Here is an 899,858-nt window from a genome sequence, read left to right on the forward strand (position 1 = left end):
CCGTTTTTGTTTGTTTTCTTTCTGCCAACATTCGGCATTTAGTGGGAATTCAGACAGAAAACAGCTCAGCGGGGACTGTGTTGTTGGGCTTGTGTTTTGAGGTACCAGCGAAACAATGAAATACAACCCAAGGAAGGAAGTCCAGTTTGAGTAAAATCACTGAATCTGACACCAGAACACACAACAGCTTAAACTGCAGTTAATCCAGACAAACATTGCAGGAGTAAATGTGTACTTTTGTAAAAGAAACATCTTTAACCTTTATTGTTGTAAATGCATTTTAGATTGTGAAACATGCCCTGCAGCTACTGAGATGCTACCAAATGTAGAGCGATGTACTTGATAAAACACCCACCCCCCATCCCATCCCCACCCCCCGCTGATTTTCTGACCTGCTGCCCCTTGTGCAAATCCGGCTCACTGCCTGTGCCTTGCTTGGAAACTACAAGATCTTTGTTCAGATCTCACCGACTGCCACTGGCGATAACTACTGATCACACCAACTTCTGGCAAGTGCTCTGTTACTTCAACCTCAAGCCGTACTTCCACCCAACCAACAAAAGCAGGATTTTCTTTTTCGTGGCTTATTGGAGAAAATGTCCCAAAACTCAAAATTGCACCGTTGCTGCTATTATTCTCCGCTTTTGAACATTTCAAATTGATTCTTTTTTTCACTTTCAGCACTGAGTTTGTTCGAGACACAGGATGAATTTCCATGACCACAATGTGTCTGATACACTCGGTGCTGATAATGTGCTGGAATTCAACTTTCTCTTTCACACAATTTTCCCCTCTCCTATCTGCCAGCTGTGCAGGCAGATCAAAGGTTCGTTTAATTGTCATTTTACAACACAACGTTGTGCAACGAAATATAAGTTGTAAGACCCTTTCTGCTACACAAGAAAACAACTATTTTTTTTATGAGGGAATGTGGAGGAGGAGTTCAGGAGTCTCACAGCCTGAGGTGGTTCTTTGTAGTATTGTAGTACAAGAGTGGATACTGCTGTATCTTTTCCCAGAAGGATGAATGCGGGCTGAGCACACTGTGGCTAGAGGGAGTGTTATCCTTTAGAATCCTTATGATACTCTAGGCTCTGTGCAGACACTGTATCGGTAGCTGTGTTTCCATGGTAGACGAGTAGGATCTGGTGTTTGCATGCAACACCAGATTGAATCAGAACAACTGTGACATGCGCGAGAGTGATGCAATGTCACGCCTTCCTCGTCAGCGTTTGTGTTAAAAAAAAAAATTGAAATTGTTGTTCGTTTTGTGCTGTTTATTCCGATTGTGGTGTTAAATGCAGAATTTTTATTCTGTTTGGGCTTTTAAACCAATTATAACCACAAGGTTAGGCTCCATGTAAACGCAGCTACTGATGCTCGGTTGATGGGTACAAATGAAAATAGCCGTCACTGGATGCAGACCTCTGGCTGATGCTAACTAAGCGCTGTATGATTTGAGCCAATTTCTGATTTCTTAGTCCAACATTCTTCGTCAGGTGCAATTTGCAGGCTGCCTTTGGACATTCAGATTCATTTCTGGCATGTCAGAAAATGTGGTCAACCTTCATCAGGCTCTCGCACAGTTGAAGCAGAGCCAGGTGTTGACTACCCAAGGTCAGTGCGCTTTTTACACACTGAACCTGCCTGAAGTGGCACAAAAGAGCGAAGAAAAAAAGATGCTGCCCAGTCACCAGGATATAATGTGAGCAGTTAAAGTATCTGCAAACCACAGATAAGTCCAAGGTTGACATTTGTACCAAATGTGGAATACTGTGTGACAGTATATATGTGAATGGTGGTGACATCATTACAAGTCACAAGACTGCAGAGTGGGCGACCACAGTTCGGCAGTTTTCCCGCTGTTTCGTATTGCACCCAAGACAGGAATGCTATTTTAAGCCAAACCATCATGATTTCCTAACCCTAACTTTTTTCATTTGTAAACCTAACCAGAGCATAAGCACAGCATCAAACTCAACCTAAACAAATGTAGAGTAGCAACATAGGGGAACTTTTTTTACTTGAAAGTTCTGTCTAGGATTTCGTAGCAATGTTCCTTGCTCACATTTATTCTGGGGATTGGGTTTGTTCATTTTCTCACTGCACCAGCCTGAAGTGACTAAAAAAAATTGATGATTCAGGTGTTCGAGACACACCTCGTCACCGCCACAGCCGATGCAATTAAACAGGTGCTGCCGTCATCGCCCTCATCTTCAGCAGCACTTGTGTGTGTTAGAAAAAGCAGGCAGCAGCTATTTCCCCCTGTTATTGCAGCCACTGACCCACGCTGCTGGCCTGGCTACACTGTAGACTAACATCTGCCTGCTCCAACACACATGGAGCCGCCATCTGTTTGTTTTCACCTCAAGGCAAAGACTTCCACCGGGAGAAAACAATGAGAAATCCTGGAGGAGTCACTGCTGCTGCAGCAGCAGCGTGCATGTGATCCCTCACTGGAAGTGCTGCCAAATGTGTTGAGTGGTATGGCACCTGGCCTGGCTCGTGCTCTGGCGGAAGAGTGTCCAGAAATAATAACCAAGGTGGCGGCACTTGACTGCACTGTGCCCCTTCAGTTGAAAACTTCAAAAAGAAAGGAAGGACTTTTTAAATTGCCTCCCTCAAGTCTAAGTGTGTGCATGCACTTCGGCGCTCTCGAGTTTGGAGATCTGCCCGCGCTCATATGTGTGTTGAGATTGTTGATTTGCCCCCCATCACCTTTCCTGTCTCGCAGTCCTGCCTGCCAGTCAGACGGGGTGTTGGGCGATGCTATAAAGTCTCCATGGCTGCGCTCAAAGGAACCACTGACCTTGTTCTGAGAGCTGAGCCGAGTCTTGTCAGGGGCGTGCTTCCTGTTTTTGCCTAACACAAACAGTCCACTGCCACCACTTCGTGTCAAGACTCATCTCATGACATGGCCTTTTTCACCTCCACATCAGATACAGCAGCACTGCCTCACTTTCCACACTTTAAAAGAAAAATCCAATTCTGCAGAGGACCAACTGAGATGACTCTCATCTGAGGAGATCATTGTAGAGGTCGTTTCAAAAGACAAGTCCATTTTTAGAGATTGCATAACGCAGAATGGAATTCAAACATGTGTAAGTAAAAAATCCTAATGTAGAAATATAGATAATGTACTGTGCATGGAAGACAATCACGTAATGGACTCACAGTGCTTGTAAAACCAAAATCTCCATCAGTTTTTCACACAGCACATTATCACAGGAGCAGGGTCTTTGTAATTATACAATTCTGCCATACAAGACTCGCATGAATAGTCTGTATAATTAGCTCGTGTGGGCAGTGTGAGGCAATCTGCTGTAAAATAACTTCTATTCTCCCTGCGGGGGGATCGCTGACCGTCTGTCCAGACTGCCTCTGCAGCCTTATTATCCATTCATTGGGCCATCATACCTTAAGCTGCACGCAGGGCTTTCGCTTTCATGTCCTAAGGGAAGCTCTTTGCCTTTCTTGCCCCTGAAACTTTCTGTTTTGATGTCACTGACTTGCATGTTTCCACATTTAGTACTCAGCATAAGAATTAGCCTCTCAGCTTTACTTGACAGTATGCATAACATGCAAACATGATGTACACAATAAGGTCAAATAAAACCTTTTATGTGATGTCTCACCCTTTTTTGGGTAATGAGCTTTTTTTAAGGTCCATCTGCTCTCTACAGGGGCTTCTATAGACAACCTAATAATTCACTCCTTCAAATGAATGAATCGCAGATGGGGAACTTTAATTAGGAAACATAAATTGACTCAACTACAGCTCCTAAAAGGAAATAGTCGGATAGTTTGAGTTGGGTTTTAGGTGCACGCTATAGTTTCAGGGAAGATTTTAGACAAGAAAGATCTTCATTGACTGTTTTTTATGCCTAAACAAACAAAGTAAGCAAACTTGAACACGAATTTGCTTTCATGGCTTAATGAACTGAATAAACAAACTGACATTAAAGGTCAATTTCATCTGTTTCATACTGTTTTACTTTGTTTATATGTGGTGGACCCTGCCATCTTTCTAGCTTCAAACAGTGTCCTGGGGAATTAACAATTATTATTTTCCTCTGAGAACAGTTTTTATTCAGCTATAGAAATTATAAATATGATGTAATAATTTTTATTATGAAAAACTCAATATTATTGTAAATACAGTGGTCCTTAAATTGCTTTCTTTCCTGAGAGTGAGATACAAAAATGATACCACTCACACATTTGAAAAGCTGGTATGAAGCTACGGCATTTAGCTAACTTAGCTTAGCACAAAGCCTGAAAATGCTGTCTACCAACAACTCTCAACCACACTAAATAACACGTTTTATCCAGTTTGTTTTTTGCATAGATTAGAATTTAGAAAGGATTAAATGCAAAAACACACATTTATTGTGGTTGTTTTTACTCCACCTTGTGGTCAGGTAATTTGCCCTTCAGGTACATCATTATGTGACATTTTAGGTAATTTTCAGCGACAGCAGATTAAATAAGCGAAATGAGTTTCACAACAAACAAAAAAGCTCCAAAAAGATCCAGAATTCAGGCTGTTCAGGCTGAAATAATTCAACATGCATTACTTTTACCAAACACACTATCTGTTCTAATGGAAGGTTGAGAGGGTAAACAAACTGAGAGCAGGCAGCCTATATTTACACAGACTGTAATCATCTGCTACTTCTTAGCCTGAGCCATTTTCATTAAAATGTGTTATGCTGTTGTAATAAGATATTGGTCATTTTTGTTCATGCTGCACTTCAACCAGATCTTATGATACTGTGACCAGACACACACACACACACACAGACAGACTGAGTGAGGACGATAAAGAAAGAAGCCGCATTAAAAACGAGACCTGCAGCCATGCTAACAGATGTTCGCTAAAAGCTAATATGAGCATGCAAACAGGCTTACAATCATAATGCTAACAGGCTGATGTTGAGGAAATATGCTTACTTAACCCTGTTAGCACGATCCTAGCGTGCAGCGTAGCACCATTACTGTAACTTAGACTTTATAATGCTCAATGAAATCAGGTGAACAAATTCATTATGTTTTGGCCTCAACTTTTTCAGAATATTATGGCTATCCATCCAATCTGATTAGGGAAATTTGAATAGAGTGTTGGATGGGGTGGCCAATAAGCTTCAGAAACTTTAGAGGCCGTCCGCATGAAAATGCTCCTTTGCGTTGCGCCTGAAAACGCACTTTTTTGAAAAAGGGTCTCAGGGTGGAAAAATCCAAAAAACGCAGCCCCCTTGCTCTCGTGTGGACGGCGAATCCGCATACTTTCCGAAACGATGACGCCATCGCCCCACCCCTCCACCTCTAGCCTCCAACCTCTGAACCCCGCAACGTCTCATAACAACAACAACAACAATGGTGGACTACTGCTTGTGTTCGTGTTTCTTGCAACTTACTCGCTTTGTAGTCGAGTGTGAGTCGCAGCAGCAGTTCGACCTCATTAACAGTCCACACAAATGCTTCTGGTTTCCTTGCACTAGCCATTTTCGTCTTCTTCTTCTTGTTTTCAAATTCTCCTTTTACTGTTCGTAAACAGCGTGCAAGCTTAATGCGCATGCTCCGTCTCTTCTTCTCAGTTTTTGGTGAATTTCAAGCGCCACCTAGAGGCCTGAAATGTGAACTACAGCATTTTGAGTAGTTTTCAGTGGATCCATGTGGACACAGGTATTCTTGAAACAATGCCGAGAAAGATGTGGGAAAAAAAGATTGACCTTACCCAAACGTGTGGATAAGGTCTTAGTCTGGACTAACTATCAGGGCCATCCATTGAGCCACATTCAACTTCTCCAGTTAAGCTCTGTGAGGCTGTATAGATACATGCTAACATCCTCACAATAAATGCAAATATAATGGAATGTATGGTCAGCCCAGCATGCAGTTGGAGCCGATGGGAGAGTCATTAATTTTGCAGGTAACCTACTGCCTTCAACAAAGGTGAAGAGAAAACTGCACGTCACCCCCGGCATTATAATAAGAAACAATGTGGCTCAAAAAACGTTGAATTTTTAATGAATGAGCAGAAGGGGCCTCTGTTGTGAGAGTACGGGTGTTACACAATGTTATTTCATGTTGCTAAAGCTGCATAAGTGCTTTACTGTTAAATTATGTATTCTTCAACTCATTATTAGACTATTTTGTGCTCCAAAACTATCCAAACTTTAAAAACAATTTGAAAAAGAATCTGACAAAAGTGTTTTTCTCAAATGTGTTATCCAAGTGTGGGAGATTGCCCTCTTCTACTGAGGCAAATACATTTGACTTTTGCATAATGTTTCCATTTAAAAACAGCTTCTTGGCCCAGACAGAAAGTCAATCTTACAAAAAATATTGTATATTGGGAGGAAAGTGAAGAGAACAGTAGTGTAGACATTGTAATATAGATGGCTGAATGACATAGCAGATATACACACTCTCTGTATATTACATATAGCTGATGAGGGTAAGTAATGTCAATGAATACAATCGAATGGCCTGACAATTAATGAGCAGCTACTTGTACGTTTTTCTTTGTGAAAAAGTGAGGATTTGTGCTTTACTTTTTCTTGGATTATACTACAGTGACCATCTCTGTTATCTCTGTTATGACACATGGAGACAAATGACAAATGATGATGATCAGATGAACAGAGGTGCCTTGATGCATCCAATGTTTCATTTATTTTACTTTTTCTTTTTATTGCCATTTATGTAATCTTAAGAGGAAGTTATAGCACCTTTTTATAGGTATGAGGTCTGAGGTTAATCTGCTTATGTGGATAGTGTCTGCTCTGACTACCTGTCTTCCCTTGGCTCTTAAGAAAGAGATAACAGGGGTTAGAACAAAGGAAACTAAGGTGACGTCTATACTCCTGAAAATAGCAGCATGCGTCTACATGCAGGTTGAGGAAGGCAAACAAGTTCTTAATAAATATCATGTCTACTGATGGATTCACCTCTCGTCCATAATGAGCTCAGGGTCCTTAATTAGTGTTAATGCTATCTACATTACAGCGAACGCTGCAACCCGCTGCAGCTTGATTAAGACAAGTATATATGAGTGCAATCACACATGAATAAGTATCAGTGTGTGTGATACAAACGATATATCAAACAATGAATCACATACAGTCTGAGCTAAAGTTACAATAGAAACCTTAAGAGTCCCACAGTCCACAGTTAACTTTTAACATAAACTGCGAGCACTTCGGAGTCTTGTGAACTCTGTGGGCTCCTGGTGTAACCATGACAATAGTCTAAAGTGAGAAACTTGGTACTTTTTCTCCCCATGGAGTTATTTCACACATGTGTTTGGCATATTGGAGGTTTTTTGCTGATCTGTAAAGGTACTCTGTCAGGTTACTATGAGGTGTCATCACCCTGGGGACGTGTTCCTACCAGTTTTTTGAATTGACTGATTTTGTCCCCATCACTTTAAAAAAAACACATTAGTGGAATGTTATTGAGTCACTCCAGACGACTCAAGTCGAAGATTTCCTGACTTACAACCTGACTCAACAGAAAATAAATGACTTGAGACATGATGACTTGAATGACTTGTCTTGTGTTCATTTCATGTTTTCAGTCCAGTTTTTTGCTGTACAGCTGTTCATATATTTTACTCTTTAAAAATCCTCATCTGTTCCCACCACTTTTCCACACAAAGTGACGCACAAAGCAAGGCAGGTTTATGTATATGGCACCACTCAGACACACAAGGGAATTCAAAGTGCTTCACAGGGACATAGAAATGCAATAAAATGAGGCCTTAACACATTAAGAAAATGTTTAAAAAAAAAAAAAAAAGACGTTTAAAAGACAAAAAAGGCACTTGAGCACATAAGAAAAAATTAAAAGGAAGTTATAAATATAGTTATTTGAAAGCCGCATTGAACAGCCCTGATTTAAATGAGCTAACAGTTTAAGCAGACCTCAGGCGTTCATGAGGTGGTTCAGCTGCTTCAGCTTGCTTGGATCAGATGCTGGGAAACACTGAGTAAACCTGTCCCAGGTGGCCTGAGGGGTCTGGATGCTTCGTAACGAACAAGTAAATCAGACACGTATCTGGGCCTGAGAGCTTTTAGTGCTTTATAGACAAGTAGAAATATTTTTAAATCTATCCATCGATCCACTAATGCAGATGTTCCAGATGTTTTTCTTGGAGATAGGAGATGGTTTTTGACTGAATGTAAACAGGAACCTCGCAGGAGGAAACTATGTGAAACTATTGCCTCAGCAGTATGTATGATCGCATTTACTGTACATGCTAGCAGGGACCAAGACTAGCATGCCCTCAGTCTGTTAGCATGGTGACTGGAAAAGGCTGTGACTTGAACTGCAGGACCTCAGTATGAGTCACTAAGGCCACCACATTCATTTGATTTATTACTGGTACATTGAAGTGTATGAAAAAGACTGTCTGTTCAAATTCAATTGTACTTTTAGCCAACATCATTGCTGATATTTTATTCTTGTGGCATATGCCGAACAACAAAGACAGCAAAGGAAACAAAGCGCTCTGGTGGGTCGGTACTGCAGGGGCCCGCTGGTGCTTCTCCTTCTTACATCATACAGCCATCAGTGACCTGTGCATGGCTTGTAATGGGATTAATTAGGATGAGATAATGACTTTGTTGTGAAGCCAAAACAATGCCCTCACAGCTCAATAGGGTCAATTAGCAACGACCTATGATTAGCTCAACAGATACCGCTTTTGATAACGGGAGGTCTCCTGCTTCTGTGGGACCGTTATTGTTATTTTGGCCGCCGTGTGCAGCTCTGCTCATTGTTTGGGTTCTTCTTGTGCCGACTCTGTTGTCCTCCAGGTCAGGCGAATAACAACACCGAGCTAAATCCATCCGTGATAATATCCTCATTAAATCATTTATGCCACATGTGTTTTTTCCAGGCAACATCAGAGTAAGAGGTTCTCCGGTCAAGCTGCGCACAGCGGCATACACCTTACGCCACGTGTAGGTCAAGTGAATGTGGCACATCCATTCTTCTTCCCTCACATTGCCTGAAAACAAATTAATATTCATTATGAGGCTCAATGTATGTGAAGCTCTCCTACCTGAGCAGGGCAGCATTAGCTGTGTGATAAACAACTTCTCACTATTTGATAAATAATCCAAGAGAAACGCAGCATCCCAACAGAGCTATGAAAGTTTTATGCCCTGTGCCGCCGCGGCTCTTTCTCTCGCCGAATAGCAGACATAACTCGGGGAGCCGGCAGAATCCCAATATTTCTCTATCTCTTCCCATCTATTTTCTCCCCTCGCTATTTCTGTCTCTTCAAATACGCCCAAAATGCCTACGTCTCACTGGCTAGCTTTCTACGGTGAATGTTTGTGTTCAGAGATGGTGTTTTTTTTGTTTTTTCGCTTGTGGAGAAATGTTCTCTTCTCGCCAACAGGTTGTTATGCACCCACACTGTTTAAGCCTTGATATGCTCCTTCCCCTGCAGCCGGCCAGTTAATGAAGACACTATTTCTAAAGCATGTGTCTCAAGTGCAGCGGAAGCATTAGAGTTAACCGTCCAAACAGAAAAAAAAAAAACACACACACACACTCTGTTTTGGAAGATATCTAATAAGCATGTGATCCAGACTGTTGCCTATTTGGGGATTTTTTTTAAGAGTGGCAGCTTGTGTGACCATCTGGTTAAACGAAAAGCAGCAGACCTCAGAGAGCCATCACTTTGCTGTCTTAATATTAATCATACACATTCTTCCATGAACTTAGTGAACCGGAACAATTTACAAATCTTTTTCTGCTGCAGTTGTCATGTTGAAAATAAGAATTGAACCCATCTGGATGAAGAGAAAACATTTACAACCTCTGTAATGTTAATCAATACACGGATTTGCATATTGTGTAGTGATAGCAGTTATGGAAATACTGTGCAATCTTGCTCCCTGTGATTTGAAACTGGAGGGACTGAGTTGTTAACACTTGATTATTGAGGCATTATTTCGAGCCACACTGGTGACATGGCTGTGCGTCAGTCTGTCAGGTCTCTCGGCATGTTGTTCAACCACTTTGGTCCAGAATGAAATATTCTGACAACTGTTTGATGGATTGCAATGAAATTGCCATGACATTACTGGTTTCCAGACGATGAATCATGATGACATGACGTGAACTGAATATTTCCTCGAGGACCACTGTAAGGTTCACATTTGTGGGTTTGAGGAAACTGTCTCACCAAATATTTGATCCTTATTTATTCTAAACACTTTTTGTCTATTATGCTTTTCTTCCCCATTTCTTTCAGTGGTTTATATGGTTCCTGGGCATGTGAAAGATCTTAAAGTTGAAAAGTTCAAAGTCCGCACCAACAGAAACTCCTCCCTCCCACAGAAAACACTGTTCCTGAAACGTCTCGTCGGTGGCCCCTCCTCCAACTACGTGAATTCATGACATCACTCTGCGTCTCCAATGTCACACATTTGCCTACTTTTACCGCTATTTCATAGTTGTTAGCAGTGCTGGGTCAGGTGTGTGTGAGCTGACCAATCAGAGCAGACTGGTATGACAGGAGGGTGAATAAAATGCTGCAACACTGGACAGTATGAAAAAAAGATGTGTTTTTTAGCATTAAAGCATGTAAACCTATTCCAGTAGTAACCCAGAATAAAATCTGACTGATGGACATTACATGAGATGGTATAAACTGGTGTAGCTAAACAGATTAACGCTGGTAAACACTTTTAACCCTTCAGTGGACAAACAATAGTGAATATGTTCAACTTTCTGAAGAATGTTATACAAGGGTTTCATTGTGGCAAAATCATACCTGTGGATAAAAATGTTAGCATTTACTTTTCAGGTCTATTTTTATACAGCTCCGCCAGACAGAATGGAATGTTAGGGGACGCAAGAATCAGTTTTTTCTCTGTGTTCTTTCTTTTTGTCTTTCTTTCTTTCTTTCTTTCTTTCTTTCTTTCTTTCTTTCTTTCTTTCTTTCTTTCTTTGTCTCCCTACACTCCATTATCTCCGAGATCCTCCATTTCTGCTGTAATGACTATCAATACTCAATTTATAAGTTGAATTATTGCAGATGGATTTAATTCTTTTTAACTGTTTAATCAGAGAGATGCAAATGTGAATAGTTGCAAATTTTACATTTCAGACAAGCACCGAGTCAGTATGTACAAAAACAAAAGGTGACATGAACCTACTATTTTGGATTTGCAGTTTTTAATCCATCTACTGCTTTGAGTAATGATTAATGTCAGCAGTAGTAGCAGCAGGTGAGAAAATGTTTCTGAGATTGTTAGATTCCGTTGAAATGACGGACTGTTAAACACCAGGAACAGGTTTAAACGTTTGTATTCTGTTGTGAGATGAGTGGAAATACACTGTGGATAGTTGCCAACAACTCAGAGAGTTCATAAAATGTAATCCACAGGCCAAAAAAGAAAATGGGTGCAACCTTTGATCGAGACAGCAGGAAGTGTGGAAACGTGTTTATACCAGTTTAAACACTAGCAGCATGGCTCTGTTGATGCCAACGTCTCTGACTCCATTTGTTTGTCAGTCAGCCTCTCTCAGCTTCCAGACTGAAATATTCCAACAACTACTGAATGGATTGTACAGACATTCATGGTGCCCTAATGCCATACCTTTGGCTTTTCATCCAGTGCCAACAGCAGGTGGTTTTCACTTAGCTAGTGAAATATTCACCACCCACAAGATGGAGTGACACAAAGGTTAACAGCTGAGGTACTGAACGAAATCGCTTCATAACTTTTAGATAGATTGTAAGAATTTCGATTGCTAAATTTCAGAAGTATGAGTTGAAAAACTTGACTGACCTTTTTACCTTTTCATTTAATCACATTTTGTTCACATATTCGAACAGTCATCCAAGTCGAAATTCAAAAGTCGAAGTCCAAAACTCGGGCAAGATCCAAAATGCTCAGTTCAATTCAGCTGATTTTTGTTTGATAGAAGTCTTTATGTGGTAGGAGACGACTCCTCCTGTCTTTCATCAAGTCCTCTAATCTGTCAAATCAGCCGCAGCTCCTTGAAGTTCACAGACCTGCCACACAAACATCCATCTGCTGTGGGCGTCCATGTTTTGCCAGACAAATGCACTGGGACGCATTTCAATTGAAAGTTGGAAAAACACAGACTCGGAAATCTCAACTTCTGACTTGCACTGAAATTAGGATAAGTGCCAAAATGTTAGAAATTAAAGAAGCGAGTGCTCAGCTGAAGCCAATATCTGATGCAAGAAAATTTGCTTTTTACAAGTACAAGTATCATCTGAGTAAAAGTTTGCACTGAGAGCCCCGCTGTGGCTGAGTTCAGTCTTGTTAAGATACAGTGTTCCTTGTGAAATTGACATGTTAATAAGTTTGGAGCGACATTCATTTCATTACAGCTGCCGCTTTTAAAATTCTCGCATTAACATTTTTCTGCTTGATAAGATAATTAAAAGCAGGGTGTCCTTGAGTCTGTCTCACCTCCGGCAGATATTAGATGCTCAAATTGAAATACCTCTACCTCGTGCTGAATGGATTAAAGTTTACAGATTGGTGTAGAAAATAAAGCATTGCTTTACTCTATTTGTAATATGTCAGGCTTTATAATGAGGTTTTTTTTCAGGAACTAACTGTTTATTATTTAATTATGTGGAGGAATATTTACTTGTTAATTTGACTGAAACAATAACCAAATTGCCTACCACCCCATTACCTTAACCATTATAATTTATTTAATTTATTTAAGCTAATATATGAGGATATTTATGTGACTTCTGAATCTCTCACATTATTCTGATGTCGCCCCAGTAAAAGCTGATACAGTCGCCAGACCTGGAGACAGAAATGTTCATCTCCACTCCCACTCATTTGCAGTTTTGTCATGAGGACAGATACAAATTTGCAAACATTCGGCTGCTGTAAGGCCAAATCTCTGATTATAATTTACTCCAACAGAACAGAAGTGTGTCAATATTAACCCCTTGTCACTTTAACTACATTTAAACTTAGCGTGTTTACTTTTTGTGAAATTCATGAAGCAGCTGGTAGTGCTGATGCCAGTTTGTTCCATTTTACTGTTTAATCCAGAAACATCTGATGGTCGCAGTACATCCCATACAAAGTTTAGACTTCCTGCTGTACTTCAGAAAATACATTCCAATGCAAATCACTGAGATGTCATCTGGAAACTTCTGGTGACTTTTTTTGAGGAGCAATTATCTTCCCCGCAGAACAGAGTTGGCGTTTCCACTTATAAACCTGTTGAAACAAAGTGAAACTGAGGCTGCTTGTTATCTCACTTGTTTCATTTCTCTCTGAAAAAGAAACAGGAACGCATTTTGCATTTTTCATGTAACACAAGCTACCGAATGGCAAAGGTTATGTTCCAACCTTGAGGGCGTTCGCAGAGATTTTGGCGCAAGATTAGAATGTCACGCACCCTCCAGCAAACCGGAGGAGAGAATTGCAAAATATTTCAGTTTCATGCTCAATCCACTTGGCTCTCAAAGTATTCTACATATTTGTTTCTGTTTTGCATTGCTTCCCCAGCTCTGTCAGAACTTCTGAGCGTGGACAGCAGTCCCTTGGCCTCGTGCAGGTTTATGAAGTAACCGGCGTTAACTGAGAGGCAGCCAACACACTGGGCACAGAGTTAACAGCCTCAGACATCCACAGCACTGAGGAGAAAGAGATGAAACCGCCAACTTTAAAGCACCAGTGAGCATGATACACTGGTCAAAGTCATTTCCAGTCTGGCTTTCTTTCCCCTACGCGTCTGACTGTTGGGTTAGAAATAAATACAAATTACTGCTCTTTGTTCAAAATAATGACCCTGATTCTGAACCATCTCAGCACAATTAAATTCGTATTAGAAAAATCCCCCACAGGCTGAGTTTTATTTATTTTGAGAAGAAAACCTAGACCAAATGTTGGTTGGTGTCAAATTTTTGATTTCTTCTTCTTCTTCTTTTTCTTTTTTCTTTTTTTTTTTTTTTTTTTTGCTGAGTGATTCACACAAAGATTACAGTGATTGATGTCCTTGTCTGTTCAGGAGTGAAGCTGAACGTATGAGATGACATTTGCCAAACTATGAGTCATCTTGCATCAGCTAATGCTTTTGTCGTGATATTCACAACCCTTGAATCTGCCGCGTTTCCGCTTGTTTTACACAACAGTAACAACTGTGTGCTTGTTATCAATACTCATTACCGCGAGAACATTTTGATGGATTTCCATGTCAGTAATCATGTTATTGTCAACTGTCTGCACTAAGGTGATTTTGTAAATGTCATGCACATAAGAACCGGTTTTAGGAAAAGGATCTAGAGAATCCTTCCTCACACAGCTACTTCTCAGCCAGATTTACAGCTAGAGTTCACGTTCATGGCCGACACTGGGATAGGCAGCGCAACAGGATGTGAGTTAAACGCAAAGTTCAGGCTGAGTTCAGACAGACAGCAGCCCTGTGTGAGACAAAGCAGCCCGTCATTCATTCCAGTGAGGACAGTCTGTTAACACAGCGGGGGAGCAACGATAGCAGGCCCAGAAGAAATGCCTGTTGTCTGGCAAAAACATAAAAAACATTGAACCTCCCTAAATTTCTGCTGCAACACAAGGAAACATCATCCTGCAGACCAGAATGTTACAGTCAGACTGCAGGCCAATGTGTCCTGAATGTCCACAGCTTTTTCCATGCGTTCTGCCCTTTCGTTCACCAAAAACAGCATTTTACTAAAAATGTAGCTTTTGGAAAACTCCTTCCTCTGTGTCAGAAACTGAGATTTTCCAGAAAATCAAGTTGTGATCATTCAATCCTGATTTGGGCAACTTTGATGCTCCTCAGTCACAAGTTGGAATTTTTTGCAATGAACAGTCATTTCAGAAATGATGCACCTTTCACATCACAACATAATGTCACAATGTTGCCATTTTGGATGAAATATGGTCCCCTGTGATGCGTAAAAAGCACCACAGGGGACCATAATTCATCCAACCAAATCCCAGCACTCCTGGCTTCGACTCTGCAGCCATTCGCACTCTGTACAGAAGTAGTAGCCATTGATCCGCAGACAGCCATAATTAAAAATTGGTTATCTTTCTCCTTATCTTCCTCCTACCAGAACCCGATCAGTCCTGTGCATCAGCATCTCTCACCATGGATGAGAAGGAAGCGAGACGGCTCGCCTAGCAGTTCCATCATCAGCTCAGGAAAGGAACTTTGGTTTTTTTTGTGGAACCAGATCTAGAAGTAGCTACACGTGGCATTTTATTTGCCCCCGGGCAATCAGGCAATCCTTTTTCTTGAAACTAAAGCGTATAAGATTCATAAGGGAAGAATTTATCTGTCAGTTGTATCTAATAAAAACAGTCCCAGTTTTCCCCCGCTAACCTGGAGTCTGGCGAGCTTGTTAACAGAGTCAAGTGTTTGTCCATCAAGGGAAGCTGTTTCACCACAAAACCCGCTCTCTTCCATTTCTCAGCACCAATCTTTTTGATTATCTCCTCAATTTACATCTTCATCCGAGGGCGATGCGAGAATCCAAGAGGCCCATCTTCCGTTTTTGGGCTCATGTTTTTCTTCAAGAGTCCTCGCAAAAGACAACCCGATACACTAGTCTCTCTAAGCATTGGGCCAAGTGGGTCCAATTCAAAATATTTATTACATGAAGTCAGAAGCAATATTTGTCTGTTAGAGACTGCATCCCGTCTGATGAATTGTGTTTGGGAAATAATTGGTACACTGTGGGTAGCGCCGTTGGGCCTCTCGCCGAAAAAACTGCGGTACGTAGACGGCGGATGAATAATGGTGTTGAGCAGACGGCCGGGAAGCTTGAATATTAATCTCACAAGTGTGACAGATGTGGTCACTCCATTAGAAAGAACGGAGGAGAAATGTATTTGCGGAGTGAGTAATATGACAAAACACAGAAATATGGACACACCCTCCTGCTGCATAAACAGGCAAAGACGTGGAGTCACACACACACACACACGTAAAATACACACTGCAACTTTCACATGAAGTCCTTCACTGCTGCTGTCCCAAGTGCAAGTTGAACACATTCAAAGTTCATGCCGACAGTTTGGGTGAGTCAGCCTGTCCTCGATGAAGCGGATACGAGCTGAGCCTGTGTGTGTGTGTGTGTGTGTGTGTGTGTGGATGTGCGTACATATTGTTGCTGCTGAAGTGGGTGGAGGGGGGGCGTGTGGGGTGCCGTGCCTCAATTCCAAGCGCCTTCAGCTCCGTCGCGGCACGCAAGTTGTGTCAGCAGGGCAGAACTAAACTGCTGCGAGCTTCAGCTGCTCTGCTGATTGAATTAAAAGTGGACTTAAGGTGAATTATGAGTGTCGAACTGGGATTATCATCGCAGAGTTGGTTTGATTATTTAAATGTCTGCTCAATTATTAAAAACCCAGGTCTGCTTTTCACAAGTCTGACACGAGATCCTGCTAAAAGTCTCCTCTGTTTGAAACACACTGAGGTGCCAAAAATGATCAAATAAACTGCATTCAGTCGACTATAACATGTATACGGTTCATTGTTTGTTGATAAATTTTATCATCCTCATCCATTTCCATTGTTTGCATGACGAAGAAGAACAAATGCAGCAGGATGTTTTGTTGTTCATTCAAGGATATTTCACGTAAAGAAACTGCTCTTGGAGGTGAGAGCTCCGTGTGTGATCACCCAGAGCCAAGAACACATTTGCATTTAATCTATAAAAAGAATATTCCAGACATCCTTGTCTGAAGAACATATTTCTATAAGAATATTTTTATTCTTAACGCTCCTGTCCGGTGGCATTTCCATGCAAACAAACAGCGCGACATTCAGTGACTCTCAGCCGAACACACTGGGAATGTGAATTGGACGAGCTGAATGTGAATGTGACGTTTCTTTTTATGCATACAACATTAATAAAATATTTGAAACCAGGGTTGTTAAGGTCCGAGTCTGCAGCTCGGAGAAAACATTTTGCTGGTGAGTCTGGGAGCTTGCTGCTACCAGGTGTTGATCATCAGCAGGAATGTGTTTTGTGCCGGGCTGTGCCGCGCAATCTAACAATTATATTTGGCCTGGACAGACTGTTTCGTCTGCAGACATCTGGAGGCGTGAGCAGACTCGGGTTCCTTTTGTGGAAAAAGTCCTCAACACTGCTTTGCCTCATCCTGAGAAGCAAACACATGAAGCACATTGCAATAATTATACGTAATGCAAAGCAACATGTTTACCAGGAAATAACGATTTTACTCCAGTCACAAGGAACCATTTGATGATTATATGACTATTTGAAGATTCGCTTTTGCATGGACTGTAGCGGCACAGGTTTAAACTGACCTGAAAATACTGTTCGACACACATTTATCTGGAGCCTGGTAATAATAGCGCGTTTCTATGTAATTATGTGATTCAAGGTGTCATTTCCAGGCAGGAGGAAACAAAAGGAAAAAAAGAACTTTTCCAGCGAAAACCAAAGTTGCCATTAGATTTGTTTTTCTTATCTAATGACCAAAAATTTTCAAATATCCTAGTAATAATTTAATCAATGACGTCGATTATGTTGACACAGCCGTAGTATTGCGTCACCTTGATCTAAATCAATACATCTGCAACCTTAGTGATTACAAAGGAAGAAATCCAAAGACAGAAACATTTGTTTGGAATATCTGAATTGATTTATCGGGGGGAAGACCGGCAGAATAATTGATTATGAGCAGTGGTCGCAGCCCTGCGACTCATCTGTGTTCACCTGCAACCAGAGAACAACCTCCAGCAGCTGCTTCACTGCTGCTCAGAAACTCCACAGCGACCATTTAATTAAATATTTATGAATTGGAACATAATGTACAGGCAGGAGTTTGTTAAGTACCCAAAAAATATGGCTCCCATTAACTTCGCTGAGTGCTGTGATTTATCTTTGCCTCCATGGTGTTTGACCACAGTCCTTAAAAATGTCACCATAACTCCTTCTGTAAAAAAAAAATAAACCAAACAGTTCATCATCGTGGACTCTCTGGGACTGTGGTGGGCATTGTTCACTGTTGTGACTTTTTTTTAAGCCCGAACAAATCAAATAAATATAAATGAAATCATCAGTTGCAGCCCTGATGAAGATCTTTTGACCGGATTTTCGACCAGATGTTGTGTGAGCTCTTCCACTATTTCAAGTTGCGCTTAAATCCAAGATATGTGAATGTGACTGTTGACTCCTGACAGCCCGGCGTTTTAAAGGATCTCCTCAGAATTTTGATTTGGCATGGTATTGTGCTACACTCAGTGAATTCACCAATTAAGTAATTGCACACAGTTCATAAAAAAAGCCTGCAGAGAGTTCTGTCACAGCACACTGAAGAGGGTGACCTGCCAAACGCCTGTGCCTCGTCCTCCCTTCGTGCTATTTATAAATGTGTTGAAACGCTTTTGAACGCCTCAGCATCTTTGGACCTCCTTCTCACATTCTGCTTCCTCCAGCAGAGGCAGAGAAACACAAGATGTCAGGTGAGAACAGTGTAGGCCTGTGTCATCCTTACATTCTCACACACACATACAGTCACACACACACACACACACACACACACACACACACACACGTTACCACACACCTACTGACCGGTTTGCTCACTGTGCGGCTGCTGTCACAGTGCCCACGGCGGGGCAGATGTCCCTTCATATGGACAAAGCCGGAGAGAGGAGACAGCTTAGATCTCATTAGCAAATTACTACATCAGTTCATCAGCATCCACACCACAGAGCAGCCTCGGGCTCTTCCTCCCACTCCCCATCAACAGCTTTCATCCTCGTTCAGGAACCTTTGTCCTAATGCTGCTTCGAGAAGAAAGAAAAAAAAAAAAAACCGTGACTGAATCACACTGACAGGACCTTTCTGCTTTCCCACTGAAAAGTTCCTCTCCTATTATGACAGGTGTCTTTATTTTTTCCCTGCGTTCCCGTTGGCTCCTTCTCTTTGCATTTCTGTTAAAACTGGCTCCATACAGCGTTTCACTTACAAGGCACGTGATGCTCCTCACGAACATCAAACATATTTATCCATTCATTCTTGATACTGCACTAAATACAACAACCTGTAGAACGTAAGTCCAGAGCAATTACTGACTGTGGCTGCATACATGCATGTGAATGTGCACGTTAAGGGGCACTATGTGGTTTGGGAGAAGAAATTCAGACTATTTGAGTCTTTTCAGCATTATTGAGGTGATAATACAAACTCAGAAATATTATTTTTTTTTCCCTAACTGACCAAACAAGCTGTTTACAGAGGAAAATAAAATCCCCAGAACACTGTTTGGAGCTAGAAAGTTGGCAGGGTCCGCCAAATATAAACGAAGTGGCAACTGTATGAAATTCTTTTTTGTCCTTTCAGGTCTGTTAGTTTATTCAGCTTAATCAGTCATGGAAGCAAAGAGAGTTTGTGTATTTAGTTTGTTCAGGCATTAAAATCAAATAATACAAAAATAATTAAATGATGATTATTCTCTTCTGATTAACATTTCTATATATTGCACCTGTAACAAGGCATTTATTGAGTATTTGTTAACAGCGCTGGTGTGCCTTACGCAGTGTAGACTGTCCTGGGTGTAAACACACTGGTTGTGATGCAGCATCTCCAATTTAATGCATGTCTGCTTATGCCGTTGTTTCACATAAACAAGACTAATGAACTCGTGACAACACTGGCAATAGCCCCGGCCTCCCTAAAAAGACACTCGACATCTGTTATTCAAACAAAATGTCCCAGTGCTGCACCTTCACATTAAAAGCATTCAACTGATCAAAACACAGGTTGACTTTTATTCTGAGGCAAGTTACAGGAAATGCAATGTATTCTGTGAGGTAAGCGCCATTATCGTACATCAAAAATGCCTCTACGGAGCAAAACAACAACTGTAAATATCTAAGTATGTATATTTGGAACAGCTGCAATACATATTTTGAGCAGAAGGCCTTTTTCAGTCCCAATTTCTCAGTCTGTTTTCCCTCAATCTAGTCACAGAGGTAGAAACAAATGTTTCCAAAAATAAGGGTGAGATTTATGTTGATGTTTTTTTTTGTTTGTTTGTTTTTTTTTCAATGTGGGCCCTCAACACATTTTTTTCCCCCCTTAGTGATGAATATCAGTATTTTTCATTCTCCTCTTAAAATCAGATTTTCGGTGAGCTCTGAGAAAATGTTCAGTTTAAGCAGATTAGTGTGAAAACAGCCTTCAAGAGTCAACTGCAGGAGCAAGAAGCAGGGGAGGGTGAAAACTTCAAGGAATTATGGGTCGATGTCTGTGAGTATATGTCTTATTACTTGTTAACTAACGTTTATTACACAGACTTAAATACAAAGCACTGCCACACTCGCCAAGTAACATGACTTGTTCATGAAGGTTTAGAAAAATAAAAGTAAATGAAAACCCAAATTAAAAACAAATTACACTCAGTGTGACCTGTTCCACATCTAACTGTGAAATTATTAACTGCAGACTGAGATGTTTGCTATTGTCACTGAAGGATTAAGAAAAACAGCGGGTGTTGCGTTTTCTGATTAGACTGACATTTTGCTCGGAATTGCTTACAAGAGGTTGTTTTTACCCCATTATCTCAGTGCAGTTTTTTTTCCAATCTGGAATAATGAGCAGAAGAAATGACAAAATTCTCAAATAAAGCCCCTTAAGCTTCGCACGAATAAACTCACTGTCAGAAAACATGACAACAAGCTTAAAAATGATTAAATTTTTTTTTTTGCTTAAATGCCAAATATAAAGTGGCCTTGTAATGTTGTTTGTGCTCATTTTGGTGCAGCAGAGAGTAAACAGTAAGTAAAAAGAAAAAACACTTAAGTGAACAATGTTTTCAGTTTTCTGCAAAAAACTTCCAAGAAAGCATCTTCGATGGTAACAACAGCCTAGACAGGAAGCTTTTGTGCATGAGCTCACTCTATCATGCATGTTTACCTCCACACTGTGGGCCTATGATATAGCACTTAGAATGTACACCGTGAGCCAATCTACAAGGTAATTAATAGCTTTCTATACATGTCATCAGCCACTTAGAATCTCTGCAGCGTGTAACTCTGTTGGTCCACCAACAAGATATTAAACATGAACACGAGGCAGGGTACCGGTACATGAAATCTGATTACAATATGATTAACTTGTTTCTCAGGTTTATATTCTGTTTCCAGGAATTGTCTTTCTGCTCATGAATCGACGACCGGCGAGGCGCCGCAGAGCCGTGGAAGTTGTTCCCATAGAAACCACTCTCAACACGCCGTTTTTCAATGTCACAGAGTCAAGACACCAACAATGAGTGGAAGTCTAGGCGCTGACCGAATGAAAAGGAAAGAAATGCTGCTGAGACATATAGGAGCCACTCGTGCCTGAATAAAAGCTTTGTATTATGTCGGACTTCTCTGAGCAAGTTGGATGGCTGCATCCACCTGTAACCCTTGACCGTAAGGACCAAGCTGAACGTCTCTCACTGTTTTGTATAGATTTGAAAAAGCACAGGCCTGTTTCTTTTAAAATAGAGCTGAAGGGAGGTTTTCTGAGCGAAGAAAGCCGACATTCCCTCCCTGCAGATTTCTAAGTGACTCCTGATCCTTGTGAGATGTTTATCTTCAGTGTCCAATCAAAGCTGAACATAAATGCCTTCTCCCCCCGTCAATGAAGCTGTGGCAGCTCCTATCGTCCTTTTCCCTTAACCAATCTGCCAGCAAAATCCTACCTTGTCTCATTCTGTCAAAGGAAGAGACTCAGTTCTCATCTGTGACGGAGACATCTGCGGCGGCTTTTTCTCTTCATCATTCAGCAGTACAGCCCAAAAACCCCAAAAGATTTCTTTTTTTGAAGAAAATATACTCTGAAGGAGATTGTTATTGTCAGGAGCCAGCAGCTGGAGGGCCACCAAAAAAAAGGATAAATTCAGACGCCCAGTAAGATCCTCAAAAAGTATGAGAGGTGGTGAGTAACGTGAGCAAAGCTACGACTTGTTTTGCATTTATTTCTGTGACATTTTGCGAGTAAACGCATGTCAAGAGATGCTGATGGTTGAAAATGTATTGCTTGCCGGTTGAAAGCAATGGGCTCGAAAATTGATGGATCAGAACCAAAGAGATCGTGTTCTTCCCTTTTTACTCCTCTTCACTGTTGAAACCTGGTGCCACCTCGCAACAACCTCTGGAGCTGAAAAATTAAAGCTAATGATGATGACAGATCAGAGCAGAGGGGCAACCTCTGGAGCTGGTGTTGGTGCTGGTGTTTAGGCAAAATGAGCTGTCGAGCTCTGGAGGAGACAGCCATGGGCAGAGCTGGAAGCTGCAGGAGGAATAAATGCACCAACTACAGCTTCACTCTCGCTTCTCAATCTGTCTCTGGCAACAAGCTGTGGAGGTGCTGAAATAACAGAAATGGCAGAATAAATGTCAGCTAAGTACACAGTGAAGGTTCGTAGTCATCAATGTCATGGTAATAGTAAGTGCTGTATCACAGGCAACCAGACTTTTCACTTCTCATCTGAAAGGCTTGTTCAGTGCTAACTAGCTGGAGGGGAGTATGCAGACTCTGTGTAAGGACACTCCCACACAGAGTTTAAAGGCCTGCAAATGCCCCTCCAGCTAGTTAGAACTGAAGAAGCCTCTTGGATGAGAGGGAGAGGAGCAACGTCTTCAAGAAACTGAACCAAGTCAGGTTGCGTACGAAGCAGCACTTACAGTTACCTACGTATGTTTCTGTAATACCACGGATAAGCTCAAAAGTAATGTTTCTTCATGCTGCAACTTTATGTTTGTTAAGGTTAGAGGTTATAATATATTTCAAAATAGCAGGTTTTGAGGCCAGAAAAAAAGATGTCTTTTTGGGGTGATAAATAGTCAAACTCATGCAAATAACATGGGGTTAGAGTTAGGGTAAGGGCTTCTCTCTATATGTGAACAAAGATCACTTGTTGGTCTTAGTTAGCTTGTTAGCTTCCAGGTAGGCGGGCTCATTTAACATACATACTTTTTAGGCAGTCAGTCAGGCAATGCCAAGATGGCAGCGGCCAGTGCCACCAGTGTGAGCATGGCCATGGCTCTGTCTAATAGTTTTAATGTCAACGAATGCAAATGAACTCTGTATACATGGGTTGGAGATTCAGGTGTTTGCCAGCTGTGGCAAATGCAGCCGCGATCATCAAGCAGAGAAGAAGACTCTTGAAATCTTCAAACCCAACTTGCGCTGCCCACAGTGGTGACGGCTGAAGCTGATCTTTTCACAGCTCCCTCTGCAGCCACAAAACATTTTATAAAACCTTTTTTTCAAATATGCAGTTGTGCTCCACAATACCTGTAAACACTTTGATGTGTAAATTCCCCTTTCAGTATTTTGTTTGCTGTCTGACAAAATCCAATCCTTCCTGTGACAACAGATTCACACCAACAACCAGAAATACAAAATACAGCGGGCCACTGTCCAAAGAACAGAAAGCCATCAGCAGGTTTATTTAAAAAAAAAAAAAAAAAAGACCGGCAGAAAAGAAGAAATGGCAAAGCTATTTCACAATGAATTGTCAATTGCTTCACCAAAGTGCAAGTTGAAAAAGAGAAATAAGACAAACAACATTTGTCATCACAGATAAATGGGTAACAGCTTATGTGCTGTCCAGTGGGCGCCGACAGGAAAACTTTCTTTTAAAGAACATAATGCAGAAAAAGATGCGTGGGGCCAGTTCAAATCATTAATGCATATGCATAACATATGTGTTTGTTGATCAAATTTGAGGGACCACTGATGTTTAGGTACATATTCTGTGTATGTTATTGGTCGGTATGTCGATATTTTAATGATTTACTCCCCAATATAGGTATGGGCCCCAAAATTCTAGTATAAGTTGAGCTTTGATTGACAATGCATGAACCTAACTAAAAACTAAATATTATTCTGACATTATTAGAACCAGGATTAGTAATAACAGCAACACTGGTGTGCAGTATATAGCACTTTTCAAGTCTGTTTACCACTCGGAGTGCCTTGCCACACATTCACACACACACATTTATACACTGCTGGCAGAGGCTTTCAACTTGATCCTGAGCAGGGATGCAGCTTTTTCTTATCCAATGTTCCTGACAATAATTCTGCGATAACCCATTCACACACTCTCCATCAGGAAGGACGCCCCAACATGCAGACTGGAGGGTTGGAGGATCAAACTGTCGACCCACTGATCCGAGCCGCTCTACCTCCTGAGCCACAGCTGCCATGTTTTCTAAAATGCATAGAATAAATAATTTAAAAAAAAATCTATAATTAAAATTGTCAGCAAGATAAAACGAAACCATTTTCTCATTACACAAAATATAATCAAAAAATAATTACTTCAGGATTCAGTATTTTCATTGAGAGTGCACTTGCTCTAATGTTAAAGAAATCGTCAGCTCAAGGCTTCCATCAGTTTTGACAAATTTCTTTAATTAGCTGAATGCAATTGAATCAACCGTGTATATTAGGTGCTGTTCAAATAGCTGGTCTCACATTATAGGCTCAACATTTGTCTGACAAGCCACTGAGAACAAACACAAAACCTTAAAATGACCCTACTTTAGGTGAGCACACACAGGGTTAAAGCAACAGAAATGATAAAAGAGAATAATAACAGAGAAAACATATTCTTTAAAACCTGTGCAAATGTAAGCACCCTGTGATCCCCTAATCCATTTATTTTCCCTGCATAACCAATTTCACAGTAACCAAGTGATGCCCTGTACCCTTTTTGTTTTCATTGGATTTTGAGAAATAAATCTTAGTCATGCTGAGCAACTTCTTCGAGGGACACTCCGAGCAGGGAAAAGGTCAGTGAATTTCTGCAATTTTGATTCACAGCTGATCTCCCAGCACCTGCTGACAGGTTCATTTCTAATTGTTCAGAAAAACAGGAAATGTGTCTCCAAGCCAAAAACCTATTTATATTGTTGTCCACTGATATAAGTCACTGGAGTTCTTCTTCATTTTGAGACTGTGAGTAATATACTGAGCATAATGTGCTGACACAAAAGATGACACAGCTGCAAACATTATGCAACAACGTCTTTGCACCAAAAGCCAAATGCCAAAAAGTGACTGCTGGTCATCGCGATGCAAAACTTCTCCTGTTTTAAAATCATGTGCTTTTGTGTTGGTTTTTCGTGCCATGTCTGTCATCTCATAAATTTTAACAAAACAATTCATTCATTGATGTACATGCGCAACAGTTTGGAGGAATCGAGGGGCCAAATTGGCAACAGGAAAATACAAATCCTTCTCCTTTATTTCAATGAGATTACTGCATTAGCACCGCAGGGGTCCTATCACAGAGGACTCCAGCCAGAAGACAAAAAAGCAGAGTCATCCAGCAGCAAAATGCCTATCTTATAATATTGCAAACCGCTATGTAGTATTTTAGTGTGTGACAATCTTACAAATTCAACATTTATTATTCAAGCATCCTGGATTATATTCCACAGACTTGCTGTAATTATGGCAACACGTAGCCTTGTGGGTTTTTTTTTTTTTGTGTTTTCTGGAGCTAAGCAACAGACCCGAGTAGACAATCTGCTTCCTTTACAACAGCACGCACAAGCCCAGTGTATGGGAATGGGCATGGGATATACGTTTTCAGGCGTCTTGTATGTAAGAGGATTTTTTCTGATAGAATGCAAAAACATTTGTTTTTCAAAAACATCCCTGTGTGTGTGGACCAGGCCTTTGAATTTATCACCTTGTACTGCAGTTTGTGTCCCAACAGCCCTCTTGTGCCAAACTGACACTGTTTATATTGCGGTCTTAAAATACATAATATTCTTTCCCCTGTTTCGGTCTATTATGGCATCTTAGATGATATTCTACCACTCAACTCAAACAAAAAAGTGCCACAATGATCCATTTAAACAATCACGTTAACTGTTCAAAAGAGTCCTTATTCAGAGAGTCGAGATTAGTTGTTTTATTTCACTGAGAAGTCGTCTGTGCCACATCTTTCTCAGCTTGTGCAACGCTTCACACAAACTTGCGTGCCTCACTCGCTGTACTTTGAAATCTTGCATTCAAGCTGTGTTCAGACGCTGTATTCTCCACTGAATAGATTAAGGTAGCTGATAAAATATTGAGTCCTGAGATCACATCCAGCTAGATTGCTGATTAATAAGGTCTGTATAAGGTCGCTGTCATCAGCGTACCATGGGACAATACACAATCTGTACTTGTTAGTGTCTCCGTAGGAATCTCTGAGTAGCTCCTGCAGTCGGCGATCACATTTTCAGAAACGTCTCTCAAGCTTAAAAAAATATTCCATGGAGTAAAAGAGATTTTAACAAGCTGTAGATGAGTGGCTTATTTGAGTGTGTTAGCAATACGGCAGCTGGGGGAGAATCATCCGTCTTCTGACAAACAGACATTTGCAGTTTTGTGGATATAAATACATTCACAGACACTCAAAAATATGCCAAACATTTGCAGATGAATTGAAGACCAATAAGAGGGAGAACAGAAATGTTTCCACGCTGTATTGTACTGGTGAAACACAGAAGATACAGGAGTAGTGCCACGCTGAGGGTAACACCATAATACCCTACAGTCAATATGTCAGTGTTGACCGAGGCTTCACTATCAAACTGTGGCTCCGGAGCTAAAGCGGTCGTCCACCAATCGAAAGGTCATTGTTGGGTGAGAAACTGAACTCCAAATTGCTCGCTGTGGCTCCTCCATTGGTGTGAGTGTGTATAAATGAGGACACCGATGAATTTTGAGCAGAAAACAAAGGTTTAAATACACAAGGGCTAAAAAAAAAAAAAAAAAAAAAGAACAGACAAAGACAGGAAGTAAAAAAAAAAGAAACTGTAAAAAAAAACCCAAAACATGAGAGAAACAGCTTTTCTGTATTTTGAATCTGACAGCTACAGTGACTCATTTGGTTCCCTTTTACGGTGCTGAATGTGCCGAAATATTAATGTTATTGTTAGCGATTTTTTTTTCTTGGTGTGGGACCTGTGCTGGGACCCTGTTTCTAATGTTGCTGACGTCAGGTGCTGTTCTGAGCATTATTTGTGGCTTTTTGATGGCGATTTATACTTGGACCCATTTACTGCAGTGTATTGTTGTTGTGCGGTCATTTCTGAGGATGCTAAAACTACGTAAGCTAGCGGTCCGCAAACTCTATCTCTCGAGGGGGGTTCGTACTCGGTGTCAAGGTGTGTTAGAACATGGATTAAACTTACACCGGAATATCCCTTTAAGAAGATACAAGCTGTCTAAAAACACACACTAGCATTGGCCCTAGAAGAGTCCTGTTGATTCTGACTGGAACAGGAAGAGAAGGCGCAGCATGATCTCATACTGCGATGTGGTAAAGTAACTGTCCTCCTTGTGAGCACCTTTAACTTCAAACAGAAAACTGGTGGGAAGTGTTAATGTGCTTCAGACATTTATTTAGACAGACTTTAAGGTAGGTGAGTCTCATCAGGTAGGATTCTTGCTGTTGGATTCGTCTGCCACAGCGTTTGGAGTCCGTGGATGATTCCTCTCTCGGTGTGGGTGTTGCAAACTTTGATGGAAATGTTTTTTGGCAGTTACAGAAGCAAACTGAGTCACATTTGCACTCGGGCCAACATCATGAACTCACAGGCTCATTTGTTTGATTAAAGGTACGACATTTCATCAAAGATATAGTGTATGCTCAAGACAACTGGGTCCAGTCTCTGAGTGATGTCATTCAGGGTTGGAGATAAGAATGCTGTTTAATTTACACTGATAAAATTCCTTTGCTAAAAGGAAAAAAAACTCCTGATTAGGACCACAAACCTGCAATGACGCACCGTGACATAACCACCCCTGTTGCAAAGCAAAGCGCTGAATTGAATCAAAGAATTAAAATACACTGCCATAAAAAAAAATGCAGTTTGACCCACAAGTTCACCTCATCCTAAAATTAAACATTTTTCAAAACATCATTTTCGCTGACATAAATGAAGGTTAATGATATATAAAACAAATATCATCTAGACTCTATACTATGGTTCGGAAACAGATGGGTATAAAACTTTTACTTATTCTTGGATCTGGCAGCTTGATTTGATTTAATAGTTCTCGTACGGCTGCTTGTCATTATTTTTATCACAATACCAGCTGCAGTCTATAATATTGAAGAGTTGACTTCACACAAGAGACGAACTCAAGTTTCCGAAGTTAAATTCCTGTGTTTAACTATTCATCCACAACAATCTCTTCTCTACTTTGACAGCACAGTCAGGCAGGAGGCAGAACTTTCCTGAAAAGAAATGGGTTATCATGGAATAAAAAAGTTCCGACACCTCACCAAAATCTTAGTCGGGCATCTTGCCTCACATGCCATACTTGTGCACAAGTCACTACTTAGACGCCACTAAACAAATTCCTAAAAAGTCTTGAAATGCACTTAGAAGGATTCAAAACATGCATTTCATGATTTAGTGTATTCAAATAAACAACTCTCCACAAAAATACTTAGCATTTTATTGTAAAAAGAAGGTTCACAAATGTATTTCTGACACACAAACAAATGTTTATTGCTTTGGATAAAAGTGATGGTCATCCACAAATATGCACGCATTTACATGGATTTGCTATTTTTCATCAGGAACATATTTGGAGGTTACATAAAGACTGTTGAACCTGAATTTACAAACCAGTTGTCGTGTGAATTTGCATTTGTATGTGGGTTTTCAGAGACATTTTCGAAATATATAAATATTAATATTAATATTAAAACTGAGACCCATCTGACTCCATACTCCATTTGTTACTGGCTACTCACCACTCTGAAAAAAATAAGAGTGAGTTTAAATGAAGAAGACAATGCTCCAAACTGAATATGGTGTGACATCACCCCACTCACTCCTGATATGTGAGGGACTTTAATGTAACATGTTGCGACTGTTCCCCAAAAGCATGTTGCAGGTCAGCACTCTTTATCATAGCTGTAAATTGAAGGAAATGTGATTAAGGATGTTGCGGGTTACTTTTAAACTTCCTCCTATCCAAATCAAATTCAAAACAGTATGTCAGTAAGTTAATGTGAAAGAATGCATAAGTGTGAATTATATTACTGACGCTAAAAACGTGAAATCAGTATATCATTACTTTACACATGGAATTAGTTATCAAGTGGAGGATTTACTGGTAAAGATGGCGTTATTATTCCTATCCATCTGTATCCAATATTCAAATAATTGTTTTCTTACACTTTAGAATACTTTCCAGTGTTTTGAAAATGCTTAAGGTCATTAAACTGTAGATGTTTTATATGTTTTAACACTTCAAGAAATCAGTGATATCTGTAACACCGTTGTTGTCACCAGTTTTATGAGCCAGTGGGAAAATGCAGCTGCAGGTTGTTCCAACTCTCTCTCTATCACCGGGTCTCCTCTCAGCTGAACAAGTAAACCCTTCCTACAGCTGACTGGATGAACAGCCACTTGCGGAGCTGTTGTTCAGTTTCGCTTATTTTTTTTATTTTTTTTTCCATGTGTCCTCGAGGAGAATAACACCATCAGTCATCTCAGCGAGGGCTCTTCAATGACATGTGTCTACCTTCAAGCGACGGAGTCCTCTGAGAGCAATCCACACAGGAAAAGACATCCGGGTGAAGGACGGGTCGACTGGAGATCACTTCACAGCCTTAACTAAGTGTTTATGACTGTAACCATGATGCACGTTTTTCTTGATGTGATCCAACTGCAAGATGGTCTCTACTTTTTTGACAGCAGCACCTCTGGGAATACTGTCACTTTACCTATGCATTGCTTGGTTAAAAAAGTTGTTGCTTAGAAGTTGAGAGGCACTGAGTCAGTGTGAAATACAGAGCTGCTTACTGTTGTCATCCAGACTACTCCTAATCAGTCTAGCTTTCAGCTGCTTGGCTCAATGGAGCATCAGTGAATATCTCTCAGACTGATGTATTGAACTGAAAAACTGCACTTGCAAGATTAAGGCTCCCTTTGTGACACCACTGACTGATGTACTGAATATGTGAAACTCCGACACTTTCAGCTAATCCGTGTACATCATCAATCCAATCCAAGCTGCAACTCCATTAAACTCACGGATTCCCTTTACGATCGTCATGGCCTTCATATAATGTGTTAATAATCAATCGTGCCTGAGGCCTGAGCTTCCCGCCCCATGAGTTTGGCTGACAGATAAATGCGGGCATACTTGTAGCTCTCGAGGGCCATGTGTTCCTCTCCTGTATTTGAGAGTCCAGATTTTTAACTGTTTCTTGTCCAGATGGATGCCTCCAGCACTGGCAACATTGAGGCACTGAGTGAAGGAGACCAATTAAATGTAGTCCAGGGAGTCTGCAGAATGGGCAGGCATGTTTGAGGTGCAAACCTGACAGGATACAGAGAGAATCAAGCCCTGTCTCGGCTGCACACAATGTAAGATCACAACTCCAGAGCAGCACTTTTTCAGATTTGGTATTCTGAGCAGAAGCCGTTGAAGATCTGTGCCACAAGGTTAGGGGAAGCCATGTGTCACAGCTGAAGATTTCCATTACCAAACATGGTTGCCTCGGGAGAACGGGGAGGTAATGTGATGGAGGAACAATCTTCAATCACAAAGCAACACAGGGGAGGGTACGCTGGCACTTGGTCACATTGGCGCACATTCAACATTCACAGACATCACATTTCAGAAAAGGCCTTCTTGTTACAAGCAGAGTCAGGTCTATAAAGAAATGGTTTTCTGCGTTTGGTGTGGAAGAACTCTAATCCGCCTGCACAGAGCCCCGACGTCAGCTCCATCAACAACCTTTTAGTCGAACTGGAACATTGACTGTGAGCGAGGACTTAATCCCCAACATCAGTGCCTGACCTCAGGCCAACACCCTGAATGCAACATTTAGCCCTGTGCATACCGGAGCTGGCTTTAAAGAATACATTTCCCCAATTCAAAACTGAATCGTGAGAAGGATCTCACAATATATGCAGAAGTTCTCTAAATGATCTCTAAAGCCCATCTGCCACACTGATGGAGAAATGCTTGTACTGAAACGGTCATGATTAAAAACTATTACGAGAGTCTTGCCCACGTTTTTGGTCACTTCTGTCCTCTCCTGACTGTCTGTGCTGGAGTTACACAACACAATATCAGGGACTTCATGATGCATTCAAGTGCACTCGAATATAAACTCAGAAGGGCCACAAAGGTTGTTTAAAATGGGAACTTTTTTTTTTTCATCTTATTTCCATTTGTTGAAATACATATGCCTCCATCTGTCTTTACTTACTTCTTCTTTCACTGCCGCATTTTCAAAAATTAGATGCTAAAAACGATTTCTCCATAGAAACCTCAAATCTCCAACACCAAGTACGACATTATATTTTTTGATTATGCACCTGGGGAGAGGGTTCGCTGTAATTGGGTCTGAATGTGGAACCTGACCACAAGAAGAGGGAGCAAGCGGCGATGGAGAGGATCAGAGTGTGCAGGACAGGGCAAGAGGTCAAGGCGAGGGTATCCAGTTGCCAAGTAATGAGAAGTGTATTTATGTGATTTAACTTCACTTTTCATTTTGCTAAGGGCTATGAATTGTGCCTGCACTTGAGGTTGATAGAAAATAACAACGCAGAGGCTCCACTGTCTGAACCAGCGCTGTCAACTTTTTATTCCACTCACGTATCAGCTGTAGTCCTCTCGCAATGAGAGTCCCAGATATACCAGCAGACGCATGCACTTATACTCAAGTTGAACTTCTTTCTACTAGATCAGAAACTAATAAAAACCTGCAAACTTATTAATACAGAAGAGTGTTTAACGGCGCATTTTCTTGGAACTGATATTGGGCTTTGCAGTCGAACATTGCTTTGGACAGTAGTCAGCCTGCTAACGGTCGTCATGTTGTTAATGTTGTCTATCACAGGAAAAAAAATAGCTAACCTTCATCTTCACCTTTTCTAAACAACACACAAAAACTATACTATGAATGAAAACAACAGCTTAACTATCGCAGTTTGTAAAATGGTGAGAAACCAAGCAAAAAACATCATGGCAGGCAGGCTAAGACACAAAAAGTAAGCTTTGATAATGGTGGCTTAAGTCCAAAACTCTGAAAAAAAAGAAAAAGAAAAAAATGCAGGCAATAAAAAAGGACAGGCAATAACAATGAGTAATGAGTAATGACCAATGATTAAAGAGAAAGACAAAAACAAAACTAAAGTACACACCGGGATAAAGCTCGGGGAGCACAGGCTGTATGAAAAAAAAATTAAAAAACATCTGAGCTGACAAAGAGAGGGAAAGACACAGACTTAAATACACAGGGAGGTAAGACTATTAGGAGATCTCCAGAGAAGGAGAAACCTCGAAACTAAAGAGTGTGAAGCATAGCTTTAGATAAAGCAGTCCTTCAGCTGTCAGAAGGCGAGCACAAACACAACTCACAGTCACTGTGTGTATCAAATGTGATTATATTTACCATTTCAAATTAAATATATCACAACATATCACTGGGTTTTCAATATGAAGGCTATGATGACTTGATGTCCCACCTTAACTTTGGATTAGCTTTCGCCCTTAATGTCTCCATGTCTGCTGTTAATTAGGTAATGGTTTGCTACACACAACACTTAGAACGGGTTCTGCTTCTTCCTGCCAATGTTCTCAGCTCAGAGATATGAAGACACGTTTGACATTAACTGTGTGATGCTCTAAAAGTCCAAAGTCCACAAAAACTGCTACACGGTTTTCAGTGAAACTTGGTAGGAGGATGGGTCTCGACTCAGAAACAGACCCCATAATATTACTGTGCAGATCTGGATAAAGGAGCAGTTTCTGACATTTTTTCTTTTCTTTTACATTGCAAGCTTTGCTTTTTAGAATGCATTTTTCAACATTTTCATTAATTTCCTAAGCAGCAATGAATGGATGTTGATAAAAAGAAAAACTAAAACAAAACAAAAAATCAGGCATATTCAGAAGGTTGCCATCAATGAGTGATTCAAATAAAACTCTTGTCTAGCACTTTCTGAAATATTTTAATTGATATTCAGCAGGACTGAATTAAAGGTGAATATTGGGCCTTGGAGGGTTTATACTGTAGGTAGAACAAGACTCTAATGTCGAATGAAATAAAGGCCCATCAGAGAAATATTAAACTGTATTAAAAAGTCCTCTGACAGATAAAATCTGTAAATCTAATCTGTAAAGCCGATCTGTCAATCATCGCAGCACAAATTGTGAATTATGCTGCTTGTTATTTTTCTGTGGAGAGCTACAACTAACAATTACTTTCAGTGTTTTTTGATTAATGGTTTGGTCAATCAATAACCAGGTTTTAAAAAAAATAAAAAATGCCCATAACTATTTCTCTGAAGCCAAGATGACAACTTTAAATCGCTTGTTTTGTGAGACTCTCTTCCCCAAAAAATCAATTTGAAACCCACAAATTACAAAAATATTTGAGAAGCTGAAATGGGAGACCTGAAAATGATTGATTTCAAAGGTAGATGCTGATTATTTCTCTTTGAAAGATGAAATCAATTAATCTACTAACTGCTTCAGCTCTATTACTGTTGATAAATTACTCAGCCAGTCATTTTAGCACTTCCCCTTGTATAGTATACAAAAAAAATAAAAAAAATCTGTAGATGTGACTGTTTGTAGCACAATAACTGTCACCCTGGGCACTGCAATAAAGCACAATGCCAGAACTGATTTAGACCTGCACGGAAATATGTAATTTCATTTTGATGTTTTCCCACATGCAGACGGACCTTTAAAGACTTGTCCCTTGTTTGACAGACACACGCGAGCATGAGGACCGTAGCATTAATGATTAAAATCAATGAAAAATGGAATGGAATGGAACAGAGTGGAGGGCTAATCAGGGGAATGGATAGGCTGTCTGTAGCGGTCTGCTCTGCTACCCACCGGTCAACTCAATCAGCTTTCAAAAGGACGAGGAAGAGGTGGATGAGGAGGAGGAGGAGGAGGAGGAGGAGGAAGGGAGCAGCACACACAAGCTCTCTATTAACTGCTGAGCATCACCATGGCAGCACTCCATCTTCCCCAGTCGTCCTTTCCCGCTTTTCTTTATCCATGTTTCAACAAAACTTTTTTTTTTTACCTTCACTTTCATTAACACGGTTTTGTAATTATTTTTTTTTCTTTTTTACCCAGTACGGACCATTTTAATTGCAGCTTCAAATAAGGTCTTTTTTCCACTGTTTTCAACTTGTTTTGTTGCTCAGCGCTTTGATTTGTTTTGGTTCCCTCAAAAATACCTACAGTGGCTCTGCCAGCCACTGCAGTAGAAGTGCGACTGAGTGGACTTAAGCCCATAGATGTATACAGTTTAAAATGACAGATGAAGGGAATCTGATGGGATGCATCGCTGCAACAGACAGGCTTTCGTTCATTAAGGATTTAGGACCGGTTCAGTACATATGCTTTATGTGTATGATACAACGGTGCTCTGCAGGATCGAATAGACTTGAATATATAAATAGAGCAAAATTTTACTACACTGACAGAAGCATTTGCCAAAATAAATGTTAGTTAAGTTTGTATCTGCAAAACCACAGATAACTAGGTTCAGGCACAAAAAACACCTGGTGAGGGTTAGTAAAACATTGATAGTTTGGTGTTAAATACCTGTCTGGTCGCCACTAAAATGCCTGGAGTTGGTCCGACTTCCTGTAAATACAAGTCAACGTTGGACAAATCTGTGGTAAATGTTAACGGCTTCTCTCAGTGAAAGATAAAAGATAAAATACAATAATGAAAACAGAGTAGGTGCAGAGATGGCAGGCTGCTTTTGAGAAAGTACAATCAATCCCCCGTAGAGTCCGCTAAGTAGTAAAGAAAGAGTTCTAACAGTTTTTGATAATTTAAGGGTTTGTGTTGGTAAGATTTTTCCAATATGGTAAACTGATGAATGCGGGAAGGCAGATCTAAAACAAATGAGACAAAACATTCCTCAGAGATTAGACGGAAACAAAGAAAAAGTCCAGACGACTGACTGAGCGAGAGAGCTATGTCCCCCTAAATTCTCATTATCACTTAATAGGTAGCATTTACTCAAGAATTGGGCTTCATTTGTCTGTATAATGAACCAGTCCCAATACTGCTGAACAAACACATACATTCTATTGATTAGCAGTGAACACAAGTCCTCAAGACAAAACCGAGTATCCTGCACTGCATTTGTTGCAGCATCAAAAGGATCTCAGCTGTTTTTTATGTTTTCACAGGCCATTTTGCTGATTTAAACCTTCTCCCGATTCCCAAAAGTCTTGTGCACAGCTCTCTGATAAAAACCGGTATAGGGAGGCAAGACGTTACCTCTTGAATTTTGAGATTATTGCAGCAAGTTTCACACTTCAAGCCAGGGACCATCGATTTCTGCTTGAAGCTTTAACAGCTGTAGCTAGCTGGCTAGCGAAAGGTTTTTGAGGGTTCAGACCAAAAACGAGCGCGAAGTGGCGAGAATTCAAAAGTAACTTCTTTAAAGGGCAGCTTAACCAGCTGCCGTCTATACCCTTTACTGTAGCGACTAGCCACAGTGAAAAATAGCTCAGTTATCCCTGGAGCTAAGTGGTCCTGTTAGCAGACAAGAGTCTGCCCATACAGCAACCTCAGTTGATATGGGGGTCACTGCAGGTAAGGGGTCTCAGTTCAACTGGCTCAGTTGGTTGCTGGTCAGCTGGTTGGAATTAATTAATTTGCATAAAGACTTACACTGCCAGTCAAAAGTTTAGACACACCTTCTCATTTGAAGGTTTTTCTTTATTTTCATGACTAGTTACATTGTGGATTCTCAATGAATGCATCAAAACTATGAATGAACACATATGAAATCATGTAGTAAACAAAAAAGTGTGAGTGTGTAGAAAGACATATAAAGAAAAAAAGTAGATATCAAGACATAATACTATAGCTTCTAATGCTCACAGAATAACCTTTAGAAGTTGTCTTGGCAATTACTTTATCTTTCCTGTTGACCACCACAAGGTAAACAGTCGGACACCAGTGTTAACAGCGTTGTTCTGGAAAATGCCACGTTGCTTTGCAGAAAAAGCTGAGCTTGGTTAACCTTTTTTTAACCCTGCAACTGTGAGTGTTTTGTTGGAGCCCAGCTGTAATCAGTCTAAATACAGTCTGACCTCCATGAGCTGGGTGAAAACACAGTGTCCAGTCGACTAATTGTTTCCTGCTGAATTCATTTACAACAAAAACCTTGTAGCCTTAAATAAATATGCACTCAAAAGGCTACATGCTGTACATGATTATAGTGCTAAGGTTGCAAGTCCCTGGTAAAAAGTCTGCACCCACGATCCACGTAGAAACCACATTGTTCTTGTGTTGCAGCGTAAAGCTGCTCAGCTCTAATATGGGATCAGACTCTTATTTCACCCAAAATAAAAGTGAATTATTTAGTCATATTTGTGCCAATGGAAAGTTGGGTGAAGTTTCAGGAACTTTGCAGCAAAACAGCGTAACAATATTCTCCTTAACCACTGAAGCAGATAGGGACAAAAACATAATGGCTCCACACAGCTCGTCTGGTTTAATCCAAGTCTACTGAAGCCCAGAGATCCCAAACTGATTTTAAAAGATGTTAATTACACCCTATGTCATCCTGAAATCTTAGCTGCTAAGCTAAAAGCATTAGCACACACACCACATAATACCGCTGTTTAACTATTGCCTCAAAAACCTTGTTAGAAACTGGATACAACAATGAGATCCCTTATGTAGAGATAAACAAAACGATCATTTTGGACCCTACAATCATAATTATGACTTTTGAAAAACATTTATTCTGCACATTTATACAAGCTCTGTAGACGTATTATTAAAATAAAAATAAACTGTCTGCATAAAAATGTTATCAACGAGACCCTTAAGAATTGCATGGAAACCCCAGTGACTGACACGCGTTGGACTGTCATTAAACACCAGCTGAAAATTGCTTTTTGGAAAACTGTCCATCTAAAAGGCTTTGATCGGCTGTGATGGCTGATGAAAGATCTGGTGGGGCAGATGCCAGCACCACTGTCCATCAGTACACAGTAATTTCCCTTGGAAAACATGCACAGGGTCCTCTGCCTGCTGTTTAGGCGAAACCCGCTTGCACTGGCCAACAAAATGGCAGAAGATTACTAAAGAACATGGTCTGTCTGACAAGCCTGACAGCTTACACTCTCCACCTCAGATGTGCCTCCCGATTCCCAATCACCTGAGAATATATGCAGTATCTGTGCTGTTAAGCCAATGTTTTATATGCAGTGCAGTCGTGCAGCAATTCGCATTTAGAGAGGTGTCAGGCAGCGAGCACCCATGGGGTCTGCCTTCTATTTGCGGCAGATTCAATTAGATCAGCCCATACTGTATTCTCTTTATACTGACGGGCTAGATTGCACAGAACACTGTCGGTGAGATTACGGATTGGTTTTTGTACATGTTTAGGATTTCTGATCATCACAGGTCACCCAGAGGGAAATGGATATAGTCTCTTACACTGACGGAAACCAAAACGCCCCCTGCCCCCCCACTCTGTGCATGCAGGTGCGCAGATGTATGAAGATAAATGTATTTTGTCTGGCATACAGTGGGAATGGAGATGTTAAGTGGTGGCAGACAAAAGACAGGAAATTATGGGCTTTACTGATGCTCATCTGTCAAACGCTGATGCCAAGAGCACCAGTCTCAGGGGCGTGACAGTAGTTATCTTTTGTCTTTTATGATGTAACAGAAGCGGTTATTACTTACATTACTTCTGTTTTCAGATGGACCACAAAGGTTTTAAAGAAAGGTTTTTGAATGATTTATGTGCCTGGATTGATCGTAGTGGAACTGCATTTGTCAGCTCAAAAGAATTATCTAAATGTTTGATAGAAACAATGACAAGTTAAATGTCAACTTTCTGACATCATTTTGAAATTTAATTCAGTTTCATGTAACAAAAAAAAAAAAAACATTCCATCACAGCGCTTTTAGGTCTGCCCTGTCACCAGTGATGGCGGATAAATCAAACACTAAACGGCAAGAGTGAAAATTATTCCATCTGAAGCAGGAGGAAAAACATTCATGCGGAGGTCAAAATCATTTCAATTCGCTCATTCAAAGAGGAAGCTTTAAGTAAGTGCAACCCGAGGCAAAAAAAAAGGACAGTAAGGACATTATTTGCATGGACATCAGATATTACTTATGCATGGAACCACTGGCATCAATCAGCTCTGGTTTGACCTCTGGCATGACAATTAAGATATGAAACATGGCAGAATACAAAGCGATGATGTGTGTTCGCATCGGCTCTGTCACAACTACACCCCGACTCCTGTTCCGATGCGGTCGCCCCGTGAATAGCGGGGTGTGAAACTGTTTGACGTGGTTTTGAACAGGTGCTCTGACTGCTGCCTTGCTGCACGATTTACAGTGCAGCTTGCAAAAGACTAGCAGAAAGGACGAGGCAAATGCCATCTTCAGAGCAGGACGGCAAAAATGATAACCACCGGAAACTGTCTTTTCATGCCTTGAAGAAATGCTGGAAATGGTGAACAGGAATCTGTGTGAGGCTGTGGATTAGAATTGAATTCTGATTTGTTCACTCCTGCTGCAAGTAATTTAAAAATAATGATATTTGTGACTGAAGTGTACACATCTTGAGTGTTTTCTACTCTTGTGGAAACAACCAGAGGTCCAAAACACAAATGCTAGCGCAGTAACGATTATGCCAATTAATCACAGCATGGGTCTCCATCTTCCCCATTATTACCTTAAGCCCCTGAGGACTTGGCTGCAGAGGTTTTTCTTTAAAACACAGGGTATTCATGAGTAAGGCTGCATTCACACAAAATCAGGCATTGTGGCAATATTCCAGTGCTTCTATCCATTTGAATGTGGGTAGTGAATTTATGCTGTGCTGTTGACGCCAAAATAAAAATGCAGCACCCCAGCAGAGAGAATAAACGTTTGGAGAACCAGACGTCGTGATGCGATGGCCAATCACGTAAGCCGATGGTCAGAGTGGAAAACCCACATGGGATGAAGAACTTTGTTAAGGACACATAAGGAAAAATCTACAATAATCTCCTGATTGCCTCCATTCTATGTGGGCGAAAGGACAAAAACAATTATTTGCACCTGGTTGCAAAAGAAAATACCCATCCTGGCTTAGCGAAGAGTTCAACTTTGGTGAACCTTATATTTGGTTGACTCCACTGTCTAATTCACATCCTGCACTGCCCACATTTTTCTGTTCGGCTGCACTCACATTTGTGTGACAGCTGGAGTGTCTCTGGGATAGTGGTGGGGACAGGTCGGATGTTTGCAGCGCCTGTCTTCTCTCCCCAGCCCAGAGACACAGCTGCGAGCCCAGTGGGTCGGCGTGTTTAAAGTGGGAAAGCACAGCTGGTAACGGCTCAACACCACCAGCAACACAGACACACTATGAGTCCACGTGTGTAAAAGCTCATTACAACATTGGCCACTTGCACAGGTTACAGCGTCGGCCCTGTGTAAAGCCCACGTGTAACCGAGAATCAGCATTAATGGCCACAATTGGTTTTGGTGAGGTCACAGTAACCTTTGACCACCCAGTTCTTATCAGTTCATCCTTGAGTTCAAGTGGATGTCTGTGCCTTCAATGATTTTCTCAGATAATGCATTCACAAGAATGAGACCGACAGACAACCCGAATAATGTCGGCCACGGCTATTGCAGGCAGAGAGGCATACAGACAAAGCTTATCCACTCCATCAGGACAGTGTATCTGTATTTGATTGACAAAACCCTGATACTCAAATATATTATATATTACATAACCTCATGCCTACTTAGTCCACGGTGAAGGACAGTGAAGAACAGAGAAAATAAGTTTTCAGGGCCTGCAACTGCATAAAAAGGAAAGTCTGTCATCTGTGCTGATGATATTCGAATGGAAAATATGTGAATTTACTTGCAAAGAAAAAAGGGTCCAGGGATGGAACATGACCTTGTCCGTGAACATCTGCTGGTATTCATTTTTCAAAAGTGTTTCATTAGCTTGAGAATAAACCCCCAAACAGAGCTCTTTAAGGGGCTCTTAGCCGAAAACACATAAAAGAAGTGAGAGGGTGTGAAAGGCACCACTCAAACACTAATGACCCACCTAGTTTATAATTCACATCCTGCTTGCAATGTTTGTACCACTCCAACGTTATATTTACGGTATTTAAAAATTGGGGTGGTATTAGCAGTGTGCAATAGATGATTAAAACAAACAAACAAAAAAAAATACCTCCAGAAATTCAAGAACATCTTAGTCTCCAAGTCAAAACCATTTTTACGCAGCACAATGACTTTCATTTTAGGCTTGTTATGTGGTTCTACCTTCCTTGTGGGGATTATGTTTTCTCACAATACATTTTCTTTCACATGAAATCATTCTGAGCCATCCACTAGATGTGTTTTTCAGATAGTTGTTCAAATAGTAGCTGTTCAAAGTAGATATCTGACTTCTTCTACTGGGCAGTATATATTGTTTTTTGTTTTTTTTTCCTTGCAGTTCAGTGGGACTCGTCAGAAGAGAATATAAAATAGACAAACATACATCTAAAGCACTTTGTGTCTCAGCCACAGGGGAAAATCCATCCATCACCATTAATACAACTCTTCTCTCCCTTCATGCACCTTTGAATATGAAACAAACAGCCCATGGGAGACTGTGACAACAAAATACCCTGTCACAACTCCAGATAAATACAGAATAACTGCAGACATGGGAATCAGAATAAAGTAGATACAGTAGAGGTCACTGCGGATGTCCTTGGAATACTTTTTTTCTAAATGGAAACCATGCTTTTTTTGTGTTTTCAGTATCTTTCTTTGGTTGATCTTGTGACAGAGAAGTCACTTAAATAAAAACATCACATGTTTTACTCACAGTCAGTTAATCGAGGAATACAAAGGCATATTGAACCAGATAGAAACAATAGTTGTAGTCCTAGTTTGACTGTTTCCCAGCAGGAAAGCAAACAGACGAATTTCCCAAAATGTCAAATACTTTCTCCCTAACTTCCAGGTCATCCTACATCTAATTGTTAAAATGTCAGTATAACCTTTTCTGATACTGAAAACAAAAGTGCAAAAATGGTTTTTGCCTCTGTTAAATGTGACAGCCGAGCAGAAAATACTGCAAATAATGTGTTTCACTGGCTGAGAACTTTTTTTGAATCGATTAGTGTGATTTCAACACTGATAGAGCAGCTGTTATTCAAAGTTGCACCATGGCAACTAAGATCGTTCCTGCTTCTCTCAGGCAACACATTTTCTCGTGGTTAAATGGAGGTATTTTCAGAAATGCCCTTTCACTAAAAGCCATCATCTGGAACTGCTGCAAACAGCTCAGATTTCACTTTTGTTTTACTTTAAGTCAGCGGTGAGGTTTCCTCTCATCTGAGTCATCTGACCTAACCATCTGCTGAAATCTTTGTACCAAGCTGTAAACACTCACACCAATGTTCATTTAGTTATAATCCAAAGACATCTTGCTGCTGATTTGCTGGCCCCACCTCTCGTATCATGTCTTCTTCCTTCATGTGAATTGTATCCCTGATCTTGCCTATGGTATGTATGTGCAGCTGATCATCTCTCTCGGTCTTTGTGCTACATTTATGGTTTGTGGTCAAGGCCCCAGCAGTGCTGGCAGCAGGGGCGATTTAATCCTGTCATACGCCGCTGGGCTTGGCTAAGCCTGTTTGCCCTTTTGCTCCCTGTGATACCACTAAGTCAAGTCTCACCACAACAAATGCACTGCACATGAGTTTGCTTTTTTATACTTCACAATTAGACTTTAAAATGATCAAAAAGAATAATTCCTTCTCAGTCTTGGCTGAGGACAATGTGACAAAATGTCACAGTGACAAAATCATGTTTTTCAGCAGCCAAATTTGCAATTCTGTCATTGGCCAAGTTCTTCTCACCCAGTGATTGACAGACATTTGCACACTATGATGGATTAACTGTATCATCATGTGAAATTCACTGGTGCCAGAAACTCAATCATTGCACATAATGAATCCTCCGGATTGTAATGAAATGATGCCAGGCATTCTGGCCAAAAGCAGTCCGATATTTGGCTTCCATTTCTGAAACATTACAGAAACAAACAGGTTATAGGGTGAATCTGAGCCACAGCCAGTTCACCTAGAAGGAGGCCAATGTAAAGAGACTTGCAGACGACATAAAAGCTGCTGTAAGGATGTTCAGAAACTCATCCAAATTCACAGAGAAACTGCAGGAAGTGTGTGGTTTCTCCTCAGCAACTGTCCAACCAGATGGTCGAACAACGTCAACATGGATACCCGCTTCCGTGGGGTCAAAGAAACACTCTGTGAGTTGGCTAACCAAGAGGACTAACGCTCTCTACTTGCCAGCAAGTGCCAAAAAGCTAGAAGCTCTCAAAGAGCTCCTACTGCCTTTCGCAGAACATACAAAATGCAGAGAGACACAGGATGTCCCTGTCCTCATGAGGCCCTGCTTTGATTCAACTCAGCAGCCACCTGTTAGATTTATGTAGGAGAACAAGAGACTGTATGGGGACTTAGTAGAAATGAAAACAGCTATGTGCCAGAGACTGTCACTTCCTTCCCACTCACAGCAGCAGCGTATTTCCTTGATCCTACAGTGGCAATGAAAACACTTGTTGAAAATTAAGAATTGAACGGATCAACACGGTCAGTGTTTCATGACAGCTGAAACTGCAGTCCTAGTTAAATGTACCCTGAGAAATCTGTTTATGTCGATCCAGGACCATCATCCCTGTGGTGACCCTGGGTATTTTTTTTTTTTTTTGTATCTGTTTATTCAGGACCAACATTGCCATGTTCACCCTGGATATGTTTGCTTTTGGCAATTCTGGACCAGCATTGTCATGTTGACCATGGAAAATTTGAACATATTGATCCGTTTCATAATTTCACATCCCAAGCCTGTCCGTTACCATAGCGACGATGGTCCTGCATCAAACATGAAAAAAATAAATAAATAAACGCAACTGATATTCTTGTCAAGTTTTGAAACAATGCATCAAATCAAAAAACAGATTTCTCATTTCTACCTGGTGACCGGCAACTCTGGCAGATTTTATCAGCTACAGCTAGTTCGCTAATTAAGCTAAAGCGTCCTACACATGGCTGATCAGGCTGAAGCTGAATGTCTTTGTCGAAAGTTACCATCCTCATCCGAATTGTCGCCTTAGATCAGCACTTCATTCCAACACTTTGCCTACCAAAGAATTTAGAAGAGGCAACACTAGGCTGTGAATTATTTTTTGGGGGGGATGATGACTTACCAATGTTTGGGAAATGTGACAACATGGATGCATCTAAATATCTGGACTTCACTTGCAGCCCTTTGCATTTTGCGGGCACGTTCCAGGGAAGTCTGCGAGTGCTGAAGGCTGTCCAACCCATAATTCATTTGGTTCACAAACGCCCTCAAGCAGCCTCTCGGCAAACATCCAGAGGGTCCGCTTAGGGTGCAGACTTCACCAGGACTCTTTGATCTAATTCACCGAAAGATATTGCAATACAGAGTTTTGGTGTGGTTTTTCCAGTTGCTTAATTAAAAACAAAAAACTTCATTTGACTGTATAAGATAACTGTTTTACTAGAACAGAAGTCTGTAGTATGTGTTTGTAAGTATAAGCCAGACAGTTTAGCAAAATTAATTCCATTATTGTTGTCTTTTGGCCTTTCTATCGACACATTATATCACAGTAGGAACACACGACTGAAGTCTGCAAAGGCTCAGTCTGCAAGTTCAGAGGGCGAACAATGGGACTCAGCCCCTCTCAGAGCGCCCAAGATGGGGCTGCTGAATTTTAAACTTCCTAAATAGCATGGCATCAAAGACCAGCTTCACACTATGGGAAAATATTACACAGAAGTTGTGAGGCAGGGATTTTCACGTAACATTAAACCTCACAAACTAATGTCATTTGGTTATCCAATAGTGTGATTTGAGCCTGTTTCTTAGCAGTAAAATCCTGTTGGTAGCATAGTCAGCCGGTTAGCCAGACATGCTCAACAGATGTTTCATCAGTTCCACCACCCCCTGAACTCTTCACTGTAAATGCAGAGTATCATTCCTCTGCCTACTGTTTGTCTTATTATTCTTCAGTCCCACACTTTCGGCTTCATTGTGAAAGTTGAAAGTGACAGCAGCTAAACTATAACTGGAAGTAATAGTCGAGGAGGCGTTTAGCAAACAGTCAATTACAAAACCGTGCATGAGCGTATTTGCCCAAATTAAATTTTGGCATTGGGTAACAAATCAAACAAATGTTCTGCACACAAGTTATGAATTAAGAATTTACGCATTGCTGAAACACAACACGGTCTCACAACAACAGAGAGAAAAAACAATCCTTTGCCGCACCCATCCTCACAGCCTGCACAACAAATGAATTTGGGGATTTAAAGTCCATAAAAGCTAACTCTTGTTAAGTTACCTCTTACAATCATTTGAAGATTGCAATGCGTGAAGCTCTCTGCTGATGAAGCTAGCTATGTGCCTCTCACACACTTCACTTGATTCTAACAGCCACGTTCTGACAGCCAAAGCTCTGTTCTCTACAACTCTCTCATTACCTCACTGGTAATTTAAAAGCAATAGTTTGGTTATAATTACCCCAGGACTGTTGCAATGCACATTATCGGAGCTGGTATTAGATGCCTGGCGACATGTTGAATTCCCTTGGTTGAGCGATGTTGCACCAACAGCACATTAAATCCTAAGTCTGCAGCAAAATAGTCTCTTCTGGGTATCAATAATTTGTCAGGGAGCTGTGTTCTGTGTTACAGTGACTCCCAAATCATTCCTTTGAAGTGGATTGCAAAGCTGTTGCTTTCCGTGTCCCCTGACAATTCCCTCCGTCTCTTATTGCCTCTGTTTCTCGGCCGCCCTCTTCTTCAGATCATTATGTTAGAATTATTGCCCAGGAGCGCTCTGCTTCACATCTGTCCCTCCGCTCAAATTCGGGTGGCCAACGACAGCCGTGTTTGCGGCCCCTTCGGGTGGTGCTGAGCTGGGGCGAAGTGGCTTTCGGCTCACTGGACCCACCCACCCCTCCTCCAGCCTCTCTCACCAGAACAAAAGGGAAAAACAGAAGTCGAGCTGTGCTCACTGGCAAAGCATTAAATTATCAATGAGACGCGTAAAAAAAAAAAAAAAAAAAATTGGAATTAACTGATTTCCTCAGAGTGGTAATTAAAGCAGGAGGCCGCCATTTGAAGTTTACTATTTCATTAAGCAGCAGTCGCAGCGGCTGAGGAAACGAGAGGGCAGCTGGCTGGACCTCCGCTCACACACGGGCCACAGGCGGCTACATCTGAGGGCCTCAGTGCGTGTGTGAGTGTGTGTGTGTGTGTGTGTGTGTGTGTGTGTGTGTGTGTGTGTGTGTGTGTGTGTGTGTGTGTGTGTGTGTGTGTGTGTGTGTGTGTGAGCCGCTCTAATTAATGTACGCCAGTGATTCCTCGCCACTGATTGATTCAAAAATAATAATTAATAACCTACATACTCTATCTCGTTTGACCCAGTTTGTTTGCTCATTGCACATTAATTCATCTGCTGCTTTCACAACTCTCCGAGCCACGCTTTCTCATGACACAGCTGCATGCTTTTCATTAATTCACATTTGTCAAGATAGTTACAGCTACAGCGTAAACCGCATTCATGTGCCGAACAGTCAGCGCCATGCCAACTCCAACTCATCCACATGAAAAGATGGCTTTGCAAACAAACAGGTTCCTCACTCCCAACTCCTGCTCCTCGGATGGTGACATTGCCGGAGTTGGGAAGTCATTCTCGTGTGGCGTGTCGGAAAGTGGGAGCAACGTGGCGGCCAGATGATGCCATTGTGCATTTTTATCTCTCAGGGCGTTCAATCAATAGCATTTGAGTGACAAGGAAGCTAAAAAGAGACAATACATTGACTATATGGGTGGCTGTAGCTCAGCGGGTAGAGCAGGTCGACTAGTGATCGGAAGGTCACTGGTTCAAATCCCAGCTCTGGGCAGGGCTGAGCTGCATGTCGAAGTGTCCTTGAGCAAGATACTGAACCCCACATTGTTCACTAGTGAGAGCCCAGTCTCCAGCTTCCCGGGTTGTTCCCACTTGAGAGGGCATTCACGTAAAAATGTTTTACTGATAACTGTGGCAGCACATCAACGCACAGTTAGACTTAGGTATTAGATCAATGCCTAATATAACTGGTAGTTTCCTGCCTTTTTTTTGATTGGCTTAAGTTTCCTAGTTCAAGTTGCTCCTCTCGTTTGACACGCACTTTTGATAAACAACAACAACATAAACAACTGCACAAGAACAATGCACAACCCCAATGCATAAAACAAATTAATAAATTATAAGAGCCAGCCGCTCCATAATAAAAACATGTCTTACCGTCATGCAGTTATCCATGTCTACCTCTTCATCCTCCTCTGGCTCATCTTCCTCCTTGGTGTGCTGGCTCAGCTGTGTTGCTAACATTAGTGCTAGCAGTATTAGCGCTAGTGCTAGCTCAAGCTGCACTTGATTTTAAAAACAACTCAGACGGTTTGCAGCATTTTTTCACGGCCAGCCAACAGTGCTCTCTTAGACTTCTCTCTTTTTCTCTGCTCGCCCCTTGTGTCACTTGATGCCTGGATTCATATTTTTGCCAGGTTAATCTCAGTCAACTTCCAACTTCCACTCTCCAACTTTCATCAAGCACACAGATGGTCTACTGAATTTAGTCTTCAAATTCCCAGAAGGCATTGCTTCATTTTAACTTATGCAAACAAATACTCAAATAAAAAAAATGCTGGTAGATTTGTTTTATTTCGAACTATGCAGGTTTTTGAACAGCTGAATAACACATTTAGCTACAAAACAATGCAGACTGATATAAAAATGTGTGACTGTAGAGGGTAACCATGACTGTGATGTAGAGATTCATACTGCTGTGTAAATGCTGATCAGACTGCCCTCACTAAGTAGACTGAAGAAACTGCAGGAATCTGGTTGTCTGTCAATATAAGGTCTTTATTGATGCTTGAAAATAAAAGTGAAGGAAAGGGGGCTGAGAGAAGTTACCTTGGGGCTGCTTTGTGATTGGCTGACTGGTCCAAATAACCCACCTCTGATATTTTCCCAAATTTCAGATTACCAGTCATCACTGGAGAAATGTCTTCAGATTTTGGCAGACTTTGTCAATACATATACAATGAACTCTTTAGGAAATTTAGGATGATTTTTCTTCGGTGATCTGATCGGAAAATAACTGTGAATCACCTCTTCAAGGCAACTCCTCGTCTCACGTTTTCAGAGACACAGTGTAGAGGTGTGAGATTAAGGTTAATGCAGAGCCAGGCCCTTCACAACCTTTTTACTTCAAATGACTCAGACCATTTGCTCACATTGCCTGTGAGCTGTTTGTCTCCGGAAGTAGAGATGAGCTGATACACTCTTTTCACTGTACGTTTAAGCCTCTCTGCGGTGCACTTTCTCTGTCGAGACGAATCATCAAAAAGAAAAAAAAAGAAAAAAACTTCCAAGACAGCGCAGAATTGCTGGATCGGAAGACATCATTTAAAGCATATGTGGCCGCTACATCGCCCCCTTGCCCTTTGTGGGAGAGGACGAGTGTGAAAGTAAAGAAGATGTCGTTCCCGGGCCCTGTGCTGATAAATATTGCACAGAGAAAAACTTTGCCTCGTCTCTCTGCATCAGCTCACTGTGCCCCTGTTCCTCTAACACACTTGCACTTACAGTACAGACACAAACAGGCACACATGCTCTTGAGGACAAGCTGTATTGAAAAGCTGCAGTCGACAGGTAACCTTTTTCTGCTGCCCGCCGCTGTTAGACCGGTTGCAGCGACTTCACGCTGCCGCTCCCGAGACGGAGTTACAGTCAGAGCCGGAGGGAAGAAGTCACACTGGGCGCGGGGGAAAGTGGACAAGCAATGTATTCACCCGATGTGGAATGAAGAGACAACGTGCGAGTGAGTAATTGAACAAGAAGAGGAAAGCTTGTGGCTCCTCGAAGCAACTTCCATCGGCACAGCTGACAACTTTCTTTGGTGTGTAAAAGATAGGAACAGAAAGTAGCCATTAAAAGCTGAAAAGGTTGCTTAAGCTGCCCTTAAATCATTTGTTCACACTTTATTTGTCAACTGCATCAATTTTCGTCTACAAAATGTAAAAAAAAAAAAAAAAGTACAATCCTTACATTTTAGACATTGCAGAGGAGGTCTGGCATGTTACTATGAAAACCGCATCAAAAATGACTCTGTGGTCGTAAAATCGAGAGCAAACTTCTTACAGAGCAGGTCCAAGCTAGTAGTCTAAAGCCCCATTCATACAGGACTAGTATAACCAGGGGACCTCATGTCTTTTAGAAATTACCACTACAATTTTGTGTTTCTCATGGAACATTTTTACAGGAAAGTCAATGTGTTGCACTCATGTCAAGGCTTCCCGTAATACCAACATTCAGAGATGAATCGTCTCTTCTTCTGCAAAGCTTGCTTTGTGGCCGGATTTTATTTTGACAACTTCTGGCTGCTCTGTACCTTCTCTAGAATATCATCATCCGATATCAGTCCTGTGGAGGATATGAATGTCTGTACCAGTAGATGTGGAAGTCTTACTAAAAACCCAAGAAGTCAAGCTGATGATGGCATTAGAGGAGAAAATACTGGGGCTGGTCAGTAGGATTGATCTTCTGGGGACCATGCTGTACATGGGCGAGTCCAACTTCACGGCAATCCATCAAATTGTTGTTGAGATAATTCAGAACCAAAGTATCGACCGCCTGAGACAAGCATGGCTACAAGCCTGTGATGAAATCTCTAAAACAAATACCGACACTCATGCAAATAGAATTAGGGCTTAATTGATCTGACAACACAACACACAACAGTCTCAAACAAAGACATTCAGTCAAAGCAGCACATGCTCACATCAACAGAAGGAGCCGACAGTGTTTGACATTTCTGCTCAGAAAATAACTTCAGCCATCAGTCGGTTATCAAAATGGCCTCAGATTAACAACTGAATTGACGCTTGAGCGTTTCCAACCCAGCGCGAGACCAAAGGTGACATTTAGTTCATGTCGAGCTCTTCCGGCTGCCGGCAAACTCACTCACAAATGTGACAATATCATCAGTGCATTACGAGGCTCGAGGTCAAGATCACTTCGCAGTGTGAAAAAGAGGGAATGACAGACACAGAAAGGCAGCGAAGAAGGAAAGAGACTGAAATGGAGAGACACAGGTGCTGAGTCATTTTGACCCATATGGCTGAGGTCATATCAGCGAGTCACACGCAGAGTCACTCCTCTGTCACTTGACATGTAGACGAGGAAGATGTTGAGATCTTCTAAGCAGACTTGATAGGGATTTCCTCCGCTGCCTGATGGAGCTGACACTTTTCTACCTCTGTGCCATTTCTGTGAGGGCACTTTACGCCAAGCGTCAGTCTACATCAGCGGATCCCGCTTTTGCCAAAAAGGCCCCACCTCAACCTTCTCCAATGTGTCCCAGACCATTGCTGGGTAATTGACAAAAATGTGAGAGGCCAAGGCCAATGTGACAGCTGAGAAAGTCTGCCTCGAACCCTAAACAGGCTATCTGAGGTGAAACGGCAACCTAATATCAGAAATTACAGCTATTTCCCCTGGAACTAATTTCAGCTTTTTTGCAGCCTGAGTTGAATTCTAAATTTGGCATTCATTGAAAAGCTAGGAACATGCCAACACTCTGATATTCATGGACTGTTACCGAAGATGTGCATTCAGCTGACAAGCGACGACATTTACCGCGGTGTTTGGGATGTCTGGCTGACAGAGCAGAGAGCGTCCAGCTGTCCTCTGAAGCTTGGCCTTCAAGCCACAGGCTTTTCTGAGTTCAGACATAGTGATATCTGATCTGTGATGTCCAACTTTTCTTGCGCAAGGAGAAATAATTCTTCTACTGAAGGTTTAAAAATGAGAAACATACAGCCCTTTTCTGCCTTGGACCGCAGTGACGGCCTGGGGGATTTTGTCATTCATGTCTCGTAGCTCAGCAGAACCTTTCTTTTTCTTTTTGTTGTTCGTGCCGCCTTCAGTTGAGACTTGGCGTCAGAAAACCTTTCATACAATGTCGCCGTCTGTCTGGTCTGAACGACTCTCAAAAATGCAACTCACAATCTTCAAAAACAGCTAAATCCATTGATTTTGTCACAGGATATTAACACATCTCCTCAGCATTGTCAAAGCTTCGATGGCACCACTGCTCGGTTCACTGCCACAATATCACCCAACTGCCAGGAACACAGATGAGCAGCAGGAGCTCAGTGGACAAAGGTCTCACTCTCTTTATAAGACAGTTTCACTTTCTGCATGCTTGAAGAAATTGATTCATACAAAGTCTTTGCTCAAGAATGTCCCAACTCTTGGAATCTCTGTGTTCCACTTATTCAGGCCACTGAAGGGAGAGCTATTTTCTTTTACTGGCCCATGCGGGGAGTCATTCCATCCCTTTACATCTCGCCGTGTTACGTGTTGGCCTCCAGGGAGCCGGCGTTTCATTACAGCCAAAACCCAGTTCAGCATGTGAGGAGTGGCTCACATCGATCTGTTTGGCCCTGGCAGACCACTGTCAGATCCTTCGCTTTAGATATTTGCACCTGCTAGGTAATGAGGTTAGTTTTGATGAATATTAACCTTGTCCCTTTTCAGGACCGGTCTTTTTAAAAAAATTCTTTGATGTCAACAACCTATTGATTCTCGCCTGTTGATGCTCATCTGTTTGTATACCTCTTTTCAGTATCTCCTCTTCCATGTCGGCAACACATGAGATATAGGGGTTTTTAGAGAATGCGTTGAATTTGAAGATATAATATGTGGGAACTAAGCATTAAAAAAATGTCTAAAAAAGACTAGACGTGTTATTTATTTTGTGGAGCTGTGTACTTGCATTATACTAAATGTGTCCAACAAGATTCAGTCTAGAGAAATCCCAGAGTTTACTCAAGGTAACTATAGGTGGGATTCATAAGGTCGTTAAGTGTATAAAACTTTAAACTCTCTGTAATATCGATCATGAAGTAAAGCATGTTTCCCCTCCAGCTGTCAGCAGTTACCATCACAGAGCAGAAACACCTGAGAGCAGGGGTCAGCTCCGCGGATCGCTGCTGCAGTCAGGTTGATGAACAGGAAATAGTTTAAAAGTGATTTTGAAGCAGCTGAGTAGTGGCAGCCATGGAGAGAGGCCAAGCCACATCGAACATTCAGGCCCTTGAGGCTAACATCAGCGGGCGTCCTGGTGTTAAAAGAAACTTAAAATCTCACCTCCGGTTTTCACTGAAGAAAAAAGAAAAACGTGTTGACCACTTTTCCACTGTCGTCCACTTTGGCTTTTGCTTTTTCTCACTGCAACGCGTTACTTGCTCCTCGCTAATCTCCATTTTGTTTAGGTCTGCTTCCCCATGAAGCCACGAGAGAAGGATCGCGGGAGGTGGTGATTTTAAAAAAGGCGACCTGGGGTGTTTTTCCTTCTTGATGTGAACCCAGAGCACTGAAGTCAGGCTAATTTACTGATGATAACAGAATTGCATTTCCAAACTGCAACAATTTCAACACTGCATTTCTGTGGTTCAGTAGCAGCAAACCTGCCAAGATCCGATAAATTGTTCTCAAGATATGCGAAGGACATACAGACGGACAGACAAACAGTAGATTAATTGCCTTATAGTTCGGTGTTAAAGGATGCAGTTACAGATAGTAGATGGGTGAATGGAAACAGTAACTGCAACCCATGAATAGAAAATTAGTCATCTATACACATGACCTTCAAATAATAAGGTTCAGTGCATTCAAGGCATCAACGTTTTGCCAATAAGACTAAAAGACAATAAACTCTCCCGGCAAAGCTATTCTTCAACCAATACCCTGAGAGTCTGTATCACATCTCCTGTCAAACAGCATGCTGATGCGCGGGAAAAATGGAACGGCACTTGACAGATGTGTACCGGCACGAAAACACTCTGTGATTGTGTCTGTCCATCACACAACACCTTGTTTCCTGGTCTCACTCAGGAGAATATGGGAAAGCTATAGAGCCGGCGTCGGAGTGTGTTAGTGTGTGCCTGGGCTGACACGACTTTGTCTCTGAATATTGGACCGGTCTATTATGTGATCTGAGACAGAGGAGGATTGTGCGATGACACCCAGAGCTCAGCCAACGGGGAGCAAGGGTGTGGATCACACCATTTCTGTGCATAATATATAAAAAGGTCTCCATTTTCTAAGCATTTCTTTTTTTGTTTGTTTCAAGTGTGCCACCTTTTTCGAGCAGATGTGCCTCTGTGAGCCTCGAAGCTGGAGATAAAGCGCTGACACTTAATCTAAGCTATGGGCCAAGCCTCCGCAGAGCTTTAACTATGGTTCTCCACCTAGTCCCCAGTTGTTAGAGGGTCTCTCAGGCAACAGATGCATTTCCAGACCCCACTTAGCCAGACACAGGGAGCTGATCCATGCAGGGGAGGAAAGGCACCACGTAAGGTGATGGAGATACCTGCCACCGCAGCGGCGCTGGCTGATCCGTTACTGACAAATACTCTCACTGGGACATGAATCTCCTCCCGATCCCTCCAACCGAGCCAGGGCGGGCGAAGTGAGAAAGACAGAGGGGGAACGTCCAAAAAGGACATAACATGCAGAAAAAGCAGAGTGTTTGAAGACGTGTCCTGCATTATCCAAAGTTTCAAGGTTGGATTTTTCTATGTAATGTGGACAAAATAATCCAGGGCCAGTTAATCTCTGATAAACAGCTTTTCTCCTTTGAAAGAAACATTAAAATGGAATAACATGGACAAAACTGAAGAAGCACAATATGAATGAGCAGCCATGAACCAATTTCCTTTGGCTCCTTGTGGTTCGCCCCTGCCTCTCCTATTTAGAATCACAAGGTGTATCCAAGGACGTTTGAAAAGGAGCAGCAACGTAATCTTAAAAATTCTGTCTCTTTGTGATGTGGCATTTACAGGTTGGATGTTTGTGTTTCCATCCGGCTGCCTGGCTGTCATTTCATGTGGAAATTGTTTCTTCTTCTTTGACTGCTTATCATCATGTTGCCTCCACATAAGAGGATGGCGAACATTTCTGTTTTATAAAACTGATTTAACCACTGAATTGATCTATACTTGATGCAATCAGAGTCGCATTATGAGACGAAAGAACAGATAAAGTAATAACCACAAGACCAAACAAGTTGCTGGCCCAACAAAATCCAACCCTAATTAAGGCTGCATTGCTAAAATGTCATATTTATATTAAAATGTCTATATTTTTTCATTATAAATAGCTTAATGGTTATGTGCTGCTAACCCTCAGTTAATTGGTGGGACTAGCATTATGCTGTACCAGATTAAGACGAGCACCCAGCTGCCATGTCCGCAGAAGCTCGAGCTCTCTCATCCTCTTAGAAAATAACTGATAAGTGTCTGTATTTTTTCCAGGTTTTTCCATCAGACTCTCCACATGTGCTACCATGGCCCACGTTGCTTTCTGGTCTTGTTTTTTTTTTTTTTTTTTCCTTTCTCCAGTCTCAGTGGTAGCCCAGGCTTCCTGTGATTGGTCGCTGAAAAAACTGAAGAAGTCTTTTCGCACCAGAAGAAGCACCAGGTGTACAGGCCTCACACCTGTAATTTTTGTTCGGCTCAAACTGAAGTAGTCCAAAAGTTCAGACCAACCGAGGTTGACGTGAAAGGGCCCTTAGTCATCGTTGGGTGATGTCATGGAGCTGATGAGCCACTGCCCGGCTCTTTGTTGTTTTTTTTCAAGGATTATCCGGTGACATTTCTCTCTCTCGGCGGCTGTTTCCTGTGACTAATCAGACGGTGCAGGACTATACTTTAAATTAGAACAAAAAGGAAAAAGGGCTGCTGTGAAAAGGGAATGTTTCTTTGTGATAAAGCTGATGGATCTAGTCCGTGTGCACAGTGTACAAACCAACTTCTCAGTAAGGAGGATCATGTTGACGTATTATATTTAAGGTGCCAACTGACACGACAAACATACACTCTACACCTTTGACAGTGACACCTAATCTCGGTCAGTAAAACCATCTGCTGACATCCACGTGTCAAGGCCAATAGTCTATCGAGAGAAAAAAAAATCAATGAATGGAAACTTACCAACCGTTTTCCTCTCACATAGGGCCGGTGATGTTCATCGTAATACAGGAAATTACATTTTGCTGTTTCTTTTATTGAAATGTATTAATATCCAGTGCCAGTGAAAAAAATCCCTGAGGCCATTTTTATTGATAGAAAGTGGCAACAAATGATTCAAGTGTCTCACTTTTTAATAGGGAAACACTTCGATTTGACCCATCAAATCACTCACCAATCCATCTCTCTCATATTCGTGCTGGAACGAGTCATTTAATCAATTAGTCAGTTGGGAGCCAAGACAGACAGTCATTGAAGTCACTTTTCAGGGAAGAGGCCTGAATATTCATGGCTTCCAGCTGCTCAACTAAACAAGTTTCAACAAGTCCTCCCAATTTAACAACAATTTGTGTATGTTGCTGATAGTTCTCTCTAGAAAAACACTTGTTCTGATTGCATTTTCTGATCTGGTGCCTCGATCTGAAGTGCAACACCATGTCTGTCACTTCCAAAATTGTTACAAATTGCTGCTACGGAAAGTCAAATACATAAAAGACAGGGTCGGGGTTTGGATTACTGCTTTGCTAAAGGAGACATGTGCTTATTTTTAGGTTCAGAACTGTATTTAAGGTTACTAACTGAAACGCTTCGTTTTAGCTCCTGTCTCTTTAAGCCCCACTTCGTGAATACCCAGTCTGTCTGATTGGTCAGCTCACACACACCTGAGCCAGCACTGCCAACATCAACAGAGAAGCTTTGCCAAATCAACTCTTACATGCCAAACTAGTCGCTGGGCATAATTATGCAAATGTGCGACATGGTGACATAGTCTGATGTGACAAAGTCGCCAAATTAAAGGTGGATTCTCTGTGGGAGGGAGGATCTGAGGAGGACTTTGACCTTTTTAACTTTCAATGTCTTTTAAATGAACAAGAACCTGAATAAAAACAGTAAAGCAAAATATGAAAAAACCCAACAGCTTGATCCAAAAATCAAATCAAACCTGCTAGAACTGGATTTCTATTTGGATCCACATCAGCATGTGCTCACATAGATACCAGCCACCAAAATACAAAGATCCTCACACCATTACCTCAGCAAGTAACTAAAATGTCTAAAACTCAAGCATTTTTTGACAAAAAGTTCCTAGATCTGTTCCGTTATTTGGATCCACACCAAAAGTTAATGGGGTCTGTTTATGTCCCAGATAACAAGAGATAGATTAAAACATTTCACTCAAAACCAGAAATGTCAACCTCCAAGTGGCACTAAAGGGAGAAGTGAGGGGTACTACATCGAGCTGTTAGGGATTCATCATCTGGGAACCATGAACAAACCTTAATAGTGACACATCCTCCAGTTGTTGAGCTCAGAGACACAACAGAATGAGAAGAAGGAGGTCAAGGTCTGGGCACAGACGTGCAAATTCAGTCACAATACCGACCATCAGTCTCATCATTGATCATAAGAAAGAAACAAAGTGCAGAGACATTATCTCCACAGCACGTAGGACACTAATGCTGCCCACTCCTCCCACAGCCAGAATAGATTTCCTTTCACCGCCATCAAAAGACTGAAGTGAATATTCCATCTTTATTATGTTTAGTCTTACATCCTCGTCTCAAAACAGATAATATACTAAACTGGCCACACAGAGACTGACAGCACCTTGATAAAAAACTTATTTTCATGTCACTAAACGTCAACAGGTCTGACAGGACGTTAAGGGAGAGCTTCCCCCGCACAATACCGGAAAAAAACAGCCCACGAAGAAAAGCTGTGAAGCCATTCTTTAAAGAGCACCGGCACTCATCTCTTCTTAAACTAATTATTCAAGGCTTCGGGCACTTAACACTAAAAAGCCGGCCGACCACACTCTGCATTCAAATTGAACTGAAAATCTATGATATGAGGAGCATTTTCAATCTCCCCAAAATGAATTCATGTCATCCGGGCAAACAATGTTATGCTGTATTAAAGTATGCAATGGATTGATGACTCATTTAATTACTTTTTTTTTTTTTTTTTTTTTTGCTGCTGCTACCACTGCTGCATATGCTTTAGACTGCTAAGTGGTATAATCACAGCCGCCCGTCCTTTGGCATGATTCTGTGAACCATGCTTTTTTCAGACGCGCTCATATACTGTATGTCTTCTTGTGTTTGTCCTCCTCATGTTGTTCCTGTCGGCTTGTCTGTAATCGGAGCCTTTCGATGCCTGTGGGCGGCTGTGTGGGTGAGTATAGTCCTCGAAATAGAGGAGACGGGTTGAGGTTCATAAATGCAGGTTTCAAGCTACAGATTGATACATGCAAGACACCACAGGCCGACAATTTACAGCTCTGTGCAATACAATTACCGGCCTGACACCTCACCTTCCACTCTGATCCGGTTTTTCATACCGTACAGAAAATGGTAGATGTGATGTAAAAGATTTGAGATGTAAGATCGATGGTCACTTCCCGTACCAGCTCACTGACAAAGGGAAACGATGATTAGTCAGTAATCGATGAGTCGATTAACAGTTTTTCAGGTTACAATGCCGAACATTCCCTTGTTTCCGATTTCTTAAACATGAGATCTTTGCTTTTCTATGTAGTAGTTTTTTACAGCTGATCTTCAAAATAACCACATAACTTCATAGCATGAAGCCTTTTGTGTGTCACTGGATAAGCAAGGCGATGCTTCTTCTGCAGCAAAAGAAGCTAAAAGCACCACAGACTTGTGTGGTGATCTGTGCTGCCTGCAGCCTGTTTGTGTCTGCTCATCTCTGAGGAATAAAAAAACACAATCACGAGCAGTGACACTATTTGCTATAGATCATCAGTGTGCTCTCTTGCCAGATTCGCTCGCGGCAGGAGGAGAAAGTCTAACAGATGCTGAAGTGATCACTGCAGATCATTGCCGTGAGACTGGGCTGGAGCGGCCCAATCGGTGAACACAGGCACCAAAAACAGAAAGCGAGCGGCGCCTCTGCCTCCTGTGTGCAGCCTCATGGAAGTAACTGAATACATGTAACAGGATCACATAGTTATGGTACAAATAAAAGATGCCTCGAGATTAGATTTTAGTTTGCAACCGCGCACATGTTCACACATGACGGCACTTTAAAAGTGTCACACAACATCACTCTGCTCTCGAGCCAAACACTTCTTGTAAAGGTGAAATAAAAGTAACGGATCAAAACGTTTTCCTGTTTTTTCTTGCACTTGTTTGGTCTTGAGGTAATCCAAAAGTAATACATACATTTCTTTAATATTGTGATACTCGGATTACGTTGCTGACCACATTTTTGAACAAGTGATTGTATCAGCATACAGATTTAAAATGACCCTCCCAACCCTGCCTTGGGCGTGATAAGAGCTGCGAGAAGTGCCGATACGCAGGAAAAGGGTGAGAACACCAAAGAGTGCAACGTTATTGTGCCGGTACTGTGAATCAGTCAGTAACAACCAGCTTGAAGCACTTGCTACAATGCCGTTTTGCTCTGAAGCTCCAAAAATGTTTCTTAGAATTTGAAACTTCACCTGACTTTCCATCAGCAGGAGGGCGAGGAGATAATGACTGGGTGAACTTATCCTTTAAAATCACTTTTAGTTGGCTTTATAGACCACAACAGAAAGTGTACTTTGACCCAGTCCACTGTTTGTCCTGTGTTTGCTGTAAATACAATTATGGATACAATTATTTAACATGAAAAAAATCCCCAATCATCAAACTAATGGGACAAGAAGGACATGGATGGTGCGGGGCAGATAGCAGCCATCCCTCGTGCATTTACTGCGTTCATCAAAGCGACTGTATGCTGAACATGTTCGGGCATTAAGTCGTGCGTGCACGCTTCGAAATCCGACCAGCGGGTGAGTGATGAATATCGATTAGTGTCAGTGCTGATAAATAAGCAGTTACACATCAGAAAAGACAATCACACTGGCTGAACAGCGCTATCTGCAGAGGAAGGGGGCGGGGGCGCTTTTATTGTGAGGGCAAAGTACCTCCAAGCCCTGGAAAACGTACGGGGAATGTGGCCTCTTTGACAGGTGTTGATATAACCCTGAATGTCAACACTCATCTCAGATGCACTCAAACCCACAATGGATTTGTTTAATCTTTTCTAGCTTCCTGACACGTTCTTTGCAACTGAAGGCCAACGGAGCAGTGTTTGGGTTATGATTCAGCACTCAAGGTTTTCCGCCCGCTTGCTCTCTTCGCCTGTTGTCAGTCTTCGCACCAGCCCTTTTTTTTAAATTCAATTTAATGAACGAGGCCTCGATTCAAAAGCTTTAGCCTTTACTGACTTTCAGAAAGAAGCGACTGAGCTTTTCTTTTGGCACAAAAATGATGAGCGTGATGAGGACGATCAGATTTTAAAGGTGCATTATGTAGTTATTTGGGAGGAAACTCAATAAATGAACTTTTTTTTTTCCATGACTGGATAATAATAATAAAAGGCCAACACAATTTCATATCGTTTGTTTCACTCGCTTTGTTTAGGCGGACACTGCCACCATTCTTGTATTCCTGAGATTGTAGTTTTACCTTATTAATATTCTAAATGCCAAAAACTGATTGTGAATTTCTTCTCTAAAACTTCATAGCGCCCCTTTAAAGCAAGGTAACCAACTGCGAGGAGGATGTAATCTAAACTTTTCCTGCATTGTTTAACAAAGTTGAGCCAATATTGGTTTACTTCACCTTGAGCTGCGGCGCTACAGTGCAAAGATGTGTTGAAATTTCTATTGCTTCTTGTTAAACTGAGCAAACTCTGTGCCCTTTAAAAACTTTGTTTGGACAAGTTCAGGTGGACTTTATGAATATGATAAACCAGGCCGAGTCTTTGGCAGCGGCCCGGGCTCGACTCCGAAAACATTTAATTTTTTGCCGTTCTCGCTCACTCCAGCCTCCTTCTTTTGTCAATCTTCAACGATCCAATAACAGCAAATGGGCAAAGACATGATAAATAAAGAGAGTTCCATTCCAGTGCTCGCCATACATTGATTTATTTGTGGCGGCCTGCCACAGTATCTACATTTACCACCACATATTGATCATCTTCTTCTTTTTCCACAATCTGAAATGGGTAAAATCTTGTGAAATTTTGGAGCAGCACAAAACTCATTGATTAGCTTAGCCCTGCCATGCCCTGCTCTGTCTCCCTCATGCCAATGACTCTACATATACTGATCCATATATATACTGAAAAACCTCTGTTTCTGAGTGTGTCTGCGGAGGAGTGGACCGGGTCTATGAAGCTAAAGTAAGAGAGCTGCCTCTGCCCGTCGATCAGACATCCCGCCCTTCATTTGGATTACCTTTCCCTTGTTTCTTCGTCGTCTTTGCCCTTCTTCTCAAGTCACAGCAGTGTCGATGATTCCTCATGCATATTTTCACACTGTACGAAATTGTCTAGTTAATGTGTGTCGCACCGCGTAGTCATGGCGACGGTGATCATGCTTTTATCGGGATGTGATAGATCCCACGTCTCACTGATAAAAGCTCCTCCTAGTTGAAGCATTCATGGAGAGAAATTCTAGGTGGCAGTGGCTAAACTTAAATGATGATTTTGAAATCAAATACATTCAATACATATTGCAGTCACTTTATATTATGGGGTAATTTGCATTTCATTTCCAAATATTGAGACTTTATTTTAAGATTAAACATATTAAATCAATGAGTAGTAGCTTTTCATTAAAAGTGACATTGTATTTCATCTAAAAATGTATATATTTAACAAATCACTACTCAGTTCTACTGAATTTGAATTCATAACATCCGCCCATCATAACCTCCAGGAGTGGAGTTGCAGACAGGTCCCTGACTGTTTTCATCTGGCTTCATTTGGTGCACACAGTCACTGAGTCTGTGTTTAATCCCCTCCACGTCATTCCGGGAAAGAAAAGTCTAATGTACTCAAAGAATATTAGGTACAAGAAAAAGGCTACAAAGGAAGCTTATTTTTATGTACCCATTTCAGAACACCGGGTACCAGCTTCCTCTTCTTTCAGACAAACCTTTAACACAGACGTTATTATGATTTACCAGTTTACAAAGTCTGATATAAGACAGAAATTCCTAAAAAAGAAAGACTGCGAGTGTCATTTCCTCTCTGTGTCTCTGCAGTGGTGGACTGTCTGAGTTTTGAAGGCTCGAGTTAAAAACAGGTGAGCTCAGAGGTTCACACCTGTTTGCTTATATGTTGCATGTAAAGAGAAAAGCTGTGTACCTGGATGTGAGTCGTTTCCTTTTTCTTGACATCTGTCAAATATTGGAGCAGGGGAAAAGAGGACAATACAGTGGGTGGGCAAAAAAAAAAAACTGTTGACGCAGCCTCTCTCATCTCTGCTGTTTTTTGGCAACAAAAGCTCTAAAAACCCGGCAGCAAACGGCAGACGGAAAGAGTAAAGGCCCGGCATGAAGGCGATGGTGGTAAAGAGCCGGTTATTTCTCTGAGGAGCTGTCGGAGGCCAAAATGGAGCTTAAAGGAGAATGAACATTGAACTAACATTTATGAGGTGGCCAGAAAAAAAGACCTGTTCTTCTCCGTCTACTTGATATGTTAGCAGGGCGACCTGCCAACATGCCCGGGGCGTTTCCACAGCTTTACATCGCTGCCCATAAGTGTACATTTCTGTAACAAGATCGCAGGTTAGCCTACAGTGCTAACAGTCGTAATACGCTACACATTTCACTATGTGATACAGTAACATATTACTTGAAGCAGTGATTTAGTAATATTGTGGATTTTGGTAACATTATTACATTCACCATGTCCAGTGATGCATTACAAACAATCGTGTTGGCAAATTGCCAAAATGCTGCAGCGTCGGACTCGAGGCTTCAAAATGGGAACACCACGAGTAACAGCAGCACTGTTTCTTCTCAGTTTAACCTCTGACTCAAGTCAGCACTCAGCAGACACCCGGGACTTTCCATTATCCTCCAGTTCCTTTTCTTTTCCCACCTCCTCTCTGTCTTTCATTGAATACATTTCCCCTCCATTCAGCGGTCACATAAGAGATACTTATATACTGCAGTTAATTAAAGGGGATTCCAGCACGTCTGTGGCTCGTTGCTGCAGACAGGTTGAGAAGTGAGACTGAAAATAAATCACATTTTTAATCTCAAAAGTTAAAAAGAAAATCAACTCTGTGCTCCGCCTTTATAAACACCCAGTGTTTATTCCCCCAGCAGCTCCGGGCTCTGCCCACAGCTATTTATTACTTGTCTGTTAGTACTAATTCACCCCACAGTGAGCTTTATTATCTGTCCAATATTTGCAACACCAGAAAACACAGTCAACAGGCGAAGATCTGGGAGTGAAACCTCGCCGACAGCTTGAGGAGCAGGATGTCACTCAAAGTGGCCGCGGCCATAATTATGTCTTGGTTTAAACCTCCACCACTGGATTGTAATTAACTGCAATAAATGAAACAGAAACAACCTGCGAAAAAAAGAAAATCCCTTACAAGTCTGATAGTAAGCATATGGAGATGGCTTAGCTGAGTGCAGCAGGTTTGCAAGCAGAAACTACGGTAAAACTTAAAAGTGCTTCTTTCGTCGTAATTATGCTTTTACACGAAGGTTTGACTCATATACATTCACAAATTAAGCCTCGGTTGCTTTTTGGTGAGAGTTTCACCTTAAAATGACAATTAATGTGACGGACCTTTGCAGTGACTTCAGAGTTTGTTTATTTTGGCATTAAAATACTATAAACTATACAACTATACATTCCTGTATGACTAAAAGAAATATTTAATTATCGCACGTTGTCCCTGGATGTCTCTTTTCTTACAGCTCTTCTATCTAACACATTACGTGCCCCCAATTTTAAAACGTGTTACTCAGGGTCTTAAACGTTTCTGTCCTCTGTTTTAAACTTCAGACCCACTTACAGAACTAGGATGATAACATGTCAGTCAGGTGCACCACCTCGCCTTCTCGCACAGGCGTAAATATCGCACCACCAACCAGCACTGCCAACAAAAAGAAAAAACCCTGACAGCAGGCACTCTGAAATGGTCGACGGGCGATCTGTAGGTCATTAAAGGTGATCACCACTGTGTAGTTCAAACTGATCAGGACAGCCATGCATAGCAATGAGCGTCTGTGTGTGAACTAAAGCGTCAGAGTGAGAGGGTCCTGTCCTCGAGGAGGTAGAAGTCAAACAGCTGTCAGGGGATCCAATTATGGTCATATTCCTGTGCCGTCCCACAGTGCACGCTCCAGTGTTGTGTATTCTCCCCCGAACCTTCCGTCTGCACTCAACTCAAGCCGTCTTGCCCGCAGCGTTTGTGAATATTTGAAAGTACTGCCGCAGGAAGTGAACGAGGCTGGCATTTCTCCTTCAAGAGGAGCGTCCGGGTACCCTGGTGGCACAAAGTCTCCACCTGAAAACACAAGTCAAATACCGGTACACAAAGGCCCCTTAGTGCCTTTGTCACCGCTTAGGAAACTCTCCTGCAAGTTGCCGCTTCAGCTTCAGGATTTTCGGTAACAGTGACAGAAAAGGTGGACGAGGAGAATGACCTCGAGAAACAAACAAATTCTTAATTAAAAGATCAGCTGGCTCAAACATCTGGTCGTTTTCTCTCCGTCGTCCGGGGACAAAGGACATGAATCGGCAGCGACGGCTCAGTGGAGTAGATGTGACGGCTCACGACTCCAACATGATGTTTTGTTCATTATGTGAGTTCCACAAAGTTTGCTGGTCTGAAAAACAATCAATCAAACATAAAAACAAAAGCTAGAAAAAAAAAAAGAAGAAAAAAAACTCAACCACCTGTGAAATCACCTCACTTGGAATTGCAGTGAAGTTAACGTCAATCTAAAGCTGCCTCCCACACGCAGCAAACCGCAGAAAAGAAGGATCTGCACCTGATGAGGAGAGTTAATGAGGATCACAGGAGCCTGTGACATAAACACACAACGTGCTCTATCACTGCGCTAACTTTGTTAACAAAAAGTGAGATGCAGAGTACCAGCTGTCAGCTTTGGCCTCGGCAAAGACGTTGTGCAAAATAATCAATTAAACTGTGAACCTACTCACTCAGCAAAGACGAGCGCCCACATTAACCCTGCTACAACACGCCAGGGATCAAAACCACACACTGTACAATCATCGTTAACAATGTCCCGTTTACCTTTTATGCACCACTCACCGCTTGGCGCACGCTGCACCGTCACAGCAGACGACGGCGCCGAACCTTTAAAAAGCACCCACCTCAGGGTGAAGTGCACCCGCAGCCACATTTATCAGCCCACTCAACATGACGGTCAGGTTTTCATGAGTTCTGTATGAGCCACCTGCGAGTGGAGCCACCTCATCTGACACCAAGACATTTGAGGTAAAACACTGACCTTTAGAGAGAGAGAGAGCACGGCTGCTGTTTCACACTGACAGCGTCATAAACATCAGTTACCTGCAGGGCTGTCCCACATTAAGTTTTTCCGTAAAAAGGTCCCGACCGATACTCGAAATTTGGGGGCTGGCACCAATATAGGGAGTTAAAAAAATCACAATATCAGTCTGTCAGCTGGTTTACACACATTTCTTTGCAATGAGCCTTCAAAAGTTATCAAATGAGGGAACTTATTTTGCAAAGTACGATTTTTTTGGACAACATACACACTGATACTGATATAAACTGATAGTATAGACTAGACAGGCTTTTGAGTGAGTTTTTTTTGACTGAGCTTTAATTTTGCGGGCTTTGATCCTTTGACAGGTTTTGGGGGGGGACAAGCTATGGAACTTGTGGTAATTATCGACATACATTCCTTCCTGTTACTGTGATTATGAGCCTAATGAGAGACGAGCACAGACGGGCAGACATTTGGCTCCGTCAACCCGAAACGCACAAAGTCACCTTGACGAGTGAGAGAGTGCTGAGCAGATTCTTGTCACAGTCACGGCTGGGGACCATCACATTTGAACAAATAGTGCTCACTGTGAAGCTTTTTTTTTTTTTTTCTGGGACTAAGACATTTCACCTGACTTCAGTCCTGTCTGCATTGGCTAGCATATACTACATTCCTCTGCTCATGTCTGGGCGTTCCGTCATTAGGATGGACAAGTTTCTGCCTCAGCATGTTGGTGTGTTTGAAGCACACCGGGATCTGATGTTAGTTAGTTGAAGATCCTCCTGAGTTTTTTCAGATATTCCGGCGACACCAGATCTTCTATGTGTCTACTTCAGTCCACTTACATCTGAAGGAGAAAAATCCTCAGACAGATGGTTTGAAAGAGGAGTAAAAGAATCCATCAGCGCATGACATCTTTGAACAGAGGACGCGGCCAACGACATTACTTATCACCCACCTACAATGTAGCACTGAGTTCCCTCCCCAGACATCTTAACAACCATTCACACCTGGGCTCACCTAGATCTGGCAACCCACATGAAGCCCGCTTGGGTCAACAACCCAGAAGTGGCCCTGACGACTCTGAAACTCCGAGCTCACAAGTGTCCTTGACGACTCTGTAAGGACACTCCCACACAGAGCTTAAAAGCCTGTAACTCCCCTCCAGTTAGCTGGAACTGAAGAAGCCTCTTGAGTGAGAGGTGAGACGTCTTCAAGAAACTGAAACACATCCGGTTGCCTACGATACAGCCCTCGAAGAAGACATTTTTATTTTTGGGTGAACTTTTCTGTTAACCCTAGATGCTTTAACTGATGTGATGCCATCAAGTGACGTACAGATCTGTCAGATAACTCACACTGAAAGATGGTTTCAGAGACTGACAGCAGCCACTGCATTATCTGTTATCTGCCACGTGTTGGTAAATTCCAGCCAGCATCTTGTCAGGCCACTTCAAACTGCAGGGAGAAGAAAAGAAAATGTGTTATATACCATATAAGACAGGTACTGTAGGCTGTGCAGCAAATTATTACACACTTAAGCTTACTAAACACAGAAACATTGAAGGATTTGAGCAGAAACGACACCTTAGGAGCGCAGCGGCGGTAAACAGTAAGCAGCAACTCGGCGCTCAATGAGGAACGCCAGAGTTAGCTGTGACATTAAACCACCAGATCTCAGCAGAAATCGTGTGTGTAGACACAAAAACGAATGTGACCGAGTATCTTGTGCGCGACAAAAGCCACGCTGACTGTGCCATGAGGCCAGCATGAGAGGGAAATAAGCATGTCATTGAGCTGTTGTGCTGCTCGACAACAACTGTGTTTTCATTTGTAAAAGCCAATTTGCATAATTCTCTTTTATCAAGTTTTGCAGTGAGCAGTGGAAAATCCCCCCCTCCCCCAACAACAACAACAATCCAATCAGGGGGTGAATATGCCTCGCAACCAATCCAGTCCACAACACTTACGCAATACTAAAATAATGAGCACTCATATTACAATACATTAACAACATGAAAGGATATAAATGCGCATGACAAACAGCAACCCTAAAGAAAAACTCAGCCAATAAGTTAATTGAATACACTGCACATGAATCCAGCAGCGTCACGGCGTCAACGAGTAACAAGAGCAGAACACCAACTGACAAAAAACAATTCGCAGGCGAGCTCGAACAGCAGGAGCCTACCTGGCTGAGGCGAAGTGGAGGGAAGCAGTGGTTTCGTCGGACTCAAACAAAAAAAACTCTCAAAACACTGGTTTGCTCCAAGCTAACGAAATGTTTTGAGGATAACGACACTTCACCTGACTTTTCATCAGTATTGTATTTTCGGATAAGAAAAAGGCCAAAGATGTCTGCAGCCTTTCCTTCCATCTGTCTGGTTGCTTGATTAGGTTGCTTCTCACATCCATTATATATATTTTCAGAAAATCTGGGTCAAGAGTTGGTGTGTTTTATTGCTGTTGATGATTTTATTTAATGTTTTATCTTTAGTTGAGCAAGCAGCCCTTTCATGCATGGTGTCTACTACAGTGGACAGATATTAAGAATCCCCTTTTAGCCATTGAAAATGACAATGCCATGTCACAAACAGTAGATCCCTAAAGCCTTGTCCACAATTCTCTTTCAATAGTGTCTTTGTACGAGAGACGGCATCATAAATACAAAATGGCGGAGGAGATGTGGCACACACATCTCTTTGTGATTTATTAAGTAATGCATGAAAGGGCTGCATGTAAATAATCTCAAACTGATTTTGATCATTTTCACAGCTGGGACACAAAGTGTTTACAGGTCTTGAGGAGGAATCAGGTTTTAGTATTCAAAGCCTCGTGTGGCTCCGGAGAGACCTGTGTGATGTCTGGTAAATTGCCTCCAGTGATGTTTCCTGACTCGGAGTCAGTCGGGGCTGAAGACTACAAGTTTGAGAAATGAAAAAAAAAAAAAATCTGAGGGTTAGAAAGAAGTGACACATCAGACTTTTCTGGCTCCTCACCTCTGCCCCAGGCTAGCAGCTCGAGGCTACATTAGCTGCTCCGAGCGTATTGCCCCGTTCACATCAACCTTTGACTCGGAATTTGGTGAGTTAGAGAAGCCGATAATTTCTGACAAACGTCTCCCATGTGAAGTACAGATGTGTCAACAAACTGTTGAAGGGCTGTGAACGCACCACTTACAGTCGATTCAGTTATATTTATAGGCGCTGTTAAATGTTTGTTTAAATCATGTCATATCACATTCTCACCACATGTTTATGAGCTGACTTTCACATCAGGAGGTGGAGGGGATGGTTGAGTCAAGAGTGAAATCATCAGATATTTTAAGGAGACCTCGGGACAATTTTCAGCTGTTTTTGTGGCAACAGAAAACAGATATTTTTGATGGGAAGTTCCAGTCATGTCTGTCCAATGAAAAACGTACATTTTTGATCGGAGGTTAGGACAGAACCAGGTGTTTTCAAGGAAACCCTGTTACATCTCCAGCCATGTTTTTGGTGACCAAAGCAGGTATTTTTTTCTGCCAAAATATGATCTTTTCCTGACCCAAACTTAGATGTTTTTGTGCCTTAACCTAACCAGACCACAAGCACAGTGTTGTCTCAATATAAAATAGATAAAAATTAATCTAAAGATATGTAAAGTTGCAACACAAAGCAACTTCAAGTTTCAATTCATCTTCCTGGTCTTCCTATTAGGCTGACAATGGACGAATGCAGCCTAACACCTGATATTCCATACGGGTTATCAGCTATTGAGTTGCATCTATCTATCTATCTATCTATCTATCTATCTATCTATCTAGATAGATAGATAGATAGATAGATAGATAGATAGATAGATAGATAGATAGATAGATAGATAGATAGATAGATAGATAGATAGATAGATAGATAGATAGAAAAGGTGATGTGTGGTTCTGCTGCATCAATGTTTACCTTGACTGTCTATCATGAGTTTTAAATGCAATTTCATCTTGGATCAGTCTTTATTCAAACCTGTGCTTTTTATAATAATTATGGGGCTTTTTTATGCCTTAAATGGAGCCCACACATGGAATAAAGGGGCCCTGCTGGAATCAGAAGTTAATGTTAGACCAAGTGTGAACCGAGCTGCAGTGAGGAGCTGTAACAATCCAATACTGAATCTAAATGTCAAGCTGTCCTACAGTGTGGTAAAATATTTTCAACTTTTAAGCTGCTTAAAACAAAAAGTGCCTGTTAGGATTTGTACCACCCTGCTGTTAGAGTTCTGAGTACAAATCTGCATAATTGAATAGTATCTATTGTACGATTTTAGATTTTTTTTTCTATGCCACACATGAATGAGCACTTTCCGTTATATTGGCATCAAATTACTTCACTAAATCACCATTCTATGAGTAGAAACCTGCCGTGCTCGAGCATTAACATCTCTGACAGTCTATGATAAAAGAGCCCAGCTTCCTTTCAAGAGAAAACCTTTTGCACTCCATCTCCCACGTTTCCAAGTTAATGACAGTGTCACGTTACACCTTTTCACTTGGCAGGCCGTCATCTCTGAGGCGCGTAACCTCATTAGGAAGTGGACTGTAAGCAAGGTGTGCAGGGGCAGCATGGTTTGTATTGAACAGAGATAAATAATGACGCTTGGTTAAATTTATTCAACAGGAACAGAAAAGCCTCAGCTTTGAGACATTTACTGTCCAGGACAACTACAAGTGTCATCTCAGTACATCTTGGCGACTTGAAGTCCTCAAAGCAGCATTTTTAGGGGCCTCAACACTGTTAACATTTTGCTGAAACTGCCCCCGGTGAGGTAGCATTAAGAGTGGCTTTCTTAAAATCATAAAAACATCAGACAAAACCATCTCTATTTCACAATCATACTTTATTTCCACAGAAATACAACCAGTAGACAGTGAAAATATGGAAAACAAACCAAGAATGAGGTTCCATCTTTCATCTCGAACTCGAGATCAGCAGCACACCGTTCGTGTGAGAGGGTCTACAATCCAGATCAATGAAAAGCACTGACTTTGAAAGTCGTACTTCCCGCTGTAGGATCACTGAGGCCTCTCACTGATGGCACGGCACCGTCCTCGCTCTGATAGCGTTTCACCTTCGACCTACAGTTATTCACTTGAGATTATTCTAACATGCGAGCAACTCTGGCGGAAACAAGTTATTAAAGAAAACAGGTTACAAAGCTCCAACAGATGACCAGCCAAACACAACTTTCTCTCACTTTTGCTTCCACCTTTTGTTGCTGCCTCACATCTTAGAAAAATATGACTTTGCAAACACACACATCCAAAAAAAGAGAGTCAAGATATCAGTCATAACTGATTGTGAGTGTAAAACCAGATGGATTCTTTGTGGCTTCTAAATCCAGTTTAATGTTCATTCAGCATCAACAACTAACATCATTTAAAGTGCTTCAGGTTAGAATTTAAAAAAAAAAAGCTTAATTTGCTCTTTTCATTTGCATAAAGGTCGCTAGAAGTATAGTATAGCGAGTCCTCATCTTTTTTTGCTTCAAACAATATTGCACAGTGTACTGGAGACAGTGCTGAACGAGTGAAAGCAGCTGATATTGGACATTACTTAGTGATCAACACGGTGACCTTGCATATTTTTAGTATGAGAATATGAACAAGCTACGATGCGGTGCTTTATCCGACAACACTTTAAAACGTCTAGGTGGAAATTCGGTTCTGATGAAAATAACAACCGAAACCTTTCAGTGGTGGATTTGAGTACATCAGTGGACTGTACCATGTCTGCTGCTGCCAGCATAACAGAGACACTTAAACGCAGGTCAAGTGTGAGAGCAGAGGTATATTTGCAGTTTCAAGCTCTGCAGTTTACTTTAAATCTATCGACAGTAGCACACATTGTAGAGATGCACAATTGATCAAAATAAACTTAAAATTGGGAGGCAGAAATTAGCTTTCCCACTCATCTTGAATGACATCACAGTCATCAAAAGTCTAAGAATGACTGCAATCTTTTTTAACCATATTGTGAATCCGTACAAAAGAGACTGCTCAGAAACAAATGCTCCTGATGATGGTTTAAAACCTGCGTTAAGTGATTTTTGGAGACTTTGGAGCAACAGAAATAAGCTGTAAAACACACACACCATCACCTTGGCAGCAGGTTGCAGTATACACTCATTCAGCAGGTAGCAGCATAATAACTCAATCGGAGTCATGTTTGCGTTGACCTGAACAATACAAGCCAAACATTTCATCTCCTTTTAGCTGTTTTTGGTCTCCACCAACTTCAAAGAGATATTCTGCTGCCTCTTTGGCTGCTAAATGTTTCACCATGCTCACCAGCAAGTCACCACCTTTATCTGTGTCTGCTGGGTTTATCATATTTGCATCTAGAAACAATGTTGATGTTTGTGGATGTTGTGGCCTGAAGAACCAAAACAATGAGCTAAAAGGTGCTCAAGGTAGGTGATGAGTATCCAGCCCTGTCGCCAGCATAAAATGTTGCCACTTAACATTTCTGCAATCCACTGATGTGTTTAGCGTATTGACATTTCTACAATATGTGTCACATCATGTACACACATGCATGTTTGTGACCTGACTGTCAAATCAGGAGGTGGAGTCAAGTGACAAGGCTGATTTTAACATTTGTAACAGTGAAACCATTTTTGATGAGGGTCCACGGCATTTCCACATTGCAAGCATGACACAGGAGAGAGAATTTCTACTCCTGTTTGTGCTGACAAAAAAACAAATTCTCTGATCTCCACATATCTGTAGTTTGCAGAAATGTACGTTGCCAACGTTTATTCTAGCATCGGGTTGGATGATCTGTGGGTTTGTCACAACAAGTAACTCCCTTTACATATATGCACATAGTGATTTTGATCCGTTACTACGATGCGGATTACAGATTCTTTCAAGTAAAAATGAAAGCTTGAAACAGCAAGCATACCTTTGCAGTAACTCTACTTTATCTTGTAGATATCAGTGGATTACCTTGTCACAAGTCAAGTAATGTGTCTCAGGTGATGTGCTTCTACATCATATTGCAAAAAAAAACATCATATATAGATCATGTGTCCCCTCTGCCGAAAAGTGCAGTCCGCTCAGAGTGTTGTCAAACATCCCGGCCCCTGTGGAAGCATTTTTTTTTTTCCTCTTGTCCAATGCAGCTTAATAATTTGTGTTCTCTCAAACTTAAGTGAGTCAACACCACCTTGCATTGGAATTGATCGAAGATGCTGCAGAGAGTTTTCGGGCCAGTTGTGGTTTCGTTATAGCGCGGCTAGCAAGAGTGATCGGCTCGACTGCTAAACTGAGCCGGGACATTGATTTGGAGACGGGGAATACAGCAGGGGAGAGAAGGATGGCGCTGCCCTGCTTTCCCTGGCATGCGTTTGCCTTTGGCCTGTGGGCAGACACATCTCTTTTTCTTTCTCTCTCTCCCACTGCACACACACGCACACACACACACACACACACACACACACACACACACACACACACACACACTTCCAAGAGAGACACACTGGCAGCCAGAGGTGTCTGGAGACGCACATACACACATACAAAAACACACACAGCGGGCAACATTGATTTCCTGTTTGGCATTACTAAGCAGTGAGTGACACAGCTGAGGGGATGGGGCTATTCTCTGGACCACAGTGCAAACAAACAAACATGCTATGTATTCTGACCCACTCTCATCTCTTATACACACCCGTAACAACATTGTATAGAGAAAAACTCGTGAGCAGAAAAGTCTGCCAGAAAACAGCTCATCCTGATCAAAGCGCCTTCACCATTTCAGCTCGACATCTCGAATTCGTCGCTCTCTCCTCCCGCCCCGTCTCATTGTCTCTCTGTGTGAACCTCTCTCATCCTCCATGTGTTGCTTCCTGTCTCGGGTTTCCGTTTTCATTAAAAGAAATGGGTTTTTCTTGGCTTCACACGGCAGCGGTGTTGACTGCTTGGCGAGTTCGGCACCATGTCGAAGCGTCCAACGGGTTCACATGTTTTTAGCAGCCACATGGATCCACGCAAGACTCTGCCCATTTTCCAAGGTAATCTAGACCCGGCCTTCTTCCTTTGGCCACGGCAGACAGATGAATCAGTGTGTACTCGGAGAACACATTTTGTCTGAGCTAGCAAAACAACACAAACACACCTTTATGCACTTTGTTAGAGAATTCAGTGTGTGTGCCCATGTAGGTCCTCTTGTGTGGCTTCACCGGGAAGTGAGAACTGATGTATGCGTTCCCTCCGAGTTTCGTGTCTCTCTGAGTTTCGTCAGAGTTCCTGTGCATGTGTGTCCATGTAGCTTGTGTGTCCGTCCGGATGTGTATGTGCGTGTGAGAGTGTCTCTCTCGCTCTCTCTGTCTCACTCTGTCTATGTAGGGTGCATTATTGGACGCAGTAGACCGGACAGTGCCAGAGGCGTACACCAAGCGGTCACGCGGCGTGACAGAGAAGAGAGCAGAGTCGCTGTCAGAAGGCCTTTTTAACACACTGCTGCTCTCCGTTCGGGGACATTTCGGGAGCGTTTGACTGCAAAAAGGGCTCCGCAAAGGAGAGATAAACACAATTCTCCAAAACTCCCACAGAAACACCACTAAAGCCCCGAAGGCTCCCTACCTGAAAATACCGCGCTAATACCTTTGATGTTCCCGAAGAGATGTGCAAGAGAGCGAGAGAGCGAGAGGAGGGGAGGGGGTGTGGGGGCGACAGCCAGACACTCAAAGACACACACACACACACACACACACACACACACACACACACGCACACACACACACAAGGCAGCAGCTTCACACGTCTAATGACTCCCTGTTCGTTGATGTTTCAACGAATATGTCTGTGGGTTATTGAGGGGGAAGGATCAAAATAGTCAGTGTAGACTGTATACATGTCCCTCTTGCTTTTTAATTGATTCCCCAAACTCTTATTTCTAAAATCGTTTCTTTTCTCAACCTGATTTAACTTGTTACTTTTCTTAAATCATGTTATGATGTTGCCAAATGAGGCAGATCGCCCATTTTACTTTTTTTTTCACAGAGAAGGCGAAAAAACATCACTTTAACTAAGTTGATTGCACTGGAAATATGTGACATTTAACCATATTACAAGATATGTGGACTTGTGTTGTGTTTCCACCTGTATCCATTTGTTTGTTGGTTGGTTTGTCAGGATTACCCAAAATCTAGACAACAGATTTCCACAAAGTTTGGATGAAGAATGAATCTTGGCCAATATTTAGACCCCATTAACTTTTGGTAGGGATCCCTATAAAGAGATGGATCCAAGAGTTCTTTCTGAGTCTCTTTAACATTTCAGCTTGCTTGTACTGATAGAAGTGTCTGGGTTAATTTTTTTGTTTTTGGTTGAGCCTTTCTTTATCTTGCTGTCAGTATTTCACTGTTTAAAAGTCACAGAGAGGGAATAACTGTTTTGATTGACAAGAAATGAAGAAATAAATGTGTTTTTTTTTAAAGTTATTTGTTTTTGTTTGTGTTAATTTCACTGAATATCAATAATTACAACACAATTTCAAGTCAATTAATTGCCATACATGTTAAATAGGTTAGATAAATTCTCAAAAATATCATTATTAGATGGGTTGTTTTCTCCTTATAAAGGATACTGGGATATTTGACACTCCACTTGCTTTAACCGAGGACTCCACTTGACTCAATACAACTTGTGACCTGACTTGACTTGCCCAAGACAAAATGACTTGGTTATTGCTTGAGACTTGGAAAAAAATCTATCCGAAATTAGATTAATCACATGCAGCCTCCTCTCTCTCATCATACTTCCTTTTACTGTACATTGTTTTACAAAAATGTACTTAGTAACCGGAGTTCTTTGTGTGTATTTGCACCTGGATGAGTGAGCCTACACTGTACCTGAGCACACTTCAGTGCAGAGATTTTCCACTACATTATGATAGATAATTCCTCTCTTGTGTAATGTTTCTCCTAATTATATCTGTAGCACCAGCATGGTATTCTTTTTTTAAAAGCTTGTATTTACATCTCAGCTGCCTTTACCCAGGAGGTCTGCGACCCCTTTTGCTAATATGTGCAGGGGTCAGAAGTCCATTCAGGAGTGTGGCAATAGGAACTAGAAACATATACACCTCCAGTGTGGAGCTGCTTTCCACTTTGTCCCTCACCTCCATGTCTCTCATCTCTCACATTCACACACACTCACATTTACACAAACACGTATTTCCATTTTCGCCGTGACAGCTCCAGAGCACTTTGACGAATTTGCTTTCCAGTCTCTAGCCTCCATTCCATTTCTACTGCTATTTTTTTTTCCTTTCCACCCCACTTCTTGTTTTCGCCTCCATCTTCCCCGGAGCCTTCTATTACACTGCAAAGGTCGCATTCGTATCACCTCCACGTTTAAAACCAAAAGCACCTGTGTGTCAGAGGGCACAGCTGTGTGACGACAAGTGAACTTTAACTTGAAAATGTGATAACAGCCAGCGGGTATTACAAAAGACGCTGACTTCTCTGAATGGTAACTTTTTTTTCTTGCATTAGCAGCATTCACATGCATGTGCAAGGGTAGTAAACTTGACATTTCTAAGTTTCTTCTTCCTAAATTCCCTCTTAATTGGAAAACTGTCATATAAGTTCCTAAGTCAGTCGATCAAACAGTCAGGCGGGAGTTGAAGATGCTAATTTAGAAACAATACAGCCGTCACAATACCAAAGTCAATGACACAGGCAGTCCCTGAATGGTCTGTGTAGGTTAATGAGCTTAGTGTGTGCTCCTTTGACACTCAAACACTAAAACAATCGCACTGTTATTTTGGCTGGGGAGAGAAGAGGATGAATATAAATGTCAGAGTGATTTCAGTTTTAAGTTTTGATGGCTGGGTTTCAGCTCCTCAGGGAATCTTTGGCTTGGGGAGGCATGAGCGACTCAAAGGGATCAGGATCTTGGCTGACCCAGGGTCTCTGAGCGTCCCCTGGTTGGGTTCGTCCAGGCTGGACTTGGTGCCCTGTTGATCCCTGCAAGGCTCTGATGCTCTGTGAGGCTGAAGCAGCGAAGTGCGACAAAGACTTCGAGGCTGCACCTGGGGTCCAGCATTAAAGCAGGGAAGGCCTCGAGACGGAGGTGGCAGCTGCTTGGTCCGACTCGCCAGCAGCCCTAAAGAGCACCTCGGTTTGAGAGAGGCAAAGCCACTGGTTCCGCCTGGTTTGAGTGCAGGGAGAGACACGCGCTTGTGAAGACGAGGAGGCTGCAGCATACGAGGGCAAGTCGAACCATCGGTTCTAGGAGTGACAGAGTTCTGCAGTGTTGCAGTGGGGGCTCTCCACTCATGCTGTGCTGCAGACTGAGCTGCTGATGCTGGACTGTCTCTGGCATTTACCACCTGTGGAGTCCTAAAGCCTAGGCGGTGCAGGTGGGTGCAGAGGAGATGACTCTGCTTGTCGGGGTCTGCAGGCCCGGTCATAAGGTCTTCAAGAGTGCAATCAGCATCTGTATTGGTTCCTTCCTCTGGTTTGGTTCTTGTGAGGTCACTGTGGCCCTCTGTGGGGGGAGTTTTTACTAGTTTTCCCTGGTGGAGGTGCTCGCTGGGGCAGGGGATGAAAGGCTGTAGTATTTGAGGCTGCAGAGAAGAAGAAAGATAAGCTATATTAGTACGAATTTAAAATGGAAGCGTTTTAGAAATGTGTCCTTTTCTGGTATCTTTGATCCATGTGGAATATTTTGCAGCCGCAAGGGAAAGCCTGTATCAAGAAGCCAACTGAAAAATTCTGCCTTACTTTGACTTGTTTATTTACTATTTAACATCAGACCCCGTTTCCATCGCCAACCACTGAGCCATCCCTAGAAATGGGAAAGGCAAAGTCACAGAGGAAGCCCTGATTCAGCATAGAAGAACAAGCAGAATAGAAAACCTTGCCATTTGAGAACCTGGAATCTGCTGAAGAAACCTGAGTCATTTTGTGATCTCTGCTGTAGAGCAGCTTCAAAACATTCAAACTGAGAGCGACGATGCCTGCTGCCAGTGTAAGAACGTGCTGAGCTGTAAACCACATGGGATTTAGACCAACCACGGTGGTGTCCTCCATCAGGGGACATTTAAAGGGTGTGAACACAAAATTGTGAACACCTGTACAATGTAATGCAACCCTACATCATCCCAGAAACAATTACTGTTTTAGTGAAGCTCATTATGTTCAATATTTGTTGAGTTAGGAGCCGGTAATTACCCGGTGTGATAAAACAAAGCAGGGCTTCAAAAGAGTTGAATGAATACCTCTCTGGCACTGACTCAACAAAATCTCATTAACAGAGTTAGCATTTGTTTCTACATTAACGTCCACTCTCTGTGCAGGCTTTATTTGTTTAAGACTAGAGAATCCACAGATTTTATGTGCTGTCTGCATCTTAGCTTCAATAAAAATAAATGTATATAATTGAGCTTCTACAAGGGGTAACACTGTACACCCGAATGTTAAAATAACTTTGTTATAGAATTTTGCTGGACCATGTTTCTCCAGATAAGCAGCAAATAGAAGGCCAGCAGTAGTTATTAGACCATACAACCTCCAGCAACAGAGAGCTGCTTGGATCAGAACAAAAAACTCAATACTGAGCTTCATATGAATATCTTATGCAGTCTATGATTTTTCTTAACAGCATATGCCCTGAACATCTTTAAAGATCCTTTATATAATTTCTTATGTTAGCCTTCTTAGTTGAAATCTGAGTCTGTGAGACATAATGATGGTGAAGCTGCCAGTTTTTACCATCAAAAATCAGACGACTGGCATTTTCCATGACTGTCTTTGGGCAAAAGAAAGAGTCAAATCCACCTGGACACATGTGGAACCACGATAAAGCATGAACACAGTCTTAGCAAGAACAGACCCGCTGTGAGCTGCAAGTAAAATGATCTCAGAGGATGTGAATTTATAGCTGTGCAGGTCAAGCTGCTCTGAGCCGCTTCTGCCGTCAGTCATGTGTGTTGTGAGTGGGAGTAAATGTCCGAGGACACAGCTCCATCTCCTGGTCCCCTGCCACAATGCCTCCACGAGCCAATTACAAAACTCTTGTCCACCTCTCAGTTTGATGTCAAGCTCAAAAATGCTGTTCGTAGATATAAAGTTTGGGATTTAAAAAAATAGTTATGAGCAGTGTTGTTGTTTCTGAAGGGAATTCTGATTAGTCTGTCTCTCAAATCAGGAGCATGTTATTAAATTGCTTTTAAGCTTTGACATAAAGTATGAAGACTCCCCACTGACTGCCACTGTTCATAACTAAATTAAGGACTATATTCCAATCCACATTTAAAGTAAATCAACTACATCAATCCTTAGAAACATTGTTTTTTTCATTTTAAATTCATCATGGGTCACAGTAAGTAACTACTGGCACCTACAGCTGCTGCCTGCTACACTGCTAATAATTAACAGCAATCATTTTGAGCTCCTCACAGCACTGCCAGGAAGTAAATATCTCAGCTCACTAATGACAGCTATCACGTCAACAGAAAATCATCAGTCTAACCAAGAAACGCACCAATTTGAGGCACCTGGAAGACGCCAGGGCAAACTGTTACAAACCTCATCTCCAGTCCGTCTAACTGTGAAAAAAGGCCGTGATGAGAAAAGCAACTTCTAGGAACTGAAGAAAGGATCTAAATAATACTCGTTATGTATCTCAGAAGACGATTTGTTTGATGCACATAAGCAGATGAGAGCGGCAACCCATTTCAAAGCTATATTCTATTTCATGGTATCATTTATTATAGGAGGTTGTAGAAATGGAGATTTGGATTGTGTTTGAATGTAAGCTGTGGGAATAATGAGCAGAGGACTTTTGATTACATAGATTTGTCTCTTGCTCGCTGTGTGGGCAACAGAAATGTTCCACTGATGCCTACATTGGTATTTGTGCATGTTGTGCCCTTATTTCTGAGATTATCTTAAAATGCTTCTTATCCCTTAAGTCTGTACAATCTTCCACTAATGGCTATGCAAGTCAACAAACCATCATATCCGATGATATTATTGAAACTTTTCCATTAAAATCACCCTGTTTGTCTACTCCTCTGGTGTCACTTTACTGCATCACATGTTACCTAAGTAATGAGGCCATCACGAATGTACAACACAATGACATGAAAAACAGAAGCCTTAGCTTTCTGCTGCTAAAATATTTAATTCTCTAGCTATTGTGGGTTTTTTTTCATAATATCATTGTTTTTAGGGAATTACGAATAAAGGTGATTGCTCAGGACAATTATATGCATTCATGACCAGAGCCACAGGGGAATTTTAAATGTTACTCCTTTAAAAGCACTCCTTCAAGGTGGACATCTCGAATAATAAAGCACTTGTTTAATGAATAAAATATAGAAAAACAAATCCACACAGAGATGTATCAATGCATGCATAATGGTTCTATATGAAATATGAGAGGATGTAACCAAATAAAAAGACACCACTGCAAATACGAGAAAAAACAAGCAAAACTACCTTCAAATATCCAAAAAAGACAGGAAATGAAAGGTGAAAATAACTAAACTAAAACAGTATTACCGTGACCTCCATTAAGAAAATGTCCACAAAAGACCACAAAACAACGCAAAATCCAACAAAAACATGCGCACACAGACTTGGTAGGGCATGCTACTCTGTCACATGATGCCAAACCCCCAGCCCAGCGTGCAGGAGTTGGGGTTAGCATGTTGACTGCATGTTAAAGAAAGGGTTACTGTACCACGCTGTGTCATAGAAGTACTGCACTAGGTGCTCCACTCCTTGTCATAGGCATTATGCACGGAGAGGCAAAGGTAGAAGAGAACATTGGAGGTTCAGTTTCAGGTTGTTGACCGAGTACAGCAATGAGGAGAAGAAGGGGTTAAAGTACAGCAAGAGAGGGAGGTGCAGGAGAAAGCGAAAGAGAGAAATGTAGTAAGGGGCACAGACATGTAAGACAGGCACTTGTTTGTGTCAAGACATTTTAAATGCATAATTAGGATCCAGTCCATGCTTTCAAGAAAAGTTCACACATGAGCTCAACAAACAAACCAATTCGCTGCAAAATAATTACAGCGTCATCCATCCAGCAAAACACGTGAAGATTTCTATTTTAAAGACCTTTCTAACAAGAAGCTTGTTGGTTTACAGCCAGAGCTCCCAGTGGGGGTTAGATCGTTACTCTCTGTCTTACATGAAAATATGACTGCATACCAGTTATATCTTGGTATGTTTCAATGTCATTACTCCTTCCTCCCACTGTTCTTCTGTTCTTCTCCCACTATACAGACAGTACAATCTACTGGTAGGAGAAAATGTCCTTTTGGTGACAGCTGGGCTGTACAAACCTACTTGTCAAAATGAGTATGTAAACACAGGGTGCACTTGATATTGAAATAACCCGAGATAAACTCAAATAATACACCTGTGTCATATATTTTCACCTCCTCTTCTGATATAAAGCTGAGCCCGGCAGGGATAGATCAAAGGAACAAAGAGTCTATATTTGCTTCTTTATCTTTTTTTATGCTCTTCAGTCTCTCACATAGGTACATTTTCTGAAGTCTATTTACCTGTTGTCATTCTCTTTACCTGCCTGCTCTGCTCGCTACCTTATCAGCACAGCATAATACTCACTGAGATTCACTGAGATAGGAAAGATTGTGCTGCTCTGTCACTGTTGCTGCAGAGCTGTCTCTCTCAATGAAAACATTATGCTGACACTACTCCTACTGGAAATTATGGATTTATTAAATATAATTTTTTCAAAAACAATGTCAGTACTTGTTCTCTCAATATAAACACAAATACTAGCTATGCTCTCTTGCTTTCTCTTCTCTCCGACACGTTTTTTTTTTTTTTCAGTTTATTGCAAGACAAATGGCCCGCCAGACCCAAGAATTGTGATGTTTTTGTTTTTGTATTTTTTTTAAACTAAAAAAGTTACACAAGTAAAACACTTCTGTCAGGAATAATTCTCAGTAGGGGTTGTTTGTATATTAGTAAAAAGTGTGCAGTCAAGAGAGAGAGAGAAAAATAGAGCGCGTTTGTGACAATGAGTATGAAGTTGACACTAACATTCTAGCCATGAACTTAGCAGCGCTGTGTTTGTACAATTAAGGCATCTATGAATAAATGCTCATCAAGACCTGAACCAAGCCATGAAGGGGAATAGGTACAGAGTTATGGTACGTGTCTTTGCACAACTAACCCCCACCCTAACCCTTACCCAACTGCACCAATGTGGCATCTCATTTGGAAACTTTAACTTACATTACAAATATAGCTCAGCAAAATGTGTCTTCTAAAGACAATTTAGGCGAGAAATAAGCCATGCAGTTTCCAGAAGTGGCTCGTCACACCCAACGCCACTCATTTGCATAAAGCCCTGTCTCTCAAAAGTTAACTGCCCGCTGACAGAATACATTGCAAAGCTTCAAACATAGACAATGAATTGGAAGTGTGAAAAACAACAGATCTTGTGAGCATGTACCATTAGCAATAACCTTGGGTCTCACTTCTCGAGGTGGGCTGACCTCTAAGTTCTCAACAGAGAAGTGTTCTTCAGTCCTGGTCTTGAGGGCCTCCTGCCCTGCATGTTTTAGATGTTTCCCTGCCCCAACACACTTGATTCTAATCATCAAGCTCTGCTAAAGCCTGATAAGGAAACATTCATTTGAATCAGATGTGGTGGGGCTTGGAAATATCTAAAGCCTGAGGGGAAGAGGCCCCAAGGACCAGGATTGAAGAACACTGCCTCAGAGAGAAAAATCCTTCCTCTGACCACCCTCCACTGGTATCAAATATTGATATTATTCAAGTTATTCTATTGAAGATGGATGTTCCAGTACTGTGACAACACTGGGATAATTCATTTTTGAATGAATGTCTATAAACAGGAGGGGAGTACATTCAGGATTAGAAGCACAGGTTTCTGCCGGCTTTAGAAAGTCAGCAAATTTGCCTTGTTCTTACTAAACAGAGCTAAAAGAGGGAAGGCAAGGCTATAAATGGGCAACACTGGAAAGGGATAGCAGATAATTAATTGCTAAGGGACAAGAAGTCAGACTGTGTTCAGTAAAACCAACAAGAAAAACTATTTTGCATGTAACTAATCTTGTTGCAAATTTATCCTAAAGTAGACATCCAGCACAAGTAGTCCTGTAATTGCACAGTAAAAAAAAGTTTAAAAAAATGCTATTTCAGTAGTTTTAATTAGATACAAAGTTAAACTTTTTAAGGCTATTTACAGATGCCTTGGATGTGTTGTGTTATGAAACGATGGAGAAGAGAGCTTGCAAAGGATGTTAGTGACTCACTCTGTCTGCGCTGGGGCATGCTGGTACGGGTCAAGACCTGGTGCTGTGCCTGCCACGGGGACAGCAGCGGGGTGGGCAGCACACCCTACGCAGAGAAAAACACAAAGGACAAAAGGCATGACGTAACAGAACACACGCACGTACACACACACACACACAAGCATGCTAACATAGAAAACACACACATGCATAAACACATTGTTAATGAGTATGGATAGCCCAATTAAGACACACACAGGCAGACATGCACACACATACTGACACACAGCGACGGATACACCATCCATCCATCCATCCATATTAATCCATGCTAATGAGACAAAATTAAGCTTTTAACATGAAGTCCCCCTTTCATACATTTTCTTAAGCTGCTTTTTGGTTGGAAAAAATACTCATATCCCGCACTGTCTGAGAATATCCCTATCGGCGTGTTCCAACTATTAATTAAAGCTACAAACATAATCTTTATTACACTGAGTGGAATATTCAGCCTCTGTTAAATGTTTTTTTTTATTATAACAGCACTATTAAATGCAAATAATCTGGATGTAGGTCTGGGCAGTATATCAACATCATCTCATTATCCTGATATAAGCCTATATAGATGTTGTCTTAGATTTTGGATAACATGATATTGTGCTATTGTGTTTCCTTATTTTAAAGGCTAGAATATAATGTAGTGATGTCATTTTCTGAACTGACCAAACTATTCTACTTGTTCTAATTCTTGCCTTTACCAACTTAGTCATTATAATCACATTAGGTTTGGGTGATGTCTAGTGATGCTGATGTCCACAGTTGTGTGGGATGTGAGTTACTATGCGTTTCTGAATTTGAGGTAGTGTGTCCCATCAGAGTTGCTGAGTGCTCAGTAGCTCACTACTTTTACTGCCGGTGTTGCTCACTGTTATTCTGACGGCAACTTCCAAATGTCTCACCCAGTCAAAAAAACATCCTGTCACCACTGACATACACCAGGTTTAAAAGGAGAGGGTCTTTGTCTCCACCACATGTCCATAACATAGGTCTGTTCAGTCTCAGAAGCTTGAAATATAAATAGGTGGCTAGCTATACTGAGGAGGCTAAGAAATCTTAAATAAGACAGCAAGATTGAGAGAAAGACACCAACAGCAGCTCACTGCAGTCAGTGTAAGACACAGCTGCTACCAGAGCTAATATTAAAATATTAAACGAGACATGGAAATGTAACCTTAGTGCACTGAGCAGAAGAAGACCTCTTTCTAATTTCTTCAACAGTTTATGCCTTACAGCAAATCTGGAACACACTACTTTTGTGCTATCTGGTGGGACTTGTTTTAAATCACAATGTTACAACGGTACAGGGCTCAGAAGTCGAGCACTGTCAGCTATCAGTGATAGATGAAAGCATCTATCAGCCCAACCCTAATCTACATAACTGATGCTCATTCATCAAAACTTCCACTGTATTACTATTTTGTGAAAGTACCAATAGTCATCTTAGCATTAGTGTTGCAAAATCAATATAAGGCAAAATGGCATCCCCGTGTCCATATACATAAGCGGACAGGTTCAGTTTAAATGAATGTATGCTTTCAAATCAGTGTGCAGGCATGAACCTTTCCATCAATCCTGATATCCATCAGCCTTAAACGTACATGTGATGTGCTTATGTCACAGCTCCTCTTAACAATGTCTGGCTGAACATCTTGAGTTTTTGATAACTGTCACTGGCAGTTCGGAGGGATTTAAGACGGTTTACTTCTGAGTTCCCAACCTCATCAAAATAATAAGTTATTGCTGATAAGATGTCGTTAAACATCGAAACCCAAATCAAAACATTGGTTTCCACACCTTCGCCCAATTCCAATGTGTTTATTTGCCAATTCAGAATTTCTAAAACCCAGATTAATTTTTCTCACACTGTTTGACACAATTAATTATTCATTAAAACATCCACCACCTGGTGACTTACAATGCTGCCTCTCCGTGGCCAACAAACATGATTTTTTTTCTACTTTGTAATTGTTTTTATACAAATAAAGACTCATGTCCCTGGCGTCAAGAGTGCAAAAACGTGGTGCCACACAAAAAGTTAACAGTTTTCACAGGTGAACCAAACAATCTCTAAAACTTTTTTCACCCATCACTTTGAAAGTTCACAGTTTCATGAGCTGGAGGGTGGAGTGGGAGGATTTTTTCATAAAGCTATTATGTCCTGAGTAGCTGTGAATTTGATTCATGTCCTCCAATATGCTGATAAGATGTATTTCTGTTTTACTTCAGGACATCAGTCTTAGCTTACACAGTAAGTTAATTTCTATAAGAAGAATGTAGCACTTGGTGTATAATAAGTCACAAAAAGAAGAAAATCCATAGGTGTTTAAAATCAGCATCTCACTAAAGCGCAATATGACAGCTGGAGTCTTACTACATCTGCTTCACTATCTCATTTTATTACACTATGCATTCTGTCATATGTACATTTTGTTTGAACAGCATCTGTCTGTGGACTCAAACCTTATCAAATGTTACTCTTTTCCTCAGCTGTGGCGAGGGCCACTGCTCAAATAGAGAGAAGTACCAAATCTGTCAGAGGCGATAGAAAACAGAGAGAGAGAGACAGAATACGAAAAAGGGGGAGGGAAACTTCCCAGCAGGTCCAGCCCAAGCTATTTCACTGCCCTCCTAGTGAGGCTGCTGGAGGAGGGAGGAATGAGTTTCCCTGATCTGCTCTCATCCATGTCCTTCCTTGAACACCAACAACTGTTTCAGCGGGAGGTCTCAGCAGAAGACACCCGTCGAGGCTTCATTTTCTGAGAGTAAAAACCTTAGGCGATGAGAACAAGAGGGTATGTTGGAGGGCTCTCGAACGATTCTGACAGTGCCTGGCAGCTTTATTAGACCTCCGCAGCAGCTTAGGCTGTCAATTCTTTTTTCTTTTTACAGTTTTCCATCGCTGTAAAGGCTCTTCAATGAAGGGCTGACAAAACTTCACACGGGCAGAGAGGCAGAAATTGGGAAAATAGAGAAGTTTTTCATTTTCCATCAACTTCATTGAAAACTTATTTTATTTCACGCCCACTAACACTGGGTTATGTGAATAGTATTTCGGCTTGGTTCTTTCAAATGAACACAACTGTTCCATGGGTTGCTCTCATGACCCCTTCTGGATGTTCATGTCTGCACATTGGTAGGGAACTACTGTGTTGTCCTGGTGCCAGGGGGGATGTCCTAAACAAGTCATTCACAAGCAGGGATACTTGTACATTAGACTTATTACAAGTGGGGCGAGGAAGATATTGTAGTGTATAAATGGGGAGACTCACAGAAAAAGTTTGGGAACCACTGCAGTATTATTCCAAATTTAGTGTGTGAAAACTAGTTAGCGAGCATGCAGAGGAAACTTAATAGTAATAGAATAATGGCTGAAGAAGTGAATTACTTAAGCTACAAGTAATACATAATTGCTTTAACACACATTCTGGATTTGTTAAGATACTTCGGCTGGGTCCCAAAAGCAGATGTTTAAACTTGTCGAAGTAGCAGAGTGGAATTTAGAAGTCTAGTGGAAGTTGTTCTCCGTGATCCTACAACCTTTTCACCGAATAACAACAGCGTTTACAAGAAACCATAATGCTGTGCCCCTAAAACGGCCTCTCTCTGCTTGAATCCCCTAATCCACTACACAGAGCTACTCATGGTTATGGCTGCAGCTAATACCCTCAGGTCGTGCCACAACGTCTTATTTCACTGACTTTGGCAATTAAATCCTCACCTGTCCAAGATGACTCTTCCATACATTGCGTATTAATGAGTGCGCATGCTTAAGTGTGTGTCTGTGTATTTGCAGTGTCTCGTCTGTGATGCAAGGGGGCAGACAGAGGGGATGTGGGTGGAGAGATAACATCAGGAGCCGAGAAGGGGAAACTTGTTCTTTCAACCTACAGCTTAGCACTGATCACTAACCTTATTCCGCCCTCCCGTCTCTCCCTACCCTATCCTCTCTCTCTCTCTCTCTCTCTCCCCCTCCCCCTCTCCCTCATCCTCTCCTCGTGACAGCAAATTGATCTAATTACATGTTAGGTAAAGAAGCAGACAGGCCACGTTGAAAAAAAAAGACTGACAGAGACAAAAATACAGGGAGAGAAAGAAATCACTGAAGTGAGAAAGAAAGAAAGAAAATAACAGAGGGAGAAAACAGGAGTGATAAAAAGGCATGAAGAAGGGAGGTGTGAGGATGTTTAAAAGGCAGAGAGGGAGTAGGAGGGTAGCTGTAATTATCTTCTCTGTCTGCCACTGATGAAACACTGCCTATTGTGTTGCCATTGTTTCACTGCTGTTGCTCATCTGCGTGTTTGTTTATCTGGGTTATTAACATGGTCGGCTCCCCGGTCCTCAGTCTGCTGAACTCATTGTTGAGTCACACTGAGTGTGCCCTGCACTTGAGTATAAGAGATACATGTGGCATACCCTCCCCAACACAAACACACACACAAATAAAGCATATGCAGACAATCAGGGTCTCATACACATACAGGAAAACACACGTCTGTGTAGTTTTTTTTATTGTGCAACACTTGAAATTACTAAAATCACACCACTCATGTTTTATTTGTTGCAAAAGGCAGAGGAGGCACAGAAAGAATCATGTCTGCTGCTGTGATTGCTCTGGGGAGCCATTCAAGAAGCTTATTTTTTTTTACAAGTGACATTTAAGTGGTTTCTAATGTCACACTACTTGTGCGTCTCACTGCAACAAGTGTGTACAGACATTTATTCATACCATATTGTGAGACATTTTTGTTTTTTACTGAGCATGCTTTTGGACTCTAAATTGGATTGTAAGCAGATTAAAATGGGAAGCTGCAGGAGCTGGTGCCCAAAGCAGTTGGTTAGGATATGTTGCCAAAGCCTTCCTACACACTGTGAAGTTTAGAGATGAGCACATCCCCGCTCTCAACAAGAGCAGGAATTGATTAAAGCAGCCTACAGAGCAATAGAACAAATATTTTGAGAAGCAGTGATGGGAATGAATAGCTCGCTTGAGGAGAAAACAATAACTCCTTGAAGAAGCTGCATGAATGATGAACTGAAAACTGGAAAGTAAATGCCCTTAAATAGCCAGGTCCGAGGGTCACTGGTCATGATCTTACTCTTTGGTTATACTTAATCTGAGTTTAAGGCACAGTGAGATTTCCCTGAAGTCCATGTTCAAGTTGCTGGCATGAGTCACATCCTAGTAACCCTTTAGGCTGCTGATAGGGCAACTAGATATCAGCATTAACGCTATAAAAAGATTATAACTACTGACCTCTGACATGAAATTATTCTTGGCTGATCCTTTGAGCTTAGCACTAAAAAATACTATCAGAGGGCAAGAGCCACTCCAGAACTCTGGTACAGTGGCATTTTAAATGTCGGAGGTGAAAAAAAATCAACAAAAAAGGGCAGTTTGTGGAAAAAAACAATAGATGATATCTGAACATTACAAATTTGTGTGTGTTGTGTATGTGTGTGTTGAGGAAGTCATACAAAGTGAAACAGAAAAAAATAATAATAATATTTTATGAAAAATGTCAACCTAGAGAGACAGACTTAAAAAAGAAGAATGCCACACCGAACGATGTTGTGAAAACCCACAAGAGGTAAAGCAAAGAACTGCATGAGGAACACTGTGAACCCAAACCTGCTGAAGGTGCTAAACCTGTCAGTGCGACACCGAGAGCTCTGATAACATCTAAAAGTATAAAAAGCAGGGAAACATCCTTTTCTCTCTGGTAACTGTTTACTCCGTGCTCTCTTTTCTTGGTACATTGTCGAAAAAACTGCAACCAGAAGCTCAAAGCTTATATTTAAGAGCAATTTCAAGCACTGACAAGTAAAATGTCACTGCCATAATGTGATTTGCCCACAACACTATGAAACATAGTGCAGGAAATAGTCTCCACTCTGGTTATGACACACTAATATAGATTAAAGGAAGAGAAGAGAAAGGTCTATAAACAGAAGTGAGCAGAACACAGAGAAAAGAATAAATACAGTCTCACTGTGTTTTAGTGTGTTATTATACAGCAGGTACTACAGGTCACACAGAGATGTTCCCACCATGGAGATGATTCCCATTGAGCACAGCCAGCCCAGCTTTGATTGTTGCCATAGCAACAGTTAAACCATATGCTCCTGTGGTTAGCAGGGACCAATTGTACCAACTGTTACTGATTTGTACTTCACTAAATATATGTTTAATCACCGTTTATCTTCTGGGCCTCATTTCTTTTATTTATTGTCATAATTATATTAGTAACACAGCTAATCTCTTTGGCATATTTAAGTTATATTCTTTCCTCTTTGTTATCTCGGTATTCTTCTGATGTGTGCCTCTGTGTGTGACTGTCACCTTTAAGCTGAGAGCAGGTCAATTAGGGAAGTGTTTTACCAGGCACCCTGCCTGTGGCGCTCCTGCTAGTCAATCAATACTTGGCTGCCACACAGCATGCTATTATGGCATGATACTGAACACACTGAACACATATCTATCAGTCTTCCTTCTCTCTGTGTCTCTCTGTCTATTTCCTCCCTCACATGAAACTCTCTTTTCCTCCTATGGTACATGTTCTTTTTATCTGTCACTCAAACATTAACACCTGCCTCTGTTCAGTGTGAAATGTGAGTATTAAGAGTGTGGCACAGCGTGACAAGCCCACTCACAGTCTTATAAACCTTATTCCACAGAGAGGTGTTGTCATCTAACAATTCAGACAAGGCGGGCCAGAGCCATAGGTAGTAGATTATTGGGAAACTGGCTGACTGATTTAAACTGAGTAATTCAGGAACATACTGCACAGTGTATACCAATGTAAAACTGAGATGAGCACTACTGCACCAGGCACATGATAACATCTCATATCTTGATAACTGCTGAAATATCAAATTTTAAACATCCTGTTTTGCAACATAAAGTTTCAAAGAGAGCAGATTTATGGGTGCCGTGAATATTTGAACTCACAGCATGGCTCGGCAGTCTGCAGTACGTCTGGGTGGCCTTGTCATAGTGATGCTGCATCCGTTTGTCCATCGGTCTGTCGCCCTGTCGTACTGAAGAGGGAGCCCTCTGGTGGTGGCACTGACACCTGAACTGTCGGCCTTGAGCAGGCTGAGGAGAAAAGAATATATGGATCAATGATAAAAAGTTCACGGCACATTAACTTAATGCTCTTTTATTATCGTCTCATTAACCTAAGCCACATCTTTCCTACTTCTACATCTATTTTGGTTAAAAGCTTGCCATTCTGTAAAGAAGTTGAATTAAATCAATCAGGACACAGAAAAAGGCAAAAGTACAGTACCCAATTCAATTTTTAAATCCTAAATGGCTTGAAACTCTGAAAACTACTGATAAAAAAATACTCAGAAGAGCATGATGAAGAAATGAAACAAATAAAAACTCAAATTGGTTATTCAAAGTGGGATGTGTGATATTTTCTTTTCTTAATGTTTTGTTGTTAATCACTCTTATTTGGCAACACTAGTTGCCTAAGTCTACAATCTGGACAGCTACCAGAGCAGAGGAACCCTCCACAACATTGTCACACAAATACAAATTTGAAATAATAAGGGAAAGTCAAGCCCAAGCTGTAAATCACCCTCACTGAACGATCCTGCAGTAAATTATACTGCCTGACATTTACTTTGAGCACATGTTCAGCCAATATTACCTTCTTTTTCATGTGTTAAAAACCTTTACTGACAAACCTCTTTGACTGACTACCTGTTTGATCTATTAACCTTTTAAACTCAACTCATATCTGAATTAAGTAGGAAAGGAACATCAGAGCAACCACTGATGTGCCTTACATAATTTTATATGAATTTCATAAAGAATTTAGCACAAAATCTCTTGTACTTGCATTAATAGCAGAACAACTTGTACTTGGCTGCAAAGACGATGGCACAATCTGACAGAAATCGTACGCTTTTGCCAGCCTTCCTGAAAAACTTCAACGCAGCTCAAACAAGAGGAGCACATAATCATGAGCAGTCTGTCTGAGCAGCGGTGGAAGCAGCATCCAAAACTACATTCTGTCAAGTAAGACTGAGAAATCCCTTTTCTATCTTTGATAGCTCCACTTTCCTCTCTCCCATTATTTCATGTTCTCTTCCATTCTTCACTCTCTGCCCAATACTCTCTCTCTCTCTCTCTCTCTCTCTCTCTCACACACACACACACACACACACACACACACACACACACACACACACACACACACACACACACACACACACACACACACACACACACACACACACACACAGAGGCAGTGTATAGTGTGGTAGTCTTTATCCTCAGCACACATAGCTCCTCTATTGTTTCCTCATTACTCCATTATGTTCAATTCAGTCAAGGGTTCCCCCTACTTTCTATCAGCAGTGTCTCTGCAACACTTCACCAACCTCTGTTTACCTGACTCTTTACCAACTGCAATATCATCCCTCAACCAATTTCAAGAACAAACTGCAGGTCAAGCTGCGTCTGACTCTCCACATTCTGGTTTTTATATGAACCAGATGACAGGCAGACTCTGAACCAGAGTTGTTTTCATCAGGGTTCATCAGCAAACTGATCCATGCCCTGAGTGTTTGGTTTTTTGCCTTCATTGTTGTTCAGTCCTGTACTGCAGGGACATTCCTCTACCCTAACATTCGGATGTCCTCCCAGGGCTTCAACAAAGATTCGGCAGGGTAAACACCTCTGTCTGTTTCACTTTTACTCTCTTTCTACTTCCCCAAATATCTTCACGCTTTCAGCCTCTACACTCATTAATGTCAGGCACAGATCGGAAAATATGTCCTCGCATTTTCTTACTTTGGTTGTCTAGGGCCAGGGTGCAGCAATATTGTGCAGGGCTGAAGAATTTGCAGTGGGTGGGTGCTATTTCTAATTGGAGAAATTGCATGCGGCTGGCGTACAGGCCTCACTTTGACATTTTGGTATTTCTCAATGCAGTGTAGATTTGAATAATGTCAGCCAAGCATAAGGTTGTTTGGTTAACAAGGGAGCTTGGTCAAGACACTAATGAATGTTAGAGTGCCAGCTAAAAGCGAACAGAACGAAGGTTACTGGTAACCATGTGAGTACATTCAGTAGAGTGCATGTAGGAGCCCAGCAGCATGCCGAGCAGAGACTGAACTCCCACCTACAATGAAGGGTACTACAGTCTGTCTTCACTGTGTTTTTTATAAATCCCTCTCCATATATAACATGCCTGTTTCTGTTCACCTTATTCCTTCCTTTCATGTGTTCTCTTTGTAAGATCTGACTAATATGAAACTGGAATAAACAAGATAGTTGTGCTCACACATGCTTGGTTATCTCAGATCTGTGTAGAGGTAAACTATCAGAAGAGAAGCTACAGGATATGCCTGCAGCACATGAAAACAACACGAAAGCAAAGAGGAAACATTACATTGGAGCCATTATAGCCCGTTTGCAAGCACTTAAGGAACACACAAATCTACATCTTTTATTACTAAACTGACACCTATATTAATATAATAGTTGCTGCACTGACATTTGCAGTGTACAACCCAATCACAAAAAAGTTGAAACCTTGTGTAAATAAAACAAAATTGTGATGACTTACAATTGAAAACATCACAAAGACAAAATGTTTTGTTATTATACACTTAATCCTGAATTTGATGCAAGCAAAACGTAAAATTTGTAAAACCATTTTTGGTAGATTAATTTGCAAATGATTGAATTAGTTTTATTGTAATGGTTAGAGTCTTTGTCAGTCTTTAGCATCACCATAGTTTAGACCATTCTGAGACACTTTTGAAGATACATCATGCTGAATGTTTGTCAAAATGTATGTTTACTATATATCCAGCCTCTGTATCTTTTTACAGAGGATGCTGCTTATTTTCCTTATACTTGAGCTGTTTGATAACTCTCCTTCATAACAGCACATACATATCCTTTCAAGGTAACATGGGAGTCCAAAACCATTCTTCATACATGTTTCCACTAAATTCATCTAATGTAGTCATTTGTGCTTAATATTGTAATTTCACGGTTGTTGTTTCCTGAATATACATCATGAATAATATGTCCTCTTTTCCTAATCCAAGTCAACCATATAATGATAGTGTCATTTGTTTCCCTTTGAGATAACTATATGATTTGTGCAAGCTGCCAATCCTCTCAGCGATGATTTGCCTGTGACTAATTTCACTAATTACTCATTATCAAAGAACAACACTTAAAACATCAAAACAACAGACATCAACAACAGAAGTAACTCTCATGCTGTACGCCCAAAAAAACGATCAACTGTCTAAAGCAATTTCTTACAGAGTCAGACAAAAGATCTGCACACTGTACAGATCGCTCCCAGCAAATTTAATTTAACAAAGCAACGTTTTGATCGAACAGAGATGTTTGCCAGGCATTGTCAAACCTATTTGACAAGTCAAATTTGCTGGAAGCTATCAGTACAGTGTGTGGATCTTTTGTCTAAGTTTTGTTCCAGCGTCTGTAGAAGTTTTTTCGATGTGCTACCCTACACATTTAATAAGGCGAGTCTCAAACACAAGTCAGCGGGACAATGTCCCCCTTGAATGTAACTGTTAAACTATACCTGTATCTCTGTCCACACAATATATAGCACTCTTTTCACTTGTCTTGTAACAACCTGTTCACACCAACTCACCATTTGTTCCCGCTGATGTTGTTGTAGCTGTTGACACTGCAATGTTAACTGAGCAATGGTCTTGTCTCGACTCCTCAGCTCTTCTCTGAGCACCTGCACTTCCTTAATCAGCTCCTCCACCTGACAACACACAAAGACACATGGTATACTAGAGGTTGCAGCAGACTGCGTCAGGTGTAACATGGAATAATACACATTTAAACAGTGTTTACAATCAATCATCGCTGTAAACCTAAGGTAAAGTTTCTTACCTGCGATGCAGTGGTATTGTCTTCAGTCTCCTCAGGGACATCTGCTGGAGAGTCTGTATCCTCAAGCTAGACACCAACAAACACACACATGCACACAGTGTGAGTACACAGTGAGCTGAATCAATGACAATGCCTTAGGCATGCCTCAAGAACAAAATTTCTCTAGGATAGAATAAGTTTGCTCTTTAGCACATATACTCTGCCGACCCCGAACTGTCAGCCACCGATATTAGCCACCCCAGGAAGAGATGCTAAGTATGTTTTTGAACATTCATTATGTTCTGAAAGATTCCCTCATTTCAGAGGTGGCTTAAACTGTCACTATTATTTTGTCTGTAGAAGGGTCAAGATTTCCTATTTAGTATACGGAATGTTCAGTACATTCTTTAATTTTATCAATCAGTGTTTGATGAAGTGTGGCTTGAAGTAACAGATTTCAGTGTTACAAAAATATATTCAATTTATCTCAAATACCTGAACTGATGTAAAAATAGAAAGTGAATCCTCCAGTTTAAGATGCTGCAACAAGCAAATATTTGTAAATATGCATTGCATATAACTTCTTCATCGTTTTGTTGAAAATGAAAGACTTGTTGATGATGAATCTTGAGTCAACTTGAAACAGAATTCAAATTCAACACTAAAGTCTACTTGCTCCTCATTTAGGTCAGGGAGATTCATTTAGTCAGAAGCAGCATGTGTGAACAGTAGTGGCGTTGGATGTCTGACTGTTAGCACAATGTGGTAAAGATCAATTAGGATTCACCAAGGCTGAAGGCTTATTTCACAGTCACTGCCTTGAGCTCAACATAATACTAAAAAAAAAAACATAATTAAGAACAGAGTTACTAATGGGCGACCAAGATATTTCTCCTCTTGAGGCTATATAGCCAAAGCGTTTGACTAATTGCAGTGAGCACAATGAACACGTCTGAGGGAGACATTTGATTTAAATGCAAACGCAAGTATCAGTTTTATGCCACAGAAAGAAGTGAGTTGAGGCATTGAAGATGATTTCATTTTATGGAGCGTGAAGTGCTTGTGCCTCTTTGCATTTCCTAGATAGGGTTGTGGGCTTTTGGAGGAGTGAGAGTTTTTTGTGTGTGTTGTATGTAAGTGTAAATTTCTATAGCTGACATCTTTTATCTTGCTCCTTGTTACCCTCTCGTCTTCACAGTAAATGGATTTCTCAGAATGACAGACTGACAGAGAAGGTTCTAAATAATCAGTTTCATGCAAGTGTAGATATATTCTGCACATGCAAGAACAAATGCACATTACAAAACACATACTGTGCATTTAAAGAGGAGGAGGATGCCCAGAAAATGTATTATCTAATATAAAACTTCTATGAGGCTGTCACAGCACATTAACCCAGATGTCCCTCTCCGTTTACCTATCAAATTCTGATTCCTTAACATCTTTCTTTGTTCATATAAAGTATGTATGTAACTCAGTGTGATGACAGGGTTTACTAAAACAATATAATTAAACATTTAAAAATGGTTAAATATTCAAAGTAGAACCACATTAACAATTAAAACTGGCTTAGTTCAGTTTTGTCAGAAAATACTTTTCTTGTTGCTCATGCTGAGCACCTGAGGACAGTGATGCAGCATACTCCTGGCAAGCTTCTGAAGATTAGTCAAACTAACCCTCTGGCAAACTAATATAAAGCTGTATTTAACAGACAAAACAGCAGTTGGAATAAACCCAGACTACTGACAGTTCACAGTATGTGGCCTCATTATAACAGGAAACAAAAATCTCTGGGTTGGTGACATTATCTGCATGTTATTTATGTTTGACATATTCAAAGGGTGATGCAACATATGTGTCAAATAAATCTGTCACTTGAAAATTCATACTAAACACACGTGTATTTGTGCATGTATCAAATCTAACACATCTATGTGTTGCTGCATATGTGTAATTATGTGCAAATGTGGGTCGAACCTGTAGTAACGTTTTGAGCCTGAGCAGCTGGTTCTTGAGCGAGCTGCAGTCCTGCGTCATGTGTTCAAGTGTGAGCTCATCCAGCATCGCAATGTAGCCACGCTGCCTACCCTCTGAGGGGACGGGCCTTGAAGAGAACTTTGAAGCCTTGAGACCATCATAGTGCTGGAACACATGGGCCCTGAAACAGAAGAAAAACCATCAGGCAAACAGAAGAACAGAGTAATGTTGGCTTTACTGTATTTCTATTTCTTTTCTGGCAACATGTTTTTAAATCTTTCAAGACTAACCAACCTATTATCATTGTGAAAGTTATCTGGACCACTCCAGCGGTGGTGTTTACGCCGCTGACCCTGCCGACCAGCCCTCTCAGAGCGCTCGAAGTGGGACATCCTGTCAGGGTCTACGCAGGCAGAATTTAGAGCACAGTGGGAAAAGGAATGTAAGTGCACTTCTGAAACAGAGAGGATAAAAGAAAATATACACAGTGCTATTTAAGCTGAAATATATAAAGCCAGTGCTTGTGGTATCCTGTTGTTGCAAAGAATACATGATCAAGAAACTCATTGTTGTTTCTGCTGTTATTTGTTGAGTGAAACCTGCTTGTGGCTGAAGATGGCTTTATATTTGTAAAGGTTAGAAATTGTTTTTCTCTTTTTCTCTGTCTGTTTATGTCTTCTGCTACCACACTAAGGTACACAAGCATGAAAAATGCAAGATTTTCACTCAATCTTTCATACCTTGTGGTCATGAATACTCCTGTGTATATTTCAAATACTCTATTCTAGAATATCTGCATATAAATCATGATTTGAACCATCTCATTCTCTATTTCTCTCAACCCATCAAATGCAAACACGCTCACACACACAGCGACAGGCCATTTCATTTTCAACGAGGTAAAAGGACACAGTATTTGGCAACACTCAATAGCATATAGCTGTGAAATGAACCATGACTGCAACAAAATTGACAACTAACAGAGCGCAACCCCCAGGAAATCAAAAGGACCCTTGACTTTTTATATGCCAGATAAGAAAGGGAGCAAAGAGAGAATGAGAGAAAGAAAAGGTGAGATAAATAAATATTGGCAGATTGAAAGACCCAGTCCAAGGAATGCAGCAGTGGTGGTTAAAATACCTTACCCTGAGTGTCACCACAAAGCACAGGAGCAGCCAGCCTGATTCATTCTGAACTGGAAACTTGAGCGCTCCCAATAACCTTTCCTTTTCAGCTCAGAAAAAGTCCTCCAAAAGTAATACAACCGGAATATATTCCAACTTGGGAAAGGCAGAGAAACTCAGACAGAGAGTGGAGAGAAGTGACTCCTTGTCCTGTCAGCTGGTGAGCAGTTAAAGGGCCAGAGAGAGAACCTAGCTCCCACCCTACCGGGTTCTGTCTTTGTTGACAGCCTTGTTTTTCTGGGAACTCCCTAGGAACTGGATCTGGGAAGAGATGACTGTGGTGTTGGTGAGAGAGCAGCTGAGGAGGCTGGTCTGGGTCCAAGCTAGGAAGTCACCAGCTGAAGCAGGCGAAGGAGAAAAGCTGGGGCCTCTCTTCTGTCACGAGACCCGACAACTGGATGAAATTACAGGCCCTTCCTACCGTTCCCCTCTTCCTGATCTGTGGCAGAGTCAGGGTCTCTTTAGGAGAAAGGAAACACCCTTCCCGATCCCACGTCTTAGGGCCTGCCTTGTGGGCTGGGTCTAACTGGACACTTCAGCCTGTCTTGCTTTCACTCTGCCTATGTGACACTAGCTAGAGCCATGACATAGAGCGCTATAAATATGGCTGCTTCCTGAAAAGGAGTAGGAAGGGACGACACACGCATTCACATTCCTACGGAGTTAACATTCCTCTCCCTCTCTCTCTGTCTGTCTTCTGTCTCTCAATAACAAGGAGATCACTGTTTACAGACTAATGAATGATTTCAGGGTGCCTCAGTAATGTAAACCCAGTTGAAAGTTAGGTATACCTAGCTAAAACAAAGGAAGTCTAATACAACACACCTGAAAAAAATGTCCCTTCTGTTGGAGCTGTTGTAGAGAGGTGTGTCTACAGGTATGATTTTCTGCATGACTGCCGCATTAGACAGTGGCAATTAAACAGTTGTGCCCTTTGTTTGTTGCATTTCGTGGCACTTGTACATACCAAGCTTGTCAGTCTCACTAGTGCGTCAAACACATTATCCAAGAACGGCACTTTGATTGGAATGCCTTTCATGACAGACAAAGGAAAATTCACTTTCTAGAAACCGTTACATTTCATGACAGATGACGTTAAGAGTTCTCAACCCTTCTTTCCCTTACCCTTCCTCCTCTCTGCAACACAAACTGTCTGATCTTTAATAACGTCGTCACCACTGCTATTATGTGCTAATAATGTGACCTGATTACCTTTAACACCTGCAAAGAAGCCATTTCACTGATTGGTAATTGATTTACAAGTAAAAATGGGTTACTGCGAAAACCACAACAGATAGGATATCAAGATAAGTACGGTTGGTTTGTTTTTGAATAGTAAGCTATTAAACTAATCATGCTAACAACATATTGTTGCTGTCGAAATGTTAACTCGGCTCCCACTAATCCTGAATATGCACTGCAGTTGTGCTGGTACCATATGTGTGTGTGCATCTGTTCTTATAAACAGAAACAGACAGCTGGCTGAGTATTTGACAGCTGCCTAGCTGTCATTCAAGGCCAGTTGTGAGGCAGTGGTGAAGTTGTAATTTAATAACTCTTCAGCAACTAAATATTAAAAGGGTAACAACACATTACAGACAACAAGGTGTCCATTAAAAGATTTTAATGGATGTTGCAGAGGCAAATCTTCACCCAAGGCAAGGAAGGATTCAATTTATTCCAGCCATTATATGCCATAAAAGGATATAGCCGAAAATAGAATGCTCAGACCTTGGTAATGCATTAATTTACAATTATGATCAGAATAATTTTGCTGGAGGTGTTTGCTTATACACAAATAATATGCAACCTCCAGCCAATGAAACTGAAGAACTTGTCATGGCCATAGAATAACCTGACAAATTAAAATTCTGTGTAGGATAACTGCCATTACATTACAGTGTTGTGTGTCTTTGTGTGTCTTTGTGTGTGCTGACCGTGCAAGCCATCCTCTGGGAGGTCCACATCCAGCATGAGGTCATCATCGTCCAGTTCTCCAGTTCCCGGAGGGTCCAGGTTGTTCAGGATATCCTGAGAACCATATGAAAATCACAGGTAACTCTCGATTCATTTTAAAGCATTAGGTAACATTACAGGCACATTATGAGTGCATTAGAGTCATTATATCATTTTGCCTCTGGACAAATCTGTTTTCTGCTCTGTAAGACCCACTGCTGAGAGAGAAATCTCTAGACATCAGGGGACAGATACGTGTTACTCTGCTAGAGATGGAGACAGGAACAAAACAAAAAACATACACAAAGGCACAAACACAGCTGCAGTTGTTGCCTGCCAAAGCATATTTTTGTGTGAGACATAATTTGGAAATTGTGTGCATCTCTACAAGCCCTAATCCCACTCCTCCAATTAGCCAGAAATGGATGTTCACATAGCCCTGTTAACTCTTGTTTTGACATATATCAGGATTCCTTCTGTCTTTGCTCAGCATTGGCAATGTCCCCAACAGGGCTAAATCAGCTTTTTGTTGCAACCCACCAGCAAACATTTTGACATATAAAACCCTTCATTTCTAAGCACATAAAGTTTTGTTTTTTATGCTGAAATATTTAGCTTTTTCATTCTTTACTGTGCATTCAAAGGAATACATAAATGTACAGGAACTGGACACAAGTGCAGAAACACTCAGGCCTCAACAATAAGGACTGGCCCACTGCCCAGGGAGAGTAATGTCTTTTTTTTCCCCACAGCTGCCGTTGTGATGTTGAGCTGGTTACATATACATATGGCTGCCAGCATGACAGAGAGCATATCAGGAATAATAAGTGAGTAAGTATGTGTGCAAATAAGTAAGTACATATGTTAAGTACGTAAATAACTACATAAGTAAGTACATGAGTAAATAAGAATGTAAGTCAGTCAGTCAGTCTATGACACACTGTGTTCTTATTCTGACTAATTTACAATTATCAGTTCAAAAGATTAAACCTGAAAATTAACTTAAGCAGTCAATGATACAACAGCTACTGGGCATAAAGATGTCTGAAAAACAATGAACCTCAACATCTCTATAATGTGACACAACATAATCAAAAGCCATAAATATTGCCCTTGTGAAACTTTATTTTATTGTCTTCTGAGAAATTACAGAGACTAAAAATGTTATGCTGTATAACTGCAATTAAAATGGATGATGTCTTCAATTTGCATTATGGCATGTGTTCTCTAATTTCTTATGTTGTACTTTTTTATTGTTCATTCCATGTCACTGATAAATGTTTTCATTAACAATGGCAATTCATGAAACACCAATAATGACTTTTTTCTATAATGTTTCTATGTGTTTCATGACTGTCTCATTCCAGCAGCAGCTAAATCCATATATCCACACACAGATAAAAGAGCAGGCTTACGGAAAATTATCTCTCAATTATGAATGATGATACAGAACAGTTTGAAAAGCCAACAAAAACACTTTTCATAACAGCCTCCGAATATGCAGTTATTCTGACTGCTGTGCTGCTGTCTACCGAATAATTCAAAGCATACCCAAAAGCAAAGGCATGAATCAATAGTTCAAAGCTTTATTTTTCAAGGCAATTTTGTGCTTCACGAAACTAAATTGACAGGGCTTTGACTAGAAGACACAAGCATAAAATTACTCATTATAGGAAATCTCATGTGTTTCACGATAACTGACTGGTGCTCAGTGTTTCAGGTTTAATGAAGAACAAATAATGGAGGAAATAGAATAAACATAGCATACTCCTGCACTCCTCCACATCGACCAAGTTGTGGGTGGAATCTTTGATGCTCGAGTAGTCCATGTAACCATCAACCTGTCTCATCTGTTGTATTTCCTCTCCATACGACTGTCTTCAAGTTTCTGTCTCTCTTTCCCCCTGCTCCCTTTTGCTTTCTTTTCTCTAATCTTATAACCTCCACCTTTTGATTTTAATACAAGACAAATATTTAATAAATAATATGACGAGTTCACTAAGATGGATGCTCTCTTTTTCATTAGCACCTTGCTCTACACTCAAACAGTGAAATCAGCCATATACTTGCATCAAAATTGCAATACTATCATACAGTACTGAGGTAAGAATAAATTATTCCTTGGCTCCAGACAGTCTAGAACTTTTCAGCTGTCTGACAGTATACAGTACACCAGACACACAACAAAAGCATCAAAACAGCAGCAGCTGCAAGTCCTCCATCAGTGTCTGCACTGTATTCATTCAGCCAGAGTTTGACAAATCTCACAGCTAAGTACTAAATCACACACTTAGGTGTCCATGTGAAAAAATAAAATCCTGATGCTCTCTATCGTTCAAACTCCTGCATGTGAAATGTGAGCAGGAAGTAAATGAAAGGGGCTCTGCCTTAAACACTGTCCAGGACTTTAACATCCTCAATAGACGGCATCTCAAATTCCTTCCTTATTTACGTGACACCATGGCGGAATTAGATTGATTTTACGTTTTGACCAAAGCAGAGCATAGTAAATAAAAACCTGTGTCTACTGCAGAGTCAACTGGGTGTAAGTGTTGAGTTTACAACATTCCCACTGAACCCAAAAGCCGATCTGAGTGGGCCTAAATGGGATTTTTGACCAGTGAAAAGAGTAATAGATGGATTATTTTACTCCTCCCTCAAACCATCTGTCTTCTTGGTCTCGGTCTGTCTCTTGTTGCATTTAAGATTTGCCCCTATTTTTTAATGTTACATTCTTCTCACACATGTCCAAAGCAACTTAGATTTTTTTTCCCAAGGATACAGTACTCACATCAGGAGTAAATTGGGGCTGTCTTGCTCAAGGACGCTCCAGTATGTGGAGAGGAGCTAGGGATGGCACAACAAACACCACAGCCACACTATATCCTCCCTTGCAGTTCCGCACTGTACCCTGTAGTATCTCAATTCTGTACAATTAGCATCATAACGCTCATCGTTTTTTGGTTAATTTTTTTCCTTCCAGCAACATTCATAAGTTCGACTCAATCTGCCCGTCACTGACTGTCTCTGTTACAGTGTGTCGCTCCAGAGGAAATTACATTTCACACTGGCAGCACACAACAGCTTAGAGTACTGAAAATCAGGATAATCTCTCAGAAGAGGAGTGAGAGTGAGTGATTTTATGCGTGTGCGCATGTGTATGTGTCTGCAGGTGTTTGTGTGCACCCACATTTCTGCTACCTAATTTAGGACCTTTGCAGGTATAAACATCGACCTTGGACCGGTATCATGGGAGCGAAAGACCAGTCCTAATGAGGCAAAATGGAATTTCTGAGGTGCTTGTTATGGTTAGGGATGAGGCATGAATTGTGGTTTGGTTAAGGTTAGGGTTGGGCTGTCCACAATGAATGTCAATGCAATGTCCTAAGAAGAAAAGCCAGACAGATATGTGTATGTCTACTAGGGTAACAAGTTTTCACACAGTACAAGTCATTTTTCAGCGAGTGCCACACTCTGGAACTGGCCTGGATTTAGGTTAATTACTGAAGTTACATAGCGACAAATGACCCTACACTCCGACCTCTTACATGTAAGTTGAGGGAAAAAATATTCTACTACACAACCATTGTATCAAAATATTGTTATTAAGTCGAGTATTAGAGCTATTGGAATTTTATCATGAATAGTTTCAAAACTATTTTGTTTAATAATGACTCCTATGGACTGCATGAGTTCTGGACCTTCCATTTCCACAGTGAAGTCAAAAGGTGTTACGAACTGTTCACTCAGTACCAATACGCATCTTAACAGCAGCTTTGAGCCAATTAAACTGTAGCTGTTGTACTTTTTCAATGGCAATATGGGAAACTTTTAGCTGTATATGAATGTGACCTATGACATGTAAAAATGTTCTTCTATCTTAGATATGCGTAGGTGCCACATCAATCCTGAGCATGAGCAGCATTCAGATTCATAAAAGCCAACAGAGGTCATCCAATGTACTCTCTGCTCTCATCAAAACATCAGTTGATTTTTCCAGCAAACACAGCTGGATCAAACATTGATTAAAACCTTCAAAATCACTGGGAAAGGCTGGAGGCTGAACTTTTCACACTTTGACAGGTTGACCGTGAAATGGCTAGGGTGGCTGCACACGCACCCAACTAGCAAACCAAAATAAAAACTCAGTATGGAAACCTCTCTTAGAGAAATTTTTTTAATCTCTACTAGAAACTGGATTTTCAAGGGTTGAATGTAAATCAGCATGACACACAATCAGCCAAAAAGGGCAAAATACGGCGGCTCATTTTTGGTTCAGTTTTACAACTTCAAACCTCCTCCACCAAACAAACTTAGCGTAAAGTAAGACTTTAAAGTTCCAAGGAGAAGTTTTGTTCTCCTCAGACATTTCTGTCTTTCTCTTCTCTTTTGTCTCACATGATGTAAGCCACTTTTTTCAACCCAAGACATTCCTATTAGTTTATAATGAAACACAGTCGAATTACACTATCAGAGAGGACAGCTAAAAATCAACATAAATCATATCTTTTCCCAGGATCATCGGTTTTCTGAAGGTCAAATCTTTGTAAAATAACATCCCAGAAAAACTAAAAAATATGAAATAGCTAATGCAGTTCCTGTACATGAAAATGAACTGGGTTTGGGGATGAGGCGCTCAGTTGCTGCTGCAGTGTGTTTGTCAGTGAACAGAGGACGCAGATCTTGTGTAACATTAGCACCCCTACTTAACAGTATAATCCTTTATACGCTATATCTTGGGACTCGCTGGTGGTTTTGATGGAGGATATGTCCTCTAACCTAATCATTTACTGACATCATTGTAATCCACTCACCCAACTCATTTTCAGCTCTTGAACAAAGACTGTTTTTCAACAAAAAGTCAATTTTCAATCCCTGTCTTACTGAATGTAACCACTGCACACAGTGTGAAATGTAGGATGATCATAATCTAGTACACCCACTACAAAAGCCTTACTGTCTTAGTGGCTTTTACAGGGATAATTAGGTGTCCGCTATGAGCTCTGAGTGATTGAGAAGTGCTTGAGTTGTGGGAGTCCAAACATCTAAAAAGGACACCAAATTATGGCTTCATAAGAAAAATACCAGAAAAACAGAGGACAATAACTCACACTGTAAATTCATCAAATTGTGTACTTCAACAACATTAATTCCCTCAGTACAACAACATGGTCGTTCTTTATTCATCATGCTGGAGTTTCTCTAAACAACACGAAAGCTTCTGTGAATCACTGGTTGATTACAATTTATTTTTTCCAGTGTTACAGTCAGTTACTGATAGTGAAGCTCAGCACGTCCACAAGCCTAGCAGGAATATGTACAGTATGTCAGGCAGCTTTTATGGTGAAACACATGGCAAAATGCTTGAGTTTAGTTTAGTTACTAAACTATAAAAATGTTCTTCCAGCAGCAGAAATTAGAAATAAGAGCTAATGCAAATAAAAAAATATATCATAAACCTCAGCTTATAAAAACCTGTCTCTTGAGAAGTCCAGGCTGTATAATTTATGGTAATAGTAAGGTAAAGGGTCTTAATTTCACTACTTCTGCATTCGTTCTCTCAGTGACCCCAAGGACACTTGTTGCTGCCAATATTTTAGATTTTGTTAATGCAATAATCAATGTCTGATTAATTCCTCCTTCACATTTGGATAGGATAAATCAACAAATGGCAATATCCTTTTCAGGTGCCTTTTTTTTCCCCAATTGAGTTATGCTAACATTCAGAGAAAGACACAGAGGCAGTGTGTGCAGAGTAATCTAATCTAAAGTAATCCAAGTGAAATTGTTTGTTGAGTGACGGCAGCTGCAGAGGACAGCAAAACAGAGTTAGAGAACCCTAAAATCAGCAGCAAGGTTTTACCAGATTCATCTTTTTCCCCATCTCAGCTGCTAAAGGAGACTAAAAAATCATCAATGCGCTGTCTCTACCATATTGTCCTGACCCAATCTGTATATACAGCTGCGTGTGAACTGACAAAACTAAGAAACTGACCTTAAGAGATAAAAACAGACTGTGTCAACACAGAGGTCCCATAGCACTCAATACCAAACAAGCAGACAAGCCAGGTTTCTGTGCTGTGTACAAGTTGCACTGTTTTAAAAGCTGGTCTCAGTTTGAAAAGGCTTTTTTCTAAAGTTTAGCATGTGGCAAGGTGTATATGTAGTTACTATTATTGACAATGTAAGTAGTTTGAGTTTGTTGTTCTATACTGTTGCATACAATTATAATTCTGCTCAACTTGAACATAAAGATTACTGTCTTTTGAGGAAGTGAGGTACCAGCATCTTTATGCTTCAAAAACACAACACACAAAGAAACACAAAAAAGCCAAATTAAGCCATTAAAAAACAAAATCACTGTAGATTTAACACATTTTGTGTGATAATAAAAAAAGTTAAAATCTCATTTAAAAAAAAAAGAAATTACACTAAACAATAGCTCTCCCTCTCTCCGGCCAAACATTTTCATTCCATCTGTGTATTTGGTTGTTTACCGAATGAAACGCCCATTTGAGAAACTCGAGCTGGCTTTCCTTTGACACAAGCCGTAAAAAAAGTAGGTAGAACTGGTGCCATAATGAGGGAGAAAAGACCAACGAAAGAAAGATGAAAAATCTGGTGCTGAATAATATCAGCATACGTTAAAATATCATATAGAGCAAGAAATGTAAATGAGTACAATAAAAGCTGAATTGAACATGTCAAGAAGATGAAGATTCAACTGATTAAATCTAAAAGTGCTTCACATGGTAGCGCTGACTACAGCAAGCAATAGATCAATCTACTGAATAAAATAGAGTCTCCTGAAAACTCAGTTTTATGTCAATAGGCTAGAAATGAAATGTAATGTAATGAAATAATAACATTTGCTTGGAAATTCAATACACAGGGCACTCCACAAATAATAGGACACTGACATATTATCTATGGTCCAGTTTTTGAGAATACCGTCTGGTGTTAATTTTCAAATCAAGTTACATTGTTGCTTCTTTTTTCTCTAAAACATTAAATCAACAATAAACATGGACAACAACAAGACTAGTGAAATATAAGCAATAAACTGATTAAACTTAATCAAACAAATCTCACCAATGAAAGGTGTTTTGCTTTTATCCTTCCAGTAATCTAATGTTATTGCCTTTATCTGTCACAGAAGATGCCTAAACAGCATCCATTTAAAGAAAACAATCCTTGAGGGTCAGCTGAGAGACACAGTAGTTAAAAAAGGCAGTATGGTAATAATCATCAGAAAAATAACAGGACAGGACTGTGGTTGGAAACTAAAGGGAGTCATGATTGATGCTGATGGAAATATAGGCTGTAATTTTGGGAATGACTCACACGGCAGTTGTCACAGGCTAAAACGTGTATCTTTTATTTGTGTGATAGTCTCAAATTGAAAGAACAGAATGCACCAAAAGAGGTGCACATAAAACATTGTTTACCTTAAAGGGCTGCTGCTGTCAAATGTAAACAAACAAAACCAGTTGAGCTATAAGCCTCATTAATGCAACAGCATAGTCGGTTCACAGGCAGCATGTTCCATAAATGGCTGAGCACTCTGCAGACAAAAGGCTTAAGCACCTCACTCATTTAAAGACTAATGAATTGACCTGTCTCAACCTGGCCCCACAAAAGCCTAAAATTAGAGGCAAAATAAATAAATCAGGGATAAGAGGCAGTGGTAACTCTGCAGTTTCGAGTAAGCAAAGCGAAAAACCAAAGGATTACAGAGCCCCCAGGAGTTTGGCAGAAAAACAGAGAGAGAAAAAAGGAGCGGGGTGAAAGAAGGCAAAATGGATGAACCATCAACAGAAAGAACAAAAGAAAACTGATTTCAAAATGAACAAAAGACAGCCTGCAATCCAAGAAAAGAAGGGATAAGAACTAAAATAACTATCAGACGCTAAAGGTTCATTCAGGTGTTTTTCATGCAAGGCTTCATGTTGTGAGGAGGGACACTGAGCTGTAATTTCAATATATATATCTCCTCTAACGGGAGAGAAATTCAGACACGTGGCTAATGAAATCAACAGAGGAGTTCTTAAGGAAACCAGTCCAATGCATAACTTGCCATACAACTTTATTTTGAACTTACTTAGGTACTTCTTCATTCATGTGTGTGACCATTACAGGTTAGACCAATCATCGGCCTGGATCAATATCGGGGCTGCATTTTTGAAGATTTGCAGATCAAATCTGTAGTTTTTGAATCTCACTGCATATAAAATTAACTAATAAAAACCTCAAGCCCTGATATAGCATCCTTTCTGTCATTACATCCTTCTGTGGAGGACCCAAAGTTGCAAATATCTGTTATCAGTCTCCATGATAACGATCTATCGATTATATAAGTATCAGCCCTGAAAAGAACACTGTCAACACCTACTGATCATCAACTTTAACTTTTCAACTATCAACTTTTTATGTTATGTCATGTTAATGTGGCACATGACGATCAAAGTAACTAAAACATTTGTATTTCCTGGAGAATAATTTTAGACAGTTAATGATTTAATAAAAAGAAGAATCAGGTAAAGATCATTGGTCAATGGTCATTTTGAATTGGTAGTTATGTTTTATTCAATTCTATTATATCTTAGGTGGATCTAATATTTGGTATCTCCTTATACTGAGATACAAAAATAGAGAACAAAATATAAGCTATATTTATGAATATAATGCAGTACAAGAGGCTGACAAAAACTAGGCTAAAGCCAAATTATTCCACCATATTCTGTCTGACAGTTTCAACAAAACACAACATTTTAAGATGCATATAGGTTATTCATAATACAGATATATTGTTACCCTGTACAGGTGTTTCTATCATTGTGTCCATCATTGGGATGTACAAAAAAATAGACATGATGGACACTCATAGAAAGCATCTATCATTATGTAAATTCTCAGTGTTTCAACTTCTTACTTTTATTCTAAGCATTCACGAATGCTTGTGAGTTTCCTAACATGATAAAATAGGTAACATAATCCGAAACCATTTCAATATAAATTACGCCCTGTTGCATTGCATAATAAATTGCACTGAGGCCGCAAAAAATTAGCAGTCACTGCGAGAGACGGACCTCCATTTCACGATGCCCATTTTGTAAAGCTGATAGTGTACTGGGCTGCATGGTGCATCAGGGGAATGTTATTATCAGCTCAGGTAGCCCACTCCTTGATTTTGCACAGAGGCATAAGAATGCAGATAGAGCCATATATAGCCGGAAAAATACTGGGACACACAAAACCAGGATCACTAGCAGGTGCATGCACATTATTGTGTTTTCTTAAGGATGCACAGTGCCTCCATGTGGACTGAGCATGGCACTGCAGTAAGGCAAATTAAATCCCGTCAGGAGCAGAATAACTCTTCCATTCTCTCATACAAATAAGAAACATGGAGAGATTTTGATTGCATACATGCTACAAACATCAGTTGCATTCTTTTTTTATGCTCAGAGCCAATATCATTAATATTGAGTGTAATTAGGATGCAATCACTTTTCTGCAGCATCGTTTTCAGAGCAAAGGCTTTTCACATGCTTTACTTTCTGAGACAAGACCAAGAAAGGAGCTTTAACTAGCACACTGTGATACACATTGTTTGATGCCTCAACTTTGTCACAGCAGAACACATAAGATCATGCAAAATGAATCCAAATAAGAATTACTTATCATTTTGGACACAGACACTGCTTTGTGACAGGATTATATTAGTGGTTTTCTTCTGCTCATTATGAAAAAAGATTTACTCAGTGAACAAGGAAAGAATGAGTATGAGAAAGATGCAAACAGATGGCAAGGAAAAAGCAGAGAATGGGGTGGGATAGAGAGAGATCGGTGCATCCAATTACAGTAAGTGGGCTCATTTCCTCTAATCAAATAGCTCAGTTAAATATCTCAAAGGCAGATTCCCCATAGAGCTGATCTTCACACATGAGCAATCAGTCTCTCTCTTTCTCTTTCTGGTTTACCCATTTCCTCTCTACACATTTTTCCCCTATCAAGCTCCCGGTTGCTCGACAGCCATCAACGGACCTCCTCTTTCTGATAGCAGGGGACTACCATTACTCCCATCTTCTCTGACTGCAGATTTGTACCTCACTAAGATATACTACTGCCCACACTGCAGAAAGAGTAGAGCTATAACTGTGAGCTATGATGAGACTGTACCAACTTATCTAGCATAAGATAATTTAAATGTTGCGTGAGAATGTTGCACAATAGCTCTGCAAACATGCATTCATTTATTTTTCCACTGATTTCTAGTGGTGCTGGTAGCTCTAGTGGATTGGCAGAGGGCAGGAATGATGGCTGCCACTGATGCAACAGCAGCCTCCAGTAACACTCACAAGGAACACACATCCCCTCCTTGCACACATGCTCATAGCCCTATGGCTATTTCATTCTGGTAGAATAGAAGAACACTGGAGTTTGGCTTTGCATATCTCCTTTGCCAGTACTATTTCAATTGCAAAATAACAAGATGTTATCTTGTACAATAATAAAAGCCTTATCTTCTGTATAACTGCAGTCTGTTAATGTGAAATGCATCTTGTACTTCTGAACTGCTTGTGATTTTGTGTAGCACAATCTGTATGCTGTTGAATAAAGGGAAGAACATTTTTTGCAGAATATCATGCTGTCACAGTACAGTTGACCTTTGACTCTTTGGACATAAATTGTTATAACTATAATTTTAGCCTTTTTAGCCCTCATGGTGCTCTTGAGTTATAGTTTTCACAAGACAGCAACTGCTATTCCGCAAGGCCACCAAAACCTTACATTTTCAAAGCATTAAAAAGGTCTCCTATATGATGAAATTTCAACTAATCTAGTAAACAAACACGGAAAACACACAAACACACGCATACCACTTAAGACATGCTGAATAACTCTTAATCAGATACACATGGCTATGGCACGAGGGCTTGTGCTGACAGGAGCAGTGAACATGTTCGATGCTCGTGTTAACATCACATGGTAAAAGCAGTAAACACATAAATCTTATTATATCATTTCTAATCCAGCTCATTTAAAGCTCTTTTCACATTCTTGAGATCAGGTGCCTTGGTGCAGGAGAACCAAAGCAAAGCGAGTGAGCAATTAACACACAGTTGGTGGCCAGGTCAGCATTCCTCTCAGGGAGAGAGCAGCCTTGGCACGAAAATGCTGGTGAGACCTGGCAGAAAACTCTAGTTTTCTCCAGACAGTTTTGTTCTCCTTTTTTCTGCCTTTGTTCTGCTTGTTTAAGAGCTAATTATGTAAGGAAGGAAGAATTATCTAATGGACTTAGGCAAGTACAGTGGTGTGCTTGATAAAAGTATATTAGCTGAATAACATCAGCCCCAAAGGGAAAATTAACTTAATGACAAAACAAATATTAATGCATTAATATTATCAAGTCTTATCTATTTAATGTAAATGTAAGTATGGTGTCATTAACAGTGATATTTTCATTTACACACTGACAGTCACATCATACGCTCTAATGGAATAACTCTACCACCTCACCTTTTCTGTGCATCTGCGCACCAGTCAAGCTGCTATTCCTGAGCTTTAATAATGGCAAGAACATTTTTATATTTCATTTATATTTATACATTATGACAAAAAAGGATTTCATAGGCGTACAGTCAGTGGTAGAGAAATTCAGAAGACTTTTGAGCTGATTGTTTGATGCTCAAACTCAGAAGAGCAGAAACTTAGAAGAGGTCAATCTGTGTAATGTTTATCACACCAAACTCGAGGTGCCATAACCATAACACCCTTTCGCTTACAAAACAACTTCAATTGAAAAAAAAAAACAAAAAAACATTTTCAGTCACTCAAGCTTATTCTTTGCCAACTATCCATCAGTTAAAGCTGAAACTGCTCTAACTGCTCTCCAAAGTTTTTATCGTTAGTAACCGTATCGTTGCTAAAACATTTTGGCTGCTCTTCACCCCTTTCCCTTTCTGTAATACGCTACAGAGCAGTCTGCCAGTTGGCATGAAGTAAGGAGTGGAGAGCATGAGTGCTTGCTGGCAGACAATACAACAAACTTACTTACTTCCTTATCTATTTAATACAAACAACTGGGAAATTATACTTAAAAACAATCAACAGAAACATCGTCATTATTAGCAGTGTACATTTTTTGGAGGGGACATTTCCATGCACTCCAAATTGAATAACTTAGCATCTCATATTAAGTTCATATCATGTTCAGTGTATCAGTTTATCACGTATAAACTGCCATATCGTTGATACAAGTGACCCACTTGTCACTTGTCGTTTGGGGTCGGAAACCCTAAAAGCAGTGGCAAGAAGTGGAACCACTGGCAAAATAATCTCAAGAAAGGCCAGATTTTAGGACTGACAAATAAAGAAAAACACATTTTGGTCAAAAGTCACCAAAGCGGTTAACTGGGACTCACCATGCTGTTGAGCTCAGAGTCATCATAGCTTTCACATGGATGTGCCCCAGGGCCCCCAAGGGGCTCAAGACCATCCTCATCCCACATGTAGGTTCCACCTGAGCTGTTGGAGGGTGACAGCTCCACAGATGAGGCCTGAAGGATATCACTCCGCTCTGAAGACAACACCAGTGGCCCCTGGGAGTCTTGCATAGGGCTTTCGTCTTTAGGTCCTGCAGCAGAATTAAAAACATGGGCTGAACTAATGGCACAAATGTAACACAAAAATGTAGTTGAATCTCCTTTCATTTCATTTTTTTTTTACCTTCAAGATCCATATTGTCCCAGTCAAGCGTCTCATTTAGAAAGCTGTGTAGGCGGGTTCGAGTATCATTGCCAGTTTTCCTGTTGTCAGGCAGGTCCCCATCGCTGAGCACATCTCCCACACTGTAAAAGTCATCTAAAAACTCCTCACTAGTATCGCCTCTGTCTATAGACGAGGCAGAAGATAAGGACATGTCTTCCAGAGGCTCGCCTGCTGTCTGGCAAGAATTCTGCCTAGGTACACCACTTCCTCCTTCTACTCCTCCATCTCCAGAGCTCCCATCACTGTCACTGTGTAAATCTGCTTTGTCAGCCTCATCAGTCCGCTCACTGTCTATTGCAATCCCTAACAGCCCCCTGCATTCAGGGGCAGTTGATGATCTGATATCCCCCTTGACCCTACCTGGAAATAGTGGCTTCTGCTGTTTGGTCTGCCCGGATCGAGGCAGCCTGTAGCCCAAAGGACTCCCAGAGCTGCCCAATGATTTGGTCAGCACACAACTGGGTAACAGAGGCTTCCTCAGAGCACTGGGGGTACTAGGTCCTGGCGGGATCGAGAGGGTGGGCAGAGAGGTGGCAACTGATGGTGTCTTATTGTACTGAAGTCCTCCAAGTCCTCCAGCTTGACCTCCTGAACCTCCAAGGCTACCATTCAGGCCTCCGAGTCCCAAACCCACTCTTCCATTGCTCAGTTGAGGGGGTTTGAGAAAACTGCTCCGAGGAGGCCGGAGCTGTGTGTTTGCCAGAGGCTTGGCTAGCTCTACAGCCCGGTTAAAAGAGAAGGAGCGTGTCATAGGCTGGCTGGTGGGTGAGGGAATCTGCTTGAAGTGAGTGAAGCTGTTAGAACGCACCATGCTGTCCAGTGCCATCGTCTTCAGGCTGTCACTGGACTGGGAGAGGCTGTCTTGAGAGCTGCTTCTGGGAGAGCTGGAGCCCAGTCTTGGTCTCACAAGGCGAGACTCTGACCCTGTTCGACCAGGAACGCTGCAAGCATTATGGCCCATTTTTGGACCTCCATTCAGTGGACTCTGTCCAAGCTTGATCCCTACTTTGGGACTCATCTTCAAGGATTGCCTGGGGATTGCCTTGGGACTGGACACAGCCACCATCAAAGAACCTGACCTCTTCATCTTGGGTGTCGCTGGAGACCCATTCTTTACGTCCTTTGCCAACGAGGGAAGGTGCAGTGGAGCCTTGTCTTCACCTCCATCTCCAGGGCTTGTGGGAGTGGTGGGGCTGGAGGGGGTTGTCCCCTCATCTCTCTTCCATTTCAGGGAAAAAGGAGAGGCACGGATCATGCCATTTGGGCGTGTTCCTGGGGGAGTGGTCTTACCATCCTGGGAATGCGTGGTAGGCTGTGTGGAACCATTGGACAAGGGGCTAGCACCGCCAGTCGAGGAGCGTCCACCGAACTTAGGCAGTCTGGATACCATGGCAGACCTGATGGGTGCTTTTTCTTCCATTAGATGCCAACAAAGGCATGGAGGAACACTAAATCACACACAACTGGGGAAAAAACAGACAGAAATACAAAATACGTCAGGATTAGATTCAAGTGTTCATGACTTGACATGGGACACTGACAAGCAGCTTTATAGGCCAATTCAGTCCTTAAAACTCATTAATGCCAACAGCTGCCACATTGTGCTGCAAATAATATAAATATAAATCAAATAATATAAATTAATCAAACCAATACTTTGCCTTACCATTGTCATACTTGCTGTAGAACAGTGATCTTAGCCTTTACTTTAGGTTTAAATAACAAGTAATGCACAGTAAGATTTCTGAATCACTACACTATAATACACTTTTACACACATTATATGTGTATAATTTTTCATCTTGTATTCATCACCTTGCTTTTGATTTAACCCTATTTGGCTCTTAACAATTTTGTTTAAAAGTTCCATTACAGGTTGCTTGAAAAAAGTCAAATATAGTTAAGAAACACACATCGGCAAATGCAGTCACAAACACTTATCTGTATTGGTATTCTGCAATGATAAAATGTAATGACACAAAGGGTAATCTTGTCCACCTGCTGCAGTGGTTGCATGTCTGACTCCTTTTCAAAGACCACTGACTGTGAGGAGTATTAGGGATTAATCTGGCAAGATTACAGGCTGAGTTGAGATTTTGTCATGGCAAGGCTTCCTTGATGCATTCAGAAGGTCATCTGAGAGACATAAAGACTACATGAGTCTGTCTTTATGCAGGTAATAATAATAATTAATATCCACAAATTTCAATCACACGTGGTGAATCTGATGTGTCTTCCTGAAACTTAATTGTACGTATTTTTGACTTTCTTTATAGCAGACAGCAAAAAACCTGTGAAACTGAATTTGGTTCATCCAACACAAATGTGTGCTTGGTATGATCCAATTGTTACATTCAATCTCCCAAAATTAAAGAGGAAATACATGCAAAAAACTGATCAGTCTTAATGAGAAGTTAACAGAAAAAAATGATAGTTTTCAAAGAGTTTCACACATGACATAACCTGTGGCTGGCACTGGCTTTGGAGGATAAGGCGCCAGAATGCCTTGCCAACAAAAAGATGGGCAAACGGATAGACACCGCCTGGGGGACAAGGGGAAACCAGTGCTGGGCAGGTGGCCAGCATACTGTGAATAGTGAATGGAGGATATACTGCATATAAAAACCAATGGAGGGAGAACACAGGGCCTTTTCCTTTCACTCATTGTTAGGTTAATTCAATTCCAATCAGCCATGTGACAAGTGTACATGTGTTTGTGGTGCACCTGCATGTTACATCCATCTGGTTAGTGCAGGAAGATTATTAATAGAAAAGTTAGTGAGATCCAGATGGCGGGTGCGGTTGGCAGAAAGTGACCCATCTGCACGAGAAGTCTGCAGACTTGATCCCGATGGATTTTAACCCAGTGTTGCCTGAACAATTTACTTTTTAAGAAATGCCTGCTGTATTGTTGCACCTAGATCAAGCAGCTTCTCCCATGTGGGTGCATCCCTTGACAAACTGGCACAGAGACACAAAGGCAGATACTGGAGCAAGCATCCACTCAACTTTTGTAAGTGGTGGGGGAGGGGTGTTGTGCTACAATGTCGGTCTCTTATTCTAAAAAGAAAAAAACTCCACTCCTACTCCTGCCAAACTGCCCCACATTCCCATGCACACACACACGTGTTTACAATCAGAGAGACACACTCACTACTGGCACAGTAGTGTCTGGCTATGCCATCATTCTAATCTGCTCTATAAACACACATGAGCACAAACACAAAAACACACAGTTACACACACACAAAATCAGGTCAGCATGTGCAAGCAGGGCACCAAAGCCTCTTTGCCCCGGGGAGCGGGTGGTGACTGTGTGTGTGTCTATGTGTGTTTAATGGAGAGCAATTAGATGTGGGGGGTTTTCGCCACTGTCAATGGCCTCAGATCCTCTCAAGTTTCATTCATATCCAGAGTGTCTGATCGCTGTTTCAATGTAGTGAATACACACACACACACACACACACACACACGCAGCCATTTACATTGTTCATCATCTGGGTCATCTCACTCATCACAGAGCCACTGGAAGATGTGTGTCTGTAGTGCTGATGTTTTTATTTAATATGTTGTTTTTTTACTTAAGTTACCAGCATTTACATTTATAAATGTTCCTAAGAGGGTTCTACAGCAAACCATGGTGACTTGGTTAACTGGTTGAGAGCTACTGTATTCACCTCTAATATTTCCTGTTACAGTAGTAGCTCATTCATGTCACATCACCACAGCCCCAGTCTAAAGTTGGGTAATGCCTATATTGACTTTTCATCACTGGTGCCCAATCTATACACAAGTCTTGGTGGCAATGCCAAACTATATGCTGTTCAAATTACCCCTGATAATTACACAGCACAGTTTTAACAAACGTCTCTCCAAAAATGGATTTTTAACTTTAGAAACTTGCCATGTGCATCAAGATAATTGTTCTTAAATTATTAGTTCTTGTTCAGAAACAATCACACATGCAATTTGCCCAAACAAACATATTTTCACAAAATTACTTGAAGCTTGTCAAAGAATCAGACAATAACACAAACAATCTGACCTAATACTCTAATACTAATCATATGAAATGGTTCCGTTACTCAGTGTTGCAGACACAACATGGTTGATACCCATCCCAGCACTCATTAAAAAAAAAGAAAGAAAGAAAACACACAGGTCAGCTCAAGAGGACCACAAATAAACAACAAGAGCCTAACTGACTGACACACATTCAGAGGTAGGGCAGTAAACCATGTTAGCCATCTGTCAAACTCTCAGATCTGAGAGCATGCCCATCCCCCCAGAGTATAACTCTAAATAAATATCCCAGCGCTTCACTTACATAAAGCACAAGGCCTTCACTAAACCCCACGTAAACCATGGCAAGGTACCTTCTGTGGCTCTGTACTGCATAATAGAAAGAAAGAAAATCTTTATAGTATGATGGGATGAATAATGTAAAGAAAACATTCCAACTTAATCCAAGGATATAATCATGCTGCCGTACAAAGAAAATATAAAGCATATTATGCAAACTGCACTCACTCATTTTAATCCAGCTCAACATCGCTGATCAAGAGCTACCATTTTGTACATTTTGTCCATGTTATGGAAAGGTCAGCAGCCAAGATTAAAATCAAATATCATATGTGGTTTCTCCTTGGTTTCAACGAAGATAATGGAAAAAGACAATGAATGAAAGGATAGCAAGTGGAAGAGGGGATCTGAAAAGCACAAGAGAAAGAGAGAGACATACTGTTAGAGAGTTTGAATAGGACAGACAAGACTTCAGGCACAGAGGGACCTTCTGCTAGACCCACAACTTGGCATCTCAGCAGTGATCCCTGTGTGTGAAATGAGCAGGAAAGTGAGATGATCTTTTCTTACTCTCTGTCATCCAGGGGACAGGGAATTTCTGTCTGTCTGCCAGTGAGTCTGTTTGGCCTTACTTTATTTCCGATTCAGAGGACAGCCAGACAGAAAGCACCTGGCAAAGATACAGGAAGGCTGAAAAATTGGATCTGCGAGAGTGCAGTTGTTCGTTGCTCTTCTGGCAAAGCTTTCACTTTTCAACTGCACACGCACTGCAGAGATGCATTCTTCAGGAGTAACAGGATGGATGCAGATAGGATGCGACAGCTCCAGGACTGTGATCTATTGGGTCATTGGGGCTACGCATGAATGGAGGTGCTCTACTACACACAGTAAATCCCCTATCCTGCTGTTTATCCCCACAGCCAGTCCGTCCCCATCTCCAAACTCTCGTAGCTCCCCATCAGTACAAAGCCTCAGCACCATCTCTCAATGCAGCAGCAAGTCAGGGTACATTCATTCCTGCTCTCTCAGCTTTCCTTCATTCGATTTTGAAAGGGCTATAATGGGGAGAATTTTATTTGACTTTATTCATACTGTGGGATCCCCTGAGAAAGATGTAGAGTAAGGAATGCCTGAGCAAAAATATCTCCTTTTCTATAATAACAGTATGAAAAAAAATAGTATACGATACTATTTATTTTCAATAATAACAGTAATAATAATAATTAATTAATTAATTTTTCTTCTTTCCTGTAAGTCGTTTATCTAAATTAATTATGTTTGTAGTACAAAAATCTATTTTGGGAGAAATTATCCCTTAGTTACTTTGTGTCAGCTATCTTTGTACTGATAATAAGTAAAAACAGAAAAGCTCTATTTCACACAGCATCTGCTAAACAGAAATGTGGCTGTGGCTATATTTTCATTATGTCATCTACAAACAATTTCCTGGCATTGATATTCTTTACACTGATTTGCGAAGGATATCACTGTTATGCAATAAACATAACTGAATGTTTCTTTGCCAACAAAAGGACCACTTTGACCATCTCTTTTTTCCAAAGACATTGTCAGTTTTGTTGGTACTTGCTGAGGTCACTTTATTTAAAGTTAACTATTTCCTGCGTAGTTTATTATTCCTAAACCCAAAAGCAGTGTTTGTAACTGCAGAGATTAAAAATGCAAAACAGAAAGTAGCTTCTGCAAGATATCTCAGCAATTCAGGTCCACATGGACTGTGGTCAAGCTAAGAAAATGAAAAGAACTCACGATAGAAGGTACAGTGGGGTAAAACACAGGAAGGATTGGATAGAGTGAGCTAGAAAAAGAAAATGTGGAAGGCAGCTGCAACTTGCCCTATGTCCAGCTTGGTAAGTGCTGAAACCAATTAAATGGATCAATGGTTACGCAACACCTATCATCCAGCTGCCGCTACTCTGAGACAAGATATTTGTTTTCAAGGAAACGGACCTCCCCAGGCACACACATACATAACCACAATCTTAGACTAGCTAACCTCTTGTCTCAGTCAGAGGGCTCATGTTAACCTCCTCTGCTTCTGCATCTGAACCAAAGCGCAGCTTCATTTGTACACTGGCAGAGTCCAGTGTCTCAGCGGAGTAATAAACGGGCCAGTCATCTGGGCAGGGGCAATAGTGGGCCACTGCTCGTTCCCTGAAGAGATTAACAGAGTGCCATTAAGGCCAGCTAATAGAATGAGACAGGGATGAAAGCAACACTGACGCTAGGCTAATGTGTATTGAGTGAAAGCAATACTGGCCTGAGTTGCAATGATGCTTAGAGATGCTAATCCAATAAGACAGCACAGAGGATTTGGTAATGCTGTATACTAACTCTGGTAGATCAAATGACAGAGGGCAGCAGACGAAGTGGAGAGAGGTAGAGAAAGTTAAGGTGTGACAACATCCACCAGACTACCACAGATGCATTCAGACACATCACATCACATAAATACATCTTGCATTTATTCTCCCATAATGTAGCACAGAAAAGTTAGAAAATATTACCTTAATTCAGTGAACCTATGTTGACAAGTCCAATCATTTCCATCCAATTAAAATAGGTGCTACGACCTGCCAAGTGACTCTGCACTTTGTTTCCTCCATCATCTGAACTGAAAGTAAGGCAGCGCCCAGAAGAGAAACAGGAAGACACTCATCAAAGGTTGATCTGCCTGCTGCCTCTCCTTGCATGTGTGCCTGTGTGTCATGTGACGTGTGTGTGCGTGTGTGTGTGAGTGTGTGCATGGATGGGTGTGTGGGTGGAGACTGAGCCTTCATGGGTGTGTTTAATATTTGATGGGGCATCTTTTAGCAGCCCCACTCAGTGTGCTTCAAGAGGAGAGGAGAGCTTTTGGGAGAATACACCAAGAGAAGAAAAGAAAAACACTACAAAGGCTAATTTCTAGTTCAAAATAAATTATTTGTAGCATCACCACAATATGGTACAAAGTCTAAAGACTAAAGCCAAGTAATGCTCCCAACATGAGAAAATGTATCTACAAGCTAAAGTGGCAATTTACAATGTGCACACTGCAGCCCTATAATGTCATGAGATCACCAGAGGGGATAATAAAAGAAAGCAGATCCTACCGAGCTCTCAGCTGCACATGAAAGGTGACTCCAGTAAAGAGGAATTTGTTGCTGTTCTCTTAAAGAGTCAGCGTGAATTCAATTTCCCACACTCATTTCATGGCTGACAGCACACTGGTTCCACTCAGTCAACCGTTTTCTGTTAAGTGCCGGCAGTAAAGCCATACAAGCATTGCCATTTCCTCAATATCTCCTGTTTGTAAGTGTCAAATGCCGAGATAAATCTCAGCAGGGAGTCTGATCCAACCCACACCAGCTACCAAAAAGGATTTCTATGGGCTACTTAAGCTTTTATATCAAGCCTCAATCAAATTCAGCTGTTCTAGACATACATGGTTATATTGGTGTTCTTCAAAAACATTTTTGTGGTGCTACGTTAATCTAAGATATTTAAACACAAACAGGATAGGGACAAATAAAGTCTGAACCAAAATGAGTCACCCTAATGACTAGTCACGACAAAAAAACACCCTCAAAAAGCCGCCCTGACTCATCCTTCAGAATGATTCTGCTGCACTCTTTCCGAGGCCCGATGCTGAGCAGCAGAAGTCTTGGTGGGACTTATATAAATCTTATTATCGTCACAGCCGCCCAGATGCTCACACTCCATAACACAATCACACCACTCCTCTCACAGCGTTACCATTTACAGTTTTAAGTGTATGTGTATGGCATGCACGGACAGACACACGAGAATCTGTTCCTTCTCATGTATGTGACCTTTACTTGAACCACACTCTGAGAAGACTGCAGTGAATTTTGGCAGCACAATTTAATTCTCACCTTCTGATTGGCCACAAGGGCTGAGAAAAGCTGATGAAGCGTCACCAGGCAACAGCGCAGGTGTCAATCACTGTCAGCAAGGTCATTAGAGCCGTTTATGTAGATGGAAGCAGCAGGCATGGAGGACAGCAGCCCGAGGCTTGCTTTTCTTTTTGAAGTCTAATCAAACTCCACTGACACCACGGAACATCATATAATTGACTGATCACACAGGTGGGATATCACACTACTGCTGCCAACATTGTATTCACTTAGTTGGAAGATAAAACTCAAATCTGAGCAAAAATGCAGCTCAGCTAAACTGACTCCATGCTGGAACGGCTGAGAATTACTAAGATAAAACAGATTCTCAAGGAAAAGTGATGTGAATGTAAATATGCTGGTTCAGTAGTTAAATCATATAATGAGGTAAGTAATGTACTACTGGGTTTTAATCAGTTCATGGAGCAACGGCCAAGCGTTAGTTTAATTTGGAGCTAAATCCAAATCCCTGCCCAATGAGCAGAGAGGTTTTGATATGCTGTTGAGTTAATTTTCCCTTTGTAAGTAGGGGCAAAGTCCTTTTACGCATGTCTTGCCACTCGGCAGCCATCTTGGCAACACCACCAGGCAGTAATTTCGGGCAAACAAGCCTGGCCGCTATCTAAATTAATAGGAGCCATAACTTCACTTTCAAAGGTCACATGGACATAAAAAAAAAAAAACTACGTATATAGAATCACTGTTCATGATAAAAAAAAAAACCTTGAAAAGTTTGGTGAGATCGCATAAAAATAAGTTTAAATTTTCCCAGGTTGACTGTGATAAAGAATACCATTTGCTTTGGATGGGGGAAATGTCTGATGCAACTGCAATCTCTGACGTTACAGACCTTTCAAATCAAAACGCTTTGAGTGCTCTGTCTCCGGTTAGAGAGCAGAAAGTTGAGCCCAACAAGCCTTATAACTGACATGTTAACAAACTGAAGAAGCATCCTGCAGAAGAGAGACACCATCGACTTCCCGTTTAAGTTCTTTATCTGATTTCCTTCAGCCTTATCTGCAAACTTCTTAGACAACTTTCCTATGTGTCTTTTTGACATTTTACATGTTCTGCCTTCATTTCCTCCTTAAATTTTCAGCTATTTCATGCAGGACAGGATAGAAGCTCAGGTTATGAGTTAGCTATGTTTAATGTCTCAGCCAAGTATGAAAGTAAGTCTTCAGTTGCTGAGAGTTGCATAGACCTTCAAAGTGTTCTCAGAGGGATCAACAGTGTAAGTATTATTGGTAATCATTCAATGTAACGTGCATAAAATATAAAAAATGTACAATATAAAAAAAAATAAAAACATTACCAGCTTCACTCGTAAAGCCATTACAACAAAGGTCATAAAAGACAGTTTCATGTAACTTTTATCAGCAGCACGCAGAAAGTGAGTTATACTGAGAGCATATTTCATGATCTGTTATTGAGATTGCACAGTTACCTTCTCTGAATGACATGAAAACATTTTGTATGACATGATGATGAGAGCATGAACTCTAACTGAACAATGACAGCCCAACAATATTTTCACAAGTGTCATGTTTTCAACTATATAACAATAGAGGCATGTGTACATGTGTAGGATAAGGCAATGCTACTAAAGCCCCTTAAGAGAGAGATAAATCACATGTTATGTTGACTCATGACCACCTTCACACACAGCCATTAACAGAGAAACTGCACTAGAGTCACATGCAGACTTCCTGGTCGACTGCATAGCTTTACCCCTTCCCATGTTTTCCCTCTCTTTTCTTTTAACCAAACAATGACTTCTCTCTCGCTCTCTCCTATATCGACAGCTATCAGACTGACATGCAAGTTAAATTAACACATCTACATCGTATCTATCCAGTGTGCTGTTGATTGGGTATTTGTTTTGATGTAAGCTATACTGCTAAGCTAATTTTTTATTGCCTGAGAAGAGAGAGATGTGGCTTTAAGAGAATGAACATAAATTATTCCATGACAAGGAGTCTGGGTTAAAGCCCAAAATATGAACCACAGTCTAAGCTTTTAATAGATCATGTCTCTTGTGGATTATCATCTGTGAATGGACAATACACTGCTATTAGGTCAACTTCCCCTATGTTCAACTTCCATCTTTTCCTGTGCCTCCTTCCTGTCGATTCATCATATCAAGCCGTCGCTCTCAACAAATGCTTACCCCAATCTCTCCTACTTCCTAAGGGAGCATATTTTTGTACAGTAACCGGCAAACAGTCTCGTACTGTATGAAGAGAGAACAAGGCCCCCTAACTTCAAATAAGGCCACAGTTGGTGGTTAACATCCATCAAGTGCCATGGCTTTGTGCCCGATTTTTCACAGGGTTGAGCGCTATTAGGTCAACTGATACAACTAGATGGGAACCTATCCAGAGAGCTGTCTGATACAATGGAGTAACCTTTATATTCGCCACAGGAGCCTTCTGGGATAAACTGATTGATTCTGCCATTAAATTGCTTTGAACACAAAAGAGACCCTAACACACAAACCACACACCCACAACAAGTGTTATAGTGTTTTAAGCTACTGCAGTTGAATTCTAGTTAAGAAGAGTAAATTCTTGTACATGCTCACCCTGCACAGATAGAAAATGATACATTGATACATCTAACAATAAAATGGTGAAATGTGTGGGAGAATTTATATTTTTTCTCTGGAATTACATCTTTGGGGAGGATTTGATTCCCTGCAGCACAAAAGAGATAAAGCGAGTGGTGTGTGTTTTCTTTGACTCACAAATACTTTAGCTGAGCCTGCCATGCAAAATCAGCATGTGACTATCAACTCCTTGTCTGTGCAGGTGAATGCATAGGCTGACATTTGTCCTTGCCTTTGAACAGGATGTGAAAAATGAGTCAAATGTCATTACAGTCAACACCTTAGCCATTATAAGCGTGTCACAGGAAATGTCACATGTTAGCCAGGGTGAAATGGAAGTTTAGTAGTGACAAAGACATGGCAGTGCTGAGTGACCAAAAAGAGGCAAATGAAACTGGTACAGTAAGATGAGAACACAGACACTCAGACGTTTTATTAAGTGGGCAGCGCTGTGGAAACGAGCCATTATGTCTGAGAAAAACGCCATTTAGAACAGATTCATATGGTGATTAAGAGTGACTCAGAAGTGTTTGTTCAGAGCAAACTTTCACCCTCCAGCACAGCTCAGTCTACAGCTCGTTCCGTGCCCTTTATGGCTGATCCTAAGGACAAAAAGACTCTATAATATCACATGACTCAGAGCTCTACTAAATGGATTAGTGCATGAGATGTAGAGGTTTTAAGGAGAGTGACCCTGTCACGTGGTACGGTGCATGCTCAATGCAGTTAATGAGAAGCAGAGGAGCACATACTATATACAGAAACTGATATGAGCCACAATGACAGCTGACATGATGGCAAGTGCCGACACCTGATGAGGCATATACTGAATATTACATGCTTCTGCTCTCAATATAGGAATAGCATGCAGTTCAAGTAACATATACAGTGCAGCCAATGGAAATTTAATGACTTCAAGTGTTTTCACAGATAATCAGGCCTCAGCTCAGGTACATATTGGGTGAAGCTGGAAGTTGGAAGATGTCAATCAAGCACACCCTTTGTATATGCCCACACAGCCATGAAAATAAGTCTAATTAGGCATTGTGAGAACACCTGTGAGGCTTTACATTATGCACATCATTATTCTTCAACACAGATGATGACTGCCAGCATCAATCTATATTTGGGAGGATGTAAAATACATAGGACATTCTTCCAGTCTATTCAAAGTGATTCAAAATCCCCCCAAAATGTAAATTAATCGATTATCTATTCATTTCCTTGTGGACGGAAAGTCGGGTGAAGTGTCATTTGTCGAGCTGCATAACAATGTTGCAGAATTCTTCCAACATATTAAGCAGATGGAGACTTTAGTATTCTAATTGTATCCACAAGTCACCGGATGGCCCTATATCATAAATTGATTTGAAAACACATTTTTAAGCACAAATCTTGACTGTAGCTGCTAAGCTAAAAGTGTTAGTGCACACTCTGTCTGGATCGGTTGCTGCGCTGGACTTTGCATCAAGGGTATAAATAATGTCCTTATAAATGAATTTGCAATCTTGGGTTTCCGGAGACTCAGATTACACAGGCTGAGCTGTTAGGAGCCATTTAATGTTTTTTCCGGATGTCTCCTTTTTTCTTAAGTCTCCTTCTACTTTGCTGTTTCACTGTGAAGCTTCAGAAATGTTTTGTTGACTACTCACCCGCCTTTCCAGTGGCATTGCAGTGAGCTGATAATGACTTAATTTTCTTTTCTGGGTAATCATAACCTACTATAGTTGAGCTGAATAGCTGAATTCCATTTAGCTGTTTTAGTTTCAAGGTGCTGGTTCACTGACATGGCTGACTGACCGAGACCCTTAACAGAGCAGAGCTATCGTTAATGTTATTAGTAACACATTTGCCTTTTCTACAATGACAAGTCAAAATGTGAGAAAATTATTTCTTGCATTTCAACAACTGCTGATCATATTTGACAGTAAACTGTTATCCTCAAGCCAATACACGCACCTGCTCCTACCACCCTGCATTGTGTTCATAATGACACCTGTGCAAACAAAAAAACAGAGGGACTCGCAGACAAAAACACTCCGCAGCATTCATAGCCCAATACATGTTTTCTTTTTAAACAGAAAAAAAGCAAAAGAGGTTTATACAACCTATGAAGTCATATAATAAGGAAGTTAACAAATCATGACATATCCACAACGCAAATGGGGCCTTATCTGTCCTCAACTGTGACATCTTTCATTTTTCTTTATTCAACATAGAAAATATTAACTGCATTTGAAATAAATACTACCTCAGGTTACATCTTCAGTTGTTTTCAGACAATCATCCCACAGGCACATGAAAATCACTCTTAAAGAGCACTCTCTTGTCTGCCGTTTTCTTTATTCAAAGGGCATTTCCTGATCATTAAAGGGATATTTTGCCGCAAGTTACTGTCAATATCTGACCCCGTGTCTGAGCATCTGAGACCCTGTGTCTATATTGCTGTACGCCTAGCTATTCCAAGCCCTGAAACATCTGTGGTCTTACCAAGGCAAAGGCAGAACTGATAAGCATGGCTAAGTATAGCTCTAATGATAGGCCACATACAGAGAGAGAAGAGGGCAAGGAGGATCAGAGAAAAGTCAATGTCAAATCAAGTCAGTGCTGGCTCTGAAAGCAACACCAACATACCCATGTAAACAAGCACAATGAACTATCCTGAATGACCTCATCTCTGGTCACTCTGCAATTAGATCCCTTGTTGATTCTGAACTGTAGTTTGTAGGGTGGTGGGTGTGCAAACAAAAGAGTTAGAGAAAATAGTGGGAGAACTAGAATGGGAAAGAGAAATGCCATGATCAGAGAGAAATTACAATATAACACATGATGACTGAAGACAGCTTGTGCCTGTCGGTCTGAGGAGCTGTTTAATACTAATCTTGCCCCTTCAGTCAGTGACTTCTGGTGTTGTCATACAAATCACTCACGCTGGTCTGTGCTGTTTTAGCAACATACAACCAAGCACACTTTAAAATGTTATCTGATGGCCTCCAGGTCGCTCTTAAGAGGCATGACAATGTCTTGGAATGACTACTGTATGCACAGTAATGTGTATAATGTGTATACACAAACAGTAATGACAGTGATGGTTAGGGCACACATGAGACAGTGGAAGGACCCCTCCAAACTGAACTGCAGTTTGGGGGGTCTTCAGCCACACAGTGGAGACTTTCAGCTGTTGTTGGGGGGAATCGGATTGTAAAGAGACCCTCAGCCAAGGTGGCGCTCGAGGACCTATGCCAACAGGTGCCTGAGGAACACACACATGGATTTGAATGTGCGTGTGTTTAAAAGCAACCCCACCCAAATACTGGAACACCAGTGAGTGTCCATCTCACTTACACTAAGGGCAATCAGTCACGCCTTATCCTAACGTGTACTGGCGCGTAGATGCCAGGGAGCTTTACACTGTCTGGGCTGTAACAGATCACAGCCTAAAATGGTACACACAGACACACAGTTATGAGACTGACCGACAGCAACTCCAGTTTGGTATCAAAATCTGAATATGTGAGGCTGCACTGCGTGGTATAAAAACCCGGGTTAAATTTGAGCTCCTGTCTGAGTGAGAGCATGAAGGCATGTGAGTCATCTTTAGTTACCCTTTAATCCTGACATGTGCATGAGGAAGACACACAAGTGGTGAATCGCAAAACGAGACTGTGTGGCATGGTGAGACACATGTCAAGCAGCAAGACTTCTTCCAATTAGTTTACATTGTGTGTGCACAATTTCTGGTAATAATCTGTTACATAATAAGCTACTTTTTATATGCATATTACATAAAGGCCTGGCCATCCTCATTCATGGTACAGTGACCATTTCCAGGGCATGTTATGACTGTGGGGGCTGATGCTGCTACGTTAGAAAACATGGCCTGCTCTGCTTCACTAGGCAGGAACACTACCATCCTCATCAGGAGCTGTTTTAGTTATGTGTTTGTGTTATGTACAGACTAGATATGTAACAAGATGTATTGCTATATAAAAAAGGTACCAAATGCAAGAGTAACTTTCATTGTTTCCTCATCATTTCCCAATCATAACAGGGCTTATGTAACCCAATACACGTATAATGAGATTGCACTTACCTGAATTACAACGTTTTAATCATATCTACAGCATCAACGATGGGTCAGCAGACGGTCCACTTGTTCGTACATGTTGGAAAGTACAGGCAGTCTTTCACTTTCTGGTTGAAACAGACTTTTCACGTTAAGAGTCATTCATGAAGTGATAGCTAGCCCATAGCCAAGAGTCCTTCTGTTACACGAGTTCAATGAAGAGCACTGCGCTTGATTAACCGTGATACAAAAGTCTGTTCCGTACCAAACGAGTCAGCAATGTTGAGTCGTGGACAGTTAAGACGAGCAGACCGGGAAATAAACACAGGAATTGTTGGGAATTTCCTCGCAATTCCATGAAGTAGTTCCACTTTGCCGTTAAAAACAGCCCGGAGCTACTGTTGTCACTGAGCCGTTAGTTGAAGTGTCACCCGACCAACTGATGATACCGAGCAGCACCGCCGTCTGGAACAGGCAGCGAATGAGCGTAAATAAAAGACGAAATCCTCACAAATAAAGCAAATAAACCGAATAAACTGACCGCAGCATGCGACCCACAACACGGTGACGGCTCAGCCTGACTCCAGCTTATCATTCCGACACCGTCCTCCGGCTTCCAGCGGGGCGGAGCGTCGACATGTCACCTGGGTCTCAAAGGGTGACACCGTGCCGCTAACCTCCGGGTGCCTGTTCGGCCTGCATCTGTGTTCCGTTTCTGGATCTTATCGTTCACTAAGTTTTGTTTTGTTTTTTCGGAGTGTTTCAGCTTCTTTAACTCAAATCACAGCTCCGTTCACAGAAAACAAAAATAGCTTGGAAACTACAGCCTTCCCGCTCGCCGTTGTGGTGACGTCAGAACGTAATGAGTTGTTGTGGCGTGTGGCTCTGTGCACGCGACTTCTGGGACAGCACAGTGACAGGCGCGGGGACTGCCAGAGCCGGTCCAAGGCTTTAAGGGGCCCTGGGCAGAATTTGATTTAGGGCCCCCAGCTTAATGCACCACCCACCTCAGCACCACCAGTATCAGCTGTATCATTTGTCCGTTGTACAGCTAACACACCCATTATCATGGCTTTCTGGTGAGCTGGACAGTAACAAAATGAACCAGCAGACATTGCTACAAAATACTGTAAACAAGTTAGCATGTCTGAGCAGATATTTACTCAAACCCAGTGACACTTAATTAAACATCTGAATTAGTAAATGAAGTGTTCCCTATATTATGATACCATAATTATTCAAATGTACCTTGTAGTCGCCGATATACGCTCTGAAAATAGGCTAGTTCTTAACAGATTAACTATTTTAATATGAAATGTGCAAAGATTCAGAACAGTCAACTACAAATAAATAGTTTCTAACTTGAAAATGATAAATGTTCATTGTGTAAAATAATGTAAAAGAGATAAATGTAATAATTGCATATAGACTTAATAACATAACACATCATACACACAAAATATATATTGATCAACCTGTCATGTGTGACATTATAAGAGGGGTCCTTGGGCCCCTCTTCTGGTATGGGGTTGCAAACGCGGCAATACTAAGCAAGGGCGTAGTTCACTTATGTGACCATACTTTCTAACTCATTCAGTTATCCTGAAGCATGCTTTATTTATGTTTTATATATTACTGTCCTTGCTTTTAAGTGTTTTATGTGTTTTTGTAACCCTAACCCTTCTGTTGTATTTAGAAGTAGCCTACCTTATATGTTTGCTGTAATTACACCTGCCCAGGGACTGCAGTTGAAAATTATCCAGGGTGGGTTAACCGGCACATTTACACAAATGTTATCAAAGTGCAATTTCTAAATTTTATTAATTAAAAATGACACCTGGATGAAATGTCCCCTAACATAAAGGATGAATCATTGCAGGGCTTCTTGTATTTTGATTTGGTGTATTCCCAAAGACTCAAATTTGAATTTCATTTCATTTCATTTCAATGAAATCAGTGCAACAAATCTGATAAGTTTTGTAAAAAAATAAATAAATAAATGGCAAAGAGTCATAATTGCCTAAAAGTAAACATGCTGTGTGAAAATACTTGATCAAATTATTTAATTATTTGAATTAGTGGGGTTTTTCTTATTCGATTGCAAATGGGACAGAAAATGGAAAAAGGAAAGTGTACTTACTTAAATCCCTGCATCTGATATACACTTTAAGGCTTCCAGGGCCCTTGTGGAACTAGGCCCCTTGGGCATCTGCTTGCTTTGCACAAGTTACCCTGAATCACAACAAAGAGAACACTAACACGGTACATAACTGAGAGGATATACCCAGTTTTTTTCAATGGCATTCTGTTTCATTTTATTTTACAAGTTCATGTATTTTTCATTGTGTTGTCTCCTCCATTTAATATTCAGTTATTCAGTGTTCCTTCCGCACAACAAGAGGAGCTTAGTCAGGAAAAATGTTTAAAGCGTGGTCCGAATAAATATTTTAATGGGGAACTGAGTCAAAGAGCCAACTTTAAAACCAAAAGTATTCTCAAAATCATGCCCTTCCTTCAAGAAGAAAGACAGACTAACAGAAAACTTACCTGATTTAAAACATATTGTGTAATTTTACAGTTCAGCTCAGTCAAACTGTTATTGGCAAAGATAACCACTAGAGAGCAGCCTTATCCCTGTTATTGCCTCTGACAGTTCATGTTTTCGGAGGTGTTGTTCCTCCACACACTGTAGTTTACCTTTGGGTGTGTGTTAGCCTGCTTATGTGTGTCTGATATAAAAAGAGTTTGGATGTGAGAAAGCCAGAGAGAGGGAGAGCTATGGGTGTCAAAGCGACAAGAAGTGTGACCATATGTTTTCCCTGGCTTGTAAGTCTTCCTGTGGACCAGAGCCAGCCTGAATTAAAAACCACTCATCTTCTTTCTATCTTTTACTCTCGCTCTCCTGCGCTTCCCAATATTCCATCCCAGCAAACCTTTAACAACACAGTGTCTTCTAGCAGCACTGAATTCAGATACCTGTGCACTCAGCTGCAATCAACAAGGAGCCAATGTCAGGCAGACAGGGGTAGAGCAGAGAGGAGGGGTTAGATAAGGCAAGAATGTGGAAAAAAAGGATGGATCAAATGAAAAGAAAAAAGTAAAGACTGCTGAGGAGGGGTGTAAAAAGAATACAGCCCCAGAGGAGCCGGTGAGACGGAGAGAAAAAGCTGGCAACAAGGAGAAGCAGGAGAACACTAACAAAGGAATAACAACAGAAGAAAGGAGTGACAGAGGTAAGGTGGTGTTTTTGTGTTCAAGCAGCCAAGGGGATAGAAGATGACTTGTTAGACTGTAATAACTTCCTCAGCTCAAAGCTGGATGTCCCCTCTGTGTAATCCAACCCTCTGTTTCCTACGTGATGGAAAATGATTGTTTTCTCGAGACTCAATGAGCTGCATTGTTTCCCGCTACATTACCGGAATGGCTGGGAATAGAGTAATTGTCGGTAAGTGACACCACAGGAGAAAGACGGAAAAATGCATCTATAAACGAGGCACGATGTGGGTAATCTGAGAGTCCTTCAGCGACAGATTCCAACTAAAATGTAGTTGATATCATGAATATCTAAATGTAGAGGGATGATGGTTTCTTAAGCATACCCAAAAATGTATTATTTTCTACTTTTCAGTCATGTTTTATGTTACACTGAGAGCACAACAGCAACTATATTTGCTAGATCAGAGAGAATTAGTCCCATGTTTTGTGAAAGTCACTTCTCACAGGCCACTTGCTGTTTCAGCCATGAACCTGAGTGTGACCTTTGCCCTGTTTCTGCTGCTGCTGAATCTTCACACTTTTACAGCCATGGTGAGTAAAGCAACCAGTGACTTAAGTTATCAAATACATGTGGTGGAGTACAATATTTGCCTCCAAAATGCAGTGGAGTAGAAGTATAACACAGCAGAAAACACTGTTTGAGTAAATGTACTGAGAAGATGCTTAGTGCATGTATTATTAGCTTTATCATTATATAGCATGTCCATCATGTTGCTTGTTTGTTCAGCCAGTCATCACGATCGTTTTCCAGAAGTGTTAAAACAGCGATTCCAGAGTTATGGAGGTGCAGCTCCAGTATCTTTGGGTCGGCGTTGCACCTGTTTCCCATTTGATCTTGGAGGCTTCTGGTTGCAGATGTGGACTTGGCGTCAACTACAAAGTTTTTTATAAAATAAAAGTTTGGAATTTGGAGGCATATGACAGAAGATGGATGAGCTGTAGAATGCTTACAATGTTTAATGTGGTTTCATGCATTCTTTAAAAAAAATAATTTATAGTGACTGATTTTAATAAGTCGGCATGTATTGTTACTTATATCAAAGGTTCATAATAAGTCTTTCATCTCTAATGTATCACACTGATTAGAACAGACATTTCTACCATGTGGGGACCCATCATCATCCAAAGTTATAACCATATGTTTACAGTGACAGACAAGTTTATACTTGAGTGCATGCCTCCAGAATGACAAGAAGGAAACACATGATCTTTATATCCTTTCAGCTCTGCCTCCAATATAATAGAAAACTGTATCTGTGTGTGTGTGTGTGTGTGCGTGTGTGTGCATGTGTGTGTGTGTGTGTGTGTGTGTGCGTCAGGGAGGCAGAGCCCAGCGCAAACAGAGACAAGCTGAGGAGAGCCTGAGACCGTATATTGGCAGAGTCGAGCCAGGTAAGATTTAACTGTTACAGAAGAGGAAAAGCATTTTCTGACTGTGTGTCTGTTACACATTAGATCTTTTATAGACAGAGTATGTTCTGTTCAAAAGAAGATTTGATCCATTTCCAAAGTGCAACATGCAAAAAAAAAAAAAAAGCATTATGGGATGCAGCAAATACATTTTTACTGATATAAAAAAGGCCTTGTAATAAATGTGAGTTAATAGTTTATAAGGTCCTCTTAAGATGATAACATATGATAAGACTTTATTTTGCAATTCACTTTTTATTGCCTTTTGAATTGAACATTTACAACATCAACACAACATCATGATAAGACTTGATGAAATAATTTATAATAGCATCATAAAAACATTTATTGTTACACTTTAATTTCTTAAAACTCATACAAGCAAGGTGGTAACAGTTTTAGAAACTTGATAAAGGTAATAAAAGCCTCATGAGTCTCTTGTAATTTAACGAACTTGCCAAATAAACATTTTAGTTAGTTTTTGTTGTTGTTGTTGCTGTTGTTGTTGTTGTTGTTGTTGCTGTTGTTGCCTTTTTAAAATTACTACATATTTCCAGTTGCATTTATTAGCAGTTAACTATGCTTTTTGCAACTATTGGATCTAAAGCGAAAAAATGCCCAATTATAGTGAATAAATCCTTTATTATGTGCTTCTCAACATTTGTTTAAGATTACAAAATATGCAGCACTGGCTCCAGGCTGGAATCAAACCATCAATGTTCATTATTCTAACCATAACACTTATGTAGTTGTATTAATGTTAACGAGCAACATATAGGTCCTTTACCTGGAGTCTAATGCTTATCACGAGGACCTTAATGTAAAGCGGTCCCACATACGAACATGTATCTCTATTTCGGGTCACATATATGAACAACAGAGCATCTGGACCGATGATTAAAAGGTGGCTGTCACATCCTTCATTTGCTTTATTGTGGCATTTCATTATCATAATCAGACCCTTATGAGACATTTCATATCGTGCTGTCATCCAAAGTAACTTTAATCAGTCCTGAGCCAAATAACTGGTCATCTGAAAACACACACACACGTCAAACTAGGAAACTAAATTAAACACAGGGTAGTTTTGTTTTCATGTTTCAGAAAAGCTTTGTGAGCTGCTGAAATGTCACAGTCCGGTGGGATCCTGGTGCCAGGTAGTTCGGGAAAATGAGGTCCTCATCCCCAAGTGCGTCTGTCCTCGGTCCTGTCCACGGTAAACACTCCATGGCATTCAAACCAAGTCATAGTCTGTTTGGGATTTTGATAAATTCATGTTTTCGATCAAGCAAAACTGTTTTCATCTGCATGTAAAGTTGATTCATCACTGCCTTTGGATTTGTTGAAAATACCTGCATGAAACTAAAACAAGATAAGGTTTTGGGATGAAATCATGGAGAGCAGCCATTTATTTAGCTGTGCACACTGTACGATCCATTCACACATGTAGTTTTGCATATGGGCACTGGCTCATGCAATCAGGCAGAGGGCACCAGTGTGCAGTGTTCTGGGGCGGACCTATGGGAATGAGTGTTTGCTGCATAAAGAAGCCTGCAGAAAGAGACGCCGCACCGGCCTGGCTCACACAGGACCCTGTCTGGGTAAACACACCGAGCATGAGATACTACACACAATTTCCACTGTGCACTGCTGCCTGCCAAATGAGCTCTGTTGTCCCTTTTGATCAGTCCCCAAGGCTAAATGCACCGAGGAGGAGCTGAGCCAGTTTCCATATCGTCTCCTGGACTGGTTTCTGCTCCTGAGTCGTATGGGAAAGTCCTACTCACCTGCCGCCCCGCCCCAGAGCTGCCTCAGCCATGCCCAGAGGATGCAACTTGCTCAGGTAGCTGAAGCTTCACGCTTGAAGTGAGCCTAAAAGCAGCAGACACCAGCAGTCTGCATCCAAGTGGAGAGGATGTAAACATGATTTATGGTCTACCATGACCTCAGCTAATGATGATGCAAATAAAAATCAATACCCACAACAAGATGCAACTCTAAAGAAACCGTAGCCGGAAGAAAAATTTACCAAGGGACTTTAATTTTCACTCCCACTGTAACCTTACACTCTACAGAAAGTTGTTTCAGACACCAGACACCACCGTCAAGCTAGTTAGACGAACTCTGCTTCATGGATAGTCTGGCGAGAAATCGATGTTAACAACATACTTTAAGGGGAAAGTAGGCTGTGTTGCTTACGGTGTGGTCACCCACAGAATGAGACCAAGGCTCTTAAGAACACAATGTATAAATAGGATTTGGTCAATAATCACTAAATTATTCAGTAAGATGGTGAATGGAGGGAATAACTTGACCTTGACCTCCTGGCCTCAGATGAAGTAAAAGGAGACTAATGCATTATATTTACATGAAAAATGATTCATGTACACGCACAGTGTTCTGGATTAGTATTTTGAGGTAACTGTATGCATCTTCTGTGACGAAAGATTTGGCATTTATTACTGTTAATTCAATAATGAATAAAAGTCCAATTTTTAGTCCAATTTTTTTTGAGTCTGCAGCCATGCTAGCAGCTCTGTGAGGCTGTACTACAGCAAGTATTTGGACATAAATAAATTCAAATTTTGACCTAATGGCAGTGCCGGATGAAAAGCTAGAGGATAATCAAATTGATTGGGCTTCATCCTCTGAAGACCTTGAATGTGCTTATCAAATTTCCTGGCAGATCATGGAGTCGTTCTGGACCAAAGCGGCGGAACAACTGACAGACCCGTGCCCCGAGCACAGCGAACAATGCGTGTTTGTTCCACAGCGCAAACAATGATAAGTTGAACAATCTGCTTCCTTTTCCACCATCGCTCTTACCTCTCTTCCTCTCTTCCTCTCTTCCTCTCTCTCTCTTTAGCAAAGATTTGCCGTCCTTGACAAGAACAAAGATGGCAAGTTGAGCCGCAGGGACCTGAGGAAGCTGCGCTACAAGAGGATGCCACTGGAGCACTGTGCTACAGCTTTCCTTCAGTCAGTCCCACCTACAGCAGCTCACACTGCAAGGCTGCTCCCAAGAGTTTATCAATCAGATAACAGGAGCAAATACGCCTGTAGTAAAAATATACAGATAGGATGATTCATACGTTGGCTCAGATGGATGAATGCATTATTGGCATCTTTAACTTCCGAAGACTCATAAGCACTTACCATAACAGCATGTCATTAACTAATGACCCCTGATTCATTTTGAGTGTTTAGCCAGTAGCATGGAGGAAAAAATATGATTACATGGCCTATTTGATAAGCAGGAAAAATCTACAGACCATACGGTGACTTAGTGGGCAATAAGAAAGGGACAGTGTCGCCCACTAAGTTCATATCACCAGTACCTTATGTCACACGAGGCTTCATAACGTGAACCTTCTGTCTCGTGCAATATGTCATTTTTTTTTCAGCTAATTACTGAAACACCAAGGGTTAAAAATGTCACACCGCGATGCGTTTCGCCCCCGCTCTGTGACCAAGTTGCACCTCCCACCATGCTGTTCTCTCTGCACGCCATCCATCCATTCATCCTCCATGCCAGTACCCTCTTCCTGTGTTCTCCTCCCCTTCGATCTCATGACCACACCACCACAGCTCTCCATCATCTTCCTCCTCCTTCATGTTGAAGCGCTTCCTGTTCGCCTTCTGTGCTCCCTACTTTCCTTTCATCTCTCCCACAAATAGACTCATCCTCAGCACCCTCGTCTTCTTCGTTTCTCCGCCCTCGTCTCATCCGTTCATCCGTCCATCTTTTCCCCCTATTCTATATCATCCTTTCTCCCACCCAACCCCCCCTTTTCCTCTGACAGTCTGCACTGACAGGTTTTGTGGGAGTCGAGCTGGCTGTGTCAATGTCAAGCCATTCCCAGCAATGATAATGTTTATTACCCGCTGTGTCTCCCGCTGCCCATGGATTAACACAAATTGAAGGAGTACCCTTCAGAGATAACGCTCCAGGGTGAACTGAAAGACAATGGCTGTTGAAGAGCCCCAGCGCAGTTGTTCCATACCTATAGATATGTCTTTATACAATATATATGCGTGCATCTAGACTAATCTGTCATTTTCTGCATGGGCTCATCGGAGTGTGACTGAATGCATCTGTTTCTGTAATTGCTCTGTTGCCTGCTAGTGCCATGTGATGAGGTCACCATGTGTGTACGCTGTGCTGTGTTTGCAGGTCATGTGACCGTAACAGGAACAGGAAGGTGACCCTGCAAGAATGGACAGCCTGCCTGGTGGATCGCTCCGAGGCCTGGTTCTACCAGTTCATGTGTTAGTCACAACTTTTGCCAAATGTTGCCGGCAGGTTATATTTTACAGTAATCAGAAGTTTAAAAGGCATCTAATGTGTTTGATGCAACTGAAGAAACACAAGGACTCTTCTTCTTCTTCCAGCTTAACAGGATAATTTATGACACCCGTTCCTCCGTAATCATTCCAATCCGTTTTGCTTCAAGCTAACTCCAAAATTTGGTATGAAACATAACTCTTCTCCCTGGGAAAATCATTTCCTGGATGATGATTAAACTAATTCATTAAATGGGAAATTCAGTATTGCACGTAGTCAGTGTTGGTGAACATAAAGGTTTAGTTCACCCTAAAAGGAAAACTGATTATCCACTCACTCCCATGCAGATGGAAAGTCAGGTGACATTTTACATTCCACAAAACATTTCTGGAGCTTTACAGGAAAACAGGGTTGGAGCATTCAAACAACTAAAAAAATGTTTTCTTTCACAGATTCTTTGACATGATAATGACACGTTTTTAAATCCAAACTGAGTTTACTGAATTTTGATTAGAATTTTGAACACTTGCAATAATTATTTTTTAAACTGCACAACTTGTTTTGACTGTTATTGTCAGCATAAACTCAGATATCAGATATTTCTGTTATATTTCACAGTCAGGTGTTCAGTTTCATGTGAGATTAAAATATTTATGGCTATTATTTGCTTCCACTGAGTTCCCCTTAAATATTTATGACATTTTTAAGACATTAACCATATGTTAGACCATTAACAACAATAAATATTTAACTTATTTTTCTCTTTTTCTAAGTCCATAAAGCCAGTTGCTTACAGTACAATTATTATTTATTTGTTTTTCCATTTGTATTGTGGGCCATTTCAAACAAAAAACAATTTCTTCTTTGGTTTTATCCACAGCAATGAGAATGGGTTCCCGCAAGCTGTGTCGCACAATCAAAGAGGACAACCTTTGACATGAGAACAGCCATGATGCCTGCAAGTCCTCTGTACTGTGAAGAACTCCCTGAAGACAACATACGCCACGGTGACTGGACTTTTAAAGCTACAGGACGGCGTCATCACACACTGCTCACTCATCTGTTTGACTTTGCATCGCGGCTTGTAATTTAGTGATTTATCATGTCATCAAATGTGAGGGGTCTGCTGGCTGCCGGTGCATTCATGTGTGTGCCCGAAAGAGACAGATGTCTAGACGGACGTACCGCTCGCACTGTTAATTACATTAGCTGACATTTGTAAATTTGAGTTGTAAAAGAGCTGGGGCGGCGTTAAGTACCAAAGTACATGACATGCTTTGAATAATCAATTAGAAAGGAAGGATGACATCAGCGCAAACAGGCAGCAGGGATGTATACAGAATGACAAACTAGATGGGAAGTAATGATAAGGGGGAAAAGAAACGCGTGAGATTAGCATGAGATGACGTGACCGGAGAAAAGACAAAGAGATAATAAAAAAGGGGGAGCGAATGAGAGACGTAGAGGAAAGTGTTATAACGCACTGGAGGAGAGCGAGGGAGGGAAGAAGGGAGGGAGGGATGCAAAGTGACTGAAGGAAGGAGAGGGAAGTATAAAGTGTGTTTGTGAAAGATGGGAGGAGGTAATGCACTGTAAATGGGAGTTGAGAGTAATGGAGTAATGCATAAAAAATGGATCAGAAATGAGGGATAGACTGAGAAGGGAGAGCGAGGGGGGAGGGGATGGCTGAGAGAGCGGGAGGAACTGAGGAGAAGAGGGGGAAAAAACGCAAGGAAAAGAGGTTTCGATGCTGCAAAAAACATTTTTCGACTCTGCAAATAGCATCTGCGAGCATGATGCAGGACATCTGCAACACTTGACCTCTGTCAAGGTAAAAAAACTTGCATAATGCAAGCTCGCAGACTTTTCGTATGTATGCACCATCTATAATACATGCCGCTCTAAAAACTCTTGTTGCATCTTATTTGTTTGCCTCTGTTTCGCGTGTGATTTTTTTTTTATTTATTTATTTTTTTTTTTCTGAGCGTGGCATCGCCTGTGTTGGCGCTACAAGATCAATAAGAGGATGTGAGAGTGGCCCGGGGTGGGTTCTTTGGTATGACTGGTTTCTCTGGACTAATTAGCCTTCAAATTTGAAGCCTGAAGGATGAGAGGGGGGAGAGAGAGAGAAAGAAAAACAGTGGAAGAAGAAGAAGAAGAAGATGATGATGATGAAGAAAGTGGGGGGAGAGACTTCAGTTGAGATGCAGATGCGAGGCACAACAAGGGCCGAGGACTGCTTGTTCCACATGCTGTGCATCACCAGAAAAGATGTTTGCATTCCATCAGATTTCCACCGAAAAAACTTTTGATAAAGTGGACCACTCGAGGGCTGCAGCTCGTCTACGGAGTGAAAAACAAGTTTAAACTGGGAGGAAGAAAAATATGGGGGTGGGAATGAAAGCAAGAGAGATTAACTGTACTGAACTGTATTTGCTAATGATGAGTGACCTGCGGAACGGCCGGCTGTCGGTCCCGCCCCTCCTCTTCCTTCACCGACAATCTCTCCTCAATCGCTCCTTTCTTCCCCTGGGACGAGACTCTTTATCCTAAAAAATGAATACATAAAATGAGCTATTGGGGCCACCCCTGGAGGTCCAGCATATCCTACACACCTCCTCCTTCTCCTCCTCGCTGCTGCTTTTCTTTATGTGTCTTCATCCCCCTTCCTCCTCCTCCTTACTCTCACTGCCTCTGGACCTCCACCTCCTTCCATCCCCCCATCCAAACACAGAGTTGTAGATCGATCCACCTAATCCTACTTCCCTTTCACACACACACACACCTCCACTCCCACTGTCCTCCCCTGTCACACCCCATTTGGATATTACCGTGCCACCCACCTCTCTAACCTTGTTCTCCCCTCCTCTTTCTCCTCCTCCGGGTGCTGATCAGTGCTCTGATCTGTGATGGCTTGCTTGCATCTCTCTTTCTGTCTCTCTCGCACATTAACACACACACACACACACACACACACACACACACACACACACTCTCCCATGGGACTCAGCACAGGAGCAGATGGGCGGCTGGTGATGACATGCTGTTAAAAATAAAGATTCCTGTTAACCCGTTGTCAGCTGTAGCACACCCTCCCTCCTTCACGTCCCCCCGTTTCATCTCATCTCTGTCAATCACTCTCTATCGCTTTGCCTCCCTGTCAATGCCTCCTTCTCTCGTTGCTTTACACAACACTGCCCATGCAGGCTTTTACCAACTCGCCGTGGCAGTGAAAGCATGCAGACCCCCCCCGACCCGTAGAACATGATATTTAATACATGGTTGTCATAAAGACGGCCCCCTGCATAATGCATGGCTTGTAAGCAGACATCAATAATAGATGAAAAGGCCAGTTTTGCAGTTTCTTTTCATGCAATTATGGAAAAAAAATGAAATTTTTACCCACACTTTTCTGTCACTTTCTGTGCGGATGGGAGTTTGTCCGGTGACTGAATGTTGATAAATTATTAAACGGCAACACAAGAGGAGAGGAGCTGTGGGATCAAAAGAAAATATTCAGGCCAGTCACGATGGCAGTGAAACAGAGAGAGAGAGAGTGTGTGTGTGTGTGTGTGTGTGTGTGTGCGTGTGTGCGTCCCAAGCCTGTGCATCAATTCCACGTCTGACAGATGTCCAAAGTCTTAGGGAAAACAGACTACGACGTGATTCTCAGATCAAGACTCTCCCCCTTACAGGGAAACACGGCATAGAAAAAGTTGTGAAAACGGCAGCTCATACACAAAGTTGCATGTGCGCAGTAATCTCCTCTAAGGTTAATCACCATCCAATCTTCAAAAGCAGCCGGCGTATCGTTCTCTGCCAGATTGCCGACTTTTAGAACTTCTTAGGGACTGTAAAGTGGGCCAGCCAATGGAGAGGGATACAGAGAGGAAGGCTGCGGGCTTTGAAAGAGAGTCCAGCCGCAGTAAAGGGTCCTCGCTCCCCCCACCCCCCCAAAAAAAGACCAGTTGTGGCCGCAGAAGTGATACATTTATTAATAGCGCTCATGTGCCACATTTTTTTTTTTTTAATTCTTCTTTGAAGTGATTTTGCAGCTAGAAAGAGAGAGAGGGAGAGACAGAGAGAGAGAGAGAGAGAGAAAGAGGGAAAGAGAGGGGAAGTCTCTCAGATTTTAGCCCGCGGTCAGACAATATTCCCTCTGGGTGGAGTGGGTCCCATTCACAGCGACCTCAATAGCCCTACACTGAAGTACCCGGTGAGTGAGTGAGAAAAGGCCCCATCACGGAACTGACGGGGGGGGGAGGGAGGTGAGTTAGTGCACAATGTGATGGGCCTCTTTTTCTATTTTCCTGATGATATTGATTAAAGAGCTCAGGAGAGAGAGCACGGTACATGGGGCCCGCCATTGTGTGGAGATGAGAGGGCTGGGAGGGGCTGGAGAGCCACTGATATGAATGTCCCCCCCACCACCACCACCCTCCTCCAGTTGTCTGAGATCTACACTTGACCTACAGGTGGAGAACATAAAGCTGCTCAACATGGCCGTCCTGTATAGAGACCTGCATATGGTCTCTGTCCGGTCTCTGCTCATGTTCATTACATTATGTCCTCACTATGATATGCAGGGGTACAAGTTTTTTCATTTCCATTCCAGGAGAGGGGGATTCATTCCGAAAGCCGAGCCCCAGGCAGCAAATGCGAGACTGAAGCAGGTATAGCCAGGTTAACATGCACAGAGAGTAATAGACCACTAAGAAAAAGAGCAAAAGAAGTCTGTAAGGTGAGTAAACGTGAAGCTACAGCAGGTTAGCTTAGCTCAGCACAGAGACTGGAAATGGAGGGAAACATCTAGCCTGGCTCTGTCACTTCCTGCCAAAAAAATTGTAAAAAAAAAAAAAAAAAACGCAAGTTGATATTTTCAGACCGTACAGTTTAAACAAAAGAGAGATAATATGTAAATGAGTGAACATTAGAAGTGCTTATAGGTGGGTTTTGTTACCTTTGGATGTAGCCAGGCTATCTGTTTGCACCTGTTTCTGGTTTTTGTGCTAAGCTAAGCTAACTGTGTCATGGCTGCAGCTTCATATCTACTGTAGTCTGATTCACCAGATAGACAATTGGTATAAAACCTGTCACCGGGCGTCCTGTTCATGCCGTTTCTCCTTTCTTTCTACCACTAGCTGCGCGCTAACCTTTTCAAAATCCCCATCCTTACGTGAAACAACAACAAGAAGCTCCAAGTTACTCCAGCACTGACCTGGTTGCTAATGCTACAAACCTAAAATTGCCCGCAGCTGTTCCTGGGTTTAGCGCCGCTCAAGATGAATGTGATACAAACAGGCCAGAGTTTATTTTTTTCCCCTACTGTACTCAAAGAACGGCCCTGAGCATCGTATTGATATTCAATTTAGGAAAGAAAGTGAATATCATATTTCTTAAGAAAAGAAGATCCTACACTCTCTGCTGCTCACCGTCACAATTTATTCATACTACTAAGTAGACTGGCTCTGTAAATGTAACAGCATGAACACACTGTGATGCCGAGTGAGAGCAGTGTGTGGGATCTTCTTTCCTCAAGGCTGAATGGACACTCTTCAACACACCTGTATCTGAGTTGTCTTGTCTTCTTTGATAAATGTCGTATTTTTCTGAACTTCAAACTATCCCTTTAGAGAACATAAGCAAATATGACTCGATAGTTACATAATGAAACTGTTTCTGAATTTTGCACAAGCGTTTGACAATCTTAGCCCATTTTATTTTTATTGCTATCTTTACTGCAAGAGGAAGAGCATAGAAACATATGAGCTATTTGTGTTCTAGTATCAAGAAATAGCGACGTAATTTTGCTGCAGTCCAGTCCAGCTGTCCAGGAACTGAAAAGATAAATATAGGTAAAATATATGTATTTACTTATTTAGCATATTACATATTTAGATGTTTCTCTTGAATTGAAACTTGATCTGTATCCACATTTGACAGAAGAAATAGCAGAAATACAATTTTTTTTTAAACCAAAAGACTGTAGCTAAACCTCTACGTGAGCGCTGAGTATCATGATACAGAGTAAAAAGTTAATGTAGTATATGGAAATATAAATTAGTCAATGATACAACTAATTGAGGATGATGCGAGGGGCATACTGTGCCTCTTTGTTTATCTTCAAAAATTAACATCCTATAAATTTGACTATACAAATTGTGCAAATGTTTTCCTAAGCATCGTTGAAACAGGTCAAAAGTCTTTTATTTAAAATGCTACGTTTTTTTTAAATTTGCTTTAAAGGCTGCAGGTTCGGCAAACATTTGCATAAATCCATTAGGCGAGTGATAGGCCGCTCTTCCTTTTAAACATGTTCATCTGGAGGCAGACTAAGCGCCTGATGGAACGAGCGATAAGGGCACAAAGACGGTGTAACCTCTAACATGCAGCCGGCAGCTCAGCCCCGTTACAGATGTTATCACACCAGCCACAGAATGGTTAATGTATTTAACTTTTGCATCGCCTCCCCTTTCCCTAACACCGCTCTTGACAACACGCACACACACACACACACACACTCTCGCTCTCACTCTTCATCACCACCCCCATTCGGCGACCTCACCGCCAGCCCCCTCACACTCACCCACTCGCTCCCTCACTCTCAGATTGCACATACAGATACACACACACACACACACACACACACACACACACACATAATCACACATGAGCCCATTTGAATTGCAAGTGAGCTCTGTTCACTACCAGCGGAGGTAAACAGAGGGGAACAAGTGAGAAGAACAGGAGGGAGGGAAAACAAGAGGGGAAGAGAGCAAACAGGCTCCACTGACCGGATGACATTCACACAGTGTTTAGCAGGACAAGACTCCACGTGTGAAAAGACCGGGAGGGAGACAGAGAGAAGGAGTGAGGAGGAGGGCGTCTGGGGAGCCCTGCACCATAACAGGGGCGCGCAGGAGGTGGGACAGCCCTGGGGGGACACCTGAGCCCTGAGGAGACACCTCCTGAAGTAGGGAGCGAGCAGCGCCCCGTGGGAGACGGAGTCAGAGGAACACCCGACAACAACCTGCTGTCGCTCCTCCTCTCCTCGCGACCGGCTCTCATCCCCTTCTCCTCCTCCTCCTCCTCCTCCTCTTCTCTTCCATCCTCGCTCCCTCTCTCATTTGATCCCATCCCTCACTCGGAGAGGGAGAGCGTGCACTGAGAGAAGGTAAGGGGGGATGCATGCATGCATGTTGGTGTCCTTGCTGAGCATGTGTGTGTGTGAGTGAGTGTGTGAGTGAGTGTGCCAGCGTCTCATATTTCAACTGGATATGTAAGTCAGCAACTTGTGTCTTTGGATCAGTTCTTTGAGTGTGTGTGTGTGTGTGTTTGCGTGCGTGTGTGTGAGTGTGAGTGTGTGTGCATGTGTGTGCGTGGTCTCTAGAGGGTTTTTCAAAAAGCTGAGACAGACGCAGGGGCACTTTTCATTCGTTGCAGTGTCGTTTTCATCTTGACAGCATCACACTTTTGCATGTTTCGAGGGCCTTTTATTGCGTATTTTATCTCTCTTTTCTCTGTGATCACCACTTATTCTCTTGCTATTTGGAGAGAAAAGTATGACAGAGCAGACGTGAAGTAGGAAAAGGCGCAGCACTGTGTGAAAGTGTGCGAGATGGAGATACACAAGGAAAAGGGAGAGTGAAACAGGCACAAAGGGACAGTGAAAGTGAGGAAGACAGGAGAGGGGTTAATGTATTCCAATGTACACGCAGCGAGGTAGAAAATCAACCGTAAAATCCTATCAAGTTCCATGGTCACTGCGTGTTACCCCTTTAGCCATCATCCCATCAACCCCCACCAAGAACCACAGGCCAGTTTTCTTCGCCCACAGTAGTTTTTCTTTGGGGGGGGGGGGTGGACAACGGATCCTGCAGGGACCACCCCATGCCATTTAATCTGTCCCTGCCCACAGATAACAGAAGGCAGATGGTCCTGCCTGAGAGCAGGGAGATAGAGGATAGCTAATACAATGTGCGGAACAGATAGCGCACAGCACTCAACCTGTCCCCCTCTGAAACTGAGCCTGCATCAACTTCTAAATAAGGGGGAGACGAATGAAAAGCAGACAGAGAGAGAGAGCGAGAGACAGTGAGAGAGAGAGAGCGAGAGACAGTGAGAGAGAGTGAGAGAGGGAGAGAGAGAAGGGAACAGAGCAGGGTTGAAGTATCTTTAATTAAAACCCAAGCAGCATCCAGAATAAATGCAGTCAGTTGACAGTCTGGGATAAACATAATGGAAAGAGAAAACCCGTCTGAGTGAGCGGGACCATCAAAGTCCTGAGCTCCTGTGTTTAGAGGGGGAGTGTGTATTTATTTATAGAGGGCGGTAGTTAATTTCACCGGGCTCCCTCTCTCTCTCTCCCTCTCTCTCTCTCTCTCTCTCTCTAAGACCCAGCCTTTTTTCGCCCTTATGAAAATTCAATTGGCCATAATTTGCTGAGGAGCCGTATGCATATTTTATCAGCCGGGTCCGCGTTTTTGAAGAAACAAGCCCGCCAAGCGTTTTTTTTGTGTGTGTGTGTGTGTGTGTGTCTTCATCTCTATCAAGACTGAATGAGGGTGAGAGTGCGAGAAGGGGCTGCGAGGTTGTGTGCCACCGTCTGCTAATGTGTGACACACCAGAACCCTTTCGACACGGGGGGCTAAAGTAAACACCAATCAGCTGCATGTGTCAGGCTAAAACGCCGAGGCAAATTCATCGCAACCTCGTTGCGTGGCAATAATGTTGTTTTTCTTCCCCCAGCCTTTGCTCTCTTTCCTCCAGTTGCACTTTCTCCTCTTCTTCCTCTCTCCCGTCTCCTTTCCCTCTAATTACTCCAGCATCCAACATCCTCCTCTTCTTGCTCTCCATTTCCTCAGCCTCCCCTTCCTCTCCCTTCCTCCCTCCCTTCCTCCCATTTCAATCTGCTTCTCTCCCACTGCATGTCTCTCAGTTAAAGCTTTATGGGTCGTTCACTCCCCTCGTTCTGTGCAAGGATAATGAGCAGCCGCCTCTGTGTGACTTTGTAGCTGTGCGACGGCTTGTGAGTTTGGATCTCGGAGCGTCCCGGGGCCCGAAAAGACTCAGATGTGCCTTCTGTAGCCACCTTCATGGTTCCACCGTGATTGTCATCTGATCTATAGGGCACAGCACTGACATAATCCACCTTGTTAGAGGGGAGGCGGGGAGTGTGTTTGTGAAGACTGTGTGACTTTGAACAAATGTGTTCTCTCTGGGGAGAAAGAGGAACACTGAGACCTGTAATCATCCCATCCGCCATCACTAAACCCCAACCACACACACACATTCACACAACCCATATATATATATATATATATATATATATATATATATATATATATATATATATATATATATATACACAAGGAGACAGAAAAACACTAATAGAGTGTGAAAGAAATGCAATATAAGGCAGAAAGAAAGAGAGACACAAGTCCCTCTTGTTAGGCGATGCATTTATGTATGCTGATTGGATCTGACTGCATCAGAGGCACCTCCAGGTGTTGTTTGTGTACCTCTCACCACATCGCCGCGCCGTCACTCGCTCCCGATAAAATGGCCGCTAATACCCGTGATGAAAGATATTTGGAGAGCAGACCCATTTGAACTCCCCCGACTAAAAATAGAAATGTAGATGTAAAGACTTCAGAGTGATAATAACAACCCACTTCACACTTTGAAAAGTAGTGCGACGGGTGATTTTTTTTTTTTTTTTTTTTTTACAGTGTCAAGCTGTGCTACACACACACACACACACACACACTCACATCCCTGAGTAATATAGCATGGCAATTTCTTTCCCCCCCTGCATGAATAATTCTGTCTGAATAGGATAGGGATGTTTCTTCGTATCAATGAATCATCAGCCGCTACAGCTCTTTACCGTCTGTGTGAATGGTACTGTAGAGATATAACTAAGTGTGTGTGCGTGTGTGTGTGTGTGTGTGTGTGTGCACGGGCCCTGATTGATGGTCTTGACCTTTCCACCGTGTGTTTTCCAGATCTTGGGTGATATCCAAGTTGTGGTGACTGAAGGGAAGTGAAGGAGTGAGAGAGACAGCGATGGCGGTCCCGTCCCTGTCCTGGTGTATCGGCGCAGCTCTGGCGCTGTTCTGTGGCTCTTCGTGGCCCCAGGCGCACTCTGCCCTGGCGCCTGAGAACGAGGTGCCACTTCGCCCGACTACATGGCTGCCGGAGGGAAAGATCACCTCCGTAACTCTCCCCAAAGGACGAACTCGCAGGTAGGGAGACAGATGGGGTGGGGGAAAGGTGCGCAGCAATCCACACTCACGTGGTCTGGTTGCCATGCCTGCCGCAACTCATGACAGTTTGTCTACGAATGATTCTGGATATGACAAATTCTGCTACAATAACCGGGTTTCTGCAGTGCATGTCCTCAGATATTTGTGTTCAGGCCAACGCAACCGCCAAAATAAATGTTGGCAAAGTAAGTTTCTGCAAAACCAGAGATAAGTTGAAAACTATTAGTTTTTATAAACATCAATTTAGATTTTGCTCATGTCACGACACTGTGCTTATGCTTCTAGGTTAAGGCACAAAAAAAAACACTTGGTCAGGGTTAGAAAATTAATCATGGTTTGGATTAAAATACCTGTGTTGGTCACCGCAAAGCTGGCTGGAAGTGGACCAACATCCTTTCAAAAAAACAATGAGTTGATTGCATTATCAATAGCAGGCGTTCGGTCCAAAACCAAATCTTCAGTCCAAGCAACTCCTGCTCTGTTCTGCTCAGCGGCAAAGTTTTGTATTTTTTTCAGAATTTTCATTGGCCTGTCTGAGATCGGATCGTCTTATTGGCTACAAAAATGCAGATGAAAGGTTTAGATATTAATTCAATCAGTAATCAATTATGGATTTAACAGTACCTAAGTAAGCTAGATTACATGCTGCAATGCATTCTTACATGCACTGTAAGTACAAGTAAAAATCACAGACTTGGAAAAAACAGTAAAAAGTATCCGAAATGATGATGATGGTGATTTAATCACAATACTTTGAGTAGTTGTATTTAGCTACTTCCATCGTTGGTTGCCCATAACTCTTTTTTTTTTTTTTTTTTTTGTACTTTGCTTACAGAGTAAAAGTACAAAAGTATTAGCAACAAAATACAAAAAAGTGAAAGTAGTGATCATAACTTAAAGGTGGGTCTAATCTGCACGTGAGTTATCTTAATATTTCAAAATGTATTTGTTGATTATATTTTGTATCATTGAGCTGAATGCCTGAGAAGTGAAAAATGTTAACAAACAAATGCAGATACTGGCTGCGATAGTGCATGAAAAGTACCCGAACATGGGCAGTGTGACTGTATTCTGTAAGTAAACTTAATAATGTAACATTATAAATAATTTACGTACATAATAAACAATGTTAAATAACATCCAGATTAAATCCACTCAAACGAACACATCAGGAACATGATGTCCTTGAGTAATTGTGCTCTGATGGGCCCGTGGGAGTATATGACAATACAACAAAATAGGCCGTAAACCACTCCAGTGTATATAAAATTATGAATAATGCCAACAACAATTCACCCGAGCCCCTGGTCTCCAATTGACTTGTTTAGTTCAACCACCAGCCGCAAACACTCACCGACTGTCTATAAAACAGGGGGGTAACACAGCAAATGTTTGTTTTATGAATGATTAAGTCCAAATCAAATGTGATCACTGTCAAATGAAACAACAGAACTTTTACAAATAAAAGTTAAGTTTTAAAGATAAATTCACTTCTAAACAATAGTTCTGTCGCGTAAAGATGCTTGAAATGAAGCTGAAGCATCAGACTCAACCCAGCAAATCTTTTCTTGAAATGCTCGGTCTTGGAACAAGTTTGTGAAAGTTAATTTGACTCCTTCATGTTACAAAAAGTGAAGATTTCTCCTCATCTGCAGGTCATTGAAGACTCATGAATAAATCTTCAGGCCTGCTCATCAGATTCACCCTTGTTTCCACTTCACTAACGAGTCACCAGCCATCACCCCCCACCACCGCCACCGCCACCTTTCTAGACAGTGGCTGATTCCAGCACCACTGGAGAGCGAGCGAGAGGAAGTGGAGCCCATTTGGCGTGAACCTTACACACCAGTGCCAGTGCTCGCTTTCTAAAAGTGGGAGCTGAAAATTGCGAAACGCATCTCCCTGTGTGCTGCAGTCTGTCCACCGGTGCAGTCATGCAGAACCGCACGGCAAATAATGGAGAGAAAACACTGATTCGGAAATTAATCACTCTATTAAATAAGCCGCAAAGCGCCCTTGAGAATGACAGTGTCGCACATCTGCTTGGAAACAACCACCATCTGCACAGAAACATGAATAATGATGATTGTAAGGAAGGAGAGCAAATATTTATCAACAAATGCGCGCGCAGTTGCTTAATTTTCATGATGGGCAACTAGCTGTGAAGACACGACGTGTAACAGGACAGGTTGGGTCCCGATCAAGTTAAAATTAGACCTGACCACCGCAGTGTGAATGCTAAATGTCCTTTACCTGCCTCTGAACTGCCATCTAACATGCAAATCTGCAAAACATCGCATCACAATAAGTTTCCATGCAAAGCACGATCCAGCAAACAGGCAGATATCCATCTGAAACTGTCACTGCAGCCCCATCATGCGATTCCCAGGTCACCTCTCCCGGACGCGCTATCGAACGTCCGATCAGCATGTCGGCAAATGGAAACACAGAGATCGGCAGATGTTTGAAACAGCTGCAGTGTTGAAATTTCTCAAGCTTTAGCGGAGAAAATTACAATCGGCCCACCGCATCGGCAAATCGGCCAAACGCGATGAAAGAGCGCTGCAGTGTGGGCAGGAAGATATCTTGTCTTCTCATCCATCACCTTGCAGCTGAATTGAAACAGGATGTTATCTTTTTGACATTCCCCGTGATGAATCAGACAACTTTTATCTCCTGTGTTTTCCTCCACAGGCTGTACTTCACGCTGAAGAAGAAGGCACCAGCGATGTCGGTGACCGTCAGCCCCTGTGACCTCCCGATCGAATGGAGCTTGGCTGCCCGCACCCTGAAGGACAAACCCCTCAAGAGCCTGCAGTGTGAGTGAACAGTAAGACTGAAGATCATCACGACATCTGGCTAAGCCGAAAGACGATCAATCAGATATTATCATCACCGAACAACAAATAGGGATTTAGTGGAGGGCAATGACTTTAATCTTACTTAACTTTGTACAGCGTAACATGCAGAATCTGTAGAAAGGACGCCAAACTTTACAAACACAGTTCAGCAAATAGGCCTCAATTGGAAGAAAGATTATCCTGATTCTATTCATGCAAAAAACACATCAGCAGGAGACAATCAACAAACAGACAAGCTAATAAACTAGCATGTATACAGTTTTGCCAGCTCAGTGTCCAACAAAAACGGTCGTCTCCTATTTCCAAATGTTCCGAAGATGCATTTCAGTAACATATTTCGTCCAAAATACAGTATTCCACACATAAATGGTAACAAAATGGCAAACAAAACCACTGCTGTGCTTCTAGGCCCAGCCTAGAGCCTACAACAACCAGCATGTGATAGTATAGGTGAGTGACCCACTCTCTCTTCTTCCTCCTCTCTCCTCCTGAGACACTAGCATGCCAGCCTCTGGATGACTGATGCATCATGTGGCCTTTGAGAATTTGAAATCCAGTTATATATATAGTTCATTACAGTTTAAATCCCTAAATTTGGAAATGATGCAAGTTTATGTAGTTCTTAACATTCTGCTCTTTGCATAGGCTGTTTTTCCACCTAAGCACTTGTTTTTGCCTCTTTAAAATGCACAAAGCAGGTGTAAATCAGGAAATAAAGGACTGTAATGAGTTTTGGCCCGTTTCTCACATACAGGGGTATTTGAGGTCACAAAATGCCAGGCGCCTGCTTATTTCCTTAGAAAAACCCTCGTTAAGTGTTCATGATGTTATCTCATTTGAACTTGGACCATATAATACCATACAATGTGGACTCATTGTGTTTTCCAGCTAATAGGGGCAGTTATAGGTCATCTGCAGGCATATTTTTCATAAAAAAGAAAACTCAGGCGAGAAAAATGAATTAATAATTCAGTGTGTTTTTAACCTACAGAGCTTCTGACAGCTTGGGGAAAAAAACCTGCTTATAACCTTATAAGCCCAAAACCATGCCTGTATTTAATGGTTCAACAACAGCTTTGAATTAACTTTGGGCTAGACTGGGATGGAGGTTTTAGGATAATTTTACATAAATTTGCAGGAGTAAGAACAGGTTATTAATGTTTGCAGCCTGGAGGTCATAGTTTTAATTCAACACTGCTGTTAGATCACAAACATGCCTATGTTTTTCTCCAGTTTTTTTCTCTCTAGATGAAAAGAAGATCAGCACATTGAACCTGTTCTTTTTTGTGCAAAGCATGGAAAAATGCTATTTCTTTTTTTTTTTAAACACCACCCATTATCTCTGACAAGGACAGAGACAGTCAGCGTGATCATATCTGGTTGTCACTTTGTCAGACATTTGCTCGTAAAGCTTTAAATTTGGATTTAAAATCTTATAAAACACACTCACATCAACCACTGCCGACTCTTGCTTCAGACACTGAAGTAAAATAAAACTCTGCTCTTTCAGTCTGCAAGATCTTGTGCTTCAAAAACTGAAGCGTTCAAAAAAGACTTCAAGGCAGCAAAATTTGAAAAAAGTCAGAGCAAGTGCTGAACGCAAACCAACCAATCAAATTTCCGACCAAAAAAAAGGTGCAGAATTCCAGAAAAGAATATAAACTCTGGAGTGCTCCATGAGTAGCTCTCCAGGTTAACTAAACAAGCCCCTCTACGTGGTAAAATAACATGATGAAGTTATAAAATGACACATGAATCTTTCAGACCCTGAGCTCATGGGTCCCCATCGCCAGCCTGAATTATTCACTTTGATTCTGAAACATTTGGTCTCGTTTGAGGAGCGATTTCTCATCTCGGGGGGAGCTGAGCAGCGAAGACGAGCGTTGGCGGAGGTTTTTTTGGCGTTTAATTGCCAGTTGCGTCATTCAAGTGGAGAGTGTGTGTGTGTGCACTTTACAATGACAACACTTTAGGTATGAATGGAGACACTGGGAACCAAGTTTTGAAGTGGCAGTTGACATTTTATTTGTTTATTTGTTCATTTATTAGGTGGTTAGGATTTTTATCTATATCAGCCAGGTTCTGTTGTTCATTGTTATGTGAAATTTGCAGTGTGTATGTGTTCTGAAAACCCTAAAATGCTCTCAGCTTTAATTTCTGTAGTTATGGTTTTGCTACGTCTGTCCGATTACACTTTTTCTAGATGCTGAATAAATCGCAATGCTTACTTTTAAACTAAAGAATGGGGTGTTGCAATATTCACGATAATTGGGATACAAAAAAATGTAAATATTGTCTTTGTGTTTATAATATGAAGCAAACATGTTTGGCCTTATGCATCTATTGTTTATGATCATCTGGTTAGTCTAGTAACTGTTCTTTCAAAAGTGGCGGTGACTCTTTCCTGTTGCGCTTTTTGCCGAAAAAAAGAGACAAAACACACAGGGAACGAAGTTAAAGATGGATTTGATTACTAGTATTTATTTATTTGTTATTTATTCTTACAGAAGTCGCAGTATTATCGTGATAATCAATTTGTTTGGCCACAATAATCGTGTTGAGAAATTCAAGCGTCTCGTGATATTGTGAAAGGTTTAATGTTATAACCAGATGTTTTCACATGATAACAAGCTATTTTTATGTTATTATGAAATGCAAACTTATTATGATATGAAGATAAACTTTTGTTGTTGTAACAAGAGGCGAGTTGCCTTGTTCTTCTTCTAGAAACATAAATATAGCTCCCCATGCTCCTCAGGACTCAAAGGAAAGACTGTCCAAAGGATCTGAAAGGAATATTTTGACATTTGTTTGAGATGGACTCCACTTTGATTCCCTTGTGCTAAATCTGGAGCTGCAGCCAGGAGGCAATTAGCTTACCTTAGCATGAAGCCTGGAGGCAGGGGACCACAGCTAGCCTGGCTTGATCCAGACTTCAAAAATAGCTCAAATAAAAAAGCCCTTGTTCTCTGTTTTTTGTTTTGTTTTGTTTTTTCGTTTTTAAAAAAATCTCTTTGCAAACAGACATGTGAAAACTTGTGGTTTAATGGGAGATTCAGCACTGTAACAGGCCGGCTGTCTGGAGTGATGATGAAAACTTATAATGGAGCGGAGAAACTTTCCCCGTCACCACATGAATATGAAAACTCCCCTTCTGGTGTCAAACTCTGCACATCTTTCTGCACAGCGAAGCTCTCACATCCAAGTGATGTAACATTAAGCAAACACATTTCAGAGTTTGTAACCATTTTTCCTTGTGTGTCTCACAGGGAGCACCAAAAAGAGCATGCCGGAGGTTTGGTGGCGAGGTCCTGGGACTGAGGAGAAACTGCACAGTTTCGCAGGCAACTCAGTGGACACCTACAGGGGTCCTCCCTACCCGCATGCTTCCATCTACATCGTGAGGCTGCGCTCCAAACAGCAGAACACTCGAGCCACGGTGTACCTCCACGAAGGCCCGGGGCCCTCCGGCGCCTTCCCTCTGCTCCCGGCCGACCCTCGAGTTCACACATTAGGCGTCGGCATGACCAGCGTCACCCTCAGCTGGGCGCCCAGTGCCTCCATAACCAGCCTCCCACACACGCAGAAGGGTTATGAATACTGCGTCCTCGCCAACGCTCAGCAGAACTACCCCAGCCTCTGCGCCGCGCGACAGAGCATGAGCAAAGACAAAGACCAGAAACAAGAGAAGAAGGAGAGGAGGAGGAGAGTGACGGCGTGGCCCATTTTGAAGGAGTGGTGGTGGCAGCAGTGGGACTCGTACCCTGAACCCAGGAGTCCACCATCAGCCGCCACCGACGAATACGCTGACCTCCAGTGTGCGTGTCAGGGGATGGAGAACGTGTGCACCGTCTCCGAGCTCCGGCCCGAAACTCAGTATTACTTTGACGTCTTCCTGATCGACAGGCTGAACGGGACCAGCGTGGCGTACAAGGGGGCCTTCGCTCGAACGCACGAGGAGGCTCGAGCGGCGATCACCACGCTGAGAGAAGGGGAGCTGAGGTGGGTGACCTTCAACGACAGAAGCTCCAAGTCAGAGCAGTTCTTCACCTTCCGTCCTCGGGGCTTGCAGCAGAGCGGGCTCCTCACCTTGCAGAGCTGCGGGTCGGGTGAGAAGGTGAAGGTCACCGTGTCGAGTAAAGGGCAGGTGTTGACCTCGCAGGCTGTTGGGGGAGACTTAGCGCACATTTGGCTCCAGGGAAGTCCTTCTTATCTCATCCACTTGGAGAGGGAAGGAAGCAGCCACACATCGGCTGCGACAGACCCAGCTCTGCCCGGAGGTCTGACGGCTTCTGTCAAAATGCAGACCTCCTCGGCGTACCACCGCAGAGGGGTCCCGTCTCTGCCCTCCACCTTGCAGATAAAATCTTTCAACCGGTTGCGTGGCTGCAACAGCGTCACCCTGGCCTGGATGGGCACGGAGGAAAGAAGCCTTTACTGTGTGTATCGCAGAAAGCTGGGGACCGGTGAGACAGAGGCTACAACTGCTCCCTGTCTGGGGCCGGAGTCCCGCTCTGACACCGAGAGGGTTCTCTGCAAGTATTTCCAGGAGCTGAATCCTCGGCGGGCCGTCACTACAGCTGTCATCGGGGGCCTGGAGCCAGGGATGGCCTATGTGTTTGATGTCTATCTAATGAGACGCTGGGGGATCCCTATCAAGTACAGCAGCAAGATGGTGAAGACCAGAAAGGACTGCTGAGCTGCCGCCCCCTACAGGAGGTTTCAGGACTGTCCCGGTTGAGGGGAAAATGCAACGGTCATGGACACACTGTAAAGACTGACCATGAGAACGAAGCCATTTGACTGTTGTGGAGGGACTGTTAACCACAACACGAGAATATTCCCTCTGAAGGAGCAATGGTTTTCGTTCAGACTCCACTTGCACTCTCCCTGCAAGCGGATGGAAAAGCAAATGGGAAGGATCCGCACACCAGCAAAAGTTCATAACATTTACAGAAAACGACCCTCGTGCTTTTTTCGTCATTTTGTTTCTCATTGTTGATCATGATAATGACGTGCCAGTTGTCCAAGTGCTTATTTTGTCTGCGGGTGCGAAAGGACAGATGAGGTGTGTGATGACGGAAAGTCGATACAAAAACAACAACAGAGACTGTGCCAAATATGCAACAGAAACAGATGGGGCAATAATTGGATAACATCTGAGACGAGGGGGCTTCGCAGTGTATATCTCCAGTGCTGCATATTGTACAGGCTTATAAACACAGATGGGCGCAATCTACAGATGCTTACTTCAAAGTCAGTGTGTATCTTTGTGTTCTGCTTTCGCATGAAGCAGTGAAAAATACTTAGTGACTTGCCTCATTGTCTTTGATGTATTCTTGTGCTGCTTCAAACGCACCAATAAATACTAGGGTATCTGTACGTTCTTGACTGAGTGATGCATGTGTGGAAACTGGAGTGTTAAACTTGTTTTCAGATAGCATCTAGTTTTACTTGTCACAGCTCAGTGCCGTCCAGTTTCGTGACATTTTATTGTAGGAAGATTAAATGGGTTTAATTTTAAGATTAGACCACGCTGCACAGGAAATATTACAGAGAAACTTATATATAGTTTCAGAAATGACTGTGGTTTGAAGCAGCCCTGCAGAGTTATTTCTGTTCATTGGCTGTCAACGAATTACTTTTTTTACGTTTACCAAAAAAAAGCTGCATGAGAGAGATAAAATGACAGAGCTGCAGTCAGTCTAAAAATGTCACACATGCCTGAAAAATGACTCCCAAAGCCCAAGATAACGACCTCAGAGGTGTTTTGTTATGGCCACGACCCAAATATATTGCATTTAATGTCAGAGAGGAGTAAAGAGTTTAAGAGTTTGGAAAACTTTATAATCAGTGTTTTAATTGATTATTTGGTTAAAAGTTAGTGTTTAATTCAAATGTCGACAACTATTTATTAATTATTGCAGCCTTATAAGATATTAAAACATTAATTCAGACATTTTTGATATCATTTGATAACTTAATTCAAAGTACTGTTAAAATATGTAAATTTAAGCCAAGGTTTTGGAAGTTAATGTAAATTTAAAACCAGGATTATGTAAAAAAAAAAAAAAAAAAAAAAAGTCAACAAATGATAAAACTGAGGTCATTGAACTTTTTGACACGTGACAGGTGTCAATGGACTTTGGTACTCACATCTAGTGAACACACAATAAGACCATTAAAGGTGCACTATGTAGTTTTGGGGAAGAGATTTTAATCAGAAGACAGAGATCTTCATTGACTGAGTTGTATCCCTAAATAAATACCGTTTTAAAAACTGAATAAACAAACTCACCTTAAAGGACAATTTCATTCTGTTTTGTGGCGGACCCCACCACCTTTTTCTAGCTTCACACAGTGTTCTGGGGACCTTACTTCCCTCTGAGAAACAGCTTCTTTTCTTCTGAGTTTGTATTATTTCCTCATTGTGAATTTCTTCTTCAAAACTACATAGTGTCCCAATATACAGTACAACAATTGGAAGAACAGATATTTATGTATTATATATTTATATGCACATAGATAATATTGAAGAAGGTAGGTCAATAAATATAAACATAAAAAATTTAAATAAACTTTTACATGTTTGACAGTCATGTTTTGAAGACTTTCTAAGTAACAACTGACATAATAAAATCCTCATTACATAGTCTGACGAACTGGATCATGAGAACCAATCACAGAGCTTTTCGGTTTGTTACGTAAGCACGTCGCTCCACGTACGGATGTATCCAACAAGCCAGCGCGCCAAATTGATGTTGCCAACAAAAGGAGAGGCAGAAAACTGGGACTTAATCGACTCCTGCGTGATTAACAACAACACGCAGCCTGAGAAGCGTTGAATAGTCGTGAGAGAAAACACTTGACGGGTCAAAACTCGCACTGACGGACTCTGTCAGGATGGGTTTGCTCGAGCGGTGCGAGGAGCTCTTCAAGACCTCAAACCTGTACGATTTGCTGGGCATCAACAAAGAGGCAGCCGAGGCAGATATCCGGAGGAGCTACTACAAAGTGTCGCTCAAAGTGCACCCGGACCGGGCTCCTGAAGACCCGCAGGCCACAGAGAAGTTTCAGGTAACCGCTCCTCGGTGTTTACTGTCAGACGGCGCACATAAACACAAGCTAACCTTACAAGCTAGCTAACACTGCAAGCTACCATGACTAGCTAGCTGCAGCGAGTAAGCTGCTGCTTAACTCTGTCTGATCACCTTGTCATGAAAGTGGCAGTGGAAGCAGAGTTGTTTTGGACATTGATTTGTTAGCGACACGTTGGCCAAAGCCCTCGAAAGCCCTGATATAAGTGTAGCTAATCCTACGTGTAAAAATAACCCTGCTAGCTATGGCCAATGCATTTGTTTTGAAAGATGTAGCTCATCATATTGTTGCCTTGTTTTTACTAGTTGCATTATGTACACACCAGAAACACAATTATTTGAATCTGTTATCAACCAATTATTGGCAATGAAACAATACAGATTAGAGGAGGGAGATATGGACGCAATCCTTTATGTTTGAGCTAATTTAATTGTACTCCACATTTTGCTTCATTATACTGTATTTTGTAGTTTAATACCGTGCATACATCAAATGACCAGATGGAAGTGTGTGTGTCTATTTGGTGCAATTTAACTATAATTAAAATTCCTGATAGATTACAATTGTTTAATTGCACTAATGCAAAACTGTTGTTAATTAAATCTACTTGACAGGTGTAGAGATACAGTATATTTTTAAATGTGCACATTCTGGGCAGATAATTAAAACAACATGGATACTGGTTCGCCTAACATTCATACAATTAAAGTCTCATCTGATCTGCATGTCATATCAACAAAAATGTTAATTTCAGGCTGATGTTCATATCGCATTTCAAAGCCATTATCAGCCATTACTGATGATGTGCTGACATTTGGGGATCAATATGGCATTTTCAGGACCAATACCCATTACTATAAATCAAGGAGAATGAAAACTGAAACCTGGGATTGATATTAATTTGCAGTTCAAATGAAACTCTTTGTGCCAAAAAACTCAAACATCCAGAGACTGAAGTCAAGTACTGTTCTTAATAATTATTTTCAGTCACTTTACCTGAGTTTTTCCATTTTCTGCTACGTTATACTCACTCCCACTACATTATTTGATGGTTACTTTGCAGATTCAGATTATTCAGTGTTTATAGGCTATTAATTGAGACGTGTTACTAATCACATAGTATTGAGAGAGGATGCTGCATCAGAACCAAAGCAGCAAATCAGTTTATTATCGCCAGTCAGAAGGAAAAATCACAGATACTGATAATCGCAAAAATATCGGCCCAACAATTGGTCCACCCCTGGCCGATATATCTGGCATCCCTGCCTCGCTGACTAGATTATTGCCCATTATGTGCTCATAAAACCAGAGATAACAAAGGAAATAGCTTATTTGTTTAAAAAGTACCTACAATTTTTTTTCTCATTCTCTGAAGTGTTTATCATCATATTGCCTGAACCTAATATAGAAATGTTTTTTTGAATTGAATGTATTTATTTCTTTTTCTGGTTCCTCTTCAGGTGTTGGGGAAGGTGTATGCGGTGCTGAGCGATAAGGAGCAGAGAGCCGTGTATGACGAGCAGGGGGTGGTGGATGAAGAGTCTGACGTCCTGAGTCAAGACCGCTGCTGGGAAGACTACTGGAGGCTGCTCTTCCCCAAGGTATATGAGCACAGCAGGTGTTCTCTGGCTCAACAGTGAGTCACACAATGTGTGACACACATTGTGTTTTTGTTATACATGCGATGTTGTAATGCTCTGGGGTGAGTCACTTGTATTCAAGGAACTTTATGGTGGATCATATTCAGTGATAGTGAGCACGTTTATTGGGTCTTAAAGCCTAGAAAATAAAACACACCTAGGATAACATTCTAGCCTCAACCAGCATCTGTTGCTGTCTTGACAACCTCCTGTCTCTCTGTCCATCTTTTAGATTACAGTGCAGGACATCCTTGAATTTGAGAAGAAATATAAGGGCTCTGATGAGGAGCGGCAGGACGTGATCCATCTGTACGTGCAGCACGAGGGAAACATGGATGCCATCGTCGCGTCAGTCATGTGCTGCTCCCAGGAAGATGAGCCCAGGCTGTGCAGCCTCATCCAGGCGGCAATCGACAGCGGAGACGTTGAAGCATTCCCAGCGTTTACTAAGGAGAGTGTAAAGAAGAAGAGGGCTCGTAGGAAGAGGGTGAGAAACGTGTTAAAGCCATATATCTACACTAAGAGGGGCCTAGTCTCGAGTATCTCATACTTTGTCTCAGCTCACCACTGTGATTGCATTTGACCGTCTAGGCTGATAGAGAGCGACAAGAAGCAGAAGAAATGCAGAAAGAGATGGGGCTTGGTGATCAAGATGACAGTCTTGTGATGATGCTTCAGGTAAGAGACGTATGCGCACATGTATGAAATCATTTTTTTTTTTGTCTTGTCTGGTTTTCTTATGGTTTCTTACGTTAACCATCCTCTTTTATCTTTTTCCAGCAAAGACAGAAGAGCAGGGAGCAGAATTATAACAGTTTCCTGTCTGACCTGGAAGCCAAATACTCCAAAAAAAGTGGCAAATCCAAAAGAGGGAAGAAGTGACAGCATGCAGGCCATGGTTGAAGAAGAAAAAGATGTACACGTGTTGTAGCTGATGTGCTCATTTGTTTAAAAAAATCCCACTGTTTTAGATTATATAAGAGACTTAAAGTACATTTTGAAGTTGCTGCCTCCATTCTGTGTTCCTCCCCTTTCATCTGGCCTCAGTAACTTTGTGTCACACTTCATCAAAATGTAAATGCACCTTTTTATTTGTCCATAAACCCTAATAAATTCATATTTATATACATTTGTGTACAGTTTTTTTATTATTTTGTATAAAATACAATCACAGAAAATGCCTTATGAAGAAAAGCTTTTGATTTTCAAGCTTTGTCACCTTTTTGTAGCATGGCTGTCTGATATATTGTTTTAATAACTATAGAAAGGAAAACTACCCTGTGTGCAGTAACCCTGATGTTATCCCCACATGGCTTAACTTGTATAATAAGGAAAAAGAAATTACCACAAATACAGCATTTTGTACAGACGCTATGAATTAATCCTGTAAAGTTATCTACATGTTTTTTTTCGAAATGCCTCCTGTGTTCCTACATTATTCCAGTGATGTAGTAAAAGCATGTGAGCTGCAGAGTCGTTCCATCAGTGCTTATACGTCCACATCCTCTCAGTGTATGATGTTAACAGAGAGAAAGGCAACTCAAAAACTTGCAAGGTGGCATCTCTAGTTCTCGTTCCAGTGTGCAATGAGACGCTCCGGGTCGATTTCTTTTTTTATACATAGGGCAGCTGACACTTGTGTCCTTTATAAAAGATACAGTACCAAACTCTCTGATGTAGCATCAGAGAGGGGAAAAGTGCTTTTTATCCTCTCTATCCCTGTCCTGGATGGATGTGTTATTCCCTGCATAGTCATTTACCAGCACAACAACACACCGCAGAGGATAATATACAGTACATTCACATATAAATAGGTATATTTACACATTCAGGTCATACATACATGGTTAAAAATGTCCACACATACAGCTCATACTGTACATGGAGATGGAGTTACTGTTGATTTGTGTTTGGCAGCCACATAAGCTGATTTTTGTAATACAAAAATAGGCTTCTAAACAAAAAATTCACTAAAGCAGCATTATATGAAAAAATCCTGCTACTTTTGTAAAATAAAATAAAAAGTTTAGTGGGCACAGATGCTGCAGAGCGGCGCACTTTGCTGTGTAGAAAGTTGAATGGCTGAATTGCTGAAGACGGGTCTACAAGCCAGGTCTGCTGGCTCTGGATGAGATGCCGCCTCGGGTGTAAGACCGAGATGGGACTGACACAGGCACCACTGGAGCTACAGGAGGGATAAGAGGGATGATAAAAAAACATCTCAAGTTAATGAACACACTGAATCATAAACTTAAAAACATCCTACTAGTTGGTGGGGATTCATAGTTTATCTTCCAATCTGGAAGAGTTTCATCAGCAGCTTTAATCTACTGACCTGGGACAGGGGCTTGTGGGTCTGGCTCCTCTTCGTCTTTGATGGGCGAGTGCCCCAAGGGGTGGTGGGAAAACGAGTCCAAGAAGGATGAGCTGCTGATGCCAAGACTAATGCCAGTCACACCAATCCCAAGAGAGTCTGTTGGAATGAATGAATAAATTGATGCATACGTGATTAACTGAAAGTAAAGTAAGGGGGAAATACTTTAGTATTTAGCAAATAACATTGGATGAATACTTTAAAAGGATGGCTAAAATGACTGGATGAAATGATAACAACAACAACGACAACGACAACAACGGTTGAAACAACTGGCAAAAAACCATGGAGTGGTGTTCAGTGCAGATTAACTAAACATACTAATCATTGACAGTTTAACTGAAAAATGAATTAGACAAATAATATTACAGCCACAATTAAACCCAGGTTTAGGGTTGGGTATCTCAGCCCTTTTCCAGCAACCTTTTGAACCATTCAAGTTGAATTTCTGACCTGTGCCAACAGAGGCTCTGCCTGGCCGCCCCTGCCCGATGTTGTCCAATACTGTGAAGGAACGACGATATGGAGTGTCCGACTGGGGAAAAAAAAAAGAAAAAAGAAACAGGTCACACAGACTGTCTGTGACACTCAAACCACATACCATGGCTTATGTTTATGCTTAAACATATCTTACCCTGTATGTGTGAGTGGTGTTTGGGCGAGAGAACACATCCAGCATGTGGTGGCGATCCCTTGGTATTGAACTGCCAGCCTCGTCATTTATAGCACTGTGAGCGCGGCTGGACGGGCCTTTCTGACGCTGGTCGCATGCAATAAATACGCGGTTAGTTTACTGCATTTGAAAAGTGAATAAATGCAACAGCAATGTCATTTCTATCCTGTATACTTTCATGTGCCTGGTAGATTTCTCAAGACGATAATCTTTTTTTATAGAGCTTTCATTTAACCTGTGTTTCTGTTGAGGTGCTGTTCCTAGTTTGTCATTATCGGTGCAGTTATGTTTCAGTGGCGTTAAAGTGTACCTGAGTGGGTTTGGACTGTTGCCCTGAGTGAGATGACTCTGGGTCTCCAGTGCCGATGGGGGGGAGGAGTGTGTTCCTACTCAGAGGCAACAGCGGAGACGTCAGGCGATCGCTGGCTGTTGGTCTGTGGATGAAGACACACACACACGTCAAATAAATATAGTATAAATAGATAGATTGCTCCATGCTGCATCTATGGCACTAACATACATTTATCTCTTAAATAACAATGGAGGCTGTGAAAAAAGCATGAATGCTAAATCTAAGCATGAATGCTTTTTTAAAGTAAAGACCCAAAGTGATCTGTAGATAGTGTTTGATTTAAAGTTCTGGAATGAATTTCTTCGCCACCGTGCAATAAGATGTTCAAAGTTATCTCTTCATGGACAGAATTTGACCGTGACAGTGACTAAAATATCAAAGTGATTAAAGGAATAGTTTGGCATTTTGGGAAAGGTGATAATTCGATTTCTTTTGCTGAAAGTAAGACGAGAAGTTCAATACCACTCCACTCCACTCAAATCTATTTCTATTTTTTGGCCAGACATAGACCTAAAGTTGGGTCTCACAATGATGACAGTAAAGTAAAAGTAAAATCCAAAAAGGTTTTTACACCTCAGTTTTCAATTGTCTCATCTAACTCAGAGACTTACATTTCCTAAAATACTGAACTATTCCTTTATTCCTAATAGGAAACAGTAGTTGCTGAATTTTGCAGAGGGACTGACATTCCACTTGACAGAAAACTAAGTGGCTCACTTGACAGTATTACTCTTTCACCTACGGTTCATGACAAGTTCATCTGTGAAGTTGGTTCCTCAAATGAATTATTCTGCTGCTCACAGCCATAAGGCATGACTTGAAAGGGAGACTGTTTTCAAAGTAATCTCACTCTGCCTCTGCACAACCTCAGAGACCGTAGCGGAGAATCACGGGAGAGCAAAAAGCTAGATAGGAGTTTGGGTGGGGTTGGCGAGGAAGCGAAAACTCACAGACGTGTCCCGCGGATGACCTCATCCATGGATCCGGCCGCGCTGGACTGACTCAGGCTGGGAACCAGTGGCAGGAGAGTTCGGGGAGGAGGGTTCCTGCGCCTGGCAGACTGTGCTGGACGGGACAGCGATGAAGAGCTCTGCTCCAGGGTTCGTCGTGGCCGAGGTTTACTGGAAGGGACGACGCTAGAGCCTGGTCTATGACACGGACGCTCCTCTGGCTCCCTGTATGGGAAGGTGCACAATCGATGAATGATGCATTTTCACCTGCTGCCAGCTGGCTGGACTCTCTGCCAGACAATGTGTAAAGACCAGGGACAGAAACATGGCACGGGGCGATGTCCCTCGTTTGGCAGAAAGTGTTTACCTCTAAATGGAGAACAAGAACTACAAGACATTTATTCATTCCCATTCAAAGAGCAAAATCAGGTTTGGAATATACAAGTGTGTGATGTGTCACTGATTTCCATTTTATTTATCAATCTGGCACCAAAGCTCATTGGTTGGAAGAGTAAAATGTGTCCCTACTGGTTTCTTTCCAGCACACCCAGGTTCCTCTGCTGAAGGGGGATGCTGTGGATCACGATGAGGTCGTTCAGGTTGTGCTGTGTTGCTGCTGCTCCTACTGGGACCCTTCCAGCCTGGGGAACAGTGTGTGGTGAAGGGGAGAAAGCAGGAGACAGAGGGAAGGTGGGGGAAGAAATGGTTAAGAGAGCAGGGACAGAGAGAGATAAGAGAAATAATAAAACAGGAAAGGCAGGTTAGATACACATAATGCATTCTATGAAGGCTAGTAGCCACATGGTCAGTTGATTCCTTATTTACGATACAGAGTGTTATCAAAGAAATGTATCAATCATGCACTGATGTCAGGGGACCCATTTTCAGCTATGCCACCAACCAAACGTAACATTCACAACACTTAAAACGCAACAAAAGCAATAACTAGCAAAACGAAAGCATTCCAACATTCTCGTTGTGACAGAAAGGAAACATCTAAAGAAAAATCAGAGTAGTGCGTGTTGAGGTTGCAGTTAATTAAAAAGATGGCTGGTGAAGATTCGTGTTAATCAACAGACACAAGCACATATAGTCTAGAAATAAAAGACAATGAGCCGCCATGGACGGTGTGCGCACAACACGCCACCACTTTGGCTCTAAGTGAGGGAGTTACATACACTGGGAGGCCTTTTCTGCTTTTTGGATTTCCGTCTGGATTTGTGCTTTGAGCCCCTTGACTTTGTGTTCTTTGAGGGGAAAATAGGCATGACCAAGGGTGGAGGTGGTGGATACAGAAAGGAAGGAAGAGGGGTAAAGGACACAGAGGTAAATAATAACATGGAAAAAGACAGAAAAGGGGAGATAAGGAAAAAATGGACAAAAAAAAACATATTTGCAAGGTGAAGGGCAGAGAGTAAAAGTGGGAAAGAAAGAAAACAGTGACACGAGTTAATGAACTGGAAGCACTGAAAGGCTGAAAGAGCAACAGTGTGTGAAAAAAAAGGTGACGATCAAGTGTGGATTGTGGAACAGAGACATGAGACTAAAGTCAGCAAAGAGCTTGTAGATATGAATGCTAAACAAATGTTATCTACTCTTCTCAATATTACTTGTATTCTGCTACAGTTTTAAGGGTCACCCCACACTGGTAATGTATTTATTAACACTTGTCATCATAAAACTTGTATTTTCATGTCACATATTGCATTCATTTTCAACTTAAAGAATACTAAACGTGAATTATAAGTGTTTCTTGTATTGGGCTCCTGTCAATGTCTGAAAAAAAAACAACAGACAGATTCTGAATGGACCTCCTGACCGGCTGCAGGGATGAAAAGTGCAGTGAGGCTCGCAGACTACCACTGACCTGAAACTGCAGGCCAGCTGTGAGAGGGGGCACCCTGCTCTGGCCAAGTTTGGGCAGCATGGTGGGCAGCATGGAGAGCAGCATGAAGGGATTCTGGGAGTCTTGCTGCACGGGGCTCAAGTTCCCAGAAATCTTTTCATCATCTGCCAATCGCACAATCCAAAGGCAGAGCATAAGAAAGGGCATTTCTTAATAAAAATCAGGTCAAATGCATGCTAAATAGTTATATTCAGCCCTACTTGAGGTGCAGCACTCCCAGTGCCGTTGAACCAGCTCTTTCATCCAGCCAACCAGCTGCCGCCACACGTCATCAAACAGCAGGTCGAGAACGGCTTGGCGGCGACACCGGTACGGCGAGACAGGGGGCAGACAGTGATGCCTCCGACCTGTCTCTGAACAATCCTGCTCCCACACCTCCTCCCTGTTTAAAAAATGGTAAATCAATCAATAAATAAATAAATAAAAACAGCAGCTGAGGTTTACATTAATCTCTGGGATAAGCAGCATGAGGAAAGTGATTAACTCACAAGTACCTGCTATCAAAAGCCAAGTATTCCTCCATCAGACCCTCCACTTCAATCACTCTCGGCTTGTCATGACTGCTGGAGCCACAGGAGGTGCCAGGAAGCCCGTCCAACTCGGCTGAGGAGGACTTAATCAGCGCTGCTCTCCTGCCCTGCACATTCAACCTTCCCGAAACACAAGGGCACACGTAGATAAGCACTTTAAAACGTACACCTGAAATGGTATACTCACAAACACAAGAACATGCATGCATTCAGCAGACAACTCAAGCCTGACAATCAGAAGGAAAATCCTGATATAAGCATAAACAATCGCACACTACTCATTATGTCAACTCCGTTTTGGCACTTTCTTGGTACAGCCATTAAAAGTGTTGGTCCCAGAAACTATTAATCACAGCCAACTAACTTGACTCTGACCCACAAACCCGACTGACAGGCCAGTGCATCTAGGTCACAGAACCACAGAAAAAGGCAACATTCATCTATAATTGATGCACCAGTCATGTGGACAGCCAGCCAGCTACAGCAAAAATACAGAAGTTCTTAAAGACCATGGATTTCACAGTTTCAGGTATAAACCCTATCATATGGTCAATTTTCCTGATTTTTGGAAGCCAAATAAACATGTGCCAAACTGTTTCTGGGCGATGCAAATACCAATTACTAATAAATATATGTTCAAATCAGTATATGGAACAATCACAAAATACAGTTTGTGTTTACTTGTTCAAAATTCAGTCCAAAAATGTCAATTAATCAGGTAGTGTTATATATCAATAATTAAAAATGTGCCTTACATCAGCAAATGTATCCAACAGGTGCATTTGACCTCCTGTGTCCTTGTCTTGTCAGACAGTCAACTAGTGAGGCACTACAGTGAAGACTTACTCTGTGCCACCTTTATCTTTCTCCTGCGACTTCACACCGCTCTCTTTGCTTCCTGTTGGGCTGCTGGTGGAGCTGCCTCTCCCTGAAGTAGCATACCATTGGAATCCCTCATCACTGGGACACACTACCTGAGTCCCCTGAATCCTGAGGGACACAAACACACAGTGACAAAAAAAAGGAAAATAATTATGTTTTCAAGAAAGAATTCAACTGTTTTGTTTTTTTCAGGTTTGTCTCAACAGTCAGCAGCAGTCTTTGATACCACCGCCGCCCTGTTTAACTCAGAAGGATAATGTCAGAAGGTTGATAGCAAACTGCGGAAAAACACAATACCGAAGATGTGGGAATCGTGTGACCCACTGCTGACATTCATCCTGCAGCCCCTGGAGTATCCCTCCCCCGCTGCCTCTCCCCTCGTACAGCTCTTTGTCGATCTCCTCAAACATTTGCTGCACCTGCCGCGACGCTGCCTTGTCGAACTCCTGTGGGACAGAAAAACAGAAAGAGACAGAAACACAGGCAGGAGAGTTAGTCATGCCTCTGTTATGATACCGCAGCTCTGTGACTGAAAGCTGCTGATTTGTCTGTTTATCGGACACTGGAAACACGTGGACACATAAACATATTCAAATCTCACGGCAAGCTTCAACATAGATTATAATCAGCTTCAGTGTGTGTTTATGGTCAAGCTAGTTCATATGCTATAACAAAGAAACAAGAGAGAGACGAAGACAGAGAAGTGAGTTTGGAGAGTTATTTTGCGTTACTGTGAATTTTTTACTTCTCAGAAGCAGCTTGAGGATAACAAACTAAATAAATCATTGAGTCCTGGAAAAGTTTTGTAGGACCAAGTAAGGCTAGAAGAAAGCACACCAATACCCAGCGGAGTCAGGCCGTGCTTACACAAAGAAGCAGCAGACAAACAAGGAGGGTGTCTACCACACGATGCAGTGATTGATTGTATGCTGTTCTATGGTTTTCCACAGGTTTGCAATAAGGTGACTTGGGGGAAATGTGAATAAGTAAACTGACATCTGGCACGCATGAAAATACGTTTGTGGAGTTTTTATTTTTTGGTTTAAATCTATGCAAAAGTATAACAGAGAGGATGGAAAAATGTTAGAGGAAGAACATCTGCATGACAGACAGAGCAGGGCTGGCAACGTTGCTTCACACAAAGATTGTTTTTTTTTTTTATTCCGCAGGAGTAGACTTACATCGTAGCCCCAGGAGAAAACAGAGCTCCTCTCTGTAGAGATGCCGGTGCCTGTGGAACTGTGGATACCTGACCAGGACTGGTTGGAGTCTACCGAGATGACGGTGGGGCAGTCAGAGTGTCCTGAGGCAGCAGACGTCTCTGAGCTAAGAGAAAAGGAGAAGGGAGTTATTATGTTTATGTGCGGTTTGAGAAGTACCTGTAGGGGATATCGAACACTCTTCCCACAGCAACACATTGACAGTGAATTTAACAAAGATCTTGACTATAAACCAAGTCTCAAAGTGGAAAATACAGGGCAAATGTCAAAGTCATTGAATATTCCAACAGCCTCCCTCATTAATTATTCTTTTAACTGCACATCTGAAGGAGGCAATGTGATATTTATTAATCCACTGCTTCTGGGTGTCCTGTTTCACATAGCGAGAGCCTTGAGACTCAGTTGTCCACTCAACAGGGTGTTACATTACAAACAAACAGGCAGGAGTGTGTTTGTGTACTGCTTGGAAGTGGTTTGATCTTTGCCTCATTGCAGAACAAGCCAGAGCTGCCCATTTTGTACAACACCCAGGACTGGGTTACCTGTTGTGGGCAGAGACAGCTTCCTGGAGGTCATGGAGGTAGCGCTGAGGGGTGTGGTTGTCGTCTGCTTCCTCTGGGAGAGGGTGGTGGTCAAGGCTGCTTCGGGACAACCCACGACTGTATAAAGGACAGATTGAGAACACTGATTTAAAAGCCCTGATTATATACCCAAAAAAAGCCCTGTTGTAAGATTACATTTTGGAGTGAATAGTCTGATGCTTCTTATTGCTTTAACATTCTAGTGCTTTTGCATGTCTTAGCCCTTTAAATACAAATATAGTTCACTCAACTGTCGACCATTTTCAGAAGCATTACATCATGATAACAAGGACAAGTTGTTCCTCCAAATAGTAGGATGGCCTGAAATGGGGTTTTCAGTTGAAAGGCTGGACATCATTATGGACTGTTACTATGTCTGCCTAAACCATGCGACAGATGGACTCTATGAATCAATAAAAATATTATTTTACACTGTTATTTGATAATGGTGGAGAAGTCAATCAACTGCCTTTCCCCCAGAGTAGAATAACGTCATTCAATCTCCGAGAACTGGACAAACCTTGTTTACAGAGTCCAGCTGCTACAGTAGCATAATGCAGAGCTGTCACTTGTATATTTGGTACTCACATCTCAAGTTTGTGCGATACAGGTCTTCTGTTGTAACGTGAAATCATTCTCTTCCTCTCCGTTTTAGAGGCTCAAGCCTTCGTCTGTCATTCTAGCCTCCACACCTCGCAGGGAGCACTGAAGTAGAAAGACTGTCATTTCCTCTGGACCGCGGGTGAACACCTTTTAGTGCAAAAAGATGGACAGGGCTTTGGTTACTGATGCTAACGTTAGGAGGAGGCTACGTCCAAAATTATGCTAGCTAGTGTTTCATGGACGGACGGGTATAACATCGAAAAGGCACGGACGGCATTGTATAATTCCCCAAAAGACATATTCTGTTAAATTAGCCTTGCTACATTAAATTAGCCTCTTCTGTGGCCCAGAAGTAGCCCATGAAATAGGTTTAAGCTAGCTACATCTTAAAATACATGAGTGTGTAACGTTAGCGGAGCTAGCTGTCGCCACCTCGGAGGGTTTACTTTGCTAACGTTAGCACCACCAACAACAATAACACGGCTGTCATGGATACGCAGCTTCGTATCCCCGTGGTCTCATGGGAAATTGATTTCGGACTGCCACAAAGTAGCCGTTACGCTCCTGGCGTATGCACTACAACTCCCAGCATCCAATGCGAGAACGTGAATGCGTTGCTGAAATGCATCCGCTTTTCGACGGTGGATTGTAGTTTGTACTAAATGTTAAAAATGCGCATTATCTGTTAAATATTAAATATTAGATTTTTATTAAATTGGGTAAAAATATGTTTTATTTGAAATGTAGATTTGGTAGAATATGGGTTGGTTTTTTTTTTTATCTAGAATAGCGAAAATTAGTTCATAAAAAACGTAGGAACTATTATTTGTTACACTCTTAGGGGGTAGTCGAGTTAAATTCACAGTAGGACCTAAACAGTGAGAGATGGCGTGATAGAAACGTATGATGTGAAAAGTGTAAATCGCTCCGGACTGTTTTGATATCACGTCTCACGTTTAAAACAAGAACAGGTAAGTTTGACTGACATTCTCAAGAGATACTCTTAAATATCAACAGTAATAATTATGGTAAATGATTTGCGGTTAGCTGTTAAAACAGTTGACTAATGTGAATACTTCACTCTCTCTTTCACGATTGCTTAGACTTTTACCTGCTGTCCTTTTATCAGGTAATATTTGTAAAAACTGCTACAATGGACGCCCTGCAGAGGAGAGTGATTCTGGAGGACATGGTTCAGTACAAGCTCTTCTTGGTCCAGTCAAATTCACAGCAGACTGAGGAACATCTCCCACAGTTAGTAGATGAGATTCTGGCAAAGGTTGCGCCTTTCTTGGTTCAGTACATCTGGCAGCATCAGCCATTTAACCTCAAGTATCACCCTGAGAAAGGTATAATCTTCAGAGGTGAATTGATTTTAAAAATTGGTACTTGTTTTTTTCTTGGCCATGTAAGGACTGATGGTTGTTGTGTTCACTGACAGGAGATGTCCCTGCTCACATTGGAGGTCAGACTCAGTTTGGGGACAATGTGGAGGACGAGTGGTTTATTGTTTACCTCCTGCAGCAGATCACAGAGGCATTCCCACAACTCGCTGCCAGGTGAAACAGCATGTTTTGAGTTTATGCCTAACATGGACCAGTTTCATCTGTTTGTAAATTGCCTTCAACTTCTCTATTATGTTTGTGTGTGAAGAGTCGAGGACAATGATGGGGAGTTTCTTCTCATTGAAGCAGCAGATTATCTTCCCAAATGGCTAAATCCAGACACCAGTGAAAACAGGGTGAAAATAAAAACCATATTTTACTCTGAGAATCTTGTTTATTCAGTTATGGAAAAAAAACATTTTTCTGAGTTTGAATTTCTTCCCGATAATTACATAGCGCCCCCTTAAATATAGCTCTTCTGTCATCATCTGTATTTACTATAAGCCTTAAGTCATTCCCTCACTCTCTTCTGCAGGTCTTTTTCTATCAGGGAGAGTTGCACATTCTGCCCTGTCCCTCTAAATCCAGTCCGGTGGGGATCTCGAAAGATGTGGTACCAAGGGTGGCACAAGCTTTAGCGCTGCTCTCCGCCCACACAGCGGCCTGTCGGGCAAGCCCAAAGATTTCTTTCGCCGTGATGAAGCGACTATCAGGGTGAGAGGATGTCTTCACTTGTTATAAGTCAGCTTTTGATACACAAATTTGTCTGCAAATTGAGCTTTTTTTTTTGTTAAAAATACAAATCAGGCAGATTCTGAAAACGTACAAAACATGTAAAATCTTATAATTCTGTACTTTCAACAGGTACCCAGAGAAGATCAAAACTAACCTCCATCGTGCCCACTGTTTCATACCAGCTGGTATTGCCACAGTGTTGGCACAACGACCAGACCTGGTCGCTCCTGCAGTGTCGGCGTTCTACCTGCGAGATCCAGTAGATCTGCAGGCGTGTCGAAGCTTCAAGAGTTTTCCTCCTGATACGCTCGTCCTTACCTCGGTAAACACACTTGAAGATTCATGATTGTAGCTGTCTTGGCAAAAAGAAGCGGTTGACCTCCTTTATACAAACCATAACCTTGTTCTTGTAATTATATATATAAATATATAGGTGACATTCACGCGTTGCCTGTACGCCCAGCTGCAGCAGCAACAGTTCATCCCAGACAGGAGGAGCGGCTTCACCCTGCCACCTCGCTCTCATCCACAGTTCAAAGCCCACGAGCTTGGCATGAAGCTGGTGAGCCATCATCCATGTTTCCTCTACATTCTGATCCCGTTGTTTAGTTTGTATCTGATTATTTGTCTGTCCCTGTGTGTGTGTGTCTGTGTGTGTGTGTGTGTCCTGTTCTCAGGCCCATGGCTTCGAGATCCTGTGCTCTAAGTGCAGGCTGCCGTCATCAGAGCCTGATGCTCCTGTCAGTTGTAACCCTCAGTGGAAAGACTTCATGGACAGTCTGAAAAGAAACGGCTACTTCCGGGTCAGTCTCACGTTTTCTGAATGCCGAGGCACTTAGCTATTTAGCGACACTTGGAATGTTAGGCTAGATGTAAAAGCACACATTGTACAAGATGCAGTTTACACAGTATGTATCTACAGCAGAGTGTTTAAGTTTTTGACTGTATTGCTGTACAATGCAGGGAGAACTGGAAGGCTCAGCGGGTTACAAAGAACTGACAAGATCTGCAGAACACTTCTTTAAACAGTCGGTCGCCCCCAAATCAAGGTGAGAACTGTGAATGTTCATGCATGTGTGCAAGACGAGAGCTGCAGCAATTAGTTGATGAACTGTCCGCTATTAAATTAATCCACAACTATTTTGATATAAGATTAATTGAAAAACAAGAGTCAAAGTTTACAGAGTCCAGCTTCTTAAATGTGAATAATTTCTGGCTTCTGACTGAAGATTTTTTGGGCTCTGGCAAAACAAAACATTTGACACCATCTTGGGCTTCTGGAAACATTGATCGACAGTTTGCTACCATTGTTTGACATTGTACAGACCAAACAACCTTGAAAATAACAGTTAGTTGCAGCCTCATACATGACTTATTACTGTGAGTACGCCTGCATGTGACATCTTTGTGCATGTGCATCTGTCTCAATGTGCCTGTTTTGTCTCAGTTCTTCATCCCCGGGTGAGGACGTTCTCCAGCTGCTGCACAGCTGCAATCCACTCAACTTGGAGGAGCTGAAGAGACAAGAGGCAGAGCTCCCCCAAGAGGACAGTGAGTGAAAAATCTATCTTTGGGTCAAATGGTGGCTAAGAAATCATTCTCGCACGACAATTTATGGGTTTGTCTGTACATTGTTAGTATTTCCTGTGCAAAGAAGAGGTTCAGATTAGAGACATCACACCTCTCTCTAGTGTTACTTAATCAGTTGAACATTAATCTTTGTTACTTTTTAGTATTTCAATCACTGTCTATAGAGTTAGGCTGCTGTGACCTCGCTAGAAAGTAAACATTTGTCCGTCTCTGCCGCCTGGGATTTTCCGTTTCCTGCCAATTCCTTTCAGCTTCTGTCCTTTTGGTATGCCTCCTCCATTCTCTTCACCGTCACTCTTTCATCCATTCCCCATAATTAGTTTGTTTTTGTGTGTCTATCTCCAGGTGACAGCTGGCTGGATATCACAGCTCAGGATTTGGAGCGCATGTTGCAGGAGAGGAGCGGGGGGAGAGCCAGTGTTGGCAGCCAAAAGTCCGGTTCAACCAAACAGACACAGCACGTCGAGGGCGCAGAGGAGAGGGGAAAGGAGGCGCAGGGCGACAAGGAGGAAGAGGAGGGCGGTTACAGCCTGGTGGCGGTCAGCCGGGGGATGAAGGACTTCCTCAGTGCCATGTCATCACATGAGGGTGCTGAACTGCCTTGGTGAGGCAGACTGACTGACATATGGGTCTATGAGTAAAAATGATATGGGATCATTTGTTTATATTTTCTGCATGATTGCAAAAAGTTCAAGCATTGTCCAACATACATGAACAGTGTTTTAGTTCTGGGTTGACCTACTTTTTCTTTATATTCCAGGAGCAGTTCGGCTCAGCCTTTTAGTTTTGACCCTGATTCCATGGCCAGTGCACTGGACAGACTTCTAGGTACGTAGAAGTTATGAAGTAAAAAAAAAATCTAATAGAAACTTTCAGCATCTCCCTCTCTTCACTGATTCTGTCTCTGTTTTTATAGGAAGCAAAGAGGAAGAGCTAGATTCAGATGATTTAGAGGATGATGATGATGATGATGATGATGATGGTGAGGAGGAGGAGGAAGGGGAGGAGGAGCAGGAAGAGGAGAACGGATTGTCTGGTCAAGCAGAGATGAATGAGACAGAAACTTTGGACGGTCTCAGAAAATACATGGACCAAATGGATCAGGAGCTGATGAGCACTAATATTGGACAAAGCTTCAGTCTGACGGTAAATTCAGGTTTTACACACAAATCATCTTGAACCTCGTCAGGAAACAGTTTGTTTCACTATATTTTTCCTTTCTGCAGAGTTGCAACAAGGCCGGACTGGTCAATGGCTCCCCTCCAGCCTCCACCACCGACGGCCTCCCGACAGAAGAGACGGAGGAGGAGATCCAGCCCCTTGACATCGACCTCAATCTGGTCACAAACCTGCTGGAGTCTCTCAGCTCTCAGGCCGGTCTGGCTGGACCGGCATCTAACCTGCTGCAGAGTCTGGGTATACACCTGCCACCCAACTCTGATCCCGCATAAAGGACAAGAAATGGACTTAGGTAATAATCGAGGTGATATTTGGCGGGAACCAACACACAGAAAAGCTCGTCTTCAGGCTCCATTGCACTGACGATACTTCTGTTGGCCAGCACTTACAAACAAACAAGGCTATGTTTACATTCAGTGATTCTCATCCAAATGTATTATGTGCACTGTGAACACATTTGGTGCCTGGAATGTTTTAAACCTGCCTTGTTTGTAAAATACACACAGGAATACATCCATCACATTGTGCTGTTGCTTGACGAGTCTGTTCAATTTTTTCAGTCAAGAAAATCAATAAATGGAGATTTTTCTCTCCTAATTGAACTTTCTTCCCCAAAATTACAAAGTACTTTTTTATCATGTATTCTTATGAATCTTTGTTTTTCCATCTTCCTAAATCCCGCAGACGGTGCTTGAAAGCAGGACTCTACCACTGAATACAAGACAGAAAAAGCGGTCTCATTGAGCTCAAGTCAAGACATACCATTGTGATCAGATTTATAGGATTTTTAATACATGCTGCTTTGTGTGATGTTTGTGGTTCGTGACGGCACTTGCATTTCATTGTTAAAAAACAGAATAAATATTTTTGGAAGGAAAGCCTTGTTGTTTCTCTGTGGTGCACCAGGTAGAGATCAGGTAGATCAACATTCTTTTCACATTATTTGTTTAAACAAAATAGTACAACATTTACTTTCTGTCTTTAAATGTAACATTTAAATAATGAAAGCATATTCTTAAATTCAGACACAATTTAGCATCTTAGAATAACTTAAAAATAGATTCAAAGAAAATGATTTCAGCACCATTGAACTCTTCTCATCACCGTCCCTTCTCATCTGACAAATGTCAGCAGTCAGACTCATTCAAGGGCAACTCCAACAATCTGTGGTTAAAAATTAATTCAGCCGAGGTGAGCCTGAGTTTAAATATTTTTAACTCTGTTAATGTGGTGAAGTCAGTTCAACAGTCTTGTGTCCGGCACGAAACGACCTTCATCGTTATCCTTCTCATCTGAAAAATGTGTCAGAGTCATTCGAGGACAACTTCCACAAAACTTTGCTCGAGAATTCATCCAGTGAAATGTGAGAGTTTAAACCTCTGGAATACTGTTCTGTACATTAAGTTGCTCATGAAAACATCTGTGTCCACTATCAGGAACTTTCACTGTCTACCAGGCAATAGTTTAAAAGAAATTATCACATTTTCATGAATATACATAAGGGAAAAATGCTTGTTATTCCTGTTTCACCTTCAGCTCTGAAATAAAACTCTGAACTGTGCTGCTGATTTGTGCTTCTGTCATTCTCTCTCCCGTTGAAACGACGGTCTGTCTGTCTTTGTTGTTAAAAAGAAGTACCTGCTGCTCTTTACCCAGTGTGAACAGGGCAATCTTTGTTTAGATGCTTTGACCTTCAGATGTTCAGATCTGTCCTGTACAGATGCTCACGTTCAGGTGCCTCACTCTTCTGATACTGTTACATCGTGTCATATGTTCTATAAGAAAGTCATCGGTAACACTTTGTTTTAAGTTGGCACAATGATTCCCTCAAAATGTATTGAAAGTAACCCCAGTATTATTTCATTATAATGTTCTGCTTTTGTCCAACAAGGAGTTGATAGATAGCTGATTGCTTTAATACACTGACAGCAAACCTCCAACTGGTTTCTGCTTAACTTTAGCTGATCACACCATTTTAATTTACAACCACCTTCCCGTCAGCAGGCCACTGAAGTGAGTTTTTACAGGTTCGTTTCCAACTCCTGCCCGACTTCTGTTGAAAAACTTGGGAAGTTAGTCACTAAATAGGAAGGGATTCACTTCTTGTTTTTTGATCATGAAGTTTTGTTTGTTGATAATTAACAATTTATGGTGCCTAACTTAAAAAAAACAAACAAAAAATATAGGAAAAATGTTCCAAAGTTTGACCGATCTGCTTAAATTATAGAAATTTTAAAATTGTCCTTATATTAACTGGTCTGCAGAAGTTAGGAGAAACTAGCTTGTATTTAAGCAGCAAAAAGTCATTTTCATATATCTGCCTGCTGAGGTTGAAGTTAGTCAGAAACTGGTGGGTAAATAAACTGGCATGTAGAGCAGATTTTAGGCAGAAACCAGGTGGAAGATTTCTAGAAATGCTTTAACATTATTACCAGCTATTTATCAACTGGTTAAAGCACAATATTATTATTAGATCACGCTGGGGTTATTATTGAGGCAACTGTGGGATCTTTTCCAGTCACTTAAAATATTTTGCTGGTTAATTTCCACCTAAAGTCCTCAAAGTTCAGCAGAAGTGACAAAGTTGCAGAACATAAATATGTTATCAGTCATCAGTAAAGGATGGTAGCTGACTCGTCCTACAATCGCAAAGCATCGGTTTTTGACGAGTTGGACTGAGACTCAGAAATCAACTTTTCTTACAAATGGCACCTTTTAAGGTGGGCCTGTCAACGGAGTACTTGCTCACAAAAGGGAGATAAAAGCTGGTCCACATGGAGACTTTTGGACCCAGCAGTAAATCATTAGCTTTTTATGGCTTTGCGATATGCTATCGTGGTTATGATCACTTGATGCATGTTGCTTTTCTGCTGATATGTTGTATTTCATCTCAGCTGATGCTCACATTGCCGTGATCAAAAGTATGAAGGTCAGCTTGTAATGAAGGTATCATGCTGATACATTAGAAAAACAGTCACTCATTCCCTCAAGAAACTACAAAAGGTGGATGAACGGCTGCACCACCTGCCTCGCCGAGTGCAGCACCGCAGCAGCCAGCGGCGAGACACAGAGAGCCGATACGCCGACCAGGAAGTTCAATACCATCCCCAGAAGGAGGATGGCGAGCAGGTATCCGTGGAAGAGCAGGGTGCGCCAGCTGCTGTGACCCAACACCTGCCAGGGACTGTCCGGGTGCAGCAGCCACAGGAGGCCCAGCACCCAGCTCTGGTTGACCAGCTGGGTGTAGTAGATGTCAAAAACGGAGGCTTGGGCGTCAGCGGGCTGGCGGCGCTCGGCCTCAGACACTTTAGCCAGCCATGTTAGAGAAATACTGTGTAGGAGTAGAGCCAGAGGTGCATATATGTACTCCAGAGTGTCAACGCCTGCCAGACCCTGAGCGACTGCAGAGAGAAGAGAGAACAGAGGTTGACTGGAGGTGAATTTGTAACCATCATTTTCAATCCTCAAGCGGTTTTTACCTGTGATGACAAACGACGTCAAACTCAGGATGGAAAAGCCAACAGAGATGTGGACAGAAGGGGGGGAGGCCAGCTTCAGGCACACACTGAAGCCCACAGTTACTAGGGGCAGCAGAGGGAGGGTGAGGGGGTAGAGGCCGGCGGAGGAGCTGCTCGCTTTGGCCCACATGGCCAGCACGCCATGGATGCCGCTGCAGACGGCGGGCACCAGCAGCCGCTCACCCAGGGGCCTGGAGTAAGGCTTCAGAGGCGCAAGATCCAGGAGGTGAAGGAGGTTTAAGAATAAGATGGAGACCAGAACCTGGAAAAGACAATATCATAATAAAAAAATCTTCAAATTAAGTAAAAACATCAAACACTTCATTTAATTTCATTCATATTGAACGAAGTTCTATGTGATGGCAACCAGCGATACATTCAAACGTTATGCCATGCTGTGGTCTTAATTTGACCAGTGTGAGTTTATCTGGAACATGGTCAACAATTATGCTCATTATTCTGTCCGGGCTTTAGGTTATTTAAAGGTGCACTATGTAGTTTTGTGGAAGACATTTTAATCAGAAGAGAAAGATCTTCAAACAACAACAGCTAATTGCTGTCTTCACGACTGGATTAACTGAATAAACAAACTGACCTTAAAGAACAACACGATTTCATACTGTTTTACTTTGCTCATATTTGGCGGACCCCGCCACCTCGCTAGCTTCAAACAGTGTTCTCAAGAACAGCTTGTTTAGTCACTTGCGGAAATAAACATTTCTGAGTTGGTATAACTACCTCATGAACACTTAATAATCCCATTTTGAGTTTGACTTTCTTTCTTTTCGCCTTTCCTTGACTCCTTCACAGCAGACACACCACTACTTGCATTCTGAAAGGCAGGGCTCCTGGTGGTGTTGGTGTAGGAGGTGGCGTGGAGCAACATGGACAGGCTCGGTGTTGATAAACACCAGCGTGATAAGATGTTTAACCAAATGGCTCACCAAACCGCTGACTAACAAACTCTGTCCAAAGGTCGAAACTGGCTAAGGCTGGCTGAGCTCTGTGAATGAGAGGTATGTACATGTACCGGTTGAGCTGGCCTGATGGTTAATCAGATGTAGATGACATGTATATAGTCATACAAAATAAGGCAATGATAAGTGCTTCATGGTGACTGTTAAAGAAACAACATGCGGCCTATATGAAGGCTAATGAGCAGCTGGTCGATGGTTAATATGCTTACCGTCTTTGACAGTTATTAAAAACATGTTTAATGGTTTTACAGGATAGTTGTTATTACACTGGAGCAGGTAATTTCATACCTGGACAATAAAGTGCCAGCTGCTGGCTTTTGTAATTGTGTGTATGTGTGTGTGGGTGGGTGGGTGGAAGTGTGTGCATGTGTGCACATGTATGAAGGGCAGGGCTTAAGGTAGTTGTGGTGTAGTAGGAGGTGAAGTGACACAGATGGGCTCAGCCTTAGATAAAGACTAGTGCATGATGGATGTTTAACCAAACCGCTGACTACTAACTGTGACGCCGTCCAAAGGTTAAAATCCAGCTAACGGCTGAGCTGAGCTTTGTGTACGAGAGTCACATCCCTTGACTGCCAACAGGCGTTTGTTGTGGTTCTAACAGAAAGTGCAATGAAAATGTGAGATTTCTGACATAGTTTTTTACTGTTAGAAACATGTCCAGGTGTTTTTCCTCAACACGGCGACACACACCTTGGATTTACAACTCCTGATGTAGACACTGTGGGAGGAGTGTTAAAGAATGAATGACTTCATGCTACAACGCTGACTTTATTTCAGAGGTTAAAGTTGCATTTATACGCACTCACTCACTCGCAACATACCCTTTGCTTGTGTCGCTGGAGTTCTGAGTCTTCACATCCCGACTTTGTCCTCCATGTATGTCAAATCATGAATTATTAATTATGATCCTAAACAGTAGAAGATTACGTTTGTGACCTGTATCATTTTCTGCAGGTTGAGGTTTTCTCATTCACTCAGTTTATGTTCTACTAACTGTAGAATATGCAGAATAAGTTATTACTAAGTGCTTCATAATGACTGATGAAGAGTGACTAATACGCACGCTAATAAGCAACTCGTTGGTGGTTAATGTGTGTTCCCTGATATAAAGTGTTGTAGTTTTTACGTACATAAGATACTTAAACATGGGTTTTCAGTGCGAGCACACTAGTTGCCGTGTGACTTTTCCCCATGTGGCTGCAGAGATACTGTGAAGGCAAATGTAATTGCGGCATAAGCAAATACCCTGCTGTCAAGACACGCAGCGCTCTGTGTAAACAGCAGCTCAGTCATAGAAGACAGGGTTGTTTTTGCACAGGTGCCGATGGCGGGCAAACACTGCTCCGCTTTTGATTGATTCATTCAGATTGAAGCGTGAACTGAAACGAGCCGGGCAGCAGGGCACCAACCTGGCCGAAGCAGAGAGCCACAGCGTACGGGTAGTGGTACTGGGGGATGAAGATGCCCGAGACAAAGTTTCGGAGTCTGTCAGCCAGGCCATATATCACCACGACCGAGAGGCAGAGGGCGGGAACCAGCGGCTTCAGCACCTGACTGGATGAAAGAGTCTTTGTCGCCAAGGCACACCATCCCCTCAACCGCCTCCCTGAACTGTACACAGGAACAGATGGGAATCACACATTAACAATGACATTTACTGCGTGTTTGTGCAGCTTTCCCAACTGCGCTGCTGTGAACATACAGCGATGCATTTTTTTGTTTAAGCTGGAAAAAAAATAAATAAAAAACTGCCAGGAAACCAAATTGAGATGTGAAATTCAAACCCAGCTAATGTTTCACCCATGTTTCCCCAAGCTTAATTTTTTATAATGCTTCCCAACTGCACACATTGGCTTTCCACTCAGGAATTACTTGGTTTGCATATCTGCTGTAATAAAACCAACACCACTAGTCTGTCTTTGAATGCAAATACACTTTTTTTTTCTCTCTACATACAGCTGCATCTGTGTAACTCCCTGGTTCCTAACGATTTTGAAAATGATTTTAAAGGATTACCTTTTACCCATAAGACATGGTGTCATTCTGTGCATATGTGGCCGGGAGCATGGATCTGATGTCTGGAGACAAGAAGTTCAAGATGAGTACAACACTGTAATCCAGTATCACAATCTGTATGGCATTCAAAGAACAAAAGACAGGAACACCCAGTTTAGAGGTAAGATCGGGCCTAAAAAATCCAGCCCGACCCGACCCAGGCCCGCAGGCATTAAAGCCCGACCCAGCCCGAGCCCGACCAATTAACTTGATTTGCAGGCCCGAGCCCGAAGCAAACCCGAAATTTCAAGATTACGTTCACGAAATGTGAGCCGTGCGCAAAGCGTGCTCTTGCTCTGCGCCTCCTGTTTAGTAGTAGTTATATAGCAATTACCTTACAGCGCCGCCTTCTCTCTTTTATCCAAATTATTTATTTACAACAAGTATTCCTTAGTTTAGTGTCCACACATCGTTTTAGTATACATTTTTATAAACATATATTTATTTTTAAAAAAGTCAGCGAGAGAGAAGCCCGAGCCCGACCCGACCCGAACGTAATGATTGACATTTTTGGCCCGACCCGACCCGAATTTCGGGCCGGGTCGGGCTCGGGCTCGGGCTCGGGCTAAAGTTCTTACCTCTAACCCAGTTTAAGCACCAACCATCAAAACATCCTCACTTGTTATCTCTTTGCTACATGCTCAGTTTAGTTCCTGTTGTTATTTGGTTGAACGTTGTTTATTATTTTGTTTCGTTAGCCACCCACAATGCACAGCACAATTCTTCCCAATTGTCAGTGTAATATTTGTTCTTAATGATACATATGTACAGGCACAAGGGAACAAGATGTGAGGTCAATGGTGTATCCGTTATCAACACATGGGGGGTTGTCTGTAATGGTGCGCGTCCATGGAGGTGCTGTTGAGGCATAAGCCATGCAGTTGCTGACAGTTCTTGTTTTTCAGGATTTTCCTAGAAAGGCCACTGATTTGCATGAAGTAGCCAGAACCCGGGACGTGGGTTTGTGTCCCGTGTGGAGCTCGACTTCTTATATTGAGTTTTTTTTGGTCAGGTGAAGGCAAAGTAAGAGATAATAATGTGGTACAAAATGAGTACCTTCTTCCAACGACCCTAATGAGCAACAACTTGGGAGGAATTTAATAAAAAGCTTAAGTACTTGGCGCTCATGGTGCTCATTCCAATACAAGCATGTTCATCCCAATCACAATCGCGCAAAGTGAGATGCAGTTCAGCTTTTTTTAATCAACACTATAAAGCTAACCCTAACAACATCACCTTCAATATGTTTGGCACTAGGCCGACTCGATGTTTGTCTGGAGTTAGTTTCCCTGTAGCAGAAACTTAGTGAATTTGAAAGTCAATGGCTCACAAGCTCATAATTTCCTCGTTTAAATTGTGCAGTGACCCATTTGCCATGAGTGCTGTTAATGACTTACAGTTACCCTGTGACAGGACCAGCAATTAATCATCTACAGCCACCTGATCATAAAAGCAAGACTTTCCACTTGCTGGCCTCCACATCTAACATCTAACAATGACAATAACATGCCGTTCATAACAGAGATAAACCACATGAACCTGAACCAGCTCAGGCCGCTTAGGTCCCCTTGAAATCCACTGTCACACCCCACACTGTGAGTCAGCTTACTTTAAAACACATATAGCAACATATTTCATACATATGCATCTGGTATGTTCCTGTCAGCACTGTTTACACTGTACATCTGTAAACCTGTTCTCCTTTTGCCATCCTCTGCAGACCTACCCTTACACTCGTGGGAAGTAGTTGACATGGCAGATTCATAAACTCATTACCCCTTAAACTTCCCCTTTTATTGCTCTGTCAGAATAACAGAACAAGTAACGTTTCAACTTCACATCTTGTTCCCTTGTGCCTGTACGACTAGACCATGTATTGGTTCACACTGTCGTTGTACATCTTTAGTAGAAACTGAATTGAACAGATTTATGCCGTATGTGGGACTGGACTGATGATTAAGGCGTTAAGTCACAAGTTTATCAGGTGAATGTGATAATTATTTGTTTATTATTTTTGTACAATTTGGTTGATTGTAGTTTATTTTGCTTTGTGTTGTTTATTTACCTGTCTATTCATTAATAAATTGAAGTTGAAGACAAAAATCATAAGAAAAATGTAATATATTGAACATTTATTTCGTAATTTTGACTTTCTATCCCATAATTTACAACTTTTTCCTTCATAATCTGTATTTGTATGTCCATAACTGTAGACACACTATAACACATTATAAGCATGTTTATAATCTGTGATGACGGATTATATTCATTAGCTTCACAGATATTTCATTGATAGTGATGCCAAAATTTAATGTGAGGGCAAAAATCATAAGCAAAATTGGATATATTTGACATGAATGCCATAATTTCGAAAAGCTTCCTAGAGAGATTGGCCTCGACCAGAATCATAAGCACAACGACACATTCTCAAAAGTTACACAGTTACTCATTTCATTTGAAAGGCTCCACATACAGCCTGCTAATAAAGCCAAGAAATACACTACTGAGCATCAAAACAACACAAAGACAAACAGTTTGGGGTTGAAGCTGCGTGACAGGAACGACTTACCATCTGGAATTCCTCATAAAATCATACTTGATCTTGAGAGCAACCATTCCCTTCGTGATGCCATTGACAGTGTGTTAGTAATAATGAGAGTGTTGGTGTGAGGAGACGCGTCTCTGTCACCACGCTGCTGCTGCTGCTGCTGCTGCTGCGGCTCTCTGCGGCTCTCTGCTCGGACATTCACCCCATCTGCTTCCTCACCGCGTCCAGGTGGACTTCGGTCCATGCTCGTGTTTGTCTTCCTATAATTAACGACGCAATCTAGTTTGGACAGTTAACTGAAGGTCCGCATCTCCGAAGATAAACGGGGAACGACACACACACAACAGAACCCGTGAAACCATTAACGAGCCTGACGCATTTTACTACACGTGACCTGGAAAAGCGAGAACCAACCGGCGGTGAGAGGAATGTGACCTTCTGCTGCGTGTCGCCGTGTTATCTCACTCAGAAGTGGATTCTGGATTCCTAACATTATTGCTCCACGCCTTCTGCGGGTGCGAGTGAGAGTTAAAAACTCTGTTCTCCCCCCCAGTTGACACCTGTTTGTGACATTCCTGACACTTCTCCCCTCCTGCTGCGTGGTCGCTGGTCACTGTGGCCGGAGTCCTCATGCGCCACACGGCAGCATGAAGGAGGGTCTGCTGGAGCAAACAGAGCCACCACACTGACCGGGAGCACGGCTGTGCGCTCTGACGAGGCCAAGCAGGATGAAACCAAGCATGTTGAGACAAAACTGTCTCATGTAGTTATGAGGAAAAAGTCATAATTATTCAATTAAATGTCATAATTGTGACATAAAGAGTCATAATTGGATAAAAAGTGACATGGGATTGAAAAAAGCACTATGTGATACACAGTCAAATTTATGAGATAAAAAGTTATAATTATAAAATGAAAACTATAGTTTGAGAGTTAGATGTCAGAATGAGATAAAAAGTCACAATTCAGGGATTGACACTCACATTTAAATGATAAAAAAAGTTTAAATGATGAGATAAAAGGTAATAATTATTGGATAAAGAGTCATATTAACGAGATAAAAACATGCTACCAGAAAGATAAAGATACAAAGATAAGAAAACATAAGTTAAATATAATCTCATAATTGTGAGATAAGTCATTATCATTAAATTGAAGTCAGAATTATGAGACATAAAAGTTTAAAATATCAGATAAAAAACACATTTAACTCATAATTTTTCACAATCATGATTAACCACGGGATTTTTTTAATTTTATTTTTATGTATTTCTTTTTTTTAACAACAAGCTGGTCACCTTTACTCTCTTTTAATGCACAGTTATCAATGTGTTTTACTTGAACCGATGTCACCTGGCTCTGTTGCCTCATGTCTATCATCATTTCCTTTAGTTGTCTTACAATGTACTATAATATATGTGATGTTTTCAGGGCGTTAATCAAAAAAGGAAGCCTGCTCTCTATGTCTGTCCCTGTATAAATACAGGTAATGTTGATGATGATGATGATGATGATGATGATGATGATGATGATGATGACGACACAGGGGGCCTCTGAATGATCCTGATCACTAGAGTGTCGAGCTGGTGAGATGCAGAGACTTTTTCTGCTCACTGTGTCATTTAGGCTGCATGAGCATTTAACACCAACATACTTGTGTGCACTCACATGAGTGGTGTGTGTGTTCCTCAATGACCAGCATGCACCAGGTTCAGTATTAAAGTCACCCAGGCGGACACCAGGGGGCAGTCATACTCTGTTTCTGATGATGGACACAAATCTTATTATACATTTGGAGGTGCTGTAAAATAAAAAGGCAGCAGGTATTTAGGAAATAATATAGGATGTTTTTTTTGTTATTTTGGCCCTTTTTATGGCTTCATGACTGACCACGATAAGAGAGAGAGAGAGAGGGAATGAGCGATAACTAAAAACCAAACACAACACCACACAATGGATATATTTTTAAGATGACAACAATGTACATGACAGAGTCTGTTTATTCTGATGGCATTAGCAGAGGCCATATGACACACCAGACGGGTCGCAGCTTAATTAAGTTTGTGTGGTTGATCCATGACCATACATACAACCTGTTGACTCAGATGCTCGAGTCAAGAACCTATACTACATCCCAAAAGAGGTCGAACCAGTTCTACAGTGACCGGGTTCAGTGGTGTTTAATGGAAGGTCATGATCATAAGGAGGGTGGCGGTGGATTGGGTGGAGGGAAAGAGATGAAAAGGCTGCGACTAAAGGCTGAGAGGACATGGCAGAGTGTGACAGCTGAGGAGAATTGCAAGATATAAAGTTATATTCAAACGTTTTTTTTTCCAGCTTGTTCTTGGACAACCTTGTATTTATATGATTTATGTGATACTGTAACTTTGTTTACTTGGGTTTTCAAGAACATGCAATTGTGGCATCAGAGCATTTATAAAAAGTAGAAAAGAAATTATAAAAGACCAAAACAGCTGAGACTGAGATAACAAAGACACATCCATAAGCAGAAAAACAATAAATAATAATAATCTCAATAAGCAAAAAACAAAGAAAAACATATATCAGTGAGTCAACACATGTGTTATAGACACTGAAGTTGCTTCAAGAATGGACTGAATATTTCCCACATTTGTGGAAGGAACCATTTCACAAAAGGCTGATTTCTTTCCAATCAAAGAAAGAAAAGAATGCCTCTTATCCAGTGGGTATGAGAGGGAAATACAATTGATTTCCAGTTTGTAAATATTAATCTTCTAGCCAGTGGGATGATCAGGGCTAAGACCTCTTGTTTGGTTGTACACTCTCTATGGCGAGGAAAGCCAATGAGGGGGAAGACACCAAACCAAACACTGACGGCATCTGATAAGAGTATCAAAAATCTCTGTTGATATCATGGATGACTGTATCGCAAGTTTGTAGACAACATTTTATTGGATGAATGTTACTTTGGGCATATTCCCTACTAAGATAAAGTTTTTTGTTTTTTTTTGATCAAGCAGACATTGATGATGGTTTTATGAAACAGTAAATAGTACCACACTTGTTTTTTTCGAAGACTGCTCTAATCTTTGTATTGTTTGGAACCTGAGAAAATGTCCACGCACGCTGCAACTATTATGAGTTATTTTTAGGTGAAGTGCGACTCCTACCCAGGTCTCTCCTCCGTCACCTGTCACAGTCAGCTACCATGTGCTCCTCTAGAGCACTCGACCGTTGCCCTGTTTCCAAGACCACCAGCTAAATTAGGTGAAAGGCTGAGGCAGTGTTTAGAAAGAATCACCGCTACAACATATAGTGCATGGTGGGTTTTTCAAATCTTTATACTTTGTTACTTCTTATAGTGTGTGTGTTGTGTGTGTTTTTCTATTTTTTTTTGGGGGGGGGGGAAGAATTATTTTTTCAACATCATCTCTTGGTTTCCTGGTGTAGCATGTTCTTCTAATGAAGGGCTGGTGGAGACAGCTGATGCATCTGTCAAATGACTTAAACGAGATGGGCGTAGTTCTGACCAGGTAAGGAGTTCTGCTGTTTTTGTTTTTGTTTTCTAAAAAACCTAAATCAGTGGATTGGATTGTCCATCATAAACTGGTGTTGTGTTTAGTTTTTTGCTGTGTCACTGTGCTCATTTTGCACGTCTCTGTGTGTTTGTCCCCGTGTTCATGTCAGAGTGAATAACAGTTGCAAAGCGGCCTCTAGAGAGCCTGTCAACACATCCCAGACAGCGGGCAGCATCTGTGACAGAGACGTCAATAGCACAGGCAGTGACCATTCCTCCATCGTACCTATTGGGAGCAAAGGTAAAGGGGATATTTTTACCTTTAACTCTCTCACAAAAAAAAACCCCGCATGCACACATAACTACACACAAGCAGACACACCGCAACGCTCTGTGCTTCTCCCGCCTGCAAACAGTGTGCGAGCCAGAGGAGGTGCTGGTTCCTGCTCTTCCAGAGACAGCTTGTGTTGAGCGAGGCTACATCACCCCGCAGCAGGCGTACAACCTGCTGAATGCAGAGGAAGGCCACCCGGCCTTGCATGATCCGTATTATATTCTCATCCTGGACTGTCGCAACGCAAAGAGGTGAGTGCTATGGATGCAGAGGCTCTGTCATATAAACCAAGCTACAGTGAAATCAATCGTTACCAGCTCAGAATAAACACATGTATCTCACCACGCACTGATCATTAGCTGCTTTACAAATACAGCATTTATTTATATTAACTAGTACACTGCATCACTTTGTGTCAGTGTTGCTTTTGTTGTTTAGGTGAACCTGGGAAGTTTTTCCACTCAGCCATAAAGGGATCTAAAAATAATAAGGGATCTAGTTAACCAAAACAGAGCAGAACACATGAAAACCAACAATTAACATATCCTACCTAAAAAATTAAATTCCCAGCTCTTTCAGGAAACGATTTCATCCTTTTCAAATAAATGAAACACACGTCTGACAACATGATATAGATCTTTAGGGGCAGGCTTGGGAAGTAAGAAAGTAAAGGGGGATTAACTCATTGATGATTTTGGTCATTTCAATAAAAGAACATATAGAATATCACCTCCATCCGCCTCTAAGAAATTTGCCACAGAAGAACAAGTAAAGTGGATGTTGCAGTTATGATACATAATCTATGTGTGTGCATAATATGAATGTTCATGTATGTGTGTTAGGTACAAGGAGAGCCACTTGGTGACAGCGCGCGCTGCTGTGACAGTGATCCACCCTCAGCTGGGCTGTCTGATCAGCTCTATAGAGCTGCAGAAGTATTCAATAATACTGCTGTACGCAGAGGAGGGATGCAGCCCAGGTCAGCAATCCACACTCAGCCTGTGTACTATCACAAGTAAACACAGAACATATATGGACATGATGTTATGCTTGCATCGTTACTACTGAATGGGCTCTCATACTAGCTGTTTCCCTAGCTTTTACATTGCTCAGGGAATTAACTCTGGATATCTGCACCTTATTTTCTTTTGCCTTTGTTTGTGAAGAATTTTAGTCAGCTCGTGTTGATTTAGATGTGCTGCAGAAATAAATAGTCTGGACTTGCCTTGGCTTGACTCGCGACTTGGCTCTATGGATAGCAATCTCAGTCTGTCCACTGGTCCAGACTGAAATATCTTAACAACTATCCAGTGGATTGCCCTGAAATTTTCTGCAAACATTCGTGGTCCCCAGAGTATTATACTGTCATCACATGAATTTCAATGTTGCACCATCAGCCTCTCTTCTTTCATTATAAAACTAAAGAGCATTCCCATCAGCCTTAGCTGTGCTTTGATGAGTAAATGTCAACATGCTAACATGCTAATCTAAGATGCTGGACATGGTAAACATATCTGCTTGATGCAGGTTGACATTATCCTTTTGCTCAAGCACCACTGTGACTACAGCATCACAGAACCTCTAGCATGGCTGTAAACTCCTTGAAATCTACTTGTATGATTGTACTGATGTTTTTCTTCCTGTGTTTGTTCAGTCTCTGGGATTGTTTCTGTGTGTCTCTCTGCTTATTTCAGTGGGCAGTGTAAAAGCCAGGGCGGACTCCCCAGATCTCCAGCGCTGTTTCTTCCAGCTCAATGCCTTGGGGATGGACCCTGTCATCCTGCTGGGGGGATTCTCAGCCTTCAATGCCCTCTACCCTTTTCTCTGCTCGTCACAAATGGTCCTGCTGGAACCAGAGCGACACACCCTCACCATCTACCCCTCAGAGATCCTGGAAGGAGCTCTCTACCAGGGCTCTGTCTCCCAGGCTTCTGACTATGGCATCATCAAGAATCTTCACATCACACATGTGGTCAATGCCACTGCCAAGTGCCCCGATGCTTTCCCCAACATGCTCTGCTACCTAAGGCTGCATCTGAGTGATGACTCCGAGCAGAACCTGGTGGAGGCACTGCCGCTGGCATCCAGGTTCATCAATGCAGCTCTGAAGTCAGAGCCTGCCGGCCGGGTCCTGGTCCACTGTAGTATGGGCAGAAGTCGCAGCTCAGCACTAACGCTGGCCTTCCTCATGGAGCATCGGAGCTGGTCGCTGCTTCATGCCCTGCGCTGGCTGAAGGAGAGGAGGGCATGCACGGCACCCAATGTGAACTTCCTGCGTCAGCTGCTGACCTATGAGGAGCAGCTGTTTGGGAGCAGACTCACCTCCCTGGATGACATTCGCCGATGACTGGAAGAGGAGGATACACTGGATATTTTTTCCTACAGTTGGCATTGAGAGAAAGTTTATGATATTTGTTTTCTCCAGTTATCAATTTATGTCAAACTGAGCATGTACAAGCAGAGGTGGATTTTGTACTCTAAGAGAGACTTTCAGTGACTGGATAGGAGTAGACTTATTTCCCCAAGTCCCAAACTGTCCTATTCTCACCACCACGCTGATGGAAAGTCAGGTGAAGTTCTGTCCACAAAACATTTCTGGAGCTTCATGGCAAAGCCACAATGCAGCACTCTCCTTATCACCTAGTGATTGGTTTAAAAACATGAACATGCACCTCATCCAGCATGATGCACCTACTTTAGACGGGGAGCACACTATCGCTTCTAGCTGAGAAGGTACAGTGAAGATTTTCGACTTTAAAAAAGGGTGTAAATAATGTCTTTTCAAACAAATTCTGGTTCTCGGGGCATCTGGACACTTGGATTATGCCAGACGAGCTGTGTGGAGCCAGTTTTCATTTATTTTCAGTCTTACTTACATTTCAAAACCCCATCTGCTTGGAGAATGCTGCAACGCTGCTTTGCTGTGAAGCTCCAGAAATGTTTCGAGGATCGGCATTGCTGTGAGTAGATAATGACAGAATTTTTCATTTTTTGGGGGGTGAAGTTATCCTTTAATCCTACCTGTGCTATGCTTCCATAACAGTAATCATACAGATATTTACATTTGCGACCTCTGTGTGAGTCAGTACAACATAACTCCTGTCATGACATTTTTACTCGGGTGATATTTGATAGAAGATATAGATTAATAAAGTGCATTTATAGCATTTCACACGAGAACGGTTACTTTTACTCTACGTTATTCCACGAGGTGATGATATTCTGATACTGAGTGTACGGCTGCCTGTTCATGTGGGAAAGTATTCAAAGGCTGACTGGGTGTAGGCTTGAAAATAGGCAGTGCTTGTAACAGAGACACGTTCATACGTACAGTCGGCAGTGTTTACGTAGAGCATTTGCAAGTGCTAGATTTGTTGCATCTGGCGTAGGAGAAATATTGCAAGAAGTGTATACTCCTCACACACACACACACACACACACACACACACACACACACACACACACACACACACACACTTAGCTCCACCCTGTTGAACTCAGTAGCAGGCAGCAGGAATTCCCTCCCTCCAGTCACACATTTGGTTGGGAGGAAGGAATTTTCTGGAATGTGGCAGGAATAGAGGAGGAGACAGCAGGTTAAAATTGTTTTAAAATGTTTTAGTGTGCGTTTGTGTGTGTGTGTGTGTATGGGGGGGTTTGGCCAAGTTGAACATTGCAAAAACTGCATAAAACACCACTTTGCATGGAGATACTGAACCTAAAGGCACACACGCCTTGTCGTCAAAACCCTTATGCCAATAAAGGAGACATTCTAGCACGGGCCAGAGAAAAAACAGAGAGCAAATATGAGCTTTTGCAGCACAATTCAACACGTGGCAGCGGGAGGGTGACGTTATAGACGCAATTTTAAACCCCCCAAAATACTCATCTGTGACTGTCTTCAGCGCGGCGGGTCAAACCCCCAGCTAGACACCTCCCCATAGCAATTTTACAAACGACAACCCCTAAACTCCCGAGCAAGAGAGAGGAGGCTGTATGAATGTGAGAATCTGCACGTAGCATCCAGACTCGGGCTCTCACAAAAGCCAGCCCCTGACCAGCAGATGGCCAAAAGTGCACCGAAACATCACGGATAGGGGACGAGGAGGCACCACCGACCGGGGCTGTTCATCTTATCACCGTTGACTGCACCGAGAGCAGAGGATCAGATACGGGGTCAGTTCTCTACGACAGGATGCTCTCGTTAAGGTAAATATCGCTTTAAAATCAAAGAAGATGGCAAAAGCAGCCTTCTTTTAATGTCAGCTGTCATGTCAATTCGCATTTAATGGCCGTCTTTTTGTCTTTCTATTCTTCTTCCTCTTTTTTTTTTTATACCTCCCGTGACGACCGTTAAACACTCGGACCGTCGCTTAGTTACGTTATTCCACCACTAAAGTTGTTAGCCGGCTAAAGCTAGCTGAAAACTAGCGAAACCTGGATGAAACTTCTTTTTGTTTTTACAAATGTAATGATTCTCGGCGTTAGCGGAGATGAAAGCGAGGCTGAACCGATTAACGGGGAGGTGAAGTAGCCATAACCCATTTATTCCGAGCTGAAAAGAGCGAGAAAAGTAAACGAAGCCTGAGTTTTGCCAGTGAAATTAGCATCAATGGCATTCCTGTGCAATGCAGCGTGGGATGCTGCTGCCTTCACTCTGCCCCACATACAGTAACGTTACACTGAATAACAGCTCCAAACACACAGGTTTTATTTGTTATTTAAGACATTTTGTACATTAGCAATCACAGTGTCTGCCACAGTATACACTGCAATGAACCACAGTATGAATATAAAAGCTAATATATTAACTTGAAACTTGTGATGTTTCGTTTTTTCCTACGTTTTTTAACGAGATATAGCTGTTGCTTTGCTAATTATCTACAGCCCTTTGGGACTAAATAAAGGTATTTAAAAGCTGCCCCCTCCTGCTGTCAGTCAGCTTGCAGGGGTTACAGACGGGTTATTGCAGGTAAGTACAGACTGACTCCATTGGGCAGTGTTCAGTCTTCACATGAGTTTCCCCGGCGGGGAGGGGCGAAGACGTGGCAGTCCTCTTCCATCCACATCCTGTGATATCTGACTCCACAGCCTCTCTCCCCAGTAAAAACTTGGAGGAGATAGTTGTGATGGGGGCCAGATTTGTCAGTGAAGAAGCCTCTAGAATGAAATGCATTCAGAGAGCAGTAGTCTAGCATTTGTTCCGACCTGTAGTGAGTATTGAGGCTGGGGGAATGAACTGAATAGTTAGTATTTAACAGTGATACTCTCGAGATTTTAACTCTGTGAATGGTAGTTTGTTAACCTTTCGTGGATTTACATAATTATTGTGATGTGCTGATGTAAGATATTGTAATTTTATGGAAATAATACATGTTATTTTATTAATTGTTCTTTCTAATTTCCCATGTGGATAATGTGGATAAATGTTTATGACATGATAACAGCTGGGTTGTCTTTCTTCGCTTCTTTGGTTAAATGACATTATCTCTTCACCTCCATGCCACTGGAAATTGGTGGATTTTGTACCATAAGAAAGACCTTAGTGACTGGATAGTAGTACGCCCAGAGTTCACCCAAAAATGAAAAATCTTGTCATATTCTCACTCCCATGCTGATGGAAAATGGGGTGAACAAAACATTTCATGGAGCTTCACAGCAGATCTGTGTTGCAGCATTCTCTTATTTGTTAAAAAACAAAACAACTGACACAACATAAACTGGCTCCATACAACTCATCTGACATGAACTAAGATCCCCATTTAATTTGAAAACTCGATGTGCAGTAACGCTTTAGTGAGGATTACGGCAGTAAAAAGGGTGCAGATGACGTCTTTTCAAATCAATTTGGGATCCCAGGGCTTCTGGAGATTTGGATTGTGCCGGGTGAGCTGTATAGAGCCATTTCTTTTCCAGTTGTTGTTTTTCCTTTATAAAACATCTACTTCAGTTGTTTAGGAGAATGCTGCAACACTGTTTTTCTGTGAAGCTCCAGAAGCGTTATAAGGAATACAAATAATTTTCCTCAAAGGGGGAAAACACTCCACTCGATGCGGCTTTTGGTATTTGTCTCGCCCACATTTAGATTGCACACGTAACTGGTCATCTCTGGTCTGAGGGTTTTGTTGAAAGTCATTCTAGGCAAAGTAGGAAATTGGAGAAGCAACAGGAAAACAGTCAGTAAATTAATAAGTCCTGCAATGCAGCGAACATCACAACTCATTATCTTAACAGTGAATCAGCCCTTTGCTAATCTCAACTGTGATCTTTTTGGTCCACAATTTAAGCATGAGGCTCCTAATAAACATGTCTGAACAGAACACAGCACAATTCACACATAGTTTGAGAGGCTGGACGAGAAAAATATTCAGGCAAATGTCATCCAAAATAGCTGTTTCACAAATTACCCCACAGTGTCCGTGACAGGTACATGGGCCATAGGCAAATGTTTTGGAGTCCTCACATGTGCTGTGCACACAAACACTCTCACTACCACTCACTCTCACGTGTGGCATAACACATAGCGCTGGATGATAGCTGTTATACTTTCAGCTTTAATCTCGACATTACACTGCTACAACATTATAACAACAGATGCACATAAGATGTCAGTCTGTCATTACAGTAATTATATTCTACTGAGTCTTTTTCCTGGAAAGCCAAGTGGCACAGGCATGGTTATAATGTTTAGGACTGTGTGGCACCACAGATTTTGGAAATATGGTAGCACAAGTTCGGAATAATGGTTTGGCCTCACAGTTTTTACTTCAATATACTAAATAGATTTGAATGTAAAATAATTTTATTTAGCTTTTTAATTGAATACACAGAGCAGATTCATTTTCCTTTCTGTCTGCTGCCTGCAGCTTGACCTAAATTAAAATGTCATCTGAAGCAATTCTTTTATTTTCACCGAAGAATTCTGGCAAAGTCAGAACCTGCCTGAGCCTGTCGTCCGCTTCCAGTAAAAAGGCGTTGCAAATCTGCATGGATGCACGTTTCATGCATGACCTTTACTTAGCTACCAGGTGTTTGTGAGCGTTTGCAGGGGCTCCTGTGTGTGCAGTATGTATGTCATGGATATTTACAGTGCTGTTGGTATAAATGTACTTACTGTGTTTATAAATTATTCAAAATAAGCTTTAAAACAAACGTTTTTTTGTTTTGTTTGAGAAGATATTTTGGTTAGGCCTCAATTAAAAATATTGTTATTATCGATTCATCTGTCCAATGTTTTCTTTATTGTTTAGTCTAATTTGGTGTTTTCATTCTATAAAATACCAGAAACAGTAAGAAAGGGCTTTAAAATGTCTATTTCTGGATTCTCTCAATGTTTGATAGTTCACAGCAAATTTAACTTTACATCATTGTGGTCTTTACAGTACAAACCAGTTTACACATTATTATTCTCTGTACACTTGCTCTGACTTTTAGTTAAGTCTCAAAGTCAAAGACATCAGAGTAGTGTGAGAATCTGTCTGTTAATTACATTATATGAGGACCTTTTGTCTTTGTTATGTCTGACCTAAGGAGGCTCAGTTCACAAACAACACGGTACTGTCTCTACCAAGGCTTTTTTAAGTAGCAGGAGAGGAGCCTAGCTGTTCAGTTTGTTATCTTACGTGTGTTGTATATAAACTACATAATCCACTAAAGACACCCAAAGGTCATAGTTTCCTCATCTCTGCTGTCTTGGTAACAAAACAGGCATTCCCATTTGGTTACAATCCCTCAAAGACAGAAGAGAAACTGGCATGCATATACACAGCAGTTTCAAACTTGTGTTGGAATAATAAACACTTGTCCACGTCGCCTTCCTTTGTTGGTTGACTTGGAAGATTTTTTATGACAATGTGCTGCCCAGAAGTTCAGGAATGTTCAACTTTGGATATACTTTCAGTTCAGTTTTGTTATTTGTTAACATGATATCTCATGTCTATCTAATGTGCTAACAGACTTGAAAATTTAACACTTGAGGAAAGTTAAGCCATTGGCCGAAGAATGATTAATTTTTGGTGCAGATCAGGATGCAGGTGCGTGGATAGAGGAAATTAAAAAGAGAACTAAAAAAGTCTCAGACAAGTATTGCATGATGTCTATTATGTGGTTTTGATGTAGATCCAAATCCAATTGCAGATTTCTGTAATTGCACATCACTCTTGTACCACAACAACAAACATGTCGTCCTCACAGGATTTCTCTGCCACTGTCCAGTTTCATCTAAAGTATACGAAAATGGGGGAATACTCTTAAGATACACCTGACCAAATGCCTGCATATTTTTTTTGGGCAGTTTGCCTTCATTCTCTTCTCATTCTCTGTCTGTATAGGTAAAGTAATCACAGTGCCGCTCCTCACAGGCGAGAAGCCCAGTGGTAGTCATGGCCGTGCCAGCCTCAAAGCCAAACCGGACACAGTGGCAGCAACCACAGATTTATATTTGGCTTAGTGTGGTGGTGGTTGTTACACTGCTGCTGTTTTCTAGGTCAAGACTTATCCTGAAGACTTGTTGCTTTACCTTTTGTTGCATTTGAATATCTATGTTTATTTGCACGTCTGTATTTTCGAAATGGTCAGTTCACCTTAATCACATTCAAAAACTCTCATGGAGATAGTTTTGACATAACTGCTGTTTAGACTGCTTGCTCCACAGCAACACGCCTCTTCAGAAATAAAACTAAAATGCGCACAGTAGGTCTGTGGATTATCTGGTCATAAATGGTGCAAACAGCCAGGTTTTTATTTCAGTTGGAAGGAGCAGAGCTGGAGAGAGTAAATGAGGGCAATGATTTTATAAATCAGCGTAGGTTAAGCACAACAGGGGAAGTAGTAATCTGGAGGAGTTGTAAGGTCTGGAATGTTTGATGTGGCTCACTGGAAGTGAGCTCAAGAAACCCAGGTGGTACATGACTAAAAGTGGAAAAAGGAGCTCCTACATCCTGCACTATTAAGTTTTGGCTATTATATGGTTCTGACATGACAGTAAGCTCGCAAGCATCACAAAGAGCCTTGACAGGAGTCACCATGGTTTGTAAGTAGTGAAGGGGAGGTTATCCCAAGGGCAGCACAATTTTGGCAGTAATAAATTCAGGAGACATGACATCCAGCTGGAACTGGAAGATTTTTTTAAATTGCATGATTCAGTTTTCAAGTTATTTTAACACAACTGACTAAATCTCTCCCTCTTGCTTCAGGATGGAGCTGCCATGTTGGTGCTTATTGTTGCTGAGCTGCCTGAAGTCTGTCTCAGCCGCCAATGACTTCTACACATCTATAGGTAAAACTATGAGGCAACACTCGCCACTCATATAGTAAATAATTGCTCCCTCTGCTGACTTGACTGGTTCTTTTTGAATAATGTTCAGGTTTAGCTATATGGAAGCAAAAAGGCCACAACATTGTGGGACCCTTTAATGGTCTGATGACATTAGTGAAGTCCTGTGCAGTTTATCATTGCAGCATTAAAGTTCACCATGTCTGATTTGTGTCCTTCAGGCCAGATGACTGACCTGTTATACACAGAAAAAGACCTTGTCACCTCACTAAAGGACTACATCAGAGCAGAGGAGAACAAGCTGGAGCGTGTCAAACAGTGAGTCTGTGGACCCAAAAAGATATTAATAGCACACACACACTGTAGGTGCCCTCAAACAGACACGTGCACAGGTATCTGTACTGCACACAGTTATTAATCTATGTTAAATGATTTTATATTGCTTGTGAATCATGTGTAAGCAATTGACCTCACTCTGGACTACCATCTTTGTGTTAGGTGGGCTGATAAGTTGGATTCATTGTCAGCCACAGCCACACAGGACCCCGAGGGCTTCCTGGGGCACCCTGTCAATGCCTTCAAACTGATGAAGAGGCTGAACACAGAGTGGAGGGACCTGGAGAGCCTTGTACTCAGTGACACCACTGATGGTAAGGAAAAAGAAGAATTTTAAAATACTATGTGGCAGGGCTGCTAATACTGATTATTTTAATTGTCGTTTAACCCAAACCAAATCTGTGATCTCTCTCCCCCCCAAAAAAACCTGGCGATTAATTTCAGTAGTTGGCCACTAACCTGATTAATCATTGCATGGCTCCCTCACCTGATCTGGGAACTGCCTTATTAATGCAGTTGTGTGTTGCCAAAGTGTTTTTTCGTTTGTTTGCCAAAAAAAGTAAAGAATTTTTAAAAGACACATATTAGTCCAGGGAAAGCTTTGTGTCCGCTTGTTGACATCAATACTGTGCTGCTCATTCATACCTGATATCTTTTAGTAGCAAATCAAGACCAGCATACGTAATCGTCCATCTCTGTCATTCTCTGTCCTTTCCTGTCTGTGTCTTTCAGGATTTATTTCCAACCTGACCATCCAGAGGCAGTACTTTCCCACAGATGAGGACCAGACGGGGGCTGCTAAAGCTCTCCTCAGGTTACAAGACACTTACAAACTGGATGCCCACACCATCTCTACAGGAGACCTACCAGGTAAATGCCTACTTGACACAATGTTTTTATCTCCAAAGCCCTTTTGTTTTCCAGGACACATTAAAATTAACAGACATGGACAGTAGATAGCAGACCATGCTGTCCTTTACACAGAGATATTCATCTTAGTAAGATGTAAGACTAAGAAAAGCAGCATATTCTCACTTTTGAGAAACTGTTTTGCATTTTTCTTGCTAAGAATAAAAACCATGAAACAAAGCCAGGATTTTACTTGGTTTCCTTGTTGTAAAGGAGATGGCTTTTATTGTATACATATGTTCCCCTTTTGTATCCTCTGCACACTAGGGGTGAAACACAAGAGTCCAATGACAGTGGAGGACTGTTACGAGCTGGCGAAAATTGCCTACACTGATGTTGATTACTACCACACTGAGCTGTGGATGGCCCAGGCCCTGAAACAGCTTGAAGAGGGAGAGGAGTCCACTTTAGATAAGGTGACAGTGCTCGACTACCTCAGCTACTCCATATACCAACAGGGGGATATAGAGCGAGCCCTGAAGTACACCAAGGACCTCCTATTACTGGGTGAGTCCCTGCATGCCTTCTGTTTACTTAGATAAGGTTATAATGATGCGGAAATTGCTGTAATTTTGCCAGACACGCAGAGACCCTTGAAAGAAAGGAAAGCATGCCAAGATTGACTATCTAAATCGTTGGAATTAAGTCAGTAAGTAAGTTGGATAAATCAGGCAGCAATGAGACATTTCCTTTGGTTTTAACTGAATGATATGCAGAGTCCAACATTTCCAAGCCACACAGACCGACCAAAACATTCTAGACCATTATCATTGTAATGCAAAAACATCCAGGCCATTACAAGTCTGGGAAGTTTTTTTCCACAAACATTCTGTTGTTGAACTATCACAGTTAGATACTGATGTACAATCTTTCTTGGTTGTTTTGTTTTGTGTGTTTGGCATTATACAAAACAGCCATGGGCCATTCAGAGATGCAGAAAGAACTTCTTCTTCGATCTGTTCTCCTTTTGCTGACAAACTGACAAAGCATTTCAGAATTGTATTATAAAATGAATATGATAAGGCTTGTGTACTGTGTGTGAAGCACAATAGCATCTAAGTTAATTTACTTTTGAATGAGGTGAGACTATGTAGAATTCAAAGGGGTACATGTGTGAACTTGGTGTCAATTCAGTGTTTTTCTGGTAAGGATACTGTTTTTAAACACCATTCTACCAGCTTCAATTTGGCACTAGTTTGTTGCATATTCTCTTGATGAATGCTGTAAATGATAATATATGCTGCAATACATTTCATTTGATTGTCCTGATAGATTAATTTGAAACAATGTTCTGATGAAGCAGTTACCTGATACCACATTTTCCTCTAAATCAGCCCTTGAATTAATCTGTCCTGTTTATGCATCTTGTTTCTGAGAATTTTATAAGGTTGGACAGAATAAATAGCATATAATCATGTCAGGTTGGAAGCTCCGTTATTCTGATTACAGGAGGTTTGATATTCCGAGGTGTTATTACTGTTGTTGTCACTATTTGAAATCAGCACTATTATTTCAGTTTCAGTATTTCTGGTCCCTCATTTTCCTAGACCCAGAGCACCAGCGCGCCAAGGGCAACCTGAAGTACTTTGAGTTCCAGTTGGAGAAGCAGAAAAAGGCTGCAGCGGATGAACCTCCAAAAAAGGAGGAGCGAGAGAAAAGAGATGTTACTGAGAAGAAGAAAAAGCCCAAAAAGAAGCCCACCTTTCAGCTGATCCCTGAGAGGAAGAAGTATGAGATGCTTTGCCGAGGGGAGGGCATCAGAATGGTGAGGGAGAGAAAGAGATACACAAATACACAATTTCTAATTTACAAAAACACACCATGGTTTCAGCTTATTTGATTTCTACTTTTCTTTTCCCTCAATAAGACCCCCCGCAGGGAGAGCCGGCTGTTCTGTCGTTACTATGACAACCACCGCAACCCGCAATTTGTGCTGTCACCCGCCAAACAGCAGGATGAGTGGGACCGCCCGTACATTGTCCGCTACCTTGACGTCATCTCTGACAAAGAAATCGAGAAGGTCAAGCAACTGGCAAAGCCACGGGTAAGAGATTCTAAGTAGTTTCACATATAGCTCACACAATGCATGTGTAAAACTATATTGGTCACTTACTGTAATAACTAACTGTGATTTAGTAGGAACATACTTTCGTCTTTTTAGTTTCTGTTGTGTACTTTAGTTTGTTGAGGGGTGGGAGCTCAAAGCTGTGAGGTTGGTTGATGTGATGCTGCTAATTAGGCAAGCACGCATGCACACACATCTTTGCATGTGTGTGTGTGTCTGTGTATGGGTAAATCATGTCCCTGGCTTCACAGCTACGCAGGGCCACCATCTCCAACCCCATCACAGGAGTGCTGGAGACAGCTCCATACCGGATCAGCAAAAGGTAAGGTACAGCCAGGAGACGCCAAGAACATGAGATACATGAGGGATCTTAGAGGGAGATAGTGGGATTTTTCCCCCTTCTTCTTCCCTCAGTAGCTCATATCATTTCTCCTCTGTATTCCCGTCCGTCCGTATAAATCAGCTTCACCACCCTGTCAAAGCATAAAGGCTCCTGAGCTGAAGCACAGGATCCAGCTGAGAAAGTTCAAAGCTTTACACTTTTGTACACTATTACTAGTTTATGGATCAACAATAGTTTGAAATTTGCTGTCACTTTGGATCTGTTGTGGATACATTTCTGCTCAGGAGTCTGCTACAGAAAGGTAACACAAGAAGATAGGGGATGGGGAAAATGTGTTACTTTTTCTACAGGTGTTATTAACATAGCTGCCTTTGTGAGCCAAGAGGTGTATCAGAGGCATTCAATTACAGGTTTTCAGAAACTCGCTTTGTTAGCATCGCCTTTTGAAACACACTCTTGGGCCTTCTTAAGAAAAACTTTGACACCCAGTGACCGGTTCTGCCTGTCTTCTCTCTCCCTCTTTCCTCCTCTCACTTTCCACTCGTCCTCTTGTGTGTATCATATTCCATTGTCTTTTTTCCTTCCTTTTTGTATCCTCTTTTCCTCAAACTCTGTGTCCTTCCGCTGGGGAATCTACCATAGTTAAGGCGAGCCACGGTGCATGACCCTGAAACTGGGAAACTTACCACGGCCCATTACAGAGTCTCCAAGAGGTAAGGGGTCACAGGTTACTACAGTGCGCTCCCCTCCCCCTCCATCCGCCTCTGTGTCTTCATTTCTGTGCGCTAGTTGAAACGCTCATTCAGCACTGCTCCTAGCAAACCCCATGGAAAAAAATAAAAGAAGGAGCAACACCTGGAAAAGTAATAATAGAGGAGGTTTTAATTTGGTTTAAGTGAAAACTTCAATGATTTCCAACACCAAATTTAACTAAAATATAGTTTAAACCAAGCAAAACTATCCTCTGTTGTTGCTTTTTTGGTTTAGCAAAAATATTCTGTCTTCCTGCAGTTCACCCAGTGATTTAGGGATTTTTCATGGAAAATGCCCAGTAACAGTAACAACCTGTTTTCTTTCCCTCTGCCATCCCTCGCAGGTTATTTGAGATCCAAAGCTGAATCTCAGTTCCCCCATTGCGCTTTCCAAGGAATGAATCTTTGTCACGTTCTCGTATGAGCTCATTACAGCTGCTGCGGTTCTACTTTCTCCTCTTCAACTTCCATATCAGCTTTAGAGTTTAAGAAACAGAGTCTGGATGCACAGATAAATGTATGCTGCAAGTGTGCGGAGCGAGAGTTATTTTCCTGCTGTTACTTTGTACTTTTGTACTACTTGATTTTTTCACTTTGATAGTTAAATTGTTAGTTAGTTAGGGTTAAACTTGCATCCCACCCTAAAAATATCAGGCTTAGCAAGCCACCAAAACCCCCATGTTTCTTTGGTTTTACTGTTCTTGGTAATTAATGTTAGGCTGCGTGGGTGTGGTGCCCCTTTGATGTGTTTGTATGCGTACGTGTTAGTCAGCATGTATTTCCATTTCAGCAAACATCAAGTGATAGAGAGAACAGACAGAGACAGACAGATGCACTCAGAAGAGTTTGACTGCTTTCTGAACTGGCTAGGAGAACACAGGCTAATAAATCTCAGCTCACACTTGGTCCAGCTTTCCTTCAAACTATTACTTATATCAACAGAAAAGTGAATGACTCATCACACATCATACATTCTCCGGAAGAGTTCAATGAGACACTGGAGGGTCGGATTCATCTTGTACACTCTGTGAGGGCTGAAAAAAGGGAGCAATCCATCCTATCTTTGCTTGTGTTGGTATTGCACTTTCACTTCTATTTTAAAATTATATGTGATTTTATTGTGCATACTGTGGCCTTTTAATGTGTTAGGCCAGACGGAATGCCAATTTGAATTTTACAATGTGGTCTGCAGAACAGAAGTTTTGTCATACTTTAATAATTCACGAGAAAGACTTCAGTGCCATGCTCAGTCCAGAGCTCATTTCATCAGAAGCCTTCTGACTGGGGTGTAACAGTGAGAATGAAAGGAGGGTAGTGTCAGCAGTTAAATCCATGAAAATATTTTGCCGTAGCCCTCAACCAGACTCTTGTTAGGAATGTCCACATTTTTAACTGCACGCATAGTTTGAAATCAGTACAACCCTGTACCCTGAGCTGATTGGAGATTCTGAATCTTGGGCCGGTTTCCTATTTTTCATTTTCTTCATACCTCCACTTCCTCTTTTCCTGTCATCTTGTAATGCCAACTCCACTTTCGTCCAGAGCTTTTCTCAGCATGTGTTCAGCATGACATTTGCCTGTTTAAGAAGAAATCTTTGCTACCCTCTAGTGGACAAATATGTGCCTCACTTACGTGCTGTGTAGCATTTTTCCCTTCTTTCTCAATTGTTGTGCTTTCCCTCCTGCGTCACAGCGCTTGGCTCACTGGCTATGAGGATCCAATGATTGATACGATCAACCAGAGAATTGAAGATCTCACAGGGCTGGAAATGGACACTGCAGAAGAGCTGCAGGTAAAGAGTTACTAATCAGTAGAAAGTGTGGAGGTTCAACAGTTTTTTTCTTTCTCTTTCTTTTGATTTTGATTCTAGATTTCTTTTATGAATGCAAAAATGTATCCTTACAATCTGTTTCCCCTGTGATAGTCTGCTGTAAACCCGATTTGTACAATTGTGAGTCTTAAATCATATTTTTATTGATTTCTGTAGGTTGCAAATTATGGCGTCGGAGGTCAATATGAACCTCACTTTGACTTTGGAAGGGTAAGACTTATGATTAACATAAGTTAACTTACATGTATATAAATGTATAGTAGTGTCAATATAGCAAAAACAATCTGATGTTGACTTTCTTCACAGAAAGATGAGCCAGATGCCTTTAAAGAGCTGGGAACTGGAAACCGCATAGCAACATGGCTCTTCTATGTGAGTAAACGCTTAAAAATTCACTAAAAAATGTTTTAAAATGATGTAAAGATTGGGGTCCATGGTCAGAACTGCTGGATCATTTCAATATAACTTGTTTGTCCTTATTTTGATTAAAGACAAAGCTTTGTTGACTTTTACTACAGTTATAGCCTGTCCTTGTACTGTATTCAATTTGAACACTTATCAGTCAATAACAATAACAACCTAACATAACATAACAATAATTATGTACATTATGAATGTACATTATAAACCATTTAAAATAGTGTATACCATATATACTGTAGCAGATATTAAAAGAATATGTTGCTATTATTACTTTCAAAGCAACCAATAACAGCTAAAGAGCAGATAGCTATTTGAAGATCCTGAAGGAATCTCATGAGGTTTATTCAAAATTGAGATGTTAACAAGGCAGGGTATTGGACTCCCTCCCACCACATGGTGCAGTGTAAAATGTAGTCCCTGTGGTTTAAAAAGCTGTGTATAAACTGAGCCAATGCAATGGGTGAATGAAGCTCACCATAAATTTTCACCTTTGGTTTTGGTCAGGGAGACACCCTGGTATTACAAGAGGGACTGTCGGTCATGTTTGCTATGCTGATGCAATAAGGAGGATGTTATATTTACGTGAATGAGGAAAGATGGGATAAAAATAGAACCAGCGATGCATTCTGTAAACAGTGCCACAAAATATTGTCCAATTATTAAATGGTTCATTACTTTGCAAAGAGAATTCAACGTGTGTTTTACAACCTGTAATCAGTCTTACACCTACTATTGCAATGGTATCACCATTGAGCTTTCATAATAGGTTAGTAGAATGACAGAATTATTGACAAGATGGATAAAGTTTGACTTCTCTCTGCCTTTTTGTCTCTGTTCCAGATGAGTGATGTCGCAGCTGGTGGAGCCACAGTATTCCCAGACGTCGGTGCAGCAGTTTGGCCCCAAAAGGTAAACCCTCATGTTCCAACATGTATCATATCATATAGCTTAATGAATGTCATGTGAATCAATATGTATTAAGTAACTGCCCATTTGTTCATTCCTGTCACAGAAAGAATGTTTTTTTGTTTTTTTTTTAAACACTTTTCAGAATCTTACTTTGGGAATTCATTTAAAAGACATGACATTCTCTCATGACATTAACCAGCCGTTCCTGGAGCACCACTGCTAACTTCTGCTGCCTGTTGTTTGTGTTTACACCAGGGTACTGCAGTGTTCTGGTACAATCTGTTTGCCAGCGGGGAGGGAGACTACAGCACCCGACACGCAGCTTGTCCAGTGTTGGTCGGCAACAAGTGGGGTGAGCTCCTCTTTGTCCGGTTCCCAGTAAAACCATCCTTCACTACCTGAGTGGACATCTCCTGCTGGAGACAATTTAAATGCATTTTCATCTAGTGTCAGTGTGAGACCTGATTTTTGAATTTATACATTTAAGTTTATAATTTCTTTCTCTTTAGTATCAAACAAATGGATCCATGAACGAGGCCAGGAGTGGCGGCGACCATGTGGCCTAAATGAAACTGAATGATGGAAAAAGGAAAATCTCTCTGCACTCACCCCTCCTTCCTTGTGAACCACCAGGACCAAAGAACACTGCTGCAGATGATACATGGATGATACAACACCCCCCTTTTTTCCCCTCCCAGCTGTTCTGCTCTGAGCACAGAAATTGTTTGGGTTAATGTCAAGCCTCTTTGGACAGTATTAATGTCGCTGGGACAGAAAACATGTTCTTCAGGTTGTCGGATCATTTGGAGAAACACTCCCATGTGTCCTTCATTGAACTCTGTGTGAACTCTGCTCTGTGGTGAGGTTATCTTTCAGGAGGAACCAACTTCCTCTCAGTCTCTTTGGACCTTCAAGTCACAGTTCACCTTTTTAATTAATCATATTGCTTTCACTTCTTTGACAGAGCACTTCAGACTGTGGTTTTTGAGAATTTACTTTCCTTAACATTTTAAACAACAGGGTTGCAAAATGGCTTATTATTCATTGTGACTTTTTCATATGAGGCACATAAAATTTCTCTATTTGCTTAATTTACATATGGTAGGAATGACTCAGCACATAAAAATGGCCTGAGCTTTCCCCCCAAAAAAGGAAAATCAGACCACAGTCCAGGGTAGTGATTTTGGGTGAAAAATAACACACTTTATTCCCTGTAAGTTGTGCAACTCATCAGAACTGATGCTTGGCTAAGGTCTAGATAGATGCCGCACATTTTCTACATATCACAGTGCCTCAAAGTGTCTTTTTTAAACTCATTCAAAAGGTCACACTATGTTTTTGTTGTACTTGAGCATTAGATGTGACTCCTGGACACAGTTCTATGCAACCTGACTCTACATAAAATTTACTGTTACTCATGTTTAACTCATTCATAACAGTGTTGTGAAGGACTGAAATGACCACGAGCTGACAGAACAACAGAGGAGCAAAAGAATATGAACATTTGGAAATGGAAGCGTGGATAACACTACATTGTGCCATGACAGGTTTAAATGCCCAGTGTTTTTTTGTTTTGTTTTGTTTTTTGTTTTTCGAGTGAATGAATGTGGTGGGTTTGTAACATTGTCAGTGGTAACCTGTGCTTTTCAGAGTAAGAATAAATAGGTTTTCCAAGGAAGAAATATTTTATTTATATGTCCCAAGCCAGTTTTGTGTTGTTTTATTTTGTCTCAAATAAAAGTCTGAGCTTGTTTTTTTTTTTCTACAATAAAGACTATTTTCTTGATCTCAAGTTAATAAACTGTCCTGCTGCAGTTTGTGTGGGCGTGTGTGTGTGTGTGTGTGTGTGTGATGGGGAATTTGGGGGAAGGTATGAAGGCGTCACGTGGCTCTCCAGTACTAATGATACCGTCGCTTGTTCATCTGTGGCAACCAGGGCCAGACGTCTGTCAGGTCGGGAGAACAAGGGCAAGCGTGAGAGAGAAGCAGCAGCAGCAGCAGTTCGGAAAAAGAGAAAGTCATAGAACTATCCTTAGCTTTACAGTCGATCCAGCTGTCCGACAACACACAGTTGAGTAAACTATCGACACAATGATGATGACCCAGGTGGAGACCACGGTGCACTATGACAACGGCTATGAGGAAGAGTACATGTTACAGGAGGATGAGTGGGACAGGGACATGCTGCTGGACCCTGCCTGGGAACAACAGCAGAGGAAAGTAAGTCCAAATAACACCTTTCAAAATAATGGAATCCTAGATGTAACTTTGTAACCACGTTTCTCATCAAAAGTTATAAAAAAATTAAATTAAATAAAAAATCCTTTGTACTCAGTGAATTGACGAGTCTCAGACAGCTCTGTCAACGTCAAGTCGACTTTGATAGAGAGCGGAACATCCGGTTAAGTGTTTCACAATAAAATCAATGACGCCTATGTTTTCTGGAACGTTAGGCGCTTAAACGTGGCGAGGGTTAATGAAGTCAGTCTCACTGTCTTTTAAGCATTTACTTTTTATAATTATTAATAGTGCGTGTATGTGTAGGGGAAGCGCAAAATCTATTCAGACACACCTTTAATAACCACGAATTATTCGCTTTTTATTCAGACTGGTGAAGTCATGACCTACCGTACTCTGCCTATGATTGGCTAGTACTTGTTGCCTGTATTGGCTGGGATTGATCAGGTTCAGGCATAAACAGTGCGATTGGTGAGAGTTATGGTAAAAATATTAAAGTAAGCCAATCAGAGGCAGGGTAGGGCGGGTCATACATATGCACCTTCTGTTATTGATTGCTGTCACCAAAACTTTTTTATCGATTAACTAAAAATCAAAAACACAAAAAATTCTCACATTACTTCAGACTATATAAAGTTCGAGCTAACTCTCTGGAATCATATCATCTAGCTGGCTACCAATAACATTAACTAGTGTTGCTCAATGTCAGCGAGCTAATGTTAGCTGATAGCAGCTAGGTACACTGCACCTTTATGTTTCTCTATAATGGAGTTAATTATCACAAAGTGAAGATACCAGGATTTAACATACACGTGGATAAATTAATGGTCATTTTTTTCTTTCTTTTTTTGTTGTGACCATTTGGAGGGTTCGCCTGTAGTTTTAATTTGAAGGACAGCACCGCTCTTTTCCCCGGCGTGGTTCGGTTCCGCGGCTGCTCTCTTGACGCGGTCGGGCTCCGGGTGTGGGAGGCTTGACGGACGGATGCGGTGGGTACCAGCTAACAATAGCTCTGCCCGCCAGCGGCTCTCCAGACTGCTGCCTCTTCACTGATACGCGCGGAATGCGAGCTGTCAACAGATGCTCCTAACACATGATGACGCTCTTGGGATTAGAATGGACGCTGCGTCTAATTTTAACCTCGGGACCAAAAGGCATTATAGTAGGGTTAATCCAGTGTCCTTGGTGCGGAATTCTTTTGTTTATAGAAACCATGCAGAAATAGTTTCCCGGCAAACCAGCTCAACTTTATATAGCCTCGGCCTCCCACACTCACAGTTGGTTTTAGGGTTTTAAACTGCAGGTCTGTTGTGCATCAGGTCCAATGTCTAACACCCCCCTCCACCACCACCTCACACACACAGGGATGACAAAACTGTGTATTTTTGGTAACACAAGACAGCAACACAGACAGTCGGCTATGTTTCTAGTGTTTATCTTTTCACTTATTATAATTTGGAGTTGACAAGCGCTCACCGGAGAGTGGTCTGGGTCTGGTAGCAGCTGTTCAAAGTGATCCGAATTGATAAATGAAGGTTGCAGGCAGTAACACATGTAAAGTGTTTCCTTTCGTTGCTCCAGCTTGTTTCCACCTTCCACCCCTGTTTACATTCACAGTGAACACTTGTGTTGCCACACAGCTTTTGTTCGCTCCATTAGGCGCTGCTTTTTTCCGAATAATTTCCTAAATCTCTCATCCAGCTCGAGCCACGGGGCAGAGGGCTTATTTCAAATCCTACTCACAGCTGTGGTAGCCTTCCTTCAGCAGATAATGTTAACGGGATGGCACTTGTGTTGGCCTTATTTTAATCTATTACCTGACTCAGACAGGTTTATCAAGGGGATTGAAAAAAGCCCTCAGTGCCCAGTCATGCTACAGACTTGAGCCAAATCTGTTAATGTTAATGTAAGTTAAATAGGAGACACAATGTCAAAAGTCTCTCTTTAAATATTCCTTTCTCATTTATTTTGCATCACAGCCTGCCGGTCTCTGACCTAGTGAGGCCCCAAAGGCATCGACCAGCTCAGTGACTCAGTTCTGGGAATATTTTTAGCTTCAGTCGTCACTGGTCAGTGGTGCTGGAGAGGAAGGCGGGCCGGGTTGGGCTGGGCCGGGCGGGGTGGAGTGTGGGGGGGCTTGGAAAGTGGGCAGCAGGGTTCTCCGACTGTGGCTGGGTCAAATTTGGAGGACCAGCGGGCCATGTTTTTGAACAAGGAGGGCAGCAGTTCAATGTCACATACACCCTGAGGACTCACTCAGTGTGAAATCTCATGGCCCATGTTCTAAACCTTGTAATATTATAATAATAGGTTTATTCAACAAGTATGTTGGGACTTTAAAATGTAAACAGACAAAAAAAGTCTCCAGAAGCCACTAAAATCCATAATTCACACTCAGCCACTTCAGGTGGGGAGCACACTAATGCTTTTAGCTTGGTAGTTACAGTGATAATTTCGTCTTGGTTGTAAATTATGTCTTTTCAAATCAGTTTGGGATCTTGGGGCGCACAAAGCTCCAGAAGTCTTTTGTGGATCACAAAATTTAACTCAAGAGACAAGACAAGCCCTCTATATGCAGAAAGTTAGCTTGCCAGTGCAGGATATTTTTGGATTCCATATCATTAAGGTGAATTTTTTTGGCCATGATAATCGTGACAGCCCAGCTTCCACTGTTTCCTGGTTACTTTTAACTGCTAGTAACTGTTCTAAGGTTTTTGGCCCGTTTTTTTTCCCCCCCTATTTCTTTCCTTTTTAATTCTGAAGGATCCTTTTATCATCCTCTCGGCATATCTTTATAAATGTTTAAAATTATGTATTTGTAACTGTGCTCCCATACCTCTTCATACCTACACATAGCAATGAGCTCGACCTGGAGGAGCAGCTTACATGCACTGTGAGAAAGCCATCAGCACGCAGCTGTAACTAACCACATCATAAGTGGCGAAATGGTGACAGAAAGTGACGTGAGGGGAAAACTTTCCCTGTATCCACGTGACATTTTCGCTCATGTTTGACACGGTGAGACGTTTCGACGGTTTTTCCTCCTGGTCCCTTATCGTGAGCCACAGCAGGGCGGTCTAAATTTAACACCTTATATCGGTCGGAATGTGCTCTGTGGTCGGCTCCCAGCTTTCATCCGAGCGGCGATGAGCCCCTGTGAACTCTGCTGCTGGCTATTGAGAGACTTTATAAAAATAGGAGGAGAAAGACAATGATCCTATCTTAGCTTGATTTACAGTATTTCATTGCCCTGCACGGAGACTGTTTGTTCTGATGGTTGTTATCTGTGGAGCTATAGGAGAAGAAATTGGACACTAATGGGCCACTGAGGGTTAATGTGAAAATGTAGCAGCGGTCAAAGAGGTTAACATCGATTACATAGTCTGAACTTGTTAAGCTGTTAGCTGCCTGAGTTTGTTTAGGTCTTCTCTGCAGGGAAATATCATGTTTAGACTGTGACACATATAATGTAAAGGAGATTTAGAGTTAAGTTAAAGTCCAGTTTGCTTCAACGTGAATGTGCCATAAGCATTCTTATAGATTAGAGGAAGTGCAGAAATAACAAATTCATGCACTGAAAACTATTTATTTGTACTGTGACAGCTCTGCTCTTCTGACACCATACATGCCCGGTCACAACCTGAGGTCCTCAGCTTTGCTAGCTCTTCCACAATCTAAGCTGAAGGCCAAGGGTCAGCCTCTGCAAGAACATCTTAACAAGTGCATCTGTCTAATTTCTAGCCAAAATATGTCATTATACCCAATATAAGACACAATCACAAACTTGTTTTTAGTCAATGCTAAATTTAAACCTTATTTCAAGAAATCTTAAGCTTGTTGTCACTTGTTTCAGTGGTAGATTTTTAACTCACTGTCATTCTTTGATAACTGTAAATCCTTCTTAAAATAAATCATTTATTCATGTGCTTGTACAGGGTTTGTGGTCTGAATTCACTTTTACCTCTTAAAGCCTTTTGCTTCATGTTGTATAATGTTTTATCATTCTCTGTCAACAATTTTCATTTTGCCTTCAAAAGCACTCTAACATTGTTTAGAAAAGGGCCTTGTAAATTAAATGTTTTATTGTTACTATGAAATCAGATCCTGTTTTTATTGAGTCATATGTCCTCACCTGTTAGACCTTCACAGCCTGGTGTAACTCCCACCTGAGGAAAGCTGGGACTCAAATTGAAAATATTGAAGAGGACTTCAGGAATGGACTGAAACTCATGCTGCTTCTGGAGGTCATCTCAGGTTAGATCAATAAAGGATGTCATCTCTTTTACAGCCTCTTGATTTCTTAGTTCCTTTCAGCAATGAAATTCACGTTTTGTTCACTGTTAGCAGCATTTTCATCATAGTAGGATTCATTTTGTGGTTCATTTAGCTTTTCATGTGATGTAATTGTATCATTAATAGTACACATGTAAAGTAACATACATATCTGACACATAATGTTTCCAGGAGAGAGGTTACCCAAGCCAGACAGAGGGAAGATGCGGTTTCACAAGATTGCCAACGTCAACAAAGCTTTGGACTTCATCACGAGCAAAGGAGTGAAACTGGTCTCCATTGGAGCTGAAGGTACGGAAGCCTCCCTCCATATTTGTCATGACTAAAAACCATCAGTAGTCCAATTTGAACTCACATACATGGGTGATTTTAATATTTGCTCTTATGAGAACTGATTGTCGCACATCATTTGTCTTTCAGAGATTGTGGACGGGAATGTAAAGATGACTCTTGGAATGATCTGGACTATTATCCTCCGCTTCGCCATTCAGGACATTTCTGTGGAAGGTGAGATCGCAGAACCCAAAGAAACCAAATCTAGTTAATTTTATATTTTGACCTTGTGTCCACTGAATGTAGACATAGAACTACTACAAAAGGTGAAGGACAACATGTAATGAAATAAAATGTAATTTTGGTTTTAGAAGGCAAAGTAATCTGTAACATGCCCAGCATTAGAGGATTACTGTCTGTGATCTCACTTTTCCTCAGAAACATCTGCCAAGGAGGGTCTCCTCCTGTGGTGCCAGAGAAAGACTGCCCCCTACAGGAATGTCAACGTTCAAAACTTCCATGTCAGGCAAGTGTTAAGGATTTGGACATACAAGACAATGTATTATAGCAACACATATCACAGTAATGTAGGGTCTGTATAGTGAATTAGTTAATCTGATAGCATTATGTCAGTTTAAACAAGACAAAACCTCCATTGGTCTCCAACAATGTCATCTCTGAGTTAGGTTAGCATGTTTGAACTGACATGTTGGTTCTCTCTGCTCATTGGCTGGTGAAGCTGGAAGGATGGCCTGGCCTTCTGCGCCCTGATTCATAGACACAGACCCGACCTCCTCGACTACTCTAAGCTCAACAAGGTGTCGTGTGGTTTCACCTGTAACCAGGATGCTGTGTTTCAGCCCCCCACCCCAACACTAACAGACTGAATTCCACCAAATTAACACTCCTGTCAAACCATGACTGATGAAGACTGTTACATGTTTAGCGTAGAATAAGAGTCCTCTGGGCCTCTTTTTGTGACATGTTGATTGCGTTAGTATCTAGGGCTGCAGGTGTAGCCTATGTTTTTGAGAGTTTTAAGAGTTACTGAGAGCTCATCTGGTTTCCTATAGGGTAGAGTTTGATCCCGAAATGACGTATTGAAGTTTGCGATAGAGGTCATTTGTTGGGACTGTTGGTGCTTTTTATGGCATACACCAGAAATATGTGGCATTTCATAGGACCATAACAGCTAAATGGTTTGAGTTGAATCAAGGTAAATGTGTGTGTTAATTGGCTAATGGATGTAATGCTGCTTTAATCGGTGGATGTGTTTCTTCTCCACTTCTTGAATATTTCTTTTTTATTGGAAGTGCATGCAATTAGTTTCACCTCATTCTTCATTATTCATAACAAAAGCAGCTTACTAGGTGCATAATTTCAGCATAATTAGCATAAAAGAGAGGGTTGCTTCAGTTTTTAAGTCTGTTTGTGCGCCCCCACTGTGCCCATTACAACAGTGGATTTAATAGTGGAGATATGTGGCCTCTATTGTATGACACAAACCTGAGGTGATACATATGACCAATGAATACTGAGTTCCTCATCCAGCTTTTTCTTTGTGTGCATGCTACTCGAGATTAGGTGTTTTTCAGGTCAAACAGAAAACCCAAAGCTTATTTAAATGTACTGGGTATTTACTGTCAGTGTTAGTGTATAACCAGGTGAGGGCCTCAGTGAGCTGCACTGTGTATTTTGAGAGCACAGCTCACAGCCCTCCTGTGTCTACTAAGACAATAATACACAAGTAAGGCACCTTTTTCTCTATTGGAAGAAGGTGCTCTCTTATCCAAATGAGAAAGCTGTGGCTGCTGTGCTGAGTCTGTTTCTGAGTGAAAACCAACAGAGATTTTATCCATAAAGATTTATGGTAATTTTATCCAATGACTTCATGAAGCAAATATTGGAAACAAATTGTCTATTGCCAAAAAATTCAGACAGTGTATCCGAGAGGACACCAGATTGCTGAGCTCAAATATAAAATTTGACACTACCCAGGCCACATTTGGCCTAACACTAGGCATGGATAGTAGGGGAACACCATGGCTGGTTACGAAGAGTGACATTTCCATTTGTTTTGGAAACAGAAGCGCTCACTTCTCAGCACACAACTCAGTGGCCTGACTTGGCGATGACCCTGAATAGCCAGAGAAACATGAGCTTAGTCCCTGCTGAGCTCAGGCTTAGCTTTACCTTTGGTATTGTCCATACTGTGACGTAGTGTTCCTCAGTTAGGCTGCTGGTCATCATGAAAAGCCGGCAAGATGTCTGATGAAATGATTATTGTGATATTAAGTTGTCAACACTTCAAGATTATTGCAAGACTGGTGCTGACTTTCATAATTAGGAGGCTACCAAATCTATTTCTCAGTCTGTTTGTCATAGATGTTGACACATTTAGCCACTCTTCAGTTCTGCTCATGCTGCCAGGAGACAGTTGCATCGTATGCCAGGCAGCTGTTGAGACTGGCTCCAGGTGAGCGTGTTGGTTAAGCCTGCAGTTTTATAGCCGGCTGAGACAGCTCTGGTCAGGGGCGTGCACACAGAGGCCTTGGGGGTATCCTGCTATCCATCCGTCTATTGCTCCATCCCGTCATCAATTTACCACCGTATCCATCCATCTATCTGTCCTGCACTGGATCTGTGAGCAGCTGGCCCTGTCATGTAGTGTGCCGGCCCCCAGCCCCCCCACCGTTATAGAACAGTGGTACAGAGATAGGGACAATAGCAGCAGCATGATAGCATGATCCGTTTACCCCACTGTACTCACTCACCTCACTGACTGCCCCATTAGCAGGGAAGGGTTCACTGTCAGCTGTTAGCCTAATGCACCACTCCCACACTCGGTTTCTCCCCTCAGAGTCATTTGTGTGATAAAAGCTAATTTCATTGATTATATCTGTCATTTTCAAGAGATACATGATGTGTATTGTAGGGGTAAATTGCTTTTCTTGTGTAATCTATTAGTCGATTCATTTACTATCTGATTAATTTATGACAGTTTATCATAATAGTATAGTATATGTCAGTTATTTTTGTGGATTCATTAATGTGAAGAATTGCTTCCCTTTCTCGTCATCGCTCTTTTAAAATACATCACTTTTGACTAACAGATCCATTGCTTGATTAAAAAAAAAAAATCAATAGTTGTAATCATTTAATGTAATCTGTAGTTAAAAGCTATACAAAAAGTAAGCAATGTAAATGGATTTGAGAGTGAGACTGTTTCAAGTTGCAGTCCTAAACATGGGAAGCTGCTAATATATAATAATTAAGAATATAAACCTAAAAGGAGTGCCAGTAGAGTAGGCCAACAGGGAGTATGATGTGTCCACCATAGCAGGGAGGTCAGCACAGTGGCATTTTAAGTCCAGCATTGCTGTTCAGTGATGTAGAATTGTGTTTCTTTATTTAGGATGATCCGATGGGGAACCTGAACCTGGCGTTCGACATAGCGGAGAAACACCTGGACATTCCCAAAATGCTGGATGCAGAAGGTAATGTTTGATGAAGCAGATGTACGCCATTTGAGTTAAATGAAACCGTTCTTAGAAATATGTGTTTGCGATATGACGTTCACTGTGCTTCCTTCATTCTTCAGAGTTATTTTTCACTTTTTTCATCCTTTTCGCCACCTTGACTTTTCCTCCATCTCGATGCCACAGATATCATCAACACCCCTAAGCCAGATGAAAGAGCTATCATGACCTATGTGTCCTGCTTTTACCACGCTTTTGCTGGAGCCGAGCAGGTAAAGTGGTTTAACTTCATCCCTTACAAATGAATATTTAAAGAAAAGTCTGATTTTCTGAGCAACAAATCTATCATGAGGATGACGTTTTTAGAGGTATTGGAAGGAACGATGGGAGCATGGCCCACTGTGTTACTTTGCTCTTGTAATTACAATATTCTCGTGCCCTGTGCTCTCAGGCAGAGACGGCTGCCAACAGGATCTGTAAGGTGCTTGGTGTAAACCAAGAGAATGAGAAAATGATGGAAGAGTATGAGAGACTGGCAAGTGAGGTAAAGTATTTTTTTTACATTTCCTTAAAATATTAATGGATAATGGATATAAATTACATTAATCTTTTTTCTCTGCTTGTTATATTAAATAAGTTCAAAGTAAAAGTCCAGACGAAAAATATCTGATGAAGAAAAATCAGCCTTCCCAACACACTGCTATCTTCACATGGAGCTCTCTTGCCTCTTTCCCCTCACTCCCATCTTGTCTTTTCTGAATCCCAGCTGCTGGAGTGGACCCACCGTACCACTCCCTGGCTCGAGAACCGGACCCCTGAGAAGACCATGGTGGAGATGCAGCGGAAACTGGAGGACTTCAGGGACTACAGACGCCAGCACAAGCCCCCGAAGGTGCAGGAGAAGTGCCAGCTGGAAATTAACTTCAACACCCTGCAGACCAAGTTGCGTATCAGCAATCGCCCTGCCTTCATGCCCTCTGAAGGGAAGATGGTGTCTGTAAGTCAGTGTTCATGATTGTGTGACCTCTGATTATATCAATTCTCATGGCACATGCTTTAGAGGTTAGGATTCTACCAATAAGGGTGATTTGTTGACACTTCTTTCCACCTTCAAATAACTTCAAATAAATAAGGTATTGATTAAAAATGTATGGATTTGCCCAGGTGGAATCAATACACCTTCAGTAAGTAAGGTCAAACTGTGATTTTTCATTCAGGACATAGCAAGTGCATGGCAGGGCCTGGAGCAGGCAGAGAAAGGCTACGAGGAGTGGCTCCTTACAGAGATCCGTAGGCTGGAGAGGCTGGACCACCTGGCTGAAAAGTTTCGCCAGAAAGCAACCAATCATGAGAGCTGGGCCAGCGGTCAGTTTTGGTTTGGCTTTTTAACTGTTTTCCATGCAACTCACACTGCAACAGTATGTTCATAGATATGGCTGTTTATCTGTCTATCTTGACATCTGAGCCTATTTATAGGCATCTGTATTCCTGCTTCTCTTCCAGCTGTTCAGTATTCAAGTGTTTCCTTTAACTGCAGGGATTTGATCGAAGTTTAATAGTCTGTCCAATGTAATCAGCCTGTAGTGGACTGTAACAGGTTGTTTTGTATATCAGCAATGACCAAATAAGGCCAGTGTTTAGATCGAACCTGCCAATCATATTTTTGTACCTCATTCCTCTCTCTCTGTGTTTGTATGTGTTATACAGGTAAAGAACTGATCCTCTCCCAGAAGGACTATGAAACAGCCACCCTGACAGAAATCAGAGCATTGCTTCGAAAACACGAGGCCTTCGAGAGCGACTTGGCAGCTCACCAGGACAGAGTGGAGCAGATTGCCGCCATTGCTCAGGAACTTAAGTACGCATTCCCCTTAGCAGACGTTTGCAGTCATGTGTCATGGAGGCCCTGGAGTATTTTGTCTCCTCCTGCCAAACACAACATCACGAGTGGGTGGTGGTGGTGGACTAATAGGAAAACCAACTGATTGAATCGTGTTTCCTGTTTTTGTTATGTATTATTTTAATAGCTTTTTGGCTTTGCCCACTGTATAAATGGCAGCTGCAATTATAGAAAGCACATCTGCACAACACAACTAGATTCTGCATTAGTTAAATAGTATCAAAAACTCTGATCTCTTAGTTCACAATTGAAAGTGGAAGAAGGAAAAATAAATTGTCTGCATCCAAATCTCCACCAGCTTTACTTGCAGACTGAGCCCTTGCGGACTTCAGTTGTACGTTCTGTGGTGTGTTCACTGCCAACACTTCAAGTCTGCGAGACCGCAAGGCTGATATGTGCCACTGGCAGACAGGCCTATGTTAATGTAAAGTGCATACGGCCTTTTATTAGAATAAATGATACATTTATTGTATTTTTTTACCTCTACAGTCCATACTTTTAAATAATTCTGTGTCACAATGTGGTTGAATATTATTTCTAGACTTGGGGGTAATTAAATCAGTGCAGTCTGTTGAACTCTGCACTCCAAGTGGAGTCTGCAAAAAGTCCTTTTGAGGGCCTTTGTGGACTGAATAATTTGTGGGTTTTGGACAGCCTTCAACTCGCGGACTCCCTACGCACGCCCCTGCAAGTTTGCAAGTCAACAAGACCAGTGAAGTCTGGATATTTGGATACAACCACCCTCTTCTCAGTTACAGATTAGCAGGATGGAGGGTGTGGCTTACAGGCATGCTGACATTTTCAATCAGGAGTCAGTGATGAACACCTGTCCATCGTTAGCTTCTGGGATTGGCCACAGAGGAAGTAGTTCCTGTTTCATATTTAACTAGTGCTCAGCACAGTGAGGAAGATATCATTTCAGCTGACATGCAAAATGGCCATGTGGTTTCCTACAAGGTATGTGCTTTTAAATTATTATTTTGGCCTGTTCATTTTCCATTAATGGTTTAATTTTTATGCAAGTATTTGACCATGCTGTTTTCTCTTACAGTCAGCTGCTTCTCTTTGCACTGATAAGCTGGAATGTCCATTGCTATCCTATTAAAAATGGTAAAACTATCACTTCACTGCAACTATAAATATACTTTATCACATGCTTTCTTAGCTTATTCAACTCACCACAAGTTGTCTCTCCTAGGCTGGAGCCAGCATGATTCTAATGAAGGCAGTTACACTAGCATGGAGGCATCTCCTGGATTTGATTATGGTTCATCCCAAAGTTTTCCTGCTCAGCCTTCCGATATGAATGACCCTGCTGTCTCCTTCCTGTATGAGCCAGAGAAGGCACAAGTGTATACTAGACCTGAATCCTATCCAGCAAGCCCTACTCCAGGTGTGTCCAGCATGGCTTCATGGAACACTGCTCCTGTGGCAGCATCAACAACTGCCTATGCCACGTCCAAAACATCTCAACCCATGTCTGACATTGGCCTTCCTCCCCCTCCATCCTCCTATCAGGCAGGTGAGCTTGAAAGGTATACAAGCATCTTGGGGCAAGGTAGTTCAGAAATGGAAACTGAAGAGCCAAATTTTGTGCCCCCATCGCCACCACCTGGTCCATATCCAGGACCGACCTACCTGGCTGGTGAGTTGCATAACTATGTATTCATCTCTGAGAATGGAAATGAAGAGAGGGAAATGGAAGAACAAGGTTTTCTGCCCCTGCCTCCCTATGCTGCTTCTCCACTGGGAGCTAAGGAGCTGTCTGCTTTGTCCACGTCTGAAGGCCCCAGGCAGCCAGTTTCCGAGGAACTGGAACCAGTGGGACAAAACTACTTCTACCATCACTTCTTGACTGGTCAGCTTCCTACTGGCACACTGTCGCGCTTCCAGTCAGACTACGAGAGAGGCGGTGACGACTATGGTGAAGTCCAATATGAGAGATACTACTATCCTGTAGCTCAACAGTCAACCGTCCCTACTCGGACCCAGGAGCTTCCCAGTGACGAAGTCTATCAACAGCCTCAGTACTATACCAAAGCTTAACAGGACACCAAGTCTTCAACTTGAAGCAGATGAAGGCAGCTGTACTCCCTGCAGTTTACTAAAATGTACTGATGTCTGTGTTCAAGTTGCGTGTTCTGAAATTTTAATAAAAAAACACGGTCCCTCCTGTGTGTAAATGTTTTCACCATCGCTGTGGCAAACAACCTCTGAGCCAGTTAATTGCTCTGTAAAAGTTGGCAAATTACCCTAATCTGGTGGGGATGCAGACACCCTGTTGCTGGATTTTGATGTTTGACTGGTTTAAAGGAATATAAACACCCAGGTTGGGGAGGGATTTGACAAGTCATAACAGTCATTTTCAGGCCTCTTTTGCATCTGATTTCCTAAACATTCAGTACAATTGCACGTTTCATTTCACAATGTTTCATCGGCAATTAATTTAAAGTTTCTTTCTTGTCTTTGACCTTTATGTAGTTAAACCACTCATTGCTATGCCAGTGTCAGACTTGCTTAATTGATATCAGTAGCTTTACATTTTTTAATAACATCGTGATGCTTGGGGAACACTTCAGAGCTCTTTTCGACAACTGAGATTAACTGCAGGACATGCTTTTTTGTTTTTGTTTTTGTTTTTTTCAGTGAGCTGGATTACCACGATGTAGCTGCTGTGAACCAGCGCTGCCAAAGCATCTGTGACCTGTGGGACAAGTTGGGAACCCTGACTCAGAAGAGAAGAGAGTCACTGGAGGTGAGGGCAACATTCAAATTAAATTGACTGTGAATTTATGACTTAAAGCATTAAAATCCCTGTTTTTTCTCACATGCTTTAAATGTTTCTTCATCATAGGGATAGGGTTGTAAGGGTGCGCTAACACTTGAAGGATCATTTTGTTTGTACATGACAGGATGTGGCAGTTCCCCACAAGAGTGTGCTAATGTTCCACATGAGCTCCAATAGAATGACGTTGCATCCAAGACCAACTTAATCAAAATGTCAGTGTAAGCAAATTTAGCTGCCTGTCAAAGACATTTGAAACAGTGAAGACAAAACTGATTGATGAGGAGAGATAATTGGATCCCCTCTAAATTCCCTGACCCAGATAGAATGGTAAAATAGGAGGGTAGAGGGGGATAAAGGAGAAATAGATGTAAGAGTCCTGTCCATGAAGGGACTGGCTGAAAGCCCACTAGCCACTTCCTCTGATCCATGCTGGCCATTCCAGACCTGCAAATGTGTGAGGGCCCGGGAAAAGGGCCAAGGATTAAGTCTGAATGACAGTGACAGGGGTCTGTTTTCTGTCCATCTTCCACTCGCCGCCATTCCTTGCTACGAGGAGGGACACTATCAGGAACAACTGAGCCAGAGCTGGGGGTTAATAAGGCCATACCATCCACCCTGGGATCATAGCTAGATTATGAGACAACAGCCCCTGGGCACAGACATGGAAGTGGCCCCTCACCCCTCCTTTTTATAGTAGCGCACCAGTTGAGGGAAGCAAGTCTCTTTTTGGTGGTTTTGTGTCTCTTTGTTTTACCCTTCTTTTGTGTCTTTGTAGCTGTTTCTATCTTTTTGTAGTGGTTTAGTGTCTCTATGATATCTGTGTGTCTGTGATATGTTTGTGTCTCATCGTGGTATCTTTGTTTCTTTGCTGTCTCTTTGTTGTCACTTTGGGGATATTCTCTGCTGTCTTTTTGTGTCTTTGTGGTATTTCAGTGTCTTTTTGGGCTACTTTTATGTCTCTATAGTCTTTTCTGTCTCTGTGGTAGTTTTGTATCTTGTGTTAGCTTTGTTTCTTATTGTGGTATGTCATTGTCTCTTCATGGTGCCTTTGAGTCTCTGTAGTCTTTTTGTGTCTCAACTTGGTCCCTCTGTGTCTCATGGTTGTACTTAAGTGTGTCTTTGTGGTCATTTTGTGTATCTTTTGTTGTCATATGTTTGACTGTGCAGAGAAATGTTAAAACTCCCGAAATAGAAAGCTCTGACTCCTTGGGTCCCATGGCCTGTCCTATTAGGCCTGTTGAGTGATCCATTCATGCCTGATGTTAGTCATGAAAAGAGAGAGGGGATGTTTGTTTTGGGATAATTTGTGAGATATGAAAACGATGAGTCTTAAGTCCAGGATGGAGCCTTATCATGAGCTACATGTTGGATGCTATGTTTTTTTTTTCAGGATTTTAATACAACAGATATGTGATATCTTGTAATCCTCTCAGCGGACAGATAAACTGCTGGAGACTATTGATCAGCTGTTCTTGGAGTTTGCCAAAAGATCAGCTCCTTTCAACAACTGGATGGAAGGAGCCATGGAGGATCTGCAGGACATGTTCATAGTGCATACTACTGAGGAGGTCCAGGTCGGTTACTAACAGCACTGCAGACTCACTCAGCTACTGCTAATACTATTTCACAGGGTTGCTGCTGTTCAGATTAATCTGCACATAATTTTCCAAGATTATGAATCCTGTCTGTAAATTTATGTTACATGGTGAGTAATGTTGGTAGATCTGTCCCATCAATAAAGAAAACCACAATGCTATCATTCTTGACAAAACTGAAAGTGTAATAACATTTAAGGACTTCCCATTTCATGTTCCAGAGTCTAATCTCAGCTCATGAGCAGTTCAAAGCTACCCTTCCTGAGGCAGATGCAGAGAGACAGGCCATCATGGGAATCCACAATGAGGTGCAGAAAATTTCCCAGAGCTATGGGATCAAGGCCAACATCATCAATCCCTACAGCACCATCACAATCGAGGAGCTTCTCAACAAGTGGGATAAGGTAGCTACAGCTTAAACACTACAGCTTAAAGTCATTATTCCTACAATGGCTGTCATAGGAAAGCATTAATTATGAAACGGGAACAAGGAGTGCTACTCTATTGTTTTACAACTGAGTTGAAGCACCCAGTTAGCATCACGAGCTTATAATAGTGGCATCATTCTGTTTTAATGTAATGGCTCTTTTCATGAGCAGCCATCCTAACACGCTTACAAATAAGCCCTTTTGTGTGTGCATGTGTCGGTGTGTTTTCTAGGTGAAGAAGCTGGTTCCTCAGAGAGACGGTGCCCTACAGGAGGAGATGGCACGCCAGCACGCCCACGAAAGGCTGAGACGACAGTTTGCTGCCCAGGCTAATCTCATTGGACCCTGGATACAGGCCAGGATGGAGGTTAGACATACAGGCTTCAGAAGCAGTTCGACAGTTATCTCCATCTAATTAAATCACGACCTAGAATGGAAGATGATTATATTCAAATGCATTAAACATATGGGGGGGGGCAATGATGGTGTCTTTCCTGATAATTATGATGATTGGATAACGCACATCATTATTATTATCATGCACATCATCTAATTCTATACGTCCGGACAGAATTTACTCTTAGCCACAGGTAAATGACTCCCTGAAAAACATCTGATCTTAAGACCACCAAGGCTCCTATCACCTAAATTACTCCAAAAATGAAGTTGACCTTACGTGTTATCCTTACAGGAAATTGGGCGCTGCTCCCTGGAGATAGGAGGCACCCTGGAGGACCAGATGACCCAACTGAAGCAATTTGAGCACGTCATCGTTGCATACAAGCCAAACATTGACAAGTTGGAGGGAGACCACCAGCTGATCCAAGAGTCGCTGGTGTTCGATAACAAACACACAAACTACACTATGGAGGTACAGAGCAATGGCAAACAGTGTCATAAGAATATGCAGAGTACCCAGTGCATGCGTGTACACCATTTGCAAACACTAAGCTACTCATTGAATTTGAGTGGATATTGAAATTCACATAAAGGAAGGATATAAAAGGACATTCATGTGTCAGAGTTGCTAAAATTACAGTAACATACTGTAATGTAAACAACATTCAATATTCAATACTGCTCAAGTTCAGGTTTCCCTGTGTCAGTGCGTCTGCTTTGTCCCCACATCGACAGCACATCCGTGTGGGGTGGGAGCTGCTCCTCACAACCATTGCTCGAACCATCAATGAGATTGAAACCCAGATCTTGACCCGAGATGCCAAAGGAATCAGCCAGCAGCAGATGAATGAGTTCAGATCCTCTTTCAACCACTTCGACAGGGTACAGCTCTCTACCAATTTCACTTTACTTTTTTTTGTCCATTTGAGTGACTGATCTAAAGCAGTCAGAGCAAAAGCAGAACGGATGGAGGAGGTAGCCTTGCATTTAGAGAAAGTTCTATAACTGAATTGCACTTTGACCAAAAAGTCCTGCACAAAGAGTTCTTAATGTGGAAGATGCTGAATTCTTACCAGAGTCAGGGACAGCATTCATCAACTGACCCTACATCTGACCGAAGTGATTCCTGGCGGCAATGGTGGATGGAAATTCTACGCATGCTATCACAGATTCCCACAAATAATGCAGAAGCTGCTATTGAACACTGAAATTTTAGGCTGTATTTAGCTTAATTTTATGACTCGTGAGAATCTTTTAATGAAAGTACAAAAATGGATGACTTAACCAAGTATGCTGTTTCAATTTATTCAAGCTATATCTGTAGGAATTTCACAGATGGACTGTGCTTAACAATGCTGAGTAACAGTCTGACAAATACAGACTTCAAAGTGGCAAAATATTGCTGTGTACTTAAATACCAGATAAGACTTTTTTTTGTGTATAAAATTCAATGTGTACCGTCTCTGCATGCAAGTAGATGTGCAGCATTATAATTGCTTTTTTCTTGAGCTTTTAAACTCTCAAACCACGTTTATCATGAAATCTTCAGCATCTTTAATGTCTTATCAGAAAAGCCAGCCAGTGCTTAAAGTTGAAAGCATTCATACTCCATTTATTTTATCATTTTGAAAAACATCTATTCGTCAGTTTCAGATAAAGTCTTTTTAGAATTTGGTCTTGTAGTATTGTGTATGTATGTTTAACTCTGTTGACAAGCATGTTATTTATATGACACATTTAATGTGCCTCTGTAATTTCTATCTCTACTTTTCTTCTTGATTCTTGTATGGTGAACCTGAAATTTGGATACCAACTGTAGAAGAAGAATGGAGCAATGGAGACAGATGACTTCAGAGCCTGTCTCATCTCTATGGGTTATGACTTGGTATGGTAATTAAAATTAGAGCATGCATATCTGACCTGAACCCAGTTATATTAGAGATATTAAATATATTTAAATATCTGTTAGAGTAATGTAGAACAATGCATGTTCATGGTAATCTGCTGTGTACTGTACAAGTCTATAGTGCTAAACTGAAAACTTCACTGCTTTTCCTCTGCTCCACTCACATTCACAGCCACTTGCTGCCACTGGCTCTCTCTCACTTACACTCAGCCACACACTTCATAGGCACACACTTTTTATTTTCACCTTTTCATCAATACTAGAAATGTAGCAAGAAACTCACTTTTTTATTCGATAATTCATAATTTAAGGATTCAAATTATATTCAGCCATGAAAAAGCTCTGAGACAGCAGAGAGGTACAGAGGGTAGTTGGAATTGAGATGTTACACCATCTGGTCAACTTGTCTGATGTAAACTGGCTGGATTTTAGACCGGCACATTGCAAGTAGTTGCATGTTTTCAGTTTGTCGTGTCTGAACAGTGGCTTGAACTAAATCAGGCTGGAGTTTGGTTTGGACGTTAAAAAACAAAATGCCTGTCGAGTTCAGGTTGGGCTCAGTAACAGCTCTGTTATGCTTGATCAAGGACAGAAAAATGTGGCCTGAGCTGCACACTGTAGAAGCTCTCATTCTCCATCTATGCCCTTCTCAGGGAGAGGTGGAGTTTGCCCGTATCATGATGCTGGTAGACCCCAACGCGACCGGAATCGTCTCTTTCCAATCTTTCATTGACTTCATGACCAGAGAGACCGCTGACACAGACACTGCCGAGCAAGTTGTGGCATCCTTCCGGATCCTGGCAACTGACAAGGTATTTGTGTGTGTTGGTGTGACTTACTGGCATATGGGCAGATATTCTTAGCCAGCACTAATCTTCTGTGTTCCAGTCATTATTTCCAAGTATTTGCCATGACATCTTGATTTATGATCTACAATTTGTACATGAGCTTTAAAAAAAAAAAAAAAAAAAGATTACTCTCTGAACTGTATTTTCTTTCCATCACCACAGCCCTACATACTTGTGGATGAGCTGAGGAGAGAACTCCCCCCTGAACAAGCAGAGTATTGCATCATGAGGATGCCACCATACGCCGGTCCTGGAGCACCACCAGGGGCATTGGACTACACTGCCTTCTCCACTGCCCTCTATGGAGAGAGCGACCTTTAACCCACTAGAAACCTTTTCATCTACTGACCGTTTACCTAACTCCCCGCAACCTCCAACCTGACATGTTTTGATGAATTTATGGAATCTATAAGCAAGTTGGATCAAATATGATGAATGAAATGTGTTTGTGACCATACCAGGTTTTTTTTGTTGAGTAGTTTTCTGAAGCATTAGACTGTCTACAATCATGCTGCGCATTGTGTCTACTACTTTGTCCTCTTGGATTAAAGATGCCCCCTAAACAAATTCAAAGTGCCATGTTCAGATTATATGGAAACAAAGCATTGTACACTTTATTGTATGTGTTAAGGTTTTGGTGCAGAAAGTTAGGGTTCTGTGATGAAGGCAAAGCTAGAAGAGAAATCTACTTTTTGAAAATACAGATTACATAATAGGATCCTTCTGTTTCGTGCTCATCTATTGAAGAAATCAGACATGAAAGAAGTCTTTCTTTTAGCAATGCCATGTATTGTTTTCATACTTCCCCACAGGGCCTTTGTATTGGGAATACAGTCTTCTGATAAGGCATTTTGAGATTTTTAAAGTAAATTTCAGTTTGTAAAAGCAATTTTAGACTCACTGCCATTCAACAATAAACAGTGTAGAAAATGGGTTCCAAAAAGGACAAAAATATACAGTACCAACAGAGAGAAAGTGGGGAAGCCACATGAGTGCAAAAGTAAATGTTTACAATTGTATAGTTGTTTCAAGGCAGAGAACACGGAAGACTGAGTGTGCAGTATTCATGAGAAATAATAAAACATTTTCTCAGGCAGCAACACTTTTAAAGTGCGCTGACAGTACAATAAACTCCTAAAATAAATACACTTATAATAAACTAAGGCTCAAATGAAACACTAAAGATCAAATCCTCATTGATCGGTGCTAGTAAAAACAGGACTAGATTAAAAATAAAGCCTTATGAGGTAATCTGCAAGAGATGCAAAGGAGCTTGTTGACCATACTGCTTTATTAAACATGAAATGTATTTGATATATGTCTAGCATCTTTATGTAGATATTTTTCTTTTGGCTGCCAAATTTATTTTGCAGACAGTCTTCTTCATTTGTCCTTTCCCAGCTGTTTCTAGAGATGAGTATTCATGATTGTGCTTGTTCTTGCTGAGTTCGAAGCACATCACTTATGTAACTCTATATTTAGGCATTTGTTGTACCACTTTAATGTCTTCACTGACTCAAAATATTAACTTATTAATCGAGTTATTTCCCTGTTCTCCTTTGTTGGTACTGTTTATTTTAGCCTTTTTATACGGTCTTTTCTATACTATTTGAACATAAAATGAAGAAACAGATACAAATAATTTCCATAATGTCATAAATTGAGTATTTTAGGTATATATTAGTGGTAATGATTTAACCAAACTCTGCTAGTGTTGTATGCTAATAACACCTGATTCTGTCTCAAATTATTTTATTTTAAAACAACCTTCATGTAATCTTAATGAAAAAGAATGAAAAATCAGACATTTTGTGATCTTGATTTCACAGCCACTGGCAATTTTGAAACATGCCAGAAAACACAGTGGAAGTTGTTAAAGTAACGGGATTTTCTGTTTGGAAGATCTTCGGCCACTTCACATAAACCGAAGGCAAGGCACTGGAGTGTGTTGTTAATTTAATACTCTATTTAAATGCAAGCAGTCCACCTTAGACATCACGCTATAGGTGCCAGAGATGTTCTCATTTTTAGTGAAGGGTTTGATTTGTTGATTTTAGTAGGGAAATAAAGATACTCAGGCAGTACTGACACCTTGAAGAAATTTGCTGGCTCAGCAATCAAGTCAATTAGTTAAACTTTGTACTTGAGGTTATATGGATTAATTAAATAAACTGTTTGGGACTAATTCAAACGCGTATTTCAACCTGATAAATCCTTGTTTGTACTATGTGTGTCTTTGCAATTTGTCAGTCGATTGAAATTTATTTTAAGCCTTAATCCACATGTAAACAAAAGCCCCATTACTGTGGGTTGTAAAAATATCAGGACAACAAACTTATCTTTTCATTAATGACCGAGTTTCTATGCGCAAAATTCTGAAAATTATTGAGGGGTTGATCATGTAACAATTCAATAATACAGTACAGACTGGAACATAATACTGATGAGATGGGTTGTGTGAGTTCTATTGGCAGTAAAAGGAGAATTACACTTTCAGTTTTACAAGATAAGAAGTACTTCAATATGCTTGGCCAGAGAGAAAAGTTAACCTAATGAAAAATATATAACTTGGTAAAGTAGTTCAGACTTTGTAGAAAAAAGTGACGTCTGCAATGTCATCTTCAGAGGCTGCAATTATTCCTTCGCCATATTAAATTAAATTGTGGAACTGGGTGGAAGGAACAATGTGTTAATGATTTAGTTTTTATAGACCACTGCAACTCAGGGCTAAAAATATAGGAAATCTCCAGTGGATTGGATTACAAAACAGGTCAATGAATCACAAAATTCAAACCACTTCTCTCTCTGTAGAGACTGTGGTCAGCAAATGTCACTGCAATCAACCTGTTACAGTGTGCAACATCTTCTGTGGAAATTTGGTACATGTGTGGTAAAGGTCATGTAACAAAAATGGACAGGGATCCCATGGAGATAATGAAGCTTTGCATGTGTACAAGTGGAACTTACAGTATGTTGTGGTGGTGTGCCTTGAGAAATGTCAGATGGTTGCTAGAAGCATTAGTTTGGAATCCATCCACATGCACCAGGAGTATCCAAAACAATCCATCTGTTAGTTTTCCAGAAGAAAGGGTCAAGTAAAACATTTTAACAGGATAAACTGATGAAAACTTTAGCAGGGGTTATTAAAATCAAGCAGAAATACCCACACTTTTCATAGCAAATTTGCTTTTTATTTTATTGATAATTTTACCATTAACATCAAGATGTTTCCTGCAAAAAAAAAGTGCAATTTCATATAAATTATGGGGAAAACTGAGACTGTGTTGAGTTGGTTAACTTCCCGTCAATTAAATTTTGGACCATTGCATCTGAAATTCTGCTAGAGAGCGTTCTATCTGGTATCTACTGAAATGTACTACTCAACACATTTAAGTGGGCTTGAACGAAGCAGTTCAATACAATAAAGCATTAAAGTACAGCACTGTGTGGTCAACTGGAGCAAAAATGGAAGTATGATTAAATTATTTGGAGCATTCTGAAATTACACTCAATTACCAAGCAGTAAAATATACATTTTAATAATTAAATACACATATTTTATTAGTGCTGCCCTGTTTAGGTCTTACAAAGAGAAAGGATGTGTCAGTTAGCATCCCTATCATCTTGCATGGTCAGATGCTAATGTTAGCTAATAAACAGTGACAACATTGTAGAAATGTACCTTCGACTGCAGGCCCAGACCTTTATCCTTCTCAGATAAAGAGAGAGTACTCATATAGCATTACCTGGTATATAAGTGAATAGCTATGGGTTGACATAGATACTAGCACCAAAACTCGTTATGTGCTTTACATTAAAACTCCCGCCAAAATAGCTGCTGTGATTTAAAAAACAAAATGAACGCCCTTATCTTAACTCCGCCCACACGTTAACGTCTGCTTACCTTCTTCTCCTGCTCCTGCAGTCTGCCACTGTCTCCCACTGTGGCACCAATATTGCCCACGTCTGTGCTAATGCAGCTTATTTGGTTCAAATAATGACTGATGCTGGAGAGAGCGATGACGAATTTCAGTTTCTACGAATGGTGAGTCATGAACTTTCGAAACTAATATTTGGTCAGTGCTTGGCAAGATAAGCTAACGTAGCTAGCTCCAAGGGTATCAACAATTAGCCAGTTTAAGGTTAGTTAACGTTCTGACATTGCTCTTCTGAAGGCAGCCAGTCAACCTCTCATAACATATATTTCTTGAGCAACTGATGTTAAAAATGTGTTTTCATTCAGCTTTTGTCTTGTAGCTAACAAGTCTGCTAACTAAATCTGAATAAGGGTAACTTACTTTGTTAAATATGTTGCATAAGTGTAAATTAGCTTAAGGTTATCATCCATTATTATTCTGTAACCTCAGTTTTAATACTGGCAACTTTGTAGTGACATACTGCAGTAAATTAACATTATCACAGCTAGTTTAATATTAAGCTGGTCTATCATAAATCATGTAAGGGCCATGCATCACCCAAGGTTGTTAATTAAAATGAGCTCATTTCATTATGCTATATTTCTTTTTATAAAGATGGTAGATTATTATCAAAAAATATTTCAAGTATAACTAACATAAAATGCATTAAATAATAACATTTACAACTGATTTAAGTAATACGTAACGTGCTTGTTTACCGCATAGCTTCCAGCAGCATTCTTGTTATATCACGGTCACTTTGTTTAGTTTTAGTCACTGATGGTATAGGAAGACAAATGGCTTTTTTTCATCCTCACTGCAAGATGCTATCATTGCTCCCGGGTTGTAAGTTGTCTCACAGCTTGTTATCTTTGACCCTTGATAAGGGCATGTCACAGTGAAAGTGTCTGGTGTGGATATGAGACAAATACACATGGTCACACACAGGCAGTAATGGAGAAGGTTACTGAACCCAGTGCTCACATTCGTAAATTGATCCACAGTATGAAAGTACACTGTCGATATCTGTGTCACACATTATTACATTAAATGCAGGGTTTCCCCCAGGAAATTGTTCAGCTGAGGTTGGAAGCCACCCAGATCCTAATGAATCTTGTTTCATGGTCAGTTTAGTTAGCAAATGACTTGACGGGTCGTTGCTTTTTGTCATAAAAGTGTATTCACTTGCCATAGTGTTAGCTTTGGCCATCGCTGTTAGAGGAAAGGTTGTCCACCTCCGCACAATAAAACACTGTGGGAAACACTGAGGTGTATAATATTAGACTACACAGATCACCGTAACTATTAAATCTGAATGAATGAACATGTATTTAAAATTGCCAGGGCTTTTAGGACATTTGGATGACGTTTTGTGGCTTATTTCATATTTACTTGCCATATTTACCCCAAAGAGGAGCCGAGTCCTCTAGCCATCTGAATTCCACACTGTGCCTCAGACTTGGACAGTGTGTTTGACTGAGTGCAGAGTACTGCTGATATGAGAAGTGGACAGCAGGGTGAATCAGGGGTCACATTGTGCAGTATCTTCCCAATATGGAGGTATGCAGCCCGGGTACGAAGAGGTGTTGGTAGTCCTGGCTGTACTTTGGAGACCTGTCGTCTGTTGTCCTTCTCTGCAGTTCCTTAAATAGACGTGAAAAGCCTAATTCCTTTGACGTGGTCCATTTGGCATTTGACTTAAGATAAGATACATTTTAGGTGACACAGATTTACTGTAAATGCATCTACAGTAGGACTAGACCATGGGTTTATACTTACATTTATTGTGCCCTGAAGCTGATAATGTAAGGGCACAAGAATTAATTTGAGAGACATTAGTGCGGAAGATGCTATCTCTTATGGAGCATTTCAATTATGCTTATTCAATCCGTATCCATTCAAATCCCTGAGTGAATCCATTTAGGATAGGTATTCAACTTTTGAATAAACTGCCAAAGATGTTTGGTCTAATGTGTCTCCTGAGATTAACATGACATTATCAGCTAGAATGTTTGACAAGAGAAGACATATAACTCTGTGCAGTAAAACCTTCAGTGACACATTTTCTTCCCATTTCATGTAATTTGCTCAGTGTTTCTGTCACTTATTTCTAAATTTTTTGTGGGCTGTTTGATGAAGGCTGAATTCATGCTAGCAATGAATGGGTCACCAAAGACCCAAAGACACTGCTGTCTTCCCTAAAAGGATTCTATTAATAGGATATTAAATAGAGGGTTTTTGTCTCTTGGCCTAAACACATTTCAGAGGGTGCACAAAATGCTCAGATAATTTTTTGTTATGATAAAGATTTATTATTGATTTGTCCCTCACAAACAAATAAGTTGAATCTTAATTTGCACTCACACGATGAATATATTATTGTTTTCAGGGAGATGATGTGGTTTTGCAGAGTATCTTCACCTCCCAGGAGGAACATGTGAAGCTGTGCCTTGCTGCGGAGGGATTTGGCAGCAGACTCTGCAGGCTTGAGTCCACCTCAAACTGCAAAGTAAAGAGCTCCATTTTAAAGATTTCCCAGTATTTTCTCACTGCCAGAGCAGTCCATTTGTCAGTTATCCTTGCACTTCATCAAAATCAAAGCAATGAAGAGGGATGTGTAAAATGAGCAAATAATTCATGAAAAAAGTGTGTGAATGTTTAACCTGTAAGGAAAGACTTCTGTATGTTTACATCAAGATATAGTGATCAAGTTTTGTATATTTTGATATTGTTTCCTCCCTCTAAGTGACCTCTGAAGTAATAACCTAACACATGTATTATTGTATATTATGTCTCATTTATTTATCGTCCCTTTTCTCAGCACCTCTTTATTTTATAATTAATTCATTTTCTTATTTTGTTATTTTCCCTTTTTTCACAAATAATGCTGTGGTCCTCATCTCTGCTAGTTGCTTTGTTACCTGGAGGAAGTAGACAGATATGCAGCTACGTCACAGACACCTGCTCTGTTGTCTCTTTATTTTCTGACAGAATGTTCCACCAGACCTGTCTGTATGTGGCTTTGTCTTGGCCCAGTGCCTCTCTGTTAGAGCCCTGCAGGAGATGCTGACCCACAGCAAGCACCTTGCTGCAGAGGTGCGAGTCTTCTCTTCTTGTCTCCCAGTGCATCTCAACACTTTATGAACAGATGTTATTTGCTATAAATCAATGTCATTGTTACATTCATATTTTAATTTAAATTTGATCAAGATATACAAACTTGAGAGTCAAATATACGTTGACTACACTAAAGATAGTGATTTAATCTGACACTATATTGAGGGGGATTTGGACTGTATTCATTCATCTGGAGCAACAGGGTTAACATTATCTTATAATGCTTATAAGCCTTCATAAAATTGGAACAGCTGGTGTTGACATAATCTCAAGCAAACAATATGAAGCAAATGTTTTAAGATTGTTTGTTCCCAATATTCTGCTCAATTTCTTGCCATTGTTTGAACTGATGTTGTTCCTATTTATTTCTTTTTGAACCGATTAACTTGTCACACTACTGCTATTTGGATTCCTCACACTACGAGTTCTATAATACAATCTGATTCACAGGTGGAAGGTGGAGGAAGCCATCGCACCCTTCTTTATGGCCAGGCAGTGTTGTTTCTACACTCGTACAGTGGCATGGTGAGTTATCTTGATATAATGCAGAGATAAATCAAATGGTATCAGTCTTATTTTTACCACCAACATATGGCAAATAGTTTCATCAACTTTAAAAGGAACCTTTTGCTCATGTTTCAACTGTTCATTTAACTCCTAGTATCTCAGCTGCTTGTCTTCATCTCAGTCTTCCACTGACAAACTGGCTTTTGATGTTGGTCTGCAAGAGGATAAAGCAGGTATTTTACTGTTGGCCCTCCTCTAAACATTTTTTGTTGTTGAGTTGATTGATTGGTTTTCTATAGTTGTAATATAATTTGGTTTATAATTTTTTTTTTTGTTTTGTGGTTCAGGTGAGGCATGTTGGTGGACCGTCCACCCAGCATCCAGACAGAGGTCAGAGGGTGAGAAAGTGCGTGTTGGCGATGACCTGATATTGGTTAATGTGTCCTCAGAGAGATATCTGGTAAGTCAGTAAAGACTTTTTGATGCCTTGATGACAAAAAATCTGCTTCACATATTTCAGACTATTTTAAATGGCACCCTTACCATGTTATTCATTTAAAGAACAGACGTCAGACTAATAATTAAACATTTGAAGTTGCTGAATTGAATGCGTGTTCTTTTCTACTGCATTTCTCCTCCATCTTTTGTCTGATCTTTGAATGAGAAACTACCCTTTCTATGTCATTGATTTAATTTCTTTTTACGTTCTTCAGTTGTCTACAATCTATGTTCTCTTTGCCTCTGATGAGTTGTTTAGCATAATTGTTTGGGATAATAACTCCTGTAGTAGTAAAAATCAGGAGCTGTATTCATTGTTGATGAGCCCATTTTTGCTATTACCATTTTGTTTCTTCCCAGCACCTGTCCTTTGGCTCTGTATTTGACAACAAAAGCTTGAGTGACAGCCTGATTGTTAATGCAGCCTTCCAGCAGACTCTCTGGAGTGTTGCTCCCATCTGCTCTGGAGGTGGAGTAGCTCAAGGCAAGTTTGACAACTGATTGTTCTGTCAGAAAACTGAGAATGGTCAAAGAGGTATTTCAGCAACATGTGATGCCCCTTTTTGGCTACTGATGTTAGAGAGAAAATCAGATTGCAAATGTTAAAAATGCAGACTTGTAATTATGCTAATTAGCACTTGTGTTAAGGCATTAACACACTGGGGACCTGGCAAATAAACATGGGAATAATTTAGTCCATTCTTTCAATTTCTATATTTTCTGTCTTTTTCTGTCAGCTCATCCTCGTCTATGTGTATCTGACTCAAATTACAAGGCCTCACGCCACACAAAGATTTTATTGTCTGAGTAGCATCACATGAGTGATCAACAATGCTTCCAATTGGTCTGTGAGTTTCATGGGCCGCTTGAGCTGTAAAGGCTAGAAGTGCTGTGCTGTTTAAAATAGAAACACAATTCTTTGTAATGTATTACTTATAGGTCTGAGTCCATATAGGACCCTCACATCTCAGGGGGGATGAGGAGGGATGACAGGTTAATAACTGGGATGCTATTTTGTCATTTTGCTGAACAGAGAAATGGAGTCCCCCCACCGCTACCCAGAATTTGCACACTGGGTATATGATCACTTTAAAATGATATGTACAACAACCTAAGCAGCACCAGCAGAAAAACAAAGATCCGAGAAGGCCCTGTGGGCAGCACTGACAGGCTTGCTGACAGGTTGATAGGTTGAATATATCGGACTGTTCTCAACTGTCTGCCCAGGGGCTCTAGTCCGGTCTGGTCTATCAAGATGTACTAATACGTTAACACCAAAGTTACAAATAAACTAACCCATTGAGGCAGCATAGACCAGCAACTGACATGTTCTGCGAGGTAAATTTACAGTTTTTAATCAAGTAGTCTGGTGGATTTGAAGAGAGGACAGATGGATATAACAGCTTCAGTCCCTTGTAGGTAAATCACATTTATATATCTGTCTGTGTGAGGTGCAGTCAAGGTTAATCAGTTCAGGTCACCTTTGTCACATTGTTTTTATAAATTTGTGTCCTTTCTCAGATTGATGACAAACGTAAACAAGAAGCAGGTCCACTGTTGCCATGTAAACAAAGCAACCTCATTCCAAAAAAAAAAAACAATGCGCTTTTCCATCCACTGAGTAAAAGTCTCAAGAGCTGTGCCTGTCATTACTATGAAGCATATCATCTGTGCTATTATGATTACCCATGTTCTGATACCAGTTATAGCCAACAAATGGCCTGTTTCGATGATGCAGTAAAATGTCACTAGAGACTGTCTGATGTCTGTTGTGCTAATTCTAGGATACCTGAAGGGGGGCGACACATTGCGGCTGCTCCACAGCCATAGTGACGCATGTCTGACTATTCCATCTGCAGAGCACGGAGAGGAGCTGCAAAGGTCAGTTGAGAAAAACTGTCTCCTCTCATGCCAACAAGACAAACCTTCCTTTACTTATTTGGTAATGTGTTTTGTTTTTTTTTTTTTTAAATTAACATAGGATAATGCATTATGAGATGGGATCCGTCTCCAGCCATGCCCGCTCACTGTGGAGGCTCGAGATTCTGCGTGTTGTGTAAGTATACATGTGATATGATGGTCCACAGTTTTACACGTATTATTGAAAAAGTCCCAAAAAATTCATAGTCTCATTTGCAAGAACATTTGCAGAAAAAAATAAAATGATGCTGACAAACACACAGTAGTTGGTTGTCGTTCAGACCATACAGGGAGTCGGTATCATTTTGCACACAATGCCTCTTTCTGTTTCTGTTGAATTTCTGTTTCTGATGGGTTTTTTTTACTCCCACAAGGGCTCTACAGTGTTGCTGGATCACATTTAATATCACTGACCTAAAATGGATTAAAGTTGTTTGTCCTCTGTTTGCTCTCCTGCCTTTCCAACCATAAAGTGGAAAAACTGAATCTTGTGAACTGTTAAATTTCCTTCAGAGGAAAGCAGAAGCAATAAAACAACAATGCTCTTGATATTCCTTAGTTGGAGTGGTAGACATACATGCTGGGGTCAGCCTTTCCGACTGTGCCATATGACCACTGGGAGGTACCTGGGTCTTACAGAGGAGAAAGGCCTGCATCTGGTTGATCGAGACACGGCTGACATCAACACAACTTCCTTCTGCTTTAGATCATCAAAGGTCAGGAGCCAAAAGAGATTGATCTAAGATACACTTATTTTTTTTTTTTTTAAGGGCTGCTGTCATCAGTCCATAAAACAAAAGTTTCTGATACATGTAACAAAAGCTTTTTGTCTGTAGGAGAAGCTCGACACTGGCTCAAAGACTAATTTTGATGGCATGGGAACTCCAGAGATCAAGTATGGAGACTCCATATGTTTTGTTCAGCATGTAGACTCTGGGCTCTGGCTCACTTATCAAACGGTTGATGCCAAATCTACACGTATGGGAGTAGCTCAGCGAAAGGTAAAGCCTTACATTCAAATTACTGTTGTAAGAGAATCACAAGGGATGAGCCAAAGCTCATTTTATGTCAACTTTCTTGAAAGAAAATTGAATTTGAAAATGTACTGAATCCAAGATTGAATAGGAAGCAATTTGCAAATTAAATGTTTCCAGGCAATTTTGCACAGAGAGGGTCACATGGACGATGGGCTGACGCTGTCTCGCTGCCAGAAAGAAGAATCTCACACAGCAAGACTCATCCGGAGTGCTACACTCCTCTTCACTCGCTTTATCAGGTACTGGATGCTAATAATAACTCTCATTCTGATACAGACATGACTACACTGATATAGAGAAGGTTGTTTCCAGCTGCAGTGTTCTCTACCTCAGTAGAAATTGAGGCTAAGCTTTTAAATATTGGGTACGCTGTAAATGCCTCAAAATCAGTTACCTGTCAGGTTTAAGTCCTTCTTATATACTGGGTGTAATTTATGTAGTACCTATAGTCTGAATGAGATGTGCCATGGCATTGTACTTTATTGTGTATTGTGCCCACATACAGAAAGATTCACAGACATAATACCCAGAAACAGCACCACAAACTTTTTAAAAATACCAGAATATTTTCAAGATCCCATGGGAATACTACCATGTATCTAAAAAAAGAAAAATGAAGAAATGCGAAAATAGGTCTCTTCTACACACAAAATACACAAAATTTAAACAATGGAATAACTTGCGGGGCTCAGGTTTGGGCTGCAAAAAAATGATCGTCATTGATGATTAATCTGTGAGGTAATGACAAATGTCTTGTTTTATCCACAACCCAAAGATTTTCAGTTTACTGTCAAAAAGGAGTAACGATTTTAATTATACCCTCCTGACCTTTCTTTAGGAAACTGGATGGTTTTAGTCAACAAGGAAACCTCACATCTGTCAGCCTGCCAATGGAGATGGTAACATGTAGTCTGCAGGACCTAATAAACTATTTCCAGCCTCCACCAGAGGGGCTAGACCATGAAGCAAAACAGAACAACATGACGGCACTAAAGAATCGGCAGCACATGTTTCAAGAAGAGGTAAATAAATCTTTATGTGTGAATTACTAAATCTGTCTTTCATGTGATATGTTTGTCACTCTTCCATAAATTACACCATGTCTTTTCAGGGTGTGATAGATTTAGTCTTAGATTGTATCGACCGTCTACACCAATTTACTAGTGCGTCTCATTTTGCTGAGGCTGTTCAAAGTGACACAGGAGAAGAGTGGGAGACCATCCTCAACCGTTTCTATGAGCTACTAGGTGAGAATTAACATGTTTTTTCAATAGAAATGGGTCAATTCTACTTTTTCGTTTTCAGTAATCTCAGTAAAACCACAGCATTCATTATCCACTGACGCAGATAGCAAATAGATACATATTTTCTTTCTTTGACATCTACTAAGCTGTTAATAAGCCATTTGAATGCAGTTATCGTAAAAATGACACATGAAGACTTCTTCCTCATGTGTTTCATTCTTTTTACCCTTTCAGCTGCTCTGCTCCGGGAAAACCGTGTAAACTGTGCACATTTCTCAGGTTCTTTAGACTGGCTGATTAGCAGGCTGGACAGGCTGGAGGCTTCATCTGGTTGGTTGGACTTGTGCACACTTCATTAACAATTAAATCTTATAGAGCCTGACTGATTTATTTGTTTTCTGTTTTGTAGCATAGATGGGCTACACTAAATTTCTTTTTACAACCCCATTATTAAATATCAGCTATATCTCCTACTGTCATGAACAGGAGTCTTGGAGGTTCTGCAGTGTGTTCTTGTGGAAAGTCCTGAAGCACTGAATGCCATTAAAGAAGGACACATTCATTCAATCCTCTCTTTTCTTGACAAGCATGGATGCAACCACAAGGTAGTGTTTACAAGGCATTTGTCTGTTTGAAATAAAGATCATGACAATTCATGTGCATTCTTTATCAATAATGGATGCAAAATGACCATTTGTTGCCTATGTTGTCATGTTATATCTGTGTTTACTGGCTGGAATACAGGAGCTTATCTACATTTTAGATTTTTTGGGGGAACAACTCATCCATTATTATCTCGTAAATGTCATCTCAAAATCTGCCTGTTATTTATGCAGCATGGTTCGGAAAATAAGCTGTCAGTGTTGCACTCATGCAAAAACAAGTGTGGTGTCAGTAATAGCAGTTTTAGATCTGTTCCCTAATGTAGGATAATTTCCATGTGTTTAATGGAGCTGTTGTTGGATGAAGTGCTGACAGGTTGTGTTCCAGGTGCTGGAGGTGCTGTGCTCTCTGTGTGTGTGCCATGGTGTGGCGGTGCGGTCCAATCAGAACCTCATCTGTGACAGCCTGCTGCCAGACAGAGACTTGCTGCTCCAAACACGTCTGGCTAATCGGGTCACAAGGTACAATTTTCCAGTGTCTTCTCCAAATAGGATGACTTGGTTTTGTCAGAGTCATTCTTTTATCCTCCATATCTCCATCTGTGTCTTTCTAATTTTGTTTTTTCATGATACACGAGTCAGATTTTGACAAGTTACACAAAGAATGTCAAAATCATAGACAGGATTTGCAAAAGCAGATTTAAATTGTGTCTGTGTTGCATGAAGTGCATCTTCCCGTATCCTGTCCATTAATTTATTCTTGGTGCCACCACTGAATGAGGGCCTCTTCTCATGCTTGCTCATGCATTTGTTAAGCTGAGTGCGGTTTGTCAACTGTAGAGATGATACTGCTGCTGCCTGCAGTATCCTTTTATTAGTTTTTAATCTGTAATGATGTCCATGTCCTTGGTACATGAGACACTTCAGTTTATCCACAGTGCAGCACTCATTTTTTCTGGTTTAGAGTTGAGTTCACAGAAAAAATTACTTGTCTCCTTCAGTGTCCCCTCTTCATTTGCTGCACTAATTCTTTTTGTCTGATAGATCAGACCAGGATCTATTCTATTTCCTCGCAGTTAGCAATTTTTTTTCCCTATAAAGTTTCCCTCTGTCTGAGATGGTATAGCTCAACAGAGTTCATGTTTGGACACTTCATAGAAAGTTTCATCATATTTCATGATGACTGTGCCAGTCTGATCTTGTGGGCAGTTTCCATTTCATTTTTCTTTGAGCGTGTTTTTTTTTTTTTTTTCTTTTTACCTCACCTGCTCAGCAGCGGCCTTCTTTTATCATGCTTTCCTCTATCAGCAGCCCATTTTGCTCCTCAGGCCTTACAGCTTATTTTGTTTCATATTCTTCACACCTGCTCGGTCCGTTTCCCAGCCCTCTCTTTCTCCTCAAGTCATTTCTCATTCTATCACTTTTACTTCTTGTTCCACTAAATGCTTTATTAGTACATCTGCTTTCATTTTCATTTCCTGTATCTCATCCTGCGTTTTTTTCTTTTCCATCTTCTCTTGCCTGCCACATTTTGTCAGTTCTTCCAGATGCTCCTTTTCCTATTCTTTTTTCTTTATCCATTTTTCTTTTCCATTTGTATCCAATCTCGTCTATCATCTAAACCAAATCATATTTTCTCTGTTTCCTTTTGTGCACTGTCATGAGATCTCTGTCTAGGGCAAGGTTAGTGTCATTATATGAACTGGCATTTATTCTCTAGACACTGTGTTGGCCAGACTTGATTCCATCAACATATTGGTAATCCTCTCTGCCACAAACCTCTCCACCATATTGTTTCTCATACGCTGCTTCTGGTATTATTTCTGATCATTTAGTTTCAGCATTGATATTGGGAGGTCAAAATGAAAACCTCTACAAGAGCCTGGGTCAGTATTTGTTCTTTCATATATGTATTTATATTTATAACATTGCATTGGCTGATACCATGAGAGTTATGTTCTTTGTGGGCTGCACAGTGTACCAATTGCCCTGAATAAGGGAAATGCAGTGTGGGATCCAACATGGTGTAGTTATGGTAAAAATCGAAGAAGCGTACCTAAGACTGTCTACTGAGATATTCAATTCAGTGAATCTCTGTAATACAAGAAAAAAGTCAGTTATTTACACACTCCAATATAACATAACCCACAATCTATCTTTCACAGATGAGATGAAAGAAAGGCACCACTATCCATCACTGTCTTTTATTTGCCATTTTTACTGACTTTGGTTCGCTCTCCACATTCTTCCACCTCAGCATGAGGCCAAACATTTTCTTGGCTATGAGGGAAGATTCAGCCCAGCATCGCAGGTGGTACTACGAGCTGGTTGTGGATCACATCGACTCCTTCCTCACATCTGAGCCCACACACCTGCGTGTAGGCTGGGCTTGCACTGAGGGCTACCAGCCGAGGCCCACAGGAGGTGAAGGCTGGGGGAGCAACGGAGTGGGAGACGACCTCTGCTCCTACAGCTTTGATGGGCTTCACCTCTGGTCAGGTGAGGATGAGATCAAACCAGAGTTTACAGTATAAGTCTGATAGGGGGAGTAGCTCACTGACAGCTTTTTGGTTTTTGTTTAGTTTTCTCAGTCTTTGTTTTGACTCTGAGAGTATAATTTTTATAGATTAAAGAGTTCAAGATATAGACATAAAGATTTATTTACCTCTTCATATACAAATATACAGTAGACCAGCATCATCAAAACAATCTGAACATACTGTGTGTTAATACATGCACGCACGCACGCACACACACAGGCACTCACACATATACATGTATTTTGCAGAATTAAATATAGGATGTGATGGCACGTGTACAAGAAAGATTTATGACCCAGCATACAGTGTTTATTTGTTCTGTGTAATCTTGAATTCCTTCTCAAACTCAGGCGAAGAGACTGCATAGTTGACTTCAGGGACGTTTTAAGATTATTGGACAATAGAGTATATTGCACCACATACAAATATTGGCACCGAGAGATCGTAGAAGTTTAGATGAAAAAAATCTTAGTGCATTTAATTAAGTGCCATTAAAGGAGTGTGGTTTATGTACCATGTCTAATTAAAAGAAACAATAAAGAAATTCAATAAACTACATTTCCTTTGCCTTTTTGGAAATCCTGAAATCTCAGCAGCTATTGGAATAAAAGCAATAACTGCCACTGTTCAGCCAGTCATCTATTACTGCGTGTTACTTAAAGCCTACACAGAGAGATATGGGGAGAGATTGCTATTAAACCAGCAGCAACCACAGTGATGCTTGTTTCTCATCATGATAAATCCAGAAACTGTCCGGTCTTAGGTATTGCAAGAACAACAACAGTGTGAGATGAAAATTCTTTCTAGGAATTACGAATTGATCCGATAATAAATTACAATTTTCTATTGCTTTATATCATATCAATGATAGAAGCATGACACAAAACAATGTCGCTAGTTGAGGAGAAACTACTAACAAACAGCAAAATAAAATAAATCTGTACATGATTTTGAGGACTGTCTCTCCTGAATCTCAGGTGGTGTGGGCCGTAGAGTGAGCTCTCCCTTCCCTCACCTGCTGAAAGATGATGATGTGGTCAGCTGCTGCCTCGACCTCAGTGCTCTCTGCATCTCCTTCAGGGTGAATGGTCTGCCTGTGCAGGGCATGTTGGAGAACTTCAGAGCTGAGGGTCTTCTTTATCCTGTGGTCAGCTTTTCTGCTGGAGTCAAGTCAGTAGTTAAGATTTGCTTTTTCCTTAACTGGCTTAATTCTTGACTTGATATACTGTCCTTACTAAAACTTTTCATTTGTATTGAGTAGGCTGTCCCTTTCCTATAGTGAAGTGTAATAGTAAATGTTAAAGATAAATCAAATGTTTACTGAGCAATTGTATGTATTTTTGTCTCAGTTCACACTTAAATGCCAATAAATGCATTCCTTTTCCTTTTTCTGTCAATCAGGGTTCGTTTTCTGTTTGGAGGGCGGCATGGAGAGTTTCGCTTCTTGCCTCCTCCTGGTTTTGCTCCATGCTCTGACGCTCTGCTCCCACGAGTCAAGCTGAAGGTAGAGCCATGTCAGAAATACATTTTGGATCATGGAGAAGGGAAGCAATCTCTCATTGGCCCCTTAGTACCTACCACTCCAGTAACCTTTACTCCCACACCAGTGGACATCAGCAAGGTAAAAATCTACATTTTCAAACAGATTTTATTTATAAAATCTTTTTAATTTAGAAAAAGCATTATATTTAGCCAATTCAATATATCATTTTTAAAAATCAATCTTTTATCCTGAAATATATCATACCAATGTATTTAAAGTAAGTTTACCCTACTTGTATTACCATCTTAGGTAGTATTGCCCCCACAACTTGAGGATATCCGAGAAAAAGTGGCTGAGAATATCCATGAAGTCTGGGCAGTGGACAGGATTGATCTTGGGTGGACGTATGGACCTGTAAGAAAAAGAGAAACAGCATTAACAATTTAATCACATATAATAAATAATAGTTGTTATAACCCCTTGTCACATAGTATGTAGGAGAAAAGTATCATCTAAAGCTTGACTTGAAACTTGTTCCAGCTCGCCTCAATTTTACTTGCAGCATAAAAAATATCGGCTTATGTCAAACAGGCGAGAGATGAAGTGAAGAAGCATGATCCCTGTCTGGTTGAGTTCTCCAAGCTGTCAGAGCAGGAGAGGAACCAGAACCTTCAGATGGCTCAAGACACCCTTCGGTGAGCAGTTGTACAGTAGACAGACAGAATAATATACTTGATTATTTGTATTGTGCTCAACAAATTAATAACAAATAAACACCATGTTATTAATATTATCAAATGTTTTTCCACTCGAGAACGCTCCTTGCCCTTGGTTTCCACATTGGTTTGACTGATGACCGCGCTGAGGAGAGAGTCAAATACATGAGACTTGCCACTAAGTATGTACATGGTGATTAATATGTTTACTCCATTTATTTGCATGTTTGGAGCCCCGGCACTCAATATTCCTTATGCCCTTTTTATTTTCTTTCTCAGGTATGAGCAGCCCAGTGGTTACAGACCTGCCCCAGTAGATCTGAGCCACATTTTTCTAACCCCCGCCCACCAGGAAGTGGTGAACTTGCTAGCAGAACATGATCACAATGTTTGGGCCAGAGAGCGGATCAAGCAGGGATGGACCTATGGATGCCAACAGGTTTATGCTCTGTCCTGGATAAGTGCACTGATCAGGTGTTACTGAGGAGGAAGTGCCTGTGAACTAGGGATGCAAGTTTGGCATGACATGTCAGAAATTGGTGAAAACTGTTGATCATTGTTTCCCAAAGGCCAAGATGACAGTTTCAAATGCCTTGTTTTGTCCACAACCCAAAGATATTCACTTAACTGTTATAGAGGACTGATCAAGAACAGAAACAAGAACAACAAAAAAGACTGAAAACAATTAATCAATTATCAAAATAGTTGGGTGTTCATTTAATAGCTAATCTATCACCTGTTCATTGCAGCTCTTATTTAATCAAATAATCTATATTGATAGAGTATATGAAAAGGTATTTTCAATACATTGTGTTTCAGTCATGACATGAAATGCACTTAGGTAACAACATGCTCTGGTAGCACTAGCATTGATATTGCTGTGTTACAAATAAAATTCCCCATTTTTGCTCTTTGCATCTGTATTTTTAGGATGTGAAAGCAAAGCGGAGCCCGTATCTCGTGCCCTACGGCCTTCTTGATGAAAGGACTAGGAGAGTGGGCAAGGAAAGTGTCAGGGAGGCTGTCTGCACCCTGCTGGCTTACGGTTATAGCCTGGAGCCCCTCAGCCTGGATCGGAGTATGTCTCAAATTGTATAGCTCAGTTTTTTTTTTACACTTTTATTTATTGTAACCAGCCTGATGTAAATTCAATTAAGATATGGCCCTGATCTATATTAATTGGATCATGTTATGGAATATTTACAATATTTCAAAATTTGTCATTGTTATATTGCAAAGATGCACCCATGCACATTTGAATGCAAATCATATTTCAGCACACTAAAACATTTTTCATGTTTCCTCTGTGTACAGCCACATTATCATATCCATGTCTCTTCTCTGCTGAGAAGTGCAGAGTATTCAGACCAGATCGGTCATATGCTGTAACCCAGGGGAAGTGGTACTTTGAATTTGAAGTAGTAACAGTGGGGAGTATGAGAGTGGGCTGGGCCCGTCCAGGCTGTACCCCTGATAAAGATCTTGGCGCAGATGACCAGGCATATGTCTTCGATGGATTTGAGGTGAGATATCCAACTTTGAGAAGTCTTAATGAGACGTTAATGTATCATTTTCATAAAACCGCAATAAGCCTCAATGTGTGAATTTGTGGAAGTTGTGATGTGTTTTTTTTTTCTTTTTGATAATAAAACCCATCCTTGTTGTAAGGGGGCTTTATGTTTCTGTAGCTCTTAGACATTTTTGATATGCCCTTACAGTGTTCAGAATTATAATGTAACTCCATGAATAACAAATCGGTAAGTTTTCGGCTGTGTGATCATTAGTGATGCTGGAGGATGTTTTTTAGATCACACAGAGAAATAACTGTGGCTTTATACATCTGTAGAATAACAAATCTTATGAGAGGAATCAAATTTAAGCATTTCAAAACTCAACAGAATATGTAAGTCACGTATCAAGGCAATACCATCTGAATTCAGCTTGGTGCTTAACCAACAACAGGGCTGTTCACAATCACAGCAAAGCTGTAATTAACATGTGTCACACAGATAAACAATGGGTGCAATCAAACACAGTAAAGCATTGTTATACTTGCAACTATGTAAAGAACATAGACAATGAGCAATGAGTCTAATGATGCTGTTAGCTGTGTTGGTTCCTAACTTTATTCCCTGTTATTATGTGAGGCTTCACACTTTTTTCTTTTTCTGTCTAACTCCTCTTCTTCTCCCTGTTGTTTTCAGGCTCAGTGGTACCATCAGGGCATCGAGCCCCTGGGACGTCCGTGGCAGAGAGGTGATGTGGTGGGTTGCTTGGTGGACATGGCTGAACGCACCATGATGGTCACGCTCAATGGAGAGGTGCTGTTTAATGACCGAGGATCGGAGCTGGCTGCCAAGGACTTTGATATCAAAGACGGTACTTCAATACATAGAAATGATTTTGAGTACTTAACTGAACAATAATATATCGATACATTGGAATTTAATTTGCCATTACAATCCCTTAATTTAAAAAAAACAAAAAAAAAAAACAACCTATATACTATCCAACTTTTCCCTATATTTCTCAGGCCTGTTGCCTGTTGTCAGTGTTGGGATGAACCAGGTGGGGAGGCTAAACTTGGGCTGCCAAGTAGACACTCTTCGGTACTTCACTGTGTGTGGCCTGCAGGAGGGCTATCAGCCATTTGCTGTAAACATGGCCAGAGACCCAGCCCTGTGGATGAGTTGGAGACAGCCTCAGTTTACCTCCATAATGCCAGATGATCACAAATTACAGGTTAGTTTAGCCATCTGTAGGCTTTAATTTACCTGGTAACTTTGACATGATATGATATTTGCATTTCCAAGCATGTATTATGGAGCAGTATTTTGCACTGATTTTGTTACAGGCCTCTGTGCGACCCAGGGTTGCTTGTAGCGGCGGGTTAATTGACAACAATAATCCCGAAAACCTTGTTCAAATGTTATTCAAGGTCACAAGAGTCTGTGGCTCAACGGATTCAATATCCAGCCTGAGGGTATCTCAGCGGTTGTTGGCACACCATGTTGGAGGCAGCGACATGTGCTTTTTCCGGCTCAGCATGCCCATCCAATGTGCTGCCATCCTCAGTAGCCCTGTGGGGGGTGTGTTGCCAGTGGCCTCCAACTCTCTTTCTCCAGGTTCGGATGATACTACATCATATCATTTCATACACAGTACGTATGTTAGCAACATAGAGCTCAAGATGACTAACAAAGTACCACAATGAGGGCTGAAAAAATGACTGAGCTGTCACAAGATGAATATTGAGTGAAATAATAAATATGTGAGATCTTTGCAGTTACCCACTATCCAGATTACTTATATTCTACCATTGCGACCTTGTTGATTTGTTCTGCTTAAGCTCTCCAGGGCCCTGCTATAATTAATACCCATCGTCCTTTTAGGAAGGAAGGAGCAGGAGGCGATGGACTTTGACTTTGAAGTGCTGAGGAAGTCAGCCCACAACTTTGCTGGCTCAAGAGATGAGCTCAACCATAAGGATCATAGTTCAGATAAAACGTCAAGACTGAAACAACGGTAGGTATCAGAAAATAAAAAAGGGATAAATGTCATGAAATGCATATCATTTGGAATCTGAAAATGTAAACACAAAATTGTGAACATTCTGATTATCAGTGACTACTAAATTTGGGATAATAATGCACTAGTTATTTAGAAACTGTACTTTCTCAATACTTGTCTGTCAATATAAGGCTAAAATGACAAGAGCATGAAGCATGAAGATACTGAAAATTAAATGACTGAAAACAGAGGAAATAAAGATGGAAGAAAACCAGCTTGCTGTCTTACCACAGTCACAATCAATTTGATGAGTTGTATTTCTATTCTTAAAGGTTCATGATGAAGCGGACTAAACCGGGTCTTACTAGCAGCAACTCATCTGCAAGACTTCTAGAAGATGTCGTAGTTGACAAGGATAACCACCTAATCCAGGGCTCCAGAGTAAGGCTCTCATTTTCTCATCATTTCATTAATGATAACCACAGAACAGAATAAAAAACAACACTAATAAGAAAACCAAATATTTTTTACTGTTATGTCTACATATGTTATAATAATAACAGAAAAGACATAATGTATTTGGACACTATGCTGCCTTAGTGTGAACTGAACAAATTGCACTGCAGGGTTGATGCACATGCCTATTGCCTCAGCCCTTTGCTGGTAGATACAATTATCAGTCATAATTAAGAAAATGTGGAAATGCAAATACCAGACACCATCTGACCTCTGTGTTTCAGTATCATTACTCAGTGAGGGTTCTTCCAGGCCAGGAGCCATTCAATGTGTGGGTAGGCTGGGTGACCTCTGACTTTCATCAACATGACATGACTTTTGACACAGAGAACGTTCACACTGTGACTGTCACCCTCGGAGATGAAAGTGGTAAAGTTCAAGAAAGGTCAGTATACACCAAGACAGTTAAAATGTTTGTATGCATGACCTTAAAAGGATTTAAATACTAAATGCAGTTATATATTTTGTTGATTCTGGTGATGATTATTTATCTGACACCATAATTGCAGACTCTATTTACTGCACTCATAAACTATATTAGCTCTTGTGAAAATGATTCTATTGTCTCTTAAAATCACTCGCGCATCTTTCAGTCCTCATGACAAATTATCTGACTTTTTTCACAGTGTGAAGCGGTGCAACTGTTACATGGTGTGTGCTGGAGAGGCAACAGGTTTGTCTCAGAGCCGGAGAAGTTCAGGGCTAGAAATTGGCTGCTTAATTGACATAGCCACTGGGCTGCTCACCTTCACGTCCAGTGGAGTGGAGATGGCCAACTACTACCAAGTAAGTCACACAGGAATGGATTCATGATTTGTTCATGCTAATCTGTTTTTGTTCAAAGTAATGCATTTATATGACTTTTAATTAAATATACTATACATTGAGGCTCATATTGAGTTATGTATGCTATGCTTGCATTCCATTTATCAGGTCGAAGCCAGTACAAAGCTGTTTCCTGCTGTTTTTGTGAAGCCTACAACCAGCAACATGTTTCAGTTTGAAGTGGGAAGCATTAAGGTAGAGTAACTTATAATTAATCCCGTCAAAGACATTAAAAGAAACTTTGGTTTTTCATACTCATCTGCTTGTCGGCTTAATATAATTACGAAGTTTGGAAAATGTGTTTTTGACGAATTGGATCAGTAATTAATTATGTTGCAGCTTGAAAAGTTAGCGAACCATTCAGTGTTGAGAAGTTTCTGCTGGATGAGAAAATATTAGTCTTTATAAATCTGTGATGTTGTTGGCTGCATATGTTTTCCTCTCCTTCCAGAATGTGATGCCACTGTCAGCAGGCTTGCTTCGCAGCCAAAGAAGGAATGCCACTCCTCAGTGTCCTCCAAGGTTTCAAGTCCAGTATCTCAGTGAGTTTTCGTGGACCAGAGTACCAGACTGTGCATTAAAGGTGACAGCGGATCGGCCAGATGAGCGCCATGGATGGAGAGTCCAGTGCTCTGAGCCCTTGCTAGTCATGACCCTTCAGATCCCTGATGAAAACAGGTTAATGAGCTTGAATAAATATGTGTTTTTGGACATGGGCTTGCAGATTTAAGTGCACAGGAATTGATGCATGTGTTGTGTTGCTTTCTACCACATTTCTTGCTCCTCTGTGATCTGCAAGTACAAGGCATCGCACATTGTTTTGTGTATAATAGCATTCTGAACTTCTTTAATTTGATCGTGACCAAGCAACAGCGCTGAGATTGTCTTTTCTTTTTGATTACACACGACTAGGTGTGTTGACATTTTGGAGCTGTCGGAACTTGATGACCTCATGACTTTTCATCACCGCACTCTCCTCCTCTACTGCTCTTTATGCGCCCTTGGAAACACCAGAGTTTGCCATGCCCTTTGCAGTCACGTAGACCAGTCCCAGCTCCTTCATGCCATTCAGAATCCCCACCTCCCTGGCCCACTCCGCTCTGCATTTTACCAGCTGCTTATTCAGGTGATTGCATGTTTGAGTTCATGGTTTTTTAAGGTTACATTAATCAACACCAGGATGTGGAAACATTGGTCTTTGAGGACTAAGAAAATGTATATTCTTTTTTTTTTAGGTTCACCTCAGCAGCCTTGCCACTGCATTTCTCATGATGAACCACGAATATATTGTGCCTATGACTGATCAGACCAGAGAAATCACCCTGTTTCCCAGCCCTTCTAATGATGTAAATGGGGGCAATGGTATTCCCAGCACTAGCCTTAGCACATCCCTTAAACCACGGATGTATTTCTCATCTCCTTGTTTTGTCAGGAGTGATGGGATAGAAGGAGACTCTGCAGTTGAAACAGCCAGCACTGACAGCCCAGAAATCCCTCTGGACATATTGAAGAACCTGACTGTGGAGATGCTGACAACTGGAGTAAGGGCTGTGAGTCAGGGTGTGAGAGATCCTGTAGGAGGCAGCATTGAGTTGCTGCTGGTTCCTCTAATTAGGCTGTTCTACAACCTGCTGGTTATGGGGGTATTTAGGGATGAAGACCTCGGAAAAGTTCTGAGCCTGATAGAGCCGGGAGTCTTCGCTACAGATCCCGAAACCCCAGAAGAAGAGGCTAGTGATGATGAAAAAGAATGGAAAGGAGGAAAAAAAGTAGATGACACCCCGAAACAGGGACTTCTTCAAATTAAGCTTCCAGAAGCAGTCAAACTTGAGGTAAACAAACCATCAGATTTCTTTGATGTTTGTAAAATTCTTTAAAATTGATCACTAAATAACATTTTACGACATTTCTCTCTCCAGCTCTGCCATCTGCTGTCCTACCTGTGTGATTGTCAGATGCGCCACAGGGTCGAAGCTGTGGCAGCCTTCTCTGACAACTTTGTGCATCAGCTGCAGGAGAACCAACGCTTCCGCTACAACCAAGTCATGCAAGCACTCAACATGTCAGCCGCTCTTACTGCCCGCAAAACGAAGGAGTTCCGCTCACCTCCACAGGAGCAGGTTGAATGGGCTGAGATTAAATTATGGTGTCATATTCTTATGAGCAGTTGCTAATGTGTTTCCCACACATAAACTTTTCTTGGGCGGGCTGCCCAGGTGCAGGACCTGAAGAATTTTTTTACCTTACTTATTTTTTTTATCCCTCTGAGAGACTTTCTCCATCTGATATCTCCTAACCGGTTGACACTCCACGTCCGTCCTGTAATCGCACCGATTGTGAGGCAACCTCATATGTGGGCCTACCTATGCTGTTAATTTGTACCAAATTGTAAGTGCACCCGATTGTGGCACTATCATACGGTACCACCTTGGTTTCAGTATGCTACATAATTAGCAATTAGCATGCGATGCAGCTGATGTTGGGAAAAGGAAATCAGGGGTTAAAAATATCCCAAATGTGAGTTGTGTTTTTTGGGCGACTTTATAAAACATACTGCTGACAAAGAAAGACAGTGGAGCAGACACAAATTGGGAGAGAGAAACAGAAAGGTGAGGCTAACCACAGGGTGTACCGTAAGGTGGACAATTAAGGCAAAACTTTGTGGGCAAGCTTTTAAAGCAATCCTGAAAAAGATAGCCGTTTTTTGTGGGTCATTCCCATCGCTTTGACCCCCACAGCCACAGGTAGACAACTCTTCTGGTGGGAAACACTGGAGGCTCAGAAGATTAAGTGATGCAGTTTCTGCTATATTCCTGCTGTGCACTTTAAAATACATAATACATGCTGGGCTTTTCTTAGAAATGTGTCTGTACTATTTTGTGATCTCTGACCTCTCTGTAGATCAACATGCTGCTGAACTTCAAAGAGGATGACCTGAACTGTCCATGTCCAATAGAAATCCAACAGCTTCTTCAAGACTTCCATCATCTCATCAGCAAACACTGTGGTTGGTGGCTTGTTTATCTTTGAATGATTCTTTACTAATCCTCACTGAGCCAGGAAACCTTAAAAAAGCTTTAAAGAGGCACTAACCATAATTGCCACTTTGGAAAAACTTTTTGGGTGTTGTGCAGGAATTGAATTGGACAGTGACACAGAGGATGAAGAGGATGCTGAGATGTCTGTAAAAGGTCGACTTCTCAGTCTTGTGGTGAGAGTCATCGGACTGAAGAAGAAACCAACAGAAGAGGAGGTGGGCCGACCTCAGAGTGCCAGTAAGTGCGTCTTAAGCGCTTCTCTCAACATTTATGATACTATACTCTCCAAAGTGACTGCATTTTATCACTTTTTCATGCGCTATTAACTTACATGTGTATAGTATCATAAATCATTTTTTGGTTCAGGATTAACACCAAATGAAACATCACCTTGTTACTATAAGAGAGGAGTTAGAAGAATAAGCAACAGCAGAACAGCAAGTAACTTGTAGTTCATGTTTCACCAGAGTCCCTCAAACAGCTGATCTCTGAGACGATGGTACACTGGGCTCAAGAGACTGAAATAAAGGACCCTGAACTGGTCCGAGCCATCTTCTCATTGCTGCACCGCCAGTATCAGGGCCTTGGGGGCCAAATGGCTGGAGCTCTCTGCCGAGCCTATACAATCAGCCAGGCTTCAGTAGAGGACACCATGGCTCTCCTGTCCTCCCTGAGCCAAATCCGGTCCCTCCTTAGTGTACACATGGGGAAAGAAGAGGAGAGGCTGATGATCCGAAAACTAGGGTAGGATGAGATTTGCTGGTTTTGACAGCTGATTATTGTGATCTTGTTTAATCATTTGTATTGGCTCATTTCTAACACATGCATCAATATATCATCTGTGGTATGGAAAGTCATCTTAGATTCACTTTTTTAATTTGCACTGTTTAATGTACAGAGACATCATGAATAACAAGGTTTTCTACCAGCACCCCAACCTAATGAGGGCACTGGGGATGCATGAGACCGTGATGGAGGTGATGGTCAATGTTCTAGGAGAAGGGGAATCAAAGGTGATGGATGAATTAAAATTCATAGTGATATTATGGACAAAATGTGTGTAATCAATGATGCAGGTCTTTTCATAAATGTGTTAAATGAAGTATTCCCTAAGGGTAACGGTTATGAAATGCCTAAGGTAAAATAATGTGTTCTAGCTGATGCGCATCATTAATAAGGCCATACACAGTCAGTTTATTTTGCACTATACACCTCCTCACATATTATTGTATCCATGATTTAATTTTCTTTTGTTAGGAGATTTCCTTTCCCAAGATGGTGGCCAGCTGCTGTCGATTCCTGTGTTATTTTTGCCGCATCAGCCGTCACAATCAGGGAGCCCTGTTTGACCACCTCAGCTACCTGCTGGAAAACAGCAGTGTTGGGCTGGGTAAATCATATTCTCTCACTTTTATTATATGCAGTGTAGTCCAAAGTAACCGAAGCTCCTGTCCAATGTACTGTAATGCATCACATACATAAATACAATACAAAAACCCTTCATCACATTACAGAGCTTGATTTGTGAAGCCTTTTTGAGACCATAGCTTACAGCGCTGTCTCAAGGATGGCATTCAATTTGAAACATTTCTCACTGAAAGTAGTTTCCAAAGTAAAGTACAGTCTACTGCAGGGCTGTTTTATTGAATGACACTGATATATGTTCACTTTGTCTGATCCGTTTACTTTTATTATACTGCACAAAGAAAATGGAGAAAATACTTCTCTTTTGACTTGCTCTTGGTTTGAATTCAAAACCCCTGAAGGTGAAGGTTATAGAATCTTGTCCCCATGATAGGAAACAATATCCTATTATTATCGGCATCAACGTAGATGTGTTCAAATTGTTTTATGGCTTTGTCCCTTAGCCTCACCGTCCATGCGTGGGGCCACTCCTCTGGATGTGGCAGCAGCCTCAGTCATGGATAATAACGAGCTGGCCCTAGCGCTGAGGGAACCTGACCTGGAAAAGGTGAGGTCATGCTGCGCTCTTCTCTGCAGTACTGTGGTTAATAGTATCCATTATGTCATGTATACATAGATATGTGCTCTACTCTGTAATCAACATACTTAGCCATCACTAATTATTTTGCATTGGCACTCCTCTGTTATTTGTGCTCAGGTGTTTGGTGGCACTTAGTTTTCTATGTATGTCTATAATTTTCTCTCTGTTTACTCTCCACCACCCTCCTCCCATGCAGCGTGCAAATGCACTAATGCTATGCATTAAAGTAATCAACCATACATCTTAGAGAAAGCAATCTGTTCTCATTTAAATAGCTTTATTTGTGTCAATAACGCTATATATTAGACAAATATTAGTCAGGATGTAGATGACATGCAGCAGCAGCGGTATTGTCCACGATGCTTACAGTTAATCGAGCAACACATTACATAATTAATATAACTACTTGCCTGACTCCAACTATTTACCTGTAATCAAAAGAGTTGTTCAGTATTGCAAAAGAGGATGCAAATGCAAAACACCAAGACAGACCGGGGAAACAAAGAGCACATTTTAATAATGTACACTGGTGTCAAAAAACACAGGCTTAAATAACAGGGGTTAATTAACAAATGAATCGCATAGGAAAAAATGTGTGAAAAAGACAGAGATGGGAAGGGTAAAGCAAAACATGCCAGATCAAGAACAGAACCTACAAAATAATACAGAAAAAAAGTGAATTAAATCACACAACCCAACATTTCGGCCTGATTTATTGTTTAACAAAGAAGACAACCCACACGTTTTTCATTGTTTTGATTAAGGCACCCCTAGTGGCAGAGATTGCACACTGTGTGCAATGTTATAAAAAAGATGAACAGTATCTACAGTAGTCCATTATGTGTTAAACTAATATATCTGCAATTCAGGTGGTGCAGTATCTTGCTGGCTGTGGTCTTCAGAGCTGTGCTATGCTGGTGGCTAAAGGATACCCTGACATTGGTTGGAACCCCGTGGAGGGCGAGCGTTACCTGGATTTTCTACGTTTTGCTGTCTTCTGTAATGGTAACCTTTAAGTTCTACTAATAAAGGGATTCACCCTCAGAGGACATCATGTGGTAACTTAAATGGCAAAATATCAAAACACTAGTCTGCAAAAGTTCTATAGACCTGTGTTGTTCTGATATCTCAGTTAGTTTATATAATTTAAAATGTACTTAGTTACATAAGCTTAATTATCTTCTCACAGAAATGTTATTTGCTTAATTAATTGACAATTTGTCTTGGAGTAAGACTTTGTATTTTGGCAGCCTTAATTTTTAAGTTGAAACTATTTGACCAAATCTATCATGCATTTCTTTTTGTACACTTTAAACCTGTTCATGGCATTTATCACATCTCAGATATTTGCGACAGTGTTAGAACAGTAAGCAAACAAACTTCAATAGGCACAAGAGGCTGCATTGTTTTATTCTCTCAATTAAGTAAGCTATTTCCAATAGAGGTAATTACAGCTCAGTTTTTTCCACTATTGATTTTTTTCTCACTCTGTAGCAGTACCCAGAAGGCATCAGATCAAATTGCCCTTGAGCGTGTTGACAGTTTAGCCAAATGACGTTCCCTGTTTTCTGTACAATTCATGAGCTGTATTAACCTGGGTATCGTTAATGCTATTGATCACCTTGGTGTGTTATTCAGATTATCAATTTCCTGTCCTGTAAATTCAATGAGAGTCTCTGCGTGAAACAAAGAGACGCCCTCCAATGCACACAATCTATCATTTCATCCAGCCCACTGTTGGTTTGTCTTAATGTTCTGTACATTCCTGGACTGCAGGTGAGAGTGTAGAGGAGAATGCTTATGTGGTGTTGAGACTGCTGATTCGTCGGCCCGAGTGCTTTGGCCCTGCCCTGCGTGGTGATGGAGGAAATGGTCTCCTCTCAGCCATGGAGGAAGCAATCAGGATTTCAGATGACCCATCAATGGATGGACCTTGTATCAAATACCAGTCCAACAGAACACTGTCAGTATTAGATTCTTTATTTTTGTCTCTTTACATCTTAGGGTTAGGGTTAATTTCTGAATGAAATGAAGTAATTTTCCCTCAGGCTTTCTTAGCAGCGTCCTTAGTTATTAATTAAAGTCATGATGAACTTTGTACTATTATGATTGTTTCCCGTAACAGAGATGTTGTCCAGGACAATGATGATGACCTCATTCACATGGGGCACGCCATCATGACCTTCTACTCAGCCCTTATCGACCTGCTGGGCCGCTGTGCTCCAGAGATGCATGTAAGTGATTCCCCAGCCTTTAGCAACCATTTTGCATCAATATCCACTGATTCCTCAAACAGTAAGGCTTAATGTTGAAAGTCTGCATACTGCTTTGTAAAGAATGGGAGTGGTCCAGTAGATTGCCCCAGCAGGCATCCATAACACAGGCTACGATGGCTGCAATGTTATCCTTGTGGGCAACTCTCTCAACATCTCTCAATGTCTGACAGAAGGTCATGTCGACTAAAGGTGCTTGTTTTTGCCACATGACATGCTGAGATTGTTGTTCTAAGTGTCTGACAACATTAAGGAAAGTATTCCAACTGAGACAGACTTTTATGTTAAACCAGAAACATCTGCTATGTCGCTCTTGCCAATTCAACCAGACTCCATTTACAGAAACAGTGTTTCATCACTTTAAAACATTTCATTCAGACTTGACAAAAACTAAATAAAACTCACCTTTCAACTGTTGGAACAATCACCAACTCTGATTGGATTGTGTTAGAGAAGCAGAAGGGAGAAAATGGCGTGTAGAGCTAGAATACTTTCACATCTAACATTTGCCCTTACTCTCATGCCTTTGTCAATATTTTATCATAAATGAGGTGAATTAGATGCTTAGAATTAGACACTTATGCTGAGCGACTCTCAGCATAAGCAACGGATCAAATTTGGCTGTAAAAATTATGCCATTTCTTGTCCTTTTGACAATGGCTTTGAAGTGCAAAGTCAAACGAGGCAAGATACTGTTTTGTGTTGCATCTTTCAAACACAAAGTAATTTAAAATTTGGTTGACAGGAATCATCAAAATGCACTGAAATCATTGAAATATGATGACAAAGTAAATGAGACATTAAAAAGAACACAAGATTAAAAAAAACTGTTAACAGAACCACAACATTTGCAGGAAACAAACAGAAACAGAAAATGAATCATCAAAACAATTTCTCAATTTCTGCAACTCTGTATGATATTTTAAATCATCATCATTTTAATCAGTGTACTTGTGAGAAATAATGTATAGTACATTATGTTTACAACTGTATGTCTTTGTCAGTTGTATTTGTTACTGTATAAGCTGTCTAAGTTTTAAATGACTGACCAGTAATAGTGTTTTGTTTAAATGTCTATCCAGTTGATTCTAGGAGGCAAAGGAGAAGCTATCCGCATCAGAGCCATTCTGAGGTCACTCATCCCCATTCAGGATCTTGAAGGAGTCATCAGCATCTCTTTTCAAATCCCCTCAGTGTCTGAAGGTGAAATGATCTTACATTACTACAATAAATCCAAGTTGCAATAAGCCATTATCTTCTATTGAAATGATGTGACACTGGTTTGATGAGAGGGATGGACACAGAGGGGCGGTTATTTTACTGAATGTATTTTTCATTTGTTTGTCCAGATGGTCTGCTGGTCGAGCCCGACCTATGCACAGTGTTCTGCCCTGACCACAAGGCAGCTATGGTTCTTTTCTTGGACAGGGTTTATGGCATCGAGAGCCAGAGCTTTCTTCTCCACCTGCTGGAAGTGGGCTTTCTACCTGACCTTCAGGCAGCTGTCTCTCTCGACACTGTGAGCAGAGATAATTGAATTTATTTGCCCCGTTAACCTGCTTGACAAATCCAGTGTAACACTGTAGGAGTGACCTGTGACTTCGTATTAGTTCAAGCTGCACCTTATCACCAATGAAAAATATCCCTCTCTTTCTCCCCCAACTCTAGAATTGACCGTACTATATCCTAACATTACTGTGATGTTATTGTATGCATCACTCCTAATGAAACTAGATTCATTAGTTTTTAGTATTCATTTGTAATAGGCTTGCTGTGATCTGCAGCTGAATGTAAAAATTAATTAAACTATCATTTGTTTTGATCCCTCTTCTATCTGAGGAAACATTTCTTCTTGCTGGTCTCTTATTTTCTGTGTAGTTCCACTAAGTTATTTGGACTCCGTGTAAGTGCACTGCCCTTCTCTTTTTCATTACAGGCCGACTTAGGATCCACTGATATGGCCCTCGCCCTCAACAGATACTTGTGTACAACTGTGCTTCCCCTCCTCACCAAATGTTCAGCTCTCTTCTGTGCTTTGGAAGATCATGCGTCGCTGGTGGATTCTCTCATCCAGGCAGTCTACAGCCTCTCAAGAGCTCTAAGCTTAACAAAAGCTCAGAGAGACACTATTGAAGATTGCTTGTTGGCTGTATGCAGGTACGGTTTTGGCTGGTATGATGAAGCAGAGTTATTGTTCTGTCTCCACTCGGTTATTATTGGCAAGAGTTGTTGCTGACTTCTGCGGATGGGATATTGATTTTCAGGAAGTTGCTGATGGATAATAAATGTTTTGGTTCAGTGTTATTTTGGTACCTCCCTCTCCCTTTTGCTATTTTTAATTTATGAATTGTTGCACCATTGACTGTCAATATCCACTAAGCTCACTGTCTCTTCGCTGTTTGACCCAATCACATGTAATGTGGAGAAATGAGAAACAATAGTTGACAAAGGCAGACAGATCAGAGCAATCCTAATTCTACTCATTATATTTAATGATTCACTTTAAAGCCTGTTTTTGCCCAATTGAGATATTATATGCCAAATTCAGTTAAATGTTAAATTAATCAACATCTTCCCTTTGGCCTCTCAATTTCATGTGTCATTCTTCAGGGAGACATGATAATCAGTTATTGCATCACTTACTGTGTGAGTGTGTGTTTATGCTGTGTGTCTGCTAATGTGACTAATTCTTCACTCATCGCTGTCCTCAGTAAACTCCAACCGTCTATGATGCAGCCTCTTCTTCGACGTCTTGTCTTCGATGTTCCCTATCTCACGGAGAACAGCAAGATGCCACTAAAGGTGGAAAAACAACTTGAAGTTTTTACTGTACATATGAAAAATATATTAATACACCAAATGAAATTACTAATATTATTGACCTCTGGTCAATATTTCATCTACCAGCTCTTGACCAGTCACTATGAGGAGAGGTGGAAGTACTACTCATTAACTGGAGGGCAGGGTGACCAGGGTTCGGCCTCTGAAGAGGAGCTCCACCTGTCTAGAAAGTTGTTCTGGGGTGTGTTTAATGCCTTGGCAACAAAGGTAAACTATTTTGAATACCTGTGTCAATCTTAAAATTGTATTGAATTTATGTAAAATTAAAATGATATTTTCCTTGAAGAGCTAAAAAAGTTGATTATGTTTTGGTAGTGTAATTCAGTGTATTTATTGCCTCTTTTTTATCTATCTTCTTTCAGGAGTAGCACTTGTTTGATTTTCTCCATTAGTGAACTTGTAGAAGAAAAAAAACAGTGCAGGGAGGTATAACACACTTGAGATTAAGACTTAAATTTTTCATATCCTAGTATGAAACCTCCCACTCCTTCACAGAGTTGTTTGGAATGTGAGACATAAAGCAATAAGTGAATCTTTTCTCAGTGCACCATAAACAGGCACCAGCATATTTCAAACAGACACTTACCTGACTGATTCAGAACATGAACTCATCAAATAACTAAGTTGATGAGGTTTTTCAGTCCCACTTGTGGCTCACACCAAACAGCCTCAAAACTGTTTCAGAAGTCATTGCACGTTGTACAGTGTGTAAATGTATTGCACAGTAACTCTCTGTGAATGTGCTGTAGTTTAGGCACACAGTGTTTCAGTTGTCACATTTATTATGCTGTGTTTATTTTAAATTGTTTTCAACTGAAAAATAACTGAAGGTGGAGAATAGAATTGTATAGGAAGGCAAACTTAATTTTTACACCAGTTTTTGCAGGGCCCAGTACAGCACACCATTTTGTTACCAGTTTAATTATATACTCTGTATCCAGTTACAGTAAGTAAGTGGGTTTGTGTTGGCTGTGTTGTGCTGGTTAACCAGATTCAGTATGTAAACAAAAACAATTTATTTTGTTGTGGGAAGGGATCCTCAGCTGGATTTTTATTTTGATAAATTGGATTTCTTGACTACTTAAGTAGGTTTTATAACAGGGTTTTTAAATGGCCGCATGTGTGCACAAGAGAGAATTTGTTCTTTGAAAATATTTCTCCAACAGGGATATGTCTTTGTATCTAATTAAAATTTGAATGGTTGCGTCTTGTGTTCAGACACATGCAGATGGTAAACATAATAATAATAATAGTAAGAAGAAAAAGTACTTTATAAATCCCCCTTTTTTTGTTTGTTTGTTTTGGAAACGACTAGTGCTTTACTGGTGCCTTGTGCCCAGAGAATATTTTAGATCTATAAGAGATTACTGTACACATAAATATGTGACGACTACCTTGTATTGCTATGTATTTTTGTGTTGACTATTCTTTGAATGCCTTTTTGTTGTAGTAACAAGGATATCTTTGGTGTCTGTTATATTCCAATTTATAATCATTACTTGTATCTATTTTCTGACAACACAGCTTAGGGAAGTGCTCTTTTGTTGATTTGCGCAATGACCGTAAAGACTTCAATCTTGAATCTGGTATTATTTGTTTGTTTTATTGCCCAGCTTCCCCTGACCCTGTCTTATCATTTCCCATGCTTTTCTACCTCCCACACTATGTTTAAACTCTACAGTCTTATGAGCCTCAGTTATTTAAGCTCCCAGTCCAGTGCCTGGCTGCAGTGGCCAAGGCCCTGCCTCCTGACCACATAGACTCAAGCTGCCTGTCCAATGTGGACAAAAAAGCCTCCATGGACACAGAAGGACACTTTGACCCACAGCCTGTCGACACCTTGAAGTAAGACACCGAGCAAGCATGTTTACTTTATAGATTTTGGACAAAAAAATAGAAAATGTTGAATCTGGATATCCTGAAGATGACTTTTTCTCCTCATGAGAGGTGTAAGCTTTAATTTGGTTGGCAGAATTTAGTTATATTTAAACAGTCGATATGAGCATTTCTTTTTGTGCTTTCTCCATTAATACAAATGTGCTGTTGTTTACCAGAGCTAAATTATGTATTATTTTTTTCCCTCCACTAGTGTATCAGTGCCAGAGAGACTGGAGTTTGTTGTAAACAAGTATGCAGAGCATACTCATGAGAAGTGGTCACTGGACAAGGTAATATCATTTTAATTATTCCTCAAATCTGAATTGGTGTTTTAAGTCTGACAAAGTTAGGCTGTTATATGATATCCTGGTCAGGACTGAATCCACTTAAGAATACATTCCTAAGTTAATTTTTGACGGTGTCAGAACATCCTTCGGTTATGTGGTTGAACTACTATGTTTTCTGCATATTTTTACTTCAGTGTGATTTTTCATGGATCTGTGTGTTCTATTTGATAGTTTGCCAATGGCTGGGTTCATGGGGAACAGCTCTGTGAGAACACCAAGGTTCACCCTCGCCTCAAGCCTTACAGGGCCCTGGCTGAGAAGGTAGACTGAGTAGTCGTTTTTGTGGTGTGTGTCTGCGAATGTACTTCAGTAAGGAAAGCAGTGAACTGACAAATCCCAGGGGCACTTGCATACCAAATGTAGTGTGTGTAATATTAAAGATTAAAATACCTCAGTTCACGGTCTTTTGTGTATTGAGTGGACAATACGCTTCTCTTGAAGTTTTTGAAATAATTTGAGTGTTTTTCTCTTCTGCTGTCCTCTGATGACTTGCTAATTTGAATGTTACGTGAGGGGTTACCTTTATATCTGAGTTTATAGGAGAAGGAGGCATACCGCTGGGCCATTAAAGAGACAATTAAGAGTATGCTGGCCTTTGGATGGACCATAGAGAGGACTAAAGAAGGAGACGCATCTGGCACACATACCTGTACACGCAGAGTCTCTCAGTCTGGACAGGTATGTATAGGGCACATTCAGTTCACCGAAAGAGTTTCTTAACGCAAACGTAATCTCACTCACACTACTCGATTTTCCACATTTTAAAAAAGATTAGTAATCTGCCGTTTATTGTCTCTTTTAGCTGTCTTTTGAAGGAGCATCAACGTTCAGCCCCAAACCTATGGATATGAGCAGCATCACCTTATCATGGGACCAATGTGTGAGTGAGAAGTACATTTTTCTTCTTCTTACACTGTTAAGGTACTTTAGAACTATCCCATCATCTGCAGTTGTGGTAGCGCTTGTCCATTGTTTTGTATATATGAAAAAGTGTTTTTCAGTTTATACATTTGCACATCTTAATCATCCAAATGATATTTTCTTCCATGTGAACAGGATTGTTATTTAAGGTCAAATTGTTCAATCATGTAGCAGGCTTTTTAAAATTTCTTTTAGGGCATGGCTGAACAGTTGGCTGAAAACTACCATAACGCCTGGGCTAAGAAGAAGAAATTAGAACTTCAGAGTAAAGGTAACATACCATGTTGTCAGCAACTTCTCTGTTTCTTCAAACCCTCTCCCCTCCTCTCAGGGAGCACAGAACAGCTAACAAAATTGCAATGTGTCCAACCTGTTTCTGTTCACAGGAGGGGGTGGCCATTCAGTTCTTGTACCCTATGATACTCTGACTGCGAAGGAGAAGACCAAATTCAGAGAGAGGGCCCAAGATATACTTAAGTTTCTTCAGCTCAATGGCTACACTGTGTGGAGGTGAGTACAGAATGAGCTTGTGATTGCAAAAGGGCAATCTGATACAGTTTGTACGAGGTGGGAACCAAATGAGCTGTTCCATTTCCATGTCACAGCAGTATTGCTCTCTTAACTTGCTTTAGCAGGCATGACAGCAATCAGACCCCTGCCTTTACAGAACAGCCGGTGAATAAAACAATTGCATCGCCTCTTTATCTTCCCACTCCCTACTTATTCTTGCAATCAAATTATGAAAGTAAAAACACCTAGTCTAGATTATATAGTATTTAAGGTCAGAACTCCGTCTTTTTGAGCAGCACTGTTTTATTAGCCTTGTTTGATTTCACTCCCTGCACAGGGATCGGAAGACAGTTGAGATGGACTTTCCAGCCGTGGCAAACAGCTTTGGATACACTTTCCTTCAGCGGCTGCTGTCTCACACTGAGGATGCCCAAGAGCACATGCTGGAGCTGGGTAACATTAAAGTGTTCAAGAATGAAAACAAAGAATAAATCCTGGGGACGAAATGAAACACAAAAAAATAATTTGACATTGTGCTGTACATCTCAAAAATACTATAGTATACTATGTACCTGATGTTGTAAAGTTTTGAACATCGCTGGGCCTTGAGTGTTCATTTTATAAATAATAAAATGAACACTTATTAATAAAATGAATGTAGACCCTCCTTTGACTCTACATTCAGCAGGGCTATGTCAGGTTAGTTTTAATTTGAATCCTCACAGAACAGTTCACACAAGGTCTGAGGGATATGAAACTGTCCTTTCTTGAGAGTTATAAAAGAAAAAAGTTAATTCTTTATAATTTGATTGTTTTTGTCTGTTTCAAGTGTCATCGTAATTTAGACTTTGATTGCAAAGGATTCAGTATTTTATTGCAGTTTTCTTTCCAGAGGTGATGCAAGCCAGAGGACAGATGTCTAAAGGAGAGAGAGCTCCACACCAGCAACTGCTACATTTTTTCCCCAAGGTTAGTCTGTGATCAATGCAAAAATCTAATTACAGTTGAAATCTACTGTCTGATATGGAATCTATCATTGATTTCACCTCCTTCCAATTACATTTTTTTCCAATGCCATTTTCTTTCCTCTCCCGTTTTATTTTTTTCTTATTTCATTTACGTCATCTAATTAGTTTTGTTAGATGGTTGCCAAGGGCAACCCCTCTAAGTAAAACCCTTTGTGGCTTTATAATTTATTTAACCATTTTGAATATCCATGTGGGTGTGTCGATTGCCATCAGGATTGATTAAAGCTTCCCACACAGTTCTGCCTCTGAGGAGACAGCGAATGAAAAGGGTTTATTTTTCGTTGATGGGAACCCGAGTCAGAACCAGTCAGCCAAGACCATGAACAGTCAAGCCTCAGATCTCTGAAGCCCACACATCTCGCTCTACCACTTACTCACACAACCACGCAAGTCTCTGTGCGGCTGTCCATTTGTCTGTTTGTTAATTGCAGTTCTTTCTTAGGAAGAGCCAATCAAGTGCAAAATGTTTAACCTCTTTCCCCCGTGGGTCACTGTTGGCTCCATCATTACAAACGCACATTAAACAGGAAGGCACTGTTCAGACCCCGATAACTTCTTCAAAATTCTGGTGGTGGTCTCAAGACATTTGAATCGACTGATTTAAGAGAAAATGTGTTGAACTAAAAAGTGATAAATAAGACTTCTAGAGTTAGCTATTTGATGTAATGATGCAGCGAAAAACAAAATATGTCTTTGAATTAAATATTTTTCTCAGTGAGTCTCGCTTCAGTGAAGCTTCGGGAGAAGCGAGCACAGAAGTTATGGGACGTTGTCAAACAAGTCTAAGATGACTGAGAACCTTCATCAACATCAAACAGGATAAAAATATATACTTTTTTAGTTCATGACACTTTGAAGCTGGTCAGAAGAAATTCAAAGGGAATGTATTCATTACCTTGGTATACTGGTGCAGAACAATAAACAGTCAAAAATATTAATATATATAAAGATGAAAGCAAGTTGTACAAGTCAAGACTCATAAATAGAAAACCGAAAACTGACAATAACACATGAAAAACAAGTAACCTCTCCTCTGTTCATCAGGTTATCCTTCCTCTTTTGGAACAATATCTGAAGAGCCACCGGCTGTATTTCCTGTCTGCTTCACTCAGCTCAGGTGGTAATAGAAGCCATGCCTCAAAAAAGGAAAAGGAGATGATTGCAAGGTATGTGCCACCCCCTGCCAAACTTTAAGTGTTCTTCTGCTCTCGCACATTGTATTGTTATGTGACAATTTCTTCAGACATGTTTTGCATAATAACAGTTTTCTTGCTTTTAAGTTTTTTTTTAACAGAAAAATCCTCTTTCTTCTTTGCTGCCATTCTTCTGATTTCGTGTCCCATAATTACTTTTTCCACTCCCCTCTCATTACTTCACTTGTCTTTTCTCCTCACATTCAGCCTCTTTTGTAAGCTTGCAGCTCTTGTAAGACACAGGACCTCACTGTTTGGTAAGGATGGAGGAAATAAATCTTATTCATACTTTAATTTGCACCACTTGTTCTCTTGTTTGTCACTTCCTTGGTTTGCTCTTTGCTTGGCCATGATTGTGTCTGTAATGTTCAGTGTTCATTTTGTTTCTGCACACGCTAAGATGTAATTGCCAAACATTTATCTTCTTCCTTGTGTGTTTCGGCATGTTTTGTTGCCGCATATTGTTTTGTCATTGTACATATGTGCTGACATTTTGGATTTAATGTGCGTGTGTTGGTGTTTTTTCCCAAGGAAATGACGCCTCCTTAGTTGCGAGCTGCCTCCATGTTTTGGCTCAGGCTCTGGATGCAAGGTAGCTAGATGGCACTACTATCTCATTCTGCCTGAATCAATCCCCTCGCTCTGCCTGCGGTCATATTAGTGTCACTCCACCATGTCTGAGGATGAGATGATTGGTGTAATTGAGCCACTGATACACTGATGCTATCTAATTGTGGTTGATATCACTTTTACTCCCAGAGGACAATGCCTCTGATGCATGAAGCTAGAAGTAGAATCTTGGCTCTGCAGTGATTGATGTAATTTGGGCTTGTCTGGTGGATAGATTAGCAACTGATTTAGAAAACTTAACTGCTTTTATTATAGCTAACCAAAATTGTACTGCACCAACAATTTAATTTTGTGATCTTTTCAAATAACATTCCTTTTACATTTTGCAAAAATCAAATCGATTATAACTTTAATCACGCAACTTATAATTATTTTCTTCATCAAATATTGCCAAATTTAAACATTAAGTCTATGAAGTGTTGAAAAATAGTGAAAAATACTCATTACGATTTTGCAGAGCCCAGAGTGATGACTTCTTTTGCCAGCCAACAATCCATATCGAAAGATGTTCCATTTACTATCCAAAATGACAAAGATGAACAGCAAAAAGTCACATTTAAGAAGCTGAAACCAGCAAATGTTTGACGTTTTTGCGTGAAAATGACTGAAATGTTCAAGCAACTAATCTTTTCAGCTCTAACATACTGTACATACAGGAATCTTTGCTTTTCACAAACCCCTTTTTCACCTCTTGGCCTTAGGACCTTGATGAAGTCAGCCCCAGAGTCTATCCAAGCATCCCTGCATTCGTTCTTTGAGGCAGCTGCAGCTGATCTGGAGATGACTGTGGAGAACCTGTCTGTGACCTTGGTTTGTCTACCTCAGAGTAGAAGTCAACAGGCCAGAGGAGTGGCCAAAGTTCTCAGCTACACAACCTCCATTCTTCTTCCCACTCTTACATTCCTCTTCCAGCATGTTGGCATGCAAAACTATGGAGTGGACCTCCTGGGTAAGGGCTACCTAAATAAAAATACAGAGATACAATTAAAGACTATTAATGTATCATGTCACTATAGTAAAGTGAAAGCTATCGCCACATGTTATCATTAGTCTCATTCATTTCCCTCCATATGCTGTAGAGCTGGATGAACAGCTGGTTTCCACACCCGTGAAATCACTCAGGGACACCCTCCCCTCCACTTCACCTTCCTCATCTTTGAAACCAGCTCTCATTAAGTGTCTCAGTCATGACCACAGAGCAGCAGGAGCATATTGTCTCCCTCACTAATATCCTGATCTCCAGGAATCATTCATTACCTGAATCAGCAGCCATCCTGCCAGTCTATCTCTGTGATTGTATGCTATCAACTTTCTTACTCGCTGTCCTTGGTTGTTTCTGAATGAAACACTGCAAGGATCTCAGCTTTAACCATCAACCTGTTTTTTCAGTGGGGAGTATCCAGGTCTCCTGTTATAGGATCCTCAACAGCCTCTACTCTCTTGGCACCAGCAGCAGCATCTACATGGATGGGTACTGACTTCATTGTTTGTGCTAATGACAATAATGATTTTCTTTTTTTTTTTTTTTGGTATGGTACTTGGTCATGGAGATAAGTGTGGATTTGGGTTACAGAGTATATATTAAAGCTATTAATATATGTATGAAGGCCAAACGAAAGCAGCTGGCAACTTAAGACAGCAATCCCACCCAAAAGATAAGCTTTTGATATTAGTCAGCTGCATACTTTTGTCCTAATATAGCATATTCATACAGACAGAGGCCAGCAGCAGGCGCTTGTCTGGCAGCCTTGACTGGGACATTTCCTGTATGTTTCCTGGAGCCGGCCCTAAACCAAAACAACCCATACTCCATCTACAACACAATGACTGCCTCTGAGAGGGAAGGTAATAAACAAACTGATATTCATCAGTTTTTCTCTGTTTAATCTTGGGCCACTGAAATAGCTCTTACCACCCACATCTTGAACCATCTGTTTTCTCTGCCTCATTTTCTGTATCTGTCTCATTTAGACCTGGGGCTGCCAGACCAGGTGGAGGACATGTGTCCCCTCCTGCCTTCTCTGGAACAGGCTCTAGGGGAAGTGGAGGAGTTGGCTGGTGCTGGCGCTGGAGCTCGCCAGACCCACTACGTCCATGTGACAGAGGTCACCTTGCCCGTGCTGTGCAGCTACATCTCCCTTTGGTGGTGCTGGGGCCCTGAGGGCCATCCGGAGAACCCAATCTGCACTTCTGTCATTCCTCAGCATGCAAGTGACCTACTTGGCCACATCCTCCGGATCATCCACAACCATGTGGGCACAAGCCAGAGTGACTGGATGAAGCAGATGGCAGGTATTGTGATCATGTCCAACACAGGTGTGGATTTCTTTATTCCACACCAGGTGTGCCTTTCATCCCCCATTCTCACATTATTAATAGTTGCCATGTCTTTCAGTTTTTTCTCAGCCAATCATATGTAAAGCTTGCTCTGAGCTGTTAAAGAGCCACTACCTGCCACTGATGGAGAAGTTGAGAAAGAGGGCAGAATGTGTGCTGCTTGAGGAGGAGCAGATGAAAGCGGAAGTATGTGATACCTCCGAAGCAGAGTTGCAGATACAGGAGAAGTTCACTGTGCTTGTGCGAGACATCTATGCCTTCTATCCCCTCCTCATCCCATTTGTGGATTCTAATCGGTAAGTTGTGCATCCTAGGAGCTTAAATGTGGGAAAGCAAGCCTATTTGATGAGGCCAAAAGTCTAGGAGCAATTTGAAGTATTCATTGCCTCAAAAGAGAGTGAAACCCATTTTTACTGTATTTTGTATTGACATTACCCACCCATTCATTATCATCTGGACATCTAAAGTTATTCTGAAAAACCTTGTGGCCACCAAATTTACCATGATTGTTTGTTTTAAATTGATAAGAATTGTTCACAAGATTATGGATTTGAATGCACCACACAAGACTATGCAGTAAAAATCGGAATGTCCTTTAATTCACGGAAGGGTTTGGTAAACAGCTATTGTAGTCAGAGCAGGCAAATAATCCAAAAGGGGTTAGACAAAAGGCTATGTAAAAAGTATGTGAAAAGATCAACAAAAACAGGAACACTACACCATAAATAAAGGCTGGAACGATTGACATAAGGGATGAAGAAGAACTGGCACGGGGAACAGGGAGCACAAACAACTTCTGGGGACTGGTAACAAGTTATTATACTAGTTATAAGATACAAAAATGGGAAGATGCATGACACTGAGTAGTGATTCTGCTAATTCAGGCATAGGTTTAGTTTTATAAGAACAGTTTTTGATAACAATGTGATGTGTTTTGGTGTGTTTCTTCTCAGAGCCAGCTGGCTGAAAGAGTTGAACCATGATGCCGAGCAGCTGTTCAGCATGGTGGCAGAGGTCTTTATTTTCTGGGCCAAATCTCATGTGAGAATGACTGTTTCTTTTGTCTCATGTCAATGCTATCCAAGTGAATATTGTACACAATAATGCCTGTCATTTCACGTCACCTGTGCCTGCTGCATTAGAATTTCAAATGGGAGGAACAGAACTACGTAGTCCAAAATGAAATCAACACCTTGGCATTCATGGTCAACGATGACAAAATGTCCAAGGTAGGCTGTATATCTATATTATTAATACTATGCACACTGATGTGTAAAAAATGCATCTCTTTACATCATAAACACTATTAGAATTTTGATGGTAATCACAAAAAAGTTAACAACTGTCAGGTTAAGTCTTAGAGAAGTTATTTTATATTCATGGCTGTGCTATTCTCAGTTCCACCATGAGAAGAGGAGGATGAAGAGGAAGGGGGATCGTTATTCCACACATACCTCTCTCATTGTGGCCTCCATGAAGAGACTGCTCCCTGTGGGCCTCAGGGTTTGTCTTCCAAGTGACCAGGGCCTTATCACAATGGCAAAGAATGGCTTCACTCAGGTTGGTTGGAAATGTGGACAATATCAGCGTTGATTTCAATATAATGAGGGTAATTCTTTGATAATCTGCAGCGTAGTGTGATAATAGTGAAGACGGGTGTCTTAATATATCTCTGTGGTGTACAAATAATTGATGTTGGGCATTTGCTTTTCACAGAAGAAAACTGAAGATGAAATTCGAGAGCATGTTTTCAGTTGCCTTTTCCATCTTCAGAGTCAGGTAAAGGCTGTCACTGCATTTTCATTCTTGAGTTCCTACTTGTACTTTTGTTAAGTAAGAGGATCAGTTGTAATTTTTGCCATTTCATTTTAATAGTTAGACAAGATTCCTACAATCCAAAGTCAAAGAAACATATTGAAGACTGTTTGACTGACATCGACTGCAATGCATACACAAACAAATCTTGTATCTTTTCTTCATTCAGCAGACATTCTGCATATTTGTTGACATGCTGAAGAAGTGTGTGATAAATTATCCGGAAGAAGCTCTTGTAGCCTGTAAAATACAAAGCTGTTTTTTTTTTTTTTTAATAACCTGAAGTCAGTGACTCATTGTTCACCAGAGACACAGTGTGCATGCAATATTTGTGTATGAGTCATGGATGAATATGTTTATTCATAAGTCAGTGATGAAAAAAAATCATAAATTCTGCTTGTCATTAGCATATCAAACTTATAAACAGAACTATGACCATATTTGTCACAGCTCCTGATCCATCCCTTGTTGGTTATATGAAAAATTGTTATTGTGTGCAGTGAAATAGCAGTCAGTCTAGTTTATCTTTTTATCATATGCTAATTCAGGCAAAGAAGTTAAAGGGAATAAGGAAAGCAAGATTCATGACAGTCATGACAAGATTCTTCAATAATGTTTATTATCCTATCCTTTTCACAGATTTTGTCTCATTAAAGGTGCTAGCTCTAACCTGCTAATTCCTCAGATTCAGAATCTGTCCACCAACCATTCTAAAAATACATGTAATTGAATGGTGGAAATACCAAACAAAAGGAATAACTTTGCCATTTGTTTTCCTCTTTACAGGCGTCAAACTGCTCAAGGCAGGAGACATTTTATTCAGAACATCTGAGCCAACAAGGGGCCATCACTGATGCCCAAAGGACTGTAGACAGGATTTTGGAAATAGCTCGAGTCCAGTATTACCTAGATCAGGTGAGCTTTTAAAATAATATAAAATCATTATCAGTAATATATTTCAGTAGTAATTTTATCATAATATACTGGTACTACTTCAACAGTCAGGAACATTTTTGTAATCACTGTTTCATGCTTATGTGAGTTTTATTTGGAAATGTCTTCATCAGAAAATTATATATAATATATTTAGAATGTTTTAGAGCCATCTGTATGTCTTGTCTTCACTGGGCTATTAAGTAAGTTTCCCCCAGTTTGTGGTGTCTGGATAGGTTATACCTCTTGTTTGTCAATATAGTCAAGTGACTCTTAGTATGACCCCCCTTGGTCATCATTGCCGTAACTGTACTGTAGAGCTGCTGAATTACGTTTTTTGTCTGATTTAAAGTCATCATTAGACAGTCGTTGAAGCCCCATGTTCATTGCATGCTGGCTGAACTACAGTGCTGCACTTTTGATTCATTTCTAAGAGCTGCTGTTCACACAACTGCTGTGTGATATCAAAAGGCCGGGGATAAGAAAAAATGGTGTGTTCATATCCCAAACATAGATTTGGTTTGAATATATTACCTGTTGTATTGCCTGCAGTACTAACGCATGATAAACACAGGCCAATAACATGAAGGAACCCCACTGGAACCCCTTAGGTCATTAGGGGTATTAGGTGCTCTACCTTGTTACATTATCTATGTTTGGCTTCTGATTTAGGTGGAACACCCGCAGAGAAGTAAAAAACCTGCGTGGCACAAGGTCTTATCCAAACAGAGAAAACGAGCAGTGGTTGCCTGCCTAAGGATGGCTCCCCTCTACAACTTACCCAGGTAACAGATGCTGTTTAAATGAATGCGTTGCACCCACAAAAGTGCTGTTAGTGCTCTGGTGAATTCTTATTGAATGCAGAATGAGTCTTATCAGAAGGAGATAGACATCTAATGACATGCCATGTAGATTTAATTTGGTGTTTTGTGGACCCTCTGAGATATGTGTCAAATGTTTAAGATTCAAAATAGAGCGAGAAAAATGGTATTGACACTGTTATAAAATGAAAGACATTTTACAGGGGTCGTTCGTTCATTGAGCGCTTTATTTTGATCACACACTATAGCACAAAACAATCAGCTGATGGCACAAAATGAGGTTATTCAACAGTTCAATCACATTTTGTTGAATTTCTTTCTTTGCATCAGAAAAATACTTTTGTTCACACTGACAAAAGGTGAATATGCTGTAGGAACTTATGTGGTAGAATAGGACCACTACATAGCTGTGACTAGAATATAAAACTAAGTGGCTGAGAATAGTTAGTGATGTAGGTATTGTATGTTGGTGTTTGTGGCTTGTGAATTATACTGTAGCTGTGCTTCAGCATTCTTTACTCGCCCGTGGATGTAACAATCATTCCCTTGGACTGGTAGAAGAGGCCTTGATTAACGAGTAATAATGGGTCTAATCAGAGCCCTATTAGAGTTTAATAGTTTCCTTCCGTGCTGTCTTTTTTCAGTCCATTATTTGCATTTGTCTATAGCAAATAAGTCATCCAAATCTCCTCTTGTCTTTTCACCCTTTACTCTTCCTCCCCAGACACAGGGCTGTCAACCTGTTCCTCCAAGGCTACAATAAATCCTGGATATCAGCTGAAGACCACAGCTTTGAGGAGAAGCTTGTGGAGGATTTAGCTGTGAGTGGAAAAGCAAGTCATGTTGACTTAAATGATTTAAAATGATTCTCTCACAAGAGTTAAACAGGCCTATATATTGAATTATGATCCGTTGAGAAAAAAAGTAACCTTACATTTCTCTTGATTAATTGTCTGGTACACCTTTAACTTTTTGTAGTTCCTTATTCAGATAACTGAACATTACATTACCTTAACTCTGGTCAAGACAGGAGTGATGTTGTCCTGCATTAATTCCTTATTATTTTATAAGCAGTCAAATAATTTAAAATGTATTTTGAAAGGTCTTTTGAGTACATGTACAAACAAACAAACAACAACAAACTAGTACAAACAAATTTCCCCGTCTGTGGAACATTAAAGGATTTCTGATTCTGATTCTGATGTTTATGTAGCAGAAAATGTTTTGTCTTCATTATGCATACTGCATTGTGTGTGTTTGCATGGGAGAAAACCTGCAGTGTGTAAACCCTGGCCACCCACCAGCGATTGTGAATGGTCAGAATGTGACATTATTTAAGAGGACACATCAGTGTCTTTATTCTCTCCCTCTCTGGACTGCAGAAGGGAGGAGTGATGAAGCTTTGTGAAGGCGACAGAGAGGAAGAAAAGGAGGTGAAAGACGGTGCCAAGCCAATCGATCCCCTCCTACAACTCATTACACTCTTCAGTCGAAGCGCCCTGACAGAAAGGAGGTGTGTGTGTGTGTGTGTGTGTGTGTGTGTGTGCGTGTGTGTGTGTGTGTGCGTGTGCGTGTGCGTGTGTGTGTGTGCGTGCGTGGGTGTGTGTGTGTGTGTGTGTGTGTGTGTGTGTTCATTAAATGATCACATGCAGTTAAAGCCCCAGTCTACTTTTATTACAGGTCAAACCCATCACTGGGAAAGTCAATATTTAATTGGTCAGAGGCGTGATTTTTTTTGGTTCTAAAACCTGTGGCCACTGTTTTCTGAAAGCTTGATTTATATTCTGAATCTTGGTTGGTTCACGCGGCAGACATGTTTACTGGTACAAGTAACACATTTTTCTCTTAGATGCCTTTTAAATAGAAGTTTTGGTCGATACTACGACTGTCGTGTCGTGTTCCAGTACTGTTACCAGGTTATCCATGGACACCCCTGAACTTGTTTGTCTAACAAATTTGTGTTCCTATAGAATTCCTGCAGAGACTGAGAGCACTACGTTAAAAAGCTGTGTCTCTCCACATCAGTGTAGACATTAGAGGATGGAGGGCACTCTCAATAGTACAGCCACTGCAGGGATGTGATCCAGCCAGCCAGATTCCAAGTGTATTCCTGTACTGCTGGGGATTTGTCAATAAGAATTTTAAGTGCCACTGGGCAGGCACAGACTATAGATCCATACAGTGCTTCAGGGTGTTTGTAGGTGCTGCTGCATCAACTATGTAAGTAAGGGGATCACATTTAAATTATGTGAATGGATCCTGTGAGGTTCAGTTACATTGCCAGCCATTTTGAGAACTCCACATCTGTTCATGCTCTGACATGTACTGAAACTATATTGTCTCTTCTCTGTTCACAGTAAGCTTATAAATGATGGTCTCTATCAGTCCTACGCTGCTATTATGGCCAAGGTAAAAGAATATTGAAGAATTATTCAGATTTGTAATATCTAATGTTTTTTAATGTGTTACGATAATATACTATGTCATGCATTATTGCAAAAGGAAATGACAGTATTGTATTTGATCATTCCTGGCTCAGGAGGCCGTAGTATTTGTCCGTAGTATACAGATTTTGCAGACGCTACAAAGTTAGTTTATTTTGGGTTGAAAGCAACATTAAAGAAACATAAACAGCACCGATATAATGGGAGTTTTTAAGTTTTGTATCTTTTCTACATTTAAATATTTTCCCCGAATGTTTTGCTACCAAACTGTGTTCTACGTTTGCTCTCTCAGAGCTGCCACAGAGAGGCTGACGATGATAAAGAACAGGAGGTGGAAAGTTTTGAAGTGAGTGAATGAGCTCTTACTTTTAAAATACAATTTAAGTGTTTTAAAATGTTGTTGTTATTATTATTATTATAGTCATATGAGATTACATTATAATTAATAGTTAATTGATGTTTAAGTTACATTCATGGAGCAGAATGTATTGACAAATTACATTTTATTAAATGTTTTGGTTTTGCTTCTGTGGTGCAGGAGAAGGAAATGGAAAAGCAGAAGCTGCTGTACCAGCAGGCCAGGCTGCATTGTCGTGGAGCTTCTGAGATGGTGCTGCAAACCATCAGTGCCAGCAAAGGTAGGAAAAGCATAAACACTGAAGTACATGGCTCATATTAAGGTTACTCTATTACTTGTCGCTGAGAATAAATTGTCTTTGTGTAGTATTATTCTTCATAGTCAGCACTGTACATTCTCTGATTGTGGTAAATTTACATCCCGTCAGGGGACATAAGCACCATGATTGCTCCTACATTGAAGCTGGGTATCGCTGTTCTCAGTGGAGGGAATGCAGCTGTTCAACAGGTACAATACTTACAATATACTGCACACAATAACATTCAAGTTATATTACCTGTTTTTCTTGGTATCCCAATAAGTGGTCTGCAATTCACATGTCTTATACATTGGCCATTTCTCCCTTTCAGGCAGGGATTAGAGATATTTAATATTATGAAACCAAAGATTATTATGATTGACACAGATAAGAGAAGGAAGAGGTAAATTAGATTAGGTGACACTAAGAAATAAGGTTACTGCAGCAGCTAGATACGATTGCTAGATTAATTGCATTCATGATTAATATGTATGCAATGTATATTATGTATGTTAAAAATAAATAAATTATATATACATATATTATATCAGTGATGATACTAAAATAGAGCACAAGTATTACAACTAGAGCTGTAATACACGGTCTACAGTAAACCGTTGTGGACTGTGGAAGATTTGATGATAAACTGAATGAAATGTCGTGACACATTATCTGGCAACTCACTGTAGAGCTGTACACTTAGACTATTAACCCAGTCATATTTTTATTCAAATTGAAATCTCTTTCTTCATCACGTTGCATTTTTACCTTTGTGAAATTCTCTGTCTTCTTATGAAGACGGTGCCTTGACCCAGAGACACTGTAGTCAAGCTTTCAGTGAGAAAACCCTTTTTTAAGGTAATCATGTCTGCTTCAGGTGAGATCCTGCTGCATTTGTCTGACTCATCTTTGATGCTTTTGTTTGATAGAAAATGCTGGATTATTTGAGAGAGAAGCGGGATGTTGGCTTTTTTCAGAGCATGGCGGGAATCATGCTGTCTTGTAGGTGAGTGTCGATGAGAAAATTGTATGACGAAACCTGTCAAATGTCACAAAGGCTTCACATAGAGATTGACAAAAATGGTTAGAATGCTAAATCTTCTTTTATCCTATTGTATCTGTGTGTGTGTGTGTGTGTGTGTGTGTGTGTGTGTTTCTTTATGCTATCCAGTGTTCTAGATCTGAATGCATTTGAGAGGCAGAACAAAGCAGAAGGATTAGGCATGGCCATGGACGAGAGCTCAGGTACTGTATTCATATGGAAATATAAAAGAAAAATCAATTTCTCTGAAACCATGTCATATCATGCAGCCAGCCGTGAGATCCCTGGCCTTTAACACACTCTAAATTCCCTCTCCAAATTCCCATTTCTTTCTCTGTGTTTCTCAGTCTTGAATAGTATCTACAGCTGTCTCCTCTCACTTCATTGTGGCCTGATGTTTCCGTTGTCTTACCACTCTAAATTCTTCATACATTCTCTCACTCATTCTGTCATACCGCTGCTCCAGTACGTTCTATTCTTTGCCCTTCATCCTTGTATTCCTTGCCCTTTCCTGCCTATCTTTCTCTCAGGAGAGAAGGTGATGCCTGACAAAGATATAACCTGTGACCTGTTCCGATTTCTACAGCTGCTCTGTGAAGGACACAACTCAGGTTTCTTGCCCTCACCACTTACACACTGTCACAAAGTTCCTATAGATTATATTGATTACAATAAAGGACCACATAAGGCCTGCACAATATTGGAAAAACACTAACATTGGGGTATTTTTGTCTTCTGCTATGTACTCATTATCAACAGATATTGGCACAATAGAGGCTTTTGAGTGGCAACATTGTTGAATTTCATCAAGTGCTGCAATTTCAATGTTCCGCTTGAGTGCAAAAACAAAAAAAAACATGACTAAAATGTGAAAGACCTAGAGCTGATTTGGCTTACTTGACATTGGCTTACTTGACATTGAATGTCAAGTAAGCCAATGAAATATTGTGCATTTTCAAAGTGTGAGGATGATCCTTTAGCACTATACTGCGCAGCTCTTCACCACTATAATACATACTTAAGTGAAAAAAAGAAAAGAAAACAAGCATTGTTCCTCAATGTTACTTTTAATTGAGTGTACATACAACAAACACATTCGAATTGCGGTCCATTGTCCGATTATATGGACATATTATATATATCTATACATGAGGTCATTCATTGCGATTCACCTTTTCACATTGTGTTCATTCTTTGTGTGTTAAGTGTTCCAGAATTACTTGAGAACACAGACAGGCAACAACACCACTGTCAACATCATAATATCCACTGTGGATTATTTACTGAGAGTACAGGTAAGCAGACTTACCTTTGTGATGCTGGAATACATATTTCATTGTAGGACCGCAATGATTTGAAGATGAAACAACCTTTCTTTGGCTACTGTATGAATGTAGGTTCCTTGAGATCCTTTATTTTTACTCATGAACCACAAATATTTGTCTGTGCCATGCTGTAGGAGTCCATCAGTGACTTCTACTGGTACTACTCAGGGAAGAATGTGATTGATGCACACGGCCAACAAAACTTCTCTAAGGCCATAGAAGTGGCCAAACAGGTCTTCAACACGCTCACTGAGTACATACAGGTGAGTCGGTTCCTAGTAAATGTCATAGTGTCACAGTGCGTGAGCTCCTAGGCATACTGATATCAGCCTTCTGTCTCTTTCCCCCTCGTATTTGTCTGAAACTTGACTTTGTAGGAGTTAAGAGTGATGCAGCTCACGTTGTCAATATGTTCATCCAGGGACCGTGTACTGGAAACCAGCAGAGTCTGGCTCACAGTCGTCTGTGGGACGCCGTTGTTGGATTCCTCCATGTCTTTGCCCACATGCAGATGAAGCTCTCTCAGGTATAGTACAATGATCCACCGAAGTTTAATAAGTTTATATCCCTGATAAAACATGCAATTACAGTGTGCCTTAGGGTCTCTACCCCATCAGGACTTATTTCAGTCTGCTGGCATTGTTATTATAAAACATTTACTGTGAATCTGTTGTTGCAACCATTCTTACTGCTTCTGGTAATGTGTCTTGTAAATGCGTAAAACGAAGGATACAAAATTAAGTAGAATTTTCAAAAAATAACTGCAACTATGTTTCTTATGGACAGGATTCAAGGCAAATTGAGCTTCTGAAAGAGCTCATGGACTTACAAAAGGACATGGTTGTTTTCTTGCTTTCCATGTTAGAAGGCAAGATTTCCACTTCTGTTGTTTTCACAATTTATAATCTTGAATAGATTACAAGTGATCATTAAACCACAATTATGTTCCCTCTGCTCATCTCTCTGTCCTGCAGGTAATGTTGTTAATGGAACTATTGGGAAGCAGATGGTGGATATGTTGGTGGAATCATCAGGAAATGTGGAGATGATGCTCAAGTTTTTTGACATGTTCCTCAAACTCAAAGACCTCACCTCCTCGGATACCTTTAGAGAGTACGACCCTGATCAGAAGGGCTGCATCTTGAGGAAGGACTTCCAGAAAGCTATGGAGAATTGCAAGTGCTTCTCCCAAGCTGAAACTCACTTCCTCCTTTCCTGCGCAGAGACTGACGATAGTGAAATTGTGGATTATGAGGCGTTTGTGGATCGCTTCCATGAGCCAGCCAAAGATATCGGCTTCAGCATTGCTGTTCTCCTGACCAATTTGTCAGAACACATGCCCAACGATTCAAGACTGAAGACATTCTTGGAGCTGGCAGATTGTGTCTTGACTTACTTCAAGCCCCATTTAGGACGTATTGAGATCCTTGGCAGCGGGAAGCGCATTGAACGTGTCTACTTTGAGATCAGTGAGTCCAGCCGCACACAATGGGAAAAGCCTCAGGTCAAAGAATCCAAGAGGCAGTTTGTTTTTGACGTGGTCAACGAGGGTGGAGAGAAAGAGAAAATGGAGATGTTTGTTAATTTCTGCGAGGACACCATCTTTGAGATGCAGCTTGCGGCCCAGATATCTGGCTCTGACACCGGAGAGAGGCATGCTGAAAAAGGAGAAGGGGAAAAGAGTGAAGAAGAGCTGGACAAAAAAGAGATGTTTTTCTTATATAATTGGCTGATAATGCTGACATCTCTGCTTTCTCTCAAAAACTTGAAGACACTGATGAAGATGACCCTGAAGGATATCCTCATGTCAGCTGTTTTCCTTCTCAGATTGATTTTTATGGCTCAGGTTCGATTTATTTCTGCTGTAATTCGCAGCATCTTATACGTTCTGTACATAGCCTTTGTGAACGGTGGGCTTATTGAGGGAGCCAAACGGACGAGGATATCTGACTTGCTGGGTGGGATCCTCGAGCCAACTCTTGATGAGGTCATGGGGGTGCCAAGTGGTGTGGATCGGCTGAGGAAGTACTCTGCCAGTTTGTCTTCCCAGAGAGAATTGAGGGAGATTGGGCAGGTGGCAGCTACGACCTCCCCCAAGGAGGTGGATGTATTGTCGGACATCTTTGGCCTGAAAGTGAGGAAGGATGGAAGTCAATACAGACTTATGACCCAGGACCTCACTGCCAGCCTGTCTGACCTGTTCCACACAACTTCGAGAAGAATTTCTACAGCTAGTTTTTCTGAGACGGTACAGACATATTTTCATCTTTAGCTTAGTTTATTTAATTTCTCTTGAATTTTGGGAAGCATGATTTTCCTGATTTTGTCCTGCTTTGATACTGTAATGATTCATGTTAATTTTTGATTTCCTTATGAATGTTACTGACAGCAACTTAAGGCCCACACAGCAACAGAGGAAAAAACAGAGAAAACGTCTGATGTAAAGTGAGTATCTTACTACCTCATGAAATCCTCGAAGAGGCTGATTCAGTTTCCTCACATTGTAACATCCTAAGTAATGGATACAAATAAAGTTAATGGTGGATATGGTAGTGATGATAGTCATGGTGCATCTAGATCAGACTAAGCACACTGATGTCACACTTCATTAAAGAAAAACTTGAAGTTATATAGAAGTGAAAAGTTTGTTTTCATAATTTTCAATATTATTCCCATGTCAAAATAAATCTCTTTGACCTTCTCTCTGATTGTGCTTGGGCTGTTCACAGAGGGACTGAATCTGAGTGGAAATATGAGAAAGAGAGATCAGAGCCAGAATGGAAAGCCAAGAGACGCTCTAATAAGTCAGAGGAACCAGAGAGCCAACAGTCAGCCCTCTGGGAGATGATAAGCACTTATAACAAGAGTCTCCTGGTAATAAACAAATACACCAACACATGCTTGTGCACTTATGGAAACAAATTCAAAATATACACACTTACAGGCACTTCAATTTGAATACAGAGGCAGAAATCACCTGAATTTTTTTTTCTTTTTTTTTTTTTTCATTTTTCCCCCCAGAATTTCTTTGCAAGGAATTTTTATAATATGCGTTTGCTGGCTCTGTTTGTTGCCTTCGCAATCAACTTCATCCTGCTCTTCTACAAGGTGAGTGTTCTCTTGAGAAGAAGTTAATTACATCAGATTTGCAAGTAATTAAGTGCAACTACTCTCTACTACACTACACTTCGAAGAAGAAATATTTTACTATACTTCAAATGCTTTTAAACTGTACGTATCTGAATGATTATTCTGACTCACTTACAAAAATGGGATTATGACATGACAGCCAATTTATTGTCCTTCAGTTACTTACATTGTGCGCCTGTCAATATAACCTGCTGATCTCAAGCAAAAAAACATGAAGGGACCAAGGGAAATCTTCTTTATTTAAAAGCCTTGATTAAGTAATTGGCAGACTCGTAAACATGCCGCTTGGATTCACCAGCTCCTGTATAATTAAAAGTAATGGTTTAACTAGAGAGAACTCCTAGATAACATCAAAAGACTGTGTCAGTGAACTCTTGCAATTTGTTGCTGTAGATTCATGTTGCATAACACAGAGTGATTTTAATGTTTAATTAAATAGGTATACTTTGTCTTTGGTAAGGTCAGTCTTTCATTTGGTCTCTTCCTGTCTTCACAGGTATCTTCTTCACCTGCATCACAAGAAGAGGAAGGAGTGATCTCGTCTCTTCACAGAGAGGAGCTGGACTCTGCTGCCGAGGATGACAACGAGGGCACAGTTTATTTTGTGCTGGAGGAGAGCAGTGGATACATGGAGCCAGCACTTCATTTCCTGGCTGTAGCTCACACAATCATCTCCTTCTTTTGTATTATTGGTTATTACTGCCTCAAGGTAAACTGGCTTGGGTGTGTGCTTTTGCAGGTTTATCATGAACATGTTTTACTTTTACAGTTTCTTATAATCTTGTAAATTTGGAGTATATTTAAGTTATTAATTAATTGGGCACATTGCTAACAAAAATGCTCTTAGCAAGCATTATTTAACGAATCAAGTGATCACTGCAGGCATGTGATTGGCAGGTACCACTGGTGATCTTCAAACGTGAGAAGGAAGTGGCACGACGGCTCGAGTTTGATGGGCTTTATGTGACAGAGCAGCCCCCTGAGGAGGACATCAAAGGGCAATGGGACCGACTGGTCATTAACACACCGTATGTTCACAGCCACAAAATCAGCTGGGCTGATGTCACATTAACATCAAGTAAAAACATGTTTTGCACTTTAAGTTTGAGGAGCTTGCTGTCTGCATCTGTTTATAGTCATGGTGTAGGTTGTACAGTGATGAAATGTTTCATTTTCTTGGTAAATATGTTTTATATCTTTAATTACTATCTTTCCAGATCTTTTCCAAGTAATTACTGGGATAAATTTGTGAAGAGGAAGGTAAGATCTTCAGAGGACTGTGACATTGACTATTATGCACAGAACAAATATACATTTAATCTACAGTAAATGTGCTTATCCATGTATGCAATTGTGTGTGCATATTTCACTCAGTGACACTGCATTAAGAAACCAAATGAAATTTAATGAGCCATTTAATGTCAGGTTTCCACACTGGATTGTATTGTCTCCAGAGACCACATGACACATTTAGCTTCTTCATTCTTATTCCCTCTTATGGTTATAAAGGCAGATTAAATTATTCTTTGATTCAAGACAATCCTGATTTGTCTTTTTGCCTTTTTTCTGAACATTTTAGTTAGGTGTTATACTGTTAGTAACGAAAAATCTAACCCTAGAGTTTTTTGCTCGTGTTTACTAATTCACAGATTATTTGATTCGGGAGAACCAGTCATCAAAATCCCAAATGTCTTCAAAGAAACACATTCCTTGTCGAATCCAAAGATGGCATCAGAGCAGCTTCATATCAGTGATACCCTCATTTGAGTGCTAGGGCTGGAATGAACATTAGCCATATTGATTGTACTTCTTAGGTCCGTTTAAGTGTTTTCCTGAAATTACATCTTTAAACAAAGAGCACAGTAACAACAGGAAAATGGCCTGAGTGGGCTTTAAGCAGGATGATGGACACTAAAACAAAGGAAGGGGCGTTATGTCACTGGATCTTGCTTTGGTGCCAGACTGTGGTGGCGGCTGTGTTAACGCATATGGGAGATTCATGGAGAAACACATTAAAACCCAAAATCATCATCCTTTCCTGACCCTTCCTTCATTTTAACGTTCCTTTATTGGGACAAGGAAGCAACCACACAAAGCTGAATGTAATTTGTTGGGACTAATTTCAATCAAGCAAACACACTCTAAAATAAACCTCTCTGTAAAGCAAAAAAGTATTTGAATTAAATGTGTTTTATGTTACCTCGAATTAGAAGAAATACAATTAGCTGTTTAGCCCTTTGTGATATTGAATTTTATTCCACAATTTCTGATTTTGAAAGGATGTCCACAGAGCTACAGATTTTCTGGGAGCCAGAATCTACCCACCACTAGTGTCACTGACTTTAAAGCACCTCAGTTTGGGCCTCAGCTTTTTGTCATGCAGGTGGCCACTTGCCCTTTATGAATTACATAAAGCACTGCCACATTGCATCTAATGGTCTGTATTGCATCAGTTTAAGAGCCAGCAGTAAAAACAGATGGTACAATACCTTCAAGTGCATCTGGTAATCCACTCCTCCAGTTTGGAGCGTTGCAGATATTGCTCACCAAATGTTGAGGAGCTTATGTTTGTAATAACAAAATGGCTCTGTAATAAAACTAGACTGTAGTTGGCATTTGTTTCCAGTTAATAAATCGTGTGGCTTAGGTTTAAGTTACTTTTATCCACAGCAGCACTATAATCAGAAACTCTGCATCTGTCATGTGATTGAATTTAGAATTTGTTCACTGTACATTATTCAGAATATGAGCCCAGATCGATACAAATGATTTGTGTGCTGTTAACCGTCAGTCCTTTACACAGCCACCATGCTACTATTGGGAGGTGCAACCACTATGCCTCCTAAAAAATACTGTATTGTCAGCACAGGTATCAGAAAATTGTTTTGTTTTGTTCAGTAGCTATCATAAGCATTCCCACTGGTTGTCAGAAAAACTAAGCTGCCATCTCATTAAGGCACAGACTGTGCAGAGGGATTCAGCCAGGTACCTCTTGCCATCTCTTGTCAATCTTTATTCATGTGGAGAGACGCTGAAGGGACTATTGTTTTAATCACTACGTAAATCCGTCCTCCTCCCCTGTCAGGTGATGGATAAGTACGGTGACTTTTACGGCTGTGAGAAGATCAGTGAACTCCTGGGTCTGGACCAAGCTGCTTTAGACTTCAGCTCTGAGAGAACAGAAAGGAAGAGGCTCAAGAGAGACGGTGCCTGGAGTGCTTTGTGAGTCTTAAACAGGAAACTGCAGCCATCTAGTCTGTCATGTATTTCGCCTTATATGCATTTTTCAACCAAAATATAGTGGATTACAGTTTAAATATTTTTTTATTTTTGTATATGTGTGTCATACAGTGAGGCATCAAAGAAAAATAGCATCCAATTATCAATTGATTAATATATAAATCTGGTGTTTAATAGGTAATAGAGTATGCAGTTGAGCAGGTGGCTGTACGTAAAGAGGCTTGCATTGATGATAGCGATGTGGCCATCTAGGATGAAATCACTTAAATCACTTAAACTCTTTGTATATTGCACTTCACTTTAGAGGTGAATAGAAATCCTAAATGAGCTCTATTGATGAACTTTAACGCCACAAGCTTATTTACTGTTCTGTCCAGCTCTTGTGTTGGCCAGAGGTGGAAAAAAGTAAGCACAGATTTTACTCAAGTAGAAGTTCAAGTTATAACTCTGGTAAAAGTAGCTGAGTACAGGCCCTGAAATGTACTCAGAGTATACAAGTACAAGGCATCCTTCTGAGGATAATTGATATACTTCAAAGACTATCAGACTTAAAGGTAGAATCTGTAGGATTTGTCTGAGCTGTTCCTAAAAGCACCAGAAAGATAGTGTCAAATATTGATATTTTCTGTTGGTACCTCGCAGCAAAAAATTGAGAAAAATAAAACAATTTGCACAGAGGGCTGCAGGGTCTCTGCAGATACAAGATACTAACATGCCTTTTCTCTGCTTCAGACTCTCCCTCTCTGTCTGTTTACATATTGTTCTGTATCAGAGCAAGATGAACTGTCTTTCACTCGATGCGCACTGATAGTTGAAATCAGTCTTGAGATGTTGGGAAAGGTGCAAAATAAAAACAATCTAGAAATCCCCTCAACTGCATAAAGTAACAAGCCTGTTCTGAAAATGTAATATAGATGTGTTAAAATGCAAATACCTGAAGAATCTACTTAAGTACAGTACCAATCACCTTGATACCAACATTTCAGCTGGTTGATCATTAGTAGCCAATATGCTACTAATTATAGCTATTGTGTTTCTTTTGTGTATGTGTTTGGGAGGTTGTGTGTTTGTGTGGGTTACCTAACTAGGGGTTGGCCAGACAAAAGAAGGTCTTAGAACATGACGCTGTACTTGAAGAAGAACAGGACATTCTGAGCCCCTTATCAAACTGGCTCTTTAGAGCTGACACTGGAGCAACAATGGTCTGATTTTAGCCACGGACATGTAATGTGATAATGATATTTATTTCAGATTCAACTCCATTGACATGAAGTACCAGGTCTGGAAACTAGGAGTTGTATTCACTGACAATGTAAGTTGGCTTGTGTCTTATATTAAATTACTTTTGCTTGATTTGTTTTTGTGTGCACTCTTGTTCCTACAAAGACAAAGATAAAGGTGTCACGTCCTGCAATTTATGGTAACAGATAACGTAATATGACCGAGCAGTGTGTCGAACATATCAGATTTTTTACGACTTATTCTTAATTTGTGTAATCTCTTGTTCTACTGTGCTACCATTTTGGTTGATTCGATTGCTGCAGGAGTGACGGTGGTAATATCCTGTAATTCTGCCTTATCTAAAACACACATTTGTCTCTCTATCTGTCCTGGTAATCTATGCCTGTTTTATGTGTGTGTGTGCACTCACAGTCCTTCTTGTACTTGGCGTGGTATATGGCCATGTCAGTCCTGGGTCATTATAACAACTTTTTCTTCGCTGCCCACCTTTTGGACATCGCCATGGGCTTTAAGACACTTCGCACCATCCTTTCCTCTGTCACACACAACGGGAAACAGGTGTGTGAATGTGTGTGTCATTCCTCTCCATCCATCTATCTTACTGTGTGTTCATAGCTGCAGTATGCATGCATGTGATGTTTGCTTTCAAGCTGCAGGGTTATATTGGGGCTTTTCTAAGATGAAGAAGCGTATCAAAGCCCATCTGCCTCTGTCTGTCCTTTTGTAATTATGTGTGTCTGTCAGTTGGCCCTGACTGTAGGCCTGTTGGCGGTTGTTGTGTATCTCTACACTGTCGTGGCCTTCAACTTCTTCAGGAAGTTCTACAACAAGAGTGACGACAAGGACACCCAAGACATGAAGTGCAATGACATGCTTACTGTGAGTTGAATTAGCATACTGACACATTGCCTCTCCACATTTATCTGTTTCCTTCTATCCTCTCTATCTGTCGATGTTGATCTTTCACAGTACAAACACAGCCACACACTCATTTTCTCCCCCTTCAGATCGAGAGGGGTAGAGGAGGATTCTGACGGTGATCCCCATTCTTGGAATAAGAACAACCTCTTGTCTTAGCTCCTGCGCTACCTTTCATTAAAATGAAGGACGCATAGATTCAAAACAACTCCTCGAGCCTCAGTATGGCTTTTTGTTTTGCCATTCACAACATTAACACCCCACTGCCTGCTTTATTGTAATGTGGATTCCACTGTCACTCAAACAAGCAGGCGGCTGGCCAGCGATAGCATTTGAATAAAACCCTACTATTATAGCTGGCAGGGGATATTACAGTAACTCCTCGGTCACACTCAATGTGATATTGTTTGTGGTTGACTTTGAACAGCACTTGCCAAAGTGCTTGACGGGGAAAAATGGGAAAAATCTAAAGATCAGCAGCAGACATCTCACCCTCTACTGTTTGGTCTTGTTAACTTATCTGAAAAAAAGCACCAGTTTGTAATTTTCAATGCTCCTTGAAAGTTTCACAAACTACTTTTTTTTGTTGTGTGTTGTGGAAAATATCATCAAAGCACAGTACTGTAACTTAAACGTTTGTTCTTCTTGCCTTATAATGAAACTCCTTGTGGGGAAATGCTGTCTGAAGAATATTGATTTTAAAAAGTCCCACCATTGTGTGAAATTGTTTTAAAATGCTGCTTGTTTGAATCTGTGGAGACAGGCATGAAAATGCAGTAAATACATTCTCAAGTTGTTTTGCTGTTGAATTTTTTTAACATACTGTGTTATTTTAAAGAACCCAAACTATAGTTTCTCTTAGATACTTTACATGTTCACTCTTGTTAAAGACAGCCTGTCTGGAATGAAGAGTTTAAAGTTCAAGTGTCCACAGGTGGAATGCACCCTACTGTATACAATAAATTAAAATGTCTCTTCTTTCAGTGCTACATGTTCCACATGTATGTAGGAGTGCGTGCAGGCGGGGGCATTGGTGACGAGATTGAGGACCCTGCTGGAGATGAGTTTGAGGTGGAACGCATTTTCTTTGACATCACGTTTTTCTTCTTTGTCATCGTCATCCTCCTCGCCATTATTCAGGGTGAGTCTCAAAGGCTGAATCTGTTCTATACCATATGTTTTTACCAAGAGACACTCAAACGCATTTTATTCACCTTGTTTGACAAGAATACATTTCATGAATTTTTCATGTGGAAGTGGAGGAAGAACAAAGTATCTGTTTATTCCGCTGAATCCTCAAGTTTCACTGACATCTGCCAATCACATGAATCCCTGTGAACAAACAGATACACAGACGCACACAGTAGTGATCCTTTTTTTGCAGGCTTGATAATTGATGCCTTTGGGGAGCTGCGTGACCAGCAGGAGCAGGTGAAAGAGGATATGGAGGTGAGATTTGAAACTCGCACACACTAAATCTTTCTTGCACTACTGAAAAAATACCATTCAAACAATTTGAATACATTTTGTGTGGTATTAAGGTTGAGCAGTCTGCAGTGCTGTGTCAGATTTCGACAAAGACTAGTGAAGATAAATACTTGAGTCACTTGTTATTCAAATGTGTGTGAAGAGATGACTGGGATTCAGTGATGCGGGAGCCGAAACATTCATACCATTGGCCTTAATGAAGAGGAATAGCACTTCTAATTAATAATCAGTGGGTGATAATTACAGAAACAGTCTGAGGTAATTCAATCTGGTCATTTAAAATTAAATTAAATTAAGTTGAATTAAAAGTGTACATGACACACATGGAAAATAGATTTTGGATAAGACAAAAATCACTTTTTGTCTTTTCAACTGTTTCAAGCTTTGTTTCTCTTTTATGTCCCAGGTTCACATTTGCATACTGACACTCTGTAAGAGAATTTAACTATATTCAGAGTGTAATAAGTGACTATAATAAGAAGACAGACTAGATGCAGTAGAATACAAATGAATCATGCATATCTTCATTATGATTCCACAAATGTGATGCTTGTTTTCTTGGAGGCTTATGGAGTTGCTTTAATTATAAGGTAGCGACAGTGAACGCACCCCTCAGTTTGCAACAGGTGTGAACAGAACCCTGCCAGCGCAGAGCCTGCAGGCAGAACAAGAAAGGTTGAAAAAGGCTGCGTTATGTGGTCACACAGACTGTCAATGAGCAACAGGTACAGCATTTAATCAGAACAGGCAAAGTCCAAAGGTGCTGGAGAGGCAGGCAGGTAATCAAAAGCTTGACTGCTGAGGCAACAGGACAGCACGGAGGATCTGACAACAGTAGTGAGCTACCTTCTAAATATAAAAGGTGCACATGCTGTGTCCCTGGATACGATATTCAGCAGTCACCATCTCTCACTCTAATTCACATGGGAAAAAAAACACATTAAAAATAGGATTGTGCAGTTGACTAAAGACAATCCAAGATGAATTATTTACTGATTACCAAAGATTCAAGAGAACAGAAGGAGACTGAAAAGATCATAAGTATTCTATATTAGTTTATAGCAGAAGTGGTAGTGGTTAACAAAATATTTTCTACAATGATGTAAGATCTGAAGGCTGTCTGTCATTTTGACAGTTCAGGAAACTGAGGGTGAACTAATGTAGCGTTAGTAGTTTACACACAACATTGTTAATCACCACATGAAGACCACATGGAGTAAACCTGCCCCGCTATCAGGGTGCTGATCTATGAGTAAAACAAGTCACAGAAAGATGCCAGGAGAACATGCAACAAGATTTTCTACCACTGAGGCAAGTGCTTGTAGGATCGTCTTCAAAACTCAGCTCAGTGGTGCTGTGTGGCAGTGGAGCCCGAGATTCATAACTAAATTAAAACAGCCATGAAAAGTCTTCTGTCTGGGGCAAAGAACGGCCTCTACTGCAATTTTCCTTGATGTGTTTGATTACGATCAAGCAAGCTCCCAGTTTAAGCCCTTAAGCCTGGTGACAGATCACATCAGTTGAGTTCAGTTTAATTTCTTGTAAATGTTGAGTTCATATTTTAATTGTAAGTAATTTTGTGTAATTGTATCATTCACATTTACATGGTAAGGCACATTGGGTGCAGCATTTTCGTGCCCTCCGCTGTCAATGCAGGAAAAAAAAAAAGAAATCATCCATCTGCTTTGTTAAAAATGATGGGTAATAATCAATTTTGACAGAATTTTTAACCACCCGGTCCACCAAAAAATACCCCCCCAGTTTAGTATTGTCATTTTTTTTCTGACATCAGTTTTTCATTTGTGCTTTCATGCAGTCTCTATATAGTATCTGTCCCACTGTGTGTGCCTCAAACAAATAAAACAGTGCCAGGAAGTTTACAGCCTTTTTTTCCCACACAGTAAAGTTGAGATGCAATTTGCTCGGCTGCTGTCAGCGGTGATAAATCTGCCTCAGCTGCCATTTCCATCCTCCCATAACGTGAAGCCCCAAATAGGAATGCCCTAAAATACATATTGCATTAACCTTAAGCACAAATTAAATGTTCATTTTACCAAGACAAAACCTTTGTACAGCTACAGTATTTATGGACAAATATGGTAATTTGACTGCTTAGTGCCCACATAAATGATCTTCAGCAAGTATATCCCCCTGCGTCTTATGAAAGCCTTGGCAGTGAGTAATCCTTTAAGTATTAAGTTGCTGTTATTTACAGCCTTTTGCCCTTTCGTGGGCCTACTTTGAGTGTCTTTGCAAAAACAACTTAAAAGGGGCCATATTATGGTAGCACACTGAGTTTGAGTCACAGACAACTAAAACAGAAGGTCTTACTATTTCTCTAATATACTCTAGGGAACGTCATGTGTCAAGCCTGTTTCACAAATCATTAAATGTCTTACATCTCTTCTTCTGCAGACCAAATGTTTCATATGTGGAATAGGAAGTGAGTATTTCGATAAAGTCCCTCATGGGTTTGAGACTCACACGCTGCAGGAGCACAACCTGGCCAACTATCTGTGAGTTGACTCGTGTCTCGGGTTGCCGATGTCCTAACCTAATACTGAAATGTAGAACTTGATATGCGGTCACTTAAAAAGCATGGACTTATCACGCTACCTTAAACAGATGTAGTTTAGCATTAATGCTTGGCATGCTCCACTTTTACTAAACCTTTATCGGGAACAACATATTAAAAACCACAATAACACCTCCGGTAGTGAACTTACGGGTTAATCCTTATATCAGTATAGCCATGAAAACTGTTCCTGACAAACTTTGATTGTGTGTTCTGTTGTTTTCCTTTAGGCCTGTTCTTGGTTTAAAATATTAAAGGTGTTATGCTTATTTTCCCAACAGCCAACTCAGCATCTATAATTCATATTCAAACCTTTGTATTGTTTCATATTTATCAACATTTTTCTAACAGCATGCTTAAAATGTCAAGAAACTCCTCTACCACATCGATATAAAGACATGAGCAGGTGAGAGTTAGAGCCAAGCCAATACTGGATTTGTGGGGCCGATGCTCATATTAGGGAGTAAAAATAAGAAAGAATCTTCTTTTGGTGCCAGACGCCAGATGCAGTCTCATCAGTTATATTTTGTCAGGCCTGTCCTGTTTTGTCACAATATTATCAGCCCTTTCAATCATTTGAAGAGAAAAAAATTCTGCTAACGTCCTCTCTGAAGTGTGGTGTTTCATTTTCTGGAGACATTTTCTTCTCCAAAAGTCATAAACACGTATATATATTGGGTTTTAGTATGCAGCATCTCCCATAGACCTCAATACAGCTGTCACCACTGTCTGGTACCAAAGGAAGAGTCGCTGACCCTTTTGGGTTCTTTGACTGAAATGGATGTAAATGTAATTTAGTAATTATAGATCACGCCAAGCATCTTTTTCAGCAACAAAATGAGCACATATTGGAAAACATAGTGACCAATACCCACATATTGATGATTAGCAAATTTATAGCTATAATAACAGCCACTGGATATATCCTCCAGGCTCCAGTAAGAATCTGCCAATCACAAGATACTTGCAACACATCTTACAAAAATATGACAAAAAAACAGGGTGCAAACACGATCATGTCTGATAAAATCATCACATACGGATGAAAAGCTTATAAAAGTGAGAAACTACAGCTTAAGGCATTAATAGTATAAAATAACTATCCAAATGAATCATCTTAAAATTGATTAAAGAACAATTTTTTTATTTATTTACTTATTTTTTTTACTTTTCAATGGTAGTGCACATATAACACAAACGGTGTTCATCACCTATGTGGGTGCACAGTTAATTACTGAGTTAATGAAAACTTTTCCACTCTGCGGATGGTTAAAACCGGCTATTTGGAAGGTGTTGATGCATTGTGGACCGTTGCCACATCAATAATTGCAATTGGCAAGAGCTTATTGAGCCTAATTAGAATGGATTCTGCGAGATGTGTGTGCTTCCTCTGACTGATGGACTCTTCCCTGCTCGTGTCTTCGGTGGTTCCTCATTTGACATTTTAAGATGACCTGGTAAAGGTCTTCAAACTGGAACCTTATTAATAATAATTTAATAAAGTGAGGGATCACTACTTTTTATTATTCATTAATTCTTGTCAATCATCATATATCTGCCAGCATTAATTGTCAGAATACAGTTGCTATTTTTAGCTGTATTTCTACTTGAAATGCCTGACAACTGTTTCCATAATCACTACAATCCTAGGACTTGTGCACAGAATTTAATGATCCAACTTTCTCCCTGACTGTTTATCCTTCTGTATCATATCCAAATATGTGTGGGAGGTTTGTGACATGAATCCCTCTTCTCTGTCCTTACAGATTCTTTCTGATGTACCTGATTAACAAGGATGAAACAGAACACACAGGGCAGGTATAACGATTATCTCTTCTGATCCAATCAAAGTTACATTATGTTGTGCACGTCTAAAGCTCCCCTTAACAATTCAACTGTCACTGCCAAATCTCACATTCTGTAATATGTCCCTTTACAATGGTTCCTCTATTTCCCTGTGACCTTTTAATTCCAGCATTTGCCACTCCACTGACAAAGCTGTAGAGCAACCTTTTCAGCTAAGACAGAATCTGTATTCACATTGTCTTTCAAAAGCTCTATCAGTCCCAACACGCACAGTTTATGATAATATACATGCCAGACATACCCCTTGATTACAGTTTGTCTTTTCACTCATGAACCATTGCGAGTAGGAGGTTTCAAAACTGAAGCTGGCAAGGGTTCAATTCACTTCTCCTCTTGTCTTTTCACGTTAACATATTTTAAATGATCCGTCGTGTAGAGGAGAACTTTGTAATGAGCAGACGCATCGTCAATTTCAAAAGAGCTGCGTCTTTCTTCCTCTTTGTCCCTCTTGTCTCTTACACTTGGTATACACATCACAATAAATAATAGGGAGGGGCACTATGTGATGTTTACTGCGAACTATTCAAATGTTCTTCGACCCCTTCCCACTTGAAGAGAGAGTAAGAGATATGCTAGCTTTACCTGTCTTACTGTGGGTTGGGCTGCTGGCACTGCTTTTTCTTTTCGCACCGTGTACCACCTTCCAAAAGTATTAGGATTTCCAAGTCCCATTATGACAAATGTCGAGTCACACTGGCTTATACCATTTGCTGCTAGTGTTAGCAGGAGGTGTGAATGCTTTAGTCGTCGGCATGAGTGCTCAGTTCACTGCCCTCAGCTTCCTCCCTCTATGCACTTCTCCTTCATGCATGAATGTGACTACATGGTTAGCTAACAGGCTGAAACAAAAGTGTAACTGGCAGACAAAACTTAAGTAACTAAGTATTCTTCAATATTCTGTAGTATTTTGATGGCACCCAAAAGTTTTTAAATGAACTTATTTAATTTTCAAAATATACTTCTGGTGGACATTCTCATAATTTCCTGGTGAGAGAATAAACGTGCTCAAGTTGACCAAGCTTTGAATTTTTTAATATAAGGAAATCATAGTAAGTGACATTACAAATTATACAAGTAGCAATAGATAAGGTCGGTAAACAAAATCAGCAAAGTCACATCAACCATTCAGCTGAATGGGGACAGAGTTCTTTCCCCTGAGTGGGTTAGAGAAGTCTGACAAGTTCACATAAGTTGAAGGTCAGGGGCCATGCAGTTAGCTTGTCTCTTGTTTGCTTGGAGTCGGACCTTGTACCTCCTGGTCTGATAGCACAAGTTTTAATGTTTGTTAACAATTCATGTGGGGTCATCTTCCTCTCCTAGACAGAAAGCAAATTTAATAAGCAGACATTAGTATTAGTATAGATTTCCCTTAGACCACTAAAGGCAGCTTGTGTACCACTAGTGATACAAGTCCCACAGATGGAGAAGAGCAGCTCAGGGCTAATTTTGCTGCCTTGTAGCTGGTCCAGATTTAAAGATGGCCACCATAACATGCAGGTATTCATAACTCACAGTTTTAAAACAAGGGAAAATACATATTTTAAGGCAAGTAGACAGTTGCATAACTGCCATAATTCGATTTCCTGTTTTTGAAAATTATGAACCATCTTAAATTTTATTTTGAATGATTTGAATAAATTTCCTATTTTTATAGCACAGAAGGCATTTAAAATGTGATGCTGCAGAATTGATGAAGGAAAATTTCTTGTAAGGCTGAATTGTTTGTGAACAATTTGATGCTCTTTCCAAAATGAGCGGGGCCCTGGGACTGTTTATATTATTTCAAAAAGTCTTCTCCATCAAGCCAAACAAATATTGGAAGAGCTCCAGATACTTTCTGAGGACACTGTTTAGATTGTTGTTTTAGCGATGTGTCCTAAAGATATATTACCACTCTGTTTTCTTTGCTAGGAATCTTATGTGTGGAAAATGTACCAGGAGCGCTCCTGGGAATTCTTTCCTGTCGGAGACTGTTTCCGTAAGCAATACGAGGATCAACTAGGATGAAAGGAAATCTGAGCGATCTAAAGCCTCCCAAGATTATGTCATCACACAGAAGCCATCATGATTGATGCCCGTGGACTCACTTTATTACTTTGAATTTTTGTTGATTGTTGATTTTGGAGTGATTTTCCCTCTGAATACACATATATTGATGAGTATTTCCAAATTGTGACAATTAAATTATTTGGAAACTAAAGACTGAGCACCACTTGTTTATGTTGAGATCCAAATTTAATGAACTGTTTGTTTTGTGAGTCCTGTGGGCAGGAAGTTGCTCATTTCAGTGGTTTCTTGAGTCTTCAACAAAAGTATTGTGACACTTTACTGTTATACATCATTATCTCAAGCAGTCAAAGCTGGGAATACAGATACAGTTCCTCAGCTGGATGTGTCTCTGCAGAGCTCATGTTTTGTGAATGAAGTGATTTGTCCTTCTAATCACAGCCTCCCATCCCTTTCCCCCTGTGTGGCATCCAGATAAACACTCTCCCTCTGGCATTTGTTCTTTTTACCCTCCTCTTCCCGTTTCTTTCAGCTCTCACATCTTGTCTGCTGTGCTCAACTCTTCAGGATCCTTCTCCTCCTCCTGCCCTTGCTTCTTGTTCTCTTCTTTTCCCCCTTCCCTCGGCTGCCGTGTCCCTCATCTTCTGCTCGTTTTCCTTTCTCATTACCAGCCTCTAGGCAGTTTGCCAGCAGGTGTTTCAGTGCTTAGGTCAAAAATATTGCAGCGGAAGTGTATTGGTGAGCTTAACGATGCGATTGACCGCTGTCACCGATGGTTGTGGGGAATCCTCGGGTGTAACTCGGCGACTAAACGTGCGTGTCGAGTTTTGTTGAACTGGCCCCGAGTGTGCATGTGTGCACAGAGCTTAACAGCGGGGTGACAGGTGTGGGAGGGCCACCTACGGAAATTGTCCTCATTATGCAAAGGTCAAACACTGGGCTTACACAAGTCTGCTGCTCATATGTATTCATATTGCTTTTGAGTTATGACTTGTAAGCATATAGTGATAACTCACTGAAGAGTGGAGGGAAGAAGTCTAAGTAAAAGAGAAACGGAAAGTTTTGGATTATGTTCTTTGCATAAACAGAAATCTTGGTCAGAAATTTGGCCAATTAAAATCAAGCTTCATAGATATGTCTGATTGCTTCTGTCACTGACGGGCTGATGTCAGAAATCATTTAAAGGGCCTGAAAACTCATCAGCTTCTTTTTATGACCAGTGCGGTTGTGTGTGAATGCATAATTGTCTGCCACAGTTGAGTGTTTGGGATTTGGGTGATTTATAAACTAAATTTTATCAGGACGTGGACTGAATTTCAAAACCAATCCTCGGGTTTTCTGAGCAAATCATCAGTTTAGGCCATTTCAGCGTGGCGTTTGATTATTGTCACAGTCACAGGCCTGTTTTCGCTGTGCTCTAATGGAATCTGAGATGAGTGTGACTGAACTGTGTTCGTGTTAGCTCCAAATATTTTCGGCTCGTTTTCTGAGATATTTCATCCTTACAAGATGCAAATCAAAACATGTATAACATTCCTTTGACACATGCAGCATATTTTGGAAATTTAAAGGGCCAGTGTCCTTCAAAATCAAAAATACACCTTTTTCCTCTTGCCCTTAGATAGTTATGTTGGCGATATCAGCTGCACACGTCTGCCTTCTCTGCAGTATAATGGAACTAGATGGCACTTGGTTTGTAGAGCTAAACGCAGAAGGAAGTGTCCATTAGAGCGCAGCTCAAACAGAGAGAGTAGTGACCCGAACTCGACAGTCCAACCTGACTCGAGCCCTATGCAGTTAATGTACGCTGTGTTCTATGCGCATAGATATTGAATAAAAAAATGAATATAAGTTCTACATCTATGAATAGAGCCAGAGTTACATTTGGGTAGAAAACTTGAAAGAACCATGTCAGTTGACATTACCCAACTTGAACCCAACCAGAACCCAGACATTATTTCAAAACCCATGGGTGGAGAAATGGTTTGGGTCATACTCTAGTTTGCCTGTATGCAAGAGGCTGGCTAACTAAGCTGACAAAGCGAGTAAATGCACATTTCCTGGTGATGCAAGTAGTTTGGCAGTAGTTTGACAGAATGACCAAGTTTCCAACATGAAATTAGTCTCAACAAGGTCTGTGGATTACTTGAATAACCATGTCATGACTTACGGAGAGAGACATTGATGTGAAGTTCTCAACATCAACGATAAAGTATACATCAGCAAAATTGGTTACACATGATTGAGGTTTAAATCCCTGTAAACCTTCATTTTCAAGACTATTCTGACCATATCCTCAAATCTTTTAGGGTTGACTATTGTGCCTGCTAAATGGAGGGGAAACAAGGTATCAATGATACAAAATTCAAATAAAGATGGTTGTTGAGAAGACCATGTCCCTGCAGAAGATTCAGGATCTTAGCTGCCAACTCCGGACTACACGAGACTGAAAACTAGTCGATGAATTGCCATAAATACCTCAGTCCAAAGGTCAAGGAACGGGTAAAAACCTCTCATCAAAAGCCCATTTAATACGGAATTTTATCCCATTCCAGTGTGTATAAAAATCAATCATACCGTAATAACATCAAACCCACAGACATCCAACCCTCTCTGCAGGTCTTTCACACCACAGATCTGCAAGAGAAACAGGGCAGGATTTCAGGAGTGTGGCCTTCCACCGGTAGATTTACCAGAACAGCGTGTATTTGAAGCAGGGCACCTAACTCAACCCAAATTAAACACACTGACTCTGTGGATAATTCCCACAACCGCTCCATCAAAAGGTACTGTGGATAAGATGGATGTTCTTCTGTAGCCGCCAGGCTTCTCCCCTCTAGTCTTCCTGATGTTTCCATCCTGTGGTTGAGCAATTCAGAGGCCAGAAGGTCTGGATGTAGTTTAGGTTTTTTACACTGTTCCAAGAATGATCAGTAGCCATACAGACCAACAGCACTACATGACAGATCAGATCCGTGATGTTGAAAAAGGAAATATTGCACATGAACTTTGTCTTTCCTTTGAAAAGCGCTGGCTAATCGAACTGAGCAGGACAATGCCGCAACCTCATGATCACACTGGCTCTTCACTTTTGGTCCCCTCAGTCACAACCTTATGTCACCAACTTCAAGCAAAATATTGATCTTAACACTTTTTATGAGATTTATTTCATGTCCAAGGGAAATTAATTTCCTTTCCACGACAGTGTTTGCTGACCTGAAAGTGCAAATGAAGAAAAAGGACTATCCAGGCTCAGCGAGTAGACGTCGCTTTTGTACCATTTCAACAGAATATGAACATGTATGAACTCAGGCACATGAATAAATGTGGCAATGTTTATTTCTGCAAACCTGTGATATGTTTATATTTAATTTTAAAATCTCACGATTATCGGCAATCTTTTTACACTGTGACCCACTGTGAGCCCTGTGTTGGTTGCCAGAAACGTGGCTGGAGATCTCCTGACTTTCTGTCAAAATCAAGTCAGTCAACAATTTTTGTCGCAACACACACGGATAGACATTGTCCCGAGGTCTCTTTCCAAATACCAGCTGTTGTCAAGCTCACCAATGTTAGAATACTGTTGTCACCTAATATATATCCATTGGTTTCACACTTACGTATCTTGAAACCGCAATCACAAACTGCGGTCACTGGCTTTGCAGTCTTCTAGCCTGTAACTCCACCACCAACCGCCCGCCTCCTGATTCGTACAACGCCAACACTTTACCCTGGCCACAGGGTTTATTGTGCACCACCTTTATCTGAAAACAATACTTTCCAAGGTCGCTGCTGCTACTCTAGTCAACATTGGTGTCCATCTCTGCAGCAGCTTTTTGCCTTTTATTTGTACAAAATATGTGTGAATATCAATCACCGAGGCTCTTTTGTGTCATTCCTCAAGATCACCGGTGTGATACAGCCCACTACAAAAAGGCTTTCAGTGACAGAGATAATAGAGTCGTCTTTGACCTGGTGACACATATGCAAAATGTGTGCTGTGACTAATGGACACAGCCTGATTTCTCATACCCCTCAATGGGAAATCAATGAGATATAGATCTGTCATGCTTTGCCTTCTGTTTTTTACATTATTTAGAGGCATTGGGGTAATGTACAGCATGAGTAACCAACAATAAGGAGTTGAGAATTATGCATGGGCAGATGGCTTCAGATTGGCAAACAGCAGCAGCATGGGTTTGCATAGAGGGCACGGTTATTATGAATAAGGGGACATATGGGTGCCTCATTCTGAACGTCGCCTCAGATACTTGCGGTTGTGTGGGAGCTAATGCCTCCGCACCCAAACACGTCCTGGCAATGTAATCTGAGCTGTAAATCAATAAAATATCTCTGGAGGTGAGAAAAGTTTTTGGGGGGGGGAGAGTGGAGTTTTGAATTTACTCACACCTGAGGCAAAACGCCCTGAATTAAACATGACTCCTTTTTGTTGGTGACTGGTTCAGTTCTGGAGCTCTGGGCTGTTTGAGCTGCACTTTCTCGCTTGCTTGGGTTATTTTTTTTTTTTTTTTTTTTGCAATCTCATAAAAATTGTATTAATTTTGTTTTGGTACCGGGACCAAATGTGCTACTTGTGTCTGAGAATGAGGGGGACATATTTGTGTGATTTGAACAAATTATCGCTCCCCTGTGTGTGTGCTCATGGGCAATCGGCCGTTTGAGATTGAACTTCAGTTATGTATTCTATTATTTTTCATCCATGCTGTCATCCCCAGACAGTCTTTCCCAAGTCATTTTCTTTTGTGCAGTCTCTTTCTTTCTCGGTTTTCACTGACCTGTCAGGGATTCACTTGATGCCTGCCCGCTGCTGTGTAGAGTATGAGGGCATGTTAGGCAGTGACACAGTCTGAGTCTTGGTCTAGAATCGAGAATAAGCAAGTTCTTCAACTTCAATTCAGAGTTTTTTTTGTTCTTTTTTTAAGGGAGACATCACAAAATAAGGAAAGCAAATAACTTTTAGCTTTTCCTCCTTACATTTTTTTCCCCTCGTGCCAGAAACTAGCCTGCGCGGACCTCACTGTGCGATTGTGTCGAGTATCTATCATTCACAACATCTTGAGTCTCTTAGAAAAGCTTCCCCTTCAGTTGATTAAATCCGTGCAGCCATTTGAAGTCATCAGGACGGCCTTGAGAAGTGCCGCACTAAATCGCCATGATGCATGTTGATTCACTATGGTTGCACTGATTAAGTAATGGGCAACCGACAGCCAGCTGCTAACCACATAAAACAAGCCCATTGCCCATTCAGTGAAGTTATTATTTTTTCTCTTCAGTGTGTTTTACGGGTTCTTTTAAATGTAACAGCCTTGACAATTAAATAGCCCAAAGTCCAAAGCAACAGAAGCTCCTCTCCCCCAAAGAAAACACTGCTCCTGAACGCCTCATCAGTAATCCCACCTTTAGTGACTTCTTGACATCACACTCACACTGTGATTTCAGAACACATCAGAGGTGACTGGAGTCATGTTGAACGGTGCTGGCTCAGGCGTGTGTGAGCTGACCAATCAGAGCAGATGGGAGGCGAGAGCTTAAAGAGTCGGGGGCTAAAACACAGCATCTCAGACAGAGTGCTTCTGCACTGGACAGTATGAGAAAACTAATCTTTGCAAACCTAGTCAAGTATAAACCCAAAACAAACTTTTGAGCCTTAAAATGAGTGGAATATGTCTCGTTTAAATTGAATCTATCCACCTGGAACGTTATTTGAACTTTAAACTGGATGATCATTGGGGATTTGCCAGTTTAAGCAACCATGGTGTGCATCTTTATTAATTCACACAGTTTTGTGCGCCAGTGGCGTTATTGTCCCATTTACTGTAGTTGAATGCGACCTCATTAATCCTTTAAGTAAGAGCAACTTAAAGCAATAAGCTAGCAGTCTTCTTACAGGAAGGGCGGTAATGAAATTCTGTTGTGAATCCGGTAGATTAAGTACCTGCAACAACCATTTTGCGTGTGATGAATATATTTCCTCTAATGCAGCCCTCTTTATTCTTTTCCAGACTTTGGGGATTCCTTAAACTGCTATTCACTGATTGTTAAATTGACCAGAGAACCAAACCAAAGGCCCAGAAGGTGTAGCAAAGAATAACATCCCGAAGTAAAGATTAAAAGATAGCGTGAAATGCTCGGACCTTGCAAGGTCAGAAAACGAGATATAGAGCAGAGGATGTGACAAAAGACTACATTTCCAGGTGCCTGTGCTTTTGACAACAGTATGTTAATATCAACATGACAAATGAAATGTAGACATGTTATTTATTTCCTCACCAGAGAGGACGTCTGACATACATCCGTCGGCGAGGATTACTGATTACTGAATCCCAAAAAATCTGCAGAGAGATCGTCTTGTTCCCTGTTTCTGGTTCACCCAACACATTGATTTATCGTCTTTCTTCACTCCATTAGCGCCGTTTAATTTTAAAGTGGTTGGCTCTTATTCTAGTGTCTCTTTGGGAAAAGGAAGGGAAGCATCTCGGACAGGTCACATCCATCAAAGCTAATACAGCAAATAGAAATTTACAGCCGCGGACTCCAGCACACCTGCCTTGCATGTGTTTTGAATGTAGGATGAAAACACAGCATCTTGGGAAAACAGATAAACATGAAGCGAATACAAATGCTTGAAAAAGTCTATATAAAGAAATACAAGACAGTATTTTAATTCGGACTCTCTTTCCTTTTCCCAGGCTCACAACAGCCACGCCTCAGGCAATGTGTAGTTTATCACATGAAGTGCTGTAGAGCAGATTCTCGGTTTTGACATGTATCGTCGGCTGACAGTCAGACAGACCCCTGCCTTCTCATTACAACTCTAATTTTCGTATAGAGTAACTGTCTTCCAGTAAACAAGCATTACCACCAGTGACTAGACGGGGGTGGGTGGTGGTGGTGGGGGGGGGCTTCCAAATTACCATTTAGATTGGACAACTCCATGCCAAGAGAAAGCCAATTACTCAATGACGAGAAAGGGATCGAGGAAAGGCCGGAGAGTGAGTAGAAATCCCAGCAGATGAGGTGTGTTTGCATCGCTCCGCTTTGAATCCTGTGTCATCACACCCAACATCTTCTTCTCATTTCGATGGCTGTTACTTTAAAAATCTACAGACAGAGTGGATTTTGGTCTCTGCCGGGGCCGCTCGCACAGCGATCTGAGCCACTAAAATCTGAAAGGAGACAGGTGCTGGCTTTAATAATTGAAACTGGTAAATTGGCTCACTCGAAGGTAAGCTGCAGCAGTTGTGGGGGGGAAATGACCCATTTTTTTCTCCAAGCAGAATTAAGTTGAGTTTCAAAGGATCTAGTTGGAGGAGCACTTGTTTACTGGCGGGAATTATTAGGCGTTATCCGTCAATTTGTTTTTTTTATCGTTGCACGGAAATCGGGAGACTAACCTGAAGCCAACAGAGATGAATATCGATATTATTCTTAATCATCATTGTGTTCAGCTTCTAAAGACTCTAATCGCCTGGCTTGGTTTGAAAGACAGAGCTGCAGAAAAACAGTTTTTGTATCAGCAGCTGTCTGGACATCTGCCTTCACAGCTGTTATCTTTAGCTTGTGTGTGTGCGTGTTTGCACGTGTGTGTTGATGAAGGTATCTAATAAATCAGTAATGTGAAATTTTACTTCATTTTAAACTTTAAACTTTAATCTTAAATGAAATGCAGGAAATCGTGGAATGTGTTATTATCGGAGAGACACATGCTACTGAACAGATTCAGATAAGTTGCTCAATTACCAATTAATAACTGTCATGACCTCCGCCAAGGAGTTTGTTTTCACTCATATCCGTTAACTAATGAGCCCCTGAACAGATTTTTCCACTGAACTTGGACGGAAGATGGGTCTCTGCCCGGAATGAACCCCATTAACTTTTGGTGTGGATCCAGACAGAGGGACGGAGCTTCAGCTGCAGTATATCTCTGTGAAACTGGATCATATTTGAATAAGAAAATATTTGCTGATATCCTGCTGCAGCTCTGCCTCAACTTTCTGTGGAGTGCCTGACGGACAGATAGCTTGTTGCTACTTCAGCTGCTGTTAGCTATTGAACCCGCCTGACATTACAGCTGACAGTATTGTTGCATGATTTTGGGATTTGTAGTTACGACAGTGGTGCTGCACTAATCAGGCGTATTCAGTTGTCTGGTATCTATGAGTGAGTTCAGTTTGATTTGAATCCAGCGGATGATTTTATACAGGATAGTGTTTTTTCCCCCTGCTGTTATACGTAACAGAAGCGAATATAAACCCTCGACTGAAGTGAACTGGTTGGATAAAATGATACTGTGGGGCCTTGGTGGAGGTATAACTCTACTATTTTCACAAGAAGTGTGAAAAACAGAAGTCTGTAAAAAAAAAAAAAAAAAAAAAAGTTTCTTTTCCACCCTTCCAGTTCATATCTATATATAAAATGTTGAATACCCTGTGCCTTAGGTTTAAAGATGCATGCGAGACTCATTACGGAGACACATTGGGCGGCTGAAAAATAAATCTAAGTGATTTTTATATAATGTCTGCCGAGGAAGGCATGAGATTAGATTCACACTTTTTGTCTCGCAGCATGCACAGTCGCTCTCTGTGTGCGCGTGTCACAGTTTTCCTCTTTGATCATCTTTTGTTCAGTCTCTACTGTATATCCATTTGTTCCTCTCCGCTGGTTTTAATTTACTTTTTGAGAACAAAGTCACCCAGGCCCAACTTCCTACCAAAGCTCTTCTTGTACTGTAGCATTATTTTTTTACAAAGGTAACATAGCACTATTTTAGTAAGTATTTTCAGATTCTGGGGGAAAATATAGTGTCCCAGCTAATAAGTGGGGTAGTGTTATGTTTTTTATGTATATACATGTGTGTATATGTATTTTTAGAAACAGTAAACATCACCACAATAAGATCCAGATACGACAACTAACCATGCCTTTTCATTCTCAATCAACCTTGGTTATTTTTAAGATTACAGGATAAATTGTTTGTCCAACATTATAAAAAAGAAAAAAAAAGGGGCAATTTCATGTATTTTTCTTATTATAGGCTTTATGAATACTGTGGAAGTATCTAAACATCCAGTCAACACAGCAGTACACACAGCCGGTATTAAGAAAATGCCTTTAATTGAGCCATCAGGACTTCCCTAATTGATAGTAGGTCGCCACTTAGTCATGCCTCCAATTTTGCCCGGTGGCCACTTGTGGTATCACTGCATAAAAACTCCATTGTAGCCCAAGATGCATTTTTGTAAATGGCCAGGCCCTGACCACTGAGTTCTTATCTACCTACCTCGGTCCTGCCTCCTGGACCATATTCTGATTGCACATACAGTGATAATCTGGCCAATAAAGTAAAGCTTCAGAGAATCGCCCCCCCTTTCACTCAGAAAATCTCTTTGATTGATAGCAATCAAAGATGTGGCAAAGTGATTCAGATCTCCGAGGATCAAGGTTCAATCCATCAGGTTTGATAGTAGGACATATCTTAACCTGGATAATCCAAGTTCATCAGTGTTTTTTCAAGTGGAAATAAGAAGATAGTGAGAGGGGGGGAGAGAAACGCTGGCCAATGTGCTGTTAAAAGTGTTTTTAAATGCAAGACAGGAGCTCCGGTCCAATAACTCACATGGATGCAGAAGTAATCCTGTTCATTATGTCCTGAGGTTCAGTTTTGCATAAAAATGTGACAAACGCTCCTTCACGAACAGAAAAAGAATATGATTTTTTGCCAGACTGCCATTTAAAATAAAGGAAAAGAAAAATATATTTGGCGCGTTACAGCAAAGCAGGTTGAATAAATGAACATTTTAAAACAGAAGCCGCCTCGCGGTCTGGGAATAAATGATAAGCCCTGCGCTGATTCTGCACTACCTGCGCAGGCTCGGTGCAGGGTGGCAGATGGCTTTGGCTGGCTGCGATGGCAACACAGTTGAATGAGGGCAAAATGTGATGTGTGAATGGCCTCACTGCTGGCAAATAGGCCTGTTTCTTGTCTCCTAAAATGACCCAGATATTGCCAAGGGGAGCCCACATGTGCAGGGAGTCATAATTAAGCTTAGCGTTACAACTGACTTCACACACTGAGTGGGCCAATTAAACACTGCCAAGCGTAGAATCATGTCGCTCTGACAACGTCTGTGTCTTCAAAACAGCTCAAAACGACCCAAAGCGAAGGCAAACTTTGTGTAACTCTGAGTAAATCTTTAAAAATTCACTAAATGAAAACGCCTGCGTAGTTTCTCACCGTGTGTTTCTTCCACTGTGGCGGTGTGTCAACTCTGTCCACTTGATTGCTGTAAATCAGAAAGGCAACAATCTTGCACGCCGTCGCAGAAGACGGTTAGAGGAACACAATTCCTCTGCCCCTCTGTCAAGGTCACGGAGAGACCGACAGAAACGCCCGGCCGGAGGTTATCGTGGAGATGTTCTCACACAGCGCGGACAGACTCGACTCGCTCACTGACTGACGCTAATCTCCAACGATTTCCTCGGGGGTCAGAGTTCAGGACGGTCGCCTTGAGATGTTAAAGCACGCTTGATTAGTGGCTGCCATTTATAATCCCAGCATCCAGAGTTCACAATGATCTACATGCTTTTCCTCATCTTTATTCTATATGATCGACATATATCTGTATATCAGTTTTTAACATAATCAATGTGTTTCGTATCAGGTATCTAATTACACTCGTATTTGCTTGCGTTTCATTTATTTGCACGTTTTTTTTTCTCTGACCTCAGTGGCGGCAGATTAACTGGGAGGCATCGGACTGAGCTCCAGAAGAGAAAGCGACTGATGCTTCATCATTCTCTCCAAACATTTGTGTCTACTTGTGTAACTACAGAACAAAAGTCTCATCACATCACTTCAACGCACTGACACAATCACACACAATCATCGTCACGGTCGATCTGAGCCCGATACCCTTCGCGCAGCAGACGTCCATCTCTCATTTGTCCTGCAATCAGAATCTGCCTCTTGATTAAGCTCTCTGAGAGTGTGTGTGTGTGTGTGTGTGTGTGTGTGTGTGTGTGTGTGTGTGTGTGTGTGTGTGTGTGTGTGTGCGCGTCTGGCCTGTGGAGGTTTCTGAATATAAATACGGTCTCATTGTTTTGCCTTGTGATTTCGGATGGATGACTGCTGCCAGCCATCCCTTCCTGCCTATCTCTGTCATTATGCTCAGATCATTTTAGCTAGCTTCTTCTGAGACGCCACCGAGCTGATTGATATCAGTTTTCAGGCACAGCTTTGTTTTTGATGTGTTGATGAGGTGGAGGTAGTCCGCAAAATGTATTTTAATTGAATTGCTTTGAGTTCGCCTGTCTCTCACTCACTCGCTGGCTAATTCTTAGTGACTCTGACGATGTGCCGATCAAAAAGTGCACCCTGGTGATAATCCAGATCCATTGTGCTACGTGTCAGAGTTGTCAGTGGTCTGTCAGAGGGAAATCTTAACATTTCACTCACTCACTTGCGAACGCTGAGGGTAGAAGAATCACTGGAGGGGAAAGCCAAGCTCGCTCGTGACATCAAGAGCAAATGATCACTGTCGGGGCAGATGGTGAGGAGATGATTAGAGTCAATACAATCCATGTTAAATCAAAGACGATGCTCATTTACTGGAGTGCTGCTCGGCAGAGCTGCAAGGTGTGCCACGTGACAAGCTGGTAGCGATCTCTGCTGCATCCATATATTGAGAGCTGGTGAGGTGTATTAGAAAGACGCTGCCTTTAAAATTAGCTTATTTGAAACAAAGAGGAATCCAAAGAGTCAAAAAATGAAATAATTAAGAATAGTGATAAAATACATTAATTGAGTCAAAAAATGAAATAATTAAGAATAGTGATAAAATACATTAATTGAAGATAAAGTCTAAAAAAAAGTCAACTTATCATTCTGAAGTAATTACCACTTGTACATTGTAATGGCTGATGAATAATGACACAATCCACAATCCACTGTTCTCTCTGAACCTCACTTCACTGTTATCTACAGCCACCAGGCTAAAACGTTGCAACCAAAAACAGGAAGAGGCATCGTCCTCTGCGGACACTGTCTGCAGGTAACAGCTGAACGACCGGAATAACATAAGAAGGACCCTGCTGATGGAGGAGGTAGTAGGAGAGTCACAGAAACAGATAAAACGACAGTGAACGGACGAGCGCTCACTCGAGGGAGAGCGCCGGTGTTGTGTTGCGTTTTACCCTGTTGATATGTGTTTCCACTCACCAGTGGGACCTGAGTGGGTTCACAACCGGCATTCTTTCAATTAGATGGGGAACAAAAAAAAACCTGCCCGCCTATTAATACAACCGTTTGTGTTTTATGCTGCCTTTTCATAACACCGAGATTGTGGTTTCTAGGTCAAATTGTGCTTTTTAAAGTTGTTTTGTTCTGCTCTGGACAGGTTGGTAGCTGTAGTCAGCAGACAAAACAAAGGATGAGCCATCAAGGCTTCAGTGTTTAATCAACAGAATGAAATCACCACGGGGCATTTTTGGGTTTAATGGAGCCACAACTCTCAGTCGACCTCTACTCAGACAATGTTTTCATTTATTATTCCTGCTCCCTCTCCTACGGTACGTTAAAAAAAAAAAAAAAATGCTATAATTTGTTTTCTAAATGAATTCAATACAGCCATCTTTTCGACACATTCAAATTTCAGTGCAGCAGAGATAAATTTATTATTTCTATTTTCTCATCACAACCTTCCATTATCCAGGTCATTTCCCAGACAAAAACTGACCTTTGCAAATTGCATGAACCTTGATGAATCCCCCCCAAATTTCCCATAAACCACATTAATATCTCCCTTTTAAGAAAACCATTTAATTTCAATGATTGCATGCAAAACATGCAAATCACCTCTCAGCGGCCGTCCATTACTGATGAATAATCAACACGTATTTAGATATGAAGATCTGGAATGAGATGCAGAATTACTTACATAAAGTACATAAAGATTAGCAACTACACAGCTGCCTGTAAGATCCACACGGCCTCTTTCTCTTATACCACCCTGCTCCAGATATTGTAAAAGGCCCTGTCACGAGTTACCGTGATGAAATCTGTGTTTTAGAGTTTCTACCAAGCAGCCACTCAGACGTTTCTGTTTTGAACCCAAATGCCCAGAGCAGTTCCTTTTTCAATATTTGTACATCTTCAGGGATTTATCGTTATGAAGAGTAAGACTCTGCAATATATTTTGGAAGGAGGAAAGCAAGAGTTTCAATATTTTTGTCCATGGATCCCTTTCAGGGACGCTATGTGATGTACGACTTGAGGAACATTGTGTGGCTATGATAAGAATGTGTTGCCATCGCTGAACTCAGTGTTCCCAGACAAACTGTAGCTACTAGCTTAGTCTGTCTGTCCATCTGTCTGTCCGTCCATCAACCCCACTCCTCTACACACTGATGTATGAGGCCTTGCCCACAGTCAGACAGATAGAGAGAGAGACTGTCTCAGAGTGTAGCAGTCAGTGAATATGTCAGGTTAAAAATGCTGGGACATTGCTCCCCTGTAATCCGTTTGGCTCCGTAGATTAGGACAGACATGGTGTAGTGCCAAGTGCCACATTTGTATTCTGTTCGTCTCCTGTTCTTTCAGCGAGAGGCGACTTTTGGACATATTTAGTCCAGGAAGAAATATGCAAATGTTCCCCTTTGGTTTCAAAAGGAAAATCAAGCCCAAGAGCATTAAGTTGCACGATCAGCAGGGAGTGCCTATAGCACTGAATTTACTTGACCTCCAGAAAATACAGTTTCAGCTTGTTTCACTTCACAGACACCTGAGTGTGCTGTAACTTATTCATTCATCAGCGTCAGAGTGAGAAAAAGAGAGGAAATAGTCAAAGGAAGGGTCTCAAAGCCACAACATTTAGGACAGTGATGATAATTTAGGTGGAAGATGCGGTTTCACAGGAGTGTCAGTAAACAAGCATTTGCAGCCATGCTGGCGTCTCCGTGAGGCTGCACAGTGCTGCTTCCAGCTAAAAGTCCATTTCACAAACTGCTGAGAGACTGGGTTGTCCTGATGGATGGTATTTTTAGAAGTAGAGATTAAATGAAAAATGCCATTTCAACCCTTTCAGATCACATCCCCAGTTTACCAATATACACAAGTTACATCTGCCTTTTGCATTTTCCCAGCTGACCAGCATTAGAAAAGAAACAAGGTCAACTATTAATCTTTGTTATTAACTTTTGATCAACAGAGGTTTTGTATTTGTAAAGCTTTCCTTGACCCCAGAAACTCGATAACCAGTAATATTTGAAGCTAATGTGCACCAGGTGGGCAATTCTCACTGGACAGAATAGGCGCCATTTTTTCCTTCAATATGTACCCGTTGGAACACAGGCAGGAGCACACAGGGTGAACATAAGGAGCAAAACAGATAAAATGACAACTGAAAGACAGAAACATGCTGATTAAACACACAGGGATTGATAATCAAGGACAGGTGAAACAAAGGAGGGAATGAGACAAAGACAGGAAACAAAGCCTAAAGCCTAAACCTTCAAAATAAAACAGAACTAAAACTGGACACGTTGATCACCAAACATGCATCGTCTGGGACCATGAAAGTCATTAGTAAATGTTTCCGCAATCCATTAATTAGATATCGAGGAATTTTACTTGATAAGTGAAAACTTTGACTGGCGACTGATGGTCGAAGACATTTATACAGTGTGCTTGCTCGAATGCACACGTAGACGAGTTGGTTTTTTTTGGACCTTGAAGAGCGATAGTTGGTCTGGTTAGCTGTCCTGTTCTTACAGATAATGACGCTGTGATCTAATATTCCACACGACCATTTGGACTTTCATTGATTGCTCCTATTATCAGTCCTGAACACTTGGCTTCTTCAATTGTCATTTTTCCACCCTGGTAGGATTGCCTCTATCACTCACACTCTCTCTCTCTCTCTCTCTCTCACACACACACACACACACACACACACACACACACACACACACACACACACACACACACACTTGTCTCTTATCTAGATCCTTTGTATTTTGTAAATAAGCTCCAGAGTGGACACACAGACATTTATTTTGCTATTGGAACTGTTCACTTATCTTTACCTGTGGCTGCTCATATCCAATGCAACCACTCTGGATCCAATTGTGAGTCTCTCAACTGTGTCTCCCTCTCTATTGCTCCTCTTTGCTCCTCAGTCTGTGTAAGAGGATAGGCCATGGACTCATATCACAGGTTATGGTTTAATCATTTGATTCCTCCTCTCAGAAAAAGTGGAGAAAAAAAAGTATACATATTGTCACTGAAGCCCCGAGGAAGGAAAGGGGGGTGGGGGGTGATGGGGGGCAAGCCTAGTTTCTGATTTTAGTTACTTTAATTGTCTCCGTAAATTGGACTTAATTTGTCATCTGAAATTGCATTATGATGATTGGCACAGGAGGGGATGAGAATTCTAACTGTTCTACGCAGCACTAATTGGTTCCTCACCCGGCCCAATTTAGAGCGAGCAGCCAGCACGTCACGACCCTTCGTCTGTCTAATAAGGAACACAAACATTTCACCCTGCCTGTTTATGGCATTTTGTTTTTTTAAGGCACACACACACACACACGCACACACACACAGAACATTGGTTGTTGAGCTTTATAATTTGATGGTTTCAAAAACTTGGCTCAGCGTTGTTTACAGTGGTGGTGGGGGAGTTGGTTTTAGACTCATTCATGTTTTGTTTGTTTAAGAGCGAGAGAAAAATGGTTTTGATTCTATCAGAGTTCAACATTAAAAACAACACCAGCTGAAGTTTGTGTGTAAAGATAATGATTCGAATGCAAATTATCTGGGTGGATGCAATAACACAAACACGTATTCATGTATTCACTACAAAGATGGTTGATCAACATCATTAAGAACATCATCAGTGGGGGTATTTTTAATTGTTTTTGCCTAGAATAAAAAATCTCTCCACTTATAACCCCTAATCTAAATGCATTATATATATATATATATATATATATATATATATATATATATATATATATATATATATATATATATATATATATATATTGCTATTTAAATAATGATAGCATGAGGTGCTCCAACACACCTTAGCAAAAGCTCAGATGAAGAGGATTGGAGCTGTCAGTGGATCACCACCTGAGAGTGAGTGGGTGGAGAAACCTGTCAGACAGACCAGGAGAAACCAAGCAGCAACCTCCAGGGCTGAACAATGAACGACCAGCGAGTGCCGATAACTGCAGCTCCTAAATTGGCCCCAAAAGTGAGTCAATCACAGACCTCCACATTAGTGTGCCTAACTTTAAAGCAAAAATAAGTGTGGTTACAGAGAACTGTGTAGCTCTCAATAGCTAACTTTCCAACCCATGACTCACTCACTCGTTTAAATTATATAAAGGCTTAAAGTTCTTCATAATTAAGGGCAAGGCAACTTTGTGTGATAGCTAGTCTCTAGCTGTCTATTTAGCTATCAGTAACCGGACACCAATCATTTTTCCCAAACTCCACCCACGCTTCATTCTTGGATCAGCCTGGAGTTCAGCTTGATTCATGCTTCTCCGCTGACTCTATGCTGTAGCCTGCACTGTAGCCCGACGTGCACCTGCCCAGAAACGTGACTGCACATCGCAGCAGCACAGACCACAACGACTGTGGTTGGTCCGCTTAGTAGCATCATATTTTCTACTTCTCCTCTGTATCTTAGTGGCGGTGCTACTACAGGAGGTTACGACTTGTAGTTTCCCCAGTAAACACACCAACCCATTCAACTATTGCAGTCCCTCCTGACCATCTGGTTGTTTCTTTTCTTGGATTACTTCCTCCTCTGGGGCCGCTCTGTGCTGCAGGACTGTCAGGACAGGCAGCTACCCAGGAATTCACTGTTGACCACATTTACTGATTGATATCTGCTCAGACATCTTCATGACAACTATGCAGCTGCATCAGCTTCAAAGATGCAGTTAAAAGCTCCATAAAGATCAGCTGCATCATGTTACATCTCACCAGACTTTCTCTCAAACTTGCAACAAACTGCACAATACATCATTGTCATTTCGCCCACGTTCTTTAACACCACACAAGTAACTCCCATTTCCAGAATAGCTGAAATGTTCGCTTGTGGTTCACTTCATAAACTTCTCTATCTGGCACCGTTTCCTCAGGACTGCCCGATCGGTACTGTCCATTTGCAGCTCTCTGCAGAGATGAGAGGGAAGCAACAAAGCTTCTAGCAACAGCTCTGGGGAGAACAATGAGACACATTCTCATTTTCCACTGTATCTAACAAACGTGTGTGTCAGAGTCTATTCCTGTCTTTCCTTGTGTCTAGCCTCTTGTCCCTGCCTGTCCTCCTCCTCTCCCTCCAGATGCTGTTTGCAACTGTGCCACATGCTGTGATCGTGAACACATATGGATCCTAGCATAGTGGCAAAGTGGTGCTAATCCACGGGATCAAGACTTTGGTCCTCGCAAATGTTTTGTTCCCCACGCCACGGTCCCCACCACGTGAAAAAAACAAACACAAACACACCAACATAGAATTAACTGTCCTTCAGGAGAGTTACCTTAGAGATGTGGGAATGTTCAGTACCCTGTTAAACTCACTTTGTTTACAATATATCAATTATTGAGATAGATTTGGTGTTGTATTCATTTGCTTACATACTGTACTTCCGGATTTGCTTATTACTGCCTTCACAGGAATGAGGAAGTTTGCTTTGTGAGCAAAGGGAACTTCCTTGTCCCTTTTTTGTTTGCTTTCCTGATTGCCATTTTTTCTTTGAGCAATCATATCGTGTTTGAAGAAGCAGAGGGTGGGATTTTGTTGCGTTACCTTAAAACTATTTCATTTGCTGTGTTTGGATATTGCTCATCTTTGAAGAAGACCGGGCTTCTGTGCAAACTTTGTTTTTGTAAGAAAATTATCTCAGACTGTCTATTTCAGTGGATGCAATGCCAGCAGGAGATTACGTGGATACTCTGGACTTTGCGACAGGATGCAGGTCCTACTGCTAAGTGGGTTAAAAGAAGCATGTTTTTTAGAGCTCGCTTTGGCCTTTGAGGGCCTTTCGAGAGCAACTCTCAGCTAATTTGCGCTGCACTGTATGTTGATAGTGTCATTTTGAAAACAGCTGTCACAAGGAGAAAAAACCCAGGCTTGGAAATGCTGAAAATAACAAAATAACCAGGATAATGTTTTATCAAGGGACCTGCTGCCAATTTAAAGTTAGTTTGAGGCTACTTCTAATATTCAATGATGGATGTACAGTACAAATGATTCTGATACAGGCAATAACACGTGTCTTCTGGTTCTGAGGTTGGATCTAATTTGGAGCATTTGTTGTGTGTTAGTCTTTTTGCTCCAGTCATTCCTACCAGTTTTAATAATGTATATAAGGGCCCGATTTAAATAAAAAAAAACAAAAACAAAAACAAATGAATCCTATATTTTAGGCTCAAAGTAATTTGGCCACAGATAAATCTACTTCCTTTCCATCAGAGGCTCGAGCTTTTTAATCTCTTTTTAATCAAATCCTTAAATCTTTGCGAATGGACGAGTGCTGTTAGGGGAATAAGAAAGAGCCACACAGTCTCATTTTCCTCTGTAGCTACAAAACTTATTTAGACATAATGAGGAAAAGAAACATCGCCTTTCCATTGAACAGCGAAGTTGAGTTTCTTCATTTGTTTAATTAGTGTTATCCCCGAATTGGTGGTGAAATGAATTGAAAGTGCCATCTGCACTGAAAAATAGTGTCTTCATCTAACGTCTGTTGTAGAAGTGAAAGAAAGAGGGGCTGAAAATATTGTGGAGTGAAAATAACTATCATCCTCTGTTGTTTTTCCACCCTTGCCTTGCTCTGTTTATCACCCAGAGGGATATGATAAATAGTCTGTCAGTTTTAATAACCTGAATCATGTGTATGTTTATTGTGTTATGTTGCCCGCCATGGGTGACTGGAATAGACCTCTGAGCTCAGCTATGAGACCTGTGTCTGTCATGTTTACCGGGATTCTCTACATACATGATACATACATTTTGCATTCTGAAAACACGAGTGCTCAGTATTGAATTATTTATCAATGAACTGTCGACTTGGACGCTGCTAGGTGTCACCGGGTCTCGTACAGACAATGAGTCTTGCTGAATATTTATGACAGGGTATGCGGTGCTTTTAATGCCCTGTATACACACTGTTTTTATCCTTGAGAAATGTAGACCTCCACGGAAAACATTTGAATTCTGCGTTCTGCTAATGAAGAGTCAAGAGATGGAAATACAGGTGGATTTGTCCAAAATGGTTCTATTATGTATAACAATATATAATATAACTGTTGGATTATGATGGAATTTGCTGTAATTTGCACAGGATTAGGGCTCCTGTTGGTAAGGTAGTAATACTGATGCTTTGGATTTACCAACTCGTCAAATACTGACCCTTTGGGATTGTAGCGCCGGTCAGCCGCCATATGAGAGCATCAGCGTATTTTATTGAGTTGGATTAAGTTGGACATTGTAAGCATTACTTGCTAGAAGATCATCAAGTTTTGATGATCTACTGGCAAGTAGTCAAGAGGATAACACAAAAACTACTTCACGTATTTCCACAAAGGTGAGATGCACCTCATACCCTCACAGACGATCGTTGAAATGACACAAATCTCCCATTGTTTTTGTGTTCAACGCCGGCCAAATGGATCTATAATGACTCGTCAATGCTCGATGAGCTTTCTGGTTTCACTGTAGACAGATTTCACACGCCTGCTGCAGTAGCCAGGGTAGTAAAATCAATATATCAATAAATAAAGAAAACGCTGATTTCTTCATGTTCCCGCCTCATGGGACTCGACTCGAGAACTGTTTTAATGCAGTACATTCCTGCTGCGTGTCAGCTGGGTGAAGACCTTTTTGATAATATAGTCTCTGTCACTGTGTGGCTTCATGTACACTCGCGTATTTGTGTGACATCTAACCTCATGTGGATTTTTGGTTTGCGTCAGAGCTCGGAGTGTCTGCGGCTGTCTCCTCGTGAGGTAATGAGACGTGATGAACTGTTAGCAGAGCTCTGTCTCTCAGTCCATCAGAACAGTATGATCCCGAAATTATCCCATAAGCCTGCCTGGGATGGCTCTGATTAGTCCTGCACGAGGACCTAATATGAGTCTAACAACCAAGACCAGATGTGGTCTTTTCTTCAGAGGGCTGAGGAAGAAGAGGGTATTTATTACCACTTAACCTGATTGTATAAGTGCAAAGAGATCAGCGGAGTTAGTTAGGGTGCTTGAAGGTAGACATGCAGGCCGACTTGTGCTGCATGTGTGGGCAGGCGCAGCACGCACACTAATTCCTTATCACAGCACATCCCTTTTATTTGCCTTTTTTTTTTTTATTTTTTTTACCTTGATGATTTCTCTTATCCCTCAAATCTCCTTGGGATTTTTCAACATCTGGCCATCTGGATGTTCAGAACTCAGAATAAGCACACCGAGCCAAGAATCTGCTCCGGAGACAAAAAGAATGAGCACCTTCATTTTGGCCTTTGAGGTTCAGCGTCTATCCGGTACATATAAGGGTTCAAAACACTCTAACCATCCATCCCTCCACTTCTTGTTTTTCTATCGCTTGTTTTCTCACTGTCACATCCTCAATCCCTTATCACAGGCTCGCACACACGCCCCGCGAGTGCTGGCGTTTTAAAACTGTACCCAGTAAAACCCCTGTTGGGCGTCTTTCTCTCACGAATGCTGGGAGATCAGTATTTGGCTAACCAGGTGCGCGGTCGTACATCATTAGGAGAGGAGTGGAGCTGGGACTCAGGGAGGGGAGACAAAGCAGCATATGGTGAGCAAGTGGTCGGTCCGTGGCATACTGCTACGAATAAGTGATTCATGCATTTTGGCTTTGTGTTGTTGCATGTGGGGAAAGCCCTGTTTTTTTTCTTGGCTCGAGGAGGAATTAGTCCAACTGGGTCTGTCAAAGCTGTGAGCCGTCGCTGGTAAGTTATCTCGAGCATGGAAAAGCTTCAGTCTATCCCCCGTGTGTTTGCAGGACAAAGGCTGCCAGGGAAAAAGCGTTTTTTTTTTTTTTAATTCACAGAATTTCTGTGGCGAAATTTTGCAGAATGTTAATGTTTGACTTTCAAGTTCATGCGTGTCATGAGTCGACTGTGTACACTCACCGAAGAGCTTACCGAGGGGGGAGAGAGAGAGAGAGAGAGAGAGAGAGGTCAAAAGATAATTAGATTCTGTTTCTTTTATCTAAAGGGATGTTCCGTACCACTGATAGTGATAATTAATTAGCTTATGCCTTCAGCGTAATTAAAAGTCTCCATAATCTGACTTTTGTTCTGACTAAATAGCTGCTGACTAGTGACAGATGGGGAAACAGGGCGAAACAGGAGAGACTTGGGGTGACTGATTGTGTTTGTCAACTCGCGGGGGCTGTTTTTATGTGATGGGGTTTCTCCTCAGTTCACTTCAGAAATCTTTTTAATTTTATCTGATTGCATGGAGAGGAATATGTCAGATCCAGTGAAGGACACCGCACGTCACAAACATGTCAGCTTCCTCACCTTGAGTCTGACAATTAAAGCACCCAGTTTTAAAAGTGACCTAATTTATCTCTCAGCTGTGAATCAGAGTGATGTCGTGTTGTCGCACTGATTGAAGGAAGTAGAAATTCAACAAACAGTCTCAGGCTTGCGCAGCACGCCCATTTTTACACCACCCAGCCTGTGAAAACAATTACGTAGGTCCGTATCTCCAGTGACTTGGGATTTGAAGTGACCCTGACCCTGATGATGCCGTTTGAATGTCGTTCACAGTTATTCTAATTTCCCCTGAGATTACAGGCCTGTGTTACAAGCGAGCTGTGTAGTACACCTTTGATAAAAGGGGATGTGTATGTTATTGCAGGGTGCATTTTTAATACAGATTGATGTTAGCATGCAACAGCAGCTGATCCTACAGTTCCCTATCACATTTATCTATTCATTTTCATATATGTACACACACATATATACAAATATATACATATACACACATACTGTATAGTATACTTACTTATAATATACTTTTAGACACAGCCTCCTCACTAGGTCTGGCTAACTGTATGTTGTAACACATGCCCTTTAAGCCTGCAAATCTGACAGTTGCCCGCTAGATGAGAAACTACTTATGTCTGAAATCAAGGATCGATTGTTTCAGAAATTCCAGACATTCTTTTTGTGGTATATCTGCAGCAATTATCAGTAAGTTTGTGTCATTTCCGATTCATTTGTTACCATCATTTACATTTTAGGTCATTTTGCAGACACCTTTGTCCAAAGCGACTTACAGTAATTCATACATTGATGGCGGTGGCTGCCATGCAAGGTGTCGACCAGCACACCAGGAGCAACCACACATTTTTGAATCCAACTGAGATTTTGCTTAGTTACCTAAACTGACCTGAATGCAAGTGGAAAGTGGAAAGCTGTCTCCATCCACTGTTATTACTACAAGCCAAAATGTGTTAATCTAACAATCTAACATATAGGTCTCCCAGCCTAAGATCTATGTGCTGAACATGGTAAGTTACCTTGACCCTTACCTGGTTGCTAATGGTTTAAACTTAAATAAACTAGCAGCTCTTACCTTTTCGTTTTGCGGGGATTATGCTGTATATTAATGCCAGCGGTGGCTTCCCCCTGATAATATCCTTCAGGAGCACCACTGCAGTGTTGCTGGAGTTTTCACCTTCTCTGAATCCAGCCATGAGTCAGCATGCGTCGCCTCCTCTCCAGTCTGATAAAAGCACTTCCGTTACAGGTAACTCTGTTTGATTGTGATTACTCTTCTTCACAACATGGCGCCAAGTTCACCATGGGCTGTTGACCTCTGAGCAATTACCGCCTGATTGCCCTCCCCACGGTCGCCCCGTAAATGACACAACAGGACTCAAACTAAAGCTGGGCTTGGAACAATTTGAGAAAGTGCGATTGCTAGTTGTGTTTCCAGGGATTTCTCTTTGTCTCGAGTTTGTGTGAAGAGTTTCAGAGCTTATATGGCGCGGCAAAAAAAAAAAAGATATATGCAGCCAGATATTTTGTGGAGCGATTGTCACTTTGAAGAGTTTTTATAGCGGAGGACTGAGGGATCCTGTCGACAGGCCGGATGGCAAATAAGGTCTGCGGGGAGACAGCGAGAGCCCGGCTCTGCTTGTATATTCTACTAACAACTTGCTAAAGGACAGGGGATGACAGCGGAGATGACAAGTCAGGCTGTGATCAAGGTCAGTGCTAAAATGTCTACGAAGATGCACAATTCTTTGGACACAGTGCGAGGAGGATTAGGTTTCTTTTTTTTTTATTCATGTGAAGAGAGGGAAGAAGGGGATGGCTATAAAAGGGAAAATACTGACATTGTGCATGCTCGAGGTATAAAAACTGTTTGAATGAAAGTTGGAGGAGCGAGAGAAGATGACAAAGCGACGTGGAGCTGGGAGTGCTTGATAATTCAGCACTTCATTGGTATTCAGATGCTTGAACATCTCAAGGAAGGACACAGACACATACACATACACACAGGAACCCCCCGCATACGCACCACCCTCAGGGTGATCGCTTCCAATTATTTAAAAAAAAAAAAAAACATGCTCCTTAAATTGAAAAGCCCTCCGGAAATTGAAAGATTGGTGGTATTCAACATGTCACCACCACCAGCAGCGCCCAACCAGTGAGGATACATTGTCTTTCTTGCATGTTAAAAGGAAGGTTATGTAAAAAAGATCATTTGTTCATAGTGGTGCTCATTTATGAATTAGCTCAGATGTGTTTTTCCAGGAATATTTGTCAACATTATGTTATTTATTTATTTTTTTTTAAAAAAAGCTTTATGATCTGAGCTGTAATCATCGGTTGAAATTACCCACGCTGTGAAATCAGACATCACGCGGGCGATGTTTTTACTCCGACTGCGGGTCCGATAAAACATTTCAGTGCTTCTGAAGCGCTGAAATGTTGTATAATGATCTAATGCTGTGGTGTTATTTTCCTGTAATTACCAAATCGAAGATAGTTTTTAAAAAAAATGGAATGGAGCCCGTCCGTTGCATTTCATCTCGACTTACATCTTCTTGTATCGTCTCCATCAAACCCTTCTTCACAGCAGGATGTTGCATCTGTGAAACTTTTCTGGTGTCATTCACATTGATTTTTCATGTCATACTGTATTGATCAGCGAGCGTTTTTCTGTATTAACTTAGAAACATTTCTTAGTTTCTAACCTGTTCACAGAGATTCAACACGTAGTAAATTGATTTTTATGAACATCTGAATCCATATTTATCTACAAACATTCATACAAATGTTAAAATGCATGCACGCAGGGCTGCGTCTAATGGTTATTTCTTATCACAGACGTCAGTCAGAGGTGATTATTCATGAGTTTATTCCCTCTTGTCCATCGCAAGACTACCATAAACCGGTTATCTGTGGTTTCAAAACGCTGCTGCCAAGCTTATGACCAAGTATGACAAAAGATCCCATGTCACAGGGATCCTCAGGTCTTTTCACAGGCTGCCCAGATCCCTGTAATCATGTTCAGAGCCCCGCATGGTCGGGCACCTTTCTGTATGATTGAGCTACTGCTGCCATGTAATAAAAGTAGGACTCTGAGGTCCTCAGATCAGAGTTTATTACCTGCTCCTCGCTCCAGGCGGGAGGGAAAAGGAGAGTGTAGTTTTCTAGGTACCAGCTCCAGCGCTTTGGAGCTCGCCAACATCTTAAAGACGCATTTGTTCAGATTTGCTTTTGATTAACTTGTTTTTTTTTTTTTTTTTGTTATGCCTCGTGTTTTTTATCTGGTTGTCTGCTTTTAGCTTTTTTGTTCTCTCTATTACCTTCACCAAGTAGGTTGTATTTTCACTGGTGTTTGTTTTGCTGGTCCCTTGGTTTGTCAGCAGAATTACACAAAAACTACTGAACAGATTTCAACCGAACTTGGATGGAGGATGGGTCTCGGTCCAAAATACACCTAGTTTACCTTTGGTGTAGATCCAGACAAAGGGATGCATCCAGGAAGTTTTTACATTTTGGTTTCTTTCTCAGGAAATAATGCATCTGGATCAAGCAGAGATTAAACATATAATGGAAAGGATTAAAGGGGACTGTTGGGTGTTGGTAGTTTTGGTTTATCAATTAATAGAGTAGGACCTGCAGTGAGACTTTTATTTCACAAAAAAAATACACCGCAAGTCTTTCTGGGGACCTTTGGGATTGTGGAACATATCTTTTTATAGGGCTCAGAGTACGGTAACTGCCAGAAACATTTCTCTGACTGCCTGTTCATCTGGCAGTGTTCAGCACTGTTAGCCCCGCGGTACACCTCGTGGGCAAACAAACTTTTTCTGTATCTCACTGAATTTTTACATCCTGCAGATGGAAATCGATGCAGGAAAAACCACAAACTTTTAACTCTCTGATTGTCTACAAAGCCTTGAACATTTCAGCAGAAAGCCATCATTTGTCAAGGCTTTAAGAATAATTTCAATGTTTCCACATTATTTTGCTCTAATTGGGTGTTTTTTGCGCACGCAGCTGACGGCGAGAGCTGGACGGACGAGGCCATTATGAAGTGCAAACTGTCTCTGTAAACCGGTTGGCCACAGTGACTCGGTTATCAGTGTGTCCATGCAGTTCTTGTGGAGTCAGACGGTGTGAAATTGCAGGAAGGTGAATGTCGAGGCTCGGCTTAGAGTGTGTGTGTGTTTACCGAAGCCCGTAGTATAGCAGGTGTGCTGGCCTTGAGCCGCCGACCGTGGTTCTCTTCACCGTTTTATTATTTATGATGTGAAAAATAAATCCTATGTATCTCACTTGGAGGTGTCTTGGACACTTTATTTTATTACATATTCTTCTTTCAACAAACTGCGACACTGTGTGTGAAAACGATTGTTGCTGTGTTTCATACCTCAGAGTCCCCGATGTCATTTGCCGTGTTTGCTCCATCAGCCTGGTCGTAGTCAACAGTGAAATAAAACAAATAGGCTTTAACGTCCATATTTGCATTCTTTCTACCTTGATTCGTTTCTCTCTCGCTACGTCTCCCCGGAGACTCCCTTAATAACCCCAGATTAACAAATATCCGCGAGGGTATAGGAGAGTACACAGAACACCAGAGCATGAACTAACCTGATCAAGCCGATCCCGCTCATCTACGTACAACAGACGCCATATTATGTAAGCCTACACATGTATACGCCGGCATCCAGATGGAAGTTCCACTCTCACAGGATGCGAACGAGCAGCTGTTGGGAGAGCACACACAGACACGGCGTCGAATGACCCACGAGGCATCAGGATGATGAGAGCGCTCTGAACGTCGGGAGGAAGTCGGCGCGATATCCTATCCGCGTCTCCGACCCGTTCCGTATTTTCATAGAAACGCTGCACCGCGAACAGGAAATGTGGTCCGAGGGTCTGCGAGCGAGTCTGAGCAGGAAGCTGCGAGGGCCCCAGTTCCACAGGTCCCCGCAGCCAGCCGCTAATTGGCTCACACTTTCCTCTCAGGATTACTGCTCGCTTGTTATTTGTGTTCAAGAAAAAAAATTATTACAACATTTGCTTTGGCTTCCATGAATTACTGTGTACGCTCAGGCAACTGTCAGAAAACTAACCCTAACCCTTTCCAGAGGTGGGAGTAACAGAGCACAAATACTTTCCCAACATTTTAACGCAAATATCTGTAATTTATGCTCTTTACATTTGCAATACAGTCTTGTTACTTTAGTTTTAATGCATTTTTAAGAGAATTATTGGTTATTTTTCTTCAATTTCGCCATTGCTTGGCATCTTCCCAACATCACAAAACTGAGCGGGAGACTCCAAGATGTTGGTGTCTCGTATCGTCAGAGACCCTGCAAACCTCTGCCTGGATTTTCTTAATTTTTCAGTTCATTGTGATGCACGGGACACTTTACCGAACCCAAAATGTCGGTATTTGACATCCGTGGAATGACACTCAGCATCTGCTATCTTCGTGGTGTGTTTAGGAACAGCTCGGCCAAATCCTGCTGATTCTCCCTTTAAGTTTAAGTTTTTGAATGACATTAAAACAACGTATCAGCAGTTAGCTTTGCACAGACGTGGTTGTTAGACTTGTTCTTCAGCGGGATACATTTTACTTTTATACTTTGATATATTTCAGAGCCGTACTTCAGTTTATTTGAGGAAAGAAGTTTAATCAATACTTGTACTTTCACACTTGTATTTGTTCTTCTGCTTGAGTAAAGGATGTGTTTGCTTATTGCTTCTGGAAACATCTGTTTGTTTCCCTCTTTGGGGCGAAACAGTCAAATGAAACGATTCTTTTCAGCTTCCTAATTTTTCTGTAATTTATTTATGTGCAAGTGTCTGCACTCATCCCCAGACTCACTCAGACGACTGCTCTTTTAATTCTTTCTCCTTCTTCCTTTGTTTGCCTGTTGTGAGAGCTCCTTAGCCCCATCAGTAGGTTAAAAACTGTTTTAATAGGGAATATATAAAAAAAAACAATCATTGAGACCAATTTTGGCTCCTTCATATGAGAAATAGCTGATTTTCTTGCAGGCACAGAAGCACTCCTTTGTGTCAGAGAGCTGCTGCAGCAGAGTCATCTGGAAACAGACTGCAATTACAAAACAGGGACATTGCTGGTGCCAAATGAAATGGCTCAGTATTTTGTGCCAAATTAAACAGCTTGAAGCTCTGGTTGATGTCACTGTCCCATTATTAAAACGGAAAAAATAGCGTAGACTCAGCGTGCGGAGAGGCAACGATGAAGGCAAGACCCTGACATTTCTGAACGAGTCCCACAGGGTGTGTTTGTTGGTTTTATGTGCCAGTGTGTGTGTGTGTGTGTGTGTGTGTGTGTGTGTGTGTGTCAAGCTCCTATAGTTTCCCACAGCTATTATCAATGAATGAATCTGGACTTTTCTCTCTTTTTTTTTTCCTTCTTCTTCTTCTTTTTTTTTTTCTTCGCCGGGTGTGCCACCTGCCGGTGCGTCACGGCCGCTCTGACCAATCCCGAAGCGCTGCTTGGTTCGTGCGCCCTTGGAGATCCCGCGGTGCACCGCGCATCGCCGTCCAATGCACGGCTCGCTGACGGGAGAGGGTGGCGAGCCTCGCTGTTCTGTTAGCGCCTCAGATCTGAGTAGACTGGACTGCCGTACTGCCGCTGTGCCAAACATGGAGCCGAGACAACTTTGACTGGATTGCCATTTTCCCCGTCTGCTTGTGCCGCTCCTGACCCGCGCACTTAAATGTTGTGAGGTAGGTGAACGTGACACATGGAAGTGGAAAGTTTTGGTTATTTTACGCACAGAAAAGTCGCCTTCTGTAAGAAAGAGGTGATTCCCCGCCGCTGTTAACGCCGCGCAACGCTGCGTTTTTTGAAGTTAGACAACACGGCATATGAATGGTTACTTGTGTCTGTTTCCAAAGCAGCTCGGGATTTCACAGCTGTTACGTGTTAAATGTGCTATTGTTTGATTGCAACTTTGGCGAACAAGTGCTGCTGCTGCTGCTGCTGTTGTGCCCCGCTGCTGGCCGGCTGAGCATCCCTGCCCAGCCCTCTCTGCGCTCTGCACTCTCCTCCAAAAAAAAAAAGAGAAAAAGAAGAAAAAAGAAAAGAAAAAGGGGCGACGTGGCTTCTGAGGAAAATATGCTCATGTAAAGTTAATCAAAACACGGTGGAAACCTTGTTCTTATCTCCTGAGTGAAAGTTAATCAAACAGAAGAAAAGCGCTGACTGTGTTTCATGCGCGCTCTCCTTCCTTGTGGCACATTGGTTATTATTTTTGGTGATCTGATATTTGTTGCTGTGGACAGACAGAGGGAAATTAATCGTGTCCTTACATGGCAAGTGGAGGGCTTTCATGAATTGGGGTGCCTGTTTATTTATGCTGCCCATAGATGGCCATGTGAAGGAATGTTCCCTCTCAGTGACCTGGGGGTACTTTGACATTGTGCTGCTGGATAATGAGTAAGAGCAGAGGGAACAGCATCTGTGCCATGGCGCAAATATTTTCCTTTTAGTCCACGCCTGCAGCCATTCATCACAGGAGCCACAGTGTGAGTTTGACAGTGCGGACGCCCTGTACGTGATCCACGATTTATCCCCCCCCCACACCTCTCCAGTTTAACATTTTGATGTGTTGCATATATCAACACAATCCGAGTGTTTTTATATCAATACATCAACACGGCTCATTGTCAGGGAACAGTGCAGTCAAGTTCTTGTGTCACGCACGGTGAGATGCACGGCCTGTGAAAGGTGGAGCTGGAATTTGTTTGGATGATTGTGACTTTCCACTGCCTGCCGTGAGGGAGAGACATTCAGAAAAAAAACAAAACAAAAAAAAACCAGAGAGACACATGCAGGAGGAGACGGGAGACAAAAAGGTGAAACAGCAATAGAGCCTTCACAGTTTGATGTATTGTTTGAGCCCCGGTCAATATTGGTTGAGTAATACTTTCTCAGTCTTTGCCCTCCTTGACAAATGGTTTTGTTGTGCACAATGCTACTGCCTTATTGATCACCGTTATGACTTTCCCAAATGGGCTGTGGGTGGAGGATGGTACATTGATGGTTGAGATGTAGCCGGCTCCAAGTAGGATGAAAATGTCTCTGCTTTTTTTTTTTTTTAATCTTCTGCTGTACCTGTAGTTCTGTGTGGGTGCAGGCGTGAGGACACACGCTGAGGCTTTTGGCTCATTAGAACCCAAGATGGTGAAAATGTTCAGATGCTGTTGAAAAATTGAGGAGAAGAACAAGAGGGGATGATGGATTGGGTGCTTTTTTATGTCTAGCGTTTCCCCCCTTCTTCTTAAAATTCAGTGTAATCATTCAAGGAACAGATTGGGGCTTCTGGAAAATTTTTTGGTCTGAGTCAGATGAATAAAATGTGGACATATCTCCCATGCCTCAAAACTGAAGCCAATATTGAAGTGCCTTAAACCTGCATTCATTCTAATCACCAGCAGGGGGCAACTGTTGGTTTAAAAAACAAGTCAGATTCTTTGTAAGCTTATGAAAAAAATGACTTCTCAGTTGATTTATAACCTCAGTGTCTATTTAGTTTATGGTCTCAATCTCTACTTTCCAGGCTTCTTTGATACAGCATGATGTTCAATTTATAAATTATTTTTACACCGCTCAACCTCCAAATATGGGCATGACTGTGGTCATTATGCCAAACTCAAGGCCTGGAAAACAAGTAGTCCATGGGTGATGTCACAGCTGATTGACACTTGATGAAAAACAGCATGTCTGTACAATAAACATGATGCTACAGTTTGCTGCTGGTGAGCTCAGCTCAGCATCTAGAGTGAAAGTGGGATAAAGAGCTAGCCTGGATCCCTTCAAAGGTGAAATAAAACCAAACAAAAAAAAACAATATGACCACTGCCTCCTGCCAAGAGTCCTCGTAAAAAAAAACTTGAATACACAACTTGTATATTTTACACTTGGATGTTTGTAAGGAGTAAACAAAGGGGATGCATGAAGTTTAATGAGCCAGTCAAGCTGTTAAGCACTCATGTGCACCATCGCACACTAAGCTGTAGTTCAGTGAAAGATACTTTTCCAAGGACGTATATGATTCATGCATATGATGGAAAATATGGTTTTTAATTGAGTTTCCCCTCAGTAAAAGTCATTTTTGGGCTTACATCAGCAGGTTGAGTGCTTTTTTTTTTTGCAGCTTTTCATCGATGAAGCTGTATTTCAGTGAAATCAATTGAAGTTCTTAAGCTGTTTCTAATGTTTATGCTCAGCTACGCCAACTAGCATGCAGATATGATGTGATCACATCTGACTCTCAACAAATAAACGTATTTCCTAAAACGTCAAACTTCTTATCACCAAATAATCTCTCGGTTTTTAATGTGACATGTTTTAGACTGTCACGTACGGAAGCAGAGAATGACCATTTTCTTCTTTTTTTATGCACTGTTATCTCGTGATAACGACTTCTTATCCCGTTATCTCAATATAACAAAGATTTTCTCATGATAACAAATTAATTTATTTCGTTATCTCGATATAACAAAGATTGTTTTCTCATGATAACAACTTGATTTATTTCGTTATCTTGATATAACAAAGATTGTTATCTTGTGATAACAACTTATCTTATCTCGGTATAACAAAGATGGTATCTTGTGATAACAACTTATTATCTCATTATCTCGATATAACAAAGATTTGTTTTCTCGTGATAACAAATTAATTTATCTCATTATCTCCATATAACAAAGATTGTTTTCTCGTGATTATGAATTAATTAATGACATTTTGTTGTTGTTTACTTGACTGGGTTTGTTTAGGGGCTACCAGTTAGCAGATGAGTGGCTGACAAACTCCCATCTATCCAGCTGCTTCAGGTAAGGTAATGTAAATGTAGACTTAGCATTAACTTAGCAATGTAATATGAAACGTAATTAAACGTTTATTAATTCATTTAATATTACGGAAGCTGTAATTCGTAATTCGTTGCAGCTCTTGTCAGTTGAAATCAAGATGAACACATTATTTATTAATTCGTTATCACGAGAAAATAATCTTTGTCATATCGAGATAACGAAATGAATTAATTTGCTATCATGAGAATACAGTCTTTGTTATATCGAGATAACGAGATAATAAGTCATTATCACGAAGAAACAAACTTTGTTATATCGAGATGACGAAATAAATTAATTTGCTATCATGAGAAAACAATCTTTGTCATATCAAGATAACAAAATAAATGTATTTGCTATCATGAGAAAACAATCTATGTTATATCGAGTTAATGAGATAATAAGTTGTTATCATGAGATAACAGTGCATTAAAAAAGAAGCAAAATCCATGGCGGTTCTTGGCTTCCGTAGGCGCGGACACGAGAATATGAAATAAGCATGCATGATGGGGAGAACCAGACAGAGAGTTTCAGCTGCTGTATGATCCAGACAATATAATCAAACAGTATGACCCAGAGGCACTGACTGGCACCACCAGGCTACTTTTAGAGCAGGCAACAGGAGACAGTGATGGGTATTTTACAGGAGTCAGCTGGCCAAACAGACGGACTAACTCTCCCATTGGGTTTCATTAGAGCTCGTCTTGATGTTAAAGCCCATCTAATCCACTTTCACAGCCACGCAGACCACAGCAGAGCAAAGCGCAGTGTCTATCTTTAGAGGGTTGCATGGGCAGAAACTTTTCCATCTCGGTTCAATTATTAAAACAATAACACACATTCCCCCGCGCAATGTGTCATTTGATGAGTTCTTCTGCGCAGACTTTGAGTGCTGATGGAAGAGGGTGATTTTCAGGATTAGGTAGAAAGGTTGTCAATCAGTGTCTGCTTGTCCATAAACAGCTGTGTTTATGCAGCGCTGCACTTCCTCTCACGTCCTTCTGTTGTTTCTCCAGTGAGTAGACGTGCTGTCTGACGGCGCAGTTACAGTAAAGCCTTGTGGGGTGTGTGCTCGGCCTCTCCGTCTTTGTCTCCACGCTCTGGGCAGCTACTGTTGTTGTCCCATGTTCACGGGATCTGCTTAGCTTCAGCGACACGGTGCTTGCGAAGACACTGGCTATGCTTTCACAGACTCTTGTATTTCACTCATATTATGAATAATCACCCAATCAGAATGCCTCGTGTAAACACATACATTGGAAGAGACGGGCCTGATCCGACCTGATCAGAGGGAGTCTTCTACAGGACAGTGAGTGGTTATGTAAACCTTTGATAATCTGTCCAATTAGAAGTAAGGAACACACTTAGCATGATTGTTTCTCTCAGACTGGAATAACATGTATATGTGGTGCTTGTCCAAACAGCACACTAAAAGATATTTTTGATTTAAATCCTGCTGTGTAGTTTATCAGCACTGCCTAGTTTTGACAGTTTGATCGAAGTTTGGTGAAGCTGCCCTCACTCGATGGAAGACAGAGTGACCGAGGGGTGGCTTTTGATGTGACTACGCCCTCGTGGATCACTGGTGTCAAAATGACGAGGAAGTTTACCATTCACTTGTTCATTTGTCTGCTCTGCCAACATTGTGGGGATACAAAGATGGATGAGGCAAAATTCCTGTTGAAGGTTTGGTGTCAACTCCATAGAAGTGTCACTTACAACTAGAATATAATAATTTACCAATTCATCATTTTCGTCATTATTTGTATGTTATTTTGTTTATTATCTTGATGTAGCCTGCAAACAATTCTCCAATGGGAAAACATCCAACACTTTTCATACATTATTAATGAGTAAAGGATAATCGATTGTCAGGGCCGCCGATTATCGATAAGAGATACTGATTAAAATTTCCATCTTTACAACAATTCAATGTCATCTTTTCTAAATTGCTCGAGCTGTTAAACCACCTGTAGAATTGTACATAAAATTGTGTCAATAAGATATGGAGCGAATTTAGAATTAAAATGCGTTTGAATTGAATTCTGTCATGTTTTATGCAGATTAGCGTCCATGTCAACATTTAAGATTTTTTCAGACGTTTTGACGACGATCGTTCTCACAGATATTTTATGCAGCCTTGAGTTTAGACACAGTACCTTTGCAGGGTTTCAATCAAAATTATACTGGCGCCTCATGCAAATATCACGTTATTGACGTTGCAGTTTATTTTGTTGTATCAGGGTTATATTACTTCCAATAAAGGTGCCCCGAGGATGCGATTGCGGTCTTTTACGGCCAACACCACGTTTGTTAAGGTGACACTCGCTGACCTTTACTAGTTGTCAAAAGCTCAGTTGGAGATGCCCCTTATTGGCGGCAAAAAGGCGCTCACTTCAGGGCTGTTAAAGATGCTGCACTATGTTTACTTTAGGATATTGTGTATGTTCAGCATACAGCAAGTAGAGATAAAAGTGAGTAACAGTTCAGAGGTCAGGTATTGGCCAGGAGAAGGGGAGGGTGATTTATTGAGGGAGGGTTGGAGTCATGTAGGTGTTTAAGGTTTATAAACCTCCTGGTGGAAGCACATTTTAATCTGTCAGCCGTAACTGTGAATGTTGTGCGTGAAGAAACATCCCGCAGTGCCGCCGTCCACACCGGTATTTCCATACAGTTTGGAGCCGTCTAGCAGGCCCTGTCTTCTTCTGCTGCTGCTGATGCACTTACAATCTTTGTTGTTTCTTCTCTTTTTTAACACTCTCCATGCTCCGTTCTTTATCATTCACCCACATCCTCTGCCACGTGTCACCGCCTCTCTCCGGGAAGCTGTCTCGCTGTCTTTACTCCGGCTCTCCTGGCGATGTAAACCTCATCTTTGGGTGGAGGAGGAGGGAGGGGGGATTCAGATTCATGTCTAATATATGACGGCTCTTTTATGTCCTCTCTGTCTTTGTTCCCGGCAAATAAAATCAATAACAACTTGCTACACATCATTCAGTGGAGGTCCGGAGGGAAGGATAAAGAAGAGAGCTGTGCTGATCATGCGTGGAAGAGGTGGGGTGGGGGGAGGGACAGCGAAAAAGACAACAAAGACTAAGAGAGTGAAGTATGTGCACTGTAAATAAAAAAAACAAACTTCCAACAGCGTTTCTGCATCAACTCAAGTGTAACCCGTAGGAAGGACATTAGGAGGATGATGGATGTTTGACTTGGACCGGCCCCAATCTCTCAATATTCAGCGTTACATTTATTTGCTCCGATTAATGTTTGCCGTCACTGATGGCTTGTTTATTATTCCGAGGTAATGTAGTTTTCACACAGCATCGATCGCGTTAAAGATTGCTCCGTGAATTAAACTCTGGTGCACGCAGCTCAGTTCTGTTCTGCGAGCATCTACCCGCAGTGGCTGATGGTGAAAGATCCGGAGTTGAAGTAAAACTAACAGATTTCGAACAAGAACAAGCTCTCGTAAACAATTGGAGGGAAATGTGAGCCGAACGTCCTCTTGAAAAAATCTGTGGATCGCCCACGTCTTTCTTTTTTTTTTTTTGTGGGGTCTGGTCATCGCAAGTTTAAAGTGTTAATAAGATAGCAATTACCCTCTGTTGACACATTCATATTGGCTTCCGTTTCATAATCCTGAGAAAAAGCTTAGAGCAGTGACCAGACGACTCTAAATATGAGCGAGCTGCAGCCGAGGGATGACGGGAAGCTGAACAAAAAGAACTAGGGAAAGGAAAGTCTTACTCTAAAGTATTACAAAAATCAATCTAAAACACAATAATGCTGTTGCACAATGCCTCTTTTCCATTTCCTTCAAGTTTTCTTTGAACGTTATTGATTCTTGTTTCCACTTTGCTGAATTCTCCAAAGAGTACGTCCGCTCTCTGCTTCCCTCCATCAATGCAGCGTTTTATATTCCAGTGAAAAGATGTATCCATTTACGTACGATGGGATAATTGCTCACAATAAACTAAAAATGCTTTCCATCATCATGCATGTGGAGTGACACGCTCGAGGAAGCCATCTCCTGACATCAAGGCAACACTATGGACTGAGCAGTTTGCGTTTATGGCTCGTGATTGCAAAGTGATGATGGCGTTCTGTCAGCGGGATGTTTGATTGAATTTTCAGGCTGGAGGAATCTAAAGAATACCACATGCCGTGACATGCCGCCTTCATTGTGCGGTAAAAGCAGATGCTATTATACTTTGGAGATGAGTGGAAGGATTTCTGTCGCAGCTGCTGTTCGATAAAATCAGCGTTTAAGTTAATAATTCACGACTGGCATTCCTCCTGACAGATGTTGCTGTAGACAAACAAACATCTGTTGGTCGTTAGATTTAAAAAAAAAAAAAAAAAAAAAAAAAAAGGCACCATTAACTCTTGGATGCTCGATTCAGTGAGCATACAGATCTGATTTCATATCATTTGGACATGTAATGCTCAATTCCAGGTTCATGATTTTATTTTGGGTTACTACTAGAATAGGTTTACATGCTCCTGTCTCTTTAAGGCCCCCCGCCTGTGACCCAGTCTGCTGTGATTGGTCAGCTCACACATGCCTGAGCTAGCTAATTCTTACGGGCCAAACTAGCTGCTTGGCATAAATTATGCAAATATATGACATGGTGATGTAGTGTGATGTCACAAAGTCACAGCATTAAAGAGGACTACTGATGAGGCGTTTCAGGAGCAGGGTTTTCTGTGGGAAAGGGGAGCTCCCGTTGGATTTTTTAACTTTCAAGACCTCTGACACGCAACAGAACCTATAAAGGAGAGGAAAAACATAAAAAAAAGAACATGACATGTCTCCTTTAATGTGTTCAGACAAAAATATTTCTGATTAGTGAGGATACCTTTTCATTACCGCTCTGAGATGATGAGCTCATGAATCATATTTCACTAATGTCACAACAAGAGCCTCCTTATTTAAAACTTAATTAAAGTGTTTAAAGTCCAATCACTCCATCGTAAAGTTAGACTAGATGCTGCTGCGTGATAAGCTTCCCGTCAAAATAAATGTGTCAGAGTTTTTTTTTCAGCTCTATTTAGGATTCTGCTGTGGAGCGTTGAGCGCGTTACAAGTGAAAACGGTGCCTGCTGTGCCCTTTTTTGGTTTTCTCCAGTTGTTTGTTTCTGCTTGACTCCCTCTCGCTTTTGTAATCCAGCTCATTAGCTACATATCAAGTGAGTCGAATTGTGTATCAAGCGCTCGGCTCTGGTACACATCCTGAATTAATCACACTTTCTGGCTTTGTAGAGCTCCATCTGCAGATCGCGTCAGAGGCTGGAGCGAGGTGGAGAACGTAACCAACATAAACGGTTTATCATTGATCCTTTCTGCCTTTTTCATTTCACATGATTTTTGTCCGTAGTGTTGTGACTTAAAATATGTTTAAAGAACTAAAATCGCTTCAGTCTCGTGTTTTTTTCGTGAATAATCTCACACTTTCCTCGTGTCATCAGTGTGTCTGCACGTCCTTCCCTATCTATGTTAATGGCCCTCAGTAATTCACATCGAAGTGTAGGGCTGTCTCGGCTTCTCTTTTATTCAACACCTGTCACACAATTAAAACAGCGCGAGTGATCTTTTTTCCACATCAGCACCGATCAAAAAGTACTTGTGAAGCAGCATATGGTACAAGAGAGGCTGAATGGGTGCTGGCCATTATGTCTGCAGAGAGGATCTTAGTGCTGGATGCAGATAAAGGGACACTGTTGTCAAGCTCATGGGACTCAGATTTAAAAAAAAGGTGAGCGAGTGTGTTTTATTTGTGTTGAGTGTGTATTTTTCAAGTGGAATTGGAGGTGCTGATTGGCTGCTGTGCCAACCTGTCAGAGCTAATATCTATGCTGAGTTGCTCCCAACTGGGGTTTTTGATAATATATGTGGGGAGCTGCTGTGCAAAACAGCAGCATTTCTACTGTATTAGCTAACTACACTGTGTGTGTGGGCGTGTGTGCGTGTGTGTGTGTGTGTGTGAGCTGCTGTTCAAAGTCCTACAGCTATGTTCAGCATGGGGTCTGATGTCAGGTGTTGATTTGATTTTGTGGCTGTGTTGTTTCATAGATTGAGAGTATCGTAGACTATTACATCCGGAACATCCAAAGAATCTGCCTTTTTGCTGATATATGTGCACGTTTGAATGACATAAGCTACGTTTCCACCGTAGGAACTTCGTCCTCACTGCACGGACCAGGGACTACGTATATTTCTGATTGTACAACATTTTTTTTTTCAGCAATCATATTTGAAAATTTACAGCTGCAGACCATTTTGTTTCTGTCCATTGTGGTTGGACACATCAGCATGGAATGATAACCATACTTTTATAGACATCAGCGCTCTAACATGACACATTTCCGTGTCCATAGACCGTGGTGGAACCACACCTCAAAAGTAGTTCCTGGGACACTCAAGTGTTTTCAGACGTGTACTTCCGTTCACGTGGTCCGGACCAAGTGAACAAAACTACGCACTGTTGCGTTTTAGTTCTGGTCTGATGATGATAATCTCATTGGTGCATCATCATGACCCATGCCAGGAAGTCAGATGTCACAGCAATTTACGCAGCACTGCATCTGTTGTGTGTTTATGAGACTCAACAATCAGCTTTTCTTACAAATAGTCACTGTGTTCACCTGCACATGCAGCAGAATACAGTCATAACAGTTTTGTCAACTTTTGACCCATTAATGATATTAAGATTGTTTCCTGTTTGGTTTCCTGTTGATGATTAGTATCTTATTTTAGTGATATGCGTATTTTGTGACAGGTGTGACATCACGCAGAACAGCAGTTTTTAGGTCACCCATTTTGATGCCCTACTCTGAAATTGAAAAGTGCATTTAACACAAGTGCAGGACTCCAAACTCCACTTGGAAGCAATCCAAGACCTTTGGTCCGGTTGTTTGGTCCGCGCCAGGGTTTGAGTGACAGTTTTCACACCAGCCGAAATGAACCACACCAACCTGGAAAATGCACCCGGGTCCATTTCCACCACAGGTCAGGTATAAAAACACCCTTAAAGTGTAAATGTGCTCTTATATGTATGTCTTGAGGCGGAGGGCACGTTCTTGATTGTGCTTTAATCATATTTTGATCGTTTTGGTGCTGCCTCTGAAGCCGTTAAGACAAACATCTGTCTTTTTTTTTCCCCGAGTAGCACTGTGGAGACTTTAAGCAGATGGTGCAGTCATGCTTTAAGGATCAATTATTGATCTTTACTTTAATGTCACCCTCATGATTGGATAATTGTTTACCCAGCTGTTTTTTTTTCTTTAATGGATTCACCTGATTTACCTCTTTTACCAAACTTTGTTTGTTCTACCTGCACATGAAGCGGTGCTTGAAGGTTGCCTTCTTGTGTAGCAGTTTGCTGGTCTTTGTTTTATCACCTCCCTTCACACCAAATGTCAAAGTCAGACGACACAAAGTAAAGTAAAAATGACCTCTCTGTGAAATTTTGATTTCTTAGTTTTCCCCCTGAAGCAGATGTGAGAGTGACATTTTTTGCCAATTCTTCAGAAGAGTTCAAACCAGAGCTTTTGTTTCAGTCTTTCCTTCCGCAGGTTGATTGACGTTTCAGAAAGAAACAGGGGGTTTGTAGAACTTGTACCGGGCTCAGGTGAGCTGTGGAGCGAGCCCTCTGGCTAAACTCTGTAGAGGAAAATTAATCCGAGCCAGCAAGACCCACAGCCCTCGAGCCAGCCGGTCGAATCCTCAGCTGACATTTACATGAGTCTGAAGCAACAAAAAAAACAAAAAATTCAACTCCAATTTACTGTCTTGTCAGTGTGTGCCTGAGGAAGCGTTTGGTTCAATACTTTATTGTCACTGATTTACTGCACAGCGGGGGGGAACTCTTTTGGACAGGTCGGAGAACTGAGACAGAATTAGGCACGAGGGACGCAGATGTTTAACGCTCCTACTGGGATTTGAAGTGTTGCATAAGAGTAACAAGCAGACAACAGCCTGATTACAAGGAAGAGGAAGTGAAACAGTCTTAGTCCATCAACTAGATTGAACATGTGGCTTTTAAGATGCACCCTTTACAATTATGTCTCCGCTCTTTTTATGTACACGACAGGCCTGTTAACAATATGCACAAAGCCATCTTCATCAGAGTGAAATCAAATGAAATGCTCTCTACAAGCTCTGCTGACATACTAATTTCTTGGTCCTTTCACTCATTTTTGTTCAAGAGGTAATGTATATATACATCTATTTAAATTAAAACCAGAGGCCAAACATCTCTCTTGTGAAACAGATGAAAACCCCACAACAAATCTACAGCCTCAAGCAGCGTCGTAAGGAATATTGATGCTGACTGTCGAGTCTGGATTCACCTGAGATTCTTCACCCAGCCGTGCACCTCGGCCTCGAGACGGCCTCATACGCATGAAAGCAAAATCAACTGGAGATGCATCATATGGATTTTTTTCCTCAGCCTATACAGACAGGCGACGATTCTCTGCTCCTCATGGTTGATAATGATAGAAGTTCTCAGCCTTATCTTTTATAAGATTTGTTGCGTTGAAACTCCTTCTTCTGTTTTGTATCATTGGCTCCATTTATCAGCTGCAATCTCGTTACTGTCCGATAACGGATAGAATAAAGTTTTCCCGCGTTCAGTAACAAAATACTGTGTAATCCTTACAGCAGCGATCCCCTGTCATGATCGGTGAATGCCTGCTTTTCCCTCGCCGGTGTTTTCACTCCTCCGTGTTTTGTGGATGGAGCAGTGAAAACCTCTAACACCTCCCCGGGGAATACTTCCATTTAGCGGAGTGATAATAATCTCGAGCTCATCGGCGGAATGTGTGTAACTTGGCATGGCATCAAAGCTTTGTGGAAGAGGCGCAGCGACATGAATCACTGCAGTAGGTGTTCAGGGTTGGTCATCTGCTTTTTTTTTGTTCGTCCTTATCAGCGGTGCAAAAAAAAAAAAAACCCAACAAACATAACGTGCAGGCCTTATTGAACAGCTTTGACAAGGAAAAGCTGGGGAAGTATTTGTTTTTTTCCAAGCCTTCAATCTCATTTCAAGTCATCAGATTCTGAGGCATTACAGAAACAGGGCGATGTGGTCGGAGGACCAGACAGCCAGAGTACATTAACTTTAGTGGTGTCTTTGAGATGAAGAGCAGGCCAGAGGCATGAGAGGATGGATGGAATTAACTGGCACATCTCCATACAAAAGTTTTTGGCAGGGTTATGTTGGTAGAAAAAAAACAAAAGAAAAAGTGTTTATTGGCTTAGTACCCTCTGTGTTTCTTTGAAATGTAATCATAACCCAAGCGGGGCATATTTATTGCATATACAGGCAACGTGCTGGATTTGTGGGAGCTCATTATTTATCAATATTTAGTCAGCCAAATATATGATGTAAACATGAAAATACAATGGTTAAATCAGCTTGATTTATAAAGTCTGGATTCTTGGCATTGAGTTCAGTTTAAATCTCCTCAAATGTAAGTGGAAAACAAGGAAGACAAAAAGGACGCGATGGGGCTCTTATGCTCCATCGGCGGCGAGGCTGTCGGAGGCAACAAAGCAAGACACCATCTTAGTTTAAGTTTGTGCATCTTTCTGCTCCAAACAAAACCCCCGCTCGCGCTGAGGAGAGGGAATTAGCACGGCTGATACTGTGCTCAAATAGATGAGGAGGCGAGATGCAGATTTGTGAGCCGTTTTGGCATGAAATTGCGTCTCTCTCTCTCTCTCTCCACTCAGACCACCTCTTATCAGAAAATATGCCCAGTGGGTGATGTTTGTGTTTGCTGTGCTTAGATATGAACATTTAATTCAGAACACAGAGGAATTCACAGCCGTAACACAACACTTTTTAGATTACTGCAGAAGAATGTATTGTTGATCTCATAATATTTATTATATTCTATTTAGAGAGACTTTACCTACAGTGGCCAAAACCCTGAGTCCCCTTTAATTCATCAAGCCTGATCCAATAGGTGCATGGAGCTAAACGCTAATATTATCATGCTAAGATAGCGCAGTAACATTTTAATGTGTAGCGGGTATCGTTTTTAAAATGTGCACTATCTTTGTTTTGATTTTTTGCATGCTGATATTTGCCACTTTGCACTGAACACAGGTCATTAATTTTTCAGGTGTCTAGTAATAAATAGACTTGAAATTTTGACCAGATTATCATCCTGGTGTGGACATGAATATCTGAAGCAAATCTCACTTTCCACTCGCATTCTTTGTCTGTTTTCATACCTCGTCTCGTCATTGTCAGCTGGTTCATACTTCTTTAGAAATTGACCCGTTGTAGATACGCAGAGGCAGCCAGGTAACAGAACAACAGAACAGAAAAAGTAACAGAAAAAACAAACCTTAATACAAATAAAATTGAAAACCCTAAAAAAAAAGGCAGGTATAAAGGCTGGCATCAAAACAGTAATAATTATTAAGCACAAACCAAAAACAAAGTTAAAAAAAAACACAGTACAACACAGGCAGCAAACCAGGTAAAACCTGACGGGGAGGCGGGACCAGGACATGGATGACAAACACAGGTGTGCAGAGACAGGGGTTAAAAACAGACAAAGACAGGAAGCAGAAAGTGACTTGAGGAGATAAAACAGGAGGTGATCCAAACAGTGACAGTCAAGATATTTTACTCAAAACCAAAAAAATGTCAACTTTTAGTTGTCACTGGTGGAACGAGTCATAGGATTATCTGAGCCAATAGGAATCATCCTCCAGAAACAAACTTTCATGACAGTCAGTGAAGATGTTGTTGGGACATTTTAGTCTGGGTCATCACCTTTAACAGGTGGCTAGACATCCCGACTTTATGCCCCCTAGTGTAAAAGAAGAAAGAAAAGAATTGCCGTATGTTTCCTCTGAACTTAGACTGTAAGATTTGTCAACAAACACAAACTTCTGCCGTCACAACAATTAAACAGATGCTATAATTACCTAATAATTCTGCTTGTAGCCGTTTAAATGATTAAAACACCCAGTGCGCCACTGTGTACCAGCAGATGCAATAAATACTGTAAAATACTGGGGGTGTGATCCCGGAGGGCTTCGAGCTGGTACGTTAAACTGCTGCGGCACTTTTTTTTCAGCTCGCACATTCGTTTTCCGTGATGATATTTCATTAAAGATGCTACATGTTGCCGGTGACCCCGAGTAAACTCCTCCAGTTTTCTCTCGCGCCGTGCCACCTCTTCCTCTCTGCTGTTCATGTTTATTTAACCGCTCGTTTCTGTCTTTCTTTTTTTTCCACAGATTAGTCTCCCTAAAGCTCTTTAAATTAATCTCATTAAATCTCTTTTCTCAGCAAAGACATGGAGGGGCAGTTAGAGTTTGTAGTCATCTGCTTCATTTTCTCTTAAGCTGCTATCGTTACATCAGTCACATCATGCTTAATCCTCAGCTGCTGAAAAACCTCCAGGGGAGCCGGGGTAACCTTGTGACCTCCCCGCCGCCGCTGTGTTTATTATTTATACGTTACATATCAGGACCCGAGGAGATATGATAGCTTAACAGTGGTCGACGGTTCCTCGGAGAGCGTATGAAAGAGAGTCTGAGTCATGTCCCCGGTTTGGTAATGACCTCTTTCATTGTATCTCAGCTTTGGCAGCAAGTTCAAGAAAAGCACTTTGGTGTCTATATATCATAATCAGGATGTGACAGAGGTTATTTACATTGCTCACAATCCAGTGTTGGGTTCCCCTCTTAATTCCATGCTTAGTTTCCAAGCACCAGCCTCTGCTAAGGTGAACAGAGTTAATCATATCACTGCCACATGTGTGTGTTTTAATTGGGATTGAGGCCACTTGGCTCCTGAAGGGAAATGCTTTGTCGCTGAACTGCAGCATCCAGGCGAGAATACTGAGGAACTCTAGAGACTCCAGACAGTCTGAAAAAACTCCACGACTCATATGTTTTTGACTGTTTTCAGTCTTTGCAGTGCCAGGTGTCTAAAGCGAAATTTATTCGTCTCCCTGCCGAATATTTCTAAGAGCTGTTGAAGGGTGAAATGAGAAATTTGTCAGAAACGCATAAAAGAAAAATAAGTTTTGTTTCTAATCAGGTTATTTGATCCAGACAAATTGTTTGGTCAAAACGCTTCAGCTGCAGCTGTTAACTGAATAATTCATTAAAGGGGAAAGTACGAAAATCTATAGTTTGTCTGTGTAATTGTTCGAGCTGTAGAGATGTTTGCCTTCCCTGGAATACAGAGGAACTAGATGGTTCTCAGCTTGTGGTGTCTAAAGTGCAAAAAAAATATTAAAAATTAAAACTCAACAACAGTGTCCCATTCCAGAAAGCATGACCTGGTAACTAAAGATAATCCACAAACGGCTGGATTCCTGTCTGAACTTTTTTTTCCAACAAGGCATGGACCTATTATCTGCACGGCCAGTTATCATTAACTGGGTTTTTTGTCTCGCTCGAAGATTAACAGAACTTATATCTGCAACTACAAGGTGATGTGATTAATCAAATTATCATAATAAAGGGAACACTTGACATATTTGATGTGTAAGTATAAGTATATATGTCGCTGTGTCCAAGTAAATTAAGTTGGCACACGGTATAAATTGCAGTACAATTTTAGGATGAATATCACTGAAGAATGAGGCAGCTGCAGCTCCGAATCTCTAGTGACCCATAGCCAGACATCTGAACATTACCCCTGCCAACTTTTATGCTAATAAAGTTAATCAGAACAAAATTAGAGAGGTTTTAGTGCAGAGCACTCCGCTCCACTCCATTACAATGGGTGCTCAAAGGCTCAGGCTTAACAGGTTAATTTATGCTACTTTGTCACTGATGCAGCATTCTTCCTCTGTCGTCTCACTCAATGTCCCAAACACAACAAGGGGCGTTTTCTTGTCCAGTGTGAATGGGGTAAAGACTTAGTTACTGGTTATGAGCTCCTTGACTAAATAAAATGTCAGTCTGTCCCTATTTCCTGCCAAACTACACCCACTAACTGTATCACCATGCAGAAGGAACATTACTGTTTTATTTATTTATTTATTTTTGCCACCTTGAGTGTCATCTAATATCTCCAAAAATTGCCAACACACACCAAACCAATTAAGATGATATGACAGCACCACAGGTCAGGGGAAAAAAAGGGCTATTTTTATTTTTTATTTTTGGGTAAACTGTCCCTTTCAAATCAGTCTGACATGCATCCCTGCAGCTCTGACATGATATGCTGATTTGAGCAGCGTTATACTTTAAGTCCTCTTGTCAAACAGGCTCTGCAGCATGCTTGTCTGTCAGCTTGCAACTTTCCTGCACAACTGGATCTCATATCCATATTGTGGAAATACTTAGAGGTGTGCAGCGCAAATAGAGTTAAATGGTGCATGTGTGCGGACAACAATACAGGTACCTGCTTCCAAAGACGCCCCGACCATACATGTTCACGAAATCTCATTTTGGCTGGGTGAGAGACGGAGAGCCTGAATAAGAATTCATTTGTCTTTCATGTAAAATTGTTCAAAGAGCCATGAAAAAATGAAATGACGAGTCGTTTTGCAGATGGCTGCATTCGAGGCAGACATTTTTTTGGAGCCGCAGCCACTTGTCTTTTTCTCCGTTTTACAGAACAAATCTGAAAACATCACGACTGCCAAAGCATAAACATGTTCAGTTTAGTTATGTAACATTGTTACCGTTACATCCCCGCCACATGAGCTGCAACAATAATAATGCTGATAAAATAATCACTTTATTTATATCGATGCAAGGATTTTGTTTTAGTTTTCATCCTTGCCGTGGTCTGAACAATATGCCACACAGTATCCAGCATGTAGGAACAGAAGTTTACTCATGTGAAATTGTTATTGAAACAGCTCTGAAAGTGTGTCCCTATTAGGAGAATTTTTTCGGCCGAGTTTTGAATAAATCCCTCACCCCCTTATTTGATCTACTTCTGTTTTAGCTTCTGCGGTCTTTGGGTGTCTGAGAGAGAAAATCAATTCTTTCATACTAACATATTTTGGAGGACTGCAGGGGAATGAAACCAGAAATCCCTCATCTCCTGTGCACTGAATGTATTTACTGTGATGCCGGGGCTTCGTTTCTTTAGCGTTTTTGAATTTAGTCTAGTCCACGGACTCACAGCATTTTACTCCCTACTTTTTCCTTGTAGGAGCACGCTTCACACTGATTAGTTCTAACACCCCCCACCTGCCTCCGGAACAGACAAAATCCCTCACTGCCATTATCGGAGCATTGTCGCTGTGATTGTACGGGTGTGTTCGTGTTCAGTGCAACCATCCGTCAGTGGAAGTGACAGGATGGGTCCCAACCTAAGGCTTGTCTGAACAGCGAGGCCATTCGATCTCTGCTCCAGCCTCATCCATCAGAGTGACATATGCAGATGGTTCGCTGTACATCCAGGCGACCTGGAGACATCGGGGTCTCCACATTTAACCTGCTCATGAGACCATCTATATTTTATTTCTTGAAGCTGTTGCCACTGATATTAAGATTGTAGGTACGTCAACTCCAAGCTCTTATGGCAAAGAAGCTCTGGTTAGTTTTAGGCACTAAAACAACTTCATGGTTTGCTTTAAAATACCTATTTTAGTCAGGACAAACATGGCTGGAAATGTCCCATGGTCTCTTTAAAAACACCTGGTTGTGAGGCCACAAATGTGGCTGGAGATGGTCTGACTTCTGTGAAGAACACCCAGTTTTAGTTGCCAAAAACACATCATAATGTCCTGATTTCTTATGGAAAATATCCAGTCGAGGTTGCCACAAGCATAGCTGGAAAAGTCCTCAGGTTTTGTTAAAATCACCTGGTTTTGTCGCCACACACACATCTGGAAATGTCCCCAGAATACCCAGTGGTATCAGGCTTATAAATGTTGAAACACAGTTGCCCCGTGATAAAAATAGTAGTTTCACACGTTCAAACATAGCGATAGAGACACAAACTGCATTCACCTGTGTAGCAGCTTCATCTTGTAACTCCGCCACCATTCACTCCTGATTTGAAAGTCGAATAATAAACATGCAATCTGACCGTGATGTGGCAGGTTTTATACGAATGTCAAAGTTGCACATCACTGATGACTTGTACAAACTAGAATGTTTCTGTGTTTTGCAGAAGCGTAAACTACCAAAATTACATCCTTGCAACACTATACTGTCCCTTAAATAGGAACTGGAGAAGCAAGACTCTGATCTGTGATGCTTAGCTGAATGTACAGCCCAGAGGTGATCCGTGGACACAGGAGATTAAGAGGTTTGTAGACTCAGTGTGTGAACCTTAATAGAGCGTTCGTATTATAGCTACACCAGGAGTTCTGAACCAGAAAAACAGTCTGATGTGTTTGACACAAAGTGTCCTAAAGCACATCATCAGTAAAACCGGCGTTGTGCCTCTTAATGGAATATGCATGTAGTACACATTCTGCAATTGTGCAGTTTTCTCTGCATTAATAATCCCAAACCAAGAAGGAGTATTTTTGACATAACTATCAAATTTTTATGATGTCCTCTGCGGCATCAAACACCCTGCAGACTTAACAGGGTCTGACTGTTTTCATAGTGCCTCTGAACATATGGTGAGGCTAAGATGTTGAGACTCAAGTGACTGACCTGAATGAAAAGAAAATGGAAAATTCATTTAGAAGAAAGCCTCTGGCTGAGCAAGCAATATATCACATTCATAATGAATGATTATGAATGTCAAAGTTTTCGGGTTTCAGATTTCGGAAGAAGCAGTTTAAAAAAAAAAAAAAAAAATGTGGATCTGAGCTGCATGTGTCTTTTTCATCCTGTGGTTTAAGAAAAAAAAAAAACAGTGCTGCTTTGAGTTCTACGTGCATATCCGAATATTTCTCAAAAGCTGCAAAGATGTCATGGTTGGCGCTGGATGTGCGTAAATCCATTTTCCTCCATCGCCGGCTCACTATTTGCTTACACTGGGCATAATGAATCATTAATTCACTGCTGTCACTTGCAGCCCACAGTCACTCTGAGCAGAATTAACTCCTGATCCAGCAGAGCAGAGAAAGGAACAAAGGAGTGCAGGAGCATGAGCCTCCATATTTGTTTCACTCCAAATGGCAAACTATGGATCCGTTTATGTGTTGACAGGATGGGTGTTTTCTAATAAGGCTGTTAAGCCGCACTCTCACTGATGCATGTGGTTTTGATTGTGTTTTGCATTTTTCATAATATTAGGTCTCTTATTATTCCCCGACCTCCTGTGCATCTGTACTGCAGGTATTTTCAGGCTTCGAACACATGATTTCCTGTATTACAGTGGGTGACAGAGCATGCTGATGCTAATTTGTGTTTTGTTATTTGTCTTAATTAAAATACCCTCTCAAGCCCTGAATAGGCTATAGTATGCTATATAGTTCCCACTTGTAGTACTTGGACCTCAGGGGGTCCATCTGCAGTTGACAGTTCAGTTGTATGAAAAATGTAAATAACACTGTCAACCTTTTATAAAGATCCAAATTAAAATGGGTACAAATGGACACATTTTGGACATGAATGTGTGCATCAATAGAGAGCTCATCTGACAGAATGGTGCAGAGCCACTGTGATAGAAATGCATGCCAATCAAATGGATGTGACAAACCAAGAACTTAAACCAACATTATGTAACTATTTTACCTAAGATAAATGATACTGGTGACGCTGTCATCACTAACTCTGCTTGGATAACTTGGATCAGCTGGAACATCTACTCGGAGAACGACATCACGCTGTACGGCTCTATTTCACACACTGGATCATATTGGAGAAAAAATTCTTGTTTTCCTTCTGACGTCCTCCAGGTTCCCTTCGTCAACTCTCTGTGATTAAGCCGTTTTCTGATGGACAAAAAAAGCTTTAAGTAACTGCTATCTGACGGTAGCGGTACCTGCTCAATTAGCTCAGTTAGCCATGCAGCTAGCTGACCCTGCAAAGTCTGTGAGCTCAGAAAACTTTGTTGGTGTTTGCAGCTTTGGCCCGCCCAGAGGAGGAGGTTCTCAGGCCCGGAGCAGGAAATGCTGGCAGGGAGCGATGCCAGGTTGTTCTTCAGAACTGGAGCCAAGCTAGCGGGCAACTGGAACAGAACTGGACCGAGGCAAAAAGACCAAAGAGGACATTGAAGGAGGAAGCTAAAGAGGCAGTGAGCAAGCAAAAGGCCAGAGACATGAGTCAGTCAGCTTTGCGAAGTAGAGGTCTCCAAAAAAGATACCAAGGTAGTCTTCTAACTGTAGCTGCCACTAGCTAGTTAGCTCAGTTAGCTAGTAGCAGCTAGCTGACTGAGTAAGTGATATTATATGGCCTTCTAAGCTCCTGTGTTGTTGCACTTGCTTCATGTTTGGCCGTTTGCGAAGCTGTCGACTCATTCCAAATGCACGTGTACAGCTGTTCATATTTAAGCGGTGGCATATGAGTGAATCTGAAACTGTTGGGGTGCCAAATTACGTGTTGCTTTAAGTGTAAGAATCTCTCTCTAAATGTGTTGAGTTTGTTTTAATTCGTATGGAATTCGGTTCCAAACCTCTCATCAAACCAAGTTGAAATAGAAGTGTGGTTATTGTGGAGACATCAGTATATTTCTCAGCTTCATAATCTCCTCACTGGATAACAAATTGCCCTACAGATAAGGTCGCTGGCATCCCACTGGACAACGAGTCGGCTGCAAAATGAAATAAATCGTGCTCAGTAAGACACACTTTGTAATTTTGTGCAAGCCCCAAAACATTCCCTCAAACGACCTGAGCTTCCCTCCAGCTCACTGCTGATTTTCATCTGTGAGCTCCATGGAGTGTAACTTTAAAGCTAATGTTGTTTATGTTGTGGGCACATGTTTTTCAGAAAGGGAAAAGCTTGCTGCTCCATTTAGCACAAGTCAGCAGTTAGTCTGGGTATCCATAAATGTATTCCTTGGTTTTTATTTTTCATCAGCTCCTGGGCTTAGTTTCCAAATCTTCCTTCTTCGGTCCTGGGGAGAGAATTTTTACAACATTTTCTCTTGTCTTCGTCACCTCCTGTGGCAGGCTCAGCTGTTCCCTCACTCCCCTCAGTCACACAGGCAAAGAGACACAGCTGGCCTGATTGGTAATAACCCTTCAGCTGTAACAACTGTGGCTTACCGCAGCTTTTCCGGGCAAAGTAAAAGATACCTGTTTTATCACCGTTCGAGTGAACATACAGCCTTTCAACTGTTGATGGTATGAAAGTGTTGTAGTATCTGAGTTTTCAGAAACACTGTCAAGTTTTTTTTTTTGTATTACAACATATATTTTAACAGGTTTCTGTGTTTGCACAATTCTAAGATTAATTTCTGCCAAAAGAAAGTTTGATGATGTCAGTAATTATGCTGATGTCATGTGTCCTTTATTGTTAATGAGTCACGATTGCTAATGAAAGTTATTTATTAATGTCTTATTCCAACACATCTTCGTACCTGAACGACTGAGTAGGTTAATTGTCAGCGTCTCCAAAACAACATGAACGTTACAGTTTGAAAGTGACAGACATACTGGTACACATCGTACAGTTGCAGTTTGGTTAGGTTTTGGGTTGCAATCACTGCATTACATCTGTAAATGTCCGTTATGAAAGTACCTACATTACCAAACATTACATAAGGGATTTATGTTGAAAACATCTGGGATCATGCATTATACAACTCAACAAAATATAAAACAAAGGTCTAGTTGTTTTTCGGCATCTTAATGCAGGAGTGTTGAGTAATAGCCACGTCTTTGAATTGCAGCTCCTCTGTAGAAATGCTGCGCTTTAGTAGCTCTGATCTCATTTTCAGTATGTTCCCTCAGTGAAGATCCTGCCTGACCCCCACTGTTTATGACTTGCTGTTTGTGCAGCATTAAAAGGTCGAAGTGGACAAATAACTTGTGAAAAAGACAAACAAATGGCCAGAGATGTTATTCCCATGATTTTGAAAGGCAAGTTTTCACAACACTGGTAAACATATAATTCACTCTGAAGCCGTCTCTTAAAAACACAAACACTTCTCAGTCTTATACACGTCGAATTACAGTGAAGCCACAGTATATTAAAAATCACCCGGGGTGTCTCTGCGATGTCTGAGAAAAGCCTTTTCCTTTGTCTGTAAGTTTGTTTTTGTTACATACTGTACAGAAAGCTTGATTTTATAATAACTTTGTTCTCGTTCTTCTTTGACCTTTTACCTAGATGTTTTTTCCACTTCTTTCAGGACTACATCATCCACAGGAAGTGTTTCATGATTATTAGTCATCTTGCGAGATGAAAGTTTGAGGTGGCTTTTGCCTGCTGGAGGACCATTTATATATGGAAACCTAGAATATTCTTTTGTTGGTGCTGGCTGCGGGACTTTGCAGTTAAATTTGTGAATAATGCTTTTGGTCCTTTTCGGGACATTGTAATATAACCTCCTTTATATTTCTCATTCTTTCACGCCTCAGCCGGTCCTGAGCTGAAAGGAATTGGAACGTGTTTGGGGGTCGGCGTTCTCCCATTTCTGATGACCGATGGCAGGAGGGAGATGAAAGGCCCGATGTAAAAAGCTGTGCCGATGCTTCTATCCCCCCCATCACTTCCCCTCCTCTCCCCTTTCCTCCCTCCTCACCTGAGCTGCGGCGCCTCTTTTCACAGTCACAAAATAATATTGAGGGGGTCTGCCAGACACATCTTCCTCCTCTGCTTCCTGTCATCCCTTCAAGCCTCCTACTTTTTCCCATCCCCGCCTTTTCTTTACACCTTGTCTCGAAGGTGCAATATGCTTCTCGGGGGCAGGAAAAACAACCCACACAGGTTTCGGCTGAGCGAGCTCGCTAAGAGCTTTGAGCTTTTGGGATTCTGAATGCTTTTATGCTACTTGGTGGTGTTTGCGCCGATGATGCCCTGGATGATGGCTTGCTAAATGGGCTGAGGAATTTCACTCCGTGCGGCGAGGATACACATCATTTGTCAAGCAGGCTGCCTTCAGTTGTCCATGAAACACAATGCTAACCATTAACATGAACTTCAATGAAAAGATTATTTGTTCACCAGCTGGAAATCGGAACAGGCAGAGAGAATCATAAACAGGAATTTGGTTGTTCTTGGTCATCTTGCTACCAGGCGCAGCGCTGGTGTGATTGCCGCTGTTTTTTCCGTCCCCCTGCGGTTAAAGAGAGGAGACTTTGTCTTAAAAACCTTCTCTTTTTGTTTGTGTGACTCAGTTTGCAGTCCCATTCGTCCTAATGGTTGCATTTATTGCCCCCCCCGTGCCGATCACACCTCACGCCTCCTCTCTCATGCTTTCGGCTCACAGTCAGAGTGGCTCTAATTGAGTTTTTTGGACAGGCGGCCCGGTCTCAAACGCTTCGCCAGAGATAAAAGAAATTTAGCATTACAGCATCAAAGGGGCGCCCCCGCAGACCTCACCCTCCCCGTTCCACTTCCACACCCCCCCACAACACGATCAGATCAAATGAACTTGTAGGGTCAGTTTAGCTGCGAAGGGTTAATGATGTGGAGACCGCGCTCGGATTTTTAATTCACACTCTGGGCAAATAACTACCCTCAACCCATTCAAGTCTCGTCCCTCCACTGATGACTCATGCACTTTGCACTTTTTTTTTTGCAAACATCCTGTTTATTTAAAGCACTTTATGTGAATTTATTTGACTGTAATTTGATGTGGCTTGGCTTGGATCTGTCATTATCTGACAGTGTTTGCTTCATCAGGATCAATTGGCTCCTGATGGCAGCAGACACGGGGTCAAAGATGCGGCTAAATTCAGAGATGAAGTGTCCTTTAGCACCGGGGCTTACTTGAAGTGGCACATTCTTGAGATCCTTTTGCAGAGGTTCAAACTCTGTTTTCTCCTGCTTTTCACTTCTGTTATGGCTCTCTTGTTTCTCTAAGAGTATATAATAACAGCCATGCCTCTCACTTGGACAGAGTAAATGGGGCGACTATATTAAACCCTGACATCCTCTACATTTCTACTTCTCTACTGTGGAATTGTAGTGCTTGTTGCTGTACAGCTCTAGCAGTACAGAGATTTATATGAAGCTTTCATATCCGGCCCTACAAGACGGATAGTAATCCGCTGACCTCGGCTGAGTGAAGTCAGCTAGATAAACGCCGGGAAGTGTGTGCCTGTGTTTGCCCACCCCGATCCAACACAGGAGAGTCATTAATATGGCCATGAGTCATTTGCTCTGATGACAGTTTTTTCATTCACTCACAGTAGATGTTGCATCAAGCTGGCAGGTATTCCAGCGCAGTCCAAGAGCCATATACTGCGCACGCCAGCAGCCATTGTTTCAGTGTTTGTATCTCTTGCACCACAGGGTCGTTGCTGCAAAGCCATAACCATCAGATGTGACTTTGCTGAAAGACCTGGTCCAGATGCAGAAGGGACAGAGAATATTTAAGGTGCCCTGTGGAGTTTTCTTGGCAACAAAACAAGATTATGTTTCTGTTCAGCTCTACTCACCAAAACATGTTTAAGGGTTCAAGGCCTTACCCTCTTCTCATTTCTCACTTTCTCCTTCTCCTTGCGTAAGATGATTTAAAGAAATATCAGTAAAATATAAGGTTAGATCTCTGTCACATGAGAATGACACGAGTAATATTAAGGTGTAATGTCATTAAACGTGGTTAGAACAGTGCGATGAAGGACAGAAAGTTTCATTACACATTTTGTCATGATGATTAAACAACTAGTACAACCTCTGAATGCCAATGAGCGTTTGTCGAGCTGTGCTCTCACCATGGTTTGTCTACTCCAGCTGTGTGTCACACCTCTTTCAGTCGCAGGTGCAGAAAAGACCTTTGCAAAGGCTACAATTGTGAGTCGTTGCTAATAGCCCCCCTGCCAAGCCTCTCCCTCCTTGATCCTCTCTACTTACAGATGCATTTTAGAAGTTTTACAGAGACATACTTCAAGATGGCACACTGGGTTTGATTGCCGAGGTTACATGCAGCACGAGAGGAACCTTCTTTTAAACATCCCTGTTTTCTTGTCGGATTTAGTGGCAGCTAGATGGGTGGTTGCAATATCTCTTGTCTCACCCTAGACAGTGGACTCTGTAGTAGAGGAGCTGCTGCCTCTTTTGATAGATATTGATAGTTTTGGATACAACAATTAAAACGTAATTTTGAATATCATACTCCATTACTGACAGATCCCTCTTCATCCTACACACTGGGTCTTTAAAGCTGAAATACACAACTTTTCAACTGTACCCCCATCTAGCATTTCCCTCCGCTATTCTTATTGGCGCGCCGTGTTAGCAACAAGGCTACCACAAGGAGCCGTGTTACTGTCCAAAGTAAAACCAACGGTAAGAAACCTGGCTGGATCTAGAAATCCCAGTCTCAGTGTGGTGAAAAAGCAGAATTAAACCCCTGGTGATATTGTAAGAGGTCTCCATTGGAGCGAATGCCCATCTGTTAACTCCTGTTGTTCCTTGGTTTCTGTCACTCTCCCTCTTCACCTTCTTTTTCTCCTCAGTCATTGTTGAAAATAAATGTAGGTTTTGTCTTAATAATGATGGCCTACAGCTGAGAAAAACATCATGAAAACTTCATAACTTCCAAACTTCATTCTTGTTGCAGTCTGGAGTTAGTATATATATAAAGATCTGCCAAATTTAAAAGAGGTAGCTGGTTCCTTTTGAATCTCCATGATAGGTGACCCTTGTGTTTATATTTGGATCAGGCTTTGTGGCTTTGAAGAGCTGCAGCTTTATTTGTGAGGTCGATAAGACCCGTGCTGCTGTTGGCACTGATTTATCCAAATACAAAGACTGAGTGAATCCTGAATTTGTCTTAAAATTGGCTGTGACGGTTCACATTTTGTCCGTGTGCGGAACTCATTAGAGGGACGACTTTCAAGAAATGTGAAAGGGTGAGAATGTTGTGCTGTCTGGCAAGTTTTCAAGGTCTCTATGTCTCACTTTTTCTCTTGTGTCTTGTTTCTTGGAAAGATTACACAATGATACACAGCAAAGAACAGTGTTACAGATCGCTTAAGATGTTTTTCAACTCCTTGATTCAGATGAGTTCACTGACAGATCCGAATGCGACTGCTTGGAGTTGACCTTCCTGCCCTCAAAGTGACAGATAGGAAGACAAATGCAGATCTCAATTTTAGGTTAATTGATTTTAGGGAGGAAATTGCTTTATTCTTTGATGTGCTTTCAAATTAATGCTCCATTGTTCATTTTATCTTGCCTTTATTTCGAGTTTTCCGCTCTCGTTCCCTCTTACCATGGGCTTTCTAGTGTGCTGATTCTCTTCCATCTGTTTCTCAGTCAATTTTGCCCTATTTCCTGCCAATTGGTCAAATCCCTCCATGGGTTTCAGGCTCATTTAAGGAAGCGTCGCATGTTGAGATCATCAGCTGCAGTTATGGCAATCAGTCTTTGAACCTCTCGGTGTCGCAGAAGCTCGGCATAATTTTGGATATCCATTTGAAGTTTTGTATATCACTCTTTAGAGGAGCACTCAGGGTGGAGGGTGTGTGTGTGTGTGTGTGTGTGTGTGTGTGTGTGTGTGTGTGTGTGTGAGGAAACGGCAGTATTTTTTTAGCAGATGGCTCACGAATTTATCAGTGTGAAAGTTTAATGAAGCAAAAAGTTCCTGTGGTCAGATTGCTGTCAAGGTTCAGTAGGTAATTGATTGCCTGGACGCATATGTACACAATTTATTTGAGTCATATCCAGACAGCTGACTGTCATCAGCATACAAAGCAATGTTAGCTCATTTAATTGCAGGATTCTATCTAACTATCTGCAAAAAACCATCCTCCCAGTACAGCAAACATGACTCTTCATTCCTTTATTGCCACGTACTTAGACACTGTTTAGGACTGGCACCAACACGCTGCCATAAACAGTAATGTCTCAACCATACAGTATTTATCAGCACCCATGTTTTTTTCTTCTGTCCCTAACCGATCCCGAGCTTTGAATTCCTGTGGTCCGACGAAACAGACGGCTTACAGGAAAATCCAAACTGAAATGCGTCCTCACCCGTACAGCAGAAAGATTTTTTTTCCCCTCATACATTTTTCAGAAAGCTCGCAGAGTGGTGACTGAGTGTTGATCAGGAGAGAGTCCTGCAGTCCTGCTTGGCCGACAATGTGCTCTTACACCTATTAAACCCCCCCCCGTTTTACATGAGCTTCAGAAGACACCGAGGGAAAATATGTGGACTTTTGGCAGCCGGGTAAAGGTCTCATTTGGGTTAAGCTGTTTCAGTCCTCTTTGATATCCTGCAATTGAGTTTCCCCGGCTGACATGCATAAACCAATTAAATAGAATATCCCTGTCCACCTTTGTGGCTGGAAAGGTTCTTCAACGAAAACACCCTCCACTGAGCAGTAGGTGTGACTGCGATGTGCTTCCTCTGCTTTACTGTTTCTGCCTCAGTCGGTCGTTTCATATTGAAAGGTGCACCGTGCTGTTTATTTGGTATCTGGAGTCTGAAAATGCACGTTAACGTGAATCCAAAGACGAATTAGTGGAAAAAGAGTTTACACAACATTGTTGATCCCATTTGACACGCAGTCAAGCTTGTGCACCCACTTCAGTTGAGGTGTGTGCTAATGCTTTTAACTGAGCAGTTACAGCGAAGTCTTTTGCTTTAAAAAGGGGGTAAATAAAGTCGTGACTTTAGACTTTTAGGTTACATTGGAAGAGCTGTATGGAGCCATGTTATGTTTATTAAAACAATCCCCATCCTCTTCAGAGTATGCTGCAATGCTGTTTAACTATGAATCTCCAGCAATCTTTTGTGGGCTATTAAAATTCACCCACATTTCAGTCTGCATCAGGGTGAGTAGGTAATGAATGAATTCTCACATTTCACTGAAGTTATATTGGAATAATCTACTGTCTATCTCTGGAGTCGCTCGCCACACCTTTTAATGGTGCATTTTCAAACAGAAACAGACGAATCCTGCAAAACTTCCCTTTGACAAATCCTCATGCAAATGGCGCTTGTCATTTACTCGTTTCGATTTAGTGCAGCACGACATCAAACTACACATTAAAGCACTTGTCTGAATTTTCTTTAACTGCGTGCGGGAGAAAACTGTCTCCTTTTATTGTGATCCAAGAAAATCTTAATGTGGTTTCAATCACACCATATCCACACAATGCAGAGCCGTGGTGTCTGTGCGCTGCACATGAAGTAGCCACTCTTATCAGTGGGAGCAGATGGAGAGCGTCCAAGTGAGAGGCTCAGTCTGGCTCCATGTATGTCATAAGTAAGAGAATGACCTTGGCGGGATCTCAATTGCGCTTCGACCATAAGAAACACACACTCTTCTGTCCTCGTCCGTCCTTCTTTCTGTACGTCCCTCCGTCTTCTCAGCTCCCTCTGTCTCTCACGCACACGCTCCTACACATTCCTGTGTGCGGCTTTGCAGCTGGAGACGATATGCACTCCTCCACACTATCACTTCATCAAAAGAAAAAGCCATTTGTAAGACACTCAGAGAGGCACCGAGGCTCTTTGCAATGCCCTTACATGCAGGTGATTACATACTTAGTCATTTGCAGCTTTCACCACAGCAGGTAGAAGTATTTGCTGCGAGGTTAAGATGCTGCTTGATAGTTAATACCTGATGCAGCGTAGGTAAACATTCTTACTCATGTTTGCCTTAGCAAGTTCCTTTTTTTTTTTTTTTTATCATGCCTCAACAGAAAACCCGCAGCCCCTAAATCAACCCGACTCTGGGTATTTGACTCGTGTAACATAAATCCCCAAAGACATTAATCAAGGGCCATATTTTAGGCTCTGTGTAGTTGTTCTCGCCTTGCTGAGCTAACAGGGAAGGATAAACACTCGCTGAAAGGTGATATCAATGTATTTTCGGCCAATAAATTTGAAGAGCTTTGCTGGGAGATTTATATTGGACCATAGCTGCTTGAGATAAGGGGCTCCATTTGGGAGGAGGAGAGGAGTGGAGCTGTGAGTGAGAGTGTCATGAGATTTGCAGGGGTTTAATCTCACACAACCCAACCCCATCATGTTGTAGTCGCGTACCACAGTGGCTGTGTGCTGCAGTGGTCAATCCCCTGTGTTGGCCCGAGGCGGCTGCACGCTCCCACAGTATGTGCCTCCTTTAATACACTTGAAGGCAGCAGGTGGTTCTTCTCACCAACAAGTTTAACTGTTGCATAACGCGTGCAGAGGTTTACTTAGCCTAGTCATAGCGGAAGTGCTTCCTAAGAGGATGATTTATGCATTGCTATATTGAAACGTTCATCACGGTCGTTGTTACGTCGAGTTAAGTTTCCTTTAAATATTTACAGTGAGCAACCGGCAGGTGTAACTGTTACATAACTAACGGAGCCACGTAACAAAGGAACGCTAGGTTGCTGATTTATTATCTATTTAGACTAAAGAGTGAAAGAGTTGAATTGGACTGTGGTCAACACACCTGACCTCCCAGTGAGCACCAACCGGGATTTCGATGTTGAATTTTCTAGTTGAAATCTCGGCGATAAGACGTCTTTCTCCGTTCAACCGACTAAAATGTGGCTACAACATTAATGTCACAAAGCAAACATTTATGTAATCACGTTTTCTATAATTTGTTCATTTTGCACTGGAAGGGAAACTTCAACACAATGTTTCATACAGATATAGATAGATAGATAGATAGATAGATAGATAGATAGATAGATACTTTATTGATCCCGGAGGAAATTCAAGGTAGAACTATATAACAGTATAGCAACTTCTGGGGCATGCCTGCTGTGAGCTGACACTGTAATGGGATCAGTTTTAATGTAAAATAAGCGATATATATGCTGCAAAACACATACGCATACACTAAAAGCATTACAGCTTTGACTACTCAGCACCAGGACTTCTGGAGCAAGTGTATATGCTTAAAATCATACGATGCTTTATGTTGCTAAGATGTGTGCGGCTGTTGAGGCAGGTTGATCTTTTGATTGCAGGTGAAAAACTGTTATTGCCAGATTTATCACAAACCCATCTTGTATCCTCTGCAATGTGCAAATAACAGCCTAACGCCATGTTAATTAAAATGTGCTCACCTTAAAGTTAATATTGTCTAAATGTAAATATTTCATCAACATCTTAGTAGTAGTCAGTGAAAAAGATATCTGTACCAGTTTCGAACTTCTTTTTAACTGAAAAATGCTGCCTAGTTTTTATTTCTATGAATTAAACTGGAATTACATACATTTTTTACTTGGAATATTTACACCATCGGCCAAGATTGGTTCCCGGCTCCTGGCAAAATGACGGTTTGATTTGTAGCCTTCATGACTCAATTAAGACTAAGTTATTAAATAAACTTACACTGGATCTCCTCATTTTTCTTCTCCTCCCCCTTCAACCCCAACTCCAACCCCTGCGGTAGTTACTTGTTTGCATGGAGCACTACTCAAACTGTTATTACTCCATGTGAAATTATAACCGTATCACTCGTCAGTTAGATGCTTACTTCTTCTCTCTTGTTTCCACACTAGTGGTGATGATCGTTTCCTCATTAGGAAACAAATGCTATATGCCTCGCTGAGGTGGTTGCTAGGCTCTAAGGAAAACAGAAAGCGATTGTGTTAATACTTTGAAACACTAAATGGGAAAAAGTTGAAAAGTTGTCTGTTTCCACTCTATAAACTTATTTGACTAGTTATGTTAGCATAATCAGATATTTCCCATTTATTCTATGTGTGTATATACAGTGCTGTATCACACTGACAGCATCATTTAAGTATTCAGAACCAAATATTGACATATAGCTTACGGCATCTGAAACTGTCTTTTGATTGGATGGTGCTGCAGATGTTGCATAATACCTGTTATACAAGAATTTAGGAGTGACTTTACGTGCAATTCTAATTGGTTAACATGTACATGTAACGTGTATCTGGTGTAAAACAATTGAAATCACAACCTTCTTACAAATTTGAACATACATCCTGTTGTAGGAGACACAAATGCAGCAGATTTTTGTGCTCAATGCAGAGAATGCTTTGTTTTGTGACTTGATCCGTCGCCCCGCAGGCGTCCGATGTATGGATGGAATTAAACGCGGGTTTCTTTTCACATCCTTCACAGTTGCATTTTGACAATGAGCCCTTCAAGATCTTCCTCCTCAGTATAATTCTCTGTGAGAACTAAAGCTCATATAATGACTTGACCTTTTATCTATTACTTTAAAGGACCGGCCCTCACATGTGCCGGCTGACACATTTCTGTTTCAGATTGGTAATGAGCCATTGTACATTCACATTCACACTCTATCTGGATAATTACCATTTCATATTATTGAGAGAAAAGCCCCCCCCCCCCTTATTCATAGGGGTATTTTTCCTGCAAATTGAGACTCAGATCAAGTCCTGTTATGGATTTAAAGTGGCAACTTGAAAATGTTAATTGTCTAATTCGGTCCTCTTTATGGCTCGCTTGAGAACACCCCTGCAGACTCAGCCAAAACCAGGAGCAGAAAAGGCCAAGCGAGGTTGTCAGCGTTAGGATGAAGCGCAACATCTTGCTGGGAAACTGTCGTGGAATTTTGTATTTAAATTGGTGTTTTTTAGTTTGAACCCCATGCAGCCGATGTAAATGTCAGTGTTATTAACAAACGATCTCAAAGAGGAAGAGAATTGTTCTCACCCATAAATGTCGCCCAGAGGAGAAATGTTTCCTCAATTGACCTTTGAGGTATAATTTGTAAATGTGATACATAAAGGCAGAAGTGTGCTCATTTGTTTCACAATAATGGAGGTGTTTGAATATGTGTATCGCGCCCCTGCATCGACCGTCCTCCACTCTGTCACCCTCTTTCATTTACCCACCCGAGCCAGCTCTGACTTCCGTATTTAATAAATTCCTTTTCCAGCCTGGGAACTGCTCCATTACTTTTGATTATTTTTAATGGCAAGCTCAAATTTTTTTGTAGTACATTCATATTTGTCTCTTAAGACTTGAAGACTGTTTTAATGAGCTCTCATAAGGTCTGCTTCCTTAGCCCCTGGCTAGATCCAGCTATGTGCAGCAGGCAACTCTACTAGACCAAGACTATATAAGGCATGAACACTTCCCTAGACATGAAGACATGCCATTCTTCCCTTTGACAGATATTATCCAGCGGGGAATGGTAGCTACACTACTCAAGTAGATCCTTGATTAAAACATATTGGACAAATAAAGCATAGGGAGAGATTTTTTCTCAGAGCAATGTGAGCTATTTGGCAATGACATACATGAAAGATATACACATTAGTTTCAAACTGAAGACCTTTGGCTCTAATTTGAGAGGTGTAATGTATATTTTCTAGATGGAAAGAGGAGTCATGATTGCTCAAACTCTGGTGACATAGTGTTGCAGTCTTTTCCAGCCGTTGAAGCTTGTCCTTCATTTCAAATGCAACAAAAAAAGAGCGCTATAGGTGTTCTTCTTCCTAATTTGGACAAATAATCTTTAACATATTCTCTCCTGTCCTCTCCTTCACCCTCTGCCCCCTTGCTCCCTTGTCTGCCTCCCAGACGCCATGATCCAGAATGAGGAGGATAATCGTGCACCCGCAGTAGACAGCATGGACACCAAAAGGCACGCTGCTGAAAGGTGACCTCCAGACACTTCACCTCCCCAAAACATTTGGTGAGTAACCGGATTCCTTGTGTTCATAAATGATCTCCAAACCCCCCTGTCAGTGTTTGGCAGGATGAGCAGCTCCGAGCCATTTACTAACACGATGTTAGACACTTTAAATGAAGTCTTATTAAAGAAAGCACATCATCAGATGACTTTTTCTCGGCCATTGAAAGAAAACGTTCAATGTGGATTTTCCTGAATGACCTCTGAAGCGTCGATTGGTTCAGCCGTGCTTAATAATTGCTATTTTCCCCTTTGGCCTGAGTGCTGCTAAGCTTTCAAGCAGAAAAAAAAATCTTTATTTCTTAATTAAGGCTATGTTTTTTTTCCTAATGACCAAAGTATATTGGTATTTTATCTGAAATGGCCTTCAATAAGATCTATAAACCTTTGCACCTGTGTGTGTAAAAGATATATTGATGCATCATAAACAGTCATTAAAGACTCAACCAATTTCTTCCTACTGAAGACTTGAGTGTTAAAATTAAATAAAGAAATATGTATAAGAATTTTAATTTTATTGTTTATAAAGGCTCAGTAATCTTCTTAATTAGTTTGGCACATATATGTACATACACACATATAACATTACTGGCACCAGGAGCGACTCTACTCATTTCTAAAATAAGTCCAGATGTATGTAAGCTGATGAGTAAATGACCCTACTTCTCGCTTGTTTTATAACCCCAATAAACAGTTTTCTAAAGAGTTTATGGCCTCAATAGTTAGTTTGAATTTATCAGTGCAGCATGATGTCGTTGGGTTCTTAGTAATGACGATGTCCACCCTCCTGTTCAAACATGGTCACTTCTGGTGCCAAAAAATATCTAGATGGGTGACGTCATGGAGGGTTTACGCTTAAGAACATGTCCGCCGGTGCAGCAATATGGCTTGGGCAAAATTTGACAGTGATTATTGGTTGAAAAGATAAAGAATATCACCAAACTTTTCTTTAAATGTATTAATTAAAATCTGAAAACAGAACAAAACAAAACAAGTCTCAATCACGAAACTAGCTCAGGCCAAGTACCCATGTGAAAATAACGTTCAGTCATGTTAATTTGGATGTACATTCCAGGCAGTTTATTAGCATAAACTAAAGCCCATATACGGCAGCAATCCTCAGTGGTGGGTGAAAACCATCTGTAAGTTATTACCTGTGGAAAACTAAATATCAGCACACGCAAGGCCGGATAAATAAACAAACCTTAGGATGATAGCCTGATAACAACAACCACAAAACGCCATGACACACCAAGAAAACAACACGACTGCTACTTGTACAAATACTACTACTACTAATAATAATAAATGTAATGTTTCGTTATGTGCAGTGTCTTCAGGGGCCCAGAGAAATAGAGAATGTGGGGTATTGTGTGCTTTGTGTTTATAACAAACATATAGTGTTAAACAAAATTGCCTACAAGAAACAAACTTAAAAGCCTCTTCAGAAAACAGAGGATCTTGGATGGACAAAATGACAGTCAAGGTCAGAATGAATACACATAGACAGCATATGTGTGCTTATATTTGAAATAAGAGCCCAAGCAATAACATATTAAAGGACAGGTACTGGCGAGGCTGAACTGTTTTAAGATCCAGAATTGAAGATTTTAGGACCTGAATTATCACTTGTGACTATTCCGTGAGTCACTTTTTTAAAGGTCTTCTTTTATAGAGAGTGAGATGTCAATGTTTTATATAACGAAGTAGCTCGAAGTGTTATATAAATACTGCTCAAGGATCCAAACGCTGAATCCGCTGAGATATGCATAAAGCCAGTAGCCAGAACTTCAGTAGGATGGTGATGTCACAGCAGTCACACTCAGCCACGCCCCCTAGCACAACCGTGGCTGCAGAAACACCAACAGAGCTGATGTAACAACATGGTGCTCAGGCTTGTGAGAGCTGACCAATCAGAGAAGACTCGGCTTAAAGGGGGGGCCATAAAGCAACAGGCACTGAAACGGAGCATTCACACAGAGGGTGAATAGAGATGCTGCAGCCGTGGACCGTATGAGAAAAATAATGTGTTTTTTTTAACACTAAATCATGTAAACATTTTCCATTTACCAAAATAAAAGCATGAACCTGAGATTGAGCATAATATGGGACCTTTAATGGTTATAAAAGCTAATTTCAACTGGAGTTAAAACATGAAGACAAAAATCTAAATCTAGTTGAATTTCTAATATTTTTGGTGGCCTAAAGCCTTGTTTGAAAGTAATCAAATTCATCCCCTGAGCATAGCAGACATATATTTTCAGACAGGTTTTGTGTGATAGTGTCTAAATGCTGCTTAGCTTGTTCTGTGTTGAAATATTACCTTCAAGTCCTCTGCAAAGTTAGTATTAGATGAAGTAGCCTTCGGCGAGAGTGCCTCATTATGGAAATCAGGTTTTTGCTCTGAAGCGATGATTGATAGCAGAGCAGAGTACCTCAGGCTATAATCAATGCAATCTCTGTAAGTGAAACCTACACAAATTAACATTAAAATCAAGCAAACATAGAGAAAATAATCATTTTAATTAACTGGCAAAAGGCAAGGTTCATTTGTCATGGAGGAAATGGTGCATATGTGCAGTTTACATGCTGTTACCCCATACAGAGTTCAGTCGGTTTGCAGTTTGTCACCCAGCGTCTCTGTGAGCACGAGTAGGAACAGCAGGAATGGTGAAAAAGCACTCGGGCATTGGATAGTATTCAGTCAGCATGCATTTAATTTCGGGTTCACAATAGCAGGCGGCAGAGACCTGGTTATACAAGAGCTATGGACAAGCACATTTGGGTGTGCGAGCGTAGGAAGGAACAGATAAACTGTTTCTGTCACCTCATTTCTTTGAATATGATTACCTGTCTGAAGTAATATGATTGTCCTTCCCTTGTTCTATCTTATCTATTCCTGCTGTTGGTTACATTGTTAGATTTTATTGAACAGTCAGGATGCTTAGTGGCAGATTGTGGTCATTGATTTAAGGTTTAAATGAGATTCTCCAAAGCACTGGAGGAAAAACTTTCGGACATTATGTTTAGTCTAATTTGACATATTTTGACGTATATTTCTGGGAGAAATCTTTAGTAATTATGTGGCAATTTGTCATCATTAAATCTACTTTTTGCTCACCAGCTTGATAGAAGATACCGAAGTCCTACATGGATGCAAAATGCATAATTCAGGACAGAAATCTCTCTTATCTGATGCAATAATTACAGTATGAATAACTTGTCTAATTACATGAATTTGTCCTGCACTGTATGAGAGGAAGCAAGAGAGTACACTGTTTTTTTTTTGTTTTTGTTTTTTTTTTTTTGCTTTACTCAAGTTTTTAATTCTATCAGTCTCTGTCATGAACTGTCATGTTGTTTCTTGCTCAATATCTCGACCATGTCTGTCAAAATCCAACTGACGGAGTGTTTGTGAGAACAAAAGGTGAGTTTTTAGCAGGGAAAACTGGTCCAGTGGGACTTCATTAGGAAGTCGGCTTGTGTGATATTATACTTGAAAAATTATAAAACTATTTGGTATTCAGCCGCAGTTCTCAGGGGCTCATACTTGCAATTACAGAATAATCCTTGACTAAGTTAGGAAATCTCTGATCAGGACCATGAATACACACATGGATGCACACACATACACACACAAGCAAAGTAAGCTTAAAGTTAAGCTTACTTTGCTGACTTCTTTATTGTCCCCAATGTTTTGATAAAACTGCAGCGAGACTTGTGAGTTTTAAACACGCCAGTGTTTGTTTTCAGTCTCTTTAAACACTCTTCAACTTTGCCAAATGGAAATCTCACTTTTCATTAATATTCATTTATGATTTCAACATGGCCTTGTCAATGATGTGTGTTTTCTAGTAATGCACAAATCGTGTTTCTTGGCCATTAATATTGATGTATCTGTCGGTTTGACTGTTGCAGTCTTATATTTTTAGATTAACTTAAAGCAGCAGAATACTAAATTACTTCTCTTCCCCCATATATGCAACACTTGTTCACTGTGCTCTTGAATAAGAATTATCTATCAGATGTTTTTTATGGTGCCTAATGTTTTTTGTACTGCTATGCGTGATGTTTTTAAATGCAGAGTGTCTGTTTGGGTCCTCTGCGACAGCATTTGGACAGCCGCTGTCCACAGCACCGAGGTTCAGAAACAGTTGCAGCACTTGAGAAGGATGCTGCTTTTGCCAAATGTCACTGAAAAAGATGCCAAGTGACTCTTTTTGTAAAGCTCTGCTCTCTCTGCTGTCAGTGTTTATATACTGTATGTCTTCAGTGGAACAGTTAGCTGTCGTGCATTTTTTTTTTCTTTTCTGCAACTCAAATCAAAGTGTGTTTTTGCAGCAGTCCCACTGTTTTAATGAAGCACAATGGGACATTTTCGACAGCTGTTGTAGCTGCAGCACAATGAACTACGATGAATAAAGGATGTGATTTGGATCAGTCCTCATACAGCTGTTGGTCATCTAAAAAAAAAAAAAACAACAACTTGCACAGGCTATTTAATGATCCTGCTGATTGACTTCAGACATTTCCTCCTTGTGAAGAATAATGTGTGAATAGCACACTTCATAAAACATCTCTTAGATTTCCAGCTGGGATCATTACAATAGTGACCAGAATGACACTCTGTAGATCTCATACCCTCGCCAAGTCCCAACAGTTCCAATGAATTCAATCAAGCCTAATCCAACATCAAACAAAACATAAAAAAAGTCAGCTAGATCCGGATTTTTATTTGGATCCACATCAAATTGCACTCACTAATACCTCACCAGCCAGCTAATAGGTCTGATTTTTCATCAGGATCCTCCATTCCCTGAGAAATGACCCAAAATGTAGAAAAATGCGTGATATTAAAAAAAACTGCGGAAGAAATCCTGAATTCCTCCTTCCTTTATTTGGATTTACATCAAGAGTTGGTAGAGTCTATTCTGGGCTGAGATCATCCTCCAATCCAAGTTTAGCTGAAATCAGTTACTTAGTTTTTGTGTAATCCTGTGAAAACATCACCTCCTTGGTGGAGGTAATTATATTTCAGGAGTTTAAGTCTTTCTGTATCTGCAGATTTTTATTTTCAAATGAGTCCTAATAGGAAGAGGACCTGTGATCACACAGATGGTACAGAAAAAAGTCTGATAATTAGTTTTATGTAATGTAAATTAACTATACTTATATGTTATTTTTGACTTCTTTTTGGGACACAGTACAAAGAGTTCTGAATCAACCTGGAACATATTGTTACATGCCTGCCAACCCTCCCTATTTTTGCTGGAGTCTCTCTTTTTATAACCCCTTTCTCCCGCTGTGCTACAGTTTATCCTGTTAATCACCTGATTTAACGGTGATACAAATCAAACGGGAGTTTCTCCGTTTCTTTTGGGATGTGTGTGTAGTGGTACCTGGCAACCAAACTGAGAGGCAGAGGTGATCAAAGGACCCTGCAGTCAGTCGCCCCTGCGCTCGCACAACAAGTTCTTCTGCTTTGCTTGGTTTGCAGCTGGAGAGAGATGACACGGGTCACATGAAGAAGACAAACGCACTTCCAAATTTCAGTGAAGTAGCTGCTAGACTTTCCTCTTTATTGACATTTGCCCCGTCTCACTGGCTTGTCTTCTTGCCTTCACTCTGCAGACTGTAGGGTGGTTCGTCACAAAATCACTACTGTGAGCTGTGAATTCAATTTTAAGCTTTGTGCTTCATCTGTGGTTGAGGGTTACATGGCCGGGGATATCTCCCTCTTCTTCACAGATGTCGGCGGGTATGTGCGTATTGCCTGTCTGTTCCAGTTGTTTCCTCACTGTGTAGAGCTGTTTATGCATTAGTCATATGTATGAGTTGCTTTAGGGGACAATTGTGTGAACTACACACAGACAAGGGCTGCTGAGATGGAACTGCACTGCGGGCATGAGGTAGAGCCTCCGGGTACAGAAACGAAGAAGTCGTGGATGTTCAGGAAAGGAAGCCACAGCTGCAGCGCTGCAGACCCACAGCTGGGACACTGTTTCTTTTAATGCTGGAGTCGAGAGCCTAGAGATGCTGCCATGTCGAGACTGAAGGCTCTGTCACCCCCTCTGAAGCCTCCTATAGATCCACTATATGGTAAACATTTGTAATAAGCTGTGATTTTATAATGGTAACACAAGTCAGGAGAGAGCGGGGTTGTTGTAAAAGAAAGTAAAGGAGATATATGCTGCTTCACTTTTGTTATCATCTTGGCACAAAGCATAAGCAGTGGATCAAGCCGTTTGCATTATTAAACAATTTATAAAGCTTTCAAATACCCTTTTGAATGGCTCATATTTAGCCATAACTGTTGCTATTCTCTGGCATTCTCCCGTCTTTCCTCCCTCTGAGGTTTGAGAGGATGATGCCACATATTATGTAGCACTTAATGAGTCTAATTTGGTTTCCGCCATATTGCACAACCCTGTAGCCAAGTCCCCTTCCTGCACTTCACCAGCTCTCATCCTCCGGCTCCTTTATCCAAAGTCAGTTCTGGTTCAAAACCGCTGCCTCTCTCTGTCAATATGTCTGCTCCACAGCAATCTGTCTTTTTCTGTGATCGAGTTTTCCGGCCGCCAAAAGCTCACATAATGCTCGCCGCTGATCTTCAATTCCTTTGGTGTCCTATAATGTCGGGGGAACTTATTATGCCTCTCGGGTTTTTCTTTTAAAGTCGTTTATCACCTCTATACTCTTACCCTCATACCTGTGCACCCTGTGGTTTGATACAGGCAGTTTGAAAGTGTTTTCTTTTACAAAGCTATGCCACCTCGGGACGCATTTCATAACCTTTGTCGTATCTCTAACTTTGATATTTTTATCTCTCGTGCAGGCCTAAGACTGCATTAGTCAAGGAAAACATGCCAACTTTATCACCACAGCTTTATCTTTGGAGATTAAGTATATAAACTCTGCGTCCTCAGTAGCCTTTGCCTACTTCTGCTTTATCTCCTGAATATAATCTTTTTCATTTACTGCTTCATAAAACCTTTCTAAGCTTTTTTTTCCCTAAGCTCTAATGACTTTGGAGACCCTGTTTTTATACTTTGCGGAATACATTAACAATATTTATCACCAGGATAAACATTGGAAATGTATATTTTAGATGGTTTTAACTTTACATTTCTTAAGGATTCATTTTCAAATGTTATGTGGTGACAATTCTGTACTTATGATCTGGTGAGGTTTCAACTTGGGTGGAGTTACGGAGATTCTTTGCTTAGAATACCTGTTTTTGTCGCCACAAACATGGTTAAAAATGTCCTCATAAGGTCTTCCTAAACATTGCAAATGTCTAAATACAGTATGGAACCGTGATCACTGGCTTGGCAAGCTTCTCACCAAGCTTATCTCCATACTTCCCAATATTAAAGTCAGGTCGTAAACATGTAAAGTGAATGTAAAAATGACGTATGGATGTGAACGTATCAGTGGTTTGCTGAAAAGATAATTGCCGGCGTTTTCGACTGGGCTGTTGCACGCGTTTCCAGCTTCCATCTGCAGGTTAATTTGATCAATTTGTGCATGCAAACATTTTAATTCATAGGACTGAGGCACAGCTGTCCTAACAGCCCACCTTTTATGTCCGATCATTATGCCTGTTTCATTATATTATGCACTTATTAAACACTACAGGGAAAATGATGCACTTTGCCAAGCTGAAGAAATCTTGTTGTAAAAAACAGCTACACATGAGCTGGAGAACTTTTTACATGTTTCCCCCCCTCTCTTGTTTTCCCCCTCCATCCCTCCACAAAATTCCCATGTTTTATTATCCCAGATACTTCAGCTGCCAGAACACACAGTCCCATACCTGCTGGAGACAGTGTCCAGATGTATCTCTAAAACTTTTTTCTCCTGTGGCATAAATATATTTTCATGTGGTGGCTCTCGATCCACGCAGCTCCTCAGTCAACCGGGTGGACATGTTATTCTGTAGACGTGGAATGCGCTGGTGGAAAAGTGCCGTAGTCTGTAACCTCTGTACATGCAATATTTAATACATCCGTTGCGCTATCGCTTCTTACCAGACACTCTAGGAATTTTAATGGATACCTGCTAGGCCTGCCGTCTGCTATCAGGGCTTAAAGTAAGTAATGTTGTTTTTCCAAAGTGTATTCACACAACATGAAACAGAACCACCTGTATTATAGAGCCTTTTACATAACATAATTAGATTTATAAGTAAATTAAATTTTTCAAAAGCTTTCACACATTATGTAATGTACAAGCAGAACACATTTTCTGGCCACAGCACTCAGATCAACACGGGAAACATGTTTTAAAGCAGCCTTTAAAGGCAAGCCCAGAACACTTAATTACATTTTATTAGCTCAGAATGGCTTCATCACACTAAAAGTGTTGTTCAGCACTAAAAGTTATTGACTGCAGCAAAGCAGCTTTAAATTTGAAGGAGGGAAACAGGAGGGGTTTTTTTTCCCGCTTGAATTAATTTCTCAATCAATCCAGACATTTCTTTAGCCTGGTCTGTAGTCTGTTCACTCTTTCTCCTGCTTCTGTTGCTCAGTGTGTGTGTTATAAAGTGTGTGGCTCGAACCTAACATTAGTGTGATAGCTGTGTAAGTTTCCTCTGGGCTGTGACAATACTGCTGATCAATAAAACTGTGAGGGGAAATAAAAGTTGGCAAAACAAGACACTGAATTTTAGCTACACTGGCAGCAAAGCTCTGGGGGTGACCAGGTGGTGGGTTGGTCCAACACTCTGATTCAGACATGTGTCTCTCCAGAGGATGAATCCTGATGACTTTGACCATCCTCTGACTTTTTCTGACTATTTCCCACTCAGGATGACTCAAACACATTCTCATACCTCAACAAATGAATGAAAATGACAGGCGTAACTTAGTCTTATGCTGGCTGTTGGGTTTAGGCCCAAAAACAATCAATAAGGTTTAGGCATGAAAACTACTTGATTAGGTCAAGGAAAACATCATGGTTTGGGTTGAAATAACTGTGTAAAATAACTAAAGGTCACCACCTTATAAGAAATGTTGATATAGTTTGTAATAAGATGTTTTCACAGTCGACCTTTACGTTCAGTTTTCTGATGAGGACAGGTGGGCACTTGTTTTTGACTAGGTACATTTTATTATTATTATTTTACTTTACCAACTAATAACATGCCCATGACCTCAGTTGTACTGTGTGTTTAGTACTAATTACAAATGTTGGTATGCTAACACTTTACATTAACACCATTTTTACACCGAACGATTGGAATTTGTTTCTGAAGGCTAGTGCTAGTGTTTTTATATATTAATATTCTGTTTATTAGAATTTGGGATGAACACAGAGAATGCAATTGATGTAGTGCAAAGAGAGTTTATGGCCACTGCTAATTTACAATTCTTGTCCCTAGTTGGTCTATTTAAAGGTTAACAGCGGTTATTTTTATGTACCGGTAGCTTTTACTTCCGTCTCTTGGAGCCAGAGCCAATAAATACCTGTGACTGCTACACAGATATTATTTAGCCTGAGCCTGAGTGCCCGTTGTATCGTTTTACCACCGAGGACGAAAGCCAGATGGTGATTGTCTGGATTGATTATGAGATGCTGAGCATGGTAACCATTGCTTGTTAAATATCACCATGTTAGCATTGCCATTTCGAGCATGTAAGCAATGCTAACATTAGCCTTTAGCTCGAATCAGCACGTAAGAACGGTGTCGTAGAGCCGCTTGTGTGGTTGTAGAATCTTAGCCTTGTTAACAGAGATGTCACAATATTATCCTGAGGCAGTTTACAGTTTACAGGTGCAAAACCAAACTGTGTATGCCACGGATACACAAATGAAATAGAGCCTGCGATTATTATATGACGTATTTAGGTTTGTACCTCCATTATAATCTGCACTTCATCAATTCAGTGGCTAAAGACCAGATAAGAAAAGGGCAATAAGTGTCTCTCAGGCCGCAGTATGTATTCATTTCTTCAAGCTACTCAATTTACTGAACAAACCAGCAGTAAACCTCGAGACACAACCTTGGATAACAGCAAGCGCACTTTCTTCCTTTCGTCTTTTGACCTTACGTCATCCCACTTTAGTTATTATGTTTACACAACCCCTTAGGAATCTTTCCTTTTCCGAGTTAGTGATCTAGGCATGCGTCATAACGGCGCAGTGATGGATCTGTCGACTGTATCCTCTGAGCACTATCTCAGGTCTGCATCATTACGATGAGAAATTATTACATCTCCTGCCTTTACTGAGTCGCAGATGGACAGTAAAGGATTGAGACTCGTGAGCGGAGCATCCTGAAAGCTATTTTCTCGTTGGGCCGTTCTGACAAACAGACGCTCTCGCAGGAGTTTTATTCACTAACTGTTTTAAAGAGCAAACCAAAACAAACACGGGGAACGTCGTCTGTTTGACGAATTAAGTCTGAGAGTCAAAGCCAGTGCGACATCTTCATTATTGGAGCTTTGGCCTCATCTTTCCCAGTCATTGCTGTAGTATTCCCATGTGTGGGAAATCCTGCAGTGTTTTTTGCTGAGCTGAGGTTTGAAACACAATGTGTGTTTCCTTTATCTTAAAACGCAGTTCTCTGGTCATTTGTTCTTCTGTCACGCTGCACCTTCCCCACTCTCTCCGTGGTAACTGTCTCGACTCCTCTACTTTTTTTTTTCCCATCCTTTAGGCAGGATGTCATTGAGAAAGCTCGTCCTGGTGTGATGTATTATGTGAGATGTAATTCATAAATATGGCTTCTGTGTGATCAAGATAGAACAAGTCGATGTCCGTCCTGCCGACCTGTGCGGGTCTGAACCTAAACGAACCATGTGTACTACAAGGATTTACAAAATGGAGGTCCAGCATCCGGCTTGAGTGATGTGAGAACGGTTTTATTCTCTTTTTCCCCTTAAAAGGTCTGAAAATGAGGTTGCTTGTATGGTATGTAATGTGCACATTTAGCCATATTTAACCTACAGAATTTGAAGTGTTGTTCGTCTTTACAAGCATCTCATGTTTCTTGCCGCCTCCATTCATCTACTCACCCTCTGAAGCTAACGTTTGATTCGTTTCCAACTTTAGCTCTGCTCGGAGCCAAACCTCTCTTCCATTTTTAGGGTTCAAGGTGTCCGATGGATCTGAATTGATGATTCTGGCTTTAATTAGTATAGCCTGTTTTAGTGATGTCAGCAATTCTTTACAGGCTATGCTAATCTGTGCCAGAATCAGCAATGCAATTGGGATGGATGCGTTTTCTCCATGACGTACGTTAAGGCTGTTTGTTGCACTTAACATTCCCCGAATATCTCTTTTTTTATTTATTGCCGCTTCCGAGTCCAATGCTTTGAATTATAACAGAGGAAGTTGAAGTTGATAAAGGTTCTGTCAAGGTGCAGGTCTGCAGACAAGATATAATTGGTGATGAAAAAATACCAGCGTATGTCTTAAGTCCTGCTATCAAATGGCCTTTTCTGAGACGTCCTCGTGGAATCGACAGGATGTGTGTAAATGTCAAAGATTGTGTCACTGTCCTCCCTTGGTGTTGTTGTTTTTTTCTTCATTTCACCTTTTAATGTTAGATAAGGTGAATCATCAGTGTGAAAAGTATACTTGTTCCTTTGATGTGTTTTCCATTAACCTGCCATGTTAGAGGTGTCTCACCTGCAGATTCTTAAAGTAATAGCATGCTGTTCCTTTAACAAAGAAAACAACGCCATTATCTCTGCAGAGGTCTGTCTTGCTCTTAACGCAGATATAGAAAACATATCCTATATAAAACTGTAAACCTTTAGATTTTAGTCTATTTTATTTTGTGTATGGCTGGTATTTATTCCAGTATAGTTATTAAAGGTATTTACAGATATAAAGTAGCTTGCATAGCCAGTTGCTAAATTCAAATGGCATACACATGCACAAGAGATTCACAGGAGGGGATGTATGCATGGAGTTTACAAAAGCTGGATGTCAGGCAATGATGTAGTCTGTACGAGAATAAAATGTGGTCCCAGTTTAAGGAATGGTTCCTTAAAATTGGAACATGATTTAGCACTTTTCACCTCTAGTTCCGAAGGCAGTGGGTTTTCTGAACGGCTAGATGAAAAACCTGGCTATATGAGGCTACGCAGGTTGTCTGGGACGGCAAACACAGAAATTCATCTACTAATTAGTCCACCTTTACAAATGGACTGCAAACTATTCTAACTCAATCTTCCCAAATTGTAGGTTCATCAGTTTGTAACAAAGTTTGTTTCCTATAGAGTAATAGGTATCTTAGTAGTGGTAATGCTGAAGTCATGCACCCTTGGTGTAGTTCTTTTTTCTTTTTACTTTTTTGTCCTTAAAATGTGAGTCCATTTGTGGAAATTATTTTTGCTGAACAAAAGGTTTAAGTATCATAAACTCCTGTTTGCCACAGAGCTTACTTTGATGCGTTAATCCTAAGGTTTTTTTTGGCACAGGTACCAGGGTTGGCCTACAAAAGTATGTCATCCCTGCAGCACTAAATCTGCATCAGTAGCTGCAGCTGCACACATTTTTAAAAGGGGACATAAAGTTTTTCATCATGGCTGAACATAATAGCTGCTCATGATGCGCCCTCAGCTCACAGTAATTCATTTAAGTGTTATTTTGAGCCAGCGATCACTGAGCTAAAATGTTACGGATTAAACCAATTTAAGGGTTTTAAACCTGGCAGTTGTTCATACGAATGTGATTACACATAATTATTTTCTAAACACAACTCACCTAACTGAGAATATTTCCTTCCTCTCGCTCACAACTGATGAAAAGGGAAAATCTTACGTTTTTGTGACTTTGCTGCTCCAGGGGGTAGAGCACAGTGTGAATCTGAGTAATACTGACATACAGGTAAGCTGCCTGTAAACCGGGGCTCTGAGGGACTGGCATTCTGCTGTGGCCTTTGATTGGCAGGGGAGCAAATGGCAGCAGCATCTGGAGGCACTCGGATCAGACCCTGATAAAAAAAGTCAGACACGCCGCAACGCAGATCGACGGTTGGACGCATGCGAGCACACACACTTATGCACACACGCGCTGGCTACGACTGGCCTCGCACTAACCCTGCAGCCCCTCTGAGCTTTGTCTGGCTCCGAGGAGGAATATCAATCCACCTGTGCAGGCTTCGCTCTGAAGCAGCCGCAGGAGGAAATGCGCTCTCATTAACATAATCACCCAGAGAGATTTTCCCTCATGTACGACCTTTAAAAGCTTAATGTTTTAAGTCACTTGCCATTAATCATTATTTCGCGCCAGTGATTCAATCCCGCGCTCTCTCTCAGCTGCTCAATCGCAACATACTTGATACTCGCCGTTTGATTTCGGTATTTGGTATATTAGTCCACTGCCCACCACGTCATGTTATCTACATACATGTTGAGGAATCGTCTGTCTTCATGGCGAACAACGATTAACTTGCATCTTTAAGATTCCATTCATCTTGTCCAGCTGTTTTAAAACCCCTAATTTGGCCGTTTAAATCAGACCCTCAGAGCATTGGACTTTACAGAAAGCCACTGATTGCATTACCCTCCCCTCTCCTTACATCAAGTTGGACCCAATGAAGTTAATGTACTCCATTATCTACTCCCCCGGTCTGGCTTTTATCCCCGTCTGCCTTGTATCTCCTCAATCATCCCATCAATGGAAATAATGTTTTCATATTTCTTTGCCTGACTTAGTGCAGCTTTTATCCCACAGCTCTCATATGTCTTAATATCAAGCAAATCATTTTTTTTCCTTGTGGATATACCTTCAATCAGTCGTGACATTCTTTGGACTAACACTTTCCTCCTCAGCCTATTACCTATCCTCCACCGGTCAGTGATCCTGTTTAACCGTGCTGATAACATCCCATCTGAATCCTGCCCATCAGCAGAGAGACAGAGCAGTGAGTGAAGTGCAAGGCCTCCTGAGGTCACCTCTGCACAGTGTTATAGTCCAGAGCACCAGGCTCCCTCCATTTAGCAAAGTAATTCAACTCATTACCTTCCCTCCTCTCCAAACTGTACGCATGGAAAGTGTTATGCCTGAGCAGCTATAGGCTCTTAAGCTGCCTTACTTAATGACGTACGCGTTCTGTGTGTGGGTGCATGAGCGGTCACACACGCTGAGTATCTCTCCCTCCGTCTCCAAACATTGATAAGACGCTCAGACGGAGAGTTTCTCCCTCGTTTGCATCATGGCCATCAGCAAAAGCATAAACTATCACACACGTTCAGTTTTCACTTTTCATTTGCAGTAAATCAACACAGAACATATGATGAGTGATGGGAATCCGACTTACTTGCGGGGGAAATGAGTTATTGAAGATGGAGGCTCGGTACGCAACTTATTTTACCTTCTGCTGTGTCGGCAGCTAGTTCTTTATGTACATGTGTTTATATTTTAATTTGTAAAGCTTAATTTGCAACACAATCTGTTTTGCTGATAGTGATTTATTTTACTGTTTTAACTGGCATCCATGTCATTAATATCTTTAAAGTCCATTTGTATGAAAGGTTTTTCATTTCTGAGTCTCATTCCCAGCTCATCAAACACTGATGCTTTGGGGATTGTAGCTTCAAAAATCAACTTTCTTACAAATCGGACCATTAAGACAAAAAGCTGTGAGAATTTGCTGCTTTTTATATGTGACAGTAAACTGAACATATTTTATATGTCAGACAAAACTATTTAAAGACAAGTCTTTGTGCTTTTGGACATTAATGTGTGCATTTTTTCTTTTTCTTAAAAAAAGCAAGCGCTGTCCATTGTATAGACTGTACAGTCTGCTGACTTTGCATCAACACAAGGGCTGATTTGCTTTACTCAGTGTGACAGCTGTGATTTACTGCGGCCATTTTTAATTGACATTTATTCATTGACTATTTATAGACCAAATGCTGTATAGATTGACTGAGACAGTGACCTGCAGATTCAATAATCAATAATGGTCATCAACTAATTATTATTCATACAAAAACATATTGATATTCAGTTTAACTTTATGTAAGGGGAAGAAAATCATTATTTGTAGCCATAAACAACAGACTTCAATGATCGTGATGAATACTGATAGTGCCATATACAATCACATAATTTGTCTTTCCTTTTCATTTATGTTGCATAACATTTTGATTCAGTACCTTCACTGTTGTTTTACAGGCAGGTTAGGCCCTCACTGTGTCTTTACGCCAGGACTTTAGAGAAAGACAGAGGGATGATATGAGGTGGCCAGTATTTTTTGGCCACATTCAGATAATGTGATTATAATGGAGCTCCCACTCCAATGTATAATTTCTAGTTCATTTTTCAGGAACAGTCAAGCCCAGCTGCCCCTTGTCTATCAGCTAAGCTGACTGCCAGTGTGATTTGTGTGGTGCAATAATGCTCACAGCCATTTCCTCTGTGAATTATTGGAGCCAAGAATACCACCCTGTCCTGCAATTAATGACACTCCATTGATTCAGTCCATTCTCTTTGGCAGGGAATAAAAAGCTCTCTGGAGGATCGTTCTTCCCCGGGGACGCTTCTGTTAGTCACAGATTTCTTAAGCTTAATGCACTTAGTGTAAATTCTTCTCTGGGGACGTAACTGACAGAGCCTCACCAGATTATTAACCTTAACAGACCCTGAATCAAGAGTCCTCTCAGCATTTGGGTCTGAAGCGGGAGCTGCCTGGTTTCTTTGCTAAAATAAATAAATAAATAAATAAAAACCTCAGTTGTTTTAAAGTGTATTTTATGCCCAGTCAAACATGTGTGCTTCTCCCAGTGAGACTGAGGTCAGTCCAAGCTGGCTGGGGTCTGAATATTCATTATCAGTTCAAAGTACTGTGGGGATTGGCTAAGTATGCAGTTTTGCTAACGGAATTTAGCTCATTTAGAAAGGCCTCATATGATCTGTTTTGAAAGACACGATGTGAATAGCAGGATGGATTATTGCTCATCCCGGTGGATTTCTGCAGTCTCGTGCTTTTTTCTCCCCATTGTTACTTAGAGGAAAGGCAGCGGGTGTAGAAAGAAACAATCATTATCCTCCACCTGTTCTTGCTCGCTGTTTCCTCCTATGTCTTCTTTCTCCTCCTGACTTTACATAGCATCCTGTATGTCATATGCAGTTAGAAATAACCTTACAGATCAGCATAGAAAGCCTTCCATCAGCATTATCAGGAAAGGTACTGTGTTCTTGGTCTGGAGCCAATTCTGAGGGACACAGATCCATGCAGGATGAGGCGCAGGCGGGGTGGCTATCAAAGGGAGAAAGATAGAGGTCTCGTATGCATTTAGAGTGAGTTTTGAGCAGCGTGCAGTTCATCTACAACGCTGCTAACTTTCCAAACTTACGGCATGAAGCATAAAAGATTTACCTCAAATGAACCCCGAATGGATTCTCTTCACCTCCATGATCTCGACGACTGGTCGATCTGTGCGCACTGACACTCTGACTTCTCGGGTTTCAAGCAGCTTTTATTTAATGTAAGGTGAAAACACTGCGTTAGTAAAAATGTCTTTTTTCTTTACTGCTCTGGAGTTGCTTCATCTTTCATATCATTTTACAGTATTATCTGAGCAGTGGTAGATCATAACACTGACTCAGGTATCTTTTATTACATTTACCACTTCCTACTACTTTATCATATTTCACAGACGAATACACTTTACTATATTTATCTTATTATTATACATAAAACCTATGACTATACATAATTGTATATCAATTAGTTAAAAATTAGTGGCATCTGTTTAAATGTAGTGTACATGTTAATGCTGCAGTAATTATCACCAGTCACTATTATATGTGATCGTATCTGGGAGCCATGCTGTTGCATAATTAGTGCTTTCACTTTTGATTCTGAAAGTGGAAACAGATGACCGTTCCAAGTGGTATTATTGTTGGCACTGCTGTTGTGAAGACAAAGATTGCTCTTCCGCTTTTTTTTTTTTTTTTTTGTCAGAGTAGCAACTACCAACAGCAACAAGACGAAGAATGAGTTTATTCATTAATTCAGTCTGTAATGGAGGGATGACAGCAGATAGAAATGGTGCCAGGCTGCCAGCCGGACTGAAACGGCAGTCGGCCCTCATTTAGCCTGGGGATTTCAAGCCGAGGGGGTTTATAAGGAACCAATCGGAATGTTAATGGGTTCATTATTCTATAGACGTTACATCGTGCATTCAACATTTCATAACACTTCATAAGTTAAAGCATAAAACTTGCCTTTTACATCTTGTGGATAAGACTTCTGCACTTTTACTTTAGTAGAAAATTGTAATATTTTATTTAAAGGACACCCATTATGCTTCTATGTTTTCCTTTCCTTCAGTGTGTTATGTAAGTCCCCACCCAACCACCGAAAACACGGCTGCTGAAGTGGCTGAAATGACTTGTCGGTAGTCCCGCCTTTAATTCCGTGACTTCTTGGTATCACACCACTTGCCACCATGTGCATGATTCATGCCTACATTCACTGTAGAAGTGAAGCCAACTGAAAGCTAAAAACATGACAGAGCTGACCAGAGACATAGCGAGCGGTGCTGGCTCAGGCGTGGGCGAGTTACCAATCAGAGCAGACTGGGTGTTGAGGAAGGGTGGGGGCCTTAAAGAGACAGGCGCTACTACAGAGTGTCTCAGACAGAGTGGGAATAAACTGCTGCTGCACTGGTCAGTCTGAGAAAACTGATGTGCATTAAAGGATCTAAACCTTTTCAAGTAGCAACCCCAAATGAATTATGAACGTGAAAGTTAGCATGATATGTCTCCTTTGAATAAGTAGTCCTGAAATCTTTCAAATACATTTTCTGAATGTCTGTCTAACATTTTTGAAGGATGAAAATCTCATTGCAGTTGAGCTGACCAATGACTCACTTGTCACAGCTGACAAACTTGCTGGGCATCCGCTCATCTGCCGAGTTTATCTGCTATCTCAGCTGTTAAGGAAATGAATGCCTCATCGATCACGTTGAGCTCTGTGTGAACAGAAGGTCAGAGTTTGCCTTCATTTCCTTCAGCTTAATTTGCCGACCTCTTGCGTATTTCATCTGCGATGATAAAAAGTGTGTTTCACCTTTTCAGGTATGAGCGAAAGTGCAAAGTTTTCCCTTGTAGCTCTTAAAAGGAACAAGCCGAGGAGTGAGAAGAGTTTTGCCTTATAAAGCAAGACACATTCACTCGCACAATGCAATCAATCCAACTTAGCATCAATGAAACAACCCGCACGACTAACCGGCTAATAGATTTCCTGTCTCACCCAGTTTCCTGGCTGTATTGGTTTGCATGTGTATTCGCCTCGCATTCACTGTGCAATGTGTCTCTGCACACAAGTCGACCCTGTAAGAGACGGAAAATCTCAGACCATGAGCAATGAATAGCTGATTCTGCAGCTGCACCTGCCGCTGATGGGCACAAAAGCAGAGACAATGAATTCTGATGTGAATCCTGATTGCCACCTCTGTGTGCAGTGACAGAATCACACCGGTGACATGGAGTTAATGCCCTCACAAGGACAACATAATGCAAAAGCCAATGCCTCTGGTCGCCGATTGAACCGCTTATGAATGTGTCCTTGTGAAGAGGAGAGGGAAACAATGAATCGATGACAAACGTTTCTCAATATTTAACACTCGGCTCGGGATGATGTACACCAATGCAGATTTGTGCCAAGCTGCTCTAATCAAAGCCAGAGATAAGAGTCGCTTTAAAGTGTTCCCTCACCGATTTGTATATTTAATTCATAATTAGAGCATGTCTGAAATCAAATGCCTCTACCTCATCATCTTCATAGGTGTGACAGCACCGTACTAAAGCTGCTACAGGCATCAGTGGATGAGAGTGGTTAAAAGCTGTGGGAGTTTCACAAAGTTTCTGAAAGAAAGGAATAAAATGAACAGGAATGTGGAGAAGCAAGGGGACAAGGGATGAAGAGAAGACTGCAGCTGAGATGAAGGTAAAAGAAAAGAGCCTTGAAAGTACGAGAACAAGACAGCGTGGGCTCATCAGGAGAGAGATAAGAGCAGGAGAGCGAGCATACAGGACTGTTTGTGGCTGACCTTTTGTGTGAGTGGCTGTTTCAGAGTCAGACTAATTGATAAGTGGGCACCGTTAATAGCATCTATAGCCATCTGCCTTAGAAATATTCCTTTGCCAAAAGCTCAGTCACATGGCGGGTGAGAGGACAAATGTCGCAGAAAACGTGACCACATTAGGTGGCTGCACATTCAGTGGAATTATTTTGACTTGACCAGTAGGAAGATTGAATAGTCATGTTAGCTGCAGCATGACATGCCTGACAGGCCTGTTTTACCGCTGACATAGTGATGTAGTAGATCAATTTGTTTGTGACTTGGAGGTCTCAGTCTCTACATCACAATCTATAAAACTGAGTGTGGAATTTGACAGTTCGCTGCCAGAACTGCAGCCCCGTTGCCAGAAAACATGTTGGCAGTTGAACCACTGATACGTTCACATTTCTGCATGTCACAGTCGACATACCATATTGGACATTTTTTACAATATGTGTCTTATCACATTCACATCTGTACACCTTTATGGCCTGACTTGCATATCTGGAAGTGAAGCAGATGGACAAGTGGAGTTAAATGAGAAGGCTGCCGAGCCAGTGACAACAGTTCAAGACTGCGTTCCAATATTCATAAACGTGACATGACTGCTGTATCAGTGGTGACAAAACTGTGTGTTTTTAAGAAGACCTCACGATATCTCCAGCCATGTTTTGAGGTGACATAAGCAAGTATTTTAAGCCAAAACATTTTGTTTTCCTAACATTAACCAAGTGGTTTTTGTGCCTAAACCTAACCAGATCATCAGCACAGTGCTGACATGAAGTTACAAAAGAAATGTAAAGCTTCCATGTGTCCATAGTTTGCGGAAACATGTCACAATTCATCAGACAAGGACTTAAATGCAGACCGGAGACATGTCAAAAAATCAAAAAAGGCAACTAACAATAATGAACAATAAATCTGCCTTTACTCAGAAAAAAGGGAGAAAACAGACAAAGACAGGAAGAGGACAGTAAAATATGACATTTGAGGATAAACTTTCAACATAAAACAAGAGATCAACTAAGCTAAACCCAACATGTAAAGTAGCTCCATGACAAAATGCACAATCCCAACATTTATTCTGGCAGTTGGGTTGAGAACTGAAAGAGATTAAAATGCCCAAACCTGACCTATGAGCTTGTTTTTTAACCTCTTGGTTTAGCTTTTATCTCTCAATGTTTGGATCTCTAATCCGTGTTTTCTACAGTGATTGCAGATATTCAGTTTGTTTTTGTTTATTTTTGCTCAGTCTCACAAGATTCCAACACAATCGCAATCTTGTCCTCTGTTTGTGTGGTCAGCATTTGGCATTTCTCAGACATCATTAAGCCAAGAAATGTTTCTGAGGTTTTCTTCAATCTGTTATCATGCTGCAAAGTCACCCCGTGTGCTAATACAATCACCAAGACGTTGTTGTCACCTGACCTAGTAGCCAAAAATAGCATGTCATTTGTTTGTTCACAAACCTAATACAGGTCGCATGTGCTGTGTAATACAACCAAATTCAATTCCCAAGTGGGTGCAGGAGAAGGCTGTAAAATATTTCCTCACTCGCACAGGCCGGAAATCTGACTTCCAAATGGCTCCGTGGATAATTTACGGTTCGCCGCAATAAATGTCTCACACGGCTGTATTTCATTACTTACGAGGCTCTCAGGTTATAAAACGCTTACTTGATTCTGTTGTCTCACCTCCCACAGTTCGAACGCTATTTCATCCCTCACATGAAACCTTATCTCTGCCTGTCTTCGACACCTTATATGCATGTTCACTTCTCACAGGTTTTTTAAAATGAATCAGCAAGAAGAGAAAAAAAAGGAAAAAAGCTTTACACCCGCAACCACCCGCCGAGGAAGTGGCTGGCTCTGGCTGTGATTGTCAGCAAGTCATAAAAGACTTTATATAAAATGTGTAGTGGTATTAGGAGGGGTTTCTCCTCAGTGCAGTGCGCGTAGTCGTCTTATTCTCTGCAGCTCCGCCTGCGAGTGACTGATGTGTCCTCAGAGGAAGAGCCCGGCTCCCTTAATGGATTTTCACTTTCATGAAAGTAGCTTTCAAACCAGTGCCGTGGAAGGCTCTCAATCTGAATTTGAAGTGATGCCACATTGTGTGGACTGCTCACTTTTAGGGGAAGTCCTCCCGCGTTCTCCTAGAGTGACTGGGATTGAAATGTGGCGTCAAGTGTTGCGGCGTTCAGTGCCAGGGCGCCGCTCTCAGTAAGACATACCCGTTTGTTTCGACTCTTGAAGACAGCGAAAAAGTTTCCTGTGACGGAGGTTGCTGTAGGTGGAGCGGTGTAGCCCTCAGCTGCCTCCTTATTGAAGGGCTGGTGACTTGAGGAGGATGTTGTTGAATTTATTGGCATGTGCCTCCTCTGACGGACAGCTGTGCCCGCGTCTGTACAGTTGGAAGGCTTCATGCTTGTCATTCTTCATTTACGTCCTCTGCCTGTTGCACTGTACTTTCAGAGCGCTACAAAGAATCGATGTATTTCATGCAGTAAATGATAACTGACAAAGTTATTTAGATGGATTATTAAGTGCGCCGCACACACGCCGTGCTTGTCTTGTTGAATTAGTGCTGTAACTTCATTCTAAAGGGCTGTCGAGGCTTTAATCGGTACACTCAGCGATAATTGTCAGGATTTGTTATGAGTTGATTATTATTTTGAAGAGCGCTTGCCAAAGCCTCAGTAATATCAAGCAAAAGCTCACCGTGCATTTTGATGGAGGCCATTTGTTATTCAGCCGCGGTGGCTGTGGTTTCATAGACTCAAATGATTCTCTTCTCTTGCTAATGAGACCACAAAAGACAGGTCAATTCTGAGTAACATCCCCTGTTGTGCAATTAGGCTTAAAGTCTGAAAATAATAAGCTATTGTAATGGCTAATTATTTTCTGCAGTGTTTTGGAGGTGTAAATGTGTGCCAGCGTTTCTCTCCTGCTGTCTGACTGACTCTGTGTTTGCTCCATTCAGCCTCTCTGAATATGTTTCCATACTGAGCACTGACACCTGAAGACGGCACGGTGGATTCATTGTTCCGTCTCTTCAAAGACACCACCATCGCACACCAATCTTAATTTACCCAGGACAACATTTTCTCTCTTCTAATGATGAATTTTCTTTCAAAAGTCATTTTGAATTATTCTGAATGACAGCTTTAAAATGAGTTTCAGGGGGTAATAATAACAGAAAGGGAGGAGCAGTTGAAAGCAAGAAGCTGTTGCTTGATGAAGTGAATCTCACGGTTCTATTATTCAGGTCTCCGTCATTATTTGGAAAGAAGAAGTGAAGAGCGTTCCTCTCATTAGACAGCGTCTTAGCAGCAGTTCTGTTAGATCTCGTGAAATTTTAAAGGCAGCCAGCTGAACAGTCAGCACTCAGTTGCCTCTGCCACACACAAGCTCCGAGATAACGATTCTCAGTAAAAAGAACTGATCAGATAAAGCGATGGCCACCGGACGGCTGGGGAATCGCCGGCTCGTTCAACCCTGCTGCTACACGTGTCTCACTTTCTGTTCTCACAAAGCACATATGTGGTTTGGAATGATAATGATGGCAGATTTAACAGTCCGAATGATTTTTTTACTGGCTCTCACTAGCAACCTCTTTGGGCCCATGTTAGCTCTGCTGTTTTTACTTTATTAAAGCATCTACAGCTGACTTTTTCATGTACCCAGCTGACATGTTTTGAAGCTTTTTCAAGGTGATAGGAATATGAGTGCCTCAGGCAAAATATCAGCATTTGATGATCTACATTATACATGTGGAAGAGCAGTCAGTTTATTCCAACACAACGATTTTTGACTGCTTTTTTCCCCCCACATTCTTGGAAAAGCAAGAAGAAAAAATGTGGACTGTGCTGTGCAAAAAGAGAAAAAGGCTTTTTAGGATGAGGAGTAGCATGTCTGATTGGCAGACTTGGCACTTGGTCTTGGACAACAACTTCAGCAGGAGTTGCTGGAGTGTAAACTTCCCAGAATTGAACAACTACCAGGATGAGCTGCTGCTGTAACCAACAGAGGAGAAATACTAAACAGTAAATATGCCATCAACCTGTAAACCCAGAAAAAAACATTTATCTATCAATCTCATGCTCCGTAAGACAGAAGTTAAGTTAAGTTTGTGGTTTCACAGGTGACGTTGAGAGAAACGTTCTCCTGGGCATTTGTTTGCCCCGTCCATCCACGCCAGCACCCTCTGCGTGTGAACTTCCTCTCTCTTCATACAAAGTCAGCTGATATCATTTTCTATGTGACATTCACGCCTGTAATGACAATGTGAAAAGCTCAACCCAGACTGCGAAGAGCGCTGCAGAATGACTTAAGACAGTGCCGTGTTATTCATACACCATTTGGTGAGATCGGGCTCGAGAAGCTCCATTGCACACCCCTTTATCATGTGGAGGGACTGCTTGACAGACCTGCTGAGCTATGATCGGGCAATCGCTGTTCAGGAGAGTTGACTTTTTTTTTTTCTTCTACCGTAATTATTTAATTTTATAAAACCATGTTTCTTAGAGAATATGTGTTTTGTTGGAGACAGCTGAGTGTGAGTCCAGGATGTATTGAGAAATCAAAGCAACTTACTGATGCAGCATTCCAGCAGCCATTTTTCCCGTCTTTAACTCGCGGTCCCTCACTCTCAGTGCGGTTGTACGTTACTGCCACTGTGCACTGAGGAGGACAGAGCAGTGTAGCCAGGTGGAACCAGCTGTAATTAGACCGTGGAGAGAAATGATGGACACGCAAAGTAGTCACAGGCAGTTTACCCCCGAGGAGAAGAAACATTCCCTTGCCCTTTCCGGCCCAACACCCCCTTCCTGCACCGCGGCCCCACACAGCTCCAGAAGCCCGGTCGGATGCTGCGACTGCGTAATCACCTCACTCCATTATAGGTCATAACTATATTTCATGTAGTTCATATATTTCTCCTCTTAGCTTGACCTGCCTTTCCTCGCCTCTCACATCCTAGTGTCATACCTCGTTAGCTACTTGTGTTTTCCCTGGCATCCCTCTCTAGAAATACTTCTGTCTTCGGCTGCAGCAGCCTGTTTGCACTCTTTCCTTCGCTTTTTCTCATTCGTCTTTCCTCTTGGCGTTCACTTAAATGGATTGTGTTTATCCACAGTTTGCCTTTTATGTGTTCATGTCACAAACGACATGCTCTCCAACACATCTTCAGTGCCGTCTTCCCTGATGGCACTATCATCGTCATCACCCTGAGCAACATGGTTTTAAATCACCTTTCCACCTAAAGATTATTTTTCATGATAATGGGTAGTTTCATATTGGCAAAATGCCTCTTGGCATAAGCTGCAGTGCTGTATTGTCTCCATCCAAACAGCGCATTTTCACATTTTAACAGCTCGGCTATCCATCACACATGCCGTGTTTGTCTGTCTCCAGGGTAGAGGTGATTTATTATCTCACTGGAAATTACTGTGCTGATGCTGCCACTTGGTTAGAAAGAAAAAAAAAAAAAAAAAACTCTGACATTCCGGGAAGAAAAATACAGACTAAGCTGCATTTTTTTTTGTTATTGATTGTCTGTGTAAATCATGGCAGCTATTTAACAAGGCCCACTTAGGTGAGGTCTGTTTTTTGAATGTGTGACAGACTCTCAAACAAAGTGATTTTCCTCCTTGCCCTAATCCTTCTTACCAAGTCATTTGCTAAAACTTTTTTATTATGAATTGTATCCAAATTGCATCATCTTGACATTGCATCATCAACTTTGCCAAAGGCACATTTTAATTCCACTTCCACGTTCTGCATTAGCATTGACATTTATTTGCCAGCGAATGTTGAAAAAGGCAAAGGGCTCGCTGCTAATCTGCTGCCTCAATTATGGGATACCCAAAGTTTTCAAGGGAGTTTTAAATGTTTTTATGTGGCCCTTGGTAGCCCGGCAATAGAGCTAGAGGAGAAATAAAAGTGCAATTACAGGTGGAGTGAAAATCAAATATTTCGTATTCCTTCCCAGCAATAAGAAAACAAGCCCTGCAATTGGCCAAAGGAAGCAGACAGCCGTCTCGGATTGTGTTTTCAGAGTGGAGAAAAAGTCAATACAGGGTTTGACTGTAAATGATGTCCTCTAGTATTGATAGATCCTTCTTCCCTAGATCCTTAATGATGCAAACTTAATGACAAACCTATTACAATCATACTATAAATGCGTTAAATGTGTCCGTATCTAGGAACGATGGGATTTTTTTCCACTTTGTGCCGTCGCTGTGCCCTCAACTGAACATAACATGACGTTCAGTTTGACAAATTCCAGGAAAAATATCTGGCCTAAACTGTTTCTTCTACACACTAAGACACAATTAGTGGGAAAGGTATCACTTCATCATTTAAAACTGGATTACCCATTATTTCAGCCGTGTCATTGTTTACAAATAAAGAACCCAAATGCAAGACTCAAGGCAGGCTGAAAAACAGAAAGTGAGCTTTAATCAAATAAAGCCGGAATCTAGAGAGAGAGAAAAAAAAGGGCAGGTAATAAAAAGCATGAAGTCCAAGGGCAAAACTAAACAGAGAACCAAACCACATGAGGTGCAGAAACAACAAGTACTGATGAGAACTGAGGAACGAAACTGGACCGAGGACCAGATGTGAGAAGAGGGAAAACACTGACGTAAATACACAGGGGCAAATTAAGACATGAAACACAAGTGAACAGGGAATAGGGCAGGAAAGAGACAAAGACAGGACGTGTAAATCAAAACATGACACATGAGGACAGTTGCTCAACATTAAACAGGTAAAAATTATGACAATACCTCTCTTTTTTTCCAAGGTCACCTTACAACATAATAATGTACAGTCAAACAACAAAGCATCATTAATGAAACATCGGTCCAGTTGAGATCAGTGTTATAGCATAAGACATCTGGTTCAGTCAAGGTAGCGGGATGTGGTTTTATTCAGCAGGGTGGTTTAAAAAAGATGGGTGAATAATCAGTAAATAACTCAACTGAGACCCATGATATGACCCAACTAAGTTGTTCCACATTCACATTGTGAAGTTTCTGAGAGTTTGTGGAAATCATTTGGTGATGGTTGAGAGCTGGGATGGTCACATGGATGTCAGGTTAGGGATTTGGTTCTGCCTTTTTTATGTCAGTAACTATTTGATGCGACACCATGGTATTTTGTAGAAACAGTCATGGTCTAAATAAGATGATGAAACTAGAAAACATTACACTTGTTGAACAACAGCATGTTAGCGTGCTGATATTAGCATTCAGCTTTGAAAGTCTAATTTAAAAACCCTTTGACATCAGGGATTTGTGAAAGGTTGTGCACCCACAGGTAAACAGTTTTAACAAGCAAAACAATACCAAAGAAACTGATTTTTTTGAGTTTTACTTGCTTTTGCAAACTACATCGGAATTGGATTTTGGCATTTTCTGTTGATGTTTCATCCAACTACGTTTTGTGGCAAGCTTGAGGCCTGTCTGCAGGAAGGAGACAAGCACAGAGACAGAGAGAGGTTTTTTTGAGAAATCTTGGCAGCCAGGTGTGTTTTCAGCTTGGCAGCCGGCATTCAGCTGTTTCAAATATTTCAGAAGTACAGTTTAAAAAAAACAAAACAAAACTGTTCACTTCAGCACAGAGTGCACCAAAGTCTTCGGACTGATAGATTACTCTGCTTCACTGATTAATAAAAGTGAGCATTACAAACCATGTTGTGAAAAGAACCCAAAAAAATACTTATATAGAAGTTAGGACATTGTGTTAAAATATGACGTTTATTAAAAGTTAAAGAAACCGATAGGAATAGTACCTGAGTGAGTGTCTCATAGTACCAAAAGTAGTTTTCTGGAAAAGAACGTATCAAAATGACACTGAAAGTAAATTATACAAAAATGTACATGAGCAGGAGTCAACCAATTATCTGCCTGGCCAATTAGTGAATACTATATTCAGCATCTCTCTCATGATCAGAATTTGTGGGGTGTTTTTGGTCTGATTGCCAGAAAAATCCAAGAAACTATCAAAAAAAAAAAAAAGATCATATTAAAATGCACTTCTTTGAGTGTGACGCAGAAACTTGTTAGACAATATTTCTGAAAAGATGTAGTAAGAGTAAAAAGCACAATATTACTTGAAAGAATTGAGTCTCCAGTATATGTGTGTTATTTCAAGAAAGCCAACTTCCAGAGATCATTCACCTTCTTTTCTTTGGACAGATTGAGTGAGCAGCATTTAAGACAGACCATTCAGGCTTTCCCCCCCGAAAGATAAAGAGAGGACAAAAGATGCCTGAGATTGGATTTAGGGATGAGATCTTTTTGCTTGGGGTGTCCAGGGGAGAGCTGCTGGGGTCCATCGACTTCTCCCTCAGCCATCTGTTGATGACGAGGAGGTCAATTGGAAGGGACTCTATCATCCGTGACAAAATCTTTGACAAGAGAACACTGAAACCTCGGTTTGGTAGAGCAGACGATGATGAGCGTGAATGCACACTGGGCCAACCTTGGAACTGCGCGTCACTGAGCATTTGTCTTATTTTGCCTTCCTCATTTAATTTCCCTGTCGGGTCAGCAGAAGTTAATTAATTTCCCTTCATATGTTTTTTATCACTGTCACAAAGACACCTTAAGGGGTGGGGGGGTTTGCAGATAGTACTTTTAAAACCTCTAGTGCTATTTAACTAAACAGCAATGCAATGCATACTAAAGTAGCATCAACAGTAGAAATACCCTCTTGTGAAGGAATACTCCTTCATGGCCAAAAGGATATTCTAAAATACATCTGAAACTTTGCCTTTTGCTTAACTAAACCATAATGAGACTGTTTTGAGGCTTATCTGACCTTATGTGTGCTTTATGTTCACTGGGATAAAGAGCCATCAATCATCCCCAGGACTGGAATTATTATTTATACCAACCAAACAAACAAGAAGGCTGACAGTGGGACACTGAGGTCATCCTTCAAATTCTCAAAACAACCACATAAATACTCTGTAACTCCCCCCCCCAAAAAAAAATGATTCTGGCAATGCTGTGCTATGTTTACTGCACACTCAAATGACGTTTAAGATCACTCTTGGCCGACTGTGTCCCAACTTGTGACTCAAAACAAACACTGTGCAGACGGCCTGTGATAGCGTAGGAGGTGCGGGAGAGCTGTGGGGGAAACGCTTTTAAAAAATGATTTGAATGTGATACGCGGTGTGAAACGGGCTGATACCACCCAAAGACGAAGCATAGACCCCGATCAAAGCAATCCACTACAGGCGCTCGCGTCCGATCAATGAAATATCCAACCTCGTCCCTCCTCTGTCTAACCCCGCTGCAAGAGCAATGAGATGACTGCACAAATCCCTCAACAGAGCGTCTGAGTCAAGAGCAAAGAGAAAGGGGAAGAGTCTGATTGAGCGATGGCGAGACAGAAAAGCGACCAAAGGACTGAATAAATAGTTTCGTGTCACCTGTTTGAGAAAAGTTTGACCATTTTAATTAGCGACTATCTATAATTACAGGGGCGTGTTAATATTTCAAGTTTAACTTCCTTCCTTTCATTTTCATAAGATGCGGAAAAGGAGATAGAGTAAAGAGGATGAGAACAAATTAAGAAAAGATGGTAAGATGATAAGATGCACAATGACATGAGAAAAAGAAATCGGCGGATTATTTTTGTGGTGTTACAGCTCTCTTCCAGAACTGAGGCGCTATACTGTTGGTAACAGGTTGAAGCTCAGGTATTAGCAAGTGTCTGCTCTTTTGATTCAGACACTGCCGTTGGAGATATGAGTCATTTTTAAAGGTCAGATAAAGTGAGATTTCGAAGTCTGTTTGATTATGGAGCACGCTGTGGTGCTATATGAATACTGTGATAGTACAGTATAGTACAGAGAAATGCACAGAGTCTGTTTTCAGCAAATGTCCCTGTAAACGAGCCGCCAGTTCTTCTGTAAGGCTGTGATGTCACCGCTATACAGTCACCAGCCACATCACCGTCACAGCTGTGGCTGCAAAACAGCTGGCAGGGCTGATGTAGAAACATGGTGGGCGGTGCCTGCTCAGGCCTGTGAGAGCTGACCAATGACAGCAGACCAGTGGGTCCATAAGGCTGAATAGAGGTGTTGCAGCGATGAACCCAACTTGAGCATGAAGACAAGTAAAATGTTATTTATTAAGATGGAAAATTATCATGACATGGGACCTAAAAAATAAAGACCTTAAGTTCTCTATCTATATACATGGTAGATTTAGTATATCTTGCTTTAAAACCAAAAACAACAGACATGTTGTAAACATGAAAGTATTACAGTTACTGACACAACACTTCCTTTACACTTTTACGCTCCAGTCACGGCTTACTGCGTAAATATAAATGTTTTAACTGGGATGTTTGACTTCATGTGAAGTGTAGCTGCTGTGTGTTGGCATGAAGGCAAACAAACACTGGTAGAACAACTTCAGCACAGTGTCAGAGAAATCCTGTTTCACAAATTACTACTGATGCATACTGCAGATGGAAACCAAGAATGTATGAATGAGGAGAATACCCTGAGCTGATAAATACAGATAAATACAGCATATTTCCTCAACTATATGTAAAGAAATATATATTTTATTTAACTTAATAATAATAATAATAATAATCATCATTTTCCACACATTTTCTTGTTGCCTGAAACGATGGATGGTAGATTATTAACAAATCAAAAGTTTTCTGAATTCTCTGCTTTAACAGGGAAACAGGACAGAAATGTCATACCTACCACCACAGACCTCTCATAATAGATAATGAAGTGACTGGTCCCAGAGCACAGATGCCTAAAAGGCTTTACCCCCCCCACCTAACAGCCCCCTTTCCCCAGAGTCAGAGGGCCCTTACTGCAGGGTGTCAGTGGAGACCCTTCAAGTCCTTCAGGAAACCTCGGGGGACAAACACTTCCCGTGAAGCTGTCCTGATGGCCTCCTCAGAGTGATATCTTCAAAATGAATATGAAGCCTGTTCCTTCATAGGACTATTATTTTTAAGGTAATGAGCTCACTGACTCCTGAACAAAAAGTCCCTTCGAACAAAGTCTCTGACATAATAGATGTTCTCATTACATTTGCGAGACGTTGTTGCCTACATTTGCATGCTAATAAGGGGAAAACTGATTTTGTTGATATTAAAACAACTCCATAAGGCTAAGCAAGTAATAAATTAGATATAATAAATATTAATATAGCGTGGCATTTGGAGACGGGTGTGTTCTCAAAGCAATATTTGCTATTCAATCATTTAATTTGTTTATGTAATGTAATATTTATTATGTTTAATACATCCTAATGACAACATCTGGTTATTAGGCAGCCGAAATGCTACATGTTAAGTGATTCAGATGTAATTTTGTGGCGTACCTTTTTATTTAGTGCTGTAATTACTAAATTCTCCCCGCCACAAACAGTAAACACACAAGTCGTTGCCAAAGTTGTATCCACCAGGCGAGAAAATGAGATTAAAAACATGAAGTAGGAATATTCAAGACGCCTACTTGCCCTCAAATCTTTCCTAATTTGCTCTCCCTCAAGGAGTAAACAACTAACCAGATGAAATCACCCCGTCAAAATTCCACTGGCACGGGAAACAGAGTCATCCTCACATGAGCCGAACACGAGCAGCTAATCTTAATTGAAGTTAACGGGCATCAAGTTCAAGTCGTGCTCCGCAAAACATAAAAGATAAATTAGATTCCGCTCATGAATTTCTACTGGTTTTTATCTCATCAGTGGGCCTTTGAGGAATCCACCTAAAGGCTAAAGTGGTTGTGTTGGTTGACCCTCTAATCGCATCGCATCCTGTAAGTCTGCTCGGATCCATCAACCCCCATGAGTGCGTTCATATGTCAGTGCCTGCAGGCTAATTGAATACCAGTTTGATGGACGAGTCTTCATCCTCTGAAGACTGAAGATTCTTTTGCAGCAGTTTAGTGTTGTTCTATGAACAATCCACAAAAAGCTAAGCTAAAGTCTGCCTGATCTCTACGTTTCAGTCCTCACAAAAAATAATCCGTAAATTAAAAAGCAGCATCGTAAACGCATCTGTCTTCAGCATGAAAAAATTTATCGTAATGAGTTAATGTCCAACGCGTCAAAAGAGCAGCGATGCGTCTTCTGACACTCCCAACGTCAACAGATCTTCAAAGTTTGGGGACGTTGAAACCCAACTTCTCAAAGCATTAATACGTTAGACTGCGAATGTATTCTGATTTATGATCCATGTAAAAATGAATAGGGCATATTCTTGACAGTTTTGTTATTCTTCTGACGGCAAAATGTATTCATCCAGCATAAACATGGCACTTCTTGTTAGTTGAGAGGCAATTATTAGCTCGTATTTTCTCAAACTCAGGAGCAGTTTCTTTTGAATGTTTGCAAGGAAAGTAAACTGTTAACTGTAATTGTCTGTGAGGTCTGTCCTTGACAGTCAGAGGAGGCCGTGTGCAGAGGTGACAGCCTCCCACTTAACACAGAGAAACACCACCTGCAGAGTAACAAAGTGGTGAATTATCTCCTGGTTTCTTATGCTGTAGTAAAGCGTTTGCCTCTCTGAGGGCAGCTCCGAAGCGTGAGCTGTTCTGTTTGTATTTTAAAAGCCACGGGGAAATGCAGCGACTTCAGTCAGGAAAATATTTTTGTGTCTGCTTTTTCTGGCTTTTCCGCGACAAGCTCACACTAAGTTAGGTCTTGTTGTTCTTTCGGCACACTCGGCACCATCTGTGCCCAAGTAAGGTCACAAAATAAACTGCCCACTGCGATGATAATTACATAGTCCGTTTCAGATGTCGCCCGTCAAAACCTCCTGACAAATGTAAAAAGCCGCGACACATATATTTAGTCTAATGACGATAATAATAATAATAATGTGCATGTTCAGGGGATGGAGAGAAGTGAGAAAGTGTAAATAACAGCATTATTGTCATTTCACACCACGCCTCCGTCTCTCTTGTTGTCCACCAAGGCAGCCTGTCACCAGTCCCCTCTTTATTCCACGCAGTCAACACAAGCTGCCTTAATGTCAGACAGCTGAATTAAGACAATGGCAGAGACGTTTCAAATATCAAGGCTGGAGAAAGCAGATTTTGTTGTACAAATACTCGCCTCAAGCCAACATTGAAATCTTGCAGTTTTGCCCTCTCACTCAAATAGCCCCAAGATACAGCTTCTATTTATTGTGCAGTCTCATAGAATCGGGATACTATTCAGCGTGCTTTGACGGTGTGAAGGGTCTCACTGAAAACATGGGCCTTGCACAAGACTTTGTACCACATTTTAAGGAAATCCCACTGTCTGAAAGCATCTGGTGGTCTTAACATACTGTGTACATGTGGTCGGCAAATCAAAAGCTTAAAGTTCCCATATTATGCCATTATTTTAGCTTCATTGCTCTTCTTTTGAGTGACTTCTAGAGGACGTTTTCATGCTTTAATTTTTAAACAACTGGTGATTTTTCTGAAACAATCCACTGCTGCAATGCCTCTATCTATACCCTCTCTACCTGAATGCTCTGTTTTAGCTCTTCTCTCTTCTGATTGGTCAGCTCTCACAGGCCTGAGCAGGCCCATTTTTTTTTTGGATCAGCTCTGCCAGTGTTATTGCAACCAAAGCCGTGCTGGGGGCATGTCTGACTGCGGTGACTGTATTTATCTGTGACATTACAACCTTACAGAGGTCTGGACTGCTCGTTCGAAGTAACAGGCGCTGTGACTTTCTGCATAGCATGAGCACTAGGATACTGTCACAGTATTTATATAGCACCTACAGCTGCTTTATAATGGAGAAATCATGAAAACCTCACTTTACAGATGGAGCCATTAATTTCGATGTGGGTCTGGGGTGTGTCAGCAACACCAACAAGCACTGCTTTTTTAAAATATCCTCATTCTGTCCACCCCCAGTGGGAGAGCTTGTTAAAAAGTACTCATTACAGCACTGACAGACATTGGACGCCTAATATGGTATTTCTGGTAAGTCTACATTACCAGTCTCTAAATTTAACACCACCATGACACTTGAAAATGTTCATTTCACTGAATTGGAGGCATAACTCACTCCGTGGCCGTCTTACATATTTATAGAAACCACAAACTAAAAGTTGAATTTCTTGGTAAGACTAGAAACATGGATATGGAAGTCATGAGTCCTCCTCAACCAAAATAACAACCAAAAAACCCATCCAAACACCTCTCTGACACGTTCATAAATGTATTCAGTACAGCATTTGTTGTGTGAAGCCAGAAAACTTTGTTGATTTTTGCAACCAAAGTGTCTGTTTGTTTCCTTTTCCACCAAAGACAAAAGTTTCTCAAAGGATATAAAAGCTGAGAGATACAACACAGAATAAATGATGCGTCTCGGTGAAAGAACACACGCTTGAGAAAATGCATGTTTTAAAAGCAGCGATTTAAAAGGTGGCCTGGACCGTTTGTTTTCCTGGCTGTGGAAAGTTCAGCTTTTAGGTTAAAGAATGGATTCAGCAACAGATCTGGTTCTTGATCATAGGGGGTCATAAGGTCAGTAATTTAATTTAAGGCTAGACCTCATTGAACTTCACACAAACTTACTGTAAGATCTTAAAATCCGTTGTGAAATAAAGTAGAAGCTGCTGCAGGAAGGCGGGTGTTATTCTCTCCTGCTCTGCCTCTGCGGGCTCGTGCTCAGACGGGGAGAACAGGGAGCTGCAGGAATTCAAGCGTGATGAAATAAAAGCATGGATTACTTTTTTTTTTCCCCCAGATCAAGAGAGGAGAGTTGGGGAAGAACAAAAAGAACAGTTTACTATGCAATAATTCAGTGCGATGGGGAAAGGGGAATCTTGTTTGTATGATTGATTTTAGCTTTGTTTTTATTTATTTATTTAACTAGGATGTCCCTTAAGATTACAATCTTTTCCAAAGGAGACTTGCCCAGATGGAACATCAATGATACCAAGTTTCACTCTTTGGTTACGCGTTTCCTTTTTTTCTCCTAGGGAGAAAGAAATCGTTAAGCTGGCAGTGTGTCCTCGGGGTTATTTCATGTCCAGGGTGCAGATTAGGAGAATGCGGCTCCACCAAGTTCCGATAAATCCTGGTTAAGCCATGTAGTGGAGAGGAATTTATAAAAGTTGTTGCGCTGGATAAAAGGACAAAATTAATACAACTGAGAAGCAAAAGAAGAGGTCATATCTTTTCGAAGCCAGTTATGAATGTGAGGCCGGTGGTGGGAAATGAGAAGGCCACTGTTCGTTAGGATAAAGTGCTAACTCGTTTGTCTGACTTAGCCACCCACTGGATCAGCTACTGCCTTTGCTGGACATTAGCTTTTTTTCTGCTGCCAGCTAACTAACTAGAAGATCAGTCTTCTTCTTTAGTTGGTAATTCTGAGTAAAGTTATCAGCCGAGAAACCTAATTTCAAGCTGAGTCACTAGCTGATCTAGTAGTTTGATGGGTTAAACACAGGATAAAAAAAACTCTGTTGGCTTCTCAGTAGTATTAACTGTCATCCACTTAAACGCTCAATGACTTGAAAGATGATAGTTCCTCAATTGACTGATAGTGTGGCTTTCATCTCATGAGGCATGAAAGGCCCTCGATCAGTAAGACAAACAAATGAGTGGGCAGATATGCATCAAGCATTGATATGACAGATCCCGGATGCGGATTGGTTTGAAATTCCTTGTTCAAACTCAAACACTGTGAAAATCCAGCGATGCAGAGTGCCGTGTTTGCATAATCATTAACAGCTTAACCTTGTATTGATCTACTGTAATTCAGTCACCTAACAACAGAGAGAAACAATCTAATGCTTATTAATTTGTTTGGAAACTGAGTTCGAAGTTTCTGCAGGAGCCTGAAAAGTGTGAGTTGCACATCCTCCCTTTTGTTTTTTTACCTCCTCTGACCTGATTTTTTTCCCGCTCTCAGCCAGATGAGCAATTCTCCAAAAACGGCACTTTGTGTGAAACAGATCAAAGTATTTGACATCAGGGCTGTTTGGGATTTGTGTTTGCACATGAGGGGAGTACAGCATAGCAGTTCAGTGTGACTGAGTTGTAAAGTGGATGCTTCAGGCCATTTTCGGGGCTTGGATGAAGAATAGATAAAATAAGTTAATGAAGCATCGCGTTAGTTCATGCAGGACGTGACCTGTAAGTCATGTGCAAACTGGCAGCTGATCATCAGCTGATCCAACGAACATCGGTCACGTTCAGTCATTCAAACAAGGCGATCGTCCGGTCAGGCTGTTAGTTCCTCATCCAGCCCTCCAATACAGATCTTCTTCAAAAACAGAAAACACAGTTTATTCAAACTGGAAGTAAACAAGGTTTTCACAAAGAGGTAAATGACTGACTGGCATTTATTAAAAAGACCAACAAGTCATTTTGGAAAATGAGTGTTATCCTATTAGATATAAAAAATAAGTGTCTAACAATGAAGATACATTTGTCTTTAATGATACGTAAAGGAGTTTTTAACTGGTTAATGGTTAATATTGATGCCTTGGCATTACCTACATCAGCAAATAAGACCATCAGAGAAAAGATTAGATATTCTGTTCAGTTTTTCTTAACGTCTGCCACTGGTTCCACATGCAGACTGGAAGAGCCTTTTCACGGTTTACTTTTTCTCAGGCAAATGTACAGTGAGCAGTATGTTAGCTAGTGTTAAAGAAGCAGGAGGAGATCTTTCTTTAGATGATTTTATTTTTGACATTATATTTTGTGGTTTCGACAGTAAACAAACTACCTCTTTTGCCCTCGGGCCACCAAAATCAACAATATTTCAGAGGTAATTGAAGTAGCTGTAAGACATTTTTCTTTCTTCACCAAAGGGCAAATTTGTGGTGCAGAATACTGAAAATCTTAATCATTCACAAGGCAAAGTTGAGACATTTTCTCAAAGATAAGAGTTTACACTAAATAGATGCACTTTTTATTATTCTTGCTCAAATACATTTTTCATTTTTCTGCTTATTTTCTGAGACTTTTGAATGAGAGCAGCTGTAACACAAGGACACAAGCAATATCCCCTCATGGATCAGTAAAATATTTCTGATTCTGATTCTGATTCACCTTTTGCAAAATTATTGAACACACAGTTGCTGATGTTGATTTCTGCATCACGTATCCAAGAGATTAGGACTCGAGTCGGACCTTTTGATTCAGATGTCAGGTGAATGGCAGCACCATGCGCTCTGTGCGTCATCGAGGTGATCTTTTATACGTAGGCGTTTGCTCAATATTTACCGAGCTCAGTGACCTGCATTTTTTCAGTGAGGTAATCCTTTCCCATCACAGCTGGGTGCTTTAAAACTTAATGCTCATACAATACAGGTGTGACGACCAGTCAAAAATGTATTCATCATGCACTCCATGTGTCCACATGAAGGAAGGCCACATCTGCGAGACAATGGAATCAGAACACTGGAGGTGCTTCTGTGTATTCAGCAGCTTCCTATACCTCGTTTACAGATGACAACCCAGTGCACTGTAATTCCCACATAGAATAGGTTAAGGTCACCCTGGGAATGAATAGAAGGAGAGATAATGGAATAATATCAAGTCAAATTCAGGCCACGGGGGGATCTTCCTTCCTCCCGTGTCTTTCTAAGCTTTCTGCTCTCTTTTGTCTGACTGCTTCTCTTTATGCCTCTTCCTCTCCCTTGAAACACTCCTGAGTCCATTTAAATGCGGGAGATAAAGCCATTAGCTTTGGGAAGAGAATTTTTGTGCAGGGGAAGAAGATAAAAAAAAAAAAAGAAATTGGTATGATAATATATGAATGTTTTAAGGCTACAGGACGTCTCTGGATCACAGCCCTCAGGAATGACTGAGACACTTGAACGGTTATGGTGTTTATCTTCATCCACTAACTTCAACATTGAGTAATACACTCGCTCTCAGCGCTGTTTAAATAAGTTTAAGGGCCTCAGAGCCTCCTCGTTTGCTGTTGACATCTGAAAAGAGAGACACAAGTGAGGCCGCGGGGTGAGAAAAATGGTCCGCTTGATTAAGAGGGAGGTAGTTCAAAGCAGGAAAAAAAAAAAAAAAGCCCGGAAAACTTCATTCTTTGGTATTGAAGGAAGAGAGCAGGGATAGATTATTATTTTTTTGGCAGGAGAAATAATGTGCCTAATTCAATGGAAATGTAAAACCTTTCCTGCTCTGTACTTCATTTTCGCAGAAAAACCAGCACAGTTAGTGATGCTTTGCTGCTTTTTCTAGGACATATTATGACAAGAGTCCAGCGGTGAAGTATCGATAAACACTGTGATTTACGCAGCCAGCTGGTTGGCACGCTTGGAATCGCAGGTGTAATGCGATTATGATGAACAGATGTGCTCAAGTTGTGGCTAATTTTTGACAACTAGCAGTAGGGATTACCGATAGGCGTTAGAATGATGTGTTATTGGAGTTTTATAACATGCTGAGCCTGTTTTTACCCGTTGTAGCACGACTGGTTTGATACATGTCGTGTTCTGTAAGCCTTGAGAAGGGAAGGATTTGAAAAATGATACTGAAAATCCCCCCAAGGAGGAAAATCATGACCAGGTATTCATACAGTCATTACAGCCAAAATGTAATTCGGTTGTATGATTCCTTTATAGCCCGAGAATGATTTTTATGGCTGAACCACCCACGTAATATTCTGGGAGCCTGTTCTGGTCTGCGTTGTCTCTTGCACTGAGTGCTCCCACTCATATTAGCCATGTTGTAAGTGCAATAGGAGTCAAAGAGAGTCTTTTTCCACTCAGCATGGCTCCATACAGTATCGGAGGCTTATGAAGAGCTCATCACTCTCCATCCTCATAATGTTCCTGTCAGTGTGCCGGATGGGAACTATTGCACGCCACAGATCATCATTCACTAGATGCAGGCTCCTCCCCCCACCATAAATGCTGGCAGTTTTATTATGCAAGATATTAGTCCGTTTGTGTATTAGCTCAGCGGTTTGCCTCGTTATGCTAATTTCAGAATGTGTATCGTGTGCTTTGTGGTTGCCTCTAAAGATGGCAGAAGACAAGACGCACTTGTCAGAGGGATTACCCTCCTCCAATATTCAGATTTATTCGCCAATATGTCAGTTTTCTATCTTTTGCATCTCCTCAGATCAGCTCTGTTGTTATCCTGCCCATGTAAAGCCTTCAGCTCTGAATGGACTCTCCCCCCCGGGCTTGATGTCTTGTGACGGACCAATAACAACAAGCCTCGGCAGCAAAAAGCCAGTTGTCAGTGCGGCTGATCCATCACTCGTCAGTCGCCATTAGCATTCAAGCTTCATTAACCAGTAAGCACCCAATATAAAATATAATTATTGGCCATAAATTCTTACGATGCTCAACCACTGGCACCCACTGAATGTGTTTTTCGAAATGAGAATCTTCAGGTGCCTCCATACTCAATATGTGGACTCCAGGTTTATCATTTCATAATTGGCTAAAACCTGACATGTTTTTTTTGGTTTTGTTTTGTTTTAGCTTCTGAATCTGGCACATTTTATTCATTTGTATGGTCCCTGACAGATACATGAAAAAAGTAACTCACTAAATGTGTTCTTATTCCTATAAATGTATGTAAAATAATCTTAAAACACCTTTCCCCATCTAACCCAAAGTCATTTCAAAGCTGTTGTTGACATTGATTGTTGACAGGCAGGCTGTCATTTGGAGGACATGCACAGGCATGTCTTTGGGCTCTTTTGAAAGCTGCCATCTTATAAGCTGAATGTGCTTCTGGCATTGATCAAGTGTTGATCGAGCACTGTCTGAATTATTCTTTTTTTTTCTCACCTACATTCTTGATGCACAAATAAAGCTGCAGGTGTCTGTAACAGCTCCTGTTAGCTGGAAAATATAAGGAGTCCACATCTTATAGTCTTTCATGGCCCAAGTTCAAATGTAATGATAATATCACTGATAATAAACACTTAACACTTGGAATTTTTCAGGCATAAAATGCCATTTTGTTACCTTAGAATACCTCAGGAGAAGAACACATTTCTTTATTTCCTCATTGCACCAACTTATACATAGAAAACAAACAGACGTGTTCATTTGAACCTTTTCATTTTTAAGGTTCAATTCTTTTTAGCTCTATTTTGTGACACCGCTGTGCTTGTCGTCTGTTAAGGTCAACTGTGTTAGGGTTAGCTAAAGATCATGTTTCGGCTCACCGTACCTGCTTTGGTCACATCAAAGATGGTTGGTGATGTCTGACTTCTAGTCAAGAGGATCAGCCAGTCTGCTGCTGCAGCACACGAAAGTCAGGTCAAAAACATGTCATACAAACATATTACATTTTATTGAATTATGGATATGGTATGTATGCTGTGACAGTGTGTGTGCAAATGTGAATGTATCAGTGGTTTGCAGAAACTCACCTACCAACATTTTATTTTGCCTGGAGGGAATTTGCATCTGATTATATCCACACACATCTTAAGACTGACTTTATATGGGCCTAAAATATGCTTTGCCTTTCATATATTCCAATTAAGGCAACTGCGTCTGTCTTCATCTCCACTGCATCGTCACCATCGTCATCATTTTTATCAAGTGAGCAGCTTCAAAATCTTTGCATAATCAACTTTAAAACCACACTGTGCCGACCCTGACCTCCGTGCGAAGAGTGTCATCATTCCATCTAATCACCACCCCATCCAATTTAGTTTTGAACGCCATGAATTAAATATGACACAATTATACTCTGCGGTTAGAGGAGCGGCTGCTAATGATAACAGGGAGGTATACACAGATCAAGTCAACCAGCGGGACAAACAGTTCATAGGCCTTATGAGGCGCACAGTTGGCACGGGCATTAAATATTGATAGAGGGGGAAGAGTGAGATGCAATCAATTCAGGTAAGCTCCGTCCAGCTCCGCAAGAACACAACAACTTTCTTCAAAGAAGTCAACAATATGGTGAATCCGTATTGAGTGATGTGAGGAAACAAAACACTCAAATAATTTATATGATTTGAGTGATTCAGCAAGTAGGGATGAAAATATGCTCATCTGCATGTTCTGCTCAAGTGAAAGCTTTATATGTGCATGTAATATATCTATGTATATATATAATATGTTCAAGCCCATCCACTGACGCTCATGTGTGAGCAGGTGGGTGATTTAGTTTTTTAAAAAAAAAATTTTAATCAGACCCTTCTGTCCAGATCGACATGTCTGGGTCTGGTTCATCTGAAGCTAGTTAACAGAGCCCAGGCTTTTGATACGGAGAAAGACAGATGAGACCAGTATGACTTCCCCAGAGAATTTAGGGAATCAAATTTAAAAGCTATTTTAGGCCCCAGTGCCAGGTACAGTCACGTCACCTGGGCTGATATTATTGGATGAAATAGGATCCACCCTCTGCCAAGACAGTGTCTGTGTGTCTGTGTGTGTGCGTGTGTGCGTGTGTGCGTGTGTGCGTGTGTGCGTGTGTGCGTGAAGCAGCCAGAGAGAGAGCAGGAAGGGATGGGTCAGCGATGTTTGAGTGAATGAGACAGAGGGGCAGCCAGAGACGTGAGATTGTGTGTGTGTGTGTGTGTGCGTGTGTGTGTGTGTGTGTGTTTAGGCGTGTGTGCACTTCCGTGTCCCCGCGAGTGTTCATGTTTGTAATACAGTTAGCGTTTTGTTGACTGTCTATGTAAGCCTGTCTACATCCGCCAGGAGAACTGTTTGGACTGCATTATAACCGGCTCTGTCAGTGCCACCCTCTCTTTGTGGCGATATGGCACTTGGATCATTTTCAAGACTTTCCCTGCAATCACCTTGTTGACTCACTGCCCTCTCAAGTGTTTGAGCTTTGGCACCCGACGGCGTGTGTGTTTGCATGCCTGTGAGTGTGTGTGTGTGTGTGCGCAGCCTTATGTAAGCATAACTGCACAGAGGAGTGCACATGCTTCTGTGTTTTTGTGGCGCGGGAGTACAGTACAGCAGTGTACATGGTCTCCGTCACCTGACAACCTTCTGTCCCGAGATGAGAAAGTCTGTTTTGTTACTCCACTGCTGGATAATTTACACTTTCTGAGCAGGAGGTGTGACTACTCACGTGTCCTCTCACATTCTTAGCCCCCCCCCGACTGTATCCTTTCACCTCCCTCCCTCACTCTCCTAAGCCCCCCAGCACAACCCGACATCCCTGCCTCCGGCATTTAAAGACCCCTCTCATCCTGTAGACGCATGTTTACATAGGAGTGAGTGTGTGTCTTCTCTCCCTCTCCGTCTCTTTTTCGAATGCCTGTTCTGTTCAATAGACAGATGGTTGCACTTCCTTTTAAGGGTTGATCGCAATAGCCTATCACTTACACGTGTATAGCATCTGTGTAGGGTTCGTACCGAAAGTGCAGGCGTTAGGAGCGAGGCAGAGGGGGTCAGGCCTGGAATCAGCCTCGCACAAAAAAAAAGCAACGTTGTTTCCCTGAGCGTGGTATTTCATAGTTTGGATTGCGGGAATTGTTAGGAATGAGCTGTCACCGTTCTGAATTTAATGCACGAGCCTGTGTTTTTTTTTGTTTCACTCCGACATCCACCACAGAGCCCCGCCTCATTTCGGTGACAGTAACTTAGCTTTTGTTTTAAAACACAGGCGAGGTATGCGTTGGACCTCATCCAGGTTTAGATTTACTGTGAGAATGAAAGACGGACTCTCGGTGCTCTCCATGCAGGCATCCTCAAGTGGCTGCAGCCTTTTGGTTTGACATATTCCCGAGCCTGCTTCTTCTTCCACTGTCCTCTGTGTTGCCTCTCTAGTTTTCCTTGCCTTCCCATACACAGCCATACTACACAGGCATGTCTCTAAGTGTCTGAGAGTGCCATGTCTAAAGAGTTCCAGCAGCTTGTTACTGAGGCTGTCAAAAAGCCCGAAGACCCACCGCAGAGGTGAGGATGTGTGTGAAATCCCATGAGCCTCTCGCGCTGGTCTGAAGCATAACAGCACCCCACTTCACTTTCCACGTGGAGATTTTTCTCCTCACACCTTCCTACTATAATACAACAGCTGAAGGCTATAGCAAGAAGAATTACATTCACACCCAGAGCCTGCTCCGACTCAAAAAAACCCCCCACAAAATATTTACTTTTTTCACAGGAAGTTTTAGATTTAAATGAGAAAAAGTGCTGTTTGTAATTGCCCTCAGACACATCTGATGCAAATATTGCAAAGGAGGTAATGAAATTTAATTTTTGAAAAAATAAATGCTTTTATTCTTTTAGGAAAATAAAAAGACTTTTGGTAATAAAAAGACTTGGCTGAACCAGAAAACGTCATAGTTTTGCAGCTTGTTAATAGTTCATGTTATGAATTCCACCTGTGCCTTTCCTGCCTTCCCTGTGAAGATAAAGGTTTTATTCTATGTAGTGGCCAGCTAATGTAATTACAGTAAATAATTAATTATGTAAAACAGTGGATACACTTTTTTTTAGAGTTACAAATTGTTCAGAATTTGAGCCATTCAGTCCAGTAACAGTTTTGAAAGTCTAGAGGAGCTGTACGATTCAAAAATATTCCCATTTAAGTTGGTGGAGGGAACGCTGAAAGACTGGAAGTTAATGTCTAGCGTGCATTCTCTCCGAGCTGCACAATGTCGAGGCGATGCGGGAGATCCGGTCGTTTTCATAAGCAGGAAGTGGACCTGTCTTGGTTTTATGTGCCATTGAGCAGGAACTAATGGAAGTAACCTTTACAGTTATCTTTATGGATGTCTTAAACATATTTTTATACTGAACATAAAGGAAGCTAGTTCAATATGTTTCAACCAACAAGCACTCTAAAGCACGATTCAGGTATTTATCGCTATGTTTCGGCAGCTAAAAAGCCGTTAAAGTCTCGGAACAGACCTGGGGATTTGAACCCTGGTCTGCATCAAAGTCAAGTACAACCATTTATATACCTCAGCCTCTCCTGTGTGCTTTTGCAGCACTTTAATAATGTTAACCTACTTCCTGTATTGGAACTTAACGTTCCAGTCAATGTTCTGTACATCATCAGAGAGACAAGGCGTAACTGGTTTTATAAAAGAAAAAAAAAAACAAATGAGACAAACCTTTTGAACGGACATAGCTTACATTTTGCACCTTGTAAATAGTTGTGCTGTCCTTCATCATGCTCTCGATACAACAGAGTTCTTTCCAAGTATCTGGTTTTGGCCGGATCCCATGCCAGCAAGCCATCGCTGGCACCCTGCGTAACCTCTCACACTGATTATTATTTCACTTCCTTCGCATTGTTATTTTATCAGACTAAGCTACCGTCAAGCAGCCGTCTGTTTATGGCTGGTGGTGCCAGTGTAAGCAGGACTCAGACACTGTGCTGCAGTAATCTGGATTGCAGCAAAAAAAAGACACCTCAATAAAAGCAGATCTCCTGGCTGCCCACGGTCATAAAGGAGAATAAACAAGGTTAGGCAGAATAATTACGCTGAGCTGCTTCCTGGTATTAAGGGACTTACTAGACTTCTTCCATTGTGCAGACACAAGTCCTGTTTGTGCCGGCTCCCCGGGCAGACGAGTTTTTCACTTGGTCAGATGTGTATTTTCCAAACCCGAAAAGCAAGATTCACACTTCTGCGACTAAAACCAAACACACTGTCATTGAATTAAAGCATGCATGGCTCCATCCTGCACGATTCCTCCTCTCATTTACAGCAAAAAATATAAACACACATGTATCTTGACCACGATATTAAGTGGAAGTGTGAAAATGTAGTGTTAGATAACACACAACATATACATAAATGATTCTACTTTTTCTCGGTGCTGGCTTGGAAACTAAAGTGTGAACATGCTTATCAAATAAATAAATAAGCAGACTTTTTTCAGCTAGGACTGGCACCAGGACTCTGATGTCTTTTATTTTTTAACACGTGCACTAGCGGTGTGGTTTGTTGGTCTGTCGGTCCACTACTTTAATTCAGACTGAGATATATCCACAGCTGTTAGGTGGATTGGGATGATTTTTAAGATTTTCATATAAATATACACATATATGCCTGTCTCATTTGTTAGTTGCTTGAAAATACTACAATACAAAAACACATCGATAGCAGTCATCACCAAGCTGTTGCACTGCAGAGGAAATCATTGTTTAATGATCAGTACATTGTACATTTTGACAGGGTTCTTAATTTGTATGTGTCAGCCCATCTTTGACCTGAGCGCCCTCATCTCATTTGAGACCCACCACCATTAGAAAACTGAGTTTGTGTGGTGCATATGATGGAGCAGTCGAACTCTGGAAGGAGTCAGACCATGTGCTCTCATCATCAGCAGTAACAAACAAAGTAATTAGCGGATATTCATTTCCAAGTGCTCGGAGACGAGAAGCGAGAGGCCAGTGTGATGGCTGGTCGCTCGCCGAGGAGGAATTTGTGTTTGGTGTTGTTATGCAAATAAAGAGTGGCACAGTATCAGAACTGAAGGATCAATTCAATGTTTCAGTCTGCCACATTCACCCTAAATGTTTTCCCCCACGGAGAGTTTCCTGTCATCCAGTGCAACAAACTCGCCATTATTTTCTGACTTTTTAATTTACCTTATCTCCTCAGCGCATCCTCTAATGTTTGCTACTTGCTGAGAAACCTCTCCCGCGCTGTTTGTGATAAGGGATGAATGGCTGGCTGCTTTTGAGAGAGACATTTCTCATGCGCTGGACTCACTGTCGGAGAAAACAGGCCTTTCAACATTTGCAGAGACATTTGTAAAGTTGAACGTGTCCCTAACTGACTCTGTGTGACGTTCTTGGTAAATAGCACCAATACTAAAATTAATACCACATGTGTTGTATTTACACCAAAACCCAAATTTGGACGGGAACACTTCAGAGACAGCTGGAAGGATCAACGTGTCTGAAATTCAAGCACGATGTCAGCAGATGGGGATGTTCCCCAGTTTGAATGTCATGTTAGCTTTGGAAGCAGAGCAGATATGTGAAGACAAACATTTCTGCCGCATAATTATTCAGCATTATCAGACATATGATGCCTGTAATCGAGGAGACTTGGTCATGCTTCACAGGCTTTAGTCATTTAACTCAGAAGAAGTTGTTTAATTTCTTTTGTTCACCAGACAGTCTGTCACACAATCCACAAAACATGTACAGGCAAACGACAGAGATGCCATCCATGCTTGCCCCCATCAGGAAGTTATTCATTATTTTGATAGTGATGCTTTATTTATTTTAATTTGGTAACACCCAACAGTAGTTACAATGGAAACAACAGAACTGTTTTGATCGGATCTCATTTCTCTGTTCTTCATGCAAATAAACATGCGGGCCTCACAATTTCCATCATAGCATTTGACGAATTTACAAGAAAGCCCAGATAATGAGGAATTTGTCGTAGCGAGTTTTTTCCACAAAGTTTCTCGCAACTCAACACCCACAAAATTGCATGATACATTAAGGGAGTCTGGGGACGTTCTCGAGGACCAACAGAAAAAGGAGTGGCTTACTGTGTACGCTGTTACGGCTGCTACTCTAAATGTTGGCAGCTAAAACACGCTGCACACGTCGAGGGTTTCATTCGGTGATGTCGAGGGCATCCGACACAGTGCTTCATACAGGCCCCCTTAAATGTGGCGCAGGCTCTGTCAGGTGAGCTGCCAGAGTGCCACGGCTCGTTGAGTGCTTTTAATGTTGAGCAGCGACAGTAGGAAATGGTTTGCATTAGCAGTGACTTAATAGAGCTCGTATACAGCTGTAGGAAAGTGAACGGTAAACAGCGGGGCTCAGTTACTCTGGTTCATTAGCTCCTATGAACCCCTCTCGCATGTGAAGGCAATTTGACTCCAGGGACGGAATGGCGGAATGCAAATACATTTCACGGACATTGAAGACAGCAGATCATAAATAATATCAAAAATTGGGTTTGATCAGGCTACAAGCAGCATCGCTCAAGTTTAAACAGAAAAGTTTCTTCAGTAAAGTGGCTGACAGAGGAGCTGTTTTTAGAGTTACCTCCTGAAATCCTGTCAGAGGTTGAACTGGTCACAGCGATGGCCCGATCGAAATGGCTTTAAAAAGACAAGTTGAATAGCCTCTAACTATCTGTACCTCTTGGCAGGTAGAGCTGAAGCAGCTGGCTCTGCCGCCTCCTCCACAGCTTCTCCTCTAAATGCCTTTTGAAGTTTTTGGATGGTGGCCACCCTCAACCATCAGACACCGCCATCGTTTTGACGGCATAATCCTTGTTACCTTCATGTCTTGAAGCTTTTGTCTTGCCCAGCGTGTCATCTTTTCCTTCGTCATATTTCTCACTGAGACAGACTATTGGTGGGGGGGACATCCTTTGTGAGCTGTGTCACCATCGACAGGTTTCACAGCCTTTTGTTCGGAGGAGGTGCTGTGAAGGCTTCACATAATAACACGCTCACTTAAGATTTGCCTGACTGAGAATCTGTGAAGTTTAAGAGTCGCCTTAGAGCGTCCCGCATGGACTCCGGCGACTCCGTCTCCTGCCAAGTAGGCACTAAATGCTTGTTCTTGTCAGCAGTGAGTACCTGACAGATGGCCTTGAGCTGTTTCACAACCCTTGCCACCATCTTCTGGCAGCAGCCCCATCATCACCAACCAGCTTGTGATAGATTTAGCTCATCCTGTGCAACCGCAAAGTCCCTTTATCTTGTATGAAGGACAAGCACTCAAAGACCAGTGACTTTCATTATGTATCAACCCCAATAAAACTAGGAAAAAACATTCAGTTTCATTTAAAATGTAGTTGGTATTGATATTCAGACATTTAGTATTGTAGACAGCAGTATTAACCATCCAGTGTAGTCTTTTAGGACTGTCAGTATTAAATTAAGGTTTTCAAATCAGGTTTTGGCTCAACACTTTTCAACAAACGCTGTAATTATATAGTCCCTCTCTGTCTTGTCGCGTCTTTTACATCTTTGTTTTGTCTCGCTGATGTGCACTGACATCGATATCAGTCTTATGGTTTTGGGAAGGCGGTGTACGGTGACGGCAAATAAAAATAATCTATAAATCCCCTCAAATGCATTCAAGCTAAAGTAACGAGTCTGGTTTTGAAAATGGAAGGAGGAGAAAGTGCGGATATCTGTGTTAAAATGTCAGGAGGAAAAATATATACTCTTAGTAAAGTACAGATAGAAAAATCTACTGAAGTAACAAAGAATTTTGTACTTCATTTCTTCCAGCCTCTGAGTTGTTTGCTACAAAGATCCCTGTGTTGAATTATAATAACAGAAACTCTTTTAATACTTATCTCTGTTCCAGAGAAAAGACTTTTTCAATATGGTTGTGGGAAGAATTGAATGTTTGAAGACATTTATGAGTCTACAGATTGGTGTTGTCAGAGTGTTTCTGATGTTTCACCGGACGACATGTCAGAAGTGGTTGGGTAAGAACAACTGATTGCTTCCTGTGCTCCGTGTCCAGCTGGAGGATGATTTATGAAGAAGGCTTTCAGACACAGAGCTTACATAATAGTTTAGTGAATAAACTCAAAAGTCACGTGGATTCTCTTTTGGGATATCACAAGTTACACCATTCTTTGTGGTCCATATGACACATTCTGTACGTGCTGCACCGGAATATCTCTAAAAATGTTCTCATTAATCTAAATGAACCGACCCACTACATGTTATCTTTTTTGAATCTGTAATCCCAATATTGGTCAGTATAATTAGCAGGTGTCAGTGTCATTTTGCCCTGCTAGTCACTGTTTGTTTAAGAGAGATTTGGTCTTTACTTTGGGTCAAATTGTGCAACGATATGGATTTTAAACCTCCCAACTTATTAGCAGTTGTGGCATCACCTCCTATACTCCACAGGGCAGATCACACAGTGTTTGATTGTCTATTTTTAGCCTCTGCAGTCGTAGCTCACTTCATGTGTTGGTGTAGTATTTGCAAATGTAAGATAAAACTTCTAGGTCAGAGTTGCTCCACTCTGGGTTTTGCGTATCAGCAAAGCTGCTTCGCTCAATAGACGGAAATCGATAACTGCACACTGCAGTGTGTGTGGTGACATTGTTTTCTAGATCACATTTCACCCTGAAAATAAACACCCTCAGCTCATTTTATCACTCTATATGACCTGGATTAGGCAATATGTTTCTTCGAGTGCCATCCCTTATTGTGTGACACCCCATCATTCATGTTTGAGGGATAGCGGAGGCTTTGAGATGGTCTGGTACAGTAGATTGTTTATTAAATTACAATAACATTCAGGGCAGATACTTTTGTCTAAAGCGACTTACAGTAATACATACATACACTGATGGTGGTTTTTGGGGTTCAGTATCTTGACCAAGGACAATTTCACATGCAGACCAGGGGAACTGAACCAGTGACCTTCCAATAAGATGCTGGCTCCACCCCTTAGCCACAAATTGTCCTAAAGATATTATATGTAAGAATTCTGCATTTAAATGTTTAAAAACAACAAGACCTTTGTTGTATATTTTGTTGCATTGTGTATTTATATTATCCCAAAATTTTAAGTGTGTTTACCAAATGTAAAGCAAGTTTGATCATTTGAACAGCCAGATTACTTTACTGTACACAGTGTTAGCAAGCAACAGTGTGCGTGTCCATGTGTTTAAATTTAGGTAAACACTCAGTGAATTCAGCACTCATCAGAGACTCTGGTTCTCATTCCACTTTTCCCATTTCTTCTCTCTAATGTCTTTATTAGGTAAAGTACATTTTTTTCTCCAGCGTTAGTCGACTCGACATAGAGGTCACCACCGCGGATCACTGCTGGTCGATAAACAAGAGTAAAGCAGAGCAGCAGTCATGCCTCCCAGAACACTCAACCCATGGAGGCAGAACTTATATAGTGGCACATTTAAATCAAAGGCATTGTTGCTTTTGAAACATGGTCAGTGATCATTAGTTAAAGTCCTGACTCTCTTCTACATTTGCCGTCTGTCGTATTGCCGCAAGGCAGCAATATGCATACTATTTAACAGTGGAGTGAGGCCCAGCCAGTGATGGTTATCATAAAGCTGTTGCTTGCATCTGCTGGGTTAATTAACAATATGTCTGCATTCATTCTGAACTTAACGCTCTTGGAATTGCCAATACCGGACTGTCGTTTTGTCAGTCCAATATCCCTGCAACTGTTGATTTGTTTTCATTAGCCTGTCCAGCAAATAAATTCATAGAGAGAGTATATTTAGTACAGAGTTCATGGTCGGTCTTATTATGCCTTGTTTGGCAGTCTATTTTTTTGCGTTAAAGCTGCTTATGCCTTTTGTTTTTTACAATAATGCCTTATTACAGTAAACTGCTGAAACCCCTGTCAAACTCCAGATGTATATTTGCACTTGGCTCAAACACAAAAGTGCACATTACAGACCTGAGCATTAGGAAATTAAATTATGAAATTTTAGACGAGGCAGCAAGAAAAACAGCATGTTTACAAAATTCTCCATTTTCCTGTAAAACATGGAATCTCTTGATTGAACCTCCTTGGCTGTTTGCCTTTGTAAATACCTGGAAAAATAAAATTTGAGGAAGGGCATCCCTTTTAACTGAAGGTATGTTTTGGCACTCAAGGAGAAAGCCAAAGTGGCCAAGATTCAGATGATAGCAGCTTCAACCTTTATTAAATGCACTTGATACATGACTCATCCTTGCTGGACATCATCTCCCTCGTATCGCTGCTTGGCTGGATTAGTTGCTGAAAATAGAAGCCTGAAATGGCCGTGTGTTACTCACCCAATCATTTAGATGGATCCTTGGACCCAACTTGGATTGCACTGCTCAACCCTGCTGGGACAAATATCTCAAAATGTCAGGGAACACGTTGTGTTGTAACACAGCAAATGAGTATCGATCTCTCTGTGTACCTGAAATCACCCCACCTACGTGCCTGGGAGTCGAACTTAAGATACAGGGCTTGACGTGGGCTTGGAGAGAGAGAGGGAGGGAGGGGGAGGTGCTGTAATGGCTCGACTGGTTGTCAAAAGTGTAGCTAGCCTACCAATCCCTGGAAAGGGATGTTGTCATTTCCCTCACATGGGCTTGATCAGTTCAATTTTAAGGGGAAAGCAAGCAGAGCAAATATCTGTCTGTTGCACAGCCAGTTTCTGCTCCCAGGGGACTGCAGATGCAAATTTTTTGCTTGTCACGCGTTGCAATTTGAGGCAACAGCAAGGCTTAATTGTTCTGTGTTTAAATATTGGTTCAATGTTCTGCATAAATAACAGAATAAACATGACACATGCACAGTATAAACTGTATATTTAACAGCATTATATTCTCCAGCCAGTGTTTTGCTGCGCTGCACTCTGTAAATCTTTGCAGCTGAGTGGCATCTTGACTCACCTGTGCCTATTTCCTGTGACTTTAAAAGCTGCAGGGAGTTCAGCATTTGGCCTATCCCCATATGATTTCATCTTTTTTACCCCTGTTGTGCATGCCTCCTATGCTTCCACTCCCCACACAGGACACCTGACTGTGCTGTAATTTGTCTGACTTTTGAGGCGGTCATTATTTGCTTTTATGATTTTATTTCTTTGTTAACAACAAATCCAGGTAGCAGATTAAAGACTGTGAGAGCCCCTTATCTTCACACAGGCACATTTTGCCCTCGTAAGCCAATTAAAATATATTTAACACTTATTAGCAGCACATTGCAGTCTCACACGCTCAGTAGAGTTGGCTGTGTCAGAAACATAAATGTAGCCTGTTTTCTGAAGAGGCTTTTAAGTTTGTTCCTTGTAGGCAATTTTGTTTAATACTACATATTTGTTATATACACCTAGCTGATTAAAGTGTCTACATCTGGTTTTGTTCTTCACATACTGGGCTTACATAAACAGTAGATGCATGAAATGTGAGCGCATACTCGCCCCATATGTGCATGGGCCCAGAGATACATGTCCACAGTGGGAATAGCGGGGAGCCTCCAGATAACGGTCAGAGCGCGGTGTGCGCTCAGTGTCACAAATGGCTGTCAGTCGCTTTTGGCTACTGCGGTTCTTTAACTGCTCTGCAGGAAGTCTGAGATTCTGTCAAGGCGTGTGTGTGTGTTATTGTGCGTTTACAAGTGTTTGCCAGCACATGTGTTTGTCGGTTTATTAGTGTAAATGGCGCGTATGTGTGTGTTTTTGAAGCGTTTGATGATATAACTCGTCCGCCATGGAAACAGGTTGTTGTTTGTTCTCTTCACACAGGCCGCTGTCGGTTAGTGGCAGGTTTGAAATGAATTGTTGTCAATATTGTCAGCGGAAGAACACCATGTTCATGGCTTTCACAATGAAAAGCAAGCATGTGGAGAAAGCATTTAAATGAATCCAATGTATAGTATTGACTGTACCAGTTGTCAAAAAGTAGCAATTGAAGTGCTATTAACCGTTACCACGGATACTGTACACGATGAAATTCATCCTATAGGGAGCTTAAGAAAGTGGTTCATCCCCATAAACACATTTTTATTCATGGTATGTCTCAACCTTAGCTATATCAATGCCCACATGAAGCAACATTATGTAGAAATTGGCATTTTGTGAGATTTGGCGCCCCCCACAGTTTCTGAGTGCAACATCGCAGGCATAAATACAAACCCCAGGTGTGTAACAACTTGTCAGACATAATGTAAGTGCTGACTACAAACAAAACCCGTCGTCATAACAACGTTATGTGTTAAAAAACTTGTATGTTGAGTCAACATGTATGTAACGCGGTGATCCTACCCTCTCACTGAAGGTACACAGTGCAGAAATGATGAGGGACGGAGTGGCTGAGACAGAGACACCATTCACCCTGTTACAAGAGACTGAACCATCAAAATTATTTTGAGGCTGTCATTTTAAGGTAAAAAAGAAAAAAGTGACAGAATGTTTTCTTAGATAGATGATATTGGTAATATTCCAAAGAACAATACTGAATGAGATTTGTCAGTTTTATACCAACCAGCCCTTATTTATACATGATAATAACAGTAGGGACATTTACATTTACTTAAAAAGCACTTTCCATGTTCCTCTCTTCACCATGTTTGTTGTTAAGCATCTCTTCTTTTATGCACATGCACTAATCTGAATGCAAAGCACCATGGTAATAACAAATGATTGCACAGCAAAACTTGAAAATACAACAGTGCGTGCTGCTTTATAAAATGGCAGTTCCTCACATTATTATCCAATTACCAAGAACCACTTTGACAGAAACAGCAGTATCTTATGTTTATTGTTTGTGTTTCTGATCCTGAAGTGATCTCCAATCAGACAACAAACAGCACTTTCTACTCTCCAGGATCATGCTGCTCATGCAGTGATAATTGTCTCTCAATTTCACCATTATGATTTTTTTTTTCTCCCTGCGTAACTTTCTCTGCCAAAATATGTCTTTAACTTTATTTTTCTTAAAGGATCAAATGTGGTGGCGAATGAACCAGCACTGGGGTATCATTTGCATCATTTAATTGACACCAAAAATGTCTGTATTCAGACAGGAAGAAATGCCAGAATACCTCCCAGGAGTGCTTCCTCAACTAATTTGTCTTCTCTTTGTCCCCTATTCTTTGTGCTTCTGTGAGCACATACTCAAAATGATGTCTGTATAATGTTACAGCCGAGCTGGAGCCAGCAACATGGCCCTGTTAGTATTTCAGTCTTCGGCTTGATACAGAGAGCTGTGCCGTGTTCATATTTTAGAAAAATCCATCCATGCAGTTTGAATGGTGTAACTACACTCTGTGTTTGACTGGCACACTGACAAACAGAGTGACATCAGAGCTGCCACCAGACACCAGAGCTAAATTTTGGATAAAGATCACCAGCGTGCACCTCCACACCTGATCCGACAGGAGGAAACCACCCCTGTCAGACGCACTAATCAAATGCAAGGTGCAATCCCAATTTCTTACCTGTGTGTAGGTGATATTTCTTTGCAATTTTCTTGGCTGTTCTAAGATACAGGTGTTGATTGCAGTCAAAAGTGCTGGCTGTCTAGCCTCGTTGATTCAAATGTCAAGTTGTAATCTAATATATGGCTTGCAATGAATTTATAGTGTGCATACAGATAGTCTACACATTAAATTATGAGTGATTATTTAACAGGCTAGACCAGCTAGAGCTGAACATATGTGCCTTTTTCAGACACTTAATTTGGTAGAATGGGTTTCTAGCCTCACCTACTGGATATGAATAGGAATGTCACCTACCTACTCATGTGTCCTTTCTCTGTTTCATTCTCTTTGTCACTCTATCCTTTTCCCCTCTTTCTCCTTCTCCCTCTTGTGCCAAGTCCTTCTTCCCTCCCCTCTCTGTCTCTTCCTACCTCCCTTTTCTGTGCTTCTGTCTCTCTTTAGAATATGCCAGGACATAACAATGAGCTCAAACAGCACAGACCCTGGTCTCTTCCTGACTGCCAACACCTCGACCCCAGCAGCCGGAGCCTTCCCTCAATCCAATGCCCTCCACCAAGGAGGAACTGGAGGACCCTCCTGGCCAGCTTTTCATGTGAATACCCTGGATGATAATTCATCCTCCACCAGCAAACTCTTAAACCTTACTTCAGAATCCAAGAATGGGACTGCAATCCTTGATCCCTTGGGTGGTCACCCTATGTGGCAGGTTGTCCTCATTGTTTTGCTGACAGGCATGCTGTCACTGATCACCATCATCGGAAACATCCTGGTAGTGGTGTCCTTCAAGGTGAATCGCCAGCTAAAGACGGTCAATAACTACTTCCTGCTGAGTTTGGCTGTCGCTGACCTCATCATTGGGGTCATCTCCATGAACCTCTACACGGCTTATCTCGTGATGGGCTACTGGGCCATGGGCACCTGGGCCTGTGACTTGTGGCTGGCCATAGACTATGTGGCCAGCAATGCATCAGTTATGAATCTACTGGTCATCAGCTTTGACCGCTACTTTTCAGTCACCAGGCCTTTGACCTACAGGGCCAAACGGACGACAAGGCGAGCTGGGATCATGATCGGCCTGGCCTGGTTCGTTTCTCTTGTGTTGTGGGCCCCAGCTATCCTACTCTGGCAGTATTTTGAGGGTGAACGGACAGTTCCCTCAGATCAGTGCTACATTCAGTTCCTCACACGGCCCACAATAACCTTCTGCACAGCGGTGGCAGCTTTCTATCTGCCTGTGACAATAATGAGTGTTCTTTACTGGCGCATTTACAAGGAAACGCAGAACCGTTCGAAAGAGTTGGCTGGGTTGCAGGGTTCAGGAGGACGTGGTGCGATAGGAGGAAGAAGTGGGAATGGTGCTGGTGAGAGAGCTCGTTTTGTCCATCAAACAGGAAGTTCCAGAAGTTGCAGCAGCTACGAGTTGACCAGGTTGTCTAAGAGGAAGAGCACGTGTCGGGAGCTGGTTGGGCGCTTCCACTGCTGGCCTGGGGTTCGTTCTTGGAGACCTGGTAGTCTCAGGCAGAGGGATCGTGATCCAGACCAGAGCAGCAGCGACAGCTGGAACAACAATGATGCTGCAGCCTCATTGGACCAGTCTGGGTCGTCAGAGGATGAGGACTGTGGGGGTCGAGAGATGATTTCCCAGAGTCATGCTATTTTCTCCATTGTTCTCAGCCTGCCTGGTATAAAGGCTGCTGTCAACTCCCAACTCACCTCATGTGAGGATCTGGATGCGGCCTCAGAGGAAGATCCCCTCAGGGGAGCAGAGTATAGCCGAGACAGCCTCTCAACACTCACAACCAACACCACTGCCACCAATGCTCCCGATGGAGCAAACAGTTCAGAAAATAGCTACCACCAACGCTTCTGTTCACGCAAGATTCAGTCAATGCCTGCCATCCAGGCTTCCTCTAACCAAGGCAATCTGGATGATCCCACAACAGCTACACCGACTGCCACCGACAGTACTACCACCAGCACCACTACTAAATCCCCATCTGTCCCAATGTCTTTCAAAGAGGCAGCTCTGGCGAAACGTTTTGCAGCTCGAGCTCGGACTCAGATCACCAAGAGGAAGCGCATGTCCTTAGTGAAGGAGAAGAAGGCAGCTCAAACACTCAGTGCCATCCTCTTTGCTTTCATCATCACATGGACACCATACAATATTATGGTGTTGATCAATGCCTTCTGTAAAGGTTGCATCCCGGAGACCCTGTGGGCAGTCGGGTACTGGCTGTGCTACGTCAACAGCACAGTCAACCCCATGTGCTACGCCTTGTGCAACAAGACTTTCCGTACAACTTTTAAGATGATACTGCTCTGCCGCTGGGACCAGAAAAAAAGGAGGAAGCAGCAGTTCCAACAAAGGCAGTCTGCTCAGTCAGTGGTCTTCCACAGGAGAATTCCCAGGGAGTCCACATAAAAGACAGAAGGCTTTGGATAGTTGAAACAGAGAATAAAAAGAGTTAACACAGGACAAGGAAAAGAAACATCCATGTTGTTGTTTCTGTGGCGTTCCTTTGCTTAGAGATCCTAAATGTGTTTCTCTGCTGATATTTCAAGCACAGCAGTCCTATGTGGTGGTCTGAGGTACGTGTTTGTGTCGGTGCATCCGTATAGCAAAGCTGTGTGTATGAAGAAAGGTTGTTTAAGGTGGGGTCCAGAGATGAAAGCCTTCCCTCTGTCCTCGAAGAACTGTTTACCATTTCACCTTAGTACATGTGAGGACGGCTGAGAGGAAATGAACTGAGTGGAAAATATTAGAAAAGGGCTTTAAAATGCATTGCAGGTGAATTATTGAAGTGCAATTGACACAAGGGGAAGGATCTCTTTGTCACAGGGTTGGGGATTCACATTTATTATCATTTCTCTCTGTGGGTAGCTAGATCTGTAATGTGCAGAGTGGTTTTGCATTTCAAATAAAATTTTGTATCTGTAAGTCTTCACTGAGAGCCAGGACAAAACTGTTTTGTGTTCACAGGCTTCTGCATTGTGCTGATTTGACCTGCCGTCCTCTTGATTGGCATGTGTTTTTATCAGAACCTCTGTACATTTGCCTTTCTAAATGGATATAGCTTTCCTGTGTGTCTGATGGAATATAAAGACTCCTTTTGTGTCCTTATTTTTAGTCAACAGAGATCTGTTTTTTTTTTGTTCTGTTTTGTTTTTTGTGATATTCATCTTTGGTTTTCTAGATATTCCTGAGATTTTGAGCCAGTCTGAAAAATGATTCTTCTGATGAACTGAGTTGTGAATATTCTGTGTGGCACCACAGTCAGTGAACTGCTGTTGTGTTCAATGTGATTGTTGTGGTTTTTATGGTGGAGACAATTAAAAGTACATTGGTTGTGTTTTTATGTACTTGCGGTTCTCTGTCATGAGTAATGATTATACAATAATGATATTCTGTTTGTGAACATTTGGATATTTCTGACTTTATACACAATGATTGATTGCAAAAACACAAAGATGTCCATTTATAAAGATGTGTGTTTTGGTTTTACACTATCTTTTAAATTTCTACAAAAGTGATGATTCTGAGGAATTCTTTGTAAAAGGCCGCTCATCTTTGATGTAGTGGAGCAATGGCAGCCTCTAGTGGTTTAAGAAAGACATGTTGTCCAGGCTGTATCATTGTCAGTGCAGTATTTAAAATCCCATTGTGCTAATATGAAGACAAAAAAACACTGAAGGTACAATATTTTAACTTCTTTTCTGTCATAACCAGTTTTTTTGTGTTTAATTTCATATTATTTATGGGTGAAGTTTTTTCTTCTTTAAACTTATGAATTAAATTGACTTACGGCGATTGATTTGTAAATGCGATCAACAGCTGTTTTTGGTCTAACGTGCATCAGGTTTTTACTACATAAGTCTGCTTAAAGATGTAAAGCAAGGCAAGAATTTATTTCAGTTTTTATTGTATTGCACATTATATTATTCTTATCTTAAGTTGTTGGTTTTTACATTGTCGCCACACCCAAATCTTGAATATATGTGCAGCAGGTATTAAAGGATAAACTGTGTTAGGACAGCTGTTATAGTGGAGGGCGAGTGGATGTTAGATGCCATGGTCACACATATTGGTGGGACTTGTGCTCTGTATGCAGAAGAGATTTTTAGAAATGATCCCATGCCTGTCATTAGTGGAGATTTTGTCTGCTTTCAACACAATGTGCTCCAGTGTCATGATAGATTCTTCGTCAAAATATGAGAATTTTGTACTTAAATATTGGGAATGTAAACTACCAAAATGGTAAAACACAAACATTTTGTTACATTTCAAGTATGCTGATCATACTCATATTTTAAGTCAATAAACAAACAAAAAACTTTTTGACAGAAACTTGTGATTTTTTATTTTTATTTTGCATGTGTGTCACAATTAATGATTGTGTTATTTTCATTTGTATCTTGATTAGGGCTGGGCAATATACCAATATTACATTGTTACTGTCACGATATATCATCTGCTATCATTGTATTATGATATGACATAAATCTTGTCTTTTCCTGTCTGTCGTTGTCTTGACATACTTAGTCATTATATACACATTACTTATTGTCATTTATCAGAAATCTAATTGTGTTATCATTTGTGAATGTCATCTAATTCAAACATTAATGTATTGCTTTTGATTAGATCTCAAAATACTGAAATGTATATTGTCAATCATGGTATAGCCTAAGAATATCACAATATTATTTCAAGGCCATGTGCCCAGCCCTCACTTTGATTTATTTTAACCTTAATTTTCTAAGAATGGGCTCAAATAAATGAGTATCAGTATTGCCCAGACACTTGTGCACACTTTTGTGACCACAGCAGCCCACTAAAGCAGGTGGGTGCCTTGTCAAAGAGCCATTATTAATGGAGGCTGGGTGAGTCTCTGCATGTTTTATTCCATTTTTGCAAATTTGGTATATTATCCAGTATAAGCATGTTGCCACCGGTAATAATAATAATTTAAAAAAAGTTAGTATTGTTGCTGGTTATATGTGTGATATCAGCAGTAGATATGTGACAGGGATGTTAATACTTACTTTTTACGGTCTCATCATGTAAAAAGCCAGAAGCCAGGGACTTTCCTCTCCCATACAGTGCATGTTATTCTAGCTTTATAGCCGGCAAAAGATACCACAAACCTCTACACCAACAACGTAGGACTGTAAGATGTAGCTGAATATGTTAACTGTTTGCTTTTATTATTCAATAGTTTCTTTTTTCTTTTTTTTTTTGAGGGATTTATTTCAAAAAATGTTTATCTGCTGCTTGCAAGAAAACCACCAAATTTGAATTGTTGCTTTTTGTGATTTAATGATCATATATCCACCCTCGTCAGAAACCTTCAGCTGTTTGAATTAAACATTAGGCCTTCTGACATGTCTGGTAACTGCTTATGTTGGGAGGACACGGCTGAAACTTGTTTCTTGATTAGAGAGAAGGACTTAAAAGTGGCACCAGGGAGCAACAAACTAAAGGTAGAAAATACTAGTTGACTAAATGTTAGGAGGCGGAGGCGGAGGAGGTGGTGGTGGAGCCGACTTTGTTCCAATTTTGCATTAAATGTGAGCATTGCATTACTGTCTGTCAGCACCACAGCATTAACACTGTGCGTCTAATATTAACCAGAAACTGAATAAACAAAAGGGTGGTCTTTGACTGTTACACAGTTCTGTATATTCCCATGATGAATCCTGATGAAGTTAGTGGGGGCGTCTCAGACAGTGCTAATGGAAGATGTCCAGGGACACCAGGCATGTGATGAGGAAAATACCAACTTCATGTGACCCATGGCTAAGGAGCGGCTCACAGGCAGAGACAAACACCCATTTGTGTTGTTTTCTTCAGTCGGTGCTGATCCACGGAGGAGAATCCACCCGTCATGCAAGTACACTGTCATTGCTAATTTAAAAATCTTTAACGAAGAGGTTTATATACTATTTTTTTTACCATTTTATGTGCTTGATCACCAATTTGACTTTAAATGTTACAAATTTGACTTGTGCTGCAATGTTATGACTTAATATTTGTTGTTTCTTACTGAAAACAGACCAAGATGTTCTCAAGCACTCAAGAAAAGGGAAACTCTTATCAGTTATTGTGTTTGTACGAACACAAACTTTAATGAGTGTATGTGCTTCTACTTTCTGGTAAATCATTTTCTTTTAATTAGGACCCTAATTTCAAGAATGTGTCATTCATGTATTTGTTTATTTTGTTGTTGCTTCTGTGTAATTAGTTTCACTTACATTATTTGAATTGTAACTTCAAACCACTAACTGTGTAACTTTGTCTCTACTTTGTCTGTACCACACCCAGAGGAAATAATCAGCTCCCAGGCTTGCACTGATGTACTTTATTAGCTCTTAAATATATAAACTGAATATTTCACAGTAATATGTTGTATTACAGATTAGTCTGCCGATTATTTTCCCAGTTAATTGATAAATGATTTAATCTATAAAATGCTTGAGATGGTAAAAATGTCCATCACAAGTTCCTAGAGCCCAACAGCTGACAGCAGACATTTAGTTTAATATCATAAAAGAAGAAGAAAGACGGCAAATATTCACTGATGAGAAAATTGAAATCACAACAACTTTATAAAAAATTTAAAGGCTATGAATAAAATGTTGAAAGTTAATTTCCGCAAGAAGTTTACAGTTTTGAGGAACAAACAGTCGAAACAGGAGTAAAGAGTTTATGATCACTGTGTACAATACATGTACTGCACAGCAACATGAGACATAGGCTTGCTTATGTCAGCTCGCCCTTATGTTGAACCTTTACCCCATGACTCCACTGACAACAGGCTGCCTCTCTTCTGCTGTGGTGAAGCTGAGCTTGAAAATAAAATCAATTAATGTGATTTTTTATTTCCTCTTCTTTTCCCTCCACGTCAGTCTAGAGTGCCTCTCCTCCGGATGAAGCCTCACCAATCAGCATGCAGACAATAAAGACAGTGGAGACCCAAGTGCCCTTTCTGAAAGAGAGTTTCTTCACTACCACTTTCAAAGGCAGGAGGAAGAGCAGTGTTACCAGCCTCCTCCGGAAACAACAGCACTCGGTCCTTGATCAACAACACCAGCAACAGCAGTGCATTTTAGAGCAGCAGCAGCAGCAGCATCCAAAGCAACTTCTTCCCCAGTCAGTCGAAAATGGACAAGGGCAGCGCACTCCGGAGCATCAGCGCGTTGCTCGCTCGAACAGCAGCCTGTTATGCAAGACAGCTGAGCGTGCAGGAGCAGATGGGGATGGAGAGGAGGGGCAAAAAGAGAGGAAGGATCAGGGAGTCAGAGAGGCTGTGCAGGGGAGGGAGGGGGAGCGAGGAGTGAGTGGTAACGAGCCCGCGGCTGTCAGTGCCAGTCTCCTCCTCCTTTCATCATCAGCAGCATCAGCGGCGCTGGGGGAGGCAGCATCATTCTCACAGCTGCCTTTAACTGTGGTGGGCAGACAGCAGGGATTAAGCAGCTCTGAAAGGGCTCAGACCAACAGAGGAAGAGCATCAGTAGCAGCCCAGGAGGACGCCCAGCATGCCCAGTCTCGACCCCAGCAGCATGGCCTGTTAGCCAAGGGTGTCCGCCTGCTCAGGAACATGGGGAACCAGGAAGCAAAGCAGAAGAAAGGAGGAGGAAGTGGTGGAGGAGCAGCAGCAGCAGGGGATGTCTGTGATGGTGATGCTGATGAGAGGGACGTGGACAAAAAATCTAAAAAGTCCCACAGCAATGGGAAGAAGAAATCTAAGTCGGAGGTGAAGGGCTCTGTGTTTTCGGGGATGAAGATCAGGAAGAGTTTATCCAAGGCGAAAGGGTTGTCTAAGGATGACACGGTGGAGGATGGGAGGTCAGCACAGGTTGGCAGAGCAGGACTCAAGACTTCTGCGGAGGCGAGCCTGTCGGCGGACGAGATGGGCATGTTATCAGATGTCACGGGGGATCTAAGCCGCTTGATCGCAGACAGTCACCAATCTCTGGTGGATGAGACCAGCCGGAAAACAAGCTCGGGGTCGGATGCTGACCTTTATAGTTTTCACTCGGCAACAGCAGAAAATGAAGACCTGCTGTCTGACATCCAGCAGACCATTAGAGACCAGTGTGTGGCCGATGACATGGTGCTGGAAATGGCGGCCGAGGGGAGAAAAGCCCCTGAGAAGGTAACATCTCGCCAGCTATTAAATCTGGATATAGGAGTTTTCTCTCCCACTCTTGGTAGCGAATGTGTACCTGAAGAAGTAAGTGGAGACTGTAAGAAATTAGAGAACGAAAGTCATGAAATACCCATATCAAGAAATTCATCTGGTCCAGGGTCCCTGAGTGAGAGTGGTCCACCATCTTCAGCCGCAGACACAGAGCGAAGCAGTGGCAGCCTCTTCCCAAAGACCAACAGCACATACAGCTTCCCTGACACTACAAATACCACCAACTCATATGAGAGTGCAGAGGAACCCCAGGATGACCTGGAGAGCCCACTTGTGCACCCACAGCTGAGCAGAAACATATGCGTTCCGTGCGTCCGCTTGGATCCCGTGGTGGCAGATGCAGCACCGATGGGGCCTCAGAAGAGCGTGAGCAGCATGGACCTGTCCATGGAGAGGGAGGGCGAAGAGGAACTTATGAGGCGGGACTTCCTGTCTCTGAAAAGGAGGAAGAGTAGTTTATCTTTTGGCCAGCTAACACCAGACGCCCATGTTTCTCAGCCAAGACGGACGTCCTCCGGCTCCCCTTCCACCGTCAAACTCTACCCTCCAGTCCACCCCTCCTATGTTAAGACCACCACCAGGCAGCTCACCTCTCCAATCGGCTCCCCTCTTACCAGCCCTAATGTTCCCAGGAAAATAGACGCCACTGCTGCTGAGGTTGAATCCAACGGGGCCAAGGGGTTCAAGAGGCACAAGCAGAGGTCCTGCTCCATCACTGGGCCCATTGGTGTGTCTTCAGACTGGTCAACAGATGATGAGCTAAGAGGACAGCAGGTTGGTGGGGCCAAATTCCCCGAGCAGGACACACCAGAGAGGAGTTACACCAGCGGGACTTACTGGACACTGGGCTCCAGGAGAGCACATCACGTACGGAAGAGCTCCAGTAACACTGTACCTTACCTGGATGTCTTCTCAGGTGAGTCATGAGAACTTCAGGTACCTGTTGCCACACACAAAGCCCCATTAGACAGGTATGAAGCACCGTTAATAGACCTCATACAAAACCTTTAAATGAGTATATCCACCCAAGATATATTTTGGCATGTCATAATGTGAATGGATAGTCACCAGTTGGTCCATCTCTGGGGAAATATTGGATGAAGCGCCAGAGAGGACAGAGATTACGAATTAAAAATGTCTTCCTAACTGAAGACATCTGGCAGGTTTACGTCACGGCCCAACAGTATTGAACAATATCTGCCAGAACCTATATTATACTTCAGCATTTGCATGAATTTACATACAGATCCGACATGAACAACAAGGCTAGCAACAGTTATATATTTTTCTCATTATCTGCAAATCCTATAAAAAAAACAAAAAAACAAAACAAAACCAGTTCATTCCTCTCTCAACACTTTTCGACTTTATCTCTTACCATTCCTGAATATTTATGTAAAATTATCGTGCCCCACGTGCCTCAGGCCTGTCGGATGTAGATTCATAGTTGTCGTTGAACCACTGGACTGTGCGCCAAATGAAAACAGTAAACTTTCCTCTATAATTTCTTATGGCATTGATATAGGACACTGAAATATGTATTACTTCGCGTCTGGCAACAACTCTAAATTATAGCTTTTTATTTCCTTACTACACTCATTGTACATATAAAAAAGTTAAAACCAGTGTTTAGCAAAGAGCAAAACACAGAAAACTTCACTTGCATAATTTCCAAGCTTAAAACACCCAAAACACTCCTAAAACAGCTGAGAACTGTAGCTTTCAGCAAGTGTTACTCAAACAGGAGCAAATTGTTCATTCGATGCAGACTGTTTTCAGCCACTGTTCGAGTATGTGAGAAAATGAATAAAAATAAAACAGTTCGCACAAGGAACATGTCACCCAGTCCCACTGTGTGATATCAGTTTTTTTTTTTTTTTACAGCAATTGAGGTCTTTTGCACAGAGACATTGTCTTCATCGGGCTTTTATTAATTGTTTGTTTTGGCCTTTTTGTGTGTGACAGAGAAAAATATGGATTATCATCATTCAACCTTTTTATTACGTAGTAGAAAATAGTCATTCTTTGAGTCGACTCCTCTGCTCTCACATGAGCAACACTTTCCTCACCACATAACATATCAGAGGAAACCAAAGAATCCTTCCTTGAAAATATTTTTGTTTGTTCATATTACTATTGTTGCTGGGGATCCCCAGCGGGTCGGATGTGGCTCCTACTTGTTTGGCGCCGAGCCCTCGTCCCCATCTGAGATTAAAGTATTACGCAACGGTACGTACTGTGAAGTGATTATGATAATTGCCAAGTGATTTACATTCTAATGACTCACAAATGATCACATTCTAGGAATTATTACAGCGCAGATTATAAAGTTTGAGTATAAAGGAACAATAGCTCACGATGAAACAGTGGGGGGTTCTTTTATTGAGAAGTTTCTTCAGAACAAATGACTCTCTGATGAAACAATGCCACTCTGTCCTCCTTTCTTGCTGTGGTGCCTTTCAAGAGCTCAGCTGCTCTCAACTGTCTGGGCCTGTGCTCATAAATCAGACGACCGAATGACAACACAGACCCGAGGCGATGCCGTCCTCTGATTCCAGACAAAAAAAAAAGCACACACAGGCACAGGGCACACTTGTGGATGCTAAACCCAAGTGACAGTTATGGTGCATGACAAAAATAAGGCATGATATGAGATCCATTCGCATTTCGTCAGGTGAAATTACTGCAGCCAAACGTCAACATTTGGTCCATCTGGCCTTTAATGACTGTGGAACAAAATTCTGTATTCACAGAGACTCCAGTTATTTCTTCATTTACTCATTCATTCAGCACTGCATGTGACATCCATCAGTTCAGCCAGTTTTCCAGGTCATATCCAACCATAAGGATTGAGTGGGACGTAGGAGAACGGCTGATTTCACAGCTGACAGCATGATCCCTGAGACAAACAACATAAATTCCCTGAGAATTATGGCTTCACTTTGTGAAACACAGTCAAGTTACAAGAATTAGCCTCTTTTTGTGTTTGTCAAACTAAAATCAGTGACCACAGGACCATGAGTCACAGGACTTCTTAATCCATTTGCTGTCCTCTGAATCACATGCTTAACAAATATATCGAGCTAGTCTGACATCATTAACAACTGACTGCATGGTGTGTCATGGTTGGACTTTCTGAAGTAATGGAGCTGCTTTCTTTGACACTATGCATCCTGTGGATGACACATTGTCAATACTTTTTCCGACCATTAATGATTACTTCTGCCTCCGTGGTCAACAGCTTATCTGGGATCGTGACCCGCTTGCAAGTTTTGAGATTATGACAGATCTGTTAAAACTAAACACATACTGGATGTAATGAAGGACCATCATAACATCTGTCCTATCCATTGGCTAGTTTTTCCGCAACAGTCCAATCCATTTTTTGGTGCAATGCAATCTGATGTCTCTAAATGTATCAGTGTATGAATTGATGTAAGTTGCTTTGGACAAAAGTGTCTGCTAAATGCCCTAAAATGTAAATCTGCATGTTACACAAGTTGACAGGACCGCCTCTTTATGGAGTCCTCTGTCCTGATTGGATAAAATTGAGCAGCGATACTAGAAAATGTCAGAGACACGAGTTACTAACCAAACACACTCAAACAGTGATTACTGCTTAATTTAATAATAAAAAATAACCCTTACAGTAGCTTTAACCGCATTAGTTGTTTGGATTCGATTAGCTCATAGACTAAATATGGACGTTAGCGTAGATGCTTTCAGACAGAGATGATCTAATGTGTTTTTTCAGTGTGTTGTATTCAAAATTTAGAATTAACAAGCTCTATATCTACACTGTGTGTTTTCTCACTTTTGTACACATATTCTTTGGTCATATTTAATCAATCCATCTCCCCTTAGAGAAGTATTCTTAGATGTACTGGCAACTTGTGCCTTAAATATCATTTGTTAATTTCTTTCTGCACTGCACAATTAACACTATCTCTCTCGTCACCCACTTTTAGAATGGTGTGAATAAAGTTTGCACGTGTAGGTGTTTAATTATCGCATCTGAAAACTGAGACATCTCTTTTTGACTCTTTAGTCAGAATAACACAGCGTGTCTATTTTGAACACTCAAGAAAAACAATAACTAAAATACAGTCCAGACTCATGGTTTATTTATGTGAACATCCTTCTCCAGAGCAGAAAATGGAGCTCTGTATTCTCCAGGCCGTGTTTCATGTTTTTTTTCACTTCTGTCCTCAGGTCGCACTCTGTTGGACAGGCTGTGTATCCATCCTGGTGATGGCTCGACAGAAGAGGAGGCGAAAGAACTGTGTCACCGAATGCTGGCCCAGGGACTGTTGCACCCCTTCAGCGACAGCAGCGCAGAGCTCCACGGTGACAGCACTGCCTCAGCAGGCTTTAGTGTAAGACTGTTGTCTTTACTGTCACGCCTATTCTACAAAAATGATGACATGAGCTACCACACATAGGAGGTCTAGCTTTGAGGAGGTTTTTCTTCACCATGCAGTTACATTATAGGAGAGGACATGTGGCATTTCTTAGAAACAGCATTGATTTTTAACTCGAGGGGATATGTTTTAATATTTCATACTTTAAGAGGCAGTAGCTGCAGCAGCATAGCACCAATTTTCTTTAAAAGCTGTAAAGCATCTTGTTAGTGATCGTCCCGAGGGCTGGAGCAGAGAGTTATTTGCATTTCTCACATACCCGAAGATAGTATAACATCAGGGCTGGTATGCTAAAGAGAGCATGTGCTTATCAGATGTGCTGCTCGAAGAATATAGCTCAAAAGATTTGCAGTCACCAGTTAATGTAGAGAGGCTTAACCAATCCATGTCTCTATATATTTAGTGCTGGGTTGCTGTGATTCATCTCCAGAGACATTTCATTATGTGAGGAGCAGGGGAGCATACAGACGGGGTGACCATGTGAAAGTTGATTTCATGAATCTTTAATTCTCCCTCCCAGTAATCTCACGTGCGTCACATTCTGCCGCACGGTTCAACACGGCGGGCTGTCGGAGCTTTTTCGATCAAGTTCCTCTATCAGTCGGTTCTATCTACTGAGCCTCATGTTGGTATGCTGTAGGTCAGTCAAGGAACTTTGGAAAGTTTATATACAAATTAGATTGCTGTGTATTTTTTGGTAGTACTTCAATATGTATAATATAAAAAATATCTTAACTATTGGATCAACTTTGGTAATATTTTCTAGAGTAACGCATTTTAATGTGAGACTGGGTTGCACAAATCTGATTCATGTGTAAACATTACCTACAAAAGTCGTCACTGTCACCATGTCAAGTTGCTGGAGCTCGTATTTATCTCTCTGCTGTCCCCTGAGTGCAGCCTCACAGGGCGGCCGGCATGACTGCAGACCCTTGACCTTGTTGTTTCTCTGTTGAATATCAAAGAATGTGAACAGATTAGTGTTGATCTCTGGCTGCCCAGTGCACTTCCTCCCCCCGCAGATTGCCATGCATGGACACACTGTACGCCATGCTCATGTGCACACAAACGGCCAGTATGTACACCTAAACACAAACAACTGATACGCAATCTTGTTCACATAAATAGAAAATCTCTCCCGTGTATTCACATCTTATTCTGCTCGCCATAGTGTGCGCTCACAGTAGGCCAAACAAGCAGAGCCCTTTCTTTTTATGAATAACTCCATTCCATTTGTGGTCGTACACACAAAAGGAGACACCCATACATGTTCAGGCATTCCCTCGCATGGCTGGATTAATAGCAGTCCCTGTGACACCCCTCTCAGTCACACACACACACACACAAACACACACACATCTGTGCTTGCGTAGACCATCTGCTGACCATGTTATGTAACAGCTCCACGTGCCTTGGGCTCAGGCTGCTCTTCCCCAGCAAAGAGCACTCTCCATGTCAGGATTGGATGGGATTGGACTCCTGCTCTCCCGTGGTCTTTGTTTCTTTTTTGTCCCCCCGCTCTCTTCCTACTTCAGGCCTCGAGCCCTGCATTATTCATCTTGACCAAGGAAAACCTCTTCCCCGTTGCCACTGAGAGTGCAGATCTCATTGTTATTGCTTTTTCTATCTCACAGCTAATCTCTCCTTTAAAATAAATCATCACAGGCTGTCCCCGCAACCTTTTAATATCTCACTTTTATATCTTTTTTCCGTTCACCGTGAAATTCCACCACTCACTGCATCACCACTGTCTTGTCTTTCTCCATCTCTTCACCCCCCTGTTTGTCCTGCACTTTGGTACCTATATATGGCATTGTATCCAGTTGCACGACCATATTTTGCTGCAGTGAACAAATATATGAGTAGTTTGTTTCTTGTTCTGCACACCGCCTGAAATTAAATACTCCACCGGCTTCATTCAGTCCAAAAATGGGGCTCGGGGAGGATTGTTATAGAGCAACTCTTAATAAATCAATCGTCATCCCTTTTCACACTTGGCAAAACATTGCTGAGTGGATAAATGCTTGTGAGGGCATCAGTTTGGCATGCTTTGTACCATGTGTGCGTTTTTTGTTTGTAGGTCAGGTTACCATGATTCAGCTAATGGAAAAACTCTCTCTGGACAAACGGATGAGGCATCTATGCTCACACGTGATTCATGCACAGTCTTTAGATTCATGTGGTCTGTGTGCATTCACGACTGCGCACAACAACCACAGGAATTTACAGAGACATTTTCAAAATGTATGTTACGAAGTGCTTCACAAAGGCAGCGAATATAAGAAAAGGAAACAGAATACATTCAAACTAAACCAGACTATAATAGTGTTTTATGAAGGGAGTTAAAAGAGATCACTGACTCAGCCAACCTGATTTCCTCTAACAGATCGTTTGTAAGCTTAGCAGCTTAACATAGTCACCTGCATAGAGAAAAATAAAAAGCAGTGAGCATTTAGGAAAAGGAACAAATGTTCTACACATATTTTGGGTCCTCTGAATTAGCCTTTACAGTCTTTTTGCGTGTACTGTGAATTGATATGATACAGATACAAATGCACATATTCTCAGATTATAATTAGCTGCTTGTTTGAAGTGATTAAAAAGGCGCTATTTTAGCGACATGGCTACCGTACACTGTAACAAACATAATAAATCAGTAATATTCTGCCAGCAGAGGTGCGAGTGAAAACAGTTATATAACCATCTCATAGAAAAAGATACAAATACAGTTTTTAACATAAATTTTGCATGAGATCTTGTTTTTTGGCCTTTTAATGTTTAATTGAGGCTATTTAGACTCAGAAAAACAGCCAGACTATCTTTAAAGTTGGTCGAGCATTGTTATAATTCAAATAATGAGGCTTGAAATTGCAGGAGAGTGCTGCTATAAGTTGGATTTCATGACATAATTTCAATCAACAAACAAATCAATGCACTGTAACTACACAATGATTTTAAATGTAACTACAGAACCTATATTTGTTTGACATTTTCAATTATATAGTCATAGATTTTCACGTTAGTTTGCATAAGTCATGTGAATTCATTATGGATGAATTCACACGATTTTACATGTATTTCAGAAGTACACTGACATTCTAATCTAAAATGTAAGATTTTTGTGTTCATTGAAAAGATTCAGCTGCACCTTTTTGATACTTAAGGGGTAAATTAAGAAACTTGCTGCTAAAGAAGCTCTTTGTTTGCATCTTTCGAAATCTAAATGCCAGTTTTGGAAAGGTGGACCATTTAAAGAAAGAGGGAGCGGAAGAAGAAATGCAGCAATAAGTGTTTCAATGTGTTCTGAGGCTTGGTTGTCTCTTACCAGCCATTGAGGCATAACTGTACCCTCAAATGATTCAACTTCAGGTGGAGACATCATGTTTCATGACGGAACAGGAACGTTTTTGTTGGGAAAAAACAAACAAAGGCAGGATGGTTTACTTTGAAAGTCAAATATCCAGTTCAGTATCGCTCAAAGTGTCTGTCATCATCCATTATTGGACCCTTTGTCTTGTGTAAATGATACGGTGCTTTGAGATGATTGAACTGAATTCTACGTCGCTGATGTAAAAGTGAAAACAAACTCTGTGGTTCTGCTCCCGCTTATTATCCTCAGGCATTCCCGTGCTGGAAGCTCACAGATCTAGACAGACATATCTCTCATGCCATACAATAATCAGCAGTCCTTGGTGGGAACAAGTAGCTTCAAGCACAAACATCCCTGATCATGTTTACAGTGTGTGCCCTTGCTTGTTCTCAACCGTGTGCAGGAGGAGCAGCTGTACACCTGGGCGTCTGTAGGCCTGCCAGTGTCCTCTCACCTGTGGGAACTGTACGGGGGGCGAACCACAGGCAGGGAGCACAGCTTAAGATCCTCTTTGCGTCAGTCATCAGCCAAGACACCAGGAGCTCTACACTCTCAGGTTGGTTACATCCTCTCTTCATCTTATATTATACAGTTTGTTCTCCCTGTCAACACTCCGCATGTAACGGTTGTTCTGATTTATCGCCAGTATAAATGTCAGCAATGTACATTTCTGCAAACATATATTTCATTTTGGTGCAACTCTTTCTTTAGGTTCGTTTTCAATTTTAGCTTCTGACAGTGCTGAGCTTATGTTCTGCTTAGGCTTAGGCACGAAAAACTACTTGGTTAAGGTTAGGAAAAGGCCATTGTACCTCTTTTTGGTTGCCACAAACATGGCTGGAAATGTCCCAAGGTCTCGTTAAATACACCAGATTAGGTTGGAGGGTCCCGACTTCCAGTCAAAAACATCTGACTTTTTGTTGTCACAGACAGGGCTGGAAATTGTCTTACCGCCTCCTCAAAAGTATAAAATGATATCATGCTTACAAATGATGTAATGCAGTCGCCTGTAACTCCACCACCATCCCCTCCACTTCTAGGTGTGGAAGTCATGTCATATAAAACACGTAGCGTAAATGTCTTATGACACATTTTGTAGAAATTCTAGTATGGTGTGTAGTCTGTGACAGCGTGACAGAACATCAACTGTCATCATTTTTAATCCTGTTGTGTGGGCTGCTTTTGTTTCACTACTAACCTGATATATTAATTGCATGCAGAGCTGCTATAAATGATTTCTGTATCAGAAAACTGCCACTTTATTTAGCCTTAAGTCAACACAATGTAACTCACTTGGCAAAGATGGTCGATTGTTGATTCTCACCCCCAGACTGTCAGACAATGACGCTTTTGTCTGGCAACTGGGGTCGGATGCCAACCCAAAGCATCAGTACCTGACGTCAGAATATGTTGAGAGACTAAATAGTCACCCTTAAGGGAGTTATATTTAGTTGCTTTAAAATGTGTATTTAATAGAGTTTTGTTTATTTACAAGTGTAATGCTAAATATACAGATGTGAAATTACTGAAAAATATAATGTGATGGGCTTTGGATGGAGAGCGAGAAAGAAGGACATTCATATATGCTTTTTTAAAAATACGGTGTGTGCACAATCAGCCACTGAAAGATGTTATTTGATGCATACGTGATCTTGATGTGAAATCTGATACAACATGACCTGTGTGAACTGTCAAAGTGTCGTGGAATAAAGTAAACCTCGGCCTCTTCACCCAGTATTTGCTCTGGATAAACTGCAGCAGCTAAATGCCTCGGCTGTAAACCCTTCTTTGTCCACCAGAGGTCAGGCTTGTCTTGACAGACTTGTTGGATTATCAGAGTGAACCTCCCCGATTCCCGGAGGAGTTAATAAATAAGAAAAGGCCATACTGACTGAACATTCTCCTTAAGATTCAGCATTGTGACCACAACTGGGGAATGTGTACTAGCAGACACAGACCCTCCCCATGTGAGGCCCAACGAGACTCACTGTCTCTGGGGTCAAATCTCTCGGTATCCCCTCATCCCTGCTCTAACCAGTCTGGAGCCAGAGGTCTGATGGAGTCTAGACATAATGGACTTTTCTGACCCTTCTCAAACTCACAACTCTGTCACCAAACTCCCCCAGTTGTGGGTGTTTTGCTGTTTATAAAGCAATGAAAGTGTTTCCGAGATTGTAACAGCATATTTTCTTCTTCTTTAATATTGAGTATGAGCTTCAAGACTTTTTCTCTCCAAAAGCACAAATTCATGGGTTTTAGTTTCTACAGTTTCCAGTGTGGGAGCCCTGATGTGGTTGCATGTTGAGTGAAATCTTTTTCGCTATGTGTTTGTTCTGTTCGCCGACAGACAGAATCCAGCAGGTTGAAGTCGGGTCAGTCGTCCTCGGAGGATGAAAGCTGTCTCATCCCCCAGCTGGAGAGGACCATCGATGACCTGCGGATTAAGATTGCTGTGTTGCAGGGCCAGCAGGCCTCCTTGGTGAAGGGCAGCAGGGATAATATGGGAGCTCTGGGTGCTGCCTATGACAAGGCCTCGCAGATGAGAGGAGGAAAAGTGGGGAGGATGAGCCAGGAGGTGTCCATCCAGACATCGCCTGTGGAGGAGGGGCTTAAGTTTGACGTGCCTTTCAACCGAGGATCAGGCAGCGTGTCGTCCTCCGTTTCATCGTCCATCCCCAAATCTGCAGAGAGTTTTGTCTGCTGCACGTGCCAGCAGAAGCAACAGAGCAGCTCAGCTCCTCCACCTCCAATCTCTGGACCCCCACCTCCACCCCCACCGCCACCGCCACCACCACCTTTACCAGGAAGCATAGCTCCTCCGCCACCACCACCTCCCCCACCCTTACCCGGACATGGACCTTGTCCCCCACCACCGCCACCTCCTCCTCCACCACCAGGTTTTGGGCCACCACCCCCTCCTCCCCCGCCCGGCTGCGGTCCTCCGCCCCCACCTCCTCCACCGCCGGGCATGGGCCCTCCTCCGCCACCCCCTCCGCCTGGAATGGGCCCCCCTCCTCCGCCCCCAGCCCCGGGCTTTGGGCCTCCACCACCACCAGGTCCCATGCCCTCCATGATGGTCCAGGAAGCTGCCCCTGCCAAGGCTGTGATAGAGCCCCCCAAGCCAATGAAGCCCCTCTACTGGACACGCATCCAGCTGCATGCTAAAAAGTAAGGATATGCTGCATAAAGTGAAGATAGATATGGATCATTTGCACAAAGGTATTCTCTGAACAGTAGAGAATTGAGAGGAAGCCTGTCCACTTAAGATTAGGATCAACCGAGTGCTGTGATGGCAATAAAGATGCTAACCTTGTGGAAAATGAAAGTGATGCAGTCCAGGCATTGTGGTCAGCAGTGAATTGACTTGAACCAGGTTTCTTTTCCTTAATAAGGCCTGGAAAATTCCAATCTAGTACACGTCCTAGAAATAGACTACTTGATTTACATGCAAGCTAGGAGCTTGATAAGGAATTCTAAATGTAATTTCTCGGCTGACGGATTTGACAAGTGTAGAACATTTTAGCCTGCGAAAGATGACAAATGAGTACTCATAAAACAGCAGAAGACAATCTAGAAATGGCTTTTGTGGTGCGGCTACGGCATGAATTATACTGCAAACGTGGACTAAGGGGTACTCTTTTTTTTTCAAACATTGCATGGCAGATTAAAGCCTGCCTACTGGCAATGTAAATGATTACTCTTTCCTCCTATCTTTAGACCCAATGACTCACTGGTGTGGGAGAAAATCGAGGAACCAAGTGTGGACTTTGAAGAATTTGTCGAACTGTTCTCCAAAAGTGCTGTGAGGGAGAAGAAAAAGCCCATTTCAGACACGATCAGCAAGTCCAAAGCCAAGCAGGTAAAGCATGCTCCTCACTGTGAATGTGCTGCTTTCAGTTTGTCAGTGTACATCAAATATACTACATCTGGGGTCCTCTCCTCAGAAGAACTTTAGAAATTCTAATGTTACAAACTGTGAAGGAACCACCTCTTTTCAGGGGCCAGATTTCACTGTGTTGCAAATTCAACAAATACTTGATTTTTGGATGGGCATCAGCTTCCTTTGTTTTTGTCCTGGCTATCTTCTATTTACGACTGAGTTAACTTCCTTTTAAACCTAAGGGTTGCAGCATAAAATAAGTCTGTAACAACACAAGTAAACCGGTAACGATAGCACGAATTGTCAGGCCTCTAATATTACTGTGAAGCTATACAGCTAGCTCGCTTAGTACGTCTAGATACAGAGGCTAGCATAACTAGACTGCTTTTTTTCAAACATTAAACAGTGATATACTTAATACGAACATGGCCCAAATAAGAATAAACTTAACATGAATGTCTGTGGTGCTTGTGCCCTTCTCTCACCTGCAACAATACACAGTTTCTGGGTGAACGTTTGCTTCCTTTGGTGCTACCCTGACTGCAAACTTCCTTCGTAACCTCAGGGTATCAGTGTCAGTCACTAATTTACTTGTGCTGCATTCAGGTGCATCTGGTTTGGTCCCATTTCTCAGGCCGGAAAATGGTTCTCCCGACTTCGGTGTGTTCATGTACATCCTGTCAGAATGTGGGAGCAACATGAACGACAAAAATAAGTTGTTGTGCAGTTTATTGCTCAGAGCGTTTAAACAACACGTTGACAGCTGTTTGAGTGATGAGGAAGTTCAAAGGAAACAATACATGACTGTGGTGAAAGTTTCTTAACCCAATTACTTTCATCCGCCATGTTTCTTCCAACTTGAGCCTTTCCGATAATGCTGACAGTGCATGAACGCACCATCAGGCCAATACTGATACCTGCAGGTGAAAATGAATATCAACGTCTCAAGCCGCTTTAGGTGAAGCCAGAGAATTTACAGCGTCAACAGTGTTTTTTAAACCAAGAAACTAATCTCAGCCATTAAAATGTCCAGTAGGCCGCACTAGGATGCGACAAAATCAAACATCACAACAATATATTATATTGTAGATTGTAATATTGATATGGTAGAGGTGACTTTTGGATGACTAAGGGCACTATGGGAACAAGAGTCTGGTAGGTTCACTTTACTGTAAGGCAGGAAAAGACAACACATATGAGCAAGCAAAATGCATACAATACACAGTCTCATATCATGATAAGGATGTAATATCAATACTTTGGCCAGCCCTGTGCTGTGCTGATTTGTTTATATATTCAAATATGTGTGTGCATGGCCCAAATGTGACACTCTTCAGGGCTTTTCCCATCTCCACTCTCACTGCTCTGATGCCCCGTTCCTTTCCATTTCTCTGCTCTGAGTGGCTCTGAGTGACAGGAGGAACTGCTACAGCCAGACAGTTATTATGTGGTGTGAGCTCTGGCTCCCACCCGACTCCCCCGTGACCATCCAGTGGCACCGAGCCAATGTCTCGCGTGCGGTGAGGAAACCTCACGACGGTGATGACTGCTGAAAGAGAAGGAGGGGGGGGTGAAGGGAAAAGGGAGGGAGGGAGAAGCCTGGGAGCTGTATATCGTGATGTGGTTCCTCCCATTGTGCTTTCTGTGTGACTTAGTTTAATGGTCAGACTGTTTGCCTCCCCAATGCCCTTAATGTCACTCCATCAATCCTGAAGTCAAATATTTGATCCACAATTTAATGCTGCTCTAGACAAGATTTGTATGTTAATAGCCTGTTTGCCCAATTCATGTCTAAAAATCGCAAATAATGTTGCACCGGGGAAGAACGTCTCACCCCTCTAATTGAGACCCAGTAGACAGTTTGTGCCGAGATGAAATGTTGGTCTCATCGGTGGGAAGTCCTCTCATTTTTACTGGAAGTGATGAATTGAAACGCGAAAGCATAACTTTCTCCAAAAGCTGTTCCAGTTGAATGAAAGTTTGGCTCAACAGCGGTCGAGCTCCTCTGCCCTTAACCTAATTAAAAGAAAATACAAATAGTAATAGTGTAGGTCTGAAGTCTGTGGTTTCTGAAGCCACGTTACATAAATTATTTCCAAGTTAGTGTTGTACTCACCCGTGCCACATGGTTTAGCAGTTGATAATACCTTTTGACATGGTTTAATGTCCACTGGGCCCATTTTGGCATGTCGTTGCCATCACTTTTGACTCTTTCGGCTTGAAATTAAGAGATTTCTGTGTGTTGGCACAAACAGTTTTTTACAATTTTCTTATACCGGTTATGTACTGTTTTCTTTTTCAGATACAAACTTAATAAATCCATTAAACCTGCCTAAAAAATGCTCATTTTCAAAGGTAAACTGCTTAATTGGTCATAATGTGATCGTGAAGGTATGAAGAGCCTTAAGAGTCCTGCAATAGGAAATACTCTGCACACCTTTGTACTAGTTTGTGAAATACACTGCTAGAAAGCAAAAACAAATGTATTCAAAATTGACACTGAATTAAGACCCACTTTATAGACAGTACTCTCAGCTACCAATACAAAGCAGCTGTGAGGCTGTTTTGGTGGCACGTTTTGCTCCAGCATCCTGTTCAGACACCCTATATGTAGGAATTTCCCTTGAATTTGTCACCCGTCTGTAAAGCAAAGCCCCTATGTGTGTTGGACTGGAGAGAAGAAAAGAAAAGAACTCACCTTGCAGCTTTGATCCAGTACAGCACAAAAGTCAACAGCCATCGGAAACAGCAGATAAGCTAAGGGGGCATGCCCTTCACAAGAAAATCACACTTTCACACAGGAATTCCTTTTTCAAACACACTTGAGAAATAGCCGTCATCAAGCACACTCCAGGAGCTGTCAGCTGGTTTTCTTTGACACCAGAGAGACACAATGGAGGGAATTCACTTCTGCACAGGGCGGCACTACGCCTGCAAGCAGAGGTACGAGAGATGACACAGGGCAGACTTTTCTTTGTGTGCTGCTCTGATTGATGGACCTGTGAAAACATCAGCTACAACACCAGCTGACATTGTGGTTCACTTTACTTTAATTGCGTGGTACAACAGACAAATTGAGGTGGGTTCTAAATTCCCGTTGTCGTCGCTGCATCAGTGACATTGCTGTGATTCCTCCAAGACAACAATGCTGCTGGAGATATTGAAGTCAATAACAGAACAATCAAATATACAGGTCAGTACAATACAACTGTGAATGACCCCAATTTGGAGCCAAACTGTGACATTTCCAGCTCATGAGCATCGGCCCCTGCAGGCCCCGAGACGATCAATTCCATCTTCTACTACCAGCAGCTCTTCCCATTCCCCCATGTGTCGTGAGTTCAGCTGTCTCGCTGATGAGAGGGGACAAGCATCTTGTCCAGAGCTACCTCTGGAGAGCAGCTCTGACGTCAGTACTCGGGCGGTTTAAAGGCCTTGGCTGACATCAGTATTGGATGAGAGGAAATACTACCACTGACACCAAGTGTCATGTGCTGACCCTGCTGTCTCTCTGCAGAGAGGTTTTAAAGAGGGGCTGTCTCACAGTACATGCTGCTGTCCTTTTCATACGGAGGTGGAGCGTGGTTAAGGGTTGTCCTGCTGAATGATATGATCTGCATCCATTCAAGATTTTTAGCTTTTGTTTCTTGGCACTCAGGGTCAATCCTGCAGTACTTTGTATATTACTGGTCTGGTGATTTTTGAAAAGCAAAGTGTGTTTTCACTTCTGGTCAAATAAAATGCTGATATGCAGCATAGGTCCTAAGCTCTTCTGGACCTTTCCATCCTGCAATGATCTGGTGATTACTTTCTCAACTAAGCAATTAATTGTCTGTTTTTTTAGAAAATAGAGAAACAAGCTCTTTTGTTGTGGGGGCAGCAGTCCAAAGCCCAAAAAAATATTCAATTTTCAATCACAAAAGACAAAGACAAGCAGCAAATTCCGTACAGTTAAGAGGCTGAAACTTGGTTTGGCATTTGTGCATAAAAGAATACTCAGTACTCAGTAGAGCGCCAAGGCCCAAACAGTCCCCTTTAATTTAGTCAAGCCTAATCAGTATCAATATTGGGTTTGTTCTGACTGGGGGCCCATCCTGCATCCAATCTTTGTGTAAATCTTTTCAGTAGTTTTTATGTGTCATCCTGCAGACAAACCAACCAGCCAAGAAAATTAAGACTGCAACCAACTACCCCGACTTCTTCTTATATCTGTCAGTCTTATTACTGCTACTATTTTCAGGGATTGTCTTCTTATAAGAGTCGGAACTACAATTCCCACAATGTTTTCGTCAATTTAAACAGGAAGTATAATGTTTCCACGGAATCACTGGGAAGCAGTGGGCTTCAACATAAACCTCATTTTTTTGTCTATACATTAACATTTCGCTGTCTGCTGCCTACACATGGATGTGCAAACTGCTATTAATGGATTTCTTAGTTCCAAAATGTGATGACTCTTAGGCAGGCCAAAAGTCACATCAAACTTTTTCCCCATAGTTTCAAAGCAGATGTGTGGATCTTTATTCGTGATGGATATTGGAGATAATGAGATCCTCGGTAAGGTGGAAGTCGGTGCAAATCTAGAAATATGTGAATCATGGCTTTGTGTTCAGATTTGACTGAGTTATGACTCAGGCAAGAAGGGTTTTTTTTCGTACACATTGCAGCAATTGGACAAATGAGTGGATGTACCTTGCCTGCCTCCATGAGCTGACACGTCATCTTCTGCGATCACCGATTGTGCTGTTTCAAGGAGCTAAATCATCTGCCAGACTGAAATAATTAATGTCCCTTTTGTTTTTAGCTGCATCAGCATGCACCTGTGTCTTTATACCCAACACAGTGTCGTTGCTGAATCGTGCTGTAAATATGACTTTTTATCGATCAGTATGTGGACTCTGCAGAAACTTAAACACCGCTGCTGCTCACTTCAGACTGTCAGTTGTTCAGATGAGCGGTACTTTCTCACAAAACATCAGGATGACTCTAAGCAATACTTTTTGGTTGAGCTCTGTGCTTGATCCCAATTTCGAAATGACAAATTAACTTACACATTGATTTATTTTGAGAGGACAAGTTGTTCCTCACATGTGCTTCAGAGCTACATTGGATTGACAAAAAGTCCACACTGGCCCACCGCTGAAATGCTAAACGGATCAAATCATCAGCGTATGATTGATGTGACTTAAAGGATTGCTTCGAAACCCAAAAACTTTGACACATGGATCTCATAAGAGTGTTGGAAGACGCTGCATTTAGATGAAATCGGGTTGTTTGTTGTCCTGAAAATGTTTGTCATGAAAATAATCGTATTGGTTTGCGGATCCAGCTGTGTTTTATTAAGATACAATACTGCTGATAAGTTTCATTTTCGATGTATGTAAACAGAAGTAAAGTCAAATCTCATCTAGGTCGGCTTGGTAGTGAACTACTTCACTTGGTTTTATGTAAACCTGAGTTGCGGTTGGCTTATAAAACATGACTAACGACTTTTTTTCACTGCCATTAAGCTGCTACCCTACGCTCGTACTATCACAGGCTCACGGTGGAAGCCATTCGCCGCCATATCTCGAAACGGCCTGTCCCCTGAAACTGTGGTCGAGCTGGGAAAAACAGAGACAGTTGGGGCCTGGTGATATAACTTCCTGTGTGTTTGAGGGGCCTGTGGTCTGTCTGATCTGGTTTACATGGAAGCGTTCTGTCTGGATCACAGTAGGCTACAGGTTTCCTGTCCTAGCCGTTCACCACTTTGCTCCGCGGCGCACACTTCTGCTTACTCAGGCGAGCTGTGGTTCATAACGGCCCCCTTGGATGCAGTTATTCATTCCTAACAACAACACCAGTTTGATATTCTACTCCTGGCTGTTTGACAAGTGGGAGCTATTATTACTCAGCTTACATTTGTTAATATCGCTGCTTTTGGAGCACTTAGATCTTTCAACTTGAAGCCGTATACCTGCATTGTGCAATTCCATAAAACCTAATGTACTTCTCTTAAGCAGTTGCAGGACTCGTATTTGGTGTTCATACTCCAAATGTGCCTCATCTTGGCTGAAAGGACTTTGTTTGCACGACTGAAAGATGATGGATGTGGAAAATTGGAGGGAAGGGATAAATTAATCATGATAATTCGGCTCGACAGCATTGTAATTTTCCTTATGTTTGCGGGCAAATAGTCTTGAGCTTTCCTCCCACAGATGTAAACAGACAAAAGAGAGTGATGTGCCTGCCTTTTGTTTCCAGTCAATTATTAAATGTCTTGTCTGCATGTGTGTGTGCATGTCGTGGTATTTGGAGTATTAACATCCCTGTTCTCTCTGGCCTTGTGTAACCCCGCTTGCTCACACATCTCTTGGTTCTCTCAGGTGGTGAAGCTGTTGAACAACAAGCGTTCGCAGGCTGTCGGTATACTGATGTCGAGCATTCATCTGGATATGAAGGACATCCATAATGGTACGTGTCGTCATGTGGTCATGTATTTTATCTTCCTGAAGCTCTTTTGGAAGATTTAATAATACAATGTGTCTGCACACTGAAAGAAAAATGTGGTTGTTATTGCCGACTTGTTGCTACAGTATACAGGTGGCACTGAAGGCACCACTGTAATGGTCAGTGTTGGGTACACGGGAAGGAGATCTTTAAGTACTGTACATTAATAAGTAGGTTGTGTTTTTTTCCCCAGTCTTTTCCAAAACATACGTACAATACTGTTCTGATACTAAGTGTACCTGTGTCTTATACAGCATAAAGCCACTCCTATGTTGAGTACCAGAGGAGACATTTATATCCTTTTTCCAGGTTATGATTTTCATTTAGTGTGTTATATTGGTTCTCGTGAATGTAAAATATCAAAGGTCAAAGTTGGCACCAACAGAAGCTCCTCTCTCCCACAGATATCACTGCTCCTGAAACGCCTCGTCAGTACACCTAGGCTAGTTTGATACATATTTGATATGGTTTAACACAGCTCCTCTGTCGTTGTCAGCGGTGCTGGCTCAGGTGCTTTTGAGCTGTCCAATCAGAGCAGACTGGGTAGGAGGGGCCTTAAAGAGACAAGAAAACTGATTGAGAAGACAGTTTTTTTCAGCATTAAAACACATCAACTTACTGCAGTGGTAATGCAAAACGATATTATGATCCTGAAAATGAGCATGATATGTCTCCTTTAATATCAAACTTAATAGATGTCATTAGTGGGTTTCACAGTATGGCTCTAAGGATGTCAGTGCCGTTTGGTCAGCCTGCCCACAGCTTTGGACCAGACTGAAATATCTCAGCTACTTGGTGATAGATTGCGCTGAAATCTGGTAGAATTTGATACCTTTGGTGCCGAGACGATGAATCCTAATGACTCTGGTGATCCCCTGATGATTCCTCTGGCGCGACTATTAGGTTGACATCTGTGGTTTTGAGTGAGATGTCTCAACAACTGCTAGATGAATTGCCCTGAAATCTGTCACAGACTATCATGTTCCCCTCAGGAAGAACTATAATAACTTTGGTGATCCCTTAAATTTGGATCTAACACCACCCTTAGCCAAACTCTTTATTCATCCAGAACGTCGGTTTATGACCAGCTACATAATTGACTTTCCCATCAGCCTCAGCTGTGTTGAATGCTACTGAACAAACGTTAACATGCTAACACAATAAGCTAAGATGGTCCGTGTGGTTAAAATTATACCTGCTTAACTTCAGCCTGTTTCCATTGTCAGTTTGCAAATGTTAGCTCAAAAACACTATGGTGTTTAATCCAGCCACTCACAGCTGCTACACGACTGCAGACTCTGTCTTGTTTTCTAGAGTGTCACATTTTATATCAAACACAAGACAGATGCGCTTCCTTCGAGCGAGTTGTGTGACACCAGCCCATGAAACCAGAGAGTGGGACTCAAAAAACCACATTCAAAAAAAGAGAAACTCAATAACTTGTTTCCCATTTTACAGCCCGTCCTCAGAGCAGCATAAGGGCGTTATCTTCCTCTTTTAATAACAGATAAGCAGCCATCCCGAGGTGTGAAGGAGCAGCGCAGACTTTCAATAAACAGCAGACACTTTCGTCAGAGGCATTCTGTACAAACACCAGTTGGACCTTGAATTAAAAAAATAGCAATTTGTACTGAGATGTTTGTTTTCTGGAGCGCTACAGTCCCAGGTCATGAAACGCACGTTTGTTCTCCATCTGCTGAGAAGTGAGTGAGATGAGGTCATCGCCAAACGCTTAGACCTCCCCCTCTGTAGTAGTTAACTTTATCACAAGCGATAATGTTACAAAGCATCTGAAATGTTTTTCCTTTGTCACTCTCCGCCTCTCGTTTAAGATAATCTCCCCTCCATCTCTCGCAGCCACGTCGTGTTCCTGCGCGGCTCTCTGTCTTCCTCTGATGAGTTGTCACCGTCTTGTCTAAACGACTTTTGTTCAAGTGAAGTCATTCAGGAGATGTTGATGGGAACGGACTGTTTTCCTGTTTTAGTTACTCTCTGATTGCTCTCCAGTCTTCGCTCATCCATGTGTCTAAACACTCTTCCTCACGTCCCCAACCCTCCTACGGTGAGGCCCTTTATTACAGCTTCAAATCTGTATCTCAACGCGCGTGGCAGCTGCGTAGATTACATTAATATAAACGTGCGCAGTAGCGACCGCGGCTGTATCATATGGTGCACTAACATATTTCATTATTTTATGTTTCTGGCCTGTTTTTTGGCTCATCCATCTCAGGTCAGAGTCGGAGGGCAGGCAAGGGCCACTCTCATCATGCGTGTCGTCCATCTCCTATGTTAAGACAGTCCTTCCATAGTACATAATGAGCGCTGATTGGAAACGTCAGTATATCACGGAGGGTAAGATCAGAGAGAAGATATCTCATTGGCTGGTGGAGCACTAAATGATTGAGATGACTACCGCTTTGCATCAATGACAAAAAATCCAAGAAAGCATGTTATTTTATTTAGTCATGCGTTTTAATTGAATGATTATCAGGTCTGAATAATTACAGCCTTAAATTACTCATTATTTCACATAAATAACAAGCTCCCGAAAGACGATACATTGGGAATGTCACTGTTTTCTCATTCCTCCAGTGAGCTCATGTTCCCTCGTGCCATCAGAGGTTTGAGATAATTAAAGAATCGAAGGACAATTTTATGACCAAAGAAAAAGATTCATCAGTCAAAACTTCGCAATCATCCCTTCCGGTGTTATGAATCATCGTTTGATTTCCTATTGATTCCGTGATGAGGACGGTGACTAGCAGAGCCCTCATCGCTTGGATACCTCCAACGTGAGGAAAAACAACCCCTGAATCATTGATTCAGATCGTGTCTGTTTATGACGGCTGCATTGCTCAGCGGGAAAGTCAACACATTTTTCTTTCCCTCACAGCTGTTGTTGTTTGTTGTCAGACTTGGCCGACACTCGGCATGTTTCATTCACTTCCGTGCGGTGTCTGCTTCCTGTGAGGCTTTTCGGAGCGCCAGTCACAGTATTAGATGGCGGTTGTCGGCGCCATGCTGGGGTTGAGTGTGGTAGTCGGGGTAGACCCAGGCAGATGGGTCTGGCTTTTTTTTGGTCATGAGAGCTCTGTGTCGCAGCGATGATACGGATTTCTCCCATGTCTTTTACGAACCCGTCTCCAGTCACACCAGCCAGCCAGCCAGCCCTCTGGTTTAGATGGTAATGAAAACCAAATGGTTACAAGAGAAAAGTGCGAGAAACAGAAAGGGGAGAGTTAAAGAGGAGGAAGTTGTTTCTGTGGTGGCTCTGGGAGAGAGGAGAGGGTGTGAAGAAGTGACAGTGAGGAACTCGGAAGACGGAGCACATTTGGCCTTGTGGCACAAGAGTGAAGGGATTAAAAGGGCTACAGGATTACATAACGAGAGATAAAACTATATCAAAGTATTAAACATGAGCCACAACTGACTGCAGCGGTACAAGAGTTGCTCGAGGCTTTTTCCAAACTTCTTTCTCTCATTTACTTTTTTCCACTGAACTTCTCTATTCTCGTTTCGTAGAGCAACTTCAAGAAACTTTTTCACGATGATTCTGGCGTCCTCTGTGGAAGTGTTTCATGAAGATTATCAACTGCAGTTGTTTTGGAAGAAAGGCTTGACTTATTTTTAATGCCGTTCTAATATTTTAACCTCTTGGCCGGTTGCATAGTGTTGATGTAATGTATCTATTTGTGGCTGTCAAGGATTAAGAACCAGGTCAAACAAAGTCGACTTTGTTTTAGTGCCGTTACCTTAGGTTACATGTAAGCTGGCAACTAGCAGATTTGGTTGCTCTGTAATATTGATTTTGTTTAGAAAGACACAATTGTCAAAGTTCAAAGTATTAATTTGTCTCAGAGGAGGGAGAGCAATTCAAATTATAAATTCCTTCAAATCCTGCTGTTCCGTCTGTTGAATGGCCGACCAAGGTCGGCTCGTGTTTTATCCTGTGCTCACTCTCCCATTTTCTTGGTCAGTTCTTTTATTTGTCTTGTTGTTGATTTTTGCCCAAGTATCCTCCTATTACCACAAAATATAACATCAAAAAAAGGAAAATCTGCCTTTGCTTACATCTGACGGGCATAAACATATATAAAAATAGTCACTTCACTTGTTGGTGTTCTTGATTTCTCATTTAGTTTTGAAATCCACAAGACATTGCTACTTCTATGCAGCAAAACAGCATTGCAGCTCTAAACAACTATATGTGGACTTCTCTTATATATGTATATTTTTAAATGACCCAAAAAAAACATAAAATTGCTAAATACAGCTTGTCTGGCACTCCAGACGTCACAAGATCTCAAATTGTTGAGAAAAGATGTCATTTACACCCTTGACAAACCCTTCTATTTTAAAACAGGTACCATATACTTCAGCTGTTTAGAAGAACGCCGTTTTGCTCTGAAGCTCTAGAAATGTTTTGTGGACCATAAAAATTCACCTGACTTTCCAGTATGAAGGAAGGAGGGTAGATAATGACATCGTTTGCATTTTTAGGTGAGCTCCTTTTTAAGTTTGTGTTGGTGAAAAGCTTTGTAAGAAGTCCAGTGACCAAGCATAAGATGTGATGCAAAGTGAACAGTGAATGTTCATTGACTCCATTGCTCCCAGTCCCTTTATCCCCTCTGACACTCGCTTCTCCCTCCCCCTCCCCTGCGCCTCACCAGCAAATCAGCAGATCAAAACAATGTGAGTAATTTGGACACCCACATCATGGTGAAATACATATATAGGTGTCGAGTGCTTCACTGGGCGATTGTGCATACAGAGCAACACCTCAGCCTCAACACCGCAGACCCCCGGGCTCTGTTTGTCTTTAAACATTTACTTTCAAAGGATTAATGCTCGCGGGCGCCAGGTCCTCGCGCCGAGACAAAAAGGCGACACCAGGAATTCAAACACAGGAGTTCAAACACAGATCTTTGTACCTTTGACAGATTTCTAAGACCTCTGTATTTATGTTTTAGTTTGTGGCCCCTTCTGTGCTATCATGATGAGAGCTGATATCTGGGTAACTCACAGCATACGGCTCGTGACGCCTTATGAGGGCTGTGAGGGGATAATTGTGCCCTTGTTTCATGCCGCATTAAGGTCCAGCTGAAAAGAAAAAAAGGTGAAAAGGTCTTCTGCCAAAGTTGATCATTGTTGTAACCCCAGAGAAAAAGTTTAAACGTCTGGAGATTGTGAATGTGGAAGCCCTGTTTGTGCTGATTTGATTTCTGACTTGTTAATGAGAAAATGTCATGACACGCTCTGGTGTTAACGCTCACATTAACCATGTCGTCCTCGCTTTCCGCCCCATCAGCCGTCCTAAATATGGACAACGCCGTTGTTGACCTGGAGACTCTGCACGCCCTGTATGAGAATGTGAGTATAACAACGCCGTAGCGCTACTTGGAAACGGGGAGCTGTGTCTTCACGGTCACGACATTAACAAACATTTTTTTCAACTTTGCCAATTTTTTTGACTTTGAAGGGAGGATTATCGAGGCTCATGTGGACAGCGGTTGCAGTAAAGTCAATAGAGCAGCGAAAAAGACAATATCCCAAACTGGAATACATTTCCTGCCAACGCAGAATCACATAAATACACAGTGTTGAGCAACAAACCCAGAATAATTATACAAAGTAACACCACTGACAGCTCAGGCTGATCTCGACTGCGGTGTTTCACTCTGGGAAAACCTTACAGCCCTTTTTCTTTTTTTTGTTTCGTCTTTTCCTCTGTGGTTTTCAGCAAAAGTATTACTTTGGAACGGTTTGCTTGTGACAAATGGAATGATTTATGGTCACTCATTTCATGCCATATATGAATAACAGGCAATCATTTTATTATAGAATGTAACCTAAGAAGGATCAGCAAGCTCGGTTATCAACAAAATGGTGAAATAAAATCATTCATCAGCTGTTAGCATTGTTTTGTTTGGCGCCTCCCGGAGGGTAAGCCACAAAACACCAATTGCTATCCATCAAAAGATACCTTACGAGGATTATCGGAAGCCGACGCTTTATTTTTACAGCGTCAGCGGGAAAAAATCCACTTTTTAATTGATCTGGTCAGTCTGTTACATAAAGCAATCAGAGATGTCACATCGCTGTGAACATGTTACGCTATGTGGAGTCCTTTTTCCATGTTGAAGGGTGAACTAAAGGAAGTGTGCATTAGATACCAAAACAAACAGGCGAGCCACAAACCCTGCTGGTATGTGTGCTGTTTGGCGACACAGTCAGTCTTGTGTGGGTCTGTCTGCAGGCCTGGACGGGGGAACCGGCGCTGCTACGTGGTAAACATGTTTCCTTCACGCTGGGTCTGATTGAAGCCCCCGTGCAAAAGCGAAATGATCGTTGAGAGACTCCGGCGTTTGTGTCACATAGCTCCATCTTGAAAAGTGTGGTTTCAGAAAAGAGAGAAAGGGGGAGCCTTGCCAAGTGAAATGACCACATTATGTTGTATACTATTAGCATACAGAGAATTACAGAGCTGTCATCACTGCTTTACGATACGTCTCCATTCTGGCGATGAAGGGGCTCCTTGTGTACAGTAAATAAATATTCATCAACCTTCGCTGATAGCAGCGGTTCAGGACCCAGTCAGGTCAGTAAATAATGGAACATGAAAACCGGCATGTTTTCCACATTTCAGCTGCAATACGGTTTTAAGATGCTGTGAAATTCCTGTGAATTGCTTTCTGGCACAACTACACAGGGGAGGCCTGGACCTTTGGCTGCCAGAGGCATATTAATAATGTTGATCATGGGAATGGGACTGAGGCTTGAGACAAGCTGTAGTTATGAACCAATGTGTCATAACTGAGGATCAAAAGTCCTCTAACCTCTCCACTCACCCCGAGACTTCAAGCCCTCTCCCTCTCTCCCTCCATCTCCTTCTCCCCCTTATGGCCCGAGGCTGTGTTATTGAGTCGAGGAGCCAAATTGTTTCTCTTTTGTATTGCGAGACTCCATCCTGTCTGTGGGTCTCCAGCCCCCTAAACCACAGTTGGCAGCACAGTCAGCCTGTCTTGAGGAATGCGAGGGGCTTCTAATGGTTACACCCTCACTCACTGTGCTTAGGAGCGAGATCACACGCTGCTCGGCTCGGCGCTCACTCTACTCCTCGCTCGCAAACAAACATGTTGACCCACGCAAACGTGCACGTACGCACGCGCGTGGTCGGAAAACGCACACACTCAAGGCAGCGACAGAGTCGCTCGGTCTGCGAGCCGCGGATTGTATCCACGCCTGGGCTTTGAACAGTAAGCCACCGCCATTGAAGGGGTCGCAGTGATAGTGGGACACCGCTCCCTCCCCTCCAGTATCACAGGCCATAATCTGGGCCCAGACGTGATCGTTTGAACTTCAGGCTCCTTTCAGCTGACAGTAGCTAAATGTCACGGAGGTCAGTCGGAGCCCACAGTCCCTCCTACGAACTTTCACACTACAAATAATCACCTCGAACTGTTGATTTTCTTTCTTTCTTTCTTTCTTTGTTTTTTTTTTTTTTTTCGCGGCGAGAGCCTTGTGATGTGTAAATATTCCTGACATGTTTATTACACAGCGCAATTTGTCATTTGGACACCATTCTTTGGCAGCTCGTATGTACAAATAATCTCATAAATGTTGTTCCATTTGAAAATTGAGTGACATAAATAGTGATTAAGCCCCTGCCTGGCTCTGTTTAGCCTCGCGTACAAGAAACCTGGCTAATGAATACCACTTGGCCACCGCTCGAAATTCTGGCATCACGAATATCATCCTACTTTCCTTTGCATCTGATATTCCACGTGGGACTGTATTTCTCATGCTAACAACCTCTGCAACATGCCCTAGCAATTCAAAGATCACACGCTAATGCCTACTTGTCCCCAATTACACCAAACACTGCTGGGCTCCGCTGCTGCCCTTTGAAAAGGATCTGCTTTGTATTAAATATATTTACACTTGAAAACATCTCGAGAGAAGGCGAAGGAGAGCTTGCCCTCGTCGACAGAAGGCAGCGGTGTGTAGAATACTAATCGGGCTCTCAGTGCGTTTGATGCCTGCGTTTGATGTTTTCTAAGGATCCATGCCGGGGCCAAACCCCAGAGAAAGAGATGGAGGGAAACGGAGGGAGAGAGCAGACGGCTGAGACTCTTTAGGGGTTCTTCGGGCTCCGAGAGAGAGTTTACATTCCCTCGCTGGGGATGGTTTTATTGTTTTGCCCAACTCCGTCAGACACATTAACATCTATTGTCTTTGCCTCTTGTGAAACGAACGGGCATTTCTGGCCTGTTTTTTCTTCATACCACCTTGTATAAAGCTGTGGTCCAGGGCCTGACAGCAGGATAATAGCCAGGAATGTAGCCTGCTGAAGGCAACTCTTCAAGATTTATGAAACGTAAGCTGTATAAACTGGCACGCTGTTGAGTTTGAGTCAAAATTGTCACAATTTTAGAATTCTTCTACACTTGAGCAACAGTTTGTCTACAGGCTGAAATTGAGAACCAAACTGACTAAGCAGACCCACTTCAAGTTCAGTTTCTTAGCTGCTCCGGAGCTTTTGATCACACTTCTTGATCTCCGTCTGCCATGTTCAGATGCTCCAGTTTTTATAAGCGCTTTCAGGACTCCTAAGTTTACTCTCGAACATGAAAACAGCAACTGACAAAACATCATCATCTCAAGGTCCATTTGGGAAGTGTAGAAAATTAAGGTTTGCAGTATCTCCAACCTGAATTCCAAAAATAGTTGGTGCGCTGAGGAAAACATAAAATCAGAGCAAAGCTCATAAAAATAAACTAAGGCTAGAATTATTCTTGGGCGATGTTAATGTCACTGTGGACCTACACAGAAAAAAGGTATTGGATGGTTAACCGTCGCAGAGGAGCCGATGTCCTCACCTCCCAAATGTCAAGTTTACAACTGCAAGTCAAGAAAGCCGATTTGCTGATCTGACATCCTGTCCAGAAGCTCTCTCTGTTTTTTGTGGGGTGCATACTCTAGGTAAATAAACTACATAATAAAACTGGCAACTACCAAGACTCTCAATCACTGACGGAACACAGATACCACGTGTTAACAATGCTGTCATCCTATTGGCTGGCAAACCTCGGTAGAAGCTGGAACAAACTGTATGCATGAGATAAGCTATCATTTTGGACCCGGCAAACTTTTTAAAATTTTAAATTCCCAATCCCAGTCCCAAAGGAAAAGAGACATTTTTATTCCACACCTTCCACAAGCTCTGAAAATTTACCTACTTTACAGTACCTGTAAAAAAAAAACTTTCTTGTCCCTTTTTCTAAATTTTTCACATTGTGGTTTGCTAGACATGACAATGTTATGTGGTGGACACATATGTTACTTTCAGTACATAAAAAAATACACTAAAACATACATGTGAATCAAGCGACGGCCATGTTTGTTTGCCTGCGAGCAGCCCGGAGAAGCAGGACTCTGGTTTAATACCAACGTGTTTGATCAGGGAAACATCAGGAACTGGTCACTGATCAGAGCCCTCGATGCCAAACTATGCACATACTGTACTTTGGTCAGCTTGTTCTACATTTTTGGTTTATGTTTTGCTTTTGAGTTTAAAAAAAAAAAAAAAAAAAAAAAAAAACTTTGTAAACATGAGACTTTGTTATTTATGACATTATTCATATGTATAGTTATACATCACTGTATCCTGTGCCTTTGTTGTATTTGTATGATATTCCCTACCTACAACAGATTTCATCTTAATCTGAATTTTCATTCAACAGAGAGCTCAAGCTGATGAGATGGACGGCATTAAGAAGCACATCAAATCATCCAAAGATAAGGAGGATGCCAAGCCGCTCGACAAGCCTGAGCAGTAAGAGTCGAACCTGCTGCTACTTTCTGAATTGAATTTAGTACATGAGTGCTGTGTCCTTCAACAGATGTGTCATGGTGACTGATTTTGTGCCCTCGTCAGGTTTCTATTCCAGTTATCCCAAATCCCCAACTTCTCTGAACGAGTGTTCTGCATCCTGTTTCAGTCGACTTTCCACGAATGCATCACCTCGATCCTCCGCAAAGTAGAAATCCTTCAGAGGGTGTGCAAGGTGAGTCGCCGGCCTTCTTCTCATTTAATTTTCTTTTCTGTCACTCAGTTCAACCTTCACATCTCCATCCCATTTGTGTGTGTGGGTGTTTGTGTGTGTGTGTGTGTGTGTGTGTGTGTGTGTGTGTGTGTGTGTGTGTGCGCACCAGTCTCTGCAGAGTGCCGAGTGTGTATTGCAGGTGCTCGGCCTGGTGCTGGCTTTTGGCAACTACATGAACGGAGGTAATCGGTCTCGAGGGCAGGCCGACGGCTTCACCTTGGACATTCTGCCAAAACTGAAGGACGTTAAGAGCAGTGTGAGTCTGTGTGTTACTGGAATAAAAGCAAACATCACTCACTCTGCAAAAGCTCAATTAGGTGTTATTCACAAGCAAACCGGAGACTGGAAGTGTACGTATAAATTTGTGTAAAATAAGCAAAGGAGACAAGTTTATGTAATTTATGTTCAGCCACGGAAACAGTTTTTATTCTGTGATTCACATTGTGCTGGAAAATAAGGGGATGTGGGAAAATGGTGGCTCTCAGTGTTGATTTAGTTTTACAATTGTCCCATCTACGGCAGAGTCCAGGAGTTGAAAGGGACCTTCACTGCTGCCAAACATGAGGACCGTAGCTGTGCAGATTTAGAGGAGAGGCCACTCTGTTTGCTGTTCTTATTCAATATCACAACGGGCTCAGTGTGCCCTTGGCACAGCCATATAAGGACACAGTGGTTTGTGTTTTTGTGGTGGTAGACCGAGTAAGGTATCCATAAAGAACATCAAACTTTCCACCAACTCTGAGTTATGACAGCCAGCCCAGCACTGTTGTGTTTTTTTGCATGGCTCTTCCAATGTCGTGATTTATCCCCAACTTCTATAACCACTGTCTCTGTTCTTGTTTGCCTTGTGCAAATTAAAACGTCCTGCTCCAAAATGATTAAATTAATAAATAAAAGGAATTTGGTTTATTTATTTGGATCTTTTCATTTTCTTTCTTTCAGGATAACTCCCAGAGTCTTTTGTCCTACATCGTTGCTTACTATCTAAGGCACTTTGATGAGGTATGTTTTGGTTCCTGTTTATTTGAATCACTTTTCTGTTTTAGTCTGATTTGCTTAGAAATCCTTCCAGAGCTCTCTTTTCATCTCCTCTCTTGCCAGAGGATACCATGGCTTATCCTTTATCAAATTATTTATTTTCTCTTTCCTCATTTACAGCAGAAACAAATCTCTCTCCTCCTCTGGCTCCCTCTTCTAATTCTCTCTCTGTCTTTCACTCTTCATCTCTTGCTCCGCTTTGGTCTGGGTTCATTCAAACCTGCAGTCTGTTCGTTGGCACAGCATCCAAAGGAGCGCTAGTGTAAATAATTAGGTTCTCCAGATGAGATGAACTCAGTAGAGTGCTGCTTGCCAAAGTCAACCTGCATGACACGGCTGTAGTGCTCATAATGGCTTGTAGTAACTCTGATGGAGAGAATTGCAGCTTGTGCTCTGAGCTTAATGGTCATTATCCGCTGCAGTTTCAGTCATATCTTCTCTGAGATGTTTGGACTGTTGATAAGTGCATGTAGGTCTCCAAAGACATTTATTCCAATCTTGCCTGGTGTGTACAGTATATACTAGAGAGGCCCTCTGCCTGTTTGAGGAAGATTGACTTTGACATTGGTGTGCGTATGTGTGTTGTGCTTTACCAGGATGCTGGCAGAGAGACGTGTGTCTACCCTCTGCCTGAGCCCCAGGACCTTTTCCAGGCCTCCCAGATGAAGTTTGACGATTTTCAAAGAGATCTGCGCAAGCTGAGGAAAGACCTCAATGGTACGGTCGTCATCTTGCACGCTCCAAAGCCTTCAAACTGCATATTTACAACAAGCTTACCTGGTAGTAAACTTGGCCATGCCACATCCAGCAGATTATGGCAGGTGTCATATCATGTTTAAAATACTATCACGTGGAAATTTATGAAGCAGTAAATTATGTGGTAATCCATGCAAGCATCTCCTAGCACCATGGAAAAAAATATTTTCCGAACGTGACCAGCTATGGTCATGTGTGGAATCGCAGAGGCGGGTCAACAGAGAGATAGCATCTGTTTGTCATACAGACGAGCTAACCAGAAGCAGATGTGACTTGTCAGATGTAGACTCCTGTTGGACCTGCTGTGCCTTTACTGTCCTCATGAAATAGATCAAAATATGGAGGGGGCAAGGTCAGGGAACTTCCACTACCTGCGTGCACTATCAAAGGTTCATCAGCTCTTTACTGAAGTGGAAGACAGACGACGGCGAGACTGTGATGACGAGGATTTCCGACTATACCTGCGCGTCTCTTTGCATGTTGTGTCACTAGATATGATTTATGCATGGGCTGATTTAAAACTTAAAAGTACAAAAAAGTAAAAACTAATGATTCAGTAATTAATAACTAATGAGTCATTACTGGTTCGTGCCAATCAGCGGGTGTCTGGTAGTCAGTTGGGAGCGACTCATGAAGAAATTGGTTAGTATGTTGATTCATAGACAATTTGAACTAATCATTACCTAATGATTCAATAATGTAGTACCTCATCATTATCTACTATAAAGTACTTGAATCAAAGTTATTTAGGAATTACTCATTACCAATTCATTTATCTAGTATAAAGTCCTTCCTGATTCATTCCTCTGTAACAACTCACATTTTTGTGTACCTTGTTGTAAATTCTTACCAAGAAAATATAATATAGAGACTTCATATGTTGCATTGTTGAACATATAGCAAACACAGACATTATATAAAGGTAAATGTATAAAAAAGAAAAAACTAGAACACAAGCATGAATGTGTTCTGTTATTGCATATCAAGACCTCAGCAAAACACTGTGGAAATTGGATTATGCCTGACATGCCAAACTGATTTGTTGAGTGCAAAGAGTCCTAATGAACAAGGCAGTCGGGAAATACTCCCTTTCATGACTCTGTCTCAAGTCACTCACCACTCAGAACACTTTCCAAGGACTCAAGTGCCTACAGGTGGTAAAAAAAAAAAACGACTGTGTATTTTTGTGCAAACATATGTGCACACACACACACACACGTGTGAGTATGTACATGTGAGTCTGTTCGCTTCGCAGCCTCGATCGACAATTCCCTGAACCTGGTCTGTTCTCTATCATGTTTTATGTATCTTTGCTGCAAAACCAATCAGGTGTCTGATCCGTGTTGCCAAATATTGTTTTTCCTCTGCTGTAATGATTCTTTAGGCTGTTCATTATTTGCAATTCATAAAGATGAAGTTGCTCGCGGGGGAAATGGACCCGAGTCTGTTTTGACCCCGGTGGCGGTGGCACATGCTTGGCCGTACATAAATACATCATCACATGCTATACCTGCAGACCTCTTCATTACCTCGCAGAGCCAGCTGAGCGCTCTACCAGACGCGGGCTTCGATGACAGTTCCCAGAGGGGGGTTCCGATAGGTAGGCGGCGCCGAAATGGCCTTGGCTGGCCCGAAGGACATCAGCAAGAAACACAGTGGAAGGAGCATGCTGTGTACCTTTTTGGTTGAGGCACCATATGGTCTATGAATTACCACTTGCCCAGTCCCGACCTCCCTGTTCCCTGAAGCGTCTCGTGGCCTCTGCACCTCGCAACTCCTGAGCTGAGTTTGTGTATTCGTTATGGTTGCCGATAGAGCGTGACGATAAGGTTCTCTCGGGATCACAGCACAGACCCTCCAGGCTCCTTGGGGTGCCTTATTAGTCATTATGGCTCATTATGTATTTGCTGACACTTATTCAGCAGCAATTCAGCAGAGATTCAGCGAGCTCAAACGGGGTGAAGTGCACTGTAGAGTCTGTAATTGCAGCTCAAATGTTGGTTAAGATGGTGAAAAAAAAAAGACTGTTCCACTTCTCATCATGATCATCTGTTGTTGTTTCAGCATGCTCAGCTGAGACAGAGAAAGTTTGCAAGATGTCCTCTGAAGAGAACCTGCAACCCTTCAAGGACAAGATGGATGCATTTCTTAGCCAAGGTGAGACTGTTTTCCAAATCAATTGAGCCTGATGATTGATAAGGCGTTTATCTGTCTTGTCTGGAGATATTCTGTCAACAAAGCCCATGAAAATGCCGAAACCATCCACTGATCCCGCTAACAAGTTTTGTCTGTGTGGCTAAAGCCTGTTGTTTTTATGTGCCACTGGCTTCCATTGTTGTCCAAAAACTGTTGAAAGCACATCAGTGAGCCACTCTGTCGCACTCGCTGACGTCTTCCGTCATTACTCTGAACTCAGCGAAGTGTATTGTAATTAAAGTGTTTAATATAAATACTCGTAATTTCACTAAATCCACTGCTGAGAATCAGTGACTTCCACTATTTACTCATGTTTGAATAATGTTTGCTACAAGCTAGAGTTTCCAGTTTAGAGAGAAAATATTTTTGAATGTAATCAGGAGGAACATAATGAGCTGGAGGCTGAGCATCTCAGGCAGGATATAGAAAATATTGATGACCAGACTAATGCATGTTTATTCTGAGTCTTTTCATGATATTTGTTGACAAGAGGAGCAATATAGAACATCCCCAGCTTTATTCTTTAAGACCATAGTATGTATTTTGTGCCACTGGGGGTCTCTCAATCAAAACAAACAAAAGGAGTAAGCAGCGTGGGATCATTCACATTGTTGTCTTCATTGTTAAAGGGTAACTTCACCAATTTTACACATTGAAGTGTGTTTACTACTGCATATGTTAAATAAAGTAGAATACATGTACAACCTTGATTGTGCAAAGAAGAAACTGCTTGTAATCTCAAATAGCCTCCAGTGATGTCCCTCAGTGCTCAGTGACTAAATTGCATTGTGGGTAATGAAGTCACCAGGTCTTGAAGAGCAGTCCACACATTGTTGAACTTGTTGTGGACACTGAATTGTAACGACAGAACTGTAGATACCACCGTTTTTATTCTGTGCATGATTCTTGCCTTTCAAAACTTGGTGCCTACATTACCCACAATGCAACTTCATTGGAGGCTATTTGTCAGATTACATGCAGCACCCTCTGCAGCCGCATCGGGTTTCATACAACTTTTCTAAAGACCTGTAATCACACTTCAGTGTTTACAATTGGTGGTATTACCCTTTAAACAACTAGAAGATGATTTTACCTTCGTGTTTGCTTCCTTCCTCACTCTTTGACTCTCCTTCAGACGTTATAAGCACTGTTACCTTGAATAAAATTAGGTATTTCACGGGGTTGGATGATTGTCGGATGCATTTTGGATCATTTTAATTGCACAACTAAATGATATGATGTCAGTTTTATACATTTGAATGCAGAAATTTTACATATTATATCTTTAAATACGATGAAACAGGTGATGCTCAGCCTGTTCGAACATGTGGTTTGCTCATGTGTTACCGTCAGACAAAGGGTTAAAACAAAGTGGGCAAATAATTTATCCCTCCTGGTTCAAGAGGTGCTCCGCGCCGGTGCTGCCTTGGCATATCTAAGATGAAAATGCATCTGTGGTGTGAGAACATGTGAAGCAGCTCATCAATCAGAATGATTTCTACATCTGCAGACACACTTCCAAATCTGTTCCATGCAGATTTCTGGCTGATATACAGTACACACACGAGGGTTCACTCCGTGTCGTTTCCATAGGGACGCCTGTTTACTCCATGGTGTGTTGAATAACTCACAGCTATTGTTATAAGTATGCCTATCTGCCTTTGACAGATTACGACTTTGCTTGGTAGCTGGGTCTTTTATCTTGGATCACTACTTCATAAAAGTTTGTCTTTCTCTGGCTCGCAGGAAGATTCAGGATGGTGGAAGGTGAACCTGTTAAATTGACTGTGGAGGCCAAAAGTGGATGCCACAGATGCAGGAGTAAAACTGACATGTTTGGAACCTGATCCTTTGTTTTTGACATCATAATTTGTATTTGTTTTATATTCATCCTTCCTCCTGGTGTTGAAGATTTCTCCTCGGTTCCCTGTCTTCCTTTATTTTTCCACTCTGTCTCTAATAACAAGGCTCTTTCTTTTTTCCGTCAGAGGAGCAGACAGAGGGATTAGAAGCACCCCTCTGACCTCCTCTGTCTTTCTATCACTCCGTCACTCCTATTAGGAAATCAAATAAACTTCCACAGTGAGATGTTTACTAAGAGGGCTGTTAAAACAATGATGATGAATTGATTGTGTATGATGATCCCCGTCTCTTCCATCACCCTCTTATTCCAACAAGACTGAGAGTCTGCAGCCATGCTAGCAACTTTGTCAGGCTACGTAGCAGTGTTTTGAGCTGAATGCTAATGTGAACATGGTAACATATTCACATTGATAAAGCTAACATGCTGAACATTTATCAGATATAACGTTTACGAAGTTCACCATCTTACTTTAGAGTGTTGGGTCACCTATCAAATTCATACTCAAAACAAAAGTGGGCACGTATCACCAGAGTTGCCATTAGCTTGTTAGCTCGGTTAGCTGTGCAGCTAGAGATTTAGACTGGGAGCCCGGGAGAAGGAGAGTGTTAGTGTGCACATGGCTAGCACAGCGCTAGTCCCAGACTGGTTAACATCGGTAGAAAGACATCATAATGTCAAAACTTTAATTTATTTACAATTCTGTTGATAATTTTACTGCTGGGGAGGCTCGATGAAAAATCAAAGTATCACCAAAGTAATCAAGATTCATCCTGATATGTACCAAATTTTAAAGCCACCCAGTAGTTGCTGAAATATTTCAGTCTGGACTAAAGCGGTGAACCAACAGGACCGACAGACTGATGATGCCATCCGTCATTGGAATCTCCTGTAGACACCACAAGACCTAACTGAAGACAGATACTTCAGTTATGAAGTAAGCTAACAGCTACCGCTACATTTGTGTTCCAGATATTGTTACAGCAAAATCCCCTGAAAATGCTGTTGTGTTTGTCCGTCACCAGACGTCATCCCGTCGTGCTTTCTTGTCCATAATTGGACATCCATGGTGGAATAATATTGGGATATTGTGGTCCACTTCAAAGGTGTAAGACTCAGTTTGTTATGCCTGCTTTAAAAATAACAAGCCAAATGTCGTTCTCTACGTAGCGTCGGCTTTGACCCTTGCTACATTCAGTTGACTGTGACCAATCTTTCTGAAGGACCCGGCTCACAGGCCTCTCCCGACTGCTTTTGTATTCAGATGAGAGTTTAATATATAGCATATGTTCTTCCGTGGTAATGCTCACTGTCCATTTTAAAGGAAGTCTGCAGATAAAAGCATCTCTCCCATTTCCACCTCTCCCCCTCTCCTTTTCCTTTCTCTCTCTGTGTGTTTGAGAGAAATATGGGAGCTCTGTCTTTGATGCAAATGACGAGGTTTTTCCCTCTGAGAGCAGAATGTAAGCACCGTAACATGGACATGTGACTCAGAAGGCTCCAGACGAGATTCTTGGGGTTCCTCCACTGCGGTGGTGAAAAAAAGAAAAAAAAAAAAAAGAACAACAGCCAAATGTCTTATTTTTGTTATTTCTGTAATTTCTAAAAAGCCCGGGGTTAAACTGTTTCTGGCTCCACAGTTTAAACCGCTTTTGTTTATTTTCTGACCATGAAACTAACCACAGAATAACAGTGGGAGCGGACTTGTTGGAGCTTGGCTGTTTGGTCTAGCTCGATTTTCCCCGCTCGCTTCACAAATTCTCATGCATGCAAACCTTTGATGGAGTCACTGTGACTAGCGAGAGAGCACCGGCCATGTGATAATCTGTTTCTGATGGACATGAAGATTAGTAACACTGATGTCAAACTCTCCCCCCTCACCCTTCGCTTTTTTCTATCAGATACAACTCCGCTGTTCATGCTTATGTGTACCGACTTATGTGAAAAATCAAAGGGAATATCAACATGTTGATCTTCACTATGTTGACCCACATGATGCGATATCAGGATAGACATCTTTAAATAATACATCTCTGTTTATTTGCTTGTATTTACCAGTTTTATTAGCTTATTATTGGGCTCCAAAATGCCAAAATGTCCCCATATTTCAGCATTAAAGTCAATTTTAAGGGATAGTTCACACAAAATCTGTACTCAGCTGTGGTGCTCCTCATCTGTCTTGATTGTTGTTGTGCGACTTGCCAAGTTTTCCGAAATATTGGCCGCAGAGAGAGAGTAGCTCTCAAAAACAATGGAACTACGTGACATTCAGCTTGTTGTGTTCACAAAAAAACACATTTGAAAAACTCAACAGCGACGTCTATTTTCAGAAATCATGACCCGGGTTATTCAAGACAACCACCAGATCCACAGCTAACTAAGGTACCTAACGTTAGGCTAGAAAACACGGTCCATGCAAGTACACAATTTAAAAATGACAACATCTGCTCCGGCTGGTACAAACATTCATCTTCAGTGCAGGTGGAGGTAACAAAAGTGCATCTCCTACAGAAGCAATATAGAGGTAATCTGAGCTTCTCCATGAATGCAGCTTGTGGTTGTGTTGCGCTTCAAATATCCAGTGATGCATGCTACATTCACATGGATGCTCCCATGTCTCGAGTTGGGTAGTCGTTCTTCAGGTGTGTTCATGTGCATTGTGGCAATTTGCACCAAAACAATCCAGATGGGTAAACAACACTACAGGTATTTTTGTTTTTTTGGGGTGAACTATGCTCTTTAATTATTCGCCACTCTGAATTGTTGAGCTTCAGGGAAATGTCAGAATTGATACATTTTAATTGATATTCACTGACTCGTCCATGTCAGTGATGTAGTAATTGGTCTGCGACAGCTTTGATTACTGATGAAAAATGCTTCTCGCAAGCCCTGTTTGCATTTTTATCAATTTGTCATCATTTATAGATGAGCCTTCAGCACGGGGAGACATGATTGTGGCCCGCAGATGGATTTAACACAGCGGAATGGTGAAGCTGGTCTCAACGGGTTCGTCTGAGATTTTTGAGATGTGGCTCTGGCTTCAATTACATGTTAGCAACCAGATATTCCCGGGATGAGAGCAGGACACAGAACTGTGCCAGGAAAGATTCTCTGTCCCATCTACTGTCATGTCTGTCTTGGAAAAGCCACGCGGAGAGTTCGGGTCGTTTCTGACAGTTAAAAGCAGCAGCAGCTTGCAGATAATTGGCCTTGAGTGGACAGAGAAGCTGTCTGAGGGAGAATTTATAGTCTAACCTTTTGTCACACAGCAGCACAGTGAAGACAGAGACAGAGTTAAAAAAAAACAAAAAAAACAGCTGGATCGACTCTACTGCTACTCCCTTATATTTGAAAATGGATCTGAAACGTGATAAGTAGTAACCTGCGGCATTCTTCCTGAATGAGGCTGTCACATTTCACTGCTGCTCTCTTATATCATCATTCATAACACAGTCAAAATGATCCTGATGGCCCGCTGAGATAAGTGCTGTGGCCTGCGCTGGAAATATCTCCTAATGTGCACCATGATGTTCAACTCTCACACTGTAAAAAGTCACTCAGGAACTACTAATCTGCTTTCATTAACTTATACAGAAGTTTTGAGTATAACAGAACAGGTGCAAGTCTTCTGACTAAAATTATGAGTTGTATGAATAAACATTACAATCAGCTAATTGAAATAAGTTTTCATTACAAATTTTCGAATTCGTTGCACTCATTGTTTGGTAGTCGAAACTCCCTCTTTTTCATTATTTGACTTGCAATGTAATGTAAACCTGCTGTGATCTAAGCTGTTTGTTCTCACAATAATGAAACCACTGCTAACCATGATGACGCTTGGTAATGAATTCAGTCAATTTCTAACTCAGACTTTAACACTTTGAAAGAAAACATCTGAGAGCAGTTGTTCCTTCTCTAACCCTAACCCTGAGGGAATGCAAAAGGAAATCAAAGTGTTGTCAACATTGTCGGTTAACAGTACAGAAGGCCACTATTGAGAAAGACAGTTGATTTCTGAGTCTCACTGCCTCAGGTCATCAACTACCCAAACATTGAATCACCTTTCTTACCTTTACCTTTTTTGGTTTCACAAGAAGACCCAAAAAAGACTTTGAACTACTGTAATTATTCAACCTAAGTTAACATGGACATACACAACTTTTCCCCCTTGTCATGTTTCCTTTTAGTATTATGTCACTGAAGACGGCAACTGCCTGCAGCCTGGCTACTGTCCAAAGCAAAAGACAACCATGAGAATCCCGATTTGACCTCTTAACATCGATCTCACTTCTGTTAAAAAGGAGGTTGTATAAAAAAGTAGGCAGGTTTTGCTACAACTGATCTAGTAGAAAGAATGGTCGTCTCAAGTCCTCGAGGGAAAACGCACATCGACTGGTGAACAGAAACAACATCCGCGCTCTCCAACGAGTGAATAACCGTCCTTCTACCTCATCTTCTGTCACATCACTCTCCTCTTCGCCTTCTTTGTCTACTCCATCATCATCATCATCACAGTGTCGAGTGTAAACAGGGGGAAACAATGCCTCTTCTTGTCACACAATGGCAGAAGCGCTTTGACCTTCATCTTCGCGTGAAAAAAAATCGAGCCTTGTGTGCAGACAAGACCAGCGCAGTGAAAGAGGCTTACAAGGAACCAGTCTATACGTGGCGGTGTCATTTTTCTACATGCCTGTTGCCGCTTTGCCGTAACTCAGATCTATAAGGCAGCGGATGGAACAGCCCACAGTTATTTAGAGTGCAGTTTTCTTACCATCCCTGCACCTCTATCACTCTCTCACACCTCTCTCGCACACACACAAAGTCATCCGTCTCCATCTGAGGTAACTCGGCACAATGAGGCACTTGTCCCGCCATCTGTAGCGCTCATTTGTCAGTTGTGCAACAGCGGAGAATCCGACACTCAATAACCCGTCGGTACGGCGCTGACCTTGGGGATGGCTGTTGATTTTAAGTAATGGTGACATGTGCGATCCCGCTCAATTGCATCGTAGGTACAAAAAAAAATGTATTTTTGGATGTTACAGGAAATCCTGTGTTCCTCTTAACCCTGATCTTAATCCTGTATTTATTTATGCTTTTTCTCTTACAGCCAAAACCGAACTGGAAACACAAGAGAAGCAGCTGGCAGACACTCAGAAGATGTAAGAGAATCTTTACACATTTTTCCGAGAGCCTCTTCGCCGGTAAAATAAACACTTTTTTTTTCATCGCTTTTTTTTTTTTGCTCCTTTTCCCGGCGCGTCGAAGCAGCGATCAAAAAGTTATGAATTTGAAAGTAAAGGCATCGCAGGGGAAGAAAAAAAAAAAAAAAAACACAATCCAATACAGTTTGAAGTGCTACACTCTCTCGCCGTGGCGGGGGAAACACAATCTCGCTGCTTTGTCAATATTTAGGACTCCTGGTTGCTTCAGTTACATGGAAGGTGCAGGCCATCACGCCAGGCCCTCAGCAGACGGGAGGCCCCCTGTGCGGTGTCTGCGTTGTTTATCTAAGCGGAGCGAGAGTAGACAGCCTTGGCTCCAGGCTTCTGTTACTGCTGGCTAGGAATGTGTTCCTATAGCACACTCCAAACAAAGAGACCCCAACCTGTCCGCTGTATTGATCCACTGCGGACGGCCACCACATTTAACACTTCAACGTGTCATCCGCTGCCACATGCGTCCTTTTTTTTTTCTCTACATGTCGGACATCTTTTTTTCCTTCCCCTCTTTCCTCACCGGTGCTTACATACAGCTTCCATAGAGGCTTATGCACATTAGAGAGAGGAGTGACAAAGCTAAACACTGTATGAGGTGTGTAAGAGTTTTATTTATCCCGGGAAGTTAATCTGTCGGGGTCAGAATATGACTACACTGCTTCCCTGGCGGTAAATCCGTCCTCTGAACTGCATAGTCATCATTGGTTTGTGTTTTTTTTTTTTTTTTTCCCGCGTTACTCTGCCATTAAATCTGTGAAAAAAGGCATATTATTTCAAGATTAACTTTCATATTTTGCATATTTGCTCAGCACGGCTGGGTTTCACAACAGTCGGTGTGGGTTTCTCTAATCTCATGGTGTAATAGTTTGGTCTTGGGTAAAGTAATGTTTTTGTTCTCTGTCCTCAGCTTCTTGGAGTTGAGCGTGTCCTTCTCGGTCAAACCCAAGGCGGGCGAGAAAGAAGTCTCTCCCAACACTTTCTTCTCCATTTGGCACGAGTTTTCCACCGATTTCAAAGAGCAGTGGAAGAAGCAGAATAAGCTGATGTTACAGGAACGGTGAGAATATGATATTATACTTGAAACTGAGGCCTTCTGCTGACAGGACACTTGAACCCATTGTCCTGAAATCCAACCTGGCCAAGATATTGGGGTCTCTTGTTTTTTTTCATTTTTTTGTCTTTGGGAAGAGTACGCCATGATCTGACCTTTTAAATGTCATTACAGATACACCAGTGTTCCTATGTTAAGAATTCTCCCCAAGCGCAAGTTTCCGAACCATTAATAACTTGCAGTACATCTCGTGTTCACTGAAGATCCTATCAGATTCATTCAAATTCATGAAGGGAAAAGAGGTTAAATGACCCAAATCTTCGTCCTCACCCCAGTAATGAAAAGAACACATGCAGCATCCAGTTAGCTTCCAGTGGTTTGATGAATATAAAGATACTGTTGAGTATGTCAACAAAAAGCAAATTGGTCCATTATGCCAAATGAAGATTGAATTGTGATATGTATTTGCAAGAGAAGCAAAATGTCACAAGCTTTGCTTGTTCAGTAGGAAAGAATGAAAATAAATTTGAAAGCATTAACTCTTTGCCCTTTGCCATCGGCAAACACCCCAGTTCTCTCTCCGCTGGTTTCCTCTGAGACTCAGGTGGGTCGACAGATATTAATCCTCACCTATATGGACATGCAAACATTCAGCACTGGCACACACAGTGCCATCGTACTGAGGAGAGGCCATCTGTGCCTGCTGGAATAAAATGTTCAAATCAAATGTCTTTGTAAAAGTCCAGTGTGTAGGATGTGGAGGCTCTGTGGGCAGAGGTGGGATAGCATTTTCACAATTATGTTTTCATTAGTGTATGATTACCTCAAACTTTAAACCACTGCATTTGTGTTACAATAGAATGAGCCGTATATCTACAGAGGAAGTCCTCTTCCACGCAGTCCGCCATGTTGCACCGCCATATTTCTACAGAAGCCTGGAACATGCGAGCTAAACACTGGATCTTAATATTTACTTCAACAATACAATCAAAAATATAATGAATAAATCCCTTGAAATATCTTTTACATATATTACCAGAATACATATTTCACATAGTGAGAAAAAATGGCAATTATTGGTATATTTCTCAATATATTGGGGAAATCATCTGATATATAGGCATGTGTTTATTAATACACTGTGTTAAGGAAAGATCAGAGATTCCCCAAAGTCCTGATACCAACAGGGACTTCTCAAGGTCCAGGTCACAGGTAATCAGAAGCTATCGGGTGCACCTGTGGTGTTCTCCCTCAGCTGGCTGCAATCAGGGCTGGAAGTCTATATAAGGGGGCTGCAGTTCCTTTGCTCAGGTGGTTAGTGACTCCAAATTCACCTTTAGTTTTTGGGCCCAGTGTTTTTTTGTTTGTCTCTCATTTTGATAGAATCAGTAGGTGACTGTGGGTTTTATTTCTACGGCCACCTTTTTAGAACCCAAAGGACCAGGTTGCTTCAACCCTTTTGGGATTTGTGCAGCGCTTTGTTAGTTTCCCAACCTGTGACCCCTGTCCTTCAGGTTTAGTTTTTTGGGGAAATGTAACAATATACAGTATATATCAACATGTATCAACAAAAACAGACTCTGGTAAAAGTAGAAGTACTGATTCTGAAATGTAGGAAGTGTCCCTCTTGAAGGACATTTCTTTCGACCTTGTACCTGAGCCTTTGTCACTAGATGCCCTTTCTCCCCATTTGAGTTTCCTTCTCTGTCTGTTTCCATCTTGTCACGTCTTTCACATCATGCCGTCCTACTAAGTCTGCAGTGAGATGCAGCGATGGGTTGAAATCAGTCTTGTGATGTTGGGAGGGCAGCGTGCTAAAATGATGCCAAAGTAAGAATGATCGATGTTTTTCCCTCAAATGCATTAAAGATAAAGTAACAGGCCGTTCTCAAAACTGGACCTTCACAGCACAAATGAGCAGCGACTCTGCTGGCTCTCGTCATGCAGTAGTAAACTAGACTGAGTCATTTCAAACTATGAGGACTGGCCGTTTGACAAACCGAGATCATTGTGTCCAAATACCTCATGACCATAGTCTGGATGTTCCAAGCTGGAATTTTGATTTTGTGATGGGTTTTTTTTGATGGTGAAATAGTGAATTTCAACAGTGTGAATGAGCGTGTTTCGAAAGGAAAACTGATAATTTATACCAGCTTTTTTTTTTTTTTTTTTTTTGTCCCAGGGTCAAAATGGCCGAAGAGTGCTTCAAACAGGCCGCCAGGGAGAAGGCGTCCTACAATGTGAAACCCAAACATGCGACTGGAATAGTACGTCTTCACACTTATCTGTGCTTTTTTTTTTTTTTTTTTTTATGTGTTCTGGCTCTGTTTCTTACCAACACTTTGCAGGGTGTTGAAGCAACAACACTCCTGGCTCCTGCAGTAACATACCCGAGATGAATGCCAGTGCTGCCAGCTGTAAATAACTCAGACCCATTTTTTTTTCTTTCTTTATCCCACAGAAAGCAAAGCTTGGTCAGAAGATCTGAAGCAGAGAATGGAAAAATTATCATCGCCAAGCCTGTTGCACAACCTCTGTTTGTACAATCTGACAATGACTCATCAGTCACTTTTACAACATTTATTTGCTTCCAGTGTTTGTTTTCAATTGATTTTAGACCTGTTTGTTTATTGTGAGTTGGTTCAAAGTGGATGTTATATTGCTTCAAAAGCAGGATGAAATATTACGTTCTCAGCTTCCCTTTGATAGCACTTTTGCATAATTGAGTGAAATATTGCTACGAAAAAACGAACATGAGCTGAGGTGATTGAATGCAGTTGAGTCATTTGCCAGGAAATGCCCGCCAGAGTCTGACATGTGTAGCAACACTTCAGTACATCCGAACCTTGTCAGTATTCAAAAAGCCATATGTAGCCTATTTTGTTGTTTTTACCCAGGTTGAGTTTACCAGGAAGGCATGAACACGTTTCCTTCTTTATATCTTCCTCAACAGTGACAAGCACAGACTTTTATAACGTTTCTATACCTGAACAGCAAAGTGCCTTATAGCACAGTGGAGAGGTCTGTAGTGCTGTAGAACAGAGCGCACATCAGAGACATATCATGTGTAATTAAATGTTGCATTAAAGAAGAAAAATACATTTTACATGCGCTAAAACACGACAAATTTAATTTTCTTATTGGTTTCACTGAGTGTCTCAGAGGCTAGTCACAGTTAAATGTGTGTTTTACATACAGAACCTCTTCTTGTGTTTTCTTCATCAAAAACATCATGCATACCCGAGAGGTGTGATCCGATATGGACCTGCTATTGTTTAATTGAGCCATATTGTCAACTTGCTTTATGTTATAAAGGGTAACTCTGCCAATTTTACAAATTTGAAGTGTGCTTGCAAGTCTTGGAGAATACTATTGCGTAAAAATAATAGTATGAAGTATTTTGTGGCTCCAGAGACGGCTGCATCTAATCTGATAAACTGCCTCCAGTGGTGTCACTTACAGTGGCTGGTTGCATTGTGGGTATTGTAGGCTCCAGGTTTTGAAAAGAAAGACAGAATGTGCGCAATTAAAAAGGCAATATCTCCGGTTCATCAGATTTTGATCATTTGTTTTTAAACCGTCCATTATGCAGATTGCTTATCAGTAACTGGCGCCTAAATTACCAACAATGCAACTTGTGGTGACATCACTTTAGGCACTTTATCAGATTAAATGCAGCTTCCTCTGGAGCCATGACAGTTTATGCTGCTGTGAACAGATGCAGTAAAACTCGAGAAGGCTTCAAAATACACTCGAATGTGTTAAATTGGTGGAGTTTCCCTTTAAGCAGAATTCTATGCAGTTAGTTTTCCTACTTTACATGAGTGTGTGAACTCCCGTAGGTCAATGGAGCAATAGGATCATGTGATGTGATGTTCATGTGCAATATTGAATTCCCCTTGACCATGAAAAAAATATATTTATTCAATAAAAAGAAATGACATAAATTTGTAATAAAAATTCTGCTGTTGCTGATTTTCTGTTTTATTTGTTCAACCATGATATGAAGCCAGACAGCACTACACTGTAAACACCACTGTTGTTTTATATGAAATAGATTTAATATACCTTTCACATACATACATAAAATACTTATACTGTATATATTGCATTGCACCTCCATTACACATGCTGCAGTATGTTATTACTTTTTTTTTTTTTCCTACTGGCTAGTATATTTATGGCAGATGTACAGAATACAGCCGGGCTTGTGTCCGAGCAGGCGGGTGTCACTGGTGGTAGCTGTGTTATTTCATGTTTCTTGAAACCTTTTCCCCAACATCATCATCGACGTTACGGAAAACATAACCAACACAATAATTATAAAACACTGTCAGCATCTTCACCAGGTGAAAACATTGCTAGCAAACCACTGTAGATCCAACTGCAGAAGAACGCGTCATATTACAGAACCTTTGTTAAAGGTGTCACACCATTTCTACAGTTGTCTCTAATATTTGTGGTTCTCACACTCTGAGGCACTTTAACTCCTTTATCACAAAAGAAGCCATTAGCAACAGTACAAACAGCCAGGTAGATAAGAGCTTTTTGAAATAACAGGGAGGGAAATCTTGTTCAATGTTGATAATTGGCTGCTTCATCACGAGTGTCTCTTGCAGCTTCTTAAATCGTTCTTTCAACAGCTTGTCAACATGGCTGCCAGTCTCTCATTAAATTGATGCAGAGCCTTTTTTTAATAATACCAGTTCCATGTTTTATGCCAGTTTATTGGACAAGCCATTATTTTACAGCACGAGGCAGAGTAGTTCAACTTGAAGCCAGTCCTTGACAAATTCTACCTTTAACAATATTCATATGATGTAATTTCTAAGTCTTCTTCACAGTTTCCCGTGGCTGCCCACCTCCACGGACATACAGCGACACTGTTTGACCCTCTGCACCTTACGGTGTCTGAAAGGGGGCTGCAGGTCTGGGCAGTCCAGCTGCACTGTGAGCTGTGTGATACGGTGTGGCTTGCAGAAGGAGCAGGACTGGAACGGCTCCTGGACCTTGTTGTGGCTCTTCCTTCCAGAGCCTGAGGCTTGGCCTCGACTCTGGCCCTGACCCGAGCTGGGGCCCATATGGCGTGGGATGTAGAAGGAGTTACACTGGCCGTAGCAAAAGCGATTGACCACAGTGCGGCTGCGGCAGCCCTCCTCGCTGATCGTCTGGCGGAGAGGTTGCGTCTTGCACCAGTCTCTGCGGAGGTAGCGGCGCTCTGTGACCACCAAGGCCTCCCGGCTGGAGGAGAGCACCTCTGGTTTCTGCTGCAGTAACCGGTGGTGACGCTCTGAGGACAGGTTCCCTTTGGTCTTGTGAGGGGACGGGATGGATCCCTGGGGTCGAGGCTTTTTGGTCTCTGCGGTGATGCAGAGCACCCCAGCCAGTATGACTGGGATAGTTATTCTCCACAGCATTCTGGAAACAGAAAGAGATAGATCTTATTATGCATTTAATGTCTACACAGGGTTGTCACATGAACACAGTCATCAAACAGTCTGACGCTGGTGGGGCACCATGTCAGGAAGTCTGTGATGATGCACGACTGTCTTACATCTGATAACATGATATTGATATTGCCAATCATGTCTACAATTGTTTAAATGTGCGTTCATGGTGAACCACCTTTGCAGTCGAGCCTCCCAGGCATGATCGAGGAAATGAATCCATCAGCAGGGCCCCCATTTGTCAGCGTCCCTGTGTCATTACTTGTATTTGCTTTCCTCTCGGCTACGCAACTCTTCCAAAAATAAACAAAGCCCTGCCATCAAAGGATACATTTAAACACCCATAACGAGAAGGGGAAGTTGATTTTATTGGTCCCGTCGCCGGGTAAAATAATTAGGGCTTTGCTTACTTTAGTCATGAACTATGCCGCAGATATGTAAACAGGCATTAAGGAGGCCCATCTGCATGTTATTAGGGGAAGAGTTGGGGAACTCGACAGCGCCCTTTGGGAGTCCAGTCTTCTACTCTTTGGTGATATACTATGGAGCAAACTGAACTGAGAATGACCCACAGTGTCCATAATAACCATAGTGTCTACTTTATCATGCCAGCACCAGAGAGAGCTTCAGACATAATTCCTCCTCTATTCAGGATGGAGTATCCGTCCGTGTGCATGCTGTCAGAATTTGCGCCAGCACATTTTTGACCATCACTCAAGCATCTTTTCAGCAGATGTTGCTCTTGACAAGCATTGCATGACATCAAGTCAGAAATCCTGACAGAGAACCAAACTGCCTCAAGGCCATTGGCCGCTCTTATTCAAAGACTCTTCTTTGCTGTGCAAATTTGTATGTTCCCTTTCTTCCTTTCCTGGACCCGCAACTCACTCTGACATGGAACAAATTACTTTATCATAATCCACTCTGGTTTTTTGCCTCCTCTTTTCTGCCCTTGACCCCGAGGTCATGGCAGCCATGTCCGAGTCTGTATATCATCGTCACAGCAGCACTTGCCATAAGCTACACAGCAGCTGTTTGTCCATCTAGACGAGATGTTGTACGAATCCTTACGGAGCTTTTTCTGTCCCAGATGAAGAGACCTGTTGGAGTTGGACAGAAAATATGCTTTTTGTGCAAATCCAATCCCTTGAATCTGCTTTTGATTTTTGTTTTCTTCATCAAAAGAGATCAAACCTGTAGAGGAAGGAAGCATTTTTGGATTTTTGTACTCTCCGCCAAAAAAACAGATTCCGACGCTCCAGACTTGAATGTTTGATATTTGGTATTTTTCACCTGCGGATGTCCAGAAGACACATTTATTTATTTGGCCAAGCGTCACTCCTCAAATATCTTCATCAGGGTTGGAACTTCTCAGATATGTGCTTCTTCTGCATATGCAAGCACACACACTCACACACACACCCATCATAAGGTTAGAATAACTAAACCAAACACTCCCGCTGGGTCCTTCCACCACCTACTGCATCAGGGAGTCATGACCTCTCTCCATCTTCCACTGATCTACCTTCCATGTCTCATTTGTCTTCGGCTGCTCTGTCTCAATCATGCTGACTGTGTATTGAAATGCATGAACCCCTGGTCAGAGGCTCTGCTTCTGTGTGCAGCCTCTTGTTCTACACTCGAAGAGGCATGCTGAGACTCCGTTGATCTACAGTCTGCGAAGCCTCTGGGACTTATGAGGGATGACCTGACCGACTGTGTACACAGGACATGACGGATGGCCCATACAGTCAGCAGCCGCGCTTCACTCTCCACTCCGAAAACTCGCCTATGTATGATAGTGTCGGCACTGTTGAGCTATCCTCATCAATCTCTGCTGCAGGACAAATTGCGGTTTTGGGGTAGAGGTTCAGGGGCTTCGGGGGGGAAGCGCTGAGGTGCACAGATGGGTGGTTAGCGGTTGGGGTTTGGAGATACAAGGAAAACGGACAGATGACCTACTGGGAACCAAAACCAACACCACTCGGGCTTCGTGCGCGGCATATACCCTCCTCCACAAGAAGTCGTGCCTTCTTTTCCCCATCTGTACCTCTCTGTCACTCTATCTGTCTGTCTCTCCTCAACGCTAATCATCCCCGAGTCCCGGAGACGGAAGGAGACTGTGGTTTTCTGTGTGTTAACGCCGAGACAGAACTGAACCGGACCCCTCCGTCTGCTAAACACTAATATTGTCCACAAACACGGCTTTATGTTTTACAAGAACCGCAAATACTTGGGGGATACGCTTCGCTGAACTGTGGCAGACCTTGGTTCCAAAATTCAGACCTCTAATGAAATTACAAATACCAGAGAGACTGCTGAGCTAGACACAGGCCCGTTTTCTGAAAACAACTATTATCATCAGTGGGAAACTTGTTATGTTTTGTTTTTCAGAATGGCATGATAATACCATGGTAATGTTTTCTGTCTGGATAACAATGGCTCCCTTTTTTTTTTTTTTTTTTTTTTTTTTCCTCAAAGTGAAATGAAAAACATAATAGGGCATGAAGAATCCAGTCGAGCTGCTAAATATTTTGATATTTCAGACATTAAGTTGTTTAATAATTGGATGAAAACTGGCAAGGAATCCTTTCCAAGGCTTCTCAAATTTGTACACACAGATGTACGCCCGCTAAACCATGTGAAACATCTTCCCAGCGTGTCTTCAAAGGCAGGTTAAAACAAACAAAACCTGATGCCTCAATTATCGGTGCGTCAGAAAGTCTCACACACAGACTGGTAAGTGCAGTTAATTACAGTCGAACTGCATTTAATTCACCGTGCAGCTCAAACCTCACTCACACACGCACACACACCCATACGTGACCACACACACACACACACACACACACGCAGACACACACACACACAGGATATAAAGAGAGAGGGAAAGAGAGGTAAATGAAATGTTTTCACTCGGAGCCAATTACACAAAGAGGAACCATGTCATTATCTGCATTTGCGGATTCTATTTTCCCAAACTACGCCGGGCTGTTGGCTCATTAACAGTTGGGGTTGGGGGGGCATGAGGAGGAGGAGGAGGAGGAGGAGGAGGAGGAGGAGGGTGGTAGTGGTGGTGGTGGTGGGGGGGCAGGTCCTTTCGGGGGCTTTTCTGTGTAAATGTGTCTAATGCCAACATTGCCAGGAGGCTGCTTTAGGCAGTTTGGGCAGCCATTTGTCACCACAATCCATCTTGATAATGACTAGCAGCCCGTATATAATGCTTTCCGAGCTAAGTAGTGGCAAGAATGTGAGGCAAGTCCTTCGCCTCAGCTGCATTAAGTGCTTTAGTGGAGGATGAGGGGCAATTAGAGATGCTATGATAGTGCGGCGTTTCTCGTTTCACATCAGGATGGCTCTACTTAGCTGCAGTGATTAACACCACCTTCCATTTGCACTTACAGTGTGGGATTTGTTTGTTTAATCCCTTAACATACACTTTTCCCCTTTGAGGATCTAAAATGGCCTTCTGTCACCCCGTCTGACACATTCGCGTTTACATTCTGTACCAGGATGCTCAAGATCTTTATTGGAGCTATATACTTTTTCGAGTGAGTTCTTTTTTTCCCAAGTCTTCAAAAAGAAATGAAACGATGTCTTGGGCATTATTTGAGATTTATTTGGCGTCTTTGGAAACTGAAGGATCTCCACTTAAGATTTGAAATAAAGTTCTGTGGGTTCTTCAACAATGCTTGGCTGCGGAGCATGAGTTTGGCTGGGGCACCAGCAGGCCTCTGCACGTTAAGGGGGTTTAAAAATAGTTCTTTTAAAGGATGAGTCCAGCCAAAAATGAAAAATTCTGTCATTTTCAAGCAACTGAAACAGATTGGAGGCTCCTGAAACAGGCTCCTGTTTGTTTGGCCTAGTCCAAGTGTTAAGAAATCCTTAAATTTTATATTTAATTTTTAAAAAAAGATATTTAATTCATTCGTAGCTGATAAGCTGAAAGCATTAGCAATAGCTCCACCGCGCGTTCAGGGTGTAAATAATGCCCTCTCAAATCGATTTGGGGTCTTCGGGAGTCTTGGATTACGCCAGCCGAGCTGTATGAAACCATTAGATGTTTTTTTTTCTTTCCAGTTGTTTTCCACTGTTTTAACACAATTCTCAATCGACGTGAGTTGTTCATGACAATTTCGCAATGCTGTTCAGCTCCAGAAATGTTTTGTGGACTGGGAAACTTCACCAGGCTTTCCATCCGCATGGGGGTGAGTAGATAATGACGGAATTTTCATTTCTACCAAATGCAGCGTGCAAGTAAGGCAAACATTATTTTTGTTTGTTTTATAAAAATGTCAATTTAAACAGAAATATTCACCACAAGCAAGCCAAAAACGCAACATTCCTCGGCCCATTTAATCCTCTTTACTCCGTGTTTTCTTAGTACCTGTTCATGTGTAAACTTCACGTGTTAAGTATGTTGTTAAGGCTTCTATCAAACACCAGTTCCACTATCTTTAGAGGCTTATGATGAAGTATTTTCTGTTGCTAAAGAAACTGTAATGTGTCTGTGTGCTAAATCCTCTTTGACATCAGAGCGGCCTGTACAAGGTGGTGCAGTCACCGGAGCTGTAAGAAGGATCAGAAGGCAAACTCCCCACCGCTCACTGCACGCATACTGTGGGAGCGCACGCACACACACACACACACACACACACACACACACACACACACACACACACACACACACACACACACACACACACACACACACACACACACATTCCCACACCACACCAGTCCACACATGACTACACACAAATGCATTAATGACATGAAAAGTGAACAGACAAGGATTTACACACGCACACGTGAACAGAGAGGATGAGAATGGAGGGTTTTGTACACATGGAGTACAGGTTGATTATGCACATTAACACCATTATCTGTCATTCTTTCTTTTTTTCATTTTTCTCTGGCAAAACTGACTCTTAATCTCACTCAGAGGCACCACTACAACATCATCATCACGCACTAATTCTCCCCCCCACAACACTAATTCCCTGAAACCTGCAGCCGCTAATTATAGTCATTTACTCGCCACTTTTATCCAGAACACCTTACGGTACCTTGAAGGTGTATATTTTTTTTTACTATGGGTGGCCCCAGTGGGAATCAAACCCCTCACTGCTGGCTAGATACTGCCAAATAGCAGTGCAGCTACCTCTGGTCGGATTACATGGTTCCGCGCTTAGTCATTCAGAGACTCACTGAGTCACTCGGTCTCACTATCTCGGTCTCTCGCTGCCCACTTTTCCAGAGCGTTCACGTGGGATTTGTCGAGCCAGCATTTACTTATCTACACTTTCTGTTTTTTTTCCTTCTGTTAAATCCAATCGGTACATGAGGTACTTTCACACTCATAATCAGTTTCCTCACATACACTTAAACTCTCAAACTCAGTCCATTTGTGTTGACATCCTTTAGAGCAAAATTACAGCCAATTAAGTGTTCTCATGTGTATGTCCACGTATATTATCTTATTATCATATTATCTATCATCAAAGACTCTCTTGAATTAATAACTTGCATTAATTTCAAATTAAAGCATACTATCTGCTGTGGTAGATGACATTTTTTGAACATCCTGACGTAGCACAACTATTTGAAAGTGTTAAATAGGTGTTGCAGCAGTGAAGTGTAAAGTCTGGTTCATGTACCTCTCACCACAGTGCGCAGGGGGACAGTAATGTGTCGAGGATGCAGTCACGGGAGGTCGTCCACCTTCAGTGGTCCTTTCGTCCGCTTCCAGGTTTCGGTTTCCATGGCAACATAATCTGTAGTATCCTCAGGCTTGTCCTCGCTCCTCTTTTCTTCCTCACAACTAAAAGCTTCTTGGGCACAACTCAGTTTTCATCCCACCTGAACGAGTTGTATGTCTTTCTTTGGTTTCTCTCTCAGTCTAAATTTTTCTCTTCTCTTTGTAAAGTCTTTTTGATCTTAGGTTTAAGAGAGGAGCTCCAGGTCACAGTGAGCCTGTATGTTAGTGCTGCGGAGACTGTCTGTAGTCTGTCTTTGCGAGTGTTTGACTCACTGTAAAGCCTGCCTTAGTTTGAATTCCCACCACCCCCTTTCCCTCCTCAAGACTGGGAGGGTTTATCCTATTGGCCCTGGTCATTGTGTGAATCAAACCAAGCTTCACTCCTCTCACTTTCCAGTCTGCCTCTCTCTGCCGATTGATATTTCTCTTTGATTTCTAGTCATTCTTCTTTTTTTGATTGCCCTCTCACCCATAATACATCAAACCTATCAAAATAAGAGCTTTTCCTTTGTCTTTTTTTTCTTTTCTCCCTCCTCTCCTGTGACATTTTGCATTTTAAAATTTTAGTAAGTGAATGACATTTTGGCACGGTGGACAACAAAGGACAAAGATCTCTTACAAGTAACCCTAAATTACCCCTCTCTCATTGGTACTCCGACCACATCACATTACAACTCATAACCTCCCATCCATAAATCACTGTCTGCTCCGCATCCAGGCACGCTAACAGGATGCTTTGAATTCACATTCCTCGATGCAACTGAGACAATAATGTTTGTCTGTTTTGTGGCTCTTGCTAAGCTGACCACCAGGGCACAGAGATTTAAAAACACTGCCTGTCCCTTCTGCCAACAAAGAGTTGAAACATCAACAGACCCTGCTAACCTCAGACCGGTTCAGTCTGAACAATAACCCCCCTGGCAGACGAGCGACTGATGACACTTTTGCATGACAAAACTTCATTTGTCTGCAGAGCAATGTGGTGCATTTTGCTGATCTGTGTTCAGGGAGGAGCTGGAAGGATCCCTGCTGTAGGAAACAATTTAACACCATCTAGTGGTAGAAAGCAGAAATGCACTGCTGGAGCACTGCTAGTGGATCATTACGACCCTGCAGAGGGAATGATACAGTATGCTGAGTGGCACACTGTGTGTTTGGAAAGCTAAGAACAAAGAATCCATCCCAGGACATAGTAACAGATAGAGGGCCAACTTTAATAGTACAAGTAAGTAAAAGTGTCTTTAAATATGGTATAAAAATAAATGCAGGAGAGAATAACAAAGAATTATGTTCTACATTAGACAGGAGACAGCATTTTCGTATTTCTTGAATGTGACTTTACAAGTGCAATGAAACCCATATGCGCTAGTTATTGTAGTGAGATAAAATAATGCAAAGCAAAATAAATGCACAATAAATAATTATAATCATAATAATCATAATATATATGTATATATATTGTATATTCATTCTGCACAACACACTTCCCATAGCGTGACAAGTATCTGTGACCTCAGATCATGTAAAGCGATGACACTGGTTAGATTTATCAGTTTACGTTGTCATTTTATATATTTTTTTTCTATGTGTTTTTTCTCTTTTTTTCTTTTTTTTCTCTCTGACATCATTTGTTTCAGCTGGAAGTGAGAGAGGGGGGCTCCAATCCAGCAGTAACGATGGAAAGGACCGGAGCACCGGGTTTGACATTTTTCATCTCGCCAGTCTGTCAGTGTCCTCACAAGTCCAGCCGTGCCTCCGTTTTTTTGTTTTTTTTTTGAGAATACTGGAAATATATCAGGTACTGTAAGAGGAGAGGGACGAAGGAACATCCTCTCCATGGACATGCAACATCCGGTGGACAACAGACGAACAGACGGGCCCAGGCTCATCGCCCAGCTGAGCCAAGAGCGGATGGACAGACAATGATGACGAAGAGATGAAGAGATGTTCCCCCCTCTTCATGTCCGAGAGAGCGAGAGAGAGAGATGGCATTGATTTTAGCATGATGGCACACGACTGGTCAGCCTCTTGGATGCGAGTGTTTCCCACTGCGCTGGGGGAAGAGAAAGGGAGGCAGAGCAGGTGGAAAAGAGAATGAGGTAATTAAGTAAGCAGGAGTGAGGGAGAGAAAATACATTTATATTCTGGTTTAACACAAGAGCAGCCGTGAACCTGCTGCTGGCATTTTGTATCACATCCTGTGCAGATTTAAAGAGCCAGTGTGTAGGATTTAGAGGGATTTGGGGCAGAATGAAATATAATATTCATAATTACATATAATCAAAGGGAGCAATTGAAAAGTTCACTGTTTGTTTTTGTGAATGGCGTGACAATTTAAATGAAGTATTTGTGTGATTAAATAGTCTCTCCTCTCACAAAGGATGGTTGAGTGTACACTACGCAACAGGAGATGAAGGAAGCATCTCAGCATTTATACATTCAAACAGCTGAGAGAGAAAAAGTCTCCACAAGATATGGATAAGATTCAGTAACTTACAGTACCACAGACAAGACAACAAACAAATGACACAGTACAGTTTGTATTGGACATTACCTGGAAGCAAGAGCCTTCAGAACAAGTTCTTACTTTTCTGTGGGATAAAAAAAAAAAAAAAGACACATTAACGTCAGCAGGTGGAGACTTCAGGGTACCTTACATAAATGTCAAGAATTGGAACAGTTTGGAAGCCATAAAGACAAAAGCTGTACTTGATGGAATTGAAAGAGTTGTTTGCCATCATTGGTCATTTCCAGTGTACTGCATTCAAATGATATTTTATCTAAAAACCCGCTAGAATACTAAATTTTCTTTGGCGAGCAGAGAATGTGTAGGCAGCCTGAGACGAGGCGGGTTTTAAGCTCATACATACACCTGTAAAATAATTCATCATGTTTTGACAGCCCCTGGTCTCTGCTATTCATAATGGTTTCTACAAACCCGACAGGAGTCCTGATCAGCTACTCCATCATTCACACCTATATCAGGCTCCATTAATACGTCCCATTCACTCTCTCTGCCCCTCATTGGTATTGCTGGCACGTGGGTGCCATTTTGTTTGACATGTTCTTTGGTTTGACCTGGTTTCTACCCTGAAGCAGCTCTGCACACTCTGCTGTATTTGGTATTATTTTTATTATCCATTTCAGGTACATTGTGCTTTTGTGGGAGACATATAGTTGAACCTGCATTACACAATTGTTTTTGTGATAACTCAAATAGCCGCAGGTACTTTCAGGTCGTTTGCAGTGCCAAATCCAACGGAGGGGGACAAATTATGCAGTAACTCACAAAAAGGTCCACAGCTCAAGAGAGACCGAGCTGACCGAACCACAACAAAAAAGGAACAGAAACACAACCCCACTGAGATGTCCTTGTTGCTCTAAAACTAATTTCTGCCCCTTAGTGGTCTTAAATATCTAAGAATAACAACGCCAACCCTGCCCCCTGCAGAGCATTTGTCCCTACAGTTGAGTGTGACAGCGACTAAATTGTTTTCGTACGTGAACAGATTACTGGGAATGAGCTTAAAGATGTAATTTGTTAGAAATGGCCAGAATTCAAAGGCATGTAGGAGTTTAATTTAATTTCTGCTGAAGTTAAATTAAGTGTGTGTTATGATGAGTAAGTGAAGCAATTAAACTCATCATGATTCGGTAAAAAAAGAGACGATCTTGGATTCGGATGGTGTAAGGTTGCGTGTCTCTGTCTCGTAAAAGGAAAATAGATATGTCAATGTTTGACGTCGTGAGTTTATTTTGTTCATTTATAAGACTAAGTTGTAAAACTCTGCTGGCATATCTCCCAGCTGATTCTACAGGGGGTATCAGACTTTCATCTGTTGTGGTTGGTATAATGTGAGAGGATGAGCCGGTGTAGCTGGTTAGGATGCTAAATCCTGGCCATATCTTACACATTGCCCCTTTTTAAAGTGTGATCTAACAGCCGCTTTCAAATGCTGTGAGTCAGTGTTATGATTTACTGTCATCTTCATGTACCTCTCCACATCTCATCCGGTTTTCAAAGCACTATGTTTATCCATTGTTTTGTGTGAGGCTTTGTGTTTTGTACCTTCTTCTTGGCCTGTAATAACTCCTGGTAGGCACTGGAACGGATGAATCGGCTGTATGAATCACTCTTCATCAACTTGTAGATGTGTTCCTGTTTGTAGAAGCACACGGTGTGAAAGTACAGTGATTATAAAGAAATTATCAAACTCAATAACCCATTGACCGCCAGAATAGAGCCGTGACTCATAAGCTGAAGATGTTGCTGTTGTATAAGTCGCACTACACTGTTTCAGATCACAAGCAATGTTCCAGTCAAAAGTTGAGCTCATCTGTTCTTTTGTGCAGTGTTAAATAAAACATAGTGACAATATGTGATTTAATGCATCTGTATCATTTGTACCTGTGCATCCTCAAAGGCGTAGCGGCCGGGATCTTTGACATTCTGGGTGGTTTTGTCGTAGCTCTTGGAGTCCACGTTGATGGCACTGGGCGCTCCGGGGGCCAGAAACTCCTGCCAGATCTCCTGAACCCGAGTGGGAACTTCTCTGATGGGACGCTTCTTTAGTTCCTGGACTGCTAGCCAGAACCTACAGACCACAAATCACGAATGGCACAGCAAAGTGTCAACTATGCAAAACATTTGAGGGCGTGACAGTTAGGAACGATACATCATGCAAAACATTTCATCGGATAAACAGCCCTTTTTTAAATTGTTTTCTGGCTTGAGAAGTAGGAGAATTTTCCCAGCCATTCAAGGAACACTTAATCATTAACCGCAGATCTGGAGATAAATTGTTTTCTCTGAAATATAGCAATGTAGATGTATTAAGGTTAATAAATAACTCAAAGTACAATTACCTCCAGTTCTTGAGTAAATGGAATTGCTTGGGAAAATAATATCCAATAATAAATAGATAATCAATTTTAAGAACACCCCTTTACATTTTGTGTTACGATATTTATTCCAGATATTCATATATTGATGCCAAAAAGGAGAAAAAATACATTACATTATGAGATGTTTAGCAGTATTATGTTATGCCTTACTTACTAAATTAGATCATAAATTGTAGAAAGTTTCAGCATTTTGCCGCAAGTTTAATTACAGATTGAGTTAAGTGAGAAAATTATGCTTATGGGATATTATGCTGAAAATTATAATTAAATCAAACTGACCACATGATCAGCTTTGGGCAGTTAATGAGGAGCTAATCCTGCACTGCGGTTACTCTCTCAGCCTTTAGCATGCACCTTTGATACTCGGCAGTGTTCCTGTTACCATGAATAAAACTAATTAACACAACATCTTCTCACTCGCTTGTGTTATTCTAGCCATAGCTACAGTTTTAAAAACCCTGACATGTAAACGTATTAGCCATTATGTGAGTATTTGTATAGTAAAGAAAACATTCAAGTGAGATATTATTGATCGTGTCTCTCAGCAGAATCCAGAAAACTCAGTTATTCTGATGCACCCATATGGGCATAAACAGTGGGAGTCCTGCAGTGAGCAAACTGTACATTTCTGTGGATGTTTCATATAAAGAGCATTTCATTTAAGTGTGTGTGTGTGTGTGTGTGTGTGTGTGTGTGTGTGTGTGTGTGTGTGTGTGTGTGTGTGTGTGGAGGGGGGAAGCAAGTGTGAGTTAAGTCCTCCACAGTCTCTCACGTGTGCATTTGTGCGTTTGTGCTTGCATTAATCACGTTGTGGTGACAAATATCTCTTCACACAGTCACATTGCAGGGACCCATGTGGGAGCTAAAAACCACGTCCCACGGAAAGTTAACCATTTATTTTTAGGCTAAAGACTCAGTTTGTACTTACAATTTGTAACAAAGTGTTGGATTAAGACACAATCTAAATTAAGACAGATAACTGGATCCTACTGACTGACAGGCAGTGGTAGAAATTAACTAAGTACATAAACTCAAGTACTGTGCTCAAATATAATTTTAAGAAGGATGACATTTCGGTGACAAATGTGCTTTTTACAACATTAATTTGACAGCTGTAGTTGCTGGTTGCTTTGCAGATTAAGATGTAACATGTCAAACACATGATGTCTTATATAATGTAATATTGCTATAGATCAAACCACCTAACACATGTTCACAACGTAGTTTAAAAAAGAGGAAACAGGAGGAAAAAAAAGCAGAAAAGATTGTTTTGGAAAATGAGTGAATTATCTCTTTAACATGAGGACTGAAAAGTTACAAATTAAGGATAATGTAACATGTTTATCTAAATCACTGTAGAGTAAATATGGCAGTAAATCAATCAAAAATTTCTAATCGTAATCAGCTGGGAAACAAAATGCTCTTTTATCTGGGCTGACTGTGAATATTCTTCATATGTGGTCAGGTCAAGCCTCAAAGGAATGAATTCCAGGCAATATGATGTTTTCATAAGTAAGAAAAAAAATGTTATAGTGTGTGTGTGTGTGTGTGTGTGTGTGTGTGTGTGTGTGTGTGTGTGTGCGTGCGTGTGCGCACGTGTGTGTGTGTGTGCGTGTGTCTGCAGGTTGGTGTGTATAAAGTGTATTTCCTTGTATACCTGAGATTCTCGGAGCTGAACTCTGACTCCAGGAACTTGAGGAACTGCTCTCTCCCCACGGGATCTTTGAAGACCTCGTTGATGCCAAAGGCCCACCTCTTTACCCTCTGCTGGCCTGGCTCCTTACTGGAGAAGGACACACACACACAACATATCCTTCAGTATAAACTCTAAGAAAAACAATACATCAATCATTGTATGTTTCCATCTACGCATATTGCGCTTCTCATGCACCCACCTAGCTTCGAGCTCCCAGAGTGTGGCGTCATCTGAGATCCAGGGGTTGGATGGATCTGGAGCCGTGAGGAAGGGGTCGTATTCAACGTACTGCTCTGTGTAAGCCAGCAAACTGTTTTATGAGAGGAAACGACAGAGATTGTGACATCAGTTTCTGTCACTGCTGGAAATGTGACGTATGTTATCATCTAGTCATGTTTCATCCCTGTTAAAGTTAAAGTTATGCTCCCTTTCTTTCTGCGAGTGATCGTGAATGAGTTGTTCGTGAGATTAAATCTACAGAAGGAGAAGTGAAATCCCTCCGAGAGCCAAGACTGCAAATTGAATTAAAGGTAGAGTCTGATGAGAGGGACCGTCCCTGTGCCTGGACACAAGGGTAGACAACTCGTCTCTGAATGCACCTCTCTTTTCACTGGGGGAAATGACAAATCGACACCTTTGTGCGCGACCCAGTCTCTGGTATCATCAGCGCTGATGCTCGTCTGAAGGCATTGTCCGAGCCCGATTGCTCCTCAAGGTCATCTTAGCCCTTAATTCCACAGCGCGTTAGGCTGTTTAAAGGCTCAATAAACAGATCGATAGCTAAACTGAATAAAGACACAAACAACATCGCTCACCTCTCCGCCACTTTGGACATTTTCAGTCGATGCCTGTCTAATTGCAATTGCCAAAAGGTGATCTGAAACCATAGCAGGGAACAATCAGCATACATCAGTCTGCAGGAATTCACCAGAGAGTGTTTGGTTTGCAAGTATATGTGCATAACAGCTGCAAGACATTTTTTATTATTTCACTTGAAGCACTTTTAGACTGTTTGGTCTGATATCACTGTGTTGGTGTTGTTTCCACAGCATCGTATTTAATGTTGCTCCAGGACTGCAAAGTCCACATATGGAGCCAGTTGTGGTGGACGAATGGGTCGAGCATCAGACGTCCACCCATGAGACCCATGAGGTGTTTGGTTATATTTAGGCAACACAACTACATGGTTAGTTTTAGGAAATATATCTCTAAGATATATTGTAATTGAGAAGGTCTCATCATCATCATCACCATCCTCATTGTATTCTTTTTCTTATAAAGCACTAAATGGTAAACTTCCTCTGTGCTTGAATAACTTTCAAACTAAAGCTAAGCCTTCTTCTCTGGTGTCATCTTGTGTTTTTAAAGAGCTAGAGGCTGAATTTGTTGAGGAAAATACTTGTAATCGTTTTTTGTATTATGGGCTTGTATATTGTGAATAAATGTGTATGTAAATGTGTATAGCTGTGCTTAAATGTATCGATTTTCTTGTTCATATTTGGTTGTTGTAGGGTCCCCTCGAAAAGACAGTTTGGCATCAGTGAGTCATCCCTGCTAAAATAAATTATGAATTCAATTAAAAAGGATAGAAAGGATAACTTCTCCCATGTGCTTATTTTCCCGGTTTTCTCCCTGAGTCACATCAGCCGTGATATTACAAAATGTGATCGTGAGTTACAGTAATAGTCCTGGAGCAACAATAATTACGATGATGGACAAAAAACAGCAAAACGGTGGTATCAGATCAACTCTGTCCTACTTGCTCATGTCCATAGAGTCGACAAATAAGAACTACAACTACAATTCAAGCGTTAGCATTGACTTAAATTAATCAAATATTCTTTAATATCAAAGCACCACTCGCAGGTCTAACCTGTTCTTGCAGTTCTTCTTCTGTGGGCTGCTTGGCCTCTGGGGCGGGGGTGTGGGTTGGGCTGTGAGTACGGATATCATTCTGCAGCCCATACACAGACTAAGAAAAAATAAACAGAGTAGACTTACAACTGCTGACAATCACACCGGAACAATAAGCATGTTTGTTCACGTCTGTGTGTCATTGTTATCAGAAGTGACCTCAGAGGAAAAGGAAGTAGTACTCCTACTACCTTTCTGGTTTTGTGGGGGTTTTTCATTCTGGAGGACTTCTTTATGTCGACTTCTGTTGTATTCACACATCCAGGCTGTGAGAGGAGAGAGCAGAACATCAGAAAATCACAAGTTAATTCAACTTGAATTACATTTTTTACAACCATAGCTGTTTATGCCTTGGCCTCTGGGGTGAAGGTGCAACATTTTTGCCACCACTATCTGAGACTGAGTTAATCAAATCCAATATTCTTCATGTGAAGTGATTCCGAGAAGTCTCCAGGACAATGCATCAGATGCCGGTTAATTAAACATGGAATGTGCCAATTCTAGCAAAACAACTAAACCAGCGGGAAATCAGAGTGTTGGTGTGCAAATTCTGACTGATTGAACAAGTGGTCTAATCTAGGTCTCTTCCACAAGAACAAAGCTAAGTAGCTTGACGGCGTCACTGTGAAATCTGAATTAATATTGATTATGTTGCTCCAAGGACGCATAAATTGGACTTATTTTCCAATTAAGCATGGAGCAATGGCTTTCAGAGAAATACGGCAGAGGAGACCCTGTAACCTCCGGGGGAGACTAAATGCTAATGCTACAGGAGTGTGTGTATGAACAAGGTGAAGAGCAGCAGTGAGGCTGATGTGTTGTGACAGTTATTGATGTGGCATTTTATGTGTGTGGCAGCGGAAAACACGACGGGGAATTCAGTGTGCTCACCTCTTTACACTATTCATATTTTCACAGGAATCAGGAATGTAAAGCCGGTGTATAAATGACACAACCTTTGAAGAGTTTCTAACTTTCTGTCAAAAAGCTTGATGCATCCCTGCCACCAGTGAACTAAATCCAGGGAGCATAAACGATTTACCATGTCTGCAGTGTGTAATTATGCTTTGAATGCTGCGCGTGTGGTCACCGTGAAATCTTTTTTTTTTTTAAATGTTCAAACTTTTCCCAAGGCCAATTAAGATGATCATGATAGCATCAGTAAACAATCTCGATAACGGCAAAGGTGACGATGAAGACAACATCAGTAATTTCACTCACCACTGGTCTGTGCACGTCCCAGAATGCTCTTTCCTGACTGTCGAGAATTTTCCTCTCAATTTTGTCTCTTTTCTTGTCCACCCTGAAGGGAAAAAAGGAGCTTGTAGTGTATTCCAACACGTGTATGATCTGCAAACTCCATCACATGTTGCAGCTCATGGCAAATAGCTCGGATTCACCCATTTTTCCTCCAACGTCAAACTCAGGGCGGGAAACCTGAATGCTTGGGTCATGTAATGCCGCTGAGTTGCTGGTTGCATGTCCTATACATGTAGGTAATCTGACAAATTGTTGCCATTTTACAGCTTCCTATCTGATCACCAACTGAAAAGATGATGCAAAGTGAAAATCTGGGGGGTAACATTATCGTTTCATTACATCCTGTGTGTTTCACCTCTAGGTTTAGAAAAATGTCTCAAACATGTGTCAATATTTCTTAATTAATTGACACATTTCCTAATCGGATCTAATAAAGACAGGATAGCATCAAAGAGTAACGTTACCTACAATGTTAGCTGTTGTCTAATGGAAGCTAATCAAACGTGTGATTTTACCTTCAAATATGATTCATTCATCTTAGGGCATTTAGCAGACGCTTTTGTCTAAAGCATCTGAATACAGTCTATTGCAGGGAAACTGTAATAATCATGTCTTAATGAGGGTGTAAGAAGTCTCACTTGTAATGCCACAATGCATGTGTGGCTCTTACAGAAACTTACTTCGCTTGTGCTTCTGCTTGCATAAAAATGAACTCCCACTTCCTGGCGAAAGCTCTCTGTAGCCTCGCTAAACTCTCCTGCAAGCAAAACAAAGAACAAAAAGAAAAAAGGTGGGGGATAAAAAGGCTTTTGAGGGATCTGATTATGTTTACCGAACGTGATGTGCACAGTACGCGGCTGGATAGCGTCTTTAATGATCCCCGCTCACATTTAAAAAGAAAAACAAAACAGCATATCACTAACCCAGTGATTCATTTAATCGCTTTTTGGTGAAGGGAAAAGTTACAAATTATGCAGTGACACACAGAGAAAAACAAATGTTCTCAGTTTCAGCATGAACAAAAAAAAAAACAAGGCAAAGAGATAAAGCCCTGAGAGCGCTGCCAAAACAGAAGCAGAACAGATACGTGAAGAGGGGAGCGCTGACACTGAAAGACCTCTTTCACTTACCGCTTCATAGTCTGCGAGCTCCAGACGCGCTTTATTTTGCATTGTTCTTTTGCAGAGGTAAACAGCTGAGAGAGAGGGAGAGAGAGGGGAAGAGAGACAGATTGGTAATAGAGGGAGAACTGGGATCTCAGCTTGGTTTTAACAGCCTTAAGTGGCCCTGCGTTTACTCATTTAATCCTCTCAACTGCGCATTTAAACTGGCCTGCAAATCACAAAGGTCATTGACTGTGCATGGTGTCTGAGCCTCTGTTACAGTGTGTACTCGTGTGTGTGTGTGTGTGTGCCTGACTTTTGATGTCTTCCCGTACCATCATCATCCCCACATCCCTTTGTTAACTGACCATTATGCAGAGGCTTCATTATGCCATTAGACTGTTTTCATTACGGGGGCATCATTCACGTGAATCAGCCGCAGCATCTGAGACACAATAACTTCCAGGATTATTCCCACAGCGAGTGTTAACCCCCTCCCCCTTTTTTGTTTTTTCCATCTCCTACAATTCAAAACAACAAATGAAAGACCTGCAAAGCTGCGGCTATTTGCCAGGACCGTTTTTGGCATTATGAAATGTTTATCTCCTCTCCGCTCTGCTGTAAACAATGAAATGCTCATCCCTGTATCGCCATAAAAAGGCGCTGCAGCCAAATGTGCACAACAGGTGTGTGCACAAACACAACCTGGGTTTTTTTTTTTGTTGCTGTATCACACTGCATCAGTCAGAGAGTCAGAAGAAATTGACTGGAGTCAGAATGCATTATTGAAAATATAGATGTATAAAATAGGACAGGGAAAACACAGTTATTACATTCCCTCCATGCTACAAAAGATTCTAACTATTGGCCAAGCATCTAAAAAAAAAAAAAAAAAGAGGGAATTTTATGTTTTCTATCGACCATCCAGATCCCTCAGTTGCATCATTTGTGTTTCATCTTTTGAACTTTTACCAACATCTGCAGTAATAACACAAATCGACTGGACACATATATTTTATGTGCTGCACAAACAGTCAGCATCATTAGCCTGTTTGATGCGCAGCGCATAAAGTAGGAGTTAGACTGTGATGCAGTTCCCTCACCATAGTCTGTGTTTTCTGGTTCCCAGCAGTTCGATGGCCAAAAGTAGGGAGTCTGAGGGGGGAGAGCAGGTCATTAGGGAGGCAAAACTAAAAGGAAACCTTATTGTTGACAGTGCACGGCCAACCACATGGTGTTTTACATCAAAGTCTGCGCTGTCATTTAAGGCGGGCACGCAGTCGCGGCCCTGCATCTGTCACAATAAAACATTTTGTTGTATAATGGACTCAGCAGAACGCCCTAAAGCACATAAGCTCCTTTCAGCGAAGCCTGAGAGCAGACACCAGCATGAATCTTGACCCTGTACGGACTAGTTACAGATGAACACCGAACACACGGGGAAAAAAAAAAAGCAAAGTGGAGCCTGCTACTAACAGAAACAGCCTCAGGCATTGATTTATTTTGGGTTAGTTGTGCAGCACACTTGGGGGAGCTTACTTAAGAATCAATACAACTGTCAATCACAGTATTGACATTCAAAGCAAAGTGTTTTTTAATTTTTTTTCTTTCTTCACGAGCCTGTTATAACTATGGGGGCACACATGCTTCACAATTGCTTAATAAATGGTTTATAATCTACCTTTTATTAATGGCTGTTATTATAAAGCGTTACCAGCGCTGTATATAGAAAATGACAATGAAGTATATTTCAGCCCCAATGTATTTTTCATCTGTGCTATTCAACACATGGCTGCTTATAAAATGATGGCAGAATCCCATGTGAACAGCCTGAATACAGCTTAAACAGAGTTATCTTATAAAACATATGCCTCCCATCAAAACGATGACGGAACACAGTCTACAAATAAAAATTTAAAATGTATTGAACTCTATAAAGGTTTTTTAACGTAACTTCCAGGTCTGAACATTACCTTAGGTATCAAGACACTTAGAAAGGTTTCATGAGATAAATAACAATCACAGCATTACTATTTTTTGATCACATCTTACCTGAAACCTATAGAAAGTGCCATCGTCTTTGAGAGTGAGGACGTGGTCTGAGATGGGGAAGAAGTAACCGTGAGCAGCCATCAGAGTTCCTAGGTGAAGAGCCTCCACTGGGAGAAAACAATGGGAGAATAGTCAATTGTCTGCAACACATACAACTTTACTTTAATGCATATAAAACATTAACACATCTACTAGCATGTTTCGAGAGTGTACGTGTTAAAAAAAAAAAAAAAAAAAAAATGGTTGTGGGCAGGAAACTTTTGTTCCCAACTGCAGAGCAAGTTTTGATTCAACAATATAATGAAATGTCTTGCACACTGACTGTAATGTGGCTGTTATTGTTTGCGCTTTCACAGATGTGTTAAAATATTCCAAAAGACTGAGATGAAGTGGGAACTGAGAAATTTAAGCTGTATTTTGTATGTAAGTCTTCTAGGAAATATGATACATGTTCACAGCTACTATCTTTGATAGGCTTTATTTTGTCTAAATAAATCTCTATAAATTACTGGGCATTTTAAGATTTATAGACTAAATACAGTACATTTGTTACATGGCAGAGTAGGCTAGGTTTAGTTTAACGATACCACTCTTATAAATGACTGTTAGATATACCTATAGCCAGGTTAGCTAAGCGTAGCACAAAGAGAACAGAACAAAATAGCTAGCACAGGGAAGGCAGCTAGCTGTAATATAATGCTACAGCCAACAGCCAGGTAAGTATCCCACAAAAAGAGCAGGAGAAGACAGATGGCAAGGGGAAACAGCTAACCGTGATAAAAAGCTAGAGTTAACAGCCAGTTAGCTTAGTTTAGCATGAAGAAAACAGAAGAAAATAGCTAGCCACTTAGCCTAACAGAGAACAGCTAGCCAGGCTCGGTCAAACGGTTACAAAATCAACCTACTGGCAAGTTTAAAGCTTTTAACAAAAACAATTTAACGTTTATGTTTCATAAGTTTTCTTGGCTGCAAGTGGGGCAGATTTTGTAAACCTTCTTAAAATGCTGGACTAGCTGATTCCCCTTGTGTCCAGCCTTTGCGCTAATTCAAGCTAAGCTAACCACATACTGTGGTACTGCGCCTTATGATTAACAGACAAATATGAGAGTGTTAGGCTATTAGTGTCTTCATGAAATGATAATATGATAACGCCCTCCTTTAATATAAATTCCAATTCATCCTCTTTATAAACACTCCTTATTCATGATATACTGATGCGCTGAAAGATAATCCTGTTTTGGAGTCTCACTTTTTCATTAAAGGAAGATTTTGTGATTATCCTGCAATCAATAGTTCCTCATTTCAGATCCTGAGACAGCATGCTGAGGGTCTATTTATTTATTTATTTATTTTGTCCCACCAGCTAATTAACTTTGTTCAACCTTTTTATCCCCCGGTATAAATTCACCCCTGACAAAATGTTCAGAATGAACAAAGCGACCCCAAATTAGGAGCCGCTGTACCAACAGACTCCGGCGCTGCTTTGACAGGAGGGGGATAGGCAGGTCTTCGCTCCGACCAAACAGCGCAGCAGGAGGCCTCGCTGATTAGCCCACCTTCAGCCCCGGAGAGGCGGAACTCATCAGTCAAATCACCTGGTGTTGTGCTTGGCTGGAGAGAAAAACCTGCCTCCCCCTGGCGCTCCACAGCACACGGTTGGCTGTCCCTGATTTAAAACCATCAGATAATGAAAACATGTAATCATCATCAACAGTGTGTCTCGTCAACCGCCAGTTATTCCCCGCTGTTCTCTTCCTGTAACCCCTTCATTGGTGTCAATATCTATTATTCATGTTTAGTATAATGTGTTGACAATCCCCTGGCGCCACATCTTCTCTCGTTGCGAGCCGTGCAGGAAACGGTTAGTTCATACGTTTCATACGTCAAACGACCTTGTCAATTCTTGACATCACATTATCGATCGAGTGTGTAAAGCCCAGGAGGGGGAGGACTGGCACTACACTGGGATCTTAAAAACAATAACAAGCCAGCAGATGCAAAAGGTTGCATCTGTTGACGTGGCTCTAAATGAGCAGAGCTATGAAACGCTATGCCAGAAAAATGTCCGGTACGCGTGCACTGAATATGCACAAATCTGCCCTCTCGCTTTCCGACACACAATCACAAGCGCAGGATGTATGCACGTACGAGATAAATATAGATCAGCTCTTCCTTCGCCACCGAGGTGACAGTCACAGCTTTGAGAGGTCAGGATGCTTATGTGTCTGCAGTGCGTGTGCGCCTATGCGTGGCTGGGTGCTCCGTTTATTAATAAATCATGAGTCATAAGTTATTTATGCCTGTTTACTTATAAACACTTCCTCCTTATCCACTGTACTATTTCTCGCGGCGCGCATTGTCCCACGTGAATATGTATAATTCACTCCGCGTTATATTTCGGTGTGTTATGAAGTCGGAGGCAGACTGTCAGAGAGCTTCGTTGAGCGTCATCTGCACCTGTCCACTAAACACAGAGGGAGGGAATTCAAGAAGACAAGACATTTTACGAGCAAGAATCTGTTGTCATATTTTTTTTTAGATTATTATCTCAAAGTAGATCAGCTGGGTATGAAAAATGACATCTAGGACAGCGCTGTTGGAGCATGCTGTCACCTATTCTTAAAGCGCTGGGCCGAGTGTCTGCCCATGTGATGGCTTGCTCACTATTTCTACTTTCACTGAAGAGAAGCAGGGTGGGTTTTTTTTTGGGGGGGGGGGGGTTTAAGAAGCTGTTTTAAGGACGAATGTTAAAAATACCCAGGCACCACAACTGATTCGCACCCGGACAAAGATAATTTGATAAAGCTGAGCAGAAAGTGCTCGTGTAGTATCCAATATGGCAGAACTCCTCAGTCCTGGATGTTGGGGACCCCCTGCCCTGCGTGTTTTTAGATTCCTCCCTGTCTAAACACACCTGATTAAAACGATCAGCCCGTCATCAAGCTCTGCTGAAGTCTGATAATCACCCACCGATTTGAATCAGGTTGTCAGGGCATGAAAACATCCAAATCATGCAGGGCAGGAGTTAATTCAAATGATCGAATATCACGATACACATGCAGAATTTCTCACAATATCAAATATCGAACAGCTGTTAACGGCATCTTCTTCGGTGCACGCAGCACACACTCCCGTCGAACGTACAGATCATTTCAGAGCATTTCATTAAATACGAATTCAGGGAAAAATTACAACCCTCTACATGTTCACTGATTTCTCCCATCACGACCCACACAACTGCCAACACCGCTGCACCGTCTGAGCCAAAAACACTACAGGCTTTCAATCTAAACTTGATTATATCACTGGGGTGAAAGTATTCTATATTCATTATAGTATTTCAGCAAATAGTCGCCTCAAGCAAAGTACACAGCTTATAACTTTGCGAGCTTGCTGTTACCTTGTGGGTGTAACTTGATTGAACATGCTGAGGAGGACTGAGGGGTTTTAATAGATTTCTTTCCATTTATTGTTTAGTTCGTGTTCAGCTCGACTAAATTCTTGTCGTCAGCTATGCCTGTTTTTGATTTGGTTTGTTTGATCTGTTTTGGATATATCTCCATGTGCTATGGTGAATACAGCCTGAGAAAATAACCCTTCTACTTCCATTTTGTCCACGTTATTTCCCATTTTTTCCCACACATTCCTGTAAGTTTCCTTGGTGAGTTTCCGTGTTGAATATTCCCAAAGATAAATCAAGAGCAAAGACTTCATTTCTGTAACTGTGTAGCCAGTATATAGGTACAAAAGAATACATTTGAAAATATTCAATAAGGCTATAGTGATGGAGGTGGGGTTTTTGTCTCGGGGCTGAATAAAATATTTACCAAGCTTTTGTTGTTGCTTTTTCTAGTAAGAGTCCTCTAAAGATCCATTCCTGGTAGCAGGGGAGCTTCTGGCTTCCACTTAACATATCTCAGGCTCTCTATAAGCTTTATAGCTGACTAAACCTTGGACTGGAATTAGTCAAGTTGTCAAGAAAGGCCAGCCTCGGAGTCCGGGGGGAAAACACCCTCTGATTTCATCATATTACTAGCTCCGTGCCAGAAAACCCGGCAGATTGGAGCGCTGCCAAGTGGAGTGTGGAAGTGTTCTTCCAGCTGAGCTTTATCTAAAGACAAGTGGAGAGATTCTGCACTGTTGTCATCGTTATTATCAATATTTGCACCGTGCATTTTGTTTGGAGATGTTGAGGCGATGAAGAATATTTGTTTTAATCAGTCATGGAGAATAAGTAGATTTATTCTTTACTGTGCTGTCAGGTTCCTCCATTATCTGTTGCTTTATGTGTCTTCTCAGCTGCATTTCACAGGAATGTACAGATGTTTTTGTTGCTTGTGGCTGTGCAGACTCAGATTTACATGAAAAAAAATACAATATCATTATTGTATTTAAAGTCAAGCATGTAACATACATACTTTATCCTAAACAATGACCTTTTCCTCAACATAACCAAGTCGTTTTAGTGCCTAAACCTAAATGGTTCCCTTTCCTAAACTGGTTCAATCGACTACAGTAAGGAGGAGAAGATACTGAGGGGAAGGGGTGAGAGAACACTGACACAGTTTCATAAATCCACGCTTTGCTTTTCACGGAAGACACTGAGCTTTATCACATCTGTATGCATCAGCAAGCAGTGTGCAGAGAGGTGATCTCAGGAGATTGCGACAGGATCATCTGAAGTGCTCCACCGCAAGAGCATCTCTCGAGTCTGATGAGGAGGAGGTTTAAAGAAGGTTGAGAACCAGGAGCATTATACAGAACAGTGTGCACCCACTCCATGCTGCTCTGATGAGCCACGTGTCCTCCCTCAGAGATCACTCGACCATTCCCTGGTGGTTCCACTGATCGGATGAGGCGCTCCGTTAAATGCAATTCACACCCTTTAAGAGCACACAAGCACAGACGGCTTGAGCGACAGTCCAACTGGCTAACAGATTTTTGTCGGTGTCCTGATGGTGGTGGGGGGGTGAATTTGATTTTCTGTGTTTATCTGGCATTTTATTAGTCATTCCTCACACCAAATTATTATGTCCTTAACTATCATTGTTTTTGTATTTATGTGTATTTGGGGCATCGCTATCATGTTTTTTCCACAATTGTGAAGACATTTACTATATCAGAATAGGAATGTTGCATGTTTTTTGATTTTTTTTTTAAAGCTACGATGATCTCATTCTGTCATTTCTGTCATTTCTGCTCTCTCTCACACAGGTACACAATACACACACACACACTCAGACACACATGCAGAGACAATGACTCGGAGTCTTTGCCCCCAAAATGTCGGTCAAACAAAAAAAAACTGCAGGAAGTAAAATGTTATCTTCTAATATGTGCAGTCCAGCTCAGTTGGTTCAGTTTTCTCTCACACTTCCTTAGGTGGACCTGATGTATACGTCACAGCTTTACAGTGTCAGAGAATTTATTTCAGCAATAACACATCAACTACATTATTAATAATCCTGTGGCGATGTATTTTGAGGTCAGAGGTCACGTGTTGATTGGGCTGTTCCAATCCTCCCGGACTCATCAAAATGGTAATACAGCAAATTTAATTCATACAGTAAGTGACTGCGTGAAGCAATCTGTAGTCCATTAACCCCGTCTGAACTGAAGGCTGTTTTCATACGGGATGAATACATTTTCTCACCGGGGTTCCCATCATGCTTTGCATGATATACATAAACAGAAAGTGCAAAGTCGGCATGTCATTGTTTAAGCCTTATATGAACATTTTGGTAAATCTGCACCACGCTGAATTAGCTGCTAAGTCCCTTCAGGAGTTGTCTGGCTTGCGTTGTGGACTATAAATTGAAGTCCGGGCCACCTTACATATGGTTAGCAGTTAAGCCTAATAGCGACCACGCTGGATGAATCAATAGGCTTCGTGTTGTCTGTAATGGTCTGAATTGTAACGGCAGTATTGTGACAAGAAGTTAAACATGCAAAACTTTCTGCTTGACATCATTTCTGGGAGGAAGGTTAGAGGCAGGAGTTTTGCGTCGGCTAATCAAATGCAATACTGAATGAAAATAGGATTGGGGACAACAGAGATTGCCAAATAGGATGACAATGAGTTTATCTGAAGTGGGTCAGTATGATATCTGTGGCGTTCATTTCGCCAAAATAGGACAGAAAAACTCTCCAATCCCCAGTCAACTTTGATATAAGCCTTTACATAATAAACATGCTGCTATCGTGCTGTAAGCCAAATTAATTGCATTTCACTTTGCTGTGTTTGTCAGGCCCTCCAGGAGTTGCTCTGTGCAGAAGTCACACTCTGTTCACCACCGCAGGGCAACTGACAGCACGTTTTGTGTCCGTTTGCAAAAAACAAAGTGCACTGACAAAAAAAAAAAAAAGGAAAAGAAAAATGTCTTAAAGGACGAGGAACATCTGTCTGCTGGCACATTGTCAGACTTTTTAACTGTTATAAAATGCAGTTTTTGACGATTTTGATCACAAGCGCTGCTACGGAGGAACATTTTCAATATTGCAGGTTACACAAGAAGGAAATGTGCTCGAGGGAACGACATGTGTTATTGCCAGATTTCAGAAACAGATCAGCGAAAACAAGAATTTTAGGCCCATTTTAGCACATTAAGCAGAAGCAAGTCCACAGGCTCTCTGCTGTTGATTGTTTATCTCTCTCTCTCTCTCTCTCTCTCTCTTTTTTTAATATTAAAGATGCTGTGATACATTATTAATGACGGTGCTGTCTGAGGCATGAGGAACAGCGTGATCTCTCAAAACTGAAATGTCTGAATCTGTGCGTGAATGAAAGAAACCAAGGAAACCTCAAGCTCTGTCCACTCTGGAAGGTTCAACTGATCTCAAACATTGCGGAGGTGTTTTTTACCGCGATCTGAATGCCTTCTAGTGGCCTCGAAAAATCACACACGTACGCAGAAATATTCACCGTACAAAGTCTGCAACACCCCCTCACACACACTGTAAAAAAAAAAAAAAAAAAACTAATGATATAAAAACGCATGACTGAAAAACCCAGGAACAGGGCAGGCAGATCCTCGCATGCACACGGCACACAAAGGGACTGTGTGTTGATGAGTCAGCTAAGTACTACAACTATGAACTGGCAGCACAATACCAAGGCACGCACTAGAGCAGACTGGAATGCACACCCACACACACAACTGCCAAACATCCCAAAAGAAAAAAAAAACACACACACACACACACACACACAACTACAACAGGACACACAAAAACCTAAGAGTTTTCTCTCCGCGTTGTTTTTCCGTACGTCAGTGTCACTACATCTCAAAGCGAGCGAGCGAGTGAGCAACCGGTTTGAACGTTTCACATTCATCATGGCCGAACGTGTCCACTTTTTGAGGGCTCAACTAATGATCTGGCAACTCCCTCCAGACACTTGAGTTCTACTTTATTTCACTGGAATAAAATAAGAATAATGAGAAAAAAAAACGGATGAAAAAGAACAGGAATTGCAGCATCTGCTTGTAGCTCGGGGACACGAAGAGACAGATCAAAGTCAAAAGTGGAAACTGTGGACTTTTCACACAGTAAACTTACAGTTCACATATGAAGGTTCCACAAAACCACCTCTTTTTTTTTAGTGCAGTGTTGGGCAAGTTACCTCCAAAATGTAACGTCTTACCTATTACTATAATCTGGAAGTAATAAGTTACAGTTCAATATATCTGTCTGTGTAGAGTATGCATGACTGTTTATACTACTTTCGCGTTACTTTCACCAAAACGACGATGAGGCTTAATAAAATAAGCGGGTAATGATGCTTCACAAGCATCGTCTCACATTAACCTGACCTGAAACAGCTTGGATACCACGCAACCCAGAGCCCTTAAGTAGACAGAGTCCCATGGGCCTTATCTCTTATTAAGCAATGGCAGATCGTGGAGCATCTCAGTAGTTCCAAGAAGCTAGAAATCACTAGCAGCCCAGTGCAGTAAATCAATCATGTATCAACTACAAACTGCCAAACATCGTACCTCTGTTTCTCTGTATTCATGCATTTAAACTGCCTGCTTAGAGCTTCCTGAAACCATCTGAAGTCTCTGTGAGTCACGTGACGATCGGCTTCTACTCAAGGGCTCCGATGTAATCCAACTGGCCACCATACACCACTGGAAAGGGAAAAAGGATTCGCTACAATTGCGGGTGATTGCTTTATTGATAGCCAATAACAGCTCTTTCCATCATAAGCAAAAGAGATAGACGAAAGACCCGATTGGCCCTCTGAACAGAACAACTCGGGGATACTCCCACGTTGTAGTCAGCAACGTAACAAAAACAAACATACCAGGTCTTCTGGTTTCCGTTAATTGAACTTAACAACTGAACTATGGAGAATCTGATCGATCTAATCATGCATGGATTTCCCATGACATTTTTGCTAATTGTTAGGAGCCAATTTGAACGCACTTGAGGGGGTCACTGGCGACTCAGTAAATATTATTAACAACTGGAGCGATAATATGCTACAGCTTCATCTTTGTATCAGTTTTGCTTATGGAGAGAGTCTATACCTACCTTTACATCACTATTTTAGTAGATCAGGGGTCTCAAAAGCCGGACCCCATCAGTAAGTTACCTGTGGGTTACAATTTTGTATTTGTTTATATTTGTTTACATTTTCTTGAGATAACAACAATAACAGGATGTGGAATTAGCTGCTAACAGCTCCCGTTTGAATTGCATCCATAGATGCACCGTTTTTCTTTGAAACCCCAAAAACTTTGTAGTAGAAGGAGCCTCTTTTTTGTCTGTGATTTATGGACATTTATTCACAACAAAAACCTTCTGAGATTGTAAGTAACGGTGAACGCGTGTTCAGATTTGGCTGAGTTATGACCCGAGCAGGTTTTTTGACGCAAACTGTGTCAATCGTGCACTTCGCTAAGTGTTAAAAAGTGGCGTAATTGCCTCAACGAGCCGTGTGTCACATCCGCTGCTGCTGCTGCCACAGCTGACCGTGTTGTTAGAAGCCCAAATCAAACTACAGCAATTAACCTCCCGTTGCTTTTTTAGAACAGCAGCATCCACCTGTCTCTTTCATGTGTCTCCCTATTGAAAACCTCAGACCCGGATCAATATCAATCAGCTCTTTTACCTTGATCTTCAATGTCCAGATTCTTGATCATCCACTGTACAATTTCAGAACCTGAAATGAAACAAAGCACACAAATATGAATCACTGACACATCTAATATATTCACAGTGCGCTGAAACACCTTTTCGCATATAGATGCAAATGAAAGGGAAAACAATGACACCCTGAACCCTCCCCACCTCCCTTCATCATCGCAGTGCATACCAATTCCTCTCGCCTTGCACCATGTGGGTGGGTAATAGGCCATCCATTACCAAATTTTCTTTTCTGACACCCTCTCTAAGCTGTAGTCCATTAATATAAATGACCAGAGAGGTACAATGGCATAATGAAGCGCCCATTGTGTACAGTCACAACACAATTTGTCTGACTCAGTCGCAGCACAGACGTCACAATTGGAATAGTTTAATTTAATAATTCAGTGCATCACATCGAACATTTCCAGCTGTCACAAACACACACACATTAAAAAAACAAAAAAAACAAAGACGTAAATAGGCCGGGATCCAGTGAAGAGAGGAGGAATCAGTGTGAAACAAACGGAGCAGGAGACAAAGCGAATGCTCTATATGTGTCATCAGAAAACAGAAGATGCAATCTTCAAAAACTGTTCGAGTGGAGCTGCAGAGATGACTTTGTACATCACCTCTCCTTAAATGGACATAATACTTTTTTTTTTTTTTTTTTTTTTTTTTTTTAACAGGCTGGATGCCATTTTGCAATTCATCCTCCATCTGAGAATGCAACCAAATCATTTTCACTCTTCAGAAAATCATAACAGTATCCTCCATGACCCCCCCTCCCCCCGGGCATTTTCACACCGCACCACAACATGTGACTTCGCCACTTTGGCTAAATATATATTTTCCAACCTATTATTACTGCCTGTCATGCTGACAGGTGAAGGTGTGCTGAGGAGATGAGAGCCACGGGAGGCAGAAAGAAGGTGTGAAAAAGAGACATGAGGGAATTCATGCAGGGAGAAAGTCAGTCCCTGTGGCAGTCTCTCTGTCCATCAAGCTATCATTCTGTCTGTACTTCTCTTTTCACCGCACCCCCCTTCGCTTTTTCGCCGCCCACCGCAACCAGATGAGATTTTTCATGGATTAACGTCATTAATACATTAATACAACCCCATTTTCACACTATCGAAGTTGACCCACTTTCTGGCGAGACGGCTTAAATGAGATGTGTAAGGTAATCCTCTAACAAGGCTGTTCTTTGAATTGATTAACATCACGGCCATAGATTGGGTTTAGTGTGTGTGTGGGCACAGCCATTTGCGTGCATTAGAATGTGACATTAATATAAATGGGTAGATAAGCGATAACATCCATAATTTATAATCCCGATGATAGCTATAAATACTGGATAATTGCTGCTGCAAATAGTAACAAGACACAGTAAAGGACAGCTGAGAATGAATACTCCAATACATTAAAGCTGCTGTAAGCATTGTCGTCATTTTAGCTAACTTCCTGTCTGTTTTGCAGTTGGCAACACCCTCCCTCCTCTCTACGTCACCACATGAACGGACAACAGTAATGGCCAGACTCTCAACATGTTCACACGAGCTACTGACCAAACACGTAGCGTGTAACAGTGATTACTGCAGGAATATAGAGCTATTCAACCCAAAAATATATCACTTACAGCTGCTTTAAGTAGAAATAATGTATGAAAAAGTATGACATGAATGCAATCAACTTGAATATACAAAAGATTTTAAAAATTGTGGACGATTGACAGTTGTAGACAAAGCGAAAATCATGAGAATTGGTGAAGTGTATAAGTACGCTGTAAATGGTACGCGCAAAAGCTGTAAAAAAAAAAAGTGAGAATGTGAACGTTGGCTGACATCTGCTTTGTGTTACATTTGTATGAGAATGAATAGAAAACAAACTCGGAGAGCGGCTGAGTTTTCTCTCTAAGGAAGGAACACACAAGGACACCTAACACAAAAACGCACAATAACTACACACTTGCGTGGGAAACAAACACATTCATTTTGTATGTTAACACACTGGCATACCAACGAGGCTGACACTACACGTTTATGTTATGTAAGTGTATGTGTGGCTTACAAATACAAGGACTTACAGTTTGAGCACCTGGTGATTCAACACTTTATAAACTTTATAACATATTATTCTAGATGCAAAAGTTCAGGTGAAGAAGAGTTCAGTTGAGGGTCTGAGCTGTGCAGAGGAGAAACACACAGCAGCAACCTGGGTTGTGTTGTGCTTACAGCTTGGCCAGGCGCTCCAGTGAACACAAGTGGCAGTGTTCACAGAGGGGAGGCTACAGAGGGACTGTGTCCTGGCCGCAGACACTGCCGGGGGGAAATGTGTTTTTGGAGGGGCTAGCATGACGCTGAGTGTTACACTCTTGGAGGAAAAGTCAAAAAGCTTTGCACACTGACGCCGATTTTGCTCTGAAAGGCTATCTTGACGGAAATATAGTTATCAAGTTTCTGATTATGATGAAGAAGGTGAAAAGGAAAGCTACAACTACAAGCCATCTGTTGCAGTTTTGATGTTTTCCCAGTGTGGCTGTTTGCTTGTTATATGCAGTAAAGAAAGTGAGAACCCAAATGCAAGACACTCTGGAGGCCGGCAGGGTAAGGAACAAAAAGTGAGCTTTGATAAAAAATAAAGCTGTAAAGCCCAACAGATCCAAAATAAAAAGTTCAAGCACAAAAAAAAAAATGGCAACAAAAGGCAACAAAAATGGAAGGAGCAGGCAGGGCAAACCTGAGAATAAAGACCAGTAAACCTATAAAAGACCAAACCAAGTAAGCGCTGGGATAAAAGGTAGGAACACGAAGAGCACGAGGAACACAGGAGACTCAGAGCTGACAAACTGAGCAAGAGTAACAACAGAGGCTTAAATAGAGAGGGACGAACTTACAACTGAAACACAGGTGGAGGGGAAAAAAGGAGGGAAACCACAACAGGAGGAAATGAAAAGCAAAACATGACACATGAGGAGAGAATTACAAAATAAAACAGGAAATAACAAAACTAAAAACTCGAGCCATGACACTGCATAATATCTGAGTGAGTTACTTTCAATATCATGTTCAATTTCACTCTTTTAGTGTTCAGTAGCATTTAGAATAATACTTTTTATAATATCAGGTGCCATAATACTTTTTCACTGTTCTTTTCTCATATAGTGTGCAATATTACCTTTTATTGGTATTATTGTATATTAATCTTCTATATATTTATTCTGTAAGGCAGTTACAGTCAGAATTTACTCCTTTTACATGTTATTTGTTAGAAAATATATCGTGTTTTGTTTTATATTGTGATTTTTTTCTTTCTGATGTTAACACAAGATTTCCTTCAGGATTAATGAAATCTTATCTCATCTTATCTGCTCTAATCTCATCCTGACATAGATGGATCAGATGCGATGTTACTGATCTGGTGTAAAATTATTCATCAATATACTGTCCCACTGTTTTTAAACACACACACACACACACACACACACACACACACACACACACACACACACACACACACACACACACACACACATACAGCCTGCAGTTGATTTGATTTGAAAAGAGCTGTGAAAAAAAAAAGAGCCGTGCATCAGCTGCAATTTATGCGCCCAAAGCATCCATCATTGTTTTTGCTAACGTCACTGCGGCTAAATGTTGCTATTTAAATGTATCTGTGTCTGCCGTTCATGTTTTGGTGCTCACGGGACATGTCGAGCGTCATCCTCTGTTTGCAGGGATGGTGGCCAGTGGTGGTTCTGGCTGGTTGTTGGGTGGACCGAGGGGAAAACAAAATATATGGTCTGTGCACAATTTTCAGCAACAAGTCCAAAAGTGACTCCATTTAAAAAATGGAGGAAACTCATTACCATAAATGAGCAGAATAGTCTATTTTTTTTAAGCAAAGTTAACTTTTAAAATTGACTGTGTACTTACAGGAAAAAAAACAATTACAGTGATCTATCTAATTGTAATTAGCTGCTATGGGCTAAGATACTGGAATTCTTCAAGTAATATTATATGTATATGTTACCAAACAGTAACTCCCCCAGTTTTACACATTAAAGTGTGTCTACAGCTCTTGGGGAGTGCTACTGCATATGTGAAAGAAGGAGTATAAAGCCTTTTGTGGCTCCAGAGGATGCTGCATCTAATCTGATAACTTACCTCGAGTGATGCCACTCGGTGGCTGAGTTGCATTGTGGGTAATGTAAACGCCAGGTTTTCAAAAGGAAGGAGAACTTTGTGCAATAAAAGAAGTGATACCCCTCGTTCTGCTGTATCAGTTTTAATTTGTTGTTTGTGAATAATCAATTATGAGTGTCACAGGAAGGCAATGCCTGCTGTGTACATTACCCACAATGCAACTCAGCCACTCAGTGACATCACTGGAGGCAATTTTAGTGATTACATGCAGCTTCCTCTGGAGCCACAAAAGGCTTTTTTACCACTTTTTTTGACTGTATGCAGTTGCACCCAAGACCTGTAGCCACACTTTAAGGTGTTAAATTGGTGTAGTGTTACACTGGATTAATCTCTGTGTACATTAAAAATCATAGCAATGATGGCTTTACTATCTTAGCTGAATTTACTATAAAATTAAAATAATCTCTCACAAAGTATCACACCAGCAGCATGAATTCTTATCTATTGCACAGCTCAAGGATCCAACATGATCCTCTTGACATTCTGGCACCGCTGGCGTGAAAATGCAAGGCAGACAAACTCTCTAAATACTCTCTCTGTATTTAGTTTGGACGGAGCAGAGCAGTAGTTGGGGTACTTGGTGGGTGGGAGCCAAGTGGAGGAAGAGAGTAGCTTAGAAGAATAGAGCAGAGATATTTAAGAGCCTTACCTGAAAAAACACTGGGGATCTTGGTTAGAAAACTTTTCACTGTTCGGATGGGGATGCCATTTTTCTCGTCCTGCATGCGTGCTATTACTTCCTCCATCTGGACAAACACAGGGACAGCGGAGAGAGGAGGAGGGACGTGGGGGAGAAAGAGGAAAAGAGAGAGCGAGTGAATACTTTTTTTGTAAGCCAAACAAAAAGAGGTAATTAGATAGAAAACAGGCTCCTGTGTGGTTCAGCCAGTGTCTCCAGGGGACAGAGTATGAAGTGAGGCTGTTAGTGACTAACAATCACCGCTGTCAGATTTCTGCCACTCCTTTGACAAAGCTCTCTGATTTGCGTCATTTGTCACATGAAAACTGCCAGTAAGCTGTTCTTATTGAATTCTACAACAGCTATTGAATTTTGAATTTCTGGCAGGCGAAGTTTTCTTGTCGTTATCCATCGCAGTGTATTTGTATCCAAAAGCAGCCACACACCCGTCACTCAAGAAAAAGACATAGCAGACACAGGCCCCCCCAAACGAGTTTACAAATCTGATCCAAGAGCTGCGCTGAGGGGCGGACAAACACAGGCGCGCACACAGGATGCAAACACACAAACATTTCGCGCACGTCACAAAATGAACTGGGACCGTCTCGATGGCCTGGCAGGGCAACACAAGGCGGCCTGTGTTTCCAAGAACACACAGACGGGAGCAAAAGCGAAGAGTGGAGCGTGGCCCCGATATGTCAGCTGGATCAGATGCCAAGAGATCTCCCCAAACTCCTCCCTGAGTGCATAAATACACGCTCAGAAAACATGTACACAGAGCTCAACGGGCTGGCAACATGCTAATGTTGCTAATGCTAATGTAATAAAAACAGGCCCACAGCAACAAACACAAAAATGTGTTGCTTTATATCCCTCCACCTGAAGAGGATCTTCTGTAATTTTCACTTCGAATGGTCTTTCCAGCTGTAGAGTTTCTGTCAAGGTTGATTCATTCTAACCACAGCCGGTTTATGATAGCATTATTACTGAGAGATTACTCTGAAAAGAGGCAGTCATGTGCATCAGGTTTAATTAATTAAAGGGTGTGTGGGGGGGTTTTTTTTGGTCACAGCGTCTGAACGGTTGGGCAACGGTCTCATTATCCTCATTAAAGCTCCTATATGCAGACAGCTGAGCATGCTGCGTCCTTACCTGGGGGTGATTGAGCCTGCAACTCCTCAAATCAATCAGGTGTTTTCTTCAAAGAACCCTTAAAATCAATTCTAAACCTCACAGTGAGGAGAAGCAGTAATAGGTGGAAATGGGTTTTCTGACACTGACTGTGAGTTGCCGATCACCTGGTCCAAGTCATAAACTTTCAATCACTGAACATCCAATACACATGCTGTTTCCACTTGTGGTGATCGATTTGGATTTTAAATCTGAACCTGATCAAAAGGAGCCTTTAATTTCGACACTCAAACGCAGTATTGACGACTTCGGCGAGGAGATATCGTAAGACTCTCCGCCACACTGACGATTTGAACAGAAAGTCATTCGATAAAATCCCCTGCCGAGCATCTCTGTTGTGTTTTGGTGTTGATTTATCAGTGCTTCTCTCCTTTGATTTTCTGTCTGTGCCGGAGTTTGGACCACACTCACGGGGGCCTTCATGGTGCATTCAGGTACTTCAACTCTGAAATCTAACGTGTCTTTGTGGAGGACATGTGCGCTGGCTGGGACGTCAAGTGCACCTCATAAAATATGTAAATGACCGTTATCAGAGCATAAAAGTTTAAGCCTAACAATAGCATACAGTCAGCGCTGAAAATAAACTTTTAATAAAATCTTTAGCATGACATTCAGGTTATTTTTTTATATCTATCTCTCTAGCTTGTCTTTCAACCTTGAACTCTCGAGCTACACAGGCATATGTTGAGCACTGTTTGTTGTGTATTGGTGTTTAAAATGGTCTTTTGGGTTTAAAATGTTTCTTTCATATCTGCTCACACCTGACAATTCAGTGAGAAGTGAACTGTGGCTACTGCTGTTCTTCTCACAGTTCGGACTTAATCATCCCCCTATATTTTCTTTCCTCTCCTTCTTCGTAGGACAAATTTACAATTTCTCAGCTCAATTCATCCGGGTAAAGGAAGCGCAGCCAATTCTATTTCATACGAATTCAGATTTTGTGTGAGTGAAACTATTCAATTCTGTGGCCACACTGACGAGAGCGAACAATTGGGATTATTTTTCATAAAAAGCTATGTTTGATACGTAAATGTGACTACTTGGGTTGAGCAGTACTGTAGCCTCGTGTTCGAATGAAAGCTTGTGGCTCGTAAAAAAACCCCCAGAGCTAAAATCATCCCAGTCAGCGATCGGAGCGTAATTGACAATGATGGAGCACAGGCAAATATTGTAGCTGCTGGGGGACAGTGGAAGCGCCAGCAAGATGGAGAGAGGGAAAAAAAATGAAAAAAGACCTCGAATTTTCTAACAAAAATACTCATTTTCAGATAATATACCAGTCTGTCCTTTTAATCTCTGTCTCCCACATGCATGGCACAGGTCGACAGAACTGCCTCTACAAATTGTTACCTTGGCCGTTCACCCATGCTCACCCACTATACAATTAGAGTTGTGAAAAAAGTGTCAATTTCTCACACAAGTGTCGAGACCTTACTGGAAAACGGCTTCTGGCTGTCCATTATTTCTACTTTTCTGCTTCAATGTTGTTGTTTTATTGGTGTTCCTTTTATTTTTTAATCTACACATGACTGATGTCTGGATTGTGTCAGCCTCGACCGATGTCAAATGTTACATAACTCCTACACATTATATCTTTAATGGCTTCAGCTTTTTTGCCTTAACTGTTTGCATGAAAAACATGAGCGGGCATCCAGTCACGCTGTCATTGTAATTCTGTAATAGCAAGCTATTACAATAATTGCTAGACTGATGGACGTAGCGACACACACACTACATGAGCTTGCTGATGTGGGTAGATCTGTAGGCACAAAGTCATTTAAAAGATAGGTGTTTTGTGAAGTGACACATTTACATTTATTGGATTTCGTTGGTTATGACTCACATATGATAATTTCCCTTAAAATATGATTATTTTAAGCCTCCAGTGCAATAGTTTAACATTTCCCATCTGGCAACGATAAATGACATACCAAGGTCTGTTCAAAGGGGCACTTTTACTACTTTGTTAATAGCCATTCTGGGACATGTTGGCCGTCACTGACTGAATTAATCAGGGACAACTCTGGTTGAGGGACAGCGGGTGCATCTCAAAGAGAGACTGACGATATCTGATCAGCATAATAGAAGCTGTTGGACCTCAGAAAATGTTGACATCTAACGGTTTAAGCATCAGAGGATGTGATTTTTCCTTTGGTGTCCCTCTCGAGTTAAAGTTAGAAGAGATGGTGGGATTCTAAAGATGAAGATGTGTAATTTTGTGCTAGAGTCAAACCAAAAAACATACTGTATTAATATACATGCATATAATTCACCCAAGTCATCCAAAGCTGGAACACATGAACACATAAATTGCACGTTTTCACACTTTTGTGATTCTTAAACATGTCTCTCTAAACGAATCTTAACTCACAGGCGTTAAATGAGTGTGCCTTGTAACGCCAACCTCCTCCTTGTCTCCATGTCTCAGTGTTTTTCTCTGCGAGTTAGCTGGCACCGTGAGACACAGAGCAAACAAGGACAACAGCAACAGTGATCAATACTTCACACACTCTCTCCTATCTCTGCAAGCCCTCACCGCCTACACATGGTAAAATGCCACCAGCGTGAATATTTGAATATTCAGGATCCAAAGCTCTTGAAGTCGGGATGCTCACTGGCTTCACGTTGCGAAGGAAGAGAGGAAAGTCATTTCCCACAAGAGAGCGAGAGTCTCTCTCCTTCTCTCTCTCTCTCCTTCTCTTTCCCCCACCCATCCACCCACCCAGAGCTGTCTGACTGCGTCTCTGCAGCCTCTTAACAGATAACAGTGAGTGTTTTGGCTGCACACTGTGAATCATTGAATAATGATGGCACAGGACTCTGTACATATGAAGTGACTAACAAAAGCTCCGGATATAAGCACACACTGAGCTTCAGCACACAGCTCCGAGCACTTCAAAGACTATAGGGCACTTAGGGTGCAATCAGAATGTTCTGAAGCACCATTTGGAGCAAAAAATATTTTCAAACTGGGTTTGTAAATCAATGCCGGCCTCTTAAGATTTCCTTTTTAGCCATTGTTAAGAGCACCACGAGTCCTTTATCTGATGTGCTGTTTCTAAGAAAAGAGAGGTGAGGAAAGCATCGTTTATAATGGAGGTTCGATGCTGAACAAATCAGGAGGGTGGGATGTTTTTAGAAGGAAATTTAGGAGCAATTCGATTGCGAGCCCTAAAATAGCTCATTTTGGAGGTGACCTCAACTAGAAACCTCGGAGAGAAAGAGAGGAGACAACAAAAAAGAAGCTCTTGTTAATTCCATGGGCAGGATGTACAGGGATCTTTTCTCAGCCTGTTTCTCACAGCTGTCAACTATGTAAAACAGGGAAAAGATTATTCGGCCTAGATATCGCAGAGAACTGTTTTGGGGAGTTTTTATTTATTCATAGTTTGAATTGTGTGACAAAAGGCATCTTAGTGTCCTTACTGAGGTAGGCGACACGGCTCAGAATTGCTGTTAACTACTGTGACCTTGACATTTAAAGTGAGCTATGACATGCATGCCAATAAGCGTTCATTTATTGATTTTGCTGCTTAACCAACAGGTAGCATGAAATAGCTTCCTGTCTTGACAACAATGCAGAAATCTATAGAGCTGACCTAGATTTGACTGACAGAAGAAAAACAGCAGTACTTGATGAGCGAGTGGATCATCACTGCCTTCTAAAAACAACTTCTAAAAGAAACTAGGATTGGGCTGATTTTAAAATTTTTAACCCAGTTTAGCCCATGAATGAGAGTTGAGCAGCACTACAGTCCATCAGGGCAACTGCAACACATTGTGTTTACACTTAACTTGGCGTCTTGTAAAGTTTAACATCAAAATGAGAATAAGTGAACCTGGAGAAAAGATGACACAGGGACTATTTAATGTTTAACAATAAAAGCCCTGTCAAAAAATGAAGGTTTTCTGTCCACTGAAATGCTAGAGGGCTTTTATGTTGAAATGGACACAGTAAGCATTATATTTATCGTTAGCCTTCAGCGCTAATAACCTGCAGCATAACCTGCACCAACTGGTAACTGACAAGTTTCCTCTCCACTTCAGTCTGAGAAGTAAAAGACATTAGCACTGCACCACGTACGGGCCTGAGTTAATCTGCTATCCCCCGGCTCCTGCACAAAATCTAACCAGCAGAAGCTCGTATAGCAGAGCGAACCGGCAAAACCAGAAACCCAACCCTACAAGAAACCTACTTTTTTTTTTCGTTCTCAGTACACTTCATCAAATGCAGCCTGTCCCGTCATTCAATTGAAAACTCATCTAGAATTCATTCCAGTTTCTTTCTGTCTGTGCAGACGTATAAAACGTCACTGACTGCTGCTGAGGAAATTAAAAGCTCTCCTTTTCCTCTTCCCCTCCTCCCTCCTGTATATAGGTCTTATTGCCTGCACTGTGACGGGTTAGTGTTGCTGCATTGGATGCACGGGGAGATTGAAATTACCCTGACAGTGTTATCTGAGGACAAGTGTGTCTACATGAAGAGAACAGATACACCTCCCAACGAATACGCACTCATGCTTCACAGAGGAAAACTTGCATCCACACACAAGGCAAGACACTAAAGATATTCCCATTTTTGCATGACAAACAGAACAGGCAGTGGTTATCAGTCACTTTGCAAGCAGAGCATATGCACAGACAGAGTTCACACACACGCACACACACACACACACACACACACAAAGAGGATGATATTGCGAAAGCTTATGAACCCAGAAGGTGGGGCATTATTATATTCTAAAAGGCACAACGTCAAAATAGGTGACTCGCAGCTCAAGTCTGGCTGCCTAAGGCGCCGCGAGAGCAGCCCGAATAGAACCTGCGGCTATACAGCATGACAGCTCGACTAGATAAAACAGTCTTTGCAGTTGCTTGATCTCATTTCCTCCTGAACTGCAGTCCTCGGCTCCTCGAATGAGGCAGAACCATGCTATATCTGTGGTGAGATATACTGTTTCACATTTTGTTGCCCTCAAAAACCAGCAGCAGTTTGCGAAACGATTACAAGCGTACACATCAGATTCAAGGTCAGTAACTTAAAAAAAGGATCAATATTATGACAAAACCACTTAGACGTCTACACTGCAGCTGCATTACAGCATAGTGAAGAGCTTTTGTTAACACAAATGAATCACACATCTCTCCGAGACAGGCTGCTGTATTTGCATATGGACCACATCCAAAAACAGAATGTTCTTCATGCCTTCATACTTTGGGGAATATTGTAGGACAATACAGAGAAAGCATACTGTTAATAATTTCTCCAACAATTTCACTTCCAGCCTGATGGTTATATAATATGAGCGATGAGCTATGAGCCACCGCTGGCTGTATAATCCTTCGCTGTCCCACCTCAAAGTCATCATCAACCCACTCTTGCGACCCCTTCAGGTTGCCTACAGAGTCTACAGGTCTGTAGAAGCAGTAAACACGGCCCTCCACTCCATAAAACCAGCAATTGGACTCCTGGGAAGCCCATGCCAGGTTTTATAGGCCAGTGCTCTGTTTTTAATTCCATTATCCCAACTCAACTACGGAACAAGTTCTCCCAGGACGGCTGGGTAGGTTTCAAATTCTGCCTGTCCTGTCTGGTGTACGAGCTTCAATTTGATTCACCAGTTTGATTTTTGTGTAAACCGTTACAACTAGCAGCGAGTGGCTGGTTAGCAGGAGTCCCAGGATAGCCCATTAGCTCAGCTCCACAGGCGCTTCAGTGCTTATGTCTTGTTATCTTGTACAAGCTCAGATTTATATTGTGAAATATAATGTGAATTCTCATCACTCATCTCATCTCTCATGCAAATCACGCTACTTGAACTGCTCCTTCTGTGATCTTTTCTCCAATTTCACTCAGCTGAAGTCGTCTTTTTTTTTCTTCATTATTTTGATATATAAGATGAGTCACAGTTGACATGATGGACTGTAGTGCTGCTGTCTGTCATGGGCTCTGATCGTGTTCGTCTTTGGAGAGGCTGAGTCACCTGCAACAGCTTATGGTGAAATTCAATCCAAATGGTCTGATCAGACTCATAGAAAACCTGTTTGAAAATAATAATAAAATAATAATAATAAAATAATTTAAATAGGTCCAACCCAATCTCCCAGTGACTGTCCCTGATTCCTCCTCCTCCACAGGTTTCATATCAGACTGAAAAAACTGGGGAAACATGTCTCTGACTGCCAGACCATCAGTAATGTATCCCTCCCTAAGGCTACAGCCTCTGCCTTCTGATCCTTTCCCTCTACACCAACAGCTGCACTTCCCATCATAAGTCTGTGTCTTATGGTTTGCAGATTGGGCTCATCTCTGGTGGAGATGACGCCACCTAGTCTGAAGATGGTTGTGGACTTCAGGAATGCCCGTGACTCCCTGTCTGCTTCAGGACACCATCGTCACCCAAGACTTTTAAGTGGGAGCTGAACAGCAGCCCTCACTAAAAAAGCACAACTGAAAATGTACTTCCTGTGGCAGCTGAGGAAGTTCAACTTGCCAAAGACTATGATGGTGCACTTCTACACCGCCATAACTGAGTCCATCCTCACCTCCTCCATCACCATCTGGTACGATGCCGCCACTGCCAAGGACAAGGGCAGACTGCAGCGTATCTTTCGCTGATCGGCTGTGATCTGTCATCCCTCCGGGACCTGTACTCCTCCAGGAGCCTGAGGCGTGCAGGAAAGATTGTGGCCAAGCTCGGACACAAAGTTTTTTTGAGAGGCTGCAGTCCATCAGGACCACAGATTCAAACCACACCTTACCATCTGCTGCTGGCCTCGCCAATAACACTGACTCACATACCCCCTCCACCCTCTGGACGTTAAATTAAAGTCCACACTATGGTGTGTGTTACACACCTTTTGGACACTTTTTTCCATCCTGTAAATATTCTTTTTATTGATAACATGAATATTTCCACATTCCTGCATGAAACTGTACAACTCTTTCATAAAATAGCAGTCGTACTGAACATGTTTTCCAACATACAGTCTTCTTGACTCACAGTACTTGCTCTCATCTTTCTTTATTTTCTCAGACTGTGTTTATTGTGCTGATAAAATACCAAGGCTGATTTTTTTTTTTTTGTACGTGGTATCGGTCTCCTGAATAGACAAGGCTCCCTGCCTGTCTCACCCTTACCTTCTGTATACAATGGTGACTTATTCAAGCGACGCTGTTCCTCTCCAGTGGTGACCTAGATTTAGGCGATGAGGAGAAAGTCTCAGCACTTGATGAACTCAAACACCTTTTTCAAACAGCCTTAATTAGATTATCACTTCTTATATAAGCTCTAACTCTCTGAGGACAGACCAGTGTTTATCTCCAACTGCAGGATTTTCTTTTTCTGCTCATCAAGAGACATCAAACAAACACAAACAAGTGAATGGTAAACGCACACTTTCCCTAGCCCCCACACTCAGGAATGTAGAGATCCACTGCATCGTCATTTTCTACACAAACGCATGGGAGTAATGCTGACCTGAGGCATTTATAGTGTAATGGCCTTTGTAAGACAAGAGCACTTTGCACAGTGTGAGCATAATGGAGCTTTTATATTCACCACCAACCCTTTGTTTAATCAATCAATTAAAGTACAACAGTAGCAGGAACTTGTCTTGCAATGCAAATCCTTCAAACAATTGAACACAAAGCGAAAACCTTCACATCCATCTCAATTATAAACGTGAAATGAGTCTAAATGTATTCAGAGAAAGTAGAGGACTAATTAATATCATTACAGTGTTGTAGATATGATGAATGCCTCGCCTGCACATATAAGTATTGCTGCAGGCAGGGTGTCAGACAAATCAATCAGTAATATCACTGGAGTAGAACATTTTAATAACTCCATAATTTTACTTCACTACAAAATGATATTGAGTTCTTTACACAAGTGAGAACAAATCTATACGATAACTGAGTAGCAAAATGCACAGACTGAAGTGTCTTACGACCCTTTATTTAGAGCAGCTGTTATGAATTGTCCCTTTTTGTCGATTCTGGCGCCCCCTGTGGACAAGAGGGGTGTGAGCACCGACGCCTGCTGTGGTAAAGACTTAACGGCAAGAAACACTGAGGACAACAACACCAGAGAGAGACAATGAGTGTTGATGGGGAGGAAATTGTGAATACACTGTTGTGTTAACGTAGTTATAACCTGTGTTCCTTGATGAAGTGGTTGAAATAAAGAGGCTTGATTGACCTTTTTTGACCTGGCCTTTAAAAACTAGAAATAATTATCGATATCAGTTGATTTGAAATTTGACCAATGTGATTATTTTAAACATATCGCCCAGGCTTAGCATAGTGATGATGTGATTTATTTATTATAAGTGTAACTAATGATGGTGACAAAAGAAAATGTTGTTAGGATTCAGACAACTAGGTTACACGTAATCCTACAGTTAATAGATCCAGTCACAGCAATTCTGTTTAGCTTAAGCTACATATATTAACATTAATGTTACTGTATTTTTGAATGATAATAATCCAACTGTCAAATAGCATTCAGAGACTTGTGTCATAGCCATTTAAAAGTTCCTTGTCATATGTTTAAATATTGACGGCAGATCATGATAACATCCAACTACAACCAACCAGTTAGATATAAGTGCAAAGAAGTTTTATGTTAGACGCTCACTTCACAGTTACAGAGTCTGTACTGTACAAGAGATAACTGAAAAAATGGGGTCAAACTTATTGAACAAATGTATCAGCTCGACTGTCTACTGCTCATCGACACGAACACTGTTGCTGGCTAAAACAAAACGAAGTTAGCGAGACACTCCATCCTGCGCCTGTGCAGCGCTGCACCACTCAGGCATTCAAAATGAAATTACCCTGCAGATAGGTAGGGGGAAGTTATTGAGCTCATGCTGACAAGGTTGTTGAATAGATGCCATGAATCTTAAGTCTCCTGAGTTACCACAGCAACACAGCCTGTGACCACTATCACAAGGACATCTTTGGCAGCTCGCCCATCGCTCATTCATAAGAGTGAAAGAAAGAGCGTGGCTGTGGGGGTAGCACGGGGGCGAGGGCTGAGGGTGTGAAGGATACACAGAAAGATACTGTCGTGAGGAAACGCATTTCTGTTTCCGGTTCCGTTCACTCTTGTTTCCGGTTACGGATAATTTTAACTGTTTACTTGTGAGTAACTAAGCTGCGCATAACAGTTATACCTTGCTTGGTTTAATTTTTCATAATATTATTTTGTTCTGCAGCAAAGTCAAGCTTAATTATTATTATGTTAAGTCTTGATAAAATGAAGCTCACAGTCAGAGTGCTTGGCCTTCGAATGGCACCTTTTCTCAAGCTAATTTTTGTCAAGCTTTTTGTTCCTTTTTGTCCCTCCTGGCCGGTCTGATATTAGATTTTATTCCTCCGGTTCTCTGTCATTTAACTTTTTAAATATGTGCCTTATATTCTAACTACAAGAAAATGTAAAGGCTCACCGGATGTGGATATTCATTACCTTTGTTTGTTTACTGTAACCACTGGTCTGAGTAAAATGAAAATGCTGAGCACCCCTCCAAGGCAAATCTTATTGTTTCCAGCCATTAGACAAAGTTTGTCGTGCCGGATTCGTTCTTAAATAAAATCATCTTCTTCTAAGATAAACTGTGACCAGGCTTCACTTTATTCTCCTTATTGATTAATCTGACACTTATTTTCTCCATTTCTTAACCTTATTTGAAAGACCAAAACTTTACGCGCCTGTTCTACTTGAAATGGTTCAATAACAGCTTGGGATTTACTTTGGGATCGACTGGGACAGATGTGTGTTGGATGATGTTTGCATAAGCTTCCCAGAATAACAACAGGTTCATTTCTGATCGTGTACTTGGTCACTGACAGAGAAAGCAGCAAATCCTGACAAACATGAAACATTTGAAATGAATTGAACTGTTTAACAATTAACCGAACTGTGGGCAATAATTTTCTTGTCGGCGGACGAATCAGCAGCTTGTTTCATATAAACCCAGAGGGACTGGGGTGTGTTAAACATAAAGCATCGAGGCTCCTGCAGAAGGAAAGACTCTAATATGTAATGAAAGAAGAGCTAAGAGCCCTCTCTCTCTCTCTCTCTCTCTCTCTCTCTCTCTCTCGCCCTGGGCAACAGATGGTCATGCTCTGTTTGCTTTGCTCACCTTTAATCTTACATGACCTGCTCTGATTTATAATCCATCCGGTCTTAAATGAACTCCTCTTCTCCTCCACAGAGCCGCTTCCTTTAGACTTCCTTAAATCTTAGCAACTGTGTATTTTCATTGTCTCTCCCTCGCTTGCATGTATTCATCCGACCCTTCACTCCTCATATGCCGAGGCTCTCCGGTGGAGAACGGACAGCAGTCTGTCTCACAGCAGGCAAAGGATTATGGAACACGAGGAACAGATGCCCAGGTGACGACACTGCCTGGAGAGGAGGCAATTACTCCATCCGAAACTGAGGCTTTATTTTCTATATGCTGCGAGGCGCATTCTGCAAAACCAGTGATTAGCTGTTTAAAAACATCTGCAGTTTGGCGCTTGGTAAGCTTTGCTTTCTGTGGCATTCATCAATACACTTCTGTCACTGTGCACACAATCAAGCTCCATTGAGCCATCAGTCAAATGAGGCATCTGTTTCTTGGGGTGTCACTTCGCTGTTTCACACATCAGGATGTTCCCTCGCTCGCTCGGCACATTTGTTCCCCCACCATCGTACTTATTCGTATTACATGTCATTAGTAATAAAACTAATAAAATTAGTAATCACATTCATGTAGGTACAGTATAGAAACACCTGAGGAGGCAAAACGCTTCTGCCATTTGCAGCACGTGTCTTTGTCCTCCCAGCAAACTGCAAAGTTCTATGAATATTTTAGATGATAATTATTCCTCCTCAATGCCTCCTCTCGCTTCTCACACCTAATATCATTAATGTGTTTTATAATGTACCAGTTGGTGCTGCTTTGTCCATTATTTCCATAATGGAGGACTGTTATAAGAAAAACCTGATGCCACTGTGAAACACCCCTCCTCGCGGCTGCAGCAGCGGTGTATTTGTGAGCAATCTCTCACGCATGGTGAAGGACAGATGGCTTTCTTACTACAGACTTTGGTTTATTTGGATGATTACAAATGGATGTTGTCAACCATGATGTCTCCTCAGCTTTGAAAATGCTCCTCGAGGTGTGACTGAGAGCCTTTTCATGGCTTGATCTGATTTGCTAATGGATGAAAGTGAGAATGATGTTCGCAGGCAAACAAGAAGATCTTTGATTTCCTGCGTGGTGTTACTGATTTAAGGTTACCTGGGTGGCATGTTGTCGCGTTGTTTTCCTGCGTGCTTAAATATAACATCTTCTTTCTTTGTAATGTGGATAAAACATACTCGCTGCAAGCTGGATCGTGGATTGTTGCATGAGTGGACTTTTCTTATAAACGATAATGTTTGGTTTATACTCACTAAAAAGCACATGACTAACACATTTTCTTCCACACAAAACTTAAAGACATTTCTTAAGCATATGTTTTATATGTTGTTGGTAAATTGACTATTCTTATACTAGCTTTCCTTCATTCTACTGATACTGATTTAGTGGCACTTGCACAATGCTGTAATTCCTCCTGATTACCAGATAAACAACAGTATTTTGACTTGAAAACCTAAATCAAATGTTTTATGAGTGGTATGTTATTTTCCTACATTAGATCTTGACTGAAAGGTCATTTTATTGCACTATGAATTATAAAAGCTGACTTTACTTTAAAAAAGGCAGGAAACGATTCCCTCAGGATTACTTGTCTAAAATAGACAATTACATTTCAGTTGTACAAGCTAATAAGATTTAACAACTTTAAATGATCAGACAAATTCTCAATTTTTCTCAGTAAGATCTACTAAAGAACTAAGGCAAAACAACTGCATTTAACTGTGTGTTTCTGTTATTTTAGCTGCTAAAATATTACCTTTTTGTTTTTAATATTTTGGTGTTGCAGTCTTTATTTCTGTGCCTTTTGTTGCTGCATTGCAACGTATCTGCATTTTACTGCCCTGCGTCAATCGGTAACGAGTGTCAAACCAGATTCAGGAAGTGTGTGCTTAAACGAAATACACAAACCAGCCTCTGCTCAGGAAGAAAGATGGCTCCATCAGCCTACTAGAGGTCATAAACTCCACTGGGAATCTAAAACATAGCAACATAACGGCTTACGGACTTGTTGTGTGGTTGTCCACTTTCTCTGTGTTTTCTCTCAGTGACTGAATACAGCCTAAAGTGAGGAGTTTTTTTATCCTTAATATAAAAGTGACGTTGAGACCAAATGAATTTAAATGGATAGATTCAGTCTATTCAGTCTAGGTTGCATAAGATCTGGCTGATAAATAGGTGCCGCAAATGAGCATCAGATTTGTAAAGGTGTAAGTACGCTTCAGTCGAAGTGCTCCTTCCTCTTCCCCCACACGGTTCAGACGCCAAAATCGGTAGGGGGGTTGCGTCCGACGGGTTCCGTAACTTTTCTAATCCCCAAAAAGCACGCCCACGTCACACAGCGAATTTCCAGGTGTGCAGAGGTGAGGAGGTGGGCAGCGTTTGATCTTCTCTTTCAAGCCCTCGTCTTTCATTTCTCACACAATTGCCTCTGTCACTTTTTCCGAGTGCGACCGGAGCACAGCACCATCAATGCGTCCGAGGGAAGAACAGCTTGAAAACGCCTCGTGGTTATTCCAATTCGTAGGTTGTGTCGCGTCTTGGCCCCTTTGTGCGCCCTTGCCTGGCGGGTCTGGACGTTTGAACAAAGCTGTAAACGCCTGAGCACGCTGACAACTTCGGTCTCAAACCCATCACACTGTAACTCACTCAACCCACACTGTAATCCTGCAGCAGCAATTTTTTACATCTACATCTACATCTAGTAAGCTCAATTTTCTGCAAGACTTCACCAAAGACAGATATCTTCTAGAAATACCAGCCGTTATTTATGATCAGGTGTGTCGGGTGAAAAACTACAGCACAAACAAATATTCAAAACGTGGCACTGAAGACACAAAGTGAGCTCGAAGCTGCAGCTGCACGATGTTCTCCTCACCTCTAATTTATTCAGAAACTAATTTCAGTGGATAGCTGGTATATTTCCAGGTTGAAAATCAGAAGCAAAGACCAATTATAGTGCAGTGAATGGCGCTTTTGTCTAATCAGGTGTAGGAAATGTTCACATTTATTGCTGAGTGAAAGGGAGAACTGTCTGCGCAGCCCTTTTTTATGATGTCTGTCTCGAGCTAATTCATCGGAGCAAAGTGGGAATCTGAGTGATTTTGGCAGGCTAATCAGTCTTTTCACTTTCACGAAAAAAGTTATCATTCCAGGAAAACAGGAAATAATCCCTTTGATTTTTTTTTTAACATTTTTTGGCATAATCATCCGTCTCCCCTTCACACCTCCAACATCATTAAAATCCCTTTCATGATATACTGCTTTGTTGGTGGTGCATCAGCATCTCCATCAATTTCCCCCAGCTGGGACGTGTAATAATCAGAAGAAGTCGCCGGTTCCCGTGCATGACAGCAGAAGCAGCAGTGGCAGCATTGTCATCTGCTTCTGATGGACAGATGGTATTATCACTATTTCATTTAGAATGCTCTCCAGATGGTTGCCAGCACATACTTGCATCCGCGGCACCCTTCCTCCCTGGCACTTCCATCGACATCTACATCTTTTTTGGAACACGCGGCCCCTTCCTGCTCGCGTCCCCGGAGAGTCATCGTCCCTGGTGTGTGGCTGCAGAAGGATGTTCAATATCCCCCCCCACCCCCCGCCCCCGAGGGACAGCCCGCTACTAGAGAAAAAGAGACAAGCATTGAATCATGGATGAGAGGTAGTCATCCAGCAATGCCCGCTCCGTGGAAAGAAAAAAACACTGGCATTTATCCTCGTTTGACTTTGCTGCGGTTAATGCAGTTCCCCGTTCCAAATTTGCCAGCCGCTACGTTTTCCGCCGCCTCATGCTTTATGCATTCACCGCACATTTTAAAGTATTGCACGAACCCCCCCGGAGGAACTCTAACACAGTTGTACGCTCCGATGCAAATGAAGGTTTTATGTGATGACTTTTAAGTTTTTAATTTCTACCATCATTGTCGCCGACTCTTACAGATGTAACAAACCTTTTAAGCGGAACATCGGACCCTCAAGAAATTCTGTGGCGTACCGGAACTGTAGCTCTGAACAGGAGTTCTTGCTTTTTTTTACTTAAGAGAAATGTTAAAATCATGTGCCTGTTTCTCAATCCACTATGATCTTCAAGCACCAGGACTGTTCAATTTGTCATCAGAGTTGAAACCGACTGAAGTCCAGAAACATTTGAGCAAGCGTGGTACCTGGATGAACCTCAGTCAGCTTTCCTGGTTTTTCAAACCATCACCAAAGACATCTTTGTTTTTCAAATGCAATATTCATCATATAGGTACCACAGTCTTCACAGACAGATCCCAGTGTCACAACATAGGTTAGCAAATTTTAGCAGCACCATGTCAGCGCCGTGGTCAGTAGCCAGGAATAAATACAAAGGTTACTTTATTGATCCCCAGGAAGAGGTAACAGGGACGTACCTCGCAGTGTAGGAGCGATGCTGACTGATAATCTCTTCATCCACAGCCACTACTGATAAACAGGTCCAATGTCGCCATGTTTGTTAGTGTCAAGAGTGTCTGACCTAGTAACAGTAACCAGCCCAGGTGTGAATCTTTGGCAACCTCTGCGCCATTTACGTTATGTTGACAATTATGTATCGATTCTGAATTGTAGGAGACAGGAATCGAGACCCTTATAGATAAAAACTGAAAAGAGAGGGAGTATTGGATTTACATTCATAAGGTGGACAGACACATGAAAAAATAAAAGGTAATGTAGCTCTGTACCTACTGAATGTGTAAACTGATGTTGTGTTTACATGTTACAGTAGTTGTGCTGCCTCCAGGTGGCACAATAATCTATGAAAACCCCAAAAAACTATATTAATATATTAGTTTGTACATTTTATCGCCCCTATCCTCCGGTCATTCTCCTGTACATAATCACATGTATCTTGTTTTGTTATTGGTTTGTTTTTCTTAGTGTTGCCACAGTATGAGCAGCAGATGATTTAAAATGAGTGACGACTGTATGAGCAGCTGCAGTAAAAGAACTGAGAGTAATAGTAAAAAGTAGTAGCAGCACAAGCAGCTGCTAGACTAGTAATGGTGATTCTTTTTGCAGCCGCAGTCAGCAGTAACCACGGGGACAGTAAGTGGTGAAAACTGCTTGTAGTCTTGTTTGCCGACAAGTGACAAACGTAATAACTCTTTCCTTCTGATCCAGGTTGACCCACGGCAGCAAATCACACACCAATTTGTCCTGCATTTCTTCTGTTGTCAGTTTTGTCTTTATTGTTTGTTTGAATCTCACCGCTATTACGTATCAGTCTGCGGTTCATGTCGGAGCAGCACACCTGGGGCCTCGACCTCCGCTCTCCTGTCTCTACCTTCAGCTGACTCTGTTTTCTAGACACCGATTCTGTCTATTTCTGAACCTACTATGATCCCAGCTGGTGGGGGGATAGTGTTCCCAGGGCAAGGCCTCTCTCTCTCTCTCCCCCTCTCTTTCTCTCTCTGGCTCTCTCTCTCTCGCTCACTCTCATCTTCTTGGTGGGCGGGCAGTGGGCGCGATGACTAAGCCAAGGTTGGCCATGTGCTAGAACATAATCCACTGAAAGCCAATATCCCTCCTGCCCACCTACCGTGATTTCATCACTCAAACAGCACGCTATCATAAATTAGTAGATAAAGGAGGAAGAAAAGCTTCTTTACAATCTGGTGAACTGTGCAAAAGTTTTGTTCTTTTTAAATAAACACACATTATCTTGTCGCTAATGGTTGTGTATACAATCCTCATCTATAATTCAATAAATGCATAATAAGAGACGGTGATTGCAACACTTGTCCGGGATTTGCAACCTAATGGGAGTTGCACTTTGAGCATTTAATAACCAATGCTTTTATTTTTTTCTGTGGTTTTTGAAAAGTGCAGCCTGGCCGTGGGAATACGGTAATGTTAAATGAAATCACCTCCGCAGTTAATCCTTCATCAAGGCGAGCCTGTTAGCATCCAAACTGTCTGGCATTACACTTGAGGAGTCTTATCGCCGGGCACCAGAGAGCATATTTACTTAAACCAAACAGAGAGACAAGGAGGGAGAGGACAAGGATGAGAGGAAAACAGAGAGGGAGATCCAGGGGAGGGACGCCGGCTATGGAAACAGAGCTGCACTGGGAATAGAAAAGAAGGGAGGATGCTGTCTATTTTTAGGTCCACATAACATGAGACGGAGGGGGGCCTCGCTCCTCTCCTCCTCCTCCTGGCACGTGCAACAGACGCTCAGGACGGCTCCGTGTGCCCCGAATGCCAATAAGAGGGAAGCAGCTGGATACTGGCAGGCTGACATTCTTCTGCCTTCTTCTGTCTGCACAACAGAGACGAGACGAGGACCAGGTATCTGACAGGACACGCACACACGCACACTTCAGAGGACACAACAGTCAGGATAGACAGTAAGCCGATAAGGGCAGGCTGTTTAACGCGAGTGACACTTGAACTACGGCACGGTGAAGATGATGGATGATAGGCTTTGTTGAGCGTCTCAGATGTGACGGTCCCTTGTGGGAGGACTCAGACCGTCATCAGGTAGAAACCATTAACGCGTAGATGGAAAGCTACGGTGCCTCGCCAGATTAACAACAGGTAGTAAGACTTTATCGCTGGAACAGTAAAAGGAAAGACTCGTAAAGCTGTCAACTTATCATATTTGGAGAGTTTAGAGGTCGGCCACTGGTATAAAGAAATTGCTTCTATTCATACATTTATGCAGGGAAAGCTTCATTAATAGCAAATCTTGTCAAGCATCCGTCTTCACCCTGACATATCCTCCCTCTCGCTCACTCCAATACCAGCTCCTCCGTCTACAAACAGGCCTCTGCTGACATTACAGGCAAGGAAGCTAATATCAAACAAATCAAATCAGCCCGGTGCAAGGAATATGAGAGACCCTTCCCACCGCGTCCTAATGTATTGTTAAACCTGACCTTGTCTTTTCTCCCACTCTGCTCAAGCATAGATAACATGTTTTATCTCATGTCCAGCACAGGAAGGCAGGCGGGAGAGAAGAGGCAACGCTGCCAATGTACATGTCCACGAGATCTATGGAGGGGGCTTTATTGGGAGATGGGAAACAGTGTTAACGCTGTCTAGTCTCTCGCAGAGAGGAGATGGAGAGTCTGATATACAGTATGTTCTAATTATCAGCAGTGGAGAAAGTAATCTGATCCTTTAAAAAAACTGCATGAACCATTTTATAAAGGAGTAAAAACACGTCTTAAGGAAAGGCACATTAGTATTAGCAGGAAAATGTGTTCAGAGAGTAATTCAACACGGGCTAAAAATCTTATTGCTGCTCATCTTTTGTGGTTTTTGAAGGTGGAGTGATTGTTGAGACTCATTGCAAGGTCTTAGGTATTTTGAACATTTGTGAATTAACTTAACAGTCAGCTACTTTTTGTGCAGAATCTCTCACCCTAACTTTAATTGTCACCTCTGCTCACCCCCCTCTGTGAGGCATCACTCAGACCAAATCAGGTGCCGCGAGGAAAACGCCGGTCCTCTCATTTATTTGAACGAACACGAAAGAGTCACTGTTGTCCTCCATAGTAGAAACAGGAGACATATACAGATCTCAAGCCCATGGAAAAGCAAAACCAGTTCTCAAACACGGGCTTAAGAGGTCCTTCTTATGGAAGCAGTGCTATGTATTGCACAACAAAAAAATAAGTGTTATGGAACCGCTGAAGAACCACTGTTTTTCTTTATGTAGGGAACTGAAATGTGAAGTCATAGCATCAAGCAGCTTTTGAAAGTGGAAGCAGTCAGGTAAAGTATAAATTATGATTCAGTACAGCTCTTGAATAAATTTGCCGTGTTTAAACCCTTTCGCAGAGATATAAGTGAAAGGTGTTGGTGCACTGCAGGCTCCCGTGGACTGAGCAGCCCTCACAAAGCGTGTGAATGTTTGCTCACTCATACGCATGGACTAGCACAGACATACTGGAGCGCACACACACACACACACACACACACACACACACACACACACACACACACACACACACACTCATGTTCTGTCAGCTTGCTAGCTAAGGGTGTGCTGGACACATTGTTGAAGTGTTTGAGATAATAGCGTTTGACAGACTGCTGGTGTGGTTGTCATGGGGATGCCAACAGAACAGCCACCAGCCACCACAGCAGAAACATAAACGGACGGCAGGAGAAAGCACAAACGCAGCAGACAGTATTGTCCGCAGGAATGTCACCACTCAATTAGCAAACAGACAGTGTGACTACGGGTCTGTAACTGAGAACCAACATTGCAGATTAAAATAATGGTGAACCAAGATAAGCAGCCGTAATAAAACCAGTGGGATATCTGTTTTATTTTAGAATTGGTCATATAAGGCTACAGGTGAAAAAAAAACATGTATTGAATTATTATGAAGTAAACTGTAAAGGAGCATTATATATGTATGAATGTTATTTAAATTCAAATTATCAACCTAAAGTGAAGAAATCATAGTTTTGACATTGTGCAAGAGTTTTATGCGATGTGTTACAGAGATACGTACTGAAGTTAGCATGCTAACCAGCTAGCTCCGGCCCATCCTATCTCCAAATAGCACTTTTGTACGTAAAAACAACAGGAGGCGTAAACAACTGTTAATGCCAGCGTATGACATTTAGCAATATGCTAACAAAGGTAACATTAGCTCATTATATTTTGTTGCTGACATGTGTCTGCTAAGCTAACAGTTTGTTGACAGACAGAAAGAACTATGGGAATAAATGTTCATTTCCTTGTTTCTGGTGATTTGCTACCTTCAGTTTGTTGAATCCTACAGGTGGTTAATTTTTACATATAGCACCTATTTACCATCTGGAGAACTACATTTACTGTCATGCTAGCAGCTTTGTGGTGTGGCTTTGAGGTAAGCTAGTCAGGTAAGCTAGTAGGTATAATATTTTCTTGCTTAGTTTAGTTTTTTATCATGCTATTATTCACTAATTAACACAAAGCACAGCTGAGGCTCATATTATTGTCATTAGTTCTGCAGTTATTTGGTCATAAACCAAAATATTGAGGATATAAATTTTGACCCGCAGTTCATTCCCACAGGAACATGAGCATCCGTACAAATGTCATGGCAATCCATCCAAAAGTTCTTCAGATATTTTGGTCTGAATCAACATGGAGGTTTGGACTGACAATCAGAATCAGAATCAGAATACTTTATTAATCCCCGGGGAGAAATAGTTTTTGTTCCAGATCCTCCATGCAAAGTAAGAGAGAAATACAGCACGAGTGGAAAGAAGAGCTAAATATAAAGATATAAATAAAACTGACAATCAGAATAATAATCAGTAAAATAGACAATAAAATGAAATAAAACATACAATAAAATAATAGTTACTATGGCTAAAAACAGCCCTCGTAATAACATATATTTTAAAGAAAATTGTATATTAGTATGCATTTCCATTGCCAACTGTGTTAGAATAGCCGCAATTAATCATCTTGTTTACATGCCTGTCTGGACAAGAAAGACAGACTTTGAATGCATTTAATGAGGCCAACTTTCCTCCTCGCGGATCCTCATTAACCTCCTCGTATTTTAAAGCTGTCGTAATTCCTTCGAGTGCACATCTGAATACAAAAATGAACGGAAATAATACAGAAGAATTTAAGGGTGTGATTTAAAGTGCTTCAACATTATTAGGGTAGGTTGTTGAAACAGTTGTGTTTGCCGTGAGGACAACTACGCATAATAGTCGAGCTATTAAAGAAATTCACAGCGCACCTGCGCGTATTTCGTTTACGGCTGGAAATCATTATTTTGCCACATTTCAGGAGTGAAAGGCACAGAAGAGAGCAGCAGCAGGTTGAGTCAAGATGGCGCCTGAGGTTTATAGACTAGGCTGCACTGTGGATGGCTGTGCTTGCTAAGCTGAACTAATGGTGTGAAGCTGTGAGCCTCAGTAGGCTGCAGGTGGAAGCTGCTCAGCACAGTGCAACCTGCAAGCTGGGAGTGTGTCTCCGCCTGCGTGTCTTTCTGCCTCAATACGGAGTTGAGATGCGCCTGATTCCGAGACAAAGGTGTGTCTCCGTCTGTTTGGCAAATGGGAATGTATGTCTCAAACATATGAAAATGTACCCTTTGGAACAATTGCTGTTTGACTTTTATTATTTCGCTGGTATTGGATTTGTGCAGTTATGGCAGGCTAATCACTGAGACATGATTGCTTCTGGGAGACCGACTCCTCATTGTTGAAGTGGCACCGAGCTGCGGGGGGACAATCAGGCCAGCACTCTCAGTTACAGTTCCAGTCAATTTGGATGGAAAATGCCACATCCACTGGTTGTTTGTTTAGAGAGAGAGAGAGCGAGAGATCCCAATAAAGCTATGAGTCACGAGTGAATCATTTCACACAGGAGGAGAGCTGACTGCGCTCCGGCAGGGTCTAAATACATTCCTCTCCTTTTCTTTTTTTTTTTTTTTTTCCCTCCGTGCGAGGATAAAAGCTGACTGGAGTGGCATGAGCTCTGACTAGGGCTCTGATGACTTCAAAGAGAGGCGAGGGATGTGAGAGGAGGGGGACAGAGAGACAAGGGTTGGATGGATGCTTTCGCTGGTAAGGGAAGGGAGGGGTACAAAGAGAGCCGAGTGCACATGTGCGCCGGGGCGACGGAGACAAAGGGAGAAAGTTAGTGTGATATTGCGAGTGTATGAGAAACATCAAAGCGCTGAAACTGAACAAAAAGAGGGCAGAGAGCGGGAGGGCAGCACGAGGAGGCGGCGGGGAGTGGGAGAGGGCAGAGAGTGAACACGAGAGCGAGAGGGAAACTGGGATGAAAAAGTCACTGGACTGAGATATATGTTTTCATAAGTCTAGACAGGGACAGCGAGACAGAGAAGAGTAAAGGGATTTTTTTTTTTTTTTCCCCGCAGACGGACTACGTTCTTGCTTCGTGCTGCCACTGCAAAGCAGGGAGGTAATGCATGAAGTGCTCAGATACTCGGTGGAGAAGATGAAAAAGGCTCCTCATTTCTGTTTACTTTCGAAGGCTCTTGACGTGCAAATATGATTGTGGCTTAGGCGATGATTAGAGGCTGCTACGACATATACAGTGCTTGTTTTGGAGAACGGCGCCCCTCCGATCATTTTATTTATCTTCGGCAGAAGGCTTCAGTGGTTGTAATCACAGACTTGAGGAGCACCGACATAATCTAAAAAAGGTTCTTTCTTTTTTTGCAACTAGGAGAAATGAGGTGTCGTCAAAGTTCATGTTTCACACGATGGATCAGATTTCCATTCAGCAAAAATTAATCTTCACAACCAAAAACATGTTTCCTCAGTAGATTCTCAAAAAAAGGCCAACACAGATACATGTTCACAGTGTTTACAGATCTTGTAGGATTTCGGAGGATTTAAGGGGCTTTATTGTCAGATATGGAATATAATACACAAAAATGTGTTTTCTTTGGTGTATAATAAATGATCATTGTGTTTGTGCTCTTTATTCTGTATCTTCAGAGTCAGCAGGTCCTCTTGGATCAGCCATTTTGCACCACAGAGCAGACAGACCAAACACTGGCTATAAAGAGGGTTTTTTTTGTTTTTTTCAGTTTGTCTCAGTCTTAGCAGCCACTGTAGAGGAAAGTGAGCTGAGTATTTAGTTAGTTGCACTCTGCAACCACATTAAATCCTCAGCCCCCATGCCAGAATAAAATGTTGACAGTTAAAGTTTATGCAAACCACAGATACAATTTTTCACGTGTCTTTCCATAGCACCATTTCTACAAAACGTCATATCCTGTTCACTTAGATCAGCAATAGCTATACTGTAAAATCTGGCAAAGACTGAAATCGAAGAAAACCCATTACCTAAAAATCACCCAGTAGACTTATAATTCTAAGTTGTTCAAAGTTTAAAACTTTTTTAAAAGCAAAGTTAACTTTTAAAGTTTACAGTGTCAGAGAGACGGCTGCCAAGCCGGTGACCCCAGTTCAAGACTCAGTGGTCTTAAACTATGATGCTCTTCCTATCACTTCTCTACTGTCTCTACATATGTAATATGCTAAATCTGGTTACACTTTCAGAATGGCTTGCTGACAAAATAGCTCACATATAATGACTTTTGGACTGTTATTAATGTCAAATGGTCATGATTTGGTTGGCAAAAAAACACCTTGGTTAGGTTCATCAGATGGCCTGAATCAGATGTTAATCGTTCCTTATACAACCAGAGGGTCACTTAGAAATATTGCTAGAGCAATCAAACAGCATCAAACTTTGTTTTCAACATTTGCCAGCCTGACACCATATATAAGCAGACCTCAGGACAATTTCAAGCTGTGTCTTGTTGCAGCAAAGAACAGATCATTTTGAGAATACGTCAAGAAAAGCAGGTATTTTAAAACAAGATCTTTTCCTCTCCCTAGCCACCTGTTTTTTGTGCCTAAATCAATCTAGATCATGGGCACAGCATTGTCACGACATAAAATTGAAAACTGAATTATAACAAATGTAATGTTGCAACATAAAGAAATGCAACAGTTTTGAACATATCTGTGGTTTGCAGAGACATACGCTGCCAACATTTGTTCTGAGTTGAAATCCAACATACTGGACATTTAAATACATCACAGCTGTTATCTTAAGCCGCAGCAGGAAGAAAAAGCCGTCGACCCGTCTTAAAGTGTATGACAAACAAAACATGAGGCAAACAGAATGCAGAGTTTCTACAATAAACATAACAAAATACACAACGTCCACCTCATCAAGACGTAAAGACAAGCAGGCAAACAGAAACGTATACTTCATAGACGGAGTGTGGGAAGGAGCAGGCCATCACCAGAAACAACAGGGGAGGGCATTAGAAGTGCAGACTGCATGGACACAGTTGTGATGCAGATGGTGTATGCGGAGATGGGGGGTCAGGAGAGGAAGGGCAGAGATATAAACAACAAGAGAACAAGGACACGGAATGTTTTGGACAGATGCGCAGAAACACAATCCAGTGTGTGCTGAATACAGAAGAAGAAATTCAGATGAGTCCTGCGTCTCTACATCCTCTCGTTTTTCTCCTTCTCTCCTCCGTTCTCACTGAGCATCTCTGTCCACATTAAGGCCATCACGCTGGAGATGGCTGGGGATTCATTGACAACTCTGGCCGGGGTTCTCCTGTAATCTAGTGCTAAATGTTGAGCTGGAATTAAATGACCAGACAGACGCGAGGCCTGAGTCAGCCTCTCTATCTTAATGCCCAGGCTTCCTCAGACCCTTATATAACCCTAACAGACAGCACTAAAGACTCCAGCTGTGGCAGACATACACAGAGGGAAGAGCTTAGAGCAAGACAGGCCTAAATATCTTTTCACTGTCACCCAGTGAGGTCCACTATTACATCTTTTTGTCCGTGGCAGCCGGTGAACCGTGCACCAAACCAGTTTTCGCCACGCAACCTTATCTCCTCCAGCCGCGTCCATATGCAACTAATGCTCATGATTAAACCTCAGTGGAAGCATTCAGTGAAACCGCAGGAAGCACACTGCCATTTTGAGTTCAGTGGCCAAATAAAAGTGTTTGAGTTTGAGATTGGAGATCCCCGTCTGCTATGAGTAAATGTCAAGTTTAACCGTGATCAGAACCATCATCATTCAGCCTAATATCACTTCACAGGAATAGTTCATACCATTTCAGAAATATCTCCTTTGCTCTCTTGCAGAGATTTAGATTTAAAAAAAAATAAAGATACATACCCCTCTAATATATCTGTTCATTAAATATGAAGCTAAAGAGAGCAGCTGGTTAGCCTAGCATTAGCATAAGGACCAGATACTGGGGGGGAAATGAAATCTGCCTACCCGCATCTCTGAAGCTCACTAATTAATTCATTATATCTCATTTGTTCAATCCGCAAAAACATGTATGACGTGTTAATTAGCAGGCTTTAGAGGTGCTGATAGGCAGAGCAGACACATACGAGTCTGGTGTTTCTCCTCTTATCTAACAACTGACAACACAATGAACAAACATATTTCTTACAGGGATAACATAAAAACCTTGTCATGTGTTTGACGTGTTTGACGCTGCCACAGGAGGAGGTTTTTCATAAAATGGTTCAAATGTTTTTTATGATGCTTTTCTTCTTCTCTTCCCAAACAGTCCATTTTAGAATTGGTCTGAAGATTTAACAGATCACCTTTAAAGCACTTCCCAGTTCAGCTCTGAGCTATAATGCTGGGTTCCTGCTCCCCTGAGCACAGCCTCCTCAGGTAGGGCTCTGCTGGCTTTACTGAGTCCCAGCTTAAGACCAGAGGTGACCAGCTTTTCCAATCAAGGCACTCGGCTTTAAAACTCCCGGCGCGTGGATCAGAGTTGTGATGATTCACTACCATCTTTTAAATCACTTTTCAAAAAGTATATTTTTAAAGAAACACCTTTATCAAGATCAATTCTAGCAGACTGTTTGACTGCAGACGTGTGTTACTGTGTGTAATAATCACTGTCATTTTGCTTTGCTATGGCAATGGGAGCACATGCAGATGCTGTAGCTTTCAGCTTTATCGTTGAAACACACATTGCCTATGTTGGAAAAACATTCGTCAGCAGTGGAGAAGAAATGGTTTTCAATTAGGAGCATCAGACTTTCACTGACGATGGCATCTTTCAACCATCTAACCTGACCCAAGGGATCAGAGGGAAGAGATCCGAGATGCTCCTGGCTAATGTCTGATCAGGAAAATGCAAGTCAAGCAACCGGAATTCAGAGCCTGTTGTTCCAACATCTCTGTTGAGACGAAAGGCTCTACCACATCAAGGATCGTGCTGTTGCACTATAAGAGTTGACCATGTCGAGAGCCGACAGAGCGCAGGACTCCATCCGGACTAGAAAAGGTGGACTCTGTGTTTACGTCATTGATGCTTGGTGCTCAAACACAGTCAGAGTGGATAGACAGTGTCGCACTTTTGTAACGACAAATAAATCACAGGGAGCTTTGATTTATTCCATTCTATTTCTGTGTGATTTTAATTGCAGTATATTATTTTTCCTCAGTCCTGGTTCAACCACGCCAAGCACTTTGTAACTTTGTTTCGAAAAAATCTCTATGATTAAATTGTATTATTGTGATGTGTTCTCTGTGTCTCTCAAAAAAAACACAAAAGGGGGGAATGGAGAATGAACTAGTTACATAAACTATGCATTGTACAAAATTGCTTTTATTGAGAAAGCCTGTAGACACTCATGGTATTTGTGGAATGCATCAGCAAAGTGTTGCATTGTGACAATATGCAGCATAGCCTGGATTATCTTAGCCCCCAGTAGTATGATGACATGTACCAGAACTGCACCACCATCGACTGTAGCATGTGTCACTAAAGCCGGCCCCTCTAATTGGCGTTTAGGTACTGATGTCAGCAAATACAAGCAAAATGGATTAGTTTGAAACGCACAAAGCCATAAATGCCAATTTTCCATCCGACAGTGTCTGCCAAACACCCACACTTTCCCCCTCAACAGTGTGTGCGAAAAAGGAACATGCATGTTTCCATACACAGGAAGAGAAATCGCCTGGCTGGCAAGCTGACATACAAAGAGCCCCACTTCACACACAAAGATTTCTCTCTGATCTGGCAATTATAGATCGTCCCACCTCACCCTCCTCTCTCCCTCTTCCTCCCCGTTCTTCCTGATCTTCTGATTGCAGATTGAGGGAGACAGGCAGTACAAGAACCCTTCAATCTGGCTCTTAACCGAGAAAAAGCTGAAAATGTATTCAGGTCCCTCTGCTTTATGACTCATGAACAATGTAGGATGGTTGGGAAATTGCATTGATAGCAGGGCAGGCTGATATAGGGTAGGTTTAACAAATGGAGATTAGGCCTAGATTGAAAAATGCTTTCAAATGAGAAGGTCTCTGCTGAATGTGTCACATCCTAAACCGAAGGCAGTTTATTAACAATGGCTGCAGTTCTGCATCATCTAACAATACTGTATTACTGCTGTGTTGTAGTGATACAGAGGAGAGGGACAGTCCTGTTCCTGCAAAATGATCTCTCGTACACAACCACTTAATCAATTGACAAATCAATAGCACGCACTAATACCTTTGCCCTGTTTGTTATTTCTGTTTGTTCATTACTTCATTACTGAGACGCACCAGGAGGAAGCGGTTCAGATCTCGCAGTGCTTTATCAACACCTTTTCGAAAGTGTGAAGGACAGAGTTCCCTGCAGCTGAAAACACAGACAGAATGCTAACATTGTAAGAAGGGAAGCTGGTGAAGAACTGTTAATAATCGTTATGACTTCACCGTTGTTATTATTCTCAGGTGGTATTTTCCTCCTTACCCAGTCCAGTCACCAGGGTAAAATGTCACCAGCTAAGGTTTCTGCAAACCACTGATCACATTTTTGCACGTCACAGGCTAAGTACCATATCGACCTTTCTACAAACTGTATCATATCAAGTACACATAACCTGTCTGTGACCTGACTTTCATATCGGGAGGTGGAGGGGGTGGCAGCGGGGTTCCCAGGGGAAAAGGTTGCCACCCTGCCAGACCGGACACCAGTGGGGAGTAGGATATACTTGTGGAGGACGGGACATTTCCAAGTGTAAAAATGTCGTAAAAATGAAATGCATAATGGCGTCTGTGTCCTCACATAGCGAAATAGGGGTCCCACCCTCTGTTTGGTTTAGATATGCGAGGCGGCTGCACTGCTCAGGGTTCACACAGTGACACCTATTTCTTATGATCAGTCAAGTTTTTCGGTTCACATTAGGCTTTGTGCTCCAGTAACACTTGGAGGTCTGAAGTTGGGAACTGCCACAGTGGCTTTAACACAGCATTAATGTATGCTGGGATGTATTATTTGGTCATATGATGTGAAACTAATTACAGATTAGACTATGTTTAATAGTGATAATCTGAAGCATATAAAAACATCTGTATTCCACGCTGGTTATCAGGGTGATTTTCTGACATTGCTTGGCCATAACACCCACAGTTTGTTTGTTTTGAAATGTGCAGGAACAGTAAGAACCACGGACTCCTACTTTCTTTGTATCACTGACTGTCATCACCAGAAAAGAACTAAGTTTCACCGGGGACCAATTACTTCAAAGACACACAGTATTGACATTTATATAAGCACCAGAATGTAAAACTCTCTGCTCCCCGGTATCGACTGAAAATAACAACGTGGAGGGAAAAAAAAGGTTGCATGTGTTCAGTAGGAAGCAGAACATAAAATAAACATACAGTATAGGATTAATGGCCATTCACAGAGACAGAAGCCAAACTGGCTGCTGGAAGAACAATTACTGGATGCCCGTCGGCAGTTCAGATCTAAATAAGAGTGGGCCGGTTCTTCAGCTGTCAGATACTTTACCACAGAGGAAGCTCAGACTCCAGTAGTTACAGTATACTGTCAAGAATGTAATCATAACAACTTATTTCATCTCGTCTGGAGTCCCTTAAAATGACATTTCCCCAGAAACCACAGAAGAAATCTGCCATTAAAATCTTCTGTTGTCAAGTGACGTTAGCTGTCAACTGCAAAAAAAAAAAAAAAATTCTCTGAGATGTTGAGCTGCATGTGGAATTTTGTCATTATTCGAAATTATTCCATTCAAGCCAGATAACTGTTGGTGATGAATCTTTTTTCGGTTGCCCGGATTGAAAAGCTGTGTCTATTTTATGTGTTCAGAGAAGCTATTTCTCCATCAAGGAAACATCTCACTTCGTTGTTTGTGCAACAGAAAAATTGTTACAGAAAAAAAAAAATGCTAAAAAAGCTGTGTGGGGAAATGTGTCAAATAAATGAGAACAGGTGAAAGGTAGGTGTCGGGTGTATGATGAAATTGTAGCTGGGAGATGGAATGTGATCAACGTGGAGAAAACGCTGATATTTTACAGTATTTTTCCATCATTTTAATATATGTTACTGTGTGTTTTCCTTCTTCTGTATTACTGCTAATATCATTATATATGCTCACACATACAGACGCATAAATACAAGAACAAACACACACACACACACACAGAGCGCTGGCTGGTGAGAGAAGATGTTCCCTCCTCATGCTGAGTGGCTATGAACTTCGCCAGAGCTGTTTTAGGCTCGCATAAAATATTCAGGACTCTCTCTTAGCAGCGTTCGCCCTACATACAGCACACACACATGCTCACACATGCATCACGGCATTATTCATGGTGCACACATGTGAGCAGGAGCGAAAAGAAGAAAAAAACACACACACACACATATACAGCACAATCTGGTACGTTTGATGATATAAGCTCGACATGGTTAACGTTAGAGCAGTGTAACATCACGGAGGCTTTTACATGGTAAATAGTGATGTAGACCCTCGGACACGTGGCACATTTCAACTGAATTGCTCTGCTGAACAATTTATTGGCATTTCCTGATAAACCAGATGAGCTGCGACACATTACGCATGAGCATCTTCCTTGGATTCAGAAAGCGAGTAATTCGATTTTTAGGGGTCACCAGAAACGGCTGTCAATAAATCCGTCAATCGTCTGTTTGAGGTGCCGCGCGCGTGTATTTTCGATACATCTATATGATGCATTCAAGTCAAGTGAGGCACTTGTTGTGCGCGCATTTTCTTGAGGACACCTTGGAGCGCCTCTCAGCGGCGAGCGGGTCAACACCTCGGCTCGCCCATCCATTTTCATTAGCCGTTAACGACAGGAGTGGAGGGGTCGGACGGCCCACGGAGGAAGAATGATTGAGCGGGTGGATATATAGATATCATTGTTCTCCCAGCGGAAAGACTATCAAACCACTTTCTGCTGTCCTCAACCATAAAACTCCCTCCGCTCACGTTACATAATCCTTCCGCTACGATACACTACGAGCAGATTGTCGACCATGGAGTAGATGGGCCCCGTTGCTTAATAACAACTTTTGCGTTTCCACTACGTTGTTACAATATTGATGTACAAGAGGTCTGAGCAGCAAAACAGGACATAAAAGCATGTTTCCCACTTGAGAATTCACCTCATCCAAGTGTGGCTCGCTCAGTGTGGGTTGCAACACCTCTGCCAAGTCATCTCCATCTGAAAAGTGTTTGGGGCACCCGCTCAGCCCGGCCGTGCTAACATGTCTACACACAGCGCTCTTCCATTTGCAGTTTAAGTTAAACCCACTCCAGAAACACAATGTCATCTCCGCTGCCTTCACCGCGTTCTTTCATTCTGCAGTGTATCTAGGTCAGTCGGTACACAGAGCCGAGCCGCGGCCACGTGTGGTCAAGTGGCGAGAAGGGAAGCATTGCATGATGTATGAAAGCTTCATGACTACAGCCGCGTCTGGACCGCGAGCGGCACATTGCCAACGCAATGACGCGACCGGAGTGTTCGCGCAACACTGACGCAACCGTCTCGCCTGCGAATTTCAAAGCATCGAGCGGCCAAACTTTCTGTCTTCTGTGTAGTTTCCCTTCGATGTGTGTGAGTATCTGCTAAAGCGTACCCAATGAATCTGACAACCGAGGGATGATATTTCTGTGGAATCACTTTTTGCACCTTATTTCTGTTCAGATGTTTCTGAAGCTTGCATCTCAGCTGCGTCTAAGGCAGGAACGTTTATTTATACTTCAACTACAATGTTCACATGAAACATGAGGTTGATGCCCAATTTGAAGGCCCTGAATATAATATTATTCTGCATCTTGCAATATTAGCTACATTTACAAAGTATTTGAGGGGTGTATTTATGATTCTAATAATCAAACCTTTATGATACTGTTGTTTTCTTCTTGCTAAAACAGCAATTTCAGAGCCCAACTGGATTTTGGGGGCTGATTCTGATTCTGGCAGGATATTTCACAGTTTAACAATAAACTTTATCATAAGAAATCGAATCAGAGCTCTGAAACAGCAACATTAACTGAAAATGTAATGATCATAACCTACCCCAAGTATCTTTTCTGCATTATGCATATAGGAACACATTGGATAATAGATACTGGTAATGATATATTTGCAATAGGTATTGGCAAATAATATTGGCTGGCCGATATATATTATTTGGGAGCCAGAAAATACTGTAAAAAGACCAAGGACACGGTCACATTATTGTTTTTATGTTTGACTGACATAAATGTAATGTAATAGCCTACTTCGCCATCAGGTTTGATGTAAAACTGACATATACCGAAGCGTCACTCATCCGTCACGCACTAATCACACATACGAAACAAAAACTGCGCACTGCTCCTTTACAGCTTAACACACAGATAAAACAGACCCCGATCAGACAGTCGCTCCAGCGTCGCACGAGCGCTGGCGTCACGCAAGTGTGACGCAGACTCGACACTCGCAGTCTAGCACGCGGTGAGATATTAAACCGACCAAACGCTGGAAAACAAGCGGCTCATTACATCTGCCTCACCTCTTAATTTTAAAGGAGAAAAAGACGGCAGTAAAGTGTGGCTCATGAAGGTAAAATCAACAAAGATGAACACACGGCCTCGGCTGCTTATTTGCTTACTTGGCTGTGCAGATCCTTCATTGCATGATCGAAGATGTAAGACTCGGGGATCAATAGCAGGATAAAGGAAGAGACATCACATGTAATTGAATAGCTGGAGAGACCTAAAGTCAATATTTAATGCCCTTTTACAGGATGCAACTAGTTTTCATGCCTCAGCATATTTAGATACTGTTAAGTAATATTTAATAAGAGACACAACTTCTTCCACTGTCTCCAAAACTTACAAGGAATGGCTAAAAAAACTGTCACATTCATCCATCTCCATTATCCTCAATATCCAGCCGACTTTATGATCCATCTAGTTTACGAGCCTGACGTCTTGCTCCGGGGAGATCCTGAAAATTGTGACTTAGAGTATAGAAATCGCTCCTTTTTCTGCTACAAGCATAGCGACACTTCCAGCAAATCTCTATCCCATACCGGCAGTAATATTGCCTAACATGCTGTGAGTGCTATAAAATACCGTCAATCTTTGATATCATGCTAAGCACATCCCTCGTCCTGGTGTGCCGAAGCTGTCGCAGATGGAGCGGGAGCACTCGCTGAAGGGTGAAGAGAAGAAATGAAATGGGAGAAATTCACTCAACGCTTGAGTCATCCGCAAGTAAGATGAGAAAATGATCACTTCATCGGTGCGTCTGAGAATGAAGTAAAACATTACATTCCCCATCGGGCAATGTTGTGCTCAAGCATGTACAGCTGTTGTTGCACTGGTGAGACGGGACAGATGTTTCATACATTTACATCTTATGATTATGTTGGATACGTGAATCAGGCGTCTGATGTTATGCTCTCGTGTCATGCACATTGAGTGACAAAGAAATATAACACATGGATTATACAAAAGAAATTCAGTGAGTTTTAGACAATAGCAGATACCCCCCACGGGGAAGAGGAGCCTCATCTGAAGGAAAGCTATTTTTGAAAACGGCTTACTTGTAGATTCAGCTTAATTTTGTCTGTTTCTGTGCAAGGAGAAGTCACAGAAGTCCCTGCACATCGTCTCGTATCCACATTTCACACTAGGGCTGTTAAAGTTTCTATAATAAGAAGAAACTATAATTGGACCTTGAGCCTCAAAGACAACAAATGCTATCTCCCCTGCAGATTATTATTTCGCTAATCTGCTTGATGTTCGGAGCAGCGCTGAGTTAAGGTGTCTCAGCGGTGACACCTTTCACTCCCCTCCCTCTCTCCACTCTATAATAACAAATTTAAGCATTAAGAAATACACCAGTAGCCGCGTAATGAGCACCGGTTGAAGAGCCTTTGGCTTCCTTTCGGTTTCATTAATGTCAGTCACTTAAAAATCCATCCTCCAACATGTTAGCACTAAAAGCTGACGGTTTAAGTGGGGAAATGAGCGCATGCTTGACAGGGAGTCTCACCGTGTGTGTGGTTGTCCATGTGGGTAAGTTCGAACTACCAGTGAGTTAGCCTGAAAGACACATTCATGTATCTTTCTTTGTTGGAGGTTGTGGTGGTCGAGCCGTCGAAGGAGACCTTGCATACTGCTCATGTTATCGTCTCTCTGCCATCACTGACATTAGAATCATAGAATCCAAATTCTGTTATTTTGGCACTAGCCCCCTTCATGATAGCTGCCAGCATCCTTGTAGGCTGCGAGATCTGGACTAGATATTACCCGAGCCTGTCTCAAAACCAGCTCATTATCTCTAATTTTTTTAAAAAGATACATTACGGATGCTGGTACCTGGAATTAGGTGCCGATACCCAACGCTACCTTTTTTATGGTACTTTACTCTCTATGTAATTACAAAAATATAATATCAGGTGTAAAAACTGAGTCACCAGATCAGGTGTAACAGCTGCAGGATCTGTTCTTTGTTGGTGTGACCTGTTACATTGTCCCTGTCACTAGAGAGTGCTCAGATACTGTAGTATTTGTCCCTAAATACATATTGTTTTAAGTGTTTTGGCTAACATGCGTAAAAATGCTAAGATAACCAAGACTGAGAAAAAGCAAAGGTATCTCCAACAACAACTGATACAACTGGCTAGTTAATTACCTGACGATGTTGATTAAGTGTCGATGCCTCACTTTAGGTTTTAACTTTCGACTAACGACTGCCAAGGCTGCAGGCATGCTAACATTAGCTGTGTGGGCCAGCGTTGCATTTGGCGTGACAAACTTTGTCTCTGACTCACTGTAACTTGTTGCAGGGGGGAAGTCTCTCTCTCTCTCTCTCTCTCTCTCTCTCTCTCTCTCTCTCTCTCTCTCTCTCTCTTCCTTTCTGCAATTGTTACACTTAAAAGTACTGAGTTTTGTAACCAACCTAAAGTCTGCATGAGGTCACAAGTCTTGATAGTCGAGTCAAAGTCAGGTCGAGCGTCAGTCAGCCATGTCCCAAGTCCTCCAATTTGGGAACCGAGTCTGACTGCTGTCATGTCGTGCGACCACCCCACCTCTGTGGCTAAGCCTGCTCTCATGTCACGCGTGTTGCATGTCGAAACATTGCACGTTCTCGTCTTCTCCTCATCAAGCTGATGTAGCATCACAACCCTGAATCAACCGTGGCACGAGAACACCGTCCTGCCATTAGTATCATCAATTTCCACCGCACCGCTCATCGTCAAGTTAATTGATGCCAGGGAGTCACACACGCTCACAAGCACACACACACACACACATACACACACGTGCCGACTAAAAATAGCAGCTGCCTTACCTTTCTGTACACTATCATGTTGGGGGACTCATCCGCTACCCCGTTGGTCCCCTGCCCACCGCTGTTGGTCTGTGCCATGATCCAGTAGGTAAATCAGCCACAGGAAATGTCAGGTGCCCCTGTTGTGGACAGAAGAGATATTTCGGTCCGTCAGAGGGAACAAAGGAGCCTGAACGTGACTTGCCCTTACCTTGACGGGAAGAGAACAATTTACATAACTTGTACGCCAGGCTCACGTCTCCACAAATTTGACATTTCACAAGGTCTCGACAAGGACATTATTTTTTGGGGGGGGGTGGCACAATGAGTGAACATGGGAGGGGGTCAAACGTTGAACTTGGAACAGCAAATGTTGGGCACCATGTAGAGACGACTATCACTCTATCCTCAGATGGATTCACCGTGCAAGAAGAAAATCAATGTGTGCAACAGTGAGAACATCTGACTGTTTGTTTCCTCGCGTCCTACACAGGGCACCCACCACATCCATCCTAAGATTTTGGGGGAAAATGGCAACACAGGGTGAGGTGAAGTCCTGGACCCTGACAATGGTTACATGCAGTAAAACACAACAAAACACACACACACACACACACACAAAAAAAAAAAAAATACACACCGTCCCCCCTGGAGGAGGTGGGCTACTCCACAATGCAGCTTAGAGGCAATGATTCGGGCAGAGCAGCCATAGTGAGAACGTGCATATCGAGATATCGCATGCACGTTACAGCTCCATCAGTCTTACGACACCCACACGACATCTTTGGGAGGTGTTTCTTTTTCTTTTTTTTTTTATTAGTCTGCAGCACTAAATAGCCTATAGCATGCAAACACAAGCTGCTGTCTTTTTTTCCCCCCTCACCACTGTCCGTTTCAGCACCTTGGCCAGCAGCTACCGCAACAACAACAACAACAGAACACACACACACGCACAGAAAAAACGCCCGTTCTCGTCTTCTTAATCACGAACAGCGCGTAAATACACAGAGAAACACAGCGACGTCGGTCACCGGAGGAGGGGGGGAGCTACGGAGAGAGGCAGAAGGTGGTGGTGGTGGTGGTGGTGCTGCGGGAGGAGGCTCACCTGATAAAACGTGCAGCCCCGCTGTAGGACTCCTGAATCCTCGCAGAGGTGGAAGCCTGGTCCTTCGCGTTGAGTGTGTCAACTGGCAGACATAGGAATGCGAGGATTGCTCATCGGCAGCGTGAAGAGGCAGACATTCGGCGGACTCTCGGTGTGGCACAGCTCTCTCTCTCTCTCTCTCCCTGTCTCTCTATCTATCTCTCTCTCTCTCACTCTGTCTCCCTCCCTCCCTCTCTCTCTCTCTCTCTCTCTCTCTCTCCCCCCGCTCCTCTTCTCCCAAACGATGCTCACAAGCACGGGCGCGCCACCTCCGAGCGCCGTGAGCGCGCATCGATCCATGACCAATCGCGTGTGAAGAATAAATTACAACCCGCTTTTGGAGACATGCAGCTTCTTCTCTTTCTTTCTTTCTTTCTTTCTTTCTTTCTTTCTTTCTTTCTTTCTTTCTTCTATATGCACCACCGTGACATGCAGGTTCTGAAATGTAGGTTGAGATCAAATAGACTGGATTTATATTTTAACAATTTTCGTTCTGAGTCCAACATGGGAAAAAATATGCATTTTATTTCTATATTATTATTATTATTTTCATGTATACCACATAGCTCATATAGTCTACAGTTTAAAGGTGCAACATGTAAGAGCTTTAGTTGGAAAAATGTTAAAAAAAAAAAAAAAAAATGAATTCAAACTCAACTGACGTCATGATATTTGGCGTGGCTGTGATATTTGCATGCTAACCAGCTAGCCCCAGCTTTCCTGGTGCGCCCATTCAAACCCATGAGAACTGCTCACCTAGCCTATACCAAGTATGCTTTATGATATCTGGACACAGCCTTGGAGACGGAGTTCAACTCATTCTGCTCAGTGGCATTTAGAAACCAGGTAAGTGTTGTGGGGCCCACAGGACATTCACTTTAGACACTTATATTGACCGACCAGGTAAACCTCCAGTTTAGCGCCTGGCTAATTTGAGTTAAGATATGATAACATAATCGTACAGCTCTTACAGACTTTCCAATGTTTTTGGGAAGGTGTATTACGGTGCATCACATTTAATTACATGGTTTGGCCACTACCCCCTGGTGGCTTGGTGCATACAGCAAAAAAGTTTTCCGCTTCCATGTTTACTTCCTGGTTATGCAGTCCATTGAATATGTGCAGTAGAGTTTACCCCACTGGCCACGCCCACAAGTTCCTGCTTGGCCCATAGACTATTGTGCTGAAGACACAGATTTTTAAATTACGTGAGGTAAGTTTCACAAATATAAAGATAGATGTCCTGTCAACAGTTTGATAGACATCTCTTCTCTAATGGTCTGTGGCAGAGTCCTGCACGGGTCTTATTTTGCAAACCCGCATCCGCTCGTACCCGCCATACTTAAAACTGCATTTGACCCGTTTTCCAACAGTAGCACAAATTACAATCTGCACATGAGCCAATTGATACAATAGATACCGACGCCCGACCCATACACAAAGGAAAATTAGACACATTATATAGCCTACATGCAATTTAAAAAAGAGGGTAAGCTAGTGTGGGGAGTGGGAGCTCTGGGAGGGAGCGAGCACACATGAATCGGCTCATATGAAATGTAAATGCTTACCATTATGAAATGCATGCCACCACGCCAGATTGTAAGTGAGGTTGAGCGGCATCCTCTGGGGCCTGGTCCGGTCCAAAGCCCTTGTGATGGCGATATAGACAGCCAAAGTCACACCCATATCCAGTCAACCTTATGGGTCCTAATTTCGGGGAAAAAAAATGTTGTTTACACTTTTTTTTGAAGTCGAAATGTTCACAGTAGCTGCTGAGCTAAAAGCTGTCTGGAGTCAGTGCACAAGCTCAAGCATGAGTGAAGGGTGTCAATACTGCAGAAACACTCCAAGGAACTTTTTGGAGCAAATTTTATTTTGATTTATATGTCTACTTATATATATATATATATATAACTACACTGAACAAATAAAATAGGCCTACAATATAGTTATACAGTGAAAAACAGCTGTTCATTGGTGGAGTTCGCTCTGCAGCCTGTTACAACATTAAAGTGCTACTTACATTTGAACGCATCATCCAATTATATAATAACGCAACACTGAAGGAGGTCATTTTGCCTGCATAATGATGCTTTTATATTTATACTTTACATCCATTTCACTGTAAATATTTCAAGTGAAAATTCAAACATGGGACTTTTAGACTTAATGGAGTGTTCTTGACATTGTAGTATTTCTAGTCTTGTTAATACTGATACAAGCTGAATCTGAGTATTTGCTCCACTAACCTTCTTAATGCAGGATTCATTAATGTGATGTCCACTCCCGGATCCTCTCTGAGTCAAAACTCGTCTGACGTGTATTAATGGACTCATCCCTGACAGTCAATGAAAGTGTCGACCTTCTTAGGCAGTAGTGGTTACACCTTGAAGGGACTATTAATCTATGAGCATACATCTATTTGAGAAACTGCACATCACCACTGTAGTTGCTGTATAGGGTCACGCTCATCAGGGCAGTCCTGACAGTTTTTCTGAATGACTTGGTCATTTTTGTCGTTAGTTGAACTAAGAAAGGTTTCAGTTTTAGCTATAAAAGTAATCAGAAAATAGGAATTAACATATGTAATGCACAGTTCTTGTGCCTAATACTCGTATCATTGGGTTTTTATTATATCACAATATCAGTTAAGTTTGCAACAGTTGAAATAAATCCCAACCCCCCAGCACACACACACAGTCCCTTCAGTTGAATACAAGTCACAACAAAATAGGAACAACAACGTAATGAAATATACAAATGCATTGGAAAATGAAATGTGGTTCTAATTACTGTACTTAATTACAAAGCCACAGACAAATAAGCAACTTTTTTGGTTTTGTGTGGAACCCTCACCTTTCTATTCATCCAGACTTCCCAGTTTGAAAATGATTTCATTGCTTTGTGACCATCAACACATTTGCACTTGTATTTTACACCGTGGTCCACGAAACTGTGTCAGACACTGACTGCAAATGTGAGTAAATATTAAAGATCAGCTATGAGTTTCTATGATTCATTGCATCCAGTGCTGCATAACTGAATAAATGAAAATTATAGAAAATCCCCTAATTTGCTGCAATCTGTGGCTTTGAGGTATGCAGCTGCTCAAGTGTGAAATATGACAGATGTGCCCCTTCTACCTATGTCCTGTATGTGTCTGTATGGTTATCTTTTTTTCTGTATTGTTCTTCCCCTTTGCTCTCTCAGGACTGGAGCTCTTTGCAATGTGGATGTGAACATTCAGTCCAGCATAATTCGTACCATGTATATCCATCATGTGATTATAACCACTATACGAAGATAATAGGCTGCTAAGCCAAACAGCAATAGACGTAACAGCCTTAGGGAAAGTACTGTGTCGGCTGATGTCCATATTTAATCCAATCGTTGCATTATTTTCCTTGTTTCCTAAGCATCTGTCTCGATAATCATCTGTTTGTGTGCTATAGCTTCTTTTAAAACCGGATCATTTCGGGAAGTTCTTCAAGCAACTTAGTGTCTTCTTAAACATATAAAACCTAAATTATTCCAAATCCAATAAAACTTATTCTGAATTTATTCTGAAAGTATTGAAACATTTCATTTTATTCAGTCAACAACAGTGTTATAAATATAAAATGAGGTTTTCTTTTTTTTGCATTTTTCATTCTGGCTCAGCTCATCTAATCAGCGATTCATGAAAAATATCAGGCTGTGCTTCAGGAAACTAGTGGAGCCTTTGAGACCATTGGCCATAAGCTACTTCAAGATAAACTCTAAACCAAGGTGTGGCAGACGGCTTCAGTTGGTCGTATGTAAGATATAAGGCTGACTATGACATGACATGAATATACATACGAAGTTCAGTTCTTGGGTCTCTGTTACTCAACCCCTCACGGCCACATTTAGGTAAAATCCTGTAAGGCAAGAAGAGTTTTATTCATGAAGCACCATTCAGGCTCAATTCAATTCAATTCAATGGGCTTTACAGGGGCATTGAAATGCATTAAACATGAAACGTTTAGGAAGATTTAAAAATACACTTTAAAGACAATAAGCGACAAAACAAAAATACAGATTGAAAAAAAGAAAGACTAAACAGAATAAAAACTCCAAAGTCACTGGTGCTACTTGATTACAAAAGTCTATACACTCAGAATGTTGGTGCTGATTTGCACTTAAGCAACAACATCAGGGCAGTAATTACATCAACCATTTATCACGTACAAATAGCAAATATAAGAAGATTCAGGGTTGCCTTCCCTCAAAAACAGTCCCTTGTTTGCTTTTCTCAGCAGACCACCCGGCAAACATTGCTACAAGAACCATTCTTACCTTTTACAGCAGCTCCCAGTTGGTTATAAAACAGACATTAAAATGTGCTACGGTTAGTTCATGAATCACTTAATGGCTTTGGGCACAAAATACAGCTGTGATATGCTTGACAATTTTTAAACCCACTAGGCCGCTCAGATGTTTGGGAAGCAGTCAGAAAGAAGTGCTCTGACTCAAAACCAAACACTGTGTTGGATTAAGCCATTAATGTTTGCTGCACACAGAATGAATCAGCTTCCCAATCATCCTAAATGCACCCCAGCTTCAGCCACTTTTAAATCAAAATTAAAACACTCTCTTATTACCCTGTGCCTTTAATTGATTATATTCACTGCTGCACTGTCATTTCCCTTATTACATTTGGAGACATTTATGGCTGTTCCTTACTACTACTCTCTTTTATATTAAAATATGTTGGATTTTTGGGTTAATTTCATTCTCTTTCAATACAGTTTAGCATCCATTTCATTATATTTCAAAAGGGTTTATTTAGACTCTGTGTTGAAAGGTTGTGTGATTAATGCATCAGTGTTGAAAAGCTGATGCTAAACTACATGATTGGCTTTTAAGTTAACCAAAAGCCCATAATGTATGAAATAAGTGGATCACTGGGTTTGGTAATTAGGTAATGCTGGACACCAGGTAGAGTGGTACAAATACTGCATGTACTGTAATGATGTAATGTATTCAAAATAAATTGCCAATCACCAAAACTGATCTTGAAGTGTGGCTGGAACACTTGGGTGTGGTCTGTCTTCACAGGAAATCTACACACTGCAAACAAATGATAACCTTTTTTTCTGCTTTTTTTTTTATATATATACTTTATTATCAACAATGGCAAATACAAAGAAAACACAAAGATGTGCAAAAAAAAAAAAACCAAAACATTCCACGTTCACAGACATAAACTACATTCATAATTCCATCTCACAAATACAAGGCTGTCAATTTAAATTAAATTAAGTAATAACCTGTACAGCTGGGTCCCTATAACAAATTTATTTAACCAAAATGTAGTTTTCTTTTGTTTGTATTTATCTAAATAAAAAAAGTTTATTTTCATCCTGTACAGGTACAGTGGGGCACATTTTGTGCTATATTTATGCTATTATACTATTATAGAATAGTTAGAAGAGAGGGAATAAGTTGAAAAATGCTAAATGAAGCACAAGCGAAAGGCTCACTTGTTCAATGGTTGGAAGCTAAACTGCATTCATTGAATAATAGCTGGGGGCTAAACTACATTTCTGGCTTAACTGTGCATGAAGAAAAAGCTGAATACGTATGAATAAAGGCTGGGTGGAAAACTCCACTGCTTGGAAAATGGCTGGGAGCTAAACTGCATTCCTTAAATAATAGCTTCGAGCTTAATTACACTGATGGCTTGAGAGAGCAGTCTGACGAGGGGAACCGAGCCCCTCTTCTGTAGGTGAGCGGCCCCTTTAAGTGGCCTGAGCGAGAACTCACCTTCCCACAATGCACCGGTCGAATCTTCGTCGTCGAACAAAAACGCGGAAACAAAAGAAATAATCAGTTTGACAAAACAAATATCAGCGAGTCGGCAGAAAGTGAGCGTAGTTGGAGCTGACAGCTGTCAGCTAACACCGTAGCTTCACTAACTCCACCTGAAAGAAGTACCATGGCTTTAAAAAGAATAAAAAAGGTAAGAATATTCGTCTTTTTCTTATTTTTCACACACAGAATACGTTGGGGCGATATGGAAGCATCGCTTTAACGTTAACGCTAGCTAGTCCGTCATCTGATAGCATTTGTTTGCTAACCTTGCGTGCTTGATAGTTGTACTCAAGCTTCGTCAATGTGTCAACGCCAGATTATCAATACAAAAGACATCTTATATTCAGTTTGTCAAGACGGGTGCGGCGACATGACACAGAAGCCAGTTAGCTTGGCGAAGCATTTAAACTTAAGTGTGCTAACTTCGCCGCCAGCAGCTAAAATTGGCCTAACGTTAGCTATCGAGCAGTGTGTGAACACCTCATCGTGTGTTCCTGGATACCTCTCAGTATATTTTAATAACCCGATGTTTACGTTCGTCTTTCGCTGACGTTGGTCTACGAGTTGCTCCACTGTAAACTAAACTGTTTGTTTGCGAAGTGAAGTGTTACAGGCACAATGCAGCAGAAGCTATCGGTCGCTTAAAATGTTGCTTGTTCATTGATGCAGGAGTTAGACGACTTTTCGAAGGATCCTCCAGCTTCCTGTTCAGCTGGACCCGTAGGAGACGACAGTAAGTGTGAGAATACCTGATGACATGTACCACCCTGGTCCCAAGAAAGCTGGGACACTGTGTAAAACACGAATAAGAAGGCATGCAATGGTTTGGTAACCGTTTGATGAGGTGGAAATGGTATATAAGGCGATATACTTTATGTGTTGCCTCATTATCTTCTTAGGTTTTTGTAATAGTCAGAATTTTATGTCAGCAACATTTTCCTAAACAAGTTGGGACAGGAGCAACAAAAGACTGGGAAAGTTGGTGAATGCTCTAAAACACCTGTCTGGAACATTCCGCAGGTAAACAGGTTTGTTAACAGGTGATAGTATCATGATTTGTGTGTGACGGGGGAATCCTCGACATGCTCAAGCAAAGATGGGGTGAGGCTGGCCATTTTGTAAAAGGCACGACTGTTTAAAACTACATTAGCTACCACCTTAGCTCAGGAATGTCAAACCACTGCCGGTTAACACAATGCTCTCTGAAAATATTGCATTCTAAGCAGTGTCCCACATATTTTTGAATCTGGGTTGTACATAAATGTGTGATTCTTATGTGATTTCTTACTTTTTAACTCTGTAATTTCCCACTGTCATTCTTGTTGTCCCCAAAAGGGCAACATTGTTGTCCTTTGGGGTCTCTGTTGCATTGTTTCTGATTTGTGGCTTTCAAGCCATGATACTGAATATTGTTCTCACAGATTGTTTGTTTCATCTTTCCTTCCTTTAGTGTTTCACTGGCAAGCTAGCATCATGGGACCGGTAAGCTTTTTCTGGATTTCTTTTTTTTTTTTTTTTTTTAACACAAGGTGTTTCTGGATTTCTAGACAATAGTGTTTTATGTTGACTTTACATTTGACCTTTCTATTCTGTGTGGAGAACACTGACTGGCAAAGTCTAGCCTTGTGTTATTCACTGAGGTCTATGGCATTAGTGAGATAATGGGAAAAGGGAGAATACCATGATGTCTTAATTTAAGCAACGAAAACCTTAATTAAAGAACACAGAATAATCTAAGTGATTAGTTGCTCTCTCACTTTAGGGGGTCTCACAGTTCTCCAAATTCCTGTTTGTTTTGGCCTCTGGATTCAAACTTTTTTCTTCAGTGCTGATGGCTATGTCTTTGTTGGACTGTGAAGTCTTGATTTGTAAAGATAAACAAATGCAAATTTATTTCCGCCATGTGGAAGTTGAATTTGTTCAGCAAATAAGAATGATAAAATGAAAAGCATGTCATAAAGTATATCATATTAACAAGCATTGACATGCGTGAAATGAGTTGGAAGAAGTGTACACTTATTTATCCTACCCCTCAACAGACTATTGTTTATTTATTAGCAATTACTTAATTCAGACAAATTGTTAAATGCAAAAAACGGCAGGAGGGTGCTTAGAAACAACAGCTCGAGTTTCCTCACGCAGTGAGTGTGTAGCAGAACTCGTGTGTAACACAGCCTACAAGATGTCGATTGCCATTGACATAACTTACATGGAAGGCAAAATGTTGCCACACCGGTTCTGTATCTGCATCGTCTCCACCTCCAGCAGTGGTGTTGAAAAAGCGCAGCTGCAGGCTATGGTCATAGGCAAATAGGCGTGGGTGGAGAGAAGAAACACCAGCAATACAGCCGATGTTGCCTGTGATTTAGATTATTGAAATTAAACGCTCATTTTGGTCGATTTAAACAACAACAAAAAAACATTATTGTGACACCCCTATTGCAAATATTTCATCCCATACAGAGCTGTGCATGGCTTAACAATCTTTTCCCCCTATTTCAGGTTGACAGCCCATATCAGGGAGGAGTATTCTTCCTTTCTGTCCATTTTCCCACTGACTATCCCTTTAAACCACCGAAGGTAAGATTATCTGCCTCAGAGATTGATCAGAAGTACATCACTTTGTTATAACAGGCATGTTTCACTATTTTTCCACATTTATTGATAATGAATGACAAAATGCAGCCCTGCTCAGAAAAATGAATGGCAGTTATTGTGTGACCTTTGACAGACACCTTATTCACATTCAGAATCCACTTTGAAAAACAGGTTATATTACTCACTGCTGCTTTTTTCTTTTGTTATTTTCATAGGTTGCCTTCACAACAAAAATCTTTCACCCGAACATAAACAGCAATGGTAGCATCTGCCTCGACATCTTGAGACAACAGTGGTCCCCTGCCCTCACAATATCAAAAGGTAACTTAACATCTGCATCAACCTGAAGAACACTGAAGATTTGAAGTCCTTGAAGTCACATGAGGAAAGTGTTCCGTTTGATGTAATTTGGCATTTTCAAAGTTAGATATGGATTCTGGAGCTAAACATAGCATGGAGGGAGGAGGGGTGCCCAGGATGGTAGTTTGCAGTATATCAAACATAGCAAGTCAGTGACGCCACTTGGTTGGAAATCATCCACACACAGTGCTGTCACCAAATCTGGATACTTTCAAGTTAATGATTTCCAGCCCTGTGAACACAGGTAACAGGATTTTCAATGCTGATTATCCAAAAATGAACCTCTGCACCTTGTGTACTTTTGCCACTTTGAAAATTGTGACATTGCATGGTTTGTTCTGGAAAATTGGCGGAGCAAACAGAGGGGATGTTCAAAAATCTGAGATGAAACTAGCGTCTAAAAATAGTTTTTTTTTTCTCCCAGCACCTGAACTAATGAGATTTTTATATGAAGGTGCATGAAATCAAAACTTATCCATGTGTGTTTATGTTGGAATATGGAGGAGCTAAGAAGTTGACACAGTTTTTTATATAATTGAAACCTGTGCCTCATACCGACTTTTTTTTCTTTCCTCCACAGTTTTATTATCCATATGCTCCTTGCTATGTGACCCAAATCCAGATGATCCACTAGTCCCAGATATTGCACAAACCTACAAAACAAACAGAGCGCAGTGAGTACAAAAATCAATACATTCAGCATACGTAGAAACTTAAACCAATCGACGATTCTTTGGGAACCTCATCTGATTCTGTTTCTCTATGTAGGTACAACAAAAGTGCTAAAGAGTGGACTCAGAAGTATGCAACTTGAGGACAATGATTCATCCCTGAACACCTCAAATATGACAGTACTGTTTCAACTCCTCATCCACACTGGTTCTAGTTAAGGTGTTTTATTCGCTTGGGGCACTTTTTTCCTCGGACTTTACTTGACTTAACTGTTTTTACTGTTTATTTTATTTTCTCTTTAAATTAGCATTATTATTATTATTATTATTATTATTATTATTATTATTATTATTATTATTATAAGCTGTGGTGGGATGGCCTGATTGTATTTTTCTTTTAATAGATTGTTCAAGACTATACTGAGTTTATTTTTCATCATTTTTCATTAAAACATTAATCAAAATGTGAATTGTACATTATTTTCTCGGCTATACACACACGTAAACTGGAGGTCTGAGCTGTTGCCGTATTATATAAAATGTTTCACTCTCTATACAGTATGTTTGTATGACTTTATCCCTTGTTTTAATATTCACATGGCCACTAGGTGGTAGCCTTTACTTTTTACCACCAGAGCCTTTTACATAAGGCTGTTGCTTTCCTGGGGGAGTAAATATCAGGGACTTTTTAATTCAGCCCCATGCTGACAGTGGCTATTATAGTGTTTTGCTGTAACAGTGAGATGAGAAGAAATGTTCAGACCACCAATTATCACCACCTCTGATGGTCGGTACACTATTGAAGCTACACATTGATTTAAGCCGTTCACATGTATTTAATCTCTGCAGTGATGTGCTGAAGTGACAGAACCTGGCCTCTGGGTTTGGTGAGGACTAGTAGTAAACACATGGCAGTCCTTAGGATTTTCACCTCTTGACTTGCTGAAAGAGAAATATAATGGAACACATTCAATAATTGCGTTGGGAAGAGACTTGATGTTTTTCCTCTTCATTAAAATGAAATTGTACATCAAGGTAGATGGAAATAGCCACCTTTTAATCCCAGGTGATGGAAGATTTTATGCCAAGTGAGCAAGAAGTGGCCTGAGAGAGAGTGCTATGTTACAGCAGCACCATTGGTAATTTGTTTTGTGATGAAAGCTGTCAGATAAAAGGGCAGCTCCACCAATTTTACACATTAAAGTGTGTTTACAGGTCTCGGGGAGTACTACTGCTTATGTAAAAAGGAAAGATGTATAAAGCCTTTTGTGTTTTTAGAGGAGGCTGTGTGTAATGGGATGAATAAATTACCTCCCAGTAATGTCTCTTGGTGGCAAGTTGCATTGTGGGTAATATAGGTACCAGGTTTTGAAATCACTGCACTCACTGTTGAATTCATTCTGGAGAGTTTAGAACCGAATGATCGACATCGATACGGCTGAAACAGAGATATCACCTTTCTCACTCCACGTGTTTCCGTGCAGATTTCTCTTTTTATTTTAAAGATGTTTTTTAGATGTGTTTGATTGTAAAAGGGTAAATGAAGGTAAATACTTTAAAATAAATCTGTAATTTGTACTTTGTGGATAGAAAGACTCTGGAAAACATTCAGGGACCTGTAAAGCTCTTTGCACTGTGCCATTTCACAAAACACCTCAAAAGACTGATTTTGAAACTTTTTAAACTAAAGTTGGTTCTATAACTTCTAATGAGAAGCCTTGTTGGACTTCCCTGTCCCCAATTTGACCTGAATTATTAATGTTGTTTGTGTTTGTATGTTTTTGCAGCTTCATCTGGAGCCGCAAAAGGCTTTAAACTTTTGCACATACGCAGTTGTACTCTCCAAGACCTTTAAACACACTGGGCGCTGACGTGGGGCCATGTGAAGTGGCTACCAAGTGAAACCTACATGAGTTAATTTAAATGTCAAGAATACAGTTGATGGTAGCACGTCACGAGGTGCTGTTGTGGAGGAGACATCATAAAAAGTGGAGAATAGTAAACAGAAATATGCTGAAACACTAAAAATGTAAATTCAACTCAAAGGCCATATATCACCGGGAAACAGCTATTAATCATTGCCTGGCCACAGGCAGAGAATAACCCTGGAACTATATTTTCATAGGGACTTTAGAACTTTTTGTTCTGCATAACTGAGGTCGGTGACCCTCTCCACACCTCCTGACTGTGTTACTTTATTCAGCACACATATGGCATCTTTGTTCTATGCGGACCATGCTGGAGTCTGTTTCACTTTGCTTGCACCACATTTGTTTTGGTTTCCCTTTTTCCTGTATTGCTTCCCTTTACCCGCTCTCTCAGGATGTGTAATGTTTCCTCTACAAACCAATAAATTGGTTGCATGCGGTGTTATTATAAACTGCCAGCCTGACTGGAAAGGAAAAAAGGGCAAAAAATCCTCCAGTGAACCTGCCTTTGTGCTTTAATAGCAGCTTTGTTTTCATATCTGGTGCTGTTAAATTGTCTGTGTGATATAGTTTTCAGCTCATAATAACTAGGATTTCATTTAATTTTTTATTTTTATTTTTTGCTATCATTGGCTTTAAATGAGACGATAAATGTTGCTCTCAAAATTGAATCCAGTGAGTCTTTTCTAACAAAATGCTCCTGCTGACGTTTGGGGAACGTTCTCAGGAGCCCAGGGGGAGGTAGATGCTCGAAAAAAGTCTTTCTGGGAGGAGTCTCGCCTTTTTTTTCTTTCTTATCCCTCCTCTCTCTCCCTCTTTTCCCATTTTTTTTTTTTTTTTTTGGATGACACGTGAAACTTTCCCGAGGACTTGGTTGGTGTGTGTGTTTCTTCGCTGCGTGTTGTTGCCGTGCGGCGCTGCTCCGTGAACTCGGCAGACAACCTGGCCTCTGGTGAAGTTGCTGCGCAGCGCAATGGCTGCCCAGTGCGACACTTTAAGCGGATACTTGCAGCAGCAGCAGTCGGACCATGGCTCCAACAGCGAGCGCAGCACCGACTCCCCTCTCCCGGGATCAGAGGAGGACCTGAGCGGACCCCATCCGCTGCCCGACCCGGAGTGGACTGAGGAGAGGTTTCGGGTGGACCGCAAGAAGTTGGAAATCATGTTGTTGGGTAAAAAGAAAAACTAACTTGTTCGACTGAGTTGGAAGTTTGGTGCTATTTTTAGGTGTCACGTTTTCCATCGTGTCCACGTTTTTCTTCTCATTTAATTGCAGCCTTGGTTTTTTTTTGTTTTTTTTTTAAGTTTTTTTAAAAGTTTTTTTCTAAGACGCTGCACACTGCTGCTGTAGCCCTTTGTTTACTGTAAGACGCAGAAAATAACACTTCCTCTACGTAATTACCACTTTGAGCAACTTCAAAATGTAATGAGTCGTGCTTTTTTTTTTTTTTCCCAAGTATATGGTTTGGAAACCCGTGCGTGTCATGCGCGTGATCTGGAACCGATCAATTAAAGGCCAATTAATTCGAGCCAATTAGCTGCAGGGGCCACCGACAGGAAGTGAAACGTTGACCACTGGGAACAAAGCTGATGCGTTCACGGTCACGCATGCGTGTGTGCTGGCTGAAGTTAAGCGTCTGTAGAGGAGGTGGAGAGGTCAGAGATGTGACGACCCTCCATGGTGTCGTGCTGTGCTGCTCACACAGGCAGTAACACACCCTGACCACTGGCCGTCGCTCACACCAGCTCCCATGGGTGTGCATGTTTTCATCAGACTAAACTGAAATTGACCTGAACTTGCAGATTTTGAAACAGTCTGCAAAAAGAAAAAAAAACAAAAACACAACAGCTGACTGGGACAGGAAAAAAAGGTGGTCTCAGAAAGTTGCTGCAGTAAACGATGGCGTTAATGACATTTTGGCGACTGTCGCCGTAACGCCAGACTCTGCATTAAAAAAAAACAAAAAAACAACAAAAATAAATTTCTAATGAGGTGCAAGCGACAGTGAACAGTTAAACGGGCGATGACAGACTCGTAAAGTCAGGGCAGGCCGGTCTCTGTTGAGAGGCTGAGGTCATCTATCACATATTTCAAAACACAAGAGTGTGTTAGGTAAGCGGGCTGGATTCTCTATCAGTTCTTCCAAGGAGTCGGAGCTGAGAGGAAGCCAAGCACGACTCCTAATCACACTGCAGTTAAGAAAACAAAACAAAAGCACAGTATTGAAGTGTGCCCACGTCCCTGTTTGTGTGTAATGTTTTATTAATTTGGAGGAGGAATATCCTCAGCAAGCAGCCGGTCTCGGCGTAAGTTTATCCCACACACACTGAGACATATGCACGCACGTAGTTCCCCTTGAGAATGTCCTGGTTGCTGCCTTTCGCTGCTCGGTACATTCCTCAAAGCTCCATGTCATCCCCAACTCTTCCAGGAAAACAACTTAACCAGAGGCCGGCCCTAAATCCGAGTGTCCCCCGGACATACCATGCGCCACGTCTCTCGCGCCGTGTCTGTTTGTGCGTCTTGCATGCCGCGCGTATAATCTATCCAGTCCGCCGGGACCTCACAGTTTGTTAGTTTGGTCTCGTATCTCTGCCAGCATCTTGTTTCCCCACCAGTTGCTGCTTCGTGACATCATGGCTGACAGTGCTCATGTTGACGTCGCAGCTGGGTTGTAAGAACAGAAAACCGCTCTGATTGCTCTGTTGAAGGTTCGGGGGGTTAAATGTCGGCGCTGTCTCTGCTGTGAAACGGCTTTGACCTTTGACCTTTGACCTCTGACCTTCAGGAAGAAACCAGGACATCTGGTTGCATCATATGTAGCTTGGTTATTTCTAAGAAGACATTGCACAGGCCGAGCATGTGTTAAGATTCGTACATGGTCAATAATGGATACAAAAAGCTTGTCACGGCTTATTTTTGTTACTGGATGTCATTTTTCCTCTGCAGTGATAGATTTGAATTCAAGTCCTAATAAATCGCTCATCCAGTTGGGTCGGAGCTCTGTAACATCTGGCTGTGTTTTGATTGGACAAGCTGTCGGCTCCGGCGTGGTACATCATGTTCTGAAGGCCAGATTTTGGACTATAATGAAATAATTTTTATGGGAACTCCAGTATATTTTTACTCAGTGTTTTATTGTCTGTGACGGTATCTCTGGCTTCTCCTTTCCTGGAAAATTAAGTGTGCTGGACTTTCGGCAAAGAGCCACGGGGGTCGAATCACCCTGTGGTCGCTTCCCAAACACCAATGGCTCAACATCTGAACGTTTTTAGCCAGATCTAGGTTATATGTCTGAGCGAGTTTGGATTTCTCACAGCTGCAGTGATGATCCTGTTCGGAAATGATAAATATCATAGAGAGAAACCTACTTTTCATAAACTGTTTTTTGAAAACTCTTAACAAAACATCACCACCTCTCTCAGGAATGATGTCAGCAGCTATTTTTTAAGTAAACTGCATGTGCTTGTCTACAGTATGGCTAAACATTAGTGCAATGACTTGTATATAGGTAACACATTACTGCAGTACATATACATGAGAGTGTGTGTGTGTGTGTGTGTGTGTGTGTGTGTGTGTCAAACTGATAAATCCATACATATAAGTAAGGTAAATTGTCAGAACTGTCAGATTTACAGTACAGATGCAACTTCTCAATGCGTTAAAGCTCCGGAAATAGTGAAAAATGCTCAGTAGAATTTCCCACAGTGCGAGATGACATCTTGAAATATCTAATTTTGTCCACCAAGCAGTTAAAATCCCAAAGATACTCAGTTTTTTCTAACCTGAAACAGAATTTTACAGAATATCTGGCATTTTCTTCTTGGATAAAGGAAGAAACTCACTGCAGCCTGAAGATGTTTAGAACTAAACACATTTGGTTATTGATGAACAGATTAAAGTCAACCGCTGCAGTTCAATTTTGTTCCCATCCTATAAATGATTATCAGGCTGTAGTGATCAAATCGCTCCACGTGGTGTGGATTGAACCCAGCTCGTGATTGGTTGAATACTCGGATAAATGGACTTTGCCTCGCTATTGAACACTGTTTAGATAAGGCGCTGGATAATTGGTACGAATGGGGAATATATTGTCATTAGCTGCAGTGTGATGAGCCTGTCGTGTGTCTGTGTGCTCTCTCGTGGACTTCTTGTCTGAAGGTTTGGTTGGTTCAAGTGATGGAGCTGTGAAATCTCTCTGCTCCAGTTTTCTCCCTCTTGGCAGGAAGATGCAGTCTTTCAAAAGGTTTCAGGGAGTTGACACATCGTCACCAAAGGAAATGAGTCCTAAATACATCAAAACCAGTGACTTTGACACTGATATGCATCTGAGGTCTCAGGTTAGAGGACGTTCAAGGGGAATTCACCCTATATTTACATATTTTGGTGTGTAAATGACTTGTATTATACAGCAGTGGCTGCAATGTGATCCTTTGGGGCAACTGTCTACATAAAAGTTCCCACAGTGTTGTCAGACATGTGATGGGCTAAAAACTATGACTACGACAGTCATAGTTGCCCCAAAGGATGACATCGCAGCTGTGTTGTGGCTGTGGGCTGAGGCGATCCACAGGACCGATTCCAAAACTTTTGGTAAAGTATGAATCATATACAGACCAGAACATGTGATCATTGGGCCCAGTTTTAAATGTACCGGCATTCCCCTTTTATGAATACAGCCATATTTCCGATTCCTCTGAAAAGCAGATCGTGCGCGATCAGTCGATCTTGATCTAAAAACTGTCTGAACATTTTGGTTTCCTGTAAGATCGTTTATCTCCGCGTATCCAAAGTCTAGACCCACAATGGTAATTATTATTAGCGCTCAAACAGGATATTGAAAATGTTTCCTCTATGATAAACCTTGCTGTACTTAAAGAGATACAGGAAAGGGGTCAGAGTGGGACATCAGACTGGCGTACAGCCGTGTTGTCAGGGGATTGCATCAATCCTGGAGAATAAAATTTGACCCTGAAGCACTCAGTGCCCATTAAAATATGTGCTAGTGACTCACAGGCACGTCTGCACACTGGAGCAAAATCCCAGTGTAGACACTTAAACTACCCTTTTACTTGGACCGGGCCGTATTTCACTCCCCTGTTCTGGCTCGGTTTGCATCAGGAGAAAATGGAAATTGTTAACTGCTCGGCAATTACGAATTTACTGTCTCCAGCGCTGGCAGGGACGCAGGTTCCCGGAGCTTAGATCAGTAAATAGAGTGTAAAGTGACAACAAAATCTCACCCCGGCAGCCATCTGGGTTTAACGGTTGTACTGTTGGCACCCGGGAATAGAACTCCCAAGTTAATGGCTGGGAGACCTCGATGCAGGCATGAAAGCTTGAAGGATAGTTTAATGTTTAGAGGGGAACCATGTTTGTGTCTTTTCTTACCTTCATCATGAAGTTAAAGACCAGGAGGAGGTGTGGGAAAGAAGTAACATTTTCTCCAATCCGAATAAGTCTCTGCATGGGCTGAAAGGTTTTTTTTTTTTAAGCGTACATCCCTGACGTATCCTTCTGTGTACGGGTCAGGGTCAGAAGAGCTCTGGCTGTGGGTTTCCCCACCGTCTCTTGGTGTTTGTGACTGAGCACAGCCTCCTGGTGGGCCTCTGTGTGTGTGTGTGTATGTGTGTGTGCACATCGTAACAGCATGTTTGCTGAGTAACTACAACAACAACCTGCAATTAGGCTAAGTGAATCATTTTCTTCATTGAACTAATTTGTTTTCCTGCTCCTAAACCGCAGACTGTTATTGGGTCGCTTTGTCTTTCGACGGAAAAAACTGTTGCGTACGGCGAGGAGAAGCTACACGGTATTCACAGGTTCTTTCGTGAAGTACAGTCGGTATCATATGTTGCAGCTGGGTACTGCTTCTTCGCCTGTTATCTTCTGTGTGGTGGATGCTAATGCTAAGAGTTTTTCTAAGTGTGTTTCTCACACACGGCTTCATTTGTAGGCGTTTTATTTTGGAGATCGGTGGAAAGCAAAATGGCCCTCTTGTGAAAATGGGATTGTTCTATTTTCTTTCTCCGTTCAGCAAATGATTTTTCTCTGGCTTCTATATCCACATAATGAGGGAAGTGTGTGTGTGAGGGCCTCATCCTCCTCTTCCTCCCGGGTGCTGAGTAAGACTAACAGACAGGAAGTGAGTGTCTTCTGGGGAATGTGCTGGAGGCTTTCTCTTCTCTCGCTCTCTCGTTCTCCCCCTCCGTTGCTCCCTGTCGAGCGTTCAAACACTGCTCTGTTGTTCCAGCTTCCATCGGATCCACGGTGGAGATGTTGGACTTTCCCTGGTCGTTAACCTTAAACTGCGACACAAATCTTCTCTCTGGCCCTCTTACCTGACCGAATCCAACGCAGAGATGTTACCGAAAAAACACAAGCGGACTTCTCGTAGGACTCGGTTTAGTGGATAGAAAGTTGATGTTAGATTATCTCGATGAATTGAAGTTATTTTGAGGTTCAGGTATTGTACTGCATGCCGTGTCTCCTCAATTCAAAGATGGAGAATCTGGGAACTTGGAGAGAAACCTTACACACACCACCACCCTGTTGGAAAAAATGCAGCGAAGAGTGGAAAACATAAGATGTAGCCAGCAGCAGCAGAGAGGAAAATCCCTCTCTCATGTCGCGATGTGAAAGCTGAATCTTCCCCTCAGATGAGATTGTCATCTGTCATCTGGAGCTGTTGCTGATGTTTAAACCAGATTCGGACTGGATCTTCTGTGCATGGTGCCAGAACAGAAACCAAGCTTATTTTGGAGTTGTGGACCACAGAGAGAGAAGCTGCCACTGTTGGGACAAAAACAAATCTCCAGTTCAGATGCTCTCGCTTCTGTTGGAAGAGGTTCTGCCTCATTTGCCTCGCAGAGTCCAGTCTGGTTGAACTTTGACCCGCGTAACAGCGAAACTCTCAGGCTGCCAGGCAGAGAAAACGTGCAGGATTGACTAGTTGTTCAGGAATATTGACTATATGTATTCTTGAGAAAGAGAGGCGCTGCATGGCTTAATCATTAGGATGGGAGTGTGGGGAAGCATTCGGTTAAAGATATCTAAAATTTTAGACTAGAGGATTTTTAGACTTAGCTTGCTAGCACCAGACGTCTAGGCTTGAAAACCCTTCCCACATTATTTCCAGTCCCCTGTGTCTGAGGAGGACAAGATCATGATTGGATTTTTACTGTGATGTAAATATAGTTGTTGAAATAAAGTCCAACAAATACGATTTACCCCCAAAATGTCATCTTTGCATGAACAGGAAAAACAACCCTGGTAATGTATTTAATCCTTCAGGTTGTCAAGGATCTCTAAAAGCATCATATATGGAGATTTGTAGTGTTTCTCCCTGGACAGCAGGAACACAATATAGCAAATAACACAGAATAAGCAACATTTACAGTAAAAGCTCAGTAACAGTTTAATTAAAACACATATACCTTATGATGAAGAGCCATTTATTGGCATTGAACCCTGCAACATAGAATAACAATTCTATTTTTTACTTTTAGACTCATTAAAGAGATTTTACATAAATAATAATTTAAAACAACATTATGCATGTTTTTATTCAAGTCTTTTACATTTTGATGGTAAAGTGTGTAATAGGGTGAACGGGTGTCTCTGTCGCAACTCCCCACATAACATTGTTATGATGTAACGAGCTTTTTAGTTCCTACACCAAATCACACAGAATGCCAGTTTCTACATAATTGCTTAAAGTGTACAAAAAATATTACCTGACTTTTGCTCGATTTTCTTTGTGTCAAGTAGTAGAAATCAAATATTGACATTTTTTGCAGTAAAATGAGGTTATCTGGTGTATGATAATCTATTCTGTCATCTAAATTGACATCAGTGCACTGAAACTGCAAACTATCGACACGACATATACACCCAATATGATGTATCTCTGATGGGCCAGTATCGGCCAACCAGTGTATCGGTCGGGCTCGAATTCAAACTGATCACAGTCGGGTCAAATAATCACGATCGGGCGTTTATGTAATAATTGTGCCAGGCCCGGCGGCGTGCAGCTCGAAGTGTTGACAACACAAAGCACACACGCCTACACTGTCACAATCTCTCCTCCTCTAGCTGTGTGGCACATTTACACAACACTTTCATAATTGATCCAAGCTATACGGAAATCAAACGCACACCAGAACATTCAGCTTCAGATCGTATTAACTGCTGCATATTGCTCGGTTGCCTCTTCGCCACCTTCCCCCTCTCTCTCTCTCTCTCTTTCTTGCGAATTGCGAATTTCTACTGAAACATGCTGATACAATTAGACAATTCTATTCGACTCTGCTTACGCGTTGAATTCCTTCATCCCTGGGCATGATGAAGCTTTCAGGAGCTGTAATATAATTGAGCTTCGGCCGGTGGAAAAACCTGTAATTCATTACTCGAGAAAATAAAACCAGGAGTCCTATTTCAACAGTCCGAGTGGAGCTGGAGTGCTGTGACCCATTTCTGCGCTCCTGGAACTGTAAATGGGCTGAAATGAATACCTGTTTTTCTACGTCCCTCAAAGCTCTTTTTTCTTCAACCCTTTTCAAAGTGCAGATTTACATTCTGTCTGGTTTGCGGCTGCTATTTTAGAAATGTTTCTTGGTAGGGGGAGGGGAGGAGAGGAGGGAGGAGGGAGGAGGGGAGGGTAACCCTGACTTATCCTGCACGCGTGCGCACTCACACACGCATGCATGCACGCCACCCAGCCCTCTAACCACTCCCCCCCCCAGAGAGCTTTCAGTGTTTATCTTTGGAGAACCTTGGTTTTGGTTTGTTGTTCTCTCTCCTCATTCAACATCCAGTACAATCTGCCTTTTCTCCACTCGCCTTGATTGGAGCAAAGACATTTTTTCATTTATTTTTTTTATCATAAGAGCACCTTTTTCATCGAGGTCTTGGCCAGTTTTCAAGAATATTTCTCCGCTCGAACAAAAGAGAGAAGGGTGTGTTGAAATAAAGAAGAAAAGGGAAAACTCATTTCAGTCCAAGGGCAGGAGTTTTATTTTAATAACACTAACTGGATTATGTTCATTTCCTAAGAGCGTCTCTGTTATTGCCTTAACTATTCAGATTTGACGTATCAGTGGAGATAACTCAGAGGTTGAGTAATCAAACAGACCGGTCGTTTGGTTGAAATGATGACGGATGTGAAATGTCAATGATTTCCCAATAGTACATTGTTAACAGTGCAACTCTCGGTCTGTTAAGTGAGACTGACTCCCTGTGCTCCGTGGGGGATCTAACTCTAGATACCAGGCACCAGGAATGCACAGCGTTGTGTAATTACTTGGCAGCGTTCACACACGGGGAGATAATGAAGGATACGCTAACCCAAACATGTTAGCAGCAACAGCTTGATGCTTGACGTCTTGTTTCCTGGACTGGGCGATCCCACCGCCAAGATGCCTTCGTGTAAACAAAACATTTTACTGTGAGGTCACACACTTGAAGTCGTTGTGACGCTCGATGGCATGAACTGTTTTTCCACTATTTCTGATTATTTATAGGCCGTCTCAGATGCGCGACCTCTGGGTCAGCGAGTCTAGTATCTCCAGCGCGCTCTCGTCTCTGGCTGCTGGAGAAGCAAACACGTGGCACTTGCTGCATTTATTTGATAGCACAGTTGCTTGGCAACCGCGCCTCGGATGAGAGGAGCCGTTTTTGGGTACAGACGGTGACTTCTGCTCACCACAGAAATCTGATGACAGGTGTTCAAACTTTGAGGGTATTAACGTCGTTTACCAAAGCTGGAGACGTGGCGGTGCTTTCAGAGCAGCTTCTTTTCCTTAAGATTTCAGTTGTGGTTTGTTTGAGGATGCGGACCTTCAAATGTGCTTTAGAAATATACTTTTCTAGCTCACATAATACCTGTAGCTACTGCTAATGAAATGGCAAACACATGTTGAACAGTTGCTTTGTCTGAAATACAACACATGAGTCCGAAGTTGAAGCAGATGCATAGTAACAGGTGGTGTAAACAGACTGGGGGATTACATTAAGAATCCTAACACAGACTAACAACCTGCAGCATTTACTGTGATTCTCCTCCTGCACAGGCACTAACCACAAAAATATAGAGAAGGAATTATGGGATGTACATGCATTGAATGGCTATAGCTTTAAAGATGGAACATATTTATTGTTTATTTTTCCTAGACAGTCAAATATAAGTAGTAAGGAAAGGGGTTAAAATATAAGGATTTGGTGCTTTTCTTACCATAAGAAATTGGGACTGTTAGTTGTACAGAAGAAGCAGTTTGCAGACTTGTCATGTCACAACTCAGAAAATTATTGATGATAAAAGATAATCATTAGTTGCAGCCCTCACATCCGCACATATTCACAGACTACTTTCCAAGTGGATCTTTAGAAACTATTAGAGGTTAACAGTGATCTCACATGATGATAAATGGCGGTGTTATCACAAAAGCATGGTTAGGAGTAGGAGGCATATTTGTCTGTCACAAATTATTAATAACCTCTGAGTTTTCTTTTACCAAAGATAAAGAAGTCAGTGTTGAAAGCTCAGGATGCTTCTCTGGCAGTGTTGATATGAAATATCACATAAAACAGACTCGTGTGCACTTCCCCAATCCTTACTTGGTGATTAGATACCAGCGTTGTCTTGGAGAAGCAGTTAAAGTGTTTCTCAGGCACTGGAGTCTTTTTGTTTGGATGCCATCCTGCGTAATGTAAGCCAGAGCAGCTCAAGGGGAAGCTAAAGTGTTGGCTTTTGTCTTATTTTCACTCACACGTCAGTCTGATTACTGCCAACTACTTGTCAGCCGCAAGCGATACTCTTGTAGAAACATCCCGTCTTTGAAGTGAGGCGTTTAGGCGCTTGATTGATGAGAAGAGCCCCCCCTTCACCGCACAACAGCACGACTCAATGCTGTTGACACTGTTTGCTTCAGAGTCTAAACTATTCTTTGCCTTTTAAACAGCCTTTTTGTATTTAAATTACTCTGTGTGTGAGTGAGAGGAGTGATTACAAAGATAATTTCTAATGTAATGTCTCTAGACATTATATATATAAATCTGATTTTGCTTTATACAGACATAACCAATCCTTTTATATGTACACATCTCCGGCTGTATCATACTTTAAGCAGTTGCTCTGATTTTATGGCCTGAGATTTAATACTTACCTTTAAAGGTGACTGTCTGCTTGGCCACCAGGCATCAGCTTCTGCTTACTGAAACTGAAAATATGGTTGTCATTGTCAAGTAAGTGAAGGTGCAATATGTAAGAATCGGTCCGTCTTTAATTACCAACAAAGAGGGTAAAATGTCACCAGAGTACCTGCTGTCTTTGACTGTAGCTACTCTTAGCTTGTTAGCTCAGGTAGACATGCAGCTAGCGGGACAGCTAGGGGGGAGTCGGTGTTTAAACTGCTAGCACAGGAGCTTCAGACCGCCGCGAGAAAGAGAATTTAAGTTGATTTAGTTTTTTTGTTTGTTTGCCGAATTTATTACGTATTGCATCTTTTAAGATTCTATGCAGTTTTAAGTCAGCTTAATATTGAAAATGTGACATTAAAGACTGTCTACAAGTTTCATCAAAGCAACCAAAATAAATTCTCCATAGCTCGTCCAGCCTCACGACTGTGACTATGAGGATAAACCACCTTGAACAATAAGTGACATTTATCGTTTTTAAATGCTTCTCTGTATAATTTTCTGTCCAACTCAAAGATTTCGGGACACTTCGCCTCCCACGACTTAACAAATTTTCCTTTTTTCTTTTTCATTCAGGTGCTGTCTTGTTAGTTGAATCAGTTTACACATTAATTTGGGATGTTGACTGTCAAAACTGATGCCTACACAAATCACGTACATTGGCAAGTAGAAGCATTGTCAACCATACTTAAACACAACACAATGTCGTTGCATCTGGTTCTAGCTCTGACTAACAGCAATGTTCAGTAGTTGCCAGTGACGAATTTGCCAAATTGTAAATGTTTGCCAACATGGCAACCGTTAGTGTAAAGTCCTTTTTAAGGCAATACTGCATTTACAACATTGTTGCAATGTGAAAAAGTACATTGGTGTATCATCAATTAATTTAAACTAACTCAAATCTTTCCACCTCGCGGTTTAATCCAAACTTCCAGGAAATACACCTCATCATGTTTTATGTCCATATAAGTTTTATCTATTACTCCCACCCTGAATGAGTTATACAACTATGGATGTTGTTTCAGCTGTTGATGGGTCATACTATCTGTTTTACTTTTACATTAGATATTATCACGAGACGTTCTGACTGTGACATGTTTTGCAAAGAGGAAAAAAAATCTGATCCCAGATTAATAAACCTTTCAATCTCTTTAAAAAATGGCCCTTACGTAGAAGGAAGCTCTCAAGTTAAAACATGAAAGGATCTTTTTTGCAGACAATTTAGTCTGACCTCTGTATAACGTGCTTGGTGTGCGTGTTCGTGTATTTGTATGCGTGCGTGATGGGTTTGTCACATTGCGTGTGTCCTGGTGTTGTGCTACAGCTCCCTGAGGGCCTCTCATTAGCTCCATGTTGAATCAGCTGAGAGCTGCTGCTCTCGCCAAAGGGAGGGAGTCCTGAGAGCTGGTGTGAGGGGGGGGAAACATCATGCCTTCCCGCTCTTTTCCTGAAATATGGGAAATGTAGTTCTGTCCTAGCGGTGGTTGTGCTCACAGTCAGCAAGGCTCCGTAAGCCTGGCTTTAATATTTCACTTTAGCGAAGGCGTGCGGGCAGACAGTGCGCTCAGATGTCAAACTTTAGAACCGGGATCAGACTTGACACGTCTTATGAAACCCTACCCAGGGGAAGTCAAACTTGTATAACCTTTCCTCGTTTTAATGCTTGCATCGACTGTTTTTGTGAATGTCCCAAGTTTCACCTTAAGCCCTCTTGTGATTACTGCCAGCGCGGAGGATTTTGTCTAAGAAGCTCTGCAGTTTTGGAGATTTAGCCGGTGCCTTTAGGGCCTCCATTTTTGCTTTTTGTAATCTACAAAGCTCCCCGTCTTCGTAGAAATCCTTTGACACGAGGGATCTCGCTCGATAACTCTGGTGCGGCAGAAACATCGGGGTAAGCAGGTGTATAAACTCCCGCTTTTATTATTGAGTGACTGACGAAAGAAGCAGTTGGAAATAAATGGATGTTGGCTCCCATCTGCACTGTGAGGCTCTCTCGTTATTTGGAGCGATTGCGGATTTGTCAGCTCTAATTTGGCTCTTTCTTTTTTTACTCTCTACCTTTTTTCCATTAAGCCCTGAGTGCCGTGGATGAGCTAGCGGTGAAAATATTCATGTCAGAATGTCTCGATCTGGTCTATTAAAGTTTGTGTGTCTGTTGTCGTATGGATTGCTGTGTGTGGATCGAAGCCATGACTGTCCGAATTAACACTGTTTACATTCCTTCAGTGTCAAAACAGCCAAATCTCCCAGAAAGTTAGCTCCCTCCACAGAAATAATGGAGAGCAGACCTCGTTCCATCTGCCAGCGTCGAGTCCTTGCGAGACAGGTCCCGCCTCCTCGCATGCACTGACAGTTATTACATACATCACATCATTATAAGGCGAGAATTAGTGGTTGTGGGTCTGATTAGCTGTAACCACTGTGTTTACTCTGTCAAATTAATAGACAGGGGAGATGACTGCTTTAGATTAGTGATGCATTTTTCACCCCCCAAAAAAAAAAAACACCAGAAGACAGAATCGACATGTGATGTGCGCTCTGGGGTCTCGTGTCGGTTTGATGCTTTTACAATCTGCCATGCTGGAATGGAGGAGACTGCATTGTCCTCACGTAACCTGGGCCAACCAAAGACTGCTAGCCCATTGTAGCGCTCGAGAGACAACTCAAAATCTCTTTTGATATAGACGAGAGTGAGTCAGTGCCAGAAAATGTAGGTTAAAGAAGTAGGGATGTGCTCTTGAAGTGTTGTCCAACCCTTCAGTCAATTTTTGTCTTAAAGAAGGCCTGTAATTTAAATTGGGTTTCTTTCTCAGCTGGCAGTCAAAATAATGGGTTTCTTGGTAATCGAAGTAATGATGCATGAGCTGCGCATTTCTGTGGTGAAATGCCTGTCAAATGTTTGGGAAAATGGGCAAAAAGAAAAGAAAAAAAGAAAAGATCATTGCCTCTTCCCTTCTCATCTCATGTTGCTGCCAAATCAAATCTACAAGACGAAAAAGCAAACACGAATGTGAATTCAAACCACCGAATTTGAATTTTGGTGGTTTTATGAAGTTTTGGCAAGCTGGCAGCTGACTTTTCAAATCTCAGATGTTGGTGCGCCCTTGAATATAACTTTTCTAAATGACCAGCCTTGATCAAAAAAATAAGAGCTGACTTGTCTTCTTGTTTTCACAAAATTACTCGGTCACTTTATATTCATGTCGGAGGTTATTCTGCTCTAACCAGTACGTGACTGACTTATTCTGCATCACTGTCACTCGACGTGGATGCTGCAGTGGAAAGTGGTTGTCGGGAGCAGCTAACTCAAGACTACTGCGCCGATATGGCGTCGCACAACATCGGCAGAGATATAATCATTTTTTTATTTGAGGTATTTTTTTTGACTTGTCAAAACCTGCATATTAAAACCAGCATTTTAATATAAACCGCAACGTGTTATGCTAAATGCGGCTAACGTAGCCTCGACCTGCTAGAGGAGCCGGCTGCAGAGGTCCATAAGCTGCTTTTTAAAACAGTTTTATGCTGTTTGTGCTTTGCTCTGTCTGCACATGCATGGGTATTTCTTTAAACGAAGCTTTATCCGTGCATTTTGGCCTTTTGTTTGACACCTATGTGGCATTTTAGGTCACATAAAACAGTAAAAAAAAAAAACGCCCTGTGAAACAGAACAGAACTTCAGTTTGTACACCGAACAGGCATTGACAAAACAGTGATGACAAAGGCACAAAAACAGCTGCTGAAAATATTTTAATAATGAGACCTCGCCATTCCTAATCCCACCTACAAAATTCTCATTTACTTGGTTTTCAGAGGCCTTAAACCAGCAGTGTTTCGGGTAATGAACCTACAGGCAGTAGCTATAAAATGCTTCAAGTAGCTCTCCTCTTTTAGAACAGAATTCTCTGTAAAGCTGTTGTTCCTCTTACACTGTGCAGATTCAGAATAAGCGGTGCGTAGGATGAGCCTCCCTGTGGAGACTCTCGGTCCCAGAAGTCGCTGGCCGCCCTGCTGCATCCCTCCTGTCTCTGCTCCGGGTTTCTCCCACGGCCAGTTTACATGCTACACATGTGCCAACAGGAGGTTTTGCTCTCCACACACGGCTCCGTGTTTTCACTCGTGTTTCCATATCGGACTGTTCTTAGCTCTGCGCACTCACATTCCACGAATGCTCTTGCGTCGTTGTTTGTTTATGAGGTTAAAAGCCAGACTTGTCTTATGTATTCATTATTTTATTAGGCCATGTTGTCTGACCTTATCGCTCGACTCAGAGTTTTGACTTGGAGTTAGAAGCCAAAAGGTGCCAAATGTGCACGAGCGGCGAGTAGCACCGGCAGGACACACGGCATCGTACCTCCACTGCAAAACTGTTAATGTGTGTGGCATAATGCAGTGCACGGCAGGTACTGCTGCGTCTGTGCGTAAGAATACAGACGTACAGTTGAGAGAATGTAGTACCAAAAGAAAGGGCTAAACTTTGCTGCTGGTACAGTTTCCAAGCAGTCAAAGAGCTGACGGTCTTCTACTACAGGTAATGCAGAACCCCGTATCAAAAGACCCGAACTGTAACTTTTAAATTAAATTCATAAAGGTGTGCAAGACTCAGTGTGTAAAGCATCTTTGTACGTGCATGTGTGCCTAGAATAGATTATCTGACATTGTTTGCAGTGTGAGCTGCCAAGCTGTTTCTTATTTGATTTAATTCAGCAGGAATGTGAATTTATTGGCATTTAAATGTAGTTTTCATGCCAAAACTGCTTGCATGCGCCCGCGCAGTCGTCTGTGTTTGTCCTGCGATGACCGGACTGTCGCTCTTTCTGACGGAGCATCACACATTCAGACTCCTGCAGTCACATCCGTCACTTTGCCTGACAGCATCCCCACATCTCAGGCGGACGTACAGCAGGGGTTTTCTTGTTCCTTCTCAGTAAAATGCTTCTTCTGTGACTAATGAGACCTCTGCTACACATTCAGTGAGTTTACGAATCGTTGACAGTCCCGGTGAAACGTGTAATAAGAACAAGAGAATCCATTTCAAGATCATTACTGAGAAGGATTATCGTCCTCATGCAAGTAACATGTTTGCAAGTGGCATTTTAATTGGCTTACTATGTACTCTGTTTTAAATTGGTCTCATTAATTCACCTCTGACAGAGACTTTAACTCTTTTGTTTAGACAATAAAACATTACTGAGGCCACAGAGAGAAAAGAGCGACTGGGCTTCTCTGTTACAGTTACAGACAAGTAGGAAAATCACCAGACTGTTGGATGGTGCTGCTCCTTTTTTTTTGTTTGTCTTAGCTCTTACAGGAAACGCTTGCAGTAACGGGGTCTTTCATAATCTCGGATAACTTCAGGCCACCTAAGAACTGAGTGCTTCAGTCAGGGCTGTTCCCGTCATTCCGCTTCAAAGCTGGATGTTATCTTAACTAAATATTACAGTAAACTCTACTTGCGCTCATCAAGATGAACTAAACGTATTTGCTTTCCTTGATTTTGTCATGTAAATGTCAAAGATAAGTGCCTGTCCGCTCTGGAGCTCAAATTCCCGAGGCAGCTGATCAACTCTAATGTTTTGGGATGAATTTTCTCTTCTTTTTTTAAGTCTCCTTAATAGAAAGTGCAAAGTGTCCCCCAGCTTAACTGTAGTACCTCCCGCAACATACCCTTTTCTATTATTCTTAACAAATTTGCTCAAACACAGCTCAGGTTTGCTAATGCTGCGCTCAAGTGCTCCTCCAATGGTCCCGTTTGCTGAGTTGGGAAGTCTTTCTTCTCTGACTCTGGTGTGTTTATGTCAGAATGTGGGAGCAACATGGACGCCAAAAAGAAATTGTTTTGCATTTTTGTCGCTCCGAGTGTTTAAACAACACGTCGACAGCTGTTTCTAGTATTTGAATGACAAGTAAAGAGCAAAGAAAACAACACAATGACTATACAATACATGACTGTGATGAAAGCTTCTTACCATCAAGCCAGTGTTTACTTTTTTCGGCGTTGTTTTACATCAACCCAGCAAGTCGCATACCCAAATTTTCTCTGACTTTTTCCGAGTCGTTGAGGGTGTCTGCTTGAATTTCCTCAATCAGAAAAATGTTTCCCAGTTAAACAAAATGAGACTGAACTTTGAAGGTGGGCTCACATCCGAGGGAACCTATGGGCCGACTGCACATGGTGGAAACCGATCACGTAGCGCACACCTGGAGAGGAAACAGAGTGGGGTGGGAGGAAAAACACACAACAAGCACTTTGGCCCTGCCTCGCTCGTAACATCTTGAACTGAATCTTTCCAGCTGTGGTCGTAACTCTTTACAAAAAAATGTTTTAAAATATGTGGATGGTGTAAACTTGAGTCCACGCAACTGTTTACGGCTAGCCGGAGGCCGTCGCCATTAAATTCATTATTCATGCACAGTATTTGGAGCGCATCACTGAGAGCGCCAGACGCTCAGCAAAATGAATGAAACTCCAAACAAAAAAGTCGGAGGCTCTTGAGAAACTGAAGAGGTTTTACAACTGTATTTTTCCGTCTGACACTTTGCATCTGCTAATGTTACCCTTCCATTAGTCAGAATTCCCCCAGCTGTGTTTCCAGCGCTGGCATAATGAGATGTGTTGTAGCTCCGCGGATCGGCAGACTGTTTATTTACTTGATTTTGTGGGTGAAGTGTTGAATTGGAGATTGCTTTGTTTACAGTAAAGCTGTGCAGTAGGTTGATGAGGAAAAGAATGATGGAGGGGTCATTTCTTTTTCTTCCGTGACCGCTTTTATTAGAAAACTGTGAAATGTTATTGTTTCCCTTCATTACAATCAGATTCTAATCCACATCTTTCTTAGATTTCCCTTTTTTTAATTTGTCTGTCCTGAACAACGAGCCAACAAATAGCCAGAATTCATCGGTTCAATCAGTGTAATGGGGGCGGTGAGCGCCTGATGTACACAAATTTCATGTGAAATTGACTTGCCCGTTGGGCCAGAGCAGACCAGCCTCCACGTCTTCATAAACTGTGGCCTGGCCTCGGTTAGCGGGCTGCCAGTGTGAGCACAAACACTTGTTAAATGCTCATGATGTAGGCTAACTGCATCACCAAAAGCCATTACATCAGTTCAATTGAAAATAAAACTGTGCTTGGACTTTGGTCCTAAGATGCAGTGTTGATGGAGGAAGTCACACCCCGGTTTCACACGGTGATCACATAATACTGTGTTCACTGCAGGTGGGATATACTTTTTGAGGAGAACTTATGTCACGTTAAGACATTTTACGTACAGTTTTAGCTAGACAGGCTGGTTTTAAAGGCAAACTATGCAGGATTTGTCGGTTGTAGTTTGGTGTGAGGTCAGATACGCGATTCTAGAGAAAAGTATCAATGAGTCGGTTTGATCTGGTGACCTGCCAAATCATCCCGAACACAGCAAAATGATGAGAAAATAAAGACATTGTAGGAAGACGGTAAGGTCTTTGGAGATGGGTTATTTTTGTACTATGAGTCCATATGTTGTTTTGTTGGAAACTCCTCTTTTCTTGACAGTGTGTGTTTAACTTACCGCCATGAGATGTTTTTAGTCTGGAGGAGAAAATGTTGTTATTCAGTAAAACAAAATTAACCCCCAACTGATTTGTATCTGCTCTGATATTCACAATACACAAATATCTACTTTATTCCTTGCTAATAACCTTCTCTAAGAAGGTACTGTTTCACCGATGTGTGGTTGTTGGCTGGTTGTTGGTTTGTCAGCATGATTACATAAAAACTACTGAAGCCATTTTGACAAAACTCAGATGGAGGGATGGGTCTTGGCCCAGAATAAACCCCATAAACTTTTGGTACAGATCCAGATAAAGGGTCTTGAACGCTGCCTGATAGGGCATATTTTTGATGTTTGAAAGAAACCTGCTGTGCCATTCTAGTTCAAAGAATATTTCATAAAGTATAGTGTGTAGAGCTGCCGTTAACCACTCTTTTTGTCCTCAACTTGTCTGCTAATTATTTTCTTGACTGATCATTTGGTCGAAGAAATATCAGACAGCAGGGACACGTACCCATCACAGTTCTCAAAGCCAGTGGCTTTTGGCGTCAGATCTTCCACGACGTCACACTGTCGGGAAACTCTTCATGCTCCAACCGAGTTTAGGTTGTTATTTCGGGTAGTTGGACTATGATAGCCTGGATGTGCATGGAAAAGTTTATAGGCAGTAAATAATTTGGGGTTACAGTGTTTCTTCTGGTTGTGTTTTGCCATAACAAGCAAAACAATAACATTCCGCAATCAGTCATCCAGTCCCCTTCTTCAGTACAGGACATGATCGCCAACGCTCTGTGACCATAATGCCCAGCATAGACATCACCACCTTATTACCGTAACACCTGAAAGTGGGGGGCACTGAAACATGTACAGTTGAACTACTCACAAAATACCTATATATTAGTGTGTATATATATATATAATATTAGTTACATGTCAATTAATTGATGGATTGATTGGCTAATCATTTCAATGTCCTCCATCAGTTCAGCCATGGTTCAGCAGCAGGACTTCAGTTTTCTTCTCGCCCACACACTTTTCTGAATGAACTATATAACCCGCGTCGACTGTGCTGCTGCTCCTGACCCAGATTTGCAACAGTCGGCAATGTATCCATCTGGAGAGCGCCGGCTGAAATGCATCATTAAACCTTCCCGGTATTCCCAAATGACAGAGAGAACATGAGAATTCTCCTTGGAGAGCAGATATGTATTTCGCATCAACAGGGCCGCCACGGACTTTTCGAAAGGAGTTGCAGATGTGTTGGAGCGACGACAGGCCCGACTCGCTCTCTACTGTATCAGCTGGAGGGGTTTCTTGGCTTTTTTCACCTGCTTGGAAAATTACTTCAAAACACCAGGGCTTTCCTAAGTGCTTATTTGTTTACATGTGATTTCTGGGTTGTTTATTTTGCAGCTCTTTCATACACTTAGCGCCCACAGCCTGGAAGTGAAAGACGAACTTCAAAAGCGTCAACCTGCGTTTGGTATGCAGTGCTCCATTAACGGTTACTGTAAAATGCCCAAATATTTTCAATGTATCCATCAATTTGTCAGACGGAAGCTGTGTCCAATCTCCAGGATTATGTGAAAATGACTTGGGAACGTTTTTATTCCGCTCCGGCAAATGAGCAACATCAGTCGCCGTGCCAACCACAACATCCAAAGAAATGGAGATCCACCGTAAAGTCTCTCGCTCTGAGTGCGATACATTAACCTTTCAGAGGAGGCCGAGTAATCTGCGTGTGATTTTGTTACATTGTGTATATAAAAACTGAGTGCTCTGTGTGGTTTTTGTGAATTTATTTATTTTCTCTGTCTCTCTCTGTTTCGCTCTAGCTGCCTCCGAGGGGAGAGTTAACGGCGGCGAGGATTTCTTTCAGAAGGTGAGTGTGTAGTCTGCGCTTGGATGGTGTTTTTGCTTTTTTTTTTCCTTGTTTTTGTCTTTGGGGTTGCGTTCGAGCCCACTCAGTCGGCACTTCCCTCTCGGTAAGAGGAGCAGATGTCAGGTGCTCCTCCAGGCGCTCGTGATTTGTAAATCCAAACAAACAAAAAGCGAAGGGAACAACACTGACGTTCTATAACACAGCTGACACAACACAGTGGGCCTTTTCTCACTTACATAATGTACCAGACCATTGTAGATCACCTCTCCGGTGCAGCATGAGGGGGAGAGGTTGAGTGCAGGTCCGCTCCGGCCAGCTCGCCTCATTGATTTTTTTCTCAGTCACCGATTTTAATTAATCAATGCTCCGAAGCTTCATTGCATGTAATGAAACAAGGATTTGCCTCAGCGATCTTAAATGATCTCTGCTGTGTTTATTTTAATCACAACCTGCTCACTGGAGCTTGTTGATCAGTCAAGTGTGAGACTGTCGAGTTTAAATAATTCTTGTTATATATTAATTAACTTCATTACATTTTTTTGCTACAGCGATTCGTTTTGTGTTCCACTTAAGTGTCCATGTCGCCTTCCGCCCACTCGTATTTTCAACAACTTGATTGGCTGTTTATCTAGTCAAATGCAAATTAAAGGATGAGTTGACCCAAAAATGGAAATTCCATTATTCACACCAAGTATTAATACTGTAACAATAACTTTAAACAGATTAAAATTATGAATAACCTCCAATGAATGCTTGAGTTTTAATTCTTCAACTAATCCTGACTCGGGCTGAGCTATGTGAACGATATGAAACACTGATCATGTTGGCAATGTTCCCTAATAGGACGATTATAAACTTTGATATACTGTTGATAAATGACATTGCTTTATAGTTTACTACCGATCAATCATGTCACACAAACAAATCTATTTCTAAACAGCTAAACAACATCTATTAAACATGTAAACATTTCACATTGCAACAATGTAAACAGACTGAAGGTCTTTGTTTATTCTTGTATTCGTATGAATTATCTAGTTATCTAGTTTTTTAAGATTCTGGATTCAGAGTTTATATAGATGGTGAATAAAAGTTGTGTTTCCATATCTCTGTTGGTGAGGCATCATTATGAGGGAAATCCAGCGTTAATAGTGCTTGAGACGGTGAGTCTGTTCATGAGCTGGAAACGAATGACCTCGATGTGCTCGATTTAAAAGGAACGAGAAGACTTAACGCACGGCACTGAAAAAATGAAAGCAATCACACTTTCAACAATCACTAAACCATTAACACTAATTGAGTTTTGACAGCAGTTATTATGAAGGTATCTCGTTAATGCTGCGGTTCTCCAGTGGATTCTTCCTTGTTTAACAATCCAGTTTCCTGAATATGTTCAGCTCCCTCTGTAGTATGTTAATGGGCTGTAATGAAGTAAATGATGGGACAGCGGTTTTGTTTGAGCATTCCTTTTTTGTCCATTTTTCCGTATTTGGTTTTGGAGGTTAGGATGCTGAGTTAAATGTCAAAGAAAGAGGCAATTTAACTGTCCCTGCAGCAGTTTTTTTTATTTTTTATTTTTTCAACCAGAGTAATGCAAACCAGGCGCCTTAAGATTCCCTTCCTTGGAATTTTAACGGGGGCTCTAGAAAAATACTGTAGTTTCTTCTCCACCTCTTTGGGTTCAGATGTATCACTAGATGTTCAAGATATCCAGTGTAGGTGTCTCTCTCCCTGTACGGCCAGTTTTTACAAAGTTCTCTGGCTTGAATATTGTCACAGCTCGTTCAAAGAGAGTGGTGGTTAAATCGTCAATTAGAAATTAGTGTGCAGCTGTTTGGGTTGGCGGGCCTTGCGAGTGCTAAAAGTTCTGTTTTTATTGCAGAAATTTCCATTCGGATAGCTCTGTACCGTTCCCCTCTGATAGCGTGATCACCATACGTGCCCAATTAAAGCCAGGAAAGTAAACACTGGGTGTCGACTGTGGCACGGTATTGTTGAAGGCGGATGGATGAGGTGTGCGAAATACCTGGAAGTTGGTGAAAATGGAAACTCTTAGCTGGGACTGCTTCCTGCCTGTCCAACACACCCACTTACCACACACACACACACACACACACTCAGCGAGACTAATAAATTACATGCGTAGCAGCTCTCTCCCTTGCTAACAGTCATTTTTTGACGCACAATCTTTTACTCACTCTGCTTTGGGAGGGAGATTTCGTAGCCGCCTCAGCAGCGAGACTTGAAGTCGAGTCGCTGACGAGAGCAACATGAAATGCTCTCGCCCCCGCACTTTCTCCCGAGGCAGGCTTACTGGCGGTTGTGATCAAACCCTCTTACTCACTGTCTGCAGGACTTCCTTTGAGTCCAGCGCAACATCATGTCACAGAGAGCGAACAGTGCTCCCTCTAAAAGCAAAAAGAGGGTGGCAGACATGGGGACTGCAGGAGGAGGAGGGTGCCACAGCTGGGAAGTTGGCTGTGTTCAGGTCCCTGCTGCTCACATGGGGGACTCTCGCCAGCGACATGTCCCTCGCTCGCTTCAGTCATTGTTTTGGTGTGTGCCCCGTGTTTTCCCTCCTCCTCCTCCTCCTCCTCCTCCTCCTCCTCCTCCTCCTCGTCCTCGTCCCATGTTCCTCCTCTTCCCTCCTGCTGTTTTAAAGGGACGGTACAGCCCAAAACAAAAACACATTGTGTAGTTCTGGTAATCCATCTAGATTGTTTTAGTGCGAGTTTTCAGCCGCAATTACAGTGGAACCAGACGGCACTCAGCCTGCGGTGCTCGAAATGTCAAAAAACACATTTGAAAGATTCACCAGCAGTGTCTCTTTGCAGAAATCCTGACCTGGTTACACAGAATAATCCACAGAGCTTGTTGTGAGCACTTTCAGTTAGGAGCCATTCTATGTGTTCACACCTGCAAACAAATCGATATGCAGACAGTGGCTGTTATCTGTTACTCTAGCTAGTGACATTCAGTTCAGTTTTGACCCTGTACTGGCTAGGTCTCACGTATAGAAGAGATTTAATCTCAATGCGACTTCCCAGCTAGTTAGTAGCTTGCAAACTAATCGTGTAAGCTAGCTAGTGTTATAGCTAAAACAAGGAGGACGCCATTAATGTTTATGTCTTGAGCTGTCTCAAACACCTCCCCACCATATCACTGGACAGAAGGATACATCTGGTCATGGCTAAGAGGTTTGTCTTCACAACAGCGTGTGACATAAACATTAATGGCGTCCTTCCTGGGAAGCAATAACAGGCTAACTTAGCTTAGTAAGCTAGCCTAGCCTAGTTCCTACGCGACCTTTATTCAACTAGGAGGTCAAGTTGAGATAAATTCACTCTTACAAGCTCGACCTAGCCAAGATGGGGTCAAAATGGCACAACGATTCAAATCACATGGTAGCAGTAAGTCTAAACGTACATTTCATGATACAGTTCGTAGACAAAGCAACAACATTTAGGCATGGGTGAAGCAACTGGAGCTGAAACTGCTCACATGTCTGTGAATTATCTTAAGCAACTGGGTCATGATTTCTGGAAAGAGACATCACTGTTGAGTTCTTCAGATGTATTGTTTTTGGCATATTGAGCACCACAAGCCAAGTGCCATCCATCTCCATTATATTTGATAGAAGGCAGATATCCCTGAAACAATTTATATGGATAACTAACACTAATTTAGATGGATAACTAACACTGTAGGTAAGAGGCAAAAAATGTGTTTTTTAGAATTTGGGGTGAACAGTCCCTTTCGCGCTATTAAATCTTTTCATTAAACCACAGGTGTGTTTTTGTTATCCTCGTGTAACGAGGGTGTTTTTCTGCAAATGAATTGCCTGATTGTTTAACAGAAGACGTGTCTCTGTGAGCGGTCCAGCTCACTGTTGCGCAGTGAAAGTCTTGGACTGTGAACTGCTGGAGTGTCAAATCTCTGGCACAGAGCACAAAGCTGTAGAAGTCGAGCCATGGGACAGCAAAGAGCCGAGAAGCTCGGCTGGTGGAGCCGATAACTGTGCACCACAGAAGAGCTTGGAGTGGGATTTGGGTTGAGAGATGCCTTTGAACCTCTGGCGAGTGCATCTCTGATCCCCCCGCCTCCAACTCTCCATCCCAGAAGTTGTGGCTCTGTAAATAATGCCAGGCATGATATATAAGTGCCAGCACACTCAGATCTCAGGCCAGGCGTAACTCTCTTCATTTGGTTTTTAGCACTGAAACGTCTCGTATTTCACTGCGCTGACACAGGGGAAATCAGAAAACTTAAAGCTGTCGGGATTAAATATTTTGTTGGTGTAAAATAGCGAGCTGTCGAAACAACTAGGTCAGTGCAAGTGTGTTCAAAACAGGACGTGTATGTTCATCGTGCATCTTAAATTAGCTTAAACGACATGTCGGCTTCATGCATGTCGACAGTGGAATGTTTTTCCAGCGGTGCTCTCCGTTTAATGTGTGTGACTCTTTTATAGCCACACACATGCTACTATTAGCCCAGAGGTGTAATGGGGCTTAAGCTGCAAGTTAGCACTCGGATTGTTAACATGAACTCAGTCATGACTGTTAGGTCTCGGGGGGAGGAGGTTCAGTCCATGCTGTTCCCTCAGTCAGTCTCTTAACTCTGCTCACAACCTCTTTACACCCCCGAACAGCCCTCCGTGTCCCCCTCACACACACACACACACACACACACACACACACACACATTCCAGCTGAATCAACAGCTGCACCGTTGCAGCGCGGCCCAGGAAACATGCCTCTGCCATGTTGATTGCTGCTGTTTTTATACGTACACACACGGTCACGTGCGTCGAACACATGTGCTCGCTCGCTCTCTCAGGACACGGCCTTAATGACATCCTGTTTGATTTCGTGGACACGCCAGCTGCAAACCTCTTAGAACCAATCATCGTGTCAAGGTTGTGCCATGAAACCGATCAGAAAACCGTAGTCATTTATGTATTTATTCATCTCGGAGAGGGTGGGGATGGCAGAGAAGAAAGGGTGTAGGTAACTTAATTTGCGCAAATATCGTGACCCATTTGAGAGGTATTTGCGAGCCCCCTTCATGAAAATAAACGCCATCCACCCTTTTAAAATGGTGTGTGGTCTGTCAGAAATCAGTCCCATCTGCAGAGCGCTGCCAAGAACAGCAGCGCTGGACAGGAAACGGTTCTCTCTGAACAAGGCCCTTTTAGAGAAAAAGTTGATGAGGCATGGGCCATATAGTTTGATAATTGTAGGAAAATATAATTGGAGTTAGTTCTGATATGCCGCTTTGTTATTTTTATCACGAGCTTTAACTTTAAAGGCGTTTCACGTTGACATAGTTGCTCACAAAGGACCGAATGAGACAATCGCACTGTGGATTTAGAGATTTTAAAGACATTTTTCTATGTGAGTCACAATCGCTCATTTGCTCCCACATTGCCTGTGTAATTTCAGCGACCTCCGACAGCTGGTGGCAGTGTTACGTTTCTTTAATCTGTGCTTTTAATTTGAAATCCCTGCTGACAAAATCCAGGCACATCTGTCAGTGTTGTAGCAGCATGATGTTAAAGAGGACCTATTATGATATTTTTTTTGTTTTTTTCCTTTCCCTCTTCATGTAAAAGCTCTTGAAAGTTAAAAAGGCCATGATTCGCACCAACAGAAGCTCCTCTCTCCCACAGAAAACACTGCTCCTGAAACACCTCGGCAGTAGTCCCGCCTTTAATTCAGTGGCTTGGTGACATCACATTACGTCACTGACTCCCACAGTTGTATGATGTATACGTCAAGTTTGGCACACAAGAATTTATTTAGCACAACTGCTTTGTTATTGTTGTTAGCGATGCTGGGTCAGGCGTGTGCAAGCTGACCAATCAGAGGACATGGACATTCAGACGGGCCTTAAAGAGACAGAAGCAGAAACCGGACAAACGAGGAAAACAGTGCTGCTGAGAAAACTGGTGGTGTTTTTTGAGCGCTAAAACATGTCTTTTCTATTAGTAACCCTAAATAAAGTAATGACCCTGAAAATCTGCAAAATATGTCTCAAAACCACCAAAATGCCAAGGTTGGAGGCAAAGTTAAAGGAATCTTCTTTTTCACAACTGGGAACAGAATGTCCTTTTTAATGTTGTTGTGATACTTCCAGCTGTTGTTTTGATCACATGACCTCACAGTTAATGGAAGAAAAGTTTTAGCTGCTGGGTATCCGTGATTTATTGTCCTCGCTCACGTACACCAGACACCAGCGGGAGGGCGCCATGTTGTAGATTAGAGTCGCCTGTGCCTCGGGCTGGTAGGAAGGCCAAGCACCACAGAAGAACTCCTCAGATTTTGGTTTCGGGGCTGATTGTTACTGCGTGTAAAACCATTCTGAGTGAACAGACTGATACTGTTATTGCAGCACTTGTGATAATACTGCAGAGAAGATGGATGGGAAGGTTTCCAGTAGTAGGACGTTAATGGGCGATTGTTGACGTGCTGGATGCTAAACCTGGAACTGATTTTGGCGAAAGTCACTTTGATGATACCACAGAAAAATTCCTTTCAAAAATACTTCAGTGAGCTCATCTGAAAGGAATTCTCCTTTATTTTCATTGCACAAAAAACGATACCAAATTCCTTTCGGTTGCCTGATTCATTCAGCAGAAACGGGACATAAACATGGGGGCACATGCTGGGGAGACCATGAGAGGAGTGTTTCTCTCCAATTAGATGAAGAATGATAATGCCCAAAGATACGCAGCTCGGGCCAAGAGCTTAAGAGAGTGCAGGAAGAATGTAGCAAAACATCAATAAATAAGCTTTTGTTGTACAAATGGGTTTTGCAATGATGTGATTGGCTTCCAACAAACTGTTTTACGAGGTTTTTTTCCTCAGTATTGCGAAATCCTGTTTCGTTGAACGGACAGATTTTCCTTTGAAGGAAGAGTTCTTAATTTTCTGCTGTGAATTTACAACACAGAGAGCCTAAAAAAAGATACTCACAGCTTGCTCTGATAAATTGAAGCCGTGGTGCTGTTTGTCCGGCTCGATTGATTCGGTGCGAGTTTTGGCGATATCGACGGTGGAGAGACTGTCTGTCTTCTCTCAAATATAATTGAGCTGGATGGCACTCTACTTGTGGTTTTTCCGAATTATAAGATAAAATAAAGTAAGTTCGAAAAACTCCACCGTAGTGTCTCTTTCCAGAAATCATGACTCAGTTACTCAAAATCATCCACAGGCCTTGTTGTGAGCAGTATAATGTGGGAACCACCATCTGTCTACTGAACCGAACCTTCCAACCAAATCACCGTGCATCTGCTTTCTGATGAGAGGCTAGTGCTCCTGACTGAACTGTGACATTAGTTTGCTTTTTCGCTAGCCTCTCACTCATGAGTAAATGCACACTCCATTCCATTCCATGTGCCGATACGGTAGGCGGGTATAGTTCAGTTTTAAAAAAAAAAAAAAGTATTTTACCGCTGAAAAGATGGCCCTTGCATGAAACTGGGCTGTCTATGCAGCGGAAAAATGCAGTTTTATTTTTAAATTGGTGCCACATCTCCAGAGTAAGTGGAGAAAAATGGGGCTGTGATATTCCCTTTTGCTCAGGGTAGAAAATCTACAGCAACCAGAACGCACTGCACTGTAACAAACAGTATCATATCACAGCCAGACAATATAGTAAAATGTGTTTTTGAGGACATTTTAAGCGAGAATTATATGATAAACAGGACTGTGGTTCATATTTTATCAGTACTGCCTTGTTTTACAGTCTGATCAGAGCTTTTTAGCCTCCGTTTTCATAAAATATAGGAACAATATGACTCCTGGTTCAGGATTTTTCTCCATTGCAGCTTAATGGTATGCTACAGTATTTTTCTGAAACTATTTAAGGCAAGAAATGGGCTGTGCAGAGTCTTGGTTTGTAGTTCATCAGCACTGCCTTGGTAAGACAGTTTGATTGGATTTGGTCAGACACCCCTCACTCAATCTGAGAGAAAGAGAGAGGGCAACTCTCTCTCTCTCTCTCTCTCTCTCTCTCTCTCTCTCTCTCTCTCTCTCTCTCTCTACCGATTATAGTGTCTGTGTGTCTTGAGTAACTGGGTCATGATTTCTGGAGAGAGAAGCGGTCGAGTCATTCAGATGTATTTTTTGGTGCTTTGAGCTCCAAAAGCCGAGTGTCGTCTAAACCCATTATATTCGAGAGAAAGCCAACATCTTGATGGCTGATTTCTCCAAAACCGTGCAACTCACACCAAAACAAAAATTGATAAAGATTGCTTCAACTTTAAAAGTTGCATCTTGGTCTGCAAGTTGCAGAATGATACCATTGGCACCTCATTCTGTTGATTGTCTTGGCTCAGTGTTTTTATGTGTGATGATGGGATGTTTTCGAAAAACCAGTGAGGCTTGAAGGGGCCTCCAGTCAACCATCATGGACTCTGGAGTGTACAGCTGCCGAGTACAGCACGCATCAGACCTTCCAAGGCTGTCTCTCTGTTTAACAGGTGTGTGAGACAGGCAGTGCATAAGCTGTCAGGATTCGTTGTAAAAGATGCCAAACAGACCGTGGTACTTCCAGAAGAACATATGGAGGAATTTAAGCACTTCCCTTTCTGATTTGTGCACCAGTTCCTCCACGGGAACACAGGCTGGAGTTATTATTTGGCGAAGCACAAAACAACAACAAAAAACAGATTTATTTTGAATCTGTTTGTGAAATGATGAGAGCTGCTGCAGTGCCAATAAAGCCGAACATCTAATCTTCATTTGGAGTCGCTGATGGCTCTTAATGCGCCCTCTCTCCCGTCTGAGTTACAATTGGTGGCTCATTGCTTAATGCACTCGACCTCCAAGGAGCACTAAGTGCTGCTCATGTAATGGCTCGAGGCAGTCCTCGGGTGCTCGATCACGTGGCAGGAACTTTGGGAAATTCATATCTTCTCCACCCCGAAAACACAAACCCCTGGAAAGTATTAAAACAAACAAAAGACCGCAGGATCTTTTGTGAAAACAAAGGCAGTGCAAATCGAGGACAGGGCCATTAGGAGAGAGAGAGAGCATTCTCATTTCTTTGGAAGGTTTTTTTCCTCCTTTTTTCCCTCTTTTTTTCCCCACCCACAACACCCACTCTTCATGACAAACAGTCCTCATGGGGTTTGTTTGTGGGTTTGTAGTTCGAAAGCCAAGCAAGGTGAGAGTTTCCTCATTGTTGAAAAAAGAGTAGCGTGAGGTTGGGTAATAGATTTCCCCCCTGGCCGAAACGCTGACAGCGTCTTACTGTTTTTCTGTGCCGAAAGCAGTTGGCCTTTTTCTTTTTTTTTTTTCATATCGATACACATGTTCCTGGTTTACAATGAGTAGACTTGTCAAAGGGCTCTCACGTAGATTGTTGTTGGCGTGTTTCACGTGTAGCAGAGCCAAGTGTACTCGGTGCTTTTTCTTTATTGTGTTCGTCTTTTTTGGTGGCGTTGCATCGGGAGGGCTTGGGTGTTGAGCAGAGACGTAGAAATGTCTGGAAACATCAAATAAGCTTATATCACCAGACATGTTTAAACTGGACTTGGCTCCTCCAACTTTTCTGGGATCCTTTACCTAGAAGTATGATTTATGCCTGTTTTAGACATTTTATTTCATGCAAGACTGCTGGCCGCCAAAACGTTTTTCACTCATTGTTTCTCTTAAATCAGCAAAATGTGTGTTTGTTAATTTAGGAGAAGCTGTGGGTAGTTGTCCACACTTCAAGTTGAGCCAAGGCCTCATTTGAAATACTGGCAAAAATCTACAAAGCTCCTATTTAATACTGAGCACAGCCCGATGGAGACCAGCCCTTAAAGTCTGCAATGGAAATGGCTTCACCAGTGCCTTCAGTGGTATTTTTGCTAATTGTGATGTCATTTCTCGGAGTCAGGAAACCAAAATGAATGATAAGTATTGACGTAATGTCTTGAATGGAAAAAAGTTGAAAAACAATTTTTTCTTTTCATCAAATTTCACAAAATGTTGATCCAAACTTATTTACTATGTGCCCATTTGAGTGTCTCTCGTCAGCTGTTTGTTCAGACACTCTGGAGAAAGACCGTTGGTTGTAGGTGGCTTGATCTCAGTCAGTGAAGGTATTTGGTGACATACATCTTTCTCCAGAATCACTCACCTTTAACAGGGCGATCTAACAGCACAACAAATTACATTTATATAACCACAATGACAAAATATCTTTAGGATCTCCAACACTATTTATGGTTAATTTCTGAAATATATCATATGTAACTTTTCTGCATTTAAAAAGTCTAAAAACAACTCGATCTTTGTTACATGTGTCGTTCAGTGTTCACAAATCAAGACAAATCCAATATATAAAAAAGAAGCTGTTGGGACCACATACGCCTGATTTATGTATTTATTTTCTCATCAAGGTCCATACATTATTCCCTGACCAAAATGTCAAAAAACATTTCAAAATGTTGCAGAAAGTGAAAAAGTTTTTGTGGAATCCTGCTGACAAACCAACCAAATAATCGATACGACAAAAACATAACCTCCTCGGTCGAAATGAAGAAGGAATATGACTTAACATGATTAAAACTTTCATACATTCCCTCATCTGGGAACTTTTCTGCCTCAGCAACGTGTCCAGACCTTCATCAGCAATGATGGTAGTTTTAACAGTAGAGACAACAACTCCCATGATCCCACGCTACTAACATCTTTTTATTCAGTTAGAGGATGTTGTTCGATGTTTTTTCTCTTTTGAAATGACAATGCTGCAACGACTCTCCCGGATGGTAGAATTTCAGTGAGACAGACGTGCTTTTCGACCTTTCCACTTGTACAGGCGAGTAACACCGTGTATTTATTGTACTTGTCTTTGTAATGATACTTTTCCCACTGCATTTAAACCTTCATTTAAAACAACACCTCAATAGAAGCTTAAAAATAAAAGCTATAAAAATGACATGTACAGCCCTAGACACAAAAAAGAGCATTAAGATCAACATACTATACACATACTATTCTACTTACTGACATGCTGCATACTAATGTAAGCAGAGGAGTTCAGAGTGTGATGCTAAGAAGCTGTATAACCGTGATTGCCAAGAGTCAAGATTGTATTCTGTGTTTTTGTTTCCCCCTGCCAACACAAACTCTCTGCCAGCACTGATATCTGTGATCCTTCGCTGTCTTCCAGATCATGGATGAGACCCAAACGCAGATAGCCTGGCCGTCCAAACTGAAAATCGGTGCCAAGTCCAAAAAAGGTGACTATTCTTTCATTCCTAAGCCCATATTCAGATTATTCTTACACTGGCTTCATGAACTGCCTCTGTTGCTTTTGCCTTGTGTGCCTTGAGTGTTAGAGGAGCGATGATTTGAATAAATATTTAACTTGTCACGCATCGAAGTCCGTAAGCTCGGTTTTCAGGAAATTTCTGAGATCTTTTGCGACAGAACTAACCGCTAAACTAAACTTGACGTGTGAATCTGTAACAACATAGTTGTGTTTTTTAAAGAGGGGTCAAAACATTGAACCAAAAACATGTTCTCAGGAATGTCATTGGACAGACAAGAGGGAAGAATATCAAGGCTGCGCTGAGATTAATCATTAAAAAGGTGATTGAGAAGTTTGAAAAGATGAACCCTTGCATGTTTTCGGCTCCTCATCTGCACTGAGGAATTTGTGATTTTTGCTGTGGAGGCGGGCGGAGGGGCGGGAGCCGCTTGTATCTGGGGCCCACGCATTTATTGGCCTGAGTTTGCTCAAGCACTCTGTTACCAATAAAACATTATCACGGTTATTTAAAGCTCTTCCGGGAGGGGGTTAGACGGGGGTTTTAAGCGGAACGGGGTGACGAGTAGGTGTAGCCGTGCCCACTTTTGTTGTCCCTTGGGGGATTGCCAGTGTGCGTCTTCAAGCCAGATGTGGAATCCAACAACATTATGTAACTTCCTCACTCGCTCCGTACAGAAAAATAGTTGATGGGTTACGTCAGAATCTTTGACATTTTTTTTCTCCCTGGAAAATTAATCAACTGTACATTCTGGCAAACATTCCTCCCAAGTATTAGTTCATTCACAAAACTCACGTCCAGCACCACCTGGGAATGATGTTCTGCATGCAAAGTGAGGATATTTAAACATTTGGACCCTTCATTTTGTCAGATTTTTCTTCTGTGTTGCGTAAACCGAGAGGAGCAGAGAGGAAGAATGTGGGATTCTCACTTCATCTTATGAGCGAATGTTGTGTGAGAAGAGACGAGTGGAACTGATCATGTGTTCTAACAACCTGAGCGAGTGATGAGAGGACAGAGGGATGGATGGATGAATAGAGTGTGTTGTACTTGTTAAGGAGTCGGCAGGTTTGAAGAGGTGGTTAGTAAGATATGGTCAGTTTAGAACATCCAAAGAATGAAATAACATTACCAGCAGAATGTGAAGAAACAACAGAGTTGATGTTCTGTCAAAGGCGTTCATCTGTTTGTAAGATTCAGCACCTGGTGGAAAAAAAACCCTCCATGAACTCATCAGGAAAATTACTGGAGACAATCATCCACATTCCTTTCATCACTCATCACTTTCGTTGGAAGACATGACCAACACAACACTCACCCGCGCTGTCCTAAAAATAGCTGATGATGTGATTGTTTTGTTGGTGCAGATGATTTTAATTGATCCGAATCTAACCTCGTGCTCTTTAAGCGTACGTTTTCCTTGTTTTTCATGAAACACTAGCGTCGTCTTTCATGTGCGGTCTGGAACCGGTTACTCTCGGCAGGACAGCGGCAGATGTGAGGGGGGATCTGTACGTTTGTAACCTCTCCCCCTGACGGGGGCCGCACTCCATCAAAATGCCAGCTCCTCTGTTTTCATTCGTCACCTGCATCTAGCTGTCCTTGCCACCTGCATGACTGTGATAAGGCCACTTGTTAGCCTCCGGGGCGAGCCATCATCGGTGCACTGTTCGTGATTTAGTGCAGCGAGGAGGCGTATCAGTCACACACGAGACAGCTTTGCACCTTTCAGGATGGCTAGTGTCAGATTTTGAAAGATTTTGGCATGATTTAAATCTTTAAAACTGTTTTTTATTTGATGAAATGTCTTAATACTGCCGCGACTCGCCAACTATCTGTATCAACATTTCCGCAGATGTTTTGAATGAGAAATGCAAAAGCCAAAAGGACTTAATTCCCTTCATTTGTGTGGTATTTTTGAATGTAGTCCTCAGCTGGAAAAATGCTTGGGCTCTGCCAGCGCAGAGCTCCGGGGTCAAAAGGTTTTTCTTCTTTGTCAAGTGGAACCGTGTAAAATCTGTGTGACTCTCTGCAGCTGCGGGTCTCGTGTGATGTTTGCTTTTCTAGGCGTTGTGTGTGCCAAATTAAGACTTAAGGTGTTCGTTTTTTTATTCCACAATCAATCATTGAAGGGGAAGGAAAAAAAAAAAAGAGCACATGGCACAGTCCATTTCAAAAATGCGGGGGTGTACATCACGACTGCAACGCTCGTTTAGGCCGGGCTAATGTTTGCCAGATGTGCTGTGCAGGTTATAGACACAGGAAGAGCCCTACTCCCTCTGATGGTCGCAGCGGGTACCACAAGAGGAAGTGGAGGGATTTTCTATTGTTCACATCAGCAGCTGGATGATGGGAAATTTTCCTGGAGCTGCTGCTGAGACTTTGATGGGGCTCTGACCTCTCTCTCTCTCTCTCTCTCTCTCTCTCTCTCTCTCTCTCTCTCTCTCTCTCTCTCTCTCTCTCTCTCTCTCTCTCTCTCCTCTTTTTTTCCCTTTGTTTCCCCCTGGTTTGTTTTCCTGTCTCAGACTTTAGCTCTTTTTTTTTGTTTTTGTTTAGTTCCTGCCTCCTCGAGCCTTCAAGGAGCTGTTGTTACTCTCTCATTTGATCCAGCATCTCCTGTAGTGTGTGTTGAGCCCGTCCGACCTCTGTGTCACTCTAACAACATCAGCGCTTGCTTCTTTGCTGGCATTCTGTGGGTCCCCGTAGTTTCCAGAGAGCCGAACCTCCTTCAGAAAAACTGAATTCTTCCCTCTAGCCAGCACGTGTTCTGAGTTCTTGTGACCTTCTCTTGGCTTGCAGCTCCACAGAGAGCATCTGGCACTGCAAAAATGAATCTAAATACGAGAAGTAAATGCCTGATTTGAGAAGAAACAGACTAACAGCAAGTGAATTTATCTGCTGGTGCAAGTTGACAATAAATAAGGCGTAAAACATGACGTCGGTTCAGTCTAGAAATAAGTAGGCTCTAAAAGATCCAGATCATTCGGCATAAAACCTTCTCCAGTTTCAAATATGTGTACAGTGCATGCCGATAATCCCTCTGGGTTTTTAAAGCTGCAGTTCTTGTGGGCCAGAACTCAGTCCTCAGTGGGGCTGTCAACGAATATTCTAAATTCGAATGTAGAGACAGAAAGTTCAGAGCCCGACTCGACAGCAGAGTGACTGGTTTGGACTCCAAGCGACCTAAAAAGCCCCGTTTGGAAATACTTAGGCTTTTGGTCAGTCGACGGCAAAAATGCGGAGCCTTGAGATAAAGTTGTATGCGAGCTGTGTAAGCTAAAGTTAGCTTACCATTCCACTGCTAGCAACATGAGGGCACATCTCGAAAATGTGCACCCAAATGAGCAAGCCATGATGTCTGGAACTCCAACTTAATAGCCACGTCTCGACTCATATTTTTCACCGCCCGCCACAAGCTCGTTGTCTGCAGCACAACAAGAGGCGTGCACGAAGAAACTTGCTTCGTTCATATGCAAGGACATGAGGCCGATCTGTATCGCTGATGGCACGGGAGTTGTGTCAAGAATTGGAACCGAGATACCATATCCCGAAAATACCTGTACAAGTAATTATGTCTCGTTGTATCAGTTTGTCCTCCTGTTATTGACATAATGCACAAATTCGAATGGTTTGAACCTATGTGTTTATTTTAGCGCGAATATTCAAACGCTCTAACTATGTACATCAGAACCGAGGCAGCTCACATTTCTACTGTTCACATCGGGAAGAGGACTGAGTCAACATTTGGTGAGACACAATAAGTTCTTTTCAGGCTTTTTTTGAACGTGACAAAATAAATGAACTCTTTGACTGGAAGACTAAAACGTGACCTGAGATATTTTGTCCCAGAAATGAGCCCTCAAAACAAGTCAGACTAGATTTAAAACCAAATGTAAGATTATCTCACTTAGTTTAGAAATGTAGTGCTCGAAATTACACGTTTCTGTCTCGACATACTAGTTAGTTAGCTTATAATATGTGTTCATCCTTGAGATGGATGTTTATACAGACGTGCTCATTGGAACTAGTTAAAAATATCTCAAGTGAAGACAAAGTTGATTATCAAGATGAGGCAGGTGACATTTACTCCACTACCTTATGGAAAAGTCTACACAATCCGTTTATACTTTAATCCAGTAACCAAAAGTAAAGGAATTAAGTGAGAAGATTACTTTAGTAAAAGTTAAAACGTATCTTACATTGAATCAAGTCTAAGTAAAACAATACATGGAGCTAAATTTGTCAGATTCATCCAGTTTGACAGATATCTGGTTGTCAGTGTTTTTCGTTTTTGAACACATGTAGTGGAGCAGAAGTTCAGTGCTTAACTCTAAAATGTAGTTGAGTGGAAGTACAAAGTAGCAGAACTTGTACTGAGCGAATGTGCTGATTGTAAGATTATTCCACTTGATTAGATCTTCAGTTTTGTGCAGTGTGGTTTGGTTGTTGTGAGTTGTCGTAGGTAGCTCTTATCATCAGAAACCTTCTGTAAGCGTGCGAACTCCCTTCGGGTTTTTTCACTCCCGGGCTCCTCAAAAGTCAAAACATGCACTCGAGGGGTTCTCCGAGGTCTCGGTGACGCTGTTACAGAAAGTCCTCTCTTGAAGCCGATACTGTAAATCTCAGATGCTGCAAGTATGTGTGCGTGTGTGTTTTTTGTGGGGAGGGGTATTCCTGGAAGGGGGGCTCAGTCGACTTCCTGCAGCTCGGTACAGTTAACACAGGGGCGATGGACCGTGAGTGTGTAGTACGTGTGTGTGTGTGTGTGTGTGTGTGTGTGTGTGTGTGTGTGTGCACGTTTTTGAATCGGTGTGCGTGCATTCATGTGTTTTCATGTTACCGTTCTCCGGGGGCCGGGCACGCGGCAGAGCCAGATGTAGGCTGCACAGACGTGAGCGTTAGCTTTGAACGGTTTTAGGTATGCAGTGTTTGGTTATTCTAACTGAAGTGTTTGGAGGCTGTTGAGGTCCTTGAAAGCACCGTTTGGTCTCCTTTAGGTCCTTCACTCGCATGATCTTGTGTGAACCGCTGCACAGAAATTTAAAGATGTCCTTTTTTGTTGCAGGGGTTTTTATAAAAGAGCTGAATAAGAGCTGATAAAAGAGCTGCTGGGGTTTTTTGTTTTGTTTTGTTTTTTATGTTGATTAAATGACACAATGAGGTTACAACGTAAGAAAAAAACTTCTGTCACTATCGACTCACCTCCATGCTGATGGAGAGCCAGGTGAAGTGTGGTAGTCCACCAAACATTTCTGGAGCTTCACAGCAAGTAGAGGGTGACCAAAAGAAAATTGATAAAAATGGCTCCATACCGCTCATCCAGCATAATCCAAGTCTCAGGAAGACTTTCTGAACTTTAAGAACTTAAATTGGCTCTGTACGGTGTTATCATAGTCTCCAGAAGCCCAGATATCCCAAACTGATTTAAAAATAAGTTACTTCCACCTTTTTCTAAGCTGAAATTGCCACTGTAGCAGCTAAGCTATGAGCGTTAGCGGCACCCCATCTGAGCCGGGTGCTCAAGGCTAATCGCATGTCAAGGGCGCGAATAACATCTTTCCTTCACCAGCGCTTGTCCTGTCGCTTGATTTGCAAAGATACAGACAGTGTTTTTTTTTTTAAGTTTTTAAAACATCTCCATATACTTCAGTTGTTTAGGAGAATGCTGCAGACTACAAACCTTCACCTGATTTCCCATCAGCATATGGGTGAATAGATAATGACAGCAGAACAGTTGTCTGCAGCTTGAATTGTTTCCGTGCGCCCTGCTGACTGATGGATTGACTGAATATAATTCCACAGACCTGCGAGCCTCCCCCTCCCACGCCCCCTCCCCCCTCCCGCCTCTGTGTGGTTGCTTGCTGACTTAAATGAGACCCGGCGGATATCAAAGCAGCAATTACTGTTGGGGCGCTGTTCTCTGACGCGCCGTAAATCGTTGATAAATCCAGACTGCGGTGTCATGTTTGATTAAATGGGTTTAACTTGTGTTCCCACTCTCCAATTCTATCTCTGCCCTTAATCAGTGCTGACTCATTCAATCACTCAGTCACTCACTCACACATTGAACACATGCTCTGGTGTGTCTGTCTCTTCCCCCTGCAGATCCTCACATCAAGGTGTGTGGGAAGAGGGAGAATGTGAGGGAGGCCAAAGACAGAATCATGTCAGTCCTTGACACAAAGGTACAGTGAACATCTTCATCTCATGTATTCTCTTTCTTTTTTGTTATTTGTGTCCCTTTCTCACCCTTTCCTGGCCTTTTAGGAGACTGAATCTACTTCCCCCTCTGCTCTCCCGCTGTCCAAGTGACAGATTGCGCTCAGCAGCGTGGTGCATCTTGGCTCTAATCTCACCAGATACTCGCATCCCGAGCTTTGCTTTGTGGATTGCAGTGTGTTTGCACTGCGCGCTTCATTGCCATGGCAGCACGAGAGATCAGGTACCTGGGCGGCTGCGCTGTAGCACCCCCTGGGGGTGGGCACCCATCCCTGCACTTTGCAACAGCCACAGCAGACTCAGGATTGGCTTAGATCACAGCACTTCATATGGTTTTGTCACGAAACGGTCATTTTCATCTGGCAGACGCAGTGGAGGAATTTAATAATTTGATGCTTTTTTTATTTACTGCATATTTTGTTGCTCATTTGCGTCTCTGTTCAAATAACGGCAGCATGTGAAAGTGTTTAAAAGAGGGGAAATTGTAAGGTTTTGGTCTTGTGACTATTTAGATTGAGTAAGAGGGGACAGATGTTGCGCCGGTCTTTCAGCGAAGCACCAGTTCTAATCAGAGGAGCAGGATGAGAACCAGCGCTGCAGTGATTAATTGATTATAGGGATCAGTCAAGACTATTTTTGAAAAACGATTTAGCAGCTTTGGTAAATTGTAGTGAAATTTGCTGATTCAAGCGTCTTGAATGCAAACTTTCTGTTTTTTTTTAATTGTCTATGACGGTAAACTGAATATCTTTGAGTCTTAAGAGGACGTCATCTCGGGCTTTGCCGTATCCCCCAACTGGTTAATCGAGAAAATAATTAGATAGATTAATCATAAACTGCGATCCTAATGAGAACCAGAGAGTGCATTTTTATTGTTGTTTGATTGTTTACACACTTTAAATGTCACATGGCAATAATAAGAGACACATGTGGTTTGATCAATGGTGATGGATGTATAGTGAGTTTAATGAGCTGTATGTGGCGATATTGGAGGCACCGTCATGCCTCAGGAATCAACTGCACTGTATGTACTAGATGGCTTCATTACCCACCAGTCAGTCAATTCACACACTCCCAGAAGTGACTGTGGGCCACCTCCTTGAGTCTACCTCGATCCTCCACGACTGCGTCCTCTTGATGGATTTCCTGTCAGTGCGTGCAGACTGTGGCTGATCTGTGACTTTCCCCTCTGCTAATAAGCAGCTCTGCTGGTTCTTGGCCCTCGTTCTCTGCCATAGGTCATCATGTCTGACGGTTTCCGGCCACCAGATTCTCTGGATACTTCTCAGGCATTTGTTGATAAACACCCGGGCTTTCCTTAACATGGTCTCCGTTGTACGCCATGTTTCAGTAAAGCAAGACAGTCGTGACGCTGGTGTGAAAGATTTACAGTTCAGTCAGTGTTGTGATGTCCCTGGCCTTCCATAATTTCTGTCGGATGTTAGATGCTGCTCTCGCTTTCCCTGTTTTGGCTTTGGTGTCTTCATCCGTCCCTCTGCTAGTGCTCACTGTACTTCTAATGTTACTATCCTACTAATAATCTAATTTAATCCAATCCTACATAATGGGATTGTTGTTGTTGGTGGATGATCTTGTCTTGCATTTGATTGTGGGTATGTGCGACAGTTGCAGCAATGTTATTGTTAACATTGTAACTTGCAGTGAATTCTGTGGGAACTTTCTTGTCAAAGTATTGATAATTTGATAAATATATACATGCATGTCCAGAATGGCACTCACTAGAGTGCACACCTCTGCCAAGGCCCAACAGACCCCTTCAATTCAATCGAGCCTAATCCAATATCAGACATGATTTTAAAACTCAACATTTTAAACCACCCATAACAACTTAACCATAATTTAGGGTCACCAGATCCAAGATCTGTATCCAGTTGTACTCACTCATAGATACCAGCCAACTAGACTTTTTTCATCATCATCCATGCTTTATCCTGGTAAATTTAAAAAAAAAAAAAAAGCTTGCCATGTTGAATAAGAGGGGAAAAAATCCTGGATCAGCTCCAAAACTTAATGGTTTCTGGTGTGATCCAATTCCCATCTTCCATCTAGGTTTAGTGAAAATCTGCTCTGTAGATTTTGTGTAATCCTGCTGATCAAACAACCAACACACACATGCACACAGGGTGGAAACGTAACCTCCTTGGCAGAGGTAATAACATAATAAATGCCTCTTCTTCCTAGCATGCTGCTCGTCTCGCTGAGCCACTGCCAGTGTCATCAATCACCGCTTCAGCCTGACCCTCTGTTTTCTGCTCATTAGAGTAACAGGGTAACTCTGAAGATGGACGTTTCCCACACGGAGCACTCCCACGTTATTGGCAAAGGTGGCAACAACATCAAGAGGGTGATGGAGGAGACGGGCTGCCACATCCATTTCCCAGACTCCAACAGGAACAACCAGGCAGAGAAAAGCAACCAGGTTTGTTTGACTGCTGTGCAGATTTCCGATGACACAGACAGGCGGAGCGAACTGTTTACTTCTGTCTGATCAAAGAGCTTCTCTCATCACATACTTTCCTTTTATCTCTCGAGCCACAGCACTGCGCCATGATTCAGTCCTGTGTGCACTGCGTTGTGCTGCCTTCAGTGTTTACTGCCACCACTCCTCCACGAGTCATTTTCTTCAGTAGTCGCCGTGGTTGTTTGGTTTAAGGCTCCAAACAGGTCGCAGAGAGTCGGTCCAGTCGGTTGTTTTGATTGGAGGAAACTGGTCTGTTTTGGCTGGACTCTCTGGACGAGCAGGACGATCCGGCTGTAATTATGATTAAAGTGGTTGTGCGAGGAGTTCAGGCGAGCACACTGCAGGCATCAGATGCTTATCTGTGCCAGGTGCTCTGCGACGCACCTGTGGATGAAAAGCACTGACATGTCATGTGGTTTTTAAACGTCTGCGCCACTGATTTCAACCGTATCTCAGTGGATTTTCCACAGTATGATCCTCACATTGCCAATAACTTCTCAGAAAATATCACAGCCTCACTTAGCCAGGTCTCTACAGTGCTGTGTGAATGCTAGGGGAAAACATCTGCCTGTGCCAATTATCGTTGTGGTGAAAGAGGAAGAGAACTGTGGCATGTTTGTATTTCATTAAACTGATCACACTCCAGCTGAAATATCTCCAGTCAGGTAACAGTCTCAAAATATAATGACAGAACAAATTGACTAATCAAGAAAATAATCAACAGATAAATCGACAATGAAAATATCGTCATTTCTAGTTCTGCGTTTATTAAATCTGCAACCTTACTTACAGCTCTAATGACTGCAGTGTAATGCTTTGGGGCAACTGCAACTGTCAAAGTTATGTCTGTTAAAAAGTGCTTGTCTTTGTGATTGTCTGGCAACTGTACAGAAAAAACTATTCCTTAGTTTTAGAGCTTTTATTAAATCTAAGATCCCTGTTGCAACCAGGAGCACAAGTCTCATTCTCGGGCAAGTCTCGCTCTAAAGTCTCGCGAGAGGTCAGTTGCAGTTACAGTTGCTGCCTCACGTTAGATTTGTTGTTTCTCTCTTTAGATCAACTCCAAACTCCTCTCTCTAACACTAAAGTCACTGGAGAAGTGAGTTGTGGCAGGAAGACGACGGCAGAAATGTCAGAGTGAAACTTCTCCCTGAATCAGACTTTGTGGTTACATCAAGGAATCACATGATTTAAAACAGAGGTAGCTCTCTAGAGGAATCTTCAGTCTATCAGTAAAGAAAATAAGACGATCATCTCTTGGACTTAACTTTGACACAGCTGCTCCAAAGGATTAATTTGCAGCCACGTCGACGCACTAGACCGATTGTATGAATCACTTAAACACCAAAACATGTAAATACAGGGTTTAAAAATACCAGAATTCCCCTTTAAACACGCCCGCTCGCTGTATCTCATAGACTTCCCAGCCTCCTCTCCCTTCTTACTCTGATGATGCAAGTGTAGTCTGATAAGTAGCAAGAGACTCCTTTTAAGTTCTCCCTCTTTCCTGGTTTCAGAAGCTCGCTGACTGCAGCAGCAGAGCCTTTGCGATTTGGACGAGTGCTGCAGTGTTGATAAGCAAATACAGATAGCCGTGAAAATCAGTGAATGCACTGTTTACCTTTCACTCTCACGGGAGCTGTGAGGAGTCAGGATATGAGTCAAGCACACTTAAGCAGAGTAGATGTTTGCTGACACGAGGCTTAACATTGTTTTTTTCTTTTATTTTTGAATGATTTAATTGCTGCTCGCAGTCTGTATAGGTGTGTTTTGTTTGTTTGTGCGGCGCTAACAGGGATGAACCAGACTGACCTGCTTCATGTTTTTGCTTAGTCGTTTCTTCTTTTAAAGATTTCTGCTCCCAAAAACATCAGCTCGTGGTTTTGCTCCATAGCGCTGAGCCAATAAAAGAAAGGGAAAGAGGAGAAATCTAATGAGACAATTTATCACCCTTTTCATTTCTATGGAAATGAACTTAATCTGGCCTCTCGTGTTCGTGGGTTGTCTTAATAGGACAATTACTTTAATCATGCAGGCCGTTCTTCTAATCACAATGTTAGATTCGTGGTAATGATGTGGTTCAAGAATATAAAACAATAACTGGAGGAGGGATTGGGTTTCAGTTCAGAGGAGACCTGCGGTTTTCATTTGTTCTACATTTTGCTTTCAACATTCAAATTAAGTGCAACTGTATGCAACGATCTGAGCCATTGTTTGTCTTGGACCACATCGGCGGCTGACTAACTGATTTACATGTTCCTTTTTTTTTTATTGTGAACAGGTGTCCATCGCAGGGCAGCCCGGAGGAGTGGAGGCAGCTCGAGTAAAAATAAGGGTGAGTTGGAACTCGGCCACGTTTGTCTTGAAGGAACACTCCGCCCAAACACTCGGTCTCTGTAGGCTTGTAAGTTTGTACTTTTGACCTCTGTGGTGTCGGCCTGGATTTCTGGGAGTTCGTGTTTGAGTTCAGTACTGACCGATTTTTACAAGGGGAACAAAGAATCAAAGTGTCATCGTATGTTTTTGCCAAATGTATTGCAGCTTCAGTGTTTGCCCACACGACCCTGGTGACCCTGTCGAACTTGTGAGCAGGCGATGTGTTTTGTGCATTAGCACGCCGCCGTTAATCTGTGTTGAAGAGGGCGAGACAGATCAGCTCTCCGGATGCGGAATAACCCTGCAGAGTTCAATCACATTGAACTTTGATGTGTGAAATCGCAGGGCTCGCCGCTGCTCTGCCAGCCTGACAGAGGAGGTCGGATCAGCCGCTCTATTCTCTGTCCTCACTGGAATAATACGAGCAGCAGAGAAGCAGGGATGCTGCTCGGTGCTGGGACAGTGCAGAGATTAATTACAGGATAAAACTGTGTGTAATTAACACATTTGTTAACTGCTGTTGTTGTTGCCTCTGAGCCACGCCAGCCCTTATCATCGATGTTCACGACCCTACCCACGCCATTTCCTGTTCCCCCGGCTCCTGACAACACAAATTTCGGCTGGTGAATTTCCCCCCAGCTGCAGCCTCAGAGCACCCGTTTTTTGTATCAAGGGGGCGTCCACACCAAGAATGATAACTATGACAAAGACTAAAAATCTGTTGTTTTAAAAATTGTTCTAAATCACATTTTAACTATAGAAATCCATCTGTATTTACGGGACCATCGACCATCTTGATTCTGGGGACATTTTACTGCAAAATAGCATTGTTGAACTGTTTATAATGTTGATGTCTCTTTCATGTCAAACGAATAGATGATATTTAGAAAGGACTTTTTAGAAGATCTACTCTAAGGCCCAGATCACACAGAGACTCATTGCTGCAGGAGCACAGTAGCTTCTAAAAACCCCTATGAAAATCAAAGCATGGTGCAGGAGAGGGGCGCACACAAATGTACCATCGAAAAACACTGATTAGGCCTTCAGAGTGTTTCTAGTGATGCATCTCAGTGTCATCTGCCTTTTAATAATTTAGTCTTTGTAAATTATACAGCGTCTTAAACACTTTTATAATATCAGGCAAATTACTCATTATAAAACAGTGTTTAACCCAAGATATTCTGCCAAACGATCAGCATGATAATTGATGTAGACTCATACGAAACAAATAAAGAGTGGCAGATTTTCCAGCTTCCTCTCATGTTTGGAGACTTTTGAAAACCTCTTGGAGCAGATCCGGACTCGATGGTGGCCATCGTTCATCAGTGTGGATGTTCACATCGTTCCCACAGTAGTTATCTCGATAGTGATCATTCTCAGTGTGGACGGCCCTTTAGTCAGAAATCTTGTTGTCGGTCACTTGCTGGCTTCAGGTGCATCACTCCAAACTTCCTCAGCGAACATAACATCAGACTCAAGACGGCCAAGTTCCCTACCTAATCCTAGCAGTGGAAGCGCTCCAGGGTTACAGTAGGTAATTGTGCACTCCAGGCACAGTTTCAGCGCTTCCTCAAAGCCGCAGGCACCATTCCTGACCTATTCCCAGACCACTTCCCCTAGAGCAATTGTAAAACACAAACGTGATCCTCGGCCCCTTTGGCAGGCCCATCTCCAGCTCGTTTCCTCGCCTCTCCTCTCCGTGTTCAGTTTCAGTCTGACTGGAAGCCCGACCTCCAGCCTCAGCTCTGTGGGCGGAGGAGCTCTATGATCATGAGAAGTGTTACATCCCTGAACTTTTGCTTTATTTCAACACTTCAGGAGTTTGTCTGCAGTGGACACGTTCCTCCACTGTGGACTGACCAACACTAACACAGGCTGCGTGTACAAACGAGAAGGACTGCACGATGGAGAGGAAGGAGAAGGTCATGCTGCATATTTGTGCAGTGTGTATTGGCAAGCCTCCGCTGTATGCATACCCATACCTCTCCGTGCTTAATGGTTATTTTCATAAGCAGAGAAGCCGCAACCCACTACATCTACTTCATTTTTGCTATGACTGGGATTAAAAAAAAATAAGAATAATCAAACCTAACTGCAACAGCGTTGTACGGAGGGGTTTAAGATATAAGCTGTAGAGAACCACGGGGATTGTTCCGCCCTCCAAAGAACACGCAGTCAGCGGATGACGAGGGCGGATCAAAAAGACAGGTTTCCCTCTCGGTCAGGAACCAGACTTTGATACTCACCTCATTCCTTTATGTCCACATATCCTGCATGCTGTTCCATATATCCACTGGAAACACATGACGAGACAGTCCTTCCATACACAGCTTTAATTGAATAATAATAATAAATACTACGTTTAATGAACATTTATTGTTTTTGAACCAGTTTTGCAACATTTTGGAAAATCCTTAGTAACTTATTAAGCAATAATAATAGGTATTAGAGCGGTACTTGATAAAATCCCTAACCCAGATTTTCGTTATTGAATGATTTGCCGTCACCAATCGCTCACAGGACGAGGATCGTTATATCTTGAGTCCTGAGATCGAGTTGCCAGAACTTGCGCCCCAAGGTATCATAGAGGTTTGGAATGAGGTGGATGTTTGGTTGGATTAATTTGTGTAAAATAGACGTGTAAAACAGACAAGTTGCTGTTGTAACCTGTAAAACTGCGGCTAAACCAAATTTTCTTGGCTCCAGTTCCATGTTGAGTAGATTGATCACTCCACTCGTCTAACTCTCGCCAAGATATGTTAAAAATTCCCTGCTGGGATGTATTTTATAAATCACGGTGTTGCATCCTTTTGATAAACTGCTGGTGCACGTGTCTTGGAAGGTTTTTGGATGTTGAGGTCAAATATCTGCGTTTAGTGAGCCTAAAAACAATTAACTGAGACCGCTAATCGCGTTTCTCGCCAAGCCAGAGCATCAGGAATGAGACTCGACAATCAAGTGTCTTTCCCCAGAATCACTTGCTACACCTTCAGTGCAGCTTGGTTTTAGTTTGGAATTATTTTGACAGGAGATTTTCACCAAAATGATTTAAATATGCCTGACTTCAAGACATTTTCCCAGTATAAACAATAACAAAAAAAATGTTTCCCGGATGACGGAAAACCCTAAAGCACCGCACTGGAAAATGCGAAAAGAAGGAGGATTTATTCCGTTTTCTTGACTTCCTCCCGTTGAGGTTGCCAGTGCACGACAGTGTACAACATGCTGTGTGTTTGGTCCTGGGTGGCCTTCAGACCACATCCTCCTCCTCAATCTCTCCAGAAACCAGAAGTGGCTGGGGTCGTGCCTTCTCCCCTGAGCTGCATTAGTGATGTACGTAATGTCCCTTTTAACGCTCACACGTACTACAGTGGACTTACACGCTCTACTGTTTTCGCGAGGCATTCTTGGGCGGAGATCTGTTTGAGTCTGGTTGTTGAGGTGATGGATTCTCAGGGGGATTTTTTTTTCCCCCCCGAGCTCTCAGAGGTGGAGCTGACGGGCAGGTGATGAAAGGTCTGGCCAGTTGCTTTACCTCGGAGGTATTTTCATTTTTCTTCATCTCTCACCCTCGTGTCGGGGCGAACCGAGGCTCTGTAACAGCGCGTTCAGATTGAATGCATGTGAAACTCGTGTCTGCCAGGTAGACGCTTTGAAAAAGAGCTGAGGTCAGCTCCGCCATAAAAATCAGCCTATTCTTCATTCAGCGCTCGAACTCCCGCTGCTCTGCTTGTCCTCTCCTGCGTTTCCCTCAGCGCTGACCTAAATTTTCCCGAGCCCTCCCGAGAGCGAGCGCTGAAACGTGATATAAATGTAAGGCCAGAGCGCATATGGGACTGATCAGGGTTGCATTTCTTTGGTCAGAGCAATTCATGCTGCTTGCCCTTCACTGGCAGCCAAAACCATAGTGGCGCTCTGCCCGAGAGTCACTGTTTGGATAACACTGCGTGTGTGTGTGTGTATGAGAGAGAGAGAGAGAGAGTGGGTATTCATTCTCCTCTGTGTGTGTGTGTGTGTGTGTGTGTGTGTGTGTGTGTGTGTGTGTGTGTGTGTGCGCGTGCATTCCCATCAGTTTGTCTCTGTATGGGTGTGTGCCTCTAATGCATGCATAAGTATGTGTACGCATGAAGCCTGTCTGCGTCTCTTCAGTCTGAGTGACTGCTGTGATACAAACGAGAGGCGCTGATGGTCTGTTGTTGCTCCTGTGGTTTGATTCACTGACTCGAAATTAATGTGCGAGAGTGAACCAGAAGACCCACTGACGCTTCGCAGGACTTTTTAGAAACCATAATGTTTAAATCAAAAACCTCCCGTGCGATAGCTCTGCAGCGCCGACTGTAACAAAGGGTGTCTCTCTCATTTCTGGCACTGCTGACCTCATTTTTGATTAACATCTCTGGATTTATTTGAGCGGACAGATTCCAAGTTTTGCCACCTTCTGCTCAGGGAGGGATTGTTATGTCTGCGCGTCACTTCACATACGTCTGCACTATGTAAACAAAGCACCCTTTTTTTTCACGTCTTTGTCCAAATGGTCTTAATCAGCCTGAAAGACTGGTGCAAGCCGACATGTTGCGCCCTGTTATGATTCTGTGAAGAGATCTGATCCAGCTTTATGTAACTGGGCTGTTTCAGCAGCCACCATGATGTGTCAACGACACCATGATTTTTTTCTCACTCTCCTCTCCCTCCTTCTGTTGCGCCATATTGCAGGAGCTGCTCCCCCTCGTGCTGTCGTTCGAGCTTCCCGCCATCATGCAGTCCGACCCCAGCTCCCCCACCGTGCAGCACATCTCGCAGACCTACAACCTCACAGTCTCCTTCAAGCCTCCGACCCGCCTCTACAGGGCGACGGGCGTGGTCCGCGGCTCACAGAACAACGCCAACGCCGTCAAGGTGAGGAGGGCCCTGTGATCTGGGAGTGAATAATGGATTGGAGTTAAAAGGGGAGTGCATGGAAATTGAAGATTTTGCAGAGGAATATGTAAATGTAAATACATAATTCTGTATTGTCGAGTCATTCTGAACAATACAATCAAACTGAATCATAACATTTGTTGCCCTCAAAGTGAAAACCGCCGTGAAATTAGATTTAAAGGTCACGGCCTATATTTATATAGTTCTTTAACCCAAAGGGCATCACAGTTATTCAATAAAAAAACGTCCAAATTCTCAGAATCCAGCTTGTTAAGTGTGAGTATTTTCTGACTCCTTTACTCCTCTATGAAATTAAACTAAACATCTTTGGGTTGTGGTCGAAACGAGATATTTGAGAACGTCATCTGATCCACATTTGTCATCACTTTCTGACCTTTTATGGACCAAACAGCTGTTCAAGTAAGCGACAAAAGTTGCAGCCCTAAACATAAAATAGACATGAAGCCATTAGCAGAGAGGCATCCACGTCTTTTTTGTTAAATGAATGATTTTTGTCATTTAACTCAGAAAAGACATCTTAGAGTTGGTTGTTCTGTCTGACATTTGGTCAAAAATCCCCAAACGTTCACTTTACAAACATACAAAATAAAGAAAAGCAGCAAATCTTCACATTTTAGAGGCTTGAATTCAAATCAAAACTTTCAGGGGTTTGTCAGTGGCTCCATCGTTTCAGTATTGATGCCTTTTTGCCATTTGAGAGAAAATTGTGTTGGTTTGTTTCCCGATAGTGACTGCACACTATGCAATAATAATAATAGTAATGATATAGATTCTGTTTAAGTTTGGATTTGGTAGAGGACAAAGGAGAGACTTCCAGAGACATAAAGGTCATCGGTTCAACCCTCCCAGCAGCCACTGTGTGTGTGTCCTGTGAGACGCTTGAATAACTACCTGTTCCCTGACCTGTGCGCTCGTTGTCAGTCATGCCTGTGGAACAATATTTGCACTTACACCCTCACTCTTCTCCACCCGTTTCCATGGTGAGCCGCAGACCAGGAAAAAGGTATCCAGGGCTACACGGTGTCAAAAACCACCACCAACACTGTCAGCGTTCCTCACTTTTTCTCATATAAACTGCTTCATTACCTTCAGCACCACAGGGGCTGGAGAGTGCTGAGAGAAGTTTGGGAGCTGGTGCTGGACGGCTGCTGGGTCAGCTCTAATCTAAGTGAGGGGAAACGGCCCCACTACTGTAGCTCGGCTTCACGTTTAACAAAACTGAGCTAATTTCAATTGGACTGCATTTAACTCATACATATCCCTGTCTATCCCTGCATCTATCCATTCATGCATGCTTGAATTTGTATGCTAGAGTGTATCTCTGCACATTCCTGTGTTCTGTGTCCAGTTATAGGCACACATACTCTTATGTATGCAGCAGCACGGCCTCCTGAGTGTGTGGTAGGTCTGAAGGGTCAGTCTGGATCGGGAAGCGAGCCAGATAAATGCTCGAGGATTAGAGGAATATGTGTGCTATGTAATGTGGTGGTGTGAGACCCTTGGAACACCTCCGAGGATTGCCAAAACCACTGTGGATTGTTGTGTTCTGCTGGCCGCAGCGTGTGAATTCCCATTGCACGCTGGAAATGACTTACTGTACTGGGCCAAGAGATGGCTTGAGGAGGCGTAGCAGAGACATCGAGGAATGAGAGCGTTCGACTGGCCAGCAGATACAGTGGAAAATATAACAGTTTCCCACTGGTTTTATAGAAAACTTTGGTGTTGTTTCTGGGCAGCATGGCTCGACTGCTCTCCTCGTGATCTGGCTGATGCTCTGAAAATAGATTAGTTTTAGTTTTGGTCTTTGTTCTTTCATGTGATTTCAATCATACAGTTGGATTTTTAATTTATTCATTTTTTTTAGCTCGAATGATATATCTCAGCAATCGCTGGACTGTCCTGAAGTTTTTTATTGACATTCATGATCCTAAGAGGATGTTTAATGATGACACCAGCAATCCTCAGACTTTTCCGGTAGCACATATGATATATGATATATTAAATTTGATATAGACATTAATATTTCTCTGAGGAGGAATTGTACTAACTTTAGCAATCATTACTCTAACATGGTAAACATGGTAAACACAAAACCTTCTTTACATCTGCATGTCGGCATCGTCAGTGTGTGTTACCATTTAGCTCAAAGCACCGCTGTGTCTGTACTGTTCATAGTTTCAGAGACGAATGAATGAAATGATAATAACAAATGGAATGGCACATACCTCCACCAAGGTCTTTTGGTACTCACTCATAGATACCAGTCACCTACATGCAACTGATTTTTTTTTTTTTACATCAACATTCATTATCCTCTGAGAAGTTATTAAAATTGCCAACAAAAACAAAAAAAAAGTCATATCTTGCAATTTTAAAGTGATAAAAAAGATTCTGGATCCACCCCCTCATCTAGATCTGCAGTAAAACTGAAAGTCTTTTTCTGGGCTGAGACTCAGCCTCCATCCAGGTTTCAAGGAAATCTGTTGATCTTTTGTGTAATCCTGCTGACAGACAAACCAACCAAAAAAACATACCAGCAAACAGACACCACTGGAAAAAAAATAACCTCTTCGGTGAAGGTAATGATAGACCTTTTAAAACACGGTTACAAAGGACTTTACAGTGACAACCCTAAGATACTGAAAACACAGAGAGTAAAACAATCCAAAAGTTATAAATACAAAGGGAGTTAAATTAACTCAAATGTCATAAAACAAATGAATCACAAAGAGCAATTATAAAAAGTGTTTTTAAAAAAATAACTTTATCTTCATCTCCACAGAGGGGCACAGCTCTGCTGCTGGAGCACCTGGCTGGCAGCCTGGCGAGCACCATCTCCGTCACCACCCACCTGGACATTGCGCCCCAGCACCACCTCTTCATGAAGGGACGCAACGGCAGCAACATCAAGCACATCACCCAGAGAACGGGTGCACAGATCCACTTCCCTGACCCCAACAGCCCGCAGAAGAAATCCACAGTGTACATTCAGGGCACCATCGAATCTGTCTGCCTGGCACGGCAGTACCTCATGGTGTGTAGCTTGATTGTGAGCGTGCATGAGAGTGTTTACCCCATTGGTTTAAAAGATTCATTTTAACCTTGACGCTCTGTTTATGTGGTGAAAGGATGGCATTGGCAATATATTCCTTACATATACAGATCCCCTGCGCTGTGTGGCTATAATGGCTGTCATTGTTTCGCTAACATCATCATGGTATGTGTGAATGATGCGTGGGTTTGAGATTGGGTTTAGAGACATAAACCATGATTGCCTGTCGGGGTTTTGAATAGCCTTGGGAGAGATTTGCTTGGCTCTGCTCAGTGCTGCTGAAATGTCCAGATATACGGCAATCTGTAGACGACTCAAGGTTAGCCTGCATGTCAAGAAGGACACACACACATTTGCATCAGCTTGGCATGAGCTCCTTAGGTCCTCACTGTGTACAGATTATCCCTGTTGGTGTTAATGGTACTGGTTTGGCTTGCTCACACAGTCGATTTTGATGGGTTTGAATTTCAGCCCCGTCTGTAATTCAGACGTCCGCACATAACCATTAGTTTTCAGAGTAGGAGGAAGCGCCTCGCATTTAAATTTCTGTTGGTTAAAAATGCTCTGCGGTCATTCTTGTTGTGTTGCCTGCGACCGCTGAGGCTACCCTTATCTGAATTACTAAGGAATATAATCAGACGTCTGTTTCAAAAATGTGTAGAAGTGATGGCTGTTTAATTACCGTGGGCTAAAAAGCTTCTGCTGAGCTGGTGCGTTTAAGACATCTCGGGCGTAAACAGCTCTGGCTCTCTGTGTGGAGATCCATAATGTGGGGCAATAATTCTGCCAGAGCTGCCTTCTCTTTGTCTGCGGTCTCCCATTTGGCCCCAAAGACATTTAGCAAATGCCAAAGTTGTTGCAGCGACCAAACATGACTTTCTCTCGGTTGTGGACACACAAGAAGGAGCCTCTCGCTGTCTGTCTGGAGAGAGGGAGAGTGTGAAGAAACGATTTATGAGAGAGGAAAAGCGCAGAAGGATGAGGATGAAGAGGCGTGGGGGGTGTAGAAAGCAGAAGACTGGACGTACCAGAGGGGGAGAGAGGAGTCGCTCTCCAGTAGCGTACTGTGTGATTTGGCCTCTTCCAGCCAGACTGTAGATTACAGCTCAAATCTCAGGCCCTGTCAGAGCCAGCCGGGCTCTATACTCTGCTGCTAATTACACCCACTCACAATAGGAGCGCTGTCCAGCACTCGAGCCCAAAATATAGATGTCTGTGGCGGTTGTGGTGGTGATCATGCAAAACAGATTGCTCTTGGCGGAATTTCCCCAAGCTCTGTGTGGGACGGATCCAGCAATGAATCTTGTATTTATTGGTACAGCTGAAATGTGGGTCAACAAATGGTAAAACATTAAAGGACAATTTACTACCGTTATGAGAAAAGAGTCTATAGGATACAGAAACACCGATATGTTACAGTAACTTTTTTATTTTGTGTTTGCTCCACAGGGCTGCCTGCCTCTGGTATTAATGTTTGACATTAAAGAGGACATTGAGGTGGAGCCCCAGTGTATCACGGCGCTCATGGAGCAGCTGGATGTCTTCATCAGCATCAAACCGAAGCCAAAACAGCCCAGCAAGGTATGACGGCAGGATTACGCTCGCACGGCAGGGAAGGTCTTTTAGGGGATTTCTAGTCATTCTAGGTGCAGGGTCAGACAGACCGCTCATCCACGGTGGTTTCTCCAACGGTGCACACAGAACCAATTTCATTTTCAGTGATGTTGATTATTACGTATATAGACAAAATGGATTCTGGTAAAAGTATGAAGATACGTAGCTTTAGACATTCAATGGCAATATTACATTTTAACCATTTAGTAACCTCATCATGTGTTGGATTCGTGTTAGGTGAGTTATTTTTGAAATCTGCAACCATAATTCAGATTTATGATATTATTCAAAAGTTCTTCAAGTCCTAAAACATGATGACAACAGCAAAGCTTCACTCAAAAACCTCAGCGAATGTGAAAAAAACTGTTTTGCACTTGGAACTGACACCTTTACTTGACAGTCTTTTTTTAATCAGCGATGTTTAACCATAGAATGGACAGTACTGATGGAATGAATAAACATAAACCTCCATTAAAATGCAAGTGCAGAGAGAAAACACATCCAAACTTTTCACCCTGAGAAAAAAACTAGCTGCCGTCCTACTTGTTTAAATGCTGCGTCAGGCGGACGGAGGGGGAAAAAAAAAAAAAAAAGACTACCAAGAAACAAATAAGCCTCTGTTCCATGTGAGAATTACTCTCCGTCAAATGTCTCGGCATGACATTGGAATAAATTGTAGTCCACCATGTCACTTTTCATCACTTTTTCATGGAATATGAAAAAGAAAAGCTGGAACGTTGTCCTGAAGGGACTCGTGCCATACCAACACTGAGAAGAGTTTTGGCAAACCGACATCTGCCCACAGCAGGAAATCACAGCCGGCTGCCGCGCACGTTTCACCTGATGGAAGGGAAAACTTTATTTATACCTCAGCTGTTCCAACCAAAACAGTTACTGACTTGATTTAAATGTGTCCTTAGAAGTTTAATCAGTAAATTAGAGGGTGTGCTCATTCACTTTTTTAGTAAACAGCCTGTAGTGGCCACAAAATCTCACAGCGACTGTGTTTCACACCTGTTATATTCGAAGCCAACCTCTGAAGTTAGTCATGGTCTACTTCACTGCAACGCACGTTATTACTAATCATATTTCACCGTTTGGCCCCATCCTGACTGTCTCTTCGAGGTGCCCACGTCCCGCCCAGAGCCCGGGGCTCGATGCCCAAACCTGACAGGCTCGAGGGGACTGGTGCAGAGGTGCCAGAGTAAACACCGACCCAGCCCAGATCCTCTTAAGAACCCTTCACTTAAACATTTTAACGAGGTGACAGCAGTAATCCAAAAGGCCCGTCCAAATCGCCGAGTCGTAGCCCTCCATGTTCCCAGCACTTTGGGAGAGCCTGAAGGAAAGTTTGTGTTGGGAAAGAGCAAAAAAGAAAACTGGGAAGAGCCAGGACATGATTTGTGCTCACGTTCATTTTTTATTTGATGTTTATGAGTTGCGAGGCTTCCTGGTGATGTGGAAAATGTAGAAGTCAGTGATGGAGAGCCTTTTTCCTGTTTATGATTCTCGTTGATTTATTCCTTTACAGTCAACGAATCGCTGAGAAGCATTGCCTCATATTTTCTCCACGCGTATGAGTAGCTGTGTTTAAATGGACAATATTCAATCACGCTGATTAGAGATTCCTACTTAGCGATTTACGTCAGCAATACAGATGTGTGTTTACACACCCCGAGCATTTGATCAGAATTTCACTTTTCTAACATCTGCAAAGTGGATCCATCTGCTGACAAGCATCTAATCTGCTGGAAACACAACAGAAGTTTATTTTCTAACTTTGATGAGAATATTTAGTTTATCCGTTAATTTGTCCGTCAGTGCACTTTTCACATTCATGTTTATTGAGCTTTCATTAGCTAATGTTGTGATGTAAGCGTTAACGGTCCTCTTGAGTGGGATCAGGCCACAGAAAGAATATATTTGATAGTGTTTTATTAGGTTCCATGTAAACGCAGCCATTGTGTGTGTGTGTTATGTAATTGATGGAGCAACGCTTTTTCTCATGTCTCCTCTCTCCCACACTGCCTCCATGTTTATCCTTCTAATCTACCCTTAATTCCCTCTTCCTTCCTCCCCTTTATGTGTGTCTCCCCCTCATCCTCCCTCTAACTCCCTATCTCTGGTGCCAACATTCCCTACTCTATCTCAACCCTCACTCCTTTTCCCGCCCCCCTCTCCCCATCCATTCTCAGTCTGTGATAGTCAAAAGCGTGGAGAGGAACGCCGTGAACATGTACGAAGCCCGGAAATTCCTCCTGGGCCTGGAGAGCAACGGGGTGTCGTCCTCCTCGCCCTCCGTGGCGCTGAATCCCGCCACCAACGGCCCGTCCCCGTCCCTCATCTGCCCCGTTGGCCTGGACATCCTGGCCTCAGCTGGCCTGGGGCTGAGCAATCTGGGTAATGATGATGCTGTCCAACCTATGAAGGAAGTACTACAGTACTTGTGTTGTATAAGATGGATTTGTGAAAAAAAAAGATAAGAAACGAGCCTCATTTGCATTCACGATTAAATGTCTTTGTAAAGAAATTAATGTCCTCGTACATCAAAGTCTGGACCAGTGACATCTTAAGAAGAGCCAGCCATATCTGAACCAGATCCCCTAACAGTTATCACCTGGTTCATGGCGTCACTGAATACAGTAGAATTTCAAATCAGCCTTAAATATCCTCTCAGCAACCCACATAAATCACAGCTGGTGACTCATGCCGCCGTCGTTTCTGTACAGTAGCAGTTGTTTGTCTTCGCATCTTTCCAAGAATCGAGGAATCTTCGATCACCGAACCATCAGAAAATAACCTCAATTTCAATGCGCCACTCCGAATGGATCGTGAGCTTATGAATCATGGGATGATGAACGGTTAGAATCGCGTAGGAGTTTGTTTTTCTGCAGCGCTGACCTCAACATGAAGGCAACAGAGTTCAGCCTGGAACAGATGTCAGGATTTTTTTCGTTCTCCAATGGTGACTTTTAATTGAATTTTAGTAAGAGTAGTATTATAAGATAAACGTTTAGGCCCTGTTATCTGCCTTTTTGCTTTTACAAGACATATTTTTTCGGGCTCGGGCTTTAAAAAAACATGCAAACAAGGACATGAGTAATGCATCAGTGGCAGAGGGAGAATCAGATAGTGGAGAAAGCTGACAGGAAGTAGCTCGTGGCTATAAACACTCACTGGCAGAAGATCCATCACAGTTTATCTGCAGATAGAAATACTGTTTGTGTTGTTCCGCTATATTACTAAATGTTAATCCCAGCAAATCTACATTGTATTACTTAGACAATGTATTTCCATAATTTAAAAGGGCAATTCCACCATTTTGTTACATTCAGCTGTGTTTACAGGTCTTGAGGAAGAACAACTGCATATGTGAAGAAGTAGTTTTGTAACCTTTTGTGGGTCCAGAGGAAGCTGCATGTAATCTGATAGATTTATGCCAGTAATGTCACTCAGTGGCTAAATTGCATTGTGGGTAGTGTAGGCGCCAGGTTTTGATAAAGAAGAATAATAAAGGACATTTTGGTGAACTGTTTTTGAACTGTCCATAACGAGTCCAACAGTCTCACAGGAGTGCAATGATAGACCAGTGGACTGCTTTTCAAAACCTGGTGCCTACATTACCCACAATGCCACAGAGTGACATCGCTGTACAAGATGCATCAGAAGAGAAGTAGCAGATTTATCGGCAACTAAAACTACACAAATTCTAATAATCAACCAGGTCAATCATCACTTCATCCATCTTTTACAGTATATACATGCATACAATTAATGTTTACAAGTTACTTTTTCTTGTACTTTTGATACTAAAGTATGTTTATTGACAGAAAATTACTTTTAATACTCAATAACATTAAATATCAGATTTGTTAAGACTTTTCCTCAATTACAAATCATGCAGGTGACTTTAAATTTTACCAAAGTAATATTTTAACACAGTTTTACTCAAGCGGGACTTTTGAATATGCCTACAATTAGTGAAGTTAATTAGTGAACCTTTTAAGGAATATGACAGTATTTTGATAATATTTGTGATGTGTTTGTTTTTGTTTGTTTTCTGCTTCCATGGAGTTATAAGTGTGTCGGAGATCTGAGGTAGGTGAACACTGACATTGGGTCTGTTTTCTCAAAAACATTCTGTCTGTTTTTGATGAGATACATACACATTTGTTTTCCAAATAACCTTTATTTTATGTTCTTGATTACCCACTAAATGAGACGTGATCTGAATAAATTTTACGAAATTGGTCACAAAACGCAACAACGTGCCATGAAGTCCCAGAACAGTTGAACTGGTCTCTTCCTGTCTCTTACACCCAGGGGCCCGGGGCTGAAGCTGTGGACGGCCACATCCTGGCCTTTAGTAATTGCTACATGCTTGTCTTCCTCAGATTACAGGCCAGTCTGCCAGAAGAATCCCTGGCCTTATTCCTGGAGCCAAACTAGCCCCTTGTTAAAGCCACAGACCTGCTTCTTTCTGTTTTCATACACTGTCTTTGGGTTTAGACACCAAGCACCACATTGTTGGTGCTCTTAAAAACACGGTTTTATTGGGTATGAGGACACACTATATATCTACTTTTTGCATCCACGACCTTGTAGAAAATGTAAGAAATTCTTCCTCTCATTTGCCGTCTGGTTGATGACAGTTGTGGAATTCCTGTTAAATAGCTGGAACACCGAGCTTATTTTCTGAGGGCCTCAGTGTAACATGTGATTAGTTTGAGAAATGGCTCCGCGTTTTTGACAGGACCACCGCTGGTCTGTCCGTCTCCTGTTCTCATCTTTCTTGCCTCTCTGTTCTCCTTAGGTTTCCTGGGTGCGACGGCGGCCCACTCCCTTGCCAACTCGGCTGCCCCGAACGCTGTCCTCAACAGCCTAAACTCCTCCATGAGCCCCCTCCAGACCCCGAGCCCCAGCACCCCGGCGCCCTCCCCCTCCCTCTGGCCCAGTTCACTCACCAGCACCCAAGGTCGGTATCGATTGTAGTCTCTGACCTTTACTTTCTCAGTGATCCCTTTTAATGTTTATCACTTTCTGCATCCAGAGAGTTTATACCATGCATCATAGAAAACTACTTGTTTGTAGTAGATTTAGACTACAATGTGTTCAGTTATTCCTTCTAAGAAACAACACATGGGTTTGAACCATTCCGGTATCGATTTGTGTGCATTTGGTCCAGAAGAAGGCAAACTACTAGTATGGAAATATTTATTTTAACATCAACATCTAGATGGTCTGTACATCTACACTTTACAAAATAGATGAATAACTAAATGTACTATACTGTAAAATTTCATTCAAAAACGGTACACCTCTCTATCTCTTTCTACGCCATGATTCAAACTGAGAACGTGCTGCATCTTTAAGCATGATCAAATGAAGGATTCCTATTTTATGTTCCTACATAGCCTAATTTTTTTATGCAGCGTAGCCCTCAGCGTGCTAGCTCACTGTAGCTTCCATAGCGTGCACACAACTTTATTTCAAGGCGCCACAACTTTGCCATCTTCTAACCCAAATCCTAAGTATTTCCAGCTTTTCGGGCTTTTTGGAATGTCAGGAGTGCAAAACACTCTCCCAGCGACCGAGTCGGGCTGTGAGATCTCGTCCATCATCCCCACATGCTTGTTGTTGAATTATTCGCTCAGTTCAGCTTGACCTACATTTCCTCCTCGATCGATGGAAGTAAGTTCAGTGAAGGAAGTCATTGAGTTTTCAGCTCGTCGGATGTCTGTAGATCACTCCTCATCTTTCTTCTTGTGGCTGGTGTGATGGTGCGTTCATGTGGTATCGGAATAATCTGGAAAAATGTATTTGTGACTGGGAAAATTCACACGAACACCCTTTTTTTTGTACATTTTTGTACACGAGTTGACGACATAACACTGAAACTCGGCTGACAAAAGGAAACATTTGGCTTATATGATCACTTTCCTTTGCTATTTTTTTTTTTCACTACAATACCAGAAACAGCTGTCGATGTGTTGTTTTGAACGCTCCGAGCGATACAATGCATTCATGTTGCTCCCACATTCTGACCTGACGTACATGAACACACCGATTTAGGAAGAACGACTTCCAAACTCGGGACGTGGGACTGTCTGATGAGCACATGAATGCGGCACTAGACATCCACCTTTCTGACTGAACACTTAGCGGTCATGTTGCATTGTGGGTAATCAAATTATGACTCAAACCCTGCTATTCTAATTCACTTCAGTACTCTGAGTTTGATAACATGTTACTTTGAGGATTCCTGGACTACTGACTACAGTTTCAGTTGTTTTATTCTAGTTTTTAAAAGTGTATAATGACAAACAGAAAGAAAGTTACAGATCTTTAGAATAATAATACACATGTCCCTTATGAACAACTAAAAGTTCAGAATTGTTCATGCTGAGCTCTTTTTCCGTCTTCAGGCTTCTCCTCTCAGCTGATGCTTCACCCGGCCACGCAGGCCACCCTGAGCAGCATCCTGCTGTCCGGCGTGCAGGGTTACACACAGAGCACTCCGTCTCCTCCGCCCGGCCTCGCCCCCATAGACAAGCAGCCCAACGGGGTCCCCGACTGCACCAAGGGCTCCTGCACTCTCAACGGACACGTCAAGGTCGGCTCATGTCTGTGCTGCGTTGCTCCGAGTTCACTTTGACTTTCTTGTTTAGTAAATTCAACTTGTCTTGTATGTATTTTTCTGCGCATGTGTGTGTAGCATCCTGGCTCAGTCTACGGGAGGATAGCAACTGCGTCACTTGCAGAGACTGTTTTGAGTCCAGCCCCGTGTGACTCGGTCCAGGAGGCCAGCGGACACAATCCATCAGAACCGCTGTCCAGCAAGTCCAGCCCAGATGAAGGTATAACAAGAGGCTCATAAAGAAAATCATTCGCACTATGCCAAATGTCCATCATTGCTCTTAATTTGTAGAAATAAGTCACTTCTTTTGTACTGGGTCAGAGAGAGTGAAGGACAAAGGACAGTTGTATATTACACTTCATGTGGCCACATAGCTGAGACTGTTTGCATGACATAAATCTCGTCATCTGCAAATTTTGTGAAGGCAAACATTTGACTCAATTTTGACTGTGCTGCTGTACAGACTGAAAACCAAAAACATCTCTGTGTATATAGTCATCTAATATAGTATAGAGCTGTTCCTGAACACATCTGTTTATCATATTAGGCTCTAAAGAATTTCAAAGGCCAGTTAAGGCACCTGCATTTCTTATCTTACCTGGAAATCAACCCCCCGTCTTCAAAAATAATCAAGACTGTCCTGTTCAAATTCACAAGATGTTATGAGAGCAGAGCACCTACATGCCTCTCATTAACTCAAGAATCCCTGTGTGTTTAAAAGTCAGTTCTAATTGAGGTTGATATTTCTTAATCTTCAACTATTTTCTTTGGCCTGGTATTTCTTTATGAAATCATAATCAGAGTTTTTCCGAAACATAACTTCTCCTATTAAAAGTCTGCTTATAGTTGGAGCCTTGCCCTCCACTGAGTCAGTTATTTTAAAGACACACTCAAAGTCTTGTGATTTATGTGCGATTGTAACCTTGGATAGACAACATTTTCGAGCTGTTAACATTTCTGACGCTGCCGGCGGCTCGGCCTTGCAGACGTAACATAAATGTCCAGTTCAAGCTTTTCCAGTTGAGATTTATGTAACCCTTAAACCCACTTTGAGGAAGAAATTCCTTGAATGAGCTGATTTCTCGATACAGTCTTCCCTCACTTCATGCTCCCTCTGACTGCGTTTATTGTGTTGGAACGGAGACAGATTAACTGCTGGTCTCCTAGCGGTTCAGAAAAGGCCCTTATTTCCTCTGCGACTTACACTCGCGGTTTTCCCCTCAAACTTTCACTCTCACGCGTCTCGGTTTCCCCCGCTGTTTTCCTGAGCCGGTCCTCCCCCGATGTGGTGCATCTCTGAAAAGGTTTTCCTCTCCCCTCCCTCGCCTCCCTCCTGTGTCCCAGAATGTGTTTGGACTGGCTCGCCCAGTCTGACTCGACTGGAGGGAAAAGGGGAGTGCAGGGAGATTGTTCAAACATCTAACCCCCGGGGAGCTTTGTTAGATTGACTGACATCATATTATTTTACGCCGTACAGTAAACCATGCACATCCAGATAGTCTTGATAATACACATGCGTTCGCCCTGTTACACGGAGCAGCTTCCTGTCAGGGTGAAAGTAGAGCGCGGAGAGAAAACCACATTATAATTACAGCTGCTGATTTTAATTAATCCAGGATTCAGCTGAGACTCGTCACACTTAAACACACCAAGCTACGCAGCGTCCCGTCTCCACTGACACTGACTCTTTTGTCTTCGCACTTCGCACTCGCCGGGGCCGAGTAACCAGAAAGGAATAAAACGGGATATTAAAAAAAACATCTGTGTTTATTTCCTTTTTAGGTTCTGACACATTCGTGGAAGTGGGCATGCCGAGGAGCCCCTCCCACTCCGCCAACGGGAGCGAGCTGAAACAGATGCTGGCTTCGTGTAAGACGTCATCGGGGAAACGACAGGCTGTGGAGCTCCTGCAGGGCACCAAGAACTCCCATTTACAGTATGTGTGAATGCAGAGATCATTTACAGCTTCCCGTCACGTTGAAGTCTTTAGCATCCCTTCTGAGATCGTTTACGGCTCATGCTGTTACAGTTTGGCAGGCTTGCATTCATTTCCCTTTCACACATGGACGAAGTGATAGAGTGGCAGAAACGCTCTGATGAGAGCTGCGTTCAGCGGAATCACAACCCAAGGATCCAGATTTTATTCATAAAAATTGGATTAAACTGGAGTGACAGACATCGTTGTTTTGTCTGTTGTGCTGGCTGGCATAAGGACTGGCTCACACACGCTCACCCTGGACAGCATGGTTATTGGATTAATCGACTGTTAATAATAACGAAAAAAACTGGGCCACAGTCAGATCTGATGAGCCAGGACCATTAATAGCCTCAGCCTCACCGTTATTTTGGCTGGCCAGCCAACGAGAATGCTTCATTCTCACAGCCGCACATTTTACCCTGCAGCTCCTCTGATTTGGATACAGTTGTTGTTTAGCCTCACTCACAGCTCTGTGTTTCTGTCAACAGCTCTGACTGTCTTCTCTCGGACGCTGAGTCCAGCTCGTCAGACAGTCCCGTGGCGGACAAGAGGGCACCGGGCAGCGAGCGAGCTGCTGAGAGGGCAGCGCAGCAGAACGAGAGGGAGAGAATCAGACTGGCACCACAGACCTCCTTCGCCAACATGCAGGTACACAAACACATCCATCTCACTCACACACACACACACACACAGTTTGGAGGGTACTAAGCAATAAACAAATAACACTGTCTGCTGTCCTTTCAGGCATTTGACTATGAGCAGAAAAAGCTCTTGGCCACCAAAGGTAAGTGTCACCTCAAATACCATGAAGTCATTACTAGTGCCCATAACGTGGCTAGTACATGTATCCACAGTTTGTGAGAATATTTTTGCTTCACTGTGTGTCTGTATTCACACAGCTATGTTAAAGAAGCCTGTGGTGACGGAGGTGCGGACCCCGACCAACACGTGGAGTGGACTGGGCTTCTCGAAGTCCATGCCAGCTGAGACCATCAAGGAGCTGCGGAGAGCCAATCACGTTCCCTACAAGCCCAGCATGAGCACCACTTACGAGGTCAGACACCCGCTGCCGTTCTCATCATGTCTGATGAACAAGCTCTCTGGCATTTACTGTCGTCATGTGTATATTATAGAAGATTTTATTTGTCTCGTCATTTTCTCTGTATTGAGACACAGTGTAGTCTCGCAGAACTCAGCAGGCGTTCAGAACTCTTGGTTAAATATTTAGATCGTCTTTTCTTTCTTTTCGCTCTCAGGGTTCCCCGCTGTCCTTGTCTCGATCCAGCAGCCGGGAAGGCATCGGGAATGGCAGTGACTCCGACAACTGGCGAGAGAGGAACGGCAACGGCCTGCCGAGTCACGCTGAGTTCCCCTCCACTGTCAGCAGCCCGAAGAGAAAGCAGAACAAATCTGGTCGGTAGCTTAACGCAGATTTGTTTTATCCATGCTACACTGACAAGAACCGATCATTTAAAGCATCTTCTTGGTCGAGAATGAAAGCATCAAGGTTGATGACAATTTAGCAGTGCATAACTTGTCAGAGAGCTTTTTCTCAGCAAAGAAGAACAGAATATGTCTTTTTAAATTACTGCCGCGATGGTAAAATAGATTCACAGGAGGGCCTAATAGACTGGGGAGAAGGTCACATTTTTCATGATGAAACTGAAGAGAAGAGATGATGTAAACACTTGAGAGAAAACCCTCTCAAAAGGGAACTTGGTGTGAGCACCCTCATCCCCACACTCTGAGCTTTTGTGCTTGTGCAGTCAAATCGGCTAAATGATCCTCATCAATCCAACAATCCAACTCTGTAGCAAATGAAAGCTTTGCTACATTTGTTGTTAAATTAAAAATGGTGTTAACGTCAACTTGAATTCATATTTTTTTTCATTTTTGCTGTGACAGCTGCGGAGCATTACCTCAGCAGCAGCAACTACATGGACTGCATCTCTTCGGTAACCGGCAGCAACGGCTGCAGCCTGAACTCGTCTCTGAAAGGCTCGGACCTGCCTGAGCTGTTCAGCAAGCTGGGCCTGGGGAAGTACACAGATGTCTTCCAGCAACAAGAGGTAACGTAGTATGAGAACCCACTTTTAATCTTAGCTACTGCTGACCTGAGGAAATGCTTGGACATTTTCCCAAATTTCACTTTTTTTTAGCCATTCTAGCAGGGAGACTGTAGGGATGTAGATGTCCGTCAGTCTGTCCACCTCTGTGGTCCGGACTGGCTGAATTGCTGTAACCTTTGCTTGAGACACTCCGGGACCCTGGAGGATAAATTCTAATGACTTCAACGATCTGTTCAACTTTATCTCGCACAAATCATTATCGTCGAACATCAGTATGTAAGGAGGAGGATTTTTGAGCCTCATTCTCAACATGCTGAATACTGACGCTTTGGGATGAAGACCGACCAGACCTACAATCCCAAAGCATCTGGTTGGAAATGAGACTCAGACAAAGTGGACCTTTTTATGACCAAATGCCTGCATAACTAGTGGCATTGTCATCAACCTCAGCTGTACTTTAGCATGCAAACATGCTAACTAAGATTTTGAACCTGGTACAATGTACCTGTTAAACATCAGCCTGTTAGCTCAGAGTAGCTGTGTGAGTAAACTCTGTTAAGATGTGGTGTCTTTTTAAAGTAAATCCCCACATTGTATTCTGTTTGTAACAAACTGCAGGAAATGTGAGGGGACGTGCTTGCTATAGTACATTTCATCACTGTGTTGATTTAAAAGTGTCTTTCTTGTAGGTTTTAGCCGTGTGAAATGAACTTGTTGTTGCTTCCAGATCGACCTCCAGACATTCCTGACTCTAACAGACCAGGACCTGAAGGAACTGGGCATCACCACCTTTGGAGCCCGCAGGAAAATGCTGCTCGCCATCTCAGGTACGAATGAAGAAGGAAACATGTCTGTGTTAGATTTGTTTTTTCACGTCAAACCCTTTGTTCCCGTCCGTCTCTGCCATCAGCTGTCTCCTGCTGCTCCTGTTCCCTCAAATTGGCTTGTGTGTTTCATTAAGGTTTCCTATTTTGTCTGTCGCCACAATGAGCCTGAGTGGAGCCCAGCTGTGCAGGAGGAACTCCAGCTGACATCTCCGCCGCCAGCAGCTTGATTCGAAAGCTATAGGTGGTCCTTGATATTGGCAGACTGGTGGAAAAGTTCAAGACTCTACTGTTGTAACTAATTTATCTTGTAAAGGAAAAAAAAACCTTGTTGCAGTAATTTGCAGCAGCGGGAATAAATGGGATTAAGACGCATTCTTCTCAGATGAGTGTGTTGGTGCTCCTCCAGTTGCTCCAGCTGCCTCCCCGACTGCTGCTGCAGACTCCATCCTGCTCTGTTGTTGCACTGGATCTAATGTGAATGTCGTGGTTGTCACACTTCATTACTGATGTCATATTTTGGACGTTGTAATAGCTGCAGTTGTGGCTGCGTGACTTATTCATGCCGCTGCTGGGATTGAGAGCTTCCTGCCGTGGATTTTCTGGAAAGGCCAGACCAGATCCGGGGGCTGACAGTGAGAGCAACGAGAGGAAATGGCGAGAGCCTGCGCTCCGATTATTAAGGAAGCACATACAATCCAAGGCCAGAAATTGGTTTTAGCTGCCCGACACTGCAGCCAAGTCCAGGTCAGCTTTCATCTCTGCTGATGGACTCTGAGGCTCCGAAACAGGGTTGTGCACGCCTCCGTCTGCGTCTCTTCATCTTTCTGTATTTTTACTTCTCATTATTAAGAGATAGACCGCCAGTCAAGGCGATCCAGGTTTTAACTTCCTGCCAGGCTGCCAGTATAAAGAGCTGCTAGAGCGGGCTGCCTGACTCCAGTAATCAGACCGAAGGTTTATGCTGGCAGCGGCAGAACGCGGCTATCACATGAATAACTCGTAGATTCCAGCGCGTGCGTCTGACATTTTTATGAAAGCGTTTTGTGAGCGCGGCTGTGTAAAAACCAGACGGACACAAAGAGGGCTTTTGTTGATCTGAGTGATCCCATAGTGATTCGAATCCAATTTTCTTGTCATTGTAGATCACTTGAGGGGGAAAAAGGGGAAATGTTGACATACTCCTCGGGTTGTGTTTATTTCCTTACTTTGATTTGCTTCAGCTCCCAAAGCAATACTCCGGCGAACATTAACATTAAAACCCATGTTTGTATCACCTTTCTTACCGCTGATGTTTTGCGGTGCTCGTTTCTCACACAGAACTAAACAAGAACCGGAGGAAGCTATTTGAGCCACCCATCAGGTCCTCCTTCCTGGAAGGGGGAGCGAGCGGCCGCCTCTCCCGACAGTTTCACGCAGACGTGGCCAGCATCAGCGGGCGATGGTAGACGCTGTCCAGGCCCATCCCACAACCGTCCATGATGGAGACCTGCCTCCAGCATCTTCCTGTGCCTCAGCAAACCCAGGTTTCAGTGGTCGTTTACCCTCTTTCAGCTCCAGCTGAATTAAGACTGTTAAAAATGTTGACGATGCCATATAGTATAAATACAAATGTATTAAAAGAAAAAAAGCCATAGTTTTACCTGAAGTGCCAACAAAAAAAAAAAGGGAAGGTTCAGTGTTCACTCTTCATAGAGCCGTTGAGTCTATGTGGAGCTTTTTCTATATGAAGGTCGTTCTGGTTCTGAAGAAAAGGGTACTGTCCAGTATTTCTGTCCACTTTTTGTGCAAAGGGAACAGGCAGAATGATTAGTACAATCATTTTACACATTGATACTAGCTGCATTCGCACTATGCTGTTGTATCAGTGACATGCACTTTAATAATACTAGACTTTTGCCTGTGAGAGCCTTAATTCCTTAGATTGAAATAATAACTATGCATTTTTTTTTTTATTATTGACTAAAAAAGCACAGATGCATTTTGTACCAAACCAAATGAAAAGCACTTAGATTTAGGGGCGACGCCAAAAATGAAGTGCAAACCTGTCAGCACGCCAAAGCGGTGACTTCATCAACTTTATCGCCAAAACCAAAGGGGGAGGCGTCAGGACGGCCTTTTGACCTTTTGGCTGCATTGAGTGTTTTGATTGGTGGACATCCCTCCGAGGTCAGTGTCAGTGTCCAGCCGCAGTCTGTTTGTGTGTCTGTGTGTTTTCTAAACAAAAACAAACAAAAAAAATCAACTATTTTCTACTCATTATGCATTATGATTTTATTTTTAGTTTTTATTACCATTTTTAGGGGACTGGGTGGGGATGTTTAACGGTAATCAGTTTACATATGTATTTTTTTATACATTAATGAGTTTCTATGATTTTTGTAAGTAAATTAGTATCTTTTTACTTTGTTTTTTTTTTGTTTGTTTGTTTTGTTTTCCTGCCCTTTTGATCTGTGGAGCCGTAAATATGGCAGTGCCATTTAGACAGCAGCAGAGACCGGAGGCAGTGAGGCTCAGCTTTTATAGGCCTCTCTCTGATTGTGTCAACAGGCATCTTTCTGTGGTTTTCCTTCTGTTTGTTTATAGAACATGGTCCTTTTTTTTTTTTTTTGTCTCATCTGTTATATGTCAGTGTTGGGCCTCCCTGCGGCCCCTTCCATGTGCCTTTAAAAATCTCACAAAGCACTCCTCCATGTATCCGGACCATCGGTCGCTACACTAGAACTACGTGCCTCTTATTTTTTTATTTTTTTTCGTCTTCCTCTCCACTGGCTGTTCCACTTAGAGAGCAAAGAAAGACCTCGTAACAAAGCAGGGCCGTGCCTTTGTAGCCGAAAAAGTGCCAATGTACATACCTAGTTTTTCAGCAGGGAAATATTTCGTTAAGAACACTAATATTTTCGGTCCGACCGTATCCTCCAGAGAGGAGGTGCATCACACAAAGAATCAGTGTGTTTACAGCCAAGTCGGTTCCTGCCAGGGACACAGATAAAATCCAAAGTCATCAGAAGGACTGTGAGATTTAAGATCAAAATAAACACAAATTTTGGAGTTTTCTAGTATCAGTGCAATCTAATATCCAGAAAAAACCTGGCTAAGCAGTGTTTAATGAAGTAGCAGCAGTGTTTATCCTCAGAGCTTTTGTTTTTTTGTTTTTTTTCTGGGCTCCTGTATTATGTTCGGTCATGTGTTTCTGCAAAGGGAAATGTCCTTTTCCAACAGTTCATTAACTTTCGGTTAACTCAACTGTTTTTTCCGTGTGTGATGTTCTTCAGATTTTTCCGAGGATTTAGCTCACAAGCCGGTCCGTCTTCCAAAGGTCATGAGCATTTTGCATCAAGTGCAATTAAATGCCTTTTTTTTTTCTTTTTTTTTTTTTGTAAAGTTTATTTTTCTTTCCTGGAGAAACAAATTGTTTATATTTGCAGTTTGAGAAGTATAAAAGCTGCGACTGAAGGATTTCTTATCTTGGTTTCATTGAGAGTCCAGTGTTTGAAATCTCTTCGGTATACAGAGGACGCTTCTGAGAAATTGTCACATTTCATCTCGACAGGTTTAACCATGACATGACAGAAAGTAGCAGCAGTCCTTCCATTCAGTGATTCTCTCTAAGGTGCCTTTGTTGTCATGTTTTAACCACTTTCTTCCCTCCCTCGCATCTGATTTGAGCCATTCTCAATGTGGTTGTCAAGTAAATAACACTACAGTAAGTAATATTCTGACATGGTTGCCCAACGCCAACCAGGTATTTGTCTTTTTTGTTTCGTTTTTTTTTCTTTTTTTTTTCTTCTAGAGTCTTAAGAAAAAGAGATGAAGAGGAAGAAAGCTAATATAGTAATAGGGATTCTTTATCCTGAGAGGAAACCCGGGGCCGGTTCGCCCCCACTCATCATGGTACTACATTGAAACTGTTGAGCACTGATCCCAGTGCTGTGACTCGTGTTCCTGCCTAGCAGACATTTGTTTTCATCCTTCGCCTTTGTTCGGATGTGTTTGCTCGGAGGGCAGAAGAGGTTCTTGTCTTATCAAGTGAATGTTGTTTAAAAAGAAAAAAAAAATAAAGAAGTATTGATCCATGTTATTGCAGATTTATTACGGATCATTGAAGGGACTCAAGTCAAAACGTTTACCGCCAGCGTGTCTCGTCTTTGCCCTTGATTGAATAGTTTCCCAATTATGTCTTTTGATTTGTTGTATTAGTCATATTGTTGTTCCCAAAGGGATTTGTTTGTACTGCAATCAAATGGTACATTTATAATAAATGTAAACCACTAAGGAAACAATGTAACACATAACTTTTGTACAAATCTTACATCTTATACTGCCGTTGTTTTTGTGTGAGAAAGGTACAAAGTTCCAGAGAAGAATTTGTGTATAAACATTGCCGTGTTGCCAAAGCTCTGTTCACTGTGGCGTCCGTTGTTATTCAAACTGTATTGCAGTACAGATATAAACAGGACTTTTTTGGAGAAACTGTCAAGCAGGCAAAAAAAAAAAGAAATTGTTTGTTCAAACATTCAAATGATATTATGAAGGTAATAAATGTATGCAAACAAAGTCACGGTATTTTTGTTATTTATTTTTGGTTTTGTTTTCTGCATATCACACAGAAATGTCACAATAGACAAACCACCAGTGTCCACAAACGAGGAAAATTCTGTCATTATCAGCGAAGTTTCGTTGTCCACAAAATATTTCTGGAGTTTCGCAACCAAAAGTGAACCCTGAAACGGCGTCATAGAGCTCGTCCCGCATAATCAAAGTCTCCGGAAGCCCTGAGATTGCAAATTGATTTGAAAAACGTTACTCACACCCTCGATGTGCGGTTGAGGTTGTGCTCGTTCTTCACACAAGGGTGCGCTAACAGTGAAGATTTTGCCTTAAAAGGGAGTGAATATTGTATTTCTTGATTCAAATTGGGTTCACTGATCTTCCAGAGACTTGGGTTATTCTGGACGGGCTGTACTGAGACATTCATTTTATTTAAGTTGTTTTTTTTTTTTTTTTACATTTTAAAACAAGTCCCCGTCTACTTAAGTCCCTGTGAAGCTCCAGAAACGTGTTGTGGACTACAAAACTTCACCATGACTTTACATCAGCATGGAGGTGAGTAGATAATGACTGAATTTTGTATTTTTTTGGGTGAACTTTTCCTTTAACAAGCTTCCCCATAGGACATCAGTACATTTTAAATATATGTGCTAAAATATACTGCTGACAGAGCTGGTACCCATTTAGAATGAGGCTTATAAATACAGTATATCTGCTCTGTCTTGGTTTCTGTGTTTGAAAGCCTCTCCGCTCACTGTAATCAGACACACATACACACTGTGCAGGTTAAAAACAAACCCAGTCCCGTGTCATGTGTTTATGATGCCATGCATCCCTACGAGAGGCCTAATCCGCATTGCCAGATTCTGCTTAATCCAACAGAATGAATGTGCTTCCACCGACGCCGGCTCTGGCAGACACAATATATATGCTGTGATGAAAACCAATTTAAGCTCAGTCTCAAGTCTGGAGCTCTTAAACGACGGCCCATCTGTCTTTATGGCTGCTGGACCGATTGAAAGAAGTGGAAATGACTTTGCACAATTTTTGTGTTTGGTTTCTTCCCTTTCTCTCTCTCTCCTTCTCTTTTTTTCCAGGCATCATCCAGGTCACAGAATCCAGTTCGTCTGTGATTGATTGTGGGGTGAAGAGTTGAGATGTGGAAATCATCTGTTTGAGTGAGGTCACGGTCACAAACTTGGCACAGCGTCGCCTTACATTAAGCCATGACAATATATTTTATTGAATAAGAGCAGCTCAGGCAAATTAGAAAATGCAAAAAAAAAAAAAAAAACCCTTCCACCACTTTGTTTAATGCATTGTCTTCCTGCTTTATTCTGCGCTGTGCATTGTGACAGACCTCAAAAAAGACCTCTAGGTGGCAGTGTTGCCTCTTAAACTTGCTCTCCCTCTTGTGAAACGTGGACAATGGTTACTCAGCAACAGATCACTTCATGCCCTGAAAATATTAAGTAACGTCAGAGAATAACTTGTGAACAGATGCGCCTCAAAAAGAAAACGTACCACTGAGACAAGAGAGATGCCTGTTTCTGCACATACAGCAGTTTATGTATCACTTCTCACAGCGTGCTTTATTTGCAGGTTTTTAATATCAGAATTTGCTTTATTTAAAAAAGTACAGAGTCATTAGTGTATGCATGCATGCGCAGAAAACACCAAACGAAACCCATTTTCAAACTCCCTCGAGGTAAACTGGATGATTCAATTTTCCATTTCATTTGCAGTCGTGTTTAAATGCTCCCTCCATCCCTCCCCCCTCCTCCCCCCTCCCTCCTCCATCCCTCATCCGCAGGCCTCGACATTTATGGCGGCAAATGAATGTTCAGATGGCAGACAGACAGACAGACAGAGGGAGAGACGGGTGTGCGCCTCTCTTCCATAAATGAGCCCTCCACAGAAGCAGGTGGTGCCGCTGAACTCTGTTGCGTGGCAGCTTGTGACTCACTTTTCTCCTCCTCTGTTATTATTTTTCCGCGGGAGCCTTTTTGCGACGCAAAGATCACAGAACGCCTTCGTGTTAATACCACAACCCCGAACCTGGACGTAAATACTGGTGTGTGTGTGTGTGTGTGTGTGTGTGTGTGAGCTCGGAGGGTGATGATGTGTAGGAAGGATGTTACCAAACACATCTCATTAAAGGTGTCAGCTTGCTGTCCCCCATCGCATGGTACTAAATAAATCAGTACAAATCTCAGTTGCTGTTTTTTTATAAGCTGGTTCTCAGGTTTCATCTTCCTCAGCTGAAACAGTCCCACGTGCGTCACGTTGTTCGGGATAAAGACGCAGAGTCTCCGTGTGCAGAGCGCTCACATGTGCCACAGCTGGCCGTCCCTCTCACTGCCCAGCGACACTCATTTCAATTTCATGTTCTATTGTGAGAGACGGAGAGTGAACGACGGCTAAATTGCGGAGCGAAGGAGCCATTGGCCTTTTTTTTTCTCATCTCCAACCAGCCGTGCATTTATGTTGTGCATCCTGGCGGCTCTCCCACTTTGAAGACCAGCATCACATATTGTTCTCACGGGCAGCTTGCCTCTGCGGGAAAGGTGTAAATGAGAGGAGCTGTGACTCGGTCGCTGCCTCAAAATACCTGGCCGGCATCCAGCGGACAATATGTTCATGGTGTCTGTTGAGTCCCGGCTCGCTGTGGCTGTGTTTTTTTCCCCCCTTGTCCTTGTGATAGAAATAACGAAATGACACAAATCATCATTCACTGACATGGATCACTAACATTCACTGACAAACGATACAGGAACTAAATTAAAACTAATGATGGATGACAAAAACTATGACAAAACCAGTCAACACCTTTCGTCAAAGAATAAACATGATGTTATTGAGGGAAGAGATCCAGTCAGAACTCATCTCTTGGTGTGGCGGGAGTCTTGATCATTTGTGCCGATACCAGGGAGTGAAAGATCTCCATTAGTGAGCCATCAACTGACACACTCACACTGTTTGCAGTGAAAACACAACTGTGATTACCAAACAAATAATGGAGGAGGGCTATTTTACTGTTTAGCAATAAACTTTACCATCCGAAACAACATCAGTGCACTGAAACCGTAAACTTCACTGGGACTGACACAATTATAAATTGTCTCCAAGCATCATTTTCTGCATGATGTTCTTTAAAAAAAAAATCAGATTGGCGCATATCGAAGAGCCTCTAGACCTGTGTTGACACATATATCTGTGATGGGCCAGTATATCATCTGATGATGCCAGCAGGCTGTTATAGAAATACTAAGTTCAAGTGAAGCAGACTTCAAATGTGCCTTTTTTTTTCAGCTAACATCATTTCACCAAGTAACCCGAGCCACACGGTGATGAGCCGGGGAGGACGACTCTGACATAATGACTGAAAAGCATCTGCTGCTCCGTCTCACAGGCGATCCGTCATGCATTGTAATGAAATGGGTGCCAGAGGACCCACCATACTGCATGCCGGGCAGTTGGGCGTGCGTTTTTTTTCTAATTATCTCCCCCAGACGACACCCTCTTTATCAGTGCCAGGGCGTTAGGAAAAGGAAAAATTGGGGAAACTTTTCCTTGAATGGGTTGAATTTCCCAAGCAGGAAAATCTGGTCCAGGTGCAGCGTTTCCCTTTTGAGACCTGAGCTGTGGATAAAATTCAAGCCTTTTCAACTGTTTTTTAATTAACATTTTTTGGGTGAACTTCCCCTGCTCATCGCTCCCTGCACGCTAAATAAGCAAGAGCCATCCGTGTCTGAGGAGAAGCTGCTGAAGGATTCAGTGTGAAGAGATCTACAGTTTGCTATTTGTGTAGGAAAGTTATACTCAGAATTATGCTTTAATATGTTTACCGTAATAGAATGACTTAATAACTGCTCCCCCGGCTGTCTAAGATGGCTCGATTACTGAAGAGCTTTGCACTGATATCCACAGATTAACGCAGCATCTGTTTAAATCACTCTGTTTCCATAATAAGTCTACAAATCAGCGTGAGCTCGTCAAAAAAAAAAAAATCTAGGGGGCCGTGATCAAAAACATAAACTTTGGTGCGCGAAAACACAAACGTCTCATTGTTATGTATGCCATCATGTACGCCTTGTCTCCCTCCCCCCTTCCAATTTCCCCGCTCCGCCTGCTGCGCTTATCTGGTGTATGGGAAGAGGAAGAGGAGGAGGAGGAGGAGGTGGAGGAGGACGAGGCTGACCGATTCTGGAGGGTTCCTTCTCACCCTACCTCCATCCCGTCCTCCTCTCCACCCACCCGTGTCCCCTCCAGCGAGAGTCATCACGCGTTAGTGTCAGTGTTTCCGGTGGAGCTGCAGGAGGACGGGGGGGAGAGCGACACTGCACCCCGTGTAACACACACCCATCCAAGTTCATCCCCTCCCCCCTTCTCCTCCTCTTCCTCCAGCATCCTTCCTCTTTTCCCTTCTTCCCTCACCTTATTCCTCTCCATTGCCTTGTCTCCTCTTCTCTCTGTCTTCTCCCACCTTCCCTCTGCTGTTTACCCTCACCAAGTGCATCTCACTCAGCAGTGTGTGTGTGTCGGTGTGCCCTGTAGAGGCACGTCCACTCTGATTTGCTCACTCTGCTGCGCTCAGAGGCCGAGTGAAGCACACAGTGACAGATGGAGAAATAGCAGGAGGAGAGGTGGAGTAAGAGTCGGAGAAAACGGGCCAAATAGGTTAGGTGATCCAAAAACCCAAGTATCTCTCTCATTGTATGTAGTCCTGCCTTCTTCTGTGACACACACACACACACACACACACACTTGCAAACACCCTGCAGTCACTGCACATCACTCCTCATCCAAGAGGTCAGTTATGACCCAGTACGTGGAGCCACAACATTGTACATTAGCAGGAAACAATACCAAGTGTGTGTGTGAGAGAGAGAAAGAGTGTGTGTGTGAGAGAGAGTGTGTGTGTGTGTGTGTGTGTGTGTGTGTGTGTGTGTGTGTGTGTGAGAGAGAGTGTGTGTGTGTGTGTGTGTGTGTGTGTGTGTGGGACTGCGTACCACGAGCCCATTTGTCTGAGGGGAGTCAATGAAGCGTGTCATTGATTTGCAGTGAGAGCTGCTGCCTTGGCTTTGCTGCAGTGTGATTGATAAAGGCCGCGTGTGTCTCCGGCTCTCCAGATGAAATCCTGAGATTTTCAAGAATGAAACCCCGCCGGCGTCGGTCCTGTAGTCACAACGAATAATTAAAGATGGACTGCTGGCCAACATGCAACAACAGACCCACAAGTTTTAATCACGAGATTGCTAATAAGAATCAGGGCTGCAAGAGTTATCAATGAAATGGATTTAATTAACAGAGGTGCTTAATGTAAAAAAAAAAAAGCTTAAAGGCACAGGTTGACATTTTGTGAGATATGCTTCTTGGCTTTGTTGACTCTCATGTAGCTGAGACTCATCGTGTTCTACAGCAGGTTATGTGCTGGACTGTTTGCTGAGAAGAATAACATCCTGGAGTCTCCGCCGGTTTTTCTGGCCAAGAAATATTTGAGGCATAACATCCCATAAAAACCACAATTGGTCGTCTCTACACTTTGGTTATAGCATAGATTAAACAATCAAGCCGTAAAGTGTTACTTAGTGAAGATTATAGCCGCTGGCTCGGTGGGTTTTGTTACCTTTGGACGGAGCATGGCGTGCGGTGTCCCTCTGTTTTCAGTCTTCATGCTAAGCTAAGCTAACTTTAACTATTCCTCAAACAATATGTGAGATGTATTAGGATTTCACCCAGATGTGGATGGATAAGAAGGGAAATAACAGGAGATCTCACAGGTGGACGGCGTGATGCCTGACATAACAGCTGATAGTGGCCTCTAAATAATAGGAATATTATCTTTAGAGTGACAGTCGATGTTTTAACTGTCAGTCCTCTAATCAACACAGGACGGCAGCGGTTTCTTTGGATGTGTGTGTTATCATGGCAAAATGTGTTCCTGAGGGCCCCTATTGTTGCTGGAACGACCACAGAAGCAGTTTTGAGCACTTTGGCAGGTGTGTCTGTCTGTGGACAGAAGTGTGTAGTTGAGATAAAATTGAAGACCGTGTTCCCAGATGGGTCTGGTCCAACCCACTGGTATCTGACTACTCATCCAATAACGTAGTAATGACCTAATAATCATGCACTGGAGCCTGAACATGTCACCCAGCTGGTGTGATCCTATCATAAGACGATCTCTAGCTCAGCTTGTGTTGTATTTCAAGTTCAGGGAAAACACACCTGCCCACTGCTGCTGAATTTTCTTCGCACTAATCCTCTGAAGTGTTCAAACAAATTAAAAGGCTTGATTTATTCCACAGCTCAGATTTCAAAAGGGCAACGCTGCAGCTGGCCCAGATTTCCTGCTTGAGAAATACAACTCATTCAAGGGAAAGTTTCCCCAGGAAATTAATTCTGTATCTACTCGCCTTGAGGCTGATAGAAACTCAGGTGAACTTTTTTAGTCCACAAAATATTTCTGGAGCTGGAACTGATTTGAGAAGTCGTTATTTTAGTTCCACCATGCGTTGAGTGTGTTTGTTTGGTTTCTTCCCCTCAGTGTTTTATATGTAATGCCTCGTCATGTACGCCTGGCAGCTAGTTTGGCATGTAAGAATTGGTCCAGCACAGCACTGGTTCAGGCGTGTGTGAGCTGACCAATCAGAGGAAACTGGGTATTCAGGAGGGAGTTTTTCAGACAGAGGGTGAATACAGTGCTGCAGAGAAAACTGCTGGGGGTTTTTTTTGCACTAAAGCATGTAAATCTATTCTAGTTGCCCACTTTTACTATGAAGCTGAAATATTTCACAGACAACAAAACTTGCCAACTTTCCATTGGCATGAGGGCGAGTGGGTAACGACCCGATTTAGATTTTTGGCTGAACTTCTCCTTGAATGAATTGCAATTCCCGAGAATAAATCTGATGCAGTCAGATGCCCTTGTGAAATCTGAACTGTGGAATAAATTCAGGCCTTCAGCGTTGCCCCTAATATGTTTCCCACTGAATCTAAATGCCACCGTGATTATGAGCTTACCGGGATATTAATTCGCCTGCCCGCCCTAACCCAATTTTCTAATCCTCAAATGTGCATGGAAATGCTCACCAGCTACTGCAACAGACTGAATAAAGTCAAGAAGAAAAACTCTCCTCTGGTCCGACTTCAGAGGTGATGGTGATGCCTCACTCAGAGATGAGTTAGGGTGGTTTCCCCCTTCTCTGATTTAACAGTGCAGATCCCCTCTCCCCTCCTGCCTGTGCATGACTCAGGAGTCCCATAAGCGCAGATGCAGAATTCATTGCCCGCTGAATAGATATATGAACTCTCTGTCTGTTCTCCTCAGGGCGCCTTGCATAACACTGAGAGGGACCAAAACAAATAGAAAGTGACATGGCCTCACTCTGATGAGCCCTTACGGAGGGCGAGGAGGAGACAGCACTGCTTTGGGAAATATAAGAACCAAAGTGACTGCATGATGGTGCTGTAAGAGGGGCCTTCAGTGTGTTTGTGTGTTTGTTTGTGTGTGTCAAGTCACAATTTACCCCTGCACTTGACCTTTCATGCCTTGGCACTCCTGCTCCTGGGAGCCACAGATAAAGAGGGTGTAGTCTGGGGGAGATAATTAGAAAAACGCACACCCAACAGCCCTGCGTGAAGTATGGTGGGTCCTCTGGCACCCATTTCATTACAATGCATGACGGATCGCCCATAAGATGGAACGGCAGATGCTTTTCAGTCATTATGTCAGAGTCGCCCTCCCCGGCTCATTACTGTGTGGACCACTCGCACCTGCGCTCCTGCCAGAGAGGACTACACCTCGCCATATAAGGACATGTGAGATGTGAGAGACCCTCGTTGGGGATGACGTTGACCGTGAAATAGCGCAGAGGAACCGGCAGTGTGTGAGGACGGCTTGGATTGAGACTTGAACCGCAGGAGGGGGAAGACTACCGAGCTAATCTGGTTACATAAGAGCGCATTGAATTTTCTCTGCGCTAATCCTCTGAAGTATTCATGCTCATCTGTCCCGCAGCGGAGTAACCTACAGGGCACACACACATACACACACACACATACAATAACACAGAGAGAGAGAGAGGGGGAGAAAGACGCGCGTACGCACACACACTTGTGGCTCTGGAGGGAGCAGTTTGGAATAAGATAAGCGCGCACACTAGATGTGTTTGAGGTTGTTGCATTTGAACGCATCTCCAGCTGAAGCTGCTATGCCGCGCGTTGCAAAAATCCCCAACTGGCGGCTTGTGACGATTCCGCTGACGCGCCACTAGCCGCACCACCCAGGAGAGGAGAGGAGAGGAGAGGAGAGGAGACAGAGGCGAGGAGAGCTGAGCAAGGGGACTGACCGACCGACTGACTGACTGGAAACCGGTCTTTTCTCTTTCTCTTTCTCTTTCTTTTCCCGACCGTGAAGGAAGCCTTAGCTGTCGCGCCGGGCCCCGAGGACGAGATCTATTCAGCGAAGCCACAAGACGCATCATCCAGAACGCCCTGCAGAGATGGAGGTACCCGGTTTGGCGCACAACATCACCAGCCCATTAAGTCCCTGCGAGGGGATGATCAAGGACCTGAGCCTGGACGCCATACAGTTATGCGAGCGAGATGGTAAGGAGAGATTTTTTTTTTTTCCTTCTGGCACGTTTGCGCAAAAAAATGTTCGGCGCATCGGGCCGCTGCAGCGCCGCGCCAAGCACTCCTGTTTTGTCTTTGGTCTGAGCTGCGTGCTGCTGAACCCTTATTGTGCGTTTGAAAGGGAGTAGGGGCCGCTCGCTCTGCCGGTTCCCTGCCCGGATGGATGCAGGGTTGGATGGCTGGATGGATGGTGCGCTTGTGCGTGTGTGGAATAGCTGAGTGTCCTGAGGTTGTGTCCATTCATAAGAGAGGGCTCTCTGCCTTAAATCAATGTGTATATGCACAGTGATCATGCACATGAGAGGGAATCATGTGAAGTGATGGGAGGCTTTATTTCAGCACCACAGACGTGGACAGAGACCGGCGGCCACCCCACCTCCAACCGCTGCCTCCTGTCTCATTCTGCGCGGAGCTGCCTCAGTCAGTGTGTTTGTGCACCGTGCATGACATCCTGTACATGTTTTCTTACAGTAATAACTCAGTTTTTTAAAATCTCATATCCTGTCCTAACTCGTGCCCAACTCTCCCCGTGCGTTTTAATTTTTAATTCATCAAGTCATCCACGTTGAAAAAGAAAAGTTTCCAGCCAATTTTTTTTTTCGTCAAACAAAGACTTCACACACATTCAGTCACAGATCAGATGCTTGTTTTATGACAGCACAATGGATAAGCGGGTTTTTTTCTTTCTTTCTTTTTCAGGCTTTGCTCCGATGCGAATTTAATGGTGGGGAGAGGAGGAGGAGGAGGGGGGGAGAAAAAAGCAAGTCATCATCAGGAGAGAGAATGAGAGGCTCAAACATGGCTGCACCCACGTGTGTGCACACAGGCGGCTCAGCCCTACACACACCCATCAGTGCAATTACACCAAATTGATTCCACATCTGAGGCCAGATCTCGTTTTAATCAAGGCTGCAGATTAATTCGCAGCCGTGGAAATGAAATGAGAGCTCACCTCAATTCATTTTTTTTTCCCTCCTCCTCTGCTGCAGCAGATTTTCTCTCTCTATGTTCGGATTGGCCCGTTCCAGTGCCCTCCTGGGGTCACTGGTGTGTCTCATTGAGCCCTCCTGCATCTGATCACAGTGCAGTCATTGTGCCGCCTCATTTTCTCCTCTGCCGGCCAGAACTCCTCCTCATAATGTAATACAGCAGGACACAGTTTATATCCTCTTAGTGCTTTGCTGGCCTGACTCTGAAGCTGTAATTTTAATAATGGTGTATATATATGCTTGGCCCTGGACGTCTCAGTGCCAGCTTCCTGTGCAGCAGGTTTATTGGACAGCTTCTCTTTTTTTCTTTCCTGGTTGTTGCAGGATGAGAGCTACTTCTCTGTTTAACAAGAAGATTACCCAGTGTAAACAGCGTCTGTGTGTCCTTGAGACACCCACATACTCTGTGTTTATGGAGCAATACCCTCAGAAACGTCTCCTTCTGTGGAGCTTAAATTGGTGGTTGTCAGACAGCGGCGTAGTTCGTAGAACTGTTGATTTAGATAATTCAGATATTTTACTCAAACCACAACTTTAAGTATCATCCCCTGCACAGCGCATTGCATTAACTTTTGTTACAGCGCTTAAAATGACCTCCAGTGATATCATGTAGTTCACAGTCCCCCTGCCACACCCCTCTGTACAAGGCTGCATAGCTTTTCTTGGAAATTGGCTGTTTCATTATCTGGTCAATACATAAGGTTTTTTTTTCCCGCGGAGACCGTATTCTTTACTTTACCACGTCACTGTCTAAATTTATCTCCCAAGTCCATTAATATTTAATTGCCAGCATGAGAGGCTTATGTGTCTATGCTGACCCAGCAAATGGGAGTGCATGCGGCCTCAGTGGGCCTTCTGTCTGTGGGAAAGCGCTCGCTCACACACACACACACACACACACACACACACACACACACACACACTGAGGACTGTTTGAGCATCTCAATGCACAAAGGGAAGAGTGGGATACAAGTTGTTTCTGTGTCAGAGTGGGGGGTTACAGCCTTAATGGTTCAGTTTGGTTATGAGGTTCTAACATGGCTGAAAACATGCTAAGAGTGACTCGGCTCGTGTGAACAAGACGTCTCTGTCGCCTGTGGACACGGGTAACCTCTGCAGGGCTGACGCGAACCACCATTTTGATTTTATATCCAGTGTAAATGTGTATTTATGGGGGGTAATGAAATACACACTTCATGTCCTGCGAGGCCTTTGTGCCGTGGCCGCTGACATAATTAAGTTGACATGATGGATGGCTGCCATTTATGCAACTGAGTGCCGTGTACGCACCGTCTGAAATCTCCTGGCCTGAAATACTGCAGCTCGGCCTGTGACACACTCGGCCTGCCAGCTCGCGTACGTGTGTGTGTGTGTGTGTGTGTGTTCACGGTGGACGGACAGAAAGACAGACAGGCTGATGGGGAGGAAATCAACTGTAATGTCACCAGTAACTGTGTCAACTTGAAGGAAAAGCTCCCTCGGTGTCGTGCCTGCCAATTACAAGTCCACAGTGGCATTGTTTCCTCAACTGCAAATGCAACACTTGAACAAAAGGCTTAGTTCTCAATCCCTTCAAAACCACTGTGGAGCCGGAGAAACACCACGAGGAGAAGAAGTTTTGCGTGTTGAAATAAGTCGTGGGAGAAACGATTGTGCAGGGGCTGTTTTTGTTTTGTTTTTTTGATTTGGCTGTCACAAACGTTCTGCACGTCCTCGCCAGCGATGTTGCTCTAAGTTGGAGTTGTCAGGGTGTGGCCCTCATCGTTGGCACTGGTCAGCCCATGTCGGCGGCTTTTGCGGTCAGTTGGGTTTGTTGAATGTGAGGATGGAATCGCTCCGATTGGCTGTGCTGCTGAGCCAATGAGTGCATGAGAAGAGAAACAGAAAATGAACGGGAAAGCCCCCTGAGCCAGACACTGTAGTGCCCATGATTTCACATGTTCAGTGTAGTTTCTCCTCATTTCTTCACCTCGGTCCTTCATCTGCCATTTGCGATTTTTTTATCCGACACGTTCTCGATTAGAAGTGGCTGCAGTAGCGGATTAAGATGGATTTCCATGACCTTTGTTATAGATATTGATGAGGATAAAGTCTACTGATTTTGATGATGACCTGACTTTCACAACCATCTGGCTGACATTTGTGGAGCTTTTGTGAAATGTCCACACTACAATTGAATTTTGGTACAGCCATGTTCGCCTGAGGATTAATTTTAACACCTCTGGAGATGCTTTAACTTTTAATTTCGGTCTATCATCAGGGAAATCCTTTGGTTTACATAATTACCATCAGCGTTGGCTGTCTTTTAAGCGAATGTTAAATGCTAAAATGCTAAAGCTAGACGGTGAACACATCAGCATAAAATTGAGACTGTGAGCATGTTAGCTTGCTCAGGTTAGCATTCAGCTCCAAGTACGGCTGTGTCTTTGTTGCCATGATATTGTTCTGACGGCCTGTTATTCTGATTACCTGCATCACTCTTTTCCCACCCATATTCTGCAGAGACCCGCCCCTACTCTGGAATTGATTGACTCTGACCCTGACATTTCCCTCTAACCCTAACCCATCTCATTTAGCTAACCAACCATCTGATCTTAACCCAAACACTCGCTAATCAGAGGAACATTGTGCAGGTCTGTTTTTCAGATTATTGTGTTTACAGACTAATGGAGCTGTCAGAGCAATGGTTGAAGTACAGCCGCAACTCTGTGATCACGTCCGTAGGCTCTAGTCTTGTATAGAAAGGTATTGATAACGAGCGGACAACGAATAAAGAGCTCATCCAATATGTTCCAACATGGTGCATTAGTGAGCCGGCCTTATGGCTCACAGCGTCGTCTCAGTAAGCTGGCATTTTAGTTTGGCCAATGTTCAGCGTGAGCAGTTGTGTGCCATGACTGTGCTGGCAAGAGTTCCAGGTACATAATGTTATGCAGCCACTCATCAGCTGCATTAAATATTCACATGCAATCGACTCCACTGATGTTACATGGAGCTGAGAACATTCTTTGAAACTGATTGCATCTGACCTCTCAGAGTCTGACTCATGCTAATTTTCCTGGTGTGTGCTTTTCAGCAATCCTTTCATACAGAAACATAAGAGTTGCTAAAGAAAAAAAAGTTGAAGGAGTTCACAGCAGCCTGTTGTTTGGGAATTCAAATGCGATGCAAATGAGAACTGATGACTCATTCTGGTTTTGGACAAGTTAAGAATACAACAGCTGTGCCCTCCCTAAAGGATTTCTGCATTTAATTAATTTGTAAGAATAGAGACGGGTCGATTCTGAACCCTGGAGAGTCCTCGTCACCGCTGAAGCTTGTGTTATTAAAAATTCTTTACCGGGTCTTTGTTTGCTGCTCCGGGGAGTATTGATGAGCAAAAGGTGGGACAGTGACGGACGAACGGAGCATTGTTCATGCTTTTTATCTCGGTCCAGCCTGCGCATTGAGAGGAACCAAAGGCCCGCAAACATCGATGCCATAGCGAGTGTCTGCTGCACAGCTCGCGTCTGCAGTTCAATTTTAGACCGAACGCTGAGACTTAAACAGTAGGAGGCTCGTCTGTCTGAACCGAGTGCCCACTTGTGCAGTCGCAGACAATCGCTGCTAGTATCATCTGCCAAATCTTTTTTTCCACACCTGCCAACAGCACTTGGAAAATTGATTTTTTTTTTAGGCAGCAACCTTGACAGAAAGTTGACGTGAAGCGTGGACCTTGAGACGGAGACACATTTATCACCAGCCACCACTGAGGGAGTGCGTTAGCATTATGCAGATGGCCTGAATTGAAATCAAATAAGTTTCCTCTCAATGGTAAAGCGTGCTAACAGGTCATTCCCAGTATCAAGCCAGGTGTGACTGGAACAAATCCTACCACAGAGAGCCATTAGGCTGGCCCTACGTATGCATGTTAACAAGATTTTTATTGATCCTTCGGCATCCATTGCTATTCCACTCTGTGGCATTTGACTGCATGCTGAGTAAAAGGGCAATACCCTGTAAGGTCCATTCACTCGGGTTTAGTGGATCAGCTTTCCATCCTTTGCTATAATGCAGATGTTTCTGTTCTATCCAGTGTTTTTGTACTCTGTTAAAACATAGAACTGTAAATGCTCCTGTATCATTTTGAACCTCCTGTACACGTGTTCACAGCATGAGAAATCTTTGCTCCAAGCCAGAGCTCAAAAGACCGACTTGTTTTGTCTTATCCTGATCAGAATCAGAGAGACTTTATTGATCCCTGAGGGAGATGTTAGGTACATTACAGCTTCTCCTTTTAGAATAGAAACATCAAAGTACAGAGAGATTACAAGAAGATATGCGGTAATAAGAACGTCATGCTAAATATGATTGTGTGTGCTTTTGTTCTGATTTTTGTAAACTCTGATGAAAGATGTATAAACTGAACTGAAGATGTGAGTTTTCACACTATATTCCATATCTATATTGTGTAAGTTCAGCATGACTTGTTCATCTAAGCGTTAGAGGAAGTTTGAGTCAGCTCCCACTCGTCTACATCAGTCTGTACTCCGCTTAGAGACAGAAAACCAAATGTCCAGCACAGATAACCAACTACACCATGGTGTACATTGTATATATAGGAAAATGATCCCCTGCACACAAACTGTAAGATATGTGCCTCGTACTAGACTTTATAGATTTTATTGATTTAAACCCTAATAAGTAAACATTGACAATGGTTAACTGTGTAAATAAGTGCTACATCCTGAGTCTTCAATATATCAAATATTTCTTCAAAGATTGTTATATCACATCATTTTGGAAATTCTTTTTTTATTATTATAGTCTACCCACAATTCCTCAAGGAACATATATACGTAACTCCAAAAAAGCTTCACAATGTTAGCTTACGGGAACAAGTATTTTGGGGCTGCGTTGCGTCGCGTCCCGTTGTAGTTACACAGTTTCGCCACTAGGAAAACTGGCTATAAAGCCTGATGCTCCTCGTGAGGGTTTGGTGTGATCATGTGAGCAGGCCAACCTGATATTTATGATAAATCACTGTGCGGCACCAAGTCATAAGAGCCTTTTCTCTGCTCGCCTTGGTCTCATTCCTAGGTATGACATTGCACAATATCTTTGAAGAAGAAAACGGGTTATTGTAATATTGTGATGTGAATACGTGAGTTGAAATATTACACAGAGATGATAATGTTATGAAATATTGCACAGTTAGATTACCGTTGTATTACACAGATAAAATATAGTTAGAGATGAATTATGGAATGATGAGGCAGAAATCCCCCCCCACCCTCCACCTCCACCTCCTCCTCCTGCGCAGCACACACAGGGCAATAAATAGTAAGACGAGAAATTATGACTCGACAGAATGAATATTAGCTACAGCAGCAACCTCTGTGCAAGTATTACGAAGCGGGAAAGAGAGAGCCACGGTACAGTCCGGGCATAAATTTAAGTCAGAACTGAGAGCTCAGGCCTCCCGTGTGAGATTGCAGAAGTGTTTTAGTCTCTCCCTCACCGCCTGACCTTCATCCTGCCTGGCTCCGGCTCTTCCATCTCTCATTCTGTGCTCTCAGAGTCCCCGAGGATTCGGAGCACAGCTTAAGACCGGCTTCGCACAAACACAGGAGTGTTTACCTGCAGGCAGCGCTCCCTGCTAAACGCTAGATCTGCAGTGTATTCAGATTCCTGCAGGTTGTGGTTAGTTCTATTCAATTTGCGTCACAGCCTCCATCGCCTGTTTTAATTCTTTGAGGTTTGTTAATGATGGTTCCTTACATTTCTGTCCCTCTCATGAGCATTTCCTTTGATTTCTGCCCAGTAAACTGCAGCAGCCGTCGCTGCTTGTTTTCCCTGATAACATCTCTTTTGGTTCAACTGCACAGTCTCCAGAGTTTAACTGTGTAGGCGATATCTGACTTCATTTGAAGAGCTTCTCTTTGTCAGTGTAATGCCTCCATTCGCAGGTTAATTAGGAGAGTAAACAGGAGCTAAATCAGCATTGCAGAGTCACAAGGAGCTGGGAGGGCAAAGACCCGCACGGGGGTCGGCTCCTGGAGTTTTTTTAGCGAAACATCAGTGTCGACATTAATATTTATAGAGCCAAGAACAAGGAACTTACTGCGCTTCAGGCAGCAAACAGCAACTGAGATTGCAGGTTTTTCATCTTCTGTGTTTGGTTTCAGTCAGTGTTTACAGTCATACTCCGATGGTAACCTGAGGTAGCAAGAATCTGGCGTCGAATGACCAACCTGAGAAGCTTAAGATCTTGAATCAACACAAGTAAATGTTGGCAACGCGTCTGTTTTGTGTCTGGTTTTGTCGACACAAACATGTTTGGAGATATCCTGAATTCTCATCAAAAGATAGGATTTTGTCAACAAGCACGCTGCTGGATATATCCCAACTTCTCGTCAAAAGAATACGCTTTTTCTACGAGGTTTCCATTAGAACATCCGGTGGTTTCAGACTTACAAATATGGAGACACAGAGTGGCAACCTTCTAGTTTTGGAACATCATCCTTTCTGCCTCCCGATAATGACAGTCAGGTCATAAACGTGTAATGTGAACATGATAGGATGGGTTGTAGAAGTGTCAGTATGGTACGTAGTCTATGACATATACAAATAGGAATTTTCTGGCCACTAGTCTCCCACATAGAAAGCTTCATAAGACACCTTGTCGTGGTAATAGTTCCTATAAACTATAAAACAATGTCGGGATCACTCAGAGTTTTTTATATGAAGGTTTTACTCGGACATTTTTCGAAAACTTGGAGAGGAACTGCTTGGCAATCCTTCACTTGTTTCAGGGTTTATTTAATCTTTCCCTGACGCAGATGTCAGGGAATGACAAAAGGCCTTGTCTTTGCCTTGCTGTTGGTAAAAGGTCAGCAGCATAAAGTCTCAGGTGGATCGTTACAGTGCTGACATCACTGTCTGGCCTGCGCCGACCCGAGGGAGCGTGTTCTGACAGGGGTCCGCTCCGTCATGTCCAGTGTTGACTCTCTCAGTCTGAGCCAAACTTAACTTAAGTTAACTTAAGTATAATGAGATGGGCTTTAAATGTGAGTCGATCCCCAGTGCCTCTAAAATCTAAACCAGATACAGGAAGTCCAGATTAATCCTATGTTTAAGCTAGAATGAAACTCAGCAGTCCACTTTATCTGCATAAAACTGTACTTATGTTATATATACATGTGCAATGTTAAAGAATGTGAGAGCAAAAAAGTCCTGGATCCACAACAAAAAGTTAATTCCAAGTTCCAAGTTTCACAGATCCATGTTTAGAGCCAGCAAGTCGTGGATAATTCTGTTCCATTTGGATCATTTATGGAAATCTGTTGAGTAATTTTTGTATAATCCTGCAACCAGGAATCATAAAAACAAACAAACAAACAGGAGGGCGGATGAGGACGTGACTTCCTTGGCCGAGGTAATAAACTGACTTCCTGCATTGCGATGATTTATAAGAGAAGATCTGTCTGCTCATCACTGGAAAGTCATCGTTCCACACTCTAATCACAACTATTAGATTAGTCATCAACTATTCTGATAACTGATTATTAGATCTGAGTATTTGTTAAAAGTTAAAATCCTTTGACTCCAGCTTCTTCAGTGTGATTATCTTGTGGTTTCTGTGCTCGTCCATGACAGTAAACTGAACATCTTGGGGTTACACACAAAAACGAGATATCTGAGGACATCATGTTGGGCTTTCTGAAACACTGTCAACATGTTTCACCATTACAGCCCTAGTTTCATGCATGAGCAGCCACGTGGTCCGCAGGGGGGTCTTTGTTTTTAGGTTAAAGATGATTAGTTGTGGTAATCAGCTGGTTGTGATTAGGAAGTGGTGATTAGGACATAAGTAAGTGGGGGGTCTGGTCAGGTCTGGTCCGATCTGGTGGGCAGAGAACAAACATTTGTCTCTTTCAGATGATGAGTCAAGATTGGAAAAACGAGGCACAATTTGCGAGCCTGCTTCCAGGTGTTTTCATCTCTCAAGGGCAAGATAAACAGTGGATGTAGCAATTATCATCTGCTTCCTAAAACGATTCCATCTACAAACACTCCAGTGTTGGAGAGTTGTGTGGAGGCGAGACAGGAGAGTGCACACAGCCCAATTATGAGATTGCCCTTTTTATGTCGCCCTCTCTCAGCTGATGAGCGGAGATGCTTGTTCCATGCTCCGCTGCTCCTGCCATTGTTCCCCCTCTCTATAGAGTCCGGCCGCGTTGTGCGCGTTACTCCCAAATTCGGCATTCTTGCGTTTTACTCACTCTCGTGTTTGGACCAGAGCGTGCACAGAAAACTCATTGTTGCCACGCCAAGTGGGCGTCTACCCGCGTGTGACGCGAAGTCTATATTCATCCTGATTCTACAAAGGTCTCATTCAAGCATGTTTTGACATTTTGCACTGGCCCCAGTGTTCACCTCGCCTCCACTACATGTTGTGTTGCAGGGAGCTGACCAACGCAGTCAAGGGAATGTTAGATTTATCATCTTACTCGATAGAAAATCACGTTGCAGTTGTTGTATCTCTTCATTCTAAATGTGATTGGTATGACAAGAATAATCATCCAAGTTTAGCTTGGAACTCAAACTGGTGCATTTTGACCGTTACAGTTGCAGGACCATGTGTATTTCCTGCAGTGTAGCCGAGCCGAGCTGAGTGTTTCCTTTTTTCCCTTTCTGCTGATGATAAATGGATCCATCTCTGCCGGGAATAGCGGAGATTCAATCAGCAGTGTTTGAAATATTTAACGGTCCGTATGTTCTGGAAAGCAGATAGGTGTGTGTGTGTGTGAGTGTGTGTGTACTGAAGGGCTGATGTGTTTCCATGGCAACATATATGGTAGCCGGGGACACAGGCAGTTCTTTGTGTGTGCGTGCGTGCGTGTGTGGTATGGGGAGTATACTGCTGTTCAGGCGGCTGTCAATAATTACAGAAATTTTGCAGTATTGTAGAAGCTTTATAGTCAGAGAGAAAGAAATTATTAAAAACGGTTGATATATTGTGAGGGTTGAATGAAAGAGATCGTTGCAGGATTTAAAGGTGCATTAACACATTTACTTGCTATGGTCTCATGTTTCTCAGATAATAAAAGAGAAAAGATTTTAAAAATGATGAATTTAAAAACAAGCTTTACGATGTGTGATCCCAAAGGATCCCCACAGTAAATAAGAACCAGGTAATTTTCTGTCTGATATTGATTTGATTGAAATTTGCTCGTTTTGTTTCTCAACTACACAGGAAGTAAATCCCAGGACGGCAGCATCTCTGAGATGGAGGAGCTCCCCGTTCCTCAGAACATCAAGATCAGCAACATCACCTGCGACTCCTTCAAGATCTGCTGGGACATGGAGCCACGCAGCAAGGAGCGCATCACTCACTACTTCATTGACCTGAACAAGAAGGAGAACAAGAACTCAAACAAGTTCAAACACAAGGTAAAAAAGGCTCGAATCAGCGCAGACAAACACATTTAAAGGGAGATACCACGGAGAGATGAGTCACCCAGAGGTCTCCCGTTTTGCTCTCGCTCAACAGGATTCGCTTTGTTTCATGAATAAGGAAGGAGATGTGTCGGGAATAAGAGGGTTTGTGTTTATGTGATTCATTGTGTGAGAAAATGAAAAAAAAATCACAATGTGCCTTGATAACACCAACGAGGCATCGTGCCAGCGTACACACACTTAGATAAATCCATTCATTCCTTTGTTCAACCGTCTTAAAGTCTCCTTGAGATTAAAAATCTCTTTTCAGCACTGAAATATGTTACACCAATAAATACAAACAACATAATCCAGCTTTCATTCTCAATATTTGTATAAAAACTGTGAAAACAACCAAACACAAAAACTGATGTGACCTTGGTGACAATTTTTAAGCCTTCCTGTTCCTTCCTGTTTTTTCTAACCTTAATTTATTTAAGCAGGGTTCAGTGGAGTCTCTTTCACCCCTTAATGATAATAATATTCACACAGCTACACAATCACATTCTGGAAGCAGCTCAGTACCACCACAGTCTGGTCTGTCGGCCACTGACAGCCGGGGTTAAGGGCCTTGATCAAGGGCACCTGAGTGGCTGTTAGGAGGAACGAACAAGAGCTGGCTTTCACTTCAGATTACAAGCTGGTTCCTCTCTAACCTTTAGGCCGTCACTGCCCACGTTGTTCCAAGTAGGGATGTTTATGCTAAGGCGACTTGTAGATTAAAGGTTGCTGCCCTCGCTAAAGTTGCCACCAGAAACACTGTCTGTCTGTGAGACGAATTATCAGTTATTTTACTAACATACACATTTAAAGCGCATATAAACTTAAATTGCGCTGAAATGTCTGGACTTATTATGATCCTTGATATCTGAAAGCTAAAACAGTTGATTTGAAGCTGAACCACCGTGTAGCCTCGTAACCTCTAGACAACCTTTCTCTTTTAGTGCCTGCAGGCAAAAAAAAAGCACTAACTTCAGAGTAGTTTCCTCTCTGCCGGGGAGTAATTGCACCGGCAGCAGCAGCAGCAGCAGCAGCAACAGGAGTGCTGGAGCCCCTCCAGTGGGTAGTCAGTGATCTGGTTTGGTGATCTTACAGACGTGTTTCATCAGCCTCCTTCCTCTCCTCCTGCGCTCACTTCCTGGGTGCTCTGCAGCCGAGTGTTTCTCCTCCTTCGACTCTGTTGTAACGGGCGACCTCACGCCAGTATTTTGATTTCGGTGTGCAGCAACAGTGTTGGTGGATTAATGGGCTGACTGTTGCTAGGCAGGGGCTCCTGGTCCAATCAATGAGCTGCTCGGGACCCGCCGAGGCTTGAGAGGTTGGGTGAACAGTGTACAGAATATTGTACTGTACATACATAAAAAAAAAGGCCAGCGAGAATTTTAAACTCAGGTCCACAACTTACATGAAGCGAGTACAAATACAAGTGTGCGTTTGTGAATTGCTGAACTGGATGTGACTCATTCCTTCCTGTCATCATTCACCTCCTTTTTTTCCATCCCTCTGTCCAGGATGTTCCTACCAAGCTGGTGGCCAAAGCAGTGCCCCTGCCCATGACGGTTCGGGGCCACTGGTTCCTGAGCCCACGCACGGAGTACACCGTCGCCGTCCAGACCGCGTCGAAACAGACGGACGGCGACTACGCCATCTCCGAGTGGAGCGAGATCATCGAGTTCTGCACCGCCGGTGAGTAACGTGCAGCTTACAGTGCTGCGATGACTGCGTACATTTTCACCGCCTGCACTTGACCAGCTGAGCCACTGGACCAACAGCGTTAAGGGCGTCCACAGAGAGGAATACAAGGAAGTGAAGGGATGGAGCTCAGTATGAGGGAGAATATTAGAGGCAGACTAATTTACACTGAGTGGAGGGAAAGATGGATGGTAGCAAAGGAGGAGGGGGGTGCCGGGGGGGAAAAAGAGGGATTAAAGGAAAGAGGGGAGCTGTGCTGTATATCTTCAGATGCAGAGGTCAACGGGTTCAACATTGCTGGCTAGAGGCTTAGAGTGGGGGAGGGGCGAGGAGGAGGAGGAGGAGGAGGAGATGACGGCATGGAGGCAGGAGGGTAGGTAGTTGTCAGAGGGATGTAGTTAAGAAGGTGTAGTAAGACAATTTGGTGGGAAATATTTAATCCCACATTCAAAAATACATATTTTTGTTTTGGTGTGAGTTTCAGAGATATCGGCCACGTAAGATGTGCCTAATCTCAAAATAATGCAACTCGATGACACACTTGTGGTGCTCAAAACGCCTAAAACAAACTATTTGAAAGCTCAACGACAACGTCTCTTTCCAGAAATGTTTGACCTGGTTACTCAAGACCATCCACAGACCCTGTTGTTAGAGCTACTTTCTTTCTGCCCAGCTACTCCCACCAACGGTATCACCACGCCACAGGAAGTCGGCATCTACTCATGACCGAGAGGCTCACGCTGTACTGTTAGCTAGTTTAGTTAGCTTAGCTGGCTAGCCTCTTGTCCATGAGGAGATTCTGCGAGGTGACACAGCCTGAGTAGTTCGGTAGATGTAAAACAGTTCCTACATGAAAACTACTCACAACAAGGTCTGTGGATTATCCTGTAGCTGGGTCATAATTTCTGGAAAGGGACATTTCATCTGCATTTATAGCAAATGTTGTCTTTGTTAAATATTACTCTATTTTGATTTTGGGGCGAATTGTTGCTTTTAAAATCCTCGTCTATCGCCATGCCAACCTCCTCACGGTATCCTGCCATCCTCAGATCATCAGAAGGGCGGGACGGTTGCAAAATGAATTAAAAGAAGCAGTTGAGATGGAGAAGGAAGGAAAGCAGGCAGAGTGTGTGTGTGTGTGTGTGTGTGTGTGTGTGTGTGTGTGTGTGTGTGTGTGTGCGTGCGTGTGATGAAGGTGTGGCAAGAGAAATGGATGAAGGGCTAATGATATCATTGATCCTTTAGTATCCCAAGCGGGCAAAAGATGCTCTGCCAAGACCTTCCACTCCTGTAAAAAGCTCTCAGTCTCTCAGATGAATTGTTTACCTGCCATTTAATCCATTATGTCTCGCTGTCAGCAGGTCCAACACTGCCTTAAAAACAAAAAGGCTAACGTTCTGAGAAAGGAAACAGACCGTATTGTTCCGACAGCAATGCATTTTTCTCACCTTTGCTTTCAATTTTCTTGACTCTGACAACCTGTCAAAACACACCTCACCTCTCCCTCTTTTCAATTTTGCTCTACTTTATCTTTGCATGAAAGAGCAGAAAATGAGTTTGGTCTAAATCCTGAGTCACTGCAGGCTATCAATACGAAGATGAGCACACATGGGCAGTTCCTGTTCCGTCCTAGCCGGAGCACACACAGTCCCTCATGTTCTTTATAATCAAATAATTGAGTTTTGGCTGATGACATTTGTCCATTAACTTCAGCGATGTGTGTGCGGCGTCTGTTTCCCAGATTATTCCACAGTGCATCTAAACCAGCTCCTGGAGAAGGCGGAGGTCATCGCCGGCCGGATGCTGCGTTTCTCCGTCTTCTACAGGAACCAGAACAAAGAGTACTTCGACCACGCCAGGTAGGCGGCCCGCCCTCGTTCTTATCACTGAGATGTTGTTTATAGTTCTTGGATCTTGATTTATTGCCGCCACTTTCACATCATCACAGTCTGGAAAATGGCTCCTCTGTGTATTCATCTATTTTGCTGTCTGTGTTGCTTCATTTCAGTGTTTTCTAGCCAGTTTCTACCGCTTTGTAAATGGTCTCCGGGCGTACTTTGTTTTTAGCTCATGCAGAATCACACTGGAAGCTTCAACGCTCTTACCACACTGTTTTCATGGAGGATCTGTTATTAATCCAATCTAATTCGAACTCTGTGTTTTCAGAACTGTAATTTTCTATTCACGGTATGACAGGAATAATGTTGCATTTGGCATTGAAATAACCAGAGCCAATAAAATATCACTGACTTTGTAGTTTCTGAGGTTGACTTTCTTCAATTTGTCACTTAAAGAAAAATAGACCCAAGTCTTGTTTTGCGGCTAACGGCTTAGCTTATTGTCGTTGGCTGCGGCCGTTCTTTCAACATCTGCGGTTCAAAAATGCTTGATGAAGTGAGAGTCTGGACTGTTTAACGTCTGAACCTTTTCTGGAATAACTGAGCTGATTCAACACGTCTGCCACAGCGGCTCAATCGCCTAAATACACATTTAACAGCAACAGCAAACGCTCCGTGACCATTTTTCTGACCTGTTGCACTACAGGTAACATAGCCTTTATACAAAGCTTAGCATTTAGACTTTATTGTAAATGCTATTACCTTTGTTATTCTAAAATCCAATAGTGTATATAGTGAGAATCAGCCAATTACAGCTGATTATCAGAGCCGATATTCAACATTTTTCTGATTTTTCTCTCTGCTCATTAAGCAAATTAATGAAAATGAGGTTTAAAACATTGAAAATATTAACTGACATTATCACAACAGTGTTCACATTATCTCAAAGATGTACTGTGTTACAGAGATATATGTTTAAGTTAGCATGCTAACTAGCTAGCCCTGGCCCGTCCAGTCTCGTAAGACCACTTTGTAGCCCACCGACAAGAGGCAACTTATGCCAGCTGTTAGCGTAATAAGCTAACTCACAAAATGTGCAGACATTAAAAACTCTTTTTACTTTACAGCATAATAGTTTAAGTTTTTCTCTTTCACAAAACTAACTAAATGAGCAAAACTGCCTTGCTTTCGCATTATAAGATATGCTTCATTTAAACTCCACAGGAACTAAATGAAACACACCAACACAGCCTTATTTTTCCACATCACCTGGTTGCTGGTTTGGTCAAAATAAATCATTAATTCACTGAGCAAGATGTCAAAGTATTTCTAGCCTTCGCTAGGAAAGAGTAGCAGCCATCGTCAGTTAGCCTACTCTGGTGATACGCTGCCCCCTGTGTTCTTGGAGCTACTTTCAGATTCTTACCTTACTTAAATCTACAGATTACACCTTTAGTCTATTTTTATATTTTACTAAAAGATCTTTTTCTCGAACCTCTGTCACATTGAATTCAAATCAGCTTCAGCATGTGGTGCCCTTTCTGACCTCCAAAACTTGTAACGTCACTGATGCTAATATGACCTTTAAGCTAAGGGACACTCTGCTTATAGTGCTGTGATAACAATGGCGTCATACTGATAGTATATTATTTATCATGAGATTGTATTGAATGCATCTTTCCTAGGACTCAGTGCTACATTTCTGTGTGCAGCACCTTTCCCGTCTGCACACAGGATGATGAGCCATGTAATTTTCAGGCTAATGTATTCCCCTCTAAAGAAACCTGCCTGGCAAAAAATGGAGATTCAGCTGAAGGGTGCAGCTGCACAAAGCAGGTTGATTACTGCCATAAATCCAGTACATCAAACCAGGATCATAGATTGGTTTTGCAACGTTCTCTGCACATCTGATTGCAACAACAACAAAAAAAAACCCATTTCTTCTTATACCTGGTGATTTTTCTATGCAAAGCACCAGTGCTAGCAGCACACAGTTGTTGGGGGAGAGTGTGACAGGCAGTGGAGAGAAGGAATATCTCTGGAGTGGCTTGTCTTAGATGTTTACTGAAGCATTGTGCAGTTGCTGTGTACGCTGGATTTTCTCCGGTTTGATGTGAGTGCTTTTTTTTTCTCCGTCCTCCTCGCGTTACGTCCTGTTCTCCTCACATCTCCTCTCCCTCAGAGGAAACACTGTACGCCTAAACAAAGCATGCAGTTGCTGTACTGAAGCCGCAGCTTTTGTTGGAGCTGTGCAGCATGACGTCATCCAGACAGACTTCTCTCTTTGGCTGAGTTGCATCTGCTCCAGTGGACCTGAAAGTGCTTTGTGTTAAACTGCACCATCATGTGGGGAGTAACAGTACTGACGTTAGCACTCGATAAGGCCTCTGCTCCCTGTGACCTGGGGTGTGGCGAGTAATTCCATAATGCCTACAACAAAGCATCAGTCGCGGTTATAATGACAGCCTCTGAAGTGGAAGCAGTATAATTACAACTCATAACTGGAGCTTTGGGAGCTCAGATTGACTCTGTGGGGAAGATATTCAGCTGTCATCGAAGCATCCATCGCCCTTAATGTTCATCTGTTAATTAACTCTGAGAGCGGCTTTTGTTTTTCTAGCAGTTTGTCTCAGCATAAATATTTTTGTTTTTTGTCTCACCGGGTTTGTGTGAGAGACACTGGATGATTCTAATGGCGTTACAGAAATAAGATATGTATTCAGTCTCTCATTTAATCAGCTTTCTCTCGTGTGTTTTGTCTCGAACACAGCTGAGGATGTTTTAATCAAACTTGATAAAGCGATTCCACTGCTTTCAGGCATTTTCCTAAATCAAAATCTGTTTGTTGGGTAATGACATTCTCGATGATAATGACAAATATTTTCAGTTTACAACTCACAATAGTTATTGAGCTCTCGTCGCAGGATTTTTGGCTCCCCTCCCGTACATCTGCTCGACGCAGGGAGATAAGTTAGTTGATTCCCTTCCTTTCGTTGCCATAGTCTTCTTGCACTTCTTATGTCCTTCTTATAGTTGAACATCTGATCTTTGTAACCAAACCATTTGAAGTGATTCTCTGTGTTGGAACTAAGTCCTCCACCTCTGAGGCAGTAGCGATGTTAGGCCCAATACAAGAGTCCAAACCTGTGAGCCAGTCTTGACAAGCCTAACATAAATTGATTTATTTATATTTTAAAAGGTCAGGTAAAAAGTTCCAAACCCACAAGGTAGCATGATGTGAAGCAAAGAGCTTTCCCATTTGTATAAATGGAGGTTGAGTGCAGCCTCTCACACTCAAGCACTTACCAAGTCTAAGGCCTTTGGGGCGACTTTTGGATCGGTCCTTTCAATTTTCAGCCATGCTTGTTGTTGCTATGGCGTCATTACTTCACCAAGTCAGAACATTGGCATTATCATTATATGAATGTTTACGGAAAAACCTTCTTCTCTCTTTTCCAAACTGCAGGGATGCGCAGGAGAACCGGATGCTGCCGTCAGTGAAAGACAACAGCGGCAGCCACGGCTCACCCATCAGTGGCAAGCTGGAGGGCATTTTCTTCAGCTGCAACACAGAGTTCAACACGGGCAAGCCTCCGCAGGACTCCCCTTATGGCCGCCACCGCTTTGAGGTTGGTGCTGACGTGCTCTTCAACCCCGACACCAACCTGTACTTTGGAGACTTCTACTGCATGTACACAGCCTACCACTACGTCATCCTGGTCCTGGCGCCAAAGGGCTCCAGAGGTGACGACTTCTGCAAGCAGAGGCTCCCGGCGCTCGACATCACCAACAACCGATTCCTCACTTGCAAGCAGGATGAAGACGCTGGCGGCAGTCTGGTGTTCTACCACGCCCAGGACGTCATCCTGGAGGTGATCTACACGGAGCCTCTAGACCTGGCGCTGGGCACTGTGGCCGAGATCAGTGGGCACCAGCTGATGAGTCTGTCTACAGTAAATGCCAAGAAGGACCCCAGCTGCAAGACCTGCAACATCAGTGTGGGACGCTAAGAAAAGGCCGAATGTAGGAGAGGGAGGGAAGGACTAGAGGTGACTGACCTCTACGCACACACAGGAAGTACACACGTACTGACGAAGCAGACCAACACATGCATGAAGCAGCAGATTTTAGTAGGCTCCCAGACATGCACACCAACATATCTCTGACACCGTTCTGTACTCTCTAGAGACCATCATTCCCAAAGAAGAGTGGAGAGAAAAAAAGATGACACTCCAAAACACCTGCACCGCCGTCTCCTCATCTGAACAGGGTTGTTGAAAACAAACGTGAAACTGAGCAATTGAATCCTGGGACACCAACATCACACATCCAGCCATCCACCTTGCAAGCGAACACTGGCATACTGACCAAACCCTTTAACTGTACTAACATGGGCTGCTTCTATTCAATATCCTGGTGTTTATTTTAATACGTTGTCCCATATTTTGTTAATGACCTTTGCCTTGTTATTATTGATATGCTGTTAATGAAGCGTCCACTGTCTGAGTGGACAAGCATTCTGTTGTTTCCAGTTACTTTTGACTGTTTGACGTTTTAGAAATGTTTTTCTTCTCATTCCACGATAGACAAGTTCGACTTCTTTTTACCTTCGACTAGTGGCACAGACTGGTACTACAAGTTTCTAGGGCTGCAGCATCGAGTCATCTTTCTTTATACCAAAGGTATTAAAAAAACCGCTGTGGAATCTTAACAGTACTAATGCAACAGCCTCTGAAATGTGTATTCACTAAGTCTTTTAATGACCAAGTGTGAACTACTTGTTAACTTGTTAACCTTTTAAAAAAAAGCATGATGCAGTTCTGTGCAGCATGAGTTTGACAGCTGTCGGTACCTCTACCATAGCAACCTTCTCTGCAACAGTCGCTCTTCTTTTGTTGTAGTCAGTGGAAAGAAAGAAAGTAGAACCATAAACTGTGTTTAGCAGAATAAATGTGAAAAAATATTTATTTTTATTGATACATTCATATATATATATCTATATATATATATATATATAGAAAACTATATAAACCAGAAGTGCACAAGGTCAAAAGCTCTGATCATTGTCAACAAATGCATTTAGGGGGCATTAACTTCATAAAAGCAAAATGGGGGAGGGGGGTAAACACAAATTGGACAGCAGATACAACTTGCACTACAATGTCGACGTTCACCAACGTTCACATTTTTTTCAAGGTGAAGATGTAAATTGAACGATTCAGATCAACTATGAAATTCTCGATGCATATCATAGCACAATGTAGGACTTAAAACCGACATGCACAAACACGACAGGATTGTCTCATTAATAGCATTTAAGCTTACACCTTTTTTTTGTGTGTCAAAATAGCACTTTTTGAGAAAAAAAAGAAGAAAATGCAGTTTCCACATTAACCATGGACAAAGCTGTCCAAGAATAGTATGTTGGCACCGGGGGGAAAAAAAAGCAAGTAACAAAGGTGCCATAATAATACACATACAGTAATCTTTAAAAAAAAAGACTTATATGTAACTAACATCAAGTTGTTACAGCGCTTCATCCTTCACATGAATTAGTGATACATTGAATACACTTGCTACATTGGGTTTGTAATAAGATGCGTCAGGGACGACAAGGGATGTGTTTCTGGGACTAAAAAGACTCTGCAGTTGCCCAGCATTATAATTCAGACTGTCACCAATTTCCATCAGTTTTCTTCATGTAAAGTGCATCGACATAATGAGCATGGCATGAAACAAGACCACCGGCTTCACAACCTGATTTTTTTCAGAAAACAGTCCGAGTCCTGTTAAGTTTGATCCCACTGTGAGTTCACTCAACTGCTCTTGGTTGAGTCCTGTTGTTTACTGAGCAGGGCCTCCAGTAGACGGAGCTTCGCTTTGAGGTTCTTGTACTGGCAGTACTCCTCCGCCATCGGCCCACGGTCCTCCCTCTGACAAGCCCTGTTAACAACACATGAAAAAAAAAGATGCAAACAAAAAGGCAAAAGTTTTAACAGTAGTTACAAGCAACCTGCAGCAGCTTCCATAACTGGTTGATAGTCCCTATGTTGCCTTACTCAGATAGCTTTGTACAGTGTGTATTGTAATCAGAAACTTACTGTATTTACTTTGGAGGACTAACATGTACAGTAGAAAGGATGTGTACAGTTCAGAGCAAAAAAAAAACGTCTATCTCTTCGTCTCTTTCCTGAGCTCTCTGTGCTGTATTAACGTTAAGTGGGTGTGCATTACACGGTCGTTCCATTACGATGGACTTTCTTTTGTGGATGTTTTTTTCTTTGTTTTTCACGAGGCATTGTTGAAAACCAAATGTTCCAAGTTTATTAAAAGACAAAATAAAACTCAAAAGCCAAGTAGTTTTGGTTGTGCGGTGTGTGTTGTTTGTGTTTGTGTCCTTCACCTGCCAGTCTGCCTGTAGAAATGCTCCTCGAACTCTTGGAGTGCTTGGTGGAGCCTGTGCTTCTCTGATCGTGCCACCCTGAAGTGATCTAGTAATTCTTGTCTGATGAAAGAATTTAACAAAAAGAAATGTGAAAAAATGATTTTCCTGTAATTCCTCCCAAGTGTTAAAAATTGGAAATGCCATCATAGACAAAATGTCCTCACATAACACAAATGTCCTCACACTGTTGTATAAAGCAAATATGAGTCCACACACACAAGCTGTACCTGGAGGCTTCATGAATTGTTGCCATGGTGATGGTCTGCGGCTGAAGACCCTTCACCTCGTCCAGCGGGGACACCAGAGGTGTTTCAGACATTTCTAGCGAGGGCAGGTGCAGCGACTCATCTGAAGACAGACATCTCGGGGTCGTCAGCCAGAGCGGCTGCTGCCTGGGGCTTCGCTGTTTTGGACGCTCTTCATCAGAGCCCTCCTCTTCCTCCTATTTATGTATAAACACACACACACACACACACACTGAGGTCATTGTAAACAACTGACCATACCAACTGGCCTTGAATATTAGTGAAATGTGTCATCATTATCTGCCCTATTATTTATTTTGGGTGAATTTATTGTTTCACAATATTTTGGTGTAAGTCTTATATCTGACCACTAGAGGGCAGTAGCATGACACTCTTGTATGGACCAAGGTTAGTTTTACCAACATGACAGATATACAGTGAATTTGTGTAAATCTAGAGATCCCATCTCTCTCTACAAGACAACCACCTCTCATTTAAAATTCAGCATCAGATGTTTACTCACTATGGTCGTGATGACTGTTGCAACAGCAGAGGAATGCAGCATCTGCTTGAGGAGGCGGTAGCGATCGTAGAAAGGTTTCATCAGAGTCCGCTCCTGCCTGGTGCTCTGAAGACACACACACAGAAAGGGACATACAGAAGCAACTTTGTTATTATTTATTATTTCAGTCATTTTTTCAAGCAAAAATCTCTCTTCCAGCTACATAATTTGCACCTTTTCTCTGTCATTAATGCTAGTAAATGAAAAGACGTTGGGTTTTGGACTGTTGGTTGGACAAAAGTGGTAATTAAACACAACAACAAGAATGAACACAGCCGGAGTTGCCTTACCGGTCGTCCATGCAGACTCTCATAGTAGAGCAAACACTTCTGCAGGCTGGTTTTCTCCATAGTCATCTGGAAATGGGACATCTCCTGCACATGAAAACAGATGATGAAAAGATATCCTCCCTCTCAGGGAATCAGACCACAAAACCCACATTTGAATACTGTGAGCAATTGCAGCACTGACCTTAACACTTTCAGGCAGACCCATCTCTCGTCGTCTTTCCTTCAGTCGGTTTGCTATTGTGTTGACCGTTTCCTCCACATTTGGTTTGGTGTTGCTGTTGTTGTTGAGCTGTTGCAGCTCCGTCCCTGTAAGAGCTGCCTCCTTCTGGTCCATATCGGTGCCTCCCTGCCCTCTCAGCCCCACTTCGTCTGACTGTCTCAGCTTCAGCTCTAAAAGGGGACAGAAGATAGAAAATATATTTATCTACATATAAAATAAATTATTTGTGAATAAAATCAACTGTGAGAATAAAGTTGAAATATAACTTTGTGAATGAAGTGAAAATATAATTTTGTGAATAAAGTCAAACTGTGAGAAGAAAGTCGAAATACAATTTCGACATTTCTTCTCGACATTTCAAAAAAATAAAATAAAAAAATTTCAGTATCTCCTATAAAAATAAATATTGCAGCACTGAAGCGTGGTTGGGCAGAGAGTTGTAGGATGAGGTGAGATCAGTGGTTGCGTCGTGCTCCTGAGAAAGGAATGAGTCAAAAGGTAGACTACAGCTCTTTCAGGGGTGTCTGAAGTAAAAGGAACTTCTAAAAAAAAAAAAAAGAAAACAGCAAGTCCTTCCTGAAGATTTATTTTCCCCTCTAAACCTCTCAGATGTTTTCATTTGAATAACTATTTGAGGCCCAAAGAGGTCTGTAATATTTCACAAAAAACAAACACTAGAGAATATTCCAAAAAAGGAATACAGATAAAATTAGCTCCACCTCAATCATAAAAAATTAAAAATACATTGAGCTTGCACATTGATGGATCACTATTAACAACCCTAACATTAATCTTAAACACATTTAGGGCAGGCTACCTCTTCCACCACTGCAATCATTAGCTGTTGTGTAAAGTGAGTGTGTGTGTGTGTGTGTGTGTGTGTGTGTGTGTGTGTGTGTGTGTGTGTGTGTGTGTGGTTCTGTAACTGACCTTTGAGCTGCTTGCGACTCTTGATGAGCTCCTTCATCAGTCTGGCGACCTCTGGATGTGCTGTCTTGTCGTTGTGGGCCGGCTGAGAGGAAAAAACGCAAATCACTGACTGAGCAGAGGCCAGTCTCTTTCATGAAGTACTTGGAACTTTGTTTCTCATTCTAGGTCTAGGTGGGTTCTAATTTTACCAATATTATTTAGTTCTGTCCATTCACCACCTGACCAAGGATCAATTGTGTAACAAATGTCATTTTACCAATGCACCAGCAGAGGGAGCAATTCACTGTAGCATGATGTTCAAGGTTAGCATCCACTGCATCATTATAGAGCGTAAATGTATCTCAGTCACACACATCCAGACATGCACACGAACAAAAATCAAACAAAAAAATAAAAATCCCTCTCATGGCTCTGTGAGTGCTGGTTATCAGCTTTGGAAAAAGGCAAAACGAGGTGGTGACTCCCAGTCCAATCATGAGTCAAGGGAAACCATCTGATGAGCAGCTAAGATTTCCTCCCTCACCTTGTAGTGCTTCTCCTGTTCAAACCGCTCCTCAAAGCGCCTGATCCTCTTCCTCAGGGTGTGAATGTGTCTGTTGAGCGTGGAGATGGACACAGAGCCCTCGTCTGGCTCAGTATGGACAGCGCTGCGAGCCCTGAAAACAGAAATAAACTTTTTAATGATTGCTTAAAATGGTAGAAACACTCTACTCTGCATCTGTACATTAATAGCTCTGTGATATTTTCAAAACATGTCATCTGAGGCCGAGCAGGACAGCCAGAAAATCAACTCTGAGACATCCGTGAGTCACTATGGCTAAATAAAGTTAGTGAGGAAACAGTTATCTTACATGCGTATGTGCTGTGAGCACGGTGGAGAGGGCGCTGCATCAGGGTCAAGGTTGTAGCGCAGGCTATGACTGAGGTTGGGGCAGCGTGGTGAGGGAACCGGGCAGTCAGTCGTCATAAAATGGGAGAGGAGTGGGCTGGTGTGAGGGCCCGGTGGGCTCGGCAGACTGCCGTTTCCTGAAATCCCCTCGGAAAGAACGGCATTGGAAGAGGCAAGACTGGACTTTGAAAAAAGAGGGGATGGGGTTTGTACTGGAAGAGAGAGGGAGGACAAAAGTCATTTAAAATCTATGATAATTTTTATATTGTGAATGTCATTTTCATTTGACTTAATAAAGGAGGTTAGATGTGACAAAAAGAGAGTTCAAATGAGGGAGAAAGAGGGAACAAGAAATATGGGTTAAGGAAGCTCTTTCTTTTACAAGATACTCATATGTAACATCTTCCCAGAGAAGAAAAAATGGTCTGTGACTAATACAGTAAACAAGACATCTGATTGGTTTTTCATTTTTAGCAGATATAATCTCTGTGGCTCCTTGTCAGGTTTAGCCAGATCAAAACATTACAACAAAGGAGGACAGCAAGAAAAACATGTATACATTCTGCATTACTGTGCAGATAAGAGAAATACTACATACTATAAAATATATGTACTAGTTCTTCACATCACAGGCAGTTGTGCGAGGGTGCAACAGTAACAGCATCGTACCTTATCTAGAAAAGACACACCCAGCTCATAGCTTGCTGTCAAGATTTATTGACTGTTATTAAACAAGCATCAGAGGAATTACAGCAGCTAGGAGGAGGCTCTGAATCAAAATAGATGATGAATTACAGCAGATGTTACAAATAAAGGCACTAACACTGAAGTAACATGAAGTATGGCTCTTGCGCTGACAGGGCAATGGATCTGATTCTCAATGAGACCCCCCGAGCAGGATGACTGTGAGGTGCTTTAGATAACAGAATTCCCTGAATATTCAAAAGAAGTCATTGGCAGTGTGCTTTTACAACCTCTACATCATTTTTCTCTTCCTTCCAAATAAATATTTAACACTAGAAGCTCAGAAACTTGAATATTATCATTTCAGCATATCAGAAATTCAGTGCCGTTTTCTTACCCAGCTGTGATGAGTCGACGATCTGCTGCTCCTGAGCTGGTGGTGACGGTGGCGAGTGGAGAGGCAGCCTGTGGGTCAAAAACAGGCTCTGCTTTTCAGCAGAAAGAGGCTGTTGCTGGGCAGGTGGGTTCTCCTGAGACTGGGGGTCTCCTGATGAAGGCAAAGGTCCCAAGTCAGCCTCCAGGGCTTGTAGCTTAAGGGAAGGGCTCTGGAAACAGAAGCAGAACATGGCTTCAGGGATGTAAGCATGCAGGTACAGGAGCAGCGTCTCTGAGTGATGTGTTGGTGTTCGCGTGGAGAGTCTTCAGCTGCTTGGGAAATCCTTTAAAACCATTTCAGTATGTCCTATAAAAAGAAATATGTAGCACTGAAGCGTGGTTGGGCAGAGAGTTGTAGGATGAGGTGTGATAAGTGGCTGCCTCGTTCTCCTGAGAAAGGGATGAGTCAAAAGGAAGACTACAGCTCTTTCGGGGGAGGCTGAAGTAAAAGGAACTTCTAAAAAAAAAAAACAAACAAAAGAAAACAGCAAGCCTTTCTTCAGATTTCCAGTCAGTTACAAAAGCATTGGTCATCAACATGTGAGGTGGTATGTATCTCCAGGAGGGGAAAACAGACTTCGCTGTAGCTCTTCTCTCATCTCTGTGCAGTAAGAAACTACTCAGCAAGGACGGGATTCAATCAGCAAGACCACGATCCGACTGACTTTAATCAGTCAGTGAGTCAGATTCCTAACATGCATCAGCATCCAGCGTAGGATCCCTGATGAGCAACACACAGTAATCCCATTAGTGCTGTCGCTGTGAACCCCACATCCTCTATTTGAGGGGTACTAAATCCACATGGTTTTCCCTCTGACTGGCATTCCCGGCACCTCTGCTGCTGAACTGCCTCCACATGGATTATTCATCATGATCGGAAGAATGGGGGGGCGGGAATGCCGCTCCTCTCGGTGCGTGTGGTGTGGGTGTGTGTGTGCAAGGGAGGAGAGAAGGTATATGACGAGTTGTTTCCACGGCAACGTTGTCAGACCGAGAGAAGGAGTCTATTTGATGGTGCTGTGGGGAGTCACGAAACCGTTTGCCTCTGCAGGAGTGAGTGTGTGGAGGTGTATATGCATCGAATTCTGATGGTGCCAAAAAACAAGCTGCTCCGAAGACAACTGGGTTCAGAGCATGTTTTCCTTGCTTTTTCTGTGCTCTGACATCATTCTCAGCATCATCATCAACAGCAGCGGCAGAAGCAGCCGATAGGGGCTCAGTTTGTCCTGTCTCACCCCTCGGTTCATTCATAAAAAAAAAAAAAAAAAAAAAAAAAAAAGACAGAAAAAACGCAGCTTTGTGCGTCACACAGAGGAGGTGGAGGGATAGAAGGGAGGGGACAGAGCGAGGCTGTCATTCATGAAGCAAACACCCACAGGCAAACAGGCTCACACCTAGCAATACACACACAGGTGTGCACTTAAACACACGAGTGCACAAGCACACAATCACTGGAGGTATCAGAGATCCTGTTGTCATAGATACCCTCATCCTAAAGAAAGTGTTAATTTGCGTATCTAAAAAGGCTGCAGGGACGGAGAACTTACGTCATGGCTGTTGTTCCTGCCTCTGCAATCATTGTGTCTGTCAGGAGAACCGCTACACCCTCCTCCTCCTCCTCCTCCTCCTCTGCCCTGAAGACACAGACAGCATACGCACTGATGAAGACTCATTCCCAGAGCCCATTTACTGATACGCACGAGCGCGGCCACACACGCACACATACTCACGTTCATGCAAAAATGGAAGTTGCAGTGACATAGTTAGTTTTTCAGGTAAAGCTAAAAAAGACCAAGAAAGACCAATATATGATTCATCTTAACAGATATCTAAACACTGTCCCAGGATAACAATTATACTCACTGTTATCATTATCCAACCTAGAACCCTTAAACCTAATCAAAGCACCCTGAGTTGATTTGTTGGCTACTGCTTCACAAAATCTTCTTTTAATTTGGTAACTTGGCACATACGGATTGCAAATAACTGTGATTTCCATCTCTACTGTCTCGGGGATTCAGATACTGTCAGTCTTATATCAAGTGAAATATTTCAACTTAGTAAGATTTTAGTTTTCGCAGAGTAGCAACACACAGATTAAATATGTTCCCTCGGTCCTCTGCCTGTGCAGGGAATCTATGTCATTAATAAACTTTTCAGTTCAACCGACTTAAAAGCTCCATCAGTGGTTGGCTTTCTTTATAATGTGCATTAACGCATAACATTTGGTAGCTTGTGAGCCTGAGGCTACAACTCTCAGTCCTGGCTATCACAGTGGCTTGAATTTAAATGGGAGCCTGTGGAAATAATTTCAAGATGGCAGCCATATGCTTGACAAAAGGTGAGTTTACCTTCAGCTTGGACACTTTGGTTCGGTCTTCTGCCTGGTCCTCCATGTTGCACTGCATGCTGAAAAGCAACATTCTGTCAACACCAGACAAATAATATACAATTCTGCAACCTGTTATTTAAAAAAAACCCAACAACTTCATTATATCCTGTTTACAGTCCATGTGACGTTGATACACATGCTCTGTCTGTATTCATAATCAATACTGCATTAAATGTCCTCACATGCTCCAATGCCCAGCACTGTGGGTACTTTTGATGCCAGGCAGTCATCCGGCCCTGTCGTTAAGGGTAGGGCTTATTCATGTCGGATACTAACGAGGCATAACTGAAATGACCTGTCTTGTGGCTCCGTGCAGCCAGCGCTAATACAAAAGTCAGCCTGCCACCACTCTCGGACGGCCTAATCGAGCTAGTGTGCCCCTGTGGCAAATCAGTGTTATTTGGACTGGAATCATATCAGAACCATGACTGTGAGCAGCGTGTTGCTCTGATAACCTACTTCTCAACTGACTGCAGGGCTGAAAGATGAGCTGAGCCGAGAGGGAGCAAAGGGACAAAAACAACTGTAGCAGAAGGAATCAGATAAAAATTAAATCTGAACTGCTCCAAAATTACAAACGGATGATGGCTCCTCTCTCTGGCTTACATTTGAATCTCAGTTAAACGTCAAAAAACTGATTCAAGAAAGTGCCGGTATTTTTGTGGGTGTGAACCAGTTTGATGCTTTAAAAACAAAGCAAAGCAGAAACAAAGGAGCAAAACACAAAATGTCATCTTGTGTTGTCCTCATGCTGAAATCTCTCCTCCTCACCTCTCTGTGTGCTGAGTCTGTGCTTTCTCTACGAAGCTGTCTGGAATAAATGAAGTGTTGCCTGCATCTGTGGAGGCCTGAAAAACAATTTCAGTCCAACAATGAACTACAGTATTTTCCACATTAAACACCAACAGCATAAATGTTTCTTTCTTTGTTACTTCATTTCCACACTACACAAACCACGGAAGGTATTTTGGAGCACACATAGGAGGCAGCAGCTGACTGCACCTTTTTTTAGACGTAGCACATTTTTTTTTAACATTTTACATCTTTGAAAAATTTCAAAGATCATAGAAACAGTTGTCAATGGATGAAAGCTCCAGCTAAAGATGCTGAGTGCTAACAGATGGAGACACATATAATGGGCGTAAGGAAAGGGAGAGACAGACAAATGTGAAAGTAGACACAAAACAAAGAAAAGCTTGAATAAAATCTAAGAGAAAATCAACAAAGCACACCGTTGAACAGTCCTCTACGATGGATGAAGAAGGAGTCGTTCTACTTTCCACCTCGTCTGCTTCTTCCTCCTCTTTTTCAGTTGACATAGAAGTGAATGGTAGCATCTTGTGTTGCGAAAAAATCCTGTTGATGAAGACAACACTCATTAAACTGTTGATGAGTTCCTATTTACTAAATATTTGCTGTGTGTACATTTGAGTTCTGAGAAGGACAAGAGGGGGAAGTGAAGGGGCAAAATGTTTCTTATCCTCCCCAAATGACGTGGCTGGTTACGACAAATCATTAATCATGTGGTCAACGTCATCTGTGCGTGGAAAAAAAGCTAACCAAAGCATCCCTCACCCTTTCAGGGTAAGCACCAAATCATGTGGCTCTCCCCGGTCGCTTTTGGATAGCTGGCTCTGGTGCAGGTGGTGCTCTGACCCCGAGTCAGTGGCCTCTGTACTGTCACTGCTCTCCTCCAGAGTTTCCTGGTCTGGAATCAGCTTCTGAATGTCAGTGCTGACGTCAGAGCTGGTTTCACAACCCTGCACCAGTGTGTCAGGACTGCAGAGATACAGAGAGAGAGAGAGAGTGAAATAGACAGGCTGCGCACACAGGAGGAGATGTTGTCCTTTATCAGGTTCCTGCAAGAATTCATCATATTGAATAAATTCTTAGTAAACTGATTTTGGGGGTTTTCCTAGAGATCAAATGGGCAAGCTAAAACAACAGTCCAGTGTTTCAAAGCAAATGTAATTTACCTTGTTTACTGTTTTCAGCCTGTCAGCAATCATGATGATGAAATTCACAGATGGCAGTGACCAGTGTTTATCTTTTGTGTCAAATCAATTTTGCACTGGCATATTCATGAGGTACTGGCTTCCTGACATCCCAGCTATCAGTTTGTAAGGTTATGCAAGTACAGAAAAATTGTCATTAAGTAAATAATTGTACAACCTGTTGAAAAGGCTTTTGAAGCAGCTATTAGCTGAAAAAAAGTGAAGGATTTCATTAAAGGTTGTCGCATGAATTTGTCAGATTGAATTAATTTAAGCTTTTTGAAAGAGCACAGATTCAAACAGTTCATTCTTTATAACCAAGATGTCTTTGTTTCCCTGGCACAAAAAGGGGGAATAAACAGCAACAACTAAATGTACAACAACGTTAAAAAAGAGAGAGAGAGACAGAAAGGGTGACTGGCAATGAAAAGGAAAAGGAGTTAGACTCAGAGGAGGAAGTGAGTGTGTCTAAGCTGACAAGACATAAAGATACTGACAGATAAAGAATAAATACACAACCAAATCGGTAGAATCTTGTCAATATTCTGAGAGTAGCATTAAAATGAATCTTATTTACCCATGTTATGTTAACATGCATACAGTACATGTAAAATACAAACAGTGGATTTTAAGTGCACCAATCTGCCTATGTCAACATGACATAAATCTGGAATGTCCAACAATGAATTTCTGAGAAAACGCTGTGGTCGCAGCAGGCACTTTAGAAAACAAACATGCAGCGGCTCATGAATCAGCAGTCTTTAATCTAATGCTAGACTATGACACGTCTCATGCAGCTCTAATGAGCTGCTCCCAGCAGAAAACAAGCACAACTGATTTGCAGCGACGTGAACCAAAAACAGCCCATCGGTCACGTACTTGCTCGAAGCGGTATGTGACTCGGGAGCCGTAACCTACAGCAGATGGGTCAGTGCAGCAGGAGCGAGAAACTAATGATAGCTGCTTAGGCTAGTAGTCAGAAGATGAGCCAAGCAGACAGCAGCCAGTGCTTTGGACACAAATTACTCCCCTGCTTCAAGTTTGCCTTCCTCAAACATCCTTCATATTAACAGAGCTTGCTTGGAGGTAGACAACTTTAAGTGTTATGAAGACATTGTAGAGCTCATATGCAAGATGAAAACATTACCCCTTTCTTCTCAAACCACAGATTTCTCTGTTGGTAAACAGCAGGTTATCTCCACCTGCTAAAAATCAACTACATTTCTGTCTTCAATCTAAGACTGCTTTGCTTTAACTCACTCACTTGTGGAGGACTGTGGACCCATGGTTGTTGTCAGTGATGCTGAAGCAGATGAGACAGGAAAACATCCTTAGCCAAAGCGTCTAAAGTCACAGCAGTCTGGTATTTCATGTGACAGTGAACAGCTTGCTGCTTCCGAGGGACGGAGGAAGCCAGATACATAAAGAAAAGGGAGCACAGATGCTGAGTACTTGATGGTCAGCAACACGAGTGACACCCGGAGGCAGAGAGCTGACCCAACCCCCTTCAATTACCCGTGTTCGCTCTCTCTCTTACGTATAAGCTCAAATATACGCAGACACAGATACAGCAGCACTTAGTCATAGTTGAGGTCAAGAATGCCAGTTCTAAAGCTGAAATATAGGTTTAAGTAGGTCAGACAGGCTGAGACAACAAAGGCCGCACAAACTGCACACAGCTGCATAAATTCACACTCAAACATATCAGTTTAAAGGCTGACATGCATAATCAGAATTTATTTTATATATTTTACATACTATCACCATTATATTGATGATCACGTAACGTGAGATTCCTATATCTTTTTTGATTATAAAGTAGGTCTAGGTGCTGTATGAACACTGTGGAAGTACCAAAATTCTCAGAGAAATGATGTGATATCACAACTATACAGTCATCGTCCTCTGCAATGTCCGCAGCAGCACCATCTTTGCAAAAACATCGGCGGAGCTGCAAGTGAAGGCCTGTGAAAGTTGACCAACCAGAGGAAACTTTTTCTGGAGGGGGGCCTTAAAGAGACAGGTACTAAAAGAGAGCATTCAGACAGAGGGTGAACAGAGGTGCTGCAGCAATTGTCATTATAAAACAGTAAAAAAAAATAATGTTTTTTTTTTACATTAAAGCATGTTAACTTTTCCAGTTGACACCCAAAGTAAAACTCTGAACTGGAAAATTAGCATGATAGGGACCTTTAAATATATTGGCTGACCTACATTTCTAGACTTGACCTGAAAAGTTATGAATTTCAGAGGGATTACATAACATGATGGACATGAAGGGGTCATTGGTTGTAAAGTATTACTGAAGTAAATACCTGACATGTAACCCCTCTTTCAGATATCTTAGAATCAAAACTGTGCTTTTGAAATATTATCTTGTGTAGTGGCTGTGAGACAGAAATCCGACTGAAGTTTCTGAAATCAAACCCTCTGTAGGTATAATTAGACTAAAATCAATATGGATTGTGACGTCTTAACACGGCCAGACGGAACAGCATGCAAATGTCAGACATGTTTGAGAGAACACAACATCCCCGTATCAAATCCCAGTCTGAGGTACGGAAGCAAACAGCCAATGCGTATATCTTTAAATGTCAAATACAGTCAAACATTTTCAACAAAGGAACCGTGAAAATGAGGTTACTAGTTCTGGTTCTGTGTCGCTGCTTTCATTGTGAGGGTAATATGTAAGTACAAGAACCAAACACACCCTCATTAATTGAGGAAACAGGGACCAGTGTGCCTTAGATTACAGATAATACTGTATATTAGATCGAGAGAGACAGACAGTTGGAATGACACAAAATCTTATCTGTGCCAAGAAGATGAGGCTGAGAGGGCTGTCAGATGAAAAATGATATTTGTTTTCGGTATGAGTGTTAATAAACACCTTGAAGCAGTGAGATTCTTGGCACTCATCCTCAGCAGGTGTGACAGATTTTAAATCTTAGACTCTTATATCTGTAGCGGTGTGTGTAGGAGTGTCTCCACCCACAGAGGGAGCCGAATTCCACACCCTATACAGATGAATCTCTTCTTGCTCAGCTCTACATGGCGATATTGCCTCAGTGTCTAGTTCATTAAAGTGGGATGAGGGAGAAACCTCATATGGCAGGTGGGCAGCCACTGATCCTTCTCCATGTCAGCTGGGAAAGACCACTTCTGCACATTTCTTGCCATCTGCTGGACTTGCACAACTGCATATACACGTGAGGGTCATTTGATTATAGTAGAGTCAGTCTGACATCTGGCTACAATGTTGCTGTCCATGAATATCTCTGCGACCGTCAAATTTAATCTGGAGCTCAGTCCACAAGGATCTTATTAGTAATACCTCATGCTTGTTTTGAAGTAGTCTCCCATAGCCAGACTGTGACTGTTGATCAGATTGGAACAGGTACAACTCATATTTATAATAACATTATTATTTTTTTAAACTTTTTAAGCTGACTGCAAGACACATCAATCTTTTTGTAGCTTTGTAAGAGTAAAACCTGTAATGTAATGATTGTAAAGTTTAGTATAGTTCATACATCTAGGTTACATGTAATCCTACCGGCCAACAGATTTGGTGACTCGGTCATAATCATTATGCTGAGCAAAAGCCAAAGTTATCAACATTCACACGTTATGTCTCAATTAATGAGGCATTAAGGATGACTGTAAAATATTGCCAGACTTTTTTTATGGAGATCATATAGAGACATTAGTACTAAACTCAAAATGTTTCGAAACAAGGTAAAAAATCCTTGTAGTGTGTATATGAATTCCCATGAGGACAGATCTTTTTCATCACAAGGAATACAGAACCACAATGCATGCCGTCTTAAAATAACAACAGCAAAGTGTTTTTTGGTCTATTAGCGTCAAGCAGAACTCCCATCCACACTCAAACACTAATTAAGACACCAGACACACCACTGCACTCACACAAATGGGTGACAGCTAAAAACGTAATCAGTGAGTGCACGTGAATGCTGTGTCGCATGCTGACTGGAGGCGGATGAAAATAGAAAATATATGAAATGTCATGAAGTGTCTGCACTACAACCTCAAGGTGACTGATGATTAAGATTTAAAAATAGAAAATAGCACGATGGACTCCGAGTTGTGAGTGGGAAAAGTTCCCCCCTGCAAACAGATGACCTGTCTGTATGCAAATTCTGACTGGAGGACCAGTTAGCCGTTGTTCCACACGAACTGTGATACTTTTTATTTTTACTTGCCATAAGTCTGATAGGCCACTCATCTGTACAGGCAACAGCACTTGTTTCCTGTTGACTACCGACACTTGTTGTCAGGGTTTCTGTTAGTAGATGTTGCTCTGTAGCCCGCAGCTTACTGCCACCTGCCCCATAGGATCGCTGGTGAATGGAGATCTAACATCCTTAGGTTATAAAGGAATAAATGGGCTGTAGTCTATTAGTATATAACATCTTTAACATAAAGTTGCTCTGCTTCTTTTTTTAACATCTGATTAACCCCGTCTGAACCTTGTCTGACAATAAGCAACACAGTTGAACATAATTGTGACTTTAATGAACAGAGTGCAGAGGACCTCCAGAGGTTGGCCTTAATTCCCTGCGAATGATGTCTCCGGCTTATCACCAGTGATACGACCATCAACCTGACAACTGACTAAACGATGCTGAACACAGAGTGAAATACTACAGGGAAAAAAAGGTCAGGTCCTAATTACTCCCACAGGACGGGATATATAAGGGTAGATGCTTGTGTACATTTCACGACAGTTTTGAAACTCTTGCATGAACAAAAGCAATACATGCTGTTGTATGTTTCTAGTGTGGTTACAAAGTCTCTGTTGCAAAGGTGATGACAGTACCTGTTGAGATGAGTTTTCATCAACGCATTCCTCGCTGAGACTGACCTGGTCTCTCCGCCCAGCCTCTCTTCCACACGGCTCTGCTCTGAGTGACAACTACTACTGGGTCGTCCCTACCAATGACAACAAGACTTAATAAACAGACATCACTATAGAGAAATAACAACACCTCAAATCATAGGCAAAGACTTTTAAAGACATTTTTACTACCCCACAGAATGCAATTCAATATTGTTTTCATGGATATAAGGTGTACAATGTCTCCTGAAGCCTGTAGCCATCCATGGCAGACAAGAAGAAAATATTTTCAGGTCTTTGAAATGTAAGTCAAGACCAAAAAAATAGTTTGGTTTGTTGGTAAATGCTATGATCATTTACTGCAAATGGACGTAATCAAAAAGTGTAAAAAGACCAGTGGTGGAGGAAGTTTTCAGATCATATAGTTCAGATAATTTATAAAAATTCAAATAAATGTATTAAGTGACATTTATGTTAAGATAACTGTTACTGATGTGACGAAGAATGTGAAATAAAAAATGTAAATTATAAAAGTACATACACGGCGCTGTAAAAATACTCCACTATAAGTTAAAATCATGCATGTGAAAACCTTACAGAAGGAAAATGGCTGCTGTGACTAAAATATTACTAAATATTTTAACAATAAATTATTTTTATTGTCATGTACAAATGTGAAGGTTGGTTGAGGTTGTGCCATTTTTGACTCTTTGGTATAGGATGGCAACTATTGATCACTGATTTATATCCTGATTATGTATTTTTATAATCAATCACTTCTTTGATTTGTAAAAAATCTGGTAATTGTGAGAAAGATGCATCAAAATGTAAATATTCTCTGGTTTCTTTACTTCTCTAAGTCCATAAACTAGATACTGTATCTGTCAGTTGTGGCAAAAACCAGGCATTTAAGTAGGTCGTCTTACATTTTATAGACCAAACAACTTATCAATCAATTTAATCAAAGAAATATTCTACAGCTTAATCAACAATGAAAATAATTTTAAGTTGCAGCCCTTATTTACAGCAAAGAGAATAAAACAAACATGGCTGACCTCAAAGTGGGAGAGCGCAGAAAGAGTCGGAGGAGGGGGTGAGGAGGAGGCAATTGAGGAGGCCACTGACTCCTTGGCTGGTAACGGAAAGAGAACTTGAGAATGTATGATAAGATGGAGCAACAGGGCGTTACACACACTCTGCTCCTCCAGCATCCTGGGTCCCACTGGAACGCTGCATGGTGAGGAGAGAGGAAACAACAACACAATGTCACATGTACCACAGACTGTGTATTAGAATTGTCCTCTGATCAGCGTTGTAACAGAGTGGAATGGTGCGCCATCTAGTGGAGGGACTGGAATGGAAATGAACCGGTCAGGCTCCAAAAGGTGATTCATAACCTCGGGATAGAACATTTTAATAAAAATATATATATATATCTTATTGGCATCTTGTAAATATCAGAGAAATGATCAGTGTCTGGTCCTAACACTCACAATAGTGAGCAATAACTCTGACCGGAAAGTTCTCACGTTTACCTGGAAGCAGCTATTTGTTTTCCAATATGCGGTGTTGCTGTTTGTTTTAAGGTCATATCAGATGTACACACGGTAAAGGTTAACATAGCATACATCCAGGGAAGAGAATGTGAAAAATGTGAGTATTAATAGATGTGTGTTTACATGGGATGAAGGTCTGTTTGGAATGACAGGACATAAGAAGCAAGTCGCATGGATTATGTAACAGACACATAACAGGGCAACAAGCTGTCAATAAAAAGGTTTGGATGACAAATATGCATGAGTTATAGGAGGGGAGTGCCAAAGATGCTGTCTCACATGCAGCATGGCGTGAACATGTGCTACCCTGTCTGTCATATCAACCTTAAAATCATAGCAATATTTTAAAATCTTAAAACAGACAAAGAAAAAAGTATATACTTAAACTTTAAAGACCCTATTTTAGGCTGAACAGTTGCTATGTTCAGCACTTGTTTCTCATTAGTTTCTTTCATTTTTACTTGAAAACATTACACCACTCATCTTTTCCTCAATTGTTGCTCTACAGGACATTCTCCAACTCTCTGCAGCTACCGCAACCCACACCCACACCCAACTTTTCCGAGCCTCTGTCGCCAACTCCACATGCCCCAACAGACTCTTCTTCCCCTAGCTATAATGATCTGACATTTTCCCGTCACGTGCTGAACTTCACAGTGTAACTGACTCCACATTCCACTGACGTGTCTCTAACTTTTAGAGACAACAGGGTTGACAAGGATGAGACTCAGAGATCATGTGATGGAAGATCACGTGAAAGGATGTTGACTGAATATCATCATGTTTCCAGTGTGGCAGACGCTGAGCACAAGTCGAGCTATAAGTGTCTCCCTGGAGTGTGTGTTTGTTTACAGTGACGTCTGAGTTGTGTAAACAGGACGGGAGAGATCCTGATGACATCTGCTGTATCTGTCTGTCTTTTTGCGTGCCATGCTCTACATTATCAACCACAATCCACACCCATTTCCTTGGTGACAAACCCGACTCCACCCTCAAAGTAGTAGTGCAGCTGTGGAAAAATGGAGCAGACACACAGCTGCTTAGGCTGGCGGATTGGGTCAGACAGTTAGGAGGTTGTTCTCATGACAAACAGACATAGAGTTTTATTATTTACATCTTGGTCTGACAAAAACGAGCTGGAAGAGTGACAAAACATTTGTGCTCTCGTGCGTTGAGATCTAGATTGTTGTTGATAATACTTTTAGAGAATACTCTCCAGATGTGAAGTATGAAAACCAAAATCCCAAAATGGGTGTACAGCAGAGCCATCTTTCTTAAAGTTACACAGTAACAAGTCACTAAAATGTCTGCTCAGGAGGACAGGTCTGGAGAAGATTTAAATGTGGCATTAACAACAGCAACTTACTGGAATATACAAGGCCCGAAGATGGTTGCCAGATTTTCCACAGGCATGTGATTTGATTGGCTGTGAGCCGCCACTCTGGATAGGAAGTGGATGAGGTAAGACAAAATAAAAAGGTTGTCATCAGGGAGGCGGCAAAGGTTTTCTCTCAGAGACTGGTTCATCTCTGTTTCATCTGCAAATCCTAAAAAAATCAGAAGATCAAAAGAGTTTTTATTTATGTGCACTTCAATCACTAGTCTTTGGTTTTGTGTGGATATATAATATATGACCAGCCTCAGATTTGTACATGTTGGTGTGTTTACATACTGGAATAGCACTTTTTGGTTTTGAACAAAGCCTAAAATATATAATAATAAATATAATAAATATAAATATAAACAGCCAACAGTACCAAACCCTGGTATAAATAATCACACACATAATCACACATAGTATAAAATTCCTCACTAAATGATTAATATGAAGACCTCCCATTAGATTGGCATATGTCAGTCATTGATGCATTCTACTGAGTAAATAATTAATTGGTTACTTAAAGAACAATCAACATTAAGTAATACTTTAAGCTCTAGCTGTGTCTACTGTTGATGTCTGCACAAAGAGTCATTCCCGGTTATAGAAGCAGAAGTGATGGATGGGTGGAGGCATAATAGGGCTACATGATTTACGTTTAGTAGGAACATTTAAATCACAATGACAGGACATTTTCTAATCTTTACAAAACAAACATGTTTTCTTACATCTGGAGAACAAGATGTGTAAGCCATGGCATCTCTGCACTCCAGCACTTTATTAAATGCTAATTCAACACACGTGTTGCCTTTATCAATTAATTGCACCTTCTTGCAATTTGGATATTGCACTTGGCCATTATTGGGATTTTGATAGTATTTAAATTAATTGTGCAGCCTTAAAACATACCAAGACATACTGGCACTGCTCAGAAAATTGTTTTGAGAAAGTTAACCATCCCACAAGTTCTCATACTGGCAAACAGTGATTTGATCTATAATCCTAAATTTAAGGAATGCCAATAACAGATATAATGTATTTTTGTCTCATGAAATTTGATCCTTCAATGCCATAATTCATGATTTCTTAGTACCTGTGAGGCTTAGAACCCACTGTTTGCGCTGGGGTTCAGGAACTACGGGAGTGGGCAGCTCCCGAAGGAAGAGTTTGAGTAGCGAGGCCACAGTGGGGACGTCTTGCTCATCTCGCTCCATGTCAACTCTCTCTCCACTGTCCCAGCGCTGCCTCAGCTGCCTGGTCCGCACCACTGAGCCACAAAGCCGGAACAGTCCTCTGTACTGCATTCCTGCGATAGGGAAACATGCAGGTACAGTCAGTAGACATATTTATTTATTTGTCTACTTTATCTGCACACACATAATATCAAATAAAATCAAATAATGAAAAGATAAGAGAGTTGTCAGCAGAGGTCAAGAATCCCTCAGAGGTCAAGCAGTCTTACAGAGAAAGAAACAATAATAATAACTAATAAAGCATAATTAGGAATAATTTTAAAAAGACAAGTACACACATAAAGCAGAAAAACTAACCAATCAAGAAACAATAATTAAATAAAAACAGAGATACATAAATAATTAACACGCAGAAATATAATAAAATAGGTTGAAATATTACACATCATGAATTAAATGTAATGACAATTTCCTTTTAAACATTTCTAAAGATGATAAACTCCTAACAACATGTCCTTTAGCATTCCATATCAGTATCATTTGAGGAAGTATTGCATATTCAGAGGGAAAGAAAGGAGTAAGAGAGAAGGAAGGATGAATCAATGGGATAAAAACAAACAAGATCTAAATTACCATTCTTATCCAGGAACTCCACCATGTCCCTCAGCACAAGGGGTATGCCATGGACCATCTGCCCATCCTCTCTCAGTTTTTCCAAGGCAACACCAAACACACACCTGGTGACCAGTTCAGGCTCTGAATCCAGGGTGGGAACAATGGGCTCTGGGCTGACCTTAGCACTGGGCCTCAGGATTCTCACTGAAGATGCGTCGTTCTGCATGTAAAGATGAGATGCAGCAGCAAGACTCAAATACAGAAATCAAACCGCTCCAATGTCAACTTATTATAAACACTTTTCAGGATGACCAGAGGTAGAAAAGTAGTTAGTGATAATCTTGAACCCTTATGTTATGTACTTAAATGTGACCTAGATGTGTCTACCTCATTACATTAAAGGGGCACTGGGTAGATTTGCAATTCAGAATTGTAATATTTACAAAATGAATGAGGTAATAATATAAACGCTCAATGGAAAATAAGGTCCCCCGACGACAGTTTGAAACTAGAAAGGCTGCAGCAAACAATATAAAAAAGTATGACAAATGAGCAAATGAAGATCTCTCTATTTCTTCAACCACACTTCTAAGTGTACCTTTAATTGGGGTTCCTTGATCCGACAAGACAACGTTAGTTGCTTAGCATTACACACTCAGCCAAGATACAATGGCATATGTCCTCGAGAAAAAGACTCGTTTAAGAATAAATGTGTAGTTAACTAGTTAAGCCAATAAAATGTGGCTAACGGTAAGGAAGTAATATCCCCCAAACTCCATGCCATAACAACAGTTAAATGTCTTTTTTGAGCGAAGTTGCTTGACTAAAAGAAACTATAAAAGCAAATAGAAAACATTAACAGACAAGACTACCCTACACAATGTGTACAACGATTAATATGCTCCAATAGTAAGGAGCTCCCACATCTTAACTTACACAAAGCGACAGCGAAGCGCTTGCTCCCATTTTTCAGCTCAGCGGATCGGAACTGCTCTCCATTTCTCAACCGTACACGTCTTTTTCCCTCCTCGACATGATGCTCCACTCTCAGAAACTATCGTATAATCCGACACACGAGGAGTAAATACCGCCATTGCCGCCACATCTCAGCGTTTAGCTTACATCAAGTGAAAAACACTGTTGTTCCAGTGGAACACAGTTAGCTTACTTGGAAGGTTAGCTTGCTGGAAAATTGTTTATGTTGCTAGTCACGTGACACATGTGTAACCATGGTGACCTGTAGTAGGGTTGCCAGGAGAAGGAGAAGCAGGCTCGCCCGGGATGGTATTGCTAACCGGAAGTAGTTGAATTTCCCCTTCTAAATTGGCTTATGTAGGGGAAATACCGTCAGGTCGATGTGCCTCGTGTTTTTTTGTTTTTGTTTTTGTTTTTTTTACGAAAGGCTCTGCCAATGGTGTGCCCGGTTGGCAATCTGTTTACCTTGGACAGTGAAATCAACTTATGAATACTTGGGGGAGCGCGGTGACGCAAAGAACGCTAATTGGATGAAAATTGTGACTCACCAACCTAGCGGGAGTATTAGCAAATAGTTAACAGTCAAAGAAATCAATTTACGTTTTAATTTGGATTCAAATTGTGGTTCATGCTCTATAATAAATGCACACTCACTATACTTATATTAATATCGTTTATTGGCACTTTTTAAATAAAACAAAAGAACAGAAATATAGACAAATAATATAATACTGGCATAAAAAAAAGAGTGGCTAAAAGGTGACAGCCGAACATACTGTCTCGGTCGGTACAAACTGTACCTCATCTGCAAGTTGTAAATACCCTCTACAAACACAAAACGCAAACACTAATGTCCCAGATTTACCCTAAAACTGGAACTATCAAAAAATACATTTGTAGTGGTATATTTAACAACATTCAAGTGGTTCTAAAAGCCTATTGCAATAAATTTGTTACAATTATGATCACAATAATCAACTTCAAACTGAAACAAAAATATTTTTTACTGCTCTGTGGCCAGTTTGTGCATATAAAAGTCACTAGCACATAGGACTTTACAAACTAGTGCTAATACAAAAGTTTATCAAACAATGAATGCACATACACAAACCTTTGCATGTATGCAAACATGCGTGTGCAGGCATGTACACACACACACACACACACACACACACACACACACGCAAAAACAACAAATACACACACACAGACACAACATGATGGAAAAGGACCAGCCTGGTCAAAATGAATGCCATCAGAAATCATGAAAATCATGCCACAAAGAGAATCAACATGCTGCAAGGGGTTGAAGTACAGTAGGATCTCTTAAGTGTTTTCTTACATGTTTTTGAATCAGCATAACTTATTCAAGTCTCTGTGCGATCAAGAAACAGGAGGTATGTGAAACTCAACCATTTTTTAAAAAGTATAAATTCAGTCAATGCACTTGAAAACAAACATTATCCATTAAAGCAAGGCGATTGTATTGTTCCAACAGGCATTGTGTGTTGACAGGCATTGTCTATCATTGATGCTTTGGTAAGATACATAGCGGTGTAAATAAGATACATATCAAAAAGTAAATACAAAATTAAAAAAAAAAATGTGTTGCTAAAATTACAATTATCAAAAAGCGTCTCTTTCCTTTATTTCAATCCCTGCATTCTCTGTTCTAGTAAGATTCTTGGGAGATTGTTTTGTGCATTTGTAGACTTGTTTCAAAAGTTGTGATTGTGTTGAATTAACACCCAAGAATTTTACAGATGTCGACACCATGTCTTTTTTGTCTTCTTTCAGAGCTACAGTGAAGTGAATACCAGCGTTAACATAGACACAATATGGAATCGGGGAGCTAAACCATATTGTTCAGTTGACCTCGTATAATGAGGCAATAATAATAAAAAAATCAACACAGGTATCGGAGTCAAACCTTTAAAAAGATCTGTAGTATGTTTGAACCTGAGAAACGCAGGCGAGTTACAGAGGAAAGGCCTGTATTTCAAAACCTCTGGCGTTTATTTTGGTATATTAGAACCTGGCAGCAAAAATAAGGGGGGGAACCCCTGTAAGGTCAAAGAAAAAAAAATCCCTCCTCAAGGTGGTTCAGGTACAGTTTGTCAGCGGACAGTTGCTGGGCAGTAGGGGTGAGACTCCTTATGAAAGGTGCTCATATTCAGGCTACAGAGGCAACTTTGTCACAGTTGCTGGTGTAATGGACGTCTGGTCTGTCGTTCTCCAAGCGCTTCCTGTTCCAGCAGGGAAGGGTGAGCACGAAGAGGATCAGTGATCCCGCCACCACACAGCTCCCACTCAAGTAGAATGCCAAGTCATATGACTGTGTCCAGTCGAAGAACCACCCTGGAAAGTGATAAGAAAAACAGACATTGTAAGCACAGTCAGTAGGGAATCCTGACAGACACAGCAGTCAGCTAAATAATGACAATCTGTCTCCTAACTCAAGTCAAAACATCCCTCGCCTTGCCTCACTCTGTTGCTTCCAAATGTTCATAATGAAAAGCCCTCTTACCTACAACAGGGGGTCCAAGCATGATCCCAAGTCCTCCGAAGAACATGAGGATGCCGTGGGCTTGTGTCAATCTGTCCAAGCCAACAATCTTAGTGGTAATGTAGGAAGTGAGAGACCAGTTTCCAGAGAAGAAACCTAAGACAGCAGACAGGATCTGCAGCCCCAAATAAGTCTTAGTGACAGGGATAAGAAGCAGTGAGAGACCTCCTGCAAACATGGTGAAGGCATACAGATAGATACCATTGATCCACCTGATGTCCACCAGCATACCCAGCACCAGTTTACCCACACAGGTGGCAATGGCCCCTATCGATACCAGAGGAATGACACTAACTTCTTCAATGAGTCCTTGTGTCTGCGCCACATCCTCTATAAGGAGTACAGGTGGGAATGCCCCCAGACTGAACAGGAAGACACCGATACAGAAGGCCACCATGGCTTGATCCTGCAGGATCTCATACATGGAGTTCACGTACTTTGAGTACGCCTGCTGCTTCTTCTTGATGACTTTCATGATGGCCAACCCAGACAGAAAGCTGCCTTTCTTCTTCTCCGTCTGAATGGCCAAGTCCTTGGCGTCCATCGTGATGAGCAGCTCCTTCACCATCAGTGTTTTCTCAGGAGTGGTTGCAGTGGACCCTGCTGTGATCTTCAGGTCCTCCAATGGGGGCTTCTCAAAAAGCTGCTCCTCTGTGTTGCGTTCGAGGGCGGCCTTTTGTTTCTGTTTGAGGTAGTACCCTGGCATGTTGAGGGGCCTCATGAAGCCAGCGCAGGCCATGAGATTTAGTGCTACAGCGCCGATGATAAGCAGGCAGCCATCAAGACCGTACAGCACGATCAGCTCGTTCTGAGCAGTGGCATAGATGAAGGCTCCAACGCTTGTGCCTGGGTAAACAGAGGAAGACAAAAATTTAGTCATTGCGTGAGAAAGTGACAGATATATCGATATCAAGTAGAATTTTACGTGAGTATAGCACTGTTCAAATGTGTTTTTACAGAAAATGAGACATTCTTGTTGAAAACTGGTGCAATCTAGGTGATCAATTTGCTCGTTCATCTTTGTGCTCCCAGGTAATACTTGTCCTTTTTGATACTGCCACTAGGGGGCACCAAAGAAATGTCCTAATCTTACACTGGTTTTAATAACTTGTAGAGATTAGGTTTAAAAAAAAGGATGTAAATCACCATTTTATGGCCTGTTCTAGTTGAAAGTGTCAAGATTATTTCACCTCTATCTAATGCCCATTTCTGACCAAACCCCCTAGTCTGACCAAACCTCCAAGGTTTTGTCAGAAGTGGACACCTGTTGCACCTGTAACCACACCCAATGTGATGTCACAGTATACACACATCCTGGAGCGCAACCCTATATCAGTGCAGCTCAGTTCAGCAACTGAAGGTCAGCAGAATGCCTTCAGGGGATTTAAAAAAAAAAAATTATATTTAGACAACTGATTTTAACCTTAAAAATAAACTTCTGATGCTTCGCTTCTGTCTATCATCAAACCAGTAGCACAAAAGTTTTGACTCTCATCAAAACCTGATGTAGTCCCAGCCCACGTCCCTGCCTATGAGACTACTCTGCCTCTGCTACACTACAGATGTTTACCTCAGCATCCCAAGGCTTCCAGCAGCTCATACATGAAAGAAGTGAGCATGGAGAACTGGTGTGAATCGCAGTTATCTCAGAGGGTGAGCGGCAGTACCTGTGGTGACAAGGCCGAGGGCAAGGCCGCGTCTCTTGTCAAAATATTGACAGGTGATTGTCAGCGTGGCTGCGTAGACCAGACCACAACCCAGGCCTGTAGGAGGAGAGAGGACAAGGACGATCGGATGGAGGATTAGTCAGGTGAAGGGGCAGAAGCTTTGCACTTCTAAAAATAAACAGGTTTCACAGAACATATCATGATAATGTGTAGAGCTTATATTCTTCTTGGTCATACAATTCCAAAAAAACAACACTGTGCTCTGTATTTCAGTCGATGAATCTGGCTAGCGATTACAAAGATGTATTTACAGTGTGCTTGAATCTGAGAGTTCAGAGGGTAACACAAGTAGCATAAGAGAAGCATATGATCAGGAGTAAACAAGCTGCACGTGAGTAGAGAGCCACGGCCATCATCTCTGGGCATCTCTAAAAATAAATGACGGTCTTCAAATATGCATGGCCTCCCCGTTCCACTAGTCAGCACTGCTTCATAAGTGGGCAGTGCCGAGTGTAACGGGCTTACCAGGAAAAAGAACCACTGGGCTGCCACTTAGAGCGTGATAACAGGTGGTGTTTGGCCCATGCAGGCACCCATTGGCTCTTATTTTTCCCCAATAAATACAAAGTGTGGTATTCATTAACTGGCAATATAAGCTATAGTCACCCTCTGGTTTTGCATAATATCTGGACATCACATGTGGTCCTGCTTCTTCAAAATGATTGTACAGCGTGTTACGAGAGTCTCTTGTTAGACGGATAAGAAGCTTAGTTAACTCACATGACCACGGTAACATCAAACACATTTTTTTCACCTGACACTGACCAAAGACTCTACCTGACTGTCTGTGTAACACTCAAACAAGTTAAAACTCTGGCTTGTCGGGGCACAGAAGAATAAGGCTCAAAACTACCCTGGTGCTCTGGGCTCCCGGTCAGGACCGCTAGCCGCACGGCTAACTGGGCTAACTAGCCAGCAGCAGCTATGGGTAGCAACAGTTAAACTAAAGACAGATAAGTTTCACACAGCCCCTTTCAAAATTATGTAAGTGCTTAAAAATGTCTTATAATCTTACATTAACTTGTGTTTCGATTCCATTATTAACACATAAATAGTTATATTAATATATATAAACATCTTATAAAGACTTATAAGGGCCTTATAATCTAGCAACTTTCAGGATAGAAAAAATTATTTTTGCACACAGGATGCCACCCCAAGTTTATCATCGAGATTACTTACCAACCACGATCCCGTAGGAAAAGATGAGGAACTGGACATTTGGAGCGAAGGCACTGAGCATCAGGCCACCCGCCACCATTACGCCACTGAAGATGGTTACGGGACGTGCCCCAAAGTTGTCCACACAGGCACTGCACACAGGACCTACAGGGAAAGAGGTAAGAAAGACAAACAGGGGAGAAGAGAGAGAGAGAGAGAAAAAAAAATGAGTCACAGAGGAACAAAAATATTCAGGGAACAAAGGACAGAGATAATGTTATGGTTCTTCATTTGTTGTATTCTGGACAACAAACAGGGTTTCAGGGAAAATCACACCCCGTCTCACAAGGTGCTGCCGTGTCTGATGACATCACCGCCACATCACATTAGCTTCAAACTGGCAACCTGTTAAAGGTGTTGTCACATCACTTGAGATCAACTTTTACCCTTTACCAAAACCAATAAGGTTGATGGTTGTAACTCCTCAACATCCTTCAATTTCTTCTCTGGTGAGCTTTAAATTTGGACAATCATCTTATTCCACTATGTCCGACTGTATCACATATATTTATCAGCCTTTCCCACCTCTTCACCAGAGCTACATGCTTTAAATACACTGAAAGCATGTTAGGCCCAAGAGTGTTTCTTTCACTGCTTGCTGAATACTCTCATAACCGGAGATAGCTTGACTCATTCATCATGCGACATTTACTGTTTCCTTGCCCTCTAAGCAGGGGGAAGACTGTGCTGTTGTGCAGCAGGAACCGCAGTGCTGCAGCTGTCTGACAGCTGGGACACGTGTCCAAGACTTGGCCAGGCCCGAGGCAAGATCTGTCCAGTCATGATTTTTCACCTCGCCCCTATGAGAGAGACGACAACAAGAAGCCAGACCGGGGCGGGGGATGAGCCTGAGTCTCCCTTTGACGAAAATGTCAACCAAGACCGTTATCAGTCACTGATCCTGTTTTCTCAACACAGTCATGGGAGCATACCTTCACAACTGAGAGGTTACTGAGCCTGGACGTTTTGTGTGTGTGTGAGCTCCTCTTTGTTTACCATGGTGTTAGGACTTTTCACTTTTTTAATTATTGTTTCTACTCGGGATCAAGTAAGTTTATGCAGCTCAACGAAGGCAATATTTGTTTAGTCGCTGTGTTTCTCTCCTTGTCTGTCTCTCCATCTGTCTTTCTTCCCCTCCCTTGTGGTTAGATTACAGGCTAAGTGATCCTCCTACATTCATAGCATGGATAGCTTGCACTATTCATGCTTTTCTCTATCATAGGGAGCCACAAAGTGCTCATCTTTGTCACAGCATTGTCATTTCTCCCCACCCTGGTATAACATTACAGTAAGGAGAAACCATTAACACCTGTGGCTATGGTTAACATGTGCCGTGGTGAAAATATTGTGCTATTTTTAGGCTGCCTCACAATACACAATATACATCTCAGTAATTTGAACTCTCTGTGAAAGCACTGCATACAGGGACTGGACAACAACATAAAAAAACAGGATCATTTTACTGAATACCTCAACATTGTAATTGCTAAAATGTTGTATATTGTAGAGATGACTACTTGTGTTTTCACAAAATGTAAACACATGGATATTTAATAATGAGGGGTATATATGGAGGAATGAAACTGCCTAAATCATGAATAAATAAAACTAAATCAATAACATGCCATTAACTGAATTGATAATAAATGTCAATTAATAATAAATAAATGCAGGTCTTAATAATCAATATATTAACATTTTATGAGGCGTGTGGTCGATCTATGAAGTCTGATGTCGATCATCCAGTGGTGAAACATAAAAAATACAGAAGTAAACAAGTGTGTGGAAATAAGTAAGGGTTAAAAAGCAGAAATCAATATATAAATACATAAATATATTTTTAAATGAATGCATACACATACAAAGTGGAAAGTAAATAACTACGGGGCAAATTACAGCAGATAATTAAATTTATGTCAAATGAAATTAATTGTATGAATGTATTTATTCTAATTATTTATTCCTGACTTTGGCGCTGTCAGTCCTCCACAGATTATTAGAACCAGCAGAACGGTCTGATAAGTTCAGAAAATTACCCTAACCTTTGACTGTAATGGCATCATTAAAACCCCACTTACACCATATCATGTCCAGTGTCTTAGATAATAGTCTCATGTCACGATAACAATATAATATCGGCATACTGCCCAGCATCATTTCATATTGCCCCTTTACATGGAAGCCATTGGTCAGACTTTGAACATGTATTGTGCCTTTTTTCTGTTATCAGTGGTATTATGTGGCATGATAATTGAGAAGGCAAAAGGCCTGGAGATAGGTGTAAAGGTGAGTGTCTACTGCTCTACTTTGAGCACAAAGCTGATATGTTATCTCTCCCCTGATCGCACAGATCAGCAAATACCTCGGCCATAATTACATGCAGTGCCAAAACATCAATTTTCCGCTCAGGACAGACTTATCGGATGCATGAAATAGTAATCTGGAGGGAGAATGGTGAAAAAGTCACTCTTACATGACAGGACCCTCCCTGTTCCATCTCCCTGATCTAATTCATCTGGCATTTAAATTGGCTGTTTAATCCCAATGTGGACTAATGTGGAGGATTATAAGATTTTTACATTGTGTGCTACTCACTGGCTATTAGTCCCACTCCAGCCACAAGGGAGCCCACCCAGGCTGTCATGCCCTTGCCCTCCTGGAAGGCGTGCAGCCACTCAGGGTACAGGACGCCCACCGACTGGGGTGATCCGTAGGCCAGGAGCTGGGCCATGAAGGAGGCCACCACGATCGCCCATCCCCAGCCACCGTCCAGCACTTTAGTAGAAGACTCAGCCATGGTGCCGGAGTTACTGCTGCCCTCTGGGCTCTGCTACAGCGCTGACAGAAGAAGGGTTCCTGGGGGAGGACATAACAACAAACATCACAGTTGTGGTTTGGCTGGAAAAACAATTAGTGAGGCGGGTGAGTGGAGCGCATTCAAACACACTTACTTAAAAAACCCCTTGATGTAGTGATGGCTGCTGCAGCACTGAGCCTGGCAAACAGGCAGGTCACCTGTGTGAGGTCCTGAACACTGACTGACTGCAACTTGCTCAAAGGCAACAGCTCCTTTTGTTTCTGGAACCACACCTTGGAGGAGGAGAAAGTGAGGGGAAACTGCACTACTTGGCAGTTTTCTTTATCCACCCCCCTCCTCCTCCACCTCCTCCTCTTCCTCCTGCACCTTTAACCTGCCTCTTCCATGATTCAGCTCCTTATTAGACAGATGCGAAAGCCTTTTATCCTGACGCTGACCTCAGTTTTTGAGACCCCTGTTATTAAATATTAATAGGCCAGCGCAACTTTATACATCACTGAGTCAAATTTCTTTGAGGGGGGAAAGTTGTGGCCAAGCTCATCTTGCCCATGAAGCAAGATGACATCAGCACGACAGTAAACAGGTTACTTTCCCCCCCAACTAAAATCGCAGACAATAACACATTTAAGAAAATCACTGTATGAGGCTGGTGGCTGATTTACATCTCACATTCTGCTCTCTACATTCGCGAACGTCAGTCACCTTAATTTCCCTTCAAACGTTGTTGCCACATGCAAACGCAGGCAGGCAGACAGCGCTTGTTATTTTGTTGAAAAGAAAAAAAACATTAAAAAAAACGGAGATGCGGCACTCACTCACCTCAGCATCAACAAAAACAGCAGCAGGAACCCGCAGAGCTGCGCGTTCTGCGGGGACTTCACATGTAGAATGGCTTCCCCGTTAAAATCTTGTCTTAAACGACACAAACAAGTTTTTAAAAAACAAAACAAAAACGCCTCGACTTCTGTTCAGCTGCGACCCCGGGGGCGTCCGTGTGTTTAGGAGAGCATCCTGCATCAACAATGCGCACTGAGCATCCGTTTCCAACCGCTTTGTAGCCGGCGACAAAAACCGGTTCAAAGCTGTTCTTGCTGGTCCAGCAGCAGCTCGAGCGCAGTGACTGGAGGAAGAGCGCGGCTTCCTCTCGCGCGCCTGGAGCGCACAGCACACAGAGAGGAGCTCAGTCTCTCCGCCCAGAGATGTGGCGGCTTTGGTGTTATTTATGGAGGCAAACTGCACACTTTCTGTTGCCTCTACGTTGTGTATGATTTCTTTCTTTTTTGGGGGGGGGCGGCGTGCATATTCACTCACACACACACACGCAAATGTGTTTACCTGAGAGGTTTCCGGATGTGCCACCCAAATCAGACTCTTGAAAAAAAAAAAAAAAAGCTCAAGTGAAAAAGTTTAAAAAGAAAAAAATAAGATACACATTTTGTAAATAAACTTCTGCCTGTCCGGCCTAAAGTTGGGGGCTCGTGCTCTCACGGTGGGGGTTGGGTGTATGGGTTACTTCTCTCCAGGAACAATGTGAATATTGCCATCAGTCCAGTCTGAACCGGTTGATGGATGGCAACAACAAGTCCTTGCTGCACCAGCAGGGTGCACTGCCTGGTGTGCTCTCCCCAGTGAGCACTGATTAAAGCAACACACGCGCACACACACACACACACACACACACACACACACACACACACACACACACACACACACACACACACACACACAAAACTCTTGGATAAACTCTTTAAATGACATTCCTCTCACTAGAAGATGATGTTTTAAGAACTAACCAGAGGGCTTCTTTGAAGGTCATTGAGGTGGTAGATAAAAAGCATGATATTTGTCTCCAAAACGGATTGTAAAAGTAAAATTACCTCAAATTTGTACTTCAGCACATTACTTGAGTAAATTGTACTCAGTTATATTCCATCACTGCATGTGTGTTTGTTACAGGCCAGTATTGCCTACTGTTTATTTTGAAATTGTAATCCAGTATTTCTGCAATCTAACTCCATTTGTTTTCTGTACCTTTACCAGAATATAATGACCTTTTTTCCCCTTATTGCATCCTGACAGGTATTCCATGTATGCCAGAAAGCCTGTAATGAGGAACTAGGGGGTTCAGTATCTTGGCTTGAGGAAGTGAACAGGCATTTCTGTGATGTGAGAACAGAGACAAGGGTTGCTCTTTCACTCACACAGCAGCAGCATCATAAAACTGTGTCGCCATGTGATCGCACCCATTCGCATAACCTCAGGTCAGCAGCACTGTGGAGCAAAGTCAGCCGATGAGACGAGAAAGTGTGAAGAACTCAAATAAAAGTGGGCATGAAAGAGGGGAAGATGAAAGGCCCGGAGGAGGAGAGTGCAGACAGGAGGTCAAACTGGTTTTCACAATGAATGCACCCAAAATTCTTCAGGATCTTTTATACTTTTTTCCCATAGCTGAGATCTGCTGCCAGGAAGGGTCTTACAGAACAGATTTAGTCTCAATAATCCCCCTTCTGACGGAAAAATTAAGTGAAGAAAAGAACAAGGGAGGCACAGTTAATTGTCGGCAACTCTACACTGGCATTACAGTGACATGTTGCTCCAGACCAGTTCAGACCAGATTTAGTGCATGTTGGGGACAGTCCGCAGGAGTCAGACGGAGGGTGGGGAGCGATTACAGAGCCGCTCACAGAGTTAACTATTGACTGATCATTGAATTGATCGGGGTGCTCAGTTTCACTTGCTTGCATAAGTTTTTCAATACATTTATCGACACATGTCTGGTTTTAGCATTTGGGCCACTGATTCTAGTAGCAGAGGGGATAGACGGTAGTAAAACCTGAAAAACAAAAGTTTAGGGTTCGGTATGTGGGGGGGATGTACACACAAACGTAAACCGATCCTCTGGGTTCTTTGTTTTGGTAACCGGTCCGACTGCATGCCTGTTGTCCCCCCTAGTGCCCTTTGATGCATTTATTAAGCGACTGGCAGACAGCTGCTGAACCCCAGAAGCTCTGAGAAGAGATAAAAAGCCAGTGTCGAATAAGTCACAAAATTACAACACATTTATATGGCAGACTGAGTATAGGGGCTGCTCTGTAGTCTGGTGGTACAGCAATCAATTAATGGTCAACTCTTACATATTGCACCTTTAAAAGAGCAAAACAGTTTTAGAAAAACATTGCATATGTCTGTCACTCGCTTTTGAAACAAATGCACATGTTGGCCAGAACAAGATCCTTATCACAGGAGGCGGAGGCACCCATACCTTTTTATAGCAACATCTGTGATCTGTGTGATACCATATCCATGGACAATATCAAAGCTGACAATTCAACACCTCTGAGATGACAAAGAGCACCTCCGCAAACAAAAACAATGCTGATCTGCGCCCTCTTCCTCTCAGTGATCCTGATATTACAACATCAGGTGGTTCCAGGTGGGAACACTGCTGACCTGAATAATAAGTGACCCATCTCAAAGCTGGCTAAGTCCCAGACTTATCCGCAAATTCTCCTGGAGGCCAATAATGTGTGTGAATGTGTTGAACTCCGTGAATCCATCGAAACAACTTTGGATAGGTTGCAGAATTCGGAGCTGTTCCTGCGGATGTTATGACATCAAGCCCCCGAAATGTTGATGGTGTCCCACAAGTATCCATTTTCGGGACCCTAATGTTTACTCTACACAATAATATTCAGGGTTGAGCAACACATTTATAGAGACTTGTAAGCAGTTCAGACGTTTAATTATTAGCCTTTTTGCTAAGCTCAGGACATGTTTTGCTGCAGCTTTCAGCATTTTTATGTTGGTGATCTTGCAACATCAAATTGTTAAGGTTTGGTATTTTATTTATGTGTTACATATTGCCAGACTAATGGTGAATGAGAATTCAGCAAGCAAAAAATCATCTTACCATGAGCACAGTACCATCGAAACATATTTACAACTATTGCTTGCTTCTGCTCTGGCTATTTTTCCCAGCAGTTTTGCGTCAGCTGACCTGATATTCTGACATTTTTGAGTATCTTCTCTTTCGTTTTGCCCTTGTGTGACACCTGAGAAGCAGTAACATGCTGTTCTTTTCTGTAAGAGTCTTGGCAGGTGTAAACACACAGAGCCACCCTGCAGTCTGGATAAATGTCTCTTGGTTCAGCCGTTCAGATCCATAAAGCTGCAGAGGTGAAAGGCCACTTTAGCACCCAGCGTGCCCACCCTGAGCCTCCAGTCCAGATTCCTGCTTGGATTAGTTCAGGTTGCTGGCTTCAGCAGCAAGAGGGAACACTGCAAAATGGTAGAAAAACACACGATCGGCTTTGTTTGTATGAGAGCTCAGCAAGTCTTTGGACAAAGATATACTCCTGTCTCTTATGACGGGGTATATGTTTTGTTTCGGGTCGGTTTGAACCGGCCATATGTGTGATTGAGCTACAGTTACCACTGGAGAAGCCAAATGTGTTGCATAGCTTATCATCCCAGCCCTTTTTTCCTCCCGCTGCAGGTTATTGTGCGCACTTTACAATCGTTTACACTGTTAAATGATCCTGGCATGATTGATTTATGGGAAACACTTCTCCGCTCTGTAGCCAGCTAGAACCAGTTAGGGCCAATGTAGATGAGGAAATGAAAATTAGAACCTGGCTCAGAGTCAAGAGTCAAGAGTCAATGGAGCTGCTGTGTCTAAGAGGCTTATCACATGAATGCATTTTTTCTTAATGATAAATGACATCCGAAGACAACTGATCCTATATTTCAATATTTAGGTCTACGTAAGTCTGTCTGTGGATTGACCATTCAAACACTTTGATCCAGTTTGAAATAATTCAACAAGTTACGCACTGATTTAAATAAACTCATAACAAAAGCATGACACGTAACATGTCATCATAGTTAGCATCGCTGTACCAGACGTACATAAAGGATGGTAGTGGTGCAGACATCATCTAATGATATGGGGGTCAAACATCACTAGCCAGATATTTACAACTTACAGACATACAGCAAGAAGCAGAAACTGAAATGCCATCTGTGTGGTGTCACATGTGGTGCTGGAGAAAACTTAAGAAGCATTTTTGTCCATCTGTAGACAGACTTTGTCAGCGTGACAGGATCACCAGCGTGCAACATGCAGTCAGGAAACTTTGCAGGTTCAAAAACGGTTGTGGTCCAATCAAAGGGGGCTGGAACTAGAGAGGAAGGAAGTAAAAAAGGGGATGGCATTGTGACCAGTTGTGGATCACCATATCCCAGTTCCAATCATCCTGGTCCACCCCAGCTGTTATTGTTTTAACCTCAACAGGTGTGTAACTGAGAGCAAAGCGAGGCGAACTATGTAGATGACAGCTCAATAGCGCCACAACCACGTGTGATGCAGTCATGAAACCTTCCATGTGTGCAGATGAGCTCAAAATACAGCTGAGTTCACAGGTGGCTGAGGTCATACTTGAGTTCTGACCACTAATGAAGTAGCAACTACTGAGCAGAGATGGACTGGAACAAGTGTTGTGGCTGGTGTGATCTCTTCGCAAGATGGTCACGCTTTAGTCACTGAACAAGTGAAAACTTCTCCTGCGTGAGGCCCCAAAACAAAAGTCTTGGAATCCCCCGCTAGAATTTATCCAATTAAAACGTATCCTCACAGGACTGTGAAAATCTTATGCAATATTCATGGAAATTGATTATTTCAGTCGGACATCACAAAGCCATAAAACCACAGCAGTAAGACATCAATAAAACATTACATCTCATGAGTATGTAGAGAAGCTCAAGACATCTGTTTAATATGATAAATGCTAAGTTTTCCATTATGGTGAAAGTCAGTGTCTTCAGCTGCATCTGCTCTCGTGCAACACACAGATGAACAGGGATTACTCCTTTACAATACATGAACATTTTTGCCTTCCGACATAGGTGTGAGCAATGACGGTGTGTGTTTATTCAAGGCACAAACATTTTTTAATTAACTACTGCAGGGGTCTGGTGAGAGCTTCATGATTTCCACAAGGAGACATTGCAGTGAAGCTAAATACACAACAAGATCAATTCAATTCTCAACCGTGCACCTGTTAGGATCTGTCATATTCTGCATGTGCATCATATCGCAGCCTCCTGTCAGGGAAAATAAATGATCACAGACTGATTGTTGTTTGCCGAAGTCTACAAAGCATAAGCCATCCATAAAACCGACAATTACAAATGGAAGTTGTCATCTCAAGAGCTTTAATCATACATAGAAATTTAGTTCAACAGTACCATTCATTTAGAATGTTTTAGCAGTATGTATATTTAGTGTAAAGAGCATTATGTTTTTTTTTTCCTTTTTCTGATGAGGAATATCCACAAGGATGATAGAAGCTTTCAGAAATACACCAGAGAGAGAGCGAGAGAGAGAGAGAAGAGCAGAGAAGAGACTGAGTACATGACTAAGTTGTAACACCTCAGACTACATTTTTAAACACCTCAAAAGGCGACATTTATCTGTGGTTTATGTACCAGTGTCCATCCTCCTTGATGCATTTTTTTTCCATTTCATTTTAACTGAAGAGCAGCAGAGCCTTGAATGCTTTCAGAAACTACAATATCTGTGGCGCCAGCTCTGTTTGATCAATGCCCCATATAGGAGAAACTCCTCACAGTTTTCTATGACATGTCCCGTTGAACTAAGAGTGTTGAGCTGTGGGTCAGGGTGAGCTGTTGAAACTGCTTTGGAGATGGAAGGGGGGGTGAGCAGGAGTGGAGGACATTACTGCAATCGAGTGTCATATCGTAGGCATGAAAAGAATCGACCACATCCATCTATCGAGTCATCCGTTTCTCTAGCCATACATCCATCCATTGATTCAAACATCCAACCTATCAGAAAACACCACCATGAAACATACCGTATGTGCTGTTTGTGCTATCTTAGAAGCGCCACAACAACAATTCCAACCAGCTAAAGTCCCAAGCAAAGAAAAAAAAAACATAACATGTACAAGACAGAAAATGGAACAGATAATTGGCCTACAAATCCCAGAAGCGATTTATTTTTCAGTCCATCCATTCCTTTTAAGAGTAGTTAAGTAACGCCACGTGTGGATTTGGCAGGCGGCGAGCTTCATCGAGGGTGAGCCGCTGTCTTGTTTCTTTCCCCTCTAAAACTTTTGAAGCTGCTTCTTTTGTGGAGTTGGTAAAGAGTAAGAAACTTGACTTCCAGAGCTGGTAATGATGGAAGCTGCTGTTGCGGTAGCGTCGTGGCATTCAGTGGGCGCGCTCACGCGCAAAGACAGAGACTGTGTGTTGCGTTAAGGCTGGGAGGGAGGCTGCTGTGCTGCTGCGTGCTGCGACATAGCTGCCGGGGAGGACATGGACTGGACCATGGGCTGAGCTGGTGGGGGAAGCGGAGGCTGAGCCTGCTGGGCCCCTGAGTGCGTGTTGGGAGAGGGTGGAGGCGTTGGACGTTTGAATTTGTCGGGGCTGGCGCTTCTTCTTGGGGAGGGCCTCTGTTGAGCGAAAGAGAAAATAAATGAGTAAATATCCCTTGTCGTGTTTAATGCAACTGGATGGCAGCAAACTAAACTGCAGTTTGTGGCAAAATCAGTCCACCAACATTCTCATGTGGTCATTCTTCTTTTTAAATTCTCTAATGAGTTTTATGCAGACACAGAAAGACAGTTTATCTCAATAACTGTTTAAAAACAGAGAGGTAACTGGTGCAATCGTTCTTTTTTCCTGTGTTACAAACCACAAATGGAAAATGAAATTGAGTGATGATATAACTTGGGTCACCCAAGTACCCTGGTCTGACCTGACAAGTGTACTTGCAGTTATTGGAATGGAAAAAGATTTAGAGTAAATGTAATCTGTCTGAGGTTCTGCTCTCCCAGACAGAGTTATTTCCTAGTCTTAACTGCCGGGTGGGCTGGGTGGTGATGGGTGAGATGTGGTCTGTACGTCATTAACAAGAAATGCTGCCTTGTGGTTAAATACATCCGATCACCCGTCAAGTTGCAGCTTACACTCATTTCTGTCCAAGTTCACAAATGTAGGGATGATTTTGAAGGAACTTAATGTCAAGTTATCACTGTATTGACAAAGAGAGCTTCATCACATGAGGCAACGACGACCATCTGAAGCGCCATCTCAGCAAAACCAATGAGCTTGTGCCAGACTGTCATATCTAACATATGGATGTTGCTGCAAAGAAGCTTTAAAATTTTAAACATGGACACTTCACGCTGCAGTACTGAAAATCTTTACAATCCCCACTGGTCAAGCTGGGCAGGTAAGACTAGTGATGTCAATTTAGTATTCCACCAAATGTGAAATAAGGTCACATCTGCACTTCTGTTCCAAAGACTGCAAATTAGCTGAAGCTCGATATCTTATATGCATCACATTTTCCCACTTTCTGTGACAATGTTGTATGTATTGTCCCTGTTAAATAACCATTAAAATAAAAATAAAATAAAAAGTTATGTCGTTGTTAACAGCCAGAAAAGCAGTTTTGCAGAATATTATGATGTCAGAGTGACAACAATTATAGCCAAAAGCGTGTTTTGTGACACAGTGATCATTGACCACCAAGATGTAATCAGCAAGATGTAAACCAACAGACAGCCCTTTGACTAACAGCTCTACAGTTTGTTCCCCGAGATGTTGTTTTTTCTTAATACATGGTAGAGTTTTATTTCCAAACTAGTTGACGAAAAGGTAAAGAAAATAAGGTCAACAGAACACACTTAAAGTACTCTGCGTTTGAAACAAGTAGGTACTATCCAGTGGCTTTGTTTAATATTCTAATATCCTAATATTCCAATTGTAATTGATTTACCAAGATCAACCACTTCCAAGGTGAACTGGTCTGCTGCAGAATGTTTGTTTTAAATACAAACTCTCAGAGAACATAATATAACTGATGATAGATGATAAATATCTATCTTTAGGACATATTGTCCATGTAATCATAGTGTGTGAGCTCAGCTATTCATGTATTCATGTGTACATTGGAGAAATGTTGTGAACATGGTTGGAAATTAACATAAGCTAAATGCTGGTAAAATGTGAAGGCAGCTGGTAGATTATAAACAAAATAATGATTTACTCTCGAGTAACTGGTGAAGTTCAACAATTTATCAACAACTCATTAAGCCATAATTTGAGCACAAGGACACAAACTATGGAAAAAACAACAAAACTACAATCTCATCTACTTTGATCTTTGATCCAAGCCTTTTCAACTCCTGATACCGAACTTATCATTTTGGCAGCACTTCCGCCTTGAATTATACTGCCAGTACATTCAGGGTCATTAGTTCAGATAGCGTCTGAAATAAAAATGTGCCTGGTTTTTCCATCAAACCAATTAAACATTCATTCATAAGAAATATTACTAGGAAGACAAAGTAAAATAAGAAAATGATCATAAACACACCCATACACCAACACCTGCGGACTAATTTATCCTAATTTGACACACTGTTAATGTCATAGGTGAAACTAAAAACAACACTATCAAATATAATTGGCTGGAGAAAGACTTAAATGAACCATGACTGGTATAAAACATGAATAAAAATTGATAAAAAAATAAAAGTGATGCAAATAAGGTGTGTTAAGACTGAGTTATGACTGTTATTGAAGAGATAAATGAACACCTGATTGGACCTTAGGACATTTATGGAGCTATTCTACGTTCTCCTCATATCAATGTCGGAGTGGGTGATTATGTGTGATGTAACAGCAATATGTGTCAAGATTAAGCCAGTGTTCTTTCAGATTTCAGGCTTGTACATGTACACACCCACATTGGGTGAACATTAAAAGACTTGAAGCCCTATTTACTGTTGTTACATTGAACTAAAGACTACGATATCTACAGAGGCTACAAAAATACAGCTGAATGACAGGAGTTGACCTCAGGGATTGTTTCATTTTATACCCAATATGTTGGAGTACAGAAATAAAACAGTCCCAGACTGCAGATTATAAGCAAAAAGATGGTCTTGACAAAGTCTTCTATGGGGCTCCACATTCAATAAAATAAATCAATGAATGTACTCTTCATTGTTAAACATTTAAACTGTGTGCCAAGTCTGAGGACATTCTGTCATCAAGTAATAAAAACAAACTGTGCCCATGAAGTGGGAAATCTACCACAATTTCCTTTCAATATCATTATGACCCTAAATAACCTCTCCTATGTAGTATTCCTGTACTTCCATGTCAAAATTCTATACTTTTCCAGTCCACTCTGTAGACTTTACTGACCGTACTGAGTAGAAACAAGTCAGTGGCCATTATGTAAATAACCAATTTTAACAGATTTTAATTGCTCTGAACTTACAATTTGCCATGTGTCTGCCTATGGAGGTGCAGCTCAATGTTACTTACCGCTACGGCGTGAGAGGAGCTTCCGTGGACGTGCAGGGCAGGGGTGTTGTAGTGGGAAATGGCAGCTCGGGACAGTGTTGCTGGAGGGGTGAAGCCAACTGTGTGGCTGCCATATGAGAGACCTGTGACATAGACAGGAAGACAGTCACAGAGAGGAAGTTCACAAACTATCTGTGCTTTTGTCCCTAGTCATCATCTTTAGCAATAAAGTCAATTCTGCCTCAAAGTAAGGAAAACGTTACATTGTCATTGTACTATTTTCAACCCAGTATATGTATAAAAAGGGTTAGCAAATAATCAGATTTTTAATACAGCGTTCCTCTTTTTTTAAAATCAGGGTTGAATTCTTGGCATCAAACATGATTGAGCAAATACTTGGTCACTAACATGCACATGAGGTGGCAAAAGTAAACACATTCTTTATGCAAGTAAAAGCACAGATACTTGTGTAAACACAAGACTGAGCGACAGCTGACTCATATGAATGTGTATAAGCAGGTCCTCTTTTTGTGCATGAAATGGCTGGTTGTAGGTCTACGCTTGACTGTGTCCAGAAACTTCCTCTTCCTTTCCTTTGGGGAGAGATCAGGTCTTGTGGGTAGAGTAACAAATGTGACAATAACTGAATGTATTGAAGAAGTGGATCAGATGATTGATCATGGATTGTTTTCTCTTCTGATTCTTGTTATTGCTGTGGAAGCCACTGCAAAATGTTACCAGCCGAAATGCTTCTCCTGGCACTTCACATCACATACAGTGACAAGGCTTATTTGCAAGTCACACTGGTGCTACTATGAAAGAAGTTATAAAATAAAATCTCACTGTCTCAGAAAGTGGTTGAGAAATGCGAAGAAATGGTCAAAGTATGAAGGCATGAAACTGTCGTGCTATAAACACCATGAGCACAGCTGCTCCTAGTGAATCTCTTTAAGGAAGTTTCCAATAAACAAAAAAAAAGAAATGTTTTCATATTTGTGTTGTTTTGGTTTCAGTATTACAAAGGCTGGCTCCAGTGAAAACCTGAATTGTTGTTTTGAGAGACATGCTGACATGGTTACTCCGCCCGAGTCAACCTCACTGTCCTTCACATTCGATGTGAACCGACTCTGGGTGCCTGGAGGTAGAGATAAGGCGATCCCTGGTGTGACTCAAGAGTTACAAACACATCGCCTACCACCTGGTTGTCTCTCACTGTGATGGGTGATTCTTTATGAATTATGGCACACAGTAGTAAAGATAAGCAAAGGTAAGCTTTTGTTGTGGCTGTGTGCAGGTATGCATGCTGTGCAAAAAGCTTCTGTTATGTAATAAACTCAAATCGTGAAAGAATAACTGCGGCACTGTGACATCGATAGATACAACTTTCCCAGGTTTGCACAATCACTGTCCTACATGATAGTCAGACAAATTAATGTTAGGTAACCATTTGTTATGTAAGCATATGGATTTTTTATGGTCCTCCTGAACAAAACAAGAGCTGCGGAAGCTATAAGGTTTATGGTAGAGGGGAGCAAGAAGCGGATTCTATTGGACAACGAGTTAGAGCAAATACTTTATTTCACTGCCACTGCGGATTTGTTTATGGTTCCACTAACCTTTAAGAGACTTGAATGTCAATAAATGTTTGTTCAAGATTTGACACAAGATATAATGGATAATAATGGTAAGCTTTGTTAGAAAGATAAAGCTTGTTTTGTAGCAACATGTCTTATAAATTGATATCAAAAGAACTTTTTATTGCCATTTAGCCATTCTCTCTGATGTGACATATCCAGCTAAGTGTTGTATTGCCTGTACAGCAGCCATCTTAAATGTACTTACCAGGTGATATTGGTCGGCTGGAGCTTGGGGAGGGGGTGTAGGGGATCGGGCTGGACACGGTCCTTGCTCGCAGGCCCTGTGCAGACATCTCATTGAAGTACCTGAGAAGATAAAATTAACAGTTTATGAAGAGTCAGTAGATTATTAGTCCAGACCTTCAAAGAATTATGACAAAAGGACAATTATCCAACAAATCAGGGAAGATAGTGGGTGATAAGCCTCTAAAACACAACATGTTTTTAAATGTATAAATCACAAGATGTCTCAATAAACAGAAGCACAAATTACATAAAAGCTGCACAAACAAATGACAAACATTTAAGAGAGTGCATGAGCCACTATAAAGAGATGTGGACTTGATCTTTTTAGATGACGTCATACTTTGGGAGAATGGGACTGAAAAATGGTAATGAGTGGTTGATGTTGGGCTTCTTCAGCTGTGGAATGACCTGTCTGAGGAACTACGACTGGCTACATCAGTATCCTATTTTAAATCACTTCTCTGTTTTTTAGTATCCATCGTTATTTTGCAATTTATCCTCAGTGTTTTTATGGTCTTAAACATCCCTTTCTATACATTTTACTGTATTCCTTATTCCAAGCATACAGACTGGGAGTTGTTTGCATTGTGGAGACAAGAAATCCAAAAAAGTTGTTAATTTTTTTTCAGCCATTAAAGTAACATTTAAAAATGTATAGTTAAACATAAGGGCCCAACCTATATGACTTTCCTGCTCTGCTTATTTCGTTAATTTGCAAGCATCTTCAAGCATTCAACATCACCACCAGTCGGACTGCAGATACTTTAGGGTAAAATCTTGCTGTCATTTCCTTCTTCTCTCTGTGGCTCAGCACAGATGTCAGGTCTCTAACCTAGTGCTAAGTGTTGTTATTAATTAGATATTACAGCATCAAACATTCTTGTAAAAGACTGAGGTGTAGACTTTGTAATAGCAATCCAATTATATGTAAGCTAGTGCGTGCTGCAGGGGATTTCTACATGGAAGTTATTGTAAAAAAAAACAAAAAAACATTGTGAGTTGTTCTATACAAAGAAAGTCTGTACGAAGGCTATTGGGAGAACAACAGCTGTGTGCTGAGGTGGTATGCATTTCTGCTGTCTTTTACATCTCTTGCTCTCGTTTTGTCATCTTTTCATTCTCACAGGTTCAGACTCCCTTCGTCTTACGTGCAATGTCAGCAGTTTGAATAAGCAGTGGAGTCAAGTGTCTCGAGTCCAGGATACAAGCCACACCCTTTACTAGGATGACGTCTCTCTCTCATCCACTTGACTTTGCTGACACATGTGACAGTGCACCTCTGCTTAGAGTTATTCTTAACTTTTTGCTAACATTTTGTCTCGTCATGTACCTCTCGTCATCCATCTCCAGACTGGATTCACTCTCTGACAGTTGTCTGCACAGTGCCTCCCTGCGCTCCATTTCTCTCTGAAGCTTTCTCTGCAGCCGGATGTTCTCCTCCCTCATGTGTCGCTCCTCTTCTATGTACTGGGCACGCTTCTCTGTGTCTGGGAAGGGAAACACACAGAACAGATTACATCAGCTGAGATGTTGTCAAGCTTATATCCTGGCCACTGTATATCACCAGGACCAACAAATTCAGCAATGTGTTGCACATCAAAATTGTTGCCATTGTTAAAACTCGCAATTAAAGGCCTTTTATGTCAAATAAAATAATCCTCTCCAAACAGGTTAAGCGCAACAGAGAATGTTTGTGCGACACAATGATTTCTTCTCACATTTTCTTTCAAACACTAAAGTGAAAGTGGGTCAATGCTGATCTCTGCAAACACACTGGGTTACAAGGCAAGCAGCATCAGCACTAATGTAGTTCTACTTGACTTGTTCTAAGTTGGACTGACAGCACCCTCTAGTGGCAAAAACACAGCATGTACAATTGAGTGACACTCCCAGGCATGTGTTTAGATTTATCTACATTCATTTCTCTGAGACAGATCAGCATTTATGGTTGTCTGAACAAACAAGTGTTCTTAACTTCAGCCAAATGGTGTTTACAGCTGTGCTGCTGAACTGTGAATTCGTCGTTGTTATTCTGTCCACACCCAATGTGCTTCAGCAGAACCCATAAAACACAAAAAGCTGTTTTCAATGAGCACACAAACACAATGGATAATGTGACCGAATATGGATTTCAACTTTTAGTACCACATGCCTTTCCAGCCCGCTCTGTCTTTATGCCTTACTGATTTGGGGAGACAAACTAAATCAAAGTTAAGGTGGTTGTTTATCAAAGCAGGTGGGACTAATCAGTGACATGTTCATGAGTCGGATGCTCAAAGGGGATTCTTTGGCATTATTGTGCGTGTACAAGTACATCTTGTTACAGATTTTTGAAGACCAAACCCTGCCCTACTCTTTTATGAATTTGCAAAAACAAGAGCTCATCTAAAAAACAATATCTGGTCAGAGCTGCTTGTGATATAATTTCATTGCAATGTCTCAAGCAACAATATGAAAAACATAACAGAAAGCAGTGGATTTTTTGTTACTTAAATCACTGGATCAATTTTTTTAGATGCAAGATCAAGAGTCTGGTTTCATTTTACAAAGCATGCTTGCCTGTTTATGAGTCTAACCAGTCAATTTCATTGATGCTCCCCGTAATAATAAACCAAGCAAAAATGTCAACAAAGAGCACGCGTTGTATCGCCTCACTGAACACAGCTCAATGCTCAACAGCATCTGTACTTTTAGATCAATGTAAGACATTTCTGGAAGATTTTAATAAGGTATGAAAATCTATTTTATGGTTCCTGAAACTTCTAAAAATTGGCTTTAAATCACAGACAACATTTAGTCATCTTTATTACCCAAGAATCATGAGGAAAGATGGAAGCGAAGTCCTGACAACTGTTTAGAATCTCTTCTCAAATTATATTTCAACATCTGGCACACATCTGCACATGCAGATGTCATCAAGCAGGTATTAATGTTGTTGTCTTAGGCATTCAGAAGGAAGCTCTTAAAGTCTACAATGTAAGTGCGCTCTTGAATGCACTAACACGATAACATTACACAACAGTCCTCAAAAGCGTCCTTGAATGCACCAAGGACACTTCTAAAAATGGTACCTGCTTGCAACTGCATTTCAAGCAGTATTAATGTATGTAATGTATAGTACAAAACAGGGCTGGTTTTAAGATAAAAGTGTTCCTGAATATTTCATAGTTTTAATATGTTATTGGTGCCAGAGAAACACAAATTGCATTTCTGATTTCTAGCTCACAGCTTTCTACAGATGCACGGAGGGCTAGCTTGCAATAAATGTGACAGTTGATCTCTAATGCTGCATACTAAATAGATGAGCTTTTGACAAAAAGAAAAAATAAGATGCTGAAATGCCATGGGTTCTCCCTTTCAAAAGGAAGAAAGGATGGAAAGACAATGACATTGACTTTCTTTGAGACTTGTTGTTGATAACTGTGCGATTTCACCTCTTCCTTTTTCCCAAAGGATCTTCATATGTCGTGCTGTAATGTGATCTGTGAGAGGTAAACTGTGCCAGACAAGGCCAGAAAGTATCCTGTTCTTTCTGGTCTGTGGAAAACAACCCATGGCAGGTGTAGGGTGAATTTGCCCCTAACAGCGTATCAAGAGGATCGGCTTTACCAATCACATCCTTAATCAACACTTGAGGGCATCTGCCCCTTCAGAGCCCACACTCCCTTGGATCCTGTGACAAGTCGAGAGGCCACTTACGCTGCAGCTCAGTGGTGCGCAGGCTTTTCTTAAGCCTCTCCACCTCATTCTTTAGGAAGCGGATATGCCGCATCATGTTCTCTGGTGAGTCTATCTCCATGGAAACGTCTCTTGGGGAGGGAGGAGCCGATACAGGCTGGTCCAACTTCTCCTGAAGGATTCTAGTGAAGAAAGCAAATAACACACATTGTTGTGGGAATTAATTGACAGAAATAATAGGCATGATACCAAGCTTTTCAAAATGATATTCACTGCAGACTTTACACAAAAATGAAAAACCTTTTCTTCCATCTCATGTTTTCTGCATCTGAAGATTGAAAAAGGCTCTGATTTAAATGAACACATTAAATATACAATCAGGCCCTTCAGGAGGTAATTATTCACCCTACTGTGATTTAATCCTCTAAAAACATTACCCTTCTGTTGGTCTGTTAATCGGTAATTTTACTCTGCATCATAATTGAGGCTGAGTCACTTGTTTTTTTGTGACAGTCATATTTTATGTGCGTGTGATTGTGTGCAACTGTCAGGGACATAAAAAGGGGCATGAGCTATGGGGTGTACTTGCATCTTTTCCAAACAGACGCAATGAGCAAAACTAAATTTAAAATAATCATATATAGACCCTGTCAAATATGATGTCATGGCGCATTTAAGAAGGTTAAGAATATAAGTGGTGTAAAACAGTCAACCCAAAGCTTATAGTGAGTGCTGAAATTGCTAATGATCCACTGATGAAAGCCCAAAGATGAGTCTGAAAGCTCTGGAAAATCTAACCGTTTTTAAAATTTTAACTCTCGGCAGAGAGAAAAAAGCAACTGTGAACTTAATTTCTCACTTTTGAAACAGATAATGAAAATTCAGTTGCAGCCATCTTTATCAAATTACATAATTTTAACAGCAACACTCAGTTAAAGCCTTTCTCCCTTTTGATAAAACTACTGAAGAGAGTTTGAAATGTTCAGCATGTTCAATGATTCACACGTAATGTGATGATTCCACACCTTTTCTCAGCCTCCAGTTTGTCCATCCGTTTCCACAGTCTGTTGACCAGGGCTTCTTGTTCCTGCTCTAATGTGTTCTCAAGGTCTATCTTCTCCCGCCTCAACTAGAGCATAAAAGAAGAGCGGAGAGATACATTCAGAGACACAAAAACCTTGACGTTGAAAAGCACTCACAGTACACAAGTACACCAAAGGCAAAGCCGAAATCTCAGTCTACATAATATTTTCTTTCACCAAACTAGTCTCTAAAGTCCCTGTGAGTGAGCCAGCCTGATAGAAAAATGCATTGCAGGATGGTGGTTCTGTGGCAGTGGCATTACACAAGCATTACTCTAACAAGTATATATATATATATTCATGTGTGAGCACCAACAACAAATGTATTCATGCACTTCCACAGAAAAACCCTCCCATTAAAGCATGGAAAAAAATACGCAGTGGGTCGAAACACACAGGTTTGATCCATCCGCAGACCAAAATGTTCTTTCCAGCTAACATTCAATGGGAAGAATTAAGGATGGTGAATTTTTGGCATGGTACACTGTTACCATAACTGAACACAGAAGGTCAGGGATATGTTGTTCCACACTGGATGCTGAAATGTGGTTGCTCTACCACAATAAGCGTACCTGTTCCAGGGTCAGCTGCTTTGAGATGGTCTCATTCTCCATCTTTTTGATCTTTTTCATCAGCTTGTTCACCTGGAACTCCTGCTCCTGCTCCAAGTGCTGCTCCAACTCTGCCTTCTCATGCTGGAGCTAGTTTGGACAAGGGGGAGGGTAGTGCATGGACGGAGGAAAAGAGGAGGAGGTGGATGAAATGAGAGGGATGAGAAATAAGAGAAAGGAGTAAGAACACATGATGAGATTCATGGTGACTCACATATAAACTATGTGATGACCACAGTGAACAAACACACTGGTGTCAAATCATTTAGCTTACACATCGACAGTATAGCAAAACAGGAAGTCTATGTCGCCATTCTACCGGATCAGTGGATGAATTTCCCAGAAGAATAAACAGTGTAAAATAATGATTTGGCAACCAAAGAAACCACCTTTGGCAGCTCACCAATCCAAAGAAAGGGTGCGGCTCAGCACTGATTCAAAATGGGACAGTTGTGTGAAGAGTTATATAAGCGGTTACTCATTATGGGGAAAGGGATGCAAATTCATTCATAGGAAAGTACGGTACTTGAGATGGAAAAATAACCATTTCCATTATGCTACTAACAGAAACACCTCAAAACTTAGCCTACAATGACTGCATTCATCCCGAATGCTCTGTGGTGTCCTGGCTGAAATAAAAGTCCGCCAAGCTTTGCCACACCCAGTGCAGCCTTTTTTCTTTTAATTATCACACTAACAATTTTAGGAATTGTTTTGATAATGTGTCTCGCTTTTGCCAATACAATTACCAACCACTGTATAAAAGGCCTCCACCCCGCTGTACTCTGCGGTGAGAAACAACTATGCTGAAGTCTGTGTGAAAATGTATCTGTTCATCTGAAGCCAATTGCTTACAGGCAAACTGCAGAGATACTTTATTCCACTTGGGTTCCTCTGTCCTTCAAGCAGAGGCTGGCTTTAAGCAATGTGCTTAAGTTTGCAGATATCATGCATAAAGGTAATTCTCAGAATGTTTTTCCCCACAATAAATCATGTAATAACAACAGACCAATTTTTCATCAGCTTCATCTCTAGAAAGAAGACATATATTGCCACATTAGAAGATTTCAGATAGGGGACAGACATTATATTCTGCAACAAGACGGCAGTGCATAGGTCAGTGTCAGAGTGTGCTGAGAGGAGTAGCATTAATTCACACACCCTCCGAGGCACCTGAATCATTCATCTACTCGAGCTTAGACAACTTAAATGCAAAGTCCATCAACAGTAATGGTAGGAAAAACGCAAGTCAGACCAAATTGTTTACAAAAGTGCGTCTGCACAGGAGCACTAACACATCCAGTTAGTAAATGACAAAATACATGACCACAGTCGCTCAATTCTCCTGCTGTTATCACAAGCGTATAACACATGTCGACATGCATACACAAACACACAAAGAGCCATTTGCCAGCACCAAGCCAACGGGCAGTGGCAGACACAGGTCTGTTTCATGTTAACTGAGAAGGCGAGATAACGTACACCCAAACAAGTCCATCTGTATGACCTTAAGCTGGGTCTGCTGAGGCATTTGCATGGGTCCTTTTCCAGTTCCCCACTTCTTTACACATCAACAAACCATTAGTCAGCCTACAGCTAGCCATCAAAAGTCTGACAGCGGGTACACAGTTGGGAAAATAAGATTTGGAAAACAGACTGAACCAAATAACCGACAGACGGGAGGAGAGTAATTTGAGAGTCATTTAGAGTAGCTAGCAGCCGCAGTGAAGTCATCTTGAGCCGTTCCTGGCTTCAGGCAAGTACCAATACAGTTGATGATGATGTACTAATGGCTGCACACTCATACATAGGTTGTGTACATAGATATACTCACACACAGCAGCAAGCTCAAGCTGAACACACTTCACAATACTGCATCCAGAAACTTTGAATAAATGAGCATTAAGAAAACATCCCTGCGAATAGGGTACAATTTCAACCTGATGTTATTCTTCGTTGTGTTCGGTGAAAGCAAATCCAACCAGTGAGTCAAAAATGAGCGTTTCCCCATTTTGTTCCCAACACTCACTTGCATGAGTTTCCTTGACAGTTCGTTGGTGAGAAATTCCTCCTCCTTCTCATAGTTGACGGCCAAGGTCTCCTTCTCCTTCTGCAGGGCCTGGATCTTCTTGAAAAGGGTGTTGCTGATAAATTCTTCCTCCTGCTCTGCTCTTGCTTGCTGAAGGACAAAAAAACCCACACAAATACAAATGAGAGACAGTAGCAGAGTGAGACATCAGCAAATAGTCTAATCAAACTGTGGGGTGTACACAATCATCCTAATTAAGCAGTGCACACAGGCACACCGATCAACAAAAATCTGCTGCAGTGAAGTCTGCCAGCCAAAGAGGAAGCGGACTTCTTCTCCCTAATGACTCAAGAGATATTGCAGTAATGGGTGACTTATGGTTGAGGGGAAGAGTGAAACATGGGGGTGGGGGGGTACTGAGGAAATGTGTCTGGACAGCCACAGCAGCTAGCATTACAGTGTGATGATACGCCTGTCCTTGTTGGCACCGGGCTCAAATTCTCCATCCTCATTCTTCACTGACCTCAAAGCTAAACTCTGTTTTGCAAGCTGGGGGAATTTGTCAGTTGTTCAAGAACAATGAGAGGCACAATAGAAACCAAACATCTAGTTAAGCCTCACACGTTTACAGAGAGAAAGAAAGAGCGGGGGGCTGTATTGTGGCTGACTTGCCAACATACGAGCCTGGCGTTTAGCTAGCCCGCTAAGTTTGGCCTACATACTTCCTATCTAACCAACAGATCGGTTACACATTTTATGAAGCTGAGGCTCATTAACCGAGCATGGAGACATATGACGCATCGGTCCATGCCAACGCTGCTCCTGCTGCTGGGCTATTTATTTTCTCAGCTATCGTGTCCTGGTTGGACATAACGTGGTGACAATGTCTAGCAGTGAGAAATCTGCAGACCAAAAAGCTAACGACAGTCCGGCAACTGGCATCGTGAGGTGCCCACCTCATTTTAACGCCCTTTCCACTTGACGTTAGCATCCGAGCTGGCTAACGTTAGCCAAGACTAGCAACGCAAAGCAAAACAAAGCGAGCTAGCAGGCTATCACTGCCCAGCCACCTAGCTAGCATACGCTAGCCCGCTGGCTAAATGAGCAACATACCCAACTAGCTGGCTAATGTTAGTAGAGCTAGCAAAACACCAGAGTGGTGTGTTCAGAGAAACATAACATTCACATGAAACGCAGTAAATGCGCTGCCCTCGACTGTTTAGCACCCAACAGACAACACCAGACACAGCTAACTCACTGACAAGCCCTGTGTAATAAGTGGCGTGGGTATAGCATCTAGCTAGGCAGTTAGCTAGCTAACGTTACTCACAATGGTGACGCTAGCTTTGCGGAGGTCCCGATTCTCCTCCTGCAGGGCTTTGCACTTGAGTTTGAACGTCTCAAGCTCAATTTTAAGAACTTTATTCTCTTGCTGTAGCGAGGCCAGGCGGTTCGTCAGCTCCTCCAGGCGAAACTGTGAAATGACTATGCTCGGTTTCCCCGAATTCGAGGCGGAGGACGACATCGGGGTGGCCGAGCTGCTCCCCGCTCCGTCGGTGTCGCTCTCACTTGCGCTGTCCGCCATGGCTGTGCGACAGTGTGGGGCAGGGAAGACGACGGCAGCTGCAGCGTTTGAGGAGCAGCAGACAGCAGAATGGTACACGGTGTGACCTTGCTTCACGCTGGCCGGCACAGCACCACCAGCAGGATGTCTCCAGTACCGCACGATGCAGCCTCAGACCCATCAGACTGGAGCCTCTGAGACATCTTTACCAACTCCAGAGGTACAAAGTGAGCCAGTCCAGAACCTGTAGCTGAATATTTGGAGTCTAACAGTTTTTTTTTGGTTTTGCTTTGTTTTTATCATCATCTGTCCCCTCTACATTTGTTCAAATCTGCATGTTGGATGATCTTAAAGGTGCCATGTGTAAAAAGTAAGGCCACTTGTGTAATTGGTACTCCGAACAAATATCAAATCAAATCAAAAAGATGGAAGTTGAGCAACTGCTAACTGCTGCTCGCTGTAGCCGCCGTTAGTTCAGTTAGCCACGCATGTAGCGAGCCAAATCACACCTCCTCTATTTCAGAAAGACTTTGTAGTGAACAGAGACACATTTTTTTTTTATCTGAATCGCTTCATTAATCACACACATGATGTCTGCCAATTCAAAAGATAGTTTTCCAAGTGAAGACACTCTTATAATAAAAAATAATGATATATAAGACTGTGAAAATACATAATTACAAAGATTACACAGCCAACAGATGTAACAAACAAAAAGCTCTGACACTACTTTTTCACGTGACTGCAGTTGTCAATAAACAAGAAATATTCCTCCGTTCACTCCCAGCCCTGCTTCCTCCACACAACACAAGCGAAATTTCAATAAAAACTTTTAGGAACGAAGTGGGGGTAACATTTGGGAAACAATAGAACAAATGCTCATTTCCAGATGTCTTTGGTCAGTTCATTAAATATAACTTTGTAACTTTCATTTGCAATGATTCATTTGTTCATCCCTGTTTTTTGTTCAAGTTCCTCAGAGTTAAATGGAAATATGTAAAATTATAAGGTTCAGTATTTTTTTTAATATCTTCTCATGAAATGCAAAATAAATAAGTTCATATAGTGTCATATACACAGTATACATTGATCACTGTCACATTAGGTAAAGCCGCCAAGTTCGGGCTGGGTTTTTTTTAGTCTCCTTTCGGGCTTGTTTCCATGGACTTGGTTGCTTGTTTCTCTTGTGAGATCTGGCAACACTGTCTCGGTGTTGATTACACCACTAGCACGGCAGCTTTGGACTGCCGGGAGGAGGAAGAGGAGGAGGAGGAGGAGGAGGAGGACGTTCTCTGGCCAGGGACAGGTTGACCCAGGAGGAAATCGCTGTTGGGGAGAGGTGCCAGAACATCATGTCAAAATAGTTATTTCTTCCCAATCTAGTCTGTAATTTTAGGTTTGAAACTAAAAGAATGACACATGGCACATTTAACGCTGTGATCTATGGTCATGTGAGGATGAAGTGGGAAGATTTGCTAAGTGGCAGGTTTTTTTCTGTTGTGTTCCATCTCTAGGAAGAAAAAAAAACCCTGCCACAATCAATTGGACAGTATTACTAATATCAATATTGTATTAGTACCACAGTAACGACACGTGAGTCTCATCATCATCTGCATTAAACATCCACTTAAAGCAGGCCATGTAATGTAAATAAATCATACATCTGAGAGGAGAGACTAGGTGGGTCAATTTTTCCATTTTTGTCTCTCAGTGTAGAGGCAGAGTGTGTTGTTCGCTAATCAGGGTTGGTGGTGAAATCCCCAGCTCCTCCCCTGTCCAGATGTCGAAATGTCCTTGAGCAAAACATTTTTTGAGTGTGTGTTTGTGTGAATGAGAGCACTTTGGATAATAGCGCTGTATAAATGTGGCCGCTTTGATTATGTATTCGGCAGAAATCAGCAATATCCCTCATGGGAAACTACCATCGCCACTCCCCACCCACCCTCCCACAACACGGCAGTCAAAGCAAACAAGCGAGCAGCCCCTGGAGAATTTTTTTTTGCTCAAGGACACTCTGGCAGAGGAAGAGAAACGTAACTCCGGTTGAAGGACACCGTCTCTCATGATATAACTCTCCCGGTTGCATGCTTACATAATAAAAATAAATTGTTCCAAGGACACAGACAAGAACAGACACGGTTGTATTGCGAAATCAATGCATTTTTATTTTTTTTGTAGATTTTTGGGTAGATTTTTTTTTTAAAGACGTCTGAAACATTTGTGGTGGCATCATTGCTGCTATAGCCTCTAAAAGACCTCGAATAACCAAAGTGCTAGAATAGTTACATTTTTCAATGGCTTCACTCTGTTAGTAAGAATTGTACATCAAAAAATCTGCTCAGGTGAAAACACATATCAAACAAAATTGACAAAAAATCGATAGTTTCAACCATATCAAAGGATCCTCTACCCCCTGATTGACATAGTAGTATAAGGGGATGTGGTACAGCACCCTCACCTGGCTTCCTTTAACCCCACCCGCCCCCAAAAAGTTACATAGTTTTCATGTCCACAGCATAGACATCAGCGTACTGAGCCATCGCACCAGTAGAACACCACACTTGAACTACATGGGCATCTAATGAAAACCAATACAAAGATAATGTCCTAATGTCATGTAAAGTAAAACTGTCTGCCGATGAGCTAGTGAAAACAAAATCTTCTATTTCGACACTGCATATACAGACTCTCAAGCCTAAAAAGATCACACAGTTTCAGAGTTAAAACACAATTTATTCGATGCTTAAATAATTGTTTTTTTTTTGACCATCCAGTGTTTTTGTCATACAATATGCTATTTAGAGCTACAGTCAAATAATGTCTTTAATGTGTCCTTAATGTGAGTAGGGTTTGTTTTATTTTTTTTTTTTAAATTAAGGAAACACGTCACCAAAAAAAAAGAAAACAAAAAATTCCAAAGTGAAATGCCCCCAGTTTTTCCTTAAATACCACAGCAGCCGTTAGAAAAAAAAAAAAAACTCAAATTGACACACTGCTAAAATGATTACAAACAGTCTAACAGTGTACAGAGACTCCTACACCTTATAGCCAATACGCACGATACAGTTATAATTTTACAGCGAGCCAGCCTACTAGCGTTTTACATTCAGATTAATTTCGTTCTCGTAGCAGAAGCTGCCCTCCCGGTTCCACACACACAGACGAGACATCACACCCCTCGACAAGCTATGGAGCTTTATTTTCCGTCCTCGACCCCCCCACCCCCTCCCCCGACATGATAAATGTTTCTCACGGTATCCTTTTTCAATTTAAAATATAAAATCGGCGTGACAAATGTTCGGGGCTATATGTGTACACAGATAAAGGGGTTTTTTTATTTGTCATTTGAATACAGTGTTTTGCAAACTTGTAAAAATCGTACTTAAAATAATGTGAACAGCATGCATGAAAATATGAGAACTCTGAAAGGCTGCTTTTTGTAGGATTAGATCCAAATTCCCACTTTGGGAATTTTTTTTTACTGAAATTTGATTTTTTTTCTGGAAATTTCCTCTGTTAAAATCAAACCAGCTCTCTTTTTGTTTTCATATACAAACATTATACCTGCTCTAATAATTAATTATACAAGAACCTGTGAAGTTACACTCAAATCTTTAAAAGTGGAACCGCTTCGATAAATTTTTGAAAGCACTTGAAAAGATCCCTCTCCTCCTCGGCGCGCTCTCGACCAGTAACATCGCCCGCCTTTTTAAGATTTTTACATGTTGTAATTTTTTATGTACAGAAAAAAGCTTTTCGTGTTAGTTTAAGTTTTTAAAAAGGAAGAAAAAAATCCCAAAACAATTTACATCCTGACAACAATGGGTTCAAGAAAAAACTATAAGGCGAGTGTTGAAGTTGGATCAGAAGTGTTCCATTAGGTTTCTTTTTGTGTTATTGTGTCTACTTCATTCTTTCCACCCAACATGTGGATTGAGCTCTTTGTGCCATCTTTGGTCACAGTTTGCACCTGTGTGGTCGCCAGTTAAGGGAGTCTTTTTTCCTTCGTTTTTTCACAACAAACGACGCTCCTCAAACACAGCTCTCACAAAACACACCAGTGGACCGATGGCACGTGTCGTTTCACACAAAACAGGAAGCAGAATCATTGTCCACAGGTCCACCGCAGTCAGAAAGTGAGAAACCCTCCCGGGCCCTTTGATTTGACAGGAGGTGAGTTTTTCATGCTCATGCGTACATCAGAAGGGTTCGATTCCTGTCACGTGAAAACCGTTTGTTTGAAGCAGATAGTTGCAGACTGGACCCTTTTGCCTGAAGTCCTCACACAGGAACTCTGCAGCCCTCTGAACTCTTACCCCCAGGAAACATCTAGCTTGTTTCTGCAAGACACAAAAAAGAACATTTAATGTAACGCCCAAACTTTGTCATGTCAAGGACCCCAAACATAGATCCTCAACAGACCACAGACCCTCAGTCTGAGAGAGTTTTGTCTTAAGGAATCTCATTGAGTATTTTTTACCCCCACTGAGCAGGTTTTTTTTGTCTGTTGTCTGGGTTCTGTCTGTTGTCTGTTGGTGGGTTACTGAACTGATTTCCACAAAACTCAGATGGAGGATGGGTCTCTGCCCAGAACAGACCCCATTCCAGGGATTTCTCTAACTTTCTTAACCATTGTGAGTTCTTTGACAGGTTTATTTAGATGGCTGGTATCTACTAGTGAGTACAACTTGATGCAGATCATAATAAAAAATCCAGATCTAGTGGATTCTAATATGTTAGGATACAGATATGTTTTTATTGAGGGTAGTCTATAAGGGATAGAGACCTTCAACTACCACCAATGTGCAGCTGAGATAATGGAAATCTGAAGAAGTATTACTGGTTTTTACTCATCTTTTCTTGTGTTAGAAGTAAATCCCAGTGGATGGAGAGATTTTGGTACATGTGCAGATCTGTAGGAGAAGTAAACTAGCGTTCACTCAGCAGCTGAACATGTTACAAGAGTCTTAAATCTGGGTCTGATATTGGATCAGGCTTGACTGAGTTAAAGGGAACTGTTTGGGCCTTGTTGGGGGAATCTTTCTTCTGAGTGCAATTCTAGTTATTTCTGCATTATTAGACTTCATGGTCAATCAATGTGAACTAGTAATAATATCAATTACAACCAATCAAATCGGCCAACCCTATTTATTTCCTTGTTTTTCCTTCCTTATATAATAATTCCCACACATTTTCTCGAACATTTAATATTCTATTCTTCCGTTTGCTGAGGATCCCCTCAAACCCACTCAAAGACCCCTGTTGATCTCTGAACTACTGTTATAGACTATCATTTAAATCTGAACATTTACAAATGCACATTATCTTTAAAGGGATTATTCTTACTTTCCATATTAAATTCAATTTAAAATGTGGAACCTTTCTCTCAAAAAACACAATTTTTCTTCGTGTAATGATTCACTGCGAACACAACATCAGGTTGAACAGCAGCGGGGATTAACAGTCTGGCCGGTGGGATAACAAACTCTCTTTGGATGCTACAATGCTTTTGTTAGTTGGGGATTAAATGGACAAAAACAGGCAATGGAGGGTATCAGCGGGGCATTATAGTGCTGAGGTGTGTACCGTCCATCAGCCCTGTGCCCCCCCCCACACACAAAGACACCGTCAGGGCAGAAATGTGGCCAGAGGATAACCAGGCTCAGACATCAGTCAGCCTTTTGCACTTTTGAGTCACTGACAATGTTTACATGCACCAAAAACTCCTGCTTAAGCTGTTAAAAAGGCTAATAAAAAAGGATATTCCACTACTATCCCATTACTCGGATTAACAAACACAACCTCCCTCTTTCATTCGTTCAAAAACTGTCTTGCAAAGATCTGTGCTGCCAAAAAACTTGTTGATATCCGACTTTTTAAAAAAACATTTTTTAAAGTACGTATACTGTGTTAAAAACCCCAGTTGAGATGTCTAAAGACTGCTACTACTACCTGAGTGACTTAAACCACATGTCTTCATCAACAAATGCTGCTTTTGAAATAAAGCCTAGTTCAGATTATCCAACTGGAATACTCTGTTTTCATGACCTTCATCACATTTGGAATACATGTTAATAATAATACTGGAATATTACTGTGCATGTTAACATAGTCAGTGTGACATAGCAGCTATTCGGAGAGGGGTAAATCAAAGGCATCCTAATAAAACCCTTGCTTACTTTCCTGCTGAGAGTTACACAAGGAGATCGATACCACTTCTACGGTGCGTCTTAAGTACAGATCTGGAGCCAGGAGGCCATTAGCTTAACATAAAGACTGGCAGCACAGGGAGGCAGCAAGTCTGACTCTGTGCAAAAATACAACTACCAGCACCTGTGTGGCACATTGGCATTGCATTGGTTTAACTCTTATTTACTGACACAAACTTTTGGATATGATGTCAAGGCTCCATGCGACAAATAATGTACAGCTACATGCTGCACACTGGTATATATACATGGACAACGAGGACAGCAAGTTACTGTACCTGGTGGAGCACAACCATCCCTATGAGTGAAGCTTTTTATCCCCTGACCGTCTGTCGTCCTTTCGCCTGCTGTTTCTCGAACCTTCTCCTTGCTGCAAAACACAAACACACACAGAAATACAGGTGAGAAGTGGTTTTCTTGACTTCTCCTAGGAAGAAGAGAGTTGCAACCCGACACACAAAGGATAAAGCAGAAGTCCACACACTGCTGGAAGAGAAATCTGAAACTAGAAATTGTTAGTTGCAGCTTAATTGTTAGGACTATGAGAGCCCAAACCAACCAGGCACCTGGAGGAAGAACGTGTTTTTTTTCTGGAAAGAGTTAGTAAACAAAAGAGGAATTTTGTATCTTCACAGCACACTCACAGCACTCATTAGTCATACCGTTCACTAATCCGTTAAACACTTTAAAAGACTATTAAAACCACACAGTCAGGAGCATCGTCAGCATCACCTTTGTAATGCAAACACAATAGATGCCACACAGAGTCCAAACACAAGCGCATGCACCTCAAATGGCTGCATTATGTTTGTATTTTTGTATTTTTGTCCAGAAGAGAGACAAAGAGGGGCAGCTATCCCAAACCAGTTAATCCAGAGTTAATCAAAGGTTCACCTTCACCGCTGGGGGAACACACAAACAAATTTATCTGGTCCATCTTTTGACTTAAAGCTGCACTGAAACACCGGAAAGATGTAACTCCAATTCCTGGAAATAAGCACCGACATATTGGTTGAACATAAATATCAGCCAATATTCGCCTTGCTGACTGCTACAGGCCTACTGGCAAATAGGATGACATCCACCGTTGGCAGTGGCCGATGTTTATCTGATGTGTCACATCAGTTTTGTGCTGGCACATTCATGAGCTGCTGGCTCATGACATCCCTGCCATCAGGCTATGTAAGCACTGAAAAATTATACACATTGACTAAGAGTTGTGTTGAGGGATAAAAGGCTTTTGAGGCAGGCATTTTTCAACTGAGAAAATTCTTTTTAGGTAATAAAAGGTTGTAGTAAAGGTAGAAATAACAATTCTGGAAGAGTTGATGTATTAATTGTATTCACATGCACAACAATGGCATACAGATGTAGTTCTTATGGCTACACCTCAACATAATTAGAAATATTCTGTAGATTCATAAATCATGACATATTTCTGATCTTTAGCTCTTTTTCCCAGTTTGTGATTTAGTCAAATAAAATAGGTGTTTTTTTAACATTAAGTCTTGCCCAGTGCAGCTTTAAGCCTACATGTTGCATTAGATGTTAACCTCCCACCAATGTCCTCCTAGAACACAGTTAAATGGGCTCTTCATGCCAACCTCGGACCAGTCCTCTTGCAGAATGGGACTCTGCTGAAGGTCTCGATGCCACCTGTCACCTCTTTGGTGGTCTGGCGTTGGAGTAGACACCCGCCGAATAACCTTCCTGATCACCTGCTCAAGGCAGAAGGATGACGACAGAGGAGGGAAAGATCTTTTTGTTTTCATCAAACCATCAAGCTACTCTCTCCGTGTGATGGGTTTTATTTCACAGCTGAAAGGGACATAAAATTATACGTTACTTTTCTACTGATGAGGTTACCATCTGCGTCCAAGTAGTGTTCCTCTGTCGTCGTCTCGCCGGGGATATTCTTTGCTTGTTCACCCTGCAAGTGGTTGTGGTTAGCATGTCAATAAACGCTCAGAAATGGCTGACCTATACATGATGAAACCATCACCACACGGAAGCAACACCCGAGAGAGAATCTCCATATCAGAAAGAGCGCTAAATTAGGTTAGTCTTCAAAAAACACCATGGTATGAGCTACCATGAGATACAAATTTATCTATGAACACATAAAGAGAGTTGAGACATCAGTACACCAAGCTATACCACTACAATGCACACCAGACTATACTAAACCAAACCAAACCAAACCAGCCCAGACCAGACCAAGCCTCTGCCCAGCTTCTAATCCAAGCTTTCAGGGTACCTTTAAAATGAGACGGCGTCTGAAGATTCTGGTGGTTACGGTCTGCTCTTCCTCTGAACCAGAATCTACACTAACCCGCTGCTGAGGAGGGTATTGTAAAGTCATTACACAAACACAAGGAGGGAGTCAGAATGAGAAAAACATTGGTTAATTGAGACATTTTGTTGATGTCCTTAATGTACTTGAACTTAATTGTCAGCTGTATCAGACAAGAGAAAACCTGGAATAAAAGACTGTAGTTTGTGTTTCTAACACAAATTATTTCATAGGTTTTTAGTTTTATGGTGTTCAATTCAATTAAGTGCTTTTTGTAGTTGTAGTTGCTATTACCTGGACTTTTTTCTCTGAAACCAGGGCTCCCTCTTCCTTTCTGCCGTTCGATGATTCCGATGAGGCATCCTGAGGTGAGTGCTTTGAGTTGTCGCCGTTCTGTCGGGACCTCCCTGATTCTCCCCGAGACGAGGAAGTGATGGAGTCACTAGAGTTCTCTTGGCTGTTGGGTTAGAAAACACAGAGTCAGGACTGAAGCTCTCGGATGATGTTAACAGATGAAAAACAGATGCAACAGGAGATAAGTTAGATTTCAAATTAGAGTTGATGTTCTGGGAGACATTTTTTAAGGAACTTTAGTTGTATAACACTTTTACCTTTCCCGCCTGTCGAGCCGGTCTGAGCTGACACTGCGGCCTGGCGTCGGTGGTTCTACGTTGACGCTGGAGGAATCACTGTGCCAACCTGAAAGTGAACACACGTCTTTTTCTGCCTGTTCAACCTGACCGAGAATCTCCTCATCTCTGGCTTGGGGAATCTCTTCGTCCTCCTCCTTCTCCTCTGAGCCTTGGTCTGTCTTCTCATCTTCCAACAGAGACCCTAATGCCTCTTCTTTGTCTCCATCTCCGCCTCCCTCCTCCTCTTCCTCATTGGACCCAGAATCGCTGGGCTGACGTTCCTCAAGTGCCTCAACCCAGGCCTGAGGGGAGAGCCGATCTACAGGCTGGTCCACCTCGGCCTCCTCGTCCAATTCTGATGTCCTGCAAATGTCTCCTTTTTCATCCTTAAACTGCAGCTCTCCATGTGTGTCATCCATTCTGTCACCCCCGTAGACTCTTTTCTCACTCTTCCCATCGACTTTTAGAGCCTCGGGTGTTTCGTGAATACACTCTTTGACCGTTTCTGCTTCTATTCTACCACCTTTTTCCACTTCATCGCCAATTTCAGTCAGATTATGCTGTTCTTCTGACAGATTCTGCACCTCTTTTACCTCCTCCATCTCACACGCCGCCCCCTTATTCCCATCTTCAATAAGGACGAGATGCTCAATTGTCACATCTCTCTCTTCCTCTGCAGATCCCTCCTGTTCCAACATAATACTGTTTTCCTCTGCCAACTCGGATCTGTCTTTTATTATCATCTCGCATTTTCTTTCCACATTTCTAATCAAGTCCTGCTCTACCCACTTCTCCACTAATCCATTTCCCTCTGCTAACTCTGCTGCAACCATCTCAACAACCTTCTGTATTTCTTCTGTCACTTCCCTTTCGCTTCCTTTCAAGCTTACATCCTCCTGTACCCCATTGGGGGCTATCATCTGCGATCCTCCATCACCCACGTGCGCTCTGTCAGGCGATGAAGGGGTTATGGATGATACTGATGAGAGCGTAGGGGAAGACGTGGAGTAAGCCATGTCAATGTCTAACTCGCACATCGCAGCGGGGACGGAGTGAGACTTGTGTCTGCGGCTCAGCTCCAGCTCTTGAAAAGGCCTGTCCTCCTCCTCGCTCAGAAGCAGCTCGTCGTTCAGAGCGATGTGGGGCTTTGTGACCTTGGGGGTAACAGGATCGGGGATTTCAAACACTGGAACGGACAGGGCGAGCTCACAGGGTCTGGGGGGGCTCCTAGGGGGGCTGTCTGGCTCCGCGCTACCGGACTCTATCTCTGGGCTCCAGGGCAGGGGCTGAGGCTGGGAGTCGGCCAGCAAAGGGGTGTCTGGTTCTGGGTAAACGTGGTGTTGGTGGGTGGCAAGGGAAGGGTTGGGAGTGACGGGGAGTTCAGGCTCCAGGAAGTGGGGGTCGGAGTGCAGTGCAGCGGGGGACTGCAGCTCCGCTAGAATGCTCTGATAATCTGTAGGTGACAGGATGACAAATGTAGAGACATACACGCACCGAAGCATGCCACAAAACAATATAACACACCACAAACACACACACGCACACACACACACACACACACCCTGAAAAATACACCATATGAAGTGGACGATGTCACATAAGCTGAAGTGTAAAGCATGTTGCCAGACAACCACCAGCTAAGATAGTGCAAAGGTCGCCTATAACTGGCAGAATGACAAGCCAGTGTCAAACATATGCAATATAATGGACTGGAGTATTGAACACATTTCATTTTTAATATGATATTGGCCTCCAATGATTAAGAATGAAAGACAAAATGATTATTGTGCTGCATTTGGTTTTGCAATTACGTTCTTGTGTCTCGTGCCCCTCCTGAAAAGCCAAAACTCACTCTAAACTACGCACTGATATGTTTAGCTTTGCTCACTCTGTTCAGTGAGCCATTGTTTGTGGAAACAAGATGAAGCCAGCCGCTGCTTGGAAACTGATGCACATCTAATAGTGGTATCATGGTACTGGTGTTTGGAGCAGCCAAAAAGGACGAGTCACAATTCAGCAATCCTTTCTCGCATTTTATATCCAAAATAAAAATATGCTATTACGTACTATATATTCTTATCATTAGGACATTCTTCAACATTTATCCTTCAATTGAATTAAATCTAAGGTTCAAGTAAATCAGTTAACATGCAAGTTATCTTTAAAGTTAAATAAATAAGTGATGTTTCCAAAGTCATCAACAATCCTTTGTACTGTATATGTTTGAAAATACATAAAGTGTGAATAAAAAAAAAAAATCTAAAATTTTAGGATATATAAAGATGGAGCTTCAAATTGAAAGTAATCATAAAAGAAATCAACAGTTGTTTGATTTTCAGTGAGTGTTAATCAAAAGTTGTGACGAAAGAGACTGAAAGTGGGACACATTAGTGAAGGCCATATTGATCATACTGCGTGTGATGTGATGAGTTATTGAGATATTAATGTTTGCCTGGGTGTTCTGTTACATGCTCACATGAGACAAGTGACAGATGAGAGATGTGAGAAGGAATGGGGGAGGAGAAGGGACAGGATAAAGGACAGAGCACACTATATTAATATTTCCATTGTTGAATGGTCAATGCGGGCTTTATTGGGGGTTGGAGGGATGTCGGGCGCAAATGTACACTGGCAAGCAGGACAGGGAGACAGGGAGCGGAGAGGAGGGGAGGAAGGAGTGGGGCTAGGACAACGGGACCCAGAGGGAGAGACGGGAGGGAGAGTAGACATGGAGAGAGGGGAGACAGGGCGGGAACGGGAGCCCAGCTGGGTCACTGCAGACTCTTTGCTTTGAGAGGCGGTGACAGAAGGCGCGACTCTGCCTGAGGGTGAGGAGGGGATGGGCGAAGCAGGTACAGTGATGAATTCAGATTGGTTAAGGCTAACAGAAGAGGATGCAAGGGTGAGGTTGGTGGGTCTGGTTGCGGTTTCAGAGGGTGCAGAAATATTGCAAGACATGTCAGAGGTATAACAGGATGATGTGCGTGAGGAGGTGTTTGGTTCTGCATGTGGAGGGTTTGGAGTTGACATGGTGAGAGTGGGGGAGGTTGGCGCAGAGGTGGGTGAAGACGGGAAGGGTGGCGGGGAGGAAGGTAAAGGTGAGGTGATGAGAGGGATTGGGGAGGATGGGTGTGGTGAGAATGGGAAGGTGGGGGACAGACGAGGGTCAGCAGGAGGGCACTGATGGAAGGTGCACGAGGGAGGAGGAACAAGGAAGCTGAACTGTGACTGGTCAAACGCCGCTGGAGGTGCCAAGTCTTTGAGCGAAATGGAGGACTCATAACTTGAAGAGCGGCGGAAGGAAAGCGGACGGCAGTGACGGGTAGCAGTGGTCGTGATGGGAGTGGGCGGGGGCGTTGGGGTCAGCGGTGGACAGAAGGGGCTGGGTGTCTGCACGATGAAGGCACCTTCAGCGCTTCTCGGAGTTAGAGGGATAATTATGCAAACTATGGGAAAAGGAATGAGGTAGGAATATATGCAGGAGAGACACAACGAAACAAAAAGAGACAACAAAATGTTCTATGTGAGACATGCTTGGACAAAAAGACAATGAATGAATAACATGACTGAGGGATGTGTGGACGAGGAGGCACGTGAGGGATGGATGAGGGCAACACATGACTCTTAAGTTGTTAAGAGCTGTTATGTGCTGTTATCAGCAGGGTTTCCTGCTGTGGGGAGGTGATGGGAGGCAGGGAGAACAGGAGGAGGAGGAGGAGGAGGAGGAGGAGGAGGAGGCAGTCTGGTTTCACAGAGAAGGAAATTCTCTCATCTATCCAAGGAAGGCTCAGAGGAACTGGAGGAGAACTAGGAGAACTAAGCTAAATCAAGAGGAAAGCAGACTCTACAGGGTTAAATCATTTCTACTCAACTCAGACATAATTGAAAACACATTAAAGCAGTTTGTAGTATGCAGCATGCACTAAGAATGGGATATTAACAGTGGATATTGCTTATTTGTGACAACTGGATACACTATTGTGATTTGGTGAGCAATGCCTTACTTTAATACAAAGGGTGGTTAATTCAACAGAAGCCAATTCAAACCAGTGTAAGCATTACAAGACTGAAGTCTTAAGTAAAGAAAAATAATTGTCATAATTTCAATGGTACATAACCCATAAAGAATGGAAATCCGGAATCGATTTGAAAAAAACAGCAGGAGCCAGTTGTCCAAACAAAATCCAAATCTGACTAATAAATAACTCCTCTAGAGATTTGCATTAGGACATTATGGATGTGATCCATGCATTGGCACAACAAAAGGTAGCAGGGAGAGGTAAGAGGTCAGCTAGACAGAGCTAAACTTTACCATCAGCCTGATCCCGGAAAACAGCGTTATCATCGGCAAAACATCTCGTGCCTGAAATGTTACCATAGTCAAATATTGGGCCCTCCAGCAAAGTCACAATATCCATCCGATTGACTTTGGTCAGCACTGCAGTTAAGGCATCCGCTGTGGGGGGAAAAAAAGACACATAAATATGTTGTCCCATGATTCAAAAACTGCTTATTCCAATGTTATACCAAAGAGAATAATTTGTATAGAGATGTTTAAAGCAATATTGTTCCTTTTGTCCTTTTAAGTTGTTATAAACACAATAAAGCAACCCTTTAAATTTTAACATTTCCCAGATTCCATATTGTGACTGGAAGATTTCTGAACAAATGAAACTGATGAAGAGACAGACAGTAAAGTAAGGAGGACAGGAAAACAGAGAAGTGAACTACACAGATGCTTGTGAAAAAACCCCTAATTTTAGTAAGCTAGCATCAGAAGTTCATCTTTTCGGGGTGATGAACTTTTAAGTCTTACAACAAGAGCAGAAAGACTGAAAAGAGTAAGAATAGGAACAAAAGACACACGACGGGAGAAGAAATGATGGAGACTGAAAAGTAAATTTTCAGATATAAAAATAGTCTTACTTGTGGCGTTTTTCCCTTCCCGACTGACCCATTTCTTAAGAAGCATGAAGCTCTGTGCTGTCAAAGAGTTGGGGTTCTCTAGTCTGATGTGGTTGATCTCATCCACTGTGAAGTTCATCTCCCGAGCCAGCTCTGTCATGGGATACAGACAGCAAGTCAGACAAAAATATTAAAACTTTAATATGTATGATCCTTCAGTTTTATTCACAGTGCAAACACAGAGACTGCAGAGGGTTATATACAATACATATACTTGTATTTCAACATAATTCAATTTCTCTAATTGATAAAACAACTTATAACTTCAGTTTTCTCTTCATTACATTAAAGTGGCAATGCTTTTCTGTTGCTTTATTTCATTGTGCCCCCACACAGATTCTTTGTAGGTTATCATGTTAACCTGAAGATGGCAGTACACAACAGGGTTTAAGACTGGGATAGAGGGTTTGGCAGACAGGGACATAGAGAATGTATCTGACCTGTCCAACTGAGTCCCAGGTGATCTGCAACGATAGCCATGCGCAGATCCGTTCGCTCACAAGGACTCTGGGGACCTGGCAACAAAGAAGACAATAACTCATTAATACAATTCACACTCTTCTCCCCATACACCAATGTAAGAAAAAATGAACATGTACACAATTTTCCTTTTCTGGCCACTCATTTGTCAGGCTTGATGAAATGAATTAAGGTAGTGTTAAATATTAACATTAAAGTTAGCGTGTTAGTGTGATATGGCCATAATATAAGTTTAATCATTTCCCCAGGATGGCAAGAAAAGGATATTTCACATTAGAGACATTATGGGCAACTTAAATAGGGTCATAGAGTAAGTGGTGCTCTGTGACTGTTTGTGGTATGTATCCTCTAGGCAGGCAGTAACTGTCATGAGAACCACACAAAACAAAGCATAACATGACTCTCAACAACAGACTCGTCGTTCTACAAATCTAGGGTGGAAAGGTCTATGTTAGAATCTAAAATGTCAACATGCAAAGACGCTTTTGTGTGTTCTTTGCCAACACTAGTTAGTTTAAAAGACAATTGATAGCACAAAAAAATCTGTAAGAACAAACTACAACTTGGTAGCCACCCTGCACAGACAGACAGACAGACAGACAGACCAGGGAGTTGTCAAAAAAGGGACTGGTTGTGCCAGTGGACCAGTCACTACTACTGGCATGCTCAGTCTAATATACAGAGGTTAAAAGGGGTTGAAAGAGGGGAACAGAGGAAAGAGAATCTTGCAACAAGGACAATACAGTACACAGTACATCAATGACAAAAAAGAAATTTAAATGACAGCTACTGTTCTGAAGAGAATATGTAAACACGCCACAGGCATTCCAGTCAATCCATTAAACGATCACAACGATGTCATGCAACTAAAAGTGAAGTATATAAATATATAGATGTATTTTAAACATAGTGTGAAAGTTTTACAAACTAGGCTTGATCTCCGCGATGGGAGGCGTTCGAGACCCTGTGAGTCCCTGACTGCCCTCCTTCCCACCAGTCCGCCTACTCCTCCTGCTTCTCTCACTGCCGGAGGCCCTGTCCGTCGTCGCCACCTTTGCCCTTACGGACGCGGCCCCGGCCTCAGCCCTCGAACCTCTACCAGACCTGGATGAGCGGGAGGGCTGGGAGGGCTGGGAAGGCTGGGAGGCGTCCGACAGAGAGGTGCTCCGGGAGGTGCTGTCTTCCTCCGACTGCTCTGTCTGCGTCTTTTTCTCCTCGTCTGACAGTCGGTCCACCAACTTTAGCGTCTCCCCGCTAATGCCTTTAAAGTATTCGATGGTGCGCTTACAAACCTCACTAGGGTTCTCCTTTCTGCCCTGTCTGCATGCTCCCTCTGTTGTGACATTGCTGACCTGATGCCTATCCTTCAGTGGTAGCCTTGAGGGCAACTGTATGGCTGCTCTGTCTTTGTCCAATGCCCTTGTTGGCTGTGAGGAAACCCGAACTGAAACAACTGAGCTAGCTGCTGCAGCAGGGCTACTCTTTTTAACATCCTTGATTGGTATTCTAGACCTGGGCTCTACTTTGGCTATGGCTGGCTCTCCTCTTTTCCTGACCTCAACGGTCACCGCCTGCTTGGGCTTCTGTTTGCCTATGGCTGTTCCCTGCGTGTGAAATGACCACCCTGATGCTTTAACTGGAAGCCTCGACTTGGGCTGCTTCACCTCACTTTCTTTAACTTCTTCACTTTTCTGCTCTTGCACTGGATTGCTGCTGTGTACCTCAACCCTCTCCTCTATTTCCCTACAGCACAGTGTTTCTATCCTGCTAGCTTTCTGAAGAGTGGGCTCAGAGGAGGACTGCAAATTAAACACCACACTGCCACACTGAATGTAGTTTGCCTGAACACTGGAGGACTCAAGGTTATTGTTGTTGTTGCAGTTTTCAGAAGGGTAATCTCTTCTTTCTAACTTGGGTTCGGTGTGTCTACTAGACTGGCTCTCTGTACACTGACCCTCTATACTGATGTATTCTGGCACCATCTGACCCTCTGACATCTCAGCTTTACAATCGGTGAGATCCCCTGTGTCTTTTTTCACAGTTATCGAGGCAGCTATGCCCATCTTAATAGGAGTGCGTAATTTGGGATCAACCTTAGAGGCTGTGATTGTGCATGAGGAGGCGGTCTCAGCTATGGCTTCACAGGTGGGGGCATCAGTACCGGTATAGCCAGTGTCACCGCCAGGCTGTGCAGGGCTGCATTTTGTTGTTGTTGCTGGTGTTGTTGGTGTAGTGCTGCTGTCTGTGGTAGTATCTATAACTTTCACCATCCCATCTACTGTGGCCCTCTCCCCTGTTTTTGACTGAGAGGTAATTACCCCCAGGATCTTGCCCCCTCTCCCCTTTTCCCCTGTTTTAGGGTCAGAGGAATGCTCACCAATCTGGAAAAACTGAAGCCTCTCTTCAACAAAGTCCCGCTTGCTCATGTCAATAGCACCACTGCGGGTCATCTCAAACATCTTCCCTTCATGGAAAGGGAAGGGATTAGGCTCACTAGTCGGTGTGCTCTCGTCAGTCGGTGTTCGAGCAGGGGTTGTGTCAGGTGTTGTGGCCTGTGACTTGTCCTCCACCGATAAACCAAAGGGCTTTGGGTCCTCCTCTTTTGTTTTGGACTCAAAAACATCATTATCGCCCCCTTTGGTGGACCAGGGGTCAAAGTCCAGGCCTTTGGTGGCAACAGTTTTAAAAGTTGAATTCAGCTCCTCCTCAAGTTGGTAACCAAAGTAGTTTTCAGCAAAGCCCTGCCTTTCTGGATGCCTTCCTTCGAGGGTATAATCTTTTTCATCTCCACTGCTTTTTGCGGAAGATGTGCTGGTTTTAGTCTTTCCATTATCCCCCCCTTCCTCACATTTTTCTTCCTCAATAACTTCGAGCTTCGACTGACTAAATGAGCGATCGGTTGTTTTTCCATCATTGGACAGACTAGATGTTTTGGGGTCCTCGCTCAGTCCGTCATCTTCATCCTGAAGGTCATACCCATCTAAAGAGTCTATTTCAGTTGCATCTGTGTCATGGGAGAACTCAGCAGTGGTTGCTATGGAGCAGTCCGTGATTGACTGGTCATTACCATTTTGTTCAAAGTCATCATCCTCACCCTTTACAACGCCATTGAGCCCAGAGTCTTTGTTTCCATTTTTCTCTGATTTTTTTGGTTTTGAACGTTTGTCTCCCTCCTCTTTCATTTTGAATGTGTACTTTTTGATAGGGATGGGATGGAAGACAGATTCATCATCACTGGAGTCACTGTTATCAGCTCCAGGGGGAATAGGGGATGGTGGCTGGACCCTTATGATTGGCTCGGCTAAGAGGTGCCTATCATGTTCCTCTTGGAGGTTCACCTCCATCATCTCCGTTTCTGCCTCGGAAGAAGCACGCGACCCCTTTTTCTCAGGGTCCGACTGCTCTGCCTCTAAAGGTGGAGGAGGTGGAAACTCTATATAAGCCACTCTTTTCTCCTTTGGCTTCTGTTTCTCTGCATCCTGTTTTTTACTGTGACTCTCTGATGAAGATGGCTTATGTTTTTCCTTTGAAGGCTCCTTGTAGATGAAGGTCTTCGCTTCTTCCTCCTCAGACTCCTCAGGGATTGGGCTTGGCATGCCAGGCATGAAGCCTATCACAGAGTCTGGTGTTCTTGAGGTCAGACTCATTTCCTCTGAGCTGGGGGTCTCAGGGGTAACGGGACTTTTCCCAGAGCTGTCCATGAATGTCACTTGTTCAAGAGTGTCATCTTCTGGACTTCCTTGAGGAGATGGAGACTGCTTTTGCTTTACAGTGTAAAATGCACCCCTAGTCTCATGCACTGTCCTACTCTCATGGCTTACTATCTTTTTGTACGTTCCCAACTGTCCCGAGGCTGTTTCTTTCTCATATTGCTTTCCTACTTGGATACTAACATACACAGGTAAGGGTTTAATATCTTTGAAACCCTCTGTGACAACTACAGGAGTTACTTGATCCAAATAATCTACTTGGTCACTATCAACACCATTACACACTACATTTGATTGGCTACTGTCTGATGAGTCTGTGGATTTTCCTATTGATGATCCACGAGTAGACTTGTTGGAGTCAGAGCTACTGTGTAACCGATTTCTAGCTAATGTAGGTATATGAGACCCTCCCCTCTCATCAACAGAGGCGTCTAATTTTAAAGTGGTGGATTTATGATTTTCTGAGAAATTAGATGGCTTTCTTACAGGAATTTGCGATTCCGAGTTTTTTTTTAGACTATCATTACTATTTGGACTTTCTCGGACAACAAATTCTGTGTAGATTATTTTCTTGGTGGTTTCTTGTCTTTCACCATTATTACCATCTTTCATAGAATCTTGGATTAAAGAACGAGCTGGTTTGGGAGATTGTGGCTTATAGTTCCCATACTCTTGGCTTTCCCAGGTTTTGCAGAACTTTTTCTCTTCCTGATCTTTTCCATTGTTCTCATGCTTGGGTGAGAATTTATTTGATTCATTATCTGAACATCTCCTCTGGTTTCCTGGACTATCAGGTGTCTTTGGAATGTTTGAACCAGCAAACACCTGGTACACTGGTAGCTTACTTTCCTGGAGTTTCCTAATAGGAGGATTTGTATTCTGGTTAACCTGAGAACTCCTATCTTGCCTTTGAGCCTCTTGTTCAAACTTTAGCCTCACTGCACTGACTTTGGAGGAGGACATTTGAAAAGGTTTAGGGCTTTCACCTGTGCTTCCCTGTGCTTTACCATCTCCTTGTCTCCTTGGGTCTGAATCACTGTACTGCAGCAATACTCTCCTTTCTGGACTACTGGGTAAACTAGCACATTTCCTGTCACTGGAGCTAAACCTGTCTCTAAGCCTTTCTCTGCTCCACTCTTCCCCACTACCCCCATTCCTATAGGGTGACCTCTCTGGACTGCTGTGTGTAGAGCTAGGCCCTGATCGTGATTCTCTAAAGTCTGGTCTGCGCGATTTCTTCTCTGGAGATGAAAGCTCATCATTGAGCTGTTCTGTTTTGTCACGAAAGAATTGAGATACCTCACTTAGTTTTTCCTCTGCCTCCTTAACAGTCCTGTCAACTCTGTCCTCATACATAAGCTGCTCTCTGTCCTTACTCTGGGAGTCATCTGGTACACGCATCCAAACAGACTGCTTTGGGCTACCAGGCTCTGAAGAATACTGCAAAAGTGTCAGCTTGTCAAAGCTATCATCAACATTAGCCATTCTTCCAGACTTGTCAAACACATTTCTCGATGACCTGAAGACATACTCTGTCCTTGGCCCAGCTGATCTACCCTCACTGTGACTGCTTCTGTCTGGTGAGTGGAAGCGAGACCTATCTCTCAGATATTCCTCTGTGTCAGAATGAGACTGGTCAAATTTCTCAGAGAGAAGCATTTTCTCTGCAAAATTGTAAGATTCTCCCCTAAGTTCTGATGATTCATCCTCGTTGTATTCTACCGATTGCTGACTAAGTAGCTTTAGTGTTTTGTAGGAGTCATCTGCCATAAGCTGGGCTGAGCTAGGGCGACTGTCTTCCTCTTGTGACATTGGTGTGTTCACTCTGGGAGAGTCAAGGTACACTGGAAGCGATTCCTCAGGCTCCTCCTCTTCCAGTCTATTCCCTGGGTAGTAATACATTTCCTTCTCTGCATGGTTTTTTGTCTCTCTGATGATCACCTCTGTTGGTTCTGCTTTACTGCCTTTTTCAATATGAACCTCAATTATTCTTTCAACTTTAGGTTTGGAGTTAATGTCCTCAAGGACTCTTTGTGACGTGTCCTCATTGCCAGACTTGTGTTCGAACAGTCCAACCAGCTCTCTTGAAGGGTCCTTGCCTGACTGAAAAGCCTTCATTATGTCATGCACAGACATAGTTTCCTCACACCTCTCTGACGCTGCTTCTTTGCCAGTTGGCTTGTGGTAAACCATCCTGGTGGTTGTAGTGATGTGAGTCTCCTCCTTTACCCTCATCCCTTTTCCCATTGGATCCTCATCAGGGCTGACTTTTATTGAATAGCATTTATTCTGTTCTGGCATTGATGGGGCTTGATTTAGGTGACCTTTAGAATCTGAATCAATATATCTGACAGGATGTGCATCCTCCATTGCAGGTTGTTTGCTGTCCTCTGGGGACTCATAGCTCCTGATGACATGGACAACCTCAGTCCTAGTTTCAGTGATCACTGGGGGAACTGGAATATCCTGAAAAAGGGCCTTGGGGCCCATGCCTTCTGCACTCTGAGGGGCAGAGGGTGTCCTTTCACTCCTGGTCTCAAAGCCGCTGTCTGAGAGGGGGCTTTTATCCTGTTCATGTGAGATATCATCAGGGGATTCTAGCACAGTGTCTGCTCCAAAAAGTGCATCTGCTACTTTACTGATCTCTTTGTCTGAAGGTGATGAGCGCATGCTTGTTGGAGGCATTTTAAGTTTATGCTCCTGAACTGCTATGGTGGGTTTTAGGACACGTTTCTGCTTCTCCTTGCCCTCTCCTTCTCTCTTGCCCTCATCTGCTTTATGCCTTGTTTCATGCATTTTTGAGAAAGAGCTGCTACCAACATCATTGACCAGGTAGTCAACCACTTTGGAAAGATTGAAATCTCTATCTGGTATTGTTTTGGATTTGGCTTGAGGAACCACAGTCTCATATCTTGGTGGATAGCTCCAATTGCTTGGTGGTTGTTCAACTTGTACTTTTGAGAAGTGGATGTCATCCAAAGAGCCCCTTGCCAGGGAAACCCTTCCATCCTTCACAGAATCCTTAGTAAGGATTTCACTCACTTTCACCAAATCTTGTTTTACTTTCTCAACAATCCTATATGGCTCCTCGTCCTCTATCCGAGCCTCTTTCGGAGAGTCAGACTGAAACCCTTTGTTGGCTGTGGAATTTGGGTCTGTCTGCAGAATGGCTGACATTCGTATCAGGTCCTCTTTCATTTCGGCTACATCCTTCAGAATCTCTTGACTGGATGACATTGGTGATGTGGTGTTTGATTTCAGGCCAGCAGAAAAAAGAGGGGCTTTGATAGGGGAAAGAGTTCTGGCAAAGGAAGACTGCAACTGAGCATTCACCTCAGGGGGCACAGTCTTCCGTGGGGACAAAAGTGCAGCTGCTGACTTGGACACCTCAGGTAACTTTTTGAAATGGGGCTCTGGCAGCACATTAATGACAGAGTAGACTGGAACGGTCATTGTACTTGATGTTACAGCAGTGGTGGCATTAGGAGGAGATCTTAGAGAGGCGTAAAGGGAATTTGAAGCTGATGATCTAATGGACTGATATGAGGAGGATGCAGAAGAGGACATGGACTTCAAGGTGCCATAGCCTGCCGAACAAGAATTGAATGTTTTTTCAACCTCATCAAAGGCTGCATTGACACTTGTAGTTGCAGCATTGGTGGTTGCTTGTATTCTCTCTTGCAGACTACTTGTGAGAAGAGATGTAGGGGATGAAGAGCGGTACTGTGTAGGTGACACAGTTCCATTGATCAGAGCTGCAGCACTTGGGGGATTGTTGGATTTAAGTGGTGACGAAAGAGAGGAGAACAGGTTCCTTGCAGGGCCAATGGCATCTGAGGCAAAGGAACGTACAGAGGAAAGACCAGGGACTGTTTTTATAGGTGAGGAGGAAGGTGCTGTACCACCAGACCCTGCCATTACAGTCTTATATGGCAGAGGTGAACTGAACATACTCAGAGATGATTTTGGAGAAGTTGGTGGTGTCATGCCTATGGATGCTCTCTCAAGAAGAGGGCTTCCTCCTCCAGACACAGTGATAGGGGAGGTCCTAGCAGACAATGCTGCCAGTCCTTTCATTGACATAGGATCTGGGGCACTTTTACCTGGTGATGCCAGGGGACTGGGGGTGACCTGGGCTTGGTATGGGGATTGCTGGACTACAGTTTTTATAGGAGAGGAGATGGTTCTGTAAGATCGGATGGGAGAGGCCATGTCACTAACTGACTTAACAGAGGAGGCGGGTGATCCAGGGATGTTGGTCTTGATGGGGGAGGCAGAGTTGATGGACCAAACTGACTTTAATGGAGAGGCAGAGGGCGTGTTGGATGATGAACTGGAGAGGGAGCCAAACCCAGACTTGGCTTGGCCAGAGATGGCGACAGGAACAGGCGACCACGCCTGATAAGACTTCGTTGAAAAGACAGGTTTGTGAGGGTAGCTAGTAGGCTGTGTTCTCGGCGAGCTTCGATCAGTTGTTTCTTCAACAATAATTTAAACCAAAAGCAATAAGGAAGTGAACAAAAAATTGAACGTAAAATAATGTGAAATAAAACATAAAAACCAGAAAGAGAAATTTGAGTCAGTCAGAAACACAGTCATTAACGGCAGCAAGATAAAATTGTACACATGAAATCTGAGAAAGGCCCTTATTCAAAAAACAGGGATGGTATGACAAATGATGGTCCAAAATCAGTGACTAATGACAAAATACACCAAATAAAGAATAGTGCATGTATAGGAACAAAGATGCTTCACATGGGAGAGTTGACAGAAAATGACATGATAACCAAAATAATACAATTTCATTGACTTTTGATGTGCTTAATCTATATGCCTCCTTGCAACAGTGCCTTTTACTGTACATGTTTGATTGACATGTCTTTATCCATTCATTTGGTTCATTTCCAATGCCAGAGACGACCCCACAAGTGTAAATCATTAGTAATGTCACTATACTTGTTTGGTCATGACTTAAAAAAAAAACATGAGGTTGCACTTTACAAGAAAGTAGAGGTAAATCAGCATTCAGGGCTGTCATATTTGGACAGTCACTGTTTTCAATTTAATCGACATTTCAACCCCTATTTATAAATATATATATGTATTCTGATCAAATCAGTATTAACATATTTAAGGACTGGTTTAGGTAGTAATATAATAAAACATAACCTCCAACAGCAGCTTTAGAATTTCTAAAACTTTTTATCTAAATCTGGCCCCAAATGGGTGCATGGAAATGATTGCCAATCTTTTGAAAATGGCAAAGATGTTACATTGCGTTAAAATGCTTTTTCGAATCTATCTGTACGGTAATCAAGTTACTGTAAAGTGCAACCTGTAACCACATTAATATACACAGCCGCACACAATCATAAAGCCAATAAGAGTGAAATGGCCACTAAAAGAATGAGAACAATTCAAAAGAATATTTTATTCAACATGAATTAAAACATTTTTTTTTTCAAATGAAAAATGAACAGACAGACATTGATTCCCAGTGTTTCCACAAATGTAAAATAACATAACAGTTGAAACAGGGAGACTACTTGTCAACATGGGGGTGGGTAAGCAAAGCGTAACACACAGTAAACCATGCAAATGTTTGATGAGTGACAGGTGATCAAAGAGTATGTGTGAACAGAATAAATGACTGATGAACATGTTTTGTATGGTAGATCTCTTTCTATGCTAAAGGTATATGAAAAATATGTACACTTTATAAAGGGACCTTTTGAAACTGATTAAAATCACAAAAATATTTGAAATCAGTTGAAAACTTCATGTAAGTAAAAATGTCAGACTCACTCGCTGCAGGGTCGGTCAAATAGCTGTAGCGCTTACGCAAAGCTAAGGAGGCAAAGGTATGACGTCGCTCTGGCTTTTCAGTCTGAAACAAACAAAAAAGAACAAAAGACGCTTTAACATAAAAATATGATAAAATTCTACTCTATTCTATCAGGATTAGGTGTGAATAACTTGTTAACTTTGATACTGCAGTGCATGAATACAGCCTTGTTTTTAGTGAATCAGTACATGCTGTTAGTACTGGTACAAGGAGGCACTGCAGGTGCACTGTAGTGTCTACTGTGGGGAGTAATGGACTGTTTTTCCTGCGTCTCTTCACTCAAAGCTGTTCTCAGTGTCGTTGGATTGTAATCACTACAGGAAGCGATTTGACTCGCTGGCCTAATCCATTAAGATGTAAGCACAGGCAAAATCCAACTTCCAGTCAGGGACGGTATGTTTAATGAATGTCCTTTTATCATGAAGATGACTTCCTCAGATCATCATCAAATGTGGTGACACATGGTACACCTTTTTAAATAGAAGTAACTGTGTCAATTTTAATATTAGGACAGTTCATCTTGAGCCCAGTCTAGAGGAATTAAATTCATATTGGACAACTCTGCATTACAAGATTTAGAGTATATGGCATCATTCAGTGCCAATGCTGTTAATAATGCGCCCTTTATGTATTGAAGTTGAAAGTAAAGGATTAGAGATTGCAGTTATGAATGTTGGTCTATCTTTTGTGCCAGTTAGAGATGTTTCCTTCCCTGATACCGATACCTGAACTTGCATATCTTCTGATACAGAGTAGTGATCAGATGGTAAACTGATCATGGCTGAGCTCAGGTTAAACCATTTGTCAGGTTAAAACGTGTTGATGATTATACTTCTGGTGCTCGGCAGTACTGTGTAAGTAACAAATCATCATAAAAAACTGAAGCACTTTCGGGGGCTAGGAATAAGATGGACATGTTGGCACTGAATGTTCAGCAATCAGTGAACAAAAATCTAGCTCCTGAATTGTCCAATATCAATATTCAGTCTGGCGAGTGGGTCGACATGTTAACGTAGAAGAAACATAACATACATGGTCACTAGGTATAATGTAAATACACAAACATAAAAACAGCCTCATCTCCCTCTGATTAAACTTTGTTGTGGCATGCAGCTGAGAGAGTTAGTATTCTTCTGTTAAACACAAGCCAAGGACAAGGGTGAAGAAGGGGAACCCCAAATACAACAAAACAGTGACTAAGTAGACAAATGATAAGAGTTAGGGTTTCATCTTCAGCTGACAAAAGATACCGTAATCCTGTGTGAGACTTCCTATGAGTTAATAGTAAGGATGGAGACATGGTGACACCCTGTTGAACATGTATGGAAAGGAAGATAGAGATGAAAAACAAGCTGAGGCACGGCACAGCAACTGGCTCCACTGGACTTGGGATGAAGACAACAATAAATAAATCCTTGCTGATTAAAACAGCTGCGATTTCCACTCATGCACTACAAAAGGGGTCAGAGCTGTGTAAAAGAAAAACACGTGCAGCATCCGTCACACCAAGGTACTGTACAGAGACAAAATATTTACTACAGCATCTGCAGTAAAGCCAACAGAAAGGACGACAAAGAAGAAGCAGTTCCATGTGATGATGAAGAATCTGTTTTACCTCATCATCAGGATCAGACTCCATATCCTGTGGTATTCCAAGATGCATTGCAGGAGAGGAGAGAGATGACACAATGGAGAGCAGGGGCGTTATAGTGAGCGGGGATGTGGAAACAAAATTCAGGGGATGAAAATGGAGCAGCAAAAACAACAAAAGGCATCAGAAAAAATCTTCGGGATTAATTAAAAAAAAACACACAAATAAACAGCAAAACAACAAAAGCAAAAGCAAAGTAATTTCAGTTTCTTGTGATCAATCAACACCACAACAAACAAATGAGAAGTGTCGATTTCTTTTTTCTTTTTTTTTGCATATGACGTATGTACCCACAGTGAGCCAGGCAATAGAACAAAGCACGGTGTGCATGTGTGGCTGCATGTGTACGTTGTGGGGTCTTACGACTGGCACAGGCTTTAACACTAATAAAAGACACAAGCAGCAGGCAGTCGTTTTCTGGACCAAATGAATTTCAATGGCTGCTCTTGATGTCAGGACACTTTCCTGTGTTTCGGTTTCATTTACATGTGGATGATATGATGTGGCCTAACAGGATGAACTGTTCAAACATGGTGATCCTACCTTCTTGTGGGTTGGCAGTGTGATATTCAAATTGCATATGGCAGTCTGTGGAAGGCCTTTGGTGGTTTTAGGCTCTCTCAGGAAGGAGAGGCGGCCACACGGCTCCTGGCCCATATCTCTGACCTGCAACAGATGGCAAAAACAGGGCATCACGATGTGATCGTAACACAGTACGTCATGAACAAACCTGCAAAGTTAAATAAAAGCTTCTCTTCCTTACTACAGGAGTAGACATTTCTGTATTTCTTCTACCTCAATATACTTTTCTTTTTTACCTGTATATTTTTATTCCATATGAAAGATGTTTTTAATGCCAATAAAGCCCCTTTGAATTGAACTGAACTGAATGTAACTGTATGGATGTATTCAATTTGTGAGTCAACATCCATGATTAAAAGACTAAACTGAATAACAGTCTGTAGCTCTGACCTTTGTTCAATTTCCCTGGCTATAGACAAATGTATATTGTTATTTCTATAAATGTCAGCTAATTACAAGAGGATTATCTTATCTGACATTGTTTTCATCAGTGGGGCACATTTACAAAAGTGACTAGAGTGACGACGACAGACAGTGAATGCTAGCAGAGAGAGGAGGGCGATGTGAGAAACACATTTTATACCTTCACGTTGAAAGGAAGTCTATTTTCCTTGAAGGAGTAGAAGTTAAAAACCAACTGCTGCCCACTTTTGGTGAGAGGGGACAGGTTGCCATAGCAGTCCACGTGGATAGGTTTGCCTTCGAGAACCTGTCCAAATAAAGCATAAGGGGTTTATTTGTTTGTCATTTTCCTCTTTATTCGACACTCTCACTGCAGTGCAGCAGTGAGTCCACATGGACACGCAGCCCCACCTCGATGTCTTTGCTCCGGGCTACTTCCTCAAAGTTCTCCTGCTGCTCGAGGGTCTTGTCCACCTTGTCATCCGTCATGCAGAAGCAGCGCAGCCGAGCCTCAACGGTGTCGTTACTCTTGGCGAACACCACAAACTTGGCCAGGTACGGCACGCAGATCAGCTCCCGGTATAACTGAGACGCTAGACTCACCGTCTCAGGAATCTGGTGACAGTCTGCGAGCCAGAACCTGCGGAGGGGAAATCAGAGAAAAGAGGGGAAGGGGAAAAGGACAAGTCAGCCAACTCAACAATTGTCAAAATTTAAAGATGGCTGACAACAGCTTATATCTGCATTGAACATTTGAGCTGTGTTTGTAATCACACATTTCATAGTACAAGTCAAACCTAGTAAAATCAAATATTCTGGGTTGTTTCTCTGTGGCTGAGCACATGACAGCGGTGTAGTAATCTAATTACAGAGCAGCAAAGGGTGCTCAGTTAATGTCAGGCTGCACACTCGCCACATGATTCCAATCCCCGGTTGAAAAGAGAATTCATGACTTTGCGTACTGTAACCAAAAAGTTCACTTGCTCAGGTCACCACAGTAGGCAGCTATTAACAATGTACGGTTGATGTGACTTTGTTTCCACGTAGGTAAACATGTTTTAAATAAAGTATTACATTCAGGCCACAGAAAAAAATGTCTTTTTAATCAGAGACAAACTACTATGAAGTCATTTAATTAGTTAAATAAACAGTTTAAAGTCAGCCAATGACCTGCAAAGCCAGAGAAGAGGGGAACTCCCCTGTTGTGTTTAGTGAAAGAGTTGAAGATGTTGAGGTAAGAAAAACAAGCTCTGATTGATTTTAGGATTCACTGCTAACTACTAATTGACTGGTGGTTCTGCACTGTCACCATTTTGACACCTACTGGCTGAGATTTAAAATTTATTGGATTTATTTGTCATATCTTCCGCCCTAATGTCATTAATGAGCAATTGATCTATCCGTCATCTGTTTTCTCGTTTAATCATTGGTCCATGAAAATGTCAGACAGCAGCAACAATTAAGACCTGGAATCATTAAATCTTTTTTGCTCAGAGTTTTTGCTCAGAAAATAGTGGCAGATTCACATTCTTTTAATCACAATCAGAACATTCATCTTTTCTTTGTGTTTCTTATCGACAACTGTGCTCTGCTGTGTGTGCAGTGCGTGTTTGTGTGTCTCACCTGGCCGACACATTTGTGGTGAAGGAGACACAATCAGTTACAAAGGACAGCGGTGTGGTCCCGGTGATGTCCTCCCACTGGGCAGGAGATGTCCCTCCTGTAAAAAAAAACCAAGATGAGCTCACTGCCTTCCCAGCCAAGCTTTGTTCCAGCCCTCATAATCCTCATCCTTTTATCTTCTCAGTTCTTCATCTTCTCTCTATTGACCTGTAGCTTTTGACATCAAAGTGGGCCAGCTGTGCCCATGGCTATTCAATCAGTGGTGTCTCTGAGTTATTAACTCTGTTTTTACTAGCATCTTAGGATAAAATGACTGACAAACAGTATATAATAAATGCATAGCTTGAAGCAGTTTTGACAGAGGTATTGCAGCAGCGTCATCATGCTCCAGTTATCTGCAGTCTACTCGCCTGTGATGCTGCAGAGCAGACGCAGGCAGGGGGCAGAGTCGCCCCGGTGGCCGCTGGGATGGCCTTCTGCCGATCTCGGTGGAACAGGGATCGTCATGGTGATCGGCTTGTGAAACTTCCTCCTCCTGGGCTCCACAGTGACGATGGGGCTGAAGGTGGCTCTGTTCCCAAGGACCGCTCTCACCATGTCATCTGGCACAGGCTGGGCCTAAACACAAACACAGGAAGATGGAGAAAGTGACCCAATGTTTGTTTGTTGATTTCATTTTGAGAAATGTCCAGTCAAACTTTTGCTGAACTTTTTTTATGAAATTAAAGGGTCCAGGCATGTGAGGCGGAATCTAATCTTCCACTAAAAATAGGTCAGGTATAAATAAATAATAAGTCAGTGAACAGCCTTTTCAAGAAAAAGAGCCAAGTCATGAAATAGATTCAGCTGATCCAAGGAGTCCTGCCGTACCTGCAGGCCAACACGGATCCTCTTGGTGAGCGCCCCCTGTGGGAACGAGGCCTGGACCATGGGCACAGTGCTGCTGGACAGCATGCCGCCGTCGGGACCCATGTGGTTCGACTCCTGCTTGATACGTGACACCACAGCAAAGTACTGCGGGAAATCTCTGGTGACGATGCGACAAATGCGCTTCTTCTCCAGCTCGGCAGGACTGTCCAGCTCTGTGACAGAAAACATTTCTCTCGTAAGTATGACTGAAAGCAACAATGTTGCTTTACATGGAGATGTGACAGTGAATAGGGATCTTAGGGATCGTTTCTTAAATTCTAATGATTAAATATGTATATAAGATGTTGTCCACACTTCCAGAACAGAAATCCAAACATGGGATGAAGCAAGTTTCAAAATGTGTGTTTGATTTTGCTAATATGTACATGTCAGAGATTTTTAAAGAGGGAATTTTGGATATCTGGTAAAAACAGGCTGTAACAAAACCCTCAGAATATAAAATGGAACAGCACTAGAAAGTTTGATGTATGTTAGTGAGTGTATGCTGTATATATTTTTTGACAAAAAGGGTGAATAGGGCAGAAGTCTTAGCTAATAGTATCACCATGAAAACTCCCCAGTTGACAGTTATTTATAAAAGTTAATATCTTACATTTAATGTACCAGATATTTGGTAAGTTACCAGCTGTCTGGTATTTTATTAGATATCTCCTGATGCTTTAAATATGCAATTTAATATGAACTCCCTTATGCAAAGGAGTTCATATTAAATTGCATATTTAAAGCATCAGGAGATATCTAATGTTGTTCGATAAAAACAAATGTTGTTTCTAAAAACAAATTCTGACTTTACAAAAGTATTTAAATATTAGGCGATATTGAGGTGTGACATTTCGGGAAAAAAGGGGGACAATAAATAGGCTAAACAGACTGAATAAAACAGAAAACATTCTTCTGGAGTTGATTTTCTAGGTCACCATCTGACATATTGCCCAGGGTGATGTAGTGCAGGTTTTATGATGTGGTACAGTTCACCTTCACCCATCCTCCTCTTGCACTGCAGACAACAAAGCTATCATTGTTGGACCTCCCTCAACGACCTTTTCCTTACCTTCATCCATTCCAGTCAGCAGATCAGTGAGGTCCTCTGGTCTGGTGTCGGCCTGATGCTCCTTCCAAGTGTCACCGTTGTCACTCCTCAAAACAATCAGCTCCCTTTCTTTCCCCCGCATGGAACCAAAATGAGGAATCTCCACAATGACGGGACTGAAAGAGAAATTACAGCCTGAGGAAATGTAAACCATAAACATCAGGGCAGCTTAGAAGCTCTCGTAGGTTTTATGATACTTTCTGGTTAATAAGCTGCAATTAATGATTATATGAGTCACAATATTTGCAGCAAAGATCTCATTTGATGCTGACAACTGAAAAACATCAACACAGGAAAGTCCCAAGCATCCTACCCGAGGAACTGAGCCCCAGCCGGTCCGACCTCCACCAGCCGGCTGACCAGCCCCTCTCCCTCCACCATGGGTGGGGGATAGGCCAGCTTGTGCCTTTTGGCCAGACGGCAGGTGATGCGTGTGGGCGCCGTGCACTTCCTGGGAGGGATGATGATGCGCATGCCATTGTGGCGGCTGCCTCTCATAGAACCACCGCGGGCGTCCACCATGAAGCTCACCAAGAACCTGCGAGATCGAACAAGAGCAATGTCAGAGGAGGAAACACGACATAAAGAGAGAGAAAGATGAAGCCATACGACGGACACACGTGAGGAGGACGATTCCCATGCTGTGATCACCGTACACCCAAACAAAGTAAGGAAAAGAGAGAAAATAATAAAAATAGAGAAAGAACAGGAGACAGCACGATCGAAAGAAGAAAAAAAAAGATGCTCTGAGTCCTGAAAGCAGGCACTTCTCACCTTCATCTGCCTCGATTTAGAACATTAAACACTGTCTGAAACTAAACAGGGTGCTAATGATGCTGCAGAAAGTTTAGTTTCCAGTCATGAGGCTGAAGGTGAGGCTGTTGCCATGGTTTCAGTTCCTCTGAAGCAGCATTCAGTGATCAAATATTAAAACACCTGCACAGATGTTTCACCAAGATAGGGTTAATGTGATTTATATGTGATGTGTCCCATTCTTCGAATTACGAGCACATTTTAGCATCCCATTAATATAATTATTGACACAAGGAGAGGGTGGAGAGGGTGTCAGCACAGAAAGACTCTGTTTATGCACTTTTTATGAGCAGCCCTGATGCCTAAAGCCAAATGAGGGTAAGTTTATTTTTCTGTACTGTGTGTTGCAAATAGCAGAATGCCTGTAAGGTTGTGAGGAAGGTTTAATGTGCGCTGTGAGAAAGGGAGAGAGAAAGACAGAGAAGAGAAAAAGGGGGAGATGACACATCAATGAAAGGCTTCCAAACACGTTGACTATACACACACACTTCTAATATCTAGGCAGTGCAAATGAAACACCAGACCACACGGGTGAGATGAGGAGGAGAGGAAGGCTAGAAGAAGAAGAAGAAGAAGAGTGGCGCAATGAGAGTAGGGGGGGACTAAGAGATGGAGGAGTGAGGGACATCACTGCGGCATCATGGGTGAAGGCAGCGAACTCAGTCATCACCTGGAGTCATACTGAGGGAGCGGGGAGGACAAGCTGCAAAATAAACACATGGAGGCAATGCAGGAGGCAAACCCCCACAACCTAGTTTTAGTATCACAGTTTTCACAAACACTGTTGGGATCTGCAATAACTACTGAGATGAAAGATTCAAAACTACAGGGGCTGGAAAATCAAGGGAGAGAGAGAGAACACAAGATGCTGAGGACAACATGACAACGGACAAAATACAAAAATAGACACACAAAGGCTACAAAATGAGTCAAAAATAGGAAAAAAGGAACCATAACTGCACATGACAGATCCCTGTATATCATTTCTGAGCAGGACACCAAAGAAAGGATCCGTTAACCTCCGTGCAGAGTCAGCACTCTTATTATGTCATCGCGTCATATATTCAAATTATGTGAATGACATGAGGGCACAATCTTATCAGTCTAGCCAAATGAAACACGAGACATGAGTCGGTACTTTGTTTTCCGTGAGGATGTCGGTGAACATGGCGGGGGGGTGACTTTTGAGGCCGTGTCTCTAGACTTATGGTATGACATGAGAGCTTTAGCGGGCGGTGTTCTGATGCTGTAATGTCGTGTGTGCAGCAGCAGCACTGCAGAAATCCCACAGCCCTGCACCTCGTCTGCATCACTGCTGCAGGGTTTGCTGAATATTGACTCTTACGAGGGGGGAGAACAAAAGGACAATACAACAGTTGTGTGCAGTAAGCATTTAAAATGTGTGATTCCTGCAGTAGTTATCTGAATGTGTGGGCAGTTTGTGTGTCTGTATGCACGCACTGAGCTAGTCTATGTAGTGTCTGTTTCTGGAACATAGATCAGAGGAGACAGTGCAGCTGCTCTTACCCAGAGTGAATGGGGCTGGACACAGTGTTGTGGCTGTGGTCCACGGTGTCCGGGGTCCAGCTGTAGCGCCGCATACACTCCGAGCTGTAGTCTCTGGTCACAGCCAGGTGCTGGAAGAAGAGAAGATCGGAAAGACACAAGTGAAAAGAGAGAAAAAGGAGGTTTATGTTGGAGAATTGACGAATATGAAGGAGGGATGAGGAGAACAAGAAAGGACGATGATGGAGGACATGAGAAAGATCAACAGCAGATGAATGATCGCGCAAAACGTATTAGAAGAAAGAAACCAGAAGGATAGTGAATAAAATGAAAGACTGAGCTAATTATTAATCATTTCACAGACAGTGACACACGTCTACTTTAACCCTCGAGTCATGCATGGTATGAAGCGATGAGCTGATAACATTTGACTCATAATTTAACTAAATTTGTCACCATTATCTGCAGTCTCGCCACAATCGAAACAAGAACACACAACAAATAGCGTCATAAATGCACCATTACAACTTGCCGGTGGCAGTACACTGAAATGTGCAACGATAAAAAAAAAAAAATAAACACTGAAAATGACATGAAGTAGCATGGGAACGACCCAGTCACTAAACACAGCAGTAATGAATGAGATGATGAGAATGGCACAGACCCAAAACAAACAATTACACAACGACCACAACTCGGTGAGAAATGGGAGCTGAACCGCTGTGACTGAAAAAATAATACAACAGACGAATGAGCCAGACATCCACAAACACTTTATACCTTATTGAGGGGGTCAACCAAGTAGGAAATGTCTTTACAGACACTCTGAAGCTTATGGGGGAGAAAAGAGACAGTTCAGAAGTCACACCGAGGGAACTGTGTGGTCCAGACAGGGGAAATTATGGTGCTTTGTTTCGCTAATGATTCAATTTCCACCAGAGCAAAACACGATCTGGAGCCAGTCCCACAATTTAGACATCTAAATTTATACAATCGCACTGTAGATTGTAGCGGATGTAACTGAAAAGGACCAAAGACAAAAAAAATGTATATAGTCAATTAGATATCATAAGTCCAAAATATTTGTGTTTTGAGGTAAGGGCATGTTTGGTGATTTATAGTTTGGGGATGCAACTTTTATAGCGTTTTATAGCTTTTTGATGGTGTCCGAAGAAAAAAACCCAGTTTGAAATTTATGATCAGTGGTGGACTCAGGATGTTTGAGGGGCAGGGGCACCAGGAGAACTGGACGGGCACTTTATCAGGTTTTATCTACCATATCATCATCATCCAAGAAGGCACTTCTGCTGCCGATTTATTTATTTTACAACACTATGGATTAATAAAAAAAATAAATAAATCACATGATCATTTCTATGAAGAAATTTTATTATATTTCATCCTCGCAACATTTCTTTGTTGACTGTCTATAGACACAGAATTAAAGTGAAGATGAAAGCAGTATATTGAGAGCATCTCTTGTGCAGGTTTTATGCCCTTAAAGGGATTAGATGCTGTTTTGGTGCAATGCTTCTTTTACTGCTTTGTTGCTGTTGATTTACATTCCGCTAAAAGCCCAACGCTTAACTCGCTGCTACTTCCATAATAATATAATCTACCATAACGTCTCCTGTTTTGAGGGAGAGAACAGAAAAACTCAGTGTAGCTGAGCCTTTACAGTGACATTTTAAGCTTTAGCCGATGTCGTCACTGAGCTTGTAGGTTATATTACAAACACGTTTTATATTGCTAGAGGTTACAGTTCTGTTTTTTTGTTTCTGACGACCAAAACAAGACCTGAGAGGAGCTCTGCAGAGCTTTTATTCCATGAGGAGGCAGAAGGGAGGCCTCGAAAAAAAGCCCTTAAGTTTGAATAAACTCTTCGTCAAGGTGCCATACACTCACCCTCAGCACTTTGGCAAAAAGCAAGCGTGGCATCAGCACCGCTTCTGTTATGACCTTTGTGCGAGACAAGTAAAGCTACCTTGTTCCTTTGATTCTAGCCACCCTGTGTATATACCAGGCTATTGACAGAAAGATGGCAAAACATACCAGGGAAGGAAAAGTTATCAGAGTCGGAGAGAAAGAGAAAAAAGTCAAGGAATAGAAAACAAAGAGAAGAAACTAGATCTTACCGTGTCCTTCGTGGGTGCCAGAATCTCCTCGATCATCATACTGTCTCGTGCGAAGGAGCTCCGGTTGAGCGTGTTGGACCTATCCGAACTGAAGGAGCGGAGGCTACATGTTACCACGCAACCCAGTGCCGCGGGCAACAACAAGTGACGGGCAGGGGCACACGACATAAAACAAAAAGCAAGGAATCCATTACTACATGCAACCTCCAGGGAACCACGTATTTCACTGGACAGAGAGAGTCCAAAAGTGGAAAATAGAGAGAAGCGGAAAGAGCCTGCAGTTGAACAGGGATCAGATACTGCAGGAAGTTATTCAGAGATGGAAATGAGAGTGAGGTCAGTTTGTTTGCATTGAGAGATAGAGGCAGAGAGGACGAGACTGAAACACTACTTCTGTATGAAGGTGTGCATCACGGATGTCACTACGTGTGTCTAAAATGATGAAATGTGACAGATTAGTGGACGGTGAGTATTCACACCTGGCAGGCAGGTGCAGATCTCTATTTGACAGTAACAGAAATAAGATTAACTCAAAAAAGTGTTTCAAGCTGTTAAATCCGACTCCAGCTCAAAGGCCGACACTGCTTTATTCTAAGATTAGCAGCTGACCCAGACCTGTTTCAGAGCAGTGCAACACAAAAGGGAAGCTGGTCTTTTCTATCTGTCTTGCTGCAGTCTGCTTTATGGCGGTGTGACGTGTGCCTATTTTTGCAGCCCCTCAGACTCGATGCAGCGCTGTAGATTCCTTTCAGTGTTTTCTTTTTTTTTTTCCTTGTGCTGTTATTGCCACGGCGATGCGATCAGCGGAGACGAGCCAAAATGCTCTTGTGCTTAAAATAAAGGTGTATGATGATGTTTGTGCACCGTGAGGGACTCGCAGAAAAAAAAAAAAAAAAGATACAACCCTGGCGACAAAAGCAGACAACTCTGTGCCTCGTTCTGTCCCGCATGTTTTACTGTATGTGAGTGCAGAGAGGTTGGGGGGGGGGAACGGGTGAGAGTGAGGGGGGGGAGAAAATGCAGAGCTCAGCGTGTTTGAGTGGGCACACTATTCAGCACAGAGAGAAGCCCTTTATTCAGCACAGTCTGCCTACCACACCATCGAAGTTACCAAGCAACTCTGAGCGGGCCTGAATGGACTCGCTGGCATGGCAGCACCGAGCTACGGCCTCCCTCCACCCCACCCTCCACCCTCCCCCTCTGCTCTCAGCCGGACTCTGTTTGTTCTTCGCAGCTTCCTCCTCTTTCTCATTCTGTCCGTCCTCCTCTCCACCCTGAACATCTTTGCTCCATTTCCTTCATGTATTTTCTGCGTGTCACCGCACTCGCCAGCAGTCTTCTCCATAATGCCCGTCTCCACGATCTCCAATTTCAGAGTCGTGCTGCTGCGACTCTACTGTGCCGCCCTTTAATTCACTCAGTGAGAGCCCCCTTTTCTTACTTTTTCTCTACCTTACTCCTCTCCTCCCCCCTCGTCCTTCTCCGTTACTTTCCTTCCTTTTTCCACACAACTCCATTCACTGAACTGTTGATCAAGTCTACCTTGCTGTGAACTACACTTCCCACGACAGGGTGTCGACACGTATCAGACAGATAGGAAGTAAAGACTGACTTTTGGACAAACATCCCCTTCTTATTCTAACATAACAGGTAAGTATAAAAAGTATGAGGTTTGTATATTGTGCAGAGAAGAGCTTTTGCAAGGACATCACTATTTTAGTGAATAGTACATCTACAATCTACAACAATTAAGACTATGTAATAACTATGAAGGTTTAATAATGTTAAAACTGAATTTTATGATATTTTAAAGGAGACCTATCATGTTTGTTTTTGTTTGTTTATGTAAACAGAAAGTTAAAAAGGTCCAAGTCAGGACCAAGAAAAGCTCATCTCTCCCACAGAGAACACTGTTCCTAAAACACCTCATCAGTAATCCCGCCTTTAATTCAATAACTCTCTGACATCACACTATGTCACCAAGTCACACTTTTGTATAACTTAAGCCTAATGGCTAGTTCGGCAAGTAAGATTTTATTTAGCACAGCTGCTCCATGGTTGTTAGCAGTGCTGGCTCAGGCATGTTTGGGCTGACCAATCAGAAGAGACTGGGTATTCGGGAGAGGGGACCTTAAAAAGACAGGAGCTAAAACAGAGCATTTCAGACGGAGGTACAACAGATTAGAATGTAAATCTATTCTAATTGTAACCCAAAATTAAAATAACGAACCTGAAAATGTGCATAATATGTCTCCTTTAAGGTTTTTATTAAGGACCTGCAGCACCCTGCACTGTCCAAACGACTTGTTCTTTCCTGTCACGCATCCTCATGTATACAACGGTCCTGTGTTTTTACGGAGGCATCTGTGTGGACTCAAGCGGACAGTTGTTTGAGTCATTGTGTGTCTATGTGAGCACCGTGTATGTGCGGCAGAGTGTCCCTTGATGTATGGGGGGGGGGATTTCTAAATTCCACAGTTAAGTTTCCATCTCTGCAAACCATGACTCAACATCCAGAATCATCCAGATTAATGCCGGGACATATCCAATTAATAACATCTAAATAGGGGGGGATCAAAGGGGTGGATCAGGAGTAAACGGATGTGTTTGATCCCTGGAAGTTACACTCAGTGGCACTTAACAAAAATAAAATAGATAAAAAGTGCTGTTTGATAACAAAGCCACATCAAAAAGTTAAGGGATTAGACCACACAACTCAAACTGGGGGAAAGTTTGCAAATAAAACACAGGTGTGGCTTTGATTTTCTCATTTCCAGCGAAACCGCCTCTTTTCCCACACTCACATCAAAAACAAATGCATTCTCATGTTGCAGATGATTTTCTTAGAAGGATGAATGGTGATCAGCTAAAATGGATCTTGGACCACAACAGCAACAAAGCACAGACCACAAACAGAGTAACAGCAACACTGGATGACACCAATGCACGATGGGTGACTCATGGTTTGGATTAGCGGTTTAATGGGTGTAAGGGGGTTAAACAGCAGTTCAAGGGGACACAAGGGAGGGACGCCATTCACAGCTAATGTTGCCTTCTACCACTACTACAACTACTACTCTTTTCTTACCTGATTCTAGGGCTAGAATGAGGGACAGGGTGCAGGAAAACAAGGAAAAAGAACAAAACAGAAGAAGTGAAAAGCAAAGCATTTTGAAGACATTCAAGCATGATGTGGCTTTTTCTTTTTTTCCCCCCGTTACATGACATTGATGCTGTGCTTTTGCATGGTTGTATGCTGCCTGAGACGACAAGGCGCAAGTGTTTCCAGGTTTTTTTTTTCTTTTGCGAATGTGTGTGTGTGTGCAGCCGAGTCAAAAAGCAAACCATGCAATGTCGATGTCATAAACAGAAAGGTAAGGAAAAGGAAAGAACTCGCTCAGCATCATACGATCACTGATCAATAAAACACAGTATTTCAGAGCATAACGCTCACATTTCCTGCAAAGAGGCTTCTCAAGACCGTTCTACTTTATATGCAAGAACAGAAACACAGTATAAAAGGATGATTTCAGTATTTGTAACTATTTTTTAAGCAGATGATTATCTTTATCTATTTATTTGTAAAAGGAGCTGTGGTACTCTTCTAGTTCTTGGCAGAATATGTAACTGTTAACAGAAAAATAAACAAGGAAATATCTGAACATTCAAACCCTCAGATGTGGTCACCATCATCATTTCAATATGTCAAACGCCTCTCTCTGCACGGGACGATATGGAAATTTAACACCACAATTATCTTGTCCAACATATCTGCGATTCAATAGGTTATACCAATAATCACCAGAATATTCTAAACACTTTAAAATAACAACTTGGATCGCATTAAACATACAGGAACCACGTTGATCTTTACATTTGTGTTCACAAACAAATGTTTTTAGGACACACATCTTCATCAAGGAATCTTCAGTAACCATAAACCATAAGGTCCAACTGCAAGAACTAGAAGAAATAAACGGTGGAATCCTTTAATCAGATTGTACTTTGTTTTTGTGGGATACAATGTGCCAGCTGAGCCGTCAGCCACGGTGACAGGCTGTGACATTCAAAATAAATCAGGAAACCAATGTAGGACTGTACGCCAGCGAGCCAGACAGCTTCTTCAAGTCCTTCTTGTGAATTATCTCCTTACACAACTATCCCAACGATGTAAATTCACCACGATCCACTTCCTGAGACTGTTTTCTATTGCAATCCACGAAATCTTTCATCGTCCCATCCCTACTTTGGAGCAGACACTGATATTAATATTTTGTAGTACTCGTTTTGGTCTGGGCATACAAATAAACTGCAGTAAATGAGCGAATAACTGAGACGTTGTTACCTCTCGTCTATTATCACCGTCTCAATATTTCAAACTGCTCAACAACATTTCCCATAATCCAATCTGTCAAACTCTCTCATCAGCCCATGAGGCTCACCAAACAAACTTGTTGACATGGAATCTCTCCATCTAATTCGCCGTTTCCCGTGTTTGCCGTGGCCCGCTGATGTAAGCAGCTTCCTGTCACAGCCAGTGTCGTTGTGTTTATCAGTCCAACCATCGCGGCGCATCTGCCATCTGTTAGCGCGGCCACAGTACACTCCAGAGCTGCGCGGCGCTGATGTGTTTTCACTGGAGCCTGCCAGTTTTCCACTACACACTTCTTCTTTCTTTTGTCCACTACATGGGGACTGTGCTCGGGCCTGTGATGTGCAGCTGCTACACTGAGAAAGATACCAAAGTTTTAAAGATGCAGCCTCTGTCGCTGGCGTCATTCCACGGGGCCATCGGTAATCTTTGCCCAGGTTTGAATGAGGCCACCACGCAAAACGCTGAATCATTATGTCTGGTTGAATCATTGAGATGGCAACTTTCCAGCTTCTTTCTCTGGTGATTTCCATTTTTCTCTTTGAGAGTGTGTGTGTGTTTGTGTTCTGTCGGAGGGGGCCGTACATGAGATAATCTGATTTTGCATTCTAGAAAAAAAAGCTGCGTTTCATGTCAGATCTCTGTGAACAACAGGATTAACAGCAAGATAACAACATAACCTGACCACACAGCGCGCGGAGGCAAACAGCTGACAGCACTGCACCACAGCCCATCAGTGGTCATCATGATAGAAAAAAAATAAAATGAAAATGACAGGTGCCTACCTGGCTGAGCGGGCCCCTATGCTGAAGCCCATGTACCCCTCCTGAGGGAGAGAGTCGTCCCCCAGCTCCTTGAGGTCCTGAGGCCGCAGGTATTTGTCCGTGTCCCCGGTCATTGCATCCTCACCTGGTGGAAGGAGGGGAGGAGGAGGAGGAGGGGGGGTGAAATCATAAAAATCCTCTTGTTAACTTCCCGGATTACAAAAAGAACAAGAAAGAGAGATGCGATGCGACACCACAGGAGGAAAAAATCAAGCCCTCACTGCTGACATCAGTCTCACTTATTTGATTATGGCTCTCACAGGAGGCCTTGGATGCATCTACCAGACCCAACATACCTCACCAGCGACTGCATAGCCCCCCTGCAACTTTTTCCTCTTTTTTTTTTTTGTCTATTCATCTGACTTGATGGCACATCATCATCATCATCAACAACAACAACAACAACAACATGAAGCTGCAGCACCTATGACTCCTGGCTGTTTTCTAGAGGTTATAGGACAGAGATCATCTTTAAGAGACAGGCAGATGCCATCACAGGCAGCAGCAGCAGCAGCAGCAGCAGAAGCCACTTTGCGGTAAATCTGGAGCTCTCCTGTAAAACCAAACGCAGCTCCTATCACAACAACTCAACAGACGGAGCGCAGCGGAGGTTGTTCAGCAGCCACCAAAAGCCTCAGTCAGCGGCGGTAAAGCAGAGAATGAGCAAGGGGGGGGAAAAAAAGTGAGAGGAACCGCACCGCACCGCACCTCGATCGGCGGACCGGTGGACGATGACACGCCGGTCAACGAAGCCGGCGGAGCGGCTACCGTGTTTCCCCTTCTCCCTCATGTCCGGGCTCTGTCCTGCCTGCAACACTCTGCTCCTTCACCGCAGCCCCTCCCCCTACCTTCGATACTGCCGCACTCCGATCACACACCAGCACCAAGTGTCAAGTCGGCCCCGGCGTTAAAGGTGGGCGTTTCCGGTGTCAGATTTCAAAATAAAACCCCCGCCGGCGAAAGGTTTTTTTTTTTTAAGTTAATCGACAGCGAAATGACAATGAGACGAGGTGAAATCAGGCAACACGCTTACGTCTGCTGTTCAACATTCATAAAACCACGTGAGCAAAAAAACTAAAATATTCGCTTTAAAGGAGCACTGTGTAGTTTTGGAAAATAAATTCAAACTCTACAATATTACACAACCAGCAGTGTTGGGGCAACTTGTGCAACACGCTACAAAGTAATCCGTAGTTCAGTTACTTTATTTATAGAAGTAAAATAGTAAAACAACAGAAGTAAAACTCACTGGACTGAGTCATGGAGATGGTCTGCTCAGTGGCATGAAGCCAAAATGGCTCTGATCAATCTATATATCATTTCCAATTATCTGCTGTCTGTCTCCTTGTTTAAGGCTAATCGGTTTCGGTATCAACCCTAATGAAACCATACTGGTCAGCCCTTAATAATACTTTTGGTTGCTGTTGTCCAGTTGCCTCCTGATTGCTCACTATCTTTTATTAAAGCACTTAATGGTTCAATTAAATCTTACTTTAATTGCTATAAAAAGAAGTACAAATGACCGGACTTCCCAGCTATGAAAATACCAGGATCATTCATGTTGTCGGGCTGTGATGCTCAAAAAAGTGTATTTACCGTTTTACAGATGTTTCTTTCACAGTGTTGGCTTATGGGAAAAAGTCTTTCAGGGCTGCAGCGCATCACATGACGATGTAATCACACGGTTCAGCCACTAAGACAACTGGCTTCTAAGCCTGCCGGTCTTTGTGGGAACTTGTTTACTTTCCTTTTGTGCCACAAATATAACTGTAACTGAATGCACACACTGTTCTCAGAGAAAAATAAGGTCCACAGAAAGCTGTTTGAAGCTAAAAAGGTGCAGGATCCTAAAAACAGGAGCTTAGTTTGTGTAGGCAGCTTCTCTTCTGATTAAAACTTCTCCCCCAAGACTACACAGTGCACCTTTAAACTTTAAATACAGTGTTCTTCCATTGGGTTTTTCTGGATATCTTTACTATGATTTCCATCGTGCGGTCTTACTGCATAAATGACTTGTGTTGCAGCAGGAATGTAGGCCTACAGAGAGAAACACTGGACATTAATCCATGCTAGAAATATTATTTTAATGATCAATATATTCATCCCAAAATCACACCCATCTGAAGAGAACGCTGTGAACATTTCGAATATATCAGGCCAAGTTAAGACAGCGGTGACAAACGCAGTACATTTCTACTTATGAGTAAATATTGTGGCATCAGTTGCCATACAACCGCTCATATAGTGTGTTTTCTCCCAGTAACAGTGGTGGATGTCACAGCAGAGTGTCGAGTCTGGAGCTTTCCACGCTTTGTTCTAAAACAACAATGACACAGAACGACACACAGTGCGTTACCACTTTTGCCAACAGCCTCCAAAACATGTGTTATCCAATCAAGAAGCAAGAAACATAACACATAACATAACAGATTTAAGCTTCAAGACAGACTGCAGAGCTGTATTTTATATATAAATATATATATATTTCCTGGGGCATTTATGATGCTTTTATTCTGATGGGAGAACCGACTACCTCACTTCCTGTGTTTTTCTAGCCGTGTCTGTCTGACTTGACAAAACTGGAAAACAATCGGCTCCCCACTGCTGTGATAATGTAACCATCACCGTCCCATTCAAGCTCGGATGACACACACACACACACACACACAGACACACACACCCGCGCGGGTCCTTCTAATTCATATTAAGAGCCTGACGCATGTTTTGGGTTGCAGAGTTACCACATCAAACACTCTCTCCCTTAAAATAAAATAAAACAAAACAAAATAAAATAAAATAAACAGAAGTCCAGAAGTCCAGAAACCAAGAGTCTAGGTGGGCTCCCCTCCATCTCTTCCATCCACAGGTAGAAAACTAACAACACTTTTTAAAAAAAACTTGAAAAAAAAAAAAAACAAAACACCATGACACCACTTTACTTTTTACATAATAGCCTCCAAACCTCCACACACACCACAGAAACCCTCTCCGGTGCCCTCACGACTTACCTTTGTCAGTCGCAGCCATATTGATCACAACTCGTGTTTTATTCCCTGAGTTTATTTTTTCTTTTCTCTACAGCTCCACGAAACGTTCCCAGGCTGAAAAGTAAATCCGATGCGAGGTGAAAACTATCAAGTGGTCCATTCAGAGGCTCTGGTGCTGATGGAAAACGCTGCCCTCTCCTCTCAACCCCCGCGCACTCTGCTCCACTCACACTTGCGCGTATTTTCCAGCTGGTGCGCACATCTCCACAAAGACAAACTGACGCTCAAACTTTTGCGTCTCGTTGCTGCAAAACGGCATTCAGCGCTGCAGAAAGAGCACTACAGGTCGAAGCCACCGGGGGTTAATTCTCCTGCAAGCGGCTCAAAACGGCTCATCTCATTGGATTTAAGAGAGCGAGAGAGAGAAAGGAAGTCTCGGTGCGTCTCTGGATCAACAAGCATCCAACAACCCAACCCGAGCGGAGTCAACAGGGGCCGCGGTGGAAGTGTTTACCGCTCCGTGGAGAGAGAGAGAGAGAGAGAGAGAGAGAGAGAGAGAGAGAGAGAGAGAGAGAGAGAGAGAGAGAGAGAGAGAGGGCACAGTCAGCTGACAGGCCGTCTGAGAGGAGAGGAGACAGTGACGGAGTGCAGAAGAAAACCCCTCTCTGGACCGACCGAACACTCCTCCTGCCTTTTCCTCCACCGAGGAAGTCTCTGGCCGCATGTCAAACTGGGAGTGGGGCAAAACGATGATGAGGAAATAACCGCTCTTCACTTTGCCACAAAAAAGAAGAAAATCTTGAGCAACCTTTGTGCCTACATGTTGCACACAATGAGTCAAACTTGCACAAGAATCGGTGAATTTAGGACAATTATGCAAGAAGTGATAGAGACCTTCAGTCCACAGGACACCAGCTGTAGGAGCAGCACCCTCCTCTGCTGCTGAGGTGTTCAAAGTGTTGTGAATGTAAAGATAATACTGTGGTGTAATATAACTTTAGTGGCAGTCTTAAAGGTGCATTACACAACTTTCTCCCTGGTTTATAAACAGACAGAGCTCTTGATAGGAGGGACAGAGAGCTGAAGTCACACCTCGTTTTTAAAAACATACATTTTCTATTTTTCTTCTTAAAATCTTTTTACATTCTCTTTTTTTGGGGGCACTAAAATAATATTCTATATCATTTTTCATATATCAAGGGTCTAAGAAGAGGATCGTTCACTGTACAGATTGTGAAGCCCACTGAGGCAACGTGATTGTGATTTTAGCTATCCATAAGAGTTATTTGATTTACTTTGGTTCTGACAACTAGTGACCAGTAACTAAACTAAAAGAAATGAAGCGGAGTAAAAGTGCAATATTTGACTGAATTGGAAGTAGACATTGGCGGGAAATGTAAATCCTCAAGTAAAGTACCTGAATATTGTGCTTCTGTACAGTATTTATGTTCATCATTCCATCACTGGGATTATGGAGATACTCTGACAACAGAGCGCAACAAGGATTAAGTCGTTCTCTAAAAATGGAACAATTAGTGGCAATCGTAGTCCTTAGAGAGCCGAATCGCACAAGCAGGCCAAACACACACATACGCACACACACGCACACACAGCAGTGGGAGACCACGAGTGACCTGTCACACTAACTCCAACCTACAGCTTAATAGGATTGGCTTCCCTCATATAGGATTAAAGAGCGATGTGAAAACTCTTTACTTCCTCCTTTTCACACTCACACACACTCACTGACAACTTGCTGACGCCGGGCCGCTGGGTGAGCGTCAAGGCCGCGGTGCTCAACTACAATGCTGATGAATTATGCACACAGTATAAACAGTTTATGTGGCGTATACAAGACCATGGATACTCCGCTTTGGTAGCGATAACACACTGGATCATAGATATGAGGGGGATCTTCGGTGTAAAGTCACTCATAATCACCTGATATTAGTGTGTATGTAACTTGTTGAGTCTGGCTGTATCACCTGACACACGAACTCCTCCCCTGACTGTCCCCTAAGCAACAACCCGTGGACAAGCTCATCAATTTTGCAGGCCTGTTGGCTCTGTGGCTCCAAAACAAAAGGACGGCAGGCTGAGGTGGGCAGCCTGAAACAATGTGACTTCTACCATAAACTTGGCAGAGCTGGTTTGGCTCTGCAGAGCCACAGCAGCCACTCTGCCGCTCGCTGTGATATCATTACTGTAATTTACCGCCGTTTACTTAACAGTCAGACAAGATGATTTCATTGAATGTATGCAGGTCTCTTCACAGTGAGTCAAACTGGCCTTGTTTTTATGTTCTCGCAGCGTTGAAGTTAGGATGACACATCACAGGATGAGGATTATCACGCAGTACGAGGCTTACGATGTGTGAGTGGTTAAAAATAACAAATGTGTTTTCAAGTAGAAGTGAAAATAGCATCAGTGGTGTCAGTTTGTGAACAGAAACAGGACACTCAGACCTGTTTCAAGGCTGAAACAGTTCAATAATTTAATGATCGCTGATGGAAAGCTGAGACTTTATTCTTTGTCTGATGACAGCAGGCAAATAATTACAGTAAATAAAACAAAAAAACTCCCAGAAATAGAATATCTTCTCTGTCTGACCCTATTATTGGCTCTAGGGATGAGAATAACTGCGTTCAGGTGATGTCGAAATTATTGGGAAAAGTGTTTTTCTCACTCGGAAAGTCAGAGGAAAATTTGTTACACAAGTTTCCCGAGCTGACGTCATATGATGCTGAAACGTGGTGGACGAAAGTAAACAATCCTGTCGATGGTAAGACAGTTTTACCAAACTAGCGTATAGTCATTGTATCATTTGTCACTCCAGTACTGCAAACAGCTCTCAACGTGTTGTTAAACACTCTGAAATGCGATTAAATGCAAGATAACTTCTTTTTGGCGTCCATGTTGCTGCCACATTCAGACACAACCCACATGTTGTCTGATTTCTTTCAATTCAGTGTGGCCTTTAAACCTGCCCATGGTGCCTATATGAGTGGAAAGTGTGTGTGTGTGTGTGTGTGTGTGTGTGTTCTGGCTGTTGATCAGCAGCAAAGCACAGTAGTAGTAGTATAGCGAAGCCTTGACTGTTAGCTCTTCAACAAAGCAGGTGAGTTCTGTTGCATCATGTTAAAGGAAAACAGACAAACAAACAACAGCAGAGTGCTGGAAGCAAACATGTGACAAATACCTTCATCACCATCTGAAAAAGACTCTTCATCGAGAATCTCTGGCACATTGGCCCGGACTGTGTGATTTGGACACACACACAGTGGAACATGCACATGTTAATGAAAATGACATCAGACAAAGTCACAAGAGTACAGAAATCATGCAGTGCATTTATATTACTTTTATCTTATTATAATGAAGTCACAACAACAGTTTAACTGTGAATTAATTTGATTGTGTTTAAAAGTAATGTGAATGAAGAGAAAATGTGATCTTTCTTTACATACCTTCATCGTCCGACATGTCGAGGTACTCGTTCATGGTCTCCGGGACGTTGATTTTGTGTTTTTCTGATGCGCTCTGTAAATGTGAGAAGACGACGGACAGCTGAACAATACAGTCATGCCGACCAAAATTATGATGACGTGTTTGTATTCTGGGCAAATTCCAAAGTTGAGATTTAATGAAGAGAGCTTTTTTTAACCCTTCCAAATCACATCAGCATTCATACTGTGCCTCTATTCAACAACATATGCAGTGACACAAAATATAATGTGTGCTTACGCAGGCTGAAACCAACCACTTTAAACCAATAATATCATGACGTGCAACCATCAATCAGTCTTCAATTTTTATCAGACAGAGAGCTACGATTTGTTACTTCGCGTCGTTGTGTCATTGGGTGTCGCCACCTCGCTTATACTCTGTTTCACTCGGAAATACGTCACGATGAAGCCGATTATAAACCAGATCAAAATGAAAAATATGAGCAGGGCTTTAAAAGTATACTATAATCTTTCATAATATATCAACTGATCATTTGAGCTAATTTTCAACACACAACTATTAGATGACATATGCAGAGTGTTGCTGTGTTTGCTGCATATTAACACATTGACACCCTTAACCCTAAAAGTGCTCTTGATATATAAGGGTGCTATCTTAAAGCCATGAGATGAGATAATCAGGGAGTTCATCAGAAACTCAAAACTGTGTCAATTAATGAATACTCAAGTGTGACCTTCACATATATACGTATATCCAAACAGGGACATTAACCTGATTCTTAGCCGTGGCCTCTGTCAGTGTAAGAAGTAATGCTACTGTATGTCTGAAGGCCACACATGTCTGACCAGCCTGTGGACGTAGCTTCAATAGAGACACAAAACAACAGCAGAGGCCTCCGCACAGTGAATAACAGATCAGTCACACAAGGTGTTGAGAGAGGAACGACCTTGATCTTTAAGTTATTTCATTCACGACTAAAACACTTTGCTGCTGATTGTGCAGGATCCTCAGTGTCCTCTCTGTCCGTCTCTTCACTCTCCGTCCCCCTCATCCATTCATCATCCCACCTCCTCTATGTTTTTCCTGCTGCCTTCTCCTTCCTCCCCCTTTTTTTTCCTCCCGGGACACGTGCATGTATGGGATCGCTGTCAGTGGCCTGGGCTATTTGAGGAGAAACCTTAAGCTCCGATCTAAGCCCTTTCTCTGTCTCCTAATCAGGATAACTTCACACATGTGACACAGCGGGACTCGCTGACTTACTCGCTGGCTGATTTGCAGGATTCACACACTGACTCCACTCACAGTTCGGCGCTGGTGATTGGCCAGGTTTCAGACATCGTAGCCATTACTGGTCTTACAGCTCCTAATTTCAAATGTTTTTTGGGAGGCAACTCCTACATCTTATATGTCAGAGAATCCTTGAAAGCACCACCAATCATGAACTGTGCATGCAATTGTGAAAAATGTAAAAAATATCCCAGAGTGACAAAACATTTAAAAAATTCATAAATATCAAATGGCTGCCTGGAAAGTAGGAAATGAATTTTACTGCTTTAATAATTCTTAACTGAGTACATAATACAACGTATATGAGATTGGTGTATGTCCTGAAGCATGCAGAATTATTAGTGTAATTATTCAAACTGAGAATACTAAATTCTTACTTTTCAAATGTTTTAAATGTTTTAATTTCTCGTATCGTCTGGGTACCAAAAAAGATGACTAATAACTTTTCAGTAATGCAGCATGAAGCATGATAATTTCCTCATTTTCAGGTTAATTTATAATTCTGCCCCTGCTCTCATATTCAGCCAACTGCCAAGTTAGAGAAAATATCAATGAGACTTAAAGGGGCTCTGTGTAACAATCTGTGGCCATTCACATGTATTAATCACTTTATCAATGGCCATATGTGAGCGGATTGTAACGTGACGTGACAAATTAGACCTTCTCCGTCTCTCTCTGTTTCCTGGACAAGCATGCGGATGATTTGTTTAAATTGTTAAATGCTGCTGGACTGTGGATTTCTTTGTGAAGGCCTCTGGTAGATCAGTGACGGTCCAAAGGATGAGACATAATGCACGTTCTCGAGTGCCTCGTCTAAGTGCCTCTCTCCGCTCCCCTAACAGAAAGCAACAGCTAATGATAGTTTAGAAATTGATTCCGCTAACATAAACTAACGACCTTCCAGCACAGCACCGACGTTCCACAGAGCCCCTTTCAATCAGTCTGGAAATTATTGGTAATGTGACAAAGATTGTGTGCATTCAAGTGTCTCACCATGGTGGTGAGGTTTTCATCCGTCATGGGCCGCAGAGTGTCCACCACAGAGATGTACCCAAGGCGACAGGCGATGGATAGGGCAGTGTTCCCGTTCTGACCGGTGACAGACCAGCAGGAAGTTATTCACAGAAAAACACAAAGAGCATTCGGTTTAATTGACCGAGCCTCATCTCTGTTTGTATGTGCGTGTGTGGTTGCCAGTGTGTTTGTGCACTGACCACGGTGAGCTCATTGGCCGAGGCCCCGTGCTGAAGCAGCAGGTTGATGATGTGGGTGTGGCCCTGCTGAGCTGCCTGGTGTAGAGGAGTGTACCCGTTCTAGACGGAGACACGCAAACAGTCAGGGAGAGAGAGGAAATACGACAATATATTGTGGAAAAAGGGCACAAAAACAGCAGCACAAAACTGCGCATTTGAGTGTGCATCGGTGGGTGAGCTTGTGTTTTTCTACCTTGGTTTTGCCATTGACTCTGGCGTGGTTCTGCAGCAGGAAGTTCGCCATCTTCGCGTTGCCATAGTGGCAGGCCACGTGCAGCGGCGTGTAACCCATCTGCGTGAAGGAGAGTAGAGGAGGAGGAGACACAGACATGGAGGGGTGAGGAGATGGGGAGAGGAGGAAAACACAGTCACGTACACCGACTGGAGGTCTCACCTCGTTACATCACAGTGTCTGAGAATTTAGAAATGATTGGGATACAAAATTTGACTTGCCTCGGCTTCCTAACACACTGTCTCTAATTCTAAATACAACTTCAAAAACAGCATCGTGTTTCACAGCCACGCTGAATTATGAGCACAGTGCTCAGTGGCAACGAAGGAGATCAGTGAGTGAATAACCTATTCCCTGTAAACAACTGTCCTGTCAGCACAAATACACAAACACACACACACACACGATAACCTTGTGTTAGTCCAACCTTCAGCTACGTGAGCAAACTGCTACGAAGCCCGTATGTGCGTAACTGGATGTAACTGACAGTGTGGCTGAATATTAGAGCTCGTGCGTGCTCGTGCGTTTGCGGCAGTGGGTGGCGCATCTATAAAGACATGAACACCTTCCACTCAGGTATCAATCCTTTATTTATGTAGCACCTGAGATGATTCTGGACCAATGTGTGTGAGTGTGTGCCCACAAGTGTGTGAGTGTATTTTCCGATGCCATCAGTGCTCTCAAACTATTAAGGAAAATCCTGTTTAAATGGAGAAAATCAGAAACACAAGCATGTGCTGCAAAGTCAAATGTTGCCTGTGAATTAAAGCTGACATGTCAAAGCTACTGAAAGAGATTTAAAGACCTTTATCTGTGTGTGTGTGTTTACAATTGTGCGTGTGTGTTTGAGAAAGCTTTACCTTTGTTGCTGGGTTGACGTCGGCCCCGTGGTTGAGAAGGACTTCTGCAACGTTGACCTTGTCTTCCTGAGCTGCTAGGTGGAGTGGTGTAAGTCCGCTCTGTATATACGGAAAGGACACACACAAACACATGTCAACACACAAATACATTTGTTGTGGAGGGAGATCAGAACAAGCCTCAGCAAACCGGATGCTGGAAATCAGTATGAAAAGACTCATTTGTTTTTCTTCCATACCTTATTGCACACATTGACGTTGGCGTTCTTGGCCAGCAGCAGTGACACCAGGTCCACGCTGCCCTCCTGCGCTGCCAGGTGAATGGGGCCGATGCCTTGCCGCGTCACCGCGTTGGTGTCGGCGCCGTACTCCAGCAGTGTGGTCCCAATGTCCATTTGGTTCTTTTTGGCAGCGATGTGGAGCGGCGTGTAGCCATTCTGAAGCAGGCGAAAGACATGCAGGGGTTAAGAGGCGGCGGTGAGCTCTTCTTCTTCCTCCAGCTCCTCTGGCTCTTTACTGTTGGTCTAACATATCATCTATAATATGATATCTTGTGTTTTTATTTGGCATCTTCATTACATCTACATTATAGTCTAACAGGGTTGTCAGGTGACCATTAATGTGCCACTACAGTTGCAACACACTGTCATTTATATTTGATATAATAACAACATTTTCTGCACTGGAAGGAACCAAACCTGATTCAGGAGTATAGGTTTCCATAAGTTTCAGTTGTCCAACAATAGTTAGTTCAACATTTTATCTACAGAAGTAATATTTGCTACAGTTATGCAACTGTATTTAAAGAATAGTCTTAGCTATGGATTGACCCACATAAGACAATAACAATGCTGAAGCGCAGGAAACATCTTGTCTCAAGCCTCATCAGTTTACCCAACACTGATTATTTTCACATCTATGGACCATTGGATTCAAGCCTCTGAATGAACGGAGCGAACAGACAAAGGAGCAGCTGTGACCATTCTGACATTCCTCGTGTTGATCACCATGGAGAGGATCTGTGAAAAGGCATTAAACTAAAGACAGCCCTTAAATACATTTCCCTGTTGGATCCCAGTGGTGGTACTGTAAGCTGTAGGTGGGCCTCATTCAACTCCCTGAGCTCCACAGAGGAGGTGGGCTGAGTTAGTCTACAATCCCTAATCCAATAAAGATGGGACGCTGTGTAAACCTTATAAAAAATGCAATCATTCCCTCAAACTATGTTTTTATGGACAATGGTTTTATATTTCCTCGGCCAATCCTTGGCTGTGAACAACTGGCCCCTCTCATACTGAATCACGATACCATCACCTGCTAACAGTTTACCTGTTGGTGTTTTTTTGGGACATTTCCCAGCTTTCCCAGTTTTTTGTTGCTCCTGTCCCAACATGTCTGAAATGTGTTGGTGGCATCACATTCATAATAAGCACATTTACAAAAATGTATGAAGTTGAAAGCGGAAAACATTAAATCTTGTCTTTGTACTTTTTAATTGCATAATTGTAAGAATCAACACATTTCCACATTCTGTTGTATGTTTTTACCTAGTGTGCAAACTTTTTGGGAATCGAGGTTGTAAAAGAAGTGTCACATGTGTGTCTCTGTTATCACTCTTGTTGCTGAAACTGAGCTCTGAAACCCAAAACTCTACTGATGTCACACATTATTTCCTAACAGCTCTCTGCCTTTGAATCAAATTTCATCTCTTGGATTGTTCACTGCAAGACTTATTTCGCAAGTGAAAATCACAGTTTCAATCGATGTGATGCAATGTTTTACTCCACTGCTCTGTGATCATCAATGCTCGCATTTGAGTGTGCAAACACTGCTAGGCAACTCCTCTAGTACACAAAGATTCATCCCTTTCCAAAAAGCACTTAAATTAGACCAAGCACTCCGACTTTAGTACCCAGCCAAATGAAAAACAATTTATAGTGGGAGAAACTGAGAGAAAGGGAGGCAGGGAGGAATGACTAAGAGTGTGGGAGGGAGGCAGCAGAAGTAGAGGAATAAATAGAGACTGATACAGATTAACTGAGAGAGAGAGAGAGCTTGCAGGGAAGACAGCGAGCAAGGATAAATGAGCTTTACGAGCTTCGGTCTCCCCTCGAAGGGTGTCTGCCCAGCCAGAAAACATTTCCTGCCATATTTTGGCTGTTTCTGCCATTCTGCTCATACTTCTTCTGTGGTTTTGACAGGCGACCAAAGCCTAGCAGGAGACAGACCACAACTTGACCCACATGTCACTGACCATGTGTGTTTGTGTGTAGCTAAAGCGCAGTAACTAAAGTGCTTTTTATTGGGAAACACACAAAATTTACAGCCCTGAAACAGACTTCACACAAGTGGGTATTTTGAAGTACTGACTGGCTCTAGTAATAATTTATAACATGTATAACACATAAGCAGTTCACTCACATGTGCTCTCCAGTTTTATCTTATGAGAAATATAGTAAAACAGAAAATACAGTATCCAGTCAACCCATGAGCCCAATACACTGAAACTACAAGCTAAATTCTGGCTGGTTGAGTGACTTCAAAGCCGCACAACGTCAAAGAGTACACCAGGTGGAATGTGAGCATTAGATCATCGTACACACAGACAGATATGACATACATTGTTAATGATCTGAGATGGCAACTGGAGGCGTAAGCCAGGTGGGTTTATTGTAGAATGAGTGTTAATGTGTGTTTGTGTGGATACCTTGGCGGCAGCATGTGGGGAAGCTCCCTGATCCAGCAGCAGCAGTGCTACTCTCTGATTATCGTAGTGAGCAGCTACATGCAGTGGAGTTAGCCCGCTCTAAAACACCCACACACACACACACACACACACACACACACACACACACAAGCATGCAGCAAAACACCAGGTTAGAGGATCGCTGAACACACACCAGCACACACTCCGATAAGTAAAATGAAAGACCCACACCAACAGAACCCAAAGACATGAAGTGAGATGGATGCACAGATCGACAGTGCAGGAGACAGTTAGAGGAGCGACTTCATGCTGCAATCAAGAAGAAGTTAGGATGATATCATCAACAGAGACAGATGATTATGTCTTTGCTGGACTGTGAAAAGTATTTTTCAAAATGCTCCAATTGTTGGTTCATTTAGAGGATTTGTTTCAACCCCAACAGGGAACATTTAAAAGAGCGCACCACTGATTTAGCATTCTGCTAGCATTGTCAAGTGTTGGACTCACAGTGGACGAAGAAAGAGCAAATCAATACAGCGGAACCAGAAATATAAGCTTTGCAACTGTAAATCACCTACATTACCCACAATGCAGCAGTCTAATATCATTACACATACTCTGACTTCCCATTTTAGAATGATGCTACAAACACTGATGAACATGTTTGTCTGCGTCATTATTTGCCAAAAATTCAAACACTAAAAACAAAGATCCTAAAGCAATATGATGTGCCTTTTACAATTGTACAAAAGGCCAGAACACTTTAAGAAACAGTTTAAGAAATACCTGTTTACGTGTGGACAGAGCCTCCGGTGTGTTATGCTAGCAGCAGTTAGCAGAGGTTACAGATGTCTGTCTGGACAGATCACTTCTTACAAACTCCAAATTTAGTTCTTCCTCACTCTTGCAGTTTTTAGCCTCTACCAGCTGACATCACTTGATGCATGAATCATCCACAAAACGCCTTCATCAGCCTTTTTCCCACATATGGAGCAGCACCACCCTTGAACTGTAAACATACTTTGGTGAAGTTCCCCTTTAATCCTTCATTCTATCTGAATAAAAGCAGCCACAAGAGTCGTAGGTGGACGGTTTTCATTGGACAGCGATGATGTGACAGTTAGTGTGTTGTTCACCAGTAGTAGCAGAGTGTTAGCAGCAGCAGCAGCGGCAGCATCTTGTTGTTATTGTCTTGGATTAAAACTCCCCTCCTGACTCAGCAGGCTGCAGGCCTGAGTCACCAGGATGCTCACTGAGTCACAGGAATGCCCCTCGTATTTTCACAAAACCTCGAGTTTACTCGAAAGTGTGCAGAGTCCGTCCTGATACTCTCATGAGCTGCTGCCATGTGTTGTTGAAACTGTCCTGGACGAAATGTGATGAAATCAACCACGTCATTGTCTTCATTCTCATCTCTAAAGAAAACCAGCGTAATCAAACAACAATAAAGGCCTGATTTTGCTTTGTGCTCAGACTCAGAGCTACAATGGGACTGATTTTAACGCGACACCACCAAGCTGTGTGGAAGCTTCATTATCATACCTGACTGCCATTATGTTAAATGCTCTCAGATGGTGGCACACACACACACACACACACACACACACACACACACACACACACACACACACACACACACACACACACACACTCACACACACACACACACACACACACACACACACACACACACACACACACACACACACTATAATCAGTGCCAGTAGGTCTGTGCTAAGTCAGTAAGTGTGTCAATATGTGTGTGTGTGCATGTGTATACAAATGCGTTTGCACAAGGGCGCACGTGGAGGTGGATCGAGTGCATGTCATCAGGGGAATAAAAGCAAATGTACCCAGAAGGTTTCTCTTCTTTTTTGCAACAGGACAAGCATCTGTTGGCTGTGTTGTCCCGGGGTCACTTTTGAACCTGGACACTCCTCCACACAACCACCACCTCCTCATGTGCAGCTCGGAAAAATGCAACTCCAAAAAGGTTTCTGTTAACTCTCTCGGAGACAGGTTGGATAAGGACAGGTGACAGAAGACTTGCAGAATGATTCATGGTCACAGCATCTGGATGACTTTCTGATTTTGGCCACTTTTTGACTTGCTCTCCCCAGAAAATTCAAGATTAACAAACATCAGGACTCAACTCAACAGCTGAATATGTATAATTTCTTCTTACTTTCTTGTATAACGTTATCTTCTACATACAGATGCTAATAATCCCATCAGCTATTCACAGGAATCTCCAGGGATTATTTTAAAACTCTGATCCTGACACGCCTCATTCTGGGTTGCTTTTAATGATGTGGTGAAAACTCCTGCCTCCTTTCTTACTCTGCTCTGCGTAGGAGTGTCATCTCCTGCCTAATATGTAGAGTCGTTTCTGTGCCAAACCCCTCCTTCCTCAGACAGCTCATGTTTTCCAGCAGCAACGCATCTGAAAACACCTTTAAATGTTTGAGATAAAGAACGACTCCCTACAGTGTGTTGTGTCACCCGGCGTCTCCTCAGTTTTTAAAGACGTCTCACCTTCCCAGCAGCATCCGGCGCAGCTCTCTTCTGTAGCAGGAGACTGGCCACCTCCATCTTGCCGTACTTTGCTGCCACATGAAGGGGGCTGAACCCTTTCTGTTGAACACAAAATAAAACACATCATCAGATTGAAAGACAGTGGGAAGATGGAGAAGACTTATTCAACAGGAAGTACAGGAAGTTGCACTATTTTAGGTCAGTCGTTCTGGCCTGGGGTCGAGCCCCTCCTCATAACAACATAGTTTCTCACATGGTTGTAAAGAAATCATCTGAATTGTTACGTTCAGACACAGAAACGGTAAAGAGACAGTATCCATTATGAACTAAAACCTTGGAAAATAAAGAATTCATACAGATATGGCGCCGGTGGCAACACAACTGAAATAATGAACCTACGTGAATAAAGATTTTCACTGATCAGTCCACTCAAAGTCATTTTAGTTCATTCAAACTAATTTCTGTTACTGTTTCAAACCCAAATGAAAATGTTCATTTGCTACAGTGTCTTTACGTAGAAATGCTTTTGCTGGATAACATTTTACAGATGAAATTGTCATTCAAAAGCACAATCAAAGTAAAACGTATGTTGTAGAGGAAGTTCAACATTGTGAAAAGTTTATGAATAACATTAAAATTGATATTTAAAAACTACAATAAATGACTTAATAAACAAATTAACTCAATTAAAATGTATGAGGATAGAAATTAACATCTTGTGCATGCACTAAGTAACTTAAAATAACCTTTGAACTTCAGATTGTTTTAAAGTATGTGATACCCTGAGAGACTCATCCAAAGCCCTTATTTCCTCATGTATTCCAGAGCTATAAATGGCAGCTGTATAATGTGATCATGTTAATCTCGGCTTCCTTCCTGTGTGTATGTGAAGATATTTAAAGACATTAGGTCATATTTTCCAGAGGAATGTGGGACTCCCGCAGATTCCCATTCCACGCTCTGAAACACATGACCTCATTTGTGTGATTGATTACAGTCAGTACAATTTTACAAAGGGTCACTTTAGAGAAGATTGTGCAGAGAGGGAGACATTAGTTTTAAAAGCTCATTTTTAAAAAAAAAATGTAGGTACTTAAATGATAACTTTGTTTCATAAACATCATAAATGGGTCAATGAAAGTGTTCCCAGATTAGTGTGACATCATTTCCGTGAACAGCTGACTCAGGTGACGTCCCAAAAGATGCTGCATGTGAGTGAGAGAGAGTGAGAGAGAGAGCACTGGCACCATGGGGGTTTACCCTTCATTAATCTGTTCCACTGACAGAGGTCACCTTCACCGACAGCCGCCCTCCCGCCCCCCGAGCAACATTATCACACATGCACAAACTAATTCCATAAAGGCGACGCCACGTCTCTTTCTGACCTTGATCTGCACAATTAGTCACATGCGAAGCCGCCACCACTAAAAAATTCACATTATCCCTTCACGGTCGACTGCGCGGATGAAAAAAAAAACAAAAACGTCCTGAGTTGAAAATAAGTGCTTTAAATTACTGGGCCAACATGAAGACAACCAGTGACCTGAAGGTGAATAATGTAAAACTGAGGTGACACCACTATGTGACAGAACAGTTTATAATTTATTATGTGAATGAAAGCAACAAACATGGTGAGACAAGCGCCACAGAGGCTGCTGACAACAGAGACTGGTGCCCACTAGTGGCGACACACGGCACTGAGATACTGAAGATGTTCTGTTCTTCAGTTGTGTGTTTCTGTGTTTGAGTGAAAGGAAAACAAACGTCCAGCTCATCATGCATGTACTGAGTTCCTCCACCTGACTCACCTTAGTGGAGGAGGACAGCGAGGCTCCGTTCTCCAGCAGCATGGTCGCAACATCCTGGTGTCCTTCGCGGGCAGCCAGGTGAAGGGGGGTGTAGCCTGAGGTGGTGGCAGCGTTGGCAGAGGCGCCGCACTGCAGCAGCTGCTGGACGATGTCGACTTTCCCCAGCCGACTGGAGATGTGCAGCGCTGTCTGGTCATCCTGCGGAGAAGGAAGGAGGAGAAAGTCACTCTTTTGGCTCAGCACTGTATCATTGTTTGTTTTTTTGTCCCCGGCTCAGTGAATGATAACGAGCCTTGTGTTCTCACCTTGGACTTGGTCTCCACCTTGGCTCCGTTCTTGAGCAGGTATCGGACTACGTCTGCCTGGCCTGCCCTGGCTGCCATGTGGAGAGCTGTCTCGCCTCTCTGAAACACAGAAAAAGTCATCAGTGGGCGCTTTTCATATGCAACGATGTGGGATTTGAACTCATAGAAGGTCTAATTATTCTTTCTGCCGGCCGCTCCCTCTCGGGGGTCGCCAAAGCGGATTATCTGTTTTTCCATCTCACTGGAAAACTCTGTGCCCCACCCTGCCCAGAACAGAAATCTGATTTCTATGATCCACATATTTGATTTAGCATCAGGTTTACTTGCGCTTACTGACGCAATCCTCCCCATTTATCCGGGTTTGGGACTGGCAATTAGGATTGTACTGGCTTGTGCATCCCTTTTGGCGAGGGACAAACCCGAGGCTCAGTGTATGACTGTGCATGGGCAATAGTCACATTGCAAGTAGGCAAATGAACTTCCCTCTCTTGCTACAACTGTGTCCTGCTTGATAAAAAGCCAAACTCACATGGCTCTCATTTTCCCACGACTAAACAGCAAGAGACGTCTGTGTGATATTAGATCATTTAGTCCGATTTAAGGTTTCTTGGACAGCGATGATGTTTGATGTTTCTTGGAGTGTGTTGCTTATGAGTGATCAATTTATCAAACAAATTGGGAACCAATTTGTGTGTTGTTTGCTTAAATGGACTCCTAACAAAACCATCCCAATCATTCTACAATGATCAGTTCAAATTAAGCTTTTCACGTCATCTGAAAGAAATTCCTGTACTTTTTCATACAGCAATATTCATCGCAGTAAACTGTAATTTTTTCCCCAAATATCATGCAGCACTAGTTCTGTATCTTGCCTTCAATGTGTAGACAGGAGGAGGCAGGTAGTGAGCTGCCAACGCTCGGATCAATAGACAACCCGCTCTGCCTCCTAAAAGCCAACTCACAGACCTCTTTTTTTACAGCATAAAAATGGGTACTTTGAACAGAAGTGATCTACTTACTACATTGGTCGTGTTGGGCGAAGCTCCGTGGTGTGTGAGCGCGTGGACAATGTTCTCGTGGCCCATGAAGGCTGCCACATGGATGGGCGTCAGGCCAGACTGTAGAGAAACAAATATGATCATTATGAAGGATGAACAACAATATTGGCATCGATATCGGCAGATGAAAGCTTAAAATGATACAGTGGCGTCAGCCAGTAGTTAATATCAAACCTTATTGAAGCTGTCAGGATGTGAAATTAAGTCCAAAGGTGAGTATAGTGTATAAAATGGAACCGTTCAGAGTCATTAAAAGTCATTACAGTCTAAAGAAACCACTTCTGGTGCTGAAAGGTAGGGTCGAGCAAATGTAAATGAGGTCCAGTGTGGCACCGTACCTCAGTGACCGCCTGGATAGACGCTCCATGTTTAAGCAGCAGCTCCATCACTTTCACTCTGTTCTTCTTGCAGGCGATGTGAAGCGGAGTGAAACCATTCTGCACACAGAAGACAAGAAAAGAAAGAAAGAAATCTGTCAATGTGAAGTCTGTACTCGAGTTAACTCTCCACAGTCACAAAAACATCTGCGACTCTGCGGCTGCTTTTATTAGGATGATAAGGGGAAGCAAATGATCTGCCAGGAAATGAATGGGTGGTGCAGAAAACTGTCAGCTGCAAACCACAAGGGTGACAAAGAAAGCGCTTTTTTATCTTTCAATTCTTCTCCCTCTCAAATCCCGATTCTTGGAAAGTGCATTTTTAGCCCCATGTGTCAGTCTTATATCTACACTGCAGAATTCAACATTTGTTCCACCTCTTCTCTCATTTGTCCCAGGAGAAATGTGGCATCTATCTCTTCTCACTCTCCTCTCAAACCAACCAACATCTTATTGGATGACTCATTGTTTACCAACTATATATGAAACAAGCTCCTACACAACCAGAAGCCACACACTGCAGTGGTGAGTTAGTATTTTCTCTATCCATTTAGTTCATTATTTCATTTTTCTTCATGAAGATACAATTAAACATTTGTAGGAGGACACTGAATGTGGAGATGATAGGATTTATTTATATCAATGCCATGATTGATTCTGCTGATCGGTCAGAGTCTTATTGATTCCTGATCCATTTTTGTTGAGCTGGCTGTTGCAACAGTCTGTCTGTCGTCATCTAAAATGGATGAGAAGTGTGGCGCTAATATTATGATAACATACAGTATTTTGCTTTGGAAATGGATGCTCTGCTTGGATGAGGGGGCAGAATTTCAAACACACTCTGCTCATGGAAGTTAAGTCCACGTTGTGCAGAAAGATGTTTCAGCAGTTTGCTCGACAATGAAGCTGTTTCTCCCTCTTCTTCTCCGTGAGCATCTGAGTCTCATCTGAGCATCCTTTGAAAAATAATCCCTCCGATCATATCTCTTTGAAACTTGAGGGATTCTCAATCAATCTATTTTAATATCAACTTTTGGATTATTATGGTCTTGTAACTCCTGTTCTCCTGTTGTAACTCCCCTTGTTCTACTGGCCAGGACACTGCAGTTAAAGAGATTCTGTGTTTTCACCCGTGTCTGTTTGTTTGTTGGCTGAATTACACCAAAATTGCAGAATGGATTTCTGCGAAATTCAGATCGAGGATTGGTCTCAGCCCAGAAGTGACCCCGCTAACATTTGGTGTGGATCAGGAAAAAGAGACAGATCCATGACTTTGTTTTCACTTTCTTTAACATTGTAAGTTTACAGTATGACCATGTCTCTCCCATACTCCACCACTTCTTCCCTACCAGGGCCTTGGCGTTCGGGTTGGCCTTCTTGTCCACGATGAGCTTGGCCACCTTGTAGTGACCGCAGTGGGCAGCGACGTGCAGCGCCGTCAGGTAGTCGTTGGTGACATCGTCCACCGGTACATCGTGCTGGAGCAGGAGCTGGACGCAGTTCAGGTGGTCCCCCTGAGTGGCCATGTGCAGCGGCGACAGACCGTTCTATAGTTTGGGGTGGGGGAGGGAGTTAGAGAAAGAAAGAGAGACAGAGAAAGGGGGGGGGGGGAGAGAAAGAGAGGCGAGACAAAGAGAGAGAGACAAACACACACGCAGACGGACACGTAGACAAATGGACACACAGACACAGGAAGTTAGGGCGTGGCCGATGTGCTGCACAGAAAGACTGTGAAGGAAGTTGCTGAGAAGGTTACAGAAGCATTGTTATAACGAGGTCATTACAACAATGTCTATTTTGTTACACTGGTCGTCCTGCGCGGTCAAACTGTAGGGCTACGCAGTGGAGACAGGCTGTTCTGGAGAGGTCGCACACATGTTATAGAGACAATGCGACAACACTACAGCAACAACAGCAGGCCTGCTATCTGATCTAAATGGGTCTGTGTGGGTAGGAAAGCTAGTTTGTACATCTCTATTGCAATGTTGTTAGCATTATGTGCCCTGTTTCAAGTGAAATGTGATCTATTCTAATTTATTTTAAAACAGCCAGTGGGAGAAGAAATAAAGAACATGTGGCAGGTGTTTGTGACCTTTCCTATTCTGAGCTAAGCAGCGACTCCAGAATTGATCGTCCCAGTAGCTACCTTGGTCTTGGACAGGAAAGGAGCTCCTCGGTCTAGTAGTATTTCTACCACCTGCTCGTGCCCGCTCCTCGCCCCACAGTGAAGAGGTGTCAGCCCATCCTGCGTTTAAAAAACACAAACAGCAAATGTGTAAATAAAAAAGAAAATCTAAAACTGTTTAAAACCTCCTGGTTTAAGGCAAATGTATGTAAATGGTAACTTGTGGTGTGTAGTATTCTTGGATACTTAAAGCAAAATGAGTAAAGAATGTAGATTCCATTTTTACAGAGGAATAATAATGTTGTCCCATGATTAGTAAATTACTGAATGAGTGAAACAATGATTTCCACTCTAACAAAACTGAGACAATGACATCTAAACTTCACACTGCATGAAAATAGTCAAATTCAGAAGAGGCAGCAGAAAAAGACACTGACTTAAGGACTTTTATGGAGATTTTCCCACCAAAAACTTTACATTTTACTGATCAGGACCTCCAAAATGACCACATCATTCATCCTCAATGTCTTCATGATTTCCGAGAAGAATCGTGTCTCACCTTGGTCTTTGCATCAATTTTGGACCCTCTGTCCAGCAACAACTTGACCATGTTGCTGTTGCCCCTTTTTGATGCCACATGAAGCGGCGTGATGTCATTCTAAACAAAAAAAAGAAGGAAAAATTGGTGTTAAGATTCAGCTGTCACATTAGATGCAATGGTTTTATTATTTACATCAACATGGATTTAATTCATTAGTTATAAAAGATGTTTGTTTGATAGATTTTAATGCTTTTTTTATTTCTAGCTGGCCAACACTAACATAAACTCTACTCACTGAGGGTCTTTCATTATCAAGCAAACAGATGCAAAATAGTTGCTCCAGTGTTTAGCATTAATCTTTGGATAAAACCTGCAATTAGTGTCAAAAAGCAGCACAAACACACACTGAAGATGTAATTACAGGCCATTACAGCCTCTGGCCTAATGTCTATTATGTCACAGTAAATAAATAGTAATCCTACTCTGCTTATTACATCAAAGCCTTGTAAAGTGATGCACCTATTAGGAACACAGGGAGGCTGATCAACTAATGTAGCACCGTCTACTGCTGTATACTTAATTTAAAGGACGGCAGGGAATTTGTTTCCCAAGGCCTGCTTAAAATACATGATACTGATGCCACTGGCTAGTTGTTTTCAGTCTGTAACATGAAGGATGAACACACAGCGCGGTTCAAAAAAAATTTACAATGATGTCGAGGAAAGAAAAGAAAACAATTAAAACAGGTCTGCCAAAACTGCACATAAATAAAACACAGGATATGATCAATTGAAACAGGTACAGAGTGTGACTTTTGATCAAGGATTTGAATACAGTGAGGAGAGCCAGAGTATTATTTTTAAGGTGCTCTGTAAAAGATTTAAAGGTAAGAAACATAAATGATTATTTATGTCTAAGAAATGAGCTGCGACTGAATAGTCACTCTTACAGCAGACAGGGACTGGAGCAGAGTTGGTGTGTGGGTGTTTCTGATTTGATTTTGTCTCCTGTAGCAGCAGCAGCAGCAGCAGCAGCAGCAGTGTGTATCTTCACTTGGCCAAATCTACTCACAATGATTGTTTTGCACACGTTCCACATTTTGCATTTGTTGCAATGATGCACTTACCCTGAGGTGCGAATAATACATCCAAAATGTATTATAGGTTAACATTCATGAATGTTTTTTGTTTACAATGAGCCATCAATGATGTACAATGAACAGAACAGGGCTTTTTCATAGAAAACATTTTGTCATATCAAAGTAGGAAAATCAACAAAAATGAAAACCAAATATGTTTTGGGAAAATGGCCCCTGGCAATCGCTTAATAATTCACGAAAGCTTAACTAACCCTGCTGCTTCACAGCTGTGTATTATTATTGCCTCAATATATACACTATTTAAACCTTCTCTCTTTTTTCCCCCCCAACCTTGATTGTTGGTAATACCCCTCCCAACCAGCAGAGGGCAGAATAAACTCACCCGAGCCATGAAGTCGACGGCAGCCCCTCTGTTCAGCAGGAGCGTGGCCACGTTAATGTTGCCATAGTGAGCCGCGATGTGGAGGGGGGTGAAACCGCTCTGAGGGTCGGAGAAAGGCGTACAACACACACACGAAACAGACAAGCACACACATTACGTTACAAACTGTGAAATGAGCCACACGTACAATTCAGAGCAGACAGTGAGCTCTCCATCAGTCTACACAGGGGGGCTACAGTCAACGAACAGTCACAGTCCATCAGACAGGCACAGACTCTACCAGACACCTGACTTTCCTCACAGGGGTGGAGAAAGTCCTCATATTGAAGCATCAAACATGGGGCCAACGGGATGCTGACAACTGAAGGGTTTAGATTCAGTATACAGGCTTCTATGTGATTTCACTGCACTATCACACAGGGCAAATTAAAGGTTAACTACAGAGGCGTTAAGTGTCAATATACAGCTCCAGTTTGACAGATGTGAAGTAGAAGATTACTTGTAATCTCTGTAATTTCATTTACAATGTGCGGACTCTTTCAGAGTACAGAAATTGTCCTGCAAATGAGCCTAATGTCCATTTGTTAACATCTTGAGTGAAAGTAATTTCCTGGCAAAACCCCTGGCTTACTGAGCAACAGCTGTCAAAGCAACAGAGGGACACTGGAAACAATTTGTCCAATAAGTGGATGAATCTCGTGTTAAGCTAATCTAATTGTCTGAATCCCAGTTTCAAATAACTAATAATGCAGCGGGGAGCAGGTGTCCCAGACATGCAGATCCACTCTGCTGATATCTAGTGTCTTAAAGGCTGAATCCAAATGTCCACCCCTCTGGACATACGGACTGGGATGTGTTCACTGTCATCATGTCAAGTCTGCAAGGGCGTGAGACTGCAAAGCAATATCAGGATGTGGCTGAAAGTTATTTCTGGCCAAAATGATTCAAGTAACCTTTTGATAAAGTAATTGTTTAACACATTCAAAACAAGGTCTACAATGTCATGTGAATTAAATCGGTGCAGTCTCAAGCGGACTCTCTCTGGAAGTCTGCAGAAAGTCCACGTTAGGGCCTATTTGAACAGTATTGTGTCCACTATATTGTGGTTTTGGACAGCCCCTCAGCAATTGCAGACTTCCTGTGAGCATCTGTAAGAGCGAGGGAGTCCGGACATTTGGATGCAGCCCAAAATCCCAACCAAGGAACAGAATACTTACACTTCCTATTAGAAAAGTAACCAAACATCTAAAAATCTGTCTTTTTATGGTGAATCTGTGGAAATACAGTAGGCGTATCTCATGTGCTGTTTATAAGATCTGCAATAACTTTCCACCATTTTCCTTTAGAGTACCGTGCAAATGTATTCCCCACGATGCAGGAGCCTAATGCTGCAATCCATTGTACTCAAACAAGGAAAAGTGCAGTGAAAGTCGGAATTCCAGGTGTAGGCCAGATCCATCTAGCCTGAGTGTGCCAACAAAAACACACCTGATGTAACAGTCTTATGGTGGCGCACACAGCGGACAAGCACAATTAGCTTTTCATCAATTTTTATGAGACGCTCTGCTCACACAGGATATGTGCTCAGCCTGTTGAACTGTGCTAATCTGTTAAATCAGATGCTGTAGTGTTGATATTAGTCCCTGAAGCTTGTGAAGTTCAGAGACTCGCCATACAAACACCAGTTTGCTGCGAGCGTCCACGTACTCCTGAGCAGATGCACAGTCGGCAGTATCGTCTCAGAACGGTTGACCTCCGACAGTTGCAACGGATTGCAGCATCAGATCAACAAAGCCATTTTTGGATGAATCACACCAGATAACTGGTCAGCCTGCCAAAGCCAGAGACGAGGCCAGCTGACACAGGCACACGCAGAAGGTGGCCGCCTGGCTTTGGTGTGACGAAGGGGCCTTTGTTGTTACCATAGAAGCAGTGTTGAGGTAGTTTGTTGCTTTGGTCCCATGCAGAATGCTTTAGGTGCAAAGGTTGAGGATTAGAAGTACTGAAACCACTGATTAATGTGACTAAATGAACTGCCGCTGGAGGGCTGGGTTCCTTTACAGCTAGATGGGGGTTTGGTTGCCATGCAGGTTTATGGACAAACCGCTGTGTTTTGATGAATGATAACCAATTTTCATGCTGATACAGGTTATCATGTTAATCAGTTTCATGGGAGGACCATGTCAGGACAACAGTGGGACAACATTTTGTCAGCTACCATAAAGAATTTGCCAAAGAATACCAGCCGGAGCTTGAGCTTTGAACACCATGAAACCATTAGAATCAAGGAAAACCTTGATACCCGAGCCTACCAGCCTCAGGATTTCACTAAATCAGTATTAGTGAAACATGCGCTATTATTCTAGCTGTCTCTATGACTGGAGATATCCACTACATGAATGAAGCAATGGAGAGGAAGATGAGCTTGAGTTAAAATGGGAAAAAGGAAGGGCTGCAGAAACACTACTGCATCAAGTCAGGGGCACTGAGGTGTTTGTTGTTGTATTTTTTTTTTTCTGAGTTTTTATGGGCTGCGATGGAGAGACTACGTAATGTACAGAGTAGAGGTGTACCTCTGTTGTTCTATTCACCATCATCTACAGAGTCAGCCAAGAGAGGAGAGAATGGGCTGTTAGTGAGCAAAAAACAGAAGAAAGCTTCCACTGACATGAAGTGGAGGAGCAGAGAGAGGGGGAAAGGATCTCAGTACAACATAATAAAGACAGTGGTGTTATCTAAGACTTTTAGATAGAGGTACTACATAGAAGCGTGCACAAAAATAAATAATGTACTTCTCCTCCTTTCCCCTTTCTGCTGAAAAGAGCGTCAAAAGTAAATTCAACAAAGAGAGAAGGAGAGAAAAAAGCCAGCGAGAAACAAAGACTGACAAAGAACAGGAAAGGCATTAATAGTCAAAGAAACAATTAAACAATCAAAGAATTAAAGAGGTGAAAAATACAAAGCAAAATACAAAGCAACCAACCAACCAAGATCCGTCACCAGAAACCGGCTGCATCGGCGGCGGCGCTCACCTTGGACTCAACGTCCGCGTTGTGGTCGTTCTGCAGGAGCAGGGCCGCGGCCTTGGTGTCGTCCTTGCGGGCAGCGATGTGCAGGGCAGGCAGGCGTACCTTGCCCTTTGTATCGTTCTCCAGCAGCAGGGAGACCACCTGGTCATGGCCCTGCTGGAGGGCCACCGCCAAAGGCGTGAAGCCGTCCTGCGAATTGAAAGGGGAGAGAGGTCAGTGAAGTGGCGTTGGGCTGTGAGGCATTACTGGTGAAGACAAGGGAAGGACGGTGTGAATATGAGCAGGTTACTGAGAGATGGTACTCATGTGTTACACTTTGCTGAATGATTATTTTGCTGTAGGAACTGTGGAAAGCTTACAAGACCCTTGAGTCCTACAGAAGTATAATTCAAGTGTTATTAATGATCCACTGAGCCACTGAGTTCAGGCTTTCCCTCTTGGTTTAAAAGACAAATCCTCTCTATAGTGCACAAATGGTACTTAAGTCTGAGAAATAGATAAAAGTCCATTTGATTATGTGTAAATGTCAGGAAAATGTCACCAAAACATCATCACAGATACTTGAAATAGAAAACTTTGGACATTAACCTTCTAGATGGTCAGACCCACTTTGAGCATTTAGCACAGTAAGTCATAAACTAATAGCCGGTGTGTCAAACAGCTGTCGAGATTACAGAGCATTTCCAAGCCTCCTCGCCATACAGGACACTAATGTGAGTTACATAATGAGAGGATGGGCTGGAAAAGGCTCACGTCTAATCTCTCTCCTACACACATAGCCCTTGTGATGCATAATTTAGCTGAAAGCTCCATGCCACATCCGCGCGTCTCTTCATACTGTAAGTTGGAGTGTGTGTACGTGCCTTCATGTGTCATGTTAACAAGAGTGAGGGGTCTGTATTCGCGCATGTGCACACATGCCAAAATATTCCATGTGTATGCATGTCCTGCCCATAGATGTAAACCAGCTGACTCTACAACCGCTGAGGTATTCCATTAGCCCCATCAGCTATTTATCTCCATATGTGCACGTGCTGATGTGTCTGTCTACGTGTGGTGACTGGTAAGTATGCGTGCGTATGGCTTCCACAGGCTGAGTAATGTAAATCAGGGCTGTAACAGAGGCAGCAGCCGTGGAGGGAGATGCAGCGAGCAGAGCAGACCTCATCAGTGACCCACTCAAGGTCACTCTGCCACCGCCACCGTACACTACCAATCAATGAAGCTCTGCCTTGTCCCTCATGAAGAGATGGGGACGGCGAGGGAGGAGGGGACGAGGAGGAACGGGGCAGGCAGGAGGAGGAGGAGGGCGGAGAAATGAGATGGGGCAGACGAAGGGAGAATGTGAGACAGAAAAGAGGAGAGAAGGGAAACAGACGGGGATGCGGAGCGAGTGGGGTCGGGATGATGAAAGGAGGAAGGAGGCAGAGGAGGGGAGGAGATGAAGGTGGTTAGTACAACAGATGTAATAACATGGAGACAAACTGTAAAGGTGTGAGGTGCGGACACAGGACCGGCACACAAACACACGACATAACACAAACACAGAGATATGTACAGTACCTCAGTGGCCATACTCTGACTGGCGCTGTTCTCCAGAAGGAACCGGACCACCTCAAGGTGATTCTCCTGGGCAGCCATGTACAGAGGAGTGAAGCCATTCTGCACACAGCAAACACACAATTACAAACATGTCAAGACAAGCTCATCTTTGCTGCTTTTCCTGTTATCACCTCTTTTAATATACTGCATGGAATGACAAATGTATTTTGATGCTTTACTTAAATATACTATAAGGAACTTTTGACTGGTTATGAAACAGTCTCACTTTAATACTGATGCATCTGTATGACCTACATAAGCAAACGAGACCATCAGCGAGAAGATTTGCTATTTTTATACAATTTTATAGTTATTCTTAATGCCTGTCGCTGGGTGGAGAACTTAACAACTTGATGAACAATGTGACTACGTGCTGCTATATGAGAGACGTCCAATGACAAAAAGATCAGAGACCACTAGTTTGATCTTCAACAATGAATTTTATTTTAAAAGCTTAGTATATCATCCGTTGTGCAAAATCTTTAAATTAAAAGTGACTGAGAGTTAAAGTTATCAAAACGAATGTCGTGTAGAAGAAATTACAATATTTCCCTCTTATGAGTATAAATGACAATCTTGAGAGAGATCAATACACAAAAAGATCTCACTATCAAAACGTTCAGGTAAAGTCTTTCAGACCTTTGAGTTGCTGTTACGTTTGAGGAGTTTGATGAGACCAGAGAGAAGGAAATCTTCCCTCTCACCTTGATCAGAGGGAGTTAACTGTAAAGTGCGAGGACAGCAGTATCCCGGAGAGGCAGAGGCCTAGTTGGCACAATGCCAGATTCTGTCAGCGAGGATCTTTCCACTGAGTGATTCCCTCAATGTCAGTGACTCCATGATACCGAATCATTCAAACAAACGTGCGCATCACAGCAGTGTCATTTCCTCAGTTAGCTGTAGGACCAGCGTGTGTGTACGTGTGTGTGAGTGTGTGTGCGCTCAGCATATCCCACCTGAGATTGTGCGTTGACATTGGCTCCATTATTGACCAGCTCTTTGACGACTTCCGTTTGGCCAGCCAGTGAGGCTATGTGCAGAGCAGTGTTTCCTTTCTAGATTACATGGAACAACCACAGGAATGTGTGTTAAGCTCTGTCGCACCTGTCCCACTGTATTGCTTGTGTGTTTGTCACTACGGTCTGTATATATCCATGTCAATATCCATGAATACCCCCCTCACTCCAACCACCCTTTGTACCGCTGGTGTTCCAGCTCTGGCATCCCCCTGCCTGCTCTGCCAACAATGTGTCACTTCCGATGCCGCACGTCCCACACACAAATGATCTCCTGCTGAGCCTCGGCCATAAATAAAACTACAGGAGGCTTTTCATGAGGCCGTACGGGTCCTTGTGAAGGCAGAGTCGACCCCGAGCCTGTCTGCTGGCCACGTGATATCTGGCCTCAGTTATTTGCTACCAGCACTGTTGCACAATAGTGATCATCTGTCACATGTACAGTATACTGTAGAACGGAAATCAGATCGGCATGCCTGCTGGGCCACGAGGCAGATTCATAAGGAGAGTGTTTGGTATATAATGCAGCTGGAGACGTCAGCACGTGTCCTTCATCAAGCCTAAAGGTTACTCTACCATAAGTTTATGATCTGAATCACAGGATAGACCTTCATAACAAATATATTCACAGAAATGTATAAGTAATATCGCTGTGCAATATATTGAGTACCAATGTGCCTAAGCTTACATGGTTGAGAGTGACTTTAATCAGATTTTTGTAACAAAATAAGGGCGAGAATATCACAGAGAAGCATGCTTTCGCACCACTGAACACCCACCATGACAAGACATTGATTTTTATATATATATTTGTAAGCGCTGCTCACTGACAAGTTCGTGCTGTAAACTTAAGTTTTTCCCCTAACAATATCTGCTCTTGGAATTTAATATCCGCCTAATACTTACTTCACTGACATTACATTTCTAAACTAGAATGAGACTAATTTCTTTTTAGCACTCCTAAAGTGACAACACTGATGCAATTCATCAGATTTTGTGCATCTCCCTCTGGAGCCACAGCTTTTTCTGTCACACAAGAAGTACTGCTCCCTATGAATGTACACAGACTTTGATGTGTTAAATCAGTGGTGTTCTCCTTTAAGGGAAGGCAAAGATGGAGGTATTGGTTAGATATTGAAAAAGTGGACGGTCACTTGAAGCATGACACACAACCGGACACAGAGATCAACAGACCAACCCTTAAAACAACTATACTACTTGTGTGTGATACCAAACCACAGGAAACAGGGAAAAACATCGCCTCTGAACATAATCAGGGCAGCAATTTCTCCCAGATCATTAGTTAATTAAATGTTACTTTCAACAGATAAGGTTGCATAAACACCATTACCACCTAAAAAATATGTGTAAAAAAATCAATCCAGTAACTAAAGCCCAAGAAATGAGAACAGAGTTAAATCCACATCTCTCTCACTGTCTTGACGTTGTAAGCTTCACATGGGTTGTACTAGTCACAGACCTGCTAAGGGCCTAATGAACCGAGGACAAGGCTTCTTATTTAATTCTCCTTCAACAAGAGCAGCACAGCATTAGGGGGCGGGCACACAATTAACTCCAGCGCTAAACACCCACACAGTCCAAATGAAACACTGATGTTACTGAATCTAAGTATGTTTGATAGCACGGCCTCCCTGATCGTCTCCACTGGCTGCATAAAATCAAGATTTATAGGCATTAGGGGGGCAGGCAGTGGATTCCCAAGACCTCAAACTAATCCCCCAGCATCCTCGGGGTCACAATAGATAGAGGCTTTAATTGGGGAGTTTTTCTCCTTGATCTTGAATATTTCATTGTGTCCTGTGTTTATGTCAGCACTAGCCGTGTGGCCTGTGGCAGAGGAGGCTGAGACGAGACGACTAAATGAGAGTGAAAGCCTTCTGGGCTCAAATCTGGATAATATTTTCAATGGCTCTCAACTCCTGTTAGCATCAGAGATAAGACTCTTCAAAGGATGAGGTCCTCCCCCCGATGTATCACTGTTTAATATCACAGTACAGTACATAAAATAAAACCTACTTCATTTTTAATTACACATTTTCCCAATTCATACATTTCACTGTTATTATACTGAACTCCTTCTGCCTCATTATTTCATTTTGTCTTGCTTAATTCTCTAACTTTTAACCAGCAGCAGCCCCCACAGGGATCATTAAATATTGATTGAATATTAAACCCTAACGAAGGCTGCACACTTACAGTAGGCACACTGTACTTGCATGCTTTTTTTTTTCTATTGCACAGTGTCAGCCATGCTTTGTACCCGATCCAAATATAGTCCTCCATAACATCAGCTGAGCGGTAGGCGATGGGGCGGGCCTTACCTTTGTGGCCGCATCCACAGCAGCTTCGAGCTTCAGCAGCTCAGCAACAACCTCGACGTGCCCCTCTTTGGAGGCTAGATGGAGAGCGTTCAGACCATTCTGAGAAAGACACATATTTAGTGGAGTTGGTGTACATCATGCTCAAGGATATACTGTGAGATAAATGTTTAATTGTGCCTAATGGATGTGTTCGGATCATAAAAACATTCCATCTGAGAGATGATCCAGCGTGTTCAGGCAGACGTGAGCCCTTGAGCCCTCAATATGAAGTTCGGCTGAGGCAGCAGTATGGTGTTAAGCATGTTTATGTGTGCAGAATCAAACAAAAACAACTTGATACTTTACTTTAACCTGGGGACAGATGCAGGGGAAAAAAACATCTCAGAAAACATACCTGATTACAGATGTTGATCTCAACCCCAGATTTGAGGTAGTCGAGAACCTTTTCGAGGTTCCCTGCCCGGGCGGCTCGCAGGTAGCTGGCATTACTGTCAGACTGGGGAGAGGGAGAGAGAGAAAGAGAGAGGAGGTGAGGAGGCATGTCGAGACAGACACATGTTTACCTGCATCTACTAAGGAACACAGAAGAACAAAAGCACATACAAATGGCAGAATGTTACTGTACCAGGTAGAACTCCGTCATAGTTTCTCAGACAAGAAACATCTTAACAGGAGAAAAAACAAAGCTAACATCCGCACACACAGCAGGTCCATGTTCCAGTAAAGTCCAAATCAGGACACCACTAAAATGCAAAGATCTCGAAAAGTAAATCCATGAGAAAGCCAGCTGAGCCACAGAGCAACATCCCGACAACCGTCGTCATCCTCCGTCATCCATCAGATCCTGCCGGACTGTTATTCCAGCTTTGTTAAATCCAAACTATTCCCAAAGGTAGGAAGTTCAATGACCGGGTGGTCCTAACAGCTGCTACAGAGAGAGTCCTCCTCCTCTTCCATACAGATCTCCTCTGAACCCACAAGAAAAAGCAGTTGTGAGTCTATATGTCGCTGCTACAAGGAGCAGAGCATTCTCTATTCTGCTTGGCTGTCCTTTATTTCACTACAGAAATAGGGCTTTGCACACCAAAATAAAATGATGAGGCAAGCATGTTTTTGCCCCTTTAACAAATGTGATGTGCATGTGTGTGCGTGCGTGTGGGGAGAGGAGAAAGGGAGGGATGGAGGGAGGGAGGCAGTGAAGGAGGGGGGAAGAGATCGAAAGAAGGATGAGAGTGGACAAAGAAAAAGAGCAGGAGACGGAGGAGAGGGAGGTTGTGTTTCTTCTCTGTGTTCATGTTAGCTCCCAGGACATCGGGTTTGACATAAAATGACACACAGCAAACTCTGCACATTTTGCGTCCCCCTCTTTCTTCGCAGCAGCCTCGCAAAGAGCATTTTGTAAAACTCAGCAGTGGAGCCGCTGAGAGCCGGAGAGAGAGAGAGGAGCTGTGATATGCCGCGTCGTGATAGAGGCTCAAAAACCAAATTCCCCTGAATTATCAAAAGCCCAGACCTGCTAAATTTAGCCCCAGCGTCCAGAGACACTTAGGATAAACTCAGCGGGGCCAAACGGTACGAGCGGTTATCCAACGTTGTGCTCTCCACCCCCCCCGTTGTGAGTTTCCAGAAATAACTCTGACGAACACAGAGGGATGTGACCCAAAGCCAAAATGTGTGCGAACAAGGCATACAGCATCAGATTGTTCCACTGATACAAAACTGCGAGAGGAATATATTTGTGTCTGGGTGCGCTCGTGTGTACACAAACAAAAATAATGGCAGATGAAGAAGTGTTGACTAGAAACTGAGTCATTTCCTGATTACAAGCTCACAGCTCTCTGTAACCAATCAGACAACATCTAGAAACATCTTTCCTTTTTTCCATAGCCCCAGAGAGCCCCCTGAGAACTGCCTGATAGCACTGAACCACTAATGATATTTCTGTTCCTGTGGCCTTGAGAAAAAGTCATCGTACAACAGACTGGGTCACTGGCACGGAGCCTGAACCAGCACAGATATGAGCAGTGGGTCAAGAGCAATTACAACAAACAGACAACCGTTAACATGAAGAGATGCACACGCAGAAGTGACATTATAAAGTGTAGAAAGTTGAAAGAGGCATCAAAAAAGATTATTCATTAGGACTGGATGGCTGCAAAGGAATCGTTAACATTCTTAATATAAACCTTCTCAGTGTCAGAACATCTTTGCTTCGGTGCTAAATGTTAATAAGATGTCAACCAGAAGAAGATTTTTCATTTCCACAGCGATAAAGAGCAAACTAAAGCAGTCACAATGTAAAAACACAGGAGTAACACATAGTTGATTTAAGGAACAAAGGCAAATCCAACACACTGAGGTCTTCTACTCGTCAGTCACGGACACCAAGACTCAGTGTCCTTCACGACGACCTGTTAGAGACACTTTGGCCCCGGTCCAGAGTAAACCCAGCCAGCAGCTCTCTGTCATCGCAGTGTCACACCTCAACTCTGACACTGAAGTCAACTCCCTGCACTTCTGCTATGATGCATCTTCCTTATGGCGATGAGTCGTATGATGTCAGCATGATTTACAGGGGCTATTTACAGCTAGAATGAAAACAGTGTCTTTGTAATGATAAACCCAAAAAACTTTCCTACACCTCTTTTAGGTTTTTCTTCTTCTTCTCTGTCTTGCCTTTCCTCTCCATCTTCTTCCTCTGGTGTTTTGTACCAATACAGTTTGCCAGGATAGTTGCAAAATGTGTCTTTCTGTTCCTGTTTCTATTAGTTTTTAAAAATGCTTCTTATTCTAAAGCTCTACTTAAACAAGTCCAGTCGTATATTATTTTTCCAGTCATGCTGATTTTCATGTACTTGTATATGATTTGTTTGAACTCTAACAGAGATGCCGGATTTCTTTCTTGGTTATGCCCATTTTTTATTTTCATATTTATCTACATTTCACTACATAGGTCCTGTGTTCCCTGTTTCTACATACAGGAGTCTATGTGCTCTCACAGAATCCTATGTTCAGTCCCAGGGTTTTTACAAATACACAACAGTGTCAATATGTGTTAGCTAGTGTTATAAAAATTAATAATAAATCTTTTTAATACTCTTTGTCTGTAGTATCGATGCTCCAGTAACCAGCTACACGTTCTCACTTTCTCTCTGCCAGCGAGTTGACACACTTACATTATGTTGAAATGCCTAACCTCAAGAGAACAAAACGAATAATTCAAAAAGGAGGATGTTTATATTTTCACTGCACTCATTCTTTTGTACTCTGCTACGAGCCAAGAAAATCTGGCTTCCCTGGTACAGACTTGTTATGTTTATCTCAGAAATTTCATGCACTCTATGTTTCAATGTCAAGGTATCGAACACTGATGTTTGTCAAGGTTGCGCTCAACAGTCGTACGAACAGAGTATTGAGCTGGAAAATATTTGGGCCCTGAGAAGATAAATACGCTCCACAATGAATAAAATAAAACTTTTTTGCAACACTTCAACTTCGACCTCGAGGCTGGATCTCAATAATTAACTCGTAATATCTCCATCAGTGCATCTTTCATCATCAATGATTCAAGTCAGTCACTCCACATAATGGCTGCGCGGCGTGAGTGTGTGTGTGTGTGTGTGTGTGTGCACGTCTGCCTGCTGGTACACATGTCAACAGTTGTTTCTTACATAACCGACATGTGTTCTTTGTGTCTGCCGTGCTGTGTGTAGCATGACTGTGTGAGCAGCGACTCTCTGGCTTTGTTGGGTTTCGCCAAAATGCTTGACTGATCTAAAACTCTAATCAAATAGTAAATGATGTGTAATGCTGTAGTCTTCTACTTCTTTTAGTTACTAAATACAGATATGTAGCAGGAGAACACTGGTTGGTTTGTACAGGCCGATGTGGCAGTACATAAAAAAGCAGTGAAATATTTACATGCTCTCACTCTAGAAATAGATACAGTTCATCACTAAAAGCATGAAAGTCTCAAAGCGGTTTTTTTTTTAAGTTTGCATGTTTTTCAAAAATCATTTTGCAGTAATCGTTTAAAATATCACACAGCGCTCAGTGCGTCTCCTTCCGCCTTCTGCCCGAGCTTAAGTGCCAACAGATTAAGTCGTTTTCATCTGTAAGTCACTATTCATAACTCTCTCCTCAGTTTATCCCCTAATGCCTTCAGTGAAAACCAGTCACCAACATGTCCAACCTTCCCATCCACATCCCATCCATGTCCAGCGTGAGGAGATCTTGAAGTCTTTGTGAATGAAGCATTACACAGGACGGGGCGAGAGATTAGTAAGAGAAATATCATTAAGCCTCCGCAGATCAGAGGTTCAAAGAAAATGGGGCCATTAAAGACTAGGTTAAGCCTGAAGGAAAGCATTAATCTAATGTTAGATTGAAGGGAGAGGAGAGGAGAGAGAGAGCGAGAGAGGCAGACACAGAGAAAGAGAAATCTGACACACGAGTGATAACCGGAAAAGCTGAGAATTACTTCATTCCCAATTACAGTCTCACAGAGTTAAAAAGTGCAGCTAATTTCTGGGTAAGTCGCTATAAAGATGACAATTAACCATCTCAGTTCTAATTAAAAATGTCCCCTGGTCATAGCTGGTCTTTAAAAGAGAGAGGAAGAACTGAAATACTACACAACATGGCAGGCTGAGTATAAATACAGTTAAAGGGCCGTTAAATGTTTATTTGTTTTTATTGTCAAGAGCCTGATTTTTCAGTTGAAACTCTTAGCAAATGAACAACCCATTAAAGCTCGCTCTCCCCATTATTGCTAACAAATATCAATATTTGAACATTTAAAGTATCCCAGGGTGCCAGGCTTGCGACTCTCTTGGTTGGACATGCGCCCAACTAAACATTTTCATTGACTGCTCTTACATTCCTCTGAGAGAAACTGTCAAATTTTTATTTCTTTATTTTGAATTGGGCTATTGATTATTTTTCTGGTATCAGAAATGCTACAGTCCACTTGTCCGCAGGCCTGAAAGATCCAGCCCTTCGTCTAGACCATTGGTAGAGGTGCCTGGTCCACCTGTTCCTCTAGTACTGTTTTGCAATGGCAGGAGGAGGGAGGAGATGAAAAGGGAGTGAGACAGTGCCTGGAGAGGCCATGAGAACCACTAATAAGGAATTTCTGGTATTTTGTTTTTGGGCTTGGGTTAGATCTTTCCGATGTGTCACAATTCCAAACTACATGCTTATTACAAGCATGTTGTGAACAGATAGTAGGGTTGGAACAGCATGAGATTTGTACGTCAGGATTACCGTCTCAGATTGACCGCTTCAAAATGTCAACATGAAACTTGATATAAACTATAATAGAATTAAATACCATGAACAAACATATGTACAAGGCATGCTGAGATACATTTTCAAACCACAGTATACTGTACCACATCCTCTTAGGATAAATTGATAAAGTAAAGTATACTGATTTCCTTCATTAAACAATATAACACACAGCATACTAACAGCCTGCAGTGTGAAATTGGAACGCAGCGTCTGTCACAATCTCAAACAGAGGCTGGGCAGTCTGAGTGGAGATTCATTTGAGGTTTTTTGGAGCTCCAGATCATTTGTTTTCATTTCTGCTGAATCTGTACTTGGCACGTCTTCTCTCCATGACATCAACACTGCGATAGTCTAGATGGATAGAGGATATTTAGACGTATAAAGACTGATATCCCCGGGGCGACCAGACGGCGATGATGTCAGTTTGGCACACTGCGCCGAGCATGTAACCAAACAGGCATTTCTGTGGCGCTTTGCGCTGCCTCCATGTATCATAAGAGATGTATGAATACACAAAATGTCTGCACGCTACTCTTAAAATACGCGCAGGCAAAAATATGCCTGTAGAAAAAAAAAATGTAACGCAGACACACATGTTGATGTCATGGCTCTCGGCTCTGGGTGAACCAAGCGAGCTTAGAAGAGGAGAGCCAGGCCGGCAGTGTCTGTATTGTTTTACTTTATCCCCTTCCCTCCTGACAGCACAAAACACACAGCGTTCCACCAGCACAAAGCCAGGGGCATCCAGTCGCCGCCACAACACCCACAAGTGCCAAAGAGCCTCGCCCCAGCAGCCACCACATCTATTTGTCTCAAACTTCCCCAAACCCCCACCCTGCTTAGTCCAATCCAATTTCTGTCCTCCTCTCAGGGCTGAATATAGTAAATCAATGCTCCTATTTCAATGTCGACACGCCAGAAAATCATTAATAAGGCTCTAAAAGGTGTGTATGCTCATCATGATATTGGCAATGCAAGAATGGTAATGTATGACAGGAGCCTGCATGTTTTAGATCCTCGAATAAAGATTGTACAAGATGTTCTCGTGACTCTAAATATCAGACAATTAAATCTTAATAATCAAAATGACTCTGAAATATCCCTCTATTGTAGAAGTGCTGCTGAGGGAAAGCACCATATGTTTCAAGAGAGAGCTCTGTAGAGAAGAGAAGAGACGTTCAATGTTTCGTCCCTCCCAATGGCCTCATGGAGAAGTGATATTGAGGAACAGAGTGAATGAGTAAATGAATGAATCAATGCACTAATGTAGCGCCCGGTAGAGTGCATACCTCCGCCAAGGCCCCCCCTTTAATTGAGTGAAGCCACATCCAATATCAAACTATATAGTCCTGTATCAGTCTACTTTTTAAACCACCCATAAAAATACAAATCAAACCATTATTCAATCTCACCAGATCTAAGACCAGCATCGAAATTCCATAACTCTGAGATACCAGCCACCAAGATACGGCAGAGACATCAAGTCGAAAACATTCTATGACACAAACCGAAACTTTTGAGGGTCTATTCTGGGCGGAGACCCATCCTCCATCCAAGTTTCATGGAAAACTGTTCAGTGGTTCTTATGCACCCCTGTTGACAATCTAACCAACCAACCAAAGAAATAAAACAAACAAATGGACATGGGTGAAAACATGAATGAATTATTAATGGAAAGTTTTATGACTGGGAATATTCAAATGAAGCTAATATGGCAAACCTGTTAAGAAACACTTTCTTATTTACTAATTCAGCAGTTACAGAGCAACACAATAATTCATTTGGTATCATGTTTTGTATGAATGTAATTCCAAAATTCACTCTCCTTTCTTGTCTCTATGGACTCAGAAAATACCTGACTCTTTAGCTGCTAAATGTTTCATTATGATCATCAGTGAGTTCCTTTGTACAGCTGGTTCTTTTTTTAAATGTTTTTGCTGAAAACAGCTGACTGCTGAGGCCAAAAGTTAGAGCAGTGAGAGTGAAGCAAAACAGACAAGAGCTCAGGTGATTATATTATATATATATATATCAATAAGAAAATTGATCAAAGCTGCTTGAACAATTCCTTAAAACACTGCAAACTACATGCTTTTCTTCCGTCTTATGGAACACTACAGCATTATAGGAGATAACAGTTATTTACTCTCTTGACTGATATCATTCACATGTCTGTACACTAAATGAGCTTAGTATAGCATAAAGACTGAAAACAGGGGAAAGCCCGCCTCAGTCCGAAAAGTTCTTGTTACATAAACTTCCCAAACTATTCCTTTAAAAGAAAATCACCCAACTATCTGAATAATTTACACATACTTCTACTGTATATAGACAACATGGACATGCAAGTGCATTTCACTTTCTGATGTGTGCTGGAAAACTCCTGCACAAACATGCACTTAACATCGGATGGCAGCAGGTCCACTTTTCCACGCAGTGACAGGTTGTTATGGTGTCTGCTGCACCACCAGAATCACAACATCAACCTCTGAGCCATTCAGTAACCTCTCTGACATTATCTCTACGGAAATATCAAATCACAACCACTCTACATTTCAAAATAAAATAAAAAAAATACACGTAAGTATGTGCGAATAAATCCAAATGTTAGCACTACTCACTTGTGTGAGGAAGACAGCTCCCTCTTCCACAGCCATGTTAACTTACTTCCCCTTTTTCTTTCTCTCCTCTGAGTGAACAGGAGTGAAACCTGAGCTCAGAGTGGCCAGCGAGCCAAACAGCCAACCAGTCCCTCTACTCACTCAGTCAGTCAGTTAGCTCTGTCCTTATCTTAACCTCACAAGCATCCATCCCACTCAGAGGAAAAGAGCAAGGTGCCATCGGCTCAGGTGACAGAGAGAAGGAAAAAAAAAAATCAAAGCACACCAACAAATCCAAGCAGTGGAGGGAGTGGATACAGCAGTTCCTTCCGCTGTCTGGTCGATGCTCTGCACATCACATGGAGGGACAGTGGGAGGTAAGAAGAGAAGAAGAGAGTAAGGGGGGTAAAGAAGAATAAAGGGGGTCTATCTGACTCTCCAGTGACGAGTAAACAAAGCGCTGAGCATCTCCCCGTCTTTCACGCTGCAGAAAGGACACACGACAAATCCCCTCTGCTGCCTCGCGCCCTCCCTGTCCCCTCTCGATCCCTGTATTTTTTTTTTAAATGTGTCAACGAGGGTAAATCCCTGCCGGCTCGCAGAAGCTGGCCCCTGCCCCAGAAAGCACCTTCCATCGGGGAGGGTGCAGGAAAGAGCACCCTGACTTACCATAATAGCTGAGGCTTCTCCCTCTCCCCTCTCTGCCTCCTTCTTTTTCTTCCTCACCTTCATTTACTCTGAGTGGGGAGGGGGAGTGTCGGAGGTGGTGGTGGTGGTGTGGGGGGGAGTGACAATGTGATCTTGATATCCAAGGTTGGGGAGGCAAGCAGGAAGAGGGGCCAAACTGAAAATAGCAGCTGAAACAAATACTTTAGCTAAAATGACCCGACTGGGATATGTCAACCCCCTCCTCCCCTTCTCTCTTGTTATCCCACCCACTCTCCCTCTTTCCCTCCCACTCATTCTCTCTGGATCCCTCTCCCTGCCTCCCTCGCTCTCTGCCAGCACGCTGCTCTTTATTGTCATCCTGCTTATCAGCCACCCCCCCCCCCCAACAAACCAGCGTGTGTGCGTGTTGTGAGTTGTCTAGGCTGGGCTTGCCCTACCTGGTTTGCATGAAATCGACCACGGGGAAGCACGCCGTAGTACATCTATGCGTGTCTACTAAATTGGGGGAGTTTTAAGAGTCCAACGAGAGCAGAGAGGAACAACAATAACACCAGACGCTATTTTGGGGCAATGGGGGACAAGTGGGGGCCCCCCCAACAGTCAATGGGGACACTTTAACAGAGGATTAGGGGCTTTTCCCTTGGTATTAGGGACACCCTCTGTCCTCCTACCTCTCACCCCACAGCAGACACGCCCCACTGCAGTCAGCTGAGGGGGAGCCGGGGATGAGAAGCTCGCCCCCACTGATTTCTACTCACACAATCCTGCTCATAGCTGAGCGCCAGCCAAGTATGCTCGCTGCTCTCCCGGAAAAATGCCTGGATCTGATCACTATCTGTGTGAGCACGAGGGAAAAAAAACAGTTGAGGTTAACATGCGGCACAACTACCGTAACCATGCTATATGTTTGATCTTGGGTTATTACACCTGTGGGTGGGAGGCAATCTGATAATCTTATCTTGAGGACCACCAGCAACCGCCTACCATTCGTAAACTGTTTTATCTTTAGGGAAGCAGAGCTGTTTTTCCATAGTAGATCTACTTCTATCTCGAGAATGTATGATAAATATTGGACAGAGCCACTGTAACGTCACCCATTGGTTTGTGGCTCCTTTCTGAATAAACAAGTTTCATTATTGCCACAATCTTGTTTTTTTGGAGCAAGAAGTGACCGTGTTAGTACAAGAGAGTGGAACTGGGGAGGATGTTTTCAAGAAGGACGCAGCGTGGTAACAGTCCACCACCATGACCTCTACACACTTACTGCTAAACAAAACTGTTCAATAAAAGCATAATGATAGGGATGCTGAATAAACACTTTGGTTTACAGTGGAAAAGCCGCGCTCAACAGATGTGTACACAAACACTGTGGTCATTAACCTCCAGGATATGGAAAATCCCAGAGATGGAACAATGTATGATGAGTCTCTCCTTCTGCCTGTGGTATTTTAATAATGAGCAATGGTTCAGTTTATCAGCATCACACCAGGGAGTGTTATTTATAGCGCTGCCTGTAGGATCACACATACATACATTCACATTCATACAGACTGGACAGAACAGACATCCATCCCTCGGACACTGCATTCACATTCTGTCACCATTACGGAGGAATGGGACCACGGCATTGTGGGTATTTTCCAGCACTATCAACTTTCAGACGAGAGACAAAGAGAGGTAGAGAACGAGAGTCAGAGAAAGTGAGTGTGGTGTACGTGAGAGCTGACAGAGGGAGTGACAGATGCTCTGGACCAGAAGAGGCGAGTTGAACATGTGATTGGTTGCAGCACAAGGCCCCCTTCATGATAACACTTACCAGAGCTAACAGTTACCATGGTTACTGGGAGAGGTTACAACAAAGGAGGAACGGAGTCGAGCCCACTTCAGGAAAATTATCTCCACTGACACAGTTTCACGCACATGCAGCACCGCCGTCATTCCTCATAACACATGTTATGGCAAGAAGCATTAACTAGAAAATAACATTTCAGATAGATGCCAATCGAAAATCTTCCTTGTTGTGTGATTTGTGAGATATTTAACATTGTATTTATGTATTTTTATATTTGCAGTATTTCAGCATCTTTGAGCAAGGGGTTATCACAGTAAGACAGAGGGGTGGTTGATATTGATGAACTATTTATTGTATATTTTCAGTGTTTCATAGTTATGAAAAATTTGATGTGAAACCAGACAAAGTCAATAAAAAAAAAAACCAAAACCATACAGTTCTGATGATGTGGGACACTTCACCAAATTCAGCTGAGAAACAGATACAATTACCAAATAGAAATAGCAATACTCATTATGATAAGTGCTTTAGGGGGCACTTTCAATATAATTTGTGATGTGAAAATGGGTGTGACAACAATTAATGGTTGATATTTTTTGAGCTACAGCACTCAAATAAGCCTGCAAAATCACATTACTGCAAATAAGCAACATTTAAGATAATTCTTGATATTACAAGTATTAAATTTAAGACCATAGGATTATAGTATATTGATGTATCACCCAACAAGAGCTTCTTTGATCAATGTGCATTGTGTGATACCACAGAATACTAATCAAAATATTTCTTAGAAGCCCTTCTTTGCTCCGGGCTTGTGTAAATCTTGTGACATCCAGCCCTAACAAAACAGATATGCTGACATATTCAAAGGGAATAAAAATGGCTCTGGGCTAATCCATTTGTGTCCCTGCTGGCTTTTTCTTTCCTGGTCTCGCAGACTATACGAGGCGAGCTCAACCATCTCGGAGGAGCAGTAAAATATCCCACCAGCCTCGTTCAGGGGAGTCTGCTCAATGTTTGTGGAGAACACACAGCAGACAGATATTTACTGCTCCTGCTGCACGGAGCACGCTCAAGGGCACAGCTCCCCTTTGTCACCTGGGACATGAAAACGCCAGGGAGGACAGAGGGGGGGAGGGAGGGAGAGGAAGTGAGCGAGGGAGGAAGGGCAGAAAAGAGGAGGAGAGGAGGGAGGGAACTTGAAGAAGAAAATAGGTGAACCACTGAACTGTAGCTGCGAATGAATGAGTAAACTTCAGACATCATCATGCACCACCAGTTTGGCTGACCTGTGTTTGCCAGAATCAATATTATTACTTTATTAGAAAGGTCATTTATGTTCATGCAAAACAAAATCACAACCTTATTGCCATATTTCATCCACAAGTGAGGCTTACTGGGGCTACAACTAACAACCATTTCATTTTCAATCAATATGCCAATCATTTTCATGAATAATCAATTGATTTTTTTAGTCCATAAAATGTGAAAGAAATGTAAAAAGATTTCATCGTAACTTCCCAGAGCCCAAACTGACATCTTGAAATGTCTTCCTTTGTCAAACCAAGAGTCTGAAACCCAAAGATTTCATTTATTTACCTTGATAAATGACAAAAAAAGCAGTAAACCCCATACATTTAAAATGCTGGATGTTTTTGCTTGAAAAATTACACTATTATTAAAATCTCATTATATTTGATGATTAATTTTTATTCAATCAACTGATCAATTAATAGTTGCAGCTCTACTGAACACATGAGGTCTCCTGTCTCTCTACTGTGGAGGACCGGTGACAATAAGGCCGACACTGACGCGTGGAGAACCTAAATGTCGCATTGGATTTCATCCAACTGACTCGTCAGCTGTAAAGGTGAAATCTACACACTAGTGCTTTGTTCTGGATCAATAGCTGTCCCGCCAAAAAGTCACCCTAAGACAGACTCCAGAAGAGCAAAGGTGAGACGAAGAGGAGGAGAAGTAAAGGAAAAATGGAGGGGGGTGGTAGTGCTCAGAGGAGAAAAAGGGAGGTGGGTGGCAGAAAGTATAGCAACAGGAAGGTTAAACATATGAGAGACAAGGACAGTGAGACAGAAACAGAACATAAGTGGAGGACATATAGATGTAACGGAGGGACAGACTGAGCTAGAAAAAAAGAAGGGCAGGACAGTGACAAGAGACCACAGGAAACCAAACAACATAACAGAGTTTGGCTAAATCTGGCACAAAGTCAGAGACATCAAACCCCTCCTCCTCCTCCTCCTCCTCCTCCTCCTCCTCCTCCTCCTCCTCCTCCTCCAGCCTCAGTGTGACCTGCAGCACACTCTGTTCAACAGTCAAACACTGGACTCTGGTGGACACTCTCCTGCATGACAACTATGTAAAACATAACCTAAGTGTCACAGAGACGTGTTTTTTTGTGTTGTTGCACTGTGAGCTTCACATCAGGGGATGGCCTTATGACTCATCACTGTGTCAACAGTCTCTGTTCATCAGTCGCGACCTGCACTTGGTTGTTTGTGTTCTTAAAGCACTTGTAGGGTGATACATTTCAAACAGAGCTTGTTAAAAGGCTCTTAATATTTTTTTCAAATTGAATCGACTGCAAACTTGAACCACCCAAATTCTTTAGCTGATCTTAACATTTGAAGAAAATGAAGCTTTGAAAGTGAGAAGACTTAATGTGTTTAAAAAAAAAACAGTTATGCTGTTGGCAGGAAAACCAAAACAATAAGCTGAATGACACTAAAGTGCTCAGAAGAGCTGAGGAGAAAAATGGAGAGCTGGGTGGATAAAACACTGGGTTCAACACTACAAGTGACCCCTTTCACATTACATATGGTCTTTTGAACCGTCACTATATTGATTACAGTCGCTTAATATCTTAATGACCAATTTGTGAATTTCTGTCCTTCGTTGCAGCGATTAAATCAGTAGAAGACACAGAGTCGATCCAAATCACAAAGTCTAGGAGCTAGTTTTTACCAGATAGACCTCCAAGGTACAATTAGCCTTTGTATCACATCAGTGATCAATATTAATTCTCAGGGCTGAGAAGTGAATCCATCTCAATGCAATGACTAAAGAGCAGTCCATAAACCATCTTAAAACACCTTCTGTGTCAAAAAACCAGTTCCCTTTTCTTATGAGTGAGCTCCCACTCTTTGTGGTACAGTAATGGGACATAAAAATGCAAATGACTAACCAGTAGATGGACTGAAATGACTATTCCCAATAATAAGAGTCAATCTTGTGTGAACAGCAGGTAGCACATGAGAGCGGTGGGAGCTGAAATTGAGATGAGTTTTTCCCTGCAAGTGTGTATGTGTGTGTGGCTGTACGGAGAGAAAGAAGCACATCATGTGACACATATATTTATGAATTTCAATGAGCGTGTGGGAAAAAATGTGTCAACGAAGGAGGTCAGGAATAAGGTAAAAGCTCACAGAACAAAAGCACGGTCCCCTATTTCCTTCTCGCCCCTGACATAAACTCACATTAAGTTGGCTTGTAATGCCATGAATATGAACTCAAAGAAGAAGGTTGTGTGAGCAGATTACAGCCAAATGCTCTTCCGGTTGGGCAGCACACGTGGATTGATGTAATGCATCTGTAATGTAGACACGATCGCAAACGACGGCTACGGACACATTAACTCACTTTACACACGGACACATGCACAAGAACATCGATCAATTCTTTTGTGTCAATTTTGTCTCTCTTCTGTTTCTTAGGGTGTCAAATAAACTTAAGCAGCCTGAACTGATATGACATAATTAATCTAATCACAAGATTGAGTATGCCAGTTTAAGCTTCGGAGTATCTGTTACCACTGATCCAATGAAGGAAGGGAGATCCAGCTCGCTCCAAGGAAATAGTCTGTTTCCTCCACTACCTCCTCGTCACTGTGCTGTTAGTGTTGCAGCAGACAAGAAAAATGGTTCTTGAAGTCTCTTTCTAAACAGTATGCAAAGGTGCATGATTAAACCACTCCATCAACAGCCGACGTCCGTTACTGATGATCATGACTCCACTCCTCCCCTCAACTTGTACAAATGAACTTCTGGTGGACAAGAAATGGTTGCAGCCGAGGGGCAGGTGTATAAAAGCTTCCAGAAAATCTTTTCCTTTTCTCTCCATCGTCTTCCTCTACTTCTCTCGCCATCAAATCCTTACAGATATCTCTGTCTCTTCTACCTCTCATCCTTCTTTCCACTGCCTCTATCCATCTACGCTTTCTATATCTCTTTGATCTTTCCATGTGTTAGATATTGACTGTGTAAAATATGTACAGAGTTTCCAGGTCGAAGAAGTCAAGTTGAAGTGCTTTAAACCTGCATTATTTCTAACAGCCAGCAGGGGGAGACTTCACTGGTTTCAAAAATATGTCAGATTGTATCTGAGCTTATAAAAAATGAGCCTATTTCTCACTTGATTTATTGCCTCTGTAAACATTTTCCCAACAAGTTTATGGTCTCTATCATCTGTTTGAAGCCCTCTTCAATATGACATGATGTTCATTTCATAAAAGATGGTCCCATTTTTAGATGTTAAAGCAAGGAAAGCTTCTTTGCGATTGACTAGTCACTACCATTGTGTTTTGTTGGACTCTCAGTCAGATCCTATCAGGATATCATCCCCAGCTCCAACATCTCATCCAAATATCATCACTTCTCGTCCAAAAAATCAAGATGGCGACGGCCGTAAATGAACACCAAACTAGAGGCTTCAAACAAGCTCGCAACAAACCAGTGTGAGACGTCACAGTCGGTTTACAGACAGGGAAAGACTGTCCGTGCTGCACACGTCTGAACTACCTGATGACAAGTTAGTATCCGTGCAAGCAACACACACCAACACGTTACACGTTACTTATTCTGGCCTTCTACATGTCCCTGTCTGTTCCACTGGATTAGCACCACAGCTGGGCTACAGTAAGTGAGAGACTAGATGTCTGGTTAGGGCCTGGTTAAATTGGAGTCTAGATAACTTTCAGAGTTGTATAATTGAGCTTGAAGGTGCCTCCAATGATGGTTTGCCAGTTTTTTCCATCCTTTTACCTTTCCAGTGTCCTATTTGTTGGCAATTTCTGTCAACACACTACAGGCCGACCTCGGTGTCCCCGTCTGTGTCTGTGTTTGTGTACCAGGCATTCAAGTCAGCAAAATACATTTTTGTGTGTACAGATCGACCACAGATACTCAGCAATGCATCTACAGGAGTTTTGAGTGTTTGCGACTGTGTATAATATTTATGCGTGTGTTAATAATTATCTCTCTGCTGAGACTCCTGCCGCAGACAGAGAGGCTCTCCTCCAGACATTATGGAGAGGAAAAAGCCAAGTCTAAAAGCTTCTTGTGCTCATTATCACTTTGCACAAAACCGCCACGGACAGGAAACACATTTAGCTCAGAGCTCTTATCCAGCAAATCACCTCCTGTGTCTAGGGTGTGACCATGCATTTGTTTGAGTGGAAAACTAGCAGAACTTAGACTGCCGTCATTGACAGGGACAAAAGTTATTCTGTTGTTTTGTTGTCTTCACAAGTAACTGAAATATTATCAAAATCAAATTATCCAAATCACAAGGATGGTAAAGATAAAGTTTGATAGAGTCACAGTTTTCATGATACCTATAAACTGAGAGAACCGGAAAAAGCAGTTTGCAGCAGGCATCCCAATGATAAATTATTAAAGTAGAGACATGCAGGTTGAAAGATGGCATATAAACACACAGGCAGCTCTGTGCCAGTCATAAACTATGTTGTAATCTTCCAACTCAAGATCTCCCAGAGCAAAGAGCCAAAGAAATAAAACAAGACATTCGTTGTCAAATATAATCTGTCAGTGGAGCAAAACAAAACCTGCTGTAAATGTCTCTTCTGCGGCTTCCACCATACCACTTTAAAAGCTCATAAAGCTATCTATAAAACACAGAGAGGTCTGTTGTTTTGGCGTGTCGAGCGGGGCTGAATGAAGTGCAGAGCGCTCTAACTGTTTTCGCCTGATCTTTGGCAGCCAGAGAGCACCAGACGAGAGCAGACCACGAGCCATCTGTCCCCCCTGGACCCCCCCCAGTCTGCACACAGCACGCATGCAAACACACACACATGCGGGTGGACACAAAACTTGCACACAAGGATCTAAACTAAACATACACATGCACACGGATGGCTCAGTAAACATGTTAAAATTAGGGGATGATGCTCTAATCCTCCGTGATCACACTCTGACTCCAGGCCAAGCGGAACCAAATGCTCCACCCAGACGTGGAAGATGTCTGAGAGAGGAGGAAGAAAGTGGAAGTATGGGAGCGAAAGGGGATTTCCATTTATCCGATGTCCAACACACTCACCAATACAACTGCTGATCTTTCATTTACACGTGTACCCTCCTCCACAAATACAGAGGTTATTACCAGTATGGCCTACTCTACTCGAGTAATGGTCTTTCAGATCCTGGTTGCGTTTCTGCTTGGCAAACAGACGGCTATTAGATGCTGAAACAGCCAGCTGCCCCCTCCGGCAACACAAAGTAATAGGCTGTTGAAAGGGGAGGCCTAAATCCATAATAGCAGCACTCCCCAAACGATAGCGACAAGACAGCCGCCGTGGGTGTGTAGAGTGAAGAAATTCACCTGCAATCTGCAGCGAGGAAATGGTTCAATTCCCCCAAAAGAAAACCCAGAACACTTGCAGGAATTCTTCAGTAGCAAAACTGCATTTTTAAATCAGATTTTTAAAATCTGACATTCAATTTTGGAGAGGAACAAAAGCTCATCCATACAAGGCTCCTTATTGAAATAATGATCTTGTGACCGAACGACAACATCAATCCCTGAGAGTTAGGAGAGTTCAAAGGGTCAGCCGGGTCAAGCGTGGCCTGGAGAAGGATTTCAATATATTTACGGGGGACAGAGCAGCGGAATGGCCATTCAGTCTGTCTGCTTGAAGCAACTCATTTAGATTAATAACACCAGCAGATGTCAGTGCAACAATCCTCGTCCCCACACATGAGGAGGAATGGCCCTGACAGTCAGATCATGTGACTAACTTGGAGGAGAAAAAAAAAGGAAAACAGGGAAAATTAAAAAAAGCTTTCTCTGCTGCTGTCTCTCTCTTACTCTGATGCAGGCTGAGGCTATGAGCAGAGTCTCTCTACCAATCGTGCTGCGTTTAGCACGGGACATGGGACACGGAAATCGATGGAGGGAGGCGGGTACAGGATGATCCAGAATGTCTCCCTCCCTCTCCTCATTTCTGGGTTACTGCAACATGAATCTGATCCACTGAAATACAGTAATACAGTAACACAGACGTCGCTTTACACCGGCGGGGCTCAGGATGCACTCCGGTTCACGCAGATCACGCAACACAAGGATGAGTATTTTGGAAAAACAGCTTGACCATCACGCAAGTGAACATTTGGTGGTTCCGGGCTGTTACATTGCACAGACTCGTAGGTGTAAATACAGCAGTTTATTTCACGGATACAAGCTGTCAGGGGCTGAAGGTTCAGCTGATGGTTAGTCCGACTGTGCAAGCTCTCCATCAGCTGTTATTCAGCCTGATGCTGTCCAGTTCACAAAGCACAATGCAATAATTACGTTAATGGAGGTGCTATTTCCTTCATAATACCGTGCTCAATTTAATGAAATGGCAGGAAAAGAAAGAAGAAAGACACTCTACCTTTAACATTATCATGCACACCAGCTCAAATGACTATACCAGACGGAGAACTATTATACGAGCCGCACATTATCCACAAAAACCACTACAATGACAAACTACTACACACGTCTTATTGTGGTTTCTCTCAGTGCACTAATACATGTTTGAAGACCGTAATTCAGTTTAAGTGCAGCAGAAAAATGGACTGTTATTTAAAGGAAAAGTGATTTTCTGGGAAAAGCACATTCTTGTTTTCTTTGCTGAGTGTTTCATAAGTAGATTAATTCCACTCTCATGTCTGTATGTAAATATGACACCACCGTAAGCAAATCCTTACATTTAAGATGCTGGAAACAGCAAATAAGTGACATTTTTGTTTGGAAAACTGCCAAAAATTTATTTTCACTGAAAATTCAGTTCATTTCTCTAGCTGTCTGCCAGCACTTATAAAAGTCTCTAACAAATGTTTTATACTGGTTGTTCATTCTGTGCAAAACCTGAACTGACACTTACTCTGGGTAATGTGTCACACTGTTTTCTGGCTGGGAGTCTCAGCATCGAACTCCTTTTAACACATTGCATACACAATAAGTCAAATATCTGGGTGAGAACTTGATGGTACGCTGTGGTTTGCACATCACTGTGTAACTGTCAGAATTGGTAAAAGGCAACAACCAGTAAACGACTGCTGGCAGTCGGGACTATTGTCCTGGCAGACAATTTTTTATCGTGGGTGGCAGCACTTTTACTTCGGACCAGCGTGAGTCCTGTAGCACTAAAACCTGTGACTGACATCCTTGTGTGCCCTCCCCGCCCCCCTCTGTAGGAGGGTGTGTTGGCTGACCCTCTCTGACCCCCTCGTGTCCGTCCATCCATCACACACAACCGGAGCTGACCGCTCATCAATGCTGCAGCCACGTGTGCTCACACACATACACACACTTAAAAACAACACGTATACACACAGTAAGCAGTCTTGAACACATATTTTGTGCAGTGCAATACACACACATACACACACACACACACACACACACACACACACACACACACACACATTTTGCCTACTGTGGTACATATATGCTCCGGCAGGTAGCGTCAAGGTCGCAGCTGAGCAGAGAGACTAATGACCTATAATAAGACACAACCTTGACTGATGGGTACAGTCAGTTAGCTTGGCTATAGCAGCCAAGAGAGCAGCACACACACACACACACACACACACAGACAGTACGGAGCTCTTTGCAGCTCAGCATCATTGTTCTGTATCTGCTCTCTTTACTGAGGTGGACTCTGATCTGCGTTTCTTAATTTAACCTCCTTTTATTCAGCAGTCTTATCTTATCACTCTTTGTACTGAATGTTTCTGTTTTTCTCTTCTGGTTTTTGCTTTCAACTCTAGCAGAGATTTTCAGCAAATGATTTTCTGTTCATCTAAGTTATCTAAAGGGAAACTGCATGTATGCTCCCCTCACCACAGGAAGGAGAGACATGCAGATAAACTGAGGTCAGCATCACAACAGGCCGCTCTGTGTCCTATAAGGAAGCTTTGCAGTTGTGATGTGTCAACAACAACTCAAATGATCAAGTCACGTCCGTATAGACTCCGCCCCCACGCTCAGCTCACCTTGAGGTGTCTCCTGCGTGTAACATTAACATGTATGTAAGCTACACACACACAAACACGCATCCAGGAATGTGCAGCTGCAGTGTGAAGATACAAAATGCGGAAAACACACATCTAGACAAAGGATCTGCACACACATCTCTACACACACGTCGCCCATTCAATCAGCCATTTGCACCACAGTGCCTCACTACACCAGATGTCGAATAGCTGGTGCCTGACATGCATCATGGTGACATTGAATTAAACAGCCAAATCTCAATTGCCGACACATCCAAATATATGAGCATGATATGAGCGACTGTTCAAGACCTTTAAATGCATTCTAAACAAATATTAACAAATGATAAAGGTGAAGAATTAAACAGTGCAAAAGTCATCATGACCCCGTGGGAGGAAGAACAAGCACAGCTCTTTCTGTTGTTGTCGACTCTGTGTCATTTCTGCTTAGTTCCAACACTTCTTCTAATTGGTCACTTCAGCAACTTGTGTTTGTGTGTGTGTGTGTGTGTGCGTCTGTCCGTGTTTTCTCCTCGTGGCTGGAGCGGCCATTTGGCTGTCAGAATGGAAGGTCCCAGAAAAGTTAAAAGTGCGCTACGGGTGTCAAGATGGCTGACACACAGCTGACAACATACCAGTCAGCACACACACACACACACACACACACACACACACACACACACACACACACACACACACACACACAGTGACAGCAACCTAGTCAGCAGCAACACTAACAACAACCTGACTCATATTGCTGCGTCTCGGCGCATCAGATCAAGCCTTGATGCTGACAGATAGCAAAGTGTGCGATTAGACAGAACTTCATATGGACGGAGAGAACTGCTGTACATCATTCCTCACAGTTACCTGTGGGATTGAATCCTACAGTACTTTACTAAAATGAGCGATGACTTTCATTATTGATTGATCTGTGAACAGAAAGTGAAATGCTCATCACTTTTCCCCAGAACACAAGGAGATGTCGTCAGATTCCTTGTTTTGTCAAACCAAGACAGGATGCAGCGCTCAGACGAATCTGATACCTGAAGTCTGAAATCTCACCGTGCTGAACGTATTTAAATAAACAATACTGTTCACCAGAGATGGCGATGCATTGAAAGCTGTCTGCTGCCTGGTTCGACTGAATTAATGAGCAAAAACAATCAGTCACGTCAGGCTACAGCTGAAATGATTAGCCAATTAATCGATAAGTGTAGCGAAAGAAACCATTTTGATAATTGATCTGAAAGGATTCAGTCAATTGTCAAGTAAAGCTGTCAAGTATTTGCTGGTTTCAACTTTAGCTGCTTCTTTTGTCTTTTATGACAGTAAATGAAGAGTCTTTGAGTTCTGGACTGTTGGTTTGACAAAAGGAGCCATTTAAAAACATCACTTTGGGCTGTGGGACAACTTTCTTAATTACATTTTATCAATATATCATGAAAATAATCATTAGTTGCAGTTCTACAGCTGGCCACTACCTGATCTGCATAGGAGGATCAATTGGGGCACATAGCTACAACTAAGGATAAAAAAAAACCTAGAAAACAGCAGCAACTCGTCACATTTGAGAAACTGGAACCATCCAATGTTTGATTTTTTCTCTTAATAAGAGGAGGAGAAGGATCTAAAATCTAAAAACAGTGACGACGTGACAACAAAGATACTGTCAGCGATGTTGCTGCTCCCCGTGTGGTTACTCACTTCCCCTCAGGTCGGAAGCGTGGGATTACTCTACTACTATAGATTTATGGTGAAACACAGATGAGACAGACCAGAGAGGAAAAACCCAAAATACCCAGTATGATATTGTAAACATGGCGATACACATCATCAAGGGAGCGGACTGGTAGTTGCTGTAGGGCTGTTCTATTTTCAACCAGATGAGTGCAGGAAGCAAATAGAAGAACCACCCAAAGAAGAAGAAGAAGAGGGAACAATACTGAAAATAATGTGCCAGCTATCCATCCAGTAGTGGTGGAGAAGAATTAATAACCACATGGGGAATGAGAGAAATTGCCTTGACTCAGTCATGTCTGAGTGTGTGTTGGTAATGAAATGAGTGTGTGAGGTGAAAGCTGATAGAGCAAAGATTAAGTTTCACCTCCATCATCAGCACGATAACAGTCATCATCGCTGCTTTACGTTTAACATTAGCGGCGCTTCAGTGGTGACACATCCCTCTTTATTCCAGGAACATGAAAGGCAAGAATCATTTCCCTAAAATTATTTTAATCGCTGATGAGTTTACAGATTATTTTCATGATCAATCAGCTGATTTTTCATGTCATGTCATTTCATGTTACGGAACAATAGACAAGTTAGTAAAACTCATCAATAACTAGAACAGTTGCTGCTGTATTTTCTGCTGATCAACACATTTGTTAATAAACTAACTGTTTCAGTTTTATTTCCCTTATTATAGCGTAGCTTTCTTATCCCTGCCACATCTTGACTGGAGCTTTTCAACTTTTACTGAGGCTGGTTTGTCTCCTCTCCTCTCCTCTCCTCTGTGTTTTTACCTCCCTGTGTTTTTGCCCTTGCTTTACAGTATTAGTGATGGATTTCTGGCAGGAGCAGTGGGCTCTGAGGGCACATAGAGCCAGAGCACAGCATCAATCCTGAATACCTGTTCTACCCTGAGGGTAACCTCATATCACAACACGTACAGACAATACGCCTCTTGGCACCAATCATTTACTGTAAAAGAATATTTTTTAGGCCCGCATACATAAAAAAAAAAAATATCAAAGGGCCTTTGAAAACATAAAGATCTGTGAACGCAGTGTAATTATACAGAAAATGATCCCCCACAGATGAAAATAAGACCTTAATAGTCTGTACTAATTCTGATTAGTGCCCTTAACACCAACATCTGTTGTACTATATCACAATGTAGGGGTTAATAAAGCCTCAGGCTTCATTAATTAATTGGTATACATCAACCGACTGGGATCCAACATAAGAATGACAAAAAAGAAAACCACTTTTCATTTTTAATGGCAATAAAATAAACTACAAAATCACTGATGACAGTAATAAAATGATGGCTTGTATCAGAGTGCAGTCAATGATTTTTCCTTTCTAGTTAATGTTGAGACAAATAGGGATGTGCGACATATATCAGCCTGATATTGAGGATTTGTTTATCATCGGTGATATATACTGGTATCAGTGAAATTACAGCTAATAGTCTGAAGCCGAATTGCTTTCACTGACTTAACAAGTGCTGAATTTACTCAGCCGGACAGTGTTTGGCAGCATGCTCCTGTTAAGTTGGTTTGCAATCTTTGAAAAAACACAGAGAAGAAGAAAGGAGAAGAAAAGGAAGAAGAATGCATGCTGTCGTCTCGCTTACAACGTCAAACGGCTGGACCTGAAAAGTCAGCCCAGTCCCCAGGATACAATGTTAGCACTTCATGTTAATCCACAGATATATCAGAGGTTGACATTTGGTCTTAACGTGGCATATCTCATATTTACAGCTATGCTATGCAGCCAAGCTATTTTTAAAATATAAACACATGAAATTATTGGTTGTTTTTCTAGTAGCGGCCTTGAGATGCAGGTCCTTATAGGTTATTGGTATCAGCTGAAAGAAATCCACCTTTTGCAACCCTAAGGATGAACCAGGAAGAGAGCAAGAGAACAAAAGCAAAAGAAGTCTGAAAACCTAAAAAATCCCCAAACTCTTGGGGCATTTAAAAATATATAGGTATGATATAAATCACTATTTTGCTCTTTCCTCAGCAGCCTCATCCTTGAATAGTCCAATCTGACACTGTGATTCTGTCAAACTCGGGCCAGAATCCTCTCTGACCTCTCTAAATCTACCGTACAGTAAGTCCACGGTGAACTGGGTTGTGTTATTCTGCCTCAGTCATCTTTCAGTGAGGATGTGGGGATGATAAAATACACTTCCCTCCCTCAATATGCTTTGAGTGTTCACTGATAACACAGTCCAAACATGTTTGGCAAAGCCGCCAGTGAATAATTCAGTATCAAACGTTAAGCAGACAGAATGCTTCACTTCTATTCTGGCCGTGCACACAACTGTTAATAAAAACACTAGAAATGCAGCCAAATACTGTACTTCTCTGGTATGTGTGTGTGTGTGTGTGTGTATGTGGCTGTGTATCATGTTCTACCGTCTAAAGGTCTATTTTTCCAGTGATCTGACACATAACAGGCTGAGTAAAAGAATACCAAGGCAACCTCGGAGCTACAACCAACCTTTCCCCATCAGCCGGTAGTTTAGTGGATTACTGCGTTCTGCAAAGGCTTGCTTTAAAGATGTACTCTGCCAGCCAGCAGATGACAAAAGTGATCATTTCACCACTTGTTTTACCTCCTGCTATACTGCCCAGCACACCCAAGGCCGCACACAAGCACACACACAGAGGATTTCCATGCAAAGATTACACTGCAATAAAAGACTGCAACCTTTTCACACTAAATTACCTCCTTTAAGGTGCAATGGAGTCTTTGCCTCAGGGCCAAAAGCAAAAGATAGAGTCTATATGTTGTGACAAAGTGGTATTAGGAGCTGGTATTGTAGCTGAGTCTATTAGCTGGACATCAAGGGAGGTTTATTGTGCTTCAGAGGATAATAATACATATTTCAGAGAAGAAGAAATGCAGTGCACCAGAACCATAACAGAGAAACAACAGCGGGAGGGATGGAGGTATGGAAATATAAAGTCTGCACAATCAGGCTGGAGCATGGGGTGCATCCATGTTTTGGAGCTGGTGGATGAGGGCGGGGGTGGGGTGAATATATCTTCTCTAATCATGAATCTGGGCGTTTTTCTGTTCCCCAGGGAGCCCTGAATGCAACCGCCCCCCCCAACAAAAACCCCCTGCTGCAACCTCACTCCTTCCTTCCCTCTCCCTCCCCCCATGCGAGAGAGAGAGAGAGAGAGAGAGAGAGAGAGAGAGAGAGAGAGAGAGAGAGAGAGCGAGAGAGAGAGAGAGCGAGAGAGAGAGAGAGCGAGAGAGCGAGAGAGAGAGAGAGAGAGAGAGAGAGAGAGAGAGAGAGAGGGAGAGAGAGTGGGGAGGCGTGATTACCATCGATCTGTCCTAACACAGCCCATTTCCTCAGCTCCAGAGCCTCTGAGCTCCACAAGGCCACAGGACCACGCGCTCCTGCCCTTGCCCGGGGACAGAGGCTTTTTCTGGGGGGAGAAAAATGTGATCCAGAGCTGCTGACGGAGGTGCTGGAAAATCTGCGATTTTTTACACAAACATCTCTTTAATCAAACACACTTGTGTGCCTTTGTTGTTGTCAAACCAGCACCGACGCCAAAACTGATGACCGCGTGATTCCAGTTATCGCTGCATGCAATGGTGGAGTGGCAGGTGGTTAAGTGGAGGACAGGGAGGCGGCATTGTGGTGGTGGAAGTGGAGGTGGGGGAGAGCGAAAAAAAAGTAATTATCAAGCCGTACAGGCGTGAGTCCCAAGGGTCAACGGACTGGTTTGTGTGTGTGAGTGTGTGTGCGTGTGTGTGTGCGTGATAGAGAGAGAGAGAGCAAGACAGCACCATTTCAATTGGATAAGCTTTATCTGTGAGTGTATGAAGAGCACCTGCCATATATGCATAAATGTACACACATACACACACACACACACATGCACACATGTCCGTGACACACCGTTTGGCGCGTTTAAGAGCCTGATGGAAGAGGTCTGGCGTGGATGCACAGTAGGGGATTAATGAGTGCGATGTAGCACGAGTGTAGGCGTTGTCTCACTCTCTCTCTCTCACAATCACTCACACACACACACACACACACACACACACACACACACACACACACACACACACACACACACACACTCTCTCTGCTGCTTCAGTGAACAGTGAGTTGTGACTTGTGCAGAAAAAGAAAAGAAGCATTATATTAAAAGTAGGTGAAAGAGAAGGAGAGCTGCTCCTCGGACGTCTTCCTCTGCTGCCTCTCAAACACCAACCCCAGCATCGGCCGTGGTCCAGTTTTCTATTCTCGTCTCTTTTCTCTCATTCCTTGTTTTTTTTTTCAGAATGTCACCTTTTCCCCCTCTCTTCCTTTCTGCATCTCCTCCACACCTGCTCCTCCCCCCATGGCTTCTCTTTCCCTCCCTCGGTCCTCGCCTCATCAAGCTCCCTTATCTCCTCCTCTTTCTTTCTCCTCTGTCTTTAGTCATCCCCTCCTCCTCCTCCTCCTCCTCCCCCCTTTACATACCATTCAACTCTATAATCACATCATTAAGCAGCATTACTGTATCTGTAACTATGTGTGAATAATCTCACGGTGAACTGCACTAACTCCTCTCTGTCTCACCCTTCAGAGGTGAGCTGGTCCTATTTAAATGAGACGAGTGATGGAGGTGAGTCCATGTCCAACAGTTTGCGATGCAGCAAGCGTCGGAGATGCTCCTCTCCAACATCTGCTCTCATTTTGGATGCTGGAAACTTGAACTATAATCCTGAACGCTCTGAGGACGTCTGATTGTACAGTTTGCATTTCCAGTGAGGACATCTACAAGAACTCACTCCCATATGCTGCCGAGAGGACTTTTCACCCTCCATTACTACGCAGGTTTCAGCAGTCGTGTCTCTGATGCAAACAAAATGCATGAAACACGTGAATTGTGTTGCATTAATGTACAGCTCATTTGTACAGCAGCACAATTACACAACAGGAACTGGTTTATGTATTCACATGCATAATATGTTCTCTGTTCTTATAGCCGCAAGCTACAACATATTGTTTCTGCTTTACACTAACAATTATTTTTATTACGGATTAATCTGCTATGGGGCGGCACAATTTATTGTTTCAGCATCACATGATGTGTGTGTGATGTTAAGTGAGGCAGCACGTCTTACCACAACTGTTTTGCTGCTTGATTCTAAAGCAAATTTTGCCGGGATCGCTCACCAATCTACAGGGTCTAACTACATTTTTTAACTCTGATTTAAGGGTTGCAGGAGATCGTTGATTGTGAGTAGCATTCAGGCAGCGCACGCACAGCAACACACAATTATTTTTGATAATTTTATCAAACAAAACAGAGCCATCGTTGGTTTTCTGATACAATGAAATCCCCTACAAAATCACCAAGAATGATTCATTCTTTCCAAAAACAGTGATTCTGGGAGAGATTCTTTGTTCATATCGCAAACCAGTATATCGCCTAAATAGCACACATGAACTTAACATATGTAGAAGACCCCATTTCACATGTGAAAGCCATTGCACAGACAGCTATTTTCCAGATAATTCCTCATGAAAGAATGACATACATCACAAATGAAAAGAAAATCATGTTTCATATAAAATTAGTTTCATATGTCGTTCCTTTCCAGTATAAATTACGCATCCCCTCATTTTGACATCCTAAGATAACAGAAAAGGATTAAACTCTTGTCTCCTCTCTTTCGTTCTTGCATAATGTAAGGCAGTGAAATCCTTCCTTGCATGGCATTCTCTTGTTTAAATGCCAGGATTAACGCTGGAAATATATGAAATGTGAACTCGTACATATTATTAAAGGGAATCCAATCCAGTGGTGCCACCAGATCAGAGGCAGCAAGATGGATGAAGAGGAGGGAGGGCGCACGTGGATTTGAAGAGCGGCAAGAAAGACGCCACTCACCTTCAAATGACCTTTAGGCTTACGATCATGCTCTCTCTTCTCTCTCCTCTCTCTCTCTTCCTGCCTCTCTAATTCTCCACATTTCCTCTTATCACTCACTCTCTCCTTCCCTTCACACTCCCTCTCCATCTATTAGTCCTTATCTCTTCCTCTCTCTCATTCTACCTCAATCTCTCCATTCCAACGCTTTTCTCCATCTAACTCTTCAGTGAACACACACACACACACACACACATTAGCTGGCGACCATGTGACTGGAAAAAACGATGTAAAAATGTCACGTGGAACGCAATTTAAATCACCTGATGCACAAAAAAGGGAAAAAGATGTACCAGACCTCCAACCGCAACTAGACAACATGGATTTTCTTTTTTCCCAGTAGGACAAACAAATCCCCACACACACAGGTTTCCAGTTACGAAAGCTCCCCAAAGAAATCCCATCACACACACACACACACACACACACACACCATCCCCCAGCAGCAGCGCTCAGTGAGGACCCTTGAAGTGGTGGATCAATAATTAGAACAATCCTTATTACATGCTCTCATTTCCCTTTAGAGACTGGAGCTAATGTAGAACAATAGCAGCAGCGGCGTACAGTAGAGCGAGGACACTGCGTCGCCCATTGGTAGGATCCCACGTGTTTCAGGGTTTCAGGTTTAATACGAGATTGAGCCGTGAAATAGACTGATTCACTTCTGTTATAATGTGTTTGCGATTGGATCATAAGATACGACCACGCAGCGCTGTCAAGATTTATGGAGTGTTATTTGTGGGTCTGAAGGTCTGCAGGTTTGATCAGCGTTGTCAGAAAGGATCACACGTCGGTTCATTGGACCAAAATGGTGCTGCTGACATTTTGGGCTTGGTTTTACATCACAAGGATTTAATTTGAGAAATGTGGGGGTTGGGCTCTTATGGAGTGTTGCATTATGGGTTGTTTACAGCCTTAAAGTTATAATACTCATTCACTTAGAAAAGGGACACACGAAGAAACATTTAAACGCATCAATCCTCGCTACTCAGCCTTTCGCTGGAGGCCTTGTCAGTCTAAAAAGTCTAAAAAAGGTGTGATTTTGTCAGCCGACCAATTGAACGTTGACTTCATTAAGTCAGACTGCTGAATTATCATTTTGTTATTGCTATGGAGTATGTAATCCAAGTATGGATTTCTGTCCCCCACACATTACGGATGTCTTACTGACCAGTATGAGCAGAAGAAATAATCACAGTAGGCAAAACCTCTTTCAGTGTTCATAGACATCTGATAGGTGAAAATGTTCTTTAAGTCTGTTTTTAGTGTATTTTTAGGAGAAACACAAATGTTCTTCTCTTGACTCTCCAACGTGCACACACAAGAAGAGTGGAAAATAATGGCGCATCACACGCTTCAGGATAATATCATTAATAGTGCTGAAGGGAGCGATGCACCACCTTACGAGATCTCATGGGGAAGCAGATGTAAACAAAACGGAGACTAGTGTGGTGCAACAGCTTTGCAGTGAGGAAAAACAAAAGCAGAAGTTTAAACAAGTCTGGATGATTGGGGAGAGGCAGTCAACACAGGCTGTTCCCCTTGAAAGCTCTGTCCACAAAAGCATGGTAGCTATCGTTAGCCTCAAGGGCAAGATGGTTTACCCTTGCGTGGCACCACTGTCAGGTGTCTCTCCTATTGGCTAATGGCCACTGTACTCCTGCTAGAAAAAGTCCTTACATAGTCATCCAGGCTTTAGCTTCTGAATATTAAACATGTTTGAAATTACCGGGTGCTGGCTGACCCTGCAAGAAGTTCAGGATGTGTAAGACTGGATCTGTAAACCCATCACATTACCGAATAATGTTGGCCGAACATCAGCATCGACCAAGGTCCCAGACCAGATTTCTCCTTCGATTGAATCAGGGATAAATCAGACGAAAACTCCTTGTAGTCTGAACTTGGCTTGTATTCAAGCCTTAATTCTTTTTATATTCCAGACAGTAGACATATTAGTGGACTGTCATCCTCTACTGTGGAGGAATATAAAATACCTTATTCACTAACAAGGCCTTCAGTGAAAGTCTCAAAGGACAGGATCGAGGAACAGAGCTCTCTTCCGATGTCCCTTTAGTGAATGAATTGTGTGTTGAGTTGAGTGTGTGTGTGTGTGTGTGTGTGTGTTCACAGTCTGACGTTAACTCCATGTTGATGAGTGGATGTTAACCATTGAAGCTGATGACTTCTGCCTCTCTCAGATTCATACAAACACAACAAATGTTACTACAAACTGGTCAACAGCTCCTCGGTTGACTAACCGTATTTGACTTAATCACATACATCCCATTCACTCTGACCAAATAAAACTGCAATATACGCTTCATCAATTGTCATTATTTCGTCTCACAGAAGCTTGGCAGCCTTCTCAAAGTCACGTTCGCCGGCCGTCCAGCCGGTGGCCATCTTGATGGTGAAAACATTTTGTAATACTGGGAGGAGTTCCCAATGCCAATGCAATTAGCTGAGGCATGCATGAGCGCCGAATTCATTAACCTCCATCTTTTATGGGCTGGCGGGGAGGGGGAGGAGGTGAGGGAGTAGGTGGGTGGAAGGAGGAGGAAAGCAACACGCGTGCCGGCTTTGTTTCAGCCAAACCAGAAAGTGAATGGAGAGAAATGAAATGAAGGGAGAAGAGAGACAGAAAAAACAGGAGAGAAATCCATTAAAATATGCACTGATATTATGTTTTCTCCCTGCCTGCCTGCAGCCTGATGACTCTTTTCCCCACGGTTTGCTTTTCCTCTTAGGGCCGAGCAGACTCTGTTGCCATGGGCTTGTTCTGAAGGCAGCGCAGGGCTGAAATCCAATTTCAACACTGCCATTCGCCTTCCAGCAGTCATTTCAAAGTCTTGCTTTAGATTCACTGCTGTGATCCGGATTCTAACCTCTAATGAGCGGTGATGATGGAGATAAATGATGATGACATTCGCCACAGACGAGCAGGACGTGCCAGTGATCTTTGGAATTTTAAATGAAGTGGATCAAATTTCGCTTTCCCCGTTGTAAGTTTTGCTTTCAGGCCTTCAACACAGTCAAGACACAGGTGCACAGAGCTGGGAAAACGGGTGCAGAATTTCCATTGTAGGTACAAGACCATCACATTAGACTGAACAAAAAAAAGGCTAGCACATGGCCCATATAATCTCTGAGAGAAACAATAGGTACTGTGGCAACGCACAGGGTGATGTGTAAAACTGGGACTCGGCAGCAGGAAACCTGCGCTTTGCTTAGCTCTCTCTCTCTCTCAGGGAATCCAATGGGGGCTCCTGGCTCTAGATAATGTCATTAGAAGTAAAGCAGCTTGGAGAATTTATGTAACAGTGTAACGGGGGTTTCCCGCTCGTCTGACCACTGCGGCGACTGAGTGTTTCGCTGACTTTCTCTCAGGTGTGCTCTCTTTGCTTTTCCTTGTCTCTCTCCAGTAAAGCATCCCACTATTCCCATGCCGCTCATGGTAAGAGCCCTTTATCTCCCTCTGTGCTGCTTTCCTGACACGCACACACACTACACGAAGTTGTCAGGCATCCGTGGCAGGGATCCCTCCCCAGACAGCCCCCCGTGCTGTCAGATAAAAGGCCTCACGATGAGCTGCTCCTCATCTCCGTCACAAGCACGTAGTCCATGTCTTTTTGATACTCAGTTACGACATCTGCATCCAAAAATCGCTCCCTATTTACCATACAACCCTCTGAGTGTAACACATATTTACTAATGGTGGCACCAAAGATTTTTGAAATGGAACAAACAAAAGTGATGTCAGGAGCTTGTACACTATTTTGAGTTTACAGTCCCACAATGTATTATGTCACATTGTATAGGTGCAACAGGATCTACCAACATGTTAATCCAGGAGAAACAACAAAAATTTGGAGCCAACATAGATTTGTAGTGAAAAGGAAAATCTTGGGTACACAGTACTTTTTACTCCACTACATTAATTTCCCTGCTTCAGTTACTTGTAACTTTGAATATTTAGATGATTAATGCTTAATTACTAGTTGGTATTAGAGCACATATTTGAATTAATCAAATTCATTCGCAATCTGACAAGACCCTGGTAGCTGCATATCCTCCTCCCTTGCTCTTAAATCCGTCCTGTCAAATAAAGCCATGAAAGAAAAGGAAAAACATTGATGCCAGTAGAATAAAAGCTGAATATGCGATGTTATAATCAGCCTGGCTGATAATCAGCCGCTCTCTGATTAATAAGAGAGCAAAATCTCAATCCACTGCTGAGTGTGGTTAGAGAGGAGTGAAGGAATGAACAAGGGAGTGACACAGCCATTGTGTCAATAGACCGCATGTTATGTTATATTCTGATTTTAATGTAAACACGGTGGTGCACTGCAATCTAAACAGCATTTTCTGGTAACCTTATAGCTACAATCTGTTACATAAATGGAAACAAAGTCTCTGCTCCACTAGTGCTCAAAACACAGCACTGGAATCTGCTATCACTGCCAAGCTGACTGACTGGCGGATCATTTAATAAATGAACTGATGCTACACAACACTCCAAAGTAATTAGGTTAATTATCGCTGTTTTCTGATGAAATATTGTTTGACAACAGTAGGGGGATCAGGCTTGTATTATATCATGTTGCAGCGGCTCATGACACATACAGTTACGGCACCCGCGGGTGACTAATGCAAATGGCAAGACACACCACTCCGCATTTACAAGTGCTCTCTATAAACAGTTCTTACCTGCTCTACCATCTAAATATAGCCTCCGTAGAGCCGTGAAAGCTGTGAGTCAAAGCGGTTTGTTGCACAGTTTGCACCAAGGAAACCATATGAGATTAGCAGCGAGACAGAAATAAAGGGTTTGAAGCCGCGTGATGCCTTTTCAGTCATTCATTTGTTGTCGCCTGTGACTTTAATGTCCTCTCATCTCTTAATGGTCTTTCTGCATGTGCCACCCTTATATCATGTGTCCCGATGACACCGACACCTCTCATGTATTGTGCGACACAGTGCGAGCTGGAAGGCCACCGACAGAGGTAAACAATGCACGAGCAAGGGCGGCCAATGAAAAAAACAACAGCAAAAGGAGGTGTGTGAGCAGTACAACTGCTTTGTATCAATATGTGTGTGTGTGAGGTGGGGGGGCACAGAGTGACCGACAGCCGTGACCTAAAGTTCACATCTCTCAACAAAACAATGACGAATAAATTAACTTCAGCGTTCGACTTTTGTTTTGGTACAGTGTATTATTCAGCGGTAGCAGCGTGAGCCAAACAACAGCGCTAATAAATAATACAAAAAAGTCAAAGAGAGAGGTACGTGAGCGAACAGGGAGAACCAAAGCCAAAAAGTGAGGAGACAAAAGAGACACGGGAAAACAAAAGGGACACAAAAAGAGACAGAAAGACGGGTGTGAGGACAGAGGGAAGGACGCAGGGCAGGCCGAGGTGAGAAGAGAAAGTTTATTATCCTCATGGATGGTGCTGTGCACAGTCCAATCAATACAAGCCTCCCCTCTCTCCTCTCCTCATCATCTCTGTCTCCTGTTCTCTTCTATGAAACATGACCCTTCATAAGGACTATAAAACCTCCCATACAGATCAGCATCTCAGACACATAATTCCCACACACGTGATGCACACAAACACAAAGGGAACAGCAAAAAGTGAGGCGCACTCCTGATCTAAAACATAGTTAGCCATACAGAGAAGTTGATACATGAATTCGCTTGACCTTATGAATCTATTTTCGTTTCTCCGTTTTGGTCGAGAAAAGATTAGCTCGCCTCTCATCTATGCTGAGGTCAAATAACGTTGCGGGCAGCATAATTCAAAACCGGGCACCCATGGGCGCAAAGTGCACTAAATGTCACTGTTATTGAACAGATCTTTCACGGTCAAATCTCCCCACATTCAATACACAGAGTGCAACACTAGAACCGTCCAGGCAGAGAGAGGACTTTATATGAAAACCTAACTGTGGATTCAAAAGTGAACTTTCTGTTTTTCTGTTTACTTATTCCGTGCCCCCCTCATGTTGCACGAGTTTGACCCACTGTTCTGCCCAAACTAAAGAGCTGACATGCCAGAGAGGAGGAAGAGGAGGGCGACCCACGTGCATTCCAGTTCCCCCTCCATCATATGAAAAGCTTTGTCATCAATAAATCAGTCGTATATACATTATACATGGCTGTCTGTGCATCCAAGCACACACTCAGACACACAGACGCACACATACACCAGCCAGGAACACACAAAAAAGCCAATAAATCACTTGCATATTTCCAAAACCATGAAGAGAGTGTAAGAAGCATTTTCTTGCCTTTTGGCCTGTTTGTCCGGTTTCCTAACATGCGCTCTATCACATATTAACATGACCTCACACTCTCTGCAGCTCCCTCCACTCTTTAATTTGGTATGAAGCACACAATGAGGTTGAATTATGCCAACAAATCACATTCATCGCAGGCTGATGACAACACCTGACCACCTCGTTCCCCCGCTGAGACCAGAAAGGATGACCAAACATGTTAGGGAGCCCCGCGTGACGTATTTTTAACGAAAGACGGACAATATTAAAGTCAATGCGCTCCATGTGTCTGTACGGACATCATCTGGAGATGGATGGCCGAGATCATCACGCAGAAACAGGTGAAATGATTTGTTTTACTTTGAGCTATCACGTGCATGAAAACACACACACACACACATAAACAAACACCTTGCATGCGTACCGATGGAAACACACAGAGAGACGCCCTCGTGGAGAAAGACAAACACGCATGTTCTGCTCACAAGGTCAAAGATGCTCTTCAGACTCCACATGTGTCTTGATTTATGCACGGACATAAACATGTTACATTAATCTATGCACGTGTGATGAGGCAACCTCCGAGCTGAGCTGATCAAGGTAGTCAAGCTGAGGGAGATGTAGAGATACACACACACACACACGCACACAGAGTCACTCTCCAATGATGCTAGCGGAGCGGAGCAGATGAAGCCACCAGCCAGCCAGCCAGCCAGCCCCTCGTCTGTTACCTTTCTCTTTTGTTCCCGGGATGCTGCTCTCCTGCTCTTCCTCCGCTTCTCCTTCTCGTCCTCTATTGCATTCACATCCACTTCCCCCCGATTCTTCTTCAATTGGGAGGCCGCGTGAGCCATGATAGGTAATAGAAAAAATTGTTGAAGCACCACACACTACACACGCGCGCCTCACCTGAAATCCCAGAGAAGTTCAGGGGCTGTATAGTGACAAAACCGGGATCTCAGAGGAAAAAATCGGGGTAGAAAAGGAAAGGGGGGGAAAGGGAAGAAAAATGCCCTCCTTGAAAAGGAGAATGGAGAAGAGTAGGGTATCTTTTATGAGTGTGATATATGTATATCCTGTGTGTCCTTTTCTTTTGGCTGTTGCTCTGGGTCTGCTCTCTCTCTCTCTCTCTCTCTCTCTTTTTCTTTTTTTAAAGTGATGGAAAGACGGGAGAGAAGAGACAGCAGCTTCTCCTCGTCTCCTCTTCCTCCTCCTGCTCCTCGTGTGTCATCCGCTGGCAGTGTGAGAGGAGCGCGTCCAGGAGAGGTGAGGACAAACCGGATGGAAGAGAAAAAGAGACGCGAGCATCACCAGCACAGAGGTGGAGGGAGGGAGGAGAGAGAGAGAGAGAGAGAGAGAGAGAGAGAGAATGGAGGTGGAGTGAGGGAGTGAGTGAGTGAGGGAGGGTGTGAGGGTAATGGTTACTACGGCAACCACGCTCTGTTTCAGTCCGTCCTCTTAAATGTTTCTTTCTCTCTGCTCTGGTCCCTGCTGCCGTACCTCGCCAACCGCGTGTTCCTGTTTGAGTGCATGAATGAAGAACCGGCTAGGAAAGGAAATGGTGGCAGGGAGTGTGTGTGTGTGTGTTTGTATACCCCCCACCTATCTGATATCACACACACACACACACACACACACACACACACACACACACACACACACACACACACACACACGCATACACACATGGACACACATAACCAGCTGGACTAACGGGCTGGGGATGGGGAGAACATGTAAAGGACAAGGGTGAAGGCAAAGAGGGGGGAGGAGAGACCCGGTGATCCTGATGGTAGTAGTGCACAAATATCACACACACACACACACACACACACACACACACACACACACACACACACACACACACACACTTTCACTTGCCTTTAAACAAAACCTAACCTTACCTTAACCTTAAAGGAGCAACATGTAAGATTTTTTGTTGAAAACGTTGTTACAAAAATGTAAGGGTTACAATGTAGAAATTTAAATTTTTATTTGCCTTATGTTGGATTGTAGCGTGATGATTATTTTGGTTGGTCAGTGCTGCTAGATTGTGGATTTCTCTGATTTTCCACGACAGTCCAAAGGAAGTGACTTTTTCAACAGAGAGCAACAGCGGCTAATGTTAGTTTAGAAAATGGATTCAGTGAACAGAGACCGACGACCGGCTTCCAACACAACACAGAAGATAGAAGAAGAAATAACGTTTTATTATGTTAATGATGTCAATCTAGTGTTACAGGGAAACCTACTTAAGTTAGCATGCTAAACTGCTCTTGCATGTCCTGTTGTGTAATTTCACTTTGTACCTCAGGCGGTGATATACGGGTTTGGCTCGCAGCACCTCGGCTGTAGTCCGACGCCAAAAGCTCTCGTGCTACTACAGGAGCGGCAACACCATCGCTCCCCCACAATGCTAACTGGTGTGAGAGGAGTCAGCTTATAGGACCGCTAGCTGCACAGCTAATTAATCTCACGGCAGCCACAGTTTGCAGCAGTTAACGGTTCCTCTGGTGTCATGCTGCCTCCTGTTTGTTTGGAGTTTGACTTTGACCGGTGGCCAAACTTACATGTTGCACCTTTAAAGTCCTAACCTTAAAATCTAATCATTTACTTGATCATCATTTATTTATTCACAATTGCCAGTTTGATTCTGAACTGACATTGTGCTTGATGTATTCTTATCTTTATAAAAGGACTGAATCAATAGCTCAATAAACAATAAGACAAACTGAAATGAGGTGAATGTGCCCATCAGGCGACAAATGAATGAACACAATCGAAGACATAAATGCCTCTTCCCCTGATTTCAGCGCTCTCAGTTCTGTGCTTCTCTAACCTCAGTGTGGTCATCACACCATCTGGGTTCATTGACACCATGATGGAGAGGTCAAACAGGACCAGAGGAGCTTTTGTTTCACCAAATCACTCGGGTCTTTGTTGAAAACGGAGGGACAGAGGAGGAGGAGGAGGAGAACAAGGGGGAGGAGGGAGAGACAAGAGTGAAGAAGATCCACACAGAGAGAGGGAGAGACAACACAAGCTCCTGTTTGATTTTCTCTGACTGAGGAGAAAAAAAAAAAAAACACATCTTATTCAGGATGTCCATCCCATCAGCCGTGTTCACGTCAGACATGGCAGCGTGGAGACAGACGGAGCACGCAGCGGCCATCTTTTTGTTTCTTTCCCTGGATCTGTGTCAGAAGCACCTATGAGCCTGCCGGGGTCCTGTTGATACCGAGAGGCTGCCTCATCACATGCCTGTCTGCTTTCCACAAAACCGACTGTATCTGTTCATGGCTTTAACTTGCGCATATGGACTACAGGAGGAACCATAAGGGGAAAAGCTGAGAATGAGAGAAGATGATCGGTCACTGCTGCTTCAGAGAAAAGAGGAACAACCCTCGAGGGACAGATGACAGGTCTAGCTGGTGGACACCGGTCATGTAACGATACGAGCGTGAAATTCCCTTTTCTTCTCCTCAAATATATTCATCCTCCCCGCTCCCATTTTTCTTTCTCTTCAACCCCAAACACCAGCCACCGGCATGCGGGGGGATGAAGCTGACTTACAGCCCCCATCATGCATCAGGGGGTGTCACATTATGCCAAATTATCATGCGGTTGCTAGGCGAGGGCCAATGGGGTGGCTTCAGGGAGAACAGGATGGATGGATAAGGAGCGTGGAGAGGTAAGAAGAGGGATTGGGGAGGCAGAGAGCAGGGGGTGGGTACATGTGCAGCGTGTATGTAGATGCACTGGGAAGACAGGACATGTGTGCACATGATAAACAAACAGCTATTCTGGAACGAGCAAAAAAAAAACCCTTTGTCAGAGACGATAAAAATAACGATGATGAATGAACAGGAAATTACAATCCATGAATAGATAGACAAATATCTTGTGAGGAAGCCAAACAAAACCCTGCATCGTTGTGCAGAAACAAGCATTTTGCAGCTGCCTCTTACTCCTCAAAAATACATTCATTGATAAAACTCCATTCACAATCTGATAGCCAAAAAGAAAGAGCCCCGTAACCACACTCGTAGTAAAAGCCACTGCCAAGGTGTACTATATTTCAAACACCAGCAATTTGCAGGCAAAGAAAAATCACGACTACTACAAAAGAGGAGAGTTGGCTAGTGGCCGGTGAACTCTAGAAGTGGCTGATTATTGGAAGTTTTCCACCATTTTCCAGGCACAATGCCATACACACACACACAGCCGGAATAATACAACCACTACAATGATAAATCACACGCAAGATGAAGAATATGACGCTTAAAATAGTTCTGTGTGCGTCACAGATATGCTTGTGTTAAAACAGTGCATGATTAGGGTGGTGGAGCTGTAACACTCATATAATTAATAAATAAAAGACACAACAGAAAAATAATCATTTTAAATGTAAAAACATTGTTTTACAATCAAAATATGTTAATATTTTGTTGATTATTTGGTTGACTTTGATAATAATCTGAATAACGTGGGGCACTGGACTGTTGGTCAGACAAAACAAGACAATTAAAAACTAGGTCAACTTGGTAAAATTGGAAACTGTGAGATTTTTCACCATGTTCTGACATTTTATTGACCAAACAATTAATAGAGAATATTATCTGCTGATTGACGAATGACAAAACAATTGATAGATGCAAATAGATCTGACAATTTTCATCATCCTTAATATTATTTTCAGTAGTAGCTGTTGGTTGTTGTAGCACTCATCGTACATTCAATCTATCAACACAGTTAAAAAATGTGATTGTTGTCTAAATCTCACACTGAATATATGAGCACGATAAGTCTTCAGATGCCCCTGAGACCACTTTGTTTGGGTCAGTCCTTTATCTGCTGTGACTCGTCCTATCTTGTGCATCTGTGGATATCCGCTGCCGTAACTCCCACGGGTGCAACCATGACCAATCGCAGTTTCAATCTCATTGGAACCTTTTGACCTCTGCAGCCACAACAGTGTGTCCCTGTACACTCACAAAAACAGGCAGAGCAAAGACGGCATCTGGAGGGCTGGAGGTGGACAGGTCACTGTGAGGTTAGAGAACAATCAACACTTAGTTAATTAAACTGATACCTTCTACTAAATGGTGTATGTCGATGGATGGAATTGTTGGGAAGTACATTTCAGACCAGTGAAGGCTTCCTAAATAAAACTGTACAGAGATTGTGCAGGAAGAAACTGACCCAGCTGCCTGTCTTAACTCTTCCTGTGGTCATTTCACTGCCTCATATACATTATTCATAAACATGTACACCGTCATCGTGGTGCAGAGTTTACAGTTTGTGAATGGACCGAGGTAAAACCTATGCCTGTAAGGACACTTAGAAAATCTGTTTTGAGGTTGTAAATAAGGTAAAATAATAAGCAGTGTGTCCTCTGTTGTCCAGCTGGATTTAATTCATTCTCTGTACTCTGCTGCCCTCTAGTGCTCAACAGCATCAACAGTCCAAAAGTGTGCACAGATGTCATCATTGATTCCATCTGAAAGCAGAAAGCTGTGATTGCCATGTTAGAAATAAAGCTGCAATAATTAGTCAATAAATTGATTAGTCAATAACATATTAATTGTCCACTATTTTGATAACCAATTAATTGTTTCAGTCATTTTTCAACCAAAACACAAACATTTGCATTTTCCAGCCTCCTAAATGTCAAAATCTGCTGCTTTCCTTTGTCATTTATAAATGTCATGTTAAAATGTGCTGTTGTCTAGATGGAGGAAGCAATTTGAGACTTCTCTTTGGGAAACTGTGATGAGCTTTATTCACAATCTAAAAACTTTATAGATTATATGACTAATTGATTAATCCTAAAAAATAATTACCAGATTAAACAATAAGGAAAATAATTTGCAACTCTGGTTAATAATTTAAACATCACCTACTCATCAATGTAAAATGAACTGAAGGCAACATAACAAAATATATTAAGTAAATCCACAATAAAGGATCTTTATTTGCAAGAGTATTTTTGTATTTTGCCTCTCTACTTTTAATTCTGGATTTCAACAAAGAGTCGCCTCCATTTCACAGAAAACAAAGCCTGCCCATGCAGCTGCTGAATGAAAGTACAATGAGCTCCACCAGGGCAAACCTGTCTGTGATCTCTCTCTCTCTCTCTCTCTCTCTCTCTCTCTCTCTCTCTCTCTCTCTCTCTCTCTCTCTCTCTCTCTCTCTCTCTCTCCCTCCCGATCCCCAAGTGTGGAGAAATCTTTGTCTGCTCCGACTGGGATGGAAACGCCTCCGGGAAGAAGAAAAAGACAGCAGAGGAAGACGAAGACTACGAAAGGTGCAAGGTCAAATGGCAAATGGCTTTTGATTGGCAGGAAATCCACCCACGCAGAGAACCCCACTGCACCACCTTTGCTTGGCCTCGGGGCTAATGCAGAAACAGGGCAGGATGTGGTGAGAGGAGGAGGAGGAGGTCGGACATGAGGAAACAAGTTCGATCTCACATAAAACCACAGTATACAAATAGAGGAGAGAAATGTGGATGGAGTAATTGCCTACAGGAAAGGAGAGGCGAAAATATGAGAGCTGAATGCGAAAACAATTAAAAATCAGACACGGATCAAAACAAATGAATCATCAAGCACCAATTTATATTCAGCTCCAGAGTAGCTCTGCCCGCCTCGCAGAATCAGACAGTGTGTGAAGGATGCTTGCAGCCTGGACGTTACAGCCGCGGCTGAAGGCAAAGTGGCTCTTTGTTTTCACTCTCTTCATCATTTAAATGTCCACACAAACTGGGTCCCACTCGCACATACTTACACAACCTTCACAATCCCACACCTCCTGTTTTTTGTCTTTCCCCCAATCGTTCTGCTTCCCCAACATCTAAACGACTCTAATGCCTCCCCTCCGGGTAGGCAGAAACCTACCATGAGACGTGCGCTTTAACCCAGTTAGCCACTAATAACCTACCTAAATGTGTGTCACGACCAAGCGGTCCCCTTCAAACCAGACCAAAATGTCCTTCCACGGTTTCCCCACTGAGGGGCAGACAGACATTCACAGTGGAGGGGAGAGGCACAGGCTTTGAGGTGGGGTCTTAAACGGTTGATTGACTGTAGAGGGAGGTTTTTTTTTTTCATGTGTCGTGACAGGCAGAGAGACAGATAGATAACAGCCAGCTTCACACTCTTTACACTCACAAATATGGATTATGTGGGTCATATCGGAGCTGCTAAATCAATTAAACATAAAAAGACGCTCTGTCGCCGAATATGTGGTTACAGTGCAAAAGGGGAGAAGATCACAGAGCTTAAGATCGTCAGTAAGATTAAAAACCAAGCCTTCATAGTTCAAACCAGCTAGAATTACTATCAGCCAAACATGAAAGCGAGCTTTTAAAAAAAATCATGATTCATGCAGTGTGTACAGTAGAGCAGGAAGTCCACTGTGATACCTTACAGGTCGGCCCAGGACAGACCACAGGGGGAAAGTGGGATTTACACATGAAACAAAAAGGGGAATTAATTCATGGATACAAGGGGGGTGCAGTCGAAGCCCATGAGCAAGGTCTGCAGGTTTAATATGACAATATAGAGCCACAATAGTCACGCATTAGCCACATTTTCAAGCATTTTAAAACCACGCTCCAGTTTGGTGGAAGCAAAGAAGTCATGTTCAAAACCCAGAAGGCAAAAACTGTGACACATTACCCACAAAAGGGTGCTGCCATTTCACCATGTTGTGGAAAAGTCTCTGAGTCTGTGAGAAAAAGTGAGAAAGTACAAATCAATGATTCAATTTGTGGAACCCTTTTTCCCCAAGAATATCTCGGGGCTATTGCAGCGGCTTGAGGAGGGATATCCAAATAACAACACGAACAAACACAGTTGCCTGTTGATTAAGAATTTCCGGTAATCAATGGGGGGTTAATTTCTTGGCTGAAACAAGTCGCGCTCTGACTGTGCAGTGGGGGGAAGTGATCCCTTTTCTGTTTTACACAGAAATGGCAGCAGAAGAATAAACAATTTCACGGTCTGTTGGGAACAGTAATACACGACCTCGCACGATCACGCACAGTTTCTTCCCATTCACGGGCTGCTTTATATCAGCATCACCATCCGGCAATAAGTCATTTCAGCGAGGCACAATATGGCCATGCAGATTTAAAGAGGAGGCTATATAAACAAGTGAGAGGCAGAATTTGGTCATCTAGACTCTGCAGGGCAATAATTTAAAAGTAATGCAAAGTTTCCATTATATTGCTTACAGAAAACGTTCTGTGGTTCAGCTGTGGTGCACTTCTCTATTAACTGTGTGTCTTAATTCAAAGTACACTGTTGTTGATACCGTGGGTCCGATTACATTAAGTTGCCCAGGAAATGGAAAGAATGATTGCATTTGTGGCAGAGGAGAATCTTCAATTTGGGTATTAATAAAACACAATTTCCTGGTGGGAACCATTACGAGTCGGCCTGAGTGGTTTTTAATTGAAAACATTCGGGAAGAAATCTGTGTGTTTACTTTGATATCCTGAGTCTAATGGGAGGGCGATGGAGAAATGAAGGTAATAAATCGAAACAAGAAAAAACAGAGGTGTGGCTCGTTGACTGAATTTACATTAACTGATGGTGAGAAACAATAAAGAGGAGGAGAGCGGTGACTCAGCAACCTGTTGATGGCTGGATGTGGACGTATATGAATGGAGCCTCACAGGACACCAGATCCTGCATATAAACCTCCAGGATATGACTCCCCCCCCCCCCCTCGAACACACAGTTACAGAAAGTGTCCTCTGGACGTCTCTGGGAGGCGAGTTGCTGGGATATTCCAGGAAACTTGACAGACAGGAAAACAAAGGTTGCCATGGTTACTGGAGGCTGGATTTGCCAACGTGGGAATTAGAAGGTTGTCAAATGACTGAGAACTGCAAACAGCTTTACTCTATAAATGTAGCACTTCACGTTGGAGACCATTCATTGAAATATGTTTAATAAATGGCAAGGTGAGCTATGTTTTGTACTAGATAGGTTTTTGAGTTATTGAGTTATTGTGTTGTTTTGTGTCAGTGTTTGTTGTTGTCTCATGGAAGGTAGAGCCCGATAGATGATAGATTTTTGAGGCCGAAGACAATACGGATATCAGGCAGTTAAAAAAAAAAAAGAAAAATTAAATCTGATATTGAAATATTGAGCGTTATTCTTATATAAAAACAGTTTACACATAAGCACACATCTTTTACAGTGATCCCTCAAATGTGGTTATTTGACACTTTTTAACAATTTCACAGAAGGTGACATCAGTGCATCCAAATAGTAAATTGAGAATCTAAAAATAAATAGTGTCAAAAATCTTTTCCTCCATTTTTTCTTTTCCTCCGGATACTGATCTATGTTAAAGGCTAGTATTGGCTGAACAATATATTGATTGGGCTCTAATGGATTTCAGAAAAAACATCAATATTGGAATACATTTAAGTAGAATACAGCATATAGCACTTTCTCTTTCTATTTGATATTACCTTTATTTATTTATTTATTTTCAAATGAAGAAAGATTATATTTTTTAAAAACTGATGAAAACATGTAATTAGGGTCCCTAAAATAATCTTTTCCCCGGACAGTTTATCAAATTTTGAACACAAATTTTGATCTGAAGACAAATCGTTGATGTTTTCATTAGCATATTCTATACATTTACAACCAACGGACTTGGAAAAATCTTTTCAAGGGAGAAAAAAAAGCAAATGATGTCATAAAATTGTACATTTATTTACACCTTGTTGTGAAAAATTGCTGTGTTTTGTTCATGTTTTTTTTTTTAATCCTGTGATTTCAGGTGGACAACATCTGAGGGGAGCTGCATGCAAGAGGCACTTGCACTTGATTTTTTTTTTTTTTTTTTTTTTTTTTTAAATAATGAGACAAAATGATGCAACCACAAACAGTTAGAGATTTTTAGGCTGTACTCTGTGTGCTGTGCTCTGTGATTTGGAGTCTGATCAAAGGCGAGCACAGTGCCTTCCTCCCATGCGAAGCAGCAGAAGCCACCAGCACCATATGTGTGTGCCCATCAGTGGGTCCACATGCCATATGCCTGAATGTGCTGGTGTAATGCTTTCTCCGTGCCAATCATCTCACTGTCCGCTCAGCAATCGAGTGTTCATTAGTGCAGTCCTGGGGTGGGGGTACGTTATATATATATATCTACATCTCTATTAGAGCATGTTTTGGTGTATGTGAGTAAAGGAATCTGGACTGTGCATGAGTTTGTGACAAAGTGCAGAAGTGTGTGTTTGTTCACACATAACCTCAGCAGACCCCGTGACTGGAACTGCAGGAGCGGTGTGTTTGTGCAGCCTTGTTACTCTCCCTTAGCTGCTGGGCAGTGGAATATCCTCCCCAGTGTCGAGTTTCCCCGTCATGATGGGATCATAGAGCTGTGCCAAGAAGCACTCCGCCTGGGGAGCCTCGCTCACTCTCACACAGTACGCCAGCCCCATATCAAAGTATCAACACACACACACACACACACACACACACACACACACACACACACACACACACACACACACACACACACACACACACACACACACACACACACACACAAAGCAACTACCTGAAAAGTACAGCTGTACACAGAGAACCCTAAAGTCTCTGAGGCACAAAGAGACCAATACGTTTACACTCACTGTCTCTTCACAGATGAAAGGTCAGCTACCACCTGAGCATTTTCAGTCTGTATTTTTTGAGCCTTGACAGTATCAACCTTACTCTATCATAGTGAGAACAATAACTATTACACCACTATCACTCAAAAGTATTTGGGAATAGATGCAGGTATATCGCTGCCTCTAAACGTTGTGCCAATACACATAACCATCTAAACAAGGCCCCCCTTCTGAATACTCGGTCTGCTGTGATTGGTCAGCTCACACAGGCCTGAACCAGCACGGCTAACAATAATAGTAATTACGTGCACAAAAATGGGGAGTTGGGACTACTGATGAGGCATTTCAGGGACGGTGCTGAAGCCTCTGATGACATTTTAATAACTTTCAAGATCTTTTACAAGCTCAAGAACCTCTATGAAATAGGTCATCCTAATAGGTCATCTTTAAGTCTCAGGTAATTTCAAGTTTCCTAATGAGATACATGCACGTTAAAGCAATGTTCAATAAAATAGAGCTGAATAACCAACTGTTGGATCAATGCAACTTTTTTTCAAACTATTTTTAGCAGTATCCTCGCAGCAAGGTGACCTATTAATACTCACTACTATCAGTTTCTCAATGCTATCAATTACACTGCTCTGTTAATCATGCCAAACAGGCAGAATTTACACTTTGGGGGTTGTCCAACAGACAGATTTTTAAGTGTAAAGGTTTTTCAACAAGTCTGCTTCCAAGCTGAACGTAGACAAAGGACCAGAGATCGACTCGTTTCCCATCAAAATATACACATGAAGGCTACAGAGTGGAGTAGAACAAACTGGAATGGAGCCTGAATTTTCCAGTCGTCACCTCTGGCCTAGTAACAGTAACAGCTCGGACTCTTGATCACATGCAGGCTTCATTTTCACTGGAAAGAAAGGGCCGAGTGTTGGCCAGAGGTGCTAGCCATCCAGACAGCCGACTCTTAGTAATGGAAATGTAGCACTACTACGCTTAGCTCATTCCATTTCTCATATTAGTGCTGCCAAAAGGTCAAAATGCCGTCTGATATGGTATCTGGAAATGAGAGAGCGTGGAAAGGTTGCAGGCAGACTTTATTGAAGTTTTAATTGGATGTAAATCAGCTAATCGTGTTTGCACACTGAGCGCTGAGCAGCCAACTCTGGCAAACTACACATGCAGGCATACATACTGTACAGTCTGGGTCACACGGTGCCAATAATCTCATCTTTCTCACATCTTAGCTATGAACACCCCGCAAACACGCACACACACATGAACACACGCCCACACCCTCACTGGATCGTTTGGATACTGGGCGCAGCGGGGGGCAAGATAGAGGTGATGTAAATGTCAAGTCCTCTCACAAACCACGCTACAAGACTGGAGACTGTTTCCCAACATTTCCATGCCATGCCTTCTACCACTCACGTAAAAAAGAGAGATTTGTATCAAATCTTTTAGTATGATTAAAGGTGCAAAATGTAGAATTTTAGCTTAAAACAGTAATAAAAACAACAATGAACAGATCGTGAAGAAATTGTTGTTTTGATGTTATGGCGTCTCTGCATTGTTGCAGAGATATCTTCTGAAGTTAGCATGCTAACCAGCTAGCCCCATCTCCTACTAACCATCTATCCTGTTGCTTGGAGCCCCAAGTCCACACTGCTAGCTGCCTGAGTGACTGAGCCAACTACCTACTGACAGCTACAGTTGGCTACTGGTTATTCTTTAGTCTTTACTCAATTCTTAAATATTCACCTTTCAATGTTTAAACAACGATAAGCTGATAAGCTGAAAAAGCATAAAATATCAGCTATTCTTCACAACTGTTTCATAATTTGTTAAGCTGAAATGTCAAAAAATTTCTGTCCAGAGCTTCCTAAATATAAGGATTTGCTGCTTTTCATTGTCATTTAAAACAGTATTTGAAGAGTCTTTGGGTTTTATACTGTTGGCTGGACAAAAGAAGCGATATGAAGAAATCACTGGGCTCACAGAAATTGCAGTAAACCTTTTTCACCATTTTTTGACATTTTATAGAAAATAATCGTGACTCACAGCCCTAGTGTTTATTCTTATACTGCATTTGCTGTCATTTTTTCCATCAGTGACACACTTATGAAAGCATTACTTAACCATGAACAAAATATATTGAAATGATGGTCCAACCACTCAAACACAAACACACTCTCCTGACCAGAAGCCCATCTATATTCAATGCACTGACGTAGTTTCATAAATGTGGAGCTGAAAATGCCATTTATCTCCTTTTAGGCAGCTGAGAAAACAAAACCAATGTCATTCTGCGAGATAAGTCTCATGCTGCCAACATCACAGAGAGGCTATCATTCACTCTATCACTGAAAGCAATAAGGCCCAGAGACGGAGAAAGAAAGGAAGAGAGAGAACTTATCAATGTTCTCCCCCATAAGCCATAAAGCTGCAAGATCTTGCCAAGTGTGATAAGCAACATCCAACGCTCCTCTCTCTCTCTCTCTCTGCTACTCATTTCACCCCACCCAGCCCCTCCCTGCTGCTCCGGCTTGACAGCTGGGGCCCCAGTCCCACATCAGTGGAAATTTCCTGAAATGTCACTCCAGCAGACGACCTGAGTGATTGGATGGCGTGGGGAATGTTGCTGCGAAGGCCGACGTACACAGACATACACACAAGTCTCCCTCAGCCCATTGTTCGCAGTCCCCACACGATGGCTGTCACCCCGACTCCAGCACATGGAGGCAAAATCTGCCCGGCCATGCGTGTATCTTTCTGTCTCAAAAGCCCACACTCGACTCCCTCAACCCCTTCATAAAATGTCCTCACCTTCTCGTGCTTAGAGTTCAGCCTGTCATGGCGACTTAGCCAGGGGCCAGAATGAAAAGGTGATGGGTCAGAGGGGACAGAGGAAGTCCGTTGGGCCATGATCCTCTATAAATCTACGAGTTAAAGGTTCATGGAATAAAATATTGGGAAATTGGCTTCAAAAATTGGAATTCAATCAGACTAACCACTTATAAATGCTCGCTAGGAAAGATGGTGAAGCACACCTTAAAGTCCTCAAGCCAGTAACTCTGTGTGCTTTGAATGTTCATCGAGTTCACTGTTACACCTGAGCATGTTATGATGCTGATAATTGACAATTAGCACCATATTGAAACCAGTTCAATACACCTTTCCTGCAATACTGATACACCCGTACCAGCTGCGCTTCTCATACTAAATCTTCTCTCCAACATTGACACATGGTGCACATTTTCATTGACAATGTAAACAGCAGCAGGATACAAGCTTTCCCAAATGCAAGTGATGCTAAAGACCCATGCTAACACAACACACTTAGCAAAGCACCTGAAGGAATGCCACACCAACCCCACATAAGGAATTCTGAGAGGTTGGTAACAGCTCCCATTTCAAGTATTAATTAAGATGGCTCAGTGAACTGTTGTTGATAAGTGTGTTGTCCTGTTGTTGGCCCAACAAACATGTGTAATTCTCAAAGCTAAGCTAATCCCCCTCAGAGCTATCAGGCCTGAAGAGTTTCAGTTGAGAGGAAAAGACTTTGAATATTGTCAGCAGATTTAGATTCCAATGTGCTTAACATACAGCGAACACAGCTTGTTACTTATCTTTAAAACAAAAAATCTATAATTGTATTTATAGTTGAGTCCAATTTATTCATCTGGTCTGAAAAATGTTATTGAATATTGATATTTTTCAAGGTATCAAGATGAGAAAGTTCAGTACCGTGACACTAATGACTGATGACAGGGCAAGATGATCTCCAAGGTAATAACGTGTCATATTTAGAGGAACATTTATTTGTATTCTATCACAACATTTCATGGTATCTGGACCACAGTGGTGGACAGACTGATAGATCAACATGTCAAGCATTTCCTTCTGTGAAGCCACTTTGTTGGCATGATAGGTGTAGATTTTTGGGGGATGGAGTCGACTGGTCTCCCTAAATACTTACATCAAGGGCATTTTCCAAAATATTCCCCAAATAAAAACATGAATGTAGACTGTAGAATGAATTGTTTTCATTTGCATGAATAAAGACATTTCCACTATAAGTTGCTGTGGGAGACTGGAAACTGGAAAAACGCAGGAAATTAAGTGTTTTGCATTCTGGAGGACCCCTTTTGTATATGTGCCTCACAAAAACAAAGACAAAATCTACAATCTTGATTAGGATCAGGGCCAGACTGATTATCGGTCCTGGCAGATTATTATATGATATCAAATAAATGTACTAGTGGAAGTGTAGTGTGGAAGTATACAGTAGTAGAAAATGGACACTCCTTAAAACTGAAAAAAAAAAAAAATAAATCATTTCCAGTACTGGGTGACTGAAATGAAAGTGAAACAAAGTACTACTTTGATAATGCAATTTTACTCATTAAAAGCTCTCTTTAAAAAATAAACTGGACCAGGTACTGCAAGAGTGTTTCCCCTCAGTAGTTATCAAGGTGATGAAAGATCCAGATCTTGAATCCTGCCTAACTTGACCTCACCTTTACTTCCCACGCTGGCTTATCCAACCTGCAGATAAATAGGTTACCAGTCTATTTTAATTAGCACAACCTCCGCCCTGTTAGCCCGGTGTTAGCAGTTCTGTGGGATGTTCTGTCGTAAATAGGTCTTCACGTAGAAAATCATGGCCATCTTAAAAACATACACGTGACTGCGCTTTAAAACTCACCCCTTTAACTCTTTGCATCTTCAGTTAATCCTGACTGTTTCTGGCATTGTCCACGAGGGCGTCAGGTGCGAGAAAGGGAAAGTGAATCGCAGGCCATGAACCGAGTGCAGACGGGACGGTTACAGCGTGCATTAAGCTCTGCCCCACCCAGGTCGGCTACAAGTGGCAGCAGGGGTTACAGGCAGTTAATCAGACAAGCGATAATCTAGTTAGGAGATCAACAAATGAGCCTCTCAGTGCTGAAAAGGAGGACACAACCCCACAGACAATAGACTGGGTCAGTGTCATTGTGTAAGAGAACAACAGGAGGGATGGAAAGGGAGAATTACTGTCATATTTCAGATCAAAATGAGGGTCGAGCGTACAGCGGGAGCATTTAAGCTGCTCCTGCTGGTGGGAATTTCTCCTGGAATCATTTGTATTGGACTAATTACTGAGCTGACTTCACGTCTCAAAGCAACACATCTGAAGTCGTCTCAAAGGTGACAAATTGTGACAGCGTTCATTTGCATGCGTTAAGGCACAATACGCGTTAAAGCACTGGATGTGGCTGAGAATTAGTACAATCAACCTGTTCTTTCAAATTAGCAATGTCAAGAAATTGTGCCTTTGCAAAGTGTCCGGCTATGAAGGGCTATTAAAGGTAAGTGGCAGTGGCAGTGGCAGCGGCAGTGGCAGCGGCAGCGGCGGCGGCTGGCAGCACGCATGACAAAGCCGGTGACCACAGAAGGGCTTCATGATTCTCCACACCTCTTTTGGTCTCCATGGAAACAAGGACAGGAACGTTCAGGCTCACAAGAGCCGCGAATAGACCATTACAAGAGGGGAGAGAAAAACATGCGTCTGGCATATCACAGACTCTGGTCCAGATGTTATCAACCCCCCTGGAATCAAAGTGTTGTTTGTACGCTACAAATTCAGAATATGACGTTCTCGGCGCACACCTGATGCCTGCCGTCTTTCCAAGCCTACAGCCGGATAAAAAAATATGTCAGACACAACTGCGTCTGGCATATTTAACTACTTTCGGGCTGTGCTGCCAGTCATTTTTTTAATCCATTTTAAGCCTACACAGATTCCCCTTAAAAAGGATGGTTCATTATTATTGTCTGTTTTGAGCACATTCTGGCCTCAGCTGAGAAAATAAATGTGATTTTTATTTCAATTTTCCTTCAGTTCCAAAACAAGGATACAGATACAGTCTGGGGATGACTGTGTGCTTATTATAACTGTTGTAGTTCCCATAAAAAAAAAACTGTTATGCTTCCACGAAGAGCATCTGTAAACTGTTATAAACACACTAAGACAGTGTTTGTTAAACTTTGCAGTCACAAAAGTGGGAAATGGCTTTTGCTGTCAAGCACATGCAAACAGTGGCAGCTCCGCAACAACCGACACTGAACCCTGGCTGAAATGACAAAGCGTTAGATTCAAATGTGCAGGTTCAAATCTATTTTTAGCAGACAGCTGGCCATACTGATGGGATATTTCTATATTAAATCTTGACGCACAAACAGCTGGGAGCATCGTACTTAATTTATTTGAACGATGTATGTACAGTATATGACCTTCATCATTTTTTGCTGACCTTTTGTGTTTACATGCATGTTTGCTTACATAAGAATGACGCCAACATTTAAGCTTACATGATGCCAGAACGACAAGCTATTAAATGGTGCGGCAGCTGAGTGTTTGCTCACATATCATTTATTGTTTTGGTTGAGTGGTTTTATTTTTATTGCAATACATTTAGGATATTTTAGCATTTTTTAACATTCCAGATCCAGTGTCTGAACTTGTGTGTTGTGCTGGAAGCCAGTTATAAGTTTGTGTTAATGGACTCCATTTCCAAACTTTAGCTACTGTTGCTCTCCATTAGCGAAGCAGAGAGAGGCACTGAGACGAGGCACTTGAGAAGTCATATCCTTTGGACTGTGGCAGAAAATCTGACCCGAGTCCTTAGCAAAGAAATCCACAGTCCGGCAGCATTAAACAACTTATACTCCACAAGCTTAAAGGCAACAGAGAGAGACGAGGAGGGTCTAATTGTTCATGTTACCTGACAATCCTCTCACATCTGGCCAATATAACAGTGTTTACTACATGAAAACTGGTACAAATTGTTACATAGAGCCCCTCTAGGAATAGAAAGTTCATTGTTGGGGATCTTACAGTTGCTATTGTAATTAATAAGTTATCGTGACAGGCCAACATACAGTTAATTGTCCATCTTAAATCTGTGTTTCATGCCGGTGCTCCTGCAGAACCCTGATGAACATTTTTGGCAGGCAAGCGATGATAAAGTATCAGTGGCTGACCCAGACAGACGAGGTGAGCCACTGAGACAGGGGCACAGACGGAGAGAGAGAGAGAGCAACAGAGAGGGATAAAGGAGAACGAGCGAGAGAGGTCTTTCCTCGCCAACTGCAGGAAACACCATCCTCTTCAGCTGACCTGTATCCTGTGCTGTGACTCTCAGAACCAAAGAGATGGACGGACATTTTCCCCGTCATATGCCTACAGGAAGGAACACGTACGAACTCAATCACACACACTCTGGGGGCCTTGTTAGAGAGCGCTTGCCGGTAGATTCCAGATGCCACATGCTGGTCTGAGTGGCTGCTGGCTGTGCCAAGACAGGAAATAGACATCGGACTCGGTACAATACGAATATCCAGTAAAGCTTTGTGCAGCACAAACACACATCGTGACGCCCAGACACACAAAGATAAGAGCGTTTCGACGACAGCAGCGCTCTGTCTGCTTTACATTCTGTCTCCGACCTTCCTTCTCCCTCACCTCGTCTCCTACCACCCTCTCTCCGTCCTCGCTGCCCAGTGATCTGGTTTGTCAGTAGGCAGAGAATGACGGGAGCTTTGATGTCGAGACAGTGTGTGTCTGTGCGTGTGCGTTACTGGGCTTCTTAGTCAAAGATTCTTGCCCTCCTTCAGGTTTTCACAGTTCCTCGCCGTCACTCTGAGGCAGCTGCGAGAAAATGAGCAGGCTGACAGTGAGGGAGGCCGCAGAAGAAGGAGGAAAAACGAAAGAAGAAGGCAGCGAGAGAGAAAGAGAAAGAGAGAGCGGTGCTGTGGGAGGCGGCGAGCGTGAGGAGGAAAAGGAGGTCATATAGCGGATAATGTTTTATTGCACTGAGCTGGAGAGTGTGAACGCCTGGAGGTGGAGGGTTTTGTTTGAGAGGCAGATGAAGACGGACGGACAGACGGGTAGATGGATAAATTGACAGCAGGAAGTTGGTGCGGTGTCATGAAGTTACTGATCACGCGCGACTTTTGTTGTTCAAACAATCTTTTCTACTTAAAGACATCAACAACATCACATGAATATGCCACTGTTTGGGCCTCGGAGCCACTGGCTGTCATCATAACGCTTGTTTTTCTTCTTCCTGCAGAAAAGTCGAAGCCTTTTTTTGAAATGTTCAAAGACTTCTCGAATTTCCAATCTATTTCATTACATTTTCTGTCAGACAGAACCGCTGTTGGGTTTGGCCTTTCTCACTCACGAGCTGCATTTTTATTCTTTCTTGCCTCTGGCACTCACACACACTCGCTCTCTAATCATCCTCTCTTAGAAACGTTGAGGTTGTGCGGTGCCTTTTTTGAATGGCGCAATGTAACACAGATTATCAGCAGTCTGACAGCTCCAATTAGCTGGTATTATAGATGGAATAATAAGGTAAAGCTCCACTGTAGAGCGTAGATCAGTCCTCCTTTCCAATCTCATCCCCGGTGACACTGGAGAAAATCCCCTCTGATTTTCATATGAAACACTCTGCAGTAGGCTAATCTAACTACAAAGTTGGATGGATGTTTCATCCAAGACGAGCCACCAAAGAGGGTAACTCTCGGCCCTGGCCTCAGATGCCCCTGGTACTTTTTTCTTGTGGTTTTCCGTGATTAATCAGACCCGAACAGTTAAACATTATAAACCAAGTCAGGCGCTGATTTCAAAAACAGAGCAGGAGGCACGTTAACTTAATTTGCCTCCGTCTACCACACTGTCAGCCACATCTCTTCAGCTCTCAGCACATTACCCAGTCACAGGCCCATGTAGGGTCAATACTAATGCTCTCTTTATCCGATTCAGACTGTGACTGTGCTGGTAAAGCAGACATTAGTTGCCAGTTTCAGCTGGGAAATACTATTTTCTCTGAAATATATTGGCATATTTAAGACACACAGAGGCCTGGGTGCAGGGCCGTCTTTACAATGAGGATAATCAGAGAACTATGTCTGTGTTGACGTGATTGAATTTAAAACCAGATTGAGAATGACATTCCTGATTAAGTTAAATTCCAGCAGTGCAGCCCTGTGGCGTATAGTAATTTGGAGGGCGGCACTTCTCTGAGATCACTGGATAGATGATATGTGGATAATTATAATATGCAGCTTTGAAATGTCTTTCTGGACATGCTTCTTTGGGTAAGTAATACATTTTTAAACATTTTTTGCCATCTGGACGACTGAAGTAGGGCATAAGGGGAACCCTGGAGACGCCTCAGTAGTCAGTTACTCGGGAGGTTCGCATTAAACTTCATGTCAATCTCGTGATGGAGCGCCGTTGAGTGAAGGCACCGACGGACAATAGGTGTTATAAGATCACTGCATGCCACACTCAGTGAGATGGATCGGTTGCAATCTGTGTCACAATGTAGTGTATCAGTTTTGAGGAAGGTCAAATGATGCGTTGATGGTTTGTAAATGTTTGGACCACAATGTAAAGTGAAATGTAAACCCATCCGTGTTTCTGCTGTCAAATAACTGAGTCCTCTCTTATCATCATGCTCAAAAAGTGACAATTCTCCAAGTCATTTTTTATTTTGGAGTCAGCGCTAATGTTGCTTTACTTGCAAACAAAAGGTGATCTTGCTCCAAATCTGAGCGCCCACGCTCAAGCCTGCTATCTGGCTGACAACGCCGCAGGAAATCCCACTAAATAAAACCAGTATTTATCAGCCTAAATAACACATTTGTAATTTATACTGGAGAATCGGGACATTCAACACTGTCTGCAAACAACAATTTGCAATTACAAACAAAAATCACGAAACACTTCGTCCACGACCTCCTTCTGAGTAGGTGTTGCAACACTGAATTACATTGAAATTGCATTTATTTTCATGGATGTGGAATAAACTGATTATTTCATATCATTTAATATTTTTGAAGTCTTGCTTAATAGCAAATTATGTGAAAATCAAAATCTCTTTAAGAAGCATATCTGGACAAACTCCACTAGAACAGAAGAAATAAGTCTTTGGCTTTACAAACTCTGCTCATGTTTCCTTTACAGCAGAAAGATGAATACATCTCCTGGTGCTTGTTGAGCTGTGGTCACCGATCAATAGACAATCATATGTTACATAGGACTCGAGGGGTTTGAGGCTAAAGTCCTGTATGGTGATAATTACTGGTGACAGATGCTTTGTTTTGCAGAAAAAGAAAAAAAACGATATTTTATCTTTAGCTCTCAATTGTGCTATTGTCTATCCCGTCTCTGCCATTGTTTCTGTGTCGTTTGCATGCCTCTGTAATAAGAAAACACACACACAGCACACACACACAAGCAGCCATGACGAATGACATTATCAATCACAGCCATAGTGAAACATAGGTCTTTCCAGAACCCCTCAATCCCTCTCTGTCCTGGCCGGCGAGGAGGATGTCTCCATTGTTTAATGACACACTGAGGGAGGAAATGGGTTTCTCTTTGTTCCCCTACAACTCCATTACTGTCTACATGGGTGTGCAGTACCGTACAGAGCTGACAGGACCACATCATTTAGTCATTTTTGACTCCATGTTTTTATTTTATTTTTTGGCGCTGATCTTGTCTTCCCACTCGCTTTTATGTAACACCCTCCTCTGCGACTGTATTTACGAGGGCAGTGATTTTTTAGACAGGATTTCAGTTCAGTGTTGGAGAATTCAGGTACACGTACCATAATTCGTCCCTTTATAATGTTCAGATTCATCTATTTTACTCCTGACACTGTTTTCCTCTTGTTAAGGCACTTACTATTACTTACTTACTATACTACCCTGTACAACTTGAATGTGTGCCTTCAGTTGTGTTGGGTAATTGATGATGGATGAAGCAATCATAAAGAGTTCCCAGCTGGTAAATTATGGCCCGGCTTATTCTCTGTGGGTAAACTAGGCCATCTGGGATGAGCTATAACTATGAAAGCAATACTGGTCCATGCTGGGCTAGACGGCAAGGAATTCTCAGCGGTGATTTATTCATGACACAAGTGGGTGAAGACTCATGCTTCCTCTCTCCTCCCTCCGCTCCCTCTTTTCCCAGCTGCCTCCTAGACAACATCACATCATGCTCACATCCTCTCCACTGTATCCTACCACCATACTGCCCACGTGCCCCCTCCCTCCCTCCCTTCATTCTCTACCTACTCATATTAATCACATCAAATCACCCAGAGCCAGGAGCAATTCATTCTCACTCCCCCTGCATAGACTGAATGTTTAGAGATTATTTTAACTGCATGATAACAAAAGAGTGTTGGATTTAAAAAAACAGGTTATGAAGCTGTGACCAGAAGCTTGATAACTTAGCTTACCATAAAGCATGGAAACAGTGGGAAAGAGTCTTGCCTCAGGACCTCATTGAAACTGGCCAATAAATTCCTGGAGTCTCTGTAGCTGAAAGGCAGCCTTTGGACAGCCTTCATATTTAGACAGCCAGACATGAGAGTGCTGTCAATAACTCTGTTCGATAACAATTTCATGAAAAACATTTTAACAAAAGTGTGGTGGGCCCCGCCTCTGGGCCGGACCTAGTGTCTTTCCTGCGTGACTCAAGATAGCCAATCACCAGCACTATTAACAGGAATGCTGAATGTTTACTGGCTTACTGATGAGATAAACTTCTTAGGTACTGAATTTTGGTGCCGAATGATGAGATATTTTTTGAAACTACGGTCAAAGCTGTAAAAGTATCAAAGTTTGATACTCAGCCGTCAGTGCAACATGCACTAAACTGCACTGAGTTCGCCTTCTAGCTTTAGTCATCAATTTGCTTTATGCTATTCCATTGCAATAACAAGCAAGGCTCATTTTAATGAAACTAGTGTCTCAGTATGTATCTGCAGCTGATGACAGCTGTCTGTATCACCTCTCGAAAGATGTCCAGGTTGTTCCATTAACAAACACACACACACACACACAACAGTCCAGAGGGTATCTCATTAGCGGACTCACACCCTCACAGCTGGAGGTTGTCACATTGGGTGTGTACCGTCACTGACCACAGGGCAGGAGAAACCCTGTGACCAACCCCCCCCCCCCCCCACACACACACACACACACACACACACACACACACAGCCTCTGCAAGATCACTGGGGCATTCCACACCATACACACATGTGCACACACAACACACAGGCAAAATCAAATGGAAACAAATAACATATATATCATGAAAAAAATCCCTGAACAGCTCCCACATGCCCCATCTAAGCCTCAGGCAATGTTACTTTCATGCTTGAGCTTATTGCAAGCCCAGTAAACACAGTTCAAGAACAGTGAAGGTAAAACTGGCTAGCTGGCACTCAGCACTGGGACCATGATCAATGACCAACTCTACAATTTCCACTCCCTTTTCCATCAAGCATCAAACCCTGAGCTTTTCAGTGTCAGAAAATGGAGCTTATACAAATCATTCTCTAGAGTGACAACAGAAAATGCCTGTGTCATGTAGTGTAGGCAGAGAACACAGAGCTTTACAAAAATCTTGATATGATTGTCAACCTTCGCAGACATTGTTGAGCACTCCCACGTCGCAGTAGCCTCGACCTGAAGCCAACTTTCTGTCAAGGTTTTCATCGCAGCTGCTCAGGAATTTCTGTTTGCCGGTTAGCAGGAAGCATTTATCGCCTTCAATCAAATCACTATCTGACGCCCATGCTGTTGTCTGACAAACACAACAAAAACATGCCAATGAAAACACTTTTCAGCCTAATGGAGACACAAAATAAGCGATGGCTTGGGGGAAAAGATACTTGCATATCATCAGGAACCTGAAAAAGGACGGTGAAAGCTGTTCCTAGAGCTTTTTCATTTAATGGGCCATTACATCACTGCTGTTTGTACAGCAGAGATCATAAATGGAGGAGCAACATATTGGGATGTGTGTTGCTGTGTGAAGCAGGTGTTTCGGAAAATGACGCATCCAACCACTGCCGGCTACTCATTAAAGTCAATGATGTGGGGAACGGATGGTACAGAGAGGAGAGGATGTGGTGAGAGGTGCAGTGAGGTTTTTCAACATGGTAATAAAGACTTCGATTGTCTTATCATGAATAATTCAAGTTTGCTTGTAGCAGGGTACGACAAAGAAACAGTCTTAGGACCAGTTCAAAAATGTCTCAGGGCAAATGGAGGACAAGAGAAACAGCAAGCAGACATGCAACTTTTGCTCCATCCCTGAGGAGAAAGGAATACCATCGTATGAAATCCACATCGGTCTGTCTGTAACAGAAATTGAGTTATCGATATCAATATCAAGCTAATCCCATCTGTCTGGCTCCTCCACTCTGTGGCTGCGAGAGTAAGGGGGAGAGGAAGTGATGAGGTGAACACTTTTGTTCCTCCACTGAAACCTGACAAATGTCACAGTTTGACTACAGCAGCACTGAGATGATTTCCAGAGTTACGTTGCACTGCGAGAACACTGCGCTGGTTCCATCGCTCCGACCGAAGCTCCTGGGAATGTGGATCTCCTGCATGCCTGCGGAGATTTATCTAAGGGTGTTCATGTGAGCATTCACCTGCATGCATTGTTATACTCATCCACTTCTCCTACAACTGCTCTCCTCCCACTCTCTCTCTCTCTTTGCTTAACATCTCACGATCCCCTGTGGTTTCACCTGTCGTGATTCTCTACGCTTCACTTTCTTTTAAAGACATGATTCTCCCAGTCTTCCCCTGTCTCTCATCCATCATCATCATCCTCTGTCTCGCCTCCCACTTACCTACTCACTCCTTCCAATCCTCTTCCCTGATGCTACTCAACCATCTGGCCCAGGTGATGTTGCCTTAGGGCTCACATTACAGTGCCGTCATCCCTGAACTGAAATCTAAAAAGGGGAGCATTTAACATGGTCCTCCCAGGTGGTATACCTCCCTCCACCCCCGCTCTTCTTCATGGTGCTGTTTCAAGAGCCCCACTGGCAGGGTTGCCCCTGTGGAAGGCCACCAGAGAGCCTGGGAAAAGCCATAAAAGCATGAATAAGGGAAGTGTAACATTGTGGAACACCTGAAGCTGACGGCTTATGGACAGGCCACTATTCATGCAAAGTTTGTTTTAAACATTATGAAATAACCTGGTGAACGACTCTGTTTTACAGTTATGGTTGCATTTAGGTTTAGGTCGGAGTTAGGCATTTAATTGTGAGGGTTGAAGTTAAGGAAAGGGGATCGAGAAGGCATTATGTCATGGTGAGTAGGGGATAGTGTTCGACTGATTGTGTTAAGGTGAATTTAAAGATGGTATAGGGTCCAAACAACAGTGTTGGCAATAGGGGGTAGTAAGAATGGGGTGCAGTTGGCGCCCCACTGTACACCTCTGGTCCGCATTCATTTTGATGCAGTCATGAAACTTTACAGGATTGTAGTTGAACTCATGTCTCATGTTGTAAAGTAGTAATAAATAGTCATGAGTCGGACCTTCAACATGCAGCTAATGTCACTCCTTACCAAGATGATCGAGTTCAACTTGCAGCTCTTAGTGAAAGTAATGGTGACAAGTGACTTGAATCAAGAGAGGCGTGTACTTTATAAACAGGAAATAAAAATCATGATGTTTTTTTTCCTAAACCTGACCAAACCCTGGACGTCAGATCTTGCATCTGAAGAGCCGCGCTTTCAACATTCAACAAACATCACAACCATCTACAACTACGACTTCAATGCAGCACAAAAACGAGGGACTTTGCTCCCTGGTAAAACTTTCCTAATGAAGATAATCTAGGCAGCAAATACATATCCATCAATAAGAATAGATATATTTGCACAAAGTAAAGATCATTTCTAGGAGCCTGTATTGGTATGAAAACTATGGTCATGAAAAGCATTAAAGAATTGCACTCAAAAGTATATTGCTTGGCAGATCGTGTCTCCAGGATGTCCCCCTCACCTAGTTTTCCGGTAACAGTTTGGCATGAATAGCGCTTAATTGGCAACTTGCTCTACATTTCAAAACATTGCCTCAGTCGGCAGCTATCTCCAGACTACCTGGGTTTCAGAGGAAGCCAGGATCCTGCTGTTAAGTGCGTCTTAAGGCTGGGAGCCAGCAGAGGGGTCTTAACATGTGACCTTTTTTTTTAAGCGAGACTGCACCTATCTCCTCTGCCGGGGATTACACAGTTCATCTTTCATTTCATTTACCTTTTTTTTCTTCACTAACAAGCTTCAACCCTTTATCCCATGGAGGAAGCAGGGGTGAGCCATCTGGCTTGGCTCCACTGTGGATGAATTCCTGATCTCACAATACATCATCCGACTCAAATAAACAACACCTGTGAACCAATGGCACAATAAGTGGAAGAATAACCCTTTTCTTTACTTCATGTTGATGAATTTAGCTCTTTGAATTCAAGAAAAAAACATTGGGTTTTCTTTCACTGGCACCATTCAGGTCCTCATGGGGCCACTGCTCTGAAATCTGATACTGACATCTAGACTGTTTCCACCCACCACCGTTTGCTGTGAGCATTTTATTGTAAATAAATACAATCAGCCTGCACATCAAACACGATGAAGAGGAATCTGCATCACGTGAGGAGAGGAGACAAAGTGTGGGAATAGTGTGATCTTTTGTCAGCTCTTAGACATGGATGTTATGTTCCCTGCATCTGTGGTGCTAATTTTTCGTGAAGAACAATTAACAGCCGGAGCATTTGTGACTCAGTTCATTAAAGTAAGTGCTATAAATAAACCGGCGATTTTTAAGCCTTCTGCTTATGTTGATTTTGGCCGCTTTCATGCATTCGCACACGAGCCGTAGTAAAAGCACTGATGTTAAACAATTGAGAAATAAGGTGAGACAGCGCTGCGGTCACAACAAGGTCGCCAGACAACACGGTGAGCATAAACCACTCTTATTGCTTTCGGCACAGAACAAAAGCTTTTGTTATCCCGAGCTCTGTTGCATTTAACAGTTGCCATGGCGACGCCGAACCAGGAGAGGCTTAAGGAGGATCCCGAACTCGATAAAAAAAATAAATAATAAAAAAGGGGTTTCTAAATCCGACAGTGGAACTCTCTATTTGACTCCCTGCCTTTTTCTTCCGTTACTGACTCGCACTGTGGAGTCCTTTTGAAGACAAGAGGAAAAGAGGAGAAGAGGAATGGAAAGAGCACAACGGAGCGAGATGTAAAGAGCCTTCCGGACGGAGCTGTGGGAAACGGAAGAGGCTGCGGGAATCAGGCAGCAGTGACTGCCAGCAGAGAAAATACCAGTAGAGTGGATATGAAGGCACGCATTATTACATTGTAGACGTCTCAAAGCGACAGACTGGGCCACCAAGCAGCGCAGGTTGAAGACGTTTGGCCTTTCTGCATTCAAATTTGTTCGTGATTCAGCAATTTCATTCACATGACCCTGCTGTATATTGATTAAAAAAGCCCATGCACGGAATATCACTCTGCACTCCTGAAGTTTAACATTCAGGCTGGCCTCTTTTTTAATCACATGTGTTTATTAGACACCCGCCTCCTGATAAGAGTCCAACACTGGCTCTAGCTTTTTCTTACAGGGAGAGAAACTCGTTTTAAATTGCACTGAGCTCTCACTGCTATCGATTCACTCTCGCCGACAGAAAATAAAAAAACTCACTGAGGCATTTCCTCAAATTGCTGGCTTTTGTTGATGGAGGAGGAGGCATGGATGGATAGAGTGAAGAGCGACAAGCACTTGTTAGGCCTTTTTTGTTGATTAGGTCTGGTTCAACAGCCTTGTTAATTGGCCAAGGCCAGTCTATTTCTATCTCTGGTCCCTGTGTGCTAGTGTGCTTCTGTTTGACAGAACTGTATATGTGTATTCATACTAAAGCCTCCTCGAGCGAATAAATGCACGTCTCTGTCTGACAGCAACAGCTGCCTCAGGTTTGCGTCCAGAAAGCTGACTTGTGATTAAACCAGCGAGCCATCAGCAAATCAGTCAAATAATTGGTCAGTCAGCATTGAGCCAGTCAGGAAGTGAGCTGACAGTCCTGCAGGGCTCATAAGGGCTTGAAAAAGTGTGTTCAAAAATAATTACAGCTGTTACAAAAGGCCACACTAGAGGGTGTAGTGCAAAGCTGACAAAGAGAGGGGCAGAACAAGAATAAATCTAAATATACGGATATAATGGCACACATCATCAGATAGTTCCTGTTCAAATTCGTGTATTTATCACAACGGACAAAAAGCCAATTATTGTATGAACAATGAAAATGAAAGTGAGAGGGAGAAGACCCTGGTTACTTTCTCACATCCACACACCTGGTGGTGGGTGTGAACATCAGATCCACAGTTGTGGAAGATTAAAGAAATTGCAACACCACACAAGTGTGTGAGGAGCGGGGCTTCTGAAGCTCGTGGCCCCTTTAATCTCCCCCTACAGCAATTCAGAGATCAAGGGAGAGCTACTGAGTGACGGAGAGAGAGAAACACTCCTCCTTCACACCTTCTTCTTCCCTTCCCCTTCCCTGTACTCCTCCGTCACTCCCCAGATCACACCTCACTACTTCACCCCTCTCTATTTCACCTCCTTCTCTCCCATCTACATCCCTCTCTCCCCTGGGTCTCTGTCTTCTTCTTCACCTCATCCCTCTCTCCCTCCATCCCTCAGCGGAGAAAGAAGAACATGGATAGTTAATCTGGGAGTGATGGAGCTCTGACAGGCTGACCCCTCTGCCCTCTCCCCAGGGCATGCAGCTGTGCCCTGGCTCTGCGACGCCTACCTCCCCAAACACACATCCACGCAGAAACTGGCAGGAATACACCCACCTACACACATGCATGCATACATTTATAGAGCTACTGAGGGAGCACACATGTGCACTTACTTACACCTCCACATTCTGATAGAGCACATGTGCATGTGTGCGTGTGCGGCTTTATATAAGTGATCACATTTCTGTGCTGGGCCCAGGATGTGCGGCAGAAACAAGGAATGTCAGGTGTTGGGGAATCACAGGTTAGAGGATTTTTCTGGCCCGATACCAATATCAATACTTAGGTTCGATGGATTTTTCTGCCGTTTTATGTGTGTGTGTGCTGCTGCTGCAAAAGTTTGCAGACAAAACTTGGCATCCACCGAGAACAAGTTCTGTAGAGTTAAATATAATCCTGCATTCGGGGCGCCGTTTAGCTCAGTTGGTAGAGCGGGCGTCCCATGTACAGAGGCTTTGTCCTCTCTGCAGCGGCCCGAGGTTCGAGTCCCAGCCTGAGGCCCTTTGCTGCGTGTCACTCCCCCCCTCACACCCTGATTCCTGTTGTCACTTGAACTGTTCTCTGAATAATGCTTAAAAGGCCCCAAAAATATATACATATATATAATCCTGCATTCATTATTAAGCAGGTTTGACATTTGAAAAGCTTTTTTTAATGTTTCATTTTGACATTTAATCACGTTTCAGTCTTGCAATATCATAACACACGTTTGAAAAAAAAGATGTGGCACGCATTTTGCAGAACACATTGGTTCTTCATTTAGCAGTAGTGCTACTACTAATGAGTATTTTAATTATTGATCAATCTGCAGAATACATTCTTAATTCATGAACTAATCATTTATGAAATAACGCAAGCTCTGTGGTCTGGGGTCTAGTTTCATTGAGGCATAACAGAAAATAATAGAAACTCTTCACACTGGTGAAGTGACTGTGGCTCAGGGGTTGAGCCAGCATGTTATCCGAAGGTTGCTGATTTGATTCCCCCGGTCTGCATGTTGAAGTGTCCTTGGGCAAGATACTGAACCCCAAACTGCTCCTGATGCACTGGTCAGCACCTTGCATGGCAGCCATCGCCATCAGTGTATGAATGTATGAATTACTGTAAGTCGCTTTGGACAAAGGCATCTGCTAAATGTAACTAGAGCGAGGGAATCTTCAGTGATGATGATGACTTACATGATAAGTCAACTATCAAAATATTGCTGATTATTTTTTTGTGGTTCAGCTAATCAATTAACTGCTGCAGCATGCTGTATTTCCTGTATATACACACACATTTTTCCACATACTCTCTCCCCAATCAGCCCTTAAAGCACAACCTTCCCCTCTTGAGGACTTGATCTGTGCCAGGTCCATTAGCCTAATCTGAAAAACAAAAGCAGCACTTCCTTTGCTCTCTCTCTCTCTCTCGCAGCCTCCCCTCACACAACCAATGCACACATACACTTCACATCTTCCATCAGCACATTCACCAGTGCCCTGCTGTTATCTTGGGGATGTAATGTGCCATTTCTCTTTGAAAGCACTGTCACAGAACGGCTTATTTCGCCAGTCCTCCAGACGCGGGGCTCTCTGTCTCTGGCAGGGTTTTTCCAAGCAAGACAAAGAACAGAGCTGCCGGAGCCTTGCTGCCTGGCTGTCTCATTAGGAACGAGACAACAGAGGCAACACAAAAGAAAGATGTACACAGTCCGGTGAAAAGTGGAAGCATGGGGAAAATGAGCCAAAGTCATCCATCCTTTTTTATTTTCTATTTGTTCATTTCTGTTTCTGAAAGCAAAAATACAGCAACAAGTAAACAAGATCTTATCCTGCTTTAGTGGTTTTATGACTGTGAGATCTACTACGACGAGTGGCAGCAGGATACACCGACTCTGGAGAAATATGATCCTGTTTGTGGCGGAATTTAGGTGTTTCAATGATTCCACAATTCTCAACTGTCCCCATCCATCAGCGTGTTTGACAATAACAGCTCTGCTTAGGTCTTTCTGACAGAAAAAAATACCATCGTCCCTCACACACAATCCTTACACAACCTTTGGAAGTGTAAACATACAGCACATCTTGCAGTTAAGGGCCGTTTATTTTGGGAGGATATAAACCTGGTGAAATGATGGTGTTTCTCGAGCTATGTAAGCACCGCTTATATAACAATGTGTTTGGTTTGCTGAGGATATTTATTTGGAAAAAAAAAAAACTTTTTGTCCACCCTCCAAGTCTGAATATGAATTGAAATCAGAAGCGCACAGATCCTCTATTAATCCTTGACTCCTCGTTGGGTATAGGCTATTGTATATAAACATATGATATAGTTTACATAACTGTACGTGGCGGTTACGTAAGTCTCTAGATCTGGGTAAATAAAATGTATCTTCACTGTCCTGATAATATAAACACTTCCTTTAGTCGCTCAGCTGAATTTAGTTGAGCTTAGTTTTTAGTTATTAGGAGTCTGGAAGTGTGATACATCCGTGCAAGTCCCCTGTGGTCTTTTTATCTTGCAGACACATTTTCTCCCTTATTGCTGTCTCCTTTTGTGCAAAAAAACTGTTCTATGTCCAATTTAAGCAGCTAAACTAACGACACCAAAAACCCGTCAGCACCAAGAGCCCAGCGAAGCCAGACGTCCAGTGACAAGCATGTACTCCACACACACACACACACACACACACACACACACACACACACACACACACACACACACACACACACACACACACACACACACACACACACACACACACTTGACCCAGCCGTAGCTCCTGTGTGCTCCGGCTGAATGCAGCCGAATTCCTGTTAAAACAGCGAGTGTGTGTGTGCGTGTTTGTGTGTCTGCGTGTTATGTAAACCTCATTATCTCTATCACTACATCAAATTCTTATCATTAAGCCGCTGCGGGATCATAGAGCATTTGGCAAAACATCAAAGTGCTACACAAACTCGAAACGCTCACGATGACACACACACACACACACACACACACACACACACACACACACACTGATAAGCAACATTACACAAAAAGGGAAACACAATATTGTGTTTGGTGTTGATTTACGACTCCCGTCTTAATCGGGAGAAGTCTGGGACCTTGAGTCAAAAGATGTTTGATTGTATCCTTGAGACCCCCTCCCCATCCTCACACACACACACACACACACACACTGTCACACCAGCTGCCTCATGAAAAATATATTTCTGTTCTGGCCACCAAGTTCACCAGTCCACCCCCTCTTCACTTTCTCTCTCTCTGTCTCTGTCTCTCTCCCCTGCCTGCTCTCACCCCTCGACATCTTTCGCTCAGAACAGAAAACTGGTTGCCATGGCTACAATCATTAACACATCTGGCATAGTCATCTGGCGCGGACATGCGCACGGAGAAAAATGCACACGTTTGATGAGCACGCACACACGACCAACAAACAAACAGCATCCACATGTAAAAAGCATTAATATGCATCATTTTCGCCGCCCCGGTTTCAGTTTCACGGCTGCAGTCTGGAGCTGGGGTGGGAGAGATAACAGGCCGAGGCTTGTCGGGGGAAACGCATCGTCGGAGAACTTTGGGCCTCAGTGATAATCCTATTGGTGAATTTTACCCAACCCTCCTTCATCTTAATCCGTGGGGAAATGTGAGTCGATGTGGAGAAGAAGAACCGACTCCTCTGATATTAAACGTTCTGCCTCAATACATTATTCAAACTTCATTGTCTCTGTGTAACGAAGAAGAGTCCGACAAATAGTCCGACAGGATTTCTGAGGCTGATACTGATCTTAATACCTGCAGTTATATTGTATATATTTGAACTTGTAGAATACGTAAACGTTACTGTAAACGTCCTCCTTATAAATCTGTCATGGATACACAATACTGGATTTTTGCCGATATCCCTTATGCTGATATTTTCCAACTCATTTTGGCTGATTGCCATCGCAGATACTAATATATGCACAGATTCTTAACAGCAGGATTTATGAGAACATCAAGTTTCTCCTGTAGTGGAATTAACATATTTTCATGTTGACTCTTAATGTGCATGAGCTGCGAACGTGAAATTCTTGGCGATATAAGAGAGCTAATAAATCAACTGTTCGCGTTGCATGCACATAATTAAAGGTGTAATGAGTCCTTTGTTATATATTTTGCTGAGTTGTGTACTGACACTCTCCCAAATAACCCAAATAACTATTTGGTTCTGTCAGGTCAAAGAGGTCGCCATCACGAAACATATTCCCTGAACATATATTTTCACAAACATTATCTTAATATTTTTCCCTTTTTATTTTCATACTGTTCTGTTTATTCTTGAGGTAAATGAAGTTTGCTCACATGTATTGGTTTTCAACAGCCCCCACACCACTAAATGATTTCAAACAATGTCAGTGTTTCATTATCGTACTCAGTCGTTTGAACATCTTGTCTCCAGACTGACAGCTTTACCACTGAGGGTGGCACGTCAACATAACTATAAATAATTTAAAGAATACATTTCACTTTCTCAATAACAGATTCAGTCAGCCTTGTGAAATTTATAGTGGCTGCTGTACCTGTGCGGTTTTGCTTTGTTTTCGTCTTCCCCTGTCCTACAGTCCCCTGATCTCCAGGGCCACCATCAGCCCCCTGTGAGACCAAATGATATGGAAAATACTCCTTGTGTGCGTGTGTGTGTGTGTGTGACCGTGTGCATTTTGTGACACTGTTAGTGCACGATCAGTGGCTTTGAGCACCAAAACACATTCATCACAGGCTGACACAACAGCATGGGAGGCGCTTTTAATAATGCTCATGCCACAAACAGAAAATGCTCGAGGTGTTTAACTGTGGACCACAAGCTTAAAATCACACACACGCAAAACCCACATTCCTCATCATGAGTCAAAACATGTTTCCGTGGCTCCGCAGAAACACCTTTAATTAAATGCCAATATAACTCCTGAGGAAAACAACAGGACAGCTATGCATACGTTACATGGGGTGCATGTCTCACACACACACACACACACACACACACTCACACACAGCTGTGGAGGAGTTTGACAGTACAACAGATGCCTGTGCGGTGTGTGCATTCTCCTGCCCCCACCCACCCCAACCCCTGAGGACATCCCCATGCCTCCCATTATACACTCTCTCTCTCTCTCTGTCTTTCCACTTTACATACCACCGCTCGCCCAGCCAATCACCCGGAGCAAAACAACCAGACCGACCAGTCGCTGCGTGGTGATCATAACAACTGGTGAGTGACAGGCGGCATTTCAGTGGGCTTCTGGTAGCATTTCAGGTGAGGCTAAACAAACATTTCTCCCTCTCATCAGAGCCACATGCGGGCTTCTGGAAGACGGAAAAATGTGGAAACACTTGACAGAGAAAACAAACCAGGTGCACAGCATGCACTGTCAATGAACCCGCTGTTATATAATACAAACCTACTCTCCGAAATGTCCTCATGCATCCAGATTTGGTCAGAGCAAATGAGCCGACCAAAAGAAATCAATTAAAAAGCAATTCAAACGTGATTAAACACAGCCTTCAGTCACTTTCCAGTGGGTTCATCAACCTCACTCATTAATCTCAGCTCATCCAAAGGACCTTTCACTTCTCCCGTACACACACCTCGAGCAACAACTGAGCACAGGGAGACAAACCAAGACAAAGAAAGCTCTTCCTCTCTCTTACCTTTTTGCCTTTCTTCTTGCGATGGGCTGCTTTCCCGCCGCCTGCTTTCTCCTTAGCTTCCTCACTCATGTTCAGAGATCTCCCCCTGTTCCACTCCTCTCCTCACTTTTTTTTTTTGTTTTAATCCAGCATGTAGGAGCTTGTGGAGTGGAGCGGCAGTGGCTGCTGTCTTCACTGGCGAAACGTTGCCACAGAAATGTCCATTCTGAGGCAGTGAAGGAAGGATTGTTCCATGCAGAGTGGGAGTGCGCGTGAAGAGAGGAGAGACTGGGAGGACTGTGCTGATGCTCTCTCTCTCTCTCTCCCTCCTCCTCCTCCACCTCCTCCTCCTCCTCCTCTTCTTCCACTCCTCTTCCTCTCCACGTTCACAAACACACACTCGCGCTCACACACAGACACGCGCGCTCGCCCAAGGTCCACTCCCACTTGCTGCCTTTGCCGTGCGCAATTGGCGACTCTCTCCGGCGCACTCAGAGGCAGGGCGTGGAGGCAGGAGGAGAGTGGGGAGATAGAGGAGGAGGAGAAAGATGAAGAGGAGGAGGATGTGGAAGATGAAGGGAGGAAGGAAGAAAAAAAAAAGAAGTGTATTCCTGGCTGGATGTGGTGCTGCCTACCTGAGGCTGGAGACGCTCAAAGAGAAAGAGACAAAGACAAAAGAACAAAAAATGGGAGAGAGGAGGAAGAGGAAGAGAAGCAGAACGAGAGTGAGAAAAGGCAGAAAAAAAAACTGGCTGGTGAGACAGACAGAGGATGAGAAAAGTGTGAAATGGTGTTACTGGTAAAAGAGAGACAGAGTGCAAAGGCTGAAGCAGAAGAAGGGGGGCGTGATCCACACGGTCTCCTCACTCTGCCGGCTGGGTGATTTCTGCTGTTGCTCCCTGCACAGACGTTGTGATATGAAATGAGACTCTTCACTCCTCTGACAGGCCAGTAGAGAGACAGAGAGACAGAGAGAGAGAGAGAGAGGGAGGATCATTAACACGATGCATCAGGTCCTTCCAGAAAAGGAAGTCTCCCCACGAGCCTCTGCCAGCAGGATCAGCTTACTGGAAACTGGAACAGAACAGAACTGCACCCGCCACCGACTGACTGACAGGGTTCATCGTGTTGAGGTGTGTGTGTGTGTGTGTGTGTGTGTGTGTAATAGAGACACACAGGTGTAGGAAGAGGAAGTAGGTTGGTAAAATCCAACCAATAATCATTAAAATGCCTGCGTGAGACTTTGAAGAGATGGAAAGACCACGCCTTCACAGCTCCAACAAGCCACGGCACTCCACCAATGAAACATCCAGCTAATGGGGCAGCAGGAGAGCAAGTGAATCAGGGAGGGGGGGGGGGGGAATGGGAACAAAAAGCCCTGGGTGACACAGAGGGAGAGATCAGAAGGAGGGGTGGGGTGAGAGACAGACAGGGGAGAGAAAATGACAGTGGGAGATGGGGAGGGTGGAAAAAAAAAACAATGTGATATCAGTGAAACAGACAAACCGAGGAGGCATGGAGAGGATGAAAGAACAAATGAAAAAACAGATGAGAAGCAGGCAGAGGCACAGAGAGGAAGGGTTTGTTGTGATTGCCCTCCAAACAACAGGTTCTTTATTCTGGGGGGTATATTGCGGTTAACCACCTCTCCCTCCCTCCATCACCACCATGCTGTGTGATGTCAATAAGGCCCTGGCTTCCCAACAGAGGGATTAAGACCAGCATCTCCAGACATTTCTAGGAAAAATCACACACCCAACACCCACCCTCTGCTAGCTAGAGCAAGCGTCCGCATCACGTTCATCCGCAGGCTGGGACAAATAGAACTTGACAACAATTTGCTCTGTTTGCAAGACGAGCAATCAAATTCCTAAGAAAGTGATTTCCAAACTGTGGCTCTTGGCCTCCTGAGAGGAAACCATGGCTTTATGTGACCCAGTCGGTCATGAATCAGTCATACCTGAAACTGCGCAACATCCTCCTGGATTCATACTCCTCACTTTTGTTATACAATCTGCAGATCATAATTTTCTACTTTGATTTTATGATTTTCTGTACATGCAACATTTCCATCTGAGGAGAGCGATCCCATCCCTGTGGCTGTACCAGAAGTTTTCCTCTATTTTTCCCACATGAAGTCCTGCAGCTAACATTGATAGACTTGAGCAATGACAATTAGAGTGACAGATTGGCCAGGCTGATATGCTGGCCACTATTATCTTGTTGCAGATGTCATCATCAGCATATATGTCATTCGATTAATAGCAGGAAATATAGCAACACAGAAAATGCCAGTAACATTTTGAGATTAGGGCAGCATGATATTTTACAATAAAATCTAATGGATTCTCACCATAATAAAGGCCTATATATTACGGCCTATATATTTTTTAAGTTATAAAGACATTTATAAAGACATATAAAGACATTGAGGTTCTTTGGGGTATAAATTGAGCAGATATGCTTCATAATAAAAGGAAATCACCCAGAAATCTTAGTCATATTAATCTGGGTAAGTCTAGTTTTCTTGGAAGAGACGATGCTCAAATAAAGATTACAGTATGTCACCACACCCCCTTTGTAATGTCAATGAAGGAGGATTTACATGTTGAGATATTCATGACTCTGTCTCCTACTTAAAAGGCGAGATACACTGAGATATTCATTTCTTTTTCAAGGGAGCCCTGGACGACTGATTTCCATGTGATAACTGGGTAAATGTTTGTCATTTTGCCTGGTTTGCTGGTAGCAAACAGGAAACATCTTGTTAGAGAAGGAGAACGGCAGGAGTCTGATGAATGTGTCTCAGTTTAGTTTACTTTCCCATCACCACTGGCTTTGCTGCTGTTTGTGTGCAGAAACACAGCTCTGCTTCCGTTACTCGGCAGTCTGTCTGGCACAGGCTTCATTTCAAACAGCTGAATTAAACCAGACTGAGCGATTACATAATCAAACTGATACATAAATCAAACCTGTTTTATTGGGGTTGTATTTGTCATAATTACGAGTGAATTTGGTCAAGAATAACAGGTTTAACATGGAGCTTACCACACAGAGGCGTTGCCTAAATTTGTTCATGATCGAATTATGAGAGTGCATGTGATTGCACTTAATTAAAAACTCACCATAGCAAAGGATCAAGTTTAGGGTGATTCACAAATTCCTTCAATTTCTATATATGCACAAGTTAAATCATAATACTGTACTAAAGTTGTCAAAGCTATCAATCTACTTGAGTCTTAAACAAGCAAACCAAGATTTACCTCCAGTAAAAGCTTCCTAACCCTAATGATATTCTCTACCCGGGTGAAAGCTCACGACAGATTACTAGTTTAAGCACCAGTGGTGAAATATGCCGTCCTCCGGTCAGGACCATCATCCTCCTCTCTGCTATCTCCTCCTCACTTCCACCTTCCCCCATCTTCACCCCCAAGTGCTCGGAGTGAGAGGAGAGAGGGATTACACACGGCTTCACACATTAATCTGCAGCTGGAAATGTTCTCGTCACTCACATTTCGTGACAGTAAGTGTGTTTGTACAGTGGAGCTGATGGGGATGTGTGCGCGTGTTTGATTTTGTGGGTGCTTACAGTTAATGTGCACTGTGTGTGTGTGTGTGTGTGTGTGTGTGTAGGTGTGTGTGTTTCAGGGTGTGGCTCCTCTGACTCAGTGCCAGCAGCGGTTATTATTGATCGGGCCAGGAGGAAGCTCCATCAGCGAGCTGCTTATTAGGCTTTATAAACCTCACACCTCAAACGCTACAAAATCATGCAGAATTCAAATCACATCTGTTTGTCTCTTTTCGTGTCAACATATTCAGCCACCATGACAGAAATGTGCTCACTCTCTTGATAAGATTTACGTTCAAGAAAATGACTAATATGTTAAGATGAATCATTATTATAACACACTGATGGATCTTGCTGTAAAGAAACATTTTGGCCTTTTCGTGGCTTTATTTGATAGGACAGCTAAGAGAGATGACAGGAAACAGGATGAGGGAGAGGGAGGATGACATGCAGCAAAGGGCCACAGGTCAGACTCAAACTCTGGGCCTCTGCAGCGAGGACGAGGCCTCTGTATATGACACTTACTGTAAGACACTCTTTTAATGTTGCTTATTTTCCTGTCGTTGACATGGTGGAGATGTTACCTGCTGGAGAGAGTCCGAATGAATCTTGTGCTGTTACTCCTGAGTTCATGCGTAAATGTTAAACTAGAATAAAGCGCAGAAACATAAACGCCTTGTTTGTGTTTTTTTAGTATACAGTTTCTACAACAACTCTTCTCTGCATCTCTGCCTCATTTTGGTTTCGTTTGTCACCATCGTTTTATACATGCTTCTCCCTTCTGTTGTGCCAACTGTTCGCTGGCATTAGAAACGGATGCTCACTTTTTATAAAGCAATATTCGACTAGGAAGATGAGACATTTCAGTGCAAATCATCTCCAGAGTCCAACCAATATGTTGGTGTGCCGATGTTACCAGCCAATATTGGTGTATCATAGATATATGGCTGTCAGCGTGTATGTTGTTGGATGTGTGTCGATATAACTTTGATTAGAGATTATAATGCAGAAAAGATGCTTCTGTTAGTTTATTCAATTATTATTCCATTACATTTAAGTTTATCATATCATTGATGTCATAAAATAAAATGTGTTATTGAACTGTAGAATATCCTGCCTCTGTCACACATCTTTGTCACAAGAGTTTAATAACCACATTTGAAAAAATATCTGTATATTGGCCGATATATTAATTTAAAAAAAAATTTAAATCGGTATCGGCATGAGCTCACCAGATGTTCACCAGAACTGTAGCTACTTGAACAGGTAATTTTCTTCTTATTCAATCCACTGCTTTATTTGTTTTAGCAAACTGCTAAAGTTCCATATCATTACATAACTGTGTTGTGCATTCTTAAGAGTTTGCATGCTACATTTCCCATAAAATAGTGCTGCTACTGTACCTTCAGCTTTATTTATCTTCAGACACACTTGGCTTGGCTTATTTGGTGGCTACAGTTGCTGATCTAACTTAAAAAAAACATGTGCCCACACTAGTCCTGCTGTACTGTTTTGAGGAGGGGAGTTATATTTGGTGTGGATGCTGGATTTCCATATCAAAAGGGGTATTTTCTCTCCTTGCAGTAATCTGCTGAAGGGGCAAGCGTAGCATCTCCAAACCAGCCGTTATGTCCCCAATAATTTAGCGTGAGGAACCAGGGGGAAGACGACGATACAGACAGAAACATGTACAGTCAAACGTTGTGCCATCTTTTCCCTTCTACTCTCATCACTAAACACTCTGCTGAACCATTTTTCTATTTTCAGCCCACACTGTTTTTGCATTTTAACATCACATCTCAACGCTCTGCAGCTCCGTGTGTTCTGTGTGTACTCTTTGAACTGCTGTCTCGGGAGTGTGTGGAGGGGTGGTGGGGGTAGATTATCACTGTAAGGAGACACTCTCGTACAGTAGGTTATCTGTAAGGCTATCAGTCATCCGTGACTACCAATCCATATTAAATGGTTTACAGTTACCGTGTCATTTTTAATTACTTGGAAAAGCTCTAATGAGCTCCTTAGTAATTACAGATAGAACTGATTACACAGGTGTTATTTTGTATAGTGAGGAATATACAGAATGCAAAGGATAATACTGATTTAAATGTAAAATGAATGAGGGAATAACTAATCTAAGTGTTTGTTCATAAATTGTAAGATGTTCATATGTCTGAGGATTTAATGACTATGGTTGGAACAATATTTACTGATGAACTGGTGGAGGCAGACATGAAGTAACCACACAGTCTCCAGATTTATCTTAATGGGTCTCGTCCTTGTGGCAAGGACCAGACAATGTCATGGGATCAGACTGTGATCTTTTGGCCGCAGTTACATTTGTCATTAGTATGACTTTGATCATCCGAGCATGATCGGACACATGAAGGGATGCACAGAAATCTAATTTTGCTCACATTGGTATCAGACCTCCAGAAGCAGAGCTGGAAGTAGTTGGTACAGAGTCGAGATTATTCATAGTTTAAAGGCAGTAAAAAAGAGATGTGACGAAAAGGAAAATTTACGATTATGAAAAAACAAAAACCCTGACCCATGTCTTAATCTGATTTTTGGGACTGCGTCTTTTCATTCAGACGTCAGTATAAATGTGGCCTCCTTTTCTGACCTCTTCCAAAATATGTTGTTGAGGAAAATTAGTGAATAAAGTAAAATTTCTTACAATAAGACAACAAGTCTGCAGCCAAGCTACATGTAGCAGCTCTGTGACAGTCTGTAGGCACAGCGGAGCTAAATGTAAGCTAACGTACTCGCAATGTCAATGCTCACTTGCTGACACAGATATGTTTACTATGTTCAACATCTTAATCTCGATGCCAAACATAACCTACAGCTGAGGCTGATGACAATGACATTACTTGTAGGTATAAGGTCACAAACCAAGTTACAGCATTTTGATCTCATGCTGGTACAGGATGAGAAGTTAAGGGAGCACCAGAGTGTTAACAATTCATCTTGAAGGGAGGCATGAATATGTGAAGCAGATTTAATGGAAATCCACTAAATGTCGACTTCATGGAGGCACAAGTCATTCGAATAAATCCTATGGGAACCATGGACGGTATGGATGAATACAGCAGTTTCAGACATTTCACTAAAAATCCCAAAATGTCAAACAGCTGATGGTGCTACAGGTAAATTTAGGGGATTTAAAAAAGTCAATAAACCCTTTTTTATACAAAGAATGCGTAAAACCACCATAAATGCCCTTCATTACACCTGTTTTGTGTTTTTGCACTGAAAATCCACCCACCTCCTGTGTGATTTCAGGGAGAACATCTGCGCTGTGGAAACAAAAAAGTCACGTATTATGTGCATGTCCGGCAATGCTTATAGCAAACATGGCAGCAATAATTTACTGTCCCTGTTATATGAAGGTTTGATTTCTTGCTGTGTAAAAAGAGCCTACAGTGAGATACATCCTATCTTCTGGGGGCCTTAAATGTCTAAACAATCCATCAATAGCTGTTCAGAATCTGGATCAAGTCGCTGGGCTGACTGACATTAGCATGCAAAGAGCTTGGCTAAAAACACTGAAATGAAACATTGATTGTGCAGATTACATGTGTCCCTTCAGAAATTCAGTACCGATTTAACTCGTCTACATTAATCCAAAAGGCAACAGGAACAGAGAGCCTCCTCTGAAATGACTCAGGCTTTGCTAATGTATATGTAAATCTGGGAAGAAATCTCTGCCACAACTGTAAGGCAGACATGTCAGCGACCGAGGCCGCCACTAAAGCCACCCGATAAGCCTCCGCAGTGAAGTGTCTTCTCACATCCATCATGCTTGCGATCGAAAGTCTCTGATCAATGTGCTGTATGCAGAGGGCAGATAGGGCCTGACAGACAGCTCTACAGGGGGTTCCCATCCCTGACTCGCAATGGGAGGGGTGCCATACAAATCAAGCGCCCCCTTCACTAAAAATCAATCATCACTTAAAATGAATGCTGCTCCCTCCATGAAAACAACCCACCAATGAGTCATAGCAAGCCAGACGTCAATTCGATGACAGCCTTAGTGCACAAAATAACAGCGGATGCGACTTCTATCTCGCGTCGACTCACATTTAAAAATCGACTGGTGTGTTTATCTCTCGTCAATAAATGTTATTACCCCAATCAGTTTGTCCATGGCAGCAGCTCTTGTTTTACTGCAATGATGGACAGATAATATGCTAAGTCAAGCAGCACACCATGGAAATGTTTTCAACAATTTACAAAGCAAATTTGTATTAAAAAAAATATGCTTGGTCATAGCAGCATTCTGCTGGCACAATGCTTTGCCATCTTAGCGATGATCTTTGAGTTGGCGGAGGCTGACGGGATGACACCGTGTCGTCTTCTCTGCTGACGTGGGAACGAAGCCTCTAGGCCAGGATAGATGAAATATAAAAATGGAACACCGTCCCAAAAGTGTAATACACACTGATCTAAACAATTGGAGTGGAAAAAAAATAATTGCTGCATTAAATTGCACACTCAATTTCACTGAATCTACACCGCTTTTATGTGATGACGTGAACTAATTCTGGTATTGGCACAATAAACTTGTGGTTAAGGTTTAGGACAGTGTTGTCACAGCAAGAAATGAAAACTCAGCCGACACATAATGAAGCACGGATGGAAAGATGATTCAACAAAGATCACCCAGAGAGCTCAGGAAAGGCTTGGACATACAAAGATCCACATGCATGCACATCTTGTACGTTTATCTTTATAAGCACACTACCCTAAAGCCGGCCAAGTCCTGATCCATAAATGGCCTTGGAAAAGAACAGAAAGATCAAAATAGCTTCTTAAATTCGTAAAACTGTCCACACGCCAAATCTCTAGAAGACAGAAATACAGGACCACACACAAACACATGCCCACAGCTCCTTGTAAACTGTACTCAGCCTGTTCAGAGAAGAGTGACGGGCTCGTTTTCAGCTGTGTGCTTTCAGGTACTGTGACAACAATGAGGGCTGAATTCAGACCTACTTTTCTCAGTAATCAGGTCAAGTCCGGACAGGTGCTCCCCGACTGATAAAGAGCTGTGAGGATGGAGGGCTGACTTTTTTTTTTAACTGATAATTTTATTCTAACGTTCGGGGGAGTCATTTGTTATTACGAGCCAGCATTAGCAAACAAATGAGCGGAGCAAGCAACCTGAATCCCTTCAGCGGGGAAACATCAAATCTGTTATTAAGCTTTGATCTATTAGGATTTATTTAGGAGAGGAGAGGAGAGGAGAGGAGAGGAGAGGAGAGGAGAGGAGAGGAGTGGAGAGTTGATTCCTTATTGTCCTTCTTACTGTCTTTCTTTTCAAGGACATTATATAATCGAGCAGACCAGAAAGCAAAAAGCTTACAGCCCTGTTGATATTTGCAGAAGCTTGGACAAATATTAGGAATTAGAACATGATTGATGCCGTACAGTAATCTTGCATAATCTGTTAAAATATTCACATTTGCATCCCCGTGCTGAAAAAACTCCAAACCAAACACAGCCTTCATTCACGCCCTTCAGAAAGACACACGTCAGCTTTTTCTGATCCGAAGCCACCGTAGACGGGACGACATCACCTTCCAAAAATGTGAAAAATCCCAGTTAAAATAAATCCTTTTTTATAATAAGCCAAAATCACGGTCAGGTTTTGGGTAAGTTTAGGCACAAAAATCAATAAAAGATTAGAAGACACATTGATAAACATTTTATATAACCTAGTTGTCTCAGATATTACGTCACTGTTGTCTGTACACTATTTAGTCGACCCCTCCTCTGAGGCTCTGAGGTTTCTTCCAAGGTTTTTTGTTTTCTGGGGAGATTTTCCTTACGCAAAGCAAAAGTCTAAGGACAGAGGATGTCATTCACGGTACAGACTGTGAAGCCCACTCAGACAATGTGATTTTGGGCTAAATAACTAAAAAAGGAAACAATCATCGGTGTAAAAGTATCACATTTTTTGATTTCATCCTTCAGACCTCTGTAACAATGTTGTTTGTTGAGGATTTCACTGTTCCTCTTCGATAGAGTCACAAAATCAAACATGCAGACACACGATGGAAAGCAGGAAAACAGATCTCTGTTTCTTATATCCACCTCTTCAGTCTAAAAATGTTTTTCCCTTCAGCAAATTCCTCTTTGCTAGATTCCCCATCTGTGGAACTGTATCAATCTGAGTCACTTCCTCACAGACACTTAATCCACTCTGCAAACATTGTAAAGCCTCGACAAACACATCTTCTCAGAGCAAATAAACACAACATATCTTAATTGCCAGAAGCACATTCAGCGTGCAGTGTTCTCGAAGATCAATACTTTTGCATTGTATTATTCATTGTATTTGTTCCTGGTGCCATGCACTCCAATCAAAACTGGCTGCATATTGTGAAAATTAATGCAGCATGCAATGCAAACATGACAGAGAGCCGACTATTGATTTCAGGCGTGTTGTAGTTTTATGGTCAGGTGCTGGTGAAGACGCTTTCACACGTCTCTGCATACATGCACAGTATATTCACCTGCAAACATCTGTATTCATCTGCGTGTTAGCTGAAGAAGGGCTTTGAGAGGCAGATGTGTGATTCGTCTTAATATTGGCCTGTGTCTAGTGAGCATAGCGTAAATGGCAGATGTGCTGAAGAGTCTTGCACTTGCCTTGCTGTTGCTGACACTGCAATGTCCAGAGGCTGCCTGATGTCTCCAGTCAATCCAGTCTCGCTGTGCTGGAGCTGCCAGCGGGAGGCAGAGGAAGGGAGTTACTTGAGGTACAAGAACAGGCAAACAGCACACTTCCTCAGTGATGAGGGTGCACCAGAAAACAATACTGTCTAATTACTCTTATTTCATGAAATAACTACATTTATGATAAAGTTACCCCTTCCAAAGTGAGATAATAACAGTACGGCAATGATGACACACAACAGAGAAACCCATATTACACAGAAAGTGGCAGCAGGTGAGGTTTAGTGCCTTTGAATTAAAATGAAAAGAGTGCCATTTTCACTTTGCCATGTGATCACAGGTGTCTGATAAAACAGTCATGAAGAATCAGTCAGAATCAGTGGAAAGAATCTTTCTTATTTTTTGGCTCCTGAACAAAATTCCTTTTATTTCAGCTTCAGACGATGAAACCTGTCGAAACCTGAACTCCAGGTCGGGATTACCTTAGAACAGCCACAGATGACTGAAATGTTATATACAGCTGGAGGGCTTTGACAAGAAGCAAGTGCACTTGTGATCAATCTGTGCTGCTCTGGTATGATTGATGAGCAGCCGACGGTCACTGTGAAGAAAATCTACTGAAGCGTCTGTTATTGAAGTCAGGTTCACTTCAGTCCAACGCTGTTGAGTTACACGACTTTGCAGTCATGTAACAGCTCATGTCAGGTAATTTACAACTAAAATTCAAACTGTCATCTCTCCTCTACTGAGCCATAATCAACAAAAGGGTTCAGGTGCAGACCACTACACGAAGGTAACACTGGTGAGTTTTAATTTAGTTAATATTGTTCTGTACGACCTCTCTTCTTTTGCTGCCCCAGTTACCCAGTCGCTTATTTTCTTGTTTTCCGATTCAACGAAGCAAAACAGCTCTGTAATCTTTAAATCGGTCTGTGCTTAAGAGTCCTGGCTTCATTTAAGCACCTGTATTTACACTGCGCTCCAAAGATAGCTCACTATTTGTAGGGCATCACGGGAGTAATTAAAGTCTAAATGATTAAAAGCCCTACTTTTATTTTTAAGGATCAAAAGATTACATGTAAAGCAAAACTCAAAATACAAAATAACATCAGAATAGTACATATTTTTTTGACAAAAGAGTACAAGAACTGTAATATTTACCATCACATATTGTCATTTAAACATGAATATTGCACACGATCCCTTTTAAATAAAATCGAATATTCAGCCGACACTGTATCGTTTGTGTTGGGATTTATACCTGCTTTTTCATTCCAGAAGTACATCTTTAATTAATCTACAGTGTGTATATCAAGAGGTGACCCACAGATAACAGAAAATGATTAACAAAATGGGGGGAGAAAACATCCAAGAAGATTATTTAGAGCTCTACTGACATATAAATATTCAACGCGCTCCTTGCAAACACTGTCGACAATCAGCGCTGTTTGTCCTCCACAATTGTAATTGTTGAGTCACGGGACGAGTGAGTGCGATAGCATCTGGGTCGGATGATAACTTATTCCAGTGACTCAGCACACAGCACCATTACCTACCATTACAGCTTGACGTAACTTTGTTTGAAACGGCATGAAATCACATTTACCTGTTTAAACAGGCCATTAATGTCAGAGGATGGCATTCCCAGAAGATGGACAGCCGACGTGAGAGAGCTCCCATTTCTCCACGGAGGGCGGAGAGATTGAAAAAAAACGAAGGCAGCAGTCCTGCCTGAGGTGATGAGAGGAAAAAGGATGAAAAATGTTTAATCGAAGGGGAGAAGCACACTGTAGTATTTCATGAAAATACAATTAACGACCCATATCCCTCTGATGACTCCTGTTTGGATACTGTAAATATTAGAAGTGTCTTATTATATTCATTAAAACCATTTTCCCTGGAGGCCCTGCAAAGACATCACTATGTCTTCATGCTGGAATGATAAGTTGAGAAATGTGATCATGCTGGAAGTCTGTTACCCCTCCAGGACTAAACGCCAGTCACTGTTGTCTTGGTTAATATCATCGTAATGTACCCTGCCATGTTATCTCCCTCAGCAGCCCTACGGCAACCCAATCCTTTTGCTGTGCTAAGCCCTCTCTACATATGCTCACTCCGCCAAACAAGGAGGCACAACAGGATCAAAGTCATCACTTTAGGTATCTGCTGAACATAACATTTTAATGTTAAACCGAAAAACAGTCCTCACCCAGAGTGTTGTTTTCACTCAGACGGGGCAAGTTGTATTGATGTTCTCTGTATTGCAAAGATGGACAATTTTAAGTCCCAGAGAATCGGACACACATTCCTTTGACAAACATCCATTAAGCAGCTATTCTTGGTTTTTCAGCTCCTTTGAGGTTTTGGAAAATGACAGGCATTTCCAAGCAAAAGCACCAAAAACAGAATCTACCAGGTGTTTTCCAGTTATTCTGGCTGTTTAGCTGCATATTCTTTCTGCACTTTCTGACTTTCTGAATTTCTCATTTTGTTGTATGTTTTATCGTATCATCCTGTAGCTGCCCGACCACCCTCTCTTCTTTGTTATAATATTTAACAGCAGACATTTTGACTTGTCAAGGCAGGAGAGGCCCAGGTGTGATTAATGGCATGAATGATTGATTACACCTGGGGTTTTCATGCTCTGACAAGACAAAATGTCTGCTGTGAAAAATGTCTAGTCTAGCCTATCTATCTATCTATCTATCTATCTATCTATCTATCTATCTATCTATCTATCTATCTATCTATCGATCTACCTATGATGTAAGATTACACACAGCTTGACTCATATATCATTAAGTTTTTTGCATTTTTGCCCTCTGAACACACAGTTACTCCCAACCCTGTAAAACACGTTCAGGATTAACTCACAGCAATGAGCAATTAGCTTGTTAGCACAGTAACATTAGCAAAAAGTGGACAGTTATCAAATGGTTGCAACAGGCAGCATCTTACCTTCAAATCAATATAAGGCCCACCTGGTTCATAGCTTTTGTTGAAGAAGTTGAAATGTGCCTTCAAACTTCAACAAAACCTCAAATCTTGGCTCAGCAAATAGTCCCCACATCTTGACCTCCGGTTCTGGCACTAAACAACGCAGTCACAAACACATTCTGCCAGATAACAGCTAATATGTTAGCTTAACTAGCTAGCTGCGTTCAAACTGTTACCTTGCCAGTCGGTAAATCTGTTTGTCCATTGAACCAGCTAAGTCAAGCAGTTGCTTAAATTGTCTTTGGATATGCAAAAAGGGTTAATGAATACAGAACCCTGGATGTGTGTTATTTTTTTTTTTGGTTGTTTTTTTTTTTAAGTTGCGCACACAAGATACACTCATGATCTCTCTGGAATGATTCGTGCCTAGTGCCGCTGTGAAAGCTGAGAGGATGTGGTCTGTTTGAGGATGTCATGGAAAACTGAAGGTATTTGAGTAAATGTAAGTTTTCTGTCACAACTTTCACATGGATATGATACCATGTGCACCTGCATCCATTGTTAATTGTTTGTCTTAATTGGCAGAAGTTACTGCTGCAACCTTATTTCATCCATTAATTATAACCAAACTACTCTTACCGTGACAATTCGTCAGTCATCATGGCTGGAATAATAGCAAACACAACCTACACCTGGATCATCAAAATACCTAGAACATGGATCTTATATCACAATAACAATAATACACTGTGTTAACTTCTGTTGAATGCCTGCATTTAACCAACTGTGACTGCTTTGGTTTTCCACTTTCCCAAAGATTGTTTGTATGCTTGAATCTTAAAGTAGTTTTAAAATAAAAAAGAAAACTTGAAAACTTTCTTTTTTTTAGACTAGTCCAGCTTCTTTTTTCTGTTTTCACAAAGACTTTTTAATGGTTTCACAAGTCTTAAAGTGGGTTTTGAATTGCCTAAGATCCTTTACTACATCATCTAATAGTTTATAATTCATGTAAGCAAAGGATTGTACACAAGATGTTTATCTTGTATGTTTCCTTTGACCTCTGAGTTTCCTTCTTTAGACCTGATACACAAAAACATGTACTCATTAGAGGGAACTCTTAGCCTGCTTTGCTTTGTGAAAGTCATTGTTTCCAGCTTATATTATTTTGCATTATTAATGACCGATTGTCGTGAAGTAGACACTGTCTCCTTCTACATTAGTTTTACATGTTTTTATCCATGTCCTTGTTTGAAAATCTGGGTTGACGCCGATGATTTCATGATTCACCTGTTTTATTTTGGGAAGCACTTCGTAACAAGCTCGATAAATAAAGATTGTTTTTTTTCTAATTTTACACTGATAAAAGTCTTTGTGGCGTGTGCTTTGCTACGACACCTCGCTAGCGACCAGCCTCTCCATCTTCATAACCGACTGAGTGTCAGTCCCTCATGTCTCATAAACACGCACACCTCATTCTAAAAAGGGGCTAATGACTAAACCGATGCTCCCCTCCCTCTCCGCCTCCACCCTCCTCTGAAATTGCCATTAACACCTCTCCATCACCATGGCATCCGAAGCTCTGAGCTTAATTTTAGTGAAATGGGTCACAGCAGGTCAGCAAAACAAAGATACTTTCAGTGGCGGATATAAAAACTGTACACCGCTGCATCATCATCATCATCATCATCACTGAATGTCATCGCTGCAACTTCTGTGGCATTTTGATATTTACCATAATTACTGGTTTAGAATTTGTGACTGCGACCACATGCCGTACTCTCTCACACGAATACAAAGGTGCTCGCTCAACCTGTGAATCAAAAATCCGGTGCGTCAAACAGTTGGCCGCTTCCTGAAATTCCAGTTCTGTCGACATGCAATAATTGTGCTTCTGAAAAGGATTTGATAGCAACACCACTATTAACCGTCAAACCACAGTGCATTGCCAAAGGGTTTAGTTGTTTATTTTGTCTGCAATTAGGCCATGGGAAGATTTTTACAAATGATACCCGTCAGAGACTTCACCTCCACCAGTGTCCCTGTGTTTGAACTGAGCATTCAAAGAAAATGAGAAATGGGGCCAAGCCTTCGTATTGACATCTTGAAAGCTGTTTTTGTTAAATGTTCCTTGTTTTTCAGCGTTGCTATCTATAATCTCTGAGAATATGCGTGTCAAAAGAAATTGGTTGCACTCTCTGCTTGTCACAACCTGTACCGTCAATCAATGTGGAGCGAGGCGTTACTTATCAATACGAGCTGTCTGTTTTGTTTGTTTTTTTTCAGATTCTGACAGGTCACGTATTCACCCTCCGACCAGATATCTTGCACGCAATGGTAGACAACAAAATCGTCCTTTTTCCTTCTCACAGGGAAAGTACCATCTCCCTGTTTTGTCTCCTGTATACCCACACAGGCACAAACTGAAACACATGGCTGATTCAGGGACTGCTGTTCTGCCAGCAACATCATCACTCTCCTTCCCACCCCTTGTCTCCATGGAGACAAGCTTCCAGAGCTGGCTGGTTTCAGACCGTTGTGAATCAGCACAGACTAAAAAGGGAAGGGGAGGGAGGGAGGGGGGGGTTGAGGGGTCTCTTTGTGTTTAAACATGACTAAAAGAACACCGCAAGCTCTCGTCACACCGAGGTGATCAAAGTGTCCGACCATTCATGCATTCAGATGTGAAAAGGAACGAATAAAGATGTCTTTCTTTGAGACTTGTGCTCGATGGTGAGGTCAGCCATATTGTCACTGTACAGGTGCCAGCATCTTTTTATCCCCCCCTTTCTTCAATCATTCATAACTAAAGAACATCACTTGATCTCGATGCTCATTTAGCCCATTGTTCATTTTAGGGCACATTAATTGTAAATTGCATTTAATTCACCCAAGCAGACGAGAAAAATGTTGTAAAATGCAGTGAGTGAACATCGTTTTATTGGTTTTTCTGACATGACTGACCTCTAGTAAAAGCATATTACATAGCTTTGTTAACAGGATCTCTGTATTTTACCTATTTCACTAGAAGCTTGACATGTATCTGTATCAAGTTGAGTTGCAAACAGTTGCTTTCTTCTGCTTTTTTTCTTTACTGAAGGACCAAAAGCTGGAAAGCTTTTAATGGACATCCCATCAAAGAAAACACAACATATATTATAAGTGCTGGCCATTTCAGTCTCTCGGCCACTTTGTTCCAGACTGAAATATTTCACCCACGACTGGATGGATTGCCATAAAAGTTGGCTCAGATAGTCAGGTTCCTTCTGATTATTCACTTGTGTGATTCCATAAACGTTCAATTTCTGATTGTGGCGAAGAAATGCTCAGGCAGTATGCCTGTTGCTGGTTTGCTACAACAGTCCTTTGCTAAGTGCTCACAGTTTGGTTAGGCAAGAAAACTACTTTGTTGGGTTTAGGAAGACATTGTGTTTTGGCTCGAAATAATACAACACTGTGATTTTGCTCCACTTAGGTTTAGGTACAAAAAAGACTTGGTTAGGAAAAGCATCGTGGTTTGGTTTATAATACCTGTTTTGGTTGCCATGCTCACGGATGAGGATGGTCTGACTCACCGAGAAGTCGCCACAAACACCACCGGAAATGTCACCAGGTGTCCTTAAAAATATCCAGCCGTGTGACTTGAACTCCCTCCACTTGGCAGCCTTGTTGGCCTGTAATAACACCACCACCTTCTCCTCTGAGCATATAATATTCATGTGATATGCTGTGTTGTGTACACATGTCAGCCTTGGTCGTTACTGTGGTTTGCAGAAACGTTAACAGCTGCCTCCTGTGCTTGTTTGACCCAAACATCCATCCTTGACCTCCTCCCTTGTTACCATAGCAACTTCTACAGCCACTAGAGGTCGCCCCGTAACGAGATATCAAATATGGGTCAAAATACGCTGCTTTCACAGTCGACCTACATTGCTATTTTTCTGATGAGGACGTGCTACAATCATCACTGCCCGATTCTGAGCCTCTACCTCATGAACCTATACATCTTATATCAGTGATGTACATAGTCTACATTCAAATAATGTGAGGCAGCTGACTGAAATTCATTTGACCAGCTGATCCTGGGCCATTTTCTGTTTTTATTTGTTTTTTGTAGCATTTTGTCACCTCAACAACAACTTTAAAAGGAATGGGCATTACTAAGGAGAGCAGGCATTGTGACTGCCTTATTTGCAAGATCCATTTCTCTGGACAACCCATGTGTAGAGCTGATGATGTGCTCAGAGGCTGCACCGACTGAAATACAGTCGCGAGCCAAGGAATTTTAGAAACAGGATGCCCATTTAGCACTACTTAGGAAGACAGATGGAGCAGAAAAACAGGTAGGGTAAGGCCATGAGTTGGCAGAGAGCGAAGGAGAGTGTGGAAAGAAGACGGGTCGGCTAAAAAGGCCTCTCTCCCAGTTGTTGAGTCAAGAAAACGTCTTCCTGGTGTGTGTCAGTGGTGCACGAAGACAGCCAGAATCAGCTCCAAGCCTCAGTGATAAATGCACTAACAGCTGGACGCCTCCACAGTCAGGACAATGTCGGAAGTGTTTAGCGAAGTTGGTTTTAGACCGGATGTAATGGATCTGCCGGAACGTGTGTGTGTGTGTGTGTGTGCAAAGTTCACTCACAGGAGCAAACGGAAGAGAAAGCTTTCATCAGCTTAACACCTCCACCTTAACTAGGAATCTGAATGGGGACGCCGTGTTCATCACATTTATAGGCATGCACACACACACACACACACACACACACACACACACAGAGGCATGCATACAGCGCACAGACGCATAAAAATAAACGCAACCGGCATGAAGTATGTGCTCATGCCATACCGTGTGTGTGTACAATTACAGAGGTAGCGAACCTGATTAAAGGTCAGAGAGATTCCTGTGAGTGTACTGAGTGCTATACTGTGGCCTAAAAAAAGGAAGGTATAGTTTATGGAGGCGGGTGAGAGAAAAGGAAGCTGTTTACAGTCCTGTCAAGATTCCCGACATTTGAGTTTTACTGTGAATGTCTGTGGTGCGTCAAAGTTTTATGTGCCACATTAGCTCGAAAGTTTTCAGACAACAATAACGCTGGTGACGTGTTTTTTTTCTCCACGCCAAAACCAACGACCGTTGATTTTGTTGTGCTGTGGTCTCACGTGATGATCTCCTCCTGGTCACTTCAGCACAAACGGAGGTGGTAACCACATATTCCTCATAATATCATAATGGTTCCTGATGATTGAAGGACACCAGCTCTCGAAGTTTTTCATCATTTGTAGACGTAAAGTTTGGCTCATTCTTTGGAACAGTGTCAAGAGCGATGGCTGCCTACATCAAAGTGATGATAATTAGACAGTTGAGGCCGATAATGTTTTATTTTTTTGGGTTGCAAATGACTGTTTTCCACATTCGTTAGAAATTGTGGGTTTTCTAGTAATTAGGCACGGGCAGGTCCAGGCACAGATCTGACGAGAGATGTCAACAAACAAAAGGAAAGGAAAAGAGAAAAACAAGCTGCCCCATCCACAAGCTGTCAGCGGAGCCGGAAGATGAAAAACAGGTTGTACTGAGCCACAAAGCCTAAAGGGAACCTGGTCAAGCCCTAATGATTAAAGAAGATTGCGCTCCCTTTGACGTAACCGAAGCAAGCACAGACTAAACAGATCATAAGTGGCATCCAGGAGCCGGCACACAATGTGAAATGCCAAACCCCTGAAGGGCCCGAAGGCAGGTGCATTTTTGTGCCCCATTAGCTGAGGAGTTTTCTGAAAACAGGCGGAACATCAGTGGCTTTCTGCCGCTCCCTCTCCAGGATGCAACCGCATGTGGTGCACAGTGCACGCACAGGCCCGACATACATGCATTCACACACACACACACACATACATGTAAGTGCACGTACACGGACAAGCGTGGCAGACGTGGACAGACAGTAATTGTTCGAGAGAATCAAGCAAACAAATGATGTCATTATCTCAAAGTGCACTAGCTTGAATGTTATTACCATATCAGTGGGAGGTGTTTGGCATTCTTGCTTTTCATAGCTATGGACTCACAAGCGAGGAAAGAAAAATAGGCGGCATTGTTCTGAATAATTTCCCATATATGTCTGACATTTTCACATTCAAACATGCAAAGTCACAGTGAGAGAGTCGCGCAGCTATTTTGGTATTTTTTTTTGTCACACGCTGAGTCGGTGTCAGGAATACCTCGTCTTTCTACAGAAGGCAATCCCCGAGGGCGCTCCCCTGTGCTGCTAATGTTTTTTTGTTGTTTTTTTTTTTTTTTTTTTTAAAGCATTAGTGTACAGGAGGCACACAAATGATCATGCAGAAACATGATGAGAGCAGGAGGAGAGGCTGTGATACCGGGTCCCCATGGCAACCATACAAAACGGCATGCACTCACCATGGCAACAGAGCTGGCGAGGGAATATAGCGGAGACGGCGTCAGAGCTGGTGCTGGCCTCTGGCTGTTTGAAGTGATGCATGCATGGCAGCAGCACAGCGTTCACTCACGACAGATCATAAACACCAACATACCACTTCTGTGGTCGAATACTGGCAATAATAGCAAATATATATTTCAAAACATGCAATATTATTCTGTAGAGGACCTTAAACTTACACGCTCTTTATATGAGACTTTGAGCATTAACGTATACAATATATCTACAGATATAGTGGAGTACTGGTGTAATGGCCCACTAGCTATTACCGATATAATGAATTTGTTCTGAATGTCTTCGGTGCCGTGTCTTTAGCACCTTTAAAGCTGCGTTGAAGGTGCTCTGTGCAACTTCTGAGTAGTACTGGAAGCTGGAATGTTAGCATTCGTTGGATAGCGTTAGCCACGGTTGCTCTCAGTTCGCGGACAAGAGAGAGGCACTCAAGAATGTGTGTACAGTCACACCCTTTTGACAAAACCACAGAGAATTAACACCCGACTCTGCACTTCCCCTGAGCACTCTGTGGAGCATTTTAGCTCCCTTCAGCGATTTGTTTGGGCTCAACCTTACTGTTTTGAAGCTCTCACCAGCCAGGGATTTAGCTGGAGCAGGCAAATGTAAAAACTAACTGTGCACTACCTGCCCAGCACCAACCACAAGTCCCACAAAAATAGCAGCCAGCTGGCAAACATAGCAGCCAAAGAGCCAGATAATTTAATCAGGAGTTTGTGGACCAGAGCTAAAAGGAAAGTGAGTATTGGAGTTGCATTTTCCAGGGTGTTGTAAGCAAATGATGATAACATGATGATGTTACTTATTTTTTTTTAAATAAAAATATATTTGCAAGCACCTCTAAGACGTGTCTTTATTTCATTCAAATACCAAAATGTGAAAATTTCGATTTGCTGTTGTGTGTTTTCCTGTTTCCTGGCTGAAAATGGCAAAATGTAGTTTTCACAATTAGGGTTTTGCATAGATTAAACAAAGTCTGGAGGTGCTGGTAGGTGGATTTTGTTACTGTCCGACAGAGCCAGGCAAGCTGTTCCCAAAGTATATTTCTCAAAATGTCAAAACCCCAAACATATATAACGACATTGTCAGATTACTGAGCCGTTTCAAATTGACCCCCGTTTTTTAGCAGAACTGAAGATTTTGTTATAGGGAAGTATATTTACTGCAACTTTTAAGATGAAGAACTGTCTGGAACATCTACTAATTTTAACCTAAGCCCTTAAGCCCTGAAGCTCAATAGCTCTAAATAAAATGAAAAGACTCAAAAGGATTGAATTGCAGGAGCTGGAACGCACACAGCCAGCACTCTGTTCTATACGGTGGAGGTATGTCACAATATACAGTCCGGTGGGCCTTGGTTAATAGAGCCACAGCCACGGCTTACCTGACATGACAAATAGCAACACGATTGCTGATGCTTCAAGGCCACAGTCAGAGGTACTGTAAACGATAATGGTTTCTCTGCCAGACAAGGAGAAACCCCCCCCAGAACATACATACATCATCATTCTGTTAGTGCTGCTGATGCTCCTGTTTTTTTTATGAGGGGACCTGCAATGAAATTTCAGAATTGCTAACGTAAAGTCAAAACAAGTTTCATCATCCACGGACACCCATCGAGATACATTATTTACCGTCATTGTCGAATGAAAAATGATAAAACGTCCACCCGAAGCTCCCCAAAAAAATCAAAATCATTACCCCCAAACGAGGCGTGATTAATGCCGAGCATTAAGTGGGCATTTCACAAAAGAATCTGCCTAATGAGGTTGGTTGTCACTGAAGGTTTTTTTTCTCCCCCCCTTTAATCAGTGTCTTTAATTAAACACTGCAACACAAAGAGACACACAGATATTAATCACTCTGGTTTTCTAAGCTGCTTTTCAATACAGCAGCCATTAAAAGTTGCACCGCTTGACTGGGCCTGACGTCGGCTGAGGGGAAGAAGGAACTGTGTCACTGTGAACTCAGGAGACCTCTCAGTTTAAAGTGTTTGTTGGGAGTCTGATGTGACTTTCAAGTGCAAAAAAATGCAGACGCAAGATGAAAAACATAGGCTGCTCAAGGTATCATTTTTGTCCCTTTTGTGTTTCAGGGAATAGCTGGCAAACCCTGTGCGTTTTGAAATTCTTTGACTTGAAGGATGTGCATAATTCCTCTGCATTGATATTCAGCCACCCTGGAGCGAGACTGTCTGCCGGAGCTGTCTGCTCAGTGGAATAATGGGAGCGGGTGGGTGTGGCAGAGGGCGAACTGGCAACAACAACACCACAGGCCTGACTCGACGTCTCCATCTAGTGACAAAGGTGAACTTAACAATAACAGGTGGATTTTTTTTTTTTTCACAGTAACAGAGCAATCATGGTCACGACAACACCAGAAAGCACATTTTCTCAAGCACAGTTCTGAGGTATTTTACTTTTATTTGACGCTTCTTCTACTCCACTACATTTCTGAGGAGGATAATGTATAAAAGGGTTAGCTCACCCTTGGGCTGTGTGAAGCCATTTCTATGTTTCCCTTCGCTTGTTTTTATGTGTTTTAAAACAAGTCCCCATCTACTTCTGTTGTTTAGGAGAATGATGTGATGCTGTTTCACTGTGAAGCTCCAGAAATGTTTTATGGACAATAAAACTTCCCAAGACTTTCCATCGGCATGAGCATGAGCAGCTTTTTTAAATTTATCCTTTAACTACTGTAGCTACTTATATCTTACCTACAAACATATGATCACCTTGTTAATACGGTGCATTTTATGGCCTCATTTACACTCACAGGTGTTCCCAGTTATGCTGCTCATTAGAGCTCCTCAGGCTGAAGCTCTGCTGGGCTCAGAAAAATATGTTTAAAAATCTTTTCACAAATCATCAACTTGTGTGCATTAGATATGATATACATATAAGTAATAGTTATATTTTTGTGGTTTGAATACTCTGTGATTTAACGCTCTCTTTAAAAGGATGTTTTGGATAGTGAGCACTTTAACCCACTTTTATGTTTATACTTTGGTTTTTGTACTTTTACTCAAGTATAATTTTGAATGCAGGAGTTTTACTTTAGAGTATTTTCACACTGTGTTATTGTTACTTTTAATTAGGTAAGTAAGTCAACATCACATTGCTTTAAAAAGTGTTTCTAAAATTCGTTCCAGCATTATTTTTTTTTCACAATCTTGTCTAATTTCAGTAAAAATAGTCTTTTAAAGGCTGAGAAGCTTCTGCAAGCCCTGAATATGAAAGGAAGGACACACAACTATCAAATTCAAAGCTCTCTCCAAGGCCATCGACACGAGTACGTCCTGTGATTTTTAGCCAGCTATGCCTAAATTTATCCATTTTATATCAGGGGGAGCACTTCCTGACAGCTGCGAATATTATAAGTTACTGTTTCCCCCCCACCCCCGTGGTTAATCAAATGCCTATCAGCCCAAAAGTCAACTGTGGTTAATACCTCTAATGATTTCCCTGATATCTACTGCATTATCCTATCACAGTTCAGAGAATAGACGAATGAAACCTCCATACATTTGTATACACCATCACAGTGGATGTCTCTGCTGTGGGGATTGAGTTTAAAAGCATAAAAAGGAAGATACAAGGATTTCTAACAAGGCTCTTGGACAGGCAGTGAGAAAAGGCAGACTGGAGACTAACGCGTAAGCAGAATTGTCCTGTTGTATATACACTGTCTGACAGGCAGGCTCGGAGATAACAAACCTCTCAGGAGGAGGAAGTGAAAGAATACATCCTTAAAACACTGGCAGCTGCTGCGGTGTTATCCCTGCTAGAGGATATCGTGTCCTCTCAAAGAGTTGTTACAAACTTATCTGGCTTGTGACGGCTTGAGATGAAGCTGTGCCTGTTTGTGACCCCTCAACACAGGAATGTCTCCAAACATCTGACAAGGACTGTTTACCTGTTGGAGGTATAAAAGGCAGAATATGCAACATTTCCTGAGACAAATCCAACCCTGCAGGAAAAACTGCACTGAATATAATGTTCGCAATTCATTAAAAATATATCTGATTCTGAAGATGTTGATACTTTTATTTCACTGTCTGTAGCCAGTATAAAATATACGGTTTCAACTCATTATCTTTTGCTTATATGTTTTGTTAGCATTGTAAGAATTACCCATAATTCATACTTGAGTAAATATTACTTTGGTAAAAGTTAAAGGCATCCACATGAATAGTACTTGACCAGACAACCCGATTATTGGCCAGGCAGATTACTTTTTCTATTAGTCAGCATTTTGTAGGGAAGATGAAGTATTAGGTGGCAGCAAATGGGTAAAGTACAAGTACCTCAAATCTGAATTTAGTAAGTACCCATCTACAACTTTGTATTGTAATCTTGTTACTCTTGACATAAATGAACCCAGGTCTTATTTTAGCACAAGAGTGCCATCCTCTGGTTAAAAACTGTGACACAACAGCGTCGTGAGTCTGGGAGTCTTTTAAATGTGCATTCAGCGGGCACGACGTCATGATGGGTCGTGGAAACACAAAAATATGATTTATTTTCTTAAAAGACAAGTTGGATGTTGGACGCTTGATTAAGGTTATAAATACTAAATGCTATCAGATTGTTAGGAATAAGGAATACATGTTGAGGACAATCAACACCAAGGCGACCGCAGGTTGTCAAAATAATTTCAAAGCCAGTCAGCAAGTTGATTTATTCCACAGACAAAATATGATTCATTACAGTTTGTCAGAGAGTTGTCCATGCAGCAACTCCGTTATCACACCCAGATACTATTATATCACTCAAAAAAAGACATACACACAAATGACAGACTCATCTCGGTGGTCATATATTATCAATAATATTATGCACAAAATATAAAACTAGCATCTGTCTTTGACATCAATACACAGTGGCTGCAATGTTACTGCTCTCGGACAAAAGTTTAAAACACGCATTACAGTCGTTACTATGCAGTGCATAGTCCCCATGAACTCCTCCTGTCACAACATTGCATAATAAATATAATCTGTCTTTTAAGACTTGTTATGATTCAGACACCTGTGCTGCCAGAGAAGAGACTCAGATTAAACAGAATAAATAAAACCTGGAGGAGTGTGTGCATATGAGGGCATGATTTGATGAAAGAAACAAACCGGTGTGAGACATGATCTCCTCAAGGGCTGCTGTGCATCTGCGTATGTGCACTCGTGTCTGACATTGTGATTATGTCATCAACAGACCCTGAGATAGCCCATTTAACCCGTATCCTGCAAAACAGCCCCCGTCATTCACCAACAACGTTGCTGTTGAGTTTCAAACGGGCCATACCAATCAGCTGGCTCGTTCAGCAGCGGTCATTCAGCCTAACTGCTTTGTTACAAACGTCTCAAGCAGGAAAGGGCAGAGCCCTGCTACTTCCATGAAACACTGCCAACATAAAGAAATAACAACTGTTACAAAATCATATTAAATAGGTTAGATTGTTTGGATTGTTAAACCTTGAATTCTGTTCTCATCATGACCTTTGCCCCTCCTCATGGAGATAAATATAACCATCTAGCAGGTGCTGCATGTCTGTTCTCCCGACTAGTGTCAACAGAAAACAAAAGAGTGGTTAGCCTAAAACTATTTTTCTTTATGAGACGAATACCTGACTGAGTTCATTATGTTCTCTGATCAATTGTCTCAAAAACCTTGTGCACCTTTTTCTTCATCTGTTTTCCATGTCGTCCTTATCTTCACTAATCAGTTACCAGGGTATAATGGTGCATTCTAAATTCCATTTGAGCTGGGAAGTTGGAAATTACAAGTTCCCAGTGAGTGATTTCAACTGTCTGGAACTTCCTCTGAAGTTGGATTTCCGACCTCGGAAATTCGGACGCAACTCATTAGGGCTGGGTATTGTTAAAACTGATATACTCTGATACCTTGACTCTGATAACAGTGTTTTTTCTGCATGCCTGTAGATCATGGCACAACAACGCTGATCAGATTTACTCCTTAGAGAGTCAAATTTGGCATCGAATGACAAGACATAATCTGATAGTATTATGGCAATCCTGCGCACTAAAAGGAAAATAAAAGTTCATTACCCAGCACTACACCTCATCAACCCAAAGCTCAGAATCAAAGACGGCTGCTCTGCTCATCAACAGCCGAATATACTGTTTATCAGCACTTGTGTCTTATTTGTGTCTCATTTTATCAGTCTTATCACCATCACAATCCAACTTATATCTGTGCTTCAGTGTTTGTATACTTAAAACTCTGTGTAATGCGTTGCTGTCAATTGGTATTGCAAACAATAGCTACCCTGGCTAGAGATGCTTTTCTGCAAGGAACCTAAAAAAGTAGGAGGGATCATTTCGTCACTGGATCTTGCTTTGGTGCCTGAATGGGGTGCTTCGTCAGAAGATATACGCCATAGATACGTTGGGTTTTGACACGTTTCTCCATGCATCTCCCAGAGACTTCAATGTACTTTTCACTACAATTTGCACCAAAGTAAGATTCAGTGACATAATGATTCTTCCTTCTTTTTTTTCGGTTCATTGGCTCTCTGACTGGAACGTGATCCACTCAGGTATGACGTCAATCCCCGGGCCAGCTTCCGAGGAACACACCATAAGCGACTGGTTACACTATAACCATTTTTGAAAAGTGGCAGTACATGACAGCGGGTAGTATAAAAGTCTATTTCACATAGCTATAAGATGGTATCCACATGGAGAGGGTGTGTGGGATCTTGGCTGATTTTTGTGCTTCAGCATCAGAAATAACCCACTTAATGTTTCCTCCACTGGACTGAAGACTCTGGTGTTTTTAAGATACTGTGTTGAAAGCTCTGACCTGTTTGGTTTTCTCTATTTTTTCAAAGGGAACCCTCCCCTCGGAGTCAGACGTCTAGCTCGTCTGCCTTGAGCAATGATGACGCCTGTTTCACACGGTGACGGCCATCAGGAAGCTATGACGCAAATGTCTCCCACTTTGTGCTTCACACTTCTCCATTAATCAGCCTGCTATCGGGCTCAGTTCAGGTTGGGTCAGCCCTGCACCGCTTCAGGGAGCAGCGACACAGCCTTCAGATTATCTGTACAAATATCTCCATCGTTCACCGTCATTCCTTTTCTCTGGTTTTGCTCCTTCGCTTTGGTTGCTCTTCTTCTCCTTCTTCTCTTTCTCCATCACCTCTGTTTGTCTCACTGAGCTCTCTTTCTGTCTCAGTGTTGCAAGAGGAAGTTGGTTGCCATGTTGATGTCGTTGTTTGAAGCTCTGAGGGCCTCGAGGGCATCAATCCTGGAAAAGCCCATTTCCACCAACCGCGCTACCTGTGGGACGAAAGTTCAGAGCCATCAGCTGAGACAGCAGCCGCAGACAAACTATCGCCTCGGAATATTTCATAAGCCTGCCCTGCATGAAGTTCAGTGTAGGTGGGCGGGAAAATCAAGTTTTTGATGAACAAGATGGTGGGTCGAAGAAGACTCTGAGTCATCTAGGTCATAAAATATGTCAAAGAATATCTAGAAATTACCAGTGAAAGGACATGGAATAAATGCATATGAACACCCACCTGCTCCTCTGCGACAGGAGAATTGTCTAGTAATGGCGGCTGTGTGGACGGGGGTGTCTGAGCCTGGGGGCGGGGCTGCATTGGAGGTCGGTTTTGTCCTCTCCGTCTCAGGGAGGGGAACAACCTGGTCCACTGAAACAACCCAGACTCCACACACACAGACATACAGAGGCAGAATCAAGTATTCTGTCCATATGGAGAGATATAAAGTACAACAGCGATTATTGTCCCCTACCTGTGGTTGCTGTCTGGTGTTCCTCCTGGACTCGTTGTATTGTGCCAGCAGCAGCTGTTGGTCAAGCATGTCCATCCTTTGCTGCCTCTGGATGTCCAGAGTGGCACCCATCCCCAGGGGCGTCTCACTGGTTGGCTGGGAGCCTGAATGACCACAGATGTTAATTACCCAGTATTAGCCAGACAGAAAATATGTGACTGTTTGAAAGATCTGTACATCTGTCCCTTGTGAGCAGAATGATTATTTTAGACGTCCTGCACAGCACTCTGTTATCCTGTCTTCTGAGCATTAATGTGAAAAAGCAAACATTGAGGAGGAGTTGTCTTCATTGTTAATCACCAGGTATAGTATAAAAGGTGTATTTAGGTTATGTTTAATTACCTCCTTGAACAAAATTACAGATTTCTCTTGGCTTTGAATATTACAAAGGTCTCATTGTTTTGAGACATTTTCATGTGGAAATGTTAAATATTCTCTTTAAATAAAACTTTTGTTTGCAATAGTCATGTAACATCCTGTTGGCTAATGGATACTGCCTATTGTGAACATGCTGTAAGTCTTAATTTAGCCTGACCGTGAGTATATCATATGAGCACAACAAACTTTCACCAGCAGAGAGAATCTTTTCAAGGCAGTGGAAAATTTCAACCTTAGTTACCCAGGTTGATGAATTACTCTGCAATTAGACATAGAGACATTAACTCACTGTCATGCTCTGCAACACTGGCCACTGTGCAAGGGATTTGACAGGATTTGTGTTTGTGATTACTAACGGTTGGACTCACTTGAGAAGAGTGGCTCCAGAATAAACCGTCCTATACGAGACACCCAGACTGGTACGAAGAGGAGCTTCTGCATCCAGAGCACATTACAGTGGTACAGACTGCCAGAGATCTGAAAGACAAATAGATAAAAGAAACATTTAAACAGGTATATATGATGAAAGTTATGTATTAAACATTCTAATTAATAAAATTAGATATTTGAAAAGTCAAAGTACTAGCCAACATTAATAGGTACACTTCTTGTACACAAGAAGTTGGCTACTCACCAGTCCACTGAGTGCAAGTAGCCACATGAAGGGACTGGAAGTCAACAGCTGAAAAACAGGAGGAGGAGAGAGGAGGACAGAGGCAATGAAGATCAACGAGTATAAAAGCAAGCATTCTCAAGAATGCATAACCAGGAAGATAAAAGCAAAATATTACTGTTAACTTTAAAAGAATACAAGCTCACCTGCAAGCCTACTATGTAGACCAGAGACTTGTTGGTGATGTGGATGTGGCTCAGGACCTGTGTGACCTGCATCCTGGGGATCAACAGGTAGAAAGGCACAAACAGAGAGAAGACTGGAGCAAGCCTGTGAGGGGAGAAGGGACAGGGAGAAGAGATTTTGTTCAATGGTGCTTCATAAAAGTCAGTGAAACAGTGGTACTCAAAATATTTTAGACAATCTGGGAAAGAAGATGATGTGTTTGGGGTGTTGGGTTTTTGGAAATTTATTACTTTTCTGTCTTTCTTTTTCTGACAAATGCATGTTTGTTTCACTACGTTTGTCAAGCCTTTTTATTTCCTTCTTTTTGTGTAGGTGGCCTGTACACTGCTGTCACAGTCCACCACCATCTAAATACCGTGTACCCAAACATAATGCAGGGAGGGGATTAAGACATTAAAAACTGAATACTGCCCAGGGCTTACATGGTGATATGTGGGATGAAAAATAAAGATTTTCCACTTTATTTGAACTTTGCTTTAGCACATCATAAACCTAACTAAATGCCAGGGTATTCATATTTTAATTGCAGGATCCACATTGGCTGTAAAAGCGACAGAAAAGTGTTTCTCTTTTTGGAGATGCAGAGCAGTGACTGAGCTACTCACAGTCCTGCAGGCAGTTCCTCCACCTCATAGTCAAATAGAAACTGGAAGGCCTGAGCCAGCAGGAAGTCCATCAGCGCAGAGAGACACCAAGTACCCAACAGGAAGGACTAGAAGTAGGAGGAACATCATATCTGGAGGTTAGCACATCTAGAAAACTGAAGTCTTGTGCAGATGTTCAAACATTTGACATTTCAAGTCAGTGCCAAACGCCAATTACACAGATGAGGAAGTTGTGCGTTCTCTTCCCTAAAAGTTGAAGTAACTACACAGGTGAACCTTACATCAATTCTGATTGTTGACAGTACACAAGCAATCCCAGTGTCACAGAACATGTCAAATCTGTGATACAGTGACAATTTTTCATATTATCTAGTCAAGATTTCAGGCTATTCTAGTTCAGCTAACAATATCAGCTAGTTTATTCAATGCGTACTCTGTGTATCCATCTCTGTATTCATCTTCCAATGGTTTAAGTACTTACAGCAAACTTCCTGGAGCCGAACCTCCTTTCAAAGATTCGGAAGTTGTAGATGAGCAGGCTGCTACAGAAGGCATCCTTCACATCTAAACAGACCAGCCTGCCCAACAAAAACCTCCACACCTGCAGCAGGAGGGAGGGTGATAGTTACACATTCACACGTACATCTAATGGCCAGCAGAAGATAGACGATTCTGACTTTGTACAGGAACGACTTTCTGGGTGACAAAGTGAGTATAACCAAAGTCCTCACAGTTTCAGTGGTGTACACTACATTTCACAGGTTTAACCTGTTATCATGTGACAGAAATTCCTTTGGTCATGTGATGATAACAGAGGCAACACCAGGACAGATGTGCATAAGTCTCATCTAAAAGGCAATTAGTGGACGTTGAATTAAAATGATGTTTTCAGACTCATTCCCCAATGATCTACTATGGCTAAGTTTAATACAATATCCCAGTCAAATAAAATACTGGGGATGGTTTCTCTGTTTGAAACACTGAAATTACTGCTACTTGTTCAACTGTGTCTAAACTAGGGATCGAACAATCTCGCTTTTTAAGGGCCAGTACTGATAAACGTTATTAGAAATCAAGGAGTGGAAACGAATATTTGGGACCATCGGCGTTCTTCTATGAGTCACCCTAGTCTAAAACAAAGTGAATCCAAGTGTCTTTGAAAATCTTTGCCATCATAATGTACTCTTCTGACACATGAACTTTATCTGGAGATGCTGGGTGATGGTTTCAGTCCCCCACCAACACAGATACTGGAGACATACCTGATGCTGCTGTGTGACAGCCTGCAGGTTGTACACGAACAGATCTTGGTATTGTGGCAGCAGGGTGAGCATCACAGTCAGCCCATTGAGAACCAGCAGGAGGCCTTTGGACAGAGGAGCCTTATCTGTGCAACACACACGAACACATCATGGTTAGTTTACGACGAGAAAAAACACACTTGCGCCTTCTTAAGAGTGAAACGTTGCATGTCAGGGAGATAAGTTTGTTGTCGGAGGAGAGACTAGCGGCGACTTTTGCTCAGTCTCCTCAGTATTACACATTTAGCTATTCAGAAGATCCACTTTAAACAAAAAAAGACTACTTTTAGCGATGACACCTTAGCCGAATTAACCGACTGCATGAGGAAACACAATGTACTCATAGGTTGCTGATGACGACAGCTAAACACAGCTGTAACAGATAAATACAGCCTCTAGTAAATGAATGACAGCTGAATGCTAACATCAGCTAGCTAAGCTAGCTGCCGCTTGGGAGGCGGTGAGGGGCTGCGGCTGCTCGGCTGACATTTAACGGTGTTTCCTGGATACTTACACAGGCCCCGGGAGCCGGTGGTGGTGAACATGGTTTCTAGCTGAGCTACGAAGGCCAGACGAGGGCAGATAATCCCAAGGCAGCAGACAACTAATACTCAAATAACGAAATGAAGTTGGAGAGAGGATCCATGCTGGGAGGGGAAGAGAAAGGGGTAACGGGAAGCTTTTACAGAAGCCCGCTGCGGTCAAACCAGTCGTGGTTCGCGTTTGCTTGGTCAAATCAGCCGCACCTTTTTTCAGTGCGCAAGTGCATTTACGGTAATCGTAATGAAACCGCTCTGAAGAGCTGCTGGTCGTGAATTCGGGGCAGACTGCAGTCTCACAATCAGATCCATGAAACATACGATACTTGTACATTGTTTATTCCCGGAAATAAACTCAAGTTATCATTCTGGATTTCAAAGTAAAGGACGACGTGGGGAAGAAAAAAACAACATTGTTTTCATAAGTAGTCCAAGATTCATATACTGCTCAACTTAGTACTTCACAGACTACTTGCATGAATAATATGAAGAACTTTTAAAGTGTACTTTTCAAGTAATACTTTGACAAAATCCTCAAATAATGATATTGAAAACTTTGTAATTTATTTTTTTAGACTAATAAGTAATTCATTAATGCCTATATTTATTGTACAATTAGTTAAATGCTTGATTACTATTTTATGTGACTTGTGGCCCATCCTTAAAAGAGAGAGGGACAAAATGTCCAACAGCCATAGACATTCGACTGACCCTTAGTCATATTCATTAACTACAAAATACTTATTAAAAACAAAGATGGGGAACATAAATATTTGACATAAGCTTCTGCCTTGTGAGTTTACTTAATTAAAGAAAATACATCCTGCTCCTATTAAAAAGACCAAAACTCTTATTGCCAAAATCTTATTGCTTGAAGTCTATACAGCTGAGACTGAGTCTGTGAGCGGCACATTTCCTACTGATCTGATAGAATACATTTACCACCAGGCTTGTAAAATAAGTTTGACTCATTTGATACTACTGTTATGACCAGGGCCTAGGGGAAACCCTGGCCTAACATGAAAATGGGACTCCTATCCCCAAAGCACCAAGACACAAAGCGAAGCATTTTAAAATGGTTTTATTCAAAACACACATCTAGTACACAATCAACCATGCTGGCAGTCTGGGACAACAGAGGAGAGCCCCCAGGAACTGGGAGGAGCCAGCCCTTAAACTCCTGGCTTCAAGGCAGCAACCTGCAACCAATCACACACACACTCAGGTAAAAGAGATTATTCAAGGAGAGACAAGCACATACAGAAATATTTATGTGTAGTGTTACGACCTCAGGGGACGTAACACTACATCAGAGACAGAAACAAAAGCAGTCTATTTTGTTGAGGATGTTCAGGAATCTCATGGCCTGAGGACAGAAGCTACGTCAACGGTAACTTGTGGTTCTTTTAGTCTTTTCAGTATTCTTTGAGCTCTGTGCAGACACCTCACCTCTCCACTGTCACTGATGCTCTGTGGATGGATGGATCACTCGCTGCAGAGCCTTCCTGTCCTGGGCCGTGCACCAACCAGACAACATGTCAGTCCACACAACTTGAGTACAGGAAATCAGGATTCAGTTCAGGAAACTGTCGTCCAACTCGTCCTCATCTGCCTGTTCCTCTGGCCACACTTTCAGCTCCTGGCTGCTCATGTTCTAAAGAAACGAACAGTGACCATCAGTACACCGCAGAATCATCAGCCATGTTTGATCCCCCTTGTAAAGTAAAGGTGAAACATACTCACACTTTCCCATTGCGTTCCTCTGGTGGCTCATCTCCAATGACTGGCTCGTCGTGGACCATCCATCACCTGTGAGATGAGAAAGAAGAACAGTGGTAGTTTCACGTCTCTATGGAGGTTTTGTGGGGATTTTTTTGAACTTTTTTCTGAATTTGTGGAGGTTTTTGTGTATTTGTAGAGGTTTGTGTTTATTTGTGGAGGTTTTGTTTACATTTGTGGAAGTTTAGTGTCTATTTGTGGAAGTTTTTGGTGAATATATGGAGGTTTGTAGAGATTTTGTGTGTCATTGGGGAGGTTTTGAGTGTCTTTGTGGAGGTTTTGCGTCATTGTGGAGGTTTGAGTATATTTGTGGAGATTTTTGTGTATCTGTTGAAGTTTTTAGTGAATTTATGGAGGTTTTTAGAGATTATGTGTGTCATTGTTGAGGGTTTTTTTGTCATTGTGGAGTTTTTGTGTGTTTGTGGAGGTTTTGTGTGTTTGTGGAGGTTTTGTGTATATTTATGGAAGTCTTTGGGGAATTTGTGAAATTTTTGTCAATCTGTAAAAAGCAGTTAACATGTGTAAACACTGAGAGCTGCAACATTAGAACCAGTGACAGGTGAAAAAAGAACATTGATCATTGTGTTCCAACGCCATGTTCGGCTGTGAAACCACAAATCCTAGCACTCACGCGGATGTCTCTTTGACAAATACCATTCACCCAAACACAGCTGCAGACCAAGTAATACCCCCTCATGGCAGCAGCACTCCTTGATGGCAGTGCGCCCCCTGCAGGACAACGCGCCTACAATGCTGCAAAAACTGCTCAGAAATGACCTGAGGAAAGTGGGAAAGAGCTCAAAGTGTCAACCTGACCTCCAGATTCCCCAGATCTCAATCCAACTGAGCTTCCGCTGGATGCAGTCTGAGCCAAGAACAATCCATGGGGGCCCCAACATGGATGGGAGTTGGTTCTGGCGCATCCCGTGGATGCTCAACTGGATTGGGATCTGGAGGATGAGGAGGCCAGTTTGACACCTTGGGTCCTTTGCCATGAGGGGGTGTAGTTGGTCTGAACGGTGTTTGGGTGGGTGGTGTTTGTCAAAGAGGCTCCACAGAAATGACAGAACTCAAAGTTTCCCAGCAGAACATTTGATTGTAACAAGATGATCAATGCTCACTTCACTTGTCAGCTGTTTCAATATTTCAGCTGAACAGTGTAGATATACACGTTAATTACTTTGAATATTTTGCATAAATTGGTGTTTTAACTATATTATTCATACTTTGCACTTTATCTAACAGCTTTAGTTACTAGTTAATTTGCAGATTCATATGATCAAAATTAATCAAAATATAATATAATATAAATATAATATAATATATAAAAATGTTTAAAAAAAGATCAAAATATTTGCTGATCAAACATTCTATATTATTATAGATTAAGTCATCCAGCATTAAAAGCAGAAAGTTGAGACCTTAGAGAGGAAATGTCAGGCATGCCAGTGTCATGCATTATGGAGGTCTCTTGTTAATCAATTGATTAATTGCCTGATGTTGGCATACTCATAAAGCAATTCTGTAGAAAGACAGCTGATTTTTGAGTCTCATTCTCAGGTCGTCAAATAACACACTTTGGTTGGCTATTAACAGGACACTTAGAGAGTCAAGTTGTTAACGGCGAGAAGACTTGTATCTTCATATACATTTTATTTCAAGATATATTTTCTATATATTTTTTTTGTGTTTATCCAGTACTTGTAAAAACGCTCCTTGAATCCTATGGGTTTTGAGGTGGGGCTGTTTGCCTAGCAGACAAACTAACAACTGGATTGTTACGGAGGATCTACGGTGGTTAACTGGTTGTCTTAGCTTACCGCACTCAACATTATTTAGCTAACACTGTTAGCCTGAAAAGCTTTATACCACAATGTTTCTCTAGCAAAACAACTTCCAAGGTTTCAAAAAGCTTATTGAGCACTCTCTGAATGCACATTTGCACGCTCGAGTGGAGATGGACCTGAACTGAAACAAACCTTCAATAAAATTAGAAGGACACAGACTAACAATCGCTCAAGCTGTTTCTAACTATCAGTTCACTACACTCCTACCATGAACGTGACCACAACAGCTGATTCCAAACAAAAAAATGTCACTACAGCACAATCGGATCCTTATTAGTGGCCTGCTGGGCATTGAGGCCGAGGGTCCTGTAACAGCTTTGTAATGATCTCTACATGGTGTTATCAAGCAGGATGCTGTTGCACACTTGCAGAGAAAAAGAATTCCAGCAATTTTTTAATTTGTCTTCTCATAGAGGTTCAACATTATCCTCTAGCGAAGTGTCGTGAGGGATCTGAAGAATGAGGAAGCAAGCACCTTGGGTTCTCTGCCATGACAGAGTGTAGTTGATCAGCAACTTAGACTTTGCTTTTGGGTTTGCTGCACTGCTTTACACTCTTCTTTTGGGTTGGCTGCACTGTTGTCCTGTTGTGCTCTTTCCTTTCGGGTTTGCTGCAGTGTTGTGCAGTTTGCTCTCTGGGTTTGCTGCACTGTCTTCCACTTTCCTTTGGGGGTTTGCTGCAATGTTTTATACTTTCCTTTTGAGTCTGCTGCAGTGTTGTGCAGTTTGCCTTCTGGGTTTACTGCACTGTTTTCCATTTTCCTGTTGGGGTTGGTGCGATACTGTGAAGTTTGCCTTCTGGGTTTGCTGCACTGTTTTACACTTTCCTTTTGGGTTTGCTGCAGTGTTGTGCAGTTTGCCTTTCAGGTTTGCTGCACTGCTTGACACTTTCCTTTTGGGTTTGTTGCACTGTTGTCCTGTTGTAGGCTTTCCTTTTGGGTCTGCTGCAGTGTTGTGCAGTTTGCCTATTAGGTTTCCTGCACTGCTTTACACTTTCCTTTTGGGTTTGCTGCAGTGTTCTGCAGTTTACCTTCTGGGTTTGTGGCACTGTTTTACACTTTCCTGTTGGGTTTGGCACAGTGCTGTACAGTTTGCCTTCTGGGATTTGCTGCACTGTTTAACACTTTCCTGTTGGGTCTGCTGCAGTGTTGTGCAGTTTGCCTTCTGGGTTTGCTGCACTGTTTTACACTTTCCTGTTGGGTTTGGTACAGTGCTGTACAGTTTGCCTTCTGGGATTTGCTGCACTGTTTAACACTTTCCTGTTGGGTCTGCTGCAGTGTTGTGCAGTTTGCCTTCTGGGTTTGCTGCACTTTTTTACACTTTCCTGTTGGGTCTGCTGCAGTGTTGTGCAGTTTGCCCTTTGGGTTTGCTGCACTGCTTTACTCTTTCCTTCTGGGGTTTGCTGCATTGTTTGACACTTTCTGTTGGGTTTGGTGCGGTGCTGTGCAGTTTGCCCTTTGGGTTTGCTGCACTGCTTTACTCTTTCCTTTTGGGGTTTGCTGAACTGTTTTACACTTTCCTTTAGGGTCTGCTGCAGTGTTGTGCAGTTTGCCTTCTGGGTTTGCTGCACTTTTTTTTTAGAATTTCCTGATGGGTCTGCTGCAGTGTTGTGCAGTTTGCCCTTTGGGTTTGCTGCACTGCTTTATTCTTTCCTTTTGGGGTTTGCTGAACTGTTTTACACTTTCCTTTTGGGTCTGCTGCGGTGCAGTGCAGATTGCCTTCTGGGATTTGCTGCACTGTTTAACACTTTCCTGTTGGGTCTGCTGCAGTGTTGTGCAGTTTGCCTTCTGGGTTTGCTGCACTTTTTTACACTTTCCTGTTGGGTCTGCTGCAGTGTTGTGCAGTTTGCCCTTTGGGTTTGCTGCACTGCTTTACTCTTTCCTTCTGGGGTTTGCTGCATTGTTTTACACTTTCTGTTGGGTTTGGTGCGGTGCTGTGCAGTTTGCCCTTTGGGTTTGCTGCACTGCTTTACTCTTTCCTTTTGGGGTTTGCTGAACTGTTTTACACTTTCCTTTTGGGTCTGCTGCAGTGTTGTGCAGTTTGCCCTCTGGGTTTGCTGCACTGCTTTACTCTTTCCTTTTGAGTTGCTGAACTGTTTTACACTTTCCTGTTGGGTCTGCTGCAGTGTTGTGCAGTTTGCCTTCTGGGTTTGTTGCACTGCATTACACTTTCCTTTTGGGGTTTGCTGAACTGTTTTACAGTTTCCTTTTGGGTCTGCTGCAGTGTTGTGCAGTTTGCCCTCTGGGTTTGCTGCACTGCTTTACTCTTTCCTTTTGGGTTTGTTGCACTGTTGTCCTGTTCTACGCTTTCCTTTGGGGTTTGCTGCAGTGTTGCGCCTGTAACACTGCAAAAACTGCTCAGGAACAACCCGAGGAATATGGGAAAGAGCTCAAGGTGACAACCTGGCCTCTAGATTCCCCAGATCTCAATCCAACTGAGCTTCCACTGGATGCAGTCTGAGCCAAGAACAATCCATGGGGGCCACCAACATGGATGGGAGTTGGTTCTGGCGCATCCCATAGATGCTCAACTGGATTGGGATCTGGAGAATGAGGAAGCAAGTTTGACAACTTGGGTTCCTTGCCATGAGGGAGTGTAGCTGATCAGCAACATATGCTTTCCTTTGGGGTTTGCTGCAGTTATGGTCAGTTTGCCTTCTGGGTTTGCTGCACTGCCTTCCACTTTCATTTTGGGGTTTGCTGCACTGTCTTACACTTTCTTTTTGGGGTTTGCTGCCCTGTTTTACACTTTCCTGTTGGGTCTTCTGCAGTGTTGTGCAGTTTGCCTTCTGGGTTTGCTGCACTGTTTTACACTTTCCTGGTGGGTCTGCTGCGGTGCAGTGCAGACTGCCTTCTGGGTTTTGCTGCACTGTCTTACACTTTGCTTTTGGGGTTTGCTGCACTGCTTTACACTTTTTGGGGGGTTTCTAGCACTGTTGTCCTGTTGTACGCTTTCCTCTTGGGTGTGCTGCGGTGCAGTGCAGATTGCCTTCTGGGTTTGCTGCACTGTTTTACACTTTCCTGTTGGGTTTGGTACAGTGCTGTACAGTTTGCCTTCTGGGATTTGCTGCACTGTTTAACACTTTCCTGTTGGGTCTGCTGCAGTGTTGTGCAGTTTGCCTTCTGGGTTTGCTGCACTTTTTTACACTTTCCTGTTGGGTCTGCTGCAGTGTTGTGCAGTTTGCCCTTTGGGTTTGCTGCACTGCTTTACTCTTTCCTTCTGGGGTTTGCTGCATTGTTTTACACTTTCTGTTGGGTTTGGTGCGGTGCTGTGCAGTTTACCCTTTGGGTTTGCTGCACTGCTTTACTCTTTCCTTTTGGGGTTTGCTGAACTGTTTTACACTTTCCTTTTGGGTCTGCTGCGGTGCAGTGCAGATTGCCTTCTGGGATTTGCTGCACTGTTTAACACTTTCCTGTTGGGTCTGCTGCAGTGTTGTGCAGTTTGCCTTCTGGGTTTGCTGAACTGTTTTACACTTTCCTGTTGGGTCTGCTGCAGTGTTGTGCAGTTTGCCCTTTGGGTTTGCTGCACTGCTTTACTCTTTCCTTCTGGGGTTTGCTGCATTGTTTGACACTTTCTGTTGGGTTTGGTGCGGTGCTGTGCAGTTTGCCCTTTGGGTTTGCTGCACTGCTTTACTCTTTCCTTTTGGGGTTTGCTGAACTGTTTTACACTTTCCTTTTGGGTCTGCTGCAGTGTTGTGCAGTTTGCCCTCTGGGTTTGCTGCACTGCTTTACTCTTTCCTTTTGGGTTTGTTGCACTGTTGTCCTGTTCTACGCTTTCCTTTGGGGTTTGCTGCAGTGTTGCGCCTGTAACACTGCAAAAACTGCTCAGGAACAACTCGAGGAATATGGGAAAGAGCTCAAGGTGACAACCTGGCCTCCAGATTCCCCAGATCTCAATCCAACTGAGCTTCCACTGGATGCAGTCTGAGCCAAGAACAATCCATGGGGGCCACCAACATGGATGGGAGTTGGTTCTGGCGCATCCCATAGATGCTCAACTGGATTGGGATCTGGAGAATGAGGAAGCAAGTTTGACAACTTGGGTTCCTTGCCATGAGGGAGTGTAGCTGATCAGCAACATATGCTTTCCTTTGGGGTTTGCTGCAGTTATGGTCAGTTTGCCTTCTGGGTTTGCTGCACTGCCTTCCACTTTCATTTTGGGGTTTGCTGCACTGTCTTACACTTTCTTTTTGGGGTTTGCTGCCCTGTTTTACACTTTCCTGTTGGGTCTTCTGCAGTGTTGTGCAGTTTGCCTTCTGGGTTTGCTGCACTGTTTTACACTTTCCTGGTGGGTTTGGTACTGTGCTGTGCAGATTACCTATTGGGTTTGCTGCACTGTTTTACACTTTGCTTTTGGGGTTTGCTGCACTGCCTTACACTTTTTGGGGGGTTTCTAGTACTGTTGTCCTGTTGTACGCTTTCCTTTTGGGTCTGCTGCGGTGCAGTGCAGATTGCCTTCTGGGATTTGCTGCACTGTTTAACACTTTCCTTTTGGGTCTGCTGCAGTGCTGTGCAGTTTGCCCTTTGGGTTTGCTGCACTGCTTTACTCTTTCCTTTTGGGGTTTGCTGAACTGTTTTACACTTTCCTTTTGGGTCTGCTGCAGTGTTGTGCAGTTTGCCCTCTGGGTTTGCTGCACTTTTTTTTACAATTTCCTGATGGGTCTGCTGCAGTGTTGTGCAGTTTGCCCTTTGGGTTTGCTGCACTGCTTTACTCTTTCCTTTTGAGTTGCTGAACTGTTTTACACTTTCCTGTTGGGTCTGCTGCAGTGTTGTGCAGTTTGCCTTCTGGGTTTGTTGCACTGCATTACACTTTCCTTTTGGGGTTTGCTGAACTGTTTTACAGTTTCCTTTTGGGTCTGCTGCAGTGTTGTGCAGTTTGCCCTCTGGGTTTGCTGCACTGCTTTACTCTTTCCTTTTGGGTTTGTTGCACTGTTGTCCTGTTCTACGCTTTCCTTTGGGGTTTGCTGCAGTGTTCCGCCTGGAACACTGCAAAAACTGCTCAAGAACAACCCGAGGAATATGGGAAAGAGCTCAAGGTGACAACCTGGCCTCTAGATTCCCCAGATCTCAATCCAACTGAGCTTCCACTGGATGCAGTCTGAGCCAAGAACAATCCATGGGGGCCACCAACATGGATGGGAGTTGGTTCTGGCGCATCCCATAGATGCTCAACTGGATTGGGATCTGGAGAATGAGGAAGCAAGTTTGACAACTTGGGTTCCTTGCCATGAGGGAGTGTAGCTGATCAGCAACATATGCTTTCCTTTGGGGTTTGCTGCAGTTATGGTCAGTTTGCCTTCTGGGTTTGCTGCACTGCCTTCCACTTTCATTTTGGGGTTTGCTGCACTGTCTTACACTTTCTTTTTGGGGTTTGCTGCCCTGTTTTACACTTTCCTGTTGGGTCTTCTGCAGTGTTGTGCAGTTTGCCCTTTGGGTTTGCTGCACTGCTTTACTCTTTCCTTTTGGGGTTTGCTGAACTGTTTTACACTTTCCTTTTGGGTCTGCTGCGGTGCAGTGCAGATTGCCTTCTGGGATTTGCTGCACTGTTTAACACTTTCCTGTTGGGTCTGCTGCAGTGTTGTGCAGTTTGCCTTCTGGGTTTGCTGCACTTTTTTACACTTTCCTGTTGGGTCTGCTGCAGTGTTGTGCAGTTTGCCCTTTGGGTTTGCTGCACTGCTTTACTCTTTCTTTCTGGGGTTTGCTGCATTGTTTGACACTTTCTGTCGGGTTTGGTGCGGTGCTATGCAGTTTGCCCTTTGGGTTTGCTGCACTGCTTTACTCTTTCCTTTTGGGGTTTGCTGAACTGTTTTACACTTTCCTTTTGGGTCTGCTGCAGTGTTGTGCAGTTTGCCCTCTGGGTTTGCTGCACTGCTTTACTCTTTCCTTTTGAGTTGCTGAACTGTTTTACACTTTCCTGTTGGGTCTGCTGCAGTGTTGTGCAGTTTGCCTTCTGGGTTTGTTGCACTGCATTACACTTTCCTTTTAGGGTTTGCTGAACTGTTTTACACTTTCCTTTTGGGTCTGCTGCAGTGTTGTGCAGTTTGCCCTCTGGGTTTGCTGCACTGCTTTACTCTTTCCTTTTGGGTTTGTTGCACTGTTGTCCTGTTCTACGCTTTCCTTTGGGGTTTGCTGCAGTGTTGCGCCTGTAACACTGCAAAAACTGCTCAGGAACAACCCGAGGAATATGGGAAAGAGCTCAAGGTGACAACCTGGCCTCTAGATTCCCCAGATCTCAATCCAACTGAGCTTCCACTGGATGCAGTCTGAGCCAAGAACAATCCATGGGGGCCACCAACATGGATGGGAGTTGGTTCTGGCGCATCCCATAGATGCTCAACTGGATTGGGATCTGGAGAATGAGGAAGCAAGTTTGACAACTTGGGTTCCTTGCCATGAGGGAGTGTAGCTGATCAGCAACATATGCTTTCCTTTGGGGTTTGCTGCAGTTATGGTCAGTTTGCCTTCTGGGTTTGCTGCACTGCCTTCCACTTTCATTTTGGGGTTTGCTGCACTGTCTTACACTTTCTTTTTGGGGTTTGCTGCCCTGTTTTACACTTTCCTGTTGGGTCTTCTGCAGTGTTGTGCAGTTTGCCTTCTGGGTTTGCTGCACTGTTTTACACTTTCCTGGTGGGTTTGGTACTGTGCTGTGCAGATTACCTATTGGGTTTGCTGCACTGTTTTACACTTTGCTTTTGGGGTTTGCTGCACTGCCTTACACTTTTTGGGGGGTTTCTAGTACCGTTGTCCTGTTGTACGCTTTCCTTTTGGGTCTGCTGCGGTGCAGTGCAGATTGCCTTCTGGGATTTGCTGCACTGTTTAACACTTTCCTTTTGGGTCTGCTGCAGTGCTGTGCAGTTTGCCCTTTGGGTTTGCTGCACTGCTTTACTCTTTCCTTTTGGGGTATGCTGAACTGTTTTACACTTTCCTTTTGGGTCTGCTGCAGTGTTGTGCAGTTTGCCCTCTGGGTTTGCTGCACTGCTTTACTCTTTCCTTTTGGGGTTGCTGAACTGTTTTACACTTTCCTGTTGGGTCTGCTGCAGTGTTGTGTAGTTTGCCTTCTGGGTTTGCTGCACTGCATTACACTTTCCTTTTGGGGTTTGCTGAACTGTTTTACACTTTCCTTTTGGGTCTGCTGCAGTGTTGTGCAGTTTGCCCTCTGGGTTTGCTGCACTGCTTTACTCTTTCCTTTTGGGTTTGTTGCACTGTTGTCCTGTTCTACGCTTTCCTTTGGGGTTTGCTGCAGTGTTGCGCCTGTAACACTGCAAAAACTGCTCAGGAACAACCCGAGGAATATGGGAAAGAGCTCAAGGTGACAACCTGGCCTCTAGATTCCACAGATCTCAATCCAACTGAGCTTCCACTGGATGCAGTCTGAGCCAAGAACAATCCATGGGGGCCACCAACATGGATGGGAGTTGGTTCTGGCGCATCCCATAGATGCTCAACTGGATTGGGATCTGGAGAATGAGGAAGCAAGTTTGACAACTTGGGTTCCTTGCTATGAGGGAGTGTAGCTGATCAGCAACATATGCTTTCCTTTGGGGTTTGCTGCAGTTATGGTCAGTTTGCCTTCTGGGTTTGCTGCACTGCCTTCCACTTTCATTTTGGGGTTTGCTGCACTGTCTTACACTTTCTTTTTGGGGTTTGCTGCCCTGTTTTACACTTTCCTGTTGGGTCTTCTGCAGTGTTGTGCAGTTTGCCCTTTGGGTTTGCTGGACTGCTTTACTCTTTCCTTTTGGGGTTTGCTGAACTGTTTTACACTTTCCTTTTGGGTCTGCTGCGGTGCAGTGCAGATTGCCTTCTGGGATTTGCTGTACTGTTTAACACTTTCCTGTTGGGTCTGCTGCAGTGTTGTGCAGTTTGCCCTTTGGGTTTGCTGCACTGCTTTACTCTTTCCTTTTGGGGTTTGCTGAACTTTTTTACACTTTCCTTTTGGGTCTGCTGCAGTGTTGTGCAGTTTGCCCTTTGGGTTTGCTGCACTGCTTTACTCTTTCCTTTTGGGGTTTGCTGCATTGTTTTACACTTTCTGTTGGGTTTGGTGTGGTGCTGTGCAGTTTGCCCTTTGGGTTTGCTGCACTGCTTTACTCTTTTCTTTTGGGGTTTGCTGAACTTTTTTACACTTTCCTTTTGGGTCTGCTGCAGTGTTGTGCAGTTTGCCCTCTGGGTTTGCTGCACTGTTTTACTCTTTCCTTTTGAGTTGCTGAACTGTTTTACACTTTCCTGTTGGGTCTGCTGCAGTGTTGTGCAGTTTGCCTTCTGGGTTTGCTGCACTGCATTACACTTTCCTTTTGGGGTTTGCTGAACTGTTTTACACTTTCCTTTTGGGTCTGCTGCAGTGTTGTGCAGTTTGCCCTCTGGGTTTGCTGCACTGCTTTACTCTTTCCTTTTGGGTTTGTTGCACTGTTGTCCTGTTCTACGCTTTCCTTTGGGGTTTGCTGCAGTGTTGCGCCTGTAACACTGCAAAAACTGCTCAGGAACAACCCGAGGAATATGGGAAAGAGCTCAAGGTGACAACCTGGTCTCTAGATTCCCCAGATCTCAATCCAACTGAGCTTCCACTGGATGCAGTCTGAGCCAAGAACAATCCATGGGGGCCACCAACATGGATGGGAGTTGGTTCTGGCGCATCCCATAGATGCTCAACTGGATTGGGATCTGGAGAATGAGGAAGCAAGTTTGACAACTTGGGTTCCTTGCCATGAGGGAGTGTAGCTGATCAGCAACATATGCTTTCCTTTGGGGTTTGCTGCAGTTATGGTCAGTTTGCCTTCTGGGTTTGCTGCACTGCCTTCCACTTTCATTTTGGGGTTTGCTGCACTATCTTACACTTTCTTTTTGGGGTTTGCTGCCCTGTTTTACACTTTCCTGTTGGGTCTTCTGCAGTGTTGTGCAGTCTGCCTTCTGGGTTTGCTGCACTGTTTTACACTTTCCTGGTGGGTTTGGTACTGTGCTGTGCAGATTACCTATTGGGTTTTCTGCACTGTTTTACACTTTGCTTTTGGGGTTTGCTGCACTGCTTTACTCTTTCCTTCTGGGGTTTGCTGCATTGTTTTACACTTTCTGTTGGGTTTGGTGCGGTGCTGTGCAGTTTGCCCTTTGGGTTTGCTGTACTGCTTTACTCTTTCCTTTTGGGGTTTGCTGAACTGTTTTACACTTTCCTTTTGGGTCTGCTGCAGTGTTGTGCAGTTTGCCCTCTGGGTTTGCTGCACTTTTTTACACTTTCCTGATGGGTCTGCTGCAGTGTTGTGCAGACTGCCTTCTGGGTTTTGCTGCACTGCTTTACTCTTTCCTTTTGGGGTTTGCTGAACTGTTTTACATTTTCCTTTTGGGTCTGCTGCAGTGTTGTGCAGTTTGCCCTCTGGGTTTGCTGCACTGCTTTACTCTTTCCTTCTGGGGTTTGCTGAACTGTTTTACACTTTCCTTTTGGGTCTGCTGCAGTGTTGTACAGTTTGCCTTCGGGGTTTGCTGCACTGCTTTACACTTTTTGGGGGGTTTCTTGCACTGTTGTCCTGTTGTACACTTTTCTTTTGGGTGTGCTGCGGTGCAGTGCAGATTGCCTTCTGGGTTTGCTGCACTGTTTTACACTTTTCTGTTGGGTTTGGTACAGTGCTGTACAGTTTGCCTTCTGGGATTTGCTGCACTGTTTAACACTTTCCTGTTGGGTCTGCTGCAGTGTTGTGCAGTTTGCCTTCTGGGTTTGCTGCACTTTTTTACACTTTCCTGTTGGGTCTGCTGCAGTGTTGTGCAGTTTGCCCTTTGGGTTTGCTGCACTGCTTTACTCTTTCCTTCTGGGGTTTGCTGCATTGTTTTACACTTTCTGTTGGATTTGGTGCGGTGCTGTGCAGTTTGCCCTTTGGGTTTGCTGCACTGCTTTACTCTTTCCTTTCGGGGTTTGCTGAACTGTTTTACACTTTCCTTTTGGGTCTGCAGCAGTGTTGTGCAGTTTGCCCTCTGGGTTTGCTGCACTGCTTTACTCTTTCCTTTTGGGGTTGCTGAACTGTTTTACCCTTCCATTTGTTGTACGCTTTCCTTTTGGGTCTGCTGCGGTGCAGTGCAGATTGCCCTCTGGGTTTGCTGCACTGTTTTACACTTTCCTGTTGGGTTTGGTACAGTGCTGTACAGTTTGCCTTCTGGGATTTGCTGCACTTTTTTACACTTTCCTGTTGGGTCTGTTGCAGTGTTGTGCAGTTTGCCCTTTGGGTTTGCTGCACTGCTTTACTCTTTCCTTCTGGGGTTTGCTGAACTGTTTTACACTTTCCTTTTGGGTCTGCTGCAGTGTTGTACAGTTTGCCTTCGGGGTTTGCTGCACTGTATTACACTTTCCTTTTGGGGTTTGCTGCACAGTTTTACACTTTCCTTTTGGGTCTGCTGCGGTGCAGTGCAGACTGCCTTCTGGGTTTTGCTGCACTGCTTTACTCTTTCCTTTTGGGGTTTGCTGAACTGTTTTACACTTTCCTTTTGGTTCTGCTTCAGTGTTGTGCAGTTTGCCTCCTGGGTGTGCTGCAGTGTTTCACACTATGCTGTTGGGTTTGGTGCAGTGCTGTGCAGATTGCCTATTGGGTTTGCTGCACTGTTTAACACTATCCTGTTGGGTTTGGTGCGGTGCTGTGCAGACTGCCTTCTGGGTTTGCTGCACTGTATTACACTTTCCTTCTGGGATTTGCTGCACTGTTTTCCACTTTCCTGTTGGGTCTGCTGCAGTGTTGTGCATTTTCCCTTCTGGGTTTGCTGAACGGGTTTGGGTGGGTGATGTTTGTCAAAGGGGCTCCATAGAAATGACAGAACTCAAAGTTTCCCAGCAGAACATTTGCTCAATGCTCACTTCACTTGTCAGTTGTTTTAATATTGTGGCTGAACAGTGTAGATATACATGTTAAAGAAAATTCAATTATATCATCTACATTATATGTAAATTAGATCAAATAAATGCAGCCGCTCTAAACAGACATACTGTTTATATTATTTTAATCGGTTTTTTTTTAAAATGACAAACAGAAAAAGAAGGAAAGAGACTAGTGTCCAAACAGTGACACTGTACTGGCTTCTGCCAACCAAAACTGTCGGTATTCAACGACCTGTGAGTAAGACTCGACTATCCTCTAGATTCATTTACTGAGCCTAGAGTATTAATGAACAGAAACTGACAAACCTTACACTTTCTGCCCTTAATTTTTGCACCTCCATTGCACTGACCTTGTTGAACCAGCTGTCTCTCCTGTCCTGGGCCGAGCACCAAACATACAAACTGTCAGTCCACAAAACTTGATTACAAGAAATCGGGATTCAGTTCAGGGAACCGTCTTCCAACTCGTCCTCAGCATCCTGTTCCTCTGCACAAACTTTCAGCTCCTGGCTGCTCTCGTTCTGGAGAAATGAACAGTGACCATCAGTACTCTGCAGATATATCAGCCATGTTTGATCCTCCTTGTGAAGTACAGGTGAAAGATACTCACACTTTTCCTTCAGGCTCCTGTGGCAGCTCATCTCCAATGTTTGGCTCTTCTTGATGATTTGTCCTGTCAACCATCCATCACCTGCAAGATGAGAAAGAAGAGCAGTGGTAGTTTCATGTCTCTTTAAGGAGGTTTTGTGGGGATTTTGTGGAAGTTTTTAGCAAATTTGTTGAGATCTGAGTATATTTGTGGAAGTTTTGTGTAGGTTTTTCTGTATTTGTGGAAGTTTTTAGTGAATTTGCAGAGGTTTTGTGTGTCATTGTGGAGGTTTTTGTGTAGTTGTGCAGGTTTTTAGTGAATTTGTGGAGGTTTTGTGTGTCATTGTGGAGGTTTTGTGCATCACTGTGGAGGTTTTTGTATATTTATGGAAGTTTTTGTGAATTTGTAAAGTTTTGTGCATTTTTTGTGTATTTATGGTTACTTTGTGTGTCATTATGATTAAGATTTAAGTCTTTTTTGGGAGATTTTGATGTATTTGTGGAAGTTTTGTGTTTATTTGTGGAGGTTTTGAGTGTATTTGTGGATGTTTTTTGTTTATTGGTGGAGGTTTTGAGTGTATTTGTGGATGTTTTGTGTTTATTTGTGGAGGTTTTGAGTGTATCTGTGGAAGTTTTGTGTTTATTTGTGGAGATTTTGAGTGTATTTGTGGAAGTTTGGGGTTTATTTGTGGAGGTTTTGAGTGTATTTGTAAAAAGCAGTTAACATGTGTATACACTGAGAGCCACAACATTAGAACCAGTCACAGGTGAAATAAATGACATTGATCATTGTGTTCCAACGCCGTGTTCGGCTGTGAAACCATGAGTCCTAGCATTCATGCGGATGTCCCTTTGACAAATAACAGTCACCCAAACACAGCTGCAGACCAAGTAATACCCCCTCATGGCAGCAGCACTCCTTGATGGCAGTGCGCCCTCTGCAGGACAACGCGCCTACAATGCTGCAAAAACTGCTCAGAAATGACCTGAGGAAAGTGGAAAAGAGCTCAAAGTGTCAACCTGACCTCCAGATTCCCCAGATCTCAATCCAACTGAGCTTCCGCTGGGTGCAGTCTGAGCCAAGAACAATCCATGGGGGCCCCAACATGGATGGGAGTTGGTTCTGGCGCATCCCGTGGATGCTCAACTGGATTGGGATCTGGAGGATGAGGAGGCCAGTTTGACACCTTGGGTCCTTTGCCATGAGGGGGTGTAGTTGGTCTGAACGGTGTTTGGGTGGGTGGTGTTTGTCAAAGAGGCTCCACAGAAATGACAGAACTCAAAGTTTCCCAGCAGAACATTTGATTGTAACAAGATGATCAATGCTCACTTCACTTGTCAGCTGTTTTAATGTTTTGGCTGAACAGTGTAGATATACATGTTAAAAACGTTTCATATTTTGCATAAATTGATTTTTTAACTATATTATTTATACTTTGACTCCACTTTGTCTAACAGCTTTAGTTACTAGTTACTTTGCCGATTCATAATCAAAATTAAATATTCGCTGATCCAACTTTAGATATTATTACAGATCAAGTTATCTAGCATTAAAAGCAGAAAGTTGAGACCTTAGAGAGAAAATGTCAGTTGTGAAGGTTTTTAGTGAATTTGTGGAGGTTTTGTGTGTCATTGTGGAGGTTTTGTGCATCTCTGTGGAGGTTTTTGTATATTTATGGAAGTTTTGTGAATTTGTAAAGTTTTGTGCATTTTTTGTGCATTTGGGGAGATTTTGGGTGCATTTGTGGAAGTTTTGTGTTTATTTGTGGAGGTTTTGAGTGTATTTGTGGAAGTTTTGTGTTTATTTGTGGAAGTTTTTAGTGAATTTGTGTAGGTTTTGTGTGTCATTGTGGAGGTTTTTGTGTAGTTGTGCAGGTTTTTAGTGAATTTGTAGAGATTTTGTGTCATTGTGGAGGTTTTTGTGTAGTTGTGCAGGTTTTTAGTGAATTTGTGGAGGTTTTGTGTGTCATTGTGGAGGTTTTGTGCATCTCTGTGGAGGTTTTTCTATATTTATGGAAGTTTTTGTGAATTTGTAAAGTTTTGTGCATTTTTTTTTGTGTATTTATGGTTATTTTGTGTGTCATTATGATTAAGTTTTTTAGTCCTTTTTGGGAGATTTTGAGTGTATTTGTGGAAGTTTTGTGTTTATTTATGGAGCTTTTGGGTGCATTTGTGGAAGTTTTGTGTTTATTTGTGGAGGTTTTGAGTGTATTTGTGGAAGTTTTGTGTTTATTTATGGAAGTTTTTAGTGAATTTGTGTAGGTTTTGTGTGTCATTGTGGAGGTTTTTGTGTAGTTGTGCAGGTTTTTAGTGAATTTGTGGAGGTTTTGTGTGTCATTGTGGAGGTTTTGTGCATCTCTGTGGAGGTTTTTCTATATTTATGGAAGTTTTGTGAATTTTTTGTGCATTTGTGGTTATTTTGTGTGTCATTTTGATTAAGTTTTTTTAGTCCTTTTTGGGAGATTTTGGGTGCATTTGTGGAAGTTTTGTGTTTATTTGTGGAGGTTTTGAGTGTATTTGTGGAAGTTTTGTGTTTATTTGTGGACGTTTTTAGTGAATTTGTGTAGGTTTTGTGTGTCATTGTGGAGGTTTTTGTGTAGTTGTGCAGGTTTTTAGTGAATTTGTAGAGATTTTGTGTCATTGTGGAGGTTTTTGTGTAGTTGTGCAGGTTTTTAGTGAATTTGTAGAGGTTTTGTGTGTCATTGTGGAGGTTTTTGTGTAGTTGTGGAGGTTTTTAGTGAATTTGTGGAGGTTTTGTGTGTCATTGTGGAGGTTTTGTGCATCTCTGTGGAGATTTTTCTATATTTATGGAAGTTTTTGTGAATTTGTAAAGTTTTGTGCATTTTTTTGTGTATTTATGGTTATTTTGTGTGTCATTATGATTAAGTTTTTTAGTGCTTTTTGGGAGATTTTGAGTGTATTTGTGGAAGTTTTGTGTTTATTTATGGAGCTTTTGAGTGTATTTATGGAAGTTTTGTGTTTATTTATGGAAGTTTTTAGTGAATTTGTGTAGGTTTTGTGTGTCATTGTGGAGGTTTTTGTGTAGTTGTGCAGGTTTTTAGTGAATTTGTGGAGGTTTTGTGTGTCATTGTGGAGGTTTTGTGCATCTCTGTGGAGGTTTTTCTATATTTATGGAAGTTTTGTGAATTTTTTGTGCATTTGTGGTTATTTTGTGTGTCATTTTGATTAAGTTTTTTTAGTCCTTTTTGGGAGATTTTGGGTGCATTTGTGGAAGTTTTGTGTTTATTTGTGGAGGTTTTGAGTGTATTTGTGGAAGTTTTGTGTTTATTTGTGGACGTTTTTAGTGAATTTGTGTAGGTTTTGTGTGTCATTGTGGAGGTTTTTGTGTAGTTGTGCAGGTTTTTAGTGAATTTGTAGAGATTTTGTGTCATTGTGGAGGTTTTTGTGTAGTTGTGCAGGTTTTTAGTGAATTTGTAGAGGTTTTGTGTGTCATTGTGGAGGTTTTTGTGTAGTTGTGGAGGTTTTTAGTGAATTTGTGGAGGTTTTGTGTCATTGTGGAGGTTTTGTGCATCTCTGTGGAGATTTTTCTATATTTATGGAAGTTTTTGTGAATTTGTAAAGTTTTGTGCATTTTTTTGTGTATTTATGGTTATTTTGTGTGTCATTATGATTAAGTTTTTTAGTCCTTTTTGGGAGATTTTGAGTGTATTTGTGGAAGTTTTGTGTTTATTTATGGAGCTTTTGAGTGTATTTGTGGAAGTTTTGTGTTTATTTGTGGAGGTTTTGAGTGTATTTGTGGAAGTTTTGTGTTTATTTATGGAAGTTTTTAGTGAATTTGTGTAGGTTTTGTGTGTCATTGTGGATGTTTTTGTGCAGTTGTGCAGGTTTATAGTGAATTTGTGGAGCTTTTGTGTGTCATTGTGGAGGTTTTGTGCATCACTGTGGAGGTTTTTGTATATTTATGGAAGTTTTTGTGAATTTGTAAAGTTTTGTGCATTTTTTTTGTGTATTTATGGTTACTTTGTGTGTCATTATGATTAAGTTTTTTAGTCTTTTTTGGGAGGTTTTGAGTGTATTTGTGGATGTTTTTTGTTTATTTGTGGAGGTTTTGAGTGTATTTGTGGATGTTTTGTGTTTATTTGTGGAGGTTTTGAGTGTATCTGTGGAAGTTTTGTGTTTATTTGTGGAGATTTTGAGTGTATTTGTGGATGTTTTGGGTTTATTTGTGGAGGTTTTGAGTGTATTTGTGTTGATCATTGATCATTGTGTTCCAACGCCATGTTCGGCTGTGAAACCATGAGTCCTAGCATTAATGTGGATGTCTCTTTGACAAACACCAGTCACCCAAACACAGCTGCAGACCAAGTAATACCCCCTCATGGCAGCAGCACTCCTTGATGGCAGTGCGCCCCTAGCAGGACAAAGCACCTGCAACGCTGCAAAAACTGCTCAGAAATGACCTGAGGAAAGTGGGAAAGAGCTCAAAGTGTCAACCTGACCTCCAGATTCCCCAGATCTCAATCCAACTGAGCTTCCGCTGGGTGCAGTCTGAGCCAAGAACAATCCATGGTGGCCCCAACATGGATGGAAGTTGGTTCTGGTGCATCCCATGGATGCTCAACTGGATTGGGATCTGGAGGATGAGGAGGCCAGTTTGACACCTTGGGTTCTTTGCCATGAGGGGGTGTAGTTGGTCTGAACGGGATTTGGGTGGGTGGTGTTTGTCAAAGAGGCTCCACAGAAATGCCAGTACTTAAAGTTTCCAAGCAGAGCATTTGATTGTAACAAGATGATCAATGCTCATTTCACTAGTCGGTTGTTTTAATGTTTCGGCTGAACATTGTCGATATACCTGTTAAATAAAATATGATTATATCATTTATATTGTATATAACTGAGATCAAATAAATGCAGCCGCTCTAAACAGACACACAGTTTATATTATTTATTCATTTATTTTTAAGAAGACAAACAGAAAAAGAGGGAGAGAGACTAGTGTCCCACCAGTGACACTGTACTGGCTTCTGCCAACCAAAACTGTTGGTATTCAACAACCTGTGAGTGAGACTCGACTGTCCTCTAGAATCATTTACCGATCCTATAGTATTAATGAACAGCAACTGAAAATTCTCACACTTTCTGCCTTTAATTTTTGCACCTCTATTGCACTGACCTTGTTGGACCAGGTGTCTCTCCTCTCCAGGTCTGATCACCACACAGGTCAGAGCTGTTCCACTTGAAGCTGAAGTCCCACTGTTCACATAGAGAGAGGAAGAAGTAATTTAGTATAACATGATGACTACATGCATGTGTGTGTATATGTGTATATTTATATATATGTGTATATGTGTGTGTGTATATATTGTGTCTATATACATATGTATGTATGTATGTATGTATGTATGTATGTATGTATGTATGTACATCTATGTATATCTAAATATATGTTTGTGTTTATATATATATATATATATATATATATATATATATATATATATATATATATATATTAATAACAGTACAGACACATCCAGGAAAAAAGGGATTTCTTATACATAATTTTATAATAAAGAATGATATAGCAGTCTGTAACCATGTGTCTCACATCACTCTGCATTGTAAAATCTACTATAAACCGATTTAATAAATGTGTTTTTTAAAGGTAAATCAAAAGTAAATCAAATGTATTAAATCCTAAGAACATTTAGTGCTTTGTGCATGAGTAAAAAAAAAATAAAGTCTATCTTTGGAAACTCAGGGAGTCAGCAAAGTGATTTAAATAACAAATAAAACAGAACTGAGACAAACATGCTGAATACATTCCATAATGTTACAGTTTACAATGCGGCTGCATACTGTGTATATAAACTGCTATAGCTGCTCAACATTACCTTCTAGATGCTGACATACTATACTGAGACATTACACAACACATGGAGCCTGTTAGCTAACTGTGCTGTACTGATATTCGGCTGTATGCTAGTGCTAACAAGTTAACGTTACACAGCACGATAATGGCGTCATGCTAACACTCTCCAACAAACACATGTTAGCTCACATGCAAACATGGCTGTAAAAACACGATGATGAAATGACTCAGACGTCTTTAAATGCTTGTTACAGTGTAAGTATCCGGTTAATGTGTCCATACTCGATAATAAAGGCAGCTGAGCCGCTGTTCAACCATGCAGTGCATCTCCAACAACTTTTAATTTAGCTAGCTAGCTAACCTAACATAACATAACCACTCACTTAAACTGACCAGCAAACGTTAGCTAACCAGATTTCATGCCGATTTTACCTAAACTACCAACGTGTTTTAAGAAATTGACCTACATTTAATTAACTATGCATTATGCATGTGATAAACACAGCAGAGAAAAAACGACCAAAATCACAATGGAGTTTGGTACACAGAGAAAAACACAAGGTCCATCATGTATTTAATTGGATCTAGTTAGAGAAATATATTCAAGCCGAAATTATCCGAAAACTTAACAGTTAAATGAGACGTCTTCAGCCTCCTGTTCAGAGTTATTTCAGAAACATTTGAGGCAAAATCAAATCTCACTGACATGAAAGGGAGACTGGCTCCCTTTTAACCCGCACATATGTAAAACTGTACACATAAAGCAGATTACAACAGAGCAGTTTACTTACCGTGTTCGTGTTCGTGTCCTCAGAGAAGAGCTGCTGCGACCAGAGTGTAGCGACCTCAAGGACTTTATAGGCATTTAAAATTTTGGAGGGAAATGCACAAACCTTGCACGGGAGACGAGTTAGAACCGCCCCTTTTGGCGCGCACAACCCGCATTCGTCAGAGAGTCTGTGGGCGGGACTCATTTCACCTTGTTTACAGTGAGAGGTGGTAACTCCTTCAATGCCATTTAGCTCAGTTGGTAGAGCACGCCTCCTGTGAATAGAGAGTCTGTCTTTCCCCTGAGTTTGATTCCTGGTCTCAGCTTCTGTGCTGCAATTTGTTTTGTGTAATCTGTCTTATCAATACCAGGGCAAAATGAAAACAAAATAGATATTAATATGGCCAACACAGATAAAGAATTGCTAATAGGATTTAATTTCTCTGGTCGTTATTTGTTATTGTAATCAAGTTACATTACTTTAATATTGTAATTGGGTGAATTCAGGTAATTTGGACACCTCTGCTCAAGTGTAATTGATTTCTGTTCTGTACTTTTACCATAAAATTTATGAGACTGAATATGAACTATGAGTTCATGGCGGTGATGTCACAGAAAGGGGGGGCACTTGTACATCTTGTGTATAGGAATCTATTTTACCATTTTATTATATTGTTTATTTTGTACTATAATTATCGGTTATTGTTAAATTGAACTGTCCTTAGGCTGCTGTGTCACACAGATATCCCTGTCTGCAGGACCAATAAAGGAATTCTAATTCTGATTCTGATTCTGAGTTAATCACGGTCCCTGGGAATTGCATGTGGAAGTCAGTGATGTAATATTCTGACCAGCCATAAATAAGAAATGTTTCTAATATTTTATCACATAATGTTTGTGTTGGGATCACATGGTTCTGACATGAGAGTGGCCTAAATTGCACTGGCAATGGAAAGTGCATCGAACTTAATGTCCAGTAGATGGCGCCTGCTTGACACAGTCCCCCAGTTTTGACAACTCCCATCTCCCTTTTCTGAGAGCGCACCCGAATGCACTTAGACCACAAAACAAAGGAAACCAAATTAAAAAAAAACAAAACAAAACAAAAAAAAAAACAGCAAAAAACCCTATTATATGTATATATTATCCTGGGCCAGTTGATGAAAAAAGAGAACAACTCTGGGGAAAACCCGGACGGGTGGAAACTCTGTCCTGGCCTGTAATAGTACTTTTCAAGTAATACTTCAATCAAAATCCTTACCAGAATAAATAGAACAATTATTTTCACCCAAATTTGATGTGAAATGAAAAGTTGTTTTGGATAAGTAGTCCAAGATTCATATACTGCTCAACTTAGTACTTCCTAAACTACTTGCATGAATAGTATGAACTACTTTTACTGTGTACTTTTCAAGTACACCTGTGTCAAAATCCTTAACAGAGAACAATAATATATATATATTTTTTTACTACTTGTGTAAAATACGTTTTTTATTCCACATCAAGTTTGGGTGAAATATACTCATTTTTCTCTGTTAAGGATTTTGAGACAGGATTACTCAAACAGTACACAGTGAAAGTAATTCATAGTAGTTAGCAGTACTAAATTCAGCACTATATGAATCTTGGAAAATAAGTGTTTTTATTGCACATCAAAGTTGGGCGAAAATAATTATTTCTGTTCTCTGGCAAGGATTTTGTAGGAAGTATTACTCGAAAAGTACACAGTAAAAGTACTTCATATTACTACAGTACTACATATTTTTTCACGTCGTCCTTTACATTACTTTACTCCGGAAGGACATATTCGTGATGTTCGTGATACCTTCAGTTTAATAATTACTGTAAAAGTATCGTATGTTTCATATGGTCTGACTGTGAGACTGCAGTCTGACCCGAATTCACCAGCAGCAGCTCTCCAGAGCAGTTTCATTATGATTACCGTAAATGTTAGTGCATCTGCGCACGATTAGACCAAGCAATTGCGAACCACGGCTGGTTTGACCGCACTGGAAGTCCGAGAAGCCCAAAAATCTGTTCGTTCGCATTCAGCTGGCGTTAGGAGATAAATGGCCAGCTGAGGGCTCTGTTGCTCCGCGTTGAGGAAGAGATGAGGTTCATAGACATGTTTACTGATCAACAATGTAGAGTATCGATGAGTTATTTCTGTGATCAGTTGCAACTGCGTGATACATTTAATATCTTGTGATCATTTAGTTTTGGGATATATACATATATATATATATTGTGCCTAAACAAACTAAATAAACAAACATGACTGAATAAACTAAAAAAACTGACCTTAAAGGACAACACAATTTCATACTGTTTGACTTTGTTTATATATGGTGGATACTGCCACCCTTTCTAAGCTTTAAACAGCGTGCTGTTTGAACAGCTTGTTTATTCAGTCATGGAAAAGATGAATATTTCTGAGTTTGTATTATTACCTCATTAATATTGTAAATATTAGAATTCTGAGTTTTAGTCCAGAGTCAGCTTCAATCCAACTTATTTTACAAATAAAAATGCTAAATGAAAAAAAAAACGCAAACACTGTAAATATAACGGTAATGACACAACTAAACTAAGTACTTCCACTGAAGTAATATTTTAACACAATACCTCCGCTTAACTCTGATATGACTTCCAGTAGTGGTGGGAAGACTACAGAGTATTTTACAATGAGTATTGTTTAGTTTTTAACTGTTTATTTTTCAAGCATTATCGATCAATCAAAGGGATTTCTTTCTTTCATTTATCCAAATCTTTTCATTGTTTTCATTGGCCCATTGGTGAGTGGACAGCCTTACTGACTGCAAAATTACAGAGGAAATGTTGGGACATTAATTCAAATTGTACCTGTAAGTAAATAGATGGCATGGTGTAATGCATACTTAAGTGCATGTAAAATTACAGAAGTAAAGAAAAAGTGCCCAAAAATGACTTATTTCCAGTCATTCGAGTAGATGTAATCTGTTCCCTCCATCCCTGCTTTTGGAGGATTTTTCACTACATGGTGTGCAGTGCAGCACAGTGCAGCACAGTGCACCGCATCGTCTCCATCTGTAGATTTTATCAGCTAGTGACCACGAAAAAGTCTGTTCCGCCGGTCTGAGAACTACTGATCTAACAACTGCAGCACTCCTGCGGCTGGGATTTACTGTCCGGCTCACAGTCATTTCAGGAAACATGCTGCTGTAGCTGGATGATCCTCCTGATGAAGGTCAGCCTCCTTACCCACAATGCCGCCCCGCTGCTCCTTTATACACCTCATGACAGGACACTCCTTCTCCCTGAAGCACTGGTCTAATAATGTTTGATCTTTAGCCTTTGCATGTATGACCATTCGCTCAGTATGTAATATGTGTTTATGGGTTGTATGTGCATAGAAGCAGCAGACAGGGAGTGTTTCATGTCTCGAAGCCCTGTGGTCAGCTCTCTGACAGAGTGGTTACAGTGTTAATTATCCTTGGGGCCTTGAGCAGGATGTGGCTGCACAGAGTCCAGATTAATGACTTTTTCTTATGGTCCTCTGGCCTTTATGCACACAGTGTCATATCTTGTCAAGGTCCAGACTTCCTTTGCAGGGGCCCTGCTTTGTCTTACACCACAGGCTGCCAGTTTTATTCACATCAAACCGTGTGTATACCTTCATGCCCGGCCGTGACCGCGGCTGAGCCAATTGATCCAATGCTTATGTTACGTCCAAGTACATTTGAAAAGATATGGCGAACAGCTGTCTAATAGTGTTGCATTTCCCCATCATCCACAGATGCAGTAGCGTGTTAGTTCCCATTGGTTAGTTCCCACCCATTAGGTCTATTTGGCTGCCTGTGGTCAGATGTGACTGCAAAGCAGAGCTCAGGAACAGCTTGCTAATTGTGTTTCAGACCTTCTCTGTCACTGATGTAGGAGTGAGGTCTAAAAAGGTTGCTCTGCCCCTGTTCTCAATCAAAGATAATCAGATTAAACAGCGCAGAGATGTGTGTTTGTGTGTACGTGTGAGTGTTTGTGTGCGCTTACCAATAAAGAGACTCCAGATTTGGAGACAGCCTTGACTCCTGCTGTTTGCTTTGTTCATTAAGAGGAGATGAGCAGATGGTTTGCTGGTCTGTTGTGCAGTACACACATGCAGGCACACACACACACACACACGCAAATACGCACACACACGCATGCTCGATCCTGTCACCTTAGCTTTATCCTCCATTTATCTTTTCCATTACACATCTCTCGGCAGGACAATGCTACTCTGTGAATTGTGAGGGATTTGTGTGTGTGTGTGTATGTGCGCGCGTGTGTGTGTGAAAGAGTATCGCAGCGTTGAATGAAGTCGCAAAAACCTTTTGAGTCAAGACAAGCCTCTGAGGTGGTCATCTGAAAAGCTGATGACTCATTCACACATCCATTTATGTGAATCATTGCTATTCACTTGTCAGCCCCTCTGTATTCAGGAAGAATTGCTTGTAACAGAGGCATTGTTTCAGTCCTGCATCACAGCTTATCTGCCTCTGTCCAGGAAATGGCACACCGCACATTTAGACGAAGGTTGCGTGAGCAAAATCTGGACAAGTGCAAAGATGTTTTGGCACAACAAATGGGCTGAGAACAATGTGAAATGTATCAGCAAGACTTTTGAAAACTTAATATCGCCTGCAAATTAGAATCCTGAGCATCTATTGTGTGTCGTAGAGGGAATTATCTGCTTCAAATGTTCCTAAACAATCGATGTTCAACAGCTTTTATGATCCTTGACCCCTTACATAATTTATGACACATTTATCCCTTAGCTCTCTGCACCGGTTGAGGAACACTTAGTGGTTTTGCTTTCAGTGGCCCAGAATAGTGTAGACTTAAGTTCACAGTGCTTTTAAATATCACTTAAATGTATGCAGAAACACATCAGTGAAGCTTTAATTACCTCTGCCAGGAAGGTTACGTTTTAACCTGTGTATGTTTGTTGGTTGGTCGGTTTGTAAGCAGGATTACACAGGCAGTACAGAATGCATCGTTAGGAAATTTGGATGGAGGATCTGTCTCAGCCCAGAATAGTCTTCGCTAACTTTTGGTGCAGATCCGGATAAATGGACAGATCCATTTATCCATTTATCCATTTATCCCCCCCCCCCCCCCCCATCATTCTTTACAGACAGACAATTCAGAAATTCACATTTTGTTTTGTCACCCCTACAATTTCTGAGCACAATAAGACTTTAGTTTATACAAATCCCAGGTGTTATTGGACGTAATGTAGGTGCAGCACAGACAAAAGCCATTACGTTGTGAAATGTTATGTGTTGAAAACTTGTATGTTGAAGTAAACATGTATGTAACACTGTGATCCTACCCTCTCACTGAAGGTCAATAGTGCAGAAACAAGTGATGGAGGGCTGGAGTGGCTGAGACAGAGACACCATTCACCCTGTTACAAGCACTGAACCATCAAAAGGATTTTGAAGCTGTTATTTTAAAGGTAAAAAAGTCAATAATGCTGCTAAAACATTACATTGTTGTCTGCTTAACACAAGTGAAGCTGTGAAGCTAAGTATTATTGGGTCATTATCTACAATTTGTCACCTATCCAATTAAAAGAACAGATCTATATATGATCTGAACATGTTCTTATTTGATACCAGATTAGTCTTGATTGAATTAAAGGAGACCAGTGGGCCATGGCGGAGGTGTGCACTCTACTGAGTGCCATTCAAGTTGATTTATATTACCAGACATTTGCAGGGCTTCAATTTAAAACCAGTTGGAAAATATTATTCATAAGTTTAATTCGATACGGCTCCGTGTCCTGCACGGCTAACATTCGGACACAAACTTTCACACGGTTCTTTTCTTTCTACATGATTCTTTGTCTTTTCCTTATTTATTTATCCACTGAGGCAAGTGACAACCTTCTCTATCCTGAGGGGGGAAACACTGTAACAAAAAAAAAAAAGGGTGCGACCGCATTGAGAGAGCGCACTGTCATCATGTTTCACTACAGGACGGCTTACATGTGACCCCGCTCGCCACCTCCCTGTCTGTCTGTCGATACTTACGTGTATGTTTTTGGAGATGGAGCAAGAAGAATCAATGTCACACCCTCACATACACACTGTCCCCTCCTCCACACACACACACACACAAGTCTCAAGGGGTGACTGAATGCAGAAGTGCTTGGTTTTGTCTCAAGAAAACACCCAAATTAAACTATATTATCAATCCACATTTCAGAGAAATCAATAAAAGTATCTCAACACGAATATAAACGATCAAATGAACAACGCAATCAGTTGTGAAATAAAGAAAGAAGCACCGACACACTTTAATAAAAAGGATTTGTATTGTCTGTATTGTCAAACTGCACTACTGCATAACATACACAATACAAGTCATTTACTGACTGTACAACATGCCATTATGTTTTTTCTTTTTGATAATAATAATAATAATAATAATAATAATAACAAAAAGGATGACTATATATATGTACACAACTCTGTTACAAGTTCAATCCATCACTTGTTGTCCAGATAAACAGCACTGACCGACAAAAAAAACAACTATGGTCATCTTCGTCTAGGGATCTAAAAACCTCGATTGAAAGAAACACAGTTCAAACACATCAGCAGAGTAAAGTACTGTTCCCACTACGGCCCGAGATTCGGTGATAAATGCAATAAATTAAACAAGAGAACAATGGAGGAGGTCGAATGTCACCCTTTGAAATGTGGGGGAGTCTGATCTCAGATGCCACTGCGCGGCTGAGCATGCCTGTCGATTGTATTTCTCGTAAAAAGGAGGAATGTTCGTCACTCTGCTCTCTCGCTCGTCCAATCTGTCCCTCCCGCCTCGTCCTCAGTACATCCCGGAGGTCTGCAGGAACACTCTGCCCTCTGAAACCCGCACAGAAATCCAGATTAATAAAACAAAAACAGTTAAGTCCCTTCAACAAAGGACAGATTCCTAGATGGTAGACCACAGGGACTGGAGGAAAAAAAAAATTAAATCCTGCGTGATATTAATGTATTCATATACATAAATATTGAACAAGGTCTTCTACAACCTTGACCAAATCATTAATAAAAGATCATTATTTAGTAAGGCCCAGTTGAAAGTGTTTTTCGGCCCCCTGATCCCTGTTTTTGGCGATAAAACTTCCTGGCACAAAGGAACCACATCCTGCCCTGCTGTCTGACAGACAATTCCCCTTTAAATGATTTATTACTGGGTGTTAATTATGCAAATGATGTCCAAACAAACTCGTCACGAGGACAATTAAGACAGCCGTTAATTAGTGGCCAGTTCTCTTCTTGCTTCACTGACATTCAATTAAAAATTGCCTTTGAACAAGCACACTGTCTGCTGCGGCGGCCCTGGCACGGCGCGGAGCAGAGGTGGGCTGGAGCCACTGCACTCGTTTGACGAGGCCAGGCTACAGATCACGGCCGTTTCTTTTTCTGTCTGTTTAAGATGTTGCATGTGGGATTTTCTCATTAATCTGTCCCGGTGAAGACAATAATGTTGGCAAAATAAATATATTAAACGCTTGTCTCCATTAAAACGCCAGCCCCGGTGAACTGCCTCACGCTTCATTTGATTTTGCTCAATTTCTCAGGAGCAGTCTCCATGTGAAATCTTTGAAAACCCTTCCAGTAGACTGGTCAGTTAAGCATCAGGAGGAGGTGAAATAATGAAATCTGTTGTCCTAGCTCAGTTAATAGGAACTAAATAAATCCCCAGCAGAAGGTTTATCACAGTTTATTTCACAATTCAAACACAGAAAATGGCATTTTTTTGATGAGAATAACTGAGTTTACTGCTGCTGACAAGTAAGTAATGCCCACGAACTTGTTGCAGTGCCTCCACAAATGTTTTTTTAGAGCTGGTCTCAAACCTTCAAGTCTGACACAGACTGCATCACTCTAAAACTGTCTTGGTAAGATATCTGAATCAGTCTCTCCCATGTGTGACACAATGTATCACACTTATTCTGGCATTGTCCAGGAGTAGTAGTGTCACATATTTAATTGGTTTTCCAGCGATACGGAGCTAACTTGGCCAGAGTATAGTTTGCCATTATTTGGTTGCTCTGACAAGAAAAGAGCCCCTCTTTGCCATCAGAGGCAGGCATGGCTGCAGCTACAAAATTAATATCGCTAAACTGGAAGTCTCCGTCGCCCACCATGTCTCGGGAGGTGGCTCAACAAGATGCTTCCTGTTGCCAAGAAAGGAACAGATTGGAATTCACAAAACTATTTCAGAAGGTGTTGAAGCTGTTTGTGACATTGCTTGATGAGACCAAACTCTGTAACTCAGGAGTTCTGCTGCTATGTTGTAACTACATTAGTTGCTTAGGAGAATTCTGCAACACTCAATGTTTTTTGGGGGCGAACTTATCCTTTAAAAGATCACGTTTAACGATTTTGCTTGACGTTAACATTTATCTTTCCTTCTTGCGGATAACAGAGCCTGGCACACAAGTAAGAAAATAAAAATATCAAAGTTCTATAATGAGGTTGTTTGTCTTAATCTCCTCCGAGTTGTTTTTTTGGGAACAGGACATTTTAGCAGTGACAGCAGCTTTTCTACTTCAGTTTTTTCCTGTCTAATAATTGCACAACACTCTTACTGGTCACAATATGAAGGCTGTTATGTGGACGCCTGTACCTTGTACTGTTGCCTTGGTGTCCAGCCTGTTGGCATCGTGGTTGCTCCCGTCCACGTCCTGGGTCACGGATTCTGTGTGAGGAGGGGCTGCTGATGATTGATGGCCTGTAGTTGGGTCGTTAATTAGTAAAGACACTTAATTAGAGGCGATGTTGCGCTGAATGCTTGCCGACATCCGATATGAAAATGAGGTTGTGTTAACTTTAGGCTCGATTCTGAGTCAAAACAGAAATGAAACATTTATGAAGGAAGAGTCTGTGTGTGTGTGTGTGTGTGTGTGTGTGTGTGTGTGTGTGTGTGCGTGTGTGTGTGTGTACCTGTGTGTGAGCTGGAAGTGTGCAGCAGGGTGTGCTCTGCCTGGTCGCGGAGTTTGACCTCCTCCTCCAAGGCCTCCTGAAGTCTCCTCTTATTCCTCTTTTCCTTCTTCAGGCGCTTCTGGATCAGAACTAAATGGAAGAGAAGACGAAGAAGAAGAAGAAGAAAAAGAAGAAGGAGGATGTCAAAAAAGGTTACATTCGAATTATTCATTTATTGTACAAATGATCGTTCTGTATGGCCTCCCTGTTCCCCAGCCTTCCTGGATCTTCACATAAGAGATTTGAGGGAAGAAATCATGAGGTTTGAGTGGTTGTTGTGTTCAGGGATGATTAACTGATTAACTGTTACCATCATCGGTAGTTAGCATTAGCAAAAGTACTCGTCAGTTAAATGCATTTATGTCATTTTAATAATGTAAACATTTAAATCACATGTTGACCGAATTTGCAGTAAAATGTCTTCCTAATGTCAAATGTTGCTTAATAAAAAAACGTTTTTAAACTTTACGAGGGTTAAAGCTGCTCTGACATGATATAGTTTTATTAAAACAAATGTTAAGTAGCTCTGTAGTCCAACAGTAATCACTGTTATAGAGTGTTTGGACAGTGATCCATGTCTCTCCTTCCCTCGTTCGTGACATTTTCTGATATCCCTGCCGACTTTATCGGAGTATGACAGAGAACTCCATGAAGAGATGTTCCTGTTTGCTGATCAACGAACAGACAGCAGGATCCTCCTGTCTGCTGATCTGTCTGGTGATAACCGCTTTAAACTTCAGGGATCTTTTCAGGGAGTTTTTATGGACATGTCTAGTTGTGTTGGTGTGGTTGAATGCAATATTAATTTAAGAATTTGGGATAAAATCCAACACAAGCTTCCAATGTATCCCTCTGGTGTGACTTCATCTAACAGTCTCTGATTGACACGTTCTCTCTCCGTGTCTGTCACAGCTTCTTTTGAACGTGCCAAACTTTAAGTTCAAAGTTATTTACCTTTGCAGGGTTAACATGCTGAGGGTTTATTTTGCTGTGTCTGTAAAGTCTACCGGGTTGTTTTCTCCCAAGATGCTGCATATGATTCTTGATGCAGTGCAGTCGGTCTACCTCTGTTTTTCTGCTCCAGGCTTAGCTGTCTCTCCAAGGTCTCCCTGAGCTCCCTCTCTCGGACCAGCTCCATCTTCAGCTCCGTCCTCTCCAGCTGGTCCTGCTTCTCCTGCGCCCGTGCGTTCTCTATGGCAACCCTCAGCAGACCCTGCTTGGAGACACACAGGCGCACATCAACAGGTTATACGCTGAACTAAAGCCAGGGGGAATGAGATCCCTGACTTCACCTAATCACCTAATCCTGAGTAAATATTTCTGTTGTTCCTGGCACTTTAACAGAGGCAGCGTGATGCTAAACTTTCAAGGTTAGAATGATTCAAAATGAGCCGGTGTATAAAAAAGAGAGAATGTGAAACCACATCAATGTAAAAGCAGAAAGATCACAAAGATGTTGACTCTTCCTTCGGGGCAACGTTTAGCCCAGGTGTAAAATTCTTGGATTTGCTCATGAATCATGATTTCTGCCATCACATCAGGGCTAGATGAGGTCAAAAACATGTTCTCCCAGCCGGAGAGCGCTTTCTTTTATCGTGAATCTGCCGTAACAAAGACGTGTAAAATCTGAGAGGCAGGTCGGCACACGCCCTTCACGATTACCGCACATCCTAAACGTCTGCCTTGTCTGCTTATTTACCATTTCAGGAAATCCCAAAGAGTGGTTCATCTCCCTTCCTATTCATCTCCGAGTGTGATAATAATAAAGCCCCGGCAGAGCCTCACCTGGATGTTCGTGAGCAGGGTCTCTATGGAGGACAAGCCTTCCGGGAAGATGAAGGGAGTGTGGTGGAGACCTGCTGGGAGCTTCTGTCCTGCAGGGTAAGATACCCTCTCACAGCTCTCCCTGCCTGACGGGGGTTTCTGGTAGACTTGTCGATCACAGCTCTCCCTGGTTGTGTGAGTGGCCAAGGAGCTGTTATCTGGTGGGGAGAGAAAGACATTTTGATGTATAATCAGTAAGGTCAATTTTCTTCTGGTTGAATCAGTTCAGCACGAAGGGCTTACAGATTCCATCTGCAAACATTTCCTCATTGTGAACAAACCCATGAAAAGATCAGAGTCAACTCTGAATTTATCCAACTACAAACTATGTTCTGGGTGGTCAAAGCCTCATACAGCTGAGGGTTGTCCCTGGTGTATAAACAAAAAGGTACAGTTCACCTCCAAATAAATAATAGACACATTCATTTTAATCCAAATTGCACATTTTTGCCATGTAGTTCCATTGTGTATGAGAGAAGGCAGACATCCTTACAATATCTCCAAAACTCTTGAACGATCAAGATGGATAAATTGCACTTCAGGTACAAGGAAAATATGTATTCTTGATTTTGGGGTGAACTGTCCCTTTAAATTACAGTTTAAAAACACCTCAACAAGCCACACCATTGCACTGGATTACACAGTGCCTCACTAGTCAGAACATGTGCATTGTAGTTTTTTCCCCACACACTGCTGTCCGATATCTAAACGTTTGGTCTTGGTTAATTAACATATGTTGAAACTTACAGCTCCCAGTTTTAGGAAAAACCTTATTAAGTACATATTTGTGATCTGTTTCTAAAGATTGATGTCTTCAGTAGGAACAGATGAGCGCCACATACTGGGCAGGTAATTCCGAAAGTATTCAGACGTCGACTTATTCATTGTTAGTTTGAGTCTCTTCTTGGATTTTGTTGACAATAAGAAAAACACAGAGCGATATCCTTTAATCAGTATGAATACAGTACAGTAGGGGGCTTTCTTTTCTGAAATGAAGTCACTGTCAAAATGAACATCTTAAAAAAGTCACTTTTTCTTTGAATTTTTTTTGGTGAAATTACTTTATAAATCTGTGGTGTTTAAGTTTTGTTTTCATATTTTCATACATTGCTGATCCCTTTATACGACATTACATTCATCTGGCGGATGTTTTTTTTTTTTTTTTTCCTACAATCAGAGCATTCGATTCCAGTAGAAACAACACAGATTTCTTTTCCTTTTCTTCACTCCTTCCTCTACTTTGAAAGTACCCTTTTGAAAAGCGCTATTAAAGTTTATCCACTATCTTTCCTTGTGTTACTGACAAATGGGAGCAGTCCACAGTACAAACTCTTTCCTGTTCATTATACCGTTTCCAAGACTTCAGGTGTTGCGTTTGTTATAAATAAGCAAACAGATCCTTGTTCCAGCGACAGTATGTGAGCACATTTCTCTAATTTATGGCTTACTAACACATTTATTCAATTTCTTGTAAAGATATCAAGCCCAACAGTAAATAGGTCTGTACACTAATTACTGTCTGCATGTAGACATACGCAGAAGTCCTGGTTTGGGCTTTTGAAAATGTGGCTACCCTTTATTAGATGGCACTCTGCCTATTGATAATGCATCACAGCTTGACATCTCCCATAAAAACAGCTAAGAAGCTGCATTATGGATGACCATCTGTTTGTAAACCTGAGAACTGCGTGTTCCCGATTCGTGACAGTGGGGGAGATGAAGATTAGCCATTTTCTGCATTTTTTTCTCCCCCCACATCAGGCAGTTGCTCACTTTATCCGTCGACTGTCATCCGAGCCACTGAGGACGAAGACGTCCTGGGAGTCCGGGTGGTTATTGGAGCAGAGACGAGTGCGAACGTGCGATGTGATATCTGGCACTTTTCTCTGTCTGTGACAAATGACAGTGTTTTCTCCACTTAGCTGACCACAGCATCTTCTGCTCCAAATCCACCCACCTCCCCTTCTTCGCCTCGGCCTCACGTCTTGGCAACTGTCACATTCAAGGTGTTTCACAGATGAGAAGCAATACCCCCCCCCCTCCTCCTCCTCTTTCTCCCTCTTTCTTGCTAAAAGCATTGCTCTGTAGAGAAAGGTAATTAGCAGGTGCTGGCGAGCTCAGCGGAGGGCATCCAACTACACTCCCGTGGCTCACATACAGACTCACACACACACATTCGTAGCCGCTGAAGTGCGCAGTCAGCAGCGTGGGCTCCCCAGGCTCCTTGGATGTGACTGATCCTTTATTGAGTTACTGTTTTACGCCTACTTTACCTCACACTCACACACACACACACACGTTTGGCATAAATACACACACACACACACACACACACACACACACAGACACACACAGCTGCCAGCTCGTTTGATCATTTACCCATCTCCCTAACCAAGGTCACTGTCTGTTTTTCTCTTTTCTCCCAACTTCATCTCTCTTATTCCTCTCCCACCCGTCCCCAGGGCTAATGAACTTCACCACGTGAAGACTGCCAGTCAGCGGAAGAGAAAGGGAGGGAGGGAGGAAGAGAAAGGGGGAGACAGAGAGAGAATAAAATTCTGCTGATGTTTGGTTAATGGGAGTGAGGTGTCAGGGATGGCCTCTGATCTTTGCTGCATGGATACGTTGTTCAAAGACCACTGAAACAGCACACACAGCCAAAACTGACTCACACACACACACACACACTCAGAGATTATCATACAATAGATTGATAGAGTGACAGCGCCGGGGTGCTCTTTGAAACTCCGCTCAATCCACAATAAACCCATTCTGTGATGTTGTAGGTCAAGTACAAAAGCCTGCAATCCAGCAAATGTACATGTGTTTCATTTGCATGCAGCAGAATCAATTGGAAATCAATTGCATAAATGCGATGTGTGATGCATGGCATTCACGTTGCTGCTGCCATCACTGCTTTGTCAATATGTTCACAGATACCTGACAGCATCTGAAACCTTACCTAGGAGGCCTTTGTGATTTTTAGATTCGATTACCGAATAATGTGATTCAGTATTAGAATACATTTACACAGGGCGCGTGCACACACATACAAACGCTCAGCTTCTCTCTCCCTGTCTCTCGCTGTGGATTTCTGCTGACTGTTTGTCCTTGAGCAGTCCTCATTAAGCTAATGCAAACCTCCCTGACAGAGAGAACCAAACAACTGACGTTGCAGCGCCGTGGCAACGCGGGCCCTAACGACAGGGAGGCGGTCGTTATGCAGATGAGGTCCAGCTGAGAGCGCGGGAGGCCGCCTGGCTCGTTAGGCCGCGGCCCGGCAAATGGCTCGCTAATGTAACACTGCTTCCTGGTCTAATGGAGCCCTGTTTTGCAGAATTATTTGTCTTTGCTCTCTGCGGGAAGCCGAGGGGGGCCACCGACAGCGAGGAGGAGAGGAGGAGGAGAAGTGGCGAGACTGTGAATCCTTATCGACCTGTTACGGTGAGATCCCTTCCCTGTCAAACTGTTGGAAAGCCTTTTGCTTTTTTTAAAACAGATAGCGTTAAATAAGCCATCGCCACAAGTGTGAGTATAAATGACGACAAAGACGGGTGGATTGGACGGAAGCTGAGTGCTTGTTGGACTGTATTGACAGACTTTGGGTAAAGGAAATTGATTTGTCCGAGAAATAATCATTACTCATGAATAATCATTGAATGATTAATGACCACAACAAGAGGTTTTTTGGAAAACAGCAAGAACTTGACCTTTGGAGTGAGACTGACAATGTCATTCTATGAATGTGTAAATCGCTTCTAAAATAAGACATCTAAATACACGATAAAAGATCTTAATTTGTGTCCGTTAACCCAATGCTGACCTGAGCTATACAAACATAAATACCTCTGTCAGTGTGGCCCCTCTTGTTCTCCTTGCTGTGCTCCACATCTGTATCCCGGCCCCCCTGCACCACACCGGGGGAATGTCCCAACACATTGTGACTTGATGACAGCCCGTTGTCCTGTGGGTCTGCAGGGGGAAATAAAAAGTTAAAAGTGATTATAACTCGTAAAAATCGCTCACAGGTTTTGTTACAGCCAAAGTGTCCTTCCGCCACCTGGGCAGATCTCACAGGCGAGTACGTACGTGCTGTTTCTGCAGTGCGCTCTGTGTGAGACGGTGAACTCGACACACTGCTGCTGTGATTGGACGACATCTGAGCTTCCTCCAATGAGGGGGAAGGGGAGGGACTGTCGCGCACTCGCTCCTGCCAAAACAACCAAAATATGATTATCGTGACAAAATTGTTCTAAAACAGAGATATTTTCACAAAAATTCTACAGTTTCATGGAATATTTATTTATTACAATAAAACATTTAAAAAAAAAAAAAAAAAATCCAATTTTTATCCTTGTAGCTGTGTTTTGGCTTTGTAGGGCAGAATAGATGTATCCACTTATCAAGAAAAAGATATTCTTGGAAAAGCTAGTACATAATACATGATGTTACATTTGCTGTTTACAGGAAAAATGTTTGGCTTGTTTCAATATGTGTCATAAACCATCTTTGGGACCCAGCCCGGGGTTTGGAACACAATGGTCTGCATCATCAAAATGATGACAGTACTTCCTCTGATTGACAAACACATGCTGTAATACTTTGCGAGGACTGACCCTACATAACATTTTTGCCAACATACAATCCGTCCAACACCTCCTCCAATCAATCTTAAGAGTGAAGCAACTAAATCACAGGCCTGTTTTGAAGCAAAGTGACCGACTTGGCCAGGAAGGCTGGAGTTTCTGTCTGTATACAGGATATCTTCAAAAATGTATAAATAGATATGTTTGTGGAAGGAACAACTGATTACATTCTGGTAGTGATCCAGAAGTTGGATATCCATCAGTAGACAATTACTGGTTTAGAGCCATACCATTGGATGAAAGAGGGATAGAAACTTGATTCTAATTTCTGTAAATTATCAAAATATTGAATCTTCTTGAAGTTTGTGAAAAGGTGGAACAATGCTAATTTTAATATCACGAGTTCCCAAGCATCACGTGGACTGAGGCTGGCTGGTGGTCAGCTCCACCGAGCTGATGGGCCTCTGAGTTCACCTTAATGACGGAGGTGGGAGCCCTGGCAGGGGGCTTGGCGTGGAGATGCGCCACATTGGCCATGCTTGCCAACGTGTTCAGTCGGTTCATCTGGCCCATCGCCATGGAAACGGAGGCCGGCGCCAGGCTGGCAGGGATCAGAGGATGTGACATCATCATGAAGGGCAACTGATCCAGAACTGGTGGGGGAGAACAGAGTGAAATAGAGATGTATTAAGCAGAGACAGTACAGTAGAGTACAGTAAGGGGGGTGTCGCTTTTCATATACAGCAAAGGTCGGCCCAGCAGCTCTGTTTAAAGGCCATCACTGTGCACGCACCCGACATGAAACAGGTCTCAATTCATTGTGCTTCACTTGTATTTATCCATCACAACTTAAAGGCCTTCTTCTGCTCACTGGTGTGTGAACTGAACTGGAAACACACAGCGTCTCTGGATGACAGGACTGAAACTGGACACCGATGCCATTCCGCTGTGATGTCAGTATCACCTGGATGACTGCTCTGCTTCTAAACCACGACTCCAAAATATGCCAGCATGTGCGCCTCGAGGGATGTCGAGTGTGGAAAAAGATGAGCACGGGAGGGAGAAGACATGACTGAGATATACTTGTTCTGCTCATTACAACACAAAGATTGTAAAGATAGCAATGGCCTGGATATGTTGCTGCGACGCCAAAAAAACAGAAAAAATGCATTTTGTGAGCATCACCTGCAAAAGCACAATTCAGCCCCTTTGGAATTAAGACAAACTGGCAAACTTTTTCCTTCAATGCCCCGGTGTTCTTGATGATAATCCAACACGGTTCAAACCAAACTCTTATTATCTCGGCCAATCTGTTGTTCGCACTCTTCTATTTAAGACAAGCATCCACTATCTTTAAACAAAATCCTTCCTCTCAACAGCACCCTAGTGGGTTGTCGCGGTCCCTCTATTCATGAAACAAACAATCCTGTTGAGGGGGGAGAAAATGACATAAATATTTATCATTTAATAAAAGGGAAAAACAAAAACAAAAGAAACACAGGGAGGAAGTGGAACAAAAGAAGCTGATGGCAGTCCTGGTGCTGGGCCAGCAATGCACGCCGGGTAATTATAAACACAAAGGAAAAAATCTTGGACTCTATTCCACACAATTGTCACAAATAATAGAACGAGTGCATGGAAACAAAAAAAGGCTATCCAAAGAGGAGAGATGAAATAGAACAAATAGCGTAGGGGAAGGAAAGAAAGATGGGGGGGGGGGGGGGGGGAGAAAGAAAAGGCAAAGTAAGAAATAAAGAGTGAGGCGTTGACTTTACGAGTCGGGCTCGCTGGACATATGTGCAGTGCTTTGTGCATTTGGCAGATTAGTCTCTCACTTGCCCAGAGCAGAAACCAATCCAAACAAAAGATCTGTCTGAATGGAGCTAAATAACCAGATGCTCCGACAATCAACTAGCAGCCAACTCCAAATATTAAGCCTTGGTTAGAGACCAGCGCTCCACTTTTTTCTGTCGCTTACCCCCTCCTCCCCCTCCACAACCCCAACACCCCCCCCCTCCCACTTCATAATTTCATTTTCACTTTCATTCCCTCTCTCTTTCTTTCTTTCTTCTCAACGCTGTTTTTCTCCCCCTACCTCTCCTGCCCTCCCATCACTCTCTCTTATGTTTCATTAAAAAACATCAAAAGTCAAAGTGCCTCTCTTATGTTTATCCAAACAAACCATTACTGTAAACAAACAGTTACTGTAAATTTCCCAGAAGATCTTGTTAAATGCAGAAATGGCTGCTCCCTGCTCTTCCGCGGCCCATAAGGTGTCACACTCAGCATTTGTGAGTGTGTGCGTGTGTGTAATCCGAGATTGCCTTTGTAGTGGTTAGAGCTCTGGTAGGGGCCCATCCTTCCCATAAGGCCGTGGGTGGCGGTATGGAAAAAACACACATTGTGCTTATGTGTGTATGTATGCCTGCGCTCTTTGTCTGTGTGTGTGTTTCCACTTGACTCTATCATTAACAGTGATTAAGCTTTACAGGTTTATAATGGCTGGTGGTAACCATGCCACCTAACTGCGCGCAGATGCTGGCAGTCGTAACTGAGAGTATACAGTGGTAAACAACGCTTAAGACTGGGAGTGTTTACAGACATGGGTAAAGACAAAGATTTACTACACAAACACACAAGAAAGAGTCGACGCCAAAAAAACAGGTGGGCTTATAATAGAGATGCAACGATCAGTCGATCAATAGATTAAAGGGGCACTGTGCAGTTTTGGATTAGAAATTAAAACCCAGAGTGTTTAAATCTACAAAGCATAAAAGGTCAGAGAATTGGGCGCCTCGCTTCTTAAACATAAGGATTTAATACTTTTCTTTGTCATTTATGATAATAAATGAGGAATCTTTGGGTTTAGAATAAAAAAAAAACCTTAACGAGTTCACTCTGGGGGATTGTGATGAGTATTCTAAACACACAGTCATGGAAAACCTGCTTTTACTTATCTATTATTTTATTTCTTCAATTAAATGTGTTTTAATTACTCGTTTTCATTTAGTTGTCTTTGTTCAATATTCTACATTCTGTTTCCAATTACATGTCTTTTTATCAAATTAACAGAGTGAAGCCAAACAAAGTTTATTTGTAGCTGGGTACAATGACAGCAAAGAAGAATCTGACTAATTGACCAGCGGATTCATCGAAAATGAAATACCACACGTTACACACACGTCATATGTGTCCTTTGAATTTCTGCAGAGCACAAGGACACACTCTTGTTTTTTAATTTCTGTCCTACAGCCTTGCAGCCACAGGAGTGTGTGTGTGTGTGTCACAGGTTGATAGCGTATTCCACACAGGCCTCCATAAGCCCTGTCATCTGTCTAAACACACTGATGTCGCTTTAACCTGTCGATAACAGTGGGGGCGGTGCGTCCGATTTTTTCCCCCTTTTTGTGTGCGTGTCCGTGTTTGCGTGCGCGCGTGTGCGTGCGTGCGTCCGTTCCGCCATCGATTGTCCAGCATTTGTCGTTTGCATTCAGGATAGTGAATTAGAGAGAAGACTATTGATTTGGCTTCAGCCTCTCATCTTATTCATCTCTCTATCATCCCGGTGTGTCTGTCTGTGTGTGTGTGTGCGTGTGTGTGTGTGTGTGTGTGTGTGTGTGTGATGGTGCTCCACTTTCGCTGGCTGCTCTCCTTTCACTGCAAAGCCAGGAGCCAATGTTTGCAGGAGGAGGAAATGTATGACTTAAAAAAAAAAGAAAGAAAGAAAGATACCTGCACATGTAAGGGATTCAACTCCAAAATGAAGTGATTCGGTGCTTTCCAGGGACAAAGGGACTTAGCTGTAAATGAGAACACGGCTTACTCAGCTCTGAAAAGCGAAGACTTTGTTCCAGTAAATCCTGAGGTGGTGTTACTCAGTATGACAGGCCAACACCATGTTGAGCATGAGTAACAGAGCCGGTTCGGGTCTACGCTGTCTTGATGTGATGACTAATATGTACTAATGATCTTTCGGCAACCCATTGAGGCCGTGGAGCGGATGACCAACATGTCATAGAATCCCACCTCCCACAAGCCAGGAGCTGATGTAAATATTCAACTTTTATCATGAAGGAAATGAAAAAATAAAAAATAAAAATAGCAGACAAAAACATCTGCTCCTGATGCTTTGATGATTTGGATTACCTGCCCCGGATGTCTTTTTTCTGATTCCATCTGAAGAAACTGACTCATCGCTGCTGCAGTTTGTTTTTATTCACTCACAGCCTCTCAGAGGAAACACACAAGCAGCAGATGTGATGTCACATCCTGGTTTTAATCAGCTCGCTTCAGCTGCTGCACATAAACACAGCTGCTCAAGTTGTATTGACTTGGCATCGCAAAATGTGTACAAACAACAACCTGCACGACGTGTCATATGACTGTAATTAAACATTTCACATTCTCCCACACGCACATGCGTGTGCGTGTGGGAGAATGTGAAATTGTGTTTGGCGGGACGACTCACCTAGAGAGTGGTTGTGGTCACCGTTCTCTCCGTTTGGCCCGCCATGATGTTGGTTGCTGTGATAACTGGCCATCGCCTCCAGCTTGATCTTCTTGGCCAGGGCAGACAGATCTGAGACAGAGAGACAGGCAGATATAGAGAGGGAGAAAAAAAAGACGGTAAGAAAGAAAGAGAAGGAATCAATAAGAGCCAGATCAATGGCCCCGGTGGAGGATTAGAGCAGTGGGTAGGCAGGAGGTTGTCAGGGGAAGACAGAGGCCAGCCATTCATTCTGACTGCACCGCTGCACTGGCCATTTAGTCTGCCAGGGAATCAGCGGTGATAGGAACAAGCCAGGACATTCATCTCTCCCACACAGGGACATCACATCCCACAGCAGAGCACACAGGACGACACTCAGCGTCTTCAGCAGCAGCTCCACCTTTAAGCCAGAAAGTGTTTCCTTATCAGTATAAATTAGGAGGAAATAAGCTAAGATACTTCTTAATAGGGGTTGTGCACTGTTGCACGATACGAAATGGAGAGTGACAAAACGTGGCAGGAGGGCCGAGCCACGTTTTAATTTGTGTCCTGAACCTCAGAGGGTAGTTTGACCCACCAAGCAACCTTTAAAACTCTATCTTGTGCCTGCAGAAAATTAAATATCTCATGCACTAATTCAGACAAACACGGTGAATTATTAAAGTTGGACAAACCACGCCGCTGTGCAAACACCACCAGGGAAATGCAAACAAACCATAAGTCTTAATTTCCTGACTTTGGATACATCGAAAAACATTTGCAACAAACTGAGCTGCCGAGTGTTTTTTTTTTTTGTGTTTTTTTTTCCCTTTCTTTCTTTTCTTACGCAACGGCTGTCTGAGGCGAACCGTCTGTCTGTCCAAGACAACCACAACAAATTGCTCCTTTTCTTCTCATCTTCTCCCTCGTCTCTCTCTTCCTGCTCTCCTCCCATCCCCTCTCCTTACTTTACCTTTTCAAATGTCAGCATCACAGCGGGACATAAGCCACCGTGTTGCGCGTGTGTGTGTGTGCGAGTGCAAGAGGGCGAGAAAGAGAGACTAAGGAGGATCACATCAAAGATTTCCCCTGCCTTTTACGCTCAAATGTCCTCCCTCTCTCTGCCTCTTTCCCCCCCTCTCATGTGGCCAGTTCTAATCAGTGGTGCTGACATTGCCGCCGTGCCCTCTCCTTTGGTGGAAAAAGACTCTTTTCCCACTGAGAAAGATGCTCTTGAACACTCGACGCGTAGACAACACAGGCGCGCACACTCGCACACTCAGACACACTCAAGCACCTTTGAACAGTGAGAGGAAGCGGCGCTAACAGAAAATGGCTTCTTTTGAGGCGGGGAATGAAAAGATCAGGTTGCAGTGAAGAGCACAAAGCCAAGGGCAACTTTGAGAGCGGCGAGGTGCCAACAATTACTTTTCTGCCTTTCTATGTGCTGCACACACTCACACACACACACGCACGCACGCACACAAACACACCACGACAGGGACTCAAACACACAACTGTTTATGACAAGAACAAGCAGCACTTTGGCCTTTAGCAGGCAGTTGACTAAGACAGACTCTGACATTACAAATAACAGACTTTCACACATTTTGGCTCAAGTTTTCACCTCAAAATAGTTCAATCATCCTAAAACTTAATTTCATCCTTGAAGAGACGATGAATGGGTTTTACCAAACACAAAAAATGTAACATATTTCCAATCCCGCTTGTGTTTTTAGGATATTTTTTTTAAGGATATTCTGAAATTGGCCCAAAGATGATAAATGTTGCTCAACAAGGCCTTTGTGTATTTATAATGCAAGTAAAAAGACCAACTTGCAACTTAGAGGAGTTGTTTCGTGCGTGTCAGCAGCGTCTATGCTAATTTCATTAATCACCATGCAGGTCGCCTCCCAGAGCCCGGCCTCCTCAAACTATCGATGATGGGTAAAATGTGTCATTATGAGGGTCTGCGGGGAAAGAAGACGGCCGCACCATCTTGTACGTTTTGGTTAAGCGACCTCTTCTTTCATTAAGCTGATTGGGTACCGCAGCATGTTGCCAGGCCATTGCTTTTCACCCTCCCACAGCTTGAAAAGAAAAGAAGATTTGAACTTTACCAACAGCTCCTCTGAGGGCTGAAGCAAACAAGATGACACTAATTCGCTCTTGGAGCCAAAACAGGGACTTCTACTGTGACTCCTGTTCTGTTGTGAAGAATACAAACCTTGACCTTATGAAAATCTTGTGAAAAGGGAGAGTGGCTTCCCCCTTGTAATGAATCTTTAATACAGAACACACTGGCAGGTGTACCAGATGGAAAGATGTTTTTAAAGTTTAATGTGATTCTGGTTTGTTTCTTTTTTATTTTTAAGACTAAACTATCATTTTTGTTAAAGAATAATTATATCCTAATTTACTTTGAGTTATTTGAAAATAGTGTTTTTCACTTTGCTACACTTATATGAAAGTATAACTGTGACAGTGACAGTGGTTTTAGGGCAGTATTAATGGAATAAATGTGTTATTCCAATAGGTTTTATAAAATGAACAGCGCCCGACTGACTTTCCAAAATTATTGAATATCACATTTTGTAGGTAGTCGCTCCAATAACAGATGTCAATGATCTATGTTCAATGATTCATATAATTAAGTTAAAGCCTAAACATTTTTTTGTTGTGTGTATTTCTTTTCTTTTGCTTAATTTACTCTGATAGATTTCAGTTTCAATCTTTCAAAGGCTGCACATGAGCGATCACTACCTTCCTATTCCCTCGTTCTCCTTGTTTCAACTTTATGTTCCTAAAATGCCATCTGGTTGAACCACAGGCTCTGATGCGTCACTGGCTGATCATCATCATTGATGAGGGTGTGACGATAACACTGAGCGGATGCTTTAATGGCCTCCTTAGACGTGCAAAGAAAAAAAAAACTTACTGTATATAGATTTTCTTTATTTACATGCAGAGTGAGGGCACTGCATTGTTTGAGTCTCTGTGATTATGGAGACAATAAAAATATAAGAAGCACAATAGAGGCAATAAATTAGAAATGTGTATTTAGTTAAACTTTAGTTAATAATTAGTTTACTGTTAAATCCTCTTCAAACTATTTATAAGTAAATGTCTATTGTAAAGTTGCAGCTGATGTTTACAATACTTTGTAAATGGTTGATAAAAAATGTGTAGTTCACCATACACATCATTTGGATGCAATAAAGTTGCAACAGTTTACTATTTCTTATTTTTCAAATAACTAATTAATTATACAGTTTAAATAGTTATTACAGAGGGTTACCAAAGCAGAGAGTAATGAACTAGAATGAACTGGAAACTTAAATTAACTTAATAAAGTGCAGCTAAGTATTTTTTGGGCCTTGATAAAGCAGTCTCCAATATCTGTGTTGTCCGATATGTGCTGATTTATTTATTAAATTTTTCTGCATATAATACAAAAAAAATATGGTTGGGATAATAATAATTATTAAATTCCAGATGATGTTTAGCGTTCCAGTGTTCCGGTGTCATTTTGGACAAAAAAAAGTATATTAATAAACTGTAAAACATCTTGTCTCCATTACCTAAGAATAACAAATATGTTTGATAACCACATATTAGGTAACATTGATGTCTCATCAGATATTCTTGATTCATGCAATATTACAATTTTCTTTGTATTCCCAGATGTTGGTATCAGCATCGTCCCCAAAAATTCCAGCGCAGGCTGTGCTTTGTTATTTTTTTTTAAATGCTTCGGGTTATATTTATATTGCATGAGAAATGATTAGTCTCTGTGTTATTTCAGTGTCTCTGTGTGATATTGTTTCTCCAGCACACGTGTGCACACGCCTACACATGTACTGTGTGTGTGCGTGGTGAGGCCTGGGTGGTCACCTGCAGGAGGCATGATCCCAGCGTGTATCAGCCCGCTGTGGGGCAGCATGTGGTGAGTCCCGCCCTCTGTCACACTCTGCAGCCTCTTGGGCGGTCGTCCTGGCCTCGAACTGCAGGCAGAAAAAACAGAAGCCAACATTAGTCATTAGGAAGTTTAATACTCGACTCGGCCTCATGCTGCGCCTGAGATGGGTGGCCTGGTTTGAGAACACTGTCCTTCGCTCTGTAAACCTCTAATCCTGCTGAAGTGTCAACAAGCAAAAACAGTGAAACCTGACCGGTTCCAGGAAGGCTGCTGCACTGCAAATCTGACCTCCCTGTGGATACGAGCAAGCAAAATAGGAGTTTCCCTATGGCATCAATAAAGCACCTCATTACTGTTCAGCTTACTCATTCATTTGTTTGCTTATTAAATGTGTTTGCTCGCCTCCTTCCCTCTCCGTCCTCCCCTCACTTCTTCGTCATTCATTCCCTTTTTTTTCCCGCCACGTCACACATTTCCCTCAATAAAGGCTGTGACTACAAGCAGATTCACATGGTTTGATTGAGCCGGGCATGCTCAATCAATCCTGGAGGAAGTCTGTGAAAAGCTGTCAGACATCACTTTGGCTCTGACTAAACGGTGTGAATGTCCTGACAGGGGAAATGACACGGGCCACATCAGGCTTAATGACAACCAGCGCAGCTCATCTCCTTTCATACCAGCCTGACATTGGACAACATGAGTCCGTCTCGCGAAAGTGAGAGCGCGAGCACATGTGTCTGTGAAGTGATGTTAAAAGAAAAGCAGAGATGCGGAGGGTGTGATAGTAAGCGAGAGGCTGATGAAAAGGGAGATGGAAGGACAGGTGAGGCAGAGGCAGGAAAAGGTGGGAGAGGGAGAGAGAGAGAAAGAGAGAAAAAAAAGAGGGTGAGATAGACTAGCAGCAGCAGCAGCAGCAGCAGCAGCAGCAGCTTCCTAGCGTGGGGTGTCTTTGAGCAGATTTTAATTAGAATCTAATCCAGCCGTCATTAAGGCCCCATAAACGAAGCTGTCAGTCAGGAGATTAATGGCGCCTCATTTGCATATTGCATATAATTCATCAATTACCCAGCAGAAAGGACCAATCCCCTGTTGACACACCCACTGGCTGAGGAAGGGGTGGGGGGGGTGAAGATGGAGAGAGACAAAAAGACAGAGAGAAAGATTGTGTAGTCACTAACTGTGGGAGAAAAACAGGTAGCTGGTGTGCGTGTGAGCGCGAGTGTGTGGCGCGTGTGGCGTGTGTGTGTGTGTGTATGAAGTGTTCAAAGGTTAATTTGATGAGCCGATGAGCTCCACAGTTCCTGCCCTCGGTTTTAATGAGTTGTTATTATTGTCTCTTATTATGGGCCCAGACCGACTGGGATGTGACAGCTGACATCAGATATCACACACACTTAGACGCACACACACACACACACGTACACGCACACAGGCACGTAGACAGCGAGGGGGCACACGCTCAGGTAGACACACGACATGACAGACACAGAGGCAGGAATGTGCAAGAGGGATGACGTTGTGGATGTGTGTGTGTGGGGGGTGTGTGTGTGTGTGTATTTTTTTGGGAGGCGGAGGTGCACTCACAACACACACACACACATTTTTTCGCGTTGCATATAGAGCAGCATACTGTGCTTAACAAACGCAGGAAATGTATTTTTAGGACTCGTGTTTGAAGGTAAAGCAACACAGTTCCACGGCAACTGATGTTGAAACACCTCAAATGAACACACACACACACGCACACACACACACACACAAATGCAGAAGCAAACACCAGCGGGGGAAAATAAAACACATTGAGACCAAAAGACTGTGGTTGGTTTTTACTGCAGCCACTTCCCTTTCCCTTACTACTGTTTATTTGCACACACTAATTAATGGCTTGTGTGTGTGTGTGTGTGTGTGTGTGTGTGTGTGTGTGTGTGTGTGTGTGTGTGCGCGCCTTTGTATATGTAGCATTTTAGGAGGCATAAAGAACTGGAACCTAATTTTGTGTTTAGTCTGCAAGTGCGTTGATACATCAAAGTGACCCATGGAGGGAGGTCTGTGTGTGTGTGTGTGTGTGTGTGTGCATGCAAAATGTGTGTTTTTGTGAGTGCGTGCGTGTGAGGTTGGAGAGCACCGGTTCCCTGAGGTAGGATTAATGAAAAAGCCTTTCATGGAAAAGTCATCAAGCTGAGGGGATGGAATGAGAGAGAGGAGGGGGAAGAGAGAAAACAGTGCATTGTGTGTGTGTGTGTGTGTGTGTGTGTGTGTGTGTGTGTGTGTGTGTGTGTGTGTGTGTGTGTGTGTGTGTGTGTGTAAGGTGTGTGTAGAGGAGGGGGTGTATGGCTTATGACCTCTTTGTCTCAAACTTTAATTAAAATCTCACCCAGACGTCCTCCCTCATGCCAACGCTCTGGCCACACACACACACACGTGCGCACAAACACACACACACACATTATTTTTCCTTTTTTTTTTTTTTCAAAGGGTGCTCTGTACATCGAGTTCTGCCCTCCAAGCTTAGCGTGTGTGTTACCTGAAACATGAAACGGCAAACATGGCAGCTGGAGCTTAGCACAGGTGGAACAGAACCAAAACATTACAAAGATGACAGATCTCTCTCTCTCTCTCTTCCTCAAACACACACACACACACACACACACACACACACACACACACACACACACACACACACACACACACACACACACACACACACACACACACACACACACACACACACACACACACACACACACACACAGCGACGGGAAAGAGAAAAGTAATGAAAGAAGAGGAAGTGTTACAGTCAAAACAGTGGAACAGCTACTGGCTTGAAGGCGACTGAGGTGCTGATAGGCAGCAGCTGTGTGTGTGTGTGTTTGTGTGTGTGTGTGTTTATGTAAGTGTAGGGAGGAAAAAAAAAAAAAAAAGACAGGACTAGCTCAAACAAGATTTTGTTTGGAATATATTAGCGGCGGTTTACAGCTCCCATGCTCCCATCCTTTCAATCTGCGTTCATCACACGGGTTTGTATTCGCCGTCACGGTCCGGTTTGATAAATCATATCGTGGTCGCCGCCGTCGCAGCAGCAGCAGCAGCAGCAGCAGCGCAGGAAGACTTATGCAGCTGGTTAGGGAAAGGCAGGGGGAAAGATTGATGTTGTGATCTTCCCTCTCAGATTCGAAGGCTGAGAAGCGTTATGCGCCATTGTTATTTTGGAAAGCCTGTGTGAT

At 42.0% G+C, this 899,858-nt stretch overlaps 25 protein-coding genes and 3 long non-coding RNA genes across 102 annotated transcripts in view; 14 read left to right on the forward strand and 14 right to left on the reverse strand.

The window, feature by feature from the left end:
• Positions 1–68,380: 68,380 nt before the first annotated feature.
• ccser2a (coiled-coil serine-rich protein 2a) lies at positions 68,381–125,402 on the reverse strand. Of its 5 annotated transcripts, none has more exons than XM_037123435.1 (12): positions 125,086–125,402; positions 124,572–125,009; positions 109,613–111,117; positions 109,309–109,520; positions 96,862–96,955; positions 94,035–94,194; positions 93,741–93,921; positions 91,785–91,850; positions 91,534–91,653; positions 87,828–87,974; positions 80,840–80,924; positions 68,381–75,139 (listed from the first exon to the last, which is right to left on the reverse strand). In XM_037123435.1, the coding sequence occupies exons 3-12, from the start codon at positions 111,072–111,074 to the stop codon at positions 75,048–75,050; spliced, it is 2,619 nt and encodes an 872-aa protein (XP_036979330.1). In that variant the 5' UTR covers positions 111,075–111,117; positions 124,572–125,009; positions 125,086–125,402; the 3' UTR covers positions 68,381–75,047. The 5 variants fall into 5 exon arrangements, with proteins under 5 accessions (XP_036979330.1, XP_036979332.1, XP_036979333.1 ...); XM_037123437.1 differs by adding an exon at positions 116,482–116,588 and having other exon boundaries at positions 124,572–125,402; XM_037123438.1 differs by having other exon boundaries at positions 94,035–94,143; positions 124,572–125,402.
• Positions 125,403–127,618: 2,216 nt separating this feature from the next.
• On the forward strand, positions 127,619–135,396 carry LOC119033796 (SPARC). The gene is made up of 9 exons (XM_037124333.1): positions 127,619–127,777; positions 128,284–128,351; positions 129,140–129,212; positions 130,335–130,446; positions 130,713–130,831; positions 130,919–131,073; positions 132,097–132,209; positions 133,405–133,499; positions 134,396–135,396. The coding sequence occupies exons 2-9, from the start codon at positions 128,286–128,288 to the stop codon at positions 134,449–134,451; spliced, it is 789 nt and encodes a 262-aa protein (XP_036980228.1). The 5' UTR covers positions 127,619–127,777; positions 128,284–128,285; the 3' UTR covers positions 134,452–135,396.
• A 2,476-nt stretch (positions 135,397–137,872) lies between these two features.
• ndnfl (neuron-derived neurotrophic factor, like) lies at positions 137,873–152,005 on the forward strand. Of its 3 annotated transcripts, XM_037122721.1 has the most exons (6): positions 137,874–137,990; positions 138,131–138,256; positions 140,328–140,689; positions 143,523–143,762; positions 146,478–146,602; positions 149,914–152,005. In XM_037122721.1, exons 4-6 carry the CDS (start codon positions 143,584–143,586, stop codon positions 151,341–151,343), a joined length of 1,734 nt encoding a protein of 577 aa, XP_036978616.1. In that variant the 5' UTR covers positions 137,874–137,990; positions 138,131–138,256; positions 140,328–140,689; positions 143,523–143,583; the 3' UTR covers positions 151,344–152,005. The 3 variants fall into 3 exon arrangements, with proteins under 3 accessions (XP_036978618.1, XP_036978616.1, XP_036978617.1); XM_037122723.1 differs by lacking the exon at positions 140,328–140,689 and having other exon boundaries at positions 137,873–137,990; positions 138,131–138,188; XM_037122722.1 differs by lacking the exons at positions 137,874–137,990; positions 140,328–140,689 and having other exon boundaries at positions 138,173–138,256.
• A 1,360-nt stretch (positions 152,006–153,365) lies between these two features.
• Positions 153,366–156,509, forward strand: dnajc9 (DnaJ (Hsp40) homolog, subfamily C, member 9). The gene is made up of 5 exons (XM_037123040.1): positions 153,366–153,721; positions 155,203–155,343; positions 155,615–155,869; positions 155,974–156,060; positions 156,163–156,509. Exons 1-5 carry the CDS (start codon positions 153,548–153,550, stop codon positions 156,262–156,264), a joined length of 759 nt encoding a protein of 252 aa, XP_036978935.1. The 5' UTR covers positions 153,366–153,547; the 3' UTR covers positions 156,265–156,509.
• fam149b1 (family with sequence similarity 149 member B1) lies at positions 156,452–165,963 on the reverse strand. Of its 2 annotated transcripts, XM_037123029.1 has the most exons (16): positions 165,439–165,963; positions 164,812–164,928; positions 164,231–164,375; positions 163,347–163,495; positions 163,014–163,157; positions 162,132–162,287; positions 161,838–162,019; positions 161,599–161,741; positions 160,910–160,978; positions 160,260–160,372; positions 159,732–159,956; positions 158,740–158,863; positions 158,391–158,516; positions 158,210–158,291; positions 157,718–157,855; positions 156,452–157,567 (listed from the first exon to the last, which is right to left on the reverse strand). In XM_037123029.1, the coding sequence occupies exons 1-16, from the start codon at positions 165,483–165,485 to the stop codon at positions 157,485–157,487; spliced, it is 2,043 nt and encodes a 680-aa protein (XP_036978924.1). In that variant the 5' UTR covers positions 165,486–165,963; the 3' UTR covers positions 156,452–157,484. The 2 variants fall into 2 exon arrangements, with proteins under 2 accessions (XP_036978924.1, XP_036978925.1); XM_037123030.1 differs by lacking the exon at positions 160,910–160,978 and having other exon boundaries at positions 165,439–165,955.
• A 228-nt stretch (positions 165,964–166,191) lies between these two features.
• On the forward strand, positions 166,192–171,220 carry ecd (ecdysoneless homolog (Drosophila)). 2 transcript variants are annotated; one of them, XM_037123032.1, is made up of 15 exons: positions 166,192–166,424; positions 166,557–166,802; positions 166,895–167,012; positions 167,107–167,194; positions 167,374–167,552; positions 167,703–167,895; positions 168,007–168,135; positions 168,251–168,376; positions 168,537–168,622; positions 169,021–169,124; positions 169,509–169,767; positions 169,924–169,991; positions 170,080–170,309; positions 170,390–170,634; positions 171,027–171,220. In XM_037123032.1, exons 2-14 carry the CDS (start codon positions 166,607–166,609, stop codon positions 170,612–170,614), a joined length of 2,001 nt encoding a protein of 666 aa, XP_036978927.1. In that variant the 5' UTR covers positions 166,192–166,424; positions 166,557–166,606; the 3' UTR covers positions 170,615–170,634; positions 171,027–171,220. The 2 variants fall into 2 exon arrangements, with proteins under 2 accessions (XP_036978927.1, XP_036978926.1); XM_037123031.1 differs by having other exon boundaries at positions 166,194–166,424; positions 166,583–166,802.
• si:ch211-248a14.8 lies at positions 171,113–179,643 on the reverse strand. The gene is made up of 5 exons (XM_037123038.1): positions 179,465–179,643; positions 176,857–176,918; positions 176,250–176,451; positions 173,822–174,122; positions 171,113–173,743 (listed from the first exon to the last, which is right to left on the reverse strand). Exons 1-5 carry the CDS (start codon positions 179,465–179,467, stop codon positions 173,337–173,339), a joined length of 975 nt encoding a protein of 324 aa, XP_036978933.1. The 5' UTR covers positions 179,468–179,643; the 3' UTR covers positions 171,113–173,336.
• Positions 179,644–180,203: 560 nt separating this feature from the next.
• On the forward strand, positions 180,204–186,448 carry LOC119033219 (serine/threonine/tyrosine-interacting-like protein 1). Of its 2 annotated transcripts, XM_037123035.1 has the most exons (6): positions 180,204–182,747; positions 182,876–182,958; positions 183,113–183,243; positions 183,359–183,527; positions 184,119–184,255; positions 184,971–186,448. In XM_037123035.1, the coding sequence occupies exons 1-6, from the start codon at positions 182,745–182,747 to the stop codon at positions 185,621–185,623; spliced, it is 1,176 nt and encodes a 391-aa protein (XP_036978930.1). In that variant the 5' UTR covers positions 180,204–182,744; the 3' UTR covers positions 185,624–186,448. The 2 variants fall into 2 exon arrangements, with proteins under 2 accessions (XP_036978930.1, XP_036978932.1); XM_037123037.1 differs by having other exon boundaries at positions 180,204–182,958.
• Positions 186,449–186,916: 468 nt separating this feature from the next.
• On the forward strand, positions 186,917–201,920 carry p4ha1b (prolyl 4-hydroxylase, alpha polypeptide I b). Of its 2 annotated transcripts, none has more exons than XM_037123034.1 (15): positions 186,917–187,485; positions 192,471–192,553; positions 192,772–192,868; positions 193,049–193,200; positions 193,619–193,756; positions 194,063–194,302; positions 195,343–195,560; positions 195,663–195,839; positions 196,846–196,916; positions 198,649–198,748; positions 198,944–198,997; positions 199,094–199,159; positions 200,051–200,119; positions 200,375–200,471; positions 200,629–201,920. In XM_037123034.1, the coding sequence occupies exons 1-15, from the start codon at positions 187,472–187,474 to the stop codon at positions 200,697–200,699; spliced, it is 1,647 nt and encodes a 548-aa protein (XP_036978929.1). In that variant the 5' UTR covers positions 186,917–187,471; the 3' UTR covers positions 200,700–201,920. The 2 variants fall into 2 exon arrangements, with proteins under 2 accessions (XP_036978929.1, XP_036978928.1); XM_037123033.1 differs by lacking the exon at positions 196,846–196,916 and adding an exon at positions 196,112–196,182 and having other exon boundaries at positions 186,924–187,485.
• A 124-nt stretch (positions 201,921–202,044) lies between these two features.
• Positions 202,045–222,490, forward strand: actn2b (actinin, alpha 2b). Its single transcript, XM_037123028.1, has 21 exons — positions 202,045–202,339; positions 206,497–206,611; positions 206,822–206,941; positions 207,071–207,157; positions 207,362–207,449; positions 207,663–207,741; positions 210,339–210,420; positions 210,589–210,674; positions 210,854–210,946; positions 211,169–211,399; positions 211,620–211,767; positions 212,110–212,260; positions 214,949–215,057; positions 216,524–216,664; positions 216,907–217,089; positions 217,346–217,480; positions 217,805–217,984; positions 218,248–218,394; positions 219,332–219,397; positions 220,072–220,230; positions 220,429–222,490. The coding sequence occupies exons 1-21, from the start codon at positions 202,211–202,213 to the stop codon at positions 220,585–220,587; spliced, it is 2,688 nt and encodes an 895-aa protein (XP_036978923.1). The 5' UTR covers positions 202,045–202,210; the 3' UTR covers positions 220,588–222,490.
• Positions 213,143–214,671, forward strand: LOC119033221. Its single transcript, XM_037123039.1, has 3 exons — positions 213,143–213,259; positions 213,354–213,412; positions 213,501–214,671. The coding sequence occupies exons 1-3, from the start codon at positions 213,237–213,239 to the stop codon at positions 214,346–214,348; spliced, it is 930 nt and encodes a 309-aa protein (XP_036978934.1). The 5' UTR covers positions 213,143–213,236; the 3' UTR covers positions 214,349–214,671.
• Positions 220,243–224,134, reverse strand: LOC119033223. The gene is made up of 3 exons (XR_005079201.1): positions 223,949–224,134; positions 223,234–223,333; positions 220,243–220,366 (listed from the first exon to the last, which is right to left on the reverse strand). It is a non-coding gene; the product is annotated as an uncharacterized LOC119033223 (long non-coding RNA).
• A 36-nt stretch (positions 224,135–224,170) lies between these two features.
• Positions 224,171–287,414, forward strand: ryr2b (ryanodine receptor 2b (cardiac)). 10 transcript variants are annotated; one of them, XR_005079200.1, is made up of 105 exons: positions 224,171–224,311; positions 226,573–226,692; positions 227,175–227,279; positions 227,751–227,825; positions 227,962–228,040; positions 228,155–228,267; positions 228,666–228,789; positions 230,090–230,186; positions 230,287–230,361; positions 230,785–230,941; positions 231,062–231,226; positions 231,380–231,501; positions 232,101–232,284; positions 232,374–232,509; positions 232,741–232,836; positions 232,993–233,111; positions 233,497–233,630; positions 235,366–235,607; positions 236,626–236,818; positions 237,050–237,269; positions 237,441–237,545; positions 237,723–237,826; positions 237,946–238,029; positions 238,127–238,286; positions 238,778–238,925; positions 239,162–239,370; positions 240,052–240,226; positions 240,381–240,589; positions 240,702–241,008; positions 241,240–241,372; positions 241,690–241,798; positions 242,098–242,258; positions 242,500–242,659; positions 242,807–242,893; positions 243,150–243,376; positions 243,611–243,824; positions 243,934–244,530; positions 244,618–244,818; positions 245,600–245,705; positions 245,833–245,973; positions 246,204–246,480; positions 246,635–246,749; positions 246,994–247,126; positions 247,605–247,708; positions 248,611–248,746; positions 249,518–249,704; positions 249,867–249,975; positions 251,097–251,217; positions 251,364–251,533; positions 251,951–252,171; positions 252,726–252,816; positions 252,922–253,062; positions 254,537–254,700; positions 254,945–255,023; positions 255,252–255,341; positions 255,621–255,758; positions 255,883–255,960; positions 256,197–256,272; positions 256,388–256,511; positions 256,849–256,964; positions 257,404–257,480; positions 258,584–258,705; positions 258,940–258,989; positions 259,264–259,324; positions 260,064–260,311; positions 260,752–260,833; positions 261,077–261,207; positions 261,334–261,654; positions 261,758–261,995; positions 262,653–262,740; positions 262,842–262,928; positions 263,098–263,259; positions 263,416–263,478; positions 264,301–264,429; positions 265,120–265,232; positions 265,993–266,089; positions 266,651–266,781; positions 267,626–267,677; positions 268,005–268,058; positions 268,251–268,350; positions 268,498–268,577; positions 269,298–269,374; positions 269,540–269,613; positions 269,758–270,021; positions 270,617–270,705; positions 270,870–270,998; positions 271,157–271,261; positions 271,522–271,603; positions 271,710–272,983; positions 273,125–273,180; positions 273,465–273,609; positions 273,757–273,843; positions 274,382–274,594; positions 274,783–274,913; positions 275,103–275,145; positions 276,971–277,107; positions 278,377–278,437; positions 278,779–278,925; positions 279,112–279,246; positions 280,270–280,426; positions 280,670–280,734; positions 283,189–283,289; positions 283,700–283,754; positions 285,115–285,166; positions 287,126–287,214. XR_005079200.1 is itself a non-coding variant. In XM_037123023.1 (105 exons), the coding sequence occupies exons 1-105, from the start codon at positions 224,264–224,266 to the stop codon at positions 287,219–287,221; spliced, it is 14,943 nt and encodes a 4,980-aa protein (XP_036978918.1). In that variant the 5' UTR covers positions 224,171–224,263; the 3' UTR covers positions 287,222–287,414. The 10 variants fall into 10 exon arrangements, 9 of the variants coding, with proteins under 9 accessions (XP_036978918.1, XP_036978913.1, XP_036978919.1 ...); XM_037123023.1 differs by lacking the exon at positions 283,700–283,754 and having other exon boundaries at positions 269,758–269,766; positions 269,941–270,021; positions 287,126–287,414; XM_037123018.1 differs by lacking the exon at positions 283,700–283,754 and having other exon boundaries at positions 287,126–287,414.
• Positions 287,415–315,319: 27,905 nt separating this feature from the next.
• chrm3a (cholinergic receptor, muscarinic 3a) lies at positions 315,320–405,472 on the forward strand. Of its 4 annotated transcripts, none has more exons than XM_037122989.1 (4): positions 315,320–315,523; positions 348,160–348,274; positions 386,404–386,581; positions 401,575–405,472. In XM_037122989.1, exon 4 carries the CDS (start codon positions 401,594–401,596, stop codon positions 403,553–403,555), a length of 1,962 nt encoding a protein of 653 aa, XP_036978884.1. In that variant the 5' UTR covers positions 315,320–315,523; positions 348,160–348,274; positions 386,404–386,581; positions 401,575–401,593; the 3' UTR covers positions 403,556–405,472. The 4 variants fall into 4 exon arrangements, with proteins under 4 accessions (XP_036978884.1, XP_036978883.1, XP_036978882.1 ...); XM_037122988.1 differs by lacking the exon at positions 386,404–386,581 and adding an exon at positions 399,969–400,076; XM_037122987.1 differs by lacking the exon at positions 386,404–386,581.
• A 1,171-nt stretch (positions 405,473–406,643) lies between these two features.
• On the forward strand, positions 406,644–453,097 carry LOC119033201 (formin-2). 12 transcript variants are annotated; one of them, XM_037122982.1, is made up of 20 exons: positions 406,644–406,701; positions 406,807–407,024; positions 408,040–410,250; positions 413,547–413,710; positions 417,529–417,681; positions 419,473–420,293; positions 420,843–420,984; positions 427,371–427,458; positions 432,803–432,864; positions 437,238–437,329; positions 437,432–437,561; positions 437,710–437,856; positions 438,543–438,602; positions 439,235–439,355; positions 441,459–441,551; positions 443,337–443,411; positions 448,562–448,613; positions 449,578–449,727; positions 451,904–451,988; positions 452,183–453,097. In XM_037122982.1, the coding sequence occupies exons 3-20, from the start codon at positions 408,081–408,083 to the stop codon at positions 452,207–452,209; spliced, it is 4,632 nt and encodes a 1,543-aa protein (XP_036978877.1). In that variant the 5' UTR covers positions 406,644–406,701; positions 406,807–407,024; positions 408,040–408,080; the 3' UTR covers positions 452,210–453,097. The 12 variants fall into 12 exon arrangements, 11 of the variants coding, with proteins under 11 accessions (XP_036978877.1, XP_036978876.1, XP_036978878.1 ...); XM_037122981.1 differs by having other exon boundaries at positions 408,045–410,250; XM_037122983.1 differs by having other exon boundaries at positions 406,807–407,020.
• A 661-nt stretch (positions 453,098–453,758) lies between these two features.
• On the reverse strand, positions 453,759–461,255 carry grem2a (gremlin 2, DAN family BMP antagonist a). The gene is made up of 2 exons (XM_037122996.1): positions 460,829–461,255; positions 453,759–455,139 (listed from the first exon to the last, which is right to left on the reverse strand). The coding sequence occupies exon 2, from the start codon at positions 455,136–455,138 to the stop codon at positions 454,560–454,562; it is 579 nt and encodes a 192-aa protein (XP_036978891.1). The 5' UTR covers position 455,139; positions 460,829–461,255; the 3' UTR covers positions 453,759–454,559.
• Positions 461,256–462,124: 869 nt separating this feature from the next.
• rgs7a (regulator of G protein signaling 7a) lies at positions 462,125–523,755 on the reverse strand. 4 transcript variants are annotated; one of them, XM_037122993.1, is made up of 18 exons: positions 523,493–523,755; positions 522,409–522,527; positions 487,843–487,939; positions 482,975–483,025; positions 473,860–473,966; positions 472,911–472,962; positions 471,835–471,899; positions 471,385–471,461; positions 470,666–470,747; positions 469,636–469,710; positions 469,404–469,502; positions 468,346–468,407; positions 467,730–467,840; positions 467,492–467,617; positions 465,338–465,524; positions 464,999–465,088; positions 463,484–463,520; positions 462,125–462,982 (listed from the first exon to the last, which is right to left on the reverse strand). In XM_037122993.1, exons 2-17 carry the CDS (start codon positions 522,484–522,486, stop codon positions 463,500–463,502), a joined length of 1,380 nt encoding a protein of 459 aa, XP_036978888.1. In that variant the 5' UTR covers positions 522,487–522,527; positions 523,493–523,755; the 3' UTR covers positions 462,125–462,982; positions 463,484–463,499. The 4 variants fall into 4 exon arrangements, with proteins under 4 accessions (XP_036978888.1, XP_036978887.1, XP_036978889.1 ...); XM_037122992.1 differs by having other exon boundaries at positions 462,125–462,977; positions 523,493–523,751; XM_037122994.1 differs by lacking the exon at positions 523,493–523,755 and adding an exon at positions 523,028–523,277 and having other exon boundaries at positions 462,125–462,977.
• A 5,572-nt stretch (positions 523,756–529,327) lies between these two features.
• LOC119033408 (ubiquitin-conjugating enzyme E2 D2-like) lies at positions 529,328–533,459 on the forward strand. The gene is made up of 7 exons (XM_037123440.1): positions 529,328–529,514; positions 530,036–530,099; positions 530,817–530,848; positions 531,869–531,946; positions 532,180–532,285; positions 532,905–532,998; positions 533,093–533,459. Exons 1-7 carry the CDS (start codon positions 529,491–529,493, stop codon positions 533,136–533,138), a joined length of 444 nt encoding a protein of 147 aa, XP_036979335.1. The 5' UTR covers positions 529,328–529,490; the 3' UTR covers positions 533,139–533,459.
• A 133-nt stretch (positions 533,460–533,592) lies between these two features.
• LOC119033407 (protein bicaudal C homolog 1-like) lies at positions 533,593–603,547 on the forward strand. The gene is made up of 21 exons (XM_037123439.1): positions 533,593–536,095; positions 555,485–555,531; positions 566,698–566,767; positions 572,903–572,982; positions 575,298–575,456; positions 577,780–577,833; positions 582,588–582,770; positions 585,595–585,846; positions 587,314–587,445; positions 589,674–589,878; positions 592,292–592,453; positions 593,904–594,091; positions 594,194–594,335; positions 595,898–596,051; positions 596,582–596,741; positions 596,838–596,877; positions 596,993–597,147; positions 597,350–597,506; positions 597,999–598,162; positions 598,890–598,989; positions 600,307–603,547. The coding sequence occupies exons 1-21, from the start codon at positions 535,897–535,899 to the stop codon at positions 600,432–600,434; spliced, it is 2,931 nt and encodes a 976-aa protein (XP_036979334.1). The 5' UTR covers positions 533,593–535,896; the 3' UTR covers positions 600,435–603,547.
• A 7,692-nt stretch (positions 603,548–611,239) lies between these two features.
• LOC119033876 (phytanoyl-CoA hydroxylase-interacting protein-like) lies at positions 611,240–632,532 on the forward strand. 3 transcript variants are annotated; one of them, XM_037124456.1, is made up of 6 exons: positions 611,240–611,487; positions 611,957–612,147; positions 622,402–622,598; positions 624,155–624,329; positions 626,077–626,194; positions 629,640–632,532. In XM_037124456.1, the coding sequence occupies exons 2-6, from the start codon at positions 612,042–612,044 to the stop codon at positions 630,181–630,183; spliced, it is 1,140 nt and encodes a 379-aa protein (XP_036980351.1). In that variant the 5' UTR covers positions 611,240–611,487; positions 611,957–612,041; the 3' UTR covers positions 630,184–632,532. The 3 variants fall into 3 exon arrangements, with proteins under 3 accessions (XP_036980351.1, XP_036980352.1, XP_036980350.1); XM_037124457.1 differs by lacking the exon at positions 611,240–611,487 and having other exon boundaries at positions 611,505–612,147; positions 629,640–630,222; positions 630,360–632,532; XM_037124455.1 differs by lacking the exon at positions 611,240–611,487 and having other exon boundaries at positions 611,507–612,147.
• LOC119033875 (protein FAM13B-like) lies at positions 630,211–652,132 on the reverse strand. Its single transcript, XM_037124454.1, has 21 exons — positions 651,799–652,132; positions 650,881–651,082; positions 650,148–650,360; positions 649,043–649,223; positions 647,176–647,350; positions 646,103–646,215; positions 640,841–641,044; positions 640,498–640,621; positions 640,037–640,113; positions 639,225–639,282; positions 638,421–638,507; positions 636,836–637,043; positions 635,717–635,966; positions 635,389–635,521; positions 634,866–634,947; positions 633,897–634,105; positions 633,716–633,799; positions 633,387–633,491; positions 632,846–633,060; positions 632,577–632,678; positions 630,211–632,116 (listed from the first exon to the last, which is right to left on the reverse strand). The coding sequence occupies exons 1-21, from the start codon at positions 651,826–651,828 to the stop codon at positions 631,990–631,992; spliced, it is 2,979 nt and encodes a 992-aa protein (XP_036980349.1). The 5' UTR covers positions 651,829–652,132; the 3' UTR covers positions 630,211–631,989.
• Positions 652,133–652,496: 364 nt separating this feature from the next.
• On the reverse strand, positions 652,497–661,226 carry slc16a9a (solute carrier family 16 member 9a). 2 transcript variants are annotated; one of them, XM_037124552.1, is made up of 6 exons: positions 660,989–661,226; positions 659,947–660,207; positions 657,313–657,456; positions 656,071–656,166; positions 654,365–655,249; positions 652,497–654,195 (listed from the first exon to the last, which is right to left on the reverse strand). In XM_037124552.1, exons 2-6 carry the CDS (start codon positions 660,146–660,148, stop codon positions 654,011–654,013), a joined length of 1,512 nt encoding a protein of 503 aa, XP_036980447.1. In that variant the 5' UTR covers positions 660,149–660,207; positions 660,989–661,226; the 3' UTR covers positions 652,497–654,010. The 2 variants fall into 2 exon arrangements, with proteins under 2 accessions (XP_036980447.1, XP_036980446.1); XM_037124551.1 differs by lacking the exon at positions 660,989–661,226 and adding an exon at positions 660,303–660,468.
• A 5,133-nt stretch (positions 661,227–666,359) lies between these two features.
• LOC119033845 (coiled-coil domain-containing protein 6-like) lies at positions 666,360–681,577 on the reverse strand. The gene is made up of 9 exons (XM_037124408.1): positions 681,127–681,577; positions 679,797–679,946; positions 677,729–677,857; positions 677,100–677,203; positions 676,096–676,256; positions 673,727–673,883; positions 672,356–672,456; positions 670,535–670,656; positions 666,360–667,644 (listed from the first exon to the last, which is right to left on the reverse strand). Exons 1-9 carry the CDS (start codon positions 681,379–681,381, stop codon positions 667,447–667,449), a joined length of 1,377 nt encoding a protein of 458 aa, XP_036980303.1. The 5' UTR covers positions 681,382–681,577; the 3' UTR covers positions 666,360–667,446.
• Positions 681,578–683,499: 1,922 nt separating this feature from the next.
• LOC119033143 (ankyrin-3-like) lies at positions 683,500–821,116 on the reverse strand. 34 transcript variants are annotated; one of them, XM_037122814.1, is made up of 49 exons: positions 820,043–821,116; positions 752,827–752,928; positions 752,433–752,531; positions 750,031–750,129; positions 749,036–749,134; positions 747,476–747,661; positions 744,444–744,542; positions 742,981–743,079; positions 742,443–742,541; positions 741,646–741,843; positions 740,258–740,356; positions 739,881–739,979; positions 738,862–738,960; positions 738,557–738,754; positions 736,749–736,847; positions 734,214–734,312; positions 731,746–731,943; positions 731,510–731,608; positions 730,611–730,709; positions 730,379–730,477; positions 730,158–730,253; positions 727,877–727,949; positions 727,609–727,665; positions 721,384–721,507; positions 719,315–719,326; positions 716,227–716,329; positions 714,872–714,922; positions 714,113–714,222; positions 713,256–713,288; positions 712,086–712,310; positions 711,734–711,888; positions 710,623–710,834; positions 710,163–710,370; positions 709,753–709,849; positions 708,541–708,769; positions 708,311–708,436; positions 707,689–707,811; positions 707,110–707,136; positions 705,455–705,536; positions 698,317–704,127; positions 695,900–695,974; positions 695,421–695,552; positions 694,870–694,950; positions 690,474–690,561; positions 690,157–690,319; positions 689,416–689,499; positions 689,174–689,287; positions 687,848–687,939; positions 683,500–685,700 (listed from the first exon to the last, which is right to left on the reverse strand). In XM_037122814.1, the coding sequence occupies exons 1-48, from the start codon at positions 820,109–820,111 to the stop codon at positions 687,868–687,870; spliced, it is 11,100 nt and encodes a 3,699-aa protein (XP_036978709.1). In that variant the 5' UTR covers positions 820,112–821,116; the 3' UTR covers positions 683,500–685,700; positions 687,848–687,867. The 34 variants fall into 34 exon arrangements, with proteins under 34 accessions (XP_036978709.1, XP_036978708.1, XP_036978706.1 ...); XM_037122813.1 differs by having other exon boundaries at positions 694,858–694,950; XM_037122811.1 differs by having other exon boundaries at positions 694,807–694,950; positions 820,043–821,115.
• Positions 821,117–830,246: 9,130 nt separating this feature from the next.
• LOC119033146 lies at positions 830,247–833,597 on the reverse strand. Of its 2 annotated transcripts, XR_005079182.1 has the most exons (4): positions 833,232–833,597; positions 832,483–832,529; positions 831,880–832,004; positions 830,247–830,320 (listed from the first exon to the last, which is right to left on the reverse strand). It is a non-coding gene; the product is annotated as an uncharacterized LOC119033146 (long non-coding RNA). The 2 variants fall into 2 exon arrangements; XR_005079181.1 differs by lacking the exon at positions 832,483–832,529.
• A 10,719-nt stretch (positions 833,598–844,316) lies between these two features.
• On the reverse strand, positions 844,317–851,740 carry ubac2 (UBA domain containing 2). Its single transcript, XM_037124521.1, has 10 exons — positions 851,139–851,740; positions 850,586–850,710; positions 849,805–849,924; positions 849,324–849,430; positions 848,679–848,802; positions 848,494–848,541; positions 848,228–848,336; positions 847,443–847,585; positions 847,208–847,354; positions 844,317–846,965 (listed from the first exon to the last, which is right to left on the reverse strand). Exons 1-10 carry the CDS (start codon positions 851,167–851,169, stop codon positions 846,858–846,860), a joined length of 1,062 nt encoding a protein of 353 aa, XP_036980416.1. The 5' UTR covers positions 851,170–851,740; the 3' UTR covers positions 844,317–846,857.
• Positions 851,741–852,381: 641 nt separating this feature from the next.
• Positions 852,382–873,129, reverse strand: LOC119033920. The gene is made up of 6 exons (XR_005079430.1): positions 872,840–873,129; positions 871,353–871,432; positions 866,241–866,321; positions 865,981–866,151; positions 852,907–852,972; positions 852,382–852,817 (listed from the first exon to the last, which is right to left on the reverse strand). It is a non-coding gene; the product is annotated as an uncharacterized LOC119033920 (long non-coding RNA).
• A 6,003-nt stretch (positions 873,130–879,132) lies between these two features.
• The window catches only part of dachc (dachshund c), a 25,490-nt gene continuing 4,764 nt past the window's right edge, over positions 879,133–899,858 (reverse strand). Inside the window, exons 2-11 of one of the 2 annotated variants that reach the window (XM_037124793.1) lie at positions 896,610–896,719; positions 892,716–892,826; positions 888,722–888,900; positions 887,751–887,871; positions 887,508–887,633; positions 883,623–883,819; positions 882,903–883,053; positions 881,799–881,927; positions 881,482–881,586; positions 879,133–879,707 (exon numbers count right to left, since the gene is read on the reverse strand). In XM_037124793.1, the coding sequence (XP_036980688.1) occupies positions 879,670–879,707; positions 881,482–881,586; positions 881,799–881,927; positions 882,903–883,053; positions 883,623–883,819; positions 887,508–887,633; positions 887,751–887,871; positions 888,722–888,900; positions 892,716–892,826; positions 896,610–896,719 (1,267 nt within the window). In that variant the 3' untranslated portion in view covers positions 879,133–879,669. The remainder of the gene's footprint in view (positions 879,708–881,481; positions 881,587–881,798; positions 881,928–882,902; positions 883,054–883,622; positions 883,820–887,507; positions 887,634–887,750; positions 887,872–888,721; positions 888,901–892,715; positions 892,827–896,609; positions 896,720–899,858) is intronic. The other variant, XM_037124794.1, reaches the window with a different exon arrangement.

The sequence above is a fragment of the Acanthopagrus latus genome, chromosome 15 (assembly GCF_904848185.1).
Source record: "Acanthopagrus latus isolate v.2019 chromosome 15, fAcaLat1.1, whole genome shotgun sequence".
Classification (NCBI taxonomy): domain Eukaryota; kingdom Metazoa; phylum Chordata; class Actinopteri; order Spariformes; family Sparidae; genus Acanthopagrus; species Acanthopagrus latus.

What these genes read in the sequence shown, in the direction of transcription:
- ccser2a (XM_037123435.1), bottom strand. Translation starts at nt 111,074, where the DNA reads ATGGAAGAAAAAGCACCCATCAGGTCTGCCATGGTATCCAGACTGCCT. An exon ending in GGACAATATGGATCTTGAAG is followed by an intron (nt 109,521 to 109,612) that starts GTAAAAAAAAAA and finishes ATTCTGCTGCAG; the next exon opens with GACCTAAAGACGAAAGCCCT. An exon ending in AACATCAGCGGGAACAAATG is followed by an intron (nt 87,975 to 91,533) that starts GTGAGTTGGTGT and finishes TTTTCTCCTCAG; the next exon opens with CCTGCTCAAGGCCGACAGTT.
- LOC119033796 (XM_037124333.1), top strand. Translation starts at nt 128,286, where the DNA reads ATGAACCTGAGTGTGACCTTTGCCCTGTTTCTGCTGCTGCTGAATCTT. An exon ending in TCACACAGGACCCTGTCTGG is followed by an intron (nt 130,832 to 130,918) that starts GTAAACACACCG and finishes CCTTTTGATCAG; the next exon opens with TCCCCAAGGCTAAATGCACC. An exon ending in AGAGGATGCAACTTGCTCAG is followed by an intron (nt 131,074 to 132,096) that starts GTAGCTGAAGCT and finishes CTCTCTCTTTAG; the next exon opens with CAAAGATTTGCCGTCCTTGA.
- ndnfl (XM_037122723.1), top strand. Translation starts at nt 143,584, where the DNA reads ATGGCGGTCCCGTCCCTGTCCTGGTGTATCGGCGCAGCTCTGGCGCTG. An exon ending in CCCAAAGGACGAACTCGCAG is followed by an intron (nt 143,763 to 146,477) that starts GTAGGGAGACAG and finishes TTTCCTCCACAG; the next exon opens with GCTGTACTTCACGCTGAAGA. An exon ending in ACCCCTCAAGAGCCTGCAGT is followed by an intron (nt 146,603 to 149,913) that starts GTGAGTGAACAG and finishes TGTGTCTCACAG; the next exon opens with GGAGCACCAAAAAGAGCATG.
- dnajc9 (XM_037123040.1), top strand. Translation starts at nt 153,548, where the DNA reads ATGGGTTTGCTCGAGCGGTGCGAGGAGCTCTTCAAGACCTCAAACCTG. An exon ending in AGAGGGCTCGTAGGAAGAGG is followed by an intron (nt 155,870 to 155,973) that starts GTGAGAAACGTG and finishes TTGACCGTCTAG; the next exon opens with GCTGATAGAGAGCGACAAGA. An exon ending in GTCTTGTGATGATGCTTCAG is followed by an intron (nt 156,061 to 156,162) that starts GTAAGAGACGTA and finishes ATCTTTTTCCAG; the next exon opens with CAAAGACAGAAGAGCAGGGA.
- fam149b1 (XM_037123029.1), bottom strand. Translation starts at nt 165,485, where the DNA reads ATGATTTCACGTTACAACAGAAGACCTGTATCGCACAAACTTGAGAT. An exon ending in GCTGTCTCTGCCCACAACAG is followed by an intron (nt 164,376 to 164,811) that starts GTAACCCAGTCC and finishes CTTTTCTCTTAG; the next exon opens with CTCAGAGACGTCTGCTGCCT. An exon ending in CAGAGCCTCTGTTGGCACAG is followed by an intron (nt 157,856 to 158,209) that starts GTCAGAAATTCA and finishes TCATTCCAACAG; the next exon opens with ACTCTCTTGGGATTGGTGTG.
- ecd (XM_037123032.1), top strand. Translation starts at nt 166,607, where the DNA reads ATGGACGCCCTGCAGAGGAGAGTGATTCTGGAGGACATGGTTCAGTAC. An exon ending in CAAGTATCACCCTGAGAAAG is followed by an intron (nt 166,803 to 166,894) that starts GTATAATCTTCA and finishes GTTCACTGACAG; the next exon opens with GAGATGTCCCTGCTCACATT. An exon ending in CAGACACCAGTGAAAACAGG is followed by an intron (nt 167,195 to 167,373) that starts GTGAAAATAAAA and finishes TCTCTTCTGCAG; the next exon opens with GTCTTTTTCTATCAGGGAGA.
- si:ch211-248a14.8 (XM_037123038.1), bottom strand. An exon ending in CCATGTCTTATGGGTAAAAG is followed by an intron (nt 176,452 to 176,856) that starts GTAATCCTTTAA and finishes TCCTGTGTACAG; the next exon opens with TTCAGGGAGGCGGTTGAGGG. An exon ending in TGGCTCTCTGCTTCGGCCAG is followed by an intron (nt 174,123 to 176,249) that starts GTTGGTGCCCTG and finishes TGTCTTTTCCAG; the next exon opens with GTTCTGGTCTCCATCTTATT.
- LOC119033219 (XM_037123035.1), top strand. An exon ending in CGTACCTATTGGGAGCAAAG is followed by an intron (nt 183,244 to 183,358) that starts GTAAAGGGGATA and finishes GCCTGCAAACAG; the next exon opens with TGTGCGAGCCAGAGGAGGTG. An exon ending in GACTGTCGCAACGCAAAGAG is followed by an intron (nt 183,528 to 184,118) that starts GTGAGTGCTATG and finishes TATGTGTGTTAG; the next exon opens with GTACAAGGAGAGCCACTTGG.
- p4ha1b (XM_037123034.1), top strand. An exon ending in AAGCTGGAGCGTGTCAAACA is followed by an intron (nt 192,869 to 193,048) that starts GTGAGTCTGTGG and finishes TCTTTGTGTTAG; the next exon opens with GTGGGCTGATAAGTTGGATT. An exon ending in GAGGGGAGGGCATCAGAATG is followed by an intron (nt 195,561 to 195,662) that starts GTGAGGGAGAGA and finishes TCCCTCAATAAG; the next exon opens with ACCCCCCGCAGGGAGAGCCG.
- actn2b (XM_037123028.1), top strand. Translation starts at nt 202,211, where the DNA reads ATGATGATGACCCAGGTGGAGACCACGGTGCACTATGACAACGGCTAT. An exon ending in ATGAGAGACTGGCAAGTGAG is followed by an intron (nt 210,947 to 211,168) that starts GTAAAGTATTTT and finishes TCTGAATCCCAG; the next exon opens with CTGCTGGAGTGGACCCACCG. An exon ending in TCATGAGAGCTGGGCCAGCG is followed by an intron (nt 211,768 to 212,109) that starts GTCAGTTTTGGT and finishes TGTGTTATACAG; the next exon opens with GTAAAGAACTGATCCTCTCC.
- LOC119033221 (XM_037123039.1), top strand. Translation starts at nt 213,237, where the DNA reads ATGGCCATGTGGTTTCCTACAAG. An exon ending in GCCATGTGGTTTCCTACAAG is followed by an intron (nt 213,260 to 213,353) that starts GTATGTGCTTTT and finishes TTTCTCTTACAG; the next exon opens with TCAGCTGCTTCTCTTTGCAC. An exon ending in TTGCTATCCTATTAAAAATG is followed by an intron (nt 213,413 to 213,500) that starts GTAAAACTATCA and finishes TGTCTCTCCTAG; the next exon opens with GCTGGAGCCAGCATGATTCT.
- ryr2b (XM_037123018.1), top strand. Translation starts at nt 224,264, where the DNA reads ATGACTGATGCTGGAGAGAGCGATGACGAATTTCAGTTTCTACGAATG. An exon ending in ATGTCTTCGATGGATTTGAG is followed by an intron (nt 239,371 to 240,051) that starts GTGAGATATCCA and finishes TGTTGTTTTCAG; the next exon opens with GCTCAGTGGTACCATCAGGG. An exon ending in CCATTTGTGGATTCTAATCG is followed by an intron (nt 261,996 to 262,652) that starts GTAAGTTGTGCA and finishes GTTTCTTCTCAG; the next exon opens with AGCCAGCTGGCTGAAAGAGT.
- chrm3a (XM_037122989.1), top strand. Translation starts at nt 401,594, where the DNA reads ATGAGCTCAAACAGCACAGACCCTGGTCTCTTCCTGACTGCCAACACC.
- LOC119033201 (XM_037122975.1), top strand. Translation starts at nt 406,874, where the DNA reads ATGTCCAGGGACACCAGGCATGTGATGAGGAAAATACCAACTTCATGT. An exon ending in ATCCAGCTGCATGCTAAAAA is followed by an intron (nt 420,294 to 420,842) that starts GTAAGGATATGC and finishes TCCTATCTTTAG; the next exon opens with ACCCAATGACTCACTGGTGT. An exon ending in CCGCTCGACAAGCCTGAGCA is followed by an intron (nt 437,330 to 437,431) that starts GTAAGAGTCGAA and finishes TGCCCTCGTCAG; the next exon opens with GTTTCTATTCCAGTTATCCC.
- grem2a (XM_037122996.1), bottom strand. Translation starts at nt 455,138, where the DNA reads ATGCTGTGGAGAATAACTATCCCAGTCATACTGGCTGGGGTGCTCTGC.
- rgs7a (XM_037122993.1), bottom strand. Translation starts at nt 522,486, where the DNA reads ATGGCACAGACCAACAGCGGTGGGCAGGGGACCAACGGGGTAGCGGAT. An exon ending in AGCTCGCAGACTATGAAGCG is followed by an intron (nt 471,462 to 471,834) that starts GTAAGTGAAAGA and finishes TTTTGCTTGCAG; the next exon opens with GAGAGTTTAGCGAGGCTACA. An exon ending in CAAGCAGAAGCACAAGCGAA is followed by an intron (nt 470,748 to 471,384) that starts GTAAGTTTCTGT and finishes TTTTCCCTTCAG; the next exon opens with GGTGGACAAGAAAAGAGACA.
- LOC119033408 (XM_037123440.1), top strand. Translation starts at nt 529,491, where the DNA reads ATGGCTTTAAAAAGAATAAAAAAG. An exon ending in ATCCCTTTAAACCACCGAAG is followed by an intron (nt 531,947 to 532,179) that starts GTAAGATTATCT and finishes TTATTTTCATAG; the next exon opens with GTTGCCTTCACAACAAAAAT. An exon ending in TGCCCTCACAATATCAAAAG is followed by an intron (nt 532,286 to 532,904) that starts GTAACTTAACAT and finishes TTTCCTCCACAG; the next exon opens with TTTTATTATCCATATGCTCC.
- LOC119033407 (XM_037123439.1), top strand. Translation starts at nt 535,897, where the DNA reads ATGGCTGCCCAGTGCGACACTTTAAGCGGATACTTGCAGCAGCAGCAG. An exon ending in CGGTGCCAAGTCCAAAAAAG is followed by an intron (nt 566,768 to 572,902) that starts GTGACTATTCTT and finishes TTCCCCCTGCAG; the next exon opens with ATCCTCACATCAAGGTGTGT. An exon ending in CAAGTCCAGCCCAGATGAAG is followed by an intron (nt 594,336 to 595,897) that starts GTATAACAAGAG and finishes TTTCCTTTTTAG; the next exon opens with GTTCTGACACATTCGTGGAA.
- LOC119033876 (XM_037124456.1), top strand. Translation starts at nt 612,042, where the DNA reads ATGGAGGTACCCGGTTTGGCGCACAACATCACCAGCCCATTAAGTCCC. An exon ending in CAAACAAGTTCAAACACAAG is followed by an intron (nt 622,599 to 624,154) that starts GTAAAAAAGGCT and finishes CCCTCTGTCCAG; the next exon opens with GATGTTCCTACCAAGCTGGT. An exon ending in GAGTACTTCGACCACGCCAG is followed by an intron (nt 626,195 to 629,639) that starts GTAGGCGGCCCG and finishes TCCAAACTGCAG; the next exon opens with GGATGCGCAGGAGAACCGGA.
- LOC119033875 (XM_037124454.1), bottom strand. Translation starts at nt 651,828, where the DNA reads ATGGGAGCAAGCGCTTCGCTGTCGCTTTGT. An exon ending in ATGAAAACTCATCTCAACAG is followed by an intron (nt 641,045 to 646,102) that starts GTACTGTCATCA and finishes GTATCTCTGCAG; the next exon opens with TCCTGACACACTGGTGCAGG. An exon ending in TTGGTGCTTACCCTGAAAGG is followed by an intron (nt 640,622 to 640,840) that starts GTGAGGGATGCT and finishes CTTCATCAACAG; the next exon opens with GATTTTTTCGCAACACAAGA.
- slc16a9a (XM_037124552.1), bottom strand. Translation starts at nt 660,148, where the DNA reads ATGGCTGAGTCTTCTACTAAAGTGCTGGACGGTGGCTGGGGATGGGCG. An exon ending in TGGAGTGGGACTAATAGCCA is followed by an intron (nt 657,457 to 659,946) that starts GTGAGTAGCACA and finishes CTTTCCCTGTAG; the next exon opens with GTCCTGTGTGCAGTGCCTGT. An exon ending in TTCCTACGGGATCGTGGTTG is followed by an intron (nt 656,167 to 657,312) that starts GTAAGTAATCTC and finishes CTCCTCCTACAG; the next exon opens with GCCTGGGTTGTGGTCTGGTC.
- LOC119033845 (XM_037124408.1), bottom strand. Translation starts at nt 681,381, where the DNA reads ATGGCGGACAGCGCAAGTGAGAGCGACACCGACGGAGCGGGGAGCAGC. An exon ending in TGTCAAGGAAACTCATGCAA is followed by an intron (nt 677,858 to 679,796) that starts GTGAGTGTTGGG and finishes TGTCCAAACTAG; the next exon opens with CTCCAGCATGAGAAGGCAGA. An exon ending in AAACTGGAGGCTGAGAAAAG is followed by an intron (nt 676,257 to 677,099) that starts GTGTGGAATCAT and finishes TTTCTTCACTAG; the next exon opens with AATCCTTCAGGAGAAGTTGG.
- LOC119033143 (XM_037122787.1), bottom strand. Translation starts at nt 820,111, where the DNA reads ATGAGTGAGGAAGCTAAGGAGAAAGCAGGCGGCGGGAAAGCAGCCCAT. An exon ending in ATGTCAACGCACAATCTCAG is followed by an intron (nt 749,135 to 750,030) that starts GTGGGATATGCT and finishes TGCTGTGTGCAG; the next exon opens with AATGGCTTCACTCCTCTGTA. An exon ending in CTATCCAGGCGGTCACTGAG is followed by an intron (nt 739,980 to 740,257) that starts GTACGGTGCCAC and finishes GTTTCTCTACAG; the next exon opens with TCTGGCCTGACGCCCATCCA.
- ubac2 (XM_037124521.1), bottom strand. Translation starts at nt 851,169, where the DNA reads ATGTTCACCACCACCGGCTCCCGGGGCCTGT. An exon ending in CTGTCACACAGCAGCATCAG is followed by an intron (nt 849,925 to 850,585) that starts GTATGTCTCCAG and finishes CTCCTGCTGCAG; the next exon opens with GTGTGGAGGTTTTTGTTGGG. An exon ending in TACTTGCACTCAGTGGACTG is followed by an intron (nt 848,337 to 848,493) that starts GTGAGTAGCCAA and finishes TTTGTCTTTCAG; the next exon opens with ATCTCTGGCAGTCTGTACCA.